This window comes from Catharus ustulatus, chromosome 5 (genome assembly GCF_009819885.2).
Source record: "Catharus ustulatus isolate bCatUst1 chromosome 5, bCatUst1.pri.v2, whole genome shotgun sequence".
Classification (NCBI taxonomy): Eukaryota; Metazoa; Chordata; class Aves; order Passeriformes; family Turdidae; genus Catharus; species Catharus ustulatus.
The window spans coordinates 18,894,678-19,972,454 of record NC_046225.1 but is presented as its reverse complement, the minus strand read 5'-3'; the positions used below and the strand labels follow the sequence as shown (position 1 = coordinate 19,972,454).

The following is a 1,077,777-nucleotide window of genomic DNA, read 5'->3' as shown; positions in this document are numbered from 1 at the left end:
CGCTTGATCAGATTGTTACAGGACTAATTCTTTAACACGGAGACTGTCCAGCTGGGAATGCGGTTGGGAATCCGTGGAGAGGGGCAGGCTGGCTGGGAGGGCACTGCTGGGCCTGCCAGCACCAGCCACAGCCCTGGGAGAGGCAGCAACAGGGCGAAGATGAAACAGCGGCGCTCCGGAGTCACATTCAGCTGCACCTCACAGCTTGGCGAGGCTTGAGGCTCCTCCCAAACTTCACATGCCACAAGAAGTCATTACAAGTAAAAATGGCTGCGAAAGAAATGTGCATCTAGTTAACAGTACCGTTATCAGTACGATTCAAAGGATTTCAGTACCCTCCTCAAGCATGGATTTACTGTGGAGGAGTGCAGAAGAAAGCTTTAAATTCTTATTTGTCACCATCCAACACGACACACAGTCCTCATAATGGACAGCCCTGCCTCACCCCTCTAGCCCCAGAGAGCTGTCCCTTGCTTTTATTGTCACCTGCACAGCCTTGAGCCTGACTTTGGCCCTGCTGTGCCCATTGCCCTCACAGCCTACCCCAAATGGGAGCCCTTAGGCTGGAGGTGAGACTGGCTTAGAAGACCCGTGCTGTACGTGCCCAGATGTGTATGGAACCAGGGCCAGTCCAACTCTCTGAGCCCTGGCTCTGTGAACTTTAATAAGCGTATTTTAGCAAGTGTCCCACTGAGCTGTGTGTCTTCTCACTTGCCATAACTAGGACAAATGCACCTCAAACAGCATCTCAAAAAGAAAAGCATCTAAACCCCCTACTACTGTAGCCAAAACACTGTTTCAGAAATCTTCCTTCCTTAGTCTGCTCTTTTCCTATTAAGTCTCTCCAATCAGACAAAACTAAAAATCCCTGTTACACAAACAGACTCTCACATGATTTTAATTCATGGAGGTAAAAATTACCCAACACAGGGATTTTTCATTGTGTCACAAGGGCTGTAGATCACTCTCAAGCTGTTTTCTTTATTAGAGTAGAAAAAGCTCCAGGACCTCATTCCCTAGTGTGACTCGTGATACCTCCAGTGTCAGCATGTCCCTGTGCTGCCTGCTTGGGTAGCAAGCGCCAGGGTACACAGCCTGTGGTCCTGCTTGATTTTGCACTTTGCCGCGTTGGTGAAAAACATCCTTTTCCGCTTCAGTTCTCCCAAAGCCTTCAGCTTTTCCTGTTGGAGAAGTAGCTTGTACATGCAGTATCTCAAGACAGTATTACATTAATTCATCATGGGTGATGAAGAACGTGCAGAGATTCTGTTGCTAGCTGGTGTTGCAGCAGGTTTCAGCCCTGGCAAACCTGCATGCAATCTGCACCATACCCACCCATTGCAGCAAGGCCAGTGCCACTCCCAGCTCCGAGCTGGCAGTCACATCTGTAAGTCCGTCATCACTTCGCTGTGGCGTGATCAGTTTGTAACAAATGAATCTGTTTTCCTTTGCCTCCGGAGACAGAGCACAGAAATAGAGGCAACTCATTAGCTCGAGATCGCTCCATCCTTGGTCACTTTTCAGATATTCTCCTCTTTGAGAAAAAGCTTTTCATTAAAGATGAATAGCGAAATTAGAGATAGTAAGTTGAGCAAGAAACCTCGGCAGCAGATAGAACTGTGGCCTGCCTGTTCTTCCTACCACTACCGGATTTTAGACAGAGCTTGCATTTTTCCCTCTGAACAAGGAAGGAAGGAGTCTGGAAATTAATTAAATGCAGTAGTCAGCTAGCCAGGCAGATACAGCCTATCTCAGAATTACTCAGGCACTTACGTCTCTTTAAATGCTAATGAAATGCCTTAGGTGTCAGGTAATGGGCACTGCAAAACTGACAGAGAATATCACCTGCGGGTGGTGAAGTACAAAAAGATATTTGTAAATGAAAAAAGTAGCCCATAAATTATGAACAGAATAAACAGGCGCAGTCAAATTATTCTTAATTAAGAAGCACTTAATGTAACATTACCTTTCTGTGTGCTAAAGCACTGAACTACAAGCTGTGCTTTTACTGCACTGCTACTTTCACTTTTGCTTTTCTTCCAAAGGTAAAGCTAGCTAGTGTAAATATTTACACTCAGCATATAGCTGGTGTTCAGCACAAAGTAACCCTCTCTCTAAAGAGGTTAATGTGAATATCATCTAGAGCATAACAGCTTATTTCCAATTCCAAGATAGCTCTGTGCCAAAAATTACAATAAATTAGATAATTTTCTATGTGTTTCTGGGAAGTAGGGACTGCAGTCAGCTTTTGACAGGGCAAGCTGTAACACGGGTCACAGTGAAGCCCAAACCACCTAAAACTGGTATCACAGAAGAACTTTTATTTTTTCTGTTTGTTTGGCGTTTTATGGTTTTGTTGTTTGTTTGTTTTGTTCCGTTTTTATTTTTCCTGTCCCTGTTTTGGAAAGATATCCAGTGCTAAATTGCATCCTCTCGCATACATCCTGTCCACCACAGTAAGTCCAGTTAGCCCAAAGACTTCTTCGCATGGAAGGAGCCATGTGGTTGGGCAGAGTGGCTGGCACAAGGTTCGGGATCCAGCCAGCTGGGCAGCTACACACACCCAATTCGCTTTGGAACAGCTTTGTCAGCCAAAAATAAACCTCACGGGCAAGTTTGCTCTTACTTGTCACCTTTTTTTCTGTCCTCTTAGAGCCCTGTACCCCCCCCCCCCCCCCCCAGCTGTGCTGACCATCCTCGCTTGTCATCAGCCCATTTTCTCACTGAGCATGTTCTCTTGTCTTACTTCTGTAGCTGTGTCCTCTCTGACAGCAGTCTGCTCCCTGTCTCGGTGATCAAGACAGCTTTTAAGCCCGTGGTTTTCATCAGATTGAAAAGTTAACAGTGTTTGTGTTCCCACTCTAGCCATTGAAGCTCTTAATGATATAAATGGATTTATTCGTCTTTTTTTATACCCTGATTTCTCTTTTACTTTAGCTAATCAAGCCTTCTTTAGTTTTTCTTTATTGATGCTTTTCTTTGTAAAGAGAAAGTAATATTTATTAATAAAACACTCCTTATTTGCAGTGTTTATAGAATCAACAGAGGAAATATATGTTATTATTGGACTCCTTTGTAGTGACTGAGCAGACACATTGGAACCTGGTCATTCCTGGTTCTAAGCTGGGAATATCCGTTTTGTTCCATCCTTCTCAGGTAAAAGAAGCATCACCTATGTAATTGCCACAACCCATGCCACAGGTTAAACATTTCTACCTTGTGAGTCTAAACCAACAGCAACAAAACCTCTTCATTCCAGGAAACACAATTACCCTTTTCAGAAGCTTAAGGTTATCTTCTTATCACATTAAACATGGCCCATTTAAGGGACAGAAATCAATCTGAAGCTTCTCAGAACGTCACAGCATGAACAGCCTCATCCCTAGCCCTGCTGTGAGGCATTAGCCTCTTTTTACAGATGGTGACCAGAGGCAATAAACATTATACATGCAAGGAATCAACTATCAAAGAATTGAAACCAGTTCTTCCAAATTCTTTCACAGCTACTAACAACTAACTACTGGATTACTCTACCCCAGGCTGACACAGCCCTTTCTGCTTCTTCAAATGGAGCAATACATGGGAAGAAAAAAGGAAGAGAAAAAAAAACAGACTTCATATTTACCATTATTGACAAAGCCAAGCAAGTTACGGGAGTAATGCCTTCAGTTATCCCTGTTCTTACCTCTTGAAGTGAGCTGCCTGCCTTAATTTCCTTTTCCGTAATGGCAAGGAATGGTTAACGCAGAAACCTGTGGCTTGGTTGTTTTAATTACAGTCCATCAGCTGTGCTGGAAGGGTTTGCTGAGTGATGTCTTTGAGCTGTGTTTGAGATCCACCATGAATACCAATTAAGTAGGGGTTTGGCAGGTAATCAGCCAAACTTTCAGAGTGATCCTTGCAGTTATTTTTATTAATTAATGCCATGGGAGAGGAGGTGCAGCTTTGCCTGTAGACTTGTGCATGATAGATTGCCTTGGTGAAGGAGGGAGTGGGCACAAGCTGCAGCATGAAGAGCCTGGCAGGTCGGGAGCAGCCTGGCACTGGGGTTTGCACAGAGGGCACAGCAATAAAGATCCCTGCTTTATTCCTACCAGCACCACTCACTCACAAAAGCACAGGCTTTTTATAGGGTCTGTTCTGCTGTTCAGCCTGGGCACTCAGCAGATGCTGTTTGGAGCTCCACCACCACATCCCCACATCATCCTTAAGTCAAAGCCCTTCAGCCAGTTCACACAACTGAGCCGGTACAAAAGTGAATACAGTCCAAACTAGTGCCATCCCACTGTACCAACAGGTCTAACTGTAACATTTACAAGTGTTTGGAAATAAACTAAGGGAGGAAAAATCTACTTATCTTTGCTGTTGTGTTGGCTTAGCTGCCCTCGATTTTATAACTGCTTAGGTAAAGCCATACGAAAACCTGTGCATATGGAGAAACCTCTCTAGGCTTTGTAACCATCTCTAGAATAGTTTGGGGCTTTTTTCCCCAGAGAAATGCAAAACAGGCATGAGAGCAGTAAGATCAGAGAACATATCCAGCAGATCTTATTTTAACTGCTGGCTATATAAAATATTGTATCAACTAATAGCTATTCCCACAGTAAATAAAATACAGATAAGCTTTACTGACAGATGAGAACAGCAGGAAAAAAAAAAAAGAAACAGCTACCAGAGAAGCTTATACTTACACACTGTAAGAATTTAAACTAAATTTGTACACACCAGTGTACTAATTGTGTGTGAATTGTTTTGCGATGATTTGTTTGTAAAAACACCAGTTCCTTGTTGACTTTGCAAGGTGGGCTGCCACATAGATCTGGGTGTCACCCAGACTATGATGACAGCCATTGACTTAAGAGTGAAACCTGCATTGTGCTGATATTTTTGATCAAAATTCTGTGCATAAATCAATATGAGCAAGAAGGACAGAAGGACCTACAGGTACACAGAAGCATCCCTCACTGTCAGAAACAGTTGTGCCCTCCCTGGGTGGATCTGGGAGCCATCAAGGCTGAGCCTTTTCCTCCTGAAATGCTACAGCATTTCTCCCCAATTGAATTTACATCTTAGAAGTGCTTGTGCTTTTTTGGTCCCAGCTGTTCCCATCGGTAGGCTGTTCTTGCCCCTGTTTGTTTTAATGGCCAGCAACCTGCATCTTATTTCCAGACTAAGTTTAGTCGCATATGGGTTTAAATAGTTCTCCCTCACTGCTGTTTGACTCCTGGGTATTTTTAGAGGGAAACCATATCCCCTGTCAACCTTCGTTTTCCTGGGCTGAACAAGCTGAGGTTGCCTTGACCTCCATTTGTAAGGAAAAATCGTGGCACCCCTGGTGATCTCAGTAGCTTGTCCTTACACCTGTTTGGATTTGTATTTTCCATGGGCATGAGACATCAAAATCATATGTAGTGTCCTAAGGACACCTTACTGATGTCATTTTCTGCCATGGATTTAGTCTTTCCACTGGAAACATCTTGATTGATGTGTCCCAGAATGACAGTTCCCTCTCCTAAGAAAATTGTAACAGTGCTCCAAAGGTACTGGAGAATTGTCCACTTGATTAATTTTTTCCTATTTTTCTCCCATTTTCAGTTTACTGATAAATTATACCAGTATGTGTGCTTTTGTTGTCTGTGCTTCTGAATTCAACTCCATTACATTGCTGTTCTTCCCGTAAAATTTTTCAGCTCTTCCTCCCTCCTGATAGGGGCTCCCAACTTTTGTCATGCACAAATGTCATTAACAAACTTGCAGTCTTTGTGCCTAGTTTATTGTGAAAACATTAGGCAGGAAAGCTTTCAAGACCTCTAAATTTTATAACGATATATTTAAACAAACTTCATTAACTACCTTTCTGCCTTGTAGTTCTTGTTGCAATCTTCCCTGCTGCAGTCTTCCTGCTCACCAGGCATAAAAATGATGGTTTTGGCAGTGTAAGGATGGAAGCAGGACATCAGATGCTGTCCTGAAGCCCAGATGAATGAAATCTGACACATTGCCTTTGTTTATTACCTCGGTGACAGGACAGCTGTGAGGTTAGTCTGACACAGGCTGCCCTTGGCAAGAGCAAGAAGCCATGCTGGGAGGAGAGCACAGAAGTGCTGCAAGCTGTCTGGAGAGATGTTCAGACCAGAGCCGCAGGAGTCAAAGGCTGCTAAGAGGTCTGAGTGGAGATGGAAACAGAGAGAACCAGTATCAAATTATATTTCACGATGTCTTAGACTCAAAACATTATTGTGCCGATGTTTGCAAGGCAACAGAAGCAGAGCACTTAGCAGTGTCATAGAGTCATAGATTAGTTTTGGTTGGAAGGGATCTTAAAAGGTCATCTAGTCCAACCCCCATGCAATAAACAGGGACAGTTTCAACTAAATCAGCTTGCTTGTTTGTTTCAAAACAGGATAGGGAACAAAAGAAAGATGGAGAAAACAGTATTTTAGAGTTTAAGGCTGTTAAAGCAAGGATAAAATACTCTCTTAGACAATTTAAGGAAAGAGGAAAAGAAAGAAAAATCTATTGTTGAAGTCACCTAACATGGATAGATCAAAACTATGGATATCTCAGTTGGTCTCTGAGCTTATTTACTATTCCCACATATGGAAAAACATACCAGCCGCTTCCTGTAGAGGTCAGGCTATATATAAACAACTGCAAGTGAAGCAGGACTCGGTGCAATTGGCTCTAGGAGCGCCTGTCCACAGCATCTGTGCAGCTGCAGGTGGGACATGGAGTCACATCAATCAATCTAGGGTTAAACAGGAGCTGACAGTACTTTGGAGGAACATGAAGTGCCTGCAACCTATTAGCTGGGCACAGGCTTGCACTTTCCCTCTCTGCATGAGAACCACCCTCCGGAGCACAGTGATAAAATCCTCTCACTCTTGAAGCTTTCATTCTAAAGAATAAAGAGTGGCAGAACAGTGACATCAATCATTTTAGGCATGGTGTACATGTTGAAATGCATGACACAGGTTGCACTGCAGTGCCTGTGCTGCAGTGTCTGTGCTGACAGAAAAATATATTTGAGACTAGTTAACAAAACAACTTGAAGGAGAAAACAGTGAAAATGAGAGGAAAAGTTCTAGCCACCACTTATTGCGTCTAAACTCACATTGTTTCTAAAAATACAAAGCAGAAAGCTGGTCAGAAATGTTGATGCCAGAAAGCTTTCAGCAAGTAAAGGGCCATGCTAGTGCCCAGTGTAAAACTCCAGAGCTCCAGGATTGAATCTGACAGCCATGTCCTAATGCCACAGTTCCACCTCAGCTTGACCAAAACTTCAAAGCCTATTAAAATCAAGTAGAAACTTTCTGTGGCTCTGGCTCCCAAGTTTAAAATTGGCACTGGACTTTGTCTTGCATTTTGCCTCTTCCCCAGCCCTGTAGCTCGATACCCCTCGTTAGCCTGCTCAGGATGGTTTCTGTCCATCTCTCTGGAGAACATTTGTCACCCAGGACTGCTCCAGCCCCTGCTTATTTTGCCGAGAAGGAATTTTGGCAGCAATTAGCTGAAGTGAGTTTCGGGACCTTCAGCCTGTTTGTTTGACCTCTGGAAGTAGGTGGCTAATTCAAGGACAATGGAAGCTGTCATGTTACCTGTTTCCAACATGAAATCAATCAGGGGAGAGCGGGAGTGAAGTCAGCCTTTCTGTTTTGATAAGAGGGTGTCCAAAGATTCCTGGAATGAGTGGAACTCCAGCAGCCACTGGGGCACAGGGCTGCCTGGCCTGCTATTTATATACCCGGGGGCAGGACTGGGGAACAAAGTGGTTCTTCTGCTCCTGTTTTATTTGCCTGAAACTGAAGGGGAAGGGCACAGCTCACAGCTTTTACCATCCAGAAGTATGCATGGCCAATTTTTTTTTTCCTTCATAGTGGAAAAAAAAGTGTTCTCAGTATAGCCTTATGCCATATATTTTATATATGTCTTTATATAATATTCTAAATAATATATATGTATCGTATATATTATCATTAGATGTCTAAATATTGTTTAAACTTTCAAAAACAGAATCTCTCTAAAGACAACCTTTAAGAAAATGAAAAATGAATGCAGTTTCCCATGTGCAGTGATGAGGTACCTGGCCTGTGCCCCAGGTGTCAGCAAACAGAAGATGGCTTCACTCAGGAAGTGGTTGCCTTAATGACAAAGAGGGACAGGAATATCAAAGTAGGACAGCTGAGAGAGACATGAGGCACACAGCAGTTCATATTTTATATGGCAAAAGTCAAAGTAATGGCATTTTGTGGAGTTTAATTCACATGCAGAACTGTGTTTGAAATTCAGTTATACACATATTTGTGCTAAGCCCCTTTGGAAGCAAATCCAAGTCATTCCAATGTTTGGAATTTTTGAAACTGGTTGGAGACATAACTTAGTCATTGCAGTGGGTTTTGCCTTTGGGGAAGGGAGCAGTAGCACTTAATTTCATTTAGAAGTGCCCTTTTCCTGTTGACAGAGATAAGCCCCAAGAGAGGCTCATCCAATTCTCCTCTGCTAAATATGACAAAAAGAGTCTTTGGGAAAAGAAGTCCGGCACAAAACCCTGGGGAGCACTAATTGCAAGCTTATTTTAAGGATCTTGCATGTTCTGAATAGTTTACAAGGCTGTTCCAGTTGCTGAGAAGTCAGAAGTCTTGGTAATAAAGGCCCTTGGGAAACTGATCCATCAGTTTTACAAGTTTACAGTGCTGCTGGAAAAGGGCCAGTGAGCTGGTCCCTGGAAATGAATGAAATATTTCTCTATTACCTCATTTAGCTTGCAACACCGTAGTAGCTGAGTAACTTGCAAGTGTTACTGCAGTCATCCTTGCAGTATCTGAATAATCCAGGGAGATGCAAGTACAAACAGTTATAAAAATATTTCCACCTCTCTTTTGCAGGCAAAGCTTCCACCACTCCTAGCTCAGCAGGGGAGAATCTCAAAAAGCTCCCTCCACAGGGCACAACCACATCCTAAGCATGGACCCTGTTCTTCCCCCAATCCCAGACTGCTCCCAGGCCTCTGCTAACAGGCCAGCAATGCTCACCTAACCTCAGTTTGTTTCTCACTAGACTAGTCAGGAGATTATGCCAATTTTCTGTGGAGACAGAGGCACATACAATAATTACCAGATTAGCCTCTATGGGCTGGTTTTCCTCATCCCACAAACGTTTGGGACTGGGACATGAATCCAACGTGTGGCAAATGACATCTGGGAGCCATAGGTGCTTATCATTAATAGCTACATGACCTATAACTTAGGCCTTTTCATAGATTATTGCCATTATGCTATTTTTAACATTAGCAGTCACTGGGTATATATCTATGTTTTCAAACAAAAGCATGGCTCCAGCCCAGGGACTCTTTGCAAAACAATTTGCTGCTCCTTCCCCCTCCACCTCCTCTTTTCCTTCCCTCTCCACCCATAAAATTACATCCAAATTCAGTTATCTCTGTTTATCTGACAGGAAGTGCCAAAGGAAAGAAATAATTGATGATAGATTTAAGAAAATAATTCATCATGTATGCAGTACATACACACCATAAAACATTTTACAATGCCATAATCCAAAATATGTGCTAGGAATAGGCTAATCAGACTGATTTTGAAATAGCTGGTTAGAAGGAAAAAATATGAGAAGGGCTGATTGCAAACAGAACAGAGCACATTTTCCATGTCTCACCAAAACCTTTGCAAAAAATTGCTTCTAACCATCTCTGTTTATGAGAGGGGAAAACAGCATGAGAAATTACTTTTTTCCTTCTTGCACAAATCAAAACTTGACTTGAGAAACAATACACCCTGTCCTGCAGCATTAACCTTACAGCCCGGGGCACTCAGCTTGAAATGCCTCACAAAGCAAACAAACCCTTCTGGAGAGAACCTCCTCCTTATCTATTGGCAGAGAAAGGAAGAGGGAAAGGATGAGTGACGGCAGAAAGATTGCATTTCATTCCAGTGACGAATTTTGACCAGCTTTTCATTCCTTTCTCTGGAGATGCAACTGCTTAAGAGGACCACAAAGACAGGGATGAGTGTACAAAGCTCCTTTTAAGCAGTAGGGAAGCTCTTTTTGGCAAACGTGTTTCCACTGTTGCTCAGTCATCAGGATCACCAGACGGAGGGCGTGGGCTGATGTTTTTTCTTTTTTTGGGTCTGTCTAGCCAGAGTTTTGTATAACCTCCTCCACCCTGTTTCACTGATCTTTCTTCAAGGATTTGCGCAGTTGATCTGGGTAGTGTTCTGTGTGACCTGCCCAGTGGTTTCCTAGGAAGTCAGGAATGCACTGATCCCTGTGTAGGTGCACAACCTGAGGCAGGTCTTTGTGTTGCCAGGAACAGCTCTCATCACAAGTGCCAGTTAGTGGGGCTGAAGCAAGGTGGGCACACCAAACTGTGACTGCCAAAACTGGGGACATCTCTAGCAGCCAGGGATTGTAGTCAATCTCCTGAGATCCTGTTAGTAAGGTCTGACTTAAGAGCAAATGTGTGGGGAAAATGGTGAGCTCAACAGCCATATGTAGTTATTTCAAGCCCTGAAATATGCAGGACTGTAAATAAACTTTTCATATGATGGAGGTAGATACAGATGTGAATGAAAACCAGGACAAAATGAAGCATGTGACCAAAAAAAAAAAGTTTCTGTCAGACTCACTCCACAGCTCTCCTGGATACAGTCTCTTTGCTAGACTGCAGAAATGAAATAGATTTTATCTCCCTAAAAAAACCCCAACAAAATAACAAGGTTGGTAAAATCATCCAAAAAAATAGGGATTTCAAAGAAATGCACATCTGTAAAAGTGTTAAGGTATGTATGGGATTATTGGAGGGCTTTTTGCAGAGTTACTCAGAGTAAATTTTGAAACAGAAAGTATTAGATGTCCCATTGGATGTGCTAATGCCAAAAATCTGTTTTCTTCTTTTTGACGATAAATAACCTTAGGGGGGTTTTCCTATCCCAGAGAGAGGGTGGAATAAATTAAGGGTGGATGTTGGCAGCCTTGCAAGACTGAAATCTTGGAGCAAACACCAGAGCAGCTGGGACAAGGCAACCTTGATGGTGCTTCTGGATGGTGTTTAGTCTTTTTACAAACAACTGAGTGATATAAGCAGAATAGGAAAGTAGTAAACAAGGCTGTGCAACACAAGTCACCTTGCTGTAGAAGAAATCAAATATAAAGGAAATTTATGAATCATTTTATATTATCACTTCTTCTTAAAAATGTGTTATATTGAACATAATCTTTAGTCCTTGAAACATTTGAAACATCAGGAATAATTTACTAGTTTATGGCCATTTGCTCTTCCCCATGTCTTTGGAAAGCATCTATTTCTCTAGCTAAGGAGAAGATACTGGATGTATCATTCTTGGCATTCAGCTTAATTCCAATGGCTACACACCTCTCTTGACCCTAGCTAAATTAAAAGAAAGAACTAGAACAAGAAGGAGGTTTAATAAAAGTAACATTGCATCAGGTGCACAAACTTCCTGGAACAGCTAAAATTTACAGACAGAGTCATGGATTTTGGCAGAGCTCTGGCATGTTTTGATGAGATCACCAAAGGTGTAAAGTGACTGCAAGACATGTATTTGATTATCTCTTAGATTTATAGAGGATTTGCTTGCTTGGAAAGAATTTTTAGAATGATTGGCATACACAATTTGTGTAAGCTAATGGTGTTGGGATTTTATATACAATTCTATTTATATACAAACCGGGGGGAGTTCTGCTCCTTGATCTAAGCTCCCACGTAGGCAGGGGGTGAAAGTCTCCATTTGCTGCCTGCACGTTCGTTTGGACAGAACTCCACAGCAAATGCCAAAAGATCCCACATCAGAAGGACAGCATTTTACTCCCACTGTCAACTGTCAGAAACCCAGTCAACAACCAGCATAGCAATAATCAAACTGCTCTACTGAGAAATGGCACAGGCCAGCGAGGAACTGAACATGATTTACTTGCAGCCTTTACGTAATGGACGTAGAAAACTTTGTGTACTCTTGTTCTAAGAATAGCTCTCCCAGTGATGAAGGGGATTTAGCGGAAGGATAGCTGTAGACCCTTGGTGCTTTAAAAAACACCTCACAGTCTCTGAGTGTCTATTTATTTGTTTGTCCTCATCTTTCACTTCCTCTCAAAGCTGTGTTTTAGCCATGTGCATGTGCATCCACAAATTCCCCGAGGCTTAGAGTGAAAACAAGGAAAGGTATTCTTTATAAGATACAAAGGGGACAGGGCAGAGTTATTCTGCTGACATTAAGTTATGAACCCTGCTCCAGAGAACAACGTTCTCTTCCCAAACTCTTGCCACCAGCCACAGAGGTGAAATAAAGCTCATCTGGTGATAAAAAGAATTGAAGAAATCCTCCCTTTTCCCATAGCTGTTTCTCAAAAATGGATCATGAGCACATTTAAATGGAGCTTACTGCTTTCCTCACTCTGCAGATGAATAAAGGCACTCCAAAAGGAACAACTCCAGAATATTTCAGCAGGAGCAGTGGAACAATAGCAAAGGGCTGAAAACAAACACTTTCCAATTTAAAAGCAGGGATTGCTTACTAGAAAAAATAAGAAAATAAAAAAGCAGGACCCTTCCATGGGGATTTTGGGCTTTTTTCTCTTTAGATGCTAAAGCAAACAGTTTCACAAGGATGGAAACAACATATGGAGGGAAAGGGAAGCAGGCTGAAGATGGGGAAGCAGAAGTTTCTTACTTGTGTGCCAGATGTGGGTGTGGAGAAGACATGGGGTTTGTAGGTGAATTTGTTGGATTCACTCCACTGTCAGTTGTTCTCCAGCTGAGGCAGCCCTGTCCTCCCTGTACATGGAGGTTCAGAACAATTTAAAGGAGAAAAATGCAGCTGAGAAAAGGCTGAGCTAATGCATCCTGTAAGTCCACAGTTTTTGTGCATCTCATGGTTTAAGACAGATATGCAAGGCTCATTGCTGTTTAGGGACTACTTAGGGAGCTGGATCAGAGGCAAAGATACAGACAAAGAATTGAAAAAATTACCAGCTCTGACAGAGGACAAAACATGAAGAGTGAAGTGTGATTTTTTTTTTTTTGCAATGCCTCCACCAGAACCCTGACCTTTTTCCTAGGTTTATTCAGTGTTTATTTGCAGTCATTTTGAGGACCAAATTGCCCACCTTCCCTCTGGCTTTGTGAGGCATGGCCAGCTCAGTAGGGTGTGTGGCTGAGAGTCACCACTTATAGCCATTCCAGCTGGGAAGGGGAAGCAGACTGTGGTTTTCTCCTTTCTTCCTCAGATCGGGAGGTATTAGAAAAAAGTCTCTCACTGTTTGGCTGGTCAGGCATTGGAATAAGCTTGCCCAGGGAGGTGGTGGAGTCACCATCCCTGGAGGTGTTTGAGAGGGATCTGGATCTGGCTGATGGTTTACTGGTTATGGAGTTACAGGGGCAGTGCTGGGTGGATGGTTGGGCTTGGTGATCTAAAGGTCTCTTCCAGCCTTGAGGATTCTATGATTTAATGAAGAACTGCTGTTTAGAAATCATTTTAGTTAGGAAGTAGCCACAGAAACTGGATGCTAACTGCAGAGCATGACACAGGATCATGTCAGCTAGTGCCTTTTTATGTGATGGTTCTTTTCCTGGTGGGGCTGACTCAAAAACTGTTTCTCAACTTAATGGTAATAGAAAGCTATTTCATAATTTCCAACTCTCTAAGCCATATTTTGCTATTTATGGCAGCATTCTCTCCCACAGATGCTGCCGTCATCTCTGCTTACAGCTAATTCCTTAAGCACCATAATTTCCTGAATAGCTTCTTCAGTTTCGTCTTTTTCTCCCCCCCAAAGGAATAATTGTATTCTTGCTGTCTAATCCAGGATCCGCACCAGTCAGCAAAGGGGACCTGGACTTGGCCATACATCTGCTTTTTAGACTCTGTTAAGAGAGTCTGCTTTAATTTCATAGATGCTGAATTATATTTTATCTTAAATATAGATCTTAGTTTTATAGCTGCTACCACTTGAGCCACGCTTCATTTATAGCGGGGGTCTGAGGTATTGCCAAAACCAGCAAGGGAGGCAGAAGGGTTTTCTTTTAGCCCAGAATGCACACTCATTTGTGAAATGTGATGTTATGGAGGTTTATGAGCCGAAATTATGGCTAGACTGTGTGGATGCCAGGATTTGCAAGTCTCTAGTGCCATTACAGCTGTCACCTGCAAGAACTGAATGGAAGATTTGGAGCATCTGTGGCAAGTTTATTTCCTAAACACAAACAGATTAAATTCCTCATTCCTAGCAGCTCCAAGAGTAGATCTCAAAAAAGAATATATAAAAATTCTAGCTACCTAAAATGTATTGGAAAAAACTCTTCTCTTTAGTATTAATGATTCACAAATATCTAGGAAAAGAGAAAAAATGTAGTCTCTGTTTTTGGAGTTTGCCTCTTTCTGTCTGCCACCTCCATCCTTGTAACTTTGGCACTGAAAATGACCAAGAAGGAAAGAAAAGGAGATAGGTACTTTTTTAAAATTTTAGACAATTATTCTATCTCCTTTTTGGTCAAAACAAGACCCTTTTATTCCCCAAGGCTTGGAAGACTCAGTAGAGGACAGTGAAGTCATAGCAGAGGCAAAAGCAGATTTTTTTTTTTTTCCCTGCTGGAGGAGTTTTAACTTCTTTGAAAGTTGTTGGAGCAGCTTTAGTCTCTTACTTTTTTTCCTGTTCTCCTTGTAATTTTTATGTTAGGGAGACTTTTTTGTTTAATTTTAAAATAATTTTTTTAGTGACTTCCCTGCCCTCTTTGGGGAATGTTTCTCTTAGACCTGGTACACTGCTGTTCTCATCTCAACAGCAGAAAACAAACTCTCTGAACAAGAAAGCGATTCCCATTTTATTTTAGGGACACTGTAGAGAGAGATTTGTGCAAAGAGGAAGAGCAAAAGCAACAGCAAAGAGAAAAAAAAACCCTCAGTAAGATCTAACTGATAACTAAAAGACAAATAAAGAAAAGTTATATTTAATTCGGTATTTTAATAATGTTTGCATTCTTCATAAAAGTGGGCTTTAAAACATAGCCTCAAAAATCAAGCCTAATCCTGACATGATTTTTACTGGACAACCTGAAGCCTTGCCTAGACTTGTCTGAGACTGGGATTTCAGAGACTCTTCCTGGCTTTCCTGTAAAAATGCATCAGGATCCTGGGAAGATAGATCCAAGCCAGTCTATCGACAGCCTTGGATGTGTTACTGCCGGGAAAGGAAACCTCACTGATGACACCTAGTGTTTTCCCGTATCCCAGGAGAGAAGGCTCCTCCGAGGGATGCCCAGGGGTCCTCTCGTTCCGCCGGCTCTGCTAATAAAAACTACTGGAGGTGCAAGACATGGTTTATTCTGATCTTCTGCAGAAGAAATGGGCTTCTGGTTGTGGGTGTATAATGATCCTAAGAACAGAAACTTCTCTTTTTACCAGTTTGAAAAAGCAGCTCTAATGAATTTAACAGTGCCACTTTTAGCAGCAGATATACAGCTGTGTTTCCTGACACAGCTATTCCTGTTTAGCACTGTACAATGGCACAGTGGGAGAAAAAATTGGTGTCAGACTTTTCGTCTGATATAAAGGACTAAACATCAATGTATGCAATATGAAGTTCAAAATCACAGCTAGGAAAAATATGGATTGGGAGCAAGTCCATCATATGGGAATCCTGCTGTTTCCTGCCAAGTGACAAGTGGAAGGTTTTCCTGGCTGTGAGGAGCATGGTGTAAAGAGTCACACATCTTTGTTTCCATTTCCCCATTTTGGGCAGGCAGAAAATCAGCGAAAGCATCTGAGAGGATCATGAAAGAATGAAAGAGTAAATGGGTTTTCCCAAATCTCTTAATCCTCAGATACCAACCCAAACAATCAGGACCAGTCACATGTATTGCAAAAGGCCAGTATCCAGACTAATTCCTGCAGAGTTACAGACAGTGGATAAAGTTTTAAAACCTTCTTATTATTTTCTTTGAGCAAAAAATTTTTAAAAACCGACATGTTTTTAAAGCATAAGAGAAGAGCACTAAACACAGACTAACTGAAAAGGGAAGAGGGCAAAATTGGATTTGCCATACTCTGTTGCACACAGAATCCTCAGACTAAAATTCAGCCTCAGTCTACAAATCCTGAAGCCAAATGGAGAAAGGTACAGAATTCACACATGGGAATGAAGATACCGAGAATAAATCAGCAGAGACACTTCTATAGAGGTACAAGGCTGGCAGAGTAATGCATTGGCACAGCCTCTATTCAGCAAATGAATCTTTGGGGCAGCATATTTCTGGGAAAGCTTTTGGTCATTCCTTTCTCACCACTCCCCTGCACCCCAAATGAAGCGATGACTGAGTATTTACAGCCTGGCTGTGTCAGAGGGTTGACAGTCCTGCTGATTTAAAGCGCAGTTCTACTAGGAAAAGAGGCTCTGTGAGTGATAACCTCATGGCTTGCTATTTATTGCATCTCACTGATTTCCAGTTCAACTGAACTGGAAAAAAGAATACAAATAACTCTGCTAAGTTGGGTTCTTTCTGGTTTATCTATCAATAGGAATTAACAACACACAAGTCAAGCTCTGTCTTTCCATAGCTGAGCAAACAAAAGTGAAAGGTTCAGCGTAGCTTTTCTACTTTTGCCACTTAAATGAAGAAATGCCTCCCTCCAGAGCTCCCTTCCCTGTAATGTACAGCTCCCCTTTGGCAGCCAGATGCCCTTAAGCCTTTCTCCTAAAAGGAGAAGCTCCAGAGTCTCCCCTCCCAGATAGCAGAGGAAGGAGAACAGGATACTATACTGCTTATTTTTTGCTTATTGTAGAGAAAAGTAAACTTGAGACATAATTTTAGTGACTATTTCCCTCTACTGTTTTTCCTTATCTCACCTCCCTGCCCAAAGCTGCCATACACTTGAAATGGCCATTGTTGTTTGACTCTAGCCCTACTTAAGGCATCATTCTACTGGCTATATATAGTGCATGGCAGCATAAACCATTAATAATTCCATCAAAGTAGGTAAAAGCAAGCCAGGAGAAAAATAAGAAAAAAGTCCAGTTTTTTGCGTATTAATCTGGTCCATGTGTTCTCCATTTTCTTTTCCATTAGGCAAATAGCCATTGAGTATTCAATGGTGTATATAAAATATTGCAAAAATTAACCAAGCGGCTCAGTTCAGCTGCTCAAATCATGCAAGGGCATCAGCATTTTAAGACTGTCTCTCAATTTGCTTTTGAGTAAACTCTGAGGGCAGCTAAGATTTCATGGATTAAGACCAGAGCTGGACACAAATGTGCCACAATTTTTTTTTAATTTAATTTTTTTCACAGAACACCTACATGCAGAAAACTGTTCTGAAGAGATTTTTCAACTTTGGGGTTTTTTTCCCATCAAAGTAGAAAGCCCTGGATTTCCTGTGGTACTCCTTCCTTCTGCTCACCCCCTTCTCTTGGCTACGCCCAGAGATCATTTTCCATCAGTTTGCTTTGTTATGCTGCAGCTTTTCAAAATGTGCTCTGTTTAGGAAAACATTGAAAAAAACAACAAAAGGAAAAATGAAAAATGGAGAACTGCCAAGCCAGAGATGCAGTTAACTGTTACCTTCAGTGAGGAAGCATAGAAAACAAGAAAGAATGCCCTTAAAGATGAAAATATTTCCTTTAGAAGTATTTCATGACAACTGGGAGACAGGCAATCCATTTAAAGCAAAGCTTTAACGTGCTTAAGGCATCTCAGCTCTGCTTTCTCACAGGAAGCTAAACTCAAACTTTGACCTCTAGTTGCTCCATCTCTCAGCTTTAGGTAATGAAGGGGATTGGGAGGAGGGGTGGGGGTCTTGGAGCAATGTTTACCAGATAAAAATGGAAAATAAAGGGGTTCTGGCAATCCCCAAGGAAGCATATATATATTTTTTTTTTTATTTTATTTTTTTTTTATGGGATTCACTTTGAAAGAGGCCAGTGCCAAACCAGCGATTTGATTTTCACTTTTCCTTGCTTGTGCTCACTTTGCGTTTCTCCTGTAGGTCAGAGCATGTGAAACTAGGAATAGAGAGACAAGCACCACTTCAAAAATGCCTGGTTTTAGAAGCCAAATTGCTCTTCAATTAGCACATAGCTCCTCTCTTAATAAACTCCCACATATCTCTGAACACAACCAATGGCGAGTTGCATTCTCTCCCACAAAAGACACTGAAAGCAATTAGTGGAAAAATTAGTAACTATTATTAATAGTTACATTTTCTGCCAAGGCTGCCAGGCCAGTGGGGCTGTAACAACCACCAGCTCACAGTAAAATGACCTACAGCAAGCTGCTCAGCCAGACAGAGCACCCAGGGAGAAATCAGTCCCTCCAACTGATTCTTCCTCATTGCATCCACCGAGCATACAGATATAAACAAGCAGCATTACAGCAGACACACCCTTAGACTGCTGCAGAGATGATGGCTGCAATCTCATTATCTGCCTCCTCAAATTCACCTGTTCTTTTGAATTCTTTTTTACAGTGTATTTGAAGGGCTTCTTGCTTGATCCATCTTATTTTGTTCACACTGAAGTATTCTATTGTTTATTTCTTTTAGGACCTTAGAGGGGAAAGAAAACATTACCAGACTTAGAGCTCTGTCTGCACGAGCCCCAGTTCATAAGGGGAAGCAAAAGCACTCAGGTGGTGCCTGATGTTAAGTTGGGACACTGCCATGGTAGCAAACCTGAGCAGAAGAGTGTCTGAAAGACTGAGAGAAACTGTGTAGTATTTTCCAAGTTAGCACTTGCTTCTACCCTACTGTGTTCCTGCTCACTGTTCTGTTCTGGGCAAATCTTCCAACTTTCAGCCACAACACTAAAATGTTCTCTCTCACTTCTTGGTCCATATGTTTCCTGCTTTAAAATGCCAACACCTCTGTCTTTGCTCACAAAGTAGTGTGTTCTACTATAGAGTAGCTTTTAGCTATACCATAGCTTTCAGTTCCATTGCGTATTCATCTTGAAAATTAAATTTTAGAAGGCAATGATCCCTGCTACTTTTCCCCGGGACCAGGCTTTGCCAGACACCTTCTCATTATGTCACTTGGATTCAATTACACTTTCCTTCGGACTAAATATTGCCACGGATACCCAATACTTTCACTCCACTACATAAAAATAGAGAGACCTTTCATCCACTTTTGGGTTTTTTTTATTTTTATTCTAGCACTGTTCATGTGTAATACAACAGAAACCTTTGCTGCCAGCACTTCTGGTTTCTCCCCAAAGTCTCAACCAATTGGTTGCATTTAGACAGCTGGAATCTAGCCCTGAGTTATTAATGTGAGGAGAAGTATTTCCATTCACCCTGGTGCCCGGGAGCAGACCTGCAATCCAAGAACACCCCTGTGGCATGTGGCACAGGACATTCCAGGAGCTGCAGGCCACAGCCTCCTTTTTAATGGGCTTCTTTCCACTCAGTGCTTTGGAGCAACAGGAGAATAAAAGGTTACATTTGTAAAAAATGTCACTGCTTCAAATTGCAGTAACATACATGGCTTTTCCCAATATGTTGCCACCAAAGGGCTTTACAGCTTGATGTGGAAAATAAGCGACCAAACTCAAGGCCTTCCCTGCCTGCCTTTGCAGACAGCCACCTGATACATAGGTGGGTGCAATTTTGGGCCGTAGCAGCATGAAAGCACCCAGGATGCGTCCAGCTACAGGAGCTGAAGTTAGTGACTGGCAGGTTTTTAGGTGCATTTTCTGTGTAAAACACTTTTCCTCAACAGGGTGGCAACAGCAGGGTGGAGGGAGTAATGAGAATGTTTGGAAGTCTGTTCAAACACAAGTCCTCCTCCCCAGTAAAGGTAAATGACCCCCTTTTACTCACCTCACAGTTTTCTGGTGGGGCTATAGCAGATGCTGTGATACCAATATAGCCATGGCAGCAGTGCCTAGCTGTAATCATTAGCCACAAAGAACAGCCTGTGGAAAAGAGAGGCTGTAAAAGAGTCCATTACTTCATGTCATGGATTCCAGGAAATCACGTTATATTTTGATTACGGATATTCAGGGCAGGAACTGCTAGTACGGCACTTGAGATAAGGAAGAGGCCAGATAGACCTAAATAGCAAAGCTTGGTATGACTTCTTATGTAATTATCAGCTCCTCATCACCATGAGGTCTGAATGTCTCAGGCAGCTAAAAATAGAGCAGCTTCCCCCTGCCCTTCCCTCCTTCCAGCCTGTGTGAGGAAAGACCTGACTCACTCACTTGTGTTTGGGAGAGCCCTCTGAGCCCCCGTGGGCTTTCCCTTCAGAGGCGATATAAGAATAATATTGATTTTCTGAGAGTATTTTTATAATAGGGTTTTTTTCCACGTAGCACACTCCCAAGATGCCGGGGCTTTCACTGCCAGTGCCAGTGTTTGATAATATTGAGATGAGACATTTCAGTTACTAAGCATAAAAGGAAACTTCCTGTAGGCTGGAATAGAAATGTGGGCAACACTTCTTCGAAATTGCTTATTTTAAAATTTATATTCTTCAGGAGAGACGGCTTGAAAACCCTGCCCTTAGCAATACAATGTTTATACTAATTTCTGGTTACTTCCATAAGGTATGCCAGATTAAGGTGTGAGGATAATATTAATTCAGTGCCTGCTATTTATTAATGATTCCTGGAGAAGGTCCCAGGCATATGTTTTGGTTACAATTACAGCTGTGCATTTGAATCTGTCATTGAAATTCACCATATTATACAGGTAGAAATATTAAGTGGCACAATTTGGACCCCAGACGGGATTCAAAATTTCAGTTGTTGCATTGCTTGGATCTAGGGGATTGTTTTGTATTTCTGATGTAATACATACAGTTGAAACCAGGTATTTCAGTGATTTTGACCCCATCCTGCATTCAGGGAGCATGAAAGTGTCTGGGTTTGGGCTGGAGAGAGGAGGAAACTGCCACAACACTGCTACTGTCTGCTCACACTTCATCCCAGCCTCTCCCTGTGTTAAATGAGGATAATTAACATTTTGTTGCCTCTCAGAAGATCTGGGAGATAGCCTGTTGATAAGTTATTCCTCACAGTACTTGCCAACTGCTTAAATACAGTCTGTAAATGTTTTGTGAATACTCTGTAGCTGTAAACACTCACATTTCTACTCCAAGTCTTTCAGACTTTTGCACAGCCTCAAAGGAATGTTGTCGTAAGAGCAGGGATACTCTGGGGTGGAAGAGGAGGCAAGGGTGCAGCCCAGGGTGTCTGGGGCAAGGGCAAATGACACAGGATGTCCTCCTGGCATGAGCAGCCAGAGCAGCTTTGCAGTTCACCCGAGGGATTCAGGAGTTTTCTTGTGTTTCTGTGCCAAGGGGAAGGAGCTCCCAGACAGTGGGACACTCACCTGTAAAAGAAGATGATGAATGGAGATGGTGCAGACTCAGGGGGGCTCCAAGGAAGTGCCCACGAAACAATGATCATCCATTCTCCCCCACCCCACAAGAATTGGAGGGCACTGAATGAAACTGCAAGCAAAGGGAAGCTCTGTTTTGTGTAAATCACAATTAAACTGCAGAGCCTGTGGGATGTTTTCATAGTTAGGCTTACGCATGAGTCCCAGGAGGGATTTCATAAATCCATGGAAGCAAAGAAGTCTGTAATATCTTATTAAATACCATTTCTGGCATAGAATCACCAGAAATTTTGGGAGAGCAGAGCAGGAAAGTATTGGTACCTTTTTTACTTGTCTTTGTGAGTACTTATTGCTGGTCATTGTTGGACACAAGATATTGATGCAACTGGACCCTTGGTCTGAGTATGTATGTTTGGTTGGTTTTTTGATTTTTTTTTTCATTTTTTTCTGTGACAAAAAATCTTGTTTCTATCTACTCAGGCTTGAAAAAAGGTCAAGACTCATGAAAATTCACTGTGGTATTCCTCTTCTTTTTACCCAATTTGATGATAATGTTAAGAGTCTGGCTTTTTTGAGTGTTTGTGAACACTCTTCCTGAGCCTTACTGTGTTCACCAGACTCCAGGCCCAGATTTTAGGAGCACAACGGAGGGGAGTTCCTTACCACCTGCCTTTTACCTTGATATCTCCATTGATTCCTAACTACAGACTGATTTTCTCCCTTTTTTAGCTTGAATTATGGAAACTGCTGATTTTTCTGTAGCCTGTGGTATAGGAGTTTTCAGTATTTTAACAGCAGTGGTGTTCCAGAAGTGCACAACAGCCTCTTCTGAAACCAAGGCGTGTGAAGAAGAGAGACTCAAACCATCATTTACAGGGTGGTTAAAACCTACCCTTACACAAGTTTGGAAACAGCACATCAGCCAAAACAGAAACATGCCGTGGGAGTTTCTCCTCTGGAAATTTTAGTTGCTAATTCTTGTTGGAGAGGAAGAGCTTCACCCAAAAGCATATGTCTTGGTGCATCAGCAGCACCAGAGTATGGCAGAACAACGCAATCATGAAGGACCATCTGCCAGGCATGCTCAGCACTGCTCAAAAGCTGCTCCAGGAAAAATCATCACATAGAGAAAATAAATCAGACCAGCACAAACCAAAGACTTTCTGAGTAAGCATCTTGTGCCAGTAGGAATGCATGCCAAGCATCCATGAGAAAAACAAAACAAAAAACCCCACCCCTATCATTCCCAAAACAGGCAAGATAGTAAAATCCTGAAAAAGCATAGAAGTCTTTTTTTTCACTTGCCCATTTCTCTTGGGCTTGCAGACCATCACGTCTGGCAGACTGAAGTCTCGGGGGACAAGGCATGTAGGAGAGAGCCCCAGGGATTTGTCAGGGAGTTCAACTTGCTGCTGGGCTCTGATGCAGCAAAATAAGGTTTTAAGCTATACTGTGATGGAAAGACAATTTGGTGCCAGGAGGAAAAGGCCACACCACCTCAATTCCAGGCCCCAGAAAAGTGTGTGTCTTTTAGGTAGCATGACAGCGAGGAGGGAGATAAAGCACAACGCAGATTCAGCCCTGCCAGACAGCTGAAGTTCAAGTTATTTCCACATTACAAAATACCTTAGGGGACATGCAATTTTTCCACTAAAGTTTACAAAAAGGATAACAGAGATTCTACTGGTCTCTTGGCAATTTTCCCCCTCAGCAAATCAGAAGCAGTTCCCTGTTCAATGGCTGTGCATTGTCAGGAAATTTACTGCATTTCTTCAGCAGGACTCCTGCTTTGTGCGCTCTCCTAACAGCCAACGTGCACTGAGACTCAAAACAATGTCAGCCTGTTTAAACCCATCAGCAAATACATAATCTCAAGACATTTTTCAATAGCAGGATTTGTTTCTGTGGGTATTTGCACTTTTAAGGAATTCATCATTATTCTACTGCAGCAATCAGTCTGAGACTGTCCTCTGATGGCTGTCACTGGCACTTCACTTGAATATCCTATTTTTCATCCCAGATAGGTAAAGAGAGTAGTCACATCCCCCTTGGTCTTTTTCTGCTGCATTTAACAAGGTGAATGAAGTTTTTTCCTGTAAGAGAAACTTTTCATACCCATTTTTTCCACACACTGGTCCCAGATGGTCACAATGACCCAAGTATGAAAAAGTTGCTGATGACTCTGGGCTCACTTCTGTTGGATTGTCCATAGATGGGGTTAGGCAAAAAGACCTAGTTGTTTTAATTGCTTGGTACAGCTTTTTTATATTTTCTATGGAGACAGAATTGGCCCTTTTGTTGCTTCTAGTGGATCAACAGTTTCCACACTAAACTGCTGTTTTCATTTGCTTTGCATTTACTGAACTCCAGCGTGTTCAGTTTCACATTTTCCACAATTGTAATCTCCTCTAGGCTGTATTTTTTTTTTTCTCCATCTCAGGAAATAGGGATCATTTGTTTCCAAGAATATGCCTGTGGAAAATTAGTTGTTAATGTTAAATACATCCATCTGTTCCTTTGAAGAGATTTGCCACCTGCTTGCAGTGGAAAGGAACCAGAAATTTGGCAGGAGAAACTCTAGAGAGACATCTTCTGCTGTCCCCATGAAAATCTACTTGCACTGAGTTCCCTATAAATGTCTGGAAAATACCAATTTCATATGACACCAACTAGCACACGTCTGGCTGTTCCAGGAGAACAGACTTGCTCCTCAGCATGGAAGGAGGGGGCTGGGACGCATCATCCCAAGGACCGTGCACCACTGATAACAGCAGCAGCCCATCTCACCTCTTACTGCCTATGTCTTTGGCTGATTTAAGGTCCTGAAGATAACAAGGGTCTTCTGAAGCATTGCTTTAAGGTGAAGAATGCACCTGACCTTTTAAATACTTATACATAACTATGAGGAAAAATGTTTCAGACTAAAAAAGTCTATATGTGGTATAACACACTAATCCCTACAGAAACTTTCTCTCAAGGGAAGTTTACCATTTACCATATTTACCATGAAATTTTGGCACCAGAATTGCTGGCACATAGTCATCTCCTCCTGCTGGCACAGGGGAGAATCAGTAACAGTGGATTTACACCTGACTGACATTTTGCAGTCAGCTTTTCATGTCATGCTACAATCTGTAGCACTAACAAGCACAGCCAGAGTGCAATGTAGGCACGCCATAAAGCAAGCAAAATACATGGACAGACATTTGAACTCTTAGTAAGCCGTAGTAACAGGTATAAAAAAGGCATTCCAGCGCCAAACTTTTCACCTAAATACTTGTCCATTCAAGGTGCAGACAGAACACTGATTATAGACGGAGGCTATGGATGAGGTGCAGAGCAAGAACTGATCATCAGCTTGTGTTGAGATGAACCAGGACATGCACCTCAGCTGCTTCCACCTTGCCAGGCTTCATCCTGTAGTCACCTGGTCCATGCACTTGCTGAACCCAAACACTGTGGGCAGTTTTGATTACTCCTATGTGAGAAAGAAGTCTGCTGTGTAATATGTACCCAAGTTTTCATCTCCCCACTAACTTGCTTTGCTTTCAAGTATTTGGGAAAGAACCAGGCAAAAAATATCAAGGATAACCTGCACAGAGAAGCAGTTAAGAGCAATTGTAATAACAACAACACAAGGGCTGGGGGGAAAGTAAGGAAATTTTAAAAGAGGATATTTACTGTGCAGTATTTTCCCATTATTGCACATCACATCACAAACCCTGACCCCCAACCTTTGCCCTCTGAGCCCTGACCTTTGACCTCTGACCCTTACCCTTTATCCCTTACCATTGCCCCCTGGCTTTTGACCCCTGGCTCTGGAGCCTGGACCCTGATCTGGTCCCTAACTACTCTGTCCTGTCAGTACCCAGACCTACTGCTGTGTCCTGTAACCTCAAACTCCTGGTATGTGACCCTCAGCCTCCAACCCCTACCTGTCACTCTGCAGCCTGTACATGTTAGCCCCACCTTTTTGGTGTGGTCTTTGTCCTCCTGTGAGGGTTCTGGTGCTGTCCTGGTGTTAGGATTGCTGCTGCTGCCATGAGGGCTGAAATGGCATCCTTAGGGGCAGTGTGACTTTCTACTGTTTTCTTTATTTTGAAGTAGAGAGAAAAAAATATGATCTGGTTTAAACACAGAAGAGCAGAGGAAACTAAGTCTCTGTGAATAAACCGGATCAAACCCAGAAAGGTTCAAAATACACTCAAAAGTGTGATTAAAACCAAGTAAGGTTAGATGTTGGTGGCAAAAGTTTCTTGTTCAGGTGTGTCTCCTGAAAGGAGGGAAATGGGTGGATGTCTGGAAACTGAGTGAGCTTTCTGGAAGAATGTGGTATTAGGTCATATTTCATACCAGCCTAAAGCTGCAAGATTCATTAAGATTCAAGTAAGTAAATTTTCTTATTTGAAAACTTTATCTAACCATTGATTTAACTATAAAAAATACCATTGTCCATGATAAATGGAAGTGCCTTACACTTGTAGTCCGGATTTTCTGTTACTTATGAAAACTGGAACACATCCTATAATTGTGTTATACAGAGTTTTACCAGAAACAATTACTCATTAACTTTCATTCAAATTTAGGGCAAAGATCAAAGTCCGCTATCAGAGTTCTAACATATTGACTTTGGCTAATTTTTTTCAGTTTTGTTCACCTGATACCTGACATCCCAGCTGAAGTCATTGTATTTCAAAAGTAGCTGCGCAACTTCAGGTTTTACCAAGCCAGTGAACTATAAATTTAGATGTTATGCACTCAAGCAGGTGAGTGCTTGCTCCTGAGCAGTCTAAATGACTTGAAAAGAAAGTACAGTAATTTCACGACTATAAGGCGCACCCTTTTGACTAAAATTTTGGTCCAAACCCGGAAGTGCGCCTTATAGTCCAGTGCGCCTTATCTGATGGACAAAGTTGCGAAATTTGCCAACTCAGAAGTGCAAGCTGTGAGCCGAGCCGCAAGGGGGGGTGGCGCCACGGGAGCACTGAGTCGCGAGGTGGGGTGGGAGTGGGCGGCTGCAGCCGGCAGGAGCCGCACAGGGAGGGAGGGAGCGGGTGGTCCCGCGCAGCCCCGAATCACGGGTGGCCCCAAACCACGGGCGGCCCCACGCCACGGCCAGCCCCGAGCCGCCCTGAGCCGTGGTGGCCCTGACCCGCCCTGAACTGCAGCAACCCCAAGGTATGAGCCATCACCATCCCGAGCCCTGCCTCGCCAGCTGGGGGCGGGCGGGAGTGCCGGGCCTGTGCATGGGAAGGGCGCTTGGGGCTGCGTTTAAAGGCTACGTCAATCTGTGAAAAATGTTTGCAAATTGAGCACCTGCCGGTAAACTCCACAATCGCAGGATTCCGTTACTAATTTGTTACTTTGTTGCACACAGCACAGATCCTCGCTGCAAAAAAAAAAAAAGTGTGCCTTATAATCCGGTGCGTCTTATATAATGTACAAAGTCGCGAAATTTGCCGACTCTCGGGGGATGCGCCTTATAATCCAGTGTGCCTTATGGTCGTAAAATTACTGTAATATATATGTATGTATTTTACTAATAACTGGATCAGAGCACAGGTTTCAAAATCTTTGATTCAATTTTTTTTCTTCCCCCTCCTGGCTCCAAAAATAATGATTAAATAGGAAAAACAAACAATGGATAAATCAGTTTAACTGCTAAGAATTTTTTATTCAATTTGAGTGAACTGATACATTCCTTTGTGAAATCTTAAGCAACATTAATTAGTACATTTTTATGTGCCATCTATTCTAACGTGGCAACAGAGAAGCTTGCAAAATTCTCCTGCATTGTGGTACTCAATGTGAGACTAATTTACTCTATTACTGATGTTTCTGCAGAAGTGTCACAGTGACTGCAGTAAGTCTATTTGGTATTTCATACAACTTCATGTTTTATCTCTCTACCGTTGTACCATTTGATATTTTAGCCTGGATCAGTTTAAATAAGCAGTAATCTTGATAGTAGCTTCCAAAGCAATGGTACTAACAGTGTAGGACACTAACAGCATAAAAATGAAACATTGTTTGCACATACCTCAAGCCTGTTAATTTTCTGAGACACGCTCACAGTACCTGCACAGTAATAGCACCAAACACATACAAGAGATTACTGGAGAGCCTTCTTGTAGGCAGAACTTCAGATACAGAGGAATCTGTTGATTATAACTTCAGGTCTTCCATTCTTCATCCTGCCTACAGCCTTCCCAGTATAAGTCTGTCATAATCTGAGTGCAAAATCTACTCCAAAACATGTTTTTATAACATGGAACACCAAATGCATTTTCTATAGTTGTTTGGAGTAACTACAATAGTAAAAGTCAGGTCTAAGGCTTGGAAGCCTTGAAAGAACACTTGCTTCCTAACATCTGGCTCAAGAAGGAAACAAATACAGCAACTGAGCATATTAAATGCAAGAAGTAAGGTCACTGACTGCACAGTTGGTGTAGAAAAAAAAATCAGAGGGCAGGTTCAGGAAAAAAAAAAAGACAAGAATCCAAAAGGGTTGGACAGTATGTTTAGACTAGGACTAAGCCTGCCCCATTTCCCATGAACATAATACATAATTAACATTTGATTACTCGTTGTGGCCAAAACTATGCAGTGGATGAAAACCTGGCACTGTGGAACTGCAAGTGAGCACGTCCCTGTCCCCAACAGTTGTCTGCTCACTGTACCAGTCCTCAAATGGAGGAATTCCCCTTGGAATTGCTGAGCTCATTGTAGATGACCTTGGCAGATTCCTGGCCCCAACAGAAACCTCGGCACTCAGTGGGCACAGGGTTTGGCACCCTGGCTGCAGGAATCACAGCGTGGTGCTGCCCCAGCTGAGCCTTGGTCCTCCAGCACCACAAACCAGGGCTACACACAGGCAGCCACAGGCATGATGGGGCTCCACTCCCCCTTTCCTCCCTGCTTTCCACAGTGAGAACTATGAGGGTCTCCAGTCAGCAGAGCACCTCAAATAATAGCAGCATTAAGAGTGTCAGCACTGCATTAGGCAGCCTGTCACAGCTGTAACCCACCAGTGACTTTTTTTTTTAATTTTTCTAAAAATTGTACAGTCTATATCAAATGCAAGCATCTCAGTCCTCTCAAGGGTCTGGCACCTTGCAGAGCCTCAGGTGTGCAAGTTTGGAGGCATTCTTCTCTCTCCTGTATTGCTCTGGGTTTTAATTTGTTCTTTAGCGATCTTCCTGTCTAGCTTGTTGCAAACAAGATTTGTGTTGCCTTTTTTTGTAACGAAAAAGGTAATTAAAAACACTTCTACATTTCCCATCTGGTTTTTGCATCAGGAAACCAGGCAAAGAGAAATTACTTCCCGAGATCAGCCAGTGAAATACACAAAACGTGGAAATTATCTCATTGGTCTCCGCACAATCTAGGATACAGCCAAGGAAATAAACTGAGACTATGAACATAAACTTTCACTCTCTAGTTAGAATGTTTGAATGCTATTAGTCTCCCTGGACCAAATATTTGCGCTATTATAGCCAGAGGAACACCTGATTTCTACTAGTATATATTGATATTATGTGAAGAACAATGTGGTACAACTTGTTCAACTTGTTGTCTATGTTTGAAAATCAGAGACTGAAAGGGAAGACGTGGAGAAATGGGAAAATGAGTAAAAAAAAAAGGAAGAGTGCAGTTAGGAATAAAATGCTAAGAGAGTCCTGTGAGCCTGAGCCATAATGTGAAGCACAGATAAAATGAGCACATTTAGTAACCATAGATAATGATGTAAGCAGATCCTGTAGCAAACACCACAGTACAGTGTGGTTCTCTTCCCAAGATAATGTTTTACCCATTCTGAAGGCCTCTGGTAAGTGACCCGTGAAAGACATCTGCTGGTTTGTTTTAGAGGAGATGAGAAGAACCTCCTCTGAACAGACAAGTGATATACAGCAGCCAAGGCTTTATTTTTGTCAATGACTTGTCAAGCCAGCTGTGACCATTCACCCTTTCAATCATAGGCTCATTAGGATACATATATATTTAATCAGGACTGTAACTCTGAAGGTACTCTGAATGCTGCTACAGTAGTGTATGTTTTAGCATATAGCACCTTACATTTTGACATTTAGGTGACCATGCTAATGGTGAGGTAAAATCCAGATTTCTACCACTAAACTTCAGAGGAGTAGAAGCTGGGAAGCAGTCACTTCCCAGTGAAAATCCACCAGTTTCTTTCTTTATGTTTAGCAAGCATCCTATTTAAAAACTAAAACACAGCAAAAACAATGCTGAGAATTATTTGATAAAACTGAAGCTGAGGTCATGTAGCCATCTGCCTTACTGCTGGGGCTGGTGGAAGTTGCAGTCTTGCAGTGCTTCCCATCCCTGTCCAGAGCAGAGCTGCCAAAACAGAAAGGCTGTTCCGTGTGCAGATAGCAGAAGCATTCAGCAGCTGACCCTGCTCTCGGTCAGTGCTTTTCCCTTCTGCTGGCACCCCCATCAGTGGCAACAAATCAGGCGTCCTCCTTGACCAATGCCACTTGATCGTGCTGCCAGATCTTCCACTGCTCATTTCCTGCAGCACAATCTGAAAGAAAGCCTGTTTCCATGCCTGAGCTGGTTTGGACAAAGATAAATCTGAAGGCTGCCTAGTGACTACCATATAAACATACAAAAAAAATCTGATGATCTAACCTACAAGGCTTCAGTTATTTGGTATAATTAAGTGGAGAAGATGCCAAGAAAATAATTGCCGGAAAGTTTTCTTTTGACAAACTTACGATAGAAATTTCTCAACAGCTTCAAGGAACTCCATGGATGAGCTAAGCCCTTCCAAGTCCAGCAGATTGCCCTTTTTGTCATGAAAGTGGAATAATTCAGTCTCTTCCAGTTCTTCCTGAAACAGATTGGTCTCTGAGGTAGGAATGATGATGATGCGAGGGACTGCATTTCTAATGACAGAATCCACAACTCCATTTGCTTGACTTCCTTGAGTTGCCATATGGGAAGTGCTCGAGTCTCCTCTGGTGACATTGCTGCTATTCAATCTGATAGGCAGAGAAGTTGCTCTCTGGGAGCTGGTAACGAGTGCTGCAGAGGAACTGGGTAGGACAGGCTGCCCAAACACCTTCTCCAAACAGCTGGAGGAAAGCGAAACCTGGAGAGGAGATATAAGATTTGGTCAGACACCATACGGCTGTGGAAAACAGTATTTGAAATATTCATTGCGACTAGTCAATATTTGAGCCACCAGGCCAATTTTCTAAATGAAAATTGAATTGAATTATTAATTTGAGGGAAAATCATTATGTGCTAACATGTACTGCTTGGAAAGCAAAATGTTAAATGGAGCAAAAGAAGATGTACTCATATATCAGCAAAGACTGAAAAGAAAAAAAAAAAAAGAAAACAAAAACTCATTCCTGTATCTGACTTATTTCATCACTAAATAATGGTACTGCTTAATTTTTAATGCATCTCAGGGTAACAGAGTACTAAATTATTGCACTTCTCTCTCTTCTCATAGAAGAGATCTCAGGTAAGACTCAAGTACACTTCATTCTTCATTTTCCTAAAGTTTTGTGAACCTTGTGACAATCTCTCTCTCCCCAAATGGCTCCTGATACATCCTCAGGGAAGTTGGTGGCCTTGTATGCACACATTGAAAAGTGCTTCCTTCAAGAAAGAAGCAATAAATGCTCACTTTTCAAACAATTTCTTATCTGCCTATTTTGAGAGAATTCTGATTTTTAACTCGGCTCTGATGGTAAGGCCTCTGTTTTTTCCATAAGTCTTGTGTACAGCATCCAAATTCAGAGTCAAGTAAGTAAGCTTTGAAAGTGTCAGTAAATATCTAAATACAGTGGCAAGGGAGGGCATCAGTGATCAGTTTTGGCTTCCTTTAAAAAATTACAATCAAGGAGATAAAATCATGTCAGATATAGAGATGAGCTAGAAGTCCCTCCTTTCTAGGGAAAAGCAACATTTAAAGTAAAGTGCAGTTTTTACTTCATTACTATGGGAATTCCTATAGTTTTGTGTCATTCTACTCCACAAGCAGGAATCATTCACGAATCCCTATTAATAATGATTTCTCCAGCTGCTCTATCTACCAAGTGGAGGGAAGCACACTGTGCTAAAAAAAAAATTGGTTTAAATCAGTGTAACAGAGAAGAAAAGTCCATTCTTCCATATCAAAGATAATAATAGAATGAAAAAATACAACTCCAAAACTACTCCTCCCTGTTTCAAGTGATGTTTTCATTGCAACAGAAGAATAGGTCTCTTTTGGATGTGGCTTGGTGGGAACAACACCCACTGACAAGTTTTTTTAATAGTTTTCACATCAGGTAATTCTCTTGAAACAAAACTCAGATGCAGAGAGGACATTTGACCACCCTCCTTTGAAATCAAGTATCCAAACCCACATTTTAATCCTTCCAGAAAAGCCTCTTCACTGCCATGTTAAATTTCCAGGCGTCAGCCTACATCAAGTTTGTTACTACCATAACTGAAGTAAGTCATGGAGCTGGATCATATCTGTGTGACAGCACAGAAAATAGTCACGTGTGTTTATGCTTTGGAATGCACCAAGCCTGGGACACTGACTGGTTTGTTCACAACTGAGAGTTTTTGGAAGTGCTCTAGTTGGAATTCAGTCAAAGACAATCCAGTAATGCTATTAAAACCTTAAAATAAACATTAAAAACTACATTGGTGCTTCTTTAGGGTTTGTTGGGGTTTTCTGGAGGTTTTTTGAGGATAAATGGGTGGTCTCACTGTGAAATATCCTAACTGAGGTTGTCAAATAAATATTCTGATAGTATGAATACTGATGCATTGCATTTAGCTGCAATGAACAAACACAGGACCTTCACAACACACGGAATCTCTGCTGAAAACAGTAAGAAAAACAAATGAGGCTTTGAACATTCAATGTAAATAAACTTCTCAGCTCAGTGAATGCTACTGAAAGTCTAAAGAGCTGTTTATCAAAGTAATTCAAGAGATGTCTTTCAAAGCCAAAGTATAGCACATGAGCCTTCTTGCAGGCTACACAGTTGCTAAATTCCAGGTACAGATATATTTATTTAATTACTGAACTGTTTATGCAGACCACCAGAGATTCACTTCCCTTCTCCTTCCTTGTGAGACTGAAAGCCAGTGATTCTCTAGAACCTGGAGACAATATCCTTTGCCATTTGCCTACAACCTTGGACACACTTGACTGCTGATAGAAAGCAGCAGAACTAAGTGGTAGATTTGAGTTTGCCTGACACCACATTCGAAGTCGCTGTTTTTCCACCAATGCTGTTCACAACAGTTACAAGACTTGGTCTTAATGATACACATGAAAGAAGACAGGACAGAGGCATGCAGGAACTGGGTCATTGGGTGGCTGGAAATTTTCAAAGTACAGTAATTTCATGACTATAAGGCGCACCCTTTTGACTAAAATTTTGATCCGAACCCGGAAGTGCGCCTTATATTCCGGAGTGCCTTATATATGGGCAAAGTTCGGAAATTTGCCAACCCGGAAGTGCGAGCTGCGAGCCGAACCGCGTGGGGCCGTGGGGCACAGCGGGGCTCAGCACGTGTCCTGGTTTGGAGGAGCGGTGTCTGCTAAGAAAGGCAGGAGCCTCTCTTTGAAATGGAGAATGTAAATCCCCTCCCTCCAAATTATTATAATTTTGAGATTAAGGGGCTCTCAGGCAAAGATATGAGAATTGGAATAACAGTTCTTTACTAGGGAAATTACAGTAGTTTCACGAATACAAGCTGCATCATTTTGACTAAAATTTTGCTCCCAAACAGGAAATGCAGCTAATACTCAGGAGCGGCTAATATGTGAATAATTTTCTGACATTTCCACCCCCAGAAGTGGAAACCGAGGTGCCGAGTCGAGCAACTTGCCAGTAAAAGCCGGCATTTCGCGATTGTTACAAATTGTTACTCTGTTGTGCTGTGGGTGGAGCTGGCTGCCTGCAGGCAGCACGGGGGCGGGGAGAGAGGAGGGAGAGCTCTCTCCTTCCCTCCTCTGCCACAGCCCGGGGGAGAGACATGGGGGCCCCGTGCTGCCTTCCCCGCGGCCTGGGGGGAAGGCGGGGGCTCCGTGCTGCCATCGCCGCGGCCCGTGTGGTAAGCAGGGGGCTCCTGCCCCCGCCCGCTGCGGCAGGAGTGGGGAAGCTCCGTCCCCACCCGCCACCGCTGCAGGAGCGGGAGGGGCTCTGTCCCTGCCTGCCACCGGGGGGCAGTGCCGGGCTGGGGTGACTGAGCCCAGTGGCAGCAGCGGCTGGCCCTGAGCGGCCCTGCCAAGCGGCAGCGCCGGGCTGGGCCACCTGGCCCTGTCGGCAGCCCCGAGTGGGCCGAGCCTGCACAGCCCGAGCCGAGCCAGTAAACCCCGCCCTGCCACGATTCTGTTACTAATTGGCAACTTTGTTGCACACGGGTCCTCGCTGTGAACGACAGAGCACCTTATACTCGGGTGCGGCTTATTTATGGACAAAGAACGAAACGTTTGCCAACACCCAGAAATGCGGCTTATACTCAGTGCGGCTTGTTTTCGTGAAATTACTGTAAGATAGAAATACAGTACTACAAAGAAACAAACCCCAAACACTGACAAAGTGTCTTGGGTTACAATACAGGATGTGATCAAAGTATCTATTCTATCACTATCTGTTGTGACCAGGTGGGGCAGTGATCCTTATCTCTGTGGGAGATAATCTGCTAATGGGCCATCCATTGAAACCAGGTGGGCCAGTGTTCTTTATCTTTGCACCCCCTCATCCTTCCTCCAGGGAGTTATCTTCTGCTAATGGCCCATTGAGTCCCACTGTGTGACTGATAGAATTACTTTATCCCATTGAGAGTTGCTCCAGCCAGGGGGGAGAGCCAAGCCTTTCTTACCAAGATAAAAACTGAAATTCTAGGACACCAAGTAGCCCTTTCTCTACTGGACACTAGAAAAAAAATGAGATTTCTCCACATCACTACTACACCTCTGGAAGGAAACTGCACCTTCTACAAGACCGCTGCTTCGACTAAACCACACCTGTTACTGCAAGAAGACTGCAGCCACCATTTAATGGGACTGCTACCAACACCCTGCCTGACAGGGTGTCAGGTTGTACTCTGACTTTGTCAGGGCTTGGAGTTTGTTTCTTTGTAGTACTGTCTTTCTATTTTAATTTCCCTAGTAAAGAACTGTTATTCCTAATTCCCATATCTTTGCCTGAGAGCCCCTTGATTTCAAAATTATAATAATTTGGAGGGAGGGGGTTTACATTCTCCATTTCAAAGAGAGGTTCCTGCCTTTCTTAGCAGACACCTGTCCTTCAAACAAAGACACAAAGTCAGAGCACAGCCTGACACCCCGTCACGGTGACACCCGTCAGTCAGGGTGTTGGTAGCAGTCCCATTAAATGGTGGCTCCTGCAGTGACAGATGTGCTTCAGTTGAAGCATTGGTCTTGTAGAAGGGTGCAGCCTCCCTCTGAAGGTCCAGCGATGATATGGAAAAAAAGTCTGGTTTTCCTCTTGCATCCAGGGAAAAGAGGGCAACTTGGTGTCCCAGAATTTCAGTTTTTATCTAGGTAAGAAAGGCTAGGCTCTTCCCCCTGGCTGGAGCAACTCTCAATGGGATAAAGTAATTTTATCAGTCAAACAGTGGGACTCAGTAGGCCATTAGCAGAAGACAACTCCTTGGAGGAAGGATGGGGGTGCAAAGATAAAAAACAATGCCCTACTGGTTTCAGTGGATGGCCCACTAGCAAAATATCTCCCACAGAGATAAGGATCACTGCCCCACCTAGTCACAAAAGATGGTGACAGAATAGATACTTTGATCACATCCTGTATTGTAACCCAAGACAGCACAGCTGGTGCGATTGTTACTAATTTGTTACTTTGTTGCATGCAGATCCTCACTGCAAAGAAAAAAAGTGCGCCTTATAGTCTGGTGCACCTTATATATGGACAAAGTTCGGAAATTTGCCGACTCCTGGAGGTGCGCCTTGTGATCCGGTGCGCCTTATAGTCGTGAAACTACTGTAGTTCCTGCTTTAAACTAGGCTGTGTCTAGGCAATTACCTTTAGATCTGGAAGTGAGCACAGGGCACAGAAGCAGATGCTATAGCTGCCCAATCTGTGCGTGTTTGTCCACATGCACTAGAAAAACCCCATGCAAAGGTGCCTCCATCAAAAAAGGAGATACTACTCAGTCCAGCCACAGACAGGGTTCTGTAAGCCACATCTGTCTTTCCCTGAAAAGGCAGCACTGGTGTGTGCCTGACACTGTGCCACCCATACAAGTACTCATTTGGAAACTGGTGTTACAATCTGGCAGAAGCTGACTCAGGGGTGACCAACTGCTGCCATCAGGGAATGGGGTGCTCCTCAACAGCAGGACACCAAACCTTAGTGGTTTGGCCAATGAGGGTGATGCATCCACAGAGGATGTGCTGAGTACTCACCGTCTCCTCTTTCAGTGAGGGAAGGGTGGCAGCTGCCAGACTCTCCCACCCTTAGGGAGAAATGAGAGTTCTTTCTTGTCTTCCCCCTCAACAAAAATAAAACATTTTAATGTGCACTGAAAACAAGGAAAAGGGTGGCTTCTATAACGTCAAATTCTGTTTGGCAGACTTGACTTTACTCTAAAAGGAGACTGCAGTAGGACACAAGGGCCATGATGGAAGGAACCACAGCTGGGGTAGATAAACAGGCAAAGAGGCAAGGAACTCATCTTCTTACATCTGATGCGATTTACTATGCCTTAATGCAGCTTCAGAGCTATAAGCAGAGCTAGCTTTCCAAAAACAGGCAAATATCAGCAAAAAAAAGTTAATTAGGCATTACTGGCACTGTCATTTGTCACACATTGAAAAAAAAAAAAAAAGAAAAGAAAAGAAATAACAGCAAGGACAAACACGATGTCAGAGTCAGTATAAATAAAGCCTATAGATGAAATAGATGGGCATAAAGGTAGAATTATCATTCCAAAGATGATATACTGCAGCAAGATTAGCACTAAAAGGGAGAATCCTCAGCTGAGACTTTTTTCCGTACCTTTTCGGCAGTGGCTGCATCACAGCTGCACGTCTTTGGGAGCGGGTCTCTCTTCTCTTGTCTCGGACTTGTGGAGAAAGAATGACTTCGGCGAGGCTTCAGTTTCTCTTGAGCTGGCTCTACAGGGTCAAGCTCTACATTGCTCCAGGTCTAATCACAAATTGATGAAGGATTTCAGACAGTTGCATCCTTTGTCAAATTCTTGTAAAATCTCAAACTCCAGCAAAACCCATGCACATTCACAGAAAACTGAAGCTGTTCTAACATAAGTCTCACACTCAAAACTCCCCTGGGGAGAGGCTTTATTTTCAGTCTTGTCACCCAGAACTATTTTGCTTGCTGACCAAAAATAGAACCATCTTGGAAATAATGAAAATTTATTTAAACTCTTTTCACCAGGACATTTTTCACCATTTTTTATCTCATTGTTTATGCTATACTTATACCTGCAGCGTATCTGAATTCTAGAGATGGGAGTTAATACAATCAATCTGTTTAATATGTCTTGTGGCATTCTGTGTGACCAGTATCTGATACAATACCATGGACATGGACAGATCCAAAACCATGTTTGCATACATCCCAGTAGAATATCCAGAAAACCAAGGGCTTCTCAATCTGCATAAGCTTGCTGATTCTACAAAGCATCATTAGTGCATGGGAGAGAGTGGGTGGGCTTTGCTCTAATTTTCTAAGAGCATGGCAGTAATGAAGCACAAATGAGACACTGCAAAAGTGCTGTTCCATTTTGAGGCCTGGGGTGAGGCTGTCTGTCATCTCTTACTTTGTGGTGACTTTTTGATTGAGTATCAATGATGAGATCATTCCGCTCTAACACCACCTTTTAGATATGAATAGACAGAGGCCAGACAGGCAGACAGGGCTCCACACAAGTGGGAAGATAGCACATAATTCCACTGCATCACCTTACTCATACATCTGTGTGTGGCCATCTATTTATTTCTCCTCACTTGTTGAATTAAACTCTTGAATGAAACGTTCCTTGACATGACTCACAAATATGTTTGTTCCCTTCACTAACATGTACATAACACACAGAGGAAAATGTTGGTGGCAACAGCTGCATCTTTTACAGTGTTCCTGGTGTCATTTCTTTTCCATCAATGTTTTATTGGAGCATTCCAAAATTTCAGTCAGTCCTGCTGTCATGCCAAAGTCATCGAGCTTAGCTTTTATTTCAGCAGCTGCTGTGTCAGCTAAAACCTCTACAGCTGCACTGAGCTGTCAGTTGCCCCAAGGACAATTGCCTTTGGCTGCATCAACTCAGCACAGCACAGTGTTGTGCTCTGCTAACAGCAGAGGTTTTAACTGAGATTTCTAAGTCAAAGATGGGCCAAAAGCTGAAGCCTCTCATCCTCATTATCCTGTCTATTGAAGCAGGACATGCACTGAAATACATGCAATAACCTGCTACCATGAACAAACCTAAACCAAGTGGTGACCAACAGTGAAGAACAGAAAGCTTTTTGGATCAGGATGATACAGCTAAAATTACTTCATTTGGCATCAAACAAAGGAGTAATGGGAGAAAATTTAGGTTTTTATACCTAAAGGTATGGCTAGGATTCATCATTTTGTGAGCTGGTGGCAGCTGTTGCTCTGGGAGGTTTCTGATGCCCAAACTGAGGGGCAGCAGCACAGGAGGGCGAGCCCCAGCCCAGACTCTGCTGTGGCTGCTGCCTCCCCCAGGAGCCACCTTCCCAGCACCTCTGCAGGCAAGGCCAGCTTCTTGTGACTGAGAGAGGCTGTGAGGAGTCTCAAGGGATTCTTTTGTTTCTATCTCACTTAGTCACCAGCCTTACTGGTGCTTGGAGTATGTTCTTAGAAACACCCCACCATGCTCTAAGGGCAGGAGTCTTTCATTCCTCATGGCTAAAGTCCAGGTAAAGAAGTCAAAAATTTCCCATCCTACAGAAAATTGACTTCTTTTAAAATAATAATACAGATTTTGGTTAAGTTATAAAACTTTGGATGGAAGATTGTTTTCTTGTCCTCCAGATCAGTGAGAAATCTAATGGAGCCAGCAGTTGATGAAACAGGGAGTATCTGATAATGGCTCTTTTTAGTTCACATTAAGGACTTAATCTGAACATCCTTAGTCCCAGCAGGCATCAGAATCACACAGCTATACTGGCCTGAACGCTTTTTCTGATCGTAAATCATCATGCATGAACTTCCAGCTTTGCAGAAATTACCTTACATGACCAAAAAAATTCAGCTACGCTCTCCTCTTTCCCTTTTCTGTTCTCTAATTTTGAATATGTATTTATAGAGCTGCTTATTTAGAGTCTGAGAAATGTTATACTCACTTTCTTTCATGGAAACAAGAAAAGACTTACAGCTTCTCCAGTAGAAACGGAGGGAACACAAGTGCTCTTGGTCCTGCCAGCAAGAGAGTGGTGGCTGCAGAGAGAGGTCCTGAGTGATGACTCATTTATGGATCCCCTCAGGAGGTCATTCTTCGAAATTCGTATCAGGAACCTCAAGCAGGGAACAGCTTTGTGGATGGTTTTTCTGAGGGAAAACGTGAGAAGAAAAAAAAAGCCAAACCTGTCACACTAAAGACATGGCTTTGAAATTTATGTGATGAAAATGCTGTCTCTTTCCATCACCTCAACACAGCTTCTGCTTTGCTCAAGGGGGTCTTAAAGATTACATATAAACAGCATGGTAGCTGATGCAAACAACTCAACAGGCTGAAAAGAAAATAACAGGTCCTTCTGGGCCTTGTGTCAAAACACACAGAGAAGAGCTGCATAGATAAGTGGTAAGAATCGAAAATGTCTTGAAGAGCACGACTGCATATGGTTTATTTAAAATGCTAACCCAGAAAATTTCAGGCTAGTTGGTACAAAGGTCTTCACTGTGCAAAGGCACAGAATGAGTGGAAACAAGGGAAGAGGAAGAGGGCCAGAAGAATCAGATGTTGTTACTTATTTGTATCACAGCAGCTACTGTAAAATCCTATTGAAAATTAACCCTGTACAAGCATAGAGGAGAGGGATGGTCTAGACCCCAAATCTGCCTGATTCATTAAATAATAATCTCAGTCATGGTTGTGTGAGTCTATTTCTCCTGATCCCAACTGCGGCCCTGCGTGGAGCAGAAGTGTCCAAGAGCCTCCCCTGGGCAATGCCAGCTGGCTTTTCTCCTTGCAGGGCAATGCTAGTCAGAACACATCACTTGGTCTAACACCTCCCCAGCACGTCCCAATCCATTATTTCAGCCTGACAGATGAAGCTAATAGGGGCAAAAAACCTAAATGAACAAGTAAAGAAGTGAGGCAGCAACGAGACATATGGCAAGGAAGTGGTGCAGGGGACCACTGATCACTGGAGGATGTCAGTATATTGACTTCACACTGAGATGGAAGTCAAGAAGATGTATATTGTAAAATCTTTTGTTTCTATAGTTACCAGGTTTGTTGAATAACCAGTGCATTTTAAATCATCATTTCTATTCTCACAGAAGATAACACGTTAAAATGTCAGAGATGTAATTCTGGCGTTATGAAATGTGGTCACTTACTTGTAATCAAAAAAAGAAACCCACCACCATCAAACCTCAACATTTGGCATCATCATTGCTCTCTGAATAGTTCTGTGTCTCTTTCCTCTGTAATTTCAAAGGCAAGTGAACAGCAGCTCTGTGTCTACTCTGGAGATGAGGGCTGAAAAAAGCTGCCTGCACTATCATTCCTGATCCTGCCAAGATGCCTGCCGGTGACCAGGCAGGGCTCACTGAGCTGCTTGGGGCAGAAGGCTCCTCACATGGTGCTTGGTGAAAAAAGATGGCTCATGTTGTGCACAAAATAAAAAGTCCTGAGGAACCGTTTACAGGGCATGAGAAAATGTCATAAATTTCCTTTCAGGCTGAAAACCTCAGTCTGGTGCTGAAAAGCAGCTGCCAGCTTTTTTCCCCAGCTACGAAGCTGAACTTCTTCCCTTGGCAAATTCAAGTTAGTGTAAAACACACCCTCTCATCTATTAAATGGGATTTGGTGCAGAGGGCTCCTAATGATGGAGATTCAGGAAATTAATGTCTGATGGGGAATTTTCAAGGAAAATATATGAACATTTCTGAATGTCTTGAGGAACCAGAATTTCTATTTTGCTAGTATTTGGGATGACTATTGAGGGGCTGGTTGGAATGAAAGTACTGGTTTTGAAGGGAGTTTTCATATTATATGTGTGAAATAAAAGGTATAAACTGTGGTATTTATTTAATGATATTTATATAATCTGAAATAAAAGAATCACCTAAAGTTTAATATTTAGTAATTGCAAGCAACTTTAAAAAAAATACTGCAACTCAAATGTATTTGTGATTATTCATTATTTATGATGTCAATGTTTTGAACCAACAGTTTTTGTGTAATCCTGCTTTGCTTGGGAGCCAGTTGGAAACATGGAGTTGCAGAATTTCCTGTATGCTATGAAAGAATGATCCCAAAACCTAAAACTTCCAAAATCTAAGGGAGTTTCTGCAATAACTCTAACACACCAATGTGTTAGTTATTGTGGAACATAGAGAAAACACACAAGTTGTTTCTTCTCCACAAAAGAGCATTTCACGAATTAAAACTTTGAGCACATTTCCTCACTTACATTCATTACTTCCTGTGAGTCCTATTAGGGAGAGGTGTTTTTCTCCTTTCTGCTGGTGGGGAATGGGTGGGCAGGGGGATGGGTAGATGAGGACGATTATAATAAACTCTCAAACCAGTTCCTAGAAGCCAAGTGCTAGCACAAAGGTCAGTGTTACATTTTCAGTTACATTCACTATAATGTACTTTTTAACTCTCTGTAAGGAGAAAAGGTAAAGAAATTGGGATGTTAAGATGCAGTGTCGGGAATTCTCTGTGCAAAAAAGCATCTCACTTTGTTAGTGGATTGAGCCTGATTTGAACACTTTTGATCCTGATTTCTGGATGCCTCTTTCTAGAAAGATTTGGAAAATAACTTAGATGAAATTTGTTTCAGTAGTTCCAATGTAAAATGATAAATTATTCCCTGCTCAAACCCTTAACCGTTTGGCCTGAACAGACTGGCCCATTTATCTGTGCTTGAATGAATTACTTTCAAGGCATAATGTGAATAATTAGATGATTTGGAAATTATCCAGAAACAATAACCTTAATACATATATTCATTATTCACTGTTTAAGCAAAATTCATCCTGCCAACATGTTTTTACCAACTGACTTATTGGTGTACTGTAAGGTTTTTTTGGTTTTGAAACTACATTCTTGATTCATCACAAGGGATCTAACATTACTTCTTTTTCTGACTGGATTGCTCCCAAGTGTATTAAATGTCTTCACAAGAAATCCACAGAAATTTCTCTTGTTGATATGTCTATAAATACAGATTAGAAAGCAGGGGGAAAAATAAAACAGATAAAACAAGATACTTATAAAGAAAATGTCTGAAAGCTTGTGGAGTCCAGTCTTTTTCTTAACAGCCTTAAGACAATGCTGATAGGAAAAAGACTGACTGAAGTAGTTCACTGTCACAGAGATGGTGTGGGTTGGAAGGGATCTTGAAGGAACCTTAAAGACCATGTAGTTTCAAGCCTGATGCCATGGGCAGGGACACCTTCCATTTGACCAGTTTTCTCAAAGCCCTATCCAACCTGGCCTTGAACATTTCCAGGGAAGCATCCACAGCTTCTCTGGGCAATCTGTTCCTTGCAAAAATAATAAACTGAACACAATAACTTTGGTTCAGAAACAAATAATGGGTCCTAAACACATCAGCCAGCCATGCAAAACTTCTCATTGAACTTCTGCAATCCATCAGAAACTAGGCATTCTCCTACTCTAAACTAAAATGCTCTGCAGACTTCAAAAAAACTCAGATGGTTTTTGGAGGATGCAAAAAGGTGTTATGATAGCAGACATTTTCAAACAAAATACAACTCCAAAATGGAGAATCAGGGATTTGACAGACGAACCCCTCAGTGGATAAGGAATTGCCTGGATGGTTGCACTCAAAGAGTTGTGGTCAATGGCTCAGTGTCCAGATGGAGCTCAGTGACAAGGGGTGACCTCAGGAGTTGGGACCAGCCCTGTTTAACATCACTGTTGGTGACATGGACAGTGGGATCGGGAGCACCCTCAGCAAGTTTGGTGATGACACCAAGCTCTGTGGTGTGGCTGCCACGCTGGAGGGGAGGGATGGCATCCACAGGGACCTGGACAGGCTGGAGAGGGGAGCCCATGGGACACTCAGGAAGTTCAACAAGGCCAAGTGCAAGGTGCTGCATGTGGGTCAGGACAATCCCAAGCACAAACACAGGCTGGGCAGAGAATGGATTGAGAGCAGCTCTGCCCAGTGGGACTTGGGGATGCTGCTGGATGAGAGGCTGGACATGACCCAGCCTACAGCCCAGAAAGTCAAATGTGTCCTGGGCTGCATCCAGAGCAGTGTGGGCAGGAGGGGAGGGAGGGGATCCTGCCCCTCTGCTCTGCTCAGGTGAGACCCCTCCTGCAGGGCTGCAGCAGCTCTGGGGTCCCAGCACAGCAAGGGCATGGGCCTGCAGCAGAAAATCCAGAGGAGGCTATGAAGATAACCAAAGGGCTGGAGCATCTCTCCTCTGCAGATAGGCTGAGGGAGTTGGGCTGTTCAGCCAGATGGCTCTGGGCAGGTCTTATAGCACATTCCAGTACCTGAAAGAGGTCCAGTACATAGGGCACATAGGGATAACACAAGGGGGAATGGCTTTAAACGGAAAGAGGGAAGGTTTAGATTGGATATTAGGAAGAAATTTACCATGATGCTGGTGAGGCACAGGAACAGGTTGGCCAGAGAAGCTGGGGATGCCCCATCCCTGGAAGTGTTCAAGGCCAGATTGGACAGGGTTTTGTACAACCTGGTCTTGGGGAAGGTGTCCCAGCCCATGGCACGGGGTCACTTCCAGCCCAAACCATTCTATGATTCTATAGAATCACAGGGTGAAACATGGGCATGTTTTGACCCAACTTCTGAGAAACCTTCACTTTTCTTACAACCACACTGTCATGCATCAGAAATCCTAAACAATGAACTCAATTTCCAGCTCCCAAATCCTAGTTGTCAGGCAATGGAATTTACTAGCTTTTCCACTTCTTGGGTGAAACAAGCCTCATACCAATGACTAACCCTGCCATCTAGTGGTATTTATACATTTATCACATTTACCACCATGGTATCCCTGTGTTTGCTCAGAACTTTTGACACAGCGTCCCTTTGTGGTAGCTACACTCTGAAAGATTTGCAAAACGTTCTATAGGTATGCTGGATAGCAGTGCTGTTACAAATACATCCCCTTTATATAATTAAGTAATTTTTGCTGACAGTGTTTCAATTTTTTTTGTGAAAAAAATGCTTCAGAAAACCAAGCCTTGAATATATGCATATATAGCTGCTTAAATTGGTAAGGATATGATTTTTTGAGCTTCACTGCTTGGGACCTTTTATCTAGAGAGTGCTCTGGGGTGGCTGTCTCTGATACAATGAAAGGTAACCCGAGCATCACCTTCTCCTCCTGTCAGTCACGGTGTTGTGCAGCTCCAGAGGGCAGAGCAGGGCTCTGAGGGAGAGGAAAGGTGAAGGGAGGGACTGTTCTCTTTTGGCACTCCCAAGGCCATATCTGGAGCTGCCATGTAGCAGCTGGGTCTGACCACCCAGAGCCCCTCATGGCCCGGTCAGCACAGGAACATGCACTGCACAGGGTGAGGCTGAAGGAACAAGTGTCATTTGTTCTGTGTAAAAGATCCATATTTGCATGTACAGTTATACATATATCTATATATTTACTGTACCTGTATCTTGGGTGAATTATTGCATATATGATGGGGTTGTAGATTGCAGAAGCTTTGGCAATAACTGCTGGCACAGATTTGGAATATGGTGTCAGGATGTTGCCTCGACTAAAACAAAGCAAAAACATTACACACAGCTATGCCATTGATTACATGGATACTACATTATTAAACATATTACTCTTTTTAATTGGTTTTGTGCTGTTATCTTTTTATAAGAAATACACCTGTAACGTCGATTCATTTAAGCGATTTCTTTGCTCAGATAAAAGGTTTGAATTTGAGAGTGAGTACTTGGTTTCATTCATTTAGAGAAGATCAAAGACATGAGCAAGTAATTTTAGGTTGACTAGGAACACAAAGAATCACCTTCCCTGTTTCTACAATAGACAAAAAAAAAAACCACCCCAAAACCAAACCCCAACCAAAAAAAACTCCATTGTGGCCATCTGGGAAAAGTGAATGGTGATAGACAAGAAAACAATCAAATAAAAAAAATCTTTCAGCAGCAGCATGTGTGCTGCACAATAATGTGTGTCAGTGACTCAGTTCCAAACACTGCAGAAGGATGAGAGGACTGGGAGTGGTTTGAAACCAATATTTCCCTTTAGACTTTAAGCTCCCAAGTCAGCCAGGTGAGACTCATGTCAGTGCAGCATAAGCACAGTTAATATCATGGTATCATAGAATGGTTTGGGTTGGAAGACACCTTTAAAAATCATCTAGCCCAACCTCTCTGCCATGGGCAAGCACAGGTTTCATTAGATGGGCTTGCTCAAAGCCCCATCCAACCTGGCCTTGAAGAGTGGATTGTGCATTGGCAAGACACCAGGTCCCTTTGGAGTGGAGAATGGGTGGAGACAGCAGTGTATGGAAGGAAGGAGGGTATTAGGAGATAAAGGTGGTACCTACGAAGAAAGCATCATGTGGGAGAGAACATCGTGTACCAAATATTAAGATTAAAAAGTCCTAATAGTTTCAAAATGCATACACAAATAATCCCTTTTCTGGCTTTCTTCACAAGGATATAGTGAAGAAGGAAATATCACCTCTGATGTAGTAATTATTTAGGACCCATTCAAAAAGGAGATTTGCCTCATGTGGATGATAGTACTAATCATATTTGCATAACCCCTGCTGCTTCCACTTACCCTGCCCAGGCTATCAAGGTGACACAAGCATATGGAGACCAGGACAAGACAAACACAATGATGACCACAAAAGCAATTTTTGCCAGCTTCCACTCATTCTTCATGGACTGAGAGAGGTAGGATTTCCGGCTGCAGGACCCCAGCTTTTGAACATCTCTGTGAGGGGGGGAAAAAATACAGAAATTTCAGCAGGACAATGAGAAAGTAGCATCTCTAATATATTCTCAGCAATATGCAAAATGAAGTAAATTTTGTATTTGACCACTCTAATTCTTCTTTTCTTCTATGATATTTAAAAACCCTAGAAGGTATTTAATGTGGTTGCAAGTGTTATGTTTGCCTCTGAGACTGAGCAAGAACCCCAGGACTACAGGACAGGACTGCTGTGTCCTTATCCCTAATGCAAGGAAGGTTTCATGTTGCAAAGATACAGAAATTGGTGTCTCTTGCCCGTCACTGTTTTTAGAGGTGGAGCAAGAAAAGCTGGATGGGAAGATCAAGTCTTATGTATTTCCTTTTCAAGGGAGGAACAGCTTGCAGAAATTCCAATTCATGCTAGAATACCCTGATAGCTTTAAGAAATCTGTCTCAAACACTTGCAAGGACATTTTTGCTTACCTGCAGATTTGTTTATTAAAGAGTATTTTGTTTATGGGAGGTACAACATGCAGTCCTAATATTTTTGTAATGAAAAATCAAATTCTCTTCACACCAAACACCCCATATTTCATTTGAAAAAGTTTTATATAGTTAGGTATTTTATATACTTTAGCATAGAAATAACAAATTTCACATATTAGTGTTGTTAAATGGAGATACATTTCAGGCTGAAGACAACAATTACCAGCCAGCAGGGCAACAAAGTCCTTGTTGGTGCACTGTAAATATAGAAAAGAATCATAGAAACATTAAATAGCCTGGGCTGGAAGGGAGTTTAAGATCATCTAGTTCCAACACCCTGCTATGACCAGGGACACCTTCAACTAGATCAGGTTCCTCAAAGCTCTATCCAGCCTGGCCTTGCAAGAGGCATAGAAAAAGATTATGTCCACTGTGCTCCACGGCTGTACAAGACACCATTATTTTAAGGACACGTTCCTTCACTTGGTATCAAGTATACATACACAAAGTTCAATAAAATCCAAGACAAAGGGCAAAAAGGAGAGTTCGGAAAGAACTTCATTTTAGGCATATATAAATGTACGTACTTTTAAAAGTGGAATTTAGCCTTATGAAGTCAAATGATTTCAACAAGTGCCTGCACACAGGAGCAGAGAAAAGCAATCAGAACTGATGACACAGTTGAGCAGCAGGAAGGACTCACAGCACCAGCTGGTGTTGGATCAGACCAAAGATAAGCCATGTACTCATTAGCAGAAAAATAACTGATAGAATGATGTTAGTTTACAGCTCTAACACCCTACTGTTTTTTCATTTCAAATATAGACCAAAAAAAATTTTGGGGAAAAATATCTGAGCAAGCATGGCCAGATATTGTGCATGTAGTTGTGATGCTTGAGGGAAGCATGATGGGTTTTGAGATGCTTGCCTTAAATAAAACTGTCATAAAATATGAGGACTGTTAAGTTTACAGAGCTGCTCAAAGGCAGATGATTCCCCCATCACTTCATGTTTTTTATTATCCCTTGGGGCTGAAAACTGCTGGAATACACAAGGACATTGTTTCTTGTAGTGCAAATCTGAAATACAAATAATTCAATCCAAGTATCTGATGTACTATTAATTGCTACAGTGGAATAAGATTAAAACCACTAGAAACTACTTCTATTCTGAAATTCATACATCCATTCCAGTTTTAAATTGGCAAAAAAATATCTGTCCTGATACAGCTGTCAATTTCAATTCAGACTAATTTTTGATTCAGATTTTTCTGCAGCTAAAGAAACTGAGAAAACAAATTTTCTATTACATGAAAAGGGACATGTACTTCTTTCAGCTAGATTGCTTACCTGCCAGTACGCCTTATGGCCAGGAACATCGATACATAGCAGTGGAATATTATTACCAGGGGGATAAAAAATACACAGCAGCATAAGATCATGGTGTAGCTTCTGTTTGCAGGGGAGTAGGTTACATAGTCCCATGTACAGGATATCATCAAGCCCTCAGGCACATAGGAACCTATAGAACACATGGAACACATTATTCACACATGCACCCAAAGTTAGCTTAAAATAACCCCTGTCCTGTATCCATGGTCTTCTAGAGCCAAACTACACATCATATATGTGGTCTGAGAAGAGAGTGCCCACCTGGAGAGCAGATCTTGCCTACAGAACTCTCAGGTACACACCTAATACTCCATCTGCAGGTTCTTCTGCTTGAATACATCCTGGGTGTAGGGGGGCAGAGTGTTTGTGCAGTGCAGTAAGTGCAAATGTGTGCTACAACCACAAACCATCAGGTGGTGGCAGGGATCCTCGTGAGGCCTGATGAGAAAACTCATGTTTTTATGCCCCAAGCAAGGCTAAAAAGAGCACACAGGGAATGCTAGGAGAGAGAGACAGAGAGCAGACAACATACTCCAGCCGAGGAGTGGAGCCACGCTCCATCCCAGTGAGTAGAGCCACACTGCAGCGATGACCTGCACGGTGCGTCTCTTGGAAGTCCACTGGATGGACTGCAGGGGCTTTGTGATCACCAGGTAGCGGTCAACAGAGATAGCCAGCAGAGTCATCATGGAGGTTATCCCAAAGAGAGCCCCGCAGAAAGCATACAAGTTACAGCCTGGAGAAGGAAATGGCAATGTCAGGGGTTTTCTTGAAAAGAGGCATGCTTTCTCTCAGAGTCCATCAAAATAAATCTCCCTTCTTTTTTCCTTGCTCAGGACTTCTCTCTCAATAGAAGAATATTCTTAGCTTCCCATTTTCATAGTCATTAAATGTTTATCAGAAAAACAAAAATATAAATAAAATACAAATATATGTATTTAAATGAGTCCTATTTCAGCACAGGCTGCAACTGGGGACCTTTTGTCAATGGAAAACTGCCTCAAAGAAAATCCAATCTAATTAAAGTTATATTTTCCTGGACTGTTGCCCAATATATTGATCTTAACATGGTGCAGCAGACGTCTGTCTGTTAATGATGGATGGGTGGTTCAAGAAACGACTTTGGTTTATGTGGCTTAAAAATGTAGAAGTGGTTTAAATTTGATGACTGAGACCAGCTGTAAAACATAGCTCCAACTCCTATATTTAATGGCAGTACTTTTTAAAAAAAACTGATCATATTTACATGAAACAGGCCTCTTAACCCCCTCTGCATTCAGGCACTGAACTACCAGATGGAAAAAGTTACACTGAATTTAATGGAGCAACTTGTCTGGAAAGATCATCCATTCTTTGAAATCTTGCATTGCTCCATGTGGTTATAGACAAGAGCCCACCAGGAATGTCAGGCTGCAAAACCACCAGATCCAACCTTAAAGCAGAATTCTAAAGTCTATACAAGTAACTTGCAACTAAGGACCAAATCCCACTCAACCCAGATCAAATGCTTCATTGTGACAGCATGATGATTTGCACTGATTTTATCTAAGGGGTGAGCAAGACTAAAATATCTTCAAACTAAGGATGAGCCCCTTCTGTGCTGCTGAACAGTGCATGGTCCCTGGGCTTGCTCCACCATTGTACAGCCACCAGTGGGTGCAAGTTTTCATCCATAATGTGATGAGAAGCACCCAAACAGCATTGAGCTTCCTGAGGTTCTTGCTGTACCCACATTTCAGCTATAGTTTCAGCATAGATCACCTTTTCTTTCCTGCAGTTAGAAAGAAAGGAGCTTTTATTTGCTGAGTCCACAAATAAATATTGTTATTTAAGTTTCTTAATTAAATATGAGATTCCTAGAAGCATGCCAATGGATATAAACATACATTTCTAAATAAAAGTAGTAACTAGCCTTCAAAATGATACAGAAAAACTATTTACAACTTACTAAAACTTTTCTTCCTATTTTCAGCCATAACACCTCCCTTACAAGCTAAAGGATAACATGACTACATGTGGATGTTGACTCCTTCCTTTCCAAAATATGAAAGCTAAATCACAGCTGTAATACAAAACATGTGACATCACGCTGACTGATGATGCCTGGGGCTGTGACTCAAGAGATTTGTGCTGCTCTATCCATGGCACAAGCCAAGGCTATTGTGGCTGAAACAGGCTGCAGGCAGCATAAAGCTGGTGAGGTGTGAATTAGTGTTGAAAAGTACCTATGTCTCCAAGTATCCATTCTCTGTGCAAGCTGTTGACAAAGCACATGGGCGCCTGAGAAGCCGACATCAGGAAGTCACTCACAGCTAAATTCATTATAAAGTAGTTTTGGGGAGTCCTCAGCTTCTTGTTGCTTAAAAACATGAGAAATACATAGTTTTAAAAAGACAAAGTGGAAAGTTAACTTTATGACTTTACTTGCTAGCACAAACAAATATTGTCCACGTTGGAATCGATAGTTACTCAGAGTGAATCAGTTGCTAATCATCAGTCAATTATTGCAGCTACAGCTGTAGTCATTTCAAAATGATTGAAAAGAGCAGGAGCCATAAAATGGATTGTTTCCTCTTCAAGCTAAGGAGAGTTTCAGCTGTCTTGATAAATATGGATTTGTTCAGAAGAGCAGCTCCCTAGGAGTGCTGTAATATTGATTGTGCCTTGCACTGCACATGAGGAAGATCTGAAGAAGTTACAATGCCAAAGGATCTGCTTCTGGGGATACTTTAAAAACTGCTGACCTGAGGTGTTGTTTTGGCACAGTTAGCCTGAAGTGGTTGACACACCACTAAATACCTTTACAAAGTGCTACAGCATGAGCAGATCACATGGAGATTTGGATAAAGTGCTTTTGCTTATATACATCTCATAAGAGACAATGAAAACTCTCAGTTGCAGGTGAACAGGTGACATTAAACACCACAACAAAGTGTGAAAGCAGAAGTCTGCAAGGAAAGCTTATCCAAGGAAAACAGCTGAGACCTTTCTGATGTGCTTTGCAATATCAATATTTGCAGCTAACGCGAACTTTTTTCCTCATATTTTATCATTTGTTGATAAAAAAAATACTGAAAAAGAAAGTGAGAAAGCCGTCTCAGAGCTGCTACAATTCTAACAATTTCTTGTATCTCATAACTGCCTGCAAAAATAGTGAGAGTGCAGAGTTCACACCTTCCCAGGTGCTAATATGCCTGTCATTTGACGCTTAAATTTGACAATTTAATGCTTTTATTACACCAGCTAACCACACACATTTCAAGACAAATACAGAACTTGCATTTTAAAATATTGTGAAGGTATCTACAGTTGCAGGGAATTAAATTTCTCTAAATCATATTAAAAGCCAGTTATTCAAAATAACTAATGTTATTTTGTGTCTCTAGCTTTGTAAGGCCCTGCTGTGTCACCAGGTGTAATGACAGCAAGTAGTGAATGAGGAGAATTTTTAAATTCAGCATCACAGTATGGGACGAGGGCAGATATTCCTTTTTTCCAAGAGATTTTTGCATACTCTAGCTGCAGTAGCTTTGGCTGTCTATTACTCTGCCAAGAGAGCACACAAACTGACAGAAATCCTATGATCTGCCTGCAGCAGGAAATACACTGGTGGCATAAGTTCATTTAATGTAGCACATTGCCCTCCTGGTTCTTTCAGGACATCTGGGCTCCTGGGAAGATTGTCAGTGTTTGCCATGTATTTCTCCAAATGCTACAGCCTAAGTGAAGAAGTCTGCAGCTGCAAGACTGTGGTTTCTATCACTAGAATTATTAAACCATTCTTTAAACTTTCAATTGGAAATTTTTTATAGAACAACGTACTATTTTCTCATTTTATTTGATTCTTTAAAACATCAGGAATTTATGCGGAGGTTGGCAGTGATGCACATGGATGTGTTTCCGTATGTGTAGGGTTGCCTTCTCCTCTCTTTCCCCTCAAATTTGTTGCCATTAGATTTAATCCAAGTGGAAAGCAATGCAGGAATCCGCCCATGGGCACAGATGAAACTCAAGGCCACTCAGACCAACCACAAAAGGAATTTTTGTACCTGTAAAATGCATAGAGGACTAGGAGGTTTCCAATGATGCCAATGGAGCCAATAATGAGCACACACGATCCTACAGCATAAAGAACATAGCCAGGGATCTCTACTTTGGTCACAGTGTGTGGCTGGGTACTCATGTTCAAACCCTGAATGGAAAACAGAGGAAAAGGAAAGCTTAGCCCATTTGGGACCCTTAGTCTCTGCCACACACCCTCAGGCTGCTGGCATTCACTTCCACAGCTCATGCAAATCAAATACACACTTCTGAGTTCTTTTCACATCCCCTGTAATCAAGTTTCCCTCAGCTAACTTTCTTAATTTTGACAGTAGACATTTATCTTATGAAAAGAGCAACAGAGAAAGCAGACTGGAAAAGACAGCTAAGGAAGTTATGATGATGATGATGTGTGAAAAAGGCAAAGAAACATGAGCATAAAACTCGCTCTGGGTAACTGCTGCACTTTGGGGTACAGAGCTGGCTGACAACACAGGTTGACAGCAAGAAATAACTTATCACAGTTTGATTTCATTTGGAGCAATGATATAAAATCCCACACTTACAAACATTAAATCTTCTGGGTCTCCCCAGGTTCACTATCCACTAACTTAGTGCTACAAAACCTGGGAATTCCCCATGCAAAGGAGAGGATATGAGAGGTATAACAGCAGCACTAACACAGCCTGTGTAAGAAAACATACATTAGTCTTGACACCTCTTTCACTGCCCTGTATCTTCAGCACATGTATAGGCTCCCTCTGTTTTTTGGTTTTTTGTTTGTTTGTTTGTTTGTTTTTTATATCAAATTCAGATTTATCATTGGTTACATTCAGCAGCAAGGCAGCCTACAGCTAATCCACTCAGCTCACATTAGCATTAGCAATGAGAAGAGTCCAAATTGCCTCGCGGAGATTCTTATTTACCAAGTCACAAGCAGCTGAGTCTCACATTCACAATCAGACCTGGAGAGCTGAATCAAAGGTGTGGCACCTTGCCACAGCTGGGCACCTGCTTCATTTCACCCCCTTTCACCACTGCACAACTCAGCCAAGTGTGGAGTGTGTGATAAGGCTGATTTTGGCTGTGAGGGAGGAGCTGGGTGACAGAAAAGGTTAATATAATAACTATGAGATGATAACCACTTGTAGTATTTAAGAAGCCATTTCTAAAATGATGAGTACACCCTTTCTTTCCCATTGCTACCCCCTAATCTCCTATACTGCTGCTTCTCTTTTCTGCCCTATATTCCTCACTCATCTGTGAAGTGTACACAGTACAGCTCCCTCTGTGTACAACATTCCTAGCTGTGGAGATTATCCCCCCCAACTCTGTGACCCTCCTGGGGTACGCCCTGGGGACACTGCATTTGGCAGTAGGGAGGGCATGGTGAAGTCCTTTGCACACCCTGAGCAAGAGAGCTCCCTGGATTGAAGTGATGCAGAAAAAAGTACAAAAGCTATGGCTTCAAAGCAGCAAAGTGCTTTCAAGCCTTCTCAGTCATCTGACAGGCTCTACCCTTGACAGGATGGCTACTGCCAATATGGCACTTCACTATACAGAGATCACATCACTGTAAAAGTAGGGAGGAATGATAAAGAGCATCTGCTGGCTCTGGATGAACCAGAGGGCCATGACTGTTATTTCCAGTGCTTAGGCAGCAATAAAAAAATGCCACCCTGTGTGGCATTTACCCTTGAGAAAGGTATGAGAAGTCATGCAAGAGCAGGCAGAGCACAGTGAAGTGGCCCAGCAAAGCAAGCAGTCATGGCTGTGTGGTGGCACCAGGCAGAGCCAGCACCGTGCACTCAGAGCAGGGCTGCCTGGGTATGCAAGTTAAGCATGGTAATCCCTCTCTTCCTCTCTCGAACCAAATAATCTTAGCAGTGCATATGCATTGAATTACAGCCCTGCCACAATTCTGGCAATGCACACCAGAGAAGCTAAACTGGGGAGAAAGGAAAAGGGTTCAATTTTTTCTTCCTTTCCATCTTATCTGTTAGGCATGCCAAGGATTTGCCTCTATCTGGAGATTTATTATATAGAGGGCTTTATACAAATGTAATACAGGGCAAGTAGTACTTGCCTGTCATATGATTTATGCTTTTCTTCAACACATGGGAATTCACTGTTGCAGAAATTCATTTGAGAAATGGACTACAAATTTCACACCCAAAGGTTCTCACCTTATCTCTCTGCTGAAGAGAAACTGACTTGGGCATTTTGGCCTCATTTACTCATTTGCGGGCGGTGAGCTGTCTCAAAAGCTGAAAAATATCTCACATGACACATTTGTAAATTCAGCTTACAGTTTGCTGGCAATACTGGATGAAATATGAACTATTGATGCTTACAGAGTGGAATCTGGATGGCAATAAATACCAGGGATTACACAGAGCCTTCAATCTCAGTGAAAAGTTAAAGTGAGGGATGTTTAGATTACACAAACTTTGGATCTTGCCTCCAGGGGAGTCCATGAAATACCACGGACACTTCTCCTGCAATGTTAATAGCAGTTAGATAACTTTCAGATCTCAATGAAAAGACAGCTACTCATTCCCTCTGCTGGTGTTACCCTGAGAGAGCAGGATGTGGCAGACATCCAAGCTGTAAGAAATGTGGCAAGCTGACAAAGACTGAAAGCCATTTATAACACTCTCATTTGAATCTGAGAAGGAAAATGTGCATATCTATGTGTGTGTATAAATGTATTTCAGCAGAAAATCTCAATTTACATAAAAATTAATTTCATTAAACTGGTGGAAAATTTCTAAATAAAACAGGCTAAACCAGTACAAGTAGCTGTAGACTAATCAAGGAGAATATATACCTCACATAATGTATTTCACCAACTTAGCATATTTTGACAACAAAAAACTTTTAAATTTAAAAATTCAAATACTCTTAAGGTTGAGAATTTAAAATCTACTCTGGTGAACAAATGCTGCTTTTCTAATGCAAACCCATCCTCCATGCAGCATAACATCCAGCCGCAGACAAGTAGCACTATCATCAGGGTTTTACAATATTCATTAAATTTAGGCTTTTTCTTTTTTCCCACAGTGTCAGCTCTGAGATTCTGGCCTTTTAGCAGTTTTAATTAACAAGCTAAATACTTGTCAATGTAAATATTTTTACAGTATAAAAGTGAGGGCTAGAAATATGAAAAAGAAATTGAAAGCTTAGTGATGAGCTTTAAGGAGAAGCAGATCTTCTCAAAAGCTGCTACTATGCCATGCATTTCCTTTTTGTACTTTTAGTTTCCAACAACTAGTAAGAATAAAATTAAATTATAGGAGAATATTCCAGGTTACTATGTTTTTAACCCAAGAATGGAAATAACTATTACAAATCTTTCCAGATAACTTGGTAAGCAGGACAGCAGGTTGCATTTGCTACAGGCACTGATGAGTCTTACTGTATTATGTCTATATTAGCCTCTCTTACCACCAAAATTATGTATCAAATGGTCAATGACAGCTGCCATGAATCAGCAAAAGGATAGTTGTGGGGAAGGTCCAGCCTTTTAGACTTAGTAAAGCACAGATTTTGTATCCATCTCATGTCACCGAGATATACTGTGCAATACTTTGACTTTATATTTCAGCCTAATTGCTTTTATTAACTGCAAACTTAGACCTCTTGAGAGTGAAACTGAAAAAACTTAAAAAAATTAAAAGACACATTGGGAGAAGTTCCCCTTCAGCTATTTCACACTGCTATGGTGACATACAGCTGACCTGGATTCAACACACCTATCTCAACTGTATTTATGGGTGCTCAGTATCATCTCAGTGTTGTAATGTAGAGTGAAAAACCTATTCTGTATAATCCTCAGTCTTGCTCCTTATCATTAAGGATGTGATTTAATACAATGATAATGAAGGAAGGCATTTTATTCAATGAATAAATTGAATATTTAATGGGTAAATTAAGTTTTCAAGTGCTTACTTGAAAGGAGTTCACCAGCCCTTTTTTCCCCCAGACTCGCTTTGCCTCTCCCCATATTTTTGTCCTGGGACAGAATCCTGAGCACTCTGCTGAAGACACATCCATTTCCTGAGTGAACATTTCAAAGGCACCATCCAGAATGACCTGATTGTTTAGGTCAAAAATCCAAATGTAAACAAGCAGCCCATGAAGATGCCAGTAATTGCACCAGGGCCAGCTTCTGGCATACTTGCCGACCCTGTGCTCACTCTGTTTGACTCCTTCTGAATTAATGCTACAATCATTTGCATTTTGACTCTATGAGCTGTTGGAGAACCTGACAACTCACATAAATTATGAAGTGGCCTTACCCTTATATATGAAGTGACTACAACATCAAAACACTGTCACCTATGTGCCTGCTTGGAGGGCTTTCCCAACAGGGTAGCTAAGAGATCTGCAGGGAAATAGAGGGTAAACAATTAACAGTTGTCTCTCAACTATCTGGCAAAGGAAGCAGGCACCAGATATAAAAATAAACTCTCTGCCATATTTCTTCCAAAATAAAGATGGAAACAGATGAGGAAGGTCATTCTAGAAAAGCTTTTGTAATTTTATTTTTAGTGATAAAATAATGGCTAAATAATTAGAGCCATAGGTTTCTGCTTTTCAGATGCTAAGATTAATAAAGAAGACAAAATTAATTAATTAATGCAGAAGAAAAAAAGAAGTTGTTAAAAAGGAGGGCAATGGCAGGTCCCCTTCAATGAGTAGGGGTAGAAAATAATGGACTGAAACGGTTGTATGATTGGAATTAGGTAGATACAAGATTGTCAAAAGCTTAATTCACCCTATGGTTTTACTCATGGGTGCAAGCTCATCCTGTGGAAATGATTTACACTGAAATGAGCTTAAGGAAGGGCTTGCTTACAAGAGGGATTAATGTGCACTAACAAGGGAATAAATTCACAACATAGCAGCCTTCCTGTATTGAACTGCTCCATGGATTCACAACATAGAAGCTTGATTTGCTGTTCAAAATCTTGTCTATACTATCACACCTAAAAATTTTAAATAAAAATACTAAACAGTGCTTAGGTATGTTAGCTGAGATGGGAGAAATCTGAGTGTGCCAGCTAGTAGATAACACTTGCCAAGGCCCTTATAATTTCACTGATAGTCCTCATAATCCAGGTAATTTCAGTATGAAGCACCATCTGGTTTGAAATTACAACAAAATTTGGGGCTTAATGAAATATCTTGTACGTAGGAGCTCTTGAAGCAGCAAACAGAAGGTTGTTGCTGTGTAGAGGCTACAGCAGAGCTGGAGATCCTCAGATATTTTACAAAAGATGATGTATTTAAAATGAAGATTTTTTGAAAAATATTGTTAATATCTCTGGGCTGTTAAAAAAGCCCCAAACAAAATCACCTTTGACAACAACTTTGCTTGTTCTGGCTGACAGTACTGTGTTCCAACACCACACAGTAAGGTCAGATTAATTTGGCCCTCAGAAAGTAACATCAAACTGTAATCACTCACATGTGAAGAAGTTGCTTTCCTTATCAGCCTCTGGGTGACAGTCCTCTTCCACACTTGTTCCAGTCAGTTCACATATCAAAGCCAGGAGCACTCAAACACACATTTACAGCACGTATTTAATCAAAATGAAAATTGGTTTGGCAAATGGACTTCACGCAGGCCATCCACAAGTGACAAAGCAGGAACTGCCTGTACACACAAGTTTAACAGCACAAGTAGCAAAGTCAGGCACCTGCCCCAGACCAGGCAAGTGTTCACCCAGACTGTTGTCATAAATTTTTGGGAAAGCCTCAAGAATTTTTTCCTACAATAAAGTATGTATCTAGTTGATTCCGTTCCAGCAATTTACTTCTGGGCTTCTGGCCAGCTGAAAAAAACCACTGGATTTCAGGACTCATTTGTATCCTTAAGATCTCATGTTTAGCACAACCTCTGCTTTGATGAGATACTTTCTTTCAGGTCCTTAATATCGGTGCTTAAATTTCTTGCAAGCAATCTAATAAAGCATGGCTGGGGATAGCAGAAAAAAACCTCAAACCCCTCCCAAAAATCTCCAAAGAGAAAACCATCAAAACCACATCAAGCTCTCATTATGAGAAAAATGTTGTGGAGGACAATAAATCAGATAGATACTTAAAGCAGACATACTCAGATTTTTACATATTCAGCCTGATGAGTCAGTATAAGCAATATATATTAATAATTTATATATTTTCTAAATTAATGCTAGTGTATTAAAATGATGCTTCCGAAAACATAGCAATCAGCAGCAAAGAATGAAACTGAAAAGAATTTAAATTTTAATATCTATCTGCTAATTACAAAGCTCTCAAAGGGCACATTTTCATCTCTCTGGAGACTGACTAAAAGAACTTTAAAGTGTAAAGCCTTTTCTGGAAAAGCACAGAGACATTGCTTTCTATGTACATGTTCAGCTACACTGCTGAAATCAGTGATAAAAGACATGTTTGTTTGTCAGACCATAAAAGAAAACAAAAAATCCAAATATCAGCCCAGCTGAGAAACAAACTTGTGTTCCAACCTGAGTACTCTCTGCATGATTTGGGCAGGAATTAGCAAACATGAGGGATTACCCAATGTTCTACAAGGTTTTCTATGGAGCGTGCTACACAGCCCAGCCTTGCTTTGTGGGGACAACCTGGCCAAAAAATAGCACTTGGTTTCCTTTCCTGAATCCATGCCACTAGAATAAAACTTTCAAGCAATGGACTTTAATTTCAGGACATGAAAATTTTAAACCAAGGTACCAAAAGCATGTTTCCTGAGAACATTTCTGTTCCAGTATTTGTGTACTTGTATAATCCAGACAGCTAACATTAACCAAGGTCTTCACAACATTCTCCTCTACAGAAATTTTATGTTCTATTTAAATATATCCAGTTCTAGTCTGAAAACTAAAAGAACCAAATTCTATCAAGTATTACAAATTTTTTTAAAAGCAACCAATTAGAAACCCACTACCAGAAGCTGCTAAATTGAGCTGGGGGCTCAGTCCATCTTTCCCCTATCATTTTGCACAGACTTGCATGCCAGTGCATACAGTTCCTTAGTGTGACCCCTGAGACACTCCCCATATTGACCCCTTGGCCATAAATGGCATCAAAATTATCTGATGCTGTGTCCAAATGCACCTCAAATCACAGCCCAAGCTATACATGCTCGGGTAGGCAGCACACTGAACAAATCTAATCAATGCTGACACTGCATCAAAATTAGCTGGACTGTCACAGTTCAGTGCATATTTCTTTGGCCATGAGGGAACAGATGACTGCTGTGCTGTTGTTGCACAGTGCAACAACAAAGCAGTAGGCAGAAATCTAGTATACATGTATTTTAAAGCCTTGGAGCATGTTACTTAAAAATGTGTGGTCAGAATGCTTAAGTCCTTCAGTATAAGAAATTTAGCAGTCATGAGGTAGAAGCTACAGCAAATATTTTTTTTAATCTTATTGTGCACCATATTTTTATGTTATATTTTTCCTTATGAGCATCCTGCTGCTAACTGGAGCTCTTTAATAATCACATAAAATTCACCTAAAAAAGAAATCTCATTGTTCTATGTTTGCCACCCAGTGGTGAGAATGTTTTGAACTCACATGGCTCTGTAACCCTTGGGGATAACTTGGACTCTTCACCTGAGCTGCTCTCTCTCCTCTGCCTCCTTTGAGCTCCTGTAGCTCATCCTGCTCTGTTTCAATCATCCCAGGCTACCAGATGATGGCTGTTCCCATTTCATCAGCCACAGATGCCTCATACCAGGATGCTCCTGCTCCAGCTTGCCTACCATGTGTCAAAAGCCATTTCACCAGCTGTCACTGCTGGCTGCTGACAAGGCAATGCCACAGCACCCATGGTCTGCTGGAACAAGCCCTCTCCCACTCCATCAGCCCCAGCAGCACAAGCCCAGCTCCCAAGTGAAGCTCACATTACTGGATTTAATAGAAGTACATGGAGAAATGTCTGCCTGTCCACAGCTGTTGGCAACACATGAAATTCTGATTTCTGCCAGTGGTTTGTGAGCTCTGCTCTGGGGTTTCAACATACACTCTAGCTTCTGAACAGCTTAATTAAAAAATAAAAATTCTTCCTTACTCTTGATAGCTGAAAGCACTTTCTTCACCAGCCACCTTTGGCCTTATGCACCTTGTCTAGATGTTAGTAGTCTTTTCATTCTGCTGTTCAGCTTCTTGAGGAGATGCATCCAACTGCTACTGGAAGTTCTGTGCATGGAAACTGCTCTGAGAAAAATGCCCTGCAGTTTAAACAGATCTCATTAAATAATGTGCTTATTTTTTAGGACTGTGGCAAAAATCCCATCAGCTGACACTGGCTTTTCAAAGGCTGATTACAAAATGAAAGTACATCCCAATAAACAGCTAAGGCAAGATGTCAATAACTTTTACTAATTCTGTATGGTGTTTCTAATGCTACTTTTTAAAATACAAACAGTTAATTTTCACCAGTGGGGTCATTTGGGTCATGCTGGATTCTCTGGTCTAGACTTCTTCTGTCACCTATGAAGAACTGTGGTGAATGACAAAGGAAATACAAATAATATTAATAGTAGAATTACTTCTTTAGGCATATTATAATGAAGCTTTTTTTACAATTTTTACTTGCTAGGTATAAAGAACTGTAGATTTCCCTCTCTACTTTTCACTATTTGTAAAAAACCCACTTTTTCTTCTGCAGGAAATATTCTTAGCTGGAGGCCTGAAACCATTTTCTTCATCAACTAGGGTAATTTCCAGATTTCAAAAAGAGATTTTGGTCATGGGTGACAGGGGTGGGGGTGGAGGGCAACCCAACTTCTCGATGCCATTTGTGTCATTCTGTCATGTACATTTGGGAACATGAAAACTGCTAAAAGTAGTCAGTTCAGAGCCCCAGCATCTCCTGTGTCTCACACCTGGCAGAGTCTGGCAACAGATGCTTTTAAGAGGAAGAACATGGGGAATAGAGCAAGTGAACACTCTCAATCTGGTAACTTCAAGCACATTTGTGATATTGGTATAAACGCTGCAGCATTCAGTTTCTGTTTAGACCAAAGAATTGTCTGATCACTCTAAGATGAGGATTGTTCCATATTTTATCTCCTTGCTTCTGTTTAGTATTCCTCTATGCATAGAAGGTGGGGTGTGCAGAAGGCAGAGCCAAACACTTCCCAGAGGTGCACAGGGAATGAACATAAAGAATGTCAAAATGTTGAAGTGAGCCCTGCTTGGAGCAGGTGGTAGGACTTGACAACCACCCTTCCAACATAAAATATTCCATAATGCCAGCAATAAAACCTCCAAAACACACAAGGGTTAAAACCATAAGAGAATGAAATATGATTTCAATTACTTTTGGACATGTATTCTGTCTCAGTAAACTGAATATCTTCCTACCTACCTTCTCTTACTTTCACAGCAAACTGGGGACATAAAGAGCCAAGTGAACCTAAATGCTGTTTTACACCCAGAGACTTTAGATACTTTCAATTGATAATCTCTGCAGAGACCATATTTCTTGCATGGGAAGGCTGCAGTTAAGTGTTCCACTTAATTCGCAACTCCTTTTCCTACTGTGGCTTTAAATCCCATATTAAAAAGAATGATTTCCAGAGGTCTTAGGCACTTCACACCTATTGATTGCACTGCTGGTGTAACACCTACTGTTTTCCTGTGGTGCTGAAAATACTCCCTGGTGTTTATCTGCACTGTTAGGTGCCTAAGCATCATGAAAATCTGCCTTTGAAGTATTTTATGAATAATTTTAGAGACTCTAACTGGACCACTGATAACATGGGACATGTTAAGTCCCAGAAATCAACTGCAGCACTGAAGACATTTCAAAGTTTGCAGCAACACTTGCAAACTAATAAAAAATTGCAATATGGCCATAATTAGAGAGGAATCACAGTAATCAAAAGACCTTTAGATTTCTAAAGCACTAAACTAACTAAATTGACACATTTGGTGGAAATAGGTGTGTACGGTAAAAGTAATGCCTGTATCTCTCAGAAAATTATCTCATGGCAGTGCTTATCCTGGGAGAAGAAACAGTATCTTACACAAAAGCAAGTGTCTTTAGTTTGAAGAAGCATCAAGAAAATGTTGACACAGCAGTGAAGGAAGCTTAATCCTTTCCCTCTCCATAGCACTCTGTAACCCCCTGAATACAGGGACAATGAAGTTATTTTCATGTAGTCCCTTGTTTTAATTCTACAGGCCACTTTTCAAGACCGTACAAAAACTAAGAAAAATTTTAGCACATCTATGTTAGGAAACATTGTCTTCCTCTCATTGTCGTGATAATCTCTAGATATGGAGTATATTTGAAGCATCTCCTACATTGTTTCTGCAACATCAGCTTGGAATCAGGATGAGCTACCAAAACACAAAATCTCAGCAAACGTAGCTCCCTTTTCTGAGTTAAGAAGAAAAGTGCCATTTACAGAAAAGAAGCTTTATATTAAAAAGCATGCAAAAACCCAGCAAAGTAATATGCACCAGAGAATCTCAAAAAACAAACAGAAGTCTAACAAAGCACTGTGTCTGCCTCAAGTCATGTCCATATTAGACTGGAGTTCATTCTGTTCACCTAACTCTGGAAAAGCATCACATTAAAGAGCATCTCTCAATAGAAAAATGGTTGAAGGAACAATTTGCTCACAACAGTGGTGGGGGTAAGAGAGATGTTTGAGTTTTCTTCAGGAGGAAAAGCCCACTGGATGCAAATAGTTACTATTTGCTGCAAAATTGCATTGAACTTCAGCAAAAGCTTATTGCTATTAGTTTTGTTACATTAACCACTGAGCTAATGACAGAGGGCAAAGCAATTTGACAGTCACTGATTCTAAATACAAAATAATTCTGTTACAGATGGGTCATTTAAGTTTGTTGAAGCATTACCCAGGACACCATCAGACTGCTACCTCCTGTGCCGTGGATGAGGAATGGTGAACATTGCAGAGCTTGCAGCCCTCCAGCATCTGAGCCACACTGCCTTCCCTCACCAGCTGCTTGAGGAGTGACTGACTGGCACTTACCTACAGCAGTGCCCCTGGAGTTCTCCAAAGAGCCAGCACTGATCCACTAAGTCTCCCTGGTGCTCCTGAAGTCACATTTGCTCTCGCTCAGCTCTGGTGCAATGGTCTCTGCAGCACCATGGAGGGAAGGACCTCTTACGGCAGAGATTGCATGGTGACAACAACACTGCCTGTTTCTAAGCCAGGCTGACCCCTTCCCTATTATAGTGAAGTCAGTTACATCATTTGACTACTTGCATGAGTTTCAGTACAGAAATGGTAGCAAAAGCTACCAGGTATATAAGAAACTATGTGTATTTTTCTTTCTCAACAAAAAGCAAGTAGTTCATTGAGCACTATATTATTGATTGCAGAAAGTTTGATGAAAGCAGTTTGTCCTTTTTTAAATTCAAACCCAAACAAATTTTCTTCTCACTTGAGATTTTTAGGTATTACTAACTTTGCAAAGCACAAAGTGAGCTCTTTCTTGTTGCTTTACTAGGTCTAGATTAGCCAGAGCTGTTTAAATGTTGCCTATTTCATCACACAGCCAGCAAGGGCTTGGTTTCACCTAGTCAGGCATTTCACTGGCAGTCATTTCACAGCTGTGCTGATGGCAGTCCAGAGTGATCAGCAATAATCAGAACAGTCCATCTCCCTATTTCTTGGGATTTCTGCTTAGGCTGTGTTTGAACTTTGCAAATGCTATCAAACAAAGCTGCTGATGTCATTCCCAGGGCTTTTCTCAGCAGGATCAGGTGGTAACTCCCAGATTAGACCTCACTGCAAAAGGCTGACCCAGGCACACCAGGTGATCCAGTTGCACAGCAGCCCCAGTCTGCATCCTTGAACCATGCCCTGCATTCTGCATGTGCCACATCACACATTCAGCTGCTAATTACCATCTCTACCAGGCATTTCTGACTGCTGACTGACTTACCACTTTCAACTCCCAGTGCCTACCAAAGCTGCATGTGAAGTCTGAACAATATCTTTTTATTTAAAACTTTCCTAGGCTGGCTGTCCTCATCACAGATTTTATAAAGAGTGTGTAGCAGCATGCAATCAATTTATGCAGGTCAGCCTGGTGCTTCCTCTCAGCTGCATTTTGAGTAGCTACCTAAATTCCCTTGCACCTATGCATATAAGATTTGCTGCTTTTCAGGACTGAGAGAGTTTGACTTGTGTTGCAGCTGCAATGTCTTGCAACTTAATGCTTCTATTAAGTTTGCGTAACTTTGAGAAACTCTTGAGTATATTGATACCAAAGGCTGAATCATCTCATTCAGTAACACTGCTTTGACATATCCTGGGGGTTTAGGAGTGTGACCAGCCTCACTTAACCACCTGCAACAATATGCAGACACACATCTCCACACTGGGTCCTGTTTGTGCACTGAATTCTGCTTCCCTATTGCATAGCCGGGACTGCTGGACTAAGCAGATCATCTTCAGCAGCCACCCTCTCTCCAGGCTGGCATCTCAGGGCATTGGAAACACAGGATATTCTAAGTGGGGGGGATAATTTGCAAACTCTGAAGGCAGCCAGACAAAGTCAACCAAATTTCAACTTTAGATCCCTTGATCAACTTACTTGGTTGCATATACACATGATTTTGCACAGCTAAATTTGTGGCAAGAGAAGGAAATACAGGATGTGAACTAGTTGAAAATTTGGTGAGTATATAATGACAGGGAACAAAATGTGGATTTCCTCAGAAACTTTAGAGAAAATTTAACAGCAAAAAGGGCCACTGAGGTAAAGATAGGATTAAAAAGACAAACTGAAAATTTAGACCTTTAGCAATGCCTGAACACAATATCGGTAAATAATTTGGATTTACGAGTGACATGCTCAAATTCTTTTTCACTTGCCACTTATTATTTGAATGGACTCAATAAAAAGCTTGCTCCAACTCTTTCTCTCACTTATTCCAGGACCTGTTGCAATGAAACAAAATCCACAATTTCCCTTCCAGGCTGGATTTTCTCCCACAGCATTCCCATAACCTTTTCTCTTTCACTCTTCAGAAGAGAAACAAATATTCTTGGTAGACTTCTTTGAATGACAGGGTTGGGCTGGCTAATAAAACTAAATCCACACAAGTTATCAAAGATTTAGCAGTAAATTTTCTGTCCTAAAGTCTGTACAAAATATTTTCATGGTATCAGGTCAGGGTATACAGAGATGGGGCTGTATGAAGACAGAGGTACACAAATACTTTATATTTAGCTTGCTGACCTCTCTCAGTCTTCTGCCTCAAATCATCATAACTAATTTTTAATGCACAAGAAAATCCTCTTTTCATTATGAATGAGTTCAAATAATCCTAGCTTAATGCATAAACTATTGACAAGCCTTTTTACAGCACTTCATTTAGGTCATTTTACATTCTATTAATCGGCTCCACAAAAAGATAACAGCTCTGAAATCTGCTTTAGGACTCCATTTATATTCCCTTTCTCATAAAAATGTTCATGCTATTATGGATCAGATCACAATAAGGGTTAATCAATCAGCTCTTGATGATGCAATAAATACTATCATAAGCAACCTCCTGCTACATCAACCCCTTGCACATCCAGTTCTCCCATCAGCCAAAAGTCCAAATCAATCCTAAAAATCTAAACAAACCAGCACAAAGAAAATAGATTTCCATCTGGGAGAGCTGGGTCAGATACACACGCACACATACACACAGAGAAAATAAATATCAAAATTCACATTAAAACAACTTCAGTGATATTTTCCTTCTAGAGGAGAAGCAATTAATTTAAATTATTCCTTAGAAAACAAAGCAGAAGAGAAATGCTCCCCTTCCTCCTCCCTGCCCAGCTCCCACTTCCTGAAGCCTTACTCCTGGCACGTACTTTTTGGGTTCAGCCGAAAGCATTTCCCTCCCCTGCGCACATCTGCTCTGTGCAGGGCTGCCGAGCTGCGACTCATCCTGAGGAGCGCTGGAAATCCCAGGCTTTAAAAAGCCGCTCGCAAGCCCCTCCTGGGCTGCCAGGCTGCCAGCTCCGGCAGCGATCGAAGCTCCGCATAGCCCCCAGCAAGCCACACGACCCGCCAGTCACCTTCACTGGCCACGCCACCGCCGCTCCAAGTGCGAAAAGATGACTTCAAACAAACAAATAAACAAACCCTATCCACACCCAAATGCCTCACAATTTAAAAATAATACATATATATATATAGAGAGAGATAACATGTATATATTTAATATGTGTGTGTATATATATATATATATATATATATATATATATATATATATATATATAAAGATATATATATAAAGCGTGGACACCCAGGGGAGCTCGTTTCCAGGGCAGCCCAGCTGGCTGTCTCTGCCCAGCCCATCCTGGAGCACCCCGAACCCCTGCAGGAGCCACCACCGGGGCTGGGCACCCTTTGAGAGTCAGTACCCGAGGCTGTGTCTGTCTGCTGCCCTGCAGCCCCGAGTGGGCAGCCTGGGATTTCACTTGCGACAACTTGTGCCCCTGGCCTCTCACGCTTATGTTGGAAGAAGCCTGGCTCTGCCTTCCCTGGAACCCCCTTTTAGGTGGCTGGAAACAGCAGCTGGGCGCCCCTCACCACCCCTCTTTCCCCAGCCTGGCTCCAGCTTTGTCTTTGCACACCCTGTGCTCCATGCCCATGAGTGCCCTTGGCCAGGTTAGGGTGGCTCTGTCCTGCTGCACAAGTGAGCAGCAGCGTGCCTAAGCCATTTTCTTGCAGGGCTGTCAAGAAACAGGGTATAAAACAGAGCCACTTCCCAGCAACTCAACCTGCAGTTACCAAAACTTTTGCAGAATATGCCTTAACATACAAGCATTTCCTATCACAAAGGGGCTTGAATAGCCAAAGAAAGTTTAGTGAGCATCAGTGAATGAGTCACAGGAATTTCCTACCTCACAGCTACTTGTTGGTGTCATTGTTGTAAAGCAGAACATTTCAGAGGCACTGGAATACGAAGGAAAGAGCAGGGATCTGACGGCAAGTATGCCCTTTGAGAGCCTCTCTCTTGCACTCTGGCCAGAAAGACATCACAAAAGTAGTTAGATTTCTATCCCTATGTAATTTTTATTTTCAAGGTATTAATATTTTCCACATACTTGGTTTCAGTGTTCCCCTTTTATAAGGTGGGAATGGAAAAGATGTGTGAGAATGAGTTTCGTCTGGAGAAGAAAAGGCTCAAAGTTGTAGAGAAAGGAGGTAGAAACTACAGTTTAAACAAAGTTCAAGGGACTTACATGCCCCCTCCATCTAGGGCATGACAGTGGTACAGCCCCTCAGGAGAATCTTAAAACTATTCCTGCCCACAGAGTAATCCTTTCAATTGATGATTTTAAAGATAGTAGAAATTGAACTACAGATACGAAACTTACAAAAATGGTGAACATATACCACACGGATAATCTGCAAATGCTAAAGAATACTGCTGAAATTCCTAGACTGGAGGCCTAGATTTCAAAACAAAGTTTACTTTGGCATTTAATAACCCAAAGTCATGATGAATATGTCAGAATATAATGAACAGTCAGCCAGAACAGAAAAAAAACCCCCAAAACAAGCAACTATTTGTTGAAAACATGATATGGTGTTACGCATTGTATTATAAAAGTCAAATTATGGTGTCATTGTCATAGATAATTTGGACACCAGTACTGTTTGTTGGTCATTACTACTTCATCCCTGGGTTTCATGGCCTTCTGAACCACCTTATTTCTATGCAATCATTTGACCTGACAGGTTCTGCTTCCATGCTCTGAAGATGCCCAGCTGCTAGCTGCTGTCTTTCAGTCAGTTGTACATTGGCATCTTGATACTTTACCTTTCAGGGCTCCACCTGTTGAGCTGATCTCTGTGATCTGCTGGCTGTAGATCTGTTTGGGAGTGAACTTCAGGTCTTTCCATTACTTTATATGCTCCAAGTTCAAATCCACCTAACAACACGTACATTAGAATATTGTTACAGTTACATTTTTTGGTTACCTTACAACTTTTTCCATAAATATAGCCTTTCAGAGAAAATCTGTACACAATATTGGAGCTGCTATATACATTAGTGATTGTTTTAGAACTTGTTGATGTATAATTTGTTGGCTAATAATGTTCCTTATCTCCAGTGTGATTTAAATTTTCTGTAAGGCAACAGAAATCACATGAGAAATTATCAGCTCTCCAACATGCACAGGAGGGTTCCTTTTTTCCCTTTCCTTACAGAAGAAAGTAAAATACTGGAAATGCTGCTCTGTCCGAAACCTGCAACCTGAAAAACTGTTCAGATATCATTTCTGAGGAACTGCTTTCTTTGTTCATGGTTCATTCCCCTGCTTTCTTTGTTCATTCCCATGTCTGAAAGCTGGAGCTGAAACTTCGCTGAGGACAAGCCACTACATACAATAACTCACATAGCTGGATCAAATTCGACCCTATCTTCTATGAGATATTCTGATTAAAGTTAAGAATTGGATGCCAAGGGAAAAGTTAAATGCCAACTAAAGCAAACTTCTTCATGTTTCAGACTTGTTTAGACTGACAGGTTCTTGACTTACAATTTAAGTTGGCTCCATGAAAGACAGTGTTTAGGTATAACTATACCTTCAGCCAGAGGATTACTGAATTCCTGTCCCACACATCTCTCCTTCCTGCTCTCACATCAAGAGTAGCTCTTCATTAGGCCTTTCTATTTCAGCTGTTTGTAATTAATCCTAGGGCGTGGGAAAATACAGTAAACCAATCAAGAAAATACAGTAAACCAATCAGTCCAAACAACCGAAGTGTTTGGACTCTGAGCTTTATGAACCGCACTTGCATGCTTAAACTCACTGTATGTTTAAATAAAATCACTGAAAATCAGTGTCAAAATTAGTCACAGAAAAAATTGCTCAAGTGACTGGAGAAAGAGGCAGGGGAAATAACTGCCAAAAAAAAGACCAGATAAAATGCCTGAGACACAGTCAAGATCCAGGCACTGAGTGGTAGCAGCTCTGTGAGCAGATTTAAAGGAACCAACCAAATATTGAACAAAATGCAGGAAAGAAGTATATGTGGTTATTTGGGTTTTTTGGAAGAAGAACAGAGTAGAAGAGTGATTTAGGATGAATAATAGCACTTTACATTTCTGTGACACCTTTCATCCCACAGGCTCCCAAAGCAGTTAGCAAATTTAACAAGTGGAAGGACATTGTCCTCCATACACTGGAATAATTTTATCTGTCACTAAAGACATCCCTACTGGAGCAAAAGCTGTATCTGTTTAACAGGTTGGATCTATTGTGACAAGCACCACATCTCAGCAGAGCCACAGGGAGAGGATAATTGTCAACAGCTGGAACTAGAGCTGAATCCTGGATTACTCAGTTGTTAGAGGTCTGCTAGTATTTCTGCAGTTACCACTGGTGATGACGACTTTATCACAGATCTTGCAGAACTGCCATGCCCAGGGCAGGCTTTCCCACGACCCAGCTCCTCTGGGCACCTGCCTCAGCATGATGTGCCTTCATATCCACAGTTCCCCTCCTTGCAACACTTGGGTGTTATATTCACCCGACAGACTGAGACCAGAGATTGACTGTAAACATCCAGGCATGAAAACAGACCCAGTGGTCAATCAAGAGACTCTGCACACTGAGAAATGTAGAATCATACAACAGTTTAGGTTTGAAGGGACCTTTAGAGGTCATTTAGTCCAACTCTTGTGCAATTAGCAGGGACATCTTCAACTAGATCAGAGCCCCTTGAATTTTTCCAGGTGATTCATCACCTCTCTGGGCAATCTATTCCAGTGCTTTACCAGCCCTCATTGCAAAATACTTCTTTCTTATAAGTAATCTAAACCAACCACTTTTTAATTTATTTAAACAGTCAACTTCGAACTAAGCCTTCACCAAGGTAATTTTTCTTTCATTGCAGCTGCATTTCTGGCAACACAGAAAGTGTCAAAGGTGTTTCACACTCAACAGACTGTTCAATATGCTGCTTCCTAAGCCACATGGTCTGACAACAGCCTGACCAGTCCCTTGGAAGTCTCTGAACATTGAGGTTAGCAAAGCAGGCTAAATTCAGTTACAGACTGCTATCTATAATGGCATAGGGAGCAGAATTGCACTGAAAAGCTCCTCCAGGCTTCAGATTCAGTGGGATAGGAGTGAATTTCACACTCCCCTTGTCTCACAGTCACAGCAGGATCTCAGTCCTCTTTCTGTCCAATAATGGCTACTGATGAGAGTTAAAAACAAGGTGTGTACAGCATGATTATTAAAAAGCTATAAACAGAACAACAAAACTGGAAGAAAGAAAATTCAATGAAAGTTAAACACATGGCCACTGAACTGGTACATTCTAGCTTTAAAAAGAAAAGAAATAACATTGAAATCCCTTTCCAGATGTACTGGACCAAAAGACTGTCAAAGTCTGATGGGTAATCCACAGTCATATGTTCATTTTGAGATGGAAGAGAGGCATGTTTGGAAATGTGTTTTGAGCTGTCGAATAACCAACAGTTAAATAAAAATTGGGGAAATAATTATATGCCAATGAGCAAAATGGATTTATTCAGCAGTCCATATTTTTTCACTGGTTTAAAAATAACCACAAGATTGATCCAGGAATTATTCTTGAGACAGTTATAAGCTGCAAACACTCAATGTCATCCCACTAAGCTTTTAACAAGTCAAAAAAGTCTCACACATTTCACATGGCAGCTGAAATATTTCAATTGCAAAGGAAAACACTGTTAACATGGGTCAGGCCAGCTGAGCATGAAACTCTCAAGGAGTTTCTTAGTCAAATGCTTCTCAGGTAGGGTTGATCATCATGGACAAGCAATAATTTTTCAAATACTAAACTTCTACAGTATAATCTAAGCTTTAGGGTATGAATGCAGTCAGTTAACATCAAGGTATGGGTTAGACTTAATCAGAGAATTAGAATGGAAATCTCTCTGTTACAGTTTTCTGGTGAGGAACAAAGAAGACCAAGCAATGCTTATCTAGGACAGATCTTATGCACAGGTCACTCACTAGCAAAAATGTAAATCTGTACAAGCTTGACTCCTTACTCTCCTCCCCGACTAGCAGAGCATATGCCAATGGCAGTGATTAATTGGGCATTTGTCTTTTCTTTCTCCTTCACCTCTGCCAAGCCTTGAGAAATTTTGCTTGCTTTCATTCCGAGAGTGAGAAGCTGAAGGCACCTGAGGTTGTTGTCCCTGAGGTGGCATGAACAGGGGATTCAGCATAATTCCCATCCCTTTCTTCAAGCCCCTTCCCTCACAGAGGCCGATATCCCTCCTATTCCCTTATTCCATGAGTTTATTACATAAATTAACAGGCCTCAGACACAATTTTTCATCCCAGGATTACCCTTACCCAGAGTCCTTCCCATGGAAAGAACAACCCAGTCAAGATCCACACCCAATCTCATTCCTCAGGTGAACACATTCATTTTCTCAGGTACAGCAAAGGACTTCTAGCCATGGCTTATAATCTTCATGGCCTTTGAAACTCCTTCCTCCCAAGGAGAGAGTCCTCAGCATGAAGCCACAGCCAAGGAATGTTATCTCTGCTGGAGACACAAAATGGCAGGGGAAGAACATTCAAATGACCTGAGGGAGGAATTCAACTTCACAATGTTCTGGGAGACACTCACCTTGGGGACAGGAATCTGGGCTCTTGGTTACCACTCCTAGCACTGCTATGTACCCTCTGGGAAGGCTGTTAGAACCAGAATGGAAATGGACCTGTCCTGGAACAGAAACCTCAGATCAACATTTTGCTACATCACCAATACTGTAAACTTACTCAAAATACAATCTTCTTTATTTTCAACACTTAGTTTAAAAACACTTTTCATGATACCAGTGTTTTCCACAGGAAAGATATTCTGATTTTACCTAACTCACAAGTTTTTTCTCTGGCCTCATTCTACCCCAGAGTTTTCTCCAGCAGCTTATGGAAAAACCCTAAAAGTCACAACTTTTGCTGTCAAAGTCACGGCAGTGACAGTCACACTGATTCTGTTGTTGTTTTGTTATCTTCTATATAGAAGTTTTCCATTTCTGGTCAAGGGTGACTTATTTCTAAAAAAAGAAACATTTTCACACTTTAAATGCTTAAAACAAAATCCTTTTGTGTAAAAAGCTAGCCTGGAGAATTTAATCCTGTTGGCTGAATGAATCAGAGTCCTATCAATGCTTAGGTAATGAGGTAAAAAAAGAACCCCAAATTTGGTATTGGCTCCCAATTTCAGACATGCTTTTTAAAAGAGACACCGAGAAAGGAAGCTCTTACAGGTCTTCAGTTGCTATATGATAAAGGATGGAAGAATACACTTGGATATAAAGGAACTCTGACCCACACGTCCTTGAAGAGCCAGAGGGACAGCTGTTACAATCCAGAAGGAATACACGTTAGTCAATAGCTGTGCTACTGCCCTGAACACTTAGCAGAAAGTGCTGTGCTCTGTTAAGTGCTGGCTCCAGGGGCTCCAGCACAGTCCCTAACACGGCTCTGATGGTCCCTGCTGACCAGGTGACAAGGGCTCTGTGTGCATGCCAGGTGATGCTCTGCCCTGTTCCAACCATGGCACTTTGCAGAGCACAGTGAGGGAAGCACGTGTGGTGTGACCTTTCTGAGCTCAGCCCTGCCTTCACCCTTTCAGTGATCAGACACCAGTTCCAGCTCTGCAGAAACCTCAGTGTGAACCGTTCCCAACCAGCCACCTCCTAAACTAGGGGAATTAAAATCCAGGTTCCACTGAAATTATGGGTATAAGATGGCAGTTTGTTTCAGAATATCTCAGGATGCAAAAACACCCCCATAAATTCTTCAGCCATTTCAGGCCAAATAATCTTATTATTTGAATTGCTCTTCAGATTACATTGCCCTAAAACACTAGCTGAACCAGAAGAAAAAATTAGACTACAAACTTGTTTAAAAATTTGGCTTGAGTCTTCACTTGAGTATCCTCAAGACTCAGTGACAAATACCAAAACAATTGTTTATTCTTACCTCAGAAAACAGAAGAAACAGTGTTCCAGTAACTGAATTAGATGCACAGTGGTACATTAAGGTGAGAAGAAACTTGAATTTTATCTCTGCTAGAAAAAGAAGCCATCACTAATACCTTCTGGATGAAAATCTGACGTGTGAATCTGAGACTGTTCTTCAAATGCAAGTGCTAAAAGTAAAGGAAAATAAACCCAAATTGTCTAATCTTTCTTTCAAATGGGATCTTCTTTGACTTTTTATCTTCAAAAATTTAAATTCTGTTCCAGAAAAAAAGAAGGAAACTATTTGGAAGGAATGCCTCAGAAGATGATTTCATACTTAGATTCACTGGATTTTTCTCCAGAAGAAAGAACAAAAAACCCCATTAGTAAAAACCCTGTTCTTTCCTTCACCAGACATTCCCTGGTCTAAAATACCTTCTGTTTCAGACTGAGATAATTTCTCGGATTTCTTGGTCTAATGCCACATGAGTTCCTGTAATCCCTCTCCCATCTGGTACAGAAGTCATCAGGATCCACTTACATTCCTCAGCAAAACAAATATTATCCAAAAAATCCAGCACTTCACTAAAATGAAACATTTAAGATAAAACCCCTTTGCCTGAGAGCAAGGCATACAAATGAGGAGATTCATGGGCACCACAAAAGAAGCTAGAGCAGGACTCAGGAGTCTGGACTTCTTCGACCACCTGGTGTCCTCCTTCCCTTTGCAGCAGGTACTCCCACAAGTAGCTTCTTTTCCACATTTCTCACAGAAACCATAACACAAATGCTCATGTTTCCTGAAAAGGAGACAAAGTTTTGCTTGGTATAGAAATCATTAACAAAGCAAGTTTTGAAATTAGTTTTTTTCCCAAACATATAGTGAATAAGGGACAGCCAGAATGTAAAAAAACTATCTGCTCTAGGCACTTTCAGGAATGGATACTTTTCCCCAGAGCTCAAAACTGCAGGGCAGAGAGTCAGAATAAGATACTAAAAACAAACAGAAAAAAAGGACACAGGAATGTGGTGACTCACATAGGACAATTTAGGGAACCATACTACTGGGAGTGCCTGCATGTGGGTGCACACATACGCACACTTTGATAAAAATTAATTTCAATTAAAAAATATTTCCTAATATAGGGAACAGTCCTCATTGCTGAAGTTAACTGTACCATTACTGATCATTTATTCTGGCAGCTGTAATTTTAAACTCTCCATCCAACTGCTCAGCTCAGGAGAATGCTGGCCTACAGAAAAAGGTATTTTTTTGTTCTTTCAGAAGCATAAAGAGGTGTGATACTGTGAAGCTAGTTTTGCTGCAGTTAAACTCATAAAATGTAGCTGCATATTAACACAAATAAACAGTATTAAATGAATTATTGAGTTTGCTTTTTCTTGTTAAGCTTTTTCCAGTAGTCCCAAGTATTCTCCCCACCTTTTTCCCAAATAAAACAAAGAATAAGAACTAATGTCAGAGCTACACTCTGGCAACAAGAGGCACATGACTTCAAGGTTTAAACACTAGCAACAACTACACTTCTATCCAAACTAATTTATAGATGAAAACAAAGGAGTAGAATAGTGAAAAACCACAAAATCCAGACAGTGAAAAAAGAAATCTGGTTAGACCATCCAGTCCATTTTGCCAGCTCCATGAGTCAGAATGGCGTGTTGCTGATCAAGGAATGACTGGAACCATTACTTTTATAACTGGAATACAAGAAGTAATCCAATTTGATTCAGAGAAATCAAAGCAGCCTGTAGCAGATTCTGTCAGGCAGAGAGCATAGGTTTGTGATCTTTCAAGTATGTTTAAAATTGCACTACTTGTCCAGCTATACCATGAAGTTCAGTGTTGCAACTCTGCCAAGAACCAGCAGCTAATACTGAGGAAACAAATGAGACACCTCATCCAGCATCACAGCCACAGCCTAGCTTTAGAAATCAAGGAGGGAAAAATTCCTGTGCTCAAATAGCAAGATTTGCCATAGTTGTTCTGCTGTTATTAAATTTAAAAATTAAATCCAAAAGTCACTTCACCCATCTCAAACTTGTAGAGCTGAATGATGGCAAATTCGGATTTGGTATAATACACAGGAGAAATACTAAGTGCTTTTCAGCAAAAGCTGTTGATACAAACACAGTTTTATTATTCTTCCTGTCAGTTTCTCTTTCAGCCTTTGGTCCTTAGTAACAAATCACTTTTCTTAAGTCATGGAACCAAATTCTACTGTTCCATTTGGATTATCTATTTGTGTTAGGACAGTGAGAGCAGAAGTTAGTTTACAACACTGATCTTCACACATGCATTAAAAAGACACCTTTATTGTATTTTCTAAGGAAAGCTATTTCTATAACCAGGATTTGGTCTTCACTTTGAGAGAATTTTCTATATCCTTCATTTGGGCCACTTTTTAAAAGTCTGCCCAACACAGAACTGTTCTCTTCGAATCACAGAATCAATTAGATTGCAAAACACCTTTGAGATTATCAAGTCCAACAAACACCATCTTGTCAATTAGATCATGGCACTAAGTGCCACATCCAATCATTCCTTAAGCACCTCCAGGGATGATGATCCCCCCGTCTCCCTGGGTAGTCCATTCCAATGTCTAATCACCCTTTCTGTTAAGAATTTATTCCTTATATCTAACCTAAACATCCCCTTGCACAGCTGAAGACTGTGTCCTCTTGTCCTGTCACTGGTTGCCTGGGAGAAGAGACCAGTTGCCACCTGGCTACATCCTCCTTTCAGGGAGCTGTAGGGAGTGATAAGGTCACCTTTGAGCGTCTTCCTCTCCAGGCTAAACACCCCCAGCTCCCTCAGCCACTCCTGATAGGACTTGTGCTCCAGACCCTTCACCGGCTTTGTTGCCCTTCCTGGGACACCCTCAGTGTCCTCCCTGAACTGAGGCACCCTGAACTGGACACAGGACTTGAGACCTCACCAGTGCTGACAGCAGGGAAGGAATCACTTCCCTGGTCCTGCTGGCCCCACAGGTTCCTGATACAGGCTGTTGGCTTTCTTGGTCACCCAGGCACACAAATCAACATCCTGAATAGGCCAAAGTCTATCCTCTGCAGTTTAGGCTGTACCTTCTCCCTTTTCTTATTTCTTTCAGCACCTCTTGCTTCAGACCTCCCTGACCCTGATTTGGTGTGATGGGAACATGGCATGATGCACAGGGCGGCACCAGGCAAAACCGTGCAGCCTCAATTTTAGCCATGCACCAACTTGTTTTTATTTCACTTAAGAGAGCTCACTGAAGGCACAGCATGTTCAATACCATTGTAGCACTTTATAAACAAAACATCAACCGAAGGATCAACTACATAAACATCTTGTTAAATTTTCTGTCACTGTTTCCTTCTGATCTTATGATAACTGCATAACTTATTGCTAATACTAATTATTAGTCTTAACAGATTTGGCACGTACAATGATTTCTACATCCACTCTCTGGCGTTACTGTTTCCCTGCTTCCTGATCACCACTGACTTTGTGGTACCTAGAGAGCCTCCTTCTTTCTCCAGAGAATTTTGTAACCTCTTATCTGATCCCACAGCTTCTCTACATCCACCTAATTGGTCACCTCCAGACAGGAAACAGAATGTTGAATGGATACCATATTCTTCTGGACATGGAAACATCTCGTCATGTAGGGAGGATGCATCTCAGGCAGAATCAAAGAGAAGTGAAGCTAAAGAAGAGGAATTAAGCAATCTCTTTCTTTGTGGTGCAACAATTACAGCCACTGATCTGGTTTAATAGTTGTCTCATTAAAAGATTTACTACAGTCAAAACTCTGAATACTTAGAACTGCTTTTTTTTTAGAAAATTTAATGATTCATAATTATTTTTGTTTAAAAGAGGTAAGTCAGCATCCTTAACAACCAGGGTGTCAGCAAATTCCTAATTTTAGTTTTACAAATGCTGTTCCAAAAATATCTTCCAAAAAACTTTTGGCTCCAAGGTATAAGAAATATGTCCAGAGACAACTTGGCCTGAGATTTAATTTAGTTTCCAAAACTATGGGTTTTTGGATGCTTATAATGAGAGATAAATGTCATGGTTGAGGTTAACTGAAGTTAAAAAAGTCTACTACACCTTCACTGGTCTGGAGAAAAGGATGTTTGGTATATTTTAGAGAGAAGTATAAAAGCAGAATTTCTGAGGGTGAGCCTGTGAGCTAGTGCATGTCCTTCACATTTTATAGACAGCAAAGTATTCCCAAAAAGAGACCAATAGATTCCATAAGTTTATGGAATCTATAAGTTTACCATGTAGATTTATTTTGTACCTTTTGCAAAATAAAAATAAGTTTGATTAAACCAAAGAAGTATCCATACATAAAATTTTAATAATAACTAAACAAAAAAAGTTTCAAATTTTAGGTATTACTACTGTAGGAAAAGTCAGACTTCTCAAAACATCCTAGCCTATATTAGCTAACAGATTTGCATGATGCTTCAAACCCTCAGAATTCTTAGTATAAAGAACAAGGAAAGCTAGTGCTGTTTGTTTGTCTAGCATGAAATGGTTTTATATTCAAAAAACTGTGTTACACTCACCTACTGCTGTGCACTCACCCATAGCTCAAAACAGGAACCCAGAGCAGCAAGACTCAGCAGAATACAATGGATCTATGATGATTTCACTGGGCTATAGAGAACTGCTGAAATTTGATAAACCTGTGAAAAGTGAAGAGAAACTGAGCTACGGAACACTGGCTTCTCCCATAGTAAAGTGTCTCCCACATTTTGATCTTAAAACAGTGCCACTATTCCAGAGGGACATTTCACAACAGAATTGACACCTTACTCACCCTATGGTCCACCCTTCAGAAGTGATACTTAGCTAGCTAACTAGCTACTTAGTCCCCCTTAGCAGAGGGGCTCCTGCAGTAGTTAACATCCCAGTGTCACTGCCACATTCTTGTTCCCCAAAATGACAAAACACCATGCAGCCTGACATCAAAATACTGCTGGTAAATCAAGGATAGGATCACTATAAGTTTAATGTACCTACACATGTATTAACATGCTAGAAATTAGTTAAATTAATTAGTTTTTGCAGCCATATTTGATTGGATGAAAACTACTTCACTCTGACTTGCCCACTTAAGAAGTCTCTCAAGCAGTATTTGAAAATATACTGACAGATTGTTCCTTTACTTAACTTGTTATTCATTTTCAGTTTTCCTATCCTGGTTAAAAATTTAAAAGATTTTATTCTGCTTCTTGTAACTAAGAACTTAACTTCTTAGTTACACCTTAGTTAGCAAAGCACTGAAAAAAAAAATACCAGTGTGATGTTGCAGAGATTTATTAATATAATTAACATTCAAAGTTTTGCTAAAATCAAGAACTCAGCAAAGGACTATATAGATCTTCAATACATCACACAGAACTAACCAAGAGCACTTTATTTTCCAGGAAAGTACAAATTTGATGGGAAATGTACTGTATTAGACCAGAGTATTTTTTAAAAATCACAACACCTATTTTATTTTAGATTGGCTTGTACAGAAATTAGTGAAATTCATTTTCTGGAGCTATCTGACATGACTTAATTTCTAGCAGTTAACAAACCAATTTTCCTCTGAGGGAATGTACTGACTCCCATTCTCATCCACATATGACATCACAAGTGTTTTTCTGTCTGAACTGATGTGTGGGAGTCACATAAAAGAATGTGATTCATTAGAAAATTATTTGGTAAGAGAAGAATAGTTATAAGATTTTTTTTTCAGAAAGAATGTTTTTTCCCTTGGCCACCCCTCCAAGGCAGTGAAAATGGGAAAATCTGAGTGAGAAGTTAAAAAGTACCCTTCAGTAATTCAAGTCATGTGTATTTTTCAAACTTTGAAGTATAAAAATACCTTGTTGACATTGAAAATACTTCTACAGTGGTAAATTCCTGTCTTTTAAGAACCTTGATCCCCAGGAAAAGGCCTTAAAACATGAGGATTTTATATCAGCAAAGCTCAGCATGCAAATATCGGACTTCCTTGTACAGGGGTAAATTCTAAATCCTGCTTAGCTCTCATAATAGTCCCCTTCAATCTGAGAAATTTCTGTAGCATGCACCAGGGGAGTGTAATTATTACTCTCCTAGAAATTCTACTATTAATGTTTTCTGCTTATACTTTAATGTAAAGAACATTTCCTTACACACGCCACTACTCAATGATACAACTGCAGTTTTCTGTTGCTGAGATTAACCTATTTGTCTACAAATCAAAGAAGTCTTTTAAAGACATTTATCAACTAATTCCTGATTGTGCAAACCTAAGTCCATGGGGAACCAGGCAAGTGCAAAATATTCCCCTGGCAGAGGTCTTGGCCTCTTAAATTCATCTTTCCCAGGCTGGTGATTGCATGGAAAGCACCATGGAGAAAACAAAACCAAGCCATGCCAGAGAGCAAAAGCAGCTGAGAATCTTGAATTTCTATGTACCTTCTGTTCACAGTAATGATTTAAATCCAAGAAATTCGTGTTCTACTGATGTCTAACATTTTTGCAAAGTACGCTCATTGGTTTAACCACAAAGGGACATTCAATTCCCCATTCCAGCTCAGTAAAAACTTCTTACGTGGTCAAAAGGTACAGAACTCATTGAACTGTTTGTGGTCCCATTTTCCTCCCCACAATATGAATCTGGCCACATCAAAACAACCACATCCGTGTTGTAGTGACAACCCTCCTAACACTGAGATGTCGCTCATATACCACTAAGTCAAACCTGTCAAACTGTTCTATAACCACTAAGCTGAGACCAAATGACTTCACCAGTGGCCCCTGGGCTCTAACAAGCTGAAAATAACATTGATCTTAATCAGATCAGACACCAGCTTCTCTCAACTCTATCTCAAAGTCTATTTGATTTCATGCTTCATTATAAAATCAATTAATTGTTTCATTGCCTAGTCATTTTATGTGTTTCTTATGGAATATATTGTGTTGATATTCAAAAGATAGCAGGCACTCAGGATATTTTGTAGTAGCTACACACAGTAAGAATGGAGAACAGTATTATTTTTAAGAGATGCAGCACATGTAAACCAATGCCATGAATGAGTTCACCAGACCATCCAAAGCAGTGTGATCGATTGTACCAGCCAGGGGGCCTTTCCTGAGTGCCTAAAAGCCCTGCTTTCACAGGGCCTTCACAACCTGTGACAAGGAGACAAGTGTCATCTACAAATCCATCCATCCTCAGCATGTGCTTTGCTAGTGCACAAGCACTTCCCAGCACAAGAACTCAGTCTCCTCAGAGCTGAAAGCAGAAGCATCACCACTGCAGTGAGGTATTCTGGAAACTGAAACTAAGCATGAAACATTAATTAGTAATTAGAAATATTAATTAATTAATTAGTACAGACATTACAACATGCTGGACATGTGGAAGAGGTAGGCTACTATGAGGCTCTTTTGTAGCTGTGCAATAATGATTTCATTTTCCTTGCAACTCGTAAATGTCAGTGGATGTTTATGGAAAATGGAATAATTTACTCAAGCATGAGTTTCCTAATGAAGCTGATTTTAAAGGAAGTTATTTATAGTTTATTCTATCAAGCTTATCACTTACATCTAGAATCAGTAAAGCACTTAGCCATGATGCATTTAAGTCCAAGATGCAGCTCCATGAATATATAATTAGAAACATTCATTTCAGACAAATGGGATTCCAACATCAGCAATGAGGGAAAGAGCTTGTTAAGATTCAACCCTACAAAACTATGACTTTCCCCCTGCAGAGAGTACTTGCTAGAGATGTGGGCTGGGAAACTGCTTTTCTGTTTTTATATTAACTTTTGTCCTGAATGCCATGGACATATTCGAAGGAATAGTTTGCCTCAGCCTTCCTGATTAAGTGCTCCTATAAAAAAGTTTTGGGTTTTTTTTTTATATTGGATTTTATTGTGTATAGCATTATCCAACATTCCTTACACTTATTCCTTGATAATCTGCCACATTCTCTTCTTCTGTGATTTACAAATATTCTTTGGAAGTGGCACAATGACCTTGCCCTACTTTTGAGGTGTCAATAATTGACAGAAGCCTGTCTTGCAGATCTTTTGAAACTGTTCTTTTTTCATATCCAAGCTGTAGAAGTTGCAGTCAGAGCTGAGCTTCACCCAGAGCACAGAATCGTGCTTTTGACTCTGATCACTCTTTCAAAGAACATTCACCAGTACTTAAAAGAGGTAGATATGGAATAGCTTGCTGCCTACAGAACGACTTTTTCCCCCTTCTAATTCAGAGTAGATTTAGGTCTCCTCTCACATTATTATTTTGTTTACTTGATATGATGGCAGTTTTAATGGTTGAATAATTTCTAAATGCACAAACTGGGCCCTGTGTATAGGGCATGTCCAACCACACTTGGACACTCACAAAGGCATCCCACTGCCTTTGCCAGGCAGGACATTTCCTGCCAGTCAATCTGATCAGCCCCACGGACCTGGCTTCAGTCTGGCAAGTACCTTCCTGCCAATCAGAGCAATGGCTGGAACTACAAGTGACTGGTTGGGTTTCAACAAACCAAGTAATATTTACCTAGAACACAAGCATTCAAGGCAGAAATGTTAGTTTCAAATCAGCTTACAGTATCTTATGGTTTAGGTGTTCCTCTGTCTTTTACACAGAAGCAGCTTAAGTCCAAGGTGTTTCACATCCTCCCTGATAAGTCTGTCTGTTGGTCAGGATCTCATTTCTCTCCATTCCTGGAAAGTGATCCTGACATAAATGCTACATTTCTTGTAGCTTCTTCACCACTGCTCTGTTCTCCAGTGCCACCACAAGCCCCCAGAAGCTGCATTTACCTGCACGGCTTACCTGAGAGAAATTGCCTTAATCCAACCTGTCAGACCACTGAAAACCCCAAGTGTACAAGATGAGGTCACGTGGAGGAAAATGTCTTGCAGCAGATATGTCCCTGGCAATGATAGGAACACACTGCAGTGCCTGAGTGCTGCCTGCCTTCGAGGGACACCAGCTCACATCCAGCCTCTATTCTGACTCTCCAAGAGGCCTGATACGTTTGGGATGTTATCTAGAGCTCTACCTACCATGTAGGAGTGGTATGTCAGTAGTGGGAGGCAGGAACAGTGCAGTAAATGCTGTGAATTGTTGGAAAACACAGACTGAAAGAACTGGTCTTATTCTGAATACCTGAGGATAGATAAGGCAATTTGGCAAGTCCTTAGTTTCTGCAAGATGAAAACTATTCTGGAATGAGGATAAGTAAACACTTGAATTCACCAAATTACTGATAATTTCAATGGAGTTAGGAGGGATTAGTTAAGTGGGGGTTTTTATTTTTTTTAAATCTAGGTGCTACTAGAAGAAATTTTTATTTAAGTGTCAATTTCAAATATTTCTCTGAGGCATAGAGGTCTATCATACCTGGATTACTTATTCAGCACTCTTTGCTCTCTTTGCTTGATCAATAAAAATAAGTTAAAATATTTCTTCTGGTAAATCTATTTACAACACCACTTTCATGAAATTTCCTCAAGCTAAATATACACAGCACTCATAAGCTGAGAATCACATTTCCTCATGTGTATCATCCATAATAATGCGAAACTTTGTTTCCAGGCTCCTGCCCTCACTATTTTGGAATCAAAGAATGATTCAGGACTCACTAAATAACTCTCCCATCCTGTGACTGGGAAGAGAGTCATCAATTTCAGACGGAGAAAAGGCCACTTTCAGGACTGTGCCCCAATAGGGAAGAGGAGAAAAAAGAAGCTATGAATCATAATGTCAGTGATTTTAACATCAATGAACTGTCTTCTCTATTAAATTTATGAAAAATTAACATCATCATTTGGCACTGCAAGGATGTAATATAAGAATAAATGGGTTTAAGTGTAACTTAATAATGAAGAGGCCGTATTGTTTCCACATTTCTGTTGTGTAGTATTCAAAAGTCTTATGTTGAGTGCTGGGAGCTCATATCAAGTATTACAGAAAAAGAGATTGTACAATACCTTCCTGGAATAAGATTGTTACTTCCAGTGAGTGTGAGTGTGCCTTCACCAGCTCCAGTCACAGTTCTGGACAACCCAGCATAGGAAAGATGTGGATTTATTCGAGTAGGACCAGCCCAAGGCCACAAAGGCATCTAAAGGACTGGAACATCTGCCACATGTGGAAAGGATGAAAGAGCTGGGACTCTTCAGCCTGGAGAAAAAACAGTGGATATACAGCAAAATTAATGAAATTCTGTCTTCTGTATTCCATCAAGGATACACCATTTAAACTGTGAAGGTAGTAAAACACAGAAACAGGTTGTGAAGCTATTAAAAATCCCGAGCTGCCCCTCATACATAGTCCTGAGCTGTCCCTGCTTAAGCAGTGGCTTGACTGGTAGATGTCAAGAGATCTCTTCCAAACTAAACTCCTCTACCACGAACACTGCTGCGTAATCTGCAGCAGCAACACTATAAAGTCATTTTATTACTGCTGTGTTCCTGCACAAGTGACATAATTTTTGGATGGTCTGTAGTTTTCATTGGACTACAAGTAACTCCAAATAGTTCCAATTGATTATCCTCTAGTTGGGGATAACATGAGAAAATAAGGTCAAAGATAGCTTCAGCAATGGAACAAACATGTCAGCTGCTTTAGTGGTCAGCTAAAGTATTTGCAACCAAAGTCATACAAAGGGCAAATCCTCTTTCCAATAACTTGCTGGGCTAAAAGAGATAATCTTTGCATTGCCTGTGATTGCTTTCCATACAGTTCTGTGCCTAGGAGTAGAAGGATCTATGTAAAATAAATCTTGAGAGAAAGTATAAACTTTGAGTATGTGTACTAAAATTTGCCACCATTATTTTACCCCCTAAGAATGAAAATAAATGCATTCCTGAGCCACTGAGTAACTAAATCAACAAATGATTTTCTGAAGGTGACAAAATTTTAGCTTGCTTTCAAACACTAACATGCACACACAGCTACTTCCAGGTAAACTCTTACTGTACTTTTACTCCAGAGCACTGTGCTGTGTCTCAAGTAGGGTCCTTGAAACCTTTTTATCAGAAGGCAACTAACCCATCTTATTGGAAAGAGAAATGTCACTTTTCAGCTTCTACTGGGGATAGAAACCTCCTCAGACAACTCAGAAAAGAGGGATCCTTACCTCACTAGCTGGATTTCATAATCTGTGGACTCTTCCCATCTCCTTTGTCATCAGAATAATGTTTGATTATGATAAGAGATCAGCAGTACAAGGTGTAGGCAGAAAACAGAGTTCCTCTTGCTTTTATAGCAATTTTCTGAAATGAATATATATCTTTAATATCAGCTACTTCCTCTACTTCAGCTAGTAACTCATCACCTTCCAAAAATTTGTAAAGTATCATATGTCAAGAACACAAAGCTACTTTCATTTCTTTAATATTGTGGTAAAAAAGGTCAGAACTCTCCAGTGATTCTGCTATTCCTTTAGAGGAAAAAACAGCAATGTATTACTGGAAGCCTGTATACAAGCAGAGTTTAAAAAGTGAAGGGACTTAACAAATTTAGCAAAATCTAAACAAAAGTAGAAATTTCAAAACAGACAATACTCAGCAGGGAATATGTTACTATGGAGGAGATGTACACAGCGTGGTGAACACATTCTGTAATGTTTTCTGTATGTATTTTGCAATGATAAAGAGAGAGTCTTCACCATTTGAGGAGACTCCAGGTTTTCACAAAAGGCACAGAAGGAAGTGCTACAGCATCCTGTCCTGTTGGGAAACACAGCAATGTGGAGAATGGGATAAGGGGGAAATGTCATCTGAAAAGAGACAGAAGTACCCAAGCCCTGGGTCTCTCTCTCAGGCAAACACCTACATCCCTGCCTGCACACAGGCCAGGGTCATCTCTCAAATGCCTCAGCTTTCACTTAGCCACAGCTGGAGACTGTGACTCCACAACTCCAGCCACCCCTTCCAGGAGGGATCTGTCTGAGCTACTGCCATTGCTGTGTGAGGGAAAGAAGCAGCCCTTGCTATGTTAAGACCAGCTGGCAGAATGAGAGGAGTGTGGAACAAGTTGGCTTGGGTAACTTCTGACAAATTCAGGAGACTACCTGGATGAGTAAAAACTCCCTGATCACTCATTCAGACAGGTCATGAGATTGGGAAAAAGGTGAGACAGCTGCCTGCCGGCAACCTGTCAGACTGACAGTGCAACATTTGGAGTTGGACCAATGCGTCTTCTTTATCTTTAGGTACAAAAACAAGGCTGATGCAAACCTACATCTGACATTCAACCCCACCCCAACAACCCAGCCAGCTCCTCCAGGCTGCTCCTCTCTTCCTGCACTCTCTGAATCAGTGGAAACAAAAGGGAACGTTGCCTGGACAAGTGAATCTTGTCATGATGATTCCCAGAAAAGCTCAACAATGGAACAGAAAACCTATGGATACTTCACTTATGGATACTTCATCTTGTCCCTCTTTCTTGTCTCAACTTAGCTCTTACCAGTTTCTCATTGCACCCCTGCAGAAGTGCAGTGATTATTTAACACATAGAGACTGGGGGAATTCTCTATTGCTCATGGGCACTCACAATTTTGATGCTTGGCATAAAATAGAATGTCAAATGATGTGCCCGCAGAAAAATATCACTAGATAGGTCACAACAGCACAACAGTTTGCAGGTAAGAAATAATCTTAGCTATAGGAACAGTAAAATAAAAAAAAAAACACCGTGGAGAAAAGGACAACTTACACAGGTACCTAAAACTCTTGGAAAAAGTAATCTTTGTTTGCTAAGAAAAACATTTACTGATGAAGATTACAAAAAGTATTTTGGATAAATGTCAAAAAACTTGTAGTCCAAGAAACTTATGTCTTCCTACAATTTTATGAGGATAGACAGAATAGTCCAAAGTAAGTATTTTACTTCAGTATCCAAAGATTTTTTTTTCCTTTCTGCATTAGACCATGACAAAAATATCAAAGCCTACAATAGTACAGAGCTTGGTCTTTTTACTCTGTGCACTTCCAATTTTTGTTTTGTTTTTCACTCTCCTAGCAAAGCACTTGCACTTAAACCCAGAAACTTTTCTGTTGAAGTGCAATTTTAAAACAACAAAAAAGTTCTATAAATTCAATGACAAAATATGTATATATCCTTTACAGTGTCACAGTCAGCATTTGCTGGATGGATGAAGTCAGTTACGTGGCAGCATCTGTCAAAAGTTGGAGTCTCTCTGCTAATTTTAACCCCTGAAAGTCTGCAGAAAAGAGCAATTTCACGATTATAAGCCGAACCTGATTATAAGCCACACTTCGGGTTCGGATCAAAATTTTAGTCAAAATGGTGCAGCTTATAATTGTGAAATTACTGGCTGTTTGAAAGTCTTAATGTCTCTCAGAGACTGTTATGCCATCTATATCTCCTGGAAAGAACATTGGAAAGAGAAGGGTGGGCAGAAATAAATGTTTTCACAGTATTATGACTGACAGAGTACCAAGAAATCCAAACCAGAAACCTCTTGGGAACAACTCACCAGACAGGAATCTTGATCATTTCAGGCTTCCCTTGATGAGGCAATATAAGTACTGATACTGTCCTTGAAAGTCCCATCTCTGGAAAGTTGGAGGCATTTCACATTACCTTCTCTCATGCTGAGAAGAAAAGAAGGCAAATTCAGGAATCCTGACAGAGGAAGCTCTGGTCTTCATATGAATTAAATCTCAAATCACTGAAATTGATGAATAATTTTGCACTGGTAGAAAACAGAAATTCAACTGGTTTTATATCAGTTCATTTTACCCTGAAGATACTTCCTCCAGCTATGACACTTGGCTCTGTGGCATCTCTGCCACTTTAGAAACTGTATAATTATGAGTAAATACCTCTGGTTGCTTGCTGCTGATGGGCACATCTTGTCTACCCAATGTATCAGGCATCATGTATCATAACATCTCCAAATATCTCCTTAAGCTAAAATGACCATGTTTCTAGAAAAGACAGTATTTTTTTCCATTTTGTCTCTACAGAAGCAATGTGAAGAGACAGTGCTCTTTTGCTCTGTTCTTTCATATTGACCAACGTGTCTGGTTATCAGAGTTGGAACATGGAGCACAGCTGCTCCTGGGAACTGGATTTTGATCCAGATAACCCTTCCAGAACATGCTGCCATGGCTATTTGAGGCTCTCTGGCACCTGAGAAAAAGGAAAATGGCAAACACCCCTCCATTCTCTGGTGCTGCAAGAGGAGAGTCAGAAGCCAAATGCAATCCCTGTTGCTCTCCCAACTGATTCTCATTCTAATTGTGCCTGGTTGTTGTTAATTTTGAATTAAAATCATAGTTTACATCTGCCTAACATCAACCAAATGCTAGCTCCCTCCCCATTCTGCTGCACTTCAAGCCACTAAACAAAAGACACTGCTCTGTTCTCTGGGCCTGCAACTATTTTAGAGAAGCCAAGACAGAGATAAAAAAATAAAATATTTATAACTATCTTTAGAAATGCCCCTAGCTCTATGCTTCTTTTCTTCCTATGGGCAAACTAGGATTGCAGCTGCCTGCCGCACACAAATACCCGGGGATTGCACCCTGAGCTTCAAGCCACTGGAAGCAAGCACCCTTAAAGACATGCCTGCAGGTCTGAACACAGCATCCTCCCAGAAAAGGATGTGAAGGAAAGCCTGAGGCCAAGGATTGCGCTGCCAGTTCAAGGGTTGCACCATGGGGCAGGCCAGCACATGTCTGCTGAAGTCCCTAAGAGCCCCAGCTAGACAGAAGTGTCACCTCATGCTGCATGTGTCTCATGCACAGCACAGTCACATCATCTGGCAACACAGGGGTGGAGCTACACTTGTCTACGAGCCTCAGAAACCACCAGAGACGTGAAAGGAGCAAAGAACACAGGAGACTAAACTGCTCTTACCTACCTACCTACTTTGCTTTTTCCACAGCCAGTATGAATTCAGACAAAGAACATCTGAGTAACTTCTGCTTAAGCACCTCAGAGTATTGCGTAATTCAGGGAGGAGAAAGAACAGCTAACAATCCAAATATGAGATTATTTTTATTTTGAGAAGCAGAACTTGCAGAGTCCTTTTCTCCATAAGCACAAAAGAACAAATAAATAATTTTCTTGCTCATAAATTCAAGGCAATTTTCTATTCTGTTAATCTTGTAATGACTTCCACACTCCAGCTTCTCCAGCTTTTGAGCTCAAATATGTGTCTGGTGCATAAAGATTTACCTCATCTTCCTCTTGTCTCTGCAATCAATTCCAAGAACTACCTCAGTCCATTGGTGTTAATTCTTCCTGAAAATTTCTCTTTTATCAAAAGAATCCAGTGTTTTGGCTAGACAAGTTTTCACGTGGTATTTTATATATTTTTTTTTTTTTTTTTTAATGTATCTTATACTTTCTCTAACCTCCTTCATGATACCAATACACTGGGGACACAGTGAGTTTCAGAGGTGGGCTGGCTGTGGAACTGGCTAAGTTCTGTCATCTGGACAAAAATACAAGCATTCCATTAGTAAATTTATGTTGGATTTACCAGTACTGGTTTCCATTGTGATTAGAGCAGTTGGTGCTGGAAAGTCACTGCTGTAACCATGAGGTAACAGCATTAAGGCTTAGGCATTCTCCCACTCACTTTGACCAGCCTCATACTTCTGGAAACAAAAAACTTTTCCTACAGTAATAATTCAGAAAAGATAAATAATAACAACAAACCAAAAAACCAACAAAACCCCCAAAGATGCTCCCCAAAAGAACTAAAAGGAAAAAAAATCACAAACAAAACCAACCCAACCAGCCAAAATCACCCAAACCCAACCAAGTTTTTTAACCACGTTCTTCTTAATTCACTTTAGTTTTCTTGAAAGCAATGGTGATATCTAATGATTCTTTTTGTGGAACCACCAAGGATGGCATTGGGTTTTTTTTTTTAAACAAGTCTCAAATTTCAAAATGTTGAGGTGAATGATTTTTCCTCCTTCATGCCTCCAAGTGCATATCTGTAAACAGGTCCTGTGCCTGCTCAGGCACAGCCACAGCTCCCTGGGGGCTTCCTAGAGGGGCCATCCAGTATTTTTACATGAGATGAAGGGGTTTCATATTCTTAGTAACACTTCCCTTTAAAAGCTTTTATTTGCTTGTTAAGTAACACATTTGTCTAATGTTATCCCTGCTGAAACTGATGTGGATGGAACCAGGCAGACAGCACATGTTACATTACATTATGAGTCTTAACATTTCACTAATTGCATTGACCTACTTCTGTGAATCACAGATTATTCTGCTCATAAAGCACATCTGATTCCCTTACGTAGCTGTTCATGCAACGTGATACAATTGCAAGGGCCCACAAGGGAGGGGAACCTCGTGATTTGTCTATCCTATGTAAGCAGACAGCATCTCCAGTATTTCCATCTTCGACCAGATGAACAAAATGAGGACAAAGCTCTCTTATCTTCTGCAAGTTGTACAGTTACTTATTTATTAACTTTTCCTTCCCTTTTAAACAGAGATATCAAAATGTTAATTGAAGTTAGAAAAGCAGCTGATCGGCTCTGACTTGGCCATGTGGTTTTTCATTTCCATGACAAATTTCTGCAGGATGTAATGGGAAACAAAGCTTCAGTACAGAGACCTCAAATGGGTGGAGGGTCAGCCATCAGCTGACTCACCAAGGACCTACATTCAGTGTCTCTGTGATGAACTGCATCTTCTGAACAGAAGAATACTCTGGATATTCATCAAGAATTTTTACTCGTCACGTATGCATGTCATTCCCTATGAGCTGAGAAGAGCTCATAGAGCTTAGCTCCACTGCTAAGGCAGAAAAGCTACTAAGATAAATGCATTTTTTAGGGTAACTGGCTTTTTAAACCTTGGCCAGTTTCTCATACATAGAAGTGCTAAGATAAAGGAAATAGTCTGCAAGATAGCTCAGGACTGAGCATTACTTGCATGAAATGCTGAGGCAAACACACTAGAAAAGGTAATTCCAAATACTCCAACTAAATGAGCCATTATGGTCCTACCCAAAATCCCAATGGCAAAACCAGCCCCTGAGATGAGAACCCACGGTTCCTTATGCCAGCTTCACTGGACTTTGGATCAGGGTATTTCACATTAAAAAAAACCCACCTGTAGCTGTGAACCTTCCTACTTATGAATAAAGCCAAGAGACCACTTCTGAACTTGAAGAACTGTGTGTAACAGACAGCTCCTTACGGCTCTCGATGTAGTTACTTGAAGATGAATCTTTCAGCTGATGCTTTTCACTGTACATACAAAAGCTCCCTGCTGCCAGGAACAGAGGGCAAAAAAGTTATCAGCTAAAATTAAAACCCCAAAATTGCAGGCTTGTCTGTAGTTGATTGCTTCTCTAAGCTGCTCTGCTTCAAAAGCAAATCTCATTATTGCTCGTGTAATGATCTCATTGATTACTAAGCATGGCCTTTTACCAGAGCTACAGTAACACTGGAAGGATATTTGAGTAAGAATGGATAATTTGTATTAAATGCATTTTTGACTCTTCTGCATATTTTAAGCAAAATATCATAAAAAATGTAATGGGATATGCACGAGCAGAGCAAGCTGCACGTGTAGAAACGTGCTTATATTGACACAGATGGTGTTTTCAAATACACTAAACTTTTCTATTTCAAATTAGAAAAAAAAGCAATACAAATATTAAGCTTTAAATATATCAACTTTTCAAACAATGCCCTGCAGCATTTCTTTGGTCAAAAGTGTTTGTAAACTTAAGCTGCAAAAGTCCAACATAGGTCTTTCTGGACGTGTACATTTCTGGCTGAATTTACTGCTTGCTAAAAGAGAAGGCAAATTGCTGAGCTCTATTACATATAAACAGAAAAGACTTTGCTTCATTTGCAAGTCTAGCATTTTGCAGGCCTAAATATCCCTCCTTAAGTGGCTTAAAAAAGCAAACAAGGCAGAGGTAGGTGAGGAAATTACTAAAGGAATGAACACGATGATTATATCTAAGTTTACAGTGAAACTTCTGACTTAAGTGGATTCATTCTGTTGAACACAAAAGTAGGTGGACTAACTGCAGGTTCCTAGTTTTGATAAGATGCCCATGTTTTGTGAAGTTCAAAAGTCAACTCACCATAAAAAATGGTTGGAATTTGCATCCCAGGAAAAAAAAGCTGCACTGTGGTCATGTGCTTACTCTCATTTCAGCTCTGGGGAGCTGGCCTCTTACTGTTCCCAAAGCAACATGGCAGGAATCGTGGCTGTTTCTCCTGGCACATACAGTAAGCAAGCTAGCTCACCTCAGAGACCTGCAACAGAATACAGGCAACTTCATGAGATGCTAGGTTTTGTTTCAAACCTTCTGCTTAAATATCAGTTCCCAGGTGCAAGGTGGAGCAGCAGCTGGGACAGAAGAGGTGGGGAAGGTCTGGCCCCAAGTCAATAGGCAGAGTGATCCCTCAACACTTAGGGGTCACAGGGCAGGAGATCTGTCTGGAGTACTGATCCCCTAATAGCCTGTGAATGCCCTAAAAGGGACATCTGCTGAAATAAATCTTGGATTTAAATTTAATCCATGTGAGTTCTTCTGCATTTAACTAGGGCTTTCAAACCATGAGGAGAGCCCTCATGCTGGCCAAGAAAGGAAATGTGTCATTGACTTAATGTGCTCACTTCCCTGTATAAAACACACAGAAAACATCCTATCACTGACTTGGTGACTTCCCACAATTGACAGTTATATGCCTGCAGAGCTGTCCATGGGGCTCAGCTGACCATGAGAAGTCTGGATGTTGCTCCATGAACAAAAGACTGCAACTTCTGCCATTAAAGTGCCCCTGCTGCCGTTCCTGAGAAAGGTGTTGGACATGAATGGATGTCTCTGCACCCAGGTATTATACATGCTTCATTTAATACATCGTGATCTTGACTGGTTTGCTCTCCCATCAATGAAGTTCCCAGAAGTTGGACAGAGGTGAAAGATGCTTTAGGCAAAGAGCCTCATGTAACAGATTGGTACACGGTCCCAGCCTGACTGCTTTATCAAGCGGTTCAGCCAATTTTTCATGCCAACATCAGCAGTTGCAGGCCAAAAGGGCAACAGAAATGGAGAGCTTAATCTATAAGAAATCATCAGCAAATGAAACCAAAGTTAGATCAGGTCAGTGCATTACTAACTTCACTATTGTGGAATTGTATGCACAAATCACTTCTCATTTTAGAAAGCAGAGGAATTTATTTGATAATTCACATGCATTGAGCCAAATTTGGCAGAAGGAAAGAATTACTTTTTCTTTAGGAGAGCCTACTTCCTGATCATGTAACGAGTTTGAGTAACATAACAGGTGCTCCTGAGTACAGCCCCTGTAAATCCCACTGTTTGCATACCCACACTCCTGCCAGACCCTAAGGTGCTCAGAGCAGCAGTGAGGGGAGGGAATAATGCCTGCCCGTGATGCATGGCCCGAGTGCAACTTCCACTTTATAGGGACTGAGTTACCCATTCAAAACAGAAAGTGAAAAATTTGGTCCCAGCACACTCCTGTCACAGATAGGAAATCTATTCTCCCTGATCTGCATTAAAAATTTCATATAGCAAAGGGAAAAAGTGAGTTTCGGTACCTTGTCAGTCATTGAAGGTATAATTGTAGCACAAAGGAGTACTTGTGTTTCATGCCAACTCAATGAATGGAACTCTTGGAGGACAGGTACAGTTTTAACTTATTAAATTGCTCATAGAGAAGAGAAAGGTTAGGTTAATACCTCAGTTGATACCTCAGTGCCTGTCTTTATTATTATTATATAGATTCAAATGGCACTTCATCATTTTTATTTACTTTGAATGCAAGCCAAGGAATTCCAGCATCCGGTATGCTCTGCCAGCCCCAAGACAGCATACTTGCTTGTTATCAGAATGATGCAGATACCGTGTGTGTGTGTGAGACGGGGGAGGAGGACAGTCATGCAGGCGGTGATGGGGAGGGAGCGGCTTGCATATTAGCAGCCCGTGCTGGAGCGGGACAGCCTTCTCGGGGTCGGCACTCGGAGGCACTGCCGCGCAGCGAGGAAAGGACCGCGGACCGCCGCGCCGGAGTGAGTTGTGTTTCGCCTTTGCTACCGCTGCAGCCGGGCTCCTCTCTTTCCCCTTGCTTCTTCTGATCCTACTCTGCCCTCCCTAGGCTAGCGCTGCGGTGGCTGTGCGGGAGGTTATAGTCTGTCCAACTGTGCTGCGTGTAGAGCAAGTCCTGAGAGCGTTGAATTTTTAGGGATTTGTTGGGTTTATTCAGCCTGACTGTCCGAGTGGTGCTACCGGCAGAGCGGAGCTCCGTGCGGTGGCAGCAAGTGTAACTCAACTATCCCACCTACGCACCTTCTTTGCTGCTTACAGACATCCTTAAACTGGGCCTGCGGCACTTAGGACATCTGTACAATCACATGCACGGCTAAAACCAGGCTTTACTCAAAACTGTGGGCTGCTTTTCCAGAGGCAAACAGGCAGATCGCTGGCCTATTGTAGATGCAATTCCATTCCTCATCAGTGCCTTGCGCAGTCAATGCTGAGCTACTTTGATAACCAGGCTATGCTCAGGGTACTTGCCAAAGAAAAGACAACCTCATCAGGAAAGAAATCGGAGTGAGGAGGTTCTGGGCATTCTGCAGGGAGTTTTCAGTAAGTGAAACCCATTTCAAACCAATATGCCATTAGATGTAAAGGCTGATTAAAATGCCTTCACTTACATAACCAAGCTAAATCTAGGCTAGTGTCAGAGAAATTAGATTAATTTTGAGCAGCATCAACCAATTTTTCTAGGTCATTTTTCTGCACTGTTCATTTTTCAAATTCCTGTGTTCTAAACCAATGGATTAACACACTCTGGTCCTAATTCCTACTGTCATTTTATTGACAAAAAACGTCCTGCATCTGCTTCCACTTACTCCTTATCAAAAGTCAAAGGTTTATTTGTTATTTGTCTTCTACTTCAAAATGATAGCCTAAATAGCCATTGAGGACTTCTTTTTCTTTTATTCTAACTGCTGTCATTCTCCTGTAAACATAATCCTCCCACACACATTTTGTTAAAAGCCCTTTCTTGTTCCCTGTTCATTTCAGACTATCCAAGCAAACAAACCGTAGCTATAAAGTATATTTCCTGGGCTTCTGTATTCTTTACAACTGTTTGTAAACACTAGTATTTTTGTACTCAAAACTTGCAACGTTTTTAAAGACAAAAAGACACGGAGGTCTTTTTAAAGTTTACTTTTGTTCATTCTTTTGTTTTCTTTAATCCAAAATAGACTCTACCTTTCCCTAAAAATGCACACATTGTGTAAATTACTCCCTGCTGCAGAGGCATAGTCACACAGTTAAATCTATTTGTATAGAAATAAGATGGAAGCTCTCCAAATTTTAAGCTGAAAGTATACACAAAGTAATTCTTAAGAGTGCACAAGCAAGCATGTTAGCCAGCACAGCACGGTCCTGTACCACTGCCCAACACTGTGCTCTGCTACTCCAAGGGTATGCTCACAACATTTTTCATTGCTGCCTGTCCCACACAACCCTCTCCTGAGCAGCTGGAAAGCAGAAGCTGTTGAAGTTGGTGCTCATTTTCAAAACAACTTTAATTGAAATTTCACCAGAAAGTAATTACAGTAATTTCACGATTACAAGCCGCACTGACTATAAGCCGCATTCTCTGGCTGTCGGCAACATTTTGTTCTTTGCCCATACACAAGCCGCACCCAATTATAAGCCGCTCTGTCGTTCGCAGCGAGGACCCGCGTGTAACTTTCACAAAGTGGCCAATTAGTAACAGAATCGTGGGAACACAGCGTTTACTGGCTTGGGGCCGTGCGGGCTCGGCTCAGCTCCCGCTCCCCCACCACGGAGCTGCCCCGGCCCGGTTTGGCTCCCCCTCCCCCGCTAGAGAGTTGCCCTGGCCCGGCTCAGCTCCCCCTCTCCAGCTGGGGAATGGACCCAGCTCGGCTCTGCTCCCCCTCTCCTGCCTCGGAGCTGCCCTGGCTCGGGGCTGCTGCGTGCTCACGTTTCTGGTTGGCAAATTTCTGAATTTTTTTTCATATATTAGCCACTCCCAAATACAAGCTGCACTTCCGGGTATGGAGCAAAACTTAAGTCAAAATGGTGCGGCTTGTAATCATGAAATTACTGTACACTGCCCAGGAGCCACTGACATGGCTGGCGTTGGGCTAGCAGGGGGCATGCCCTGCCACAGAAAGCTGTGTTTACTCACACTGCTGGAGACTTATCATAGATGCTGCAAACATCAAACAGGTGATATTTTTTTTTACCCTTTTGACAGTTAATCCAAGAAAATGCGAGAAAAAAGAAAGAGAGGGGAAATCAGCCAAATCTCACATACACATTTCAAAGTGACACCACTTTGAAGAACCTTGTCTAATCTCAAGTCAATCTGCTACAACTCCCACAAAACAAGCTACAACAGTTAACTGGGAAAAACTGAAACCTCTACTTTTGAATCTCTTTACAAGTAACTAAAAATATTGCTGGAATGACTTAGTAAAGAATAAGCATGAGGTGGAAAAAGAGAGAAAACAAGGACGTTCAGTGACACCAGATAAAGTGTACTAGGCTTTGTATTTGTGGCAGATGCAAAGAGGGAAGGCAAACAAAGTTTTAACCTGTCTCACAAGTTTAGTTTAGTTGACATGTGACAAAAAAGAATGTGTGGTGTGTAACTGTATGTCTCAGCCAAAGGACAATTTTTCGGTGCCAGGCACACAGCAATCGGGATTGTCCCAGAGCCAGACTAGCTGGGGTTTCCATGGGAAATTGGCAGCAAACTGCCTCTCAGAAAGTACTTCCTACATAAGGGTAGGAACACACTGGTTAGGGTTTTACGTACCAAGCAGTCTGTGACTCAAGTCCTGCGTGTTTCTAACTTGCTATCAAATCTGTGTGGTCCCAGGCTCCTGGTTGGGTGTTGCTCAGAGCTGTAGGTCCACTGGCACACTCAAGGAGACTGGCAATGCCTGACGAGCACTTTAGCAAGGTTCTGGGTCTCCTGAGGCTCACTCTGGCTAAGAAAATAATTTCAAAATATCCGAAATTACTTGAGATCTGTGCCCCAGCCCACTGGACTGATGCCTCCCAGGCACAGCGGTCTGTGCCAGGTACTGCAGGGCAGAGCAGGACACCAGGAATTTGTGACCAGGACACATCGTGGCTGGTACTGGAGAGCTTCACAAAGTGAATAAAAGCCTTTCCCAGTCAAACCTGTACCTGCTACAGGAATCATATACAGTGCTTAAAAGCCTGTCCAGTTCTTTCATGCCTATAATTTTGGGCCTAAGTTCTTCACAAATTATACAGTAGATTCACAATATGCAACAGGTCAAGAGCAAAATAGTTTAGACAAGCAGGGGGAAGGGTTTGGTGGTTGTACTCCCCCTTGCACATACACACACACACACACACATCCACACACATCTGGGATAGAAAAAAGGACCAATTTTCACATCCAAGGAAAGATGTTAGGTGGCCAAGACAGTTGTTATAAAAATTACAGTGCTGGACAAGCTTAAGAGGTTAGAAAATGGACACGATTCATCCTGGCAAAAGCAGCTGGCTTTGGAGAGCCAACTAAGCAATACAGAGCGGCGCTGCTCACAGCTGAGCTCTGAGCTTTGTAATGAGGTCATGCTGATTCATCCGAGAGTGCAGAGAGGGACGCAAGGCATTTTAAAGGACTGACATGGGGTTGGCAAGCAATAAAATTATTTAGGCTAATTTTCTACCACAAAATGCTTCTGGGAATTCTTAATATATCTGATGTGGAAATAAAAGACTTAAGTGTTTTTTCCTGAGAAATTATCCTAAACACTCCTGTCCCTGCGATCTCTTGCAATTTTATTTACCGGTATTTCATGGTCTTGGGTGTGCAATTTATTAATCTAAAAGAAGCTGCACTAAACTATTTCAAGTTATCTACATAAAACTGGGACCAAGTAGATGCAAACCCAAATCTTGAGAGACAGAAAATAAAGTTACCATGGATGCTCAGGCCCTAAAGGGAAGGGTGTGGCAAGCCAGGCAGACTGAGGACACGCTGATGAGGTGACTGAGCAAAGCCCTGTCCATCACCATTTCCCTGCCTCCTTAATCCTGTTGACATGTGAGAGATCCCTCATTCGCTTCAGTTCAAACAAACGGGGTGAGCTTCAGATATCTGACTTAATTATGATCAGTTTGACTGCAGTTGCCTGAGGGGCAATCACAAATTCAGCTCAGGGATACCCAGTAGGGGCTCTGACATTCTCCTTCTACAGGTCTTGACAGTGAACATCCATTCACTGCCCACTTACACTGGACTCCCACTTTTTAAAAAAATCCCCTTTCATATAGTTCTTATCTTCTTCTTCTTTCAGTGATATATTGTGGTTATTTTTCTAAAAAAAAATTAGCAAAGAAAAAGTGGGGTTTTTTTCCTGTGTTCTTCAAGGATTTTTTTGAGTTCTGATTTTCCACATCAGCAAAACAAGCCTGAAGCTTTCTCAGAGAGATAATTGCTTAAAGGTCTCCTACAGCTCCATTTTTTTTTTTTTAAGCCCACGTATTGACAGATCAGGCTTTTTTCAGACAGTAGGGTTTTACTCATCAGGTCACTTGAAATGCTTATAACCGTTAGTACTATTCATTATTCTCACAGTAATGCCTTAAAACCTCTCCTCCTTTTAGGATGCTGATTTCCCCTGTAGGTCACAAATACACAAGTAAGCAGCACACTAGGTGCATGCACATGCAAAATCCCTCTAAAAAAGATTTTAAACCTATACTATGCTCTAAGTTATCCAGGTATCTAGCCTTGAAAATCATGCTAAGAACTATTGATTATATTGGGAATTTGTTACTTCAAAACTTGACCTTACATAAAATCTCATAAACATTTACTTCAGATAGGTTGCATATTAAAGAGTAAAGGATGCACAGATTTTTTCTCTTTTCTCTCCAAGATCCAGATTGCTATCTGGCTTAGAAATATAAGAGATTAAATTCAAATATTTATTTTCTATAACTGGACCAGAGTGGGAAAAGAGACCATCAATTTACAGATAGAGAGCTTATGTCAGACTGAGAGCTGACAGGAAATAGTATTACTTAGAGTTTTAATTTTATTTTCTGTCAAAACAGACTGCTGTGGAAACCTTCCATTGGAAGGCTTGCAGTCTTCCATCAACCTGCCAATATTCCCTAATCCTTCTCCCCAAAAAGATGGGCAGAAAATTTCTTATTTTCTTTGCAAAAAAAATGAACAAAAAACCAATAAGAACTTTTTGGCAGGAAAAAAACAACAACCAAAACCCTAAGTCAGTACTATTCTTGGTTTTCAAATGTGGAAAATATCTCTTAAATCTCCAATATTTTTTCATTCAAGGTAAAACAGTTGAAGACATTCCTGCAACAACCAGTTTGATCAGTAACCAGGTGGAGAGCAGCACCACACCTACAGGCAGGGCAAGGCTGCTTCTCAGAGGGTTTCTGTCTTTTCAGCACTGGTCAAACAGGAAAATGCAAACAATTATGCCTTTTCCCAAAACCTTCTGACTGTTATGTTGGTTAAATAAAAGGAAGAAATACTGCACATGGACAAATTCTATTTTTCCTACTTTGTGCAGTTTATAAAGTTACAGCTGTGGAAGCTTTTCTTTACTTGCCATTTACAGTAACTATTTGAATCTCTCTGGTTCCTTCTTCTGAAATGTGAAAATTTAAACAAATAAAGGCAGAAAGACTCACTTGGAGAGCTAAAACATAATTTCAAAACTGAGGAGGCAGAAAGCTGCTTTGATGCTCAGCTCTCCAGTCATAGGGATGAGAAGGACAATGAGCAAAGACGGGCAAAATTAAACTTACTATTCCTGATGTTTCTCAGGTGAAACAAGGCAGACTAAGTCTCTTTCCTGGTTAAAGATTTTTCCATGAATAACACTCTCCCCAAATCTTAAGGAACAGAACAAAAAATCTGCGCCTCATACTTGGCTACGTCAGGTCACTCCTGAGATGACAGCCTAAGAAAGATTTCTCCTTTAATGAGCAAAGACTTTTCTGTGTACATACACAGACCCAGACAGTACAAGCTCTCTTTTCCTTTTCAAAATGAAGTATCCTAGCTGACATTAGTATGACTTGGCCCTATCACTGGGAGTAAGGAAGACAAGGAAGAATCTTCCGTCTGAAATCCCCGATGTTACTGTTAATGGAAAACATTCAGCTGACACTAATCTTAAGACTCCAAACTGCATATGTGGCAGAAATACATGAGTAAATATAAGAAATGGGTGAAATTACAGTACTCCATCCACCCCTGTAGGACACCCAAATCAGGTTGTTGGTTTGTATCTGCTTCAGAACTTATTTGATTTTCAGGTTAACTTTGCAAAAAAATTTCTTAAGGAAACAGCAAATGCCTTGAAAACAGCACTAGGGGGAAAAAAAACCAACAAAAACCAAAAACAACTGAAAGAAAGAAAAATGTCCACAAAACTTCTCATCTTTGGCTAGAATAGTGCTTAGAGAGGACAAAAACATCAATTCAACCGCCATAAAACAAGATTCTTCTTGGCAGAGAGATGCAGGCTTGCATGAGTGGAAGCTGATTTGTTGTTATACTTCCATTCTGTAAAATAATGAAAATTGAATATATAATCAGCTCCAGCAACTCAAGCACTCTGAACTGATATAGAAGCTTAATCTTACAATAAAATAAAGAGGTATCCATTGACTTAATCATGACTCCTGAGTCATTGTCATGTTTTGGTTGCAATTCAAGAGGGACCAATGACACCTCGCAGACAAAGACCTCCAGCTTTCCCACAGCAGCATTGTGTCAGGCATTAATTGTGGTGTTTTCCATAAGCGACTCCTAAATTAATGAAGAATCCTCATGCTGAATAAATATAAATACAGTGCAATGCATCATCTTTTCCAAGCACACAGTTCAAGTCCAAACTTTTAGAAACACCTGGATGAACCTTTCCTCAGCCCTACTGGTCTTGCTTCCTGGAGGGAGAAGCTGGACTTTTTTTACAACCTCTAACAATGATGAAACCTTCAAGCAATAAAACCCTTAATTTCTTCCAGCACAAAGTACAGTTAAAGGGGACTTTGCACCGCAAGCCCTTTGTCAGACTTTGGATGCATGTGAACACATAGCTCAACTTAGCTGGTTTTTTCCGCTCTTCACTCCCAGCCCAGGAAAAGCCTGCTCTCTCTCATCTCAAATACTAAAACAGTAATTTCCCGACCATAAGGCGCACCAGACTATAAGGCGCACACCCCTGGGAGTCGGCAAAATTCACAACTTTGTAGATCATATAAGGTGCACTGGACTATAAGGTGCACTTTTTTTTTGCAGTGAGGCTCCGCCCCCAGCTCCCCCCGCATGTTTGCTGGCCGAGGGCCCGCCTCAACCCGGCAGCCATGGGCCCCTGGGCCCGCCTGTACCCGGCTGCCGAGGCACTGCCGGCTCCCCCCACGGCTCACGGCTCACACTTCTGGGGTGGCAAATGTCGCAACTTTGTACATTATATAAGGTGCACTGGACTATAAGGTGCACTTCCAGTTTCGGGGGAAAATTTTAGTCTTATAGTCGTGAAATTACTGTCATCTTATACAGGAAAATGTAATTATATGCTGCCTTATTTTAAAAGGCTTTGTCTGAATTCACATACTGAGGATCTGCCATTGTCATGTTCCACTGCAAAGGAATCGTGGAGGGATTCTTTTTAACAGATTTCTCAGGGTAAATAAAGCACAAGCACGGTGAGTATTGTATCTCAGAACATTTTATCAATAAATAAAGCTGTGTTCCTGCCGAAGGTGGATTGAAAAAGGAAGAGAGAGGCAGGGTAGGGTGCAGGGCTGAGCAGGGGCAGAAGGAGACGAAGCTCCAGCCCTAGAACGGAGACAGCAGGCCCTGGTTATGGCACAGCATTGGTGTGCCGAGGCTCCTCTCACAGTCCATCGGGCACTGGCTAGTCAGGCAGAATTTTTCCTGGGCAGCAGGAATTTCACTGCTGCAGCTTGGTGGTGGAAGCCTTCTCTCCCCTGACGGACTGCCAGGCGAAGTCCCCCCACACCCAGAGCTGCCCGCCATTTTCTAAAGGCGTTAGAGAGCCTAACACGGCAGCGGCCTCCGCATCCCTCACGTGGGCCAGCTGCCCCCTGCACATGGCAGCATGTGTTAAAGCTCTGTGGGCATTTTCCACCCCATGTCAGAAAATGGATTTATAGCATAAAACCTGGACAACGTTGAGGCACTCTGCCAGGTGAAGGCTCCCCACATCCACAGCTTCCCACCATTTTCTGAAGGCAGTGTCCACTTAAACACCTAAAATGGCGGCAGTCTCCCTTGAGGCATTATTAAAATTCGATTGGTTCCCCACACGCTTCCTGGTTTTGGTGCCTGTGACCAGCCTGAGGAATATTTTCTTGTATTACCTTGGGGGCTGGATTTTCCAAAAGAGAGAGGAAACCCTGTTGCACTAGAGAGCCCAGCAGAGTTTTGGTGCTAAGTTTTGCTGAGGCTGAGCACACCGGACCGAACACTGGCTGGCAGAGGCTCCATGCTCTGGGAACACGCACAAAAATCAGCCTGAGCAGTGTCCAGTCTGCCAGTGCTTTTTCTCTTCTGTACTACTGCTATCTGAAACTCAGTATTTGGTTCTCAGAAAATGCTGGCTCCTTCCTGGGCTGTTTTCTAACTCTAATCTTGCTTGAAGTTTTCATTCATTGCTCAGTCCTGATTCAAGTGGAATAGAGGCATCCCAAGTTCATCAGGAAATACAGTATCTCCATAAAGCCACAAAGAGTTTTAATAATTTGAAATCTGTCATAAAATTTTTAGACACTTGTAACTCCACCATGATTTTTTGACTTATGAGTATAATGGTGGATGCCAACTTTACACATATTTGACATTCTCTCAGATTTCCTGTTTGATTTTGTCACTGAGTGGCTCCAAGTTGAATTTAATCACGAGATCCATTAATCTTCTGTTTAAAGGTATGTTAAAGCCAGTTAAGCTGGCTTTCAGAAAGTCACAGAGGAAAGCTGGAAAATCAGCTGAGCCGGTCAACAACTTTAAAGTATTAAAGCTAAATTAGTAATAAGTTTAAAGCTGTTGAGTTCATGGCTTTGAAAGCTGTATGCAATGAAACTGGGACTGAAGTGTCAGGAAAATCCACAAATGCTAGAGGTTTATGTCCAAAAAGTAGACAGAGGAGTCTTACAACTTCATTTGAATAAACAGAGAGAGTCCACTGGGACACAGGCAGGGTTTTCTCTCCCGAGGTTTTGGAGGGTGCAGTCTCCTTTTACCCTAAACTCCCAGCTGCATGTTGCCCTCTTCCTTTCCCCATCTGAGGTCCAGGGAAGGTACCGCCTTCCCGAACCGCCTATCCCATATTCCCCCTTGAACCCACCCCAAAGTTCAGAAGCTCAGGCTTGTGCAGACCCAAGCTCTGTGGGCTCTGCAACCAGCCGGCTCCCAGAGTTGGTACAGACATTAAGATCTTTCAAAGATATTAACACCCATGCCTTCCCCCATCAAACTGTTTGTGAAGACATGAGCTTTCCTCTCAGGAGAGCTGTCAGTGTAGGACAGGGCAGGTGTGCAGGACCATCCCAGCCATACATTCATCAGACCAAGAATGGGAAAAGCACTACTTACATGGCCGGTTTATTGGTAGAAGGTAAATCACCCCCTCCTGCTTTTGTAGGCACCTAGCTTTGCAAAGAACTCACCTGAACACACTTAATAGCACTAAGGAGGTGGCTAAATAGCTACAAGTCTGGGCACTGAGGTCCACCCACCACCACCACCTTTCAGTATTTTTAAGCCATGGCTAACCTAAAAATAGATAAATATTTTAAATAGTTTTCAAGATTTTCCTGCTCTCCATCTCCCCTACATCTTCATCACAAAAACCAACTCAAAGACAGCAAATAGATCTTTTTCCCCTAGAAATGACACTTTTCAATAATTCAGTAATTCTGGATGATTTAAATGGTTTTAAGTTGTTCCTCATGATCCCCTTCTTTATAAAGCACACTGGGAAAATGAGGCCAAGGAGGATAAGCTAAAAAAACCCTATCAGCTTACTTTGTACGTTTGGCAAAAAGCCATTCTGAACACAACTATTTCTTTCATTTTGAAACTTATTTGTAATTGTTTAGGAAGCATTACTCCTGACATTTCACAGTAAATATAAATAAAAAATAAAATATACAAATATTTACAAAAACATGATTACAGTAAACCTATAAGGCTTTTAAAATGTCAAGTATTTTTGGTAAACTCCTTGTGGAGTTGATTTTTAGGTTGTTTTTTTTTTGTTGTTGTTGTTCATGGATGGAAAAAAAGAAATCATAAGCTTACAAGTGCATCACCACTACAAATACTTGATTACTCCTTAGGGTGTATTCATTAAAAATTTGTTTATCTTTGCTTTAGACAACTCAAATAGTTTCTGCTACTTCCTTGACAGACCAAAATATTCCACTGTCTACGACAACAGGCAGAGAGATCAGCCAAAATTTCCAATTCTTTACATCACTACTCTGGACTGGACATATCTTTGTGTATAGAGTGCTCCCACTGTAGATTTCCCACTAAATCTTCCCACTGTAAGATTTAGGCTCTTCCAACACTCTCACCTACTGGAATGTTGAGGCCTCCCCCATCTCCAGCCCTCTCTCTATGTAGCTGTCTACTCCCTCACGACTGCACCTTAAAAATCTGCTATTCTTATGCCTTTAAACGCCTTCCAGCTGCCAGCAACTATTCGCTTGCACAGGGCTGAGTGGGCTAGAGTCAGCCAGGAAACAGGAGCCATGTGTGAGTGGTATAGCAGGTCCAGGGCACTGGGACTGCTATAGATGCTTATGGACAAAAACTCTATGGATGCTCCTAAAGTAGGGAAACCAGCAAACCAGACTGAATGAGTGGCATTTGCTTGTCTCTAAAAAACTGAAAAGTAAGACTCAAGGTCTGGGGTTTTTTCCCCCTTGGCTCCTGAATCACAGATAACACATGCTCTTTTAAAAATGCCATTCCTCGCTCTTATATGACCGCATGAATCAGAAACAGGAACAAAAGGGAAGAAAATAATGTTATGATCTCATTCTCTCTTCTTACATTAACCTTGTATGCATATAATCCAAATTCATAGTATATAATACTATATAGTTTTATCATATACACACCAGAGCGTACCAAGTAATAAATTTGAAAATGGAATAGCCAGGCTCTGCCACTTACCTAAAACATGCTTGAAAAAGCTGGGGTTGTCAAAATTTCTCTCTTTAGAGAAGGAAGTGGTTGCACCTGTACTCTGTGAGCTGCATTTATCAAGCAGCAGACAAACATGTTTTCCAGTAATTAAAATATCTAAAAAAACTGATCACATCCTGATGCAACTTATTTCACCTGGAGCCTCTCTCTTTTATACTATGCAAAGGAACACACTTCACTTAATAATTGTACTGGAGTATCCATTTGGAAGCATTTGTAGATATCTCCATTGGTAACTTTCCAGTTCTGTCCCTGCCTCTCTGCTGGGCCATAAAAAGTCTCCATTCACTAATAATGTGAATCTCCATTCACCAATAATTAACTTCTAAGCTTGCTGTGTGCTTTAGGGCAGCAGATAACTTTAACAATGAAGTAAGCAGACTGTAGTGTGCTCATTTGCTATTTTTTTTTTGTTTTTGTTTGGGTTTTCTTTTGTTCCTCTGAAGACAGATGGTAGCAAGGTAGGTGATTTGACTTTAGAGGAAGAAGTGGCAAGAGCAGTTTGCTCTTTTCAGTGTGAGTTCAGTGTTAACTTTTCCTCTTTCTGAACAAAGCTTCTCTGTCTAAAGTGAAAGCTGATCATGTATGTCCTCAAGCACGTTTTCAAGGCAAGATGACTAAACAGGGGGTTGTTCTATTGTGAGGTTATGTGGTAGCATGTACTCATTAGAAAAAGGAAAATAATTCCCTTTCTGTCCTAGTGCAGATGATCTGTGTTCGAGGCTTTCTTACAGAAACTGTGAATGTGATGCATATAAAATAAGGGTAAATGAAATGTCTACTTCAAGACAAAAATGGGAAAGAGTTTTGCTTTGGGTGAGGAGGCAGATGGCTGTTTTGCTATTCTTTCACCAGGAGATCTAAATCTCAGTTGAACTCTCTTATTAAAGTGCTATGTGTAAATGCTTACCTTTAGTTTAAAGCAACCTTATCTGTTCACCTTTCCTGTACCTTCATACAAGCAAACTCTCAGATATTTACTTCTGCTGTCTGTTATACTGGGAAACAAATAGAACCTTCCTGTAATGTTATTCCTAACTAGAACTGAAGGGAAGAAATAAATCACTTAAGAAAGAAATTTCAAGTATTCTTTTTGCTTCTGTACAAAAAACTGAAAATGCAATGATTTTCTCAAAACAACACCATAGCCTGGTTTCCATAGCAAACTTTTATTCTAAAATAATTTTGGGTGATTGCTTATACAACTTGGGTAGTAATTGATACAAGAAAATCACAAGAGTTTGGTAATTCTCATGATGTGGTCTTGGATGGAGGTCTCCATAAACAGTAGGGGCTGCACAGGGCAGGCCTGAACAAAATTGCTGCTCAAGACAACAACCTTCTGGTACAGAATATGATTTCAGATTTGCACTCCGGGAAAAAAAATTTAAAAAAACAAACAAACAAACCAACCAAAAATCACTTTATAGAAGAAATGACCTGGGTTTGGAGTCATAAGAGAAATAAATGAAAGCTGAAGGTTTCTATTATATCTGAAAAAAAAAAAATAATCAAGCCAATGTTCTAGAGACACACAAGGAGGAACTGCAGCTGTCTTTGTCCACATCCGTGTGTGCTGTGGCTGACAAATGCAGAACAAAAAGGTGTGAGCAACAGCGCTTGCAAACTGCAACGCACCAGGGTTTGGTGTAATATTTCCTCTGCATTGTACAAGCATGCCTGTCAAAACCAAGCACACGGAGGGGTTTTGTGAAAAAGGAGCTGAGTTAACCCTGTCTAAAGCAGCTCTGTCTTCCCTCCCAGCAGGGCCCAGGATGCCGCAGTACAAGCTCACCTACTTCAACCTGCGGGGACGAGCAGAGATCAGCCGCTACCTCTTTGCCTATGCAGGCAAGAAGTATGAGGACTACAGGATAGAAGCAGCAGACTGGCCCAAAATCAAGCCAAGTGAGTAGCATGGGTTCTTATAGCCAAAGCTCCACTAGAAATGCTGGCAAGAAGAAAGGCAATAGGTACCTGTATGCTTCATGAGCATAAACAAACCTAATTTCTGGCTTTAATTAAGCCCATGCAAAGTTCTAAGGTGAGACAGCCAAAATGCCACTGCTGATGCTCTCACAGGAGACCAGATCCAAACGTTCAGAGAATCTAAAATGCCTTACCTGCTGTCAGCCAGCTGAGCTTTTACTCCTTTTCAGTTCAGTACAGCTTTTGTTTACCTCAAGATAAGCAAATGAGTGCTGATCTCAGCTTCTCTGGATAACTTGATCTCGAAGACCACACCTCAGCCTTCACCCTGGGTTTAGAAAGCCAAATTAGACAAGGATTGGAAAGGACACTCCTTTGCAACCTGGAAGGTCTTCAGAGAGGAAAAGTGATGAGAAAAAGTCAGTTGATATAGCAAAGAAAAAAACCAAAAGGTTTAAAAGAGGTTCTAGAAAATAATTGTTCCTAAGAATAAACCCTACTAACCCTTCCAAAAGTACCCATCAGGCTATTCTACCCTATTCATTTCACATCTTCTAGTGCAAATAATGTCTTCTCAGCTTTTAAAGGTATTTGTTATTTCTGTTCATTAAACTAGCCTTAGTTCAAATGAAACAGATACTGAGTTTGAAGACTCAGGGTATAAAATCAGTGTCTTCATTTCATGGATTAGGCTTGTGTTTGGCTACATGGGCAATGGCTTTTCACATCCAGAATGAAGAACAATGCCTTTAGTTTGGGGGAAAGACACAATGTATTCACAAGGTGACTTCTATTAATGAAGCAATGTTTCTTGATAAGTTTTAATAAGCCCATTTAATAAGCCCAGCCAGCAAGCTACCAAATTTTTCTAAGGTGCAAATTTTGTAGGTTTGCTTTTTCCTGTTTGCAGTGACTAGAATGATAAACATTCAAACTCAGCTGTAATCCAAGTGACAATTGAAGCCTTCAGTGCTCAAGCCTAGAAAACGCTGGCAAAATCCACAGAGAGGAAGCAGTGAAACACGGGTATTTTCAGCTGGGATGACTGACTTTGGAAACCTTTTCCTTGTAAGAGCTTAAGCCAGTTGACCACATGGTGTAGCTTATTTCTCTTTCACTGCAGTTCTCAGGGAAGCAGGGTACAAACTAAAGGTGAGATTAAGAATTCAGATGACCTGAGGTAAGCTCTGCACAGGCTTTTCATACTTAATTGTACACATATTCACACTCACTTTTGTCCTGAAATAAAAGTTGAGAGTACAAGCAACATACATTTTAATGTGAAATTTTCTATACTGATTAAGACAAATTAAAAGACAAAGCATAATTAGTCAATTAAAGGGTGCAGAGGCATTCACATTCTAGGACAAGACGTTCTAACAGTAGATCTATCAAAGTAAAAAAAAAAAAAGATCTATCAAAGTTTGAATATTGTTGATGATCCCAGTGTCTGAGCAGTGCAAGAAATAATGCAAGAAAGTTCTTCCTATGCTTTTCTTCACTCACTGGGAGGTTTGTGCTCACTCCACAAACCTCCCAGTGGAGCCTTATGTGCTCAGGACTTGTTCACTACAGGGAATGTGAAGTTGCAGTGCCATTACCACAAAAACACTGGGAGCAGAGACACCCTAAAAATCCAAAGCTATGCAATTTATACTAATTTGTACAACTCTATCTGCTGCATTAACAAACACTGGAAAAGTCATTAACCTTTGGATACTTTTGTTTCTGCGCTCTGAAAAGTTTGCTGGCAGGCTCACCAGGTTAATTAGCGTTTGTCATTTCTCTGTGTAACGCCTTTCATAGCAGCCTCTATGACTAAACCCTAGATGAAATTCCACAGCAGATAAGAAGTTTAGTAAAATGTGGGAGCTGCAGCTCTAAGATTTGTGAAGTCATCTGTGCAAAATTTATGCTGGTCTAAGAGCTCTTTGAATTTCAGGCATCTGTAGACACCCAGTCAGTCAGTGGATGGGAAGGGGAAGGTATCCTGCTAATTGATCAGAAAAACTTACACCTACACAGAAATAGTTAGGAGCCTATCTGAAAGTGCTGCTACATTTTATGGCAGCAGGCTAAAACTTTGGTCTTCCAATCTCCCTGAGCCCCAGCTCTAGCACCAAAGTAATGGTGCCATCTGCCACCACTGACATGCACATTGCAGACAGCAAGTATTTAAGAGGTTTGCCAATTAAAACAAGAGTAAAGGTTTTTCGCATGCATAAAAATGTAGTGCTGCTTAAGGAAATAATCTGGGGATCACCTGATGACTACCTCCCCTTCTTTTATGAGGAATTTCTCATGGTTACACACAGTATTTCCAAACAAAACATTCTCCCACATGCAAATCATTCAGAAAAACACTGAATCAAAGGTAGAAACAAGGCATTGGAATAAACAGCCTTAACTTTTACACAAGACTAAAAGCCAGTGCCCCAATCTGCCCTAGGGCAGCTAAACCCTGACTTTGCAGGCTGTGGCTCAACACAAGAAATGGTTGTCTCCTGGAAAGGGAGTAGATTTGAACAGGCTTTGTGTGCTTTCACACTGTAAGTGTTGCGTACAGCATTTGCCCTATGGAAAACAAGCCTTGCTCTCTCTGCCATCTCCTGAGCTTTAAAAAGGTGCCTCAGCTCCCTCCACAGGGATGTGGTTTGAAGAGAAAAAAGCACCAGGTAACAAGATTCTTGCCCAAGAAGTTAAACTACAGCTGTGTTCAAAAGTAAATGTGAAATGAGGAGATCCATCCAACCCACTGCATATACAAAGGCATAGTTCACTCTGCTGAGAATTCTGCATAACTCCAATTTGAATCTGTATTCAGATCCCTTATATAAAGCATTTTTTTCTCCTCCTATTTTTCCTGAACTGGGTCTACCTTAGAAGAGAAATAAAGTAGCAGATTCCAGTCAGTCTCATCCTGGTGAAAAGCAAAGGATTGCAAATGTTTGGCAATGATAAAGGGAATTACAGCTACATTTGAAGTAATAACTGCTGTTGAAGTAATTCAATTTGGTATGCAGCATATTTTTTGGCCCTCAAAAATCAGTAAAATTGGTCTAATTAATTGAACTAATTACATAATTATATATTGAGGTGAGATTAAGAAATACCAGACTAATTGCTTTGTACATTATCATATATCATGTTTGCCTTTACCAACTTGCCTATGAAAGATCTGGAACCAGTTTTGGCTGCAGTCAGCAAATACAACGTGATATCCCTCTTTCTAAAAACTTCAAGTATGATGAAGCAAGATAAAAAAAAACAACTTAGGGAAGAGGCTTGGACAGGAGAACACTTCATGTTTCTTGAGCTAATAAGGGACAAATTGAAGAATTCAGGTTTGTCTAAGAGCACAAGGAGTCAGGTCTCTGAATGAGATCTGAGATGATGGATGGGTTTGCTTCAGAAGTTTTCTCAAAATTGAAATAAGATTTTGCAACAAATATCAAGCCAGCCGAATAATAATACCATATAAACCAGGAAATATTGACATTATTCTGAAGAAAAGACTTAGTTCTGTAAAACTGATAGGAAAACAAAAAATACGTGCATAAAGATCAATGTACAGAAAGCCCATTTAGAAAGCAGACTTGCAACTGTGGCAAGTTTAATTTTTGACCTGAACTGAAGAGTGTGGTGGGGTTTGTTGTTTGTTTTGACATTTTTCGTGTGGCTGCCACCAATAAGCTGCACTCCTAATGTAGCTTCAGGTAAATAAATAAGTCCTCCCAACTGGAAAGTCTGTCCCACTTGATTTTGTTTACATCTAATAGTGCTTTTGTTGTGCATGACAGGATGGCCTATTATAACATAAGAACTTCTGTTATATGGCTTATACACTCTGAAATTAAAATTTCTATAACTAAACATTTGGTTTTTTCCCTTCTGATCCCTTCAGATCATCTTTGGCAAATTTTCCAGTCAATGATTTTGGGCAAGGACTGCAGTTTAGAATATACACATGTCTAAAGAAGCCAGTGTATAAGTATTACCATTGTCCTTCTTTGGCACAGAATTTTAAAAATCGGACAAATATTAAGCAGCAGATTTCCCTAACAGTTCTCTATATGTAAATCAATAATTATTTTAACAAGTAAATGAACTCATTCTTTACACTTCTTTTTGAACACACTCTGGCTTGACCATGTCCCCATTTAAAGGGCAATCAGTTCAAGATCTACAGTAAGCTCTTGCAAGATCTGTACTCCTCACAAAAAACATCATTGCACTGTCATACATCATGATACAGCAGAAAATCCACTGTAATGGTGACCAAAGTTACCATCACCTTAGCTATTCGGCTGGGAGGCAGCAACAGCTTTTGGTCTGTGGCTCCTTCAAGCAATTTGAAGCAATGGCAACAGCAGACTTTATCATCACAGCAAAGAATGTACTTCTCCTGCACTGATGGCTATAAACACCCCATAAACATAGGATGTGTAGAATGGTGCTTGAAAAGTCCTTAGAAAACCTGATGGACTAATGGTCCTGAAAATACTCCCAAGTTAATAGACAAATCTTGAAAAGCACCTGACAGTTGCCCTGCTTCCTGAGTGACTTCCTGCTATGTAGCTCTACTAAAATGTGTACATATCTATATCCAGGTAAAAAGTAGGGCTTTGCAAGAACTTCCAAAGAGAATATGAGTTGTATTAGAATCGAACCTGAGCTGAGATTAAATCACAGCATCCTCCTCGTCATCGCTTCCTAGAAGCTTCAGATTCTAGGTATCTCCAGCTCTGCGCCAACCATTTCCCAAATGCCCTGCTCCTCTGACACCATCTAAAAAAATACATATTTCATATATTTCCTACTGGAAGATGCAAAGTATCTATTTGTTTCTCATTATTAAATTTACATCTAAATGGATAGGAAAAGCAGTTGTGGTCTGTTTTCAAGGCAAAGGAGAACTTCTTTTGACACAGATATTGTAGTAAGAAACAGGTCTGTGACATTTATTTGCCCCTACATTTGACTAAACCAGCTGCCTCATTATGGAGCCAATCTGAGCTTGGTTACCAAACGATTAATTATTCAGCTTGTGAAAAATAATCAAGGACTTAAATACAGGCTGCAATGCATCAGAGCCATAGACAATTACAACATGAGCAGGATGAGTCACGGGCAGGTCAGCTCGGGGAAAATGGGGGAACACGTTGGAAAGACAGAACCAAAATGAGGAGAAGAATAATGGAGCAGTTAAGATCAGTGAAAATGGCAGAAAGAGGTAAGGGGAAGAGAAATTCAAGAACTGTGTCTGCACAGGGGAGAAGAGCAGTGAGAAGAACAGCACAGTAGCAGCAGCTGACCAGCCTAGGACAAAACTGTTCTCCCCCCTGTGTTTCCCCTCCCTGTCCCTGACAGAGGAATAGTCCCACAGGAGCACCCTCCATCAGGTCATGGCCAGGAGGATGAGTGAGTGAGGAACTTGTGTTCAAAGGGAAGGCCTGAACAGCAGTGAGAGCCGACAGGCATGGCCAGATGCCAGCAGTCATCACCGCCCTTAGGGGCTTGATGGGGTGGAAATTAATTAAAGGGATCATCTTGCTTTTAACACACATGATCTCCCCTACTCAGCACCCAGCAGAGATTTGTATAAACACCACAGTTCTCATCACAAAAGCCAACCAGAATTGAAGTAGTATGAAAAGCAATTAATCCAATTCCTAAACACTGTACAGATCCTTTAGTGAGATCTTCTTAAAACGAGAAGTGAGACTGCAGGTCAGTCTGAGGACTTGTCCTCTGTCAAGGTTTTCTTCATGGGAAGTGTAGATTGTGCAGATTTCATTCCAGTATGTGACGCAAAAAGCCAATAAATAATCAACGTAATATGAAAAGCAAGAACCTGTTGATAAAAGTTCAGTTTAAAGAAGACGACGTGTTTACATATTCAGAAAGCAGGCTTTTTAAAAACCCTTTTACTCTTTCAATCTAAATTTGGAACACAAGCATTCACAGCACTTTGAACTTCAGATGAGTGGCAAAACAAGAGGGGGCTAAATGGGAAAGGTCATATTTTGTGCATGCATCAGAAATGACGCTGTTTGCATGACAACAGCAATAGATTTTTCTGCTTTTCCTTCTCGAAATGAATTTGCTCAAGTGGGAGTTGGAAACATAGTAAGACAACATTGTTTTGAAAAACATCCGTATGGATACACAAGGGTTTAAAGTGACGTAAGTAAGAAGCTGCCCACAAAACAGCGAGGGTGAGAGAAAAGCCAGCAAAGTGACACTCACATCCTTCCAGCCTGCACTGCTTTGGTTGCACCACTCAGTTGTAATTGCTTCCCAATGGATGGGGTTTCATGCCTTGCCCCCATGACCTTGATTCTACCCAAACACCTCTCTCACACAGCAGCTTTTCAGTTGCTTGTCTAAAGTAGGAGCTTGGCAGGAGCCAGCTTACCTGCTCTGCTCATCTGCAGTCACACAAACCACGCCTTTCACCAAAACTGAGAAAACTTCAGCATGTTTGGTACCATGATTATGTACATGGGACATGTGGGCATCTCCTCAAACATGTCAATGAGCTGAATTGGGTCAAAAGCACCACAGGGGGTCAAAGCAATCCACAGAAGTCCATATGCATGGGTCTAAGGGTAAGACTGCTTAAATCCATGTGCTGACGGGTTTCTGTTGTAGTTTGGAGCCCCTGAGAATATGGCCTAGGTGTGGATTCTGCAACTGGCAAAGTTTCTAGAGGCCACATGAAAGTCATTTGTCAAACCCCAACCTTACCTTCAGCAATCAAACAGTGTCCATCCAGTGTGAAGGCTCCTCATATCCTCCCTTAGGATGAGCTCCGTGACAAAAATCCATCCCCTCTTCCCCAGCTGGAGAAGGAAGACTCCAAGTTTCACAGAATATGCACTCCTCCCTGTAACAACCAAACTCAGATATTCAACAAAATCATCTGAGAAAACTGTTTGTCTAAATTACAAAAGTGAAAAGATACTTTACAGCAGGTTCCAAAAAATTTTGGTCATTAATTTTAGACAATAACATTTCAAAGGCCAATATGATTTTTTCCAGATTGAAAGCACAACTTTGCAAGCCATTAGACCTTCTCTTCAGATATGGAGGAGATGTACCATAAATATTTTCTGCTCCTTGACTAGCCTTTGTTATTTTCTTCAGTGTAAAGCAGTTCGAATATCTGCTGCACTTTCTGGTGCTCAAGAATAGCCTGCCCTGCACCCAAGAACTAAAACAGATTTTTAAAACTATCTGCACAGCATATGTGTACTTTCTTCAGACCTCTTAGAATGTGTAAGCACTAATTTATAGCTTGTTAACTCAGTAATCAACAAAATCAGTGTATAATTATATACATGCACCTTATCAGTTGGAAAAAAAAAAATCTATGTTTACATTTAATCCCAAATTCTCCCTGTTCTTGATAAGAAAATGTTAAATAGGAATTTGAATGCACAGTGAAGGAAGGAACATCTACCATTTCAGTAATGATAGCAATATATTTGCTGCCTCCTAATAAACAAACCCCAAGTCTCATTATAAATCAAAGCATGAATCATTCAGACATTACAGGATAACAAAATAAAGTCTGCTCTCATTTATTCATTTTATATTAATTTTATAATTGTATTAAGAATCATGCATTGTATGTACACAAAGCTGTCTTTATATATTTTCAATTGCAAACTCAGTTTCTCTTTCAGAAAAGAATAACCAGGTCTTCAAGAAACTAGCTTAGCACTGAGGAGGATGACCTTTGTAGATGTTACTCATGTTTTCAAGGAATTAATAGCAATTCCCTTGAATTCAGAAATAACTGGATTCCTGAGAAACACAACATGAGAGTTGACTATCCCTCTGCCAGTCAGCTTTGACACCTCAATCCATGTTCCTTAACTCTTCAGACAGATGCCTCCCTCCTTTAAGAAACCTTTGATTACAACTAAAAAACACAAACAAAAAAAAAAAAGTCTGTAATAACAAACTGGCTTTAATTTTTCTTGTAGTAACCCACAAAGTGAAACATCAGTCAAAGCTGGGATTTATAGACTTCTTCCCCTGTATGTAAACATAGGAGCAAAAATATCTGTGGGTTTCTAGATGAAGCAATCCCAGTCTCAGTTTCCCAACCTCAGCAGTGAGTGACAGTGTGTTTTGACAGCTATTGCTACAGACTGGCCTAGTCATGTTGACCCTGCCAAAACTGCATCACCCCACAGCATTCCTACTGGGGCCTCCAAACCAGGCTGCTTAACTCCTTCATGGGGGGAGCTATTACCTCTGCTCTGGCTGTACTTTGGCTGTTTCCTGTTGCCAGGCATTGTTGTACATCCCTGTGTGGTCTGGGGGCACGTGGAGCAGGCTGCAGGCTGACCACACTGGCACATCCAGCAGCCCCACCTGCTCTCATCCCCTCTACTTGAGCTGGTCTGAAAGATGTGCTTTACATAAGCAAACACTGTTACACATCTCTGCTGCTTTGGAGCAGGGCACTTTGGTGCTCAGGGCACTCTGCACCACTCACCCAGAGCACAGAACCAAGGCTGTTGCATTTTCATTGCCAGAGAGCTTTCTTGTTAAACATTCAGGGGATACAGCTTGCCACCTCTCAGTGAGTCTCAATGAAACTAAACATGGACTTGCCAGGACCTTGCTGCTCTCTAGATAATAAACATACAAAGTCTTCTGTGCAACAAGTCTATTATTGCTTCAATAACGACCAGCAGCTCCTGCTTTCTCCCTCGGGTACAGCAGCTGATGCTCATTGAACTCTCTTGCTTCTGCTATTCATCAGCATCCAAATTCATACTGCATTCCTAGTGTGCTCAACTTGGGGAAAAAAGAAAGGTATCATGAGTACTGTGTTCAGATGCAGAGGGAAAAAAAAAATAAAAGGCAAAGAGGAGTCCTGGATGTCTTGTGCAACTGCATATTCATATTGCAGATCAAGATTTAACATCTAGGACCTGGTACCTAATGTGATTTGCTAAACCACAGAGCAGTGTTCATCATTTATGAAGCTGCCTTGCTAAACAATTACAAATGCATAAGGTTTCATTATTGTCCCCTTTTCATTAAGAATTAAAAATCCTCATGGAATAGCAGTGTCATTCCAGCTGCCCTCTAAAGTTCTCCTGGGTTTGCATGCTTCCAATAGCCAACATTCTCACTTTTCCACTACCACCTTTTTACATCACAAAACAGTCTTAAAATGGATATACAGTAATTTCACGAATACAAGCCGCACCAATTTGACCAAAATTTTGGTGGAAACCCGCAAGTGCGGCCAATACTCCGGGGCGGCTAATACATTAACAAAATTCTAAAAGCTGCCAACACGGAAGTGAGAGCCCGCGGCAGCCCCAAGCCAAGCTGGAGCCCGGCTGGCCCCGGCAGAGGTGGGAAAGCCTGGCAGAGGCGGGGCCAGCAGTGCGGGGGGTGGGCGGCAGAGCCTGAGCCAGCAGGGCGGGGCAGGGGGGGTGGCAGAGCCCGGGCCAGCAGGGCGGGGGAGCCCGGGAGAACTGGGGCTAGCAGTGCAGGGGAGCATGGCAGAAGCAGGAAGGCCGGCGGGTGGGGCTGCCTGGCAGCGGGGGAAGCCCAGCAGAATCGGGGCCAGCAGCGTGGGGGAGCCCGGCGGTGCGGGGGCCTGCAGTGCCGGCCAGGGCGAGGAAGCGCGGCGGCGGTGCAGACGGGAGGGAGCGGCCGGCGAGCCTGGTGGCGGCGGCGGCAGCCCTGCCGGCGGGGCGAGCGAAAGCGGCGCTCGCGAAAGCGGCGCTCGGCGAGCGAAAGCGGCAGCGGGGCGGTGCTGACGGGAGAGGGGGGCCAGCGAGCCTGGCGGCGGCGGCAGTACCACCCGGCCAGCCCCGCCGAGCCGTGGCGCTGAGCTGGGCCACCCGGCCCCGTCGGCAACCATGAGCGGGCCGAGCCTTCCTGGCCCCGCCCCGAGCCAGTAAAGCCCGCTATGCCGCGATCCTGTTACTAATTGGCCAATTTGTGAAAGCTGCGCATGGATTCTCGCGACGAACGAAAGTGCGGCTAATATTCGGGGTGCGGCTTATCTATTGACAAAGACAGCAACATTGTCGAGGCACCGGAAGTGCGGCTTATAATCCGTGCGGCTTGTATTCGTGAAACTACTGTAAATCTTCATTATATAAAGTGCAATGCAGATGACAATTGGATATAAACCATTTAGCTATGATCAGCACTTGCAGTCCTACTTGGAAACAGGATCTTTGGGAATGCAGAGATTTACCATTCCCTCAGTGAACAGCAGCAGATTCCCACAAGCAGATTCTCACTGCCCTAAACACACTATTTTCCTTAGGTTAAGGTCCAGGGTTCCAGTTCCATCTCATATTATGCCAGCAGCTTCTCCAAAACACAGCAAAACAGCAGTCCAAGTTTCCATGTAACTATGAAATTAATAACAGAAAAATAAGATTGATTTCTTTTCTCAAACCACCTTACAGATATCTACAACACCTGCTTAGTTTGTCTTTCCCTATACTTACAGTCTGGAGGCTTCTTCACAATAACCAGTGGAATTTTTTTTAATGCAAGTCACATCAGGTGAATTTGAATATCTTTTTAGGATTTGTAGCTCAGTGTGAAAGATTTGTCTCAGTGATGATTGCCAAGTGAAATGCCTTGTCATGATGTAAGTTCTGAAGTGCAAATGCTTCTCTGAATCACTACTTCTGAATTTCAAACAACTATAAATGAAAAATATCTTGCCATCTTTGCCCAATCTCTTGCTTCATGCCCCAGCTGCATCTTGCAGTATGAAACCTTCAGTAGCATTTTACTTAACCTTGGCAGTCACTTTTATGGGGAGGAAAAAGCAGGAGAGATAAGAAAAAACTAATATTCCCCTAAAAATTTTCTCTATATAAAGAATTCTGGATGTACAGGAGAACATTTGGCCTCTACAGCACAACACCAGGAAACAGGAAATGCAATGCCTGGTTTTTGTGCCAAAGTTGCCTTCATACAGTGCAATCTGATTACATCCTTACCCTTTTTTATTTTTAGTCCATCCATTTCTCCACAGAAACACTGTGAAACTGTTAAGTGCTATAACAACGCATATCCTCTGAGTGGTAAAACGACAGCTGTCACAGATTCCCACTGTTAATGGCTATGATTTAACTTTTGTTTGTTTTTTTTTCTTTTTTGCTTTCTCCTCTAAGCTATCCCATTTGGCAAACTCCCCATTCTGGAAGTAGATGGAGTCATCATTCACCAGAGCCTGGCAATGGCAAGATACCTTGCCAGAGAAGCAGGTAATGCATCTTTGACTATTTTCTTTTTCTCTTCTTAACTTGCAGTCAGTGCTCAGGTAAAAATACATCCACAGTAAAAACAGAAACAAACAGAAACAACAGCTTGGTTAGCCTAACCACGCAGAACTCAACACCAGCATGGCAAAAATGAAACCAGTGCCTGGAGTTTGGGCTGACTTGTTCAGCCAGTACACTTTGTTCACCTGTCTCTGCATGACACAAACACACGCCTGTGATTTCCCTAAGGCTGCCACAGCAGTTCCCCCTAAAGCTCAACTTTGAGCTGCCAGGCTAACCAGAGAGATGACAAGGAAGAGGAGGTTTTGGAAGCATTAGAGATTATCACAGCAGGCAGAGAACTCTGAAGCAGATTTAGGCAACAATTCTGGGCTAGCAGAGAGATTAGAGGAGATGTTGACATCACTTGCATCTTTAAATACTTACATGCTGTGGAAGTACACAACCAGTTAGATAAAATTATATGGGACTTAGTAATGCAAGTAATCAAAGAGAGTGGCCAGGCTTTGCTTTAGGTCAACGAGCTGTCATTCAACACCATCTGCCAAATTGGTCTGGCTGAGGGCAATGTGCCCATGGGATGCTGGACATCAGCAAATTGAAGAGGAGGGCTGGGGAGCAAGTAGTATCCTACTTTTTTACACTGCCAGCAAATGGATGTAGCCTGCCTTTCAAAATATCTCCCATTTTCTAACTGAGGAAGGAAGCAGAAGTTCATAGCATTATTCTTCAAGGCACTAACACAACACATTTTCAAGTGTGTCTGCAATACTCTGTTTCTGCCCATTTCCTTCAGCTTTGATGCAATCTATTCCTTCCACCCAGGGCTCTGCCCTCCCTGGCTCCTGTTGGGAGGCTGATCTGGAGCCATGCTCCTTTTGCAGACTGAAGTTCAGACTTCTTTTGATTGACTTGCACCAGTGACAAAGGCTTGGGATCTGGAGAACACTCAGACCACGCTGTGCTCTTCTGAGAATTCATAGTGAAAACTTCCTAGTTCTGCCATTATGCCTGCATACACATCACTAATCCTTAAAAATTAAGAAATGGCATTTTTAGGTGCCCAATACCAATAACTAATAGCTGAAGGATCACAGAACTTGAGGGCCAAGAGGAGAGGCACAGCCCTCACCTTCCAAAGCACATTTGAGTAAGGGAGATGACTTGACAGAGGTAGGGCATGCAGTTCATGACCTGAACTGCACAGTGAAAGTGAAAGCATAAATACAGATCTGTGAAGTGACAGCTAGGGAGAAAAAGAATTATAGGGGGAAAAGTAGATTTGTCAACAAGACAAAGTTTGGCTGAGGTCCCTGATCACAATGAAAGATTAAAAAGCACATGGAATGTCATGAAAATGTTCTGAATGGGACTGAGTGAGCAGGATATAGGGAAAGAGAAGCAGACTTTCACAGATGCACTTTTGGAGTTGACCAAAATGGAAAGACCATGAGATGCAGAAGGACAACTGGGATGGGTAAAGATTAAAGGAAAGGAATTTGTGCTGACCCTCACTGAATGTGTGGTGGAAAGCAGAGAGGATAAAGAAACAATGAGGCTCAGGTCATGGATAGAACAACTCACTACCTTGGATGGGTGTACAAGGCCTGAAGAGGAAAATGGCAAAGGTAGATGGGATTGCACCTAGATGCAAGGAGTCAAATCCACATTGCTAACCTCAAAAAGACCTGGAGAACATGTATTTTTATGAAAATATTCAGAGTTTACCTTTGGGGTATCAAAAATTGCTGCTGATGCTGCCTCTAATGTCCCTTTATATGCTTGCTTCCCACAGGTGTGGCAGGCCAGACACCTGTGGAACAGGCTTTAGCTGATGCCATTGTGGACACCATCGATGATTTCATGACACTGTTCCCTTGGGCAGAGAAAAACCAGGACGTGAGAGTAAGCCAATCGCTAGATTAAACAAAGATAGCACGTGAGCCATGACCCTGTATCTGAGCATCTGCTCTGGAGACATGGATGGGTGTCAGCCACCTCAGCTCAGCAAAGCTGAGCAGCTGGAGCTCTGTGGATCTTCCTTGAGGCTGATCCCACCTCCTCCTTCACACCAGGTTGTTTTCAGCCTTGGTAGAAACTCCAAGGCCAACATGAGCTGCCCCTCACTAGCTCAGCTTGAACCAAGGATGTGCCTACACCAAACTGCTCTTCCAAAGGGCAAAGACAGGACACTTCCACCCCAGCCGGCTCTGTGAATTCCTTTCTTTTTGCAAGGAGCCTGTGCTCAAATCTTTCTGCCAACTGAATAAGATAAATAGCCCCATCCCATCCTTTAGCGTTTCTGCATTTTGATTTCTTCTAGGTGTTCCATAAGTATCAGTGTTCAATAACATCAGCTGCTTGTCAGTGACCAGAGCAGTGCAGGACAGCAAGCACTGCTAAGCGGGGCAGGCAGCACAGCCCTCACGGTGCTTTTCAGATGTCCCAGCCCACCTTGGTCCTCTGCAGTGCTTCTGACACCATGCTATGTTGCCATGGCTGCTTTAACACACAGTCACGGGCTTGTCCTACAGCATCTCGGGTTTCTTTTGGCATCAGGCCAGTGCCTCTCACCAGAATCCCAAAAGCAAGCACACAGATCAGTTGCTGGGGGAAGAAGGCAATGGATGAGTTCACTCCATTTTAAAAAGGCTCTGCACAGTTCTGACCCAGTCAGATAACCTGACACTTAGGGAAGTGGAGGTGTAACAGCAGCTCTCACCATAAAATGCCAGTGGAGCCACCTTCCATTTATTCAAAGGTAACATTTCACATCATTTAGGGTATTTTATTGCAGAGACCACAGAGTAAAAAATACTGCCCCAAACCCATAATAAATAAACTAACTGAAAGTCCTATGAAGAAATCTTAGAGGGGAAATCTGAAATTTGGAGGCTTAGTACTTAAGTGTGAATTACTTACATTTCTTAGTGATTTCCTGAAGTTTCCTAGTTTGGGGAGGGTAAATTGACTCATGACTTTTAATAATTTCATAAGAGCCACACTCCTGACGGTGCTGGTGTTGTCACTCCTGCGTGTGCCCCAGCTCGTACCCCAAGCACTTCTCCGAAAAAGGACCCAGATGGGGTCACCAGTGACTAATTTAAACGGGAAGAGCTGGCAGCCAACCCCGATGTGCCCATCCGCACGTATGCAGGCCAAGTTATGTGCTGGGCCAGAGATGGTTGGGAATCTCACTTTCCCACTCTCCCAGCACTGCGCTCCCGCTCTCCTCCCGGGTGCGCTGCCACCACCTTGTGGTCGAAGTGGCGTCCCACTGTCTCACCCGGCCAGAGTTAAGTCGGTCACACACACACACGCTGAAGCCAAAACACCTCCCCAGGCCTGGCCAGTGCTCACAGGAACACAAACCCCGCGAATGATGAGGGCGATGTGTTGTGCCAGCTAGCCAGTAGCAAAGAGAAATAAAAGCGAAGCAGGGGAGCAGAGCTGGAAGCTCCCTCCATGCCAGGCACAGACTCCTCCCTTCACCCCACATCCCCCAAAACACAGCTGGCACTGCAACAACTTCGCACCCACTGCTGCAGAGCTCCAGGGCTGAGGTGAGCAGGTTGTGCCGCGCCAGAAGAGAGATCCTGACTGTCTCCAGCAGCTTCACAACTTGGCTGCGCACTCCGGCGCTTGGGGAACATTGTTACCATCCTGATCACACAGTGGTTAGGGGCGCTCTTTGCAGGGTAAAACGTGGGCAGGGATCACTTACCTACAAGAAAGGAAATACTACAACCCAGGGCACAGATAGATTTCTGGACTGCAAACTCCTGGCTGATATTTGCAGTCACCTCATCCAGTTACTAAGCTCTTAACAAAGCAGAAACAGAAAATTATGTCAATTCTTTGATCATGTCTGTAGAAACATTGTTTTGATTTCAGCCTGCATTAGGCTTCTAATTTTCCTAATTCTCTTCTATTTTTTTTTTCATTAACCCCAGTTAAAGCTGTAGAAATAATTCCATACCTGTATACCAGTGCTTGTTTACCCAAGGCCAAGCATGTTCCTCCAAAATTAGGCCAAGTACAGTAACTGCACAAACTGTGCCATGTGGGTTGACCAGATGATCACAACAGTCTAAAGTCTTAATTGTTTCCATAGAGGTGAGAAGAGAAAAATAAGTTTTCCTTGACAGAGGAAACAGTTTAGCTCTTTTAAAAGCAGCCTTAAGACTTTCAGCTTTCTGGGCAACAGCTAGTGGAGAACCACCACGACAACCTCATGCCTCAGCCATTAACATACAAACACTAAGGCCTGAGCCTTTTGATCATCCTTTAAAAACATGTTTTAGCCACCCCAAATCTTATTGCTGTGGAGACAAAAAAGCAAAATAACATGAACATTAAAGCTCAAAGATAAATCAACCCCACCAAGTAAGCTCAAAACTCAAGTTGCATGTCTTACATAAGAAGGGCTGATAAGCAAAGGTAACTGACCAGCATGACTGACAACATGGAAAGACTGAGAGCAAGGGATTCTGGAAATCTGAGACTCTGCACACTGGAAAAGATGACGTTCAAAAGAGCCCCCCAAAAATTACTATGAGGCATTAGGAATGTATCTTGTAGCTGGATTCTTCCCAGATCTGTGGTCGAGTTTCTATCTTGCCATAACTGGGTGCTTATTCTGTTAGCACAGATAAAGGAGCAGCATCACCACAGACATCATCTCAGCATCAGGGAGCACTCAGGTGTTCATTAAGGAGTAATTGGCTTTAAGTCATGGCTCAGCAAGCCATGAATGCCATGTTTTGGTATCTAAACCTAATCTTTTTCACATTTCAGCTTTCTTTTAATAAATAATAAAACCTCAGAAATTCAGTTTTGCTGACTGCTGTGCATCTCTTGTGTTTTGTTCTTCCACCAGAAAAAAGCATTTGATGATATCCTCACCAACAAAGCACCTGAGCTGTTGAAAGATTTGGATACTTTCTTAGGAGATAAGAAGTGGTTGGTAGGGAATTCTGTAAGTATAATTTTTGTTTCTCCCTTTCCCATCAGGTTGCCAGAAAAATTAGTAATGGACTACTGCTGAATTTCTGGGTTTCATGTCAGTCCATGAAGCAGCTCTCCCCACACTTTGAGCCCTTTGCTCTGATCAATTACAAGTGGTAACTCAATTGCAAAGAGAGAATTGTTTTCCACAATATTAAAAAAGTGAGGCAAAGCAGGACTAGGATCTACATTTTCTAAAGCAGTTCATAAGTATGTTGACACAAAACATTTTAAATGCCTTTGCACTTGTGAACACAAATTCATGACAGAGAACCCTGTTTATCATCACTGACTTACAGCAATACAAAAAAAACCTCTATAAAAAACATAGTAGCCTTTTACCCCACGCTGTTTTCTGCAGCACAATTTCAACAGGAAAGACTAATATTGTAACCCCAAAATCAAAACTTAAAATAGATAAATTCACGTTTTTTTCGAGAATATTAGTAGTCCTGGTTTTTGAGACTACCACCTAAAATTGACTGCTTTCTGTTCCATTTCCACTAGGTAACATGGGCTGATTTCTACTGGGATGTGTGCAGTACAACACTTCTGTCCTGTAAACCTGACCTGGCAGACAAATACCCCAGGCTTTTGGCTCTCAGGGAGAGAGTGCAAGCACTTCCAGCTATTGCAGCCTGGATCCAGAAAAGGCCGAAGAGCATAATGTAGATCAGCTGCTCAGAAAAACAAATGCTTGTTTAGTTTTCAATACAACAAGCATCCTAAGTTATTAACTTCTGAATCATTTAAATTAACTTCAGTTGGCTATGCTGTATCAAATTAAAATCTACCACTTGTATCCACTTGCAAGAGACTCTAAAATACTGATTTAATAGAGTAATAAATACTGATTCACAGAAGTGTGGTTTCAATCACATTCCCCCTCTACTAACACAGTGCTTGATCAAACCAATTAACGTTTTGTGCACTCTCAAAGGGAGAAAAGGTGAATACATCTTCCCAGAGAGGTGCAATCTAAACAACATTTTGTCTATAGAAATCTTTCAATCTGGAAGAAAGCAAGTTAAATAGAGGACAAATGCATTGAACACAAAGCAGAAAAAAATATAATTACCCACCTAGTAGAATTGAAGGGTCTGAAAAAAGTGCTTGAGAAGCTTAAGGTTTATGCTGTGCCCCTGAAAAAAACAAACAAAAATCTCCAAAACAAGCCAAGAAGCACTTGCACAGCTGAGATAGTGCCCACACTAGCACCAGTTCTCCATAAACACACCAGCTGCAAAAACATTCAGCAGCTCAGTATGTGTGCCAGTAAGTAAGACACAAACCGGAAGTTGGTGGTGGCAACCAGGTTTAGAAGAAATGAAGGGTTTGCTCTTCCAGAACTGGAGAAAAGGCAGGTGGAAATCCTGGCAATGTGGACAGCCATGGATGAAAGTGGTTTACATAAACTCAAGGGGAGACAAGTGCTTGTGAGAGGTCTCCATTGTGTGGTGTAAGCAGATTAACCACAACAGACTTGGGCAACACTCCACGCTGGAAATCGCCACTGTGGGGAAAGTATTTCCCTTCACATTTACTTCCCATCCCACCTCAAGTATTATTTCATTGAATCATGAATGACACCAAACAACCCTAAGAGAGACAAGTACTCTCAGAACACAAAGAAACAACCTTTACTCATTCTCACCTTCACCTTCTTTGAAATGCCTTGTGTGCTTTGCTCCAGCTCTTCACACATTTTTCCTTCTTTTGCTCCCAAGACTCCTCTTCTTCAGCAACTGATTTCAGAGAGTGGCTTTGTGTTTTTTCCCCTTTGTACGTCTTTCCCAAACAGAAAAACAGAACCATAGAACAGTTGAAGAGACCTCTGGAGGTCAAGCCCCTGCTCACACAGGGCCACCCAGAGCCAGCTGCACAGGACTGCATCCAGTTAGTTTTTGGTTATCTCCACAGATGGTGGCCCTGCAATCTATTGAGACCCCCAGCTAAAAAGCAGAAAGTTACAAGGAAGAAAGGCAGAAACACACATGAGTTTCACAGCACCTAAAGATAGATACTGACCCCAGTATCTGGGGCAACCACAGCTCCTCCAGGACTGCATTAACTGATCCCATACACATCCAGAACACCACACAATCCATCCTGAAGGGCAGGGATCTTTCTTCAACTCACAGGTGAGAACATGCAGGTACAATGGGATGAGAGCTGGGCTAGCATCACACTCAACAGAAACACACAACCTAATTAGCTGGACATTAAAAACCTGTGGTTCTTGTGTTAATTCCCACTATTTAGTCCAGCAGAACCAGTGGAATTAAAGAAGCATAGAAAACTGATTATTTCCCCTACTCCTTCTCAAACAATACAGTACATCTTCACCTCATTTCAGTTGTGCATTTTGGAACAGAGAGCACAACCACAGAACATTTCTAGGAGAAGCCAAGCAGTTTAATCCACACTTGGAAAACAAGTTTTGGAAAAGCTTTAATTTCCTACCCACTCTGAATTTGCAGAAATCATGTACAGTTGACCAGAACACCGACAGACTTCACCAAACCAATTTTGCAGTTGTTCTTACAATCAATATCCTCACACCACTGTAATTAGAGTATAATGACATACTGGTAATTAACTATTGCTGGACAAAGCCAAGTCAGTTCAATTGGAACATTCCAGCTGGTGTGAGAGATGCCTAATTGATTTGTAACATGCACATTATCAACCCCACACCGGCCCCAAACCAGTGCAACCATGAAAACATTTTGTCAATCTATGGAATTTTATTGGAACAAGTTGATACAAAACCAGTACGGAACATCAAATGAACCAAAACCAGCAGAAACAGACTCGAGCATTGTCAAATAAGGCACATATAAAAAAATCTACACGCGGAATCCAGTGAAACAGACAGTTTATATATATATATATTTGGAGGTAGAAATAATTACAAAAATACTGACAAATCTTAAGCAGTAGCAGATTTGTTAAAACAATTACTACTTAGGTCCCCATTTTTAAAAGTTATCTGTAAAACTTTTATTCAGCATCTGAGGTTGGCACATTTGGGCCATTTATGCTTTTAAGCATCAAAAGAATGCTATTGGTGTTAAAAAATCCTCAATGCCATGAGCAATACAATAAAGAAACTACAAAAAGTTATAAACGTTCATAAAACTCCTGGTCAACAGTAATGTAAGAGTCCTTGGGGTACATCATCACCTCTCTTCCTTGAATTTCACAACATATTTACATTTTATAGACCCAACGAAGCTTTTAATAGTGTGGCTATATCTGCTGGAATGGTTCCTTCTTCTCCTGAAGAATAAAGACAAGCATTAGTACAGCTTAAAATATTTCACATAAAGATATAAAAGCCTATATCCCCAAAACACTAAAAAAAATCCTCTGCTTGTAGGACTTGGTCAGACTCAAAGGCACTTACTGTCAAATCAAAGAACCAGAAAAAATACATCTATCTAGTTTAACATAAAAAAACCCCAAATAACAAAAGGTTTGTCTGTATCAAGAACCTTCTTTTTTTCAGAGTAATGTATTGCAGCTTTAATTTACTTAAGTGGACATCATTATCTGCAAGACAATTACCTACCTGATTCTGCTGCAGTCATATCTTGTTCTAACTTCAATTTCTGTTGGCTAATTTTGAGCATGGTTTCTTCAATAGTCCCCTTACTGATGAGTTTTATGACTTGTACTTCTCTGAAAACCACAAAAAAAAAATTCATTTTTGTAGTTTGGATTAGTGCAAAAGGAAAGGATGCTATGCCTTTTGCTCAGTTGGCTGGGGTTTAAAGCAAGGATGAGGAAATGAAAGAGAGGGCAATACAAAGAGCTTCTAGATTCTTCTCTGGAACAACTCTGCTCTGAATTGCCAGAAAACACACTTTCTCCTGCACTCCCAGCCACTGCAGATGTCTGGACAGTCACGAGAATTTCCAGTAATACAAACAAGTCAAATTCCTCCTAATTCCATTTTACCATTGAATACAGTTGAAATTACACACATTGTATGGTTTCACTCTATATGATCAGGTGGCACTTAAAAGCTTACAAGTCTCCTGAAGAGAACAAACAGCTTGGCTAGACAGTCCCTAAGACCTCAGATCTATCTTGGAATAGTTCCCAGCACCAGAAATTTGAGAATTATACACAGTTTGAGAGTTACAGTAATTTCACGACCATAAGGTGCACCGGACTATAAGGTGCACCTCCAGGAGTCGGCAAATTTCGCAACTTTGTACATTATATAAGGCGCACCAGACTAAAAGGTGCACTTTTTATTTTTCAGCGAGGATCCACCCCCAGTTTCCCCCGCGCGGTTGCTGGCCGAGGCCCCGCCTCAACCCGGCAGTCATTGGCCCCCAGGCCCGCCTGTACCTGGTGGGGCCGGGCTATGCCTGCCGGCACTCGGCACCACCTCCATGGGGCCAGGGTGTGCCTGCTGGGGCACCGCGGGCCCCTGGGCCCGTCTGTACCTGGCAGCCACGGGGCCCCGGGCCCGCCTGCACCCGGCAGGCCTGGCCCCACTGCCCCACCTCCACCTGGCAGCCGCGGCCTTGCCGGCTTCCCCCGCGGCTTGTGGCTCGCACTTCCGATTTGGCAAATTTCTGAACTTTTGCCCATATATAAGGCGCACTTCCGGGTTTGGGCCAAAATTTTAGTCAAAAGGGTGCACCTTATAGTCGTGAAATTACTGTATAGTGAACTAGGAAAAGGAGGGAAGTGTAAAGAGAGGTTTGTTCTTCCAGCAACATGGACTAAGACAATTACAGCTCCTAGCTCCCACACAACCCAGAGCTGCTCCACACAAGCCTTGGCTAAAAACTTAATCATAAATACTGTCCTCTTAGCCTCCTTTGAGAGCTTGCATCCAAGAAATTACCATTAAAAAAAGTCTTACCGTGTCTGACCTACTCTGTGGCACCGGTCTTCTGCCTGCTTATCATTGTAGGGGTTGCAGTCAATGTCATGAAGGATAACAACATTGGCCGAGGTCAGATTAATGCCCAAGCCACCAGCTTTGGTGGACAGAAGGAATACAAATATACCCATATCTGTATTGAACTCATCTATCAGATGTATCCTGCAGAACACAAGACAACATGCATCAGGCCTTGGAAAACACTTCACACTGGCTCCAGAGCTGAACACAGAAGTTAGGATCATCTTTCAGAAGAGAGGACAGTGCACGGCAGCTCCAAGTTACAGATGCTATGCAGCAGGAAAATGGGTACCAACTGTCCTCTGCAGTGAGCAGAGAAACATACTGAGTGACAGATGGACAGCAAAGAGTGACAACAGGCTTAGAAAAAGATTTTTTTATGACTACAGAACACAAGAGTCAGTTGAAGGACAACAGAAGACTGAAATACATGAAAATGAATGGGGAAGCAGGGAATGAATTCCGCTTCATGACAATCTTCTATACTAACTGCATGTGCAAAGGCAGAAACAGACATCAGTAACACCACAGCAAGAATGACAGTTTTAGAAATGAAAGAAAGAGCGTCCAAAAAAAACTTCTGAAGTTCTTGAGACAAAAAACCAGCTCAAACACAAGAAAAGCATTGCAACATTTTCAGCTGCAGGGACAGACAGACTGGTTTGTCACAGAGAAACAAAGGGGTGTATCTGCCTACTGTAAAAGAGATACACTCTACTTCCAAGGAATAGCTGCAGGTGTTATGACATGCTGACACACAAATCATACACACCAGGAACTGCTGAAGACACACATTTTTTCATTTCCATGGCTAAGACTGCAACCCCACCATCTAAACCTCATCTTTTAGCCTAATCCTTATACTAAGGTGATCTGAAGTTCAACATTTGACATCTTCTATGGTCAATGTCCAGTGAGCAGAGACTTCTATACATTAGAAAACTAAGGTAAGGGTCTAAAGTCACCTCCCCCTCTCCAGCACATTCACTTTCTCTCACTTTTGGCAAGAGTGACTTACCGTTCAGAAATCTGTGTTTTTCCATCCAGCCTAATATATCTATGTTGCCAATGTTTTAGAAAAACTTCCAAGATGTCCAGCATCATAGTGAACTGGCTAAACAACACAACTCTATCACCCTGGAAAGGACAAAGAAAAGCAAAAATTTTGAAACATGTCAACTACGAAGTACAAAAATTCTTTATTGATGCAAATAGATGATTTTACTTTCACAGAAATCCTGTTTTCTGAAATAAGACTAAGTTGAAAATCATCAAGCCAGGATTGACTATCAGTGAAGATTCCATATCCAGTAGTCCTGCTGTCATTGCAGTATATTTTAATTATTTTTGTACTTAGGTGGCTCAAACAAATCACATATCAAATGCAAAAATGACAGATTATTTCATGCATAAACATCAAAATACTTTCATTCGAAATTTAAATATTTAATGTAATATAGAGAGTAACACTATTTTGTCTGAAATAGATGCACAGCACCCACCTGTGCAAACTCAGGATATTCTGAAGCATTATGGCACATGTTTATTTGCAAAATAAAACTGTTTGAATCTCGAGGCAGGACTTCAAGCAGGGACCTCTTCTTACCTTTCCACTGGCTTAATACACACATGATTATTCTAATGCATTAAGTCTTATTCAATTGCCAAGAGAAGGTCCAAGTCCATGACGTGTGAATATTACGCAAGACCCCATATATTAGTAGAGTAGTTAATTTGGGATGAATACTCTGAAACATTGAAAACTGGGAAAATTTATTTCACCTTTCTCTAAAATGATGCACATACTCAGGGCTGCACATTAAAAGTTCTAAGTATTCTTTGCAATTCTGCACATGCACTAAATTACATTGTAAAACTCCACAGCAAAGCAACTGGGTTGCATACAGAGCTGGCAGGTATTAATTTAACAAGTTATTTAGAGCTACTCTTTAGACAGGAAAAAGCTTTAGCCATCTGTAATACCTTCTCTTTAAGGTCGGAGAGAATGCGTTCCAGTGCTCTAAACTTTCCAGAATCCAGGATCTGATCCATGTCTAATGTGAAGTCATTGATGTGAGAATATTGTTTACAAAGCACATTCAGCTCAAAATCTGTCATTACTGTCATATCTTCGAAGATAAGGTCAGGGTTAGCATCACAATGTGTGGGTTCCTATTAGCGAAAATGAAGGGAAATAATGAAATACACAATCTTACCAGAGAACTAAAACCAAAGCCACCACACATTAACACCCACGATCTCTGAAAGAAAAAAGTAACACACCTAGACGTGGGGAAATGCTAGAGCATGGCTCAAGCAAACAACAAAAGATGAATTGTCAACTTCAGGTTTATAATAGGAGAGGATAATTACTTCCCAGTTTAGCCCTTGCAAGCACTCCTACTGCCAAAAACCTAAGAGGGATATGCTCAACCTTCATATCAATTACCTACTTCTTATCAAGCCCTATGACCTTTTTACACCTTTATCACACCTCTTCCCCTTAAGACACATTCCCTAAAAGGGATGTCCAATCCTTGGATAGATGGTAGAAGACATGGAAAGCTCAGCCCAAGATGTAGGGTGGGTAGAGGGATGTCATGCTTGGAAGAAAGAGGAAAGAAAAGACTCATCTGCAGAGTATGATGGTATAGGAATAAAAAGGCACAAAAATCCTTCATAAACCAATTGGTCACTTCTTGCTTCCTCCAACCTTGTCTGGCTTCACTTTAAAACAAAGCTGTAGAATATTCAAAGCCAGCTTTTTTAGAGCCCCTGCTGCACATTGAGATTTTTTTTTTTTATTTTTTAGAAATAAGCAACAATTTTCCCCAAGCTCCTCAGGCATTAACCCCAAACAAATTAAAAAAAAAAAATCCTTAACAGATCAATACTTATGCCTTCCCTGTTTTAGTTCTGTACTGCTCAGTTCTTGCTACTCAGAAAGCTACTAAACTCAAGTGCCCACCTAAGATTTTTCTCCATAAACACTCTGGCTTTAGATTTTGGGGTGGAGGGAAGAAGTGCTAAGGGGAAGCTTATGAAAAGGAAATGACTGCAAACCCATAACTGTTCACTCCATTCTAATGATACCAAAATCAGTGTTAAATACCTATAGAGTTTGGTTAGAGCACTGGATAGATGCAGAGAAATAAAAAGCAGCAAAAATGAATTAAGTTTGGCAAAGACAACAAAACAAACAAACAAGTTTGCATTAGAAATTCTGAGACATGAAGGATTGCTTCTGAATCTCTTTCCCTTACTTTAAGCATGAGAGTGGACATTGTCCTGAGCTTGTCATTCGTGTAGTACTGACGATGCAGAAGAGGGTGATTGGCCATTTTTCTAAGTTGCATCATTGCGTTTCCCATATCAGAGTTTTTCTCTGTAAACAAAGAGGGCATCTTTGTACTACAACTGAAAATAACCATCTAAACATTTTTATCTCTCAACAGAGCTTTGTTTGCAAGAATTCAGTTTGAAAATTCACCTATTACCTGAACTTCAAAAAAATTCTTAGAAAGGACATAGATGCATAGTTTATGAGCATTAAACACTTCTACAAAGCAAAGACTAGTCACAATCAACATGTGTCTCAGCATGAAAAAGGAAACAAGGCCCTTACATACCATTACTGTTAATAGTTTTCTTGAGTTTGTTTAAGAGATCCACATAGAGTTGTTCCTGTTTCTCAGACATGGCACACAGCTCAATGACATCTTTTTTGGGAGGTAGTTGTTTAAGGACCTGACAAAACAAAATGATACCTGATAAAACCTGTACCGTTGTGAACCATCAGTTAAGTCTGCACTGTCTTACACCTGTTATGATACTCTGTTCATTCTCCTCATGCCAGCTCCTTTCACTGCTTGCAACTTCACTAACTTGGGCAGCAATTCAACACAAGTCTTGAATTGGATTATACATCAATCCCCCCATCAAGTAACATAGTCTGCACACTCCAGAACTGCATGAAATAACATTATATGTAATACCTGGAATCTACTCCCCTACTAATCAGCGTTACCCCCTTCAGACCACTGAAGCAAGCACCCATTAACATTTTTTAAGATAATTAAGTAATTTTGCCTCATATTATAGTGTTGGTCTCAGATTATCAGGCTTTTTGATAATACAAACCCATAATTTTAAAGATAAAACATTACCTCATCTTTTACTCTTCTCAAGATGAATGGTTTTATTATCTGCTTGGCATGTGCAATTCTCTCCTTCTCATATATGCTTTGTTCTTCAGCACTCTTCTAAGGAAAACATTGAAAGAATTCAATTACAGTGTGAAGCTTTCAGCTGTAACACCAACACCTTACCTTTTCTAACTTGATGAAAATCCCAGTCAAAATAGACATACCTGACTCAACCATTAGTATTCCAAGATGTTCTGGTACAGGATATTTTAATTTAAAAGATTTACTCAATTGTTTAATTTTCTAGGTTTTCACAGTCATATTACCTGTTTCCTTAAGATACCAATAAAGCAGAAGTTATGTGGCACTAGCAGTCTTCTAGCAAAAAGACAAAAGTTATTTTCAAGAAGAGAATTCATAGTACTCACTGTTTTTGAAGAGAACATCCTTCGAATTTCACTTGTGCTACTGCTGAACATATGGGGCATGACAAAATTCAAGAGGGACATCAATTCCAGCAGATTATTTTGAACCGGAGTCCCTGTTAGCAGCAAGCGATTCTTGGCCTGTTTGTCCAAAGTGGAAAGAGCAATGAGAAACATTTGTCAAACAGGCTAAAAAAATATTATTGGCAAAAAAACCCCACAGCTTCAGAGAAGTGAGAAAATGACCTTGGTTTAAATAACAACTAAATTTATTATACATTTGGAACTCATGGAATAATTTCCTTGTTAAGCCAACAAAACTGCTTATAGATCTGTGGGGAACTGTACACCAGTTTGAGACAATTAAAAAAACATTCCTGGATTTATTAGGTTTCTTCTTGATTGTTCTGTTTGGGCTTTGTTTTGGTTGTTGGTAATTTTTTTTTCGGGGGGGAGTTGGGTATTTTTTAGGTGGTATTCTTTTCTTCCTCCTGATCACTGTGTTAATTGCTGCTCCCATATCAAGCTCTCTAATGTCATACAGTACTTAAGCACAAGTTTTGAACTGCAAGTACAAGTAAATTTTATTGCTTAACAATCAGTTTTTTAAAAGGCTATTGATGAAAATATGATCTTAAAAAATAAGTTGCAGTAAATGATCTTAAGTTTATTATTATTGTACAAATACTACAGTGCTAGATCATAATACTCAGAGAAAGAGTTGTACTCAAATCTTTTCCAAAACTCAATTTACTCAGGCTGCAAGCCACAAGAAAACAATATTTTCAAGCTGGCTATTCTTACACAGCCCTATCAAAGTAACTCCTTAAATACTACAAGGTTTCAGCACAAATAATCAGAATTGTACCTTTAAAATCTTTACTACTATGGGATGTAACGAGGAATTTGCTTAATACTGAAACTCAAGCAGTACCATCATTGTAATGATGGTACAGGAAATTTATCAATTTATTCCTTTGGGAGCTTAGGTCACTGAAAGAGATCAGTGTAGGATCCACGGCTTAGACCACACCAACACTTAAATCCACTTGCATACTGCAGTTTCTCTGAAGTTACGTGTATCTGAACTTTACAGTTAATACTCCATTTTCCTCCTGCTTTTAACTACAAAACAGAAAACCCAGGAGGTGTCCCCCTCTAACCCAGCAATAACTAAACCTCTTACATTAATGGTCATGAGGTGCTGGTAGCGGACAGAGCTCATGTTCTTGAGCATATGACCTTCATCAAAAATTGCATAGTTAAGCTTCAGCCTGCGGAACAGTCCTCGATCATCTGAGCTGCTGATTGCAGAGTTGTATCTGTCAGAGACAAATATCACTTGCACTTAGTCTCTCTCTGAAAATGAAAGTACTGTTACCACAATCAAATTAAGTTCTCTGATCTTGTTAAGAGTTATGGAGAAAGTACATGAGGAGCAGTAAAATTGCCTGGAAGTAACCAACCACAAGTTTATTACTGGAAAATTATTTCAGTTTACTTGATGAGCCAGTTCTCCCAGTAATACCTCCTAAAATTCTGCTGAAGTCTATTACAATGTAATATTTTCTGTAATATACATACAGACAGATACATCTAAAGCACCTACGACAGTATCTCTTACACAATCATAAAACCATAGTTAACCATTATCCAAAACACAACTCCTAAAACTGTCGGGTTTCTTGTACCACTAGAGGTCAGCAGGACCTTACTAAAGCCCTGTTTGTAGTGTTTTAACTGTACTTACGTAGTCACAATCACATTGAAATCAACGACTTTATTATGAATGTCCACCCTGAGATGTTTCCTATCTTCTTGGGATCCTAAAGAAGGACAAAACATAAAATGAGTACAATTATATACTTTTATATACATGTAACCATTAAAGACTTTGCAGAGAGATCACTCATCAATAAATCCATATACTTAACCAACTGCCTTTAAAGAACATTACCATTAGCAATTCATGTTTTCTTACACTGGCAATGCAAAGCAACTACTGGATTTATTTCTTAAGTAGATTCCTCACCATAGTAAAACAGGACGTTCAGTTCAGGACACCACAGATGAACTTCTCTTATCCAGTTATCTGTAAGACAACATTAAAACAAAACATAAGTAATTTATACTTGATTATGCCTTACTGATTCACACCTCAGCATCAAACCAAACATCTGATTTTAATGAAAACCCCTTTAAATTTTCCTGAAGGTTAAGAAACATTCTGTCTTAAAACTGGAAAACTGATATGTAAGAAACTGAACCAACCCCAACTGGGTTTTTAGTAACTCAACAAGCTTGCACTTTAAACTTCCGCAGGAACAGGTCCTGCAGGGTCTGTAACCACTGTGTGAAATAAATACATGTGTAACTTTGCAGTTTGGTTTCTTCCCTAGACAGTTAAATCCCCGGAGAGTAAATCACTTAACTGTCAGTACGTGCCTACAGAAGAATGTCACCAGGAGAGACAGTGCCTCTGGGAGCAGGCAGAGGGCTGACAGCCTGGCTGTGCAGCTCCAGGTGTGCAGCAGCACAGTGGCCACAGGCAACACTGCTGTGCCCATGGGGCAGCTGCTTTAACAGCCAACACAAGTGCTGACCCCAAACCACAGCAGAAGGGGGAGACTGCTAAATGCCACTTGGGAAGGGGCTGGACTCAGATCAGGGATGAGGAGACACCAGAAAAGTGTCAGGAAAGCTGCCAGCAGACTGCACTGCTCAGGCATTGCCAACCTGCCTCTACAATTTGGACTCTGAGAATGACTTCACAAAAGCACCTTTGCTCATATATTTATGTACACCTCAGGCTTTAAGTAATATATGCATTAATTAAGAGTTGTTTTAAAAAATGGGTTCCAGCAGAACTTGAAAGCATACTAAAAATGATGATTTCAAACTTAAGTTGAACAACTGGAAACTTTTTTGATGCATCAAGAGAAATTTTTTAAGCCCAAGTATTTTATATTAAAAGCAGCATTTACTTTCTAAATTCAACCTGTTAATTCCCCTGTCATTCAACAAATCCAAATTTAACTCCATCAAGAACCATTTTCTGCTCAACCTCATCAGCTTTGCTGACATTTCATTCCACCATACTCTTTCCAATTTTAATTGAATTCATAAAACAATCAGAACACACAAGTAAAAGACAGTGAGCCTCATCATTTTAGGATTTTCATCTGCTTTGACAGATGCCGTGCAGTAAAGAGGAAAAAAAGACAGTACATGTTTAAAATGTCATGAAACCTAACCCTAAGCACAGCCCGAAGACTAGGAAGTTCAGCCAATATTCAATAAGTAAAAAGTTTACTTTGCTACACAAGTTCAGATTGTAACAAGCAGCTTCATTTTTTTTGAGGCAGACAGATCATCTAAAAAAGTTTCATGCTAAGTCTAATTAATTCAGAACAAGCATGCCTGCAGTATGGTCTGCATTCCAATTCAAATTACTTAAGGATTTGAGTACCACCATAAGAAAACCAATTTTTCTTTCATTTAATTTTCTTTGCTTTACTGTATGTCCATGACTGGCTTGGGGTTTTTTTTCTAACAAAAATATTTTTTGAAGCTTGTAACTTACCTAATGTTGAAGCTGGCACAACTATCAAATGGGGACCTCTATTGCCCTCTTGGTAGAGATAAGCCAGAAATGCAATAGCTTGAATTGTTTTCCCTAAGCCCTAAGAGAAGATAAAACCATTTAAACAAAATTTACAATCTGTGGGACATAAAAGTGATTTGAACTCATCAGACAATTACAGTGTAGTGATGGCCCAGCAAAGATTGGAAATCTGATTAGAAAATTTAACCAATTTTACAGAAGACAATTCTTTCTTAAGTACAACCTCAGCCAAATTTCATTATCATCTCAGCTCAATATTTGAACAAAGATTCCTCTTTCCAATTCATAAAGTTTTTAAATTATTGAATGTAATTAATGAAGTTATTTTAACTCAAGTTCATCCCTCAAATAATCTTCAAAATTTTACCTTCCTAAATCAATGGTGCAGAAAAATGATTACCTGGAAACTAAATGTTTATTTCTATTTGAGTCAGTTGCAGTCAAAGGATATTCCAGTTATTTCTGAAGTGGAATTTAATATGGCAATCAGATTTAAGACAAGTCTACATTTCCACCAACACTCACTTTTCCTGTTTTCTGCATTGTGAATTTAAGAATTTAGTGTATCTACCACAAAACACACACATTCTTAATTAACGTGAAACATACAGAAGGTGAGAAACATTGCCTAAGTCATAGCAAGGCAAAGGAGTGCTTTCATTCATGGTTCATCAGAAGATGAGCAGCAGTCAGGATTAAAAACAACAGACCACAAATTCAGCAGATGCATCAGTAAGTTTCTCCTGTTGTACAACTGTACAACTCTTAGTTCAAAGTCCATGGGGAGTGTCATGACAAGAGATGGTGGAAATGCTGCTTCTGGAGAAGTAGAGAAGGTTTCTACGCACTTGTTTTTTCAAAAAAAACCTGTTTTGAAAACGACGAAGAAATGGAGAAAATAGGGGCTCAAACACTAAACGCTGGACAAGTAGAATGAATTACATTCTTGGGCAAGGAGCTGTTAAACTCAATGGTTTGAAAATAACCTGTTGTGTTAGAAACCAGTTCCATTGCATCAGAAGACACCATGTGACTTGAAATTGTCAGTGTCCATGAATCTTAGGCTACCTTTGATTTTCAAATAGAAAGGAGTTCAGCAGCTTCTAAGATCCTGGAGAACTGTTTGCAGTTCAAGATTACAGTAATTTCACGAATACAAGCCGCACTGTTTTGAACAAAATTTTGCTCCCATACTGGAAATGCGGCTAATACTCAGGAGTGGCCAATATGTGAATAATTTTCTGACATTTTCAACCCACCAAGTCAGTGCAAACTGCAAAGTCGAGCTCCTGCCAGTAAAACCCTGCATTTACACTGTTGTTACAAATTGGTTACTCTGTTGTGTGGTGGGTGGAGCTGCTCCGTGGAGGCAGCACAGGGGATGGGGAAGGCGGGGCAGCTCCCTCCTGCTGGCCCTGCAGCTCGGGGGAGGCAGGGGCTCTCTCCTGCTTGGCCCCGCGGCTCAGGGGGCTCCCGTCCCCGCGTGCCGCCACCGCAAGAGCGGGCAGGCTCCATCCCCGCCTCCCATTGCCGCCGCAGGTGCCGGCGGGCTCTGTGCCCCCCCTGCCACCACGGGGCAGTGCTGGGCCGGGGCGAGCGAGCCCAGCGGTGGCGGCGGCCGGCCCCGAGCGGGCCGAGCCTGCACAATCTGAGCCAAGTCAGTAAACCCTGCCCTGCCGCGGTTCTGTTACTATTTGGCAACTTTGTTGCACGCAGGTCCTCGCTGCGAACGACAGAGTGGCTTATACTCGGGTGCGGCTTATTTATGGACAAAGAACAAAATGTTTGCCAACACCCGGAGATGCGGCTTATACTCAGTGCGGCTTGTATTGGTGAATTTACTGTACTTATAATCTGCTTGAAGTTTTTAAGCAAGGATATAAAAAAAGTTTGGATTTTTTAAAAAGATTTTAACAAATCTTAAATAAGCAGTTTCACACTTACCATTTCATCAGCTAAGATGCCATTCAATCCATGCTTATACAGCAGTGCTAACCAGTTCAACCCAATCTTCTGATATGGCTTCAGTTTCAAACTGTTAAAAACAATCAAGCTTATTACAACCTTTTATTTGTTTCTCCATGAAATACAACTTTACACTTACAGTAATCACAGACTGGCAGGTTTAACACTGCCTATGTCTTAATGCACTCCAGACCTCTTCATGTAGTGAAAAATAAAAACTTTCTTAATCATCTACCTGTACACAAACTGAGTTGCTTATTTGCATTTTCACAGATGCAAAACGATCACAGTAACACAAGAAATACTTCTCTTCTACAATCAGTGATACACAACCAGATAAAACCAGTTACAAACCACTCATTTTTAGAATACACAATGAATGAAGTGGCATTCTGCAGCTGCACCCCTAGTTTTGCTGTTATACAATTACTGTTTATGTCAGCAGCAAAGAAAAACTCAAACCCAAACACACAACCCACAACCCACAACACACACTCAACAGCAAGTGACCCTCTTCAGCACTTTTTCCAAAGAAGAAATGCCACCAAAGACCTTCTGCTTCCTCGCAGGTTCTATTTTTATACAGCTGAGAATCATTGTGCTCTTTACTTGTAACAGCATGCAACTAGGATTCAAGTTGCTACTTTGGCCATTCCCACTACACCCATACACTTCCTAACCCTTAGGATAATGCCCACCACCATATCCATATCCATCTCCATTCCACCTAATATCCATTTGGAGATCCTTACCAATTTACCTCTCTGAAAGAAAACCTTCCCCTCAACACATCCCTGCTGCCACTCCAACTGGATAGAGCTCCAGATTACTTTGTACATCTGAACTTCCTCACCAAAGTCTTTCATCCAGCTGATAAACCTGCTCCATTTGCTCAGATTTATTCCAATGTAGAATTTTTGAAATTGAATCCTATTTGAAATCTGTCCCCCATTACAGAAGTAGGTTTGCTTGGGCCCTTATTTTAAATAAGTTGACAACTCAAGTTTCCAATTGCTTAAGTTTGGTTGTTACATTCACCAGAAACTGGAGGAAATAAAACCCTGTTATAATTTATTATACTCTTATCCTGCCCACCAGTTTTCCTGATACACTTTAAAAATCTGTTAGATTCTCTCAAGTGTTGCACATCACTATCTAGTTCACTGAGAGCTACTAAGTACCAAAAATCTGCAACTACTTTCAGAGACTACAGTTCTGAAAACCCCAGTCTTCAAGCACACCTTATTGTCCAACACCCATCTAAAATATAAAAATGAGAGATACCTGCGATTCAAAATGGAGGGTTGTTCTATGTTCCATCCACATTCTCCATCTCTAGTAATCCTGGTTACCTGTTTTGTCAGTTTATTGGAAATGTCTTCACATTTATTCATGAGTTTTAGAACCACATCCCTCTCCTTCAGCAGTATCTTGCAATTCCACACTATATCTTCTGATAAACCAGAAGTCTTCGTCATTTTTGTAAACTGAAAAATAATAATAATAATGATTAGAAAATCTATGAACACTGGTAATAGCAGCTGTAGTGAAAATCCACAGCTGCTACAGTGGATTACTGCAGGCAGTAATTCAAGTTAGGACAGAGCAACAGCAATCCCATTCTTCTCTCAAAACTTCAAATACTCCTTACTCTTGGCCCACTGCAAACAGTGTGAATCCACACTGAAGGTCATCACTACAGCTCCTCACATTGTGAAACATGAAATCTTAAGAGATCCAAATTCTCTGAACAGTTTCTAAGGTAAAATACAGGCACTTTAAATTCAAAATCCTCAACAGGAGGCAACATGGAGTGCAAAGCCACCTTTGAAGGCCAGGCTCACTAACAGAACCCAAAAGGAAGGGGAAAAAAGCACTGATTCTCATCAAGATGCCCTTTTAAACAAACCCTATTAGATACTCAAGGTATAAGATGTAAGTATAATGTAGGCATCAAGGCAAACAAATGAACCTTTCATGAAGGTCACTACATTTTGTTATGGGTCTGTCTGGGGCTCAGCATTAATTGGTTCCAGTTTTAACTCTACCACAAAGGTAGTCAAACTGGACTTGGGCATTGTGCCAGGTTTTCTGTGCTCACCAAGTACTGTCAGTACAAAGAAGCCTCACTTCCATCACTTGCTTCAAGTCCACACTAGTTATGGTGTATTTACTTCCTCTAAATTTCAGATCTTCATCACAGTATGAATATTTTACATGCCAGAGAAAAGCAGCCTGAAGTTGCATCAAAACAGGCCCTTCATGCCCATAAATTTCTCCTAAATTCCATGTAGAGCCATCTGCAGAGAGTGTAAAACCTACCACTAAATGTTTCTGCAGTATCTGGGGTCATATTTGTAATTACAGTATTTTTCCTCAAGTAGTTATGCATATTTCACTGTAAAGAACAGGCATTTTTTTGTTTATTAATGGATTTAAAGAATTGAAGAATATAAGATGTTTTGGATTCATCATTCTGGTATTAAAACAGAAATGATCACACAGATTTTTCTGAATTTGAAACTGGGGGTCTGTTAAAGTTTAGCACAAGACCTCATATGTATATATCCTCCAAGAATTCCTTCCATAAGAAAGGAGTCATATGATCCAACTCATCAATATTGCCACATTGCAGAGTGGAAGAGGAAGTTTCATTAAGGTAAAGAGTATAACCAGATGAAATTAAAATAGAATTAAAAAAACAGTTTTCATTAGAAAAATATTTTAAAAATAAATGGAGTGAGGGAATTACAGTTTGGGGGTGTGTTTTTGTTTGTGTTTTTTCCATTTTAAACAAACCCCAGAAAGTTAACCAACAATCACAGATTAGACCAGGCTAAGGTGCACATGTCAACACCTGTAAAGAAGTTTTCTAAACAGACACCTCTATTTAGAAATAAAAAAGAACACAGTTTTTAATAGGTGCCTACCAAATTTCGACATTTGTTTTGATGACTAAAGCTCTGGTTGGCGTGAATAGAAATCCTGTAATCCATAAATAAAGGTGTGGAGAATTGAGCCATCTGTTATTAACAGAAATTGTATTGTTTCATGTCAGCACATTAACATCCATGTCCAAGTCGCAACAAGAAATACTTTAGCCACTGGTTTGCATGTGAAACACAGGGTGTTACCCTGCTCAGAACACAAAGCAGATCCACAAGTGGCCTTGGCTTTCTACAGGTTCTGACACCCTCCTATGTTCAGCTTTTTTCAAACGAGGCCCAAAAATGTGAGACCATCATGCAAACTGAACCCATGAGCTTTCCCAGCACACTTGGAATTGCCACACCAGCACACTCTGCCTGGGCTTACTTTACACCAATTGCAAGATCATGAAGGGTTTCCACTTAATGCCTAAGGGTGAAAGTCAGGCTCAGCCTCCATCAACAAACTCCAGTTACACTGTAAGCAGTTTCCCATTGCTAACCTGATGCATTTGCTGCTTCCCTTCAACTGGCTTTGGTGCAAAGTGGTTCTGGAGTTTAGCTTTTGTGGTAGTTTGTATATGTGCAGCCAAACAAAACGAGATGACAAAAAATGTGGAGCTACTCTCCCTTGAGTCTGTATCTCCTAGGTCATACACTGCTGCAGGGTACAGATTATGATGGACAGGACATTCACCTCTGACAGCTCAGCTCTCCCACTCCCCTAAAAATGATGTGCTGTGTCAGCATTTCAATGCAACACTTTCCATCAGTTTAACTTGTGTGTATTCTGTAGACCACAAAATCTTTACATGCTAAATAAGACATCTTATTTTGTGATAGAGTAATACTGTGAATGACAAAAATTAGAGGATTCAGCAAGTCTCACACTGATACATGTTTTTATGGTAAAAGGAAATCCAAACAGGTAACAGTTATACACCTTAAAAATAAGAAACTGAAGAGCATTAAACCCTCACCAGTTCCTCTCCCACATTTACCAGAGGAAGTAGAAAATTGCAGAACCACCAACCCGGACCCCAAAACCTCAGCTGAGCTCCTCTGGGAGCCAGACCAGGCTCTGCTTTTGTTTCTTGGTGCACAGTGAACCCAGGGAAGTACTGCCCTTATATGACTGTGCTTACAGCCTCTCTCAGCCTCTCTGCTGAGAAATGGGGCTGAGTTTCCAACACTGGGCAATTCCACAGTTTGGAAATGAGAGCACTGTTCAAATATAATTAAGCACCAATGAGTTTTTAGAGGAGTTAGGATGGGGGAGAAGGGCAACTGGTGCCCAGAAGTGCTTCCATCAAGGAAAGAAACCATGCTGTCTGCTGGCCCACAGTCTTTGCCAGTGGAGTATCATCAGGACCTCAAAGCAAACAGGAGAGAGAGGTGAGGAGCCAACACAGGAGGCTGAGGGGAAACCTCACTGCAGCTACAACTTCCTCACAAGGGGAACCAGGAATGCTGGCACAGATCTTTTCTCTGTGGTGACCAGGGACAGGACCAAAGGGATAGGCCTGAAGCTGTGTCAAGGCAGGTTTAGGTTGGATATTAGGAAAAGGGTCTTCACCCAGAGAGTGGTTGGGCACTGGAACAGCTCCCCAGGAAAGTGGTCACAGCACCAAGCCTCACAGAGGTCTGGAATTGTTTGGACAACACTCTCAGGCATAGGTGTGACTCCAGGAGCTGTCCTTTGCCATGCCAGGAGATGGGCTTTGATACCATCTCTTCCAACTCATGATTTCTATGACTCTGTGACAACACTCCCCAGGAGAGAAGGTCTCTTAGCAGTTGTTGGTCTACTACCTCATGTCTGTCTGGAGGAGATATAGAGCATGAGGGCAGCACAGAGCAGGTCTGCACTGAGAAACATCTGAACGCTGGCCCCTTGGACAAGATCTACCTAACATGTGATATCAGACCAAGACATGGGGAGGTGAACTTTCCTCTCCACCCTGTCCTGATCCTTCGCTTCACCTTCCCCTCCACAGATGATGACACTCTTGGAGCTTGTCCCCGCCCCTCTTCATAGCCCTCGCAGCCATGTTTCTTCTAACCATCCTTCAGTTTCTCTACCACTATTCTACTCCACCTGTATTCTAATCAGTAATTCCCAGCTGTGCAGAGTGCTCCTCATTATCTCCTATTTGCCCATCACACCTCCTCTTATGTCTCAGCTCCATGCTTGAGCTTTGCAGAAGCACCTGGGCCCAGCTTTCCAAAGCCTCTGCCTCAGAAAGCAGTGTGCAATTTTTGGTTATGAATATGAAGAGCACTGAGAGATGCGCTCTCAGAAAACACATCCCAATGTCTTTTGTTACCTACTACTTTCCCTATGCACACTATTTATTCTGGACCACCAGTCCTCACACACCTTGCTCACTTCTCGAAGGAGACAGACACCTAAAGCCTCAAGGACATACCTGATGCTCTTTATGCAACCCAGTGTTTGGGAGGAGTCTCTCCCATCTGGTCATGTCCAGCACTAGACTGGATAAAACCACCCTCCTGGAAAATATACCTGATCTACAGAGTAAGCATTTCTAAATTGCCAAATGAATTAATCTTTGTGAGCAAGGACAATTTCAGCTCTCTCCATTTATTTTGAGAACCATGTCTACTCTTTTTTTTTTCTATGTGTTTTAAGCATTACTAGATTAAGTAAAACTCTTGAAATATCTACTCCAAAGAGTAAGTATTTCCAAGTGCTCTTATTAACCCTATGAGCTTATGAAATTAATTTAAATCCTCCTGGAAACAAAATAGCTTAGTGCAACTTAAAAAACCTGTCCAGAATGGAAAAAAACATTCTCATTTATGTCTTCCTGGAATAAAACATTCAATCTACAAATAAGTAGGCTTTAGGTTTAATCTCAGACTGAGTCTTAATATCTCCCTCAATTCTAATAATGAACAAGTGGTAACAACTTGTAGTACTTGACATTGTGTTTCACAAGGTACCATTATAGTAAAAAGACACTTTAAAACTAAGCCAATTTCTTTAACGCTCTAACTGAATCAGCTCTCTCCATTATTCTAACCACCCTTATTAATTAGTAGGAAAAACACTGGGATACTGAGCTACTAGATCTTTATAAACAATTAAATCCACATACAGATATAAAATATCTGCTAAAATCTGCTGCAAACCACTTCTACTCCGGGCAAGTATTCACAATACTACATAAACATGTGGCTGCTGACAGCAGCAATCTTCATGAAAGACAAATTTCAAATGCAAACAGGCCCATGCAGCTTTTTTTTTTTACTGTAAAATATTTTACACAGAGAAAAGGAGAAGAGCCCTGTAGCAAATACTTCTGCAAAGAACTAAGCTCAGACAAAATCCAACAAGTTTAGAAATAGCTGTGTGGCAGATGTTCTGTGAGAAGCCAAAGGCTTGGGGCAAAACGGATTTCTTTTGCTGCATACCAGTACCTTGTACTTTTTTCAAGTATCAATTTCTTGTCTCCCCCCTTCCCTTACAACACAACATACAAAGATCATTTTGTTTTCCTTAAAAGTGTGTTTAATATTTCTTATTGTTTTGTGGCAATATATTTCACACACTGAATAATAAAGGTTATTGTTTTACACATATTGAAGAAGTTATTGCATATATAAGTAGGGGACAGAGGGTTCACAAAGCACGCAGATTAAAAAAAAAACACAGACACCAATTGGTCTGTAAAAGGCCTGTGCACAGTTACTGCTCTAAAAACCAAAGCACTAACAGATTAAATCAAGACAATCTGCGGTAATGAACTTCAAATTTCTTACCAGGACATTGCTCTTAGCAGGTCTGAGGTCTTGCAGTTAAGTGAAACTGTATGAAATATGAAGTCTACAAACAAGCCATGGTAAAGTCTGAAAGTAACAATGAAGCGACAGTAGATAATGTACTTACCAAGAGATAGCTTTCCCTTCCGTGGTGCATTGTGGCTTAGCCTTCTGATGCTTTACCTTTCATTAATAAAAATGCTACAACTCACTCCACTAAAAATGGCTGCATTGCTTAGCTAGCAAAACCATGCTACACACTAAGCTACAGTAGAATAAAGGCACAAAAGAAGAAAAACAAAGAGAACGACCATTTCTTGCCTGAAACTGAAAATATCCATGCTGGCTTCTTCAATCGTGGAGCTACCCTGGAAGCTGCTGCTGCTACACAAGTGTCTGCAGTAAAGGTCCTGCCACATTCTTCCCTCCTGCATGGGTTTTCAGCTACAAGAGCTCAGAACAGGCTAGCAAACACCTCCTTCTCAAGTGAAAGCTCTAATTTCTCCTTCTGCAGTGAAATCAACCAACTTTCTGTGCTACAGAGTGAGTGACAGTAATGTCAGCCAATCAGCTTGAGTTTTCCAGAAAAATCACCCCTTAATTCATTCAAAATCAGGTCATATGACACTATTTGAAACGCTATTGGCTTAGGAGGAACCTAGCATTTTAGCCTAATGAGGATAAGGCCACGCATCTAAGCCTCCCTAGGCTGAAGCCACCTTGACTCTAGGCAGGCTGGGGATAGGAAAGGAAGAATGCAGACCTACCAGAGCCTCCCAGCTGTTAAAGGGCCGGAGCGCTATTATCTTCTGAGCCTTTTTCTGAGAACACTGGGGAATCAGAGTCAGTTCACTCAGGGAAGCATCCTGCAGGAAGCTGAGGATTTTTGCTTTGTAGCCATCCTCCATCACTTCGTCACCACTGCTGTAGTCCTCATCCAGGGAGCTTCCGCCATCTTCGGAAGCGGAGTCATCCTCCATGGGCTCTGTTTCTCTTTCAGCACTCCAAATGCTCCTTTTGCCCTTGTCCTTTTTCTGAAAGCCATTCTGCTCTTTTTCAGAAGCTTTCCGCTCCATCTTATCTTTACTCTCCTCACTTCGGCTCTGAGGGGAGGCTTCGGTCCAGTCAGCAACTTTCCTTTTGGGAGGAAATTCCACACCTATGCATACAACACAGAAGGCAACAAGTCAACACGTATTGGTAGGGGGCTGGTGAAAACACCAGTTGTTCTTCCAAAATAAAACCTACAGATCTGTAAAACACAAATCTAGTATTTAATACACAAGGACTCAACAGGTGTTACTAAGAGAACAGAAAAGCAAATCTGTATAAAATATGTAAATAGTTCTACCTGTGAGTATAAGATAAGCAAAGCTCATTTGTATAACGCTCAGATAGCAGCAGGTTTTAAGTATCTTAAAATAGAGATGATCAACATAAGGTAATATTTGTGAGCTGCAGAAGTTTTGAAGCAAGAGCAAAGAACTCTGATGCATCCTTAAGATGAGATACTGGTCCAACTGCACCTGACTATAGAGGTATTAATTCTGCTGACTTGAAAAAATAAGCTTTCTTTCACCAAGAAAATTATATATTTTTTTTTCATTTTAATGCACTGTAGTACAGTATTTCAGGTGGGACAATGAAAGCACGCTCTTGTTACAAAAACTCAAAGAATGAGGCATCTCCAAATAAAATAACTCAGGTGCCTTAAAATAAGACAGAAGTTATTTAACACAACACAAGCAATTAATTTTCAGGAGTGCACTGTAAGGATTTTGATTCCTTCATTGCAAGAGAGCAGTTGCAGTGCAGAAGTTTCTCTTCTTCCCAATCCCAGCTTTCTGCTGATTGAGTCCAACCCTGACATCTGCCTTCTCAGAAGCAGCAGTAAGGACACAACTTCCTGAGCACTGACAGCTCTCTCCACTTGTAAAGAATACAATTAAGAACATTACCCTATCCTAAGAACCCTTAAATAGCTGATACAGCAAAACATGTACATATCTGACAGCTGTGTAACACACTGAAATGTAATCAACTCATTAAACAGGACTTAAGTTATAACTTGCAGATTTACTTGGAATCACTGGGTTTGCTCCCTGCCATGCTTAAAGTACTGGTATTTACAGACAGGTTGCATAATTAAAGACCAGTTTCTAGTATGTTTCTCTCCTAGAATACATTTTAATAAGGACAAAATAGCAGATATCACTTGTTACCTATGCAGTTATTTGAGATTACTTGTTTAGAAACCATTAACTTACAAATAGTGCAGTTAAAAAACAAACTTTTTTTTAAACAAGCGGGAAGGGAGCAGATATCGGCTTTGACATGTACCAAAATACATTTTAAGAGATACCCATAGGCAATTACAACTTTTCATACCTATCTGTATTAGCAGGGCAAAGGTATTTACCCCTAGTTAGAGAATAAAAACAAAACACAGAAAAAATTGAGCTTCCTTCTTTTATCCTTCCTGCAATACTAACTTCAAATAAAAGTGTAAGTTTCTAGGCATGGTGCTGTCAGGACTATGATTGCTAAACATTCAAAAATATTTGCATCACAAATCTGTTTTGTCTTTGGAGAAAAAATATAAATATCTTTACCCTCCTCGTCGTCTGCAAATATTTTCAGGGCCTCCAGTGCATCATGAAACACCCAGTTATGTTCCTCAAGTACCTCTCTCAGCTCCTAGTAAAAAAGAAGACATTTCGCATTGTAGAGAGATAAGCACAAGCTAAATTTCTGTGCCTTATAACACCAAGCAAAGAAAACCCCTGTAAATCAGATGATTCAAAATAAAAGGAAATCGAAACGAGAAAACCTTTCAGTTTCTTTGTACACTCAGTTTAGGCAGAGCTGCATTCCACTTTTCAAAAGCGTAATGAACAAGCTTTGTTTCCAATAGTTTCAAGCACAGTACTGAAAGGGCTCAAGCAGTCGCTGAGGACCTTCAGGTACTTAAGTAATACAAAGTGAAAAATATACTTAGCAGTCTGGGGGAGAAGAGGAGAAGGAGAGGGAAGGATCATTTCCCCTTGCATTTTTACAGTAAGTCATCAAATTTGACTATGCTAGGTTTGTCATAGGGCCAGAAATGGAGAAACAGCAGTTCCATGTAGTCCTAACCACATCCCACAGCTCTCAGTTCAGGACAAGCTACATTTTAAAAGCCGGAATAGCAAAAGCCTTCCTACCCTGTGCTCTTTCCAGAAGTGCTGTCGGTATAAGAATTGTTTCATATGGACTAGCAACAGTTGCAGTCTTCTCAGGACCTCAAAACCTGATGTGCCATAGGGAGAAATCAGCTCACCTCCTTATCCAATCCAGGGAATGAAGCTTGCAACTTCTTCACAAGCATCTCTTGCCTCTCCCATTGTCTTTTGGGGTCCGAGTCATCCAGCTATGTTAAAAAAAGGTACCTATTAGGTTTAATATTAATTACAACTATAAAAACAGAAGAAAACCTCATCAGTATTGCTAATCTTTAAAGAGTCACTCTAAATGACAAAAGCACTTAAGACAAATTCAAGCTGAAGCCATTCCTCATACAGTCAATGATCAAAGAAAGCCCAAAACTTTCACAAACATAAAAAATGTATTTAGTCATGAAAAACTGGAACTCTTTACTTGATAAGCATACACAACGCAAAGTTATATACCAAAATATAAATAGTTTAGAACTGTCTAGCTTATTTTGCTTTAAAAATCAAAGGTTATTAGCAATCCCAGATGATATTTAAGGCAGAAGATATCAAGGTTGGTGATCAGATTCGCTTAGTAAGCATGCGGCATTTAACCCACCACAGCCTACACGTATGTCAAATGGTGTGTTTAAGATTTATGGGTAAAAAAATCCACCAATATTATGTCATAGTATCATGGAGTCACATCAAAAACTGGCAAAACTTTTCATCAACTAGCTTCACTAACAGCTACTACTTCCTGCAAAATGGAAGTTAACAAGTGCCAAAACTTCCAAGGGCCACAAGCCCTCTGCCTGTACGCACCACAAAGAACTACATTGAGTTTCTTCCTAGAGCTCTGAATGCAAAGTGGTTACAGAGCGAGTTGTCTACAGCAGAGATACCAATAGGCTGGATCAACATTTACTTTGCTGAAGGAGTACAAACCACACTACCCAGAGGCACTCAGTAACAGGACATTATTCCTTTCCTCAGTGAGTCTACAGTGTCACCAAGAGAGAGCTACAGTCCATAGAAGAGCTGCCCTCGTTTGCTCTGGTCTTAGGAACCACAAGGAAAAGCAAGACCAAGGAAAAAAACCCTGCAAGTTCTCACTATAGTTCTCTATAATGAGTTCTAAAAACCCATATTCCATGTTTGTTTTTTCCCAATCTTTCTCCCTTTAATTGTAATCAAACATGTTAATAACAGAAATCAAGCTGATGTATAATACCACATGCAGTGGAGCATTGTTTGCCAGGTTGGCTGGTTAATAATTAGCAAAAGCCTCCTTTCATAATCCAGGGGTTTGGTGAGGAGGAACAAACTCAGTTCACATCTCTCTTTCAGGAAGAAAGAACTACAAATGAGTTGTAATATTTTTCCTTTAACAGAAAACTGCTTTATTTGTTTCTGAGGAAAATATTAGTCTAAATTTCAACAGTCACCCTCCTTCATCCAACCTCCAGTGTATATGTAGAATTCCCATTCCCTACATAAGCAGCTTTCAAGGATGTCTACTGGGATGCATGGGAGATGGCCTCATGACAGCACTGCAGGACTGTACAAACCTGCCAAATACCATCCTGTGTGCACTAAGATCATGACATAGTTCCCATTAATTAGTACAAGTCAAAGCAGTCATTCCTTTGAATGTAACTACTTCATTATATTTAAAGATTTCCCTAAGTCATAGTTTCAAATATTTTAGCAACACCTATAACAAAGAATAGCAGCAGATATAGCAAAAGATGTCAACTTCATGTGCTTGATGAAACACAAGAAATGAGGAGGGCAAGTGATCCAGAGCCTGTAATTCCCCCTGAGGTTAACAAAAACTGAAGGGTACTCAGAGCCTCACACACTGCTACCTGCTATCAACTACTTCCACAAAAGCTGTGGTGATACAAATCCACAAGCACTGAAGAACAAAGCAGGTAATTCCATTCAGAATGTCAACAATAAAAAATGTACAAAAAACTCATCCAGATGGCAAGATCTGACTTGACTTAGCTTTCTAATAAAACACGCTACTGTCAACTGACCAAGTCAGGTAATTCCATTTATTTTACAAAGCACAAAGAGAAAAGCAGAGTACTTACATAATTAGCTCTTGACTTTTTTGCAACTTGCTCATTTTTGGTTTTGCAATTTGTCGGAGAATCTCTTAATTTCCTTTTACCAGAGGCAGCTTAAAAAAAATAATTGAGATGGAAAAGAAGAATTAGTTCCTTTTATTAAGTTCACCCCAAAACAGTGGGATATTTTAATTACTACAACAGTGTAATAGCTACTTGTTACCCACACAATGTTTACCAGTCTCCAGAACAGTTTCCTACTACAGACCACAGATATATCGAAACTTGAAGCAAAGCAGCTGCTTGAAGGTACATGTTTATTTACCTCTAAGTTATCTTCAGCAGTCTGGCAATTAATCAAACAATTACCTCTCATATATAACAACTGAAATAGCATTTTATTCTTCTTTTTTTATAATTGCCACATGTTATTAGGCATAAGTTGCATAAAGGTGTATCTATGTCTGGTTTTATTCAAGCTGCTATTTTTTCCAGGCTGAAGCCCGTCTGTGTGTTGGAATATGTACATCACCGCAAATCTGGAAGTGGTGATGACTGATTTCTGGCTCAGGTGCACACTGGAGCAGTTACCAAATGCTTTTCAACATTAAATCCAGACGTCTCAAAGAAAACTATGCATATTAAGTCTGTGATAACCTTATCACTTACAAATAGTCCACATGAGCCATAACTATCTTTAGGCCCTGGTGATTATCAAGAGATTATCATCTCAGCATTAAGGCTTGCCCAGCCAGGTGCACCTCCAGACTGCTGCTTTGCATGGCTCATGAAGGCGAGAACACACTACCAGTATTTCTACACACCAGCTTGGCTTGAAGCAGCAATACCAGAACAAATTATTGTGAAAATTCATAGTCCATGATCTGAAATAGTACTGAAAGTTAAATCTTCTCTGGAACAGTAAGTGCCTGCAGAGTTTTGGTGTCCGATGCTAGCATCTGTGGCCAACCTCCCCTCCCAGCCCGCCCTGGGAGTTCAGTGAATAAGTGTGCCCACACACAAAAAGCACATTTGCTTTCCAATCCAGAAGACTGCCTGGATGATCAAAACAGTTTTAACTCAGGAACATTAAGTAGCCAAATCTTTGTACAAGAAGACACTTTGTGTGGAAATACTTCCAAATAAATTTTCTACTACAGTCATTCGCTCTGACATCAGAGAAGTGGAATATGAATATTGAAAAAAAAATTAAAACATCCCAAAGAAGAGTAAAGGAATATCAACTCTTCCTTAAATTAAGGATCTAGTAAGAGAAACTAGAAAACATTAAGATTTTTTTCAAAGTCTGTGCATTAATATATATTTAAGTAAAAATATCACAGAATCATAGAATTATTTGGGTTGGAAGAGACATTAAAGATCACTTAGTTCCAAACCCCTGCTGTAGTCAGGGAACCTTCCACTAGATAATGTTGCTCAGAGCCCCATTCAACTTGGCCTTAAATACTTCCAAAGAGGGGGCGTCCACAACTTCTTGGGCAACCTGTTCCAGCATCTCCCAAGCCTCACAGTAAAGAATTACTTCCTGGTCTCTAATCTAAATCTACCCTCTCAATATGAAGCCATTTCCCCTTTTTCTGTCACTACATGCTCTTGTAAATAGTCCCTCTCCATCTTTCTTGTACTGGAAGCTACGACTGGAATAATGCCAGAATAAATACAAAAGGCACAGTTCAAAGCATCCAGAGAACGTGTCAAATGTGTCAGTGGAGGCTCTCCTTCACCATTTAGACCTTGACCTTTCTACCCAAGACCCAATTTAAACAACATTGCCAGGAAAATGCCTATTACTAGTTTAAGTCTGAGAAATGTGTGGTTGTCTTGATAACCAAACTAGGAGCTGTCAGGCTGCTGCTGGGTCAAGCACTATAAGTCATTGGAGGCCTTGTGCTATTATTTCTTAAGCTCAATTAATGTTGTGTTCAGGGTAGATAATTCTGAATGTGAACAGTGATCCTGCAAACTCACTCTGTCCTAAAAAAATATGTGGGCTGGATATAAGCAGTATTTTCCTGCTTTTAGGTCATGGGCTGAGCACTCAAAAGCCTTTGAAGGAAGCCACAGCAATTTTAGAGGCAAGTGAACTGAAACAAAGTATCTGGAAAACCATGGTCTCAGAAACCTATAAACACAGAACTATTTCAAAATCAACCTGTGGTCTTTAGAAACACACCATATTTGCAAATGACAAAAAAATCCCAACTTTCTGAAGACATCTACTTTGCAAAGTACACTTAATTTTTCCTTCCTGTGCTAAGGAAGTATAAGGTTAAAGGGATAAAGGAACTCTTACTGTTAGATAAGAATCATCCCTGGAGTGCAGGCAGGGCACACCAGGCCTTCCAGAGGAATCCTTCTTCTCCCCATAAATTTTATAACTAATGAGCAATGAGAAAAGCAGCGCCAAGTTCTCAGACTTTAGAGAAGCATCTGTAATTATTTCTCCTGTTACTTGCTGCTACCTCTAAAAAAAAAACCCCTTTTATTACTGTGACTTCCCTCATCTTGATAAAAGAACACAGTAATTTCTCACTGCTCAAAAAGCAGTGAATACCAGACAAATTTATATGAGGCTTCAGCTGAGAAGCACACCCACCACTGTGGTTTTCAAGACATACAGAAAACAACACCAGAAAGAAATCACAAGCAACAGGTATTACCAGAACTTCACGTCTCAGACACATATTTTCAATGTGTCACATTTAATCTTCATAGTTGAAAAAAATCTGCACTGTTTTTGATACAACTTTTGTTTTTTCTATACAACTATTGAATTCAAGCTATAAATACAAGATTTTTGTCATTTTGAAAGGACAGAAAATTTCAAGGATATCTTGATTACACTTTCTTCACAAAGCCGTACTCTGCAAAACTAGCATGCCTTGACCTCTCACATGTCAACATTTCACAACAATTAAAGCATATCTGAAATTGACACAGTTAAAGCAGATGTTCAGTAACGTCTCCATTTTTAAAAAATGTGTCCAAAATGGGGTGATTTATACCATCACTGTCAGACATGCTTACTCCTATCTAAATATTTTATACAACAGCTGTGATTAGTGAGAATTTTGCTGCCAAGACACCTTTCCTGTGGCTCATACTGAAAGGATGTGAAACAACATTCTTAAATCAACACAAAAATGGCCAAAAGGCAGGGCCTACATACCAGAAATCAAAGTCATTTAGCTCAAACAGTGAACTGCAACAAAGTTAAGGATATATAGTAGCTTAAATTGGATTAATATTTATCAAAACCCTTGAAAAGTAATCAGTCTTCCAGGAACAGCATCACAGTGTATTTCTCAAAACATGCCAGCCTTGTTTCCTACAGCCACTAGGCAAGAATTTCCATTTGCAGTATCTGACCATGTACGCAGTGATAAACTCAAAATGGTCTGGTTGGCTAAAAATCCCTTCCCTCAAGGGATGCTTGAATGCTTTCAAAGCTTCTTGGAAATTGATAAAAATCTTAGCACTTCTATATGAAAATACAGTAAGTACAAGAGGGGGAACTAAATAAGCAAAAAAATGTACTTTAAAAACAGGAGTAGAAAGTTCTCCCTCAAAATACACTTCCTCCTAGACATACTGCTTCAAATCCACAGGATCCTGCATGAAAAGATGCATGAACTACTTAGAACAACTAAATAATCAAGAGTGGTCATAAATAGCTTTTTCCATCATTTCCATGAAGATCTCACAGGAAAACCTTGGACAACTGAACTGTAAACAGATTGTTGATCTGCTTTCTATAATATCAGCATTCCACTCTTCCCTGACCAACTGCAATAAATCAAAAATGTAAGACAAGACTTAACCCTGGGCTTGGGCGATGGCAAAAAACAAACCCGAAACACAAGAATTATGACCCTTTTACACATCTAACACTTGTAACACACCCCACAAAATGCGTTCGGTTTTTTGTTTTGCTGTTTCTTTGTTTTGGTAACAGTATGAGACTGCATAAATTGAGGTGCAGAACAGACACCCCTAGGTTCTTGAGGGTTCATTAGCATGGTTTGGGTGATGTTTTGCTAGAGAAACAGTGGGATCTGTCTGATGTTTTAGACTAACTTCTTACTCAGAATTACATGCAAGTCTTGAAAGCAAACTGAACAAACAATATATATATATATATATATATACACCCAGTATATTTTTTCCATACTACCCAACTGCTCACCTAGAACACTTAGAATTACTTTTGCTAACCCCTTACTATTTGCCTCAAATTCTGGACAAAGAAGGAACCAGCAAGAACAGAATCACTTAAGGACCCACAAGCGAAGCAATCCTGAGCTTCACAGAACAAATTCCCCTTTCTGGTTTTATTTACAGATTTTGATCCACATCCTCTTTTCATCCTTCTCCCTGCAAAGGCTGTAAATTCAGTTTTGTGTTATTACAATAAACAAACAGTACTGTAACTTTTAGCAGAAGCTTTGCCCCTTTTTAAATACCTCCTAATTAATTTCACTGAATTAGCTACAACTTCAAAAGTTTGGGTTTTGTTTTTGTTTTGTGAAGGTTTTTTATTAAACATACCTTTGTAATTGAGCTTCAAACCAGCAGCTATTGCTTCATCCATTGTGCACGCTGATTCTATCAGCTGCAAAACAAAAAAAAGGCAACTGCTAAGTGGAGAAATTTAATCCAGTTGAACAGAGGAAGACAATGCTATATCAGCTGTGACTGAAAAATACTTTTAAAATACCCCCCAAATTCACATGCATTATAAAATCCAAGAGCAAAACCAAGAGGTATCAAATTAACTGGAGTGATCACACAAGCTGCATTTGGAAACTCGGTAAAACACATAGGAAATATTTTGAATCCATGTAGTTCATTATTGCTTTTGTCCCTATTTCACAAACATACCTACTCAGAAGCTTTTTTTCAATGACTATTCAATGTTGCTATCACATAGCAAGATAATAAAACCTCCTAATTTATTAACTCACAGTGTCTGAATACTACTGTGATGCACTGGTCCATTTCCTGCAAGTAAATGCATGAAATGTATAATGTACCTCAAGGTTTACCAATACATCCTTGCAGCCCTAGATTGTTTCTCCATCCACATGTTATCTCAACATAGATCTGCTTTACAAACTGAAAGTTGAGACTTTCAGAAGGTTTACTGGCAAGTGAGGTAACAGTAGCAAAATCAAATGGCCTAAATCTTACAAATATGAAAAAAAAAACAACAAAAAAATGAAGTTATGAGGAATCCTGACTCCCAAGTATCAATCCACATTTGGAAACAGCATCTTACATTTTGGCTATAATAGCACAATTTTCTTTCCAAGAGGTTCATGATTTTTTTCCTTAATACACTTCATCAATTGTGTCAAGTTTGTGAGGACAGCCTGCTTCAGGTTCTTCACAAAGGAACAACCAATTTGCCTGACAGTGCTCTATCTTCTTTCAAAAATGTTGCAGCTACGTAAGTGCAGAAAAAATTCTGCACAGCCTCCATTTTCTACAAAGTTCTGCTGATACAGGAGTTATCTTGCATTCTCCTGAAAACAAACACCATCAGCCTCACAGGCTGCTCAGTAGCTAAGTTACAAAACAGCAGTTAGATATATCACATAGCATTTCTAGCAAGTTATTAAGCTACAATGAACTTGTATCAGCCTTTGAATCAAATAAATTCTATCCAGCCTAAAACTGAAAAAAATACATTCTAGACATACACAAAAAAATTTAAATTACAGTGGTCAGGAGAAAAATTCAAAAATTGTTACTTGCAAAATTTTTGTTCTTCCTAAAATAAAGCTAAGCATAAAGCTCAATCCACTTGAAAACAAAACACCCAGCAAGGAGCACCAGTAAAATGTCTGTATTTCTTCAATGTAATTTCAATAACCAGGAAACCTTACAGATTAATTTAAACACATTTAGATTTATAAATAAAAGCTAGTCAAAACCTTGTTATATATTAACATTGAGAAGTAACCTTGCTAAAAATACCAGTTACTGTACTAAAGGTATTTGACCGTCATGAGCTACCATACCTCAGTAGTAAGGAGTTACCTGTAGATTTGTATCATACAGGACAATGGTCAAAAGTTCTCATGTTCACATGTCAGCAAAATCAGAATACATTACAGGAAGTTCAAACCTACCCTTTGCCTCACTGGAAGTACTAAAGTCTTTGCATGTTAAATGTCATATATGCAGCCTGCACAGTGTTTCATCTACTGGAAGATGGCAGTGATTTCACTCTGCATTTCATCAATAAGCTCATTCCAACAATGAGCTCCACAGCAGTTACCAGTAGTTATCAACTGAGACAGCCATAATTAAGCTTAAAGGTCACAACAAATAAATACTTGAAAAATTTTCCGTACATTGGAGTGCACTGTTGTTGAACTTATCTAAAGATGTTTATTTGAAGTGTGTGTCTATATATTCATTTTTACAGATATCCAAGTTCTCACATATGTAGAAATGTACTTCCCCTAAAATGTTACTTTTATCCTTTTGCTACTAACAAAACAACAATTAAGAGTTGCACTTTGCATGGCCAGGTTTGACACTGGCAGGGGCTTCACAGGTGGCTTCAGTGAGAAGCCACCAGAAGCTTCCCTCACATCCAAGAGGGCCAGTGCCAATCAGCCCCAAGACAGTCCTGCTGCCAAGGCCATCAGTGACAATAGCAGCACCAGCAGGTAAGAGTTAAGAAAGGGGGTAGGAAAATGGAGGGGAACAACAACTGCAGCAAGAGAGAAGAATTCATGAGAGCAAAACAACCCTGCAGACACCAAGGTCAGTGAAGGAGGGGTTGGAGGTGCTCCATCCACTGGAGCAGAGATTCCCCTGAGCCAGTGATGAAGCCCATGGGGAGGCAGATGTGCCCCTGCAGCCCATGGAAGTCTGAGGCGGAGCAGAGATCCACCTGCAGCCCGTGGAGAACAGCACAGCAGAGCAGGTGCGTGCCCAAAGGAGGCTGTGACCATGTGGGAAGCACCCCTGAAAGCAGGCTCCTGGTAGGACCCATGGAGAGAAGGACCCCTCTGGAGCAGGTCTGCTAGCAGGACTGGTAACCCTGTGGAAGTAATCCACAATGGAGCAGCTTGTTCCTGAAGGACTGCACACCATGGAAAGAGATCCAACTCTGGAGCAAGGGAAGGGTGTGAGGAGTCCTCCTGCTGAGGAGGGCTGATGAACTGACTGCAGTCCCCATATCCCATTCTCAGGCACCACTGGTGTGCGGCAGAGGAGGTAGAGAAAATCCCAAATAAGTTAGCCCCAAAACAAGGGAGGAGTGAGGGGAAGGTGTTTTAAGATTTGGGTTTATTTCTCATTACCCTACTCTGATCTGATTGGTAATAAATTAAATCTCTTTCACAAGTTGAGTCTGTTTTGCCCATGACAGTAACTCTGTCTCATGAGTGATCTCTCCATGTCTTCATTATGATCCATGAGTCTTTCATTCTATTCTCTTCCCTGACCAGCTGAGAAGCAAAGTGACAGAACAGCTTCAGTGGGCATCTGGCATCCAGACAGCATTAACTCACCACAAGACTGTACCCCATAATGAAGTCATAATGAAAACAGCCTATAAAATAATCATCAAAATAAATCAAAGAACTGAGCATTATTACTTTTAATAATTCTTGGTCACTTCTTTGGGGAAAATGTTCCTTCATTGTTCGCAACTTTGAGTCTCTGGTATCTTCTACATCCTCCTTCACAGCTGGCTGCTGCTCCCCACCATTTACAAGCCCCAGCTGGGGCATTTCCTCTTCAGACTGGTCATCATCTTTAGACAGTTCAGAACTACAATATAAGGGAGAAGAAAAAAAAGAATTAAAATTTATTTTTGCTTATGAATGTTTTACTCTACCAGAATATTACTGTAAACTAAACCTACCAGGATTGCATCTTCATGCATTTTGTGCATTCAGTAACACTGAATCAATTTGTAAGGAAAGGGATATTCAGGACCAAGTACAGTCTCCTCTTTGCACCAAAAAATTTCAACTTAGCAAAGGAAAGAAGAAAGGAAGAATGGACTAGGGAAATACCATGACTTACCCTCATATTGTACTACAAAAGATTATTGATAATTTAATAACAACCACCTCAATACACTTCATCATTTCAGCTACCTGAACTACATCAGACTACACTGAGTTTCTCAAACAGCCTTGCTAGTGTTTATTTGCACAACATATGAACCGATTTGGATTAGGTTCTTTGTAAGCACTTTCCAGGTGCAGTATCAACTCTGTCCTAGTTCACAGCTCACTGAGAAAGAAAATTCAAAGCTCATTGTGCAGCTTCTTAAATGTATAAATATGGGAAGAGCCTTTCCGAAAAATGATAGTGCTCTAAATTTACTGAAAGATTGGTTATTAGAGCTGATTTGCAGGAAAAGCAACCCTCTATGTATCTTTCAGGATACAGAAGACTGAACCTAAGCACAGGTTAAGTTCCCATCCTTCCTCTCCTCCTTCCTTCCATAGAAACAAGCACCTCCTTTTAGGAATGCAAATTTAATTGAGCTGCATGAAGTCTGCCTTTTCATAAGGATTTCATCATCAGAAAGGCTAGCCTGCAGCTCTCTCTACATAAATGTAGGTAAAAGACTAAAAATAAACATGGTTTTCCTCACTATAGCTTTCTTTAGCAGTTGCAGCAGGCAGATTGCAATAGAATTCTGGAAAAAAAAAATCGTTATGTGTCACTTGCATTAAAGATATACAAAGATAACTGTTCATCAAAGAATCCTTTTCTCCCTTTCTAAAAGGCACACACAGCTACCAGGACTCCCTGGTTGTGCCTCTTAAGAGTAAGGAAGTAAGAGAGAAGCCAAAATATTCTTCAGCCCACCAAGGCATTGAGTTGTAAGCCTCAAAACATGAATCCTACTACTATTTAAAAAAAAAAAATATTAAAATCTATTGGCATATTTTTGATCTTTTTGCCTTGATAATGAAGGTTTCTTTTAAAAAGTGCATGTAAAAAAGAAAATCCATCCAAAACAAAGCCGCAATTATCCTATCCTTTCCTATCAGGGAATAGCATCTAAACACTTGTCAACAGAGCCAGAGTTGTATACTTCATAAATCTTGTCCTCTGTGTATAATCACGTTCATACCAAGCACAAAGAAACATTGATTTAACTGCTAAGCAACTCTGACCCAAAAAGCCTTGGGTTAGATTCTGCTTTGTTTTCCCACAGAGTCCAGACAGTGACTTTCTGGTTCTGTACCTTGATCAGAACAAAGGAAGCTAGGATAATTCTGCAAAAAGGAAGTAAAAACTCAAAAAAAGCCACCCACAAACTCCCCACACTGGGTAACACATGCACTAAAATCCATAACGCAGACACTGAATTGACTGATTCCATGCAAAGCCTGAGCTCCTAAGCCTGGACAGATCCCAGCTAACTCCTGCACACTCTTCATTTGCTTGTTAGCTTGACCAGAACAGCCACTTGTGAGACAGCTCCATGGGCCCTGTGCACATCCATCAACACCTGAGCCAGCACACTGGGACAAAGCATCAAGCACTGAGGTGCCAGGTGGCTACACGGGAACACTGAGGAGTACAAGAGGATGTAGCCTCATGTTCATCAATCCCACTAGGAGTCACCTTGCTGTCCATCTCTCACTGCCAGCAATCACAACACAGTACAAGAATAGCAAGCAGTGCCTCTGCAAGTTGCGTCCTGTGTGGCTTATCAGCATCAGCTCCACACAGTACAAAACCACCTGAACAGCTTCCAGGTGGGATTGATCCCAGAAGCAGAGTAATTACATTAGTACAGCACTGCACACAAGTCAGTTTGATGCATGCAACCAGCTGGCCACCTCTGTCTGCTTGCACAATCTACAACTTAAATCACAGGCAGAAGCAGGAGCTCATTTGTAACTGCTAATTTTTTTTTCTCCTTTTCAAGTAGCTGCCTTAAGTTAAAACTTTGTGGGGGGAACACTCAAAAAAAAAAAAAAAAACAAACCAAAACCAAACAACACAACATCAGAACTTCAGGTAATAGTAGCAGGAAAATGCATTATTTCACTTCTGCTGTAAACCCCCAGTAACTCCATGCTCTGTGTAGGACTGAAAACCAGACAAGAGACTACACCTCTTAAAGCTGCAATTCCCACAAAAGTTTTCTGCCCATTAATTCAAACAGACTATGAAAAAAGCAGGTTAAGCCACCTTGTTTTGTTTAGTACAAGACTATCTAGAGGGCAACAATTACCACACAGACATATAACTAGCAGGGGGTTCTTTGTTCTTTAAACTGCTCCAAATGGCTGTAGATGTTATCTAGATCTTGTCTCACCTTCTCTCTTAATGCTGCCTTTTTAGCACAGACACAAGTGTGACTCCTGCACAGTGACTTCCCTCCCAGCACATACAAAAAAATAAATTTCCAAATTACTTAGGAAAGAAATAATTTTCACTATGCCTAGGAAACACATCATGCAACTCATACTTGAAAGTTTACCTCAGGACTCATACTACATACTGCAACTCTATTTGGTTCCCTGACAAATATAGTTGCATACACAAAAAAATTCAACTCCAGTGGTTTAACATCAGTAAAGCAAGTGTTTTACAGTTAAGTTTTCAAGTTGTGCTAAAGGGATTTCAGAAGAGTAAAGGCACAAATGTATAAATGAACAAACATCACACATTCCAACATCACAGAACTTCTCCCTCTGAGAAAATGTTTTAGCTGGATACTTCTTCCCTGGAAAACCAGTGAAGCTGAGTTAGGAGCAGCTGAAACCCAAAGGAGCAAACCAGAACCCAACCTAGGCTCTGATTTTCAATTCAGTGTTCCAAATTAGAACACCCATGAGGGTGCAGACACGACAGAAAGCTGGCTCAAAGCGTACATTATGGCCACCTCTCCCCTCGGAGTCCAGGTTTTCTTGGCAGCACCGACGTTTCTTGGCTCCTCATCCTCGCTGTCAGACACATCCAGGAACTGCACCCCTCGCTGGCGCTTGAAATAAGACCCTTTCCTTGTCCTCTGAGCTTCAGGAGTTTCTGGGATGGTGGAATACTCTGTGCAAGCCATTTAAATAGGAGAAAAAAGAGGAGACAATGACTTATGACTTCAAATACTTATTTGTACTTACAGCATCAGGTAGCTGCGATTTCTTTCAGAGACACAACAGCCAGTTAAACAGAACTCACATTCTAACGCACAGAAAATTCCTGGTAAGCTGCATTCCTTAAAGTGGGAACTTACCTGGCGAAGGATCTTCAGCCCTCTTACATTAAACAAGCAATTTTTATACTACAAAGTTTAAGAGAAGATGTATTTTAGGTTAATAACTACTAAAAAATAAATAAATACTTATTTTTTAGATAAATGAATAATGAGCAAAGTCCTCTGAACTACTTCCAGGCTGATTGAACACGGATAGAAACACAGGCATATTTCTCTTTTCTCTATGAACAGAGAAAAATTGATGGACAGAGCAGAGAACATGACAGCTGCAGAGAGCATTTTCTGTATGAAAGAAATCTTGTGGAAAATAAATTTAAAATAACTCACTGTGGCAGCACTGAATGAACAGGAAAAAAAATCTATCAAGCTATTTACTGACACTGGAAACTGCACAGGTTTTGAAAAGGAAAGGCACCCAATAAACCAAAAAAAAATGGTACCAAATGTTACAGAGTACACTACAGAAAAAGAAGAAAGCAACTTTAAAATTGTTAAAGGGTTGGAGGTGAATGCAATTTAGTCCCTATGAGGAAACATCAACAAGGGTTCAATGACAGTACAAAAGAGCAATCATTGAAGCCTTAAGCCTTCAGGTTGTTAAAGAAACCATCCAGGAGCCACTCTGGGAGCACCTGAGCTGGGACCACAACCTCTTTGCAGCTACAGATCCCACATGCACAGAGTCACACCAGGTTTCCTATAGCAGTCCCGGATGTCCAGATCCCCAGTACTATTTAAGCGTGGTACAATAACAAAATCACAGCTCATGCTGGTGCCTCTAACGTGCAATCCCAAACAAAAAAATCCTGAGCTTTTACACCCTCACAGTCTAAGCGCAGGAAAGTCTGGAGTCATCAGCTCCCAAGTGTCCGGTCCCCTGGGTAGGCCACGAACCTTTGTGCTTTGTGCTAAGGATTAGCAGCTCCCTGCCTCCTGCCTGGGGCTCTCCCCACTCACAGCTCAACCTGCAGCCACACCTGCACCAAAAGGATCCCTCAATGAGGTGACCTTAGCCATACAAAAGAAAAATTCAGGATAAGGGGCAGGAGAGTCAGCCACAAACTTCTGAGAAAGCTGTGTTTTAGTGATACCACTGTCACTAGAAGTCCTCATATAAAAAGATCTTAAATTCTCATAACACAATGAAAGCATCACAGGCATCGTCTCCCCTGTAATGCATCCATCCATTTTTAAAACTCATGTGCTTGTGAACCAAGCACCAGCAGTGCTGCTGACTCTACTTTGGCTGCAAGTAAAGGTAGTTTCTTCTGCCTCCATTCACTAACACAGAAACTTGCTGAGTCAAATTACTAGGCTGTAACATAACTTTGCAAAGCTTATTTGCCAGCAGACAGTAGGCACAGATGAAGCTAGAATAAATTCACCTGATAGTCAAATGCAGAAAGGAGCTACATGGTGTCTAATTTCTTCATCTGGGATAAAAGATTTGTAGCTGAGTTACCAAAATCTAAATATTTTCTATCACTTTCAAAACACAATACAGGATTATGGTAGTGACTTTTAGAAGAGGCAAAAGTCTCACTTTGCAAATGAATCTTATTTTGAAAAGCCCATACACATGCAAATTTAGGAATACCTAAAAATTATTAGTTCTGAAGCAGTAGTACACTGTTCCAAGACAAACGTCCCTGCATCCAAGACCAACATGTTGGCAGTAGAAGCTTCCTGAGCAGTACCTTCTTCTAGCTGTCCATTTTAGGAAGGAAATGTGTTGTCCTTGATGCAGTTGCTTCATCTGAAAACTGATTAAGTTTTTAGATGAATACAGGAGAGGAGCAAGAAAGACCTTTGGGAACATTATTTATGAAGTTGGACTGTTACGGCAAAGGTTATCACAATAGGATAGAAATACAAAACAAAAAAATGTGATTCAATATCAAAACAGGTCTGTAAGAAACATGAGAATTTCACATCTATACTGAATTACCAGAATGGATCAAGGCAGTTTTCATGTACCTTTGCCTTGTAGGTTAGACTAAATTCCAAGCACAATCCCCTTGCAAGCAGCGTGACATGGAAATGACAGGAACTCATGACAACTTTGCTAGGAGGCATCCTTACTGAATGTTAAAACAAAACAAGGAAATTTTACTAAAATACAATGGTCTTAATAGTAATTTTATTCTTTAGACAAGATTTATATTTAAATATAGAGTATTTACTGTTTCCTTAGTGATTTCTCATTTTATTTTAATTTTCTTTAGCAATTACTGTCCAGTCTTGATGATAGCTCCTATTCCACTGAATGGAATCCCCTACTAAGTGGGGGAAGCACAAATCACACATGGAAGGAGTCCTCATATTTAGAGCAAACTGTAACCTTGCAGAGCAATAACAGATTAAAGTTATTGTCACAAGATGCAATTGTTGGAGGCAGAATCTTCTGGCAATTCAAAAGAACTGTTAAGGAATGCCTGCAATCATAAGACTAGTATTTGAGGCCAGAAATAGGAACTCTTAAGTATCCCTACATGCACACATTAACATCAGAACCAAAACCCAACAACCAATTTTTGCTATCATAAAGAGAATACACAGCCCTGTAATTTTAAGCGCAACTTCCTACACAAATCATACACCACACTCTGACAAAGCCAGCTGCTTCTCTCCCAAGTGAGAACAAAGGTAAAACCAAAGTCAAAACTGAGGCAATATGTAAGAGGTTTACCACATTCACTAACACTGTCTAGCAAGAATTGTCAAATTGAAAGTAACTTCCACCTAGTTTTGGAAAGCAGTATCAAGCACATGCTGCTCAACTCTACCAGATAGTAAGTACTCTCTTTTTCAAAGGAAAGGTTTTTCCATTGATGAAAATAATCCTAAATGTCAGTATTATTCTAAGATGCTTCTTAGAGCAGTCCTTTAAAAATGATAATTACTTCAACACAGCCTCCCATGAACCCCGAGAAAACTTCACTAGGTATTTCAGTCATCACTTTTTTTCCAAGAAATACTCTAAGCAGAATTACACTCTATGAACTGAGACATAAGCAAAAGAGAGGAATTCCTCAGATCCTAAAGAAAATGAAAACAGAAAACAAACAAACAAAACAGTCCCAGTGCAAGTGAGCTCTGAGCATTATAATCTCAAAGTGTAGTCATTCAATATACATATTCAAACAGGACAGAGAGGATACCAACAAGATCAGCCATCAATAACAGGGTTACATATTGTAGTTTATTTTTTCCTACAACTTTTATTTCAATTCTTTTTCAAAGCTTTGTAAGCATGCATTTGGAGACCTGAATACAAGCTTCATTTTTAAATGGCTTCATTTTGAAATTCATGTTGGTAATTATTCTAATTTGTGCAGTTCTGGTACAGCTCTGTTCCATTTCTACAACTGTGTAGAATAATCTCATTATCTTAGTACACACCCAGCTATTTACATAATTAAAAACATCTACATGAAAATTAAGATGCTTCACTGTTTCCTTTATAGATTAAGAGATACAGAACTATTCTATAAATAATACTAATTTGTATAGGAAACTAGTAAGCCATTCCAGTGTACTTTTCTAACTCTTAAGAGATGTCTACCATGTACAATTTGGTAACTGGTCCCCAGAGTTGGCTCCTATCCTTCAGTAAAGGAAGTTCAGAATTATTCCCTCCAACCTGGCTGCAAAGTCACCGCAGGTCTGTGCAGTTTTGAATACAGACAAGTGTACAAAGATGACCAATTCTTGTGGCCACCACAACACAAATTGCTCATTAAAGCATAAGGGACACATGTTCAACACCAAGAAACAGGAAGCATGACCTACAGACATAAATGGGGTACAGAACAATCTACCAAACACAGATTGTTCTAGGAAAACAAAACTGAAGAAAATACCTTAAAAGATAATGGTGGTTCTTGACACAATAGACATCTGACTATGTTTTTTGAAGATGGATGACATTTAGACAATCCTTTACTGTTAGATGTACATTTCAGGGCACTTGATAAAACAGAAATCTGAAGAAATCTCTTGGAAATTATATTGAACTATTTGTGCTCCTGAAGGAAAAAGTCAGATTTTTAAATTCTTTTCAGATACACACTGTGGTTGCACAACACCAAAGGAAATACAGCAAAAACTCAAGCCACTAGCTGTTTAATAGCATTTTGTTTGTGTAAGTGAAATAAAGATCACTCTCCTCTTCTTTCCCCAGTTTCTTGTACCAGTATTTTGTTAATCACTTTGTTTGTCTTCAGAAGACATCTGAGTAATTTTTGTCCTCATATGACTGGCTGGGCATTAGGGCAAGTTATTTTCGGAGAACTTGGTGTAAAACTGCTTCCTGTACAGAACAGCTCCATAGTCAGACTTGTTAGCAGTTAGCACCAGAGAGCACACAGCACCATAAACTCATCTTTGGGCCTTCTCCATGACCATTCAGCAATAAAAACAACAACAAAAAACCTGACTGCTTTATTTGACCCAAACCAATAAAAATTCTGTCTTCTTGACACTAATTAGGAAACAAGGAGGACAGGCATCTGCTAATCAAATCCAGTCTTCTCCATTACATGTAAGTGCCTCATATCATGCAGACAAAATCTGTTTTATTTTTTGTTAGCTTCTGTAGATGTAGAAAAAAAGGTTATTAATTTTTTTAATAGGTTATATAACACTGATGTGCAAACAAGTGGGAGAAAAAAATCATGAAACCATTTGATCTTTAAAGACTCAGTGTCTGTGAAAGATGAAGCATTATATATATGCAGAGCACTACTAACTACATCTCAATTTTACATGTTAATTAGTGCCCCTGTTCTACACCAGCATCTGTGTTCATGGATGCTTCTTTCAGTTGGACACCTGCTGCAGTTTTCCCTGCTCTTGCACTCCACCCTGTTTCACTGTTAGCTAACACCATCTCCCACTAGTTTTCCTCACAAGTACTTAGCCTTGCATTACATTTCTTTTAAGCTGGTCTTCACCTTTGTTTTTATTACCTGGTATCTAAACTCATGCCTCTAAATTGGGTACTACAGCCCTTCTCCACAGTCCTAGCCCGGCAGTATTTAATTCAAGGGAAACCAGCATGGTGAAAAACAAGCACTAAAATTTGTTTGCAGATATAGTCTAGCTACATGCTTACACTGACAAAGCACACAGGCCGATTAAAGGCAGAAACATAACATTAAAAAAAAAAGCAATCTCCAAAACAATAATCCACAAAACAAGCAGCACCATCCATTACTGCACAACTACATTCGCAGCTCAAGAAGGGCCCCTGCACTCAGTAACCCCTCAACAGAGCCAGACAATGATTTACCACACACAGGAAGGGAACACCTGTTCCAAAGTGCACTTCTTCAGAGTGCCCATTTTTCCATACAAGCATTACAAAGACACAAAATCAGAATTAACTAGAATTAACAGCTGCTTGCTTCTTCTGTAAAGTTCTCCCTGTCACCAAAACATTCTTTGCAACTGAACAGGTTACTCAGTTCCAGACTGGCAACTTACATGTTTTATACATTTTATTTTCAACACACAACACTGCTTAATATTTACTAACGTAAACACAAGCACTCCAGCTGAAAACAGGCAACCTGCACTAAACCAAAATTTAGGGAAAATTTAGGAAGAATCCACCTCCTGTAATTCTGACTTGGCTATGCTTTAAAAGAGGAACTCCTCCTTGTGCATGAAAGGTTCTCTTGTTATCACATAGATAAGGTATTGTGAAAAACTGCCTTGCACCAAGAGAAAGTCACGTGCAAAAAATGGAGTTAAACAATGTCAACAGACAATGTTGTTTCTTTTCTGAACAAATGCATAGTCAAAGTCTGTCTGATCTCTCCAATAACACCTGTAACTCAACAACTATAACAGGAGTTATATGGCATGCCTGAGAAATACCAAATTATCAGCAGGAGATACTGCCTGTTCCCCAAATCACACTCCCTCAGTAACAGGAAAAACCCACTGTTGAATGGGATTACACAGCCAACAGCAATTTCAGACACCAGTATTAACCAACAAACTCAAAAAGAAACAGCACATCCCTACTGTACACACCACGACACAGTCAAGTTTTTGACATTTCTATGAAAACCCCAAGTTTCTGCCCCAAAACAGGACAAACACTACGTCAAAACCAAGCAGTCAGCTTCTCAGAATCATTACCAGGTCTCTCAGCTCATTATAAAACCAGGTCCAAGTGAAAAGAAACTGTTCTCTTTCTTTCCAAATCCATCTGAGATGCTACACAAAGCATTAGCCACGGACTCTACCCAAAAAGTTAAGTCTATGGTGTTGCATCTATCAGACAAATAAAAGTAATTTCTTCCTTGAAAAACCCTGAAATATTAGTGCAAAATAAGTATCAGTAAATAGAGTTCATAAATAGGAAAACATAACACACTTTCAACACTTAATTTGAAGCTTATTTAATCAACCGAAAAAAGTTATTTCAGAAGGTTACCAACCTGCCTGTAAATGCACAGGTTCAATTAGAGCACACACTACCAACAATGAGGATACTTTTGTGGAAATTGCTGTGAAATGTGTACACACGAAAAAATATTTTTAAAACAAGCAAAGGGGGCGAAACCCAAAAAGACAAACGCTAAAACAGAAGACAATTACTTTATTTCCATAAGTTAAGTACTCACACATCCCTTAAGCCGCATGCAAAACAACACCTGACTCACCAGTCCTGTCTGAGACGTCCGAAGCCGGAGTGTCTGGCCTGTTGCTGTCATCCGCACCTTCCTCCTCATCCCCTGCAGCGGCTCCGACCGCGGCAGCAGCGCCAGGTGCCTCCGCGCAGGCCGGGGGCTCCTGCTCTGCGCCCTTCTCCTTCCTCTCGAAGCGGAACCGGTCCAAATTGTACAGGCTCATATTCTTAACCTTTCTGTGGGAAATGCCAGGAAGGGGAGAGAGCCGACAGGGCCCGTCTAATTACAGATAAGAAAACGCAGGCGGAGGGACCGGCCGGCGCTCCCACAGAAACGCGACGCCAGGGACGCTGTCAGGCGGCTGGGAGGCTCCTGCCTGCCCACCCATCCGCCCACCCGCCCGCTCTCCCTTTCCCGCGCTCCCCCGGCCTCCCTCCGCATCTCACGTTGGGCACGGGCGGCGGGCCCCACACGCACCTGTCGCGCGGCGGGGCGGCCCCGGTGGGGCGGTGTGAGGCGGTGGCGGCCGGCAGGGCCGGGCCGGGCCGGGCCAGGCCGGGCCCCGGGCAGGAGTGCGGCCGGCGGGAGGGCGGACGCGACGAGGCCCGCTCAGCGCAGCACGACGCGCTCCCCTCAGGAGCGGGGCGCGGGGGCTGCCGGCGCGCGGCGATGACGTCACGCCGCCCTCCGCCAATCGCCTCGCCCGGCCGGAGCGCGCGGGCGCGTGCGCCTTCGCGCCTCTTTTCCTGGAGAGCGGCGGGAGGCGCTGCCCTGAGGGGCGGGAATGGCGCGAGGGTGGCAGCGCGTTCCGTGAGGGTGTGCGGGCTTTGGGCTTCACCCCGCTGCTGCCGTGAGCAGGCAGATCTGCTGCTTCCAGCTCCAGACACCGTACGAGTGACGCCTTTGATTGCAAATCGTCGCGTGTTCACACCCCGCCCTGCACTTCCAAGTTGAAAAGTTTGGGTGGAGAACCACGCGAAGAGCGTCATGGAGATCTGGAACCCTAAAATACGGGGTCATACAATCAAAGAATAGTCTGGGTTGGAAGGGTCCTTAAAGATACCTAGTTCCAATGCCCCTGCGATGAGGCCACTAGACCAAGCTGCTCAAAACCCATCCCAGCCTGGCTTTGAACACTTACAGGGATGAGGGATTCACTACTCTGGGGAATCTGCTAGTGTCTCACCACTCTCACGGTAAAGAATTTCTTCCAAATGTCTGATTTAAACCTACTCTCTCTTAATTTTGGAGCCATTCCCCCTTGCCCTGTCCACTTACATGCTCTTGTAGAAAGTCTCTCTCCATCTTTCTTGTAGGCTCCCTTCACATACTGGAAAGCCACAATTAGGTCATCCCTAAGCCTTCTCTTCCACACTGGATAATCCCAACTCTCTCAGCCTTTCCTCACAGGAGAGATGCTGCATCTCTCTGATCATCTTGGTGACCCTCCTCTGGACCTGATCCATCAGGCCCATGTCCTTCCTGTGCGGGGACCCCAGAGCTGCTGCAGCCCTGCAGGTGGGGTCTCAGAAGTGCAGGGATCCCCTCCCTCCCCTGCTGCCCATACTGCTCTGGATGCAGCCCGGGACACGATTAGTTTTCTGGGCTGTGAGTGCCCATTGCCAGCTCATGTCCAACCTCTCATCCAGCAGCATCCCCAAGTCCTGCTGGGCAGGGCTGCTCTGGATCTGTTCATTCCCAGTCTGTGTTGATTCCAGGGTTTGCCCTCATCCAGGTGCAGCATCTTGCACTTGGCCTTGTCAGACTTCATGAGATTCCCACAGACCCACTTCTCAAGCTTGTCCAGGTGCCTCTGGATGGTACCCCATCCTTCAGCTGTGGATTTAGGGCAGTTTTTGGCTTTGGTTCCTCAATGCATTTCCATCATTGTGTTCCTTTGGCAGAATAGGTGGGAAAACGCCTCAATTTGCTGTCTTGGGTCAGCACCTGCTGCCATGCTGGGTTTCAGTGGATGTGTGGTTGCAAAGCACGTGCAGCCAGGTGTGCAAAGGCACCTGAGGTTACCTGGTACTGCACAGAGAACCTTGCCAGGGCTGAAATGGTGAAGTGGCAAAGAGGTACTGAAACGACCTTTACACATCTGCCCTTTCACATACCAGCCAGCCGTGAAATAAAGTGCTTCAAGGCCTGGCAGAAATGAATAAGCATTATACTACTGGGGAGCCAGGTGCAGCAGCTAATAAAGACATTCTGGAGAGATTATGCTAGCTAACAGAAAACCAGAAAAAGAAGCCATTTACTCATCTATTTTGCCAGCTCTGTAGTTCTGGGCTCACAGAACGTTCCTTCTCCCTTAAAGTTACTTTACTTTTAAATTGCAGTAGTTAAGCACCTGAGAAGCAAAAGGATTTGGAGGAAATCAAGCTTCACTGACAACGTCTTACCTTCACATCAAATATTAATTTACAATTTAGATAATAGGTGAGTTTAAATTTGTTGGAAACTGTGTTCTACTAATCCCAAATATAAATAAGTGGCAATGTAAATGGAACAGAAGAGTGATTTCACTCCCAGAGGTGGATGCCAAGGCACAGGTGGATGTGTAGACTGGCTGGTGTCTGAACAGTGCAGTTCAGAGATCATCTGAGGTTATCCCCTGAGGTTATCTTCTGAGGGGGACTAAATTGTGCTGGAGAAGGAGTGCCTGGGCTAGACTTAATGTTGACATATAAAAAGGCAAGAGATCAAGGGCTTTCACGCAAAGAGCAGGTCAGTATGAAAATGGAAGAGAGTTTTGCCTGCCAGCACAAGCTCAGACTCCTACTGGCTTGAAATTCCACCCACTTAAAAGGCGAGTTACCCCACGAGTGGGAATAAAGAAGCTGGTAGGTACATCAGAAGTAAAGCTGGGTGTGGGTTAGAGGAGGAAAAATGTACAGTCCATGAGGACACTTTTACTTTAGCTCAGAGAATTTGGCTCCTTCTTGGGACCTGATAACCACGGCAAAGCTCATGAGCTTCTCTGCAAACATTAGTATTGCTGTTAGCACCTCCGATGTGCTTGCCTCACACTGACTTATTGCAACACACTGAGCATCTAAAGGTTAAGGACTCTGGCAAGACTTTGACCACTTTTTCCATGAGGGAAGGATGACAAACTGCATGTGATAGATGTCAAGTCACATTGTTTGACTGAATTGGAGGACACAGTCAAACAATGTTGTTAAATGTGCAGAGACAAATGGGCTGTGAGGCTGCAAAGCTGAACAAGTAATGTTTGAAAAGTTGAGAAAAGAAAGGTGAAACTGGAGAAAGTGTAAAAGGGAGCATATACTTAGGTCAGTCTGTGTTTGTGACTCTACAGGGCAGTCAGGAACATTAGTCTTGGGAAAAAAGTAATAAGGAAAAAAACATAAATTCTAGAAGATGGGAGAAAAAGCAAGTTCAAGATAAGAAAACAGTGAAAATGAAGGGGATTAAATAGAACACTCCAGAACATGCCAGGTTTTAAAAGCATTTCATTTACAGGAATTAGCATGAACCTAGAAAATGCTGCAGCAAATTACTTCAGTTTTTACAGTGCTTTGAACTTGGAAAGACTGGGTAATTGGTAGGTATTAGTATTGTTAACAAGCTATTGTGAATTCCTGGCAAGCAAGGCAGCAAAAATGTCTTTTTTGAGGTGATAATGATGCTGGTTAGACAGCTCGTGCTTACTGGAGAACTGACAGATTGCTGTCTGCTATTGTTTCGAAGGCTGATTTGTGAGGTTTTTTGGGGGGTTTTTTGTTTTGTTTTTTTTAAGAATGGCAGAAATTTGGAAAGAATCTATTTATATACAGATTTGCTTTACATGAAACATTAGAGCTGTTACATTTGACTTGTTTTTACTTAAGACACAGTTTTGTTGCTGTGCCAGTGATAGAGGAGCATACCAGATGGTATGTAGGTCTTCAGAGAACTTTATGAAGGTTTATAGATCAGTGATATATAATAATGGCCTGAACACTGAAAGAATCAAAAGAAAACAAAAAATATCAGTTTAAAATTACTCATTTTGAAATTGATGCAAATTGAATTTGCATTGTCCTAAGTAGAAGGAAATTTGGTTTTAGGAGTTTGATAACAGGAGTTAAAACCTGAGGAGATAGAGTCGCATTCTATGTTATGTTTTACAAAGTGACAATGCAATAAAGTTGTTGTTCACTGGTAAATAATGAGCCAAAATGTGTCTACAGACATTCCTGGCAAGTCCCCATTGTTTCAACTATTGTTCCTTAGATTTATGCCCTTTTCATGCCCTATCACTTCAAGCAACTTTGTATTAAGGGAAGGTCTGCGTCAGCTGCCTCCTGAGAATCCACTGAAGTTGTACTGTAGTGTAAAATCAACAGGTAAAATCAACAGGTGAAGCCTTACAGCACTTCTGTTGGGGCTTACCCCCAAATATTGTATAGGACTGGTGGAAAGTGTTTCTACTTTGTTATAAATTGTGGACAACAAGACGAGTTGTCAAATGCCAGTAGGTTTATACCAGATTCTAAATAAAAATTTAAAAAATTCTAACAAAAATTTTAAAATCTATTAAAATATTAAAACTAATTCAGCTGCTACTGAAAAAGCCACCAGAGTTGTGTGTAGCACATGATGTTGCCGTAGCAACCTCGCCATACCTAAATATATGAATAACCAGACTATTTTGTTGTGTGAGCTGCATAGGGATGGCAGAGTAACGCCTCAGGTCAGAACTGTCTCTTCTTTCTTACCCAAGGGTTTTTTTAGTGTCCATGACATAGACAGGTGGTTTTTTTCTACTCAGCAAACAATAAAAAAAAACACTCTTGGGGAAAGAATAAGAGAATAAGACTGGTTTTGTAGTATGACAGGTTTTGTATTGGTATTACTTTATATAGGTATCATTTTTTGGTGTGCATGAAGCTACTTTAAAACTGTCTGTTGTGGCTCATGTTTTCTAAGAACCATTCTACTACTCTACTACCATTCTAGAACATTTCTACTATTTTTTTTTCCTCATTTGAGGTTATTTGAGGTATTTTAGTTCCAGTACTGTTATTTCAATAACGAGCTTATGGTGTGTATATGTATATATATATATGTATATACATATATACATACATATGTATATACACACATGTATTTTTTAACTTGTTAAAATGTAAACACAGTTTATTTTTTTTCTATTTCTCTGAATTAGTTAGTTGCTCTTTTTTTGCGTTTATATATTTTTGATTAAGAAACAAGAGAGAGAAAAACTTGAGTGTAGAATTTCAGACATGGTCTTGCTAGCCATTTCATTCATTTGGGAAAATGCACTCTCAGAAATCAAGATAACCATAATGAAACGTCTGGCTAGCTCTCAAAATGGTGTGACTTGTCAGAAATCATGCATCTGTGATACTTCCATTGATACTTTTAACTTTCAGGTGACTATTACTTACAAGCATGCACTGAATTGTGAATAAATCTGCCTAAGGCCGATTTGGGACAATCATGGAGTTTTCCATTTCATTCTGCTCCCACAGCACATCACCCATGCAAAGTTCACCACAGGACTGCAGGCTATCTTTAGATCCTTTAATCCATTCATGATAGCACGTGGATCATCATCTACTGCCCAGTTTGTCATCCCTCAACACCCCTGATTTAATGGCATCCTACATATCTTGAGCACTTAGAATCTGTATTGAGTCTGGAAATTATTTTAGAAAGGAAAGCAGTAGCTGCTGTTTATTTAATACATAAGGAGTTAAAAACACTTTAAAAAACACAGCTTCATCAGAATTATTTTTGCCTGAAATGCTGAATATATGACCTTTGGAACAAAAAGAAGTGTCAGAACTGTATGAACATACATCATTGTCAAGGATTTTGGTTTGTCACCTGCACCTGAGAGCTCCCATATTGTTTGCAAATCACTGCTTTTTTGCTTCAAGGAACCATTTTGAGAGCACCATAACCTCAAAAGTGTGGGCCAAAAGGTATTTTAGTTCTCCTAAATCAATTGAAACAAATACATTTCCAATGTGTGCTTCCATACTTACTTTTGGGCTTACTTCAGGCTGCACTACTGTAACTCTTCTATATTGTTGCATTTTTGACGTTGCATAGTACAGAAAGTGACACAGTAAAAATGAACAGGAAATTCAAGTCCTTTGGCCCAGCATTCACATAACTGTCCCCATAATTCACCAAAACAGTCACGGGGCTTGCAAAAATAAATACATGGGAGAGAATGCATATTTTCACCAAACATTTTTACAGGGTTTTGTTTAGTTGTTTGGGGGGTTTTTTTATCAAATTGCATTTATAAAGCCTGACCTGGCTATTTTCCCCAGCTACTTTCGTGAGAGAGAAGGACTGAGCTGGACTTCTGAAAGAGTATCTTTCAAAACAGTATTTGGTCTTAAACAAATAAAATTTCACTAGCATGTTAGTGCATAAGCAGTAGCAGGGTTCTGTCCTCTGCTGTTCTGAATCTCAAAGGAACTATAGCAAGGCATATACAATCTTTCATTACTTACATTTAGGTGTTATTTTATACTGCTTTTAGTTTAGTTCATGCATTTAAATTATAAACCCTCACTTTACTGCAAATAGTGCTAAAAGAATCCATGCCTGCACTGGTTAAAAAAGTCATTTGATCCTAAAAATATAGGGAAAAAAAATAGACCAGTTATTTTTCTAAGAGGAAAAACTCAAATTATCCTTTGATCTGTTTTTATACTTTCTTTGGGGTCTTTTATAACCTACTATAATTTGTTACTTCAAATCTTGATGTTTAAAAGCTGGAGCAATGTTTTTTGTAAATGTACACAGAAGAAGATTAAGTACATGTACACTTCCACTCTAGGATCAGAGTTCCTTCCTTCATTTTTGTTTCTGTGATTGGAACAAGCACACTTTGTTTCATTTTATTTTGCATTCAAGGAAAATAAGCCTCATTCCTAAAAAACATATCTTGATATTAGAGAAATATTTTTAACTTCTTGTTTCCAAACATTAAAATCTCATTAAGAATCTATCTTCAGAGTTTTGGGACTTAAAAAGGTCATGCAGGTAAACTGGGATTTGTATGACATTTTTTAAGTGCTATTTAATTACAGTAATTTCACGAATACCAGCCGCAGCAATTTGACAAAAATTTTGGTGGAAACCTGGAAGTGCGGCTAATAGTCGGGGGCGGCTAATATGTGAATAATTTTCTGACATTTACAACCCCAGATGTGCCAGCCAGGGCGCCGAGCCAAGCACCTGCCAGTAAAAGCCGGCATTTCGCAATTGTTACAGTGTTACCGTGTTGCCCTGGCTCCCTGCAGGCAGCACGGGGGGCGGGGAGAGAGGCGGGAGAGCTCTCTCCTTCCCTCCTCTGCCGCAGCCCAGGGGAGAGACGGGGGGGCCCCGCGCCGCCATTGCCACGGCTCGGAGAGGAGCGGGCGGGGGCCGCGCCGCCATTGCTGCAGCCCGGGAAGGAAGGGGGGGGGGCGCGCTGCCATTGCTGCGGCCCGGGGAGGAGGGGGGGTGCTCTGCCCCCGCCCTCCGCCGCCGTGGCGGGAGCAGGGGGTGCTCCGTGCCCGGCCAGCGCCGCGGCGTGAGCGGGGCACTCTCTCCGTGCCCGGCCGGCGCTGCGACGTGAGTGGGGTGCTCTCTCCGTGCCCGGCCAGCGCCGCGGCGGGAGTGGGGCCGGGGCGAGCGAACCCAGAGGCAGCGGCCAGCCCCGAGTGGCAGCGCCGGGCTGGGCCACCTGGCCCCGTCAGCAGCCCCTAGCAGGCCGAGCCTGCACAGCCCGAGCCGAGCCAGTAAACCCCACCATGCCGCGGTTCTGTTACTATTTGGCAACTTTGTTGCACGCGGGTCCTTGCTGCGAACGACAGAGCGGCTTATATTCAGGTGCGGCTTATTTATGGACAAAGAACGAAATATTTGCCAACACCCTGAGATGCAGCTTGTATTCGTGAATTTACTGTAAACGCTGTCATATTATTATAAATTTTGCAAGAAAGAATTACTGTTACTAGGCTGCATTTAACTATTTGCACACAGTAAAAGCTTCATACATTTGGGGAAAGGACGACAATTTCCTGTTCTGTCTCTGTAGTGAGATTTTATATTTGCTCTAAACTGAAAGATAATTTTCAGGGCAGTGGCACAACCAAGCTTGAAACGCTTTAGTGAGAGAGAACTATTATGCCAATAAAATGCCAAGAAGCTGTAATCACTTAATGCACACCCACACCCTTACCCCACACACACACCTAGGGAGCAACAGCCAGCATGGATTTGTGAAAATGTGCAATGTCAAACTGATTCAGCTTGTTTTGAAGCAGAGCAGGAAGGTTCATGAATATGGAGAAAACAGCAAATGTTATCCATGTTTACTTCAGTAAGGCTTTTGGCAGTGTGTTACTATGACAGATCCATGACTTGGGTATCCTATGGCATTCCTATAAGCCATAGAAACACAATCCAGATCAAATTACAGAACTGATTAATGGCCCAATAGAAGAATTTATCATATGGGGGGATGTTCCTGTGGCTTTCGTCCAGTCCTTGTATTTACAATCCAGATCACAGGATGCAAACTGTGGTTGACACCAAACTGAGACAGGACTATAAGCATACTTGAAGTCCTGCACTGAAATTAAGATTGAAATTCAAAGTGATCTTGCAAATAAAATAAATTGTTGGAAAATAATTACATGTTACTCAACGTCAAGAATCACTGTTCCATACAGGATCAAAAAGAAAAAAAGTAAAAAGGGGCATAAATACAGATGAGGAAAAAAGTAGCCTACATAAGCATTTTTTGGAGAAGCAGAACTGGGAGTGGTAACAGATCACACCACTATGAAAAATGGAAATGTGATGTTTGGTTGTACTAAAACTTTACATCCCTAAGACTGCTGTTTTCTTTGAGCAGGACTGTTATGCCCAGTAAGGCAAGAGCATTGTGTCCAGTTTGGGACACAGTTTTGGACAACTTGTTCTATTGTGGCTGAATTGGAGATAGTTCAGAAACAACCTCTATTTATTCTCATTTATTGAGATCATGGCCTTTAAGGAAAAGTTTAATAAATGGGACGTGCTGAATATAAAGCAGAGAATACCTAGGAGAACATGTCTGCAAGTGCACATAAAAACACTGCAAGGAGGTAGACAAACATCTGTCCCCTATTTTCATGAGAAACAGAACATGCAGAGATTGCAGTAGGCTTAAGAAATTCTTTCAAACCATAGCAATAATTAAACACAGGAGTATAACATCTGGTGAGATTGTGAATTCATCATCATTAGAAACTTTCAAGAACCAGTTAGGCAAACATCTGTCAAAGCTGGTAGTTATAGCTGATCCTGCCTTCAGGCAGGGAAAGAACTTGATGATCTCCTGCTGCCTCTTCAAATTGTATTTTAAAAATTATTATTTCTATCTCTTTCTCTGTTTCCTTAGTCAGCTTCCTGATCTGTTTTCTTGCACACAGTTTTAACAAGAAAAACGTGGGACAACTCAGAAAGTCACACAGACCTCATGGAAGCTTTCCTTAGTTAATGCTTTTAATTAATTTTTTTAACATATGAGATAGAAATGTCACATGAAGTTGATTTTAACACATTACAGTTTTCTTTGGTCAATAAATACATTGTCAAATGAGAAAAACAGTGCTTGAGTCTACTTACAATATGGGTTGTAATGAGACTATCAGGGATGTAATAACCCCCTGCATTCCCAGCTCCTTCTTTTAAGGTAAGAAGTAAAGGAGAGAAAAGGCAAATGCTGAATGAAAGACTGCACCTCAAGCCATGATGAGCCAACCCACAGGGTCTAGAGAGAGGTCCTACTGCCTCTAGCTATGTGCTGCTTCTGCCCCCATGGTCTCTGTCCCTCTGTAGCACAGGGACAAAAAGCAAGACAGGCCATGGCTGCATGGACAGACTTCCCAGCCTCTGGCAGTGACTGCAGCTGTTGCTGAGCTCAGGGATCCACTGGTCTGCCAAGGGCTGAGGCTGGCAGAGGCTCTCTTATCCTTGCTGCCAACCACACTTTGTAATGAATGTCAAAAAGCAGACAGACAACCATGGCCGGCATGGAAGTGGGCAACTTTCCTTCTCCTCATGGCCTCAGAGGCAGAGAAAACAAGCTGATTTTATTCTCATTTGCTCTTCTTTAGCTCTTTCATCCTCTTTCAAAACAGTGGGACAACTTCTCTACAAGGACATGCTTCTGAAGGAATGCCACAGATGCCCTTTCTGTGCACACCAATATCATAAGGCCAGGATAAGTATCTAACCCAGGGCCACACTTCCAGTGCACTGGGCACCTTCCAGTTTTGAGGCCCCTGAAGCCAGAAGCAGGTTGCCCCAGCCATTTTGGACGTCCTGCTAATTGACTCTCTAATTTGGTCTTGCTCCTGCAGCCTGACCGTATTTCTTTTTAGGGTCCCTTGGAAATGCCCGACAGCTCTGCAGATTCAGGCCTTGGTGGCACAGCCTTCCAAATATTAACCAAAATGCAGTTTTCAACCAATGGAAATGACCCCATATAAATACCATGTTGTCCCTGGTTTGTTCCCATACAACATGTTTTCAAAAGGCCCCTTATTTCATTGTGAGAGCCAGCACAAGAGGAGCTTGGCATCACACACGATTAATCTCTTTAATTTTTCAATTTATAACTGATTGTATTTTTTTCTTTTTGAAGGGCAGGGCAAGAGGAATGGTTAATAAGGGTTTCTGAAGACTTGATTCACATTTTAATGCTTTGTTGACATTTTCAATTAGAACAGACCTTTTGGGATAAAAACAGATGTGCCTCTTAATTGGCATGGCACATTAAGCACCAATACACACAATATATATTTCCTGCATAGCATAAGCTATTTACTAAGCATCCCTTAGCCAGTACTGGGGTGCCTTATTTTCTAACTTTCTAGTATGCTGACAGCTCATTTTTCAAATAGTTGAGATTTTTGCCTCTTCTGTCTGAGCTTTACAAACAAATTATTTTAAAGTACATTGTCTCATTTAAAGGGACCAAGAATGATAAAATACATATTCTTAGGCCTCTCTCTTTTCTGGTACTATTTGGTTAAACAATCTAATTTTAGTGGAATTTTTTACCACAGCAAGGCAGCTCCATCATCTGTAATGTTCACGAGTTCAATTACTGCTCCACTGATGTCTGAAGTACCACTCTGAATAATTCTCTCACCACTTCTATCAATAGCAAAGAGTGACTTGTGTGCTAAATAATGGCCCACTACCAATTTTTATTTTGGCAGAAGTCTCATCAGGTTTGTAAGGAGGGAAATCACTAACAGCGGTGTTGCTGATTTAGGAACCAAGGCAACCTCATTCTCCTGGCCACCAGGGGGAGAAAACTGCCACCCACATTTATAAAGTGCTCAAAATCAACTTAAAGACGCAACTTTTTTTTGCATACAAGGCTTTTTAAGAGATTTAGGTCCATCATTACTGAATTATTTATTGCTGAATTATTGATGAGAAAATTATTCATTTTAAGTCTCTTTCTAAACTACTGCAACCACCATAATGTAATACAATTTTACTTAATTAACCATTGTGAAATAGTTATTATATGGACTGTGTTGTCTCCTTCTGTTAATGTTGCATGCCACCTTACTTTAAAGCTAATCCTGTTATTTCTAATAGGATTGATTGTATAGTAAGATACAACTTAGCATAAAACCAGAAAAATACTGCCCTAAGTGAAAGGAACAAATTTGTTCAAAGCAAGGTGACACGGGGTGACACATATACTCACCCCTTGGCCTAGTATGAACTCTGGATAAGAACAGAAAAGTAAAGAAAAAGAAAGATAATGGATTTAAATGTTGACTTGGTAATCAAGGAGAGTAATGTGCATTCAAATTACCTTCAGAATGTAAGGAAAGAAGTTTAGGGGGCATTGCATCTTGTTGGAACAACTAATAAAAATATATTTGAGATCAAATGGTAATGCGAGTCCTTCATGTAGTTACTTTTGTGGGTGTTGTATCTTGCCTCTCTCCTTCTGAGCAGATATTCAGCATGATTCTCTCACATACCTTCTAATATTGTTTCTTTCACACGTTTACATTCATTGTGCTGGAAAAACCCACAGAAAATAGGGTTTATATCACAAAAGCAAGTTCCAAGGAGCTATTTATAATAGTATTCGAGTTTTTAAGTGGCAGCTGACCAGATTTCAGAGTAGCTATTAATTTTTAACCACAGTTAGGACAAAAGCTCACTACAGCTTGCAGTCAGGTGCACGAACTTAGGGTCAGGACGAGTTTTTGGGTGGTGTATAGGTAGCCTTCAGCCCTAGTAACCAAAAAGGCAGAAGTGATGCATCAGCTAGTGTCCACTAGATGCCAGGCTTCCTTTGCGGAGCAGAGCGCTGGCTCTGGCTTTCCACACGCTTTATCCCAATGGCCTCCGAGATTCCCTTTCTCTCCAGCGCTGTGGGCAGAAGCTTTAATGTTTAGCACCAAATCCTGATCCCATTCAGGCTGCCTCCGGGTTTATCACTGTTATCCCTCACAAATTTTCAAGAGAAACAAAAGGCTTTCCAGAAGGACTAAAAATAGGAGTTGTCACTAAGAAGAATTGGGCATTTTCTGAGTCTCTCCTTTTTGCACAAGCAGAAAGCTCCCAGTGAAGAGAATGGGACGAATTCTGTGATTGACATACCCAATCTGCAAACAAACCCAGCTGAACAGTGGCAAGGAAGAATGCTGGCTGCCTCCTGTGCTCCTGCTGCCATCGTCAACAGGTAGGTGACCTCCAACCTCTGGCTGTCAGCAAATAGGCCGGGCAGCAGCTCAAAATATTGACTTAAAACTACATTGGGGCAATATTTGCTTTCTGATTATCTTGTTTCTGTAGTTGAGGGAGGCTTCCAGAGGGCAAGCATCCCTCTCTCTGGGGGAGAAGGGGATGGTGGGCCAGCAGCTCTCCATCAGTACCGGGGGCAGGGCACGCTCCGTCACTCATGATGGACCAGCCAGAGCAGCAGCAGGACTGCACACTCCTCCAGGAGGTCAACAGCTGTTGGCAGTGCTGCCCTCACATACTGGCACAGATTCAGGCTTTTCTGTTGGGATTTGGGTTATCTCTAAAAAAAATGGCAGGGCTATTGGAAGCTGCACTGGTTCCGGTTTCTGAAGACACCAAAGTTGTGTGGTCTCACTAAATGGAATGGTCTTAGTAAATTCTAATTCATCTTTAGAATCACAGAGTCATTTAAGTTGGAAAAGACTTCTAAGACTGTTGAGTCTGACCATTGACCCAGCACAGCCATATCCACCACTAAACCATGCCCACAGGTGCCACATCTACACAGCTTTTAAATAGCTCCAGGGATGGTGACTCCAACACTTTCTATTTTATAGGCAGCCTATTCCTATTCTTCACAGCCCTTTCTGCTAAGTTTTTTTTCCCCTAATATCCAATCTAAACCTCCCCTGGTACAACTTGAGGCCATTTCCTCTTGTCCTATTGCTTGTTATTTGGGACAAGATACCAGCCCCCACCTGGCTCCAGCCTCCTCTCAGGCAGCTTGCAGAGAGTGAGGAGGTCTCCCCTGAACCTTTTTTCCTCCAGGCTGAACACCCCCAGCTCCCTCAGCTGCCTGTCACCAGAGCTGTGCTCAGACTCTTCCCCAGCTCCATTGCTCTTCTCTGGACAGTCTCCAGAACCTCAAAGTCCTTCTTGTAGTGTGGGGCCTAGAACTGAACATAGAACTGAGGTGCAGCCTCAGCAGTGCTTAGTACAGGGGGATGATTCCTTCTCTAGTCCTGCTGACCACACAATTGCTGATATCTTAGTTCAAATCAGTGGCTGTCTGCTCTGAGTAGACACCTTAGTTTTAAAGAGTTGATAGCAGGAGAGAATACCTGATTTAGGTAAATACCTCTGGCAAGTTAGAAGCTGCATTAGTGAAATTATCTACTGTTAACTTGCAATATTAACCACTCAAAAATGACTAGCTATATTATTCACAAATCCCTTTCTTGAATTCAAAACTGGATAATGGACATGAAATCTTCCTGGAAACCATAACAGACCAATTAATTTTTCAAAATCTCTACTGGAAAATGATAATAAATGCCTAACATACTCTCTTCTCTGCAGCTAACAGAGTTTAATTAAAAACAAAAAAAACAAAGAGAAACTTTCTGACTCATTCATTAAAATCAGCTTTGGCCAATGGACTGGTTTACAAGCATTCAGTATTCAGCATGCATGTTTAATTTCTCTGCTCTCAGATTTTGTCTCTGTGGGCCCTGTGTACCTATGTGGCAGGATCTGCAGTAAGCAGCTTCTCCAGACTCTGATCAGAGACCAAGGGGGTGGGAGAAAACCACAGAGTGAAGCAGCTCTCTGCTCACCTACCAGCTCCTGCTGATAATCCTGCCCTACACTACTTGCTGGAAACAATCAGGGGAGCAGAATAGGGCGCTCTGCCACTTTGCCTGTCATCAGCTTCCCCTTTGAGATCAAGTTACATAAATGTTAATGGTCCTGCCTGTCTCATGCTCAGCACTGTCGCATCCCTAAACTCCCCAAAACTTTGGGTTTCAGTCAGAGAAATCAACATATATGGAAGGATTGCTGTGATGTTAAACTTTGTCAGCACCATGAGCTGGGGATTTATTTTAGAGCTCTTTTCCTGGCGAGCATAAAGGAAAAATGCTGAAATGGGCTGCTAGTATCACATACAGGAGAAAATGTTATTCCCTACCCACGTTAGAGGAACCAGCCATTTTACACTGGGCAGATCCTCGCAGATAGAGACATTTCTTTATTCATGTAACTCAGTGAGTGGTAAATGAGGCATGCTCACAGAAGTTATTTGGGATGGAAATGAGTCTAATTAGTCTATCCAGCTTAGGAATAGCACTGTGAAGCAAGTCTGGGGAAGTTGGGAGTCAGCAGTGGAGAAACAGTTATCTGCTTTCCACAGTTAAGCAGAATATTTATTTGAGATTTCATCTGACAGAATAAACAATAGATGAGGGGACAGTTCAAGCAGGCAAACATTTCTAAGAAACTGGTTCAAAAATATCCTCATTTTAATTGCATCGTCTGTAAGCAGCTTCCTACATATTCTTGCCTTAGTTTTCAGCTTCATGATTTGTTGTACAGTAAACAGTAAAGAGCTGCTCAGTTATTTCAGAGCTTTCTCAATGGGGCAGATGTGCTCTGAACTTAACTTGTACTAATAAAAATTGGTGTCTTTTGAGGTTAGCAAGGGCATAACAGCGATTTTAAAATAAGCTGCTAGAATATGTACATGTATTTTATGTACTGACAAATCTTTTAATCGGAGAGAATCACATCTAGTAATGAATCGCATTCTTGGAGTGAATAATTCAGCCCTTGACGCCAACCTCTGAGGGAGAATATTGTGGTCATGGTGTCTGAACAGTGTGGTAGCTATGGCTACCTATATAATTCTTAGCAATGGAAAAAAAAGTGACAATGACATTAAATTTAATCAGGTTCCCCTTTTCTGTGGTTCCCACTGGGATGAGCCACTAGTGTCTTGCCTTAAATATTCAAAGCCTTCAAAGTTTGCATGTGTTCATATACTGGGACAATATCCTGCTAATACAGAACAATAGATCTGTCATGTATTTCTCCTGTGGGTAGCCGTAAGTCTGAATTTAGTTAGTATAGGGTATTATGATTGCTGCTTCTTTAGTGATTGTCTTTACATTAGTCTTCACTTAGAAGGAAGAAGAGCAGTAATGAAATGTAGCAAAAATACAATGAACTTGGCTATTTTGGTTTGGAAATATGGAGCAAAGGACTGTGTCTTCTTAAAAAGATCCAGCTTTATTTCCAGTCACACTTCATCTGATATGAATGAGCTGGTACTACATATCACACGGCTGAATACATTTGGGAAACATGACCTAACATATATTTAGGAAAGAGAGCTTAGACTCAAGCTAGAGTGGTTAAATGAACAAATTCTTTGAATTCTCATTTGGTAAAATTCATTAATTCTTCTTGATTTTTGTTGACAAAGCTGTGAAAATGTGACTTTTATTAGTTAATATTTACTAGTGGAGGAACTTTCCTTAATCTGCAGTAAAAACCAGTAGCGAAAAGTCAAAACTGATAAAATACTTTTGAGTACTGATTTAAATCAGATATTTTAAAACACAGTCCTTTAAAACATGTGCTTTTTAAAATTTCTAATTGAGAAAGGATATTTTTTACTGTTAATTTGAAGATAAATTTTCACAGCAGGTAAATGTGCCACAGGAAAAGCTGGTGCCTTAACTGTAGGCTTAACTGCCTACAGTGAAACACATTTGACAGAAAATCTTTCTCTCAATTTATATTTTTGGAGAGTCCCTGTGATTACCAGATCTGTGATGATTTATTATTTTCTCTTACTCTTTTTTTTGTAGTTTAATGGTGCTTATCTCTGTCTAGCACAGTAAACCAAAGCCTATTCTCAATATTTTCTCAGAGAATCAGAGCCATGAATTTGAAAGCATCCCCAGTAAGGTGTGCCTTCTCTCACACACATACTCATAAAGGAATACTGGTGAGTGGACGCATTTCACAATTCCCACCTGCAAACAAAAAAAATCCCCAAAACCTTGATAAGAAGTGACTTCCACATTCTTACAAACTATATCTCTTTAAATGATTGGAATGAAAACTAAAAAACATTCTGCTCTCTTCTACAATACGGTACATCATAAAGGAAACAGGATGTCAGCCACCTTTATTTATTTTTCTAGGTTATTATAGAGTCATATAGGCTACTCATGATCTTGCTGCCTGAATACTTCTCATAATCATAATTATGATTTGTTCATGTGAAGGAGAAATAAAATAATCTCTCTTGCCCTTTCTTTGATTTGTTCAGAACAGAGCAAGCACCCAGTTTTACTTTATTTGGTTTAGGTTATTTAACATTAAAGAGTTAGATGTCTATTAAGCATGCAGAAAAGACTACATACTGTTATTTTTGCATCATAAAATCCATTCTGCATGGGGGAAAAATAATCCAGAAAGCTTGTTTGAGCCAGGGCTAACCCAGCTAAAGAATCAAGCTCCATAGTTTGATCCAGGCCATCAGTATCTTCAGCCTCAGCCCCTGAAGCTGCAGCACACCGGCTACAATCTAACAGTAGAACTGCACATTTAATTATAAAATTAGAAAAAACTGCTTCTTTTTAGGTGCAATCTGTCACTCTGGGATCACAGGAATTCTTGCCCAAACAGTAGCAAGAGCTGGACTGTCCAGGTGTCCCAGACACACTTGCTTTCTCCATTTGGAGATTTTCTCCAGGTGGGATGCAAAGACTCTGGCCCTTTGTCTAGGTCTTTACAGGCTGCTCCACTTAGCGTGAGCCTCTCACTCTGAATGCAGATTTCACACCAGTGGCTTTTTGCACGTGCACAGGCTGATGACACAGCGCGTGTGCTGCAGTTCCAGTTCTCCCCCAATTTAACACACATGTGAAGGTCGGACATCTCAGGCTCCCCATGGACATGTGCCGCACATGCTTCCATCCAGGAGATGCCACATAGAAATGGAAAACCTGCTCAAGATTTCTGGGTAGCTTCAAGGATGGAGAGATGAATAAATTCAGCTTGCATGAATTCTCTGTTCCTCTTTACTCACTATCCAGATGCTGTTGGTGATGGTTGCCCAGCCCTGTGTACAGATTTTAGGTTGAGAATCATCTACATTTTAATCCTGTGTTTGGTCCTGTTGTATGAGCACTGATTCAGACTTTGAAGTAGGTTTTAAGACATCTATAGGACTAGCAATCCAGTTTTATTTTCCTGTTTTACTTAGAGTTTTCCTTCAACCTTCCCTCACCAAAACCAACTTACCATTCTTCCTGCTGCTTCAAAAGCTTTGCTTTAAGGGCGCTATCACTGGTGTGGTAATGCCAGGAGAAAAGGCTTAGGAGAATAATCACCCCTAGCCTGCTGACACCAGAAAGTGATGTCTGGTCTAATTAAGGCCTAATGAGCTACATGTTAAGATATGAAACAATACGAAGCAAGTAATGAAAAACAAGCTTTACCCCTTGCTGTGTCAGACTTGTTAACTGTACAGTCAAGTGGAGGAGATGACACCTGCTATTGGCAAAACAACTTTTGCATCTCCACAACAGTGGCAACCAAACTTAACCTACTTAAAGGAATTCCAGATCTTTCCCTGAAGCACAGCAGATACCTGACTAGTAGGTAGCACATTAAACAGGCCAGTTAGAAAAGGGCTGAGCTAGTTCGTTTAAAATTATTATGCTCCCAAAACTGACCACAAACTTCCAACCTCTGTTCTGCACCAGGGTTTCACTGAGAGCTTGGGGGTGTAATGGGAGTCAGCTCAGTTTTCTGATCTGATTGAGACTTGGGGAAAAAAGAGTCCTTTCACATTTAATTTCAGTCCAAGCAGATATTGTGTTTTCCTTCATTTGTGTATTTTATGAACACTTGGAAATATGAACGCTTGTCACTTATCTCTAAATAAATATTTTTATTAGCATTTTTCCCTGGAATAACTGAAGGGTGGGTTAAAAGTAAGTTACTATTAACAAAACATTTCTTACCCAGCCATGTAGCAAATCTACAAACTGGGACACCTAGATGTGATAACTCCTCCTACTCTGTATGTTCTTAGACGAACCCAAATGATAAAAAGTTGTTTCCCCACAGAAACTGGAGGAACTGCTTTGGGAGCAGATATCACAGAGGTTGAGAGGAACAAGAGTCCTCCAAGGAAATCATGACAACAGGAGGGTTCATGGGCTCACCAGCAGCCAGCAAGGTATAAGCACCACCTCTCACACCACAGAGGTGCTAAAAGGAAGTAGCATAATCATGAGAATATTTCATTAGAACAACACTATTCTCTCTTGCCTGGGCAGATCATGTCACTTATGGCCAAAGCACCACTCTTACCTGCCCGATGATCACTAATTGATACCCAGTTGTTGCAAGTATACGCCTGAGTCATAAAACTTTGTCATAAAAACTTCTTTTCCCTGCAGTAATGTCTGCTGAAGATAATATGCACTGATAGGTTTAGTTGTCATTTTAAATTGAAGAATGTACCACCAAGAGCAGGCAAACAGCCAACCATGAAAAGAACAAAATTACTGTAAGAGGGAGTAGAAAAGCGAGTCATGACAAAATGTTGTGCTTGACACAGAGACAAAAAATCACATGTTGACATTTCAGTTTAAATTTTATCTGAGAATTGTACAGCAATTACTAGTAGGAAGCAAGAAAGCTACCATATTCGGTTTTTTCTAAAAATTAGTAGTGGACCAAGAGAGAAATGTCAGGAACTTTTTGTTCTTCCCCTTCCTCTTGAAAGCCAAGTTAGGATCTTAGCATTAATGCAAAAATTACCCCAGAGTGAAGCTTCCTTTGTGTATGTAGGAAAACATCCTGCATCTTCTTTCTGGTTCCACAGTTAGATCCTCCTGCCGGGCTGTACATATTTATTTCCCAAGCAAATTCAAGCTTTAAGGGATGCTTAAAGAAAACAGATGTGAAAACATTTAATCTACTTTATAAGTATGGAAAGTGGGATTAATTCTGCTATAGGATGATACATAAACTTACATTTCATGCATATTCTACTTCCTGTGATTACAAAAAATAGTGCACATAGCTCACTTATCTTCAGCTGACTCTTAAAATTGCTTCACTGATTGTTTTATGATCATACCTTTTAACTTCAAAGTCTTGAATAGGTCCAAGACTGAAATGAACGTCAGTGTTCTCACTCACACTCTAGAATGTGTGCTTGTCTGTGTAAGTATTCAGTCCCAGTGCATCAGCTTCACTCCCTGCATTTTCACGAGAGGCACAAAATGTTTTAGATAAAATACCGTAAGTACTGAAATTGGCAAATGTGAGCCCTCAAGAGGTAAAAGCAAATTAGATGTACTCACAGTGACCACTGCCAAAGGACTGGAAAAGAACTTAAAATAGTCACATCATCAGTAAAGCCATTTAAACCAGAGGGAAGACTGATCATCTCAAGATTCGGTAGAAGAGCTGTGCCACTAAATAATATTTCCAGTGGATAGTAAAAAACTTTAAGAAGAGCCTTTTGAATCAAGACAGATAACAAGAGCCAATGGATTGTAGCTGTGCTGCAGGATAAAATCATATTATGCGTAATACAGATTTCAGATTATGTGGATAATGGGCCATAGATTAACACTTTTTTGCTTCAAATGCTAGTTTCTCCAAACCTGTTGCAAAAAACTTGCACACCCATGCCCCAGCTATCTTACTGTATTTTAGATGCAAACTCTATCATGAAACTTTATCTGGGTATGATTAAAGTAGCAGTTGGCCAAAATGAAAAGCTTTTCCTTCAACTTTCTACATTCATCATAGGGAAACCACTCAACTCCCTTTCTGAGGTAACTAAGGGTACTAGTTAGATGCTAACTAAAAAAGATGCTGCTACAAAGTGAGGCTACGTGGGCTTAATGAAGGTGTGGCTTTTTATTGCTCCATTTTCTGGATCCCTGTGATAGCTCTCCAGGGGGGATCAATATAATAAAAAGGGTAAGCTGATATGGCCCTTTGGAATAACAATCTTCTTAATTGCTTTACGCATCTCTTGCACGGTCTGGCCTCAAGGGAGCACGCCCTGTTGTCAAACAGCAGGTTGTGTATCACAGGTATTAAAAGCTGGTTCCAAAGTGCACCAACTTGTGTGTGCCCAGCAGAGCCTGGCTGATCACTCATCAGCTCAGCACAGGGGTGATAAGGTTATTTATCACGCAAAAGCACAGCAAAGTTAGTTGTAGCGAATTCTAAATCATGTTCCTGCAAATCAGTATAATATATATATTACTGAGTGTCAGAACCATGTTAAGCTTGGGGCACAAGCTATATATCTATGCCAGAGGTGTCCTTCTGAGCTAACACTTCTGACCCGGTGCTAGGTGTGTCCCTATGTTTAATATCATATATCCCTTTAAAATGGGGAATAGCTCTCCTGGGGCACTGGGGTATTATTGTTGTCACAAACTGAAACATACAACGTGACGTCTGTGGACGCTCTTCTTGGGCAGGATTTGATGACAAGCAAATATTCTACACCTTTGTCATTGTGACAAAGACTCACTGTTCTTCCCATTGTGCTAAAATAAACCCGCCAAGTTGGCACACTTGGGTTTCAGATTCCAGGGGACAGTGAGTCTCACTTGGGAGAAACTGGTTTTTATTTCACAGACAGTATCAGTAGTGGAGACACATTGATTCTGTTTTGTTTTCCTGGTGTTTGTGAGCTGGCCTGCAAACTCTGCTCTTCACAAGCCAGTCATTCCAGAGCTTATGGGAGCTGCAATTTCCTCCATCTCATTAAGTACCAAAGCCCCAAGCTTACCTCTTTGATATGAGGAATTTTTAGCTATGGTGTTTGAATTAAAAGAATCTGTGAGAAATCCAGGAATACCTGAATGAGTTATGAACAGTTATCACCATCAGATTAATTAATGGTCAAAGGGGAGAGGTATTTACAATGTAGAGTATTAGAAGGGATATTACAGGCTGAGGATAATTTAATACAGTTGAAATTCTGCTTTATGCCGTTTGAACAGATGCCACAAACACGACAAATAATTTACAAAACCCATCTTGCCAAACAAACCACCACTGTCCTTCAGGAGAGTAACCACTGGCAAATTAAGACTCTCACATGTCCTTTTCCCCAGGCAGCTGGCTGCAACCAGCAACCTCCTCGACCTTGCACCATATGTGCTTTAGAGGGAAGGGAAAAAAAGTCTTTCCTTTTCATGATGAGTCCTTTAGAGAGTGAACACAGCATCTCTATTTTTTTCTTTGAGACTAAGAAAGTATTCCATGGGTGCTTCTTTCTGGCCTTGGGAAAAAGTCTACTCAGAATTGCATCTTAAGACCACCTGTTTAGCATTGTTGCCTGCGTGGATGGCAGAAAAAGCTATTCCCATTGCCCCTGAAAGACAGAAATATTTGCCCTTTCCAATGAAGTAAGAGGGCAGAACTGTGACTGAGTCATGACAGAAACCTTCCTTAATTCTTTCAGACAGACATTTTATGTCCCTGTGTGTATGTCAGTTGAATTCTGAAACATTTCTTGCAGTTTTCTTAAATTCCTTCCGCACACCATAGTTCAGTATCAAATGCTCATACACTCCTTGTTTCAAAAAATACTTTCCTTTTTCAATTCCTAATATAATTACTAGTGTAAATTTCATTGAGGAACAGGGAAATTTTTTCTTAGTGAGGATAAATAGAGAAAAATATCTTTCTAAAAAAGTTTTTAACAATCTCACCAAGGACTCATTGAAAACCATAAGGATGTTTTTTTCTTATCCTCCAATAGCTTGCTGTTTGCAAGTACATTTTATTTTTTCCCTTTATGTCACTACACATTACCAAAAATACGTGTGTTCTTTCCTATATTCCTGTGAGCTAATAAAAATTTGACCCACTAGGAATCTTTGATTTATTCCTGTATTGTTGATAGTGTGATAGAGCGGACACACATAAACAAGCAGTGTGGCATTTCTCATATTCTGCCTATCACAGCCTTTGGACTTGCAGCTTTGAGAAACAGGAGTGATGAGGAGTACAGAGAATCTCTGTCAGGCAAAATGACTAGTCCAAGGAGTTTTATTTCTTGTTAAAATGCATTGACTCTCTCCAACCCAGATTAGTGCTTTTGTACGATGACAGGGAAATTCTTCCCAGTAAATAATAAATGTTTAGTGATCCTCCCACAGAATTGACTGCTTCGGTATTCAGGTGTTTGAGCATTTTGAAACAGAATAGGAAACAAGGGGCTGAGTTTTTTCCTTAGTAAAGTTATATGTTTCAAAGGACAGCTCAGACCACCAAAAACGGTGAACACAGAGCCTGTGACTTCCCTGATGATCCTTCTGGTGGCTTCAACTTTTTTACCTCTGCAGGAGCGTCCCAAACTGTGGAGATTAATGTGAGAATTCCCGTGACCAATTTCTGTGTGTGCGCACCCAGAGGAGCCGGGGCACCTGATCCTGCCTGCGGCCAGCAGTGATGGATGGATGGATGGATGGATGGATGGATGGATGGATGGATGGATGGATGGATGGATGGATGTCCCTGTGCAGTGCTGGGTTCGAGTGCCGGGATGCCCAGCACCGACCTGCTCCGCTCCCCTCCCTGATGCCACACCGCCAGCTAACGCGGCAACACGGCGCGCCAATCCCCAAGGCTCAGCATCTGCTACTCAGGCTCATTACAATTAGTCAACTTGATGTATTGTTTACAATTTACACCAAACAAGCTTGGGGCTAATTATGACTTAGCTAGTTTGTCTCTTTGATGTCAAGGTCCTCCGCAGGAGGCCCAGCTACTGAGCAGCAGCTACGTTTAGTCTCAGACACAGGTACAGGGAATCAACACGGCCTTCTAACTCAACTGCAGCTTTGCAAATTCCTCAGGCATTAAGAATTATATTAGCGCAGCTAATAAACTTGCTGCAAATACTTAGATTTATTTCTGTGTCCTCTTAAAACACCTGCTATCCAGGAAAGCAGCAATTAAGAAAAGAAACCAAAAACCTGTGAAATTCAGCCATTCTTTAGCATGGTTCAGACACAGCAAGACTTCATCCATGCAAAATGCAATGAGAGACAAACATTCCTTTATTGCACTGGAATTGAGGATTGCTTTTCTGTTTTAAGTTGTATCATTATGAAAGCTGCAGCATAAAACACAGATGGTTTGACTCTTTCGTGTAGAATTCTGGGTTTCTCTACCATTGTGTTCTCATACTCTACCACTGTGTAGCTAAAATAAGATTGTATGGATGAAAGCTACCATTGTATTTAATGTAAAATTTCAAATTACATAAATGTATCAGTAAAGCTTTTTAGGGAGAAGCTAGATCTAGTCAGAATTGATACAGGAAGGAGGGTTTTCAACAGAACATGGTGCTCCGTCCATCAACAAGAAGAGTGAGCCACAAAAGTCCCCCTTGCCTTGGTCACATCACTGACCTTGACTCTCACCTGCTCCTTTGGCACTGTGTGTGTAACTCCTGCTAGAACCAATCACCCCATCAACGTGTCCACAGAGGCAAGAAATGTGGTTAGAAAAGTCTAGCATCAAATAGGCTTCCCTAAGAACTCCTAGGCCAAATGTGTGCGTTTTGTAGCTCAGTTGTGGACTGGTTTTTCACCCCTCAATTATTCAGCTTAGTATAGGAAAAAAGTCTCATTCTTCTTTTAACTTGGTAGCAGCCGTAAAGGAGCTGCAGCTTGGTTTTAACCAAAACTTTGATGGTGAAGTGTGGGAGGTGGAGAGACTGAATTCAGTGGAAAAAGCCTAATACCTCTCCCCAAATAGTTAAGTAAAATGTAACAATAATGACTTAGGATTTCCCAGTAAACTCTACCATGCTACACAGAGAAACCTGCAAACTGAAACACCAATATCTGAGAGAGTCCTGACCAGCTTCCTCACGAGTACAAAATACGAGCTTTCTATTGGATCCTTTTGGGGAATCACACAGGGAATCAAACTTCTCACAGGGCCCAAAGTCCTCCTGCATCCCCATGTACATATCTGAGAGGATAACTGCAATCACAGCAGTTATGTTCAATATGGAAAGAGCTGCAATGCAAAGTTTACCAGTTACAGATGGGATTTGCTGTTTCTTTTGAAGCTGAGGGACCATTGTGTGGCCGCTATGGCTGTTGTTATCTGCTGTGTTTGTGCCACTTGAAAATCTCTGACCTCTGCATTCCCTGTGTCATAAAAAGAACAAAGCAGTGAATATTGATTAATAAAAGTCTTTGACTCTACCAGCAAAGCAGTTACAAGCACTGGGAATTTGTTTGAGTTGAAGAGTATGTCCTCCAAGACTCAACACCTCTAGTTTCCACTCTTTTGACCCACCTGCTTCTCTCTCCCTCCACTAAGTGAATTTACCTGGCCAGGTGGCAACAAAATTGTATATCTGTTCCTCCTGTGCCTGAAGGATAAAGTTAAGGGAATGTTATAATGCCTTTACAACATGAAAACCAGTGGTGAATCTGAACCACCTGAGTCCTGTCTCTGCAGGACAATGATAAATGTCCGCCTGAAGTGCAAAGATCAAGTGCTGGGAGAGCAAGGTCAGATGCTTTACATGACATCTAATGTGACTGTCATTTCTCAGCCTCACTAGCCGATGGAAATGTGGCGACAGGATGAGCCAATCACTAAGGTACCATGTCTGGCATTTAAATAGAGTGCAGCAATTCCAGCAGTGCCAAATGATTAGAGATCTAATTGCCATTGTCTAACGAATTCCTCTGTGGTGTGGTGTGCATGTTCAAACAAAGCGTTAGGCTAAGTCCAGCAAGGTACTCCCAACCAAAAATGCATTTTTAAAAGATTAAATTCTGGCTTTCTACTCCTAAATAGTCTCATGAATTAATAAAAGGTTCCATACAGGCATATCTATAAATAATGGATGACCATTCTGCTGTTTTATTGGGAATTACCTTTCTATACATTCCAGCATTTGGCTCTAGGGAAATACCACTGTCTGTATTAAATGCCCCTCCAAGATCATGAGAATTATACAATTCAATTGTTTTGGTTTAAAAATCGTTATCAACTTCTTTTCTTTGAAGAGTAAGTTGCCTGATGATTGTTTCAATGTACTAGTGAGAGATACAAGATATAAACTATCTATTAAAGGAGTGGAAAATATGATATATTGGGAGACTTAAGACCTCCTGGTTTTTAAGTTAAGGTGATTTGGTTGCATCCTTGAGCACCTCTGGAGGACCAGAAATTTGGTGACAGATTGCTCTTCAGTTGATTTAACTCAGGCCATTACACCATTCTGTGGTGTCATACAACAAGAGCAACTTGGGTAAACTCATCCACAAAATCAGATGTCTCTCTGTAAAATGGGATAGCAGCTAACCAGTCACACAGTTCCCAAAGACTGTCATCACCTTTGTGTTCCTGCTGATGTCTAAATACAGAGTGAATTTTTATTTTCCAGGAAGCTATATTCTCTTTCAAAGAATTGCATCCTAAGTCAGGCAGTTCAATGCCCTGTGTGATACCAAGTAATCCCATGGGCTGCAAGCAGTGTGATTCCTGTCTGCTTGTAGAACCTAAACATTCTCACTGAGATTCAGATTTTGATACTGGTGTGTGCCATCTCCCATTATAAAAAATGCTTTTCTCTAGAATAATGATTTTTATTAGCTCCTGTTCCTGTAAACTGTAAAAATCACAGAAATAAGTAAAAGCCTTGTCAGCTGAATAGCCAATGACAAGGGGTTTTTATCTACCAGAAAAATACACCTTTTTCATAAATGGGGAGGTCTTTAAGTGCCTCTCCATGTCACTTTCTAATCTCCTCCTAAAGGTCAGATAAAAGTGAACAAGTATAGGCAGATAAAGTTGAATGTGAGGAGTGTGAGGTTTTTTGCTGATGCTGTGATTGACAGCTAAGGCCTTGCACAGTGACAGTGTCACTTGAGAGACCCTACCCTTTTTTTCCCAGGTTTTCCACAGTCTCTGGTGTCACGAGGGGACAGCCCCCTGTGGTAATGCCAGGCTCCTCACTGTCAGGGGGCTAAGACCTGGACTAATTCATTGCGGTGCAGTTTAATTAAACTGCACCGGAGTTGTTTCCCTGGTAAAATAAGTGTGGGAAGAGAATGTGTGTCAAAAGAGACATGCCTCTTACTGTGTGTGCTTTATTGTTACACCACAGCTAATATATTGTGGGAATTCCCATGGAGTCAATGATAAACTATATTATCAAGCTCCATAAAATAGGCATTCTACTAGTGAGGGTTACTGTAGCCCACAATTCCATTAATCCTCCTAATTTATTATATTATAGCTGTATGTGAGGTCTCATAAATTTATTATACCCCTTTCATCTTGATAAAAATGCTTGTTTCTCCTCTCAAATAAAAACCCTTATTATTTGTTGTGTCTGTCTCTAAAAAATAAATGCATCAGTCCCTTGCAAGAAAATATGATTATTGGCTGAGAAATGTAAACTGCACTTGACATGTCTTCTGCCATAAAATTAAAGAATTTTATTAAACCTTGCTTTCTGAGTACAAAAACCAGTATATGAAGGCCCATTGAATTTTTATTTGCTTTTGTTTTAGAGCATTGCATTCTCTTTTATATATATATATCTTTACAAGGTTTTGTAATTTAAAGCCACAGAACCTGCATCTGTCAGCTTTGCCTTTTATGAAGAAGGCAATTTTCTGAGACTCGACATTACATGTCTCTTGGAAATTCATCTGGGTGGCAAATGAAATCATTCCCTCTTTTAGGACATTTCACATGAGTAAAATATTTGTTGATAGGTTATGTTGCAGTAATTTACACTGAATCATTTGCTAGTACATGTGCTATATTGGGCAAGTATAGATGATGAAAATAACAAACTTTTCCCTACGAGCTTGTGTCCCTGAAGGGGATCAGAGTGGCCTCTGTCTTTCCCTGGGACTCAGTGGTTGGAATAGGAACCTTGCTTCAGCCACGGCATAAAGAGAAGAAGTCCTCTATCATGGGACAAAGCAGAATATGAACAGTCAGTGGAGTCTCACAATGAGCAGTACCAGGTTGGATTGGGGAGCACAGAAAAGGCTGTGCTGATTCAGTCCAAGGGCCCTCCAGGCCATGTCTCTGATAGTGGCCAGAAGCAGGTGCCTGACTGAGAAAAGGGCAAAGTAAAGGACCCTCCCAGCTACTGTCTCAGGCTGCTTTCAGCTCAGATTTCTTGAGACTGATGTGGTTTGTCTTATTTGCTAATCCACCATGGAGCTGTCTTTTAATTTTGAACTCTTCTTCATTCTCCTCTTGAACCCATGCAAACTTTTTAAGATGCACAACATCCTTTACCAAGGAGATCCATGCACCTACTTCAAGCTGGGGTGAAGAAATAATCTCCCTGCATTCATTTTTACCCTGGTCCTTCCATGATCTGAGCACCCTAGATTTTATGTTAGATGAAACAAAAAAACAGCACATCCCTGTCCATTCTCTCCACACTGCTCTTTACTTTGTTGAACTCTACTGTCCTCCCACTCCATCCCCTGTGCTGGGAGCTGAAAAGTCTAAGCCTGCTCAGTCATTCCTCATACAGAATCCACTCCTTGACCACCTACATTTTGAGAACAGGATTTCCTCAGCCTCCTGTATCTTTTTTGGATTTTACTTCCAGTTATCAAATTACAAGCTTTGTTGTGTCATGACCATCTTCTAATCCACCTCTCCTTGTAAGTCAAGCACAACAAAATCTGGAATGCTCTTAGTAGTTCTTTGCCCTGGAAACAGTACCAAAATGTGGTTCTAAATCCCAGTTCAAAAGTTTGAAGGATGAAAAAATTATGCTGGAATCCTACTGAATAGGAGACTTCCAATACATGGAATAGTCTAAATGAATGAGCCAAATGTAAATTTCCCCCAGGCCACATTACAACAAATGTTGAAACTACATCATGTGGATCTGTAAATTGTGAAAAGTTGCTAGTGCTAAAGATTCCTTTTAAACATAAACCAAAAGGCTGACGGAAATTTTTTTTAAATTTTGTGATATGGTCTTAAAAGGAGGACTGAGGGAAGGGTGAGTAGGTGAAGAAATATTCTAGGCAGAAACTCTGTTGTGAAAGAAGATTCAGTGTTATCTCAAAACCCACCTAATTTTCTCTTTCAACACAGTTTCCTGTTCCAAGCTAGATAAAGTCTATTATTTAAAAAAAAAAAAAAAAAAGGAAGCTGTTAGAAGTACTTGATTTAGTATAATTAACTACATTCAAGGAATGAACATGAAGCCAATGGTTTCTTTGGGGAACCAGGAAGAAAAAGAGTATTTTTTTCCAAACAGCATGAAAAATAACAAGTGGCAGGTATTTCCAAAGAATGCCCATGCTAAAATCCTTGGAGAATAAAATGATAGATTTAAAACTGCATTGAGAGTTTAACACCACAGGTCTGGGTAATTTATAACAACAGAAATGAGGCTAAGAGAGCAGAATCTGGTATCCATGCTGGTGCTTACCGCGCTGTGTGCAGGGGAGATGGGAGGCGGAAAAAGCGGCTGTTCCTCAAAATCGATAGGCTTTTGTCATTATGGGGGGAAAATTCTGTTCCCCTCAAGCTGTTTAGAATAGTATGATGAGAGCTGCTTTCTATATATCTTTAAGAAAGGCCTCAATGTGGAATGTGCAAATCCATGGCAGGACTCGGTCATTTCTATATCAATTTGGATGCTACAGAGCGTGTTTGGACAACACTACTAAAAGTATGAACAGTGGGACTTTCTTGGCAGTGACAGAAATAAGAATCTGCTCCGTATCATAAAATTTGCCTCTCTCCATAGCAGCCACTTAACTGCACCAGGATGCACTTGAGGACTCTTAGCTGCCTTGAAATAACGTGTTTGGTTGGGAATGAGCTCCCAACTGGTGTCACTTCCTGGCATGGCCAGACTCTTTTGTGTCTAAAAGCTTCTGATCTCATGACAGAAGAAAGAACTTTTACATATTAAACTAAGAAGATGTCAGTAGGTTTAAACTCTTGGGACACATTTCTGTCCTAGTTCTGAAACCACAGTGAGGTCCACCTTCCACAGATGCATTAGGCACCACAAGGTAGAGAAATAGTTGTGGAAACCCAAAGCAGATCATAGGCTGGCTGAGCCATGACATGTGATACCCTTTGCCTCAATTCAGCTCTGTTAGAATTTCAACAAAATTGTAAAATTGAGATCTTTAGCATAAAGCTGGTATATTGTGGGACAGTGCTTCATAGAAAAAATTCACTGTTCAAGTGGCAACACTTCACACCCTCTTCTCTTCCTTGACCCTTTCCTTTGTGTCAAGAGATGGTCTTTGTTCTTCCAATAAATACATTGCTTGTGATGATTTTATAGTGCTAAGTTGTTATCTCAGTTAAGGAAATTCTCCTCGATGTTGGGTATGATTTCTACCTGCTAGCAGACTGCTTGCCATTAAAGAAAGATGCCTGTTTTTTTAAATACACATATCCATAACCTGTTTGTAGTGACAAAAAAAAAAAAAAAAAAAAGAAACTCACTATGACCTGGCAATGTAAGACAATGTCTCATGTCTCTTGTTCTTGTTCTGAGCTGCAAAAAATGATTCTTTGACACTGCACAGTCTTCCAAAGTTATTTCTTATGCTGCATTCTTAAATTTACAGTTAGTCATATATAGCAGCCAGGTGATAAAGACAACAGAAATCTTTATACCTCTTTACAATTTATATCCTCAAACATGAGTAAATTTGTTCTATAACTGTATTAAAATGATGCATTTCATGTAGGAAATTGATTCATCAGAATTACAACGTAAGAAAAGTGTTCTTCAAAATCAGTTTAGTGCAATAACCATTAAATACAGCCATAGTTTATGACTATCACCTTAACACTCTTTTAAGCAGAAGTCATTTGCCATCCAATTGTCACTGCTTTAATGGAGAACATTTACCACCTGTGGGGTTCTTTTATTTTTTATTTTTAAGCTGCATGAAATTTAATCCTAGATTTTGACTAGACAAAATCCAGTACTTGAGACAGAAGGAATATGGTCCTGAATATGAACAATACCTTTTTTGCAAGATGCTAATAAAATTAACACTCCCAGTTATTAATGGGCATTGCCTGATTTGTGTGATTTGCATTGCTAAGTGCTTTGAGGTACCTGTGTGACCACTGCCATCACAGTATTGTGGCAGAGGAAATGGTCTTCACATAAATTGAGGCTTTGCATTTTTCTGCCTTTGTACAAGAACGTGATTCAGCAAACAGAAAACACTTGGCTGTTAAAGCCAAGCTGCCCAGGTTGGAGGAGTGTGCACTCACTGGCCTGCCTTGGCTGACAGTAACACTCCATCAGTCACAGGTACAGGAGATACGCTCAGGAAAGAGTTCAGTATGCACATAATCCACTGCAGAGATAGGAATCAGATTCAAAAAGGTATTGTGGACTGAATGCCCGTAGGTGTGAGGCGCTGAGGCAGCACATGGATGTGGGTAGGAGTATTTCTATTTTGAGATTAATGAACATGCAATGGCAGCAGGGAAAACTCTACAGGAGAGTTTTCTAGAGGTCTAATTAAGGAGTGTAATTTAGAGGGAGACTTGAACCAAGTGGAAACTGAAGCCTTGTTTTCTCAAGAAAGAGGAAAGAAAATTCAATAGGATTTACTATGCATAGCTATAAGATTACAGTGATTTTCAAATAGGTCGGAAAGAGAAGGCAAACTCCACCCACATTTTTCACCAGTGTTTAGCTCAGCTCACTGAAACTTGTACATTATTTTCTCAGAACAGATTTTATTACTACCAAAATAACTTAGGAAAATGCATTTGTCAGCGCCCCTAAATCTGTAGGCTTATAGGACCCAAGCACAAATTAAGGGGGAAAAAGATAAATAAGATGTTCATACAATTGTTCCATTTTTGTCACAGTAGGATGATTTGACATAATTGATTAAAATTGGAATTAACCCGCCATATAAGAAAATTTTACATAAATTCTAGTGGACTAGTATGAATTCATCCCCATGTGCATCCTATCTTATTGGCACACTGGGAAACTACAGCAGGTGCACCTCTTGTTCAAGAATAGAAATGCACCAACAAAATAATGAAGTTACCTCCAGTCCAGACATCAATAGGAATCTCAAGGCTCATCTCACACAGAAATGTTTGCAAGAATTAATTTGAATCAGGGCCAGAGAGCTGACACTGGAAGGCACAGTGGGAAAAATGGATGCTGACAAAGAATATTTCAGGGAAACAAGCAAGGTTCCTTGCTCTGGAATTTAAAGCTTCTGCACTGAGTCTAACTTGGCTAAACTCAGTTGTAGCATCAAGGGGTGAGAAGGGATGATGCAGGCTAATGGTAGAACTTTTATATTGCTTTCTATCTGGAGTCCAAAAATTTACTAGGGAAAAAGATCAGAGCTTTACATGACTTGGCAAGGAGATGGAAATATGGCCAGAGAGGTGTGTGGGCAGGGAAAGGGTCCAAATATGAATTACTCCAATAAAGTTAAGAAACAGTCAGTTCATTCAAGGTTCTTCCATGATGATTGGCAGCAGTCCTGGCTTTACAGCATGTGGTGAGACTTGAAATGAAATAGACTCCAATGACAGCAATTGGAAAAGGTTGTTCAATCTTAAGATGAAAATAAAGCCATTGCACCCTGTCTGGAGGAAAGTTTGAGGGTGGGGGGAGGAGGGGGGAAAGGGATGATGAAAGCTATGCAGCTGGTCAGGGTGAGGAAGAAATAAAATCACAGGACACAGTTTCTCAACCTGAGGAATTGTTTTCGCTCTGTTTCTGTAGGGACTTTGTTGGATTTTGATTTTTTTGCAGCACTGCTATAGCTTGCAAAAACTATTGTCATGGCTAATACCTAGTGATCAGGTGCCAGAGCAATCAGAGCTGCCTCTTACACTGTTTTTCCTCATTTTGCCCTTTCTTAAATACATTTTTCCAGCAGCACAGCTGTGCCCTGCAGTAGGTCCATGGAAGCTGGCTGGCAATACCTGTGTACGGGTCAGCCTCTGGCCTCACCCCACAGAAGGTGGAGCCCCTGCAGCCCCCCTCTGTCAGTGCCTGGGCACCTGTGCTCATAAAATTTCAGTGATAAGGCCATCATTAGAACATGAAAAAACCCCAAAACAGAACAACAAACCAACAGAATGGCCCAACAACAACAGTTAAAGAGAGCATATGCCAAAGGACAGTAACTCAAATATAATATATGTGTGATCTCCCTTCAGCACCTCCTGCTTTTCCCATGCTTGCCCTCAATATCCCTCCTAATAACTTTAAAAGGAGTATCTTAACACATTTGCCATTGATAACAGGCTGAGGCAAAGCAATTAAACATGACAACTGCAGGTGACAGTGCTGCCTCTTGGCATCCAGGGAAACCTTTTCCGAAGGCTTTTTAAACACCTCCCTGTGAGCCCCAGTCTGAGTGGGGGGAGGAAGGACTCACTGCTCCAGTTTCTGCTTGCCTCAGGCAGGATCCATTCCCATACTCAGTGCAAGCCCAGCCTGCTCTGCAATAACCCCAAACCCCAACACACCCAAAGCAGCCCAAGTCCCACTAGACATAAATTTTACTTTCACATCTCCAGCCTGCCGCCGGGGCTGGTAGGAGCCTTGTGTCTACACTGAGGATGTGCTTCCAGGGGGTGGTGACAGCTCTCAGAAGAAAGCAGTGACTGAAAGGGGAACATGTCAGGGGGCCCTGTCTGACATGGACCTTAGCAGCATGGGAGAGGTTGCAGGGACGGCGGAGGGAGTCAGTGCAGCCTGGCAGGGGATGGGGCAGTCAGCATTAATTCTCACCCTTAGACAGAGCCTTCTACCAGCAGCTTGAATCAAAAAGAAAAGTTTGCTTTTAAATCATAAGGAAAGTTTGCAGGGTGTTAAAAAAAATTTCTCCACCATAAATAATGCAAATTATAATAAAGTAACATTTGAAATGGACTAAGGGTAATACACAATTCTGATCGAAACAAAAACTATTTGCCTCAAACTGCTTACACACAAACCAGGATTTTTTGATACCAAATTCACCTTCTGCCTTGACTGTTTATGAGTTTTATTGATTTGTTTGAAACTCTGGCTGGCGACTGTTAAGAACTTGCAGTAAAACAATGTTGTAGAGATCAGAAACACCATGAGTGTTAAATAACTAAGAGCACCTCTTAATGTCTCAAGAGCAGTCTAAGAAATAACGTGAACATTTTCAAAGTAAAGTTCCCTATTTCTATAACAAAGAAATGCAAATGAAAGTGGGAGATTGTGGCCAGGGTATAGTTAAGAGCTGAAGCTCAGCTTTTATGCGTGGATTAACTTGTGTGATTGATCACCCAAGTCAGAGCAGTTTTGCTTCTGTTATGTGCCGGCTTCATTGCTTGCAGAATTCATGTCTGCTTAAGTGAGAAAAATGCCAGTGCACAGGTAAGAGTTTAACTAAGCCATACACACTCTGGAAAGAAAACTGGCGGTGAATGTGAAGGCAGTGGCAGCTTTCAGACAGGAGGACCTGGATTCCCAGGATTTTGCATTGCTCTGACTGATCTCACAGACAGAGCAGGCTGGGGAGCAGTGGCTACAGAGGATACACACTCCCACATTTGTCCCACAGACACCTGCTGGCTGAAGAGCAGCTAGCTTTATTAATCCAGCCTTGAACAGAGAAGTCTGAGTGCTGTTCCTTTGTCTTTTTTTTCCTGTGGGTTTTTCTTTTTTTTTTTTTAAGGGAAAATACCAATGCAGATCTAACATTTGTAAATAAAAACTATAGTAATAAAACCGTAAGTAAGGGCTGGTGGTTTTCTGTGGTTTGGCCTGAGAATAGGGGGAGTTGGAAGTTATTTGAAACAGTAATATTTTTCAGAGATGCTCTTATGAATTGGCCTCTGATGACTAGTGAAGTACACAGGACTTATTTGCCTTTAAAGAGTAGCGGTACAAATTTCAGTAAGTTTTAAGGTCAGGGCATGCTAGAAATATGGACTTGTTCTATTACAAAGTTCAGTCAGAACAAACCAATAGTTTGTCGTAGAGCAAACAACCAGTATTTTTAAACACAAACTTATGGAAAAGTAATTGTAAAACAACTTGCGTATACTTTGCTGGTATTGTGTAGACACAATCAAGTGGTGAATTCTTCATTAAGTGCAGAAAACACTCTCCATAGGGAAACACTGTTAGTGATACTGAATAAAAAACACACTACAGCATATTTCAGAGACATAATGGAAGCGTAGATTTGAGTGTGGCTCACATTGCCACATGCAGAAAGCCAGATTGAGTCCCAGGTTACCAGGCTGGTAAGATCTGAACAGGGCTAAGATAATATCGCAAGATTGCAAGGGGAAAAAGCACCTCACCTATCAGCTATCATCTTTAGACAGCATCTGGAATAAACCAAAATAGCTCTGCAAGGAGCTGCATATAAGCCTCCTCTGCCACAAAGGTGTAAACAGAGGAGAAGGGGCAGGAGAAATTGCACTACAATCTGGAAATCTGTTGGGAAGATAAGCAATTAAGGATAAGAAGCAGCTGTCAGTCACTGGCTGTGCCATCAGTTTTTTTCTGAGCACACCTTAGAGATGTATGTGTCATATGTAGCATCCCCAAGTGTTTTGCTTGGCTAGAGAGTTTCAAGCACAGAAACTCAACTACAAAAATAAAAACCATAGTCCGTCCTGAATAATAAAAAACCCCTCAATCACTCCAGAGTCACCAATTTTCCAGACAGTTTCCTATTGCAAACCAAAATGAAAGAGAATTTTGAAAAAAGTTACCAGAAAGGATTAAAGGAGTGGTAGTTCTGAGCATTTTTGCTCCATGGACACATCCTCCTTTTAGGGGAGTAAGAGAAGGGCTAACAGTGCAGGTTTTTTTGCTCTGGCAAAACCTGGTGCAGGTAACTCCATGCTGACTTCTGAATTTCTCACCATAGTGTCAGCTGGACCTCAGTAACAACAGTTTATTTTACAGGGAGACATCTGTCAGAATTAGTCTTGCAGGCACAAATTGTGGCACTCTGAAAGGTGTCCCAGGTTCTCTAGCACATAAATTGCAACTGCAGAGCAGTTATTCTTCAAAGACAAATGATTATTTAGCAATTTGTTGAAGGCAAAGAACCAGTAATTTCTTGTTTTCCTCCTAGACTACAAAATAGTACTTCAGGCAAAAAGTGTGATTTGCCATTAATTTTTAGCTCAGTCACCGTATTTGCAGTATCAAGTGAATTTGGACCCCTGTCAAAGTGCAGTATTTTCTCCTGTCTGTTTAAAGATATCAGAGAGGAAAGTGCAAAGGAGCAATGCCCCTAAGGAAGGCTAGATAAACTCTGCTCACATTGCAAAGAGCTGGAATATAACGTGGTACCAGCTCTTCCAGCCAATCTTTGTGCAAGGAAGTCAGTGTTAAGGCTTGAAATGGGAAACTGAAAGAGGTCACTCTGCTTTTATTGAGCTTCTCCTTCATGTCAAACCAGTGGGTTGTGTGTTATACTCCTCACGGGTCACTGATAGCCTATCACAAAGCCTGTCTGTTTGGATGCCATCCCCGAAACCTCACCAGCCAGCAGAGCAGAAACACTAAGGTAGAGCTGCCGTCCAAAATCCTTTCCAGCACAATAGCTGCTGCTGTCATGGCAGGACAATAAAGTGGATTTTATGCTGGTATATTTTTCTCATCGTATGCATGACAGAAAGTCTAATGGGCCTTACTGATTTCTTAGTGGCTTTTAAGGCCCTATAAAATAGCCTCCTATCAGTTTGATCTGTGTTCTCAAGATGTCTGCCTGAACATCAGAGAACTCCAGCAGAAGCTATGTTTTTATTCCCCCAACCTGCAGGGAAGAGATAAGCTAATTAGCTGAGAAATTAGAGAGGGAAACTATTAGCATCACAGAAGTGAAAACGAAAGCACTATGAGAATTTATAGATGGGGAAGACCTACCCCACCTACTGCTCTCTAAGGTCTGGAGGGGTTTTGTTAACATACCCTTTATTTTCCAGGGGAAGGCAGCTCCTGCCAACAGTCATGATAAGAAGGGACTCCTTTAATATTGGTGGAGAAACACTTTTTCCTTCAATCGTCTACTTGCAGGTGGGTCTCTGACTTTATGTAGTTTCAAAAGGAACCTAGTTCTGGAGGACAAAAAGGTTCTGCTTCAAAAATACTGATGACAGAAGCTACAGACAGATTTAAAAAATGGAAGGGAAGATGTGCCTCTTCTAACCAATACATGATGTCTGGCCAGTGAAGTCATACCCTTCTTTCTTTCTCAGCAGCCTAGGCCTGTCCTATCTCAATTCACTTGGTGTCAGCTCCTTCTGGGAGACTGGTAAATCCTCACCATTTCCCTGTATGCATTGTTATCCTTGATTCAGGACAAAGTACAAAGCTCACTAGTTTTTCTCTCTCACTCTTGGTTTTACTGGTCTGGCCAACTGTGCTGAATCCACAGAAACAGTACTTCAAGAACAAAAGACAGATGGATTGCAAAATCTTTCAGCAGCATAATTTACAAACTTCATTCATGGAAGACAAAGAGATTGAGTTCTTCTGTTTTCAGTTTTACACAGATCCAGATTCACTGTCTTGCTTCTACCCAATAACTTACTGTTGAAAAGATGTAAATAGGCAAAACAAACCATAGAATAAGTCTGCCAGATATTTCACACAAACCAATCACACATTTTACAAAATCAGCTATCAAACACTTTATGTTTAACTTGTTCCCTGAGAGTTATGGCTATCCTCAGGACGTCTCCTGGAGAAACATCCTTGGCTTTAAACACTGCAGAAATCAAGGCTGAAGGTAAGAGGAATAGAGACTGGAGCTGACCTTGTTCACCTAAAGTAATTTCTCTCAGAAGTTTTGTTCCTAGTTCTGACCACAGTTCTTTCTGACTGAGATCACCTTTCCCATCACATCTACTGATACATCTCTTTCCTGAGTTATTTTCCAGAGGGTTCCAGATCTCTAAGGGATGGAGTACTGTCAGACCTGCTCCTTCTCTACCAGCACCTCGTTGTGACTATTCCCATGTTCCCTTCTTGCTGCTGAAGCAGTTCTCTTTGGTCCTCCTTGTCTCACAGCAGATGCATTCCCATAAATAGGTAAGAACCAAACTCATTCCTTTTAGGAATTTAAGGGAACTGCACTTCTGAATGAATAATTCTTTTTTATATTTCCCCTAGATCCTTTTCTGAAAATTTCCATGCATGACAACAAAATGAATGCATCCATCAATGCTGTGTCCTTTTCCCCTCGATATTCCTTTAAATGCCTTCCCTTAGATATGCCAAGGGCCTGTTCCTGGAATTCCTCTTGCCTTCATGTGGTCCCACAAATGGAAGTGACCATCTAGGAAGAAGCACTCTCCAGAAGCCAGTTCACAGAGGGAAAGACACTGTTTTACTGCAATAGTGAATTAATCCACTGACCTACAAATGCACCCCACGTGTGCTTCAGGCAGAATGTGTGTACCAGTGCTGTCACAGTGCACAGGACTGCCCAGCTCAGAGAAGTAATTACAGGTTAATTTTGCACCTCCACGATGGGTACTCCCTATGTTACTGTATACAACAACCTCTGCAGCCTCTACCACAGCTCTCCTGCAGCCCCATGAGACAGGGCACAGACAGACACCCATGGAAAGGAAGAGATCTCTGTTTATCCAAAGTACCCAGGTCAGGAGAGATGAATATGCATCACAAGCAGCCTTTCCTAGTGCATCCAGGCCATTTTCAGGACAGAAAACACTTGTTGTAGTACCTAAACATATGTATTACAGCAGTACCTGGCTCTGTCACAGACGTCTGGGAACAACCTGACTTCTTGCACTGCCCACCCCTCTCCTATGCATTGCAGTGTAAAGACATGGGATTATGTAGCCCAATGTCCTACAATAGGCCCTTTGAAGAACATGGAAAAAAAGTAGAAGTTACTAAAACTCTCTCAATGCCCTCCTGAAAAGGAAAAGCTTTTCAGCAACTATTAAGGAAATGTTTCTTCCGTTGACTTGTACTTTCACTAAACAGATATATATTTACATAAACATTTTGTATATTTACTGTTGGCCTTGAGAGACATAATACACGTGTCACTGAGGTCAATAACATTTTAATTCTAAAGAATTTCTTTTTTCAAAGCCACCTGGGGATGCTTAAAACAGGATACGGGGCTTTTATTGCTGCCTGCCTTCACGAAGGCAGCTCTATTCTGTGCTGTACACACGATAGTTGCTATGCATACAGATAGAGCCCTAACAATGCTATTCTGACATTTAAGTATTTCACGCGCTGTGCAGGACAGCCTGTTTGTGTTTTTAAGCTTGGTTCTTGGGCCAAATGCAAAGAGGCTACTGTGTGACTCTGAGGTTATCTTCTGTACTCCCGTCTAAAAAGTTAATGCTGGGGTGTGTCAGGTATCACCTGGGGATTTAAGCAAGAGGCTTTTTGCAGTTAACCCAATCCCGTGACCTGCTCTGAATTACCTTTGATTTGAAGGCAGTTTCGTTAAGTACCCAACTGCCCCTTCCATTAATTGGAATCAAATTCTCCTGAAATGTGGGTTCACAATAATTCCTGTTTTACCTCCTTAATGGCTCCATACATACTCTGTTACACCTTAGAGCAGAGCTATTGGTGAGACACAGGTGGAGAAGGTTGTTTTGTTGTGCTCACCTTCTTGAATCTGATTTTCTTTGCTGAATGTTTGCAGAATATCAGCATTTAATTAATCTGGTAGCTGTCTAGATGGAGGTTAGTGCCTCCTTGATAATAATGCTTTCTCATCAGCAGACAATTTATTCATTACTGGTTTCTGTTTTACTAATATCATGATCACACTCATTTTTGCTTATCTTGCAGCATCTCGAAAAAGAGGGTAATAAGCATTAGCTTTGTCTCATTTCTCATCATTACCGACTGAAAAAGTGGTATGCAGTGTAAAGAGTGGTGGCACAACTGCCTTGCAGGCTAAATAAAATCTAATATATGCCCTCAGTCAAGGGCTGCAGCAGGATCTTGCATTGATGCCCTAAATAAACTTAGCAGGCAACAGAGGAGCACCACCTTAACAGCAAATTATACTAAATAGAATAATTGGTGGCTAAGTTATCAGCTGGAGTTTAGACTCCAGAAGAGAGGATCTGAGGGATTTTTCTGAAGGGATTACTGCTCCAGGAACACTGTGAGCCAGGCTCATCAGCCCACCCTGAGTCATTCCGTGCTGTCCCTGCATTGGCCCACAGAAGGCACAGGCAGCTGTGGCTGCACTGGCAGGACTCCTGCAGTGTCCTACAGCACCTGTGAGGTCAACCCTGCCACTGCAGCCAGGATCAGCTTCTCTTGCAATTCAGATGACTCCATCCCTCTGCAGCAATGCCTCCTTAGCTGCAGCCATGAGCTCTTGCACTATGCAGAGCAGGCAGCTAGAGGAAGATCTAAGAAGTCATCTTCCAGAGAAAAAGGGAGTATTTGATGCAACACCAGTGATAGACACTTTCAACAGTTTACCAAGCTATAACTGTTTCATAAATCCTTAGTTATGGCAAGAGTAAATAGCAACTGAATAAGGAATATCAACTGGAATTGTGCCTGGAAAGCTGGTATGCGTCTTGTCTCCGTGCTTCACTGTACCTGCTGGTTTTGTCAGTGCTGTAATTACACTTTCAGAGTGGCATGTATGTATGCTTGTATGTATGTATGTATATATGCTCTTCCTTGTGCAGGCTGACTTGCCCACTTAGGGAATGGTGTCTGTGATAGATATCTCATGTCTTACTTCCACAACTGGTGCAGATGGAGGCTCCACAACAGAACCCCTTATTTTGACCTAGGGGACACATGGACATGCATGTGCATGGCAATTGTTATCATTTTGCCTCTCTAATCATTACAACCAGTGCCTTTTGCTTGTGGTCCCCTAGGTTTTTAGAAGCAGGCAGATTACTGGTTATGTTTAAGATACACATTGGATACAACTTTTGGTAATTGAACAACACCTCTTGAAAATCCTGCTAGAAATTGTCCCCAGGGTGTTTCCTCTGGGACAACTAAACTCAATTTTTGTGATTTAAAGGTTCTGTCTAGTTCTTTTAAATATTCCTTTGATGTTGTAGTGTTCTGCTTGTAATAGATTGTTATTGCCCTATATTGAGTTTGCAGAGTGAAGGTAAATCTTTTGTGATGTGATTGTGCTACCCCAAACTCAATATTGTTCAGAGGTCCTTTATAACTCTCTGGTTTCACTGCAACAAGCGAGACAAATTTTCATTTTTACTCTTTTAGATTTCTATTCTCTGTTCTGAAACTCTAAGGGATAATATTTACAGGCAATGTCTAGTGCACTTTTCATGAACTGAGAACACAAATGCTGTGGTGGGACTGTGGTTATTCCCCCTTCTCAATTTGCAATATTCTTAGGGACAGAGAAGCCAAAAGAGACCCCATGTGAGTCCTGGCATCCTATAGCAGTATTCCTAATAGTGTAGAAAACAAAAAAACTTCCAGTTCTGATATTAAGCATATCATGGCAGCTCTTGCTTTACAAATACACAACATACGCATTTTCATATAATATCACCAGCCTAATTCCTTATAATGGTACTACAGGTATGGGAACCAGCTACACACCACAAAAGCCTGGGAATCAGTACCCTAATGATCAGCAATCAGTAATTAGGTAATCACCCATCAGTACCCTATGCAATATATAGCTGTGTTTTTCTATACTGTATCTATACATGCAAATTCACACACAAACACACACACAGTAGAAAATTTTCTTACTTTTACGTCTGCCCAAGTGGCTTTTATGAGAACCCTTCCTAAATGGGTGAGTCAAATTTGGCAAGCTTGATGTCAGGTCACACAATACAGGTCAGGAAGCCTTTCCTGTTTGATGCTATGGGCACAAAATATCTCTGAGAGCACAAGTCTCTGGCACAGCTCTTGAGTGCCTTCCCAGGTTGCACGCATGCAGCCAGCAAGAACAATTCTCCAGCTCCTGTCTCAGATTGCCAAGAACTGTCTGGGGCAAGTACAGTAGCCCTAGGACCACTTTTCTAGCAGTCTTTGCAACTGCATTATAGAAGGTGTGTGGACAATCCCACTTCAATGGCACTGTCCCTATGCTTGCTCTTGTTCATCACACACCTAGGGAAAGGAAGGCTCCCCTGCTGCCCAATTTCCTCACAGAGGTTTAAATAAAACCAAGCAAAATGTTGGAGGCAGATCACATTTCTTAGAGGAGGCAATCAACTTCGTATTTCCTCTCACGAATTTTCAAATATTTGGTAATGACAGTGCATGTAGGATTGAGATTTAAAATTTTGTCAGAGAATAAGTATATTTTTGCATGAGAATATTTTCATTTTGCATTCTGTCAAGTAGCCTCCTAGACAGAAAAATAAACTAAAGACAATTCTCAGCTTACAGATGGATTTATTTAAGCATCAACTGTTCCCAGACCTTTATGTTTTCCTGAATGCTTTGACTGCTTTTTAATGTTCAGGTTTAATTTAGAAAGCCACTCAGACTGCAGAGAAAGTGTTTCTTCTGAGGAAAAAAAGGAGCATTCTTTTTTTTTCTCATCATCATTGTAGTAGCAAAAAATATCTGTACTGCCTAAGGCTATTTAGAAGAGAGACGACATTTATGCTGGTTAATAAAGCAAAGAAAGAAAATAGTTTGTCACTATTGTGCAGCTCATCTTGTTTCATTTTGGTTTTTGTTTGGGGTCTCTTTTGTTGTGTGCACACATACTTCTGGAGAGGTAGGATTTCATTAGAAATGCTGAAGAAAACCAATCTTAATTAGTCTGAAACACATCAGTAAACTCAAGCTTGCTGGCTCAGAGTCATGTAGAGTGAGAGGCCGATACGCTGGGGTCAGTCATGGTGAGTTAGTGGTTTAGTAAGACTCCCATGAGTCTACCTCTCCATACTATAAGTGGTCAGCAAGACAAAATAGCCTTGATCAGCATTCAAAGTCATGCCTCTCTGGACAGGATGGTTAGCTACAGTATTCTGCCTACTAAAGTTGCAATTATTTGTGGTGCCCTTTGTATCCTGGGTCTCTTATTCTAAAATGTTTGGCTCAAACCCTTTTCCCAGGTGAGTGCACTTTGGCTTTCTCTAAGTTAAAGGTCCTTTGTGAGATGTGGCTTTGACTCAGAGAACACAATCTGAAACCGTTTTATAAAGCATTTTGGACTAAAATCCACTCCAACATTCAGGTGGACACCCCATGCAGTACAGGCAATGCTGGCTGGGCTGACAGATGTACCTGCAGTGTACCAAAGACCTTGGGGTGAATCAAACTGAATTTCATTGAGACACTGGAAACATTTAGAACTCAATAAAAAGTTGTTGGTTGTTTCTGTTGGGATTTTTTTTGGGTTTTTTTAAACACGCTGGGCTGAAAAAATGGGATTTTGGACTTGCTGGGAACACTAGTAGGAGAGTGGAGAATGACAGGTATCAGGAAATGGAGAGGCCAGTGAGCAGGGAATTTCCAGGCTGAATGCAGTGAGGATGTCTGGTTTGTCACTGTGGGCCACTGATGTTACAGAGGGGGATATTGTCCTCACTCAGACCAGTAACTTGTCCATTTCAAATACTGGGACTCTATTCCAGCAAGAACAAGGGATTTAAAAACAAAACTGTCTCGAGGATGTAGCTTTTCATTTGGTGACTTCTCTGGTCACAAAACTGAAGGTGTCTTGGAAGGGAGGGATTAAGAGAGAGAGAGATTGCTAGACATTTGGAGAAGAGGTTTGAAAGCAGAAGCTTCAAGGCCATTCTCAAAAACTCTAGGTTCTGCAATAATGTGTAGTGTGAGAAATGCCTGGTAACAAATAAAATTTTTAAAAATAATCAACCAGAGCAGCACTGCAAAGTATTGGCACCTACAGCCTAAACAGACCCAACTGAGATAAGCATACACAAAACCCCAAATGTGTCCCAATCCTATTTCCTGAACAGAAAACGACCCACTCACCAAAAAAATACAACCCCAGAACCAAAATGTCCTTTCATCCTCAAGAGCTTCTGCTTCGCCTAAGAAGGCGAAGGAAGAAAGGGCATGTTCCAGTGTCCCTGCTGACATGGCCAAAGAAACCACAGAAACAGCTCTGGAGAGACTTCAGGGGGATGCTTATTGGATTATGAGAAGCTGCAAGGAGCAGGGTAAAACTGCAAGGGGCTGTTGGAGACACCCCCAGCGCAGCCCAGGGAAGTCAGGCTCCTGGGCAGGCCAGCAGAAAAGGGGCCCCAAGTCCAGTTTTGCCTATTTTGTTGGGGTTTTTTTTACATCTGTATCTATGTGGAGATCTCTCTGGCTGATGTTTAGCTTTCTTTGTAGCGATTTTATCGCTGCTACACAACACATCCCAAGGCATTAACAAAAGAATGAAACCTTTGGGACAGCCCAGCTGATCACCAGGCTCTGATATGAAGAGGTGCCATCATCTGTCTTTTAGCTGAGAGCCTTGACTGAAAGGAAGCTGGAAATAGGAGGCGAGGAGCCAGTGCCCAGTGACATTTCAGGCACCACAGGAGGAAGATCACCTAACGCATTTTGCTTTCTTATTGTTAGCTTTGTCTGATGCGAGGTACAGGTGCTGGTAGGGGAGTTTGCCTGGGGTCACTTCACACTCCCCATTAACTCCCTCACTGCCCTGTGGGGACAGCTCTCAGACACCCCACCTACAGCACTTTGAGAAGTTACCTGGAAAACTGACAAATAATTTAAACAAAATCTTCCAGTGGTAACGCATTTGGATTGGAAAAAGCACACTGAAAAAAGGGAAATTGTACTCTCAGTCTTTCCAGAGCCTGGCTCCTTTGGGTCGCATATGTGCACTAAATTTAGAGATGTCATCTCTTAAGGAAGGTCGTTGCTTAATTTATACAAACTAGAATTTCTGAACCATGAAACGATGCTCTCTGCATTGAGTAGCAGAGAGATAAAATCAAACATCACCTTTCCCTCCTTTACATGCCCTCTCCCCCTCTTCCCCAGACTTTGCAGGATGCTTTTTCCAAAGAGTTAAACTGGGTGTTTCTCAGGGGTTTACAACAGGCGTAACTATTGCTGAAAAACAATCTGATACATTCAACTTAGTAAGGCCCTACTCTTTCCCTCTAATCTTTCAGCAGGACCCAAGGGAGGCTAAAGCTGAGATCAGCCTATTCTCCCCTCGAACTTTGATTCACTATTAAATTCCGCCTAATGACGATGACTTTGCCATCTCACGTTCATCAGCGGGCTCTGCACGGAACAATGCGGGCCCAGCAGCGTATAGAGGGACATTGTTCCTGCCTCCTGGTTGAGCAGTATCACGTGGAAATCCTCACAGAGAAGGGACATGTAAAACCAGCAAGGAGTATTACTCTCCAGGGTGTGACAGTAACTCAAGTCATACCTTGTGCATGGGCGTTTGTATTTGTGTGATCTCCTGTCGAGTTTGGAAAAACAACAGCAAAGCCTACAAAAGAATAATGTATAAGGAAATACCGGAGAACTTGGTGGAAGGTGACATGCAGTGCTGTGATGAAGGAGTCTTGTTCATGTCTGCTACACAAAAGTTCACATGCAGATTTCTATGCCGTTTTACAAAAGTGCCCCAGCCAGGAGCAGCTCTCGTTACTCCATGTAACAACTTGGTTTTCTTTCCTGTCCTGAGAGCTATCGGTTTCTGAGATTTCCCAAGCAGACACATGTGAATGTATATCTGGTGTGATGTCCACAGGGTGCTGCGTGGATTGTGCCGTGGGATGCTGTGCACACGAGGTCAGACACACAGCAGCCCTGTCCCTGGGGTTGGGGGACATACAGAAGGTCAGGAGGTGGCCAAAATGCTCTTCCCACCTGCATTATTCCACCAGCTACCAGCCCTACCTTAGGGTAATAAGCACAGCAGTTCTCAGTTATTGTCCTTTTGTTTTCTATGTTGCTGCACAAGGCAAGAAAACAACAAAAGCCTTGCATTTGCTAAACTTGCTTTCCTTTTCACACACTGTAATTCTTCCACTGCTCTGCTCCAATAAATGATATTACAAAAGCTTTGCAAACTCTCTAGGGAAAACCCCACGACTGGAAAGATGTAGTCCAGGCATGAAGAATTTTTGATGTCAGAAATGATTAGACATTAAGAATTCTGTCTTTCCATCGTTCCCTTTGGTGTCTCTTAAAACAGCCCTACAACTTTACTAATTCAATTTCATTATTTCCAATTATTTACTAAACTACTACCTTTTTTTTCTAAACTACTTAAGTTTTTTTATTCACTGACATATAGACAGCTACTCAAACTAGGCATATTTTTTAGCTCATGCCCAAATATGGTAGTTCCACTTTTACTAATCCAGCTCCTAGAGAATCCACTGAAAACAGGAGTCCTGTGCCCTTTATTCATCTTCCTGCTTTTTTGCAATAGCAAACACATTTTAACCATTCCATACAAGACAGTCAATCCAAAGGAGCAGTTCACTACCCATTGACAGCAGCGAAGCAAAGTATGAGAAGTGAAAAAAACAACCCTATGCCACATATCAAAAAGTGTTTAGAAGTTTCTCTGCAGGCACACACATCAACCTGACTCAGGAACACAACCTCTAAAGTCATGCTAGCATCAATATTGCTTAGGCTTAAAGCAATCTATTCCCTGTGCAAAACTTAATCTGATTTTTCTCATAAAGGGTACTATGAGGTTTTCACTTGAGTCACTAGAATAAACTTGTGGATATCAGATCTGGTACTTGACACAAATTTATTGAAAATTTGGTATAAAATAATTAATACCCAGAATAAATGCTCAGAAATAACTGGTGAAAGTAGAAGTTTATCCATATCACTAGTACAGCCAAGTTTGAAGCTGCCTGCTCATTTAGGAAAAGACTTAACCTAGGCTCACACAGCAGGAGGGCACTGATATTTGTGCCCATTAAAAAACAAAATACTCTTATGACATAACCCTCACGGGGGAACAGAAACTGAACTTCAGAAACTGGCAGTTTCTTATTATTGACTAAAAGGTCTTTTAGTCCTTTTTCTGATTATAGCAACAAAAGAACAAAGAAAGATCTAAGTACTGGCAAAGAATGTTTTTAACCCATGTTCCCGTCAAAAGGAAACAAATTACTCTGCCCTTATCTCTGAAAGGAGATCCAGTCCCAGAATAACTTGGCCTCATGCAAGGATGTGCCCAGTACCAAAGAGGAGAGCTTCAGAGTAAAAAAGGAAAACTTTTTGGCTTTGGATTATTTCTATTATCTGCTACATTCTTTTCCATATCAGGCACACACATTATAATTCATCGGCCTAAGTGGTCACAATTTCTTTCCCTTGTTAAGACAGTGAAAAATACGCCTCAGGTTATTTTGTGTGCACCTCTCAGCCATTTTGAAAGATAAGCCACATCCCTCCCGTGGGATTAGCACTCAGGTTTGTCCCTTGGTTTATCAACCAAACTCCCAAAGAGGCAGTGTGGGCTACAGACTGCACTGAGCTGTGCTTCACTGCACCCTGCCTGGGGAGGAAAGTGCAGAGCCTTTGGAACACCTCTGCCTCTGTGCCTGCCATTTCACTCCTCTGCGTGCTTACTCTGCCTGCTTTCCCAGCTCTTGCTTCACAAGCCTGATTTGTGCTTGCAGAGTGACTGCAGTACGCTGAGCAGCCCACAAGACCTGCAGCCTCGCCATTCACAGCAATTTAAATTGGGTACCAGGCAGCTCTGGGGAAGCTCTGCCAGCCTCTCACAGACCTGTCCTTTCTGGCAGTGTGGAGAGTTTCTTTCCCACCTTCTCTGGTATGAGCAAGTCCCACCCTCATTCCCAAAACACCCTGAGTTTAACCCCACACACTTGACTCCCAACACCTTTATAGGCAGCCTGTGATGGGTTTCACATCAAAAATTAAATTCCAGTATATCTTATATGGAGGCAGTGCCTCATCCTGACCTTCATTCAGCTCAAGCCACCTTGAGCCATGGTAACACCCCGACTTGTCATTGTGACAGGGGCAGAAACTGGCATTTCTTTACTACATACAAATATTTAGGCAAGAGCCACTTAAAATTAATAGATAAATCTTTCCTCAACTCCTGAAGCCAGCCCATGCTGTCAATTACATTCACACAATTATTCTGTAGCCAGGACAGGTAACAGACACAGGAAATCCTGTTGCTGGTCCACAGGAGCCAAAGTACATTTTAAATATAGGCCACTTTAAAAAATGATCTGTGAAAAAAGATACAACTGCTTTAATCAAAAGTATTTCCACTTTTTCTTTCTATTTTCTTTCTTTCTTTGTTGGCAGAAGTGTTTGCAATCAATAATTATTTCATAAAGCAAATGTTATTTCACATAGGAGGTACATTTCAAATCTCCAGCTAGCCTATTAATCATAAAAATCTCAAAATCCTGAACTTTGGGTCAATTGTTCACTGTGCAAGAGAAGCAAAAGGATTGCTGTAATATCATGTTTTCTTCCATCTTTCACTCATCTTTCAAAACTCGGATGTGAATGGATTTTTCCCCTCTCAATGCCTCTCCCCTTTAAATGCTTGTTGTCTCTACCACTGATCAAGTTTCTGAGAAATGACTTTATGTAAGAGATTGAGCAAGATAAAGTTGCCACATTTCGTTTTATCTTTTTGGTTGAATTATTAGGACTTAAAGTTGTGGTGACAAGACTGCTACCTTCTAATAGACCTTGTTGCCATGGGAGTGGGCTTTTTGAAAAGAACAAGACCCACGGCCACCAAGACCTTTTTTACTATTATTTCCATCCTTGGCCAATGCAGAAATCCTTAGTCACAGACAGGAAAATGTGGTGTAGTATACACAGTAACACTTGCTGACAGTGAAAAACAAAAGGAGTGGAAACTAATACTGCAGAAAGCTGAATTGCATCACAGCCTACAAGCAAAAGCATTTCTCTTCTGTAAAAGAAGTGCTTTGTACATCCAAACAATTCCCTTGCTCTGGACTGTTCAGAGATAAAAAGGAAAGAAGGCTGTCATCATACAAAGTAGGCTTTCCAGACCTGACAGGAATTTATTTTCCTCTGGTAGAAGAAAATACCATGCGGCAAAAACAGGCAAATGAGCAAAAATCATCTGCCAGTGGTCCACCAGCTCTGGTGCCTGGCCACCACCTACACCTGGAGTGGGATTAGCCACATGGAGAGGATTAACAGGGAAGGATTGCTGTTCCTATGCAGAGGGAGACCTACTTCTGCCACCTCCATACAGAGAAATGCCATCATTCAGATACAGAACAATTAAAGCCCAGCTGGTGAACTCCATCCACAATCACCCATGGGAATACGAAGATCAGGAACAGGTTGAAAAAATCTGGTGTCTTTCTATAGGCAAAGGTTTCACAGGCTTGATGTCTGCACACATTAAACCTTCAATTAAAGGGGTCTGCCAGGTGAAGCACTGACTAAAAACAGATTTTGGTGTTTTAGCTCTTTCTACATGGCTGAAAATCCTAAGGTTGTCTGTAGTTCAGCAAAGCACCCTGAAGACTGCTGGTGAGATAGTGTGGTGTCTGATAAAAACTGAACTGTTTACCTGTGTGAGAGACATTCACTATTATTTTCTATTCATAGCTATTTTTTAAAAAAACAGTTTTATCAACACTTAAGAACTCTTTTTGAGGAAAACACTAATTTATAGCTGCAGTCTAAAACAAATTAAAAAATTATCAGAAAGTTAGAAAGGGATAGTTCCATTGATCTATGTAGAAGTGATATGTAGCAAATCACCTCTGCCTCCTGTGTCTTCAAGCACGATTGTCTTGCTAGAAATTCAAGCAATTGTGGGAAATGCTACTCTCATTCTGCAGTGGATTTCCTGCATTTACTACCAAGTCCTCTGAAATCAAACTGTATGCAATGGTGTTACTACGGTTTGTAGAAGAAATTGTTTCAGAAGTTACCAAAGGGCGTAGTCCTGAAGAAGAGTTCAATTGGATGAAATTACTGCTAGTTGGTAATGTGTTATAGAACTCCAAGAGCATGAAAATCTGTAGTTAAATGAAGCTGGTCCCTTGATACATCTGTGGATCTGTACTGCTTTAGTACTCTGTCTTGAGCAGCTTTTATTTCCTATGAGTGAACAAACCACTGTGCTGACATGAGAAAATGTTTTTACTGGGAGAAGTAAGCAGCAGATGGTAGAGGTCAAGCTGGATGACTCAAGGCATCTCAGCAGCTCTGGACAATGGGCCAGAACAATTCTCCTGGAGCAGTCAGTAGATGGATATTGATGGTCCAGGTGAAGGATTCAGGGGTCTCTAGACAAGATGATTTCTTTTCCTTTCTCTCCATCTTTTCCCAGTGCTAATCTCCCCTATTCCTGCAACATCATCCTCCTAATCTCATGTACAGAACACCCATCTTCAATCAATGTCTTTTATTCAAAAAGATGCCTGTATTTTCATTTACAGCCCTCCAGAATGCTCTCTTCATTCTCAGGCTTCAGCTCATCCCCCAGCCATTTTTGCACCTCTGCCAGGTTTTCAGGAAAAGGGTTGCTAAAGGGGTTTGGGCTCAGAGCAAAATAACAGATACACTGTCAAGAAAAGCATTGGGACCAAAGAACTTTCTACTGCTGCAGCCATAGGAAAATGGATGTAGTGGCTGTTGATGTTTGGATAAAATGTGAACTACTGGTGTTGCTCTCAGATGTTATATACATGACTAATTCTTGTTATGGGTGTAAATAGATAGTTCATAATAAACAATAAACTGTCTCGGAATTCCTGTTTAATGTGTTTACATTTTGAATCTGTGCTCTCAAGGGTCTTTTCCAAACTAAATAATCCTATGATTCCTTTCTATGATTCTGTGAATACAACATTTAATCAAAGAGTGCGAACAAAAATAAGGTGAAATAGCTCTGATGGCTCTCGGGACCTATTTTCAGAGTATGTTAAATATGCAAGCACAATAAAGTCTCTGGGTAATGTTAAAGAAAAACAAATAATTAGGGCCTATGAAACATAGATAAGTCACTCAAAACACATTGAAGAAGGATACACATTTTAACTATGAAGAGACTGAATAGGAAATTGAAGACTGGATGGACTAGTAAAATATTCATTTGCTGAAGCATATCACAATTCTCTACTTATTTGTCTACTACAAAGGGAAAAAAACAATTAATTTCCTAGAATATCTATACATATAATGTTATTTCTTGTATACACATTGTTGCTCTTCCCACTATGTAATACTAGAAATACTAATATCAACAAAATGCCAGCACTTTTATTGAGAGGCACTGGGAGGTACCTCTAATCCTAAATTACATAGTCATCACTTCAATTTAATTTATGTAGGAGAAATGTCAAGTGTCCATGAGAGTGGGCCTCCTGGGAAGCATTCAGAAATGTAGATGCAAGGCCCATGCCTGTTCATATTTCAGCACATACACCCTTAGAAGCAGAGACTTGAAACTGAGTTAGGGGTGTTCTCTTGATCATCAGCTTTTCCCAGGCATGTATTTCAGAACTGGCTCCATTTTCAGTCTCAACTCACACTTAGTGTCTGTCCCCTCAGGTTCATAAGGATCTGGATTCAGGGCTCTGTACTGAACATTGTAAAGCAGACCTCTCTATAAGCACCACTGTACTAAGTCCCAGCAATGTTTCCAACTATGCTCAGGTGTCTGAATACTTACATCAGACTCTTCCTCACTCGCCCCAAGCATCTCCTGTGCAAGTAAACAGCTAAAGAGATCCAAATTTCCATCTTACCTCCTGCCTCCCCACCCCTACAAGCACGTGTTTTTACACCAACTTTCTTCTTTTCTCTGAGGGGATGGTGTACTGGGGGGAAGCACAAATAAAAAGCCATGGTCTTTAAATTTGATTTGAAGGTGGCAAGTTTTGTGGTGGTTTTGATCTCCTCCAGGCATTCCATAATCGTGGGCCAAGTTGCCTAGAGATCTTTGTCTCCCACACTTCCAAGTCTCTCTGTTGTGGCTGACAGATCCATTGTTTTGGAAGCATGTAGCTGTCATGGGAGGTCATGATCTCCCAGGCGTGAGGCAGTCCCTTGCCTACTTTGGGTTGGGCTTTGAAGATAAAAATGGTAAATTTGAACTTGGGTGTGAGTGAGTTTGATAGAAAGCCTTCCCTTGCACTCCTTCAAAGCTTGTGCCAGCAGACAGCGGGCACTGCAACAGCAAACCTCAGATTGCAGTGGTTTTTATTAAATATTATGGCTTAATAGCTGAAGCCAGCTGGGTCAGGGCCCACAGTGCCTGGGACAATGCAGGCACATAGTAAGTGGCAGTCACTTAGCCAGAGCACTTACATTTGACCTTTGTATTCCTTCCACTGCATCCCCTCGCTTGTCACCAAAAAATGTCTGCAGTGACACCAGTGTCATGCTGATGTAGTACTGTCTTATAAATTCAATCTGAGAAAGTTCCTGAAAGTGAGTCCCATATAAACACTTGAGAAACATAGATGTGAGGTTCATGCCTGCTCCTATATGATAAAATTAAAGAGAACCCACTCTAAACACGTTTATATTACACCCCTGGTGTGTATTCTGTGTCTTCCTACAGTGTGTCTATAACATGCACCATTTCAGGGTATATCACCTCCCTCTGCAGAGGGGAGATAGCGCAAATATAAATACAGGTAATATTTGCTACCACTGAGCTGACAGGCACATGCTCAGGTGATCCTGACTGAGCCCTTCCTTGTTTTCTCAGGAACCAACCCGGCCGTGTGGTGCGTGACTTCAGTTATTAGGGTTTTCTTCCTTCCTGCACTGATGCTCTGTCATCTACGGGTACCAGCAGAGTGGATTAGAGCTGCCTGTCAGCTTTCTCTGCCTGTGTGAGCTCACAGAATAGCCTGGGCTCACGGCGTGCTGGCCCTGCTCCTCTTGGCAGAGAGCTGAGCTCCGGGTTCTGGCAGCGCATCCCCCTGGCACACAACAGATGTGGGGCTGCCCTCACCCCAGTGCAGCTGGGCAGCCTAACAACAGCACTGGCCCTGTGCTTGCCCAGCTTTTCCTGTTCTTACCGTGGAAGGGGAATAAAGAATATTTGTAGGGATAAATCAGCACCTATACAAAGGACTGTATAGCAAAACCGCACCAAATAGAACAACATAAAACAAAACAAAAAAAAAAAAAACCTAAAAAACAAACAAAAAGAAAAAAACAAACAAAAAAACCAAACAAAAAACCCCCAAACAACAGAACAAAACAAACCAAATTCTACAGGGTTTAAGAAAAACATCTTTAAAAGCAACAGAGTTATATTGCTCAAAACCTGGTTAACAATGCCTGCCTCCAACATCACATGCCTGCCTGCTCTCCAGCCCACCTCAGAGGCTCAAGCTTTGGCTGAATGCTGGTCATAAGAACAGAGCTAGGACTTGGAAAAATCAAGCAAAGGGAAGCATTTGTGCTCCAGCATGCTCTAAGACACCTGAAGGAAGCTGCAAGAGAATCGCTCTGCTGACCATTGTCACACCTGAGAGCTGCTGGATCTCTGCTGTCAAAACAGACTCCCCCAGCATGTTCCCTCTTGGATTAAGGGCCAGAGCTGGACACATTAATCAACAAACACTGCCTAAAATGTAGACTACTGCTGGAAAGGCAGCCTGTTGCTGGCCTGCCAACCCAACAGGTAAATCCTGTGGTCCATGCTGAGGGCTGTGCAGGAGGCTGGCAGTCTGCTGGAATGGGACATCACTGCCCAGTACCTCAATGGGCACACAATGCACCTGTGACGGCTCTGCACCAGAGAGGGTTTGGGAATGAGCTGGTCTCTAGAACCTCTCTGTGTCCTCAAGTGTGCCCTGAACAGCAGCATATAAAGATCATATTTCCCCTCAGACAGGTTGTACTACTGCCTTATGAAGCCAGGCAAGGAGAACATGAAATTACAGTGAATAAAGGTAGTCATCTCAGAGGTCAGTTTGGGTGAATGGGGTGGAAAGGAACCTTACTGGCATTGTTTGCCCCTTGTTCACCCATGAAAAGTTTAAATTAGATAAGATTCCCACCACTACTCATTTATATGGTTTACAAAATCCAAACAGAATACCTTGTTGTTTAGAGATGGAAGAGTAGTACGTGATAGATGCTGTTGGTTAGCTCAAGGTGCTAAAGGAAGCTTTACAGAGTCAAGCAGAGTCTCCTGGGAGGTGCACTTGCTAAGAATTCCAACATGACCCCTCACTCCTAACTTGGAGGTAGGTTTTGTGTTGCTTCTCCTTCCTCAGGTGCATTACTGCAGAGAGAGAGTTGCTCTCACAAAAGCCCAGAGCAGCTTTCTGCCCTCACTGAGCAGCGTTTGCAGCGTTCTTGGGATGGGGCAGCTCCACCACCAGGAAGATTTCCATCAGGATCCCAAACTGAAGTACCCCAGCCACTACAGTGGAGCAGGTTGTTCTGGTTTGGAGGCAGACATTGTGAGTTTAGATTTTAATTTCACAGAATGCCATAACAAATATTATGGGAAGTATTAATGAAGACATGAGACTTAAAAAAACCTAAATCATTATCATTTCTTGCCAAGAGGAGGGGAATAACAGTTGTGCCCAGCTTTATTTGTATTGCTACCTATCAGGCATGAATGGTACAATTTGTCTGCTTTTTTTCTTCTTTTTCTGCTTACAGAAAAAGAAGTGCTAATGCTTGCAAGTACAGTGAGAAATAAAGAGCTGCTAGTAAAAGATTAATATCTTACAATGCTGAATTACATCCGTACAAAAATTGTCATTCCTGCTAGCAGTGTAATAATTTTTTAATTTGAACTAAATTAGATGATTTTTTTTGGTTAAAAAAATTTATTGGTACTGAGTTTAAGATTTAAAAAATTAAAATTCATCCATTATTCAAGTAATTAATTACTTTGATGAGTAATGCTGCCTGGAAGCTACCTCATTGCATTATCATTGTTTCTCTTTTATAATCATGCCTTCTCCTGCTGTTTTATGACATAAGGAAATGAGGTACCTTTGGTTAGCCCATGGTCTGGAATTTTCCAGGTATGAGAGAAGAGAAGGATTACCATCCATCATGGAAAAGACCCTTATCACTGGGGAAGAGTAGGCATATGAGTGGTTGTAGAGCATGGGTAACCGTGGTGAAGAAGCCAGGAGAAGAAACCTGATGCGTAGGAGAGGACAGCTTTTGTGAGATCCGTGTGCGAACAAAGGGATGGGGCAGCAGGGAGAGCTCTCAGCCACAGCTCCACTTGTTCCAGCAGGGCCTGGAATCTGTTGGCCTTCAGTGCCTAATTCAAGTGTTAACTAAACACTTAGGCTGTGTGTTTGAGGAAGGTATTTAGGGAGCTGCTTTGATTTTTTGTTTTGCCAGTTTGTTTGGTTTGGCCTCTTTGGGTTTATAGCACAGGCGCTACTGAAGATCACTACTGACAGGTTGCAGTGCAGAAAGAGAAAGTAAAAAATTCCTGTTTTGGAGCAGAGACTGGGGAAAGGGAGCCTTGAATACTATGGAACAAGGTAAAGTGGAAAAAATAGCTTACATTTCCACCATGACTGCAATAAAAAACTCAGTCTTTAGCTTAATGTACATTAAATGCAAAAAGAATTTTCATAGGTAAAGTCAAGAAAGAATGACTATTTGAGAATTGGGCTGAGACAAGAGGAAGTGAGCTCACCCAACGAAGTACAACGGAGAAATTCAAAAAAGAAATGAAAGGAGAAAAAAACCAGAAGAGACAAATTGGGAAACGTCTTCCAGAAGGACCAATATTCTGAACATCTGTCACTTCAGTTTTTCTCTTTTATCTATTTTCTGGGTTTTTAAATGGATTCTTTTATAGCCAAAAGGGCATTGGGAGTTATCATACCTAAAACTCAAGACAGAGAAAATGCTTTCTCCCCTTTAAATGGAGGGGAAAGTGATGCACAGGTGCAATCATTTGTTCAGGATCCCCCAAGGAAGTCACTGACAAAGTCAATTAACATCTTGCCCACTCAACCACAGTGCTCTGCAGCGAAGGCTCTTCCGTGTGATGTGGGTCAAATTCGTTGCACAAGACATGCCCACAGATAGTTTGAGTTTATTCCCCAAAAAGATGGGTAAAGCACAGATAACTTACTTTTATAAGTGTTCTAAAACATCATCCTAGCTCAGAGCTTCATCTTGCACCAGTGTTCCACCATCACATGTTACATTTATGTAGATGTATGTATCACTCCATAAAATATCCTGGTGATGCAATATGTCCATTGTTCAGCTGTCAGCAAAACCTTGACCTTTGCTCCTTCCAAAACAAACTTTCCTGTCAATCACTATCTTGTTATACATGGATATGACATTAGACCTGCAAATAACAATCTCGTTGATGGACAGCTCATCTGCCACAACTCTCTCTCTAAATTGCCCAGAGTTTAAAGCCCTGAACAGCCAGCCAACCACTTCCCTCTAACCTGGGAGCTATACTTGAAAAATACTATTAATAGCCACACAGACTCTAATTTTCCCAAAGCAAACAAGCAAGTTGGAGAGTTGTAAGCATCTGGGGCTACACCTGAAAAGTAGGGGAAACATAAAATGTGCAAGAAAGCAGCAGATTATTTGGAAGAGCTTTTCTCTCCCCTCCCTAAGGGGGTTGATATTTAAATTGGGAGATTTTCAGCACATGACTTCTAGCAGCTATCAGTTTGGAGGGGTGGGAGGGGGGAAGTGAAACAAACAGTAAAACACAGATTAAAAAATAGCTGATTTATTTCTAAACCAATTGAGTCAGTGACAAAAATCAGTATCATCTGGGAGCCGCTGCAACTCCCACCAGTTTGGTGCAGTGACTCCATAGGAGACCTCGCACTTTCTTTGTCACAAAAATGGTAGGAAGGAGCTAACACCATTGTTTCACATTGCATTTTTACCACCCAATAGCTGAGCGTGTGGTTACAGACAAACGCCTTGACTTCAGGTCACAGGGTAATTTGGGTTGAAAGAAAGAGCAAAAGGTGTCCAATCCAACCTCCGACTTAGATCAGAGCTGGCTAGGAGATCAGACCAGGTTTTTATCCAATCAGGTATTGAAAACCTACTCATTTTGGTTGAAAATTATCTCAATTACTAGAGTACTTCCGTGGAGTACGACTTCCGAACAACTCTGCCACTCCTACCTTTTATCAAAAAGCAACACCAGAAATTACTATGATAGAGAAGGGGAGAAAAAGATTCGTTCATCAGGATAAATTAGAGAGGATATGCTTGTTCAAGCCAATCATCCTAGCTTTCAAACAGAGTATATTTTGTGCCATTTTGCTCATTCTGCTACCAGAAAGGCATTGAAAAACCTTACCTGTTTCTGTCCATACCATTCATGTGCTCATTCTAACTAGAAAAGTTTTGGATAACTAGCCAGCAATCATTCAGGCTTATTAGCTTCTTTTAGAAGCTCCAGAAAAGCACAGCCTTGTAGAGGTGCAGGACGACGGGGGTCTGTGCAGCAGAACCTGTTCACTGCAGGGCTCCCCAGAACTCGCCCCCTCCTGGCTGCTCCTGCCCAGCCAAAAGATCCTGCCCTCTCCCACACACTAGACAGGCAAATGCAGCAGCAGAGAGAAGGCTATTGCTGCCATTTAGTGCAATGAAAGGGCTTTGGAGAAGAGCACTAAACATCAGAGGTGGGCAGAGCACCCTGCTGCTGGCACCTATGGGAGGTCTTCAGCACCACTCTGTTTAACTCATGTCCTGACCAGCAGGATTCCAAGGAGAAAGACACACAATGGAGGAAAAGACCCAGCGTGTCAGAAGCTGAATGATGCAGTAGCATTTATTAAAGTGCCCTATCAGACCCTCATATCAATATCATTTATGTGTGCCAAGGCCATTTAACCTCACAGCTTCCTTTGAAGCTCTGAGGATTTCCTTCAGGTGCACTGGGAATAGGAAGTGGATTATCTCCTGAGAGGCCACAGTGTAGCTTTCCCTTCTACTCTTGCATTGTCACTCTCGCACATATTCCCTTAGCTCTAACTGCAGCTCGTGCTTCAAAGCCATGGAAAGGGAAAGCTTTGGGGAGCAGAAAATGGCTCGCTGATTTGCTTTCCTTCCACTTCTGCCAGCTTTGCAGCTTTGGTTATTTCTGTGTTAATGTGACTTCTCTATGTATAGGGCAAAGACAACACTCCTCAGCTTTATATAGAAAGAATTAATGTCTCTGGGCTCTCCAAGGAATAAAGGATTTGGGTTTAGGGGAAGGCTGAAGTTAAACCATCCACCTCCCTGCACTGCAGAACTTGCTGAGTACAAGGACATCACTGCCCTTGGTCAAAATCTGGAGTACAATGACTGGGTATTCCCTCAAGTTTTGACTCAATACATACTTTGAGATGATTTTTTTGAAACTGCTAAGACACTGCATTTGGAGATAATAATTGTTAGTGTAGCTTTTGCTGTATAAAGTTGAAAAGTACTGGGTGGTCTTTCACATTACCAGACCCATTCCATTTTCTGTGCAAGGCAACAAAAACCATGTCCCATCACCTACAGCAGGAGCAGAATCATATACAGCCAGGTGGCTTGCAGGACAGGCTTTCACATACCTCCCTCAAGAGCTTAGCCACAGGGCTCCTCCAGTCACACCTCTTCCCTTTCTGCAAACCTCTTCCAAAAAAAAAAGAAGTCTCATATCTCAGACAAAATTGAATCTACATTATTCATTAGGACCACACCACAGGTCCGTATGGCTTATGGATCCTGTAATTTAGGAGAAGTAGTAAAAGTTTGAATTAATGGAAGATGAGTATTAAGAACTATACACTGCAAGGAATCCAAAGGGGGAAAAAAAAAAAAAGCCGAACCCACTGAATGTCATACCTGAAATATTAGAGTCAAAGTTGTGTTGTTTTTATGGGTGTCGCTTTCAGATTTGGGAAATTACAGGCATTGGGATAAATATTTCAGGCAGTTGATTACAATGAAAAGTAATTAACCCAGCTACAACAACAGGTGTTGTATGGGGAAATGCTGGCTTTTATCATGAAGTTGTGGGTGCATGTGCTAAATGCATTCGTCATTTTCTCCTTTCTTTTATTCAGAGAATGCCCTGGGGAAAGTACAGTAATTTCACGAATACAAGCCGCACCAATTTGACCAAAATTTTGGTGGAAACCCGGAAGTGCGGCTAATATTCCGGGGCGGCTAATCTATTAACAAAATTCTAAAAGCTGCCAACACGGAAGTGAGAGCCCGCGGCAGCCCCAAGCCAAGCTGGAGCCCGGCCGGCCCCGGCAGAGGTGGGAAAGCCTGGCAGAGGCGGGGCCAGCAGTGTCGGGGGCGGGCGGCAGAGCCTGAGCCAGCAGGGCGGGGCAGGGAGGGCGGCAGAGCCTGAGCCAGCAGGGCGGGGGAGCCCGGGAGAACTGGGGCTAGCAGTGCAGGGGAGCATGGCAGAAGCAGGAAGGCCGGCGGGTGGGGCTGCCTGGCAGCGGGGGAAGCCCAGCATAATCGGGGCCAGCAGCGTGGGGGAGCCCGGCGGTGCGGGGGCCTGCAGTGCCGGCCAGGGCGAGGAAACGCGGCGGCGGTGCAGACGGGAGGGGGCGGCCGGCGAGCGTGGTGGCGGCGGCGGCAGCCCTGCCGGCGGGGCGAGCGAAAGCGGCGCTCGCGAAAGCGCCGCCCGGCGAGCGAAAGCGCCGCCGCGAGCCGCGAACCGCGAGCCGCGAGCCGCGAACCGCGAACCGCGAACCGCGAGCCGCGAACCGCGAGCCGCGAACCGCGAGCCGCGAACCGCGAGCCGCGAAAGCGCCGCCGCGAGCCGCGAACCGCGAGCCGCGAACCGCGAACCGCGAGCCGCGAGCCGCGAACCGCGAGCCGCGAACCGCGAGCCGCGAACCGCGAGCCGCGAACCGCGAGCCGCGAAAGCGCCGCCGCGAGCCGCGAGCCGCGAGCCGCGAGCCGCGAACCGCGAACCGCGAGCCGCGAGCCGCGAGCCGCGAAAGCGCCGCCGCGAGCCGCGAACCGCGAGCCGCGAACCGCGAACCGCGAGCCGCGAACCGCGAGCCGCGAACCGCGAGCCGCGAACCGCGAGCCGCGAGCCGCGAAAGCGCCGCCGCGAGCCGCGAACCGCGAACCGCGAGCCGCGAACCGCGAGCCGCGAGCCGCGAGCCGCGAACCGCGAGCCGCGAACCGCGAGCCGCGAACCGCGAGCCGCGAAAGCGCCGCCGCGAGCCGCGAACCGCGAGCCGCGAGCCGCGAGCCGCGAACCGCGAACCGCGAACCGCGAGCCGCGAAAGCGCCGCGGGGCGGGCGCGGCGCTCGCGAGGCGCGGCGCGGGGCGAGCGAAAGCGGCAGCGGGGCGGGCGGCGAGCCCGGCGGCGGCAGCCCTGCCAGCCGGGCGAGCGAACGCGGCAGCGGGGCGGTGCTGACGGGAGAGGGGGGCCAGCGAGCCCGGCGGCGGCAGCGGCGGCAGCACCACCCGACCAGCCCCGCCGACCCGTGGCGCTGAGCTGGGCCACCCGGCCCCGTCGGCAACCATGAGCGGGCCGAGCCTGCCTGGCCCCGCCCCGAGCCAGTAAAGCCCTCTATGCCGCGATCCTGTTACTAATTGGCCAATTTGTGAAAGCTGCGCACGGATTCTCGCGACGAACGAAAGTGCGGCTAATATTCGGGGTGCGGCTTATCTATTGACAAAGACAGCAACATTGTCGAGGCACCGGGGGTGCGGCTTATAATCCGTGCGGCTTGTATTCGTGAAACTACTGTATTCTAGTGCCAGCATTTATAGGATATAATGAAAACCCATTAAATATGTATATGACTGCAAACAAGAGTGTAGAGAAAGAGTAACTTAACTATGGTTATGTAAGGTTGCCTGTTCAGCTGGCTTTGGTGGTGGTGGTACTTGTAGTAATCCCATTTGAACTCCTTCACCCTTAGCTCCTGGTTTTGAGCTGAGGGGAGAACTGTTGATTTTTGTGTCATTTCATTTTCCAATCAGCAAATGCACACCACAGGATTGAAACTTGGCTTGCTTTAACAGAAAGAGTCCAAAATATCCCTAAGTATGAACATGGCAGTCTGCAAATACAGTAATTTCACGATTACAAGCCGCACCATTTTGACTAAAATTTTGCTCCCACCCCAGAAATGCGGCTTACACTCAGGGGCGGCTAATATGTGAATAATTTTCTGACATTTCCAACCAGGGAAGTGCAAACTGAGGTGCCGAGTTGAGCATTGTTACAAATTGTTACAAATTGGTTACTCTGTTGCGCCGCAGGTGGAGCCGGGCTCCATGCCGGCAGCACAAGGAGGGGGTAGGCGGGGGATCCCTCCTTCAGGCAGCGCAGCCCGGGACAGGCGGGGAGCTCCCTCCTGCTGGCCCCGCGGCCCAGGGGGGAGGCGGGGGTCTCCGTGCTGCCATCCCCGCGGCCCAGGGGGAAGGCGGGGGGCTCCCTCCTGCTGGCCCTACGGCCCGGTGGGAGGCAGTGCCGGGCCGGGGTGACCGAGCCGAGCGGCGGCGGCGGCTGGCCCCAAGCAGCCCCGCCAAGTGGCAGCGCCGAGCTGGGCCACCCAGCCCTGTCAGCAGCCCCGAGCCCTCATGGCCTGAACCGAGTCAGCAAACCCGCCCCCGCCCCCCCGCTCCCCCCCCCCCCACCCCCGATCCCGCGATTCTGTTACTATTTGACAACTTTGTTGCATGCGGGTCCTCGCTGCGAACACAGAGCAGCTTATAATTGGGTGCGGCTTATTTATGGACAAAAAACGAAATGTTTGCCAACACCCAGAGATGCGGCTTATACTCAGTGCAGCTTGTATTCGTGAAATTACTGTAATTAGGGAAGAAATGTCAAAGCGAAAAAGCACCTGTTCAGAGAGCTAACGTAGCACACGTGTGGGTTTAAATGATGTTGCACTTGCTCATTCAGAGCCTGCTCCTGACAGCCAGGCTCAGGCACAGACTCAAGAAACTGGGAAGGGAGCATGCTGTAGGCAGTCAGAATTAAACTCAGATTTTTGACTCTCTTTTCCTGCACTCTTACATAGAAAATGCCAATGGACACATTGCAACCTTCCCCCTCACCCCCCCAAATAATGCAAAATAGATGCAGACTCTTCACTCTTCTGCTGGTCTCTGCATTTGGAAAGAGGCGAAGAAGCTGTGAGTCTGCTTTTCCTGCTTTCCTCTAATCTGATATAACCTTCCCCATGCTCTGAGAGTTGAACAGCAGATGAAATACAGGTTAAAACCAGAGCCCACAAGACAAGTGAGCTACTCTGATAGAATGGCAAGGGAAGATTTTACTGACCCAAGCTGTCTTCTCCTCCAGACAGTAAGAGCACCATCCTTCGCAGGAGATGTCTTGGGCTGCCTGGGCCTGTGCTGGGTGGAAAAGAGTCAAGAGAAGAAGTTGAGCACAGGGCATCCTCTGTGCACACCAGCTCCTCACAGCCCTTGGGGAATGGAAATCTCCCAAGTCTTATGGGGGAAACACATGCAGTCAGCACTGGTGAGCTGCAAACTCTCTGATCTCAAGCACTTTGCATTTCCTTTCCCCTTTATGGGTTATTTCTCATTTAGGACTACAGAGCAACTCAGAAGGGAAAAACATTACCATAGGCTATCATTCTCCTCACCAATGTGGAATGGATTCCCTAATGAAAAGGGCAAAGGAAATAACATTTACGATGGCCCTTGTTATTTTTCTCCAGTAGGAATAGATACAGGAGGTGTGTTTGCAAGGTGGGTTTGTTTGTCTAAAGATAAACAGAGTTGTCTCCCTTAAGCCAGCTCCAATATTTATGAGGGAAGACTTTTCAGCCCCTAAAGAGCCTTAAGAGCCCCTAAACATGCTCATAAAGTGTAATGTTCCTCCCATCTGAGGCTGCATGAGTTCAAAAGTCATCTCCCACTTGTGCAGAGATCGCCGCTGCCTCATAAACTGTGAATTTACGGGGAGCAGGTTACATCCACTGACCCCTGGAGACAAAAGCTGAACCTGACACTGATTATTTAATATCTTACTTAGACAAATGCAGCTCAGAACAAAAAAAAAAAAAAAAAAAAAAAAAAAAAATTACATAACTCTGGATATTTTTAAGTCTGGGCTTTCAGGTTTGGGTTGAACTTTAAAATTGTGGTTGTTTGGGGTTTTTTGTGGTACCTGCTGTGTTACTTCCCATGAACAAATACACATAGAAGCATCTTACTAGAGAAGGAAAAAAAAGAAAAAAAAATGGCATTTTCCTTACCACAAATGTAAGGTGGTTCAAAAAAGCTTCCAGTTACATGAAATGAGTGTAATGCTTTGACAGTACAGTTTGGCAAGTGGAAGAGAAGGAGGAGAGAGTGCGAGGCAGGTAGAAAATCTGTTTGGGGTTAAAAGACCCTTTCCTTCCAGTAGCTTTGAGTTTCCACGTTAAGCACCTATCTTAAACCTGCCACCTAAACAGCCACAAGCAGCTTGCAATCTGAGTACAAACACATTTATCTGCCAGGTAAGGCTTCTTGGGAAGCCTGTGCCTTGACATCTGAAGATTGGCTGATAATTTTAATGAGGGCTGTTATCTGGCAGGGGGTTGTTTGCCCCTGCTATTCGGTAACACCTTGTTGGTGTGTACATACACACTCGCACCATAGGTGTGTTGGAAGCACGGCTGTCTTCTGGCAGTGGGAGCCTTTCCCTTGCAGGAATATCAGCCCTGTGCTCACACTCCAGCCATGCCATCACCTCCCCCGTGTGCCTGGAACTGCCCCTGCTCCCCTTGCTCAGAGAGGCTCCCCAGGAAGCTGCTCTCCCGCCATGCAGCAAGAATCAGACTGCAGCAGGGAAGCTCTCTGTTTAACCAAACCCAAAGACTGGAAGGAAGGACAGATGCTTCCTGGTTGCCCACCATTCCCACAGGTGAAACTATTCCAGGTCAGACCAAAGAAGTTTTTACCCACATTGCTGCCAGAGGTTTCTGCACATCACCACATGAAGCTGACAGACAGAAGGTCAATATACTTGCTACTCCTCTCAAAAACACAAACAGAAAGTAAACCCAACATTAAGCAAACTAATTTCACAAAGAAAGTGGAGTATTTGCAATGACAGCCAACAGTAAAATAAATTGCATGTCTGAAACTAATGAAAACCGACCTATTTAATGTCTCTGGGGAGATTTTTCTCCTTGTGCTATAAATGAAAAAATTACAAGGATTTTACCTAGTGTCTGCTTTAGTATTATGCATCACATAATTTTGTTTTTAGACTGTAAACAATTCATCCCCTGTTAAACGTAGGCCTAACACTCACGGGCAAGGAACATGGGCAAATTCCTGACAAGTTGAGATGCCATTTCTCTCCCGGAAAATCCTGCTTTTGAAAGGCACAATGGCAACAGCTGGAGCTGAAGTAGTGGCAAATGCCTGTATGTGCCATAAATATCTTGGGCTGAACATCCCAAATTGGTCCAGACTTTAGGAATACCACATTATTTCTCTTCCTGCCTCCACCTCTCAAAAAAAACCCCAACGGCACACATGCCCCACTGTCTTATCCCAAAGAGTAGTTTTGGAGCTAAACTGGTATCTGGGAAACACTTGAGATAGTGGAAAAAACAAAACAAAAAAAAACCAAACCAAACCAAAACAAAAACAAAAAATCCCCAAAAAAACCCAAACAAACAAAAAACAAAAACAACAACAAAAGACAAAAAAAACCCCACAAAAGACCCCAAAAAACAAAAACCCCAATCCCCCCCCCAAAAAAAAACCATTGTAGGAATAAACCCCACAGGAATAAACTGCTTTGTGTACAGAGTAAAGTATAAACCACATACACTAAGGGGCCAACTGAACTGCACATTCAGTAGGTCAGTACCACAGCAGTTACCCAGAAATTGAACTAATTAACCAGTAATAGCATCTTATGCAGAAGAATTGCACTCTGTGGTTATGTAATTAAAAAAAAAAAAAACAAAAAACCTTAAGCATTTAAAAACCGTAAAATCTTAGGAAGTGTGTTTTCATCACAAGAGTAAATCTGTAACTTCTGAACTCTTTGTCTTTTCACCTTTTACATTGTTTATAAAATACTTCATCGATGGTTTGTTTTTTATACATAAGTGAGTGCAGAATGCCCTTCAGAGGGCCTCAGCTCAGCTCCCATACATGTTTGAGTTATATTGCTTCTAGATACCAACTGCTAGAAGACTGCAAAACTGCAGAGTTTGATTTTTTTTTCCCCTGAGTGTTTATAGACAGCAGTTTATGTCTAAGGAGAGCCCTTTGTGGTTGCTTTTACTAAAAACCAAATTTTTTTTAAAAAATCATATCTATTGGGATAGGTTTTACTTTTTATTATTTGAGAAAAACCCAAGACAATAAATGGACAAACAATTCTTCTATGTCACTGACTCAAACCTCACTTTAGCTAGGCAGCAGGCACAGAATTTGTGGCACAAGCTGAAAGTGCAGCCTTGGCAAAATAAAGGTTTGAGGGAATCTATCTGCAGTATTATTTACAGACAGGACAGCTGTGCTGGTGACCGAAGTAAAACACCCTGACTAAATATAATCTGAAGCCAGAGATAAGTAAGTGTTTCAAAGCTGCGTCCCTACAAGAGGCACATGTTTAGCTTTTCATGCATCACAATGGATGTCCCACATGAACTTTTTTCTTCTTCAGGTTTCCTTCAGCCCCCGACTGTCCCTGTCACCCTGTGCCAGATGGGAAGTGAGAGCTAAGCCGATCCACCTCTTTGTGGTGGAAACCCCCCGAGCTTCGGCTACAGGTTACTGAAGCCTTCATGAAAAATTCAGAGCTGGTATAACAAGCTTGCTGAAAGTAAAATGCGTGTCACATTATCCACCCTCCCTTTTTGCTAGCACTGAGCTACCACCGCTGAGAGGTAGAAAACGTGCCTGTAACAAACTTGCACAGGGATACGGATGCAAAAATAAACACTAAACTCAGTCCTCTTCCCACCTTTAATTTTAGCAGTAAAATTAATATGGTGTGAAAATTAAGGAGCAATAAAAGAACACAGAAAATTGATTTATAGACACGTATATGAGAAGTGGACACTGAAAACTGCTAAGTTGCTAAAGAGATCGGGGCGTGGAAGTATTTTGCGTCTTTCTCAGTAATTGAATCCCTGTTGTCTCGCATTAGATGTCATTTATGAGTGGTAGCATGCCACTTGATTTGTAAAACTACTTCAGAGATATATTTGGTGCCTATTAAAGGTGTTATTTGCCTTAAGAGATCAAGCAAAATGGTGAAAAGCAGAATGACCTGGTAGAAATCAGCTTTGTCATTTGGCCCAACCTTCCTCTATATGCTTTTGGTGTAGGGGTGACACACACTCCCAGCAGTTACTGAGGGTCAGTATGCAGGCTTGTCCCTGCTTTCCAACACCCAAAACCCTGGAGAAGGGCCATGGAAGCAATAAAAACACAGCACACGGCTCAGTTCATTAAGAGTGTGTGGGCTCAGGGAGGAGGGGAGCAGCCTTCCCCTTTCAGCTGACTGCCTCACGTGTCACCCCCAAGACCTTTGCTTTTTGCCTCCATACTCTGTACTTGAGGATTTACATGGAAAAGCATAAATAAGAGTGATGTGGATCAACCAGAGAGAGGCTGTGTAGGGATGTAACTAGATTTAACCAGAAAAGGAAAGTCAAAGAAGGCTTAACCCCCATGATGAACAATGCTGAAAAACTGGCAACAATGGATGAGGGGAAGGCAGAGATACTCAACAATCTTTTTTGCCTGTCTTCAATGATAACTTCTCTTCCCACACCTCTTGAGTGGATGGACAGCAGGATGGGGATGTGGGGAGCAAGGTCTCTCCCTGAGTATGTGAAGACCAGGTTCATGACCACTTAAGTAACCAGAGTGTACATACAACTGTGGGACCTGATGGGATGCATCCCAGAGAGGGATTTGGCTCATGCGTTTGCTATGCCACTCTCCTCACGATGTCTGGAAAGTTGTGACAGTCAGGGGAACTCACTGGTAACTGGGAAAAGGGAAACTTGGTACCTATCTTAAAGCAGGATAGAAAGGTAGAGACAGCCTGGGAGCTACCACCCTGTCAGCCTCAGCTCTGTGCCTGGTGATATCATGGAAGAGATCATCCTAGGAGTCTGCTGAGGCACATGGGAAACAGGGAGGTGATTTGGGACAGCACAACTTCACCAAGGGCAAGTCTTGCCTGACCAACCCTGTGGCTATGATGGAACGACTGCATCAACAGACAAGGGAAGGGATGCAGATGTCATTTATCTGGGCTTCTGTAAAGCCTTGGACAGGGCCCCCCATAACATCCTTCTATAAAGTGGATAGTGATAGGGTTAATGAGTGGATTGTTAGATGGATAAGAAATTGGTTGGACAGTTTCTTCCAGAGGGTAGTGGTCAATGGCTCAGGATCCTGATGGACATCAGGGACAAGTGGTGTCTTTTAGGGGTCCATACTGGGACCATTGCTATTTAATATCTTCATAAATTACATAGACAGAGGGATCCAGTGCTCTCTCAGCTAGCTTCCAGATGACCCCAAGCTGGGTGGTGCAGTTGCCACACCTGAAGGATAGGATGCCTTCCAGAGGGACCTGGTCTAGCTCAAAAAGTAGGTCCCTGGGAATATCATGAAGTTTGACAAGACCAAGATCAAGGTGCTGCACCTGGGTCAGGGCAACCCCAAATATCAGCACAGGCTGAGGGATGAACAGCTCAAGAGCAGCCCTGCCCAGCAGGACTTGGGGCTGCTGCTGGATGAGAGGCTGGAGGTGACCCAGCAGTGTCTGCTTGTAGCCCAGAAAGCCAAGCCCTCCTGGGAGAACAAGGTAAGTCTTCAAGGCATTTTATGGCTCCTGCTGTGACAAAACCTCACATTTGCCATCAGTACAGATGCAGAGCGGAGCCTTCTCTGTGGGATGGTGGGAGCCAGGGTACAAGGGACACTTCCACCATTCTTTCCACACTAACTCCTTCCAGAGGCTGACATAGCAGACAGGGGGGACCCAGGAAAAAGCATTTTCAGCTGCATGATGCCTGGGGGAAACAGAATTCAGAGGAAAGAGGACTGAGCACACAGCAATCACTGGATTTTGGTGACACAGGACCTGAGCATGCTGCATGCAGCACACCCCAACTTCACAGCAGGATAAGTATTGTGTCCCTTGCCCTATGCCTTTTTCTTTGGAAGCAAATGTGGGTGCCCAGCTGGGGCAGGAGCCTGAGAGCTCCCCTGCCTTCCAGGCAGGCAGCAGCACTGTCGGGCTGGACAGCCCTTGAAACTGCCTCAGCCAAGCCTGGACACCATGTGCAACACGCAGCCCTAAAAGGCACCCCGAATGTAATCTCCCTAATGGTTAAATTGTGCACTAGAAAGCAGATTCCTGGAAAGCACCTCACTTGTAGAGCATACAGGCAACAAGTGTTGCTCCATGACATTAACAGCTATTAATTTCTCCTGCAAAAACAGACCTTTGCTTTTATTAAAGAGCACTTGGATTAAGGTGTAATTGCATGCTTGCTTGGAGAGTTTAGATAAGAGGTTTTAGGCTAAGAGTAGATTGTGCAGATATAATGTAATTTCTAGTGTTTCTTGCTTTTCCAATTTATTCTTTTTGAGAAAAGCCAACATAATAATTTCTGCATGAGTACTCACTGATAGGATGCCACAAAAGACTGCTGTGTGCACAAGCTACTGACAACGTGTGAGTAGTCTCAGACACACTGGAGGGAAAACACAAGGAGTAGAAACTAATAAGACCACATCTGTCTTCCACCTCACTACTTCCTCCTTTTGCAAACTCAGACATTAAAAAGGAGAAAAGAAAAATTCTAAGCATTTTTTGTCTTAGCCTCCTCTGAGATTTGTATCATGTTTTTACTCAAATTTGAGATTAAAAAAGCCCTTCTGACTATTTTGTTATCTCTTTTCTACTGACATTTTGTAAAACTCTCTTTTGAAGTCATATCCATCAGATCCTACCCTGTCTTCAAACAATGGCACAATTACGTTAATAGAAGCGATTAATAATTCACCGGTGTTTTCTTTTATGGTATAGGAAGGCTTGCGACAGTTATGAATAACATTCAGTTTTGTTTGCTCAGGATTTTTTCCTTATTTTCCCCTATCTCTGTTATCTTACAACATAATCGTTTCCCTACCTGCCCTGGCTGCTTTTACACACCCTCATTGTTTACAAAATGAATAATTAATGGTCGATAACCTGCAGCCAAATCCCTCCCTCCCACCCTGTTTCTCCTGCTTGGTATATGCCATTTTCTAGTTTATTCCAGCAGCTTGGTTTACAGAACTTGATATCAATTACATGTTTGAAGAAGAGAAATGGGAGCAAATAAAAGTGTAACAAGGTAAAAGTTCACATTAACTTGAGCTAGATAATTTTTGTAGTATTTATTATACAGCAAAATGAAATATATCTAGACTTATTTTGTGAAGTAAATCAAAAGTCCCCAGCCCTTCTTGAGCAGAAAAAAAAAATCGCTGCAAGTGCCTTGCCCTCTTTCTGCAGCACTTCTCCCATTTTCCAGCACCAGCCTGCATCACCCCTGTCCTTCAGCACATCTTCCCAGCACCCACAAGTGCCACCTGAATTCACCAGCTCTCGTGGCTCAGTAAAACGCGCACATTGTCCTCTTATCGCTCGTGTTATCATATTTTGTCAGTCAGTGCACAGATGCCGAAACGTGCTCTTTGCCCCAGGCAGTGAGTGACAGCTCCCAAAGTCTGTGGAGCAGAGCCATCCCATGGGCACGCTCAGCCCTCCTTGCGGGGATGAGCTTCCACTTCCCTGCACAGCGACAAAAGCTGGGTCAGGGGATGCTCCATTGGACTTCCCTGGGATGGCCCTGACTTCTGAAGACTCATTTTTAATTTGATTTTCCAGCTCAGCATCTAAACTGAGACCTGACTGTCTTCTTGCTTCCATTACTTTTGCCCTGGCAGCATTTTGCTGGAGTCACATGAGGGCATCACGGTGCACGTGCTCGGTTGGCCCAGATGTGTCCCTCAACACCTGCACAAGGAAGCTGAAGCTGTCCCAATTGCAGGTGAACAATAAACTAAAATAAATAATAATAAAAAAAGAAGTGCATGCGATCCAGATGAGGTATGCCATGAAACTCAAATATTTGGCATCTGTTTTTCCTTTTCAAGCTGAAGTTGCATGCATTTCTTTTGTAACCAGGAGCATTCAGATACCTGTGCTAGCACTCAGTGCACACCAGTCTAGTTAAAACTGCTGTACAGGGCTTTTGTTACAGAGCAGTGCTGATGAGCTTCATATTTTTCCACACACAGTACCCATTCACCTGGGAGTTTATGAACCAGAAGAGAAAAACAAGTGTCATTGGCTTTGTTGGTGGGTCAAAAAGTCAAGACAACACACCTTTACAGCTCTCCCTATGATACATTTCCTGCAAACAACTACAAAGTCTGTTAAAATTGTCAGCATGCATATAATAAAAATACATCACGTACTGTCAACTTACTGACAAAAATAACATGATGATAAAATGAATTAAATGCAAAAAGGAAAGCTAAGAATTATTAAAATGCACAGAAATTGTAAATCTGGTAATTTAGAGTTTAGAGTTTTTCAAGGGAAAACCAAATTGATGGCTGCTAACAAATAAAAAAGGAAGACTCCCTTGATTCCAATTAATTTGGGGCCTGATCATCTTTAATAGCTTTAGTAGAGGGCAGAATCAGATTTCTGGACATTAGCAGCACTTCTATCAACACAATGAGCTGGTGGTAAATCCTCTGCCTTTTGAGAGAGTGAAATTAGTCAAGCTGGCTAGAAGATCATTGCTTAGAGACTTGATTTTGTTTCAGCATCCATTCACTGGAAATTCACTGGTTTCCAGCATGTCACCTCCAGATTTCTGAAATTAAATCTATTTTGCAGGATGCCTGTGCAATGAGAGAAATGAGTTTCTGACAGTAGCTGCCTGCGAAGTCCCAGGCTCTGGGCACATCATGCTGGGTCCAACCTCAAACCACTTTTTTCTCAGGCTCCCTCCAGATAGTCCAAGAACCCCAGACCATCCCTAGGGGATTTCGGGGACTTTCACTCTGCCAGGTTAATGATGGTCCTGTCATTAGTGGCATCCCCCAAAGCCATTCAAAATGGAAGGTCTGAGTCTCTGTTTCTCACAGTTGAATTCTGAAGGGCAGAAGATCTTCAAGCCTCAGAACCTTTGACAGAGAGACAACCTACCTACATCTCAAGAAATGTTACTTGAGAGGTTTTCCGCAGAACAGTTTGCAAAACACACTAGAAAGTAACACTTTTTTCCCACCAAGTTATTTAATTAGAAAATAATGAAAAGTTTACTTGTTTAAAATTAGATATTAAACAGAGGGGCCTTTGAAGAGGTTATCAGGGCAGGATGATAGAAGATAATAGAGTGGTAGTGGGACATGAACAATTAGTACTATGTTCAGGGTATCACCAGCCAAAATATCATTGCTGGTGTCTCATTAGGAGGGAATATCAACTTCTGATAATTTCTGCTTTCAGAAACCAGCATGCAGTGGTAGGATCTTCAGCTACGAGTCAGGAGATGTTGGCTGATTCCTGACAGTATCACAGAACTTGGAAAAGCAGCTCTGAATCAGATCTTCCACATCTAAAGCAGAGATGTCAATTCCAAACATAGCACAGCAGGATACTTAGGCATTCTCCATCCAAGCACATAGCAGGACTTGTAGTTTTAGGATGACAAGTGCTATGAAATATAAGCAAAGTTTAAGGCAATTTAGTGGGACTGTTGAAAGAGAAAGAGCAGGAAGTAGATAGAGAGCTTCCTGCAGTCACAGGCAACCAAAAGTGGTCAATAAAAGATGGCATAGGTATACAGCAGATGAATGAAGGGAGTCTGAACATTTCTTTATGGAAGGCATCAAGGGACACATAGAAACTTAGGATGAGATGTGAGGACATAACAAATAGTTGGAATGAGGTAACTACAAAACTGCTACATTAAATGAATGGCAGAGAAAGAAGCTCATAGAAGGATTTCAGAATAAAATGTTTCACTATTCCAGTCTAGTCCAGATGCTCAAGAAAAATGTGGAGAATCAGAAGATATGCACTGGGAGAAAAGAAAGGAGTTATGGTGTCATCATGACTATATCTTAAATCCAAGAGTAATAAATTTCTTAACTTATCAAATAATCAAAGTATTTCTGTAGGAAGATCTTACACTAAGAAAAGATATGGCTCCCTAATCTCCAATTAAATCCAAGAGCTAAACATTTATACTCTTAGCATTAAAAAACTAAATACATAGAAAACACCTTCTAAGAAACCTAATACTCTAATCCTCAAGAGAAGCTTTTATAAAAGGATGCTTAGACTCACCAATTAAATAATTTTCACTAACAAGACCAGAAACATTCAAACACATTTTGAAAAATTATATCCACTTGTGTGTTGCATGCAGGGTTTGGGGCTTTTTTTTTTCTTGTAGTCACACTATTATCAAAGTATCTGAGAAATGAAAGGAACCTATCAAGGAATTAAGTAATTTTTATCTTTCTGTGACAAAAATTATGCATGAAGGTTCAAAAGGAAATTTTTCCTGTGCGTTTTATTCCAGTCATAAAATTCACTTTATAGTGGCACTGAAATGCAACAAGACATTTATGCTGTGCTCACATGGCTTTATGCCACCTGGCCAAGACACATTGGTGAGGCAGTCGAGCACACACCCTGTCGTGCGTTCCCAGCTTTTATTGCCCACTCAGAATGCCTCGTTTTTATCATTTTGAAAGGGAACAGAACTCACTCAAAAAAAAATCCCAACCTGGATAAAATTAGAGCCAAAATGCAAAAGAATCTCAGTGCAAACCTCCCATGATGGGAAAATATTTAGCTGCTTCATTGACTCTTGCATTTCCACACTCTACTCCCTGCTACAAGCAGAACTAAACCTTTCAAACATCTCGATACCACATGAAGCTGCTCTCCAGTTATCCAATTTAAAGCCTTTTCTTAGGAACTACTTTCTGCATCTTTTCAGACTGGAAAAAAGCACACACACACACACACACACACACACACGTGCAGCTACCTGAATTTTCAAAATGGGCCCAGGAATGGGCTGGGCTCAGTACCACATGCCAGGCTCTGCATCTCCATCTGCCAAGTGAATGGGTATTCATTTGAGTGGGAGGCTTTTGAAACAGCCCTTCTGGCTGTGTAGGAGAGGGCAGACACCCACTACAAACACCACTGTTTTGGGGCCCTCTGGTAGGAGTTTCACACAGATTTGGAGTAGCAGCCCTCTCAGTGGGCAGCTCCCATGACAGAAGAAATTGCTGTGCTGGCCATTTAGCAGTTGGGTCTGCTACAAAAATGGGAATTAAATATGTTTCTAAGGGGAGGAGGTGATTTTTCCTATTTGGTTCTCTCTCTTTTTTAAAAAAATAAGACTCAAACAACAAAAATGCTCCTGAAAATAAAAATAAGTACTCTGATACTTTGGTAAGTATCTGGCAAGAGATCTATTTTGTCATGTGTTTCATGGCTTAGAAGATCAACAGGTTTTCAAAACCTAAATGGCAAAGATTAACTTTTACAAGGTTCTGTCAAAACACACCACAAGTTGGCTTTTGTGCAGTGTGAAAGAGAACCTTGAGGCACTGATCCCACTGGTTTCACCTGCTCTAAGTGCCTTGGAATATATTAATGCCTGGAGTGTTCAAATGATTACCAGACATTCAAAGCCAGGGCTTACCACCCTAATCCAAGTGATCACAGACTCCTAAATGAGACACCCATAGCCCTCCAGCTGTGTTTGTGTGAGAAGGGCTTTCCAAGCCCTGAAGATGTCCATTTGGAACCACCAAAGCTGGAATTACATAGCAAAACATCAAGCACCAACACAGAACATGCTAAGAGTGTTTTAATACTGTTTTATAACATCAGCAATGAGGGCTTTCGCTTCGTGCATGGATCCTTGTTTAAATTATATTGGATGGGCTGTTTTAGTTTGGTTTATGGGCACATCCTGTGCACTCTTGCACAGTTGAGCAATCCCATCCAATTCTAAAGGCCTATTTATGAGCATAAAGATGACTTACAGTAATAAAGAGCTACACCCTTGTCGTTCCAGCACTCACCTGCTCACTGAGGATCTTATCATAATGCAAACAATGAAAAAAAATATATTCAGATTCCGTTTTGAGCCATGCCTGAGCAAAGCAGAGAAGGATAAACAAGGATCCTCCCACAGCTTCCCATTCCTGTAGTGGTTTGAGGCAAGATAAGAAAACTCGAACTACAGTTCTTAGAAGGATGAAATGTTCTTGTTTCACTATGGATTCGAGACTCATGCTTCTGGCATTTTTTCTTTCATAGAAATGAAACACCTGCTTTCAAAAGCCATACTTCTGGGTTTTGTTTGGGGTTTTTTGCTGGGCTTTTTGTTTGTTTTTCATTGTTGTCGGTTGGGATTTTTTTCACACTACAGGTATTTCTATCATTATATCAAAACTAAACTCTTATGCAAAACAACCTAACCTTATCAGCATGCTGCTTTGGAATACAAACAGATTATAGGAATTCAGGAACTGGGTTTGTCTATTTTCACCAGTGATAAGCCTTCACGTTTCTGTCCCTCCTTTTTTCCCCCCTACAGAAGGCACACCTGGCCTGTGAAGACTTTTATTCTGTTTGCTTCTTGTCTGCCTCGGACGGAGGCCCTGCTGCAGCAGAGGGCAGATGAACAGCCTGGGTGTAGAGCCAGCTCAGAAGGAAATGGATCTTTCCCTGCCAGTCACATACTACTGGGATTCTCCCTACACAGAGGCAATTCAGGGAAAGGCTCCTGCCAGTATAAATCCAATTGGGCTGTGTAAACACAGAGAAGGACAAGAGACTGTGAGCTCCGGAGAGAAATTGCTTCCTTGTGATAAACTAAGTTAATACATAAGTTTCTAAAAGACAAAGATATCTAATGTTGAGAGCTTTAAAAAGGATCGGATTATGCAAAAATTATGGGTGATATTCAGGGAAAAAAATGCATCAGCCAAATGCATCCTTTATTTATACTGACAGGAATAAAATCCTTTTAAAGAAAGAAGGAGGAGAGCAAAGGCCTTGCCTAGAATGCCACAGCTGACCCCTGCCAGTGCAACAGGCTACACTGGCATGCCAGAGCCAGAGATGTCTGTGTCCCCAACATGTGCCACCTGCCAATGTCCCCTAACTGATGTTAGCTTCCAGCTGCTGGTTCATGTCAGACAGTTCTGGGCTTTTCACCACAAGAAAGACACTGAGGTGCTGGAGCCTCTCCAGAGAAGGGCAACAGAGCTGGGGAAGGGTCAGAGTTAAGTCGTATGAGGGAGTTGGAGGTGTTTAGCCTGGAGAAAAGGAGAGAGGGGACAGATCTTACTGCTCTCTACAGAAAGGAGGTTGCAGCAAAACTGGGGTAAGTAACATGTGATGGGGGAAATGACCTCAAGTTGCATGAGGGGAGGTTTAGGCTAGATATTAAGAAAAAAATTACAGAAAGAGTTGTGAAGTACAGACAGTGCAAGGGAAGTGGTGGAGTCACCACCCCCAGAAGTGTTAAAAAAAAATGTGGATGTAACACTTGAGAGCATGGTTTAGTGGTCAATGTGGTGGTGGTGCTGACAGCTGGACCTGGTGACCTTAGAGGTCTTTTCCAAACTTAATGATTCTGTGGTTGTATGACTTTAGGTTGATTCCTTGCACAGCTGTTGCAAGAACTACTTCTATTTCATTCTGAGCATTTAAAAAAAATATTTCTTTTTCATATTAAACCTCATAAATTGAAGTACAGACTGGAACAATATTGTCTGTTTTCACTTAAATCGTAACAAAAACCTGTACATCCCAGAAGAAACTACCACTGTGTCACCAGTGTAACAAGCCAAGCTTCTATGCTTCTTATACCACTGAAGACTTTTAGCCAAGGATGATATATTAAAAAACACACGCTGCATTTGCACTGAGGTGTTTGATGGGGGTGGTTTCATTTTGGTTGTGAGTTTTGCTTTTTTTTTTGGAAGAGTCTGTATTGGAAGGAGGGGACTACACTAAAGAGAAGGGAAGAGGGAAGTGGAGGGGGTAAAGGGGGGGAAAGCAGGGGAAAGGGGGGGAATGGAGGGGAAAAGGGGGGAAAGGGGGGAAAAGGGGGGAAAAAGAAAAAAGAGAAAAAAGAAAAAAAGAAAAAAGAAAAAAGAAAAAAGAAAAAAGAAAAAAGAAAAAAGGAAAAAAAGAAAAAAGAAAAAAAGAAAAAAGAAAAAAGAAAAAAGAAAAAAAGAAAAAAGAAAAAAGAAAAAAAAAAGAAAAAAAAAAAAGAAAAAAAGAAAAGAAAGGGAAAAGAGAAAATAATAATAATAAAAAAAATTTAAAAAGGGAAAAAAAAAAGAAAAAAATTTAAAAACCGGAAAAAAATAAAAAGAGAGAGAAAACTGACAAAAAAGAAGGAAAAGCGACCAGAAGCCCCGGAGGGTCCCTGGCAGGGCTGGGAGCCGCCCGGGAGGCCGCAGCTACCATGGACAGAGCCCGCCCGGCAATCCCGGGCAGCGATCCCGGCCCCAGGGAGCCGCCTCCGTGCGGGAATTCGGGAGCTCCAGCCGGGCCCCAGAGCCGGGAGCGGCTCGGACACGACTTTATGGCCTAGGCTGGGCTTCCCTGTGTTGATTCAGGGCATCCCTCGGAACACCTGCCTCCGAGCACCCAGCCGGGACGTTCAGTTGCAATAAAAAGTTAATAAAAGGGTTTATTGCAGGGTGCGTAAACTTAAAATTTTAAATTAATCAAGGCAGTAGCTCATAGGCAACTTCAAAGGCTATTTTTTTTTTTAACATAACAGCATCCTTCTACGTGCAACACAAAAGCTTTCTGGCAAATTACATTTTGTTTTAGACAAACTGTTCTTCTACAGAAGGGGAAATATGAACCCTGAGGGATTTTCCTTTCAGGTATACAGCACAGGAACTGCCTATTGCAAATTCTGTAGCCCATTACTCCTGAAGGATGGTTATCTATAACACCTATTTTTCCTAGAAAATGTGATGCAAAAGGGAAATCTGGATTTGGACACACAGCAGTACGTACAGAGAGAAGGATGCAACTCCATGTTAAGTGTTTGAGAGGGGTTAAATGCTTGAAGGAAGTGATGAAAAATAGAAAAAAGGTTAGAGAGCTAATAGAAAATATCCTAATTCCCCAATTTGATCTAAAAGCCTGACTTCAGTAAAAAAAGAAATTGAATTTTAAAATAAAAACTCTTTTATTCAGTTGTCATAAACCTGTGTTTAGCAAACACACTTGACACCAAGTGCATGGCTGAAGATGTTATTTCATGACACTATTTATAGTCTTCAAGGGGTAAAAAATTCTGAATGTATTTCACTGGATAATCAGATATTATCCTGTCTATTTATCTTAGGTAGAGTTTCAATAGACTTTTTAAATATTTCCTATTAATTATGTGAATTCAGTTGCTGGTGTTTAATTATAAGAATACATTGTTAATATATTAAATAAGAATTTTTGATAATGCTAGTCCCTTTCTTCAGCATAGTGTGGAGTTCATAATGCTTATAAAATGCCTGAAAATACACCTGGTTGAACATTATATTGTGGCTAAATGAGAGTTTTATAGAAACACTGAACTTTCCATGGAAAATTAAAAAGAATCTTCTAAATCAGGTGATTTTGGTGACAGTATTGAATTGATTATTGAATATCTACACTCCCGATTTTGTGATCCTCCAAGCTGTGCTCAAGGCAGAATAGAGGGCTTCAAAATAGTTGTGCTCTTTGAAAAAGCATATCCATGCTCTGGAATGTAACATATTACTCAAGGTTCACTGTTTGTTAAAGCAAAAGTATGTATGGTGGTATGGTTGTACAAAAATACATATTGGGCTGGGATGACAGATGTGTTGCTGCTTCTGGGAATAACCAGGAAACTATTCATGGTCATGGTTGCTGAAAAGCTACCTAAAGTAATGGAAAATAGGGGGTGAGGAAGGCAAATTTCAGCTTTGGCTACACCTTTTTAATATTTGCTTGTTTCCACATGCAGAAATACTTGTCCATATAAGTGCAAATTGACAGAACTCCATTGCACATGTGTTAAAATACAGGGTTTTCCAGTAAAATCCATAGCATCACAGAAGTATCCCACAAGACCTGTGTTCTCAGCTTCAAAACCCCTAAAATATTATTATGCAAGTTAGAACAGCAGTAACCAGATTTACTGTCCAGACCCTTCCCCAGCTCCATTGCCCTTCCCTGGACAGGTTCTAGCACCTCAATATCCTCCTTGTAGTGAGGGGCTCAGACTGAACACAGTACTCCAGAGCAGCCTCAGCAGTGTTGAGCACAGAGGGACGATGTGAAAACAAAGGTTTTGGGTCTGCCCACGAAATGAGCATTGGTGTCCCTGCCTGTGTGAGGGGAGCTGGAGATAGATGATTTAGGTGCCTTCCCGCCCAAACCATCCTGTGATTCCGTGGTTTGCCAGCTATTACCAGATCAGACAGGAGGAACTCCTGCACAGGAAGGCCTGTATGAATTCAAAGGGGCAGCCCCTGCAAAGCAGGTCATGACATTTGCTGTTAGCACATCTCCTCTTCATCATTTACTCCATACCCATGAAATGTGTCTAATGGCCAGCACAGGCAGATTTAAGCAATGCTCTCACATTTCTTTTGATGCCTCATCAGATTTCCTGGTCTTTCCAAAGACAAAGAGAGAAGCTGTTTCACCCAAGCAACCTGTCCAGTTCTGGGCATGTATAGCCACAAATACATACACAATATGGTAATTAACTATCTCTTTCCCAACAGGAAAACCCTAGGAATCCAACAGCAGTTCAGAGCCTTTCTTTCCAGCTGCCATCCTCACAGAATCAGCTTTCTGTTTTTCAAACCTTTTAAAAGAAAAAACTTTCAGGATATTCTGCAATGCAAAGAGGAAGCCACCAAATTGTAGAGCAGGGAAGAGAGCTAATTGAACATCTTGATAGCCAAGTAATAGGAGCATAATTGATTTAATCCAGAAATCTTTCCACAACCAGAGATGAAGCACACAAAAATTTGCTGTCAGAGGATTTTTGCAAAACATTCTGGTAAGTAATGAAACATAACAATGCAATTCAAGCCGTATTCATCATATCTTCATTACAAACACTGCAGCACTGCTAACTTCAGAAAAAATAGGAGATGTTCTTCCTCCCTGAGAGGTGACTGAGGATGGCAGGTACTGTATGTTCTACACATCAGACTGTGCTTTAAATCTCACATACCCTGGAACACTACCTCAGAGCCATGTTTCCACCCATCCCAGTGGGGCAGCTCTGGCAGGAACAAATTACACAGATTCAAACTTAATGAGGGCACAACCTCTGAATCAGGAGAATCATTTTGCTTGCAGAAGCCTGCATCCAAGCACCATGCTTCCAAAACATTGCTCAGCTTTATCCTATATTAGAAAATTTCCCCTCTCCCTCCCTCTTCACCCACTCTAGATAACAGGCTACAGCTGTTATGGCAACACAAACTGCTCTGCATCCTGCTTCCTGAGGCCTCAGGAAAAGATGACCCTATCAAAAACCATTGCGAAACTTGCCTGGAGGCGTAAGGTCAGTCCCTGGCTGAACATCCTTTGCTTTGAGCAAAGTCTTGCAACTGGAAATACTTTTGAAACGGCTGGAATAAAGTGTTTTTGTGAGAAAGTGGTGGCACACATCCTGCATCCATGTCCTACCTTTGGCCCTGGGCTCCTATTGTCCATAGCAAGCCCATTAACATTTCTGGGGCTCACATCCTTGTACGTAGACAGGAAAATTCCCCCTAGGCCAGAGGAAAAGATCAGGGACTGAGAACTATGAGTAGTCCCTATATGAGCCTTAGCCAAGCTCTCAGCTGTACCATTTCTGTAGGATAGTTGTACAGTGCCACCACAAATCGTCACAGCTTGTTGACAGTCAGCATTCTGGGAGACCTTCATGTAACACTGGCTCCAAGCTCAGCATTAGTACAGGAATGAGAAAAATAAAATAATACAATCAGTGGCTAATACAAAGCAAACACTAAAACTAGACTTTTGCCCACAGCAACTGAAATCCAAAGCAGACAAGCTGTATGGAAGTACTTAGCCCCCTTTCCATTGCTTTCCAAAATGGAGTACGGAGGAGCCCACTGCTCACTCTGGCAGGGATCCCTGCTTCCCCTGCCTCCCTGCTTTGCTCTAACCCTGTGCATAGCCCATTCCTGCTCCAGTGAAAACCAACAGCATGGCTTCTCCCGGCCTCTCCAGCCACAAAATTTTTGGCAGAAGAACTATCTTTTTCGTGTGAAAAAAAAAAAAAAACAAAACAATAAATGAATGCACCAGCCTCCTCCTTTTTTGAAGCAGACTTCAGAGAAGAGATGTTGCAGGAGACATTGCCATGCACGGCTCTTTCAGAAGCTGGGCTGGTGGATTTAAAAAACGAATAAATAAATTAAAAAGCTGATCTCCTCGCCCTGCTCCCAGGAGAAGTGGGGGCGGCCCCTGTTGGGCGGAAAGGGGGGGCGGTGTCCGCGGCTGCCGGGGGAGCGGCGGGGGGCCGGGGTGTCACTGCTGGTCGCGGATGCCGCCCCGGAGCCGGGAGCGAGCAGGAACCTTTCTGGGGCAGGATAAAAATGTTGACTGTAGATAAGCGAGGTGCAGGTGGGGACTGAGGGCACTGCGGCGGCCCCGGCCGGCCCCCAGGGTTTGCTTTTGGGCTTTATGGGAAGCAGGTGATGCCGCTCAACGGCCCCGGGCTTATTCAACCTGTGCCCTGAACCAGAGTTCAGTCAGTGCACGTCGGCGGTTCGGGCATCTCCCGTCTTGGCAGAGCCCTTGCGGGAGGAAGGGAGCAGAGAGAACAAATAAAAGCTCAGAAACTTGCAGAGTCAAACGCTTTCCCCTACCCGAGGACAGAACTCCGAGAGCTCCACCGGCTCGTGGCGGAGCGCATCCCAGATGTGCCGGGGGTGCGGGCTCGGCATCCTCCCCGGGCTCACCGGCCCCGGACGGAGCAGAGGGACGGGCCATCTCCCGGCGTGTCCCGCCCCAGCAGCGGGGCCGGGTCCCCCACGCGCGCCGGGGTCCCGCAGGCCGGGGGGTGATGTGGGGTCCGTCCCGTCCCCCCGCACCTGCCGGGCTCCACCACCCTCTGAGCCAGAGGATTTTGCAGCGCAGCGCTGCACCACAGCCCGTACGGGATGCGCTGCTCGCTCCCCATCCTGCCTCCTGCTTCTGGATAAAACTGCGTTTCTGAGCATCGGATGGGAACAAAAAAGAGCCCCAGGGCCAAAGACGTCGAAACACAAAAATATCAGTGGGTGGTTGGAGCTGAAATGATACGAGCTGACCCGGCAGGGTCGAGGGATTTGCTTGTTCCGAACAGGTATTTTAAACACCAATCTGACAAGCAGGAGAGGGGTTTACCGCGCCGGTGGGCCGGGTGTCCTGTTTCAGCGAGTCACGTACCATTAAAGAGGCACTTTTACAAGTTTGTGGCGAGGCGCTGAGGCATTTAAAGCTGCTCGCTCGGGAAGAAAACCCGCGGCGGCAGCGCTTGGGGAAAGGGTTAACCCGCTGGCCGCCCTGCCTGGGAAATGATGGTAAATTATCCGGCGCGTTCTCCCGGGGAAGAAATTAGACTTCAAAAGGGCTGGAGCCCTTCTGAATATATATCAAGCAGATGGGCTGATGCGCTGTCTCGCTGATGTGCCATTGATTAGCCGCCCCACAAAAGTGCTGCAGCCCCGCTCGCCCGCGGCGGGTGCGCGCCGCCGCCCGCCTCTCTCCGGGGCACCCCGGCGGCGGCAGCGCGCTCGGAGTTGAGCGGGGGAAAAGGGGTGGCCGCCGCGAGACACCGGGAAAGAAAGATGGGATCAGAAAGGGGAGAAGTAGGGGAAGAGGGGGAAGGAAAAATACCCAAAAAACAACAAAAACAACAATAAAAAACCGCCTCAAAAAAGGAGGAAAAGCCGGGATGGAATCCAAAAAAGAATCTCTTCGGAAACGGAGGGGATTTGCTTTCCCACCCCCAAATCTCGCCTTCCCGGCCAGCACTGCTGAGAGCCCATCCCCGCGCTGCACAAGCTCCCATCTCAAGTCCCAGATGCACTTTGTGCTGCAGCGGGAGCGATGGCCCGGCACCTCGCCACCCCGAGCAGCCTCGGTTAAACCGAGCTGGGAGCAAAAGTTGCGGGGAGCGCTAGAAGAGCGGAGCTCTTCCCGCTGCCCGACGGGGCAGAGCCGGCCGCTCCGCCGCTTCGCCCCGCGGGGAAGGGCCCGGCTGCGGCACCGGGCTGGGCACTGGGGGTGTCGCGTCCACCCCCGGAGGAGCTCAGTAAAAAGGCCTGCTGCCTCCTCCCGGGCCTAAGCAGGGAGGGAGAAAAGCACACGCCAGAAAGTCACCCATTGTAGCGTTTAAATGCTTCACCGCTCAAACCGCCTTTGACACGCCTTGGCTGGGCTCCCGAAGGCATCCCGAGCCATTCGATAGCACTTCAGAAGAGGCCTTCCTGTCTGCCCCGCTCTGGGCAGCCTGGAAGCGGCCAGCGGCGGCAGTGACAGCGCACACACCGCACATGAGCAGCGCACCCATGGCACAGGTGCAGCGCAGCGCTCCCATCCACTCCCGGGCTGCAGCACCTCTGGAAAACGTCCTTAGGGAGAGTCCGCCTGAAGTCGACATGGAGCGGCGGCAGGGCAGCATGTGGCTTTCCGAGGCCCGGCTCCAGGAGGGCAGCCGGTCGTGAGCCCCAGCCCCGGTGGACACACAGCCCCTTTCCGCGTGGCAATGACTTGGCCGGGGCGGAAAACTTGTCCCCTTGTCCCTCAGGGCGAGCCGGCAGCTCCTCGCTCCAGCCTGGCTTGCCCGCGGAGAGGAAGGGGCTGGCAGGGTCCCCATCTCACCCGCTCACAAGCCGATCCCTCGCCACTATCCCCTCACTTTCCTCTCCCGGATAGGCACATGCGACGGCGGGTGACCAGACACAAGGTCGGCTCCTGCCGCGTACTGGCATCGGTGCCCGTGGGTGGCAGTGCCAGACGTGGGGCCACGGGAGTCGGGCACACAGAGAAACACAACCCGGGAGCTCTGTCCCCTCGTGGGGACGGGGCTGTGGGGCGCAAAGCTGCCGGGGCGCTTCCCTGCGCTCCTGCACGGAGCGGGGCATTTCTGGATTTCTGCGTGTCTCCATTGGCGCGGCAGCCGCTCGGACCCCTGCGAGCGAGTGCACGTGTGTGCATGCGGCCACGCGTGTGCACGCCCGTGCGTGCCGGCCTCCGCGTGGGCTCGCCCGTCCCTCTGTGGGCGACTGCCTCTCCGCACGGTCGGAGCAGACACGCTGGGCCGCTCCTGCGTATCTTTTTCTCCTCCTTTGTCTCCCTTTCTTTGGCTTTGACTCTTTCAGGTGCCCCGGCGGTGCCCTCGCGTGCTGCTGGTTGCTGGGAGGTGGCGTGGCTGCCACTGCGCTGCTGTTGTGCAGGGGAGGGAGGGAAGGGGGCTTGAATGCTGGCTGTTGTGCTCGACTGGGGTGGGGGGCCGCCGAGGAGGAGGAGGCCCATGATGATGATGATGGAGGGGAGGGGGTGACGATGGAGCTCACCGCGGGCGCGCAGCTCCCTGGGGAGCCGCCTGAAAGGCCGCTGCGCTCACCAGCTGACAACGCGTGCTCCGCTCCAGACACGGCGCACCGCGGCCGGGAGCGAGGCCAGACCCCCCCTCCGCCCTCCAGCCCCCCTGTCCCCCCGCATTGTCCGCCCCAAAGCATTGTCCGCCCCGCTCTAATTAAGAAACACTGGCCCCATGGCCAACTCCTCTTCTAACCCCCCCCCTCCCCGCCGCCCCGTGGTCCCTGCGCTTTTCTGGTCTCCCCTCGCTGGGTTTAACCCTTTCCCCCCCCCTTCCCTTCTTCCTCCCTCCCCGAGGCCAGAGGTTGAGCAAACAGCAGTCGGAGAGCTGCAGGGCAGAGATGCACCTCGGCCGCCGTGCCTCGCCCCGCTCGGCTCCGCTGTGCCCCCCGCAATCCCCGCCGCCGGGACGGCGGGCAGAGTCCCGCACCGCAGTCCGCGGCCGCACTTCATCCCGCGACCCGGGCTCAAAAGTCAACAGAGTCGCCGTGCGCCTCGCACAAAGGCGACCCCCTCCCCAGGCCCCCCCAGCCCCCGCGGTCGTTTCGCACACTTCAGAGGACAGTCAGCGTTCAGCCAAAATTTAACGCTCGGATAGTGCGCTTCTGACTCGCCCTTTTCAAATAAAAGCTCGTTTAGGATGATAAAACCCCACGAAGCAAACGGGGCGAGACTGCTTCCAGGGGCTAGTGCGCGTCCCCGCTCTTGTTAAAAAACTTTGCGGTAGTCTATACAAAACAAACACTGTCGCAGGCTCAATAAAGCGATTTATCCATCTTCATTACTTAAAGAAATGTTGTCTCTTTGTTTGTTTGGGAGATATTAAGCATGCTTAGCTTGCAACACATAGTTGATTCCTTTGCTAGTATCTTGGATACTTGGATCTGACTTTGGAAGGTAGGAGCTAATTGCTAATAATGGAGAGAAAGGAACCAGCCAGCATAGCGGGAGTGGCCTGGCATATGGGGAATGAGCGGTCTGAAATACTCAATATTCAAGTTTCCAAAATATTAATGAGATTATAGCAACCTGCAGCTATACGTTACAGCTTGTTAACGGAGTGCGAGAGGGGGGCTGCCAAGCGGTTGTTATGCAAACTCTATAGCTGAACCTTAAAACGGGAATGCGGCTGGGTATCTCTTTCAAAGAAGAGTGTAAAAAAAAAAAAGCAAAAAAAAAGAAGAAGCCCCTCAGACGGCGAGTGCTGCGCTGCGGCTGCGAGCACCAGCCGCGCCATGCGGTGCGCTCGTCTGTCGGGGGAAGACCCGACCGAGGGAGCGGGGAGGATTTTGATGCTCTTTTCCTCCACCTCGTGTGTAGCCGCAGAGGCAGAGCCCGGGACAGCGGGGCGGAGAGAGGCTGCACGCACCCCTTCAACCCACGGCCGGCACCGCCGGGACCCCTCCGCGGGTGCTGCGCCTCAGCCACGGCGGCGGCCGCCGCTTCCCCCGCGCTGGATACATCCCTAGACTAAACCAAATAAAAAAAATAACACCCCCGAAGTTGGTGACTTTTTGCTCCGCCGCATCACTCCCGTGATGGGACCCCTCGCGTGCCCCCAAGATGCGAGACCGGCTTCCACAGCACAGAAATCAGTGCCGGTAACCAAAGCTGACCCACGCCGACAAAGCAGGCGTTTCATTGGGAAGAGAAATGACCCTCCCGATAAACTTTTCTCCCTGCGGCACCGTAGCCCGCTTCGGCAGGTACGGGCGGCGGCCGCGGGTGCTGGCGGCGGGTAGGGCAGGGCGGCAGCGCGGGGTTACCGGGGGGACAGGTGCCCTGTTTCTGCAGGGAAAGCGACACCCTCATGGGCTTCGCTCCCCCGGCAGCTCCTGGTTAACTGATCACCTCTCCGACACCCCCCTCCCACTGGCACCTGCTGAACCCAGCGGGACCCCGGCACCGACACGGCTCCGGTTTAGCCCCGGGTCCGGTGTCACGGGCAGGCTGGGCTAAGCATCAGCCAATCCCCCACTCCCGTCCGGATTTAACCCGAGCCCAGGGGCCACATCCTGATCCCCCGACTGCTCGCGTGTCCCCTAAACCTCGCCGGGTTCCCCCCCCCGCTCCCAGCCCTTTCCACTCGGCTTATACAGAGGAGGCTCCGTGGGGAGATGCGCTGGTGCCCCCAAGAAGGAGAGAAATGGGGAAGAAGGGAATGATGTGACTCGAGCGGAGGTCCGGGGACAGGCGCAACAGAGCAGCGACAAGCTCCTCAGCCTGCACTTGTTGCAATTACTCCGGTTCCGCTGGGAACCGCGGGACGCAAACGGGACACGGGGAGCAGAGCCCGCCCCGGACCACGGCCCTGGGGTGTGCCCGTCCCTCCGGAGCATCGCCCCCGGCTCTGTACCTCTCACCGCGCCGCCGAGTTTGACACCACCCCGGCGAGGGGAGAAGTTGAACCCGACCACGATTTGAGGCTGATTTTGTTTTGGTTGGTTTTTTTGGGTTTTTTTCCACGTTTATTTGATCTCAAAAAAAATTTTAAAATTAAAATACATGAGACAATGGCAGCTGGCGTTGCTAGAATCAAAATAAACGATTTTCGTCGTAGAAAAGAATTTTTGTTAAAAAAAGAGAGAAGCAGAAATAATTGCAAACACTGCATAATAAATACGTTTCCTATTACCACAAAAGGAAAATAAGACTGACATAAAAGTTTGACACGACAAAACCGTTTTCGTTTTTAAGAGAGCGTTAGGATCAAGTGGCTTAATTAAACATTGGTCTCCAATTGGCAGTTAGTAGCTTTCCTCTTGAAACTGCATCTCCAGCCGCTGATAAAGTGCTTGCGCCAAGTTTACCCCCAAAAGACGCCGACGTGGTGCTCTAAGGAAAATCCAAATTTTCTGCACTATTTACAGGTTAAGACGATGTGTTAGTGACTTTGTGTGTGTGCATGTGTGTGTTTCCACAGCAATGCGACCCACGGTAGGATCGGTGTCCTGGAAGGTGGGGGTGTCAGGGCGGGTTCACGGCCGGGTGGGGATGGATGGCGCCGGCGGCACCCCCGGTAGCGGGGCCAGGCTTTCTCCCTGCGCATCACCTGCTCGCCGACGGGGCGAGCCGGGCTCCGCGCTGCGAGGCGGCGTGTTGGCAGGAGGGAACGGCAACGACTTCTAGGCGAAAGAAACTTTCGGAGTGTAAACTAAAAACGAAAACAAACCAACCGACCCCGACAGACAGGGCGGGTACAGTCACTCGCTAACAGCCAACCCCCCCGGGCAAGCAGGGGCTGCCGGGGTGGGAGACGAGGGGGCGGAATTCAAAGCGACCGAGGGGAGCCGATGCTGTCCGTGGTGGCACCGCGTCCGGCTGCTCACCCCACGGCGGAGTCTGTGCTTCGAGGGGCGGCCTTGCCGGGGTGCCGGGGACGACGCCCCTGCCTTAGCTGGCCTCATCCGAATCGCTGTAGTGGGAGCGGGGCGAGAACTCCCCGTCGCTCCTGTGGGACCGGGGCGACGTCTTGCTGCGCTCCTGCGGCGGCTGCCCGGGCTGCGGCATGAGGAGGGCGGGGGAAGGGGCTCTCTGTCCCATTAGGGCGCCCTCCGCAAAGGAGGAGAAGTGCAGCGGGTCGAGCTGCACCGAGTAGCCCCCCGCGGCCGGCGGCGGGGGGAAGCGAGTCCTGCCGTGCCCGGGGGGCGACGCTCTGGGCGGCCCCGGCGGCGGCGCCGGCGGCCCCGGCGGAGCTCCGGCCCCGGCGGCGGCGCAGGGCGGCTCGAAGGGGGCCCCGCGGTGCTCGGCCTTGCCGGGGGCGTCGGGAGGGGCGGCGGGGCCGTGCAGCAGCTCGGCCAGGGCACTGATGTAGATCTGCGCCATCTGCAGCGTCTCGTACTTGGAGAGCTTCTTGTCGTTGTTGAAGGAGGGGATGACATTGCGCAGCTGGTCGAAGGCGTGGTTCAGCCCGTGCATCCGCCGCCGCTCCCGCGCGTTGGCCGCCAGCCGCCGCTGCTTCTGCACGCCGCTCACCTGCGCCCGCAGCCCGGGGCCGCCGCCGCCGCCCCGCGGCCGCCCGCCGCCCCGCGCCCCGCCGGGGCTGCTCCCGCCGCCCCGCGCCGCGCCGCCCTCCGCCGCCGCCGCCTCCTCGTCCTCGCCGGGCAGCAGGTAGCGCGGCGAGGAGGCGGCGGGCAGGCGGGCGGCGCAGCACACGCCGAGCCACGAGCCGGGCGCGAAGCCGCCGCAGCCGCTCTGCTCCGGGCCCGGCGGCGGATCCGGGTGTCCCGGCGGCTCCCGGGCGCGCTCGGCCCAGGGCAGGCTCATGGCTCTAGCGCCGCGCGCCCATGGGGCCGCGCGCAGCCCCCGCCTCGCGCGTGGCGCCCCGACGGCTCCGGTGTCGGCCGGGCGCGCGCCCCCCTTTAAGGAGCGGCACGCGCCGGGGTCCCCCCCGCCCCGCTCCCCCTCCCCTCCTCTCCCTCGCGCCCCACCCCTCCCGCCGCACGCCCTCCACTCGCGCCGGTCGCGTGTCGGCGCGGCCAATGGCGCGCGCGCGCGCGGGGCCGGCGCGTGCGGGGAGCCAATGGCGCGCGGGGCGCGGGGGGGGCGCGAGCCCGGGCCGGCGGCACGCGCTGCCCCGCCCCGCCCCGCCCCGGGCAGACGCGCGCCGGGCGGCCTCCCCGCGCGCGGCGGGGTGGAACGGGGTGGGGGTGCCGGGGAGCGCCCCGACGGCGCGTCCGCCCCGCACAGCGGCAGCGGCCCTGCCCGACAGGGCTGTCGGAGAGAGCCTTGCACACCGGCAGCGGCCCTGCCCGACCGGGGTGTCGGAGAGAGCCCCGCACACCGGCAGCGGCCCTGCCCGACCGGGATGTCAGACAGAGTCCCGCGCCGGGCGGCTCAGGGACAGAGGGAACCCACACCAGGTGGCACCGGGCCCTCCCGCCGCTGCATTCTCAGAGGACGCTCCGTCGCGCCCGCCTGGGGAAACATCCCTTTGGCCCGCTGGCCAAACCTCGGAGGCTTCGGTAATGCCCGCCTGGGCTCCCCACGTCTGGCGGGAGTAGCCGTCGGTCCGTCCCTCGGCCCTGCCCGAGGTGTCGGTGCGGGTGGCGGTGCAGGGAGCGCGGCGCTGCCGTGCCGAGGTTCGGCCGCGGAGCCGCCGAGAGAATGCCCTCGGTTCTAGAGCGGCAATCCCGGCGACACGCGGGAAGGCCACGCGGGACCCGGTAGGTGAGAAGCGGTGGCGTTTGCAGCCGGGACAGCACACTGCCCCCGGAGCTGCCACGTTTTCGGCAGGGTCCCGATCCCCCGCGAGCGAGTCCTTTTGTTGGGCCAACAATAGCTGGCCAAAGGTGGTGGAGAGGGAAATAACTCCGTGCACGCATCTTAACTTCCCTTCCGCGCTGCCTCCCCTCCCGCCACCGCCGCCTGCCTGGAGGGGAGAAGTGGAGGTTTGCCCGTGTGAATAGGCGTGTGGAGAACAAAGTGATGGGCACAGTATGAGGTAGATATGTTTTTTCAAAAGTGAATAACTCGCAAGCCGAGGAGGGAGTGAGGGAGCCCAGCAGCTCAAAGCCGAGCGGCAGTGACATGGAATGAGCAGGCTCACTAGTTTAGGAAGCGGGCTGGGCACACTTGGCACATGGCAGGCGCCTGGGGCCCACCTTCCACAGACAACTGGATGGTATTGAAAAAACGCGATGCTAATGGCTTGCTTTCTTTAAAAACAAACCGAGGCAAACCTCTGCTATTCTGTTTTTTCGCTGGCAAATATATTTCAAAGACGAAAGCTGCTGGATGCCCCCCAAAACAAGTTCTCAGTTTCTGACCAAAATTGTTTACTCGGTAAGAACCATGGCACGCAGCAGAAGTCAATATCTCGTTTCTATATAGCATCCGTAAAGTTGCCAGACCATCTATTTGTAACTAACAAAAACTTTTATACTCACCTATTGTCTAACCCGCCCCCCCTTCAATAACTGCTTCTATGATGAACAGGAGGAAAAGTCCTCAGCGCTGTGCTGCGTGGTGCTGTTTGCTGGCTGAATTCCCAGCCCCCCGGCTTCTCTTTCAGCCCACGAGCACCACGTGCTCCGTTCCTGGGTGCCCGTGGCACCGGTGTGCTCTGCCAGCAGCCCTGCTGTGCTCTCCTCCCCAGGGGTAAGCCTGCAAATTCTCCGTTTGGGCACTGGTGCCGTGGCTGTGAGCTGTTCCATGCAAGGATTGGGGCCAAACCTTAGAAATTAGCAGGAGCTTTGTTGAGCAGTAGCCACTGATAGCTGTTTCCCCAAGACTAGCAAGCTCTCAGCATGGGGACAGCCAGGCTGGTGCAGTGAAGTCTTAAACATCTCCCTCCAGGCCGGTGGGCTGTGTAACTTTGGGTCTCCTTGACAGCAAGCCCAATCCTCCATCCCACAAACCATCCACTGGATGAGGGAAGCAGCATCCCATTAGCCTCTCAAGTGGATGCAAGGTGACTGATGCCCCAGAAGGACCCTGGCCTCTGGCTACCCCAGGGCTGCTGTTAGGTGCTGGGGACTTCCCTTAGCTGTACCTCAGTGACTGTATGCAGCACTGGGGAGATCGGCCAGACACCTCAGCATGCTCCTGGGATGGGAAAACTTCCCAGCTGGGAAACGCTAATAATAAGCTGCTTATATTCTAAGTGCTTGTTTTGTGAGCACATGCACACTTTGAAACTGGAGGCATTTGACACTCACTCCACAGTTTGCCTTTGAAAGGACACACACAAAAAGCCATTTTCCCCACCAACACCACTGCTCAGAGGGGGAAAAATATTTCATTGAAATCCAGTGGTCTCTGTATGCCTGTATCTGCTGTGTGTGCACAGAGTCAAAGTCAAAGGCAAAGGGTGGTTTATGTCAGCACTGGGTTTAGCTCTGCTCTCCCAGAATAAGATAAATGTAAGTGATGAAGAACTCCTGGGGCTGGCTGAACTCATTTTGTATTCAACACTGCCCGGCCCTTTTCACTTTCCTTTCTCCCTCTCTTTGTATGTTCAAGCCTACTTGAGTTTCTTTTTTTCTTTTGTAGAAGTTGGTTCTTTTGAAGCGGTCCGAGGCACGCCCTGCTGCAAAGGGGACTTCACGGGAGTCGGAAACACAGGCACACCGGTCTGAAACACTTACTGTACAATAGCAGGAATGTAGGAAGCCTTGAAAATGAATCTGCTCTAAGCAAGTGTCAAAGCTTTCAGAGGAAAACAAACTGAACTTATCCCCGTATCTTTATGCATATTTCCCCCCCAGTCCTCCTTTCCTCCCTCCCCCCTCCTCCCCAGCCTGGTTAAGGGCTCAGGCAGCAACTCGGGGTCAGGAACGTACTAGTGTTACAGAAAAATGGGTTACAAAAGGGGAGACAGAAGACTTGCAAAAAGCCTCCTCTATCATTACAGCCAGAGACATTTTGAAAGCACAAAGCACGTGGGTCAGTCCTCAGTTTGTACTCAACAGTCTAATTGCTCATTCAATCCCATTTCAAGATCAGCTTCTCTGCAGGCATCACCACTGGTCAGAGTCTTTTATTCCTTCTCTTCCCTTTCCCACTTCCCCCATGTGCTCTCTCGTTTCCTCCTTTCCTTTTGAAAAGTACATGGGGGGACACACAGCCCTCTTTGTACCTCCCTTTGTACCTCGACTTTGTCTTCAGGCAGTAGATAGAGACCAAGGTGTGAGTCTTGCTCACTGAGATCAGATAATCCTTCCTGAATCTCAACTGCAACCTGGCCAGGCCTCCTGCTGGAGGAGGGAAGGGGGATTTCTGCCCTCCCATGGCTGGCCTACTCCCTGGATGGCAAACTCCATCTAGGAGCTACTACAAATACCAAAGGACGATATACAGCTGACTTATTTCAGTCTCATGGACTGAAATAAAGCATTCATACTTACATTATTCAGAGCAAGATTACTTAAAGTAGAAGAGGGTCCAGCAGCAAATGTTTCTCAGGCTCCTCCTATGACCAGTGTCATATGTTTTATTGTCAAACATGTTTTAAATACACATTAGAAGTACCTCTGGGGTAGCCAGAGGCCAGGGTCCTTCTGGGGCATCAGTCACCTTGCATCCACTTGAGAGGCTAATGGGATGCTGCTTCCCTCATCCAGGGAGGATTGGGCTTGCTGTCAAGGAGACCCAAAGTTACACAGTGATGACTGCAATGAACGCAAAAGCCCAGGTACCTGGGAAACCACATTTCTGAACCCTGCCCCTTTGTACTCAGGACCATGCTGCTGCTGAAGCAGATGTGTGCCCTCATTTCTACAGAGCAATCCTCCTGGGCAGATTGTTACACTTGGCCCATACCATTTGCTTCAGCTCTTGGAGGGTTTGTAAAACTAATTCCCACTTCTTGGTGTCATTTACCTCCGCAAATATGCTCTGGATCTAACCCTGTGGACACTTGCTGTTGTGTACAGTTCATTCTAGTACAAGTACCTCCACTGCCTCCAAGAGAAATGCAAGGCATTGGTATAACAATACTTGCCTAGCTCCTGGGGCCATTAGCAGGCATAAGGAATTCAGACTGGTGATACAGCTGGAAATCTTATCTATGCAATTTGTACCTAGAAACATTTTGCCCATATTTAAAGGGATACAGATGTTAATTTATGCTCATATTTTAAAAATAAAATGTTTCATATTCAAAGAAACAACACTTACATTTTCCTTTGCTCATTTTACTTTAAACCCTTCTGTTTTGCACTCAGCTTGGCAAAGAGGTTCCACTAAAATTGTTAAATGCCTTCAGTCCCACCAAAGTCTTGGACAGCTGAGGCACTTCTCAGCTGGGGGACACTTTGAACAACAATGTTATTCCAGGTGTAGCTCGCTCACCCTTTGCTGCAGCAATAATTCTGCAGGGGCTGTGCATGCTCACAGGCACCACCCACAGGTCCATCGTTTTAGTTACTCTTAAAATGAGCAATAAGAGAACACTAATGATCATCCTGCTTTATGAACAAGTGCTTTCTAACATGCTTCCATTAGGCTGCTAGTTGATGTGTTTTACTAGTGTAAATCACTTAGGCAACCAAATTGCCACTGTGATCAACAGTTTTACAGTATATGAGCAATACTTCATTTAGTTTAGGATCCACAGAAACAATTTATTTCCTTCAAATCACATCTGGTCAATTCCTCTTGCTCTCTAGGTCTCTTGCACAAGAGCCCAGACAGTGTAAGTACTACAGATTTGCTGGCAGTAGATTTTTAACTGATTGCCTCAGTATTCCCTTTTTCACTGTCACTTTAGCCACTGCACAAAGTACAGTTATAAAGGTTTGCTCTGGGAAAAGATTCTAGTCATAGCTTGAGGTATAAACGAAAAATTTAGCCTGCAGGCTCTCTGTGGCATAGTAGTAACATATAAGTGAATAGGAGAGACAAAAAATAACAGTTGACATGTCAATAAGAGAAAAAAAAAAATAAACATTTGAAACAGTCTGCCTTGCCTCTCAACAGCAGCATTACTTGAACAGTACCCTGGGAGCATAGGGGGCTGCTTCAATTGTACTGGGCCTTCAATCTGCTCACATCCATCACCCACAAAGCTCTTGGCAATCAGGCAGCCCGGTCCCTGAAGGAGGTTTCTTAGCTGTGGAAATGCCAGCCTGGAATCTGAACCTTACCTTTGTGGGTCTCTTGAGGAGGGAAGGTCTCTAAAATGTGAAGAGTAAATATTTACAGTCACAGAAGCCAAAACAATGTGGAGAACAGTGGTCCTTCTAAGGGGAGAAAATCAGGTGAATGGACCCAGTCTGGTGCTGATCAGCATCTCAATCCCTAAGAGCTGAGTATTTCCCCAAGAAAACCTTGCCAGCTAAGAAAAAAATACTACATTGCATTAATGGAAAATCCTCTCATTTAACCGTTGAGAGCAAAGAGCACAGGGCTTCTAGGAACAATCTATTTCCAACACAACACAGCACCAACAGAGCTTTCAGGAACTACCTCTGGGAAGGGCTGTGAAAAGAAATCTCTCTGAAGACATCTTCAGCTGGTCCACTACCTTGTAAATTAGGATGTCTTAAGAATTTCTACTTGTTAAAATAGCAGAACCATTACTTTTATTTTTTTTCCCCTCTTCATTGGGGTTAAGACAGAAAGACATACACAAAAATTAAACATTAAAGAGAATTAAGTTTTTGGGGCATCTCAAAATTCCAAGCCATGAAGAAGATTCTTTGCAGTCTATCAGACATCAGCTTCAGCAGAGCATTGCTTGCAGTGCCTGTGAGAGTGTCCTCATGGGTTTTGTTCCAAGCAGCAATGCTCAGCTGCAGTCCTGTAGCTCTTAGGAAGCGATTCTCCTGCTGCAGTAGGCTTGCAAAACCCTGACTGCAGCAAGACCTGTAGCTCTGGCACAGCTCTGACCTGCAGAGTTGATTGGTCTGGAGAGGGAAGGAGACTTGCATTTCTATTTTTCAGGCATGCAGGATGATTTGATCCCCATAAAAGTTTTAGAAATTCCCAAAGGGCAAAGCCTAGTGTTCATCTGCAGTGAGCAAGAGCTCTGTTGAGGCAGAAGGTGAAGCTAGACACAGCTGATGGCCTGCTGAGGCCAGATGCTTGACAGTTTTCATCAGGAGCCAGCAGTTTGCAGCAGCCCAGGTGTAGGGCTCTCATGTCACAGGGGAGACAGAGGAGCTCAGTGAGAACCTGAGTGGCTCAGTTTTGGAGGGAGGGATGGCAGGAGTAAGCAGCATCCCACCCTGCCTGCTTCATGAAGCAGAGACCCCCACCTCTTGCTTCAGCACAGGAGCAATTATCTGTGCTGTAGGCCTCTGTGCCTTCACACCCCAGTGAGAGTACGAGGTGACGTCCACGGGAAAGCAGCACACAAGCCAAAGCTGTTTTGCTGAACAGAACCCTGATGCCTCCACAGGTCCTGGAGTGCCGTTCCACAGCCGCCTGGGATGGACGCGGGATGGGTGTCCCAGGCTCGGGGCTGCTGCTCTGCGGGTGCTCGGTGGGCAGCCCTGGCCAGCCGGGCTGGCCGAGCCCACACCGCGGCACTGAAGGCGCCCCTAAAAGCCTGGCCCTGGTGAGACAAACGGCGGCCAGGCCACCGCCCGGTCCGCTGGGGTGGGGTGTGCGCCCCGGGGCCGCCCCGCTGCCGGCAGCAGGTTGAATATTGTAGGTGTGGGCGATTAAAGTGTCGCCGGCACAATGGCGGTCTGTGTCCCATTCGCCACGCCCGGGCTCCTCTTTGGAAAGCGCACACAAGAGGTGACAGGGCGCTGGCCCCCGCCATTATCCCGGCGGCATAGCGGCGCGGCCCGCCCCGTTTCCCGGGAAATGGCGCTCCCCGGCCGCCGCGGGACCACCGCGGCCGCGCACGGCTCCGCGCTCCCCCCTCTCCTGCCCCGGCACGGCGGCCCCGGGAGGGGGGATGGCGAGCGCCTGGTCACGGGGAGCCGCAGGGCCGCTGCCCTCGCCCCCCGGGGCACTTTTCGGGGACAAGAGCCGCCCGTCCCGTCGAGGCCCCAGCGGCCCAGAGCGCGGCCCGGCCGCCGTGAGGGAGCCGGAGGCGGTGCCGCAGCGCCACCTGCCGGGCAGGGCCGGGCAGGGCAGGGCCGGGCCCGCCGCTCCTCCAGCGCCGGCCTCTGCTCCTCTAACCAGCGACAGCAGCGCTCCCCGCCGTACTTCGCTTCCTTTCTTGTTTGTTTTTGTTTGTTTTGCTTTTGTCTTTTGGAAGTGCCCACCATTAACTCAGGAAGATGAAGTGCCTGGCAGTGGATGGAGATCTGCGCGCAAATGCACCACAGCTGCCACTTCCTCACGCGGCTTCACCCCGTGAAACAGAGATTCTAGAAATTCGTGTCTCTGCTCCGGGTAAACGTGTTTACACACTCCAGCAAATTACTGCGTGCCGTGGATAATAAACCCTCTGTAATCCCATGGCTGCAAGTTTTGGAAAAAAAAAAGCTGCTTCTATGTGTCAATACCTATGGAATAAGTGTTTAGGAATATTTATGGATATGTTTTCTCTTTTCAAACAACCCATGTAAGACACAGTAGATTTAATACATATACGGATAGACCTACATTTGTGAGACGATATAGAAAGTCTTAAAATGTGAAGACTGTAGTGATACTTATTGAAGACAATAAAGGTGTCTTTCAAAAGTCAGGTTTCTGGGTGCATCCCCTCTGCCTCTACCTTTCTTTTATCTCGATGTGTGAAAAACAAAGCTCCCTGTGTCCCATATCAGCTCTACTTTCTGTATTGTATAGATGGACTGACAGGATAATTTTTGAATCATATAAAGAAGTTTATGGAATTCGGTTTTGCTGGCAAGAAGGAGGTAAGAAAACTAGAAAACTTCATCTGCAGTCTCCTAAACCTGGGGAGACATAAAACCAATATGATTCAGAAAGGTCTGTGAAAGTTCGAGCAAGACAAACCATTGCAGTGTTGCCTGAGCACTATTTCATAAAGTAACTAGCTTTTCCTGCTACACTATATCAATTTCTTGCTGTGTTTGCTGTCCTGCTGCAGAGATCATTTCTTAAAAACGTGTCAGATAGAAGAAGTAGCAAGTAACCACATTATTACCTATGTTCACAGTATTTGCTTTCTTTCTCCCGTTCCCGGGTGTAAGCAAAATAATTAATTAGTAACAACATGGGTCAGCTGTGATTACTCTTACTGTGGCCCACAGTGAATATTCATATCCAGGGAATATTCAAAACCAAACAAGACCTCCCCACTGTGTGTGTGAAGAAGCATGTCCCTGGTCAGTGGGGGAGAAAGGGAAGCTTACCAGCGGTGGCAGGGCTATAATGCACTCACAGAGCTGCTCGCTCCTCCTTTTTTTTTTTTCCCCCCCTTGCATTTGACAGGGACACGAGCCAGACTGGCAGAGTGCAGCAAATGTAACACAGAATCCACAAAAAAAAGTGGTTTTCTTTTTTTGTTTTTGTTTTTTTTTTTTTTTTTTTTTCCTGGTCATGCTTTGTATAATATTTACCACCTTCTCACTCCCAGTAAAAATGCTTGTGTCAAGATCTTCTGGCTGCTTCCGGCTGTGCCGAGTGGGACAAGAGGGTCCCTCTGCAATCTACCGGAGTGACACATCTGAGTCTTTCTTTGAGTGGCAAGAAAAATTAGATTCATGTGGAGCATCTTCCTATGTGTGGAAAGAGGGTATGATATTTGCAGTCCAGTAGTACCAGTGTGGTGGACTGGGATACTGCACCCTGTGTATCAAAGCTGCTGCTGCAGCCCCACAGGGAGGGAAAAGTCAGGCAAAGCTCAGATGACCTATTGGGCAACCAGGGGTGAACCCTCAAATTAAGATATGCGTGTCTTGAGAGATTTTTGCTCTGAAATAAATCCTTGTTTCCTTTCTCCTCCTGTTCTCCATATCCCTCCAGGGCTCTGGTGCTGGGGTCCCAGTGAAGGCAGAGCGGGGTACACACACACAGCTGAAGCAGAGAGAGCAGTGGCTGAGAGGTGGCACTGAGCACTCACCTGGGGGACTGTAACACGAGGCACTTGTGGGGCTGTGAAAATAAACCTGCCTGCTCCACCTCGCAGAGGCTGTGCCTGGCTGGGTGCCAGGCTGCTCCATCCCTCCCCTCCCTCAGCTGGACAGGGGAGAGAAAATATAATGAAACGCTCAGGGGTTGGGATAAGGACAGGGAAAGTTACTCACCCATTACCATTGTTGGCAAAACAGACTTGTCTCAGGGGAAGATAAATATAATTTATGTCCAGTCAGATCAAAGTAGGATAATGAGAAGTAAACCCAGATCTGAAAATGTCTTCCCTCCACCCCTCCTTTATTTCTGGGCTTAACTTTGCAGCTGATTTTCTCTACCTTCCCGCCCCTCAGTAGCCCAGAGGGATCAGGAATAGGGGCTGGGGTCAGTTCATGACACATTGTCCCTGCTGCTCCTTCCTCCTCAGGGGAGAACTCCTTGCACTCTTCTCATACTCCAGTGCTACCTCCCACAAGAACTCATTAACTCCTCCTTTGTATCCCTTCCACAGTGTGCAGTCCCCCAGGAGCAGGCTGCTCCTTTGTAGGTCCCCCACAATGTCGCAAGTCCTGCTAGCAAATCTGCTCCAGCACGGGCTCCTTTCTCCTGACAGGACCTGCCAGGAGTCTGCTCCAGCATGTGCTTCTCACAGCCTCCTTTGAGCACGCACCTGCTCTGCCGTGCTGTTCTTCACGGGCTGCAGGTGGATCTCTGCTCCACCTCGGACCTCCATGGGCTGCAGGGGCACAGCTGCCTCCCCATGGGCTTCACCACTGGCTCAGGGGAATCTCTGCTCCGGTGGATGGAGCACGTCCTCCCCCTTTTTCTGCCTGACTGGGGCTCTGCAGGCTGTTTTTCTCACCCATTCTCACCCTCTCTCCCAGTGTCAGTTGCTCCTAGGCAGTAACATTTTTCCCTTATTAACTCTGTGATCCTCGAGGCGCTAACACTGTTAGTTGTCTTGTGCAGCAGCAGGTCCCTCTTGGAACTGGCTGTCATGGGGTCTCTTGGACACGGAGGAAGCTTCAGGCAGCTTCTCACAGAAGCCATCCCTGTAGCCCCCCCACTGCCAAAATCTGGCCACACAACCCCCGAACAGCTCTCATTTATTTTAATGCCACATCAGATGCTGCAGGGGACAGGAGAGCAACCTAGAGAAGCATCTGCAGATTGGTGGTAGCTTCAGGAGCTTGACGACTATCTCATGCACCCCCAAAACCTTTCATTAAATAATGGGCTTGCCTTTTAACTCTTTATTTTGATTTGGAGGGTCAGTCTTTTAATGGATTTGCAAATAACTCTGTTGTTAACTTTTTTTTTGGCACAGTGCAGCACTTCCTTATCCCATCTTGTGTTGGTGCATCATCCCCTTAGAACAAAGAGCAGGACACAAGTGTTTATTTTTTTTAAGAAAGGGAAAAATCATCATGCACTGAAAGAAATGCTGGCCTTACTAGTGGTGGCAGGAATAATTAGCTACAGAAGGACTTGAACTGTGATGTCATGGTGGAGGGGTGTCCTGTGCTTGCTGCGCTGCAGGTAGCTATCTTTCCACTGGTATGGCAGTTATTAATCCCAGAAAGATTTGTTTTCCCCTCTACAGCAGTGATTCTAAGATGCTGAATTCTTCCTTCTGCCCCAAGTTTCCTGAGTTACCCAGAGTACAGTAGTTAATGATTTGACAGTTTAGTTTTCCAACTGTGATTTTTTCCTTTTCATAAATGTTGCAGAAATAGATTCTGTAGTACACACAAAGTATTACACCACTGTGATGAATAGGACTGGGGGGCACAGATTTTGCCAGTCTTGACAGGTAATATATTTATTTTTATAACTATACCTCTTGAAAAGTATTTTCTTTCTAAATTAAGCTCTTGGTTCCTGGAATTTTGAGGCAAAATTGGTAAAATTTTTATGTTTAGGAATTTGTTAAGCTACGAATCACTTCCCCTGCTCTGACCTTCTTTTGGAGGCTTCTATTTCCGACCTCATGAATGATTCCTTGGGTGAGATATAACAAGCTGATACATGATTCACAGCTGCCCACTGCTGTTGTTGCATATGACACACAGATGAATGTGTTCATGGCCCAGTGTTTATCAAAAATTTTGTCTGTGACTCAGATTAAGGGGGAGAGACTTGGTTTTGACATTTATTTCAAAACAGCTCTGCAGAGTGAAGAGGAAACATTAATTAGTACTGAGAGAAAAATGGTTAAAGCGGGGCTGTGTTGGTGTGATGCCTTTGTTGTTTTGGAGACTATTTTTTGTATTAGCTACAGCCACGAGCATGCACAACAGAAGCTGGTTTACTTTTCATGTCATCACCTTTGAGCAAAGTTAAGAAATTAAACTTTCTGGGGGCATTAACCTCCCCTAAACTGCAATGACCCAGCAAGTGTTCACAGAAAGGATGTTCTCACCACTTCATAGCATCCTACATCAGTAGGAAAGAAGGAGAAAAAGATACTCTGAAAAATCCGATTTGTTCAGGAAACAATCCTAGCACTTTTTTTTTTTTTTTTTGGTGAAGTCAGGAGGGAGACACAGAGGACTTTGGCACTGGTTGTGCTGCAGCTGTGTCCCTCAGGGCTGCAATCATTCACTTGGTTGGCTCAGCAGAACTATTTATCTCCAGGTATTCATTGCTGGTCAATAGAAACATCTTTCTAGGTGATTCTGTGAAATCAGATAAATGTGTTTTCTTCCACTGCTCACTTTTTGTTTGCAGCTCGTATCTCAAAAAGGTCGTATAACTGCAGATACCATGCTAACAACTCATCTTTATAAACAGCTGGCTTGTATCTCAGGTGGAGCTACTGCAGCAGAAGCACTTGGCAGTCTTTAACACTATTGCTTCCCTGGAATTTGTTGTAAAGAAAGGGAAGTGTCACCTAGGGTTCACCATGATGTAGCCCATTATAGAGAGTACATCTGTCATATCTGTAAAACTACCTGGCTCTAGAGAGGTGTGTCTGTGAGTGTGACAGGGACACATTGCCTCTATTTAGGTGAATGATCCCCTGAATGCCTGCTAAGCTTAACAGAAAATTGTAACAGGTCAGGAATAATATTTGAGTAAATACACTGAATGTAAAAAGCCAGGAGACAGACTTTGGATGCTGCAAGTTAAATTGTCATGTCTGATGTTGTTGCAGCACAGTGTGCTAATGATTAGGGCATTAGTTTAAAATGTTAATGAAACTTAAAGATTGAGAAAACCATCATGAATGAAATATGACCTACCTTCTCTCACAGTAAAACATTTGTTTTAGGTAATGTATGTCCAGTGCCAGAGAAAACCTCTGTGCAAATAAAAATGACAGAAAGTGATTCTGTAAAAATAAAGGCCATGCTCCAAGAAAATTCCTGCATTATACTAAAACAGAAGGTGGGATGCAGTATTTCTAAAAGTTATGTCCCATATATGTCAGTGCTAAGGAACTCTAAACTTATTCTCCAAAATGCTGTTTGGAAGTGCTCTCTGAAATCTAAGTCTGACTTTGATAAACGTGGTAAAACATGGTGTTTTCCATAGATGCTCTTCACTGAGCTGACTCACAGCAGCCTGAGGAGCTCATCCATCTCCATGGGGTAAAACCCTTCCATAGCAGTGCACCAAATCCATGAGTACATTACCTTGCCATAGGCTGAAAATCCCACAGCACTCAGCAATTGAACAGGAGGAAACGCAAGTTTAGAAAACAATTTTATTAGACAAATTATTTAGACAAATTATACACAGAAAGCTCTGCCACTTGTAACTGAGGCCTCCAAAAAGTGTTTTGTGTATCTGTATAATAGGCAACACATCAAAATAGGCCTATTTTAAATATCGTACATGGTTAACAGGTTTTTTTAATAGCTAAAATCACTGCAACATCTTGTATGTCCCTACGTAGCTCGTTGGAAAGAAATTTTCTTTTTTTTCCTTTTTTTTCCCTTTTTTTTCTCTTTTTTTTTTTTTTTTTTTTTACTCAGAAGTGTGGATGAGTTCATGAATGTTGCAAGGGGGAAGCAAGTTGTGCATGCTTTTAGACACTTGCTACCCTGGAAACAAAATGGCCTTTTGCACGATAAGAATTTGTTCTGCCTTACACGGTAGACAATATTTGAAGATTTAGTACAAAAACAGTGACAGTACAAGATGCTCCCCCAGAACAGAATTAGCATCAAAATAGAATAGATCTGAAGAATATACCTTTTAATTTATCCTAAAGCAAATCACATAGGCTGATTCCTATTAATCTTAGCCAAAGAATGAGTTAGATTAAAATAAGTGTATGGTTGCATTAAAAAGAAAACCAAACCAAAATACTCACAGGATAAACTGCTTGCTTTCTACTTAACCGCATTTTTAGTTTAAGGATTACAAATTGAAAGCTCTTCCTACGTTTCTAACAGGTAACAGTGTTACTTGAAAAAGCTGGTGCCAAAGTGGGCACCGGTTTTGCTCTCACTGCTGTTCTTTTTCTTGCTTTATACAGTTGGCACTAATGTAAAAAATACATAGCTCCTCTAAATCTAACTTAACATAGAAAGGGTTAAACTGAGTGTCTGTCCATATTTTTTTCCCTTAGAACAAGGTGATTATAATTAAGGCCACATCTGTGTATCTTGAGGGCTTTTTATTATTATTTTTTTTCCTCCACTAACACCATTATTGTATTGATCAACTGTGCTGACTTGGAAAAGGATTTATTGACCTTTGATCTATGTTTAACTGCTCTAGAGCTATCGCCGTTTTACATGAACATGGTATACCTAAGAGAGATTCCATTTGTTTAATTAATTAAAAGGAAAATTATCAAGATTAGCCTTATAGAATGCTCAAAAGCCAATGCAAAAACCTAACCAAAGGAGTTACATCTAGGTACAAATGTTAAATTGCCCTGGATGCTCTAATAGAAAAGTATAAAATATGCTCTGTTGGCAAACGATGCAAGTCAGAATAATGTTAAAGCACCCTGTCTTTTCTAAATGAAAAGACACCCTGCACTGTACATCTCTCCTGTATACAACACATTTTTACTAAAGCTTTATTAAATGAATTGCAATAGCAACGGCTTCCATTTTATAGCTATATATACATTTATATATATATACACATACCTCTGTGTATATATGTATATATATATATGTATGAGATACTAATTTAACACAACAGAGGCTTCTGCCATATGATACAGTTTACTGTACATAAGAAAAACTTTTAACACTGTACAATCACATAAAGGTCATATGCACTGTTGCAGTGCAAAAGTAGATTTAACTGTAGTCTTTACTGGCATAGAAATGGCTTTTTGTAATCCTACAAAATTGCATTCTTATATTATGGGGCCTGAATGATCTTAGAACTTCATTTGTTTTCAATTTTTTTCTGTTTTTTCTGTCTTTTTGCCTTTTTTTTTTAAATTTTCAATTTTTTAAACTGCAGGGTTTGCCTTTGGTCCACAGTTAAAAGGACACACAGCAGTGGAGCGCTGACTGGATGCAGCAGAGTACATGAAAAATACTTCAGTTATTGCAATTATAGTAAAAAAAGGCGGTGGGGGAGGAGGAGCGAATGCCCTTCTGTAAAGTAATCGTCAGGGTTTTCCTATGCATGAATTGCTGCTCGTTTCCTATATTTAAAGTATATGAAAAGCCTGAAGTAACCAAAACCTAACATGGTGATAACCGAAGAGTAAGTGATTCAAGTAGTACAGAGAATAAGGGGAGGCAGAAGAGACCAGACTGAGAAAGCAGAGAAGAGGAGGAGGAAGAGTTGCTACTAATAATTCTGATTCTTAAATAAAATAAAGAAAAAAAGCCCAAAACAACCCCTAAACAGAAAATAACCCCCAAACAAATAAAAATAAAACAATCCCAAACCCAAACCACAACCCTCAAAACCAAAAAATGAGGAAAAGAAGAAAGGTTACATCCATGTTAGTCCCACAATATTACAGCTGCTCCTTGCAAAGGGAGTCCTAAATAAGAAACAGTGAAGAAACTTTCTCTGATGCTCAGATGGAGGTGCCTCGGTCTGGGTCACTACCGATATTCAGGCCCAGGGTAGGAGTTGGTTGGTAAGGGATGGATGACATTGTTTTGATGGGGCTTCTGAAAAAGCCCCCGTTGGGTGCCCTGTGCCTGAAAGGGCCAGTTCGGTGCTCAGGCACGCTGCCGAAGGAGAATCCCGAGGCGGCTTTAGCAGACAGCGTGCGGCTCAGAGTCTGGATCTGCTCTGGTATGAAGGTGGTTGTGGTGATGTGAGTGTTCCTGAAGTCACTGATTTGCTCCAGTGCCTGACGTGTGGGTAAAGTGTCAATGTCCAGCGGGGTCAAGTCAATCGATGAGGTGGAGAACTGTTTATGGGGACTGTCGTCGTCTGTGCAGAGGCTGTTCACGCGCCTGTGGAGGTGCTCCAGGTCGATCTCCTTGTCGTCCTGGGGAATGAGAAAAACAAGAGGCACCACTCACCATCGCCATTTGTGCTGGGCTGAAGTTTCACAGGGTGATCAGCACTGCCCAGGGAGCACAAGGTACAATTAACTAGAGCTGGCTCTTGGCTGACGTTCTGAATGTCACCAGCGAACTCCCCCACCGCCTGAAGCCAGGTGGGCAAAGCCAAACTGAGGCAGACCCTTACACCACAGCTACATTCAAACCCTGCATCCAAACAACAAAACTCAAAGCACCACCGGTAGATTTTCAGGAAAAGGCAAGCTCAGAGCTAGGTGGGTTAGACTAGCAACAGCTGAATAAAAGTAAACTGCATAATCTCAAATGCCTGGAATGATGCCAGTTCTTCAACTCCGCAATGAGAACTAAATTTGGATGTCAACATGGGAGGCTCTGAGGGATCAGGTTGCCATCTTTATCATCCTCTCAGGGTTTAAGGAAGGGCTAGAAACTTCTCAGGTTCCTTTTTGCCTTTATAATGTAAATTGTGGTATAGAAAAGCTGAACATACAGAGAAAAAAACCCAAGCACTGGTGACTCATTGACATTGCACAGAAAGGAGTACACCAGGCAATTTTAAATTACAATGCCAACAGAGGGATTAATTATCTCCTTACCTACAAAGAAGCAATTCCATCTATTCTGATGGAATTATACTTTTGTGGGTGAGAAGAGAAGGCAGCCTGATGCATTTATTATAATATATCATTGCTTCTCTTACCTCTGTCCCTTTTCCTTCTTAAATCTCTCTTCCCAGAGAACACAATTAAACAGGTTTGTTTGTTATAATTGAGAATTTAAATGCATAGAAGTTAAAAAAGAGGAGAAAGCCCTAGGTGACCCAATAAATCACCTGTGGTTTACATACATACTTCTGCTGAGCTGCAAAGCTTGATTCAAAGCAGCATTAAGTACACATGAACAGGGATATTCCCTCAGCCTAAGTAGTTCAGCTAATTCAGAACAAAAATAAATTTCAACTAACCTTAAAATTTACCTTAATCTCTGTGAAATTTACTGGCTCTTCCAGGCCACTAGAAATATCTCACACTCTAGGACCTCACAGAGGATAATTAGGCAGCCGATAGATGTGCACTGATGACTTCCAGCCTTGTTTACTGAAATTCATTGACTGGCTTGATCCAGAGCTCCCTGAATCAATGGCAAAACTCCTAGTATACCGAATGGGCTTGAGATCCCTCCTTTCTCTAGGAATGAAGTCAAGCACTCTGAAAGAGTCCACACCTAGAACAAACTGCAGGAGTTCATCTGCTTAGCAGAATGGATCACTGAACATTTGCGCTGGCAGCACGCCGAACACAGAGCCCGACTGGAAGGAGACTGAGAGGCCAGGTCCCCTCCAGAGCTGCACCCTCCGAGGGCAGGAACAGGGAGACAAACCAGGGAAAAAGGGGAAGGGAACAGGGCATCAGGGATCTCCCAGGGACTGGATGATCACTGACCACAAGGGCTTTGGTTTGAGCTCATCACGGAAAGGAAAAAATGCAGTGCTCATTTCTCGGACTTAGCTTTCTGTCTATTGTTTATTCACAGGTGGACATAGACATGGATGCACATAACAACCACACAGGTGACATCAAATCCAAACGCATTCACCAAACGCTATCTCCTAAAGAAATTTGGAGCTGCATATGGATGCAGGAAAACTGGGGCCACATCAGAAGCTAAAGAAATATACAGAGGCTCGATTAGTGTGTGCAAGTCATGACTATGTCTCTGAGGGACAGTCCTAAATATTTTCTTTTTTTTTTTTTCTGGTTTCTTTTTTGTTTGTTTGTTTGTTTTTAATTTTGAAAAAACAAACATACAAATACTTGGTAATTTAAAATGCCAGTTGGGAAAAGATTGTAATTTCATAGCTTCTGAGCCTCTAAGAGTAACTCAAAATATTCCTTTTTCTTTTACAGAGATGCATTTGGGGCTAGGGTCAGACCAGTGAAAATATATAAGCGGTGATAATCTCCCATGCTTAGCCCACAACCCAATCTCCACCCAATCGATACACCAAAATGAGACCCACTCACAGTAAGATTGTGCATATCTCCATAATATGATCTTTCCTCTTCTCTCTTGTGTGATCAGTAGTGAAATATTCAGCAGTTTTCACATTTAAATTATCATCAGGCTTCAGAGTCAACATCCCATTGAGATTACTGGGGCGGTTCATACTTCTCTCAGAGCTAGTGTTTAAGGCTGTCTGCAGACTCAGGCAGACATCAGTGAATGGGTTACTTCTGGCACGCGACCGAAATGTTATCTTCGTAACCATTAGACAATTTTTTTTCAGTATAAATGCTTGCATTCTGGAGCACAAGATGGCAGCCACCAGGAAAAAGGGTTGGCTTGCTGACCACAAACTGGCCCAATCTGACCCCCGATTCTGGACTAGTGGCCTGGAAGAGCCAATGGATTTCATGGAAGCTAAAATGAATTTTAAGAAAGTTAGTTAAGATGTATTTCTTTGCTGAATGACCCCCACATCCAGGATAATGGGGACATTCAGCACATACGTTAAACTCAGTTTTGAGCCAAGCTTTTCAATTTAATGTTGAGATGAGTGTTTAAATGCTAAGCTAATGACCATATAATAAAGATCATGGAGGCCAAATTATACCATTTGTGGAAAGTACACACATGAATTTCTCTGCATTTGAAAATTGAAGTGGAAAATTCTATACTTGTGTAAAATATCTGTGTTGGCGTTTTTTTCTTTTCCTTTGTTATTGATTTTCATGTTTTGCATCAGATAAATACAAAGTATGAAGTTCTGAAACTTTGGTTAAACAACAATCAGTAAATTTTAGGGTTTTAAAATAATTTACCAGGTGAAACTACATGGTTTCCATTCCTGAGAAACCCAATTTAAAGACTAGAGATTCCTTTTTTTTTTTCCTTTTAATAATGGTCCGGTCCAGATCTTGAACAAAAAGAAAAAAAGAAAAAAAGAAAAAAAAGGAAAAAAAGAAAAAAAAGAAAAAAAAAAGCTTGGGAATTAAAACAGGCAAGAAAAGATTAAATGTATTTTAACATCAGTGCCAATGTTGTCTAATTAGGTGGTGTAATTAATCCTGCCTGATTAGACAGCATTAGATTAGCAGGAATAAACACAATGAAGAAACTGCAGAGAAGGCAAGACCATCGCACACAAATTAACAGCAATACCCCACAAGCTACACAGGTGTGCCTAGGCTACACAGACAGAAAAGCTGCATGTGGTAGTGCTACATTAAAGCTCATAGTTAGGTTCAGCTTTGGGTGTTGCTTCCAAGGACATTTTAATAAATAATTTTGTTCCTAATTTCTTTTTAGCATTTTGTAGAGGTAAAAACTTAATTATGGCTATAAGAAATTTGGTGCAAAGTCGCACAAGGCTCAGATGGCTGGTAGAGGGACAGGTAGATTACCACAGGAAGGAAAGCATTACACATGCAGGTGTAGAAGCAAACTCATCTCAGGTGTAAAATAACATATTTCTCTGTGGCATCTGTACAAGATTTTCTGAAACAAGCCTGTACCAGAAGGTTTCAGAAATAAGTCTGGTGTGAACCTGAAAAATCTAATGTAGTTTTGCTTCCCTGGACTTCAGTTGAAATAACAAGAACTGAAGTTCGTGGAAGTCTTAAGAGCTTAATGTTTCTGAAAATGGGGATGAGCTTATTCAAGAAGCCAACAGCTGATTAAAGAGGTAAATTTTGCAAATGTATTTTAAAAGACTCAGCCACTGAGCTTAGGGGATGTATTTTTCAAGAAGAAGCCAAGACACTTAGTGAGAATTAGCTGTCACCAATGGGAACAATGAACTAAATACTGATGTATTAATAATGTACTATTCTACAAGTAACAATTGTGTTTTACTCAGAATAGTTGCATATTTATACATCATCAATATACATTTATTTTTATTCAAGCTTTTCTAGAAAGAATAGCTAGAAAGATTTTGAGGAACATCATTTACCTTAAAAAAAATCAGGAAGCTAATGAAGTATCTCTGAATTTGATTCCCCGCCCTCTCTAGTGCTATAAAGTCAAGGCAGCAATCTTTAGGGTGCATGACAATTCCCCAGGAGAAATGGAGGGTCTAATACCTCTTTTGATGGAACCCGGGAGCCTTTCCTTTTATTCCACCACGTTTCCAACATTGCAATGAAACAGGATAGGACAATCCCTGCAGCGAGGATGCAGAAAACACCTGCAAAACTTTTTATGTCCAGGGCACCTCCTTTCTGTTTGGTATCCACAGATGAGTAAAGATCACACTGACCGTTCTTCGGCCACCACTTATGCTTCAGTACGTCCATGTCACCATTCTGCTGCAGCTCCAAAATCCTTGGGGAGAAAGCACAGAGTCAGAGGTTACAGTGGGGGAGCTGCACCTGAGAGCGTGAGGGTGTGAATCTGACTGCCTCAACCTTCCCATGTGTCTTGGAAAGCCAAGCAGCAGACAAACCTGCACAGACTGGTTTAGCCAGAAAAGAAGGCTTGGGGTATGGGCTCGCCTGTCAGACTGACCATATGGATGTATCTATGTTCCACTCCAGATACAGCAAAGCACACACAAATCTCTTTTCTTCTTTTAACAGCCTCAATGAAAATGTTTTACTTCATATACTATATTTTCTCAATTGCATTTTACTAGTCTAGGTCAACTGACTTTCATAGTCCATTAGATATCTGACAATATTTTGCATCCTAATCATTGGAGAAGAGACATTTCAATTAAAAAATCAGGAGGAATATACATTTCAGATTTACCATGTTACGTACCATGTTGTGGTAAATGGATCTTTATTGGGTTACCTCCATTTGCTGCTTTGGAGAGACAGAAAAACCAACTTACTGCAGTCAGTGATGACCTAAACCAGTCTTGCTTAATGTCAGAATGCAACCTGATGATAAATGATTGCAAAGGAAGGTTCCTTGCTGTAGAATTCACTTGTCCTTGGACCTACACACCCAGCCTGTGGCCAGGTATTTACTAGGCAACTTGCAAGGACAATATGTTTAACTACACTTCCTCTAGGATGGAATGTTGGAGAATTGAGAATTTTGTTTGGAAAAATATTTTCCTATTTACTCCATTTATTTCTGAGGAGAGGTTTTTTGGTTTTTTTTTTTTTGTTTTGTTTTGTTTTTTTTTTTTTTGGTAAGTATCCAGAAATGACTAGAGTAACTTCTGGTTGCCTATGGTTATCCAAGATAAAAAATTCAATGGTTTCACCTAAAAAGAATAAAACATCAGAAAAGTTTTCATTCATATAATAAATTTGTTTTTCATTTCAGTGTTGGAAGGCAAGCAATTACTATTGCAGTCATTTTACACAGCATGCAAAAAAGTCCAAGTGCACACAAACAAGAAGAGGTCTGGGATGTTGCTACCAGAGAGACTGTAGTGCACTGCAGGAAGAAGGAAAGCTGTCCCACTGTCTCAGGGCTACCACAACAGCTCAGTGCAGTGCTCTGAATCAGCCTCCAAAGGGAGCTTGTATGCACCTGGGGGCAGCTGCTCTGTACAGAGGTGACTCAGTCTCTGATGCTGCTTCAACGGGTACTTGTGTCCACAAGGCTGCTTAATTTGCTACAGCACATCCAAATGACCACATATTTGTGCTCTAGTCTTGCCAGGAATGGGAGGCTTGACACTGCCACCAGTGGCTGAAATCCCAGCACAGGCCTGGAGGGAGCTCCCAATTCCCACCTAACAGTATGTCAGGTGGCTGGGATCATGACCTGTTCAGAGGGGAACAGCTTGTATTTTTTCTTTTTGCCCTCTGCTGTCCCAGAGGGAACAGTGCCCTAAAGGAACAGATCACAGGTTATACACGTGTCCTTAGAGATGCCAGAGTCACCTTGTTCAGGTAGCTTTGAGTTTGTAAGGAGTGGGAAAAATTCTGTGCAGTGCCTGCTGGCAGTGCATTGCTCCCACCCTGGAGAAAGGTATTCAAGGTCAGAGTCACCTGGACTACATTTTGACTTCTCCCAAACCCAGAGACAACTTAAGGAAGCCTCATCCTGAAGCTTTCTGATGAAGCAGGTACATCTCAAGGATGGGAAGATTCTCTGTTTTGTGGCAAGAGACCCAGTAGGCAGGGCTGCTGCCATTGCTGCCTGCAGCTGCCTGTTGGGAGTGTGTAGAGAAGCTGGAATTAGACCCAGTAACAGGAGGAGATGCAACTGGGATAAACTGGAAGATAAGAAATTCCAACCAGATAAGAGGAGAATCGGAGAGGTCAAACAATGGAACAGAGAATTTATGGCATCACCACCCCCTGTGAAATTCAAAGACCCATGGGAAAGAACCAGAGTAAATTGACCTGTTCTAGACAAAGGGCTGAACAGGAGACTAGGTTACTCCTCTGCGACTGCAAACAGGGTCTGTAGACTACCCTCGATTGTGGCATACAGTCCTTATGGAAAGAACTCACCATAATTTGGGTTCTCACTGCCCTGGAATCCTGTACCAGGATTTAGGCAACTATTTTGGCCCAATTATTCCATTCTGTGAGGTTAGCTGGAGCAGACAGCCAGCATAAACAGAACCCTTTTGTAGAAGTTCTTGTGGAGTAATAGCCAATTAATTTTCAATGCCTAATCCAAACATATGTGTTTTTATATTTAGGAATTACTGTACTATCTATCCAAGGCAGTAACAGAACAACATCCATGGGCTTTATTTCTTCCAGCAGAGGCTCTAATCCCTAAGCAGGGCTATTTTCTCTCTTTTATTCAGTCAGGAATAGAATGAACTATCCAAATGATTGCTCTATTCTCATTAATTAAATGATTCTTCACTTGTCAGTATAATTCCTGATTACACAAGACATCTTTTTAGCAAAAGGCATTTGCATAAAGACACTGAGCTTTGGCTTGTTCCTTAACAGAGATTTATTCCTAATTGTACCCCTGGTAATTATTGGCAATTTTCTTTATGGATGTAACATATAAGTTCAATCCTTTAAAGGAAAACAAAAAATGGAAGTAGAAATTGGAGATAGTATTGGTATCATTACGTGTGAGAGCTCAAGAAGTGGAAAACTTACAATGAAGCCTTGTAATATTGCAGCTGCCAACAGATGTTGAGGGATAAAAATATATCAAGAGAAATTATAAGAGCACTTATATCTAACTGTATTAATGGCACACAGAGAAAGAGGGAGATCCTGCTTCTGTCAGGCTTCAGAAACAGTTTGTTTCAGAATTCACCTGTTAGTGAATCAAAATTATAGTTAACATATTAAGGAGATTTAACACTTCTAGCCTGTTCCAAGTTATGAGAGTTCCTATCTTTGTAGCTCGTTTTCAGAAACGAAAATCATGCTTTTATGGAAATGCCAGGAAACACAGAGGAGAAGGGAGGCTCCTTGCAAGCAGGCACACGGGCACTGCTATCCCTGCGTGCTGCCAGGAGGTTCCCACACGATGGCACTCTTTCCATAAAAATACGTGGATTTGCCGCAGCTCCTGGTGACTTCCCCGATCGCTAATCAGATGTACCTGTTGGGTGGCAGACACTACAATCAGTTTGTTATTTGATTTTCAAATTTAATAAATGACTAAAGTAATAACGCATTAACTAAATGCTCTGAATGATAATGTTCTAATGCTATAATTCCAGCAAGCACCTCTCCTTCCTAGTCCCAGATTTTTACAACTGGGCTTTTTCCTCAATGGCCTTGGCTCTTTTGAACCTGCTTATTCGTACAAAGTAATACTGCAAGACATAAGCCAGTGGAAATTAATAAGAAGGAAGCATGAGTTCCTAATATTTTGAAACACCATAGTCTTAAAAAGCTTTCAAAAGAAGCCTATATGTTGAAATAATCCGATTTGTCCAAACAACATGACCTTTAAAACTTGCTTATGGATAGAGTGCAAGCAAAGTGTTAGAGTTACATTTTTTCAAGGCAATGACGTAAATTTATTGAGCTGCACAAAAGAAAATGTCTGTGTGCACTTTAACTGATTTGGCTCTGAATTCACAGTGCCAAGTGATGTCTCGTGGATATAAACACAGAAAACTAAGCTGTCTGTGGTTTCCAAATCTAACAGGGATGTGAACAAATCCTGATGAATCAATGGGAATAGGGCTGGATTCCACCTGGTAAGTACGTACTTTGCTGCTGGCAGTGAAATGGAATTACTCCTCCAAAATACCCACAGATAAAAACCCCCAACTTAATATGATAGCCAGGTGTCAAAAATGCTCTGAAACTGAGACCTCTGTGACAACACCTTTTTTGATCTAATTTTATTCTCAGCTATCAGTAGTGAGCACGAGATATGAGAGGCCATTTACAATGATATTGGAAATGCCAATGCATGTTCTGGGATGTCAAAGGTGACTGAATATCAGCTTCCTGCACCAGGAACATGTTGTCCAGAGGGATAACTTCCCTGTTGGCACTGATAAGGAAGAGAATGTGATGAGGTGCTTGGCTCTAGGCAGCAGATCAGACTGCTGCAGAGAGGAGATTTGCAGAGCCAATGTAATGAATGCCCACTGTTGAAAGGGGGGGAAATTGTAAATAATAAGAAAATAAAAATGCTATAGTTGTGTACCTTGGTGGGCTCTGCCTCGGGAGCCCGAGCCAAGGTCCCCACCCTTGTGCTGGCTCCCAGGGGGCTAACATGGGCTGCCTTTAGGAGCACTAGGTGCTTGCAGATGGGATCAGACCTCTGGTACCTTCTGCAGTGGCTAGCCAAAAGTCACTCCTCAGGCAAAACCTTCTCACTGGAGCTTTACTATCAAAAATCTCATGCAAAGTCTCCAGAATTTGGTTCTTCTCTTCAAACAAGATATAAAACTAAGCTGATTTGTAAGCATCCTTCAATTATCAAAGTAGACAGGTAGGGACCCACAAGGAGCATTTGTGGGTTTTTATTTAAGTGTAGCAACTGCCTAAATTTTTCCTATTCACTGCAATAGCTGGAGTGATGCCAGTTCCTGTTGCATCTCCCTGAGCAAGCTTTAGGTTTTGGCAAAGCAGGCTCCTCTCTGGGCAGCAGAGCAGCTTTCACTGGTGCCCCCTGGAAGGCTGGCTCAGGGCTGTGGTGCCACAGAGGGATGGCTGCTGCCTAGCCTGGCTTGCTTCCTCATGGGGAAGCGAAGGGAGAGGGAAATAGGAATGGAGCGAGGCAAGTAGGACACTCTTGGAATCCTTTTCATCTCCTCTCCCACCACTGGTACCTCACTGTCTCACTGGTGAGTTTTCATGTTTTGCCCTTGAGCCTGGCGGGAGACACACATTGATGCTCAAAGCCTTGACTTTGATGCCATAAATCATATTTGTAAGATTTATAGCATCATATTTCAGCCATCAAAAGGATGTGTGGGAAGGTGTAGGGCAGAAGTCATTGTCCTGATGTGAAAGAGAGGAGCACTGCCACTGCCTGCTCCTGAATGGATGGAGTGATGTTGGGAGAGTTTGCAAAATGAGCAAAGCACTTGGTAGCAGAGATCATATATGTATCTATGTATACAGATATACCAGCGCTTCCTTCGACTTCAGATCTTGATATCTGTGAGGATTTTTGGTTCTGAAGAGACTGTTTTCTGTTTTTCTGTGTGGATATTTTTTTAAAGCCAGCTTTTTAATGAGCTGCCAATCATGGGCTCCATGAGAGGAAATTTTGTGTGCCAGCCAAATGCTGCCAGATTAGACAAAAGCAGTGCTCCCTTTGCACCCATTCCCACCACTTAACCCAGCAAAAGAGTGCCCGTGGGTCCAGCTGCAAAGCCTGTTTTGTGGCAGGGACTCCAAGCAGATTGAAGCCCAGCTAACAGGAGGCCCACGAGGGCAGGCAGGTGGCCGCCTTCTGATGTGCCCTTCAGCAGTGCTTGGCACCAGGCTGCTGTCAGCAGTGCACAGAAACAAGGATAAGCATCTCGCCTTCTAGAGATGACAGAAGAAGCAATAGTAAACCAGAGCTGCTGTTCAGCATCAAGGATTTGCATATCAAACAGTATTAAAAGAGAGAAAGCAGCTGACCTTCTGTTTTGTTCAGCAACAAACCATTACCTTCTGAAGAGGTAGCACTCATCCCTTCAATCCCATAAATTACTATCACTTTGTTCAATTTAGGGAACTTCTTTTTACTTAAATCTGTTGAATTTACATGGATACTCTCTCTCAAATGAAGAAGGTTAACATTAAATGAAATGGCATCTGCAGTAAAATGAGACATTAACTCTTTATTATATGACTGGTGGAATTTCATAAGGATGGCTCTACAATAGTTTTGTTCAAGCTGAACAACTTTGCTGAGTACATACTAACAATTCAGAAACCTACATAAAGATAAAAATCAAGTTATTAAAGATCTGCTTACTTTTTATATAGAAAAATAGAAGTGAGCTTTAATGGCCTTTCACTGTGAAGAACTTTCCTGCTCAGGAGAAAGCAGCGATAAAAGTATTAGTACCTATTTATAAAACCCAAATGACAAGAGAACATCCACAGACAGTTGCATAAATATGATGAGTTCATTAAGCTCAGTGCTGTTATGGTAAACACCAAATTAATTCATTATGGCGAGTCACGGTACACCGCCAGCCTTATTAAAACAAAGAAATGTACTTTCAAGGTACATTGGGTCCTGTGAACTACCTACAATCTAGCCCTCTTTTAGAAAATTACTTGAAAAATGACAGTTACTAAGCTTTATAAAAAATTCAGTACTTCATGGCTACATGAACACCCTGGAATTAATTTTCTTCTTGCTTTCATTGCCATAAGCCAAAAGCAAGAGCAGGGACAGGTCGTGGAAACTGCAGAAGAACTGAGCAGGTTTTGATATGCTCCCCTCCACTGGGACAGCTCTGCACTCCCTGTCCTTGGTTTGCCCTGGGAAAGGTGTCTTTCCATGCTTTCAAAGTTGCCTCCAAGATCCACAGATCAGCTGTGATGCACAGGACAGCCATAGGATGGAGAGACATACTCCTTCCTAAATTTACACTTTCTCCACACTGTCCCCCACAACACTGGAGGCAGTCAGAAGTGATGTTGTGGCTTTATGAGCAGAATTTATGATTGCGTGCATACCATCCAAGGACTTGAGTTGCAGGTCCCAAGCAGTATGTAAATAAATCACAGGAGCTCCTCTCTGATCTGAAACTAACCAATAATTTCACACCAAATCAGGAAACCCCAATGTCCAATCAGCAGGAATTTCATCATTAACTTTCAGACAACAGAGCCCAACCTAGAGCACACCTGGGAGCCCCAACCTTTCTGGATAGGTTGTGACAAAAGTGGCATCTCTCTGAATCAGTACAGGATACCTTGATTAACCAAAAATTGAAAACTTGGAACGTGCCCTTTTAGCCACTGCATGCTTCTTAGATGTCTTCTCCCATAACTCTCACCTCACAATATTTCCTGCAGTGTCACTTGCCAGCTGACCCCCACTTGAGAAGCCCTGTGGTTAACAAGACATGCAAATGACTGTTCTCCTGCTTAGCAGAAGGAAAACAAATTGAAACAAACACTTTAATTTGACTTCGTTATTTCTTTTTTTTTTTTTTCCCAGACTGAGATGCAAACAGTTTTTAGGCTCAATTACTATTTCAAAGTGCATTCTCAGACTTTTTGGACACAAAGCAATAAGACAAACACCAAAACCTTGCATTAAGAAACCATTAAAATAAAATACTAAAATATTTGTCTTTTAAGGAATTCTTTTTAATTATATCATAAGGAATAGCTTTAACTTATCTGTTTAGATCCTCTGTTGATGTGCTGTGAGAAATAGAAATAAACTAGTTCACTGAACCTGACCTAGCACTGGATGAACACACAAGACTTGTTTTCAGCTAAGAGGCAAGTACATTAAAAATCAAATTATTAGCATCTTAAGAATTGTGGCAACTAGTGAACTTCAATTTTTTTATATTCTATATGATTAGGCTACCTTTGAAAGGCAAGCACTTATTCCATCTATGACAATATGGTATTTGCTTATATCAAAACTGGACTCCAAAGACCTGATGAGGCAGAATGAAAGCAAGCAGAAGAGATGAGGGAGAGCTGGAAAGGAAAAGACAGGGAGCCCACGGAGACCCAGAGCATATCTGCAGTCAGAAAGGCAACACCTTGGGTGGTCTTTGAAAATGTCAGCAGCATCCTTAAGCACACTGTGATATTTGGGTTATTGGGTGCAGGAAAAGATCTTTCATTTCAGTATAAGAACCTGGAATTGATCATGTTTGCTTGGAGTCATGCTTCGGGCAGTGCAAAGCCTCATTCTTATCCAAACTACCTGCATCTATATCTTGAGAAACAGAAGACACATCAGCTACACTAAGTCCCTTGAAGTGACAGTCCAGAACAGCTCTTTATAAAAGTAAGAGCTCTAGGTGGCCCTTGCATATTTGACATTTATCTGCTATTTACCTAAGCAAATATGACAAAAATATTTGGCTGATGATTCTGTCATGTTTTAAACTGTTCGTACAACGCTTTTTAAAAAGCCCTTTAAAAACAAAATCTTCAAAATTTCCTTTTTGATAGTATTTGAATGAATGATTTACATACCTTGACAAAATATAATAATTTGGATTTTAGAGACCCCAAATCAATAGCTTATCACAATCTCCAAGGTGAACAGAGTTGCTGATAGGATAGGAGAGGCTAGACAGATAAATACAGAGTCTGAAGATCAAATCACAGTAATACGCTTTGTGTCTGAAATCTGACATTTAAAAATACCTCAAATGCTTTTATCTTCTTGGTACTTGGTTACAGTAGTGAAAGCTTCCCAGATTCATTCCCATACATGGTTTTAAACACACTAAGGTTTGAAACCACTACTTCTGTACATGAACACTGCAATTACCAACCTTATATATTTGGGCATATACTGAGGAGACTCTCCAGGCAACCCTTTGGACAATGAAAGTAAAAATACTTAAGATTACTGTATAGAATATATTATTACTCCAAAATTTAATTCATAACTTTGCTTTGTTCTCCCAAGCAAAAGCATTTCATGGAGGAAACATTTCTAGAGATACCCTGAAATACATTCCTTCTTTAAAGCCTTTCTGAGATCATATCAATGAATACTCTTCAAATACACACAGCAGTAGAGAAGCTATCCAGGGAAGCCTAAGGAAAAGCCACAGTTCTGCCTAGAAATTATAAGAGTTCCTGCCGAATTTACCAGAGGCACTGAAGAGTGGATTGGGCTACACTTTAAAAAAATGGTATTTCTTATTCTGCACCTTGAGGTTTGAGAAATTTGACTTCTGCAGTTAAAAGTAAATGTGTATCAAACCACACTTTTGAAACAAGCTGGCCCAGGTTACAAACAGATCTGCCTGAGATGGACACCCTGGAAATATTGCTTAGGGCACCTTGGCTGGCTTGGGGCTTGCTCTGCCTACTTTCCCTTCCAACCTGCATCAGGTTAACTTCCTCAAAGACATGAGATCATTAATGTCTCTACCTCCATGAGCATTCAAATCCTTTAATATCCCCCAAAGGAGGGTTTTGACCTCTCCTAAAAGAAGATTCTGAAAGACAAAGTAGTACAACTCTGAGAGCAAGGACCTGCCAGGGTTCTGCTCAGTCTGTGCACAGCAAAAACCCATGGGCTGTGCTGCTGCTGCCTTTTGCAGCCCTGCTGCTCTTGTGGATGGGGAAATAAGGTAGGAAGTTGCTTCTCTTCACCAGACTGAGTGATTATTTCAGGAAGGCATTAGCATGCCACGCTGCCACCTCTGTGCCTGCAGGTTTTCCACCAACGTGAGAACTTCCTAGTGCTTCCCATGCTCTCCCAGGGCTACCAGCAATGTGGAGAGGTGAAAAAGCCTGGTACAAAAACCCTGCTAGCTGCTGGTGCTTAGGAAAGTTAAGAACTGATGGTTTATTGCCCACCTTCCACTGTGGTGTGTGTCCAGAGGGGAGGCAGGCTTCTTTGCATGATAGGAATCAGGCTTTAAGCAGCATGGTGTTTGCTTGAAGGATCACACTACCTGAGATTTCCATGTTATGAAGAAGTGTCTTGATAAGAACCAAGTGCCATTCAATCTGGATAACAATCTGCAGGAGGACTGAGTGTTTATTCTGTTAATAAAGGCATCTCCCTGGTAATGTTGCTGTTTTTCAGGAGCTTGGCTGTATTTTTGTCTCACAAAATTTGCCTAATCAGGTCCCCTGTTCCCCTCTGCATTTCAAGAAGCAAGGGCTGTACCTGTTCATGTGTGTAATGTTAATTTTTTTTTGTTGTTTTTTGGCTCTGGATTTTTGTACTTTGGAACAATGCAGAGCAGTCAAGACCTACCATTACTTTTGCTGCTGGAGGAAGCAGAGCAGAAAGGAACTAGCAGGAAGATCTGAAGTTTTGCATTTCACCTCATACCTTTTTCCCTGAAATAAAGGTCCATATTATTCACACATTGATTAGTGACCTGAAGGTTATATTCTATTCAGCTCAGGATAAAAGGAGAAAGAAACATAAGCTTGCATAGCAATGACAGCACACATCACTTGTATCCTAAAAGTATTCTACAGCTTGACCCACCAAATCTTCAATTACAGCAGATGCCTTGGAGCAAAAATCTTTCATAGTCAGCCAGACCAGATAATGGGCTCGCTTGCCCTCCATTATTGTACCTACAGTCACATCTTTTATGGAATTAATAATCCCACTTGCAGTTTTGCAATTTCTACCATGCGAACCTCAGAGGAAGAATTTTGGCAGCAGATAAATGAACCTTCCCTCCTTCTCCCTTTACTCCCTCTCCAGTAGACACAGCTCATGAAGCAGCTTCCCATGCAGCTTCCCACAGGGGCCACTAAGCTGGGCTTGCTCATTGTCCCATGACACCATGCCACAGCTGACTGGCATGGTTCACTGCTACTGAGAGAAGGCAATGCCAGGATTTCCTGTGTAATGTTACAAAACACATCCCATCATTTTCCTGTGCATTGTGCCAGATAAACTGTGGTCGAAAGAAATAACCCAAGAAATAAAATGCAAGACATTCCCAGGTGTTATTCTATCATTTTCCCTGTGCAGAATGCCAATGGCTTTGTAGGAAATTTAACACTTTTATAGCATAGGTCAAAACCAAGAGAGTTGGCACTGAGATTCAATTTGGATAAGCCCATGAGCCTGCTCAGTTGATCTGTGCATCTTTTCAAGATCAAGGTCATGAAATCAAATTCTACAGCTCTTTTTGGCAGCATAGAGAAGTGAGCTCCTTTTTGCAGGCAGAGGCAGACCTGAGAGCTCCTAGGCCAGGGCTTCTTTTGCTGCCGCTCTGCATGTTGGCAAATTTTGTGACAAATTCATCAAAGAGTCTCCTTAGTAAGGGGGCTCAGAAGTAGAGTAGATGCAGTCAGATGTAGGATTTGGAGGAAAAGCAAAAGAGAGGGGACATATACAAAATAAAGGTCACCCAATTTTAGAGGAAGAATCAAGAGTATCCTGACTTCTCTTGAAAAAGTTGTCAGGCAGGAGAGATGGAAGCACAAATGCCAGGGTATTTGCAACCCTAATTTCCCAACTCCAGAAAGCAAAAGTCTATTTGTGGGAGGCCAAAGGAGGATACTAACAGGCTTTCATTATTACCCAGCCATTTCACCTTTCTCTACCACTGTGCCAGACTGAAAATCAGGATTCCACTGAATGTCCCTGTCGCTGTGGGGCAAATTCACAGCTGCAGAAGATGGCACACAGTAAATCACTGTCCTCTCACTGAGAGCTGCCATAAATAATGCCACAGGAGTTCCTCCCCTGCAAACAGCAGCTGCCTGCAACTGCTGGGAGCAAAGCTGTAACGCAGCCCCCAGGTAGGGAACAGAGAGAAGGTAAACCAGAACAGTCTGGAAAATAAGATATTGGCATTTATCATCACATTAACTTGTAAGCCTCTCAAAATATTTGTCTCTTTTCTTCCACAGGAGAATTTCTATATGAAGTTGCCACAACTTTTGACAAATTTCAGGAATGTCCTATGTTAATGCTCTAGAAATATCTAGTCTTAAAAGTATTTTCATTAACAGCAAGTATTACCACTCAGCTTGTACAGAGCAGAAAGCTGAGTTGGAAGCCATGAAGCAAGAATGGAAAGATCAAACCTCTGGTAAGTGGTGAAAGCAGTGGCTGAACCCAGTTCCTGGTCTCTCTGTTCCTTTGTGCAGTTGGTATATTTGTCTGAGAAGTGTGGAGGAAAGAGAAGGCAAGGGAAAAGAGCAGTTTGGCAGCCTACATGACAGGTGGAAAAGGTTGAAGAGGTGGAAGTGTATTAGCCATGACTTCCCAAGCAAGTAGCTGGCTGACTCTATTGCTCAGTCTCTACATCACTGACAGCTTTGAAGGCTTGTGCTGCAGCACAGCCTCTCTCTTGCTGGCCACAGGCATTTCCCAAACACAGCCACAGCCTTGGGTTACAGCAAGGCCGAGCTCTGGACTGGCCTGGAGGGGAACTCCAAAGCAATGATCCCTAGGGGACTGGAAGGGACATGGTCCTCATGGCAGCTGGGCAGTACCACAGGCCCTCTCCAGCTGCCAAGGGATTAGAGCAGCGCCAGCAGCCAGGAATGTAAAGAGGTGGTGGAAGAAAGAACTGAGATCTTTCTTTACATTGCCAGCAAAACTGCAGCGTTTCCCAGCCCTTTTCAGCACCACTTGGCATCTTGAGCTCTGCACCATTCACACCTTGGATCACAGCTGTCCTTAACTGCAATTTCTCCACCCAATTTGGGTCAGACTAGCTCCAAGGGATACCTCTCTGCCTGGGAGTGCTTGACTGAAGACAGACATCAAGGGTATTATTGCACACCTCATGGACACAGCCTGCAGATGGGGCTAAATAGATAAAATCCTGAGGTAATGTCAGATTCATTCCTTTCCTGCTTGGCAAAAAAAGTAGGAGCAGGGGCTTTTTCCAGTTCTGTAAATACCTCTTTTGGATAATGTATTTGAACTCTTACAATTGGTCAAAAAAACCCAAAAACAAACAACAAAACAACAAAAAAACAAAAAAGACACTAGGAACATTCAGATATAAACATGTGGCTGTGATTGATTGTGGAGATTGTGATGGTAGAAGGAGCTTTACATGGAGATTTTTCTGTGGCTATTTAAGGCTGTGCAGATTCCAGTGAGGTTTGCTTGGTTCTTTTTTCCTTTTTTTTTTTTTTTTTTTTTTTAAAGAGCAGTTTCTAATTCTGATTGAATGATAAACTAAGAAGATTAGTGGGTTTTTTTTCCTTCCAATCTTCTCTTTTTGCTGGGGGTTTCAGATCAAACTGGATATTCTGACCAAATTTTTCAGAGAGCAATATGCACATACAGGATGTGGCAGACTGGGCTCCTATCCTTCTTGCCTGGTTCAAAGTGAGGACTGAAAGTGAGATCTCCTTTCTAACAGAGGTTATCAGGTGGAGAAGTCATGCCAGAGACAGAGATAAGAGTCTCTTGCCCCTGCAAGTAAATCTTTACTTTAGGAAGCTACTGCAGGGGGCAGGAAAATCAGATATGGGAATCTGCCGGCATTAAGAGAAGCTGTAAACCTCTGGAAAAAAATCAGATACTGAAGCTTAGGCTTCTTCTTATTTTTCCTCCTTTGAAACAGAATGTTTGTTTTCTAGTCAGCTCTTTGAAAAACTGGAATTAAATCCCCAGCACAGCATTTCTCTGTTGGAGAGGGGCACCTTCAGCTGCAGTGCTGTTGGACCAGAGCCTGCACAGGCACTCACCCTCTCTGGCAAAGGTGGGTGCAAAAAGCCAAAGCTCACCCACACTGCCTGCTCAAGAAAAGCTCTTTGTACCAGTTAAAAGGTGATGGAGGGCCAGCAGCAGCACTACCTGCTTTGCAGAAGTCAGAGCAAACCCTGTGACACTCACCTTCTCTCCATCCCCATCCCCTCAGACCAGCAGAGTGCTGCAGCAGAGACATCCCAGCCAGCCATGCTCACACTGTGGGACTGACCCCACTCCTGCTGCCCAAGCTGCCTCTAACCAGGGCCTGCGATTCTGAGTGTGTGCTTCCAATTACAGGGGAGTGGCACCTAAGAGCTGCAGAATAGGGCAGCAGAGTTTTCCCCGTTGCTGGAAACCCAAGGCAGCCACTCCTGTTACAGGGATGGGAGGCATGTTTTGTTTTATTGCCACTGCTGGCAGAGAGGGAAGCCAGGTCAGGCAGCCCAGCACAGAAAGTTTTGCAGGCAAAAAGATAACATATACTGGCTGATTTTCTTCCTATACTCGTTTTAGTTTAGGGCATTGGTTCTTTTCACATCTACAAGAGAAGTCAGGTTTTAAGTCTTGTCTTAGATAAGCTCCTTAAGACTGTGCACATATTTGCAAATTGAATTAATATTTAACATTGTAAACTTGATTTTTCCAAGCTTATTTTTAGTGCAAGCATTGACTCTAACCAGGTTTTAAGTGAAACCCTTTAGAGTTAAGAATGAAGTTCAAAATTGCTGCTTTCTTTTAAAATCTTTTTCTTAACTAAACAGAGAAGAATAAATGCCATGTGAAGACCCATGAGCTGCTGGAGGGGATTCAGTAAAAATAGAAATTCACATTTAATTTTAAAATGATTTTTAGGACACTTTTAAGATTCCTCTTTTGTAATTTTCCTTCAGAGGACACAAACCTGTTTTATATTTACCTCTGTTATCTGTCTTCCCAGTGCTGTGCAAGCTCCTGGGGCTAGGAAGAGACTTTACTGGAAAAATGGCCACATTACAGTGGCTTCTGGGATACCTAAGCTTTGTTTACCTGCTTAGATTTTTAAGGCAGGCTCTGCTTTCAAGACAGAGATTAAGGTCACACAGTTGCTTGAGGTCTGATGCCCAGAAAACACATGGAGAAAACTCCATGCTTCTTGGACACACTGATCTTTTTCATTGGCAACACTTTCACCTCTTGTAATGAAGCCTTTTCCCTAAAGTACTTGCTGAGGAAGGCCAATGAAAATTTCAGGTTTTAATTTTTTTGGCTGCTCTCTTCACTGCTTACAGTGTGCATTGCTGTGGGGTAGAACTACAGAGCATAACTCTGAGATGCTTGAAAACCAGAGAGGAAAATGAAAGATGCATTTCCTTTTCTTTAAATGTGTCCCTTTTGAAAAGCTAATCTCTAGTTTGGGGGGCTCTGACTCACAACTTTGGGTTGTGTGGTGCTGTAGAGCATCACTGTTTCCTTTCAGCCTGCAGACATGGGGATGTAATACACTCCTGTTTACCTCATAATGCCAGCTGACTTCTGCTTTGTAGATCACAAGGTTAAGTGGAGGCAAAATAGATCACACACAAAGGCAAGGAAGATTAGGAGAAAAGGGGTAATGAACTGAGGCCAAGATGAGCAATCGTACGCTAAGAAAAGAGAGGCAGAGATGGGACAGGAGTGAGATGGGAAATACCTGAGAGGAGGCAGTGCAGCCATCATGATGTGGTCAGCCTGGTGGAGATAGCAGTGGCTGAGCTAAGACAGGATGTTTAACCCAGAACAGGGAGGAAGAGGCTCTCTTAGCTGAGGGAGATGTCCCTGGGTTGGTGGGTGCACTGACATGGTGCTGTCTGAGCCAACAGCAAATCCTTCCCTAACCAGGGCACACAGCCCCATGGACATTTAGTGCCTAATTCTCTGTCAAGATTTTGACCTTCTGTGCCTTGCTAGAGCTGCTCTCCTCAACGAAAGGTTTAGTGGAGGGGATGGGGCTGGCAAGCTGATTGACCTCATTTGACTGGAGAGGGAGCAGGGGCAATATGGGTAAGTGGCTGAGAGAAGTGAATGGACTAATTTTAGTCTCTCTGCCTTTCATCACAGTAAATCCCAGATGAGGGCTTTTTTGACAGTCTGATAAAAAATCAGAGTTACCTGGTAAGTGGCACTGGAGAGACAGGTGCTCATGTGCTCTGTAGAGACACGTAAAAATGGCTCAAAACTTGCTAATCACTGGGCCTTAAAATGTAATTAGTTTAATTTAGTACTGACACATAGCATGTAGCAACAGTACATTATCTCCCAAGGTGAGAATTTCAGGCAGTGTTTTCCAAAGCAGCTAAATAACATGAGCATCTCAAGATTTTGTAAAAATACACCATAGGTTTGGGCAATTTCACCTTTCTTGACACATTTTAAGGGGCACCCAATCCACCCCTAACCGCTATGGAACAAGTGCTGCCTGTCACTGAATTCACTGAATCCCTATTTCATACATTTTTATTTTTTAGCAATATCCCAGTGGAGCAGCAGCAGGTTTGGGGATCATGAGCACCTCAAGGGGAGTGCAATTCGACCACAAGGAGCACATGTTACAACATTTCCTCACATGCAGGTGTTGTTTAAAGAGAGGTGAACGTTTCCTGCACAAGAGCTTTTTGCTCTGGTACAATTTGAGGTCTCAGCACTGAGGGCACCAGACACAGCACAGAGCCCTGTCAGAACAGAGCAGCAGGCAAATCCCATCATCTTTATGGAGCATGCAATGACACACGTGGCAGCCAAGCAGCAAAGCTATTTCCCTCCTTGTAATTACTTACAACAGCACTTCTTAACCTGCACAGCACTGCCCCTCCACGCCCCACCCCACTGAAATTCTGCCAGGTGTGAAGCCCTCACCTCAGCAGCCATCAAATATGACATGGCACAAAAAGCTCTTAACTAGGCTGCTGTGGCTTAGAGGAAGAATTTAACACACATGAAGCTTTTGATAGGCTCTGAGAGAGGTCCCTGTCTCGTGGTGCTCGTACAGCATGAGCTCCAGGACATGACTGATCCTGACAGAAAATCCAGAATGACTCCCCTGCTCCCTCCTGGTTACAAGGGGCAGATGGGAAGAGCAGCCATGTGAAGCTGTACTGACAGCATCAGATTTTCCTCCAACACACAGGACTCACTGTGCAGAGATAAAAAGTAGTGCAGCCATAGCTACCTTGTCTAGCTGGTGCCTTTATGGTTTGCATCTGATAAAACCTGGTTCAGAAAAGGTCTCCAGCACAGACACTTCGTTAAAAATGGAGTCTTTCTTATACACTAGATTATTATCTGTTCCCACTGGGCCAGGTTAAGCAAAAACACCCCTTAGCTGACTCATCTCAGCAGCCAAAAGTTGCTCAGTTTTTTCTTATTAGCAACTTCTAATAAGAAAATTTAAAAAGTTAAAAAGCCCAAAACCAGCTAGAAAAATAAGATAAAATGCATCCTTTGAAAAAAGTAATTATCTTAATTATACTGCAGCTTTGTCCTCCAAAGGGAAGGTAGTTTTTCCACAGGACAGCATTGCTGTAATGGAGGATGCACTTCAAATAGGACTATGGTTTGCACACTGCAGTGAACTTCTAACCCCTCACAACTTGTATTTACTGCATTTCAGAATTGTACTAGTGTATAAAAACCACCCCATTTTTTTCCTCCTGGAACTGCAGATCCATTTTGCCATTCTCCCCTATTATGGAACTAAACATCCCATGATATTCCACAAAATAAATCAATAGAAGTTATATTTTACCCAGTGGGTTTGTAGGGTTGTAGTTCGGTTTGTTTTTTTGGTTTTTTTCTCTCTCATTACTCTCTCCCATCCTCTATTATTCTGTCCATTTGCAAGGTAAAGCTGAATGCTGAATTTACTGTGGGTGCCTGCTCCACAAGGGACTGCTGGAAAGGAGATATTGGCAAATAACCTTTTTTTCCTGTGATGGTGCTTTTGTCTTCTTGCTTCCAGCAAAACAGGAAAAAAAAGCCCCCTTATGTAGGTAATTGCAAGGTAACCCCTTGCTGATTCTGGGTATTGCACTGCACCTTCCTGTTGGCAACCGATCAAGATGTTAATTCTGAGAAATCCCATCAGCTGAAGTCACAGAACTTAGAACAAAGCTGCTGCTTTGCATGTTCAGAAATCCATTCAGGGCATCCTAACATGCTGGGTGCTGAAGTGTCTCTGGCCAAGATCTGTAGCACATTTTGAAGATGTAGTCCTATTTTACACAGAACATTTCTTAACAGAAACAGTATTAAAAGCATTTGTCTGGTACATTTTCTTCCTGCAGTGTTGCAAATAGTCAAATTCTCTATCAGGGTTATCCTTTTAGAAGAAGAAGAACCTGTCCTTTTCAGATTTTGGATGGAACTGGCTTCTCCTGCGTGAGAGTCAAGACTTGGAGAGCACCAGATTAATTCTGAGACTTAAGGCCATCTCATAAACCTTACAGAGGAGATACAGGACAGAAGATTCATGCAAGCCTTAACCTGAAGTCTTTTCCAGATGCTCCTGACCAACAGTTGCTCTTGAAAGGTACAAGGGCAGCTCCTTTGATAAAGTCTGGAGTGCACAACCACTTTGAGGAGCCCTTGTTCACCAGGGGTGCGAAAACTTGCATTCGTGATTAGAATGAGATGTGACAGCTATGAAAATTCCTGAAGAAAACTGAAATGACTTAAAAATAGGAAGCTGCTTGAAGATCCTGAGCACTTCACAGGTTGGAAAAGCTATTCTGTTTCATCTGCCATCAGTTTAGTCTGGTAATTAGCATCACCAAAAAGCTGTCAGCCTGCAGCAGACTTCAGCTGGCCCAGAACATATTCCTACTACTTGCCTGGATGTAGATGGGACAGAAAAGAATACCAGTACTAAAGTAGAGACCCACAACTTCCCTGGGTTATCCCAGGAAGTTGAAGGACATCAGTCCTCCGTGTACCTGGGAAGTATTTCTTTATTTGCCCCAAGTGCTCCTGAAAACTGTCTATCAAAACGAAGCGAGGGCTGAAGCACGGATCCGATGTTCTGGGGCTGTGCTGGTAGGAGGATGCTGGATGGGTCATCCCAACATTGCTGCCAGAAACTATTGTCAAGAAAGAACACTGGGCTCTTGGGAACATCCTGGAGGCTTTCAGACTTGTGGAAGATGCAAGGCAGGGTCACTCAGCTCGGAAAAGCATTTCTCAACAGGAACACACGAAAGGCATGAGCATGGCACTGTCATAGGCAGAGATCACATACCAGAATCTCAGGTCACTCATCTCTGGCAGACCCTCAGAGATAACAGAAATGTGATTTCCACCTTCACACCATTTGAAGAAGTGTTGAAAAAGTGCACCTCCTGAACCCAACAAGAAAAGTAAAGCCCAAAGGCACTTTTCCAGTCAATTTTCATTAATTAGGTTTTTCTCTCAGTGGTCTACTTCAAGTTCACGAAACAACTTATGACAAAGTAATTTCCTTTTCTGTCAAGAATTCATCACCCACTATGGACCCATTATTGATATGGACAAAGCATAACAGGATTTATTTTTGATCTTAAGCACCACTTGGGAAACTAGTTGCAATTCTCTTAATTTATCTACGTAAAAAACCCTGTTAAACAACCTGTTTAACATCTGTTCAAGATTCTTTTTGATGAAAGCCATATGTAATGCAAAATAAACAGGTAATCTAAATATTCCATGCAAATATCAAGACACGCTAAATATTGTGATCCTACACCATGTAGAGTGTCAGCTGTGACAATGAAGGTAGGATTTACTTCTCATGGTCCAAATACACAAACCACCATTGATTCAAATGCTGCCAGTAGCTGATCTACTTCATGCAGAAAAATTACAGTAGTTTCACGAATACAAGCCGCACGGATTATAAGCCGCACTTCCGGTGCCTCGACAATGTTGCTGTCTTTGTCAATAGATAAGCCGCACCCCGAATATTAGCCGCACTTTCGTTCGTCGCGAGAATCCGTGCGCAGCTTTCACAAATTGGCCAATTAGTAACAGGATCGCGGCATAGCGGGCTTTACTGGCTCGGGGTGGGGCCAGGAAGTCTCGGCCCGCTCATGGTTGCCGACGGGGCCGGGTAGCCCAGCTCAGCGCCACGGCTCGGCGGGGCTGGCCGGGTGGTGCTGCCGCTGCCGCCGGGCTCGCTGGCCCCCCTCTCCCGTCAGCACCGCCCCGCTGCCGCGTTCCCTAGCCCTGCCGGTGGGCTGCCGCCGCCCGGCTCGCTGGCCGCGCCGCGTTCCCTAGCCCTGCCGGCGGGCTGCCGCCGCCCGGCTCGCTGGCCGCGCCGGGTTCCCTAGCCCTGCCGGCGGCCTGCCGCCGCCCGGCTCGCTGGCCGCGCCGCGTTCCCTAGCCCTGCCGGCGGCCTGCCGCCGCCGCCGCCCGGCTCGCTGGCCGCGCCGCGTTCCCTAGCCCTGCCGGCGGGCTGCCGCCACCCGGCTCGCCGGCCGTGCCGTACCGCGTTCCCTAGCCCTGCCGGCGGGCCAGCCACTGCCGCCGCTGGCAGGCATGCCGGCCGCGTCGCCGCTGTGTTCACGTACTCGCCCTGCCGGCGGGCCAGCCACTGCCGCCGCTGGCAGGCATACCGGCCGCCTCGCCGCTGCGTTCACGTACTCGCCCTGCTGGCGGGCCAGCCACTGCCGCCGCTGGCAGGCATACCGGCCGCCTCGCCGCTGCGTTCACGTACTCGCCCTGTCGGCGGGCCAGCCACTGCCGCCGCTGCCAGGCTCGCCGGCCGCCCCCTCCCATCTGCACCGCCGCCGCGTTTGCTCGCCCTGGCCGGCACTGCAGGCCCCCGCACCGCCGGGCTCCCCCACGCTGCTGGCCCCGATTCTGCTGGGCTTCCCCCGCTGCCAGGCAGCCCCACCCGTCGGCCTTCCTGCTTCTGCCATGCTCCCCTGCACTGCTAGCCCCAGTTCTCCCGGGCTCCCCCGCCCTGCTGGCCCGGGCTCTGCCGCCCCCCCTGCCCCGCCCTGCTGGCTCAGGCTCTGCCGCCCGCCCCCCGCACTGCTGGCCCCGCCTCTGCCAGGCTTTCCCACCTCAGCCGGGGCCGGCCGGGCTCCAGCTTGGCTTGGGGCTGCCGCGGGCTCTCACTTCCGTGTTGGCAGCTTTTAGAATTTTGTTAATGTATTAGCCGCCCCGGAATATTAGCCGCACTTCCGGGTTTCCACCAAAATTTTGGTCAAATTGGTGCGGCTTGTATTCGTGAAATTACTGTACAATCAACTGCAAGTCTAGATTTGAGCTATGCAAGCTGAACTTTTAAGAAATACTTGAAAGTTAAGTCTTGCAATGGTAAAAAAAAAAACACAACAAAACAAACCCACAAATATTCCAATTGTATTTTCAGCACCCAGCTTATAAAATTGTCCATTTCCAAGAGAGGAGTTTGGCTGAATTTTTGATAATTTTAATGCCCTTATTCATCAGGGTGGCTTGTAGAACATCACTTAAATGAGAATACTCAGACTTGCAATTCCTTTTTTAGTTCAAATAGATTTGTTCATGCAATTCCCATTTTTCTTCATGGACTTCCAGTTGTGGCTTTTTTGCAACACTTTTCTAGGGATAGCTGTAATATTTTTGAGCATTACCATGTGTAGGAAAGCTGTCGCCTTGTTAAAGATTCAGAGGTAATAACCAGCCAAAACAGATTCAATTCGTTTGCCAGGGAACAGCCACCCTCATATAGAGAGCCTGATTTGCAGCCTTGTTGAAGTGCAGACAAAATAATGCAAAGTAACAAATCGATCTTTTATTCTGTGCAGCCAGGAAAAAAAAATGTATTTCCACTACAAAAACTTAATTCCTTTCAGAGTTCCTATGTCCTCATTCAGATACAACAAGCAACCACATGGGCTACATCTACTCTCCTGTGTTGATCCATAAATACCATTATGGAAAGTGTTTCTGCAAGAAACCTTTGTCTAAGGGATACTGCAAAACCTGACACTTAATTCTAGAAATCTGTTTTCAAGCCATGGAAACTAAAAGAAGATCTGTATAAAGTTGACATAAATTACAGTAATTTCATGAGTATAAGGCGCATCGGAGTATAAGGCGCACTTCTGGGTGTTGGCAAATTTCTGAACATTGTCCATATATAAAGCGCACTGGTGTATAAGGTGCACTTTTTTTTTGCAGCGAGGATCCGCACACAACAAAGCAACCAATTAGTAACGGAATCACGCGATCGCGGGGTTTGCTGGCTTGGCTTGGGGCTGGGCAGACTCAGCTCGGGGCTGCTGTGGGCTCACACTTCCGGGTTGGCAGATTTCCGAACTTTGTCCATTATATAAGGCGCTCCGGGGTATAAGGTGCACTTCCGGGTTTGGACCAAAATTTTAGTCAAAAGGGTGCACCTTATACGTGTGAAATTACTGTACTTGCTTTCTTTCTGTTCTAGAATAACCTAAACCCACTCATTTCTCTCTCATTTTGATAAGCTGAGTAGCTTGAGCTTCTAGCATTGTCCATGATAATCATGTTTTTCAGATTCCAGGCTGCTTATGCAGCTCTGAATTTTTATGATGTATCTGTAGCAGAAATGAACTTAGTATTAACGACCAATAAAAATACCAATAGTGTTGCATACAGACACAAAAATTCCTTTTTTTCCTGCACTGTAGCAACAAACTTGTGTATTCAATTTCCATTATTTCTCCTCGGGACTCTACAAATAATTAATTTTAGGGCCTGTTTGTAATAGAAAAAGATAATTTAATTTCTAACAAAATATTTAATCTGGCCTAGAGCAAAATGCTTTGTTACAGATTTAAGCACCAAAAGACTTTTGGCTTTTAAGGTGAAATAAAAAACGGGTATGTTTAAAATTAATTTTGGATAGAAAAAAATTGTTATTCAAATTTTTATGTAAATATTTAAAATTCCTTTCTTGGCCCCGTTTCTGAGTGAAAAAGAAGTTTATATCACCATCCCAGCTTTTTTTGCCTTCTTTTCCTTCCTGAAATTATCTCAGCAATTTCTCTGAGGGCAAATTTGGGTTAAGGCAAAGTGCAAAACTGAGCCACAATGACTAAAAAAGGTCTCATTTCTTCTGTGTACTCCACTCCTCTTCAGAGTGAACCAAGCCAGGTAAGAACACAAAACATTTTGAGAATTAATCTTTGCACATGCAGTTGTCTAGATGAAGGTGGATTGTAGCAACCTGAAAGCAGGGGCCCAGTAATGCCAAAAGAAAAGGAGAGGGTCCCGGGACACTCAAGGCAAGGGGAAGTTTGGAGAAAGTTTATCAATTGTGATGCTAAGCTAGCACTGAGCTGCAGCAGCTGGCAATTAGGGAAGCAAAGAAATAGACCTGCTGAAAACGTGAGTGACACTGATTTGAAAATTTTAAAAACTCTGAACTCTGGACCCAGGGGTGTAATTTTATAGTTAATTTTCAGAGAGCTAATACACAGCAGTCAATGCTGGAATAAGCCAACACATCTCACAGAACTATTTTAGTGTCAGAACCACAGCTGTGATATACATGGTTACCATTCCGCAAAACAGCCTTAGTATTACTTTTTAAAAGGGTAATGAATGCAATAAAAGGTTCTCAGCCACTGCAAGAGCAATAACAATATTAATGTAATTTGAAAAGATGGTCAAAACTCTTTGCTAATGCTCATGAATCATCAGCTGCTTTTGCAATGTAACTGCTGTGTTTGGAAATTGCATTTCCCCACTCATTCACATTATTCTGACCATTCTTCCAGTCTGTCTGGTTTTTAAAGTAATCACATGTCCAAGAAACAGCAATCATGAACCTTGACTGTGCTTTTGTCCTGCTTTCATTACAGAGAAGGAAAATACACTTGCAGGTGCCCCCTCTGAGCAAGAAAAGCCATCCTGCCCAACAAGCAGCTCTGCAGTGTGACCATGATGTGCTGATGGAGTTGCTATCATTATACAGAGGTCCTCTGTGGGGGACAATCTTCAGTTGTGATCAGGTTTTGACAAAGACAGAGGGATGCTTGATGTGGGAAGGAAGGGTGCAAAGAGTTTCCACCATTTTATCCGTCTGAAAGTGAAGTTAAACAACAGCTGAAGTGTTTTTGGAGAAAGCCCAAAGCTGGTTTCTGACACACAGCGGGTTTCCGTACAGGCCAGGAGCAATAACCATACACAGAAATAAAACATGCAGAAGTGGAGTTGGTCCTGACCTGTGGAGTTTGCTGCAATGTCATGTGAGAAGTCATTACATTCTCCACAGGGCAATGAGACTAAAAATTAGCTTAATAGGTGAGCAAAGGCAGGGCCTAAGTGAGATTTTGTGTCCCTGCACCAAAAGCACTGAAGGAAAAAAGGAGTTAATATTTTCTTCCCAGCTGCTTCCACTTCTGCTCCTGAAATTGCATCTCATCACTAATGCAGGCTCTAAGGAGGGGACAGGCAGAGAGAAGCCAGGCAAGACAGAGGTGGCCAAGCTAACCGGGGCAGAATTTCAAGGAGTAAAATGCTGAGCATGGGACTGCAGCACTTGCAGACTGCTGAGGAGCCCTCTTCCTTTCTGTCCTTTGGGATGGAGCCCCTGGTACGACACTTCCTTCCATCCTCCTGCCAATGCCAGCTGAGTGGGCAGACTGTCTGAAATAGCACAGGAAGGGCAGCTATACTGCATGTTGGTGTTTATTAAATTATTTGCCTTGTCATATAAAATTAATTTTCTTCCCGCTCCCCACATCCTCACCTTAGATCTTCAGAGCCGACTTTTCCATGGGAGAATGGGGTGGAAGAACTATATCTGCTACAGAGGGATAAACCCTTGTAAAAGGCAACAATGAACCAAAACCTCTATTTCAAAATACCAGGTCAGCTGAAACACCAGCAAGCAAAAATAATTCTGAATAAAGTTTTAGCCACACAAAAAGGGCTGACGGGAATGGTTCAGAGTGTGAAAAATTGTGAATAATAAACAATATAAGTTCTGTTTTACTATAAAATCCCATCACATAAAAAATTTGTTCCCGTGAATCATCCTTGGTACTGGCGAGTAGACTCTGTTCAGAGCACAGTGTCTGCACTGTCCATAAATATCACCATGGCCGGTAAACTCAAGGCAATGACAAGGAGGCTGTAAAACCACTGAGGGTGCCATACACTGCAGTGGTTGTAAAAATGCCGCAAAATTGAAATTATCTTTTATTAAATCTTTTGTTTGGGAGGAGCTTTGTACTTTAACAGAGCATTTAGCACTCAGGATAGCTTTCCAAAAGCAACAGTCTCTCTGCCATTAAGCTGGATTTGGAGTCCTGTAAAGTTCTAAAATTACTTCAGCCAAGGTTTCTACAGTTCTCAGCTGTGACCAAACCTCGCTCAAATACTTGCAACTGAAACATGCAGAAGTTCAGGGGGAAAAAAGTTACTATTTTCTCCTAAAATCTCAACACACAACTGTAAAAGCTCAGTAGGGGAGTGCAAGGTCTGACATCTAAAAAGCTGCACACAAACCAATTACAACTAAACCCCATCAATTTTATTTATCTCATCAAACTAAAGGTAAGAAAGTTGTGTGGAGCCTGATGGGGTAAGTGGTGTGTTGTGGTTTAGTACCACAGAAGACAACCAGGCTGTTGTTCTTTTCCTGAAAGGGCATACATCTGGAAGCACTCTGGGGTATCCATAAAAATCAGAATGGTGGGGATTTCTGAAGAGCATCCATCTTCCAAGATAAAGGGAAAATTTGACTTTGACCTTTGACTGTTTCCTGGACTTAAGGCAAATACTAAAGGACCTTCAATGCCCTGAGCAGAGTGGTGACAGCTCATGGGAAGACACAGATATTATAAAACACAAACTGCCTTCAGTTCAGCTATCAGGACTGACAGGTTTATGACCAAAACAAAGGAGTTTTACTATTGAAAAGCCAGACATAGCATTTTCACAGACTATACAGACAGATGTTGATTATGTCAATGATATAAAAATAAATATATTGCATAAAAAATAAATTCATATTTTACAGATTTGATAGCATTTGTCAATATGTGTAATCTTAACAAAATACCATATGCTCTAGAGATTAAGTATGACTCTTGTGTAATGGCAAATGAATACTTTGGGAGTTGTTTTTGCATATTAGAGGTTTAGAAGTTGTTCCTTAGAGCATTAATATTTCCTTTGGAATAACACATTAACAGCAAATCCAGCAAAACCCTTCACACTACACTATAAAACAAATCTAAAACAAACTCTAGTCTCACCCACAGGAGGATAGGATAATCTTAGGATAATTCCACACTTCTCATTCCTATTAAAAAAGACATAAATCCAATCTTTATCATCTTTTCTATTACAAAACAGTCTCCCTCTATTAGGACATGCAGACTCTAATCAAACACAAATGCTTACTTAAACTAGTCAAGCTCTGTGTATTTTGTACTAAAGCCAGCAGAGTGTACCTAATTAACCCTTCTGCTTTTCTGGCTGCATCACTCGGATTGCTCTGAACTGAGCACTAAACCCATGACAATGAAATTTTAGTGAAGAGCTCACGAGGGAAAAATTGCACTCCATTCACCTTAGCCTTTTGTGGCATAAGCCAGTAGCATTTTTAATATGGCCTGTATTCCACCAAAATGCATCCCACAAATACTTCTGCAACAGCACTAAGGGAGAGGAGGGCAGCACTACTTCCCCCCAAACAAGATTTGCAGAATCACACTATAGGATGTAAGGGCAGTGTTTGCTCCTGCAGGCACAGTAACTGAATTTCCAGGCTATAATTGGATGATGTGGTTTGCACCATCGCCAGAACCCCTCGATGGAATTACATCTGCCTGATAAATTATATAGCTTTCAGAACTGTGTTTTACACAGGGCATGGAGCCCTGGGTCCTAATGTCTTGATGGGTATCATCTACCTTCTGCTCTGACATCCCAAGGGAGGCTTACAACAATATGAGCTGCCCTTTGCTCAGACATGAGGCAGAAAGGGAATGCCCATGGGAGAGCTCACGGAAGCCTTCTCCTTGCCAAAGGGTCTTTCCTTTCACAGTCTGACGTTCATGCTTCCTCCCTGGGCTAAGGAGAGAAACAGGAGGCAGAGGAAAAGGGATGTCTGCTGTTGTCTACAGCTCCTTTTCTTCCCACAGAAAAGCAGTACAAATCCACAAAGCATCAGCCACAGGGTTTTAATACGCTTGGTAAACTGTAAGCATGACCCTCAATAGGCTGCTGAGGCTGGGTTGTCCCAATATGTCTTTATTAAAGTATCTCAGGGTTCTTTTACACCTGAAATTTTGATGTGTTGAAACAAAGTAGGAGTTAAGCAGGATTACATTTTGGCTTCCTCTGATGCCTTTGTGCAGAAGACAGTATATACCAAGGGGGTGAATTTCAATCTGAGAATGCAGAAGGAATTGAAAAATAACTTATATATAACTGCAGTATCCTAATGGCAGCATAAACCCCTGAGAACCGATGCAAAGAAAGGGCCTGCCTTCCTCAATCTATCCCCTGACTGAAAGAGAATACACAATGAGATTGGACAGAGAATAAATGAATGAGAAAACAGTCATTTAGTATACTTATTTAATTAGTTCCTTCTGCTTCTAATGGTAATGTGTCAGAATACGAGACTGAACAGAACAAGGTGCCTATGCCATAATTAGGCCTTTTAAGGAGGGAGAGAAAGGCATCAGTCTGCACAGGTTTGTAGGGAAAGCAACTTCAGTGAGTACCCAATTTCCATAGCTGGAAACACACAACCTCTTTAATGAATGCCCCAGATTAAACATTTAGGGGTTTTGTTATAATTTTTAAATAAAACACAACTGTTACCCATGAATTGAAAAGCTGGGTTTTCTTGGTTTGAAAAACTTGTGTTTTCTTTGTATTAGTGGAGTTCCCAGACTTGGGGCTCTCTGGCCCTGAATATGTAAAAGATTACTTTAACACTGGAATTTTTTTTTTTTTTTAAACAAGAGGTGAATAAGAATGAGACAGCAAGAATGGAAGTCCCCAGAACGAAGGACTGCCCAAGCCTCTTTTCCTCCTTCCCCTCCTCCCCTTTGGAGCCCCAAATCACCACTTTGTATTTTGACTGAGTGTCCTGGAGCAGCACTCTCACTTTACTAACACCTGGCAAGCGGCCTGAGCACATGGACACACCCTGCAGTGCCACCCACCACCCTGGGATAAACCTGTGCAGAACCAGCACCTTTCAGAAATCATTCAGGCTGCCCAGGACACCACTGGGGACACAGAGAAGATCTGGCTACCAGCAGATTGTATAACAAAGGCAGGGTAGGATAAAAAGAGGGGTGGAAGATCTTGATATCTCCTTTAGATCCTCACTAAAATGCTTACATTAAAACCACCCTATTTTGTGCAAAACATAGGTGTTTTTCTTGGGCCAGAATGCATATGCATACTTACATATCCTCCTCCCTAGATGAACTGTAACCCCATTGTAACACTACTTCTGTAGCATCAAAGTCTAGAGACTCAGATTGACTTTTAAATGGATTTTTTCACCTCTTCAAAGAATCCAGCCCTAAATCTCTATCTTTGCTGAGACTTTCCCTAATGTGTCCAGGCCCCAGACAGCTTCAGTTTCCATCTGCAATATATGCTGGAGCTTGGCAGAACTCTTTCCTTTAAACTAATCAGTTTTGCTCTAACCTACACTCCTGTGAGATGCAGGACAAGCATTATCTTAAGTGCATCTCTGTTTATTTAATAACCTCATTTAGGGTACAATAAATACACACAAGCAATGGTCAGGATCATGTCTGGTAAGAAGCTGCTGTGACTGAAGTTGATAAATACCTAGCAACTGATTTTAGTTGAAAGTGGATTAAACTTCCCAAAAGGTCAGTAAAATAAGTATCTACCTGAAAATTACTCAATCACTCCAAATTGTCACACAGAATTTCTAAAATTATCTCACAGAATAAAATGAGGAATTAATGCCGGGGCACCAACAGAAATCTAAAAAGCAGCATTAAAATTATGATGATGACAACACTTTATTTTTTCCTAACTCAATGACATTAATGTTTACGTCTTTATTAATGCTAATAAACTTGTATTTCCCTGCAACACACTGATCCTTCAATCTTATTTCTCAGGTATGTAAGCACTTCATCAAATTTTTTTTTTTAACTTAGTTATGCTTGGCTTGGCATTGCCCTTTCATCTCCTGCAAGCCTAATTATGCAATTAGGAGGTTTTTTCCTTTTTTAAATTCAACTCAGCCTTGTATTTCAGCACATTATCTTTATCTGGGGAGATGACTAACAGCTCTACTTAACTTTTATGGTTAGATTTTCAAAGTCTGATGCTGCTGAGGCCATTCCTGGCAGGTGTTTGGCACCAGGCTTGCTCCTGTAGGGCAGGTACCTTTATGTAAACACAGGAGGTGTTGGATGGACACCCAGGGATCTGACTGCATGCCAAAATCAGTCTCTCTGCATGTCATGATGTTGTCCACTGTGCCGACATGGGGGTCAAGACCTAGAATTGCACTGGTGGTAGTTTTCCTTTGGGAAACCAGAGCTGAAAGGGGAGGTCAGCCCCCAGCAGGCAAGAATGCTGCTCTCCCTTTATTTTCAAGAACACCTTTGTTTTTTTCCTAAAGGAGAAAAAAATACCAGCAAAGAAGCTACTGGTGATGGGGGACTAAGCCAATGTCTCCTAAATTCCTGGGAAGGAATAATTGACTTTGGTGTGTTTTGGATCTCTCCCTCATTTTTCAGGGTTATTATTTTATCTTACCTGTACATTGCTTTATATAAGCCTTAGTGCCACTTCTGCAAATACCCTGCTACACGTGATTTTGAAAATCCAGAGTAAAGTATAATAACTTTGAAAAAGAGAGTTGATATAAAAAACAAAAGAAAAATTATTATCTGAAGTTGCGACCATTCCTTTAATCATAAATTGGAAGAGAGATTTTGCAATTTTCTAAGTGAGATTTGCTCACTGCTAAGAACAAAAAGTGAGCACAGCTAACATTACACTGGGCAGTGCACCTTGTGAACATATTTTTAAGCTTCTTACTGGGGGAAAATAGTCACATGTTTTCCCAGTCATGCTCCTTGGACAAGGAGCAGCTCTTTTCCCCTTTTAGATGGGTTTTATTTACAATGACTATTTAGTGTTGGAGGTATCAAAAGGAACAAAATAATAAATAGGTGTTTTCTTTTTTTTAAATCAGGCCCAAAGCATCAATTTAAAATTTCCGTATCACTTCAAAAACAGAATGAGTGATCATAGTGGTATTGTTTCCAGGCATTTAACTCAGTTACCAGAATAATGGGGGGTTATAAGCAGAATTTTAGTACCTCAGCATTATATTAAAATACATAACATGAAAACTTAAAAACAAAAAAAAAAGGAAAAGAAACAGTTATTATTTTTTATCAGCAGAAATAGCTGCTATCAGGGCTGGGTTCATGGAATTCAGTGCAGAGCCATGCTCTAACCTGAATCAATAAGCCCTGATAAATGACAGACTCTTTCTGGATGTGCAGCACTGATACCAAACCAGTATGGTGGGACAGGCACCCTAAAACTATCCTTTGAAAGGATTTTGGCCCATAGGTTTCACACAGTGTTGACATTTCTTCTGTTCTTCCTTCCATTTCCTGCTCTTGCTGCCTGCTAGAGCCTGGCACTGCATGTGATCTGGCTGTTCAATACACCAAAGTATGAAAAATACTTCATAATGCCTTTTCCCCACCATGGTTAGCATGCATGAAATGAATGAGGCTTCCTGCACAAGGGATAAATCTATAACTAAATGTCAAAAACTATAACTCTCTCTGAAGGTAGCTTATTAACAATTTGCTATGGTTCATTTTACAGTGACACTTCCATATTCGGGAGTGTCAGAGTACAGAGGAGCAGCCTGGGATCAATTCATTCTGACATTAAAAAAAAAGAAGATTAAAAAAAGAAAAAATAAAAAGGGAAAGGAGGGAGAACAGAACTGGTATCTAACAAAGCATCTGGACTCATTCAAAGATAAAGAAAATTCAAGATTCATTACTGAGCCCCCCAGCCCCAATTAGACAGGCTTTGTGACACAGTCAGGGTGATTATAGCTCACTGGAGGAACACACGGCAGCCCTAAAGCCACATTTGCTTAAAGAGCATGATACGGTTCTTCCTCCCAAATCATGTATTAAAGCTCTGCAGAAAAAACAGCATGAGGGAAATACACTGTATGCATATGGCAGAAAGAGCAGCACCAAAGCTATTGAAAGGAAATTAATGAGTGTAGCAAACCCAGGTTTCTGATACTATTCGTTTTTAAAACCAATACTAGAAGCAACACAAGGTTTTGCTTAAAGGTAACAGAAAAAAGCAGCTCTGGTTCTGAAGAATGAAAGAGAGCAAGAACATAGGTTTGGGGTTAACAATTAAAAAGAAAATCAGTTCTAGGGGCTGGCTAGAAAAACTGCAAGTGAAAACTTCCCCTCTGGAACAGGACATCTCTGTAACAGTGTGCTAACCTGGACACAACACCCATGAGGAAAACCCACACCCTGGAAAGGGAAATGTCTGCCCAGACTGCCTCCTCCAACACACAAACTCCATTACTGTTTGTCATCATCTTCTGGTTGGGAAATGAGGAATGGGCATTTCCCACCTTTAGAGAAGGTTTTAGACCTTTCCAGACCAGAAAAATTGCAGTGGAGCCAGGCACCGCTCAAGGGAGCCCTGCTCAGCTTGTTTGCCGCCTCTGAACTGCTGCAGAGGAAAATGGGGAAAATGAAGGGAAGTGTGAAAAGCCACAGTGTGTTCCTCCTGCTGGCTCAGAGGAACCCCTGGCAATGTGTGGCAACAAATGAGTGGTCCTGAAGGTATGTTTCTATGAATCTGCTCTCACAATAGCTGAGATGGGGCAGGTACCAAACTACCTGTGTGGTTATTGGCAAAGCAGTTAATAAAAGGGAGTAAGGCATGTTTTGGCAGCTCTGTGATATAACACTGTTCCTGCAGCATTTACCTCTTAATGATAAAAGTTTGAGGCCACTTTGTTTGCATTTCAGTTCAAACTAGTGGAGAAAGCCTGAACCAGAGATATCTGCAATATCTCTATTGCAAGAATATTGGCTTTGTTCGGTTTCAGACTTCTCCAGTTCTGGGGCAGTTTCCCCACTTACATATTCTATTCACATTGAGTTTTACATCCTAGCATGGGAAAATGATAAGAAGATTATTAAACAGCCATCTATTAATGACTTTTATTTTTCTGGGGTAATTTTTAATGCCACATCAGAAATTAAATCCATCCTCTAATGAACTAAAACCCCAGCACTCCCAGACCTGTATATCTTTTATGGAGGTTGGTCTGTAAGAGATAGTTTATGAGAAAGAAAATTACTGCTTGGCCCAGAGCTTGGACTCTTAGGTGCTACCTGCCTATAAATTTGCAGACTATCCACACGAAATAAAAACCACAGGGAGAAAAAACTGGAATGCTCTTAAAGGTTCGTAAAAACAACAGCAATTGTAGACCACCCAAGTTACCTTTATGTTCTTAGGTGGGAATACTGTTATCAGTAAAAAAGCAGAGGTATTGCTAATAAGATAATTTTCTCCTGAGAACTCCCATCCCATTGGGAGTGTCTCACCTCCATAGCTCTGGATTTGGGTGTCAGCAAGACTGGATGTGGCTTGGAAAGGAGAGATGATGGTGCAGGGCTGGGAGGAGGCCCCAAAGAAACAAATCTGAGGAGAAAGCTAACAGTCAGGGTCTCTTCTCACCTCCTTTCAAAAAACTGTAAATAAATGTAAATGCAAGGAATAGAAAGTCTGGTCATGCCATGAGAAATTACCTGCGATTTCTAAGAGGCAGTTTTTCACTCTCTCTATCAGAGAAGATGCCTCAAATGGATCACAATGGCATTACCAATGCAAGAACAGTTCAAGTGCTGCTGATTCTTCCGTCCTTATGAAAATGAGCAGAATCTGATGTTAAAGAGTCATCTGACATTGCAGAGCTACTGCTGCTGCATCCAGTACCAGTTTCCCATATGCTTTATATTATTTATTAACAGAGAGAAAAAGTTTAAATAGTTTGAATATTTTAAGCCAACAACTCTCCACCACAAACAAATACAGTGAGATCAAGTGGAAATAGTAACGACAACAACAATTAACAGAAGTTATTATTTTAAAAAGCATGCTTACATCTGTTTCTAGGTATTTTCCCAACTCCAGGGGAAACTCCCTAAGCCCTCATGGAGGATGCTGGCAGCTCTAGTGCCTGGGTACCTCGCTGCCTGGAGACTTATACCTGGACCACACTTGCAAGCTCTCTGTGTTTATTCTTGCCTGTGTAAGTGCAGTAACCTGGCTTCCCTCCTGGCACTGCGCTGTTTGCTCTGTGCTCCTGGGGGCTGCAGCTGACTGATGGGCCATCCAAGGGAATGTGAAGGGCAGTGCTGCTTAGGGATTGTTTCAAGCTCCGTGCTTTTTGCAAAACCCATCCCAAGCGCGTCTCATCAGGGCAGGGATTGTGCCCATGCTCAGATCCTGAGCCTGATGGGAATTAAGTGATTGGAGAGGGACCATTGTGACATCACTGATGGGAGTGTGAGCACTTCTAATGCCCTAATGCAGGACAAGAGGCTTCTTTAGCACTCTGCTGGTGTTAAAGAATGATTCACATCAGAAGAGTTAATTACACAAGCACATGCTTCAGGACAAAGCTGAAAAATATTAGATAAATAGTGTATTTGAAAACCCCTTCCACTCACTTTTTTTTTTAAGTGGCTGTTGTCTGTTATAGTACTTTAGTGTGTTTGTAATCACAGTTTTTGAGTAGAGACAGTCTCTAAAATGTACAGGATAACTAAAATCTATTGCACATTGATTCGATTTTACATTTAAAATATTAAAAAGACAACTCTGATGCATATAATGAAATATGTGGTCTGTTCTCTCTCCAAGAGGCAAGGCAGGAGATTTAATCCAGAAATTTCTGGATGGGAGACAGTCACATTCACAAAGGAACAAACTGAGAAATTCTTCTCCTATCACCTGACCTATAATTTTCTGCCTTTCTTCTGTTTTAGAAGAGCAGCTTTCTTTCTTGTATAGAGAAAATACCTCTTATAAAAAAAAAATTTCAATTTTAATCACATTAGCATTAATTAGCAGAAAAATTTGATATTCTAATGATGATACTAATTGCTTGCAGAGCTCTCAATACCTTCAAAGCATTGCACGAGAATGAATAGAGTAATGCATAACTGTGCATGCCTTTTATCAGCTCCAGTACTATTTGATGCTCATTAAGTATTTTCTGGAATTAAAATGCATGGCACTTCATAGCTGAAAGCCCAGTTGTTTAAAAGAATAGAAGGCACAGAAGTAGCTTTCTATGAGGCAAGAAAGTTTAATTTTCTCATCAGAGGAACAAAACATGTTTAGCTTAGCGTGTTTGCTGTTTATCTCATTATTCCAGGGAGCACTGTATATTGCAGTTGTGTGCCTGTTTTTTAGAGGGACTGTGGATAAGTACAGTTTATTAAACCCTGCTGAGGCAATCTGTTGTGTCTGTCTGTTTTAATGTTGTTATAAGTCAGTTAAGCATGTACCATACTTGTTAGCTGCATATATACTAATTTAATGTATTGATGGGCTGTCAGTACAAATACCTAATGAATATTAAAATACAAACTCAGATACAGAAATGCAAAGCAGAGCCAGCATGTGGTCAACATTTTGAGGGACAGGCAGAGAAAGGAAAAGACCAGAGTTCAGAGTAAATGACAGTAAACACTCGTGAAATGAACCTGAAAACAAATCACTAGCGGCTTCCCAGGAAAGATGGAGGAAAATAATAATTAGGGGTCTCAAAAACACGGGCTCTAAATATACACTGTGAACTTTGTCTTCTGCCAGCTGATTTCAATATAAATGAAACAAAGGGTGGTTAGCAGACCAGTATGCCAGTAAGACAAAGGGAACTAGAGAAAACAGAATAAAGACACTGTACCAGGGGAGGGAGGGGAGGGGAGAAGGAAAAATCTCCCACTGTCTCTTCGGCAATGCTAATTTTCTGTTTAACAAAGGCTCCAAAAAAGGATAGCAGTCGATACTTTGCATGCTCTGCATAATCTAGTCTTTCAGCAAAAGCGTGTACGTACAAATCTCTCCAGCTCCAAGTGAATGTGGCAGGAGTTTGCTGGGCATGTTGCTCCCTATTAGATCACATTCAGAGCTGCAGCCAGCTGCTTGTTAGAGATTCAAAGGCTTGTGCACCATTCAGACCCAGCTCAGAGGCACGCTGTCTATCCTTCACGAGGTTTGAAGTGAAGAGCAAATTACAAAGAGAAAACCCTTGGGCCAGAGGAGGAAATATCAAACCCCTTTGAGTGGGGAGGCAGCAGGGTAGAGACACGTGAGCAGCCACAGGGCTGATGAGATCAGGTGAAAACAGCCCAAGAAATGCAGGATCCATCTGGAATTGCTCAATTGCTGCTTCTTTTTCTCCCTGTCCCACCTCTCCAAAATCATAAATGTGACTCGAGGGTGAGAGGGCTCTGGCAAATCTACTGGTTGCCGAAGAGGGAAGAAGGAAAGAGCAGTTAAATAGGAGGTAACCAGGAGGGAACTCACGGTGGTTTACCACGTGGGAACACCTTGTCAGTGCAGAAAAGGTACCAAAAAGGGTCTGGTCCAAAAAACTCCCTCTGGTGGCTCTTTCACAGGTGGGAAAGCCTGCTTGGACATGCTGCTCCCATCCTGTGGGATGGTGACCCACTGCTGCCTATCCAGCAGGGACTGCAGGGATCTGCAGTGTCCCAGGAATGGACTGCAATGCAGATGCAGAGTGCAGGGACATGAAGAGGTGCTGGGAAATCTCTCTCTGAGGGTGACCAGGGAGGTGCAAAGCTGATGTGATCTCCATCTGCAGTCAACAGGGAGAGCGGTCAGTTTTGATTTAGAGGCGATTTTCTCAGTGGAAACCTTCATACAGACAAAATGGGAGGGAAATCTGCCAATTTATCTATGACAGAGCCTTCCTTGGCAGCCAAGAGCTGTGTTCGTGGATGGGGAAGAGAATAAGTCTTCATAGATCAAATGCATAAGGATATGTCAGAATTTTAAGCATTAAATAAACACTCAGTGAAATGACAGACAGCAAGCCTTTGAAATGAAAGAAAAATCAGTGAAATTGGAAAAATCTGCTAAGAATCTGAATTCCACATTAAGGACATGCTTCCCTAGTGGCATCAGTCTCTAAAAGATTTTACAATAACATTCTGGCTTAAATATAGCCTAATATGATCAAACTTCTCACCTTATGGTTTTATGGTTTGAGCTAGAAGGGTAAACACACATCTTTCTTTGACATCTCTGGGCTTCTTTGCTGCTCCTCTTTCCTGGTTCCTTTTCCAATGACTTGAAATGACTGTAAATGTGTCCCTATAATGCTATGAGGTGTGCAGTGCACTCTGCTTCCCTGATCCTTTGGGCTCTGGCTGCTTCTCCTGCAGCCTGGGAGAGGAGTTGCAGCAGTGGCCATCAGATCTGCTTGAGGAAGGCAGCTGGGGGCAGGCTGGGATAGTGAAGCAGAGGAGCAAGGACTAGTCTTAGCTTGGCAAGATGTACTTCAGCACCTCTAATTCACAGGTGAGCAATCTTGCTGGGGGAAGTGGTGGAGGCAGGAACATTCCTGAAGGTCGATGAGGAAAATGACCTGCTGGGAAACTTCAGGAAGAAATGACTCTTTGGGCCACTGGCAGACATTGGGTAGATGATGGGAAACCCAGCTATGGACATCAGATGAGGAGATAGAGCACATTTTTAATCCCAGAGGAACGACGCTTTTGTAATGGTGGAGAACAGAAGTTTGCCCTAATTTGAATCTTTCTCATTCAAACCAAAATATGTGTTGTGGAGAGCTCAATGCAAAGCCACCACCGAATTTTTAGAGAAGAAAAGCAGGATCTGGACTAGCACTAGTGCCTAGGTCCAACCAATTTGTAAGTCTGTTCTCTGAATTTCCAGGGTTTTTCTATTTGCTTTCTGCCATCAGAATAAAGCCTGGTACACAAAGGTAGATGTCAAGCAAACATTCAGTTCAGTTTAATAAGATAGAGTGTAAATAACACAGGCTCTACGTTTGACGCTCACTAAATATGACTGCATTATTCTTGTCTCTTGTGGCTTTTTTCATTGCTTCTGGCAGGAAAACACAGAATGGTAGGAAATCACTTACTCTGAGGTAAAGGCTTTGCTTCTGTAATAACTCACTAAAGGCCTAATCCTGCTGAGTTTGAAAAAACTTGGTAAATCAAAGGATGTTTAATTTAAACAAGTATTAAGGTCATGTGCAAAATGAAAAATAAGGAAAATAAAAGATAAAATAAAACACAACCCTTCCATCAAGAGGCTGAAGGCAAGACAAAGAAATAATAGTGTAACTGATGGCTTCATGCGTGAATGGCTAAGAATACCTGCTATGCCCAGAAAATAACTGAGACATCTGAAATCACCCTTTAAGCCAGAAAACAGCTCCTGCTGCTGAAAATGGACAAGTCTGTAAAGTGCTTCACTGTACAGCAGTGGTGCTGAACTGAGCCTTGCGAGACCAAGGCTGCAGCACTAATCTCCCCAAAAGCAGAGAGGGGAGGAGGAGTGCAGGCTCAGCTCCATGTGCCTGCACTTCAGGAAGGATGGAGCCTGAGCCCTCAGCAGCTCCCGTGAAGTGCAGCTAGAGGGAGATGAGGGCACCGTAGGGATGTGCTGAACCAGGCAGAATAAAGAAATAAATCCCTGCTCAGTCTTTGCTGACCTGGGGAGCATGGGGAGGTGTAAGTGTGCCCACTGGGGCAAAACCATCCCAAATTCATGCAGCAAGCCATGCTTCTATTATCCAGCCACTGGGGCAAGGAAAATGACCTTTTCCCCTTGCTCAATCATCTTAACAGCAGCCACAATAGAAAAAACACCTCGAAAGCTTGGCTTAGCTAACATATGCAAGCTCAGCTTCCCATCCGCATCACTCCTGCCTGCTGCCTGCTTCAGCCCTGCCACAGCATCACTTGTCTTGCCCTGCTTTTGCCTGGATGGCAGGTGTGAAGGTTATTGTCACACAGTCCTGCTGCTTCAGATGCAGACTGAGAGTTTTCAAAATACCTCTGTTTGCATTTCTCTAGCCTTGTGATTTCTGTGTAGTTAAAGGTCCAGAAATTAAACTGCTCTCTGGCGCTGTCTTTGGAGGAATTGAAAAAATAAAAAGGTGTTGCAATCAGATTTCACATTTGAAGATATGTAAACTTAGTCCAAATCAAGCCATCACTTGTCAAAAATTAAGAGAAGGCCATCATTAGGCCTCATTCCAGCTGGTTTGAAATTAGTAATTAACTTCTCACAGAAAACAGACATTTTGCAGGGAATCAGAGATGACATTTTTGCATGTGATATACTCTGTGAGCCAAAGGAGTCTGCATATTGACAGTAAACATTATGCCAACAAACCTCTGTAGGTTGGAAGAATCTCCTGTGCTAATTTGGGATGGTTTTCAACAGCGAGGATATTAAAGCTGAAATAAGAAAACACATTTAGACTGCAGTAAGTAGAGCATTAGCAATCTGAGGTATTCCTATTAACCACCATTAAGCAGAATCGAGAGAGGAACAAATGCAGCAGCAATCAGCTCTGCCCTGGCTCAGGAGCCTCCAGCTGGGATGAGGCAAGCAGCAAGGCAGGCAAAGCCACACCAGCCCACCACAAACCCTAGACTGGGGGGCTTCCAGGACAGGAACTTTCCAGCTCACAGGTGCTTTGCTCTTGCTGGGATTTCATGCAAAGCAGACTGAGGAGCAGTCTCAGCACCAGGCAAAGCTGGGTTTCTCTGTAACCACAATGCCCAGTTGCATTTATATGGGTTGGTTGGTTGGTTGGTTGGTTGATTGGTTAAAAAAATAAATAAAACCCCTGGAATCTAGGAACTTACAGAAAAGCCTGTCTTATCACATACCCCAAAATTCTTGTTCAGGCTAAAATCAGGAAGTTCTGTAAAATGCTGCTACTTGTTTAACTGAACACATCCCCACACATGAGTGTAAGTATTAAGAATACAGCTGACAGTCATAAATCATGGCAGCTCACTGTGCATACAGAAAGGGAAAAGAAAGCTGTCACTTTGGTGCTTGACAGCACAGTGATGAGCACCATACAAATGGATAGTACTCATCTAATATAAATTAGGTAGTTGCTGCCTAAAATACTACCATTAGGGAGTACAATGCACTGAAACTTGGGTAAACCAATAATACAGTATTTTCTGCAGCAAGAAAGACAGGAGTGCCACAGGAGACTGAAGTTTCTCTTGTTAATAGATAGATAAAGTACTTGGTTCATTCCACTTTGGAAAAAAAAACCCAAGAAAGCACAAGCACAGGGAAATTCAGAGGACAGATGAAGCACTGGGAAAGACAGAGAATATATCTGCTTTGTCAGGGAAATGAATGGCATAATCTAACAATTCCATATCCAATTCCTGCTTCTGTGTTAAGGGCAGTTTGAAGAATTTCCCCAGGCAGGGCAATATGGGAAAAAGCACACTAGAGGAATTTTCCTGGCCTCTTTCTTGCAAGGCTAAAGGCACAGCAATCTGCTAACCTGCACCCTTGCTTCATCTTGGAGGGTGTCAGATGCAGCATCTCTACGTAGCCAAGTACCAGCACAGCCTTTACTGCTCCAGCTAAGGACCAAATTGGTAACTTTAATGTTGTGAAAGAAATTTAATACAACTGGGAAAATCAATTTTATTTTGCTTTGTTCTAAACAGGGATCTACTTGCTGACATGGATCATTGAGTAAAGTAGAATGAAAAAGCACTAGGAATGACTGAGAGCTTATTTAACAGAGCAGCAGCCATACCTGTAGGACATAACACACAAAAAGACGGTGCAGAGTATGGAAGGTGCTGGATGATATTTCCTGTTCATCTCAGCATGGTTGCATAGTTCAGCTATTCTGAAATTTGTTCATGTGGATCAGGAAGACATACAGAACAGACTGCAGCAATATGCAACTGGATGAGAGAAAATTAAATTCCATACAATAGTGACACCAAACACTGTTATGCATATAGACCCCCTTGGAATGTTTTATTATAATGTCTGCTACACAAGGCTTTCAAATGTGGCCATAAGCAAAAAATAATAAGCTTCATAGCACAACTTGGCAGACAGCACAAGAAGGTCTTAGCCCAAAAAATAGTTGTTGTTTTCCTTTCTTCTCCCTGTACAGACCAAGACCTAAATTCACTTACACAATGCAAACAAATAAATATATTTTCATTAAGGATGAATTAAGCATGACAGTCTGGCCTGTCTTACAGAGAGAAAAGGAGGTTGTTCCTCATTTAGAAATATACTGCCTTCATGTGTCACAACGGCAGCTGGAACCTGAGCAACGAAACCTGGCCAGTGATTAATTGCTCCAGGTATTTAAACGAGTTCCATGGCATACAGAATAGACATCAATAAAAAGAGAGTTTGCTGTCTTAAATCTCCCTATTACCCTTCATCCAAATAGGCAATCAGAACTGGCCTAAAGTTGTTGAAGCCTGTAAAGCTGAGTTTTGTATTTCCACTGGGTCATGTGGGTAATTCAATCCTAGCAGAGCTTGCACAGGGGTGAGGGGAGGAATCTCTGAGATGTTGCTGAGACAGAATAAGAGCTCTACAGATCCCTCCTCGTGTCCAGATAGGACAGTCCTTGTTTGATCTACTTTCCCAACAGTTTTTGCAGAACCTGACATTTTTCTTCCCACAGAAAAGATGTTTGGCATGCTGGAACAGATGTATGCCAAAAGGCAAGAAATCTTGAAGGAATAGGCTACCCAGAACAAAAATTTTTTTCCAAACATCCCCTGTGCTGACCAATACAAAAGCTCTAGTTTTAATACAGCCAGAACCTGCATACTGCTAACTAAAAATGAAATTTGAGCATAGTTCTCACTAAAGAAGTGGCTGTCCAAGACAAGTATCAATTTCAGCAAGGACTTAGTTTCTTCAGTAACAAAGTGCACCAAAAAAAAAACCAAAAAAAAAGGAAAAAAAAAGAAAAAAAAAAAGAGTGTGCTGCATCCATATGTCTCTCAGGGAGCAAGTCAATGAGAACAGATATGAGAAAAGACTTGTAAAATTCTGATTTATCCCTGCCTTTTATCCAGTCTGGAAGGACACGCTTTAAAACACTGTTTCAGAAAAGGGGTAGAAATTAAATCTGATTAGCAGGACATATGGATAATTGTGAATTCTGGAAAATTCCAGTACAACTCTCCTTTTTGCAAATGTGACAGTGCATGATGTTAAATGCTTTCTGTAGCTGCTCATGCATGATTACAAAAGATTCAAATAGCAGCTTTATGAGTTTTAATGAAAGCAGAAGGTCTCCAGCCTGTGAGAGTGCTTTGTTAAGAAATTGGCAGGGATGGTACAAAAGCAGGAATTTTCTAGTAGGACTGGGTTGCTCAGTATGTGTAGCTCAGACTTTTGAAAAACAAAGCAGAAAACCTTCTTCACTTGGTGAATTTGATTCCTGGCTATTGTCTCTCAACTTTGCCAATGGCTATTATATGCAGGTATCCTTTATGTAATAGAGCCCTCTAACACATTTTATTTCCTTGGCTCCCACCAACAGTTTCTAGAAAGAATGTGCTGTTATTCACTTAAATTGGACAATTCAACAATAGTGGAGGGAATAATGGAGAGGAACCACAATCCCTCAAAGTGATAATAACCTGCAGAGATATTTCACTGCTCATTTTTTAGCCAAAACCTGACATTTCTCATTATTTCCAAGTGCAGACTACCTAATCCAGAAGTCTATCTATCACAAGTAATTCAGGTACAGAACTGACATTGCAATTATTTTTACTAGTACTAGCCAAAAAATGAACTATGTCTCAATGTGCACAGATCAAATCTTTCCTACAGATATAGCAGTATACCTGCATTGGAAACTTCCAGTTATTGGAATGAAAACACACAGCTGTCGATCCAAAGAAAGTGTTTAGGGAAGAAAATGTCCCTGTTTGACTCCATTTATTACTTTCCAATAGCCTATCCCTGTCAAATAACAACCATATTTTATGTTATTTAAGATGTAAAAATCCATCAGAAAGCACAATAAATTTATCTCTCATGCAGAAGTAACAGTAGCACTAGTGCAAAATACTTGCAATAAAATTTCAATCCACGGGAAATGCACTGGAGTTTGGCTTTTGTTGGAGACTCAAAATCATGCCTCAGGACCCAGGTGAAGAGGACTGAGACAATTTAGTTTTCATCTCACAGCTCTTATATGAAACCAGTCTCTTGGTGGCAATCAAAAATACCTCTAAGAAAAGGAGAAAAATAGACTTTTTTCAAATTTTACCAGGGCTGTTCTGCATTTTTTTTTTTTTTTACAATGAAGTGTAGTAAACCTCAGCAGCACCATAGAAAAATTCAAGATTCTTGTAATTGTTCTACTACAACAAATAATCAGAGACCAAACGTGTTATTATTATCAGTTATGTCTCTGATGAAATCTGCATTTATTATTCTCCAGGTTTGCAAAGAATAGAGACTTGCTTGGAAGAAATGCAGGCTTTAGTTTACAACAGTGGAGTTTTCTTCTGTGCCACCATTCCCTTTATGCTGAACTTGTGTGGGTGTGAGAAAAGTCAATGGAATAGAACTCTCTCAAAAGTGCCCCCTCAAAATAATCAAATGAAGTTTTTCTTTCCCTGAACTGCAGTACATTTACATCAGATCTTTCCTTCCATAAATGAACAAACTGGAATTACTACATTGCTATTTAAGTAAATGATGGGTATTTTTCTATGTAAGGTCATCTTCAATCTCAGAGAAAATTAAAGCAACAAAAAACTGTAATACCCTCATAGTTAGACCTTCTATGTTTATAATTTTTACTGAGGTTCAATTAAAATGTGTGTATCCCATTTTGAGGGCTGGTGAGCACAGTTGATGAAGAACAGCACACCATGCCAGCCAGGCATTCACTGCTTGGACCTGAGTGAGGGCAGCAAAGGCTGAGGTGTGATAGCGACCAACAGCCACCAGCACAACAGAGCTGCAAAGTGGGTAAATGCTGTGCCAGAGTGCACCAGCCACGGCATTTCTGATTCATATTCTGGCAAGTACACGTGCAATCTCATCCAACACATTCTGCACAGCTGGCCTTACCCACCTCCATGAAACCAGAATCAGTGCAGATGAGAGATACAGCAGTGAACTGGAGAACAGAGCTCTTATCTCAGGAGGTAAAAAGCCTTGCTGAGACACATGGAAAAGGAAAACTGAGAATCAAAAAGGCAGAAGCAGAGAAGAGCAATGTGAGGGAAATGCCAATATTAACAAAAGCTAACAGTTACACACTGGTTGAAGAAATCTGACTATAAAGAACATCCCTGGGAGTAATAGAGAGAAGGAAAAGCTTCCCAGCAGGAACAGCATCAGAAAAACAACAGACCTCCCAGGGGAAAACACTCAAGTGAATAAAAATCCCTCAGCCTGGTGTTGATATGGCTCTTGACGAAGTTATGAAAGGACCCATGTGGTGTGCTTGCAGATCATAGCAGGATAATGGATTCGGTGACCCAGCAGACCCCACTGATTCTTATGGTCATATAACAGCAATAAAGCAAATTGTCTGTATCTTTGTCACTTGGGCTATCTATCAGACAAATGAGGATCTTGGACTGCAGATCTGAAACATGCACCCCAGTGCAACAGCCGTAGGTTTTGGCATGCCCCACTGGTGCTCCCCAGTGCTGTGGGAGATGGACAGTTGTGGATGAAGGACACCAGACCTCTCATCTCCTTGCCCCCCTGGTCTCTGCTCTGTCCTCCTCCTGCCAGTGCCCCTTGGTGCTTCCCCTCCCTGGGCCTGCCTGGGAAACCTGGTGTGGGGCACGTGGCTTGTCCAGCTGCAAGCAAACCCCAAGCCTCACTCTGTGTACAGCCAAGATGCCAAAGGATCTGCCCAAAGACCGCATCCGACGCAATCTGGAGCAGCAAAGTAACCTCTGGAGATCCTTGTGCAGTGCACAGCTGCCTTTGGAGAGCTGCTGGCTTTTGAAAGCAGTTGACTTTCAATGGCCTAGAGTAAGTGGTCTTTCTAAATAAAAATGTCCATGTAATATTAATGAACCATAACTTTATTAATGCCAACCAAGCTTGCTTAAATATTATCATCAATGAGCATATAAATAGCTTAGTAAATGCAAATATATTTCAGACCTCCACAGGGTATATTAATAATGATAACTTCACTCTGGTGAGACCCTGAAGACTCTACTCAAAACTTAAGGTTTTCTTAGTAAAAATACATTGATCCAACAGAGATTTATTTACACCAACCTACTTTTAGTACAGAGGACTTATAACACTATTATTCTGGCTATATAATTAGTGGGTAAAACACATATACTAATGAGCTTGAAGGTAGAATTCAAATGTTTTATGGATGAATGGTTCACCCCTCCTTTCTGTAAAGATTTTACACTCTTTACTGTGCTAATTTGTGATACAGGGAAGCAATTTCTTTTCTTTCACTCATTACATGCCCACAAAGGAATAGAAGATTAACTCTCAGTTCACTAGCCCTCTAAATACTTGTAATTTCAAACTGGTCTCTAGTGCCTTTTGGTGATAATAATCCTTGATATACCATGTCAGCACAACTATGAAATTAAAGCATGTTACGGCAAAATGCCTTCCAACACTGTTAAAAGTTTTGGCCTCCCACATGGAATGAATCATTACAGTATTAAGTTCTCTTCTGGCTTCGCTGTCAAGTTCTCTGTAGCAAAAAACTGCCGAGGGTTTTATAATGGCTCCTGTCACCTTGGCCCCGATGGCCTCAGAAACACATACTGCTGACTTCAGCTACAGCTTTATCCATAATTTCATCCTAAACAACCCCGAGCTCGTAAAAGCCACAGAAGAAAAATTCCCACTTTATTATCATATTGAACATGTCATGTTCTTGAAATAAACCAGCATCATGAGACTTTAATCCTCTTTCAACTTCCCATAAACGCCATCAATCAGAAAACTGTCAGCTCAAGTGCGACAAAAAAACCTGCTTCCATCCTCCTGAGACCCTGGTGAAATGAGTATTATTAGCCCATTTTCTCCTCTAAAGGGGTCTGGTATAAAAGAGTGAATCATCAAGAAATGCAGTCTCTAGCACAAGATCAATATTGATACATCCCCTGTTGAGAGGCTTTAAAACACTACCTAACATATGGCAAAAAACCTTTGTGGCTTTCCAAAGTCTGTGGTTGAGAAAGGAGCTGGAAAAGTGGCTTTGTGACTTCAGCAGCATGTGACAGAGCCTCCTTGCTGCAAAACTGATCCATATGTGATAACCATGTTTGCAAAGTCTGTGCAGCTTTTCCCTCCCAATACAGAAGCAGACGATGCTTGTCCAGACTTTTGCCAATCATCGACCTAAAGATCCTTCTGCTCCTCTTTGTTTAAACACAGACTGACCATCAAGCAGTCCAGGATATTTAAAAACATCTCTACTTGTGTCAAGTTACTCAGCAAGATGATAAATTCATAGCATGATGTGCCAGAAACAGTTTTTCCCATTAGGAAATATCTATCTTGAAAGGGCTGCAAAACATTTTCTCCAGTTTTTGTAAGAAATTAATTTGATCCCATCCATGAAGCTATAAACTGAGCAAATTTAATACACTCTTCTTCTTTCCAGACTTGTTTTGCATGGAAGGGGAGTTTAGTCATTTTAAGAAAAGGTCCCAGGAGAACATATTTGGATTGGTACATACTGTAATACTGCTCCAAGGTCCCACTCTACTAATTTTCTCTGTTATTGTTTTACAGAAAAGGGCATTGATTGATTACTCTTATGAGCACCTGGTGTGTTTACATAATTTCCTTTATCTTGCATTTTGCCTATCAATTTATGTCTGTTTACAAGGACTTCAGCTTCCTCAGTCAATACAGACAAAATTTCCATACTTATCACACATGGATCTTCTTCAAGCTTATACAAAGAAGTTTTCAGACTAAGTTAATAAACCAACTCAACCAATCCATGTTAGAAGTGACAATAGGCAGGCCTGAAGTCCAGAAGCACTGGGATGGAAATTCCTGCCTGTGGGCACTGCCCACAGTGTAACATAGATGGCAGGAGATGTCCAGTTAGCCTCCACTTCTGCCATCTTTCTTTCCCAGAGCACCAGGGATGCTCGGGCTAAGCACGGGCTTAGGAACACAGGCTAAGGGACATTCAAAAGGTTCCCTGTTTTTCCAGACATGTTCTTGGGGTTCCTTTGCAAATTATTTCCTTGTACAAAATGGCCGAATTCCATGCAAGAGGGGCAGATGTATGTATACTACAGCAACCTGAAGAAAAACTTCATAGAGAATGACACATTCCTTTCATCAGTCATTTCAAATGTCATCATGACTATTAAAAACCAAACCAATAACATTCATCTTGGAGCTAAACTGAAAGACACACAGGATGTTAATAGAAATCAAACTCTCTACCAACTGCTGCAGCCCCCCAAATTTTGGTCCCTAAGCAGTATTAGTGACTGACATTTTATGCTTCTTTGAACTGCAACTTCTTTTGGCCATCAGCTTTCCTACGCTCCTCCAAGCGCACCAGCTGCAACCATCTGACAGTAATTGCCATGACAACTGATGCTGGTCCCAAGAGGACAAAAGACAATACCGCCAGCAAAATTCAATAAGCAACGTAATGAAGTCAAACAGATCACAGGAAGTTAGTTGTGGTTTCATGGCAGGGAGAGTGAGCAATCTGGAGCATCCCTCGAGTGTCCCAGGGCTATCCATGTCCCAGCCTGGAGTATTCTCATGTGCTGCTGAGGGTGACCTTAGTGCCCTGCATGGGAGGAAGAGATGCTGCAAAGGAGGAAATTACAAGCTTGGAGGAGGAAGGCAGCAGGGTTGTGTCAGAGAAGGGTGGTTTAAAATGAAGTGAGGAGATTTGCAGCCAGTGAGGCTGGAAAGGCCATTATAACACAGCCTGGCCTACAAAGAACGTCACACTGACGTGTGGAAAAGCCAGAGGAAAATTTTCAGAACACAAATCAGGATTAGACGCCTTCCTCCTATGCATTTTCAACTTCCTAAGTTTCCAGTTTATTTGCCTTCCCATCATCTGAAGACAAGTTCTAACAAAATTGAAAAGAAAAAAAGCACACCTGTTTTTATCTACTCAAGTTCTAATAACTAAGGAAATGCCTTAATTATAAGCGTAGGTTAACTGCATGGCATCATTATCAGGCTGATCTGGAGTTGCATGACTGAATTAACTGCATCCCTTACCTTCAGGTTTCTTTGATGTGGAACTTTAATTCAGACTTTCATCATTTTATGATGACTGATTCTGGAGTTATTATAAGCATTCTTTCTTATTTCTTCCTATCAAATAATAAGCTTTTCACTTTCAACTCTAACAAAGATTTCAGTTTCTAATGACATTCAAGTATCCAGCTGACTCCAGCTAATTTAGCTAACCACTGTGTTAGCATGGAGCAGACAGGCTAGCTCAGGAGAAGCAGTGTGCTAAGAGGAGCAGTTCTGATTGACAAGGCCTTTTTAATTTTTTCCCTATTTTGAGTCAAAAAATAACCCCTGAATATCATACAATTCCCCTCTTCAACCATAAATGACTCCATTTGGTTAAAACCAAGCCTGAAATTTGTTTGAGAAAACTCAAGTTCAGAGCAGGCAATAAACCCCCAGCTAGGAAACAATTCTCTAGGAAAACAAATGTTGCCAAGAAAGCTTTCTGCAGCCTTGCTGTCAGAGCACAGTGACTCGAGGCAAGCACCACTAACTAAGCCCAAATGGAAGTGATGCAGACTGTGAGGGAGAACAGCAAACAGAAATAAAGACCCTTTCTTCCCAGCTGCAATGTTTATATTAGTGCTGGCAGTACAGCAAGAGGCTCAGCAAGTCCAGCATCAGGCCTGCAGAGAAAAATCATGTGGTTTGTAGGCAGCACACCAGGTATTTCACCATATCCAGGAACATTAAACCATCAGTTTTACCCACAAGCATCACAAACTGAACTTTAAGACGGCGCCTCAAGATAGGAACAAACTATCTTGTTTATCCAGATCAATATATCAGTGCAGGCCTGCAGCATTTCTCCTGCTGAATAAAGATCTGGCGCTATTTACACAGAGATAACCTGCACCATTACTATTAAGATTCAGCCCTGTGATAATTCCAGCTGTGTGGGATAGGCTAGATTAGTGATCTAAGGGGATGTAACATTTAAAAATTTTAGCAAGGAGCTTATCATTGCCTAGGCAAGATGAAGCACTGGCATCTCCCCTTTTTCCTCAATTCAGAAAAAGATATTAGTGGGCATGCAAGCCTGTGGGGATGAGAAAGCTTCTCTGCGAGCAAGCAAATCTTCAGAGCTGAACCTGAAATGCAGCACTGTGGGAATCATCTTAAATTGCAATAGGCTGAAAGGCACACAGCATGGTCTGCTCCCAGTCCTGCCAGCCTGGGACAGAAGTCTCCTGGGGAGAGTCTTTCCCCAGGCTTTATTTCCAAGCAAAAAGAGGATGAGAGTTCAGTCTCATGAACAGAAACACCACTTACATCTCTGAAAAATGCGGGTAAAAAAAAGGAAATAAAAAACCCTCCCTTTTTCACAATGAGCAACAGTAGTGACCCCAAACACCAGTTTTGTTTCTGAGGAGGTTTGGAGACCACTGCCCCAGGAGGACAGGCATTTGGAGCCCTCTGGGCATCTCCTGGCCCCAGAGTGTGCCCAGTGTGACCCTGTGGGTCATTCCCCTGCCCCCACCCAGGGCTTCACCCCACAGGGTGCCCACAGCCCACGGCCCCTGTTTGGCAGGGCAAGGGACAGCAGGCTGCTCCACAGCACTGAAGCAGCCAAAAGGATCTGTGTTAGGTGAGGCAGCACTAGGAAACAGGCAGTGGTGCCAAGGCACCAGGTAATTTGGAATAAAGCTGGCAGGAGCAGGAGGAAGGGAGATGTGTTTGTGCACAGCTCTGCAGCCCTGCTGCCTCCCTTCATCTCGGCTACTGCAGCTTCCCATGAAAACAGAGAGTCTGCTTCTAAACTCAGCCCTCAAAAACACTCCAACACCAAAGGCACTCTGGATTTCTTCTATCAAAGAAGGCTTCAGAGCTAGTAAGCTGTAAACCACTGGGAAAAGTTGAGAAAATGGGAAGAAAACAGCTAACGGGAGAAGCAAGGGCTTTGCTCAGCATCCAAGTCATTTATGGGGTCAGCTTGGACTTTTGTTCACCCCCTCGAGCTGAGTGTCCTGCAGCAAGCTGGAGTGACAGACCCTTCATTTCCAAAGCCAAGCACAAGGAGAGGGAATCACTACACACTTCTCTGCTCTCTCTACCAGCCCAGCCACACACACAAATATTTCATTTTGGGGCTGAGAACAAAACATAGCCACTGCTGCCAGCACGGCTTATATACCTAGTTACATATGCAACCATGGATATATGTCTTCTTGTGTTAAACACCTGTCAGTAAATCTTTCTGAAACCTTGTATTTTCAAGAGGTCTTGCATGTTTAATCTGGTGCAAGACTGCTACTCTTAAAAAAATAAAAAAATTAGTGTTTTAGGTGTTTTTAACATGAAGAAGATCAAGAAACTTTCACTGCCTCAGGGCTTTAACCATGCTTCTTTTTCAATTGCTTTGCTTCTATGGATTTTACAGTTTCCTCCAGATTGATATAAAATGGAAGAACACAGGGGAATTTGATGCTGAGGGTGAAGCCCAATGGCTTTTTGAAAGCCCTGATTGCTGCCCAAGTGTGACTGTCAGAGCTGACAGGTTTCTGTAGCTTTGCATAGCACTTCACAGCATAAGAAAAAGAAATGAACATAAATTCCCTGTTTCATGGGGACCTTAATCTTGAGCCTTACATCAAATTATGCCAAAGGCATATTATAGGATTAAATTCTCCCATCAGCTAAACCAGTATAAATCTGGTAATTCCATGATCTGAAGATCCACTGCTAATTAACTAAATCCCCCCAAACCCAAGGAAATTAGTACAACCAAACAATATTAAAAATAAAGTATCTATTTCTCAGTTACCTCGAGGCTCACTTCTTCATGGTTTCTCTCATGTGTTGCTGTAGGAATACCCCAGACAAAGCCAAGAAAAATCAATTCTGGGCCAGGAACTTCTAATCCCTGCTCTCAAGGCTGCAAAACAGTGCTAATGACTCTGCTGCTTTTCTCTCCAAATATTACTGTAATGGAGTTTGTTTGTTCTTCTGTAATTAAAAAATAATTGAATTTTAATTAAATAAACAAACAAATCCTAACATAGCTTATCCGTCTTATCAGCTTTCTGTAGGAATGTGATGTCTTTGAGATACTGATGATCTCTTTGGTCCTGTAAAGGCATCCCACCTATGAAACTGCAGCCAATACAGTTATTTTTACTTTTAATACTTGTCACCAGCTGAAACCTTTCTGCTTTGGTGGGAGCAGCTGGAGCATGTACTTCTCGACAAAGCCAGGTAATTAGGTGGCAGCTTTTCTTCACTGCTTTGGAAATTCAGCTGCTAGGCTATTCTTTCAGCTGAAGACAAAAGCAGCAAATAGAAGGAAAAAATATATTTTTCAATTGCAGTAAGAATGAAAGGATCACAACCTTTCCAAACAAGTTTACTTCCCCTGGCTCAGCCCTTAACTGTGAGGGCTTTCAGTGAACTGGCAAAGCCAGTGCATGCTATTTAGCACATGCAAGAGGGAGATGTGCTCATGGGCCATGACAAATTATTGCCACTAGGACTTAATCAGGAATGTAAGCACATTCCAGATAGGCCAAAACCCCTTGTGTTGTTTTTCTGTGACAATAATATTTATTATTAAAATCCCTCTATTGAGGGTGATCACTAGAGGAATATGATAAAATATTTGATTGAGAGGAAGTCCAAGTATGATGCACTTTTCTGATTTACTACCAGACAGCTGAAAAGTGCCATTATCAACACCTTGCATATGAAATTGAAAGAGAAAACTTTTCCTGATTAATTCTTTTATATCGGGTAATAAATCCTGCCTTCCCATTCTCTCCTCCTTTACAAAAAAAATAAAAAAGGTTAGTCATTTAAAGCATATATTTCTGTTCATTGACTCTAATTTTATTCTGTTTTATCTATTGTTTTTCCTGAGAATTTTCAGTATTCTGGTTCTATGTAAGACTTTTCCCTTAGTCAGGAACTGCAGTCTGTAATAACAGCAGTCAAGGCAGTTCATTCTGAAAAACGCATGTCAGAAAAGGACTGCTGTGACTTTGAAATATTGAAAGTGACTGATAACATAATATGTGAAGCAGAATAAATGCATAGAAATTGAAGTTTTAGCTGAGCAGTCAAAGTATGAACAAAAAACAGTGTCAGAGCTCTGCCCTGAAAGTTTTCTGTGCAGGTAGTTACAATGGCAAATTACTAAATGCACTTTGCAAAAGTGTTTTATGAATAAAATGGCAAACACAGTTTTTCCTTGGTCATATCATCATTTCTGTCTGCTTGCACACCATGTTTAAGTGGAAAACTTGGGTCTGGAAAGGCATTTGATTTTTAGGACAGTCATCAAAGCTATGATGGCTGGGATCAGGGCTCTGCTTTGCTTTGGGCTAACCTAACACAACTGGCACTAAAGCAGAATATAAACCACGTTGTTGCACACTGTGCAAGCAAGAGTCTCCAGCATGATCCAGCTGGTTCATGTCAGCAAATGCTTCCATCTGCTTTGACCCTGCAAAGCCTCTCTGCCACCACCAAGTCTTTCCAATTTTGTGATAGCTCTTCACCAGAGCATTTTTTCCTCAAGACTACAGAGGAGTCAGAGAGCAAAGGCTTGCCTACCCCATCTTCATCTTCAAACTATTCCAAACCTCTCTATCCACTGCACTCTGACAAACTGTCTGGCTTCTCCTCCCAGTTTCCTCATTATTTCCTTGGGGAGCTACTTGCAGCAACCTACCCCATATGATTGCTCTGAGACACAGCAGAAGACTTGTCTGCATAGGTTTTTTTAAATAAATTTTTAAAATTTATAAATTTTTAGATTTCTCACGTTGCTGATCTCCTCCTGCATGGAGCTGAGCAATAAGGAAGGCTTCATCTATTCGCCCTCCAATAATCACTGAGGAGCACTCAGCTCCTCCCCATCCTCACTGCCTCTCCTGTCACTCCCTCTGTTCCTGCAACAACTCTTCTTCCTCATATCCTATTTCAGCAAGGGAAGACAACTCTGCTAGCAAACCTGCTACTACTCTTCCTTGGCTCTGCATTCTGGAGACATTCCACATACTCTTTTTCCCTTTTTCTACCCCTGAACTTGTCTAAAGTCATAACCAAGGCTGGCACTTTCTTAGCTGACTGATGATTCAAGAATGGGTGACAAAGAGGGGATTGGTGTTTCACAGCAGGGCAAATCCCTGCAGTCTGAGGTAGCCACTGCTGCAGCAGTTCTACTGGGGAACCAAAACTCTTAGCTCAGACATGGATAAATCCTTCCAGATGTAATTCCATCAAGTTCATTTCAGCTTTGAAAACAAACTTTATTTTCAGGCCTTTTATTTTTATCTGGAAAACAGGACCAGCTGAAAACAAGTTTTATGGTCCAGCTAAAGGTTAATTACTTTTTAAGGCAACAAAATGAGTTAGCAAAGATCTCGTACTCTTTGCTCTTTTGCTCCTTTTGATCATTTTGATTGAAATAGGCTGACCAGTGTTTTGAGAGCTGAGGCTAAGAGCTGGGAACCTTTGGCAGGTAGTGCTGGTGTGGGGTAGGTGGGCTAAACCCTTGCTTGTGGTTTATTATAGTTCTGTCATCAAGGCAGCTGCATGACCGGATCCTTCCTTTTTCCAGGGAAAGCTTTGCACTCGTTTTCCACCCCACTTCAAAGGCAATGCTGCTGCTCAGCTGAGCCAGAGTGAGTTGTTACACTTGTTCCTCTCAAGACTGATGCACATCTTAGAGAAGAAAGTCAGAAAGGAAAAAACCGTGCTACAGGACAGTGTGCACTGATGGTAAACCTAATCTCTGCTTCAGGAATTCATAAAAGGCAAGTTTTTGGAGGGAAGCCACTCACTGAGACTTCTTTTAGCTTTACTGTCATCAGATTTATAACCAAGCAGTTTCAAATGCTGCAGCCATGCACTTACTCACTCCATAAAACTTTAAAACACATGAACAACTCAGCTTACAATAAATGTCGCTTCCATATAGTTGGATGAGCAACACTGTTTCCACTGACTGTACTGCACACCTCGCTGGGTAATATCTGGCCATTTTACACGCCAAGTCTGAGGTGCCTAAGGCTAGAGAAGTGGATAGAAAGTAGTAAGAAATAGCAAGTAGTAAGACTTGCAAAGTGTTCTCTACTGGTAATTTAACACATCTCGATTAGACTGTTTTCTTTGGGATGGTTCATGGGTAATGATGGGGAATTAATATGCAAAAGCATACCCTTACCTGGCTTACCTTTGTGGAACTGGGCCCTTTCTGAAAGTGAGCATTGATTAGGGAAAAGAGAAAGAATGAAGTTGCCTTTTTCATGGTACCTTTTTCCCAACACACAGCAATGTTGGAAAGTTTTCCTTCACTGCAGCACTGCTTGGATGCAGAGGTTCCTTTGCAGTGAAGCAGGCAGGCAGCTCTCTGTTACTCACAGCTCTATGCTGTGTGAGAATGCAAGGTCTAATGCCTTTCCTTATGATTTTCTTTCTCATGCTTCTTCTCGGTGCTGCTACCTCATGTTTCTTTAACTTACCCAATCAATTAATGTCATGGTATATTTAAAAATCCCTAATCTGCTCACTGGCTTCATATGTTTTGACTGAGTAATTTTTCACTATGTGTATGTAATACACTCCAGTTCTGCTGCAGAATCCCTTAACCTATATCACCAGTTAATATCATGGGAGATTAAGAAGTTGCTAAAGTCTGTGTTTCTGTAGGCATCTCCATCTTTTTCAGCTCCTGTCATGAATTTACAGTGAGACCTGCAAGCACCAGGTGCAGACCACCAGGAATCAATAAAGCCATTTCTCCTGTTCTCCCAACGTGATGTGTGGGAGCCATAGGTTTTCTGCAGTCCTACAGCCAGCAGCTCCTGTGAGCAAGCGAGATGAGGATGGGTAATAAAGCCAGGAAATGCTTCTGATGACAGTGCAGGAATCTTCAGAACCTGCAGCTCTGCACGAGGCAGTTAGTGGAAGAGGATGCAGAGGGACAGTGTCAGATGATCAAGCCTTTGGGCAAAGCTATTAGCAATGTGCTCAGACAGGATTGCAGAGCTCTGTGAGCCTGGATCAGATGCTCATGGGCTTGGTAGAAAAAAGAAGAGACAACAGCAGAGGGACAAAAGACTTCTGTTAGGGCTTTCTCATGAAATAATGGATGCCATTTTTGAAAAAATCAGAATTAAGCTACATCTTTTCTTATAATCTATTTGATGTTACAGCTCTTCAGCCCGGATGCAGTGGCCAGAGTAAGGTGTGCAGGGTGTGAGCACCCTGCAGCCCCAGCAGGGCAGGCAGCTGGCTGAGCAGCACTGCCAAAGGTGAGTTTCCTGGCATGAAGGGCAACTGCAGTATGGCTTGGAGGACCTGGGTCAGCAAAAAGGAAGATATATATGTTTTGAGACCTAGGGCCTGGTGCAGTTCCCAGTTTTACCCCTTCAAGTCTCACATAGGACAGCAAAACATAGGATAGATTGGTTATTTTGGATGGTCAAGAAATATTAACTTGGGTGTATTTAGTATCCTGGTTATCAGAGAAACTACTACATGCTACTCTGAAGTTAAGGCTTTTGTTAACAATGACTATATCTGAATAAATTAAGACTGGATTGTCATGTCAGATTGCCCAGAAACCTGGAATTAATTTTGTTGGGTTTTTTTATCTCTCACTAATATAATTTCAGTTATACGAACTTGTGACATGATCTAAGAGCAGGTTCTCAAAATTAAATTCTTCTATTTAAATTCAGGAGTTTGCTTGAAGTCAAGTAATTCTTCCAATTTTCAGTTTCTTAATTTTCTGTAATTATTAGAAAAAATAGTGCTTCGGGTGGATCTAGGTAGATTTTACTGGTTTGTCCACTATATGTTTCAGAGTGTAATATATACAGCTCAGAGAAGGATTTAAATTCTTAGCAAACTACTGAGAAAAAGCAAAGTTGATCTCTTACTAAGGTATCCAGTATTCTGCACACCATCACCATATTTAATAATGAAAAATCCAATTACATCGTTATTGTTAGTACTCTGCAGGCTTAGGGTATAATCCAAAACTCTTACTTTTCCTATATCTGGTAAAAGATAAGTCAGAGAATAAGTGACACTTTCTTGAGCTTTCATTAAAAGAATATTTAAAAAAAAAATAAAATAGGAGGATCTTCTCTGAGAAAGGGGTACATAGTCCTAAGGGAAGAGAAAAAGAAATCAAGGTAGTTAGGAATAAAGTAATTTTCCTTGCACTGGAGTCTTTGGACATAAGTGACCTCCAAGACACAGAATGAAAATTTAAGGAGAGAGAATTAATGGTGAGGAGACAGGAAGAACACCTATTTATGGCTCAGGGCAGGAACTTTCTAAGACTCAGGATTTTGCTGATGAGATGCAAAAAGGACAGGAGAATATCCATACCATTTATTTAAAGCAGTGGGCTAATGATTTGCTAAGGGGCAGTCTGAAATGCCTTAGGATGACTCTCTTCTTTCCCTCCAAAGTTTTGGATATCTGAAAGCACACCACTTGCTGCTAGTGAGGTGTCTTTGGGCTTGTTATGAGGAAATCATTATAAGTGTCCATTTCTTTTCCCCCTTAGGACAAAAAATGTGATTGAATTCTCTAGCAACAGCACAAATTTGCTGTGACTTTTTGTGAATAATGTCAAATTCAGACTGGGGTTTCTGCAGAGGCTTTATGGCAGTTGTATCTTCCATACATTTTGGCCTCACATATCCCCTTCCCACAGACAACCACCAGGAATTTTGGAAGTGTTGCTGCTCCTCTTGGCACACAGATAACTTCAGGTGTCCATGAGCTTGTGCTTGGCTGGGGCAATTGTGGAAGCACAGCTGATGAACAAGAAGGAGTCCCGCACTGTGGGCTCTGAAAGCAGGCTTGCCTTTTCTTTTTCATTCTTCCTATTGCCACTGTTTCCTTTTACCTAGAGGGGCAGAACACACATGGATGCTCTTTGGAGTATGAGGGGTGCAGAACAACTATGGCTCTATTTTTCAGTGGTTTTGGGTGTTGACAGGTTCCATTTACTTAAGCGAAAAGCTGGCTGCTGGCCTCTGCTGGGCACAGAATTAGTGCTTCCTGTCCCTTTGTCTCTGGTGTGCTGTGCAGCTGGGATTGTAGTGCTGGAGAAGGGAGAGAAACAGCAGAGAAAGTGGGGACATGAGCAGGATTTCCAACCTTTGCTGTCACCCCTCCTTGACCCCCACCAAAAGCCAGCCACCAGCACAGCACCTGAGCCATTGCCGCAGCACTGCAGGAAGCAGAGACATCCTACAAAATACTCTGAAAAGCACCTGTAATTATATTTATACCTCCTAGGGGTGCAATGGAAGTTTTAAAGTTTAAAGCTGAAAAGAATTCTTAACAGGTGTCAAATTTAGTGTCACCACATAGCTGCTCATGAACCAAAAGACACATCCTTTTCAATCTCTCTTAGGAAATTTGGCGGTTCCTATTATTACAGCCCCTGTCATTACCTTGAAAGAAAAATATATAGAGAGGGAAAACTGACATGCTGCTGGTGCTCAGAAGGTTAAGTCTTAGTGGCAAAGGAAAGACAGCAATCTACCTCAGCAGATCACCTGGCTGCCTCATGTCATGGCCAGTTGTGTTTGTTAACATTTACAACATGAACAAAGTCATCAGGATGGCTACAGGTCCATCTTTCAAATATTACCCAGCTTATTTTCTGTATTATTTGTGTTACAGACACATATCTATTTCAGGATGGACCCAAAGCTTCTGTTTTCAGAGAAGGCACAGGGCTGGGCCTGCTCACAGATGCTGTGTGTGACCCCAGCTGCCTGCTTTGCCATGCCTGTGCAGCAGAAAGCCAATCTCACACTGCAGTCAGGCATTCACTGCCGTCGTGTCTTTGTTTTGGATTTTTTCACGTGTGAAAAGGAAGGGTCTCAAAGACCCTTTTTTAAAAACTGCTTCCTGTTGGTAAACTTCACCACAGTGTTACCTTGACTGCAGCTGATGCTGCATAGCTTTAGAGAGAAGTGGTGAGTGTTTACACCTCTCTGTCTCTTTTCCTGTTTCTCTGGGAATCACCTGAATGTTTGGAAAAGGTACTGAAAAGCTTTAAACGCGTGCCTGTGCTTCCTGCACAGAGAACAAAATCTCCTGTAAGCTTGCCAGACCTTTCACAGCTGCACCCTAGGGATTTAACACTGTGCAGCTTATGGCTTTATATGAAATTTCTTAAAAGGGCCTTTATTTTCACATAAATATATTTATTTTGGGAAAGATCAAGAAGTGCCAATATATTTTTAACCAGTTCCCTACTGCATTAAAAATGTGAAGTATTAATGTGAACATTTGCTAATCCTATACAATGAATCTATTCCTCTCTCTATTTAGCATGCAGACTGCAGTTGCTGAAGGTTGTTGAGCCTTTTCATTAGGAAGAAATGTAAGGATGATGTGTAAAAACCACATGGATGTGAACTTAAGGAACAGTACAAAAGGGTGTTAAGAACAAAATCTTGTAAGCTACCTTGTAAGCATGATTTCTCTTTCCTATGTTTGTTCCTATATGGTCTTTCGCTGCTTTAAACTGTAAATTTATATTTATGGACATAATTAGAAATGCTATATAATATGCTCCCATAATACAGAAATAAGAATATAAGCACAGCAGCTCACGCATTTTCAGAATATATATCTCAGGCTCTCTAAATTCTGCATGAGGGAGTGTCACACCAAGCAAATTCCAATTTCTCTGTTCAGCCATTATTCCTCCCAATGTAATGAGTTATTTTCTCACCAGTGCTAAGTTCTGCATATCCATCCAGATCCTCCCATGGCCCAATATCTGACAAATAATCCCTTTCTTCATCTACCTGAACTCTGACAACTTTAGAAGGAAATCAAAAATGAGTGCCTATGATCCCTGATTCCACCAGGGGACAATATATGACCTTGGGATTTCATTTAAGTCTCCTGATGCTATGGATTCTCTAAGCATAAAGTGGAAATAGCATTTGCTTTCCTGAGAAATGCTAATATTTAAGTATTGCTTCAAAGATCCTCAGATAAAAATGCCTATATATGTGCAAATTTTTATGCTTCCTTCTGCTTTCCTATAGCTCCAAGATATAATAATACACTGAAAAGCCAAAATTTTCTTATGAAATAAAATTGTACTTGGAAATGTCAGGCCTGCACAGCCCAGTGATCCAGTGATACTCTGCTGAAGGCAGTGCATCAGAAGAAGCTGTAACCCAGCCGCTCCACGTGCTAAATGCTGCGACCAGCAGGAAACTCTCGTACCAGAACCAGCCACAACCACTTTCTCCCTATGCCAAGAGCTATACCCAGTCCATAAACCCTGTCCCAAGCAGTCTCTGAGGGCACTTTGGATGCACCCACCTTGACTTGCAGAGGAGCAGCAGTGGTGGGCATGAAGAATGCAGGCGTGGGCTGTGCTGTGTCACTTGGCGGTTTCATTGTTTTAGTAATAAAGACACAGACTGTGAAATTCCCTAATGTCTTCCAGTTTTTGTACTCAGGCTTACATAGATAAGGCTGTGGAGAGATGACTTAACACCTTGACAAGCACCTGAGAACTCTAACAGGTGGAAAAATTTCTTTGAAAGATTACAGGAAGGAATTCTACTCCTTTGTTTTGCATAGAGACCCCGAACAGTAGAGAGCCAGAGATTTTAAGCAGAGCCAGCCTGATCACAGCTGGAATATGAGAGTATTACAGTATTTGGTAAATATTTGCCTCTTTGTAATATACAGGGCACATACATGTTTATTAAAATTAATTTTTTGTTGATCCTATGAAATATTTTTTATTATGTGGCTACTACATTAGCACAAAATTCAGCAATATCAATCCCAAAGTGGAACAGATGCAAAGAATCCAAGTCTCCTCTTTTCATGCAGAAGGTGTGAGCAGAGACTGATTGCTCTGGATCTGCACAGTATTACTTACTGGCTACTTTCTCCCCCACCGCAGTCTTTGGACAAAGGCAAAGGCAACAGCCCAAATTAAGCATATTTTGTATGTTTACCTGGCAGCCACACAACAGAAATCCCATTGCAGCAACTGTAAAATTTTGCTTCATACACATAACACAAACCAACAGAAACCAGGCTGAGAGACCAGATTCAGAATGAAAATAAAGATCAGGAGACTAGCTCATGTCTTCTCCTAAGCGTCAAACTGCAGATATTACACTTTAAATTTTCTTTTTTCTTTTTTTTTTGTACATTTGACACACATCCTAATTTGGAATCAATACAAAAGGAATGAAATACTACGAAGGCACATTACATACAATTAATTTAGTATTTCCAATCCTAATAGAAACACCATATGAGTAGCATCTCTAGAGATGTCACTTTTGTAAGCCAAGAGATTGATTAGTAGGGAGATAAACACCTATGCTTTTGGGTACTAATAGGGGTCTTTCCACAAAAACATCAAATGTTCTTATTCATCCCCTTTAGTTTTCCCATCAGTGTCAAAATTCACTTTCTTTTTCAGCTTCTGTAATAGGAAGGGTTGAGTTGTGCTGACTCTCTATAACAAATGGAGCAACTCTTTCCTCATTTTCCTGCTAATGAAGTTGAGTTTATCTCATTAATGTTTTTCAGAAGAAACAAGAACAATTCAAATAAGAGCAACACAAAGTGTTTTTAATGCAGTTTCTAGAAAAGTGAATAATTCAGTGTCTCGGAGAAAAATGAATGCGTATGCAAGCAATGAAGCGGATTGCAAATACAAGATGTTTTTCCTTTGCCCAAAATTAAATTGAAAGAAGGGTCCAGAGCTGAGAGTAACCTTCCCTCAGTACCTGCTCCTGCTACTGCAAAGGCTTACCTTTGTGAGAAGACGTCTCGGTAGGGGCTGCCGTGCTGCAGGGCGATCCCGTAGCCTCTGTCCGCGACTGTGTTGCCGACCGTGTAGAAGGAGCACTCCGCATCGTTGATGGCCACGTACTCCAGCACTGCTGCGTCCCACACAAAGGCATAGTTCCCGTGTTTCACCTGTGCCAAGCAGAGGAAAAGCTCAGGCTAGGGACTGCCAAGTCCAGAAGGAGGTCAGTGCACCTGGAAATGGGGCAGTTTTAGCTCTTTAAAGGAAGTGAGGTTTTGGTGCCCAACTGCTGCCAGCACCAAAGGTGCCCAGACACTGGTGCCGTGAGGGGCTTGGGCTGAGCACCTCGGCTGAAACTGGAGAAATGTGACCTGAAAACAACATGCCAGCAGTGACACAGTGCCATGGAAGAAATATGGATTGTCCCTTTTCAGGGAACAAAGGAAACACCGCGCTCTCTCCCCCAACACTAAGTTCCAAATGAAATCCCCCACTGTTTTTTCTGTGAGCTGTAAAAACAACCATTTGGAGGGAGGGTAGGCATTCCCATTGGGAGAAGCATGGCAAGGCAGGCATGGCTATCCAGAGGGAAGACACTGTTCAGGATGGTCCACATTTCAGTCGTGCTTCAAGTTGTCACAGACTTCACAAAGACCCATTTGTCTTATGGGCTCTGTGGGCATGATCCCACCAAGTAGATCTTTTGGGATTACTTCTCTCAGCATGAGACATTTTCACATATCTTCAAAGAGCAAGATGATGTAAGCCATTTTAACTGTTTGACTAAGATAAAGGCAACCAGATCATTACACTGAAAAAGCTTTTAAAGTAACATTTCCCCATCCATTCACATTTGAAACAAATCCAGTTTTTTAAAAAACTAAAAATATGTGATGTATACAAAATCTAGGCTTTTATTTGGGAGCAAGCCTTTAATAGCAGAAACTCAGTCTATATGAATAATATAATTTCTGCTTTCCAGACATAACATATTTTTCTGAAAAAACAGTAATCTCTAGCTGCTCTACCAGACCCAGATCTTTTGCTGGTTTTCTGTTTCTTTGGTCTCTGTGTCAGACCTGAAGAATCCCTCTGCTTTTTTCCTGCCCCTCTGCTTGGCTCCATTTAGCTTTTTCCTGTGCTGTATTAGGCAACTAAGCTGTAAAACTAGGCTGACTCCATTGACTTTGTACATCTAATGGGAATAAATACGTGACAGCTAAGTGAAAAGTAAACAAAACACAAAAAGGCCATGTGGGGCCAGGCAATCCAGAGAGAATTCAAAACCAAGTCAGCATATCAAAGTAAGCAATGTCAGTACATCATTTAGATTAGGCTTTGACAATGTAGATTATGTTTTTAAAGACTGTTTACATATAAAAGTTACTGAAGCAAGCCACACCGTCTGCTTGCTCACAAGATGTAGTGCACAGGGAACGATTGCATTTGGGACACATTCTTTTTTACTGCAGGCCTGGCAAGGGAATATTTCCTATTTCCTTCCATCTGTAGGCATGGCAGGGGGAGGATTTGTGCAGATTTTGGAGCAGAAAGGGAGCCATATTATCTGTGAACTCCACAGGACCCGCAGGATAAAGAAAATTCTTTTCAAAGTGCACACACACACACAACGCATGACTGGGCCAGTTTTAATCTTCAGGTTCTGCAAATTGTCAAGAATATTTTTTCTCTCCTCCCAGTGGAGTTTTAGGTCTGTCTAAACAGGCAGGGGATAAGGGATAGAAGTGAATTTGCAGTTAACAAACAATATAACTTGTATGCTTGTCCTATAGGTACTGCCGCTCACAGAGCTCTTCCTAGCATGGGTTGTTCTGATCTTCCTACAGGCACCACTTGAGTAAGAAATAGCATGACTGAGAAAAAAGCCCTTCCTAGGAGAATTTAACAGGATAATGACTCAGCCTGAAAAAGGATCATGATGTGCAGAGAGCAAGGGAGAGAAACAGGAGACAAAAGCAGAGGATCAGAAGTGGGCAAATGAATCCTGAAAAGGATCAGATAGACTTTCTGAACAAAAGAATTAAGGAAAAGTGGGGTTCAAAACCCAAGTAATTTTACATGTGGGACGTAACCTTTGAGGTGATGGAAAGAGCAGAGGGTTATGTTTTGACACCCGCTTTTGTCCTAACCTGCCTTTTTATCATCCTAGTGCATTGAATTCACCTAAGTGCTTGCAAGGAGACTTATTAGCTGCTCAGCTGGTCAGGAAAAATTCTCTTGATTTAGCTACCTTGCTGTAAAACAACTCACAAAGAGAATATATAAAAGTGGTAAAAGCACTTACTGTCAATAATATCTGTGATGAAGTGGTATGTGTAAGATCCTCAGAGCAGAGCTGATAATATCACAGTTCAGGTTCCCACGAAGATATTACTTTTCATAGATAAGATCACAGTGAGCCTCAGTTAAAGTGCATGGGGCACAAAAGAGATTGAAGAGCCAGAAGGGATCATTCCCATCACCTACCTTCAACACATGATTGCTGCATGCATTACAATACATCCTTTTAGCATTTTCCCCTATTCACTTACAAAACTGAGGAATTCAAAACCATGGAGCAAACCTAAGTTGTAATTTCATGCTTGCAATCCTTATTGTTACTACCTATTTTTTATACATAACTTTCTCATGTCATTCCTAGGTATTTTTGCTCTGCAGTTCTAAATTCTCACTCACACTTTGGGGCTGACACCTTTCAATTATTGATGGATCTTTATGTTATCAGCTGAGCTGGATATAGCTTTCTTTAATCTTTACTTGCAAATCTATCAGTTCAGCCCTCCCATTAGCAGTGACACTACTTTTGAACTGTCTCCAATTCTTAATTTTTATGCATGGGAGAAACACCTATTTCACTAAGAGAGAATCAGTTATCTGCCAGCTCTGGAGCTATAGGATTTCCTTTTTAGCATACTCTTCTTCTGAGAGTCTGTCTAAACTCCTTGTTCAGGGATCTTTCACACAGCTCAAGACTGACTTTAGCTTAAAGCACTAAGAATAAAATTTTTCTAGATTGCAGAGTACCTGGAACACTGCTGATATTTCACAGACTTGCACCTACACAATGGAAAGAGGACATGATGCTCTTTGTAAAAGTACAAGGGAATTTCAGAACAAACTACCAATTAAAATTTTTTATCCTTCTGTCCCTCTTACCAAGGGAAGAACATATTTTGCAGCTCTTCAGTAGTTATGCAGAAGATTTCTACTTTGGGCCTCAAAATCAACAGCAAAAATTCCAGCTCTGTGTTATGAGAAAAAAGTTAAGGAACTTATTTTCAGGCAATTATGGGAGCTAAATTAAAGCAGAATCTCCTTGGTGAAAAAAAATTAAAAAAAAGGATCCTTGCAAGACATGCTACTCACAACAACTCACTTCTTGCAGAAGAACTGAATCATTTCCTCATCATTATATTGGCCTTTCGTGTAGAGAGAACAACATTTCAGGATGGTGGCAGATCTGGATGCTGCTCACACGTGGCCATGCAGCCCTGCATCACCAGGGAGGCATTTGCAGGAGGGCAGCACATTATCACTCTGCAGTGACCCCAGCTCTCCAGTCCACCAGGGCATGGAGAACTGACACTTCACTCTCCTTCCCTGTGGCTTCCTGCCTGTCACTATGGCAGAGGCTAAAACGACTTTTGGACTATCTGATATCTATTGTCATAGGGAAAAAAAACCCCAACAACAAAACCAGGCAAAATTGAAACTGCTAATTGATCATCAGGGTACTTTGAACTCATGCACTACAATGGTCATTAAGTGAAACTGGGAGATGTGGTACCACACAGAAATGCCTGACTTGACTTCATGGTCCTGTGAGCAATTCAGAAGGAGTTACTGTAAAAAGGCTTGTTACCCAGAACAGGAGTCATCAGCACATGGATGTTAAAACTATTTCTATAGGGCTGTTATATTTCTATTTTCTATCACCGAACACTTAAAAATTTTTCTTTGCTGAAGCCCTGTCTGTAGATATTAGCTAAAATTTATCCTGGATGACTCCATCAAAAACCCATTGAGTTATAAGAGGAAAACATTTAAAGCCATTACACTATTGCATATGCACATATTTTATGCCAAGAGGGATGTGGATAGTATTTCTTGTTACAGCTAACCCACTCATGCAGAGTAAGTTGAATAATGTATTTGTGTACAACTCTGGCATTCTAAAAGCACAGTTCTAGGTCTAGCAAATGTTAAATTTCAGAAAAAATAATTGTGAGTAAACAACAACCAATTGCTGCAATTTTTCATACTTGTATTCTTGGATAATATCTTTTCTGTACTTTGAAGTCCTTTATAAAAGAAATACAAAGAATCCTCATGAAAGAAAAAAATACAGAATCGATTGCAGGTTGAAAAGAACTGGCAGTTATTTTTCTTGCAGACCTCTTCTAAATATTTCATCATACATAAAATGTGTTAACTGTTAAAAAAACCCCAGAACTCATAAGGCCAGGGAATCTTAAGTTTAAACTAATTAAAATTATGCTAATTTTCTAGAAGCAAATCTGAAAATTATTAGATAATGTTGATGAAGCCCATTTTCTGAACACTCTGTGCCTACAACCCTGAGATACAGTGGTGGTGCTTTTCCTGCTCCTTTCCCTTTTCAGTGCCAACAGCTGAACACCTTTCCCTGCCTATGAGGTTGTCAGCTGTAGTATTTGTTGTATTTTAGCCAAAAACAGAAGCAGCCTTCTCAGCAGCATAGCAGCAGCAGCTTCAGAACTGACCTAAAGCCAATCAAGACACTGATTAATTACCTGCAGCACTTTGAGGGTCCTGTTATCCAAAACAGGCCATTCCACTGCAGTGACTACACAGAGGAAAAGACACCATCCAGTGCTGCCGGCTAGACCTATGCCCGTCAGTGTGGAGGTGAGACTTTGGCATATATGAATACATAAATCAAATTTTTTATACACTCTTGCAATGTTCAGCAAGGTGTGCAGCAGCTACAGCCTGCAGAGGGTTTGCTCCTCTCTACAAAACAGCCTTGCCAAGGCTGATATTACACAAGGAATGAAGGAGAGGGGAGAAAATTGAATGAAGATTTGCAAATAGATGAGCGAGAGCTGGTATAGGTAATGTGGATATTGTACTCCAAAATGGGCAAAGGAAAAGATGAAATCTGAGGTGGAAGCCTAAATCTAGATTTTCAGATGTTGGTAAACAGTTTGATGGCATTCACAAGAGAGGGGCTTTTTTCAGCAGAAGGGAATGGAAACACTTTCCATAATCCTCTTGCAAGAGGCCAATGAAGTTGCTGTTTATCAGACTGCAGCAGAAGTCAGATCTGCCTTCAGAGAAATTCTTATTTGCTAATTTGTTTTCCTCAGGGGACCAAGGTTTCAAGTCTGGGTTTTGTTCACAAAGGGCACAAATCTAGCTGACTTCTATTTGGATCCCAGTGAAATAAGCCCTTACATTTCAGCTTGGTTGAATAGATCCCACTGATTTACAAAAGCAAATCTTTCTATACATCCAAAGTATAATTTTGGCACTTCTTGCCTCACATTCTTGCAGGACAGCACATGTGGCTGACTTGCAGAACTTAAGAGTGAAATGCAGTCATGCAGTCAGGGAGTCTGAGTCTGGCTGACAGCTCTTTGCAGTGCAAGATAGGAGCTGGGTTCCCATGGTGGTGTTAGAGCACAGAATTAAAATTCTTATATATATATATATATATATATATATATATATAGCGAGAGAGAGAGAGAGAGAGAGAGAGAGTAATTTCACGATTACAAGCCGCACTGAGTATAAGCCGCATCTCTGGGTGTTGGCAAACATTTCGTTCTTTGTCCATAAATAAGCTGCACCCAATTATAAGCCGCTCTGTCATTCGCAGGGAGGACCCGCGTGCAACAAAGTTGCCAAATAGTAACAGAATCAGCGGGATGGTGGGGGGTTTACTGGCTCAGCCCTGCTCAGGGCGGCCGCCAGGGAGCGGCCCCAGCCCTGCTCACCGCTGCCGCTGGGAGGCAGGGGAGTGGTGTGCCCGGCCGGTGCTGCCGGGAGAAGGGAGAGGGGCGTCCCTGGCCAGTGCTCCCGGGAGGAGGGAGAGGGGTGTGCCTGGCCGCTGCTGCTGGGAGGAGGGAGAGGGGCTTGCCCAGCCAGTGCCACCGCCGCGCCCCCTGGGGCCGGACAGCGTTGCCGCTGCGCCACCACTGCCCCACTGCCCGGGGCCGCTGCTGGCTCGGACTTCTGGGTTGGGAAATTTCCAAAATTTGTTCATATATTGGCCGCTCCTGAATGTAAGCCACACTTCCGGTTTGGGAGCAAAATTTTAGTCAAAATGGTGCGGCTTATAATCGTGAAATTACTAAAACTCCATTCAGTCATCAAGGCAACCAGCTACTACTATTACTACTACTACTACCACCACCTTTAATATGTAATTTTGCGGGGTCTACAGAAAGTTTTTTAAATTCAAGGGCCACTATTTGAAAAAAATGGACATGTGTTCTTTGTACTTATCCAAACAGAAAGTGAGGAATAGTTTCTAAAAGCGTGATTGAGCCCAGGAGAAAACAGCAGCAGGAAAATGAAACACCTGAAAGCTTAGGGGAAGAAAGAAGAGGTTAGAAATGCCAGCCTCACCTCCTCTTCAGTATGAAGTTTATCTTTCATTACAGTGCTGTATCAGCTTGAATAGCATGTCTATTTGTTACACTTAAAACTTACTCAGGAAAAGAATTAATTCCTCATATGCAACCTGTCATCGGTTTCTTGGGAAAAAGCCTCATGGTCACATGTTCACTTGGTCCACTGGGCAGAACTGCTAATTCATCCAGAATAAGAATTACTCAGGTATGAGAGCTCTGTAATGAGGGGGCACCACAGTGTCAGAACTTTCCCAGTGCTCAGTGCCTTCACATTTTGCCATTGTAATTAAAGGTATCTTGTAAGTTAACAAGAAAGAAAATAGCCAGAGGATCGAATCAGTGGATGCCAATTGAAGGTACATTTCTGAGGGTGGTGGGAGAAGGGACCTGCTTCTTCAGGTGCTCACAGCAAAGCACTAAAAAACCAGCAGATCATGCTGATCACTGACATGCAGCCAAACCATGGGTTTGCTACAGCAAACATTAATTTCAGATGGAAGAGAAATAGGAGAAAAAAATAAACCTCACCAAAGCAGGCCTTTGAAAGCTAAAGAAGCAATATCTTTTTTTATTATGCCAGCTTCTCACCTGTTTCTTGACAACTAAGTGCTGCAGATAGCAATGCATACTATTTTAAGAGTATCACTAGTGAAGGTCATATACAGAAATTATATGAAAGCACTTCAGAAAATTAGATCTGTGGCAACCAAATGGCAGTCTTAATAATGAGAAATTTAAACCAAATGTTGCTAAAGTGATTTCCCTCTTCTGATAAACTAATATTTTTGTGGTAATTAATTCCCAGTAAAAGAACATTTGAATGTGGAAATGTACATGGGTCAATACTCTTCATTTGGGTAAAAAAATAATTTGTGGATTAAAGTACCATGAAGGAGTTAAACAGAGGTGAATATAGAAAAGCAGCATCCCTCTTTATATTAAATCAGTCCAGTATGATGCTGCCTGAAGGATTCTTGTTCCCCTTCTTTAGAATAGAAGCCCTACTGCAATTCTTGGGCAGATTCCTTTTTCAAAGATATGCTTAGTGAATACCAACTGCTAGGAGAGCAAACTCATTAGAAGTCAAAAAACTACTCATCAAAACCATTCATCAGCTGAAAAAGAACTTTAACCACAAGAAAAATCTTTGCAAAACTACCAGTGATACTGAAAAATTCTTCAGTAAAAGCTCATTTGAAAGAATACTTTCATTTTAGAAACTCATTTTAAAGAAACTGTCTTATCTTTCAGTTTTTTATATTCCTTGTACATGAGCCCTGACCACTTTCCTAGAGGTAACAGGATTCAAGATGTCCCACTAGTCACACGAATGAATTTAACTACCTTCTTTAGAACCACTTTATTCTTCCCTTTTTGATAAGCATCTCCTGCCCGGATATGGAAAGAGCCAGCTTGGTTGAGACACAGTATCTTCAAGCTTCAATAGAAAAGCTTCACAGCCCCTCTTTTTCCCCTCTCTGAAATGACACTGCACAGCAATTTTGCATGTTTCCTCTCATTGTGCCAACCTGCAGGAAGCACAAACTGCTGGCCAAGCTTGGGCTGGACTGTGCAGGAACAGGTTTGCATCATGAAGCTCAGTGCTTCCACATCAGTTTGCTTTGCATACAGACTTTGGTTCCCTCAAAAGCCTCCTTCTCCTCTGGAAAACCTGCATGGAACTACTTCTCTTCTCTGGTGGTGAATCTTCCCCCGATTGCAGCAGATCATGTTGCCATGGAAAGAAGGAAACTGAGATTTGTTCCCATCCCTTCATGTTTCTCCCATTCAGCAACATCTGTCATCCCCTTTCTCTGAGAGCTCAATAAAGGCTGCCATAGGGTGGCTCTAAGCATTTATTTTGGAAGACAATAAGTTTAGGCTGCAGCACAGTCTGTTTCTTAATGCCACCACACCATCCCTTGTCTCTGGCTTGTCAGGTCTTTGGAGACCCCACTGCTGAATGCATTTGGATTCTTGCAAGGTATTTTGAACCCACTGGAAATGAGAACATTGCAGATTTGAGCTATGAAGGATTTCTCTTTCTTTTGCAGTTTAGGACCCATGGAAGACATTAGGAGCTGTGGCAGGGGGAAGAAGACCAGTGCAGTCACATTTTTTACTCAGTTCAGGCTGCCTTCTTTCTGTCACCATGCAGACAACTGAGGAGATGACACAACAGAACAGCTTGTGACACAAAGTCCCTGTAAGTTTTGAAACTAGCTCCTGTCTCTGTTGCTCAGCCTGCAGTCAGCCTACAAGTCCATGCCTGCAGTCACAAAACAGGAAGTCAAACCCCTCACACAAAACAGTGTAAACATCTTACTTGAGTGAATGATTTCATTAGTTGGCACCAAACTATGGGAAAAGAAATTGAAAAACACATGTAATAGCATCGTAAAATCATGAACTCGATATTTTAGCACTTCATTCAATGTGTAGCTGGTATCATCCAGCATCTGTGCAGGAATGGCTTGAAAAGGGCCACCACCTTGTTAGCAAATGTATTCTCATCAGTGTTGTCTTACTTATTTCACTGACAATCAAGTTGGACTATGTCTATGTAAAAAACTAATATCTAAACTGCTGTTGCTTGCTAGTTACATTTATATCACAACCTAACTTAAAAACAACTTCTCTTACAGGACTCCCATGAGAAGGACAGTGTGTTGGACACATATATACTAAATGCAGGGAAGAACTGCAGTTTTTCTCTGGCTTTCAAGAAATTTGGTACTGCATTGCACAGGAATAACTGAGCTGCCAGCACAGTGTCAAGGGTGGAGAATGGCCTTAATTGACTGCCAAAGCAGGAAAATAATAATTTATTTGCCCAGTTCTATATTATTGGCATGCTCCTTGTTCCTTCAGCATGGATATTTAAATGGAAAATAATGAACACAAATTTTTTTCTTCTCTTGTTAAGGGATATTAAAGGATGCTACACAGTTCTGACACACAGGTGATAAGTGCCTGACCAAATTGTCAGGAAAAGCAGCTGCATGCCTGCATCTGTACAAACAGCCTTGCAGCTGTGCAGTGCTCTGGGTGCAGATACAGCTCTATTAAAACCTCATACTGCACACATGTGGGCTCTTCTTCTGAAAATACCATCCCTTCAGCCATAAAGTAAAACACAATTCCTACAAATCAACGTCTACGTCAAGTCCAATCTAGTATCATGGTTGCTACATCGTTCATGTTAAATTTTAGGAAATACTTTAATCCAAAGGTGTATATAAGAAAGCAGAGTAAATACAATGCCAGAAGAATATATTCCCTTTATCTTATGGATGACATATCTATGAAGAGCATATTATATTGCAGTTGAAGAAGATAAAACCAAAATATTTTCTCTTGTCTCTTTTAAAATTTCTTTTGAGTTGTGTTTATCCCTTTTTGTCATATTTCAAATTATTTAGAGCTGAAAAATGCAAGTACAATGGGAATCTGAGGCACAGTACAGGCATGTAAATTTGGCAGCTAGTGAATAACTAATAGTTCAATGGGCTCACTCTGTACCTACATGGGGCACACACCAGAAATTAGGTCTAGCAATGTATGAGATGAATAAATGAGGTAAATCACAGACTGTAAAAACATGGCAACAGCCTAATAAAAAAATAAATAAATCTACCAATTGAGAATAATATGATAAAGCTGAGACCAAAACTGCAGTTAAAAAATTTACATGAGACTTGTCATGGAGTGTTAGAAATTCCTCATAGCTTAAAAATTTTATGGAGTAGTAATAACTAAAATAAACTGGAAGCTGTATAGAAGGTGTGCAATATATGTCCTGAAAGGATCCAGTACAATTTGATGAAGTATCAGTCCTAAAGTGTGCCATGTGAAACTCTATGGGGACTGAAGAAACTCCACCAGGCCTTGGACTACTATTAGAAAGAAATGCAAAACAATCCTTCTGTAAGCTTCTCTGTTGTTTGGTTGTGATTTGTCTTCCTTCAGCCAGGAATGGATCTGGATGTGATATAATGTTATGTTAAATAATTCTTGCAGACATGCGATTTGCCCTTTGCAACTCTGTTCACAAGGTTTGCAGCAGTCAAGCCAGCTTCCAGTTGGTGGATGGAAATACAAACTGAGCTGAAGTCTACACTGACTGTTTTCAGAGGATGCCAAATTTGAGCTGAAGATTTTTCATGTTGAAAAAGGGTGTGATAGAAAGACAGAGAAAACATTTGATGGAATGTTTGAGGAAGGTGGAGAAGCCAGCTGAATAGAGGCTGAAATGGGCAACTCAAGATCTCAAAAAGCAGGACACTGGTTTGGGAAGAGAGAAGTACAGCAAGGAGTGTACCAAAATCCATCAGATACAATAAATTTATGTGATCTTTAGCTACATACTGGTATTTCCACTCCACTAAACTTCATTTAAATTTTCCAAATTCACTATAGTGTCTAAAAAGGTGGGGAGACTCTCAACACCTCACGAGAGGATGTATTCAGAAACTCAAGATTGCCATTGGTATCTATCAAAAGACAAAAAAATACCCTGAGTACTTTCCACAACTGTTGTAATCCACAAACATATGCTATATGTGATTATGTTAGCCAGAATTTTGGTATGAGCTCTTTTGAATTACTTCTGGGTTTGCCTAGTTTGATTCTCTTGTGAAATCTCATATTTTTCTGCTGTCTTTGCTGTGTTCCATCTGCTGCTCACTTTGTTAGATCTGAAACGATTTAATGATCCCTCTAATCAAGAATAAGATACTGTTTGAAGAAAACCAGCTCCTTCATTTATCTTTCAGCACAGCCATAGCCTAATCAAAGATGTTCAGTTTAATAGTAGCATAATCTGAAGGATTGGAAGCACTTTGCAACCATTCATTAACAAACATTTTCCTTTTGTGAGGAAACATTCCTGCTTTTGCTGTTTATACCTGCTCAATGTGCACCTACATTGGTGTGCTGCCTCCTGACTATGCTATGTGACACACAACACAACATTTGGACTCCAAGAGATTCAGCATACAGCAACCTAAGGGTAAACACATGACTTGGGAAAAATTTTGGCACTTGAGGTCAAAATTTTGATGCTGAAGATACTGCTGTTGATAACCACCTAATATTTTTCAGGCCAAATTCTGCTTTTGAGCATGCAGTAGGTGTGGGCCTTCCTTCTATGAGGAATGAGCAGACTGGTATCCTCTCTTGCAGGAATTCTCAGTGAAAACCCATGAATGAGGTGGCAGGGTACTTGTGCCCATTGAGAGGCCCAGTGCAGCAGCTTTCTAGTGCATACCTGAATGTCACATAAAATATGACCATGCTCAGAACTCCTGCCAGGTGTGAAACAAAATGTAAAGGTTTTCAAACTTGGGTTTGTTACATTTTTCTGACCACATGCAGTTTAGAAAGCCAGGCCATGCCATTTCTCCATGCTGCAGGACACAAAGCATTGTGTTTGGTGTCTTCCAGAGGTAACAAATTCAGACCATTTTGGACCAAATTATGTTGCAGTACCTTGGATCAATCACAAGACATGTCCTGGCCACCAATATCTTATAAAACAGAGTATTAAAGAACTGCATCCAGAACTGAATGAAAGATTGAAGAGAAATTTAGAGGTTCCCTGGAAATTTGTATTAGAGAGAGTCAGGGACAAGGCTCGCAAATGGGAAGGTGCCATGTCTTAGATTTGTTTACTTACAGGGTGAGAATTCTTATTAGAAAAGTATTTGTCTTTGTTTTGACTGGGTTGGTTAATTTTCTTCATAGTAGCTCGTATGGGCTATGTTTTGGATTTGTGCTGCAAACAGTGTCAACAACACAGGGATATTGTCATTATTGCTGAACAGAGCTTGCACAGTGTCAAAGCCTTTTCTGCTGCTCCCACCACCCCACCAGCGAGGAGGCTGGGGGGGCACAGCTGACCCAAGGATATCCACACCATGGGACATTGTGCTGGCTGTGTAAAGCCAGGGGAAGAAGGAGGGAACATTCAGAGTGATGATGTTTGCCCTCCCAAGTACCTGTTACACGTGAGCCCCTCCTTCCTGGGGATGGCTGAACTCCTGCCTGCCTGTGGGAAGTGGTGAATGGATTCCATGTTTTTGCTTTGGTTGCTTTTTCTTTTTACTTATTAAACTGTCTTTATCTCAAGCCATGAGTTTTCTCACTTTTACTCTGCTGGTTCTCCCCCCCATCCTGAAATGAGGGGAAGTGACAGAGTAGGGCTGTGTAGGCTGTGTAGGGCTGCAATGCCAGCTGGGGTTAAACCATGGCTGCATTACAAGGAAATCCTGCTCTGAGGTCAGAGAGATAAAACAACACAATCTTCTACCTTTGATTGATGCTATGGCCAGAACCCTTACAGACTTTTATAATACAGCTGCTTATCTACTGGGTTTTTCATTACAGATGCATTGTGTTTTCCACCCATCTTGATACAGCCCCTGGGATTGATCTCTCTCTCTCTCTTACATTCAGTGGGGAATGGGCTCTGTTTTATTTGATTAAACAGCCCTTCTGCAAACAGCCATAAGCACCAATCAGCCCCCATGCAGCAGCAAAGCTTTAGAGCTGGGAATAGTAAACAACTCTCTCCTGCCATTGTAATTCAGGAAGGGAGTTGTGCAGCCTATCTAGAGCAGTTATTTCATGCAAAATAATAGAAGAATGATATGTGATTACAGCCTGGTTAAAATGCTTCATAAAATACTCCACATGGCTCTTTAATCCTCTCCTCCCATAGCTTGGCTCTTGAAAAGAAACTCATTTATTGCAGTCACATTTTCAAACTGGACAACTCTGCCACCTAATTCGTATGCAAAGAGACATAAACTGCTTCATGGCAATTTAACTAAAGAGAATAAGTGGTCGAAAAAACCCAATTATGACTACGTCTCAGCCTAAGGATACCTTCTGCTTATTTAACAGAAGAGGTTTAGCTTTGTTTTTGACACACTTCAGGAAAGCCCACCTGCCTACCTGGCAATAAGGACAGAAAAGCAAAGCATCCCCGAGGCCTGTGCTCACACGGTGACACCAGACCATGGTGCAGCCTGGCCGCTTGTGCAGAGGAGACTTTCTGTTAATTGTAATTATCCTTTAAAGGAATAGCCCCCTACATCCCAGCCTCAGGATGTTGTTGGCATGAGTATGGTTTAATCCCACAAAAGTTAATCATAGGTTTTGGCATGCCTCTGAGCGATTATTTTTGTATAACAACTGTCCAGTTTGACCACCTGATCTGCTTCAAACTGGTCCTCTTTCTCCTCTCTTCCTCCTTAAACATAACATAATTCTTTTTTCTCCTAACACTGTGAATAAATGAATAAGTTGAACTGATTGAAATAAATCAATAAAATGATATATTCCAACAAAATCCAGTTTTACTAGAATACTTCTCACTATATATATTGAAATGACTGTCAAAAAGCAGCCAGCAGCAAAGGTCTGCTCAGTCTCTTGTCTCCCAGATCAGACCTGTTTTCAGATTAGATATGAGAGATCTCTTTGGGTATAAAACTTCTATGTGCAATCAAATGCATACAGGTATTCAGAAGCACAGACCCAGAGTTTGTAAAACAATCACCATTTTGAGGATGCATAGGGTTCCTCTTTTGTATTTGAAAAATAACACCTTTTTGTGTTTTATTTCTCTCCATGGTACCTTAAACTCTCCTGTTTTGAGACTAGGATGACTTTAAGGGCAATCATCTGTTTTAATTATATCTTCTGATACTTAGAGGCTTGATACTTATACACATTAGAGACTAGAAAGGTTGATTTTTCCCAGGTATTCTGCAAATGCTTTTTAGCTTGCAATTTAATTTTCCTGTGTCATTCTTATTATTCCACTAGCATGTCATTGCCTACCAAAATGTTTATTATTGTATTGACTATTCATGGATGATATTGAAAAAAATTGTTGTTGGAGCAGATGCAGGCTGTCCTCATCCAGCCACTTTGCTATTCTATGACTTCCTGCTGTAAGAGTATTAGAAAGCAAAAGTTCTGAATCATTTAATGAGGAACTTCTGGGTGTCTTACAGTGGAGACTTCCTACAGATCCACTAACTGCAATTGCATTTGCTGGTCTCTGGAACAGACATTTTGTTTGTTTAGTAACAAGCTGTTGAACAGAAATTACCTAAAGCTATCAAAACTGTTTTATGAATGATTGGTTTAGCAGCTCCAAAAACATGAGACAAGATCCCTTTGCTACCTCTTATGCTACTCTCATGATTTTAGACTTGCAGCCTCACAAAATCATGCTTTAAGGCTGGAACACAGGGGATGTATGAAATGCACTCTTTCACATTATTTCTATTTATCTCTCTTTTCTGTTGCATATATCCTTTAAACAACCTGACATTCAATCCCATCCTTCGCATTTGTTAATGCATCACAAAGTATTTGGGTATTATTAAAATATGTTAATACACAAAAATGATCTCTGGAAACATTTAAGAAAGAAAGTGAATACAGCACCAAGTTCTGTGCCTGGAGCAAGAGTGTGCTCTCCTGCCTCCATCTATTGATCATGAGACAGAGTCTGCATTTCCCTCCTCTGTGAGTGATCCATCCCCAGAGCAGCCCACCACGCCAGGAGCCTGCAGCTGGGCTTCAAAGTGGCAGCCCGAGTTTGGGAATGCTTCAGCTGATAGCAAAGGAAAATTGTTGCACAGATCAACACAGAACAACATTGCAAACCCATGGAGATAACAAAGGGGATGTGTAACACTGCGGAGGGGTGGGGGGTGGGAAGAAGAAAGGAATTAGAGAGCTGGGGAAAAGCTGGAGTAGCTGTTATCCAAACAGAAGGGACAAAGGGTCAAAAAGCAGGCAAATGAAAAAGTAAGAGGGAGGAAACAAAGTGAAGTGAGAATTCAGAAGGAAAAGAACAAGCAGAGATTGCCTGAGCTGCGTAGGAGTCTGTGCAGTCCCCAGACACTCTTGGGAGGGTGGTGTTATTAATCTTCATGAACCTAGAAATGTTACAGAACCTCTGCAGGAAAAGCACTAAGTTAATGGAGATAAAATGGAGAAATAAGACCTCACAGGACCAGAATAACAGATGCCTGATAACTTATGTGTCCCCTGTAGCCAAGCAAGAGTGCTCCAAATGCCAAACTTCTCTTCTTTGTCAGGCATTTTGTAGAGTTTTTCTTTCTTAGGATAACAAGAATGCAAAATGACGTAGCAATTTTTGACAGAAACTTTCCACGGATGCTTTTAAAAAAGGGATCTGGAACTAGATTTAGGCACAAAAGAAAACATGTGGTTGTTAAACTGCACAAATTCAAATCTTTTTTGTTACCCTCCCATAGGAAAATGTCTGCAAGAAATATAAGATGCTCATCCCAAGCTTTGCTCCCCTACAGGCTGCACAGACACGACCCATGTCTGATGTGACCAGACTAGGAAAACATGCCTGGGAGTTGGTGCCTTCCATCAGGAGTCCCTCTGCTTTAATAAAAAGCAACATGCACACTACTCAGAAATCCAGAGAAGGAAATATCCCTCCACAAGCTGCTGACACAGGAGGAGGTTCACTGCACTGGGGCACCTCAGCACACCTTGCTCATCCCTCATCATACAGTTTTGGGTCATTTAAAGCTGCTGGTCATAACCTTTTTTGCCGAGGCAATGCCATAGATTGAAGAGCCTGGGAAGGTAGAATATAAAATTAGCAACAGTATTAGGGGTATATTTATGGGGTGGAAATAGTTACAAGCATTTATTATCTAGCAAAAGTTTCCTTGCATTGCTTTTTCCTTATGTGTATCCAGCATGTTTTCACTGTAAGATAACACACCAGAATCAGCATCACTCTAGCAGCAGGGCCCAAATAACAACTGAGACCTTAAAAAACTGACCCCTCAGTATCTTTCTGCATCTCCCAAACCCTTCCTGGCCCCTGCAGCAGATAAACTTTGGTTTTAATTGAGAGAGCAACAAGCAGCAGAACTTCCATTTTGCTACAAATATATCTGTGAAGACATTTCCAGTCTTGTGCTCTTTAATAAATCCCTGTGCTACTCAGGAGATGGTTTGTAACAGCACCCAGGAGAGCTGTTTCTCTTTCAGACCTCTCCCATGCTAATGCATAATAAATGCTCTCATCACCTCCTAAATAGTCACAAACCTTTTCTTTTAGAGAATATGACAACAGCATTGCTCTGTTAGATGTAAATATGCACAAAATAAGCTACTCATTTGTAGGGGTGGGTTCAGTGTCCTTTTCTGTTTATACCATCCTTTCTAACAGGTGCCTCCCTAACAGAGGGTGACCAGCTCAGAAAAATTAGGTAACAAATAATACTAGCAAAAAAAATTCCTGTGAGCATTATCCTGACATGCTCATGCTCAGATTTTGCAACCGCTGACTGAAAACACACCCTTTTTCTTAAATTTCCTGATTGTCAGTTTTCTAACTCCCTGATACCTTCCAAATTTTTTGATCCTGTAAAAATCCCAGCTTCAGGACAGAACTCAGAATTTCTACAATTAATCACCTGTCAGTGCAAATGAAAGCAGTGTTCATGCTGTTTAACTATTCAGAAATTTAAAGTCTGCCACATATAATGCTTGAGATTATGGCATTCAATTGTGATATGGCCATGGAAACAAATGGGGATAATACCCAAATTCCCAAAGTGTTCAGCATGAGAAACAGGCACCAAAAGATACAAAGTCCTCACACAGTTACTCCACAATTGTTGATTGAGGTTCACTCACCATCAGAGTGTCATGTTCCCACCTTCCCTTACTATCAGACACACCCAAACTTCTCCAGAAATAACCAAAAAACCAACGAACCAACCAACGAACCAACGAACCAACCAACCAACCAACCAACCAACCAACCAACCAACCACACCAAATAAAAAAAACCAAACTCCTATTTGATATCTCAACAGTTGGAGACTGGGGGCTATTTCACACACAATTACAGTAATTTCAAAATTATAAGCTGCACCATTTTGACCAAAATTTTGGTCCGAACCCGAAGTGCGGCTTATAATCAGGTTCGGCTTATATATGGACAAAGAACGAAAAGTTGCTGTTTTAGTTTGGAGGACAGGTGTCTGCTGAGAAAGGCAGGAACTTCTCTTTGAAATGGAGAATGTAAACCCCCTCCCTCCAAGTTATTATAATTTTGAAATCAAGGGGCTTTCAGGTAAAGATATGGGAATTAGGAATAACAGTTCTTTACTAGGGAAATTAAAATAGAAATACAGTACTACAAAGGAACAAACTCCAAACCCTGACAAAGTCAGAGTACAACCTGACACCCCGTCAGGCAGGTTGTTGGTAGCAGTCCCATTAAATGGTGGCTGCATCCTCCTGCAGTGACAGATGTGATTCAGTTGAAGCAGTGCTCCTGTAGAAGGTGCAGTTTCCTTCCGGAGGTCCAGTGGTGATGTGGAGAAATCCGCTTTTCCTCTGGAGTCCAGTGGAGAAAGGGGCTCCCTTAGTGTCCCAAAACCTCTGTTTGTATTTTGGTAAGAAATGTTGGGCTCTTCCCCCTGGCTGGAGCAACTTCCAATGGGATGAAGTAATTTTATCAGTCACACAGTGGGACTCAATGGCCATTAGCAGACAATGACTCGCTGGAGGAAGGATGGGTTGTGAAAAGATAAAGAACAATGCCCCACCTGGTTTCAATAGATGGCCCATTAGCAGAACATCTCACGTGGAGATAAGGATCACTGCCCCCACCCTCAACAGATGGTGATAGAACAGATACCTTTTATCACACTCTGTATTGTAATGTGCGGCTTATAATCGTGAAATTACTCTAACACACAAAAAGTTCTACTTTTTGCACGTGCCTCAGGATTATTTCAGACCAAATGGCTGGCAGTGCACCTTGGGCACCCTGATGGTGGCAGCTGGCCCTGCACTCCTACAGAGCTGTGCTGCTGCCATCAGGATAGGGATGTTTTGCTCATCAGTCCATCTTAATTAGTCCAGTTCTACATCCACTGAAAACCTCCACTCACAAAGGAACCAGTTTTCCTCTCTGGACTGTTTTGCCTTATAAAAAGATGACAACAGGGTTAGACATAGACTAAGGTGTGAAGTACTGAGCTTTGCATTTAGCCATCAGAATGAAGGATGGAACCCACTCCTCCATCCCATGCTTACTCCTCAAAGAGCTGTCATCTGTCCTTTCTCCAGCTGAAAAGTCTGGACTCAGCTCTCTGCAAAATGCAATTCTACAGGACTGAAGGAAAATTAGTTCCTCAGAGTATATTTTGCTGTTTCTTATTTTTATTGCCATTTCTAGTCATGGAATATGATCTTAGTTTGGTAGGTACTGTACAAAATAAGCCACCAAGAAAAATAGATTTCTGTCTTAGACACTCCTGTCCACTCCCCAGAGAAGAAAACTGCCTGTCTACAACAGCAAAGAAGGAAACTTACACACCTAAATTAGACACCTCAAGGTAGACATGATTAGGGCATATTTATAGCCATTGACAGATCAAGGTGAAGCAAGGTTCCAAGAGAGAATTGTCTTTGAAGAGAAGATGGAATATATCTGTGGGGAGAGCCCTAAATAACCAACTTTTCAGGCAAACAAGCATCTGAAAACAAGCAGAAATCTTCAAGATTAGAAAAACTGCCTCTGAGATTAATGCAATGATGTTGTTGTTAATCAATAAGAATGTTCTAAAGAAATACATAGCTGGCACCATTGAATCTGGAGAAATTGAGTAATAGCAAGGAGAAATTGCCCAATAAAATCTTATTTTTCACATATTTTTTTTTATATTGTATCAGACTGTTAAGAACTTTTACTTCCCATGCTCATCTTTTGAAGTTAGGCTATAGCTTTCCTTTGAGGATGAAGGTTGAAAGGTCAGGTACAGAGAGGCTGTTTTTTGAGAAATACTATTCATCTGATAATGCTGGTGTTCATTAATTTAATTCATTCTGGGGTACAGCAGTTCTTTGGTTTTCCCCATATCCCATCTATGCCAGTATTTAGATGATTATCATGTGTGTTCCTCTCTCCCCTCTGATTTGGCAGCTATAAAATAAACCAAAGGGAGAGAAAGAGCATAAAGAAGCAACAAAACAGAGCTGCTCAGCTGATGGGTAGCAATCATAGCCCACCAGAGACCTGGTTGTCAAGGTTTTTGTTAGTGTAATAACAAAGGGAAGCGTTAAGAAGTTTGAAGGAAAGACACAACTTGAGACAGTCTTGAGGGAAAACATACCTTACAGAAGGGTCCTTAGAGAAAGCATAAGGATATTTTGCTTGAAAAAGGAGTTGCACTGGAAGCTCACACAAATGAGAAAGCTGCAGGGAGAGTCAGAATTCACCATGAAAGGCCTTGAAAGTCAAGGCAATTTTTTTTTTCTTTTTTTTTTTTTCAACCCAGGAGCATTTTCAATGAAACTAAACGCAAAGAGAATTCTTTATAGAGGCCCCAGAAAATAACAATGGAAGCTACTAAAGTGATGGGCTGGAGGTCACATGGTAAATCATAGATATGGTATGGAAAGTAAATTGGCAAGATTTAACTGGACACACCAGCAATAGAAAGAATATTTAAGATGATGAAGTCAGCTTCTGTAGACTTTAGGTTGAGCAAAGTTAGTGGTCAGTTGTGAACAGACAGCAAAGGAAAACACACACATTTTATTTCAGATGAAAGAAACTCAGCTCAGCTCAAGAGAAGTGAAACTTCAAGTTGTTTCTGTAGAGCCAACTTGTTGGGCTTAAGGGACAGGGATAAAATATAGATAGAAAAGACTATGGTCCTGGATGTAGGATGGCCCACAAAAATTTCAGAACAGTTCTGGTCAAAAAAAACCTGAGAGATGAGAGAGAGAGAAAGCAAAGACATTCTACCTTCCTTCTGGATGGAGGGTAGAATGGCAGAGCACCACAGCAGGACAGCAGTCAGACATCTGAGGTTGTTAATGGGACTTGGGTGTGCACAGACTGACCTTTGAACAAAAGCCAGAAGTGACTTGAGTGGCATTTCAGGGAGGGAAAAAATGGTGAGGTACATTCAGTAGCATGTAAGATGAAACAGGAGAAGATGAACTCAGAAAAAACACACAGAAAACTTTGGAGACAAAGGAATACAGCAGTAGTTGGCTTGCTTAGTTGCTGAATAAACACATGTCCATGTAGATCCATTTCTTGATATGTAGGCTAATTCAAATTTTGACTTACTCATTCTTTTGAATAAAGTCAACTCTGCAGAAAATAACTTTTACAGGTGTTCTACTCTAGATAAAACCTGTGAAACTCTCTAGAAAGTCAAAGTTAGATCAGACTTTACAATATACTCAGAAGTTTTGGTGAGGGAGAGCAAGCCTTTTGTTACAGACACCCTGAATTCTGAGAAAATATGGTGGTAGGAAAAGTTTTGCATTTAATTTTTAAAGCTATGCACAGAGTCTTCATGCTCTGTTAACTGCCACAGACCAGTTATTGCACCTCCCAAACACACCAAGCTCCTGAGCTAACCCAGATAACTATTAGCCTTTTGATAATGCTTGAAAGTAACACCGCACTGTGTTTGTAGTGCTTTCTGCTCAGGATTCTAATTTTTATCACTGCTGTAAGTTTTTTAAAGACTCAGATATGGCAGTAAAGATACACAGAATTATAGGGAAATTAAAAAAAGCCAGACCATCCATGATAATACAAAGTAGGAGCAGTCAGTGCCTTTGGTACTGCAAGCAGCTGTCAGCTCCAAATCATGGACTGTGCCAGAGACAGTAATGGCAAAATAGGCAAACTGCACCTTCAGCTGTGGGACTGAACACATCAAGCTCTTAAGGGTATTTGTCAACCTTTTTTTCTCATAGAGCAGATACAGAACATCTCATCTGACCAAGAAGCCTCAGCTCCAGAGGCAGAGGGGAATCAGAGAGCTGGTGTCTGGTTTGATAATTAGCCTTCTAGCCAACATGCGCACAGGGCAGCTGATCCCCTGGTCATGAACTGAGATACACTGGAGAACTGTCCCAGCATTTCTGAACTCTCACCTTTTCTGATTCCTGCCCCTTTCTTAGCCACTGCCAAACTGCTGAATCATGGTGCACATCCAATATCTCAAAGGTCTGTCTTGGTTCTCTTTTGTTTTCTGTGTCTTTTTATTGGGCAGCTCCATGGCCAGAAATGCTCACAAGAGAGATGTGTGGACTACGATACATTAACCAGATTTTTTGTGGTGCAATCAGTGAATCTGCCACAAGAAATGCAAGTCCAATTTAAAAAATGTAAGTGTATCAGGAAAATTAATTAATTCAGGAGGGGTTTTGGCCCATCAAGTCTTCGGGATGTTGCTACTGCTGTAAACAAATTAAGCATACCCATGGCCAGTTATTAACAATTTGTCCCAGCACAGAATTGCAAATTGTTATTACTCGTTTCTTCCCCATACAAATAACCTTAGAAGAGCTTTTTTTGTGGTCTATTCATAAATATTTTTACTATTATAGTATTTTCAGGAGGGTAAAAGTGACATCCACAGTGTCCAGGGAAAAAAAAAGGGCTCGCATGCTTCCATTGGCATTGCAATTAGGATCACAAGAAAATCCAAATCTCAAGACCAAATTCCTTTTGATACTGTGAGCAAGTCGACAAGGAAGTATTATGAGCCTACAAGGAGTTTCTCTTAATGTACCATCCAGAAGCATTATTCCACCTGACAAAAATTCACAAGTTTCCTAGTAGCTAAATATTTTGCAGATAGAGTTAAATAGGCAGAAGAGGTTTCAAACGCATTCAGATTCTGCCTGGGAAAGGAATTTTCCACTCTGTACTACTGAGAAAAATGAAGAGGCTGTAGGCTATGGTGTCATGTTCAGAGGAACAAGGTGGGTAGGATAGGGCATTAGGCACTATTATACTCCAGGGAAGAAAGAGCAGACAGGGGCACAATAGAGGCGCTTCATTATATTTTAAATGGGAATAGTTCCAAGGATAGGAAAGCCTGTGGTGCTTGTAAAGGATTAAGTAGGGTAATGTGCTTTTTAAGAAGACATAAAGAGGTATGTAATGTGATATCTTTAAGCCTAAATGATTTTTCTTGGAGTCCTCAATGAATGTTTAAGCAGGCATGACTTGGGCTTCTGTAAATCCTCTCTGAATAAATAACTTCCGCAAAAATAGAGATTCCTAGGACAGAATGAGATGCATATTTCATAACCTATGCAAAAAAAGGAAAACCAATTTGAGACACATGAAACACTTAGGAATAATAAAGAAAAAGGGAAGATAAAAGTGAATATTCTCCAGAATAATCCAGGTTTATATAAAAATACAGCTACCTCTCCATCCATTTTGGTTTGACAGTGCGGGAAGACAAACAACTGAGTGCTTCCCCACCTTAAATTCAGAACTTCAACAGCTTTCTGCTGCCTTTTGAGAAAGGAAGAGACAATAAGTGGATGAAAATATCCAAAGTGCCTGTGCTTTTCAGGCTGTCTCCTGTTTGAGGTATTTAAAACTGCTCTCTCTTCAGGGTAAATCTATCCAGCTGCTCTCTAGCTGGACCTGTGGTATTTATAGCTGTTCGCTGTGGATGGAACAGGAGCACACACAGTGATATGTATGCATCTGATTTATGAGAGGAACACGACCAATAAATATCAAAACCTGAAAACTTACAATGGCATCATCTTCCCATCTTATTTCTCTTGCCTGCCCTGCCCTCCTGCCAGGAAAAGCAGGTCAAAGCAGCAGAATGCCTGATTTAAAGTGGGACTGCGCAATCACTGTCATTTGGCTGTATTGTATTTGCACTCCCACAGGTGCCACTCCCCACAAAGACACTGGTACAGCAAGCAGGCAGTCCTGCTGCGTGAGAGGGGCGAGGTGCTGAGTGAATCAGTGGTTGGCCCTCTCCTCTTCCCCCTGTTTATATATACATTAGCATTAGACTGCTACTTTCCTCACAATAAAATAGTGCCAGCTCCACTGGAGTTGTCAGAATAAAAGCAACACAAAACTAAAGAACTTTTAGGATTTCACAAAAATATTTTGGGAAGTGCCTTCTGTGAAGGCTCCTTGCAAACCTCATGAGGTGGTGCAGCACGGGGTGCTGTTAAAGATGGGAATGCCCACTGCATCCCTGCACACCTCTCTCCTGTGGTTGTCCCTCCTATCCCAATCCCTTCAGGGTCATTACTCAGCTGAGTGGGAGTCCCTTTCCCTGTACCTGTTTGGAGCATCACTGAGTCTCTGCTGTCTCGCCTGGCACTCCAGAAATATCTGCTGAGGTGATGCTCTCACAGAGCCTGGACAAACTGCTCTTCAGTCACACTTTACTGATGTATGGGGGAAACATAATGAGGCACAGAGGAAGATCTGTTGGTGTATCTTGCCCAGGGTTATAATCAGGTTAATAGCTCTGATGTGCCCAGTTAAATTCATTAAAGATCCTCAGAAGCATTATGAAGTGTATAAATAGGCCAAGGGGAATCATGAATTCTTACTGAAATGTTTTCATTTTTTGAAATGTGTTATGGAGATTATAATCTCTGATTTTTATCAGATTCCTTTTAAAATATTAGTTTTCCTTGCTTAAGATAAGCTTTTAACATCACTTTCTTCATACAGCTTTCTTCCCAAGCAGGCCAACTACAACTTCCCAAAAGCTTTGGTGAACAGCTGGCAAATAATCTTTTTCTGTGTCATTTCTTCCTGCACATTGAAGGAATTGGAAAAACTGCACCCACAGGTAGATGTGCATGTTCATTAGAATCAGACCTAAGACTTCTGATTTTTTAAAACTGGAGGGTGGCTGGCTTGCTCAACTTGACACAACTTAGTTTTTCAACATCATCATTTGCCTATTCCTGGCGAGTAAAAGCATGGGAAATTAAGAACTTGGATGTTTCTGGTTTTGTAGGTTTCAGGACAGCAACTGCCATGTGTCCAGAAATGAAAACTCAATGACTGTAATCTGGAATTACCTACCTGCAGGATAGACTGTTTGGTTGGTTTTTCAAGCTAAAAGCTGTTAGAGAGCACAGCTGTGTTTGATGTACTGTGGTTTTTGATCCTTCTGAAACTCATTTTATAACTTAGGGAGGGAAACCAGAAGGAGGGAAGGTTCTTGGCTTTGGGCTTTTTTATATATACAAAAGGCAAATCCCAGCTTTATCAGCCACTTACAAACTGAGCTAAAATATGTTCTCTCCAAAAAAGCAATTTCCTCTAGCCAATAAATCTTCAGACCTTTTTTCTTGCTCTTTCAGCTTATGACTTTATCTAAAAGGGTTTCAAAAGTGCAGTTCCCCAGGACCTCTCCTGCCTCTTCTTTTATGCTGTTTAGTCCTTCAGAGGAGAAAATATCATATTGGTTATCCACAGGTTGGATTGGGGATTTTTAAAACTCAAAATAATCTTTGTTATTTTTTAGTTCTTTTATTATCAAGAGCTCACCAGTGATTTCATCATTCTTCTTAACATACTCTTTTCTCTTGTTACTACCTAGAGTGAGAACATCAGAAATGCAAGGTTTTCCTGGCCAATGGATTTTGGTGGAGACAAAAAAGCAGAGTTCATCTGGATTTTCAGAAATCTCTAAATCGAGATTGTAACAATGTAAACATACAATTCATGGATATTTTCTGTAAGAAACTGTCACATATTGAGGTTTAAAATAAAGTCAGCAAAATATGATATGTCTTTGATTTGATTTAGAAGTCTGAATATAAAGATACAATTTATTGTACGGAAAAAGCTGGTATACAGTCACTCATTAACCTATATTGACTCTTACACTGAATCCTTTCAGTAAAAAAGGTTTCTATAAAAGCTGCAGCTGTCAGCCAGAATTTGGGAGGGAGCTATTGCATTCACAAATATGTCTACAAAGAGCTCTCAAAGTGTTTTTCCACTGCTAAACCTACTACAGTATGTGTTTGTGAGACCCTTTTTGAAATCATCCATTCCTGCCTTCCTCTCCCAAAACAAATATGACTCAGAGTTACAACAGAAAACCAGGATATTCAGTGTCAGGAGACTCCAAAAAAAAAGACAATGTCTTGTGTTCTGGGACTCTAGTGTTCCTATTCCCATTTTGCATCCTTAAAAATGCAGCCATCTCATATGAAAACACCTGTAAATACTTTTTGGAGCAGTCTAGGTACTTACATACTAAAATGCTATTCAATGCCACAGACCTGAGAAGTCCCACTCCTCCGTGCCAGTGCAATGACCTTACAGGAACTGATTCCAGGCATGATCACTGCCTGGGTGCCAACGCACCCCTGTCAGCTAGAAGCAGCAGCTGAGCAAACATGGTGCAAGGCACAGCATCGCCAGTGGGAAGCAGGGAATTGTGTCAGTACCTTCTGAATGCCTGCAGCAGACTCGAGGACGTTGTTCTCGGAGCCGTTGCTCCTGTTGATCATGCGCCACATCTGGGAGTACATGCTGTCCCTCTCGAAGGGGTTCATGCCTTTCACGCGCACATGCTCGTACACCGCCGAGTCCAGCACGGTGCCGTAGGGAATGTCCGTCTGCCGTGAGAGATCCTGCAGAGACCTTCGTTGGTGGGGAAGAGACAGACATGGGACACTTTAATGCACATTTTCAAGCAAACAAAAGGCAACACAGAGGAACATGGGTGTCATGACACTTTCTTCTGTTGTTTTTTCTTCTTTTTTTTTTTCTTAAAAGATAAAGCAAGATTGAAAATTTGTTTTTATGATTTAAGACACAAAGAGGAGTACGAAGAGAAAAGAAGGGGTGGGAAAAGTGAAAATGGGTGAAAAAAGAACAGGAGGAGTAAGAGGATGCTGGGAAATGCCAAGCTCCTTTGAGCAGGGAGTGTTGGAATGTGCAATATTCATGGATCATGGATTGTTGGGTATGCACTGATAGGGCAAACACACACCCTGCTGTGGGGAGCTGATGGCAGCACCAGAACTCATGAAATCCAGCCCAGAGCACCCGGGCTGAGCACCTCTGTGTGCTCCTGGGTTATACTGTGCAGGGCAGCTTGGTTGGGGTGTTTCTGCACCAAATTGTGCATCCATCTCAAAGGTCACATCCTGTATTATTTTCAGCAATATTACTGTTTCATGAACTGCTTTTTCATCATATTTTCATTTATCACAGTTCATGTTATTTAGTCTAATACATTTGTTCTGCTTTACGTCTTATCTAGCCTTACCCTTCTCTATAAACCAAAAGAAAATAGTTTTAGAAGTTCCCAAAGCATCCCAAATGAGGTTTGGTTAACCAAACTTGGTTTGAACTTTAAAACTGTACATTAGAACCATTTAAAGTTTCCTTACCTCTTGGTCTTTATTTTCCTTTCCTGTAGAATTGCTCTCCCGTACCTTTGATTCTTTAATGGCACTCATTAAAATTTCAAAGTAACTTCTACAATATGTCTACTGCTTATACCCCATTACAGCTTTCCCAGCACAAATTAACTGTGTATAAACTGCACAAATCTAGTGGATGACACATAAGGACAATCAAGGAGCTCAATGCTGTCTTAAAGAAAGCAATAGCAAATTCTAAAAGCTTATTGCAGACACAGAAAATGCAAACAGCAACGTAGGAAACTCATCAAATTCCAAGCTGTATTTCTAAAAAATGTAAATATGAAGACTAATGAAAATGGTCCTATGGGACAGGGGTTGGAAAAAAATGAAATTCTTAGGTGTTGTGAGGATGGCACTGAAGAAAACAGTAATAACACCTCACAGGATGTGTATGCCATGAGCAAAACAGAAAGCAGGAAAAGAAGAAATCAATAGAGATCAATGGCAAGGGTTTAGACGTTAGCTAAGCGAAAAAGAAATCCTTTAAAGTTTAGGCATATAGGCTTAGAAAAGCATTGACCAAGAGATAATTCTAGTCAGATTACATAAAGTAATTATAAGGAAGGGATAAATGTAATTGTGAGGACTAAATAACTAATGGTATTAAAAACCCTCAAATCCTCTCACTTTCTCAACAAGACTGCATTACTTTTAAATGGGGAACCTGCAAAGAATCTGTACACACATGGACTCATCAGAGGTGAGATGCTACAAGTAACATTTCCTGAAACCAGAGGACTTCTACCAGAGGACTAAGACGTGTCCTATTCTAGGAGGAAAAATATGAGATTCTGGTAGACTAAGGAATCAGGACAATAAGTACTGTGGTTAGTTTGCTACAGAATAGTAAAAAAATTATCAAGTCCAGATAAACACCTGTGAGTTCTGAAAGATTAAATACAGAATGTCTGAGCTGCAATCAAAAATGTGAAACCCTCTTACAACCAAAGTGAAAGGAAAGCAGTAAATAATTTAAAATGTTGCAGTCAGGGGAATTACAAAAACAAGCTACTTAGGTCACGTGCTTAAGTTTAATGAACATACTGAAATAAGAATTAATACAATTTTAAAAGTCAGTCCTGAAGTCTAGACATAGCCACCAGGTAGGTTTCTCCAGGGCAAGCAAGTCAATCATATGTAACACTTTGAAATTACGAAAAAACTCCTAAGAATTTTTTAAAAACCTTCCTCTCACCTAACAATATACAGAAGGTGGAAGCATGGACAATCTTCAAAGGAGGAGTTTAGAAACATTTCCGAGCAACTATGGGTAGCATTAGAAATACTCAGTCAGAGTGGATGCTCTTGAGGGATTTCAAGGGTAACAAGAACAGCTTTAGCAGAACTGAAAGGTTGAACAAGAAGAGTGTGCCCCTGTGGATGGGGATAGCAGCCATAGCTAAAGCTGAGGTGCTCAATGCCTGCATTGCCTCACTCTTCCTCACCAAGGAGTGACTAAAGGCAGGGTTCAAGAAGGCAATGAACAAGGAGCAGCAGGTGGTCAGGTAAGTCCCAACCAGAAAAGGCAGGGATGGATTGAGATCACTAGAGCCATAGAAGTCAGTGTACTGAGAAAGCTGCCCTTGCAAGGCCACCTGCTTTAATTTTTGAAAGGTGAAGGAGGATAAGGGAGATCCCTTGTGACAGGAGAAAGAAAATATCCAGACTATATAAAGAAAGTGAAAAAAGGTGATTCATGGAATTACTGCTGGTTGTCCAGCCTTATGGAGTGAGTCCTCTCAGCACGCTTTGGAGCACATGAAGGAAAAGCAGCTGACTGGCAGCACTCCACATTTACGCACCAAAAGTAAGTCATGCCTGGTTGCCTTCTACACTAAAATTACAGTAATTTCATGATTATTAGCCGCACCATTTTGACAAAAGTTTTGGTCCGTACTCGGAAGCGTGTTTTGTACTCCGGAGTGGCCAATATATGAAAGATGTTCAGAAATTTTCCAACCTGGAAGTGCGAGCCCACAGCAGCACCGAGCCAAGCCGGAGCCCGTGCGGCCCCAGTGGTGGGGCAGCGCCGCCGATCCGAGCCCATGATAGTTCTCTGTATTTTTTCGGTGTTTTCAGTCTTGTGCGGCTGCGCGGCTCCCCGCCCACCCACCTGCCCGGCCGCCCGGCTCCCCGCCCGCCTGCGCGGCTGTGTGGCTGCCCAGCTGAGTGGCTATTTAAAGGCAACGCGGATCCGTTGGAAATGCTTGTAAAATGACCACACCATTGTTCGTATCTTTTCCCGCTTGTTAATAAAACTTGCAGGGTACACTGCCGCAGCTATTGTCTGTATCTTTTTTCATTTGGAAATAATGTTCAGGGCCGGTGCCTGCCAGTAAACTCTGTGATCCCGCGATTCTGTTACTAATTGGCAACTTTGTGAAAGTTCGCTGTGAACGAAAGTGCGGCTTATAATCAGCTGCGGCTTATAATCGTGAAATTACTGTACTTCATTTGTGGACAAGACTGGAGATACTGACATAGTTTACCTTAACTTTAGCAAGGCAGCCTGCCTGCCTGCCTACCACAATATTTCTTGCATCCAAATGAGGTCTTTAGGTACAGCTGTGTGGGAAATAAGGTTTGATAAATTCCCAATTGGATTGTCATGCTCAGGGCATATCTCACTTGCAGGCTGCTAACAGGTACCCCAGAGCTCTAACCTGGGACATGTCTCTACCAATGACATGGAGGAGGTAAGCAAGCACCCTCCTGTCATGTTTGCAGATGACATGACAGGGAGGGACCAGCCCCCTCCTCAAGGACAGGCTGAAGTTCAGATGGGCCTAGAAAGGCTGGAGGAATGGGGTGTGAAAGCCACAAGGAGGACAAATATAAAGCTCTAGGGATGAATAAAACCCTGCAACAAGCAGGCTGAGCATAGCTCTGCAGAAAGGCACCCTGGTAGGCAGCAGTGGGCCTTGCTGAGAGCTTCTCCTTATTTTACCATTAGGCAAAGTGTTGTGCAAAGTGCTGACAGTCTATCTGTCAAAAGCATCACTGATGAAAGGCACCAGATAAACACAGCATACTGTGTTCATCCATTCTGTTACTGCTGCCAGTACATTCCTGTAATCAACTGGCAGCACTCAGCAGTGCAATGAGCTGTCACAAGATGCACACTGCAATGTCCTGTAATTGTTATTTGTCGTACTTTTCTAAAGTGTAAAAAAGTATTTATCCAGGCTCCATTTTCTAGTGACAACACTTAGTAAAATTGCAATCATTACTTTACAAGACTCTGTATAGCCATATAATTTCTAATACAGCAAGCAACAAAGCATTTTTAGATATATTATTGCTAAGCAGGATACAATTGACAGGTGTAGCTGCTGCCACAAATCAGTTAAAAACAGCACAAAAGAGCTCTTGTTATATCATGTGGCTATAAAAGCAACTTTGTTATTTTCAGAAGGGCAAACCAGCACATGACATGAGCCATTAGTCTCGAAGAGTGCTACAGTCAGGTATGGGAAGCAAACAGGCTGAGAAGCAAGTGTGCTACCACACACAAAAGCACCACCAGCAGGGAAATAACAAGGAGAAGAATTATGTCAATGCCTTCAGGAAGGCATGTTGGAGTTGCCACGTCTGGCATTAACTGGAGTCTGCAGTGCCTCACTGTTAGATGTGCTATCCTAAAATGCAGGATGCCTCTCAGCTGCCCTGCTTGCATCTTTTCACAGTTGCAGGTGAGGTTCCATGCAGGGAAAATGATGACAAGGGGACAAAAGCAAGACAAATCCAAGTGTAAACTCTATGGATGTGCTAAATGCTGTTGTTGGCAGTAAACCCAAAGTTCTGGTTCACCTGACCATATGCTGAGGAGCAAGAAAGAAGCTTGGGAGCCTTGGAGGTGTACATGTGTATATACTGCTGCTTAGACAAGTTGCAAATACAGCAGAGACTTGTCACACATCAGTGGCTCCCTCCCCTCACAAAAACACATAAAATGAGATCAAAATATGTGTGACCTCCTTCAGAAGCTGTTTGCTTAATAACTCACAACTCTGCAGACTATTGCTGAGACACTCAACCGGGAAGCAACAAAACAAAGTACAGTAAAACTAAGAGAAATTGCAAGCCTTGAGACAACTACTAGAATTATTAAACTACTAGAAATATTAAACCACTGAGGATCCTTTACAGAAGAAAGAACTCTTGAAACTGTTTTGCCTCCAGCCTGGTTTAGGTTACACGTTGGTTGGTGTACCTGTGTTCCTGGATTAAACAACTCATTCTCTTTTCAGACAAATGCGTTTAGTGGACACGTAAATCCTCAGCCTCACTCTGTTGCCCAGTTTCACTACACAGCTGCCACACCAGATCTCAAAATAAGGAAAAAACATTTTTCAAGCTAATTAATTCCTGCAAGGGATCCTTTGATGCCCAAATCCTGATTCCATTTCATTCCACAGTGAAATGTAATTTTTCAATAGTTCCGATATGAACTATCTGCAAAGAAAAGCACTCATTAGCATGAGTAAGCAAATGATCATTTCACATTTTAAAACTTTTTTCTCTTTGAATTTCTAGTTTTGAAGCAATAAGGTAATGAATGATAAAAATTGTTTACAATATAAAAAAAAAAGCAGATGCAGTTGTAAATTATGTTAAAAAATAAGATATCTTTAACTGAGTTTTTATACAGACTTATACAAATTCTACTTCTAGAGAAGTGACCATGCAGTCAGGTCATTCAGCTTATTTTTGTCTTTCACTCATGCAGCATTGTGGGGAAAAATAATATGTGTGGCCTTTATGATAAGTTTTTTTCCTCATTGCAATTACTGGGATAATACCAATATTATCCCAGCATCAATATTATCCTAAATTAACTAGGCTAATAGGGCTATTCTGAGGAGGAATTGAGTCATTTGAGGAAGAGTTATTAACAGATAGATGCATTTTTCAGTTTGTTGATCGTGTTTAGTATTCTACACCTAATCCAACAGCAGTTGTCAGGTCACTTTCATTTTATGGTTTAATATAAATCAGTTATTTTGCAATTTAAAAATGTATCTCTTCCTCCAGCTAGAAGAAACAACATAGTAGTATTTGGATATGTTTCTTTCTGTAGAGCATACCGTTTTCTATAAATTAAAATCCTAGACTCAGAATTGGTAACATGTCAGCCAAAAGTGTTAAAAAAGTACACAGAAAAATGTGAAAAGCAAAAAGTCAGCTTCATAAAGGAGTAACTGAATTTCTTTTTAGGTGATACAATACCACCTAGGTCAGAGTCTTGGGCACCAACACATCTTTGTAAACCTGGGTTATAGATCAATTCAGGATAGCTGTGCTAGACTTGAGTGCTGCATAGAGCTGTCTGCAAGAACTAGTTACTAAATTTTCAGCAAAAAACAACCAATGTCATGGCATACACTGAAGTCTTTATTTATGACTAATTCAGATAATGCTTTCCAGTGCTTTTGTGGGTATTTTGTTCATTTGTCTGGTTGGTTGGGTTTTCTTTTTCCTAGGACAGTGAGGATTAATTCACAAGCAGATTTAGGGTTAGGGAACATGGCACATTAAGCCAAGGGGTTTGACTCTTGTCAGGGTGAGCTGTGGTAGAAACCTGTAATATTGCTTGCAGGCTGAACCATGTTACAGGAAAGATTCATGTTCATGCATTGGGCAATATCTAATTACTGTGTTCTGGGCAACCCCCTTGCAGAAACCCTGTAGTCAATAGCACTGAGCTGTATAAAGCTTTAAGGACTTCTTAGCTTCAAGTGAATCATGGTTTAGCAAAATGTTGTAAAAAGAATGGCTAAGAAAGACCTGCTTTCCCACTATGCCTCCGTTTTTGGAGGCAGAGGACTCACCTACCAAACAAGACACACTTGTTATAAGATGGAGAACATAATGTGAACTAATTTTACAGAAGACAAAAGATGCACATTTTCCCCCACAACATGTACAGTATAAACTTTTATGCTTCCACATTTTAGAAGTGGATTAAACTTGAAACCACCTAACACCAGGTTTTCAAATGGTAAATCCTTTGACTTCTTCTCTGTACACCCCATTCCCACAACCTTTCTGCAAAATGTCTGTGCCCATGAGAAGGTGGTGACACCCTCTCTTAATCCAGAAAAACAGTGCAGTAATTTGAATTAAATCAATCTCTGCCAATTGACTCTAATTTGGTCCTAAAGGAATCATAAAGCATAATAATGTCAACACTAGGTCAGTGATGAAATTCAGAACATGAGCACCTCCTAGAAATAGCTCATGATCTCCAAATTTATTTGGCATTTACCAAGAAAAGTCTATTACTTTATGTTGCATTTGAGAAAGCAATCTAAAGATTTAAAACACATAGAAATTATGCTTTGCTGCCACAGTGTTTTGGCATTTGAAATGCTGACTCTCTTGATTTAAATGTCATCTGCAATGTGGGTCAAGTGTGAACAAAAGATGCATCCAGGAACTACTTTAGAATTTGAGTGCCTCTGCTCTTGATATTGCGTGTTGGCAGAAGGTGAAAAGCTGAGCTCCCAAAGGTATTGAGAGCAGCCACTTCTCTGGAAAAGCAGATTTAACACCCGTTCTTTTTCTTCTAGTTTCTCTAAATTAATTTGAAAACTACAAAAATTTGATTCAAATTGAACATTGAGGCAGAGAACAAATGTCATCAAGTGAAGTTATACAGCAAAGATCTACTTTGAAACTCTGTAGGGAGAGGGAAGACTTATTTCTCTACGGGCCCTCCTTAGTAGATGGACTGATAAAATTTTGCATGCTTTACTACTCAAAATATGCTCTGGATACCATGAGGCACTGACTAGGAGCAGTGGCCCAGCCTTCACACCAACTGAGCAGAGGAAACTGCAAGAGCTCTAACACAAACTAGCTTCATATCCAAACGCTGAAATGCAGTAACAACCAAATGTTTAATGGAAATGAAATGTGCTGTGGGCTGCTTGAATCCTCCTATCTTTGTAAAAGATATCGCAAGGACCATACCTACAACAACACACTGTAATATCTGATGCTAGCTGGAAATCGGAAATGAAAAACTATTAACTACTTTTTATATCTGTGAAAACCCACTGACTTCAATTTCTTTCCTTTTTTTCTGTCTTGTCTAAAGCTGACAAGCACTAGTAGCAGAATCCGGATTATTTTTTTAAATGCTTATACTCATTTTCATTCTGGTCTTGAAGGCTCCCCAAGGTACAATTTGAACTGTTAAAAAAAAAAAAAAAAAAGAAAAAGAGGAAAAAAGGAGCATCAGCTTTTTTCTTTATGGCTTATTCATGTTTTCCACTTTGCAGTAATTCAGCATGATAAACAAACATCCTCTCTCATGTGCTGGTTTAAGTTCCAATTTTGGCAGTTTTGTAAACTAAAGTTTTATACTCACACCATAGTTAGGATAACTTCATTCCCTAATGGACACTAAACACATCTAATTACTCTATTTTTGAGCTGAAAGTGCTGTTGAAAAATGTCTGTTCTTTCATTCCAGGAGCTTTCCATCTGCAGCATTTTCTACTGAATAAAACATTTTCAGTGCCTCTGCCCATAAATAATACAGCACAAAGACCAATGTAGTCCCAACTGTGTATAATAGCCTCAAAATTCCACTGAGGCTTTTCTAGTGACATCATAATAAACTGCAAGAAAAAGTTGAAGATGTATTAAATTATAGTTTGGGTATATTTTATTCTTCTTTATACATGATAAGAAAACACAGACATTTGTCACAGTAATTTGAACATTTTTCTCTACTACTTCAAAACTATAAGGGACATGATTTCAAAGCAGGATGCAGAAGCATATTTCATTCTTGTAAGGACAAAATTCACAAGTGAATATATCATTATAATTTATTTTGCATGTAAAAATTCCCATGTTGTTTCCTCAAAGTCCTTGTTCTAATTTAAATCTTCTAAAACTTAAAAAATAAATAAATCACCTTCCATCAAAATATCAAGATCAATGTTGACAAACATTGACACAGAATATAATTTTACTCCTATATAAATTTCAAAGGGATTTTAATTGAGACTACAGAGTCAAATGGTTGGGTTGTGTCAAAATAGCCTGGCAGCATTGCATCATATCAAAACTGTTATTCAGAACAGAAAAGAAAATGGTAACTTGATCTAACTGGTAATACAGCTGTATCAAGGGAGTAATTTTCTCATTTTCTCATGACTTTAGTCTGTTTTATATATCTCTGTCTTAGAGTATGGAGCCCTCTAATTGATGAAAGTTGTGAGGTTGTTACCTCAGAAAGGAAGTATAAAAACCATATAAAATTTCCAGTTTGGAAAGTAAGGACTGGTAAAACCTGGGCAATTTGGTCTATGAAACAGCAACTTCTCCCTCCACCTTCATCACCCGAGAGTCAGGACATAACCATGCACTCAGAGCTAAGTGCTGCTTCTCCTCTTGGGTCCAGCTTGGGCTTCAATTGCAAACGAAACTTGTCTGCTCTTGCAGATGTTTATCAGCCAATGTGAAAGCCTGGATTGGTTTTAGCACATAGAAAATCCTCACCTAGAGGAGAAGCACCCCAGTGCAAGCACAGCGACTGCTGGCACGCAGTGATGCTGGATCCTGACCTGTGAACTCACAGGAGGCCGAGGCTCTCCCTGCTCAGTCTGTGATAGTGGTTCACTGTTGCAAGGGGAATTTCAGAGATTTTGAAAGCAGCTGAATTAGAAGCAGGAAGACTTTAGGTGATGATACACACAAGTCAGGGACTTGAATCAACGACTGGACTGGGAAAACAGAATTTTCCCTAAGGTCAGCATTGAGCCTGACTTGAAGGTCAAGTTCTTACCTTTCTGAAAAAAGAAATACAGTGAAATGTGCCTCTCTTTTTTAAAGTCCCCGTGTGATTTTTGCAAATAAGGATATATAGGAAAGGGTAATTTTATCACTCTCACATACTTTCACAGACTTGTAGACACAAGATTAACCTGCTATGAAAAAATGGCCAGCTGTGGTTCTTGGCTAGCTAATGCTTCACTTTATTTTCTAGTCTCTGCTTTGACCCAGGAGTGAGCCTTTGAAGGTGAAGGATGTCACTGGAGCAATGGGAGCAAGGATAACTTGGCATGCAGCTTGCTGAAGGAGAGGATACTGGAGTACAAAAGGGCAGAGAGAGAGGGTAGGAGACCTAGACAGATTCCTGTGGTATGGAAAGATGATGTGCTCTTCAGAAGAAGACTGGGAGGTGTGACAGAAAGAGTTCACCATAAAAGGGACAGGAGAAGACCAGGACATTCATTTTTGGGGGGCATGAAGCAAAGGAATGAATAGATGAGAAAAAGAGAACAACATGATCTGTTTATGTAGTAAGAGAGCTCCTGGGAACAGAAGGAGCAAAGTTGACTACAAGTGAGTTTGTTACTGTTTGTTGCATCTCTGCCTTGGCAAGAACAGGTGAAGTCAGCTTTGGGGTGCCCATACATTTTTTGAAGAAGCATTGGGTTCTTCCTGACCCAAATGTCTGAACTCAAGTATTGTGGAATACATCCAAATGGAAAGCAGAGATGGAGAACACAGCAGCAATTTATGCTTTCCTATTTCAAACACTGATAATGTGTGGTCATCTCAAACTCAATGGCTTCTTTCAAAATATGTCTGTGTGCAAACATACATATGTATGTCTGCCACAGGGAAAAGCATCTGCTAGAGGCCAACAATTCCAATGCTAAAACCAGAGTGTCTCCAGGGAGACTGACAGTCCATGGTATATTGTTATATTTCTAACTTTCCAACTACTCAGGAGGATAAAAGTTTATTCCTGTTCTCACATTTAAGTAGAGCATTTATACCCCTCTACATGTATATTTATGTTCACCCTCCTTTCTCTTGAATCATTCATTATCAACTTACTGGATGGAGTTCTCAATGCGTGTGATGGTGAGGAAAGCTGCTAGGTTGGCCGTGTAGGAGGAGATGACAATCAAGGCAAAAAGCCACCAGGCTCCCATCATCAGCCGGGTTGCCAGGGTTGTGTATGGAACCTCTCCTCCTGTGGGGAAGAAGGAAAAGCAAGAGTTTTCATTTGGCAGAGGAATGCTCGTGCTTCATTCAGGATGACCAGACCCCAAGGTTAACAGTGTAAAGCAGTTCATTAAAACCTGGTGCTTCAGTGAACTGAGCAGGATTGGGAGCTCCACTTTGTATGCAACAAAAAGCACTGAAGGAAGCCCACACTGTCAGTTGTCATTCCTGTGTTTAATCTCTTTTGCTTTTGTGCATTTAATTGTCGTTCATCTGCTAGTCCTGTCCAGTAATGGAAATAGGCTTCTAGATCTCAGAACAAAAGCAGCCAAAGCAAATTCTTACAATGTTCTTTCCTTAGAGATCTTATCTAAAAACCTTAATTAAGTTTTTCTTTCATTCTGGGGAACATAAAGTAAAAAAAAAAATCCCATCACAACACAATTACTTTTCACAGTTCTGTAGGCAGGCAGATGCTCATGAGAACCATATGCATGTGTACAACTTGCTGCAAGTGATCTTGGACATGCGGGGAAAAAAAATCACATGTATTGAAGAAGAAAGCAAGCATTTTTTAAATATTCCTATAGTTGCTTTCCTTCAAAATCCAACTGCTATGTAAACAGAACAGGAGCAGCAATTAAACCTCCCAGGATGAGCTGCAAACTATTTGTGTGATTGTGTGACAAGAGCCTAGTAATGCAAACCATGAAAAGCAGCAGGTTTTATTCAAAATAGCTGCCCCAAAACACACTAGCTTGGAGTATTTGCAAGAGCTCTTTCTGTTTAAAAAATATATCAATGTCAGATTTTTAGATGATGCAAAATGTTAATTTTTTTCAAAATCCTCTTTTTGTCTGCAGTAGGTTTTGTCACTGCTACAAGTAACTAAGGGGGGATAGGTGAACACAGCAAACACCCACAGTCAACTGCTCAAGCTGTTCACCCTTTTCCTCTACACTCAGCAATTTCAGAAGCTGATATTATTTTTGAGGTAGCTTTCTCCTATGCAAAGTCTTATGGTGGTACAATGCCTGGGATTTACAAAAGCAAATTGTTATCAGTTCAATCCTCAGTAGGTCGTTTGTTTTGTACTTGTGTAAAAATGCCTTAATGTTTCCTCAGCAAGTAGATTTAAGGGAATACAGATTACAATTATTCCCATCCCAAGAACACATAATTTTCACTTATGTACAGAAACTGTATATTTAATCAGTGTTGTCTATTAAAGATTCTCTTACTGCTTTATTCAGAATTTTTCTTACCTATACAAAACATTTGGAACTCTACATTGCCATACAAATTTGAAACTTTTTTCCTGCATCAGTGATGTGGAATTGTTCCATATGTGAAATAATAATTGACTCCATTTATACTTTTGGTATATAAACACTGAAATCCTTTGCCTTTTGAGAATTCCAGAAATGACAGACAAAATCTACTCAATACACAGCTGGGAACAAGTTTTCTTTTATTTGCAAGATGCCATGTAATTGTCTGAAATAAGAATCTATTGATCACATTGGGACATATTATTTCAGTCTAAGGATTATCAAAGATGAACACTTTAACATCTTAAGATCCAGGTTTCTCTGCTGCATAAATGTTAAATTACTTTTGATAGATTATTTCTACTTTACAACAGCTTTTGCAATGTCTTTGAAATACTTACTTCAAAAATGATGTTTTTAATTAAATGAAAAGAACAATTATATTAATTTTTCAGAAAAGGCTGTTTGTCCTTTTAATTTTCAGGTACAAATCCCTGCAGATAATCTTCACACTTAATTGAAATGACTGGTGTGATTTTGGATATCCTTGCTTTTTCATTTTTCAGTTTAATGAGTAAAACTCTAGAATTCTCACATTTTTGAATTGAAATTAAATGTCAGAAGGGAGAGGACCATTGAAACTCTCACTCCTGCCTCTGGTTCAAGTGAGCACGAAAGCGAACATGAAAGCCACTGTCAATCCCTCAGCCACAGCATTCCCATCTCTCCACACAACTTCCCCATACTTCAGTAAGGTTGTCCCCACTATTCACTATTACTTTTTCCTTTTCCCTCCCATGTTAAAAATAGACTTTAAAATCTATGGATGCTGGTTAGCCCAAGCACTTTTACTTCATCTAGGTGTTTGTGAAGCCTTGCTCCTAATTCACAGTTGTTCCTCGTATACCAGCAGTCAATAAACAAAGTTTGAGGACAAATCTTGTATTGAAGTACATGTACAATAAACATATATCAAAATAATTCCTCGCTTCTCTAACAATTCTTGCACTGAGGCTTCTTAAACCATCATTTCTAAAGCAGGGCTGACACACAACTGCAAAGGTGCATGACTTTTTAAGCAGTACAGGCAGGTTACTCCACCTTTCCCAGTAAAAGAAGAAAGAAACAAAAATCAAAGGAGATCTTTTACTGCCATGGTATCATTTCTTTGGCATCTATTAGGGGACTTAATGTGACACAGTCTTGTTCCATTATACCCTTTGCTAAAACACTTCCTGCATGTGACAGTTCACCTTGTGAAACCTCTTCGTTCTCCCCAATTTTGTTTCTGGGGATAAAACTTTCTGAAGTTTTCTTTTGGTTCAAATCCACATTTTCTTAGTGCAGAAGAGTGCCAAGTCACTCAGGAGAGCGACAATCACTGCTTTTCCATTAACATTACCATGACAGAGAGTTCCAACCTAAAAGATACCATTCTCAACTTTAAATTATGTGCAGGAGGGACAGACAGGCAAACCTCCCTGGGATGAGTTTCAGGAGCCTTGACATCTTTGTTGATCGCTCCATGTCCTGGTTACAAGAGGTTACACACAGGACACAGCACAAAGCAGGAAGGAACCAAGAACATGGAACAGACCTTGGCCTGCTGTTGTCTCCTGTATCATACAGTAAAGTTTAGCAACCCCTAATGCAATGCAGACATGTTGATGGCCAGAACAAAATCTGCTCTATGACACCTCATTCCTGTGGCAAAATCCATGGGGGAGGTCAGCACACTGGTAGTGGTCACAATAAAAACACCACTGCTGGGGCATGATGAGCAGTGCTTAAAAGCACTGAGCCCCACTCATGGAAAAAATGGAAATCATAGAAGACAGCAGCCCTGGAGTGGTTTTGTCACCTTAAGAGACAGATCTCAAAGGAATACAGAGGCTATAGTATCATTTATTGGCGTCATTTATTGTGGCCTTTCCAATACACTCTCAGTAGGGTATAATGCAGCACAAAATTCTACTACCTGCATATCACCTATGTGGTGGTTACAGTTCCCAGTATAATTAATCTGACATGTGATGGGTGGTAAAACCACTTAGAAATATCTAATCTGCCTTTAAAATGTTAAGATTGCATGTGCAGGAAGGGAAAGATATTTTCTGGAGTAAACTGAACTAGAAAAATCAATCTTATTGGGAGTTTTCTGAAAAAGTTGAATTACTGTAGAAGTCACAGCGAAAGAAATTACTTTTAGTCCTCCCACTCTCATCTAATGCAGCTCTCCTTCATCAATCCTAGACCATTTTAATGCTGGCCTACTTCAGATGACAGGCTTAGGCTGCAACTTATCTTATAAATTTCTGTTTATTCCCATTTCTTTCCAAGTGCTTCTAGCTAAATAGAAGGCAGGAAAAATAATGCATTGTCTTGATAACACAAACAATATAATGCATAATTATTACAGAATTAAATATCAGGATAAAACCCAACTTAGAAGATAAAATGTGAAGCTATACAATTACCATTCACATTTTTACTTTAAAAAAATTATTTTCCCTCATTTGTATTCAGTGTAAAGGTTTCTTCACATCAAAAACCACAAGAGAGGAGTACAGGCAAGAAGGAGTAATGAAAACGCAGGACTAAGGGGCAAAATAGGGAAATTCAGGATCACAGCCTGGTAAGATCTTGGTATTTTAAAATTCTGGACTAAATTTGAAGAACTCAAAATGCATGGGCTCTTCTTACAAACATCTTGTCCTCGGGGATTTGTCAATTGTTTGCCTGAAGAAAAACTGCAGTGAGCTGAGTTTCTGTGTAAAGAGTTTTCCAGATAATTTAAGGAACCGTGTAAAAGTTGTTAATTGTGACTGTTTTGTTGAGGAACTGTAATGCTATCAAAATTAAAAGCAAGAATCTCAACTGTCCTTGGAAAAGAAAGGTGAAGAAATAATAGGGTGGGTTATCTGGGAACAGATTTTGGTTCTGCTTTTTCTTACAAAAATTCTGTCCACATTCAGTGAATTATTGGCCTTTGGTAAAAAAGCACAAAGGACTTGGGAGCTGGTTGCAATTTAGCCTTTAGCCTGTTAGAACAGTCACATCAATTATGCTGTGAAACTGCAATTTCCATAAATAAAGAAGTGCAGATGCCTGTTGCAAACAGTTTAGATCAATGCATGTCTTCTGTTTTCTTTGTGAGAGGGACATTAATAGACAGTGTGTGTAAGGGAAGTAGTTTGTATTAACAAAGAGGAAGAGGCATTTTATATTTCCAATTTTTTTTTGCCATGAGACACAAAACTTGAAGTTTGACTGAGCTCTGTGATCTTTGCAAAACTCTGCAGAGCAGAGCTCTTCAAAGGCAGAACCTTTCAGAGCATTAGCTATTGCTATTGTTCTGTTAAAAACTTTCTTGATAATATAAAATCTCTCCCACTTTCAATTGGAAATGTTCATTTCAGTATAGGATAAAAAAATATTTTACAGTCAATGAAGCCTATACCTATTTCTACCAGCTGTGAAGTAAATGCAGCTTGCAAGTTGTGAGGAAATCTCTTATCATGAATTTTTCTTCCCTTATTTTCATTTTTTTCATCTATCCTTCTCCATTCTTCCTTGGGCTTTGCATGTATTCATCCAGAACATTTAGGCTGGCATGCCTTAACCTGAGCTTGTAATATTCCATTTTGTGCTGAAGCTAACTCCCATTGACCACAGCAGGCACGATGAATTATTTTACAGGAGAATACAACTGCCTGAATTGCTAATGCCTTCCAAATAAGTTTGTAAATCAGTGGCTGAATTCCCTATCCTTGCACATATTGGCAGATTGCAGGGGTTTGGGAGTGGAGAAGGAACTGATCATGAGGCAGGGCTGGCAGCCAGATCTTACAAGGTGTGGAGAAGTCTGAAAGCCAGCTATGGTTTTTACTTGCCACACCACCTGTTCCTCCTGTGCTTCCTAGAGAGAGAGCACTGCAACTATGTATTATTACTATACTGTGAAAATACTCCAAATATATTAGAAGCTGTTCTTTGAGCACGTTGGAAGTAGTAGGATTGGAAGAGATCAATTTTTTTTAATTTACCAAGGTGATTATAAAAATTTCCAACAAATACCAAAGACAAAGTTTTCCTTTTTTTCTAAATAAAATTTTAAAAGTCATGCGTAGGTTTTTTAATCATTATATCTTTTGAAATCAAGTGTCTGTTTACATCTGTCTTTCATCTTGTAACATTCAGATATTAAGATGGAAGGAAACCTTGAATTGCAGCTTCTGTTTGGTCTTTAGGTTTACAATAATTTTTTTGTCACCTTTCTAAAACCTGCCCAGTGTTCTAAGACTCAAGTCAGCAAACATAAATCTTGGAAGTTACACAGTAAACCCTTATAAATGCTTGGGTGAAATTTGTTTAAATTCATTGATTTCAAACTGTGTTATGGTGGTAGCTACCATTTAACCTCTACTACACAGAAAGTATTCCATTTGTTTTTTTCTCAAGCACAGAAAAGAAATATTTATTGCCTTTCTGGCATAAGAATTTTGAATCGTACCACCTTCACCTAATGCACCAATATCATTAAGGTTTCTATATGTCCTAATAAAGTTTTCAGCACCCTCCTTTCCATTGTTCTCAGCTCTTCCTCACCTCTCTGTACACTTTCTCCCCATTTCATTTTTCTGTGAAGTTTGTAGCATTGCACACTTTGGTGCAATCGGTGTTCCTTGTCCTTTCAATATGTTCTGCATGTGCATTCCAGATAGTTCAGCATGGGCAGCTGGAGGCTTGAAACTCACACCACTCAGCCTGACTGCCCCTCTGACCCCTCAATTTTTCCTTTATGCATTACAGACATGCTCTACAGGAGCCAACCATCCTCCACTCCAGTGGGATTTGGTGGCCTGCAGCAGACACTCTTCCCCATCTCATTTTGTGCCCCAGTCATTAGCACACAGTCCAGAAAAAAAAAAAACAAGGTCAGTTCTTTCCAAGTTCTCAACCTCTGAAATACCTACTGCCATTTTGTCATAGTGACACCTTCTTCCCCTTTTGCCCACCTTGTCCATTTGACTTTCAGTAGATTCCAGAAACACCATGAAGATCAATTCTATATTTCTGAGTCTGACTGTTCGTGTTTATTATTCAGATTTCTCCTGCTGGTCTATAGGCAATTAAAGAATGCGTTCACTTTGTCTTTTGGTGCTCTGATTAATTTCCCCCCCCCCTTGTTAATGTCTTATTTCTGAACTAAACCATCATTTACTCTTGCCATTTGTTGTTGTTAGTGTAATGATCCCCTGACTAATCTCATTACATTTTCTCCCTGGAAGATTGTTTTCATTCAGCTGGGTGGGAAGTGCTGCCCTCATTGCACTCCCAGAAGGGAAGCGATGATGCACTAAAGAAAGTTCCCCTCATTTATTTCTCCCCTTTAGGTGACAAGGAGAAAATCTGAAACTATCATTCCTTTCCTTCAGGCTTATTTCAAATCCCTCCTAGTTATCTGAAATCTGTGAAGGAGTTTGAGAAGCTGCATCTTATACATGCTAAAGATCCTTATCAGCAGCTCTGGAAGCCAGCTAACCTTGTGGAGGCAGATTAGGCATCCCTCAACCCCCTATCAAGGAGGCCAGGCACAAGCCAGGTCTAATCTAAAAGTGAGATTACCATGCTACCTTGTCACCCTCTGTTACTGCTGGCTAGCAATCACCTCCAAGCTACATTTCACATCTTGAAAACTCCCTCTGAAAAATCCTCCATTTGCCACTGCTGTGTATCTGTTTGGATGTGCCTTTGGCACTTGACTCACATACTAAGGCTCATTGCTCAGCTCTGTTTTCTCATTAATAGAAAAAGATTATCCATGCTGAGATTTCAAATGCTGGGACTAATCAAGGACCAGTGGCAGTGCCACAAAAACCCTCATCAAGTTACAGCCCAAAGAGCCCATCTCATAAATATGGTCAGAGGGCCTTGACATATGACCTGATGGACAAACAGAAGTATCCAAAAGATTGGCAAAATGCCTGATCATGAACTGTTTTGCTTAAAATGCAGGTTCTTCAGTCATACTCCTTGAAAATATCCTCTCCAAAGCTAGAAAATCCTCTAGCATCAAGGAAAGGGTCAGGAATACCCAGTGCAAAGCATTTCAGCCTACTATAGCATTGCTCAACACTTGAATAATAACCTACTGTGTTTGTAAGTTTAAGTCTCTGCAATGTCTATTACCAAATTATTTTTCTATCAGTCTTCAAATACCAGCCTGCCTAACTTGCTGTGTCTACTGTAACAGCTTCATTCTAGTGACAGAGGGCTGATCATTTGGCCACCAGGCTCCCTTGGAAAATTCTGCCAAGATACAGCAGGAACTGTCAGATATCCCTGAGTAAAATTTTGTTTGAAAATGAATCAATTTGCAGGAGTCTGTCAGATGCACCCCTTCACTACATGCTCCCCTTTTCACCCTGGGTCTAATTTATATACAACAGTAGTTAGAGGCACTACCAAGATGAAAAATAATTTGTGACAGTAGCACTCCTAAGGGCAAACCAAGGAGGGCATCCAGAGACAACATACCTTTAGGTAAGGGGAAGTTGTAACTATAAAGGCCAGCTTTAACTCTGTCTTAACCCCCAGGTAATGATCACACTCCTTTTATACTGTTCACCAGTTGTGACTAGACAGTGCAGGATTCAGCCTCAGAATAATCTAGATAGAACTGTGCTCCACTGCTACTTTAAAAGCTGCTGCTTCTTTGAAGCTGCAAAACTTTTCCATACACAAAACTCTACTCCTCCTAAAAAAAAATCATCAGGTTTCCAGAGAAGAAAGCAAAGAATGAAAACAGAGAAAATTTGTTTTATGGGAGAAGCAATAGCAAGTCAAACTCAAAATCTAATGGACTTTCTAAAAGGCTATTTGAAACAGAAATTCAAGCCTCTATCAAAAAGAAGAGCAGTACAATGACAAACATTTTAACTTACTTTTTCTATTCAGAAATTTTTAGATAAACCTCAAATATTTAAGTATATACTGAAAGTATAAAAAGGGGTCTGATAATGACATTCCCGTAGAATAGTATCTAATGTTATAATAAAAAGTTTAAACTCTTTTCAGCTGAGCTGAGATTCCAATTTTCTGCATCACTAGCAATGATAATGTTATACAAACAGTGTTCAATCATTAAATTAATTCCCATTAAATCAATGTCCTTAAAGGCCAAACAGTCCTTTAATAATTACCTGATTAAAGTGATGTTAGCATAACATATTAGTTATATTATATTTACAATTCTCTTCACAACAATAAATCATTTCTTTCAACCCATCTTGCTGAAATGCTGGCAATAATGCAAAAGTTGGGAAAGGAAACTTGTTGTATCACCATTTAGCAAATGCTGTGGTCTAGCTTCTCCTGGTGTCTGTGATGCTTTAATTACACACATTAATCAGATTTTCATTATTATGCAATATTTACAGGATGAATCTTCAAGACCTATAGGAATCAATTCCTGGCTTTTAGGCTTAGACCCACAAGCTTAACAACTTATTTCAGATATTAACAATTTTGCACTGGTCACATTCTTTCTGGGGAATTAGCAAAGTACATTTTCAATTTAAAATCAAAGTTCACAGGAGATAAAAGGAAATGTTACAAACATTAGTGTGCACGAATACAGAGCCAATATCTTGTGCTACAGAATCAGAGAGAGAGGGGGATGAGTGGCCTTTACTGTTAGCCTTCTAAAAGTTCTGGAAAATGTATCACAAAGTATATTTTGTTTTTCTCTTCTGCTGCCATTACAAAAGAGGAGCAATGACTGCAGCTAAAATGAAAATGGAAGCATCTACTAGCATTTACTGAAGTTACTGGGAGCGTCTAGATTAATAATTACTAGTCTTATGCTACATGTCTTGATATTTGAAAGTGCACCTTTTAATATCTGTAACTCTGACCACATTGGAACTGAGGCTTACTGTCCGCCCCTCATGAAACTATTGGCCAAAATATACTGTATTAAGGTATTAATTCAACAACATAATCATAAAAAACTGTGCAATACGCCCAGCAATTTTACCAACAGCTCTTTAGAAAAGGAAAAGAAAAGAAAAGAAAAGAAAAGAAAAGAAAAGAAAAGAAAAGAAAAGAAAAGAAAAGAAAAGAAAAGAAAAGAAAAGAGAAAAGAAAAGAAATGAAAAGGAAAAAACTCAGATCAGATAATTCTTTGTTGCCACTTTCAAAACACAGGACAATAATTTTAGAGAATAGAATTATTAATACACACACACATGGAGACAAGCACAGATTAGAGCTCAATGTGCATTTTCAACAAACACAGGGAGCCTCTGGGGATGCTCTTCAGGAGCACTGTGATGTGATGTGTGCTTCTGAGATGGCACTTGATTGCATGCCTGTGTAAAGGCACTATTTGCAGCCACTGGGATGGCATCAAAGTGATGTATGCTTGCTATTATTTTAGAGGATATTGGCACTGGATTTTAACAAATAACCTTGCACACTGGCAACATTTAGATCAGATTTCAAGAGATGCTGAGACCAAATCTCTCAATTACTAATGGCTAGATTCAAAGGCTGTGAAGCCTCAAGCAATCAACCACAATTATCATCTCTGGTACATATTCATACGTGGCTAAGGAGATAATGTGTGTATTTCTGTCACATACAGTTTGTTTAGTGTGGTCTTTCCACACACTACAGACAGGGTTGTACACAGCACCTTCAGGGACAGCAGAAAACTGAGCACAATGGACTGAAAACAGACCATCTGTACATAAAATTAACGTTCAGCTAAACAATGTCATTAATGAGGTATTAAAGTGTGGCTTTAGCTAAGAGCCTGTCAGAGAAGACATTATGAATATGAGGGAGAGAGTCCCCTTTGGCTGAAACAGAGCAACTGTGAACCAAGGAAAACACAAAACAATGCAGTGTGACCATAAGGATGAAAACTTATTCCAATAATGCCCCCACATCTTTTGACAAGTAATTTTCCCCATAATCTTTTTACCTCTACATAATTCCATGACTCAAGGTTTTAGGGAGTGAAGGGAAATTAAAAAAGGATTACACACTAAAAATATGGTTTTACTTGAATTTTAAAAGGATTATGAACTTTTCTATAAATCTGTTCTTCCAAGTTTTCCAAGCATCCATCAGTACAGAGTGACCCCTGACTACTTCAGAGGCAAGTGAATCACAGACATCTCGATGCCTTAGTTTGGTTTTCATGTCACTAATTCTAGTTATCCTTTAATTTTCAGAATGCTTCTCTGCAATGAACTCCTAACCTTACAGAATTCAATCATCACCAGTGCAGGAGCTCTAATTATGTTTCTAAATAACGCTTTTTAAAATTTAGACTACAATTCTACTTCAGGTATGTCCTGCAATGTTGTTATCAAAGTGATGTCTAAAACTCAGATGACCTAATGTAGTATTATGACAGTGAACAGGGGACAGAATGAAACTCTCATCCTTTTAAATTTCATAGAGAAAAATGCTATAATGCCATTTATTGATGAAAATCACTAATATGAATGCTTATGTTTGAAAGTTGAATAACCTGGTTTTCACTGCAAACCTGCTATCACTCTGCTTAAGATCACAACTCGGGTTTTTTGGGAGTGAAAAGCGACTTCAAAGCTGACTTTACAGGATAGTGAGGATTTTCCTCTTTGGGGATATAGAAATAAAAGGAGTCATTGTAGGAATGAAGTAAATGCTTATGGCTAAAAATGTTCTATTAGCAAGTATATCTGGGCATGAACAATGAACACCCCACTCAACAGATTGATTATCACTGCTCCGTAACAGCCTGCTGCAGATGACTTCCTTTCCCTTTCATCCCTCCCTTTACACTGTCCTAGTGTGGGGGAGGACAAGGCTTCAGTCAAGACCACCTGTGTTGCTTCATCTCACTTTTGGCTGCTAGGGTGAGGTATCACATGTTTTTAACCCAGCCCCATTTCAATAACTTCAAAACCACTGAAAAGGTGAAGTTCTACTTTAAGATCTCTCCCTCTATTACTGACAGTGGAAGGATAAAAATTAAGCAGCAGGAGATTCCTACAAGAGGATGCTGCTATAATGAAGGTAATCCCCTTAATTTGCAGGGGAAGCTGACTAAATTTCAAAAAAATACAAACAAACCCTCCCAACAGCCCTCATTTTACCATATATGCTGAGACTGGTCCATCGCAACAATCAGAGAAAGGAACATGCTAGTTAAAAACATCATTTGATAGCATTTTTTGTTTCCTTTCTATATTAATTATGGCCTACTCATTTTATAAACACTTTAACATGACAAGAGGTCTGAGGAAAAAACCCTCAGCTGCCAGAGAAGGGCGACTCTCCTGCCAGCAGCTTGAAAACCTCTGCTGCTCCTGTCTTTACAGCTTTCAGGCAATTTTCCTGGCACCTTCCCACCAGTTGATGTTGGGAAGTGGATCTGCATGGGTGGATGCAGATATGGCACAGCTGTTGCAGAGGAGGGACTCCTCACAGGGCAGAAAAGCATCAGATAACTAACACGGGTTCCCTCTAAAATCCATGTTTATCTGATGCCTTGCATGTCCTCAGCTGGAAAAGGCTGATCAGTTTGCAGATGAACCTGCTGTCATCCAAGCAGAGGGGGAGTATTTTTAATAAAGCTAAAACTCATTTCTCACTTCCTCCCTACCTTAAACAGCTGAAGTTGTCAATTTAAGTGTAAACTCCTGTGCAGGAGTATCAAAGAGCAGGACAACTAGGACTTGCCTCTTCAGCTTCTAAAGATCTTTGAAGATAAAAATGGGGGTTATGTTGTCCCTCCATGCAAGAGACATGCAGCTCTTGACTAAATGGTTCTTCCTTGTTTCGCAATTAAATGCATATTATACACAGGTGAACCCTGAAAAGTCAAAATTGATTACCTAATCTAAATCTAACTTATACTTTCTTTACCCAATTACAGCCTACAGTCATTTTAGAAATTATAACAATTAAAAAACATGTTCTGAGTAAAATATTCTCCTTAGGATGTTTCTGAAACAACACAGAATTATGGACAGATGCCATGACATCCAATTCTACTTTCCTTTTGCCTCACTTGGTCTGGATCGGGGTTTACACTACAGCCAGACAGACATTGTCTTCTCACAGTCAATCAGAGCCAGTCTTAGGCAATTAAGGTAGTTTTTGGGCTTTCACACTGCCACTCATTCTGCACCTCCTCACAGAGGGTATATCAGACACAAAAATCTCTAAACAGACTGCCTCATACTCAGTGCTATTACTCAAGCAGACACTTGCAGAGAAGATGTAGAAATGCATTATTTAAGATGCCTCTGAGAACTGCCTGAATCTTAACTTCAAATTAGGGGAAAATCCAAGCATATCCCCTGATAGTTTCACACTGGTGATATCACAGTGCTGCAAACTCTACTGAACTCGACTGCTCACTCTACTGAACATTTTACTTGGAGCATGGTTGTTCCATGGAGTTACAGTTTCAAAAAGAGACAACCAAGCCTCTGAAAGGACATAAAGCTGCATCCAAGACTCACAAAAGTGTACTGCATACAGGACAACAACTCTCAGTACATGCTGTCAGTTCCAGTGACCGTTTGTGGTTTCCAAACACATTTGAGACACAGGACACAATTGCCAAAATGTACTCATTTTTGGATTCTGTCTAGAGGGCTGGCCAAACTACTGAGACATGCAAAAGGAGTTTGGGATCCATAGGGCTGCAGTCCCTACTTCAGAGAGATGAAGGGAAATATACTTACTGATACACTAGCCTAGCTTTAATTAAAATAACACGAGAATTTGGGGGGTCATACTTTAAGGTGGCCACAAATAAATCTGCTGGTGTATATAGTTTGTTTCCTGACATATTTGGTATCTGAGTTTTAATTTTCCCAGCTCAGTGCCGTGCATTTTAGTCTCAGCAAGTCTGTTCCCCTTGCTACATGAATATGTCAAGACTGGCATTAGTTTGAAGAGCAATTAAAATTGTTAATTAATGAGACTGGCATTTAAGTTTTGTCTTCTATCAGAAGATATGCAACATGTTTTTTATGAACGAAGATGAATAATATCTAAATTTTATAACTAAGGGCTGATATCTAAGATATTAAATAATGTTTCTGTGGTTTGCCAGCAGATCAGATGCAGAAACTAAATTAGGAACTAGGTCCCAGTCTTTTAAAATGGATCTTTTTTGTATTTCTTAACATAACCCCCCCTCCCAAAATAAATCAGGTTTCACCGCTAAATATCATATAACAAGATATAATTAATTTAGAACAGAATTTTTCCAGAATGGTTCCAGAGTCTTCCTCTGAATATTAAATATTTGATTGTTGTACAGTTAATTAAGGTGAAATGTCACTAAGAAAGGATGTTGCTACAGCATAATGGCTTCCTGCTGATAGGGATATGCCAAGAGTGAGATAAGTGAGATGGAGTAATTTATTAAGCAATAGCAGACTCCAGGCAGTGTATTTCAGGAGGATTGTATCACACCTTGGGTGGTAATACAAGAAGAAGACTGAGAATTCTGAGCAGCTTTAACCATCTGGGAAATATTGTAATGACTTTGAAGTGCTGTAGCTTGGAGGCTGTTTTATTGCTCCTATGAAACGTAATTTACACAAGGCAAAGAGTGAGATTTGCTCATTTGCCAGGTGTTATCAGCATAATTGGCCATTACTGACACCACTGATGACAAACCAAAACCTCCAGTAGTGACCAGCATTTTAAACAAATATAAGGGAATAAAAAAATGGCCCACCAGTGGTGCTTTAACATCAGCCATTTCATAACTTTTTTTGGTTAAGCAAGTGTATTAAGACCCCTGAAGAAAATTATATTTTTTCAGCTAATACTTCAAGTGCTCATTATCCTATGGTCAAATTCTATTTATAAAACTATAATGAATGTTTGTTTTGTTTCAATCACCAAGAACTGATTAAATCTTGAACGATTCAGCCATTTAAAAGATATTTTCCATTGTAGCAAAGAAACCCATACCCAAACAAAACAGAGCCTTGCATCTTTACCTGCATAATCTAAAATCCAGCTAGGCCAATTCAGAAATACCTTTTCTTGCAGAAAAATTCAAAGCAAAATGAGCAGAGTGTGATAAGATAAAGTCTTTTACGGTGTCTTTCATATCAGATACAAAACACTGTACTTTTCTCTAACTTCATTATTTTGTCAACATTCAGCTGAAATCTTTTATATTAAGTTAACTCATCAATGAATTCTGAAATAAAATTTGAGAGGCTGCCTTCAAAATAAAACCCCCAAAACCATTCTTCTGCAAGTCCTTGGTAAAAAATTATGTAGCATTTTATCGGTCTCAAAAACTGATCTATTGTACAAAAAGAGTTGGCAGTAACTTTAGATCTTGAACTCCTGTTCCTTAAATCACTGATTTTCCCCAGTACTGGTGAGAGCAGAGTGTTCCCTAGAGTGTTTTCTAATAAGAGCCCCTAATTGGAAGCTAATAGAAAACCTTCAGGAAATTAAACTAGGTTTTCAGCAAGTATAAAAGTTATCAGAATATTGCAGCAACTTGATTCAGTTGATCTTGATGAATAATTTAGTAAAGTTTTTAGAGCCCTCAAATTTCTTCTCTGAGAGTTCATATGGCAGGTTCCCTATACTGGCAAATTCTAATTAGGGCAAAATTTGAGGGAGTAGCAACAATGCCATGTCTCAAGAGAAGGAAAACTGTGGTTGTATAGAGTAGCACAAAAGCTGAGCAAAGACTATGTAATATACCATGATTCATGTATCACTCAGACTCTCTGAAGTAGAAAGGGACCCTGTCCAAAAAGCAGCAAAATGCAGAGCTTTAAGCCCCTTGGTTTTCTAGGATGAACAAAAGGAAAATAACAAATTCAGAAGCTGTGACACTAAATTGCAACACAACTGCAATCCTCCACAGTCTGAATCTATGACTTTGCTTCATCTTTAGATGAATAAACAACTCAGAGACAACAGGTATTGACTACTCATGCCTGAATTTTGACTTCAGAAGAGCATTTGCTTTTAATATAATCCACAACAGCCTGGCTAAGATCACCTAAAAGTCTCTGCCTCCTTAGTGGTCACAGTATATTGCAGATTCAGTGGGTATATTGAGTAGTAAGTCAAAGCATTTCAGTGAACTGCCTGCCTTTTTTTTTTCTATTTGAAGGCTTGAGTACAGAACAAAAAGCTGCCTTTGCATTTTATACACTTTAATATTAATTGAGTTATATTGCAGCTTTATCCTTATGTATCTTAAAAAAGTAATGTAAATTATTTTGGCTGATCTCAATAATGAATGAAGGTCAAATAAAAAGGGAAACTTAAAATATATCTCCATATTACCAGTCTCAAAATGGTGCCTAGAGTGGTCACTGAAATATGGAGAGAAGACATTGAAAGCCAAGTTCAAGACCTAAGTTTAAGTGACACAGTCACATTATGTTTCAGTCTACCTTTAAGGAAGCTACTAAAAAAACTTAATTTTTGTAACTGAATATGACAGTACAGTAATTTCATGACCATAAGGCGCACCGGACTATAAGGCGCACCCCCTGGGAGTCGGCAAATTTCGCAACTTTGTAGATCATATAAGGTGCACTGGACTATAGGGTGCACTTTTTTTTTTGCAGCGAGGAGTTGCGCAGCGCGGAACAAAGTAACGAATTAGTAACAGGGGCCTGCGGTCTGGGGTGGCTCAGGACTGCTGTGGCGCGGCTGCAGCTCGCGCTTCTGAGTTGGCTCGGGGTGGCCACCGGCTCCCTCCCTCCCTCCCTCCCCGCGTGGCGGCCAGGGCCACCCACCTCCCTCCCCACGCGCCTTCCCTGCCTTGCTGCCCCGCTCCTGCTGGGCTGGGGCCGCCAGCTCCCTGCACCCCCGCGCAGCTTGGCGCTCCTACGGCGCCGCCCCCGCTCGCAGCTCCCACTTCCGTGTTTGAAAATTTCGCAACTTTGTCCATCATATAAGGTGCACTGGACTATAAGACGCACTTCCGGGTTCGGGGGAAAATTTTAGTCAAAAGGGTGCGCCTATAGTCGTGAAATGACTGTAATTACAGACCTGCCTTAAAAACCATTGGATTGATCTGTGCTGACTTTTGTCTATATACAATTAAATAGTATTCTTTGGTGTTTCAAAAATTGAAAAAGGTTAAAACTTGTTAATAGCATTTGAACAAGACACCAGAGTCAAGGCTGTACAAAAATAAAAAGGGACACAGTGAACTAAAGCTACTTGCTAAAATCTGCCGAATTTTAACTATTTCAGAAGAAATGAGCTCTTTGTTTCAATCATAACTGGTTATGAGGTTCCTTAAAGAATGTCTTGTATTTTTGCAGCAGAGGGCTCTTGTGTCTTCAGAGCCATGGCAGTTCTGAAGCAGTCTGCATGATTGCAAATTTTTCCTCCGTCTAGAGGAAAGAAAGAGAAGATGATGCCACAAATCACTAGCTAGCCTCATTCAAAGAAATCCAGAACTATCAAAGCACAATCCTGGGTTCATGCTGCTTTGTTTCTGCCAGCACAGGGCATAAAAGCATCTTTGGCTCTATGTTTTGATAACAGAAATGGGTACTTTGTCATGCTTTAAATTGCTCCTGAAAGATTTCTTAAGTGAACGTGACAGTATTTGAAATGCCCCATGCTGCTACACTTAAGATTTGCCCATCAGAACTAATAGCAACAGATTTACTACTCCAAAACAAATAAAAGCTGCAGTTTTTCTGCTGAATGAAGAGCTGATGAATGAAAACAGAGCCAAAATCCCCACAATAGCCAGTTACCCTGTCAATGAAAATTATTTTCATTTGTCTGTATGCACAAGGATTAATAAACAATAACGCTTCAGTTAATACAGTTTTTGTTATATTCAAATTGAATGTGAAATACAGGCTGACATTATAAATAGATCAGCTACTCTTTTGCACTGAATTTCTGAGTTCTTCTGAGTCTTTTATGTTTATATCAGTCATGTATTTTGGTATAAATTATTTTCAATGTGTTTCATTTTTCCTTCTAGCTAATTCAGGACAGTTCTGCTTGTTGTTTGAAGGAGAAGAAAGTTGTAGATAAATGTCTATAGCTTTCCCTTCCTCAGTAGGAGCCAAGTGAATATTTTACATTATTCTGGTGAATTCTACAAAATAATTTTGAAAATCCATATGGTAGAGTTGTAAGGTCTCTCTCTCTCTCTCTCTCTCTCTCTCTGTAAATAATTCCTCCCACTTTCCCCGTTCTGTGAATTTCTTTTTCTGAAGTTGCACAACAATTTTGGTGCCCCCAGATGCTTTGTACCACTAGCAGGTTTTACTGAGTTGCACCTCATGTGCAGATCTGCTTAAATGAATTCAATTTTTTTTTCCTGTTAAATTCAGCTATTTTTGCCACCTGGTCCCCCTTCTTTACATCAACTTCTTCCTCAACATGCTGAATTCAAGGTTTCTCTCTGAGCCCTCCTTAAGCACTCATTTTCATTGTTTGGTCAAAAAATCCTTTTCTTTTTAAGCTAACTGAGCATCTCTCCAAGTGCTCCCTTGAGGGCTGCTACTCTGGACCTAGGAGTTAGGGAATTTCAGGAAACCAGGCCACATAGGCTTCCTTGGACAAACATGGGGCAAACAATTCAGATAGTAATTGTTCAGATTGAGGTGTGTGAGAGCAGTTGTGCCTCCTCTGAACCTTAGCTGGGCAGTCTCCTGGAAAGCTTTTAGGGACTCCTGTTGGGGGTACAGCAGGGATGCTCAGGCTCATAAACCTGCGTGGAACAACTCACATTCATGCAGTAAAGAAACTAATTCACAAGTTCTAACCTAACAGGAAGACAGATGTAATGAGTCTTGTTCTGTAACAGACCAACTGTTCTCTCACAGCTGGATTTGCCAAACACTTACACTGGGGATATTTTGGACAGAAGGAGAGCTTTATAAACCCACCTATATACATTCAAAAAACCTCCATAGGTCTCAGTTACTCTTAAGTCTTTGGTTTTATTTATAAAAAAACCACAAAAACCCTGAAACTATCTCTTTAGCTGACCACCACTGCTCAACAGAAATGATAATTTTAAAAGTAGTATCTCTGTGCTTATGTGTTTAAAATCACTCCTCTTGTGGAAAGTCTCAGTTTAACCTTTTCTTTTTCTTTTGCATAGTGACATTATTTTAGCTTTTTTTCCCCCCCCGCCCCAGGAGTTTTTTACTTGATTTTTGTGGATACCCTTAGCTTTTATGGATGTCACCTGATAGTTTTCAAAAAAAGAATAATGTAATGCTAAATCTCATGTTGCTGGCATTACGTAAATATGACATCTTTACCTACAGGGTTCCATCCAAATTCTGGTAAGAATACAAAGAACTTTCTGCGAGTTTGGGGCTGTAGTGGCCATGGCTCTTTGTAGAGCAGATGCTCTGTGAAATTAAAACAGGTGTACCAGCAGTGCCAGCAGTGACTGAGGAACAATTACATGGATAAGCAAGGTGGTGTTCATTCTGTTTTGTTGTTGAGTGCTATTATCTAAACCCCCTCTGCTCTTATATTAAGCTGTGCTTTCTTATTCCACTTTGCATTACAACCCCCACTTGTAGACCAGAATTCTAAGTAGTTTATACCCAGCCAAGATCTGCAGTCCCTGACGTCTTTAGGATGCATGGTTAAAGTTCTGCCAGAAGAGTTAGATTGTGAAGGACTTGGGAACATAAGCAGAATTGGAGACCAGCCTGGGCTACACCAGATGCTGGATGGGATTGAGAAAGCAATCAGGAAGGCCAGAGAAGCTTGAATCTAAACATTATATAGGAAAATTGAAATAAATCAGAAGAGGGAGGAAAGACTATCAGACACAGTAAGATCATTTATCACTGCTGACTAGTTTAAACTTAGTTCAAAATCCAAATCCCAGCATTATCTGTCTGACTGGGTAAGAACATAGCACTTGCAAATGTTGAATAATTCTCCAGCAACTGATGAGCAATACTTTTTTTTTCACTCAGAGAAAAATCACCTTTCTGTAATAATAAAACAATAAATCACAAGCTATCATGTCGTGCTCTGAAATTCTCAGGGTTCCTACAAAGGGCAGACAAATATCTAGGAAATTTTTTAGCACAAAGCTTTCCAGTGCTCCCAGTTCCTTGTGGGCTGTGGGAGGGAGGCAGGGGAGAGGAAGGTCTCTACAGCAGTGGGGAGGATATATTGGTTTTCTCTCAGAGGCAGAGCCTCCCTCTGTCTCTTACCTTGCTGTACAAAGGATCCGTAGACAAACCACATGGAGTTGTAGAGAGTTGTGGATGTCATGGATCCCATTTGAAGGCGTGGGGGGTTGAGCCAGTTCAGGAGGTACACCAGGAGCCCCACTAGGAGCACTGTGCCAGCAATGCAGGCCCACAGGGAGAGGTCAAAGGGGGCCAGGCAGGCAAACATGTCCACTGTCTTCTCTGCCTTGCGCAGCAGCACGCCCACCGAGTAGTCCATGTAGCGTGTGGTGAAGTCCACCACGTTCTCCCTGTCCGGGGTGATGGTCAGGGCAGAGATCCCAATGTCAGCTCTCTGAGGAGAGGGAGAAAAAAAATAACATGCATAAGTAGGAGCTACCAAAAAGTTCTTTGTTCCCCTGTGATTTATGGCAGCTAAGTTTTAGGAGAATCAGATGCCAAGACCAAGGTCTTCATCATCATCTAGATGAGCACAGAAAGGTGACTAAGGTTTGAGCAGGGTACATCAACCACGTGTCTTAGCTTCTGCAAGCAAAACTCACTTGGTGGACTTTGGCACATTAGCTCTCCTTGTTGTTATTTTCCTAGAAGTCAAAATACTATAAACACAGATAATACCTGGAGGAAATCTACTTTTGGTCTTTTTTGTCATTCTGGCTTACTAAAACCATTGCTGCCATTGTAGCAAAAATCAGATTTTGTGCATAGCAGATCCAATCATAAGAGATTAGTTGCCTGATAGAGCCAAATTTATAAAATATTTTCATGATTTGATGATCATGACAAAGGGCTACTACCTTAGGAGCACCTGAAATCCCATAAAACATCAATTTTATCTACAAAGTCTAAAGTGTAGAAGGGCAGATCCTGCATGCAGTTCCTTTACGATTAATTCCTCTGTATCCTCCTGACAAGCAATTCCTTCAGCAATGCCAATCTGTCCTTCGGCTAGCCTGGACTTGCTTTGTGCCATTTCCATTTTTTTTTTTTTTAAAATTTAAAGAACACATTTCACATGAAAAGAGGATAAGTAACATTTCTTGATCTAATCATTGTATTTCACAGTATGTATTAGGTCTCCAGGGACACCAAGCACAAGTATAGCAGGTGCTGCTTTACTTTTTAGAGGTACAATTAGAGCTTCACTGAAAGCAAGAAAGGTTATTTAAAGCAGACATATGAACACCATTTTAAAAAGCCCAAATACTGAGCAACAAGATTCTGAGTTCCAGATACTTTAATATGACAAAAGAGTACTTAAAATATTTAAACTTCTACTACCTTGATTTAATCCATTTTTGTTCTGCCTAAAGCAGTGTGTGATCCTTTGGAAGGGGCTGAGGAGCACACAAAAAATTGAAAGTACTGAGTCAAATTTTATTAACTCTCTTGAATTTCTTTCTTCTTGAACAAAGAAGGCAGAGATTCCTAGTTCCTTAGATATGTGATTTGAAATACTGAGTGAGCAGGTATGGTAGCTGGAACTGACTAGAAAATTTTGTAAATCAACCAAGGTCTTTTACTATGACGTGCAAAGCACTCTGCAGCCCATGGCACAAGCATACTCCTAATCACGGTGCTCTTAAGACTTCAGTTTAAATGATGTTACTTTATATTGATTGTTCACTGGCTTGAGAAAGTGGCAGAGCCTAGCTGGAAGCCTGATGATTTGGACAAAAAAAGGCTTTGAAAATATTGATTTTCTTAAAAGCTATGAATTAGGGCTTCAGCTTTAATTTGTGTGTTAAATTCTCCAGTGTCATAAGTGAAGTTGTGTTGATGAGCACAGCTGAAAGCACAGCTTCATGAATTCACTTCAGGTTCCTTCCTAACCAATTTTTGTGAGTGATGATTCAACTGCCCTTTGCCCATGGGCAGCAGCAAACTCAGTCAGTAATTAGAATTATCCATGGAAACATTCTGGTTATCTGAGGCTCCCTATCCTCTCATTACAAACCTTCTGCTCAAGGAGTGACTCAAGTGATTCACAGCACCTGCTGACAGTTAAGCCCAAGCTCCAATGAGCAAGATGCAAACCAGCCAGCATTTGAACTGTCTTCCACAATTGTGAACATAAATATGTTTTTAAAACTATTTACAAATAAAAAAGTCCAATAGTTGTCAAACAGGAAATTATGATTGCACTTAATGAATAACACAGATTTGGGGCTTTTCCCTGAAAGTATATCAAAAACCAAAATAGGAATTTAGGGGTAGAACAGGATGTGGAAAAAAAAGTCCTAGACTCAGCCTCTGCTTAAGTTAGCTGGGTTAATAACTATTGGCATATTACTAAAATTCTTCCCTACCATACTAATCATTGACTTTCCCATTCAAATCGCATTGTTGTAAGATGCTTAAAGATTCTCTACTAAAAAGCAACAGTAAAGACACTTTTACCAAATAATAGTTGACTATATGACTAATAGAATTTTTTTCTGTTTTTCTCCCCCTTTTTACAGGAAAATGCTTTTTTCCATTAAATACATTGAAGAGAATTAAAGATAAAAATGAGACACCATGGTATCTGTGGAAATACTACCTCTAATTTGCATCTCTGGGGAGCAGTCTCTCCACATTCCCCTATTATGGTTCCACTCCAGTTATCAACCAACTATGACAGTGGAACAATACTGTGCTAATGGAAATGTTGCATTTCCTTTGCTGTACTGCAGCAACAACTGCGATATAATTATGTCTTGCTACTTTATATGCTACATATATAATTAAGGCTTTGAGGTGACCTAATTGCAGCTTCCCAGTACCTGAAGGGATCCTACAAGAAAGATGGAAAGAGACTTTTTTTTACAATGGCCTGGAGTGACAGAATGGGGGGGGGGGGGGGGGGGGGGGGGGCCTATGTCTTCAAACTGAAAGGGAATTGGTTTGGATTAGATATTAGAAAGAAATTCTTTACTGTGAAGGTGGTGAGACACTGCTACAGGTTGTCCAGAGAAGCTGTGGATGCCCCATCCCTGGAAGTGTTCAAGGAAGGGCTCTGAGCAACCTGATCTAGTGAAAGATGTCCTGCCCATGGCAGTGGGGCTGGAACTATGCGATCTTTAAGCCATTCTGTGATTCTGTATGTCTTAATTTCTTGAGAGGTAATAAAGTGAAAAAAGAAAGGAGAGAGGTAGATCCTGACTTCTTAGGACTCTGGTATTTAGCTGGTTAAAAAAAAACAAACCTAAAAGGCTACAGGGAAATTTGGCAACTCATAGTCTTAACTTACTAAATTTGGATCATAAATACCAGTTTCCCAGAACACAACCTAGCTTAAGCTTCACTTGATACTTTTTTTACTGATAGTGAGAATACTTGATTACATACAGACTCTGTCATCTTGTTTCAAAATTGGAAGATGAAAAAAATTAAATGCTTGTCATTAACATGTCAGATTGGATCAGAGAAGACATCACTTTGAAGAAGTAAAGGTTCACTTAGTGCTTTTGAGATACAAAGGCAAATGCATGCAATTATGTCAATATTTAGAAATAAAGCTGCCAATCTGAATTATAAACATGTACAGCTCTCCACTCACTAAGTTTTTGCAGTGCCAAAATCAAACAACCATCATATGTCTTACATGTTTCTCATGAATGAAACTGTGACTCCTGAAACAGATTGAAGAAACAGCAGAGGGCATTATTTTGCTCTGTGTGACCTGCATAGGAATTTATAGGAATTTTAGCAGCAATTCTCCTGAGGCCATTGTAGAGCAACATAAGTAGAATGAGAAAATCCAAAAGAAATGACCAAAAGGGTCTGCTAGCACTGCTACTGGTGTCACAGAACCAGCTTATCCGCAAAGCCTAGAAATCCCTGAAATGTCCCTAAGCTACTGCTGTAGCAAGCACATCTCATACACATGAAAAGCAATCTTCCTGTGGTTCATCATCAAGAACAGGGCAAAATAAATTAATCTATTCTAAACTGGTCCTGTGAGGGCCTTAGTTTTATCCATTTTCAATGTAAATCAAGTTTCAACAAATGCTAGAAGTGATAAAACGCAGTCCCACATTACACAGTTATTAACATGGACATGCAAAAACCAATCAGAGAGACATTTTTATTCAAGCTAACACACAGAGATCCAAATAATTTTCCTTTTACTCATCTATTATATTTTCTTCTCACTTTGTCCTTCCTGAATGGTTTCTCCCTTCTTATACTATCCCTGTTAAGAAGCTGTAATTGAAAAAGAGGCTATAGTTGACTTGCAGTTTTCTCTTAGAAATGATTGAGCATGTATTTTTCCTTTTCTGATGGACCTAAGTGGAATCAGGCTGCTTTCCCTATGCTGTTTGCTTCCTCATGGCTCTTTGCTGGAAAAAAAAATCATGGCAATCAAGTTACCCTGGCAAGATGTGAATAGCAATGGCTGATGGATGTGAATATCACCAGAAAGCCCAGAGTCATGCTGGAAAGTGCTCTCCCAGAAGTGGCATTAGCCACTTCTCTTGCCTGTCACACTGGCTTATCCCTCGGGCCATCTGGATAGAAGGCAACTAAAGGAATCACTGTGAGAAAACAGAGATAATTAACAGTAAGAGAAAGATTTGTGGTAAAGCACTGCTCCCTTGAGATAGTTTTAGCCTCTTCACAGAGGGCTGCTGCTCTCTGAACTAATCCTGTTTGCAAGATGAAGCTCTACAAGATGCAGTGAGAGCCCTGGTCACTTGACAGGAGAGGGACAAGAGCACTACATGCTTCTCTCAAAGAGCATTTATTCTCTGAAGACGGCCTGGGTCGGGTGTTTAGCAAACAGAAACCTTTGTATAGCAGGGTTACATTCTGGTTATTTTGATGAGAAAAGGTGCATGGACCAAGCGTGTACCTAATATAAGTCTTGACAATCAAAGGAGGGGAAGCTTGAATCAGTTTCCAAGTTCAATTGAAGACCAATTACTATGTTCTGCTGATTCCACCTCCTATTTTAGCAGACAACAGAAGCCTAGTCTTCAAAGCTGGAGCAGAGTGAACTAGGCACAATGTCACATTTGTGAAGCCAGCTGTGGGCTCAGGGAGTGTACTTGGCACAGCTGGGCTCCTGCCCTGCCATCCAACTCCAGCAGGGCTGCTGCAAACCAGATCAGCCTGGGACTGCTCTCCCTGATACCAGGACCTGCACCAGAGACTGCTGCATGCTGAAGATGGTTAATGCAAGCAGTGAATATTGATCTTGAGCACAGAAATTATGATGTTGCTACAGTAACTGCTATTTCATATGGCACATCTTCTGGAGTGGCCAAAGACACCCTTCTCAATGAGACGATCGCTACAACTACCTGGAAGGATAGTTCCAGGGAAGGAGGTTCAGTGGGGATTGATCTCCCCAGTAACAAGAAATAGAACAAGAGGAAATGGCCTCAAGTTGTGCCAGGAGATGTTAGAAAAACTTCATTCACTGAAAAGGTGGCCAAGCATTGGAACAGGCAGCCCAGAGAAGTGGTTGAGTCAGCCTCCCTGGAGCTATTGAAAAGACAAGTAGACGTGGCACTGGGACATTGTTTAGTGATTGACTTGGCAGTGCTGGATAGCAGTTGGACTTGATGATCCTAAAGGTCTTTTCTAAGCCAAATGGTTGCATGATTCTGTGCACTCAAAAAGAGAAGGCAGCTATTTTCCATTACCCTTGAGTGAGACTTGTCTCTTGCAGAACTCATTCCTGGCTGACACACCAACAGGCAAAGAGTACTCCCACTGTTCCTGGAATTCCTCCACTTGTTGGCCAGACTAGCATGTAAAACTTGGTTGGGAAAACAAGGAAATGCTGTGTTTCAAACAGGTTAGGCCTTTAATTTAAAACTATTCTCTGCTCCTTTACTTCCCCTTATAAAATTGCCAAGAGGATGGAAATTTGAGTTCTGGGAGAAGAACTCAGTTCACAGTAAATAAAAAAGCAGCCTTTCAAGAACAGCTTGCACTTGGTAAGGGGTAGATAGGCACTGGCTGCTTGCCCAGAGGTTCTTTTGCCTTAAGAGGGACAGAGAATGGGAGAGAAGCTCACAGTGAACCTTTTCTGCTAATTAATTATATAAGGGTAAGGAAGATTAAAAATTACACTGCTGTAGTATAGGGAAAACATGGATTTTGACTTCCAAGTGCAGTTCCATTAACTCTTCACACACTGTAGATGTTCAGAAAGATTTCATATCCATACAGACTCATTTACAGCAAAATCCCAACAGGCTGGTAAATCTGCTGCACTTGAGACATGGATTTACAGATCTGGGTGGTTACCACCTTCAATGAGCTATTATTCATTTGAATCCCTGCTTGCCAAAGGAGCAAAATGGCATACATTTTTTTCCTTGGAGCCATTTGAGTTGTTATGAGTTCTGCCTTACCAATCCTCCATTGCAAATAAATAAAAAACATTCCGGGTCCACTTCCTTTCCAGACCATCCAGAATAAAGACCTGTCCAGTCTGTGCTATGCAGTGACCTGATGAGTACTGTAGAGAGTAGGGTGTAGCATAACATCAGATTTAGAGGTAGAAAGAATGGTTAAAAATAATTCAGTGGGCCATTGTGGTGTTACATCTCAAAATTAGAGGAGGGATTTTTAGTTGTCAAGGTTTAGGTGGTGATGCAAAATCTACTATTCTAGCTGTGTCCAACTTATCAATTGTGAATGCACAGCTCCATCTACCAGCTTTATAAGGACATAGGGAGGTGGCAAAGGAAGTTTATTTTTACAGCATAGGTGTATGAAAGGTGATATGAGTGCAGAATGAGTTAGCTGGGTTTTTCTATTCCAACAGACTTGCTGTTGCTCAGGAAGGCAAAATAGGTTAAACCCGTAAGTAATTTTTAACCCATGGAGAATATTATTATTATTTTTTAAAATAAATTCTCTTTTCCTTTATTGAAAGAGTTAGGTCCTGTACCTGACCATGGTGCTCCGTACTGTTATCTGTGCTAATAATTTAAACTTTACCAGCACATTTGGAAAAACACTTCTGTAGCCAATGTCTAAGTTATTTACATGAGTATCTCCTGCAGTTCTTTAAGGAAGCACAACAAATGTAGGACTCTACAGCTGTAAACTCTACCTCATATGTTAATTAAGAGCAAATAAAATACTCATATTCACAGAACAAATGAGGCACCAGGAGAATAGAGTCTACCTGTCTTTTCTCTCTCAATGGGAGAACCTCCAAACAGATAAGATGCAAGAAGTGGGGGAAAAAAAAAAAAAAAAGGAAAACATTGTATATGCATTCAGTTCAATTTATTTATGATATAATATTGGACAATTAATGTCAAATTAAGAAGACTAAATGGTTTATTAATTACAGAGTAGATAATATATTATTCTTGATTTATGCATCTACATAATGTGTTATTGTATATCAATAAAACATTTTCTGTTGATTATATACTTCATGTATTCATCACACCAAAATTTTCCTAAGTGCTGTACATTATTTATGTAATGTATCACTAATTACTGCAACACCAATTTTTCCTCTTTTGAACAGCCTCTTCAATTCATCTGTGTCAGGTCTTGCCAAACTAATTAGGTTGCTGTGCATCCCATTTTTTGACTACATTTAGATTTTACTTTGGTTGAAGAAAAGGAGATTGCCTTGCTTCTTAAACAGTTACTAACAAGTATAATTTTCACATTTTTTGGTGCTGTCCAATGTACACTATTCAAAGCTGGCAGAGTGCAATAAACAAATTGTTATCAGTTACCCATGAGAAAGGTTACTGGCTGATGCAAGCAGAACATAACGCATATTTATTAACTTTATCACACATTTATCACACAATATTACTTAGTAAGCTGTAAATGGCCTTACCTTGAACACCAGTTCTCCTATCAGGCCGTTCCATGACCCATCATCCTGAGGACTCCCATACTTGTGATCTGGTGCTACATAAATTTCATATTTAAAGCCAAGGTAAGTGGACAAGGCTTCCAACACATCTATTGAGAAGCCCTGATACTTCTTTGGTTTTCCCAGAACATTTTCAGACACCATGACAAAGGGCTCTTCCTAAAAAAAAAAAAATCAAAAGAGGAATCTGTTAATAAAGCAATTATATGCCATGTTTGGGTTCTGGGTTTTTTTTAAACTAAAGGAGGAACTATTAAAATATTATTTATACAAAACTGTCCCAAAATACATTGTTAGCAAGGCCCCTTACATTCTGCAAAATGCTATTTTGTTTTGTATTTCCTTCAACAGAGAAAATTTATTCTCTATTATGTATTTCAGCAGTCAATCTTTTACTGTAACATTTCAACTGAAATGCTTTTTAGTATTGCCTACTGACCACATTTATAGTCAGCAGGACAGGCATACATTCCATGTCTGTCCAGAAATAGGGAGGATTCTACAGCACTGCCATTTTCCACTAGCTGGGCAAACACTGCATGTAATACAGTCACTAATTCATATTGTAAGGAAAGAAAAACATGGAAAAACTGAAACATGTATTGTTCTTGTCCTTATACTGTAACCTGAATATAGGCCAGTTAAATTTAAATGGTTCTGTCCAAAGAAACTCCGTTTGATTAGTGTAGGGACAATCAATTATAGGCTTTAAGGCTGTCTATAAGAATGATTGGTGAATATTCATCTAAAAGATGACTATCATAAAGGATACAAACAGATACCAAAGGCTGATACTGAAAGCTCAGATTTCCAAATAACATGCTTTTCTTACTTTTCTGAAGACTTGTAATAGTTTTCTCTATTTTGTTATTAAATTGCCCCTGCTGTCTTATTCTTCCTGTTGCACAATTAATTTCTAGACATTCCTCTTCACTTTTTTTTCAAAAAGGAAAACAAAAAAAAACCAGGTCATATTTCTAAGGACAAAAATGTATGTTTGCCATAGATGGATTTCACTTAGGCTTGTTCTTTATTTTCTCTGAAAACACCTGTCTATGTACAGCAAAATATTACATCATCTCCAAAAACATTAGGGTGCTGTAATGCATAGTTAATTTTAAAAATGTGCTGCATATCTCATAACATAGTGCTATAATTTTGTATAAGGTTAAAAGAAACATCTATTCTGAGGTGTAAAAAAGTTAGTTCTGACTTGTCATGGCTTGGCCAGGACAAGCCCATGAAACCACTCACAATGTGTTCTGCTGTGCAAAACCAACAAGCAGGTGGGGGAAAAAAACAGGTTTTTTTTCTGTGGTGCTTGTGGCCCAAACTTTAATTGCATCAACAGTGGCATTTATTATTCTACTACTAAAATCTGAAAATTACTTTGAAGCCAGAGTATTTCTACAATTTTTTTTTTCACTTATCCTATACCTCACTAACATTTTTAACTTATTGGAATGTCCTTCTATATGAACAGATGTCACTGAATTGCAGGCAGGATGTTCTTGAAATGAGAAAGCATCATTTGTAAATGCTGAGTAAATATTCTCAAGGACAGCCACATGCTGAGGGTGCTGCCAAAGAAGAAAGAATGCAATGACTGCACTAGCAGGATGTTCTTTTCTGACTCCAGGAAATCCAGGAAAAATCTCAACCCCAAACCCAAAACAAATACAAAACAAATCAAACAACCCCACCCCTGACCACAAAAAAAAAAATAGTTAAGGGTGGACTGTCCCAATTTATTGTCCTAGTTGTCAGACAGAATTTCTTTCTTCCATATTATCCAAGATCAGTGACATTGACTAAAAATGGAGGAGAGAAAGTAAAATTAATTTTTCCAGTGCCCAGGTTCCAAGAACATTGGAGAAATTGAGACTAAGTTGATGAAAGCCTTTCTTAAATGAGAGCAAAAGCTGAATTCAGCTTTGCTGATCACCTGAATGTTAGATTCCATAAATATAGACTCAAAATTACTGGCAAGAAGTATTTCTGCAACAAATAAAAATGGTAGTTTACCAGTCTAAACACACTATGGACAGGATTCTAAAGATTTATGTGTACAAAGGATGTTTTAGAAGTTGAAAATTCTCAAATTAGAAAGGATTAATTTTAATCACTAAATTATTTAGAAAATTGTTGCTTATAAACTGATTTCCTATCCAGTTGTTAATTGTAGTGATTTAGTATGCTGTTTAAAATGCAGTTTGTCACAAGTAAGATCCTTATTAGGACTTAATAGTCCATTATAAAGCAATATAATATTGTTTGCTGTTGAGAGATTTACAAAAAAACCCAGTGTCCAGTGTCCTATATATATGTAATGAAATACAAATAGTCAAGCTTCATAAAAAGCAACTAGCATTTTTAAATTTTTGTTGAAGTCTGGAGCAGCAAACCATTTAATCACATTCCAAACAAAAGAAAACCAATCTATTGCCATGATATTTTTTGTGGAATTGTTTACATTTCTGAGAATGCATTGAAAAAGGAAAAAAATATTTGTCTTTATATTTTCCCCTCATAAATGCTGCAGGCTGAAACTACAGGCATCCTTTATTTATTTATTTATTTTGCACTGGGAGGATGCAATGGAAAGGTGCATACATCCCTACAATATGGATGTTAAAATGATTGTCTCCATCCTTGAGAAAGTTGAAGTTCCAGAAAGAAAATAATCGCAGCAAAACAACGAGGACAATGAATTCAGGAAAATCCTGATACGCTTTCTCTCCAAAGCAAGTGTTAATTCACACTATATAAAAAGGTCATTATCAGAGAATCCATAAAATTTTCAGCCTTGGAGATGCTCAAAGCTTCCGTGGATACTATTCCATCAACCTGCTCTAACATTTACCCTGGTCCACACAGCTGCAACCCAAGGGTCTCTTCAAACCTAAATTGTTCCAGAATAAGCGAAGAGATCCAAGGAAGGCCACCTCTGCTGCTTGTCCTTTTCTTTCTCTTGGAGACACTGCTCTAGGGGACTTATGAGCTCTATGGGGCAGGAGCAGACTGCACAGCTTGTAAAGCCAGGGAGGTCTGGAAAAGCAAACAAGTCACAACACTCATGCCTGAGGAGAAAAATGAAAGAAATTGAATGGTTTGCACACCCTTAACTTCTTGTTTTTGCAAGGTTGATGATCTGCCTCATTTAACCACATAGACATCCAGTATGTTTAGGGGATGATTTTTCATCCAACCTCAATGGAGATCCTTTAAGAAAGAGGCTATTTTCATTCAACATAACCTTAAACATGCCCCCTTGTCAACTGAATGCAGCACTACTAAGCCTGTGGGAAGGGCTCCTTCTCAACAGGTAAAGGTTATACTGGATGAAGCTGTGCATATTGCTTTTTACAGCTGTAGGAAGGCAAAGTCTGGCCTCAGAGGTGATTATGTCCCCCAAGCAAGAGAAACTGCAAAATGCTAGACTGGCACAGCTAGGAAGGATAAAACTGAACCCAAGATTATTGGCAACATGGCATAAAAAAAGGGAAAGCATTGGGAAGATGACATGATGACAAGTACTTTGGGGATTGTCTTGGGTTACAATACAGGATGTGATAAAAGGTATCTATTCTATCACCATCTGCTGTGACCAGGTGGGGCAGTGATCCTTATCTCCATGGGAGATATTCTGCTAATGGGCCATCCACTGAAACCAGGCGGGGCATTGTTCTTTATCTTTTCACAACCCATCCTTCCTCCAGAGAGTCATTGTCTGCTAATGGCCCATTGAGTCCCACAGTGTGACTGATAAAATTACTGCATCCCATTGGAAGTTGCTCCAGCCAGGGGGAAGAGCCCAACATTTCTTACCAAGATAAAAACAGAGGTTTTGGGACACTAGGTAGCCTTTTTTTCATCTGGACTCCAGAGGAAAACCGGATTTCTCCATATCATCACTGGACCTTCAGAGGGAAACTGCACCTTCTACAGGAGCACTACTCCAACTGAATCACATCTGGCACTGCAAGGGGACTGCAGCCACCATTTAATGGGACTGCCACCAACACCCTGCCTGACGGGGTGTCAGGTTGTACTCTGACTTTGTCAGGGTTTGGAGTTTGTTTCTTTGTAGTACTGTATTTCTATTTTAATTTCCCTAGAAAAGAACTGTTATTCCTGATTGCCATATCTTTGCCTGTGAGCGCCTTGATTTCAAAATTATAATAATTTGGAGGGAGGTGGATTACATTCTCCATTCTAAAGAGAGGCTCCTGCCTTTCTTAGCAGACACCTGTCCTCCAAACTAGGACAGGGATGTAGCTCAACAAAAAGTTTGTCTCCATTAATTTCCCTATTATCACATGCTTTAAAGAAGAAGTCATAAACTAATAGAAGTTAACAATATGCTTCATATTAAGACTGATAAAATTTAATATTCCCAGCATCCCTGGAAACTGGTGGAGATGGCATAGCATAACCTCTGGGTCTCAGCCATGTCCCCTCCTGGCTACTGCAAAAATTAACTGTGTCCTGGCCAGAACCAGGAAAATTTGCTAAATGCTTCAAGGGTCTAAGACTTAAAAGTACAAATTACAGTTCTTATTTACTGTGATGAAATTCTCAGACATACCAATAATTTGGATGAAATATCTGGTTTGAAGTAGTCTCTTTATATTTGTTACTATACTCCCTAATAAAGTTAAAAATAGGAAAAGAGAGAAAAGCTGTTGGGCACACAAGACCTTCATGCTTGAGAATAGAAGGAGAAATACTCAAACTAAATAGCAGAAAAGAACAATTAGGCTGAGTTTAACTTGGTTGTGTTAATTAATTAGACAATCAAAGAGAAACATCTGTTTGTAGCTGTGCTACAGATGTGGATGATAAAGTCAAGGAATAAATTGCAGTCTTAGAGGAGGCAGGCAGGGAGAAGAAGAGAATGACTGCTTTTCAGAAGTTCAGTCTCTGTTTGGGATGATTTTTAGCCAACAGGATAGTGACTTTAAATTCCAAGCTTTGATAGTAATCTTTTAGTTCCTCAATGAAAATTGAGTTTTAAAGAGCCCGTATTCTTGCACAGAGGCCCTCTTTTTGGATAAATTACAGAAAACTTTATTGAAAGAACAGAAAAGTTTCATTCAGATCTTAAACACAGCACTCAAATACATGAGAAGAAGAAAAAAGTTGTGTTCAGTAGGCTGTTTACAAAGAAGTAGTGGTCTTAGCTCAGCTGTTCATGACTTTACCCCTGCCCACCACCTCATTAGGAGATCACTGGGCAGTAAGACAGATTTTCTCTCCAATTAGAGGTGTGGATTCGGTGGCTTTGAGTCTTATTTCAGGATAGAAATTATATGGAGCTATGATACACCGCTCTGCTGCACTTATTTGTGAAGATCTTTTGCTTGTTCTAAATATAAAAATGCTAAAAATTGAGGATGTGCTTTACAAATGAAAAAGCAAAAGCAAAACAGAATGCTTTGGATTATTTTACTGCTCAGCTAAATCCTCTTTACCCCTTAGCATGGACAGAAACTTCCTAGCCAGGGCATTATAACAGAAAATACTGAGTAACAAAATGGTTTTGAGGTTAGAGAAACTAACCACTACTGGGATTTACAACACAAATTGGAGCTGGAGGGGTTTAGCCTGGAGAAAAGGAGGCTCAGGGGGACATAATTGCTCTCTACACAACATGAAGGGAGGTTATGGCTAGGTGGTAATTGGCCTCCTCTCCCAAGAAACAAATTGTAAGACAAGAGGAAATGGCCTCAAGTTGTGCCAGGGGTGAATTACTTTGGATATTAGGAAAAACCTCTTCAGTGACAGGGCTGTCAAGCTTTGGAGCAGGCTGCCCAGGGGAGTGATGAAGTCACCATCCCTGGAGACATTTGTAGGTGTTAGGGACACGTAGATGGCACTTTGGGACATGGTTTAGTGGTGGGCTTGGCACAGCTGGGTTAATGGTTGGACTTGATGATCTTAAAGGTCTTTTCCAATCTAAATGATTCTATGAAGAGTTTTGAAATTAGGTAATTCTATGGGTGGTTAGAATTCATAAAGCATATGAAAATGACCTCTGTGTCTACTCATCAAAATTTTCTGAACACACTGAAATATAGTACTTTCATAGCAACAATCCATTCAATAGAACTCGACATTCATTAAATTTTCCCTCTTTCTCTACTGAAAGTAGTGAGAGAAAAAGAAAGAAAAGAAGAAAAGAAAGCAAAAAATGAAGCTCAGTTGTGGCCAAGACTGTCAATCTGTGCCTGACTCTAGAAACAGTGGACAGGCACATTAAAGGACTCCCATAGCCCAGGCTGAGCCTTGGCAATCTCATGAAGTAAATATTCACTGCGACACTTTAAAAACTCCCATTCCCTGCAAATGTAAAGAAACTGCTCCCCAAACTGAAATTCACACTTATTACTAGATTTCTCAACTCCCTTCCAATGGCTGCTAGATGACCAAGCACAGCCATTATTACCAACAAGAAACACTAAGGCTGATAAACTGTAACCAAAATATTTTCGAGCACAAGATGCTATTGTCTTGTTGCTAGGCAAAATCACTTTTTCCTTGACTGAAAAAATAATTAATGCCCCCCTTTTATATGTTAGTAATTTTGCATTTCCATCCCCAAAAGATTTTGGTGAAATATGCTGCCACAAATACTTAATTTCCTCAAGTGCTTCACTGACCGCTGCTGTGGGGATTTTCTTGGCTGGGAACAGCATAGCAGCTTGTTATTTTTAATTGAACAACAATGTACATTAATTCATGTTAGAATCAATGACCAAAATTTAACTGAAACATTTCATTCTTTCATTACAGAAATTCTCCCACTATCAACAGTTATAGAATGGCTGAAAAACACAACACAGCTCCCACTCCTTAATAAAACTAAAACACAGATGAAGGATTCAAATCTACAAGATCTTGGATAACTAAAAATTGTGCCAATGGGCTGTGCAACCGTATTGGCACTGAAACTCACTATTCTCTGATCCTGTTTTTCAGCAGATTGATTAGAAAGTCAGTTGTACTAACAGAAAAGTCCCCTTTTCTAGAGTGAGAAGCTTGTTCACATCCCAAAAATGGAGTACAGTATCAAGAGGATTTTACATTTGGCCCATTCTTATCCATGTGTGTAGTCTGTCACTTTTTTTATATTTTTATTGTCATCTTCAATTAGACATGAAGTTTGTTCTTTCAGTTACAGTACTTTAAAGAGAGTTTGTCCCTCCTGAGTGAAATGGTAGTGTCTGGATTAATGATGATCTTTGGTTTAGTTCTATTTACAAGAAATGAACAAAGAATGTTAGCCCTTTTCCTAGCCCCTCTTCCTCCCATTCCTCAGCAATGGGACTAAAACTTCTTTCAAAGCAATCTGTGGCAATGGTCTATTAGGATGCTGCCAAGTTTTGTGTATTGATTTTAATTCACAATAACTTAATGCAGGTAACAGCTCTTTCTGAACCATAAGACAGGAATATGGATTGAGATTGGAATTGATTGGAGTGTTTTAGAGTATGTCTGAAGAGTACAATGGTGGCTTTAATGCAGATAGTTCAGATACCTGAATTAGCAAAAGCGTGGTGTGGGTGCATTAACCTGCTGGGAACTACACTGGACTGCTTCCAGCAGCCTTGCAAGGGCTCCTGTTCACAAGGAGCTGTGTCACACAGTTCACCTCCTTTTCTGTCTTGAATGGTATGGAAAGATAATTGCAGTCAGGGTAAGAGCCTCTTCCTGTTTCAAAGTCAGATTTCTGTGAACTGTGTGAATTGCTCTGACATGCAAATATGCCCAGAGAGCAGACTGGTAAGGGTCAGTGAGAAGATAAGAGCCAGGGAGCCCAGAGAGATAGCCCTTGACACACAGATGAGCTTAGGTGGGTCCTACCAGGCTTTGCACTGCACCTACCCTGCTGTCAAGCTGTGGCCCCAGCCAGGTCTCAAAACACTTGAATTGCTTGATATCCACCTTATCTAGTATATAGTACCTTCTACTTCAGAAAAATGGGTTGAAAATAACAATAATTGAAAAAAAATAGGTGCTCGGTTTCCCAGCAGGCTGTGAGATTAAAGCTCGTCAGATGAATGATCACAGTAGTGAATAACTGTATACTTTATGACCTGTTTTAATACAAGCTAGGTACCTCAAAGGGACATAAAACAGCTATTAAAAACGGCCTGTGCCCAGTCAGTAGCAATTTAAACTTGGCCCTTGTACAGGTGTGGTGGTTGGAAGAGGAATACAGAGACAGGTTCTGCCTCTATCAAGGAATATTTTAGTTTCTGCTTTTATAATAATGATTTTAATTGTTACAATTTTGGGTACTACTGTGGTCCAATATACTAGTACATATAAATGCATATATATATACAGTATAATAAATACCTCAACTAAAATTATTTTTCATAAAAGATTGTGGGCACTAGGGCAGAGATAGAGCTGCCTGATGGAATGAAGGGACTTTACAGAATTCCACAGCATTCAGTTATGAAAATGGGGAATGGGATCAGGACTGCATGAGAAAAATGATCATCAAAAACATTGGGAGACAGTATAAGAAGCATTATCTATGAGACTATTGCAGACTATTATAAAATATTTATTCAATATTTAACGAGGTATCCTGCACATAATCTTTCCTGAGGTTGATCTTTATTGTACAGTCATTAATTGATGCTTTTATCCCGACATTTTTAATCCTTTATCACTTCTGACTATTTGTTCCTCTGCATATGCTTAAACACTGTCTTATTTTATCTTTCTTATGCCTGTCCTTTACTCTGAAAGTTACTCCAGCTTTGGAAAGAACTTTCTTTAAAACTTTCTTTAAGCCAGTATTGGAATTCAAATCCCAAAGACAGTTTCAGCTTTTAAAACCAGGCTTTAGCTTCATATCTTACTTTTCATCTTCTCTCAGAGTGGTAAATTCAGTAGAAAAAGGGACTGAAGACGCACATCTCCTGCCAGCTCATGTCCCTAAAGACATTGTCTGCTTTCATATTTCTTTCTTTTCTAATCTGGGCAACAAATGCTCATGAATTTGATACCAACCACTGAGAATTAAACTAGTCCGCATAAGATAACATTTTCCGTGGTGCAAAGGATGTTTCTTAATTATGTTTTTCTTTCTGTGCTTATCTACCCTTTTGCCAATCCTTTCACTACATCACATCCCAGAGTGCCCACCTGCAGCCAAGGGTGACCAACCTGCAGCTCCCTGCAAGTAACCCAGGTAATAACCCTCTGTTAGATACTGTGTACAGGGATGTATGGCAAAGCATAACTCAGCATGACTTGCTGTTATCTGTCTTTCCTTTATCCTGCCTGCCTTCTCAGGACCCTCCAGATATGAAAATACATTCCTGTTTGGGAGCTGTTTTGAATTTTCATGTAGAGTCACAAATATCTTTTGCACCATTAGGATGTTATATCTTAGGCACTTTCAGGAAAGGCTTTGTACTCTGTACTAGTCAAGGTTTTAATGCTTTAAAACAGGGAAATTCAAACCTTTTTCTGTTTGGAACAATAGGGGCTGTTTAAGAAAATATGATTTTACAAATACCTGCTGCCCTATTCATTGTCAAACGTAGCAAATCTAATTCCGTTTCCAATATCTTAATATTCATATGAATGATTCAGTAATTGTCGTGGCTAATAAAATGGCACTATGAGAATATCTGCTGCATTTTAGGTCTTTTTCAATAAAACTGAACCATTGAAAAAAAGAATAAACTGAGACAGCCAAAATGGATATACAGCTAAATTTATTCTTGGGCAACTGTTCATTCAAGACACTCTGAAATTGTTTGGAATAGCTATGCTGACCTTTGATTGAGCTACATTTCAGAAATTCAGAATACATTTCAGAAATTCACCAGCAAGTGGCTTGAACTTAAGAGCAACTTGTCAAACACAAAGTTCAGACTTCAGCTTTGTGTGTGGAAGGAGTCCAAGGCAGAGACATCTGATATTTAAGATAGACAAAATAACCCTTTTCTGAAAGTGTAGAAAGTGTGGTACTAATCCAACTGAGATTAAAACATTGAATTATGTGTACACAAACATGACCATAGTTCTCAGAATAAACCTCAAAGAATATTTCTTACTGCTATTTATGCAAAGGAGAGCATTCACATTTACTGCAGAAGGACCAGGATTCTCTGCCAAGAGAAACCACATGATTTCCAGTTTGGGGCTATACTGTATTCTGCCATCCTCACAAAGAGACTTTGGTTAAGGTCTGCAGATATGTAGCTCATAATTATTAAACATACTTAGGGAAAGAAATTAGTAGAAGGATGTGGATGATGGGAATTATTCAGCATTTGCTTATTGAAAGTCTGAGGAAATATGAAGTCACAATCATTATGATTTTCAGACTCCAGAAGGTTTCATTTCATTAGTATAATGAACCCAAGTGTTACAATTTGCTATCCTCTCAAATTCCACTGCCATTTAAAAAAAAAAGTCCTTTTCAATGTGAAGGCATAACAAAATGAAATTGGAAGAGGAGGAGTGCTATCTAAAAAGGCATGAGAAATTTGAACTGTTAACGAAGCAAATTTACAAATTAATGTGAACTTCTCAACTCTCAATGAAAAAGAAACCTATTAATATTGAAAGGTATTAATAATTAATTTTAACATTTGTTTCCCTGGATCAAGATCATTCTGTTAGAAAATAGCAGAATTAATAACAATAACTGTATGATACTTTATTTTTAACAGAAATATGTTGACTTAATTCAAGAAAGGAGAGAAAGATGGAAGAGAAAATATAACAAAGATCATCACTAAAATAAATCAGTAAAATCCCTCCTGCCCTCACATCCAAGGTAAGAATCACACATTTTCATCACAGAGGGTAAATAAAAATCTCCAGTTTTGTCCTATCCAGAAGATATAAAACTAGTGAGTAGACTGAAATGCCCTGTGCTCTGTGTTGAACTTTAAACATCTGTCTTTGCTTTTAAAATTGCTGTAGAATCCTACCAGCATAGGTAATTATTTTTCTATATCTTTGCAAGTTGATAAATATTCATGCAATAATAATGTGAAAGAAGAAGCTCTCTGTCAAGGTAACAAAGATAAAGGGGATAAAGCAGGAACAGTGGGGAGAGAGGGAAGAACTACTACTAAAAACAATGCTAATATTCTAATTCAAATTTATTTTTCTAGCCAGAATCCACAGATCATTTTTGTCAACAAATAATTATACTGAACCAATTAATAGGAGCATAAGGCAAAACCAGCGTCTTCCCCCTCTCTGTTACTACTTTTTTTTTTTTTTTTATTTTTTCTGTGCATTCATTCTTCCTTGGCTGGCTTTTGCTGTTGTTTAGCTGGTTTTGGGTTCTTTTTTAGATTTGTGGGGTTTCTTTGGTTGTTGTTTGGTTTGGTTTGTTTCGTCTTGCAGACACTACCACAGGAAGTTCTCTAATGTACTAGGAGCTGGAACACAATGTTCACCCTGACAGATAAAGGTGTTAAACATCCATAAAATAACTGGAGAGGTATGAAAATGTTCTGTCTGTGGCACTGACATGCTCTGGTGATTTCACCTTCCACCCTGGACAGAGCCTCTTCCTGCATCGTGCACTGTCAGCAGTGCAAACCCTGAAAACTCCTTGTCTTGTTTATAAAACAGTGCTGGGCCCTCAGACACCGAACTCAAACACAAGTAGAGAGTAGCAAGAGGGAAATAGCTCAATCCAACCTTGACAGTTCTGCAGCCCTGGATCAACTTTGTATTTCTGCATTGGGTCCAAAGAGGGCTATATGTCTCATATTATTTTCTTTTTTTGTATTTCTTTACTTTTTTCCACGCTTAAAAACTTCTCCTTAAGCTGAGTTTATGTCAGGGAATACACTGGCCTCATAACACGAATTCCTATTCTGGTAGACATTTTCTGTTCAGCTTTAAACCAAGAATTTTTCTTACTGTAAGATGTCCACACAAGGGAGGAACCTCGTTGATGAAAAGCTAGGATAAGACAGTAGATGTTTCACCAAACTAACATTACTTGACCTAAGCTGACCTTGAGTATTTTCTGAGTGCAACAATTTGTGTTAGCTGCACTCAGTTTGCCAAGGTGATTGGAACTGAATCATTTAGAGCTTCAGCTAGGTAACTTTACCCAACAGGGCACTCGAGGGTGCCCTTTATCAGCTCACATGCTTGTGTTACCTAATTCAGAATGTGCCTGTGAAAGAAAGAGGTTCTAATGTGTTTGATTCAGTCTGAAATGTGAGGTACTGACAAATTATTTTATTTTGTGAACACTTATCCATCTTTCTGGGTTTTTTTGACCAGCTTAAATCAGACCCTCTAACACTAACTACTTTCTTGGCAAAACGGTGCACTTCATAAAAAGATGAGGCAACAGGAAGAAAAAGCATTCCTGCTAGTGCAGAAGGATGAGCTCTGCTTACCAGCACAGTCACCACGCGCAGAACCACTCCTCGCATGTTGTTCTCCAGCTTTCTATCTGTCAGTGACCCATTCAGACCAGTTACGGGATTCCAGCAGCCAAGCTAAAAGAGAAAACAAAATAAAATAATTTTCTTATTGCCTTTAAAACTTTGCTAGTCACTCCTCCTAGGTGACTTTAAATGTATGAAATAGAATACCTTCTGGAATCAATGGGATGGAAACTCAGGGAATGGCTTGTGCACAGATTCATCTTGAAATTGAAAATCAAGCAATTAAAGAATATCAGTTTTTTTATTTTAAATACCAGTGTGCAATAGATGACAGCATTCAGGATTTGGGGTTATATGCATTGCTTTAAAAGAGGTCAGAGAAGATTTCAATATTACTGAAAAACATTTAAAAAGTACTGTAGCTGTAAAAATATTTCTACCTTGCTTTCAGTAATACACTAATTGGAGAAATAATAGCTACCATTATTTTAGCACGCTCTCTGCTCCAGCCCATTCTTCTAGTGAAACTCTGAGAAAAGGAAATACACCAGCTCTAATTAAAGCTTATACTACAAATTGGTAATGAAACAGTAGTGATTTTAAGCCAGGTTAAAAATCACATTTAAAAATGATTAAGGAAAGGACCACTGGATAGGCACATAACAGTATTGAGAGAGTACTGCAATAGATAATGCAGAAGAAGTTAATCTATGCTATTCTTTACATTGTTGCTATGGTATTTCTTGAGCTTCTGTGGATGAAGCTTTTGCTCAGGAATGTCTCTAGGATTATCTGTCTTTCAATCTGGGTGTAGTAGATACTGACTTGTAATTCAACTTCTCTGAAAACATAACTTACCTGGTTTTTTGTATGATGGTAGATGCTTTTTTTGAGCACAGAGAAACAAATCGATCAATACATCAAACACATCCTTTAGCACCACACACCAAGATAACCAGTTTCATTTTGGAAATTCATCACCACACTCAGCTGGCCTGCACGATTATCAGTGTTAAATCCAAAACCCAACAGAAGGACAATGACTGACTTCAGAGGACTTTGGAGCAGAGTCTCAATTAAGGCAGGTAAACCAATTGTCCATGTGAAGTCATTACACAGCCAAAGAGACAGGCACCTGCAGCTACCAGTTCTTGCTCTGAATCACCTTCTCCATGGACTGTGAATGAAATCTTTGCAGGGATGCTCATCTTCTGACTCTTATTTAAAGGACCAAAAGGTTTCACTCCCTCTGACAAACCAAGATTAACATCAGTAGGCTATTGTTAGTTCCAGTGGCCTCTACTCTTGGAGAATTCAATACCACAATCTGAGAGAAACAAACCACAAACCATGGAAAATATCACTGTAATTTCACACAGAGTCACAGAAATGGCAGGTTGCCTCAAACCATCTGAAAGGGTTTGTAAAGAAGGGGGCTCTGCTGGCTGTACTCGAACAGGAATTTACAGAATCATTATTTTCAGTACTTCATGTGAAAAGGCTTTGAATATGTGTTTCATAGATCTTTCAAAGTGAAACAAAACAAGGAACAAACGTTAAGCAAACATATTTAACAATTTTAGAAGTGAGTTATCTGAAATATTTGTTCTCTTCATTACACCTATTAGACTAGAGCAACTGCTACAATTTAAAATTTCAATATGTTCATATCAATTATTTGAAGATGCCTCCTTAAGAAATTAATGTCTCAAATAGTAAAAATTAAAAACTTTGTTCAATGATATAGAAGTCAGATTTGTCTCAATGGTCTCACAGGTCTTTTTCAATCTAAATGATCCCATGATCCTATGTTTCTCAAAAGAAAATGGCCTTAAAACAACGTGGCCACTTCTCTCTGCTGCTTTCAGAAGTACTCACAGCTAATTCTCACCCTTCTGAAGTCAAGGTTATCCCACAGTCAGTAAATGAGTGAAGGTAATGCTGAGCCTACTTGCAATCACAGGTAATGACTGAATCAAGGATCTGCTAGATCCAGAACCCCAGATAAACTGAAAACTACAACAGGATACAAGGAGAAACAAAATCAGGAGGTGTCCTATTGATCTCTTGAAATTGCTCATCTTTCCTATGGCAGTATCTAAATAAACAAATTATCTAAAAAAACAAATTATTCCCGTTTGGTTTCCCCACTTTGTGCTCCCATCTGATCACAAACACCAGCAAGAGATCACAACAGCCCTCTCTGCTACTTCTGGTCCTGCTCAGGGTATCCAGCTGTTCTCTAGTCGTGGATGGACTCCTGACACATTCCAAGCCCTCACCACTCCCCTGGCAAAGTCCTGCAACACCTTGAGCTGGATAACCTAAGTGCTGAAGCGCATTCCCTATAACAGTACAGTGAAATGCAGCAAACGTACTTGCACTGTACTTTGTATACAGAGACAAACAACTGACATCCTATAAAGCAAAGCTTTTCATGGGCTACATTTTCTGCACAAAAAATAGTGAAACAGTACTAAGTTCACAGCAAAACTGCATTAAATTAATTCAGTGATTGTCATTCTTAGTCACACAAAGAAACTAATTAGAACTTAGATCCAATTAGCATACCCAAATGTGTTGGATGTATAATTACTGCAGAAACTCTGCTGCTTTTGCCAGAACTAAAACCCTAGGAAGTTGCTGAAGAGCCTTTTTATCTTTTTGAGGTTAAAGTCCATTTTTAATTATGTACATTAATGTTCACGTATTTATATAATTAAGCTTTTAGCCCAACCCTACCTTTTCTAGGGCAAAACCCCCACCACCAACATAACATTTCTGGAAATTCAGCATAGCACTAATTTTCCTTTAAGAAGGCACTTTTTATTTTTCAATTATTGTTCACTTAATTTTCAATTCAATTGTTCCTTTATGCAGCTCAGTCATGGTGAAGACAAATATGCAGTGTCTTGCCAATAAAGTTGAAATTGATTTTGAGTGGGAGCTGCTTACTGTTATTAGGAGAAAACAAATCAGCATTTATTGATGACAATTTGAGCTTGTCATTGCAGAAAGGAACAAATGTAACTACTGCTGAAACATCAAGACGGGGGTGGTATGAAGCTCCCTCTTCAGCTTTGTCTCCTTTAACTGCTTCTGCAAAACATTTGCTGTTTCTGCAGTTACTTCCTTTTTCTTTTGTTCTCTCTCTGATGGTTGAAATGAGAGAATAGATCAGACAATAACAGAATATCACATTAATTCTGGTGGATTTAGGCAGAGGGTGATGGGAACTCTCTTACTGAGCACAGTGCTTGTCATCTTCTACCACACAAAATTTATCATTTATAGTGCTTTGAACTTCTGTTTCAGTTTCTTTTATTTATTCTAATGACAGCTTTCACTCTTCTAGGTTTAATGTAATATGATGAAGATGGAAAAGTTGTCAGTCTTCTACTTCCTTTGATATCCAATTTGCAATCTCTTTCTGTTCATCTCACATCCCAGCTTGTTATCCTTACTATCATCAATGTCAAAATGGGCTTTGTTCTCCTGTTTTGCTGGCAAAGCCAAAAATTTACTTCCCTTCTTCATTAGAAAATTTTGACTATATGAACAATGCATTATGGAAGGCCTTTAACTTGTATATCAATATTAAAGTAGGCAAAATTCATTTCATGTGTAGTTACAATTTAATTATTTATAAGGAATTTGGAACACTAAAGTCTATAATGCCTTTATGACAGAACTTACAGCCAGTTTTCCTCCCCTACTTCCCATGCAACCAGCGAACTGCTGAATATCTGAAACCTTTCACTTATTTTTCTGGCAGAGTAAAATGCAGATTGTGTCAATTAATCAAGAAAAATACATTGGCCTCCTGGTATTGTCACATTTGAAGACCATCAGAGAAAATACAGATGAATTACTTAAGTGCTTGTCACTACATCAATGTTTAGAGTGTTCTGTTACTTCAATTAACATAGAAAATATACAGGAGCTGGTTTATCCAGTGCCACCACCTTGGAACTCAGACTGCATTGCCACAACACTATCTAGGGTCCAGAGCAGAAAACATTCTAGAGGGGGTGCAGTGGAAATTTGAGAGATAAAACTGCACTGCATCTGCAATCCAAATCTATAAGGACATCGGGAGCACTGGCTCCTCTTTCATTTATTTGTCATTTAAAGAAAAAATCAGAACAATATCTTGGTTTTTAGTAGGGACAGCCTGACAAAACAGGAAATGCCTATGACAGAGCAGCTCATAGAGAGCTGGTGAACCACAGAAATCACATCCTCCCTGCCTGAAGTACTCATGTGCACTTCAGAATCTCCTCCACAATTTTCACCAGGGTCCAACCTGCTTTAGGACCTGAATTCTTACAAGGTCTGACTTCCACAGAAGAAATGTGTGTTAGTAATCCCCTTTTCCATTCCAAAGCATACTGAATTCAGAGAAATGGATAAGACCCCATGAAGCTGTGACAAAATGACCCTCAGCTGGAAGGTTGAACTCCCAGGAGGGCCAGGAAGACTAGAAATGGGGCACACAACAAAAAATAATGAAGAAAAAGGTGGAGGTATTTTTGGTGATCTGTGGATTCAGCATTTGCAAAATTTTCTAGGACATCAGTTTAGGCAAAATTCAAGCAGGACAAGTAGAAATTGTTTTGCACAGAGTATTCCTGATGCTTCTTGTGAGCTGTTGTTTAAATGTCCAGCAGAAACTGGAAATCAGACACTAAATTCTATTGCTTAAAAACTGTCTCACAGAAGAAACACCATAAAATATATCTTCCGGTTGTCAATATGATACTGTAAATTATGTAAAATGTAGTCAGATGTTCTGTTACCTGGTTAAAGAGTCCTTTCAGTTCAGCTTTTTAGGCAGCAACCAACAGCTGATCAACCAAATCTGCAAAAATCTGGTGGCCAGGAGTTAACTGAGGGCTTTTGTACCCCTGGGCTTGATTAAAGAAGCAAGGATCAGTTTTGCTCTTCACAGCAATCTCCTAATAGAATTGGTTAGCAGGAACACTTTCTGTGTCTAACTGCTGCCTTCACCAAGGCTTAGGTAATAGCAAATAGTACGTTGTTAAAATCAATAGAAAATACTGTGCTCAACAATTGGATAATGTATAGCAGCACTTGTTTCTCTTACATTTTGTGTGGCAAAATCTATATAGTTCTGTGCATTCTGTTAATTGTTTTGTACAGTGTGTTTTATTACTTTAATTTGTCTCTGGCCTAGAAGGAATGGCCTGCCCCTAGACTTACTCTGTTATTTTCAAGTTGTTAGGAGGATGTGAATACTCAAGTTTAGTTTTATATCCAGTGCACTAAGGATTGTAATTGCAGCAGTTGAGGTGGGCTATTTGTTTTCTTAACTGATCATAGACACAAGTGTAACTGACCTCAGTAGGAATTTCTCTCCTCAAAGCCAAGGCACAAGGCAGAATAACACTGAACAGAGTTAATAAAATATTTTGCTTTGGGGACTACCCAAATTTCCTTTTCTTACTGAACTGAAATAAAGAAGCTAATGGAAAGTTACCTGCTGGTAACCTGCTGTTTATTTGCCTGCTAGCTCCTGACTCGGTGTTTTCTCAAGGACCTAGATTGCTGCCAGAAGTTATAATTGGGTATTTTAGACCACTAACAAATGTTGAATTTACAGGGGAAACAACATAGGCTTAATAGGTTCTCCCACTGCATGCTCTACTCACAAAATTGATGCTTAGTGCTTAGGCCAAGCTTCTAGAATCTAATGGTATAATTTTTCAAATGTATAGTAAATCACCATATCTCAAAGAAAACGTACCATCTCTCCAAGCTAGTGGTATCATTGTAATGATCCCTGACTTCCCCCCCCCTCTCTGCCCCCACATCTCTTTGTCTCTGGTTTACTTTCTCTATTTTTTCTTTCCCTTTCATTTGAAATTTGGTGGTCTTAATCTACAATTTTCTCCTTCTGTCATCTCTTTGGAAAATACCCTTTTTCCCTCCTTTAGTCCTTTCTTTCCTGTGAATTCAGTACTCCCAGCAGCTCCCTAACCTGTGGTTATCTTCCTCTTTCCTACATTGCAATACCTCTTGCCATCCATTTCTCTGTGTTCTTTCAGTGTACTTACTGTCCTCTCTGCTTTTCTGTCCCTTCATCTTCCTTTCATTTCCTGTAGCTTTTTCCTGTCTTATTTATTTATTTATTTATTTATTTATTTATTCCCTTGGTTGTTTTCTTTTTTTTTTGGGTTTGGGTTGTTCAAGGGACATCACTTTTCACCACATCCAGCGTTGACTCATTTTTCAAAGCACTTTGGGTCCATTCTCCTTTCTCTTTGCCCTTGGATCTCCTTTTCCCCCAAGCAGTCCTCTCAGCAAACTTCTCCTCAGCTCCTCCTTCTCCTTTTGTATTATGAGGGAGACGGGACTTAACAAAATAAATTACAGTAATTTCATGAATACAAGCTGCACCATTTTGACTAAAATTTTGCTCCCACACCAGAAATGCGGCTAATACTCAGGAGCTGCTAATATGTGAATAATTTTCTGACATTTCCAACCCCAGGAGTGCAAACCCAGGTACTGAGCCAAGCACCGGCCAGTAAAACCCGGGTTTACGCGATTGTTACACATTGGTTACTCTGTTGCGCAGCGGGTGGAGCCGGGATGCCTGCTGGCAGCGCAGGAGGGGGAGGGAGACAGGGGAGCTCCCTCCTTCCTTCCTCTCCCGCAGCTTGGGGGAGGCAGGGGCTCTGTGCTGCCATCCCTGTGGCTCAGGAGGGAGGCAGGGGGGCTCTCTCCTGCCATCCCCGCGGCTCGGGGGGAGGCGGAAGGCTTCCGTTCTCTCCTGCCGCCGCGGGAGCGGGGGGGCTCCGTCCCTGCCTCCCACCACCACCGTGGGTGCCGGCGCGCTCTGTGTCCCCCTGCCACCACGGGGCAGCGCTGGGCCGGGGTGAGCGAGCCCAGCAGCAGCAGTGGCCGGCCCCAAGCGGCCCTGCCGAGCGGCCCCACCGAGCTGGGTCACCTGGCCCCGTCAGCAGCCCCGAGTGGGTCGAGCCCTCACAGCCCAAGCCAAGCCAGTAAACCCCGCCTTGCCGTGATTCTGTTACTATTTGGCAACTTTGTTGCACGCGGGTCCTCGCTGCGAACGACAGAGCGGCTTATAATTGGGTGCGGCTTATTTATGGACAAAGAACGAAATATTTGCCAACACCCAGAGATGCGGCTTATACTCAATGCGGCTTGTATTCGTGAATTTACTGTACTGTATAGCCCTGTTTCCTTTGCTTTCATCTTTCCTGTTTTTTTTTTTTTACTCCTATCCCCTGACAACCTTACACAACTCTGAAGAAGAGAGTCAGATAAGGATAGTAATGAGTCAGATGTTGATCTCTTTTTCTCTTTTCCCATTGCCTCCATATTTCAATTAAAGTCAAACACTCAGAAAAGCCTGTTCTTTGACCCAATACAAACCTCACCCCTTTGCTAAAAAATTTCTTCATACTGCCAGAGTAAAACCCATGAATATAACTTTCATTTGACACTGGAAGCTTTCACTGATGTCGGAATTATTCCAGGGTAATTGATAATACCAAGGAAATTCAGGTTTGTGTATGGTTTAAATATAGTCACTTTGATTTTTAATTGCAAATGCTTGTCTCCCTTCTCATTAAGTATATTAAGAGTTAAAAAGGATGTCTTTTATCTAAGTCATGTAAGGTCTGGAAGAAAACCAAAAACCTTAAAATCAGGTTTTTTAGATGAACTTGGTCTGTTTTATTCACCACTGCATCTTTATGAAATCAGAAAAAAATACTCAAGGTCACTACTCCAGCTTGTATTAAATCACAATATGTACGCTTTTGATACCATCACAAAACCTTTGATCAAGCCTATTCAGTGAAAAACAATGAAAAGCACTGTTTTCCACTTGGTTGCATGAAACTCCCTCTCTACAGGTAGCAAGAAAACACACAGAGCACATTTCAGGTTCTCATCAGCTCCCAGCAGCATTCAAACACTCTTCAGCAGACTCCCAGCACTACCCTCAGCTTAGTAAGGGTTTTTTTTGAGATCTGGATTTTCAGAAGTGGTTTGTCAAACTGGAATATCAACAGAACCTGTTTGCTGTTGCAGGGATCAAGAATTCTGGAGGCAGCATTCCAGTAAGAAATCCAAATAGTAATAGTGCAAAGCAAATCCACCACTGCTTCATTTGGAGGGAAGTCGGTTTACAGAGAAGCATTCAGAATAAGCCCAGTCCAGCAAACCATGCAAGTGGATCCTTCAGAGTAGAGTAAAGTGGCCTATGGTGAATGCCCTGCTTCTGCAGCAGAGTGCTGCCAGTGCTGAGCTACTTGGGCACCTCCACACTGCAACGCAGTCAGCTCAGTGAGCGTGGATGCTTAGAAGCACCTTGGCTTTGATTTTTTCTGCAATAAAGATCTCCCCTTCCATATCATCACTGAATTAGTAGTCTGGGAGTCAGCTCTGGAAGTAAACCTACATGGAGAATTGTGTATTAGATTCATCATTCTCCAAGCTGGGAAGAAAAAGAAAGGTTCCTGGGTAGCTCCAGCCCAAGAACTGCAGTAGCAGAGCGGTAGTACAGACCTGTGCTTTCACTGAAGTAATCAGTGCTCATTTTAAAGGTAGCTAGGAAGGAATGCATGTTTAGGTATACAAGGGGCTCAGTGGGGCCCCAAAACGTCTGGACTAATTTCAGTGGCCCCTCTTTAGCTTTTTTTTTTTTTTTTAAGTGTAAGCAGAATTTTCCCACACTACTCTCACAGCAATGCATCAAGGAACTCTACATCTGGTTATCTTTTCATATGAATACAATGTTATGAAGTATACTTTTTTCAGGCAAAGCATATGGGAATCTCCATTTTTCTTTGGCAGGCTAAAGGATTTTAAAGGAAGGGATACCTCAGCACTATTTACTCAAAGGTGTATTTATTTATTTATTCAGCTACTGAATGCTCCCTGGGTAGTACTGCTGTGGTTGTTTTCCTCACACACAAAAAGCCCACTGGACTTGGGTGAAGGGTGGAGGATGTTCCTAGGATGCACTTACCATGGAAATACATGTCCTGAAAACCCTGGAAATAGAACAACCTCACTGCATATCATACTTAGCATCTTTGTCATTGCTACACAATTCTCAACTTCACCATGAAACGCCAAATTAGAAAGGGACACAGAAAAACACCTCCTTTCCTTATTGGAGGCACTGATGTACTGACATGAAAACACTTCCTCCAAATGCCAGATACAAAGTCAAGGAGAGGCAGCTGTGATAAGATTACTATTTTTATCTCAAAGACTGTGGGTCCCTGTCTCCTCAGACACATTCATGAAAAGCAAAGGAATTAGCATGTAGGTATTGCAAGAACATGCACCAGTGTTCAGCACAGACAATTTCTGTATCTTCAACCATATTTGTACCTGTCCAGAAGCTGTTCAAACTTATACAACATCAAAGTATCTTACACTTCCTGCTGCTCAGCACAGCAGTTTGCCAGCTCTTTCTTAAACGTAGTACAAAGAAAGAGCTGACAAGAACATCTTCTTTTCATACATGCAACACACCTTCCAAGCACAGTGGCTAGGAAGCAGCTGCTTACAAAGCATCAACACCAAAAAGCAAATATTAAAAAAAAAAAAAAAATAAAAAAGAGAGAAAGAAAGAAAAAAGCTGATGGACCATGAGAAATTTGCATGAAAGGGCAACTTAGCTTATTTCCATTTAAAACATGCATACGTGAAGGCACTCTGGAGAGTGCCGAAAGAATGAAGAGCTTAGGTAAAAAGTGACAAACCAAAACAAGCTTTTACTCAAATATTTTGCTTTAGATTTCTCACGACAGAGAAGCTAACATGGCAGTGCAGCAGGAGAAGCACTAGATGACAAACTGCTTTCCATTGATTCTTCAGATTCCTGGGATGCTTAAATGAGGAACACAGAAATGGAAACAGTCTTTGCTTACACATAGATCAATACACTGTTTCTAAAATTCAGGATTTATTCTTAGCGTTGGCAGAAAAAAGGAGGTCTGTTAAGCTGGATGTGTCACAGACTTACCAGCTTGATACTGGCTAGTAAATCAAAGCTGCATTTTGCTACTGCTATGTTAGAAAATATTACTCCAGTATAACCCACGCTCACAGAGTATAAGGCTACAGAGTCACCAGCTTTTAGTGCATTATGGAGCAGATGTTACACATTATTTACTGGGTCTTATATTTATGAGAGTTTGGTAGTGAAGAAAATAAGATTGTTGGGTGTTTTTTTCCATCCTTCAGCACAGAGAAGCTTTCTTTGGAATCAGAACTATTAGTAAAGACAAAAAAATTTACCACAGCAGTGACCAAGCAGAGTTAGCTATCAGTACCAGGCCCCAGCTGAGAAGAACCAGCACCTTCTTCTGAAAGCTCCCTTTTGACCAGAAAGGTCAAGAGTGAATTTGAGGAGATGGTTGTGGCCAACAACCCATATTACAAGAAGTAACTTCTTCCCACTACATTCAACTCCAATGAGAGTAAGTGTGCTCACCTAGAGTCCTAAAGATCAGCACAGGTAGCAGGAGCACTGAGCACTGGGAAATGTTTGAGTAATGCAGTCTGGCTCATACCTGGGGTCCCTCCGTCTATGGGGCCCAGATGATACTTTCTAAAATTTTGGCCTGCAGATGGTCTAGCCTTAATTGCAAAGCAAAGGCCTCTTTAGCATCAATGGACTGTTACTGAAATCATCTTTGGTCTAAAGGCCACGAACTGCTATGCTGATAACCAAATGTTATACTGATATTGGTCAAAAGCAATTCTCTAACTACTGACACTATCAACTCACCTTCAGCACAGTCAATACACTCAACTTCATTCCTTTCTATATGCCAGAGGGCATTTGCTTCATCTTTAGGTAGCAGAAAGGCTGTCCCTAAACCAGATCTGTACTCCTATGGCTTTTTGATGATGCCTTCAATGACACTTGAGAGGCATCACCACCTTACCAGCAACAAAAGTGTAATTCTGATTGCCTGGTGGCTTTTCCTGAGAGCAGTGCTGTAGAGCTACCACAGCTATATAACCTGTTTAAAATATCTGTGTTACACTTGTGCATGCTACACAACATACATGGTTGAGAACAAATTTGGAGTCCACTAGGTTTACTACTAGTCGGGTCTCCACTGAGGTGTATCTAGATCCTATCAGTGGAGCCACATGCAGGAGTGGGTATTCTGCATTAAAGAAATAGAGGCATTAATGTGATTCAATTTAATATGCTTTCATAAACATGAAATGGCAAATGATATGCTGTAGAGTTCCTGAAGACTTAAATAAAAGATCCTTGTAGAAAATAGTAAATCATTAGTTTAAAAGGTTAAATGACACATCTAATAAGCCCTGTCTAGAATAGCTGAATCACTGAAATAAATTTTTGTTACAAATGAACATCACTGTTCTAGTGACACTGGAATTTGCCAGAAAAATAAATTAGAAATATATCTTAGTAATTAAAACTACAGAAACATATGATAAATCTGTTTTGCAAAGGATGAGAATTGTATTCGCTAGAACACTATATTCCTACAATAGATTAATACACACTGCTGAAATTGGGTAAGGAAACCAAGGACTTTAAACCACTGAGAATTTTCCTTAGTTAGTTTGATATTGCAGAGATCCTTCTAAGAACATATTGGCATATATGGCAGTGATAATTTAATCAGCTAAGTAGTAATACTATGCTCATCACTACAGTCTTTCTGGGATTTAATTTTAAGGGATCATACCTATTTTAAAAATCATCTCTTCATTTGAAAAGATCTACTGCTTTTAAGAAGAAAGGTCTGTCTTAAATGTACATTAAGAAATCAGTATTTAGGCTCAAATTATCAGCCTCTTCTCATATAAGAAATTTCTTTCAAGGGTGGCTTAAAAATGTCATCTTTCCAAATGCTAGAAAGAATCCAAAACCAGAATCCTCGAGTCTTTTTCTCCACACACCTGTGTGCACGAGCGCATTATCTCCCAGTGCACACTCATAGATTTTGCCTGGGGACACTGATCATTTTTCAAGGACCAGGCCCTATGGTTAACAGCTGCTGGAGAAAGTGTAAATGCCTGCACGACTGAGAGTGCTTTCTTGAAATCTGACTCTTGATATTACTCTTGTCCAAGAGTTCAGTTCTATTATAGTTTTGATGGAGAATGTTACTGGTGTTCATAAAACTCCAAGATATTATTACTTTTCCCTTCAAAACTAACCTCCATTTATGCAATCCCAGGTAATAGGCTGTAAGTCCCCTACTTCAGGCTAGAGAGACAAAAAAACCCCAGAGCCTGTTACCTGGTGTGGCATCAATCCACTGTCTAAAGCAGAGATGAATGCCATTAGTCTGTCAGCATTTGTTCTTATTTAAATGCTTTAGCCACTTTCATTAACTGTGTTGGCATAGCTATATATTACCCATTTAACCTGCACTTCATTGCACTTCTAATATGCAATCAGGTTTTGCAAACATGAACCTGAATATAAGGCAGTCGAGAGTTGGAGTCTGGGTTGGTGTGAGCCAGAGAATTTTAGTGAAAATAAGGCTCACTATCCTATGAGAATCCAATCCTATCCCTACACTTGCAAATGCAACTATATTTCTTCTCAGAATAGATCCTGAATGTGTCTCCATTTTTAGTACAACACCTGGGATCTATGCTCAGCTCACTTTTCATTGCATTAAAACACTAATTAAAATGAGAATTTTTACTGCTATAGGAAACATAAATTGCCTCTATGCAAGATGCACCAAAACTGAGTGAATAATTCATCTATTTTTCGTATACAAATTTATTCATGGAATAATATCATGTAATAGCTCCTTTATGGAGATTACAGGCAGCTTCTCCAAAGAATTCAATAATCAGAAAGCTATGCTGGTTTGTTTGCCTGGGCACGTTGTCCTTACAGGACATCTTTTTTTCATTATTGGACTGTCTGGTTTCTGGCATGAACATCTGCATTTATCAGTTAAATCCTTATCAGGTTTACAATCTGTGAAAATACAGACCACATGCTTTCTAAGAAAGCATTAACAATAATCTAGTGCAAGCATTACACAGCACATGACAGTCTTGCTTTCAGGAGCCATCATTGTGTAGCAAATTTAAATTCCTTGAACAAGCAGAACTAAGTCCTTGCACAAACAAGCTGTTCTAAGTCCAAATCCCTGACACCCAACCTGACTGTCTTGTGCTTTTGTTATTTCAAAGTAGATTTGAAAACTCAGAATACTATAGAATACTATAGAAAATGTGCTAAACTGGAAAATATTCACTAATTTCCTTCTCCCACTGCTAGTGGGATTTATAATTATCTCATTTTGATAGCTAAGAGAATTCCCTCGATATTTCTTTCTGTTTCTTCTTATATGCTATTTCACTGTTGAAAACCAAGTATAAGTCACTCCAGCAGGTCTATCCCTAATTTAGTACTCTGGATTTTTCTATTTCAATCTCCAGAAACCTGTATTAGGCTCATATCTCTTTTGAAAACCATTATCTAATCAGCCTGGCCAATTTCTGTGCTAATAAACACTATGCTCAGAATGACTACATTGAATAGGTAACCTTGACATATATAACATGTATTGTTTTGAATTGTACAGGCTTCTGTCTCCTTGCTCATACAGAAGTGTCATGGTAGCTCTGCTGGTGTAATTCTATGAACCTGCTAGGCTTGTGAAGAGAAGTAATATCTTTTATTAGACCAAGAAATATAGTCAGGGGAGAGAACGAGCTTTGAGCTCAGAAATCTAATGAAAGTCCTCTGAGACAAAAATCTTTCTTGTTTTTCTTCCAGCTGTATTATTTGGTCTTATAAAAGATATAACCCTTTCCCTGTAGGCCTGACAGTCCTTGGTTATAACAGATTACTTAGGATGGAGATAGGTCAAAGAGGAGTTGTAGAACAACAGACCAGAAAGAAAAAAAACACAGGGAAGGTAAACCCATGGCACAGACAAATTGCAACTCTTTACATAAAACAGTCTGCCTGACAGTCCTGAGGATGGTCTCTTCAACCTCAACACCATGATAGGATTTCTCACCAAGACTGCTCTAGGCCAAAACACAGGGATCTGTTTTTTGGAGAGGGTGTACAGGGGAGCTGCTCATGGGCACACTGCCAGCTGTCTGCAGGAAGCAGGCAGGAAACTGGGAGTGGGAACCCAAGATATTCCCCTGGCTTCCCTGGAATCTGGGCAGGGGGCTCAGAAGCCTTGGCAAGGTGCCCAAAACCCCTGTGAGTTCGATCTAAGTCCCTGGGAGAAATTACCATCTTTATATGAAGAATTACAAAGTCACAAAAATAAATAGAGTATAAATTAGAGCATTAAAAGGTAGAAGAGTGAAGTTTTAAAAATTGTTTATATTACGGGTCTGAACGCAAGATGGAGGATTTGGGGCATGGTATGTCTTTCTTCTTCTTCTTGTCATACACCTTTTGGGTTAGAATGCCAATTCTGGATTGGTTTAAGGGAAAACTGGACAATGCAATGTAGGTGTCATGTATTGGAGATTCATTGTAAACAATGAATGCGTAATTTAGAGTATAAAAGACAAGTCCTGCCCTGGAGGGCAGGGAGAAAGCCTTGAACAAGTTGCAGAGTGGACCGCTATAAGCCAGAGAGAAAATTCCTTAGATAAGAAAGAATAAACAACCTTGGAAACCTGAGAAAATCACCTTCTGAGTCTTCCTTCATGTCCTGCGTGCTCTGGCTGCGAAACAAGAATTCTCAAACCACCATTAATGTGCGGTGAGGGATCTCTGACCATAAAAGAGGTCACCGCCATCCACAACTGGGTATTGCACAAGAGATGTTCTGTGCATCTAGGAGGAGTAAGGCACTGAAAGAAGGGCTCTCCATACATATCTATGGAAGGCTATGGAAAGTACAGGCTTGCTGCTCAATGGGTGGAGGAGCCAGAGACAACAGGCACAGAAACAGATGTGGAGCATGCTTTCTTTGATAATATCTTTTCTGTCAGGGTCTGTTCTCAGGCTTTCCAGCTCCTGCACCTTGGTACCAGAGTCTGGGGTAATGAAGTACTATACATGTCACAAGAACATCAATGAGGAGGTGCTTAAAAAAGCAGTCCATGGAACTGCACAGCATATAGCTGATATGGTTGAGGGAGCTACAAATCTCTGATGTTTGAAAAGTCTTAGTGGCTAGAACAGGTCAGACATCACATCCATCTTCGAAAAAGCACAAGCAAGAGGATCCAGTGAGGCAAAGAGTGGCCAGTGCAACCTCAGTTCTTTGAGGAATGATGAAGCCCTTCCCATCTGAAGCTGATGCTCTCTGGGGATCCAGGCAGGACATCCTGTCCATGTGCTGCACAGGCAGTTGGTGCCTTTGAAAGGGGAAAGCAAACTTCTACAAACAGAGTGAAGAAAAATGGTGGAAAATTCAAAGCCTCTCCTTCATCAAAGCAATTTCTATCTCGATTATCTATTATACATTTTCTTTTCTTGTAAGTCCCCTTTTATCAATTAATCCAGACTTGATTTTTATAGTAAACAACTGCTCCTGTAGTTATCTGCAAGTTTTATCAATGATGGTTGTCTCTTTTCTTGAAGATTGATACAAATATTTAAAAGGAAAACAAGCCAATTTCCTTGAATATAAATACAGAATTAGATTATGTAATACATAATCATAGCATAAATTGATGTATTCTTAGACAGACATAATAGATTGAGTTTTAATCTATCATTATTAAGGTCACCCTATCATTTGTGCTCTGAAGCATCAATTTTTTGTCTGCTAGATTTGGCAATTTGAACTATATAGGCTGAAGTTTTCCATATCAGATATCAGTTCAGAATAAAATAAACTATCATAAATAATTCAAACATATCATTTGAATTACAAAAAAAATAGTGTTTAAATAAATTGTTAATTTTCTAATTTCTGGGTCATATTCAACCTTGTAAATGTTTTTAAATCGTTTTTAAGTGGTAATACAGTAGGAAGTGTTTTAGCATAACTTTTACCAAATTCCCCTCCTACTATTTTTTAACTTGTTTCACACTTTCTAGCTGGAAAAGTTCCAGCTTTTGTCTTTGACTGGCATTTAATTGATTTTTTTTTTTTTAACTAGGGCAAAATTTTTGCAACTCTGCAAAAGAAAGACTGCAGGGAAAAAAAATTACTCTTAAAATTAAAAAAAGATCTAAAGGTGTCATGACCCACTTTAAATGCTGTTTATGACAGGAAGCTCAATTCAGCAAGGAAACAAACAAACTGTGAAAAGTTTGCATGTGGTAACTTAACCACTTCTAAAACAGGCAAACAGCTCCACTCATCATTTTTGCTTTTTGTTGCCCTACAACTCAGGTGGAAGATGACCTTGGCAGTATTTGCTTTTGACATTTTTAAAAATCTTAAAACAATTTTTAATCTGCCTTTTCTTGACAGAAGAGGACAGACATCCTAATTCACAGTTCAGCATACTAGAATTAGAGCTTTAAAATTTAGCAGGCCTTTTAGATATTGTTTTCAACTGTGCCACAAAAGGCACTTTAAAGAGAATTAGCACTAGCACTAAAAACCTGAAATTTCCTGTGGACTACATGAAGCTGTTCTTGACAGCTCCAATAATGGCTTACTACTAATCAGTCATGAAAAAAACAACTCACAACACTGTTTTATGGGTTTGATTTTTGCCGTTTCTTCTTTGATGAAACAATTCTTTGAGCGTCAGGAATGGTTGTTTGCTGTTTGTTCTTTAAAGCAAATAACTCTTTATCTATATCTCTTTTTTTTTTTTTTTTTTTTTTTTTTTAGTTGAGCACAGGGTTCTCATGTAAAATACCTAAGGTAAAATGTGTCTGAATAGGATAAAATTGCCTTTCCTGAGGTAGGCTTGGTTCAGTGACTTGTAATTTCTCAAGGCTTCAGGCAGGCTATTTTATTCTAACTCAAACTCTTCCTCTTCGAAATCAATAATGGCTACACTTCATAGTTTGAATTAGTATCTTAAACAACAACCTCTTCCTTAAATGCAGAGGAAAAAAAAGATTTAGCAAACTTTGGTGCTTTAGAAATAATATATTTTCTATTTTTTAGCTAGTACAGAAATCATATTAAGAAGGTGTTTTGCAAACATCTGTCTTGCACTCAGGTCCCAAATCAAAGACAAGGAGCTGATGAAAGTCTACTGACTTCAGGCGTCTTTGGATCAGTTCTCTGGCTTAGATGCTCAGCTGCATTTTGATTTTACACTTCTCACATTCTAAACGAATGTGGCTGAAAAATTCTCTGTAAATTAATTACCTCATGGAATGAGCTGCCCCAGTTCCTTGTTCATAGCTATTAGGTATTGACAGAATTAATAAAACACGGAATATGGCAAAACCTCAGACCTTCACTTAAGGATTTCTCTGCTTTGACTGAATGTCAGAAGCTCTTTATTGGATGCTCTGATAAGAAAACACTCTGTGGCACATCCTTGGCACAAGTATTTGCCAGAGAATTCGTGCCAAAGAGAAAAGGTGAGTTATGATGGATGACTTTAAGCCATCACCTAGCTCTGGGCTGTGCCATGAGCTTGGCAACAACATTTGCAGCCTTTCCAGCAGCCTGTGTAGGCTACAGCACTACCTGAAATCAAACAAATATCTGAAAATATTATCTTTGTAGTAATTTTTTGGTTTTAATCCATGCACCTCTTTGCCCTAGCATTCCTAGACAAAATAGATAAGAAAGACATGCTGTTAGAATTCAGAAAATAAGTTAATGGCAATGAGAGAGAATCCCATAAGAAACAACAGGATGCAGTGGGACCAAAACGGATAGGATTAGTTGGAATGGAAATGCTTTCTCCTGCATTTTTTGCGTTAACAATTCTGTAAACTCTCTAATTATTAAAGCTCAAGACCTGCAATTCTAAAATGAATAGTTTAATAAATGTCAGTCTTCTTGGATTTGCTTTTGCTCTTATGCCAAGCATAATCCATTTGGTATGGATTTGCTATCACTTCCTCTGCAACAGTGAAACAGCACAATGACAACAATACAAAACCCCAAATCCCAACAAACCCAGGAAACGACAGAAAAGGTACTGTGTGTCATAAAATAATAAAATTCATTGCAGCTGCAGAAATCAGTATGATCTGAGTTTGTCTGCAAGTGTAGGGAATTTTCAGAGAAAAAAAAAGAAAAAAATCCCCAAACCAACTCTTCTGGCTCAGTCAGGATGCACAGCATGTTAATTTGCTAGTTCTCACAGACCTCTTATAAAGCTTACTGCTGTCATTACAGTTACCTACTTCATATTTATAGATAAGGGATAAAGTTAATGCAATTTAAAATTTTTTCTTGCCTTCTTTCTATTACATGAATACTGTAAAACCTATAAGCACAAGGGAACTGGGCTCATAAAGCATAAGTTAGCAGTGGAGTTAGATTTTTCTTGTATTGAAGCTACTGTCATCTTTCTCCAAGACACAGATAAGATGAACATCAAACCTCTTCCACAGAACAGTAGATTCTGTACTTGCAATGCCCATTGTCCCAAGTGAGATACGTGGGAAGAACTTAAGGTGATGCAGAACTTCAATATCTTGCCCAAATGATCAGAATCAGATATAAGGACATATTCTTGCAAAAACTGAAAATACACAAAAAATTTCCCTAAGAAAAAACAATAAAAATCGATTAAGGTCCTGGCCAACCAGTTGTGGATCCAATTAACTCTTTGAAAATTCCACATGCTGACAAAAGTCTTCATTATCTTCTTTGATCACCACCTGCCTTTTTATGACCCATTGTAAGCCATAAAGGGTAAGTTATCATCAGCACCACATTAAAGAATCACTGTTCCCTCTCCACCTCACACTCCTACTTTTGAAACCATAGGAATATAACGAACCCCTTACCCCTTATGTATATAGTCAAAGGTAAAATGTTGACAGCTGTGATGAGAAGAACGAATTTCCCTTTATCTAAAAGTTGTGCTTTTCAAGCTATATATACCTCTAAGACTTTCTTCCTTGATGCAGTGTTCATTTAAAAACATCAATTCAGATAGACCTGGTTGATGCTGGTGAGAGCTGTAGTACAACATAGACAAAGTTTCAACAACTCTTCCATAAGAGTTCTAACCACTCCAAGTGATCTTCAAACAGAATTCAGTAGGAATACATTAGTAGTGATAAGGTTCAAAAGGAAAGGAAAATAATAGGAAAAGAATTCCTAAAAAAATTTCTTCTCTTAACGCTGTCCAACATACAAAGATCTAATTTCCCAAGATGAACTGAGTGATCGCTATAGCGTGTCACATTCCCAACTATTGCATCATCTTGGTCTGGCTTATCAAGGGATGCCACAATATGAGTGAACACTGAACTTAGTGCCTGAGTTCTCATTCTCTAAACTGGGATTCATTAGCTACCTTACCTCGTTAGGATGCTAGGAGTATAGTTTCATAAACACCGACTCACTATTTGAAAGAAATAAATTTTTACAAATAGCAAAAAGTATTTGAGACATAACTGCAAGTCCAATTTAAAAGTGGAACAGATCAGAATGTCTCTCAAGAACTCCCTTTTGGACCAAAATTTTCCACCTTTTTAGAAGTTTGTGGCATTCCAGCACTCCCTTTGCCACAAAATCTGCCCTGAGATGATTCTTACAGAGCACTCCTTTTCTCCCCATATATATTGACAAATGTAATACTGTCCTCACTACCTTCCACTAAAAACTATTGCCTGTTAACCTGGCTCAAGCAAACATTCACAAAAACGCTGTTCACATCAACTGTATACAGCACTCATGACAACATCAAACAATCTTTCTAAGGTTCTGTCTAGGGTTACAATACAGAGTGTGATAAAAGGTATCTATTCTATCACCATCTGTTGAGGGTGAGGGCAGTGATCCTTATCTCCATGGGAGATATTCTGCTAATGGCCCATTCATTGAAACCAGGCAGGGCATTGTTCTTTATCTTTTCACACCCCATCCTTCCTCCAGTGAGTCATTTTCTGCTAATGGCCCATTGAGTCCCACTGTGTGACTGATAAAATTACTGCATCCCATTGGAAGTTGCTCCAGCCAGGGGGAAGAGCCCAACATTTCTTAGCAAGATAAAAACAGAGGTTTTGGGACACTAAGGGAGTCCCTTCTCCACTGGACTCCAGAGGAAAACCGGATTTCTCCACATCACCACTGGACCTCCGGAGGGAAACTGCACCTTCTACAGGAGCACTGCTCCAACTGAATCACATCTGTCACTGCAGGAGGATGCAGCCACCATGGAATGGGACTGCCACCAACACCCTGCCTGACAGGGTGTCAGGTTGTACTCTGACTTTGTCAGGGTTTGGAGTTTGTTTCTTTGTAGTACTGTATTTCTATTTTAATTTCCCTAGTAAAGAACTGTTATTCCTAATTCCCATATCTTTGCCTGAAAGCCCCTTGATTTCAAAATTATAATAATTTGGAGGGAGGGGGTTTACATTCTCCATTTCAAAGTGAAGGAAGCTCCTGCCTTTCTTAGAAAACACCTGTCCTCCAAACTAGAAAAGGTTGTTTCCAACCTTTTGGTTCTTTAAATTACATGGTTTATTACAAGAGGCTGAGGGAAGACCTTATTACAGTCTACAGCTTCCTCACGAGGAGAAGAGGAGAGGCAGGCACTGATCTCTTCTCTTTGGTCACCAGTGACAGAACCCAAGGGAATGGACTGAAGCTGTGTCACGGGAGGTTTAGGTTGGATATCAGGAAAAGGCTTTTCACCCAGGGGTGGTTGGGCACTGGAACAGCTCCCCAGGAAAATGGTCACAGCACCAATCTGGCAGAATTCAAGAAGTGTTTGGACAATGTTCTCAGGCACAGGGATGACACTTGGGGTGGCCTGTGACAGGATGGTATCTATTACAGCTGTATTTTAAATTAAATGTCATCAATTACTCTGGAGACCATGAAAGATTCTGAAAGTTTCCAGGGCCAGGGGTAATTTTGGCAATAAGTCAAATACCTTTCTTAGCAGAATCATGATCCATCATTATATATGAAATCCTAAATAATATGCACTCTCTGAAATAATAATCCAATATGAAAATTACCATTTACATACTGAATTACCTGGGAGAATTCTATGTGATTATCAAAGATTATTAATCATATTAAGTTGATTAATTTGAATGTGAAACCAAATAAATCTGAAGAATTTTCAACAGCACTTCTATTTTAACACAGTACTATTGACTAAACTCTGTCCCCCACACCCTAAAAATAATAATATTGATGGAGAAAAAAAACCAGTTTTATGATCAATATTCATACTGAAGAAAATCATGGCTCAGCATCAAATGAGTACTTGTGCAAAAATGTTGAGACAAGATAGCAAGGAAATGTAGAACCATAGGAAGAAAACACAAGTTTAAAATGGTTGATTTTTTGTTTGTTTTGGGGTTTGTTTTTTTTTTTAATATGGACACACTAAATAATGCAAACAAGACCTCAAATGTTTTCTTGACTGCATTTTTAACAGATAACTGCTTTGTGTGCCTAGAGTCGATGGTTTTACTTCAAAGCTTGATGCAAAAGCAACTAGGCTATACTGGGTTTATTTCTCTTTGAAGCTTCTAAAAGGGGGTGGAGAAGAGTATTATTGGCATGTTTATTGAGACATTTTCTTTATTGGAGGAAATTGATATTAGCACATTTTATGTAAATTACTACCTCTGCTATTTATTAAATGGTAGCATTATTATGATTATCGATGCTGTGTTTAGATACCTAATGAGTGCTAATATTATCATCATAATGGTGACTGGGAGAAGAACTAAGGCTTTCATTTGGTGAATTAAAATACAAGAAGGAGAAACGTCTGTTCCTCAATCATTTTGAGATGTCACTGTCAATCAAGTGCTGCCTTACAGTTCATCTGCTGGAAATATTTTCCTTTCCACTCAAGCTCAGCTGCAGTTCAAATACACTATATTCAATGATGTGGATTTTTAGATTTTCCTCATTCATATTCAGGAAATATTTCATTTATAAAATTAAAATGATTAAGACTCTCTCCAGTTTCATAAGGGTTATTTAAGGATGACAGTCACTAGTGGCTTGGACTGGATTCAAATCAGTGACGTAAACACGGGACATTCTGTAATCTGTTACCATTTCCTGAGCAAAGCACAGTGATGTTTTACATGTTCACATCAAGGAAAAGCATGTAATTTGATCAAACTGCAAGTGCAAGCTTTTTGGCAGAGCCTGAGGGAAAGCAATGACAATAATAAAATGAATAGGCAGGTTGTCAAGAGAAGTGAAAGTATTTTCAACTGCAAAATTTTAAAGCAAGTCTTGCAGTGGAGCGGCTGAAAATAGTGTCTGCAACAGTGCCCATGGCTATCCTGGAGGTGAAGGATTAGTTTCTGAACTGTAGACATGTTATTATTAAATGAACTCAGATAAGAGTTAAATTCATTCATTTACTTAACTCTATTGTTGGCAGGGGAGCAAGTCCTCAGTGAGGAAAAATGGAATTGGAGCTATGACAATTTCTAGCATGAGTGTCTGACCCTAGAAGTATTTATTTTGCTTGAAAAAGTAAAGACAGTTTATATGTAAATGAGATGCAGCCTGCCAGTTCTGTATAATTTGTCAATATGGATGCTAATTTCACAAAGACTGAGCAATCTCTATTCTAGAACAATAATAATAATACTTCATCCCACCAACTCTTACTTGCAGCAGTAATTTACGTTATGGTGGTGGGACTAGAGGAACAGCTGGACACGTATCATATGATGCTTTTCTTCATATAATTTCTTTGATATGTTTCCTGATCTCTTTCAGCAAAATGAGTGATTTTAAGAGCTAAATGAAATTCTAGGACATCTAGTAAAAGCCAGCATTTCCATGGATTTTCACAGAGTAATATCTTTTGCAACTGGATATAGGTGTAGATTAAAAATACTCCTTGACAGTGAAAATCTGATATTAAAACTGCTGCTGCCTTTTCTTCTTTTCATTACAAAGGGATTTAGGCCAGGATGCAGAAAACATTATGGAGCTTAAACCTGTCACACGAAGAGTTTCTTGGGAGAATTTCCCCTCCTGGAGAGTTTGAGACATAAATCCAGATTCTCTGATTTATTCCCACTCTTGATAGCACTGGCCTCAATCTGGAGAACTGACTTTTAAGGGTTTGGAAAGAGCCTTAAAGCATCTTTAAAACTGAGAGTGCTCAATCTATTTCAAAGTGTCATAAGACCATAATGCAGGCTATAGACATATTTTTCACAAAGGACACATTTAAAGTGTTTTCTCAGACACAACACTGAATTAAATCACTTCACCTAAGAACTAGCAAGAGAATAAGGTGCAGAAAATGAATAAGAGCATAATTCATTTTCACTTCACCTTCTCCTTGAAACTTTTGAATTTATTTTGTTTTCATTTTCTGCTGACCTCATTAACACTGATTTACAGTTTTTCAGTTGACTAACAAACAGATTCATCTAGACTGTGACATAGTTGTGAGATTCTTTGACAATGTTTTCTAATACTTTTCAAATAATTTTAAATTAAGTCTTTAATAAAAACAATGTATCTTTTGTTTTATATATGCACCTAGTGATATAGGTTTAAATTACCTTGAACTGATCTTAATATAAAGCTTAGAAGCATCTGTTCCAACAATAATGTTATTCAAAACCTCTACATTTGTGGCATGAATTTTATTAGTGAATTATTTAACTTATCATAGTGTTATTTGGTTTAGCTTTGTTTATCCCAAATTCTTTTCTACCCTGCCAATATTATTTATGCAATTTTTAGGGCTATAACTCTGTTAATTTTTTATATACCTTAGTCTTGACTGTCTAAATTTCCTGCTGTCTGCTAGACAACCTCTACACCCCTGCTGAAAGCAATGGATATTATTCAAGAACATAATAAGAGGACACAGCTGGGCTTGGCTTCTAACTACCCAAATGCCATTGATGTCACTGGAATTTTAGCCTCCACTTAAAAATAAGGGAGTGTCAAAAGACTCAAGTGCTTTTCAGACTGGGATAATTAGAAATGTAACCTAGGAATCACAGCAGTAACAACATTGATCTGAACTCAAAAGTCAATTGCCATAATTAAAAGAAAGGAGTACATTAGATGGTTTTGGATGGAAAAGTGTCAACTTGTACCATACCAACAATATTAAAAACGGACAACCATTACCTCCTAGAAAAATTTTTTTTTCATATTCTTAGTGTCACTTTAGTATGTACAAGGTCATTTGCCAACACTAAGACAGGTAGAATAAACAAGCATATGCCAGCCCCATTCTGTTGCTCCAAATGTCTACAGAGGACAAGGCTGGAGCACAGGTAGATTTTTCTACTTTTTCTAATACTTCTCCCTTGCCACCAAATACTGCAGTGGTCAGTAACCACGTGGTCAGGCACAAGCTATAGAGCTGGGATGGTTTTCACTCTGACTTCATACAGCAGTTCTTATCCTGCAAAACCCAAAGACCCACATGCCACATCACAGAGCACTGCCAGAACATCACTGATGTTCAAGCCTCATCCACCAAATCTTATTTAGGAAACTCTCTTTATGCAGGATAGCAGATACCACACAAGTGATTTCAACTTCAACATATTTTAAACCACTAAACATGTTCCATTGTCCTACTATCATTTTTACTAAGCATGAATTTAAACCTGGTCTTAACTGTTTGTCTGAATCAGGTCCTCTACATGATAACTTCCAACAATTACGTACACTTGAAACTTAAATCTCCCATAAACAGCCTTCAGAAACTATAGAACACAAAACATATACTCTATTAGTTGTCTACCTCACTGACTGCTAAATCAAGCTCAGAAGTCCAAATACAGTTTTAAATAAATATTTTAAAAACCCCAAAACATCACTTCTTTTCACTGAAAAAGATGAGAGGTAAAACTCATTCCCTACACTCCAGAAATAAGTAAGTAGCACTTATTTCCTCCAGTTTGCTGCACGTCTCTCCAGTAGACTGCTTTTAAATATGCATCCATGGATTGCAGAACTTGGAATAGGGATTTATGAGCCACACTCTCTTTGACAGGGAGAACCTTAATAGCTTTTAAAAACAGACAGGAACATGGGTATCTTATGAAGGAGGATGTAGCTAGAACTTCCACAAGCCATGACTATGCAAAAACATAAGGATGTAAAACCTGCACTTTGCAGATCTTTCACTAATGCTATTTTTTTCCTTCTAAATTTGCTGTTCATTAAATGGTTTTTTTTTTTATTTCTTATAGGACTTATATAATTCTGTCTTAGCAAGCAGCACATACAAAATTTGTGGTCTTCTGTGAAATGTAGACCATGGGCACACACAACAGGTATTTTATAGTCACAATTTGCAAGCTTTCAGATCTCAGTACCATTTATTATTCCTGTTATCATCTCAGAATATTTTTAATATTTTTATGAGCCAAGGCATCTTTTTTCTTTTTTTAATCACAAGAAATAGAGCCAGAAAATATACCAAAAGCAACATTCACATTTTCCATGACAAAAGTTTCAAAGACACAGATAATGGTGCCCTTGATGTTTCCAAAACGCATGTTCCCTTGACACTAATGTTTTAGCATCAACTAACTTAGAAATAAAAATTAAAAACCCGATGCTTCTAAAAAGACTTTAAAAAAAAAATATTTGTCGGTCTAAGATAACACTTTAGAAAAATTCTTATCTTATTAAATTTCCCAGCGAATGAAAAAAATATATACCTTGCCTGCTCTGCCACATTATCAGGCAATTCAGTTATTGCATTCTCTGATATGTATAGCTCAGATGGAAGAAAAGTAAAAAATGGAAAAAATTCCTTGGTTTATATCATACATTTCACCAACATAATATTATTTGATCATCATGTAAGGAAGCGGAGCCCAAAATCATGACACAAAAAACCAAGAAAATAAATACAGATACATTTTAATTGACAGTGCTGAGGTTTATACTTCTGTTACCTTTACAGGGAAGTGACTGACATCTATGTTTGTAGATGGGTATGGAAGTGGCTAATAGAGGCTCTAGGCATTATTATTTCTATATAGGTGTCTTTTTCCCTATCCAAAAAAATAACATAAAGTCAAATACTACCCAGTTTGACTGCAGACAGTGAAATTTATTCTTTTACATATTTAATTTGACTTCTGAGAAGGGACTGAAGTAGATATCTCATATATATATATATACACATATATGTAAAAGACTCAACTTCAGCACTGCAATTTCCTTTTCTCCTTCCTCTCAAAGTTAGTTTCCTTAAATTTCTTTAGGTGTACATTTTTTCAGTTCACCCCATTGATTTATCTTTTTTCTTTAGTAAACACTGACCTTTCTACTCCCAACCTTTCTCTTGAGGCGACACAGCCCTGTCTTTGGAAAAGTAGACCTGTAATTTTATCCAGAAGCAGACAACCTGGCATTTCCCAATAAATGACCTAATCAAACAGGCTTATAACACTAAAACTGTGATGACAGGTAACTTGGTCATTAGTTTAGCTGTTTGCTTGTGTTTCCTCTGCAGGCATTTCAAATCAGCTTAAGAGGCCAGTAGCTCTCCTGATCTGAATAATGTCAGGCAGTTCTGAGCTCGTGTGTGGGATACAGGAACAAACCACAAACTGCATCAGAAAACAAGAGGGTCAGCCCTCAAATGCTACTGTCTGGAGAGAGTTAAAATTATGACTTCCAGCACTACATTTGTGTTACCATACTTTAAACAGCACTGTCCACTAACTGTGCATTACCTTGGCTTTTACTTTGTTGAGCTACTATTTGCCTGAGTTTTGCACTTGACTTGTGAACACAGATTGCTTCAGCATATGAGCAGGATTTTTTTCTCTCAAGTAAGAGTAGACAATTTTGTGAACAATATGTAGAAGAATGACCTAAACACAGCAAAGGGGTTACAGGTAGGAGTGAAAAATCTCGTCTCCAGATCTTTGCTAGAGTGGGTGCAAGCTCGTCTCGCAGTACATCTGTGCATTAGGCTCACTTGAATGAGAAGACAGCTTCTGTGTCTAACACCCCTCCTGGAATCAGTTGTCCGCAAAAAGATAAGGCAGTAATATTTGAAGAAAAAAGACTTATTTTTCCTGTTTTAGGTGGGTGGAGAGCATCAACCTCTTTTGCACAAGCTCCTAGACACCCATCAAATGATTGTAATTTCTGCAGTAGGGCCTGAGCTGGGATTTAACCATAGGCTCAAAGAAAAGCTCATTGCTGATATTCTGCCTCTAATAAAAAAATCCTATGCACAAGGAAAATGTTCAAGTGTATTTCTTGGACTCAGGCTGCCTCCTATTTAGTCAGTGTAAAAGTTTGTGAAGTCTGTAGGAGAAAATTCTCTAAGCACTGTGAAAGGATAGATCTTAAATTTATAGTACCAATAAAACTAAGACAAGTTTACACAATTGCAGTTCTGTCTCACAGTGAAGCATTTTCATCCAAAACTATTTAAGGAAAATATATAAAATTCTTCATCTACAGTCAGACAAATAAAAGTGCATTTACAGTAAACAGGCAGCATAAGATATTTAACAACACTCCAAAAAGAGGCTATAAACCCCAACACTTTTAACTTTAATGGAGACAGAAACACTGCAATTTCATGATGCGCCATAAATGCCATGCAGCATGCAGAGTTTCCTTTACCAAAAAAAAAGATGAGTCAACATCAAACACAAAATAATTCAGATCGCAGTGAAGACAGGAGAAGATATTGTAAAAGTAAAGAATCAGATATGCAGTTAGAAGAAAAAAAGAAAAGGAAATGTAGATAGTTTGATCTCAAGACAAAAGAATGAATTAGCCTGCAAAACACCAGGATGCCTTAAGACAAGGAAGAAATCACAGCAAAAGCTTTAAGAGGCAAGGAAGGCTGCTCCTCTCCACCGTGCCAGAAACTGATGGGAGCCTTCAAAAATGCTGTAGAAGAATGGGACCACCCCACTGCTTTTCAGCCCTGAATAGCTAGCAGGCAGCCTTGGCTGCAGCATTATAAAGCTTGGATTGCCACACTTCTCTGGTGCTGAGGTGTAACATCCCTCTCTTGCCAAGGAGGATCTTGCTTAATCCTACTCTAGCCAGGCACCTGGGTTTTTTCAGTTTATACTATCTGGGTTTAGATGTCAGTCCAAGACTTACGAACAGAGCTATAGTTGCACCTACTGCACTCTACACTGCTGCCAGCAATCCTTTTCTGGGGGTGGTAGCAGTGAAGTTTGCATATGGTTGAGATTAAGGGAATTTTACTAGCTAGCTGGTGCTCTCTTTCACCCTGCCTTTACTACAGCCTTGCTTTACACAAACTGGAGAAATCAGCAAAGTACAGAAATTATCTTCTGAATAATTTACTAGTAAAAAGAGTGTTGCACAGTAATTGTTCTTTTCAATCAGTTCACCGGTGATTATCAGTGTTCAGAATTAAATTCTGTTGTTATTACTGGTAGGAAAATCATTACTGACCACAAACATGGGCGCAGTAATGAGGGAAAGCAAGTAAAGATATGACCATATAGAAAGAAATTAGGCTTGTGGATCTTCAAATTTTGCAACCTATCAGATATAATTACAGAGGCACAAAGTTCTTTGAGAAAGAAAAGTGATACAGTTGATAACTATATTCCATCTTGCAGCAATGTCAGGTTTTGAAGGCTGTGGTTTAAAGCATTTGACCTCAGTCATTCAAAAGCATGTTGATAAATCCTGTAGCCAAATATTACACTCATTATTTATGTGAGTAGTTTCACTGATTTCACCTACTGGAATAGATGAAGATAAACAAATGCAGATATGTAAAAGGAATTACATTCACTTCTCATCATACTTGAGCACTTCTGATGTGGTAAATCCCAACAAAGTATTGTAATTAAGAACTAGGGGCAAACCTCCCTTCAATATCTCAAAATAATTTTATTGGAATCTTACATGAATGCACATGTCCATGCACACACACATATTTCTTTCTTAAAACACATTTGATGAACATGAGCAAGTCAAAGACCTGTGCTTACAAACAAGGCCACAGATTTCGAGTACGTGCATTTCGACTTACTCAAATTTCCACAACCAAGGTCTGATTTTTAAAGAAGTTCCATGAAGAGACAAAAGCAACTGAAATCAATGCCTCATTAGATCAGTTCTTACTGGGTAAAACAAGCCAGAGGACAAACCAGAACTTTTTGACCTGTAAAAAAACCCTGAAAAACTCTGTGTCCATGGATTTGTAGTTCTAATTTTATCTAGAATAAGCACAGAACAAGCAAGACACAGTGCAGAGGTCAAGTGAACTTGGGAATATGGTATCCACAGAGACAAATTTCTCCTACCTTTCTTCTACCCATGTCAATTAGGCGGAACTCACATCCAGGAATTAAGGAAAAGGAAGAGGCCGAGTTGTCAGTAACCAGGAGAAAAAGAAAGAGATAGAAATATTATTCCCTGCCTAAGCATTGATAGAAGTAAAGAAGAAACAACTGAAGAAGGAACTCGAAGGCCACCTCAGCTGACCAGTTTTATAAGGTAAAGGTAATTGTAGCTATTCAACTTTAAAGACAGACTTTTGGCTCCTATGAATGTATCAAATCATCATATTCCCCTGCTAAGCAAATTACAATTCACCACCATATTACACCATGATGCATTTTATTTTAAAGCTCTCTGTGACCATACTGAAGGAGTTGGATTCTGGCTGTTAAAAGTAGATACATCTACTGTAAATAGAAGTCAAGGGAGTTTGGAGCATTCTGTGCCTGAATGCACTGAGCAGGAAGAAAAAATATTCTTTAGTGTTTTTTCTACCTGTTTGTTTCCAGGGACTTTTCTCACAAACTGTCAAGTGTGTACTGGCTGTGTGCTTTTCCTCCTATGATTTAATCCTTTAGAAAATTCCCAATCAAAACTGTATTGGGCATAGTTCCTTCTTATATAGCAGGTTATTCAAATCAGATGAACTCAAATGTCTACATGAATCAGGTTTCCATATTAAAACCCTTCATTCAGTTAACAGGAACAATTACTTGATTTGTAATAGTCCCATGGCACACCACTAGCCCACAAATGTCATGTTACAATATTTAACAAAAGATATACTATTAAATAAAATATTTGTGAATAAATCAGCAGTGATTTGTCTGCATTGTCTGAGAAAGTAATTTGGCTGCTTTGATCCTTTTGATATGGGATACAGTTGTAAAATACATTTTAAATCTTCAATTATGTTGCAAGTTACAGAGTTTGTCATTGGCATTATTAAGCTGACATTCATCCTTTTTTTTTTCAAATACATCTGCCTAATAAAATTCCCTATCTTTTTTTAACTACATAGCTTTCCTACGTATTTGAGGCTTTAAAGGTACTTTAAATATTAAAAAACTTTTCATTAAAATGCAGAAACAGAGGTGGGGGAGCTACTAAAAAAGGCTTTACTTTGTCTCCTTTAGTTTTATGTGGAAATATTAATCAAAAACTTCATTAATATTGTATGAATTCAGAGCCTTCGCACAATTGGAATGCACATTACTTCCTATTTACAATATTTTTATTGTAAGGTACTCCATTTAACAAAAAAAATTAAGAATATGAAGATATTTATGCACGCATAGAAAGTAATATATTACAGAACTCATGTTCCAGGCAAACTTGTGGATTTAAAAGTGGAAAATTGAAATTCTGTAGGAATCTCAAGCAGCATTTTCAAAAATCTGCATTTGATATGACAACTCCAGCTCTATAAGTGACTGCTTATTGACTGCTCAGGATTTATGGTTAGAATTTCCTTTCTTCCTTCCAAGGGTTGGGGTAAAAAACACGTGGGTAGAAAATTCACATCCTTCAGGAAACTGGGTGAGGTTAAACAGAATTATCAGCTGTGCTGCTAAATGCATGATTGCAGGGGGAAACAACATATCTCTTCTAGAATAAAGCCACAAATAGCAGAAGGTGTCATGGCATGTAAGGGAAAATTCTTTTCTAGATAACCAATGTTAAGGGGCAAAAATGATAAGAAGAAAGAAACAGTTTCATATTAGCAGGATATTAATAATATCCTGGTATATGCACTAATCTCCTGGGTTCTGATTTTTGACATATTCATACAGTGTCAAGGAAAGCTGATGAAGAACAGAGTGGCAAAGTTTGTGTATTGTGCTAAATAATTCAATTGAGTAAACATGAAAATGGACAACAAACAATCCAGACAGACCTGTCAGTACTGAGCAACTGCAGTACAATAGCAGGTGATGTTCAATGTTGATAAATGTGAAGTAATATACACTGGAAAAAACTACTCTAACTGTAACAGTACAAAATAAGGAGGGCAGGATGGTGCCCCAGATTTTCATTAACATCAAAAGCTTAAAAGGCTTCAAAAAGCATAAAGAAGAATCCATTAATCCAGATTTGTTAAACAAAAAGGCACTATCTTATTCTAAGAAGCCTCTAAAACCTGCACTGCTGAAAGGTGTGATGGTTTATAAAGGGACTAAAACGTTTTTCTGTTCTTACTTTGGTATTCCCTATCAGTCTTTACCAAAGTATATTGGACTGGAGGAACCTCAACCCTTTCTTATACTATCTGAAATAGCTTTGTTGCTGTCAAGATCAGAGTTTTCTTATTTGTTATTAAATACTGTAATTACCTTTCTGTGATAATAATACTACATTGCAAAATATGAAAACAGTATGTGTAAATGCTCATGCTTTCCCCTCCTCCCATTAATACAACTCCATTTATTTCTCCTAAATATCGCTTCCCTTCCCATGCCTACAACTCTCGCACACCTGGACAGAAATTTCACAAATTTGAAAGGTTTCTTTTCTTTGGAAAAAATTGGTTCTACTAGATTAGTCCAGCTATGCATATAAAGAAAAAGTCAAAAAGTCAGAAATTACTTTTGGAAAAATATTACCTGGAAAAATGGCATCCTGTGGGAATAACTTCATTGAGGTCAAAATTTCACTTGTGGATTCAAACAGATAGTTAAAACTACACTAAAAGGTTTTTCAGAATCAAAGGAAAGAGAAGACTTGAGATCAGGCTTTTAACTGGAGAAAAGAGACTGCACAGCAGACAATTTCTACAAGATAAGTAGAATGCAGCAAAACTTTCATGAAGTTGCATAATTTTTTTTCCCTCAAAAGGACTTACTAATATCTTCTGGCTATGAGGTTTTGAATTGTGAGCAGCAATACAAAGATGAACAGCTAGATAAGAAACCTAGACCTAATCTGTGAGCTCCAGTCAATATTGTGACTGTACTGGGTGACCCAAATTATGCAAGGAAGCATATTAAATTTATATTCCTGGTTCACTTGTATGGTGAAGGCTTACCATTTATTGCTACGTGAATTTTATAAACAGCGTGTCTAGTTATTTGCCTCTGCTAGAAACCCACTGGAGCATTTTTATTGTATGTATTACACTCAATGAAATTAAAGGATATTCTAATACTTAAGTGTCATCCTATGGGGATACAGAGCACTTAATTGTCAGTAGTTTATTTGGTTTGGTCAATTCTCTAAATATGTAAAGTACAATGCGTGCTTAGCTCATGCTTTCTCCAGGACTTTCACTAAGAATGGAGTTTATGTAGTTTGGGTTTCACTGCACTCAGATCTTTTTCAGTTCAGAAGGAGTTAATATTTGTCTACAAGACTACACTGTAAACATGATGATAATATCTCCATCCCAGAAACCAAAAAAGAAACAAAATAGTGGTTCCTCTTGAAAAATATGAGCTGTCATGTTAGTGTGAATAAGACTAATAGGAAATTTAGAACCTAATAAAATGGTTTAGATTTATATAATTTATCTTATTTTACAAAATATAAATGAAACTTTCCTACCCAAAAGCAGCACCACACTCTATAATACTTGAATTGCATAAAATCCACTTTGTAATTTCTAGATTATACCTCTCTGTCTTCTAATGCAGCTGTCCAAGGTAGTAAATTTGCAGGCAGAAACTTTAAATTTTAGTGTAGGAATATATCCAAGTACTGTGTGTATTGAAAATTAAACTGAAAATGCCTTATAAAGAATGTTTGACTGTATAAAATGTGCAGATTTTTTTCACCTGAGATGGTTTGTGCAACCTTCAAATCAGAGGTTCCTCTAATCCATGGTATACCCAATTGCTGATGTTGGGGGCGAAGGGGCTGGGTCTCCAGAGGGGAGAAGAGAGTGAAGCACCTTAAAGTTACTCTACTGAAACTGCTCACATTGTGCAGGTACAAAATCAAAAGGAGCTTGAGGAGGACACTTTTCTGAGGAAGCAACATACCTCATGGGGAACATTCAGTGCCATGGTCCAGGTCAAGCTCCTCCCTTTACCTCGTTATGCCCATCTGTTGAGACTTAACTACTTGATAGCCCATTTCCTGCTGTCTTTGTAATTACATATCAGAGCCCCAGTGATAATGAGATACAAATTATGCATTTAAAAGCATTTCTGTGTTTAGTGACAGTCTAGCAGTCTGAGAAATGAAATTACAACGAGGAATATTAAAAGGACAGGTGCAATGTTAGGATTTAGGAAGGATGCATTACACTAAAACAGAGGCAATTTCTTTCTTCACTCAGAATAAAAATGCATAAAAGTATTTTTTTATGGTAAACAAACATCAACAGCTATAAACACTTAGGCTAAGAAATATGAAGAGATAAGATTATCTATTTTTTGTGTATGTATATATAAAATTGTTTGCAGATATCAATGAAGATATGTGCATAGCTCTGGTGAACAGAAGTTCATATTGTGAATTATGGGAAGCATGAAATCTGCACTGCCTAAGAAATTTCAAAGCTCCAAATTTTTGAATCAAAGTACAAAAAGGAAATGTCTCCTTTCCAGGCTGCTGTACTACCTGAACTTGATGCTGAGGATGTTGCTTACACCATCTGATGCCTCCTCACCTCTAATACTGCTGTGCAGCTACAGATACACTAACTACAGTAGAACTTACAATTTTTTCAGTTTTCCCTTCATGTACAGCAGTTGTCTTGACCTGTCTTTACAGCCCATGAATGCCTTAGTTGTATGGATGGCCATTACCAGTCATCCAAAGTTTTACCATATGTACAACAGAGTTAACAGGTAACAGCTAATTATCAGGCAAGATAATTTCAGGCAATCAGCTCAGTTCCTTAAAGAGAAGAAGAAAAAAGGGCAATTCCTATTGAGATGTTAAACTGCACAGAAATTGAAGCAGTAGAAGGGCAAGAATAGGATTGATTAGAAGCTATGATATTGTTCACAGATCATGCTGGGAATCTCTGGTAAGCACAATGCATCTTTAATGCAAATCAGTAATGACGGTCTGACGATGGCCCTTGAGAAAGGAAGTGCAATCAAGCTGCTGCTCCAAAAGATAGAGCCAGTCCAGCAGTGAGCTCATGGGTTCTCCCTTCACAGTGTCTACGGGAGGGAGGAATTCATCTGATAATTAGAGCAGTTCAAATGATTTTTGCTGTTAAGTAGGCTGTGAAATTCAGGAAGGTATTCTGGGTTTTGCTTTATAATGGCACAATTACTCATTGACAGAGCACAGTGGCACCATTGTGGTGATCCACTAGCAAACACCAGCCTCATGAGCCGCAGATGATGCATAATTTGTAAAGTTTCCCCCATATTGTCTTGGTACCTTCAAAAACCCACTTTCAGAGCCACGAAGTTTTGCAGTAGCAAAGAGAGAGAAGTTACAAAAGGAAGGTATTTACCTGCCATCCCCCAGTCCCAGTGTTCATCTGTAATCACGCAGGCCCTGCTCACCAAGGAACAGTAGGCGGGTAGTAATTTTTACAATGTTCACTCATTCATTTCAACATGGCATCTAGAATTATTGGAATTGTAATTGAAAGGAAAAAAGGAAGCATACTGCACCCCTAACAACCACACTTCTGTCTGAAAACAATGATTTCTCGAAGCTATTTCACTGAGATTTGAAGTCTAGGCACAGAGCTGGAGGAAGGAAGGGATGGGGAGGAGAGGAGAGGAGAGGAGAGGAGAGGAGAGGAGAGGAGAGGAGAGGAGAGGAGAGGAGAGGAGAGGAGAGGAGAGGAGAGGAGAGGAGAGGAGAGGAGAGGAGAGGAGAGGAGAGGAGAGGAGAGGAGAGGAGAGGAGAGGAGAGGAGAGGAGAGGAGAGGAGAGGAGAGGAGAGGAGAGGAGAGGAGAGGAGAGGAGAGGAGAGGAGAGGAGAGGAGAGGAGAGGAGAGGAGAGGAGAGGAGAGGAGAGGAGAGGAGAGGAGAGAGGGTTCACACCAGCCCTTGTGAGGGACACTCCTGGCCTTTAACTGACCCTGTCCTTTTGCCCCCTTGCCTGAGAAGGTGTGGGCAGGGACAGGAGTCAGGAGGAGCAGCTCTGAGACCACTTCAGACAGGTGCAGTGTGAATGGTTCAAATCCATTTGTTGAGCTCAGGCCCTCTGTATTGTGAAGAGTTGTGCAGAGTGGCACGATGCCCGAAGCAGCTGGAATGAGCTGAAAGCTTTCTAGGACAGCACTGAGCCTGCTCTCTGCACACCATGGATCTTCACTGAAGGAAATATGCAGGGAGAGAGCAAAGTTAATTATTACCTCAAGGACTAAAACTCACTCTGTGTGACCTTTGAGACTCAGGGCTGCAGTTTCCCTTTGGTTTTTCCAACATACTACACCAGCTTTCATCTGGGGAGGCATCTGAAGATGTCAGATGATAGTAAGTTAGATATTCAGTTTCACAGGAAATTGTGCTGTTACCAAAAAACCCCACATTTTCTTTAAAGCAGCTACTTTTTCCCAAATGCAAACAAAACCAGACAAAAAACACCTCAAAAAATCACAAATTAATAGATAGTGCTTAAAATTCATGGATAAATCATCCTTGGAGCTTAATTGAGAATACAGTTTTGAACATTTTGTTAAATGGAACAAATACCTGTAAAGTTGTGAAAATGTCTTAGATGTTATTACTACTGCATCTACATTTAGAGACCTGTCTTTAATTATCCATATAAATCCAAGAACTTCCATTTTCTGATATGCTTAAGACTCTTAGCTCCCAATAACTTTGGGAATTTAGATATCTAACCCCTACTAAGGAAAACCAGCTTTCTATGCTTCTGAAGTTTTCATCAAGTAGAATTTAGTTTGGAATGGTATTTCCCTCACTGAGGAACTATCATATAAATAAAATTAACATATATGTATTTATTCACGTTCCACACTTAAAATTTACTTTTTTAGTCCACCACTTTATATTATGATCTCAAATTTTAATGATTAAAATGATTAACATACCTTTTTTCTTTTTAAATTACTGATGTTTTAATTAGATAAATAGTCTACTGCTACAAAGAATGGGAACTTTGTCTATATGGGCTTTTCTATTTAGTGTCAAATCCACCAGGCTATTTCTAAACTACCCTAAAGAGCCATCCATGAAAACATGCCTAAAAGGGGTCTGACATATAGAAGGGATTTAAGCTTCTCTGAATTTTCTGCAGATAATTTAGTCTTGTTGGAATCTTAAAAAATATGAAATTAAGCATTTAAGCAAAAAGTATATGTATTAAATATAGATATATATGCATGTATTCGTGTGTGTGAAGAATTCTTCCTAGCTTACATGAAGATATAGTTAACAGTGAAAAGAATCTATACAAAGAATAACTCAAGCCAATAGAAAAATCAATCCAATATGCTACAGATAAAGCATGCAGTCTGACAAATCCACTAGTGTTTAAACATCAGGAATAGAGTTTGAATTGTGAAGATTAAGAAGAACTACATGGCTGAAAAAAAACCAAACACAAAGCAAGATTGAAGCGAGCATAATAAGTGATACCAAATCATGACCAGGCACCAGACCATGACTTAAGAGCATAAAACAGAATCGTCTCCTCCTCATAAATCTGTTGTAAGGACTCATGGTATTTCTAATTAACTGCTCCATCAAAGACTAAAACAAAAAGTAAAAGGTAAGTGACCCTCTTCTCATTTCCCATCCAAGTCACTTGGTTCATTAAACACTTACATTAGAGTGATAAAAGTCTGGTGAGTGATTCATTCATTTATCAGATGAAGAAGAAAATACAATTTGATAGCTTCCCCAAGTCTATCTATCATGTTAGGAAGGGATGAAAAGAAAAAAACTGATGACAAGAATATTAAGAGTTAAGAATGTAAGGACAAATGTGCTGGAGGTTAAGAAGAAAAGAAGAACCTAGAGGTAAAATGGCTCCCCGTGAAGCCATTAATCTCAGAAGTTGAACCACAGGCACAATTTCCTACAACTGTCTCAGCATAATGGATTCATTATTGCTATAAATACTGTTGATGGCGATGCTCTGCATTTACCGTGGGTACTTGGGAATAGAGAAGTTGGGGTGACTTTCCATTCAAAGAGGGCTCAATGATGAGGATAGGAATAAAAACAAAGAAAGGCCAATAATATGTGCTACTGTCCACAGGAAAACCATGTGTCTTTTGCAGGCCTGAAGCAAGCAATCCCTTCTAGGATCTCAGGCACCCTATGGAACAGAGATTTCCAAAAGATATATGATCTTCAGGAGGGAAAAGCTCCAGGGCTTTAGAAATAGAAGGAACTGGAGTCAGAAGTCCATCGCACCTTTGGGGAATTCAGGATATCTGAACATCCTGTATTTGAGGCCAGTCAATCTGTTCTCCCACAGAGAGCTCTGTGGTCTAGGGCTTTATAGGAAAACTGTAGGCCAGCAGCTATGTGTGCATGCATCTATATGTATCTATGTATACGCACAAATATTTTAATGAGCTTCTTTCTGAACTCAAAACTGAGCTCAGACAAAAAGTTTTCACAGGTACCGCAGCTTTTCCTAGTGCCCTGTGCTTTAAAAGAGGGGTGCAAATTAAAGGCACTCTAGCTACTTTTATAAGATATACTCATAGTTAAAAATTACAAGCAGGCACTGCATTTGGAATCCTTTCATTTGTTGAATTACAGGGACAAATCTGAGGGCAGTGGCAAAAAGCAACAAATAAATTTTTCTTTCCAATTATTTTTCTAACTTCTTAGGAAATCAGTAGGAAAAACTGGACAGTGAGCTTCTAACTATAAAGAGGAGCAGAGCTGATAGCTGTATCCAGCTTTTGCCATTTCACACTGACCATGTGAACTTGGAACACTTGGACAGCAAAAACAAAGGACACAACACAGAAAGCCAGCAAAGGAAGTAGCCATATTAATTTCCTGCCCACACTTCTCCCAAAATAGTGTTTTTCACTCTAAACTCTTCTGTTCCCACATTAATGAGATACATGAAAATGAACATCCTTACTGTTGAATCACCAGTGATAACACAAACCGAAAATGAAGAGGAAAAGATGTATTCCACATCTGTAATGATGTTATTCCACATTATTGAAGGACTTCTTCCTACCACTCACCTTGAGTTCCTGTGTGCTTGCCCCACACACGTCTCTAGTTTGCACCAGTTGTCAGTCTAAAACTCACCTCCAAGGGGTGATGCCCAGACTAGTCAAATCCCAGACACAGAGAAATGGAGACATGGAGAAATGCCAGCCAGGTTTGTACTTTTAAGCTAAAACCTGGCCTTTCTACTGATACAGAAATTGTCAGTAGAGAATTGCAGCTAGTTGTGAGCCTGTCTTCTTCAAAAATGCTGTAGGGATGGGTCGTATCCCACAAGACTGACTTGAAATAACAGCTACACAAGAAAGAAGGGAGGGAACTGTGTGGCAGCCCCGAGGCACTTCACAACAACTGTGTACCAAGATTGCTGCATCAAATACATTGCATTTTTAAAGCGTGTCATGATTCCTCTTCTTTGCTGTATTGAAAGAGATATGATTGTTTTCCCTTTCAGTAAAGACACAGGCAAAAAATTTAATAACTATGTCGCAACCTGGTTCTTGAACTATTTTTGCTTCTAATTTCCTGCCAAAGTATGTAGTCAGTTTGCAAGGTGACATTTGTAGAGGCTCCTTACAGATTGATTGGCTAAACTGCTGGGAAGCAGAGAGAATTCATATAGAGCACAACCTTTGTTTATTACAAAGTCAGACCTGCTGATGTTGCCACATGCCAGAAAAGTCCAACCATTCCCTGCATGTTTCTCAGAGAGGACCACTGATGCATGCAGATCACAAGCAGGACAGCAAACGAGAGGCTGGATGATCTGCAGAGTTCCTGAAAACCCTTCAGTGAAAACTCAGGTCATGGTGTTGCCTAGTGAGTGCTAGACAGGAAAGAAAAAAGCACTCTTTTATTGGAAAACATTCTGCATAGTAACAAAGAGCTGCTTGGAGGGGGATAGTGACTTCAGGCAGAAAACATGCAGATCCCTTCCCTTTGTGAGCATTGGGAGGCTCTCCTTCCCTACCCATCACAATTTACCTCCCTTTCAGACTTTTTCTTAAAAGCTACTGTGCTCTTGGCATAGCTCAGACTTTTAACCACTGACACATCAAATCCTCCATCCTTTCAAACTTGGGGCACTTGCCAAATTTGCATTTGATACAGAAAAAGTCATTGCTCTGTATAAAAACATCTAACATGGATTATTAATTGGTAATTCTACCAATAACAGCCATTTGTGTTTTAAGTATTTCTCAGTACAAAGAATCAGTTCTGTGCTTTGAAAACACAACAGATGCTGAACTGCTTGTGTGGCTCTGGACGTGTACCACATTTCTGTTTTCTTTCATTTCCTTGGCTTGAAGAAACACGTTGTCAAAAGACAAGACTTATTGGTTTATTTTTTCCCATTCACTCCTTTGTAAATATTGCCATAACATAGACATCCTGAAATACAAAGTGAAACATAACTCATCAAAAAGATCCCTTTGGGAGTTGCAAGTTATACATACAAAATACGTGTCATTTCTAAATTACAGTCCCTCCTGCAGTATAAACTCCCAGCCTTCCTGAACCAATAATGCTATTATTGAAGAATTTGTTTGATTACTTTGAAGTAAAACACAGGATTGACTGAAGTTTAACTACACTCCCTGATTTAACTTAATCAGATTTAATCATGGCATGAAAATCAAACCTCATGTTTTTGTGATGTGTTTTACAAAACTCTTCATAATAGCACGTGGTTAAAACATCAGACATGTTTTATGGCTCCATGTATGACTTCTCAGTTTTCCCAAATATTAGGGATCAACTCAGGGGTAACTCAGGGAGTTTGCAAATTTAGATCTTCTTTTCACTGAATTTTGGAGGAGGAAAGTTCTTACAAGCTCTTATAAGAAAGAAAACAGTGGAAATTAGCTAACAAATATCCCCAGATACCTTCTGCAGTTTGGAACTGCTTTTGAGAGCAGTACCTCCTCTCTGCATGTGTTAGGTGAAGATTACTTGTTAACACATGCTCCTGAATTATCTGACTGAAATTGAGAGTTTTTAATAAAATAGCAACTAGGTAATTATTCCAGCAAGAAATTAAAATGCCATTAGCTTTGTCACTGCTTACAAAACACAGACTTTGTTGATGTATTTTTAACAAATATTTTTAAAATATTTATATACAATTACAGAAAAGAATATGTTGTCATGATGTTTTTATAAGGCTCAATACTTAAATAAATGTTCTTAAACACATAAGAGCGCATATCATAGAACAAACAAGCTGAAATAAATAGTACAGCCATCACAACTTCATGAACAATTATTAATCCACAATATCCAACTTTCTATGATTTCCTGGCAAAAAAATACTCTCAACAAAGGAAAAATCCTTTTTGCTCTTTAGTTAAGGTTTGTGAAAAAGTGGCCAGTTTTAACTCTCACCAAGAGAGGGCAGTGACATATCTCAAAATAGTAGAAGATCCCATACAAGAGCCATATACCTTTACAGCAAGCATGATAGCAAATAATCTCTGCAGACATTTAATTTTAAATTCTGTGGAGCATTCAGCTGATGCTGTATTATTTTTAATTAACATCCTCCCACCCTTGAGTAAGTGTACTGTAGTGTTTGGAGAAAATAGAAAGAGACTGTGGATAAAACTGAGTCCTTATGAAGCAAGATTTTTTTCTTTTTCAAGCAGGTTTTTCAAAGCAGAATATTAAGAAATACCTGCCTTCTACTATGAATCACATTCATAGCAGTGTGTAAGCTTTATTTTCAGTTTTAATTAACTTCTCCAGAATGTGAGGACTTTACCTCTTATCTCTGTCCCATACCTTCTATTCTCTCAAATCCCAGAATGGCTAGTTAGAGGCTTTTTTTTGTTGTTGTTCCCAAGTCCTAAAGATCCTGTTAGGGGTAAGTAGCTGTACTGTGCTGTTCAGGATTATTGATTTATTTTTTTTAAAGGAAGTTAGTATACCCATTTTTTTGCCCTAGGTTGTCTCAAGACTCTTGGCTTGTGAAGCCTAGATTGTCCTACTCCAAACCCTGTAATTAAAATATGTCCTAAGTCTGTTATTTTTCATCTCCAAAAGACTGCAACATCTTCAAGTTCATGGCCTCTTTCACAGCTATTGCTATCCCCAAAGTCCAAAAAATAAAGCTGGCAAAAAGCCAGCACCTTTCTCTTTTTCACAGCCTTCCAATGGATAGATGTAGTCTAGAGGAAAATGTTTTGTCCTCTAAAGGAAGACTTTGGGGGTTATGTTCAATAGAATTTAAGAGACATAACACACAAAACCTGTCCAATGTGGCACACAGTTAAGTGTGATTTTCTTTGCAATTTTCAAGGCATCTTTCAAAAGGTATGGAGAAGAGAGGGGAAAAAGAGGGAGAGAAACATACACTTCTTTTTATCTATAGTCATTGGAGGTTCATAGCAGTTGGAACCCCTTTCTGAAAGTGAATTTAACTAGACTTATATGGGCTTTTTCTCAATTTCTAATGCAAATGGAATGAATAAGAAGACACAAAATAAAGTAATGATGAGGACAAACATTTCTTTAACAAGGTATCATAACATTCTCTTATTGATATTTTCTTTATTGACGTTTTAATTTCCTCTTGCAGAAATAATTTGTCTCAATATACTAGAGTGTCACAACAAACTAGAAAGCAGCTTCTAATGACTAATGGAATGACTGACAACTTAGATTTACAAACCTGTTAGAAAAGAGCTTAGAAAGAATATATAATGGGAATCAAACCAAAAAAATTGAGGAATTGATCTGTAAATAATATGGAGTATAACATTACATACCAAGCACATTAGAAAAAGGGGGATGAAGTCCACTGTCAGGAAAAGTTAATCAGAATTTCTTATTTACACTTTTTATCGTGTCTGTAATCACACCACATACATACACCCACACCCTGACACTGCTATTGTAAAAGCAGCACAAAAATATCCACCACAAAATCAGCTTGGCGTTAAATTCACTCCCCTTCAGACTGAACAGAAAGGTTTCAGTATGCAGAGATACCAAAAGCATTTGTATTCAGTGCACCAGTCCTTGTTTAAGGCAATCTGTTGGTGGCCTACAGTCACAGAGCACATAAAGATTATATTCTCATGTGGGAAGATATCCATCACTTATTGTTGGTCTTGTCATTCTTGCTTTCCTGCAGACACAGTAAGTAGCAAAGCTAAAAGCAAGCAGGGTGTCAGCTTTTCAGTAGTAAGGTAGCTAGAGCAGCTAGAGAGGACAGTAACTTTTAGATACTGTTCTGTGTACAGCAAGCCCCAAGAACAAACAGAGAAATCAATTCAACTATCCAGAATCAAGTATATCAAGAGACTCACTGATACTGGACACCAAACAAGCTGTGAATTATTCCAGTCCCTCAAATATAATTGGAAAGATAATTTGTGACCATATAGATACTGTGGAAATACAATTTACCTTAGTCTGTACTGACCAAAAGGCTGAACTTCAAAATATTTCTGCTAGCAACTGAACATGTTGGCAATCCAAGTTCTGTAGACTGAGATTTGGGTAAAATATTTCTATATATCATTACCACCATAGAAAAAATAGTTCACCTTATCTGTCCCTTGATAAAAGGGTTGTAGTTACTCTGTATTGGGATAAAGCAGTCAGTAGCTGTGCTGCTTGAATTCATAATGTCATAATTCATAATGGGTGGAGGCTTTCATGTGTATAATTTTTGAGGTTTCAATACCTTTCTGGTCCCTAGATTTATTTTCTCACCCAGAGACAGCTCCAGTAGGGTCCCTAATGTAGTTTTTACAGTAGAGGGGCATGGATTAAAATAGCTATTGTGCTGAGCTCGTTGATAATAATTTATATGGAGTTTACAAAAATACTAAAGTTTGTTCAAGATATGTTTAGCTGATAGTTTCTTTGTCCTAGTTTCAGCAGCATGTTTTGGGGACTTGTTGATAATTGCACCCAGTTTGTTAGAGAAGGAGCAGGAGATGAGCCCTTTCTTTCCTTTCCTTTCCTTTTCCTTTCCTTTCCTTTTCCTTTCCTTTCCTTTCCTTTCCTTTCCTTTCCTTTCCTTTCCTTTCCTTTCCTTTCCTTTCCTTTCCTTTCCTTTCCTTTCCTTTCCTTTCCTTTCCTTTCCTTTCCTTTCCTTTCCTTTCCTTTCCTTTCCTTTCCTTTCCTTTCCTTTCCTTTCCTTTCCTTTCCTTTCCTTTCCTTTCCTTTCCTTTCCTTTCCTTTCCTTTCCTTTCCTTTCCTTTCCTTTCCTTTCCTTTCCTTTCCTTTCCTTTCCTTTCCTTTCCTTTCCTTTCCTTTCCTTTCCTTTCCTTTCCTTTCCTTTCCTTTCCTTTCCTTTCCTTTCCTTTCCTTTCCTTTCCTTTCCTTTCCTTTCCTTTCCTTTCCTTTCCTTTCCTTTCCTTTCCTTTCCTTTCCTTTCCTTTCCTTTCCTTTCCTTTCCTTTCCTTTCCTTTCCTTTCCTTTCCTTTCCTTTCCTTTCCTTTCCTTTCCTTTCCTTTCCTTTCCTTTCCATCTGTTAAGTCATTTTTTGAGAATGTTCCGTTTCCCCGGAATGTCAAGGATACCACCTTCCTGGTATTTAATCTGGTGAGCTTCCTCTATACAGTCTGCAGCCTCTCTAGAACGAGGGCTGATGAGGGGCTGATAAGACCCCTGACCCAGGAGTAGACCCAGGCATGGAAAATCCTGAGTGGAAAATGGGAGAGAATGGGCCGGACCCTGAAAAAATGTTCAAATCCCCCAGCTGGGGAATTTTCACATGAACAAATACAAAACCCAGACGAGGTGGGGAAATACCTGGAAGAGAAGTGCCATGACGATTCCAATGAGAAAGCTCATTGCAATAAGCTGGGCTTCGGCATATACTTACCACATTAATTGCATTAATTGCATTAATTGGCCCTGTTTCAGTGAGTGGTAGGAGTGGTTTCATAATGGATTTATGCTATTTAAGTAGATCTTAATTAAAAGACTTATTTTCTCACTTTATGTTTAAGAAAAATATTTGTCTCAAGTACTATAATACACAGCTTAAAAAAACCCCTGACTAATGGGATCTTAGATCTGCACAGTCGATGGAGAAGCCACGCATTTTATCAGCAGTTAATAAATTTGGAGAGCTAAGAGTACCTGAGTTATAATTCATTTAAAACACTGACACCTTCTAGAGTCAAACTGATGCAAAACTAGCATCAGAGCTTTAAAATAAAATTTATTGTTTTCAAATGCAATCAAGTTATAATGCAAAATCAGTAAAAGTGTAGAGAAACTGAATGTTGCATTAAAATATTCATATAAAACACTTATGGTTCATTATTAAGGCACTCCATTAGAAGGCATACTTTAAATCAGATTTTTATGAGCGCCAAGTACATTATTTATTACAAAAGTGTGTTTAAAACAAACAAATAAACCCTAAAATCAAATCCAGCATTTCAGACTAAGAACTTTGTGATGAGGTTCAGAAGCAGACTGGTTGAGCACTGATCAAGAAAATATGCTAAAGCTTCTAGTTTAAATTGAAATGTTGTCAACTTAAATCTATGTATTTTTACCCCAATATATACATTTTGATATATTATGTTGCATTTTTCAGAACTAATTAATTTTTTAAAATATATATGACCTAAATTAGTCCCTTCTGCAATTTATCCCATTCTATCCTTTTCTGTTTACACAAGAAAGAGATTCTTTCCACTGCTACACTTCAGGAAGAAATGTCTGTAATATTTTTCATAGGTTTTGAGAAATTGAGAGAAGTAGTGTTGGAATAATGATGAGACTATTCTCTAACTGACATCTGCCAGAGGTGCCAGACAAACCTTTCTTAATTCCTTAAAACATGTTTGTCCCCATTTGCTTCTAGCCTAAAGCAGTCCAAAGCCTTGTTAGTGCATACAATTTCCTCAAAAACATTTTTAAAGTGGTTCTATCAAATAAAATTAATTCTGTTTATCAAAATTGAAATGTAAAGCATTTGTGCATTTTCTATTACGCCTGCTGTGCCTTTTAAAGCAGGAGTACACCATGACAAGAATATTTATTATTAAATTGTATTGTAACTTACCCTTTGATTAAGGCATTATATCATAACTTTAGAACAGGCAAAAATCTGAGCACTGTAATTTTAAGGCTGAATCATAAAAACCTTCCAACACTATGAAGGAACTATAAATATTATGAAGTCATTGAAAGCTTCACCATCCTAATTTTTATTATTTGCAAAGATCTCAAAAGGCACAAAGAGGTGTCCCTAAACAATTACATGGAGGTAACTTTTTATCTCTGGAAATCACATTTAAGATTTGTTTAATTGGAGGATATAGGAATAACCACTTTAGGGGAAAACAGATCTCAGCATTGCCATAAATGCAATATTGAGACAAAATGATATATCAGTTCTGCTCCTGAAGTTCTTTTAGCAGATAGGAAGACTTCACTGAAAACTTCTACTTTACAAATGGATTTATGCATAGTAAACTCTGCCACATTTTGAAATATATGAGCTGAGTTATGTAGTGGGAAACTACAGTACATTATAAATATGATACAGAATCCAAATTGAAGCCACAGGGACGGTTCTCTTTGTCTTCTCAAATATCACCATTTATTTCTTATTGGTCTTAAAAATACCACAATGGACAAAGATTTATTCCACTTTCAACTGTGTTTTTCTAACAACACTCAAATGCAATTTCCACTCTCTGATGTGTCTTTTCTCCTTTTTCTCTTTAACCACCATTGCACCCATGTGCATTTTCTGGTCCAGCCCAGAGATGAGACTCCCCATCGACTCAACCTGTTCCTCCTGGGCAGCACCTGCTCTCATCAGGCAACAGCTGACCCTTGACTCTTCACTAACATAACACTTTCTGACTCCTGCCTATAGATGTCTACAGCCTTCTGACAAATTTGGGAGCCTTTAGCAACTTCACGGATGTTTTCACATTTGTGCCTGCTCTAAATCTACTCCCACAGGTCTGAAGGCTGAGGCTGGTAGATATTACACATACACACTATATATATATATATATATATATATATATATATATCTACAATCATCATTTCCCAATCAGCTTATGATTTGTCTAGCTCCCCTAGATCCCAGACTCTGCTTGGGGAAGACTAAATGGATGAAATGTCTCTGTTTGGATTTCCCCTCCTTTAGTAGAAAAGCTCACTGAATATTTTATGGCCACAGAAGTAAAAGTCATTGAGCTTACCAAGGTTGCTTACCCCACTGCAGGAAAATAGTGCCTACTTCTATCAACAAATTGTCATTCAGCATCGTGCTTAATGAAATACACTTTCCACAAAACAAAACAAAGCGAAACAAAAAAACAAAAACAAAAACCCAAAAAACAAACCAGGGAAAACAAACAAAACCCCCACAAACAAAACCAACCAAAACCTCCAAAAGATCCCCCATAACCAACCACATACATACAAAGATATCTCCACCACAAAAACTGCAAAACAAGTTAAAAAAAAGACAAATGAACTTTTGTCTCTGATACACATGAATAGTCAGTGTCTAAAAGGAGACATTTTAATGTTTTCCTGCTAGTAGACTAACTTGGAACAAAGAGATTTTACTGCAAAAAATATATAGTTCTGCCTACTTCCGATTAATATGAGCATTCTTGGCCTTTCAGATGTACCACAGGGGCTCATCCAAGTTATCAGAGTCCAAGACCATACAGCCTTCTAGGAGAAGTCCTTCAAAAAACATGTGAGTTAGAAACAACTTATTGAAAGGTTGAACCAGATGATCTACAAAGTCCAGCCTGGACTGAAGTACAATTCTATGATACATTATCGTGGGATGTGGTTGGCAGAACACAGCAGGCCGTGCCCTTGTGTCAGTCTTGGCTTGCGCTTCTTGAAGAAAAAAACAATTTATCAAGTTCAAATCCTGTGAAATGGCCCGGGGACCAATAAGGCCAATGGTACTCTGGCCTTTTTCAGCAATAGTGTGGCCAGCAGGACCAGAGCAGTGATCCTCCCCTCTCTGCTCAGCACTGGTGAGGCCACCAGTGGATTCAGCTTTGGCCTCTCCCTACAAGAAAAGCATGGAGCCTGTCCAGAGAAGGGCAGCAAAGCTGGTGATGGGTCTGGAGCACAAGTGTTATGACTGAGGGAGCTGGGGGTGTTTAGCCTGGAGAAAAGGACGCTCTGGGGAGACCTCATCTCGCTCTAAACGTCCTGAAAGGAGGGTGTAGCAAGATGGAGGATTCTTCACTGAAAGGATGGTAAAGCACTGGAACAGGATGCTCAGGAGAGTGGTGGAGTCACCATTTCTGGAAGTGTTCAAAGAGCATGTATATGTGTTGCTTGGAGACAGGGATTAGTGGTGGGCTTGGCATTGGACTCAATGATCTCAAAAGTCTTTTCCAACCTCAGCAATTCTATGATTCTAAATCTGTGTAGATCTGCTTTCACACATTGTGGATTAAGATCTGGATTATAACACATAGATAGCTATCAGCCCTGCCAATGCTGTGTGCTGAGCTCCTAATTCTGTGAACTGAACCCTTTACCACCCTCAAAAGCCAAAATTTTATGACCCATTTTATACTATCATCACTTCATGCCTCCTGTGGAATTTTTGACTAGGGTACCCAAATTGCATAAAATTTGGGTGGAAATATATCACTTACTAGAGATATAATTATTATCTCCATCTTCACAAGATTAATTAGCTACAACACCCTCATTCTTTTGGTTTAATGGAGGGTTAAATACACATTACTTTTTCCTACTCCTAGAAAATATGTTTGTTCCAGTTAAAAGCATTTGCGAAATGAAGTAATTTTCATCAGATGATAGCTTTGATTGAAAACAAAGCAGCTCTAAAAAGCAAAAGACGAGCATTAAAAACTTTAATTCTGAAAAGAATCTATGATTCATTGACAGTGTCCACCTTAGAACAAGTAATTCCAAGTTGAGCTAAGTGTTTTATCCTATTAATTTCAAGGATGATGAGCCACATTCTGGAAGCATCACCCACTGAGTACTCTCATAAAGGTGAAGAGAAGTCCCTAATGGGATTTCCAAAATCACATAGAAGCATTACTGCCTGAGAGGTCAATGAAGCATTAAGTCCATTCTTAAATAATACACAGTTCCTTCTGACATTATTCAAAATGTCATTTTTGAGGCACTTCAAAGTTTCCAAGCACTTCAGATCTCTGAAGTGAGTTACAAAGCTAATTTGCTCAGCTGAAGCATTTGAGGATAAAAATTCACAACTTGCCAGCCAGTTCTGCAGATCCATGTTCACTGGTAGGCTTTCACAGCTACTCAAGCAGAAGAAAAAGCCATATAAGCGTAGTAAAGGTATTCCAAAAGTGGCCCAACCAATCGCACTGAAAACTGCAAAGAGTTTTGTCAAGATCAAGTTTGGAAAAACAAAAGTGTTCTAACCCCTTGGCCTGGTTGACCCAAGCCAACTGCGGGTGGTTCAAGAGGAATACAGAGTGAAGGAAAAATATTTAACGGATCCAAATCAAGTTTTACATGCTACATAAAACTGACCAACATGGAAATCCAAATTACTTTGCCAATATGGATATTAAAAACCCACCACCCTATTTCTACTATTAAAAATTTTCCAGGGCAAAAGAAAGAATCTCTGCTGCAAAAATGACTGAAGTTCTGTGTCATTCTTTGCTTTTATGCCCATTTTGAAGCAAAGAATAATCACACAGGAGCTTCTGTGGTTAGGCACTTACTTGGTTAGAAGCATCAACAGAAGACAGGAGCTGCTGTTCCCAAAATTTTTTAAATTATTATCAATTTTTGACTGATAATTCCCAAGTTTCTATTGTCATAACAAGATATGAAAGGAAATTAAAAACACAGTTTGAAAGTGGGAAATATTTCTCCTGTTTTTTGCTGTCAAGACAACTATATTTTCTGCAGGAGATGGGTAAAATATAACCTCTTTTCCAGATGAACAGAAATGAATAAAATGCATGAAACTATATAATTTAAAGTGCATAAAAAAGATTTGTCTCTCTCTGATGAAAGCAATCAGTCAAAATAGGCAGTTCCCAATGCACTGAAAATATTTTTCAGTACGAACATTCTTATCAGTTTTGACAGGACTGCATACTCTGAGCGAGAGAGATGAGCTCATCCCTGCCAAAGCTGTGAAGAGAAATACTACAGAGCACCAAGGTCCCAAGGGGAATTTCTGTTTGACATCTAGGTTTCCCTGCAGGGTTCCATTGCATTCTCTCCTTCCTGCATCCTGCATTTTGCCTTTCTCCCCGCACTGTTCCCAATGCAGGAGCATGCCCCTCTTCAGTGCAGAGTGCTGCAGTTATTCAGAAGCTTGAAAGAATTTTTTTTCCAAAATCATCTCTAGACATGTAAGTCACTGTTAAGGGCCATCCAGCCTGTGAGCTGGAAACTGGATAAACCTGGATCTTAATTATTTGAGCTGAATTTTCACAGAGCACTTATCCTTATTGTTCTAGACCAGGGAATCTGGACACCCATTGATATTACAGCCTAAAACAATTCCTCTTTTTACAACACACTGAACACATTGGAGCTCGGCAGGCATGGCTGATTGTTCTGCTAGGAAATAGTAGGGGGCATAACACCTCTATAGTGGACTGTGCTTGGGTGTGTGGGTATTAGTTTGGAGCTTGACTTCGAGGTCATTTTGCTCATACACTTAATCCTGGCTCTTATGGATTCCTGATGGGTGTTTTGCTCCACAGGTGAATAATTCATGTGGAATGGGTTGAGTTGTAGCAACTCCGCTCTGCATTTATCAGAAGGATGACTTGAACCTTTGTATTCGGTGTTCCTGGGGCAGCGTCCACCGAGCCACCAAATCCATCTCTGGCGTCTTTACTTTGCACTTATTACAAGCAATGAAATCCTCATCCAAAGAGCCTAGAGTCAGGGCAGACAGCTAAACAATCCAGTACCAAAAATTAGATTTCACTCCCCCCATCTGAATCAGGGAGTCCAAAAGCTGATAAATTCTCCAAATGGTACACTACTGATTACTTTGAGTCAGTCTGACTCTCTTTCTGCATCCCCAGATTTTAAAAGAAAATGTTCCATTCGAAAGCAGGAAGGATTTTTTTAAGACCTTTAATTTTTAAAATTCAAAAGTACAATTATGGATGGATACTTTAATCTCTTTTTCTGTCATACTCAAGTATGCATTTGGTTTGGCTTTTAAGCTAAGCAGAAGCATACTTCCAAGTAAAACACAGTTCTCTATTAATTCTAGTTTCATTGTGATGGAAATCGAATCCCTAACACTTTGCAGCCAAATTAAATTTCACTGAGATTTGATAAAAGATTTGCAGATTCTACCAGAAAGTAAAGAATCAGTCACTGTATCTTAATCTATTTATTGCATAGCACTAAATGAAGGGGGAAAATGCTACTCTTCAGCAGGCTTACCGGAAATTTAAGTACTGTGCTGAACTGGAACAGCATGTCTTATTTCACCAAGGTATTAAACTACCTCTTTATCTTTAGTATTAAGTAGTTTATTTCATTTCTAGAAGGGTGATTAAGTATTTAAAGTTGCTTTGCAAAGACTACCATGTCAGTACTGTGCCAGGTCCATCTTCTCCATCAATACTAGAGGCAAAGCAGTCAGACACAGCAACTTTTATTTCAACTTGTATTTTAACTCACTAGAAAATACTCCATCAATAATGTCTCTCTAAATCACAAGGGTATCTTTCAGTCACATCATAAATTGCACGTCAACCTTTAGAAACATCTGCACAGGTCACAGCTAAAAGGACCAGGTGCTGATACAAATATACTTTTAAAGTCACATTACACAGCTCTACCTTGATCATCCTCACAAAGAGAACAGGTGAACCCATCATTTACCTCAAGCAGCTTACCAAGAAGTTAACCAAGAAGGAAATACTTCACATGCTTTTGATTATTAAATGGGGTTAGTTAATAAGTGTTGGCAGAGCTCTATCACTTCTCTTTTTACCTAATGGCACAAAGGAGAATATGAGATAATGGATGCAGAAAATAAAGTTTTAACTTTATAAGAATATATATCAACTTCCTGAAGATCAAAATATATGCTTGGAGCATTGTGATGCAAGTGCAAGAAAAAAATATAGTGTATTAGAAAGAAAAGTCACTACTGTGATCAACAAGTGTTTTGAGATTAAGTGGAAATAGCAATTATTTTAATAGAATCGAAAAATGCAAAGCAGCTTTCCCATGTCTGAACAAATAGTACATCTATGGTGTGTTAACCCTTAACAGTCTGTGAAATAAAAACCTGCATGCACTGAATCTGCAGGGAAGGTCCTGCCACTTGCACTGGCAGAAGTGGAGAGGAACAAGGTATCTTCAGACAGGTCTCAATCCCTTTCACCTGAGATGCTTGGCATCACAGATCTCCCTTGGATCAAAATGGATAGCATTTCCTCCTTAAGACAGTCAAGCCAAAATTATTAGCACTGAACTCTACAATCCTGATGGACAAATGCAGATGGATCAAAGCATCCCTGGTGCCCCACCAAGGCTATCTGTCTTCCTGCATGCTCACAGCTCTATCCTTCCTCCAATGCATCTCTAAGTGTCCTGAATGCAAAGGAAACCTTGACATGGATATCTTGGTCTAGGCAGGAATTGCTGCAAGAGCCTGGTACATCATCTTGCTCCCTCACTGGGAGGAAATAACCTAAAAAATCTTCAAAAGAGAAAAGAAACATACAGGAGGTGGGTGTATGCTGATATGGGTAGGGAGCCAGAGCAGAACACACCACGATCTTCAAATGCCCACACGTGGTAAGAAAACCAGCATGGAAATAGAAAGAAAGTCCTCTAAACTTCAAAGGAGGTAGAACAGAGCCTTTGAAGGTGAGCCCATTGTGAATGACAAGGAGCACTGTAAGAAACATGAAAACCACTTTACTTCTGTGGTGCTGTTTCCTACACCACTAAGATGCAAGACAGTACCCCGAGCTATCAACTCGCTTTTGTTCATCTGTTTGTTGGATGGTTATTCACGGGAATGGTAGCTTTTATTTCAGCACTATAGATAAAAGTATTGCACTGAAATTTAAATGTCGAAGAATACATACTCAAATGTCAAATACCAACAGACAAATGCCAACAGAGAAATGTCAGAAATACACCCATGTCTCCCACTGAATATAACTACATCTGCACAAATGCAAGCCACACTATGATGTGTAAAAGTGAGAGTTTTTCTTCAGTTCCTTTGGGGTTGTAATACCACTGGTGTCAATAAAATCAGTACCTGGCAGCAATCTGAGCATATTACTCCAAGTACCCAGCTCTGGCAAGAAGTGCAGGCAAAGTGATCCATGGTCTGCAAGGTGATGGATAACATTTACAGTCATAAGGATACAAAATTGCTGTTTCAGGCAAATCCCACTCTGGGATTTGCTAACTCATCATTAAGGACAGAGCTGAACACAATGACCTTTCACGTGGATTCTCCCACTGCTTTCCAGGTATGACAGTAGCCCGTGAAAGCTGAAGGAGTGGGTGTGAAGACAGTTTTTCCCTAGATACATGGCCTAATTTGTCCAAATAAACAAACATAAACATGAATTCCTGGTGTATCCTAAACCATTTGCTTTTTTTGAATCCTGGGAATAATCACCTATGAATATAAGTGAACTTTGCAGAAGTATAAATAACTCCAGAACCCAAGCAGAACAGATTTCAAGCAGAATTTGGACTATTTAGAAACTCAAGTGTGTTTTAAAATCTTGCTTGCTTTATTAAATCAATCTTGCTTGCTTTATTTATCAATTGACTGATCCTCAGGAAAACAAAATAACAATTCTTTACACAATTCACTTGATGGGAATCTCTGATCCCAATGACTTCAATGGGCCTTTTGTAATGATTCTACCCTTCATTATCTCCTATAAAAGTACGTACTTGAAAATACGTTGATGAGGGAAGATGCATTAGCTTGGAAATTTCAGTCAGTCTGCTAATTGCAGCTGCTTCTACTAGAGTTGAGAAATAAAAACGCTTAGGTAGTTCTACAGTCAGATCACTAAATACATGAAAATTTCAAGTGCACTTTAATTAGTGTAGTTAACAAAAATATATCTGACTCCTGTAATTATTGTGATTTGCTTCCAATGCTAATAGCTCATATTCTGTAAAGTAAATCCTAATCCAAGACAGGATGTGAATTTTTTGTCAAATAGTAAAACCCCCTAAAAATTTTCTGTCTCTGAAGTGATTGTTCTAAGAAACTTACCTTGGTTTTTTCACTCTGTGACATTGACTAGAAATATCATATTAATTTAAAATTCTTGTATTTTTCAATTTATTGCAAAAATTTGAAATAATTAATTGGATTTTTTAAAAAAGAAACTTCTGAGAACAATTATCGTATACAGTATATACAGAACTTTCTTTCCTGTACACCTCTTTCTAAAGGTTTCTCTGGATTATTTAGTCTTGTATAGGACAAAAATATGAAAATTTTAATCTGTTCTGCTCTGGACCCTTTCTTCTTTTTAACCAAATGCAGTACATCACGTAACTCCATGCAGAGGCATTTACTGAATGTCTTTTTCAACAGGAAAAATTTCTTATAAGATCTATATTTAATTTTAAATGCTCATCTTGGCAAATGTAATAAAAACTCACATACTTTTAGTATCTTAATTTTGAACTTTGCTTTTCTCCTCAACAGGATTGTATGATGCTGAGTTTCACCACAGAATTATATTCTGAGCAAAACTCTATTCTCTTTGACCAACTTAAATCCTTGTCTCTCCAAAGACAGTGAACGTCTCCTTGTTCTTGAACTATCATAAGGAGTTAACAAGGAAGGTTCCAAAAGCCTGTTTGTATTACCCCACTGTTTCACACAAGTTAGGTGAGCCCACAGTCATTAATATCTGTTTTAAAATCAAACTCTACCATAGCTTAAATTAACAGTACGATTCTAAATTACACCATCAAAAATAGTTAGAATAGCCAGGAAATCTTTTTGTACTTCTATATTTCCAAGATTTTTCTGTGAGTCTACCTTTTTCTATCTTTTTGGGAATGCAAGAATACAATTTAGTGTTTCACTCAGGCATTCACCTGGACAGACAGGTCTGAAGTCAAAAAAGCTCTAGTCAAAATCAACCAAATAAATTAAATGAAGAGATACAGATTTGTCTTAGGAAGGTAGCTCTAAAGAATAAATAGTTCCTCAGTGCATAGCATGGAAAATAAATCAAAATATGTTGAAACAGACAGAGTTAAATGTAAGGAAATAAGGACTTATCCAACATTCTGGTCTCCAAAGACTCTGTGAGGTACCTCCAGACATCAGCCAGATCCAGTTCTGTCTGGTTTCTGAAGCATGTCAGGACCTCTGCTCAAGGTGCCATAACCATAGGCTGGTGTGTACATTAGGGTATTGACAAGAGATGAAACAGCACAAACAGAAAAACAATTCCAACAAATAGTGGAGGGAGAAAGTTCAGTTTTTAGACACTTTAGACAACTTATTTATCTCTTCCTTCTTTCAGAGCACTTATCTGTTGCTCCAGAAGGTATGCAGACAAATGATGCACTTCATCATATAGTGACACTGACACTTGGAACCAGTTTACATATAATAAGAAAACTCTCATTTTCTTTCAATCACTTCATGTTCCTCCTATACAAAACCCAGTATGATGTGATACACTAAATGAAGAGATCGTGGTATTTTTCTGGAAGTCTGTCTTTGAAGGAGAGTTGCTCCTGGAAGAGTCTATCTGTATTTTGCTTACCTGTGACGTGCCGTATGATTTTTGCCATACCAGATAAGCAGTTGTTCAAAGGATATTCACTGCAAATTGAGACACGTTTCCACCATTTGTTACACTGGACATAAATTTAGTTTTAGACTGGCAAAACCCGAATACCAAGAAAGAGTAATTCTGCTGGACATATCTGCCATTTCCTGTAACAATCCAAGTCCAAGCCTTTGGACTGTGTCTGGCAGCTGAATGCATAACATCAACTTATTCTGTAAAAGCTAACTCCTATTAAAACACCACGCATTTATTTAATGAAGAGGCTATATAAATTTTATCTATTCTCTTTCCATAGCTATGAATGTTAACCATCTAGCAGGCAGAGCATCCCACTTTGAACAAGTATCAGGGACCGGTCTAGGTGCTCTAACCATAATTCAGTGTAAAATTTGCTATTTTGGGCAGGGGTTGTAAGGGTTACAAAACAACTGGTCTTTTGGGACAGTCCATCAGCAGCTTAACACATTCTGCATTGCAAATGATATCCTGATCAACACAACCTGCTCCAAGACCTATTTGACATAATAAAATAGATGAATATCTCAAAGTTCAAAGCTTTTCTCCCATCTCTTACTCCTTTAATAATACAGAACACCATGTTATCTGCCATCCAATGCTTTTCTATTAACATGGAACACAAGAAAAGTTTTGAAAAAAATCAGAAAAAGCAATCTCTTGTTGAATATATGTAGCCTCACCTTGCGGATGCCTCTGCCAAGATCTTCTCCATAGTTTGTCCCCAAAATTTCAAAATGCACATTGGGATTCCCTCCATTTTCTGCAAATTCCAGTTCTCCAGTCAAGCCATTCACTCCACCCTATTGGAAAAGCAAAAAGAAAATGGACTGAAAACTTCTAAGCAGGTAATTGTACCAACCCTCTGTTTCTTAACGACCTTCATGAGCTAACTATGCAGAATACATAGATAACTACCAGAATTAGGATCATTTTCCAAAGATCATGTTTCCCTAAAAATTTTGAAGCTTAAATTATTCTGGCCTCATAATGAAGTTTTTCACAGAAGAATTAAACTCAGCAATGCTAAGCAGATGCAATACAAGCAATAGTCTTACTCTTAGCATATTTGCACTCCAATTTTTGTTCTTTGCTCCCTCAGCATATATGTATTGCTATTTAAACTCCAACAAATTTTAAAAAAACCAACAAAATTTGCAAAGAAGTTTAGTGGAAGCAAAGCTAAAGACAAATACATAAAAGAAATTGCACTAAATTTAGTTATGTTGACTGATCTTTTCCCCCTCAAATGTTTCTCCCCCATGAAAGATTTCTACATGAGGGCAGGCTGAGTTTTAGATGAAGTTAGACTTTTTTGAGCTCAATTTATGTGATTTGCACAAATGAAGAAGGGATTAATTCAAAGTCTAGCTGAATGCACTGATTTTTATTTTCCCTCCCAATTATCCTTTACAAAGAATACATGAGCAACAATGCAGTGTCACTTCAAGCTTGCTTTAACATTTTTGCTGTTGTGCTGGAAGGGGTTAAAATACTAGAGATGAAACACTAGAGTGAATAATCCCCACAAAGAATTAGAGCTGAAAGGGCTATACACACCACAACCATACACAAAATATATTCCAGAGTTAATTCAACATGACACACATTTCATCTTTGTATAAGAACTATGATGACCTGAACTATAAAATCAACAGAGCCATGTGAAATACTGATAATGAAAACCTTTACCCTTCAAAAATTTCTTCAGTTTACAGATTAAAGGAAAATTTGATGTTTAGCCCTCTCCCTCAGAAAAAAAAAAAAAAAAAAGCTAAAAAATATTTTAAGTATGTACAAAAAATTATTAAAAAAATATTAAAAATCTGCCTCTGGTGTAAAAACCCATGAAATGCATAGCTTTTCCCCAAATCATATGGCAAGAACTTTTTAGTTGTGATTGATGGTTCACTTAGAAGATTTTTTTATTTAAACTGGAAAACCTTGAAGTATAAACTACCTAGCTAAGCACATGAGCTTTGCTGAATCACAATATTAAAAGCTCTATTCTTATATCTTCAGTTTGTAAAATTCAGGAAGGAATACAAAATTTACATCTCCATTGCAGATTGCTGCGAAATAACAGAATGTTCTCCTACTTTTATAAAACATTACTGTGATTATAACAAATGAAATTGTTCATTGAGATGACACCTTTAGAATTTAATAGACGACTAGAAACTAATACTGTCAGGGAATAACACATAAGCAATTATACAATAAAATAATAATACAAATATAATAATACAACTATTTTATTATTTATTTTACAGCGAAAACCAATAAAATACTTTGTGTCTATATATATATTTAATGATTGTAAAAAATATTTTCCATAATATTTTCTTTCTATAGTATTCACTTTTTTTATTCAGTATTGAAACAAAAATAAATGTAAATAAAAAAAGAAAGCAAAAAAGTCAATAGCCTGATTAAGGGTACACCTAAACATATTTTGCAGGAAGACTCTGGCAATTGCAGACCAGACAATTTCAACAAACGTTGAGGTTAGCAAGACACTCTGATTCCTTTTTATCTTGATCACCATCCTGCAATAACCAGACCTTCATGGCTTTTAGACTGGGGTTAGCACACCTCTGGCTAGTTCAGAGTAAAGACAGAGTGAACTTGTGTTTATCCACAAAATGACTCGAACATATCCTTTGGTAAATAACCAAGTTTCACAAATATAAACCTTTCCCTCTAACTTAAGTTTGACTTCATCCTACTCATGGACCAGAAGCAGAAACCTGCTCCATATACCTTTTCTCTCATAGGTTCTTATCTGGCTTTTTGAATACCTGAGGCACAGATTCACAGAACATGAGATGGAGAAATGCCTGCAAAGTGGCACAGATCTGCAAGAATTGGAATGCCCAGCTGATTGCTCAAAGCCTTCATCTGGACACCTTACCAGATACTGAATTGGTTATATTATACTTAGTATTTCCTATATGGCTTCCTAAAACTTTCCCTGCACTGGGTATTAAACCTGGGGCTCGGAGGTAGGTAATGCCTGAGAATTAATTAAACTGTTACAGACAACCTGAGCAGCACCATGATTTCAAATGAGCCACAAGCAGGACCTGGGAAAAGGAAGGGAAAACTCTGGAACAAGAAAGGAAATATTCAATAGAAATAATTATGATGTCTTCAAACAGATGCTTTGTACAGCAGAAAATAGAAATGAAGAATATAGGATTTTCAATCTATAAAATTAAAGTTTATTTTTAAATTTATTTTCCAGACTGAGAATGGTCCCAATGCTCTAAAGAACATGAAGATAAAATGTAAATGATTTTTGAGACATGAGATGGCAATTTAAAATGTTAAAAAACTTTAAAAGTTATTTTTTATAACCTTTGTCCTTATTTGAGCAAATACGGTTAAAAAGAATTCAAAGAATCATTTGACTCCAATTACACTTGAAGTAATCCATCAATCAGTTTCTTAAGAGAACACAGGATTCTTTGGAAATATATATCCCCTTACATGCAGTACAGGTTAACAGAATCACCTAATATGTTTTAGAATTTGATCTCTATCCAGAAACTTTGTATAAATTTGTTTAACTTGATTTTTAAATGGCTGCAATTGTCAGGGCAAGATACAAACTCTAAGTCTGACAGCTTTATTTGTCTGCAATCCAGTCTTAACCACAACAGTGTTATTACTCATTTATCTATTTTGGCAATCTATTATTCTTTGAAAATTTCTCATTAAGGAATATCTTAATCAGAGTTTCCTCTCCTGGACTGGGTACATGTGAAAATAATGTAATAGGAGCTCCAATTAGAATGGCAATGCTGCCAGCTTGGGGAGGGCAGAGACAGAAAGACAAAACAGCAAAGAACCGCCCATATAATACCAACAACACTAAATTTACAGGAAATTTCTTGGAGATCTGGGTTTCTCCTCCCTGTCTGGGCCTGATGTTGTTGGACCTGCAGGCCATGCAGTCCTGCTATTGCTCTCTGCTACTCCTCATTGTCCCACACAGCCTTTTCACAAGGCTTACACAGCTCTGGCTGCTGCTTAGGGCTGATAGAGTGGAGCAGGATATCGCCTAGGAATATTTTCCAGACACTGCTCCAGCTTTTGTGAGTGGCCTTTCACAGTAGGGATCTGTCTGAAACACTTGATTTACAGCATGTGTTTTATCCCTCTGCTAGTGCACAGTGGTAGGAGATCTCAGAGGAAATGACCATCTGTGTGACAGCTACTGATGCAGTAACTTCCTGATGAGATTTTTCCAAGTGATTTCAGTGTTAATCATGATAACGGGCAAGGGCAAAAGAAATTTTTCATTCCATATAACTTAGAGAAATAATACTATTTGGGAAAAAATGAAGACATATTTGTTATCTATCTTCTCAAATTCTTCTAAGGTTCAGCTGCAACCATGCAATTTCCTGACACATATAAAAGTGAAGAGTGAAATGTCAGTTGCTAGGCCAAAAATGTTTTACTTATGATTCTGATCACTGCTCTGGGCTTTGCAGAGCTGTTATAAAGCCTGGCAATATAATTAAAGCCTACTTGAGTCCCATTTAGACTGGCAAGATAAACTGCAGTTTATATATTCTTAGGCACTACTATACTGTAAGTCCCTGAAGAAAGCGCTATTTACACAGCAGTCAGGACCTCACTTGGGATTGGCCAGCTTGCCAATCATCAGCTATAAAATGCTGTACTTGCTCTCAGCTCCTGTTCAAACTTCCTCTACTTTTTTCTTCAGGTACAAGCTGTTTTGCAATTCAGGATAAAAAAAAAGTGGCTATAGGCAGAAAAAATGCTATAAACTGCTAGTAAATACACATTTCACATTTTATTCTGGAAAAAGTCTGATCTTGAGAACATTGCTGAGTTTTCGACTAGCACAGGCAATCCAATCTACAACATGAAAAACAATTTGGCATCTTTATTGTGTGTCACCACTGAGTGTCACTGACATTTCTGAGACCAGAACTAGTTGACAATTCCACCTATAATTCACGAAATGGCAAGAGGTACAACTCATTTTCCCAAAAGGGACAGGCTCTGTGTGGCTGCCAGCACTAAAAATTTGCTGTTAGTGAGCTAAACAAATGTGACTGGGAAGAGCCCTGAGACATGGGAGAGAAGGAATGGGCAGAAACTTGATGCCATCTTGCAGAGTTGATCCTCCCTATAATCCTACTTACATTTATTCCCAGGCTACTCAGGAAGATTAATTTTTCCCAAAGTAGAATTATTTTCTAGTGATACTTATTCCTCCAACTGTGAAACAGCTTTACTGAGGAATAAACAAGTGAGCATGTGTTTAGGGATAGCTCCTATTACAAAAGTGAATTTAAACTAATTGCTGGAGCTGGCCAAATTCATTAGAAGGATTGTATTTCCTGATGAATTTAACTGTTTGTTCAGTTCCAGAAAGGGCAGAAACAGATATTAGATTTAAATAATTGTGGTGGGCTTAAAATGTTTTCTTTAGGCTTTGTCCAATCAGCTGAATTCACAAAGAAAAATCTGCTTTTGTAGCTGTTTGAAGAAATAGCGATTCATGAGTCAAATGCTCAACAGTGAAAAGTAACAAATGACAATAAGGAATGATTTAGAAAGCTTTTTTATCATTTCAAGAAATGTTGGAAACTCTAATTTCTTTTCATTGTCTACTCTGCTTTACTAGCCAATTAATTATAAAAAACCCAGTTTATTTACCACCAGGTAACAAATTTTACAATTGCTGCTGTAGGTAAAACATCAGCATCCCTTTCTCTTACCTTCTTCAGTGGGTAGCCTAATAAAGATTTCCCACCTCTTATTTCCCTCTCCAGAAATCAAACAAAGATTTACCTCTGCAGCTAAAACCACTGCAAGATGTTCCTGTTTCTGGATCTTTTCAGAAAAATTCTCAATTCTTTTTCCCTTCAAAACCATACTTGAGTATAATTTGACTCCTAGTGAAGCTACACTGAGAGGAGGGACAACTTGAGATGGGTGATGATTTCAGCTCTGCAATACAGGTCACCATGAAGGGAGAATTAAGGTTTGCAGAGGATGGAAGTTCTTTTTCCAGGAGTATTTAAGAAATCTCAGAATGCATTTTCACCCTGAATTATATCGATATCTTACTATGATATTCATTATACACCACCCCTGGAAACAGTGGTGATTTCAAAATGAAAAAGCAGAACTTTTATTTCAGACACTGTTTAAATACCATGTGGTAACTTCCTCCTGTTTTCTTTCAAAATTAAGGGAAACTCATAAATTTTTTTTGAGAAAAAAATGTATTTCAGTTTATTTTACAGGATTCTCCAGGACAATAGGAGAGAAAGGATGTTTAAAGAGTAAGGCAAGATTGGAAAGAATAATTCTCAGGAAGAGATTAAGTGGGGGCTTTTTTCCCTTCATTACTTTTAGATTTTATTGTTTTTCTGATACCTCATCAATGCCAAATTTGTAATTTCAGAAGTACCCAACTGTGATCCCAAGGTTCTTCTCCATAAATGCTTTAGTGAAAGAAAAGGGAAAGTAGGTCACAAACCAGAATTCCTATTCTTGTGCGATTACAGCTCTCAGCTGCAAACTTAGCTTTCCTCTGCCTATGGATTGAAATGCTACTGACATCCACACAGAGTAAAATTTCTGTATTTCATTTGGATTAAATTTTGACTTTCAATTTTAGCACATTACTTCTAGAAATTCATCTCTGTCAGCACAATGCAGTGTAAGGAGCATTTGGATTTTTCAATTTACACCAAAAAAGTAGTTTCTTATCAAAGCCATCTAATTGGAATAGCAGAGAAACCCAAAAGTGACAGGATGGAAGCATGGTTAGCTGCACAGATCAGGAATTTCTTTGGCATTTGATTCATTTCTTAGCAAGCTAACAACAACTCTGGAATTTCCACTTGCTTCTGCCTTCTTGAATGCTGTCATAATTCTCCTGGCCATTTAAATGGAAAAGTGTACACAGTACAGTAATTTCACAGTTATAAGTCGCACCTGATTATAAGCTGCACGTTACAACACAGAGTGTGATAAAAGGTATCTATTCTATCACCATTTGTTGAGGGTGGGGGCAGTGATCCTTATCTCCGTGGGAGATATTCTGCTAATGGGCCATCCATTGAAACCAGGCAGGGCATTGTTCTTTATCTTTTCACAACCCATCCTTCCTCCAGCCAGTCATTTTCTGCTAATGGCCCACTGAGTCCCACTGTGTGACTGAGAAAATTACTGCATCCCATTGGAAGTTGCTCCAGCCAGGGGGAAGAGCCCAACATTTCTTACCAAGATAAAAACAGAGGTTTTGGGACACTAAGGGAGCCCCTTTCTCCACTGGACTCCAGAGGAAAACCGGATTTCTCCACATCACCACTGGACCTCTGGAGGGAAACTGCACCTTGTACAGGAGCACTGCTCCAACTGAATCACATCTCTCACTGCAAGGGGACTGCAGCCACCATGGAATGGGACTGCTACCAACACCTGCCTGACAGGGTGTCAGGTTGTACTCTGACTTTGTCAGGGTTTGGAGTTTGTTTCTTTGTAGTACTGTATTTCTATTTTAATTTCCCTAGTAAAGAACTGTTATTCCTAATTCCCATATCTTTGCCTGAGAGCCCCTTGATTTCAAAATTATAATAATTTGGAGGGAGGGGGTTTACATTCTCCATTTCAAAGACAAGTTCCTGCCTTTCTCAGTAGACACCTGTCCTCCAAACTAAAACAGCAACTTTTCATTCTTTGTCCATATATAAGCCGCACCTGGTTATAAGCTGCACTTCGGGTTTGGACCAAAATTTTAGTCAAAATGGTGTGGCTTATAATAGTGAAATTACTGAATTTACAAAATCCAAGGTGAGAAGAGAACCAGCCTTGCCTGAAACATAGATAAAAATACATGGGCCTGCCAAATGTGAATATGAAATTACTCTGATAGATTAAGAGCGATACAGTTTGGAGTCTCTTAAAGACCTATCCTGCCCTTGAAATAAGAAATGTGTCCTGGATTATTCTTGCAGTCTCATGACTTCAAACTGTGAGTAAGGAAAGTGGAAACATATATCAAAGAAATCCTTGAACTACCATTTTGGAGGTATCACAGATTAACCTGGGACTGGGTAAAATATAAGCAGTGGTCAAAGGAGTCTTAAATTTTGCCTGCACCATCAAATTTTCTGGTAAAGCTAAATACCTAATGCAGAATGGAAACTTCTCAAGACAACATTAGATTTTAAATTATTTTTATGTCCTGTAGTAAAAGCCATAAATAAAACGCCATTTAATTTTTTTCTTTACCATTCTTTTTTTTTTCTTTGTTTACAATGCTAGCACTTTAAATATAGGTATACATTACCAGGAAGTGTATGCAGAAAAATGAGGAGGCAGTTTTATGAAAGACATCAATAACATAAAGAAAATGAGACAGGGAAGGGGAAACTCTCAACCTGTCCATATTGACTAAATACTGACCCAGAAAGCTGCAATATTTGTCTGTAAGTATGTGAAGGCTGAACAGGTGGTGAAGAAAGGAAATAACTAAGAGAAATTATCTTTAAAAACTGAAGAACAGAAAAAGCATCTTGGGCATGAGCATGATTAAGGTAGGAAATAAAAATCACAGGGAAGCAGCGACATTGGATAAAGCTCTATCAAGGCTGTTACTGGCACAGTTTTGCAGTGGCAGAATACAGCCTAGATAATTTAGGAGGTTCCTCACTCCCATTTCTATGATTTCACTTCATTAACATCAAAGGCAGTGCAATGGCAAATTTTGCAGAACATTACCCAAGTGTAACTCCGCAGCTTTTCCCCCTTTCTTTTACAAATAAAATTGTAATTTTTTTTTTTTTTTTTACTTCCTAACTTCAACCGTGACACATTTGACACTTTTTCTTCCTTGAACACCCAACTGGTTTGGTACTTTTGGAAAACAAACCTATTGGTTTTATTTCAATATGATTATTATAACATGAAAAAAGCCCAATCAACCAACAAACAACCCAAACCAAATGAAGAACTACTTTCATTCAAAAGCTGTGACTATATAAAAACTATACTGATAAGAGTAACATGCACCTCAGGAGGAAATACTGCCTATTGTAAGTATTTAGAAATCAAAGGTGAGGAAACACAGGGGAAAAGTACCTTCTTGATGGTTTCCAGCATTGATCGCCCTCCTTGCCAGGGTTTAGAGTTCTTCCTGATGCAGGTGAGGCTGGCCATGCTGTGCCACTTCCTGTCCTCCAGCTTCTTATGAAAGGCATTTGCCAGCAGGAGGACAGTGTCATATATATACAGGTTTGAAATCTGTAAAGACATCAAAAGGGAAGCATTAGCATTACTATTTGTAGTCTCCTGCCAGCAGACAGAATTTATCATTTGTTTTGCCTCAACCATAATCCTCTGGTAATTAAATACTTTATTTAGTATTAAGAAGAATCTGTGGGAGGCAAAATGTCACACCTTTGGGCTTTGGTAAAATCTGCAGCTGGGGGTTGTAATGCTAAAAGTGACTTGCAGCAACAAACTACACACACGAGAAATACAGGCAGCCCAATCACAGCTCTACTTGCCAGATTTACAGCTCTACTTATGACCATAAACAGACCTCCTTTTATTTTTAACCAGTAGCTTGTGAGACTCATTTTTTCAGTCACTAAATATTTGGACCATCAAATAATCTTCAAGGTTGATTTGTTCTTTTGAAAAGCAGAAGCTCTGAAAATTTAGAATAGATTTGATTGTGGTTTTTTTGTTCCTGATTTGTGCAGTCAATTTTGATTGGCATTTTCTGGCATGAAATAAGATTTAATGAAATTTTTGTCAGTGTGCAATTGCATGTTGAGTCTGCAATTTATAGTGTTTAGTGTCAGAGTGTTTGACATTGGCTGTTAATTCCTTACAGGACAAAACTCTTACAAGTGAATGTGTGTATGCTTCACTGTGAGCACAGCAGCATACAGTGTGAAGTTGTTCTAGTTTGGGATCAAAGGCAGAACAGTGGAATTCAAGAAAAGAAATCAGTTGTGCGCCACTTCCACTTAACCATATTCTAGTCCTACAAACATGCTTTTAAATGCACACAATGCAAAGTTAGATGTGAAAGATGCAATTAAATGTAAAAGAACAGAGGCTCAGAACTTATGAACACTTCTGAAACAACTAATTTACAATATAGTTCTACATCAGTCTTTTCTGTCCTCAAAAGGCAGGGACATTTAAGGTACTGACAGTATCATAAAGAGAAACCTCAGCAGTCCTGAACAGAAGTTCTCATGAAGAAAAATTTTGTTCAGAAATGAAAAGGACTTTTAGGAATAATTTTTTTAGATAAACAATTGGTCATCTGAAGTTATTGAGGGAAACACAGTATCCTCAGCTGCATGATAAAGGCTTTGTATGAGCATTCCTAGTGCCTGACAACAAATTAGCCAGTGGCAATTTGAGGCAAGGTTGCTGGGATTTTTTCTCCAGCAGTCACAGACAAGCCAAATGACATTTCCTCAGATTTGTGGAATATGTTGGCTGCTCTCTGTAAGTGTTTTCTTACAAAGATATAAGTGGTGTGCCTAAAGTTTAAAAAGAAGAAAGAAGCTTACAAAAGGAAAGTTTCGAAATTCAGTGGCCCTATTCTGCTTTTAAATATATCCAAGGACTGGGAAAGCCCTGCAGCTATTGGGAGGGGGTGTATGGCAAGGAAGCACAATAATACTTGCACATAAAGATCAGAGATACTGATTGGCAAGTTCACACATCACCCTTCTGCCCAATTGGTCCTTTCCATATGACACCTTTTTATGTTTTTATTCCCTTCATGCTGGCTTTGCTTGTGTCACCCATCAATTGCTCTGTCAGTAGCACAGATGCACAGAACCTCTGATCCTTAGTGCCCTTCTTCTTTAAATGATCCTTCACTGTGTCTTCTAAAGGAGGTGCTTTTTTATTCTTGAGCTCCTCCAGTAGCTGTGAACATTTCTATTTTGGTATTCACCCAGGAACAAAATCTACTTTCTTCAGATGCACAGTCCAGGCATCACTGTGCATGACAGGATTAAAAGCATGGATTGAGGATCTGGGCCCAGGTTAATCAAGCATTTTAAAAACAGCTAAGATTATTTGCCTGCATATTGTAAACCTACAAAGAATTCAAAAGATTTCAGCTAAAACTGTGTTTCCCCAATGAAGTCACACTAGAGGGACATTTATTGGAGCATGGAGAGAGGAATTATCACTGTGCTTTGAGGCAAGCTTTTTTTTTTTCCAAGTCTTTGCCAAAGGGGAATAAAAAAAACCCCACACTACCTCTGGAGAGCAGAGGGAATAAGGTCACTAATGAGACTAAATTGGTACATGAAGGGCTGTGGATGCCAAGTCATCATTTCCCAACAAATGACATTGCTTTCAAGGTAACTTCTGTACCTGCTACCATGGGAATAGAAGACAATTGTCACAGTTCATGAGGAAGGATGCACTCACTAATTTAAGAGTAATATAGCTGGGTCTTCATCAAGTATTAACAGGGCTCAGGAGGACAGAGTTCAGCAGTTATTAAGCATTGTTAGTCCTTCACTAATAGTTCAGCTTAACATTAACTGCAATCAATCACTGATAATGCAATGATAAAGAACCTACAATTAATTCCTGTTTCTCAAAATCACCCTTCCCTGTCACCACCAGAAATACATGCTTCGTTAATATCTGTCCTGATGAACAGAAGGGGGCTGTAATTTAAAGTCACTTTACACCTTTATTAATTTCCCACGTAAATTTACTGGGGCATTTAATGCATTGCCTGGTGTCCATTACTAATCCCTTATTTATTCTAAGTCTGTTAGGCTAAGGGCTGGACACTTGCATTACCAAGAAGGATTTAACTGCATAACCCTCTGTTAATGCAATTTAAAATTTAGATGTGATTATTTTATCCAGAGTGTGGAAGAAAGGTACTTAGCATCAGATTAAGGATGAATGAGTAATCTGGATTATCAGTGTTTATTTTATGTGCACCTATAATATTGCATGCAGTTTTTAGACAAAAGGGTTACAGTACTAAATTCTTCTGTGAATCCAGTTTTAAACTTTCTGCCTTCAAAATGATACAAATTTATAGAATATGTTTCAATTAGGCCAGTTCAAAAGACACAGTGAGACATCTTCACCAGAATATTTTTCAGTGTTTTAATAAAGATGCTGAAAAAATTAATTATTCACACAGACTTTAGGGGGAGTAATTCAGAAAAAAATAAATCAAGAAATTCACCCTTATAATTTCCAGAGAATGTTTCTGATTAGTCACACTTCCATGTCATTAAAAAAAAAAGCATTAGTAATTTCAATTTATAAACTGTTCCAACTCCCCACTGGATTAGAAACTAATTTATAATATTGTTGGGTAGAACAAAGAAGCAGCAAACAAACCCCACAGCTACTCAAAGGACTGTGCATCATATGAAGACACAGGGGAAATTGTGTCAGAGTTTTCCTTCCTTTCAGTTTATGATGTTTTCTCACTCAGCTGAAATAATGAAGTACAGCCATCTCAGGGAAAGCATGAAAAAAGCAACTCAGTTGCACAGAATAATTAAACAAGTCTGGCTTCCATCATTCCTTTGAACCAAAATACTATGAAAGCTACCAGTAGGAACATTGTAGCTCTACAAGATATAGGTAGATCACAACCTACAGGTTAAAATATAAGATCTAATCTAACAAATTAAATGGAATTTTCCAATTTGTTGAGAATAAATTTTGAATTCTATAACTTAGCTTTCCTGAATTCAGCCAACTGCTGAAGTGAAAACGAAAGTGAAGTTGAAGAGAAAGACAATTCAAAATATAAAGTATCCCATCAACACATGACTCTTGTTTTCTGCCTCGCTGTAGTCAGTAACTTTATTCATGAGAGCTGCTCTTTGCACTCTCTGGCTCCTGCTTGTAATCACACTGCTCTCAGCTTGAACACACTGTCCCTAGAGTACCAAAGCTCCTCCTAGGACCATGCTGCCATGGCAGAATGGCACAGCCTAAAGGATTTTTGCGCTTCTTAAATAGTCTGTAGATATATCCTATGCATCAATGGGCATCACACAGCCCTGCTTGCTTTGAGAACTCTAATAGTATCACTGTGCTCTCTGCTATGGCCAGTTTTTCAAGTCATCAATAATTGCTGGCTGGCTGCTTTGTGAACAAAAATTAGTGACACAAAGGCTCTTAAAATAATCTGAAATAGGAAAAGACTCTCCACACTTGTCCCTTACATATTTTCCTTTCAAACAGACACTCTTCAAAACTTCCCTCTTTTCCTCCTATTGTTTTCTCTCACTCTTCTAGAATTGTAGCTGCTTTTAGCTGCTGGGTCAGATAAGCTCCTCCCACCACTGCCAAAAATAATAATAATATGCAGCCATCTTTCTACAACTGCAGAAATGTTCACAGGAAAAAAAACCCAAACAAAAGTAAAATCAAAATATTAAGCCAATTTCACACTGCTGATTTGTCTAAGCTTTGTCATGATGAAACGTAACAAGACAGACAGAGGACTTGTTATTGGAAAAACTATGGGAAGTCAGGAGGACAGGGATACTGCTGCTGAATTCATCTGGTAGGACTCTGTTATAGTTTAATTGTAGTTTGTGATTAACAATCATGAGAATAAGGCCTCCTTGGAACTCATACATAGGTTTAGAAGTATACACCAAGGCACTTGAAAGAGATGATGTGGGTGCTCCTAGGTAGACTTTCTTATTGACAACATATTTGAGGGAGGAAATTCTTTCGGGTGAAATGACAAAAATAAAAATTTAGCAGGGTAACAAAATGACTGGAGACCAGGTGGTTTTTTTTGCATGTTTATCTCTTTTGCTGTGGAGCAGGCAAGTTGTTCTCCATCAGACACTGTCAGTAAATCCACATTGACTCCCACCCCAACTCCAGGTATTTCCTTGTCATGCCATGAGCCATTAAACCCCACGTCAGAGAGAACATGAACAATAAGTTACAGTAAGGCCCTGGGGGAAAAACTTAGAATTTATCTTAAAAAAACAGTTTCAAGGTGGGGATAGACTGGAATATGAAGTACCTCCATGCTTTGGGAGAAAGGATCCTTGGGATCACACAGTGATGAAGATATTCTGTGGTTGCCACGGAAACAGCGCTGGCTTATGTTTTGGGGAACTGGGAATGTCTGTCGAATAATTGTTAACCTTCCAATTGACCTTCTCACCAGCTCCTGCACATCCACGTCATTTATTTCCTGAAAGAGAAGGCAAGGCACAGGACATGTATGAGAGCCAAAATTCAGAAATGTGACCACCAAATTATGAACAAAAAATAAACTGAGTGGACCCAGAGGTCTCTGACTGACACACAGTTACTGTCAAACACCACTGCAGCCTCAAAACCAACTTGTACATGCTCACTGAAGTAACTGGTGGTATTAAAATACTACCCTTAACTGCAAAAGTTCAAAGTGTACTGTGCTCAAACCCCACCAAATATATGTGTTTTCATAGCTGTTTCATTTGGGGTTTTCTCTGCCTCTTCTTTTACCTCTTCTGATCTTTTATTTATTTCACAGCATCCTTGACAGATAATGTGTAAATCAGTAGGAAGCCATAGCATGATGTATTTCTGAGTGTAGCATTAGTTAGGAGCTGTGAAGGTAGAGACCCTTAAGTGTTCATTTCCTAGAAACAGTATATCAAGAATCTATAAACTTTGTGCAAATTAGCAATCATTTACCAAAAGGGCAAAGAAAATGCATAAGAGCATTCTAGGTGTAAATGTGCTTGTTTATAGCAAGACCTAATTTAAAACCAAATTTTTATTCCGTAAGGTATCTATTAAGGCTTACAGCTGAGCACTCGGCTCTACAGAAAAATACTAAAGAATAAAATAACTAAGTAAAACCACCAATATTAAACTTGAAATGTTAAGTTTAAGACAGTTCAGGGAAACCAGAAAAACAGTTTTTTACACAACATAAGTTTCTGCGTGTTGGGAACATGGTGTTTTACACTGTTGAATGATCAGTCCCTCAGGGAAGTTGAGTGAGACGAGCATGGGCTCCCAAGCAACAGCAAATGACTCCAAACTTCACATAAGAACTTGAACTTTAGTTAAACATGTTTTTTTTTCCAAGTGATTCAAATAGCTGGTAGTTTTCAAGATAATTCTGTGTCTGTATTTTCCTGCAAAATAGTAGAAAGAATCTAAAATTTGCAGAGTCTTTTAAACCATGATCTCTTTCTCATCATGATGAACTGTCTGTCCATGCTGAGCTGTGTTAATTAGAGAGGCAGATGCCTCAAACTTTCCAGATATTTAAAATTGCAGATATGCCTCCAGGAAGGGAGGTGGATCAAGAGGCTCCTATTGGCAGCCTGCATTTAATATTCCCTTGCATACAGTTACAGTTTATTGAATATTTGTGATTCTCATTTTTCAAGGGATACAGCACATCTGCATTGTTAATACCTATAATGAAATGCTATCATCTTTTTCTGCCTTAGCTTTCTGATCTATGACTATACTGAAGAATAGACTTGATCTCAAATTATGGAATCTTTCTTGGCAAGCTTTCTGAAAAAGCAGCTCTTTAAACGTTATGACAACCATCCCAGTTATTTTGCCCTTTTTTTTTTGCTGATCCAGTATAATATCCTTCCTTTATTTTCAAGGAGCTACTTTGGACATACTGGTATTTGTTTATTTTCCTTAAATTTTAAAAGAAATATATGCAAGATGTAAATTATAACTTCTAATATCGTGACTACAGTAAAAGTATTTTATTTGCCTTCAACGATTATCATAGTTTCTGAATTCATCTGTTATTAATGTTCTTTATGAAAAATAGATATTTCTTTTCAGCAAAAAGAAATAACATATAGCATCAGCTGTGTTCAGTGTAATATTGTGCATTTCTGGTCGATTAATTCTTAATGTACCACAGATAATGGCTTATTTCAGCTTAAGGTGCTGTCTTTTTATTTAGCCTGTATCATTTCACTAGCTGTGTAGTAAAAAAAAACCCCAAACCAAATATATATATATAATATATAATAATCATATAATAACAATAAATATATAATTAATATGTAATAATTAATATGTAATAATTAATATATATTATATATTATATAATATATAATGTATAATATATAATATATAATATATAATATGTAATATATAATGCTGTTTAGCAGTATATATATATATTTTATAATACTTTCAATATAATCATAAAGGAGAGCACAAAAGACTTCTTATCTTGATTTTAAATTATATACTTCCTCATAGGATTTAAGAAAGTTTGCCTAGTTTCATTACACAGCATGTCCAAACTGTAACACCAAAATTATTAGACTCACTCTAATAATGTAAAAACAGATACCTGCATGTCCACATTATATTGTCAAAGAGATTTTGACTTTCAAGTTCTCAAGCATTTATCTTTCCTGCCACAAAAGTGTATTTATGTTTTCTGTATTCAGCACTATTTGTTTCATTTTAAATACAATGCTCTCATTTTAACCTCTAGGTTACTATCTCATGTCTTTATACATCACCTGGGAAATAATAACAGAATTCAAACACCAAAGTCATTTTTGTGTGGTGGCCAAGGAGGTATATACATCTATAGATTAATGAATGCTATTATTTTAAATGCTGATTATTCCATAAATCCCGATTTTAGATTGACAACAAAGCAATGCCATGCAACCCCAAATTCAACATTAGTCATTTGTTATGTATTTCTTTGTAATTTTTTTAATACTTGGCATTGACTGAGTGACAAGCCTTTTATATAATGACTCTCCAATATCATCTCTCATTCTTGAATTTTGGATCTGACTTAAGAAAACTATATAAAGCAACTATTGTATGAGAGGAAACAATTTTCATTTGCACTTCAAAGGAGGATACAGTGCAATGATATGAGGGTGGCAGATGATCTGTTATACAAGCGTCGAATGTCAAAAAAATTAGAAAGTTGGCCAAGTTGAACTGAGTTGGCACCTGAATAATTTTAGGTTGGGTTATGTGAGGTTTTTCAGTTTTCTTTGGTTTTGTTTTTGGTGTGGCTTTTTTTTTTCTTTTTTTTTCTTTTTTTTTTTTAAAATCTTTTTTATATCAGAAATTCAATATCTAGTTCCAAGCCTTTCTTTTGCTGTCTGAACTTGGAATTAAGGGGACACTATCCTGTCACAAATGAAACAAGGATAAAATTAGATGCACATTTCATCCAAGCAGCCAAATAAATAAGAAAAAAATTAATTAAAATATTTAAATTAAGGACTGTATGGATGAAGTAGGAAACAAGAACTGAAGAGAATCATTTTGACATATAAGGCAAGAACTCCTGTGGGCATCAAGACTATGTACTGGACGTCTAACATTTGTCCCATTATTTTAAGATAAGCAGCCCAGGCAGATACTTAGTTTGCCACAATTGTACCAGCCATGAGAGTCATGGAGGGGAAGAAATAATTTGCATGCTCCTGTATTAAGCACGAGAGGCAACAATACCTTTTCTTATGGGAACACCTTAACTTTGGGCCAAGAAGATGGTTCCAGTATGTATAACATAGTGGACATGCACCATTTTCCAGAGCATGCCAGGACTTCATCAGTGAAAAATCCTGACACTCAGAGAGGAGTGTTTCTTCTGGACTGCCACTGCCCATCCAGAGCACATTTGTCCTGTGCCCTTCCTGAATTTCTCAGCACTCTCCAAAGAGAAGTTGAGGGAAAGGCATGGCTAGATGAAGCTCCAAGACAAGAAAAAGGAGATTTTGAACTGCATCATTACTTGTTCCTTTGCATCTCCCTTGGGATTTTCAGGCTTTGCAGAAAAGGATGAATCAAACCAGACAGAACGAGGAGAAATGAATTTTTAGCTTTTACAAAGAAAAAAAAATCCAAGATCTTGGAGAAAGCAGGGTTCACTCCATCTGTGTATTAGTTCTCACTAATGCCAGGAACTGGCAACCTGGTTGCCCACCTGTTCCAAAGAGGGTCATTTCATACAGACCCCCCAACCGAGTGGAAAATGTAATGGTACAAGTGAAGTTCTAATGTTATTATCAATCATTATCCATATAAAAGTATTGAATTAAGTGAGCTTCTGGAACTGAGCTGTGATTATAGATCCTGATCTAACTGCTCAAACTTGAAACATGATTATATTCTACACTTATTCACGGTGGAGTGCATTGGGCTTGAAACACGATGAATACATGGGCCAAGGACAAGTCCTCTCCTAGGAAAAATGTCTTCATCAGAAAAAATACAATCTTTGAAAACAACCTTGTAAGTCCCCAATCCTCTCTTGTGCTATGCTGGGCAAACCCCTTGGACCTTTTTCCATAAATTGGTCTTTAAAAGAGCCTGGAGTTTTGTGTCATTCTTTCATCAAGAAGGAGTTTTTCCAGACTCTGGTGCCTCTGGTAATTAGAAACCTTTTAACAACTTTTGACCTCAGTTTACTCATGCACAAATTGAACTCATTTGTTCTTATGTCAGCCTTGTTCTCTGTTTCTTGACAATGATGTATTTATTCACACCCTGTTAAGTGTTTATAAACAGAGAGCACATCCCCTTTAAGTCTTTGCTTTCATAGGCCAACTAAGCCAACCTTTCCAGTCTCTTCTTACACAAATCAGCTATGTGTGCACTCATTCCATTATAATTCTAATAGATCTGGTCTTAATTGACCACATTATCGCAGATTAAATCCAAACAATCCTTTGCAAAGCAGCATTAATATTTTAATCTCCTGTATTCCAACTCTGGGCAGTAGAAACTGTTTGGGGCTGTCCTTGAGTAAACAATAGCAATAAAGACAGCCTTGGGTATAGCAAGATAACAGTAAGATAACCCTGAATGTTTTAACAAAGGAAAATGCAAAAAACCCAAAAAAACCAAACCAAACCAAAAAAAGACATTTCTTCATTTCTTGCATTTAAAAAGAGCCAGGGAAAATGATGATACAAATGCCCCTTCTTCAGTTCCACTAAATAAAACCTAAGTCTACTATACAGTTGTGAATTAAGAGCCATGGAAGAAATACCATTTTCTATCCTGGAACTTTGAAGTTGTATTTACTATTGTGCAGAGGAAATGAAGCAAGCAAAGACAGAGGGAGAAACAGTGTCAGAAATCCATTCTCACATTTTGTTAAGGCATATTTGATCATGACTACATTAAACTCTATGACTCCTGCAAATTTTAAATAAAGAGTCGTAACATCTGCTTTAAGGCCCTGAAGAAACAGGAACATTTATTAGGAGAGCATTTCCTCAGCTGATTACACTAATCAGAAGAGATTTGCATTATTTGCTGTGGTCTAATACGATGCATTATGTTTTAGCAAATTATGAATTCTTTCATTTTATGAGAACAAAACCCCTCCTCCCACACTTTCATTATGATACACAGCCTTCAAGAAAATTTTCTCTTTTGCACAAAGAAGCAAGTAATGGGACAATAAAAATTAAGGAACTCTTTGCAGGCATTACAGCATTTAGAGTGAGCAATTAAATAGCAGATGTTACCTCACAGAGCCTAAGCAGATTTCTCATCACAAACTTGAAAGTGGTATTTGCTTCTGTATTACTATAGTCAGTAAGACGATTGTATTCCCTTGGTACAGTGTTGGAAAAGGAAAGACAATTCCAACTTATTTTGGTATCTCATGGCAAGAATTATTTGAATCAGATGCAGAATTTGCAGAATGATGCATTTTCACTGTCATCGACAATTTAAGAATTTCAAATTAGGAGGCCAGAGAAGCAGTGTTACACTTAATTCTTTCACAGTATCATTTAGCCAACATAGGCACTCAAGCACAGATGTCTGAGCTACGAGGAAAGATTCACAGAAGCAACAAAATGGGTAGAGCTCTGACATAATTTCCAAGTAATATGGAGGTACTGTGGCCACCAACAGGCAATGGATGACCACCTCAAACAGAGTGGGACATAAAGATAACTTTTATGTGTCACACAGAGAGGGGCCACAAATATCTGCATTTCCAAATCCTGCACTGCCAGATAGAGGCATTGCAATCTCATTACTGAACTGGCAAAACCTTGCAATAAGCAATTACCCAACATCAAACACTCAGGAAGCATGTAGATTTCTGCTGTAATTTGAACATAGTGACAAGGAAAAATTGGGCAAAACAGAACTCTTGCTGTAGTACTACCTACCTGCCTTATGTATTGCTAATATGATTTCTGAATCCACATAATATTGCAATTATTTGCATTTTTAAGTAAACAGAGCTAGAAAGCTACCTAAGTGGCAACATGGATTTAGGTCCAGAAGCAGATGAAGCTGAGCTAGCATTAAACATATTTTCTCTCAAGGAGAAAAGAGGAATTACTGAATGAGATGCAGACATTTTAGCGATGATGGTTTAGAGCATTTGTTGGAATGAACTTAATCACAGCTTTTGGCCTTTTCATATAGAAGAGTATCAAACTAAGATGCACATTTCTCAGTGCAGATCATTCAGCTTTTCCTGCTTCTGGGACTGCAGCCCAGAGAAAGAGTTTTGGAGCGGAAAAGGCAGCTGAGTGGTAACCACTTTGATTGCTGTGCCATTTCATCTGCTGCAATGTGCAAATAGCAATGCTTAAAAAGCAGATTTTTTTTTTTCCATGGAGACGTTAATTTCTGAATAAAATGCAAAGAGAAAGTATGGATGCTAGGAATGGATGCTCAGTCTTGTTTTGTTTTTTTGAGGGTGAAGGAGCTGAAACAGCCAAAAGCAAGCACCTTCTTTAGATCCCTTGGAAAGTATGCAACATTTGAAACAAAAAATCAATGGCAGTGTCTTAAACTTGAACAGCAAGCCAAAATCTGAGCTAAGAAACTGCTGTATGATCTACTGATTACAGAGGATGGCTTTAGATTCAGTTAATTCTTCTTGAAATACTCGGTGTTAACCCTGAAGTGAATTCTAGTCTAATCAGACATGAAAAAGAAACTATGTATGTTGTTCACATAACCACCTATAGATTAAAGCTGGGTTCTCTCCCAGCAAAGCCCCATTCAGTGCTGGAAAATACACACAGTACTGGTGAGGAGCAAGGCAGGGTCAAAACTAATGGTTATGCTGGACCTGGTTTGTTTACACAGCAATTCCAGAGACATATTTTTCTCCAAAGAAAACCGGCTAAAAATACACTAGTTTAGCACAGCCTACTAATGGAAATCTAATAATTAAGTATGAAAACAGAACTGTACAGTAAATCCAGATAGTACAACATGGAATTTACATGCAGTCTTTTATCCTGAGAATATAAGGGAGTTGCATGATTAACATGCAAGGGAATCCAGCTATTTTGGACTTAAACTATTTTTTAAAAATCTTAATGCTGTCAAACTTAAACTGCAGTGTTCAATACTTCATATACAAAACTACTTCACATATTGGCCTGTCATATTTTAGCTGACAAGCTTTCATGGGAGAACTAATTTCACAGTGTAAAAGCAGAATCTCAATTTAACTTTCTTTTTTCCCTTTATGAACATTTATATATGACCTAATACAGAAGTCTACCAAAGTGCCTCCCACAAATATCAACAGGTTTGGATATCAACTATGATGGAACATTTGGAGAATTCATAAAGGAATAGGAAATATGATATTATTATTATTATTACTACTAAAAATCATTAAAATATAAACAAAATACAAGGACTTATCTACAAAAGATTACATAATAAAAAAAGGCCTTAAAAAATTCTTTGAAAACAGTCAGCTCAACAGTGAAGTCTCGAGATATTTAGAAATAAAAGGGGTTTTTCACTTTATTTTTCATTTATTCATAGAGGGACTTCCATTATAAACAGGCAAGAAAAAACAGCAAAGGCCAAGAACCTGTCATTCTACTTTTATTAAGCAACATCTACTCCCTCAATGAGCTTGAACTTTGTCATAGCTACTGCTTCCTGTTGGCAAAGTGAGAATCAGCATGAATATTGTCAGTAAGCCTCAAAACAGGATCCATGGTTCACAACAATTTTCACTTGACAGTTACCTCATTTATAATGATCCAGTGACAGTCAAAAGCAACCAAATTAGTCTCCACGACCTGAAATAGAGAACAAACCAGCTATCAGTCAGCTTGCTTGTGAAAGCCAGAAAAAAATTCAATAGATGCTCTCTGCAAATGACAAAAACCAAAGCACATGCTCTCTAGAACTTTTGCTATTGAACTGAGGATAGAGAACCTTTAGCACCATGCTGCAGAAGCATTTGTGTTATTGTTTGACTTGTCAATTAAACTTGGAAAATGCATTTCATTGCTGGCATCACAGGAAAGAATACGTTTCAGCTGACTGAGGATAAAAATGAACACATTTTTGCCTTAGCACTGTGTGTTGAGAGGAAGCAACAGAGAGAAAGACAGAAAATGAATATCAAGTAACTTTTGTCAGATTTCTGTATTTCCTGCTTCTTTCCAGTGTATACCTACCCTGAAAGTTTCTGAATTAAAGAAAAACAAAACAAACCCCAAAAAAAAAAAAAAAAACAAAACAATAAAAAAAACATCACAAATGCTAGAGTTCATAGACGTGCAAAGAGCAGGAAGGAAAGGGTTCTCCTGAGAAAGAGGGCTGACAGAGGGATGACAAATTATGGCCTGTCTCAGGTTCCATGCACAGAAGGCCTCTCATCCTCCTCTCATACATCTTTTCCTTTCCTCTGCTGAAGATTTTTGCATGATGTGCCCTCATGCTGGACTCAACATGTGCTTCCTAACTCATCTTTCACTCAGTCCTTTGCCTCCTTCAGACCACTACACTTCTGTGGCAAGTCACTTTTGAGTCGACTTTACAGCGCAAATGGAGAGGATAAAAATACACTTGGTTCTGCTCTCATCAGGTGGGACAGAAATCACTGGCAAAAGAGAGGCTAGAATCAAACTCTGGAAAAGGCTAGACACCTTTAATTTTTTTCTACATGAAATTGAATTAGGATTAACATGTAAATAGTTTTAAACACAAATTAATTTCATTTCATTTGTACAATTACAATGCTCCTCTTGATTCACAACTCAAAACTACTGGATGCTTAAAACTGTATTGAATACCCCCCTAAAAAAACAGAAAGAAAAAAACCCAAAGGAAAACAGAAATAAATCCTAGAAATGACAGTGTTTAAATATTCAATTAGAAGCCTAGTGCTGGGCTCTTATTACTTGGACCATTGGCTTTTAATGACAACCAACAGAAACAGCATTTGCCAATGATGGTGGCAATTTATACTGTGCCATGTCCAAAGGAGAACAATTTAACTGGTCACAAATCTTAAGAGCACCAAAAAAACTCACACTGATAACCCTCATTATTTATTCAAAGGTTTTTAGAATTGGGGTCACTGCTTGTTTAGCAGAATGATAAGGCAAGATTGGAAATTCTGGTCTGGAGAGACTCAGGTGAGGGGAAAGCAAGACTGATTCCTTATTTGAAACTCTCACAGCACCAATCAGAAATGACAGGAACTGAAGGCCATAGTTGCTAACATGGTTCTGGAAAACTTCAATAGCATTAGCAGGAATCAGGGTCCTTAATTTATGTGGAGTTCAGTACTTAAAAACAAAGTGATATTTTGTGTTGCTTTGACATTTTCTTGCATTCTCCACTGTAGGTGTTCCCACAGCATGTATAAAGAATAGGATAGACAGTGAGTAGCTGTGATAGGAGGCAGCACAACAGACTGAGCCAGGATGTTTGAGCTGGAACGTGGCTGTTCTGATCAGATTGTTCACAACAAACCAGTTGGAATACAAACACACCCAGGAACCAAAAAAAGGTCAAAAGAGGACAGAGCAGCAACAAAGTTCTCAATGGAGCTTTTGCTCCTTATGTAAACTTCCAAAGCATAAAAAGTTTATCCCATTTACAACATAAGCTGTCATTTAAATTTTCCCTTGAACAGAACAAATCAAAACCTTATGAAAGCAGGAGCAATTCTGCTAGTCAATCTACATACAGTTCTGCTGAAAGCAATCCTAATTAAATACAAAAAAAGAAAAGAAAAAAAGGCAGCACAGTCAGCATGTTTTCTGATTTCTTGTCAGGTTCCTAGCAACTTTGTTCTTCCTAACTTTTGCTCTGGGATGTCCTTCTGGGAATGTCTCCCCTGCTGTAACTGCTCTGCTCAAGACGAGGTCTCATAAAGTTCCTGTGGCTCCAAGGCAATCTGCCAGTGACACCCTCGAGTCAAGTCTCCCAGTGGTGGTAGGAAAATTACAGTAACTGTGTTTCACAAAGGGCTCCTAAGCTCTTTCTCTGCTTCCAAATGGCAGTCAACCAAAAAATCAGATTTAAGGAATCCACAAAACAGAAATTCACATTTTCTGTTCACTTTTTATTAACGTGTTACAAGTGGTCTCGATAATTTCTTCAGCTGATCAGATTTTTATATAGTGTATTACCCATTTTTTGTTTCAGTTAATTTAGTTTCTTAATAAATATTTGGTTTGGAGTGCCTACTTTGCACAGATTCTCAGATTTCAATCAGAGAAAGTCCTTTCAATTGAATATGGTCCTAAGTGTCCCTGGTTTTATTATGTCAAGCTCACAAACCACTTAAGTCACTTGAAGAGGCTGATTGGACAAGTCACTCGCATTATTTTAAACAGCTCAGGGTACCTGTGAGAGATTTTTTCACAATTTGCAAATAACAATATGAAATGAACACTTTTTTAGTTACAGCTGAAACTCCTCAGCAGAAAGATCATGTTTTATCCATTAAAGTTTATGCATTCATGAATTTACTTAATACTAAGACAATTGTCAAAAAGCATATGTCAAATTGAGATGAACTTGTAGCACACTCAGAAACACTCAAACTAACATATTCTAAGTTTAGATGGGCTGCAAATAGCCCCAGATTAAAATATTCACTTCACCTTTCAGTCTAGAAGTTGCTTTTTGGCATTTTCCTTGGTCCATCTACCCAAATCTTGTTCTGGTATTGACAGATGCTTTAAAAGATGATTGATAATGCCCTGAAAAAGTTGGTAGATTTTAAAGATAGATTTACATCTGAACTGGGACTCAGCATTAGGCTGGGATTTCAAGGTCATATTTTCATCTTTTGGTCACTCAGCCTTATCTCTCACAAAAGAGTTGTTCATTTCAGCAGCATCAGAATGCTGCATCTCAGTCTCTTCCTTCTTAACATCTCCTCTGCCAGCATGGCCTTTATTCTCCATTTAATTGACCTTAAAGTTGGCAGTGCACATTCTGTGTCTGCAGGAATTGCAGGACACTATAATATTATCATCATCATTAATAACCTTCCCATATTTTCCAGTTATTGTGCTCCTTATGTTTTTCAGCATAAAAATGCACTGGCACATCCACTGTTTTACAAAAAAATAAATAAATGCAATACTATGTACACCTTCAGTTTTGATGCTTGAGGGAAAAAGTTGCTTAATCCTAAAATTTTCTTCAATTGCTAAGAGTAATTGTATGCATAAGATTACCATCAGAAGATCCCCATCAGCAGCTATTAAGCATTAGTTTACAAGTAGACTATAATAAATCAGTTTTAAAAAAGCCCTAAATTGTCTAAAGTCAGCAGTAACACAACCTAGATCCAATTACTCATCAGTACAGCAGTCATTACTTGCACACAGCAGGCCTTTACAGTCATGACACAATGTTCCAGAATGCCCTTGTCTATCTACTGCACCTGCCATTCTCTTTACTTGAAAAAGTCATTGCATTTTCACTCAGAAGGGATGACAACAAATAAGAGTGAAGTGAAAAGAAAAACAAAAAGAGCACACCTGGGTCTGCTTCAAATTGATCATAACCTGAAAAGCACAAACAGCAGAAGTATTAAAGGCAGTTGTGCAGCAGATTTCTATGCCTAATATGCTCAGAATTGTAAAAGGAGGGATTTTTTTTATCTGAGTGATGATCTTTTTCTGGTTGAAGTTCCTATCTGTATGCATATCAAGTGAGCTGGCATGAACTTGTGCTCTGTGCCAGGAAAAATGAATGTAGAGAATAATCCTTGTAAGCACATAAGGGCAGTAATAAAAGGAAATCTGAAATCTTGTGTTTTAGAAGCAATAAAGCAACTTGGGGTGTGTAGGAGGTTGGGGCTTCAAGACCTCAAGCATTTGAATACAATGCAAGTTTCAGATTCATCACTGGTTCTGCAGGCTCTGTTCCCTCCCAAAAGATAAGGGAAAAATTGGAAATTTCCATACAAGACCTAAGGCAGGCGAACCTTTTGTTTATGTAGCTCACCTCTTAAGCTAAAACTGAGAAAAACTGGAGTGTGCATTCATAATGAGGTCTAAACACCAAAATTCTACACAGATACTAAATGGAGGAAAGCTGACACTTTCCAAAACAAAGAAAACCATGTACCTATTTGACAAATTCTCATTTCACAAGTCCTCTAGGGAAAATGGTACAAGCTGTGAGTTCATAAACATACAAAGCTATAGGTCAGTGCAAAAAGCTCTCTGAAGCTGAGCAGAGCTGCTAGCTGGGAGAGCATTAGGAGAAAGTATCATATATTCTTACCCTGTTCTTACTGCTTCTTTAGGCATTCAAGCCACCTTTGGAGGTAAGACACTGGAACAGTCTTTGATCTAACCCCAGACAGCTGCTTTTGAGCTCCTAAATAAAAGTTGCTTCCTTATTTAAGTTGCTTTCTGTGATGGATGGGGCTATCAGTAGCTAAAGGAAGCAGAATTTATTAATTCTGTATTGACTGTTCTGCAGTTCAGACTGTATTTATTTACTAAAAGGGAGAACATTTGGAAGAATCCCCCCACCCAAAAAGGCATTTTGTGTTTTTTAGATGCCATTTCTCTATGCTATTGAGCACCTCCACTGTGCAGGAACATTTTTAAGCAGAACTCCAGGGTGAACTGGGGAGCCGTGCTTAAGTTTAATGCCCATAGTCACTGACCCCTTCCTGTCTCAGACAACTAAATCAGTGTCAGAGAACAAATAGAGGACAGCTTATTAACCAGCCCCTTCAGAAAACTACTTTTTCTGAATTCAGCATTTTTTAATCTATAGACTGTTGGTATTCAATTATTTATAATTCCATATCACATAATTCTCCATTACTAAGATTCAAAGCAGCAAGTTATCAGGTCAGTTCTAAAATAGACCTTATGAAATTGTGGAAAAGCTGAAAATCACTCTCTACTCGCTCAGACACAGAGAGCTCACACTTGAGTATATGAAAACATTGTCATTAGTTGCATAAATCCTGCAGCAAAGGATACAGCCTGACAAGTATGCAGTGCTATTCATGTACAGTCACAGAAATCCACAGCAGTAGATACAAAAGATCATTCTTAACATCTTTGTAACTTTAGAAATATGTTCATGTCAAACTCCAGCAGCTCTCCTAACGCCCTATTAAAATAAATCAAACTTATGCTTCATGAGAAAGGTGTTCCACTTAGTGCAACACGGATGCCATTGAACTGATGAGCACGAACATGGATGAAACAGAAACTAATTTTCTTTTTCTAAAGAATTCAACAGCACACTGAGGGAGATTTAGCAGAGAGCACAAAAACGCTGCCAAGATGACAAGTGTTGAGCAAGGACAAATCATCTGTCATTGGCAGTAACTCCAGAACTTCTGAATCTTTGGAAGAGCTTGACAATTTATCATAACTATTTCTATTGTTCACGCTCAAACCTTCAAATGGCCTAAATGCAAGACAATCTAAAGCAAGTGAAGCAGTTGTAGTGCCAACATGTAAGTTTTTTCCATGTGCAGTAGTAAGAAAGAAAGAAGGCTTTTTGACAAAAAAAACCCAAGTAATTTAATGGAAAATTACATAAAAATTATCTACATTACTTCTTTCTTATAGATATAGGCCCACAAATGTGGGCAAAAACTGCAATATACAGATCATAACCTTCACAAAGGAAATACAGGAAAACCATTCTCCTTTTTCAAAATTTAGCCCCACACATATGCATCTAGTCAGACAAGCTTGCACAAACCCAAGCAAGCATCAGTGTTGCATGCCAGAAAAGATCCTTACCGGATCAGGCCACCTTAAGCATCTCCTATTGGAAACACAGAGATCTCCCTGGCTCCTGTTTCACCTGTGCACAGCTGGGACTGGTCTGTGACAAGGCACAGACAGAGGCCATGGCTCCTTTCTCAAGATGTTGAAGGGAAGTGTCTCAAACTAGAGCTTGCCTTCCTGTTAACTTTTTGCTCCACCAGGAGCTGAGTGCTGACTGTGAATCGTTCTGCTGGACCACCACAGAGCAAACCACACTTTCCATTTGATTTTTTTTCACAAAAGCCAACACATGGCATTGCATAGCCCATAGCTCTGGGAATGACTGATATTGGAATAATTTAGAAAGTGATTTAGAAACTTTCCCAAGAGTTGAGCTGGGATGCCAACTTTCAGTTAACCTTTCCCAAACAGTGTCTGCCTATAATATGTCCAATATATGGAGCTTTGCAATCTGAACTGCATTCTGCCAACCAGAAGACTGATAAAATGCTTTCACCCAATACCTCTAGATTTGCTGTCCCTGTCTTTTCATAGACCAGCCTCTTGGAGTCACCACTGCTGTTTTACAGCTGAACATGTCTTAACCTAATTTGCTTCCCCAGGGGCATAGCAATTTGCGGATCACTAAGATATGATAAAAAACCAGGCTTCCAGTACACACATATGAGGCAGGAAGCCACTCCAATTCAACCCTGTGCCCTCCCCCTCTCTGAGAAAAGGCAAACAACCAATCAAACATAAGAAGTCAGAGGCCATTTCTTAACATGATGCTTAACTGAAGAGATGTCATTGGACTAGTGTGAGCATTCAGAGCAGTCTCCAACGGTACAGATGTCTCCCAAAGGACTGGTATGTAAAGCAAAACACTGAAGGTGAAGTCTATGAAACAGCAAAGAAAGTTAAGTTGCAAACTGAAAACCACCTTAACGGATCTGAAGTTTAGAAAGGTAAAATCGTGGAGTTGTAGGATTTAGTATCTTCTACTACTTTGAACACCACAGGACTTGCTCATGGAGATCCTCAGGTAGGTTTGTTTGTTTATTTTTTACAGTAATTTCACGATTGTAAGTCGCACCATTTTGACTAAAATTTTGGACCGAAGCCAGAAGTGTGGTTTATACTCTGGAGTGGCCAATATATGAACGATGCTCAGAAATTTACCAACCTGGAAGTGCGAGCCCGCAGTAGCCCCGAACTGAGCAAGAGCCTGCCTGGTCCCAGTGGTGCCGGGCTGCCCCCATGCCGAGCCGAGCCAGTAAACCCCGCGATCCTGTGATTCTGTTACTATTTGGCGACTTTGTGAAAGTTGCATGCGGATCCTCACTGCAAACGAAACTGCGGCTTATAATCCGATGCGGCTTATATATGGACGAAGAACGAAAAGTCGCTGACACCCGGACGTGCGGCTTACAATCAGGTGCAGCTTATAATCATGAAATTACTGTACTTTTCTTTCTTCTAGCTCCTTGCTCATCAACCACCACCATTTTATCAGGCTGCTGGCACCATTTTTTCCTATTGGTGCCACAGAAAGTTCTTTCTGTGCTTCCACACGTAGCCTTTGAGCTTCTCAGTAGGGAAATCAGTTGTTGATTTATAAATCTCATACTTATGTACCCAAAACTAAATCTCAAAAAAAATCTCTCTTCACCAAAGGCAATATTTTTGTAATCTAATTTTAATCTCTACCCATTTCTACTCTTGAGAGAGGGAAAAAACCAAATCACACTGGGCAGTACTTATTTTTGTTCTTCTGGACAATCTCCGCTTTCTGGGATTCCTTTCACTGACATTCCTTCTCAGAAAAAGCAAACAAACAAACAACAATGCCCCTCCCCCAAAAAAACCCCAGACTCTCCCCCCTCCAAAAAAAAATACCAAACAAAAAAACCCCACAAACCATTGGGTGAAACTTGACAGAGACATTCACCAAGGATTAGAAAGCAAACTTCTACAGCATTTGGGGGAGGGAGGTGGAAATTGCTTTTGAGTCTCCTCCTAAGGATGGGTGATACGGCTGACATGGTTTCATTTGCTTGCCTCATGAAAATGCATCACTTTTAAAAATAAATAGTTGAAGCACTTGATCGGTTTTCCAGTTTTTCAGATTGATTTCAAAAGATGATACTTTTAAAACTAAAAGTGTTGAGTTACTCCACTGAATAATTAGTTTTATATTGACTTGGCTTGCCATGATAACTACATCTGAAATGAGTCAAGCTTCAGGGAACACTTTTTATCTTCTGTGCTAAGATTTTAAGAGATGGAGTCTGTTAAAGTATGGAAATCAGCCCCATGCTAAAGAAAAGTAAACAGTTAAGTATTCAATAAAAGTAAATGAAGAGAGCATTAATACTTCAGTGAGTTTGACCACAGGCTTGTACTGAGAACACAAAACAAAAATACATTCTCTCTGGTAGAAATGGCTTTTTAAAAATGATTAATTTTCTTAATCATTGAGAAAAGCTAATATTATAAAAAGTGTAAATAATAATAATAATAATAATAATAATAATAATAATAATAATAATAATAATAATAATAATAATAATAATAATAATAATAATACAAATTTTATAGGCATCTAAACCCATGCATCTTTTTGAGGTCAGCCTGTAGACTGTAGGTTTAAAATAAAAATACTATAAGTAATTAATGTATCTTTCATTTTAAGGATTATTTTAGTCTTACAGTTGGTTTTCTTGCTTCTGAATTTATGCTTTGATTCATATTCCTATTATCCTTCTGAAAAGTGTTTGTAATATCCACTGTGGGAAAAAAACAAAGCAAACCCAAAACCAAAACAAACCACCACAGAATTTTTTTACAAGTTCTGAAACTGCTTGGCTTTGAATCAGACCTATAAGCACATTCTCCTACCTGCACTGCAAGACAGTTACAAAAAAGCAGAATAATGGTATTCTTAATGAACAATAATGTACATTCCACCTAGAAACTATTTATTTCAAATTTAAAAAGTGACTCCAATCATCATGGAAGTTGAGTGGTTGGCTGTACCTGCCTTTCTTTTTAAGAACTAGATTTTGTTTGTAGTGACAGTATTAAATTGATCCTCAAAGATCTCATTCTTTATCTGTTATTTTTTTTTTAAGCTTAATTCTGTTTGGAAATTGAAGCAGAAAACTGAGTATTTGGCTTGGACAGGGGCTTTGAATCAAAGTGGTTGTCATCACCTTTGAAGTGGAGGAACCAAACATAAGAAACCTGAATCTACACTACAGTATCAAAATTTCCCCATCATTATGGATCAAGAGCTGGAGTCAGAGACTTCTCCCAGCTGTAGTGTTTCTTTTAAACACTTCACCATCTCCTATATGCAGGAACTACCCTTTTCTGTGAACCCACTCTAGAATGAAGGTTGCTGACAAGTCCTCCAAAACATGGAAAATAATTGCCTTGCTGATTTTGATGCCTTTGCAATTGCCTTCTCCAAGGCCAGAATCTCGCTACAACAGTGAGAGTCAGAGATTAATAAAGCTTTGTCACAGATTTACAGTTACTCCATCTGCACATATAAATTATTTTTCTAAGCAGAATAAAAAGTTCAGTTCCTAATTTTAACCAGTTGCAGACTTTACAGGCAGCATCTGATTAATTCCAAACCTTATTAATCTGAAGAAAGTTTTCAAACTGTTAATGGGACATGAGAAGTGCAGACAAACAGTCATTAATTTGATGCTTTAACTTGTAGAGGAAAAATGGTATCTGTCATAATTTCAAGGTATGGTCCTTTGTTAGCTCCTATAAAAATACGCAAATTCATATTTACATCCTCTTTAAACATATAACCAGTGTTTCTAATTGAGAATTGTGATTAACCGAAGTTACCACTTTAGTAAGAAGTGAACAGTTAAGACTGAAGAAAAACATTTGTGGGGCACAAGATTCCTTCCCAGTGTGCATTTCTATGGTTTGTCTGCATTCAGCAAAACGAAAATTGATTAAAATAAAACTTGTAAAGAAATCATATAAAGGCTGCATTTTGAATAACCTTTCTCTTCTCATCGATACTCAATTTTTTAACTCAGTACTTCTATAGATTGTAGTACAGCTACTCTTCACAGTTTAAATTGCAAGAATATGCAATCAGGATGGAAATCACTGTCAGAAAGAGGGTGAAGAATATGAGCTTTGAGGAAGAACTTGATGTTCGGAAGTAGAGATCAGCAATAGCAGAACAGGGTGCCTGATTCAGAGAGCTATTTGGTAGTGTGAACAAATACTTTTAGACTGCTATTTCTTAAAAGCAAGCAAACAGAAAAACCAAAGACATAGCAACAGTTTTCTTAATAGTAGCCATTTTCCAAAAAAAAGTTTCCTGTCCAACCAAGGTACCAGCAATATAAATTAATAAAATACAGGTTAAACTACTCAATTTGGCCCATTCTTGTTGGTATTTTTTGATATTAAGTGTGGGTGCTATTATTTTTAAAGTTTTGAAAGAGTTTCAAGAACTATTAAACATATAGATTGAATTTATGTCTTCAAACTGAAAACACAAGACTTAGTTCACATTTTCCTCTTTTTTTCCCAAGAATATCATGTGACTATTTTAGGGCCAGACCCTCGGAATTGCTTAGCATCTGTAAATTACTGAGATTTTCCTCAAGAGGGGCTGCAGGATGCTGAGTGCCTTTGAAAAGTTGCCCATTCCATTCAGTTTTCTAAGTACAATTTGAGTGCCTTAAAAATCCAGCCCTGATTATGTTGGCAGAGCGCTGTTTATTTTATTAGCAAAACGGAAATGTGGTTTCAACTCCTTTTGAATCTGTTAGTAAACTCAAGATTTAGTCTGACTGCATATCAGGGAAAATGTTAAACTTTATACTCCACAGAACATAACAGTGCTGCTCTTTTTTTCTTCTTTGCTGTCTGCCTTAAAAGCAATTTTTGCCAAGCATCAGTCTGGCATTACTGAAACAGAAAGTATTTCATTTTCCCATCACAGGCATTATTAACAAAGGTCACCATTCAAGTGACAAAATATCGCTAAAGCCATCAGCTCTTTTTGCTCTTCAGCTCCATGGAGGTGCCTCTCCTGTCATTTCACATATCTGTAGAGAACAACAGCGGCAGAGGTTCAAGTGAGATAGCCCCCATTTCTGACTTGCACATAAACTTAGCATTCAGCTCTCCTCTTCAAGCAAACAGGCTGAAAGATTTTTTTTCTGGTAGTAGGAGTTCAAGAATCAGGAGCAGTTTAATAGAGTTCTGAGTGGCTGCAGGCTTGAAGCTCCCTGTGGAAAGCATCCTCTCAAAAACACATATACAAAGACAAAATCTGTACTAAACATATTGGAAACACTCTGGTCACCAGATTGAGAAGCCCAGTGGCCAGTTTTGCTTCTGTGCTTCTCAAGAGATGAACAAAATGGATCACTCTTACAAAAGGTCCAAAGGCATTGCAGGCTCAGAAAGTTCGCACAAAGACTCACTGAATCTTCCAGAGGGCATGGATCAAAACAGCAGCCTTTTCTCATAGTGGCTCTAAATTTTCCAAATAAAGTACCTCTAAATTTTGGGAAATTCAGCTATTGCTTCTGAAACTAGTTCAGCCAGTCAAATGCATGAACTTAGATGATATTTTAAAGATTTTGATGAGCAATGTGTGTCCTATCATCAACCATGCACACAGTTCAGATTCACCTTCTCCAAAAACTTTCTGGCAAGGTATCTGTTTGCAGACCTTCAACATGAAGGCTTCATATATGTCACTGAAGGTTATTAAAAACTAATCTTCAAGGTGAATACAAAGTACAGTAATTTCACAACTATAAGGTGCACCCTTTTGACTGCTGCTGGCGTGATTGTTACTAATTTGTTACTTTGTTGTGCGTGGATCCTCGCTGCAAAAAAGAAGTGCGCCTTATAGTCCGGTGCACCTTATATATGGACAAAGTTTGGAAATTGTCGACTCCTGGAGGTGCGCCTTGTAATCCGGTGCACCTTATAGTCATGAAATTACTGTACTTTGTATTACCACAATTCTCCAGCAGCTAATGGTTAAGCTAACAGAAATATGACAACTCAGCAGAACCTGACACAGGTTAAAATATATTCCAGGTCTATAAAGAGAGAAAATCTATATATTTTTCATCATTGTTTGATGCTGGTTTAAAAGCTGGTTCCACACAGTAATTGCATCTGGATCCAGAAAGTCCAAGCAACACCTGTCTTGTAGACACTGGAGGTGCAAGCATGCCAAAATTACAGGCTCAAGCACACCTGAAACACATCTGCAGCTGGGACATTGGATCAGCTCTAAAATGGGACAGATCCTAACAGATTGAATATTACTTGATCAGTGAAAGAATAGCACAAGAACCGAATATGTGTTGTGTTATAGAAAAGGATATAACTTTCTAGCCATCAGGTATGGTTATTCTAAACCACTTCTGGCTTGTTATCAGAAACAAAACACAGAGGAATTTCAGGAGAGGCAAATGTTGCAACCATAAACTACCAGAAAACTAGAGGCATTTAACACACACAGTATAATTTGAGCCATTCTGTACAGTTTAATAATTTATAGGGATTAAGTTGCCAAGAATTGTTTCTCAAATTTTCATTGTGGAACAGTTTGCCCATTTATTTTGGCTTTTCGAACAAAGAGGCTTAAATGAGATCCTTCCTATCATCTTTGAAAAGTAAATTGGAAAGCTTTGATGGAGAAAAGTAAAAAGACTGGAAGAATTTTAAGAGGATTTACACATTCCAGAAAAGGAAAAATAGAATGCACTTTGTTAAAAATACAATTAGTTCTGCATTTTAAGTTTGTGAAAGCAACTATAGCCTTAGCAAAATGAGCTATATTAAAAAAATAAAGACCTTTTGAAATTTTATAAAAAGAAGTATTGAACACCATTCTATTTAGGCCCGTATTGCAATTGTCTTCTTTTAATGGAAAACAAGCCAAACCCGTAATTGTAACGGCCTTGTTTTGTTTTTTTTTTTAGTTTAGATAGATAAAGAGCAGTAACTTGACTCATGGTAACAATTCCTCTAAAGTCTATGTGATTACTCAGCTGATGAAATTACTCAAGGGAGGAAAATAAATCATATGTATAAGAGATTATTGGCACAGGTACCTCAATGTAAATTATGAAAGACACATTACAGAGTGTCATAAATTTTCTAGCAACACATTCCTTTTTCCCACAGGTACTGTCAAACAGCTTTTTACCTTTAAGCACTGCATTTTTGTAGCATTCTTTCAATCATCTTTTTGACTAACCTGAACCAGAACAGTGATATATCTCTCCAATTCCAACTATTAATATTAGGGGCACATGGTCTTTGCTTTTCGACGGGGATAGAAGCAAACTGACAGAACCAATATCCAGACAATCCTTGAAGTGATACATGAGCTTTACACAAGGATGATCAACAAGGTAGGGCAGTATTTCTCCAAACTGATTGACAGGAGAAACAAGTTGGCTATAAGGCTGTATTTTCAGCTGGGAACAAGTACATCAGAAGTCCTCTGTGGGCTCCTATGTATAGAAAATGCAAAGCTTATCCAGAGAGAAGAATAAAAATAAATAAAAAGGAAGAAAGGCAAAAAGAAAAAGGGTTGTAACAATACAGGAAGGTGATTTTTTATTCTATTATGCAGCAAGTAGGAGAGATACACATCTGTCATGAAGACCCAAGTAAAATTCTGAATGTGTGAACATAATTATGGCCTATCTGAAGCCCAATTAAATCCCAGTTTACCTGAGACAGACAGGTTGGCACAGCTCCATAGAGTTGTGTCAAATGTCAGGTGACTTCCTGAGCCATTTCCAAGCCTAAGACAGGGACAGGAATGAGTAAAGCTTTTCCCACCTACCCCAGCCAGGAGCCTCACACCAGTGAGCAGGAAGGGAACCTGATTGCTGCACGGTGCTGTGCAGTTAAACACAACTGCTTCAACACTGCTAAATCCTGCACCCGACTGCATTTCTACAGCTGCTTTTAGGGCCACGCTCCCCTCCCTCTGTGCATCATCAGGATGAGGAAAAAACATTTCAGAGGCAGAGCATAAATGTACCTACAGACCCCTTGGTTGATACTTAACTGCTTTTCTTTTATTTCCTCTCCTATGTTTTTTTTAATTTTGCTGGTTGCCGGTCCCTTCCCAAGAAAAAGACTGACTGGTTGTCACAGAAAGAGTGGTTAGGGATGTTGTGATGCATTTTATCCCACTTCCTGCCACTTTGGTAGGCACTGCCATAGTATCGTATCGTTTCATGGCACTTCTTGTCATGTGCACACTAAGAATTTTGCAAAGAGGAGTCAAGTGAATTATTTTAAAAATGTGAGTAAGGTAGAAAACCCAAAGTAAAATCTCATCTGCAAGCAACCAGAAATTCAGAGAAGGGAAAGGAAGGGACTTCTATAGTTTTGTGTTAATGTTCATGAGAGATAGATTTGAATTAAAGCTCAGTGTGAGAGGCGAGTTCTAAGGAATCATGAGAAATTCATGTTCAGATCATTTTCTGCACTGTCATCCTGCAAACATGAAAAACCTTCATTACTTCAGTTTCTGATGCCTGCAACATAGGCAACACACATAGCTATCTGAAAACGAAATAAAATGAGCTTATTTTCCTCTTGTCCCACAACACACAGTTTGTGTATACATATATGCATGCACCCCAAATTTATTCCTGTTTCTTTCATCTACCATATCTTATCCTATACACTGTCAGCTTTGCCTGAGATATCAGGGATGTATCTCTGTACATGTGAAAATGTCCTCTGTGTGAGTTATAATCCAGCCCTTAAATTTGTTTCCCAAACCAGGCATTTTACAGGATCCTGCAAAAGAGAAAATTTTCTTGGTAAACATCATAGAAAATTCATTCTACTGAAGGAGATTCTAACTTTGATCCATGACTCTCTGCACACAATATTCTGTCTCCAAAATGGAAGAGATGCCATCGAAATTGCTTAATGTGTATCTATTTCACTCTCCCCTGGGCAAAAGAAGATAAAAGCAGAGCAATACCACGGTGCTGTCAAAATATGAATCTTCCTGGATGTATGTTACAATATCTAATAGATGGTGCTTTTTTTTTTTAACATTTATGGCAATAAAAGACATTTTTGTCACTATTCTTCTGCACTTGTATGATGTCTAACAATGGCATCCTGGCACATGACTGAGCAATAACTGAACCAAATGGGGTACCTTCTCTAGCAGTTATCCTCCTCTAGAAGTTATCACTGTTTTTATGATTATACTTGGACATGTTAAAGGAATTACTATAATTTTACCTTCACCTTGAGAAGAAATGCAACAAAGACTTTGGAATTAAATACACGGTACAGTATCTCCCAACTCCAAAACCAATCTTGATCTGAGAGCAGCTAAGATTAGAGGTGTCAAGACAAGAACTACTACTTTGGCTCAGTGTGAGAAGGGATACATTGAAAAGAAAGAAAAATCTCAGTGTTTCACCTAATGAAATTAAAATAAGTGTTGTCATCTTGGAATATTTCATGTTCTAAGCACAAAACCTCTTTTTGAAGGAAACAAGCTTTTCATTATGTTCCATTTGCAGTATTCCCTCAGACATACACCAAGGCTTCCCACAGCAGTGTTTCACTTGTTCAAAGGGCATTTAAAGCACAAATACTTTTGGCATCACCTAGTCGAAAAAAAAAAAAAAAGTCTCCTTTGGAGGTCTCAGCTTTGTTCAACCTGTGGATGTGTGCTGCTTGTTTTTTGGCAGTTGCATATGTATTCAGGCAGATGAAGGCACTGAAAATGCAAATCAGACCTGTAAGCTGAAGTATCAACAAGTAAAAATATTGTGAACACATTTTTAATGCTCTCCTGGTCTTAGGGAGAAGTGGAAAACACAGGAAAATGTCATCATGAATGGGTAATAGGAAGAAGATTGTATGGCACTCACTACCTTCCTTGCCAGGAGCAGGTAATATTGAAAGGGACAATTATGAAATGTGCTACAACAGTTGCATGGAAAACAGTGTCACAGGAAAATTTTAAAATAATTTTGGAGGCAGTTTTTTCCTCAATGGGTTTCTGGTCCTAGATTCAGTCCAACTCTTGTGCAGCTGAGCTGTTGGGTGCATGTGAACACTTCAGCAGCATTCAAACCTTATTAATGGTGACTGAAGACTGACTGAGGCTATTTATGTCAGAGCAAGTTTTGTTCTTAGAATGCACCTACAAAAGCACTAAATCAGATAGTAAAGTGACCAATTTGATGCACCTGTAACACATTTTTTCTTCACTTTAATCTGAAAAGCTTCCTTTATAATCTCAAGCACATTAATTATCTCTGATTTTGCCATCTCTGCTGTATAAGCATGCAGGAAACCTGAAGAAAGCCATATGAAAAAGGACAAGGAGGAAAATGACCACAGAGTCACCAAGACGGATCTGGATTAAATGGACACACTAATGAAGCCAAGAGCTGCTCTGTACAAGCACTGTTGAAATATCATTATTCAGTATCTGCAGCAAGTGCCACTAACTACAGATATGAAATAATACATCAAAAATTGACCTGCTTTTAAAATTGGGACCTATAAAATGAAGCAAAAAGGACATCTTCCTAAAGAGAAGGAAATGACAGGAAAAATCTGTGGACGTTGAATTGCAGAGCACTGAGACTCAGACAACCAAAAACTCAAGGAAGAATTTGCACATTACACCTAAACTGGCTTATTTTGCATTGTGTTTCAATCACACTAAGGGAACACAAACCTTTTAAGTCTGCACCTTCTTTTTCAAACCTCTGCCTTCTTCTTTGCTCAAATGATGATACAAATACAACAGAAGAAGGATACTTGACCACAGTAAATTTGGTCCCAAATTACATGTCTTATAAATATGATTTTACAAAGTTTTTATTTACACTTAAAAAAAAAGTACGTTGTTTCCATGACAGCACAAAAAAACCTAGTGAAAGGAGTTTATGTGCATTAGTTATGACAGAGTTTAAAACTTAGAAATGAAGGATTTGTGTTGGCTAATGAGATAATGAGGCAAATATAAACTGATTTAGCTTTTGTCCTTAAATAATTTGGAAAACTGCTCTGTAATGTTTATTTAATCATTACCATAGTACTGTGTTGTAAAATAGGTCCAATAAACTAATGTATCTGAGCTTCTGCTTTCCCAAAAAAGAGCTGTTAGCAGCCCTTTCCCAATTAATACTTACTGGTCTTTGATACCTAGCTTTTTACATGTACTGTTAAAATGAGTTAAGATTTTATTTATTTATTTAATATTTTTGAAAGTACATGCGAGAAAATACTTCACTTAAAGTATTCCCTTCTATTTGCTTCCCAAATCCTAAAGGTAGAGACAAACTTTTATGTGCAGCCTCAGGACCTCTGGGCCCTGCTTCCTTCAGTGAAAGCTGCTCTCAGCCAGCTGCTGTTGTTTGCCAGTGCTCTCACTTAATTCCCAGAATAATACAATTATTTTAGAGATTTATCAGGGCAGAAGCACAACTTACTCATGGGAATGAAGCAACAGTGTCTCTGAAATAATGCTGTAGAGATACTTAAATAGTCTTTTCCAAGTAATCTTATAAGAATTAATTTCAGTGTGAAGGCCTCTTTTCTACCCTAGCTTTGGTGACAGGGGTATTCTCCCATTCTGAGAAACACACCTTCCTGGTGTTAGTGTGTCTTTTCTTCCTAGATGAATATGAATGCAGGAGACTATGGACAGAGAGGTACAAGGAATTAATTTCTTAAAGTGTTTGTAGCTCTGTAATTAAGGCAGGTAAAGCATGTAACAAATACTGACAAAGAAAAGTGAGACTCCACTGAGCTTATTTTAAATAAATAAATTTAAAAAGCAGCCCTAGGCATACACATCCCCATGTGACCCTGTCTCGTTTTATTAGGTTTTTGCTTTTTCACAGTATATCCAGTTTCATGTAGAAGGCACCAAATTCCTGTGGCCCAATGCACTGAGACAAATGGTGGTGGTGTAACTTCACCCCTCCCCATCTTCCCATAAAAAATCATGAAAATAATGAAAACTTATTATTATATGTAAATCAGATCACCTGTAAGAGTTACAGTGAAAAAGGCAGCTTTCTCACAGTGATCCAGTTAGCCTGAAGTTAAAACCCTGATGGAATATGATATTCCCTGTGAACCATTTCTCAATGAGGGCTGACCCTGGATGTGAACTTTGAATCCAATAAGCAAACTCTCTGACTCATGGATTGTGGGAAGTCTCACATCAGAGCCCAGAGCAGCATCAAGACACCAGTTCAAATCTTAGAAAATAAATCAATAAATCATCTTCTCCTTCTGAGGATGCTAATTACTCAGAGGAGAGGTTTGGGCAGAACATGCTTTAAGACCTGATTTACTTGAAGTTATTCCATCTTTCCTGTTCAATCAGTTCCTGTGCTAAACAAAGTCCTTGGGGTGAAGTATTTACAGTTAATTATGAACTGGTATAATCTGTCTTGCTTTCAAATTAACAATTTATCATAATGACAAATTATTTGCCTTTTTTTTTCCCCCAGCATATTAGCACATCAACCACAGTGGCTAGCCTCATTTCACTCCTATTATTGAAGCAGTTTTCCCTTTTAATTTATATAAAGCATGAAATTTTACAACCAGATCTAAAACTCAGCTATGAATAATGTACTGACGAAATTTTACATTTCAAGTACAAAATGAGCACACACACAAATGTAACCAAGACTAAGCCACTGTATATAGTCCTGTTGAGGAAATCATTAAAGTTTTGCATAATGTTTTTTTTAAAATTTATTTACTTCTTGTTCAGTTACTACTTTCATACAACTCTAATGAATCCAATAAACAGACAAGCAATTTTCTTTATGATGCTTTTCAACAACTCATTCCCTTTAAAATCCATAGTGTTCATTACTCATGGAAAAAATTAAAATAATTAAAGCAAAAGTATTGGGCTACAGAGAAGTGCTTGAGATAGCCCAGCTAATTATTACTGAACATATAATTATGTTTGCTGACACAAGTACATGAATATATTTTCAGAACCTGCTCATAGAAAGTGCATACAATGGTCCTGCAAAACTATGTTTGACGAAGTGTTTCATTTTACAAACCAAAGTTTCTAGGTAATATACAGAAACCGACCTTTTCCCAGGATAAATCTTTAATCTTAATTTTATAGCTGTATGATAGGGAAGAAAACTCTTCAGCTACAGGGAGAAAACAAAGTAGTTCTTGCCCCCTCAGCTAGCCTAAACAAAATCAAATATGAAGACACAGAAAAGAGGAAATAAAAGCGACAACTGATAAGAAAGCGAGATACAAGATATCTGTGACACTGAACAACTAAAAAGGAGGAGGACCAGCTTCCATTTTTATTATGTACTCCCATGCAGTATTTGTTAATAAACAGCAATACTGTCAGGTAGTCCACAGTGACACACTTTTCTATTGATGGAGATGATTCCTAACTGCTAGATGCCTTTAATCACTGCAGTGATGCTCTCCCTCCACCTCAGAGCTGATGTTAGAAACAGGCAAGCAGGGGAAGTTCAGCAGAGGAGATGAATATAATTGTGTGGCACCTCAAAGATGCCCTTAGTACCTTCCAACCTCTGCTCTTTTCCTTAGTATTTTCTATTAGTTTCCCTTGCTGTGCTTTTCCTGAACTCCAACTCAGCATAAAATCTCATTACCAAAATGTCAAGGCAATAACGGTATCTTTATCTCTCTTCTTCGTTTTTTCCCCTCCAAAATACATACACACAGAAAATGTTATTATGGCTTTACTGTTTTAGGTAATTAATAGCTCCAGTTCAGAGTTGGAATCAATTATGTCCATAATCTGTAATGCATTCTGGAGAGCTCACAGTCCATATTAATATAAAATCTGCATTACCAGGTCTATATCAAACATAGTTGGTATTCAGTGCAGAAACACGGAAAGAATAGAATGGCTGCTACTTAAAAATCCTAAACCTTATCTAAATAATAGCAGGTACAATTCAAATGCTTAAATGTGAGTTTGTTTGCTGGATTAGACAATTATGAAAAATTATTCCTTGTGCTTTGCTTTAGACACTCAATTCCATTTTCCTCTAAACCTCTTGGGTTTTTTTGTCTCTCTGAAGAATGGACATTTCTGGTGGTCAGTGGAAGATTGTTGATCATTCCTCACACACACACACACATCCTGCTGCTAATTGACAATTCAGGAATGTGGAGGATCTCACTTGGCTCCTCTGTCACAGTAGCACCATCTGCCCATGAACTGACCCTGTTCACCTGTGAGAAAGATCCTCCTACAGTCCCTCCCCCATCCTACTTTGGTGAACAGGCACAAAAACAGATTCAGGTTTGAAATTATCACAAAAGTCTTTGTGTGCAATTTCTTAGCAATCATTCCTTGTTGTTGCAATGGATTTTTACACCATTTCCCTGCACAAGAGGTGCTTGCAGGGACTGCAGCACTCAGGAGTAAATGGAAGAGCAGACAAGCCCAGCATATACAGATTTCTCTGTACAGATCTACACCATACACAAATTCTTATCAACTTATATTGTTTCATGAATACACAGCACTATGAGAAGTAGAGTCAATCAAAAGCAGGAATCCAGCTATAGATAAGTCTGCCCACCAGGAATAAGTGAAGGTTTCTTCATATATTTCTCTATACCTCAGCTTTTAGAGCTGAAACAAGAAACAATACAACCCATTTTTGTGATCATTAGTCACAAAGGAATGAAACCTTTTTAGATACAGATTATTTTCTCCCTTTCATTTTTTCAAGTAGCGGATATGTTCTTAAATTCCCTTCAAAGCAGGTTGGCTCATTAAGTACAAGGAACTTGTTTGCTATTCTGCTTTGAAATAAACAGACACACCTTTGTTACTGAAGCATCTCTGCTGCCTGGTGAACAAAGACAAAATCCCCAAACCAGAGACACACTGTTAATGAGGAGCAGCAATTCTGTTTTTCTGGCTTGCTTTACATGTTGTAGACAAGAGGGCAAGTCTCTTCACACTTTAAAAATGACAGAATAAGCACTACATCTCAGAGTGGGGAAAAGAGCCAGAGTGCCAAATCTGTCATTCCTTAGTAAAATAAAAAACCCAACTAAGTAAATAAATTGGGATTAAGTCTGAAGAATTAAAATTTTTCTTTTAAAACAAGGTTGCCATATTGAGATTGAAGCACTGTTCTGTGCTAGACTACCTACCTGCAAGTCCTTTACCACCACCACCCCCAACTCCAAATATCAATGTCAAAAATGCTGCTCTTGAAGGTCTAGCCAGCAGCACCTTAATGCAGAAAAAGACCAAAATTCCTTGGTAATTCACCTCTCCTTTCAATCCCACGGTTTCCTTTTTCTTCACCTGCATTCCTGGTCCTCCAATGCAAAATCCCTGGTGCAAAATCCCTGGCTCTACCTCTCCGTGGGCTGTGACACTCTTGGAAATGTGGCCCTCCCTTGAGAGAGCAAGGGGAAATGAAGTGACCAAGACCTGCTGACTTGACTGCCTGCTCTCAGGACTGTTTGTATTTTCCAAGAATCAAATGTTGCATCAAATTTGTTATGCAAAATGACAGCTGGGTAGCTGAGCATCTCCTTTCTCTCTTCACTGAGTTAATGGCATCAGACACACGAGCCACTGCAGAGCACAGCCTGATTGGTGACTGATTTTGGTCTCTTGCTTTAGACATTATTTGTATTTTTAAGGCTAAAAGGCTGTCACAGTGCAGAGACTACGCCATTCTTTGCATTTTGAAAAAACCTGAAGTTAGCAGTAAATTAATTACAAGGACAGGGAGAGGATGTTCCAAACTACCCGTTGTCAAAAGCCTCCCCATAATAGTAACCTCTTCTGTTAAAAAAGACCAAACACACAAATCAACAAGAATCAAATGAACTCCACACCTGCAAGATTCATTTTAAACGCTTCTTTTAGTTTTCTGTTATGATTTAGAGATACATACACATCTCGTAGCCTTGTTCTCTCAGCTGACACATTCCTAATGAGGCTGCTGATACAATCCGTATTCAAGCTTAAGACACCAGGAAAACAAACAGTACTGCAATTGGAGATAAAAACAGTCATGCAACTTCAAGAGACCAGCAAAATTTCTGCTTCAATGTATGTTTGTGAAAATTCACCTTAATTCCCATTCTCTCCTACCCCTTTCTTAGTATGCTGTTTGAATCAAAAATGCCATCAAGAAGAAAAATTATTATTCCAAGAAACAAGGAGGAATTCTCTGTACCAACAATGATTTCTTTGACTCATTATTTAACATTTTTTTCTGAATACCCATAGACTCTGTCCAGAAGGGTGTCTAAAATCAGAGTTTAAAATAAACTATGGCAGAACTGCTGTAACACCAGTTAATGAGGTGCCTTGAAGCCTACATGTGACGAATGCCCCAACCATCTCCTGCCAGAATTTAGAGTGATTTAGAGTAATTTCCAGAACCTTCTATTATGACAAGCCATAAGCTATTAGAATTTTGAAGAAAATAATAACAAACAAAAACTTTCAAACGGTTTATTCTGTTTAATCATGTGATGCTTGTTTAAACTCTATCTTAAGGACAGGGCACTTCAGAAGCTCTGTTTCCTGGCCAATTTAAAGCAATTGTCAAAGTCCGTTCCCATATTCCCAAGAAGTTAATTTCACTAAGTCCTAGCTTTTGCAGTGCAAGCAAGCTGGGAAGAAGTTTTCTAAAACGCTTAGAAAGCTGAGTGGAAAAAACGCCAGGATTTCAGAAAGGAGACCAGTGTCAGAAGGAAAGAAGCACTTTAGCAGCACAAGTACTAGCCCCAAATGATAAGAAGAGGAAGAAAGTAATTTATAAAGCAGTATTAAGAGAATGCTAAGAAAAGTTTGGAAATGACATTAAACTTTCGTATAGGATGAGATAATTTCATGTGCACTTACACTGATAAAGTTGGTTTATGTTCAGGCATTAGTTTCTCATATTTTCTAAGATTCAAATTTGTTTCCACAGCCAAAGTCCTAAAGTGACCTAAAATTAAAGTTCCTTCCAGTTTAAGGTAAGTTGACCCAGTTCAATGTAAGGAAATAGCCAACCATGAACAAAACTGAGTTTCAGGAAAATAAAAATTAGTGCCATTATATCTCAAATTCTACTAACAATGGGTTCTATATTCTTATAAAAAACACACCAGGTATTATATCTCAGCAGAGCTCTAGGAGTTAAGCCTGTGGTATGTCTTCCTCTTTGGTTCATCAGAAACCTTTGCTTTCCAAGAGAATTATTATTTAACAGAATGAAACATTCTTCTCCAAGTGGAAAAGTACAGTAAATTCACGAATACAAGCCGCACTGACTATAAGCCGCATCTCTGGGTGTTGGCAAATATTTTGGTTTTTGTCCATAGATAAGCCGCACACGAATATAAGCCGCTTTGTCGTTCGCAGCGAGGACCCGCGTGCAATTACTAACAGAACCGCAGGAGGGCGGGGTTTACTGGCTGAGCTAAGGCTGTGCAGGCTCGGCCCGCTAGGGGCCGCTGACGGGGCCAGGTGGCCCAGCACGGTGCTGCCGCTCGGGGCCGGCCGGCGCTGCCACTGGGCTCGGTCACCCCGGGTCGGCGCTGCCCTGCGGTGGCAGGCAGGGACGGAGCTTCCCCTGCTCCTACGGCAGCGGCGGCGGGCGGGGACGGAGCTTTCCCGCGCCCGTGGCGCTGGTGGCGGGCAGGGACGGAGTTTCCCCGCTCCTGCCGGGGCGGCGGCGGGCGGGGACAAAGCACCCCGTCGGCTCCCCGAGCCGCGGCAATGGCTGCGCGGGGCTCCTGTCGGCTCCTCGAGCCGCAGCAATGGCGGCGCGGGGCTCCCGTCGGCTCCCCGAGCCGCAGCAATGGCGGCGGGCGCTTCCCCCCCCCTCCCTGGGCTGCAGCAATGGCGGCGCGGGCTTCCCCCCCCCTCCCCGGGCCGCGGTAGGGGCTGCCCGGGTCCCCCCTCTCCTCCCCGAGCTGCAGCAATGGTGGCGCCGGGCCCCCCCCCGTCTCTCCCCTGGGCTGTGGCAGAGGAGGAAAGAGAGCTCTCCCGCCTCTCTCCCCGCCCCCCGTGCTGCCTACAGGGAGCCAGGCTCCACCCGCAGTGCAACAAAGTAGCGATTTGTAACAATCGCAAAATGCCGACTTTGCAGCTGCTCGGCTCAGCACTCTGGCAGGCACTTCTGAGGTTGTATTAGCCGCTCCTGATTATTAGCCGCATTTCCGGTTTAGGAGCAAAATCTTAGTCAAATTGGTGCGGCTTGTATTCGTGAAATTACTGTACATTGTAGAACAATCATTCTGGAATAGTTTTTCTGGAACAACAGTATAGATCAAATAATCCTCATTTTTCTTTCATATAAACTACTACAATACATTGCCTTCTTACATTTTCACTCTCAACTGAGTAAAAATATGGAATATGAAAGTAAAACCAAGGAGAGTGGCATCTCACATCAATGACAGCTGGCAAAAATACAGAATGTGCCTGTCAGAAGTATTTCTTAGCTTTAACTATACTTATAGAAATAGGTAAGAAATATGAGGGGGAAAAAAGAGAAGACAAGAAAGAGTTGTAACTTCTGTAGCATTTTGACAAATCCCAGAGCATTCTTCTGTCAATGAGACACAACCTCAGAATGGTGAAAAGGGCACTTCAGGTGCTCTTGCCTTGACTTTGCTGAGCAGATGTCCAGGGAGAGACAGTGAGACGTGGGCAGCACAGGGCCTGGCGTGCTGAACAAAATATCCCAGGACAGTGTCTTAGTTCCATCAGGCTCAATGTCATCTTAGAGCTCATAGCAATCTGACTATTTAGATCTAGAGCAGATCTCCTGCTTGTGCACTTTCATATTCTTTTTCCCAAAGCCAGATCCTGAACTTTTCCAAGACCAAAAACAAACACAAACAAAAAAGCAAAAAAAAGAAAAAAAAAGAAAAAAAAGCAAAAAAGCCCAAACAAACCCCCAACACTTCAAAATAAAAAAAAAAAAAGAAAAAAAGCCCAAAACAAACAAAAAAAAAACCCGAACCAAAACAAAAAATACCCCAAATAAAAAACCAAAATTGCCAAACACTGCTCTCTTGTCCCTACTCTAATCACAATACAGAATTTACAAAGGGACAGTAAGAAATCAACCACGTATAACAAGGATGGTAGTCTGAGCATGCCGATAAAATCTAGAGTGCTCATTTCCTAAAAGTAATACTCCTTTGCAGCACTATTTAAGGGGGTGGTTACCTTTTCTAACCAAGATCTGAACGTTTTGCAGAAGCTATTTCAAATGGTTTCATGCAGCAACTCATTCTCCAGTCTTGGAACTTTTCATTACTCAAATTCCTCTGGTCAAGTATTTCAAAATGATTCACATCTACTCTCTCATGAGGTGTTATTATATATTTTAATTTCTGCTGATATTTTCATGTCAAGCATTGTCAATTTCTGGGTAATAATTTTAGTCATTGCTTAGCTTGGGCATCTCAAGTGTAATGGAGGAAGATGTATTAATTTTGGCATTTCTCTCTCAAGAACCTGACAACCAAATATTATTCAAATTATATTTAGAAACACTTGGCTTAGTAGAGAGGGAGAACAATTTCATCTGTTTGGTGAATGTGAAAAGCTGTTTGTACCACCTGAACTGCCCCTTTCTGAAATAAGGAAACCTTGTGAGAACCTGTTGACAAGTTTCTACAGTAATACAATCATTCCCAGCTTACCAACCAGTTTACTCACCAGTTTAAAAAGGCAATTAATAAACCTGACGTTCTGTCACCAGTAAAAATCCATTATGTCCAGATCTGTGCACACAATTATTTTTCCCCTTGACATGTGGAACAATTCTGCTAATAAATCTTTTTTAAATGTCTACAGAAAGGTTTAATTCAAAGAAAACTGAATGGTCAATTTTTTGAATGGTTATTTGCATCTACATTTTTCTCTTTACGTCTTAGTCCCCAAAATTATTTGAATGAAATATGGAAAAGTAAGAAGTAGTGTCAGTCTCCTCAGGGTGTCTGGTTGCTGGTTCCTTCTCCACTGCTCAACTTGCCAATAATTGAGCTTAAAGTATAAATCATACTAAAGCCATGCTGAAAACCTTTCCTGGGGCAGAATATGTTGCTTCTGTGTTTTGTGGTTTTTTTAAGATTTTTTTTTCAGGACAAATACACTGTTTTCTGTAATTGCTATATATGGCTGACTTGTATTCTTCACAGAGGAAGGCAGTTGTATGTCTGACATCCTAAATCCACCTCCTGTGTTTGTGTGAAAAAAATGGCAATGTATACATCAGTACTCCATGCAAAGCTATTGCTTCAGCTGGCAGTATATTGACATTTCAACAGTACAGATTCTATATAATGTAATCTCTTTCTTTTGAATACCTATTATAGGATGATTTATTAGGTGAAATATATCATGCACTATAGGAATGTAGGGATATTTTAAAAACGTGTATTGATAGTATCTTAGTATCTTTCAGCTTGCAAAAGTTTCTTATGTGACTATTAGCAAGGGAATTAATTTCTTGCTCTGGATTTCTGTTCTGTTTTTTTTCAAGGTACCATTAATGAAAACATTTGCATGGCATTCATTGTCAGTTTACAGGATTTGTTCAGGGTATTTATTATGCAGACAGTATCAATAATGGTAGAAATTTTGATTATACTCAGAAATAAAGTGCATAACCACTCAGGTTTTTACTTTTGCTTTTACTTTTGCTAAAAGCAGCCCACCATGAACAGCCAGATTAGACAATCCAATAATGTAGAGAATGGAAAATGGAAGACATACAGAAGAAAGAAGACATGCATAGGACTCATCCTAAAGGAACTGTTTCAGCTCAGACACCTCTGTTCCTTGAACACAGTCTGGATACAAGAAGAAAGGAGGACCTCTGCACTTCCTTCTTCTCTCCCTTTAATGTGCACAGTGGCAATAGCATGACCTTTGCTTTGATAGTATAAAAGACAGAAGGAAATTCTAATAGCTTGTCAGCAGTATTTGATATCAGTAAGAAACAAGGAATGTTTCAATTCCTAATCCGATTTATCCCCTCCCCTAAACAACACACAACAAAACTAAAAAGAGAACACTTCAAAAGTGATGATAACATACTGGGAGTGCCTTCACCTATTGTTTAGGCAAGGACAGCAGGGACTCCTCTATCCATCCCAGGCTCATGCCTGTGTCTCATCTCCAGTGTCTGAGATGTCACGACCATTCCTTGGAGCCAGCTGTGCTCACTACAATCAGATAAAAGAGAGGGGAGGCCCAGAAGTCCTCAGTCCTTTCAGCCACCTATCAGATAAAGGCACAGCAGGGCTTTCCTGGATTTCCTGGATTTTCCATTGCTGCAAATCAGCATTTTCTTAAGATGGAAACAGCATTATATAGGAAAACAGTTGAGCTGCTGGCACTGTCACTGCCAGGTACTCAGGTTTGAACTCACACATTTTCTCTAAAACACTAAACCTTTACCAAAAAGGCAGCTGTCCAAATTTTACTAACTACTGTTTCTGAGAAGACCTTTCAATTGCTTATAGGACCATGAGTCCTTTGTCCTACCTGTACAAAACCAGAAACGGGAACACAACAGAAATGACGGAACAGAGTTTAAGGACCAATTTCTCTCAATTTTCTACTTGCTCTATAGTATAGGAGCCTTGCTAATCAAGAGGAAGGGAAGAGAAAGAATTGGAGGTGACCTTTCCATGGAAATGCTGGACTTCTTTCCTCACTCTGTAGCTGCTAGAAACACATTAGAGGTTGAGCAAAACCCTTCCTTTCTGCAGCATTCCAGCCTGAATCACCAAGTAAATATTTCAAATGCTCTTTACACTTTAGAAAATCAATTTCAGACACTGGGCTAATGAGACATTCCTCTGGGAGTTTGTTAAGATGCTAGAAAAGTTCCTAAATTACAGTGTTGACTTAAACGTGTTAAAGCAGCTATTCAGTAACTTTCAAAATGATTGTACTGTCTTCTGGCAAGAAGAAACAATTACAGGTGAATTTAGACCACAAAGTTCTGTCTATGGAGTTTTAAACAGTTTTTTTCCGACTGTTCCAAATGCTGTTTAGGTATCTGAAGTGATAAAAATTACCTATCAATAAATTGTCTCATTTGAAGCACAAATCTTCAAAACTGCATGAGAAAAGGTGTCACTAAAGTTATCATGATACCAGTTATATTTCCTGTTTGTATTATTCAAACACCTGAAAGAGAAATGTAAGACAAGGACACTTTGCTGGAATGTAAAACAGGTTTGGCATTAATCTTAGTCTGGTTTCTTCTGTATGACAAAAAAATCGGTAAGTCACCTATGTCAACACAGCTTATTCAGCAGGAGAGGTAGCTGAGGGTCTTGTCTTTGATGGGTTTGGATACAGTCCAATTTGAAATGACTCAAGCAAGTGTCATTTGAGATCAATCTACCTTCCACACCTTCAATTACCCTTGAAATGCTCCTACATTTCACGACTCTTAACAGTTTTGTTATTAGGTCATCTTACTGGGCTGAACTAAGCCAAGTGGCTAAAATCCATAGCAAAAGGATGCCCTCCCAGATATTTGAATTTCAGAGAGGTGAATCTGTGGCAAGGAGTGAAGAGATTTGGCCACCTTTAGAGATCACATAATTAGAGGGCAAAGGAATTTAGATTACTGACCTCTACAACAAATGCAAGAAGTTATCAAATACCTTCAAGGGTTTTTTTTTTTTATATTTCACTATTAAAACCCTTTGTTTTCATGGTAACAGAAGCTTTCAAGTTTCTTTGGAAATGACTTTTAATTTCTGTTTTTATATAACTCTGAAAGACGGGTCTTGTAAATGGAAACATCAGCAGACCCTGAAATGCAGCAAAACTATAATGTGTCTCTAATGACTTCATCCTGGTGAAAGCAAGATATTGCCAGTCAACAGAGGGTAAAATTTAATTCTGCTATTTATGAAAAATGAATTTTAAAAATTAGTTTTTTTTCCTCAGTGACATAAAATGAAAGGGCTGAATTTTAAAGTCTGCAAATCTCATGTGGATTTCACCTCAATTCAGACATTATATTGGTGTTTGGAAATATGAGCCTTTCTGTGAAATTTCCATGAAAATCCAATTTACCTACTTAATAATTTTAAAGGCTTAAACTATAGTGCATGGTCTGTGCTCTCTGAAGCCCTGAAACTGATTTGGTGTTTTCCTAGGCTTTGTTGAATAGTTTGTGACCTTCCTCCTCTCCTCCATATGTCTAGCATGCATGTCTAACAAAGAGATGAGGACAGTAGATCATGGCTTTTAAGATGACAAAAAAATTCTCCTGGGAACAGCTTTAGAACATATTCAAAAATAATAATAAAAAAGGAAGCAAATGAGGAAATGTACATTCTCTTATAATAAATTACCTCCCAAGACTATAATCCTTTCTGTAAATATGGATGAATATGTATTGCAAAAATCAAGACTTATAAAATGTTCTACTCCTGAAAAATGCCACTGAAATTTCCATTACAAATACATCTCTTGCACCCAGAAGAAAGATATAAAATCCTGAAGGAATTGTAATCAAATTTTACCTCTCTTGAAAAATAACATTACTACTCAACAATTCATTTGATCTGATCATAACTCCAGCAACCCAAAGCCACATGCACTCTAGCAGTAATTCCAAATGCAACTTTCATTTCAGGCTTTGCATCTGCACAACATGCTATGAACAAAGGTGTGCTGTCTCCACCCACACATAGACCTGAATGAAAGTCAGGAGAAGCACTACTCCATATTAAAGTAAATCTTCCTGTCAGCAGAGATAATTAAGTGATATCCAGCATTATAACATCTGAACATGGCTTATTTCCTACCCACTCCAATTGTGGACAAAGAAAGCTTGTGTATGCCTAAAATGTATTCCATAGCAACCACTCATTGGAAATTCACCTGTTACCAACTTCCCACCCCCAAAGTCAAATCTTTCACCTGCACTACAAAAATTGGTCCATGTGTGTGAACTCACAGGTTTATGAGAATGTGAAAGTTGTAATATGTTCTCTCTAGTGAAATAACAGGACAATTTAATTTTACTTTCTCATTTCAGTCACATTCTAACTTCTTGATATTGCTGTTGTTATGGATTTATGATTTTATGCTTTCATATTATTACTGTTATTTTTGTCATTATTATTATTATAGTTATTATTATATTGTATTTATAGTCATGTTTTGGCGTCTTGAGAAGAAAATGCTTCAGAAGGATTTTTTTTTTGAACTTCATATTCCAAAAGAATCTTTCAAATGCTGGCTTTTCATTGCAGCTCATAAAAATTCAAAGGTCTCAGGAATTATCTCTTCTGATCAGGTACTTTTACCACAAAAGCTGAAGATTTTGGCTTCTTTATATACACTTAAACATGCAGGGGAACTCTCAGATATTCTGAATGAGTAATTTATAATGTAGATAGCTGAATTTGCCTATTATTATTTGAAGACCATTTTTTCCCTCTTAAATGTCTGCCAGCTCTTCTACTCTTCTTACAGTGGAAGTTTGAACATCTGTCCTTCTGACTTGAGAGTTGTCAACCCTTGGATTTCATTACTACACTACATGAATTTTCAATGGTGATTGTATCATTAATACAACATTTATGTATTATATATTTAAAGGAATTAGATACACCAAATGAAACATAAGAATATATTTAAGAAATACCTAATATGTGATATTTTATGGGCACCAGAATATTGCACCATAAAGTCAACATTTTTAGGAGTGTAGTCATAGCAATACTTAAGCACACACTTCAACACTAACCACCTGTAGGGTTTCCCAAAGTTATACATCACATAAATATCTCCTGAGGATAAAATGTGGATTAAAAATCAAAGGGAAATTTATATGTTCAACCTCCCTACGTGTCAGTGATAGATTTTCAGGAATCAATATAGATTTAATAACACTTTTAATGTTCAATATGCTTAAGAATTTAAACTGAATATTGGCATGCATCTCAAGTCATTTTGCTTTCATATTCTGAAAGTAAATGATGTGTATGAATAGCTTAATGAAGTATTTCCATTTCATAACATCAGGAGCCAATGAGGGGTATCTAAATTTAGATTCAAAGCTTAATTCCTTGTCTTGTAGACTAGCAGTTACCTCAAGGACTGATAATATTGATACTGGAAAACTCTCTGACTCAAATATATGCAGGAATACAGTCTTTTTTTTTTTTTTTTTGATTCTGAAATTAAAAGCATGACCTCTCTTGATTTTCCTATTGCCAAGTAAAAGTGTGTTGAATTAATTGTGTCTGACATTTTTTTATAAGTCTTTTCTTATAGATCTAAATATTTTCTAAACTAATTACAAATAATGTTCATAAAATCATGTGAATGAGATGTGTGACAGAGGTCTTCATAATTTCCATCTGCGAAGAACAGATTTTTCTCTTTAAGAACCCCAAACACTCACTGGTAAATTCCCAATTTCAGTGGTAATTTGATGCCTCATTCTCACAGGTTCATTAACTTTGATGTCAAATTTGACTTTAAGTCTTGATACTTTTGCTGTACAACTTGAACCAATCACAATATTTCTGACTTTCTCCCACATGACACCTCTCAGAGCAGTAGACTTGATCTCAGGGACACATTTTAGTACTTCCTTAAGTGTCATGTTTGACACTTAGCAAATTTTAATTATGTTGCAGTACAGTTAAATGAAGGGCAAAGTACAATTATTAGAATGCCAATAAACTCATTTATGAACTAGTTCTAATCTATATTAATCAAAACAGACACCATTTTACATTTGCTTACTATTTAGATTGTATATGATTGTAAGTGGTATCTAAGCATTAAAAAGAAACAAGAGATGCAGGAACTTAGTGACAAGCAACGAGCAATGTGCTTCAGCAAAAAACTGCAGGAATGTCTTTATTAAACACCACATACAGCCTAAGACCTGCCAGAGTAACACTCTCCATAAGTATTTCAAACAGATTTATGTGCAAAGCTCTCTTTGATATTATGCCAGACTCATAAAAAACAAAAAAAAACTCTGAAAAATTGAAAAGACATTTTCATTTAATTCTTCCCTGAATCTACTCTGCAGCAGCTAAAAAACAAAATTGGCAAGTCTCAGCTCCAGCCTAGAGATTATATGTGTTTAATACAAGATAATGGCCACAAATTATTGTTGCAATCATGGGGTCTTTTTTTTTTTACTGGTTCAATTAGCAAGACAAGGTAATTTGATACAATTCTGAGTTAACATGTTTGAAACAATGGGAACGTCATGTTTGCTGCTTTTAAAATGAATTTCTCATTTTCTAAGTATCTGTGTCACTTGTTCTTGCTCTCTTTCTATTCTTTTCCCTATCGCCTCTAAAATCAGTTTCCATTATGCAAGAAGAAAGCTGGTATGGCAGCAATGCAAAATACTGGATTTCTTGGTTAAAATACTAATGTTTGTGAAGTGCTTTGAAAATGTGAAACACCAATGATATAGAAAGTGATTTTACAAAAAATAATGAAATGAAAGTAAAAAATATATTTTCTTAGTGTACATCCAGTTGTTTCAAAAGAGACAGACATTGTGAAATCACTGTGTGAAATGAAAACCTTTGTCAAGCTTGTGCTTAGACCTGCAGGGGTAACAAAACCAGTTCAAGTGTCACAGGACACAAAAACCCAAACTCTCTCTCTCCAAGAGATGGCTGCAGTCTGAATAACCTCCTTAGCTTAAGGGTTCCCTGTATCAGACACTAACTGGCACAAACTAATGCCAGAAATAGCAGTCACCTCTTCAGTGTGAATGGGCATATGTTAACACAGCTTCAAGTTTGCAGCAGCAAAAGAACTGTGTCATCTCTTGTTAATGAACAGTGTGGAAGCACCTTTAGCAAAGTCAGTTCACTGCCATATCCTTGAGAGAAATATTTTTTTGGTAAAGAGACAGCCTATTTTGAAGCCACACATGCTACCTAAACTTCACAGGCTTACATTGTTCTCTCTCTTTTTTATTATGTATGGTTTGGCATCACCAATGTTTTTAATTGATATGTTAATTTCACAGTGTACTGTCCTACTTAAAAAAAGAAGCTGCTTTAACATTATCAAGACTGATATAACTTGAAAGCACTTAATTGTTACTGAAAACAAAGTCACATTCCCTGAAAATAATTCCATAATTACTGTTAAACTGTTTGGGGATTATGTGTGCATGTAAGAAAATAATTTGTTTCTGAAAATGGAAAATATTCTGCTGCACAAGTGGAAACTGCAGTGTGAGAGAAAATGGTCCTCTGCTCTGGCATGTCATGTCCACGGGTTTGTGACACTGACACCGACCTCTGATCTCACCCAGAGTGACTTTGGCATTGAGATGGTCAGTCTACTTCAGCATCTCTGACGTTTACAAGGACAATGCCTGTCACATTTTAAGTGACACTTAAGGTCCTTTATCATCTTACCAGTTCTGAATTTTTTTCCTACAGTCTTGCTATGACAGTTCTACCCTGTTCATTATATGGAAACAGCATAGCAGGTTTAATAAAGATTAAATAAATACATGTCTCAGAAGTGTTTGATTTAAAGACTGTAATTAAATGATGCCCTAGCATTCCATGCTACCAGAAACATTTGTTCTTGGTTAACCAAGGGAAAATATTTATCCATCTGTCACACAAAACAGTATTCCTGACATTCTATGAGGAACTAATTGCTATGGATAATTTGATCTTTAAAAATGAAAGATTTGTGGCTCCATCATTACCAAAACTGGAAATGTCAAATATAATTCCTCTGGGATGAAAGCGGAAAGAAATCTCAGCCTTAGAGCCAGAGAAACACTGCTGTTTCTTTAGAGGAATATACAAGTATTGAAGGACACACTCATTTTTGGAGAATGTTAAAAGGGAGAGCACAAAAGGCTAATTTCTCTTTACAGAGAATGTATTACACAGAAGGCCAACTGTGGAGGTAATGTTACACTAGATAAATCAAAATGTATGCAACTATCAACAGGAGACTAACAATACAAAAAAGCCAATGTGCTCAAACTGAAATTGGATGTTGTTACTTTTACCAATGACTTGAGAAACTCTCTACAATATCTGTAGATTTAGACTGAATATTGAACTAAGTCTTAGGGCAGAGGTGTTTTTTCCCTCCTACGCTTTTACAGTATCTAATGCTGTACTGGGCACTCAGGAGAACTAGTCTACAAACACTACATTTGAAATTCCAGAGGGAATAAAATTGACAGTCTATGCTCTTGGAAGGCAAGAAGATATGAGCAAGTCAGGTATCAGTAAAATAAGAGTCAATGAAATAAAACCTTAGAACATTACAAAACATGCAAGTTGTGGATGCAGTCAATACAACTGCACTTACTTATCCTTTCAGAGCTACTCAGCTCCTCTAGACTTTATACTTTATATTACAGAATCTGTGAATGAATTAACTCTGGGAACTGAAACCTCCTTCTTCCTTCACAACAGTAAAATAATTCCATCTACTAGGTTCATTGGAATTTCCTTGCATTTTAACTGTAATGGCATTTGTCATGTTTTATGTCACCCAATATGTTTTTTGATTACCAAGTTTATTTATAAGAGTTTCAGTAATAATTTAGTTTATGACTTTTACAACCATTTTAACAACTTGTTGTACTGATCAATTAATACTGAAGCCAAATTAAATATTATTTCATGGCTTTATGACTTCAAGAAACACACTTCATATTTCAAGTTTTAATTGGTTATATAGATGCAGTAAAAAAGGCATTTCATTTCTTGGAAGACTGTTAATGGAAAGAAACATTGTAGCTATCTTACATGAAAAGTGGGGTTAGAATCATAAAATCATATCAGTAAAGCAAACATTTCACAACTGAGCAAACAGTTGAACAAGCGAAAGAGTTGGCACAGAGGTGCTACAACATGCAAGTAGGAACACAGAGGAAGGGGGAGCTGCAGCAGGCAGGAAATTATGAGAGTGTAGGACCTCAGCACAATGCTTAACAGCATTGCACATTCCACAAGGAAGTCCTATAGGTCAAAACCCACCAGGCACATGCATAAAGATGAGAGAGATCCTGCCTTCTGAAAGTTGGTGTCTGAAGTGTAAAGACAAGACAGATCAGTTAAGTAGGTAGACAGAGTGATAGGTAGACATGTGAAAGAGGAACAAAGATGAAAGGGAATATTAGTCACCACAGTAGACAGTCATCTCAGCATAACAGCTGCCTGTACATTGTCAAGTTAATCATACGAGAGGTGACAAAGAAGTTTGGAGGAAAGGTCAGATGCAGGATAATGAATTGGTTTGGTGTGAATTAGTAATGTGTTCTTTCCACATGCAAGGGAAAATCATGGAAGAAGAGAGCTCACTCAGAAGAAAGCAGTGAAAAATAATTGATGGGCAAAGCAAACAAAAGCTGACATCTGAACACCATCTAGAATTCAAAAAAAGCAACATTCAATAATTCAGAAAAGGGTCTGGGAAAAAAGCAAAAGTTTTGTGTTCAACACCACTAAGAAGGCAGAGGGAGAGCAACAAGCTAGAAAACAGTCTTTCATCAGTATTTTGAATAGATTCAAGCTGGGTGAGTGTTGTAACCCAATACCCTAATGCTTTAGGAATGGTATGTCCCTTTAACCCTGTAACCCCTACAAGACCAATGGACTGACCCCTGCGATGGGATTGGCCTGAAGCCAAGGCTGACCCCTCCCCTTTCCTGACCCATAGAAAACCCTGAGCCCACGTGTGGCTCGCTCTCTTTATCCCCATCTCTCGCTCTGACCACATGGAAGCCTAAGAATAAAGCAGAATACCAACCCTGGGAGATAGAGCCTCTAATGTCTTACTGTTCTACATGAAACAGCATCCCAGGCCAGCTCTGCAAGGTATTTGGGGACGAGGCCTAGGGTGTTATTTCAGTTGCCGCCCGTAACGTGGTGCTTTTTAAATTAAAACCCACGTGAGAGGCTGTGACCCTTAGAAGGGTTAGGAAGCCGACGGGAAGTCAACTGCCCTGTGGGCGAAACTTGCTTTCTAGCAGGTCTAGCTTACAGGGGGGGAATCTACAACTCATCCAGCCCAGGGGTGAGCAGATTCCGGAGCAGATTACAAAGTACAGTTCTTCAGCTCCTCGGTACTTCGCACAGAGTGGTAAGTATAAATTTTCCTCCGTGGGGAGGGGGATTTTGAGGTGCTTTCTCTGTAAAATCGAGGTGCGGGGGGCTGGGCTGCACAGCGTCCTCCCTGGGGGTTTTGGAGCTGTATGCAGCCGGAGACACTGGTGGGGGTAGCAAGGCCGCCTTGAAACAGTTTCTGCCGTGTGTACAGTATCACGCCAGACAGCTGATTTCAAAGAGAGGCGCGCTTTTGCTGCAGCCTGTGATTCTCTGTGGGGGAGGTGCCAGCTTTGCCGGCAGCTAGTAACCTTCTCTACTGTGTTTTAACAGTGCTTTGTAGTGAGATATTAGAGTAAATTGCTGTGAAAAATATGGGTACACAGCAATCTACTTTGCAACAGAGCGTGGCTTCACAAATTAGAGAACTTTTAAAAATTGCAAATGTGATTATTACTAACAGAGAACTACATAGGTTTGCTAGGTGGCTGTCTGTAGAGAGATCTGATCTTAATTTGGCAGATATGAATTCGGTTTTCTTTTGGAATGAAATTGGAGATTTATTAACTTTAAAAGTCGAACATGGAGATAAAAAAGCCTTAATGTTCATCCCAATATTTTTGCAAATTAGAAAACTGTTACTCCAAACAGAAGATAACAGGCAGCCACAGCAAACTGCTTCAGAGTCAACCAGTTCTTGTATCTGTCCCTCTGCATGTGTTATTCCCTCTTCACCTAAGAAATCTGACTCCTCTGTCTCTCTAACTCAGGCTATCAGCCACGTGTCTCCTGCTGAAAGCAGACCCCAAAATGGCTCCAGCCACATGGCTCTCAACTCTTCTTCTTCCCATAATACTCCTTCTCCCTTGATAACACCCTCAGACCTCTCTCCAAACTCATCCTGGCCCCTGAGTATTCAGGGCAATTCTCACTCTATTCAGGTTTTGCCATCCCCTCCCCCAAGCTATCAGGCTAGCACAGATGGAGGTGGGGGTGGGTGTGGAAAAACTGGTTCTACAGGTTTTACACAACCTCCTTCTGAGATAAGGGCCTTGGCCTCGGCACCGCCCATCGCTCAGGACACTGTCCCGGTGGAGGCACATAATCAACAGATAACACAGCCCAGAATACAGCCCATCCCATCTGTGGCCCCTGTCAGTTATATGGGTAAGAGAAATGGCAGGAGAACGTATCAGCCACTACCATACCAAGATAAAAAGGAAATTTGTAAGATTCAAAGAGAATTTGGCAGACACAGTGAAATGTTTAAAGGATTTTTAAGAGCAACATTTAGTTCTAATGAGATGGTACCCAATGATATTAAGGATTTATTCAGATGTTTACTTTCAGCTTCTGAATTTGATTTATGGGAAAGTATTTGGAAAAGATCTTTAAGAGTGCTTTTGCAGGAACTACAACAAAGCCCAGAAAGTGCAAAAGATGAGGATGATAATGATATTACACAGGAACACCTAACAGGAGAAGGAGAGTACCAAAGCCCTGATAAACAGGCACGCTTATTAACTAAATTTGTTTTGGATAAGATCTCTCTAGCAGCAGAAAAAGCTTTCCATCAATTACCTACTACTGAAGTTACAGGTAGTTATGTTAATATTAAACAGTTTCCTTCAGAAAGTTTCTTGCAGTTTCTGGATCGCCTCCGTGCACAGGTGGAGAGACAAGTCTCGGACCCAAAGGTGCAGGCAGAGCTACTGAAGGAGATGGCTCAGAAAAACGCTAATGAATCATGTCGCAGAGTCATACTTAGTCTTCCCCTCGACCCACCACCTAGCTTAGCACAGATGATAGAAGCCTGCACCAGAAAAGCAGAACTGTTCAGTGCACCAGAGAGGAATCCAGGACCAGCACACTCACGATCTGCAGCAGCGATGACACCAGGACCAAGGAAGCAACCGGTACCACCACAGCAGCTGCAGCACATCACCTGCTTCCAGTGCAAGAAAACAGGACACTATGCAAGGGATTGCCCACACAGCCAGAAACAGAAGAAAACCAACAAACAAAAAAACTAGGTGTACAGCGCGTGCCCGCCATAAATACCATAACGCGCAAAGATATAAATACTGCGGGTTCCACACGGGAAAAAACCTCTCTCTTTAAAACTAAGGGGGAGGACGGGACAAATGGTGTGGGGATTAATGATAGCATTAATGTTAAATATTCAATTGGCAAGGGTTGGACGCCTTTTGGTCGTCTCAATCTTAAGACCACTAAAGGTGTTTGTTTTATGTCAACAGAGTGGACAACAATTACAGTGGATCTATCTAGCACTTCACTGGACCTGACGCTGTTGCATTTGGAACTGCGCTGTGAGTATTTAGTTATGGGGGACACAGCACACACACCCTTGGAGATGGAATTACTTCCATTATCCAAGAAGGAAAATGTCTCAGGTTTCGTTCTCTTAGCACGCTGCTCACAACCACCTTATTACCTGAACGAGGGGCAAATCCTCGCCCAGGCCATCCCTGTTCCAAAGGAAATCACAGCAGAAGGAAAATCACCTGAAGTCTATTGGGCAGAGGTGGTGGGTGAGGAAAAACCCTCTGTGGCATGCAATCTGACCCATGGTTCAGACCATCTCCATGTGGAGGGGGTACTGGACACAGGGGCAGATGTGACGATCATACCCGAAAGGATGTGGCCATCACAATGGGAATTGCAACCCGTGGCAGGCAAAATCCAAGGTATAGGGGGAATCAAATTGGCGAAAATATCAAAAAGCATCGTGCAAATTGAGGGGCCGGATGGAAAAATAGCTAGTGTCCGTCCGTTTGTTACAGACTATAAGTGCCCCCTGTGGGGAAGAGATACCATGTCTCAGTGGGGAATGAAAATGGTAATTCCCAAAAGTTCTCAGGATTTTTAAAGGCGGCCACTGAGGAGCGCCCTGCCCACAAATTGACATGGTTAGATGATTCTCCAATCTGGACAGCTCAGTGGTCGATGAGTAAAGAAAAACTTAAGGCGCTGGAGGAGCTTGTAGCAGAACAATTGGCAAAAGGACACATAGAAGAAACTACAAGTCCTTGGAATTCCCCGGTATTTGTAATTAAGAAACCAGGGAAGGACAAATGGAGATTGTTACATGATCTCCGGGAAATAAACAAAATTATAGCAGACATGGGATCACTTCAACCAGGGATGCCCTCTCCAACGATGCTCCCTCAAAATTGGAAATTGGCAGTTTTAGATATTAAGGACTGTTTCTTTCAAATCCCTTTACACCCAGCAGATGCTCCACGGTTTGCCTTCTCTGTTCCCACTATCAACAGAGAAGCCCCAATGAAGCGCTACCACTGGAAGGTGCTCCCTCAAGGGATGAAGTGTAGTCCTTTCATATGCCAGTGGTATGTGGCCTCATTGCTGTCTCCAGTGCGTGCTCAGAGAAAGGAAGCTATCATCCTGCATTATGTAGATGACTTGCTTGTGTGTGCCCCCGATGACTCTATACTCCAACACACGCTTGACCTAGTGGTTAAGGTTTTAACCTCTGCTGGATTTCAATTGCAGGAGGATAAAGTCCAAAGGATGCCACCTTGGAAGTACCTGGGCCTGGAAATCACTGCAAGGACCATTGTTCCTCAGAAATTGGACATTAATTGTAACCCAAAGACCTTAGCAGATCTCCATTCCTTGTGTGGGTCTTTGAATTGGGTTAGGCCCTGGCTAGGCCTCACTAATGAGGACCTAGAGCCCCTTTTCAATTTATTGAAGGGGGAGAGAGAGCTGATTTCTCCCAGGGAACTGACCCCAGAGGCAAAAGCTGCAATCGAAAAGGTACAGAAAGCTCTGGCAGAGAGGCAGGCTCATCGCTACAAGCCTGAACTGCCTTTCAAATTCATAATTCTGGGAAAACTACCACACTTACACGGTTTGATATTCCAATGGATCGAAGGGCAGAGAGATTCGCTCTTAATCATAGAGTGGGTCTTCCTCTCCCACCAAAGATCCAAAACCATCACTAAGCCACAAGAACTCATAGCTCAGCTGATTCGTAAGGCAAGGATGAGACTGTATGAGCTGGCAGGTTGTGACTTCACATGTATCCACCTTCCAGTCAAACTCTCTGAGGAGGGACGGAACTCTCCTGAGAGGCTGACAAAGGAGATGTTCGAGCACTTGCTCCAGAGCAATGCCAGTCTCCAGTTGTCTCTGGACAGCTACAGTGGACAAATATCAGTCCATGCCCCATCTCACAAGCTGTTCAATGAGGAATTCCACCTCATTCCTCGTGAGAAAAGGAGTCGGAGACCACTCAAAGCTCTCACAGTGTTCACAGACGCTTCTGGGGCTTCCCACAAGTCGGTGATGACTTGGAGAAATCCTCAGACTCAGCATTGGGAAGCTGATGTTGAGTTTGTGGAGGGTTCGCCTCAGGTAGCTGAACTGGCTGCAGTGGTAAGAGCTTTTGAGAAGTTCTCAGAGCCAATCAACTTGGTAACAGACTCAGCTTATGTAGCGGGAGTAGTGTCCAGGGCGGAGCAGGCAGTGCTCAAAGAGGTTGACAATGAGCAGCTTTTCAGGTTGCTGTCAAAACTAATCTATCTGATTTCTCATAGAGAACATCCGTTTTATGTGATGCATGTGAGGTCACACACCGATTTGCCAGGTGAGATCGCAGAAGGGAATCGTCAGGCAGACTCCCTTGCCACCCCAGCAGAACAAGCACGCCTCCCAGACATCTTCCAACAGGCAAAGCTGAGCCACCAGCAATACCATCAGAATGTGCCAGGTCTGATCCGTCAGTTCAAGCTAACACGGAGTCAGGCTCGAGCCATTGTGGCCACCTGTCCCAGCTGCCAGCTCCAGGCCATGCCATCGCTAGGTGCAGGGGTTAACCCCCGAGGCCTTGGCAGCTGTGAGGTGTGGCAGACAGACATCACACACATTCCCAGTTTTGGTCGCCTCAAATATGTTCATGTAAGCATTGACACATATTCAGGTGCAGTTTATGCCTCTGCCCATGCAGGAGAAAGAGCTGTGCATGCCAAACAACACCTAGTGCAAGCTTTTTCAGTATTGGGGATCCCTAAGGAAATCAAAACAGATAATGGCCCAGCGTATGCGTCCAAGGAGTTCCTGGAATTTGTCCAGCAGTGGGGAGTGGAACATAAGACAGGCATCCCCCACTCCCCCACAGGCCAAGCTGTGATTGAGCGTGCACATCAGACGCTCAAGCAGGTTCTGGCTAGACAGAGCAATTCAACTGTGTGGATGTCTCCACAGCAGAAGCTGTGCAAAGCCCTGTTCACTATCAATTTCTTGAACTGTTCATTTGAAAACATGAATCCTCCTGTGGTTCGTCATTTTAACAGTGGCAAACAGTTCAAGCTGTCTGAGCATCCACCAGTTTTGATTAGGGATCCAGAAACCTGGGAAACCAAAGGTCCCTATGAGCTTGTTACCTGGGGACGTGGTTATGCGTGCGTATCCACTCCCTCAGGCCCTCGGTGGATTCCCCAGAAATGGGTGAAGCCTTATGTCCCCAAACAACCAGCTCCAGCTGAAGAGGAAGAGAAGCAAGTCGCAGTTGCTTCGAAAAGAAGACGCCGCCGGAGAGGAGAAAGAACTGACACAGAAGACGACCTCCCGGCAGACTCAGAGACTTTTAACGTGTTTGTTTTCTTTTTAACAACCTAATAACCTTCTCTCTTCTTTTAAACAAAAAAAGGGTGAGATGTTGTAACCCAATACCCTAATGCTTTAGGAATGGTATGTCCCTTTAACCCTGTAACCCCTACAAGACCAATGGACTGACCCCTGCGATGGGATTGGCCTGAAGCCAAGGCTGACCGCTCCCCCTTTCCTGACCCATAGAAAACCCTGAGCCCACGTGTGGCTCGCTCTCTTTATCCCCATCTCTCGCTCTGACCACATGGAAGCCTAAGAATAAAGCAGAATACCAACCCTGGGAGATAGAGCCTCTAATGTCTTACTGTTCTACATGAAACAGCATCCCAGGCCAGCTCTGCAGGGTATTTGGAGACCAGGCCCGAGGGTGCAATTTCAGGTGAGGTTGTATTTATCAAGAGCAGATAAAGAGACTTTGCAATCGCAACACATGGTAGCTGTGCTTTTATTGAAAAGGTCTGCACTTGAAAGTTACTTCCTAAAGAGAATCAGGTATTTTGAAATGCTGGTCAGGTGTGAAGATCCTGAGAATAGGGAAAATTGAGCAATAAGGGATGGATGAGAATATAGCAGCTTGGCCAGAATAATTATACAAATAAAGGTTAAAACCCACCTAAGTTTAGGTGATTAGACATCGAACAGATGTCTGAAGGACAGGGAGCACATTTAAGTTGCATGAAAATCCAGAAAGAACAATCAGCAGTCATTAGTACAGAGCAGATTCTGAATTTATGTTCCCAAACATAATTTTCCAGACATTACAGACTTAGAGAAGACAGCAAGAAATAATTATGCCCAATTGCAAAGCACCAGCATTGCTATTGTGAGAGTCATCCATAGGATGAAAGCTTGGGTAAGAAGTCTTCAATTGATAAACTTGCCATTGCAACCTCTCAGACAAGATTTTACTGATGTTGATAAATTTTGTTGACTGGTAAAATATTAATAAGAAAAGAACTTCCTCTTCCATCCTAAATTATCCTGTAGGGAAGGGATGATGTGATTATATATTTATACCTTTGTTACCATTAATAAACAGAGAACTTCAATCCATGGGTATTACCAGTATGGCAAAACATAAGACATATCACCAATATAGAGAAATTGAAACATCTTTGTGCAGAATGTGCACAAATGTGACAGAAAAATCAAATGTTACATGTTCATCAAAAGATATAACAGCAATGGATTGTGTCAAGCAAATCCACCCTATAGCTATCATGGATAAAAGCTCCTTGAAAAAATAAACACCACTAGGAAAACCAGTTAAAAGTCATACAAAAAGAAACAGTGACGTGTTTTTGCGGGAAAAAAACCTCCACTAATTGGATAAAAGTAGAAAAATGCTGTTGATTTGCACAAATATCCTTTGGTGTGAAAAAAGTTTTTGTGTAAAACATCTCATGCTCTATTTGTCTTAAATTCATCATGTGTCTTCTGCTTCGAGTAAACTATCACCACTAAGTGCTGCATTTTCTGAAAATCTGGTATTTTTGTATATCACATAATGTTAAATCAAAATTGCAAAACCCATCAGGACAGAAAGTGAAACCCTTGAGCAAGAAGAGGTGCCAGACTAAGCAAACTGCAGAACAAGCTTAAGTCAGCATAGAAAAGGAGAAGCAGACTGCAATGGAAATAAACTATGAGTTGTGAGGAAGTTATGGGGTTCTATGTCTTGAGTTGGGAAATATGAAAACAAACATAAAATTTTAGAGGTGGGACCAAAAAAACCAAACATTTTCAAGCGACCAGAAGATAAAAGTTCCAGTTTAGTATTACTGAGGTAGGTGTGACTGCCTCAAGCAATCAAGAAATGTGCACAGAAGACAAATGTCTCATAATCTTCAAATCCTAAATTCTTTGACTTGCAGTCAGATTGACTGGATACAAAATTTTAAAATAAATAAACTTAGCAAAAGTAAAGGAAGAAGGGTATGTTAAGTCATCAAACCATTAACTCCTGGCAAGGTTAAAAACCCCCAAACTACAAATGGGACTTTGTGTGAGCACCAGATCATTATACAAATGAATCTCAGAATCTGACTCAACCACCCCATGAAAACCACGGTGTTCTCATGAAAAATGTTTTTGTCAGATACAGAGTGAGTGGGAGCTGCATGCAGATTGTCCCTCTGACAGTGTGTGATGGTCCCCACAGAGAGAGAGAGCTGCTGGCTGGGGTCCACAGGAGCACCAGCAACATGTGGAGAGAAGGCAGCAATGTGCAGGCAGGGATCTATCCAAAACATCAGGGATTCCTGCAGTAATCACTTCAGACTGAGAGGCTGCAAATGATGCCACTCTTAAGAGATGAAGACAAACAAACCACCTAGAGCTTTACAAACTCTGTAGACTAAGAGGGTAACAAAAAACTTCTTTGAAAGGAACAAGACCATAGCCATAGCACATGTATGTTCTTATTGCAATCTGATTAAGACAAGGCAAGAAGGATGAAATGATGCACCTAATTTTAAGTAAAAATTGATATGCAAGGCATCTCGAGAATCTTGCTTAATGAAACATTTGCCAGGCTAAATAGGAAAGGAATTTCATATAATATCATGGTAAAAGGAAAAACCAGTATACTACACTTAGTTTGAAAAAACAGAAAGAAAAAAAAAAGATAAATATATACAGAGGAGCAGACAAAAATATAAAATGCTTTTAAGTGGAAACTCCATGAGTTGTATTGAAGTATAAACTATATAAAGTGTTGTGAATGCAAGCAAACTGTGGAAATACATTTATTTTGAATCTTTTCATTTTATTTGATCCTCAAGAATCATTAATTTTCCTTGCTCTTTCCACTTTCTCAATTCTTTCTGCATCAGAGTAGCTCAATCAGAAAAGCAGCATTTCTCATCAAGTTATATTACTTGTAATTCCTGTGAGGGGATGCACATTTGTACCAGGCTAAAAATTGTATTTCTCACCCTACGTTGCATATTGGTATCTTTCAACTCAACAAATTTAATCCTGTCGAATTTATTTCACAATCTAAACAAAGTATTTGTCAGAACTGAAAGCAGCTTTAGTGCTTTCTCCCAGGGGAATTCTAGGTCTCTATTCCTCTTATCCCAAGTGAATGCATTATGCCCTTGAGACATAACCCTTTTCCCTATTTTTTATAGCATACATTAGAAGTATCAAAACCCTTGAGAATGTGCATTTTTTTAGCATTGTACAAACACGACAAAACATTCCTTGAGCAAACAGTAACAGTTATAGCTCAGGGAAAGTCACTGCACTGACAGACAATACGCTGTAAAGCCCCTGATTCAGCTTCTTGACATAACCAGGATAGTGAACACATATAGCAATAAGAGATTAAATTCTAATTTAAAAACAAATGAAATCACTTAACTCCATCTTTTCTCAATACTGCTTTCAGCAAATAAATACCAAGTCTGTCTCAAACCTTCATCTCCATAAGCAATGGCAAATCTAGAGAATACAGTCTGAGAATTTTTGTCTTTTCACACACCTCAGGTGTGATCAGACAGCTATGATGGGGAAGTGGCAGTACATTATGAGCTGCCTCACCCTGTTCTGCCTCCTCCCTTGTTCAGTGTGCCCTTCAGCCTGCATGAGGTAGCTTGAGGACAGCACTCAGCTCTCTGTGTCCTCCCTGAACACTGGTTTGACTCTGCCTGGATTCCCTGTTGCAAGCCTCATTAGGATCCTCAGGAATGGCAGGCTGGAAGCCACTTTCCAAACAAGATTAAAATGAAGATTGATTAAATGGACAGTGAAAAAGTACTTTCAGTTCAAACTTAGCAGCTGGCAGTATGGATAGCTAAATGCCTTCACAGCAAAGACAGAGATGCTCTCTCTGTGCTGGAAGACCCATGACCACAATCCAACAGGCTGAAATGTAAAGAGCTTGGCTTGGAAGTAAATTTGAAAGCTAGTCAGGAGAAAAGCAGAATGAAAAGAAAGGTCACATAACTCTGCAGAGGATGTAGATGTTTGAAAATCTGGTTTTATTCCAACTTGGAATGAAGTGCAAGAGCTTTGAAATTCTATGAAATATGTTTTGGAGTCCAGGCCCTCAGGTAATCTGTCTGCCTGCCTCAGAAGCACAGACCACAAGAAAATTGAAAATTTTTGATGGGAAAAAACCTCTTAGTTGGCTTCAGTCAGGATCTGATATATTAAAGTCAATGAAGTTTTACCAACACTTAAGTAATTTACAGAATGGAAACCACAGGTTTTATTCTTTAAATACTGATTCTAACAGCAGCATGAATCTGACTACTGGCCTGATTTCTGTTCTACAAACATGATTTTTGGTTTTGACATGTGTTAGATAAATATGTGTGAAATAGCATATAAATAAAACATGGGTTTATTACATAACTATTAATTTCTCCCCCTAAAATTAAGGCAAAAATGTTTTTAAAAAAATTAAAATAAAAGAGGCATAAATCAGACCCACATTTACATCACTACTGTGAGGGTGAACCAAAGAATTAACAGAGGATATGAAACAGGTATTCTGTAGACCCAACAGCCACTCTTTCCTGAGAGAGGAAAATTTCAATATAACATACATCTCCAGGAAATTAAAATGTTTTAAGGATATTGCACATGGAAAGTTTTCATTTCTCAGAGCATCTAAAAATGCCAAGCGTGTTATTTTTGCAGGTCTCTGTTTAAATTAGGGTTTATGGGAAGATACTTTCATCATTGCCTAATTGAATCTGGAGAAAACTTGAATCATCCACTTCCCTTTTTCCTTCCTCTACTTTCCCCCCAGCATAACTCACTTCTTGTTCAATACAAAAACGCTGAATAACATATGTAATAACCTATGGAAATTTTTCCACTGTAAGTTCCATTAAGAAATGTCCAGTCCCATGATGAGAATCAGTCCTTCTTGTGGCCTGTCTCCAGCCACCTGAGGACAGGTTAAAAAGAGCCTTTGCTCTTGGTGCCTTTATAACTAAATGAATGTCTTCTGCAAAGCATTCTTTAAGGCAACTTAATTTACTGAATTCCTAAAGCAGGTTGACAAAAATCTATCTTTTCATTTCATCTCCTTTGAAATTCTGTCCATCTAACTCTCAAGTAATACTGGCCCAAAAGTCAGATAAAGAACAAGAGACCAAACAAAACAGATTACTTTCATCTTTTAACATAGCAGGTCAATACTATGATCTTGCTAATATCCTTTTCCTCCTCTAGTGTTCATGTGTAGCACTATTTCTTAAATTAATTTGTGTTCACAGCATAAACTGCTCCTTGCTAAACATGACCAAGAATTTTTTTACTGTGAGGGTGGCTGAACCCTGGAATAGGTTGCCTGGAGAGTTTGTGGAATCTCCTTCTCCACAGATAGTCAGCAGCCATCTGGACACAATCCTGAATAGTGTGTCTAATGGACTCTGAGCAGGGAGGTTGGGCTAGATAACCTCTAATGGTTCCTTCCAACCTGATCCATTCTGTGATTCTTTTATTTGCTCTGAAATACAGGAGTTTCTGTAAGATAAAAATATTTATTTATCTAAAACCAAATGGTGATTCCCTTCCTCAGCAACTCACAGAATGGTTTGGGTTGGAAGGGACCTTAAAGACCATCTGGTTCCAACTCCCCTACCACTGAACCAAACTGCTCAGAGCCCCATCCAGGTTGGCTTTGAGCACTTCCAAGGACGGGGCATCCACAGCTGGACGTGGCCCATCCTGGGCTGTGAATGCACATGGCTGGGTCATTTCCAACCTCTCATCCTTCAGCACCCCCAAGACCTTCTCAGCACCACTGCCTAGACACCTGTAAGAAGACAGAAAATAAGCAAAGCCCCCAAGGAGACACAGGGCTCTTATTTAAAGAGAGGAGGCTTGCTGTGATGATACAGGAAACCAGTAGAAAACATGTTTTTGCAGACTCAAAGTGATAATTTTTACACCTATTCTCACAATCAGCAGAGGCAGCTGTTACTTTCATTTATGGATATTCTGAGATTAAACTCAGCACTACTTAATATTCCATTTGAAATAAGACCATCCAGTACAAAAAAGCCCCAAATCTCTAAAAATTAGTTATAAATAAGCTAAATAGCAGAAGTCCTAACTAAGGAAAAAATATGTGGGGAGGTGAGAAACTTATAATGTGTAAATCTAAAATTAGCTCTTGACATCAGCAGTCCCCAACTCCTGCTGAAACTCTGGAGAAGCCATAAAAACAGCTACACTTGGCTAAGTGCTTCCAAAATAGAATAAATTACCTTAAAACAGTCTTCAAAAATATTACTGCTGATTATGAAGTGTCTACAAGATTAACCTGAATCAGGTATCAATCACTGTAGCCATTATTTCTAATGGTGGACTAAACATTTTTATTAATCCGCTGTTAATCTATTTACAGATAATTATCCAATCTGGTTGAACAAATGTTAAAGGAAAGAATTTTGATACAAGGATTACACATATATGTGGCAAAAACATTACAGCCATAATAAAAGTACCACACACAAAACTGAAAAAAGGAGAAAAACATGGGAGACCTTGCTTAGTAAAATTTCACAAGAAAACTCCCAGCAAACTCTGTGAAAGGAGTGACAGTGTATAAACTTTAACCTTTACTTCAGACAAACTAATGAGAGCTTCTTCAGTGTCACAGGGAACATTATTAGAATAGAAGAAATAATGGCTGTTAGTTTTCATTTCAGTTTACCTAAATGACTAAATGAATTACATCATAATTGATTGTGAGTAAATTAATTGTGTTTTGGGGATAGAAATGTTCAACATTGAATTTTCATGGTAGCTAGGAAATCAGTCATATTTTCTGGAAGTCAGGGTAAGCTAACACACTGACTATACCTCTGTTTTCTGGTGAGAAGGAAGAAGGCAGAACAGTTCTGCCAATCAGGCAACATCACTTTGGAGAAAGAATTGGATTAGAAATAGTTTTGTCAGATCTTATTTCCACTATAAGCTAATCCTCTCTAGCTGTCATTTTATTTCAGAGACACTCATCCCATGGCAGTCAACTGCATATTAGTTTTGCAGATGTTCAGAGTGGGCTTTTTATAACACTTACAAGAATCAGCCACCTTTAGTTATGTAGAAAATGCACACTTTAATAGACTGACTGTCTCTACCAATGTGTATGTAATAGCTTTGTTGCATTAATGTGCTTGCTTGCTTGCTGTTTTTTTTTTTAATTTATTTACTCTGTTTGTCTGGTTGAAGCAATTTACTCTCCTTGGGAAAACATTTGTCTCTCAAGAGGAACACAACAGAGATGTTTATAGTGTGGCTATAAAAGCAGAGAGGAAGGATAAGCAGTAACCAAGACTATCACATCCAATTAAAATCGCTGGTATGACAACAGGAGAATATAATTAAGTATGATAGCAATTTAAGAAAGCCAAACAAAGAATAGCCAACACAAATTGAAGAAGAAAAGAATTATTACATCTTTGAAGATCATGGGAGGTCAGCCCCTCAGTTATTTGTTTTAGTCCAGAAACAGCATACCCAGCAAGACTCCAAAGAAGAGGATGTCAATTACTGAGTCTTTGAAAGCCATGAAGAGAAACAGAAAGCAATTATAGGAAAGCATAACCAAACAGTTGTTTGCACAACAGCAAATATTATGAGATTCTCATAAAGTACATACTATATCTTCTACTCAGTACTTAATCACTAAAGTTCCCCTCTTCTCTCAAATACAATGGCACTTTAACTATTACTTTCAAAACAAAATGCTGGTCAGAGTTTACATACAGTATATATAGGATTTCTTTCTTATTTGATTATGTTACAAGATAAAAAACTTTGTTGTATAACCACTCAAATTCTGATAGCATAAATATTTTTTCTGACAGCAAGACACAGATCAATTATAGTCATATTGTCCAGCACACACCTCTATAACAAATGCATGTTTTATCAACAAAATAAGTTCCTTTTTTTATGAAACAAAATAATACACTACAACTTTTGTTGTTGTCACTAGAGAGGTAGACCTGCTACATATCTCACAATTGTGCTACAGCGTGACACAGGATAGGAACCAGCACCTTGCAAACATCTGTCTGTAATACAGGCCACATCGCTAAACATAAAGAATGAAGAAAATACTGAAAAAAATCCGTGACTTTCTTGTGCTGTAAATCACACAAGTGGTCTGGTACATGTTGGCTTTGTGCATGCACTCAGTGAGTGGAGTGCCTCCTTATGCCACCAACACCACTTTGAGGGTGTAAAAGCCTAGAGAACCATGGTACAATTCACAAGGTCTATTGGTATCACCAGACTTGTAGCATCAGTCAGGCTTTTGACACTTTACACATGTGAGGCATGGTTGATTGAAAGTTAAATGTATCTGTATGCTGCTTCTCCTCAGCTGCTGTTCCCAGCAACCTTAATCTAAAAAAAAACCCAAAAAACCAAAAAAACAACCTTCACAGCCAACACAAATGTGCCAGCTGAGCTCCAGACTACTAAGTCTTACCTTTCAGTAACACAAAGGCACAGCCTCAGTTTTAGACTTAATAACAGTGCAAAGGACCCGCAGAAAGCTCCCAGCTCCTATTCTTCTAAGTGTAGACCCTCTGTGTTAGGATAGATTTCCCAAAATGTTTTTGCTTCATTTTAGATACCAAAATAAATGACTTCGGCTACAATAAGCACTGCATTCTGTCTCAAGAACCCCAAAGTTACATTGCAAAACCTCAATTTTACTGTGCCTGAAAACACACAAACAGAAAGAATTGTTTCAGATTGCAGTTTCATTAATGATGCAAATGATACAAATCCCTTTGAAGCAGACTTATTTTACCACTATTCTTTTTCATTGTTTTGTAACTAAAATGTTCTATTTTTGAACATTCACCTTATGATAAGCAAGTGCAGATAAAATCTAAGCCAACATCACTCTATTCATAGTAAAAAACCCACTCATTTTCTCATCCAGTCATTCAGCCATCAGCTGAATGGTCAATATTCAAGGATGCAAGAGCACAAAAAGGCAAAGAATTGGACTACACTGTACGCCAAGAGTTTTCTCAGATTTCACTTAAAGGTAAAATCTAAAATCCTCCAAGACCCCATTCTGCAAGTTTAAAAAAGTGAGGAAGAACACTTAAAGGATGGTTCAAGTGGTTCAACATTCTGAACATATTTTCTGAGCATTCCTTTACTAGAGATTCAGAAGATTGTATGAAATAAAAAAATCCTTTAAGTTAGTGCTTCAGTTTGCAGCTATTAATTCTGTGCTTAATTCTGTGCTGGAGAAAGAAGGAAAAAATACATTTTTCAACATTGTAATTAACATCAACAACAAATTACAGTGGAGTACACTGAATAGGATTTATTCCACTGCAAACAATGTTGTAGAGAATGGACTCAAAAAAGACAAATATGCTGTCCAGGACAGTGCAGGTCTAAAAGCTCAAACACTAAGGGGAGAAAGATGACCTCAAAGATGAGAACATTCAGCTTACTTATAATCAAAATAAAGGAGCAAACAGTCACTGACTGAAAAATCTGATTTTGGCCTCTGAAACCATCACTCCTAGATAAAATCCAATCAACATACACACTTGTGATAAAATGAAAGGAAAAGGAGATAAAAATAGCAGTAGTTTCATGTCTGCTACTGATTCTTCACTGCTGTCTAAAAGAAAACTGCCTGAACAACTCTTGCCTTTCAGACTTCAGACTTGTGTTTTCTGTAAATAGGATTATTTAAAAATTCCCAGTGATCATGAATAAACTTTCACAAGGACAATACTGAAAATCTCTGAAGCAAATTGCGCTGCATCATAAGCATCATGCATCAATAAATGTGATAAAGACTTACTCTTTTCATTACTTCATGGAAAAATACCAACCAGCTGCCACATTCAGGAGGGTACAGAAAATTGTGATGTACTTATACATGTTACAAGCATCAAGTCACTCCTCAGCCTAACTGGAAATCCAACAGGCTTCCCATGAGACCTGGGTATTTTTACAGTTCATCATTGGTTCAGTTCAATGGCCAAATTCAACTGAGCAAATCCTTGCTCATCCAATCTCCATTTTACTTTGACAAGAAGAAACTGTTTGGGTAATAGAGTTAATTTGAAATCATAAAACTCTGTGTGGGTTTTAAGTGGCAGATGAAGCATGCTTTTATCATTTCAGAAAATGTTTGTATGCACACAAAGGACTGTTACTTTAAGTTCAAATACACTGGATACAGGTATGCAGACACACACATAGCAGAAGAACAAAATTCGATGCCTGTTCCTGAACATACCTGGGACAGCAGTCTATGGTACACACACCAAGGCAATGTCAATTATGTGGACTCGATACTTGTCTGGAGTCTTCCACCTCTCCCTGCTATGTGTCTTTTCTGTCCACACCTGAACAAAAATCATTGCCATCTGCTCCCACTGGAAACATCTAAATTTTTACTGCAGGTTTCAGTGGAAGTGGCATGTGGGTGCATCAGATTCTTAACTCCTAATTTCAACTTCATTCACTTCACCTCATGTCTGTATATTGTGCTTTTGAATAAAGTCAGAATCACTTTCATTATTAATAAAAAGGAATTAAAAAGGAATAGAAAAACAAAACAGCTATTTTTTGTCCTAGTTTTCTTTAGGATACATGTAAAATAAAAAGAGCAAAGCATCACATAGTAAGATTTAAAAAAAAAAGGAAAAAATAATTTAAAAAATACTAAGCTGTCATGAACTTTGGGCACACAATGACTGAATCAACCTTTTGGAAAAGTTCAATAAATTTTCCCAATTCTCAGTAAATAAGTTTCTTAAAGAAATAAGCCTAGTTAGAGCACTATGTAGCACTTAAGTAAATCCTTGTCTTTAGATCTAAAAGATTCACAATTTGCTTCATGATCAGATCTAATGCCTGGTAAAACAATAACTATGACACAATATAAAAAACACTGCATTTTTTCAAATAAATACATTTAAAATTAACTGTTATTTTCAACAGAGACACAAAAATCAAATATAATAAAATCAGGGCATTTGCTATCAGGAATAATCTCTTTTCACAGAATAAATGTTAGTTCTCATTCTATTCACAGTAATGATGGGTAAAAGCATGTTAAAAGTTCAATTACACTGAGGCAATTTAAATTACATTTGCTCCTTAAACACTCTTTCCTTCTTTTTTTTCCCACTTGCCCACAACATTTCAAGAACTCTTCAGTACTTAATTTATAAGCTTCATTGTATTTTTACTGTATATTTTACCATTTAATTTATAAAGAGTTCTTTTATTCATGAAAGTAGCAGTGTAGCTTCTTTTCAGCCAAGGTAATCTTATTTTAGTACTGTTCCACATTAGCCTGGGATAGATAAAAGGAAATTTATTTTCAAAATCATGAGTAGTAGATTATGCTAATGTTGAAAGCTATATTTTAATTTTCTTTGAAAATGAATATATAAAAATAAAATCGAACCTATAGAAGCTATTGTAACAAAATACATATACATAGGTCAACATAAAGGACTTATTTGCTGCAACTCTCAGATTTGGCAGCATCTAGTTTTGTTGAAAACACCTTTTCAATAATTATAACCCAGTTCTGTCATGCAGATGAGTTTAACTTTTAATAGATCTTTAACAGTAAACATTTCCAATATTTACAACGTGTTCGAAGTGTGGACATGATGGGGTTCAGTGATTTCAAGTTTGTTGCAGAGTGGAACCTTTACAATAATAAATAGCAAATATTTTCATTAGTGAAACCATGCAGTGTAGACTGAGTTGAAGAGTAGTACTCTCCAACCTGGAAAGTGTCAATCCTCACTGCATGATGGCTTGAGGTTGTCAAGCCTCAAAGAGCTTAGTTTGCTTATACAAATTGCCAGTGCTCTGAAAACTCTGCTGGCACAGCTAGAAAGTGTTCTCACCTCTCTTCCTAAGAACCCCTGCCACAGAAGCAGGAGAAGGGGCCTTGCAAAGGGCAGGAAGATGCTCAGTGACATCTGCTGAGATTTCTGGGTTGGTATCCCTCCTCTGAGGGGAGGCTGGAGGCAGCAGTGTCTTCTTCAGCACCTACACCAAGGCCTTCCAGAACGTGCCTGTCAAAGCTCTAGCAAAATCCCTGGCTGATGCCAGGGCTCTTTCACACATGGATTACTGGATTTCAGTGTGTGAAGTTTTTTCTCTATAAGTAAATGAATGAATTAGCTGCATTGTCCCTCCTTTGTAGTCCTGTCATCAGCTCCTGGAGTCGCGACACAGCCGAACACATTCACATTTCTGCACTCAAGTGATAAGGTAGCTTCCTTAGCTCAACAGAAAAAAACCTGAAAGCAGAGATGCACTGATAGCATTTTGGCCCAGTCAAGAACATCTGGCTTGTGTCCTAAAATACTTCTTCCCGAAGTCTTGCTTCTCAAACTTGCTTTGTTAACCCCAGAAACTCTGTTGCCACATTATTTTCTTGGCCTGATCCTGCTCCTACCCATACTTCTCACACTTGACTTTTGAAGTCCTGGATTTTTGTTGCCATACTGAGCTGGTAAGGACATCTCTTTTAAGGACAAACTATTATTCCCTTATATGACTTTTCCTATCTGTCATATTCATCCTGAATCAGAGGAACATATACAAAAAAATCCACACCCCAAAAATATAAAGCAAAAAAGTGGCACACAGTTCACATCCATCACAGTACTATCCATCAGATAGCATAGCAAATTTTGTGCAAGACAGTCGGATATTTAATAATCACAAAAGTTTCAATGGGAATATTTTGCTTCACCTGTGAGACTTGGACAACTGTTTCAGAGTAGAGAAGAATTGCACCAGAAAAAAACAAAAACTGAATAATGTTTGCCACAAACTCATCTGTGGAGAGGTGCCAGTCTCTGCTAGCTCCCCATCTCTGCACTCCTTAGCCCCAGTGAATTTCACTCTTTCAGAAGATTTTTTTTCTTCTGTTCCTCCATTTCCAGCTCAAAGTAACAAAGGACATTTGGCAATCTGGCTGGCCCCTCCCTCTCACTTTCATTAATCCTTTAGGCAGCAAGGAGAAATGCTGCGATAATTGCTCCCAAAAAGCTTCCTGCCTTTCCATGCTGTATGGAGGGTAAATTAATACAAAGTGTTTCAAGAGAAGGTAGGCTTTTATTTCCACAGCTTGTGAAGTGTATTTACTTCTAAATCTCCATTTTATTATGTGTATAAGTACAGATCTCATCTCTGCAAGCTCTAGAAACAGAAGAGTGGAGAGAAAGAAGCACCTAATATAAAAAAGCAATACTGCTAAAAAAAAAAAAAAAAAAAATTCAAACACAGAATTTCAAAGAGTCTGAACAAAGATAAATCCTACACAAGCAAACTCCAGTTTACAGACTGCTTATTTACACAGGGCAGTGTCTGACTGTTTACCCTGGAATAGTTGTTACTTGCATAATAATCAAGACCACGCTTACTACAGCTGTTGCAGAGTGAATGCACCCTCTTCTCAGCTAAACAATGACAGGGTTCAGCCAGAACAGTCATCTAAGAAGGAACCAAGCAGCAGAGATTGTGTGAGGTCTGGGGAGAAAAGCAGACAGCTGAATCCAGAGAGGCAGTCAAAAGCTTCTACTGGGCAGGAAAAACCCAAGGACTTTTCTGCATATGAAGTTTTTTTCTTACTATCTTCATAAGGTTTACATGCTACATCCACTCGGTTACACTGAATTCTCAGCTAAACTGATCATGCACAAGGCACAGGCTTTGGAATCAGCATGACCATTAATTTTTTTAGGAATATCTTTGTCCATTGATAGTTCATAGGGCTTTATAATTTCTTTGCCCCTGTAATACAGCTGCTGGTTTGACTCAAAAGAACAGTTTTTAATATCCATTGGAAAAGCAACCCCTGCAAACTTATTGTGCAAAGACTTTTTATGTTGGAGCTCATTTGTTTAGTTCCCGTCACCAACAAAAATAAGCTATGGCAATAATCACACTCCTATTTGAGCTACTCTTCCTCTTAAGAGGCTCCTGCTGTCAGTTTACCACTCACATATGATACTCCACATAAATGCAGCTATCCTGACAAAAACCTGCAATATGGAGCAGATGTGAGCTGCTGTCTTTGAACCACTATTGCAGAAGAAGATAATGACCTTCCCTGTTAGGCTTACAGATCCCAGAAGAGGAGAAATATCAGGAGTCCCTTGTTTTTCAGGAATTTTTTGGTGTTTAGTATAGAAAATATTTTGAGGGAGGGGGATTGAAGGTATGATTTAGTTGTTTTTTACTGGTCTTTTGATTTTTGCACTCTTGAGTGGCCAGTGCCAAAGTAAGAACTCTCAAGTAAATTGTTTACTTTCTCAGCAACCCATACATGATAATTTCAAAAGATGACAATGACTTTGTTCTATGCCCAAGTGTGTAAAAATAAATGATTAAATGTATCTTTTATTTTAAAGAGTGTTTCTCTCTACGAACAATTCAGGAGTTTTATTTTGTTGAGTTGTAGTAGTTAGAGTCCCCAACATGCTTCTTTCAAGTTACAACGTGAAATAGCTCATAATGTCTCTTACCAAAAAATAAAACACTTGTGACTTGGGTATTGAAACACTACAGAACAATCTAAACATGCCCACAAATTGTTTAAATCTTATGAAGCACTATACACATTTAGATAGAGCAGCAGACCCTCATTACTCAGAATTAGCAAGCTTCAAGTGTGTAATGAGGACAGTGAAACACTCAACCAAAACAAACCAAGGGCAAACAAAATTTTGACTAATAAATCAAGAAAGCCGACTTCTAGCTAATGTTCCTAAAAGTCATTCACTTGAGACTGGATATGGAGTAGATTTTATGCAGAAGTAGGTTTTAAGCTTGAATTTCTCAAGTCCCAGGAAATAGCAAAGTATAGAAGAAAAGTAACACAAGTTTGAAAGAGATCCAAAGAGAAATTATTGAAGAAAGTTTCTTTCTATGAAACAAAACAGAGATTTTTAAGCCTTGGTTGATGATGAAGAATATACACACATGCAAATCCACATTTGAAACAGTACAGCACCATGTAAAAAGAACCATGCCACTCATTTCAAAAGACTGTGCAACTCATAGTCGAATGTTCAGGTCTTCTGCCCCAAATCCCTAAGAACCTTTTGAGAATCTGGTCCATATTGCTTGAAAACATGACTTTAGTCTATCATCTCAAATTCTTCATGCAAATCAGATCTTTCATTCCATTAACTTATTACTACTCAGTGGCACATAAGAGAACATCACCAACATCATTTTACAGAAAAAAAATAATCAATTAGGTAAACATGTTTTACCCACATATACATATCATATATATTTTTCTAAATAATAATAATAATAATAATAATAATAATAATAATAATAATAATGTATCAGTTGTAAATATTTCAGTAGTGAGGGCAACAATGGCAGTACAGTACCTTTCAAACTGAAGCCTGAGAGGTAATGCTTCTGCATATTTCCTAAATGCTTTTGCACATGCAGGATGTGGTTTTACTTGTTCTCTCTTTAAATGTACAGGCACATTTGGGAAACATCCTTGCATGCTCATCTTTGAATAGAGAATATTTAAACTTTCACTTGGGACAGGTTTTTTAAATTTTTTTTAATTTTTTTATTACCATTATGAAGTCAAATAAACTAAATCTTTTGACAGACCGCTGTGGTCTTCCTCAGCAAAACAAGAAGACAACCTCTCATTAAAATACATACCTCTGTCAGGAATGATTTGGCTGTGGAAGGGTTCATTATGAGAATGGCCCGTCTCAGGGTGTCCCGGTAGCGGTTCAGTTCTTCTATTCTCATAGTAGCAAAGAGCCCCGTGATCATTTTATTGATGTTGTTTTCTACCTTCTGTAATGCTACATCCATTCCCTGTTGAGATACTTTGTCTAAAAATTCTTGTATTCCACGGATATCTGGAAAAAACGGAAGGCAAACAAGATGTTAATTGGTAAGTGGAAAAAAAGACACAAGTAACTGTTCAAATTATCTCACAGAAACATTTTTTTCAGGTATATCCCTACAGGCTTTCCCTTAATATTCATTAGACCTCTTCCTGAGCTATATTCACTGTATTTCTTAAAGTGCTAAAGCAGGAAAAAGAATGGCCACACAACAGCTACTGTCCAAAACAACTATTAGCAAACAAGCCTACAAACAAGCCTTCCAGTAATTTTCCTAATTTGGCCACTCAACCATCACACTTCGTCCTAATCTTTCTTAAAGAATTTTCACACTAAAATCCATACAGGGCAACAAGACCATCATACACAATTCTTCCTTCAAGCAAGGGTTGTTGGAGGGCAACTCAGGATGAGAAAGGCAGGGAGCAGACTGTTTTCTTTTGTGAAACTCAAATCTGTGTTATATGAAACTCAAATCTATGTACTTCATGTATCAAAGTGAAGCTTGGTTTGTTCACTCATCAAAAAGTCTTTGCATTGTTCTAAACTTCACAACCATTTATTTCATTCAAAAACAAAACAGAAGCCAGATGTACAGTTGTTACAGTGATACTTTCTGCCCTCCTCTGATACCATTGGCTGAGTTCAGTAAATTTTCCCCAGCAAACTGCTCCCATAGAGCTTTCTGGGACTCTGAGTAAAGCCCTCTTTAAGAATGACCTAGAAAGGAAGACTTGATCAGCAAAATGCCAACTACCTGGCTTGTAGCATATTTATAGTCTACCAAACTGAAATGCCTGGGTACTCTTCACTTTGTTATGCTGCCTCTAGATGGTCCAGGCCTTTGGAAGGGCTTTTTCCAGTACTGAACTCCATGAGCATGCTTGACGTTTTCTTTCCCTTTGCTCTTGTGAATGATTTTAACTAAAACCCCAAACTTTATGCTTAAAATTTAAAATCACTCAATGATTTCACAAGTCAGGACCTTCTGGACCTGAGGAAAATCCCTTCAGCCTCCCTGAGTCCTTGCTATCTGACCTCTAGTCATACTGCAGATTCCCAATCTCTTTTCAGGAGCTAAGTCACCAGTTCCCTAACACAACTCTTCCCTCCAGCAATCACTCTGACCTGCTGTCCAGAGGACACTCAGCAGGACATCCTTCCTTCCCTACTGGCATGCAAGCCTCCCACACACCCAACTGCTCTCAGGGGAAAAGGATACAGCCCTAGAGTCAACACAACAGACATTAGCTGAAACACACATTATGGGAAAGGGAAAAGAGAAAAAGAAAGGAAATCAGCACCTTCACATAAACAGCAATTTCTGAAGAAACTTTCCTCAAAAAATAAAGGTTACTCAGGTTTAGAAGGGCATTTGTGGTTAAAATCACCAGAAAATATTCCTCCCATTGGAATACTCCATCTGGTCTCTTCTAGATGCATAGTCCTAGATCCAGTCTCTGAGGGACTACAGTTCCTTCTTTGCTTGTCTCAATCACTCATTTTCCAGGGGAATGGTCAAACCTGAAGCTACAGTCTTATTATGTGTCTGCATGAGACATCTTATAGTTGAGAAAGCTTCCAACTAGACTTTCACAACAGCTTGGCTACTCAGATCTTTCGTACTGACGTATCGACTTCCCCTGCTCTTCTTATGGGGGGGTGTCACAAACAGTAGTATTAGGGAAACAAAGTTCACTCAGCACAGGAGAAAAAAATGCTGTGCCTGCCTCACCTGCAGAGATCAACTAACTAGAGAATATTACAGAAAGCCATCCTCCTCCAGCAACAGTTTAATGAGATGCTTCAAATTATGAAGAAATAGCCATGCAATAGCATTTAATCAAACAGCACACAAGAATAATTCAACAGGGCTAGTCCTGGAAGTCTGTCACAATCAGCAAGCTGGGTCATCTGTCTAGAGCTCCAAAATACCATGAACTGGAAAGAAATGGTATTTTAGGCACTTCGGCTGTTTTAGACGTTCATCACCAAAACCTCACTCTCCAGACACTGCCAAAATATCAGCATTACTAAACACTGGTAGGATAGTTTAACCATGAATAAAATACATGCATGCCCTAAAAATAAAGTTCCATAAGAGAATCAGATACTAATTACAGCTTCTATTTAATATCTAAATCAGGAAAATTAGATTCAATCTAATCAGAGATGTTAGAAATTTTTGGCACTTTAAATACCAACAAGATTATTTGAAGTGCTACAAATACGTCTAGTTTTATGCAAATGATAAAATAACTTCTTTCTATTTTAACCCTTTCATTCTAAAGTTCCCGAGGCTCACACACTCTGAGAGTTACTCAGGATCCAGACTCATTAAGCCATATAATGGGTAAAACTGACTGGTTGAAGTCAAAATCACTGAAGTACACATGTAGATGGGATCTAAATATGTTATTTAAATATGTTATCAAAATACCAGGAAGAAAATTTACTTAAGTTATGAAAGCCTTTTTAAAGACTTAAATTCTATCTCATAAATCCATATATTTTCTGACACCAGAACAGGGTAAGCAGGAACCACTGAACAGTTTCATTGGTCCTTTTTCAAAACAAGAACATGATTTAATTTGACCTGAATTTATAAACACATTGGAGTTATTGAACTGCATAATCTGTGTTGACCCAGAAGCCAGAATGTAGGACCAAATTATTTTCTTTGCCATGAAGATCTGCATATAAACAATGAAACTATTATATTGAATCTTCATTAAATGATAGGACAAAAGAGATCCAGTATTGTTTTCTACATTTATTAGGCTACTGTGTCAACCATATTGCATCTGTGTGATATGTTATTAGGAAAACACCACAATTCTAAGAAAAATGTACCAAACCAGGATTCCTACGTCTTTTTTACTTCTATCTTTGGCATTGGTACAGCACAGAGACATGGTCAGGAAATAAACACAGACTCTTGTTATATATACCTCAGCTTACCCAGTAGCAGAGTGGAGATATTGGTGGATCTCACCTGCTGCTGTGAAACAGCAGAAAGCACATAAAAACACCCTACAATTTAAATGACATGGTACTTCCAATACTTCAGCAGTAAGTCACTAGCAATTATCATATTCAAAGTGTATGCCAAAGAACAGATGCTGCCACTGAATGGGCAGTATTATCTTTCCTGCGTGGATTGTCTGAAAGTGGCACACATCCACGCTGAACTGTGGAATCATCTTTCTAATAGACAAACTCCTTCTGCAGAGAAATCTGGCAAGCAACCTGTGGCACAGATGGCTTTGCTAAGGAGACACAAGACTGTTCATGTCTGGAACACAGGTGTTTCTTGCCCTGAATTTGCTAGCCAACCAACCTGTTGCCCAGCCAGAAGTCACATTTCTACTTTCTATTTAAATCAGATGAGTCACAGCCATTGCCTGAAATTCAGAAAAGTTTCTCCATTATCACCAGTTTTAATTATCTTCCTTAGTGATCAAAGCCAAAGTTAGCATGTAGAGACAGATCAATGCTAAAGCCAAAATTGCTACCTTCTCTCCCAGCTCAATGCCACTATAATTTAGTACTGCATTTCCTGGTGGTTTGGGGTTTTTTTTTTTTTTTGTTTTTTTTTGTTTGTTTGTTTGTTTGTTTGTTTGCTTGTTTGCTTTTTTTAGTGAAGTCATCACTTCCAGTCTACACACATGTGCAAAAGAACAGAGAACCCCTCTGTAGTCAGCAGCACCTTTAGGGTTAAACCAGGCTGGAAATTTAAAAGAAGCATTACCAAACATTCTCCTTATAACTGTCTTGGATTACAACACAGAGTGTGATAAAAGGTATCTATTCTATCACCATCTGTTGAGGGTGGGGGCAGTGATCCCTATCTCAACGGCAGATATTCTGCTAATGGGTCATCCATTGAAACCAGGCAGGGCATTGTTCTTTATCTTTTCACAACCCATCCTTCCTCCAGCGAGTCATTTTCTGCTAATGGCCCATTGAGTCCCACTGTGTGACTGATAAAATTACTGCATCCCATTGGAAGTTGCTCCAGCCAGGGGGAAGGGCCCAACATTTCTTACCAAGATAAAAACAGAGGTTTTGGGACACTAAGGGAGCCCCTTTCTCCACTGGACTCCAGAGGAAAACCAGATTTCTCCACATCACCACTGGACCTCTGGAGGGAAACTGCACCTTGTACAGGAGCACAGCTCCAACTGAATCACATCTGTCACTGCAGGAGGATGCAGCCACCACTGAATGGGACTGCTACCAACACCCTGCCTGACGGGGTGTCAGGTTGTACTCTGACTTTGTCAGGGTTTGGAGTTTGTTTCTTTGTAGTACTGTATTTCTATTTTAATTTCCCTAGTAAAGAACTGTTATTCCTAATTCCCATATCATTGCCTGAGAGCCACTTGATTTCAAAATTATAATAATTTGTAGGGAGGGGGTTTACATTCTCCATTTCAAAGAGAAGCTCCTGCCTTTCTCAGCAGACACCTGTCCTCCAAATTAGGACAATAACCAAAACCGTGCTCAGTTTAAGAGACTGAGAAGTTGGCTGGGAATTGCTAATAAAGAAAGCAAGCAAAATTTGTCAAGGCCTCTGTTGGAAATTTCCTTCCCTGGCAGACATAACCATGCCACAAGGCAGAGGTCTACAGGGAGGTCTTATGGTCTGCACTGGGGGTGCACAGCAGGTCTGACACTGGGCACACCAGGCTGGCTGCAGCCACAGCTGAGGCACACATGCAGAACATCCTGCAGAGGAGAGCCCAAGGCCCAGAGCCTCTGCAGCTCTGCAGACCTGGTGATATATTCAACTGCTCCAGCTGAATTCAGGTGACAGCTTCACCAAACTTGTCATTACTGTGACAGCTACCATAGATTCTGACCTAAGAAAGAAATTAGGAAATGAAGCATAAACTCACACACCTTCTTCTCACTTTTGATTCTGAAGAAAGCACAAGAAACAGGTATCTTAAATGCAGAGCATGCTCAGAAAAAAGCGCCTTCACAGACTACAGGTCTAAATCTTCAGCCTGGCAGGAACACTCAGACCTCACCTAACATAAACCAAAAGAAACATTTAAGAAAAGCTCAGGCACGTGGTGTGACTTGTGGGACTGCTCGAGCAGGGTCAGGAGTGGCACTTTAATGAGCTTGTGGGTCCCTTCTAGCTCACAAGATTCTATGATCCTTGCAAAAGGGTTTTTTTAAACATGGGACCAGATCTCATCTCAATTTTTTGTTCTATCTGGTCGCCTATAACTTTCCTTTGCCATCTCTTTTCTTATACAGAGGGAACAAGTGCCGCAGTCCATCTTGGACAAAACCTAGAACAAAATATGTTGGTTTTCAGGCATCTCATATGGGAATTCCAGGATGCATATGCAGTGAAGATTTCATAAGCTGAATAAAATGAACAGCAAATATTAAATAACTCATAAGCTAAGTACTTCTTCCACCCTTATTAAAAAGAAATATCTGCAAGTAGATGCAAAGTTCATAAAAAACCCTTCAGATCACACTATTATCAGGAGATGAGAAAGATGGCACTATTCACTAATGGTAATAAATTAATCCATCCACCTGTATCATTGTTCCACCTAAATTACAAGGCCCTCACTGTGCACTTTGGTTGTCTCAAGCCTGGCTTACAGTCATTAGCTCATCCTCCCTCTGATGGCATTTCAGATCTGAGAACATTCTCCTCAGAGTATCTGGCTGATAAATACCAACTGATTCAGCTGCAGTGGTAAAGGTGAATGTGCTTGTCATAAATATTCACTGGCTGATTTTCACAAAAGACCACTTTATTTGTACAGATGATGAGAAAAGCCATTGTATAACAAACAACGCTGTGCAAATTCTTAGCAAGAACAGCTTTACAAGCCTACCACAGTGATTCTTCCTTCCATGGAGCTGGCTAACATGACTACAGCTATTAACTGGAAATGCACTGTACACAAGGGAGGTGTGCAGCTTCAGCTGCACTCTGATGTGCCCCTGCTCTGTGTGAAGACTTGTGCAAAGTGTTTTTATTCCTGTGCTCACGTTGATCTCTATTAACATGGTTAGAATCCAGACTGAGGTAAACAACAGTTTAGCAGGATGATTCAGTAACAGTCCTTCGTTTTACTTTCACAGCAATGGGATTCCCTCTCATTAGTCATTTTGTATGTAATTTGTTGAATCTCCAAACTAAAATTAGTTAAAGAAAAAAAAAAAGCATCACAGCTTTTTCATACTATCATTTGGGAGCTAAGAAGAACCAGGTACCTGAGCAATTTCCGCTGGATGATCTAACTCAGAGATATAGCAGTAGCTCAAACTCATGAGAAGTACATTCAAGCTCAAATGTTTAATTACATACAAAATCTCATTTATATTTTCAGAATTTATGCAACCTAAGGGGTGGAGATATATCTTGGGAGAAACTGAAGATCTGTAAATGGTACAAATAACTGGGGTCTTTTTCCCCCATTGTTTGCAATTTTCTGAAATTTTACACATAAAAAAGAAGACAAAAATTGTTGTTCAATTTTTTAGTATCACTGAACAGAGAAAAATGGAAAAAAATACATGCTTTTTTTCTTTTTTGAAGGTATTTCCATTTCAAATTGAAATATAAGCAGGTGATTTCGATTTTTGTTGTTTGATATTAACTATTTTGCAACTAGTGAAATGTCTATGTAAACCCTACTTCAAGTGTTTGTTCAAATGTCATTTACATTAGCTACTTTTTTGTCACATTATCAGTTATTAGAAATTATCCTTTAAATAAGCAAAATCAATAGTCTTGAGCAGTAGAATCCATATTGGGGGAAAGATATCAATATTTGCAGTTTTCAAATCCTGCAACACTTCAGTTTTGAACCTTACTGAGGATTGACACAAGATGCTTCCTTTGAGTTTCTTTTTTCCTTTTTTCCTTTTTTTTTTTGACTGAAAAGAAAGAGGAAAAAAGCAAAGAATAAAAAAAGATAAATAAGAATGGAGTTAGAACTAATCCTTCAGAGTATATGCTGTTACTGTAGCTTCTCAAAAAATAGAAAGGAAGGCAGATTGTGATCAACAGTTTCACTTGTGAAGGCTGACATGGCAATATATTCTATCCATGTACTTTTGACTGTATAACCTGCTTTCTATCTCTTCATTCAATTCCCTTTTGACCACAGTTTGCATTAGAGATTTCCAAAAGACTTCTATGGGTTGTCTTTGAGTGAAAAAACCTCTTGGAAAGAAATTAATTTTCCCAGCCTAGTGCCTTCAAATAATGCCAAACTTAAAAAATTATATGTAAATCCTGTACAACAGAACTTTCTATATCTGTGTAGGTGTAAGTCTTTATTAAATAGCAACTATATAAATTTAAATGTATAAAATATATATATTATAAAAAAAATCTATATAAAAAATAAATATATATGTCTGCCTGTACAATTCACCAGCTCTCCCTGTAAGTCACTGTCACTCTCTGCTGGTTCTCATAAGGGTGAGGAACTGTGCATCCCCTTCCAGGGGATGGATAAAGAGTGACAGAGACTCTTGGCAACAAAAGAGAGTGTTGCAGTGAAAAATTTGTGAATATTTGACGGGCTGAGAAAGTTGGGGTTCAACCTGCAGAAGAGGAACCTGTGTGGAGATCTCATAACAACCTCCTAGTGCGTGAAGAGGAGCCAAAGAAGACCTCTGCCCCAGAACTATGTGATAGGAGGAGGAGTAATGAGTTCAAAAGGAAAGAGGGATGATTTGGATTAGATATTAGGAAGGAATTCTTGACTGTGATGGTGGTAAAGCACTGCCACAGGTTGCCCAGAGAAGCTGTGGATGTCCCATCCCTGGACGTGTTCCAGGTCAGGCTGGATGAGGCTCTGAGAAACGTGGTTTAGTGGAGGTGTCCCTGCCCATGGAAATGGTTCTTAAGGCCCCTTCCAAGCCAAGTCATTCCATGACTGTGTATGTGTTATAAACTTCCTTAAGACAAACTGTTCTCTGACTCCACTTCAATCTCTTCCTATGAACATTCTCAGTTGATTAAAAGTTTACAGTACAGAAACAGGAATATTTTATGAGTGAACTGGTGTTCTGAAAAACATAACCTGCAAAGTGAAGCAGATAAACTAAGATTTAGAAATACTGCTATAAATACTTTCTATCTTTCTCCTGTCTCTCTGCTTCCTCTTTTTCTTTACTGGTTAAAACTCTCAGAGACAAGTTCTCTTTTAAATTTATGATATTAATTGAAATTTACGATGTTATTATGCAAAATTCATGCTTTTTTCCCCAATGGTGATATAATTTCTTCAATTCAACAAGCAAAAGTTAAGTTTCTCAAAAGTTTCCTCATTTGATTACTGTTCATTTATTTACCTGCCAAAATATAAACTTAGAAATTTAAATTTAATACTTCTGAGAAGATAGAACAACGCCTTGAGAGTTGAAAAATACTTAGCAAACTGTGGCAGCTATCAGTACAAGCTCCAGGTATTCAAATATTCTTTAAATAAATCACTGTTCTTCTGATGCAGGCTGCATATATAAATGAAATCTTGTAGCTCCGTAAAACCTCAAAAACAACACCTCTTTTACAGAGTTTTCTCACTGCAAAAATACTGATAGAACACTTAAAGTTTTATTTTGCCCCCAGTTTACTAACACAACACAGGTCTGTCAGACGAAACTTTTGAACACTTTACAAAGCATGTCCACTTTTCCACCAGAGAAATTTTATAGAATAATTCAGAAGCTGAATCATCCTATGGTCACCCAAATTATATGCTCAGTTTGCAGTAGTAATGTCAATCAGGAAATGCAAGTTGTGACAGAAGTTCTCACCTGACACACTAAAGTTGCATAGATGAAAATTAATGCTCCTTTCTCTATCTGAATGACATAATAAATACTAATAAAAAAAAAGTTCAGTAATAAGCTTGAATTAATTATATGTTTATTGAGGCACAGTGAAGCAAATGAGTATGGGAAGTTGGCAAAGAGCCAGATGAGTAATAAACAGTTTTAAGACTGTGTGGAGACAGACTTGAGAATATTATAGTCATCAAGCAGCTGAAAACAGCCTCAGGGTAATTATAAGCATTTGCAATCGATTAAAGAGAGCATGATTCTTTTATGAGTCTTTATTAAACTTACATTAAAACTTAAAACTATTAGAAAATGTTATGGTTTCAAGCACATCTATGTCAGTGGTCATTATATTTATTTCTGGAAAATGTGTGTGCAGGAAAGTGTCCATGGGATCACTTACTCCATAAGGGTTTTAAAGGAAATACTGGGAATTTGGGGCCCATACATACAGAAGGGCATCATCTCAGAATATCACCTCTCTTAAAACACAGGAGGTAGCCTTTCTGCAAGCAGCTCAGCCTGTCAGGTTGCAGGTATAATCCCTGTTTTGCTGGGATCTTTAAAGAACAGCACTCCAATTCCACAGAATTACGCTCAATTCATTTGCAAACCACTGCCCTTCTGGGGTAGGGATGGGGATAATGCTCTTTTATCTTTATAGTTTCACAGATCTGTTTACTTAGGCTGAACTCAATAATACAGATGTCACTGCTCTCTCCTTAAGATTCCATTCTATTTTTTCTCTTTCTCTAAAATTCTCTCTCAGATTGAGCTTGAGACACCTTCTACTGACCAAGTACCTCGCACCACTGCCTTCATCCTTTCCTTGTTCAGAAATTATCTGAAACCCTTTTATATGATAAAGGAGCAAGAAGGGAGATCCATAAGGAAGTTTTTTTAAGACAGATGCCCACTAAACTCTTTCTTACTGCTAACATCCTCCATTCTGCTCCAGCCAAGCCTTGACAATTACTTCTTCAACCTCTGTTTCCTATGGTAATGCCTCCTTCAGCCTCACAGAGCAAATTCCCTTTCTAGCCCTAATGCTTGTTTTTTTTCTCTTTACAAAAGTTAAAATTAAATTATCACCTAAGGGAATGGCAAATATTCATTGCCAAATATTTGCAGTATTAGTAGGAAGGTCAAAAAACTGTAAGAAAAGATAACTTAGTTCTGGAATCAGTAAATATTGCATAGCTCTCCAGTGATGGCTCTGTATCAAAAGCATGCTGAGATGAAATACAGAAGGTTAGGGCAAAAACTGGGTAAGAGAAGTGGGGTTAAGAAATTTTTTTTCTTTTAATACAAAATTCAGAAGGATTTTTAAAATGTTACTATCATCACTATAAAAGAATTGGGATTAAGATGAAATTAATTCTCCAGAAAAAAAGTCTTATTCCCTCAGCCTTTCCAAGAGGAAAACTGCAGAATCTTTCTATCTACTTTAGCAGCAATAAAACATTAAAAATAAATATTTTCAAACAGCTAGACTTTCTGTCTTTCATCTTAGAGATGCAGAGATACCTACACTGTAAATTGCACAAAATTCACAACTATGTTCTTGCAGTGATTCACTGGTTTCTTCATAAAAAATTTACTACTACAGAAAAGTATCCACATTTTTTCCTGGAAAATACAGTAAGCTGCAAACTGCCCAAGAGTAAAACATGAATTCCAAAAGCTTGTCCCCTGTTGATACACCACACAGATAGAAACCAACAATATGCTGGGATTGCAGTTGAATCACTCTGCTTATACAGCCTGGACTCACACATTCTAGTTTCAAATGACTATTTCATTCCATAAAATGTGTCCATCTTTTTCATGTTGGTTTTTGGGGACTGGCCACTGTCAGGTGCGAGTCTGTGGACCAGGTAGGATTTGCTGTTTCAAACTGCATTTTGCTGACTCTGAACCTGAAGCCATTAAAGATTAAGAACTTGACAAACTTACTCAAAATGTTTACAGATAGCAGTGGCTCTTTTTATAAATCCAGACTTCGTAATATCCAAAGGTATAAGTTATACATTTACAGTGTCCAATCTGAAAATGCCTTCACTGAAAGGGTGATGATGGTCCTAAGGAAGAATTCATACTAGGAGAAACTTTCCAGCCTCCACATCTGCTTGTGAGAAGGAGATGCATAAACACCCTCTGCACAATGATCCTACACATTGAGCTGAGCAGTCAAGAATGAAGTGAGTAGGAGCTGATTTGGATGCTTAAATGAAGTAAATTTGGCTTCTATATACTGAGTGGATAGTAATTTTAATAGCAGTTTGAGAAAGTCATCAGTCTACTGCATAATTTTCTGTATTTCGTGCCACCTACTCTTTATCTCTGCAAGAAGACTCTCTTTAATGGCCTTTGAAGAAGTGCAGAATTCTTTTTGAATGCTTTCAATATCCATGTATTAAATTTTCTTAAATAAAATCAGATTTCATGTCCTGGACAGGCCCTAACTTGTTTTACCAGAAGGAAAAAAACACAATGACTATAAGGAGTTTGACTTGTATAGTCAGCACATGCACTGCACTGGGAGTTTGGTCTGGATCATGCTTGCAGAGTGCAAGGTTTGGGGAAAAGACAAATTGTTCTGATTTTCAAAAGTTCATCTGAATTTATACACTAAAGATACAACTGTAGTAAATGAAATACAGCAACTATCACCTAAGTCTGCTCGCTTTAAAATGCTCTTTTTTCTCACGTCCCCACTCATTAATTTCTACTGTATGTTGGCCTTACATTTGTTACTGGGGAGGCTCTACCACTTAAAAAAGACTATGGCTTTTCTAGAGTCTTTACTTAGCATTACTACGTCAACAGAAGGAAAATATGTCTTTTCACAATTACCAAGGCATCCTTTGCTTTGTCTTAAAATAGCCTACCTTCAAATTTCTTGGCAAAGAAGCATCATTTGAAAACTTAGACGTCAATTATTTCTGAAACACATTTCTACCCCACTTTTCCACCATCCAGTTGGTTGACTTCATTAAAGAATGGCCTCCTTCAAAGATTTAACATTCTTTGTCAGCAAAGAACTTTTAAGTAGACTTGAAGTTTCTAAGATTTAGATGTTAGTAAAATAGTGATAAAACAGTAAAACTGAATATATTCATCTACTTATATTCAAAACAAGAATTTGAGATTTTAAAGGAGGATAACATAAAGGAAATTATTCTCAGGCCTGCAGAAAACATTTCCATTATAAAAAATTCTCTGATAATGAAAAAGAATGTATGATAGACTGCAAGATAAAATTCAAAAGCAATTCTATTGATAGGATTTAAAAACCTTGATTTTGATAAATCAACATACAAAGGCTTGCAGCTTATATTAAAGGTGCAAGGTAACTGGTTTAGTGCAGTATGTGCTTTGGATAAGATCCCAATTTTACTATAGGAAAATCTATTTTAAATATGAAAGGCTCATTTTCTTACACAGAGTAAAACTATTACTGGAAATAACTTCAGCAATACAACAAAAGTATTTTGTTTTAAATAATTAAATTAAATTAATACACAAAATAGTTAATTGTATAGGAAAGTACTGAAATTCTGCTGGTTGCTGGAATCAATCAGTCTATTAGTGCTTTCACATTTTGTAACTTAAAAAAATATGTCAACAATGAGAAAAACCAAAAAACATGAACACCAGAATCTACATTCCCATTGTCAAATGTGATTTACTGCTATGAAGACACCACTTCATGTTACGGTACACACCTTGAGAAGGAATGATTGCTGCACATGAAAAAATACCACCAGGGAAAGAAATTACTGCTTGCACAGGTGTCAGTTTTGCAGACAGCCGTGCACAACATATCAATAATCTCTTAATATGAAATTAATTCTAATACATGTATCAAACTTCCACCTGCTTTAATGTTTAATATTAAATGTTCTATTAAAATGTCTAATATTAACTGTTGCAAGCAGTTACACTGAAGAAAGCTTTTAGCAAGAATTTTATTTTAGGTCTGTATGAGCTGAGAAAATAAAGAAGTCTCACTGCAGCAGAACCTCTCAGGCAAGCTGAGGTATGGGACTGGGATCTTCCAGAGGAATTTGCAACCACCCTTATCTGCACTGATGCTGACCAAAGGGGTGGATTATTCCTGGACCTCCACCCCTTATCTGCACGCCCAGTCTTGACCTCTTTCTAAAATAAGAACAGAAGGTAATGGCAATATTCCCTTCCTCAGGGTCTTCGGGAGCTCTTGGGCCAGTTTTCTTTTTAAAAATTCAAACTAACACTGGAATAGTTTTCTTTTGTAAAAATATTTCATTTCTAGAAACCCATCTAAGGAATGACTTTCTCAAACATCACATGGAATCATGGAATAATTAGAGTTGGATGGGATTTCAGGACATCACACTGTCCAACCTGCTGCTCCAAAGCATGGTAAATACTGAATTCTCACTTATCCACTCTGAAATCAATTAAAAAGTGATTCCAGTTCCTCTTTTCATGCCATTAATTTCTTTTTCCCCCTCTCTGTGCTAGTTCCTCTTCCATCAATAGAGATTCCAGGAAGAAAAAAAAGCGGACTGCTAACATATGAGAAATGTTTTCAGTTTATCAATAAAACAGTACGGAAAAGGGAGAAAGTTATTTGTTAATATTTATAATAATCTGACAAGATTGCTCTCTAGGGGCTACTAATCAAAAAATGTCAACATGTGTCTGTGAGAAATTGCTGTCATAAATCAAAAACTGGGTCAAAGGATTGGGAACAGGCAAAACAGAGTGTCAAACCTAAGGATTTCACCCGAAACATGGTAGCAATGAATCAGAGGGGCATTCCAGTATGAGCAAGAAGGAATGGAAAGCCAGTGAACAAAGGAAAGGATGAGAGCCCTCAGGTTATAGATGCTGATCTCAAAGTTTTGCTCTGTTTGTTATTAAAAATGGAGGCGGAAACCATCAACAAAATCAGCAACATAAAATTTTGTAAAGAAACTGTAGGAAGCAAAAGAAGAATACAGAAATTGTTTGCTGCCCTGGGGTGGTTGTTGAAATCAAGGATTTAGCTTGATACAGTCTAAAGAAACATACCTTTGCACAGTTAGCTCTACACAGAGTCACAGGTTAATTTAAAAAAAAAATAAGATTGCATTTAAGATCATTTTATACATGCACACACATGTACACACAGCCCTCACCCCAAAAATACAACCTAAAGGCCCAAGCCACACAAATGGTTAGAAGGGGGATGGACAGACTGCTCAGGATATACTAAATGCAGAATGTTGGGGGTTTTTTGCACCTTTTCCTGATGGTGATGGTGATTACTAATCAGAGTCAGATTACCAGTCTGTCTTGGTTAGTGTGGCATTACTTGTTGACTACTGAATTAAGAATGCCAGAGAGGCTGGTACAGAGACTAAATATTTGCCACAGGTCACATCTGAGGATGATGTGTCACTGAATAAGCTACTGCTCTGAAACTAATTCCTTGCAGGCAGACAGGCATCTGCGTTATGCAAGTCACACCATTATGAAGTTCTTACCCAGATATCAAGGACAAAATAATAGAGTGTCTGAACTGTATTTTTAAATTAAATAATGAAACTTGAATAATTTAAACCCCATATTTTTGAATATAATTATTCAAAGATATTAATTATAAAATTTACTTGATGCTTTTAAACTCAAAATTACATGCATAAAGATACCTCCTAAATGAAATGTTTATAGTCGTCTTCACAGGTATCTGGCAGTTAAATACACAAACTCATAATTTCTGAACAAAAATATGCTGCTGTGAGATTTTAGATTTTTTTGTTTGTTTGTTTTTTTGGGTTTTTTTTGTGTGTTCCTTATGCCATGGTTGGTGCTTTTGGGTGTTGCTTTGTTATAAAGAAGAATTCTCCTATTCATCACTTTCTATTCTTCTAATTTAAGAATTTATTATGTAGGCAGGGAACAAAAATCAATAACACCTGACCTGAATGAACCAGATATTATGCGCAGTAAATCGCTGAAGTGAGCATTTTTCTATAACTTAAAGATTTAACTTTGAACATAAGTTTTAAAATGCTCATCCAAGCCAGTCATGATTACTTATGAATATTGGATGCAACTGAAGAAAACAGGTCTGGTTGCAAAGCAATTTTTCACAGAAATAAAGATTGGGAAATCTGTTAGATAATGCATTCTACTGGAGAAATTTTTGCAGCTCTTCTGTCAGCTGTAGAAAATATCTGGACCAAAATCGGCTGATTCACCAAGCTGGATGGTGCAGTCTTGTGACACTGCCATCTGTGTCACACTTACTCTATCACACAAAAACCACCAATTCAGCACCTTTCAGGAACACTGAATGAACTCATAACAGAGGGAATGTTGTCTTGTCCAAGCCCTCCTCCTCAACTTCTTCCCTACCCAGAACTTCTTTCTACATATTTTATATTTATGACTAGCACCTCATTCTTGCCAAACCTCTGACCTACATTTACAATTGCTTCAGATTCTGGCCAGAAAGTATATGCCAACAAATAGAAGAGATTCAACACACAATAAACAAATCTACAGAATGCAGATCTTACATGCTTCATTTCAAATTGTAATTTTATGTTTCCACTGTCCAAAAAAACAAGAGAGCTTGCTAAAAACTTTTATGCTTCATAAACACGGGTAGAATAGAAAAACACATAAGTTCTTCATTTATCAGCTAATTCTAACAAAGACATTATCAAATAAACTTGTAAATGTTGATGGATTTCAGAAATACATTTCTCTGAGGTGCTGTGAAATGCTTCCAGAACCGTGAATGTTCACAAGCAAAACAAAATCTATTGGAAGACTGTAAAGCTATTATGTGACACTTTTCAACAGGATTATGGATTTGACAAAAACCACCCTGATAAATAAATACTTACCATAGTCATTATCGTAAAAAATGATGAATTTCTGCCAGGCATATTCGGTGACCACTCTGAAAATGACATCATTCAAGTAGACAGGGGGCCGCACGGAGAGCGTGTAGTCGTCGTTGCGGTTGCTCCTGGTGAGCCCGCAGCCGCTCCTCGGCGTTCCTGCCGTGGAGCGCTGGATGAAGAGGTGAGGGATGTGCATGGCATCTGCCAGAGACTGCAGGGATCCTGCTGATGTGCAGCCAATGGAGCTGACGAGGGCCAGGATGCCTTGGTTCATCAGGTCGCAGGCTGTAAGAAAACAGAGATATCGGGAGTGAGAGTGGCTCAGTGAGCGCAGTCTATTTTGCTGTTGAAACACGCTGGGAGCTGAAAGACAGCAGGTCCAATCCAGGAAAATACGGGTACAGTTTTCATATTGATTAATCCACATCTAAAATTCATCAAAATCACAAAGCTAGTCTAGTCACTTTGAGGTGTCTTGGGGTCTAAGCTGGAAGACTGGCCTGCCCACCCTATCCTGAAATGAATTTTCCCTCAGAAATGAGATCCACCACTGGAGCTTCTCAAAAACACTAAGAACTGATTTCGGCTATGGAATTAACATGACCACCCAAGGAGAAAAGCACTCTTCAAAGTCTAGCTCAGCTCCATGAATAATAGTTTCTTCGCATTATACAGGAAAAACTTGAAATAACAGCTCAGGCTGGCTGTCAGCTTTTGAAGACAACTGAATAGCATTATGTACGTTAACTTGTCCAAGGAAAAATTAAGTTTTTTCTAGGATTTAAGAGGTATATGTATATATGATATATACAGACATCACATAAACTTCTTTTTCTTTAGAAGACAAACAACATTCCTCCCCCAGCTAATCTTATAAATAGCAAAATGCTTTCAAAATTCAGTGAATAGTTTCTATACATTTATTTTCCTCACCTCCCTAAGAAAGACATAAAATGCAACACCTTAAAACTAACTAATGGTCCTAAGAGTTACAGCAGACAGCCTCAAGTCCAATGCCAATGACGTAATATTAATAAAATAGTGTTTATCATAAATAATGTTGATGCCATTAATAAATATTAAAGAAATCCGTAATCATTATGTCTGTAATTTTGAAGCTGTGAGTCAGTCAAGTGGTTATAATGTGTTTCTAACAAGCTGAAGCTTCTGAATGAAGAAATAACATGGATTTGTAGCATAATTCCTCAGAACACGCCCAAGACTAAATTTTGCAATAGTCAATTTGTCACTCACAAAGTTACACAAGCAGTTAACCTGCATTTACACATGCTATGGGATGGTGAAAACCAATATATATTTACATATGAATATCTAATACTAAACAGTACAATTATTTATTCTGCAGGACTATTCTGCACACACAACAGGTGCAGGCCAAAACAAGAAACCCACACGTGAGAATGTATTCCTCTAAAAATTATAAAAACATACTTTAGTGCCAGACCTGTTGTCTCATATCATATGGTTCTTACTCACAGTGAGTAATATTTTACTTTGCAAACACACCTATTGATCTCAATGGGAATATTTACAGAATGAGGAACATCCCTCATGGAAATTGACTTTGAAGCCAAAGGACAACACCAGAGGTCATGAGTGGAGACAACCTCTTTCTCCTAAAGCCAGAGAATTATTCTCATTAAGAGATAGAAATCTGGAACATTCATGGGTGTTTTCCCAGGGCCTACTGACGCTGCTGCTTTGTGCCTTGTGAGCCCTTCTGAATTCCTTCATGCAGATAAATTTGGGAGAGTGAGCATTCCCACAGAGCTTTCCAAGTGCTTTGGCTTAGGATGAAGTGTTCCCTCCATTACACACTCTGAACACAGCTCAGCTTCTGGATTTTAGGTTAAAGGCAATATATTTTTAAAAATTGCAAGTATCCTTCTTCAGGAAAGTATCAAATATGATTGGTAATGGACAACAAAATTTCTAAGTTTCTAACATTTGAAATATTTCAAAACAATCTTCATAGTTATTCATCTTTTATGTTGCTTGTTACAGTCCTTTATCATGACTTTCAACAAAAATAAAAGGCTTGTAAAGTTAAATTTTTAGGGAGATGCTGAATCTCTTTCTTGATATGGCTTTCCTGTATCAAGGACTGCAGTATCTAGGTTTCATACCCCAGTGAAAAAGCTACTGCTTTAGACAAAAACTATTTTTTCTTGATATATTGCTAGATATTGACAGAATTTATATAAGTAAAATTAATGTTAGATTTTGCAAAAGCCTGCTTTTAATTCAGAAAAAAATTAAGCATTTTGCCTCTGATGTCACTTGTTCAAATAAAATATGTGGTATGACCCTCCAGTCTCTGAAACCTGAATTTAAAAATATAGCCAAATCAAAATGCATTATAAAAATTGCTTGAAAATGTCTAAATCTCCAGGCACACTTTCAGACTCTGAATAACCACTCCCTCTAATGCCACGAAGTGGGAGACTTGCTTTTTGTGAAAATTGTTATTGAAACACAAAGAGGAAGAAAACAGCATGGAACATTCTGCTCCACAGGACCAAATGTTAATACTGGCAAACAAACTGAATAAAGGATTGAAATCTTCTCCCCTGACACTGCATCACACTTGTTACAATAGCCTCAGGACCAAAGTTGTCTGGGCGTCTCTTTCTTCCATGATAGGGTTATAAGAACTGTGCATGCTGGATGGGACAATGTGCACTTAATTATGTTCAAATAGACCTTACTCCTGCACACTTAGATACTAGTTAATACACACACAGCTGCTGGAGAAGGAACAATATCTCAGAGGCAGTTTTTTCTACAAAAGTAGTGTCTTGAGTTGAGAGTTCACCTCTGAGTCAGACTGACTGGATTATTCTTTGAACAGAAATATAATTTCTGCAGTACATACACATAAAAAGCAAAACCTATGCAATATGCAAATAACATTATCTATGATATTCAAATATTTTTCAGCCAAGAAGAACTTTTGTTGCCTTCAGCAGAAGAGTTCATTGGTAAAAAGCACAAGATTGAGGTCTATGTGCTTTCTTAAGGCCTCTCTCTCCCCCACCTCAGTAACAAAATTAATTTAAATCTTTTAAATTCTCTATTAAATCCTTTTCCTAGAGTTCCAAATCCTTCAACTGTATCTTATCAATGGACTAAAAGCTATAGTTGAAACATATTTGTGATCCTGGTTGTATTCCTTTCCTGAGCCTGTAATATCCAAGTTTAGTTTTGGTTTTGTTTTGCCCCATCTGTGTTAAGAAACCCACATACTCACACATACACATATATGTGTGTGTGTATGTATATATATATATATATATATATATATATACACACACACTTGAATGCTATCTTGGCATGCAAAACTCTGTTGTAATTTAATTTACTACAACCTCCTTGGTCGGTTGTATTTCCAAGCTGGTATTTAGCCTACTGCCAATATGATCAAAGAATATTAGTTTGCTATCAACTAGAGAAATAAAAATATTGCTGTATCTGTAAAGTCCTCAGTCATGCCTGTAGAAATGCCAAACTCAGATGGAGCTGTACACAGCTCCATTGCAAATGTAGCAAAGGAAGAGCAGAAGTTCAGAAATAGTGTTTCTAAAATATTGATTCATGCTATAAGCCACATTAAAACAGAAGTTGTCCAAATATTAGTTCACCCTTAAAACCACCATGTAGTAAATGTTATTAACAACTGCATCTTCACCAGTTAAAGGAATAAAACTGATCACACTATTTTAAGCATTGCATAGAGAAAATGTGAATATCAGTAAGATGACTTTAAATGCTTCACCATTATATATATACATATATAAATAGAGCATATATAGCACATGCTGGCATGCACTCAGCATTAGGTTTAACTCTCCAGCTTATCTTGGTATTTTTTCAAAATGCAAAGTTTCTGAATTTTCAATGCTGGTGGGCCAATTGCCAGTAACAAAAAAAAAGCAATCTTTTAGAATAAAATCTCTTACTAGTTTGGCAGGCATCTAAAGAAAATAAAAAACATGATTTTGTGGTCAGTAAGCTCTTTTTTTTAAATAAAGAGCACAATCAATTCAATTTGAAATAAATAATTTACATCTAGGCTATCAACTTGTACAAGCATTTCCAACAAAGGGGAATTTAAAAGGCTGTGGTAACAAATGCATCCCTAAAATGAGTTTTCTCTAAAATGGAAACAATGGTAGGTCCTTAAATAACTACTGGTTGCAGTAATTTAGAAAGAAAACAAAACGAAAAAAAAAAATCAATAAATAAGATCAAGTTAAAAACAGATGCAGGAATAAATAAGAAGCACCAAAAGAAAGGGACTACTGAGATATAACTATTGCTATGAAAGTGAAAATTTTCTTTCTTATTTCTCCCATGTCCTTCTGGTAATAAATCACAACACATCACACTCATCTAGTGTGAACTGATGAGCCAAACTGAAAATGTAGTGTAGGGTCTCTAGAGACTTGGCTAGCAGTCCAATTTTGTTCCCACTTAAATTGCTGGTTAAACAAAGTCAGACCACCTCTTAACATTATGTTTTTGAAAATGCTAAATGCTGTGCATAAATAGTGTGTAAGATCCCTTTAAACAATCAGACATGTATTCTATGGTCCTTCTCATCTTCTGTAATTTAGAAACTACCCAAATCCTTCCAGAACTGTAGCAGTGTTTGACTGAGATGATGCTGAGTGAACAAAAATTAGATCTAAATGCTGTTCCCAGAATCATGGTCCGATGGCCTGAGTTGCACTCCCCAACATCATTCCCCTGGATGTCCTCTTCAAAGCTGACATCATTTCACTCTCACTGCTCCTGGATGTTTTCCACTTATTATCCACCTGGTGTAATGCCTTCAAGCTATTTATCTGAATGTGAATCTGGGGAAGAAAATCTCTCTTGACTGATATCTCTGGTTTGGTACGGAGACTACAAACACTTTGTTACCCTGAGCATCTGCTCTATGTTTTGAAAGTGCTCCAAGGACTTTGTTCACCAGGAGGGCTCCATACATTTGGGCCAAATTTTTTTTCCATTGATTTCTCTTGAAGGTGAATACAGTCTTTCCACAGAAAAAAAATTTAAATCTTTTTACTGTCTTTTGGAGCCTGTACAATTCACCACCAGATGAATAACAGGTTCCCTGGAAGAAGACTCGGATTTATTCCCCATTCCATCCAAATGGCCAGAAACATAGAACCTGGTCAGAGGTCAGGAGAAAAAGTCTGTTCCATAAGAGTCTCAGGTTTTCTCCATACAGTAGCAATGAAGGGTTTTATGATTAAATTAATGAGTTTATGAATGCATTCCAGAAAGTCATTGTCCCTATTTGTACTAATCCACATCCAAACCAGGATACACAGTGGATTCAAGGGTCAAAATACCTGAGACCCTATAGATGCATACTAGGCAGCTTCTATGTAGCTTTGAAAATATAACCTATTATTTCTAGTTTATTTTGAGAATATGCTCTTGGCTGCTCTTCAAATCCTTTCTGAGCTTTAGGGTGCTGATGAAGACTGAGGGACCATAGCATACAAATTCTCTGTTGCAAAGTGTAAGGAATAAGGTTAAAATCTGCATTTCTTTCACTGTGATGTTCTGTTTCCTCCCAAAATGCCTTTTCTTTTTTTGTCTGTCACCTTTAAAGACTCCCCAAACCACTCATGAATACATTGCAGAAAGATAATGTATTCATGAGAAAACAGCCACAAAAAGTGACAAGAAGTTTAAACAGAAAAACTACAGGTCTTTCTGTTTGGTGTTCATAATTGCAGATGCAAGAAGTAGAATGAAATGTGATTATGAGATCCATGATCCAGTGAGATTAGCCTCAAATTTCCAATAAATCTTTTTAGTCACTTTTGGATGACAATTCTGCTCTTGCAAATTATTTTTCCTTCATAACACAATGGTTCATCCCAGACTTAGAGCTGAATTATTTCTAGAAGAGTGACAGCACATTTTTAATATATCCTGAAAACTCTTCAGAAGGAAATAAGGATAAAGTGGGGGGAAGGGGAAATTATTGGCTGGATTTTAAAGAATATTCTCCTCTGCAATGCAGATAACAGAGTCTATCCTGTTACTTTTTCAGATAAGGTTATAGAATTTCACTTCATTTGTATCTTCTCTGTAAATATTAGTAAAAATTTCCCTCCCGCCACTCCATCATACACAACTTGGACAAACGGTATTTTAAATTCACTCCTAATTAACCTTTAAGGGATTTTAGTTTGTCCTGACTGTAAAACAAACTTGTGTTTGAGCCTTAGCAGCTGTGCTTTCTAAGGCTTGGGATTTCTTTGTTTGGGAAAAATAATCCAAACTTCTGATATCTAAAAACTATTACCAGAAAGCACATTTGCACCTCTGTTGCACAAAACACCGCAACCACTTTTCAAATTTTTAGTATTGGATAGCATTTGAGAGCCTTTTCTGGGTCAGATATCTTCCTGTATACAAGCTTTGACAATTATGGTAACATTAAATCCATCACATTAAAATGCAATAATTAATCTGAGACTTGAAAAAATAAACTAAAAGTCCCACAAGTTTGGAGGGAAGCAAGATTTATGCATGAGAGGTATTTTGATGCCATGGATGGCAGGATGATGGCTTGCAGGATTCACTTAGAGGGCTTGAAAGAACCACAGCTTACAAAGAAAGAAAGAAAGAAGGCTCTGCAAGTTCTCTTTTTGGACAAGCGTCCTGACGTATTTACTTTTTCCTGCACACCGACCTGCAGTTCTTCCATTCAATTCTACAAAGAGGATGCATGTCTTGCCAGGTTAGCACATCAGGCAGAGAAACAGCAGTACAACTTCCCATATTTTTTAAATCTGGTTTCACCTGGCACTCAACAATTGCGCTCAGGCTTTGTCTTAGACAAATGATGATTCCCACTTTTTCAAGAAGCCTGAACTTTCCAAAAAACAAAATTAGAACCAGTCCCAGCATTTTAAAGAAGTTACACAGCCACAGATCTTCACCTGAAGAGAGGCTTTAGCTGCCATGTCTGTGAGGATGTAAACCTGAATATACTCCCCAAAATGCACAGGGTGTTTTCAGGGTGCCTGTGGCTGAGATGCTAAAAGAGGCTGTAGTATTGATAGATCTGGAAAAAGGAGGCTGTGCCAGGCAGAACTGTTGCAGAAAGGTTTGAAATGTGTACTAAGAGGTGAAAAGGGGCAGGGAAAGAAGGAAGTTAAAATCAATTAAGGCTAGGCAGTGACATACACTGGAGAAAAGGCTAGATACTCATCACAAAACTGACCTCTAGAGTCCTGGCATCCCAACAGGGATGTCTGTCTGCAAAGGTAATGTAGCCTTTTGGAAAATAAGAAATGCAAGGAAACCCAGGCACAGATTCCAAGAATGTCTCCAAAATATTCTCTTGTATTTGTGCTGAACTCCCACGGACTTAAGCCAAATCTCATCTACTGCCAGTATCCTTGCTCAAAGTGTTGCATGAGCATCTCCATTCTTCCATTCAGCAACATGAAAACTTCCCATTTCAAGTGCAATCATTGGTAGATTCCACTTGTTTATCTAACTTATGATGAAGGACATATTACCTCAGTATACCATGACAACCCTTCCTCCATCCCTTACTTTGTTTCTTCACCCCTGTACTGTTTCTGGATCTTTTCTTTCCTTAAACAGCACTTTTTGAGGAGTTACTAGGCAGATACCCCTTTAATATCAGGCTTGCCTGCTGCAGAGCAGACAATAGCTGCAAAGCAGCAATTATATGGAAACAAAAAGGCTGAGTCTTAAAGCAGCTTAATATAAAATTAAATATAATTTTATCAAAAGATAACATCCTGATAAAATCACAGGGATTTGCTCCAATTCTGTGTTCTGTGCAGGTCTGTGTAGAAACACTGGGGGGAAAAACATCAACAACAAAACCTGTCAAAACCTTGAGCATCAGCATTTCTAGTTTTTTTTTAACCTGCTCAAAATAAACCAGGTTCATTTTCTTGTTAAGAGGATAAAACACTGAAATCGATGATATTTGACAAAAATTACATTTTCCTTGTTCCCTATAAATCAGACTGTCTTGCACTTTTCCCTTCCATCCTTTCTGCCTTGGTTCTAACTTTCCTTTCTATCTGATTTTTCCTGCCCGGAGCATCAGAGAGCATTGGCCTCCATCCTCCCATTGCCAGTTCTCCTCTCCTTAGAATCTACTCCAGCCAGGCAAAACAACTTGTTTTTCCTCTTCATGTCACCTTGTCCATCTCTTTTTTTTAATTTTTGCCCTACCTACTTCACCCCGTTGCCTCCAATGCCCATAAACAAGATGTAGAGGTCTTGACACTGGACTGAGAATATGAAGACTCATATCCTGGGGCCGTCATTTTGTTGCATGACTAATTTGGGATTAGTAGTCTGATTTCCCTTACGCTTCGGTGATTATGATACTTTTTAAAACACTCCTGCATGATCTAAGTAAAAGAGATTACACTTGTGTTCCCCACACCCATTTTTTCAAGGTTAGAAGGCTTACTTCAGAGCATAACTCACACAGCCAGAAGTTCCTTTACATCTCCTCTCTTTTCTGAATTGTTTCATAGCCCCCCTTCTCTTGCCCAAACTATTAATATGGAGACAACAGGCTCTGCTGGAAGATACAGTGGGAAGCACAATACCACAGCCTAGTCCAGGGCAGACAAAAGAACACACAGCTGGTAGCATTAGTTTAATTGGAAGCCCCACAATGGGAAGAGCTGCCTGTGCTGCCCTGGATGAGCTTGGCATCCTTCCAAGCAAAGATATTACTGAACAACACTGTTCAAAATAAGTACATCCCCCAAACAAAAAGAAATCTGGGAACAGTAATCTGGGAGAGCTTTCTTTCCTACAGTGCAAACAGCAAATATTCAGGGAATGTTCTGCTATGGGGGCAACTAAGCAACATTTTTCATCTTTTAATGTGGCATTATAGACAGAGTATTTCCTAAGCCAAAAAAGCTACACATTTATTTCTTATAAGAAACCCCCAAACAACAGAAATAAAATGAAACAAAACCAAAAACGACCCAATTCTACCAGATGAGAAAATTAAACAACTTAGGAGCAATGAATACAAAGGTCAGACCTTGCATTTGACACAATAAAGGGAAACAGGCTCTACATCAATATAAAGAACTTTGTACGAGAGCAAGCAGAAAGCAAGGGAGGTGGTACATCAGTTGCAAAAAAAATACATGGCTGTGAAAAAACCTAGAAGTCTGTAGGAGTTCAGAACATCAGTTCCATTAGCAACTTAGCCACTCAAGAAAACCTCAGATGAGTCAAAACAACTATCACCATTATTTTTTGCTAAGTATAGACATTGTGCTTGTTTCACTGACTGACACACAGATTAACAAGCATGATAAGAATAAAAAAATCAACTACCTTCAACTTTTATTTTACTTGTAGCCTGAAAGTGCTTTTCAAAGATGCTCAGCATCTTCATCTCTATTTCACAGAATAAAAAAACCCAGATGTTCTCAAGAGGAGTTTCTTGCCCAAGGTCAAAAAGCAAAGCAAGAAAATTGTTTTCCATGCCAAGCTCAAACAAGCACAAAGGTTGAAAATAAAGTTCTTTGTTGCAGCTTTTTCTTGTTTGTTTTGTGCATTAGTGTGCCATTGAAAGTGTTTTATGTTCTAAGCCCGATGTAACAATGCTTTATGAAGACGAAAGATTTTGAAGAAAGGCATAGCAGACTACAAAACAGGATTAAGTGACAAAGACTTTCTGATCCTCAGCGACCCCAAAGCAAGACCACTGTTGATTATGAGAAAATTTTGATACACAAACATGTAGATGATGGAGAGTAAATGTGGAAAAGGAAAGCAGAGCTGTAGGTGTGATATAAACTATTGATGGATAACACAAAATGCCACCAGACATGGAGAGTGCATTATAAGCAGAAGTATTTGATAAAGGAGTAAGTGTAAGCATTTTGCAAGGAAAGTTACAGATGAGTGTCCAACAGAAGGGAAATTATAAGGTATTGAAGTAAGGGGGACAGGATGGAACTATGTATGGTAAATTCAACTCCTGGGCTCATAATCATGAGTTTTGGAAAAAAAGATATAAATACTCACATCAGAGGACTCCAGCATCTCTGCTCATATTACTTTAAAAAATTGTCCATATGGTTTCTCTCATACCTGATATGCAGTGTGATTGGGTCTAACAACAGATAAACCAAAGATTCACTAACAACTGCGCAAGACCTTGAAATCCAGAACAACACGCTGACAAAGAACTGAGGGTGCAATGCTGACATAGTGAAGAGAAGAATTCAGAAATGTTAAAACAGTGCTAGTGAAAGGCATGGGGACAGCAAAAAAGGGAACACGGGACTTTGCAAGTAACAACAATAGAGAAATATAATGAGGGATGACATCAGCTTTGAGGTAATAGAGAAGGATGTTAAATGTTACTAAGTGATGAGACAGTAAGATTTGCAGTAGGGGAGTAATAAATCCATCTGGATACCAGGGAGGAGGAGGATGCAATTTGCTGCAATGTGAGCAATGGAAGACAGCAGAAGATGCAGCAAGGAGGACAGTGACAGTGATCCTGTGCTGTATCTGCTGAAGTGCAAATAGCCAGTGCATTGACAAATGTGTCAGCTAAAAGGGCACTGGAGAAAAATCAACTTGGTGCATGTTACAGACAAAGCAGCAGCTGGGCTTGGCAGCAGCTTCAGCATGTGAAGAGAAGGAGAGAGGAGACAAAATGTGCCTAAGTCTGAGAGTCTATTTTTGCTCTCTTACTCCAGGAATAATAATGGTGCAGTGTTCCTTTAGTGCCAGTTGCAACCTTTTACTGAGATTGCTTTGACTGTAATGGCAGCAAGAGATGCCAGGAAAAGAAGGTAATGTAACTTTTCTTTTCCCTTGACTTTTTCCAATGTCACAGAAAAAGAAATTTGCATAACTCAAAAATAGAAAATATACATTTTCACCAAGGATCATTTGAGTAACACAAAACACTTAATCTTAATTGAAAGCAGCAGTTGTTCTAAACCATGCACACCATGGTAAAATAGGATTGAAAGGAAATTTAAAACCCGCCTCTGACACTGGAGAGACATGTCCAACAACAACATACCGAATGAACTATTAGAAAACAACTGACATAAATCCTTTTTGATTCCATTTGGAAACAAAGGTAATTATTTCCTTTGCCTTTAAAGCAGCATTTTAAAATTGTATCTCTCCCTGACAAACACAAAACCATGTAGAAAGTGGGAAAAAAGTGGTCTCAGCTTCCAAAGCTGGAGCAGAAGTAGTTTTGACTGGCTATGCAGCACGAGACTGCAGTTCCACGGCAGGAGCATCATGCTGAGTCTGCTCACTTGCTTTTTCCTGAAATAGAAATTACAATTTTCTTCCTAGATCTCTTAAAGTATTTTAATCTTTTATTGGATCTAAACACCAGTGCTCACTGTGTTGCTTCAGATACCACCAAGTCTATTCTTTCACTGAAGGCTTCAGTCCTGTGGTACGGCACTTCATGTATTTACAGACATGTTGTTTTTTTTTTTCTCCAGCTCTTTCATGCTGCCACAATAACTCCTCAAAACAAGAATATTGACTCCACTATAGTGAGTAGTCTTCCTTTATTTGTTTTGCATTGGTATTACCTCTCAAGTAGCTACAGAGCTGGTCTGTCACTACTGGGTATGAAAGAAAGGGGAACCAGGCTTACTGTGTTATATCAAGAACTCCTAGTTGTGGATTGCACATTGTGTCATTCCCTTTGACTTGCTTTCTCCATGCATTCAGCTTACACAGCTGGCAGGGATGCCCAGAAACTGGCAATAAACCAGAGTGCCACATAACACCTTCTGATCTGCAGTACTACAGATATCGTTTGTGGGAAAGCAGAGAGACAAACCAAAGAACTGGCATAAAAGTATTCTTTTCATTTAAGCATGTCCAATACTTTATGAAAACAAGGAAGTATGGTTATTTATATTTCACCACAAGATCTGAAGGACATAACAGACTAAGCAGCACATCTGAAGAACTGGAGTTACAAAAATTTCTTACTCTGCCTAATAAAATTCTGGTCCCTACCCAAGGAAGTGTCACTCCAAATGCCTCTTTGCTGTTTGAATCCAGTGTGTGCTACAGAAAAAACGTTGAGGTTTCCTTAGGACTGAGTAGGGCAGGTTTTCCTTAAGTCACATAAGCACTGCCAAAGATGATGTAGCAATGCCTACATGGCCTTTGTGCCATTGGCCTGGCCTGGTCAGAGCCCAGACACTGCCCACCTTTGCCACTGCCTCCATTAGTGTGTTGCAAGAGCCATTCCACAGGAAAAAATAAAGTAGGTCAGTGTTCAGAAATTTAATTACAGACGACTAGTTGTCAAGAGTAAATAATTTCAAAATTCATTTTAACACATGAGTTTGCATAATTCTAATACATTATTCCTTTGTCTCTAAGTCCATTTCTGCAGAACTTGGATAAAATAGGAGGATTAAGCTTAGCAAATAGCCCTGATCTCATTTCACCAGTTTTGAAAGGTGTGAAGTTTTCTGCCTTTTCCAAGAGTTATGTCTGATTTTCACTTATGAATTAGTGAGGAGAGAGCCAAGCACATTCTTCCATTTCTCAAGTTTTATACAGTCAATTATCTTTCTTTGTGAGCAAGGGAATTTCAGACTGTTATATACTAAGGAAATGTTAGTTAGCCTGTATTTTTCTTTCATTTTCTCTCCCCCTTGCTGCTTTTGCTAACAACTTATTTTTTAATTGCTATATAGTGAATACACTGGAGATATTTATTTATTTTTCTAGCAGTTGTATGCATGCTTTTCTTATTTGGTCTGTCAGTAGCACACAAAAAGGTATGTATACACAGAAAATATGACATGACTGGCTCCAACTTCTCGTACAGAAAAATATTCTCTGACAAGATGCATGAGCCAAATGCAAAACAAAGAGAAAAAACCACATTTTTCAACTTGAAGAACATAGTCTCTATCATTTATGAAAGTTGTCTACATTTCTAAGTCTTTAAGACATCCAACCACAGAAAAAGTCTAAGGTCAGTGCTTTGTAAAGCTTCAAGAAACCTAGGCAAATATTTAGCATTAGTGCAAGGGATGACCAAAAATCCAGTGACTTCATCCCCATAATAGAAAATTAAAGCCTTTTTTAGCCTTAAGTTGACATTTGAATTAATACAGCTTTCATTTCTTGTTATTTCATATAAAGGCAAATGAGCAATGTCAAATACTATGGAATAAGGTGATTTGCACATATATGAGGATTGTCAAAATGCCACACTTCCTAAAGTAAGCAACAAAAGGTGAGACAGAGCAGGAAGAGGAAAAAGGAAATCCTCTTATTCTCAATATCATGGTCATTTCTAGAGCCAAAACTAACCATTGTTAAAACCCAGGGATGTCAAATAAAGGATGGAAAAGAGCAAACCTTGTATCTTCATGCATCTCTTAGGTTTGCAAACACCAAAAACTAGTAAGATATTTAAAATAAGAAAATAAACCAAAAAACCCACAATTAACAAACAAAATGAAACCAAAGACACAAACTTCATCTATTTGAAAAATAAGGTCAGCCCTGGAAATGCAGTAAAAGTCCTGCTTAAAGTAATTTTCTCAAAAGCTTCTTCCAGTGAGAAACACTTTTTCCTATCGGCTCCACTTTTTCTTCTACTGTTTTTCACCAGCTGGCACTTAAAGCACCCAAGGATCTGAGGTTTTGATGGCAAACTAAAATTGTGATTTTAATTCCTTTAAATGCCTTGGGAATGCCTCTCCCAGGGTTGCTTATCCCAACTCCTTCCTGAAAGATCTAGCTTCCCAAAGAAATCCTTTTTCTTCAAAGGAGAGGGAGGTATAGAGCCTTGAACAGAACTATGTGAAGTGCTTCAGCCTCCCACCATGGGCACCCATCCTCCCAAGTGGAACAAAGTTTCAGCCACAGTTTCACCATGGAACTCATGTTTACCTCATTCTTGATGTTTCCCACAGTTATCTATATCTATATTCCCCCACACCGTGATTTGAAGTAAAGTCCTCTAGATCAGCTTCTGGGGAAGAGTCTGGCAGATAAGTTCCTTTTTATTTCTGTGTATACAAGTCTCCAAGTCTACCACCAGAAGACAAATTTGAAGATTTCCTCAGAGAAGGGCAATGCATCATAAAAAATCTTAGAGGTGGCAGGATGTTTCAGGGGGTTGCAGACCTCAAGCCATCCTCTTCTGTCAGCTGCTCTAGAGCCCAATCCAGTTGTTTGTCACAAACAACAAACAAGCATGCTTTGGCACCACAGTCAGTGCTGAGGTACAATTCCCAATCTAACACATGCCACTGCTTTGCAATAACGCACTGAGATGTTGCTGTTCCATGTTTCCATCAGCTAAAGGACAGCTCTCCTCCCACGCTAATTTTTTCTCTCTACCTGGGAGTGTAACAGAAATAGAAACTCCTCTGATTGCAGAATACATAAACTGCCCACCGCCTTGGGTTACTGTCTTTTTGCTGTTAATAGGAGCTGGCACAGCCTCATGGATTCACACTCGCATATCCTGATGCAGAGTTAGCAGCTTCCTTTCACAAAGGAAGACTATAGCACATAATGCTGTTTTGGTGGACTGATACCATTGTTTCACTTTTAATAGATACCCCTGCAAAGGGAATTGTTTCCACTCCTGTTGTTATTAAAAACAGGTTAGACCAAAAAGCACATTATATAGAATGCTGGTCACATGAAGAATGGCAAAATTAGTAGGGCAACTGTTTTAAAACACAGGCTGTGCCCACTTTCCCTCAGCTGAAGTAAAGAGGATTAGCAATTCTGAAAACCTGACTACTTCAAATGAGGGGATTTTCAAACAGCATGTCCCTATGATGTTTGGGAAGCCTGGACGAACTAGACCAGGGAAAATTTCGCATAAAGACAGACAGCATGGCCCTGAGGAAGCAGACAGCTGTGAAGGAGAAAGAAGGAATTGCTGACTGGCAAAGATCACTTTTTTTTTGACTTCGCCATTAGTAACAGAAGGCCATGTTTCCTTACACATTCATTTTAAACACTAGCCAAGGGGCACTCCAGCTTTCTGGTTGTTTTGTTGTTTTCAACATACAACTTCCAAATCCAGTTCCACTTGGTTTTCCAAGTTGGCATGACAGAAATGGGTCCCTGCGAGATATACTATAAATTATGGCAATTTCAACAAACTAAAGAATAGTTCTTATAAATTGAACTAAGCTAGCATGTATACCCATAGCTGGTTAAACTACAGGGAACAAAAATCCAACAGTCTAATGCAGGCACACTGCAGTTAGAAGCTTACTTAGCATTCCATTATTTTCTCTGTAATATAGTATTAAAAGAAGGACTCATAACCATTGTATTATTAATTTTACCAATTCTGGTCAATCAATAGATATGTCTAAGGCTTTATAACAGAATATGGAATTGAAAGTAAAGCCTTGATTACATTTTTTGGGAAGCCTCTCATTATCACTAGAGTTGTGCCAAGCAGGATGGGTAAAACCCTAAGAATAGACAGAAATTTAACTATCAGTATTTTAAAAGACTTATGGCAGGACTTCTACATAACTCTTACCAGTAGTTGTCTCTGCAAGCAAAGGTCACCAGCTTTTCATCCAGAGGGCTGCTGATACCTTCAAATTCCTGAGTTAAATTCCTTTTCCTCTATCTGGACCCATAAAAGTTTCTCTTCAGCACAGTGGCAGAGCAAATGGGTAAAGTGTTGTGTCTTTATGTGATAAGCCCTTGCAACAAAAGTAGATAGTTGATGAGGGCTTGCAGTACTGGGAAATTTTTTCCGTAATTATTAAAATAATTTTTGTGGCACTATTTACTTGGAGAGGCTTACCACTTGAAATCCCTACACGCATAATCAACACATAGAAATTAAAGCCATTGTTCAGGATATGGGGGAATTAAACCCAGTTTTCTTCTTTACCTAACAACACCACCTCATGTGACCCTGGCCCAGGGACTCTGTTACTACTCAGAGAGGATTATTCTTGGTAGGGAAGCCCCACTCTGCCCCTCTGACCACTTCACTTTGCATAGGCTGTTCAAAGATGTAATGCAACAAGGGTTGTAACCCAGTCTGCTCTTCTCCCATCAGATGCTTTGTCCTTATCATTATTAGAGCTATAAGTTGAAATCCTCTGAGGTAGAAAAGAATTTGTGCCTCCTATACCCTGTGTGCATAAATCACTCAGCTATCATGTAAAAGAAGATAATATCCTCCTTTAAAAATTCTGCCTTTTTAGACTCTCACCTTTCTTGCTGCTTCTTACAAAAACTTCAGACAAATCATTATGCTTTGGATACAGCAGATACCTCTTGTCTACTGGATTTTTTTTCTTATTTTATTCTTTTAATATCTTCTTTTCAGCAAACCATGAAGTCTAATTGCACCCAAGCATGAAGTTCCACATTATCCAGGCAGTCTTTAGTAGACTGCTGAGGAGATCTATGGAACACATAACCAGTAAGCATCTTAAAAGAAAGGAAGCACAATTGTGTCTCTCTGAAATCCATGCCCAAAACCCAAAAAGACAGAGAAACCTGTTTGAATTCAAATCTGTTCAATCCAAAATCTTCAAATCCAGCAATAAAGAGATCCCTATGGTGATACTTTACATAGATTTTTAAATACAGATGTGTATTATTTAATTTATTTTGTTTAGGGTAGGTAACAAGATAAAATCACAACAAGCACACAATATTTAAACAATATTATGCCATTTTTTAGATTGCCAGAGAGAGCACACTGATGAGGAGTTGACTAAGAGGGCTCACCTTGTGTTATACAAATTAAAATCAACCCAAACAAAACCCTCAAAATTCAACCCAAACAAGAACCTGCCAAGCAAACAGGAAATGCAATCAAGATAATAAGATGTCTTAACATAAGAAAAAAATGCAAACCAAACCCAAAATGCCACCACAACAACCAAAACAAACACCACCCACCCCGCCAACACTTCAAGGATTATATCTCAAAACACTTCAAAGACTTTCTTCCCACACCAAAAATCCTCTTACAGAAACTAGGGACACTTAATGCCACACTAATTATAACAAAAAAAACCCCAACCAACCAAAAAAAAACCCCATAACAAACAAACAAAAAAAACCCCAAAAAACCAAAAAACCCCAAAAAACCAAAAAAACAGATATACATAAAAAGCCTCATTTTAGGTAGTTACAGGAATCCACTTCCATATTTCCTCTAAACCTGCTGTGCTTTTATCCTTTGCTGAACTGAAATTTCTTGGTTTCTGCATTTTATGAGACAGACATGCTTTTAACCAGGGACCACAAATGAGCACACACAACTTTATTAAAAAGACAGTGATAACAGATATTGAACTTAGACAAGTTGCATGGGAGACAATTTACCACATCTAAATTTTTGAGATTTCAGTAATTTGTATTGCTTTGCACCTGAACAACACAATACAGCTAAAAGATTTTTCTGCCAAAAACATTAAAAACACAAGAAACCTTCAAATCTTCTCTATATTTACTGAAAGGGTTCAGGGGAAAAAGAAAAAAGCTAAAAGGATCAGTAAGTATTTATTTTTCTAGACTGAAAATGCTGCAATAATGAAAGACTGAACCAGGGTCATCCTGCAATGAGCTAGAAATAATATTCATGCACTCATGTAAGATGAGGGGAAATGAAATAAAACCCCTGAAAATATAAACAGAAAATAAAATATTTTACATCATTTCAGCATGTCAGTCTGCCAGGCAGACTGGGGCAAAACAAATCCATTGTGGGGCTGCATAAGTAGTTTTAAATAAGCTTTGCTGGAGCATCCACAATAGCTCCATTTTGCACATATTGTAAAACCAGTGCGATTTCCATTGGCAATAATTAATTTCTTCTAAGTGGATAAACTGGGGCAATTTCAAAGCTAGCATAAGCAAATGGAACTGCACCCTGCTATGGAATTGTTCAAAAAAATCCAGCATGCTTTCATTTGCCCTCTTTTTCCTTGGTACCATTTTTCCTGGGGGAAAACTGCCTCATCCAATTACACTAACTGGAAAGATAAGAGAACTAGTAAACCTACCTGATAGTTCTGTTCTGTATCAATTGGGATATACTGCTCAGTACTTTGAGGTTAAGTAAAGCACTGTGTAACATCAGGAGAATCATATTACATTGCTGGAGGTAAAACTGCTTCTAATCCTAACAGAGAGGCTTCATCACTCCTGGTTATCCCTCAGGAAGCAGGGGATAATAACATCAAGGTTGCTTCCCTCCTTACTTACTACACTCAGGCCATTTTAGGTTGCTGAGTCATCGAATAAAATCTAACCCTTCAGATCATCCTTAAAATGTCACACTTAATTAAAATTTTCTTGTCACCTTACTTCTTTGCTATCCTTCTTTCATCAAAAGCAAGCCTAGACATCGAACCTCAGAACAAGTACCTTTTTTCCCTGCTTCCAAAACAAACCCTGGCACAAGGAATATTTATGCTTCTAAGTGATTTGGACATGTCCCTAGTCTAAATGCATTTACTAAAATAACCTTTCAAAAAGAATCAGAAATCCATCTTTTAATTTTTTTTTTATGATTCTTTAAATGATTGCAAGGTACTGCCACACTGCTTCATAGCATCTCTATCAAGAACTTATAAAGGGAATGTTTGTTAAAAACACATATCTAAACAACTTCAGCAGGTTGAGAGAAACAGAGATAAAAAAGTGGAGCAGGGAAGAAAATGTTTATTTTTTTTTCCCACTCCCTTTGGCATTTGTTGAGAGGCTTTAGAGAAATCAATATTCTCAGATTTATAAGGAAAGCAAGCAGGGGCCCCCAAATTTCATGGCCTTTATAGAGGCAGAGTTCCCGTTAGCTCCACTAAGGAAATGTCAGATCATGGTGACAGCCTGCATGAGCAGCTACCCGAGAGCCATCACATTGGCTAAATAGCCCCGAATAGGGGAACTGTGCGAATCATCAGCTGGAAAGTGCTAAGAAGCTGTCAAAAAAAACAACCCCAAACCCAAAACACACACACAGGACACTGTGTTGTTTTAGCCAGGAGTGAATAGAGAAATAAGTCTTCTAGTTATAAATTATTTTTGGTACCACAGAGAAGCGACGTGCCAAGGTGAACTCTAGATAACAGCCCCCTGCAGAGCCAACAGAGGCAGTGACTGCTCTTGCTCACTCACTGGCTGTGAGGTGGCTGGCCATGATGTGCCAAATCTGACTTCAGGAGCAAAATCTTCTCTGCGGGAAACAGTGACTGATGTCTGACCATAAGCACCGTAGTAGACTTATCATAGAGAAAACAATGAGCAGAAATATCGCATCCCTTAAAAAAAAAAAAATCAGAAAGCATTGATTTTCAGCTTAAAAGAAAGAGGGGGAAATAACCAAACTGAGAACAAAATTAATGTAAATGCTTATTAGTTACAAATGCTTTATTAGATCATCTGGGCAAAGTCCACAAAATAGCAACTCCTGAGAATGGTAGTTGGCCTGAGTGCAGGCCAATCAATCCATTATAATTTCAGTGCAAGTTGCTCTACTACATCACATTTGCCAGCTTGGGGTGGGGGGGGCTGTCGGAACCAGAGATCTCTAGGACTGGGGCTTGCTGATGACTTGCAGATATCAGAGATCATGTTCACCATATGCAATGAGATTTGTCAAAATGTCCCACTTTTACAGCACGTAAGAAATGTTCCCTTCTCAGATCAAGTGATTTCCGAGGAGTAGGGGCATCTAGATTGTATATTCTCATAACATCCAGGCTATAAAAACCAAAATTTAAGAAAAATGTTGCCAAGCCAAAACATACTAACTCTCATGAAAATGCAACTCTCAAACAGCACACCGTACCCACCAAGATGTGACAAAATGTAATAGAGTCTTTCCAGAATGACAGACAAATATTTTTCTTTTCAAAAACAATTTTTGTGGTGGGGGAGGGGAGTTGAGAGGAATAGAACCAAGTAAACATATATATTATCCAAAAACTTCACAAAATCAAAGTGCAAAAGGAATCATCCCCATGTCCAGAAGAAGATGGCAGTATATCCTGCAATCATTAACAGCGAGTTTATGGCTTGCCAACTACCTGAACTTTTTCCAAATGCTTTAGCTAGCTCAAATTTGACTGCAGTCCATTTTGGCCACAAATTTAAAAATATGTCCTTCCGTTCATGTATATTGCAATCATTTTGTAAGTGCTAGAGCCAGGCATTACAATTACAACATGCATTACTCAAGCATTTATGTGCTCTATTTGGTTATTTTTATCACATTCATGCATGCAAGTGTACATCTCAAATAATTCAGACCACATCAATTCCAATTCATTTAAAGCACAGAAAACCTCTTTGTTCACTCCAGAAATTAGTACACTAAGAGATTCCTTATCCAGCAATGGGAAACATTTATTGAAATGCCTTATTTTTAAGGCAATCTGTGTTTTTTCTTCAGCTTAACTGGCAGACACAGAACCACAGAATGGGTCAGGTTGGAAGGGATCAGAGTGTGTCATCTGGTCCAAGCTCCGTGCTCAAGCATGTGTCATCCTGTGCAGAGCACATGGCACAGGATTGCATCCAGATGGTTCTTGAATACGTCCAGGGAAGGAGAATCCATAACCTCTCTGGGCAATCTGTTCCACTGCTCAGTCACTATTTACCACAGCTCAGTGAAAGTAAACATTCATGTTCATCATGTGTATTGTAACAAATCTCACTTAAACAGAATTCTGACATTTTCTACTACAAATGCTCGGCTCACCACAGATTCTTCCACACCAGCCATGAGAAATGATATTCTGTACAGTTTTTTCTTACTCATCTTCTCAGTATATATTTTCTTCAGTATTTCCTGCTGAGTATTCTTTTAAAGTTTAAGTCATCTTTTGATATAATAGACAGCCAAGTGTTTCAGTGAAAACAAAACAAAAACAAAAAACCACAAAATATTCCAGGATCAAGCCCCCAAATACTACTGGAGAAGGGAAAGAGACATTAAATAGGTGATACATCTGTCACAAACCAAGTTATCTTAGCTTGAAGGCTTGGACAGTTCATGTTAAAGACAGAGGTTGATTCAATCCATAAACAATTTTCAACAGGAAGTGTTTCTGGAAGTGAACCATCCTCTTGACACCTCAGTCTTTCCTTGTAGGAGAAATGCCCCAGGCCCCTCATCATCTTTGTTGCTCTCTGATGGACCCACTCCAGAGGTTCCACGTACCAGAGCTTACAAACACCTGTGAACCATGATCACACCTCAAACCGCCACAACTCTCTTCATCCCCATGAACTTACCCATAACCAGCTCTTCCTTTGAACAGAAAGTGCTTACCAAATAAATACAGAGCAGGCTAGAAATACAGAAAAGACTGTGAGTTGTATCCACAGTCAAGTGTCTCTCAACCTGGGGCAAAGTATGGGTGCAAAGTCCCAAATTTCCCTTCTTCTGGGTGGATATTCACAGGCTGCCTCTCTGCATAACCAGCTATTTCTCCACAGGTGTTTGATTCAGGAGAGCTGTCCAACTTTGCTGGTGTCACTTCAGTTTGATCCATGGCACATGTAGCTGTGAAAGTGGCTACAATCTGTATTTGGCTAGAGAAAGACTCGATAAACAAAAGCAGGTAGAAATTGGACAAAGCAGCTGTTTAGAGTCACATTTCTGGTTTTGGGTATGACAAATCCTGCAGCATTTCAACAATGACAAATATATTACCTAGCTGTATTATTGCATGTTGCAAAGTTTTGAAATTGTGTAACACAGTGTTATTAAGGAAATATATAAATTGCAAAGAAAAATGCAGCACTTAGAAGAAGATGAAGATCCATAGAGAAAATTTAGTTCTACTGAAGGCAATGGCTCTTTTCTTCTTTTATAAATCCTATTTGTATCAACAATCTCCCTCTTTTTTTGTTTGATTACTGTCAGACTCTATTTTAAAGTCTTACTTTAGTAGAAGGAATGTAAAAAAAATCATGGTTACTTATTCCAAAGTATATCTGAAATACCAAATTCTGTATTCTCTTCATCGGAAATTTGACTAAGCTGCCCATCAATTAGTAAGGATGAAGAGACTTTCATAAACTACCATTGCTTCTGAATCACAGTGCTAGCATTTTCCTCTTCACATGGGTGCAACAAACACAGTATACACTTGACATGTGTTATATAGAAATTTGTGATTATTGATAAAAACAATATGATACACAATAAAATACAGGATGCCAGCCTGATCAGAGCAGCCTTATGAAATGTCAAGTCAGACCTGAAAAGCCCCAGATCACAGAATCAAAAAATCAATAAGGTTGGGAAAGACTTCCAAGATCATCAAGCCCAAGCTTTGAGTGATCACCACCTTCTCAGCTAGACCATGGCACTGAGTTCTATGTCCAGCTGTTTCTTGAACACTGCCTGATGTCTTAACATAATGTAAAGCTTCAATTAAATACAGTTCTAGATCAAATTTTTTATACTGAAGATAAGTATCCCACCCTACAATGAAAAAAACCCCTATTTTTTATGTGGTATAAAGCTACGAAACATAAGAAGTTCACAGGGATGTTGGTAATCCTTCCAATACTTCTTGAAACAGTAATTCACCTATTTAATAAAATTTTCTAAAATTTTGCCATCATTTCCCATCTGTTTCTTTCCCTCCTCCTCCTTCTACTTTTTTAATTAAAGCTTCTAAGGAACACTTATTGAAAGGTCTTTTATCCTCTTATTGCTTTTTAAATTCTTTACCTCAGTTCTTTTATACTCCTCCTTAATCATGAATGCAAATAAAATTCAAAGTGTAATCAGCAGCTGCCTAAGGAGAGCACAGAGCTCTGTTGCCATGGGAACAGCCAAGTCAGTCCTTGACCAGCAGAGGAATCACACCTACCTTTCTGCCTCATTCCTTGTGCCATCCCTCACCCCTTTTGGTTTCCAGCCACACTTGCTTTCCTGGAACATGCAATATCTGACAACAAGTATTTTCCTTTGACCTAATGACAAAGGATAACCAACACAAAGTTCCTTTACATGCAAAACCAACAAGCAGCGCTGGTTTGTGCACTGGTCCCTCACACTGAGCCTTATCCTAGGGCTCATGACTCCTTTTCTACCCTGAGTTGATTTGCCAAAGTACATCATCAATTCCATCAACAGCTCCCATCACATTTTAGGTGCAGCAAGTAACTAGTGATGCTGCCAAAGTAAAAGAGCACTTGATTTTAGTCCAGTTATTAACACGAGATGAAACTAAGCTGACAATACTGCAACATTATACAGCAAATGTTTTCAGTTTGAGAGAGATGCTTCCAACTACAAGACACCTCAGCACCTAGACCTACATAATGACTATTGCTTACTAAAGAGCTCTCAGTGGTGTTTGATCTCTATAAGAAAAGTATATTTACTATTTATATGATTTTGGGGATAACTCTTTAACATCCTGCACTTCCCACTGCTCATTGCTTCGCTGAAGTTCTTGCCATAGTTTGACACTTTGTCAGTGTAAATAGCTCAACCCAGTGTTTCCAATAGAGGGATAAAAATGTCACTGCATTGTTACTGAAAATCTCCAGACAGGGCTGGTTAAGATCCACTTTAGATAAACTGCAAATATCTGTAGTGGAAGGATCCGATAATGATGGCCAGTTTTGTCTTATTTCTACATTCTTCATCACAGCTGGAGCTTTTGCCCAGCATTTGATAAATGTCTGACTCTTCTATTGTTTTTTGGCAAGCATACTGGAACTCAACAAATTGCAAATATGCTTGAGACGTCCAGCACTAATTAAACTTTTCAATAAATAAATGGGAAAACCTTTAATCTCACGAACTCAGAGAGAATCCTCAGGGGACAGCTGTTGTCCTGACTCAGGCAATTGGATATTTATGGCACACACATTTTTCAACACAGACACACTTCTATAGATATATATGTATATTCAAGAAAGCAAATGAAAACAAAATAAAAAATAGAAAAAAAATATTTTTCCTTTTGTTAACCTTTATCTAGAAATGACATTAAATGGTCAAAGTCTAAAATTTCCTCCTTACTTAAGACTTGGTTAATTGAACTTTTACCCCTTGGCACTTGTGCCAAGGCACAACGTGCCTTCATTAAATGCAATAATAAAATATCCCAATTAGCCCACAGTCACCTCCATTCACTCTCATTATGCCAAATCAGTCTCATCAGAGATGTCCCAGCTCAAGTCAGTCTGTTCTAATGAAACAAAAGTAAATCACACAGGGTGCCTCCGCATACCTTTAGGAGAAGGCAAATCTGGAATACACCATGTTCCACTGCTGAGTGAATTTCATTCTGAGACATTCCCAATTATATCCCTGAGAACAGACAGAACCACAGAGAGAACCAGCTTGCTCCTTCTTTTTAAATGGAGGTCTATTTAATTGTATACGAGTCTTTTCCTATAATATCTTTATTCCTCTTCAGTCATTTGAAAGCTGAGTACAAAAGAGAGCAAACTTCTGCAAGGAAGACAAAAAGGCAAGTCCTTGAACAGAACCACGTGCTTTTCATCACTTCTTATAATTAACTGTGTCTCATTAAGAAAGGCCCTTCTGAATAAGCAAATCTTGACACACACAAAAGTGTTTGTTAAACATTGGCTACATAAAGCCAATGAAGCATAGCATAGATCTATGTTGTCATTATCGGTTGTAATTTTTCTGGGCATTGTAAATTCAGTTTGTCTTTTGAAACCTCCACCGCAGCAACAAGGCTTCAGAAGTTTATTTGAAAGTTTATCTTATATTCTGCAAAGAAGACAACAGGGAAATTGTAACTAGACGAACCTAATCAAAGTAGGAGATAAATGAAAGATAAAAAGCTAGAAAAAGTCAATCTGTGAATAAATTGCTCTGACACCCTATTAAATGACACTTGTTTTGGCACAGTGTCTTCTTGGCTTTATGCCAGGTGCTTACTCCAAATAAAAATATCATGTATTGGTATAAGACTTTATGTAAATATGAACACTAATATAATCTAGCAGATTAAGCTAAAATTGCAATCTCTTGTGGGCAGCCATTGTCTTGATTAAGCAAGACACATAGTAATAAAAAATTAAAGAAAGTTAATTAAGGGCAATGACAGTAAAAGACAACTTGGGGGAAAAAAGGAACAAATGGGAATTGTATAGAGTGTACAACTTCATTCTTAAATTCTCTGATTATGTATGATCCTCCAAAGAAGGAAGTACAAAATATCATCAGATACAAAGTACACCTTGACTTGGTCAGGTTTCCTGTTTTCTGGTAGAGTGGTGGTGATGGGAAAAAAGGTGAAATAGGTTGAAAACACATTTAGTCTTCCAGTTTTTATTTTAAAACAGTAATGCATCAACCTCTCTATATATATATCTGTTTTGTTCAGACAGGGTGAAGCTGGAATGTCCAAACTCTATTAACATTTTCAAAAAAAACAATAAATCCACCTATCTCAGGACAACTGGTAATCACAAAATAAATGAGGTCATGCTGCCCTTCTCTTACAGCCTATGATTCTTTTATATCTAGAACATTAACCATGATAAAACATGATGTCTGTATCTACAATTATGCCAACACTGCCTCTGGAGGGCCTATGAGAGCTTTTTTTCTCTTACTATTTACCATGCTGTGTATTTATAATTCATGTCCTTTAATTACGCTAATATATTTTAACTGACGGGTGTTATTGTTGCTCTTATTTTTTTTACTCTCACTCCTGCTTACTGCATTATTTCAAACCCAAACCCAGATGCTCTTGTCTCTCTCCTAGGTATGAAATTTTAAATCAGGTTTGCTTGCAGTCAGGCCTCTGTTAGCACTGTACATTCCATGCTCTTGTGAGCAGACACCCAGAGCACACCCAGCTCTTGCCATGTCTTTTGCCATCCTGATGCTGTACACTGCCTAAAACCAGTCCTGTGGGAGCACCCTGAAGTTCCCCACATTACAAAGAAACTCATGAAAAGTACACCACACAATGCCTTCTGGAAAGCACCTGCAGCTCCATTTGCATGACAAAAGTCAGTGATTTACTCACTGTGCACAGTACCTAGAAACTAAACCCTTTGCAGCAGGTTGAATCCCGATTTCATCGGTTTGAGGAACTGACACTCTCTTGGGTTGTGTCTTGGTGTGAGAAAAGGAGGTAGAAACACCATTTTTCTTTCATTTGAAGCATTCTTTTGGTGTTCTTCCAGAAGACTAACTCACATGTCATTTAGCTACTGGATGGAGCTAAAGTTTAAAAAGTAAAGTTCCATGTGTAGAGTAATAACCCTCTTTTTATTGTCTACTTGCACCTGACAGATGTGAAAGGTGCATTGTTCCATTCCCTTCAGTATTTTCATGTGTTCTGAAAACTTAAAATAAATGTGTGGGGCTGTTTTCAGAATAAATCTGTTTTTAATTTCTACTAGGGCTATGCTATGGTACATTACTCCTAGAAATATCTCAAAACCATTTAAGGTATCTCAAAGTAAGCCACAAAAACAAAATTAATGACTTGCTTTCAGTGCATTGGGATGGCTATGAGGTGAATCAAGAAAAAAATATCCTATCCTTTTCTTTTTTAAAATTTATTTTAGGGTAACTGCACTGTGCCCTTTGAAGGTAGTTTTAGTTCAGTTAAATCTCTCAAATGTTTATTTCCATTTAGTTTTTTAGAGAATCATCTGCTTTGCCCTGTAAAATCTGAACAGAAAAAGCCTCCATCTTGCATCAGAATGTGAGGCAGGCTGTGAAGAATAAACTCTTAAAAATGAAGTCAGAAGGTAATAATTACACTTTTGCCTGAGTAAGAGATCAAGTTACCTCACTGTTGTTATACCACTTCGATTTTAACTTCTGAAACAATTTTGCTTTCCCTGACAGTACCAAAATAAGCCAGTTATTCTTTTACTCTAATAGCCTTCAATTTTTCTCTTGAAATAAAATGTCACCTTAAAAGCAAAGACTAGTTTGATGAAAAATTATTTTGTTCTATTTTTTCATTTCTAATCAAGCATGTCTCTACAATGTTAGCATGAAATTATCTTCATCCTCCAGGAGGAATCTGCATTGAATGAATTGTTTTAAAAATAATGTATCTATTGTTCTGACTGTGAAAAGGAGGATGGTACAGTACTCAATTTTGACTGCAAAAGGATAGTGCTGCAAGGTACTGCAATATTTTACTTAATAAATAATTGGGATATTGCTTCAGGCACCATAAACCTGATTGCAAGGTCAAATTGAAAAACCCCAAGCAAACAAACATGCAAACCAGAAACAAAAACTCACATTCCAAACACTCAACTTCAAATCTGCATTTGGCAACTTAACTGACTGATTCACAAAAAATTGCACCTTTCATTTCTCTTTTATGGCTGAAAGCTGCTTCAGTATCAGACATCGTTTCCCTTTTCTTCTTCCCCAGAATGAAATAGGATGAAAATATATTTCACTCTCTGTGACTAAGAGAGCTCATCATAAACACAAGCCATAACAATGTTAGAATGCCTAGTAAAGCAGTATAGGGTTTCATTGCCATTGCTGGGAGTTCAGAGCTACAATAAGCACAACCAATTGCAATGTAATTAGCCTAAGTAATTCCAGTTTAACAAGTCTAGTTCTTTTAAATTAAGATTTTTTTTTAGCCACTTTTTAAAGTCAGAGTTGGAATTATTTGATTTAAAAGAATAAGGGAACACATCAGTATCATAAGTTTTGAGCATTTAAATGGCTTTTATATACTCCACCATTATTGCCAGCATGTTTCATCCTGGGTTTTGATACTCTTAGAATTGAAAGCTCTCATCTATGTGGGGGAAGACCAAAGAAATTTATCTGTATCTAGTTTAATCTGCCTATAAAAACTGCTAGTATTTTTCCATAGTGGTTGCTTTTCTAGGTTTCTTTTTTACATGCTTAGCTGTTCTCTTCAATAACAATGTTAGTCTGTTGTTCAGGAAGCAATGCCTGAACATGAAATATCACAGATCCGATTGGTTTTAATGTAGATAAAAGTGTGGTACTGTAAAATAAAAAATAAGTTGTAGTACCTTCAATAAAATATATTTATGACTCAAAACCAATCCTTGCAGATAAAGCTTCATTAGAGCTGTACTTGCTTTAACGGGAAATTAAAGCAGTATTTAAGCAATAAAAGTTTCATTACAAGTTAAAGAAGTTAGAAAAAAAACAACCCTAATGACAAATGAAACACATCCAGCAAATACACACTGTCTTTCACCATCAGAAACGTTTTAATTTTCATTCCATTAGTAAATTTTATTTTGATTGAAAGATTTCTTGATGTATCTCCATTTCCCAAAAAGCTAAATTGCAGAATATGTAACTTCACAATCATGTTAATGGCTATTTCCATAGAAAGGGGGATTTTTTTCATCTCTCCACTTAACATGGAACCATAGAAGTTACCAGGCATATACATAAAATAAATATTATTTATAAGAAATTAAGGCACACCAAACCAATCAAAGGACATTTAAGTGAACAGACTGTCACAGTGCCAGAGTCACTAATGAAACTGCAAAGGACAGAAGTAATTCTTTCACATCATGATGCAGAAAGAAATAATTTCTGGTCCAAGGGAAAGATCTGGACCTGACCATCAGGCACTGACTTCCATAACACTTTTTGAACTGTTAGAAATAAATAGGTTTGTAGCTTTCTGTGCAATATTCCTGGATTATATATACCTGTTAGAATGCTCTGCTGAATCAGGCCCCTTCAGCACTTACAAGCACTTAGAGCACTGATCTATGAAATGAAAACAAGCATTTCAAGCTACAAAGAGCTAAATCTTGCCTGGTATATTAAGAAAATCTAAAGAAGAAAAAGCAAAAACCCCCAACCAACCCCACACAACAACAAAGATTAACCAACAAAACAAAATCCAAACCCCATAAAACCGAAAACAAGCAGTGAAAGAAAAATGAAAGGTAAGTCCTTCAAATCACTAGAAAGATGATTTTCTTCCAGTCAAAGCTGTTAACTGCTGCTGAGAGTTATGTAAATATTTATGTAAATAAGCATAATCACCATTGGGCCAGGGAGTTCATTGCTGTAAACAATGCAATGATTTAGAACCCTTCAAACAGAACACTTTACATTTCTTTTATACTGTATCTTATACGCAAATTTACCTGTGTTTTCTGTTAAAGCATAACATGATGAAGAGTCCAGCTCAGAAAAACAGCTGAATGGTTTGGGTTAGTTGTTTTGTTGGGTTTTTTCTCCATAAAGGATTGATATGTTTTTACATTTCAGTCTATTATGCCTTCAACCACTCCACAAATATTTATCCAGTGTACAAAAGCTTAATACACTGGTTTCCCTTTTATCTACAAGTCTAATGGCCTCTGAAGTTTACACGTCCAACCATTTAAGATCATTCCCCATGCTGGCTCCTTGCTCAGCTTACCAAATTGCAGCTGCCAGTGAAAACGGTCACACTGATACAAAGCACCATGGTCAGGGTTCATGAGTGACAGTTTTACCCCTCTCTTGTGACAAGTGATTATTGTGGGGGGAATGAATAAACAATAAGCTAGGTACTAGAGGTTGTATTTCCCACTTTATTACTCAGTAATTTTCAGGTTATATTTAATTAAGGCAAAAGATGTTACTTCTAACTTTAAGAAAATGATTAGGCTATAATTCTTCCCCACACCTTTAGAAACACATCCAACCTCCATGGTTTTCCTCAAATGTCTGAACTATGTACTATAAGAAAGAAGTTTGTCTTCTCAAATAACAAAAGAAGCAGCAAATTTACTTGAGAGACTTGACTGAGTCAGAAGTGTCTTACTCTTAGAGATAAGGATTTTTTGGGGTACATTTTGGCCACCCTAGATCAACATCTTACTCAAAGGAAGGACACAGCACAACACACCTTAAAGTAAAAATGGTATGCATGCTTATATTCTGTCAGAGAAAATGTAACCCTGCTTAATCCCAGTAAAACATCTGCAAGGCACTGACAGATAGTGAAGTGCTTGAGGTAAGAATGAATACCTTGGAAATTAGTGCTTGACCGCATATTTTGCAGAAGACAGCCTAAAAACAGAATCAATCTTCCCTACATGCACCATGGGGAAACCCTTTGCAAACATTGATGCTATTGTAAGTACAGTACTTAATGCTTTCCTAGTTTATGTTTGATTTACAGATAAAAATGTTCTGCAGATTTCTCCAGCTGTGCTCCCTTCACAGATTGTGAGATGCTGCAATCTGTTGGAGAGCAGCTGTTAGTTCACATGTAGTTTTATTTGCATCAATGTAAAATAGCAGCTTGCTCCATGAATAAAATATGCTTTCTCTTTGCCCCATTCTGGTGGAAAAATTTATCTATTTCATTTAGTTTTACATCAAAGAGCTTTATTTTTAAAGGAGACTATTCTATTCTAAATTAAAAGTTATTTTCAATTATGTATTTTAAGATTCTAAAACACCCATGTAGTCTTTTTGGAATGGGTAGTATCTTTTTTTGCTCTGAACAGAGAAAGCTTTGTAAGCAGATTTCAAAATATGTTCAGTCAATACTATGTTTGCAAAGCCAGCCTCCAAGCCATTCACCACCATGATCAAATGCGCAGTAGTTTTCAGAATTATATGTATAAATGTGGTGCTCCCAACAGCATATACATAATTGCATAATGCTTTGGAAATTTTCAAGCTTTCAGTGGCTAATTTTAAATTAGGGAGATATTAGTCTAGGGAGATATTAATGATGATCCCTTATCCCAGTGCCTCATGCAAATCAGCATCCAATTTCAGCTGAGATAAGGAATCCATAGGAGACCTGTGAGACAGACTCTTAAGTGATTAAATCACACTTAAATTGGATTTATGCCTATCACATTCCAGTGGGACTGACCTCCCACACTCGCTAATATCTGTTCAAAGAGAGGACCTTGTGTACAAGGCCACTGATCAATGCTGTAACTTCCCTGGATTTTCAGTCTCTCCCATCAAACTCAGTTGGAAACCAAGGTCCAGTCAGGAACCTGAAAAACACTCCAAACAACAGCTCCAAAAGGCTGTGGGCTATTTCCTGTCCTTTGTCTGAATGCTTTCAAAAAAGCTCTGTTTTGTAGAGAACATCCATCCTATTGGTGTCTTAATTTTTTTCTTCTTTCTGTGTTAGGTTTCTTTCTTAAGTCTGCCTTTTTTTGGTTTAGATTAAAAAAAAAAAATTAAATACACTACTTCATAACTCCTTCCTCAGTCAAGGAAATGTTTTTTGTAAACAACATAAAGCTTTTTTTTTTGTTCAGAGATGTTGCAGGACTTCTTTGTTGTTGTTGGTTTTGGTTTTTAACTTTTGTTTGGGGTTGCTTTTACTTCCTTTTAGTGCTTAAATGAGTTTGCTTAAATATAACTTCAGATCATGCTTCCACTCACAGCTGCTGCATGACAAGAGTAGCTGAATTCAGATCATCTGAGTTCATTAAATTTTTTAAAATTCAAGACGAATTTTTTCATGAAACAATTTTAAACGTATAGAACACTTCCTGCTTGTATAAATGGTATTTCTCAGGAGACCCTGACATTTGAGGGCAAAATTAAAACATGACCTTTACTGCATCCTCATTTACCTTTCCCCTAAATATTGCAAGATGGGCATAGGGAGGAACCATCCAGTATGTTTAATTTCAGACACAGCTCTCAAGAAATACCAGACTCCAAGGAAAAAAAATCAGTTTTTTTGAAAATATTTCAGCATACCTGCAGCCAAACACAAACATCAGCATCTTATTCTTTTCCATATGAAATAAATCACAGCTTTATCTGATTTCATCAGGCACTCTGTAATGTTTCTTTTATTTTTTAATACCTCCATGCTACCTCTCAGATTGTAATTGCTCTGCCATTCATGAGATTACATCTTTACCAGCTAAAGCCTCACCAGCCTTTACAATAGCTCCCAGATAGTTTCCACAGATACAGCGCACCAACCATTTGTCATTTTTCTGCAACAGCTGAACTTTCAGATCAATTACAAAAGGAAGCAGTGATAAAGTAAACAAGATATGTCACCAGTTTGGATTCCAGGAACTAGATTTTGCCACTCTGACAAATACCATTTCTCTTCCCCAAGGGACATAACTAGGCTATTCACAAAGCAAGACACCATCTAACCCAAAATGGGTTAAATACCTGACTCCACATAAAATAGAATAATTAAGGTTGGAAAAGACCTTTAAGATCATTAAGTCCAGCCATAAAACAAACACTGTCATCCCTGTATCTTCACATATCATATGTGTATATACAGTATATTTTTAATCATGCATCACATATCTCAGTTACATGTGGGTGTCCCTCCCTTCTCCCAAATTACAAGTGACAGGATAAGAAGAAGCCTCAAGTTGCACCAGAGGAGGTTTAGCTTTGACATTAGGAAAAATTTCTTCCCTGAGTGTGTTGTTAAGCATTGGGTCAGACTGCCCAGAGAAGTGGTTGAATCACCATTCCTGGAGGTATTTAAAAAAAAGTGTTGATGGGACACTTGGGGACACGGTTTAGAGGAGGACTTGGCAGTGTTGAGTTAACAGTAGCACTCCATGATCCCAGAGGTCTTTTCCAACCTAAACAGTTCTATGATTCCATGTACCAGAGCACACACATGGACCCTCCAAACATCCAATTCCCATTCTTATAATTCCTTCACTTGCATACAGACCATGAAACACCTATTCAGCTCTGTGGCTGGGTGCAGAACCTTCCATGTTCACTTGAGCCTCACTTGTCTCCAGATAGATTCTCAAATGGATTTTAAAGAGACATTAGCACACTACTTTGAAAAAAGACACTGGAAAGTTTGGATCTCATTATGGAATACAAATTGGAAAAGAGCATTAACTTTCTGCCCATTTCCCATTAGGTATAATGAGCAGATTTATCTTCTACTTCCATGTGCTTTTTCCCTCAAGACAGCAGGGAGTATACCAAGATAAGTATAAAAAAGCTCCATGTTTTGAACTTATTTTAATTTGTTGCCTGAAAAAGTTCCTGAAGCAGAGTGCCACTGCCTAAGGATCATTCTTTTGTTTCTTTAGACACTCCCTGAGGTGATTTAATGGACTTTTCCCTATATAACCTCCACTGAAGTACTGTGAGAAAAAGTGAATAAGAAGTTGAATAATTCTTCATCTTGTTTTCAATTAAACAGTTGTGTTTGTCTCAAGAATCCCATTCTATTTAAACTCTGTGTGCCTAATAGCTGCTGACTTCAGCCACTCTAAACTTCAGCTGACCATCTTTTTAATAGTATTATGTTTGAAAAGTAAGTAAAAAAGTCTCATATGAACCCAATTGCATACTGCCACCATGGATTTGACATCCCATTGAAGTATCTATAAAAAGGCTTTTTCCATTTAATCACAGTGAACCTTAGTCTACTAGCAAAAAGTCAGTATATTCAGCTCCCTGTCCCTACAATGATTCCCCAAAGAAATACACTCTAGCATAAACATATCAGGTGCAATGTTGAAATTGATAGAATAGCCAATTAAAACTGTTAAGTGTAGTGGGAACAAAACATTTTGGTAACCTTAGTCAAATAGTGAAGGATAGGCTTGCATTAAGGCAATTGGAAGTGGTCAATATGTCAAGTAACAGGAGGTAAAATATGAGCTCACATACTGAGTAAAAGCACTGGAAGGCAGACAGAAAAACTAATACAAGTAAGCCAAGGTTTATGTTACTCAGAATATAAAGATAAGTCAAATGTTTTTACCAAACTCTTTTCTCACTCTCACTGCTGATTCTTGCTGCCATATTTCTCTGCCTGCAGTATTCAGCCAGCATGAGCTACAGAAAGAGAGCTACAGCTCACTGAAGCAGGCTCAATGACCATAGCTCCTGTTTTCATTTTTCCAGAGTTACCCAAGTTATTTCTCATTGTTAAGGACATAGCTGCTAAAAATAACTAAAAATTACAGTAATTTCACGACTATAAGGCGCACCCTTTTGACTAAAATTTTCCCTCGAACCCGGAAGTGCGCCTTATAGTCCGGTGCGCCTTATCTGATGTACAAAGCGGCGAAATTTGCCAAACCGGAAGTGTGAGCTGAGAGCCGTGGGGGGAGCCGGAAGTGCCACTGCAGCCGGCTGGGGGCGGGCCCGGAGGCCCGCGACACTGCCCCTGCCGGGTGGAGGCGGGCCAGGGGGACCAAGGCACCGCCCCTCTCCGGTCCAGGCAGTCCTGGGGCCTCATGGCTGCCGGGTGAATGTGGGCTAGGGAGGCCGCGGCACCCGCCTTCCCGGGTCCAGGCAGTCTCGGGAGCCCATGGCTGCCAGGTGAATGTGGGCAAGGGGGGCCGCGGCACCCCCATTCCCGGGTGGAAGCAGTCCCAGGAGCCCATGGCTGCCGGGTGAATGAGGGCAAGGGGGGCCACGGCACCCGCCTTCCCGGGTCCAGGCAGTCCCGGGAGCCCATGGCTGCCAGGTGAATGTGGGCAAGGGGGGCCGCGGCACCCCCATTCCCGGGTGGAAGCAGTCCCAGGAGCCCACGGCTGCCGGGTGAATGTGGGCAAGGGGGGCCGCGGCACCCCCATTCCCGGGTGGAAGCAGTCCCAGGAGCCCACGGCTGCCGGGTGAATGTGGGCAAGGGGGGCCGCGGCACCCCCCTTCCCAGGTGGAAGTAGTCCCGGGAGCCCACGGCTGCCGGGTGAATGTGGGCAAGGGGGGCCGCGGCACCCCCATTCCCGGGTGGAAGCAATCCCGGGAGCCCACGGCTGCCGGGTGAATGTGGGCAAGGGGGGCCGCGGCACCCCCCTTCCCAGGTGGAAGTAGTCCCAGGAGCCCACGGCTGCCGGGTGAATGTGGGCAAGGGGGGCCGCGGCACCCCCATTCCCGGGTGGAAGTAGTCCCGGGAGCCCACGGCTGCCGGGTGAATGTGGGCAAGGGGGGCCGCGGCACCCCCCTTCCCAGGTGGAAGTAGTCCCGGGAGCCCACGGCTGCCGGGTGAATGTGGGCAAGGGGGGCCGCGGCACCCCCATTCCCGGGTGGAAGCAATCCCGGGAGCCCACGGCTGCCGGGTGAATGTGGGCAAGGGGGGCCGCGGCACCCCCCTTCCCAGGTGGAAGTAGTCCCGGGAGCCCACGGCTGCCGGGTGAATGTGGGCAAGGGGGGCCGCAGCACCCCCATTCCCGGGTGGAAGTAGTCCCGGGAGCCCACGGCTGCCAGATGAAGGTGGGCTAGGGGCCCCGCGGCACCCCTGCTCCTGGGTCCAGGCAGTCCTGGGGAGCCATGGCTGCCGCGTGAATGTGGGCTAGGAGGGCCACGGCAACCCCGCTCCTGGCTCCAGGCAGCCGCGGGAGCCCATGGCTGCCGGATGAAGGCAGGCTAGGGGGCTGGCAGCAGCCCCGTTCCTGGGTCCAGGCAGTCCTGGGGAGCCATGGCTGCCGCGTGAATGTGGGCTAGGAGGGCCACGGCAACCCCGCTCCTGGCTCCAGGCAGCCGCGGGAGCCCATGGCTGCCGGATGAAGGCAGGCTAGGGGGCCGGCAGCAGCCCCATTCCTGGGTCCAGGCAGTCCTGGGGAGCCATGGCTGCCGCGTGAATGTGGGCTAGGAGGGCCACGGCAACCCCGCTCCTGGCTCCAGGCAGCCGCGGGAGCCCATGGCTGCCGGATGAAGGCAGGCTAGGGGGCCGGCAGCAGCCCCGTTCCTGGGTCCAGGCAGTCCCGGGGAGCCATGGCTGCCGCGTGAATGCGGGCTAGGGGGGCCGCGGCACCCCCCTTCCCAGGTGGAAGCAGTCCCGGGGGCCCATGGCTGCCGGGTCCAGGGTGGCTCGGTGGCTCACGGCACCGCCCCTACCGGGTGGAGGCGGGCCCGGGGGCCAATGGCTGCCGGGTGGAGGCGGGGCCTCGGCCAGCAACCCCACGGGGTGAGCTGGGGGCGGGGCCTCACTGCAAAAAAAAAGTGCGCCTTATAGACCGGTGCGCCTTATCTGATCTACAAAGTTGCAAATTTTGCCGAATCCGGGGGGGTGCGCCTTATAGTCCGGTGCGCCTTATAGTTGTGAAATTACTGTAGTTTTAAAAAGCACCTTTTTATAGAAGTGGTCAGGAAACACAACATCTTCAAGAGCCAGATTAAAAGAGTTACCACACTCATTTCTACTACATTTTTCAAAGAAAATGCATTGATTTTAATTCCTGGCTCCAAATACATCATCTTTTTTGGATGTTATGAAGATTTATGAGACACAAATAACAAAATTTGAAATCAGATGGAATTCAAAGTAAAAAAGATCTTGTGGAACCATTTCCCTTCTGAACTGACTGACATGTGAGCTGAAAAGCACCAGAAAGACTCAAGAGCTTTTTGTGCCCTCTAGTTTAGATTAGACTGTTGTCACCAATTTTCAAGTAAGTTTAAATACAACCACTGATTTATCATCTGCTCTCAGTTTTTTTTCTGCTATTATTATTTAGCAACCAGTTATGCTTTGAAGTGAGCTTCTTGCTAAACAGCAATGTGGCTCCTTAAACTTTGAAAGGCAGATTTGCCCATTAAATAACATATTTCATTAAAATATATTCAAATTATCTTTAAAAATCCCCCAAAAAGAAGAAACACAAACAAAACCAAACAAACAAGCAAACAGAAAACCCCAGAACAAGCTAGACAATCTCCAACCCTCAACACCCAATCAGCCATATTCCAAGATGTTCCGAAGCAGCCCAGCCTCACCCAACCTTTACTACAGCATTGGAGTTACAGATTTTTCCCCTAACCTTGTCAGAACTTAAAATGAGCCCACCCTTGAAACCTCTGTGTCTTTTATAACTGAACAGCTTCTGTGCCACAGACATCCCATCCATCATTTTCCCCAGACCTTGTGCATGACCAAACACATGATGCACAGTTTGGAAAGGATGGCACAAAGGTAAGGCACGTACAAGGAATACACAGTACTAAAGCAAATATTTGCTGCTTTCTGCATTCAGAAATCTAAAGTTCTTTCATCTTATACACTTCACTGAAATTCAAAACCAAAAAAAGCCAGCTTGGCTTGGTAAAATATCTGGCTCTTGTGCCTGCAAGACTGGCGGTAAAGCAGCTGGTTTTGACAGAAGGAAAGAACAAGTCCTGCAGAATTACTCAACTCCTAAACCCATGTCATAGGTCCAGGTTTGCTCCAAAGCTGTCAAGGGACGTTTCCTCCTGCTGTCGCCTTTGCCATTTTTCTGCTGCAGCTAAAGTGCAGAGATCAATGTCAAAGGGAATATCTCAGCAAGCAAAGAAGAGATGATACTGGTTTCATTTCTAGTGGCAAGATTCTGCCACTGTGCATCACAAATAATTGTGTCCTTTACCGTAGAAGACCACGAGGCCATCCAAAAGCTCAGGCACAGCTTGTGGCAGCACTCTGCTTTTAAGAAAGGTCAGTGAGATATGTAATGTTGTACACACAGACAGAGAGGCTCAAAGTCCCTATTTACATTATTTCCAAGGATTTCTTCCAACCATACTGACAAATAGAGTGGTTTATTCTTGTTTCCTTTTTTTCAAATTAAAAACACTACGCAGTAATGCTGCAACGCTACACACAACACAGAGTAAAAATCTGCAAGCAGAACCTGCAAACTATCCTACAAATCCACGTTCTCTCACAAAGTTAATTTAGTAAGGTTCTCACAAATGTTCATGTTTTATAATTAAATGGAGTATAAAAATAATAATATAACCTGGCATAATCACAGTGCTAAAATAATCCTGCACCTGCACAACGAACTGCTTGGTAATCAGCCAGATGTTACATTTTATCTAAATGCCTGTACTACAACACTGGCAATATAGCCGGGTACCGCCTTACTTTTCTTTCTCCAAGAGCAAAGAAGCCCTCAGAGTCCCTTCCATGGTTGATCCCAATGGTTTCACATCAGCTTCACAGTTGTGACTGGCTCTGTAGTAAGCTGGATCTCAGCCAACCTGAAATTACGTCCCAAAAAGTGCAGTGCGCAGCAACAGGAAGGCGAGACAAGCACATGTTTTTCACCATGGAATATAAGGTTACATATGCACCACTACATTTTACAATTCATTACACCATGGATGACTTTTGCAGCTATAGCACAGCCTCCTTCCCCACAAAGGACAGAAAGACAAGCTGAAGGCCCCAGTGGGCCTTGATACTGCAATTAATTAGTTAATATGTCTGCTGCATAATTTAACTAAGTGGAGTAAGAGGTAGCCTTTGGAACTGAGTAGAATTGATGCATTTCCACTGTTAGCAGATGTGAGATGTTATTTCACATCATTCCTTAAAACACATTTTTCCCTTTTTTACCTAATACTTCCATGTCATTGAGCTTTGGTCACAATATTCATTTGAGTAAATATTACTTTTATGGTTTGTAAATGTAGGTAACAAAATCAAGCCTGAAAAAAGGTATTTATCTTCTCAAATGGTCTTTTCATTTTTCACATCCAATACAATAACATACACCCATAATTTTCTTGGAAGACATTTACCCATGACTCAGAAAGCTCCCTGTAATTGAATTATTACAGATGGTCAAAATGATGTGTTCATATCCCAATGAAACCTTCAAAATTTAAGTTATTATTTTTAGATCGTTCCAACCCTTTGGATAAGATCAATCTGAGCAACAGTTTAGTACCAATATATGCTCTCTGAGAAATAGCAGAACACCAGATTTGATGATCTAATAGGATTTTTTTCTCCAGACATTGTAAAAGTTTTGATTCAATGAGTTTTTTACCAATGTCAAGTACCTAAACTAAAGTATTATGAACTTTTGGGAAGAGTCAGTCTTAGTTAAAATCTGTATTCAAAATTATCTAAATAAGACAAACTTGCAGACTGAAGGGTCAAATCCTCATTTAGTAAAGAAAAGAGTCTCAAAATACTGTCAGACTATAAGTGTCAATTTTTCTGGTCCTCAAACTAATAGAAAAATTATGTACACTCTTAAAGTTGTATTTATGCTTGTTAACCAAAAAATGGAGCAATTTGAACCACCTGGGACATTATGTATTTTTTTTCCCAACAGTGATGTGAAGCTGCTCTTTGCCTATTGTAGACTTTAGAATATTTTTATCAAATAGACCTAATGTCTTATTTGCCCAAGGTGGGATTTCATAAGGAAGTTTTGTTTTCAGTAAGTACCTTGTGCTCCATTTCTGAAAACTCTCTGGATTTTCTGGCAGTCCTTACCGCTAGTGAAGCAATGAAAAACAGTAGTTAACTTTTACCTCTCCATCATTCAAAGAGTCTCCCACCTCTTGCTGGCACTAAAGCATGGGCTTGTTATTATCTGCGATTGCCACAGGTATTTCATTATAAAACCAGTATAAATAAAAAGCGTTATTTTCATCCTCAAACTACGATCCCGACTCTAAGAAATATTGAACATAGCAAATATTTATCAGTAAAAGCAAGCAAAACATTTCCTCTTTCCCCTCTGAGTTATTCTTATAATTACACTCAGTTTTAAAATAGCACAGCTTATAAAAGGCAAAGCACACAATTACCAATAAACAGTCTTTTTTTTACACTGTTGCGTCCTTCTGATCTTTTTCACCTCCCTATTACTGATAACAACATTAATTAATGAGCAGGGCCCCCCCCCCATCTGGTTAGAGAGCATGAGGGAATCATTGCTGTACTTACAATAATGAGAGACTGCAACAGTTCAGCAGCTGAAAGGGAGAAGTCCAGCTGCGACATTGCAGAAGCTACTTTTAAAAGCACTTTTAGAAACCAACATCAAACAACAAAAAAAAGCAAGAAAATCCCTGTTTGTGTTTCTCAGGCATTGCCATCGTTGAAATACAAACATACAATATTAATACAGCACAATTGCATGTTATGCAATCACACATTAGTTCAGTCATTTAAACATTTCAGTACTTTGGTACCTGCACTGTTGCTGCCAGCCTCCTCAGTTTCCTGACCTGAAAGAGAGGAATAGCCACAGGAGGGCCCTCCCCTGACAAAACCACTCTGCTCTTACCCAGGTTTATGTATCTGCAGATTTTAGACAGCATTCTAGAAAATATTCAGAAAATATAGAAAATGCCAAATGTCCGCAATAATCACAAAGACTACCATGTTTTTTGGTCCTCCCAACACTGTATTTTGCTCACTAAGACAGTACTTTTCTTCCTTCCAGAATACACAATGGGTTTATGGAGCCCAAATGAATTGGTCAAATCTGGTCATGGCGAGATTATTTTTCTTAAATTTATTAAAAATTCTTTTCTCATATCAGAAACAAAAATCTAAGCAGCTCTTATCTAATGTGTCTCCTGTCATTTCTCATCAAAACCAACAACTCCTTCAAAGTTATTTCATTATCCCTTTTTTTTCCCCAGAAGAATAAAGTTTTCTTCAGTAATTGCAGAAAACCTAATACATTAACACTTCCAGTCTATTTTAAAATATAATGTGTAATGAACTCCATAGGCTGCTTTTGATTACTCTAATAACAGATTATAACTATTTCTTTACTGTGTACTGCAGACTCCGAAACCAATATGGGGTTTTTTTTGTCAAATATGTAAAAGGAGATTAATTTACCCACACTCCTTTTCTCCAGGCTAAACACCCTCAAGTTCCCTCACCTGCCCCTCATAGGATTTGTGTTCCAGATCCTTTCCTAGCTCCACTGCCCTTCTCTGGACACACTCCAGCACCTCAATGTTTTTCCTGTAATGAGGGGCCCAGAACCAGACACACCACTCCAGGTGCAGGGGCATGACAATATCCTTGATCCTGCTGGCCACACTGTTATTGACACAAGCCAGGGTGCTGTGGGCGTTTCGGCCACACTGCTGGCTCATCTCAGTATATATCCATTTTTCTGGAGAGCTTATGGAAATACAGATCCCTCTCAGAATACCTCTCAGATGTCCTCTCAAGTGAAAATTTTCTAGGCATTCCTATAGTTTACTTCCCAGTTTTTAGTAGCTCAATCTATAGAAAAATTTTTGATCTGATACCTCTATCTTTGAATAGCATTGAAGAAAGTTCATCTCAAAGATTTATGGGTTTGTGTGTTGGTTTAGTTTTTTTGATTATTTGAAATTTGAGTAAATGTTTTGACCCAAAAAAATTTCTATCTCCTTATTAATACTTTTACAATACTTGAGTTATATTTGTGATGTGTCTTCCCTTAACAAAAGTCTGTGACAGCTAAACAGAGGTAGTGTCCATATATGTGCAAGAAATGTCATTCATGTCTCCTTCCTTAAAAATACTTTAAAAAATATCACCACCTGAACCATACAGAATATCCATGAGTAAATATGGCACTCGTTCTTTCCTTGTGCACGTATAGTGTAACAGACGATTCACCTGAAGGATTACGTGCTGCCTGCTCACAAAAGATGTAAGTCCCACTTAATGGAAGAACAAGTAATGGTAACACATATAGTTATCTTAAAATTTGTTATTTTGTCCTTATTGCTTAATGTTTGATTACAGGCATTGTCTAGTCAACACTTCCCAAGTTAAGATTTTTACACTTGAATTAAAAAGCATCTGCCCCATAAAAGTTAAAGACTATTCTCTTGTCCTTACTTGTTGTTTTCCTAGCTTACAGGCAATTGGAATGTTCTTACTCCATTTAAAGAAAATCAGATTAGCTTACATCACCCTAAATAATCATTATTAAAAAGCGTTGGCCATGTGGGTAGAAAGTGTTCACATGCAATCAGAACAGAGCTTCTCCATCAATGAGTGTCAGATGTTTTTTCTTTTATTTGCTTTATTTTTACTTTAAAACAAAACCCCTGTGTACAGGAGGGAAACAATCAGAAAACAAAGAACAGCAAGGCCAGACAACATTAAGGAGTACTCTCTCGAGAAGGAGGAAAATGGGTTTGTATTGCATGCAATATTAACAAGACCATTATTGCAGTACTGTCTCTCTTACACTGCCCACATTTTATACAAGACATTGATAATCTGGAAAGATTCAAAATTTAAATTGAAGAAGAACAAGAAAGAAACTTGAAAAGAAAACAAGAAGAAAACTTGGAAAGCTGTTTCCCAGTAACATAATGAGAGAAGCTCCATGCCCTAATTTACTTGAACTATTGAGAATAACAAAAATCAGAGTGTTTGCTCTCTAAACAGCCAGCAGATACAGGCAGAAAATTATTCAGTGAGGCAAGTCACAGATAAGGTGAAGCAGCATTTCTGAGTAGACACACAAAAAGGTAAAAACTTAATTCAAGCCTAACAAAGATTAACATCAAATCTAATTTTAAGTACATGCTGAGAATAATAGTTTTATAAATAATGCGATTAACATCAGTTCAAGAGAGAACTTGGACCAAGTAGTGCCATCTACTTCCTAAAGAAAAACATCTCATTATTAAATGATTGCTCTTGGCAAATCTATGACTATCTAAACAATTTTAAATATGCAGGAGTACTCTAGTAAAACACCTCTTTCCCCTGAACCACTCAATTTTTTTTTCAAACAATAAGCTCTCACATATTTCAGCAAATTAGAAGAACAAAATCAGAAACATATTCAACTTATGTACTTTTGCAGTTGTTTGGAGTTTGCTAGTGATAGGCATTAATATAACAAAGAACAAAATCTGTGACTGCTTCACCATCAAGACACACACTGAGAAAAAAAGCATCATCACTTTTTAGGAGGTCAATATTATCCATTAAGATATTTCTGTACTATCACTACGTGAAAACAACTAATCTATCTGACCTATAAATTCTTTCCATTAAGCTTTTTTTTTCTCCCTGCTCAGAGGAACAGCTTGAAAAGAGTGCTAGGGAAAACTTTTTCACTAAACTCCACAGCCAAAATAAACCTGTTTCTAAGATGTCTCTCTTCTCATTAACTCAGAGTAAACAATTAAAAAACCACCATTGAACTGGACACACAAGACACAATTTAACTGACAAGTATTCTGACTGTTCTGGAAACGATGCCCCAGAAATCAGCTCTAAAATTATTCATACCTGTGATGGATGTATCCCATTTGTCATCATCTGGACTAAAATGGCATTCCCATGTAGAGCTTTATCCCAGCCCAGGGTAGTGCCTCTCAATTCAGTCTGCCTCTGGAATCCTGATACACGAATGTAAACTTTCTGGACACATGAAAAATGGGAACGTGGAAATGACTCGATACAAAAGTCCACCAATCTGATCTTTCTCTGAGGAAGTACGGAGCGCACCAAATACATGGAGGAACAAGGTTGACACAGTCAAGCCCCAGATATTCTTTCAACTTTTCTGGGAAAAACCTCCGCAATAGAGACAAATTTTATCAGTGTGGAAAAGTAACACCTCTCAGGATCGTAACAGTTACATTGGTTCAGACCAGCAAGACCTCACAGCCCAATTCCTTCTCTGCAATTGGCCATTAGCAAGTGCTGAGGGAAGAGGAAGACAAGCAGTTATGCCACTTTGTACTGGAGGGAATGGGATTGGAGAATTCATTCTTTTATATTTATTTCAGGGGAAAAAACAAGCATCACAGAAAGGCATCAAAAAATGTAAATAGTGGGGTTTGGTAATGAGAACTCTATGGCACTCAGTGGTGCAAGTCTTGCATTACTTAAATTATTCCCACATTCACTCTTGGGTTTTGGCATGTATTTGTTGCCTGCTTGGATATCATGAACATAAGCAGAGCAGAGCTGCATCAGAATCCAACAGCATGTTAGCTGCATTAATGAAATATTAAGATTGCCTAATTATAACTCGAGGTCTTTAGCATGTTGCCTTGTCTGTTCCTCTTGCCGAGGTTGGGAGATGTCAGAATTGCAAGCACACAGTGGAAGACTCCAGCTTCTGAGTGTTCTTTATCTACAGTGCTACAACTGCTATCCTGAGTTGCACAGCCAGTACTTCCGATTAGTTAGTGTGGAAATGCACAGCTCTCAAACACAAACAAGTCAGGCATAAGCTTCATTTGTTTTTCTATTAAATTCTTCCAGCAAGCTGACATATATTTAGCAGACATATACTGCCACTTACATTTATCTTTTCAAGTGTTCTGTCCCTCTTTATGGAAATACACATTGGGTATCCTCTCATGTATTTAACAACCTTAACAAAAATGCAAGTAAGATTTCTCTTCACAGCACCATTTAAAAACAGGAATGAATTACCTACTTAAAAGTATAAGTAAAGGTATAACTATGATTTATTGTAAAAATGTGCACTTCACTACTGCTTAACAATAAATATCTAGTTGCAGACTTGCTCCCTAAATAGAGCTGCACATCAACGTCTCTCAAAACCTCACTACCTTCTCTCTCACAGGACTGTTGCAAACTTTATAGAACATTATGCTGGTATCTTAATATCTGAAGCTGTAGCACCAGAAAAGAAACAATTTTCAATCTGTTTTGGATCACAGAACTCTTTTAGTTTATAATGATGCAGCTAAGCACAATGTTTCTTTTAGTAAGAGCCTTAAAGGACTAGTAAAGAGATTCTCTCTGTATACAGTCTGAGTACGACAAAGTCTTTTGCCAGAGACCCTATTCCTTCAATCCCTTTTCTAGAACAGAGAGAAAAAGGTTACAAAGTCAGAACACAGAGGTATCAGGCTTAAGCAAACTAGCTTAGGCACCATTTCAGTCATCAAAACCTTCAGCTCAGCACAGACTATAAAGTAAGAAAAAACCCCATGTTTAACTAACCTGCAATCAGTCCTGTTGCTTTTCAAAATCCTGGAAAAGTTATATAATATCTTCCTGAAGACTGTACATCCTGAATAAATATCATAGCAACATCACACTGTTTTTTTTGGGTTTGGTTTGTCTGGTTTTTAAACAGGTCAACTATGAAATTTTTGATTCTTGTGAATGCAGTAAGTCCACTGCACACAGCAGACAATAAACTTTGACTGTGTATAAGCTGCATCATGTTTTGTACAAAATACAGTATTCTATACACAATTTCCCATTAAGAAAACTGTAAAAATTGTAGTTAAGAACTATTCAACAACAATATTTTTGTGATAACAAAGCACCTTAAGTTCCCACTAAACTCCACTTCACATGGCTTTTCCAAGTATTGTGGGAAGAAAATAATGTACAAAGCTGTTGTTGATGTGTCCAGATTCAGGAGTAATCAAGCACATGATCATGCACTTTGATGAATATGAGTGCCATCCTTTGCCTTAGGAAGTGGCTCCCACAGAGCAAGAGCAGATATAGGCAGCTTTCCATGCAGAAATTCTGTGTCAGAACAGTTTCTCCTTTCTTCTGCTTTATAAGTGGTGTGCTTGCCCTCTCTTTATTGTTGAGGCAGTAATGCTTGGGGTAATATAATTAAGGTGGGGTAAATATTTTTCTGTGAAATTTGCTAAGAAAGGAGGGTTTATTCAGTAGAGTCTAAAACTTCTATAATTTTATGGCTCTTGCTACAGCGTTTAGTTACTTTTCCCAAATGAAATGGAAGAGAACAAATGGAAGATGCCCCACAAGTTCTACAAGTATTATATATTTATGTACCTAGAGGGGAGAAGAACACTTTCTGACTCATTAGCTCTTGATGTTCATTGGAAAAAGGTCTCTCTTTATCAAGATATAAATTTAATGAATCTGCAAAGTAATATCATGTATCTTGGTATAAATTGCACCAGCATCTCAAGTACGTTTTGATATATGAGCAGATACTTTTTACTGTCTACATGGTGATGTTTTTCTGATCTAGAAATGTCATAAAAATTACATGAGGCCATAATACATGAAATTCAGACCAGATCTCAGACTCCAAGTTGTAGCTTATACTCTAAACAAGTTCCTCCCATAGCTAACATATAAAAAGTTAAAAAAAAAGAGTTAAAATGAACCCAGGAATATCTTAACGGTTTCCTTAAGCAAGACACCCTCCTATTTGGTTAAACTCTGCTTGCAAAAAGAAAATCAAAATACTTCACATGACAAGCAGTCCAGTTTGTGCTCCAATGTCATTCAGAGTCCTGCCTAATTCAGCCATAATCTGGGTATGAAAAATTTCAAAATCATGGGATAATTTATTACAGAGTTTGGAAATGCTCTCTGCAACAAAAAAAAGGCCTGGGTTTGCTTTGAGTAAATATTTTATTGGTTGATAAAAATGTTTAAAAAGTTGCAGTGAGTACCCAAACGTTGGCATGATCAGCATTAATTCTCAGTGACATCTTTGCAAGTTTTTCCCAATATACGAAAAAACTTCAAAAACTAGACAACAAACCAAACAACCAACAAATATTTGCATAATCCCATGTAGATCACCATCCACTATCATGAGGAATTTTCAATCTAACATTTACTGTGATAGACACAAGATTTGTCTGGTACACACTGATGACAACTCAGAATATTTTGGGATATACCTTAAACACTACTGTATTTACTGATTGCCTCCTTTTTTAATACTTTGAGCTTTTAAAAAACCTAAATCCATCTAAGCTAACTAATTTAGTAAATCTTAGTCACAGATAAATTATGGTTCATTTAAGTACAAATCAGATGTTTCAGTTTATGTTCATGTTAGTAAAATTCAGATAAACCACCCTATTTCTTAATATTGTAAAGGTCATAGAGCGTGTGGAAAAATAGAAATCCAGCTCTTAAAACTATCTAAGTTATAGAAAAGCAAATGGAGAAAGGGAAAGAATTCATCATCAGAAAATGCTACCAGCAGCAAAAGAAAGCACAACACATAAATATTCCCATGTAAACAACATCCTTCCCTGTAGCCAGCCTGCAGAGGATGGCAATGCCGTTCATTTTACAGTGCCCTAACACCATGTTTGAATTGTTTCTTTTCTACAGATATGGCAAACGAGTCTTAGAGACATTTATCATAGTCTGCAACAAGATCTCCTTCCCTGTTAGACATGAACTCCATTTAACGCTAAATGGGATTTGGACAAGCCTGAGATATTGGGTGAAAGAGCTGCTATTGTTGCTAGATCTAAGAAACACTCGAGAAGTTTCCCCACGACTGCACCTTTGGGAGTTGTGTTATGGCATTACTTGATAAAGTACTGACTACATGAGAAGCACAACCCTACAAGTCAAGTGTGATTTTCTGTTAAAAAAGCGTCCTTAGATTTATTGATTGATTAAACACAGAAACAAAATTTGTCTGGTTTTACTTCTCTTTCAACAGCCCCACTTTATGTAGCACAAAAAAAAAAAAAAAAAAAAGTAGAAAACCTAAAAAACTCCACTAGTTTCTTCTTTCAAGAAGAACATAAAACAATCTGCAATCATGACAGTCACCAGCATGGCAGAGACTAACTAAACTGTATAAACATGATACAAGGAAGATGGTGTCTTGAACTGAGACAACAATTATGTCAGCTTTACCTATGGAAATTATAGCATGCATAATCTAATTATTTTTATTTTTCAAAGGAATTCAAGGCACTAAAATTTATGTAATTGATTAAATTATTTTTTTAACACGTTCCTGTATTCATCTGTCTGGCATGTAACAAAGAGACATCCGTGACTTCCATTTCCATTTCAAAATTAAAATTCCTGTAGGAATGGGTTGCAGTAGTCACAGCTATTATTGCCTCTCCAGCCCTCACTGTTGAGGAGCAAAAAAGCAAAAATCTGCTCACAGGCATGGTCAGCATTATGCTCGGACATGACTTTGTGAAGCAAGCAGGCACCAGCAGTATAGAGTGAAAAAGGAGGCAATGTATATATTCAAAAGCTGTGCTATCTTTTTACTGAGACAACTGAAAGTATTTAAACAGAATATGAAATTATTCCAAATATTGTTTGGAAAATTAATACTGGCAGGAAAAAAATGTTCACATTTACTTAGCCCCATTTGCTAAATTTTTTTTCTAAACTGCAGACAGAAATGCAATTTAAAAATAAACTCTCTTTGAAATATGATTCTTGAAATGTTGAACATGACAGAGGCACATTAACCATCAGCCTCAGTAGACTAGTCTGCATTTAAAACTATTTGATTCTATTAAAAAACATATCACATTTCAGAATTTATTTAAATACATCTCCAAACTGTTTGGACAATTCAACAGATATGTGGGTGTTCTAAGTATGCCCTGAGTTAGCTACATAATTACACTTTAACTTTATTATTGCCATCAAAGGTGTAAGGAAATTTGCACCCAGATATGTTTACCACAGACTTTTCAACTGTCTAGTTATTTAAGGCTGGGATCACACACAGATCTCAGCATAACATTTTTTACAGTGAAAGATGAGAGTATTCAAAGTAATAACTGCAGATAGGATCTTGAGAACATATGCTGGGAGTAAACCAAAAGTCTAAATGTCAACAGAGCAGGATAAAACACAAAGCACTCCTTGTGCCCATCTTACAACTATGTTTTAATGTACAGGATTGACAATACTGAGTTCATCTCTCTGGTGTTTCTTTCTGGCAGAGTTGTCATCAGAATTACCCAGCAAAAGATTTGATGTCTTTTTTGGCAAAAAGATTTTTTTTTAATTTTTTTTTTATTTCTAAAGTCCCCTCTTGTTTTAGATGTCTTTTCACTGGGGATTGATTGGATTGGTAATTTAGCTATATGGAAAGCAGGAGCAAAGGGAGGGTATTTAGTAGAAGAAACAGCCAGTATTGCAGGCTTCCACTGAGTATCCTCCATGAACCCACCACCTTTTCCCCTGCTTTTTATATAGCTAAAATTTCTGTTTACACCTTCATCAGTGTAAAGTGAGGTTATTGTAACTCCTTCTACGAGGGCCTTATCTGTCATCTGCATTGCTATTCCCATTCAAATGAAATTTAATGGTGAATTTCAACAAGTCCAAATTTGAGCAGCTATCTTCGTCAATGTTCCTTTAATCCACCTGGCCATCACTTGCAAAGCCCGCTACAGATATTAATTCCTAATATCAGAAATTGCCTAATCTTGCCTGATAATGCTGCCATATTTCCATGTCCCTGGATTCCTTTACTATTTGGGTACTGCTTCCCCGGCTCCAGCCAAGTCAGCCTGTTCTAGTTTTGTCCAGCTGCTTAAACAGCCACTTGGCTCAGTGATGGCAGACAGAGAAGGTAAATGATGCCTTCTGTTTTCTTCAAACAAGCCAAGGGGAAACTGAAATCTGCACAATAGCAGTGCATGCAATTTGACTAAATCTTTCTGTCCTTAGAGTGAAAGCATTTTTACAGCCATAAGGAAAATTGTAACTCTTTGAGAAGTACTGATGACATTGGTTTTCTACATACAGAGTTCTAAAAAAATCATAGTAACAACAAGGTTCATCCACTGGAATAGGTAGCTGCCATTATTTGTTGAGTGCAATAAAGATTCTTGTGGAATTAATCTGAATTATGAATTTGTTACACTTGTTTTTCCCTTGTGTGTTTTTTCATGCAGGCAGTGTTTAGCTCATGTAGAAATGTCACAGACTGTGGCTGGAATTTCAGTGCCATTTTTAGGCAGAATTTCAGAGCATGACAAATATGTATCCTCACATCAGCTATGTGGTCTTCAGAAAAAATATTGCAATACCACACCCTCTACATATGGAGCCTGTGACTGCATTGAAGTATCATTGTAGTAACACTGTAGTAGCAGTCAAATATTCATGTTATTGGTGTCATTGCTATCTGTAGAGGAAAATTCCTTGCTTGCTGTAATCAGATTCAAGAAAATTCTTATCTGATGGGGTTTTATTTTGCTTTTAAGTAACTCCCACACAATTTGCAAGAAAGTACTAAATGAGTACCAAGAAAAAAAAAGGGGGGGGAGGGGTGGGGAAGTATGCACATTAGGCTCTGCAAAATGGAGAAATGTATTTAAAATTCTTCATTGTTAACCAGACTCTTATATGGCGCAAGGCCAAAAATAAAACAAATCAAGCTCCTTCATTTGAAATAGGGATTGGAAGCTGGAGTAGCAAACCTACCTCTTGGCAAGCATCATCTTTTAAGTGCAACCAAAATGATCTGAAGCCACGATGGAGGAAGAAATGTGGGGGGAAAAAAAGGACATGGTGCAGAGTATGAGCAGTGGGAAAATAAGGAAAAAGCATACATAAAAGTGGGGTCAAAAGAGATCTTAAGATGAATTTAGGAAAGAGCTGGGATACAGAGAAACCTACAGTCTTTAGAGACCAAGTATGTTTGTAGTACAAAACAATGAAGGAAAACATATACAGGTGGAAGAGTTGATCACATGAAACCATAGCATTGGAAAACCTAGCAGACAAACAACATCAAGGGGAACGAATCAGAAAAAGAGCTGGCATTCAGACAAGATAAAATTAAGAAAAAATAGAGGCTGTTAGGCTGAAAACAAAAGACAATGAAGCTACAAGGAAACTACAAGGAAAGGGGAAGAAGTAGCGTGGGAGAAGAGATAGTGTAGAGACAATCTAGACTTTTACATTTAAATTGGTTCAATTACTTTTGAAGGGGAAAAGCAGGGGTTTATTACTTTCAGCAAAGAGAGGAGAAGTGGAGGAGTAGCTCTTCAGAAAGGCAGCAGTTTTGAATCTGAAGAACAGAGCATTCAATATTCTAGCAACAATCAGTAAATTAATCATTTACGCTTCACACAAGAAGTAAAATCAGACAATTCTGCAAGTGAAGAATCCTACAGAACAACTGGGGAATCTAGGAATTTAATATAACCCATTCAACATCAATTCATCAGGTACAATGGCTGTTTGTTTCTGTAAAATAATGAATCAAAAGAATTATGAATTTTGGCTCAGGGACCTGAAATGCTTGATACTTGAAATTTTAATAGGTTTGAGAGAAGAAAACTCTCCAATGAATAAAAGTTGTTTTATCTTACAGGCATCTCATACACTGTTTAAATGAAATTTGAAATATATTAGCTATCAAAACCAAAACAGTTTTTAAAATGGACATATGATGAGTTTAGGGTTTAATTTTCCCACAAGAACCTCAAATACCTCACAGAAGGATTGTCTAAGATATATAATGTGTCAGTTGCTTTTGTAGCTTTGCCTAATCTATTTCTTAGCCATTAGAGGACTTTGCTCCTGAAGCACTCACTGCACCTTTACCACAATGCCATCTCTGGCTGCCAAGCATTTTTACTAGGGGTGGAAGTGGTGATGCATGCAGAATGATTATGTGGTTCAATGAGCTGTGACAAAGGTGCAATAATAACACACTCAGGGTAGAGCAGTGAATTTTAAGGCAAAGGTCAGATTTGAGGGCAGCTGAGAGCCTTATCACCGCACCAAGGAGAGCTCATGGGTGCACTGTTTGGAGGTCAGGCACAGGTGACTGGCAGTGGCCAAACTGAAGTGATGCTCATTAAATCTCACCTTTTGCTGCCAGGATGATGCACACTTTCAGGATGGTTTAGGTGGAACACTGTCTACTGCTGCTGCTGGACTCCAAAAAAAGAGATTACATCTCTTCCTGATGGGTTAAGAAAGTGGACTGCATCTGGCTGGGATAAAATTAATGTTTTTGTAGCAGCCTAAATGGTGCTCTGGATTGCTGAGCAGTGCTTTGAGACTTCCTCCTTTTTCCCACTTTGTCACCCTGGCTCCAGGCTAGAGATAGGCAAGAAATTGGGAGGGAGTTTGGCTGACAAAAATTGAACAAAGGGATGTTCCATGCTGTAGAATGTAGTCAGCAAAAAAATCTCAAGAATAGGTGGAAGAATTCCATATTTTTGCATGTATAACATTCCAAGCAACTCATTCCCAGCACCTGCTTTCTAGGAAGCGGCTGGACAACTGTCTGCAAATGTGAAGGGAATAATACATTCCTTATTTATTTTGCTTTCACACACTAAACCATTGTTTTACTTAATAAACCATCTTTGTCTCCATCCCTCCTCTTTCCATTTACTTCCTGCCCAGTGGGAGAAGGGAGCAAATAGGCAGCTGGGTGGGTCTAACCCACCCGAGGAGCAAGGGGCTATTGCTCACAATACAGTTTGAAATTGCAATCAGGAACAACTTATCCTCCCCCCAAAATCACTATGAGAAAGAGGCCAGAGCCTCTGTTACATCCAGCTGCTGCATCACAAATATTGCAACAGGTTGATAATGACAGCAGAAAAGCTCTTCCCTGTTCCAAAATTACACATCTCAAGGTGAATAATTCCACTTAGAAAAAATAACTTTCGGTCTTTATAATTATGTTTAACTTTTCTGACTGATCTGTTTGACAGATATTTGACTAGAAGAGCCAGAGGTAGAGGAATAAAACACATGATTAGAATTTTTACTGGGTTTACACAGCTCTGAAATATGATACTGTGTTGGTGCAACCTAAGGGCTCAGACTCCCTGTAATATATCTGGAATACTAATTAATACTGAAAACCCATGAAGTCAGTTTAACATTTCTCCTGGGCGGATTTCCTATGAGCTAAGGATTACTACATCATTGGTCTGATATATTTGTATTGTATTTCTTGAAAACATGGCATCGTCTCAAAAATAAATATCAGCTCGTTGAGCTTCTGTGAACCAGTTCAATTTTGCCTGCTGATATTTTCCTAAGATAGGAAGATGATGAAACACTGATTGGAACAATAGATCAATGTAGAAGATGAAGCTCGGATGAAAACAACAGTTCTCACCTCCACAGTGTCTGTGCATTGATCTTAAAATTTTAGATCTTGACTTTAAATCTGGAAAGTACTCTAATTTCTAAATACAGCTGTCAGCAGACATCTGCCTGTCTTTGTATTGAAGCCAGTGGGCGTGGGAGAGTTAATAATGAGGAAAAAAATATAAAAGGAACTGAGCTCTCCATCATGATTGAGAGTCAAATATTAATGTTTTCAACTACAGACAATCCCAACAAGCTGTATTTTTTCATCTCCAGACTTAATAAATCCTAGGTAAGAAATGAGTAAAAGGGACAAGAAAGGCCATAACCATATATGTTTGGCATCAATCTAAAGGTAAAGATGAAATATGTAAATTATGCTGCTATTTTCTCTGGATTTTTTGTCATTGTTCTTTCAGTGAATAAAACGAACAGAAGTTAGGAACTTCAAAAGAATAGATAATATCTAAAGAATGGACAAGCTGACAAAAGAGATTAGTGATGAGATGTGAAAGATCAGCTGAGCCAGATAATCCTCAACATCTGTGTAAGAAATGAAGGAGAATGTGAAGGTTGTGTACAGGATTACTTTTCCTAGCAAGAGGTGTCTTCTGAAGGACAAGAGAAAAGAAAAAGTTAACATTAAAGACAATTGCCATATAAAAGAAGTATAAAAGTTAAAAAGCAGTCACTGCTGCTTTATAAAGTGGGAACCATCAGCTGCATTAAAAGGATTTATTACATGTGAAGCAAGAGCTCTGTTCAAATATGGAAAATGCCATGAAGAAGAGGAGGATAAATGAAATGTTCATGTCAGGATATTACTAGTCTTAATTGTCCTCTCATCTCCTCCAACTGTAGCCAAGCCTTGGCTGTATTTTGTATACATTTCCTGTTTTCTTTCTTTGCACGTTTTCCTCAATATGCTCTGGTGCTGACACTGACTTCTGGAATCAACTGTGTCTAGGAGAATTTTCTCAAGATTAGTATTTTGGTTGTGTTCAGGCTTGCCCAAATATCCTCAGTGAGAACATGTACACCTTTTATTGTACAGTATAGATATGGTTCACGCTAAAAAGTCTATGGCACAGGTACCTGAGGTACAGGAAATGCAATTTCTGCTGTACAACGATGGCTACACAAAAAATGATCATCCATTTCTGCCCCACTTTCACAGAGAATGGAAGTACCAGGACTTGCCAGTTTTGCCGTAACCACTGTCAGTCTGACATGCATCATGAATTAGCTAGAGAGAGAGCCCCACAGAGTGAGGAAGACACTAGGAAATCTTGCATTCTGCACGTGCTTAGCACTTTGGCATGCATCAGTAATTTGAAGAACGTATGCAAATGATTTTGTGAATCAATTCAGCAATTACTCCTTAGAAGCCATGTGAGATTGTAACACCTTCTATACTTTACCAAGATTATTTCTTAGAGAAGTTTAGATGTGGGAGTAGGAATTCTCATCAGTCCCAATACAAACCCACAAACTGTGAGTCTATCAGCCTTGGAAGGAACACTTTCCAGCTCTTTCAATGTCTGATTACTGTTTTATGAAAGAAAATAGGAGGAAGAAAATCCAGGATTAAGAAACCCTTGTGAATCCTATTTTGTTTGCACTCCAGAAGAGTATTAAAATATTTTAAAATAAACGTCTGAAATTAATGTCTTTGATACACCTATAGCACAAGCATTAAGATAAAATACTTTGGCATCCTAAGTGCCCATTGACCATATTTTGAACCGGTACAAAGATTTACCTTAATGGATGAACAATTCTTTGCACAGAAGGATTAGAGGATAATAGAGATGATCTGCTATTTTTTTTAGGATAAAGGCTTGTGCTGTGCCACATTGTGAACTCAGACTACAATGTAGTACAAACTGCATTACTGTTTCCCTAAAGGATCTGATTTGTCTCAACAGGTTGGCAAGTGCATAAACTGCACTCAAATCCCTTCTAGTTGTGTACCCCTCTTTTTTAGGTTTCTAAAAACTAAAGATTAAACATTACCCAGTAAGACAACACCGTTTCTTGGAGGGGATATTTGTCACTGTTTGAAAATGATTTCACAGAACGAGAGAACAAAAAACGCCAGAAGTTTTCAGACAATGAGAAGCAAAGCAGATTCCTCTAGTCCAGTATACTGACCCTGGCTCACACAGGTCTGCTATATAATTGCCTACCTACAAGTTTTAATTCATAAATGAAAGACTCTGGGTATTCTACACACTAGTCACGAATCCTTTTAGAAGTAAAATAATCACAATACATAAAAAGGTCCATGAATAATAAAACTGTCTGCAAGAAAAAGAAGTTAAGTTTGACAATAACAGCTTTGCCTGAACCCCAGGGCAAATTATTTCTGTGTTTTTTTATTTCTATCCAGCTCTACTTTTTATTTAGATTGTTTTCTTCAGAGAACTAGGATATGATTTCACAAGGGTTTTTCACAATCCCCATAGATCTTCTCTGCTATTTTTCCATAAACTTTCCTTTAGAAATTATTATTAACCTTACTTTTGTATAAAATATTTTTCCTCAACAAATTCCCTCCAACCCTTACATAGTATTTTTGAGAACATGGTAAACTCCTTATCATCAAAAAACAACAAAAGTAAAATAATTAGAAATTTATTCTAGATGCTAAATTTTGAGGGGGAAATGTCATTGTATTGCACTCTTATTTTATTTGGAAGAACATAAAGATGTCAGAGAGAGAAGTGTATGTGGCAGTGTTATGGCCTGAATTCTCTCATGGTATTTCCATCAATAAAACTAAGGATGTGGGTACAGTTTTCAACCTCCTCAGCTCTTTCTGTTAATTTGTCACTCTCCAAGTTCAGGAGCTAAGAAACTCAGGTTTTCTGCTTTCTATTAATATTTGATAAAGAAAGTTAATTACAATCTGTAGAAGTAAAAAAGCTGAATGAAGCTGAGCTGAATGTAATGTAAGGACAATGAAAGATAATTATCTAATCTAAGAAAATTCAGTGGCATATTCAGCAAAAGAAGAGGTTTTATATATATATATTTGAAAGTAGACATTTGTTGGCCAAACATTAATTTCTGAAAATGCTCATCTAATGCAAATGAATTACCTATCCTATGCATTTTAAGTATTTGCAAAATACATTTACAATGAAACAAAAACACATTTGGAAGCATGCAGCAAAGCCTCATCACCCTATTTACAGCTACATAAACATATCCCAACGTAGCATCCCTATTTTTTTTTCTCCAGAAACATCTGATTTCTGCCATATCCTATACTGAGGTACCACAGATCCCACATTTTAAATCATCTTTCTAAATCTAACTTCAGCTTTTCAAACGTGTTTAGATACCCAACTCCCTTTGATTTAGTTGAAAACTAGGCAGATATGCAATAAAATGTGCTTGAGTATGAAGAAAAGATGTCATCTTCTTCTGGGAAACTTGAAAGTTTAAAATACACCTTATATAACTACAATCAAGCAAACAAATTGTTGTCACAACTATGCAGGAGGAAATTTTCAGCTGGTCAAGATACTTTCTTTACTGAATTCAGTGACTCATTCAACTGATCATCAACACCTGGGGTTAAAACATCTTGGAGACTGGTTCAGGGAAGGTTTGGATAATGAGAAAATGGCACCACATCACTACCTGTCTGTTGGAACAAGATGGTTAAAGCTGGAAGGTTTGTTAAGAAGAGAAAAAAATTATTTTTCCTCAAGCTGACCTGGAAGCTGAAGATGCTACGAATGGTCAGTGGGGGAAATTTCACATTGCTTTTGTCTCTTTTGAGAAGTAGGATCCCTCTAGAAGATAACACAATGTTATGAAAGGCCTAAAGCATATTCTTACCAGTCTAGGCCTGCTGGTGGGGGAGAGGAGAGATCAGAAATTTGGAGATTGTAAAACACAGCCTTGTGAAGGACTGTCCCTGTGCCAGGCCTTTGATGGCAGGTGGGAACGGCTCGTTTGCTTTCTGCCCCAGCTAAGATGGAATAAACTTAACAGTGGATGTGTCTGTGTTTTGCCAGAGTGGTTTGCACTTCAGCTATGGATTTTGGCTGCCTTGGTTCCTTGCAGGTATTTCTGTTCTTATGCTGCCAAAGTCTTCCCCTCTAACGTGCCTTTACATGAGATATCTTCTTTCCCTCTCTCCCCAGCCACCTTTGTGTTACACCTCCTCCCCTAAGTCCACACTAAGATGTAGAGCTCACCACACCAATTAGCAGCAATTCCCAGGCATTGTGCAGGGGTTAAGAAGCTCCCAAGGGCCATTCCCAGTGGGTGTTTTTATTCAGTGCCCTGATTTTTGGAGACAAAATAAACTCAGTGGGTTACATGATGGCCAGTCATGTCAGTCGACTCAGTGCCTAAGGACACAGTGTCAGAGTCCTTTACATCTTTATCTACATTGACACTATTTCTGCCTGCCCTGCTTCTTATTTCTCCACTTAAATCAGCTTTTGCACTGCCACATCTTTCTAACATGGGAAAGACAAAGGAAGGGGTGAAGGTCTGCTCTTGGGCTGTTGTTCTAAGACAGACAGCACAGGTAAACTGGGAAAAAAAGGGAAAGAGGAGGATTAAAAAGTACAGGAGGTGAGATGAAAAGGTCTGTCTCTTCCAGCTGAATTTGGCATGGAGATGACTAAGATTTCCTTGGAAAAGCTGCATGGCACATCAGCAAGTGCAAAGGGTTAGCTGAAGACAGCACACAGGTTTGGTCAATTGAAACGTGAAACTTGTCCCCTTTGGCTTCAGCAACACAGTCAATCTGCTGCTGTCTTCAGTGCTATTGGCTATTTTGGCTGCTCTTTGGAACCAGCCCCTCAGAAATATCAACGTCAACAAAAGTCTGAAGAATGCAGGAAGGCTCAAATGTCAGCTTCAAAAATTTTTTTTCTTTTTTCATCTTCCTTCCAGAAATGGGAACTTCTAAAGAAACCACTTTGATTAGTCTCAGAAAGAACGTGTCAACATCCCAATGATATAATGAATGGTGTATGAGAAAATCAAAATGTATGTATTGTCTTTCAGTTACATAAAAATGATGCCAGTTGAAGGGGAACATTTTAGTATATGATGAGTAGGGGAAAACCAATGTTCAAAAAGTTCCAAAATACACATTAGCACCAATTAGTCTTCTGTAATAGGATTAAAGAGCCACAGTTAAGGAGAAAATTTAAGCTTATTTCATAATGATTTATTCTTAGATGGTATTTCTCTGAAGTGCCATTTCACCATCAACCTCTCAATTATAGTCAAACCAACTCAAAGTTAGTCCAGCCAGCAGAAACTGCTAAAGCACATAAAGCAAATATGAGTTGAAAATTGCCTTTCATCATAATTGTAGATTTTCTTTTTTTATGGCTCAAAGGCATATAAATACTATTTTGATTAAGTGGAACTCACTGCAATATTTAGTCCATGGATTAAATGGCACCACTTTCTGAGATCTAAATACACCCTCAAAAGACTACTGAATCTATGTAAAATACAGTTACTTTTGGAAAAACATCATCCTTTAATAATTTACTCACTGTTTATATACTATGGGTTTTTCAGGAAAAAAAATTGCAACAAGACTGAGGTATGAAGCAGTCTCTACTTAATCTGAGCATACTCCCACAGCAATGTTGTTAGTTTTTTAAAGCAAACCTGTGAAGCCACATATTTGAAATATACCCAAGCTATATAAAACCTTCTAAAACTTTAAGAAACGAAACATCTAGAACAAAAAATCACAAGAATCAGGGGTGGGATTTTTTTCCTTTTTTGGTAAAGATTATGGGGAATAACTACCTATTTCCTCTGCTTAAGCACGTTAAAGGCACAAAAATACACCAACGGTTGAGGCAACAACATAAAAATCTTTTACGTTTGCCTGAAAAGTACTAGAGCTTGGACATGCCTTGGAAAAGTTCCTGCTTCTTGTATCCTAAGTAGCCACTGCATTGTCTGAAACAGAAACTACGATGCTTTCATGTCTGGCTATATTCCAGTTTGGGTAATTGCATTCTAGCTGCACAAATTGCATTGGCAGTTTTCATTAGGCATGGTATTGCTCTTTATTTACAGCCTTACATTGTTGCTATATGCTATTAACACAAAGTTTCAGTGCTTCAGCCAAGAAGCAGCCACATACTGCATGGAAACCCCCACATCTTCAGTTTTTTCTATTTTCTATTTCTATATTCGATTGTTTTTTTTCCTATTTATCTATTCCTCACTGTTCGCCAGAACCAGTATTCTAGATAAAATTTGGAAGCAACTATGAAATCAGCAATAAACTGCCATAAGTCTAATCTTACACACATACACCATTTTTTTGAGGTTATAACTTACCTTAGGGAGAAAAATAATGGGTTTTTTGTTGCTTTTCAGACAATTTTGCAGTAGTTACAGCTCTTTGTGTCTCTGGTTATTTTATGATTTTAATCTTTAGGCATATGATTAGCTTATGGCAAGTAGAATGAATACAGTATTCCACCAGAATTTTGTCCAAAACTGAATATTAAGAAAGTTTGGAAAAACACAAAAGAAGTTGTCCCCTCTGCACAACATACAACAACATAAGCCCAAGTCCTATTTCTGGATGCAGAACCAGAGAAAATCATCACCCGTGTTGATGGATAGGAAACAGTGGCGGTAAGGCTGTGTCTTCAGTGCAGAACCTTTCCATTTGTTTTGATAAAGGCTCTGCAGATTCATATTAATTTATATACTAACCTATACTGTATCTTTACAGTTATAATATAGTTTCTTTTGGCCATAGTTTGAAAGTGTTTATGAAACAATGATTTTCAACTTTTCACAGCTAATTAATTAGAAGAGCATGTAATTAGATATGGATTAGCATCTCCTACAATACAACTGTTGAGAATGACACTCTGAGCAGGTTTGGTTCAGAAAAATTGTCATTATGTCAGAAAATTCAGATTCTGGTACTAGAATCAAGATGGCAGTTTGAACTAAACTGTTGCAGAGAATGATTCCCTAGCTAGGTTTTTGTAGTGTTTTGGATTTGATTTTTCCCTTTTAACTGTGTAGCCTCTACAATAAAAGATGAAGCATCAAGGCATTAACCCCTTTTTGCTGCATCAGCAGCATAAATAAAAAAGATAACTTGGATTGGTGCTCAGTTGTGCATTCTTCACTGCCTTTGCTCTGCCTGAAGTAGAAGTTAGGTAATATATGGTAGGATCATCTTCATTTATCCAGAGATCTTTTTGACATTCCGTAAGTTAGACTCGTGGCTGGCATTTTTTATAACATCAGCCTTGATGAGCTAAAGACAGGAACGAATGTGTTCTCCTGTGGCTGTAGAGAGTTTCTCAGATCATCTACCACAATTCTGTCATAAATAATATCTAGAAGGGGGTTATTATCCTCTCTGATTAGATGAGTAGACTAGAAGCTAAACCCAGTTACTGATCCTAGAAAAAATATCTCATATATTAAACATGAAACCAGTAATGGATTTAAGGAAGAATGAGGGGAGAGGAGGAGAGGTGCAAAGGACAGATTATGCAGCAAAGTCAATAATCAAGGTTTTAGGTAATTAGATGGCAAAAACAACAAACCTGACGCTGAATTGACTTCTGTCAGACATTGATTTTTTTTTTCTTTTTGTCTTTTCAGATTTTTCAGATCTAACATAATGACTTAACAGCCCTTGGAAGTTGTGTTATTGACAAAAGAGCTCCATACTAACGTGGCATCAATAGCATAATTCCCACGACTGGAATTAACAGTAGGCACACAGCATGGATTCACATTGGTGAGACTGTGGCTGCTCATTGTTACATAATTGAAAACACTCCTTTTCTCTTAGTGGCATTAGAGATTACCAACACCAAAGGCATTCTCTCACACGTGTCCTTTACTAATCCGACAGTCAAGGCACACAAAGATGCTGCAGACTCTCCTAAACAATTTTTTAATATTTGCCAATAATTACTGAATGGCCATTATTATACCTAAGGATTGCAATTCACCTTTCTGAAGACACAGCAAGTATTCCTTGAGGTGGTGAACCTAGTTAAACTACTTTCTCTGACCTCATGAAGACCAGGTAAGATGCTTAAAGACCACCAGAGAGATTGGATAGTAGAGTGAAGGCTCAATCCTCTGTTGTAACACAAGATCAAAAATGACATGCACAGTCAAGACTATAAATCACTTCCATTGACACTTGAATCACTTCCATTGATAGTACGTACATATGATTAAATCCAAAGAAAAAAACAGTCAGGAAACATGCTGGCCATGGAATGCTGCTTCACAAAGAGTAGGTCAGGTAAGCATCAGAGCTGTGGTGGTATGAAAAGTAAGAAACTTGATAGCCTGAAAACCTCAATGACTTGGTTAGCAATCACTAGCAGAGCCATTTGACTTACAAATAATTTTCAGCTCCCAGTCCCAAGGAGGTTTCCTCTGGGGTTTACCTCAAAGGGGGTAATGAAAGAACACAGCTCTCCTGTTCTAAATGTTGGGAGACCCTTTAAAGGTACCCAGTGGAAGTTACAATCCTTTTAAATTAAGACCACAAGTTTTATCAGCAGAAATCTTGCATTCATAAGTAGACTTCTATTAAATAGTCAAATAGCTGTTCTTGCAGCAACAGAAACAAATTTTCTCTTCTTTTAAATCTTAAACCAAAATGTCATTAACTTATTCTACATTTAGGACCATGCTTTTCTAAGTTTTTACTGCAAAGAATGTAAAACTATCTATCTTGTACTTATACAGCGAGTAAAAGTTTCCAGAGCCTCTGCTGGACAGAGAAATGAGCATGGTGAGGTTAGCCCATTCAGAGCACTGCTGAAATCTCTGTTGTTCATAAATTCTACTTTCTTTTTTATTTTTCTTTTTTTTTTTCCTGAAAAAGCTTTTAAAGTTTTTTTTTTTTTTCAGAAAAAATGCTACGAATATAAATCATCATCTTACACAGGTGAATTCCCAAAACTGAAGTGCCTCCAGAAAGAATATGCATTTCCAACATTGCTCCAGTGGATGTCAGTGGAACCTGCAAATTGTTTTATAGCATTGAGTCTATCCATCAGCCTAACTCCCAGTTTTTCTACGAAATCCAAGCCATGGTCCTGTGAGGTTACAGAAATAACAGAGCCATTCGAGTGTTTGCAAGTGCAACTTCGATAATGGTTTATGGTAGTTGAGAACTGATCACAGTCCATTGATTCATAAAGTCAGGAATCATGGTTCTGAACAGGAAATGCTTTCCCCATAAATACACATCTTATTTTCAGGATTATGTGCAATTTTTAATTTGTAAAAAAATTAATGATGTTAACATATGGAGTGCATAAAAGATGAATTGTTATCAATAGAAAACATCTCTATATAAGTGAGATAAAGGAACAACATGACAAAAAAATTAGTATTTAGGAAATGGTTTGGAAGCAAAAGTTATAACAAAATCCCTCACTAGCAAAGAAATTTTAGTGCACTGAGAATGCAAATTAAATTTCACAATGAAAAAGTTACAATAAAAGCTTAATGTTTGTATGAAATCTTAAAGCAAATATAAAATGTTCTGAGGAGACGCCTTTGTACTCTCGGTGTTTACTTTCCATCCTTGACATAAATTAATCCATTTCACTGTAAATCTCTGAGTTTCCTCAGCTGTATAACATAGTAGGAAGTATTAAGAACTGTCTTTTCTTTCAGGACACAAAAAAGTGACCATTTTTACAAATTGGGAATAACACACTTGCATCTTTCACTACAAATCCTCTCAGTCACTTTTACGTTTTATTTCATTTAAGCCTTTAAGGCATAGCATCTGCACTGCCAGCCTACACTCAAGATTTGATGTTTGGGTTGAGCTGAAGTTAAAAAAAAAATCAAAAAGATATTGCAAATACTGAAATGTGATTAGCCAGATGCAAATTTCTCTCTTCTTCTTCCAAGTCCTGACATGATCTGACTGTCTTGAGGGCACTGCATTTGTAGAAAATGAGTATTCAACCATTTCAGTGTGCATTTTTGCCTCTTTTGGGTGCCTTTGGAAGGAATGTCCATCCCAAATCAGTAGATGTATCAATAGATAGTAGAAAATCAGAAACATTTGCTTTCTGGCTGAATACTAGCGTACTCATTATCTCATATAGCTTGCAATTAGAGCTTTCCTCATCACCACTGGCAATGGATGGAACTGGAGCACATCCATGGCTTCCTGAAGGTAACTGGCTGTCCCATGGCTTTATGGAGTATCTTTAATCTTCAGAAGACTCTATGCTTTATGAACCTTTCTTCACCAACTCTTGGAATTACTGTCTGTGAGAGGAGCACATTGAATTCAAAGGTGTGGATTCTTCACTTGCACTGAAGCTATTACTGTTTCCTGGGGTGTACTGGGGATATTGCAAGACTGTTTGAGACAACTCTCAGGTAAAAGAGCTTCAGACCTGCTTGGCCATATCTGTTGGTTACACATTTCTGTCACTGTGTCTGTCAGTGTCCTAGTAAAGGGCAGTGGCCACTTGTTGGTGTAGCAGCATCAAAGCTAAGCACTGCCCTTCAACTGACCACGAGGCATCAGGACTGGACTGCAGCTGTACATGGATCTAGGGAAGGGATGCTCTTCCTACCATTTCCTGCCAACTGAGAATAACAAACAGCACATGCTAAAGTGTTTTGCTATCCCTCTTACCCGCATTAGAATAGACATAACAGACATTATCTAGGAGACTGCCTTGACAGTGCTGCTCTCCCTAAATTCAGAGGAACAATAGAGCAAATCTCATGGCAGATAAGGGATATCTCTTCATGTAGCCAAACATCACCTCTTTGGCTTTGCAGCAGTATGAAGTGGCTCTTTCTTCTTTTTTTGAAACTACCACACCATATCTGACAGAAACTGAATTCCAATCTATCCTGGCAAGAAAACATTAATTAGAAGAATATAGAAAGAATAAATATACGTAAAACTCACAATTTGCCTCACACCTGCCACCCTCTGATAAATAATGTTTACTAACCATATTGATGCATATACATTTACTATCTGCCACCACATTAGCTGAGAAGCACAGACCAACATATGCAAGCAGCCAAACAAGCAATGACAAAGATAGACTGAAATATTTTTCAACAGAAAATAATGAGAGCACTTTATGCACTCACTATTCTACAGCTCCACTTAATTTCAAGAGTTCTATTAAGCATTGCTCTAATTGTACATCACTTACAGTTCTTGATCTGTGAAGGGGGATACCAGATATCAGGTCATTGTGCTAGTAGCCATTCATTCAATTTATATTTTCAAAATAAAAATCACACACATCTCAAAAATCTTTATGAGCACACTAAAAACTGCATCACAAAGCCATCTGTTTCAGGCCATGTAGAGCTCAGTAACAAAACAAATGTTGCATTTCATTTTCAGATCCAGGCTTATTGATTATTTTATCTCCTCTGCTGCAGAGTATGCCAGAAGGCCCTGCTCTGGAGGCAAGTTGCAATGAAAAGAGACAAGAATTTTATTAGTGCTAGAAGACACATAGCTTTGCTTTGCGAAAAATTACACAGCTCTCCAATGGAAAAAATAATACAAATGAATGAGGCCTGACAAAAAGCAGAAAAAAGCCTGCAGCTGCCATAAAATTGATAAAAGCTGAAAGGGATCACACAGATAAGCATAATAATGCCTAAGCCAATGACATTTCATTATTATCTCTTGGTAGCTGTCTAGGGGAGCAGGTGAGCCCTTGATGCATTCTCTACCACGTCAATCACTACTTTGCCAACCAAATTAGAGATGAATCACCCACAGGATCTGCAGAACAGTCTAGTGCAGCTCCTTTTGAGAGAACAGCTCCTTCTGACAAAGCAACACCTCCAGTAACATCATTACTGCCAGTTTTATTACCTGCTAACAGCAGCTAGGGAATTCATAGCCTTTACACATTTATGGTTTTTATCAGCTGGGAACAGCACAAGGTAATGTTGAATACTCTGTGAGCTGGTGCTGTTTGTGGTACTGTGATCTTCACGAAGACATGGAAGAGTCAGTCCCTCCTTTACATATTTACCCATAAAAGAAAATAATTTTTTCTGTTTTGATCTGCTCTTTTTCCACTGACAGGACTACATCTTCCACAGACATAGCTGGGTGCTGCAAATGCACTAATGACCTCTGCAACCCACTCAAGCATGCAGGCACTCCTGCTCCACTCCACAAATCACCATTTGTGAAAGGGCAAAAATCATTGTTGTCTCAGCTCGGAAAGAAAAAGTGTTTAAAAGTACAGTAATTTCACGAATACAAGCCGCACCAATTTGACCAAAATTTTGGTGGAAACCCGGAAGTGCGGCCAATATTCCGGGGCGGCTAATACATTAACAAAATTCTAAAAGCTGCCAACACGGAAGTGAGAGCCCGCGGCAGCCCCAAGCCAAGCTGGAGCCCGGCCGGCCCCGGCAGAGGTGGGAAAGCCTGGCAGAGGCCGGGCCAGCAGTGTGGGGGCGGGCGGCAGAGCCTGAGCCAGCAGGGCGGGGCAGGGGGGGCGGCAGAGCCTGAGCCAGCAGGGCGGGGGAGCCCGGGAGAACTGGGGCTAGCAGTGCAGGGGAGCATGGCAGAAGCAGGAAGGCCGGCGGGTGGGGCTGCCTGGCAGCTGGGGAAGCCCAACAGAATCGGGGCCAGCATCGTGGGGGAGCCCGGCGGTGCGGGGGCCTGCAGTGCCGGCCAGGGCGAGCAAACACGGCGGCGGTGCAGACAGGAGGGGGTGGCCGGCGAGCCCGGTGGCGGCGGTGGCAGCCCGCCGGCAGGGCTAGGGAACGCGGCGCGGCCGGCGAGCCGGGCGGCGGCAGCCCGCCGGCAGGGCTAGGGAACGCGGTGTGGCGCGGTCGGCGAGCCGGGCGGCAGCGGCAGCAGCCCGCCGGCAGGGCTAGCGAACGCGGCAGCGGGGCGGTGCTGACGGGAGAGGGGGGCCAGCGAGCCCGGCGGCGGCGGCAGCACCACCCGGCCAGCCCCGCCGAGCCGTGGCGCTGAGCTGGGCTACCCGGCCCTGTCGGCAACCATGAGCGGGCCGAGCCTTCCTGGCCCCGCCCCGAGCCAGTAAAGCCCGCTATGCCGCGATCCTGTTACTAATTGGCCAATTTGTGAAAGCTGCGCACGGATTCTCGCGACGAACGAAAGTGCGGCTAATATTCGGGGTGCGGCTTATCTATTGACAAAGACAGCAACATTGTCGAGGCACCGGAAGTGCGGCTTATAATCCGTGCGGCTTGTATTCGTGAAACTACTGTAAGTGAGTACAGGCCCTTCATAAAGACAATTTGATGCTCCATGTAAGTTGTGCAAAGGGGACAGCTCTAGGTTTAAGTAACAAACAGCTCTACAAGCCCAAATTTGTTCGTAAACTACTGTTTCAAAATGAAGCTCAGCTCCCTTCTGGACCAATTCCATCAATGTTGACTCAGAATACTGGGTCTGTTTTTCACCTACTCACTGCATAGGAAAAGTTATTTCCTTTCTTAGGAAATAATTTGTTCTTCTTTCTCAAATTCTTAGATATCTTAATAATTTAATTACTTATCTCCAATAAGAATATATTACCATCAATCCGATTTTCTCTCTCACAGGGTTTTATACACCTTGATGATAACCTCCTCATTCTAGACACCTTTAAGTTTCACAGATCAAATCTGGCTAATCTTTCATATCTTGCAGAATGAAAATTAGAGGTCTCTCTTGCAATCTAATCTCAGCAAAGTCCTTCTTGTTATAAGGTCAGTGGAAAGACACAAATTATTCCAAATGCAATTTTTCTTCAATTTTTGCCAAAATAATCTAAAATTAAGAGTAAGTAAAATCTGTCTGTTTAAGACTCTGTATCAAGACTTGTCTTATTTTTCTACTTCCATGTAATATTCAGGTCTGGATTATCTACAAGAATAGTCTTGATTTAAAATCTACCTGTCTCTTCCTTTTACTATTGCAGGGTATGTATTATTAATTTTGAGTCTCAGGTTCCTTGATGCTTAAACTTTAATGTCTCTAATGCATGAAAAATAAAATCTAATACTGCATTGTACACCAGTAAAAAGGAGTACTGGATTATTTTAATGGATTAGGGACACACTGTATTTAAGGATACAACAAAAATTTCTGAGTTGTCATCATCATCAACAAAAGCTTGGTTTTGCCAGTGGCACAATCTTTTCGTAATATCCTTCTCCAAAGTCAATTACATGGGAGGCAAACACAATCATTTTTAAAAACGAGTGATTTTGCCTAAAAACACAACCAAAATTTACTGATATTTGCCTATTAAAAGAAACAACAACTGAAACCCCACATTTTAAAGCACTTGAAATGTTCCTATTAATATAGCTTGATTTCACTGATAGCAGTCCATTTTGTATGAGATTAACAAACATGAAATTCATCTGATGTGTAACACAAATACTATATGAAATAATCCTATATTATTACACCTGGGCACTGTGGAGAAGTAAAAGAGATTTTGCACATACCAGAACAGAATAGTTAAACTGTGATAAACTTTCTACAGATTCTTTTTAATGATTTCTTAGATTCTGACAGGAGGCATTTAATTCTGTATTAAATGCTACATAACAGTTAAAATATTCGGCTGATATAGGAAGCATACTTTGACTTGTAAGTGAAATGTCTTGCCATTGATCAGCAATTATACCCTTAATGAGTTCTGACTATTGTCAAAGCTTTCTAGCTTGTCAGTGAGGAAGATGCAAGTGCCACAAGATGCAAGAATTGATCTCTACAGGAAGGTTTATGAATTTAAAAAAAACTCTCATAAAGATAGCACTAAAATCTGCCTTTAGGATCTACCACTATGCTTTATGCAGTTTCATAGAAACCTTCCAGTCTTGGTTAAGAGCGAATAATTCAGAGGAAATGCTATTCATCTCTTATAAAAATATGCGCAAACAGAGCATAGTCTTCTGAATGTATTCATTATCACAGAGAACTGCAGCAAACACAAACTCCTCAGTAATTTTAGTGGGCTCTGGATTAGATCTTATTTTAATTTCCTCTAAACGCATTTTAAGTAGGATTTTGCTTGCTTAGAAAGAAACTTCTCTATGGAGCTCATTTACAGATGACTGAGTATTTGGCACTTGGTTCATTTGGGTATCGCGTTGTTGCTCGTATCAACATGAATGGCACGACACTGTTCTTTTCCATTGTAGGACCAGGATCTAATCCTAATGAAAGGGAGTACGTAAAGGTAACAGGATATTTTAATCTCTCTAGAGAGGCTCGGGGATGAACTGGATTAGAGTGCTTCACAGAATTCCTACACCAGGCCAACGGTGCTTATCCCCAGAGAAGCTCTGTGAGCTGTTGTTACATCACTATGTTACACTAAGAGCACATTTATATTAAATAAAGATTTAGGGAACAAAGAGGAAAAAACCATAGAAACAATGAGGAGACAATTTCATTTCAGGGGTGGTGGCGTTAGAGTTCACAGATGGAAAGTTGGAGACCTGCTCATTAAGCAATATCCAGCATGGAAAAAGTATCAGGTACTCATTGATCTCTGTCTTTCTCTTTACCACAAGCATAACTGATTTTTACACAGATTATCAATATGCATGAAGTTTCTGAAAGTGGACAGAGGAATGCTAATACCGTGCTCATTTATGAATTTGGGAATGTTTTTGGGTTCCTGGTAAAACCTTTGTGCGTGCCTGCAGTATGCATAGCACAGTCCTATCCCTGAATACTCATAAAGAAGATATTTAGCATCCTTTCAGAACAGCTGCCTATCATGGCATCCTGGGAACAGCAACACACAAGTATTCACCCATAGCCACAAAGAATATCTTTAAAAAAGCTGCTTCACACATCGGTTCTGAATTACAAATCTTCAGTGAGCAAGTATTCAACAGTGAGACAATTCTCCCTGTGCTCTCCTGATAAATGCACAGAGACAGGAGTAAGGGCAGCACCAATATATATAAACAAAAGCAGTCATGATTATCCAATGCAAAGCTGCAAGTTGGTGACATATCTACTAAATAATTTGTAAGACTGTAGATTTTAGTACCTACATTGTGTTTCTTAAAAGTTCAAGAAACCTGCTTTAATTCAGCTTTTTAGTAATTTGCTTATTCTTGGTCATTCTGCTAAACATGGAATCTGTCTCTAGATTTCAGAATTACCAAGTGTTGATATTGATTTTATCTTCTTTATGAGTATGTCACAATTCATTTTGCAGCAGGATATTTTTTAATCCTTTCATCCTTAAGTTCTTGTCCCCTTACCAACAATGAATTTGGATATACATATGACAGATAATCAATACTCTACAAGCACTGGTCAATGTAAACTAAACTGCACAATGCTTCTTGAGTCACAGTTCCCCAAACCTAAAAGCACCTACAAAGAATCCAAATTCTTTATCTTACTACTTATCTACAAAGGTTGGTTCATCTGAAATTTTCTGCAGATTTGAAGAGAAACTGCACAGAGCCTTATAGTTACATAGAGCCCACTAATTGCACTCTGCTTCCAGGACGTGATTATTGAACTAAAACACAGGAGTAGAGTAGATTTTGTTAGGTTTATTTCCAAAATCACACCACTAGAGAACCGTAGGCAATATTCACTTAAATATATAACTGCAAACTATGCTTCATATTGGCATCCAGTAACAGCAATAACAAGGAAAAGCATCATTAAATGGATGTGGTTTGGTTTTCCTCAGAAGCTGGATACATTTCACAGCAAGATGGACAAGATACAGCCTGGTACAGGGCTCTGCAGCTGAGTCAGCAGCAGCCAGCAGTTCTTAAATGTACAGTTTGTCTGGAATAAGAGTTCACAGATTTTTACTAGAAAATTATGAAGTGATTCAGAACTCTCCAGGATTCAAAAGCGTGTATATACAATACATATGTCACAGGACTAAAATTGGGTAAATATACACAAGGGAACCACAGGGACAAAGCGAGAGAAGGAATGAAACCCTCTGGAGATTCTGCTCTTACTGTAATCACAAGAAACACGCGCATACAAAAAGTGGTAAAAGCAAAAGAAAACCATGAGAACCAAGCAGGCCCAGCAACTCTTAATATGTCGACATTTTAAAAAATCCAGCTTTATCGTAGAGTGTAAGGAGTGCCCTACTGGCCCTGTGCTTTTGATCAGTGAACACTTTACCCTATAAGTGACTCTGTGTGCCAATCCACCCTGTCTCCCTGACTATGCCACTAGGGAAAGATATGTAACTGATATCTACAGGCCATTCATTCCCACTTCCCCTTCCCAAGCAACTCCAATCACTTTCCCAGAAATAGGGGACAGAAAAGGCTTCCCTACCCCTTTGCCATGATGTCTGCCATGAACCTGTTGCCCACGTGTTTCTCTAATACCCCACGAAACTCCTGCTTTTGTCTCTCTGCATTCTCTGCTGTGGCAAAAAATTCCAACAGTTCAATATCACTTGTGAAGAAAAAAAGAAAAAATATCTTCTCTTCTACATTATAAATGTATTTCCTATAGCTATGGCATGTGCAGCCCTGCCCTTTATGATTTTGTTTGTCTCATTCATATCCTCAGCACTGTGTTTTCTTCTTTGAACCAAAGAACCCCAGCATTTTTACCCTCCCTTCAATAGCTTCTTTCTTATGTCAAGGAACAGTCAAGACAACTGTTCCTTGGCTCATCTAGAGCTACTCAGAGCCTTGCCACATGCTGTCTGTCTCGGTCCTAGCCCCCAAAACTGTGTCTATCAGCAAAAGAGAAAATATTATGCCCTAGAGACTTCTGCCAGAAAACAAGAATTTTTTTGCAGCACGGTATTATTTAAGAACAGAACAGCTCTGAGATATCAAATTTTCTCCTGATACTTTGGCAGATAGGATGCACAACTTCATGGAGCAAATTAGAGTAATGCTTTCTGCAGTCATGAAATGAAGCATTTAAAAGTGAAATAAGCAGAACCAGAGTTTCAAGAAATAATTTTTATGCCTGGAGTAACTCCAGATCCTCAGGAGCTCTGTGCATTTCTCATGCATTCCAAAGCAGGAAAAAAAGGTGGGTCTTAGTAATCTTGGTGAAACTGAGGACTAGAGAAAAACTTGGTGATACGCATTATTAGTGTCAGCATTGATAATTACATTCAAATATTTTCCTATTTTTGCTGTCTCTGTAGATTTCTCATTGCTACAGTAGAAGGCTCATCAGACACTGTATCTGTAGAAAACAAAGATTACAAAAGACACCTAAAGTTGATCATTGGAACAAAACAACTGGGATTCCTTTGGGAAATCTGAGCACCTGAATCTGAAATCTGAGCACTTCAAGATTAATTTAGTACTTACGGAATACAAAACAAAACTTGATCTCAGGAGACCTTTTCAAGACCTCAGCACTTCCATACAAGGTATTTAATTAGTAAGAAATAAAAAAAAATGCTAATTCTGAAGAGTTTTCAAAGCAAAGAATTATGGGAACAGATCCAAAAAATGTAATTTAGGTGCTTTCTCTGTCAAAATCAATGGACCCATGTAAATCTTTGCCTGAGTGTTACAATTTGAAAGTTTATCAAATGTATTTTATTCAAAGTGGAATTTCTGGTAGCATTTGATTGGTTCCTTACATCAATGCAAACATCGCCTGTAATCAATTTGCTGGTTTTGGAATTGAAATAAAGAAACACAAAAATAGTAATTTAGGAGAACTTAGTTTTTCAGGTTGTCAAGACAGAATAAAATTTTCCTTAATTAAATCCAATAATTAAATGATACAGTTTTAATAATAGATAATATTTCTCACCAATGTTGAAAAAAAAACACATCTTATTACAAATGTATTTCTTAGTACAGAAGTTTCTCTTACTAATGACAGCTCATAATAACATGAAAGATTTTCTTTCCCCTCCTTTTCGCCTCTCAAAAAGAATTGATATTCATTGCTCTTTCAAATTCAATAAGGTGACCTCTGAAAGCAACCACTGACATGATACAGAGGAGCTCATGCTGTTGTTTTTGTTCGAATCAATCCATCCTCCACACAGATTCTTGGGCTCTAGTGAATGAAGTGTCCACTGTCTCTCTCTTTTTTGGCCAAGTAAATTAATGGCAAACACTTTCCATAAGTAAATAAAAGAAACTCCTGAAGGTTCAGTACAAGATACTACTGCATACTTACCCTGCAAGAAAAAGTTTATTCCTTGCCAAGACTAAAATCCAAGAGTCCAGAAACAGAACAATTCTAAACTAGAGACAAAACTCCAAAATGGCAAACTTCACTAACAAATCTTCAGCTCAGGTTTTACTACTTGTGCATTTTACCAGTAATACAAATTTACTTGTTCTAAATACATGATTATTATTATTATTGCAGACTTGTATACATTCATCATGCCCATAAAGGACTACTGGGGACAGAATTTCAGAAAAATCATTCCATAGACTCCATGAGTATTTGGAAAGAGACTTAAAGGAATAGAAATAACACTATGCTAAATTCCTTCCCTTATTTAAGTAATAATTTACAGGAGCCTGACCTATTTAGTAGACTGGAATTAGACTTGAAGTGTTGGACCATCAAAAAACAGAGGGCTCATATCCAACCTTAAGACCATGAAGTTACTGTATATTTACATCAGGTTTAACAGAATCACACTGCTGTCTGTCTCCATCCTTCCCCTCGACCACTGGGCTCAGCTGGGACTCAAACTTGAATATATGCTTTATCAGGTACACATTTCAAAGAACTAATTTTCATGTTTTACATTTTTCTAGTTCAGTTTCAGGTTTAAAAATAAATAATATACCATCTTTTCACCTTGTTTTTGGGTTTTTTTCAAAATAAATTTGTTTTTTCTAGCAAAATAGGCAATAAATTAAAAGAGAAATATCAAAGGGACACTGGCCTTGATGATGTGTATTTAGGGAAGAAAAGGTTGAGAACAGCAATTGTATCACTGTGCTCTCCTTTCTTGAGTCAGCCTTTCTCACAAAATACAATTGTGTGGGGAAACACATCTCTTGCAGGGTGGGGATTTTAATGCCTTTTAGTCTGTCATAACCTGAGTGATTGATGTGCTACAGGCAGGTGAAGTTCCACCAGGAGGAAAACCCCATATTAGCTTTCATTTACCTGGCACAAGCACAACAGCAAAGGCAGAGATGTGGCCTGAACTGCATCCACCAACCTCCCAGGTACTCCTGGCTAGAGACTACCAAAATCTGTCCTTGTTCACTGCTCCTGCTCCTTTGGCAGGCTAAAAATGATCATGCAGTCCCACACAGGGTAATCATACATTCACTTAGCAGCTAGACACATTCTCCTAACGAAAAAAAAATTTTAAAATGCCCAAACAAAATCAAACTAAAACCCCCAAAAGACAAACAAAAAAACAACCCAACAAAACATCTACAGAAATCAACATCTTTATCTCAAATGTGTTCTGTCCTTCCAAATGTAAAATGAGCTATGTGTGCCCAGAACTAGTGAAATATGGAAGGACATTTTCTAAAACAAACCTGCAGAGCCTCCAATTGTAACAGTGTATTGTAAAAAGGGGGGACACCTTTCAAAAGTGATGTACCTAACGGACATGCTTCTCTTTCCTCTTGAGGACTTAAAATCTGTGATTTTGACAATTCATGATAATCAGCACATTCACCAGCTCTGGATAACCTACCTTTCAGATCTCTGCATCCAAACTGAAGCAAATCCTCAATAATTATCTCTGCAGACTAGATAGTCTAAAGTTACTTAAAATAGTAGAATAAGAGCAAATATCAGTTCTTCATATAATCTTTGATATGAAAGTTTATATCAAGGTTATATGCAAGGATATATCTGGGAATAGTAACCCAGTTGTAGCAATAGTGCAGCTTTACTCTCTTTGGTCAGCATTAAACTTGCTGCCCAAGTTTTGTCCTAGCTCTAATACAAACAAACTTAGCCAAGGGCCTATGTAAGAATATTTCATATCTGGCATCATTGCTTCATGCAGAAATTGAGATCAGATTGACATTGTCTCCTAGTAGATAGAAAGGAGGGCAGGAGGTGGAATTATAAAGAAATTAAGACATTCAGCATGGAATTGTTTCAAACAAAGCAGGAAACAGTGTCTTGCTGGAAGAAATACTTTTGTGAAACACAGATGCCATGCTGTTTACCTAATGACAAAGTAGCTGAACCAGAAAGATGGATGGATTCTCACTGGCAGTTCCTGCTGACCACATTAAGTACCATAGCTGAGAGATTTTTTAGACTTTCCTGGAATTATTTTACATAAGGATTGATTGAACTAATGTGTTTATGCAAATCTATATATATATATAATGAAAACTGGAATCAGCAAAGGAGATTTTCCTTGCACTCACTCAAACCACAACAAACATTTCTGCAATACCTAAAATACAGAAACAGTGCTTGCACAAGACTTCATGGTGGATAATAACCTTTCTGCACGGTGCCAGAACTTTTGGGTGGTTTTAGATTTCACCCTGAATAACAGAAGAGACGAACATGAGTTTCCACATTAATCAGAGTTCAATCAATTATAATACTCTGAATTAATGCCACTATATCTCTAGAAATGCTCCTCACTACCCTGCAACATGATGCAGACATGCTAATTTCATTAGTACATTCTGAGGCCTCAGTAACACATCTTGCAATGCAGTTCTCCAAATGAGCTGCTGCAAGATTTGCCTAAAATTGCCAAGAGAACAGTCAAAGGTAACTTAGCTATTATAAAGCTTAAACGGGATCAGAAGATAAGCTGGGACTTCCACACTGTTCAGGCCTTCACTCAGTCAGCAACCCCCCTCCTCCCTGCAAGCAACAAAAACCCCAGTACAGCTTAAATTGAAACAGGTTTCACTCACCATTTTGTGGATAACTCAGTGGCTAAAGAAAAATGCAGAAAATTAGCTCAAAGGAATTTGAGAGAAGAAAGAACTTGATCGCTGTCATTGTTAGACTGTCGAGACTATTGTTCTCAGAGTGCTTTAGGTTCACTCAAATCTACCTTTCTGTGTTGGTTTGTAAGTTCAAATTCATGTCTTTTATAGCTGTACTGGTCTGTGCAGCCCTTTTCAAAGCACTAGAGCTGTACAGATGAACTGCACTGATTTACATCGTTTCAGAATTCGACTCAAAAGACTTTAAGTAGCATGCTGAGATAGGATATATAACATCTATACCAGAGCATCTAGAATTTGATTGCAATATAATGAAGAGTCATTTAAGTAATTACTTTTGCATAAATTACTCTGTGCTGGTACGTTCCAATCTATAATTGCAGCCCATTACAAGCACCATGGTTACTAATCAAGGGGTGAAAGGAATTTGAGACCTGGAAAGAGCAAGAGAAATTAGGTAGAGCTAATGTATGGACAGAGTAAGGAACACATTATTCATCTTCCATCTTGACATGTAAGCATGACATCTTGACATATAAGCAGGAAGGTAAGAAAAAGGACCCAGAAATGACACACCTACCTATCTTAGCTGAGGTAACTTGCACTTCAGACCATCACAGAATATATAAACACACTGACTAGGTCAGATTGATATAATTAATTCCTTCAGCATGGTTTAAATAAAATGATAAATCAAGATGCCAACATTACCATATTCTGTAATTCCATAAAAAATCCAATATCTTCAAATGTTCCATTCATTAGTGAAAACCATGTGTTATAGATCCAGCAGCCTCACAGCCTTCCTGTGTTTTACAAAAGGAGTCTTTGGCCATAATGAAGTCCTTCTGCTGATTTCCAGTAGCAGAGGAAACCACTATACACAACTCCTAGCACATCATAAAGTAGAGCACTACTAGAGAACCTGAGGAAAAGCCCACCCATTGTCCAGATAGAATGGGAAAAGTAGCATTTGCTGACTTCTGGGGCATATTTGCAAGCTTTTTATGATCTGGTAGCATGTTTTTCAGTTAAAGCAGTTTTGACTGGTACTCAATTTTTGTTAGAAATACTTGGCACAGCTGCTGTCTTATAAAACTAAATGTCTTGTGACAGTAAACTTAGCATGATGGAAGGGGTCTGGCAGAGATGCCAAATGATCTTTGGCCCTTATATATATGTGACATTTCCAGAAAAAAGGGCTATTTATTAGATAAGCCACCAGGGAACAATCCTTCTATTGATGGCTACAGCCATGTTCTAGCAAAGATTAGCTTCTGAGAATGCCAATCACAGGTTAGGATATGTTCTGCAAAGCAAGTAGAAATACAATAATAGGAAGGAAAAACCCTTAAAGGAGAGTTATATTGAATGGTTCCTTAGCTGTCACATTCAGAACTGCCCACAGCACTTTTCCTGGTAAAGCACTGGCACTGCCCACTAAGCTCAGCTGTCCCACCCTCCATATGTAGCCATGATCACAAATAATTATTATATACTCTCAGAACACAATAAAAGCAGAGTAGAATTGGATGTAAATATAGGCAAATTAAGAACAAGGCAAGACCAATATGATACACTGACATTTTCAAAACACCACAACTCAAGATGATTTTCTTTGACAAATTCCATCTGCGGTCCTGTCTGACATAAAAGTAGGCAAAGGTACAAAGCCTGTAAGTTTGCAAACTATGAAAAATAAGGTGTGGGATAACACATCATGTTATTGATGACACCTTCAGCCATCACTAGAAAAAAATCATGACCATACATGCTGAAAACTGGGTCAGTGTCTGAACAGTTTTCCTATCATCTGGAATGAAAAGAGATGCAGAGTTTCTACATAAGGCACGGAAAGAGTAATTAGACATAATTAATGAATACAACACAGAGTGAGGAATATAGGAAAGAACAGCTTTGCTTTCCCCCTCTCCTTACAGGTTGTGTTGGTGGGCTATGTTGTCAAGCAATCTCAAGTTAAAGTTAACAAAGTCTTCTGTGTGGGAATAGATTTACAGACACATATCACGCTCAGAGCTATATAAACACATATGCCCAAAGACAAGTTAATCCCTTTAATGAATCCAGCCTGTAACAGTCTAATCATTATGAATTTTCTTTATAATAGAAGCTACATTCAGATGCTGAAACACAATGCAGTCTCGCTTGTAAAGTACTACAAACTTTATCTTTTTTGAACCTGAAATTCTGGCCTGGTTAATTTCCTCTCTATCTTCCAGGGCTCTTTGGGCCCAAATTTTAAGTCTTACTGATGTGAATTTCTGCAGCTTAATTATGCTACTAGGATTCTTTGTCCCTACTAGGCATACAGTGCACAAACCTACTGAGAAAACATCAATTCCTGGCAAGAGCTCTTGGCAAAGGAATGATCCTTCCCCCTCCGCAAAGCCATTTTGGATATTAAGACTATGCACAGAAATATAAAAATTTGTCTTGGGATGGGTAGGATTTGTTGAAGCTGCCTTTGAAGCCCGGCTGAAATGTTTGAGTCAGTTTCTGAGCTTGGACTTTTCCTTGAGATTAATAAAAGCACAGCAAAGATGCAAAGGAAACAAGAGAAAGCTACAGGAATGAAAACATATCAGAGTAATCCCTCCAAACCTCTACCCCTCTAAAACGACTCTGAACAGATGGGTAAAGGTGTATCAAGCCAAAGCCGTTACTTTAGGTGAAACCTAAATTAGGTATAGAAGCATCTGATGCTCAGTAGTACCACAGGTTGCACAAAAATCTGACTTGCAAGTCTAAACCCTGCTGGCTGATATTGGGTATGTCCAGCCTTCAGAATTTTCAGGTTAGGATTAGATTAAATATTGGATTAATCTATCCCCACTGTCATCATAACCTCTATGATTTAAAGGGATTTTCACCCAGAAGGTAAGTAATTAAATGGAGTAAATGAGATAGCAAAAAAACCAAAATTTCATCAAGTCAGCTATAGTTATCCAGCCATTATTCCATCTTGTAAAATTATCTATATATAAACACAGACTTCTGAAAATGAAGAAATTGATTAGTATGGGCAGTCATGCAACCATTGATTTGTATAGCAGAAAAGGTGAAGTTTGAGGCTTTTGGTTTTTTGTTTTGTTTTGTTTTGTTTTTTTTTGTTTTTTTTTTTTGCAAGCCTCCCAGATGCATTCATCTTTACACATATTTTTATATATAGAATTATGGGTAATTAGCTGCATCCAACTTAAAAATAACCCAATCCTAGAAATTTGGCTATTGGGCTAGTCATGATCAGTCAAAATGTCCCCTGAGATAGACACATCTCTCCCAACAGCTCTGCCTATGATGTAGAAAATTCCTGAGAAATGTAGCATTGCATGCATAGGTTGTTTCAGCTGTCATGTAGAGGAAGCTGTTAGCAGTTAAAAAGGAAAAAGAAACAAAAAACAAAAACCAAAACCAAGAATCCCAGCTTTCACTAACAGAAAAATCTTTGCTTTCATTCTTCTTCCAATAAAAACTGCAATCCAACGGTAATAATATTGGGTTTAGAAGTATCAAATTTGCTTATTTGAATAGGCATTTAAGCAGTCAAATCAGTCATGGAAACTGTTAATTCTCCTAAAGGAAGCATCAGTTTTTTGTGCTGAATTATGAGATCCTCCATGGATAAATAAATTAGACATTATGTGGACTAGATTTGCTGCAGTTACAGGAGGAGCAGTATTTCCCCTATAAATTGCTGCAGCACCATTTTCTTCACTCCCACTAGCTAAGCACTGGCTAAACAAGATGGAATACTGATATAGTACGGCTATATTGTGTTATTGAGGCATTAAAGACCTCATGTTATTACTAAGACATGAAAAGCAAGACAAAAATATTTTCAGTTGCCATTTGAATTTCAGTGGTAGAAAGAAAAAAAAAGCTGAATTTTCTCTCAAAACCAATTTCAACTTTCAGATTTTGCCACAATATATTATTGCCTATACTGCATCTATTGTTTCCAATATTCACAGTAAACCACAAATACTCTTTTTAGCCACAGATGTTAAGGGTAGCTAAGATTTCATTTTAGAAGAGCACTGAAAAGATGATAAAGTGCTTCACCTCCATCTCCTTAGAGAACAACCATGCTGCATGTCATCTTTGCTCATCTATGGTGTCAACAGATTTTAATACAATGTCCATGTTACACCTGGGACACAGCTCCAGTGGCCATGCCAAGTAAATTTCTGGGCTTTTCTAGTTTATATTACATTTTTATAGTGTATTTGTATGCTTTATTATTACCATAATAGTCTGTTCTGACCTAGAGAAGGATATAGGGACTGCCAGTGTTAGGTGAGCAGACCAGATCAGGGAGTAGTGCATTACTCACTTGAATTCAGCATGTGACTGCTTGAATAAATCACCATTTCCAGCTTATGTGACTTGCTATTTTTTCCACCTCTTATTATTAACAATTATGGGTGTTTTATTTTAAATAAATTCATAGAGTACTCAGCCATAAATTAGATTCAATGTGCTTGGTTTCTCACTAAAACAGAAATGTGAATTTCTCTCAGCAAAGAGAAAGATTCATCACCTAACTCTGAGAAGGAGAATTGAAGTTTTACTCACACACTGAGACGCACAGCCAGAACCCAGAGCTATTACATAGGTATTTTAAAATGTACCACTGCTGGAAATTGTATCATAATAAGCCAGTATAAAGCATATTCTTAGAAATATCATCCTGTGAATAACCCAATTCCTCAGGCTCTCCAGTCCCAGCTGGTGGAAGATTACCACATAGTGAAAAGGCTTGCTGGGGATTTTGTTGGGGTACTGCCAGCTGAAGTTCTGGTGCAGCAAAAGGCATTCTCTGCTGTGAGAAAATTGAGGACAAGATGCAACACCTGATGCAATCATCAGCCGCCAACCTATTTGCTTTGATTCCCTGGCAGCATGTGAAGTTTGGGCAAAGAGGAGAGTTTTACACAAAATGGAACTTCCAGTCACGGGTAAGTGATGGACTTGTCAAAAGATGAAATGCAGAGGCCAAATACTGACTTGTCTGTACAACTCCAGCTAGAAAAATGCAGAATATATAAGAATGACATGGGAGCAAGAAAGGAAAGAGAAGAAAGAGAAAATGAAGTCAAACTGTGCAAGAAAAGTAGAAAGAGGTACAAATTTCACTGCAAAGGAGATCTCTTAAACAGCTAGGACTGCAGTATGACCTGTATGTTTAAATGCTTTGGATCTAACAGGCTGGAAACTGTGACTCATGCCACTTTTCCCCCCTTGGTGCATGGAGACATGGAGCAGATGAGTGCAAATATCTGAGGGACTGGGTTTTGCACAGGAATCAACTGCTGAAGATGCAAGGAAATGGAAAGATGTGCACTTAAACAGTCACAGGAAAAGCAAATCCAATCGCAATTCAAACATCATGTGCCAGGTTTCTACATGGTTTTATTTGTCAAAATTCTAGTAATTCCATTAACCAGTCTAATCAGATTTCAAACTGGAAATATTTCCTAAAAAATATTCATGAGAATTAAGGCAAGTTCCTTATTCAAAATTTTAGGGACTTAACACCGGAGAGTCTGCATTGCAAAGACAGTAGGAAAATATTTATGATTCCATCATCGGATACAATGTTTAATGAAGTCAGTAAATGCAAAATTATTTTCTGACTTCAAAATCTGCAAGACAATTCATGCATTTATGTCAAAACCAGCCTGCTTTCAGCACTTACTAGTACAGTTTCTTTTACTGCAGTGTCAGAAACAGGCAGTTCAGACTTTTATGACCATATTTTCTAAGTCCTGTATGCTTTATGTTTGAAATTATGTCATGAACATGATTATTTAATGTGCACAATAAAGTCAAAGGGTTTAGCTGGCCATATGCTAACAACTGAACTCTACACCTTGCCTCAAACTTCACTATAGATCAGCCTGTGCATCAAACTACAAAAGCTTGGGGACATTTGGCTTTTTTCTTCCTGGTTTTATTTTTCCCATTGCATTTGTACACCACTGATTTACAAAATATAAGAAACTTTGGGGCTGAGATAATTGTTTTCTTGCAAGGTCAACACATGGAGAATACTGTTGGGCAAGGCTTGCTTTCCAGAGCAACTTTGACAATTATTTCCAGTGTGCACCTAAATTTGTGTCAATCACGGTGAGCCTTAAAGTTCATAAAAATGTAGAAAGCATTCATTGTGTAATTTTGTATTACACTATTCATTATTCACAGGCTGAAAAACCCCAAACCTGAAAAACAACCAAAGCTCTGTCCTGTAAGGATCTGCTTCCTGGTTACAATGAATGAAATGTAGCTATGAAGATGTGTGGTGTGCTATCAAATATTTATGTTGATGCTTCATGTCTCCACGCTGCTCTTAATTAATTTATCAGCACTATTCTTTAGAAATGCTGGCACGAAGCTCAAAAGCTTTGTACACCTTTTACTACTGAACATTATATTCCTAAAAGCAGTAAGAGGCAACAGTTTGATGTCTGATAAAACACACACACACTCTTACAAATTTGAAATCAAAGAATGAGCTACAGAGGCTTTGGGGGTTTTATTTGTTAAAAGCTGTGTCACAGGAGGTACTTATCAATATTTACAATTAAGTCATCAAATGAATCTGAAATATGGTTTTTTTTCCTTCAAAGTACAAATGGAACCTTATTATTTCATAAGCATACAAGGACAATCAGGAAAGATATCCAAATGTCTGGTATTTTAGATAATGCATGATATCATTCTGAAACAGCTCATTTAAATTGATATTTTTGGTACAAAATGGAATGGTCCATTCCTGACTTCAAACATATTCCAGACAAAGCTCAAGACGCGGGATAATTAGCATATAAACAGGTTGCTAGTATATTTGTCCTGTCTTCAACTACTGTTCATTAAAACCAGAATTCACATCCCCTAGTTAATGGTCCTTCAGGAATTGTTTTGTCCTTGAATTTGTCTAATGGCTTGGGCTTTCTTGTTAAATGTATATAAACTTCAAGTATCTGCATAATTTGACAAGAAAATTCACAATGTAAATATTTCTTGTGCAAAGAAGAAAGTAGGCTTTGTATGCAAAATGTACTTGTGTACACATGAAGTAAGTTCTTGGCTCTTATTCACAGCATTTTGAACATGCAACTGGGCCAAATAAGAAACTGTTGAGAAATTTTGGTTAATTTTATTCTGGAGAAAATATTACTATAAACTATTGATGCTGAATGACTAAAAGACTGTAGTTAACACCTGGATTGTCTTTTGACACAATTAATTGTGTTTTAAATGTTCTTTTCAAAACTAACACTTAGGAGAACCCTTTGTTTGACATTATGGCTAATGTATGTGAAAGAAAAATCATAATATTTATCCTACATCAAAATAAATCTTGAAGAAACATTGTATAGCAATGATAATTGACATGCTGGCGACCTGATACTTAGATGTTAGACAAAGCCAATGTCTTGTGGATTACAGCCACACTCTTCAGTGCTATGCTGTACTGAGGACAGACTTCAATATTCATCACCCCTCTTATTTGCTCAGTAGAGAGGGTATTTGAACGCTAGGTGTTCAAATGGGCTTTACAGACTGATTTCCCTTGGGTAGTCTTTTCATTGAAATTCCTATAAATTGATAAAGAATCAAGGGAATAAAAGAAGATGGGAAGAAGTAAATGTTGCAAAGCTTGCTAGTGTTTATGAACAGAATACTTTCTGAAAGCACTGAAATTCCAGGTATCAGAAGATAATTTGAATTTTAGCCCTAAATTAATTTTTATCAGATGGTGTTTTCATCTTACATTTACACAGGTGAGAAAAAGACCAATTCTTAAATTTTCAGTTTCCTTAACAGGAATAAAATGCACATTTTGGAATGAGTCTTCTGTTACAGGATATGAAAAAAATCTTTTTCTTCAGAAAGAGAAGGCAGTCCTGGCTTTCTATCGATCTCAGAGATTTGGGACAAAAGATCATCTCTTGGATGAAGTAGCGCAACAGGTTGCTTCTGGCAGTGGCTAACAGGTAATGTCTTATAACAAAGGATATAAAATCACATTGAGTTTAATCATCTACAGAGTGTTGTACTGAGAGAAGAGTTGGTTACTCCTTTTTTCTTGAACTGATTCTTGCACCAATTGGCTTATAGTCTCTAATGTGATCCGCTTTTTTCTTACTTTCAGATAAGCAACAACACAAATATCTTGGATTTGTTGGCCTAGAACCCACTTACAAGATGTATTTTTCTCTAATACAAGAACAACCCAACACAGAAACATTAAAATTACAGTCTACTAAAAAGGCAACAAACCAGTGCAGCAAATTGAACAGATAAAAAGAAGTAATACTCTTTAAGGATTTATTGGTTTTTTAGTCTGATTGGTCTTGTCATGGCTCTCATCTTCCAAGTTTTTCTTCTATTAGTGCATAATTCATAACTCACCTAGAAGAACAATTTCTCAGCATTTATAATGCTCCTAACAGGAAGGAATTCTTGTCTTTGTTGCCTAAGACTAATTTTTTGCCCTACTGAGATATTCAATCTGACTGAAGACAAAATTCTCTAAACAGTCATTGTGAGCCAACAGGAAAGAAAAAGGGGAAATTGAAGACAGGATTGAGGCCACCTCATCAATGAATTACATGTGTTTAGCTGGCAGAAGTTCAAGGTATAATAGAGACTCCTCAAATTAAATTATTAGATTTCCAACTGTTATTATTAATGTTGAAACTTCTGCAGTGACCTGTAGGCTGTTCTTATCCCTAGATTTCCAAAAAATGTATCAGATGATATTGGAGCACACTGAACAGTACAACACTGAAACTCTAACATCCTTTACCATTTAGATCTCGAAGTAAAAAACAAGAACACACAAATAAAACCTAGCAGCAACTAATCAAAAAAGCCAGGTGGCTTAGGGTTTGTAGCCTTTAAGTGACAGGATGAGGAGTGTCTATTTTAATTTAACACTGTCTTTTTGGATGGCATGAATCTCCCACTCTTCCCCTTTCTCCTTTGCCTTCCACCATCTGTTTGGGCTACCAAAATACCCAATTGGAAAATACCCAGTGTGGGAAGTGAGCTTTGATTCGAATTTAAAAAGTTCTTTACCAAGCTTCACTAATCTGAGAGAGCTAGCTCGTCTCTGTGTAATATTAGGTCCCCATTTTGCCCTGCAGCCAGAACCCAGAGTCAGATCCAGACTGATGTCAACTCACACTTCTTCTTTAGAAGACCTTTGATGAAATTCTACATGACCATGACTTCTTTGTTGGAGGTTTTCCACCCCCACCCCATCTCTTTTTAATACTACAATGAAGTTGAGAAAGGGAGTTCTACCTTAGGCTGCTAGTCTTTAATGAAAACCCTGCAAAAATAGATTTCAAAATTCTGTCAACTATAACACAAAGGTTAACAGGGTTTAATAATTTAAACCAGTCATTCACCCACATGATATTACATTTACCTTTCAAAAATCTGCACTGAGAGTCCCACATACAATGCACTGGTAGAAGTCTTTTCACTTATCAATATCTCTACTGCTTGTTCTACTTTCATGCAACCACTTCCCCAAAACTGCCCAAATTACTGAGCCATAAGTGCCTGATTTCCTAAGACAACGTCAAAAGAAGTTCTCAAAACATCAGAGCAGAATTTTGACCCAAACCATTATTAAATTTATGTCTGAGCTGGCTATTGACCATCCCTCAGGCTGGTGTAAAATCCTTTGTCTTGGACATTTAGAAATGCACATGTCTGTTTGCCCTACATGCTTAGTCATGGACTAGAAAGCCATGACCTGATGTGTTTACTGAGCAGCCAGTACTGCACGTGGCTGACCCTGAAAGCCTTACACCTGCTCAGTGCAATAACACTATTAAGCCCTTGCTAGGAAGAGCAGCTTAGTCACACCTTTTCCACACCATAGTTTCCAGCTCCTGAGATACCTCAGAGAGCAGTCAATTTAGCTACAGCAGCAAAGTACTCAACAGGTCAGAACTGAAACTCACTTGAAGGAGATCTAGTAAAGTTGCTTCAAATTTACTTCTCTAAGAGATGTAGGTGGTGTTGATTAAAAGATAAATCCTTCTCCAAATTGAAAACTCGAGAGTATCCAGCTCCCACTCTCCTCTACTGCTCAATGCAATAATGCCAGTGCCCCTTTTTGCTCAAAAAAAACCCTCCAAAATGCAGTTTTCTATATTCTGCATTAGATTTACATTTCACAGCAGTCTTGAAAGACTACCAAGTACCAAACAAGTCCAGTCTATCTACACAAGCTGTAGTTGATGTAGTAAGGACCCTCTTAAAATCAGGGTGGATCATTAAAAGTAGTCCACTTACAAATATTGAAACTCATACACAACTAATTACAGTAATTTCACGAATACAAGCCGCACCAATTTGACCAAAATTTTGGTGGAAACCCGGAAGTGCGGCTAATATTCCGGGGCGGCTAATCTATTAACAAAATTCTAAAAGCTGCCAACACGGAAGTGAGAGCCCGCGGCAGCCCCAAGCCAAGCTGGAGCCCGGCCGGCCCCGGCAGAGGTGGGAAAGCCTGGCAGAGGCGGGGCCAGCAGTGTCGGGGGCGGGCGGCAGAGCCTGAGCCAGCAGGGCGGGGGAGCCCGGGAGAACTGGGGCTAGCAGTGCAGGGGAGCATGGCAGAAGCAGGAAGGCCGGCGGGTGGGGCTGCCTGGCAGCGGGGGAAGCCCAGCATAATCGGGGCCAGCAGCGTGGGGGAGCCCGGCGGTGCGGGGGCCTGCAGTGCCGGCCAGGGCGAGGAAACGCGGCGGCGGTGCAGACGGGAGGGGGCGGCCGGCGAGCCTGGTGGCGGCGGCAGCAGCCCTGCCGGCGGGGCGAGTGAAAGCGGCCCTCGCGAAAGCGCCGCCGCGAACCGCGAGCCGCGAGCCGCGAGCCGCGAGCCGCGAGCCGCGAACCGCGAGCCGCGAACCGCGAGCCGCGAGCCGCGAGCCGCGAAAGCGCCGCCGCGAACCGCGAGCCGCGAACCGCGAGCCGCGAACCGCGAGCCGCGAAAGGGCCGCCGCGAGCCGCGAGCCGCGAACCGCGAGCCGCGAACCGCGAGCCGCGAGCCGCGAAAGCGCCGCCGCGAACCGCGAGCCGCGAACCGCGAGCCGCGAACCGCGAGCCGCGAAAGCGCCGCCGCGAACCGCGAGCCGCGAGCCGCGAGCCGCGAACCGCGAGCCGCGAACCGCTAGCCGCGAGCCGCGAGCCGCGAGCCGCGAGCCGCGAGCCGCGAACCGCGAGCCGCGAGCCGCGAACCGCGAGCCGCGAGAGCGCCGCCGCGAGCCGCGAGCCGCGAGCCGCGAAAGCGCCGCCGCGAACCGCGAACCGCGAAAGCGCCGCCGCGAGCCGCGAACCGCGAGCCGCGAAAGCGCCGCCGCGAGCCGCGAACCGCGAGCCGCGAAAGCGCCGCCGCGAACCGCGAGCCGCGAACCGCGAGCCGCGAACCGCGAGCCGCGAGCGCGCCGCCGCGAACCGCGAGCCGCGAACCGCGAGCCGCGAAAGCGCCGCCGCGAACCGCGAGCCGCGAGCCGCGAACCGCGAGCCGCGAACCGCGAAAGCGCCGCCGCGAACCGCGAGCCGCGAACCGCGAGCCGCGAAAGCGCCGCCGCGAGCCGCGAACCGCGAGCCGCGAAAGCGCCGCGGGGCGGGCGCGGCGCGGGGCGGGCGCGGCGCTCGCGAGGCGCGGCGCGGCGCGGGGCGAGCGAAAGCGGCAGCGGGGCGGACGGCGAGCCCGGCGGCGGCAGCCCTGCCAGCCGGGCGAGCGAACGCGGCAGCGGGGCGGTGCTGACGGGAGAGGGGGGCCAGCGAGCCCGGCGGCGGCGGCAGCACCACCCGGCCACCCCGCCGAGCCGTGGCGCTGAGCTGGGCCACCCGGCCCCGTCGGCAACCATGAGCGGGCCGAGCCTGCCTGGCCCCGCCCCGAGCCAGTAAAGCCCGCTATGCCGCGATCCTCTTACTAATTGGCCAATTTGTGAAAGCTGCGCACGGATTCTCGCGACGAACGAAAGTGCGGCTAATATTCGGGGTGCGGCTTATCTATTGACAAAGACAGCAACATTGTCGAGGCACCGGGGGTGCGGCTTATAATCCGTGCGGCTTGTATTCGTGAAACTACTGTATTTAAAGCTGGCAGGACTACTAAAAAAATGCAAAATTAATCACTTCCTTGTCTGTAGGACCAAGGGAAAGGGTTAGACTTTACCGAAAAGCTTTAATATTTGATTCCAGTTCAACCTAATGGTCATGAATCCACAAACATCTCAACAGGATTAAGTCCTCTGGTGAGAAAAGTTGTGCTGTCTGAAAGCAATCATGAGACAGTGCTGGGGGAACTCTGACCCATAAATTAGATGTCACTGACATTAAACAGTAGAAATCCTTCAATGTAGGAGTGTATCACTGCTGGAGCAATTACTTTTCAATGGTTTGTTGAGGATTTTTGGTTCTTTTAAATAATTTTCTAACCCAGCAGGGTCACATTAACTCTGAGTGTTGGTTCTGCTGGAGCTTGTCCAACTGTAAACTAAAATTCCCTGACCTTTGAGGCTCAGTGAAGATGTGATAACATAATCTACACTGATCACTTTTCCTAATTTAGCCTGTTTGGGGCTTTTTTCCCCCCTACATTTTCTGAAAAATGACCACAGTGTGTGTAACAGACTCTTTCAGACTCTATAAATTAACCTGGCTTGACCTCCAAAAGAGAAAAATGTTTTAAAAGGAGAAGGAGTAATTATTAAGCTTTTTGTCTATGCTACTTGTCAATTTGCATAGCATTATCTGTAATACTTTGCAAGGCTTTTTTTAGAGGTCATCTAATCTTGTTAAATGTGTCACAGGGCTACTGCTGTATCAGACTTAAATGACACATTTGCACGACACAACAAGTCCCCAGCAATGATGATAAATGTGTTTGTTTCTGGCAGTCCGACCACGCAGATGCTTATTATGTATGTATGCAGGCATTTGCATTATTTAATCAGCTTCAGAAAGGAGAAAGAGGTCTCAGGCACCCAAGATATAGCTTGCTTTTTTATGTACTTGCTGCCTGCTCATGATAGTTATAAGCAAGGATTATTTGCTAGCTGATCCAGAAAGATCATGAACTTTAGGGATCCCACGTTTAGCGTTGTTTCTGTTTGTTTACAGAGACCTAGCCATGCAGATGGATAATACCCAATAGTATCTTTACCCTGTTTAAAACACTCCAGCTGGAGCCTAAAATATAATAAGTGACATCAAATTCAGGGGAAGAAAAATGTGGATAGCTACACTCTTTGTAGCAAGAAATTTCCTCTGGCTAACAAAATACATGAAACTACTAAGTGGTCTGTGCACAACTCAGCTGCTTTGATAAAGCATGAAAAATTGAATTCACTTCCACTTTAGGAATCTGGTCCATTGGCATGCCAGGGCCACAAGGATTTGAGGGGAAAATCAGTCCTGTAAACCCATACAGGCTTAAAAAAAATGTTTCAGACCCATCTAGGATTAAACAATTAACAAGACAAAATGATTAACAAGACAAACAAAAGTATCCAACCAAACAAAAAAACCCAACCCAAAACCAAACAACAGACATTATATAGAATTTGGCAATTAAAAAGAAAATTGCTAGCAAGCACTTGTGTCTCACCATTTCATAAATATGAAAGCTAATATCAAGCAAGCTTTTTCAAGAGCAGCTTAAGTCCTTAAACTGAATCAATTAAGACACAAAATCTCAATTTAACCACTGTACTGAAGTAGTATTTCTCACTGCTAAATTCTAATTGCCTGATCATGTATTGAAGATGGTCACTTCATTTGTTCAATCATACAAAATCTGAAAAGAAATAGACATGTAGAGAATTAGGCTCAGAATTCCCATGCCATAGGCATTTTCAGGTAAATACTATCTCAAAACTTGTAACTGCTTAGAGATAACACTCAGTATTGCCAGTATCTTCTCTTTCAGCCAAAAATTATAAAATAGGCAGAAAATTGTAACAACAGCTAAAGCTAAACTGCTGAATTAATTGCCAGAAATATTATCTTAATAGCCTGTGGTTTAAATGGACTTTTCAGTTTGGAAGACAATTTCTAATTATCAATTTAATGAAAGAACATGAAGAACTAAAAAAGACAAACTTGGGTTGCAGTATCTGACTGCTGTGCTGATGAAGATTAAACGCCATTGCCCTCTGTAGAAAGATCTGGTTTTTTGTTATTATATCTATGTCTAATTTGATGTTAAGTTGTCATTTTCTTTGTGTGTGGTGGGTTGACTTGACACAGCTGCCAGCTGCCCACTCAGCCACTGTCCCACTCCCTCTCCTCAAAAAAGCAGGGCAAGAAAAACAAACACAAGCTCACAAACTGAGAAAAGGCCACAAAGATCACTTACCAATTATGATCACAACCAAACCACAAGGAACACAAAGAAAAGTAATTTAACGCATTGCCAGTTAAAATAGATTAGAATGATGAGACAAAAAAAAAAAAATCAAACAAAACAAAGCTACATCACCTTGCCCATTCTCACGCTTTTCTCTTACTCAGCTTCACTACAACATCCGCAGTTTCTCATCACAATCTCAGCTATTCCAAGCAGATCCTAGACATGCATAGGTAAACAGTGACATTGTATTTTGTAGAAAAACACTGATATATTAATGCTGCTTTATCTTCCATGATTTCCATACTCATATTAGAAGATGCCTCTAAATCACAAGCTTCAGCTTGAAGATTGACTTGGTTCCTAAGGCAGTAATCAAGTTATAAGTCTGTAGATTATTTTCAATAATTTTCCTTTCCAAATCAAGACTCTCTGTCAACTAAGAACTTAGGAAAATTTAGAGAAAAGCAAAATTAAGAACTCAGGCTTCCATTCTGCCACATTAGAAATCCTGTTAATAATAAAAGTGTACAGTGATGATAAACACTAGATACAAATATTTTCCATGGCAATATTAATTTCTTTTATAAGTAGCAAATGACTGTTAAAAGCAGCATGAATATTTATATAATTATACTTAACTGCTGCAAATCTAATCATTTCAGCAGATTTGCACATGTTTTACAGCGGATACATCTAGCTATTGATTCAAACCCATTTTTTCAATCTGCATAACAGGTTTTGAAAGAATAAAAAACACAAATAATTATTAATTTTTCTGAAACAAAATTACTTTTATTCTAACTAAGTTATCTTAGCTAATGTAGTATATTAAAAAACCAAGAATATTTACTTTTGATTCAAAAGAGAAGCTTTAGTTTCCAATAACCATTTTACAAGAATCTTGCAAATGATATGTTTTTAAAAAACAAGTTCCCAAATTGTTTCATGCAGTGTCACACACACATTGGCAGAGCTCTGGGTGAGCTGACCTGCAAAGGTTACAATGAAAGTTGATTCCCCAACTCTCTGATTATTCAAATACAATATTAATTTATGTTGCAAGCTGAGAATATTGCAGAAGAGTGTATTCTGGTTATCTTCATAAAGGTAATGTACTGTAATAAGTACAGACTAGAACCAATCACTTTTTCACTTATGCCCATGTGAGTATTTCCACTTGTACAGCATGAGGAGATGAATTTTCAAAAGAGAACTGGGAGTTACAGATCATCAACAAATTCTTCTAAATGTTCAGACATGACACTCCTCTCAGCACTTTGAAAATTGCTCACATCAAATGTTTCTACTTCTAAAATGAGAAGATAAAATCACAGTGTTTCCAATACGGCCATCAATCTTTCTCCTTTGGTTATGACTACATATGTCTAAAACTTCTTGATGCATTTTTGTGAGAAAACAAATGTTCATTGGTCTGAATATACTGCTAGAGGGAAACAGAGTACCTACCATTTTCCAAGAAAAATATTTTTATATATACAAATTATTTTATTAAAAAAATATATATCTATATATCAGTGTTGGACTCAGCATATGCATATTGTTCATATTATTGCTGTTCCCATTAAGAAATATTTTAAAATATTCAGCACTAAGTCATAAATTCCAAGCCTTCCTTGACAACCTTACAGATGGTTATTATGCTAATATTGACTCAGATTATCTCTTAACAGTGCTTTTCAATCTTGGCAATATTTTAGAAATGAGACATCGCAAGACAGAAGAAACTCTTGCTCAAGAGTCTCTATCTTTTTTTCCTCATTAAAGTTTAAAGTGGCAGAGGAACAAAATGGGCAAAGTTGCCAAAGTCTGAGCATTGTTTAAGAGAGAATAACTCCTGTTTGCTTTGAGTCAGCTTTTGTATTCCATTCCATTACAAAAATACTGGCTCATCTTCTCAGTAGAAAGGAAACAATGAAATCTTAACAATAATGATAACATAGGGATGCTAAGTACACAGGATATTTTAAAGATAAATCTCAACTAGGAAAAAAAAGTACTTATCATCCATTTAATAAAATCCTTTGTAAATAGCTATTCGAGCAAAATTAGTGGTTTTTTTTACAGTTACATTGAAGCAATCATGGAATTTTTCATGGATATGATAACAAACTGGAGTACTGGCATAGCTCCAGAAAGACTGACTGATGCAGGGTCTCCTCTCTTGCACAATGTCAGCAAATTCATTAACTCTCCAGGGAAGAAGTTCACCTCAAAGGAGAGAATGAAGGGATGGAAGTGGGAATGAGTACATATGATGGCAGAGGTATAAAATACTTTATTTGAAACATAACTATGCCTTGACAAAAGCCTTGATCCAAACAAAAAGACAAAATACTTGATCCAAAACTTTGATCACATAATAAAGATATTTTTAAAATCTGATCTGCTCAGGGGATCTGCAGGATGATTACCATTGACTTTTACATTGCACCAATTTAGGACATTGATTAAATGAGGAAATGTTCAATGTTATGTCTTGTGTATGGAAAATATAAGTCAGCCATTCAGTTAAGCTTTAACTGGGCTGAGAGCTAAAGCAGTTGGGAGCAAGACAGAACTTCGGATCCAGAGGATTTTTTTCCCCACCAAGAAGTTGGGTGAAGTGGAGAAATGTATGATGGAGATGGAAATCTAGGAGAGACAAAGCCGACTTTTTCTGGTAATGTTATAATTCTTTCACAAATTTAGTTATTCCTAAATTTCTGCTTATATGTGAACCAACCTACCTGCAGTAAATAAACTTGATAATATTTCTATAATAATTAAAAAAACCCCAAACCAACAAACCCTTAAAAGGTGAGGAAAAACCCCTAAATCTTGCTTTTATCAGATTATTACAGAACTGAGTGAGCCATGAGCAGAGTAGGGACATAGTTTATTTTTTTTTTTGATTTTGTGATTTAAAATATACAGCATCTCAATTTCAAGGTCTCCAAGGAGACAAGGAAAAAAACATGTTCCTCTTTAAATCACACTGAAAAATGTTGGAAAACATAAACTTCAAGAAAAATTTGAGGAGGTAATCTTCAGAAGATGATCTGGTAATGATTTTGACAGAGATCTCAGTTTTCTAATCTGCTACACTGGGATGACATAAGTTGAAAAATTATGTTCTTCTGTGATTTTAATAACATTGCAACTTAGTAAAGAAGCACTAGAGAAATTACAGACTCTGCTATTGATCAGCTCAGGGAAGATGCCACCAAAATGAAACAGGAAGGATTTATGCACAATTTCCAATAACTATTTGTCTGCTACAGAGTAGCTCCGTGGGATTCTACCTACACTGGCTCAGGTAGACAAAGCTACTTAATCATTCCAAAAACATAGCACAGTCCATACATAAATCCGTAAGAGGATCAAATGAGCAATAATTGAATGAAGGATCGTGTTTTTACTAGATGACTTCACAATGGCAAAACTAGGAGCTGCAAGAAAGAGGCAAGAACCCATGCATATGCTTAAATATTATAAGAATAAACCCAAACCTTACTTCAAATTGAAATTAAAGAAAAAAGTCTAATTAACTTAGCAAATAGTTGTGCTGACTCAGGCTAGCTGCGATCCTGGAGGGGAGGGAGGAAAGGCTGATGAATATTGGCAACCTCTGGGCTCATGTGTGCTTAGTGACAGGGAAAAATTGTGTTTTCAGAAGGGCACAGCCCAGGCAGGGAGAAGGGAAACTCTTAGCAAAGATGTGTGCTGAGAGTGGGATAAGTGTGACAGAAAGAATAATGGAAAAGGCTCAGACTGAACTCCACAGAGCTGGACATTGTCTCTATTTCTCTATTTTATGTATTCAGCATACATCTGTGTTTGGACTAGATGATATTAAAGGTCTTTTCCTACCTAAATGATTTTGTAATTCTATAGATAACATTCAGCATAATGTATATATATCTCACTATATGCAGTTGCCTCTGAGCATGATCTTGATGGCTTTTGGCAATTCATTTCTGAGTGCTAAGAAAAAGCCCTGATGCTGCATTCTCACATGTAACAACATTTGTTTACATGCACCATATGCATGTTCTTTCTTACTAGGCATGTAAGTCATATTACCCTAAGAGAATACACAGTTCTGTCCTCTTTTGCATATTCTGTTTCTATCTGAAGCTCAAATATGGGGGTGGGGGTAGACTGTGGTGGGGTGCAGCACAGAGGGAAATCTAGTCTCAGTTATTTCCATCACTAGAAAAAGAAAACCAGCAGCAGGATACATTGCAAAACAAGCTGTCCCTGTGAAATTTCTGCCTACTGCAGATTCAGCTGGCAGCCTAAGCTTTGAAATAAGCTTCTCAATTTCTAACATGTTTCTTTGGAAAGCTGCTGCACATCAGAATTTCCAAACCTGTGTGAGACATACAAACTGTGTTTTTTCATTTTTCATGTCAACATTATTGAATTATTCAAATCTGAAAATACACACCACAAAGATACATGTGCCTCTTGACTGTGCTGTTTAATCATTTAACAATAACATTTTATACTGGAACTTAATTATGCCACAAGTAGATGGCCACACAACTTGTCCTCTTATGTCTTAATTCCACCATCTCAGAATATTCTAAGAGCTTGACTGCCTGCATCCTCCCTGGAGACTTTTGAAGCCATCTCCCAGTGTGCTATGTCACACTAAAATAGCAAACATGGGGTAAGAAGTCCTGGTCATTCCTTAGGATTTCTCCTACCACTTATCAACAGTTTTGTGAATCATTGACCAGGAGAAAAACAGTGTCCCAGGGCTGCTTCTATCATATTCTCAAGCTTTCTGAAGTACCAGGCTCCCTTTACTATTTTACTATTTACTTTACTGGGGCTCTGGGACACTGAACATCATTCTTTTATCATAGTGTTCTTAGTAATTATCTTTCCGATAAAAATATGTATTTTATATTTAAATATGCAAAGTTGAAAGCTAGTAATGATAAATAAAAGTATCAGTGGTTTCCACTAGTTAAATTTTGTTCTGTGTCCAGATCAAATTGTATAGATGGTGGAACTTGCTATTTCCCTGAATTAATGACAGATCTCAAGGATGACCCCCAGTTCATTTTTGACTAAATGAATCTTTACTTACCTTCACATGTAAAGATAACTCTAATTCATTGAAGATGACTTCCAGTACAAAACCCCACAGATTACTGACATTAGTTTGGAAAGGGATAACATTATCACCAAGGGGAAAAGCATATTTCCACAGCATAACACATCCAAGGACCTCTAGTTTGACATTTGCTTTAGCTAAGTGCTGAGATTCAGGAGACCATGTCCTGGGAGACCTCCATGACAAAACACAGCTTTACAGGATCACACTTTGAGATTATGGTGTGTAAGAGCACCCACTGGACAAATCTCACCAAGATTTTTGTCTACGGTCTATCAGTAGCTGCCATACTAAATTTTCTACACCATATGTGCAATGTATGTTGCAGCTTGCAGAACATTTGGAAATGCTCAACATTTAGCTTGCAGCAAATGCACCTTGTCAATAATCCATGTTACTCTGAGTGGAGCATCAACAGATTAAAACATTCCCCAATTACGCCACGCAACACAATAGACTATAATAGCTGTGAAGGAGCCATTGTGTCACTATTAAGTGTTTTGTCATGGTCTGTCAGACAATACTAAGGAAAATTAAAGTCTCTAGATTGCTGCCAAGATAAAATGAAACAGCTCGTTCAAATATGTATAAAATTTCCTTGTGAAAGATGTACATGGAAAACTCCTCTATGAATCCCCCACACAGTCATGGCAGCAGGATAGACCTTTGTCACAGTGTGGCAACAAAAGATTTGGAAATTTGATACTGAATGAGGATTGAGCATTTACTGGTAGGTAGGCTTGTTGTCTTTCACTGGTTCTTTTCTTTGACTGAAATAGCAAGCTGTTTTAAATCCTCTCATGCTTGCACAAAAAAGGCACTGGTATTTATCTTGCAACACTTCAATGAAGTAACTTCCCTCTCCCCGCCCTCCAAAACCTCCTTTGAAAAGCATCCATACCCCTAAACCTCTCATGATCCTTCATTCTGAGTATAAAAGGAAACATTTCTTAATTGTACTGCATTAATTCTCAGGTCTTCCAGTAGTGAGAGGATTTCCTGTCAATTAACAAAAACCAGGCCTTCTGGAGGGACCAACAAAGCACATCTATCATAATAGGGCAAGCAGCTCTGCCAGCATCAGGTTTATAGAAAGTAGAGGTTGTACCGGTAGGTTGTTATGAGCCTTTAACTGGTCCCACAGAAGGAAGCCATTGACAGCTAAAAGATATGTCAATGCAGAGAACCCAAAGTCATTCCTGCACTGCCTGTGAATCCCTTAATACCACTTCAGTGGGGTATGACGGCAGGGAAGAATTCAGCAATAATAAAAGATTTACATCCTGGTCTTGTCTTTGCTGTTTCAGAAACAAGAAAACCCTCTATGTAAATAAGTCTTTTACATGAGAAATTTCTGAGTTAGTTCTTGGGGACCTTGTTCACACTCTTTCCCTTCCAATTTATCCCAATTTATTATATTACAGTAATTTCACGAATACAAGCCGCAGCAATTTGACAAAAATTTTGGTGGAAACTCGGAAGTGCGGCTAATAGTCGGGGGTGGCTAATATGTGAATAATTTTCTGACATTTACAACCTCAGACGTGCCAGCCAGGGCGCCGAGCCAAGCACCTGCCAGTAAAAGCCGGCATTCCGCGATTGTTACAGTGTTACTGTGTTGCCCTGGCTCCCTGCAGGCAGCACGGGGGGTGGGGGAGAGAGGCGGGAGAGCTCTCTTCTTCCCTCCTCTGCCGCGGCCCGGGGAGGACGGGGGGCGGGGCGCCGCCATTGCCGCGGCTCCGGGAGCCGACGGGAGCCCCGCGCAGCCATTGCCGCGGCTCGGGGACGGGGGGGGAAGTGTGCGCCGCCATTGCCGCGTCTCGGGGAGCCGACGGGAGCCCCGCGCAGCCATTGCTGTGGCCCGGGGAGGCGGGTGGAAGCGCGCGCCGCCATTGCCGCGTCTCGGGGAGCCGACGGGAGCCCCACGCAGCCATTGCCGCGGCTCGGGGAGGAGGCGGGATGCTTTGTCCGCACCCGCCGCCGGCACCACGGGCGCGGGAAAGCTCCGTCCCCGCCCGCCGCCGCTGCCGTAGGAGCGGGGGAAGCTCCGTCCCTGCCTGCCACCGCGGGGCAGCGCCGACCCGGGGTGACCGAGCCCAGTGGCAGCGGCGGCCAGCCCCGAGCGGCAGCACCAGGCTGGGCCACCTGGCCCCGTCAGCAGCCCCTAGCAGGCCAAGCCTGCACAGCCTTAGCTCAGCCAGTAAACCTCGCCCTCCCGCGGTTCTGTTACTAATTGCACGCGGGTCCTCGCTGCGAACGACAGAGCGGCTTATATTCGGGTGCGGCTTATCTATGGACAAAAACCGAAATATTTGCCAACACCCAGAGATGAGGCTTATACTCAGTGCGGCTTGTATTCGTGAATTTACTGTAATCTACCACATGGTTTCACATCAGAAGGCACCAATAAGACTTAAAAATCATGTAGCACTTCTAATGTAATTTTGTTTCTCCTTTAGACAGATGGTCACACATTACAGCCCACTCTGTTTAGATTAATACAAAACCTAAATAAATCTTGTGCATTGCACTCACTTTAAATAGCACCCAGTCTTAAGAGAAATTGAGCTAAGGTAAGACATCTTCAGGGTGCTGTTCTATACCAGAATCAACATGGCAGGGCATTTTACCAAGTCTGGAGCTCAATTTGGGTTAGAAGTAACATTGGGTGATTTGGTTTGGGCATCCATTACTAGAGACTTGTGTTTCCTTTCAACAAAGTTTGTGTTAAGTCTTTCCATTCAGTTTTATGCAAACCAAACACAAATATGTCACCTCATTTTAACTTGCACATTTTTGATTCATGAGAACAATGGAAACAACAAAGTCAGTTGCCAAGAGTAGTCTAACAACGTCAGACTGTCAGAAAACACATTAAATTAGAAGTCTGTATAGTTTCTGGCCTCACATAACAAAGCAGAGAACAGCTTTGGCTGCAGGGCCATTCTAATACAGAAAGATGTGTTTTAATAATGGATGCAAAGTATTTTATCAGCACAGCAAGGAGGGATGAGGGTGGGAAGATGATGAATGACTTAAAATTCTGCAGGGGGTTTCTACTGATGTAGTTGTTTAGAAAGATGCCATGCTCTGTCACACTGCTTTCTCTTTCTCCGGGCTATAATGAATTGAGTGCAGCTAGGGAATCATAACCTCATGCAAGAGCACAGCATGGTCTTATCTATCTTTAAGATCTAGTGCTTTGCTATCTCCAGTCATGTGGCATCAGCTCAGAAGATGAATTTTTTCCAAAAGAACCAAGTCAGAGTCTAGACCTTCTGCCTGCAAGAATTGCTGTTTGGATTAGCAATCAGAACATGACCTTTGCTCTGCTCTCGGAGACTATGAGGACATGCCCAATTTGCTTCAGACTTTTTACCTGCCTTGCAAAACAACAGGACTTTTTCATTAACTACCTCAAAGCTAAATATCCAAGGGGCTAATTATCTATAATTAGTGTTCAGGAATGGTATCAACTACACTAATCTTACGTGCTTTTGCTCAAAGACTTTCTTCTTTTCATAGAACACCTAAGGTGCCCTTGTCTCTTGTGTAATTTATTTCATGACAGTGTTCTACCTAGTGCCTAACCTAGACATTGACCCTTAATTTCAGCATTAAAAGCAGTTGAACTTATATATATGTGCATCTTCTCTTTAATTCGCATCACTGACAGTGATTCCAGAAATACCCATTTACATTTTCCTTTCTCTGGTACTCACCTAAAACAAACTAAAAGCCAAAATTTCAAAAATAAATTCTGACTAATTTTTAGTAAGATTCTTCCACAGGTGTTCCAAGGAAACAGCTGAAAAGATATAAGAAAATTAACTTGGGAATGTATAATCAAAGAGGCAATTTGACATACCATACATTGGAACATGTCACTATCAAATGACACACACAACATTCCTAATAAATAACAAGCTGCAAATGCTGTGGTTAAAGCATACAGGTATTAGATAAAATATTAAACCAGAGCTAAAAAAAGTGGTACTTGGTCTTTAGCATCAGCAAACCACAGGAATACCAAGTCTTGCCCACAACATGTATCAGGTGTCAGGGACTTTGGAGAGCACAGACTGAATGCAAATCCTGGTGTCATTACACAGTGTCTCATCCAGCTGCAAATTGGAGCAAAACAGCAGATCCTGAGTCACCAAACACAACCCTAGTAGCAAATTAGACAGGAAATATCCAGGAGGTCAAAATTAGAGATGACAGTTTAAGAACATCGGAGATAGGATGATGTAAAATTATGGTGGATTTTCATTGCAAGACCTGGAAATTACAGTAAAAGCTGCATTACAAACAGGTTAGAGATGGAGAGAAACTCTAACAGAGAGAGCCTGAGCTGGCCCTGCTGCTTGTGCAAATAAGTATATACTTCTCAGTCTTTCACCCCAGCAGGGAATCTGATTCCTGGCCTTCCTGAAAGCAGGAGATCCAGCCCATTATTACCTTTGTACATTTGTCTCACAGAAAGTGCATGTACAACACAATCTCTAGTAACAGGTTGTGCTTTTTAGGGTCTAAACAGCCACATAGCTGGCAATTCTCTGAATACACTGTGCTTAATGGCTTTGAATACAGCAGAGGAGGCAGCAGCATTTCATCTATTGAACTGTTAAAGGCCATTTACTACAATTTTTTGGAAAATACATGCTTATATTAGATTCCAGGGAGTAAAAGGATGTGTTGACAAAGGGCACATTTATTAGAGGAGACTTAATTGCATACTTAACCTTAGGTACACGCTGTTTTAATGGCAAATAAAAATATGCCAAGCATTTTGCATTTTTCAGAACAAGGGCCAAAGGGAACAGAAGAATCAAACTCTCAACACCGAGAAATCTTTTTTCCCCTCATTTCATCTTGACTAAAGCAACCTCTAGATGCCCCCAGATTAGAATATCTGCATAATAATAAACAAGATGTTTTACAGGAGAGAAGCTCTCTTCTCTGCAGTCCCAGTTGTCCCACCCACCCAGCTGCATATAAACTGCATTCTTATGCATCTCAATGGCAAAACAATTGTCCTTATACCTAGTGGGCAATATTTGACAAAAATGATGCTACAGTTCACCTGTTTGCACCTTTTTATCTCTATTCTGTTGCACTTCCTTTCAAACATGGCCTTTCCTACAAGTACATGGCGAAGCAGTTTGTCACACTGAGGGAAACCCACTCCAATCATTTCCTGTTAACCACTATGCTCTCAGCAACTGCTAAAATCATGGTGGCTACAGGGACCTAAATTGTCCTCCAAGGTTTCAGAGGGAGATGATGCATGATTATGTATTGAAAACCTAATTTTTTAGGGCAAAAAGAAACAAAACTAAGCAGCATCTACATTCATGCAGGAGGAGAAAATCAAATTGGGAGAAAAATCACAACATTCATCTCTCATCTGCTTGAACCTGATCACCATGACCATGTTCTAGAGAGTCAACTCCCCAAACCCAGAGTCACACTGCTAATCTTCAAAGTCTTTTATGAACTAGTTCCTAGAGAAATGAAGGGGATAAAAAACTAAGCGCACAGTCATGTCCATCACCATGAACCAACAAGGGACAAGAGTGGGTATTTAAGAGGAACTCTATCCATTATCAGGTACCAGAATTTTCCTCCCAGTGTGAGAAGGGAGGATGTGAACACCTTATTTACAGACTAGACACTGTGTTCCTTGTTCTGTGAGCAAAGATCATGTCAGTGACCAAACAAAGTGAAAACAAAAATTATGTGGGCAAGCAGTTGCCATCTAAGACAGAACAGGCAACATGTTTTCCTAGTTTGACAAAACAATTTTTTGGGGAGAAGTAACAGTTTCTTGTTACATTGGCCGACAGCTCCTGACAATCTGGGTGAAAGAAGCCTGAATGTAATTCAAAACAGACCAGTACAGAAGGTGGGGAACTGGTACACGCATATTTGGCTATTCACCCAGTACACTGCAATCATTTGAATTGTCTCTCACAGCATGCTTAAGATTTAAACCAAACCTAGGGCTTAGTCCCAGAAGATGTTTCACTTTCTGAAGAATTCAGAAAAGAATTAGAAAATCTACCAAATACAATAACAACTTTTTTATTATTATTATTTTTTTTTTCCCAGTCCCTCTGCCTTCGTTCTCTGCTTGTGCATGGGTTGTACAAGCTCTGTGTGAATGTGTGACTGCAAACCCTCCTGAGACTGGCAGCCCCAGAGCAGGTGCGTGATGTTTGTGCCTCCTCCCCTGGTAACAAAGAAAAGAAACCTCTCTGCACAGTAGTGCATTTGTCATGGTCAAACATTGCAGTGATACAATAAACAGGCATTTGAATCCTAGCAAAATAACTTGAAACCACAACTATTTATCCAAGTGAATATTAACAATGCCTCTTCCCATGACAATACAAACCTGTACTAAAAATAATGTATTCTCACCTCTTGCAATGCTGTGAGCAGATATACAGACTGAAATTCCGGTGTGTGACAGGAGTTGTATTTTTGTACTCTCATATTCTCAGAGATACCAAAGTAAGGGAAACAGTAAGAATAACAAGGTGATATAAAGTTGCAATAGTATTTGAGCCTGAAATAGGTTTTTGTACTGTGAAAATAATATATGGATTCTACTTAATTCTATAAGCATTTTGATAAGCAACCACATATTTTTCTTTACAATTTCTGATGGGAAATGGAGGAAGAGAATAATGCTTTTGAAAGACACCCAAGATCCCAGGTCACATCTTTTTACATCTCCCAGTTGGGTGTGTATTTACCAATACCACACAGTTACTCTATTGTATTTTGAGACATCACAGAGAAGGAAAGATTTGCTTGCTTTTACCAGTCAGTGTTTTTTAAAGAATTAACTGTCATTTGCATTTATTCTTGCATGTCTAATCAGCAGTGTTATTCAACTCTCCCATTCTGTCCATGTACCCTTCAAAGTTTACCATCAATGAATGAGCATACAATTTAGTTTTAAAAAAACCTAAACAATAAAAAACCCCCAAAACCAAAACAAAATAAAAAAGTAAAAAAAAAAACCAAAACCCATTGCCAAAATGGTGGGAGAGGGAAAGACTCTATTAATGATCCAGGCATTATTTTTCACTTTTATGAAACCAGTCCAAACTATACACTAAGATACAATGAAATTTTAAGGTAAAAAAAAAAGACTGTACAGAGGGAAAAATCATAATGTTTCTACTAATATGAAAGGATACACGAAGAATATAGAACAGAAAAATGGGATTAAGAAAAAGTTACTTAAGAGAAGTAAAATTTATTAGTTTACATGTGAAGGCTGAAAGTTCAGCTCATCTGAACAGTCTTAGGCTCCTGTAACTAAACAAACAGATGAACAAACAAAATCTATTACACTAAAATCCTAATCCCCTAACTCAAAAAAAATCTGTTCACATCCTGAGTTCACTTACTAGAAGACTGTGTACTTTGTAGTACTGAAGAAGAAATCTTGGATTTCTGAGAGTAACTCTGAACATGTTTGGTGGAACACAGAGTCTAATATATCTCCTTAATGGACGTTTGACTAAGTAGTTCATTTCAGGTACTTCAGGGATGGATGCTGAAATAGGAAGTTTGACATTGATTGGAATCTCCAAGCTCTCCAAAAAGATGATTTCCTCCTCAGCACCAGGAGGAAATCTTAATTTCTCTCTGCTTCATCTCCATTAAAATTTCATTCAAAACGAAGGTAAACCAACACTTCAGAGTGTTAAAAAAATGCTATGGTTTCATTGGTCAGAATGGCAGAGCTCTGTCATCCCAACCAAGCCAGCTGAGCTCATGAATTGAATCCTCTGCGGGTAACTACACAGAACCTGTAACCATGTGGAATTGAAGCCTAGTTTAATAAGCAGTGTAGTCCTCTTTCCAGGAGCCAGGCTGAACTGTGGCTCTAATGTTGAGGAATTGCAGTATTTCATAGTCAAGTGAGTGGAAGGAATATTGTGAGTGACTTAAATTCCCACTCCAGAGGAAAAAGAAAAGCCTTCACATTGACATGTTACCATTTATGATACACTTAGGTACACTCTAGCTGCACTTTTCTTTCTAGCAAAATTCAAGAACTAAAGAATAAAAGTACTGCCAATTTATCCCTCCACTAAGTGCTACTCTGCAAGTTTTTTTCTTTTCTCAATTCTTTCCTCTTGCTTAGTTCCAGATTCTGCTGCTAATAACTACATTATGTACTTTGTCACATAGGGTACAAACATCAGCACCAAAAGAAACAGGTCAACAAAACTATTCTTAAAACAAATGCTTTCCAGTAATAGGTTTTAAAACTTGTCTGTACTCTTACCAAGTTTCAAAATACGCTTTAAAGGGCATCTATTTTACTGCAGTTTTCTCCCATGAGGTATGAGCGCCTAAAATTTTTTGTTTCCATACACTAAAAAAGACCTTCCTATGCATTTTCTGTACATACAGAAAACTTTCAGATGACATCTTTTTCACAGTGACAATTACAGAAATCAATATATCACACATGATTTTTGAAGACCCAAAACAAACTAAAAATGTCATTTATTCCCCCTGTGGAATTCCCCTTTATCTAAGTCTAGCTCAGAGAATTCTAGGAGTATTTTAACTAAAGCTTACTTTGTGTTACAAGCTGTCTTTACATGTAAATTCAAGGATAACTGCTGAAAGTGGAAAAATATGCTTTAGAATATCTTTGATGCTTAAACAGCCAGCAAGGGTTAAAGCTTCTTTAAGCTATTTAATTGCAAATTGCAAAAACTTCTTAATATCACTGCTATATATAGTAAGTTGATTTATGCATAAATATGTCAAGGTCATTTGGTGCCATTAATAATATAAGAAGCCATTTCAGTATGAATGTTATTAATTGGAGGATTAATCAGTCATACAGCAATGCTTAAGCAACTTCTTCACAAACCTTGCAAATTCCAGGGTCATCTCTCCAAATATTTAAAAAGGACAATTACTTCTTTCCCCAGTTTACAAATCTTTCAAGGACACTAAGTCAGGTCCCACCTACAAACTTTGGAAGAATTTCTGCTTCCAAAGAGGAAATAGCTTCATAATTCTTAAACAACAAATAAAAATGTCTCTTACTACCACTTGTCAAACTGTTGTTACTTCCCCACTTTTCTTCTGCCGATTATTCTTGCCTGTAACAGCACAAACCTTCAAAACACAGAAAACTCACAAAGGTTGGAGCTTCCAAAATAGCCTGTTTCTGCCCCTCTCTATAGGGAATTATGGAAATCCATTATTCTTCTCTAGGTGGCTTTAAATCACCTTTCCCTTTCCTGCCAGGCAGCTGAGGGGAAGGTAAAAGGCAGGAAAGCAGAGCACAGCTCCTGCTGTCAGACACTCCTGGTGAGTCTGAGCCCCTCTGGCAATGCTCAGGCTCTGTGTAACAGGGGGCATCTGGCTAAACTTGTGCTGGGACATTTTCTGGGCAGGAAGATACAGTACACATGTGAACCCACCACTACCTCGATATGACAAGTGCTCTGAAAGATTTCTTTGGTTTTCAGACTACAAGTCTTTTCCAAAACTCACACCTGAGCTCAATGCAGCAATCCATCTGCTATTTCTGAAAGGAACTTCACCACATACAGCTTGACCTAGAAGAGAACCAATACTGCCAGGATGAGTCTGCTCTTTTTGGCCTGCTTTAATACATGACACCATGACATTAAGTGCCTTTTACCTCTGAAATAGGTTTGTTGGGGCTTTTTCCCTGCCCATTTCACAACTACCTTTTATAGTACTTGATGAATTACAGCAAGACAGACAACTTAGATAAATTGGATCATAGCCAGTAAAACCCATCTCACAGCTGCTCTCTACCTCTGCAACAGAAACATCCTTCATCATAAGATGTGTTAAAATAAGCTGTCAATAAAAATTCTCTGCATTTATCTGGGAAAGAGTTGCTGGCAGAAAAGGCCAGTAGCAATAAAATCAGAGATAGGTTCTGCAGCATCAGTCTGCATTCAGTGAGGAAAAAGACTCAAACCACTGCCTTACATTTAATTAGGATTAGGCAGAAGAAAATATGTGGCCAAATAAATATTCAGTGTAAATCCCCTGAGCTCCACTAAGCTTTACACCTACTGGCACCCATAAAAGTACGAGTGCCTTTCTCTGGAAATGAAATGTGATGTACACTGATCTGGAAGAGAGGGGAAAGTGTTTATATCCTTATTAACATCTTGTATATCCCATCCAACATTTTCCTTTCCATACAGTGCCACAGGGAAATATACTACCCTACCCTGAGCAGGCCAGCAATTTCCACACAGAGAATGCCAATCCCTGGTTTTGGATGTGGTACCTTGTTTGCAAAAAGCTGCACTGCCTGGGCTGCTCTAATGCTGGGTATTAAACAGCAAACTATTTCTCTATGCACTGCACAGGTATAGGAATAACCTTAATAGCGAGTCTTGTTCCAACAGCACTAATAAAGTCATTTTACGTGTAATGGAAATAAGGCAATGACACAGTAAGTAAATTGTCCAGCCACAGGTAGAGCCAGAAAAAGAAAAGAGTTTTCCAATTCTCGACCTGTTGCTGTCACTTCTAGACCATATTTTAATCTTCTTAATAGTCTACTATTGATCCACATACAGAGGTCGTGTCAAACTTCATATGCCTTAAGCAGAAAAGACACCACAGTTGATCTTTATTGGCATGAAGGTACTCCATTGTCTTGGAATGATCTACTAAGAACAAAACAAGGTTCAAAACAATCCAGCACAAGGCACACGCAGCTGAGGAAGAAGTGACTTATCTTCTATTCTTCCAAGGTTTAACTGTACTTCTTTTCGTTTACGGGAAAAAATTAACTTTTAGAGAATAACTAGAATTGTGTCACTACTGCTTAGCTAGAGCTAGGAAGGGGGAAAAATATTACCCTCAAAATGCCAGGTAGAAACAGAACTCTTTTCAGAACTTTGTTGGATCACGTAAGCTTCTGAGATGACAAGATCTGAGCAACTTATCCACAGCACACAAATCATGTCAAAGCAGTTCAAACTGGGTGGACAGAGGAGATCTGATTCTTCAAAAAAAGAGCTGCATCTCTCTGTGCATAAGTCTCAGTGATCTCAAAATTTAAAGAATGGTGAAGTATGAAGATCTCTTACAGGCATCCTTTCTCAAGGGATAGCACCACAGAAGATTAGTTCGATTAGTACCTAGCTTCATACCCTGGACAGAGGGGACACTGCATTAGCTAGGAGTGTCCACTCTCCCCTTTACTGAAGGCTGTGGAACTTAGTGAAAAAGTGCTTTTTGTCACTTAGGTTATTTGTTTAAAAAAAAAAAAACACTTCACTTCTCAAATCAACTGCCAATTGAAGGCATATTCACATTTTGATGTTTGAGGTTCAGTATCAATTTTGTCACAGATGAAATTGGTCAGTGCTATTTCCTACTGCCAATAGTTTGTTGGCTTGCATAGAATAAGAAAGTCAGGCTCTTCCCTTTTGATTGGATGGGGTTGAAGCTGTAGCTCCCACTGTAACCATCTGGCTATTTCACAGGTTTGGCTAAGGTACTCCTGTTTTCTCCCACTGACACTGCTCTTTAAAAACATGGGTTTGAATATTTTAAAATAAAAGGACTTCAAGTCAGCCATTCATCTTTCATTCCTTTTAAAGTAACCATGGATTTGATCTCTTCATTTGTCTTTGGGCACCTGTCCACCCAGAGATGAAACACCAAAACCCACTCCTGGTGTGAAACCTCTTCACATTCCTCTCTGAAGAACTTTCATATAACTTGTGTTTACCATTAATTCCTTTTTCTGATCACTCATCTGAGTCCTTCCCTCTATACATAATCCTTACTTGAAAAGAGAAACAGCATTTTAGTATTTTCTTATTGTGCATTGTATTCTTGCATTGTGAATCAATGTACTTTGTGTTAAGGAAATTTCTTCCACATTCTTTCAACCAGCAATGAGCTGAACATTCATCAGTAGCTGTAGGATATGGCAAAGAGAAAGAAAAACTAACTTCAGGGCTATGCATTTTTTCCTTTGAGAATGAGAGAAGATATCCAATAAAAGACATGCACAGTTTTATCTAAATATCCTGCATCACAGAGCACAAACAGCATTCGAGGTACCCTACCCTGGAAATGGGCAGATTTCATGATTGGCACTACAAGCTGAGCAAGAAATGTTCTGAAGTCTTCAAACTGATCATGTAAGTGCCAAAATACCACCAACAGAAAGACACCAAAAATAGTGTTGACCCTTGTCCCTCTGCAGCTTCCACCATGTGAGGCACTGATTTACCAAGATATGAGTATACCGATACTCAAATGTACAGACAAAAGACTCTCTAACAATTTAAAGTTAGAAAGGGTATGTTTATTCAGCACTGGGCAGCATTGTGGTGTAGCCCCCTAATACACACTGCGAAATTACAGGTGGTCACAGAGTCTATTTATTGACAAAAGGTTCAAACAAATACATATTCATAATACCAGCTCCTCCCATCCCCTGTTTCCTATGGTAATTAGCTTGAATGGCTATTAAGCATGTGTGGTTGGTTTCTTGAATTAAGTCTGGGGTCGTTTTTGTGGGGAGGGGTCTTAAAAGGAGGAAGTAAAGTGAGTCTTCCTTGTCCTGACCTTTTCTATTAATGACAATACAAATGGCTTTTGGGGCAACCCCAGTTTTGCAAAGAATGAGTTTCTGGTTGCAATTGTTTGTGTTCTTTGGACCTAAGTACTAGTTTCATCCTTTCCCAGTGCAAGCACAGTTAAGCAAACATAAATTGACAGGCAATCAATTATTTAAGTTTCAGGTAACTATCTCAAGCCCTCTTAACTAAAATCCTAATTTCTTTAAGATTAGTGTTTCAGCACTCTCAAATGACAGAGTCTACCAGGCACAGCAGCCTCCTGGAAAGGCACCCTCCCATCCCTGTCTGCCCAAGACTACATAATGTTCATTCTTATGGGTTCATAATGAAACATAAAGTCTGGGAGAGGCAGCAGTGATCCTCTCCTTACTCTTCTTGCATTAGTGATAGCCAAGTGTTGCGAAATCAGTGAGGAAAGGAAAGCTCTTGGTTCATTCTTGCTGTTTTGCTGGAAGTGAGGTTAACTGTGCACCTACCAAGGAAAAAAGTGATCCATGCAGCACACTGAATAAAGAGGTAGAAGGTGCAGCATGGTTAAAATAAATCAAGATTTACAAAGTAGAGGAAGGAATGCAATTTCATGATTGAATACTCACATGAAAGATCATCCTGATCCCTTTTCCTTGAAGTGCCCACATGCACCATCATCCAACAACTGATTACCTGGCAAGCCTAAAGCAAAGCCAGAACAGCAGTCACGACCCCCAGGCACTAAAAATCAAGCACTGGTCAGAGTGTCAGGGCTCCTTTGCCAGCAGTAACATTCCATCCCCCAGTCTTGCTAAAGTCCTCCAAGCCTCTTCTCTCCTGCTCTAAATGAGGCCAGTTCCATGCATAACTTTCCAGGATGTTCTTAATGCTGACATTACTCAATGCCCCTTTCTTTTGCCAGTAAAATTTGATGGAATTATTGAATACATTTTAGAAACAGCTTACTGGAAAATAATGTTGTCTTTGAAATCTACAGCATTTACACCAAACTCCTTTCATTATGCTTTCTACTTGTAATTAAAACAAATTTAAAATTAATCTGCTGTTTTTTATACTCAAGCCTCTAAACTATTTTCTTTCATAAGCAGTGACAGCCTTCCATTTATGTAGCATTATTATATGAGAATTTCCATGTTGAAGAAAAAGAATATTCTACAAATGCACAGGCACTTTTTGGCCATAGTACTCCTACAGAAGATCATTAAATTTTCACAATTAAATTTGGTGATACCAGAAAGGCTGGTGAGGATAGTTCTTACAATGATAACAAGAGATCAGAGAGCTTTACTTTGGACAGTAAGAATTCTTAGTAGTCTCTTGAACTCCCCAGCTTCAGAAGAGTCTTTGTCTGCTGGATGTGAATAATGTTTCCAGCATTCCATTTCCTGCACCCTTATGGTGGAATTTCACTCAAGTTATGACTACACAAATATATGCATGTCTCTGTAGTAGCAAGAATCACTTCCTGCAGCAATGGTAGAAAATATTTTTTTTCCTCAGGCATCAGTCTCTTCATAAAAACAGTATCTCTCGCTGACCATAGGCAACATACCATAAAAACAATGCATAATTGTGGGTGTCTGCCCCTATGTCCCTATGTAAGATAGAAAAAAGATTTTTTATATATATATATATATATATATATATAAATGAAAAAAAAATATTTTATATATATATGCACACACACACATCCCAAAGCAATCACTAAAACACCTAAGACTGGAGTAAACCACTTCTGGAATAAAAAAGTTGCAAGAAGCATTGTAGGAATACCGGTTTCACTCTAGCACAGGTAATCTACCACAACTTCTAACTGCAACAAGAGAAGTTATTATATTTGTCTAAGTTATTTTACACCAGAAAAGGCTCAATTTAAACCCTCCACCCCCTTCCCCATCAGGAATATATGAATTTTGTTGGACCAATTTTTACACTTTTTTTCAGGCTCAGAAGAGCACTTCCATCACACAAGAACAAGCAATGCAGTACCACTAATAGTTGAAGAGTTTACAAATTATTCTTGAATTCTTTACTATGCATAAATATATCAATAACCTAATGGACATTACAGGCTAGGTGCCCCCATGATACTCTAGTGACTTCCACCTGGCCTAGATAGCCTAAGCATCCTGCAGGGCAGGAGATTTACTGGACTAATATGACAAGGCCCTTTCTAATTTTGGAAATGAAAACACCATTACATTTTAAAAAGTTGCCAGGAGTTCAATGTAATTATTTGAAATATGGGTCTAATGTCCAACAGTACACAAGAAAGGCTGGTATTTGCTCTTTCAGAGCGACAATTTCCCAAAGCATTTAGGATTACTTTAAAGAGCTCTGAACAGAAGGAAAACTTGCAGAAACCCTGACCTCTTTAGATTTGTTTATTAGATGACATCCTAAAATTTCTAATGACTTTCAAATGGCTTCACAACACCATAATGGTAGGAAACATAAGAGAGGTAGTCAGACAGAAAAATTACCCTGTATTTCAGACAGTTATTTATTCAAAATAGTTATGGGTCCTTGAATTTTCCACCTACTATGAAATTTTTCAGTTCACAGCGCCTTATCTTCACACATTGTAACATTATGTATAAAGTAGTGAGCCAAAACACATCTGTGTTCAAGAGTATTCAATGTAAAAATACTTTTTGCTATCATTTTTCAGTATTAAGAAGAATATTTTTGATCTCCTAAAAGGAGACCACAAGTTGGCAAGAACTGGCTGGTGTACCTCAGAGACTTTTTCAACCCAAAAGCAGAGAGCAAAACATTTGAGCAGATTGAAATTTCTGAGCTGGTCTACATTTTCACAGGAAGCAACAGTAGTGTATTCCACTGCACTCTCCCCAGTGCTGAAACAGCCTTCAAAAGCAACACAAGTTTTTTTGGGCAAGAATTCTCAGGGATTACCCTTTGCCTTCTCTTTAAAATGGATGAAATACATCAATAGTTTATATCTTAACCTCTTCTAACTATCATGCAGTGTTCAACAGGGACGGAATTCTTTTCTACTTGCATGCTGCAAATATACACAGTGTGAGTATATAAATGTGAATTTTCATATATTATGCACTACCTAGTTATTGACTTTGCAAAATTAGTATACTTTCTTAAAATCTACAAAGAAATCTAGCACTCATATTGCAAGCAATAGAGCCTACTAGGAAAAAACTCCATTAAATACATTGTGCTTATGCATAACGAATTATAGTTTCAGAAACATACAATTCAAAGGGTTTCTTGCAATTATTTCACAAATAAAAAATAGTCCACTCACAAAGTGGGTAATTCTAAACTGAGAACAAGGTAGCCTAAGGATTCAAATAAATAATTCTCTCAAGAAAGATTCAGAGTCATTACTGTAATCTATTATTTGTGATTTGCAAAATGGTATTTTTTAGCAATAGATCAGTTTGTTGACCTGAAACTAAACGTTGTGCACTCCTGAAGTCAGAAGCTCAGTTTTAAATGAACTACACATTATGTATGTTTCTCAAAAAAACCTCTTTAAAAACAAAGGAGGGGAAGGGTTGACTGGATAAACGATTCCAAGAATAAACACCATACAAAGCTATTTATATTATCTTGCCTACACTCACAGTATAACATTTCCCTTCTATATAATAACATACTCTGCATTTACAGAACAGAGATATTATATGTTATGACAGAACTGTTTTATCCTGTTCAAAAAATGACATGCATCAATGGGGAAATATCAAAAGAGTAGAAGGAGAAGATTTTTTATTATTACAGACATGGTAGTCTGTTGTAAATTAGTGAGAGGCCATTATCAGCCAGAACACCAATATATGCTCCCTGACAGAAGCCCATTTCAGGAACTGGTGACATTTTGATTAATGCTATATAATAGCACTGCATTTTACATGCTATATATCTTTAGAACAGTATTGCACCTTGGACAAGATTTCATCATAATTCTTGCCACATGACATTAAGAAGCTGGGTAAATGCCTTAATTAAACATTTGATTATGACTACTAACTATTGCTCAGACTAAGACAACAAGTCTAATGACTGATTTTTGGAATAAAGGGTTTCTTGTTTTTATACCATGTAAAAAAATGCAGAAACAACATCCAGCATTCTAAAGGCATTAATAAGAGATAATATGTTTTCAAAAGTTAAAACAATCCAGTTGATTGCATTACGCATGGCTTGTGCTAGGAATTTTTCTTGGATGTTGTTTTCTGGAAACTGTTTCACAGGTGATCCATTTCTGTAATAGGTTCATTGTTTCATCATTCATAGAAAGGGAAGTCAGGTCCTCAGAAGAAAAGCTGTGTCAGAGATTTGAGATGTGACACTACTGAGTCACAAACACACCATGTGTTTTGCAATGCCAGGATTTGGGATTTGGGATTACTGTTCTGCTTTTTAAATGTGGCTGAGCTTAAGCTGCAGCGATAATCATCAAAAACAGGTACAAAAAAGACAGCTGCCATTTTTAAATAATATAGAAAGAAATGTCTAAAAAGTGGTTTCCTATTTACCTGACACTCCTCCAGGGAAGAGGTCCCTACATATTCATTCGCCTTTAGGAATATCTGACAAGGAATGAGAAACAATGTGTCCGGTGCCAGATACAAATTGTAGCTTAACAAAATGAAGCAGATGTAGAATTCCATAATTCATCTGCCTTCCACTTCCTAAACATGTCCTTGATCCTCCCTTCAGAGCAACAGCAGTGCATTAGCCTCCTCTTCACAGCTGCCCTTCCCACCTCTCCATCTGGATGCTAGAAAGGCAAGATCAGAAAAATACCAGTGCTTTCCTCATGGAATCTAAAATTCAGCTAAAATTTAGGAGACAAATCTAGTTTATTTTCAGGAAACAAGAAGGCGATATTATACGTTTTAAAATACTGCAAATTTCACATCCTTTTTTACCTCCTACATCCCTTTTAATTTAAGAAACTTCTGTGAGTTGTAGATTCTAGTGAAGCCAGTGAGAACCATCACTGTACCAGAGGTGAAACTTCAGCAGACCTGCATGGTTTTTATTTGGCTTCTTTACTTTTAAGCCAACCAGTTTCAAGAGAGAGGATGCTTTTACACAGTGTGCTTTATTTAACTGGCAGGCCCTGGCTGTGTTCGAGACACACACAGTTCAAGCTGTATCCAGAGGAGGCAAACAGGGCATATTGTGGTCCATAAACCTTGAAATTTTGAGTCAGTAAAATCTGCCTTAAAAGTGAGAAACAACATGCAATTTGCCTTTAATTCCCAATACTACAATGGAGACAGCCACAAACATCTCACATAGTACACACCCTTTCCCTTACCAAGGGCCAGAGGGAAAAAATTAATTCCAATCAGTAAGGAAAGGACTGGAAGGAAGGCTGATTTTAGAAAAATGAAGGCATGCATACTCATGGTGCTCCTTTTAACTGTGTCTTTGTTTGAAATCTGTTAATAACATCTGTTACTGATTTACAGGACTTAATACAGGCTCAAAACTTCAATTTCTTCACAGCTCTCCCTGATGATCTTGCCCTTGGGCACATACTGGTGTTCCCCTTCCTTTCAACTCATGCAGTTAGATCACATTTCTTATATTGGGTCAGCCCAAGCCTGTGTATTTTACTGTCTCTTGGGTGGATAGTGTCAGACAAGGAGAGATTAATGTATTATCACACAGCTTTTGATTTAAAATTAGCGTACCTATTGAATCTCTTTCAACTGGCCTTTTGAAAAGGATAATATATTCCAACCACTGAGCAAAGATGTCTCCTCTGGCATTGATTGAAATAAAAGAGCATTTTTGCTTGAAGAGGATTCCTTTTCTGACCCTTCTTTCACTCAAGACTTTTGCCTGGAATTTGGTAACCTGAAGCAAATCTCTAGCATATAGTCATTAACCTCATGAACCAAAGAAGAGTGAAGCTTGGCAAGAGAAATACCTATTTTACAATTTCCCTCCACCAGCATATGCCCCATTTTGTTTAATTTTCTAATCACGCTTCATTTACGCCTTACAAGCTAATCTCTCCAGTCACAAAAGAAATAATTAGAAGATTGCATTCATGTACAATTAGTGTTCAAATTGATTGTGAGTGAAAGTCAAATTTTGCTCTGACTTAATTATGTAGATGAACACTAGAAAGAGTCAGGCAGGTGAAGACCACAGGGTTTGCTACATGAGCATGTTGGCTTAACCTGGCTGAGTTTCTTTCTGCTTTGTAGACCCATACAGAGAATTAACAACTATTTTATAATAGAAAGTTCATATTAATCCCATTACAGCCCATACTGCTTGCCCGTGTAGACAAGAATACTATGTACTGGCAATGAAGGCTATACAAACAACTTGAATTACACCAAAATTAATCAGAAAGGACTGATATTTAAATTTGCATAGAATCGAATTAAACCTCTTGATATCATATTCCCACAACAACATTCATCCTTTTACAAAATAAAAGGGAAACCTGTGTGTTGGGTTCTCTACTTTTACTATACAGCCTTTGCTGATAATTTTGGAGATGAAGATTTCCAACTGGCAAGTGATTGAGAGCCAAAATTACCACTAGGTGTGATAAAGACATTTAACCAAAAGGATATGGAAAAGGCCTATTAAAAAATATAAGAATAGTAAGCAGTGGAGAACAGTGAGCTGCACCATATTTAAGATATTACTGAAACGTTCTTCAGACTCCAGTTCATGTTCAGGAGCAAGTATATTTACCACTCACTCAGTTGCCAGAATTCTTGTAGTTGTTTTCTCATTGAAGCTACACAAGTCAGAAAGTGCATTTTTAGGGGAAAGCAGCAGGAAAGCTCCTTCCCACAGTGAAACTCTTCTACTTCCTTTGATAGACTGAGATTCTGAAAAAAGAAAGCTTGCCATTGCTGACTCTTCAAATGCACAAACTCAAGTGAAGGCAGGTGTTCTGCTCAAAAAGCGATGTCCCACAACATTTTTTTTTTCAAGTACTTGAGGATGGATGGGATGCTTACACATCCAGCTGTGAAACATTCACGCTTGCTTCAGTCAAGGTGAGCTAGCAAGACTTAAAGGCCCTAAGGTCTAAAAGACTATAAAAAAATACTGGTTAGGAAAGGATTTTATTACTTGGAAAACAGAGCTCCCAGACTAACAAGTTGTCCCAAATAAGAAGGCATAGAAATCGATCTCCACAATATTTGCCACGTTTTTTGAATAGATAAAACTTTGCTTGAAGCAGGTATAGTACTAGCAAGCTTGGAGTTTGAGATGTTTTATCACAATAGTATGAAATAGGCTTTAGCATTTTTAATGGAACAGTTGATCTCAAACAGTACACAGTATTTCCTTTTCATCATAGTCTGGAAGTGATAGGAAGCTAATCTTTAGTTTTAAAACCTGTTTTACTGTGATATTTTCCAATTACTTGTTAAAATTTCCCATTTCCAGCATTTTTATAATTATGTGTTTTAAGATTAATGTGAATTACCATATGGTTTAAAATGCAGCAATTTTGCATGAGGCACACCTGGCTAAGTTAGGATAAAGGCATTTTTTTCTGTATCACATTCAGTGCTTAACTCATAATCAAAGACTAGTACAGATCACACAAATCTCTTGATGAGCTGCAAATAAGCCGCCATCAAGTCGTAACCTTAAATCAAATTGCTTCAAATTTTTTACATGTGCACTCTATGTGAGGGTGGTGGACCCTGTGAGGGCCAAGTTCTTGATGCTAAGTATGTTTGAGATTCAGCAGCTGATTTCAGGAGCCACAAACCTAATGCTTGGGTGAGTGCCTGTGATGCTGCTTTCTCAGAGTGCACCCAGTTTGTGTAAGCATAAAAACATACTATTTCCTCATAAAGAATTACTAAATATCTATGTACAGAAGATCCACTCAGATTTTAGTTGTTTTACTAAGTCTTACACCCAGGATTAGAAGAAAATTTCTGCCCAGAAGCATCTAAAAGTGCCCAGAGTCATTACCAATATCATACTGCATTACAAGATATTTTGTTACTGCACAGGACTGTAGGCACTTCTGCCTAGCACACTGGCTACCCTGAACTGGATGGTGCTGTTACTGCAAAAGGCCAGTTGGGATTCATAAATTATATGCCACTGCACTTCTCATGAGCAGCTCAGCACACACCTGACACAAGCCTCCAAAAGCTAATTATGTGCAAAGACAAGCAGTACAAACACAGTAGGACAAAAACAAGGATGCAACTTTGCAATAACAACCTATAGCAGGTAGGTAGCAGGTGAAGGACTGCAGGCTAAAACTTCTTCCCAACTGAAGTAGTTCAAACCATCTGTTGGTCAATAAAATGTCTAAACCAGTTCCACAGTGCATTTTTTCTTGACATGGAACATGTGCCTTGGAAACACTGCAAAGTCCAAGGGGACAGACAGAAGGGAAAAGGGGAACTTCACACATGAAGAAAAGGAAGAGCCCAGGGTCCATGCCATTCACCCCATCTCTGTGGATGACAAAAGCAATGAGAGAACAGCTGGCCTCTTCCTGGAGACAGGGATTTTTCTATTGGGCTACAGTCATGCACTTTCACAGCATGACTGCCCTAACTGGAAGGTATGGTGTGTTTGTGTCTCCTAAAAAAGTGAGAAAATGAAGTAAAAACACTATTGTGAAGCAAGGCTGTATAATTCCTTACGATCACAGACAAACAAGTGAAACTTGATTTCAAATTCTACATTACACTGGAATAACCCATGCATGTCCCAAGATCACTTTATAAGTGAATTTATAATCACGAATTTACTCCAAAAAATGTTATAACGTCACCTATTTCCCTCAAACTACTTCTTTAATCTGAAAGAATAAAAGACACAAGAAGCCTTAACCTGTTTGTACATCAGTTAAATGCTGTCTGCCAAATTGGTGTGCTGACCTTTGAGATACAAAATAGAAAGGGGAAAATATATGAAATATTACAGGAGGGTTCACTGCATTTATGCTGTCTCCAAGTGAAGCAGCACCTAAATTCCTAACCATATGCCAACCAACTCAAGGCAGGTAACAGCTTCACCAATATCATTCCCATGAGAAATGTTTTACAGACCTGGAAGTGCTCCAGTGCAAAGCATGAATATGAAGGATGGATAAGATCCCTGCAGGGAATGCTCCTCTTTATAGAGGAAAAAGAGAGCTAAATTTAAATGCTACTTTCATGTTTAAATTTCTGCCAAGGAAGAATACTTTGCACTTTTACAACACACTATTTATAGAAATTTCAAAACATTCTGGACATATAAATAAATTCTATTTGTTACCTCCCATGAAGTGTGAGAAGGTTATCCCCATTTTAACATTCCAAAGCTTAAAGTGTTGAGATTAAATTATTTACCACAGATTACAAAGACAGACTAAGGAGTAGAGACAAAAGTCAGAAGATTCTCAGCTCCTCTTTCCCCTGCTCTTCAACATTCAACACTGTGCTTTGCAGTGAAATATTAAAATATACCTATATTAAAAAATTAAATTAAAATTCATAGTTACTCTTAACATTGAAAGAAACAACCCTATGACAAAAAGGGAAGTGCATAAGGAGAAAAAGGGGAAGTTAGCATGTTCTCAAGGTCTTCCTTTTAGCAGTTTTTTCCCAGCTGAACAGTTCATTTATCTTTAAAATATTCTTCCAGCATAACTGACTCCAAACCATCCCATGTGATAAACAACAAACTGTTCTATTTCTTCTCAGTGGGAACACTGAAGCACAAAAGTCAAAGCTTTTACAAAAGTACCCAAGGACTCATTGTGAAACATGGAACTAGCTAGAGATGAACAAACATATTTATTTGTTTTGATGGCATAAGTGAAAAATACTTTAAACCATTTTATTTGTGTGATTCTAGACCAATCTGGAGTTCTTTTTCATCTATTGCTGTAGTGGGAAAAAAAGGCAAGAAAAGGAAAAAATAAATATTCCTTCTTGCTTGAAACTTGAAACCACATTTCAGTTACTAGAACTGCCAATAAATGTGGCTTTTTCCAACATTAAAAAATACAATTAATATCAGATTTTATTTTTTTCAATTGAAAACAGTTTTGTAAATAAACATTCTATATTAAAACGTTTCTGCCACCTTCATTCCAGTTGGCAGTCTGTCTGAACTAACCCAAAGAATGCAGCTTTCAGATCCCACTTATGCTGACCAAGGATGTAAGAGATCCACTGATTTAAGAGCTTCCTATCACAGAGCCAACCCCACCTGTGCTTACTCCACAATTCCCTTCTGAGGGCTGGCCATGGGTGCTTACCTCAAGTGACCCTGGTTTGTGCTTTGTGACCTCTTGATGTTTTCCTGTCCTGCTTTCTGCACCAGGGAACCCAGCCAGCTGAGAGAAAAGCCTGCTTACAAACATGCCTGTTGCACATGGCCAGCTGTGAAAAGAGGGGAATTGGTGACATACAGCCTGCAGCTCCAGGGTTACAGACGTTATGGTGAGGGCAGGAGCTAATCTGGAAACCATACACACACACATATACTGCTGGATACTTTCCATTTCTTCTGACAATAGCAAATACATGGTTCACCAAAAGGAACTGAAAATAAGTCAAAGAGATCACCTTTCATCACATCCATTTTCTACTGGAAGAAATTGCAAGTACAGATTTCCAAGACTGGATCAAATGAGATGTTTAAAACCAATTGTGAAATTTTAAAACACCAAAACTTTAGAGAGAATATATTTAAGAAAAGTATTTTTATACATGCAAACTAACATCACTGTTTATCATGAAATGACAATTGTGCTGGATATTTATTCAGGTCATAATGATCCCTGTTTACTCTACAAGCCTAGACAGATGAAACAATGAAAGCTGAGCTCTAGCACCAGAGCTTGTTTTCCACTCATTTGAAGCACTGCATTTTCTAATACAGGGTATTGCTCTGCATCCACCAGTATCCCTGTATCTGTTCCTGCCAGGAATAAAAAGCGGACAGCCTTAGCCTTATCCCATTCCTGCATGGGATACAGACATGATGACACAATCCTGCACTACACAAGCTCCAGGGTCCCAGTGGGATTCAGGGAGAGAGGGACGTGGCTGTTTGAGGGACACAGGTCAGCCTCCAGCCAAGACCCAGTGCTGCTGCAGGAATCCCACATTCCCCAGAGGAGCACAGCCAATCTGAGCTCTCTGCACACCAGTACAAAGGCTCTACAAACAACCCATACAAGCAAGGTGTGGGCACTACCTGAAACCCCTTATCTGGTCTGTTCTCTATTCTGAGATCTTTTCCCCTCTTCATATAGCAAACCTGTTAACCCAAAAAGAGAATCCAGGGCAAGATTTCTTAAGGAAATTCAATTGCCTATGAATTTGTCTGAAAGGTGAAGTCACAGGACCATAAACCCCAAACTGATGATCACCAACCAGCTGCTGGACACAACACTTCAAGCAATGGATGACAGTAGTTGAAATAAGAACATATGAGAACTAGATTTAGTTCTCTGAGAATCTATTTTCACAGTAGCAGATACTTTAGTTCAGGCCTTAAAGATGTTTATCTTCAAGTTAAGACAGAAAATACCAAACAATAAAGAAAATGCAACAAGTGAAAAGGAAGTAGTGTGTGTATACAAAGACCCCAGTCCCAAAGAACCCACCTGTTTCACAAGGTTTGAAGGAATTTCTTATTTTTATTGTTGCCTTAACAGGTGAATTCAGCTATGACCCATCAAACATCTCCCTCTCATTTGTCACTTGTAAATCAGACTGCTTTTTGAGATCCAACACAATTGAAAAAAACTATTTATTGACTAGCCTACAGCAGTGCTAAAGCTCTACAGTTTCACTGGGACTATACAATAATAGTGGTAACTTCCTAGGAGTTAGGAATTTGTGCTTTTCTTTAAAACTGGATTGAAAACTATGATCTCGTAAAACCTAAATTTATTTCACTCTATGCAGGAATAATTCTGGGAAGTTCTGTGGCCATTATCATATAGCATTAATGCTTAACCAATCTTTTGCCTTTTTTTATTTAATCCCTCTAGTGAAAACAAAACCCTTGCATTTAAGTGTTTCTTGGTACAGGACCTACTTTACTAATGCAAGGCAAAGCGTACCTCAGGAAAAAACAAAACAGCATTATTCAAGTCGGTCTGCACTTTTTAAAAGGCCCCTATTTCAAGATGCATAGTGCATAATACACTTCCTGTGTACTAAATTATGGTACCTGTATTTCTCAGAACACTGCAGGGATAGTTGTTTCTTGTCTGCTTAAATACATTTCAAATAATTCTAAGTATTTAGCAACAAAATATAATGGGCAAAAGCAGAAAAAGCTGTATAAATATTTCAATGGAGTACCATTTTTATTCACTTCAGTTTTACAACTGCTTTTTTTAGCAGGTGGGAGGCCTGCTAAACCTCTCATTTGCATATGAGAGTAAACCAAGGGGATATTTTGGTAGGGAAGATACTGTTCTGACAGCTAGGTGCTCCTATAAACACTTCACTTGTTTTCACTCTCATAACCTACAGCCTACAAAACAGAAATACGTGAAAAAAAATATGCCACTGCTAAAATTAGTGAGAAAGGATTTCATTCCTCGTGCATCTTGGACCTCTCCTGCAGGAGATGACATCAAGTGCCTCAGGAATCAGCAATCCTCAGCCAACTGCTGTCACGTGGATGTTGTTACCACTTACCACCATCCAGGAGGGCATCAGCACCTCCAAGGAGTGAGATCTCCATGCAAGCAGGAAGATGATTTCCTGTGCAGCACCCACTTCCCAGGGCAGTGGTAGGGGTGGAGAAGCAAAGCAACATTGTGACTGCATTCGCCCTCCTGATAGTTTATGCAAAGAGGAATGACATTTTCCTTGCAAAATATAAACAGCCAGTGAATTGCAGGAAAAGTAATTAAGCCTCATCTAGCTGCCAGCCATGTTTGTCTCTGGACAAACATTTCAAATCAGTTGTGTTTTGTAAGTGGGCAATGATAGTTTGGGGAGATTTTTTTTTTGTCATCTAAACTCCCAAAATTTCTATATGAAATGAGCTACAGAACCCTGAAACAGGCTTTCTAATGAATGCTTCCAGTACCTCAAGGGGAAAGAAAAAAACCAAACAAACAAAACAGCAAAAAAACCACAACCCAAATCTGCTACATCTCATGAATTCAGATATGAAGACTCCCTAGAAAAGGCTTTCATCTCAGATTCATGAGATGCTTTATCAAACAAAGCATGATGCCAGTTTGTAAGATGAAGCTATAGGGATGAGAAGGCTGCTGAATGGGTTAAGAGAGTAGCTAAGAACATCCTTTGCTCACCATCCTGACTTGTCATAATATGTCATTGCTTTAGGAGGAAGAAGACAAAACAAATCATGTCTGGTTGCATTGTTGATATGATTTTAACCTCAGGATAAACATCTGGACGAACTCTCAGCATTGTTATTATTTGTTGCCACTATTATCCCAGAATCCACGTTCTGGAGCAAGACCACAGCAATGCTAAACCAGTGTGTGCTGGGAAAATAAAAGTGCTCTCTCTTTCCCAAAAAACTACAGATATCCAAAATAATGACAGAAAATATAATAAAGTTCCAAAAAGTTAAAAAAAAAACATTGCAAAAATACAAATAAGGATGGTATAGCTGCTCTCTTGTATTGGTTCCTTTTAAATAATTATTTCCATCTTTTCATGCCTATTCCTAGCATACAGAAAAGCATTTCTAGTTGAGGAGGGTCTTTATAGGAAGCCTTATGAAACAGCACAGATTTTACTACAATTTCTACCACATAGAAATAGCCTGTCAATCCCACCTGTAGGGCAAAACCCCTAGAGAAATACCTGAACCCTGAAAGAATGAATGTGACTGACCAGCAAGGGAATGTACCTATTCCCTCTCCTGGGAGCTGAAACTAAGATATAAACCTAAAGCAGACACCCCAAAGCCAGAAATCTTTGTCAGCATCTCTTAGCATTCATTAAACAAACCTTGGCTAAATTCTTCAAATCAAAACTAAACAGCCCTTTTGCCATATTTCTTCTGCTGACCATAATTACTGAACACATTTGCAATGCATCTTGTGACCTTAGCACATTATGTCTGTCAGGTACAAATTTTAATTCAATGCAATAGCAAAATTTGCTATTGTATTTTATCTATGGGATGATCACCAGAACTAAAGAGAAACTCTAGCCAAAGACAATGCAACTTTTTTTTACATAATTTGAGACTGATCACTACCATAGATAAGCCCATCAGCATAACAGAAGCTCCAGCATTAGATCCAGATTAAAGAGAGAGGCAAAAAGTCTGCCAACCTCTAGATTAGCTAAATGGAAACCTCCCTAAAATCAGGGAAAATTAATTTCTCAAAAGCATCCAGGATTTTTGCAACAAGTCCTGGTTTGAAATAATTGTCCCATTAAAACAGTGGAGATGTATTTTTACAGATAAAAGGCACATTTCATGGCTCTTCCTCTTATGATTTATTTTGAGTGCTGGGGTGTGGGGGTGTATGGGTTTTTAAAAGATTTTTTGGAGGCCTTAAAAAAGATTTGTTCTTCTGCCTTTCCAAGCTAAAGGACAATGAAATCATATTTTGTGTTTTAGAAGGCTGTAAGCCTTCCTTTGGAAAACCACTAAGTTTATTCACAGCACTGAACAGTCCCAATTGACAAGTTTATAGCCAAACCCCTAATCTTCAGAGCAGGTCTAGCATAGGAATGCAGCTAACATGTAGTTGTTAAATCCAACTGGAATTCAACTGATTTACAAGGAAACTTATAAATCCAAGTACTAGTACAAATTCCCATCATTATTAGGAAATTTCTGCAACACTGACTTCCTGAAAAATTACTTCTTCCCTGTGCTTCATTTCACTTACACTCAGGACAAGTATCTTTTCTTGGGCACAACAAGGGACATGCCAAAATATATCAACTGGCTACTCAGTTCTGTCAAGTTTTCCTGTGAAAATATGGTTTATTGTCATTGGTCACAGGACCAGACACAGCCTCTGAAAGGATGATAATATTTCTTCATCAACAGACCTTAAAATGAAGTGTTCCAATGACTGTTCTGTTTAGATGGATGCATTTCTCGTGACATTTAAAATGAAGGAGGATTGATTCCGGAATTTTCATGAAATTTGCAATCGGGATATAACAAGAAGGAAGGAGAAATACTGACCTTTAGACCCAGGAGGGTCAACGCATACCAGTAAAAGACTTGAGAATCTCTGAGTTGTGGTTAGGACTTCACAGGAAGTCTGGCATCAAGCAACCTTCCCTAGTTACCTGAGAGAGAGCCTGCAGGGAAATACTGCTATTTCCTGCCTCTGTCCTGGGTAGGGATCAACTCATCCACATCACTAAATCATATATCACATTCTCATTTTAAATCACATTATTTCTCCAGTTCACAGAAAAGTCTAAAATGGAGAACAGGAGAGAATGAACTAAGTAATATTGACTGGTTCAATTTAATAAACTAAAGTTTTATGAGGATTGCAAACCAGAATCAGACTTGAAGACTTCTGACAAATATTTCAGCCCTCCAAAAAAGGACATTTGAAGAGATTAGTCAGCTGAAGCATCATTGTGAGTCCTGAATAGAAACTAGTCATTATTACAGTGACAGGGAGTGTCTTCCCATGTCTATAAACACACATTTTCACGGATATTAATGGCAAGAAGAGCAGTCTAATTAATGTTGTATATTTATCTATTTATTTTTATAGTCTGGGGATTTCTTGAATAAATTTAATTAAACTGTGCCTGTGCTTCCACACTTTGAGAGCTTGGCATGGGTGGGTTGAAATGTGCATGCATACTTGAAAGTCGGTTCCATTTGCTTAACAGTCTTGGAAGAAGAAGGGGAAAAAAGAAAGGAGAAGGAAAGCATGTCCTCTGAGTCACTTTGACCAAACCCTGCATTCCTGTTTTACTCAACATTTACATAAAATCATTAAACTCACTTGTCTGATTATAGAAGAACAGAAACTGATTTTAATTCCAATAAGCTGGTCACTCCACATTAGCACTACATATAGAGGTCATGATGGCACCATTTTTGCCTTGTCTTTTAAGTTTTGCAATGTAAAGTAGGTGGCATAGCTCTGCAGAGGTCTATAATATATCAGTACCAGTCTAGAAGTTGAAAGCATACTATGACCTTGATAACCAGGTAGGAATATACACCACAATTCTTAATTCAATGTTATCTAACTGCGTACTTTTTTTTTCTGGAACAGCCATAATTTCTCTGTTTGTCAGGTTTTTCTTCACTGTGAAATCCAAAGTGGGCAGTCTCATGACTGAAGTGCTTATTTGGGCCTAAAAAATTGAGGATAAAATCTAGGTCCTTCCTGCTATAGTTGAAGTGAGTTTTGTCACTGACTTCAAAAGTGTTATAATTTCACCTTCTGCAATTTAAATTCCTTGCCTGGTGAATCCTGTGTATGTTTTCCATGAATACCCAATTCTGTCAGCTCTGAAATACTAAACATAAGGAAATGTTGTAGGGAAAGTACAGGAGAAGAAAGGGAGCGCTTGGTTTCGACAGAAACATATCTTCGTGGAAGACGAGTGGAAGGCCAAATTTGGGGAGTAGACCAAAAAAAAAGGGAGAAAATAGAAAGGTTGTAACACCAGCACTTCACTTGACTATCAACTTCATGCATATGATGTAACTGCACCGCATATGAAGAGCTCTACTATCCCATGAGCTGGTAATTCTGCTACAGAAATCCCTAAATTTAGCACTTAGCTAAAATTCTTTTCCTCACTGAAAACCACAGAGAACATAGAAAAACAGTTTTAATTACTACCACATTTCTGATCATCTAAAATTACAGGAATAAAACAGTGTTCAGTGTTGCAATATTTTGAAATTTTACCTCACATAATATGTGAGCAAAATATTTCACTGCATTATCATTTTGTTGCAAATTTTTATCTAGAAAATGCCTCTGACAAAAAATGACTAATCAAGAAAAAGAACCATATTTTTATGCCAATAAAATACAAATACTGATTTCACCTATGTTGACCAATCTTAGAAGATGAAATTCTATATGAAAGTATCATGTATGACAGACTGAGGTGCTTCTTTCTTTCCTCCTTCCCTCAAATTCAGCTGAAATGTTATATTCACACATAACAATGGCAAGCCATTGCTGTGAGCCAGCACACATTTCTGCCCATATAGATAACTGAACACCCAGAGCACACTATAAGCAAACACAGAACGAAATTTTGCAAACAAACCACTGCATTGCATTCTCTCAGGTGTAAATTATAACCATCCCTTCTTTCACTGTGTGGCAAGGAAAAAGGGCACCCTCATGGAGCCTGCTCCTTTCCAGAAGAGCAGACAATCCTCACCTCCAGGAACAATGATCATCCAAGATCAGCTTTCTCTGGGGATGCTCTTATCAAACTCAGATGTTGCTCAGCTATCCATGTGACTTGGCCAGTATTATGCCACCAGAACTGCCTTTCCTGCAGGAAGGTGCTGCACCCAATATCCATTCATCTCTGCATTGCTATAATTAATGCTAAGCTCCAAATTGGATTAGCCATGTAAGGCAGCTCCGTAAACAAGTTAATAGGATCTCTCTGCTAACAACACTGTTACCAATATCCAATTACTGTAACCAGGTATTAATCTAATGGTGTTAATCTGTCAGATTCTAAAATTTAAAGTGCACTGCTGGAACGTTTTAATAAAATTAAAAAGTCATTTTCCCCCTTTACTAAAATATGTGTACTAACTAATATTCTATTTTGATATCATAGCAATAGCCACATAGAAAACAAACAAAAAACCCAAACCAGATCAGGACCTGTGACTTCCATTACTGCATTATTCAAACAGTGGTGCTGACAGTTTTGTTTGGTGGGGTTTTTTGCCTATTGGATAGACCAAAGCATCCAACTCACTACATTGAATAAACAGCAAGAAATTTCTATCAATTCTTCTAAATTCCTTTAAAAACAAATACCAGAAATAATGATTCCTACTAGAATTCACTGTGGAATAACAAAGAGAACATCTGTTCATTATTTAAAATTTTTCCTCCTACTTTTTTAATCAAAATGTTACATACTGTCTAGGAAAGCAGAAATGTTGAATTACTAGAGACAGAACCAACAGCAAATATAGAATAGACAACAGCTTGTATTCAGGAAAGTGATTGTTTTTGAAGTTCTGTATGAGAAAAGAACTAGCCCAATAGTTATGATTTTTATTTATTCATTCATTTTAGCATGAGCCTGCTAAGGGCTTATACCACCTTAGGTACAAGGAAGCTCTTGTACTACCTCAAGAACACAGTGAGCTGAGCACCACAGAAAAAGAAAACAAACAACAAGAAGTTTGCATCCTGGACAGCACAATTATTTCTCAAAAAAGCATTATTTTCTGAATATCCATCCCAGTAGGGATGGTCAGAACCCCCCTGCCACCCCACTGCCCTCAGAGCAATGTTGATGCTGCTGCTGCTGGCAGCTGGTGCTGAGGATGCTAGAGATTCAGACACAGAGAAACTGGTCCCAGCTGTAAGTGAGCCAGATCACAGTGCCAGGTTTACACACCATCATGTGGGTAAGGGTTTCAGCTTGCAGGGACAGTTTTTAACTAAGCACAGCATCAAAACACTGATCTTCTCAAGAGTCTGAGGAGAAATCAGCAAGGGGTAAAGCAGTGGATTCCACCTTAGCTATATTGTCATATCGTTGAGTTTTCTACTAACATCAACCATGAGAAAGAAGCAGATCAGAAACCAGAACCTACAAATACTAAAGTGTAAAATAATAGTGTGAGGCTGATGTACAAACCAGAAATCTGAGGCACAAAAGCAGATGCAAGTAGAAAGAGATATCAAGAGTAAAAAAAATCATAGTAAGTATAAGGAACTGTCATGGTTAGAATTCAACAGGTCAGGAACACTGAGTTTTATGTAGTTGTTTTGGTTCACCAATTTGAAATTTCCCAGCCAATGCACCAATTTACATCGTGGGTTTTTAGTCCAGAGCAGAGTCAAACAATTCCAATAAAAAGGAAGAAAAAAAACCAAAAACCACAGTCCAGGAAACTTCTCTGCCTCAGCTAGCCAAAAACTAAACAACTAATTAAACAACTTCCTTGGGTTGTCCTTAGTGCCAAACCAGCATAGGAACTACTGTGAGGAACATCAACCTCACATGTATAGGACTGAGAAAGAAAAGAGAATGCTAGAGGATATGTAGAAAAGTTCCAGCCCATCTGATGGAGGCAATATGAAGACAGCTTTGCTTAGCATTTAAAGAGTTGACAGAAACACTCTCATAGACAAGAGAGGAAAACAAAAAATCTTTAAAAGCCAGGGATGTACAGACCAGCAGCATTGAAGGAACACAGTTGCATGGCAAGTCTTTGAGCCCACATAGATTGAGAGGTTGCTGGGGTTCACTCTTATTGTGATGGAGTGCAACATTTCCTAGCTGCCAATTTACTCACTTAATGTGGCTTTGGTTCTTCTTGATCTGTGCTGGAGTCTTCACTTTAGCACTTATTTTTTCTTGAACAAACTTACTGACTCAGGCCTCTACTCCAGATGGAAATACAAACCTGTGCTCCGATACAGAACATCCATGTGCTATGACTCTATATATGGAAAACAACTCTACTCAGAATCTACATTATATTTCCTCTATGAAAAATAAATAATTTGATAAAGACTTCAGAATTAATAATATCGAGGTAATAAACATAGCATTCGACAGCTTAAGTTCTATTAGCCAATTGTAAGATAACATTATATGCTACTAAATGTCAGAGAAAAGTAGTCCTAGCAACCTATTTGATGGGATAAATTGGCTAAGATTAAAAAAATTGTAAATAAAACATTATCACATCATTACAAGTCTGAGGGTACAGATTATCAGTCCATCAATTTCCCCTTGTACATCACAAGCTATAAAAAAAAGCACTAGCACTTGGTAGGCCACTCTCTTCTGACATCCCACATAAAACAGTTTTACAGTAATAGGAAAAACCCTTAAGATGACAAAACTCCAGACCACTCACTGGTTCACTAATAATGCTCAAGTAAATCTTCCTGAGAGCTTCTACATGCCTTTCTTCATATGCTATAGCTCACACTGCTTGTATAATAATATCATAAAAAGTGCAGTTATATATTTTTGAAGGCCTGATAAACAAACACTTCCATCTTTTAACACATCCCAGAGGCCTTTGCTTCATTTTATACTTCCTTAGCTAACTGGTGGAAAGTGCAGCACATTTCAAAAATATAATACATAAACTTATATAAAATATAAGCACATAAATTTATGTTATGAATAATCTAATGAATTGTTAATTACATATAAATACAAGTTACTCAGGATGAAGAAAGCGCTTTTCTTGATTAGACTTTGAAAAGAAACATAACAAGCATATCACTGAAGAGGTAGCACAGGGAGATTGCCACATTTGGCCATTATGCATAGATCTGACATAGAAGAGAGAATTTATAAAATTTTGTCTCCAACACATCAGTCTTTATGAATAGCTTTTACCTTTCTATCACTCAATTATGGAAGGGCTTATATTTTCTTTCAGACCATTGCTACAATCCAGGGCCACTAAGACACCCACATTTAACAAGTTAATTCATACACATATATAAAACATTACTTCTTTTAGGATCAATAAATAAACTGTGAAGTCAGCAGAAGTTCTCCGAATTTGTGATGACTTTCTGTCTGCAGCAGAAGAGGTCAATTGTTCAGAAATCTTTTCCTAACCCTTCTGCAATCCCAAAGCACCCTACATAAGAAGACAGTGGCAATCTGCAACATGTGTCAGTTCTTGAAGGTTTCATTTTATTTTTTCTTCCTTATCTAGGATAAAATGCAAGCAATGGAAATAATGATGACTATATGCCTAATGATTCTGCAGCCTAAAAATCGAGGCTGGCAAATGTTGTGTATAGGTATCCTTTCCAAATAAATCTGTGTTATTTCCCCATTTAGAATTTAATTTTCAAAAGGTATACTGACATAGAAAGTTAAACCAATCTTGACAACCTTACTTAATCAACTTTGGCTGTATAGTGAAGGTATTATACTGACAATGGGTTAGATTGTACAGATTTTCCCAACTGGAATATCCTAGAAATATTGTGTACATCACCTATGCAAGTTTTAAATAATGAATGCTTGAAAACTGTTGGAACTTATTATCTCTAATATAGGTAAATATTAAACATGTTCACTTGCATTTTTCTTTTCTGGTAAAGAAATAGATTTGAAAAGTAGCCCATGCACGTGTGGAACACAAGACTACAAAAATATAGTGGCTTCACCAAAGGACCTTTTTGGTGTTAGATATGAAACACTAATATGGTCTGTGGACTAGGGCCATGAAGAGCACACTTCTACTCCATTTTGACCCTCAGACCCTTCCCAGCTAACAGGAGGATTCATGTACCACAGTATCAGGCAAGTTATTTACACAACATTGTGATGCCTCAGAACTTCACGTGTTCCTCACTAGACAGGCCAGGATATACAAAAAGACATGCATTTCTGCTATTGTCTGGCCTCTCCTGATGGCTGGAACAGCCAAGGAAACCTCAGCCAGCAGCCTCCGTACTGCTGGGTGCTTAAGGGGTGCATCAGCTGCTGAGAAACCCCTTCAGCCCTCGCTGGAATTGCCTGCCTGAACTATTGGAAGCCCTTCCTTCTTATACATAGCAAATATAACACATCAAGAGCACTTCCCTTCTGAGTTGCTTTTTACCCAGCCTACAAAGGGAAAGAAGCTTGCTTGTGCCCTTCCCCCTTGTATCCTTCTAAACACACAAACAAAAATGATCTCTCCTAAAAGCACAGCACACTGCAGTGCCTTGGTCCAAGTGCACTGGTGTGAGAGCACACACTCTTTTCTAACACAAGAAACTCTGCCTCTGTTGGACTTCCCAGGAGGTGCAAACACCTTCCCCAGACTTCTGCTCCTCATATAGCTAGACCAGAGGCAGGAGGAAGGTGCTGGAGGAGGAATGGGAGCTCAGGAGCACAGTTGGAGGCATGCCCAGATACTCACACACCACAGGGCTCTGTGCAGTGTTATCGCTGTGCTGCCCAAGGCAGAGATGTGCCGAATTCTGGGGGAAAACATGCAAAACACCAGCTGTTCAGCTGCTGGGCCAAAAGAACTTGGAAAGTTGGGGGTATTGAAGCTTGTGGTGTTTTGCAGCTTCTGCTTTACCAAGACAAACCCTGCTGTCAGCTCCCTAACTTCAGCTCTTTATAGCCACGACTGCCACACCAAGTTATGCTGGAAGCCCCTGCTGCTGCAAAGTCCCATTGGGAGCCACCACAGTTTCACACAGGGCAGTAAAGCCAGAAAGCATGTTATAAAACATAGAAACACTGCCTTGTCAAGGACAAAAAAAGTCTTTTCAAATGCAAGCAAGCAGCACTGGCCTTTCAAGGGCACTACTTCACCTTCAAAGGAGTTCTACAGTCAGCAGTACTTCATGGATTTAACCATCCATTGAGAGAACAAATAAAAAAATAAAAAAACAAACAAAAAGACAACATTTATAAAAAGGTTAGTCCCTTTGCAGTGACATTGGGATATTTTACTCAGAGCACTTCAAAATTATGCAAACTGAATTATTATTTTTTCTTATTGTGGCCAGTACAAATTGGTACAATTCTAAAAGAGAGGACTTTGTCACAGAAAGATATTTTTAGCCATACTTCTATACTAGAGGCTATTGCCAGGGAAGGACAGATAACTCAAAAAAGGAACATAAGTACAAACCATGTGTGTCTTGACCCTTAATGGAAGAAAAAAATAAAGCATTCCTCAGCAACACTGATAGTCTGAAAGACCATCTAATGATGCCATACAAAAATCGAATTACTCGGCTTCCCTCCTTGTCTCTTTCAGTCCTGACATCCAAATTATGAGTTGCTACACATTCTCATTCCAAAATATGAGCCAGGCACTTGGAACATGTTTGCTATCTGATTATTCATCTCTCTCAGATATGTATGGCATCACAACAAGCCATGATAACATAGTTGAACTCAGATTCAGCAATTCAGAGTGTGCAGAACAGTCTGGGGACAGTAAGTTTTGGTGGAAGAGGAATCACAGAATCTCTAGGTTGGAAGACACCTTCAAGATCATCGAGTCCAACCCACGTCCTAACACCTCAACTAAACCATGGCACCAAGTGCCACATCCAGCCTTTTTTTTTAAACACATGGTGACTCCACCACCTCCCTGGGCAGACAATTCATCTCCAGATGATGATGGTTGATCTCCCAGTCCTGACTTGTGGTATCCAGATACTCATGTATCCAGATGCTGAAAGATCTCTATCTCCAGCTACTGCTCCAGAAGGGTACGACAATCTCGTTATACCCACCTTACTGCCTCCTTTTGTACCCTAGAGAGTCTGAGAGAGTCTCTGAAGCATTTACAGCCTGGAATGTAGCTCTCCACCTCCTATTTTCAAATAAAAGTCCACTCTAAGTCACAACAGGCAAGGAGCACATAATAAGGAAACACTATTTTTTCTGCAGTCCCATCCTGCACTACAGTGAATAAAGATAACAAGGTCAGCATAAACCCTTGTTCTCAATACGCAGTTTTTTTCTTAAAGAAAAGAAGATTTTATAAGGCTGTTACTCCTTTAAGCAAGTCAACCGATATGTTTAGGTATTTTTAAATTTTTTAAACCATATGCCAGTCTGAAAGACACAATCACTAATGTGAGCTCTGAGGCAGACCTCAAGTCACTACCTCTTAACTCCATCCTGCCTCTGTCAGGATGTGTCACCTGGATTCAACCCCTCCATAACGCAAGGTGATCCAGAAATTGATTCCCTGACATGCTGCTCCTACTCCCTAAAGGAGTGGGTTCCATAACAGAGACTACTGACACAGACCTTCCCCCAACATTAAAGGTGGAAAAAAAGTTGAACCCTTGTAGTTCACCAGGAATTCCTTCCAGCTCCTTTGCACATCTCTGGAAAAGCTGCTGGATACTTTGGCAGCTGCTGGTCCATCCACAGATAGACTGAGGAACACTCTCCCAAGAAAAAGGATTTCCACCATCCACATGACTTTTCTAAGGCTGTCTAAGGACCTGGTTAAGAGAAGTTTGGAATTCTGCAGATACTCAAAGTGTTTTACCCCTCTGTTACAGTGCATATCTCCACTCCTTAAGTCTGGTGTGCTTTCTTACCTCTCTTCTACTCCCAGATATTTGCTTATTCCACATTTCAGAATGCAGTTGCTTTGTCAAAGCCCCTCTGGATATTCTTTGCAAGAGGATTACTTCCATGAACTGTTGTTATTACTTCAGAATAGACCACCTTCACCCTCCACGTGGCTTTGTGGATAGCTCTGTTAAAAACTGCTTTGCATGTGCACATTTTGTATTGAAAGGAAGGCACAGATTCCCCTGAGCTTTGAGCAGAGCACCCCTCCAAAGCAGCCCGGATGCACAGAATCACCGGGGCAGTGAGAGATGGATGATGTGGGCCATGCCATATGTCCCTTTAAAGAGATGTGTTGGCAGAACTGGGTCATTCCAAGTGTGTCCCTGGGAGGTGTGAGCCATCCAAACTGCCTGCACACACTTTGGAGGGTGGAGTTTCACTCACACATGCCAGATGGGGAACCCCGCTGACACAGGAATCAGGGAAACAGAGTCCCTAGGGAAGTCCATCAGCAAGTACAGCCATGCCCAAGGACTCCAGAAGTTATAGCAGACAAGCTTTCAGGGTTGGTGGATGGCAATGACTGAGATGACTCCATAGCTGCTGGTGTAGCATTCCATGATGCAGTAATTGCACAGCAGAAAGTCAAAGGGATTTTCCCTGGGCATTTTCCCAAGAGGGTGATTATGAGCTCTAATGTCCAATAACGACAGAGTTCATCAGCTACATATTTTTTTTTAATGGTTCCTCAGTATCCAAAGACTTAGTCAATAAATGTTGTAAGATGACAATGTAGTAAAGATAGAAAATGGGCATTTTTTCATGCTCCTGTGGGCCCCTAAAAATTTCAGTTATCCTATAGACCTTTCATAAAAAATACAGAAAACTTACAATACACTGTTCATCTACTGCTGACAAATATAAAACTCTTACTTTTTCTGTACCATAAACATTAAACTGCAAACCATTTTTCTAGTGACTACCTATTTAACACAATGAATTTGTCACTTCTGTGATAAATGATGAAGGTACTCTTTGTAACAAAATAGTTGTCTTCCTACAAAATGGTATGCAATGGGGACTACAAAAGAAACTGATTTACCCAAGCACTGCATGCATTTATTGAGACTGATTTATTTCTTTTAATTAATCGAAGTTCAAAAATAGCCTAATCTCTCAAAACATATAATAAACAACTTTTATTTGGTTTCAAAGAAAAACATTAATTCAGATCAGTTCTTCTTGAGATTTGTCAAAAGAGTTTTATGACCTCATAAAGTTTCTTAGCTTCATTCCAAATTAAAATAAATATCTGAACACAGATGTGCTGCACACGTCATTTCAAAATTCCAGGAAATTCCCATATTGGAATTTGTCAAAGACATTAAATTTAATTTACTCTTTCTTGGAAAAGCGCCACAGGGTCGTTTTTTTTTTTTAATGGTCAGCTTAGTTCTTTAGCTTGACCTTCCACCATAAACACAACAGCACAAATAGCACAGTACTTTAAAGCCTTATTACAGTATAAAAGAAATAGGAAGAGAACACCTCACATTATTTCCAGTAGTGCCTATGTCAATACCAAAAGTCACAGCTAAACCTTGTTGAGTTCATGAAATCCCATAGAGGCATTACACAGATTAGCAGCAGTAAATACAGTTATTCTGTATGCCACACTACCCAGAAGGGCTTTGATTGACTGAGATTAATTCAGGTTCGATAACATCAAAACTCCAAGTCATTTTGCCAGTGTGACATGGTTTCTAAGGTTTGAAGTAGTATTAAAGATTTAGCAAACAAGCTGCAGCTTTTTTGTTGTTTTTACTCTCCAGCACCAGCTCCTGGGTCTCTCTAGGTCACCAGCAACTCAATGTCCACATTTGTACACAGGATTTAATTAATTATTTAATTAACTGCAGACCTTTTTAACATAAGATGAAACCCCCATCATTATATTAATTGCAAACAAGAGTGAATCAATACTACTTTTTTCCCCAAGAGAGTTTTATGCTATTACTCTACTTGTCTACCACTTGAGATGGCGACTGCCCTCAGGAATTATGAGACAAAAAGGTAAATCACTTCAGTTCAATAGACAATTCATATTACATGGAACAGCAATTTGTACTTCAGTGCACATGAAATCTCTTACCTCTAGGGTTTCCCACCCCCATTTTTTCCAGTTAAACACAGGATATAGACTATTAAAAACTGTGCTTTTAGGATCAAATATTTACAATCAAAGTATTAAGTTTATAGTATGGAGGACTTCCCTGTAAGGTATGTAGTATTATTGATCACAGGCATGTCTTTAAGCAGAATTTTCTGCTTCTTCCTTTGATCTCTGCTGCAGATAGTAGCAGAAGCTAGAATTTTCACCTTTAACCCCTCTTTTCAATGCAAAAAGATCCTATCAGGTGTGTTAAGATGGTGTTTAATGTGATGTGCAGCTATCATCAGCAGTTAACTTCAAGCATAACGCAAAAAATGCATTTACTCATTCTGGTAATTCTCTCACTAAAATTAAACTGTGATAACTCCAGATATCCTGATGCCACAGGCAGGTGAAAAGGTGAAGAAAGGTGTGGAGAGGGGTAGAGAAAGGCAGAGGAGCGCAGAAGAGAAGGGAAAAGGAGTTGGGTGTCTGGCCTATAGTTATGGTTTTGTCACACAGTGGAGAGCAGGATAGAGGAGTTGAAGTAGGTGAAGAATGGCAGAAGGGCAGAAAAAGTCTGAAATTTGTGTGTGGAGATGGGCAGGCAGCAACCAAGGGGCAAAAAGGGGTGGAAAGGGGACAATGAAGGGCAGGAAAGGTCAGAGAATTTAAAAAAAAAAAAAAAAAAAAAAAAAAAAAAAAAAAAAGAGTGGACCAAGGGAGAGAGCAGCAGAGACAACAAAGGGAAAAAATGGACAAAGGTTGAAAAATAAAAGGAAGAGAAGAAAGGCAGAAAAGAAAGAAGAATTGAGATGGCAAGACTGGGCAGAAGTAAAAGAAGAGTAGAGAAAAGAACAGAAGGGTGGAGAAGGTCAGAAAAGTTAAAAAAAACTTTGAAGAAGGTCAGAGAAGGTCACTGCCAATATTGGCACTGAGATTGTACTAAGGAAATTCATCCTGTGATTGATCAGAGTTGCTTAAGGGACCCTGATCAGTGCAGTGGACCTCATAATAATAGCAATATATATGCATTTTTTTCAGTTCAAATGGGTAACGTGGGAGTTTTGCTCTCTTCTTTCCCTAGCTTGCTGCTTTTGATCTGGGAACAGAGAATTCCAATTCTACTCAGGCCTGTCACAGCAAACAATTTCCAAACCATCTGCTACCTAATAAAACAACTCATCTAGACAAACCCCAACCTGGTCAACAAATCAGATATTGTACTTGAAGTCACCACAAGTATTAACAACCTGCCATATATAAAACAAAGTATTTCACAATCAAAAGACCTGCACTGAAAGAATATTATGAATGTAATGCCATCTACTCAAATCCTAGGAAAAAATCCTGTATCCCTTTCTCTCTACAATATCAGGTTTTAATTTCATAAAGGCATTTTTTATTCCCCTCCTGTGGGATGAGTGCTTCATTCAGTGTGCAATATAGGGCCACATGACACAAGTGAATCAGGGCTGAGCAGTGAAGGTTGCTGTCCATGGCTCATTTATTCCAATGCTGCAAGGAGTTAATAAATGGAGCTGGACAAGGAAGAGAAATGAGGGTCTGAACAGCAAGACAATTAATGTTACTCTGGAGAACTAGATTCCAGCACCATCTCTGCCATCAGGCTCCACTGTGATTCTGGGCAAACATTTCACAGATGGCTACTAATTGTGTGTCTTTCTCATTTCCTGCATGCTTAGTGGGCAACACCTGAGGCCAGATTCACAGAAGTACTAAGCAGTCAAACAGTATTTGACTGAAGAGGCTTTCTAGGCTACCACAGACTTGATGCCTCTGAAAATTCAGATCATGCCTCTTCAAACAAATATTTGCTTGACAGTTTTGGCCATAATCTCCTGAAGAGTCAATTGTGTATTTGTGAAAAAGGAGATAAAGCAGCAACTTTCCTTTGGGTATGGTTATGATAAATTCATTAAAGTTTATGCAGCACTTCAAGACCATAGCCCTTTAATACAAAATTCCCACTACACCACTGATGATGATGATGCGGAGTATTTACTGAGAAGTTCCAATGAAGTACACTAAATACAACATTCAGCTATACATTGGGGAGGATTAAAAGGACAAATACATGCACTGAACAACAAACAATTTCCTCTCTCTGTAAAACCTCTGAGAAAATAACGTGACTTCACCAGAAAAACTAATTTACCATAGAACTATGTAGAAAAATGCAATGGATTACAAATAGAAGTTAATTTTAATTCTGCTATCAGCTATTTTTGTATTATTTGGGATTTTGAAGTCCTAACATTCATAGTTACTGACACAATTTGTGCTTACATGAATCCATATACATTATAGAACGATTTCTGTCAAATTCCATAAGTTGTAACAGTTGCCTTGGCAACTAAATTTAAACAGATCTGCTGGCTTCTCTCTTGACCCTTTCTTTCTGAAGCTGTTTTGAAATCTAGCTTTTCAGTACTCCTCAATAAATTTCTGCTCTAAAAATGAAAATACACCAAAGAGTGCAGCAATAGGGCTCCTATGAGATTATGGACAATTTCTGTCCATTGTTGTTCTAAACATTATAAATCAGGCTTTCTGATAGTAAAAGCCACACTGGTTTCCTGTTCTCACCTTGTCCTCTTTTAAGAATTATTTCTGAAATTAACCACAACTACAATTTAGGCTTAGGAACAAGTATGGAATTTTATTTTTTAAACTTTGTGACTGAACTCTAAGAATTTTTTTCTCTTCATAGTTTGTGTATGCCGTCTATCTACAGTAACGATCAATAAATTCAAGAAGAATGTTTCACAGCAAGGCTTATCCTTATCCTGTTGATGCACTAGTGGTTATACCTTGACCTTCCCCTTTTCCTTTCATAATCAAATCACAAATAAAAGCCACCTCAAGGCTGCTCGAAATTGTGCTCAAATGCAGAAAAGTAAACAAAGCCCTGCTGGACATGGGGATTTACTCTGGACATTTTTTTTCCCCTCTCCCTGCTCCCCAAGGTGTCATCTGACACATATTTCATATAGCAGGCTGCAAAGAGGAGTGAAATAATACAGCTCTCCTGGCATGATGCCACCAAGGGATTTTCTTCCCTTCAGCACACTACCTGGGCAGAAAGCTGTGCCAGCTGCTCTGCTGCTCCAATCTTGCAAAGAAAGGTGGAAGAAGACAGAAGATCTGGGCTGTGATAACTTTTTGAAGAAAGCACTGATTCCTATTCTGTGATTCATATTCAGGGTGTTTCAGATTAATGCTTTTTTAAAACCACAGTTCTCAGGTTGAGGAAAATAAAGAGAGTTTTGTGTTCCCTTGCCTTTACCTGTAATAGGCTAAAGTTAGGGGCTCAGAGGCCACAGGACAGTGGATAAATACCAGTGAATAACGAACACAGATTTGCACAAGCTGGTTAAGCATTTATCAATGAGCCATCAGCAGCAAGAAATACCACAAACACTTTCCTCATCTAAGGTATTTTTTGTCTGCTTCCGCAAAAACTTCCTCCAGAAAGAGAACCATGGCTATTTATAGGCTGCTTATGTTGAAATAATTACAGTAATTTCACGACTATAAGGCACACCGGATTATAAGGCACAGTTCTGGGTGTCGGCAAATTTCTGAACTTTTGCCTATATATAAGGCGCACCGGACTATAAGGTGCACTTTTCTTTAGCAGTGAGGATCCGCTACTGGCTCCCCCCACGCGGTTGCTGGCCAAGGCCCCGCCTCAACCTGGCAGCCGTGGCCCCCTGGGCTCACTTGCACCCAACAGCTGCGGTACCGTGGCCCTGCGGCCCTGCCTGCACCCACCAGCTGCGGCCCTGCTGGCTCCTCCCGCGGCTCACGGCTCACACTTCTGGGTTGGCAAATTTCCGAACTTTGTCCATATATAAGGCGCACCGGACTAAAAGGCGTACTTCTGAGTTTGGGCCAAAATTTTAGTCAAAAGGGTGCGCCTTATAGTTGTGAAATTACTGTACATTTGCAGGCTATTTTAAATAGCACCAAGAAATTCATATGAAAAACTCAACAACCTAAATTTCCACTGATAATGGTTTTCACCAAGTGACAGTTTCAGAAGATGCTCTGTGCGAAGAACTGTCAGTTTTCATTTATTTTTTACATTAGAAGGATGCATTTGGAATGATAAACTGCAAATTATAGCAAACTACAGCAAAATTTCATAAATCTTAGTTATATTAACCAAAGCATGATTCTGACATACTTAATACAAGAAAATCAATCAAACTCAGCTCCAATTAAGCTCAGCTACTAATCAAAGAGCTGCCATTGTTAGGAATAGTGATTGCTTTTGGAGTTCTGAGTAAGAAGTGAAAGGAAGTTTTGGCATATAGTATGTCGTATAGAAAAGGAAATCCTTTTGCTTGGACATACCGTGGAAGAGAAGCCCATGTGGCTAAGAAACACTGTGTAATGCTATTAAAATACAGTTTATGCACATTTAAATTTTATGCATTTCCACTTCTGTGGCTTCTATAGTCTTCTACCTTTTGAACAGGTTGTGCTCAGCTGAAGTCACATACTGAGAGGGAATATGATAGACTGCCATTCTGACCATGGAGGTCCATATTTGTCAGAGGCAATGCTGAAAAACCCTCATCAAGCAGACAGATGTATTTCCTTCTGAAGAACTTCAGTAAGAGGCAAACAATATATGCTACATGGGATTATGAGTTGGCATTTGATATCTGTCTAATTCGCTACAGAGACTAAAAGCCATGTAAATAAAAGCTATTTTAGAGCTTTTTTAAAATTAAAGGTCAAGGCCCGAGCTTTGATTCCGTTCATATCCAAAATGAGTAAGAAAATTAAAAAAAAAATAAAAATCAAGTACTGTACTGTATTATCAGTTATGATAAGACAATTATCTCTGAAGGAAAATGGAATCACAGATATACTGGCAACATGACTTGCTCAGATTTACATATTCTTACACTGAAAGTGGCAACAGATCCCTAGCTTCACAAATCCATCTGCAGCATTTCAAATTATATGTGCTCCTTAGAGACAGAGAAATAGCAGTGCTGTGCTCATCTACCAATCCTAGTGGCCTGTGCCATACATTTCCACGACACAGTGCTTGGTCTCCTTTATTTACCATAGTTTAGTACTGGAGAGGTTTTTTAAACTATAAATATATTTAGTTTTAGCTCAATGGTCCCATTTGTGACAACAGACTTTGATCCACTTCATGCATGTCTACGGGTCATCAATGAGAACAGGGCAGAACTACCTCAGTACACCCACACACATTAGCTTTGCTCTAGCAGAGTGTTGCTACAGCTGTACCTCCTGTACTCCTAGCCTGTCTTCATTTACCTAGCATTTTAAATTTGATTCCAATCCCACATTTTAAAATAAGACCCTGAACTTTACTCATAGGTATCCACACTTAGAAATGTAGTTCTGTATTACCTTTAAGTATTTCTGCCTGGCTACATGGAAGATTTATCTAAATCCCTTCTGGTCATCAAAATCTTACAGCAACAACTTCCTATGATATTTTTTTCTTTTTATGATGAGTTTCCATCCCAAATGATAAATGGAGCATACAAGAAATTGAGGCCAGACCTGCACACAATCAAATTATAATTGTCTTTGCATGTACTATAGTCCTTACTTAAGTCACAGATCTTTTCCAGATGAAACAGAAACTTTCTCAGGACATGAGTTGTTTTCTGGGGTTTCACTCCAAGTTAACAGGCTCCCACCTCTCTTGTTTTCTTGCTCCAGTCACTAGAAAAGGGAGCTTCTGGGCAAAGCAAGCCCAGACAAGCAGAGAATACAAGCATACAAGCAGAGTTTGCATCCAGCTATGTACACAGGATTCTGCAGCACTTCATGTTATTTCCCCCAAACCTGTTTGGCTTTCTGACCAGAAGATCAGGAGTCTGCAGTTCAACCTTGAAGTTTTTTGTTAAAGCAAAACAAAATCTGACACTTTAAAAAATAAAGTGACATAGAAGAACAAATTACTTTTGGTTCACAAGGATGGTGCAGTGTTGTATACTTGAAATGCACGATGATGACAAGCCAGCACGCCTTCATAGTGCTGGATGCTACTTAGACGTATTTTAATGTAACCTTTTGGATCAACTTTTGTTATGTTTATTCACCAAAACATTTCTGCAAGCCAGTGAATTTTCACTACAAAATATCACCTCCAATACACTCTTTCTACCAAATCATAAATTAAAAATTCAGCACTAATAAGTAAACCTAGAAAGAAGATAACAAAAACTCTGCTGTATGTGGAATCTTCAAGTTGCCATTTTGGAGTCCTGGCATACTTCTGAACAGCAATGTTGGTCTGCTGGAAAGAAGGAAAACTCTGCAGAGGTATCTGGACAGGCTGGATTGATAGGTCAAAACCAATCATATGAGCTTCAACAAAGCAAAATTCTGGGTCCTGCACTTGGGTCACAACAACTTCAGAAGAACCCACAGACTGGGGCAGAGTGTCTGGAAAGCAGCGCAGTGGAAAAGAACCTGGGTGTTTGACAGTGGCTGGATGTGAGCCAGCGTGGCTCACACCCAGGTGGCCAAGAAGAACAATGGAATCCTGGTCTGGATCAGGAACAGCCCAGCAGGACCTGGGCAGTGACCGGACCTCTGACCTCAGCATTGTTCAAGGCCACACCTCAAGTGCTGCAGTCCCTCATGACAAGGTGACATTGAGGGGCTGGAGCGTGTCCAAAGAAGGGCAACAGAGCTGGGGAAGAATCTTGGTGAAGCACAAGTCTGAAAAGGAGCACCTGAGGCAGCTGGAGGCGGAGAAAAGGAAGTTCAAGGCAAACCTTACCCCCTATAACTGCCTGAGAGGAGTCATAATGATGTGCCAGTCTCTTCTCCCATGTAACAAGGAGTAAGACGAGAGGAAATGGCTTCAAGTTGCCCCAGGGTGAGTTTAGATTGGATGCTAAGAAAAACTTCCTTCACCAAAAGGGTTATCAAGCATTGGAACAGGCTACCCAGGGAAGTTGTATATCCTGGAGATATTTAAAAGAGACAAACTTAGTGCTTATGGACATGGTTCAGTGCTGGAATTGGCAGTGCTGGGCTGGACTCTATGATCTTAAAGGTCTTTTCCAACCTATACGATTCTGTGACTTCAACCATAAACCTTATACTCTCCTCTCCAGGCTTCCAAGTTTGCAACACAAAAAGCACACAACACTTGACTATAAGCTCTGTTGACAACATTTCATCACGCTAGAATTAGCAGACTTTCGAAAGCAGATAAAAACAATAAAGCTTGACAACTTTTTTTATTTATTTTGAGTTTGCATCCTTAGGAAATGAAGCATAACGATATTTATGTCGATATTTCCTATTCTGTGTTCACTGAGAGTCAAGAACTCCGAGTTGCCAGTTTCCCTGGCAACCTCCATTGTTTTGCCTCCACAGGTTGCTGTAGTCTACCCTCACCTTGGCACCTGTGATACAGCACAGCCAGGATGGCTGGGACAGAGCAGAGCTCACTTGTTCTGCTGCCACAGCCCTGACCTTCAGCAGGCTGCACAGCCCTGACCTTCAGCACCAGGGCTCTGAAGCCTGCTCTTGTCTTCTTGGTGGAAGCCCAATTAATTTTCACAGATCTTTCCCACAGCTTCAGGTTGTCAAACCACACAGCACCAGCCTGGGTTAAACTGCATCCAAAGAGACAGCAGCTACAGACCAGCTCTCTGATATGGCTGGCAGTCCATTCAAATGAACCAATATTCAAGAGCTGGAGGGAGGGAACATGAGAGAGCGACAGACAGACACAGGGTGAAGTCTCTGCTTTCAGAGAAATTGCCATAATGTGTCTGAGCAGGTGACAACAATGAGAAGAAAAATGTATAAGAAGAATATGAATTTAATTTCTATCTCAAGTTGTTAATAGTAGCTGAGACACAGGCCCTTTCACAGCTGAACTGGCATTTGGATTGATCAGTATTGACAGCTTGTTTACTGGGAAGATCTTAAGGGCTAGAAGTGCTCACCAAGTAGCTTAAGCTCCTTCCTTCCCATGAAAGGAAAATACAGTGAGGGGGAGGCTAGCTCCTTACACTCTGCTGCTGCAAGAGGAAAAGAAAACCTTTCACTTTCTTGTTTTGCATTGAATTTAGAAAATTTGACTTGCTAATCTTTTATACGTTGGCATTCTTTCATCTTCTTGAGAGATAAATATTTTTAATCAGGCAATTCCCTTCAGGATAACAGTGATTCAAATTATACTGATGAATGATATCAATCAGTTATTAGGCTTGAAAAATTTGTATGTCAAACCCTAACAATGTTTATCCTAACAAAAGTGCAAAGTTTTTTTCTCCTTCTTAAAAATAACCCAAACCTCTAATAGTTTTTTTTTTCCCTACACTCAAGAGGGCTTTTTTTTTCTTCAAATGTTAGAGTAAAACCAGCAGCTAACTAGTGAGTCCTGTTTGCAGTAGAACATTATTAAACGTTCTAATTAATCAAATTAATGGAAGATAGCATGGCCGTATCCCTGCAGATATACAGAAGATATTTTCAAAGAGACTGCTTTTTAAAATGGAAAATTAACATTAAATGGCACTGCTGACTTTAAAAGCCCTAGACATAGTTGTCTTTTCTTCCTCATTATGTTGCCAGATATCTATCTTGACTCAGACAGCATCTGACTTTTCAGGATTTTAAATGATCAGAACATCAGGGCCAGTCCCAAGGGAGTTCAAGCACAGAGCTCTGCCTCTCTCTGTCCCTTGTCCTAGGAGTCAGACTGTGACCCTTGCTGCAGAGGAGGTGACTTTCCAAAACAGGACATCTATCAAAGCTGCTAATCCCCGAGCTTCTCCATGCACTAAGGGGATGCCTGGACTACACCATGAGGTTTTCACTGGCAAAGACAATGCCACACCAATGGCTGCACCAGGGCATCATAGCTATAACTTGCCTTGCTCAGAGAGACTTGTATGCAAGCAGAAGGAACAGCTGTACAACCTGAGCATATGCCTTATTTGCTTCAAACATGTTCCTGTGGAGATTCACAGGAATGGGCAACTCTCAGCACGTCAGTGGCTGCTGAGCAAACTCAGCTGATGAATTTGTAACACAGGAAGCTGTGTCTAGTCCCACCTAGTCCACATATGATCCAAGGTGGTGTCTGACACAATCTTCCAATCTTGTCTTTCCTCTAGATTAAGCAGCACATCTAGCACAACATTCCTCTATCTGACAGCAGAAAAAATGAACATTTACTTTTCAGAAATTCCAACAAAACCTCTAAAGACAACAATGCTGGTAAACCTCATAATGGATGGGATCCTGCATAGTATTACCAACTTAAGGATTCTTCTGATGGGGACACAGTCAAAGTTCCCAGGATTAGAAGGGTCTTAAACTTATTCTCACTTTTCCCCTTATGTCTCTGATATCAGAAAAGAGGTAAGATTGCTATGACCTTTTATATTTCCATTCTTTATGCAATAAACTCAGCCTCAAGTTTCATTGTCTTACTTACTGAGACCCCAAAAGAACTTGCAGACCTGCTGTGAACAAAAGAATTCGTGATGTGTATCAGGGTACCCACATGCTTCTGTGTCCTACCACACTGCCTCAAGTTAGGGGGAAATTAAAAACCTAAACCAAACAGCACAACTCTAACTGGCCAAACCATTTATTCTGAGGATAACACAAGGTCTGTAACACAGGGCTGGAAAAAATACAAACTGCAAAATCCAGTACAAGATTTATTTGTTTCACTTGCGCTCGATGTGGCCTGCTTTCCTCACTGGACCAACGTTAGGAGTCTGACCTAAGTCATCACTTGTGCTTCACCTGCTGCTCACCAAAGACTTGTCCCTCCATCACTGCAGTCACAAGTAGGAGTGAAACGCTCAACAAAACACAGTTTGGCCATTGCTATTATTTTAAGCTCCCTCTCATGAAAAAATGTTACATCTCCAGCATTCAAAGAAAGAAAGACATTTTAATTGGTGTTCACAAAAGGATCTGGATGATAATGAAAACAGTAAAAATCTACAGAAGAAACGACATTCTGAAAATAAATCAGGAAGCACATTCAATACCCAAACAATTCCCTACAGAAGGGCGACAGAGGACAAATAATGCTCATCAAGATTAAGCTACAGTCAAATTAATTCATTTTGTACACAGAAAATTCTTATCAGTAATAAGCAGTATAGACACCTAAAGCAAAAGGAGATGCAGCTGCAAATTGTGGCATCTTTGCACATCCCTTGTCATTATGGAACTAAGCATATTGTTTAGCTCCTACTTGCAGAAGTAATTTTCACAAAACAATATTTATCTTATGCATAGTACAGTATCGCATGCTGAAGACAGAAATGCAGTGTACAAAATGTACACATGAAGATGTTTTACTTAAGTGCACACAGTCAGTTGAAATATTGCACCTTCATAAAGAAATCCAGAATAGTTTCCAAGTTTGATTATCTTTTCAAGAGACGAGCATGTTAGCAGAGTTTCCTCACAATATGTGAATTAGAAGGTGCAGTTCAAAGGAATACATTTGGCACAGAGAAGAACAAAAGACAATTAACAAAAGTTCTTGCTTGGAAACATTTTCATCAAGAAGTGCAGAAATCCCAATCCTGGGCACAAAGTTCATTTCCCAGCAGCAGATAAATGCCTAATCAAAATTGATTCTGGCCAATATTTCATGCTTTAATCAACAAATATATGTTGCAAAGAGCTATCTGGGGAAATTAAAAAAAAAAAAAAGTCAAAACATAACAAAACATGGGTCCTGATCTGATGCCATGAAGGATATTCATTAATGCCGCAACAGATGGTTAATCTGCAGACTTAAAATATGTCAACTTCATTTAATTAAAAGTCAACATTATTATAACATTGCCATCGTGAAATCAGGTTCTGACGAGTGCCAAATTTTATTGTTTTACTTCTAAACAGAAACTTTTTGATGAGGAGCAACACATTTACCACTTCTGTGAACATTGATACATCTCAGTAAACACAGAGCAACTTCTCCTGTGGGCTCCCTCCTGCAGTGGCTCTGCCATGCACAGCAGGATTTCTGATCCCTCTGCTCCTACACTCAGTAACATTTCAGGCTGCAGCAGGTTCTGGAGCCAATACAGATGCAGTGCTACTGGGAAGGAAGCTAACTGGTGTTGTGTCAGATCGAATAGCTCATCCATCACCCTGTAATTTGCAGTGTAAATACACAGCAGTGAGCCTAACTCTAAGTGAGGTGTGGCTCAATGAAGGGGTATCAATAGCTGGCTTAAGTTATTCGTAAGAAACTCAACACAAAGAAGCACCTGAGGTAGTACTCATTGTTTACCATCACCTGCCACCAAAGTAAACTGGCACTGAGGCATGAGGGGTAGCTACTAGAGCTGGCTGCCAGCACAAGGCATAGCTGTCATTACAAAACACCACACCATCAAAGCTATCCTGATCCCAGATCTGTTATGTGACTGCAATTTTGCCTGAGGCTTCTCAGATATTTTGTTTGGGAACAACTCAATTAATCCCTTAATATTTCTGAACTTAAAATCCCAGATGGCAGGGACTATACCACTGAGAGACTTCATCCTGAGCTGCACTGCACTGCTATTTTGCAGGAGTTCTCTCTCAAAAACCTCTTCCCCCACCACAGAAGACTCCAGATCTTAATGGAAGAAGAGCATGAACTGCAGGGCCCAGCAGAGAGCAAGCATTTGACACCCACTGGTATCAGAGCAGAAAGGAATCAATTCTTGATGTGCAAACCCTGGTGACAGCTGGTTAGGGGCTGCAAACACGCCTATAAAAGTGCCAGGGAAAGAGACAAGCCAAGTCCTATCTGGCTATGCTCTGAGGTTTGGTGCAGACTCAGTTCTGTTAATAAGGTGAAATACCATCTTGCTGGCTTGGATTAATTTGTCTCAAGAATAAGGAAATAAACGTAATGCTTCTATCTGGAGGAAAAATAAAGCCTTTTTTCTGTCTTTAGCTAACACCCAATAGTTCTGATGTATAATGCCTCATATGTCACTGACCCACAGATATCAAATATAAGTAACAGCACCACCAGGACATACTGGCTCAGGCGCCAGGGTATGAGAGATTATTTTTATGTTGCCAGAAAACACCTATGGGCAGTGTTTTAAAACCATTACAAGAGTGTGGTCTGCAGAGAGATTGTGAAAATAAAAATGTGACTGCTGTTTTTCTGTAAGTTGCCAGACATCAAACAGCGAGATAAACTCCTGACAGTTGCATCTGCATAATGACCCAGCAGCCATCTAACCCTTCGCTAGCCCCTTTGGACAGCTGCACAGCTCTGAGCAGCAGGGTTGGACCAGGGGTCACACAGGACCACAGAGTCAATCACACAGATGCCAGGCTTGGAAACAAGCAGCCAAAGTCTGTTTTGCAGCTCCTAAGCACACCTCTTATCAGAATGCAGTGTCTGAATTCAGTAGAATTCAACAGAGCAGGCAAATGCATGGGAACAAATTCATTGCTGCTCTAGTGGGAAGGTGCACAATGACAATACAGCATTTACATGTGCCTCAAAGTATTAAGGAATTCTAAGCAGAACTTAGTGTTACCAAAGTTTGATTGATCTTAACTTCTTATTGACATTTTAATAGCTGACTTTTCCTCCAGAGTTTTGGATCTTATTCTTTGGATGCTCAGAACAGTGACAGACACACTCTCAGAAATATCAATATAAAACATGCACTGCATTCTTGAAAGCTGAAGGCAGAAATGGGTTTCAGGATTGTCTTAGCAATTTGCAGTGATCTTGTTTTAATTAGAGACTAGATCAGTCACTCCAGATGCCATTCACAAATCTGGACACCACAAGAAATATGAGTTAAATACAAAGGTATTATTTAGAAGGCAGGTGTTGTAAAATGCTGGTATTGCAAACCAAGTGGGAAGGCAGAAGCCTCATGGAGTTGATGCATTTCTGACTCCTATTTCTCATATGCAATCTTGGTTGAGTTTGCTGTTAACAACTGTAGAAAAATGGCTGTGCAGAAGCCATGCCTCTTAGCTACATCCTACTCCACCTGAAGCTGTGGCATGATGTAGAGATTTCTGCCATTATTAGTGTGCACAAAAACATCACTGGAAACCCAATGTAGGAAAAAAAAATAAAGGTCTAAACCTAACATGAATCTAACAACCCCATCCTGAGTTCCCTGAAGTCCTGTACAAGAGTAGAATTCAGTTGGATTGAACTGTGACAGAAACATACTTTCTGGTAGAAAAATATGCAGGGAATCCATAATCTACCTGTTGTAGATTGTGTGCTAATTAACACAGAATTTCAGTGAATACAAAGTCTTGCTAGGTATAGACAGGTATTCAACTTTTCCTCATCTTCAAAGTAGTAAACCTGACACGAACACTAATTGGAAGTAATACTGTTGTTTGCTCAAAGTCCTCATTTCAAAGCTGAATTTTGAAGACTCTGATTTACATCAGTGTAACAAATCATCAGCCATTTTTAATATTTGTTTTGTCAATATAATGAAAAAATAATTTTCATATAGGCAATGGATGTTTACATCAAACCCTCACTGAGATCAACCACCTTAGTAACTAAATTAGTAAATATCTGTTGGATTTACATAATGCCCTGATGCATAAACATTTGTTCAAAGCAAAGAATGAGAGTCCAAGGACACCTCAAGCAAAGACACATTTAAGATCCCCGAGCACTTCAAGAAAGAAGAATCAAATTACAGGGGAATATGAAATGCTTACATGATCCAAAGGTCAGTGGGATCAAAGGACACACTAATTGTGAGTTCAGCAAACTCTGTGACTTGACCACAGTAATTTAGAAAAGGACACCAAGAACACATTCAATGAACTAACAATAAAAATATCCTAATAGTTGAAACATTCAGTACTTCACAGCGGTAATGCACTGTCACTCTCATAGCATCTCCCATTAAAGGTAGAGCAAGTACCAAAAGCTCACAACTCTAATAAATTCCAAGTATGCTAAAAAGAGATCATATTCAAAGATAAAACATATGCTTATTACCTGGTATTTTTAGATAACACAAACTCCAGTTTCTAGTTCAAGTCACTTATTTTAATCCTAGCTAAAAATAGCGGACTTGCCAATTCCTCTGCTAGCCTGACAAGTAGTCTAGACATGGTTAGATAATAGCATTCACCTTTGACAGTCCCCCTCTGAGATATTAAATATTTTTTAATGGTTTCATAAATTCCAGTCAAATAGTGCTTTATGACAGTCATGCAGTTAATAAATTCTAAGATGTTTATAACTACAAAGACCAGCTTCGTCCTCAGACACCTGAATTAGCATAAATTACGAACATGAAGACATTACTGACATGTGGAACAGAAATATAATTGATTGAAACATACTGCAAAATTCTCTTCATGCTTCCACAAATATAGACAAGTAACAGTTAAATTTGTTATGACAGATAATATAATGAGAAAGTTATGACAGATAATATAATGAGAAAGTAAACATCAAGATAAGTTTGCCCTCCTAAAAATCTCCAGTCTTGCGAAAACATATTTGAAATTTTCCTATTATTCAGCATTCTGTAGTCCTGAAACGCAAATACCTTTGAGGAGAGGCAATTCTCCATAGCACTTTGAACCACAAGTGCACCACACATTTCCCTTCGTCTTGAACTATTTCCCAAAAGTTTCTTTTCTTCAAAATCCATACATCCTTGCTTTTCTAGAGTACTTACTTTCTCATACTACACCCAGTATCTCTGAATAGCACGCATCTTTTGGCAAAGTGAAGATACAGTACGTTTTCTTACACCAATCCATGTGCTAAAGAAATTTTTCACATTAGTGAAAAAAATTAGTGAAAAAAGTGTATGCTATTTCCAGGACATGTACTCATTTAAGCCTTGTCCTTCAGTTTTCATATATAATTTCAAGCCATCACTGACTGGCAGATGATTTAACAAGAAGGAAGGCAATAATGCCTCTATGTGACTCAGCAGCATCCTCATACAGCAATATCTAAATATGCTGACCCTAAACCTGCAAAGAGCATCTGTATTAGTTGATAAGAGATCTATACAATTGGCAGGTCACAGTTCATTCTGCCTCAATGTTTCAGTTTGTTTCAGTAAACCCTGACATCTTCAGCAATCATAAATGCTTTCCTGGTCATACAGTAAAAGGTTTAATATTGCCAAACACATTTATTCACTCCAGTCTTTTTTACTTCCCAACACAGTGCATGAAAAACAGATTTTGCAGTATGGCTAAAATCAATGAGCATATGGGCCTCCATTTAAGAAGGATAAATTAGTTCTCTGCTGATTACTTAGAGAAATATAATTGGTGTCCAGCTTCTGCTACTACTGCAGAGCATCTGGGTTTCCCCTACCTCTCTTTTTCATAGTCAAGAGAAAGATGAAAATTCCTTTCTGTTTAATGACTCTGCAGAAAGGAGAACAATGCTGCTGTTCTTGATGGGGAAGAAGCAAATCCAATTTATTGATGCTAGCCTGACAAAAGCTTTGATTAGGACTGTTCTCATCTATTTCAGAAGGGTAAGGCAGGGAAATTAATCCACTGGCAATTTTACTGAGAAAAGTGATTTCCTATACAATATGTTGTTAATTTTTGTACCTGAACACTAATCAAGAGATCTGATCATAGCACTTTCTGTTTAGAGGGTCAAGAGCAACTGAACTAATACAGCATCTGTGATAGACAGGGCTTGGTCTTCAATGTGATAGAAGTTCACTCATCTAAGACAGAGTAAAGATGTCCTACCCTTTTCAGAGAAGCTCTCTCAAAATATCTGTGAATGTTTCAGGATCCAAAATATCAACTTACCAACTGGTTTTCAATTTTAAAAAATTTCATGGTTGAAGAGATGGCTAGTCCCACAGGTGGCACATTGCCCAAACTATCACTGTATGGTTAATGATCACTCCTTTCCTTTTCCACATTTCCTTACTTCTCTGCCCAAGAGTAGCAGCATCAATCAAAGCGTCTGTGGGGTGAGCCCACCTTGCTGGAAGTCTGTAACATGGGGACTCCATATGGAGAGGGATAACGTGCATTTTCACAAAGCCTGGCACCTGCAGCCATGCTACAAACTTCAGTGGTGTCAATGCCAGGAGAAAAAGCTGGCCTGTGGTGTGATGTCAAGCTGGCCACAGCTTATAACAGCCAGGAATTGCATCCAAAACCTTTTATTGCAATTCACTGGAAACAGCCGAGAAAGGAGCTCCACAGACCTGAAATTACAGTGAGCCTATCACCCTGGGATCACTCCAAGGTGGTTCCACACACCTGAATTTTTCCAAGCAGACCATCAGACACCACACAAAGAGAATTCCTACTTTTTGGGTGCTAGCATGTAATAAAAAGGCTGAGCCTCTGGGCCATGATCACATTTGACAGATGAAGACTTAGCTGCATTGGAAAGCTGCTAGCCTGGGTTTGCATACAAAGGGGATGGCAGCAGGAATGCTGCAAGCCTGGAGATGTACACTGTCAGGGTGGAATAATTCAGGGCAATCTGCTCTGACCATAATAAGAAGAAAATGCTGAAGTGCCTCCCCTGCTGTGATCAAGCCTGCTTAGAGCCTTTTCCAGACACCAAACTAACAGAGCAGGTTTGACCTCACTGTGAAGATAATACCTGCCTCCTCCTTCCCCTAAACACTCTCTTTGTGGAAGCACAAAGACAGTTTTCCCCTTTACACAGTGTCCTGCTGCGTGGTACCCTGAGGTCAGCATGCCAGCATGCTCTGGATCTAAATGGTCTGATTTTTCTTGCCACCTCTCTCCCCGCCCCCATCACATTTCAGAAGTTTCAATATTAAAAACAACACTAAAACAGAGAGAAAAATATCTTTCAGGAGACAGCTGAAACACATTCTAAATACTTATGTCTAGGGAGGTTGAGGGGAAGCCTTAGTGCTTTCTGCAACTACCTGAACAGAGGCTGCAATGAGGTGTTCTTTCAGGTAACAATGACAGGAAGACAAGAAATGGCCTCAAGTTTCCCCAGGGGAGGTTCAGATTAGGTATTATGATAAGTTTCTTCAATTGAAAAGGTTACCAAGCATTGGAACAGGCTGCCCAGGAAAGTGGTGGGGTTACCATCACTAGAAGTGTTTAGAAGACATGCAGATGTGACACTTGGGGACACAGTTTAGGGCCTGGCCAAATTAGTATTGGGGCTCACGGATCTAAAGGGTTTTTCCAATCTAAATGATTTTAAGACTAACATCCCGAATTTAGCTCTGTGGCTTTCAGGTTCCCTACTCTCTGTCAAGGTCATCCTGTGTTTCCACAGACCACAACCTCTACTCCCTAATGAACCCTACAGTCTTCCCTTTCCATCAGGGTCCCACACTTTTGCTCCTACTTGGGCTGGATGCTCCTCCCCCCCTCAGACTTCCATATCCCTTACCCTTCATCTTCTCCACTTTCTGTCACTCTTGCTTTCCCCTTTCTCTTCTTCAGAACTGCCTCAGCACCATCCTTATCAAAGCACTTGGTAACAATTACATGGATAAAATGTATGCAAGTTAATAATATTATTAAAATCTGTGAGGTATCTAGGTTTTCAGCCTCTCTCAGGTGTTACCTGATGCCTTAACTATTCAAATCTTTTCCTTCAGCAAATCCCTCATTATAAAACACACAATTTACTTGCATGTATCTTTCTTCTTGCTTCCAAGTTAGCTACATGCAAGTATGAACTCACAGATAGCGATTCAGGTTTCTGAATTTTGAAATTTTTCTCCCTGCGACATATCTCACTAGATGAACAAAACTCTCAAGACAAACCCCTTCAAAGTATTTAGAACTGAATAAATTGTACAGTTCACTAGCAGCTACTCCCTATGGCATTTGGTTAATTATTTAAGTTAAACAGGTTTATTTGTTTTATTGTAACCCTGCCTTGCTTGCCCTTTAATGGATTTCTTTGGCATCTTTTCTTCCACCATTACTCAACTCATTAATTTTAAGACAGAAAACAAAATTGACAATCCTAAATGTCCCTGTTCCCAAATGAGATAGATACAGTCATGAATACTACTGGCTCAAAAGCACCAGGCAATATTTTGTTTTTTTTACTAGAAAATCACCTTTAAAATGTGATAAATTAATTAAAAAAAAAAAAAAAAAAAGGAAAAGATGCAAAGATGCATTTAAAAACTTCTAAGACTCTATCCTCAGGAGAACTCAATTTGGCATGTATTTGGGAACAATCATGGGAAACTTAGTCCACTTACTCCTTGCCCCAAAGCAATCACTGTTGCTCGCAAATAGGTCTGAGAATACATACAAGCACTAATGTAACCACACGGAGTTACAGATCTTATTTAGGCACTATGAGACTGATCTCAAAATCCTTGTGGAATCTTCTTCACGGGAGAAAAACTGCAAAGGGTTAGTCCCTTGTATTATCAGGTTACTCACCTTCAATATATAAGTGTACTAATCACCCATCACTTCTGAGCTGGAGATGCTGAACACTCCTGGGAGAAAAGTGAAACGAGGAAATCTCCTGTAAGCTTAGTACTGAAAGCAAATGCCTCCAAAGCCACTGGAGGAAGAGATATTTATAAATATGTATTTTTAAAATTCTGAAATATCTTTTAGTTCAATATATTACCTCTGAAGGCAGAAGTTCAGTTTTGAAGAGATGGCATCAACATACCTTATGCTTTCCCTGAATAGTTTCTCCAGAAAAAAAAACCAAACTAGTTTACCTAATTTGTTCTTCTAGCAAAGAAACAATACTCATATAGAAAATACTAAAACAGAACTGGACAATTTACTGGTAACACAAATATTGTCATGTATTACTCCTTGGGTTAAAACCACATGAATATATAATGTAGGTAATACTTTTGGGGCTTTTCCACATAGGACAACTTTGTATATAAATAGGTGCATATGAGAGGAACATTATTGTGCATCACCTTATCTCCACATAACTCCTTTTTTCTTCTAAGGATTCTTACTGGAACAGGAAAATATCTCTGCCCTGATATAAACTCAGAGTATATCTACACTGAAAAGGATAACTAGTGTCCCTAATTTGCCTGGCTGTAGTTATCCTTTTCCAGCTAGAGAGGACCGCAAAAGAAAGGACTCTAACTTGTCCAAAAGCACCACAAACCAGGAAAAGTTACCACACTTCTGTTAAAAAAAATGTGGCAGGGATGAATATATGCAAAAGAAATAGCTCTCAACAAATTCTGACGATGGAGAGTTTCAGATAAGATACTTATAAAAAAACAGATGATATTTAGCAAGAATTGAGTGGGATTTTAAAATAAACTGATTAATATTTTCATGATCAATGTCAGAATTATTTCTGTAATTAGGGTCAATATTTTCTGCTAATATGATTATCAGATGAAGATGGAGGAGAGGTTGTTGAAAACAGAACCACCTAGGCCATACTAACACACAAATACTCTTACTAAAAATGTGTTGGGTACAGCATTTTACAACTGAATTGCCTAGAGAGGAATGAAACAGCAGCTCAATCAGTTTTATTTTCTCATCCAGATTCTTACTTCACATCTGAAGTAGATCCAGTCATGTGCAAACACCAAGACAGGCACTTCACTAAATGATGCCAAGTTCCTAAAGGCACGATCTGAAAAGTGCATCACTTCGGTTAGCTTTCAAGGAAAAAAACAGTGATATTAATAGAATGCTTCTTGATTTGTACCACAGTACCCAATGCTGGCATGCTGCCCTTGCTGCCAGTGGCATGTGTGAAGTGCTTTTACTCTCTCTGGAGACCTAATGCACAGCAGGATATGGAGGTAAGGACAATACAGCAAAGACTTTCTAGCACATACACCTAGGAACTCTTGATAAAAGGCAGCTATGTTTTCTTCATTTCCTTCATTGTGCCCATACCTTTGTGAGGAGTTCCAGGCCTTTCACTTTTTTCACAGGTTCACTTTTTTTTGTCTGAGAAAAAACAACAGAAATAAGACTCCCCCTCCACAGGGTAATTTCTAGAAGTGGCTTCATTTAGTTCATTGCATTAATTGGGTGATAAATCCCAATTTTAATAAAATGCTGAGACATATTAAATCAAGAATGATTTCCTATACTAAGACTAATATTTGCATGCATCTGATTAGTGCAGATCTTTAAATTCTATGAAACAAAATGGTGGCATGTAGTTCCAGTTTTTGTTCTTAGTTTGTTCTTTGTCTGCCAGTCCACTAACAACAAAAACCAGAAACAAATCCAGACTTCTTTTTTTTTTTTTCCTCTTGCAGCATCAGACATTTCCATAATATGTATTATGAAACATAACTGGAGTCTTTACAATAACACTGAGCTGTTTTATGTTTCTAAATCAAACTAAGGAAACTCATTAGAGCTTTTCAAAGACCGTGAGAACAGTTCTTCAAAGAAGCATCACTAAATTCTAAATATACATGTGCTTACTTCAGAAGTTCTCAGTTGAACAGAAACTGGATCTTCAGAAATACTTCAGGATCTAAGCAATGTCAAGGAAAGACAAGACACAATAAAAAGCAGAGAGGAGCTTTTTCTAAGAAGTTATAGGGAGTAAGACAGCAGTGCAAAATTTTCAGAATAAGGACAAAGACCTAGGGAAAAGAGTATTGCTTTCCCAGAGGTGAGATAAAGGCTAAGATCACCTCCTGGACTCACATATCCTAGGGCCAGATGTTTGGTTTTCATTGAAATGGACTGACGTAGAAATGAGAGGCATCCTGTGATAGACTTCTGCTTTCCTATCAAGTTCAGTTGAATCTATCTGTACAGTCCTGATACGGAATTGCATGTTCACAAGCTGAAATTATTCCTAAATAGACAGTCTACAGCATTAAGGTTTGAGACATTTTTTGCTGTTGTTTTAACTTGTAGGACTTTTTTTTCTTTGCTTTTGTATACTGATTTTTCTCAATCATACTCAATATTTCAATTCCTCCTCAGCCCATTTTTATATTAAACTAATACAGCCTCAGTGACATTCCCCCTTTGCAGCAGCAGCTTGTGCACTGCAGTAGGAGCCATTCACAGCCTCTGGCTCTTTCCAGGCTTAAGTTTCCAAGCCATTACTCCTTGTAGTGTTCCTCATAAAGCAAATCCTGAAGTGAAACTGTATTTCCTAATAGATGCTTCAAGCCATGTTAGAACAACTTAATGATAGCCACCCACTTAGAAAAATAAAAATAAGAAAAAAGGCAGAAACATTTCACATCTCTTTTCATAGCTGCAGTAAAGACCCACTACATAGAATCATAGAATGGGCCAGCACACTGTCCAGCTGAATATCAAATATGTCCAGAGTTGGAGAATCTCCCACTTCTCTGGAGAGATTATTCCAATGGCTATTTGCTCTACTTGTGAAAAATTTTTCTCTTGTGCTCAATTGTAACCTCCCTAAGAGTAAACTGTATGCATTACACCTCATCTTTTCCATCTGACTCCTGGTAAGAAAGGAGTCTCCATCTCTTTAGTAGACATCCTTGAAATACTGGAACATAAGTGGTCCCCTTGCATCTCCCCTAAATCTTCTTTTCTCAAAGCCGAACTAATCAAGCTCTTTCAGTCTTTCCTCATATGGCAAGCTTCCTAGTCCTTTGATCATCTGTGTCCCTTCTCTGGACCCTCTCCAACCTGTCCAAAATTTTTTTGCATAGCAGGGACCAAAATTGAACACAGTATTTAAGGCAGGACAAGCTGAGTGGAGTGGGATAATAATGATCTCTTTATCAGCTGGTGATGTCCTTGTTGATACCACCCAGCACCCTGTCTACTCATACTGAGCTCATCATCCACCAGAACCAGCAGGTCCCTGTCCACAGAGCTGCTCCTCAGCACGACAGATTCCTGTTTTCCTGAATTATGTTTTCCCAGGTACAGGACCACATGTACTTGTCAAACTTCTTGTTAGCCCACTCTTTCAGCCTATCCAGGTTTTCCTGCAGGGTGGTTCTCCCTTCTGAAGTGTCCCCTATCAGCAAACTGCCAGGGTACACTTGATTCCATCTTACAGCTCACTTAGGAAGATCCTAAGCAGTGTGTTGGTCCCTGTGGGACCCCACCTGTGACAGGTTGCCCTTTTGAAGAGCTATTCACCACCACCCTCTGGGTGCTGCCTGTCACTCAGCTCCCCACTCACCACAGGGACGACTTGTTCAGATCCTTAACACAATGGCTTCTCCAGGACAGGACTTTGGGGAACCACATCAAAAGCCTTGGAGAAATCCAGGTAGACAATGTCCACCACTCAGCCCACATCGACCAAAAGTTACTTTGTCATAAAGGACGATTGTATCTGTCAAGCACGACTGGCCCTTGGTGAATCCATGCTGGCCCTTCCCAAGAACATGCTTCATCTGACTTGTGATGGCTCCCAATAGGATGTGTTCCATAATTTTCCCAGGGACTGAAGTAAGTCTGTCATGACAAAAAATTCCTAAATACTTCTTTAATCCCTTCTGGCAGATGGGGGTGATGTTAGCCTTCTTCCCGTCTTTTGGGATATCTCCCAGTATCCACAACCACTCAGAGATTATGGAGAGCAACCCCCCAATGCTGTCAGGGAGCTCTCTCAACACCCTCAGAGGGACAGCATGAGGGCTCACTGATCACTGGAGGCCAAGCCACTGTAACAGATCACATAGAAACTCTTCCCTCCCTTAGTGGGTCCATGTGTGCATCAGCCTGGGGTTTTGTTCCCGAGGCCTGGGGCCCAACAGTGATGGTAAAGACAGAGCTGGAGAAAGAATTGAGAACCTTTGCCTTTTCAGTCTCATTGGTGACTGACTCTCCTCTGCTATTTAACGCCAGGTCGGTATTTCCCTCCTCTTTCTGCTTGGTGTTTACATAGCCAGAGTATTGTGGTTTTTGACATCTCTGGTCAATTTCAATTTGAACAGAGCTTTTGGTTTTCTAACTGCATCTCTGCACGCCCTGGGAGTGCCCCTGTAGTTCTTAAGGGGTATTGTCTGCTTTTCCATCTCTGGTACACATTCCTTGGTTTTGAGCACACTTGGTCACAGGGAAGGCAAGGGGGTCTCTTGCTCCACCTAATTCCCTACCTTTAAAGGGGATGAAATGTTTATGTGCTTCCAGGGGAATATTACTGAAAAAAACCTCCCAGCACTCACTAGCTCCTTTATCCTCTGTGGAAGCTTCCCCTGGAATCCCTCCCAGATGAGCTTCTAAAAATCTAAAACCTTTTCCTTAGCACTAGCCCTCAGTATGCTCAGCAGGATCCCAAACTCCACAATATTGCGATCACTGCAGCCAAGGCTATCATTAACTGAGATATTACAAAGCAGTTTTTCTTGGTTTGTGAGTAACAGCTCCAGCAGTGCCTCATTTCTGGTTGGCACATCTAACATTTGTGTGAGAAAACAGTCTTCTATGCATTCCAGAAACTTGATGGATGATGTGTGAGCTGCTGCACTGTTCTTCAAAAAAATGTCTTGGTGGGTTAAGTCACCCCTAAGAACCAGGCTGTGCTGACACTAAGCTTGCCTAAGTGACCCAAATACCGCTTTGTTGATTTTATCATGTTGGTTTGGAACTCAGAGGCAGAAGCATACAGCAAGATTGGTCAAAATCCCTCTGATCTTGACCCATAGGGCTGAAATTATCATAGCTCGCTTTCATACACTCAAGATTCTCCTTTAACAAAGAGCACAAATAAACCTCCTCTTTTTCCCTGCCTGTCTGTAATACAGCTCATAGCCATCCACTGCGGTCCTCCAGCCTTATCAGTGCTTCACTTATTTCTGTGACATCCTAACTTCTGCTAAAGATCCTGTATCACACATCCACATCACAAGCACTTGTGCAAGCACAAGAGTGACCAGGCAGTTTAGCTGACTCTTCAGTGAGAGCATCAGTTTCAAGGACTTTGATCAAATCCTGATGGGAACGAAAATGCCTGCACAACAAGCTGTTCCAACCTACAAAGTAGAAGGAAAAAAAATACAAAAGTCCCAGTTGCAATGCTGCTTTTTTAACCTAGGAAACTAGAAAAATTTAATAATTTCCATGTATTCAAATCAGGAGATTACATCAAAAGCTGAGGCTGAATTTGAGCTGTCAATTAATCACCTATTATTTCATCCCATCTTTTGCAAACAGCTCAATCGATCACATTAATCTGCTGTACAAAAGACATACCTGCCATGAATTTTCACATCCAATATATTGAAAATTGAGTATTTTCTCCTACAAGAAAGAAGGTGCATGCATGAATACAGCTGCGAGTACTTAATCTCAATTAGCTTTATACAACACACAGTTTATATAATTTTCTTCCTCCCATATTCATTATCACTGATTCCTTTCCCTCCACTTTATTATGCCTGACTTTTCATCTAACACTTTTACCAGTCTCTATAGTAGGGACTATAACCTACATACATTGAAATACAGTCTGGGCTCTGCAGCACTGTATTCTGAGTCACACAGAGCCTTTGTCTTTAAAAGATCAAGGGTAAAGGAGCATATACCAGAGAACACAAAATCTTAATGATACTTAAACAAGTATAGATGGTTGGCAAAGATTTACTGATCTACTAGAAGGCACAGGTAACATAAGTGATAGCTATAGAGATGGAGGTGGTTCTCCACGTCTGGCCCAGCTGTCAAGCTCACCACACACTCACACAGGTTCTGTTCAAAAACAATTTCAGGGGCATGAGCCTAGAGGCCAAATCCATCTTGTACCTGCCTGAATAAACCTTTGCTGGTTTTGTGATCTCCAGACAACGGGATTAACCAAAAGTTTCAAAGATGGGACATTTTCCAAACCCGAAGAATATAAAAGAGGATGCTTCCAGGCCCAACATAGGTATTATCTGTGAGGCCCAGAAGCAGCAAGCATGGTGTAAATATTAACAGCACAGGCTCCAAAGTCAACATCAATTTTGATGCCCATTTCAGAGGTGCATGGTAAAATCTCATAGGTGCTATTGCAATCCAAGGAATTCAAGAAAAGTATAACCTATTCTCTTGTTACTATTAGTGTCATTAATGATTGATCACCCAAAGCACATTGCAGTGAATAGAACAATCACTTGAGCAGGTTTTCATGCATATGTATTTATGTATTTAAAATGTCTCCAGACCTACCAGTGTCAAATTATATTATGCTATACTAGAAACTCAAATAATTCAAATACTGGCATAGGCAATGCATTTAACCTTCCAGTAAATATCTTCTTGCTGATCATGTCTACAGGACTTTTTACAGAAGTGTTTTGAATCTTTTAATGTGAAACATAGGCTCAGCTCTACAGAGTAGTTAAACTTGCATTTCTGGCTCCAACTGTGTTCATGCAACTATTTTACATACATACAAAAAGCAAAGACAAATTGGTATTTTTCACTAAAGTAAGTTACTCAAGTAATTCCATTTCTTGACTATGGCCAGCTGGGAGGTGCTGAATTCAGTCCAAACTCTGCTGTTAATGATCGCTCAGAGGCCATGGTGCTTTCCATGATGCTCTCATCAATTATGTGTCTGGTCTCAAATAGCAACACATAAAAATAACAGTCTCAGGGCCTTGCCCAGATTCTGTCTGGAAACTTTTACTGTTAAAAGATTTGCCATTATTGAATGATTTGGCCAGGCAGGAAGATGATTCACTAATGCCACCCTCACCAGAGCCTAAACCAGAAAGATGACTGCATTCTAGGTGCACAAGAAAAACATGTCTGAACTCACCTGAGCTAGCAAGTTGCCAAAAAGTAAACAGCAGCACCTTTATTCAGATTTAACAGAATCAGAGGCACATGGTCCTGTAACACAGCAGAGACCAGCAAAACGAATCTTTCCTGATGGACAAGAGCTAAGCACATACTCCCCCCCAGCACCAGGAAAAAAAAAGAAGCTGCCAACAGTGGTCTTCTGCTACATCACATTAGCAGACTACTAAAAGGCCTGGCAGGTGAGCTTCACATATTAGCTCCCGCAATTAGCAGACCCAGAAACAACCTGGTGGCTCTGGACCCATGGCTAAGAAAGTACATTAAAGGACCCAAAACTGGTAGATCAGGAGGACCTTGGAAAGGACGTCTAACTCTTCTAACTCAGCTGCATGCATCTCCTTGTTCCCCCATGATGTTTCCTGCCCACATCATGCACCCACAACCCCCTGCCCCAAAGGAGTTTTTTAATATCTTCATTATCTTGGGTGGTCACTTCATATCCAGGTACTAAATGCAACCTATTCTCAAGCACAGATATGTCAATCACACTGTAAAAATAAAGCCATAGCTTTAACATATGTGTGTCTAAGCTAATCCATGGTCATTTCAATCAGGAAGTCTCTATGTTTTCCTTAAATTAGCATTGAGAATCTCAGCCTCTCGCATGCACTTAACTTTGCCTTGTAAAAACCCTTTTAGAAATGTTTGATGGAATCTCTCTTCACCTGTTTTCATACCTAAAGGAATTCTGCAGCAAGCTAATTACCTAGAGGTCCTCTGTCACTCTGCCATGTCTCTAACCAGCTCTATATACACATAGACACACCAACACACTCACACATATCAACTACTGCAAAAATCGTCTTAACCACTTCATCTTTTAAAATGAATTAATTTCTTTTGGTGAAGGAGACTGTATGAATCACTGCCCTAAGCCCATCGACAGAGTACTTAGCTGACACTTACTCAATTGAATAAAAATATAGAGACCAATACAAGCCGAAAGTAGAATAATAAAGAACATTATTGTTTCAGGTCCTTTTTTCTTAGTCCTCCTAAATCATGGCAGCACAAAGGTTTCTGTTGCTCCAATTTGTCATCAAACTATTAGAACCGAGACATTTTTAGCTGTGCATTGTTATACTTCACAGATTGAGGAAGCTGCAAACAAACAGCCACAAATCTTTATATTAAGTTATTAGAGTAATGTTATTTTAAGTTGCTTATCAGTTCTGGCATGAGGACTCAATTATCTAAGCATTTTCCTATTCCTATAGGCACACTGTACTCAAGACTCTCTTTGAAGGTTCCCAGATGTATGTTATGTGAAAGATGCAAGCAAGCAAGAAGAAAATTTATGGCCCAGAGTCTGCCCAACAACTTCTAAATGCTCATGTTCTAAAAGAAAAAAAAAAGGCAGAAAGCTTAGAGACATATATATGGCTTCTGGCAGAAGTGCTTCATTAAAAATGATCCACAAAACTGAAACAGGATCAATGATTTCTTACTGAAAAATAGGTCCTAAACATTAATTCTTCAGTCCCTTCTCTAAAAACCTTGCCTTTAAAATTTCTGCACTGCACATAGATGAAGCCTGGCTTCTGTCATAAGTGTAAGACAGGGTTACTTGACAGTCCAACATTCCAGCAGGACTTTTGGGTGAAGTTTTTTTGTCGTCTCTCCTTAGGTCTGTCACTTTGCTTCTTGACATCACTCTAAATATATGTCCTTTTCACTGGATTCCCACCATGACCACCACTTTTAAATCAATAAAAAGCCCTTCATTTTTGCATGTGGCATATTCCTCTGATTCACTGCTCTATTTTTTTATATGAATATGGAACTCCTTCAACAACCTACATTTTTAAGTCCTGAGTACAATAGATCTACGTTCAGTCACTGAGTGAATTCTGCTAACAGAAGCATAAATTCTGCTTTAAAGATGTCCTGCACATGCAATGAACACAGCACTAAACTAAAATTACACAAGTCCAAGAGGCTTTGACATAGGACTGAAAAGGAGCACCAGTGCCCTACAGCATTTATAGCATCAGTACCCTTCTCTCCATCTGCAGCTCTCGCAATCACCCACCAGCTTTACAATCATATCTATTTCAAATCTTTATTCTATGTTTTTCTTTCCTCATTTTGGTCTTTTCAATCCTCTTCTGATAAGGCTTTCATATTATTTTTTGTCAAACAGTGTTACTGTTTCACCGTGATTCAGTTTCAAAGCTGTTAGATGAATTTGAAAATATTGTTAAATCGTTTTCAAAAACAAAACAAAACACAAAACTTCTGCTCTTGCATCTTTGTGTTTTCCCTGAATGCCCAATGATATTTCCCCACTTTATTAATTCTTCTCTGCTTTTGTTTCCAGTTTGACAAAGATCATGTGTCATTAGTTTCTACCTGATTTTTCTTTCTGACCTGCACAAATAAGTGATACTTTAAAGAAAATATTGAATCAATAGACCAGACAAAGGATTTCTGTTAGCACTTTAGAAGAAGCCCAACCATCTGCTCATTTCAAGTAATATCATTCTTCACACTAATAAAATTAATTGTGTAAACTAATTTCAGTCTTTTAAAATAACAATCAGTCCCAGAGCATTCACTTTATGTTGCTCAGGGCATTTTAATACACCATGCTGTAAATAAAATATTTGTTTCCATATAAATTGATGTTGGTCTATAAATGATGTCATTATCTCCCTCTTTTGACTGGATTATTCTTTTCAATAAATTCAATTTTTTTAAATGTCATACACATTTCAGCAGTGATTTCTTGAAAAGGTTTATTACTGCATAAGGCTTAATTTCAATGAGGACATTGCACTAGAGCCAGAAAGAAAGGAGGGACTGGATGAAGAAGGACATGAAATAAAGTGTTATCCAAAAACATAGTAAGGGACATTGAACATAACAACGACTATGTAAATTTCAAAGAAAAAAAAAAGTGATTTCCAAATATATATATTTTAAAACATCTTTTTAGCTAAGGTGAATTTTCAGCAAAAAATAAACTGAAATCAAAATGCAAAGCAAAATTAAATGAGAGACAAGGGAATGAACCAAACAGAAAAACAATGTTTTGTCTGAGCATCTGCTGAAACCCTGAATTTAAGCTTTCATAATGAAGGTCAGGATAAAAAAATCAGGTTGGATTAACAGATGTTAAAACTTAAATAATTTTAAGATGAGAAATTATACAAGAAATACAATTTGAAGTAAAAAAAATGCATCTTCCAGGAACCTTACACAATGTTGAATTGTTGGGCAAATACCAAATAATTTTATCCCATCTATAACTGCTTATGAAACAGGAGCAAAAGAAATAATAGACAAAATAAAATTACTCAAGAATAACCAGTGAAAGTATGCTATGTCTTTGAAATTGTATTCTTATCATCATTTGACAAGCAGGTGAATAAAAGTGAGAATGCAACTAGATTTCAATAGTCCTGAATCACGCTTTTCCCTTTTAGGTTGTCCTACCTGTATATAACTAAGAAAGAAAAGAAAATTAAGCACATGATATGTTGTGCTGAAAAAATTGGTTTGGATTTTTGTTTTTGTTCCATTTTTGAGGGGGGTTTAATGCTATTTTTATTTGGGGTTTTTTTCTGCCTCTTTTCCCTTTGTTTTTTCCCCCCTCTCTCTAAGAGCCCTTGTTGGAATGGCTTTTTTGAGCAGGTGGGTGGATGGGTGTTGCCAACCCTCTTTACTGTCCCTTTATTTGGGCCCATGCAAAGAGACTGCACCAGCAGTGCATGCACAGCTTAAAACTATAAAGCTGCTATTGATTCATGGGAACATACACAAAACAGCAATTTTAAGACTTGCTGGGCTATTCACTACCCTGATAAGAGAATCAAAGGATTTCTGCCAGCCAGGCAGATCCAAGGGGAGATGGGTCAGTCTCTGGAGCTCCCTGGAGCAGATACCCTGTGTGACCAAGCTGCGCCCCCTCCACCACCTCTGCAGGCACCAAGGACCTGACTGGCTCACAGTCACCTCTGCTGACCTCCAACCAGCCTCTCCTGCCTCTTTAGCTTATTTTCCTAATACTTTCCCCCACATTGATTCTGCTCTTTGTTCTGTAAGGCATTTACAATCTCTCTCTACAATTCTGTCTCTGCCTGTAATTTTACCTCCTTTTCTTATTTTTCTTACAGGCTCTCTCACAGCCTTTTCTTATAACAATTTTCTCAGACATCTGACCCCAAGTTATGGAGCTGGGCTGTGTTTGAGCAAGACCTTGGATCCCTGCAAGACTCACAGCTGTATGGAGTATTTCAGAAAGAAGTTCCCGGACAGACACATGCAGAGGGGGTTACAGTGTATAGAGAAATCAATACCACAGGAGTAAAAGCGCCACTTTGGAACAAGTGTCTGTATCCAGCCCAAGCCAGAAATAAAAATATGTCAAGTATTGCATTGGAGGAAAAAAAACCCAACAAACAAACAAACAAAAAACTCCAAACAAACAAACAAACACAACAACAACAAAAGCAAATCAACCAATGCAACACACTACAAAACAAACAAAAATCCCACCCAGCAGTTAAAATATCTAGACACTGCCTAGGCTTATATGTATTGCATATCTACTTAAGCTTCAAATTTCAGCAGGTTATGAAACTTCCTTGAGAAAACAATGTGCCATAAAGGACTGATACTCTGCTCACCAGTACCTGGAAGACTTTTGCCCTTCAACGATTTCAGAACTTACAATGTTGTCACCTTACTCTGATTGCTTATCACTGAAAAAGTCATCTCAGACACATTTTCTGGTACTTATTAAACCCAGATGTTAGCATAAGAGTTAAATACAAGGATTTTAGACGAGCATTTTTTGCCCTTCCTTATGACGCCCATCCTTTGTTGAAAATTGGTTACATGTTTGGAGCATCTGTTTGGATTTCTTAGAAATCACCTTTCTCTTTTGTGATTTATTCTTTAATCTTTACCATTCCACTGCCCTTTTGCCCCATAAACCCACTTACCATTGCATATCAAAGCTCTCAAATACTGTGTGACAAATCCCAATTATTCATATGTGGACAGGATACTTTGGTTCCACTTAGACAAAGCAAGTCTAATTCTGAGCTTTAATACATCCTTCTATTTGAGGAGTTTTTGTTCAGTTGGTTAGAACAGTATTGAAAATGCCATGTTTATGGGTTTGATCCCTGTATGGGCCATTCACTTAAGAGCTGGACTCAAGGATCCTTGTGGGTCCCTTCCAACTCAGAATACCCTGTGATTTGTGAAGTATTTAATGTAATACCAGAAGAAAATAAAGGTCATTATTTTCTACAATTAAATTCTGAATGATCTGAAGACATAAATGCAGAAAAATAATCCAAAGAAAATAAATACATACCATTTGAAAAAATAAGTTACATGTTCTTGAACTAGCTTATCCTACCTCTCCATCAGCTTCTTGGAATGTTTTCAGAAAGCAGGAATAACCTTTTTCATCATTTTTCTTAACTGCGCACACAGATTCTCTGGTGCAAAGTTAAATGAGTTTACCCACTCTAAGATACACAGCTTGAGATGTGTAATTACTGCAGCAGCAGCCAATCTGAAATCCAAGTACAAACCTACTTCTGGCAGTCCTAAGAAATTACAAAGTTTAAGACATCAAGATACATTTCAGGATTCTTTCAGAATCAATAATCAGTTGAGAAAGGATGTAAATACGACATCAGAAATTTGTCTTTCCAGACAGAAATTATGTTCCTTTTTTGTCCAACTTGAAACACAGAGCTCAAAAGCAAAGAGAAATACTTTTCTTCTGTAAAACTAATTGGCCTCTGAAAAAGTTATACTGACAAAAACAATAGAAACACACTTCAGAGATTCAGAATAACAAGATAATTTTTGGAAAGCTACCCTGTCTGTGCTCTTTAATACATAACTGATGAGATTGCTGTTACGTTCAACACATGCTCATGAGTTTTCCTAAATCTCAGCAGCAATTTGTTTATTTTAGCCTCTGTCATATTACTTGTTCAATAACATGAGAGATTTCATTTTTTTATCATATTAGCAGCTCTTTCAGAAGAAACACTTTAAAAATATATGTAATTATTTCCCAAAATGCCTGTAATTTTGCTCTGATTCTCTCTGTGACCACTGCATGAGTGAATTAAAATTACATATCACAGCTCTACTTGCAAACCTACAATTAGTATTTCAATTTTTAAAATAGTCTAGAGAGGTTTTTCATAACTCATATGTATTCCCCTTGCTACAGAAGGATGGAAATGTGAAACCCTGCTGGCAATCATTTTGTAACCAAGGTCTCCAAATCACACCACTTCCAATTAATTGTGGGATCAAAGTTTTTCAGAGACTAGGGGCTATGAGGATCTTACTTCCATATGGTTTATGAAAACAAAGGAGGAAATATGGTCTCATTTTATGTTGCTCTGGAAATTTAGAAACACTGAAGTTTAAATTAATATTAGTAAGTTATCACTTAAAACCTCCCAGGTGGCAAAACCAACCAGTCAACCTCCCCTTGGTATTATCCTATTTTGGAAGGGAAAGTCAGGCTTTTCTTCTTAAATTAAGAGAGAAAATAAAGTGATTTAAAACTTGGATTATTCATTGCATTATGGTCAGCAGCACTAAAATGCTATTGACAAGCAATACTTAGCTGTTCTTTAATCAAAAAAGCTCTTTAGTAGCAAGAATTCAGTGGCTGAAAAAGATAATGATTTCTGAATTGCCAGCAGATGAAAACAACTGCAAGACAAGTCTTCACAATTATGCATTTTACAGATGCAGTGGATAACTTTCAAGTTTGAGACTTTAATACTGCACAGATGCCACACTTAATGCAACAAAGGAGCTAAAATTTCCCTAAGAAGGAAGTAAAAACTGCTAATTTTTTTTCCCCACAAACTGTTATAATTCTTAAGACAACATGTCATTAGCACATGATCCAAGTGAAAGAAAATAATTCACATATGTTATTGCAAACCCTGGTATCATTACATATTTGGCCCCTCACACTGGATTAAAACAATCAGTTCGCATATTGTACGCCATATCTTTTACAGGACCCAGGTCAATTCCCAAAGAAAATACATTCCTGTCTTTTACCCAAAACAGTAATTCACAAGCATTGGCAAAGACAGAAAAAGCTATTATTGCACAGTTTGGGGGTTGGCAGTTTTTCAAGCACAACCTTTTTGAAGTTCTATTTGGATTTTTCCTCATTAACCTCTAACTTTTCCTAAAGTCACCATTTCATATTTTGAGAAAGTAAGACAGGAAATTTTCCTGTTAACAAGCCTATCTCAACACTGATCACTCCACTTCCACAGATTCCTGAGGCTCACACAGCTGGAAACGTCAACAAACAATGAGAACACAGAGACAGAGAAATAAACAGAATTCTAATTTGTGAATGTATCCCCCATGCTCATCTCCTATCTCGTCTCTGGGGAAGACTTACAGGACTCTGAAACAGGGTCAGGTCAGCAACAGCCAATATGCAACCAGATACCTCCTATGGCAGCCCAACCTCACCACTTTACTCTCAAAGACATTTTTCTACCAAGTTTAAATTGTTGACATACTAGACTTTCACACCAATTACTAATTGGGGAGCAGGATTTTAAAGATTGCTTTTTCTATTTTCCACTGATAAAATAATAGAAAATAAAATAACTGTCCTTTTCAATTTTACAGTCAGATTGAAACAGCTTTTCCTTTGTTTCTGCAATGATGTCAACATGTTTCATTTTTACATGCTTACAATTATTTACATGACAAAGCCCTTAAAAGGGTTAATTTTCTCTCATTTTGTAAAAGTCAATTGTTCTGAAAGTGTTCCATTTATGAAATTTTTAGTACAAGCATTTTAATGACATGTTCATAATTTTATGAGTGTCACAGTTGGCAGCAAATCACACAAATGACATGGAAAACCAGGAATTCTTGTCTATTTTTCAGCTCAGTTTTAACCATCTCACTAGAAGCTCTGGGAACAGACCCAACCCTTACTTTAGCTCTTAAACCTGCATCTTGTACTTTATCTTGCCAGAACAAAATGCCAACAATTCAGGCAGAAGCTCCCAATAGTGAACACATTCCCTATTTCTACTGATTGTTTGAAAAAGAAACCAAATCAAACTACTTTAAGCATACAGTATAAATGCAGAATATCAAGATGACAAGAAGATCAGCCCCACCAATACAATCAATAGGCTTTGGAATTTAATCAATGATGTCTTCCATGAGTGGCAGAGTGAATAATTGCAGGTACCCTCCTATAGTCAAAAACATCATTTGCAGATTCATTTTAGCCTTCACTGGAATAACACAGCAAGTAAATCTCCATCGAGTCACTCAGCAATTCCTTCCATCTTCTTTTAGCCCTTGCAGCCCCAGGTGAAAGAAATAATTTAACAACAAAGCACTCCATCTGACTGGGAAATCATTGCCTCATTGATTTTTTTATCACTTCATAATATCATAGCAATATTTCTTAAAGAAAATTTACTAAGCCTTGGAATGGCAGAGTGCACTGAGCTCAGCCAGGTGTGCAATTCTATTGACATCTTGTGTGTTTGAGGTTCAGATTAGAGAGACTTATTTTTCTAAATAAGATAACCTCTCACAGAAAATAATTATGATCTCATTTTGCGAGTCTCACATCTTATGTGTGTCATTTCAGTTAGTGATCCATGTATCCTTTATACATTAAACACTGCCCAGCCCTGTTCCATTGGCAACAGGTTCTTAGGCTTTTAGCAGCTTAAACAGGTATGGAAAAAAAAAAAGTGCCAGCTTTATTTTGAAAAGTCAATCACCACACCCACTGACAGCTTTACTTTTGTCCTCTTCAGGCACTACAGCTCAGGACCCATGCAAGTAGCATTTCTCATCGTAATGCCTACCAGGTCTCCTAAAGGAAATCTTGACTTGGAAGCCACTGAGCAGAGGAAAGCTGAATAGGATCAAAATGTATCCTAATCAAGAAAGCCAAGTTCTCTTGCTCTCCAGTTATCAGGAATTAAATTACACCTTATCTCCCATTTTTGAAATCATTAGACGTCATTCAGCCACAGCTGGTTAACAGGTTACTTCCAAGCACAATGGGAACTTGTTGCTGCCCTGTACTGTCAAAGAAACTTTCAAAAGTCTGCTTTCCAAGAAGTTTGAGTGACTTGCCGTCATCTCAGCTCTTTTAACAGATTTTTTAAGAGCTCATTACTGCTATAACTTTGTTCTGGGTTGAGAGAGTCTGTGCTACTAAAACAAGTTACTGTGGAAAGTTTGGATTCATAGCTAAACTACCCCCTGCTGGAAAACATTAATTAATAAACAGTAATTAACTGCCTCCATTTCTGCTAAGAGGAATTTATTTCTCTGAGTGTAGACCTCCAATAAAGAAAATAAATCCAAAAGAAAGTAACACATGAACAAAATGTTGTGAAAACCTAGTACAGAAGGAACCAAAATTGTCCTTACTTAATTATTGAGAAACACTGATAAAAATCCACGATGAATTCCAAAATTTTTTCAAGTCACTTATAAATTTACACAAAAGTATGTGTCTGACTATCCAAAGTTATTGTATTATATTCCCCCTCTAGAACTTCCATGCTAGCTAACAAGGTTGAAGCACCTGTATACAGCTAAATTAGTTTAAAATACACAAACACATAGAATAGTTAAGATGTTCCATTGAAAAAGCAGACGGTAGTTAATTATTTATAAACAATAGAAGTTTAGTCAAAAACTTATCAATTTAAGGAATACATTCCCACAACAATGATTAATTTTCAGATTGCTCCTAGTAAGCCAAATAAATTACATTTTGGACACTTAACAGAACAGTTTCTACAAAGGATTACTGTTCCTTGAATAACTCATTCATAGTCATGATCATCCCACTAATACAAAATTGCCAGTCTCTTGACCATTCTCCTCTTAAGTCTCTAAGGTTTCCCTGAAAATTCAACATGATAATACATTTACTTGAAAAGAATTTTTCTGTTTAAGGTCTGTCCAAAAGCTTCTGCAAATAAGCTCAAAAAAATAAATGCTAAGCTCTCTAATAAAATCATAATTCCATGTTTTCTCATGACAGCCTATGGATGCATAGTATTTAAATTTAACCTACTGAGTATCCAGTAAGGTTTACCAAAGTAAACAAGCCCTATCTTGATGTGTTAATTGCGAACTGCCCCTCCTTTCTTGTAAAACTAATGTGACAGAAAGGCTCGGTGGCTCTCCTCTCTCACCTTGCCTTGATAGAAAGCAATTTTCTTCATGTTTCTGGGCCTGATAAACATCTAATAATGAAAACACTCATTTGTTCTGTGCTGTTTTTTAACAGGGAAGGATTACATACAACCACTCCAATTAGAACAAAGAGCCTGTGTTAAAATCTCAATACAATTGTGACATTAATAATAAGCACATACAACACGTAGAGTAGCAGTTCCCATGGCAACCATACATCTCACTGCACATCTAATAAAGTAGGGCCTTTCTTCACTTGAGTGCCAAAAGCACAGATAACATGCCAATCACTGGTATGGTATGGATTTATTTACACATCCTCTAGCATGTTAGTATGGAACTTGCTAACTACATTTCATGCTGTAGTTGTTCTCTCCCCCATGACCAGTGAAAAAAGCCACTACAGAGAAGTGTTTATCACATTTTGCACCATTTCTCAACTATTTTGACACGCCTGTCATGATTGTGTGACCTTCAAACCTCCAACACTCTCTAAACATCCCCTGATGGTTGTTAAAAGGGTCAGAGTCAAGATTTCAGAGTAGCTGCTATTACTGCATGCCCTGTCCCCTTTGCAAATGCAACTTCACGGTTCACTTACATAATTTTTGCTTCCAAAGACTCTCCCTGATTTCTTTTTCTCAACCTTTTTTTCCCTTTAACAACACAGTATTTCAATTAGCATTTAATCAAAAACTTAAGCCTGTCAAGTTTATTCACTCTGAGAGCCCACTCTTAGGAAAAGAACTCTTTAGTATTAACACTCTACCCTCATTTCAATGCTAAATTTTTGCTTTCTCAATAGCTGTCCCCATCCCCAATGCCCTTTCCAGTCTGCTATGTGCATGTGTCCTGTTCAGCAACACATAAAACATTTTAATGACTAGAAAACTCTTGGAACATGTGCTGAGGTCTGCAGCACCCCTACTGATCTAGACCATGCTCAGCCATACAAGGACTGGACTAGTACCTCCTGGATGACCAACAAATCCCAAGCATTGCACAACTTCAGCCTAGATGTTCACTCAAAAACCACATACTTTCATCCTGTTTATCATAAATGTTCCTTTCTACAAGCCCAAACTAGAATTTAGGAGAAAAGTACTTGAGACCTGTCAAGATCAGAAAATGTGAGATCATCAGAAAATAAACAGCTACAAAACCAGTAGAACATCTTCCTCCAGAAGTATAGAGTAAAACAAGTTGATTCCCATGGGCACAACCTCAAAACTTATTCCATCCACTGGCCTGAGAACAAACAGCACTAACATTTGAGATAACCACATGCTGTGGATCTTCACACCTCTGCACACTCATTAATGCAGTGTCAAAAAGCATTCAGATACAGAACTATGACTAACCTTCAATGGGATTAGAAGCAAGTATGTGGCCAATTTCTGACTTTTCAAACTGCTTATTGTTGAAAATAATAGCCTCAAGTCAACAGAGATGGAAGAAATCTTTCAGGCGAGACTTCTGACAATTTTATAAAAAACAGTGCAAATCATGTCTCCTAGCATCTGTGCACTTAAGAAGTTGAAAATGAAAATTTAAAAACCATGTGATATCATACAAAACTGAGCCAAACAAAAAAGAAAAGAATAAAAAGACATGGACATCATCTTCACTCAGAACATCAGGAATGAATTGTGCAAGTTTTTAACGCAAAATACACTTGATAACAAAACTGTTACTGAGTTTCTGAAAGGAAAAACAAAATTATTCCAAACAAGGAAAAATAAAGGAATTAGGAAATCAAAATTTGAGAAAAGCAAATAAATTTTTCCATTTACTATTAAAGATCTTCAGATATTGGCACACGAAAGATAACGCACATATAATGCAAAATTGCTCAAAATTTAGTGCAGTTCTAGTATAGCAGAAAATGTGCACTAGGATAAGTGCACATATGCATAGGATTAATAGATATGACCAAAATACTGCATAAAAGTAACATAAAAGAAAACTCAAATGCAGACTTCTATCCTCATTATACTTACATTTTTTAAGCCATTCTCCCAATGTGCTTTTTAAAAATTCCATTAATTACTTTCTCACCAGTCTCTAATTTTCCCCATTTTCTGACCATTTTTCCCTTTCTGTACATGTTATTTGTTTACTTTCTCCCACATTAAGCAGGTAAAAACGCTTGGAAAATAAACAGCAATATAAGATGTTCCTTTAGTGAATGTCATAGGAGGATTACAAAGCTGTTCTCTAAATTCAATTAAACTTAACGTTCCTCTGCCTGCTGCAGAAGATTACAGTAACAAGCTTAAATATGGAAAAACTGAAACCTTGACAAGAAAGAATCTGTTCATGGCTCCCAAAACAGAGAAAAGAAAACTCCACTGTTGATGTGCTGATTTGGGCTGCTGATGCATTAGACTTTGCTTTTTTTTGCCCCCCCAAATTCACTATTTCCTACACACTCTGTTGAGCACCAGAATTCTGGTGTACCAGGCACAGAGAGGGTGGCTATGAATTCTAGGCTACAAACCCAAGACCCAATACACTACCTCAACAAATTCTAGGTTAGAGGGTCCCAATCCACTAACACATTGACAACTGTGGAGGATGCACAAGATATGTTAAAAGTACAGCTCTCAAAGAAGGAGAGTTGCAAGAGGGCCTTGCAGGGGTGGGGTACAGGAGGAAGAACTCAATAAGGAAACTTCTGCTTCCTATTTTACACTTAGTCCTACCAGCATAGTCACAAGGACCACAACAGCTCAGCTGGCACATAACAGCCTAAAAAGCTGAGAACCTCCCATTACAGAAACAATTAGAAGCAAAAATAAGATGTCCAAAAGTTTCAAACATGTTTGACACAAGTATCTGATCTGGGAATTCCTCCATATTCTATTTTAGTTCATTTTCTTGAAAAAAAAAAATCCTTAAAAACTCCAGCTTCAGCAACTTCGCATGCACCTTTGGATTAACTGAGTGGCAGATTTTCAGACAGGAAAGCAAGGAGTTAATAAATCTATGCAAACTGGTGAAGAGTTAGGGAAATCATAACGAACTTTACCATGAAACTTCCAATAAAAATACATTTAATACTCAGCAATGCTCACCTCATAAATAATGTGAACTAAATGTTATTAAAAGAGATCTTTATTGTCAATCAGTATTGACAGTTGCTCAGAAGAAACTCAGAGAAATGAGAGACTTTATCCAAAGAAGGAATACAATCAGACATTTCTTCTAAAATGACAGCTGACAAAAAAAGAAAGAATCCAAATTTCCTAAAAATGGACTAAAGGGTAAAAAACCCCTAAAGCTATCTACACTCTGGCAAAAACCCCAATTATTTCCCTATTTGAATATTCTAATGTTATTCTGCAATATTAGAAATTATTTGGACTCATCCAGGAAACACAAAGAATTCATGATAGAACCATGACTGAACCCAAGAGTGATGTCAAAAAAAGGAACTTTTATGTCTTCTTTCACTGACCTTTGTGTTCTCTTGCCATGTCTCATAGCATCTTGATTAATGTCATTCATTACTGAAGGAAGGAGCCACATCTCTGAGCAAGAGTCATATCTTGTAAGGGCAGTTAGGTTTGACTTTCAAAAAAAGCAAAATGGAGCTTTGCTTTTCCTGTCTAATTAGCCCATTGATTTTCCAGGAAATACCATTCATCTCATTCCATCCTGTCCGTGTCCTCTTAGCCAGAAATGTAATTAAAAAGTCAGTTCCCTCAGGAACTGGTAAAACTAAATGAAACGTGGGATCTCACAACACAGGACATTTCCCAAAGCTAGTAGAGAGCAAAGAGATGTTAAATCTTTTTGAAGCTCTGAATATTACGGATCCAATTAATTCCTAAGGTAGCTGTGTGGAAGTCACGGTAATTTGCCCCAAGGGTAGACTTACAGAACATGTAGCACAATCATAGTGTTTATGATTTCCTGAATTGCAAACCAAAGGTTGGCATACTGCAGGTTTGCAGTCCCGAAACTTTTGAAAATGGGTATTTGTTGTTCTGGAAGAAGGAAACAGTACTTCTTACTCCAATAAAAATGTCACTGCCATGGCCTCCAACAAGACTATTTAATATATTCAACTATAAAAAAATACACAATCTGAAGTTGCTTGGTCTTTATTGTGATGTTTAAAATTCCTTGACAGAAGCAAGAATAAACAGGAGCACAGATAAAGAATTACCATTAATATAATGTTATTAAAATTATGGGAAACAGGGAAAGGAAAGAAAAGAAAAGAAGCTGTCTAAATTCACATCTGAAGTGTTCAGTTAACTTGAAAGCGAGATGGTACCTGAAGTGTGAGGTATCAAGTTAGAGTCTATGTAGCTCATATTCGCTGCCATCTGTCATCTTTGTAAGGTCCATGTTTTCTGTGAACCAGTTGGCATTTCCTTGCAAGGTTTGCTTCTGAAAAATTAGGATTTTGACGCTAAATGTTCATGCATTCAGTCTCCCAAAGTTTGCACCCAAGGGCAGAAAGCCCTGATAATATCATTTAATAAGCTATGATGTTTGCTAAGAGAAAAATAAGGGAGATTTCTACCACCTATAATCTGTGTCCCTTACAGGCCTACCCTACATGACTTAGGTTTGTATGACAGGCGACAGAAAATGTGAACATCCTGTTGCAAAATATATTGTCCCAGTAATACATGTGACAGCACTATATTATTTCCAGCATTTTTCTGTTTTCCTTTCTTAATGCTGCCTACTTTTTGAACGTTTTCTGAACACTAAGCAGATAGTTTTATGGAATTTCTGATAATGATGGAGAATGCAGGAGGCTCTTGACTAGCTACCTTTGATTATACCTTCTAAATGCTTCAGGTTTTTTACTATTATTTTTGAGCTATTCAAATTAAATCAGCAAAACAAAACAACTTTATTTTCAGATATTATTGTTCTTTCCCCAAATTTCTGCTCACTTACCACTACTCACGTAAAGGAAATATATGAAGGAAAAATACTGTTTCAAGAAATTTTTCCCAAATGGAAACTTTAAGTGGCTCTGAAAAATATGGTCATATTTATATTTTGCAGCTCTCAGAAGTTGAATAACTATGCAATCCTTGAATTATGAAGGGACAAAAACATTCCAGCTAAATATAATTCCAAAATCTTTACTTGTAGGGTCTAAGTGCAGAGTCCAGCATGTCTCACTTTGACTTCTCACTGTATTACAGCTCCCTACAGCTCATTTTTAGTGAAATTATATGTCCTGCAATTACATACCCAAGTTCACGTGTGTTTTCTGGTGCCCTGCCTTCTCTCCATTGACAAAAGCTGCTTGCTCATCTAGAGACTAGAAATATTTAATGCCACAGCCTTGCCAGTTTGCACCAAGATTTCTGAGCATATTTTTGCATTGTCATCAGAGGATATGCTACATTTGTGCCAAGCATGAACTACATGCCCATTACACAGGTAATATACTGCAGAGCAGATGTTACTGTCTGCTTCCTCATGTGTTCCAACAAAATTTCAATCAGTGTAACCAAGAGGGAGTGCACAGAATTATGGTCCTACTCAACATTCAGTCTCCTTCAGGGATCCCAAAGTGAGAATGAACATAGATTGACTAACTTATAACAATTACAGTGCATTCTGTCAAACTGGCAATGGCATTCTAAGACTAACATGGAAGTTGCACATGTGCAGTGTTACTAGAAAAGACTGATAGTATCAGTAGATAACAGACAGGCTAAGGATCCTCCCGGTAGATGCAGGACATTTGTGCAGAACCTGGAGCATTTCATTCTGTAACTTTGTATATAGGATGAAGACCAAGTTTGGTATAGAGACTTTTACAAGTCTAAGAAAATAAAACTGGTAATCCATGTGATTCTTAAAAGGAGTTGAAAGTATAGCTTTAGGTGCTACATCTGCTCTAAATTAGAAAAACAACTGAGTAACACTACAGGCACTGGCTAACAGCTTTTTTATGGTATAGAATAAATTACAGAAGCCTAAAAAATACCTGTACAGAGTCTCTCTCTCTCTCTCTATATTTACACTGGTTTTACTAAAATAAGAATTTTTCTTTAGTTGTTTAGTGTAGAAGTCCCTCTTTCAAAATAGGAGATTTTAATGCAGTACAAACTGTCTGAATAAGTGTCAGGCATCCTTGGACTGCATCCAGGGGCAGCAGGGGCATCTGGAAAAGTGGAAGTCAAAGACTATTAGTTATATCAGAGGATTTAAAAAATAAACTGACTTACAAATCCAAGTGGATTTTAATTTCAACTTACTATAAAGAAAGACAGCAAAGTCTTTCAGAACTGTGCAATTCATGTCAAATTCCATCTGCCTGAGACACATTAATTGGGTATTAGCCAATTGAAGAGCACACAGCACTTTAACCTCGTGTCAGTAATAGCCAAAGTAGGGTCCCTGTGCTTTGCCACTGAAAGTAACTGCTAAGAAACAACTGTAGAGCACACACAGAATCCATGAACATGCTGTTTTTATCTTGTGTGTTTCACATCCCTTAACGTAGCTACCAGGGGAGAGAGCAAAACCTTGGCAGGATGAAAGGGCAGAGAGGAAGGTACAGGTCCAGGAAAACAATGCACAAGGAAAATTCTGGTCCCCGTGGTGTTAATTTAATGCTTTTCTGACTCTAATAGGATCGATTTATTTCACTCTAGTAAGTTTGCAAGAATGAAAGAGCTACAAATTTCTCCTTTCCTTGCTGCTCAGTCTGTAATATACAGATGTATATTTTCATTTCAGTAGTTTTCAATTACAACACTTTTACTCTTTGTCTTCTGAAGCATTTCTCTTTCTAAAAACTGGTATATACTACATAGTTTGGAGCTAAATATTTTTCTATAACATGATTTGCTAACAGTCTTTTCAGAGCTTTTTAATTGTTGATGCTAAAATAATTTTTGCCCCAAAAATATTTTTTACAGTCTGTTGTTGGACTGACCACCATAGGAAAGAAATTTTAAAATGGAGAAACTAGAAAGCTTGCAACACAAGGAACATTAAGTGATACAGTTGAATATTTGGATATTATATGGCAAGACATCTTAATGTCAGATTTACATAATCTGTCTGAAGATAAAGGTAAGTAAAAGTCATCTTTTATCAGATCTTTTTATTGACCTTCAAGCAGCGATGTAGAAACAGTAAAAACTGCATGACACTATTAAAATGAAGGTGAGCTGAATGCATAAAACCTTGTGATAATCAGTTAATGCAAGAAACATTCAGTCTCAGACTTGCCAGTAATATTTACCTAAGCTTTTTCCCTGTGCCACTATATTAGATTGCTGCTGGCTGAATGCTCTTCTGAATAGGATCCCATATTTCTTGCTGGACCCTAAAGCTCTTTAAGAATCAAGGCAAAGAATTACTCTTGGAGAAACTCTATGAATAAGTCTGACTTGAACTATTTACAAGAGACATCAGTGAACTTGACTGCAGCCTAGGAGTGTTTTATCACTGGACATGTTTACAAAAACGCTGAACCTGAGAAAGTGAGATAACCTGATGGCAAAACCTCTCTATCAGCATTCTGCATCACACCTAAAGGTACGGGCATACATCTGTGAGCATAAATCTGATCTGTTCCAAAAGAAAAATAGATCTCCCTAACAAATTCCTCATCAAGGAAGGACTGGAGTTATGGGAAAGACAAATCTGCCTGCCAAATGGAATACGGTTTTTCTACTGCGAACTTAATTTTATTTATATGTCTATAAATCCTGTCCCACAGGGAAATCCACCCAACATTAGACTATTGCTGTCATGAAAAGTAATGTCATAAATGTACAAGAGGGTAAGAAGCATCAGCTCTGAGATGCTATCAGTACCACTCTCAGCACAAGGAATTATTTTACTATAAATAAAATACTAGGTAAAAAAATAGCAGTGGAATAATATTTTGGATGGGCAGAACTGAGGCTCAAATTAGTGAACCAAATTTTTTGTTAAATATTGCTATATATCAAATCTTTGCTCTTAAAAAGAGCAAGCCAGCAGGAGTGGCAGTCTCATCCTTCTTGGCCTTATCACACTTTTGCTAGTAAAACATCTGCTAAACTTGCAGCATAAAATACATACATTGATAACACTTTGTTGAACTCCTTAAGTTAATAAGCTTATTGTTTATAAATTGTCTAAAACAGCATGAGCCACAAACTGATAACCAGTGAGCACTCAATCTGAAAAACAACTATACCTCTTTCTTATCAGATATATTGTTGCACTGAAAATACCTGGACTAGTCAATCCTGAAAGCATGTTCTAATATTACCATTATCACCGAATTCAGAAACAACAGGAGAATGTTGTCCACTCATGATGGTGACAACATCAATGTGATCTCTGTAGTCTGTAACATTAAATACAATGATGAACTGACTTTGAATTAAACAGTGTAAACTTCCAAAAATTGAGCTGATAAACCAGACACAATGGCATTAAAGAGAGAGCTAACTAGGTCATAGCTCTAAAATAATACACAAAGAGTGAGAGTAAATTCCATTGTTTTAATGTAGGAAAAAGTTGAAAATACAAAATTGGTGCAATCAAATACGTGACATTGAGAGACCGGTTCGCTTAAAGTGAGCCACAACACAAACCTCAGATTAACCATTTTTCTGAAATTTAAGAAGCTTAGCTTTAGAAGCTGTTCTTACCCCCTTGCCTGATTTTTCCAAGTGAATTAAAACTTGAAGAGAGAAAATCATAACCATGATTGAAGAACTTGCTATTTTTCTGCTCCATTTGTGATTTTAAGGAGTTTTCGAAAACTTATTTTTCCCATGAAATTTCTGATCATTTTTTCAAGATGCAAAAGTCTCAGAAGGATAAAATTTGAGATTAAAAAAAGCCCTTTGGTATGTTATCGAGCATCAAAATCATTGTTGGCTTTGCACACATAGAATTTGCCTACTTTTTTGGAGGAGAGGGATAAAAAAAGAAGTTTAAAGCTATAGAGTCCAAAGTCAGGTAAGAATCAAACCACAGAAAAGTTGTTCATTTGTTTCCTCAAAAGGGCTGAGATGGCAGGTGCTATACAAAGTCTTTGCTCCAGCAAGCCCCTGGCATTCTGGAGAGGGGCATCCTCTCCAGGTACCCATTAAGCAGGAGGAAGAGGAATCCAATGAACATTTTGGTTAATATGTTTTAAAGAGATTTGTACAATTTAGATAGATTCCTAAGAGTCGGTTGTTTAAATCTAAGCCAGTCACACAGATGCCTTTCCTGGGTCAATGGAAGGAGAACAGAAACTGTGAAGGTCTTGAGTTCCCATTATTTAAAACAGGACTAATTACTGCTGGAATGTATCTACTTTTCCATTTATGTTTGAAGGGCTTAGACAATTGCATTGCATGCTAAATTTAACATAAAAATCTTTATTTGAATTGGTGAAGGGATATAGTCCCCTCCCAGCTGTTGTCATAATAAGACAAAGATGTTATTCTAAGGTAAAGATGAGTCTGAGCAAAGAAAGGATCAACATCTGGTTTGCAGCACACAGGCTTCAACTCTGCCAAGAAGAAAATCTCACTGAGTCACTGAAGTTCTCTTTGTATGGCTAAAGGATAGGAAACCTCTTTTACTGGCCTATTTTATGGAGAAGAATTTCACTCCACAGAAAAGAATAGTTGGGGGGGAAGAAAAATCCATCCAGAAATGCTGGAATTTGGAACCATGGATCTGCCAGCCTGTAGCAATGAACCTACAATTGTGAGTAAAAATAGAAACTGAAAGCATCCAAACTGTGTTGACACTTTTAATTTGATCTGGTGCTGAGAATAGGCTGCTTTTGAAGGGGCTATGTAATTTCCCATATAAAAGGATAGAGAATGAGAAAAATGAGAAGCGTGCAGTCCTTAATATGTTTTTACTTCCAGGGTATGAGATGTTTCAGCCCTTGTAGGCATTCAGAAATTCCCTTTTTAAAATGAAAATACTCAACAGCAGTGTTCTCTACCAACTTAGTAACACCAAGAAAGAAATGAAAAAGCAGCACAAAATGCACAGGGGACATAGGAAAATAGTCTGAAAGGGTCATTGAGAATGAGACTAGGTTATAAACTAACCTTTGAAGATTAAAATGCATTCTTTAATGCAGGCAAGTAGATCAGAATTATCTACTCTATATTTTGCTTCTTATTGAAAAGTTCCATTCCTTGCAGCATATAATTTAATCTTTTTCACCAATATCTCTTCATGCTTTCACTGTACATAATGCATGACTTCTATATGAAAACACATAACTAAAGTTCCATAGCTCCTCCTTTCATGGGATGCTGCCAACAATACACAAGTTTTGCTTGTTTGTCTTAAGTCTCAGATGAACTTGCCACATTCTGATTGAATAGCCACATGTGGTCCTCAGGCTACTGAAAATCAGATAAGAGTCCATTTATTATTGACTGTATTATAATCTCTTAAGGACATCAAAGTGCCTAAGTTCCTTAAGGTGAATTTCTGATAAAAGCTGACAGAGGTCAATTCTTTTTTATTTTGTGAAGTGATATTACTTTAGCACTGACCTTGCAAGCCCACTTTACTAACAATGTTTGCTGGGAAGGACCATATGCTTGACTAGTTTTTCTTTTTTATTTCTATCATGTGTCTCTTAAACTTCAGTAAGCCATGTGCTGTAGTATATGTTGGTTCCATTATCCCATTCTCATTCTCCTCAGTATCAGAATTTTTGCCAATACCAGCTCCTCCCTTTTCCTTCAGACTCAGAGGTGTTGTTTATTCCACAGGAAAGCAGCGAGCACAACTTCCCAGAATCTGTGTGACCAAGGTGCTGCCTGCTGTGAGATGCCAGGTAAATCACTCAGGCTCCTCCCTGCCTCACACTCTTCACACCCACACAATGCCAATAATTCTCAGTACCTGCCTCAAGTGCCACAGAGATTAAGTAGATTTATTGGGGATTGCCTTTTGGTTCCAAGGACAAAATTACTTCTGCATCTTACACTGGCATTCTGGCTGATTAGGAAGCTTGGTTGTACTGCTGTGAGCGGCTATCAAGAATATGCTCTAATACAATTCTAATGTGAAACATACCAAATTTGCTGTTATTTCATGGGTAAGAAGCATGCAAAAGCTTCATTTGCTGCCACCCCTTAGCTTCAAAGAGCCATTTGGCTGGCAGCAGTTCATGGGAAAGGAGGGACAATAATCTTGAGTGTGTATGAAACAGCTGCCTTTTCCAATGCTTCCCTGAAGGGATGGAGCACATGATTTCCTGGACATACACATGCTCCACTGATCCAACCAACAGCAGAGGTTTTTATTACTAAATTTAATTTTTGCTTTAAGTGTTATTTCTATATTTTCTATAATTACATTTTTTACAGAACTTTAATCATGTTTTACACATTTCCTGAGCATAAGACTATTTAAAAATGGCTCTGCCAAAGAATAGTGCTGACACAAAAAAAGCACAAGATCAGCAGATATTGGGGGGGAACCACAGAAGGAAAAAACACCAGATAAACAGCACCACAAAAAGTGTATCATTCATGCTTTGTTTCCTAAACATGGAGAGTCAAAGACAGGCCAAAAAGAGAAATTTTGCAAGCATCTCTTCAAAAGAAATGTATACACTTTGGATTCTCCTGATTGTGTAATTAACTTTCAGGTTGGCTCTGATGGTTTGTGATATTAACTCAGAAATTACAGGAAACAAATATCTTGTATCCAAAATCAACAAAGTGTTAGTCTTACCTCTTGGCAAAACAATCACAATGCAAGCTAAAAGAAATAATGCTGATTCATTCTCAGAATGATATGTCAGACTAAAATAGCTATTTTCTGATATTGTTCAGATGAGACAGGAATCTAATGTCTCCATCATTTCATAGAGTAGTGATAAGCTTTATTGGCAAAGCTTCTACTGTGTTTACTGTAAAATTGTCAGTTTGTTCTTTTCTGGAGATAGCAAGATTTTGTGCATGATCCAAACACAGACAACCTTTGCCCAATAATTTGTTGTATTTAGTTTGTGTGAGTTTTTCTCTAAGGAATGGAATACCTACCAAGCTTTTCTCTCACTGCTGCAAGCAAATGAAAATAGCTTTCATTGGGGGAACAAAACTGATAAAGCCAAGAAATCTCTTTAAATTGCATTATCCAATTTCAGATGCAATGCAAGGGGAGAAAGTTTTTAAATACCCCATAATTCACAATGGCATTATTCAAATTTAGATTTCTTATATTATTCAGCAGAAAGGTTTACTGGTTTATATCATGGTCCTTTAAGCCATGGGATGACTTAAAGGAAAGGCAGTTAAAAGAAAAAAAAACCTTCAAGATAAATGTTGTGTGGAGTAATTATATTATTTATAAGTTCACTTTCTTTGCACGACTGGCTCTATAAAGTTTGGCTAAAGCAGTTACAGTTGTATATCTCAAGTTAGTTTTTCATTTCCAAATACACCACCTGCCACTCTATTACTGAAATTTAGCACAGCTAATAAATAAGACTACAAATTCCTTGGAGCAGGACTTACCTTATTATTTGTATAAAACCTAAGCATAGTAATAGCACTGCAATGAGAAAACACAATTATTATCTATTCATCATGGTCTGTTCAGATGGCCAGTCAGAACTACAGTCTTGGGCAGAGTTTCATTTTCAAACCTTCAAGTGTTTCAAAAGCTAAATATGTATTAAGAAATCGAACTGTAGGTGTCTGATAATAAATGAAATGAGGTTTAGTCAAAAAAAAATGGACAGTGTACAAATTCCTGGTCAGAGAACTTTTCTGAGGCTTGGGGGTGGAACACAGCAATGATGAACAGCTGCACAGAATTGTAGCTGCAAATTTAAGTTACTTTTATTGTTTACTGACAACCAGGATCATCATTCAAATTACATAGAACCACTGAGCATTTTAAATCTAAATTCTGCTTGACATTTATTTCAATAGATCTAAAAATTGTTACGTGAATTCAGATATTTTTAATTCTAAACAGCGAGATAAGTGATATGAAAATCTTACAGCCATCTTACAGGTGGCTCTCAAGCTCTTTCCTTTCTCCATCTCAAAATGTATAAAAAGTGAAGGTAAGTTTTGAAATGTCATCATTATTGTTTTTAGTAGCTTTCAGCAGCAGGGCAACATCCTGGAAAAAATTAATTGTCTGCATTGGTTTATATAAAGACAATAGCTATATCTGGAATACAGCTGAAAATAACCCATCAGCAAGAAAAAAATCTAAGAGGGGTGCCTACACACAAAAGTAAACCATGAGCACCCAAGGAAATCCTGACATTCCTCTCTCCAGCTTTCACCAGCTTAGAGAATGCAGAGTAACATAAGGGCAGTGTAACACATCAGCAGTTCATGCAAATCACAGGAGCACGGAATCAATTAGGCTGGCAAAGGTCTCTGAGATCATCCAGCTGGATTATCAGTTACTCATTAAGTATCTGAGCAGGCAATGCATGTGGAGCCTCTCCACTACAGGAAGAAAAGCCTCCCTGCACTTGCCTCTAACTCTGCCAGACTCTGCAGAAAAGGAAAACAGTGACCACCTCATAAGTCAAGATGGGTCTCCCTGGATCTTTTCTGGATCGCTCTGGACAAAAGGTAATGGAATGAACTGGCCTCCCTTCATTGAATATGCAAAGGGAAGCTTCCTCTGTGCAGGTATTTCTGCAGTAACCTCAAGCTGTTTTAAAATTGAAACCACTAAAAAGCACTTGAAAAGGCAGACTAACAGACCTGTTTACTTCAGAGCTTCTGAAGCTGAGTGCTCTAAAACTGTGCCATAAAGCTAAGCTTACCTCACCATCATACCCTCAAGTTCTGATGTAAGTATGAGAAGGCAGTGGAGAACACCTGGCTTCTTTACAGGAGTCTTGCCAAGGTCCACCACTAGAATCTGACAGTTTTCCTCCCCAACAGAATGGTGTTAGTCTTGATGTCCCCTAGACATGTTATATTTGAGTATTATTAATGGTCACTTGGGCTATAAGTAATTTTTCTGACTATTTTTCAGTGATTAATAGTTAAAGCAATGTAAGGCACATCCACTCATATTGGCCATTAGGTCCCAAAGTTGTTGGATATGATGTTATTAAATCAAGTAATACAAATTGGGTATTTAGGTGACAATTGAGCAAACATTAGATTAACACGTGCAAGTGTTTAAAGTAACAAGACAAATAGGACACAAAAATGTTACCTTTCTTTCAAAAATAAAAACATTTAAAGGACTCACATTAGTATCTATATGTACAATTTACAAGAGTATATTATGATTTGACTGGTTTTTTAACAGAGTGAGAAGAGATGCAAATGTCAACAGGAGATGGAGATCACCTGCAAACAAGCCAAACCTTTAATTTTTAAATTACCAGCATTTTTTTCTTTTAAAAAATCATGTTTTAAAATCTAGAAATCATAAGATTTAAATTTTTAATTCCCTTTTCTAGTTCTCTTTCTTTGCTCTCATCAGTTCTTCAATTTTCTTCAATTTTCCTGCTTTTCAGAGAAGACTACTTTGAGGCCACTTAGGCACCTGGGCCATAAAGAACCTCTAAGAGCTCGTGCTATGTGGAGGTTCAAATGGAGAGTCATTTTCATCTGTGCAAGTAAAATAGGCCAGTGCTATTTCAAGTGACAAATTTAGGTCTTCATTCTGCAAAAGAATTATGCAGATGCCTAACTTGACACACGCGAATAGTCCATTTGTTTGAATGTACTGTAAGGATAAGAACAGCTTTCAATGGTTTAGAGCTTTAAATTCCATTTTCAAGTTTGTCTTGCTTATTAAAAGACTTCATGGTTTTGAACACAACTTAGGCTTGGTTGTCATTTCAGTGCTTATATTTTATGCGAACTGAAAATCTATTGTACAGTACCTTCAATTCATTTTTCATATCTACCAATGTAAAGGAATGAATTCTGCTGCAATATATAACACCAAAAATCAATGGCAGTTTTATGTTTAAAATGAGTTCTGCTTTTTTTTTGTTTTTTCATCTCTGTTCATAACTTCCAAGCTTTGGGCATTCACTTAAGAAAAAGTTGGCAGTTGTCTGACAAATAAGGCTATGTACTGAGGTTCACAATTAATAAGACAATTAAGTACACTGTACAAGTCCCAAAATGTAATATTCAAGAACTAATTGACTTATGCAGGGAAAAATAGAAACACATCTGTATATGTGTGCAGATATAAAGTTAAGCCCCTAAAAACATCACACTGGTAAAGACCTAGGATGTTTCAGGCATTTCTGGGCCCAGTGAAACAAAAAAAAGGCTTAATACTTCTGCATTTGAATGTAATCTCAGCTCTCTACATCAGTTTTAGTGTGGATTCCCTGTTTACATACTAAACACATTAAACACAAAAATTTAGAAAGACACATAAGGTTCAGTTACTCAGTGCACTGACTGTGATATGAAAAGATGTAAGATACCAGAAAACTGATAGCTCCCTTCAGTATGATCCAGTACTTTTGGAAGTCAAAGATTTAGAGGTATCAAGGGGCAAACATCATGCACAAGAAGTCTTCTGCACTTGGAGGCTTAAAAAACTTCACATGATAGACAAAGTGTCGGATTCCGCAGCATTTATGTAGGAATATTTCTTTATCTGAATAAGTTTTTTGATGCCCTCAGAAACTCTGGAAATAGAATTTCCTGAAATCAATGGCATTATATTATCCAAAAAACCTGATAAACCTCCAGAAACTTGATAAACCTGAAATACTGACTTCCAGACTGCATATGAGTTTTGTCAATCCTCATTCTAGGAAAAAATTTTAAAAAGCTTCTACCAATGAGAGATTATAGTATTTTGCTACACACAAGATGAGCAATGATAGCCCATTAAAAAAAAAAAACAAACCCCAACCTTTTTATCAAAAGCAATAATGCTCCTATAGTGAGTCAATTCACTGGAAATTCTTTTCACCTTTCGGTTGTCTTTTTGCTGAATTATGAAGGTCAAATCTTCAATGCTGCAGCAAACCATACTGCAAAAGGCTAAAATGTACCAAGCATTTGCTATGCCAACATGTCCCTAATGAAAATCCCTTCCACTTCATGAACTGGTCAAGCTGTATGCTTCATTAAATCACAGACAGCACACTCATTAAAGATCAATGGCATCTTCCAAATGCATTTTGTTTTGCTTTAGTCCTAACATATGGTCATAATAATGCATCTAACAGTAAGCCTGAGTGCTGATTTTTAATGAAAAATAATGTTCAGACCGGCCCATGTAATTTGCTTTTATGTTTCTGACCTTGTTCTGAAATGAATCCCCATCGTTCCCAAACATTCTCATTCCAGGTTCTCAGTTCTCTTGCCAAGAAAGGCAGATGCCATGTTTGTAACTTACAACACGTCTCTGTTTAAATCATCCCCCTTCATCTAACACTGGGCTGTGTTTTGCCTTCCTAGGTGCACACCAGCTCCCAGAGAGAAAAAAGAGAGATCCAAAGCAATTCCTGTCAACCAAAGCTAGTGATAGCAAGGCAGATACCCCTCACAGAGGCATGTCGTGCTTCTGTCTAGCATGAGAAATGTTGTCATTTCAGACATACTACGTCAGCCTATCTTACCATCTGTGTAGGAGCTCCATGAGCCCAGAAATTATCACAGTGAAGAGTGATCAAAGGTTTGGCAACTACACTGACATATTTCATTTTTCAGTGAGGAAAAAAAAAGACCTTCTACATTTGCTAGTAAGGCCCTGCAAAGAACAAATTCCTAAATTGGAGTTTCCCTCCAACTATTTGACCTAAAAGAAAAAAGAAAATCAATTTAGACTTGCACCTTTGTTTCCTTCACCTTTGCTAATTGTATCTAGAGGTATATAGGCAATGTCAAGCCCTGATTCAAGCTTAAGAAAACAGCAGTGAACCAACACCCATCAAAATTAACAGCTGTGTTTTTTGTAACCCCAAGACATGTTATTTCCTGATACACTTCAAAAACCTGGCAAAATCTGAGTTTTCAGTCCTCTTTTCCCAACATCTAAGCTGCCTTCTAGCTTTAACCAGTCAATACAAGTAGCAGCAGGTAGTCCTGTGGGTCTTCCTCTATTATATACTTTCCAAACCCCTCACATTAACTGAAAACTTGGAACAGAGCAATGCCTCCTGCTTAGCATAGTGAAAGTAGAAGTCAGCTCCTGTTCCTCCTCACACTAGCACTTGTTCAAAAACTGGAGCATTGGCACTGGACAAAAAGAAATGGAGTTCTTATACCCTGATTTATAGACTCTTACTCCTAACTTCAGCCCAATCCTAGTTTTCATCCTAGCTGAAGGCATATTAATTTTACAAAAGCACACACAAACTACTGTTTCATCAGTACGGTTTCACCTGGGATCAAAAATTGTTTTAGCTCTGTAAGCCTAAAGAAAGCTAATAACCAGAGGTCCTCAGCAGCAGTTCTCATATCAGTCCTAACGCTTGTTTTAATTAACACCTAATGATGCAGGCAGATAAGAGAACCAAAGCATCCTTCAGATGTTAACCACCCTAATCCTAGTAAGCTTGCAACGCTCTTCAATAGATCAGTCCAGTATCTGAATTCCCAAACTCAGCTTCTAATCCTAATTTTGAGCATAATGATCCACCAGTACAAGTGTTTAAAAAACTCAGCAGTCCTTTGCAGAAGAGCATAATCTCTTTGCTGTTGATTTTCTTAATATATCAGATAGGCACAAAGAGTAAAAAGTCAAGAAGTGACTCCGTCCTTCTCCTTTCAACAGATTTCTAGAAGTTCTTTTATAGTTTAATGTCACCAAGAAGAACATTATAAGAAATGCATAAAATGAAGATTAAACCTGCTCCAAATTTCCACAGTATTTTAATTAGCTAAACTACTTTTCTTCCTGATTTTTCTTCCTACAAGGTACATGCCTGTATTTAACTTTTTATTATATGCCATTAACATTCAAAACTGGAAATTAAGTTTCTATCAAAGTCAAATGAATTAACACTAATTCAAGGAAGAGAAATTTTCAATTAAATTTCAATACTTCATTTTTACAGTTTGATTTCAAGCTTACAGGTCTCCACAGTACAAAACAGACAGGATATATTTAATCACTTTATACTTTCATGATGAACTAATATTTAAGTAGAAAAATCCTTCAGCTGTATACTTAATTCCAAACTCAGACTGTTTGGACTGTGTGGAGTTCACATATGGGAAATGACAAAACATTTTGCTCAGCTTTCAGGTTTGCACAAAAAATTTTTTTTCTTCTACTTAATTGCATTCTAGCTGCCACTGTTCACATACAGATGTCTTTTTAGCAAAGGTATTGTTAGGTTGCAAGGAAGTTTGGATTTGCGGAGGGTTGTAAGGCACTATGCATATATATAACATTTTGTCAAGTTTATTCTTGACAAGAGCTCTTTTGTGGTTTTAGTATCTTTGTTTTTGAGTTTCCCCTAATTTGTACTTGCTTTCCTAGCCCTTCAGCTGTCTAGGGGGTTTTTTAAGTGGTTGCAGCCACTGATTATTGTGACATTCTTTTACATTTTTCACTTTGTTGCCTTATTTAAAGATTCACATTTTGTTAGCCTTATTTAGAGATGCACTTGTTTTAGACCTTAGAGTGGTCTGCCTGCTGAGTTAACAGTTATTATTACCTGTAATAGGAAAATGTATTTTGAAAGAAATGGAAAACATGGGTTAGTGGAGAAGCTTTTATATAAGCAATTAAATAATACTGAATTAAAGGGACAGATTTGCAAGTAAACCAAAATGTTTCTTAAAAATTATACTTCTGAGAGCATCAATGCAGCACAGTTACTTAACTTGATGTAAAGGAATTTTATTTCTCTAGGAATGAACAATACTGTAGCAACTCAAAGTCCACATACTTCATTATTTTAGAAGAGCTCAAAAGACATTTCCCCCTCACTCCTTCATATTAATTTAACAAAAAACATACTTTATAAATGTAAATGTGTTTCTTTTATGAACTGTTGAGTAAGATCTTATTGAAGATGGCTATGAAGCCAATTCTTCAGCTTAACAAGAAGAAACAACTGATGAAAAATCAAAGATAACTATTGCTGAAATATCCTCATTCTGAGGCAGAAGTTTGTAAGAAGAGTGTTTAACTTCAATCAATTTACAAAGAAGTACTGACAGCAGCTGGGTGTCCATGAGATGAGTGGCACACACAAGATATCCAGCACTGGCTGCACACAGCTGCTACAATACGACTAAATCCAGGGCAATCTTTCAGACATAATTACTGAAACTATTTCGGTGCTTCAAATTAAGCATGCATTTGTGACTGCTGCTGTGCCAGACTCATGAGTTGTGAACTGCCCTGTGCCCACCTGGGATTAAAGATGCACCCTAATTGCAAAATACACCTATGCTGGTGGTAAAAAGTACTTTTGCTCTACTCGCATATTGAGTAAATGGCATATGGATAATTTCCCTGCAATCAATGGAAATCACAGATTTCCATATCACATGCTAAATGCTGAGGCTGATTACCATTACATTTAATTTATAGTATTCACTGTGAGCCTAGTGGTGCTTTAACATTACATGGAGGTTTACATCAAAAGTTTTCCTTTTTTTTCTTTAGGAAAAAAAAGCGTAGATGGTATCAGAAACAGGTTTTCATATAAAATACACACCAAAAATACTTAGAAAATGACAGTATGTATTTTAAAACCATTTGAATGATGCTATTTGAAAGTATTTCAGTAGAAAGCTATGTCTTTCCTTTTGGAGATGTCTCCTGAGCAATGATAAAACACTTTAGTAACCTTCTTACCCCCATTTATTTCTAAAAGTCTCTGGAAATAGTTTCTTATCCTTCTCAGAGTTCAAAAACTAAAACAAACTTGACATACTTTTTGCACTGGAAGATATTATAGGTTCAAGTCATGTCAACACATTCTAAGTATGTATGTTATCTCAGTATAGTTTATTTTATATACTGATAGTCCTAAGGCAGCACGTGTCATATTGCACGGACAAACTGTTAATAAAAAAGAAAAAAACAGATGAATAGAAATATTTTTTTTATCATATTAGCAGAAGACTTCTGATATTTCAAGCTGAAAGGAAGAAAATCAATAGGCATGACAGAGCCAAATTCTCAAAATACAATCAAACAACTGACAACTCTCACAGAACTGAGATGACACCTGGAAGCAATTACTTCGAGTGCAGAATAATTCAACACAGACTTTTCACATTTAGTAGTCTGTTTGATCAGGGTTGGGTTTTTCTTTTGTTTGCTTGTTCATTCCTGGTGAGAAAGAAGTTGCACTGGCTGTGTAGGCAGGACAATGTAAGTATAGCATACAAGCTTCCAGGCTATCTACTGCTTCTACAGGAAAATAAAAAGAACAGATTTCCACTCCATGCTTTCTTTTAAAAATTAAGTTTTATCCACAATGCCATACTAAGCAAAAAATATCAGTATGTGTCTCTTAATACATCTAAGTTTTCTTTTTAATTGAACTGATTCCCATTTGTGGCAATAGAATTACAGCAAAGCAAAATCAGGTCTGGTTAGAATTTTTTTCTTTTTTTTTTAAACACCAGCTGAAAATCTGCTCTCATATTCAGAAAAGTTAAGTCAACTGTATTTAATCAATCCTGAGGTCATAGCAATTAAGCATTAATGCTGAAACTTCAATGGTTTAAGAAGCCAGAGGGTACGTGGGGGGGGAGGTAGAAACACCAAGGTACAAGATCAGTCACAAATAAGCTGTAAGGACGGATTTCAAGTCAAGCAAGCTTACACAGCCCATGAGATGATAAAGTCCATTTCAACAAGAAAAGCAAATCAATGGGTAAACTAGGCAGAAAGCAAACCAAAGCCATTGACACTGTGTCTGCAGTTGACAGTATAAAATGTATTTGATAAGCTTGACCACTTAACACAGAGAGGGGTAAAGGTGACAATCCTGAACGGAAGCCCGTGGAAGGGATTCAGAGGAAGAACACAATATCTTCTCACCATTACATCCTGACAACCTAATCCTGTGATCCTCAAAAATTGTACACACTCATATCTTTTTACCAAAGCCAAGATGACCAATTACTTTCTCCACACACTGACTGATAGAAAAAATGTTAGACTAAAGACATGAGATCAAGATTATCTAATTACCTCTTTGAAATTGAACTATCGTGATAATCTGAATTTATATCCAGAGCTCTGCGTATCTCTAACTTCCAATTATTACTTCTTGAAATACTCATCAAATGTAATACTAGCAATGGATGAGTGAAAAAAAAAAAAAAAAAAACCAGATTTTTAGTAGAAATACTATTCCAAGTTATGTCAGAAATTGTTTTAGGCTAGTGGAACATTTCAAGTAGCAAATTGAAAAAGCAAATGAGAATAAAAACCAGGTGGCTTTTCTTTGGGTTTTTTTTTTTTTTTGCAAAGGTGAGTATCTTTTTCCCTATAAATTGCTCCGTCTTAGAAAAATGCAGTCAGCAACAAAACACTGAGGATCCTAAAGTTAAACACTCCAGGAAAGCGATGATGAGAGTATATTTTTAATGCCTTCCCATATTTAGGTTACCTAGACTCTGAAGTGACTCTTGATGTCAGAAGGCATCTGATCTCAACATACAGTTAGAGCTGAAGGACTGGCCCATGTTAATTTCTGCTTAACATTAATAGCTCTGTGGGTGAGGAGATGTCAGGTCAGGTTTGCAGGTCTACGTGTTACGTATGTGAGAACACCTTGTTCTGAGAGATTCTAGGTAAAATCTCCATTTCTGGCTGCTTAGAAAGATATCGATTTCCTTGTGGTGCTTTGGTGTCTACTGCCACAGACTAGAACTAGGAAAGCATAAAACAGGATCAATACTTATTTTAAGTTAGGTTATTATTTAAACACTTCAAGTTTTATTCAGAAATGCATAAGCATTTCAGTCTTTTTAAGGGCACCTTACTAAAAAGGTAGTATTATCAAAACAGATTTACAATCACATGGGGTGAATAATTAGCAAGGTCAGGTTTTTGTTCAGTTCCTTTTCAATTTATCAATGTTAAAATGAATGCATAACACGCATTGCAGTTTGCAATGCCAAGCAAAAATGCAAATCAGCTCTTTCATGAGTATATCATTACATTGTATTGCCATAAAAGCTGCTGTCTTAAAATATGCCTTTGTTACTGCTAGAAGTTAAAGACAAAATTACTTTCCTGAAAGCCTTACAAGAGAATGAATTGAATTAGCACTCAGCCAGTGAAGTCTGAAACTCATGCAGAGAGAAGTTCACGTGCATTGAATACACCTGAAATCAGAATTGCCTCTTGATTTTCTGCTCCTCACTATACCCTAGATAAGACTTCAACCAAATATTTGCACATTTCTTTAAAAAGAAGAGGGAAAAATAGGGAAAAAAACAGAGTCAGTTTTGTTTGGATAGCTTAGTCTGGAGAATTCCAGACACTTCTGCTTTTAGAATGTGTCTCGTATTCATCACCTCAGAAGTTAAACATCCAATTCTTACCCACACTGGAAATGAGACAGAAAAATTGAGGATTTTGTCTCTGATTCTGTCCAGTAGAAATGATGCATATCAAGAAGAAACACAAAGCTGTCTTCCCTAGAATAGAAAAGCTCATTTTACTGCTAAAATTAACTCACCCTCAGCAGAAACCAGCATCAATACCGTTTGGTCCCATTTCTGTCTGAATGACTTGTTGAAGACAAATGTAGAAGAAAAGTAATTAAGATTGGTAACAGTGTTCTTTGTTGCTGTATCCAGGATATTTGTCTTTGATTTTACTTATTTCAATGTCTAAGATTATTAAAAAGGGCAATGACTAGTGCACAAGCAATAAAGAGCTACAAGTAAGATCTAGAAGTGTACAGACAAAACTCTATACTGAAAGTTATTATCCCAGATATGATTCTCAGAAATTAATGTCTGAAATGACTAAAGAATAAGTGAGACCAGAATTTATCCAGTTGCTTTGAAAATTAATTCACGGATATGAACTGAATTAGCAGCTCCACACAACACTCAATTTCTGTCCCTTCTGTTGATGATTTTCTTCTTAAAATTCATTTCAAAATTATATATAACCAATAGAAAATTCAGCCTGCAGTTCTGGTACTGAATACTGACATATAATTCTCAATATTACACTCACTAGCTGCTTTTGTTATCACAGCATGGTGATTTACAGTGTCCAAAAATAAAACTCAATTTTTATTTTTAAATTTCTTTTCCAAATGCCAACAAGAACGTGAACCGGAAGCAAGAAACAGCTTGGAGGAAGTAAATATAATGGTACTTAATATAAAAAAGTATGGCAGAGGTTGGACAAAACTTCTCCAGAGCTTCCCTGTGATTCCCGGATGCTGAAACTTTGACAGAAAGCAGAGATGGAGAAAGAAGAGTTATGAAGCTTCCTGATATAATCATGGAATCATGTTGCATGGGGGAAGTCAGGAGCATGACATTTGGAGAAGAAATGCTTCCTCGTGGTTATTCAGATTTGTTATTGGTGGTAACTAGGCTTGTGATCAAATGTCTTTTAAGTCCAACAGTAAAGCCACAGTCTCAGTAGCAGAGCAGGGACAGGAACATCAAGCACACCTGGTCCAGATTATCTAGGAAAAGCAAGCCAGAATTCCCAATGATTCTGGCTGTATGCATGCAACTGGAAGGCAGTAGTGACAATAGAGTAGATGCAGTCAGTTCTAAATAAATGACAAATGCAGTTTGACCAGCTGTTGCTAACATCATGATCCCTGCTCAGGAAATCTGCAGAAATTTAGCACACAATCATCAATGATAGTCTGGTTAGACATTTTCCTGTTTCCTATGGTACAGCACCACTGTAACAAACTAATAGTCCTAGGCATATTCTTACTGTTTTAAATACTACAGGCGAGGCAAAATAAAATAAAATAAAATAAAATAAAATAAAAAAGACACAACACAGTGGTTCCTGGCCAAATCCTATTACTTGGAAATGTATATTTACATGCTGAGCATGTTTTTTCTTTCTTATCTCAATTTTCTCATTTTGCAGCACTAAAAGTAGCTTCAGGGTGCTTTAATATTTAATTCCATTGAGACTCTTCAATGCTTGCATCTAGCTTTGTAAACTTAATTTTAAAAATTAAACAGAAATACTGCAAACACCAACACTAGCCCTTCAACATAAAGAAAGATCAAAAGGGAGAGCATACATGCATACATCAGCCAATACAGTTTTTCATGCTAACAGTTACCAAAAAAAAATTGTCACTCAGAGTATTTTAAATAAATTATCTTATATTAAACTTGGACACAAGAAAACATGTCTGCACAGATGAGAGTCTAGTCACACATCATAGCAGTGGGGATGCAATTTATACATTATGTCAATTTTGTTTCTGTAAGAGATTCTGGAGAACCCAAGAATATTTTTCAGTCTAGAGGAATTCCACAGAATACTTTTCCATATTTTAAATTAGTTTATTGGTGCTCTGAACAAGGTCACACCAACTAATCTTACAAATGAACACAGATTTATTAAGGTAAGGACCATTCACAGTTGAGAAAGCTGGAACTGTTTACCTGGAAAAGTTGCTGGGAATAGCTTTATTTTAGATAGTGAGTTTTATTATCTCTGTTAAGAAAAAAAATTAACTGCTTCTGTGGCTATTCCAAAATGGTGGAGCTAAAAAAAGGATTGGCTGCATTATTTTAAGGGAAAGTTGCATAAATTATATACAGCAATTATGTCAAAAGATTTAGTTGTAGGATTATTTCATTATTTTGGAAACAAATTTAGACTCAGAATTCTCTGCAACTCTAATTTATTTAACATGCATCACTTTTCTGTGTCATTACTTCAAACACAGCAATTCTGTATGGTGATCCTTTTTCAACAAGTCCTATGGGCTTGAATGCCTATCAGCCTACCATCCTCCTCTTCTTATTCATTTTGAATTCTAGACTTTGACATCCCATTCTCCCTTTTCCTTTAGGAAAGCAGGCAGAAACTTGGTAAAAATGCAAGAGAAAAATAACTACAACATATATTGTTTTGGAAGCTGTAAGTTCCAGAGGATATACCATTCATTTATTAAAACAAAACAAAAAAAAAAAGGATCATACCACAGCTCCCCCTTTCACTGTGCCAAAAAAGAGTTGTGTTTGTCATTGAACATTTAATGTTTCTGTAGTTCCTGAATACATTGACAGAACAAACTTCCCTCTAAGTCAGAGGCTGAAGCCAGAGGGCATCAGAAGCTGCACTGACTGACGTTAACAGATACCACAAACAATGCACTTGTGTCTGAAGTCAGGAGGAAGGTGGTGTTTTCCATACTGGTTTAGACTTAAAGGCAAAATATTTACAGTAATTTCACTATTATAAGCCACATCATTTTGACTAAAATTTTGCTCACACACCAGAAACGCAGCTTACACTCAGGAGCGGCCAATATGTGAAAAATTTTCTGAAATTTCCAACCCCGGAAGTGCAGCCGAGGTGCCAAGTCGAGCACCAGCCAGTAAAACCCGGGATTGCGCAATTGTTACAAATTGGTTACTCTGTTGCACGGCGGGTGGGAGGCGGGATCCCTGCTGGCAGCGGGGGGGCGGGGGGGAGAAGGCGGGGGACTTCATCCTTCAGGCAGCACAGCCCGGGGCAGAGGCGGGGGGCTCCGTGCTGCCATCCCCGCGGCCCGGGGGAGATGCGGGGGGCTCCCACCCCCACCTGCCGCCACTGCTGCAGGAGTAGACAGGCTCCGTCCCTGCCTGCCACCGTGGGAGCGGGGGGGCTGCTTCCACTTCTGCTGCCACCGCCGCGGGTGCCGTCAGGCTCCGTCCCCACCTGCCACTGCGGGGCAGCACTGGGCTGGGGCGAGCGAGCCCGGCAGCAGCAGTGGCCAGCCCTGAGCAGCCCCGCCGAGCGGCAGTGTCGAGCTGGGCCACCTGGCCCCGTCGGCAGCCCCGAGCGGGCTGAACCTGCATGGCCTGAGCCGAGCCAGTAAACCCCGCCATCCTGCGATTCTGTTACTGTTTGGCAACTCTGTTGCATGCGGGTCCTCACTGCAAATGACAGAGCAGTTTATAATCAGGTGCAGCTTATGTATGGACAAAGAACGAAATGTTGCCGACACCCGGAGACGCGCTTTATAGTCAGTGTGGCTTGTAATCGTGAAATAACTATAATCTTTTCCCTCCACAATCAAAACTAAGACAAGTAAATTGTAATAACAATCCAAGAATTAAATCAGTGACTATTTTCAATACCAGCATTAGGAAAGCTTGCTATTCAGGCCTGATTCTCAGAAGCTTTGTTACCACCAGTAAGTTTCTCTTCCTGGAGGTGGGAGTAGAAGAGTTCACTTTTTCAAACATATTCATGAAGATAGGACATTTCTGTTTAGAAAAAAAGATACTGTTTTTCAAGACTTGATTATAGTTAAAATTACCTACTGAATTTGCAGGTGTCAGTTCCCGTTTGAAGACCTCACTGGAAAAATGTTTCTGTAGCAAATAAACCTTTATTCTTCCCCTGCATTTCAAAATACTTAACTATTGGGTTGTATATTCTTAGTTTTGAGAAGATATTAGATAAATCTCCTATGATTGAAGGTGCAACCATCAGCTGATAAAACTGGTCAACAAAAACATTCAGCAGCCTGAAGGCAGAACATTTTAAATTTTAAAAAAATAAAGCTTGATAATATAAAGACTAGCACTGTACATGGTCCCCTGTGGGCCTTCTCCAGCATTTTTCAGAGAAGGGAATGGCTGAAAGAATGTTAGAAATGCTAAAGGAAAATTATGCTCAAATAATTTCACTAACTTCCAATAAATTTGAATTTATTGCAATAAACTGCTGTCTTGCAACATCATAGAATTGCATTGAGGACAATGTAATGCTCATCAGAAAAGCGTGTTCCCCTTAAATCAGAGCAAAGACATATAAAGCTCAGCAAAGTCACACATGACACAGAAAAAGCTTCTAAATTTATATACCAAGAGAGGTGCACTTAAGAAAGAACCAACAATTTAAATACTATCAATTTCATGTTTTCATCACAGACTTTAAACTTCTAATTTAGCAATAGAAAGGTTGTGTACAACATAACTGATACAAAATAACATTTGCCTTTAATGCCAAACCTTGTAAGACTTGGTAGTTTAAAATAGGGTTTGTTTTCAAATGTGAATGTCAAAGCAAAGCTGAGCAGGTTGCAAAGAATCAATTCAGTAAATGAATATAACTTAAACATTAACCTTAAGGATGGAATTTGAGCAACATTCGTCCAACCAAATACAATTTTATTAATTGTTATAATTTATGCATTTGCTCTTTTTCTCACTTCATGGCAAAGCAATGGTAAGGGTAGGAGCAGTGTGACCACACAAGTATTTGGGAGTAGAAAAAATATCTTGCAATGGAGCTGATGGAGTTCAAACTTGCTTTTTCAAGCCATAGCTGCAGTTTTTGTTATTAAGTATGACAGTACAGCAAAGCTGTGAAGATAACAAATTGTCGCAACTAGATTTGAAATGCCCACACTGCAGAAAGCTTCAGTCATGGGCAGATATTTGGGTATGGGGCTGTGAGATTGTTCTGCGTCTCTAGTAAGCTTAAGCCCACTTTAAAAACCTTACCTACATGTTACCAGGAAAACAATCAGCTTTCTTGACTCTTTTTATAGAAAAATGAAAAATAGTATCAGTGAAAAAGTGATCTGGAGTTGTTTATCCTGTACATAAGAGGTTTTTTGGGTTTTTGTTTGCTTTTGGTTTATTTTTTCACCACGAAGTGAATAACAAGGAAGGAAGGAGCAAACAAGGTAGAATTTTTTGAGACCCATGTTTGCTAAAGTATAAAAAACCACCAGCTGAGGATGCCAGTTTTCAAGAAACCTTTCACCTCACATGGTGTCACTGGGACCTCTCACGAGCACAGGCTCCAAAAGCAGGGTCTGAGCTAGCACATAAAGGTCTAGCCATGCAAGCCCCAGGAAGATGAAATCCATGGAAAACAAATGTTTCGCCCACACAGAGGATCTCCTTGGGGGCACTTAAACACTGGAAAAAAACAAAAGCAAAGCAGCATGATGCTGTTTCTGCAGCTGAGCTTTCTGCCTGTGCAGTGCCACTGTGCTAAGCTGCACTGAGCACAGGCCAAAGTGATTTAAATGCCAAACTGCTGAGCCCATTTGCAGTGCCCCAGGAAACCAGGGCTCCTAACTGAGCTCCACTGGGGGAAAATGCTCTTCCCCTAGACCTCCTGACTAATCTAACTAATAAGGAAATCTTTGAGCACACACAGAGGTGGCTGCTCCTCTGAGATCCATCTTAGCTGCATCTTGAGCAGCCCTGGCACTTCATTCTGGGATTCCTACAGCATCCCCACTGTCAGAAAACATCCTCCTCCCATAGACTGACAAGAAGAAACCAAAAGACAGACTTTAAGAAGATATTAACAAAAATTATAAAACCGTGAAATGTTTCCTCCATCCATAATTTCTCTTAGTTCTATTCTTCCTTCCTCTTAACCTCTTCCCCCTCACTTTTTCAAGACAACCTTCCCTGCATTTTCTTAGATGACATTGCAACATTTGAGGATAATTGATTGAGAGGAAATAATGAGATGAAGATCACTATTTCATCCTTCTTGGGAACCTTATATTGTCACTTCTAGCAAAAAGAAAAGATACATCCTGTAGAAGAGCTTCTAAACACATTCTTAGCTGCCAGAATAATAGGACTAACTTTCAAGTATAGTGTTGCATGTTCAACTCTCTTCAATACCAGCCTATTCACTTAAATAATTTTGGTTTTAAAATCTGTCTACATGTTTACCATAATTCCTCAAATACCCCCGGTACAAAACCCCCTACCATACTTGTTCATAGACCAAACTTCAATAAGTCCATAAGGTTCCTTATATTCCCATTCAGGCACAGAGACCACATGGAGGGAGAAGCGAAAGCTGTGACCAGGTCACACATTTCCTTTAAGGATACAGGCAGTTCAAGATGTTTGGAGTTAAATTGTATCTTGAAATGAAATAAACACATCTAAAGACCAGAAAGCCCTCTTGGGTTCAAAAATAACAGGCACAGTCAGAGAATGAAAAGATACACTTCAAAGTTAATTAAAATAATTAGTGGTACTTTGAAGACAAAAACTGTATTTAGCAAGATCTAAAAAACGATTAATGAATTGGTCAACATGCTGACTACCCAGTCAGTCAACCACTGACTTGCTTAGTGTTTGTTTATTAAACAAACTAGGATCATTTGCCATGGAAAATGAAATTTTTCAAGATAGCACCCTTTAACTGAAAATTTATTTTTCTATTTAATATCATAAATGGTATCTACTGTTCATTGCATGCTTTCAATAATAAATTCCTAATTGTAGCAAATTCAGAGTTAGATAAATTATTATAGCTTCACTGCTGAGGGTACCTGTGCTAGTATCATAAAAATTATGCATCACACTGAAGCATACACTATATTTTTTTCCTTTTTTAATAAAGTCCATGCAGAGGTAGGGGACAAAAAGATGAAATATAAAACTGCTGTTGAAAATGCTGTATTGAGTCTCTTCAGTTACTCTAAGTCTTTTGCAAATATTCTCATACAAAGAATTCAAACTGGCTGATGTAATGGATTAATTTGCTTCAGCAACTGCACAGCTCCAGACACAATCCATCTAAAACATAATTAAAATACATTTGGTAGATCTGAGGCTAAGCTTTTTGAGAACAACAGATTACATTAGAAAGATTTTAATGAGGCCAGGGCCGATTACATCCTTGTTTCCTCTTTTGGATAGGGACTGGGGAATCCTCTGAATGAGGTTAACATACCATTTACCAGCTAGAAGTATATGGTAAACAAGGAAAAAAGGGACTAAAATAATCATGGGGTCTTTTGAGTCTTTAGCAGTATAAAATGAAGGTGTTTAGCATGTATTGACTTCACCAGAGGAAAAGCAAGTAGCTGTTATGTATCACTGTCAGCAGAGTACTATTATCTATGTATTATTCTGGTATCATTTCCACAAAATACTGCTGTTTCCATATTATGTCAGGCATGTTTTAGTATGCATCATCCTCCATGATGAACTAAATGCCAAGTACTTGGTGAAATAAAAAGTGTTTGGGTAGAAATGTGCCACACTCCTGAAGTAATTTGCATGAATTAGAATTCACATTAGCAATGTTAAATACCCTCTGATACCTCTAGATGAAAAGCATTGAGTCTTCTGTGGGATGACACAATGCTTTCATAATTATTAAGATTAATTGAAGACGACAGAGGTAAGGTCTTCCTCAAAACCCACATGCTGTGGGTACAATTCCCAAGCTTGTCAAATATTTTCTATTTCATTAATTTTAGGTGAATCACAGATAATTTCTCTCACATCTTTAGTAGGTTTGGGAATGTAGTTATATTCAATATTTATCCCGTGACTGCAAACTGGAGATTTTTTTTTTTTTTAACTGCCATGTTATATAGATACATTCATTAACATTTGGGATACATCTCATGCTAGAGTGGCAGAGATCATACAGCTAATCTCAGTGTTAATGATCTAACACTTAATAAGTCCAAAACAATCATCTGGATAAGTGTCCAGATGTTCAAAAGGATTTATCACCTGTTACAAATACTTTGTCAGCCCCTCCTTTCCCCCAGTATTAGAAACCCAGACCACTGGTTTTGGCCTCTGCTATGAAATTAGTAGACCATGTGTTTTGTTGTTGGTTTTTTTTTTCCTTTAAATCCTATCCCTAAACTACCTCTTAGAAAGAAAGGGTAAAATAGATTATTTGGAATAAAAGATGCCCCTCTGTCCTCTTTTCATAAAACCCACAGGAAAAGCACAGGTAGCTTTAACAATGTCATCAGGTTTTCAGGCAGTAAGTCTTCATTGGCTCACTATAACAGTCTGATTCCCTACCAGGATAACTACATAGCAGGATGAATATTGACTATTTAAACCTCCCCACCGTCACTCTGCAGAATTCCTCAAAACCTGCAGCTCTCACAGCCTCTTCAGTGTATGATTATAGATTTTTAAGGTAATACATAATTACTACTTAACACAGTGTTGCACCTGGTTGCTATTTTATTTCAAAATTTTATTGCTGAAATACCCATTGTAGATCACTTAGGCAAATTATCTAATACTATATACAAAGATTTTAATACTGTGTTCCATCTTTAACATTTACATCATGACACAGCTGCAAATCACCACAATTATATGCTTGCTTGGCATTTGAAGACTGAAGAAATCTTTCCAACAGAAAGATGCAGATGAACATTCACACAACAGCTCCTAGGGCTGATCGAAAGATAAAATGTTTATTATGGCGGTTTTAAAAAATCATTATTAAAAAGACTATGGGGCTTATCTGCAAGCAGATCATAATCAAGGGAATGTATGGGAATGTATTTCTTAATGTTATTTTGTTAAGTGCCTGAAATTAAGCACAACAGAAGTACCAGACATACTGCAGAAGACATTAGCTTACTCACTGACCCCAGTGGGAACCAGAAAATTTTAGCAATATTTTTTCAGGCTAGACCTAAAATATCTTACAGTACTTCCGATAGTATGAAAATTTACCTTCTAGCAACACTTAAAAATATTTCTAAATATTTCTCAAGAAATAAGGTGATTACTCCAGAATACAGTTGAGTAAATTTAAAAAATCCAACAGATTACAAGATTTAGGAATTGCAAAGGTCTTCAAATACAAAGATCTGTCCCACACACACTTAATGCAAGTTGTAAATGATTCAAGAGTTCACGATGTGCAGGCAGACCCTGTGCCAGTGAACCCACAATCACACAGTATGAAATCAAAGCCAAGGGAGCAGATTCAGAGTGACACAGTCTCACAGAAGAGCAGTATTTTTCAGGAGGGCACACACTTGCCCTGTGTGCACTCCCAGCTGGTCAGGGCACTGAGAGCACGGTCAGCAGCACCTGAGCCTGAGGAAATTCCCTGCTCAAAACCAGTGATTTTCCAGCCCGGGTTAAGGGCTGTGCTCACACATCCACACAGCCCGGGGGCAGCTCAGAGCACAGGCTGGGGGAGCTGGGTCTCTCTGACACAGCTGTGCTGCCTCTGGCACAGATAAAGAGGGGTCACCACAAGAACTCAGCAAAACCAGAGGGAAACACACAGGTCAGAGCGAGAAAGCAGAAAGGTCAAAAGCAAGAGAGCAAATCACTACAACTACTCAGCAAACCATCGTGTACATCCTTCTGCCATCATCTTCCTAAATTTCTCTATGCAACAAATGGCGACCTTAAGATCGGCTTAGTTTTTAGGCATGCCAAAATATACAGAATTACCTCAACTTGAAAAAAACAGCAAGAACTAATATGGGAATTTTCTCATTAAACATTAAAGCTTTTCTTTACTATATATAATAAAATGTTGCTAATAGTTTAAGTATGAAAATTCCATCACTATGAAAACTTGTAATTATGCTGTAAATGTAGAGGATTTCTTCAATCCATGCTGCTCAGAGAAATTCTGCTTATCCTCTTTCATTTAATTGTGATTCAAATAATAAACCCATTTATTTTCCTTCTGGGGTGCAAAGGATTTCTAATGATGCAGAAGTGTATAAAAACAGTGATAACAGGAAGATTATTTTTCATTTGCGTTAGTGCATCTTTGAGCAAAGGTAAAATCTCAAATGCATATGATTTAAAGGCTTAACTTGGTACATAAAGAATAATTCTCAAAATTTTTGATTTATATTAATTCCAAGGACATATGCTCCAATTTTCACTTCACTAGGCTATTTACATTTCATAATTCCTTTCCTTTTTATATTTTAATTAACTGATATTCAAACTTGCTTGAGTCCTATTAGCTTTTATGAATGAGAAGATTCAGGCTGTGACTTATTTACTTCTTGCAAGACTGAAAGATGAAAAACTTGTCCTTTGATTCCACTGATCCAGTGTGACCTTGGGAAAACCAAATCAAGCCACACTAGGCATAATTTCAGGCTTTCACAGCAGCATGAGCATTTGATACTGAGTCACTTCAAAAATCTCCATTCTCAGTACGAGAAGAGAGTATGACCCTTTTCTGAACATTCAAGATTTTTGTCGTGGAACATAAAAATAAAATGAAGCACCATAAAGCTATTGAATTATGAAAAGTAAAATATTGGAGAAAATTTGGAGTGTATGAATATTCCAATGACATTTAAAAAGTCACACTCACTTCTTTTTCATTACCTATTTGACCCTTTGGTTTGTTTTCTCTGCAAATATATACTGAGACATACTTACTTAATTCTCTTCAGTCCCTCTAACCAGTTTTGACTTCCTACTTGTAGTTCAGTGAGCCACAGAGGAAGAAAAGAACATTTCTCATTTCAGAAATTTTCAAAGATATTTTGTTCCATATACAAAGGTAAATCACAAAACTGCCTAATGAGAGACAGGCAGCTTTCTGGCATCCCATAGAATATAAATCAGCAGTTGCCTTTTTACATTGCACCTCAGTGACACTTCCACGTGCAATTTATGCGAGGGAGAAAGTCAAGCCTACACAACAAAAAATAAATTTCAAAAGTTGCTGAGATTACTTCAATGACTGCTAAGTACTATTTCCCATATTTTTAGTAGCAGTTTGGCTCAAGGGATCTGATGCATCATTCAGGACCTCTGTCTGTGGCTACCAGTACTCACAGAGTTACTGATAATATTTAGCTAGATCCAAGTGATGGTTGTTGTCTGGGGTTTTTTAGACAGTATTATTAACCAGTGCAAGAGTGTATATGTGATCAGGGTTGAAATGGAGCACCCATCCTTGATCACATTTGATCACAAAAGCTTTCTAGCTTTATTTCAAGAAGTTGTATGTAATATTTCAAGACTATTTCCTGTAAAAGTAGAAAATTAGATTTTGCAGTTTCTACTAATAAAAGAACTAGAGAGATAAAGGAGAGCTACAAAGAGCTGTTCACATAATTAAAGATTTTTATAAATAATCCCTCACTTTGCTATGCAGCTGAATATTCTAACAAAGTCAGAAAGGAAATTATGTCCCTTCTGCTAAGCACTGTGAGAGGTTCAAGAAAGCTACCAAGAATTTTATTCCCTTATTCACTACAGAGGTATTATGAATTGTTTCTTTAGACCTTTGTTATGCAGATGTATAAAAGAATTTATATATCTATTATATAAGCTTGGAATTATTCCTTGGAATTATTTGATGAGAAAACTTTGGTCTTAATGACTAGTATTATTTGTATGGAGACACAAGCAGTTTTTCAGTGTAAATCTGCTGATGAATAAGGCCTAAAAGTTTCGGAACGACAAGAGAAGTCCCACTACTGTTCTGTGAGAATCTCCACTGCTCAGCATGAAAGGGTGTAGAGGTTCCCATGCCTGCATGAAGATTTTTTCCTGAATAAAGTGAAAAGAGAGAAGCCATACCACTACACAGAAGTGCCCATCATCCCATGCTCACTTGGGAAATCCCTAGCCAAGGTCCTGAACAGCCAATTTAGGCTGCACTCGAAGTTACATTTTCAGCAGAGGACAGTGGCCTAGGTGCTGTGTTGCTGCAGGGAGGGATTTTTTCCCTCTGCCAGGCATTATCCCAAATAATGAAACATTAAATAATGTCACTCACCTACAGCACAGGACAGCAAGCCTCAAACACCAGACCTAATGAATAGTTAATTACCAATACAACATTGCACACTCACAAACAACAGGATTTTAAAGAAGACAAATCAGGAATGTGGCATATTCAGAATGAGGGTTTGAATCAGGCATAGTGGAAATACACAGCCTGGCTTTCTGTGTCCATACTTTTGGGCCTCTACTTTTGATGCAAAAATTTTAGCACTACCAAAACTTGCAGGAACATTACTACAGAGAGCTTTGTTTTGGCAAACCTTCCTGCTCTTAGAAGCAAGATTTATTTTTCTCCCAACTAATTTCAAATGTCATCAGGAATTTGAACTGCAAGAATTAGATACTTTCTGGGCTGATTGTCTGACAAGAGATTCACATTTCAGACTGACACAAAAAATGCTCAACTCACTTAAATAACCTAAACTGAAAACTAATTGATCTCTCGGATGAATCTCTAATCTCAAATGAACACAAAGCAAGCCCACTGGACAAATCACAAAAACAATAAAGTGGGTCTAGCCTGGAGACCAGCGAAATCACATCCTCCTGGAAGATGCAAAAGGTTTGAGCAGATCCTGACCAGCCGGAGCAGCACCTTGGTCAGCAGCTGACAACAAGATCTCACTGGTATCAACAACATGAAAAGTAAAATACAAAGACAAAAGAACACATACATGGTGACAACATAAGTTGTTGTATTCAAGGTTTTGAAAACCACATCAAGTATAGTGCTAAGATAAGCAGTGGTACAGCTCTTGTGCCAATGGCATGGCATGAGACAGGTAATTTTATTTTTTACAATTTAGACATGTTTTTTCACTATATTTAATAGGTCATGGGGAAAATTGCACATTCCCATATAATGAGCTCAGTCTTGCTTATTTCCTCCCTATTTTGCAATCTATTCTTTGTTAAAATTTATACCATAAAGACTTTCAATAACTGAGAGAGAAAAGAATTCACAACTATTTCTTTTGCTGATAAATGATTATCTCATCTTAAAAAACACTTTGTCCTCCTGATACACTCTAACATTCCTGGATCTATCTTGGAATTGTACAGTGCATAGAACTGATTTCTACTCAAAGGGAAAACCACACATGTAAAGAATTCAACTGTTTTTGTAGGCAAACCTTATTTTCATTGCATAATCTCTGTGCACACATTTAAGCTCTTTATGATATGAAAGGAATATGTTCTGTCACTTTAAAAATCATTCAGTGGAAAATGGGCAATATAAAAACACGACAGGCAAGCACAGTGTGCTGTAGTGGAATAAGCAATAGCCAGACAAGGCACTATTCTGAATTTCCCAGTTCACAAGACTTATCTCCTGCTCTGCATTAATCAAGGCCTCCAACACTGACTTTACAGAGTTTACTGATAACAACAATAGTAACAAAAAAGGTCTGGTGCTCAGTCCTGTGTTTGCTGTTGTGCTTTTCTGACAGGTTTGACACTCTCTACTTCCCATGATGGTTGGGGTTAAATAGCCAACAACAGACACAACTTCCAGCGCACTGCTAGAACTGTTCAACCATTAAATACACACTGCTTAGCACGTTTTAAATAAATACTAAAGAATTAGAGACCACATGGTAGAAACATTAATCTCATAATCCTCCTAGCATGTCTGCTGTTTATATGAACACAGACAGGGGGTTCAGGCTGGGGCTCATGGCTGCCATCAGCTCCAGTCTTGAAATACACTCAGGTTCTAACTTGAAAAAGCAATGAAAAATCACATTCTTTCCTGAAGCTGTTGGATCTGGCCTGTTTTTTTTAGAATAGGCTGCAACTGATGAAGGTGAGACGTGTGTAGCACCAGCCTGGATACATAACAAATAGAAGATGCAGCTATTGTGCCCAGAGTCCCTGATAAAGAGAATAAACATCTTCTTACTTTGTGTTTGGAAAAGGTGCCAAACACACAACTGACTGCTATATCCAGATTTCAGCCTATAAAACATTCACACAGTATGACTTCATTACTAGGTACTCTTTACAACCCTCCAGTGCTTCTCTTCTACACCTCTTCCTAGAGAGCATAAGCAGCTGCTTGGTGTGATGCACCAAACCCACGTACATGTCCTTAGGATTTGACATGCAGTAGCTACAGAAAACCTTTTCCCCAAATCAAAATGTCACAAACCAAGCGTACGTATTGATCTTTACTGTGGGTATGATGTTCATGACACAACCTAATTTTATTTCATTTAAAATAATGGCAAACTATGAAAGCCAACCAGATCAGATTTATGTTGATATTTAAAAGTCTTCTGAGGTCTTCTCTGATCCATTAGCTGCTGTCTATCAAAAGAGTGGATGTGCTGTGCACAAATGCATGCAGAATGAAAAGCTGCAGTTGATTTATGTTTCTATTACTTGACACCAGTAGAGCATACCACAGATCAGTAAATGCAATCTCTAAAATGATTTAGATCTGGATGATTTTATGTCATTAACATATTATAACTACAGCTCAGAGGTGATCTTTGAACTGCAAGCATTATTTCCAATCAAATGGAAACAGACATCACTTAGTCCTGAAAATAAATTAATGAATCCCTTCCATAAGGCATCTAATTCTGCTTCTACCTGTAAACTCTATGGTATTTGGTTTCTCATATTTGCCATCATGGTTTCTACAGTAGGACTAGTATATCTTTCTCATTTTTAAAATATTTATTTAGAAAATCTCCAAATTAGATGCTAGTGCACTGCAGAAAGATTTCTATACATGTTACCTCATTTCGGTTTCTGCTAGCTACAGCAAATACTGATGGCAAGAGCCTCTCAAAAGAAGAACTAGGGTAAATATGAGCAGGACTGGTCCTCCAAGGAAATTCTTAATCAATGTAAAATCCAGGAGGAAAAAGTAAATTTGAACCTTTAGAATTCTGATTGTTATTTAAAAGGAAAACTAGGAAAACTTTTTCCTTACTCTTTCACAAATACACTTGTACTATTCTTTACCAGGGCTTCATTTAATGTATAAATTTCCAATTTCATGACTCATTTCTCTTATTCCTCTCTGCTTTGTTTTGTGTCTCTGTTTGTTTGGCTTTTAATCTAATGGCATCAGAAAAAAACAGCAATGGGGTGAAGGGAAATAAACAGAGGAGAACTTAGTTAGGGTTCTCTTTCAAACTGAGTTCTAGGTTGTGTGAGGATAAGAATGGAGCAGGGAAAGCAGTGACAGCTGGGGATGTGGTGGAAATTGAGGAGTTGTCAGTGTAATGCTTCTCTTAAGCTATGAAGTCCACAGTCTTTTCTCTACCAAAAGCAAGAACTGCTTGCTCTTGCCAGCAATACTGTTCTTTCAAATCCGCACTGTATCTCCTTCAACATGATTTTGCTCAAATATTCCACTGTCTGGAAAATTTGGGTCAAGTTTTGCATTGCATTGCAATTTTGAAAAATCATGCAGCTTTCTCCATCCCTTGCCAACTTTCCAAAAGCACAGGAAAAAGCATTACAAAATTGCATGTTATTTTGCAGAGGTAACGAGCCTTTTTTTCCAGATACAAATAAAACTAATATTAAGGTATTAGCAGCATCATTGTACGTAAGTTTTAATTTTTTTTTTCCTGATTTAGTGGTTTGATTTTGTTGGGGGTTTTTTTTGTCCTTCTTACAGCTATTTCATTCCCAAAAAGTTTTATGTGGGGAAAAATTACGATTTTGGCAATTATCTTTCCAGAGTTAACAAGGTAAAATGACTCTCATAACAGATTGCCATCACCAATCAGAAGACCAAAACACATAGCAAGTCTTAAGGACCTGGAATATCCTGTGTTAAGCATTCTTTTATTCTGATAAAACCAACTACAGCAATCTTCATCACAGGATCAAATAGTGCACGCGTTTAGCAACAGGTGAATTTGGCCACACATTGAATTGTCTAAATGCAAGAAAAAGCAGATGGCATACTCCAAAAGAATGTCTCTGTTTCCTCCTTCCTTAAGATTCAGTAAGTGACTCTAAGTTGTTTACTTTTCACAAAGCCTTCAATGGTTTACTAGGATTTACAAAAAAATACCTACACAACCTGGGAGCACAATTCCCATTGATTTTTCCAATAAACTGCTTCCAGATTTCTTGTACTCTTCCAGCCTCCCCTGCTTGATCCTCCATTCTGTTCCAGTCAAATATATAGGAAAGCTTTTATGCTATAAACACAGCACGTGGTGTCTAGGACTAACAGTGACTAAGGAGAAGGGGAAGGGTGAATTCTTCTAGAGGCACCCCCAGAACTGAGAGGCTGAGACTTGTGCCTCACAGGAGAAGCTGCTTGTGGCTGAAGCATTTAACTGCAAGGAACAACAGCACAGTTCCTGCATTTTTTATCCTAAAAAGACACTTTGTGTCAAGAGATACCCACAAAATTAATCTCAGCCTTCTCAAACATCATACACCTAAATTAAATGTGCACTGGTCTCTCCCAGTCCTCCTTGGCCAAAGTGATTCACTTCCCCAGAAACTCTTGGAATACTATTTTGACAGGCAAAAAGAGCTAAAATTTTACTGATGCAACGAATCAGTAAATACAGAAGTGCATCTTTGCTTCTAGTTCAGAACCTTTGATTCTCAGTACTGCTTTCCACCAAATCCTCATTTCTGCAATCAGAAAACATCTGGAAAACCTGGTTACTCCTTGTCTGCTATTTCTTAGATGCATCTCAAAGGACCCTAAAAGAGTCTGAACCAGAGTCTCTGCTTCAAACTTAACTCCTAAACACTGTAACATACAGAAAAGTAAATTTCAAAGAGAGTGAGTTTCATGCACATCCACTTGAGCCTTCACTAAATAATGAGCTCAGAGTAATTCAGAAATAGCAAGCCATATCCTTTGCCCTATTAAAGTTCTACTTTTAGTGCTGCAATAGCAAAATGTGAACTTAATGAAGTATTTCAGGAAGATGGGAGATAAAAAGGTGATGTGGTTCTCAAGTGAAGTCTGTTCTGCTGCTCAGCCCCAGTGTTAAGGGGAAAAAGACAAAATAGCAGGTCCCTGGAATTCCCAGGGTGAGCCAAGTTTGGCTCTAAACATACAGCAGTTCCTCACCCATACTAGCAAAAATACTACTGCAAGCACAGTAGCACAATCATTTTAATAATTTGAAGATGTCTACGTCACTGATATAGGAAATATAAAGATGAATCACTGAGATACAATACTATAATTATCTTTATGAGTAAATCAAGGTAAGATTTACTTCCTTTTCAACTAGTTTTCTGCAGGAAATCATCTATTACCAGTTTGCAATTGGCAAGGCAACATGTATTTAAAAAAACCCATTTTTTTTCCATTTAAAGCAAGAAAACTGGAGTGAAGAGGCAATGTCACACTCTCGGGTGTTAGGATTTCACCACAGAGATCACAAAGGAATTCTTCCACCAGAAATAGCTTCAGACCTTCAGCAAGACAAGTTGTATGTTTTCTTGCCCTGTTTACCTCTGACACATCAAGTATCAGCTATTGTTGCAAGCAGGAACGTGTCTTCAACTGTCCAACTGCTTTAGCAAGTCACATCTCCAGTGGAGAAGAGCAAAAGAGCATTTGAAAACAAAAGCTAAATAATCCAAACACAAACAAAACTGAAAACAAGTAAAAAAACCCAAACTCCAAAACAACCACAACTAAGAAACCAAAACCAACTCCAAAACATGAATCAGAAACCAGTTGCAGAGACCTGAAAAGTGACATTCTATTTCACAGGCTGTAAATATCACTGTAGTTCTGTTCCCAAAAAGAGAGGAAAGCAGCAGTGCTGCAGCAAATTATTGCAACTTGAAAAACTGTAAGGATAAGAAAAAATTGGCACTGCAAAAGAGAAAGACTCAGAAAGGTAAAACAGCAGTTCATAGCTGAAGCCCTCTAAGGTAGAGAACTGGATCATCATCACTGTCTGGCTCCTGAGGCTCCAGGCTGCCCAGGAGAGGTCTCACTTAGAAAGGTTGGAAAGTAAAAAGCTATAGAAGCCCCATTGGGTTGATATTTACATTTGGAAGACAAATTTAATTTGCTTGAATTATAGCCTGTTTTATGCTATTCTGAGTGGGTATTAGTACAAGTAAAGTATTTTATCAAAGTAGTCTCTGAACGGTGAGCTTTACATAAAATATTTCTTTTGTATAAACAAATGTTCAACAGATACATAGTTTTCTTAAATTACGTTTGATAGAAATCTAAGTTTGGTCCTGATTTCTGTAGTTCAATACACTTATGTGAAGATTCCTTTGCAGCAATTTCTAAGCTTTGCAATCTTTTTCCCTTCACTTTCAGAATTCACTTTCTTGGGTTCGCCTCAAATTATAAAAATGTATACAACACATTGGTTGTTTTTTTTAAATTCTTCTTTCCTTTTCTACAAAAAGGAAAATATACAGCCTGTTGCTATATATTTCAATAACATAAATAAAACACTAAGTTAGAAGATATAGATAAAATTGCAAAGCAGTGGTAGTGTGTGACAAGGGGAAAAGACCAAGAAAATTATCCCTTCCTCATAAATAACCAACTCTTCTATTGAAGTAGCCACTATATAACTACCAACTTGTAAACCAGTAATTTCAAATATACAAAATTACTGCAGTTTTAGCTTTTATTTATCCTTTTCTAGAAGTTGAGAGCCTTTCTGTAGTCCCTACCAGACTGTAAACAAGGAAGAAAAAGGACAGAGTCTGCCCTAAAGATCTTCCAGCTCAAACGCAAGGCACAAGACAAGGAGTGGCAAGAAGCCAGGTGTTCAGGATGACAGGCACACCAGGCACCTGACTGCTGTCAGGCTGCTCCTAGAGAAACAAAGTATTAAGAGTCCAATTAAAAAGAAAAAAAAAAAAAACCAAAAAAAACCACAAAGGTGGTGCATGGGTTTGTGTGTTAATGCAAGCAGTCCCCAAGTGAATACAAGGAGGTATAGAATAAAAATAGCATGCCAACACGTGAGTGACAAAATCCTTGTATCACTGCCTGTCTCAGGCAGGAAACAACATCTTTATAGCACACAAATGCATAGGCTGGGAAAGGCCTCCAGCATCCCTGACAGAAAAAAATGAGCACTCGATTCTGATGTGATAGAGAAAGAGAGGTTAGCTGAGAGCAGGCAAAATGTTCCAAGGCACAGGTTACAAAAAATATTTAGGCAGCAGATGTGAGTAAATGGAGATGAGAAAATGTGTCACCTGCCAAGAACAGAAAATAGAATATTGGGATGTGAAACGTGGTGACTTTCAGATTTGCACATGGCTAACAAGAGATGCATGTCAGAGCTCTCGTCTAAAAACAAAATCATACAAGAAGGAAGATGGTGCTGGGATATAAAAGGTAATCAAAACTGAGATGAGATCAAGGTTATAGGCCAAAAAACAGTGAAGAGAAGATAACTCCCCACAGCTACTAGGAATGCTGTAGCTGGCAGTAATGAAGAGGAGATGAAGAGCTCTGCTTTAACCCCTTTGAAATGATAACCAATGGCAGGTGAAAATTAAACCTTTCCTGCAAAATAACACCACTGTTAAAAAGGATACCAAGAAACAACCAACACTGCTATCAAGGTGTTAATTGTTTCTTACAAAAATACCTTTCAAAGAAGGAAGCTGTTATAGAGCCTACTGATACCTCAACCACAAGCTGGACTATTACTGACAAAGGAGGGCAAGCTTCCTCTTGCAATTCACTTCACAGGGACCAGCTCCTACCCACACCTACTTTAACTTAGATACACTTCCTTCATGTTTTCCAAACACCACAATATCCCCAAGCTCTTTCTGAAGCTGAAGAACACAGGGTACAGCATCCTTATCATAGTTTCATGATAAGAGACTCAACAGCACCAACTACTTCTGTGTGATATGGTGTTACTCGCAGGGATTGTTATCATTGCCTCCAAAAGCACCACCCCACTCTGATCCTCAGGAAAAGATGGAATTAATCCCATGAATCCAAGCAAACTCCAGAGGAAAGAACACCATAAATGCAATTTACCAGACAGACAGTCATAAAATAAAACCTCCTAAAATCCAGGAGACCCGAGGCAGCTAGATAACAGATTTTAGCAGCTGAATAAATTAAACAAATGGCATCCCCACAACAGTTTTTCTTACACTTTGGGCTTCATCTATACAAAACGCTAAGCAAAACAAAAAAAAATGTGAAAAAAGAAGGAGAACAGGATAGGTTTCCTGTGATGCCTTCTGGTAAAGCAAAGGTTATCTTAATCCAACTCTCCTTTTGGGAAATATGTGAAGATTACACCCTATGTAACAATGGACTGGAAAGGGAGAGGGGTAAGATAGGTGGGATTAATACATTCACAAGGGGAAGGGAGCAAGTGCCATTCTACTTTTATCCATCTACAGTTCTGACTCCAGATAATGCCTAAGACCCCTTTATGCTAGTTTAAAGAGAAACTTTTTTTCACAAGCCATATGAAATCTAATGTTCATGCAATATACACCAGAAGTGTTCCTAATGTCTAGTAAAAAAAGAGCTTGGGAATTAAGCACTAATTTTCAAACACAAAAAGAACAAATTATCATGCTTTAAAACCCACACAATTTTGTGCATCTCTAAACACACACCCACACTGTTCTGTGCATACAGTAAATTCTCATTAAATTAAATCTGAGCCCATTTTTGGAGCTTGCAATGGCACCACAAATGAAGTGAAAGGTATTTTGGAAAGTTCATAAATAGTTTAGGAACAACAGAAAAAGCGGTGCTGCCAAAGTGCAATAATGTTATTTTTGAAACTGGAAGAAATATTTAAACCAATGTGTTCTTCACTAACTGCAGTAGAAGCCACACTGTTGTCCTGAAAGCAGATTTGTAGGTGCTTCTGTCTGTACCTAAGTCCAAAAAGGTATTCTAAAGACTTCGATGTAGATATTTGTCTTACCATCAGAGGCAATTAGCCATACATTTGCTGCAACACTTCTGTTATCTTCCCACACAAAGAGAAAGGATTCTTCTTTTTTCATCATTACTGAAAGATATTTTCAAAGGTAACTTTCACAGAGAGGAACTAAAGCAGTGACTTTCACAATGTTCTCAATTCTTTGGAAGCAATTTGAAAATCACAAGTGGGTCCTGAAAAAACTTTAATAAAACATTTAACCAGAATATGAAGAAATAGGAAGAAAGGCTCTGCATTTCAAATATTCCTTACACAGAGAGAGGTTTATGGTCAACCGCAAGCAGTACATGAATCTAAACTTTTATTTCATCCATGTTTACATTTTTGCTACCAGTTACTGTTACTTCCTTTTCACTTCATGAATGGCCCAGTATTTCTCCATTTCTTATGAGAAACAGTTCTTTTCTTAACTTAACAAAAGCCTTTCATAACAAAAATAATGCAATTTCTTTGTTTATCCAGGCTAACCAATAATCTTTGTAGTTACATTTGACCATAAGACCATTCTCCACAAAACCTCCACCAACACACCTGGCTATGTACAGAAGAAGAAAATTCACATAATGTCAGGCAGAATGTATGAATATTTACCGATTTTTAAAATAATTATGCTATTAAATAGAACAATTAATTTGTTAATGCCACTGATTTCCAGTGTTAGACCAGTCACTCGTATCTTCCAAGTTTTATTTGCTCTAATGTCTGGCAGGATATTATGTTGAAAAAAGATGTTTAGGAGCCACTCAGTGAATGGCAGAGAATTCAGATGCAAAATAAACAGATAATAGGACAACTGTAATAAAATTCAATAACTTTCCTAACTGAAACTCACTTAGTCCTTTCAATTCACTTAAATAATAGAAATCACCATTAGGCCTGGCATTTAATACCTGTGAAAGAATAGACCTTACTTCAGATTGGAAAGTGTAACAAATGGATTGATTTTCTATTATGAAAAAGAAGGTAGGCACTTCTTGGTTGCAACAGAATCTTTAAGAGTCCCAAAGTAGCTGAGAGTGCAGGAGTCACTCAGGCTCCATGCCACCGAACCTTCCTGCCCCAGGATGCAGGTCCTTGGGTCTCAGCAGATGTATCTGAAAAAACTAAGCCTAAGGCACACATCTCAGTAATTCAGGAAAAGAACTGGTCAAACAGCAGGAGGCCTGAGACTAAAATCTTAAACCCAGGCTAAGAGTCAAAAAAGGGTAATTTTCATATTCCCTTGCATCCCTGAACTGAACTGTTTTTGGAACTGTCTCTTTCCAGAGCATGGGGAAGGGTTATATTGTTTGGGGTTTTTATCTATAAAATACTGCGGAAACTGTAACACTCCACCAGACAGCAACAAAACTGCTCCACAAGGATGCATAAACCAAGGCCATAATTTGCAGGACAACAAAAGCAAACTGATTTTAGGTCCGTTATTGTGTACCTAATCAGTAGTTCCAAGCAGTTTCAGACGCTTGTATTGACTGAAAATAGCAGGATTGCACAGGTGTAAGTGGAAGAAAAAATACACAATGAAAAATATCATTTAACCACAGCAACATCATCAAAGTTGCAGCATCGTCAGATTTAGAGTTCCCAGAGGTATATTTAGGGCTGATAGTTTAGGAAACACATATTGTTACCTGTCAACTGAGAATATTTTATATGAAAATCAATGAAATATGGAAATTAAACACTAAGATGTCATAGATAAAAGTCCAATGCTCAGCCTTGGACTTTCATTCTCTGAATACAGTACTGGCTGAAGGAAAGGCTTGCACACAGAGGAGAAAGAAAAGAGAACAGAAGGTTCCCAACACAGAAATGATACTTGGACTTTGACCAGATTCAAGAGGTTTAAAGCTATTGTAATGTTTCTTCCTATATGTCTTCAAAATATGTGGGAACATCAGAAATTAATGACCTCCCAGCAGCACTAGTGAACCAAGTTTGCCTTTCCCATACATCTTCAAAAACAATATAGGCTGTACTAAAACTGGTTTCTCCTGTAATAAGAACAAATCTGAGAGCAACAGCAGTGGAACATAAAACACTGTAAGATAACTAAGGGATCATCATTATAACAGTTTCTGTCATTCTTTATTATCTCTCCAAAGACTTCAGAAGAAGACAAAGCTTTCAGAAAACAATACCGAGGATAAATTAAATTTTGGATTTACTGCTAGGCATAACCATGAAGCATTAACAATGTACGAAATTGCATTTAAAGTTATGAAGAACATGACCAATCTCCAGTGTTTTTTAAAGAAATTAGGCAATAATTTTATTCTAAGTGAATGTTCCAGAGGGTAAATGACTTCTGCAGTGCAATAAACGGTACAGCAAATTGAGGAGTATATTTTAAAAGTAGGAGTAATTTTCCTTCCATAACCTTCACTTGAAAGAACATTATTGCTATTTTATTAAATAGACTAAATGAAAAATAAATTAGAAGGCATTTTATGGGGTTTAAATACACTTAATATCACAGTAAGATATGTGGATTTAAATGGCAACTTTCTAAATTATACCACACTGGAAGCATAGAATATACAGAACAATTTAAAGAAATAATGCATCCTGACAGGACAGTTACCGTTGTTACCTAGGGGACCCATTAAAGACATCAAAGATCTATTCTATCTCTGTTTATGTAACTCCAAATTCCGCTTCTTAAAAATTCAAGATTTTGGAAAGTTATTGCTCCCCTGCCAAAAAAATGTGGCAAAATCAAATACCTTCAGGACATACAGCCTGTACAATCTATGTATGGGGGGAAACAGTTAAATACATTTTGCATGGCAATCTGATGCATTTCTCAACCAGGACAAAGTACACACTACTGATATGCCATAAAGTTGCTGAGCAAGGTTGTTTTCTTATTACTAGGAGAAAGATTGAGTTTTTAAAAAATCAAAACCATTTTTGCTGTTACAAGATGTTCTACAGCACAAAAATAAGCACAAAATAATTACTGAAATAGGTCTCAAAACAGCACAAAATAACTTGTAATTTTTTTTTTTTTGCCAGGATTTAGTGGGGATATCAAAACTAAAATCTTGTTATGTTTACCAAACTTGTAGATAACTGAGTATTCATGTTTCCATTCCATTATTTTCATAATGTAGTTATTAATAATCATATTATTTTAAAAAAACCCACAAAAAATTAGTCTCTCCACTAAGCCTACCCTAAAGGGAAGTTGGTGCCATATACAGAAAGAAAAAAAACATGGTAGAGAGGCGAGGGAAGTACTGCCACTCTACAGTGTTGTTTTTCATCAGCCTGTACTGAGGCCCTGAGGACTTCCCAAGCTGCTACAAGCCTCTAAGTTGACTCTGGAACAGTTGTGGAGGTTGATGGCAAAGCAAGGAGCCCTCAGGTGAAGAACTGTGTGGACAGGCACAGTTTGCCTTTAGCATGTGTGAATATGGAGTGCAGTGTCTTGGTGTTTTACATTCTCACATAACACTCACTGCACTTCTTTACAAACCTACACTGAAATATATTCTGCTCCTTTTTTATATTCTGGCAGTTCTAGACTCCCTCTTTGCTTCTGTTTATGAATTTTCTTGGCTGAAAGTTCTCATATGATGTTTTGAGAAGTGGCATAAATGTGAATATTTATTACTTGAGCTACATACAGCAAAAAGTCATATGCAGAACCATGTTCAAAAATATTCAATGCTGATGAAAAGGCTGTAACTCTGACTACTCCTAGGATTTTTCCTTGATGGTGCTATCAGTGTTTTGCTGTCTCCTACAAGGATATTCAGCCTATTTTGGCACAATCCCAATTATGCACAAAGGAGCAGATCACCACCCTTTTATACAAACTGAAGGCTACCCTTTTTGACATACAGAATGCTTTCTCAGTATTTGACTAGCAAAGAAAAGTATTCACAGTTATAAAAACATTAAAATTAATAAATAACCCAAGAGCACAATATGTTCAGCCAAACTTTAAGGGAAAAGCATGGGTCCGCTGCTTTTTCCCCTTTCTGCTTTTCCCCATTGCTTTAAAATCACTGGCTAATGCACTCTCAAAAAAAGTGCAAGACCTGCTGGAAGGCAGAGGAGGACTAGGACAAAGAACTAACCCTGGAGTGGTTTTCGTAGCCCTTTGCCACCTGGGTGACATCACACTTTCGGCAGCATCAAAAAAGTTGTCACACACAGGCTGAGGTCTAGGACTTGAAGAGTCCTTTGCTGCAAAGTCAAATAATACCTTTGGAGAAAGGGGCAAGAGCAGAAAGTGAGAAAAAGTTATTATCAATTCTTTTAGCCTAAAACCTCTTGAGATATCATGATATTCAAGACAGGTTGACTGAATCTGACAGGAATCTTTTCACAGATCTATCCCAGGCCTTTTGAGCTAATTTGAAGCACAGATGTTTCTGAGGTACAAAACCAAGCAAAATCTGTAATAATTTTAAGATTTCTCCAGAATCCCAATTCAGAAGAGTGCATTACCTGTAAGTTTCAAAGTTCAGACTCACTCCTAAATCTGGGCTCACTGAACTGGTTTCAAATTTCAGTGGTTGAGCTTTTATATTGTATTCCTTGCAAACCCAAAATTGCTCCAGACCTTCCTGAGTTCAGACTTGATCTGTGCTTCACAAATGTATCTTAAACATAGCTTATAAACTGTCACAATACTTTCCAAGCCATGCATATTATTCACACATATGTCAGGAAGATGATGAATTATCAAGCTTACATTTGTAAAGCATAAGCATAAGACTTTTCTAAGATACATGCACTTTTTAATTGCTATTTGCTTTTTAAAATTTCAAGGGAGAAGTGTAGGTCTAAAACAGCAAGGCTTGAATATAAATAGTTCTTTGCACATGAATGCAACAAGCTGTCCCCTGTCCTGCAGAATCTCTGTGGTCTGCTGTGCCAAGGGCAGATTTCCCTATGCTGAGACAGAGTTTGCAGTGGCAGATGTCTCATCCTTTTTTTCCAAATTAATCTGGCATAGTGAGTAAAGGATGCAGTCTAAGAGGGTAAAAAAAGTAAACCAACTTTCCAAGGCAGTTTTGTTATACACAAGTTATTGTTGGCTTGTTTGGTTGGCTTGTTATTTGTGTTCCTTGCTCATCTATGCACCCTGTCTTTTTCTCCAATAAATCTCTCTTCAAGATTGAATCTTGTCTATGATTCATAACAGCTATTACTTAAGAAATTATGGCCAAACTGAGTGGCACTTGCAGAAAACTGATATAATTTATTTATTGACACCAATAAGTAATTTTTTGAAACTATCAAATCATTTTAAATGATGGTCCTATTTTGTAATGCTCAACTTGATAATTTTGCTCTTCTCCTCCTTTATAGTGCCAACTACTTCATTTTTTTCTTGAAAAGTACTTAAAAAAGGCAGATGGCCCAATCATAAGCAAAAGCAGTTGAACAGAATAGATCATGACAGCTCATTTCTGACTGGGGACCTTCGATACTATTGTGAATGCATATATTGGCTACCAATACAAAAGAAAAAAAAAAACAAAAAACAAAAAAACAAAAACAGCAATGAAAAAAGCTCCCTTTCTCCCTTTCCCCAAAATAAATAAATAAAAACCCTCCTCTACACAACCAAGCAAAAAAACACCAAAACAAAATAAATTAGCAAAAAAAAAAACCCAACATCCTAAACCTTTCCTCCTTCCAGATCAAAACGGTTACAGAAGCCCTACAACCTGTTGAAGTTATGTAAATAGTGTAAATAGCAGAGCTGGTTTATTCCTTAAAACACAGATGAACACAGGCAAAGAAAAAAACCTTTTTTTTCCACTCTTTTAGATCAGATTCTTGAAGCCAAAACCAAGCATGTATTCCCATTCAGAGTGGCAATAATTTAAAATGCCACCACACTACTTTCCCCTTTGTTCTTTGAATAGAACTAAAGAAATGCCTTCTTGATAAAAATCTTCACCTCAAATGTATATCTATGAAAATGGTAAAATTAAATATTAAAAGTTTCCCCAGAAACTGGGACATGGTCTATCAGGTATTTATCGAAATAAGTTATTTAGAGGCACAAATGCAGTCACTAATACGATTCTGTGCTACAACAGTAGCAAGTGGGCTGAGTTGCATCAGAGGGGAAAGTCTGAATTTCCCTTGGCATGGAAATTGCTAGAAATAAACAGTAACAAAGTTGCTGCATAGAAAGTCATTTGCTTTGTCATTCAATAGCTATCTATTTTGAAAACAAAACCCTATTAAAAGATCACTTATACTCCAGCTTGATTGATGATTTGTCATTTTAGCTACCCTTTTACTGAGCAGCAGACCAATAAATAAAAAGTGACTTTGAGTGACAGTAAACCCAGAATTTAAAGTAAATTAGAGGAAAATAATCTGTATAGATAAGAGTCAAAACAAACACCAAGGTTTGATTTTTCTTCTCCTCTTCTACTGCAAAATTGGGATGTAATTAAATTTTGTATTGACAGCTCTGAACTCAACCATCTGCTTTTTTTCCCCCCCTCGTTTTTCTTAAATTTCCATGCAGACTGTGATACTCGTGTTCCTAAGGAGTAGAGCAAAGATTAGATTTCCTGAGTGGTGACTCTCTCCAAAGGAACAGTGTCTGAAGATGGGGATCTACAGGTCACAGCACGTACTTAGAGGAAACTGGCCAACACTCTGCAATGGTCTAGGCTAAAAAAAGCACTTGGATAGGTGTAGAGAAGTGAGTGCTGAGTAGGCTTAGGAGGATCCAAGTGTCTTTGATCTGCCAGTGAAAGCGCCTTTGGACCAGTGGGTCCTGCCTGGCTCTTCATACTTCAGAAAAATTGGTGAAGACTGAAGAAGACTCAAAAGGCAACATTAAATGGGAGCCTAAAAAAAATCAGAAAAGCATGACATAAAAAGGAGAATCAATCTGTTTTGCTGATCTAAAGGAACATGAAGGAGTGACTTGATTACAGTCTTTAAGAAATACATGAAGCAGAAAAAATTGATAATGGAAGAATCACAAATGAATGGCCGAAATCTGAAGTAAGATTAATACAGTCTGAAAATAAGGAGGTTATTTTTAACACTGGAAGCAATGAACCACTGAAGCACCTTATCATGGGTTGACATCAGCTCTGCAGCACTAGAAACATTAACGTTCAGCTTGGTGCTTTCCAAAAAGCACAGATCTTTACTTAAGAAATAACTTCTTGAAGAAAGGTCCCTGGTTAGATGGAAACGATAACTTCTTACAAACTCCAGGACTGAATCTAGAGAAGTGGTTGGTGGGTACAGGAGTAAAAACAGTTGGAGTGAATGGGTCTTGATGACTTTACAGTCCTGCACGCTGAAACCTCAAAGCAGAACAGATGACAAGAAGGTAAGAAATTCAGTTTTCAGCAAGTAATAGAAAAAAGACTGATAGCATCCACTTCCTAATAGTCTCATTTGAATGTATTTCAAATTCCAGTGGCATCCTCTGAATGGTTTCTTTCCAAGGGAAAAAAAAAAAGAAAAAGGTGGCTTAATTAAATTCTATGAAGTCAAAAAATTGAATTGACAGAGAAGGTGAAAACCAACGTGTATTGTTGAGGCAACATGGGCCAAATATTGTCTTTGATACCTGTTAGACCTGACAGCTGATAATATAAGGCATCATTTACACAGAGTACTGATGCACCTCGCTGTAATTTTAATGTAATGAGAAGCAAAAGCAGTGCCTATAAGCAAAGATAAAATCTCATGTTTAAGAAATGAGATGTAATTTTCAGGTTTTTTTAACTTATGCCAATCAAGTAACACTCAATATAACCCCTGTTATATGTCGGTGTTGGATGCAACACAACACTGGTAAGGAAGCATTACCTCTAAGGGCCCAATTTAATTTTTAGCAGTTAGGGTTTAATAAATATTGGAAGTTAAGCAAAAATGGATTACCCTCCAGCAAACCCAGTCAGATAGTTTATTAAAGCATTAATAACTCCATCTTTGTCAAGTAATTAGAAAGTAAAATGCAGAAAAGTATTTGAAAAACATATCTTCATGAGCAACACAGCTTCTAAAAGAAAGAACTTTACACAGTACAGAAAAAGGAGGAGGGGCATTATTCTAATTTGTTCAAGCACTCTAGTAAGCCAGAAATAAATTCAAAGGCACCTAACACACAGAACTACAGACATTTAAAATGTACAGTAATTTCACGAATACAAGCCGCACTGTTTTGACCAAAATTTTGGTGAAAAACTGGAAGTGCGGCTAATACTCCGGGGTGGCTAATTTATTAACAAAAATGTGATATCTGCCCTTACCTGGTACTGTGCCGGTCCTGTCCCGAGCCAAAAATGTTTGAAATCCATGGTTTCCTGGTGTTCTGATGATGAACCAATCAGAGAACAGCTTATTGCCTGCCTGTGGATGACGGCTTTACTGAAGGGCAGGGTGTATTATCAGGGTGAGTTCCCTTGGCGAGTTGCCTCGGCAAGTTACCTCGGCAGTTTGATAAAAGTGTGTGATATTTCTCTGTACTTTTTAAAGTGTTTTCAGTCTTGTGCGGCTGCGCGGCTGGCTGGGCTCGCACGGAGCGGGGTGGGGGGTGGCGCTCGGCTCGCACGGAGAGGGGTGGGGGGGGGCGCTCACCTGCACGGATGAGCGGGGTGGCTGTGCCAGCACGGAGATGTGGCTCCGCTCGGAGCTCGGCCGCTCGCCCGTGCGGCTGAGCTGCTGTTTAAAGGCAACGCGGATCCGTTGGGAATGCTCGCAAAATGACCACGCTATTGTTCGTGTCTTTTTTGGCTTGTAAATAAAACTTGCAGGGAACGCTGCCGCAGCTATTGTCTGTGTCTTTTTTCACTTGGAAACAATGTTTCCAAGGTCGGCAGTAAGCCAGTAAGCCCCGGCGATCTGCGATTGTGTTACTAAATGACGACTTTGTGAAAGTTTGCTGCGAACTAAAGTGCAGCTAATATCTGGGTGCGGCTTTTTTATTGACAAAGACATCAACGTTGCCAACACACTGGAAACGGGGCTTATACTCTGTGCGGCTTGTATTTGTGAAATTACTGTACTTCCATAGTCTGGAAGAAAATATTTAACCTAGACCATTACAACTGGTGGTTGGGGTGAGCAGGGAAAGGATATAAAAGGACAAAATTAGTGTTTAAGGCACAATGTTTGCATCAGAATCCTGGAGCATTCACTAAGTGTTTTTTTTTGTTTTTGTGTTTTTTTTAATGTGAGACATATCAGTAGTGCTGGACAGCAAATGCTTCTATGTTTACTAATTGTTTACTGCTAGAACATCTAACTAGAATAAGCACAAACCTTCAGCTATATAGTCGTCAGAGAACTGTTTTTCCTCTCTCTCACTTTCCTCTTTACTTCAGAAGAAGAGAATGACTGGCAAAGCATCTGATATTAATCTCTCTCCAGCACTACACTGTTCCAGTTGGTTTGGAACATCACAAAAGTCTTGGAGGAATTCAAGAACAGGTGAATAGAAGAACTCCCTATATTACAAAACAGATTCATCTGTATCCAGATGCTCTTAAATTCCCCCCAACTACAGCTGTTTCTTAAGAGACTACAGATTAAAAGTAGTACCCTAGAGCTTTTCTACTGAAGTTTTTGCTACTTTATGGCTGTAATTACAGTTTTCACAGCAGATATTCAGAGAACTACTTGGAGTTTGCATACTACTTCTCTAGATAATGAAGGTTCACTGAATCCCCTTATATCACAAAGCAAATTCAGAGCCTACCACATCAAGGAAGTCTACAAGACATCTGTTCTGAGAGTTCAGTTGGAGAGGAAGAGGCATTCCTTCAGGACCACTGTGTATTTTCCCCACACCTTTTACTTCTCACTCATAAAGTAAACCTCCCAATTAGGAAAATTACTAACTTTACTATCCTGTGGTGGATTTCACTCTGGCTGGCAGTGCCCACCTAGGCACTCTCTCACACCCCCTACTCAATAGGATGGGGGAGAAAGTGTGATGGAAAAGTTTGGGGATCAAGATAGACAGGGAGGTGATTTACCAGTTCCTGTCACAGGTAGAAAAGGCATGACTTACAGAAGATTAATTTATCACTAATTAAATCTAGACCAGAATGGTGAGAGAGAAAGACAAACCAAACCTACAAGACACCTACACCCAATACACAACCTAAAGGCAAAGACCAAAGAAAAGCACAGTCTGTGCATGTCAGACAAAGCCATAGGTCTGTGATTGTTTGGATGTGATACTTGGACAAGCATCAAGTGCCCCATCTCAGCTAAATAACAAAATCCAGAAGCTATTTGCATAATCACAAATTTGGTCTTCAGTTTTTGGAAATGGTTGCATATCTCTGCATGGCATACAATAAACAATAAAATACAATTTCTTTCCTGAGCAAACTGGTGAGGAGACAAAGCCCTGGAAACAGGAGTCTCTTGAACTGGCAAAAATAGGAAACATTCCATCCTGTTGTTTGAGAATTTGGGAACTGTGGTAACCACCACTGGTGCAGTGAGTGGAAAGTTATGTCCATACAGACAAAGGCCTGAAGTCTATTTCTACCTGAAAAAGTTCCATATACAGGTTTAGGAGCAATCAAAATACATGAAATGTGGACCACAGCCTTGAATATACAGTACAGTGTGAAAAAAAATGTCTGAAAAACTAGACAGCATAACAGAACATAACCAAGATATGACCCATCAGAGGAGAAAAAACATGTGAAAGTCAACTTGAGAGACACGATTAATTTCTGTGAGGTAAACTGAACATCTAAAATTAATATATTTCTAATTAAAAGTCCAGAGGAATGAATCAATTATGTTTCTAGCCCTACCATTAGTTCTTCTCCATGCTTTTCTTATTGGATCTGATTGCCAGTGCTATCCATGTAAGGAGCTTCATTACTCTGTTGTTTTAATAAGGTGCTGTGAAGATTTACTGCCCTCCCCATGCTAGTGAATAAGATTTAAAGATCAAAATCAACCTGAAGTTAAAAGTTAAAAGTATGTAAACTTATAAAAGAGTAGCATTACGATACATGAAAAAAAATTTACATGAACTATGCTTTTTTTAAAGCCAGGCACTATACAAGCACTATATTGCACTAATTAACTGAGTACAGCTATCTGCAGTATCACCAATATTCCACTTCCACAACTGTGTTTTATGCAAAACAAAATAAGAAAAAATTAAAACAGAACCACCTATACAAGACCAAAGATCTGTTTTTTATATCCACATCTTTGGAATAACATTGGGTCTACTCAGCCCATAATTAGTACACCTCTGTGTCTGTCACTATTAACCCCAAAGTACATCCATGTGCATTTCCAAATTAATCCTTAATTTTTTTCAACTTGATGCCAACTAACAGCAGAATTTCTGATCCTTCTTCCTTTGTGTAACTTTTAAGTACATTTACACATTTTTTTCTGCACAAGACATGATAAGTAGAGAGCAGTTGCTTGTACTTCCATCTAAGAGTAAGCTTTGCTGTCTTGGAAATTCCTTGCAGAGAAAATGAGAAATTAAGTCTATACAAAAAAAATGCCTTTTTTTTTCCTTCAGATTACAAATGCAAGCAGAAGTGTAATCAAAAACAAATCATTCAATTACATGGAAGCCCACCCAGGCCTCTGGCAATAACTGTAGCAGGAAAGTGAGAGGACAAACCAAAGCACTCATCTATTCCCTTCCTAATGACTGACACTGCTCCAACTGCCAGCAAATAATCCCCTGGGACAGTCATGTTGTTGTGTTTAATAAGGTAATCAAGGTAAGCAAAACACAGCAGAAGGAAGTGAGAATACCTTTTTTTCCCCACTTTTCATCAAGAAAAGAGAGGGAAGGCATACTCTTTAAAAATAATTATTTGCTAGTCATATGTGATGAATACCTCAGCATTATACAACAAACTATTCTGCAGTTTAAGTACTATGAGCAAAGCAAATTTATCATATACCCAGCTCAAGCCTCTATTGCCTCCAGTACCATGAACTACAATTCCTGATCTTCCCCGTAAATAGAACAGAACAAGTCATATTTCATATTATTTTACAGTGTATAATATGTGCAAAGGAAAAGAAGAAAAAAATCAGTTCTCTCATTTATCCCTCAACTAAACTTTTGCTTTTGCACTTGTTTTCATAAAATCTATTTTTCTTACCTGCAGTGACCCAATCATTGCTAATGTTTTATCCTTGTTAATATAACAAGTGGCTATAAAAACAGCCATACCCATGCACAGCACCAAGCCTGACATTCAGAAGTCCATATATCATCATGGTAAATACATTTCCACTGTATTGATATTTTCTCCTTTGCATCCAGTGAGCTATCCTTTTCACTGTAATTCTGATTATTCTTTTTATTCCAGGGAGTGTTTTAAGTAAAAGCAGCTAAGTCCAAGTTCGGTTCTAATTAAATGAGGGAGAGTTTGGCCATCAACATTAATATAATCATGAAGCAGCAGTTAGTGAATAAAAGCTGTGTACCTTTTTATCCTCTGTATATTATTCAGGTTTCATAGCATGTCCAACATTTCTATATTTCTGCCTTTCTGCAAACCTGCAACGTCCTGCTGAAATGACCACCATCTGCTTTACTTTTACTTTGTCTTTTACTGTGTAATGCACATGTGTATTGTGTAAGTTATGTTGTAACAGAGCAGGTCGGTGGGGATGCATGTTAGGGGGAAATTTGTTATTGCCTCATCCTGCTTCTGCACATTGGTCATGGTGAGGCTTCCACGGAGAGCAAGGATTTCCTTGGGGTGAGATGCAAGAGTAGTGAAGAGAGGGAAGGAAGGAGGAGGACTGGGAAAGGAAGCTTACAGAAAGGATGCACAATCTGGACAGCAGAAATGCCTGAGAGAAGTGAGAGGCAGTCAGGCCTTGGAGGTGGTGGATAAAAACCTTTCTCTGGAGGGAAACATTGTTCTCCAGCCACAGAATGACTGGGGAGAAAACTAAGCTTGAAGGAAAGGCCGTGGTTGTACCAGAGAAGGAATGGAAAGACTGCAAGTGGAGAGAAGTCAAGCAGAGTAAAATTTGCAAACATTTGATATCAATTTCTGTTTACATGAGGTTTATTTCGAGAGGTTTTTCCTGCTTCAAAATATTAATTGCTGTAATTTATACTCAGAATGAGTCTGGCTTTTGGATTTGAAGCTATTTTTGTCTTTTGGGAGCATTTGCCACAGAGGAGAGTTTAGGCAAATGTACATAGAAGATAGAGATGACTCAGTCTCATCACACCTACAGAATGACAAATATTTGTAAGACTTTTCTATCACAAAATATGAACACATGAGCTTTCATCTGAAGACTGAGAAGCTTTCTTACCCACATAAGTTGCATTGCTGCTTACACCCTGTCTTCCACGGATACCAGAACTCTGCCAGGAAGCCTCCTGAAGTCACAACTCTTGCACGTAGAAATTGCAGTCATGCTTGTAAAATTTATTATGTACGCTCACTGGAGAGTTAGTTCTCTAAAAAGGGGCTTCTGTACAGTCAGTTTTAATTTCTAGGACACTTCCTCTATTCTGTTCAGTTCTAGTCTCCTTGATGACTTATTGTTATTATGTAGAACTCCCTGGATCTTTCCTGCAGGCAGTGCTTGACGTCTCTCAATTTCAGCAACAGTAGCAGTTTATTTTGCATAATTAAAAAAACATTCTAGTTTATCAAGCACTTGGAGGAAATTTGTGTTTATAGAGGGTTGTTCTCTAGAACTTTATTTGTGTTTCAAGCAATTCAGTCCGAAATACTTGGCAAATATACAAAAAATATACAAGGGTTCTTTGATAAGTACAGCTTCTTTTCCTCTGCTAAATACTGGAAGGGTTTTTCAGTAAAAGGGGAGGATATGTATTAAAAAATACAGAACTACTTCAGATGTCATCTATTTTATTATTTCTCTGAAAGATTAATTAGTACATCATTTAGATGCTGGCCACATCCATCCATCCCTTTTCCAGTCAGATCCATGGGAGTTTTTGAAGTTCTGGCCTTTTACCTCAGCCTACCTTCCAGAAGGGAAATGGAAATGATGCTGCAGAGTTCCCACCCAGATCCCCACTGCCCATCCAATCCCCTCTCTGTCAACCTGCTAAGCAGTTGAAAACACTTGCCAGAAAAGGAAAAAAAAAGGCAAGCACCAATCTGTGAAAACACTAAGTAGTAGCAACTGGTCACTGTATTGATATAATCGCAAGAGAATCTGAGGAAAACCATGACAAAGGGGAGACTGCTGAAGGCTTTAGGTTGAGATGTTGAGACAGGACTGCTCCCCTACAGTTTATGCCACCTAAATACTCCCCAACGGGTAACATCACTTGTATGCACAGCTTTTACAGAAGGAACTGATTAAACCTCTGATAATTCAAATATTAATCTAATCAAAAATTCCATTAACAAAAGATGTTGGAGTGGTGGTGTATTACAGATTAATCAGAACTCATTACAATTCTCTCCCGTGGTGCTAATGATTCATTGGTCTTTGAGTAGAAAACTTAGGGATATCTCTAGCAGCTCACAGGAGTTGTCTAAGAAAAAAAAATGTATTAGTTCTTGCTCATTCTGCAAAATCTTGGCAAAAAAGTATTCTCTCTTATAAGGGAAACACCATACTAAAAAATAAACATGTTTATAGCACCTATCAGAGTGGCCACATGCATACAGAAAAGCAGGTGTTTTAATCACTGACCTCTTTCAAAAATTAAGAACTCATTCAATATCCCCAGTAATCTCACAAAAGTCATAATCATACCAGAAATCAGCAGAAATAAGGGGGGTAGTAGATAAATAGATACATGCAAGTTCAATTTTCCCAGTGTTTAACTAAACAGTGATGCAAAGAAACAGTGAGCATATGTTTTGCATATAGGGGAAGATGTTAATTTTTTTTTTCAGAGGCAATACACATTTGATTGCAGTGGCATGCTTTTAAGAGTTGGAGGCATTTAACCTGAGTTGCAACCCACACAATTTTCTGCCATCTAATTTACAGTCCTTCAAGACACAAGTTCTTTGCACAAGAACAGGCAAGAGATGCCCTCTAGAATGCCATGATTTTGTCATTGTTTTTTACTTATCTGCTTCAGAAAGTGTCAGCTATGCAATAAAAGTAGAAATTTTGTGGCTGATTATACAGGCTGTGGTATGTATAAGTACTGCTCCAGAGTAGTGGTGACAGTGACATGAAAAAAGGTGATTTGATCTTCCCTGAAATGTGTTACAGCAAAAATAGGATGATAACATGAATCAACATTATATTCCATTCTCAACAACAAGAATATAGAAAAATGGTATTTGTTACCTTTGTTGTTTACTTATCCATCCACAAATATTTACACTTTGAAATGTTACCTTCTGGTACATGCAAAAATAGTAAATAATGTATCAGATAAGAAAATGCACATTCTGTAGGCTTTACTCAAGTGCAGTATAAAGCATAGGGAGGCACCTAAATTACTGATATACAGGGATATGGCAGGATACCTGTTTTTATCTTCCATGGACATACATCTGCCAGTGGCATGGAGCAAGATAGAAACTACAGTTTTATAGGGCATACACCACATTTAAGTCGAAGCAGTGCTGAAAATGTCACTGAAGGAAAAAAGGCCAGATTTTCTGTTCAGAGGATATGAAACACACAGCATGTCCTGTCACAGACAATTCTTATTGTGACACCAATTAACATAGATTCTGAGGAATGAGGGAATTTAGAGTCTAGCAAAGTCTAGCAGAGGAACAGACTAGGATGTTCTGCTGTACGTTTCCCAACCCTGAATTCTCCAAATTTTTGAACCATTTCACTGTACTCCAACTTTCATGTGAGTAAAAGAGAAGAAAACAACATGGGATATCCTAAGTAAACTGAGCTTAACCTTAAGCAAAGAAGCAGTTGAAAATAACCTACATCAATCTTACATTTAAGAGACAGAACCATACCCAATTAATTTTAATTAAGTTATTCCATTAGCACTGATTTCCTCTGACACTGCAGAACATGACCTCCTCTGTGCTATGGGTTAGCAGCGGGGCTGAGCTTCCATCATAACAAATACCTCACTTAAACTTCATTACTTTGGTGCACTAATGGAGTGGAAAGGATAAAGAGAGCATCTTGCACATCTTCTGCCAGTATCTCTGCCCTCAGAGAGGTTCTGCTAGTTCACAAACTCGTATGTGCACCAGAAAGGTGCTGTTGTCTGCTGCAATAATTTCTGCATAAAGTTCTATCTTCAACTTATTTATATCATAATATGGCAACAGGATAAACAAATCAGCAGATCATATTTAATCCTTGCCTTTCAGCTGCTCTATTCTAACCCACACATGGTAATCCCTATTCCCCTGCCATGCCATGTTCCTCTCCTTCCCATCCCAAATCTTTTCCCACCCTTGTCTGCATTTATTATTTTAGAACAATATGAAGACAGAATTTAAAAGAATACAAATATACTCCCCTTCTATTGTCATCATGCAACACATTCCCAGAGCAGGAGACAGTAGCCTTCAAGTTGTGCCCTTTAGGCAAATGAAATGTTTGTTTGCAAGAGAAAAAGCACATTTCTACCTCAAATTTCTGTATCAAATTTACTGAGAAGACAGCCAAGAGGCATTTACAGAGCAGACACTTCCCTCCTTTTTCTCTCAAATATATTTACCCAGAGCAGGGGTAGCTAATCTGGGCACTAAAAGGGTCCATAGATTTTAATAACATTTTGTGGATGAAGACAGCATTTCCTGCAGCCTAATAACCAATGTCACATTTTATAGCTCAATCTAAGGGTAGCTCAAGTCTATCATGAGACATTGCTTTAGACCACTCTGGACCTTCAGAGGTAATTTCATTTGATCATTAAAATACTAAGCTTTAAATAGTAATGAATGCAATTTTGAAGATACTGCATTCTTAAAAACAGTATTCAACAGGTAAATTATAGGCAGAACTTAATATTAAAGCCCTAGAGACTCTTTAAGGCCATTTCTCCTAAGAAATGAGCCAAAACCTCTTGAATTATCAGGTGTCAAATCTGCTTTCAGTAGAAACTCTCCACAGATCATTTCATTAAATCATTTGATCACTGGCTATTAAATAAAAAAGGAAATAATTTTGCAGGAGAGCAGAGAGGGAAAAATAGCTATAATTAAGCATAGCAATTTAAAGTTGCACTCTTCACACACCATTACTGTCATTAGAAACCTACTAATATGCTAGCAAAGTCACATGCCAGAACTGGTGAATAAGGAAAAGAAGATACAGAGTTTTTCTGAAGTTCAGCAAAGTTCAATTTATGCCCACAACTATCTGAATTACTTGTTTAGCTTCATATGTGTGAATACTGAAAACAAAAAATGTTTCTCTAGTTGTATCACTGACTACCTCTATTTCTCCACCACCATTTAGTCTAGGATCACTGAATAAAGTGCTAAAAGAACTTTAGGATTTTGATTCATCTTCTGTTTGGGAAAAAATGTGTTCTTCTGTTAGAGAACTTGATCTAATTTCAAATAATTCCTATTATTTGTACATATATTAAGAAATTGAAATGGAATTCAGACATTTGTAGTATGACCTTGTTTTCCATTATACAGCTCTAGGTCTCAGAGGGCAGTGGCAAAGCACCATTATGCCTCCTACATTTTCATTAATAACTCAAGAGACATGAGGGAGAAGAAAAGGAGAATTCAGCTGTGTGCAAAAAGGGAAAAGAAAGGTGACTGTCATGCAGAGAAAAGAAGATTACAAATTTGCTAAAATGAATAATTTACATTTACACAAAAATGCATTCAAATTAGGTTTTCCTTTAGCGAATCTCAAAAAACAGACAGAAACCACATTTTAAAAGTCTTAAACAAGAGTCGTTTGCCAGACTGGACAAGGTTAATGGTTCAAACCAGTAATAGAGTGACTGAGGTTTTAGGGAGCTCTACCAGGAATCATCTCCCCAGTTGTTTTGGGCAGTTGTTTTCTTCTAGTCTTTATTATGCATCCTGAAAGATAGGTTTTGTTTCTTTTTTCTTTCTTTGTGGAACTACAAGTGTTACTGAACATAAAAGGAAGTCCTTGTATTATAGGCTGGTTCTGTTTTGCCCGTGTCCATTCCTGCAAAGCACAGGAGAACAAGATTCCTCTAAATGGATTATGGCAATTTCTGTCTTCAAACCTTTAACAGATAATTGAAAAATGCACAAGGTCTGTGGCACATCCCATTGTACACCAACATACTGTAATAGAAGAAGTCTTCACACATGTTGAAGATATTAAATTTTTCAAGTCTAAAGACTGAAAGTCCAAAGCAGTTTTAGGAATCATCCGAGCTGTAGATATTCCTTATGCACGTGCTAGGAAAACCTCTTTCTATCCCAAGAAGTAGAAACCAGTCCTGACTAAACATACAATTCCCTGTGTCAGAAATATTTCACAGGACTGCAGTCACATGTAGAGGTTAGTAACTCCCAGCATAATGTGGAGATTTTCTGAAATTATTTTTTAAAGCTAAGAAAGAGCTAAAAAAAAAAAAGGCTTTTCTACAAGCTTAGACTTCCCTGCCAGTAGGAAGGTCTTTGCTGAGCACCCTAACCAGGGAGTGCTGAAGCTGTGATTCCTGAAACTGCTCTGTGCACAATTTTTCACAAGAGAGGTGACACAAGTTGCTGTTTCTGAAACCAGACTTATCAAAGCCCAGTCTCCTGGCCTCCTAGTCCCAGTTGTGTTTCCAGTGAGCAAGACACTTGCTTCTTTCTGGTTGGGTCTGTTTTCTCCTAAATAGGTGAATTCAGCTGGCTTGCCAAGCAAGTAAGTGATCAATGGAGATAATTTGGGGGAGACAAAGCAGGCCACATTAGGACAGAGGGAAGAAGGAAGCTGCAACCTTTCCTGCACATTAAACATCATTTCAGTCCCAGTACATCCACGCCTGACTGAGATAACTGAAAATCACTTCCTCAGTTAATAACCACCTCCTGAAACACACTTGAGAAATGAAGACTGCAAAACTTATTTGTCACCTGGCAGTTTCTGGATTTAGTTAGATTTGCACAAAACAACTGCCACCAAGTTTTAGGGTATTTATTGTTTCTTCACAATTTTAATGACTGTACAAGCATGTAACGCTGCTCTGTCCATTCTGGAAAATAACATTAAATACAACTTTTTAACAAATCAACTGATAGATTTTATGACAAAGCTACAAAGCTTGAATACTAGACATGTGGAACTCAAATTCTGACCTACTGACTTTGCTGATAATCAAGCTGTAATTTATTCCTTCTTAGATATTGCAAGAGGAGAAAATAACCAACAATGTATGTAAGCATTGTGCTCAGTTCAAAATAGTTTAAAATTCTTACCTACAGGTGAATAACCAATCACCATGATTAAAGAACCCACACTGAGTCCTGGCAAAACTTCTTCTGTGAGGAGTTCTCATCTGCTTAAGGTCAGTGATGCAACTTCCATCAGCAAAAGGCCTGGGAAGATTCCATTAGGGCTCCAAAGTGCAACACAGATTCAATTTCACAGCTGCTGGCCCAAGGTATAGGGCTGTAATGTTATCTTTGTAACTTTTTAACATTTTCCATGTTTCAAAGACTTCCTGGTCTGTGCCACCATCACACCTCTGCAAGATAATGCACACACCTGGACACTCCAGTGACTCACTCCCCTTAGTGTTGGCCTGCTTGACATCCATCAGAGAAAAAGAGGACATATGTGCAATGCCCTGGCCTTGTTTAGTTATTTCTCACTTTTAGTTCATAGTTTCTATTTAGCTTGTTGAGACAGACAGATGACAAGCCAAAAAGAGACATTTTAGTGCCTCTTTCCATAGCATCTAATCACAGATCTAAATAATGTTTGGGGCAGAAAAATGAAATTAAGGTTGTGATGTGAGAAGGATGAGATTGAAACTTCCTGACCTCTGATCCTTTAAGCTGAAGAGTGATGTGCTCTCTAAATTCGAGCCAAGGAACATAAAAGGAAATAATATGTCCTGCCACCTCAGTCTAATCATGCATAGTTAGGTGTTCCTAGCCATCAGCACTTTAGCATACTTGACTAGTGATGTATGAAGTAGGCCACCCCTGGAAATTGGTTTTCTTGCCCTGTGTCCAGGACCAGTGTAACCACAGGCCATAAATACTTAGACTGTTCAATATCCTCTTAGTTGTATTTTTTTAGAATGATTTATTCACGTAACCAGGTTAAAACTGCAGCAGTAATTCAGATTGGGGATTGAAAAGCTGTCTGACTTCAAGGCACTTGGGAGTTATTACCCATTTAGACTACAGGCAGAACAAGCCCTGTAGCCTGATTTGCTGACATTTGTCCAAAAAGGTTTCAGCACTGCTGTGTTAATCGACTGGCCTTGATCTGGGAAGGGGACAGAGCACAGATTTACTCCTCTATTTCACTGTAATCTCAATTCCTACTTCCATCTCCTTTTGGACCACTTCAAATCTGTCACCAGAAATAAGTATTGATATTGAAATTAAATGCTTCTGCTCATTCAGTTCCCAAAAAGTTCCAAAAATTGTGATTCACAGAAATAAACCACGAACTACAAAGTACAGCACAATAAAGTTTCTAAGAAAAAAATCCTGTTTTCAGACTGCTAGCTATTGATCACAAGTTGGTCACAAGTCAATCATAGAAAAAACAAAAGACATTGCAATAAAAAGGAGATGCTTGCTTCAAGCTTTCCTAAAGACAGCCCATCCTCATTTTCAAGCACATCACATCTAGAATGCAACTGCTCTGAAATTTTTTATAATTTTCATACTATATTCCAAAAAAGTGACTTCCCTGTCTTCCTGACAGAATCCTGCCACCACAGAGAATTTTGAAAGCATAATTACTCACAAAATTCAATATATTAGAATTCTATCTCCCCATTTCACCTATTAGACTGAGACCTCTCCATGAGGCCATCTAAAATATGTAATACTTTTGATAATATGAATAAAAATGTATCTTCTTTGGTAAAAGACAATTTTGATTTCTTATACCTGCAATATAATACTACTGGGTTGGGACAACAGTCCCAGGAATGGTATATTTAAGGGAGCTGGAACATCAAAGGATATTCAGATTTATTATCCAGCATTAGCTGCTTTCATTGCTGCTTTAAAATTGGATGAACAACAGCCCATCCCTTTTCTGCCAGTGGTAATAGCAGCAATCCAGATGTAGTCAAATTATTTTTTAAATGTGGGCCTAACAGCTCTGTCCACAGTTCTTGTTCTCCACTTTCCTAAGCAATCAGCTAATGCAAGAGTGGAAAAACTGCAAAAACAGTGAAAGAAGTTAATTTATTTATAAGTAAAAACTAACCTTTTTTATTGTACTGTTTTTTATTGTACTGTTATGTTTTCCCTATTTTTAAATATACATTTTTATGTAAGTGCACATCTCTTTTTTTCCCCTTTAAAAAAAAAAACACATAAAAGTATGCTGAGAGACCCTTTACATCCAACCTGTCTGGATGCTGGGATGGGCATCTGGACAAGCATTGTATCATTTCTCCTTGTGTCACCACTTCCATATTGTTGACAGATGCAATCAGCATTTCCCCAAAAAGCAGATAATTTTCTGACACCACAGTCCACGCACAGATTGTGAAATACTAGAAAGAATGGGGGCATAATCCACTTTATTCTGTGGAAATATTACTTCTACCTCAGTTTACTTCCCTGATACAGAGCTGGCTAACTGTAACAGAGCAGGGGAAAGATGACTCCATCAGAAAATGATTTCTGAAATATCCTGCTTAACAGACATGAGTTAGGATGTTTCTGTTCATTTCTAAATCTGTGACTGACATATCCTTCATGTTAGCATAACTTACAGAAAGGTATCTGGAAGTACTTTTTCTTCCTCCTTGTAGCTTGCTTAATTTGCTTAGCACCATATCTTGGACTATAACTGGGGGCTTATCTGCAAGTATCCTTGCACTACCCTCTGCTTGAATTGCAGGTCAGTAGGTTTTTCCAAAGGTTACATTTTTTTCTCCCTTCATTCTGAATGCATCTGATCAAAGAAGCTATTTTAAGTCTCTTTAATCAGATATTGGTCAAAGGTCTTTAATGCTGGCCTCTAGGAACTAGGAAGCTGAACCCGACATCTGCCTACAATAGAACAGTTAGCTTCAAAATAATAAAAAAATTATGGGACAGAACTCAGTGAGCAGTATTAACCAGTACCATGCAGTTCTCAGAAGCTGATCTTCATCCTCAAAATTTTCAGTACGAGTATGCTCTTTGCATAGTGAGTAATAGACTTGGTGAAAAGAAGGTGAAAAATAGAATGCAACAGCTCCTGCCACCTGAAGGATGCAAGATACGGAGGGACAGGACAATAAAACAGGAGAAAACCCTGCACTCTGGGAAGGGCATGCACAAGTGGACAAAAATGCAATCTGGGCAAAGCACTAAGAGACATCCTGAGCAGGACCAAAGCTCTTCAAGTTCTGTCCAAAAACCTGGGCAAACTTCTCAATATCTACAAATGCAAAAACTCCAGCCTGTGGTTGACTGCCTTTTCCTCACGCCAGAGGCAGCAAATACAAACATAATTTACTCATCTATTGCAAACACACAGGTATTTGTGCTAGACCTAATGGGGCTTCAACTCATGTTGTAAGTCTGTGTATGTAGAGATAAACATAATGTTAAACACTGTATTAAAACACAAACATTTCCAATTATTTAGAAAGTGTTTTCAATGAGTGGAATCTAGAAACAAGTTTAGAAAGGAAACTAAACAAAACAATACAACCACCTATCCCCTTACCAATCTCACCAACTAGAAAAGAATGCCTGAAGTGCTTTCCACACAGGTGATTGTGATTGTCAAGTTTGCTTTTGCAGGAAAATCAAAAGTACTGTAGGATCTTCAAGTGTTCAGCATGAGAATGCCTAAAGAACTCTAAACTAACATTGACTGTTTCTGTCAGCAGCCAAATTCAAAATTTCTTAGTTCCTCTCCACCTCCAAGCTGTACCTTTCGTCCTTTCCAATTATATGGATGTGCAGAGTATCCTGGATGTCAGAACCAGAATAGTCATTATACAAACAACATATGCACTCTAAACAAAAGTATTTTGCTGCATGGTGTTGGGAGGAGAAGGCAGCTAGACATTTACCTTGCAGTAGATTTATTTTACATAGAGCTGCAGGAACCAGGAGCTAAAAAAAGAAAAATTAGTATTGTCTTCTGATCTGAAAACCTAGAGCTAGGATTTCCATCCATCGTATACTTGACAGGGATATAAATGTGTTTTATTCACATATATATGTATAGGATATATATCTATTATGTGTTAAGACTAAGAAATTTTACAGAAAATAAACCCCTTGCATTTCAAGTGGTCCCCAGAGGTCAGAGGGCTTTTCAGCTCTGTAAGTCTGCTCATGTTCAACAGGAGCTTCCATGGGCACAGATTCATAAATAGGGCAGATTTTCATATCAATCATGTAAGTCTGATTGCATTCAATAAGAACTTGTGCGATCGCAGATCCACAAATAGATTAACCAGTCCAACCTTTCAGGTCCACTCATGTTTATTAAGAACCTTGAGATCACAGAGTGACTAATAGTGCAATTTATTGAAGCAAGAGTTTTGGAATTGCCATTGATAAATGCACCAGCTGTGACAGAGCTCCAACAATAACAATAATATTGTGTTAACCCAGGTAATAACAGTAATCTGTGAAGAAGCTTACAAAGAAGGCAACTCTGGGAGGAGGGAGAGAAGACTAGCTAGTCAGCTGTCTCTGAGGTCTTTTGAGTCTTTCTCCTAATGAGCTAAAATTTTTACCCTTATGTACAGCCTGATCTTATCCTTCTCTTCCTATGTAATGTACAGCAAGATCAAATCAGAGAGCTGAGTAATGAAGTCATATGGGTGGCACCAGGTACTGCATTAAGCTTATTAGCACATACAGGATGTACTACTAATAAAAATGACACTGAAGCAGGCACAAGTGAAGGCAGCCATGGCCAAAACAAGTCAAAGTTCCAATCATATGACTTCGTTCTGTTCTGCGCTGTCCACCAAAGCAAGACCATCCTATCTCCACAGGACCTCATCCTTCAGCCAATTCTTCTTTCCTTGACATCCGCTGAGCAGATCTCCATCTGCAGAGATCATGCAGAGGGTACATAGGGTACACCACAGATAGGAAGCCTTAGACCTTGCCTGTATCTTTGGTCATCATCCCACAGCTATTACAGCAGCCTTTAATTGCTTCTTACATCTTTTTAGTGGCAAACACATTCAAATAATACCCTACCACACAGGATAGATAAATAAGTCACTTTACTAATTTATTGGCTAGCAAAAGGTCTTTGTTGCTTTGCTGGTTCAGAGTAAAGTAATCTAAAGTCTATGTGCAGATTGGCAAACAGGACAGGTAATGAGAAGCTACAAGACACAGAGCAGACAAAGCCAAGAGCTTTTACCTTGCTGGCTTTCACACCAGATTGGGTTTTTTTCCTTTTAAAGAAACTGATTTTTTTTGGAGTGAGAAAGGAAGAAGCAAAATTACCATTTAACTGGATTTAATGAGCCTTTGCTTTTCCTATTCAATAATTTCCTTCACTGTGATAACTTACTTATCTGTCAGTCTATACAATATTTGTGCTGTTCTAAATGATTGTTTTAATACCATACTTTGCTTATTCTCCCAGCCTAAACAACATAGTTAATATAAACAACAACAAAAGGAATATGGACACCGCAGGAAAAAAAAAAAAGAAATTGAAAATCTCCACTTTTTAATATGGTACATAAATTACAGCTTCTTGATCTGTCAGTATATCACGTTAAAAATATTCTTTTCAATATAGATTATGTATAATTTACGCAAACCTATCGCATAAGAAGCTACGCCATTGATTTTCAAAGGCCTAACTCTCATTCCAAGTTGCTCATAGAATATTAACAGAAATTAGGAACCTAAATGATTGACTGGACTAAGAATTTATCATTAAGCTCAGGAAATATCTATTTTTTTATAGTACAACAGATCTATTCTACATTACAACAAAGGTTTCTGATGCAGGCTTTACTTTTCTTAGTGTGGCTCAATACTGTTAAGGATTTTCCTTTTGATTTTTTTTTCTTTATCATTATAATTTCTTAAAGAAAATGGGCAAATAGAAACAAATAATAATGGACTAGGAAAGATAACACAAAAATTCTTAACATTTTAAAGCATCTCCTTGAAAATTTCACTTTTTGCATTACATCCTAAAGGAGAGAGATTAGTTTTAATTGAGATTAGTATTACTGGAGTAATTCCAGGAAAAAATTACATGATCTTGGTGCAGAACTACGAGAAACTCACCGACTACTATACCCCATACAGTACAGATATACTCTGAAAACACACTTGATTTCAGGCCTGTCACATGGTACAGATGTTATGTCTACCTCTGCCAAACAGTGTTCATTCCCATTGTCATTTTTATATATCAGTTATATTTTGCTTTTTCCTAACTGCACTCGAAAATTTTATTGAATGCATTAACAAAGGTAAACTGAATTTACTGAATTATTTTGACTTAGGCTTTGAGCTCAGAGCGTTCATCCTGTCTCTCGTGTCCCATCAGCGTTCATAACAATATCATTGTTTTCCTTTTCGAAGTCACAGACACAAATGACTTCATCTAAAAATTAAATGATACTCGGTAGATATAGCAGCTATTTTCCCACTGGATGTTCTTCTCATCTTTGATATTTCCATCTTGGCTGAACAGAGGATGATTTTTCTCCCAATTATCACCTGTGTACAGTCCTTCACAAATTGTGCCAACTGGATCAAAAAATACTGTTCCTTTAATCTGGTAATTTTCTCCATTCAGCTTTTGCAAATAATTGGACTTTGAAAGGTTTCAGAGAGTCATTGATTTCTTCTTAATCTGACCTGCCCCAGCAATCTCATATAAATAATTCTTGTTTTATTATGTGGAGATACATGTGCGTAATGCAGGTCAGTTCATAATCACAGACGTACATATGGCATCTAAAAGACTTTTGGTTGGAATTCGGGTTATACAGCACAGACATACAAATCTGAATTTCCAAACTTACATACTGCTCAAATGAGCACCACCTCTTATCTTGGAGTAAGGCCATCTGCAGCTGGGACACAGACAACGCTGCTATTTATTATATACTTGGTTAGAATTCGTAAAATGAAATATTCCCACAATGGTATGAAAGGTTCGTGTGAAATTATGGTAAATTATTATTTTTAAATCCAAAAATATTTTGATAAACTGATCAAGAGGACCATGGAGCAACAGCAACTTTTTCACTGGTTTGTGGGAAGAAAACACCTAAGCCCCAACAAAGCAAACTTATACCATTCTTCTAAGAAAGGAACACTATGTAATGAGAAAACAATATTTAAAATAATAGTGAGTTTTCTCCTAAGTTTTACTTGTAGTTAGACCAGATCAAACACACGATAAGAAAAATGGTAATTTGTCGACAACCTATTGACAGATTAGCTCACTGTATGATTCAAGAGGAAAATAAGCTTCTGAGTATTAACCTCACAATATTCAGCAATTATCAACAGTTTGTAAATCCTAAGAAACTATTGCTGCTGACATTATTTTACTCTCTCTATCTCAAGGAAATTACACTTTAGTGACTAGGCCAAGGTCACAGGTGAAGGAAGTACTGGAATTCCTGTTCTGGAAGGACTTCCTTAGAAGGAAGAGAGGCAGACTACTTCCTCCCTGTTTCGCCTCCATCTGAAGTTAAACAGGCAAAGTAAAACAGGAAATAGTCCATAACAAACACTGGCTCTCTGAGTGTAATATTGGACTCACAAATCATTAAACTGAAAGAAAACACCACAACAAGAATTTTACAGCCAAATTTGGCAATGCATTGCATGCCACTCTAGTTTTCTGAATCTGAGGAAAATATGTTTCTTACTAAGGATGCTTTCATAACAGTGAGGCTGGATATGGAACATATCAAAGAAAAGAAAGCAAACACTGGTAACAACTTTTCACATAGGTCATGAAATTTTGTGCGTATCATCTATCGCTCTGGAAGAAAATAAATCAAGTAAAAAACAAAATCCCCTACACTTGCCCAAACCAAAGCACAGTTCCTTGCATCTCCGTATCGGAGCCATACAAGAAGGATTCTTTCTCTGCATGCTTCACTGGCTACTCCATGGTGTTGGAAGATTTCTAATACAGATTTGCCTCTCAGTTATTTCTGGGATACATCACTCTATTACAAATGGTGTTTCCCTAGCAAGAACCACGAAAGGTTTGGTATGAAATCAGCAACTTGCCTCTAGCTGTAGAGAGTGACAGAAAGCCAGGCTTTATACCCCTTGGGTGTGAAACTTTGCAAAGGCACTCAACTGCCAGAGTACCCATTACCCAGTGATGAAGAGAAGTTCCTTAGAAACACAGGTGCTTTTGTGCTACCCTGCTGTTGAATCTGGCACAAGCCTCAACAATATTGAAATTGCCAGTGCCAACACATACAAAAACGAAATTAAGTCTAAATCCTTGTACTAAACAGGTGTGAAGCTCTGCAAGTCCTGATACACTGGGAAAAAAACCCCTCTTTTTACCATAAAAACATGCAAGCAATAAATTGACATAAAACAATAAAAGCACCTTTTTAACCATTTTGAAATGTCATAATTTTGCTTGTATACTAGTTTGACGAGCAGAAGTTGAGGTTCTCACTATAGTCAAAGCTGCACCATTAACATAAAAATGTATGACATCTATAAAAGTTAATAGGCATAACGCTAAAAGCTGTCAAGTATAAGAGCAGAATAAAAATAAAAGCTTTTGCCTACAGAATCCCTGCAACTGTGAAATCCATATCCATCAGAGCACTCTGCTCTATATTATTTCATTCCAAATATAACACTGCTAGAATGTTATTTAGCAGTGCTGAGTGCTCATTACATTTTAGAAATACAGCCACTCTTCAATACACAAACTAACCAAAATAAAAAATCTAACCCAAAAAAACCAAAACAAACCCAATATTTAAAATAGACATTTCACAAACGGGTTTCAAGTCATACACCAGACTGGGAGTGATTAAGTCTTGCCACTCTGCTTTAAGTACTGCAATACGCTTGGTTAAATGAAGTCTGGCATCATGCATTATCTGTATTCATGCTTCCAGACTGATGACAATAGCCAATAAAGGAGAAATCCAGTAGGTCCATTAACAAAGGTTTTCTTATTACCATCCTAAATTGTGGAATGATTTATGTCTGCAGTCTCCTCCTCCAGCAAGATCTGATGCCTCAGAAGGTTTAAATTGCTCTCCAATTGACTCACTCATCTGTATGTAAACATAAATTATCTCCCTGGAATATATAGAAGATCAATAACAATAGAAATTGGATTTTATACATGTTTATCTCATTCTACAATTAAACCTCAATTGTTCTACATGCCTGTAACAGTGCTTGATGCTGTCTCTGACAAGAAATACAAAACATAAGCCTAAGCCTGTGTTTAATTAAGAAATCCCTGTAGTACAAAATGGATGGTTGCAGACTTATAAAATCATCACAAAAACTTATCAGTGCAGATGGAAAGACTCATTGTTTCCATTTATAATGACTATGAGAGAAAAGGGTGATTGTCTTAACAAAAAACCAGACAATGAGAATAAGCACATGCTGATCATCATTGACAAACAAGTCAAGGTACGATGAGTAGAATTGTGTGATCCTTCTGATAGTAAAATTTTTGTGGCATTTCCCAAAATTGTGCTAGTGGAGCAGGACATTAGAGGGTGAAACATGAAAAGGTACGGTCAGGTAAAAATGCTTTTTGATTTCACATCCCTGTTACTAACCCAGAAGTATCATTCTCCTGGAATCATTAATAAATTTGCCTTGGATTATTATATTGCAAGCAAAAAAAGGAAGAAAATGCCCACACAATCTACTTCTCTCTGAACAGCTTGTCTTATCAAATGGGAGCTCAAACACAACCTAAACCTCATATGGTAAAACAAACCAGACAACAAAAAAAACCCACCAAGTAGCCCCCTCTGAACTACTCTGGGATCGGTTTTTCTAAGTCCATATCCATCCACCCGTAGATGAAATCAAAGATAGCATTTGATAATGTACAGTGATTCTTTAGATACTTCAGGAGGCACGATTCTTATTCTATCTAATCACATATGGTGTTGGACAAGGTGATCTCAGGTTATCCCTTCAACTAAATTGGCTTTTGCTCTTCAATTCCAAAGAGAGAACAAGTAGAGTGAAATGTAGAGTGTAGAGAGTGGTCAAATAGTGTTCACTGAGTAAACAAATAAGAAAAGGCCACAGCAGGCAATAAAAACCAGAGTTTGGAGAAAAAAAACATGGAGCCATACAGCAGCTCGTGGGGACTTTACGCTGAACAACCCCTTTCTGCTCAACAACCCCAAAGAGAAGCTTGGGAAGCAAGTACAGGAAGCCGTGTGCAGAAAATACAAGTGTCTCCTGGCAATTCTCCTGTGTGCTCATCTGCTCCTGAATGTCTGCAGAGAAGAGACGTTATCTCTACAATGCTTTGGAAGGAGTTCTTGGTGTAGCAACACACTGGCTTGATGGTATAAAAAGTTTACTTCCTTCCAGTCATACCAATTTCAACAGCATGATATAAACCTATGTCAGGACACTTGACATTTATACCTCAGAGGGGTAAAGACAGACATTACTTGCGGATTTTGAAGGTGGAGTATTATTAAGACTTTCTTATGGGTTGCAATCTTATATCTCCTTTTACTTCTGTTTCTGGAATCAAGTCATTTGGATGCCAATGTGTCTTCCTCCATTCCTTCCACTTGTCCACAAAAAAAAAAAATTCATCGTAGCTCTTTTCTCCTCTTCTCTCTCCTTGCAGGGAGAATATCAAGGGCCTTTGCCATTTCCAGCAACTCTTTTGTACCTTCAGATGCTTTCCCCTATGCTGCCAGGTGTACCAAGTTGAATGTAAAGTCTTCCTACAATCAGACAGGGCAATGAATGAAGTGAAGAGCTGAAAGAAAACAGCAGTTCCTTCCATGTAGGAGTACCATGAGGCAAGAAGGTGTCATAAAATATGTCCCTCTAGTCTAAAACTGTTGGATTGGGAGAGTGAGGTAACACAAAATTTCCTGTAGTTACATTTAATGATATCCTGAATGTCAGTCACTCACAGAAAGCTGTTATACATCTCAAGCTTTGGGTTCACTTCTTCCCCAGGGCTGTGGGGTCTATATGTTATATGGATCTACAGCTCAAGCACAGCAGCACTACTCCTCAGGTTGGAAGATCTCCTCTCATACCCTACAACTCCTTATGCAAATAAACAAATTCTTCCTACTCTTTGTTGAGTTAATCCAAAATAGTTTTGCAGGTACCTGGGTGAACAACAGTACTGGACATTTTTGTAATTTTCCAGATACAAAATCACTTATGAACTGGAAGCATCAATAGGACAAAACCTACCATCATAGGAAGAAACCAGCAACTCCCTCCTCTTGGAGCCAGTCTGCTGTCATTCGCTGTCCATCAAAGCCAACAAGCTGAATGCCAGTTCCTCTCCTCACCTCAAAATTCTTATTTTGCAATTTGGTCTATTAACATAGCAAATTAAAAAGCTGGAAAAAATGGTTTAAAGCACTACTGATATACAATATATAGCTCTAGAATGTCCTTATATACATACCAAATATTGCAAGCTGTTTGCTAAGCATCCTGTTGGCTGTTATCTCACATTTTATTTATACACATCATGGAGTGTTAACACACGCTCATATATTGAAAAAAAATTAAATATGCAACAAAAAAGGCAAGAAATTATTCTGCACCAAGATTGTCTAGACAGTTTCAAATATATGGTCTCTCTAAATGCTCTAGTTTTTTTTTAATAAAACTTCTTTTTAAGGCTCTTGCTTGAGATCTTACAGCATTTACTTATAAAAATGTTTCTGAATGGTCACCTGTAAACCCATATTTTCATCTAGACAATCTATCACAGAGCTCTTTGTTTATAACTGAGCAGTGTAATCCCACAGGAAAACACCTGTATCACAGAGCAAAGAGCACTGTTAGCAGCGGCTGCCTTTGCCAAGAAAACCCCATGCAGGACTGCGCTGCTTAATTTAAACATGACCGTGACATCCACTAATGCCATTTCATAAACCAAAGCTTCAGACCTGCAGTTATTCTTTAATTATAAACACAAAAACACCTTTGCTTGAGGGTTTAACTATATCTGCATGGTATCCTTCAGGTTTCTTGTACAGTAAAATTCAAAATAAAACAAAAGGCACATTTAAAGCAGTGCTGTGCCTGTCAACCCTGGAGTAAAACTACCACAATTGTTTCTTGTGCTGATTTATCCCATGGATGCTCTTCCCAAGGCTCCCACTGATATACAGGAGCTGCTGGAGGATGTTATCACTTGTGTTTTGAAGCTACTTGGGGAAGCATCCTGCTATTCCTGCAGAATCCTGCACTGCAATTTACACAAAAGAATTAGATTGACCGCCCTTCATCTGAAAGCATTAGTTCATCACATAAAAAATTAAGTGTCAAATAATACGACAGTAATGAAAATTAATTTGCTCTCCCTTGATTTTTCTCTTCTTATATTTAAATAGGCAATTGCACTGCATAGGCTGTAATAATGCAATTTGCAGGCCTTAGTAACTTGTTGGTAGAAAAAAAACATTACAGGTGTGGTAACACCTTGCAAAGACAAATATTCTTGGAAGAAAGAAAAAAAATCACGGGGAGAAATTTTAACTGAATAGGCAATAAAAGATTAAGTAACTTTCAAAAGAGACCAGTGACTTAGGAAAACAGCCACAACTAGAGACAGTTTTTACTGGAGGTTAATATGAATGTATCTACAGTAATAATGTTAATGATTGCTAGGAAGTGGGATGACACAGCAGCCCTAATAGAATTCTCAATCAATTTTATCTCCTCCCCCTCTACCTTAATCTGGATTTTAAAAATGATGCTGAAAATCTGCATTTTATTAATAGAACGAATAATTGAAATAATTTTAAAACCTGGTAGAAAAAATTCATTGAAGTTTTCTGCTCTATAGCCAAATACTCAACTCTGCACAATAGATAGGTGAACAGGGAGGCCTCTGAGTGCTTTCTAGGCATGTTGCCATTAACTGAACAGCAGTTGATAATTAATAACCTTTATCTAAACAGTAATTCATACAGGATTGAACTGGTCACAAACACTATAGCTTGATGCTATTGAAACCATTATAATGTAGTTTTAAATTTGTGTTTTCAATGAAATCATCTCCTGGCCAATTCTACGTGTGTATTTTGGCTTGCAAGATGGAGGTAGGAGGTGCAAGGATATTTGATCTGACCAGTCACAACAAAACCACTTTTTTTGTGAGATTCTTATGCCAAGAAAATTACAGAGTTAAGGACACTGACATCTGTCTAAAAAGGAGAAGGTTAACGAACACACCGCCAAAATCCTGTACATTGTACAGAACACCTTAATCAACTCTAGATAAGTAATAATGAGTATATTCACAATTCTGATTTCCAAAAGGCATAATGTAAATCAGAAGGACAAAAATAATGAAGAACAGGTATCACTGTAGGAACAGGCAGGAGAAGAAACTTAACCCACTTCAGGTAAAAAAATCATGGTTTAGATACAGTAATTTCACGAATACAAGCCGCAGCAATTTGACAAAAATTTTGGTGGAAACCCGGAAGTGCGGCTAATAGTCGGGTGCGGCTAATATATTAATAATTTTCTGACATTTACAACCCCAGACGTGCCAGCCAGAGTGCCGAGCCAAGCACCGGCCAGTAAAAGCCGGCATTTCGCAATTGTCACAGTGTTACCGTGTTGCCCTGGCTCCCTGCAGGCAGCACGGGGGGCGGGGAGAGAGGCGGGAGAGCTCTCTTCTTTCCTCCTCTGCCGCAGCCCAGGGGAGGGGGGGGGGGGCCCCGCCATTGCCGCGGCTCGGGGGGGCCGCGCCGCCATTGCCGCGGCCCGGGGAGCCGACGGGGGGAAAGTGCCGCCATTGCCGCGGCTCAGGGAGGACGCGGGGGGGGGCGCCGCCATTGCCGCGGCTCCGGGAGCCGACGGGAGCCCTGCGCAGCCATTGCCGCGGCCCGGGGAGGGGGGGGGGAAGTGCACGCCGCCATTGCCGCGTCTCGGGGAACCGGCGGGAGCCCCACGCCGCCATTGCCGCGGCCCGGGGTGGGGCGGGAAGTGCGCGCCGCCATTGCCGCGGCTCGGGGAGGAGGCGGGGTGCTTTGTCCGCGCCCGCCGCCGGCGCCACGGGCGCGGGAAAGCTCCGTCCCCGCCCGCCGCCGCTGCCGTAGGAGCGGGGGAAGCTTCGTCCCTGCCTGCCACCGCGGGGCAGCGCCGACCCGGGGTGACCGAGCCCAGGGGCAGCGGCGGTTGGCCCCGAGCGGCAGCACCGGGCTGGGCCACCTGGCCCCGTCAGCGGCCCCTAGCGGGCCGAGCCTGCACAGCCTTAGCTCAGCCAGTAAACCCCGCCCTCCCGCGGTTCTGTTACTAATTGCACACGGGTCCTCGCTGTGAACGACAGAGCGGCTTATATTCGTGTGCGGCTTGTCTATGGACAAAAACCGAAATATTTGCCAACACCCAGAGATGCGGCTTATACTCAGTGCGGCTTGTATTCGTGAATTTACTGTACTTGGGCTATTTTCATATCTGTGCAGCTTCACACCAAGAAAACCTTGCATTTCAGGAACACTTCAAAAGAAATTTTTTTAAAGTTAGAAGCTCTAAAGAAAACAGTAAAACATGTACATTAGGTGCTAGTCAAACTACGAATTGGAATGAAGATGTAGAAATAGGTGTGGAAGGGGAAAGCATATACACTGTGTACGTGTAGTTCATACTAGGACACCAGCTCTGTCGACACACAGCTTTTTAAGAAAAGTCTTATATCTACCACTAATGTTATAAGTAGCATTAAAAAGCCAACACTCAAAAACATTGAAGCAACACTGTAAAAACAGTACCTAGCATTGGTTTTTTTAAGTGAACACTATTTTGATAATAAAGCTCAATAAAACATGAATGGTACAATTACACACTACAGATAAATAAATGTACTGGACCAACTGGAATTTGATTCAAGAGATGTTTCCTTCTGAGTTTGCACTCAGAAAATTTTGCATACTTATTAGCTGGTTGAAAATATCACCTTAGCATCTAATTTGGAGGATGCAGATCATTTTGCTTGATAGACTTGTCTCCTAAGCTGGGAATGATGTTGCAAAAGGCATACACTAGCCATCAAAAATCCTGGAGTATTCCTAGTTCATCTTTTGTGGTGTCTTTTGTAACACACAAGCCACATCTGTAAAAACTGCTGTCTTAGAAGCCCAGCTCCTGCATACAGACATTGAATTCAGACAGATAATCAACTCCAGATAAGTAATAATATAATATATTATATACTATAATAATAGTATATTGAGACTCGCCATCACAAGCTTGATACACTGCCTTTTAGTACAGGTCATTTTTTCCCTCTATTTATAATGTACACAAAGAAAATTATAACCAATGGCAGAGAAATTAAGGAAAGCATTCAGCAATGTTTAGTACACCTTGGTAGCCTCTATTTATCCCTTTACGTTTTGTTTCCCCTCCTGCAAACCTTTGAGATTAAGTGAAGAGAAAACACAGCTGTAACTCCCTGCTACTTTGTGGGTGTGTGTCAGTTCAGCATAGGTGAGCTTCTGACTGGTGCATTTGTTTAAGGCCTTGCAAGATTTCCTGATGAAGCCATTTCCGAGAATCCTATTATTACTCTACAGCCAATTAAATTACCACCTTTAGAACTGCTGAAGTTATCGTTCACCTTTGAAAACACTAAAAATGCAAATTAAATATACATTGTATTAACTGAATAAAACATGAAGCTCTCTCGCCCTCTTACAATAATGCAGAGTAAGGAGCAAAAGGTGAACCAGGCAATAAACTTGGGCTTGGCTACCCTGTATTCAGAGTTTCAGCTGGAATAAACACATCTAATTTGCTTACACAGCTATTGAAAACAACCAAAAGGTGCTGCCAGAGGAAGTGGGAAAATGCAATGAAACAGATTAATGATGGTCCGGCATGTTTAATTTTTGCTGCTTAGGTACAATCCCCTTCTAGTGACAGCAATTATCATCCTCTGAAATCTCTCCTCTATGCTATCCCTGGATACCCCAATCCTTCAAAAACATGCACTAATCCGAATGGCCCTCACAGTAGCTTCCAAAACTTGCCAGTGGCAAGTGATAGTTGCTCAGTCTGGGGAAAAGTTCTCTCTTCTACTTGGACATCTGTGTTTTGTAGCCTGGATTTTTGAGGGATCCTCACCACTGCATGGGGACAGCCATTCAGAACAGCCCCACCACTGATGCTGTGATCGGAGAAGAAAGCTGGGCTCTGGTTGGCACAAAGAGAGACAGTGGGGAAAAAAGAGCACTACCATTCCTAAAAGGATGTCTCGTCCAAATATATTTCTATCATTTTTTTGGAAACAATCTCATTCACCAAGGACAAATGCTTCCCAATTAGTAAAACTAAGAATCCTAAAAGATTTAGCCAAAGAAATAATTGCTAATATGCTGTTATTAATTTTTAAAATAAAGATTGAAATAGTGGTGATTTTTCTGTAAAACTAAAGGTGTTACTTCTGCAATACTGAAGGAGGATGACCCAATAACTACAGGACTCTCACAGCGGTTTCAACCACACAAAAAGAATAATGAAAAATTATAGACTCAGAACAGGTTATAATTGGTACCAGTGATTCAGAAAACTGTAAAAGGTTGAGCTGAGGGTACACTTTTGGGGAAAGGTATATTTTATTATATATTTTGAAAAAGTCCAAAATAAGTCATTGTATAAACTGTATAAATCTGGAGTGGCAAGACTGCATGAAATGACAGCTATTCATGGAACAGCTGCCAGGTAAACTTGCAAGAGTTTGTCTGGAATGAAATCTAAGTTACTTACCCTGCAGAAAACTAAATGCTGATCAAAACCTCACTTAGTACAGGAAGAGAACCAAAACAAAGGAAATTTCCTTGTCAAGGAGCACTATGAAATTTTCTTCTGTTTCCGCCTAACCCTCTTCTCCCATCTTCTCCAAACTACATGAGCTTACACACAGGAAAATATTAATCAAGAAGAAAATTAAGGCATCATGTCCTAAACATTCAAGGATTATTTCCTATGTTCTCCTAACATTATGGTGGAACTGCATCTCAGGTAGCCTGAAATTTCAACAGCCTAGGCTCTACCTGCTCAGAAATTTGATTCACAACAGCAATTCTTAAGATTAGATCAGACATATTTCTCTTTCAACTCATATCCTAGCTTACACAAATAAAAGGTACAGATAAAGGGTACAAAGTAACCTTCAACCCCCTTTGGCCCATTCTAAGTATCTTGTTACTAGTCCATATGCCCACAGCCTTGGAGATCTGGAATGAGGAAATCTGCCATAGGGAACCCAGTCAAGGATCACGCACTCCTAAATTTAGTGATGTCCAGAACACAGTCATCAGAAAGACAAAAACTGATTCAACTGTTTCAAGAGGAAGCCTGAAAACAGCAAAGATAAACCTCAGAAAGCAGGCCATTTAAATATTTATGTTACACATATTTCCATAGCGAGACCTGAAATACAAAATTATATTTATTAAAATTAAATTATACAAATCCGTAGATAAAGAAACAATTTCTGAAAAAAATCAGACTGTGGGGTCTACAAGAATTAACAGACAGGCTACCAGAAGCAGGTAAACATTTTAAAGTTCATTTTCATCCAAGTAGAAAATGAAACCAGAGAATCATATTTCACTTCTCCAAAAATTTGATATTTCCAAAACTGCAATCTATTCTATCCAGATATATATTCCAGCTGCCAGATGTAATGACTCTGCATGGCAGATACATCTGCCAAGTGATTTTTATGCCAGCTAAAGCTTTGGGAAACGTCTACTTCAAATGCTCAAGTTGCTGCTACAATGGTAGGTTTAACAAAAAAAATATTACAGATGTTTTTGAAGACATCATGTATACACTTGTAGCCCTGGTAAAAATGACAATTTTATCACCAGTTAATATTTTGTCTGCATCTACACATCTCTACTCACAACTATTTTTTTTTCTAACTACGGAAGACTCTTTTCCATTAATGTGTTGCTAATTATAAATATCAATAATTCATAGACAGGACTGATTTGAAGACATATCTTCAGATTCTTTGTATTAGCTGAAAAATTCAAACTTGTCCCTTTCTTTCAATATCATTGTTCAGACTTTCTGCAAAGTCCAACAGAAGTTACAGGCATGACTTTCTACTCAATTTCTATTTTGAAATTGGGACCCAGAGAATTAAGCTTAAACCTTTCATATCTCTTTCTGTGATCTATACATCAATTAAAGGAGTACAACCCAACCCCATGGGAGTTAGCTTTTCAACTCTTTAGCAGAATTTGAGAGTCCTGAATAGAAATTGAGGGAGAAGAGGGAAAAAAAAAAAAAAAAAAAAAAGATCCTGAATCAGTCAGGCACAGACAAAAAAAAATTCAATTCATGACAAACAGGTGCATTTCATGTTTCTCTAAAAGATTTTTTTTCATTTCCTTTTACAAAAGACCCAGATAAATACATTTTTAGACCTTGGGATGATATAGTTTACTCTTGCTTGATAAATATTTACAGTTAAATTAAGTGTAGTTAATTTTGCATGAGCTCTTTTGTGTGTCACAAGCAGGGCCCTCAGAGGCTGTGATCTTTTCTTCTACAGACTCCAAAAAGAAAGATTCTTGCATACAAAAAAAAAAAAAAAAAAAAACCACAACAAAAAAACCAAACAAAACAGACAAAAAAAAAGGTGCTCTGTTTCTTCCTCCAGATTTTCCATATCCTTTATAGAACACAGCTCTCTCCAGGATATAACTATTTAGAACTAAAGTCTTTTGACTTAATCAAAAAGTCTATTAACCCCTCCAGTAACCACACACAGTCACCCCAAAAACTTCTAAAGTTCTTCAAGTCTGTGAAGTCTGAACAGTAGTATGATTCTAAAGACTTACACTTATCTTTTGAAACCAAAATAGCCATCCTAATTCACCTCAAGAAACAGAGCAATTGAAAAACCTGAAGAAAGTAATAATTCCTAGATAAGAGAACTTGCATTGACTCTATAATCCTGCAGCTGAGTAACAAGCGGAGATCTCCTGAGATGCAGACATCTCACCAAAAATTGCATTAAAAGATCTTTTGCTTCAAGCTGGGATGTCCATTCCTCAAAAATGTTCAAGTCCTCTTACATAAGTAATGTGAGTCTTGCAATGAAACCTGTGTTGCTTCCCAAGTGGCTCCATATCACCAGTACCATTCAAAATCTGAGGTGGTCTTCAAGCCATTTTTACTGTGATACAGATAATAAATACTTATACTTCTGTTTACTTAGCTTCTACGTCTTCCAGAAAAAGCATTTAAAAAGTCATCATGAACTTTTTGCATTTTTCCTTTGGATAGTTTATCAAAATCTCTAGTCTTAACACCACTGCATTCTAACACACATATCAATCATGCTTGGAAAGGCATGAACAAATCTTTAAATGTGCTTCCACAGTCTTCATTTTTTACCATGCCTCACTTTTCCTGCACATCAGTGGCATGCTTTAGCTTGCCAATACATGAGAAAGAAATCTTACCAGAAAACATACAATAACAGCTTGTCTCATTTCCTACTTTTTTTCTGTTGGTTTTTGACAGACCTTTCTTATATCTTGCATATTGCAGCTACCTTTACTAATATTGCACAACCTTTTGCATTGTGAAGAATCTAAGTTTAAAATTAATTCTGCCAAGCAGTGACACCCACCAAGATTTCAGCAGCAAGAAAATTTTCCAACACATAAAATACTACAGTAACCTAGTGTTATTATTGCTATTTTGCTTCTCTCTTCAAAGCCTAGACTTTGAATAAAATCACTATAAAAGGCACACTGCTGAGTCCATGGATTTTTTGCATGTAGTATTTTCCAGCTTGCTACTGTACACAACTGATCACACTCAAGTTATGAGAAAGATTTGCTGAGATTCTTGTTTCCAAGAATTAGTAGCCATACTGATTTCCAGAGGTAATTTAGAGTGACGAGTTTTTCATATTCCTAAAGCTGGATAAAGACATGCATTTTTGTTTTCAATTCTTATATAGTCATGTCATCAAAAATGGCCATATGCAACAAGCATTTCCAGGTATAAGCAATGACCATCCAGAAATAACCAACAAGAAAAAACGAAGCAAGGGGAGAAAACTGCAAGAGGTCATCCCTTAAAGAAATGCTCAAGAAGTTCTCTAGAAGTTTCTTGTGGAGGAACATACTATAGTTCAGCAATACAAGAATTCCCATGAAGGAAAACTGCTCAAAATTCTGCTTTTTATTATCAAAGGAAATCACTCATCCACAGATACTTCTGAAATCACTTTTTTTTTCATGTTGCAAAATAAATTACTTCTCCAGTTCAGATAAAGAATCACAGAATATTCCAAGTTGGAAGGGATCCACAAGGATTATCAAGTCCAAGTCTTAATAGACAATGAGGAGGGTTCTACATGAGTTGGTCCCTGCATTAAACATTAATGGATATGAAAAATAAAACAGGACAAACTTCCAAGTCACTATTACTGCTGGTGATAGGAAAAATTGAGCCTTTCTCCTTAAATTCCCTTCCCATTAATGGAAGAGGTGAGTGCAACTTTGAGCCAAGTTTGTTCACAAGTTTTTCCTCAAGAACAGTACCAAAATATGGTCTATAAAGGCACAAAGTGCACAAGCTTAAGGCACAGAGTACACACACACAGGAAAACAGACTTCAAAACGCCAAATAATAAAAAAATTAAAAAACCCTGGAATTTAAAAACCCCTGACAGAAGATACATGGGACTAACTCTTACAAGGTGACAATTTTTAAAGTACAGTAAATTCACGAATACAAGCCGCACTGAGTATAAGCCGCATCTCTGGGTGTTGGCAAATATTTCGTTTTTTGTCCATAAATAAGTCGCACCTGAATATAAGCCGCTCTGTTGTTCGCAGCGAGGACCTGCGTGAAACAAAGTTGCCAAATAGTAACAGAACGGCGGCAGGGCAGGGTTTACTGGCTCGGCTCGGGCTGTGCAGGCTCAGCCCGTTAGTGGCTGCTGACGGGGCCAGGTAGCCCAGCTCGGCACTGCCGCTCGGCGGGGCCACTGGGGACCAGTTGCCGCTGCCACTGGGCTCGGTCACCATGGCCCGGTGCTGCCCTGTGGTGGCAGGCAGGCAGGGACGGAGCCCCCCGCCAACTCCCAGAGCCGCGGCAGGGGCGGCCCGAGTCCCCCCTCTCCTCCCCGAGCCACGGCAATGGCGGCGCGGGGTCCCCCCGTCTCTCCCTCGGGCTGTGGTACAGGAGGGAAGGAGGGAGCTCTCCCGCCTCTCTCCCCGCTCCCTGTGCTGCCTGCAGGCAGCCAGGCTCCACCCGCGGTGCAACAGAGTAGCAATTTGTAACAATCGCAAAATGCTGACTTTGCAGCAGCTTGGCTCGGCACTCTGGCTGGCACTTCTGAGGTTGTAAATGTCAGAAAATTATTCACATATTAGCCGCTCCTGATTATTAGCCGCATTTCCGGTTTAGGAGCAAAATCTTAGTCAAATTGGTGCGGCTTGTATTCATGAAATTAGTGTAATAAACAAATACTGTAAAATAACAAAAAATTATTCTTCTTATTTAGGTAGAAGCTCCAGAAAACAACTTAAAGCATAAAAACTAATACACTGAGACGTAACTAGTTTTAAGAATGTCCTCAATATTAAGAGTGCAGAAAGGACTACACCTTTCTCACCCTTTTGGAAGCTGCTGATTACAGTTGTTCATTTCCACTTGGAAAGGTTGTTTTTCAAGGTGCACTCCTCACAAACATCACAGAACATGAACTTGTGGGTAGGTTTGTTTGACTAAGGAATCTTGTCTTCCAAAGTCATCACAATTGTAGAGACATCTGGCATTGTATTACTTAAAGAAGAAAGTCCAAAACTCTTCTTTGAGGCATAGTTCATGTCAGAGCTTGAGCATCAGCAGTTGCCAAAGAAGGCTCCAGATACCATCTGTGCTCCTCCAGAGTCTGTTCTGGCTAGGAATAGAAGGTGATCCAGTATATTCGCTACCTGTACCCCCTGGAGCTTCCACAAGGAACATCTGGTCATACATAAATTTCTAACTCTCCCGTCAAGTTAGACTGCACATGAAAATAGTTGAACATAGGAAATCTTGAGATGTGATCTTCGCACGATCAAATATAGTTACTAAATACATTTTGGAGTTTTGAAACTAGTTGTGCTCAAATTCCAAGGAATCTTAGGATTACAGAACTTGCTAAAATCAATTATGTTAAAACACATTGCCTTTCTTGCTAAGTTGATTGAAACAAGGAGTAACTGAGCCAAGCCATAGCGAGCCCCACTTGTTACAACCACAAGTGCTTTTCATATGCAGAAAACAGTTCTTGAGAATTTTGATGTTTTAGAAAACATCATAACCTGTCGAATTGGTTTTTATGGAACTTCATCTGTGAAGATTCAGAGCCAAATTCAAACAAGTCTTACTGATCTAAAGGCTCAGCTGACAGAAGGTTTAAGTAGTACTTTGCATGAATTGACCACTTATTCTTCCTTCTGATAAAAAACCCAACCAATCTTCACAATAAATTTTAATAATAGAGTTTCAGACATGAGTAGCATGCAGAGAAAAAGAAACAAAATAATGTTAGATAAATTCTCCATATAGAAATATTGAAAAATAAGTATCTTATGATTAAAAAAATTGTGTGAGTGGGACTCAGAGCCACTCAGTAACTGTGCCTGGAGCTTCCCTGGATGCTGACTTTGAAATGTTAATCCTAGAAATAACAAAATTCAATGAAAATCTTCCCAACTGCAAATTTTCTAGTAACTCTCAACATAAAGCTGTCATTTGCTATTGAAAGGCACATTTTTTATGTATTAAGTAGTAGTTGTAACTAACAAAGAGTGCAACGAAAACTCTTGCTTTCTCAAATACAGGAAAATATTTCCTCTAGTTTCTTTTTCTAGATTTGTGGTTGGTTGGGGTTTTTTTTAACATAAAATGCAGAACAATACGTCATTTAATGCCATGTAAACTCAGACAGCAAAGAACAGTGCTTTTAAAACATTTTCTTAAGTTAGTGTTTTCAGAGACTTATTTCACACTCAGTTGTTTCTATTCTAAATTGAGCTCACTATGTTCTGCTAACCCAAGTGAGCTAGGTGCTGCTTACTCCTATCTTGTCTATCTCTAGACTCTCCTGCTCTCATCACCATAACCAGTTTCTACTCCATGATATGTGGAACTCAACCAGTCAAGCACACAGAAGATTTTGGCTCAGCCTTTGATCCACCAGTGACAAATGAAGAATGAAAAATACATTTAAAGGCAAACTAGTCAAATGCAGTTTTATTCCTTCATCTATACCATTTTAACCCCTTTTCCTTACTATCAAAGAATTACGATTAGCCAAGACCTCAGGAAGAAACTCGGATTTCGTGTTTTAAGTAGAACTAATGAGTCATTTAACAAAAGTCTTGACAAGTCCCTATTTTACATCATCTCACTCTTCAGATCATACCCATTAGGGAGATTAGGGAGAATGTTAACTGTTATAACACAGGCAACTTTTTTTTTTAAAAACTCCTGGTAAGTCTGAGTGGACTTCATTTTCTCAAAACATTCATCTTCTCTGTTCAGGAAACAAAGTTTACAAACCCTTTCTCATTGAAATTGCATTTTAAAAGTGCAAAAGTCTCCCTTCTTAGGGTGGCTGGTTTTTTTCACTGTATTTGACAACTAATGATCATTTATTTTCAGCTCCTGGCAACCAACATGAGAGCAAGCTGCTCCAACATCTGGCTGCACCTGGAACAGGGAGTTCACACTCCCTTCCCGTGCCCTTAGCAAGGGCTGGCTATCACAGCACTTGCCACTGAGCCACAGCTTGCTGCTAAAGACACATAATATTTCTGAAAAAGAAAGTAGCTTCTTGCTGGCTGCCTTTCCTGCACCAGGTCACAGAGGGATGGGAAGGACATAAATTGTTTACCTGTAACAGGAAACTGCAATTTCTGAGCTCTCTGGTCTCTGACAACCAAGATCTGTACATCATAACCCTCTTGCTGTGAAACACAGTGTCAGAAGACAAACCTCTGTAGGCTTTTACTTATTTAGCTGTGTTTTGTGGCCTGGTACTCTGGAAGATCCATTGTCATTTCAAACTTTTTTCCAGATGTCACAAGGCACAGCAATGACCTGCAGCCATATTTTCTGCTTTCAGGAATACCAGAGGAGCTACAGTCACCTGGCACATTTGGACAACCAGAGGTGCAGGATGTGAAAATGCTGAAAAGAGCTACAAGTTTCTGGAGAAAATAAGCCCTTAAAGTAAACAAAATAATGAATACCAGTTGCCAAAGAAAATTAAGTCACCGATTTGGGATTGCTTAAGTATATCCCTGCTCAGGAAAGCTTTTAAACAGGTGCTTAATTTCCACATCAAGTTAAGCCCCATGTGTTAATTCCTTATACCCTTACATAAAGATCCCAAGCCTAAACTCCCACTTGTGTGCCAATAGAACATGAAAGGCTCTGCAAGACTCCCATGTCTATTCCAGGCTCAGAGCAAATGCTTGTTAACTACCATCAACACTACCTGTTTCATCTGCCTCTGCAAGTGCTGCACTTAGTGGCTGCATCCTTCAGAGTGGTTTGGCTCACTTCAATATTCTTTCAGACCACATCATGAAGAATATCAAAAGATTGGATTTTAAGGAGAAAAGTAAGTTTCAGAAGAACCTGTAATCACAGGAGCTAAAGGCCCAGTGATAGTCAGAATGAATGAGCATTAAAATCCCACAGCAGGTATCCTTTCAAAAAGATAACATTAAAGGTTACGGTTTTCTGATATGATTAGTGTTTAAAAACACTAGTTTCAAAATCTGTCCTTGTAACTGCACTCTTTTGCCCATACAATTTTTCATAAATTGACATTTAGTCAAAATCACTTGGTAGTGTACAATGCAAAGGGTCTAAGTAACAGGGAACCAAGCTAAAATATAATTAATTTCCCCATCTAAGAGAATGACCTTCATAATTCACTTCAGGCTTCACCTCAGAGTTGTCATGGCTCATTTCCTCATTACCAAAATTAGATTTTAAAACACTACTGTCCTCCATAAAGTACGCTTTGTCTCTGGTAATACAGAGAGAGAGAGAGAGAGAGAGAGGAGTACATCTAAAATTATTCAAAGCACACATATACCCAGTTGCCTCAAATACAGACTGCTCTACTTACTAAGAACACAGTGACCAAAGAGCTAACAGGTTATAACAAAACCAGTTTTTCTGAGAAGAGAATAAAGAAGTGCAAGGAAGGCTCAAAGGAGATAATTAAATTAAGAAATAAACTAATTAAAATTAATTAGGTCTATTGACTTTTAGACAAGCACTGAAATAGATGCAGCAAATAAGGATCTGTAAGGACACCAACCCATGTTTGTACCCAAACTGGTCAAAAAAGGACCTGGTGACTTTGACTTTATTCATAGAATTTAGCCAGGCCAAAAAAAACCAAACAAAATGTCCAATTAACCTTATGAGAGGACTCAGGAGGACTCTGTACAGCAGAAAACAGCTGAATGCAGCAGTTCATTACTTGGTAGTAGCCACAACCTGCTGCAAGCTTGCAGTCTGTGAGACCTGTCTGGGAATATACAAGTCTGGTTGGACAGTGATGATTGACTGTTCTGGTGATTTTAGTGGACATGGCTTCACAAAAAGATGAGGAGGAAATCCAGATAGGGTGTCCATTACTTATTTAAGGAGAATACTTTAGGGAACTGATAGCTCAGGGGGCTAGTTAAATAATTGGCATCTAGGAAGATAAAGCATCTCTCATTTACTTTGTCTCTATGCTTCTGTTTGTTAAAATACCCCAAAAACCCTCCAGGCACAGTGGCTTTAAACGTTTAAACATACTACTGATATTATTTAATCACATCACAATCTGCATAGCTCTCTTAAAAGTAAACCCCAAGCAGTGTGTCAGAATACATTAACTCAGCAGACTGAAGCTCTGTGCTTAATGTATGAAAACATATATTGGGCACTTGTGAACTGCAAGTGGAAACATGTTTATTGCAAAATCAGAAATGATCCTATCTAGATTTAAAGTCTAAGTACTGCAGAATAGCAGCCCGTCTAGGTTTTCCTACAATAATGTGATAAAATTCGCTCTGCACCTCACCATTAAAAGGCATCACACTTGTCCAGCGTGCATTTATTCATTTATTTGATCCACCTTTCTAAAAGGGGTTAGAGGTTAATAGTCTCAGTCACATGCTTTTCAAGAAACAGTCTGGGAAAGAAATCCTTTCAAGCCTATTAAAATTCCTGCCTATCACTTGAAAGTGGAAGCTCTGATAAAGTCAATCTGCCATAAAAATTAAGTCAAGCCAAACTTAGGCAAACAAAAATGGCGAATGGCTTCAGTGTTAGAAAAATTGTTCCTGCTGTTTTCAAGTCATGAGAACACAGAGGCGGGGGAAGGACCCCAGAGAGGCAGCGTGGTAGGTAATGCAAACCTGAAGCACCAAAGTCCTTGGTTTGATGTGCAGCCCTACGCAAACGCCTTCAGTCCCAGCATTGCATTTGAATGCTGCAATGCAGCCAAGTGTAACAGGGGATGTTACTGGGTCTCCTGGCCACCTGAAGAACAGTGGTTTCCATAGAAACACTAGTATTCTTTCCTTAGACCACAACAAACACATGCAGCATTCATAAAGTGTACATTCAGGGGGGTTTAGGTGCTACAACAGCACCTAAAGGATGCCAGGACCTTGCCCTAGCCTGCACTGTGTAAGGCTCCTTCCTCCCCTCTTTGGTTCAGCAATTTGGAAAGCCTACTGCAGAGAAGGCCCTTCAACAATAACATCTACAGCTGAACTTCTCCCATGGTTTAAACTATCCTGAAGAAAGCCACTCTTGATAGGCTGATTTTTTTTTTTTTTACTTTTTTATTTTATGTGGATTTGGAGGAATTTTTTTCGGGAGCTGAATATAAACTATCTTAAACTTCAAGTATCTGAAAGTCTAGTGCAGTTTTATAGCTGCCAGAGTTTGCTTTCAAACTAGAAACAAAGATAATGAAAGCTGTCTTACAATCAGAGAAAACACTACTACAGAAAGAATTAGGAACTAGGAAACATTGGGGCTCAAAATCCAAAGGCTGGAGAGTGATGGAAATCTAGCAATTACTGCATCAGCTGTACCACTGAGACCTTTCTGAGAATAAATCTGACCTCCTTTTACAGCCTCCAGTATGTTGTGAGTAGATTACATCTGGGCAATGAAAGGTCACAAGAGCTTTGAAATTGTTGCTGAAAATGTGTTAAATGTGCATCCTGCTCATCCTAATCTAAGCCTCTATTAGATGTCCGTTTCCTAGTTCCATCAGTGCTCACTCCTCCCTTCTCCCTGATCTTGTCCCATGCAACCACTGCCTTCCCAGCTGTCAGGATGTTATCACCAACATAGCAAGATCTTTTTTCTTAAGCCGTCAACACTTGGACTCCCACGGCACAATTACGCAGATTGGAGATCTGACTGATTTTGTGGGGTTAGCAAGATCTAAATGAGAGCAAAACCTTTGTAAGGTAGTAGGTTCCTCAACCCAGCACCTTGAGCAAAGTGCTGCATCTGCTGGTACATTATAAGAAAGCACAGAGGACAGGTAATTCAAAAAATCTATCATATTATCTGAAGTGCTCATGATAGAAGCAATTTGCAACTGAAAACACTTCCAACAGTTCCTGATTTTACAAAGGAGTTTCATATCATTACTGAAATGCTTCTCCTCCTCTTCTTCCTCGAATTTTTATAGCTCAGATCTTACTTGATTTTTTTTCCCCTCCTCAGTATATCTTTTCACATCAAAATCCATTTTTATCAGGAAATAAAAAAAGCAAATCAGAAATGAAATGGAGGAGCATTGAAGAAGTTCAACCCTGTAAAGGTTTAATCTCAAACCGAACATGTACTGGTTAATAAACAGCACAAGGAAGCCTGAGAAATAAAGAAATAAGTGAAACAAAGTGAAAAGAAGTTTAGCAGTCCATGAAATCTGTGGATTTAAACAGATTTCTACAGTGATCAGAGAAATGGGAAAGGACAATCTTATTATACTCATCTAGTCCTAAAGGCCAAAGCAGATGTATCCATCAGGTTGTAATTTCTGACCATAAAACTTTGCTTGAATAAAATCCTGCATGTGACCTTCATACATATTGCTGCCCTACAAACCTCTGTTGCTCTACAGCTGAATCCCATTTAGTTATGGCTCACTGCCTTATTTACTTCACTGATCACAATAAGCTTTCAAAAGCCATTACGAAGGCTTGAGTTGGTGTCTGTAAGCATACTCTGGTGACTACCCTGAATGACAAAAAGGTTGGGTTAGGAAAAAAAAAGAAAAATAAGCCTCACATATGTGATTGTATTAGAAAAATGTGTCCAACCAAGTTGATTTCAAACAACATCAGCCAAATCTATTTGTCACGTGTTATAGGTAACCTATAGAAGAAAATATTGGATTACTATAGAATTATTATTTGAGATAAGTAAAATGCGATATTGTCAAAACAAGAAACAGAGTTAGGAGAACAGAGGAAAATTAAAAAAAAAAAATGCAACAAACCACCAGCACTAAATGAAAAGAAAATGTTAAAATGAAGTTAAAACATTGCCACTGGATCTCCAAGGATGACACACATCTTTGGCCAAGCTCTGACTGCTTTCCAGATGCTATGGATGCCTCAAGCACTGAAAACTCCTGCAGAGTTTGCTCCATAACTCTCAGTGTGCAAAGGGAAATGGCAGTATGAGGGCTGAGGAAACTGTGCTGCCCAAGGACGTGAATCAGCAGGAGCCCAAGTATTACCTCTGGTCCAAGCTACCAAAGCCACCCCTTCTCCTCCACCTGTCACAAAAATGCAAAGGCCATCCCACATCTTCTATCAACCATTCAGTTACTGTATGGCCATACCACTCATGATAAATTAAGAACTGGAGGAAACAGCAGGCTCTGGACCATAAAATTAAAGCTTTCATTATTAGTGTATTGAACCAAGCACCAGCATAATAAAACTAAGACAAAGATAAGAGAACAGAGTGATTTTTCTGACAAACAAGAAAGTAAGTATTAATTTTAACCAAATTTCCCAGTGAAAGAAAAAAGTTCATTGAAAAGAAAAAGAGAAGTATGCCTTTTATTAAAAAATACAAGAATTTAAGAATATGTGGAACTCAAACCTTTTTGAAGGCCTGTCCCACCCCTATTTAAATACTGCTGTAAATTTGAGTCTCACAGGAAAGGAAGTAAGGATTATACTAATATATATTATTAGTATATTATTAGCACCAGTATGGATCTGGACCATAATTCCTTGTTTCATAGTGCTAAATCGCTGCCTAGCTACCATGTAATACTGACTATCCCTACTTCTTTCAATATCAATACACAAAGAAAACTTACGTTTCTGCTTTTCCTTTGTGGTACCCGACATGGGCACACCACAAAAAGCCAATCACAATATTCTTTCTCTCTTAATCACACAAGCACACAAATATTTTGAGACACCTCACACACAGGTACTATAAATATTGTGAAGCATTTTTTATTGAAGAACGAATGAAAGAGGAAGGAACCTGCCACATTGGACATTTCCACAAGTGTCACTGTGACAAATCTCAGCAGCTGGGCTGCAGCTTTCACAAGGGCATGGGACAAGGCAGACTTGCTGTTGCCCCTCTCTGTGGCCAACAGAAGGGAAGACTGATTTAAAGTCTTTCACCTCTTGTTTCTGTGCACTAGAACATGCCTATAAATGGTCCCTGAGGGCACTTCCAGTGATATTATGGAACATGTCATTCACAGGTCTTCTAGGCTAAAACCACTCAGCTTTGCTGTAGTATCATGCCCCCAATGCTGTTCAAGAGATGCCCTAAGGTTCAAGTGCAAGACATGTAAGGGCACCTTAATAATTTATAAAAACAGATTCAGAGGGAAGAACACAATATTACAAAGTTGGAAATTCTCTCAAATTATTTATCTTTACATCTCAAAATTGTTATGAAGTGTCTGAGTATTTGTTACATTTATTAGTGAAATTGGCAAGTAACTCCTAAACAAAGTGAAGTAAATTATACAGGTTGTCCACTACCGCATCATTATGAAAAATAACTCTGTACCTCATGTCTTGTTTCATGAGGTCTTTGCTCATAACTTCTTGGTTTTTTGATATTCATAGTCCTAGGCAAATTATTTCTCCCTCTCTATTCCCTGAGAAGGGTCATTTAAAGACCAATCTAGACCAATTTTAGACCAATTTTAAGCTATTATTATGGATATAATGCTTTAAATAAGCATTTTACCAAACAATACAAGTTGGGAGTTTTAAAGGCTCTTCTTTAGTTTATATAGTAAGAAAAAAAGTCAAAACCTAAAACACTCCAGATACTGTAGCCTAAAACAAAACAGACTTCAAGTAGTTTATATAAAAATAATTATAAAAAGCAAACAGTAAATGAAATTAATAGTATATTGTTTTAACATTTAGGCTCTGCTTGCTAGGACAGGCCATGGACCTCAGACTCAGTGGTTATGATTCCAAGGAAAGGTTCATGTTTGCATGAAAAAGGCATGTTTAAGAACACTGAATATCTCACATTGAAAAATACGAGATTTATGCTTGTCCTAATATTTCTTTTACAAATAAAAGACCAGAATGGCCTGAGTGTTTAAATGAACTTTTTTTCCTGGTGTTTAGTACAGTGCATTTCTGCTAAGCATTTGTCCAAGTTATAAACTATGCCAATATGCCACTTTTGCCAATATGTGGCAAAAGTTAGCGTGGTCCCTTTCCCTGCTACTAACATTTATAAGAATTAGAATTAAGAGCAGGGGATGAGAGATATAGAGGCACAGAGAAAAGTAAACAGGCAAAAAAATAGTGCAAACTAATCAAATTATTATACTGGAGCTTCTGCCTGTGGGTAGTTAAAACAAAACACAGCTGTGGTAAAATATTTTAACAAGCAAAACATCACCAATACATACATGCAAAAGATTAAAACCTCTGTTCCTCACCTGGATTATTCCAGACAAAATACAGGGCCCTTTAAAGGCAGGGAATATGATATTTGCTCAGCATGTAGCTGTATTTGACCACGTATTTACAAGAAACAGATTTACTGGAAAACATTGAACTCATCAATATCATAACAGACATTTCACCCCCTCAACAGATGGTAATTCAATTTATGTCAGATCTGCTCCATTCACATTTCAAATGTTGACTATACTTTCAACAAAAAACCCACAACTTCTGGATAAAATAATAATTGAATATTGAAATATTTGGTCACTAACTCATTTGGAATGTTCTACTTTACTAGGCACTTCTAGTTTCTCTATGTTACAAATAAGTTATTTAAAAGATAATTTCATGAAACAGCTTGCAACTACCACCACAATGATACAGGAAATTAATTGCTAAGTTTCAGAGTTAATTAATGCTAACAACAGAGCATCAGCTAGCATTATCCATCCTGGATTTAAAAAAAAAAAAAAAGAAAAAAAAAAGCTTAAATACCAACAGTGTAGAAAACATCTTAAGAAGATTGAGCTCACTTACTCATTTTCCCCTCTGTATTCCAAAATAATCAGGTAGTTCCTGTTTCTGTGTTAGCCTTTTCATGTTGGAAATTGATTCTAATTGGAATACTTTAAAAATCATGCCTTTTTCTGCTTCAGTCATATCAAGCACAGACTCAAATGTTTCTCATTACACCGACCTAGCTACTTTAAAATTTAACAGAACAAAAAGTTACTAAATCACTAAATTCTGAAAAATTAAGAACATCTTGGTTAAAAAAAAATGAACCAAAAACCCCAACAAAATAACCATTAAACACTTTTTCACTAGCATTGCTTTTCAATAATCTCTTGAAGCCAAACCTGTGACTTCATGAATATTGGAGAAATTAATTGTATATTTCCCTTAAATTTCAAGTGGCAATACAGAGTTAGAAAACCATAAAAACTTAGTTTTGTTGTTAAGTAAAGTTTGTTAATATACTTGCAATAAATAACTTTGGCATCTTGGGCAGAAGTTACTGTTCCAGAAGAGCAAAGAAATAACAAATCCTTAGACCCCAAATTTGAATCCATATTTCAAAAGACTTCTCCCAGCTGTCTTTCCAGAGAACTGCTCAGTCACACCAGTGATTTACTAATCCAGCTCAGAGGGATTTCAAATATTATTTTCTGTTATCATCCTGCCACTACCACAGGAGCCCAAAGCAATGTCGTCATCCCTTGTCCAGTAATTGTGGAATGACACAAAGGACAGGCTGAGAACAAAATCATGTTGGGCACAGGCAACTTAGAGTCACCAGGTTCTTTCTAATCCTTTTTTTTAAATGTGTAAGTTTTCCAGGTATATGGGCTGAAAAGGTTATCCATGTAACATCCTATGTTTCCCAACAAACTGCCATTAAGCGCACAAAATTAAACTAAAAAGTATTGGGAAGTAGTCATCATTTTGACAAGGAACTTCAAAACAGCCTGGAAAAGAGGAAAGATGTAGGCAAAGTGTGTCTGACTTCTTTAGCACATTTCAACAGCCTGTACATAGAAAATGGATAAAAGCTGACTTATAGCTACAAAGTCACTAGGACCAACATAAACCAAAACAGCTAAATCCAAAATTAAATACACTATTTGATAACTCATATAAAAAGAAGTCAACAAAAATGACAAATTCCCATACAGATAGGAAACTATCGGGGTAATATTTTCAAGTAACAGCAGAAACAAGAGTAGGAAAACTCTTCAGTTGTCCTACCTTCTTGAACTGCCTGGAAAGGATTGTTGCCATCCACAAATGTCACTGAACATGTGATTTTCTCTGTTTGTAAGATTTCATCATTCTGGTTGAGATCGGCTACTGCCATTCGAAAAACTTCCTCATCTTTTTTGGCAGATTCATCAAAAATCGCCCCTATAGAGGAAAGAAAGAAAAAGAATAAAAATCACATTGTACCTTTTACCTGCTGTATCCCAAAACATTCATCATAAGCACTTAAGACACTTTTTTTCTAGAACACCATCCCTTCCTCACTCCTTAAGAGCAGTTTTTTTCTATCCAGAGACCAGAAGTTGCTTCACAATACACAGAATTTCTACATTCTGACATAAATTAAGATGTATATTGAAGGGAAGCATTGATTCCAGCTAGAAATACCAGGGAAAACTAGTTAGGTACAAAGTAAACGATCAGTATAAGAGCATGGACATGAGATGAGAATTTAGTTTTTTCCAAAAGGTGTCATTTAATATACTGAATGACTACAGTGGATTATAATCTACATTTAACATCATGTCTACTGACAACTAAAAATATGAAGTGCAAACAACTTGAGAATAAGCCTAAAAACGTGGTAGCACTGGGAAAATGAGGTAGAATTAACATCTACCATCAATGGACAGGTCAGCAGCCAATATAAATTATTTTAGGTGTAATACCTCTAAGGAATTGCAAAATAATTCCCAGCTAATCATCTGACTCTTGAAGTCAATAAGTTAAATTTAAATGGTTAATTAAAATAAGTTCTGCTTTTGTAAATCTCACAAAACGTGAATGGTCTGCCTATTTCATCAAAACTTCTAAGCAGAACATTTTAAACAGGGAACCAATAAACTCAAGGGCAGCTGGCAGAGTGAGAGTGCCCAGCTCATTTAGCCAGCTCTTAGGTGCACTGAAAAAGAAGCCCAAGACTAACCCAGAGGTTTAAAGCTTTTTTTTAAAAAAAACTGTAGCATCACTTTTAACATCACTGATTTCCTATCATTTTACACTCACTTTTTGTATGAAATATTTATCCAGAGATGGCTTCAATTAGTGTTATAGTCCTATGACAAACGCTAGATTGTTTGAAACCTTAAAATCAAGGCTATCAGATTTTCAAGCACCTTTAAAGCTTTCCCTTCCAGGCAGTAGATTAGTGACAGAAGGGTTGCTTCAAAACCCGACTTTTGAAAACTGTGTTTATTTATTCTTAAGTGTCTGCTGTCAATACAGAACTCAGCTAAGGCAATGTCAAGGCAAATGAAGACAATAGAAAATGCTGATCATTGATGACTGCAGGTAAACACCCACAATCAGTGCTAGGAAGAACTGAAAACTATTCATTTAGAAGAAATGGCTACTTTAAGATAAATAAACTTCATAAACAGTGTTTGGTGTGTTTTTCTCACTGACCTCTGACACTCATCTCCCTGCCAGCACCACTCATCTTTCGTGAGCATCATCTCTTCCTACAATCTGACCGCTTTGACTCCAGCATTTTCCCTCCTGAAGCTCCTACCATCTGGAACAGCTGTTCTTTACCTCTCCACCTCATTCACCTGTCATCTCTGTGCAAATCTCAGTTGAAAACATTCATTTTTCCCCTTGCCCCCATTCCATTTTCCCTTGCTTTATTTAGCTCCATGAAGCAAAGTTGCACATGACTGAGAACACGCTTGGTATGCAAGATATTACAAACCCTGTCTTCTCCATAAAACAGCTATTTGTTGATACATACAGCATTTAAGGGGACAAAAAAAACTGTGTCCAAGACATGTCTTAAAGCATGTTTCTATTCTCATGGAACTCAAACCAAACTCACACAGGCTTCATTGTGGGGCTCCACCTACACTGGTAATAAAGACACAGTCCTGCAAACATTTCAAGGAACGATTCTACACAGTTACCAAGTAGCAAGGGTAAAATTAAGGGGTAAAAAAAAGAACTGGAAAATAATTACAGCAATTAGTCAAATTTTATCCCTGTAGAGTAATTCTGCCACAAATGCTATACTGCAAAGTAGTGAACATACACAGTTATCATGCACACACACAGGGCAGCTGTCGACCGTGTTGCAGAACAGCATGGAAAAACAAAGATCTTCCAGCCAACACTGCGAAGTGCAGTTTCTTATTCAACAGATGGGAAATACCATCTTTAGTCTGGTTTAGTCCCCCAAATAACCCAGCTCGTTTATTAAGTAGAGGATACAGCAAAGTACCTAGGTTTCTTTTGCGTGTGTCATCATATAAACTCCCTTTAGGACCTTCACCCTTCCACTGCGCAACTGAGGCTGCTGCCAAGATAACCCTGACTGGTGAATCCATCCAAGTTCTCAACGGATTAACCTTCTTGACAGTCTTCTCTTTCATACACAGGTATTCCTAATAAACTAGGCTCTTTCTCCAGTTTCTCAGCCTGCCAAACCCTACTTCTGGCAGCACCTGACTATAAGAGACTGGGTGAGATCAAACTCCATGCTGTTTTCACAAATGCTGCTCTTTCTCACTTTTGCTCTGACCACTGCTTATGTTTTTATGGCTCTATATTTCAGAGGCAAACTTCAAAATTCTTCCTATAACCAATACTTTATCTGACATTTTAAAGAAGCTACCTCACAAAAACATCACACATGCTTTAGTGTAGGAGTATCTCCATAAGAAAACACAGATATATACATGAATCAGATAAAAAAAGTTCTAAATATAGTTTGTACAATGCTAAATGCCATAGTTCTAAACACAGTTTGTTCATAGATGATCGTAGTCTGAGCATCCAAGCAGAAATTAGATTGTTTTCCTTTAGAAATTCAGGTCTTATTAATTGGAAAATCTAACTTCCCCACACAAAAAGCCTTTAAAGATATAATAAAGATTACTCTGTTCCTTTCAGGAGATGGCAGTGCACAGCAGCACATGCATTATACTTTCAAACAGTGATAAGAAGAATTTTATTATATAATTGATTCTCACAATTTAATTTCAGTAGTTACATAAAACTGAAAACCTAAAACCAAAAGAAAGTCAAGCCACAAAATCCCTGAATTATTTTAAAATTGTTACTATTCTCATATATATATAATTTTATGTCCCTGTTTCAGCTATTTTTCATTTGTCTATACATTTCTATATTACAGATGGGGGTGGAAGAGATTATTTTTTGTTTTCTAAAAGAAAAGATGTTTTCTTAAATGAAAAGATGGAAGGGTTTGTTTGGACATTGGTAATATTGCTGGAATGTTTTCTTTTCTCTGTCATTTCAGGAATTAGCCTCCAGTTTACAGGATTGATCTTTCTCATGTGAAAGATGTATATCAAAATTGTTACCTCTAGCTCCATAAGCACCCTTTATTTTAAGGTTAACTTAAACCTTATGTTTGAGGTACATTTTCTTGCCAAGGCCTGAAGTTTTATGTGTATTTTTCAAAACACTGTCATTCAACCAAGTCAAACTACACAAATGAACAAATAAAGAGGAACAGACTTGAAAATTACTTCCCTAGTGAGACCTATATGCTCTCTCATTTCTTCATGTAGAGCTGGAAATGAAAGAACTGGGATGACCACATGGAGTACAAGTCTAGAATAAACCCTTCTGGCCATAAGAAAAGTTGTTACAGAAAGTAGTAACAGCTAAGGAAGAAAATTATTTCTGTAGATATTCCAAGGCACTCACTCTCTAGAAAAATGATGCAACAACACTCTTTACAACGGGAGAAACTCTTCAAAATTATACAAAAGTAATGCTGTTCATTTCTCTTCCAGGCCTGCTGCTCATCTCAGCTGGAAGTGGCCTGACACTAAACATGTCATTTCTAACTATGCTCAAGGAGCATCCCCACGATTGCATCAGGAGCTGACATGCTGACACAGCAACTACTCTGCACCAGTTTTCCTCCTCCTGTTTTATTAGCATGTCATTACTTCCAGCTTTATTTCAGAATCTGGATGAGGACAGCACAAATATAATTCTCTCCTGGCTTATAAAAAACCCTCAGCACATCAATAATGTCGTGTGGCTTAGCAGAGAATTCTTTGCATTTAACTATCTCATTTGCACTCACCTATGCCACCAGAAATTTGTCGTTTTAAGTTTATATAGACCAAATCAAAGAAATGCTCAATAAGTTCAGATACCAATAACATCATTAGAATGGCTTTCAAAAGATTCCTTGTCCGACTGACCCATACACACACAAAAAAAAATAGACCAAATTAGGTATTATCAGCTATTTTTTTTTTCTAGAGTGATTTGAGCAGTCTTGTGGAATCAGTCCAGACAACAAAAATGTGAGATAAACACATCATGATTGCAAGGATGAAGTGAGAAGAGATTTAAACCATTGTTCATCTTTCTATCAACTAAGAAAGGACAAAGTCTGCTGCTTGAAGTGTTCTCAAGTGCTATAATTTTATTACATATGAAAGTGTGACATTTCTGGACCTCAGTGCCCCATATTGGTCTCAGAAAATTAAGTACCTTATTTCAAAGGGCACACAGATTAAACGCCATTGTGAATTGAGGTCACAGTTCGATTTCAGCACGTGCTTGATTTTCACCTTCCAAGATTGGCCACAGCCACCTCACCAACAAAAAAGCTATATATGCTTTGCCCAGTAATGTACTAGTTTGTTCCAGAAACGTTTGGAGAAAAAAGGAAGAAAATGGCAAAGTCTACATAAAAACTTTTTGAGCGACTCTCTCATGGCTCCCAGAAGCTCCTGATTCTATGACAGTTCTTTGTGCCACTGATATTGCCAACTTTCCCCAGTGCTGGAAACCAATTCCACTGTGTTTTCTCAACTGCTGCTATTGAATTATTATTCTGAATGATGAATTTAACACTGCTGCTGGGAGAAGGATGGCCATGCTGTTAATGCTCAGAAGTGGAAGCTGAGAGTTTTGACTTTTCATGGCAGATCTCATTTGAAATGTCTTTCAGACCTATGAGCTCATTGCCACAGGTCTAGCTCCCCAATATCAAATTGGGTTAGGAAACATTAATTTCTAGAGGCCTAAAACCAGTATTTGAGATGCTCACATGCATTGTAGAGCCAAATCTCCTGTTATTTCTAGGCCATGTGAATATCTGGTTGGGATAATCTGTATCAAATCCATTCATTTTTAACTACAGTGGCAAATGCCTGGGTATATCGCATACTGTCATGTCTGATTTAATGAATATATGCATGCAGCTTCAGTAGGCCAATTATAATGGCATTATTGTCAACAACAAGAAGAACTGCAACTGCAAGAGTTTTAGAGATGGGTTGAAGTAATGTAGGAATTTAGGAAGTCACACACAGAGACCCTGCCTTGTGCATGCAGCTCCCGTTTTCATGGTATTCAGCATGCACTTGTACAACTGGACCCTAAATTTCACTGTGACACATTTAGAGCTGCTGTTAAGCTTCTCTATTGACCAATAGGCAGCTGAGTATGTGCAATCACATCTTGATTTTGTCAATAAAGGGAGAACAGCACGCTTTGCCTTTGTCTTTGAAGTTGACCAAGTTTCAGAGACAGCACAGGCAAGCTTAATTTTGTCATTGCAGCATTAAGGCAGTTGAACTCCTTCACCCCGTGCATCAGGAGGGACTCCCAGCAGATGTGCCCTGGGTCACCTCGCACGTCAGGCTGCGGATGCCAAGCACAGCTCAGGTCCCTGGGCACCATGGCTGCCTCACCCGGGGCCAGCGAGGGGTTGCAGCCCAGGGCAGAGCCAATCCTGCACATCTGGAACCGCCAGCCCCATGCGCTTGCTCCCCAGAGCCTCCCTGCCCTGCACCACAGGGATCTCAGCACCACAGTGCATCTAGGTCAAGCTGAAATTTTTGAAAACATTACTTGTTTGTTCATTTTAATTTTTCAAGGCTTTCACAGCTCCCATGATGATGTTAAAAGAGACAGCAGGGTAGGCTGAGGAGCACCTGCACCATCTCCTTCTGCAAAGAATGTAATGTCTCCATGCCCACCAAGTTGTAAAGGTAACATTTGTCTTTCTACTTTAAATATCTCTTATTTTAACAAGCACAATAAAGACATTGAGCAATACATTAGCACATACTATTTATCAGACTTATAAAAGAAAATTAAAACAATCAGCTTAAGAGAATGTGTTTGCCAACGTGAAATCTATACATATGTATGGAAGTTCTCCTTGTTACTTTTAGCAGCACAGATGAGACCAGGAAAACGTCCCTACAGTTTCTTGATTACCACTGACACAAGACTGATCAACTAAGAGAAGCATCAGGCCTACTGTAATTTTTAATTTTTGTTTAAAGGTCTGCTTCTGACAGAGAAGAGAGGATATTTTCCCAGACCATGAGCAATGTGTGTTTCCCTGAGACTGGTGGCCATACATGTATGGGCGACCATACATTACGTATACCTTCATAGAGATCGCTGCTATCTCCAGAATGCACAGAATGCATTCCTTAAATAACAACAACTGTGTCCACTTTTAATGCAAAGGGGAAAAAAGAAAAGACAGCAGCAAAATTATTAAATACAAGGTCAACACCTCATCAGAATACTTGGAGGGGAAAAAAAAAGCCATCCCAACACAAAATTCCCCACACTATATTCTAGGGAATCCACCCTCCCTCTGGATCTTTTCATCTAGTTCTGCAGTCTAGTGTATGTATACAAACTGTACATTACTAATGTTAAGAGAAACTACCCTCATAGTTGAACACAACAATTAAATCAAGGGTTAAAGAGTTGGACTGGAGAGTCAATATTTTCCCTGCTCACACCAAAGTTTAGCAAATGCTTTTTGAATGCACAAACCTAACTTTAGGTATATGAATAGTCTCTCTCAAGCTATATCAGGAAACAAGACTCTGCTGAGTTTCATACAATGCTTCCAGATTTGTGTGGCACCACTCACCAAACCAGTGCAAAAGATACCTCTGCTCCCTCTGGAAGCTGCACCATAAAAACACACAGTCTACTTCTGTCCCTTTTATAAGCACTTAACCCATGCTCAGATCATCTATATGACTGGAATATCACAGAAGTGATGAAGCAACTCCTTCCCATTACTGTTTTCATTTTCTAACTTGAAAAATTTGAAACAGTGGCAAACAAAGAATTTTGCAGGTGTCTCAATCTGGCAAATTGCTAGAGGCAAAGTCTGTTTGAAATACATAAAGTCAGAAAAGTGCAGTTGTCATCTAAATACAGAAAAGTCTCTCCATTCTTCTGCCAAAAGGTTGTTTTTTAATGTCCCAATCTCAAGTAAAACAACTGATACTGTTCTGCTTGGCTTTGAAAATTTATTTGTTTTAAATTATTTGACTTCAGGAGGGTATCCACTGTATTATACCTTTTTGTTCTCTCTGGAGTATACCAACCAAGTTTTGGAAGAATTGTAGCTTGACAGGTTGACAAATTAAATGAAGACTCCGCTTTTTAAGCATTTCTGAACAGTGAGAGAATGCTTCAGGTACTGTAGGTCACACCTATAAATTATAAGGTGATACTGAATTTCTACATAAGGTTGGATACAAGCCTAAAGGTATAGAAGCAATTGTTTTTGCACTGCCTTAATTTAATATGATTGAAGGTAGTCTGGGGTCAGTTAATCTTCAGCACACAAAAGGTGCTAGAGTTCTGTGGAGCTTAGGAAATTTTGAAAATTACTGCTCAGTTTGCAATACCAGGATGCACAATGGATATTTTTTTTCTATTCAATTCTACAACATTGTGGATACACATCCGTGTCATTGGGAGTTATGTTCACATTTGGAAAGAACAGACTAAGATCTTATCTTCCTTATTTACACTGTCTGTCAGGCACATATGCACAAGCACGAACTCCTTCCAATCACCATTGAATTATTTTGAGCTCATCCTGACATATTTCTAATTGTTCTCAAGTTCTAAACCATCATTTTACACTTATATTTAATGTAGCAAATGGTACAATTTGTCAAAATCATCTGCTGAATCCTGTTAATCTCATTTAAAAAACAGCTGTCATTTGCCAATCCCTTTTTCTGATGTGTTATTGTTGGCTACCAAGTATAAGCAAGAGGAATACAGAGGGAGAGGAAGGCAAAACATTTTGATCTTAGCAAGAAATGCACTTCATAGGATATCATGAATTAGAAGGGACCCACAAGGATCCAGTCTGGCACAGGCCAGCCCCTAAACTCACCATGAGCCATCTATTCTGATGCATTTCTTTCTATGCAACATATAATCAATGGTACCTTAGAAGGCAATTCTAGAAAATCTCCAGGTAAGTAATAAAGTCCCTTCTCAATTGCTCAACACTCTCATTAGCTTAAGGAGTCTTCAAGTCAAAAAGGAGTGTAAAAACTACTATATCAAAGAAATAATAATTGACATATACCTTGTTTTTCTTTTTAAGAGCTAACTAATTGATTGCACAAATTGCAGAGCCACTAAATTTATTCCTGTAGATTGAAAAGTGCTGCACAAGCACCTGTTGGAGCATTAGAGACAGTTAACTACTTCTGTAAATGCAGCAGGACACAATATTATCATATAAACAATACATTTTATACGCAATGTACCTTTCACAGTATAAAATTAAGATATCTTCTGTGCACTATTCCACTCTTAAACTTGATGGGGTGATTAAGTACAGTGATAATATCTTCACATTCATTATGCAATAAATGAGCTGAAAATAATGAGAAGCTTTTCATGTTTTCTATCATATCCACAACTATCAAGTTAGGGTCTAGCTGCGAAAAGCATCTGGTTTGGTAGATAGACTTGCCATATTATTAATACCCCATACAGAAAGTTAATGTGATGATCATAAATTTACTGAATAGTATGTACATTTTTGAAAATAAGAATATTAGAAAACAACCTTATAATGCATTTTCAGAGCTGGTTTAAATGCTGTTTTCAAACCAGAGCAAACACTGATTCAATACACTATTTCATCATTTTTATTAGCTCCTTCCTGTTAATGGAAGAATACCTCACAAAGCATCAACAAGGATGACTGCATCCCAAAAAAAGTCTCCTCAACAGTTCTTAAGCATTTGTCATTGCCTACTGACTTCCACTCTCACACTTGTTGCTATGCTTGTGTGTGCAAAATTACAAAGAAACTAATTACACTGCTAGGTAGAGATTAAGAGAAGACTGCTGCCAAACCATTTCTTTATGACATGAGGCAGCTGCAGCACCTCACTCCTGTAGCAGCTGAATGAGATTCCCAATATGCTGGAGATGTTGTTAAAACACTAACATATGCCTGTGTACACACACAGACATGAAAGTGCAAAGATGAGAGCATGAGGCTTTTCTGGAGGGCATTTTTCTGATTTTCACTTCCTACTTCACTTGAAAATTTCACAAGTCTTTTGTTGCATACATTTTAATCATTTCATGGATTACAGAAGCCTGGCTTAAAACACAGATACAGGTGTTGACACTAAAGATTGTCATTGGGAGGGTATTATAGGGATAAGAAAGTATTTCTTGAGTACTACACAGTGTGTAAATTTGGCTGCCTATTGCCTCTAAAAAAATAAGACAGTGAAGAGTCATCATGCTGCAGACTCACAGAATGGTTTGGGTTGGAAGGGACCTTTAAAGACCACAGACATGGGCACTTTTAATCTGATCCTGTTGTTAAAACCCCCATCCAAGCCAGCCTTGAATATTCCCAATGATGAAGCATGCCCAACTTCTTTTTGTACCACAGAGAAGAACCAACAGGTAACCTTTGAATATATGGATTTTAAAAAATCTATCTAATACAATGTGCAGTGATATGAATGCCATGGTTAAGAATTAAATAAGATGGGGAAGAAAGCAGTGATGAGAAACTGTTTTATGAATCCTACTGAATATGCAAAGGGAGATTCTGAAAATAATCCTTTACTTAAACAGCTTTTCTATTCTTGTGTAGGAGAGACATTCAGACAATTTACACACAAACATGGTATTTGAGTGGAAATGGGAGCAACCAAACAAATTAGCCCATTTTCTTGCAAGACAGGACAGGACTGTCTTGTAGAGGGCAATTTACATTCAAGCTGAAAATTAACATATGCAACTTCTTTCATTCTTATTTCACAAAGAGTAACAAGCCTGGAAGCAATCTGTTTCCAATTTCAACACAAAAAACACATCCAAAATTGCCCCAAGAAATAGCCACTTTCCAAAAAATTGTACAAATACCCTACTTCTAAAAACATGGTTCTCAGTACAGATTTTTATTTAATATATTTACTTGACATATTTACTTCTCAGCACAGATTTTGCTGAACTACTGTTACTTCCCTTAATTTTATTATATTTTATCATTTTGGCAAAAGTACAACCCATGTGGTTCTGAAATTTTCTTTGTAATTATTCAGGACTAAGGGCTCGGAGTGCCTTCATGACTGAGGATGTTGAATACTTGAATTCTTTGCCGCTTTCTATAAAAGATGGTGCCATATAATCTTGGTATTTCTTATTCAAGTTTTATAGAATATTTCCTACTTTCTTGACTCGTCATTAACATGTTGTATAAAAAATAGATTCTCAGAAAATATCTCTCCGACAAGCTGACAAAAATTATTTCAAAAATTGCACCCAATAAATTATTGTAATTCCATTTTAGAACAGGCAAAATGAGAAGTGGAGAGTAAGAAAAAGTCATCCTACATGAGACACATCAGAATATGACCAAAAAGTCCTGCTTTAAATTTTCTTAAACTCTCTGCTGCAATTTATGATCATCCTTTGTTTTAATAACCAAACAGTTCTTCAAAAATACAAGCTCTTTGAAAATTCACTCATTTGAAATGTCCAAACCCTCAGTGCAAGTCAATTAAAACCCAAATTCTGCTAGAAAGTAGTTTCCAGAGTATTAGAAATGTGTGCACATTTTTTAAAATGAAGACAGAATTTCTGATTTTAACACAAACTGTTAAAAATGAAGAACGGGTGTTTCTTCCATTGGCTTCTGTAATGTCTGCCACCAGGTCCATAGCTGGAATAAACTTTAATCTCCCCAAGATCACAAATACTTTTGAGAAACTAGCTCTGGCATTAGATTTTTTAATGAGACCTAGAACCATGTGTTTGGTTTAAGCTATCACCTGTCAAGAACAATTTATAAAAAGCCATATGCAAGTGAATAATTACTTTCCCATTTTAGAGATTAAGCAATATTAAGCAGATGTGGAGTTACTTGTTCACACACTCCATAATTAGTTGCCTGTCAAAATTAGAAAAATCTAATAAAAACCTGTATATTCAATGTACCTATCTTTATTTCTATCACTTAACACATATAATCTTGGAACACTGATATTAAAATAACAGTAAGTAAGCTATTATTATAGCTCCCTCTTTATCTGAAAATTTCATTGGAAAAGAGATTGAGTTTGCATTTTTTTGGTTGGAGAGTTTTAGGAGGAGGAGGTTATAGGTTTTGAGTTGTGTTCTTGGTTAGGATTTTTAATGTCTTTTTTAACTGGAGTGGTTCTAAACTGAAGATGACAAAAATGTGTTTAATGCCTTCAAAATCACTAACTTGAACACACTAAGTTAAGTAACTTGGGCAAAGCTTTCTTTTAAGACCTATAGTAATTTCATGACTGTAAGGCACACCGGATCATAAGGCGCACTTCCGGATGTCAGCAAATTTCCAAACTTTTTCCATATATAAGGCATACTGGATTATAAGGTGCATTTTTTTTCTTTTTGCGGCAAGGAGCCACACGCAACAAAATAACCAATAAGTAACGGAATCATGCGAGCCACGCCAAACCCCGCCGAGCCATGCAGCCCCGCCCCAGCCCTGCCGATCCACATGGGGGGCACGTGGCTCAGCTCGCACTTCTGGGTTGGCAAATTCCCGAACTTTGTCCATATATAAGGCACAGCGGATTATAAGGTGCACTTCTGGGTTTCGATCAAAATTTTAGTCCTTTAAGGTGCGCCTTATAAGCATGAAATTACTGTATTTTGAATCAGGAAAAAAATGCAAACCAGACAGTAGAAAAACAAAATAAATATTAAGTTCTACAGGTAAAAACCAACCAAACAACAAAAAACCACAACACACCACCAAACAAAACAAACCAAGAAAAAATGGTGTCATTAACCATATTCAAATTTGAACATGCAATTTAGAGTCTTAGACATGAATGAAAAAACTGATACTTGGAGATATCAAACTTGTTCTTGTTGCTGCAAGGTTTCTTCTGATTAAGTTTTTGAGGAGCTTGCTAAAGTGAGAGAGAAGCATTTTGACAGCAACCCATTGTAGGGAACAGATGATCTTGAGAACATGTCCTTATTTATTTACAAAAGTGGTAAAAAGAACAAGGAAACTTCCACTCCAATAATTAAAAAAAAAAAAGTTCTCTCTAACAAAACATTAATACAATCTGGAATAATTCCAGCTAATAACTTTCTGGGAAGCAAGATCAAAGTTTTGTTTTCCTCTAGTCAGCAGAACAGTTCCTGTAAATAATGTGCATTTTTTTTCTGTCACCATCGATAAGCACCTAAGTAATAAATAGATAGGGAAACCCAGGAAAGAAGAAGAATCTTCCTATTATTCCTGTAATCACTTTCAGTAGTAGCAATTCTCCCAGCTCACTAGCTCACAAAAAATATTTCTTATGATCTACTTCTGTAACTTTGAGAAAACAACCCCAGTAGTGATTGTTGTAAGAACATTAAAGCACATTAGGAAATTATTTTACAAATTTGAAGGACATGCTACATTGAAGCCTAGAATCTAAATTCTGCTCACCTCAGCATTTAAATACTTCAGTAGATGCATTCAGTTTAATTTTTCCAGTCACTTCTGCCTTAATCAAGTCTTTTTATGGTTTGGGGAAAGATGAAGAAACTTAGCTCACATTGATTTTGCCTACAGGTCTGTCACATGACCAGACATAAAGCTTTAAAATTTGTCTACAAGTTTTGAATCTCATTATTATCGTATCACTTAATTATCACAGGACCATTTTAATTAGTTACTACTGTGTTATTACCAATTAGTTCAGAATACTTTGAGTCTATTGCGGTACATTTTATCTGGGACAATGTGTAATTAATTTGTCAAATTACTCCTAAAGACTACACCAGAATTCTAGCTAATATAAATGTTTTTGCACTTCTAAATCCTGGTACTCAAATTCCTAACCAGAGGAAAAACCCTGTAAAATTAAACACTGATACAGGAATTCCCCAGCAGACTGTGCCAGACAACTTGTTTCTTGGAAAACTTTTTTTAAAAAATCTCTCTTGTTGGCCTCTTTCCAAGTAAGAAGAGGGTATCTAAATATTCTCTATTTAATAGTAATGGAAAAGGCATTTCTAAGAATTAGATCTCAGGTATGACTCCTAATCCTTCATTTTTAAAAGCAAGTACAGCTTTACTGAGGTCATGATTTCCCATGCTAGATCATCACTGTGCAATAATTTACACTTCATAACAAAGTGAGGCTAATACAAGAAAATTTCTGAGAGAGAAAAACTGTACTGCCCAGGATTTAAAAATTATGTACATGCTATGTAACAACAAAACATATGTACTTAACTGGCCCTTAATAAAGGGTAAAAGTAGTTGAAGAAATTCTACCAGAGCAAATATTCACATCACGATCTCCTCTTCCCTATCTTCTGTTCCAGACAAAATGCAATGCAAGTCTGTATTCAGATACGCAGCTCTAAAATCAAACTGTAGGTACCAATCCACATTCTCACGAACAAAATTCAACTCCACTTGAGGGAAAAACATTCAGACCTCAAAACCAGTCAATACGCTACCAAGAAAAAGTATTATTCATCAGCTTGACGGGGCAACCAAGAGGTATTTCCCTGATTCTGGGATCTTAGAGGATTTTCTTTCAGTATTACCCTTTCAGCCTCTAGTCAACCCAGTGAAACATCTCCTGATGGTTCCTTTTACAGACTGAAGAAGGAAAATAAGCCTTGCAAAGCATCTTACCACTCATACATAAGCATTTCCACTTTTCCACTTTTTTTTTTCACCACATACAGATAACATAATTTTCCTCTTTGGTCTTAGAAATAGAATGCTAAAAAAAGATTTCTAGAAGCATAAGGTAAAACTTACATCAGACATTACCCTACCCACATTTCTCTTCCTATCCCTCCTTCACTTTCATAAGGTTTGTATCAATAAACTTTGCAGCAGATTTATAGCACTGGTAAAGATGCTTTTACTGTCCAGCAAATAGCTCAAAGTACCGGGATGTTGCAATGGTGGCTGGGACATTTTCATGGGACATGGTTCAAACCCCAGACAAGGAATAAAACTTAGCAGATGTCTTGAGCACTCTTCACAAGTTCTTTGACAGTGTCCTAGAACACAAGAGGAAATAACAAGAGCATTCCTTATCGATTTATCATTATTCCTTATGCCATTATGGGACACATTCCACTGTGCTTCATAAATAAGGGAATTCACACCTCTACCTCCTGTAAAGGATTCAGGGCTGTGTATCCCATAGGACTTCCACACTATACTTTCCTGCTTCCCTTAACTCAGGAACGAGGCAGGTCTGAGAGCACATCTTTGTCATCAGCTATGCTTACAGAAAGCTGATATATTCAGGCTGAAGTTTCAGCTTTGTTCTGACATAAACAAAGAGGAAATAAAACACACAAGTGCAGTCACTTCTGTGTTTTGGATCTAAGCCCCAGTGGCACATACAAGTCTGGTGCCTGGGTGACCTCCCGACCTGTCTGCTACATAAAGCTACTCCACCTTATATAAAATGACTTTGGAATAATTACCTGTCCTCAGAAGATTGCAGTTTCTATTTCTGCTCCTCTCTCTCTTTCTGAATACATACAGATAATGGGAGAGATGACTGCTACTCAAGCTTGAAGATGCATGACTTACCATAGTTCACTTCTCTAGTTACTTTTAAAAAAATCCCTCAATACTATTTCACATAAGGTGAAAGGGAAGTCCCCTTTCCTAGCTATGCAGGGAATATAAATAAAAACATCACTCTAAAAGTCAGCAATAAGCCATCCTGCATTACATGAAATTCATGGAACCTTTGATTAAAAAATGAAAATTCATATAACAAGCTCACAGAAGGGGAACACTGTATAGAATTATCATCTCATGCATACACACTCTCTAAAAGAAAGTGAAGAAGTAAAAGAAAATGGTTTCCCAAAGAGAAATGGCACATCACGTATTTTAAGCCAAGGCAGAGCCTTCCAGAAGTGTAATAAAAATTGGTCAGGTAGAAGTCATTCGGGCTTTATAAGCTCTATCCTAGAACACATAAGGATGACAAGGCTAATGAAGACTAACTATTCTAATACAATTCTTCAGTGGTAGCATGTGTAGTCCATTATGTATGAATCTATGTCTCAGCTTCATTTTTCAGAGATAGTTATAGCCCCAAAGGACAGACTCAAAAGTAAAAATGCAGCAACATCTCAAAACGCCTTGTGGAGTTAGTTCTGCTTTTTAAGTAAACACTTATGTTAGTGAGTCATTATACAACCTTAAGATTGACACCTAAGTTTCCACAAATAAAATCTTCTAGCTTTCTCTTCCATATGACTGAAGAAGGATTTACCATATTACAAATATAGATTTGCATGTTACTTGCCTTTTTTTTCACATTTTCATTTTATATTAAGTTACTTTATTCTCAGAAATATGTAGAAAAGTTAGAGAGAATTCCAGAGAAATAAATCATTGAACTCACATTAGGAATTGGGGAAATTATGTACAGTAAGATCATCAAATAATGATTTAACAGCCATAAATCACTGCTTAAATGCAAAAAGAAAACTATTTTCTAATGAACTCACATCAGGAGATTTTTTTTTTCCTAAGAAAGCAGCAATAAATTGTTATCCATGCATCTTTCATCAAGAGCACCAGCATTTTGCAGTTGTGTTTCCAAAACATTTGAAAAATCAATTGCAATTTGCAACTGTACTCTAACTTAAGTAATACATAAATATTCTTATGAAGTATCTCCTTGGTTGTTTTCAAAACCTTTTCACTATCAAGTACTATGGTAAGGTTTCAGCAACCATATAGGAATCTTGGCATCAACTTCCGAATATAAAAGGCGAAAAGGACCAAATCTGAAATGCCTTGGTGTTGGCTCTACTGCAAAGCATGCAAGTACCAGATTACCTTTAGACACAGAAAAGAGTATCTGCGGGGGTTTTTTTAAAATACTATTTCAATAAAACAAGAGCCTGTAAAGCATTTTGGCTTTGTTTTTAAAGCTGCAAGCTGAAAAGCAATCATGATAATCACTGCAGAGAGGCTAACCTGCCTTTCACCTACTTACACTGTTTATGTACTGAAACAGTCTGTGCAGGGATATAATCAATTGCTTCTCTGAGAAAGTAGAACTAATTTTCAGAAAGATTATTTGTGACACATTTCCTGAGAAAACTGAAAAACTCTGTGGGTTTCAGGAAGAGCTTGACACTTGCCCCACATTCCTCAATAGATTTTCAACACATGCAGGACTGCTCAATATTTCTGCACAGTTCAAGCTCATATCTTTCAAAAAAACCACATTCAAAAACAGATGCTCACCAAGCACTGCAAACTCAGTGCTGGTAGGACATGGGAATTAAACAGACAAAGGTTTTAAACAGCCATAGTGAACCAACGCTAAGAGCAGATCTTAGTTCAGGGAGCAAAAACTCATCAGAAGACACAGACAAACTCTTCACCCCTCAGGTTTCCTCAGATGTCCTTCACAGTTCAGGTCACACTATAAATGACCAGAACATATTTTTATGCATAGATTTGCATGTACAGTGAATAGATTTTCTTGCAAATTCTACAAACCAGAAATCAATGTGCAAGGAGGAGCTCTAGAAAATGCAGGTGAGATTTTAGAAAAACAGGCGTGGATTTGCAGTGGGGTTGGAAGCATTATCCAGTCAACCTTAAGTGGCCGCAATCATTTTGCAACAGAATGCTATTATGCAAGTGAAGTGCTGAAGTACTGCAAATACAGAGTAATTGGGGGTTCATTTTTTTTTATTCAGTTTTCAAGCCATCCTTCTTGCCATATTAAAGGGCTTGGAAGATCATCAAATAGTGGCCTGAGATCATAGAGGAAAATGGGGCACAAGACTGCATGACAGCAGCAAGGTAAACATGTTCTTGAATGGCAGCTGATCACATGCCTCCTTAGGACTCAATGTACTTGAGCTAATCTGAACCAGAAAATCAGCATTGAAAGGATGCAGTGTTTTTTCTATGTATTTCAGCAGGCTTAAATACTATGCTGGGTAGCATGAGAGAAAAGCTTGCCCAGTCATCAGACAAGGATTTATATAACTGGCCTCTCTCATGCATACTATTCTTCTGCATCACAACTATTAAGTTAGCAGATTTTTAGAGCTACTCACTAATCAAAAACCCATCAAGAACCATGCATTTTCAGCTGAAGAATATAGCGACAAGTAAATTCCTGTATATATTTTGTGTGAGGAAGTGACACTTCCTGCAGCTTTGCTGCCTTTGAGAGGCTGGCACGTCAAGCACTGACAGGAGAATGAATAGAGCCAGTCATGCTAAACATGCATCCTATTGTTTTGGGCTGTGTCCGTCAGACCCACTGTCAACACATTTTCTGTTTCTCCCTCTGCCTCCCCCCCCCACCATCTTTTGTTGCTGTTGTTGGCAACTTATACTCATTCCATTTAATTCAAGAAGACTTTGCTGGGAACCATGCTGCATCTGCCAGAGCTGGTCTTTTAAAGAAATACATGCACATTTACTTAATTTTCACTTTTTTTTCCCCAAAAGGCCACTAAAATAACCCCTTGGGAAGGAGGAATAGTTTTCCCAAAGACTGGCAGCTTGACGAGGCATTTGATCCATAACTCAGCCTGAGCCAACCCTGTATGGACAGAGTTCAGGTGAATTAGAAACCCCAAAAGGGGAGACAATTTGGGACTCATATATGGGCAAATTTTGAATGCTCTGAAGATAGTTGAGGCAGTTTCTACACTACCTTATGAAATGGAAGTTTGTTTTCCCGATAAACACATCTCTAATCCAAATTATTTAGAATGAAATTAAATTTGGTAAATGCTAATGAAAACTGCTTTCTCTCTCCTTGCAAAGACATTTATAGATTATGAGGAGAAAACTATTTTAAAAAGGTGCTATCCTCTAGGAACATATTTTACCTGTAGTGCCACAAACAGAAAAATTTCCCTTAAAAAAAAACCTACTGACCAGGGCTTCACTGTGGTCTGGTACTTCTCCAGATAGGGAAAAGGTTTATCAGTAGGGGGGAAAAAAATGGTTGAAATATCCTTCAAAAAGTCACGAAGCCAAATTTAGAATCTATCTTGGAATTTAGGGAACAAGAACAGTGACTTGCAAGACCTTAAAAGCCAATGACAAGCCCTGATTTTGTTCAATTTTCAAAAGACATTAACCTGGCAACCAGCCTTGATTTTACAGAACAATAAGAAAATGTAGGCACACTGTAAAGTGGTTCCTCTCAGGTTTCCTCTTGGGGAAAGCAACACATTTGTCAGGATGGGGAATGTCATCTCTTGCCTTCCCTGTGGCCAAGAACAGAACCTGCCTGGAGAGATGTTTATACACAGGCTATGAATGAAATAAAATTGTGATAAAAAGATAAGTTGCCAGGGTTCTGGCCTACACACATTCAAAGGAAGACTGAAATACAACCTACAGGGAGAGGTTGTCAAAGCAAAGGATGGCAGAAAGGCACCCTACTAGACAAAATAGGAAAGATTGATGTCTATTTTTTTTAATCAATCACAGAAGCTGCATCACTCTTTTTAACCCTGAAGCTTCAGGAAAGAGAAGATGGGCCTCTAAAGACACCTAGGTTTCTGCAATGACAGGAAATAAAACAGGAAGTAAATGATGTTAGGAAGAATGGGATCAAAAGAAAAAAATGAGAAAAACAGAGAAACCATTTTCTAAGTTGCAAGACCTCTTAAAACTGACAGATAGAAATAGAATAAACATTGCTTCTCCAAGGAGGAGGGAAGGTGATGGTCTCAAAGTTACAGGATTTAACAAGCTATCCCTTATCAGCAGAGATATTCTGAATTAAGAGGTTTTTAAACTTTATTCCTGCTTCTCAATCTTATGCTTCTTCTGATGACACCACTGGAGTATGATAGATTTACTAGATGATTTAATCCCATTTTATTTCCAACTCCAGAAATTTATGAACAGGGGAAGAAAGAAATGGTTTGCCAAGGCTCAGCTCAAGTACCTTGAGTAGTATTAAAAGACTGGACTGATCATGGCCCAGGGAAAAATATTTCAAAACAACCAAAACAAAGCAAATAACACCCATATACACTTTTAAGCATTTATTGATCAAAAGACCCACAAATTTCTGGGTTACACCATCTGCAGAGTTACAAGACAAAAGAAAAACTTCCCCTTAGCAAGTTTTCACACCCACATGCTTCAACATGAACTTGTTAACTGGGTAAATAGAACTGATTACAAAATACCCCAATTTCTATCGTGTGGGAAATGTCTTTGAAAGAAACTTGTCATGTGACATCAGGCTACAGCATAATCAAGTGTGGATCCTTATAAGGTCTCCTTAATTTCTTCTTTCATCTTTTTTTCAGTGCTCTGTTCACTGATGCCTGGATCCTGTTTTGCATTCTCTCTTCTCCCAGCTTTCCCTTTCAGCATTAGTTCCATTTTTTTTCTCTGCTCCATTTACCACACTATCTCTTATATATTCCTAACTTAATCTGCTAAGATTTTGCATTTCCTTTCAGTCTCTCTCAAAAACATGTTTTCCAATCATACCTATAAGGCATTTTGAATTTAAATGCAATGCTTAAAACCAAAATAGAAAAAAAAGTAACAAAATAAGTCTAATCACTTCTATATGTTCTCCACTTTCCGTCCCAAAAACATTCACTCTCAGCTACAGTTTCAGATTTACAGTAATTTCATGATTATAAGCCGCACCATTTTGACGAACATTTTGGTCCGAACCCAAAGTGCGGCTTATAATCAGGTGTGGCTTATATATGGACAAAGAACGAAAAGTTGCTGGTTTAGTTTGGAGGACAGGTGTCTGCTGAGAAAGGCAGGAACTTCTCTTTGAAATGGAGAATGTAAACCCCCTCCCTCCAAATTATTATAATTTTGAAATCAAGGGGCTTTCAGGCAAAGATATGGGAATTAGGAATAACAGTTCTTTTCTAGGGAAATTAAAATAGAAATACAGTACTACAAAGAAACAAACTCCAAACCCTGACAAAGTCAGAGTACAACCTGACACCGTGTCAGGCAGGTTGTTGGTAGCAGTCCCATTAAATGGTGGCTGCATCCTCCTGCAGTGACAGATGTGATTCAGTTGAAGCAGTGCTCCTGTACAAGGTGCAGTTTCCCTCTAAAGGTCCAGTGGTGATGTGGAGAAATCCAGTTCTCCTCTGGAGCCCAGTGGAGAAAGGGGCTCCCTTAGCGTCTCAAAACCTCTGTTTTCATTTTGGTAAGAAATGTTGGGCTCTTCCCCCTGGCTGGAGCAACTTCCAATGGGATGCAGTAATTTTATCAGTCACACAGTGGGACTCAATGGCCATTAGCAGAAAATGACTCGCTGGAGGAAGGATGGGTTGTGAAAAGATAAAGAACAATGCCCCACCTGGTTTCAATGGATGGCCCATTAGCAGAATATCTGCCGTTGAGATAAGGATCACTGCCCCCACCCTCAACAGATGATGATAGAACAGATACCTTTTATCACACTCTGTTTTGTAATGTGCAGCTTATAATCAGGTGCGGCTTATGTATGGACGAAGAATGAAAAGTTGCTGGCACCCGGAAATGCGGCTTATAATCATGAAATTACTGTTCTTTAAAGCAAAGACATTTAAAAGAAATTGGGACTTCAGGTTCCCTGGTTTCCAGTTGCATAATTACCTATAGAATTGCCTATTTATTTTCCATGCCAAACCCTAATTGCTGGGCTTCTCCTACATCCATTTTCTTGCAGCCTAAGAAGGTGGAGAAGTAAATGGGTATTACAAGACAGGAGTGCAAATATTAAGAGAAAACTTTATCTTCATAAATCAACTCAATCAAAAAACCTACATCAGATTCAAATCAATGAAGTTAAATTAGGATTGGCTACTTCAAGATGGAAATAAGAACAGAATAAGTCATCATTTATATTTTGGCCTCATTTTTTTGAAAGAAAAAAAGTATTTTTTCCAAAGGCTTCTGAAAACAGTCAAGTTTTACATAAATTGCATGAAGATAGGTACATGAAGAAATGTGCAATCTTTTCATACTACAGTGGCATGGGCCATCCATCACCACTAAGGTAGAATTTGCTTTGACCTCAAACTTGTCTAACAACTCAAAGAACACCAGTAAACATGTAAATATCCATATTACATGGGAATGCAAACAAATCTACCAAAGTGTCAACATAGAGAGCCAGGGAACTTCACCTTGGATTCATTTCTGGTGCATTTGCTTACTCTTATCATTCAATACATAAAATCCGCAAAGCTTTAGCAGCATAATTATCAGTTTTCTTCTTAGAAATGCACTAGGCTAGACTTGCTCCATGTGTGAACCTCTAGTGATTGCATTCTGTATCAGGAGAAGATTCTTACCTGTAATAATGACTGTTTTGACATCCAGCAGCACTGCTAATCTGATGTTACAGGTTAGCTCAGTTATTTCAATGTTAGGTATTAGTAATTAACTTAGTTGTGAATTTTATATATAAAGACTTAGTAATGTGCAGTAGAAGTTTTTACTTATTTTAGAAAGACATAAATGTAGCATTTTGCATCATTAAACTCAGTCTGCTTTAATTTAAATTGTAGCACTGCAGCAAGACAAATCAAACAGTTCCAAGTGTAACAGCAAGAATTTCTGTCATTTCACAGATACACCATTATGTCAGAGATGTCAGTTTCCTGAGAACAATACAATATACAGTGAAAAGCATCTGGAAACTGAAAATCAACTTGTGCCTGTTTAAAGACTCCCATTAGCTTCACTGGGCATTGAATCAGGCTGTTACCGCAGATGAGTCAATGTCATTCCCCCGATGTGTCAAACATCAATGACACTAACATGACAAAGACCAGCAAACATCCGATGACAAAATTGCCCAAAGTGCTCACATGCCACTGAAGCCTACCCATCAGGCACCATTTCATAACCTTCTGAAAGGCTTTCAGACTCCAGACAACATCCTCTTGCTGCCATCAGGAACATACTCATTGACTTTCCTCAATCCATTAAAGGTTAGCACTTGCAGTTATTTCTGCCCACCAAGAGGCAGAATTCTGGCATTGCTTTACAAACATTGATTCCATATGAGATTTCTTTTCAGCCCAAGTTTATGAGGATTCATTCTCTGCTTTCTACAGAGAAAAGGATAATCTTTACCACATCCTTACTCCTCCAGCATAAAAATTGACATCTTTCGACCCTCCTGGGAGCATGCTGGTCTAATAGAATTAATGCCATCAGTTTGAACAACCTGGGTTGTGAACACTCGTTTGTGAACAAATGATTATGTTGAAAAATCCTAGATGTATCACCAAGCTTACATAAGTCAAATTGTTTTTGAAGACAAGGTTTTAGATTCCTCTGTAACTCAACAGCTGCTAGTTCTATTGAAAGCTGAGCAATATTAACCTTTGTAATCAAGATCCTAATGTGTTTTCTGATAGTGTGCTAACACAAGTGTGTTAAATAAATAGCAGGTCAGCCTATAGCCTCAGTACAGGGTACCTAGTCAGAATACACACCTTCCAAGCTAGATTAACCCAAATGAAATCAGGCATAAGGCTTGGAGCATTCAAACTATTCCATTTGATACCAAATAACCTCTGAAGCACTGCACCACAGCATCTAGAAACTTCCTGCATTTTTCCTTACAAAACACCTTCATCTGTAAATATGTTTACAGTTGTTTTCCAAAATCCCTCACACTTGATACCTGAAACTCTTCCACTTGCTCCGCCCGACATTTGACAGGTGTGAAAAGAATTTTATTTAATAGGAAAGGATAACATGTACATGGTCTTACTAAAATCAGTATTGCTCTTATTTCTCAAGTGAGGCATACATTTGTACACCAGCAGTTTTCAGAAGCCATTTGAGATGTGCTCCATTCACCTTTCCTGGGTACTCGGCACCTCTAGCCATCAGATCAATACTGCATGCTAAACAGTGCCTTTGTCAAAGGCTGCTCTGAGCTGGCACACTCAAGAGAGTTGAGATCAACATAAGTAATTCTAGTGTGAAAGATTTCTTGCAGAGTATACTTTTCAGAAACTTTGTTTTTCTACACAACTATCTTCCAGTAAGGACTGAATTACAAAACTTAATCTTTCATTTGATTTAGGCTCATTTTTCACTCTCCTCTTGGTTTGATTTACCTTATATATGTTTCCAGAAAAGGCTGAGTAGCTTCAAGAGATGTATTTCTGTTCCACAGAAGTGCAAGCTTGCTGCTGCTTTGATTCCCCTAAGCCAGGTCTTCCTAGATGGGTTCTGGGGAATACTGCCACAGTGTTAGCCTTTCAGGCTTTTGTTTCCATCCTTTTTGCATCATTGCCTGGAGTAGGTGCGGCAATATTAAGACCACCTCACACATCTCTTACTTAAAAACTTAATTAGTCACACAGAAAGAGGAAAGATGGAAGATCTGAAACAAATTGGCAGCTCTTCAGAGGGAGGACCCCAGGTTAAAAATGTCACTGAACATCAGGAGTAGAGCACAGTGGCATCTTTGGGGAACTAGTTTCTTGCCTGAGGAACAGTCTAATGACTGCATGTTCTGTTCTCTTCATCAGTACCTTGCAGAATGGTTTCAAGACCTGAGAACAAGGTTTCTCTGCTCAGAACAATGAGAGGTCAAGGATATAGGTGCAGACACCCACCAGCACCAGAAAAGGGTTCACAGATCAGAGAGATACGCTGGTGAAAGAAATTGGCCAAGAGGTCAATTTGGATATTTACAGATACACTCTGCAATCATTCAAATCAGTTGTCAAATGTACAGAACAAATATTAGCAATAAACTGGCAAGCTGCTGATGGTACCTCCTCTCAAGTGGGGGAAGGTTTCTGCTCAAACCCCTCCTGGCTTCTATGAGGTTTTAATCACCATCAGTTTCTTAAAAAAACTGAAACATCTTGCAGTTGGGCTGGATTGAGTAGAAAACATTAATTCTGATATTTTAGGGTTTTTTTCTTTACTTTGAATGAAATCCAATCCAGCGCTCTCAGTAGTTTACCAAGCCTCAAACGAATCAGATGGTGAATTGCTCTGGGTTAAAAAGATATTGCTGCTCTTGCTGTAAAACTATTTCCCTTTGTCTGGAAAAGAACAAGACTGAGAATTGAAAGGCACATTAGGGCACACAAGTACAACTTCAACTGACATGGCACACCATTGCCCATTCAGTAAATCCTAAAGATGTTTTGTGATTCAAAGACTGCAAAGTCTAAATTACTGGGCTTGCCTTCTAGCTCAAGAAATAAAGATTCATGTTTCCAGACTAAGAGCAAAACTCTTAAGGAACTCTCTTCCCACATGTCCAGTTCAAGGAACACTTTTACAGTTTGAAGGTGTTAGAATTTAGTCACAGTGACTAACTTACCAGTACACTGTGTTGAATACATTTTCTTCAGTTAAAACAGGATGATGTTCAGCACACTACATCACCTCAGTATTTTTCTCTATCATTATTTTTAGTTACAGTTATGCTTTTATACCTTCCATTCACTTTCTGAATCATACATATCCTTGTGTATCCTTATGCAGAAATTGCTACACCTCTCGAGTTAGGAAGCCAGCTTTCATTTTATTTGCTATATTACTATTTTAAAAACACAGCAAGAGATAAAACGCATGAAATTTGATTTGTAAGAACATAACAAAACTGACATGGTGACCCATAATCAGATGCAGTTTTTGAAACCACTGTGAAATTGATCTTCTTGAAAATGATAAGATTTTGTCAACATCCCTTAAAGTACTACTTTCCACCAGTACTTATAAACACCTTTAAGGGCACAAAGAAAGAATTACATATCGTAAATTAATCTCATAGTAAACTCAAAAGGCGAGTCAGGTTTAAAAGTAAAAAAAAAAACGAAAAACCCTACACATAAAAGCAACTGAGCACAAGTAATCAGTCATGTAACCTCAATAATGAAAAATGGTGAATGCTTAGATATTACTATTTTCATCAGTCCAGCAGACTGCATAATTTATGTCCAGGGCAAGATTTGCCATGTTGAAAAATGCATTTTTTTTTCACAAGCTTCAGAGAAGTTAATTTGTTCAGAATATATAATTCTCCATTCCAGTTTTAGCAGTAAAAAAACCTAAAATATAGTCAGAATTAATCTACTATGCTAAGTACCCCAGCATCGTCAACTATAACTTGTGCAATCAGCTAGAGTATATAGTTTACTTTAATCCAAACAAAAATAAAAATCCCAAATTGGTCAATTATTAAGGTGCAAAAAAATTTGTCCTTTGAATTCAGATGCTTAAACTGGGTCTGTATAATAAACTGAAAATAGTATATCATCAGATTCTGCTGTTCTTCAACCACATTAAACTTACTATGGCTATCTTTACCTACAACAAATTCAAAAATATCAAGTTGCTATCATCTACATAGAATAAATTGAGTACCTCATTTTTGATCTCTAATTGTATAGTATTTCAGCTTCCATTTGAAAGAAAATAAAAAACAACAAGAAAAAAAAAAAACCAAGAAAAACAAAAAACCAAAGCAAAACAAACACACACACAAACACCACCCAAAAACCAATAACTGCAGCCAGAAGACCTGCATTCCACATCCAGACATTGACCAAACCAAAGCATTTCAGGGCAGCTCACCCACTGAGTAAAATTTTCCTACAGATTAGAGCATGGAAAAAATCACAGTATTTCCATCTTCTCTCATAGGCTTTATTAGCAAAGATAAAAAGCCTTTATTTTGAAGATAACTGTGCTGGTGCATCATGAGTTTTCTCCATTAAAATATCATTCAGATAAGAGTAAAGCAAACTACCAAACACAAAATACCAGCCCAAATTCAGCTAATGTCCCTTTCTTCATTGCAGTATGCAGCAAACTATGAGGGGAAAACTGCAGGATTCACTGAAATAATTAGCACTTCAAAAGCATCTCTGTATCAATACAAAGAAAGTTTACAGAAAAACCTTATAGCAAAAGTTTTAGAGAATTCAGTACAAAATGTGATGTGGTTTTGTTCACCCTACAGCCCAGATGAACATGCTCATCCTCACCATAAAATATAAAAATTTATGAATGGCTATGGTGGGTTATTGAGATCTAGGTCTCCCTAGAAATACTCCTACATGTGTTTCTCTGGAAAGCCAATGGCAGGTTACTATCACATGGAAAAAGAAAAAAAAACAAAAAAACAAACAAAAAAACCCCAAACAAAAAACAAAACAGGCCCACACAGGGGTAAAAAGGTTTGGAATTAGCACATCAGACAAAATTCCACTGTGGGATAAACACAGACAGCAACAACAGGAAGATGCCAGGCCTGGTGAGACAGATTTGGATAACATCTCTGGACAGCAATTCTCACTATGGCAAACTTTGGAACTGGGAAAGGAAGGAAGTGCTTCCACACATGGTCTCATCTGCACCTTAATTGTGGTAGAGGCATCTTTTAATAATCAGACCCTAACATTATTTGGTGTCATAAGTGGGATCATAACAAATATCCTGCATGTATTTAAGGTCTATTAACTGTATTAACATAAACCAAAGAACCTTAGTTGTAAGGCTATGCATCATAAAGCAAAGAGGCCTGTATCCTATCTTAACTTCTGTGGTTTTGTAACTAGCATGTCTAACTAGTAGTTAATATTATTATAATGAATTATCATCTGCAAGGCTTGAAACTATATCTTAGTGTCATAGGCAGCAAGAAAAACAACTGTTCCCTGAAAAGTATGAAAAACTTGGTCTTGATGTCTGAACATTACCTCCTAACCAGAAATAAATGATCCAAAATGAAAAATAACATAGAACTTGGCTCTTTTTTGCATAAAAATTCTTCTATAGATCTGCATTAATTCTGCATGAATATGATTAAAATGTCACCCTGTGGCTGTTTTCTGTGAGATTGTACAAAAAAAAAAACCAAAACAGGGCAATAAAAACTGCTAGAACTCCTTGCAGTATTGGAGTGCTAAAAGACCAGAGCTGTCCATGGGGACTAGGAAGAGAGAAATGCTTTTTTCCTGCAGCTCAGAGAAGTCACGGCCCTTGTACTCGCTTCCCAATCCAAATTATGATGCTTGTCCCATCATAATTAGAACTGTAAATCTCAAAGTACATTTCCTAATTTAGCTGGCTCCTTGATGTCAATGATTTTCATGGATATAAGGAAGACCATTGTGGGGAAAAAAAATCCTGTTATATAGTGCACTGAACTGGACTGGTGAGGCAACTTGCTTATTTCTGAAGAATCATTAGCGTGGTTGAGCACCAGTGTATTACAATAACAGAGAACTTAAAAATTCACACCTTTCAAGCAGGAAAAAAGGTGCTGTTGCTGAGGGCCAAAAACCTTAAACACCAGGTAATGATGGTCCTTGTACTATCACAGAAGGAAATAAAGGTTATTACTGAGATCTATTTTCTTGGCTCCTTCAGCAAAATGTCAGCAAACTGACTCAAATGACAGTGACAGATGTTAAACCTTTCTTCAAGGAGTAGTTCAAAGACTCAGTGTGGAACAAACAAGACTCCTGTGTTTTCTACACTGATACACCTTGGTTTTCTATTGTACAGGTTTCAGATTGTTTTCTCCTCTGTATTGACTCGAGTGTTTTTGTGCAGTGGGTGTTTTTTTCTTTCCTATTCATTTTCCGTGTGGCCACACAAGCTAAATTTTAGGATGAGAAAAGCTGTGAGAATGTTCCTGATACTTTTCAAAAAATACTAACAGAGGAGATAAAGTAACATCTTCATAGAGCTGTGTCTTGAAGCTCATTTCTTTCTTATGCTAACACAGTTGGTAGATGATCTGTTATTCTCTTGTAAAAACACAAACTGAATTTTCTAGAAGACCATGATAAACATTTGAAAAAGCTAAAAAAGCCTGTAACCATTCCAGGGCTGACATGAAGTTCCTGCCACTGGCAGCATCGAGGAAACTTCCCTGTCTGACCATCCTGGACCCACTCCTGCAGTCACTCCCTCATGACCTGGGATGAGACTGAAGCCCCTTCCCAGATACACACCCCACACCCACACCAGGTTTCCTTCGTGACAAGATCCCAAGTTTCCCAGAGCACAGTCTCACAAATCCTCACCCTTAAAATAATCCAGTTATTGCACCATGACTAAACAACAAAATTTCAGTTCAGGCTGGTGCTTCTGAGGACTCAGAACAAAGGAGCCCCTGGGCTTTTACACCCTCACAGTCACAGGGCAGGAGAGTCTGCAACCATCAGTTCCTGCTGTGCCCCTGAGTGTCAGGTCCCCAGGCTGGCCCACAGGTTCCAGGGCTCTCTGTTCTGCAAAGGGCCAGCACTTCATGGCTCTTGCCTGGGGCTCAGGCTCCTGCCCCCAGAGCTGAACCTGGACTGCCTGAGCTACCTGCACAGAATGAATTCCTCAACACACACAGCGCCACAGAACAGGGACAGACAAGGACAAGGACATCTGCAGCTCCCACACCTGGGACACAAGCTTCAGTTTGTCTGGATCCAAATCTGAACAACATTAATACCTCTCCTATGAGTCCCACAGACACTGCAGAGGGGAGCCTGGCTTCTGCCAAAAGGTTTTGTGGTAGCCAGGTGCCCGCCTCAACTCCCCAGGTGCTCTTGCATGACAAGGGGCCAGCAGGGAGCTGACATAATATCCAGCATCTGAGAGCAAAGCACTCTGCTTCCCTGCAAGCCAAAATACAAGTGCTCAATGACTTTTAATGACACTGGCTGCACTTCAACCTGAAAATCCAACAAATGTTTTGAAATTGAAACCAGATTTAATCTCTCAAGAACACCTGACAGCAACAGTACCCTGGATTTCAATGTTGACGTGAGAAGCAGTGACACAAATATCATCTGTTCTCATTAGCTTGCTTGTATGGTAGCACTCTCCTGCTGCATCTCAAAGTCTTTCAAGAAACATGTTTTCCCAAACAGTGCCAGTTCTTCAGATTTAATGCCTTTGTTTGGACAACAATCAGTCAGGAAAACTTCTGAAGCCCAGGATGAAAATTCTGGTTAAGACAGAGCTAAAGATCTGATTATGGAGTCCTTCACATCTCAAGAGAACACAATATTCTCTACTGGTTACCTCCAAACGCTTTTCCCTGTCATCTACTATTTTTTTCCAATTTGGACTGACAATAAATATTAAAAGAAGAAAGACTTAACTTATAAAAACCTGATTCTTATCTACCCTATCTTTATGAACTCTGAGGGCCAAGTCTGTTTAGTGCATGTCTAACCTTGTCTAACTTGCAAACTGAAAAAAATTCCTTGGAAAAGATCTGATCACTTTTTTTTAACATGGATTTCTGTGTGATATACAGAAGTAGGAAGTAGCAAATTATTTATATCTTTCTATATTTTTAAAGCAAGTCAGTAATTAGTGTCTCTGGAAAGACACAGGCATCAAAAAACAGCTACAATATTTTTCTCCCCATTGAAAATTGAAAATTATTGGATTGAAGGCATTGAAAATCTTGCAAGAATTATGTCTTTAGAACTATGGAGTAGTAATATGTGATTTAATAAGAAAGAAAGTTACTTTTTCCAACTTTTTTTTTAAAATACTCTGTTTTGGTGAACACATTTAACTCGGACATCTGGCAGAACAGTTGGAAGGAAATCCTTGTGATTAAGGGCCAAAGGAGACATGAGCACTGGGAAGATCTCCAGCAAAAGAACTGATAAAAATAGTAAAAAAAAAATTAAAACAATTAAAAAATAATCTATACCATCTAGGCTCACAATAAGAATCATCAAAAAAATGTCATAGTAATTCTATATTCCTTTCCTTTTGTTTCAAATTATTTATACATCTTTCTATCTCACCTTCTGATTTTTTTCCCCAAGCCATTTTTATCACTGGTCTTTGGATTGAGATCAGGCTTAATGCCATCACAGGACAGTGCAGCCCTGAGGACACAGCAGTACATGGTAACACACTTTTCCTTTCCCTTTGAAAGGATGGCAGGAAACAAAACTGGCCCAGCCTTTAAGTGTTTTACTACATGCATCACTCTGGGGTTGTGTGCCTCCTAGGATGAGCTGTTAAAAGCAAGTAGTCTCTGCTCTTATGTCTGTATTCCATTAAGGCATTTAGTGCTGTCAGAAATTAAATTCAGAGTCAACAGTCAAATATAGTCTATGTAAATGTGAACCTGAACTCTTCAACCCAGCTGTTTCAGACCACAGAAAAGATACTGCAGCAACTTAGTTGAATTACACTTAGCAAGACCTCATGATTATCCCTTGTTCCATTTAATTCTTAGTTACTTCTATTAATAATACAAAAAATGAAAATAAAAACCAAATAGCTTCAAGAAAGCAGCAGGGAACTGCTTTTAACAGCTCACTCCCAGAGTTGTATTTCATCTTCCAGAGCTGTCTTTAAAAACACTTTGACAGCTCAGTTCTAGACTTGATAAGCTGCTAGGAGCTAACAGTACAACCCATCCCAAAGATTTCAAACTGCTCATTAAAACAAGATGGCTGTAGGCAACAATGAAACTAAAAGAATGTGCTACAATCTGGTTGCTTGAAGGAAACCAAGATAACTTTGAGAAACTCAAATTCCTTCAGACTTGAGAAAGAAAATAGAACAAATTATCTTCAAGAAGGACTTTCTCAAGTTTCTCTTCCTGCATCCCATGCTTTCTCAATGTATTTCATTCCATATTTTTTTCCTTCTATTTGAATCAGAGAGAAAGGTCTCAGAGCAGTAACTACTTGCAGCTAGCAGAAGCTGATCAGTCCATATTTCATAAGCAGCTTTGGAAATCTATCCTAGATGTCGTGTTGCCTATATTTATCATGTTGAAAAGTTCACATTTGACTTGCTCTGCTTTTCTGTTCTCAAAATATAATGGCACAGGGTAGAGGTAGAAAGGAATGACTTTGGTTATTTTTCTGGTTTGTTTTGTTTGAATTACTAATATTCCACATTTTATATGGCCTCTCTTCATTTTTGTTTTTCACAGACAACCTTCCCGTAAACTAATCAACATAACATATATATAAATAAATACACACACACACACATGTTGATATAATAACCAAAATCTTTATCTGAATGCAGAGACAGATGCTGGATATGTGAGAAGGAAAATAAAGAGCCAAGCTACTTATAAGTTAACTATTCCAACAGACTTTCAGCCATGGAGCAGACTTGACTGAGAGGTTTTGACCACAATGCAACAGACAGAGGATCAAAAAGACATAGCCCTTGCTCTAAGTTTTCAGGTCTTGTCCAGGATATGCTTGAAGGTCCTGAAGCATGAAAGATTTTCCCCTACAGTTAAATCAGCTCAGACATCTGTTTCAACACTCAGCCCAAAGCAGCTCTGAATTAAAATGACATTAAACCAAGAAGTTGCCAGTTAATTTGTACCACATTTGTAATGGGACAGAATTAGAAAGACTGGAGTATCTTGGTGGTCACCTTATGAAAAATTCATACACCATTGAAGGGACAGAAGCAACTCCAGAGAATGAGGCTGAAGGCAGGGAAACAAGACAATGCAAATTTTTCAAGCACTAACACATCTTTCATGCTAAAAAAGAGAACCCAACCACTCTTAATGCTGGGTCAATGAGAAGCAACAGGAGAGGATGTGAAATTTTGATAGGTAGAAAAAATTTTCTAAGGGAAGAAATGGATGTAATTGTCTGAAAATAAGAAATATCTGTGATCCAACATCTCTCTCCTTTAGAGAAGCTTTTGAACAGTTTCCTCAAATTCACACTATCTTTTATACACACTTATTTCCTTAAATGTCTACTAAAATTTTATGAACACTTTCATATGGACCTTCATACAAATTATCTGAGACGACCATAAACAAAAATCCGAATAAATTCAACACTAATAAACAGTATAGCAATAAACACTGATCATTAACTTAGCTATAATGATTTCCTTTAGATTTTAAATGGGTATGTTTTATTCCATATTTCAAAAGCAGTCTAAATCATTTACTGTGAGGTGTACCAGATATAAACTGCACAAACACCAAGTTCTGTTTTACCAAACCACACTGAAGCAAACACTACCTCCTGAGATCTAGTGTACAACTGCATGAAAGGACCTTTTTTAACTTCTTGTTTCTCTCTCAACATGCTCTTAAAAAATCCCAGATTTACTAATTTATTTCACTTTATACTTTTAATTGCAGTTTCTGCTGGTTTCTGCATTTCTGAGGAAATGAGATTATTTGGTAGCAGTTCAAACTAGTTTTCAACCTGAGTACAAAACAGTATTTTCCAGGCCTCTGGGCATTTCAGAACACCTGGAAAGCAATCAGAAACAATACCAAAAGAAAACATATATAGAAATCAGAAAAAACAAATTTATTTATGCCTATATAAAATATTAGGCATCAAAATGCCTAATATATCTTATATATTATTGCTTTAAAGAGTCTCATCCTATTTTATCATCATTACATTTGCATTCAGAGACAGCTTCTTCAGAGAACGTGCTTTTAAGAAATGCAACCCAAGGGGTACCATTGAAATACAAAATAAACTTAACTCATTTCCCTAGGGATTGAAAATAGCTCTCAAGTTTAAGCCAAGATTCTTCTCCTATAAAGCTGTATCTTAATTCTGACAGATTTCACTATTCAGTGGTTCACCTAAAAATTTTATGATGCCTATTCAAAGAAGGAGTCTGAAAAAGTCTTTGTCTCATTTCTCTACACAAGGCTCCCTTCCCTTTGTGACTGTCTGACTCCAGGGCCAGAATAGAACATACCAGAAAAAAATGAATTGAAACCTCTAAGTCTCACTTAAAACCTATGAGCTCTGCAGGCCAGCTACATCACTAGCTACTAAAATCCATCACACCAAAAATCTTATCTCAAACCCACCAATAACCAACCAGAAAACCCCAGCATTACTAAACTTGTAGGTTTATTGGCAAATATCTAGCAACCAGAAGCTTTTCATTGTTGTTTGTGAAGACAAAACACAGTACCAGCAAGCCAACCATAAATATGAGCAATAAAACCATAAAAATGAGCAATAAATACTAAATTTAAATCACCCACATGCTAAATTATCTTTGCCCTGAAAGGATGGTAGTATGTAGAAGAAAGGAAAAAACATGATGGTAAACTGTAAAGTATTTGTAGCTTATTTATAGTCTCTAGATATATATTTCATGCTGCCCTGAACTTCCAACTAAATTTAATGACTGTTCACACACCTTGAATGACTCGACTAAACCAGATTTTGGGCCAAAATTTTGACTTGCTTCCTCTTTCTAGAATGACCTACACTACAAAAAGACTATTATTCTGTGCACAATGTAATAAAGATATTTAGATCTGATTATCGTTACAGTAAAATGAAGTCTGAAAAATCCTCAAGTCTTCTAGTGCTGAAAGCCTGAAGCTGAAAAATTATGAGAGAAACACACAGCTGAGTGTATGGGTCTACTAATGATAAGATCTTATTTAGTGTTGCTAGAGTCCTCTCCACTAAACATCCTCCAGGACAGCAAATATTGGGTTAGCCATTCCTCAGAGCACACTGCACTTCTCATAAAACAGAAGCCTTGGCAATCAGATAGTTAAGTAGAATTTTATTCTCTCAAGAATTCAGCAATGCTGCATAGTGGTATTCATCATCACCAGCTTTTAACTTCCTGCAATAGAATGCTATTTGTGCTGGTCCATAGCTACATTTGTAGCTTTGGATGGTACAAAACACAGACGAACTCCACACTTGTTTTGTCACAACACTAGGAAGGTCCACAATTTAGATTTTTAATTGCATACAAATTCTAATATTTAAAGGGACAAAGTGTGAAGAGAATACCAGCTAACACAGTTGTAAAATGCACCCATCGTAAACAAGCTGAGATGGTCATAGCTGTTGCCTCTGTACAGATCTAGAAAATGTGAACATACTCTTTGTATTTTACTTTTTAGTTACGATCTTGACTATGAAGAGAAACAAACAATTAATGAACAACACACGTGTGACACTTTAGTGAGCCCTTCAGAAAGGCTTGACAGAATTTGAATTATCAGACAGTGAATATCATGGAAACAAGTAAAATTGAGAGTATCTAAACTGTGAAGATCTCATGATAACCAACAACATCTCACAATGTGTAAAGCTAAGTATTATGATGCATTTTGCAGACACTGTGGTATTAGATTGGTCAACTGTTCTTGAAGTTACAGTGATCCTTAACCTGTCACTTTGCTGTTTCTAGAAGCTTCCACAATCCCATAAATTCAACCACAGAAATTAAGTACTTGCATGATTCACAGATATTGGTCATTACTGCGATGCTGATTCACATTAAAATCAAAACCTCTTTTCCATCAGTACAGAGGAACTATAGGTCAGTTCCCTTGATTTAAAAACACAGGTGCCTTTTTTCCTCCGTTGTACTAGACAAGAACAACAAAGTTCAGGGCAATATCAGGTTAGCTCTTATGATAAAATCTCCTGCAATAATCAATTTATCTGCAGAAAAAAGCCACAAGGTGCTTAACTAGAAACCCAGTAGACATGACTGTGCTTCTACAGAAGTCACCTAGCAATATCTGAATGCATAAGGGAGCACACAAGAGTCAAGTTAACTGCATCCAACACATGGATAAATTTCACTTGCTGTCATTAGTCCTGGAGGCTGATCTGAGCATTGAATCACAATACTAAACCTAATTACAAAATACTGAACCTAATGAGCTTATTTTGTCTTGTAAAGGTCACATAAGTACTCAAAAGGGTATAAAAATTTAAAAAACTGCATTAGTGCATTTCACTTTCTCAATTTATAATCTTCATGACTGATTTAGTACTATTTAAGAGTTACAAAGACTATATTCATGAGACTGAAAATATCTATTCAGTTTGGATGACAGAATATAGATCAGCCATCATTATTTGACTTTTCCCCCTTCTTCATGTTATCTCAGATTATTTTAGTTTTATATCATGAAATTGCACTTAGCCCTAACCATAACAGCAGAGAGCTGTGCATACTGTACATGATGCATTAAAGTTACAAGTCAGTTGATTTTATGCGTATTCTATGCAGTTATGACTTAAAGAATCACCAGACAGCAAAAAGAAATAGATTAGCTGCAATATTGACTTGAGGGGGAAAAAAAAAATAATTTCAACCTCAGGATAAGGTAATATGTGTTATATTTGCCTGGACATCCCTTCACAGTCTTTATAGTCCTCCTTTGGACTCTAATAATGTAATGCTTGCTCATAGCTTAATTTTTTTTAATATTGTACTGCCCAAAACTATAAGCCCCAAAGGCAGATGGCCATAGAATCATAGAATGGTTTAGGTTGGAAGGAAGTTTTAAGATCATCTGGTTCCAGCCTCTATGTTCAATAACTGCAGGTTATGTCAATCCCTTAAAGCACTTCCATTATCTACAAACCAAATTTGCTACTCCTATCTTATTTTCTTGTGGCAATAATATCAGGATGTTGCAACCTTGACTGAGCAACTCAGAATGCAGAATTGTGCTGGCACAAAACAGCATGGAAAGGTGCCATGCAACTTTAAGCCGGAAACAACCTATTATCAAGGGAACTTAAAATGCAAAGAATATGAGCTCCCTCAAGGAAAACCAAAGTAAATTAAGTAAAGCCTGGTAGCTTGTCTCTTAGTGAAGCATGCTAAATTAATACAGTAGGAGGAGACACTTATTCCACAGAGCTAGGCAGAACTCAAACAGCATCAAGCAGCCAGCATCAGTGTCACTTCAAATTCAAGGGCCACGCTAACCAAAGGCTGAGAGGAAAGAAGGAAGGAATAGTTCAAATTCAAGCTGTCAGTTACTTCACTTCAGTGTTAATTCTTTACACATTTTATTGCTCTCAATACCTTCTTGGTCTGTCAGTTTATAAGTGTCCACCTTAAATACTTTCAGGTAACTCAGAGTCTCAGGTTTGGTACATAAATTATGCACCCCTTTAGTTCATTGCCTGTTTTCTCACCATTCTTTTTAAATTTCAAGATGATTTTTAAAAAATGCAATTAATATAATGGAAGAGCGAATCTCAAGTCTCAAAGCAGAGTTGGAAAAATTCATCTAAGTCCCTGAAAAATGCAGTATATTGTGTTACTTTATACAGTAAATGTGGGATAATTATAAAAAGATTCTTTTAGATTACCTCAGACTGGTTGAATGGGCAGTATCAGTGGCTACCCCAGATCACCATCCACAATAAAAAACATAAAACCATGTAAAAGTGTCAGTCCCAGATATCAAAGACATCCCAACCCCTCAAAAATGAGGCAGAAATTACCTGTCTATATGATTACGACCTCATTTTGAAATTGAAAGATGGATGAAGAGTCATTAATTGTGGGGTTTTCAAGGCTGAGCATACAAAATAAAAATACAGTAAGCAAAAGTTGTAACTGTGGCACTAGAAATTGAAATGCAGTTCCTGAGGAAGCAATAAGGATTCTTCAATAGTGGAATCATACAATGTTTAGGGTTATAAGACAAGCAGGAAAGAAAACAGAGGGCAAACAAAGCATTCTTGCCTGTTCCATGTTGGTAATACAAGACAAGGTCATCCAGAAGTGACTTCCCAGCCATTCAGAAGTCTGTGAAGCTTCTTTAAGTGGTAAATATACCAAGAGTATATGCAGGTTGCATATGGAAGCAACTAAAGCCTCACATGACTGCAGACCTCATGTAACAATTATGATCACAATTTTCCCTGAGCAAGAGACTTTTACATGCAAATACAGAACCAAGTGAAATCATGCATGACCTGTCAAAAAAAAAAACCAAAATTCCAAATGTTCAAACACCTAAGACTCATTCAGAGCCCAGAGATTTTATTCTGCTTTTCATTTTCCCTGATCTAGCTCACACAAAGCTATTGCTCATTGTTTCAAAGACCAGCATTACTATCTTCTGAAGGCAAGCAATGATTTTTATCTTCTCTTCAAAAATCACGCAAGACTTGCATTAATGTCAATGGAATCAGGATCTGAAATCACAGCTTCACTGTTCATACTCCAGTTTTTGGTGTTGCAGCTATGGGAGAGGAGCCATAAGACAGCTGATTTTTTCTAATTTTTTTTTTAAACATTTTGGTTGAGTTAATAGCAATAGGTGCTAAAGTAAAAATGAAAATAACTTTTCAAAACTGAACTAATCACAAGTGAAATACTGACTAGTAATCCAGATTCCCTTCTCATTTACACAACAGTTGTTCTGGGTGCTCTGCTGGCTGAAAGCAAAAGCACAGAAAGAAATTCCCTATAGCCACTTAAATTGCAAGAGCCTTTAACTTATGAAATTAACACTCCTAACCTTCAAAAATGGGCTTTCCCACAAAAGCTATCTTGAATTTTGCCTTCCGAAGGAGTAAGCCCTCACTGTCATTTGACAGCTTTAAAGGTTTATTCCTACTGGAAAATCCATTTAAACAAACATCCAGGCCGACTTTCCTTAGTGCAAAAGAAGCTTCTGAAAACTTTAAAAATAGCTATAGGGTGTTTATCCTCCTGAGGTCAGTCTTACTTGCACAGTGACTGCCAATCTCAGTACCAATTGTCTCTGGAACTGTCAAACCTGTAAGACTGCTTGAGAAATGTTCTGCCAAATGGATAATATTCCTCCTGCAACACTGATAAACATTAGCAGAAGAAAAAAAAATCATAATTAGTTAACTTTACAGCAACAATCTGAATATAAATGAATTGGCAAAGAGAGAGACATCCACAATAGGAATGATAGCCAGCACTGGTCCATGGCTACTGCAAAAGGTTACCACAGTCCTAAACACAGCTGTAATAAAACTTATTGCAAGAATTGAAGTATCCAGAATGTGAAGTAGTTAACTGCAGAACGGAATCTAAGGCCTTGAGAAAGAATAGGAGAAAAGGCCTGATTGAATGACCAAGTAGTGAAGGAAGATTGTTGTAAAACAAAGCTTTTCATGTTTCACATAACCCTTTCAGGAGCTGATTAATGGGACTGGTGCTAAACTAAAATTATTAACAAAGGATAGGTTATTTCTGTAGTGGAAATGTTATCATACTTAAACACCAACAAAAGCAACACAACCTCCTTGTTCATCATAACTTCTCCAAAAAGCCTCCCTAATAGCTTGTCTCATTTTAGAGTCACGTCCTTAAAAACCACAAAACTGGCATTTTATTTTTTTTAAATCTGCAAGGAGTTCATCTTGGATAGTCTCAGAAAATTTTTCAAAATATAATTTTATAATCTTTTGGACCATGATTCCTGTTTCGAACAAAATCACAAGGAACCATTGATTAATACCCTAAACAGAATTACCAGTAAAGTTACCAGTAAGGCAAAAGTATCATAATAATATAAAGATATAATAATTTCCCTATGTACAAGAAAGCCACATTGGTTTGACTTTTTTTCTTTGGGAACTCATATTGACTTACTATTGCTCATTAGGTTCTTAACTTGTTTGCAACTTTTCTCTACCCTCTTTTCAACTCTTGGAGTAAGGAGAGACAAACTGTACTATCAGTCCTGCTTGCTTTTCCTCTTTTGAAAGATTAATTACTATGTTTGCCCTTCTTCAGCCCTCTGGGGCCAGCCCATTCTCTATGAGCTCTCTAAGATAAACACTGCCAGTTTCTGAGCCATTAATCCAGTTAGTTCCTGAGGGATAGTAGGTAAACCTCATCAGACAAATGACTTCAATACACCAAAGATGGGGTAAATATTCTGATTCATGCCTTGCCTGTTCTGGTCTGTGTACTCATTCTACTTATGTTGGATTGTTTTAAGCAACTTTCTTTTAAAAAGGCCCAGAACAAAGAAAATAAACCTTTAGCTTAACATGAACTATTAGTTATTTTCTCTTCCTCAATAAATGATCATTTTTCTTTGTTTAGTTTTCACTCCTAATATGATGAACAGGACATTTTTATGGCCTTTTAATGCCTTTTATTCACTGGAATGTAATCCATCTTTTTAATTTTGTCTCTGTGTGTTTGTGTCACCTGTGGTTAGACAGGGAAGCTGATCGGAAGATTTCGCGATGTACAGGAAGACAGGGCCCCACCCTCTCCAATGACGTTGACCAATAGCATTGTAACCAGTGACAGTACAGCATTGACGCAAGCGCATCGCGGTTGTATAAGGAAGCGCACACAGAAAATAAACGCATTTTGCCATCCACCACATTGGTGTAGTGAGTGACTTGCCCGATCGGTCAGTACGTTCACCGATGTGTCTCTCTTGAACTGGGTCGCCCTGCCTCTGAGGCAACAGCCACCCTTTTATATATGCTATTGCCAAGACTGTGCAATTCCCACTTACAGTACAGTTCTTTTCTGATTTTAGATATCTCTGAAAAAACTACATTTTTCCTTACTGTGCTCCATACCTGTATTTTACATCAAAATAATTGTGTCATGGTTTAGAAATTGTCTCTTTCAAAAACCTTTTACAAGACCTTTATCCATTAAACAACTTCTACCAAATTATTTTATTATTTGGCAGAAACCTACTTTTCAATTCTCATTGTGTCCAATCTTCTGCCATCATTCCTTCTCTTATAGCCAGAAAAATGACAGTCACTGGACCAAGCGCTCCTTTCAAATATTCTATTTCTAAGCTGCTTTCAGAACAGTTTCATTCTAATAGTCTTCTCCTCTCAGATTGAGTTCTATTCTCACTATGTTAGAATTTGTAAAATTATTGTTCCCTTGGTTATTTCCTCCACCCTAGCAGATCCCCTTTGTTTGCTTGAAATACAGAGACAAATTTGTTTCAAGGTGTTTTAGCAGTTTTGATATTGGCTGTATACATCAGCTATTCTCCCTTGTGTAAACCCATTAGGGTAAGTTTCTGTTTGTTCTTTAAATGTCTCTTTTTAAAAAACAATTCCCTAAAAGTGTTTGATGTGAAGTCAGCTGTAGAGTTAAATCAGCTTCCACATTATTTACTATCAGACAATCTTAATTCCACAAGTGTAAGGAAATAATGAAAAAAGTTGCGTGTAAGCTGTACAAATTCTCACTATAAAATGTGGGAAACCTCCCAGCACACAAAATAGTGGAAGTTTCTACGAATACATCACCGACCAATTCTTCAGACAGAAATGTTTCAGCTAGAACTGTTTTCTACCGCTGATCTTCAATATACTGGAAAACAAAATGTTCAAAGAGGAAGGATAATTCATCATTAAAATTTCCAAAATCTCCAAAGAGGAAATAGAACTCTCCAGTTAACATACAAAAATGGTATTACTACTCTTCAGGTTTTTAATTGCTAGCTGCAAAAAATGGTTTAGGCCCCTAATTGCAAATGCACAGAAGTAACCCAACCTTGCTATACCTCCCTTCAGCAGTGTCCTACATTGAAGACCCAATAACATGAAGCACCCTTTGCAATTTAGAAAATTTTGGCAAATTTTCGAATAATTCCAAAGAGCAAACCCAAAATCTATGATAGTTGGTATTCTAGATTTAGCACTAAGTCCTCATTTGAGTAATTTTGTCATCGCTTGTAGCATATGAAAAAGGCAATTTTTCATATTTTTTCTATTAAACTGTGGACAGACTTGTCTTTCAGAATTAACCTGGGCATTAATAGCTGCAAGTAAAAGGGCATTTCAAATATATAACACTTTTTCAAATATTTCTAAGGATTGCATTTCACTGCTCAACAGTTTCAACAACCCCTTACAACTGGATAATAGTAAGCAACTTTGAGAATTATATGACTGCACTCGTGGACTGAGGCAGTAGGGAACAATATCTTCTTTCCAGTCATGACTTGAATGCTTTTTTTCCTAAACTTGCCTAGACTGTGAATAGCACAGGGCATCACACTCCCCAGCTACTTCAACCACATCTAGTGTAAGAAAAACACTGACTACATGCAGGATTTATACCATTAAATAACAACAGTAAAATACAACTTTTCAACATGAACAAGCATTAAGGCCTGAATTAAACATTGCATAAAGAAAACTGAGAAAGGTAAAATCCACCTCATGGGAAAACTTTATTAGAATTAAGTGCAAGCAGTCTAAACAGGCAGGTTTTTGGTACCCCTTACAGTAATTTCACGACTATAAGGTGCACTGGATTATAAGGCACACTTCTGGGAGTCAGCAAATTTCCAAACTTTGTCCATTTATAAGGTGCACCGGAGTATAAGGTGCACTTTTTTTGCGGCAAGAATCCACACACAACAAAGTAACGAATTAGTAATGGAATCATGCGATTGCGGGGTTTACTGGCAGGTGATCAATTTACAAACATTTTTCACAGATCAGCGTAGCTGTTAAACGCAGCCCCAGGCACCCTCCCTGTGCCGTGGACCCCCGCACTCCCGCCCAGCGCCAGCTGCCCCAGGCTGCTGGATCTCGCGGGCTCACACTTCCAGTTATTGGCAAATTTCCGAACTCTGTCCATATATAAGGCGCACCGGAGTATAAGGCACACTCCCGGGTTTGGAACAAAATTTTAGTCAAAAGGGTGCACCTTATACACATGAAATTACTGTATATTTTGCTGGATTTACATCACCAGAACTTTCATTCCAAGTACTCGAATTATAGTCCTGCTATGTGAGTGCCACAGCTCCCTAAATTAAAGAAAAGCCTACAATGGGAGTGTCATACTTCACTGAGCAAGAAACATCTCTCTGGTGCATTTTGGGTCAAGCATTATTAAAATGTTATCTATTATTTCAATTCACTGTTCCCTTTCATTGCACAAATTGCTGTTATGTTGATAAGAAAATGCATTTGAAGAAATGCAGTAGTGACCCCCAAGATGACATCTAGGAGATTTCACTCTGTCAGAGACCACTCTCAACTGACTAGACAAGAGCCTACAGTTAGACCTCTGACACAAATGAGGACTTTTTCATCTTTTTTGCCTAGAAGCAGTGCACAAAGAAATTAAAAACCTAAAAATTAATACAGGTTCAATATCTACTGCTTTCTGCACTACTCCAACAGTAGAATCTTCTGTGTGAATGAAACCTAATAATACAAATAACAGATAAGGACACTATAGACCTGCTATCTATTCCACAACATTTTTGGGGTTAAGACAGATTACAGCACATAAGAGTGGAAAAAAATTAGAAGAAATTTTATATTTCAGAAAAACATTTTGATTTTCCCAGATGAAGCTTAGCCTATGGAAGTTATTTGGTACATTAGTTGTGACACAGTGATATTTCATACTTCAAAACAACAAGAACTACAGGAGTACAAAAACCAAACCCCTCAAAAAGAGAAAACAAAACACCCCCAACAAATCCATAAGCATAATGGAAACAAAATGGCTTCCACAGTTCTCAAAAATCCCCTGAAAATTACCTTCCAGCATCATGTTTGAGAGAATAATTTTTTTTTTAATTTGTTAATATCTTATTTTTCTCACTAATCCAAGAAAATCAGAAGGTGGCTTCTAAAAACCAGACATTACTAATGACTGATGTAATTAACAGTACCAAGATGGTAATCACACAAGCCTCTGTAGTTGGATTTCACGTGCTAGAAAAGCCCTCACTGAGGCGAGAATTTCAGCTAAAAAAGACTGTTTCCTACGACTAATCTCATTAGCTTTATTGGGAATAAAAATGATGCTAAACTTTATAGATCACTGACTAATGCCAGACAACATACAGGAAATTGTTTGACCTGTTTGTATTCATAATAAAGAAACTATTTCCCCCAAGCACCTAGAATCTCTATGTAAAAATTCAGTGCTGAGGTTTTCTCATTAACGTTTGTAAAATATGTTGAGGTCTGGGATAGGAGCCACTACAGAAACAGTTTAATTTCCTATGATAAAAGAAGAGGAAAAGCACACAAGAGAGCAAGCCTCTAATCTTAAAAGCAGAAGTGCCATATGAGTTCTTAATTGTTTACCATAATTATAAACTTATGAATCCTTAAAACACTACTGTCCCATTGGTGCAGCCTATTTTCTGTAACAGAAGATGAAAAATGATAAGTTAGGTAATATTTTCTCACAGCACACAATTTACATATTATTATGGTCACAAACTCGACGTAAGTAAACACTTGTGTTTTAACAGAGAAAGATAAACATCACACTGGGATGTGCAGAGTGGTGTTTAGCCCATAAAAGACATCAGTTAATTCCTTTAATCTCTGCGATGCTCTTGAGGAAGCTGCAGGAGTGTGTTCAAAACAGGAGAAAACAAATGAGAAAAAAAATAAAAACAAACAAACCCAAACACAGGACAAATCAGTACACCAGTGAGGACAATTAGATCTAGAAAACCTGATCTGGGAGGAAAGACATTGTGGTAGTAAAATTTATGTTGGATAATTGAGAGGTATGGCTAAGATAGTATTTTACTACAATAACATTATTTAACTAAAAGCTAACAGACTGAGATGGTCTCCAACTCACTAGAGTGTTACAAGGTGTGCCACTCTGACAGCACCCACACCATCACATCATTTACTGCCTGGTTCTGACCTTGAACCATGCCAGTGAGCACACTGCTGAAGGACTTGGTTAGCTTGCACTGAAATCAGTGTTTTCCCCCCATCTTTTCCTCTTTTCTGAAAGAGTCTATAGGCTGGGTCTCTGCAACCACTTAGAGGACAAGAGAACAGGGGGGAGATGGTGTCCCACTGTTCTCTCCCCGGGACCAAAGTGAATAAAGCTTCTGTAAGACCTGCCCTAATTTGTACTTGTACTGTTACACACTTGAAGCACACAAATTCTTTAAAAAGAAGACTCATCATGGAGAAAGGAATACACCCATTTCGGGAAGGAAAACATTTCTGGTTTCCCTACTTTCTCAAGAAAACATTAAGGTGTTTTTGTTGGCTTTTAAGAACACTCAAATGGAATTCCCCTCAGTCTATCTTTATTTGTATTTACTTATTAACATCTTGCCTTATCTACCTAACACAAAAATGTTAATACATTTTGTGTTAGAATTCAGGAGGGATGAGTTCCTGACCTCCTCAGGTCCTTTCCAATCCTAATATGATTTTACAATATAAAGTCTTTTTAGGGTTCAGGATGCAGAGCGCTCCTGAAACATTCATTTGCTGGGCATGATAGAATGGCCCAGGAGCAGAAGTACGACAATAATCACATTGTACTCCAAAACCAGAGTGATTTATACCCTGCCTCCCTTACCCCAAAATCACTCCCAGGGAAGAACCATCAGAAATAAATATATTCACACAATCCAAACACTTACAGCATATTTACAAAAGCTTTAGAGAGCCCTTAAAACATCCAAGACTAACATTTTATCATTTGATCTGACAAAAGATGAAAAAGCTCCCACAAAAGTCATACAATAATGTTCTCAGTACCAAGAAGCTATTGCAAAGAAAAGAGCCAATTTAATATTCATATGACCATTCAAGGCTTCCAATTATCATATCTAAGATCTTTATTGGAAAAATCAAATACCTTCAATTAGTAATAATCCAAATGATAATTTTCTCATGTTTCTATTACAAAAATCCACAAAAATAAAAAAAAAATTTAAAAAGAAAAATTCGAAAATATTTCACACATTTTCTTTTGTTTGGGTAATGACCAAAAGGAAATCTTCAGAAAATTTTCTATTAGAGAAGGAATGTTAAGGAAAACTGCAGATGTGTGAAAAGTGGGAGTTACAAGGGAAAGTATTTTACCACAGTTGCTACTAGCAACTGATATATTGTTTCACACATTGCATAAAAATTGTTTTACCTTTAGGTATCTTTCCATGAATATTAACTTTTGTATTATACTCGTTACTATCCTTCTACCGTCAAGAGCAAAAATACTAAAGTGAAAAAACACACTGGGAGCTTATGTTGTTAATCCTCCAATTTCCTGTTCCTTCCTCAGAACAGTTCTTCCTTTTCTCCCAAATATTTTGATGAAAAGGCAGAGTTCAACACAATAATCCTTAAGACAAGTAAATGACACTTAATTCCCACCGACACCATAAACAGCCTGGACACTATCAAACTCAATTGGTCTGTTAAGGAAAACATGTTTAACTTAAGTGTTCATTAGCCTTTTGAAAAGTTACCTAAAAAATTTAGCATTCATCTAAAGACCACCATTTTGACAAGTCAAAACCAACTGTTTTATGTTAATCTTTTTTCTTTTTCCTTCAGAAAATGCAAAAAAGATTTTGTTAAATAAAATAATGGAATTTGGAAATCACATAGGTCTATGTCATAAATAAACAATATGGCAATGGAAGAAAGCATTTGGGATTAACAGTTTACTGAACTCATTACATAGGAATTTATTTCCTGCTTTGTTAAGAAACAAAAAAGGCATTTTTTGCAGCACAAATAATTTTGTAGTCACTTATTACCCAGTTCCATTAGTACACTAAGTGACTTGGCCACTGTTCAAGGAAACTACTCCTTTTTGCCTAAAATGCTGCATTTACCTTTAATATTTGCATTGCAAAAACTCTTCCCATCTTGCTTCAAGTGAAAGAACAGGAACAAGGGTTCAACACTTCTACAGGATAAGTGAAATTCATCAATCTGCTATGTTCAAGTCAAGATCCCATTAGACCTCTCATTTTGAGAGCCCTCCTTGATGGCACAGTTAACATCAATCACTAATTTCCTTTCTGGTCAGTCACCTTATGACACCACAGCCAAGGTGGAACTTCCCTAGTTATGCAGAAAAAGGCTAACTATTGCTTGCTAAGAAGCTTTTTAGTTTTTAAATACCTACTCCTTACAAATTTTTAAGTCACATTTGTCTTCTGCAGAAGCGGGAATGTGCTATCATGGGCACAGACCATAATGTGAGAGACAAACAAGATCCCACAACCAGACAATCCGAGTTGACTCCCTCCCTTGCTCTCCTTTAGTCTGGCACCTGAGCCTCACAGGCTTTGCTGCACACTCAGACACATCAGTAGCCAAAACATTTTGTGACAATCAGATAACAAGTGAAAGCACTTGTTCCCCAAGGCTAAGAGACTAAGATCTCAACAATTAAGAAGCTGAAAAATTTCTAGTTTCAGGACAACTTTTGACATTTGTTTATCTCTACTGTTATTCTCCCTGCTGTCTTCAAGGGTTCATTACCAAGTCTGTGCTCTAAGCCCTCTCACCAGAGAGCAGAGTAACATATAACATAGCAGCATATGCAACAAGATAACAAATAACATGCACCTCAAATCTCAGAGAAGTCATCTCTGAAGAACACAGTTTATTCTGAAAGAAGCTCTAAGCAGGGAAAGAACAACAGAAGAAGGAGCATAGGGTTGCTGTAAACTGAATTAAAAATAAATGACTGAATACATGGTGAAGATTTTGTTCCTCAGGGAAGGTTCAAACCACAAGACAAACAGACCAGTCCTCTTTCTGATGCCTCCAGAATCCCATGAATGTGAATATTAGCATAATGCACACAAAGTAGATACTCCTGCTGGAGCCTCATTACTACACACTCAGTTATTGGTAAAATAAAAAAACTTCTAATATCCAAGTTAAGATTTCTAAGCACTCCACTGATTTTCAAAGATTACACAATCAAAATCAGTAGAGCTTTGCCTCTGATTTCCATTAGATTAGACTGAACATTTGGAGTCTTAGCCACTAAAACCATTTTCTCTCTGAACTAACCTGTTTCTTCTGCCATCAGATTAAACTTCGATGCAGGCGTGCTCTCTGAGCAGAGCTGCATTTGGGGATGAGTCACACAGTTCTATTTCTTTAGCTTCAGTTAGCAAATCACACCAGAGTGCTAATTAGTGAGGAGATGATTTATATTGACAGGCAAATATCATTCTAATTACTAATGATGAGAAAAGAACTACAGAAAACACCCTTGTGGTTTAACTGTAACACCATCATTGATGAATAATATAAATCCTATTTAACTATATGAAAAAGTTGTGGGGAGAGTATTCTCCAGCTTCTATTTTAATCAAAAGAATTGCTACAACCTCTTTTACCAACAGACTCCTCTACAATTTCCTCTTCTGTCTTCAAAGCTACAGAAAAGCCTGGGTCACCCTGCCATCCCTTCCAGGAAATAGGTGCCTTAATCTTCCCTCTGATGTTCCACTGATACCTACACACCCCATTTTACCCACCCCACTGTGCTTTTCTTGCATGGGTCCGAGTTCTGACTGAATCCATTGTCCAGTTCCAGATTAGCTTTCCCACAAGTGAGGCTGGGTGTACCCAGGAGTGAAAAAGGAAGAGGGTTTTTTCTAAAAAAAAAATATATACAGCAACTGAAGAAATTTGTAGAGAGGAAGTACAGAGATTAACCAACTCAGGCATAAAATATTGTAGCAAGTTATAACACCATATTTTACCCCAGCCTAACTTATTCCCAGGTGATTTTGGAAAGCTGTGGCTCAACACTCTCCCATTTGGTTAGAAATTACTCAATAGGTAGATTTATAAGAATTTATCAAATGCTAAGAAAAAAAACACCGATCAAATTGGATTTTTCACATTTTGCTTTGCTTTTTTTCAAGTTAAGGATTGATGAACATAGATTCATCCATTTATCCACTAATTCTAATTTTCAGATTCTCAAACAGATGAGCACTCCTTGATCATCTGGATTTCAAACACTCCAGAGACAAATATTTTTAAAAGTTGAGCAGTAATTCCATGTAGCAGCCTGTAGCAGCAGTTGTTTGACACTTTAAGAAGTCATTATCACTTCTGGTTCAATGTCATGACATTTCTATTTTACAGACCAACATTTTAGGAAAAAACTGACCATAGGTCCATACTATAAGAAATACTAAGACATAGTTGCAGAGTTTCATTGCTTGTTCTACTGACACTTTTTATTAGCAACCTCCATTCAGAATCTTAATGCCTCTTACTACCTCTTTAAAAATGAGCAGAATGTCCATCCAAGCACTGGATGCACTACTGAACACCTAGGAGCCAATTTCATATCATGGATTTTGTTCTTCAGCGTAACAATTCTCCCCTGCTGCTATTACTAGGTTTTATGCATACTGTGAGACAGCACTTGTGCATGAATAAAAATTATCTGATTAGAACTTCTCTATCATGTCAAAGATACAGCTTCAGGGACAGTCACGGCACCAAGGTCGCTAGTTAGGAACACAAGGAGTCACAACAAGAAGGGCACAGAGTCCTCAGGGTAAGTAATTGCACTTAATGGCTACTTAGGACATTAAGGAAATTCAACCCTGTTTAAATGCAAGAGTTGGGATTAAAAAAGCTCTGTATGATTTCTGGTGTATAGTACTATCCTCAAAAGAATTTAAAAATGTGCTTTAAACACATTGATATGTGGCATTGATACAAGACAAGAATCATATTCTAAAGCTCTTCAGTACTCAGGCAATGTTCAAAATCACCTTGGCAGAAAGCAGATTGGTGCTAAAAGGATATCCAGTGTTACAACAAACTACTGCAAAGTTGCTAAAACTGTCTGGCACGTGTCTCACCTCTGACCATCTCAACATCCTTCTGCTAAGCCAAATACATGCTAAAGTCATCTTCTGGCTTCTAACTTCCTGTCTCTTCACACAACTTAATGGGGTTTAATAACTAAAATTGAAGGGGAGGTTAGGTTGGTTGCTTGGAAAATTAGGTGGAGTTACTAATATTTGACAGATTTCTTTTTAATCCTTTAGAGGGAAATATAAAATTCAATACAATTAAAGAAAATAAGCTGATGACTATCACTGTTAGTCCCTTCTTTGGAATAAAAAATTGAATCGTTTTAGAGAATTGTCCATCATTCCAGAAAAGCTGTTCTGGGAAAATTTCTTTTCAAAAATGATCTATTTCAATCTACCCTTCCAATAGAGAGTTGATCATGGATAAAATATTAACTCTCTTGCCTTCCTTTGGACAATGTCTAACCTCCAGAATTCCTATTTTTAGTCAAGCCTTTGAGAGGTTTACTTCATTTTTAGCCCTGCTGTCATATTTTTACCTATAGAGGTATCAGGCAAATATATTTCCATCTTTTGTGCTTGAATTATCTCTTGGTCTAGGGAACCCTACCTGCACTACACTTCTGCTCTCCTAAACAAAAGCAATCCATCTCCATCTCAGGCCTGTCATTCTTGGGAAAACTGCTTCCTAATCACAGTACAAAATTCAGTCTTGACCCAAAGACCTGAGTTAATTGTAACTTCTTTCAGCATCTCTTTTTAGCATGAGGCACAGCATTCTCAATCTGATTTTTAATGGGCACAGAGATTAATACTCAAATACATATTCAGATGTAGACTGGAAAGGTCTACAAGTCAGAGGACGACAACATAGGACACAGCTCTAATGAAAAAAGAACAAGACAGAAGTCAGCCTTATCAACTCTGGAAGACTATTTCTAAATTTAACTACTTTTTTGGTGTCTTTACACACAATAGAAAGTCCTAAATCTACTATTGAAACTACACAGTTTGTTTTGTGATTACATTTGCATAAAAAATTGCGAATTTGAATGAGCTTGCACTTGTTTTTTCATAGTCAGCTGAGACATCTCTTTTTCACTACCTTGTATTCTTCATAGAGATTTCACTCACTATGCAGTTCAGGTTCTATTTAACAGCCAGACTTTCACACATCCACTACCCTCTCCGAGCCCAGGAATGGAATGAGCCATTTAATTGGGCTCTGATTACTTGATTGCTTCACAGTTTACTAATGATCTGCACATTGAAAGGAAGATCCAAATATTGCAAGAGGAATAGCAATGACATTGTGTTTTATGAGACTGCTCAGAAAAGCCTCCCACGTACATATATCAAATGTGCCTAAACCTTTGATGCTAGTTATACTGCTACTTTCTGTAATATTAATGGGAAATAATGCCTTTTAACCCTCTTTGAATCAACTGAATTAGCTAATTATCTATAGGTGTATTTGAGATAGGTACTACCTGCCTCACTGTTTTTCCCTGCATTTTACAGCCTGGATGCCAGTATGCATTAAAAGAAATAAAGCACAATTTTACCTCACTTAAGTGGAAGACAAGAATCAAATCTATTATCTGATAAAGGGACCCATTATTTTCTAAACCGGTATCCCACATAGCACTTACACTTAGCACTTCTGAGCTCTTTTGAGTAGCACAAATCACCTGTTCACATTACATTTTTACCCTTAGGTAGCAGGATTTGCCTAAAGGCATATATCAAGCAATAAAAATATTTCAATTTATCTTTACATTTATCTGATTTATATAGACACATACAAAAAGGTGCACATGTTCATACATACCCATTCTCTTTCAGCCACAAAGTAGAAAATGTGCTTGGAAACCAAAACAAAAACTAAAATTAAATATGGAAACTTATTAAGTCCTCTCCTTGATTTATTCTTACTTTCCTAGGAATTAATTTTAAAAATTAAGTCACACAATTCTGTTGACAATTAACCTATTGTGCTCCTGTCACAGAATACAGAAGGTTTTTACACAGTAAAGAAAATCACTCCAAGAGCAGAATCAGCAAGTAAACCAAACGCCTTCTTCCAGAATTAGATTCAGGTAGATGTCTAGAATGAGTCCTGAGGTCACTGAAATTAAGAGTCTGCAGCATGCAAAGAACTGCACATCTACACTGTAACAAGTGCAATAAATATATTCCAGGGTATTGCTGTCCTTTTCACTGCCACCACTCTAATACAAACAGGCTGTCAAGTAAGTGTACCTATGTTGTATAGGTAATTACAGACTCAGTTACATTTGGTATGTTGACAGATCACCAGTTCTTATTCATGGAAATATTTGCACCAATTTATCATGTAACTTTTCTGCAAAATAAGGAGAAAAACTGTTCTTGGCAATGTCCTTGAACCTCACCAATGCAAACTAATGACACCTAAGCAATGTCAAACTCTTACATTTCATGTCAGGAAAAAACGTACAGAAAAATTCACAGCAATAAAAAAACAAATGAGTCTAACTGTGCAAAAGCTTTGGTGACAGTTACAAGCACTCCACCAAAATACCTACTTCAATATTTGTGAGGGTTGTTTTTCTTCCTGTTATTTTTTTTTTTTTGAGAGTTAGGTTCGCAAGTACACTAAAAGCCAGCCACTCAAGAAAAACTAGGTGTGTGCAATGAGGCAGAGCCATCTCAACATCCCCTGGGTAGAATTAATATATATTCACTTAATGTGCAGCAACTGCTTGGTCACTTCTTCCCAATTTCTATAGGCAAGAAGTACCTTCAGCTCATCTACTTTGGACTGCCTCAAACTGGTAGAACTTCCATTACTGAAAATAAACTACAAGGATGACAGGGCTGATTCGACTGTTCTCTGCCGAGATTAGGTTTTAGAGAAAATTTTGGGAGCCATTATTGTTCTGGATACCTAAACTTAACTCAATCTTTAGATTCTATGGCTGCAAAAGATTAATAAAAATATTGATCACCTAACTTTTACAGTTTTGTGAATGTAGGCTTGACAAGGCTAAATGCAACACTGAGAAAGGCTGACACTTCCCCCAATGGAAGGCTGATAAAAAGAAAATTATGTCGAGTATCTAGTAGAAAGCATTCTTCATTACCTTAGAAGATTGCTTTCACAGCTTCTGGTCTAGAAACCATTAAAACATTTGATAAGATTTAGCACATCTCCAGTATTGGTGCTTGCTCAGCTGTGGCACAAAGCTACAATTTTCTTCTTACTAAAAAGCACCTGGGCAGTCCGTCTTCAAATCATTTCACTTCCTTCTTGCCTCTTCTGGCCACTTCAACATCAGAGAGGCAACTCTGATCAAACACATCAGCTTTAAAAGACAACTATCAGAAATATTTATTTCAATTTCACCACAGAAACTTGAATAGAGAAATCGAGGCATGAGAGCCAATGGCAGCATAACTGTAGACTTAAACAATTATTTGAAATCCCACCATAACTGTAGGACTGGCCTGAGGACTGAAAGCTGAGTGGCTTTCACTCACTTTTGGTAGGTCTCACACAAAAGAGTATTTAGAGCTGGTTTAAAATCATCTTCTATGAAATGGCTTCAATAATCCAACTAAACCATACCTTTGGATACACTTACTGTAAATCTTACAATTTGGGCAAAACCAGCTTTCTCCTCCCTCCAGTTGTGAGAGAATTACTGACTCCCATATGCAAATGACACAATCAATTACCGCTAAAAAAACCTCAAAGCACTGAGTCAAGTACAATATTGATATTTAAGAACATTTAACTGTTCTTCCTACAGTAGAAGCTTTTCAACTCATGTGTCAAGTTCCCTCATTGCCAAGATGGTAAGCTGTTTTGCTGCTGTTGCTCTTCCAGATCATCCACAGAAAGACTGAGATTTAAGTTCCTTTAGGCTTAAAACACACAAATTGCTCTTTCAGCTGGCTGTCAGAACTCTCCATATTCGTAACTGTGCTGTTTTGGGCTGGGGTAGAGTTAAACTGTGCTGTTTTGGTTGGGGTTTGGTTTAGAGTTAATTTTCTCCAATCTTCCTCTCCCACATGGGCAACATGCAAAGGAAATTCCAAGCTTCCTACTTGGAATTACTATTATAAGATGCAATCATTACACTGTCAATTTTACACCAAAGATAGATCAATAGCTTTCTGAGATTTTAAATAACTCTAATATAGAGTCTATCTTTTTACTGCTTGAAAAATCCTCAGTTCTCATATGGAATGATCCATCCTAGAGTAAAAAATCAGCCCCCAAGTCCTTTCCGAACTTCTACTGCTCATTGGCCATCTCCCAAAAGCCAAACTGCTTCTAGGTTCTTCCCGACAAAGGGTTTCCATACTTCCTTTTCCTAGATCTCAGCTTTCACTGTAATACACTTCCATTAGTCCTGTCCAGCATTCACAAGTAGCTAAACATACCAATATCAATGAGTGATCCAAGAAATATCCCACCAGCACCACTTCCATCAAAAAAAAGAAAGATTACTGTAAAATGGTAAGGGTGTATCCTTTCAGTTCCTTTCCTTTTGTCTAAAGTACAAAGTCAAGCAAACAAAAACAACCTAGGCTTCTTAGCAGAACTTCCATGTTCCATTTATCCTCCATGGCTAGTATTGCTAGAGTCCAGTAACATAAAAATAAGTCTAGGAAACATGCCTGTCTGTATTATTATTAATACCAGGGGATGGGGTTCTAGCAAGCTCTTGAATCAGTTTGGGCCCTGCCTGGTGATATCAGGGACAAGTTGAGAGTCTTGCAGGAATTGCACTGGCTTGAAAATTACTTTGATGAAAGATATCCAAGAGGAGACAGTAGTTACAAAGCCACAGATTAAATAGCTACATTCAGCACTTTCACTTGGGCAATAAATGTGTCCAGATCCATCCACAGTGGGGAAAAAACTTTCAGAACAATTTAACTCCTACTGAAAGTTTATGAAATAGTAGCGCAATATCAAATGCAGGAGCAGAAAGACAGTATTGGAGTTCATCACTTTTTATATGAGCAAAGTGTTTTTAGGTGTTCTATAGTACGTACAGAGTAATTTTAAAAAATATCAGAAACCTCATGCAGCAGCATTCTAGAAATTATAGTCTGCAGGACTCAGAAATGATAGTCTATAACTTACAAAGATATAATTGAAACTAATTTAGAATAAAAAAAGGAACAAAAATACTCTCACTTATCCTTGGTTATCTTTTCTCCTAAATGCAAAATTGGATTTCTTATAATTATTTGCCATTTTTAAAACATTATTGTCATACTGCAGCACTTGAATAACACAGCATCATGTGAAGTATGTCTGGAATATTTTTTTCTTATTTTTGGGGGGATTTCCCTAGTAAAGAATTTAATGCACAAGGTCCACATCATAAAAAGGTGAACAGCAAAAAAAGGAAGAAGAATGTGAGGGGTGCAGACCCTCTCATAACAGATGGATGTGTTTTGAGGTGCTCTCCCAACAGGCTGCAACTCATTCTTATCCCATTGATTTTCTTGCATTGCCTCTTTTCCCAAAGAAATGGTTGGTAGTAGGGGGAGGGTGGAGGAATGAAAATTCTGTCTTGACATTTATTTTTCAGTGTCTTTAAGACCAAGTCAGTATCAAGGGTGAACTCTGCTAGCATAACCTGTAACGGTTCCTGCCACAGACCAGACCCACAACACAGTATAATCAAACAAGAATGTAACAGAGCTGAGAAGTTTAAAATCCCAATCCATTTCAGTCTCTTCTAGGTTCTTCTGACAAAAAATAATAAAATAATTGTTTCTGCAGCAAAACACATAGAATAGGAATAGCCAGGTGTAGAGGAAGACAAATTTTTTTCTCATGTTGCTTTTATTTATTCCTCAGAGAACACCACAGCTGCAGGGAATCCTGAGATGTTCACTGCCAAAATTAATGCTACATAAAAAGAACAAACATGAAACTCCTCATTTTCCGTTTTGCTGCCTTTTGCTAATATGAATCCTTTACACACTTCACTGCACATGCCCATCATTCTTTTAAGTACCTGACAAACCATAAGCACAATACCCTCATCCTTCACTGCAAACAGCTTCATAAAAACCGACAACAGTTGGTTTGTAAGTATAGCCATCAAATTAACAAACTGCCTTCCTTTTTTCCAGGAAATTCACCTTTTAAGGGGATGGAAGCAGACAAGCATAACTGTGCACTGCCACCCGTGTGGGACAATTACAGATTTGTGTGACTTTTTTGTCACACTCAAGGGTACATTTTAAATATGAAGCAACTTGAAAACTTGATCTTCAATTTTTGTGCATTAACATCATGCACTCTTTTCAACTAGAGCAGAAATCAAGTCAGTGCAAGAAAGGAGATACTGCTCCCTATTACTGAAACTATTTCCAATTCCTTAATTGAAGTTACAAAGTCGCACTGGTACTGTGATATAACCCAAGTAGAATACCAGGAAAGATATCCAGCACAAATAAGGACTGGAAGAGTTTGGAGAATCAAACACCTAATATTGTGTACCATAACAGAAGGGTAATTCTCACCTGACTTAAAATAGAAGTAATACCCTATTCAGGAGGAAATGCAGGACACTGTGTTGAGCTCTAACAACTACTCACACTCTAAGAAATCTAACAATTCTGCAGAGTCAGACAACTGGTACCACAAACTTAGGGTAAATGTGAAACTGCCTAGAGACTTAAAGCATGAAATTTATGTGAAAGCACTTAAGAAAGGGATCACTGAGGATAAGGAAAGGAAAATAAAATGAAGCAACAGAAAAAAAATGAGGAGATTGTAAGAGGTTTTTGGTGTATGTAAAAATAAAAGCTTCCTGGAAAGTGCTGGGTGATATTAGCAAAGAATCTGCCCTTGATTTCATTTCATAGAATCACAGAATAGTTTGGGCTGGAAGGGACCTTTAAGGCCAAGTAGTCCAATCACCCTGCAAGGAGCAGGGAAATCTTCAACTTGATCAGGATGGTCAGAGTCCTGTCCAACCTGACCTTGATTGTTTCCAGGCATGGGGCATCCATCTCCTCTCTGAGCAACCTGCTCCAGTATTTTACCACCCTCATTGCAAAACACTTTTCTTACTTCCAGCCTAAATTGACTGTTTGAAACCATGACCACTTGTTCCATCAAAAGGGTCCTGCTATAAAGTTTGTCCTCATCTTAATAGACTCCCTTCAAGTACTGGAAGACTGCTGGGAGGTCCTCCCAGAGCCTTCTCTTCTTGACTCTGAACACACTCAATTCTCTCAGCCTTTCCTCATAGCAGGATTTAATCACTGATTTCATTAATGATCAGAGGTGGCTTCACTAATGCATGGAGAAATTTGGCTTAACACATCTATAATTCTTAATTGGGATACTATCAGGTGTCTGCTTTAATCAACAATTTTTCCTCACCAAAAATATTCTCTGAGAATGTAACCAAGCTTTTTATTGTTTGGTGTTTCTTTTAAATGTACATCGAAAACAACCACACAGTGTTCCCTTGTATGGTTTCACTGATGGTGAGGTCAGTCACTCTTGCTACAGTAGTAGAAATAAATAATCTGGGAGATAGGAAAAGTCTCGTGTTCCAGAATAAAGCATTTTTAACCATACAAAAAATATTAAAAAATACTTAAAGGTATTCTTTGCAATAAAAGAGCATCATTATATTCTAAAGTCTGTTTCAGACACCCCCAGAAGTTCAGTTGCCTTCTCTCAGAACTGTAACAGAGTGAAACAGTGAAAGTATCAGTGGTACTAGGAGTAAAATCTTCCAGGTGTTTTCCAATTTCTATTCAACTATATTTCCTGTCTAGAAGAACTGAATTTCCCTTATCTACTGAAAAAGCTTATTCTTTCAGCCCAATATTGCAAAGAGTTCTGACAGATGGCATGACAATGTTGTTTAGGATTTAATGCATAATATAAAAAAATATACCAGAAACATGAAATGATTTTTTGCTGGATAGCTTTTACTCAATAAACAGCTCATTGTTACCTCAGCAAACTCAGCTGGCATAAAGCACCACATGAGCTTGTTTACTAGATTGACTTTCATAACTGCAGTCTGAGGATTTGCTGTCAATCCAACCGATGCAAACCTAAGACACAATGACCCCATATGCACGACCAGGCATCCCTTTGCACACCCTCAGCCCCATTAAAGTGGGATATAGTTTTAGTGAAAGAGCCAATGACATCATAAGCAGTGTTAGAAGCAAGATAACAGCTGACCCTAAAATGGAAAGAAGCTTTGGACAGAGATGACCAAGTAGAACTCTGGTAGTGTAGCAGCACTGCATGAATTTGAGTCTTTTTTTTGCCTATCACTTTCTGTTGTTCCATAGAGCTATAAAGTGAGATTTTACATGTGGTGTTTTTTTTACTGTGGCTTCCATATTTCAAATGAAGGTGTCAAGTCTCTCTCAGACTGAGTTAAAAAAAAACCACAAAAAAGCCAAGAAACACCTACACACACACCATCCCCATGTATTTACAATCAGTATCTCACCAGACACCACACACGCAGGTGCACGCACACTTGCATTATCCATGTGTGAATTCTTCCTAGGTGAGTTTAGGCTCTAAGTATCTTCCAGAAAAAAACAACAGGAAAATGCAAATTTGAGGGTGGGGAGAAAGTGTAAGCTGACCTCTGCATACAAGTATTATCCAGGTCTCTTACTTTCAGATCTCATAAGATTTAACCAAAATTTAAAATACCAGAAGAAAATATAATATCTACTAGTGCCCCAAAATATTTTCCTATCTCCTGGTCTCACTCTTAGATAATAATGTTGTCCTTGACTATCTCTAAAAATAGTTATCAATATCTTTGCCTTTTACATATATTTTGTCTTTTTCTCTTAAATATTTCCCATACTTATTTTTCTCTAAGTAGCCCTGGTACTATTTCCTTTAGGAAAAGGGACAGTACAATTGACCAAGACCCTGCCACTTTAAATAGTAAAAATATGTCTCCATGTACCTGCTTTTCCCTTAACACAGTAAAGTCCTGGCTTCCCCAATTGACCTCTAATCTAATACACACAGATATTTCTTTCACAAACAGCACTTGCTATCGGGTTGCATCTTTTAATTTACAAAGACAACAATGGTAATTTCTTATTCCTTAAGCATAGTAGCTCACTTTTCATCTCGCAAGGATCTTTTCCTTTGATTATATACCATCTCATCCTACTTTTTAAGTCTCTATAATCTCTGCACATCTGCAAACTATTAGCACATTTTTCAAACTTGAAGTTATGTCCAAACGCCATTAAAATTATCACCTTTTTATTTCAGATCTTGGCAGCTTATCTTTTTATGTTCTACCTGGCTCTTTATTACATTGTTCGTCTTTTCAGCAGGAAAAGATCCCTTGCCACACCACCTTCTCACAGAACCCTCTTTCCTTTTGCTGTGCAGCAGGGTTTATTCAGTCCTAATTTCACATAGATTACAGTTCATTATTTCACTGGTCACATTTATAATTTGAGATACTTTTAAAGACACTCTGCTATTTCTATATATTATTTGTTAATTTTAAAGGTTGGTATTTAAATTCCCATTTAAAACCAAAACATTGCTGCATCTTCCATTGAAGAACTGCTGTCAGTCATCACAGTTTCATTGGTATTCATTTTGGGTCATGAAAAAGGGAAGAGTTGTAAACAGGAGAAAGAGAACACAGTTTGCATGCAGAAGCAAACTCCTCTCCTGTAAGGTTAAACAAAGATAATTTTAGAAGTCATTCCAACTAATGTATTTATTCAGGTTTATTCTAACCTAAGCAAAAACTTCAAACCAAAAAACTCCCAAACCAAATAAACCCCACCATCACAAGGGTCCTGCGTTACTTTCAGCTAAAGAAAGAGGAATTCTCTGCCCACATATAAATGAAGCAGTCAACAGCTTGAAGACAGAGCTTCTTATAAAATCAGCCTTTATAAAACCACATTTTATTATGGTCCACTTATTAAAAGAGATTGTTCATAAATAACAGTTCTTTTATACATAGAGATAAAAATCAACCCAGAAAAACATGCTCTCTTCACCCACATACTTTCAGTTCTATTGAGATGTCATAAACCCCAAAAGTCTGACATATTAAATAATGTCACTGAATCTGACTCTATATATAAATATCTCCTAGAATATTTCTTCAGCACTGATAATTGTATCACTCCCAGTTACTTCAGCCCTTTTTCAAATGTAGATAATGTGCAACACTTCAACAATCTTGTACTTGTGCTGCAAGTACAAACATCATTGACACATTCACAGATGAAAGACTGCACACACAGGCCAGTATCCCTGGGTACACAGCTGGAAAAAAGCATGTACAAAACCGCTAAAATACTCTAGTAATGGGTGTACCATCACATGCATTCCTACCTATCTCAGGTACTAGGAACATAAGTGTGGAGAAGTCTCTTCTGCAGCTTCCAGTGGCTACATCAGTAGTGAAGCAGAGTAAGAAGCACCCTCCCAATGCAGGAAAATGTAGTATTGCACTTCTCCTGGCATTTTTGCCAAAATCAGCAGGCAGACCATAAGACATGCTGTCTGTTCACAACATCACCCTTATTCTGCGATGATGCAATCATCACTGTTCAAAGCAAAGACTCTAGTAGTTGAAATTCTCAGAGGCTTTCACCAGCTCCTTTCAATGTTATTTGGGGAGATTTTTAGCAATACTCTCAAAGCATTTGTACAGAAAATAGCTTGGGGAGGGTCATCAGTTTTTCTCCACATTTGTATAACATGAAGCTTCACTGACAAAAAGTAGTGATGAAGTTCGGGGGTTTTTTGGGTTTTTTTTTTTTTTTTTTGCATTTAACTATCTGGAAATCAAACCTTTTCATAAAAAATAAAATCAAGGAGTTTATTATCAAAAAGGAAGAAGCAGAGACTTCTAGACCTTTGTAGCTTCACATTCAGAACTGTATTCCAAACCCCCAATAATACTTTCTCATGCACACATAGCATTAATGTGATTTTCAAGAAAGAAAATACAAACCTATACTTACCCTTGTGAGACTGAAAAGCCCAATGGTAAAATAAGAGATCTTTCATCACGATGTTGCAAATAATCACTGCAGTGATATTCCAGTTAATTTAACTTTTTAGAATAAATTTATCATGCCATAATGCTGATGTCTCAACATAGCCAAGAATAGTGGGCAGTAAGTAACAGTCAAGTTGTTACTTTTTTTTTTAAAAAAGCAAACAAACCCTAACATCAAAACTTGAAGGCCTGGATTTTTCCTCTTTCTACAAGTACATTGACAGTAATCTTGACTGTCTTCTGGTACCCTATTCCAACCCACTGTCCACACACAACTTCAAAGCCTTGAATAAATGAATGCTAAAGCCAAGAAAAGTAATTTTCATGTTGTGTTCATCCTTTCTGAGATGTAGGAAAGACAGAGTCTTACCGTTTCCATGATATGACTCTGATTTCAATATACCTACAGGATGAAGAAGGATATAAAGCTGGTCTCTAACATGATCTAGTTAACTGAAGTGCCATAGAGACTTACATAATTTGGAAGAACTTTTGATGGTTTAATCCTCCTGTTTTAATGAAGTTTTACCCTGGAGATGTTACTTAAAATCTGATTTGGCATTGGACCAAAAAGTACTCTGTTAATGCAGAATAAGTTCCATATACTGGAGTAGGAATTTCCTTGATATGTTGACCATACATGAAATGGACATAGCTTTATAGCACTGTTGCTTTCCACAGAATGGAAATAAATGCATTTTTCATTTGGTTTTTATTTTTTAAAAGGAGTGAATCATCCCATTTTCACTGGATGCAAAGTAGGAGCAAGTAAACAGGTCATGCTATTAAAAACTCACCAAAAAGTAGCTTGAATAGCAAATAACCACACATCCTAGGCTGTTAAATAACACTATATATACAGATTTTCTAAGAGAACCAGAATTCTTGAAGAGTTGTGATAAAATATATGTGAATGAAGAGGTGTCTGCCTACTAGAAGTTGGATGCTGCTGTCATATTTTTAGTTTTTCAGTAACAGGTAATTCTACTTCTTTTTGATGGTGCTTCATTTCTTTAAGCTACAGAGCTGAGTGCTATGTGGTTTTTTTTAATATGGAGATTAATGGAAACCAAGATTTTCATTCACACATCAACTTTCATTTAAGAGAAACATGAATAGAGAGATCTGATGGGTTTTAAAAGAGCATCAAAATTAAGAAGGAGCTATTCAGACCATACATCTGGAGAGAGTGTGTGCTGGTTTCACAGTCATGTATGCATCCAGAAAAGTCAGTGTTACCATAAAAAAACTTGCAAAACTTTTCAAACTGGGGTAGGCCAATAATCAGTAACTGTCTGATTCCTCCTATTTATTATAGGATAACTCTTATTCCTAAACATCAGTGGAAAGGTTGAAGCAAGAATCCAGCAACAGTTTTGATAGATAACTGCTTTTCATAAAATATCCCAACATTTCAGTGCTTTGTTTTGATTCTCAGTAAGATATTTCCTATTAAAATCTATTTCAAAAACATTTGAGGGTTTTGTCTACTGAAATATGAATGTTATATTTCACAAAGTAAAACTGCTGTCCCTTCTGTATACTTACAATTAAATTAATTCTAAAATTTTTATTAGAAGAGTCTTATTTCATTTTAGACTGAATATTCTCCATGTACTGGCATTATAAAATGAAAGGTGTTATCACAGGAAATTATCTTTTCTTCTTATTCTCAAAATACTGCTTCAAAACTCAATTTGATTTCTTTTTTCCAACCAAAAATTGACAAAAGTAGATTCACAGTTTTATATTTGAATTATCTCTGAAAAGAAGCTAACCTGTTCAAAAGTGTTATTCAGTTCTAGGTGTCAGGTGCCTGCCATGATAATAACATGGAAATTTTCTCCTGCCATTGCCACACCCACACAGTGCCAAAGAGCAGAACAGCAACATCACCCTGTAGACTTCCAAGCATAACAAGGGCCTTCACTGGAGAGAAAAAGCAGCCTAGCAGGTGAAGAGAGCACAGGTTCAGATCAAGACTAACTGGAGGGGAAAAAAAGGCGTATAAAAAAAAGATAGTAAATACATTCCTGAAAACCCTAATTTGCCTGTATCTCAAATTCCCTTAAATTGTTTGGAAGAGATATTGAATGCTGATTCTTCTAACAGGAACAGCAGAAGTTTACTGTGTTTTTTAAAGTAAGATGCATTTAAGTTTATTAAGCATTTCAAGTACTTTAATACAAAGTACCCATCTCTAAACCCTTGTGGTTTTGACAGCGAGAAAGACTATTCTACTGGACTTGCAAGCTGTGAAAAAAGGGCATGTATTTTAGCTACGATCATAACTTTGTCTCAACAATACAATTTCTTCTTGCACTATTGGAAGAGAACATCTGACCCCATAGAGGATGTACTAATTTGTAACTCCCAACCAGAAAAAAACAAGGTGGCAGAACAGAAGCAGCAGAAAAGACAAGGAAATTGGACCACATGTTGAACACTAATCTCAGCCTATACAAAGAATACATGGAAAGAGCCCTCTATTGCTCCCTTCTGCTTCATTTCATCAGCTTCCTTTATAGGTTTGTTTCATTATTCTTCGGTTTTAAGAGTTCAAACATCCCAAGAGGAAAAGAATGTGAGAGTCCTCAGAGGTTTTCAAATGGAATTTTGGGACGAGTCATCACCAGAAATTTTCCATGTCCCACTCCAAAGGTGATCCATTAAAGCAAGAAGATGGATTAGAGCTGTTGGCTAAACAGCAGAGAAGTTTTCTGATAAATTCAAAACATTCACAAGGTCTCTAATCAATGCCATTTAGCTTGAAGGAAAGAAAAAGACATTGACTAGGATAGCTAGATATAACTGAAAAGATTTTCTTAAAGTCAGTCCATTACCAAAGGTACTCAACGTAAAAGGAAATATTAAGACTCATTCAATTGTGATTTGAAAGTCAACCCATCCTTATGAAATCATCCAGTAAAAACTCGAAATAATTTTCACTTGCTACGTTTCACCCCACTTCTTAAAGAATAATCTGAAAATTATTACAAGCTACTATTCATAGATTCATTTGACATACCAATAAAAAAGTAGTTCCATATAAACATCAGTAATACTGAGGTGTGCTCTATAAAATAACTGGTGAGTTGACAGACTTAACAGTGAACACTTGAATTTTCCACAGGCAGAACAGTGAAAGCAGTCACCAACCACAACCAAGTCACAGAACATTGTCTATTCCTGATGAGAGAGGTTTTCTTTTTAAATAAATTATATTACCAAAAAAAAGGGGAAAAAAAAACCTTGCCCCAGTCAAAAAAATCCAAATAATGAACAATGACAAATTCCCACGATGGGGTTAACAACAGCATTTCAAGCTGTTTTTAAGCTTCATGGACAGATGGTTGCAGAGACTGTAAGGACTTCAGGGTTACTCACTGCCTAAGGGATTCACTACTGTAGCAAAGAATACCTTTTAGCAAAGCATATTCATCACTGATGTTGTTGTATCAATAAAGTTTCTATTAAAAACACAGCAATGGAAAGCAGCAAGGTCACTCCTCTGAGTCACTAAACTCCAAATAATCCTGTTACTTTCATGACAGGACTACCATGATGGTTTACTTGCTAAATAGAAATATGACAAAGAGAATGCATAAATAGGAGTTTTGCTAATGACACTTGGCACCACACAACTGTTACTGCAGTCCCTTGAATGGTATTTTCTTTTAACATACACCTATGTACTGCGTGCTCTTGTGGATTTTACACAAATACCCATAAAGTCAATTCTTCAAAACAGGATCATTGTATTGATATATAAAGCAAACATGGAAAGATTTCTACATGAATAAGTAGCATTGTGTGCTTTGTTTGAAAAGTAAAGAGCTTCTAAGATATCAAAATAGTCTATAATTTTATCCTCTATGTGCAAAAAAAAGAAATTTTTCCCTGTTGGCGTTGTTTGTAGAACTTCTCTGAAATACTGACACACACAATACGTACCTAAAGCAACTCTTAGGGAAACATTGCCACAACTCAGACTTCAGACTTGTTCTTTGGCAAGATTATACTACAATGCCAACCGTGCAAACATGAACTATTATTAGTCAACTAAACTGAAATCTTAGTTGCACTGGTCTAGGAATTGCACAAAGATCCAGTGCCACATGATGTTTGGCCCTTTCTTCTGACAGGCCATCTTAAAAAGCTACAAGAATCCTCTCAGTAATTTGCCAGCTGGCTTTAAAATCCAGAGTTTTCAGGTAGTGAGAAATTAGAAGTGATTTAAGAAAAAGCTATGGAAAGTTATTGTATTCACAGGGAAAAACAGAAATTAAATGCCTACTAAATGAATATAACTAAAATATCTATGCATTTTCCAAAATTTAAGACTTTGAAAGAAAATAACGGATTGTAGACGCAAGCAATCTACAGCAATCTCTTGGTTATTCTTTCCATTACTACTAATATTACAGTACTTTATAGGAGACTTTAAACCATGTAACAGCTTCTAGTTTCTCCAAAATTTTGCTTGTTTCTGTTGGAAACTGACAAAAAAATCATAGCAAGATGATTTCAAATAAGTATTAAATTAAGGGCAAATAGGTACTGAAGACAATTTCTAAATAGTCAGTTTCACTTACGTGGATTTGTATTATATTATTTCACTCCTTTCAGGTTTTTAATTTCTTGACCATTACAAAATTGCATATACAAATGTAATTGGAATGTAATTTTTTCTGTTTTTGGAACTTGCTATTACTATACTTCACATACTTACCAGTTGCCTGTCTGTATTAATATCAGAATAAATACCTCACAGCTTCAACACGAGATGAAGCGATTAAAAACATCTCTTCATTGCTGATGCAATGCTGCATTTAGCCTTTTATAAGACTTCATTTAAGCATTTAATGAAGCCCTGTTGACTTTGGGCTATCTATATTTGTCACTGAATTCTCATGCCCTGCAAGATGTCAGAATTTCTGTGCATTGATGGTCTCAATCTTTGTTTGCCCACTTACATTCAGACTCCAGCTAAATCCAAGTTTCAAACACAATCCACAAGTTGCCCTTTCCTAATCTACATTAGGAAATCCTTCAGCATCAAATGATAACTACAAAAGGAAAAAAACCAGTATGAACTAAAGTATCTTGTTATAATCTCATTTGAAAATTACTTTTCCTCGAAGAGAAATATTTGGGATGATCACAAGATGGTCCTGTTGCCTTCAAGTGCTGCAATAGAAAAGGTACTGTGCTCCACACACACACACAGGAGGACCAGTCAGATCTCTTGTCCATCATTCTCAAACACTTTCTGTGTGCAGCACAACGCCCTCAAAAGGGCTCAGAGGGGAAAGAACCCAGTAAATTAGAGTAACAGTATGAATAACAGATCAGTCAAATATCTAAACTATAAATATGGAGTGCTCCACCCAAGATGCAGAGGCATCCCAAAGCAGAGTCCTACACAAATCCCAAGAATTCTTCTAACTGGCTGTTGTACACACTGACAGTCACTCCAGAGCAGCAAAACCTGTTCCAGAGTAGATCTGCAAGCCAGTGATCCCTTTCATGTTAAACCAGTAGCAAATTATCTTAAAAGCCTTTTGGTACTAGATACAGAGACGTTTTAATTCATAAATTAAGGTCTCAATAAAGTCCTCAGAGATTTGACTGAGCACCCTATTCCTACACACAGTCCCGTTCACTTAGTACTACACTAGGAAGCAGCGCTTCTGATTTTGCATACCACAATTTCGCTACAGGTAAAATTCCAGACTCAAACAAGAAATTGTTGGGAAATAAAAGTGCTCCAATTCCAGAAGGAATAAATGGCAAAACTTGTCTTATCTAATAAAAATATAGGGTTTTAATATACAACCCTTTTGCTTTTGCTCTAGATCTGAGAAACTTCAGTAAACCATTAGGAAAAGCTTTCCCAGTTGAAACATTAACAGCTGTACAGTGATAATAATTTTATCAAGGAAAGGATCCAATCTTATTGGATATAGCAATTAGAAAAAACCCCCACCAAACAACAATAGCCTACATCCCCAAAAAGATTCCATAAGCAAGCCTAGGAAATCAGAGAAAGGAAATAAATGTACCGCATTGCATTTTGTTGACACTGACCATCACTTTCACAGAAAAAAAACCCAAAAAACTACAAGGTTTCCAAGTGCCCCTGAGGAAACTTATTTCACAGTTACCGTAATTTGCCATCTGTAGCTTCCTTCTTTAATGAAGTCTTTAGAATAGACTTCATTGCAGATGGGCAGGAACTGTTAACTCTTCATTGTGGGGGTTTTGACAACTTGTGCAAGCTCTTTTAAATTAGAATTTTTTGCATATTAAAATGTAGGTTTATCCTTTCCCACATGAATCATTACACACTCTGTTAGCCTGTTAGTCAGCAAGAACATACCAGTAGCATTTTGAAAGCTGACTATTACTATCTAATGATACATTACAACAATCTGCTAAAACTGAATATGCAGAACTTCATATCTCCTTGTGCTATAGTAATATAGGCACGACTGATGCTTCACAGCTTTTATTGTTTACATTATTAGATGAAAAATTCAAACAACTATGGAAAAGATTATCCTAAAATTCTTACAGGTTTCTCTTTTATTTTGGCCATCAGGTTTAACATCACTTAATGATTTATTGAATTATTCAAAAAATCACACCAGCTATTGAAATAATTTAAAGACCATTTGATAATCAACATATATTACCAAAAAATTATTCACCTGCAGTCATTTTTAGGTGTTACTTTCTAAATAAACACTGCATTACCATGATGCTGAGCCAAGATCTACATTCATTGCTTTATTTTCACCTCAACATTTCGTTCTCCATCTGTCTCATTCATCACTTTCAGTCTGTTATGACCTGTACAAGTAGATCTTTGAAGTATATCCTGTAGCTAACAGAGCAAACCAAAAAGCATAATAATGTACCCAAGAAAAATATGAACAGATGATACTCAGAATGGTGTGTTGCATTACGTTTGCCATCTAACTGTCCAAGTCACAGGTCACTTCCCTTTATTTTCACAATTGTGATCATCAGCACATTTGAAACCACCTTCATTTTGTACTTGTGTCTAATTTACTTACATATCTTCTTATCCTCAGACTTTACAGTCTGTTAAATCCACTTAACAGTCTGTTAGAGCCACAAAATCATAAAATTACATGTAAGGAGAAAAACTGCTTCCTACACAAAAGCTTTGATTTACTATATTGTCACCATATCTCCAAGACATCAATTAAAGGAATAAAAGAGACAAACATCTAAAACATTGAATACCTTATTTTCAACCCATTAGTAGTTCTTTTCAGTCTCACCAATGTCCTTTTCATGCCCCTAACCCCCAAATATATATTTCAACTCTTACCTCTTCCTGCAGCTGTGACTGTGCTTTATGAAGGTTTAAACTAAAATCTGCACAGCTGTGTATATATTTATGGCTCAAGTTAAAGCTATAGACTGGCTCTTTAGGAGGAAGAGTGGTTTGTCAGACTAGCATAATGGGGGTTGACAATAGCACCATTAATGTGCAGTAAAATGGGAAATGGAAAAAATCAAGTTGTACCATGTTAGTGCACGAGATATGCAGATAGAGTCATACAACTAATAAAACTTAAATGGAAATACACAAAGAAGAGCAGGTGTTTTTGAAAAAAAAATAAAAAACTGCTCCTAGAAAGCAGTAGCCCTGTATTAAAAAAATACCCATTTTCTTCCTGTAATGAAGCTGTGGATTTATGCAAACAGACAATATCCTCCAACCACTTAATATTTACCATTACAGTAATAAAATCTAATAGGAACTCAAATATAAAACCATAAAGTAGTCAAAAAGTAAATAGTTACATGACAATTTTTAAACACTTGCATTTAATCATACTCTTCTCTTGATTTATGATCAAGATAATGTTATGTTCTTTCAGTGTTTTCTGTACTATATTAAGGGAAATGTAATTTACCAAAACACTAAATATACCACCCACAATCAGAATACAAACTCGTAAAATATCATGTCAGAAGCAATCTTTCATCTGTGCCCTTTTTTTGGCTAGAACTACTTTGAAGTTCTGGTTTTACAGTTACCTCCACAAATGAAAATACATGTAATGTATGTACACATGTAATGTAAAAAGTGAGTAAACCTGAACTTTCAGCAAGATGTCACCTTTCTGACACCATATGCCTGAATTTTAATTAATGCCATGAGAATTAGAACAGATTTGTTTTCTTCCCTCTGTCAGCTACAATGAGAGAACACTAAAGAATGGAAGGGAGCACAGCATGTGAAGCTTTATCAAAATTTCAATGTAGAATGTTTAATCTGATTGCCCAATTCCCCAAAATTTTCAACTTCAGCAGTTACAATCACTGTCACAATCACATAGGTATAAAGATGCTGTCTTAAAATGAAGGTCAGATGGCTCAACTCCATATCAAACTCTGGCTAAATGCCAAAATTGATCTCAGAAATAACACTAACCCAGTCAAAGATGAAGGAAAGCCTATAAATAAAGCATTGCAGGAAAGGAGATTCCTTGTCTTTTTTTTAAATGAACTCTGACATTGCATGTGTTATCTCTGGGATTCAAGAACTAAAATACATGCAAACTTTTAAATAAAGTACAGTTTAAAGACAGGAAGCAGTCACTTTTGAACAAACTGTGTCTTCTTTCCCTCATAGAGCCTAACACTGCCTCTGCAGGGATAAGAGCAGGAATAGCCACAGATCTTGCACAGTCACTCCCTGATACCTTGTGACATGAAGTGCTTTAGTAACCCAGAGGAAAATTCAATTAGACTTAAAAAAGAATTCACTACGATTGATTAAAAAATATTCTAACTTCACATTAAATTTGGTTAAAGTTAACTTTATTAAGATCTGCATAAATCATTTGAAATAAGAGGAAAAGTGCAGAAGAAATTGTTCAGGTTAATTACTCTTTCCAAGATGTAATCCTGAGACTAACTGCATTCTATAAAGTAGTAACTGCCCCAAACCCTTACTGATGCTTGAAAGCTTTAATATTCTACTGCACTTCCAGTAAAACGTTCAGTTTAAAGTATATATACAACCTCTTGTTAGTATGAAACTTATAGATATTTTGTGGGCAGAATAGAGAAACATATAAAGAAGTTATGTGCAGTATTGAATGAGGGCTTATGCAATAAAGTAACGTTTTTAAAATTAAGTTGGAACAGACTATAACATAGAACATCAGGCAGCAGCTGCTTTCAGCAGCCCATTGAGGCATTTTTGTTTGGTAAGCCAGACCTTTCCTAAGGACCCAATCATGCTAATTGTCAAGTACATCCTGCAGGACTGAGTGCCCCCAGTTCCTGTCTGGATCTGGGCCTCTTAACCACAGTGCTGCTCTCTGCCTGATTCACAAACACGTGGCTGTGCAAGACTGAGGTACAAGAGTGTGTGAAATGCATAACAGCTCAAGAAGAAAGACTTGGGAGTCCTGGTGGACAAGAGGATGAACACGAGAGCATTGTGCCCTTGAAGCAAAGGGCTCTAGCTTGCATTATGCACAACAGTGGCAAAAGGTCAAGGGAGTTAAGAGCCTTCCCCTCTGCTCAGAAAAGAGATCACAAGCAATGGGCATAAATTGAAATATAAAACCTCTCATTTAAACATTAGAACACACTTATTGACTGTGAGGGTGGTTGAAATCTCTGGGGACAGGTTGCTGAGAGAAGAAATGAAACATCCCTGGTGATACTCAAAACACAACAGGACATGAACCTGAGCCACCAGCTCCAGTTGGTCCTGCTCTCAGCAGAAGGTTGGACTAGGTGACCTCCAGAGGCACCTTCAAAACCCAACCATGACTCTGTGTGATATTTTGAAATAAATGAAAAAAACTTAGGGACATGAGAGGCTGTTCTTTACAGCCTTATATTTCAATACATCTGGACTAGACCTTAGAAAAGTTACTTAACAAAATCAAAGCCCACAGGAAAAATAGCCTATAAATCCTGCTTGATTTTTTTGCTTGTCAATTCTTGCATGCTCTTCATTTTCTTAGAATATGCCTTGTAAAACTCCTGTATTTCCACACATAGCAGAAGTACTAAATACCATTTAGGGTCCTGATGTTAGCAGAATTAAGATGCTACCCCTTTCTCACCTGAGTAGGGAAATATATTATGCTCATCAATCACACCTATTTCCATCTAAAGAGAAGCAGTGAGTGCTAACAGAAGACTGCATCAGCTGGTTTTACCTTTGACACAAAATAGTCCTTTCTTTGTTGGACTTTAAAAGGCAAATTTGGATTTGAGTCATTTGGCTGCTCTTGGGTTTTTTGACTCTCAACAGTGATACTGTTCAGCCATTTTGTCTCAGAAAACATCTGATTCTTCTATGAACCAGAAATTGCTTCAAAGCATAAGGTTAATTTAACACAACATGTATGCAGGGGTATATACAACAATTTAAATGTCCTATAAGAGGGATAATCCCTGAAATATAGGGGTGGGGAATCATGCAGTGTAGAAAAGAGAGTATCAAGCACCGGTATTTTTAGCTTTATCCTCCCAGAACTGAAATTCCCACCTGGTTTGGAACAGAGATACAACACTTTTCCCATTCCAAGTCCTCACATAATGAAAGTGACTGTACTTGGTTTATTGTTGTATTGCATATTGCTACATTTTTCTCTCATACAACACAAAAAAACCCCTACTTTCTTTAAAAAAAATAAAATCTGCAGAGTCAGAGGACAAAAGTGCTGAGAAATTACACACATTTTCCAATCTTTCGAAAATAGAGCTTTTAATTTTTAGATGTCAATATGTACAAAAATATCTAACTAGGAAGAGCATAAACACAAGCTTGTTATGGATAATGAACTGAAATTGCCCACTGTGTAAATAGGGAAATACTGCTGAATCAATGCAGTGTTGGGAGAGTGAGCCACACAGCCTTCCTCACTCACTCAACACTTGAAAGCTGTCAGAAAAAGACAACCCAGTAAACCAAAGTCAGTTTAGAAATATTGGCTCACACGTAGGTGATGGCAATTGTGAGATTTTTCTAAGGCTTCTAAATTAACTCCTGACCTCAAAATTGTTTCAAACCATAATCCTTTATGAATTCCTTTAAAAGCATCTCTTCCCCTCCTGATTTGGTTTAAAAACACCCTATAAAATTATAAAAACACAAATCATTTTAGATCATGCAGGACCAAATAATCAGAAATCAGGATACAGTAAGAAAATCAAGCACTACAGCCCTTACATGTAGGATTTTCTCTTTCAAAAAGAGCTGTGCTCATTTTCTGAGTGACTCTACCACCTTCAGAGAGTCCTACATGTTAGCAGTGAGCAGTTCTGCAAGTGTTGATGCCTGCAAGAAGGTATGGCCACTTATGTGGAACACTTAGACTCTGCTGTCTAAAAAACATCCACTTATTTCAGTTTTCTTCACTTACTCCTCCCTCTGGTCCTTTTGAAAGGCAACAAACACGCAGATGGTTCTTCCTTTTGAAACACCCTCCTCCTGTCCCACAGGGGAACTCTAGGCTGAACAGGTCAACCCTGGAGTTGAAGGGAGGCTAATGCTTGGATCAAGTTCTGCATGAACTGATCCATTCCTGAATGGATATTGTTATAACCTTTGCCTCTGCTAAAAAGTGACTGAACAAGACTCATTGGTCATGTTTTGCAAGATAGATCAGCAACAAAGTCTAACAATAGGACAGAATCCATCTCAAGTACCTTGTTCAATGTTTGTACTGGCTTTAACAGAGACAGAACGAAAAGAGTGGTTAAACACAGTAGCACCAAGACTTCCAAGCATGCAAGGACACCTGGTTACGTGTTTCTGTGAAAAAATCTAGCACCTCAAGAAACAGTCATCCAAATAGCTATCAAATACTACTTCTGGCAATCTTTGAAATGGAACAAAAAATTGGTTATGCTAATGGTTACTGACGTCAAGTGGAAACTTGAGTAAAACTGTAATGTGTAGAACCTGATTTAAAATGGCACGCACCATGAATGACCTAAGAGCACAAGGCTTTACAAAAAGTGAAGTTTTTATCACCAGTGACTATTACATTTTCCAAATGTTGCTTAATGGTGTCCTACAGTGCCAACCAGCAAACGAAATTGCTAATTTTTCTGTATCTCACTATAGCCTTGACTTGCACAAAGGTGTGTTCTTTCACCTCAGTCAATGCCATTTTTATTTTTTCTGTGTTACTCTATACCTCAACTTGCAAGCCAATTTAATAAACATTAAATCTGCAATCAAGGCTCTATACTCTGGTGAGTTTTAAAGCAAGAAGATGCCATAGCTCCACTATTTGTTCACTAGAGGCAGCAGGAGAAATTCCATGCCCTGACAGCTTGTTGGGAAGAAACGAAAAAAAATGAAGAATATAAGCCGAATCTTTGTTAAAGTTAGATAAAGGAGTCTCTGACAAGGCACAAGTCATTTAATTTCTAAGTGAATGACTTACCAACTAAGACATTTTCTTCTCTCCTCATACTGATAGTACTTCATACACTTAATACTGTTAAAAAACATCATACATAGCATTGTAATCCTGTCCCAAGCAGACAAAGAATTGCATAACAACTTAAGACTTCTCCTAGTCCACCTTACTATGGTGTTTTTCTGTTGTGAAAACGGATTGCAAGAAACACTGTACCACAAAGTACAAAACAATTAAACAATGCACTCTTGTAATATAGACAAATACAGCATGAAGAACCTCACAACACTCAAGGACAAATCAGGTCCTGCATTGCCTAACCCTTGTCACCAGTACCACTAGGCCTAGAGCACCTGGTTAGGAGCTCTGTAGATAAGGACAGAAGAACCCTTGTGAATGTTTGGCTAAAGATGAGCCAGCATGGGACTCTGGAATAAATTAAGGCCGATAGCCTAGTGGGCTATAACAAGGAAAACTGCAGGAAACTCAAGTGAATCCACTGGAAGGATGGTCAGGGGCTGGAGAAAACAGGATTTGTTCAGCCTTGAAGAAAAGAAGGCTCCAGGGAGAGAGAGTCCCAGAGAGGCTGTTGAGAAAACAGAGCCAGAGTGGAAGGTTGAGACACCCCCACTCTGCCATAAATAGGTGGCTGCAACTGGATTTAGAGGAGTGGGAAAGGAAGTTTTCACCATGAGGATAACAAAGCTTCAAAATCCAGAGAGGTTGTGGAATCAACACCCTCAAAGATTTTACAGCTCCAGACAGCAATGGTCTCAAAGCTGGCTTTGCTTTGACCAGGATCCCAGACTAAATTCCTCCTGAGATCTCTCCCAACCTGAGTGATTTTGCAGTTTTAAGTCATAAACCCAAAGGGAACTAGAGAAACTCTTTATATGGAACAGCAAGAAAATCCTTTCTGTGTGATTATTTATATAACCCTTGTACTGCTAACAAAGCTGTCTTTTCAAATGTCTGAACAACTGATTTGAAGACTGATGTATTTGACTATGGTATCATCAAATTATGAGAATAAAGCTGTTCATTTCTCCAGTATTATTTAGTTTGGGGAGGCAATTTCACAAAAAGCATCATTAATGTTGTATGAAGATCAGAAACATCTGAATCACCAGCAAATACAGGCAGTAGGTTAAATTACCTGCTAACTGTCACATGTTCCACAGCTTGGTCACTCTCAGGAAATAAACAGTCTAACACACCAGTACATCTCCTACTTGAAAGGCCAATAAAACAACATGTAATCTAAAGAAAAACAATTCATTTACATAGAGCTACTTCACCCCAAACTGTGTCACTTTCTTACGGGGTGCAGGAAGGATCACAGGAATGACAAGACAGGAAGTAAATTTTGAAATGTTGATTTTATCTAAAACAATGTTTCATTTGAACATTTGGCTCCAAATCTTACGGCAGTGATTCTTCTTGAGCTGCTTGCTATACTACAGAAGTCAGCGCTATATCCAAGAATTTCCCAGAGCACAAAAGTGGATATTCTGCAGGAAGATAACATAACCCTCATTAATTAGGTGCAGAAATACTAAGATTGTTCTCAAACTTCAATTATCACTGACATGAGTTATGCCTGAAATACACCAAATAATTTGACATGGGCTTTTTTCCAGTGCTTTAGGGTTAGCTATATTTGATGTAAATTAATTCCCAAAATGACAAAGATCTTCTATGCAGCCAGTAAGTTACCACCAAAACAGTATAGTTCACAGAAGCACAACTGAATGCCTTGTCTGGATGACACTGTCTTGCCTGCAGCAAAACACAGAACATACCCCACCACCAGTACACAAATACACTGGCTTACATGATTTGATATTCTGACTGACTTCAAATACACCCCTTATTCCTGCTCTTCTAGAAATCTCATTTTTCAAGGAATCATCCAAGGGATCACCACATTCCAAAGAAGGGGACAGAAAACCCCACCAAAAAACATGCAAAGCCACAACAAAGCAACCTCCAAAGAAACCTAAAACTCAAACACATCCTTTTAGACACCTGCTGAACACTATTCCCATCCAAAATCAAGAGCTGGCATTTACCTGGCATAAACCTTGCATTAAAAGGAGGCTGAAGTGCAGTAGCTAAAAGATGTCACAATAGTATTGAGTGTGCTTGGTGAAAAGGGATTAAGTAAATGTATATTAGCAATCATTCTTTCTTAAATGACTTCCATAACACATTATCACTTCTAACACCAAAAATTACTCTGGTAACTATCACTTCAAAGCAACAAATGTAATTCTTATATTCTCCCGGAATAAATAGAAATGCTCTGAATTCCTTAGAAGATAAAAATAATTCTTTTGCTGCCCCAAACACCAATGTTCCCTTCTTCAAAATAAATAAAAGGCCAAGCTCATAACCCTACAGTTTAGGGCTCCGATTAAAAATCAATTGGGCTCATGATTGTTCATCAACTTGCAATTACCTAGCTGCTTAAAAATTGCTGAATTAGATGCAAAAAGAGGTAAAAATGAGAACAAAAGTCTCACTTTCACTCTAGACAATGAGCTTAGTTATATATTAGTTAGGACCACTTATTTTCTAAGGTGGGGCTTGACTCAGTAAATTTGCCTCAAATAAAGATCTCTTGCAGTGAGAGCACACTTTTGTTTGTTTTATTTTTAAGCACAGTATTTATTTCCTCATGTTCTGCTGGCCAAGTAATGAAGCACACTGGTTTCCAGTAAGCCTTATCAAGAGGCAATCAAAAGCTCAGCATCATTACCAAAAGCAAATTATATTGATTAAACAAAACTCATTCTAATAAAAGCCTGATAGACATGTAATTGTGCATTTCTTCTGTATAGAGTAGAGGTAAAAAAAAAAAAGAAAGAAAAAAGACAAAGATATGGTAATAAAAAAATCCCAAGAGACTGAAGCAAATATAGACAAAACTACAATTTAGTTCTGAAAGTTGCATTTGATAGTTTCAGTTAGAACAGTTTTTTCTTTCTCAGAAGATGCCAGATCTTACATTCAAGGTATCATCAAGCAAAATCAACCTCACTGCATGTTAATTTTATTTAACTTTATTCTTAATCCAACTGGAGCTCTTTATTTCTTTATTTTACAAATTTCACATATAAAACTGCAGATGCAGGAAGAGTTCTGAGCAAAGAGTTTTCTGAGGATAGGTTGTAGCAAAACAGAATTGAATTTTAGATCAAAAATTCTTGCAACCAAAATGTCTCATTAAGCTGAGACATTGCTCTGACTGAACAGCTCTGGGAACATGTATTTGGTACTTGCCTTTTCAAATATCCTGTAGAAATAAAGGTAGCATTTTCATACATTATTTAAAAGTATCACCTAGTAGACTAGGTGTTCATCACCATATAATAAACGAGAAAAGTTAGATCAAAAGGACAGTGGTTTGATCTCCAAAGATTGTTCCTAGGGTTGCCCTACTTGCCTATGCAAGTTGTAAGACCAAGTCTGGATAAGACAACTAATTTGTGATCAAAAACAATACAAAACAAACTCTTTTGGGTAACTATGGTTTATATAAAGAGTAATGAAGAAATCATTCTAGTCTGAAAAAAATGCTTGGAAAAACAAAAGCGCAGTCAAAGTCTGTGGACTCAGTTTGAACGCCTAGACCTAAACAGAAGATGCCCCTTTTGAGGTCATTTATAAAAAAAAAAAGATGAAAAGCCAGACCAACACAAAGCCTTGGGTAAGAACTGAATTCAGCTGTAATCTAGGTAGTGATGTCAATTACACTGCTGAGGTAAATTACACAGTCAGAGGATGGGCACAAATGGCTAATTTGGCATCTAAACAATGTTTCTGGCACCAGCAGAGAAGGTAAGGCAAACAATAGTGGGAAAAACCAAGAAAGCTTGGCTTAAATATCACTTCAAATTGCCAAGGCAAAGTAATGTCTTTTGTAAAAGTGCCTCTATTCTCCTTAAACACCACTTGTGCCTTTTACCAAAGCGTTCAGATTCCATTGACACAACATTTTAGTAACACAGATTACAGAGCAATGGGTGGAGTTCTTTAATGGCCTTGGAATAAATCAATAGCCCCTGTCCCACTAGGACTTATTTTGCCTTCATAAATAACACTCCAGCTAGGGAAGAAACTATGTTAAATCTATCTAAGAACTAAGTTCACATCTTGCAGCAAAGAGGTCAGTAAGCTGCATATCAATAATTCATTTCAAGAAACGCTTTGGTCTCCAACCCAAATAACTCCCCTAAACACGTACAACAGTGTAAAACATCTGCTTGATATATGCTAACATAACAGCCAGCACTTTTGGTAGAGGCAGCTCCCATTTTTACTTATACATACACAATGTGGGTAGTATAAAGTCTTTCACTTGGGGAAGAAAGGGGGTTACAAACTGAACCAAGGCTTAAAAATATCTATTTTCTTTTTATCCCCAAGACTTGCCTCCATCTGCACCTTCACCAAAGAACTTGTCCCTCAGACAGCAAAATAAATAACACCTGGGAATAAAACTCACTTACCATGAATAAGTTATAACAATGCTCCTAGAGGTGAGCTGACACAGAGAAGCATCCACATTACACCCTCCTCACTTCTACAGCAGCAGAAACTATGTCTTCTCAGAGAAGCCACCACAAAAACCCCCTCAACTTGATCCCAAAGGCTCCTCCTCCTTAGTGCAAACCTGGTGAGAGCCATTAGCCCAGGTGTTTCCATCACCTCCCCTTTAGGCAGCTGTACCCATTCTGTGCACGAGCTCTTGCTGTCTGAAGAGGCTCTGAAATAAGTCAGAGCACAAAGGTATTTTCAGAGAGCCCTTTCTTCCACCTGCTGTCCCTCAGGGAAGATGAAGCTCAGCTGCTGTGGTTTTACCAGTTATGAAGAATGTCCCCATTGTTGCAAACAGTGTTCTGCTGCTCAAGGAGCAAGCAGTGCTCCTGTCTTTGATTCAAGGTGGGTAAATCCCTGCAGCAGTGGAGCAGGCAGGAACGGTGCAAGGTAATTTTACACTACGTAACATCCATCAGAAAACTGTTAACATACATGACAGTATCCAAGCCTCTTGTTAATTGCTTGACTGTAAAACTTAAAGAGCTTTAAGTTGACGAGTGTTCTCAATGGAACAGACATTAATTAATTCCCTAGGAAGGGAAAATAAACACTTTAAAAAATGCATACTTCTATGTACAATGTAAATTATGTTTTTTACATTTCTTCTTCTTCTTTCCCATCCCCTCACACACCAAAAAAACCAGCTAGGAGATTTATATCAGAACTTAACTTTCCAAGACTTAAATAACAACAAATATGATATATAAAACAACAACAATATTCAGGATTAAGAGAAATGTTATTACAGGAAAACATGTGTAACTATTGTTGAAATAGAGTATATTTCATTAAGATGAGACACTTTTCTATTATTACTAAATAGTCTTTACTAACTACTAAAAACCAGACAAAACAGAAAAGGATAGTAAAAACCCATCATTTAAGTATGCCACATATTCTCACATGGCTTTTAGCTTTAGTAAGCAAGAGGTGAGGAAAACATTCAAATGCATTATTTTCACTATTTTTAAATGTTTTTTCTCCTCAAATGTTTTTAAGCTGCAAGACCCAACAACATACTATAAAGAAGTTAATGAAATGGGATTGATTAAAGCAGCAGTATTTTTCGAGTTGCAGTGAGAAAAACACAAGGCAATGTTTCTAGTGACACTGCATTTTCTTTTACACAGTAAAAGGATATTTAAAGAGTCATACAGTGTTTTAAGTAAGCTACTAAAATCTAAGTTTCCCTTAATAGAAACTAATCTCATTGTTTGCAGTGTGTGGTTTTTTAAGGACAAATCAGGAAAAAAGGTTTGTATTTAACTTTTTACATAATAAAAGTGACAGGAAAATATTCTTCAGGCTTTATATGGGGAGAAAAATGTACTGTCTGTTTTTCTTCCTATTCCCTATTTTTTCTCCTACTCTATAATGTGCTGTATTGCAAATGGAAATAAGAAAATGTCCTATTACTTTCTCTTTTTTAACACCTTCAGAAAAGAGTCTGACTTTTTTAGATTTTTTTACACTGAGTAGAAAAGACCATCTATTGCTCTCCTACACATTTGCCCACTTAAATTTTCACGACACATTTAGCTGAGCTTGGCAATCTCATTGGGGTTTCAGTCTATTATGAAGCTCAGACTTTAAATCATGACTGAAAAGCTGAATTCTCCTGAGTCCTGGTTGCCTGATTACTCACACTCACAAACTATTTTTACAAATAAGTCAACCCCCTTGCTCTCTAGGCAGTTTTGCTCCAGACACTTATTTCCCACTTGCAGGATGAGAAAGATTCCACCTCATTTGACCCCCTCCACAGGTCTGGTGTGAAGGAAACTTTCCTGTCTGAGCATCCAGGAGCCAGTCTGGCAGCCACACTCCTGCCATCAGAGTTTAGCTGCTGGGACTGGGGCCCTTCCACAGCAGAAGACAAGTGTCACATCATGCAGTGTGAAACTCCCTGCCTCAGGGAGCTACCTGGGCATTCCCACCTGAACCTGAGGGAAGATGAAACCCACTGGGTTCTGTGTTTTCTCAGCTTCCTCCACTGGGTCCAGACTGCAATCAGCACTTGGATAAGAATGGAGCCCTCAACACTGAGAAGATCAGAAGACGACCAACAGAATCCCTTCAGGATCCACAGAGTAATGATATTTGTTCTACTTTATATCTCTGGTATTCTCTCTCTCCTCTTTTTTCCTATTTCTTTCTACCTCTCCCTCACACTGGCTGTTAAATAAAAATCCATGCTATTGACTTCAGCATATGGTCATGTTTGCCCCTTAATTTGGGCAGAGACATCTCTCTAGTATTTTTAACAACCAGAACTTAACAGCAGGTAACACCTGCCCTTGCTCTCTTGCTTCAACACCCAAAATTTTCTGGACTGCAATACAGACTTTACTTGTGCAAAACCAAACAAAAAACCCATTCAAAGATGTGTGAGAATAAACATTAAGATAAAGGGATGCAGAGTACATGAGGAAGAACTCTGCAATTTTCACTGTAGAATGGATGAGGACAAAAGCAACTCTGCATCTGGGCTGGGAGTCAGCCATAGTGTGGATTCAGTCAAAGATGAAAGTGATGGCTGAAAGTGCATTTCATTAAGAATCAAGGTAACAAATTACTGCCAGACTAGGAAATCCCTACTGCATTTCCCCGTTAGTAAACTTTAGTGTATTCAGACTTAAAGGGTCAAAAATTAAGGTTAACCCCTGTGAGCTGTTAGAAGGTAACACAAAAGGCATTTGGATCACTCAGCTGCTCCTAACAAGTAATACAATAGGTTATCTAAATCTCATAGTAATTTACAGAAGATGATCCTGGTTTTGGATGATAGCTGGCCTCACAAAAACTTCATTTCACCTTGACTCTGTTTTACCCATAATTTCCTGGCAGATAGAACAAGACAAAGATGCTGATTAATACAAAGAGCAAACAAAGAATAATCCTTCTTCCTTTGCCTTTGAATCTTCTTCCTTATGCCGTTCTTGTGACACATTGTGTGTCTTAAACATCAAAATATTTTTTAGGCCTACAATGACAATTTTGTGACAGAAAATACAAAACTAGCACAAGCAGAATGGAAGGAGTATAAGCAGAATGTAAGGAGTGTATGTCACTGCTCTTCTGCATATTTTTTCCCCAGAGCTTTCATGTATGCCAATGTTGCATGTCATGAAGTACTATACTGAATGTCACAGTGTGACAAAATTATGTAATTTCCACATTTGGAATAGTTGCTCTGTCTGCGGCATAAAGTCCTTGTTCTTTTTTTTTTTTTTTTTTTTTTTTTTTACATGAATATACATCTAATTTTGAATAAAGATGTTTATTTACACAAAATGTGGTGAGCAGCATGCATATCCTGCTGCACAGGAAATCAGTATGATGGGTGGTCTTGAGAGAGTGTAGCCAACTAATTATAGCTGGAGCATAAATTTAGGACTCCTGAGTTATCCTCCGAGCTGTGCAATTGATTATTCTATAACTGTAGTTTATGGTACTTTATAATATTACAAAGAATCCTGAGAAACAACTAATATTTACAGCATAATTTAAGACCCCAAGTAATAGGCATTTTTAGCAGTATGACAATTTAAATTTGCTAGTTTAAAAAAAAATAATTTGCAGCATAAAAAATTAATGTGTTAGTGTGAAATTACCTGGGCTTATTGTTTCTGATGGAAGTCTGGAAGTCTTCTCAACCATGCCATGTGAAGATCTGCCCTGCTTGCAAATTTTCATAAAATCATAAAATAATTTGAGTTCAAAGGGATCTCAGGAGGTCATCTGATCCAATCTCCTGCCCAAAGCAGGGTCAGTTGTTCTTTAATCCTTCCTAAGAAACCATTAATCATTCCCTCAGAGCCAAGTTATCAAAATCATCATGAATTGTTTGGTAACCTGATTACAATGATTAATTAATTAATCAAGCCTGAATTTTGCTAATCCAATTACAGTACTCTCAAAGAAGTCGAGGCGTGTTTGGATGCACAATGCAGTTACTCGTGATACGGAGCAATTCATAACATTTCGAAGATCAAGACTGTGTGGTTTATTTAGCAGTGCCTTTGCTGAGGGAGTGGAGACATAGGCATTCTCTGTTAAGGAGCCAAAGGGTTTAACACTGCCTGTTAATTGCACAGAGTGGGACAGAATGCTTACAACAGCTCCTCTATGGATGGGCAGCCAGGGCTCAGGCAGCCATCAGGAAGGGGGAATATCACTGCAGACCTAGGAGTGCAGTTCACTAGAGGCAGCTCATGATTTGCAACACTGGGACACATGGGTCACAGACAGCACAACTGGCCACAACTGCCTTTTAATGCACAGCTGGTGGACAGCAGCCTCACCTTGAAAGCATGAATCATCACCTAGTATGGCTATGAATGACAATCTCTTTTGTTTGAGCTAATGTGTAGGTTTATCCCGGGGAAGACGAACCACAACAGGAAGAAAACAGAAATTATCATCTTGTCTGACTGACCACAGAACTTGATTCACACGAACCATCTTCCTTACCTCAGCATGTTATATAGCCCATAAGATCAGTATTATTCTGGTGCTTTAAGGAGACAATAATACTAGCAGATAAAAGTTATGAAGAGACAGCTTGTGTAAAAATGTTTGCAGCTTCTTACAAATTAACATACATCTTTGCCTAGACAGATTCCTCTGACAGAACTCTCCTGGCATAAACTACAACTGCCTTATTGCTGATCCATGCACTTCAAATGATTCAGTCCACCAGAATCCAAGCCATTCTTGCACCAAGATTCTAATGTTCTGTTTACACAGAATTGCTTTTGTTCTTCAAAAAAAAACCCAAAAAGGCAACCCACATAAACTAATGGGATGATAAACAACTGCTTATTTGAAGTGGCATTTAAATTTACTCTCTAATCCTGCAACCACCGGGGAAACAAACAATTGTGACAAGATCACAAAAGGCAATCATGAATATATGGATCTCATTCTAAAGGAAATGCACCTAGGGGAAGTAGAGTAACTTACCATGCATGTTTCATAACAACTGAGTGGTTCACACAGACAGGAACTCAAACATTTGTTAAATCCTATTTACCAAAAGCATAGGTAAAAACCACACAACACTAGAACATGATATAGAGTTGCAAGGTTTGAAGAAATCTACAGTATAAAAGGGGAAAGTTTAATGCACACTAGCCAAGATACAGAGAAGGTGACAGAGAAGCAAGCTAATAATAAACCTGGTGGGTGGCAGTGTGGGCATGTGATTCCACTGGTTTAGCCTGAGAATTTTTCCCAAAGCCATACAGAAGGTCTCAAGTGCATCTAGTTAAAGCCTACTTTTAAAACTGTTAACCACTGATATATCTGAAGAGGTTTTTTGTTTGTTTTTTTTTTTTTCATTGTTACATCTGTTGACTTCTCTCTCCTTTCCTTCTGTCAGACACACTCCACCCACTACTTTAACTCATCCTCCCCTTCCAAGTCTGTGCCTGTACTGAAGGCAGCCTCTCTGGGTATCTGGACTTCAGCAACAATAGACAGATTCTGAAATATCTTTATTTAAATAATGTTTTAAATCATACTGTACTTCATAATAAAACCACAGCAACCTGCTGTTTTGCTACTGCTCCTGGGATGTTTACAATTAACCAGAGCATAATGCTATAATGTCATCTCACTCCTAAATTCAAGGCTGTGTGAAAAGAGCAGAGAGGAATGTACTCCAGTGCATGCCTTATGTGCTCCCCAGCCCCCAGATTTAAGAAGATTCATTCAAAATCCTCTGCTGTAATACAACATGATTAAATGACTGTGTTTAAAGTCTCTAAGTATATAAACTCTACTGAAATAATTTGTATAGAAATGATACCATTTCTCTTCACGAGCACAAAACCTATCACATTCTATCATGAAAAGCAGTATTTTTCATTCATTATACAATGGAAGCGATCTTCCTAATACTCTAAGCAGGTAAATGTTATATATTACATGCATGTCATACAGTTGCAGAGTGAAACTGCCTCTGTAGAATTCCACCAGGCAAATAATTAAGCAGTGCTTTGACTCACTGGGGTACTTTTACCAAAATTTGCACTTTCCATCTAATATAATTAATCGAAGTTTATTTTAGGTCATGCCCAACTCCATTAATATAAGTATACTTGCAGCTTTATACACCATTCATAAAAGATCCCCATAAAGCCAGGCACAGTGGTGATACTATGGCTCCCCTGCACAGTCATTCTGCCCTTGCAGACTGGGTCTTCTACAGGCGTAATTAAATTCAATCAGCACTAATTTATCTTGTATTTCAGCCAAAATTATTATACTTAGATAGGCTGGAAGGAGCTGTAGGGCTTTCCTTATTCAGTTATTACAGGAATTGCATCTGTTTCCAACAACTAATAAATGGGAGTCGATACAGCTACAGGACAATACAATGGCAATAATGTTAAACTATGCAGATTAAACAATTTCCAGATCCAAGTACAAAAAGCACTTAAGAGAGGTGGAAATACACATTTTCAGTCTAAATTAACACATTCAACCTTTCATTAACTAGGGCCAAACCAAAGACTTCCAAGTTGTCTTTAGTACAGAAAGAAAAAGATTTGTCAGCACAATATGTAAGAGTCACACCGTGCGAACTGGAGACATCTGAACTATAGTCTGGCAAATTCTGAAAGGGAATAAGTAAGAGAAAACAAGCTGATATCAAATGTTGAACAATTACAGTAAATTCTCGAATACAAGCCGCACGGAGTATAAGCCGCATATCCGGTGTGTTGGCAACATTGATGTCTTTGTCAATAAATAAGCCGCACCCGGAATATTAGCCGCACTTTAGTTCGCCGTGAACTTTCACAAAGTCGTCATTTAGTAACACAATTGCGGGATCACCGGGGCTTACTGGCTTACTGCCGACCTCGGAAACATTGTTTCCAAGTGAAAAAAGACACACCCTTTATTTACAAGCCGAAAAAGACAGGAACAATAGTGTGGTCATTTTGCGAGCATTCCCAATGGATCTGCGTTGCCTTTAAACAGCCGCTCAGCCGCGCGGGCAGGCAGCTGAGCTCCGAGCGGAGCCACATCTCCGTGCTGGCACAGGAGCGGCCGTTGTAGCCCTCGCAGCCCCGCGGGGCGAGCGGCCGTTGTAGCCCTCTCCCTGCGAGCCGAGTGGCCGTTCTACCCCTCTCCCTGCGGGCTGAGCGGCTCCCCCAGCCCTCTCCCTGTGAGCCGATCGCCCACTTCATCCCTCTCCCTGTGGGGAGAGAGGCTCCCCCAGCCCTCTCCCTGCGAGCCCAGCCAGCCCCGTAGCCGCACAAGACTGAAAACACTTTAAAAAGTACAGAGAAATATCACACACTTTTATCGAACTGCCGAGGTAACTCGCCGAGGTAACTCACCCCGATAACAACCCCCGCCCCTCAGTAACGCCGCCATCCACAGGCAGGCAATAAGCTGTTCTCTGATTGGTTCATCGTTGGAACAACGGGAAACCATGGATTTCAGACTGTTTCGGCTCGGGACTGGACTGGTATGATACTAGGTAAGGGCAGATATCACATTTTTGTTCATAGATTAGCCGCACCCAAATATTAGCCGCACTTCCGGGTTTCTACCAAAATTTTTGTCTAATTACTGCGGCTTGTATTCGTGAAATTACTGTACTTTGAAATTACAAATAGCCTTGACTTCAGAAGTACCTTGCCTGGTTCTTATTTTCACCCATGACAAAAGAAATTAATTAAAAGTAAAGAAAACTGCACATAAAAGTATAAAAAGGCATATTACTAAATACTTCACAATTTCATCATGTAAAAATAAATTCAGTTGTATTAAATAATGTTATATTTTGATCAGTTAATACTACTCATATTCTGCTGTATGCCCAAACTACCTTCATGAATACAGAATTATTTTTAAGCATTTATATTACTGTTCTCCATGGAGTTATAATCATTTCTATGAGGACCTAACCCTGTTTTCTTTCTTTAAACAAATTCAACATTTCACATTAAATCCATTTTGCAGAACATCTGTTTAATTTTCATTATTAATACATGATCATCACAGATCTCATTCTGTTAGTTTCTGTATAAAACTAGCATCATGCAAGAAACAGCTTATTTATAAGGATTTCAACATCTTAAGTACATTCTGTCCTTCCCAAGTCATAACACTTTTTTCTAACCAGATGATCAGCTTCCTGAATTATTTTGTAGTAATATCTGAGGCAACTTTGCCTCTGAAATTGGAGTTTAGATATAGTATAGTATGATTAATCTTACACTGCAGTGTTGTCTTGGTCCAGGCAAAAACCCCTTTCTCTAAAGCTTCAGTTTTCAGGAATTTCAGCAAATTCTTTTAGTAATTTATCCTTTAACCTTTACAAATTATTTTAATTGTTTTGAAATTTTTTCTGCTAACATATTTTTGTCTGTTAATGAAGGAAAATATTTCCAATTACAACAACCATACTTCTCCAGATATTATTCTCCCAAAAGTGTTTCCTTCACTACTAATGTTTGCAAATACAGGTAGAAATTGATGACTAAAGTGTATTTAGTGTATATATTAAGTTTAAACATGCAATGCAGAGTTCTCATCAGCATAAAGATTAATATAAAATACGTGTATAAAAGTATGTGTATAAAATTTACGTTGTTTATATTCTGTTTTACATCAATGGACTGTTATGTTATATAGGGCTATTTTCCAGAGTAATACTGATTATTTTTCTAATATCACAGTATAAAAAAATTGAGTCATTAATCTACTACACAATATCACAAACAAATTACAGTTCTTGTTTTTTGCCATCAGACACAAAATGAAAGAATCAAGAATTTCAGGATTAAAACAGAAGTCTTTTTTCTCCTGTCTAGGAGTAAACATGCTTGAGGCCTCTGATGGTGACAGGAGAGTGTTAACAACTTTGGATGCATTTTGGACTGAAAACACATTTTTGCATGTGCTTTTTCATTGTCAAAAGTATAATCTTGGTTTCTGTTACCCTTCAACCCCTCTCACCTAAGACTGGGATTTCAAGCAATATCCTGACCTGTACCTTGCTGTGCTCTACCTACAGAAACTTCTGTCCATTCTAGGTCCAACTTTACAAAGTTGGGGAGAGACTCTTGCTATCTCTCATAATAAATCCATCTTAAGGACTACCCAAAGAGAAAATAGCAGGCCATAACTCTGGGATACTAGAAATAATATTAGTTTGATAACTGCAGCTATTGAAGGTAAAATATTGAATCTTAATGTTTTTTAGTCAGCACTACCAGTGCTTTCAGTGGAAGGGAAAAGGTCAATTTCTAAAGCTAACAATTAAAAATTCACTTGCTGCTGGTTCCTTAGGAGTTAGGTTGCTTAAAGTAATAACAATTTTGTTGCATTAATAATTCTAGGTAAAGTTAGAAAAATATAAAGTTAGTTGGTTTGGTTTTTTTCCCCAGAACCAGCACAGCCTCTGGCATTTAGGAATTTCATTTCAGAATTTGTGTTCTACTGACAATATCTACCTACAGCTATTAATCTGCTGGCCATAAAAGCAGTTGTTATATTGGCCCTGTTGGGTTTTGTTATTTTAATAAATATTAACATAATATCTGACCTCAGTGTTTCCTTGGCAAAACACTGAGCACACAAGAAGGGTTGGAGGAAAACTTCACCATTTTTTTCATCACCCTAGAATAAAAGTAGAGCTTCACCAATTATCTAATTTATTGAACACAGAAATCTTAATAGTTACCTCAAACACTCATGCATGATTATCACTGCTTTGGTCAATTCACTGGTGATGCCTCCTCTGTGCTGTAGCTTCCATTATTCTGATAAGCCAGTGACACCCAAGAGACACAACTTAATTCTATTCTTTCCCTTCCAAAAACGAGGGAAGCACTTTCACTGTTGTCCAATCACACTCCAAAAGATTTTGTTTAGTTTTCCACTGTACATGAATCCTTAGAAAAAAAGGAGCATTTCACAAAGATGAAGTCCCCAAGAGAAACCTCAAAGGACAGTAAATGCCTGGCAGAAGGAGCTGTCCATGGTTCAAGCCCCAGGTGGGCTCTGTGAGGGCACGCCCAGGCTGCACACAACCACTTCTGTTGGAGTGCATAAAACAGAAGCCTCTCTGATTCCCTCAGAGAGACAAAAGAATGCAGGGATTGAATTAAAACCTTTAGAGAAATTAAAATATATTAAGCCACACAGACATGACGGAGAAGTGTATGTTTTAGTTTTAAGTAGGTAGGAATATACTTTTAGTTCCTTAAGAGAGTAAAAAGCCCTAAAGCCTAGTTTAAAGTTCAGTAACTTAGCCCCAGACATAAGGAAAACATAGTAGAACATTGCTTGAATTTCCAGATAAAATAGAGAGAACCATTAGTGTGAAAAGATAGAACTATATGCGTAAATTATGTGTAAGAACTGACACTAGATTTGTACTTTAGAATTCAGTTCTGATAGGTGTAGAAAATGTTTTAGAATCGTGTTTTTAGCTCATTGGGTGATTTATGAATAAAATATCCTGCACTGGGGTGAAAGAGAAAAGAAGAAATTGAAGAAGAAATGGAAGAAGAAGAGGAGGAAGAAAGAAAAAGAAGAGGAGGAAGAGGAGGAAGAGGAGGAAGAGGAGGAGAAGGAGAAGGAGAAGGAGAAGGAGAAGGAGAAGGAGAAGAGAAGGAGAAGGAGAAGGAGAAGGAGAAGGAGAAGGAGAAGGAGAAGGAGAAGGAGAAGAACAAGAGGAAGAAGAACAAGAGGAAGAAGAACAAGAGGAAGAAGAACAAGAACAAGAGGAAGAGGAAGAGGAGGAGGAAGAAAGAGGAAGAAATACAAAAATACTAAGGAGCTACTGTTGGCAATTGCTGCTCAGGACTCTACACCAGAAAGCTTTAACATGAACTTTTTTACTCTGAACTCTTTGCCTTCAAGATTGATGTATTTCCGCAATAAACAACTTTACAGCAACCAACAACTGCTCTTGTCTCTTTGAAGACCCAGACCCACAAAAAGCTCGATAACCAGCTGACACCAACCAACCCCCCCAGGCACAGCTAGGCCCCTCGGCAAAGGTAGTGGTACCTCGGGGAAAGCACATTTAATAAAGATTTTTAAAAAAACTGTGAAGTTGTTGCTAGAGACTAGTTAAAAATGAAATGTGTGAGAAGCAGCCCTGTGAACACCAGGGTCAGAAGGAGGAGAGGGAAGAAGTGCTCCAGGCACCTGGCAGATACCCATGCTGAGGCAGGTTTATCCTAAAGGACTGCAGCCCACTGAGAGCCTGTAGTGGAGCAGGGAAAAAGTGGGAGGGGGAAGGAGCAGAGGAGTGGAGCTGTTTTGCAATGACTGCAACTCCCACTCCCCATTCCCTGACCCCACCTGAAAGAGCTGATAAGAGAAGTTGGGGATGAAGGAGTAAAAGTTGAGCCACGGAAAAAGCAGAGGGAGGCAGGGGAAAGGAGAAGGTGGGTTGGATTTTGCTTTTTGTCATTCTACTCTGTTTTTAATTGGCAGAACATGACAATAATTTTTCTCCAGATCATGTCTGTTCTGCTCATAACACAATAGGTAAGCAATCTCCCTTTTTCTTGACCCAGGAGCTTTCTCTTCTTGTTCTCTTCCTGTACTTTGGTGAGCAAAGGGAGTGAGGCACTGCCTGGGTGGGCATCTGGCAGCATCCAATCCATCCCAGAGAGAACAGGGGCATGGGCGCTGTGTGCTGCAGGTACAGAAAGGCAAATTCTCATTGACTGCAATACTCCAGTCAGGAGAACTTCTGATACCTTTTTCTCCTCATGTGATGCCCTGTGTGATGACTGTACACACACAAAATTAATGTCAGAAGACAGGTTTCCTATGTAAATTTGGAAATGTTACCTACCCCACATCTGCAGCTGTGGTAAATTTTGCTCCGATTATGTAACAGGCACACATGATGATGTGAACTTTGGCTTTAAAAAGTCAGAAGACTTCAGTCTTCTTGCAAATGAAGATCATTTTGTTACAACATACGTAAATGCATGGCTGATTTTAAACACATGATCCCACTTACTTCAAAAGAACAGATTCAAGTTAGATACTCAGAACTTAAAGTTAGATGACTACAATTTGATTCTTCATTTTTTAGAGGTAGCAGGGGAATGTTTGGGCAATAGAAGTAAGAAGTAAAAAGAATATGCAGAAATTAACAATTTTAAACCAGATATTTAAAAGTACTCATTTAATTCCAGTTTTATGACTATTTTCTTTGTTGACTGTGCAAAATAAATTTCTTGCACAACCACAGAATGATTCTATATGTCTTAGCAATTGTCACTGGGTTTTGGTTTTCCTATAGGCTCTACCAACATTCCTAGTAGGTAAAAAACACTGTACAAAAGTAAGTGCTAAATTTGACTTGAAACTGAGTATCAAGTTTCAAAACTCTCTGATAGTGTACTGCAAAATATAAATTCCCATCTGAGAGAGAATTCATTTGTCCCTATTCCAGGAAATGCAGTTTGGCCATAATTTTTATTCCCTCAGAAATATGTAATTTACATCCTTTCCGTTTAAAAAGGACATCATAAAAGGTGTCACCTTTATAAAGGCTGTTTCAATAATACTTGAATTCCACACCATACTTTAAAATTATTTTGACCTTGAATTCTAAATTTCAGAAAGGTGAGTTTACTGCGCTTCCTACATGACTATTTAAAAAAAAAAAAATTGACAGCATATCCACTGCCTTTGAGACCACAAATTAGGACACTTGTAAACAAATATTTGATGCACTCTAGCTTTTAGGAAAGTATATGTTATATACTACCCCAGTTCCCTTAAAACATCTAGATTTTTCTAACACATAATCAAAAAGTTTAGTAGACTTGCATTCTGCCTTCCCAAGATGGCAGAAGACAAATTATTCCATATAATTATGCCAGTAAGGGCATGAAGGGATCTGAGTCCCTTCAAGAGGAGTAATTTAACCCTGATCTTGCAAGGAAAAGTATAAGGTATTCATCAACATAAAGTATCAAAGCTAAGACCACCAAATACTAGCTGAATTGCCACCAAAAAAAAACCCAAACAAACAAAAAAAGCAAAACAAAACAAAACAACAACAACAAAATATCAACCAACCACACAACAAAAACAAAAGTACAACAACAAAGAAAAAAAAATTCAATAAAATCAATTTTTCTATTTCTTGTAGACAGACATCTCTTGAGACAGAGTTCAACTGGCAACTCCAAGAGGACATCCTCAAAATATCACATTTTTTATTACCCCATAACCTCCACTATAGGTGCAGTGAAACAATACCTCTTGCCAAGGTGTAAGTCTCCACAAGACAATTTGTTTCTAGGCACAGGCTGCCTCCTGCAGTTGTGTAATTTTGTGCATTTCATAATGGTACTTGCATTATGGGCCAACATTTTTTCTTCAAGGATTACCGGAATTGCACTCTGAAATATTTTTCTCTACTCAGACATTTAGCCTTGCCTATGGTATTTCAGCTAGCAGCTATCAGCTGCATTCACATAACTTCTTTTTGGACATTTCAGTGTGAAAATTATATATAATGGACTGCAAGTCCTCATATGCCCTGTTCTCCTTGATACAGTCTTACAAATCACTGAGACATTCTTCATAGTTAATCAGTTATCTCCCTACCTACTAAATGTGACACTTTATACCCTCAGTTTAGTAATAGCTCTCATGGCTTTTGTCCTCAGCCAAAAGACATCTTAGTAAGTTTTTCACATTTCAGTTCTCTCCACCTCTTGGTAGCATGTGACATTATTTGTGAGGCAGAGGGCTTGCAAAATGACTGAAGTAGTTTTAGACTGAAATTTCTAAGGCTCACTTCTATATATCTGACAAAAGATCTCTCTCAGGGAGAAGAAGGGAAGCGCTCTCCTTATGACTTAGGATTTTTCTCTGCTTTCTCACATAGAGACTGTCAAAGCCACTGCATTTTGTCCTGTGGTCACAAGGAAAGCACTAATTGGAAAAACATTCAAGAGCAACAGATGACTGGGGGAAAATACCAGTCAGTTTAACTCCTATTAAGCTGGTTTTAATTCCTATCAGGAAGAGCAGGGCATCTGTGAAGACGGGAAGATTTGCTGGTTGAGTACAATGCCTGTTTGCAAATATACTGCCCTTATTAGCAGCCGTGTCTGCAGTTTGAGTGTATGCTCTATTAGATGTTTTCATAAATTATTTATCTAAATGGTGCATGTAAAAAGCGTGGGAAGATATTCCTGAGGCTTACAAAAGCATATAAATAAATATTCTATAATATGCATGGTTTTTCCTTAAGTATTTTCCACACAGCACTATCAGGGCTATCTATTTGCACGTTACAAACAGAAATACTTTAGTCCACTATAAACATGTACAATAAATACTGTATGAGAATACTTTCAAATGTAGGGCAAACTCTAAAATGCACAAAGAGCTGTGCATTGGTAGTATCAATTCAGGAAATACTCGATGGAATATTTTATTCCTACATTCTTCCTCAATATAATCATGCATTTACTATATCTGTTTTAAAGTCTGTTCAAATGTGAGGAAGGACACCTGGGAAAGTACTAATACTTTCTCAAATCTACAAAAAGAAGTGAAAAGTTGAGTTCAGCACACAAACACCATCCAAAACATCTTTGTCCTAATTTCTCACTCTGTAAAGTTTTATGTATGAGCATTATTTTCTACATATGTACAGATGTCTCTGTATATACCTGAGCTTCTTACATATTTCAACATGAGCATAGCATGGGAGTCTTTGCAGGACTGGGATCTTTTCCAGCTCATGCTGACTTCAATGGGAATCAGTTTATCTCTCCTTCAGTCTAACAAAAAGCATGTTAACATAATTAGACTAAGACAAGAATAGATGGGTTTGAAGTACCAACAATAATTGTGCGTGTTTCAAATGCCATAGCACCTAAATTTATCTACAAGTCATTAAACTGAGAATTCCCTCATTTCCCTGAGTTTTGTGTTTGCAAATGCAGGAAGATGTAAATCCTCAATTTCCAAGCAGTTTGCACATCAATGCAAACACAACATCAATATGGTAAAATAATAAACATGACCACTTATAAAAAAGGACATGCCAGCAGTCCATTTTTCTCTACTCTTTCAGTTACTTAGGACATTACAAAAATATTTGTTTCTTCCCTTACTGAAAGGGAAGATTATGGGAGAAATTTGGACTGTGAAGACAGTCTCCAAACTGAGAGACAATAATCTTTTAGACTGTTTCTAATTCATAAAAAGAGGGGTTTTGAGGGTATGATTTGATTTTTTGTTTGGTTTTTTTTGGGGGGGGTGTTTTTTTAAGAGCAAGAGAAAAGGATCAATACTGTTTTTATGCTAGAATCAAGACATCTTTATTAATAGGCTAAAACAAAATATACTTCTTAAATATGATGCTTAGAGGCAGTGGGCTGAGACCACCAGATATTTCTTCATATCTGCAAAGAAACCCACTGTCATCATTAAGGCCATGCAGAAACAAAGCAGTCCAGTCTGGACCAGGGATGATATTATTTCTTGCTTAATAGGCAAAGCTCTGAACAGCAATGGTGCTTAGATTTATCATCTGGGTTTCTAGAAAAACTGAGGAGGAAATTGAGCTTAGGAGATTAAATGTGTCCAAAAATGTCTTCTCTAAAATGATGGGATAATCCTAATGTTTATACAATAATCTTCAATTATTCCTAAACAAAGATTTATTGAGTGGGGTCATAATGCAAGTTTGATTTTATTATATTACTATAAGCTACTCATGATCCAGTCCTGGCTGAGAAGTTTAAAATAAGATCAATTGCAAGGTGATATTCAAAGCATTTGAGACAAGAACTTTCCTGCAAACAGCAGTCATCCCTACACTCTCCTCTATAGTAACCCATAGGCTTGCCCTTTGGTGAGATCCTGTCTGCTCAACATAGACCAACAGTCCAAAATTCCTGAACCACGTTGTTTCACTGCTGCAGTCCTTGAAGCATAGCCAGAGTGTGATCCAGTGGTCTTCGGAGCAGACAGGCAGGCCTCCATGGCAATACACATCTGTGACCATCAAACTGTCCCTCCCTGTTACTCTCATTTGGTTTCTGAATGAAAACATCCAACTGTCCCATTAGATCTTTGATTTCAAGCCAGGGCTTTGCCCATAGTGCCAAATGTCACCCCTTTCCCACAGATTTCTTTTGCATGCATGCATGTATGCACACACAATTTAAAATACTCTATTCACAGATGTGAGAAGAGGCAATTGGCTCTCCGACAAGGTTAATAGAAGCCAGATAGTTAAGTATATCTGAAAAGCAAGAAGAGTAGTTCTGCTGCTACAGTACAGGGATTTTTCTGAAAGGGACATATTCTTAAAAGCTTTGCTGATTTTAGAACTATTAGTTTCCTTTCAGTCAGTAAGTTAGAGCCTAAAAAATGTTGATTTATTCAGAAATGTTCATATAAGATTTTTGGTTCACTACACTCAGCCTTTGCTCTGAAACAAAATGAATATTAACAACTTCTAAACAAAAATCACATTTTGGTCTGCATATTTTCTGTCTTACTTGCAAGAAAAAAACATGAAAAACACAGTCATTTTGCCAACTGATGTTAATTTTTTTTCTTTATCCTCCAAGGAGTATATTTTCTTCGTGTATAGTTACTAAATTTTCTTTTTAGAGCTGAAAAAAGTTGAACATTCCAGAACTCAGATATTGTGCTATTCTCTTTCAATTGGATTGCACAATATTGTATGGAATCCACAAGCATATTACATTTATAATTTCAAAACAGCTTCTTCATACTGATTGTCCTAGTGATCAAAAGACATAAATTACTTGGAAGAAAACAGAAAAACGGAGTGATAAGTTTTGCTGCAATCAGTGTCTCTAATATGTATGAGAATGGGACATCATTTCACCAAAACAATCCATCTGTGAAGTATGAGAAGGGATGACTGCGTTGGGATACAGCAATTAATCACCATATTATTTATAGCACTTCAGAAGCAGCTTACAGTACATTAATCAGGGATAACTTCTGCTTAATTAACAGAGCTGCCAAAAACATCAAACAAGACCATAAAAAATGGAATTGAGAAAGAAAGCAATAACAAGGGACTGGTAATGATGAAATACTCAAAGTTCCTCTTCAGCAAAGATCTTCTCCCAGTGTCTTGTTCCACATCACCAGTAAGCAAAAAACTCCATCAACAAACAACAGTGCTAGGGGACCATACTGGTAACATTAGACACTCATGAGCAAAAAGAAAACAAAGCAACAAGAAGCTGACTGCATCAATTTTACTGCCCTGCCATGCACACAGCCACGTGGCCTTGGAAGACACTGAAAGTAAAGAAGTAACTTATTTATTTGACAGATCTTCCTTTGTGCAATTTGAAGGGCCACTAGAGTGAAAAGATGCGTGGACTACAACATGGACTCCAGTAGAAGTAAAGAAGAGGAGTAGTCTGGCATTTGCTATTTAATCTGCTTTTCAAATCATGGCTCAATGGGAGTCTCTTTCTCATGCAGAGGCTCATAAAATAAAATCATGTTTTCCAGAAGTGTGAAAGGCAGTGCAACTCTCCTATTCAAAGTACATGAAAAGAAGTTCAGCAATTAAAACTAGGTAAAACATTAGTAAGATATAGAGAACACAAGTAATTTGCATGTTAGGCACATGCAAATTGAAAAATAAGATCTGGTTTAAAGGAATAAAGAACTTCATAAAATTACATGGCTATTAAAAGTAGCTTATATGCTAAGAAGTATTCCAATTTACATAAGCAAATTTATTTCAATTACTACATGCAAATGGTAATTATATCAAATAAAAACAAATTTTTATTGAAACCACATCTCATTATAGAATACATCAATGAATTTTTCGGTTTTGGGTCTTCCTTAAGAAGGGGTGATGAATAAAATGCAGTAAAAATGCTTTTATTATTCAACGCACAGCTGAAAGTTTAACTATGAAGAAAGTGCAATTAGGTTTTATAAGTCTTTTTTTAGCCTGGTGTCTATTGATCTCCAAATAATTTGAGATATCCACTGGAAGTAAGAGTGAAGTACTTCTTGTTACTTGTCATCCTTTAATATTCTCATTTTAAAATATCATTTTTTCACTGTTGAAACGCTGCCTGTCCTTTTGTAAATAAGGATACCTAAATCTATTATTAGTCTAACATTTGACATGTATAAAAGGCAGGTACATTTAGGAACTTATATTTAGTCTAAGAGTATTTTCAAAGAAGTTTTCATGAAGCTGTCACTTGACACCAGAACGTGCATGCACAAACCCCACTTTAATGTGTATGTTTGTATGCATATTTGTGTTTATGGAAGGGAAAAGAAATCAAATGGACTGAAATGAAAGTGGAACCTTCTACATATCAGATGTACTTGAAGAAAGATCTATCAATTGATGCAGAATAAACTATTTCTGTGTCACAGCTGAAAGAAAAAGAATCATAGGACCTGAAGAGAAGGAAAAGACCCACCAACAAATTCCTTTGTAAAATACAGATGTACATAAATGTCACTCCAGGCTCTCATCATGTCCCTCCTGGTTAAAAGTTCCTTATCCAATAGTAGAATTTGGGACACTATAAAAGAATGCTTCCAGTGCTTTTGTTATTTCATACAGTACCATTTATATGGTTATCACTTGTCTTAACGGGTCTTGAAGGGCATTTTTCTAGTTGCACCAGTAACAAAGACTGTCCCTCAAAGAGGTCCCTCAACAAACACCTAAAGGGCTCAAATTAAATATTCATCTAACCTGGTAACAGTAAGATCTGTTCAACAGTATCATCACTTCAAACTATTCTGTGAAATAATATTGCCCTTCCAGAACTTGTGCTTTGTTGAGCTCATTGAGCTTTCTCCTGACAAACCAAATGCATTTCAGATCAGTGGGGCCTGGGCTGTGGGGAAGGAAGCCTGTATAGTTAGCTATAGAAGACATGAAGAAATATAGTTAACTCTATTTTTTTCTCATTACTCCTTAAGTGAAACTATTACTTCAGAGGCCTATAAATTACTCCATTTTCCTGTATCAGCACTTTTCAATATTTTGTTAGTATTCATGTAATGAAGATGGCAGTCTGTGAGCACGTCTGGTAGAATTTTCTCTCAATGATTCAGAGCAATATAACACTGGATTAGTCAATTCTCAGCAATCCTGGGCAGATGGTGTTCATTCTTCAAACAGGTGTGGGGATGTAAAACGTGCCTCTACCTTTACCCACTGACAGCTCGCTACAACAAATTGCTTAAAATAAAAGAGACACAGTCTATCTTGGACGAAGCTACCAGTTTATTCTTCATGCATCCAAGACTCAGAGTGATTTAAATGGCATTTCAGCACGTACTAGAAATGGCAGATCAGTCTCTGAGAAATCTTACAATTCCAACTAAAACTCAGTTTGCTATTTCCTGACAAATCCTTTATGACTGAAATCAACTACTATCCATCTGAAGTCACTGTTTCAATAAAGATTGCATCAGAGCACGGAATCACAAATACAAACATACTCCTGAATATCTCTACAGTGTATTGTAAAATATACTTTTCCTTTCTTTTCTGCAAAAGTCCCATTATCACTGATAACTGCTCTCAGACAGGCAATGTTCTTTCACCACTGATAAGTCTCCTAGACAGACAGACTATGCCAGACAGATAAAACTCATGCAGATAAATACTTTGAGCATTGCATAGAACTATAAATAAAAAGGTTTCTAGAAATGAATGATAACAAAAGTAACATTGCAAGCCTGGTGAAAAACCTCTGAATACAATGAGAGGTAGAGTTACACAGAAAATGGGAAAACTACAAATAAACATGACAGACAGAAAAGGCTCCATCTGTAGAGAAACAGCATTCTGCTTTGAATCAGAATGCATTTAAAAATGTAATGTAAGAACACCCAGTCAGGCAAGACATAAGCTCTCTGCAAGCGCACCCAAGTCAAACCAAATAACTCACCCTGTCTGGCCACAAAACCAGACCTAAAATCTGGGACTATTAGGAAGGTCTATCTGAGGAAGTAAGAGTCCCCCAATGATCTTGTGAAATATTCTGTATGACACAGAAATTACCCACCTGCAAGCCAAGTGACACAGTACCAGCTTTCATTGACAACTTCTAAAACACCTAATAGGAATATTCTCCTGATCTTATTCCTAAAAAAGGAGCAAATTACCTCCTTATCACATGCCAGCTGTGAAACAAGGAACAGACAACCAGTGAAAAAAGAAGAGAGATGGTTTTGCGTGTCTCAAAGCAAATTCTGAGTTTTCACTTGTCCTGGAAAAGCTGCAGGCACTTACATAGGCACAACTACCAACCACTAGGCAACATTGTCAACTTGACCTGAAGTCACTATCACAGTCCGTTTGAATGACAGCTAAGACCTAAGCTCTGACAGAACTTCCTTTAGTGTGAAAAACTATTGCAAAATGGTTATTCCTTATTCAAACCTTGAGACCCCAGGGTGACTTGCCTTTTCACACGTAATCCAATTAGTAAAACTGAGACTTAGCGAATTACATTAGGGAAAGAAAAGCACCAATCAACATGCAAGCCTTGTGGCTTCGTGGTTTCACACTTTCTTTGTCTTTAATACCTGTCCAACAGATAATACAGGATTTTCATTCTGAACCAGCTCCCACTGCAGCGGGATAAATAAATAACAAAACTACTCAGGAGTAATATGCAATGCATTCTGCATAGGGTATTAGCTTGGAAATGAAACGATGCATACTAGTAATCAAAGGAATCAGCTTTGAAAGGGAAGGTAATTCTCTTTTAAATCTAAAAGTGACAAATAAATCTAGAAAAACTACCCCACAAGATCTTTGTCTTTCACAAGCATATGTTGGAAAGCAATCAACGTGAATTAGCAGCATTCATGGGACTGATATTTTACTGGATAATTGCTGATTACTATGCAGTACATAATTGTGAAGTATTTTGCATGTGTGAATTGACTAAACATTGGAAATAACTCTATTAAGGATTAACCAGTGATTTGGGTGAAAAGTTATTTAGTAAGCAAAATGTTCTTTTCCCTGTTTCTTTTATTAGTCATGTCTTTGAGCTTAATGCTAGCATTCCTTTGAAAGCACTGTGTTTATTTGCCCTAATTTTACATCTCACCCTACTGTAAAACATAGTAACTTACCTCGGTGGCCCTTCCTGAGCATCTCTGTAAGGAACTCTTTGGAAAGATTAAAATATCATTTCATCCACTGAGGACTTTTTTTTTTTTTTTACAGAGCATGCAGCAGCAAAGAATATAGACATACATTACTATTTCCTTTTGATTGGATACCTGGAATATTTTGATGTTTCAGTTGACCCTCACTATGCTAACAAGCTGAACCGTCTGTGGTCTGACAACAGAAAGAAGTAATGTATAAGAGAACAAAACAACATAAAAACAAAATAATATATACACTGCTGACTTTAGAGGTGTCTGTGACAAGGCCAGGAATGAACTTTTAGTATGGGCTCTGCAAATCTCCTATCCTAAATGATAACTCCTATTTTATTATCATACCTGTGAGAAAACATTTATGGACTAAAGAGACTTTCATTTTACTTGAATTTACATCTCAACACAGCTCTGATTCACAAACATGTATCAATTTCTATGAGCACAATAGCATACAAACAAATGGCAAATATAATTCCTGTACTCAAAAAATATTCAATCTAACATTTCCAATCAATAGGCTAACACTCAATCCAAAAAATAAATACAGCTATGCACACAAAATATCTCAACTTTCAGCTGTCTTCCTTTGTCATTCTCTTGTGGGTTTTTTGTTACCCCTATCCTAAATTACATGAGTGCTATTCAGCATTCATGTCAAATTCCCCTTTTTGATCTTTCAGCCACCTGCAGTTTTTACCAGCTCTGCTCATTCCTCTTCCTCTCTGGCTTCACCCTTTTCCTCATATTCTGTGTTCACACTTTCCTGTTCTTCAACACCTGAAGCTACGCTTTGTCTCTCCTTTTCCATATTTCGCCATCATTCTAAAGCTCCTTACATCCACGGATTTGCTGCTCGGGAGCCTTCTCAATCAGTGGTAATATATTTATGTTTAACAGCCTTCTGAAGTCTCTTTTTCTGCTTTTGTGCACTTGTTTTTTTAGATCCAGAAAAAACCACTCAGCATTCCTAATACCCAATGGCAGTTTTGCTTATTTTAACTGTGTCTTCTGAGGAACATCTTCTGTTGCTCATTTTGAGACTGCTTTCTGCTAACTTCCCCTGATGTGCCATTGTTCTTGTAGAGAAAGAAACTATAAATAATAATTCTTTGTTCCTCCTCCCTCAACCTAACAATGATTTCTCAATTCTGTCACATACCCTTTAGTCGTATCTTCTTTTTCTATTTTGAAGAGTCCTTGATTATTCAACTGCTACTTAGGAAAAGTAATTTTCTAATAAACTTTATCATTCTTCTTTTTCTTAACTTTGCAAATATTAGTATGTACATCCAAGACAGACTTCAATACATGGACGTATTGCAAATGCATATAAAGTCATAAAAAATGTTTCTCGGGTTTTTCCATTCTTCTCCCAATAATTTCTAATGGCCTACAAATATCCATTGCAGCCCTTGCATCTCATTCTTAAAATGTAGTAATTGTTTCGCCATCACTGTATGATTGCAGTTGGCATTTTCTTTCTACCTCCATTTGTACTTCTTCACATTTACTTAGGCTGAATTTCATAATCACATTTTTTTGTTGCAATTAGAAGTTGTTTCTTCTTTATCTTGCCTATCTTGGCAATCTCAAGAATTTCATTATTAGCCACTCTGAATCCCATCTTCCAGAATATTCAGACCCCAGTGCAAAATCCCATGACTCAACCCTGACCCTATTGTTTGTGTTTTGCTTGTGTGGATTTTTTAAAATTTTATTTTACAGATACTTCTCCACATTGAGTACCTTTCAAAATCTCATAGCTAGATAGTTTTTCTTATAGTTTTTTGGTGAGAATTCTTTTCAAATATTTGCTGGAAACAGACTCTATTGACAGGACTACTCCACCTACCCAAATGAATTCTAACTGTGAGGAACAGCTGAATAAGCCATGTTGAGTCTTACCCAAGATATCAGATGTATTTATCTATCCATTAACTATTCCTTGTCACAGTTTTTATCAATTTGGTGAATGCAGGCTCAGTGGTTAGTAGTTTCCTGTACACTCTCAAGAAGTCATTCTCTAGCTTGGAATTACATTAATCTTTCTCCAACTCTTCAACGAAGTGTGAAGAAACACAGTAAACACAAATCAGTTTAACTAGTTCATCCTTTATGGTCCTCTAGGCCTCTTGAGCAAATGCCATTGGGTTCAGATATTTTTAACCAATATTTACTGTTTATTTTGTCTGTTTTCTCTGCTTTCCCTTCTACTGAATTACATTCCCTAATTAACTTCTGGGAAAAAAATCACCATGTGGGAGTCTTCCCAGTTTATTTCGCATTTTCATTGTTACTGCAACAAATCTTATTTGTACATGAATGCTCTGCTTCATCTTCTTATACTGTCATCTTCCACAGGCCTTCTGGACTACCTGGCAGATACCCCACACTTCAGGAGTCTGAGAAAAGTCTTTAGAAGTTCTTCCTCTATTGTGTTTGCTCTGCCTTACAGTTTTTTACATTTAACCTAGCAGATTCCACATTATTTTTTTATTTTTGAGATTTGAATAGAGATTAAATTTTGTGAAGAGCATTTGCATATCTGATAATTTCCCTAACCTCAATATTTAATAATGATGGTTTTCAAACTTGATCTTCCCACAGTGTTTTAATGCAGTATTATTTTTTGACTTCCAATACAGTGGCTTGAAACAATATCCATGTCATCTGTGAAGATGACTTCTTAGCTGCCTCTATCAGTTTCTTTTTAACAAGTGTCCTTTTTTTTTCTAAAACTCCCCATTTGTGGAATTAAGTATTTCTGTAGTGATTCTTCTGACTTCTGTTGTTCCTGACAGAATGCTGAATTTAAGCATGTGGTAACAGAATGTACTTTGGTAATAACACTGTGTCGATAAACTGCCCCTCCATTGATTCTTCAATTAGCTTCCTCACTGGAAAGTCATTTATGGTGTCTAAAAGTTTAGTTTGACTTGACAGCTACTATCCAATTGACATGGGAGGTGCAATCATGGTGAGCTGAAATAACAAATTTCTCTTGTGTATCTTGACAAGTGTCTCTGACCTATCGTGGTATGCCACATTTATTGATCAAGCACTTACAGTCTTATTACTTATACTAAATTTAGGCCTAGAAATTCAATAGGGATTCTTAGTTACTGCCTGACATAGTTAATTTGTTTATCTGCTATAGACATGCATTTCATTTATTACAGAGCACTATTTCTCCAAATGCATGACATTTCATTATTACCTTGTTATTATCCCAGTACTTCTTTTCTTTACAAAAATTTTGGAGTACGCTTTTTATAGCAATAGACTAAATTAAAGCCAGGCTTTCTGTAAAATCCAGGTATCATGAAATTTACAGTCACCCCCCTAAAACTCTTAGAGAATACAGTATTTGCAAATTCAATAACTCATATGTTAGAAGATTCCAGAAATAAGCTTGTCTAAACAAACTCTCACTGACATCCTTGTATGCATATGGCATAGTCTCTATTTACATTCAAATTCTGTATTTCTACAGGACAACTCTTCTGTTCAAAGCAGGGCATGGAGAGTACTCAATTGATCATTATTCCTCTCGTTTCCACATTCACCACCCAGACTGTAATCCCACAGTGTATTTACTGGACACGATCCAAACTGTGTGCTGAATACAGAATTATCACTTTCCTCACGGGTCTTCAATAGTTCTCTTATTCTATTATCTTACTGAACTCCTCTTTTAAACAAACGTAATTAATCTAGCTTCATAACTGTCCTGTAAAACAAGGTGGTTCCATATTATACACAACGAAGAGAGGGGAAGCAATTAAAGGTAAAACTGTCTAGGAGTCAATTAATTTACCTGGCTAATATGAAAACAGTATCTTAGAACCCACTCCACATGTCTGTGAAATTTCCAGTGATATGATTAATGCTACAACCACTCCTCAAGTAAGATACCATGTATATCAAGTGGGGATGCCAGAAAAGAACAAGCAGAAAAGATTAAATTTCTATGACCCTGTTCATATTCAGTAAATATTGGTTCTCTACAGAGAACTTTTCTAGTCTACTTCAATTTCTATTCATTTTTTTCCATGTGCTTTACATCAAAAAAAAGAACAATCTGTGCAAAAACGCTTTGTTACCATAGCACAGGTGGTCATATATACAGTCTCAAAACAAAACAAAAAAACCAAACCAAAAACCCAAAACTTCAACAAAAGAACAAATCAAAAGACACCTGATCATATAACCAGATTAATGCAATAAGCTCATGGAATAAATGTTGACAAGCACACAGTGAATCCTCAGTGTGGACGCTCCAGAGGAGCATGAGATGTCTACACACATGATATGTTTCCACACAGTGGAAAGTCTACTAGGGACAAGTTGGGTGTGAAAATAATTCACAGGGATCTCAAAGAAATATATTAAAGAAATCTTCTTCCAGGTAAACAAGGAGGAGGAGTTTGTTCACCCTTTAAATCTACCCATCTGTCTGCCTGGAGAGTATGTGCCTTTTCAGAATTTTGGATACACCCCAACAAAGACTACTTAAAAATAAAATTCTCTCATTTGAAATCTCAGCTATTTGCAAAATAAAGTGTAGCTGCATTAAAGACAGGCTAAGATAAGCTAGAGGAGATGCAGGATGGTAATCCACAGGTACATAAAAGGCTGCTAACAAAGAAGATGGGAATAGTCTGTTTTCTGTGTTCATTAATGGGTTCCACTCACAGCAAGAACAATGCATATTAAACATAATGGAAACTTTCAAACAGGGAAAAGAGTAACAGACTGTGACAAATTGCCTGGCGAGGATGTGGAAAGCCTGTAATTAGAACAGGCAAGACAGATATCTACTTGGAATGATACACATAAAATTACTTGGGGCAAGAATATTTCCTCTTGAGGCCTATTCCAGTCCTAGTTTTCCACTTTTCTTTATACTCTCTAACATCATTAAAAAATTAAAACTATTTCCCTAAAATTCTCTCAGTATGGAATGTATATTTAAAAGAATTCTGCCTCTCCCAGTAGCTAGTATAAAATTGCTGTGACTATTCAACAGAAAAGGAATAAAGAACTTTTCATGTTTCTTTATACTAGTTTAGATCAACTGAAATACTGAGAACCCACTTTTATGGGTAAGCACAAATGCAAAACTCCCTGTGCACACAGAAGCTGGGTGTCTGCCTATATACAAAACAATGACATGCCAACATGAAATGCAGTGACACGAGCACTCATGTAAAAGTTGATTACCTGCTTCAAATATGTCTCATTTGCCTTTAGCTGTTGGAAAAAAAAAAAAAAAAAAGGGAGGGTGCAGAGGGGAATCTGTAGGTAATAGCATCAATTTTTCACTCATACAAAGGTATCCCAGTATGACAATAATAAATTATTATCACTGTTATAACCACCTGAACACTTTTTTTTTTCCCTGTAGTATCTGCCTAGGTCTAATTTGTCTTTTTTAAGCAAAGGCAATTAAACTAGTGTTGAAGAAGAGACAGTGTTTCTCGCATTGCCATTCCAGTACCCCAGTCCCCTCAGGGTTCATTTCAGTGATGTGCCACAGATCTCTGACACAAGAAGGTTCTAATGTACCCTCACCTCAGATTCTCAACGTCTCTTCTGATCTGAATTCACTATCTAGACTGCATTGTTGAGCTCAAGCCTAAAACTGACCAGGACTATTCCAGAAGATGCAGCCCTAGTCGGCTTCAGGCAGATCAGCCCAGGAACTGGAGCAGAGGCAGACAGCTTGTTTCTCCAGTATCTTTCCCAGATTTTTTAGATGAGGACAAGAGGACAAGCAAAGGACCCTTCACAACAAGACAAAAGGGAGGAAACAAAAACATCTCAGGAGGGGTATGAGAGAATAAGGGAAAACGGGAAGGGGCAAAATGAGAGGCATTCATAGGTGGGTAAAAGGGACTAAAGAAAGAAACTGGCAGCAAGAAGTTGAAGGGAAATGGTAAAGATACTTGGGAAAGGCATCCAGAATGGCTCTGCAAGGAAACTTGGCCTTCAATAGAAGCAGAGTTAGCAGGAATGATATAACAATTTATATGAGGGCTGGGACAAACAGGAATATGAATGTTAGGATATAAAAACAATGTAGAAAATCTGGACAGCAGAAATCTGTATTTGCCTTGCATGAAATCTGAGAAGGGAGAGCTATGAGGAAGAAATAAAATTTATATCAAGGAAAGCAATGAAGTTCTGAGCTAAACCTAGGACTGTTGAGAAGCTGGGGTGGTGGTGGTGCAATGGGGCAGAGGAATAGGAGGGCGACAATGTCTAGATTTGGACACAGAGAACAGCAAGAAGGGAACAAGAAAAGGAGGGGGTAAAAAGAAGAAAAAGATTGAGTCATACGGTGGCAGGAGGGAGGGAAAAGCTTGCTGGCAAGGAGCTCAAGAAGTAAAAACAAAGTTTTAGTAAGTAAAGAGAAAGAGCCTGGAACAAGGAACAGAAAGCAATGGAATCAAACATGGGATAATTTGGAGTAAATGAAGTATATTCTACAGCAGACCTGGAATGCAACCAAAAAATCCCCAGTCTTGCCAACACTCTGCTGTCAACAATCACCTATGAATCCCATCTGAGAAAAAAACACAGTGAGCTTTCACACACAGTCAACAATTGCATGCTCTCATTTTCTGGTCGCCTGCCTGGAGACCCTGGGGTCTGACTTGCAGAAGTGCTAAACATTTGCAGCAGTGAGAAAAGGCAACAGAAGTCACTGTTGTGTAAATAAATTCATTACTGTTTGGGATGTGCTGAGATACTATGGCAGTGAGTGCCATGGTGAAGCTCGTAACTATGACTTCAAAAGGTTTTAAATGGAGTGCAGTAAATAAGATGTAGAGACACTCATGCAACATCAAGGTAAAAGCAAAGTATCAAAGCTGCTCACAGAGGGAATCCATCTGGTCTATCTAATGCACTGTGAGGTAGAAGATGTATAAAGCAAAAGAATAAAAATAATACAGACTATTAACATAGGTACACTAGGAGAAAAGTTGTTGAGCACAATGAATGCCTGGCTTCTGAAGCTGTATTACATGGTTGGTGTCGTGCATGTGGTGTTATCTAAATATTCCACTCAAACTGATGAATAAGTGCTATGACCTCTACATACATCCTACACCTAAGGGGCAGTTCCTGTCTTGCAGACTTACTAGTGTGGGTCATACACATTTAAAGTCCATAGGAGGTTTGGAGATGACTTCCACCAACATGGCCTTATTACACTACTAGTTCTACTTAAAGTAGCAATACAAAATGCTTCCCTCAGATTTGCAAATATCCTGAAAAACATTAGCATTCATTGGCCCATTACAGCCTAATACACATTTAAAGGAATGAAGTAAACAAAGATTATGGCTCTGTAAAACAATAAAGTGATAGTTTTAACAGTGTTAGAGGGGATTTATTCTGCTTACTACTATCTGATTCCTCTTTGCTCTTTTCACTGTTTTCAGTTTGGCTAACTGTCAAGGCCAGCATCATATCCACTCTTCCTGAGGTTACTCAGTAAAGTTTCTGGAGTTAGGACAGAAAAATTTTGACTTTCTTCAGTACTAAATTTATTTTCTTTTTGTATTACAGTCATTTCACCACATTAGTTCTCAAATATTGGTACAATTACTATTTCATGACAGTTTGGCAGTAAATAAAAACTTACCTGGCTTAAGAACTAAGTCAAATATTAAAATCAGCTTAAAGCCAGATGGAAGGAACTAATTCTGCCTAAATCAAGAAGGCAGAGGTTTAGTGTTCCCAAAAAGCAGAATGTCCTGAGTTGAGAAACCCAAGCATGCATCAGCTTAGGAGAAATCTTCATCTGACTGCTCAAACACAAAGTTAGAATGTAAGTCAGATGTAAATCCAGTTCCCTCACTTTCAAAAATTCAGCCCTTTGATTTGGCATGGAGACAAAGATGCACAAAATCATTCACTGCTGATTCAACTGAATCATGAACGATTTAGATCCTTATCAGGATCAGCATTTTTTCAAGTTACAGTCAAGGCCTATTAGTTTTTCACATTATTGGATAATTTTTTATCTGTTTGACAGGACTGCTTACATCAAATATTCTTGTAAAAGCAGCAAGTCATGTGCTGTTTGTAAAGCACTGGAATTTTTACTTACACACTGAAGTCACCTTAGAAACAATTTGAGCTCCTGTGTCTGAATAAATGCAATTTATCTGAATAAATGCAATTTTCCTTAAGGCTTATGCAGCATCTGCTTAGGTGCAAAACCAGACCTACAAGTGTATTCCTGTTTCTTCTTAGAAACAAAATTTCTTTCTATTGGATAAAAGGTTTTAACACTTTAAAGTGCGTTATTCCCTAACAAAGTAGTCATTACATCCACACTTAATGATTTGGGGTTTTTTCCCCAATGTACAACAAAGCTGAAGTCTCTCACAGAAATGTTCTATGCAGCAATTTTCACTCTGGATGTGTGAGAAAGTTCAAATAACATATGAAAGAAACTCCAGCTGAAAGCTTTCTAAAACTCCATTTTTCAGTACTTCCCGGTTCTCCCCAGCAACATTCCTACTTGCATTGCAGCAGTGTCCAGTGTCTCCTGATCAGGACCAGGACCCAAATTAACATCAGTATTACTTAAGAACTTTCAAATTTAATTTAATAAAATATACACTAATCTTGGTGTGTATCACAGGCATCATCTAGCAATGTATGTCTTAAATGTGCACACAGGAAAGCTGGAAGCTGTGAGCGATACCCGCGCACACCAGCTCCCTGTCAGCTCTGACACATATACACCATGAATGTTCTCATTTTTGAGACTTAAGTCCCATTCTCTATGTTTGAGATTTTCTACTCGTTTGGAATTAGTGATAAGAATGGAGAGCAGTGGGGAAAAGGAGCACTGTTTTAAAGATATTTACTAGATTCAAACATCAGTATCAAGTTATCTGCATCTGACCTGCAGCTTTAACTCATGTGTTGAGAGTTGGAAAGCAACACAAAACACATTCTCTTATGCTATGGTTAGCCTTGTCCCCAAAGACTTTCTTAACTCACCACAAGAAATTCAGAGTTCAAGCAAGCAACGAAGGAATGCTTGAAAAGTTCTAATGTCATCCCTCAAATCATATAAGGAACATGACTGAACAGGCTAAATAAATGAATTAATATTTTTTCACTCCTGGCTGAGGAAGGAGGCCCTGATGGAAAAGCAAGATGAAACAGAATTTCAAAAACAAGATTTACCACAATGTGTTTGCTTTCCATTTTAATCTGCTGCATTAAAAGGGATCAGGATTTGGAATTTCACACTTATTTATCACCTGGTTAAACAACATTCAGTAACAGAGCACCAGGGAACTGCTGTGCCACTGAGCAGAACACAGACTAATTCCACCCTGATCAAGCAGCAGTCACTGCATCTCTGTATCATTAGGTTGCCCTTAGAGAGAGATCCCACTACTGTGGCTATTCTAATTAAGAGTGTCATCAGTGGGTGAACTGTGGTGCACAGTAATTCAAACATTCCTACAGCAGAGCTATAGAGCATTTCAACAGGTATGCAAAAAACCAATTTTTTCAACATGAAAGCTTACTACAGCTCGGGTGTACAGCTGTTGAAGAAGAAACATTCCAGATTTGCATCTTCAAATCTGCCTTCAGAAAGCCAGGACTGAAGTCAGCTGACAGACCTTAAGGCTTAATTGAAAAGAAAGCCTGTCAGTAGCTTTCAGTCTCATTTTGCTTCTGGGTAACAGACTCAGTTTTAATTTGTTGTGCAAGATGAGCATGAAAAGGTAAGACTCGGTCACCTAGTGAGTCACCACACAAAATAAATGACTAATGGGCCTATCTGCATTTGACAGATTGAGGTTCAAATCTTGCTGCTCCTTCAGGAAAGGCAGATCTACTGCTTGGAGGAACAGAGGTTCATGGTTATGCAGGCAGGGTTTAGAAGAAATTTTAAAAGCCAGCCGCTTCCTAGATGATGCCTTTAGAAAGTTCCTGTTAACTTAGTTCATCAAGAAGAAAACACAACTACTTTGTGTGCAATCATTTGCCTCCACACAAACTCTTGCACTGATAGATACCACCTCCTTCATTCTGATGATGTGGCTCTTATCTGACCCCTCCATTGTACAGCAGAGACTAAATTTATTCATTATGCTTCTCTGCTTGCCTACACTATTCTCCTGTTTGCTTTCCCCCCCACACTAAAACAGTCTATTCAGTCTCTATGCCCTATTTTCATGTTTGCATTTCTCTCAAATTTTAACTTAATCAAAATACAGAGGTTTATCACACTTCTTTAAATGCCTTCTGAGGAAATTTGGCTACCATATACATAGACAGCTCTTTGCTAAAATCAAAGTAGTTTCCTGAGGTTGTCTACTTAATCTCCTTGCAGCTTCTTTCTAGTACTGAAACATTATGAAGTACATGCAAAAGAGAAAAAAGAAAAAAAACAAAACAAAACAAACAAACAAAAACAAACACCAAAAAAACCCCAAACAAAACAAGACAAACAAACAAAAAAAACCAAACACCAAAAAACCCCAAACAAAACAAGACAATATAAAAGCAATATACACACAAAAAATCAACCCAAAACTCAACACCTCTCAAAACCTGCCAGACTAAATTTGAAAAATTTAGAAATTTTAGAAAGTTTAGAAAGCCTGTAGCAGTCCAGAGAAAGACAATCTCACCAGTTTCCAGCCCTGGTGTTCAGACTGTTCTCTATCTTCTGTGGAATGGAAATATTTTGTATGCATATGCATCAGTCAGTCATAGAATATCCCACAGTTATCAGTTGTTTTCCACTGATGTACAAAAAATAAAATCCTTAGTTATGTTTTTAAAAAGTTGCTCATTTTTAACAGAAGTAGCTTGAATACACAGGCTAGTTCATGTCATGGAGTTTTGAGGTTGGGAGACAACCCTCTGCTTGAGCAGGACCACTTAGAACTGGCTGCTCAGGCCCATGGCCCTAAATTATGTCCCCCTTAGCAGGCAGGCCATCTCTCCTAGCAGAGCTGCTTTTTAAGGCAGATCCTGTCTCTTCCAAGTATCCCACAGAATGTCTCACGGGCATAGACCCCAAAAACTAACCTTTAGTATTTTCCTTTAGAGTCATTGGGAGGACAAAAGCAAGAAAACAACCCAAGCACAGGTCTAGCCATCCTGTTCAGACATCCAGTTTTCTCAGGTATCTACCAGAAAGTTTTAGTTGGATAAAATAAATCAGCAAGAAGGTTAAAGAACCTTCTCTCTTCCTCATACAGTTCTTTCAATTAGGTAATTCTTGTTCCTTCAGTGTTCAAGCCAGAAACCTCTGGTGTCAGAGTCTACCTCTTATATCAGCCCTGACTGAAAGTACTTTGGTATAGATTGCTTTGAAGTTGGTAATATTTTCTTTTAGATGTCAAACTCACTGTGGCAGTTGAGGACACTGCTATGATAGGATCACAGAGTTAAACATTTGAAACCAAGCAGAGCCTTTTGTTTTCTCTGAAAAGAAGCAGAGCAGTGCTAAATAGCATTTCCAACAGAAATCATCCCCTAACTGCACCTGCAGCAGCAGCTTGTGGGGAGGAAGACAACCAGAAGGTAAAGAAGAAAATTATAGCTAATAGCTAAGAGGAAGAAACAGATTGATGACTTACATTTTTGTTTCACTGCCCACAAAGGCAGCCTGAGACACTAATTTATTCTAAAACAGAAAGTGTTTTTGCTTAATTAGATACCTAGATTTAGATACTGATTACACAAATCTTTATGATTTGATTTTATTTAATTTGCTGGATATTTCAGAGATGTAACCAAAGTGCTTCTTTATTCCTCCAAGTGGAGACAAAGCAGTGAATTCATAACAGAGATAGCTTCTTCATTGTTTGTTTTTTTAATCCTAGTGCTTTAATTAAATAATATCAAAAATTTCAAAAGACTGAAATTTTATTCTTTTCATAGTTATTCAAGTGTTACTTGAATAACAGCTTTATGCCAATGCTTTGTAAGCCAATTGTACTACTTTCAGTGCAAATATGCAACAATGACCTTTACTCCAAAAGGTTTATGAAGGATAAAGCTATAGCTAACACCTGGATGAAGCTAAAGTACAAAAACAAAACTGCTGTTTCAAAGTTACTCAGTCAATCAGTTCCACAGTACATCAAGTCTCAATTTGTAATTTAAAAAAAAAAAAATAAATAAAGGAAATAAAATATTAGACAGGAATTCAGACCTTTATTGCAGATCACAAGTCCAAACAGTGCAGAAATTTATTAATGGCAACGAACATTTCATTCTACAGCACCAGAACATGCATTATATAGATCAGCAGGAGTATGCCTATACTGACATGAATTCCCACCTGAGAAATCCACTGAACTGATTAGGCACCACAGTCCAGACCTTTAAGATAGGTATGAGCACAGCTTTGCTCATCTTTAAACTTCTGAACTCTTTCAAAGCCAGTAACATTTTCATCCTGCCTTGTAGATTGTGCTAGCTGATAACAAAGAGAAGTCAATATGGTACCCAATGCCACTGGGAAGGAGAAATCAGTTTGAGGAGTCAGCTTTGCAGACTCCAGGGTCTCCATGTGACATGGTCAGAAAGGCTCATCAGCCTCCGGGAACTGTCGAAGACCAGGGAGATTTGGCCTTGACAAATACCAGAAATTCTGGCACTGCAGAGAACCAGGTAATGTCACTGGCATTAAATCAAAAAAAGGTGTTTCAGCTTGCTGGACAGAAGCAATTGTGCTCCAAGACCCTACTGTACTGGCTTTTTGATTTGCTTGGACTTGCTGTCAAATTTGGTCAAGTAGGACAAAATATCCAAATGAATGCTTCAGCACCACTTATTGACAGACTCTGCAGGGACTGTCAAACCAAAAAGCATGAAAAAAATATGCTACTCCACTATCTGTAGTTCCCATGCTTGTCCCTTCAATCTTTCTACACAAAGTCATCATGAATGGCAGGTTAATTTTGCCCTCCATTCGCCTTGCTGGTGTTTCATTTGAACTCAAGTAGCATTACTGAAAGGAAGGTTATTGATACAGACTGCAGTATTAGCAGCCTTTTTTTTTTTTTTTGTCAGAGAGATGCATTAAGCAGACTCATCAAAGCTTAAAGAATTACTTAAAATCAGATATTCCATCCAACACAGGTTTACCAAACTGCAATTAAAAAAACTCAACACTCTCAACAGTATTTACTTCCTAGATTTTTACTGGCAAACGGTTTAGAAACTAAAATAGTAAAATCAGATTTTAAAAAATCACATCTGGATAGTCACACAACCTCTATTTCCTAAATTCCTTCTTCTCCACTATTTTATTAATTTGTCACACTGGCTTGTAAAGCGCTGCACTCTTGTTGACCTGCCTGCAGGAGAACATCAGTTTGAAGGTACAGTTTCCATGACTTGACTGTGAAGGACATGCCCCTTCCAGTCACAGCCTCCCCAAGCTTCTGTCAAAATAATCTTTCTTCATTATTTGATGCTGACATTCAGGAAAACTTAACTTGAGAAAAAAAAGCAAACACACATACATTTGTACACATGCTTAGGAGATGGATTTGGGAGGGTGGGCCCATCTGAGGAAATCCAAAGAACTCAATAACTTTCCATAGCAATTAAGTCAGGGGCACAGCACCACCATAAAACTTCTCCAGTTTCATTCAGAAGCAGCATTAAAGTAAGGTTTAAAATTACTTCTGAGAGTTTTAATGGATAACTTGTTGGAAAAACAATGTCTTTCAAAGTGCAAGCATCCAGTCCTCCATGTGCAAACAGCTCTGTTCAGACCAGTGGCTGTTCAGAGCACACTGCAGCACTGCCTTCCTTTGACAATCCAGACAACAGAGGGAAGAACAATGCCTACATCAGTGGTGCTTAATTGATATCTACAACCACTGATTATTAAGGGTCACAAGGTGTTTTGCAGGGAAACACATAGTCCCATTTTCTCTGTAAGATTAGAAGACAGTGTTTTTATATCATCTTTCCTACTTATTCATTCTTTGTTGCCAATAATTCAGGTGACTGAATTACTGCAACTAATCTTAGTTTGGGTTTTGGATTTTTTTGTGCAGAGAGAAGCCTCTTCTCTCCCTTGTTAGAGTAATGTTTCTTTTGACTGCCTACAAAGCTGACAAATCCAGTCCCACAGTCCAGATCCAAGTGCCTACATCCAGCTGTTGTCTTGTCCTGCACTCAGACTGTAGGGGATTTAGAATTTCAAGTTCTCTTTCTTCTTTATCAGTTTAGTAGCAACAATGTGTCCCAAGTCTGTCCCAAGTGACATCAGAGGTGTCCAAGTGCTACAGGATTGCTAATTCCACATTGCTAATGCCTACAACTTTGTGCTGGTTTAATAGCGTTCTGTAGACTTAGTCCAGATTTGTAGTACTACGAGAGTAAATGATCAGATATATTCTATATAAAAAAATACCTAAAACCTGTTGTCTGAGTTACTCTCAATGTGCTGTAAAATAGCTTTGTGATTCAGAAAAACATTTCACTCATAGATTAACTTCCAGATAGATTCACCTCAAACAAGGAAGTAGAAATTAACTTTTCAAAAAGAGTTGCAAAAATTCTTCTATTTCCACTAAGCAATATAAGCAACTCATAGAGACTTCAACAAAGACAACTGGTGGCTAGAAAGAAACATGTATTTCTGAGTTCTATTTTATAGAATATGTTATTCTTATTTGCAAAGCACAACTCAGAATGGTAAAGCGACTGGTAACAGAAATACCTAAACAGAATTTAGAATCAAATATGAAATGTACATAATCCAGCTCTTCTCCCATTCTACATTATATTCAATGACTAATTTCAGTCAGAGCCAAATGAAACCTTTGAAACATCCTGACAACACATGAGGAGAATTGATCTGTCTGGGTTACAAACCAGAATAAACCCAACTTCATATCTGACAGCACCACAAACACTACTGTAAATCCACTGCTTACACAAAATCCAGGACAAGGGTGAGCCCTCTCAATTCCTAGAGTACTTCCTTATGACCTCTCCTGTGAAGACAGGCTGAGAAAGCTGGAGCTGTTGAGCCTGGAGAAAGAGGCCTTGTAACATACCCCCACGTATCATGATTTCTGCTCAGGCTGAGTTGTGCATGCCGGTCTCTGAAGTTATGCAAACAGCCAGGGAAACCCTCCCTGACAGCTGCTGATGGCGTGAGGTGACAGATTTAGTGCTAGCATGTGTGCCATTCAGAGTTTAAAAAGAAGGGAAATAAGGCTCAGAAAAATTATAAAGGTTATAAAGCTTTGGAGGCATTAAACAATGCAGTCCTGAAGGTAGCAGCTTCTCTGGTTTCAGTTCAGACCAATAAACTCAACTAGGTCTCCTTCTTTAAGCACATGAAAGAGTGTTTAGATTGCATCCTATGCCCAGGTTCCTGCCCACAATCACTATACTTTGAATCAATATGTTTTGAATACATTCTTCCATGGGGTTGGGAAAATTTCTTCCCTCATGAGATTATCTATTAAACTGATTTTAGTGGTTTAGCAGCAAATACTTACTCTATTTATGCAATAAACTGCAAACTCCTCAGGAGGATGACTATGAATTACCCAGTCCCTGATCTCATTAAGAAATTACTCTGTAAAAGTGTTAATGAAAAAAAAGACACACCAGTTCTCTGATATGTGTTATTACAAAAGCCAAGCAGGCAGAGTTTGTCTAGAGAGGGTCAAATCCAAACAGGACAAACTGATTCCATCCTTGCAGTGTTCACTTAACTCAGTGATTGTAGAAGTAGAAAGAAGGTTGTTTTCATTACAGAAAATCAAGCAAGAATCATCAAGCAAGAAACAAGTTGGGGTTTCTGTTAACTTGTGCATCTTTTAAACTCAAACATAAAGGTCAAAGGTGCAGCATTCAAAAGGAGGGAATTTTGCCATACAGATGACAGCCAAATAAACAAATTAGATGGAATATAACAAAACTGTGCACCTATAAGGTTTATAAGAGAAATTTATTGTTAAGGTGAGCTAGAAACTATGCCCAGTTCTAAAAAACACTTTTACTAAAGACTTTATTCATTTTATTGTTCACTGACATGCAAGTCACTTCTAATTAAATCAAAATTTAGAGCTCTAAAATAATGCTAGATGATATGTTTTTAAGCAGATGCTACAGGAGTACTCACTAGGAAGCATAAGATTCTGACTCTCATAATGTGTAACTGATATAATTTCTGCACAAGCTCATATGGCTCCCAATTCTGAAGTTCAAATATACTGGTACTAATACTAGAAATATCTGCAGCTGTGTGCTTGTCCCAAGAGTCCCTCACCAACTCAGAGGACAAAACATGACCCAGTAAAACATCATTACCTTGTGTTTTGCAAACTGCCCTATAGCGAAGTCCTGGGGCACTGCTGCTAGGCTTTGGAGACCAGCTAAAGTGGATTTATTGTGAACCATTTATTATTACAAGAAAATACTACCAAACCAGGAGATGCTAGTGAAAGGACTGTCACACACTGACAGAGCTGACTATATGAATCAATATCCATTAGTCTGGTTTGATATAAATCAATATGTCATGCAGGAAAGTTATATGCGTTATACTTCCTAATGTATAGAAAGCCTTGTTTTAAGCAGCATCAAATAAATTTTATAATAGTGCTTGATTTCCTTAGCTATCAAGTGATTACCTGTAATTAGCCCTCCACCAGCTCTTTGTTAACACAGAGAATTCTAAGTAGCAGTTTACTATCATGTTCCAGAGGGAACAAAAAAGTGCTCTATAAAGAGAAAGGATGCTCAGCAAAATATTTAAGCTTTAATCACACTTGTTTCCAGTTGTCACACAGAGAAATATAGGCAACACAATGAAAAACAATGCAAAATTGTACAAGCGCAACACTGCATTCATCCCTGGTTTTGAATCCTGTGAAAGCTTGGGCATGCACCTCTGGCCTTGAATGCTGCCCAAACTCAGCAACCCTGAAAGATCCTCTCCTTGACAGGACAAGCTGAAACACAGAATCCTGTAAGAAACTGCCACTCATGAGACAAAGAACACCAGCTCATGGTACGACCTGCACTGCCTGCTGAGAATCCAGCTATAAATACGAGCTTGTTTGCCAGCCCTTCAGGCTGGGAAGAGGTTGCCAGTGGCTGTGCCAGAGGGGCTCCCATTACCCAAACAGGCAGAGTCACCTCCTGTAGCTGGGAACTCCTGCTTCTTTCTGCAGCTTTGAAAGGGCAGCGATCAAGACCACATTGTCAACTATTTGTTACTCCTCAGTATTTACACAGTTCCTCCTTGCTGATTACAGGTTGTTGTTAATCCCGAGTGTGTGTGGAAGATGTGGTCCTTTCACTGAAGAACTCAGGAACCCAAGTCACAAATCCTTAAAAATTATATCACAGCACTGGGAGCCTTGTCCTTCTTACACTAAGCAGCACTGGTGAGGTCCAGCATGCTTTTTAAGTGGCAGGGTACGGCTCAGGCACTTTCAAGGCTCTGAGAGATAGTTTCACCCACAGTGCAGGAGCACAGCTTGGGAAGTGGTCATGTTTGTGGGCTAAGCAACCACTGTGACAATAGCAAATGTGACCACTGGAGCTTCATTTACACTTACTGAAATTCACAGACTGCGGTTTATCACTTCAGACATGCAAGAAGTTCTTACACAAACCTTGACCAGCCAAATTCTCAAAAAGCAATTTCAAGTTGTCTGTCTTGTTCCATACCATTTCCCCACACCTAACGCTTTCCTTTGCCAAGAATTTTAGCTTGCTGGGATTATTTAGTTTTCACTTTACATCAGCAAACGTGGCACAAAATGATAAACAGCTGCATTCTGCTTTTCCTCCTTTCAGATGGGGTGTATTTCCCACCAGGAAACAAACAGCACTGTACAGAAACAAAGCAAATCACAGCCTTGCTGACTGAAAAAAATCAATGGCCTTCATACACTCTATGCTTTTTATACATAGTAAATTTAATTTCCTGTTTAATTCAGCAGAATCTGTTTGCTTTCTTCTCAACCAGTTCATCAATCCATGACATTTGCAATGCACCTCAAACTAGAGTCTGCAGTTTAAAGACAAATGTAACATGATGCATACAAAGCACTTCTAAAAATCTAAACTTATACATAATTATAGAAAAGGTACTTAATTTGGTTTTGTGTTTAAATTTGTAATCACATTAAATTCAATTTGCATGTCAGCAAATTGAAAATCTTTGAAGTTCTCTGAGAAGTGTTCTGCATAGGTATGCATGCCCCAGTCTCCCCCAAAATCAATACAGCTGAACATTAAGTTGAGAGACAAGAGAGATCATATTTCTTAAACTGATAAAAACTACACAGAAAGGGACTGTTAAGAAGGGACAATCCACAGCCTTTCTGAGACCCTCTGATAACACTTAGTGTCTAAAAACAAATGCAGAATACAGAATGATCTGTATGCTTCCTATGCTGTAGTGACTTTTGTTCGAGAACATCAGAAATTATGCAAAGATACTGTTATGAGAGGCTTCCCCAGAATGGAGGTGTATTACTTTTTACTCAAATACTGATATATGTAATATATATATTTGCAGTTAAAATTTCAGCTCAACAGAAACAAAAACCCTGAAACTTTTGGTAACTGAAAATACACATTCATTCTCTTTCAATTATTTTTACATGAATAATGAAAGAATTTTTTTTCTTTTAGCACAAAGAATCAGCCCCAACCTTCTCACTTAGTTACTAGACCATTACATCAACACCAGCTCAATCAAAAAGACATCAGCAGGTAAGGACTAACCTAACCAAGAATGTTCATCACCACCAAGCAAATTCAGCTAAGACCTTTCCTGCGTGGTTCCCCCTAAATTTCTTGTGTTAGAAGAGAGATTTCTTAAGTAACTGGGGGTTTTTTAACAAGAAAGTTGAACTATTGTGTATATTTCAACTGACTTCTTGTCACTTGAATTCACCAGAGCTGTCTTTAATTCTGTCTCTGCTAGACTGAGGGACTCATGCAAGTTGAATGAAAACATATTCCTTCCCTACCTGCCAGTGGTACCACAGCTTCTGGCATAAAGGTCAGTAGTTAAGAGTTTCAACTGAAAATGAGATGATAGGGAACAATTGGAGGCTAATGGGACAGTGAGCTCTGATGAACAGCCAAGACAGGTGTCTTCATCTTAAAGCACTGTAACCATTTGGTGACTAATCTGGTAATGACTCACTGCGTTTGTACGTGTGCATAGAAAGAGAGTTTGTAATTTGGCACCTGCTGTGTACACTGAAGCCATTTCTTTCCAGAAGCATTGATGAAATATGCATGAGGAGTTTAACTTGATTTTCAAAAAGTTCAAATTTCAGTGATTTTCTAGCAAGTTACCTCAAAGCTGTTGTCCTCAAAGGAACTAACTGAGCCAAGAAATGATTCTGAAGAAACCACAGACTTTCTTTAGCTTAAGAACACATTGAGATAGCTTGCTCCTTCTGTCTGTAGCTACAATTTACTGCAACAGCAAGAATTCTCCTTGGAAAACATCACAAGAGAGTGAAAAGGCAGCAGTACCCTGGCACCTGTGATTAAAAAGAATGTGGTGTTTTGCAGAGGGCTGTACATGGGAGGGAGAGAGTAACCAGACTCCTTATGGCTTTTCTTTGTTTCTGCTTCAGAAAAATCTTCTGAAGGCCATCATTTGCCAGACAGTAAAAAAAGTTTTCCTGATAGAAAACAAAAAGGCACAAATTACTTAGGGCACAAGCTTTTCAAACCAGCAGTTGGAAGTCAAGGGATCATGGAGTCTGAATTAGATGCTGTGAAAGCCTATTTTGCTCACATTTGACTGCAAGCAGACCAGGAACTATCAAAGTAGCAAACACTGCTGCAGATAAGTACTAGAATGCAATTATATTCATCTTTTGACAATACACAATGAATAAATGTGTTACTTGTAATCATCATTCATTTCCCACACCAATCTCATGTATGCTAAAATGCACAAATCAAGAAAACAATTCTGCAAATTGAATTTCTCTTTTCTGTTTTTCATATCCTTAAATTCTTTTGCCTTTCACAGACATCAGATAGCTTCACAGTGGTGTGGGGGATTAGGAAAACTGCAGAGTGGCTCTCTGCAGCATTTTAAGAGATGCTTCAGAGCACAACAGCTAGCACAAAAACAAATGTCCTACTGAAGACAAGTGTCTGCATCATAATCTGAAGTCTCTAACTCCTTAAGTGTTTTTCAATTGCTACAGATGTACACGTTGATGGAAATACAGCACCTAATGAGTTTCCAGCTACTTTGACTGGCCCATCAGCCCTGTTAATAGAATTGTGTTTCTTTCTCCTTTTCACATTGCTAATGTGATAATGGCTAAAATTTATCTTCCTCCAGCACAACTCTGACCAGCTAACCTAACAATTCACAATGTTACACCAGAGTGGCTTGAAATGCTAAAATATATAGGCTAGGACAACTCCTTTGCTTTCTCTTCATAATTCAGGGAATGTACTTTTACACTGCAAAACCCACACCTTTTCCCCATTTAGAGCAAGGTCAATGGGCAAAGCTGACACAGTGGCTTGTGGGAAGTTTTGAGAACTTCTGTGGTTCAGAAACCAAATTACTTGCTCCCTACAGATATTGCTTAGGTGTAGTTCCAGAATATCAGCAAACCATTCTGAAGACAGTAGGGTACACAAAAGCAATAATACTGACATACAGAAGGGCAAATTACCTACTGACATTACCACCTACCTGCTAATACCACATATGTGTACCCACACACCTCTTCTAAAAATAAAGTCTGTTTAACTGATAAACAGAGCTAATAGCTGAATGTCCCTTTTAATAGGCAGTTATGGATTTAAAGAACAATCAATGCACTGTACTTCTTCCCTCTTGTCTCAATTACTGTTCTGCATAGTTACAAATGATGAATAAGGAAGAGGAAAATTAGAAGGCAAATTAATTCCTTAATCTATTCAGAAAACACTGTAGGATTATACAAACATACACAGAATTACTCATAGAAGAGCTATGTATACATACTAGAACAGAAGGAAAAATAACTGGTATGCAGGAAAAATAAATGTTAGTAACCAAAAGGAATAGCTTATCTTCTACAATAACAGCAGCCTCAACATTTCCACTTTAGATAGCAGATATCCATATAATCAATGTACTCAACTGTTGGGCTGATTTGAGGCATCCTTAGTAAACACCACAGCATAAAAGGAAATTTTAAAAAATCTTAGAAAGAAGTTTTTATTAAGCTATAAAAACAATCAATGTCCACCAATGTAATTTCTTTGTCTTGGAGTAAAAGGAAATATTAAGTTTTAGAATTTGGGGTTTTTTATACTTACCTTCTCTAATTTTTTATATTATCCTGCTGATCAGTCATGGCTCTATAACCATGAAATTCTTAAAATAATTATTTTCGATCATTTTTTTAAATAGAAGCCGTAGTCCATTTTCAGTAATGGTGGAAGTAACTTGTCTCTCTGAATATTGTTGGGGGAACAAAATAGTAGAAGTATGTAGTTGCATGTGGCTGTGTAAGTAAATATGTGGATGAACAGTCTAGGAAGAATTCCCACTGCCATACTAAAACATTTTATATATATGCTGTCATCGCCTTGTCAAGATCTGGCAATACCACCTTAGTTATATATTACAGATCTTATCATTCCAAGGGAACAGAACATTCTGAGTGTGCCTCAGAATGACATGGAAAAGCTCAAGGCATGAGCTTTTGTTTGTTTGTTTTGAAGCTCCAGATTCTGCTTATCTGCTCAGGATGCCCCAGCTTTTCAATGTTCCCTTATAAATCCCAATAACTGCAAAATAATATTCTGAAGATAGTGACAGAGCCAGAAATACTCACTGTTGTTCACACAATGAAACAAGATGAATGACTTGTCATGCCAGAATTAGTGGAAATGGCAAAAAACACTGGAGTCCCCAAGTGCAAGTGATTTAACCACAGCATTATTCTTACATCTAAAGTGCACAACTAATCTGACCTTGCTTGCTCAGATAATATTCCTAAAGCTAAAGTTGTACTGTGAGTGAACATTTCTTCCTATTAATATTTTAAATAGGATTTGACTAATCCATCCAGCATAATAAACAATACAAATTTTCCTAAAATGTGAATTCATAACACTTTAGACAATTGCTGGATAACTCTAAAAAAATCCTGCTTTTACTCAGCTTAGCCTGAAATGAAATGCCATAAAAATATTCATTATTTTAAAAAGCCTTGCAGATGAAGACTCTTGAATGACTTTAAAATAAGCTGTGAAATGCATTAACTTTTCAGAGCTTATTCAAACTTAATCCCTTTAAATATTTGAAGTATACAACGTTGCAAACCTGCCGACTTCAGTGTAAAAATAAAGGAGTGTGTATATGATATTCTTTATACTTCATCCACCTGCAAAAGACAAATACAGATCCAATAGGAAAAGAAAGTTCAGGGGAGGTTGCTGCCCTTGAGAGACACAAATGGAAATACTGGCACATGCACAACAAGACAGCCAGACGAGGAGGATGAACCCCAAATTATAGGTACTTCACACCAAAAATCAGGGCGGTAGAACATCCTTCAGAACAAAGCAGTGGATGTTTTCTGAATCCCAGAAAAGGTGAATCTGACCAAGAGGTGGTACACAAGTAAGGACATGCAGAGAAAACACTCATCTTGGATGCAGACTGCTCAGGGAACAATGCATAATATTTTCATCTCTGCACAGGAAACACAGCTCACCTCTTTTTTTGATACCTATGTCCACTTCGAGCAGTGGGTGAGAAAACCAACTAACTGGTCACTAGGACTGTTTCATCTGCTGTACACATTCTGCAGGCTGCACATCAATTTAGCACCTTTCAAAAGGTTCTAAATTTGAAAGTACCCCTTTCAAAAATCCACAATCCGAGCAAGCTGTTCTGTTAACTACTGCAGCATGTTTGATTAATATTTCCAATGGGAAAGTTGTTCTCAAAAATACTTATGTGCTTCAAAACCTTGGTAAGAAGAAAAAAAGGTGTGAAATTAAAGAAGCTTTTAAAGCCCAGCTGAAGAATAGCCATTAGTTCAAAAACACATGTGTGCTTCTCTGCCCTAACACTTGGTTTGCCTTGTAGAATAAATGACGCTGTTTTAGCTGGCCTGCCCTTTGGTGGATTTACAATGTTGCAGTATTGTATGTCAGAGGAAAAACAAACAAACACACAATCCTCTGGTAATTCAGGAAATAATCTACAATTCTCAGGTTTAGGGTTTCAAGCTGGATATTTCAGATTCTAATTGAAAGTAGTGCAGCAAATGCAAAATAGAGCAATTCCTCCAGATAACATGTTTACCAGCATCAGCAGATAAGAATATGTGAAAAAAAAGAAGCCATTTGTTTCCTATTCATGGGGAGATGAATTTACAGTGCCATTTGAAACACTGTCATAAGTACCTTTACATAAGCTAGAGCTTGACTGCTTTCATAAAGGCACATATATATTTTCAACTTACACCCAAAGCCCCAATTTCTGCCCATAACAGTAGCAATCCACATCAGCACTTTCCACCCTCCAGTAAAACTGAGCGAACACTCCAGCTCCATCACTCACAATCATCTTGGAAGCATATCACAGAATAAGCTCATTGCTTGCATCCAAATTTTGCCTTCCTAAAATAGAATAGCTTGTTCTAGTCATTGATGCAAAAAATATGCTTTTACAACCAACAGTTGTACAGGAAACTTCAAAGCTCTCAGCTGAAATGGTATCACTGTCATTGGCCATGCAGATACAACACAGCACAGGGCAGAGCTCTCCTGAAGAGTGCAAACACAGCAGACAAGGCAAAAGGTGTTCAGTAAGGGGATGTCATTGTTCCCGTGGAAAAGAGAGGTTCAACAAGTCAAGGCAGTAACTGCACAGAGTGCAACACTAGCTGATAAGGAGCCCTGATGATCCCAGTTTGATAATCCATATGTGTCAATCACTGTGTGAGTTCCTCCAGATCAGGAAAGAGTCCAAAACTGAATCCAACTTTCAACAATTCTAATCTTGTTCCTTAAGTATAAAACTACTTTTTGTCTCCTTTCTTGTTAGCTAAAGTAAGAATAAAGCATGAAGGATATACAAGGGTTGCCCTGAACAGACATCAGCGTAGTTCATCTTATTCTGTCTTTAGTAGCTGACAGCAATCGATGTTTCAGAAACACTGAAAATTAACTTGCTTCTAAATAAGGTTTTGCCTCTTCAGACAAAAACACTTAAAGCAATACAAAAGACTCTAAGAGTAATAGGAATAATGTGTCAGTGGGATTCCCACCTATGTTTAAATCTGAATGTGAAGATTTCCCTAGTCAGCCTCCCTCAATTCACACATGCACGAACACTCCACACACATTACTGAAAGGCTGCTTATGAGTACTGGCAGACACTAATGCCTTTGCATAAAAAAAGGCAAGGAAATAGTTGATGGGAGAGAGAAGGAAAGGATAAAAGGACAAGAAGGAATTGCATAAATATAGAATATGTGATCCAAAGTCCAATAAAGTCAATGGAATGATTCGTACTGATTTCAGAAGTCATGAGAGACAGAGTCTGAAAAGGCAGAAAACATTTCAGCCCCAATGGTGGACATGTTTTTCCTCCAAAAGTTCCACAACAGAGGGCACGATGTTTCTATCTAAAAGAATCATCCATAACAAGGTAGTTATAGCCCATTTTGTTTCCTTTTAAATTGCTCTAGCAGCTTTTCCTAACATGTGATATGGGAAATATTTTCTTTTATTTCCTCCATCTTATCTCCTAAAAAAAGTTTCTCTCCGCACACACTCAGGTCTCTCAGACTGCGTTAGTTTCAGCCCTTGGGGATGTGAATTATATGCCTTGCTTGGAAAAAGGGGCATAAGTGACTAGTTTGAAAATCCACTTAGCCCTTCACCACATTCCAGTTAGAGATGAGAAAAGGAATGCAGCCAGCAGTTTTTATCCTGATGACTGTTCCAGTAGGAGTTATTACCAAGAAAATAATTAATACAGGATTAAAGCTCCATTTTAACTCAGCAACATGTTCAAATGCACACAGTGTTCAGATGGTGAGGTGGGACAATGACACTTTTTTTCAGATTTTTACAGAATAGGAAAAATCTAAAGTCTGAGAATATTTCAAGGCTGTAGTCAGTCAGCAGCACCAGCAGTCTGCAAAAAATATCACTTTGCATGACATAAAAACAAATGCATCAAAAAAACTTTGTTGTGTCACTGCAGAAGCTTCTTGGCTGCACAATTTATCATTAACAGTTAGGAAAAAGCCCTGAGCTCCTCTACCTGCTCTTTGCTTTTCATTGCATATAAATGCAGCTCAATACAACTACACAATGAACATGACCAAGTATAAGTAAGTTAGGTACTGTGTCCAGCCAAGCTAGCTCTAGGACCACCAAACCAGTGCCATTTATATCAAGTAACCAGCAAGAACCTAGAAATCCTGTTTTATGAGGAGCAGACTGACAAATAAGCAATTTAACTAGAATTTTAGTACGTACTTTGGCTCTAAATATTGTGTTGTGCTAATAAATATAATCTGTCAGCACAGATGGGAAAAAAAAGAAGTAACAGAAGCAGAAATATTTCCCAAATAGTTTCAGGCTAAAACTATTATTGAAGCTTTCCTTTGCCTTTCTGGTAACATAGATACAAGAGCATTGTCCTTGGGCATGAGACCAAGTAAATTAAGCTGATGGGAAACAAGACAGCAAGATTACAAAAACTTCACCATGAACTGCTTTTTACTATGCACTTTTTACAGACAGCACAATAAACTAGTCCATTATCTCAGGTACTCTCACCACAACACGGGTACTTAGCTATGCTATAGGATGAACAGAACCAGGGAACACAATTTTCCATTTAGCTACAAATTTCAGAGACAATTCTTGCCTTAAAGCTGCTGCCTCAGGAACTCCTCCAGCTCCTCCCTACCACTATGCTAGATCTCAATATAAACATGCCTGCATGCCAGTACATAAACACATAGTAATTTCATCTCAAGGGTACAGATCTCCATAAATACAGGTTTTTGCAACATAGGTACTATGAAGATAAATGTCATTGCTGGTGTCAAATTCAGTCTGGAGGGAATGGCCCAAGACATGGTGAAGAGAGAACAACTGCTTGACAGAAGTACCTGCCAAGTGGAACTTGGAGAGCTTTCCTTTCGTGGCTTCAACCCTTGGCATTTCACAAGCACAAGAAACTGCTGACATGCAGGTAAATCCTTAACTATCCTCTGGAAATGGTTTCTGTGGCAGCAAAGTAAGTGGAAGGATGGGATGGGATGGGATGGGATGGGATGGGATGGGATGGGATGGGATGGGATGGGATGGGATGGGATGGGATGGGATGGGATGGGATGGGATGGGATGGGATGGGATGGGATGGGATGGGATGGGATGGGATGGGATGGGATGGGATGGGATGGGATGGGATGGGATGGGATGGGATGGGATAATCTGGTTGGGAATAAAAGAGGCAGGCAGCTGCATACACAAAACAGGATAATCAGGGCTGACCAGGAGCACATCCAAGCTGTTTGGGTGAGAAGGTAAGGAAAGGAGGAGAACCTTACACCTGCCCAGCTATGAGCTGGTTTAGCTGTCATGAGTGACTTCCCAGCAAACTGTATCAGAATATTCCTGAGTGAACTCACTGTCAGTTTTGTGCCATTTAGACCCACAACACTTTTAGCCAGGCTATTCTCCCTTTTGCCAACCACACTTTTAAAAGACACTTGTTTATTTATAAATAGAGGTAGATTACTGAGAAGGATTTGCAGTAAAGACTATGTTTCTGAGCACTTCTAATTTTTTATTTTACATCTCACAAAACACCTCTCTGCATAGTTTTAAGAAAATTTCAATGATTTTAAAAGAAGACGCAGACAACAAACATGTGCCTTGCACAGCACTCTACAATTTTTATGCTCAATCATGGAGGCAAGAATTCATGAAGACCTGCAACAAATCACCAACCACCTCCTACCTTGCCCCTTTCTGTTTGGTGCTAGAACAGGTGCTTCCTTCCCTCACTCCTGGTGAAATCAATCTCATTCTTTGTCAAGATACTGGGAATGAGAGGGATCAGTAAAAAGATACTGCTAGAAATTGCTTTGAGTCCTTTCAAAAATAATGGATTTATGAGGTAGAGATTGGCCTCCTTAGCCCTATCATGAGTTGCTTCTTAATAAAGTTCAGTTCCTGCTCATATGTGCTTTGAATCTGTCAGTATTGAAACAGTTACAAGAGGCAAGATAAACATTTACATACAAGGAGACAAGCAGTGGAAATGATGTGGGAATGCATCTGGCTTCACTCTTGTGCAGGTCACAATGTGACAGACCCGGCAGAGATTACTCAGCACCCAGCCACAAAAACCAGAGATCCCTTCAAGGGACAGCTTTATCGACTGGCAACTGTGGGCTGGCCAATTCTATTTCATCAGCCCATTATTCACTGTAAATGTGTGGAAAATCCATCTGGTTTTATTTCTCTGTATGCACGAGATATGAAAGGAAACAAAAAGCTGCCTAAGCAAAAAGCAAGAGCATGACAAGAATACTGTTATGGTCAGACCTCATTCTCACAGTTCAAACAGTCTCTGTTCCCTCTGCCTCACACAGATGTTTGCCAACACAATAGAAGGTGCCTCTGTACTCCCTCTCACATCAGATAAACCACAATACTGCTCAGTGATAGTACAAGACAACATAGTTGCTTGAATTGAGTAACAGACAGCCAAGAAATCTTTCCTTCATCCTGGATTTACAGTTACTTGTCTCAAACAGACTTTATGGGTAATCTGTCTACATGAAAAACAAGGAAAGCAGTGTGGGTTTCTGAGGGGCATTCTGGAAGAGGTAAAGATCTTTACACCCAAAATAACAAGTGAAAGACTTGACTCCTCCAACACAAAATCAGTATCAGCTGTACTTCTAGCGTGGGGAAAAAAATAATACAAAACAATAATGCAGGGTAGAACTGGTTTATAAGTGAGGAGAATTTGACTTAGCCTGTCTTAGCCAAATGGACCACATGGCCATTGTACCAGCTGTGGATACACACACAGTACCCGTACCTCAGCAATAAATGCTGATGAAGATTATTTCTGCTAAAAGCATAGGAGAGATGACCAATTGATGTGCAGAGCAAACTAAGAATATTAGTAATAGTCCACACAAGATTCTGCATAAACAAAACTCAGTGAATCCTTTTTGGGAGGGGGAAGAGAAAGACACAAAAAAAACTTCTACTTGGCGACATTTTCCCTTTTTTTCTCAAGTGTTTATAAAATGCATCTTTTAATATGGATCTCCAAAATCCTTCCTGAATGAGACAATCCAACAGCTATATGTAGTCTGTCAGTACTAGATTCCTCCTTGTACTCTCTTCTTTAAATATTGTGCAAGATTTGGCTGTTTGATAACACGAGTAAAGTAGCTTTATCAGACACAAAAAAGCTTTTCCTAACAGATACCACCAGTAAGTTACACTGGCTTTTGGAATAGGTTTAAAACTGGTCAGACCCTCTTCTTACTGCAAGCTGAATTACTTCTGCATATTCAGCTGAAGAAGTCCAGGGATGGAGATGTTCTGGTACCGAGAACATTTCCAGCCACACTCACACTCTGCAGTGCAGACCAGCTTTCACATTGGAGAACAGGCTAGTGTTTAGGTGGTGTTCACAACTCCATAGGAACACTGAACAAAGAACTGCCTCCCAGTCCACAAAAGTTACATTATAAGGAATCAAGCTTTTTACATATCCATGGGAAGCACACTCCCTTGTTATTTTGCCATGCAAACAGTATTTGTTGTTACCACTGAATTTTTGCTGTGAATGAGATGTTGTAAATAAAAAGCATTCTGCTTCAAAACTGGGGACCAAGCTCAAAACAGTCAGAAACAGGCACCATTCTAGTTCATACACCACAAATATTTACTCCCTTATGTGAGCTGGGAGTAAGAAACAAAATCTCTAGTAGTTAGTGGTCCCCACAAAGAGTTTGCAACTTCCTGAACTAAAACACTAATTTAGAGTTAGACTTGTCTTCACACCATGACTCCTCTGCTCTTTCTGGCAATTATAGATATTTTAAAATATTACTAATTCTCACTAGCAGATGGTAGTAGCACTTTGTCAGAGCATTATTACATATAAGTTAACATTTTGGAATTTTAATGCAATGGCTCCAAGACTTACTTCTCAAATCCTTCCATAAAAGGGCCATTTCAAAGCTTATATCTACGACTGCTGCCATCCACTGGTTTCCATCCATTTTAAGAAGTGGCCTTTGAAATAGCGGTATTAAAAAATGACAAAGTACTTTCAAATCCAAAATGGTCAGGCGGAATTTGTGAAATGAACCACAAGAAGAAACCTCTGGTGTAATACTAAAGCTACGCCAACAACAAAATACGTCTCCATGGCCCCTACTCCTGAACCTCTTTAAAAAAACCCCAATGCTGGTTATTTCTGAGGAGCAGACATTTGTTTACTCATTGCAGATGCCTGGAGGTGAGAGCAAAAGAAGTCAGCACATGCTTGTTCTGAAGGGAGGATTAGTCAGAATGAAGGGATGAGGGCACCAGGGATGTTTCCAACAGCTTCCAAAGCTCCAACACCATTAATTTCAATATTCCATTTTTTACTCCAAGTTAATGGCACAAAATGATGCAAGGACCTTGCTTACAGAAAGTTAGGTCCCCTCTCCCTTTCATGTTCTCTATGGAAGTCTGTAAACCTAGTATTTTCTGAAAACACTCATACCCCTTACTTGACATAACACAAAGAGCCAATTAATTCTAGCCTCAGGGACATTTGGCAGTCTTACAAAAAATGGGGGGAAAAACGCATCCCTTTAAAAAAAAAAAAAAAGCTACAAAAATCCAACCCCTCAGTACTTTATTGAAAGGATTTTTTTTTTAATATGACTAAATCCTGAGAAAATTATTTTCAGCAATAGCAGTTTCCAAATGCCATCATTATCTGCTCTCCCCAGAGGAAGTATTTACTTCATCTTTCCATACATCATTCCCTGTTATTAGAGATCATTGGTCTCAAACAGAAAAATACTCTAAAAAGCTATTATCCCAATTCTCAGTGTGTCTTTTTGGTAGGAAACATAAGCCACTGGTTGTGCCTTTGCTGCCTTAAATGGAGGTTGGACAAGGTTAATATTGACAGAAAACCAAACCAAATGAGGACATATGCCACGAGATAAGTGTGAAAGGAGATCCACTCACCACTCTGGAGCTTCACTGAAGAAAGGTGTAACTTTTATAGCAAGCTAGGCAGCTATTTGAGATGAGGAGAAAGCTAGCACTCGCCCACTCATTCCATGAAAGTCACGGCAGGCTTTGCATCCAGAAGCAGGCTGTTATTTACCCTTTCCTTCCTTCCTAAATTAGGTCAAAAGTCAATGGAGCAGAAGCTGTGCTGTGTGCATCCCTTCCTCCTACTCAGCAGCCACAGAAGCCGAGTTTAAAAGGAGGCATGGTACAGACCAGTCCAGGAAATAAAATGCTAAGATAGTGCCAAGGCACAGGAAGGTAGAATACACTCAGAGTTACCCTGGGAGGAGAGGAGGGGAAGATGACACTTCAGTGCTCATTGTTTGCATCTGTGTACAACAGTATTAAACAATACAAAGGTAAAATGGATCTCACTTTTCTGCCAAGTAACCAGGAACAATTATTGGCTGAAAGAAAACCACAAAAAGCTAAGATCTACCACAGAAATCAAATGCTTTATAGTAAACTGTAGAGGCTAAATAGGGAGAAACAATTCCATTTTCTAATCTGTAATTTAGTTTCTTTAAAACTTAATATTATCTTCAAGCTATGTTGTACTCAAAGCACTATTTGCATTATATTAGTGAGCTTTTCAGTAATACTTGTGCCATTCCAGTCCCTTGCTCCTCTGGAATTCCTAACTTTTCTCATATGCTTAGACATATACCTCCCCTACGAGGCCTGTCCCAAATATAAAGCCCAGTCTCCAAACTACATTAACATTTCCTGCTGTTCCCTGAAGTAACTTGCACTGCCCATCATTCATGCTAAACCCTCCAAATGTGTCCTGCACCCCTCCACCACCCAGCCACTGCTAAGCACAACCCTCCAATCCCTTTCCAAAGCTCCCACACAGAAGGCATCTCCAGAGCATTCCCCACAGTGGTTCTGCTCCCAGAGCAGCTCTGTGGAAGAGAACATGGGTATTTTTCCTGCCCACTGCCTTCAGCCATTTTATTTAACATACACCCTGTATTCTTTGCCACACTGTCCAAAATGGGAGAATTTTTTCAAGTAAATGAGCATTTCTCATGTATCTCCAGGATGTAATCCAACTCCAGAACAGGAAAGCAACTTCAAGGAGTTGGAAAATAATTTCTCTGGATTGTTTCAATAATATTTCCACAGCAATACAGAAACTTCACGAGACTACCAAAGGAAGCTGCAGGTACTTTCAGAATCACTGACTACATTTAAATATCTCTTCTAAACAAAGCAGGGAATTTTGCAACATATATTGTTCCATTTTCCAAAAGAAGGTTGTTACCTTCCTATCTAGTCTTCCAAAACTGTACTATGAAATATTTGCCTAAGTGAGACAGAGAGTGGGTATGTGCATAACTGTGCATTAATTCCTGTACTAGGTAAACCCAGAGAGCAACATGGTAGCAGCTGATGAAGTAAGGATTGCTTTTATTTGGCCAGTTCAATCAATGTTGCTGGCAGTAAATACCGTAGGTAATAATTGTAAACACATTGCTGCCTTCATTTCTTGTCAGTTCTTTCAGCTCACAGCCCTAGATCAGGAACTTTTGATTTCAGCCACACAGCATCTGCCCTGACAGGACATCCCTGCAGACATTTCCACCTGCCTTCAGCCCTTTGCACCCAAAGTGATCATTCACAGACATCAATGAGGGAATCTGCCTCTCAAAAGATACACAAGTCTCCCCAGGTGTACAAACTGAGTTGCAGAGAGATCCAAGCCCTCTCCTGCACTTTCAGCTTCAAATCTCCTGACAGCCAACTTTTTGTTTCATATTTGTACAGCTTCCAGCACAGTGGGGTGCCATTTCACAACTTGTATTCACGTTATGGCTTCCTGCCTGCAAGCAAAAAGCCTCCCAAATCTTCATGCTATCATTTAGGGTGGAAACGAATGTCATCCTGAATTTAAAAAAAAAATCAGTTAAATGCTTTCAATAAGAATAGCCCTTCTGCTTACTGAAAAAAAAGTGTGCATATATATATATATATGTGTGTGTGTGTGTGTGTGTGTGTATATAGTATATGCATACATTAATACATACCCCAGTGCTTGCTATCAACCTGTTGCACGGAGCTGGAATAGCTCCAGGATAGTAAATTGTGAAAATATTTATAGCAAATACATCAGTGGATATACCTCAATAAGCTTCAGTCTATTTTTTCACAAAGAAGAGACCTGAAGGGAGATTACCCTTAAGAATTATAACAAACTTTTCGAAGTGTATTTGTCTCAAAAGAGGTCAAATAAGTGGAATTCCAGAGAAATTTCCCGAGAAAAAAACAGTTTTATCCATATAACAGATATTTGTGTTATGGTGTGTTTAACTTTTTACTTCTGGATATTAAAAGCAGATATTTAAGTGCACAGAATACAGTGTCCATCACAGCTTCTTGCCATAAGCCTGGACTATGAGAGAGAAAGAAGGTAATAGAAACAGTGAAAGGGAGAAATTAATGTATTTCAATATGACCTAAAATAGCTATCACTTTCACTTGCATTTAGCACACAGTCCACACTGTACACTGGCCACACACTGCCACTACTCTACAGTGGTTTCACTGAGCAAGAACTGTCTTTTCTACTGTCTCCTTCCCTGCAACAACCTTCTAGCACATGAAATCATTTTAAAATGTTTCTCAAATGTTTAAGTTGAACACTATAAAGATTGTAAGAAGGCAAAGGATAAACAAAAATAAACATCTCTGCTTAATAATATTTGGTCTGGAGATACCCCCACTGTGTGCTTTCAGCCCAGCCAGATAAGTTTAATAGTGACTGTAATAAGTGGGATAACTCTGCAGTAGTGTCTTGGCACCTGAGAAATAAAACTGGCATCTTCAAAACATCCCCAAGGCCCAGGAGCCTCATGGTAGAGATGAGTTCCTGCATGCTTTAAAATCACAGCAAGCCTGTCATCAGGTTTGAGTCCCAAACACAGGTCTGGAGTTGGCATCCCAAGGCAGGGGAGCCTGCCCGGTGCAAAGTTTAATTTCTCTATTTAAAAATGGGTTTAAAAAATTGATGTATCTGTGTACTTTAAAATTAGGCACAGCAAATCCAGGCCTGGCATTCAGCTCTGCTGTTCTGCCATCCTCTGCTCTCTCCAGAGCTCTCATCCGGAGCTTCTTTCCTCAGCACTGGAGTGGTGCTATTTGATTTTGATTTATCACAAGTGAATTATTATAATGAAATCACCAACTCGATTTAGGCCTCTGAGAAAGATATGGTTGGACTAACAAAAAAATTATTCTGCAAAACAAGCAATTATTGTTAGGTTCACTGGATATTGGCCTTAGCAAACCAACTGATTACAGAAAGTTAATGTTTTAAAAAGCAATGAAAAAATAAGGTATTAAATCCCTTAAATCTGCATGAAAGGCTCCAAGAGGAGTTTTACAGTTATTTTCACTGCATATTTTATTAGATATGTGATATTTTATTCACGGGTAAAGCAAATATAACAATTAGGAATAATTAGCATTTCAGCACAAAGTGTTATCTAATACATTAAAATACACATATAATTCCTCATTTAAATTCTGTATCCTCACATTTTTCCCCTTTCTGGTTCAGGACTTTTCCACTGAGCATAGCATTTAGAGGACAATTATATAGCTCCCAAAGAAATAGAAACAGACAGAACTAGGGGCTTCTGTCTTTGATATCTTATTTTCTCCCCTCCTTGCATTTTTACTCATTTTCTTTTTCAATTTCCTCTTGAGTATAGAGCTTGTCAGATAAAGCAGGCACAACTTCCAAGAAACTTTTTCCCTTTCATCTTTTCTGTTCTACCCCAACCCCAACCCCCCATCGTCCACAACTAATGTTGGAATAATGGAAATCTACTTTAAGTCTAACCCTGCTCTTACAAATACATCAGTTTACAGTTGACTAAAGCTAGAGTAATTGTCTCTGTACCACCTCTTCCACCATAACTTTAATGCTACACAGAAATGCTGTAGTTACTGTATTATCCTTTCTTGTTAAGTGTTTTTTTATGAGAGCTTTTCTTTTTTCTTTCCTTTTTTTATTTAATGCAGCACTTAAAGCTCTCAGAATACCCCTTCCTCGAGCTTTTGTGGTGAGATCCAGACCAAAGCAAGAAGTCTCTCCAGCTGAAGTGCACTCTGCAGTACAATACAGAACACAAAGTACCTCCTTTTCTGAATTAAGTGTATTTTCACTGAAACTAGGACATAAATTCTGAATCTTACAAAATTACAGCAGTGCACAACATCAAATGTGCTCCCTTGCCAGGTTTCAGAGCTGTCATCCAAACACCAGCACATTTCATTTACTAACCTTCAATTTCAGCCTGTCCTCCCTGTTAGAGAGATCACTTACGACTCTCCAAGTCACACAAGCCTTTTTTAATTATAGTGGTTGCAGACACAGGAGAATCTTTCCCTTACTCCATCAGCTCTCACAACTGCTTGGCCAACAATAACCAGAAACCAAAGCCTGACACTTGTATAGAAAAATAGCAGAGGAAGCTGCCTAAATGGTGCTCCTGGGAAATTCAGAAAGATACAGCAAGAAAGACAACTTTTCCTCACTCACTCCTCCTCTAAATGCTTCCATCTTGGTCTAGATGTTTAAATTACTATGACAAGAATACACAATTATAATCTGCCTCTGTAGTGGGTGACAACAGCACTTCCTCTTCTGCAGGTGCTGCTTCAAATGCACAAGCCAGCTAAAAGCTGTGCCCAGAAGGCTTTGCCCAGGCCTTCCTTACCTGGTGTGGAGAATGGATTAACTAGCACTCCACCAAACTTATCCACCACACATTTAGCACACATTCCACGCCACCTATCACACTGCACCCCCTCAGCATTGCACCTTTTCCAATACACTCTGCTAGCCTAGATGAGCGAGGAAGGATCAACACTACTCTGACAAAGGCCAACATAGCTCATTTTGGTAACTACTGCAAGTGACAGGACAGCAACTACTTCCTCATGGACATAATACAGGGTGCAGGAAGATAAAATAACACGACAGAAGGAGAAGAAGTGCATCTGTGTGCAGGAAGCCTTGTAGGAAGCCAGCACAAGCCTGGGGTCCAAAACACCTCAAAGAAACGTGAGCTGTCGTGAGTAGCTCCCAGCCACTGTCAGGGTGTCAGCAACCTGCCCATTGTGCTTATTCTTGGGCTGTGACAGTCACACGTGTCTCTTGGCACCTCTAGGTAGCACAGGCTGTATCTGGGGCTCTCATGATGAGTGTGAGCATGAGCAGAGCGATGAACTGGACTGTAAGGTCTATAGGATGCACAGGTGTGGAGTTGTCCAAGTTTTGACACACAAGCCTGAATCTAAAATCAAGGTTTTCTTCAAAATTTCACCAGCTTAGATAATAACTGACTTTTTCTGTAATTCAAACCCAACTGAAAAAAAGGAAAAAACACGACAATTGAATTTGCAGATGCAGAAAGATATCTGAATTTTCCTTATTTCTAATGTATCAAAATCCATCTTTAACACGTACCATCATATAATATATGTGCAAAACATTTTTTCAAAGTTTGGTAATTTTCTTATAATTGCTAAAATATTAGAATACTATTTCCTTTTCTTGTTGATCACTTGTATGTTGAAACGTCAATGGTAATTATCTGTGCTTAGCAAATTTTTAAATACTGAAGATATAAACAAAAAAATGTTTGGAGAGTGTATAGATGGAAAGAGTGTTACCATGTTCTCCTATACAACCCAGGTAATTAAGAAAAATTATTAGAAACTGATAGCCAGATAGAACTACTCTTTCACATAAACTGTTTTTAAAACCATCTTTTACTGTGCTGAAAAAAAAAATCAAGCAATGGAGTAGCAGTAACAAAGAGTGAAAATACAAACGTCAACTCAAAAGCCTCCAATAAATTTCAGCTAAAACCAGGCTGTCATGGCAGATTATAGATAGCTATATATCAAATGGAAGAAAATGATGTAAGTTCAAGTCTATATCTAGGGAGTAACCTAATGGCTTACAGAAGTCATCTCTTGCCAATACCACTTGCTTTACAGGGCCAGGGAGTGGAAGAGAACCATACTTAATGCCTTTGTTCATTAAGTTAAATGAACCTTAGTGGGTAGGTTTATGTAGTCACAGTCTTGAAAGATTTTTCTCCAGTGTGTTTTTCAAAGATGGCATTGTGAGAATAAAGGCTCAGTGCATCCATAAGTAGTCATGTGAAAGCACAGAGCAGCAGCAGTGATTGCCATGTCAGACATTTGTTAGGGCACCACTTGCAAACGGATGGTTGGTTTTTTTTTTTTACTCTGCCTTTATCAAGGACAAAGAACCTGGCATAACACTAAGAGTTATTTAAGAACATGAAAAGGAGCTGCAGTCAGCAATCCACAGGCTAAGTTTAAAATCTTCTGAAGTCAACTAAGCAACTCACCTGGATTATGGCAGACTCTGGATCAGGCCCTGATAATGGCTAAGAAACCCTCCAGAAAGCAGTGACACCTAATGGCAAACATGCCTTTGGATGATGGCAAGCCCTGATCTAAGGCATGCAAAGTTTCCCCTCTTTAGCTACACATCCCAGGGACTGAAGCATTGCCACACACCTAAGCACCTGGGAAAGTGTTTCAGAAATGACACACAAGCAGAGAGTTTGTGACGCAGGCCAAGCATTTAAGTAGAACATAGTCACTAACAGAGCCTCCTGGCTGCTCGCCCCAGCACATTGGGCTCCAGGACCTCACTCACAGATGTGTTTAAAATAAGCAAGTAACCTACTCACATCCCAGAGCAGGGACAACAGGGACCCAAGTGCTGCCCTGTGGACACTACAGGAACACAGATTTATTTGTTTTCAACAAATCTGTTTTGCTTGCTTGTCCTGTGCTTTACAAATGTATGTGAGAGTACTGTAATGAACAGTTAGTGGCATACACTACATACCTCCTAATGAGGCTTCACCACTAGCACAGCAAATTAAATTCCTATTACCCATTCACAACACAACCCAAGCTGCACTGTAGCACGTCAACTTACAAGAAGAAATGTGGATAGGCATACCACCAAGCAACAAGAATCCCTCTCCTTTACAGAAAAAAAGTTGTATTTTAGTCACCACCAATATCAAGAGAAGAAACAAGCAATAGATCCCATGTTGGAATTGCCTTGGTATTATTAACCATGGTACAGAAGATCTTAAAGGTGTGAGCCAAAACTCAGGACCCAGCAATCCTGGGAACTTGTCCAACACAAGGAATGCAGCAGTCCTGGCCTACAAAGTCTAAAAGCTGAGGTAAGGGCAGAACTGATTTTCTCACTCAGGAAGAAAAAATAGTTTCTCTAAATATAAATATATTAAAAACAGATATATAATTATATGTAGAAGCATATATAATACATAACTATATCTCATCTATATTTATGAAATTTCCATTAAAAATAAAAAAGCCAAGGGCACTACATAGCTGACTGTGTATGACTGAAGTTACTGATAAACATAAAAATCAACTTGAGGTAATCAGGGAGGCTGAACTAGATTACTTAGCCTTCAAAAATACTGTAGACTTTTTTTTTCAGCAAAACTTTTGTACCTCACTCTGTGCCTGCTGCCCTGGGTAATTTTGCAGTATCTAATATGCATATATCTACCTATATGTTTCTATAGGTACAACAGGAAACCCATAAGCATGTAGAGATGTATTACTGTGTACGTATCAGGGGAAAATAACGAGCACAAAGTACAAAATATAAAAGCATGAGGCTATCAGCAGTAGAAGATACAAAGCATACACAAATTGTGTGGCTGACAAGGAATGCCATCTAATCCTTACTTAATTAAAACACAGTTCTAAACTCCTGTTTAGGGAGTGAGGAGTGTGGGACGACTGATGTATGAAGGAAATATCAGGCAGCGTGGCTAATCTCAAAGACTTGGGAGCTTTCAAGCTACATAAATCAGAGCGACTTTTTGAATAGCCTCATAAAACACAGAATCATTACCATTCCACTCATGACTTTCAGATTCTTCCTACAGCATACAGATCATTAGGAAACTTCTAAGCAATCAAGTAATGTGGGACTGATGAAATTACTCAATCAATGCATGGGCTGAGAGCAGCAGCATAATACCGGATTGCACAGTTTTGACATGGTAACCCTGCCCCTTTCTTTTTTGTATAAGGGTAAGGAAAATTATAGTGGAGTCGATTCATTTCACCATTTTCACAAGAGTGCTTAATGTAGTCTTTCTGAACTGCCAGTTCCTATTTATAATAGCAGGGCAGAAGAAACATAGAGACTATAAGCAGCTCTACCAATGTTTAAAATATGATACAGGAAAACCTTCCTTTTTAAATGTGCACATTTACATATACACAGACCTTCTCTAGAGATCAAAAGCAGAATCTGTACACGGAAGACAGGAATATGAAAAGGCATTATCATAGACAGATACCAGTCACTGTATCCCTCCCACTGACATCACCAAGTCGTTAATGTCTACCCACTAAATTGTAACATTTTTTTGGCATTGTCTAAGAGATGACTGATAAAATACTTTTGAGACAGAAAGCATCCTTTTACAGGAAACACATGAACTAAAATGTAGGCAAGCAAGAGAGTTTGTGCCTTATATTGAAAAAAGTACCAACTATTAGGAAAAGAGTATGCACAGGTAACGTGTTATTTCTTATGACCATCTGCCCCTCTCAAACATGGGAAAATATTTTCCTCCTGAGTATCTTAGCATTGCAGAATGAAAAAAAGGTAATGCATTTATTCTGTCTGTCGCCTAAGGCATCAGTAGTACCTCTGGTAGTATTTCTTTTCCCCTGAACTGAGCATTTTGTTTTTTTCTTTGGCTTTGTAGTTCTTGAGTAGTTAATTTGGCTTTTTGGCTTTGGCTTTTGGCTTCTTCTGTTGTTAATTTCTTCATAGAGTACCCTGCTACTGCTTTGCTCATTCATTTAAATAAATACAGTTTATTACCTATGTCTAAATACTTGATACATAAATTTATTTAATACAAGTGGAGGAAAGCAAAGGCGGAGGTCAGAATATGAGGTCACAAAATACAGTGGTTTTACTTGGGGCCAAATAGTCACCTGTCAACTGTACAACTTGTAATATTTAGCTGTGTACTCATTTACTGTTAAAACAGTTGAAATTTCAGATAATTTATTGTCAGAGTATTCATTTTAGTAGATTTAAGGCTCTATGTAGCAGTTATATAGTTTGCCATTTTCATGGCAGCATAAACCAGTCTATAAAAAGAGCTAATCCCCTTGTCAACTGTACTAATTGTCTCTCAAGACAAATTGTGAGAGTATTAAAAAAAAAAAAAAAGTTAAAATGTGTTGCATTTATCATATAAAACAAGTAAACCAAACAAATTTTCATTAACACGAGGGGAGAAAAGCTATAGTCTCCCCTGATGGCAGTGCAAAGGCACACAGCTTGCCCACAGCGCTGCTTTAGCCAGGAGGATGGGCGACAGTGGATTGCAAAGAAACTCCTCATATGCTACACAGTCAAAATTTCCCCCCAAATCCTAGGCTGTGATGGTTTGTTACAAGCTCTTAAGAAAGAATCCCTAAGACGTAACTGTCTCCTAGTGTCGCTTTAACAGTCTGCAACTGGATAGAATTTTAAAAGTCCTTCTCCCTTTAAAAGGAGGGCATAGAGCGCTACCTCCCCTGTGCGATATCTGCTGCTCCAGACGCACACAGCCGAAAGGACTGACCCCTATAAAGTTGCGGTACCGAAGGGGAGCGGTGGTTTCAGGGCACGGCTAAACGAAGGGCCGGCGCACCGCTGCCCCAATGTCGGTCCCGCAGGAAAGCTCCTGACGGCCGCGCTTTCCAAACGCTCTCCCCGCTTCTCCTTTCACAGAAACCGCTACGGATCCCCACGACAAGCACCGGCAGACATATTTATAAAGCCAACCCCGGGGAGAGCGGCAGCTGCCCCACAGCCGGGGCCGGCACCGCCCCAGGAACCTCCCCAAATCCCCGGCGGGACCCTGGCCCGAAATGCCCCTTCCCCGGGGCAGCGCGGCGCCGGCCGCCCGCCCCCGCTCCGCCTGCGTGCGGTGCCTGCAGATGGGCGAGCGGCCGCGGGGGAAGCGCCCTCCTCTCCCCATCTCCCATCTCCGCTCCGCTCCCCTCCCTCCCTCCCCGCGCAGCCCCGGCCGGCGCAGGGGGGCCGCCCGCTCCCGCCAGCCGCGGAACCCGGCTCGGCAGCGCGGCTCGGCGCTTCCCAGGGTGCGCCGCCGAGAGGGAGGGCTGCCGTGCCGAGACGGCTCGGGATAACGGGGAGCCAGGGGGCACGGGCGGGGAGCGCCGTGCACCGGCGTCACCCGAGCTGCCCCCTGCCCCCGGGGCGGAGGGGAGGCCGCTGCCCTTCCGGGGAGCTGCGGCTCCGGGAGGCGCGCACGGGGTGCCGGCCGGGATGGGAATGCCGGCAGGGATGGGAATGCCGGCCGGGACGGGGGTGCCCGACGGCCCGGCCGGAGCCCCCCGCCCCCGCGGCTGGGGAAGCGCTCACGTTGCCAAACCACCTGTTCCGCCGCGGGAGAGGAAGGAGGGGTGGGGGTGTGAAGGGAGGAAAAGTGGGGGCTCGGCGTGGCTGTCGCCGTGGGATGAGGAACGCGGGGAGCCGTGGGGTGTCCCCCGGCCGAGGGCGAGCCGGGCAGGCGGAAGGCAGGCTGGAGCTGAGGGGCGGCGGGGAGGAAGCGGGGAAGTGCCCGAGCCCTGGGGCCCCCCCATCACCAGCCTCATCAAAATCTCAAGGTCTAAAGCACGCACATACCCCGCCAGGAAACCTTTACACAGCGCGGTAGGGGAAAAAGGGGACGCCTGAGGTCCTGGTGGAAAGCAATTACAAGAGCGGACTAAACAACAGAAAAAAGCAAGCGAGCAAGCGATAAAAGAGAGTGGGGGCTGCGGGGGGAGGGGGGAAGCCTTCCAAGAGAGGGAAGGTTGCAAAGGAGAGCTGGAAAAGTGTCCAGCAGCACCAGCAGGCGCAGCACCCCCTTACCGATATGAATGATTGAATCTGCAATCGCCGCTTTCCAGGTTCGAGTCCAACAGACGGACACGACCAGGATGAGGGAGAAAACTTCCATCTCCTCCGGAGGTCCAAGCTTTGTAACACCAGATCTCTTCTCGGAACGGTGCTGCCGCGGAGGGCAGCGCAGCGCAGGAAGCCCAAGAGTTTGAGGCGCAGCCGGAGGAGCGTGCAAATCCCGATGGCTGGCGCAGAGCCGCGGCTGGGCAGGGAGCGAGCCCGGGGCTCCGAGCGCTTCTCTCCTCGGCGAAACCCCGTGTCACTTCGCGGGGCTCCTGGGCAGCACCACAATTGCTGGGAGCGCCGGCAGCAAATCCATCCAGCCCGGGCGCCGCCGCGGGCAGCAGACGCCTCTGCTGGTCAGACAGTCCCCATCCTTCCGCCGGGTCCAGGGATCCGCTCGGTCCCGCTGCTGCACGGCAACTTCCAACCCGCACCACGCTCGCACACAGACACGCACACACACACACAGACACGCACACACGAGCAGACACGCACAAACCCTCTTGGCCAGAGAAGCCCCAGGAGCCCGCAGCAAATAGCTCGCCTTCAGCGAGGTGGGAGGAGCGGGCGACCGAGGGAGCAGGCGATCCCGCTCCCAGCAGCCAGATTCCTGCAGGAAAAGCCCCCCCGGAGGCCAAAAAACAAAGTGAACTTCAAGGTAATGCAGATAGTAATGCAGAGATTTCCCCCCACCCTTCGCTTAGAAAAATCGCTTCCCACAACTGGAGGAAAAAAAAAATAAATCTGCCAATGGAGCCCAGCGTGCTGTCTCTGTCGCGCAAGGTGGTGGTTGGACAGGGCAGAAGCGAGAGGAGGAGTACCCGGAGCGAGGCAGAGGAAAGCAGATGATGATGGTCTGCAGGTTGCTTTTGGAGCTTGCTTTGCTGGTGGGATGCGGAGAGAGCTGGCAGCTCCAGCACCAGCCAGCACGTTGCCTAGAAATGGATCACCTAGGAGAAGGAGAGAGAGCGAGAGATAAGTGCTATCAGCCAGAGAGGGAGAAACAGAGAGAGCGAGCGAGCGAGAGCGCTTCTCTCTAATAACCACCTCCTCCCCCTATCTGCAATACAAGGAGAAACAATATAGAGCCCTCGTCTCCCTTGAAATCTTCAACTGGGACTAAGGAACAGACATAGACAAGAGTGCATACAGCCTAAAAATACATTGGGGGAGGGGGGAGAGAAAATCTTTTTGAAGTGTTATGCTCAGTTTAAACTAAAAAGAACCCAACCCACCCCATTTATTTAACCTTGTAGCTCCACTGTGGGCATCAAGTTCAAAGCTAGACGGGCACTTCTGCTTCTCAGTCTTTGACAACTGAGTCAGGGACGTTACTCGAAGTGGAAAAAGAAAAAAAAAATCAGGGACACCTGGCCTCTAGGGGAAAATGAAGACCTAAAAATCTATTAATATTACTTTAATTATCTATGTTCTTGATGGAATTTGCACAGCTCTTTAAAGCAATGAATTAGCTTTTTTCTTCCTCTCTTTAGGTAATGGAGAAATTTCTATGGGAAACATTTAGAGCACACTTTTCATGCTCAGGGTTCTATGAATTCATTAACCGATTAATCCTCAGACTTCTCCTGCTGTAGTTAAATACATTATCCCCATTACACAGACAGAGAATTGTACAGAGAGGTTAAGTATGTTCCTATAAAATAGTCTAAATCCCCACTTTATGTCTTAATACACTTTCTTCTGACTTTGATTTTTCTAGTCCCACTAGAGACAGGAAGCAGAAATCAAAGAATTGGTCAAAGCGTAGAAGTTATATCCTAAATTCACATGAGCCATTGATAAGTCCTGGTAGTCAACAAATGAGAGGTTGATCAACCCATTTTCTTCAGAAGAAACCTCTTTTGAAGGCATCTTGTTAGTTATAACATTTCTAAATTCATCATACCCAAATTGTACATTTCTCCTCTTTCTCCTGACTTGCATATGACTTATTTCAGCTGTGGGACTGGTTGGCAAAAATAGCTGTGTGCCTATAAAATTTAAGGATTTAGTTCAAGAGGGAGAAATAAAGCTTTTGAAGAAAATCTAAACTAAGCCAGTGGCAAGATAATTGACTCTACTGAAAAAAAAACCTAATCAAACCAAACAACAATAACCAACACCACCAAGAAAAAGCACCAGCAGCAATTTCAACTTTGCTTGGGTCCACCTTGGCAGGTGAGAACTTCTCTACAACTAGGAGCACTCAAAATGCTTCAAGCCCAATCCAAAGCACAAGTCAGGGCTCACCTTTTCGCGGGCTAGAGTAGACTGTCTTTCTTCTAAGAGCTGAAACGAATCACAACTAGAATTGCTTTAGAGACAAAAGAAAAGGTATGTGAAGACACCAATAGATGAGCAGTGTGAAGCTAAACTCTCACAAATTATGTCACTGATGTGCTGCATTTGTCCCTTTCCTCTGTACAAGTCACAGATCTGTTATCAATAAGGGCAAATAGTAAAAAAGTGTTTTTTTTCTACAAATGACAATTTATGCACAATATCAGTGGATGTAATGGGCATTAATTTTACAAGTAATAAATTCTGATTCATCATTCTGATTCATCTGAGGAACTTTTGGAGCTGCTTGAGTCATTATTCTTCACAAAAGAACAGAGTTCACAAGAAATGTTAATTCACTTCTTTGGGGGGCATGTCAGAGCAGTACTCTTCAATAATGTACAGTGCACAGTAGGCAGAATAGGAAATGTAATGGAACCCTTTGGAAAATCATAACTTTTTAATTCTCAGTTTAGATATTACTAAGAATTTAGAGGCCTTGTCTGGGAACCAGATATCCTTAATGACTCTTTAAAGCATCTAGTGCCCTGAACTGGGCACACATAAGAGAATTTTTTTGCAAAAGTCTGTAGACACATACAACAGAATGCAAGAGTTTGTAGCTCAAAAATACCTTCTTACAAATAAAAAAAGAATTTTGAGTGGAGTTTGGAATAATAATTCCAGTGGTAAAGAACTCCACATGACAATTTGAAAGAGACTGAAGTAATTTTAAAAAATAAATTCGAATAAAATTAATTTAAATAATGAACACATTGTTGACTTGATATAAATCCATCACAGAGATAAAGTAATTTTCAATTTCATTCTCTTTAATACTCATTAAAAACAAAAACTGATGTCACCCCATTTCAACAGAGTGAAAAAAATCTTACACTGTGTGGTTAGTTCAAGGTATCATAAAAATATTGAAAAAGAATAGTTGTCTTTTCTATTCAAATACAAAGCATTTGCCAAAAGTTAAAGCTAGGGGAAAGAAAGAATTTCAGAACTGAGGAGTTACCAGTACTATGAAAATACCCTAAAAATAATGGGCACATCCAGGCCCCTAAAAAGCCATAATCACCATTCTCAGCACTGTGGAAGCTGAAGTTCCACAGGTTTCAGCCATGCCACTCTTCCTTCACTACACTTCCCTCCCAAACACCCTCAGTTCCATCAGCATCACTCCAGCCCCACCACTGACCTCCGTGGGAGAAGAGCCAGCAGCCAGCCGTGGTTTCTAACCACAGGGAGTGGTTGTCTTCTTTCCAGGAGCCTGACTCCAGTGTGGGAAATGGTTGATGTACCTTGTTTCCACTGATCAGCTACTACAGTGCTGCACGTTAATGCAGCCCCTGGAGGAGCAGCAAAGAGAGGATGTTCTTGTAAAACAGAGGCAGTGGAGAGAAAATGTGTCTATCTAAAGTTTATTGCCTCTCACCCACATATAAAACACTGCTACCTCAACCAAGTCAGTCTGGGACCTCAGCTGCTGTCTACAGAGGAGAGAGAGCTAAAACCAAAAGTTTCACCTGCTTTTCAGTCACCTAAAGCCTTAATTTTGATAATATAATGCCCCTTTCCCATCTCTTTGGCCATACAATCAGCTCTGACCATGCAGAGATCAACTTTTCATTTGTTTAGTTCTAAGTGCAGGAGATCCTTCAGGTACTTGAAGAAATTCAGATAGTGATAAGACAGGCACACTTAAAACCTTCAGTTTTGGGAGATAAACAGAACAACTAAGCCTTACAGTTACAGTCCTAAATTCCACAGGAAATATTACTTTTCTCACACACGAATATCGAGCGCAACTTTTGCACATTAAAATTTGATATTTTCCATTCAAGTGTATTGCCTAAACTTTAAAAAATGTTTAATGAAATGAAATCAAGTTACACCATGGTTAGGTCCACCAGCCTATTTGCTCCAACACCTTTTTCCATGAAGGCCCATAGGTTATTAATTCAGAGAAGATAACCAAACCAACCAGTATGCACCCATCTGACTGTTCTGCACTGTTCAGAATGGGAAAGGGAAGAGGAGAAATACCTTCCTGACCCTACTAAGCCATCACCCCCTGTCAGTTAACATTTCCACCTTAGATTGCATAGTATGAGTATCAACAGGCACAGAGTTAACCTAAAAATGAAATAAATAAACCAAGAAAAAAACCAACCCAGAAGCATTAAATTTGGTGACCTTCTGTGAATTCCAGCAGTGTCAACTGGCCATGAGAAGTAACATCTCTTTTGCTTACTTCTTATTGATTCCACTGTCTTTCATAAAATAGCCCAGTATTATTGCAATAAGAGATGGGATTTAAAAGAACAGGATCATCTGTGGCAGGAGACAATCATTAATCACAAATACACAACAGCCACATCCAAACTGTTATTGATGCCATCTAAGCATGGGAGAAAGGCCTGAAAAAGGCCCACCTATATTGCTAAGATTGGTTTCTGTTTGTGGAATTTTAATATAATTTGTTGTTATTTTCACTGTATTTGCTGCTTCTTCTTTGAAGTCTTTGTGGGTCATTTTTTAAATGAATACTCCTGATAAGAAAATTAAGAGTAATTCTGTCAATCTCCATATTTCTTTGCTGGCTTTTTATTTCTCTTCAGATTATATTGGAGATTGAAATTTTTCACCAAATAGTAACATTACAGATGACATGCAGAACCCTGTAAAATCTTGAGTGCTACAACTCTAGAAAGATAACAAGCAGACTCAGCAACCAGATCAGCAGGAGCAGCTCCCTGTAGCAGCCTCTCATTTCAGTGAGTACAGGATCTCCCCATAAGGACACCATTCCCAGATCATATGCAAATTTCCATCAGGCAAAAATAAGTTATTAATATTAATTATCTCTTTATAGTTATTATTATGTAGGCTCTGAGAAGGTCTGCCTAAATTTAAAACTTGGTATACTCAAAGCTGGACAGATAAATAGTTCATGACTGTAAAACAACCAACCACGGGCCTCCAACCCCTAATTTATGTAGAGCAACATATTTCATTTGACAGTGGTATTTCAACCTAAATAATGCAGTTTTTCCCCATTTTTAAAATGCAAACTGGCCAATATCCCTCACCTTGCAGTACTGTATTTTTGTAAAATACTTGCATTCCAAAAGTGCTGGTATAAAGCAGCTGACTGACAGACCTACCAAGAGACCATGTGCCACAAGCAAATGTTCCTGTGCCACTGAGCTGGTGCCCAGACTGTCGGGGAGCGCTGCTCACTCCAAGAGGTTACTTGAGCTGACACATCCACTCAGTCTTTGCTTTACCTGGCATTGCTTCAAACAAGAAGTCATCTGGGAGGGCTTTAGTTAAGTGGACATCTGTCCATTAGGAAATAGACTTGCTTCAGTGACCGCCAAATAACCTTTAAATTAAAGCTTTTGCCTACTGCCAACTTTTAGGTTGTTCTCTGTATTATGAGAGAGGTCCAGGTTAATAGGACCATTCCAATTCTAAGTAGTGGCCCAGACATTGACTCCATCTGTCCTGTCACACTTGGAGTGAAGCATATACTCTTGGGCCTCTGTCATCTCTCCTGAATAAAAGGGATAGTCTTGCCCTTTACTTAATGCAATAGTTTGAGGACTAAATACATTCATTTTTAAAAATGCAAAATATTATGGCCTTTTTCCAATTTCCTTCTCTCAGTTTCTGCATAGTTTAAGTATGTGAATGTGTGTATATCTGCAAGAGGGTGTATGTGCATGTCCACATGCAGATAGGTAAATAGATAGAAAGTAATTTCATTTGGCCATTATAGAAATAAACAGAACATTAAATATTTACTGCATTTCAATAGACAGTGCATGATGTGGCCTTGAATATCTTATCACAAAGAAATGCATCACAAAACTGGAATCAAGAGCTATTCTGATGGGCTGGGGAGTTGAGGGGGAAAAAAAACCTATCAATGCAATATATAGCAAGGATTTCAAAGTTTTCTGCTTTTTCAAAAACTACAATGTGATTTAGTTGAGAGCTTTTGTTTTATATTTAGCCTCACTACATAAAACTCATAAAGTGGTTATGAAGTAAAGTCAACCCTTAGAGCAACCAGTGTTATCAAATAATTTAGCAAGGACTGCTGCTGAGGTAGATTTATTTTGTCTCCATTTAAATTCAGGTTATGGATATCCTGAGCCATCCTGTGATGTACCTTGCTTAAAAGCTATTGGGCTGCTGGAGAGAGGAGGGGACAGGGCCTATGAACCATAAGGCTTATTGGGCATGGTCTGAACAGAAAAAAACCCCAAACTTGAGAAAATTAAACAGAAGTGGTGTCAAGTTATTAATTTCATTAATACCAGAACAAATATGATGCTCTCAGACACATGGATATGTAACATCTTTTCAATCTTATCTGTTAAAACCAGAGAATACGAGAATACAGTAATTTCACAATTATGAGCTGCACCTGATTATAAGCCGCACGTCGGGGTTTCAGCAACTGTCTTGTGTTACAGTACAGAGTGTGATAAAAGGTATCTATTCTATCACCATCTGTTGAGGATGGGGGCAGTGATCCTTATCTCAACGGAAGATGTTCTGCTAATGGGCCATCCATTGAAACCAGGCAGGCCATTGTTCTTTATCTTTTCACAACCCATCCTTCCTCCAGCCAGTCATTTTCTGCTAATGGCCCATTGAGTCCTACTGTGTGACTGATAAAATTACTTCATCCCATTGGAAGTTGCTCCACCCAGGGGGAAGAGCCCAACATTTCTTACCAAGATAAAAACAGAGGTTTTGGGACACTAAGGGAGCCCCTTTCTCCACTGGACTCCAGAGGAAAACTGGATTTCTCCACATCACCACTGGACCTCCAGAGGGAAACTGCACCTTCTACAGGAGCACTGCTCCAACTGAACCACATCTGTCACTGCAGGAGGACTGCAACCACCTTTTAATCAAACTGCTACCAACACTCTGCCTGATGGGGTGTCAGGTTGTACTCTGACTTTGTCAGGGCTTGGAGTTTGTTTCTTTGTAGTACTGTATTTCTATTTTAATTTCCCTAGAAAAGAACTGTTATTCCTAATTTCCATATCTTTGCCTGAAAGCCCCTTGATTTCAAAACTATAATAATTTGGAGGGAAGGGGTTTACATTCTCCATTTCAAAGAGAAGCTCCTGCCTTTCTCAGCAGACACCTATCCTCCAAACTAAAACAGCAACTTTTCGTTCTTTGTCCATATATAAGCTGCACTTCCTTCTCTTGCTGCTCCTGCCCAGTAAGTGTTAAACCAAATTCTTCTAATGTAAAATCCTTCCTGTCTGTGTAATTGCCCAGCTAGCTGTCCTCTTCAGTCTCTCACTCAAACTACCTGTTATTCAGCACTTGGCACAGTTGTCCTCCATGTCTTTTCTCCCAAAGATGCTTTACTGTACCTCTATATGGTAAACATACAGTTTCCCTTTTCTTTGTTGGTGGCATTCTGGTCCTTCTAATATGCCTCCTCCTATTATTCCCTACAGACATGGCCTTTGTTGCTATCATCCCTTTGACCCTTCTTTTTTTTTCCCTTCAAGAGCTGTAGAAGGGTGAAATACATGCAAGGCATTCTCTGCCAAAGCCATCTCACATTCATGCAGGGTGAAAAGCAAGTCAGAAATGGAGGAGGAAGCCTTAGGGAAAGCAAGAGAAGCAGGGAATATGCTGACAGCTGCAGACACAGGGGCAGTTTTTGCCTGTAGATTCTCTATTGGCAGCAGGAGTGGAGTGACTTTCAGCAAGTGCTTGGACATGTCTGAGAACCTGGGTAGGGTGTGCCCAGCAATGAGAGTGCAGAGACAGCACTCCCAGCAATTGGCCAAGGATGTGGGTGAGTTTTCCGTTCCATATCTGTACATCTTACTCCTCGCTCCTCTCCCAACAGCCACTGATGACTTTAGGCTTATTCTAGGCACAGGCTAGAAGCCACCATGGTGGAGAAGCCAAATACACCAGTCCCTGCAGAAGGTGAGGACAAAGGAAAAGTCAGGAAGGTTGGGACACTGTCTTTGAGAACACAACACTGCAGAGAGAAACCTGTAGAGGAAAGCTCTGATGACAGCAGAGTGGTGGCAGAGCACAGTGAAGTCACAGTTCAGATCCAAGCAGCTCTTCATTTAGCCTTTTAGTGTCACACGGCTGGAGGACTCAGACTATTCTGGGTACTACGTGGAGTGAAAGAGCCAACCAAGAGCGAACCATTTTAACCGGTCTCTTTCCACGCCTTCACTGCTGCTGAGAAGAGAGGAGGCAGTTTCAACTGTGACAGTAAAAGAAAGGCCAGTTGGAAGTCATCACTGAACCAGAAATGCCACATGCTGTTTGCTTTGTATAATGCAAGGCCAGAATCAGCTCAGTCTTCCCTACTGCAAGTGGTGGAAGAGATAATCAGAAAAGCATAGTATTGGAAAATAGAATTACTGTTGCTCTGGGAGCCCTTGCATGCAGCAGGGGAAAACCTGGCACACTAGATTTTTTTACCTGTTTGGAAAAGGTAGCAGGAAGCCTGTCAAAACCAGTGGTTTAACAAGAATAGGACTCATTTATTTGTGAAAGAGAAATAGTGCAGGCATTGCTGGTTATTTAAGACTGTAGTTAGGCTGACAGTTTCAAAGCTCTACATATTTCTCGATTGCATCTTTTTTTAGTAATAATCGTTAGTGTTGTTACTGTTACATTGCGACTAAGACTAAGATTTCATTGTGGCAGATAGAGCAGAAAAAGCATAGCAAAATAGTCCTCACCACAATACAGTACATTCTGATTACACGAGAAAAACTAGAGCTGGGAAGAGAAACAAAAAAGGCAAACATACTCCCAAGATGTAATAAAATCTGAAGCAGAGTTTGAATTTCCCAAGTTGCAGTACAGGAAAGTCCTCACCAAAAGTATCCACTCTCTCCTGGTGCACTGGAACATCCTCTGGTCTCTTTCAAGAAGCAGCAGCAATACAATCAAAAATTAGTTTTACCTGTAAACTCAAACATGTTTTTAGTACCAGGATCCCAGAAACATTTGGTAAATTCTTGTAACACAAGATCTGAACTACAGTGTGCAGTCCTTCCTGTCTGCTGACTTTTAAACAAAGAAAATTCTCAGTACAAAATAAATCTCATGTCTTGCCAAAGATTTACTCTCCAGTACAATTATTGGTGCTGGGTTATTCCAAAAACAAAGCATTAACTGAACCAAATGAAGACCCAGGTAGAAAAAGATGAGTGATAAATTTTTAAAGCTGTATAAGTCACTACTGTTTATGGGAAGAGCCAAAATATTCTCCAGGCCAAAAGACACCAATTGGTCTTCACGTATTAGATATTATGTCGATTAGTCTCTGAAAGAATTCTCCCTTCATAGATGAGAGAAATATGTTTCCATATATGAGTCTCTAACCATTCTTTATGATGCATGTTTTCACACTGTTACTTTTGGTACTAATTCCTCACCTTTCCTTCTTTCCCTTCTCCCCAAAAGACATATTAAATCAAGGTAACTGAAATAACCTATTTGAAATTTCTTTCTTTGATGCATTAAACATAATTTCCTTCTCTCTGTGTTTTCATCATAACAAACAGCATCATTATAGTTGACATTTACCTTATTCCACAGAATTTCTGTCATAAATTAAGAAAGAACCATTAGATCTGGTGACATGGCAAGGGAAAAAGTACCTAAATAACATGATGAATTATTTGTGGTGATTTTTAAGATAATTCAACTTTGTCTGTACAGTACCTAAAATTAAAATAAACAACCTATTTTTCTCAGTTGGACTGGCTTCTGCAAGTACTTTTCACATAATATTTACCCTGTTTAACCATCCCAACAGGACTGGAAAGACTGTAGAGCTCTGAAGTGCTACTATTTCAATGAAAGCCAGTCAGAAAGACTTAATTTCAAAGAGGCTTTTGAAAACATACAATTCTAATAAAACCGTACAATATATGAAAAAAAAAGGGAACATAAAGTAAAATTACCTTCCTGTTATGACCTACTTTTCATTGATGCCTACTTCATTTGCTTAGAATTACTAACAAGTGAATTTTGAAAAGCAAAAACTGCGTATTCTATTTTGACTAGGTTAAACATTTTGTTCACATTAGTGAAGTCACGCTGATAAATTGAAACAATTCCTATTAGCATGACTGCAAAATGTGTTTTGGATGATTCTAGAGAGTGAATGTTCATGCATCATCCCCATTGCACAGACAAATTTCTACAACATCTATTTATATTACAAGCTTGCCAACTATTACTGTTCTCCATGTTCTCTAATGTCTTTTCTCTTTTCCTCTTTAATGTTTACTCTTCTGCCTCTTTTTCATCAGCAAAATTAAAAAAAAAAAAAGTAGATGACCAATATTCATTTAGGTGACTAGTGAAGTGCAGGATGTTTCTGAGCACCTACCAGCTTGGTGAAACACTGGGAACAAATCCATCACTGGGGATGATAACAAAGTGCTCCATTCCACTGTCCTTTACCTTTGTTTGTGGTCTATTTTGAAGTGTTAACCAGTAGCAATAACTCAGGTCTTTTAAGAGTTGTTTGTAATTAATACTTTCTTCCTTCCAGGAATTAAGAGTATAACCACACTTCTGCCCCAGAAGTTCCTCATTTTATTCTTCAGAAAATAAGAGATTGCCAGTAGTGAATGGCCCTGTAACATTCAGTACTTCCATTTGCCATTTGGCTATGGAAAAATGGAGGTGTTCAATAAACAGAATGCTTGCCTATGTTACACTGTAACATAAAAAATTAAACATTAAAAATAATTCCAATGCCAAGCACGGTCTGAAAGAAAAAGCTGAGCACTTTACGCACCTTATAAAAACCACCCGCCTTTCTAACTACCTTGTTAGACAATACTCCAAATAACTGTGCGTAACTCCAAGTCACTTGAGTAACTGTGCAAATGCATATAAATTGTTCTTGTAGATAAGCAACTGCATGTTTTATGACCCTCCTTACATGCACAAGACTGAATGGACTTCTACTGACACGTGAGCTACTTACTTGGAAAGCTGCAAACCATTTAGCCTGAATATCTGGCCTGATTGCATATTTCTCTTGGGTATCAAAAAGTTATTCAGGTTCAGAAAGCTCCACTTCACTAAAGATCTGCTGAAAATTCTGTGCTTTTCCCCACTTTTATTCTCTTTCACATATATGTATGGACTTGGTGAGACATTTATGCAAATCCATGGAGTTCTGGCCCTTTAATATAAATTTCTCCTCAAGTATTGCAGGGAAGTGGAGTGGGATTGTATAAGGAGTGAAGGATGGGTGACAGTGACACACAAAAGAGATGGTGGCCCTTGATCTGTCCAAGTTAATTGATGAGCTGCAGTCCCAGACTCTAAACTGTCACTCTTGCAAAGCAAATTCCACACTGGGAGAGGAAGAACCCAGTGAGGGGGAAACAATAATTGCATTAAATCTCATTTAAAACATTTTTGACAGGTGAATCCTGGCGCAAAGCAGAAAGCAGTAAATCACTTTAGGGGTTTAAAACTCTGGGTGTATCCAGAAACTTGTGTTAGCATCACGACTTGGTTACCCAACTCCCTTTCAAATCAGTTAAAGTCTCAACTAAATTGAGGCTAAACACATCTGCTCAACTCTCTGCTTCAGAGAGTTTCAATCAAATCAGAGATTTTTCCCCTATACAGAAAGCTGAACACACAAATACAAGTTTAAAGGACTGGAATTTAAGGGAATGTGATTTGTCTATCAGTTCCCCATGGCATTTTTTTACCTCTGTTCCTAAAAAAATGAAGCAGAAAAATCAATAATCCATAGGAACTGCCATGTGTCCTTTTTGAATGTCCAAGTTAAGAGGAAAAAAAACTACTTAACTAGAGACAGAGGATAAGGAACTTTAATAAACACCTTGTCAGAGAGATTCTTTCCCCCCTCAACTTTGGTTGAAACTACCAGGCAAAATATGAAGCAGAAGGAGTCTCATTACAAGGAGAAATCAAGCAGTTCCTCCTTTGTAAATGAAAATAATTTTGCAAGAATATATCAAGTTTGGACTTGAGCTTAAATATAGTCATTAAATGTGTTACCAGTGTCACAAAAGGTGAACTTTGACAGGCTAAACTGAGTTAAAACAAACCAAGTAATGAATTAAGCACTTCAGACTAATTAGCTCTGTCTTCTATCAAGCTAGGTATAAAATGAGAATTATTTCTATATAAAAAGATCAGACTTCCAGTAGAAGGAAGTAAGAACTGAATATCTTAGTCTACTCAGGGGAGCAAAAATAAGGGAATGATCTATCCTATTTGTTGGAAAGTCACCTTTAAAGAAAGAAAGAAAGAAAGAAAAAGAAGTCTTTAAGGACAAAAGCATATAGAGAAAGCAAAACCAGTTTCCTATGCAGTAATATCATAACATTCTAACATTTTTTATTAAGGGGGATGTGGGGGACAGATCATAACATGTCATTCCTCTGGATGACTTTTGTTATCCAAACCCATTTCTAAAACAACACAAGGCCATGGATAAGGACCAAAGTAGGAGAGAACTTCCATAAATCCTATGGGGAGTAGCACTAATCTAACGGATGGGTGGGAATTTTGAATCCCATGTTGGTTTTCTGTGGTGCACAAAGAAATATAAAGGAGCTCATCCAAAACTGGTGCATATTTGAATAGCTGGTTGGAGGGTTGTCATCAATTTAGTTTCTCTTGAAAGAAAAGAGCAAACAAAAGTAAAACCTGAAGTTAAAACAGAAACTTTCTATGATATACTGCTGTTATCATCACATATAAGCTGTAAGGCAGAACAGTGGCTGGAACCTGAATCTCTGTACACCAGATGAGCCCCTGAATTATTATGCCATAAATAAGGTCTGGCTGAATACTCCTGAGAGCTCTCAGGCCATGGTTCTCTGTGTGAGGACCTGGCCAGAACAGAAACATTTGCCTTCCCCAGATAACCCAATCACTGGCAGGACAGAGGCTCTCACACACTCAGGACTAGAGCCCTACACAGCAAGGGTGAAAATGCAGCACTAGGAGCTCAGTACTCCTTGGTGCAGCAATTTAAACAATGCACCTGAGCTTCTCCTGACAGAGCTGTCCCACTTTCTATAAATAATGCTCTAGCTGAGGGAGACAGACTGTGCTTAGGCCATTCTCACATATGATTTAATTTGAATTTTCTACTTTTATTGTGAATGGTCCTGTCCACAAAAGTACCAGCTATAGTAAGATTTTTTTTTGCTCTTTTTTTTTTTTTTTTTTTTTTTTAAGTTGAGAATACACTTGATAAGATTTAACATTAATTACAGGAAGGGAAAATATAAAAACATATAAAACGTCTGTGAAATACATTGCTTGTATTACATACTAGATCCATGTATATTATAAACAGCCCGATGGGTTTTTTTACCATGTTAGGCTGAAGTTGCCACAGCAGAGTACACCAGTGGCACTGAAACTATTCAGTGTTTTCAACTTCAGTTTTAAAAGTGCTGACAGACATAAGGCAAAAGACAAAGATGTGCACCATTCTTTGTTTAAAAAAACCCAAACAAAACAAGACATTAAAAAAGTAAAAATGAAAGAGCATGGATGAAAGCATCAAAGGTATTTTCAGTTGGTCTTTATAAGTTTGCAGTAAAAGTCAGTACAGGGAGAAGAGCCTATCCCCAACTTGACGCATTCCCAGCAGGTTGTAACCACTAAAAGGAAAGCCAGTCTATAACACAGAGACTTCTTCCTGAACTCCAACCTAATATCAAAGTGACTAACCTTTGTTTCAGCTCCTTTTAGTACATCTAGAGGAGGGACAAGAACACTTTATGTGTGGGAAATTGCCAGGGAGACGGAGAAACAGGGTCAGTATTTAGCAACAAGTAACACTCCCCACTGCTCTTGGCTGTTTGTACAATTTCCACTTCTTGGTAGAAATCAGTCTGAAAAATCTTTAGAGAGAAAAACCTGTAAATGGTGCCATTGGCAGAGTTAATAATGTGCTATTAAATTAAAAAAAATAAAAGTTGAAAACTATTAATAAAAACTAAGTGTTAATGATGCATAACGACTCTCGAGAAATTTTTGGATGCTTGATTTTTAACCAAAATAATATTCTGCATAAGCACTCTCATGCAACTGAACCTCCACACACATTTCCAAAATATGCAACTTGGCCTCAAATAAAGAAGAAAGCATGCTTCCAAAACATCTCATCTGGATAGCAACATTTTTGATACCAAACAATCAGACAGGAGACCTCCAACTCTCCAGTTTTCTGGTAAACACACTGCTTAAGGATTTCTAATGGACATCTCTAGTCCACCCTGTCTCAGTTTTACATACTACATGTGAAAACCGACTGCAAAATAAGTTTCCCTGCAATTTATAACAGTGCCATCTTTTATCACAACAGTGAGTACAGAGGTGTAAAAGGCAATTAGAAAACTTCAAATATATTCACATATGTACAGATTATTTCCTTCCAAGTATGTCATGTTTCATAGTTTGATTGTGGTGCAGAGTTAAAAAGGAGGGAAGAAAGTGCCTACAGTTGATAAGCAGATATCTACGTATATTTACCTCAAAGTCATTATTTATACGGACTTTGTGTTTAAATTTATATGTACACTGAAACTGCATATTTCAGAGTGGATTTGAGGTTACCCTAAAGAGAAAATCTATTCCCAAAGGACAAAACTATTTCAGTTTAGAGCACTAGCATGAACCTTACAACACTTCTGACATTAAGATAACTTTACCTGCATTGCTTTCATATACAGTATACAATATAAACATAACTTGCTGCTGATTTTGAATTTACTGGGTCAGTTCTGTGTACACTGATGTAGCTTTCAGTTTTTTCTTAAAATTGTATTAATTCTTTCTTTCTATGTTTGGTGCCTTTAATATTCATATGACGAAACGTTGGACCGACTAGGAAGTCAAGCAAAGCCCGTTTCCTTTATAGGGGAAAACCAGCAAGTCCCTCAAAAGATGCAATAATTTTGAGACTCCATCAGGACTTCTCAAACAAAGATGCTAAAATTCAAATATGTGCTCATATCAGCTTGCCCTAAAGAAGTTACCAAAAAGACAGGAGGGCAAAGCTACAGCCTGTTAGAGCAACAGTGAAGTCCTTCCTCTCAACATTTAATAACTTCTCTTTACTTTCAATAAGACATATAAATATTAGTTTTATTTCGTCTTACATATCCCCCAAAATAAAAAGTCAAGGAAAATGAAGACAAAGTATAGAAAAATCTCAGATAGAGTGGGAGCTTTAATTTTTTGTGAGTCAATAAGCAAATTTTAACTTTTAAACACTTTAAACTTCAACACTTCTTAAAGTAACATTTTGAAAATTTCAACACAAAGATACACATAACGCATCTCTCTATATAAATATATATGTACACCCATAGTTCAGCAATCACGTTTGCTTTGTTTTTGCTTATGAAACATATTAATGTGGTCTGCCATGCGCATACAAAAAAAGACTAAAAATTTTACTTTAAACTTTCATTAATTCCTAGAAATTCTTAGACTTAAATTATTCCTTAGAACGCATATTAACTATTTTCACTTACCAAAAATAGAAAGATAGTAGTTAAAAAAGAGAACTTGATTTCCCTGTCCTCAAAAAGAGCATTGTCTGTACTGGAAGGTGATGGGATACCCCTTGAAGTATTTAATTTCTCTGAAAGAAATGTCTTCTCTCGGCTGCTTTTTCATATCATGGAAGTTAGTGATCATGATGAAATAAATGTATAATATCAATCAAACAACATTTAGTACGACTTCTGCTCCTAGGGTCTCTCAGCCCAGAAATATTCCTAAAAGTTTTTCCTCTCATTAAAATAAACTTGCTGAATTAATTTTATACTTACCTCAGTGCTTACAATTTTGGCTAAAACACAAATATACTCTGGTCAACAGCAAATTAGTATCAAGAGCATGAATGAATAATAGGTCTGCAAATCTTTGAAATAATTTTAAAGAGACGGCTGGGAAAAAGAACAAACTATTTGATGAAAACAATCAAAGGATAATTATGTATCAATCTATTATTTCCTTACAAATTTAATGATGATAGGTATGCATTGATTATCCGTTACCAAAATTTAGATCTGCTCAATAAGGTCTAATAGATTAATTTTTAGATATCATTTAGGTTAATCCTTTAGACTAGCAATGCTACTTTGATTACCAAGAATACTGATAAGTAGGTTTGGAACCCTGACAATTATAAGGATTCATATTCTGCTAATGTAATACTCTGCTGATATTTTAACAACTCATCTAGATACATCAGACTGTTTCCACATCATTTGTTCTCTTTCAGACATCTGAATTTCTTTCAGCTGATGTATTCATCTCACTCAAAGCTGTCAATTTGTGATGTTCCTTGAGTGCATAAAATTTCTTTAGTAATTGAGTCATGTGGTTTTGCCTTCCATTTTCTAATACATATATAGCTTGAAAGCTTACTCCTCCTCCTCTGGCATTCACTTAGTCTCAGAAACGTGTATGTCTAAACTTTCTGCTCTTTCCAAATATTATTTCCATGCCTTATTAATGCATCTCAAGTTGCCACAGTCAGTCAACATTATTTAAAACAGATTCACCAGCAAAGGAATTGCTTCTTTAATTGCCCCTACACAGTTTAGAAAATACCTGATTTTTTGACAGAGATGAATAACCAAAAGTGTTAACATAGAGTAATTTATTGTAGGTTTATTATGTCCTCTCGGTTGTGGATCTCTTGCTAGGGAAGTAGAGCAGACTTTTGCTTTTATAAGGCAGCTTAGCCTGACCAAGCAGTTTTCCTTCCTGTGCATAGGGCCCAAGCTCATGTTAGGCTTTTGTCTGAAATGTTTCTTTGTAGTCTCTCCCAAATGCCCCACAGATGGTTCGGAAAGCTAAGCAGCTTTCACAAGAGCTCAGGTAGCTTCACCAACTTAGTACCTCGTCATTCCTCTCAGTTAAAGTTCCTTTTTTCTAATCCTCAGATGTTCCGTATTAGTTCTTCTTCTGTGTAGCTATGTTAATTTTTAAATTGTCCCCCAGTATTCTTCAAGATAAAAAAAAGATGCTTCTTTTCTTTTTTGAGAATTGCAGGACAATGCTAGCTTTGGCATATTTGAAGATTACCAAGGCTAAAGTACTCATGGACTAAATGTACAAAATTGAATTTCAACATCCAAATTCTTATGTTACATCAAAGGCTTTAAAAAGCCTATTTGAAGATGCATTACAAAAATATATTTTGTCTTGGTCATTCTAAAATTCACTGGAGATTTCTGGGAAAGATCTGTTATACCTACTGATTCTGAACTCAGTTAACATAAGCTGGACTCAATGAAGACAAATGTATATAACATGGTACTATTATTGCAGCAGTGAGCTCACATCACATTTCACTTGCACTGATCATGCAGTCATGGAACCATAGAATGATTTGGGTTGGAAGGGATCTTAAAGACACCTAGTTTCAACCACCTGCCATGGGCAGGGACACTTTCACTAGACCAAGCTGCTCAAAACCCTTCCAACCTGAACACTTTCAGGGATTAAGCATCTACAACTGCTCTGGGCAACCTGTGTCAGTGCCTCACCACCATCACTGTAAATAATTTTTTTCTATTATCCATTCTAAAACTACTCTCATTCAATTTGAAGTCACTCTCCCTTGCCCTGGCATTACATGGTCTTGTAAAATGTCTCTCTCCATATTTCTTGTAGTCTCCCTTCAGGTACTGGAGGGCCACAAAGAGATTATCCTCAAGCCTTTTCTTCTCCAGTCTAAACAACCTGAATTCTCCCAGCCCTTCCTCAAATAAGAGGTGCTGCATCCCTCTGATCATCTTGCTGACTCCTCTGGACTCACTCTATCAGGTCCATGTCCTCCCTGTGCTGGGACCTCAGAGCTGCTGCAGCCCTGCATGTTGGGTCTCACCTGGGCAGAGCAGAATCCCCTCCCTCCCCTGCTGGGTCACATCCAGCCTCTTATCTATCAGTATCCCCAAATTATTTTTCTCTGAAATATGAACAGTTTTTCTCCTTCCTCACACTATGTATGTGTATATAATATTGAACTTTCAGTGTGGACAGTGACCATTACAAACAGTTCAAGGTATATCACTTTTTAAGGGATGATCACCCATGCTTTATGGTTTTGGAAATAACACAACATTCACCCCGTAGTACATATTCAAACTAAGTTAGATTATGACCAAATATTTTCAAGGTGTCTTCAGCACTCTGCATTTATTTCACATCAGAAACCACAACGACAAATCCCCAAGCAAAACCACTATTTCTATGGAACAATAAAACTTTCAAAGGAAAAGTAAAGAAACTGGCACATAAACTATCCTGACGAGATTCATAAAAATGCTCCAAAAATTTGGAGTGCTCCAAAAATTTGCTGCAATTTTTCCAGTTAAGAACAGGGTATACAGGAAGAGTCCATTGAAAGACAGCCCTTGGCACATGGATTAACTGCACGACAACTGCTTTAGGCAGTACAGACACAATCAGTTCTGCAACTCACATTAAAGGGCTAAGGTTTGCATTTGTAAACAGATGGATCTCAGTACCTTGAATCTCAGATTTCTGGTGTATTTACTTTGCGTTACAAAGTAGTATTTCAGCCTACTACTTAACTCTGTCCAAACAGAGGGCAGTAAGATAGCTGCTCCTGTGAGGCATAAACACTTAGGTCTGCTGATGCTGAGTTAAACTGTTTAGTTAATGCTTCAATCAACAGACTAGCTAGTAAGGCTTTGCTGTAAATGCTAGGACACAAAAGGTGTAGAAAAGAATGTCTTTAATTATTCTTGGTTTCACTTCCTCTGGCAGTGAAATTTCAATTTATGGAAAATTTCTGTTTACGTGGAAATTAGAAAATTCCAGATCTTGCCAATCTGTTTGTCACAGATCTTCCAGGAACAGCAAAAGAGTCTGATCTTATGTGTGGTTCTTGTGAAAACAGCTTGGTGGAAACAACACTGGGAATTCCATGAGTAGGGTTTTTCCATTGACTGCTGTATAAAATATTAATTCTCTATAAAAATGTTGGCACTGTGAACTTCCTGTGATCAGATGCTCCTTTTTATCAGCTTCTCCTATGAAACATACTACCAGCTCAAAGAGGAACTGCAGACCCACAGGTACACCTCCAAAACCCTTTCTGGCTTCAGGTCATTGACTCAGTTACGCATGTACACACCTATTAGTCTAAAATGGCTTTGGATCTGCAGCTCAGGGGAATTATCCAAAAAGATTTGAGTTGCTCAGGAAAAGTTGGGGGAAGCGACAGGCCTGCAGGCTTTCTCTGACTACAGACAATACATGAAAAGGAAAGAAGTCAGTCTGACTGTTAAATCTTAGATCTGCTTGCAGGGCTGCAAGACAGATTTTATGTTACAAACAAGTATACATTAAACAGGGAGAATAAAAACAAAACAAAACAAAACAAGTGGAATATAATGAACACAGAATCCTACAAAAGAAGTCTACGAATAGCCCATATTTCCTGGAGTGACAATTTAAAAAGATAGACTTCTGATATCTTTCCCATCTCCTGAGAAGACCTCACTGTATAAATTTAACATTTAAATGCCTGTAGGATTTTATTTGCAGTTTTCAGAAGATGACACAAGTTCATCCAGCAGTTATATCTTTCAACAGCGAAATGATAGGTCACCAGGTTCAAAGGCTTTTATTTATTTTCATAAAGAGATATTTGAAGAAATGCTCCATGCATTTCACTGTCTAATACCAATGTAGTGGGAAACTATGAGGAAAAAGTCTGGGTTCTACTGTTTATGCAAGCTATTGGTATTTCATATATGTCATTTTGCATTAGTAACACAGATAAGGATTTCCACTGGATTTGTGTTCCTATATCACTGGACCATTAAAAAAACCCTCCTGTAAACTACCTTTCATTCTTGCAGGTAGGTTCCATGCTTCAAAGTGTGGTCTAGCAACAGACTGTGAATCCAGTGCTTTACTCCAAAGCTGGAGGAGCCTCTTACCACAAGGTATGCACCATTCATCAACACTGAATTCTAAAACCTCAGGAAAGCACATGACTTCAATTTCTTGGTGGGTTTCATGATTCATTTTATGTCAGTCTTACAAGATCTGCTACTAATCCTAAACAGCAAATCCCTTCTTGACATTATTCTATTTTTCTTTAAAAAAGCTGTTACCAAAAAATCCCATGGACTGAGCTGCATCAAGAGGGAGATTGTCTGACACTTGGGGTAGACCTTGCTAAAAGGACTCCTCAGTGTTCTCAAAACAAGACCTTTTGTTTTCTTGTGCATGAATCTCAGAAAAAAACATTGTGACCCTGAAATTTTTTAAGCAGATACAGGTTTCAGTATTATTACTTATTATTTGCATTTGATGCATTCAATGGACATGTCAAGGCCAGAGACCAAAACCCCTGCCTTGATAAATGTATTAGTGTTTATATAAAACAGGATCCCTGCAATTAGAGCAATGGCATTTGTCCTGAAGCTGAAAAGCACATCTCTGAGTTGGTTTAACTTTTATAGAGTTGTAAAATCCAAAGAAGGGATCTGTCAGGGAATTCTAGTCATTTTCATAGTAACATTTGATAGCACCATGCAAAAAGCACCCATTAAATTCAAAAGCTGTTTCACCTAATGAATAACTGCATAGCCATCCAAGGAGTAGGATCCTACTTGATATTCATCACCTTGTAATTCATGAAACATTTTAATATTTTACTTTTCAGCCACATATATAAACCATTGAATGGAGGGGGTTGAATATCACCTTTCTTCCTCTCCTCTGGAGAGAAAGGAATGTACATGTTCAGCTTGAGGAACATGAAAAGTATATGGACATGCAAGTAGAGACCAGTGTAGTATCCTGAATGAAATCCATGCAGCAGTGAGTTTTCATCTTTCTACTGCTGTCTTTGTCAAAGGGTGTGCACTGGCTTATCACTGTCCACCAAAAAAGAACTGGGGGAATGACCTTTGTAGCCCACAATTCCCAAAGCACAAGGGAGGATGCATAGTTGCTCAGGTGAATTTTTGAGGAGTCTGTGAAACGTGCTCAGTTTGGCTACTTCTGTGAGCAGGAATTTGGCAAGCTGTGTGATTGTCTGCACACCAAAATTTTCCTTTGGAAGCTGATTAACAACAAAGTATGGGGGCTCTGAACAGCCTGATAAAGTTGATGTTCCAGCTCATTACAGCTGGCTCAGACGCATGGGCTTGGAATGTCCCTTCCAGCCCAAAGTGTTCTATGGCTCTATGAAAGCAGTCATTATTTGCAGAAAAGTCTAACCCCAAAGTTTTGTGATTATAAACAACTGAATAAAGTTTACAACACCTGTTGTGTCCCTTTTGAACCCCCATTCTCGTCCAGTTTTCCCTCCTGTCTCTTGTCCATCCTAAGGAGCATCCAGCAGTAACTCAATGACAAAAATGTAGTCTAGGATATGCATCCTGGTCTCCTTCCCACAGATTGCATGACAGATACTATAGTCCCACCCTTGTGAGCTTTAGGCTACAGGTCTGGGGTTGGGGTAGTTACAGTTGTGTTCCTGGCACAACTGCACTTCCAGTTTCTGGACACCATTAGACAACCACAAGCAACCAATTTCTTTTTTAACAGATAGGTCTTGTGTCTCTATAAGAAGTCTCCAGACCTGCCCAGCAGTTTTCAGCTGGGGCACTGTGTCTCCAGAATCACTGAACAGACATGAGAAAAGCAGAGCTGGCAAACACCTTCCTGACATCCTTAACACCATAATAATGTTAATCAGGTAATAGCAGTAAACAATTTTTCAAATATTCCAGATTGTTATTAGATTTAAAAATCTTCCAACCCTTTTCTCCTTCAAATGTAAAGATGTAGCAGATCTTCATACAAAGGAATGTCACTCAGCATGACATTCCTATGCACACAGCAAACCTGTTTCTCACACAGCTCTTCTGCACTGCATGTAGAGCTCCCTCCACACTGCAAACGCTGTGAGACTCCAGCAAGACAGATTCTCACTGTTATTTTGATCAATTTCATCTGTAATTTTGACTGCAGCATTCTGCATACCCTGCCTTCAACAGCTTTTGATAGCCAGAAGAAAGTTCAGTCAAAACACAGCTCTCTCATAATTTGCTGGAAAGTACTGATCCTGTCTAAAGCTTTCACCATGAACACTAGATCTAAATTCATAGAAGAATACAGTCACACAAGCTGAATTTCCAACCTGAAGCTCAAACAGGTGGTGTAAGTTATCAAAACTTTGCTCTATACCCCGAACAAAAGTTTCATAAACTTCCAATAGCAATAATCAAATTCAATTAACACATCTCTGTTCTGGTAGCCCCAAAACACTGGATCAGCCATTCCTACTGCTGAACATGCTTAACCTAAATCCTGTTGTTGTGGGTGAGCTGTTGATAAATTGGTTGTTGTTTGTGTATGTTTACTCAGTTAAATGTCATTGTTGTTAATATTTACCATATGCTGCTAATGTTTTGGTCCCCAGTTGTCTCACCCATATGCCCTTTCCCTTCTGGGTAATGCCTCTGCTGCTCCCCTGAAATGGTGCCTGTGAGGAGGGTGATGTTATCGAGCCGTACGCCAATTAAAGGAGTGCAAAGGACACTGGGACACTACTTGGCGCTAAAAACCCCTTAAAACAACGAGCCTAAAATAGCATCTGGAACCTAAAATAGTGTTCCCAGGTTGAGGAAACAGCACAGAACATGAATTTCGAGTTGCTTTGTTCTGTCACTATGACCTGAAGAGCACCCTACCAACTTGACCTCCCCCTTGACTACAAGCCAGAAAAGTCTTCCTACAGACCCTGTGAGGACGGAAGGCCCAGCTCTGCCTTAGGACAAAGCTGCACTCCTCCTGCTCCACATCATCCAAAGGGAACAGCAGTGGCGTGCTCAGCCCTTTGGGTTCCCCACCCAAAGCTGACCTCTAATAACGGCCTTACAAAGGAGCAGGGCTCCTGGCCCGTTTGTAACACTGTGTAGGATGGTCTGAACTGCAGCTTGTGTATTACCCAGCTCAGCTAACAACACTTGTCATAAAAAGCCCAAATGAAGTACTCAGAAATCTGAAATTTTGACTAAAGTGGAGAGAAAGGATAAGACAATGACTTCCAACAGAAGAACCAAAAAAGCAACTCATATTCCCATCCAACAACCAAAAGAGAGGAAGGGTTTCTGTCCTCAGATACAACATCCAGACTTGTGAAACTACAAATATTGCAGGGAAATTCTTTATGCTTCTGGAACAGGTAATTTTCAGCTACTCTGTAGAAACAATTTATGAAGAGTCTGGTTATTTGTGAGATCTAGAAGCCTAAAAGGTCTAAACCTGTGAACTTTTAGATGACAATCCAATAAAGATTTATTAGAGTTCAACTTAGAATAGATAGGGAAAAAAGCCAAAAAAGGGGGTTTCTGATAATACAATGCTGGGCTTCAGTATGAAGACTGTCCTTACACTGTTGCTTGCTTTGTCTGTCTGGTGACCAATCAGGATAGTTTAGGTTGGAAAGGACCTCTGGAGGTCGTTTTCCCCAGTCTGACTCTTGAAACTAGGCTAATGGCTTACTGTTTCTCTAGATTTTAAGTGTTACTTAGGCTTTAGATGAGCGAACAGGAGAAGGTAGTCTCAAAACTGTCTTTTCTGAAGAAACACATCCCTCATTTTATCAGTATTAATAGATTAAATGTTCTACTGAGCTGGAACAACAGACCATAGAGATGTAGCATTTCTATTTCAGAAATATATATTTCTCTTTACTCACATTGAAGTTGAAAGCAATTCTTATGCTCTGCTTTACATATGAGAACAGATACAGGTCAATGTGAATGTAAGGTGATCTCTAAACATAAGAAGTGTGGTTTCTACTTGTAACCATCCCCATGTGGAACAGGGGTTCCATTTTTAGTTTGCAGCCCATTAATAAAAAGAAGAAACCAATATCTGATGTGTTTCTTGAAACAGTGGAATGTCTGGATTTTTCTTCACTGTGTAGGAAAATGGGGTATTATGTCTGACATACAACACTGTCTTAAAACAGCTCTATTCAAGTTCCACCACTGTGATGATGGCCTAGTTCATTAAAGGTTTCGGCTTCAGCTGATAGGGCTGAACAATCCAGAACTTAAAGGGGAGAATAAAGAAAAGGTAGGCATTTCTCTGCAGTTTGAGAAATTTCCTTAGCAAGTCTCCATGTGGTTCATTCTTTTTTAAGTGATGGAAAGAAACTTATTAGTATTTTTAGTGGAGATAATTTGAATACTTTCAGCTATAAGAGATTTTTCTGTCATTTTTCTAGAAAACAATGTTTACAAACAACTACTTTCCTGTTTTCTGCCCTGTTAATTGGACTAATGACACTGTTGGTTCCGGCAGATAGAATACTGCATATCCTTGGGAAAATCTGAGCCCTCTGACTTTCACAAGCGAGGACATGAGTATCTTCCTTTTAACTACATGTCCTAGTTTTCATAGAATGACTTGGGTTGAAAGGGACCTTAAAGACCACTTTTTTACAAACACACCCCTGCACCCCTCCCAGGCAGTTTTGACTGCCTTAATTGATAATTATTCTTTATATAAATTATTTTTTATAATTAATAATTTTCTTCCTAGGTTTCTCATACAGCACTGGGTTTGGGATTTAGCATGAAAATAATAATTGATAACACAGTGATGTTTTAGTCATTGTTCAGTACTGTTTACCCTAAAATAAGGATTTTTTTAGTTTCCCATGCTCTGGCAGTGAGCAGGTACACAAAGAAGCTGTGAGGGAGCATGCCAGGACGGCTGATCCAAACTGGCCAAAGGGATATTCCATATCATACAGCACCATACTGAGTGTATAAACCAGAGTGAGTTGGCTCGAACTGTTGGACTAGGTATGGGTGAGCAGGGAGCAAAAATTGGATTGGGCATTGCTTGTTTATCTTGGGTTTTATTACTCTCTCTTCACTAAAATTATCATTAGTATTATTAGCATATTTTATTTTTTTTCCATTAATTAACTGTTCTTATCTCAACCCCCGAGTTTTACTGGTTTTTTTTCTTTTTGCCTCCTTATTTTCCTCCCCACCAGGAGGGTGGGAGTGAGTGAACAGTTGCCCACTGACTTGGTTGCCAGCTGGGGCTAAACCACAACCTTACAGAAAGCTTCTGTTCAAGCACCTTTTTTGAAAAGCATTTTAGACACAAAACTGACATAATTTAAGAGAGATTAGTAGCTACCCACTCAATGATACACCATGTTACATGCTGCCTTTCACTCTTTTAAAAACAAAACCAAAATACTCAAGAAATAAACACCACGCACACAAACATCCACACAGAAAGGAGAAATTAGGCCAAAACACACCACACAAATTTGTTCTTGCACTGGTGACTCCAGTATTCTACTTAGATAGTGAGAAAAGCTCTCTGCAGGACTTCTGTTGAGGGAATTTTCTCATAAGGGAATTAAACAAAATGAAGTCACAATGCCACAGGGTTTTGCTGGTCATAATGGAGCAAAGATTACTTCACAGACTTACATAATAGAATAAATAGTCTTTTGAGAAAAAGACTGTCTGCTGACATAAAAGACTGACTGACATAATTGCATAATTAAGATTCCACTGGAATGAGGGGAAAATACACATCAGAATCTACTACCAACTAGAGATTTCTTTTTTTCCCTGTGTATAGTAAAATAATTACATAAGTGAAGTTCTTGCCTTAAGGATGATTCTGAGGTGCTTTTCAAATGAGCTTGCAAATGAGTAATGGCCAAAGCAAAATGACTTCAAAAGGTCAAGAATCACCCTGTCTCCCATCAATGTAAATGCTTAAAAGCTTAAACTGAAGAAAGCCCAAGCTAACATTGTGTCTTCATAATATTCCTCTCTACACAAAGAAAATGGAGTTAGTGCAAAGTGGGGAGTGCTTCCACCCTCATGTCACACAGGGAAATTTGTTAATGTTGAATTGTGTGGCCTGGCTGTTGTCGGATGTTATCAATTTAAGTGCTTCACAAACAAAACCATTCCAAATTATTTTTCACTGAGCATTTTTTTTAGAAACAATATTAAGAAATGGAGGTAGTTTGTTGTTGAGTATACTGGTCTATTATCTGAATAAACAATAGCTCTGTGTTTATTTCTATATGTCACAGAGCAACTAGAAAGACATTACAAAGCTCTGGACATCAAACTGAAAGATTATTCACATTTGCAAGAAAATTCTGTATATGAAAGCCCTGCATTGTTACTGAAGTTGCAGCCTTGCTTAGGAAATAGTTCTACCCACCAAATCAGAATCTGCTTTTCCATCTATACCCCTTTCAAATTACTGAGTACCTGCCTGTCAGAAAAAGTGCACTAAATTTTCCTTCTACAGGATTTGCTTCCCTTGGAGGACTTTTTCCAGATCACCTTACATAGAATTGGAATTGCATCAGATACACTCAAATCACTGCTTTTTAAGACTACAAGGTATTCAGTTCAGTGAGATTTGTGGTTTCTAGATTTTCTCATCTGTTTCTAGAATCAGGTCCTTAAACACAAGGGTCAAGTCTACTCATGCAGTAATATTTTAATTCTATTATTAATATTATTATTTCATGCAAAACACTAGTAAATTAGTTTTGTGCAGGTTATAGACATTAAATTATATTCCATATTGAGTTACTTCATTTACTGTATTTTTCAATTCTTCCTTTCTGGAGAAAATATTTTATTCTGTACACTTGCAAGTGGAGGAATCTTATTTTTACTTTTCTTCTCAGTCAGTAACAGTACAACTTAAGGTACATGGTTAAGCTGCTTCCTCTATTATATTTCAGCCTTTATTTTGATTCTTTTCTGCTTCATGTAAATCCTTATGGACAGCAAAATATGGTAAGCAAACTACTGGCTAGAATATATATTCCAATTTAGTCAATAATCATTAATATAACTGTTCTCTTCAGCTCTTGAAACACATGTATTCCCAAATGCCTTTCAAATTGCAAAGCCAGCTCAGCTGCAGATTCAGGTATCATGTGTCAGAAGTTTCTCCGTCTTATTTTACATTGTTGTAATTAACCTTCAGCTTGTTGAATAGAAATGCCTCACTGAGCTTTTATAGCACAAACAATATGCAGATCCTCTATTGCCACATTTGAAGATGGGTGTCTGTATCACAAATTGCTCTGTTGTTCTATAGATTTGAGAAAATGTTTGCATCCTGACATACATGTGCAAGAGGCAAAGTTAACATGATGTATGGAATGTTAACATGATGTATGGAATGTTAACCTGATCATTTCCTGCCAGCTAGATACTTTCCCTAACCATAAATTTTTTAGCTCAAGACAACAGCATCAGATTAGCATGATTTTCTTCTGGAAACAAGATTTTTGGCACATTCCAATTAAATGTATGATCGCTGAAGCATTCACTTGACAGATTATAAAACACTGCTCATTAAAACTTACATTGTTTCACAGATATAACTGCTGGAAAAGTTTAAAATACTTGCTTTTGTTTAGAAATAGGGAAGCAATACTTCATTATTTTCTTTATATCCTGGAATGACTTCTCTCAAAAGAGATGATAGAAAGTTAACTACCCTAAGTGAAACTATTAAAAAACTTCAGTTCTGATTCGAGGGACATAAAACAAAACCTCAGTTATACCCTTTGCACAACTCTCATCATCTCAGTAAAGACAGCTAGAAGCTTTTGAGCTTCTATGTGAGCTTTTAATTGCTCCCATACCTTCTATATTCTTTAGAATATGGGCACAACTGAGCTACTGTGCACAATCCTGTGCAGAACTTAAACTGATGCATTTTTCAAAGGTAGAAATGTTTAGTTTTACATGTATATGCCTATTACTTTAATGGTTTGTCAGGTAACTAAAAAAGGGAAAAAAAAGAAAAGAGGGAAAACATTTCAAAATTATTGGCAAGGATCAGCCCTCTCAGAAGAAATGTGGTCATCTAGGATTTTTTGAAGGGTGATGACCTAGGGCTGCCATTAGGAATCTTGTTCAGCTTCCAGTCAGAAAGAGCCAGATTGTTATTTCTCCAGCTAAATGCATCATGATAACTCTGCAAGTTACAGTCTGCAACTTTGAAATGGAAATGAAACTTTGAAATGTGTTTCTAAGACAAAGGCTGCAATGAATTATCCCTTTTTAACTTGACTAATTAGCTCCACTTCCCCTGAGACCCTCGTTAGTAGCTTCTTTTAACTTCAATGTCACCCTTTCATGGTGACACCACCGATCCACATACAAGCCCATTATCACAAGTAGGCTCTTGTTTCAATGATTAGTACAAAGAAACAGAGGGAATAAACAAGAAACAGGAGTATTAGCTTGACAGGTATAATAAAGGGAGAAGAGTCTCAAAAAATAAAAATTACATGTGTCAGGAGAGATGACTCCTAAAACTTTTTAACACTGGGACTTGGCATATAAATATCTTCTCTTTTACTTTCTGATACATGAGAACAACATGCATTTATTATACACTGCACCAAAAGCCACAAAAAATATTCTTTTGCACCTTGGCTAGAACAGTACCACATACTATTCTTATCTAGCAACACCTTTTTTTCTGTTATTGTTTCCAAATTGTCGATGTTTTTTTTTCCATATACATCCATTGCGTTCACTCATCTCCACAGATCTTTTTCTACAAAGCTTATTTCTAATTTTTTTTATGTATTTGGATGAGAACAAGTGTCTAAAAGTTTCAGAAACTAACATATGCTTTTGCAAGCACTGGAGCTAATTGTTGCTTTGATTTTTTTTCTTCGGTTTGAGGAAATTAATATATATTATGCATCTAAATGGGCTATAAAAAGGCCATAATATACAGTCATTTGTTATTTTGAAATGCACAAACAAAATAATTCTGCAAAAATTCTATCCAGTTAATCAGCAAGAACTGGTAATTTGTTCACTTGTTCCTTGCTCTCCAACAATATTCCCTAACCTATTAGACATGTCACTTCAATCACACACTAGTTCTGTATTGTGAGAAGATTACCCATCTCCTCATAAGAGCCTGGGAATATTGCTTTATTGCCAACTGTCCCATGAACAGAGAAAAATTAGAACTCCTCAGCTTCTCTAACTCCATGTGTGCCCAAGAGGGACAGAACTGAAATAATTTCTTCTCATCCGTGGAAAGACCTGCCTATCTCCTGCTGTGAGCAGGGACTGCAGTGAGATTTTCCTCTGCTTTCCATTCCCTCTTCATCCTATTTACTCTCAGTCAGGAAGCTGGAAAATTAGAAGAGGTTTTCTACAATTTGACTGGAGTCACAGAGGTGTCTAGAATAAGCTAAGTGCCTACTCCTTACACTTCTTTACCTCTGCACAGGAGCAGAGATAGTTTGTCCTTAACTATTGGTGGTATTCTACCCACAGATGCAATTTTCACCTTTTAGAAGCAGTCTCACGGGCAAAACATTATCCTCACTAAAATTAGTGAAGAGCAAGGGGCCATAATGCATGGACAGGAAGCAAAATATTTGGAAGTGATTCAAGCATACAAAAATATTTTTTCTACCTTTGCCATTTCTCACATTCTAGCTAAAAATTTAGTCCAGTGCTGCTCATAACTCAATACCTGTTCCAAATTTAAAATCAGAGAGATTGACTATTTCAGCTGTACTACAGCTTGAATTGGAGCCTAGTAAGATAATGTGCTGAGCCAGAATTACTGTGCCTGGTGGTTTTCAGACTCGAGCAGGGTGAAGCTGTGAATCAGATACAGGGGGTTTTAGTTTGAATTCACAACTTCTGTGCAGTGCCAAGGAAAAGCAGAGTGTTTGAGTTTTCAGAAAAACTGAGATGCCTTTCTGTAAGTTGGCATGTTTCAAATTAAACATAAATAAATAAATAAATGAGTGTTAAGAAATTTCAAGAGGGCAAAATGAGCAAGGGGCTTGCAATGTAAGAACTAAAGCCTGATTTCACCTTGTGACTCAAAATGCACTTCATTGCTATTGTGTTGTCAGTGTCTTCAGCTCATTTTTCCCACCCTGTTCAGGCTTCCAGTGAGTCTGTTGCACTTTTCACCTCTGAGCACTGCCTCCTTGTAGAATCCCAGAGGACAATGGGCTAGTGAGCATGTCTCAAACCCGATAGCCAGATGGTTGTGCAGCCAACCAAGGGCTGTTGGCAATAAACAGACAAGAATTGCTGGTAGGAACATGCCACAGGAAAGAACAAGGTGTGGCTGGAGGAGGGAACCACGTGGGAGCAGGGCACCACTTTTCCAGGCCAAGCATCCCTGTTCTCATTCCTGGGGGATAAGCACAATACAGTACAACACAAGAGCAGGAACAAGGCTTACAAGAAGGCGTTGAGTGTAGGGGAAGATCAAGACCACCCAAGATCCCCAAAGCCCTCTGACCCACTTCCAGAAAGGCCTGAAGGAACATTCTGCACAGAACTAATTCACATAAGAAATGAGAAACTTGTCTGTAAAAAGGTACCCCCAACCAAGGCTGGATGTGTGCTCAGGAACTCTGGACAACCCATTGGCTGAACAATCACTGGAAGCAGGACTGGTGACCTTTCTTTCTTTCTTTCTCTTTCTTTCTTTCTTTCTTTCTTTCTTTCTTTCTTTCTTTCTTTCTTTCTTTCTTTCTTTCTTTCTTTCTTTCTTTCTTTCTTTCTTTCTTTCTTTTTATTTCTTTCTTTCATTCTTTTTCTTTCTTTCTTCTTTCTTTCTCCTTCCTTCCTTCCTTCCTTCCTTCCTTCCTTCCTTCCTTCCTTCCTTCCTTCCTTCCTTCCTTCCTTCCTTCCTTCCTTCCTTCTCTCATTTCATCTTATCCCTTTATCCAACGCCCACTGCAGTGTGCTCATTTAGTAGCTTAGGGACCAACATACCAATCTGCCAGTCAGCTGTGTAATTTACTGAAAAAACTTCGTGATTTTATGCAGACCCTCTGAATTTTGCCATTCCTTTGAACCATATGCATCTACAAATCTTAGGTGCTCCCTTCCCCTTAAGGGTTGGACATCACATTCCTGGGCTCTGTGCTGATTCAGGAGTCTGTAACAGCTCAAGTCTGAGAGATGAGCTCTTCTCTTCAGGTGGGAGCCTGTTGCTACTCCTTAAACAAGTAACCTGGAGAGGTCACACTGGCATAAAAGTGTTCTTCAGGAAATCAGGAAAGAGGAGGAATAATGGAGGACTGGCAAAAGGAAGATGAGCTAATTGGAACATGCAAGCAGGACATGTGATTATGTTCTAGCAAGAGTAACAAACATAGAGTGAAGAAAGCAGCAAGTGAACATGTGGGAGTAAATATGCTAAAAGCAATAAACAGTGTGGGTTTGTTGAAAACGTGGTAGGTCATGTCAAGAGAATCTAATAGCTGGCTTGTGCATGTTTGTGTCTGATTTTACATTAAAATAGAAGCCATAGGTTGTGGAAACTGAGTTGGATTTGGGTTGGACAAGTATAACACAGCATAACATTCTCTAACCATTGTGTATCACTGCATGCGTTTCAGTGAGAAAAACACCCCTAAAAACACAGAAAAATAGAAACCAAATAAAAGTAATATTTTAGCAAAGAATAAAAGTACCCTAACAAAAAATATACTCCATCTTTTACCTTCTCTTATCTGCACAATGAACTAATTACTGAATGTAAAACACAGAGGTTCATTTAGCATGGCTCAGTAGAAATGTCAGAAACTCATGCTGTTTACCATTTAGACGATTTTTCATTCTGAATTTTTACATGCTGCCAGGTACAGAAATGGCTTTTGTCACCAGGAAGGTATAATTGCACACAGCTCATTTACATTGAGATGCAGTGATAGGGAGTAACAAATCCAACTACAACTGAAAAAATAAGTTATAAGCAATTAGACTCCAAAGGTGGCTCTGAAAATCTCCCATGACTAGAGAATTCAAATGAAAAGTGCTTATTTCCTTCGATTTTTAGAAGTGGTGAATACTTCAAGAATGCCTTTCAGTAGACAGTCACTCACAGTAAGTTGCAGTTTATTTATTTTTTATCCCCCATCACAAGCACCTCTTTAGCAGCAGATTTGTCTTAGTGATTTTTACTTTTTCTATACAAGCATTTAAAAGAATTTCTCCGCTTTACTTAGTTTTGTCAAAGTATAGGAGCTTAGATTTATACAAGAGTGCAGTCTCTTACCTTCTAAAACTACTGTAATGATTCACTGATCTATACCCAACTAGACTGAAACAAGAAATACACTTAAGTACCACTGGAATAAAGGAATAAAGTAAGTACCACTGGAACACCACTGTAGTGAAGTGTTAGTGTAGCACTACAGGAACAAAAACAACTATCTGGGGAATTATAAAGAAATCCTGTATCCAAAGAAACTATTGTAGCTGTCACTTCAAATACTTACATTGTACTTCATGGTCTCCTATATCTCTTCTACATGATCACCAACAATACATTGGGTATTGTTTGTGCTTTATGAAGAAGGATGAAAAGCACAGAAAATCTTTTCCAAGATTGCCACCAAGTAGAGTTTAACAATGTACACTCTATAGCTAAAAATGTAAATTTTAAGGCAAAAATGTTGATCCAAGAGTAATAAAGCCTGAGAATTCTATTTACCTTAGAAATCTAGTCTAAATTCATGAGAAAAAAAAGGAATATGTGAACCACACTAGTGGGATGAAAATCCAGGAGAGTAACCCTGAAATATGTAAGGGTTTTCCCCCCACATTCAAAGTCATGCTGTATACAGTATATTTATGAACATATAGGAATCCCTCTCATCTCATCTATTTTAAAAGGAGCCCTCTGAGTAACATAGATGGAGGAACCTAAATGAGAAGTACCAACCCCATTAAAATGCACACTAATGATTTATTAATTAACATGTACTTTAACCTTCAAGAACAGGGCCCCAGCACTGGTGAATTTTATAGGCACTATAGAGTTCTGCACCAATTTATTTTCAGAAATAGGTGCTTGTCCATGTCAGAGAAAGCATATACTGTAATAATAGATATACTGTGATTCAGCTAGAACTTTCCTTCCTTCCTTCTATGACAACCAGCCATCAGTTCTTGATTTAATTCCGAGTTGGTAGTTGCATCTAACTAAACAGATAACACCCATTTGTTATGCCCAAAAAACAGATTTGACAAAGATTAAATATCAAAGCTGATAGAGCAAACTGAATCTCCAAGAATATGGGACAGAATAGTGGAATAAACCATCACCTTTACCAGATTATTTCAATTTAATTGCCTATTTTAAAAATACAGATGGTAAAACTGCTAGAAGTACTCAAAATAAAAGTAAATAACTATACTTCTTACTTAATGCTAACATAATACATGAAAAGGTGTGGAGCTAAGCTCTCAGTGTTTTTGTTGTACTTGCTATATAATAAGACTAGTGAAGAATAAAAGGCAATTGGACACTCTCTACCTAAAATATGACAAAATGACCCCTCAAAATTTAGATGCTTGTGAGACACAAGCTTTACACTGTGGAAAAATATTTTATATCTGTCTGTTTCGAATAGTTCTTAAAATCACAGAAAAGATGATTTTCCTTGCATCCTACAGGTTAATTTCTTGAACCAAGGAGAGAACTGTGAGATCTCCACCAGAGAGCACATGGTCAGGCTCCCTGCTCTTCAAACTGAGGGGGCAGCAGTCTCAGTTCCTTATTAACTCTGCTATTGATCCAACGGCTTTGCAATAAAAGCAGCCTCTGAAAGAGGGAAATTCAATACCTTTTAAGGGTCTGTAAATTCCAAAATAATTTTGCTTGTAGAATAATGCCTTCTCAGTGCAGTTTCAGGATTACCAGTGTGATCCACACATGTTCTGAAACAGAACTCTCCAGGTGGAAGCTAGATGAATAACAGTGTCAATATTCTTGTATGAAACACAGTTCCTCTGGACACAAAGCATCACCAGCAACTGAAGACACTCCTTAATGGTAACTAAGTGATCACTGAGATAGAGCATGTGGCTATCCTACTGTGACCTGCAATTCCCCATGAACACTTCCAGTCATTCTACAGAAACATTTAAGAAAAATGGGGGAAACAGAAAATTGCTTTTAAAAAACCCAGCAACTTTCACAAAGTTTTTTTCCCAATTTTACCAGATTCTGAGACACAAACACCTTTGATGCCTTTGTTATCTCCTCTTCCTTCCTTTAACTCTCTATCAACATATCTAAGATTGCATCTACATATGTATTCCCATAAATATCTATTTTCATTGCATGCAGAATACCTGCAATAATAGTTTTTGAAGCAACCTCAAAGTTGTAAAACCAATCGGTATTATATCTAAAACTGAGTTGCTGTGAACACAAAGCATTGAACCTTTCACTCAAAAGAGAAAAGATGGACTTAAAACAGATAATTTGCTGCAGGCACACAGGGCAGCTCTTTGACAACATGACCTTCCTAAAGCATTCACTGACATACACTACAAATGACAGCGTTACGTTACTTTTCTCAAAGGAGAATCTGAAAAAAAATTTGCAGCAGTTAATAAAAACACATTATCAGTTGCCAATGTGCAGCACGTAATACAGTATTCAATCTGTCAACACTCAGAGGCATCACACAAAATTCAAGGGCAGATGCACCAAAGTCTGAGACAGTTCTTAAAGTTCCTTCCCTCTTTGTCCCTTTATAATTCTATCTTGAAGGTGTTTGCTTTATGAGACGTGAGAGCTGAAAAAAATGCTTCATGATGATTGCACGAGGATATTCACCTTCTAAGGGGGATAGGTATCTTTGAAGGACACTTTACAGAAGACACATCAATCTTCATCAATTTTTTGCTTCAGAAACTGTTTCTACAAACACAACTCCTTCACCTCTGTGCTTTCATCAACTTTCATAAAACTAAGCAGCTGGGGGGTAAATTACCCCACAGTGTGTCTTATTTAATCTGACCTTTTAGATGGTTGAGCCTTTTCTAACTGCATTTGGTAATTTGGTGTCTTTATTTGAGTGACCTTTCTTTTTTTCTGAAACAACTTTCCTAGCAACTGCTAAACATTTTATGAAACTACATAAAATAGTGTAGGAGGAAGAAGGCAGGTGACAGAAATTCAAATCAACAGCACAAATTTAACCCTTGGCATTTGACTTAAGATTCTGCTACCTGTACTAGGTAACTGTAACTGTATCTAGACAAGGTTTGTAACCCTGAACTGAAATGTAACGGGCAATCATAGATTCATGTAATTGTGGATTTAGAATATGCCAGAAAAAGATGGGAGCAAAAGGTAACACATGGAATAATATGAAATAGTATTCCTTTTAAAAAAATATGAGAAACAGAATGGAACCCTAAAATGAAGAGAACTTATTTCCATTAAGTATTGGAAATTGGAAGAGATTTGTTTTCATCCCTGTACTTGCTATGCTCAGAACATAGATATTATGTCTAAATGTTAGTGAACTTTTTACTAAGTAGGACTTAAGAAAAAATACCAAGTGTACTACACCAGCAGCATTTCACATTTAAAAATAGTTTTTACCTATACACCTAAAGAGAAAGGTCACATAAAATTAATAAAACCTGTAAATGAACGAGAAAGCAATCCTGCAGATCATTTCAGCGTCCTACAATCCTTCAAGTGTCTCTCATCCCAACATGCTATTTGTCCATGTTGCACAAGGGAACAAAAGCAGCTATCCCCTGGTAAACCCTTTCACAAACAGGGAAGAGTATATTTAATTAAAATTCTATGGAAAAGGAAGAGACAAGCTTTTTATCAGATTTTGCAAGAAAAACCAACTTGTCTGTACATTCCTTAAGGATAGAACAAGCAGATAAAATCTGTCACCTGGTACATACAGATAAGTTAGAGCATTTCACTTGGCGGGAAAATAATATTTGGTTAGATATATAAAAGGTTTGCTTTTAGCTCTCGAGAAACAATATATAATGGGCCTTCATTACAGTCCTTACAAACACATTTAAGAGCTTTTCTTGTGGATCTCCAGCGAGCACTGCTTCTCCCTGGCATTCTTATATTGGTGGTGTTTTCTTTGTAGAACTCCATCTTGCAAGTCACACACAGGGCAGATGTCAAGCCTGTACTGCTAAAATACCAATTTAAACAGAGAAGTGGGATAGGACAAGAGGATGTGATAGGTCAACAGGAAATGGTTTAAAGTTGCACCAGATAAAATCTATATTGAGTATCAGGAAAACATTCCTCACCAAGAGGTTGGTTAGGCATTGGAACAGGCTGCCCAGAGCAGTGGCTGAGTCACCATTCCTGGAGGAATTTAAAAGAAGTGTAGATGTGGCTTAGTGGTGGGCTTGGCAGTGCTGGGTTGATGGTTGGACCTGATGATCTTAAAGGTGTTTTCCAGCCTAAACAATTTTGTGATTCTATGATACTGTTGTCCAAAGGAAATGTTCTAAAAGAAACCATTCACAAATTTTAAGTCTCTGTGAGAGCGTTTCTTATTACTGCTTGCAGAACTGAAGCTTGGGGTCTCTACCAGCTTCCTGAACATGCATCCTTTGGGGATGTCTCAACATACATGGAAACCAAGTGGGACAAATTAAAGAACAGGAGGAATACCTTCTCTCCTCCTTCACTGACAAACAGAGCTGGTTCTCCTCTCCAAATAAATGAGTCAAGTAAAAGCACCAGTATCATTGGAAAGGCACACATGCATCCCCAACATGTTATGCCATGGATAAGAAATCAAGGATTACACTCTCCAACTAAATATCCACAGGCACATAGGTGTGAGGGAGAGATTTGTGACTACATTATTCACCAAAAAAAAGTAGCTTGCTAAAACTTATCTGTGAGTCATAGAATAGCATTTCTGCAGGAATGCAGTTACAGAAACAGAAAAACCAAAAAGCATTACGTTATATCTACACATATTACTTAAGTTCTATCTAGACATGACATTTTTTCCCCTGCCCTCCATTATGGTTTCTTCCTCATAAGTTCTTCTGCATAAATACTCTGTTCAAAGAAATCCCTTCAGATAACAGATACTTATTCTACAGGTACATTTATTCCAAGGCAGAAAACTCCATTTAAACTTTCTCAGAAAACACATGAGAACTCAAGATGAATAAGAAACACCTATTTAAAAAGTCATTAAAAGTGAGGAAGCACTAACAGATCTATTTGTTTTGCTGGCTAGATGGATACAAACAACATCTAGAGGAATTAAGAATCCCATAAAAAAAAGACTTAAAACCTGAAGGAAAACAATTACCTGCATTAGAGTAATTGGTAATTTTGTCAGTTAGTGGCTTGCATTTGGTGGATACAATAAGTGGCAATTTTGGTAACCTGCAATCCATTACCATAAGCACGCAGGAGGAAAACTCAATTCCCAGTCTGGTATAATAGAAATTAGAGCAAAGATTTATAACAATCCCAGATTTATAACATCCCCAGATTGCTAGCCAAGGTCTGAGACAGAGAATAGCCTAAGCATTGCCTAATCTATCTTTGAGATAGATGTGGGCCCACTCCAGCATAATGAATCCAAACATACAGTAGTTGACGCAATGCCTGAGCACTTCAGAGTAGATGGGTGTTAGCAAGAAGTGCTGATTAACTCATCCTCTACATTATTTTAGTTCCTGAGTACAGCCTCCAATTTAGTTACCATCCATGCCCCAAAATTCAGAAGCTAATTGGCTCAATATTGTGGTCTTTGTGTTATGCAGCAGCGAGAGCAAGCAAAGACAAAGATTTATTTAAGATAAAACAATTGGCTCACACGGAGGTGGAAGGAGAAGCAATGGTTATGCTCACACTTAGACCATCAGATCAAAAGTGTGCAAGCATCTCTTGAACTATTAGATGGTTGCACAACTACATAAATCTGTGATTTCTGCCAGGTTTTGGGGGGACAACCAAACACACTTTTTGTTTTGAAACGTTGCTGAAGGTTTCTGACATGGTTTTTGGAACTCACCTTCTTCCTCTGAAATTTTCTCATAAAGGACAGAGAAGCACAAATCTGTGAAACAGATTTCTCTGGCACATTTCCCTTTCCTCCTTCCCCACACACCATTCCATAATAAAGAGCTTTTACTTAAGCTTGCATCATTTCTTAGTGATGGCATCCCATTTTTAAACTCCATAATTTTCCAAAATAGATGTCCTGCTCCCTCAGACTTCTATTCTGCACCAAGGTGCAAGCTACCTCTACTTAGGTACCAAGTCTGAAATGATGAGGTGGGAAAGACAGAAATCAGGTGTTGCATCCCTATGATCATGTAACCCCACACCAGGAGATGGAAGCACGTGGAGTTCAGCTTAGTCAGCCTGTCTTCCCTGCAACTCTCCTTATCCCTGGCCCTCATTTCATATGATATATAGGGAGTAGAATACTTCAAATGCTTGTCTGAAAGAGCCAGAAAGGAACAGGCTGCCCAGGGGAATAGTACAGTCATCATCCCTGGAGGTATTTAAAAGACATGTGGATGTGACACTTAGGGACATGGTTTAGTGGTGGGCTTGACAGTGCTGGGTTAAGTGTCGGACTTAAATGCCTTTTCCAACTTTAATGACTCCATGACTTTATAGAAGGAAGATGAGACAGGTAAAGCAAAAAGTGGACAGCTGTAGAAATCAATGCAAGGAAAGGATGTGAGCTCTAATAATCATAGCAAGAGTCAAAGAGCCTGGAAGTTCACTGCCAAGTCAAGCTCCTGACTGCTCAAAGTACAGTACATTATATATACAAGGGAAGTGTCTGCCTGGGCCAGACAGCTGAATCAATATTAAAAGGGATCAAGGAGGAAATGTTTAACTGCACTTTGAATAGCTAATTTAAGGGAGATGAATCTTATCCTTAGGGCCACATTTTGCATCCTTTCTTCCTTCTGAGTAGTACATTGCTTTATTCAAAATGACTATTTGCAAAGTATATATCTTTACAAAATGAGCAAGGGTATTACAAGCTGACACTTAAACTATATAACTACAGGGCCAGGGAGCAGTTTTTAGTGTATGCAGAACAAGCTTTGGTTGTGCTGTTAGACACTACTGAATATACAAATATTAAGTAGGGAGTAAATAAGCAGTCTAAGTAAGTAAAGAATATTATGCTAATTATTTGTTGCTGAGTTCCCCTAATAACAAAATGTCAAGTAAGGAAAGATAGATTTTTTTTCTCCCCCTAATGTTTTTGGTTTCCTTCTTCTGTTAAACTTTTATACTTGGAAAACACTGTTATATTGTTATGCATGCAAAAGGACATGGGACAACTGAAAAAAGACCTTTGTTATTTGACTACAGACTTAATGACAGTCAAATGGTTTACAGGAGCCTAGTAATGTGATTGTATGATCCCATTAGGCTGATTGCAGTGCTCTGTATGCTACAGTTGGGGTTAGAATTTTATGTTGCACAATGTTGGATTTAATAGTGAACAGTGATAAAATTTATAGTGCAATTTACAGGTGGATTTTAAATACAAAAATCAAAATATCCTAAAAGAATAAAAAGACACATTTCATTACTTATATGTTATTTAAGAAATTGGTTAATAATAGCATCAAGTCAAGCAAGGCACAAATTCCTAAAGAGAATATGCCCACCATTACCATCTGCTTGTAGTAGTTGCATATGAATTAATATATCCATAGTCTTTAAGGCCACATCTAATTCAATTTCCAGTGTTTCACCAATAAAATTTTTGCCCGTTTTCCTGTAGCATACAAATAATCAAGATTTTACTGTAGTGAACAGAATAACAAAGAATTTATGATCTTGTTTTGAGCCTCCCACATCCAAACTCTGAACCACTGCTTTCTATGACGCATTGGTTACGCTGTCTATTTAAAACATGATGATTGGAATCCAAAAGGAAGTTCAGCATGTGATACACTGGTTATAACAAGTTGGAAGAAGTAAAACTTGACTATGTTGAAAATAAATCAAAACAAATCAACACTCCAAACAAAAAAACTTTATCAATTCCAAAAAAAAAATAGATTAGGCTATTTGTGGACTGTTACTAAGCCTAACTGGAGACTGTCAGAAAGAACATTTGGTATTAATTTCAAATCTTCAGGAAATACACAATTCACAGTTCCCCTTGGCAGTTTTTTTTCCAAAGGTTAATCACTCTCAGCATAAAAATCTGTGTCTTATTTTTAATTTGAGTTTATGCATCTTCTGCTTCCAGTCATTAGTTCTTGCTATGATGCTTCTGTTAGATTAAAGTTGCCCATTAGTACATTTTCTCAAGACTGTCAATCTTCTTTTATAGCTCATTTTCACATTATCTTCAGGTTGTTTTTCCATTAAATACCAACATCAGCTTGTGCAGTGCAGCAGACTGAGTCTCATCACGACTGAAACAAGGCAGCAGCAGCTATACTGTCTCTGCAATACTTCTATACTGTTCCTGCAATCTCTTTCTAAAACCTCTAGTGATATAGATTCCTCAAGCCTTCCTCCCAGCTGCTTCAAGACTTCTCTCAGCATATGACAGCCCATCTTTGTTATATGCCAATCAGCTTGATGCATAGGAGAATATGGAAAATACTTAATTCATTCTGTCACTGCAGCTAATTCAAATCTGCCTGAAAATTATCAAATCACCTCCTCTGCTTTCTTTGCATCCTAGAATCCATTGTCTTCAAGAATTCTCCAAACCTTATAACGTCCTAAGCTTCCTAACATTTTGTCAGTGAAATTTTCTATTCTTCATTCCCTTGGCCAAAAATTCCATGAAGTACAATGGAAAGTTAGAAACAATAATTAAGCTGAGATTTCACCACTGCTGCTGAAGCAGTAGGCAGGTTTCCTTTCCTTATTTTGCTGGTGATCCGCACCTGAGCAGTCATATTTAAGCACTGCCACCAATGATACCACGATAGTATTCAGAGGGATACATGTATGATATTAAAGATAAGCCCAAATGTGGTGCACAAAGCTAGACAGCATTCAGCAATACCCAGAAATGACCAACATGAACACTATTCAGAACAGCTCTACAGACTGAAAAGGTATTTTTTTGCTTTTGGAAGAAGTGGTGTGAAAGGATGAATGTGTAATGGGCTTTATGCTCTCTGTTGTCACAGCTCACCTGACATGAAAGCTTTGCTTGCCCATAGCAAGGGAAATGTTTAGTCTGATATGATAGTCTGTGTGATGTACTGCCTCAGCTCTACTCATTCTTTGATGAAGAATGTGTCTTTGTTTAGTTTATTCCCTTTGATAAAATTAAGATTTGGGTCCTTCTCAGTTCCTGGGCCATCTTTATACCACTACTTTAATCAAAAGTGTCATACCTGTGAAAGCTTATGAAGTGCATCATCAGATGCACAAATGAAATGCAGGGTTACCAATATAACACCATAACAAGTCTGCATTAGAGAGGGACATCACAGCTTCCTAGGATACAACTTCAGATTTTATAAACTCTGGTTCACAATACATACAAGAAGAATCTTGGGTGAGAAATGAATTCCACAGTTCAGACAGATGCTGTGCTGTTCATTGCAAAATGCTGCAGTTTTACCCTTTCTCCCAGTTTTAAAAGTAATCGAGAGTTTTTCTGTGATATGTTTCCTCCATCAACTTCTGTCTTTAATATCATGTTAAGAATAAGGTCTTGTCTCTTAATCTTATGTCATTATTATGACTATTAATAATGGAAAGACAGAGCTTTTCTTATGAAACTCCTTTTATATAATGAACTCTCAACTGAAATTTATCATATTTTCCACATTCAGATTTTCAACAAGTAGCAGTACTTTAACTGAAAAAAGTTTACATACATTCATCTTTTCACAAACCAAATTTTATCATATATAAAAGTATCTTCTTACATGTCCTGCAATTTAAAGAAGTTAATTTTTTTTAAAAATACAGAGATACACGTGTCTAGGGAAAAAAACCCAAAAAACATAGAAGTTTCATTATAATATGCTATAAATTCATAGCAAATTTGCATCTCAAGGACTGGGCAGTATAATCCTTTGTCTACACAGGCCCTGGCAAAACTGGATGTATTCTATACAAAGGAGTGGCATTAGACTTGAAGGCTTCCTGAAATTCTTCCAACCTGAATTCTATGAATAAATAGGTACAGATTTATTAGTCTGGATAAAGAGAAGGATGTGCAGCAACCAACTACTAAAACATGAAAGGCATGGAGGGAAAAGGTCTACAGTGATCACCACCTCTTCTAGTACAAGAGTTAAATTGTTCCAAACTAAAATTACTATGTGAAAAATTCTGAAAAAACCTGAAAGTAGTTGGTTCATCTCAAGGCTTGTAACAAAGCTGTAGAATTCCTGGCCACATGATGCTGCAATTTAGTATAAGTTCAAGAATAGGCTGGGTACCTTCACGAAAGAAATACATTGAGGGTTAAAAAAACTACACAGAAAGCTCTTCTAGCCCAGTAACTTTCCAAATTATAAATGGTTTGAGGCTGAGAAAGTAATGAAGTATTACTATGCGTTTGCCTCAACAGCCTTATACTCTCTCTCAAGTATTTGCATTTTCCCCCCAGACACTATCAGAGATGAGACAGGAGAGATAAATGTCCTCCCTGTCCCAGTGCAACCTTTTCATTATGTTACCTTCCATTGTCCTTAAGCTAAACCATTGACTTCCAATCTTTTAACCTGAATTTTGCTCAAAAGTCTTTTGGCCTACCTTTTCATTTGCCCTCTTTGACTTAAAACAACTCCACACTAAATCTTGTCTCAATTTTGATCCACAAATGAAACATACTTTCTTGAACCAAGTTTTACAAATGCTTAGTAAATTTTAATTACATTCCTGAAATTTCTTAGAAGCCACTTATCTGGGAATATGATGGTCTGACAGGTTTTCACAGTATGCTACTAAAAGAGTACGTCTATCCAACTCCCACAGTTGTCAAGGAGCACCACTCTGGCACAGCTCACTCCTGTTCTCAGTGGAGTTCATGTCAATGTGACTGCAACTATGACAAAAGATAGGTGGGATTTGGAGGAGGAACTGTCTGGATGCTCACATAATTAATGCACTCCAGAGATGGAGAGCTGGGGGGATTTCAATTTACTTTGGCACACTTCAGCCTGCCAAATGGTGTAAAATGCTGCTGCACATTGGACCAGTGGGACAGACTCTTCTCCAGAGGCTGCAGGCGGCTTCCCTGTGGATCCCTCCCTCTGTAGAGCTGCCTTCAGGCTAGGACCACCCTGAAGACAGGGAACACTCCCCTTTGGATAAGTGAGGAAAGGCACGAAGAATTGGTCACATGCAGAACTAAGATCCTAACGTGGCTCCATAGGTGGTTAATTGCTTTGCAATTACAGTAATTTCACGAATACAAGCTGCACCATTTTGACCAAAATTTTGATGGAAACCCGGAAGTGCAGCTAGTACTCCGTGGCGGCTAATTTATTAACAAAAATGTGATATCTGACCTTACCTGGTACCGTGCCGGTCCTGTCCCAAGCAAAAATGGTTTGAAATCCATAGTTCCCGTTGTTCCGACAATGAACCAATCAGAGAACAGCTTATTGCCTGCCTGTGGATGACGGCTTTACTGAGGGGCGGGGGGTGTTATCGGGGTGAGTTCCCTCGGCGCGTTCTCTCGGCAGTTTGATAAAAGTGTGTGATATTTCTCTGTACTTTTCAAAGTGTTTTCAGTCTTGTGCGGCTGCGCGGCTGGCTGGGCTCACGCAGAGCGTGGTGGAGGGGGCACTGAGCTCATGCGGAGAGCGGGGGGGGGCCTATGGGCTTGTGTGGATGAGTGGGGTGGCTGTGCTGGCACGGAGATGCGGCTCCGCTCGGAGCTCAGCTGCCTGCCCGCGCGGCTGAGCGGCTGTTTGAAGGCAACGCGGATCCGTTGAGAATGCTCGCAAAATGACCACACTATTGTTCGTGTCTTTTTCGGTTTGTAAATTAAACTTGCAGGGAACGCTGCCGCAGCTATTGTCTGTGGTTTTTTTCAGTTGGAAATAATGTTTCCAAGGTCGGCAGTAAGCCAGTAAGCCCTGGCGATCCGCAATTGTGTTACTAAATGACGACTTTGTGAAAGTTCACCGCAAACGAAAGTACGGCTAATATCTGGGTGTGGCTTTTTTATTGACAAAGACATCAACATTGCCGACACACCAGAAGTGCGGCTTATACTCCGTGCGGCTTGTATTCATGAAATTACTGTAATTGTGCATTCTGCCAGGCCAGAGGCTGTAAACCTGCATATTCCAGCCAGACCTGCCTTATATTAGAGCCCTTTAGGCCTGATAATGTTATGTACCGCACTGGCAATGTTTAGGCACTGTATTAGCAATAAATCTAATCATAATCATCTACATAATCAGTGTCATGCTTCTTGTGCCTGACCAAGAGTCTTCACTCTGCTACAATCAGTCGATTACCGAAGCTGGATCAGGTCCTCAAAGTGAAATGCCACTTACATAAACGCCAAAAAAAAAAAAATGCAAGTTTCACCTTCTGTTCTGCCCAGGAGCTAAAGAATACTGTTGCATGGTACCAGAATATAGTTTTGCTTTGCCTTCAGTATTGGCGCACACAGCAAGTTTCACCTTCTAGGAATATCTAGTTATACAAATCAAGCACCTAATAATTGGCCTTGACATGAATCCATTAGTCCTGTCTTTATGTGATTAAAATTGAGAGTAAAAGTGTGCAAACAGTTACTAAGATACTATTCAAATCAAAGTCTGAGATGTCCTTAGGTTTGATCTCTCCTTTAAATTTAATCGACACATCTGAGCAGTGAAAAATGTTTTATTTAGTTTGCATTAACTAAAATGTCACATTCTATACCATATCAGGCACTTTATGTTTTGCTTTTAAGGTTTTAAGTCTGCTTGAGTTCTGGGCTTGTTTCCTAGGAAATGAAGGGGGAAAAAATGAAGCAACAAATAAAAAAAATCTGCATATACAAAAAACCACCCCCACCAAACAGGAAAAGACACAGCCCTGTATTAATGGTTCCAAACTCCAATTAAGACTTGTTTTCTCTTTGAATCCATTCAAAGTGCAGATAGCCCATTTTTTCTTGCTTACAGACCCATGCCTTTTAAATACCTTTGAAGGAAGATTAATAAAAACACACTTTGTAAACTGAAAGTGAAGAAAAAAGTGATTTTTCTTTACTCTGCACCATAAATTACAGTTATTTTCTGTAGAAAGGTCTAATTGCCTTCTTGGGTCACCTAACTTCGCCACTTTTCAGATATCTCTTGTTGATAAGCCTAAGAAGCCCCTGTAACTATCTACAATTCCCATGATACTAAACACAGAAAACTAAATAAAACTGAAGCACTGTAAAGTGCTGCAAGAAAAGAGACAATATCATCCACTTAGAAATACCATATACTCCATTGTGGAAAGGTCACATTATATGCTCAGATCACGACTGTGCAGTAAAGACCTCACATACGACTGCTGTTGGTCAGTGGTTATTGTGGGGTTCATTCTTTCAGCAAATTCTAAGGTGCAGAAATCCAAATATTTAAAAACAAGCTCTTCTTCTGAACACTTTACCACTTCAAGTAAAACAATCTTTCTGGAAATCTATCTTCTTGACTAGCACACCCTGGACATTTTAACAGACAGGAAACAAAGGTTTAACACTGAACAACTAAAATCTCCAAATTTCAACTGTCTAATTATGAACCAATAATTTCCTTTGAAACTATGAACATAGATAGCATCTTATCCTGGGAGAAATGCATTTATACTACTGGCATATTTGATTTCAGCTCAGAGAAATATGCTCAGATGTTGTCATCTCTCTAATGAATACTATGTCTTTATTAGTCTCTGTTTATTGACTCACATTCCTTCTATCATGAAGGAAAGGTACAACAAAGGCACTTCAAATAGAATTAAATATCTGTTATGAGGAAAAAAGTGAATAACCAGATAGAAAAAGTATGTGAACTGACATATTTATATTCTATTTTCTACCTCAGAATGCAAAAGTAGTCCCATTTTCCTCCTCCTTTTCCATGAAGATGCTTTATAATCAAGTTTGTACAGAATAAATACTTTTCCATTCAGACAAATGCCTCTTATAAAACAAAAGAAATTGCCTCTGATTTGGGGGCAGAGCATTAGAAAAAAGAATTCCTACTTGCAGCTGCAGCTGTCTCTCAATGTCACATTGCAGCAAACCCAAGTAAAATCAGCAATGACCAGTTTTTCTGTAGCCCTTTGCATGGTAGTCAAGTGGTCTGTGAAAATCATAAACTAATTCTAAAGGAAAAATTCAGTTCCATTTTTATGTAACCATAGGTGCTAGACAGACATAATTTGCTTTCCTTATTTGCAACAATAGGAAGGCAGTCAAACCTTCTATGTGAGGAATTGGTGCTTCAAATGTAAGAATTTTTTTTAATCATACCCTTCTCATATTTTGGAGTCTGGTAGAAGTAACATTTTAATATTGCATATTACCAAAAATCACATTTGGCAGAGAGAGCAAGTTCCAAGTGAACACTGCAGAAAAACTAGAAAAGTTTTTTGAATCTAATATTTTCTGGTTTGAAATTATTTTTCCCATCGCAGTCATTGGACTACTTTTGCAATATTACATTAATAAAATGAAATTGTTTGCAGGTTCTTGGCAGTTCTTCTGTATCATGGGGCTTTAACAACACACATGGATTCAATTTAGACTAGATTACTAATGCAGTCATTTGGAAGCCCATGGTTTTGAGATTTGAACAAAAGTACATATTGTGAAGGTGGCTCATGATAGATGTAAAGATTAGATTTTAAAAGGACAAAACTCATTTATGTAAGGGATGGAAAAACTTTTTTGTTTTAACAGCTTTATCAATGAGGCAAATTAGCTGTAATACAACTCTTACATAGCCATTAAGAAAGAAAAACACAGAAGGTAAAAAGAAGAGAAGCAGATGAGGCCTTAGGATATCATGAATAAAGTGTATGTTCCAGGCAATTTATATATTATTTAATTTAGGAGATAGAAGAAAAACCTGAGTTTCACCAACTGAGCAGTGAAGATACAATGGCATTCCAGCTAATCCTTAAACTATCACATTCTGTCTGTTGCCTGAAGATAAAGAAGCAGACCATTGAAAATCCCATTTACCTTTACAGCATTATTAAATGCTTCAGAGCAGTCAGGTGGAGAAGATCAGTTTTAGGATCCCAGGGCATGCCTCTAAAGTCAAAAATTAACTAGCTAGACTAACACTTAGTTTCATTCCTATTTTGAATTACATTGGCCAGACTGTACACCTTCCCTGAACTTACTGGTGTGGCTCCAGCTGCTGGGAAGGACACTGGTGTGGCTGCCTCCACCCAAAGTGTTCAAGCTGCAGCTTTGTCTAAGAGCACCTTAATAACTGACAGCAGTCTGAGGACAGGCAGGACAATGCTGCTTCCTCTTCCACCATTGTGGACTGTATAAATTATCATCCTAGAGGGGCAGTCTGAAGCTCATCAATGAGATAATAATATTTGGGTGTTTTCCTGCAAGACATGGCTCACTGCTCAGTACTGAAAGCCAAAAGGAGTGTTCTTATAACCCATGCTGCCTGAAGTTACAATGACTTGAAATTCTCTTGCATTCAGTAGTTGGAGATTATATTGATAAAAAAATGAACACGTGCAAAGAACAATAACCTGTCAGTTCAAAAATCAAGTTACAGTAATTTCACGAATACAAGCTGCATCGTTTTGACCAAAATTTTGGTGGAAACCTGGAAGTGCGGCTAACACTCCGGGGCGGCTAATTTATTAACAAAAATGTGATATCTGCCCTTACCTGGTACCGTGCTGGTCCTGTCCCGAGCAAAATGGTTTGAAATCCATGGTTTCCCGGTGTTCCAACGATGAACCAATCAGAGAACAGCTTATTGTCTGCCTGTGGAAGATGGCTTAACTGAGGAGCGGGGGGTATTTTATCAGGGTGAGTTCCCTCAGTGCGTTCTCTTCTCAGCACGTTCTCCTCTCGGCACGTTCTTCTCTCGGCGCGTTCTTCTCTTGGCGTGTTCTTCTCTCGGCGCGTTCTCCCCTCAGCGAGTTCTTCCCTCAGCATGGCTGCAGAGAAGAGACTAGCGTACGACGCTGAGTTTAAATTGAAAGCAATTGACTATGCAAAAGAACATGGGAATAGACATGCAGCTAGAGAATTCAGCATTAATGAATGCATGGTATGCACATGGAGACAGCAGGAGGATGAACTTTGTCTTACAAGAAAGACAAAGAAAAGTTTCCATGGCCGTAAAGCTAGATGGCCAGAGCTGGAAGACAGACTTTACCACTGGATTTCTGAGCGAAGGGCAGCTGGCCGAAGCTTATCAACTGTCGTCATTCGGATACAAGCCAAAGCAATTGCAAATCAATTGCATATAGAAGAATTTAAAGCAGGAGCGTCTTGGTGCTTCTGTTTCATGAAGCAACGGCAGCTCTCCATTCATACAAGGACCACAGTGTGTCAGCAGTTGCCGGCAGACTACAAGGAAAAGTTAGCCACCCTCCGGAGTTACTGCAAAAGCAAGATCTCTGAAAAAAATATACAGCCACATTGTATAATCAACATGGACGAAGTCCCCCTCACATTCGATATGCCATTGACGAGGACCGTGGAGCACACTGGAACACCGACGGTACCAATAAGAACCACAGGGAACAAAAAGACGTCATTTACAGTCGTCCTCGGCGTTTCGTCAGATGGGCAGAAATTACGCCCCATGGTCATTTTTAGAAGAAAAACCCTCCCTAAAGACAAATTTCCAAATGGAATAAAGGTTGCCGTTAATCTAAAAGGCTGGATGGATGAAGAGGTAATGCGGACTTGGCTAACGGAAGTTTATGGTGGCACACGGGATAGGTTCTTTAGTCAGTTGCTGGGACTGCTAATTTTTGATTCCATGCGTGCCCATAAAACCGAAAGGGTGAAAGACATCACGAAAAAGATGAAGTCGGAGCTTGCTGTAACACCGGGTGGTTTGACCAAAGAACTGCAGCCTCTGGACATAGGTATTATTCGTTCCTTCAAGGCTAAAGTGCGACTTCTGTGGGAAAAGTGGATGGTGGAAGGTGAGCATTCCTACACCAACACCAGGAGGCTGTGCAGAGCAAGTTACGCTACAGTCTGCCAGTGGATATTGGATGCCTGGAGTGAAGTAACTGCCACAACTATCATCCGAGGTTTCGCCAAAGCTGACATCATTCCTGGACTGACCAGCAATGCCATTGAGAGTACCGAAAATGATAACTCTGACTGTGAAGATACAGGCAATACTGGTTCGAGTTTGCTAGATCCCACCAACTGCTGATTTCCGATACGGAGGACGAAGAGTTCAAAGGTTTCATGGAAGATGAAGTCGCTGATGAAGTGCCTGATGAATGAAAAATGAAGCTGTTTAAATGTTTAATAAAAGTGTGTGATATTTCTCTGTATTTTTTAAGTGTTTTCAGTCTTGTGCAGCTGCGCGGCTGGCCGTCCTTGTGCGGTTGCGTGGCTGGCTGGGCTCACGTGGGGTGGCGGGGGCGCTGAGCTCACACGGGGGGCGCTGAGCTCACACAGGGGGCAGTGAGGCGCTGGGCTCACATGGGGGGTGGGGCGCTGGGCTCGCGCAGATGAGCAGGGGGAGATGCGGCTCCACTCAGAGCTCGGCTGCCCGCCCGTGTGGCTCAGCGGTTGTTTAAAGGCAACGCGGATCCGTTGGGAATGCTCGCAAAATGACCACACTATTGTTTGTGTCTTTTTTGGCTTGTAAATTAAACTTGCAGGGAACGTTGCCGCAGCTATTGTCTATGTCTTTTTTCACTTGAAAATAATGTTTCCAAGGTTGGCAGTAAGCCAGTAAGCCCTGGCGATCCACAATTGTGTTACTAAATGACGACTTTGTGAAAGTTCGCCGCAAACTAAAGTGCGGCTAATATCTGGGTGTGGTTTTTTTATTGACAAAGACATCAACGTTGTCGATGCATCAGAAGTGCGGTTTATACTCCGTGCAGCTTGTATTCATGAAATTACTGTACTTAAATTAGTACAGCAATTTCACGATTACAAGCTGTACCTGATTATAAGCCGCACGTCCGGGTGTCGGCAACATTTAGGTCTTTGTCTATGTATAAGCTGCACCGGAATATAAGCCGCACTTTTGTTCACAAGGAGGACCCATGTACAACCAAGTAATGAATTAGTAATGGAATCGCTGGATCACGCTCCCTGGCCCGGCACTGCCCCGCAGTGCCAGCGGGAGGGAGGCACAGAGCCCACCCTCACCTGTGACGGCAGCAGGAGGGAGGCACGGAGCCCCTGCTTCTCCCCCATGGGGCCGGCAGCATGGAGCCCCCCCCACCTCCCCCCACCGCTTCTGGCACAGAGCCCGGGGCCCGCCTCCACCCGCCGCACAGCAGAGTAACCAATTTGTAACAATCGCGCATTACTGGCAAGTGCTCAGCTCGGCATCCTGGCTCGCACTTCCGAGTTGAGAAATTTCCGAACTTTTTTCATTTATCGGCCGCTCTTGAGTGTGAGTCGCATTTCTGGGTTGGGAGCAAAATTTTAGTCAAAATGGTGCGGCTTATAATTGTGAAATTACTGTAATTAAAATAACAGATATTTTTGATGGTGGGTACCCTGACATACTCATAAATAATTGCCTGCTTCATTGGAAAGACCCTCCTATTTCTGTTACAGTAGATAGTGACCAGGTTGCCATAGACCTCAGCCTTAGTTTCACAACACTTGCATGAGCTTAATCATCTTGTAATTTGTCTAGGTTGCAAGGTTCCAGTTGCACAAGAATCACTAGAATAAAACCTCTATTAGATCGATCAGCAGAGTGTATTTCTTCCAATGATTTAATTATTTGAACAGCCATTGACACATACATTTTTCTATAGTGTCTAATTGTTTTCTATTCTGTAATGTTTACAAATGTCCTTTGTGAACAGGGTGAAGGGGGAAGAGAGGACTCAATTTACTGAAGAAAGATCACTACAAAGTGGTGTAGCAAGTCCCAGTTAGTGAAGGCTTCATTTAGTAATTTTCTATAGTATAGCATGGAACGTTGTATACTATCATAACAAGTTGTGATTAAGGTTGCTCAAGGAGAAGGATGATGTGTCTGCAAGGACAGCTAAGGAACATTTATAGCTCAGGATTCAAGCTCATTTTCAGAGATGGGTAAAATCCTGCCAAAGCATTTGCACATCAAGCTTTCAAAAGATTGTGCAGTTCTTCTGAAAAAATAAATAACTAATCTGTTCAAGCTATTATATTTGTAGCCTTGATAATTATCTCTTTTGCTCAGTTATAAAAAAAAACACATGGCATAAGTAATTTATAATTTTTTATTTAGTCATCAGACTGACATAAGTTGGTTTCTTGTACTTAGAACACCAAATTAAGATATTTTGAATTTATTAATTGGTACATCTTAAATTGCAAATATTTTTGAAGGTAATGCATAGAACAACACTTTGTTATTTTGAATGTGTCTTGTTAAAGGACCAAGGTCTTGCCTATTTCTCGTGAGGAAATTGTCATTTCATATTGTGCACTTTAATTTATAGAAGCAGTAACTCAAGTGAGCCAATGTTTCAATTACAAGGCTTCATATGAGTATCAAAGTACTTTTTCTCTTCTCACAGTTATCGAGGTTTCAGTCTCAATGGATCTGTGACTTGCTCTATATTGCACTTCCTCTTCTCATATTATAAGTTCTATTCTTCAAAGTCAAAGTTCCTTGTGAGCAAAGTATTTCTAGGTCACAGAAAAAACTGGGATGAAACACACGTGGTATAACACAGTTTTACTTGACATAATCGGTCCAAGTCAAGCAAGTCAACAGTATCTGTTTAAAAAGAAATCTTTTCACTTGTGTTCCCAGAACTGATAAAACTGGCTCGGACTTTAATCAATCTTTATAATGGTTCCTTTACATCACAGCAAAGAAACAGTATAATAACTTACTAGCAGACAGTGTATCTGACACTGAACCTTTGCATTCTGCTCCGGGATCTTAACTCTAATTGTAATCATTATCCTCCTTCTTATCCTTAAGGCTCCCTGCATTGAAGAACTCACCTAAGCACTTGTCTCCATTAGTTTTCTAACAGTGGAGATCTGAGGGGAATTTCCCCTTCCTTTTGGTTGGTGTCATGTTTTTGTGTGCCCAGGAAAGGACAATGGAGCTGGTGAAGGGGCTGAGCACATTGTATCAGGAGTGGCTGAGGCAACTGGGCTTCATTAGTCTGGAGAAGATTCACAGGGGTGACCTTATCCCTCTACATCTGCCTGTAAGGAGGCTGCAGCCAGGTGGGGTCACTTGGGTTGGTCACTTCTCCAAAGTATCAGGGGATACTTGGAAGGAAATGGCCTCAAGTTATGCCAGATGAGGTTTAGATAAGGTATTAGAAAGAATCATTTTACCAAAGGGGTTGCAAGTGTTGCAACAGGCTGCCCAAGGAAATGGTGGAGTCGCCATCCCTGGAAGTATTCATAAGATGTGTAGATGTAGCATGTACTCACATGACTTTGTGGTGGACTTGGCAGTGCTGGGTTAATGGTTGGACTCTTTGATCTTAGAAGGCTTTTCCTTTGTGATTCCATTTTCTCCCTTTTTTTTTTCCCCTATCTGTTCTCATGGGGATAAAAAAATATTTTCCATTAATCTCTTGAGATTCAGAGCCTTTCCTCTCCTGAAGTTCAGTCTGCATCTTCTATTTTGGAAGAGTAAAAAAAGATTTCTCCATATGCTGGTAATGTCCAGCCCTCAATAATAAAATAGCTTCTTGGAAAACATTTTCAAACCTACTGTTGGATAAAAACAATTATACACACATGAAAAGAAAATCAATTTTTTGACCTGAACATGAAAGGGTTTGCCATTTTGAAGAAATAGCCACAAAGCTTTTTATCAGTGTGAGTGTGTCCAGAAAAATAGCACAATAGGATAGAATAGAAAAATAAGTACAGATGACACAAATAGTTGCAGATCAAGTGCTACATACCTAATATTCTTTAATTTTCATCTCATTTTACTCTGATCTAACTTTATAATTTCTTTAAATAAGATGTGAATAATTCTTACTTTAAGATTTACTACCATGTATCTAGGTTAAGTATAAATGAATGAGTTTCTTTAAAAGCTATGGACAAAAATTTTGATTCAAAAATTCAGGGGTGAAGAAAAGATTAAAAATCACTGTTGTGGCTTGAAACAAAGTTCAATAACCCTCAATTAGTAAAACTAATCAAGATCCAAAAATCCCCACCAATATAATTCCCCCTCCAAAAACCTGTGTACTGTTTATGTGCTGTATTTTAATGCCAACTGATAAAGAAGTCACCCTAATATCCTCTGTAGATTACAGTAAATTCACGAATACAAGCCGCACTGAGTATAAGCCGCATCTCCGGGTGTTGGCAAATATTTCGGTTTTTGTCCATAGATAAGCCGCACACGAATATAAGCCGCTCTGTCGTTCGCAGCGAGGACCCGCGTGCAATTAGTAACAGAACCGCGGGAGGGCGGGGTTTACTGGCTGAGCTAAGGCTGTGCAGGCTCGGCCCGCTAGGGGCCGCTGACGGGGCCAGGTGGCCCAGCCCGGTGCTGCCGCTCGGGGCCGGTCGCTGCTGCCCCTGGGCTCGGTCACCCCGGGTCGGCGCTGCCCTGCGGTGGCAGGCAGGGACGGAGCTTCCCCCGCTCCTACGGCAGCGGCGGCGGGCGGGGACGGAGCTTTCCCGCACCCGTGGCACCGGCAGCGGGCGCGGACAAAGCACCCCGCCTCCTCCCCGAACTGCGGCAATGGCGGCGCGCACTTCCCCCCCCCCTCCCCGGGCCATGGCAATGGCTGCGCAGGGCTCCCGTCGGCTCCCGGAGCCGCGGCAATGGCGGCGCGCCCCCCCCAGCTGCGGTAATGGCGGCGCCCCCCCCCGTCGGCTCCCCGGGCCGCGGCAATGGCGGCGCGGCCCCCCCGCGTCCTCCCCGAGCCGCGGCAATGGCGGCGCTTCCCCCCCGTCGGCTCCCCGGGCCGCGGCAATGGCGGCGCAGCCCCCCCGCGTCCTCCCCGAGCCGCGGCAATGGCGGCGCCCCCCCCCCGTCGGCTCCCCGGGCCGCGGCAATGGCGGCGCCCCCCGCCACCCCCCCCCCCCCAACCTCTCCTCCTCGGGCCGCGGCAATGGCGGCGCCCCCCCCCCCTCCTCCCCTGGGCTGCAGCAGAGGAGGAAAGAGCTCTCTCGCCTCTCTCCCCGCCCCCCGTGCTGCCTGCAGGGAGCCAGGGCAACACGGTAACACTGTAACAATTGCGAAATGCCGGCTTTTACTGGCCGGTGCTTGGCTCGGCACTCTGGCTGGCACGTCTGGGGTTGTAAATGTCAGAAAATTATTAATATATTAGCCGCACCTGACTATTAGCCGCACTTCCGGGTTTCCACCAAAATTTTTGTCAAATTGCTGCGGCTTGTATTCGTGAAATTACTGTATATAAATTTGTAATGGACTATATAAATAATGAATTAAAATGATGACAAAGAGTAACTATGTATTGTGGTTGCTTTCATTCATCTGAACACTACTTTAAACCAACTGTTTCAGATCAAAGCATTATGCTCATTCTTTCCATTTTCATTCATGCATTAGGGACAATAGGATATAATTAGAGAGCTGTGACCATTTTTAAACCTTACAATTCTAAGCTACAATTTCATAACAAAATAGATTTATTTTCTTTAGCAATCCTATCTTTTGCTGCACTGTTAAGCACTTTTCATGCTCAATTTCCATTTTGTTCCCTTAATTTGAGTGTCAGGATGCCTTTATTCATCTTCTACCACACCATATGAGCTGAAATGGATTTTCTGTAAACAACTGTGTGTCCTATAGGTGTGTGTGCAGCTCAGTTTCCGTGACACTTATGAAGTAAATTGACTCAGATACTGTAAAATCACTCAAAAGACCAACCATAAAACCCCAATTTTGTCTGAGATTTTTTCATACAAGTGTGCTGAACAAAAGCCATTGCTTTTAGATACCAACACTCAGTACATGCATAAGAGCAAAAAGAATGTTCTTGGTCAGCCAGCCATTTGACCTTTGCCAGATAGACTGGACAGGCTCAGTTGCCTCATCCTTCAGAGCATGACCTTCTATGGATTGCCATTCTCCTTTAGAGTTTTGCCTCCTTAATCTTTTGTTCAGAACATATTTGCAAGTTTTAAGATTATAATCTTTTTTTTCCCAGTGTTTTCCTTAGCTCCAACACGTCACTGCCTCCAGTTGAATATAAACACGGTACACAGAATGAGACATAAGATATTATTATCATTATTATTATCATTAGACATTCTATTAGTGTAGGGTTGCAATGCTGTGCCTAATATTAGCTACAGTCACAACATCCTTTTCACATTGCAGTAGTTACAGATTGTTTATGTGACATAAGGGATGGCCCTGCTCCGCAATCACAACGAACATTCAATGGCTTAATGAATGTGCCAGAGAGTAAAAGTCCATTTAGTATCAGGCAACTTTTCCTGAGTAAACAGGCATTTCAGGGAAGCGAACAACTCCACATTTTCTCAGAAGTGCCTTTGTTTCTGAAGAAGGCAACTTTATGAGCTGCTGTATTAGCGGTGGTGAAAGCAGCACACTGCTCTGCACAGTTAAACCATCTCCATATATATTTGCCTAACCTGTGGGACAAAACCAAATATTTTCCCTCAAGATATTTTTCCTCATAGTCTGAACAGACTGTCTGAAACTGTCTGTGGTTCACTGTTCCACCCACAATTTCTTTCTTTTTTTTCTTTCCCTTGAGCTTAAAGGAGGAGAGGTATAAGAGCTGCCTTTTAAGTTCAGCAGCAAATCCCTTCTCTTTCTTCTCCCACCTAGGTCCTGACATGGTTGATTCTATGGCATTGTAGGGTTTTTGTCTAGTTTGATGCTGTTATGCCCAGAAACCCATTGTTGTGACTAATAGCAGGTAATCACCTTCTCCACCAAATCACTGACATCTAGAGGCACCCAGGGCAGAAATTGCTGTCAGCCCGTATTTTGCATACAGATACAACCCCTCATTTCTACTCAACCTAAATATAAATGTGAATTCAATTAAGCACAGCCTGAACTATAAAGGATTGGGGGTGGAGGGGGTGGACCCCAAACCGTCATTGCCATTGTGGATGTTCCAGCAAAGCATCCCAATAAGGACTAGACAAAAACATATTCTACTTGACAATTCAACCATAAAGTCATGGAGCTATGGTGTTATTGCAAACATTTCAGTGCAGTAACTCAGGGAAAAAAGCTACGCCTTGATTGCTATATGTGAACACTTTAAATCACAGAAGTGTAAGTTTGAACTAATTTAAATCCCTTGCACATCTATTAGACTACTGAATTTCTGTTGAAATATAGACGCCTTATAATTTGTACCAAAAAATTGCTTTGGAAGTGGTTCAGTGCATAAATCTCAATTTGTTAATACTATATTTCTCACTCAATTTAAAAGATCAATCTCCCCCTTTTCCAGAAAACAAGAACTTCAAATACAATAGTATTTGTGCAAGATTAACAATTTAGGGTAATTCCAATATCCTTAATCATGTTGAACAACACTTTGCTTTGCTAGTAGCCTGAGTTGATATTTGCTGAGAAAATTGCTACCCAACAGCAGAAAGAACATCAGAATATGATTTTCTATAAATTCTAAATTAAAAAAAAATAAAAGAGAGATGAATGTTATATAGTGTAACTATTATTAGGAATGTTAATATAATAAAATGGTAGTAGTGTTCCTTATAGGTCTATTAGATAGATAGCAGCAATTCAACATGCACAAGATTGTTGCATTTTCACAGAGCTGTAAAAACATATTTTCAACCTTTATTGTTGAGCAATTACAGCTATTTGTTTCCTAAAAGAAGACTGAGTCCTTAAAAAGCAAAGAAAAATTGTGTCCTGTAAGCCTGGATGTAAAGCTACTACCAGAGGCAAAACAGGAATAAGGACTGCAGTGTAGGAGGCTGAATGAAGTTTAAACTACTCTTTACTTTTCAAGCTCTATTAGAAGTGTTTATAAAAGCTTGAACTGTCAAACAAGCTTGGTCTCCTTCCTCAGTTCTTTGCTTTTATTACTTGGAGAAGAACTAAGTGATAGCTCTCAATTGATACTTGCATAACATACTTTAATGAGACTGAAGAAATATTATTAGCTAGGAAGAAGGTTATAACTGGAAACTGGTACACTCTAATTGAAAAAAAAAATCACTCACAATCACATTACATGGCACACTCTTTGATAAGGGCATAATGAAATATCCCATCATTGCCTGATTGCCTTGCAGTGATCCATAGACCCTGTTGAACAGTATGGACAATTTTCATAGGAAGTGAGATTTGTGAACATAAATGTGACATTTTCATCAAAAACACTCTATCAAAAAAAAAAAAAAAAAAAAAAAAAAAAAAAAATGGTAGTTAGCTAGGCCAAAACAGAAAGTAATCAAGGCTTAATAATTATTTAGGAAATTATATGTTTCTGCAGACTACTGTTTTCAAAACAGGATAGCCATATGTCAAGTTCTTTATACTTGAAACTATCAGCAAGCCTAAGATTATAATTATGGTGGAAAAATTTTAAATCCTCTAGTTTTATGCAGGTAACTAAACAATAAGCAAAAAAACTTTTACAAAACAGGTGTCCCTTGCCTCTCTGAAGAAACAGAGCTAAAAAAAGCGTGTTTTTCTTTTACCAATGAATATTATAATGTTTATAAATCTAGGAAAGCTGCATTTCTCAAACTTATTTAAAAAGGTAAAAAGAAAAACATTAAATAATTCTTTCACATTGCATATTCTCACTGCATTCAGAATATGAAGGCAAAGGGAAAAACTGAAAATGCCACCATGCAAAATATATACATTTCTATTTTAGGAATTGAAGAAAGTGATAATCTTTACTATCATCTTCCAAAAGAAATTGAAGCCATGGCAGTTGTAACACAAGTACATTAAATTATAAAATTGAGCAGTACAATAAGTTCCATCTTAATGCTGCCCCCTTTAAGTTGTATTATGATCCAGACAGTCATTACTCAAGCATGTCCTATTTTTCTCTTTCTTGCAAAAGCTGTCCTACCTTTGAGATGCACACAGGAACGTGGAGATATAGTTAACACATAGAATTAGTATTCTTGCATCTTGATATGTTCAAATACTTGACTTTTGATACATTTTTTGAAGATGACACAGGACAATAAGCTTTTTAATCAGGAAATCCATCAAGGACTTCCTTTAAGAGCTTAGAATTAATTGCATCAGCTTTAAAGAATCACCTTCCCTCCAGAAATCCTGTAGCTAGCAATTCAAAGAAATATCCCTGATATGAGGGCCTTTCTCAGAGAAGACTTTACCGGATAATCTTGGGCATGTCAAAACTAAACTAGGTCTTCATGGGTGTTCTTCTCACTATGCAGTTGTAACTAAGTCCTCCAAACGCGAGTACCATGCCAGATACTACATGCACAGTCACAAAAAGTTGAGGTACTGTGACTAGCACCTTACTCTGTGCATGTTCTGGGGTACACAGCTAAAGAAAAACATGTATTCCTGCTTGCAATATCTCTTTGCAGGCCTTGACAGACCAGTCATGCCTCTGGAGTAACGCCTTCAGGGCTTAACAAATTTCATGGAATCATTTAGGTTGGAAAAGACCTTTAGGATGAAGCCCAGCCATTAACCCAGCACTGCCAAGTTCATCACTAATCCATGTCTCTACAATCCATATCTATGTATATTTAGAACACTTCCAGGGATAGTGATTCCACCCCTTTCTTGGGAAGCCTGTTCCAGCGTTTGATGTTTAATTTTGTAAAGAAATTTTTATTAAATATCCAGTCTAAACCTCCTCTGGTGCAACTTGAGTCACCCTCCTCCCTGTTCCATCACTTGTTACCTGGGAGAAAAGACTGACCCCCACCTGTCCACAGCCTGCCTGCTCCTACTTTCTGTGGCTAAAGCAAGTAGCAGAGAACCACAGGATAGAAGCAGCAAACTGAAGCTGTGCTGTTCTACCAGGCTGCTTTGGAATTCTGTAGAGCCCTAATTAATGGATCCAGCAACTCCAGCACCAGCTTGCTGGTGCCACACAGTTGCAGTGGTATTCCACAAACTCTTTTCCCATTAATTGCCGGTAGGGAGAGCAAGCTGCGGTGGAGGGTGGTCTCAAACTCTGCATGCAAAGGGTAAAGAAGGAGCGGTTGTGCTGTACTGAACCCATCAGTATAACTCAAAAATGTTACTTCTTAATTCTGCAAGCATTATTTGGCTGTTTCCACCCTTTAGCAGTGCTGCACTGGCAAGGCCAGGATCCTGCAGAGCTCTGATATGCTCAAGGTTGCTCCAGCTTGTATTCTTCAGCGATGGCAATTGTAATACATTACTAAGTTAATTGATGCACTGTCAGGGAGATTCATTTGCCTATCATTCTTTCAAGGATCCCACTTATTTGCTGCTGCTGCAGATGATGAAGCTGCACTTGCACCACAGTCAGGCCGAGTACAAAATACAGCTATATGCTAAGCAGTCAGATGAGGGTGATTGAATGAGCACTTGAGAGGCTGAAGGCAAGATGGCACTAGCTCCCAGTTTGGAGGTAGAGGCTGAAAACATTATTTATAGGTCTCACTGGCTACCTATTGTCAGCGTAGCCAAAAGGGAATCTTCTCTTAAAACACGTACCCTGCAAACTGATTTTCTTTACTGATGTGTCCAACTGGAAACCAATGCAGCCAGCAATTTCAGCCCAGCTGCAAGAGAGGTAGTCAGTGCTGGACACCACATGTGCACATATCCAATAACAGGATTTAGATGTTGTGGATGCATCCTGTCTTGTGTTTTGCTGTGGAATATAGTATTACTGCTTGATACAGGGGGATAAGTCCATACGTATTTTAAATTTCTGGGTTGCTGTGAAGTGTAGTAATTGCAAAGCATGTACCTGTAAAGTTTAATAGGTTTCAGGCAAGAATAGATGTGCTGTTTAGCAAGTATTTCATCAGAATTCTCAAAAAGTCAATTTCTACAGGTAATTTAATATTACCCCAAAACTTTACTAAAAGCTTTTGCTTCAACCACATCTTGTGAATTTCCTCATACATATGCTAAAGACAGCCAGTTAATAAAACCAAAACTAAGCACTTAATATATTAAAGCCCCATGGAAAAGGAAGTCCAGACAGACTGGATGATCACTAGGAGTAAAAATACAGCCTTGTGGTAATCATCATTTAAGATGAACACTTGAACGAAATTTCACACCCTAAGAGCAGCTACAAGCAAAGATGTCTCTGCAGTTCAACTGTGTTTTGCTGGGATCAAGACAGAATCATACATACCAAATTCTTCTTGAAATAAACCAAACATTTTCTTTATAATTATAATCACAATACAAATGAGGGAAATGAACACAAATACATAGCTAATTTGGCATTGCACTTATACAATGGACCAACAGCAGAGAGAACATTTGTCAGAATGAAGTTTCACATTTCATTTCTTTAAAAAAAAAATGTTGTAAGATAGAAATGTAACACTATTCTTAAATTTTCTTATTGGGGCAAACCAAAAATTTTGATAAATTTGTCTGCTATGGAGAAAAACATACCTGTAGGGTCATTTGCAATATTTTTTAATGATACACAGACACAGAACTACTGAAATGCAAAAGACAGTGGGGAGTTGGAAGAGTACTGAAGTTAGCACCTCAGAAAGATAAAGAACAAGTGACAAAAAGACCAGATATGACATTTTTCTTGCTATGTTCAATTATAGGTGACCACTAGAGAGTGTCCAGAACTGCAGAATTATTTGACACAAACTACTGGTTTACAAAGTGACCTTTAAGAAATTTTGATTTTTTTCTTCCCCTAAAGGCAATGCCCGAAAAAGTTACTTACCTAGCCACAACATATACTTTCTGACAGCAATGTACCTACAGAAGTCTGTCTTCATTATGGCAGGAAAAAATGCAACCACCCCTCAAAAATACACTTACGTCTGAAGAACACAACCCGCAGTTAATCTGTGGATCTTTTTTAATGCATCAGAACCAAGTGTGAGTTGACAAGGAAAATGGCTTCTGTTAACATGCTTCTTCTACATACAATGAAAGGGGTTCGTTTTTATTCTAAATAATATCATATATAAAGAATTCATACAAACAATTCAGATGTGTCATTTTGCAATACACCAAAATGAATGATAGGGTCTACCTCATGCACTGGTACACAGCAGTCTGACATGAATAAGTTGGGGATTATGCTAGAAATCCACATTTACCTGCAGGCTCCACTGAAAACAAACAAAAAAACCCATAGATTGTTTGTTTGTTTAAGGGAATTATGGAGAGCACTATCCTACACAAAGTTCCTTGCCTTGCATTCCCAAGACTCCTGTATACGGTGAAGGCAATGCTAGCATTGCCCTACAAGTGTCTCCAAAAATTCTAGCCAAAAGAAGGACTGTGAGACCTGACTTGAAGCAGTTATTTTTTCTCCATGGACATCCCTGACTTCCTGAAGATCTTGGGGAAGTAGCTGTGCAGCATTATAGCTTTGCTACTGAAGAGGAAAAAATCCCCCTTTAATCACCTCATGTGATGACAAAGTAGAGTATGATTTGCATGGAGGAATCATTCTGTTTAAACATTCTGAATTTTATAACAGGAGGAGTCGATCAAAACAAAAGCCTTGTGTAGAATAGGCATGTATTAGACACCACACTTCAGATTTAGCACTTATAGTTTTAACAGCACACCAAGATAAAAATAAGGATATCTGCACTTTGTAATACTACATTCTTCCCACACAAACAACACTAATTAGTGCTCTGATAAATGTCACACCCATCTCATTGGGACTCCAGATTCACCCCAGTGTATTGGTGTGGCTCTAAACAATAGATAACCTGCCTGCAGAAGACCTTCATTACAGTTCTGCACTAGGGACAGCACTAAATTATCATTATTTACCCACAAGGGAGGAAAAGCCAGGTGATATGATCTGATAGATCAGAACATGGTTTGATGCAACAGATCTGGCTTTAATTCTCCTGACACAGTGTTGAGGGTTGCTAGCTGATTTACAAAATGAATAGCACCTGCGGAGTAGCTGCTCTGGTTTATTTAGACTGTCACGTAAAGAGCCTTGCATTAGGACAGATTAGATACAGAATGTCTGAGCTTTTAGCGGTTTGACCTCTCAAGAGGAAATCAAACCCCAACATTTTCCACACTATGTATGTGGAACATTAAAAGTCTCTACAGAACGGGGCAAGGACTTCAAACCAGTCCATGTAAAATGCCGTGCTAACAGTATCTGTGGACTGCTTCCCTTCCTCCTGGCCACCAAATCCTAAATTGGTCTAACACTGTGCCAGCCCCAAATCCTCCCAGGAGCCAAGGTGCACAGCTGCTCACAGGGACCTGGTTCTACTAATGCTAAGAGTGGTTTCCTTATGTTAAAGGTGAGTTTCTAGTACCCTCAATTCAGGAAATTGGAGAGTGAGCTCAGTTTCTCTTCCAGAGCCAGAAAGAGCAGGATGCTGTTACATATTTCTTAATAAAACTGTTAAGGCATTATTTCCAAATCTGTGATTTGTCTCTCCCTCAGTATCTTTTCTGACTGCCAAGAAAGGGCTCTAAACCAACAATTTGCCCATAGGTTTTTGTTTCAATACACGCCCCTGCCTTTCTGCATACCAAATATCTACAAGTAGAGTATAGTAAAGACATGGATAATAAAGACAAACTAGAAAACAAACAGCTTTGGCAGCAAGTAGCAACATAAGTAAATATAGAAAAGGACAGCAAGCTCCCAGAATAGCTGTCAAATTATAAAAGCAAGTAACTGATTCTATCAACTGCAGCTTCCCTTATCCTGAATAAGCATATGAGCCTCTAACAGTGTCTAGGGACTCAGGGCATGCAAGCACCCTACAGTTGCAAGTCAGAATAAAAATGAAACTAAAACAAAGAAAACAGCCTTCAAAGGTTGTGAGCAATTTCTGGACGGATCCCTGCCCTAGCAAGGAGCCTGCAGGGTATACCTGGCTGAAAGTGGGGGAAACACTCACTTGTGGAAGGGCAAGTAAAATCACTCAGGCCCTATGAAATAAGGAGAGAAAACCCTAAAGCAGCTACTTAGGTGCTGTGTTGCTTTGTAATTGTGTATTCTGCAAGGTCAAAGAATCAATTTGCACATTTCTAGCCAAGCTTTCTTACATTTGACTCTTTAGACATGGAGTGTTGATCAAATCTGAGACTAAGTGATCCTCATCGCACCTAGACTTCGCCGAGAAATTTAGACAGCAAGGAGGTCTCACTAAAGCACGTGCTTCAACAGAAAGCACCTCCTCAACAGGAGGCACCACAACCTAATTATACCACAATCAATTGAAAGAAATGACAGTGTTGTTATTTAGATACTGTATTGCAGTATTTAAATACTGAATTAGCAATAAACCTAATCATAATCACCCATGTCATCATTATGTCCTACTTCTCATGCCTGGCTGCCAACCTTCTTCTCTTGATAGCTCTGTTACAGATATCAGAACTGGAAGATACGTTAATTCTCACTGAAGAGCATGTACTTAGTCCAAAACCAAACTAATAGTTCAAATTTGATTAAGAATACAGCTTTATAAACTCGACAGCAATCTACTAGGAAAAGAATTCTCCTTTGAGCTGTTAATTTGCAGTCCTCTTCAGAAAAATGACAATGTGAAAATGATAACTTTTTACTCTCTTCACAAGCAGACAGTCTCACATGATCTGACTTCAGGTCAAATAAAAGATGATATATTTTACTCTTCCTTGTCCTACAGGATTGGGATAGATTGAATCATCTGCATGCTATTTCTATACCTGCCTGACAGAACTGTCACCAAGTACTAATCAATTACACCTTGCAAATGTGTTATGAAGAAGGTTTAAATTAGCTCTACTTCCAGTGATCAAATGAACACTAGAAAGATGTAATCATAATTGTACCCATAGCTGTTTACAGAGATGGCAGTTTGTTTGCAAGATGAATAACTCCTAAATTAACTGTGCTCATTTAATAAATAACTATCAACTGTCTACTTCTAAGTCAGTTTATAGCTAATTAACTCAGTCAATAGACAGATATATCTGGGCTATCTTTTTTATCAAAGAAGCCGATGGCAATCACCAAGTCTGCTTGCAGAATAAAATTCCACCCTTACTACCATTGTAAATATCTAATTGCCAAATGAAACAACAGCCTTAAAATGAAGCTCTGTATTAATTGATCCTGAAAGGTACTTCTAAGTCCAAACTCCAGGAATTAAAGGTGTCAAACAAAGGAGCAGCCAGTAACATATAGGCAGTCACAGCTCATGGTTTGGGGTTCATTCTGCAATCATAATTTTCTGAAAAAATTGTGCATCAGACGAGTACAAGAGACAAGGAGTAGCCAAAATTAAATTTGGTAAAATCCCATGCACCATGTACCATCCTCCAAAGGGCTTTTCTTTCAAGAAAGAGCAACAGTTGATTTATCTGATTATACAACATACTGGAACTGATTGAAAGGTGTTTTCAACACACATAGTAAGGCTTTTTCACTCCTAGGATAGGTCAACCGAACATTATTTTAAAAGTGCGTTCTTAGGGTTTACCTTCCTTTACCAGGTCATCTTTTATAACTAGTGATAACTGGAATTTTGCAAGTGCTCCATCTATGGAAGCATTCAAAACTGTACAGGTTTTAATGTTGGCACAGCTCTTGCTATCAAGTTTCTTGCTAAAGAAAAAGACAGACTTTCATATGCTGCCTTCCTCCAAGCTACATTTAACTGTGATCACTGACCTGATTTAAGGATGCAGAGGCTAGACAACCATTTCACACAGAACTACGCCTTCAGCCAGCAAACTGAGCATACTGGACACTGCAGGTGTGAGAAGCAAAGTACCTGCATTACCCATCCATGTCCTGACCCTCAGGTGCATTCACACTGTGCAGGCACACAGCCTTCCAAAGCCTTTCTCAGATGCACAGGCATCTGAAATCAGCAGATCAGGGGCACATGCTTCCTTGCAGCAGGTCCCACGTGTTCGTGTTAGAGTGCCAAGAGTACTTCAAATCTACAGAAGAGGAAGACACAGGATTCAGAGGCAGCTCTGGCTGCCAACAGGACAGGTTGCACTGCAGCAGCATCCAAGAAATCCTGAAGACCACTTGTGATGCTGAACATGAAAGAGGAAACTGCGGCCTGGAAGAACTCTGAATGAAAGCACAATCACAAATTCCAATAGTTTGAAGGAAATACTTACTTACAAAACTGAGACTCCACCTCACATTTTGCTTTCTTCATGGTATATTAGCATATCTAACACACCCTCAAGGTCTTCAGACCTGACTATGCCCATGCATTATTTATCTATGTAGTTTCACATGAGCTACCCTAAGCCTACAAAGTAACACTGAGCCACATTGCACAGAGCCCAGGAAGAGATAAAAGACTTGTCTGGGAAGTGTCTTGCTCTTTTTAATCTCGCTCTAGGACCTGATCTAACCAAGTGGTATTTACTGAAATACATCCACTGACCCAGAGTAATTACTTGCCCTGTAATAGTAGCCTAGCCTTGAAGTTTATGTTTAGAAAATGTAAAAAGTGTCTGATGCTTGACCACATCAATACCTGCACGTAAGATCCAAAGAAATTGCTTCAGAGAAACTAATACAGGAAACTAGTACATAGACATTTCCAGTTTAAGTCAGAGCATCAAGACCTACAGAAGCTGAGGGAGAGTATTGGAATACTGAAACACAGAGATGTTACGGAAGTTGAAAGGTAAATATACTAGAATAACGTAGCAAAGGTTATAATCAATTCTTAGAAATACTATATAGGGACATAATTCTTATAATACTCAAAATTACTCTATTTTCTTGCTCTGATTTGTAGTACTTGAAATAGTCCCAACCTTCTGCTTCACTAGCACTAGTCCTAACCTGGTACTAGATCCAGTCTACAAAGAGTTACAGGGAAATGATTTAACCTTTGTACGGGTAATTCAAGGTTCCCAAGTAATCCAGAGTGCAGTAAGCAAGCTGGAGCTGTGTTCCCCTCACACTGTGTCTAAGCCTGTTTAATGATAACATTGACCATAAAGGAAAGCTGCATCCTCTTTATTCTAAGGTAGACTGTTTTGGCCTCAAAACCATCAGGGTTTAAGAGAATATTTGAAGATGCTGTAATACTAAGTCCCTAATTTGCCCTCTAAAGTCTTTTCATGCTCTTCTGGGAAAGATAGGGCCAAATCTTTCCTCTCTGTATTATTATTTCTTCATTTGCTCTTCATTTGTTTTGGGGGTTTTGTTTTTGTTTTCATCTTTTCCTCAATAACTGGGATAAAACTGACACTGTGCAACACAAAATAGTCCAGAGCAGGGTTGCATCCCACTCTAGGAGCCCAAAATTCACACAGTTTCAAGCAATGGAGGGGCAAGGACAGCACACTGAAATTAAGTAGCCTGTGTAACCTGGCAGTCAAAATGGACTTGAAAAAGCTTTTCACATCTGCCAATATATCATGGCTCATTGCAGGTGAACATAACAAAAAGCTTTTAGACATTATAGCAGCACCTTCAGCAAAATATTTTCCTCCAAGCATGACTCACTCACACTTCCATTCACATTGTGGCTCACACCTACTGCTCGGTGCAGGGCTCTGAGCAAAGCTCACAGCGACACATGGCTGAGCTGAGCCACATCCCTGCACTGCCTGCAGTCAGCAGAGGGCAGTGGAAATTATTTTCTTCTCCGAAACTTCGTGTAATGCTTCTATGATACTCTATTTTAAACTTCCCTGATACTGATCTCCCACGGTGTTATAATGAACTGAGTAGAAAAGCTCTTTTTTTTAAATTATTTTTTTAATTTTTAATTTTGTCTTATGCCTTCAGGCTTCTGGAAGGTATTGGTGCCTCACACCATCTTGATTTAAAATTTCATTTCATAATAGTAGATAGTCTGGCAAATAGACCCACTCAAGTATTTCTTTCACCACATACTAAACAATCTGATTTTAGAAGATACAGAGCTCTATACAGATATAAAACAATTCATGGCTCCTCAGCAATCCATTGCATGCAATTCTCTCAATTTGATATTGTCACAGTATGTCTACATGCAGCAGCAGAGAGAGAAGTAGTTTAGACAGGCCAGGGGCCATCATCATCACAGGCACTGCTTGATTTAGATTTGCTTGAGCTAAAGTCTCATCCCAGCTGGATCAGCAACTGCTAATTAAAATAGATCAGTTCATCATACCAGGAAATACCAAGAGAGCATTTTTTCATGTTATTAGTTATATGCACTTAATAACTTAAATTAAAAAAAAAAGGAGGACAAATTTAAAAAATGGAGTGTTTGTCTTGCTAATCCACAGCACCTATCTCTACTGCATGACAGGACAAAACAACCTGGAAGCCATTATCCTTTGAGCTTCCTCATCATTCTCTATATTGATAAATTAATAAATAAAAGTTACCAGCTTTTTAAAATTGCTTTTTTTAAAATGGAAAAATGGTCAAAGTGTGAGAAAACAACTCATTCTGCAGCATCCAAATACCACATTTAACCCCATTGCTAATAATTATGCTTCTCTTGCTGAAATGCTGTTTGAAAATTCTGAGAACAGGATATTGCTACAGCCAAAGCAAATTATAACACATTTTCAGCTAATTCATTCTCTCTGAAGTAAAAGCATGCAGAACCAGAATGGTCAGAGCCACCACAAACAAATCTGCACCTCTGGAAAAAGCTGCAACAGCTAAAGGTTTCTTAGTTACTGTACAGTAAGGAGACTATCTTAAATGCATGCAGCTACTTCTGATAAGCCTTTAGCTTATTTTATCAGAGGACCATTAGCCTTCATTTTATTCATAAGATGTAGAGAGGCCAAGTTGGGGTAGAAAGATACAGAAGGAAGACAGATGTACCTTATCGGGAAATAAAGCTACTGCCAGCAGCTTCTTGTGCTACTATTGGATCCTCAGTTTCTTTGCAAACCTATATCCTGTCTCTAGCTCCCAAATGACTGCAGATTTACTGAAAAGTGTCTGAGCAGATATTTGGTACCAAATTCTTGTGTTGGGACCAGCATACTAACGTTTTTGGGCAAACTTCTCTTAAATCAAATGAACGAAACTAAGAAAGTGACATTGTGCCTGAAAGCAGATAGCATGTCCTGTTAAAGGGTATTTTATACTGTTTACTAATAAAACAGCCATAAATAAAACAGAAAATCTATACTAATAATTCCTGAGGACAGAGATGTGTCCAGTAGGTTTCAGCCAGGACCATATGCTACTAGTTATTTCATAATCCATACTGTTGCCCTTAAATTTTTATATTGTCACCTGCTTGCTATAAATCCTAAATGCAACTGCAAGTTCTACAATATTTTCTCTTTAGTCCAGCTTTTTTCCTGATTTTGAGATAGAAAATTACATTGTCTAACACTTTGTCTCATTCTCTAAACTTCATGTGTTACTGATAGTACATGGAGATAATTCAATGTAAGTTAACTCAGTACAGAGAAGCCATCAAAAACAAACAAAGTTTGTTCTCTAACTATTATACACTCCTGATAGCCTAATTTATCTCAGAGTTATAAAGGAATGTCAAAAGCTTTCCTCCTACTTTCCTGAGGTTTTGTGGGTTGTTGATGCATTGTAAAAAATATATAAATATCTATATAAAATTGACATTATGTCAAAACAACACAAGCAGCATCTTCCAAAGAAATTCTTTAAAGGTATCAGTTGCTGACAAGTACAGACAGACTATGAAGTCTAATCTTTACAGCAGTATAATACCTCAGTGGGGACCACAGTTGTATCCTTAGCAGCACTGCAAAAAGCCAAAATTAACTCAGCCTAACCTTTTGAAGTTAAGCAGGTAGAGACAAACAGCTCAAAACTACCCCAATCCTGCCAAATATCAACGTTTCCAGTAGTCACCTCAACATCATGATTTGTTTTCTAGGCATACATACAAATGCCTATGACCTGATTATTCAGCATCTAGTTACGAGATCCTTGAAAGGCTTTTCATCAGGAACAGAAAAGAAGTTTTGACCTCCTAAGAAGAGAGTTAAAATTAATGAAATTTATCCAATAATGTGAAGGCTGCTTACAGTCAAAAGGCACAGAAAATAAAGGTGAAAGGAGGCCAGATATTCCCTCTCATTCTCCATCCCCTTCCCACTACTGCTTATGCTCCCTTTGAGCAGTTATCAGCAGTCTGATCAGCATTCAGTTTAATTCTACCCAACTCTGACCTTGATTATTTTATAGCAAGGCTCTATGAAAGTCCTGCAGTTTCTGGAGCAGCTCCCACCACATAACAAGCTGAGGGCTTTAAAGACATGTTACACATCACCTGAGTTTGCCTCATTCTGAAACGGGGTGCACAGTAGATTCAAATTTACAACTCTAGAGTTTACCTCACAACCTTAGAAAGGTGTCCAGTCAATGCTTATTTGACTTGCTATTTTCCCTGCCTAGAAATGATAGAGATTTTTCCTTAGCAATGTTTTGCACCTTATCTTCAATACCAGAGCTTCTGCAGCCAGAGAGCAAATATTTTAAATTTAAGGGGAGGGGTGGGTGGAGTTGTGGTGTGTTGATCCCAAAATCAAGTGAATTCCAGCTGCTGGCAAGGCTACTTAGAGCCACCTTTTGCAACAGTTCATGATTTCTCTGAAACTTAAAGACTAGAAATTATAATTTATATAGGTTGCTCAGGCTGTTTAAAACTGAACGTTTTTCACTGTATTGAACAAACCTGTGCCCAAAATAGTTACTGATAATTAAATGCTTTCCAAAATTGTGGGGTTTTCAAAACTACACCTAATGTTTCTCATGTTGAAAAAAAGGTACTTTTTCATATAACTGTTGTTCAATGCCTTGAAATTTAGAAGTTTCATGTACTAGGTGTCATCTCACATTGCAGGTATCAGATTTTCTCAGTTTCCAAACATTTGCAGGGTCTTCACATCTCTGTATAAGGAAGAGTCACTTAACAGGTCTTCTTCATACTTCAGGCAAGGCTGAGAGGAAAAAAGCCCTGCAAGTTTGCCCCTCCCAAATGGTGTGTCCTTCATTTTCATGCCAGCAGCATTTGTCATTGCCTTTCTTGGGGCATTCTTTGGGGACTGTGTTGTAATAGAAATCTAGCTTGCTTTCCCTTCAAGTGAAGGATAATCTCCTAATGCACAGTCTCCAAAACCATTCTGTTTATCCCGGGAACAGTAGCAAAATATGAGAGTTTAAATGTGGCAACACGCAAGTGCATCTCTATAAACTCTAGAGAGTTTCACTGCACAGCTACACAGCTCTCACTGGGAATATTTTTGCCTTTCAGCTATGAACTTCCTGCTGTGGCCAAGATGTACAAATCTGAAAGGCTTTGTATCACAGATTATGACAACCCCAGGATATGACCCATAGACAGAAATATGAGAATTGACTAGGGCTCAAGTTTAGATGTTTGGGGGTTTTTTGTACTCCTCAAGTCTCCTTACTTCAACAGGGAGAAAACAGTGTATAAACCAAATCTGACCCAATCCTTTACCATCTACTGGAAAGTGCCTTTAAAGGAATATATTATCAAATATAATTAATCAGAATAGCTCTCATACCCTTGCCATAAAAATGCTAAAATATTGAGACTGTTGTAAAGCAAATTATTTTGTGATAACTGTTTGGCACTGACACTTTCCTTTGCTCTTGACCTGTCATATCTTTAGACATACAGCTGTAGCTGTATCTTTGGCAGTAAACACAACCTGGATTTAGATGCCAAGCATAGGAATACTTTGCATTTTGCTCCATCTCTCTACCACCTTCAGGAACAGACTCGGGGTTCAAACGTGATCTTTTCTGATCAGTCATTTGGCAAGGTCTTTGAGAAAAACTGATCATTGATGGCACTGACAGTAAAAAGAGCTACAAAAAGACACAGAAAATTTACAGTAAATTCACGAATACAAGCCGCACTGAGTATAAGCCGCATCTCTGGGTGTTGGCAAATATTTCGTTTTTTGTCCATAAATAAGCCGCACCTGAATATAAGCTGCTCTGTCGTTCGCAGCGAGGACCCGCGTGCAACAAAGTTGCCAAATAGTAACAGAACGGCGGCAGGGCGGGGTTTACTGGCTCAGCTAAGGCTGTGCAGGCCCAGCCCGCTAGGGGCTGCTGACGGGGCCAGGTAGCCCAGCCCGGCACTGCCACTGGGCTCTGTCACCATGGCCCGGCGCTGCCCTGTGGTGGCAGGCAGGGACGGAGCCCCCCGCTGCCTCCCCGAGCCGCAGCAGGGGCGGCCCGGGTCCCCCGCCGCCTCCCTGGGCTGCGGCAGGGGCGGCCCAGGTCCCCCCCGTCTCTTCCCCGGGCTGTGGTAGAGGAGGGAAGGAGGGAGCTCTCCCGCCTCTCTCCCCGCCCCCCGTGCTGCCTGCAGGCAGCCAGGCTCCACCCGCGGTGCAACAAAGTAGCGATTTGTAACAATCGCAAAATGCCAACTTTGCAGCAGCTCGGCTCGGCACTCTGGCTGGCACTTCTGAGGTTGTAAATGTCAGAAAATTATTCACATATTAGCCGCTCCTGACTATTGGCCGCATTTCCGGTTTAGGAGCAAAATCTTAGTCAAATTGGTGCGGCTTGTATTCGTGAAATTACTGTAATTAGGTTTGATACCAGTTGCTCAGACTGCCCAACAGATGATGTCCTACCACATAGCAAAGTTTAACAGTGTCCTCAAGATTTTATTACCAAATGAAATTAGTTTAATGGTAAATCTCTTTTAGATCCTATGTCTGCTTTCAACACAGAAGTTTCTCTTCAATAGAATCAGTTGGTAAGGGTCATCTCTTACCAAGAGTAATTCTCCAGCCACAATGATGTCCTTTATCCAGTGGTAGCTGATTTCCTTTTTAGAATATATCCCTATCAGCAATACTCAGACCTAATGCTGTATGCAGTAGAATCCACTTAATCTTGTTTGTTTCCATCCCAGAAGCCTATGAGAAAGTCTGAATTGAAAATGTGAAAGAAAAGAGTAACCAGAATTGCCTTTTCACTCTCATTTTTTGAACTAGCCTGCCTGCCTGGGTCCGTGCACTGTAGAGGAACGTGCAGACTGGGAGAGAAGCAGTCTTTGTATGTGGAAAGAAAGGGTTTGGTAGTAGCTGAAGTAACTGCTATTTTTTTACAGTGACAGACAAGCAATTTGGTGGGAGGCATTTTAAACAGCAGGCATTTTAAAGTAGTCAGTATCATTTAAGAACTCATTCAGTTGTTAGAAGTAGCAAATGTGCAGCAGAAATGGGATCTGTGCACGTTGTCATGGGAGAGGGATGATGCATTCATAAACCCACAGGGACTGTCTGGCTGCATTGCAGCCACAGTCACTCTACTACAGCCATGGAGAGCCAGAGGTGCTTTGCAGCCCCAAATAATATTTCATATGCATACTGCAATGAAGAAGACAGAATTCCTCTTGTTCTAAAAACTTATGTGATCCATGCCTGCTTAAGGAGTCCATGCATACACACAGTCCTTTAAACCGGAGATTTGCATCAGCACTGACACAAGTTCTTATTGCACACAGCAGTATCAAGGCAGTTTCAAATGGAGGAATGTAAAGGCTCTGAAGAAATGGATTTGTACTGAAGTATCTTAATCAGAACCTTTCGAGGGGAGGTTATAAATAAAGCTGGTATTTCATTTCAGCAAGCAATCCATCATCCCTATCATCCCATTGAGTTATAACAGCATGGAGTGAGTTGCTATTTACGCACAAACACTTCGTGCTGAAGCACCTCAGTAACAAAGGAAGAGACAGAGCCACAAGCAGCCTCTAATAAAGTAGCAAGTGCTAAGTAAGAAGAGGTAAGTAAAGCAGTCTACCATGACATTAAGTTTGTAATATTGCGTGATGTCCTGCTGAGTAGAAAAAACATTCTGAATGACACAAACTGCCACATAAAAGAAAGGTAGAATTTTTTTTTTTTTTTAAATCCTATTCATTTTTATGAACTATATCAAAATAATTTTCAGGATAAATACTGTCATTACAGTATCCCTAGAGGACAGAAACATCCTAACTGTTCCTAAGCAAATGATAAAAGTTAAAGAATTTTACATCCCGCAAGTCATTTGGTACTTGATACAAGAACTGTTTTATCTTAAGCACCCCAAATACAACACTTCCTAATAAAATACAGGTTAACACTCTGCTAATAACCACCCAAAAGCAATTTAACTGTGAAAACCATAGATCTACACATCAACAAGATGAAGCCTGACATAGTTATTTGCAACTCGATATAAGTCATTACAAGACAAAGGGTCAATTTTAGTCTTTGCTTGGGTAAAGTTCTCATTAGTCTCTAAAAGGGCTCCACCTTCTCACAAAAGATCAAGCACTTACACAAGGGGTACTTAGGGAGGGGCTGAGAGGATACCATAGAAAGCCTAAGATATATTCAAGCACCTACATGGCCATTTCTACAGTAATAATATAAAATGTATAGACAAGGTTTATACTATAAGAAGGAGGCAAACATATCAACAGGAGTACTTGAAGAGTACTTCATTGGAGAATGAAGTTTAGTCTCTCACAGATAAAAAGGCACTCCCAAACTCACACTATTGACTAGAAGATTATCTTGGAAAACAGTTACTTGACCTCTTTCTTGTCATTAGCCTTTCCTGACATCCACAAAGCAAGCTGCAGCTCAGTGAAAAAGATGCAGAATTAAATGATACCAAGAAATAAGTGCAAAATGCAAGAAAACCCAAATAGATCAAATCGCTGTGATCAAAACAGAATCTATAAAGCAAGAGACAAACTACAATAATAAATCATCTATCACAGACTAGTGAAGTATGCATATTTATAGGAGGGAAATAAACTTTGTTACAAAGGACAAAGAATCTGTGATGTCTTACATAAGCCTGAAGATGAACTTTACCTGAAGGGTTTCCCAGAAGACCTGTGTGGAGCACCTTGGGAAAATGCTGACTGTGAGAGCTTTAGAGAAATCAAGAGAGAATTGCATGCAAGACTAAACCAACACATGGCAGACATCAGCAAAAGCCCAGCCAGCTCCCAGCTAGGAAAACATGCCTTATCCACAGGTTATAGAATAAACACAGATGCAGCAAAATGAGTCACCAGAGGAAAACAAAAATTTAAATTGGAGGCAAATTAAGCTTTTTGCACATGCATGACAAGAAATCCATTGAGCAAAACTAATTTTATGTCTGCACTGGAGTAGCTGTCTTGCATGTCAAAAAAACAAGATGACAATGCTAAGAGGGGAAAGGTAAGGAAAAGGGAATGGGCAGGGGAAAGGGAAAAGGAAGGGTTCACATCCTAATGATTTTATCTTCCTTATAATGAATACCAGAACTGATCATCAAATCAGACCCTTAATTCCTGTTGGTTCTCTGCAAACTCTGAGGGAAAAGCCAGGTTCACTTCCAGTGAGTGTAGTTCAAACATTAATCAGATATTATGAAATGTGTGTTAAAGATAAACATTTTCATAAAGACACAAGTATGAGGGTTTTTCCAGAAGATTGCAGAATATAAGGTGGGTGCTTCATGCACAGCATATCCTAATCCTGTACTCTATCAAGGCAAGTGAAAAATGCTTCCAATAATCTGTGAACATTTCCACTATATAGGAAACAGGATTTATAAACTCTTTGAAAATGTAGAAAATAACCAGCAGCTTCTAGAATTTTTTAATACTATAATGATTTTATACCAATTTATCTCCCCATAATAGCTTTCCTAGCAAAAAAAAAGCCCTATTCACAGTATAAGAGCCAACTGATTCCTACAAGCCAGCTGTGCAAAATAACTGTTGTCAAGGGGCAAAAGACCTGTATCAAACTCAGGAGTCATAAAGAAGGTTTTCCTCTACTACTATATACAGTAATTTCATGGTTACAAGCCGCACTGATTATAAGCCGCACTTCCAGGGTGTTGGCAACATTTCGTTTTTCCTCCATAAATAAGCCGCACCGGATTGTAAGGCACACTTTCATTCGCAGCAAGGATCCGCGTGCAACTTTCACAAAGTTGCCATTTAGTAACAGAATCGCGGGATCGTGAGGTTTACTGGCTCGGATCGGGGCCGTGCAGGCTTGGATCGGCCCCGCTTTTCCCCTGCAGGGGCTATGCGAGCTCAGATTGGTCCCGCCTCCCCTCTCTGCCGGGGCCGGGCGAGCTTGGATCGGCCCCGCTTTTCCCCTGCAGGGGCCATGCAGACTCGGATTGGACCCGCTTTTCCCCTGCAGGGGCCATGCAGACTCGGATGGGCCCCGCTTTTCCCCTGCAGGGGCCAGGCCAGCTCGGATCAGCCCCGCCTCCCCTCTCTGCCGGGGCCGGACGAGCTCGGATCAGCCCTGCTTTTCCCCTGCAGGGGCCGTGAGGGCTCAGATTGGCTCGGGGCAGTGCGGGCTCGCACTTCCAGGTTAGTAAATTTAGCCGCACCTGATTATAAGCCGCTCTTCGGATTCGGACCAAAATTTTAGTCAAAATGGTGCGGCTTGTAATCGTGAAATTACTGTAGTTTTAGGAAGTTGTTGAATCTTCACCTCACCAGCTACCTATTCTGGTTCTTGATCAGCCAACAAGAGAAGGAGGTGAATAAATATTTTCCAAGTGATATGCTGTTCTCACATAAATGAGGACACAAACAGCTTTGCAGAAATATACATGGATATTTATTATATGTTTGTTTATATTTGTATACATTCATCCTTTATGCTTCCTAAATGCAAATACTGTAGATATTAGAAATCCAAATAGAAGAAAAATACTTACTTTATATAGGAAGCAAAGGAAGAGCTTAACTCAAATGCATCACTTATTTTTGGAGATGTAAAATCACATCCAGTGAACAAGAACTAGTATTCAGATATACATGGGTAGCAGGACCTTACAGAAAAGTCTCTCATTATATGGTAGCACATGAGGATAATGCAAGATTGTAATCTGGATTTTGGGCATCGGCCCATAGGAATTAAAATGCATTCTGTTACAAGGCATTTCCAAGTTTTGGAGGGTTTCTCATTTGTTTGTTTGCATTTTAAATGGGCTTAAAAAATCCAGACAGATTTGTCTGGAGATATACTTGCAACAGAAAGAAATAATTGAGAAGAACAGTAAGTGCTAGTTGCTAAGCAATCCACTTTTCCTGGTCCAGATGGAGTGTCAGTCTTCATGGGATTCTTACTCTTTCCCTTTAAATACTGTACAATGGCATCATTTGGAAACACACTCTCCAAAGGGCATCCTGAGCCTGCAGGGTGGAGTGCTTGGTTCAGCCTGGCTGCAGCCATGAGTGCTGCCTGAGGAAAGCCTGGTTGGCAGGCACTTCCCATGCCTCTGCACTCAGCAGCTGGCCTGTTAGGAGCTCCTTGCATTTATGGGGACAGGCAACTGCATCTGTAACTGCTCTGGGGGTTTTGTCTCTTTGGCAGGTGTGGAGAGGGGAAAAAAATAAAAAAAGGAAACTCTACTGCCTATGCACTGCCAGCTGGAATAGGCTTTCTTGCCACTTTATGTCCACTCAGGATGAAACTATTAAAAAAAAAAAAAAAAACCAACAAACAAACCACAAAACAAAACCCTAAACACACACATGCACTTGTCCCAGAGCAGATTGCACAAAGAGGGAAAAAAAAAAAAAAAAAAAAAAAGAGAGAAAATCAGGAGTGGCAAAGCAAGGATTCATCACAGTTCAGCCTTACTCAGCTCAGGGAAGGCCATAGGGGATTGTATCACACCAGGGTTAGGCAGCTCCCTCAGCTTGTTCCCAAGCTGGGGCTGCCTCCCAGTTTCCTATTCCAGCTCAACCAGAATAGATCATACATGGTTACTTACACAAACATATAGGAAATTCTTTTCCAATCACTTTTGCTAGCTTAATTTTCTGAAATATTGATCACTATTACCAAGTTCCCCATAAGATGTACCAATAAACAAGTTAAGCCAAACACTCAAATATTTATTTACTGACAACTTTATATTGAATATCACTTATACAAAAATAACTGCAAGAATTAACAATCACAGTGTGCTATTGCTGTGCAACAATGTGTAACAGCTGGGAATCTGCATTTTCTGGGTATTAAATATTACTGAAAAATGTTAAAGAACAAACATATTGTTCTCATAGGGCCTGATTCGTGACGATAAGAACCTCTGAGTCCCACTTCCTTTGCTGGGAGCCATGAGAATTCATCTCAGGAGAAAACTTGGGAAGGGTGAACTTCAAATTAGATTTTTTTTTTACTATTATTATTATTAAATTCTGGGTCTTATAATAAGCACAGCTGTTTACTTATGTACTAACTATATTTAAATAGACATTAGAGATTTAAAATTTGATTTTCTAATTTCAATAGTATGTGCAAATGGTCTTGCTGCTGCCAAAATATCATAGTGTGCTATAAAAATCCATAACTATCTTCATCTCTGTTTTCCTACTTCACATATATGCTAGAATGGATAAACATGCTGACATTCAGAAGCAGCAGTGGGTTTTTTGGAACATCTGCTCAAAAATGGATATTATAGAACTAGGTGCATATCACAGCCAACGAAACACATTTGAAAGGATTGTGTGTTATTTTGCTTTCTTTTGTGTTTATCAGATATTTTGCCAGGTTAGACTAAGTTATTCCAAGACCAACCCAGGAGGGGTTTCACCTTCCTTCCATTTTCCTTCCATTGCTCTGCTCATCTAGAAAATGAATTGTCACCATTTGTAGTCCCTGCAGTGGGATGGAGAGCAGTACTTTACTGTATTACAGTAAAGGTAACCGAATAAAGCTCTTTTTCAGAAAGGAGGGTATGCTGCATCACAAACCAAAAATAAAAATTATTTTAAAAAATATTTCTTAACTTCCCTTTAGCTTTATTGCACTTTCCTAGTTCTGCATGTTGTGCCTGAATGTGTAAAACTCTTCTCCTTAAATAAGGTGTTTCTGTGAATGTGCATTGTTTGCCTTTTTATTATTAGAAGCAATTCAAGCAATTGGAGGAATAAGAATTTATTCTGTGTTTTCTGTTGCAATTACTAGTCTACATCAAGTTATTGATTAAAAAAGATGTTCCTTCGTTTATAATTCTATTACACTCTAAAAAGCCTGTAAAGAGAGTTGGAATATGAGCTCCTCTTCTTGTGAGCTGCAAGCATATCTTGGTTGGGTTTTCAGCATTTGATAGCTACATGAGTTTTTAAAATATCACAATATGTGCTTACATTATTATGCATGGTGTGTGCATTTATGTGTAGATATACAGTAGGTAAAAGTTTCTGTCATAAAAGGGTAAAAAAGAACAAACATAAATGGCATTATGCAGCACTGATATGGACATCCTTTGAACATTCATTGTTTAACCACACAAATAAGACTTTTGAAAGGATTCATTATGTTATCTTAGCTTCCTTTGTGTTGTAATATTTCTGCTCTTTCACAACTTACAAAAGCTTCATTTTAGTCACAAGCAACATCACAAAAAAAGTAAAGAAATGTGGAAGCAGAGTAAGAGCAATCCAATGTTGACACATCATGATGAGAAAAGGGAGATAAAGCAACCCTTCTTCCATGTGTGTGAGCACACCTAAACTATGCCAATGTGCTCACACCTGTGCTCTGCAGGGACAGGGATGGCTTCCCAGTGGGGCTCTGCAATGCCAGAAAACAGCAGCCATGTGCAGCTGATAGGGAAGCAGCACATGGGGAAATGACAAAGGGAAGGGCTATAAGGCAAGAAGTAGAAGGAGAGGAGGCTGAAAAGGGTCTTAAGTGAGGACATGGTTTCAGAGAATATAAATAGTCATTAATGCTATCAGAGTCCTGGTGAAATTGAAGTACATAACTGCTTTATAGCCATGGGGATGAGAGGCTGAGCTCAGCCAGTTCTTGGAACACCCTGCATGGCAATCTGCAGGATCCTTAGTGACCTCATTGGGGGTGTTTGGGGCTAATAATGCTTCTCTGTATGATCCCACGTCCATACTCAGAGAAAGAGGCTCAAAAATAGCCAAGTCAAGTGGAAAGATGCAAAGGAAACAGAAAAGGGGGAAGAGACCAGCAGTAAGATGGTCTTTGAGAACATTAGTATTGAGTTTCACAGCTTAAAAACTTACAGAATGCAGAACTCTGAAGTAAAATAGAGCACTAACACATGGCAGTCTGAAAAATTTAAACATGGGTATTGGAATTGAGAGATGAGAATTAATTCCCTTGTTGCTGAAAGCTGAGTGCCATTCCAAAGTGGCAGAAAAGGAGGCACTGCAAATGCAACATCAAACATTTTTTAAAACTGATATCATACCATACGCCTACTCCAAAACATGGTGAATGTCTTAGTGTGACATCAAAGGAAAAAAAAAGGAGGGTAATGTTATTATAAAGGTTGGTTTGAGGCTATCTTATATTAAAAGTCCTGCACTGTAACTGAACATAGTAAAATCCTGGGCAGCAGAAATTATTTCCCAATAACTTCCATTTGTCTGTGGAAATCACTGAGAGAAGGCCAAATGAAAATATTTTCATCTCAGTTCTTTGAAGTGGACATCTACTAGGTGGAAAACAGACGCAGACAGAATGGATTCCCTAACAGATAAAACACACAGTGTATGAAACATATACAGTAAGCAATGAAGTCTAACTTTTAGTGCCCTTCCATGTAGAGACAAACACACTCAGGTGCAAAGTCCTCATAGTTTCAGACTGACAAATTGGTAAAGTGTATCTTTGTGTTTACATGAACATTTTTATATGTCTGAAAGTTTCAGTCACTACCTTATCCTACTGGAGGAAAAAGAGAATGAGACTAAACCACAGATCCTTTTAAAAAACTTTTTCAACTTTTTCACCCTCTTATACTCCTTCAGAAAACACTTTAAGGCTGCTTTTATAAACTTTAAGATTCCTAAAGGGTTGAAGCTCTGTAAGCTTCATTGTACTTCCAAACCAGTCAATATTGTCTTTGTTTGCCTGACTGTGCAGATATTTCTTTGCTGCCCTCTGCTTAATTTTAGATCAGGAGCTATTCAGGCAAGAAATCCTTGTTTTGTAAATACTTTTAGAAACCTAGTACAATTTAGCCCAGAATAAAGATTTCTGATGTGGCAGTAATTAATAATAAGAATGAGAGTGGCAGTTGAGAATGAGAAGCAGTTCTCCAATAATGCCATAGCCCTCGGAGAAGACATTACCAAAGCAGTAATTGGGTTTTCTGAATAACTTTGACTGCATCAGTAGAAAGAATACAGAACCAGGCAGTACTCCACATAATAGAGAGAAAGCCATAAAAGAGATGAAGCATCTCATTGCTGGAAAGTAGCTATAATTTAAGACTTACTTATGCCAGATAGAAATATGAACACTCATTTCCCTGCAAATACAAGAAGATACTAATGATTTAGAGATTTTACTTGCAGTTGTTTTTACAAATTTCCAGTGTCTGGGGAGGAGTGGGTGAGAAAGTAATTGCAAGTGTACTTTGTCTAAAAAGAGTAAACTGATATTTTTTCCCCTGATTTATAACTAATCAGATGTTGGACATTAACACAAGATTTTTAAAAGTTCTGAAAATTGGCAGAGCTTAAAGGAAAATTAGTGCCAATTCATGTTAATTTCCAGGAAAAAGAAGTATTACAGCTGTAAGATTGGGAAAGATACGGTGAAAAGAGGTGACTAGCAGAGGAAAAAATGTCTATTTGCTAGAGTTTTATACCATTCTGTCCTCAGACTTTAAAGAAAAAAAAACGGGAAAAAAATCCCCAAACTCACTAAAGCTTAAAGTAGCAATAGCTTTCCAAGGGTTTAAACTGTTTGAAAAGCTGTCTGTGGTGAACACTGTTAGAAGGTACAAGGTGCACCAGAGGGGTTTGCAGGAAAGCCAAAACCAAAGTACTTTTCATGATCAATCAGAAACTGCTGTTTCAGGAACTGTGCTAGTTAATGCCAAACAAAATGCATGATACTCCACAGAGATTTTAATGAACCTGCTTGGAGGCAACAGAATGAAGGTGCCATTGGCAGGGAGCAACATTTCAAAATAACCTGGAGCAAGTTACTTAAAGTCCAAACATTTATAACAAAACCGAACAAAACACAAGCAGAAATAGGGAGGAGGTTAATGAAGTCCTGTAAGCAGCATCAATCACTTCCCAAAACACACAGAGAAAACAAACTGTGTTCAAAGGTGGCTTTTTAAGCACTGTGTGAGATACATTAAAATTCTTTGAAAAGGAGGGAAGTTCCTTTGAACAACTTTAGGCATTTACATTCAGTAAACAAGACAGCCAGAAAAAGATTCTAGTCAAGCCCTCCTGTCCCTCCAAGCGAAATTCTTTGGTATTTGTCTCTCCTTTTCTTCTCCATCCACCTCACACTCCTTTTCATCTGTGTTTCACTTTCAACACACCACTTGGGATCAGCAACAGCTCTGGCGCTCCTGCGTAGCTGTGTTGTGCCAGAGGTAGCTGTGAGTTTATTCACCCATCTGCCTAAGCAGCAATTCCAGGCCATTCCTCATTTCTTTTTTTTTTTTTTTTTCCCTGTGTTAGGAGATTTTCTCTCTACTACTGGAATCTGAAACGTTTCAGTCAGCTATGTGGTAATTAGAAATTACGCTCTAATAATCACTGCATTTTTCAAGCATCTCAGTGTTTGCAAAGGAGTTATTTTTATAGCCATTACTCAAACAAAAGGGGTGCTTCTGTTATCACCTCTAACATTTTGCTCTTTTATCCCCCCCCAGGTCTTGTATGCAGCCTGGCCCTAGGAAGAAGTGGCCACCACCACCGGATACAGAGCTGCCCTGCTGTTCCCCTGCTGCTTGTTTGACCTGTGAAGATTGGACCAGGTTATTGTTCTAGTAGTATTAATTAATAGTGATTAGTTCCAGTTGTACCAGGCATAATGAATGCTGGACCCTGGCACAGTCCTCACACCTTTGTAATAGTTTTCCCAATGGTATGAGACAGCAGCTGAATTAGTGAATGCATGAAAAAAATTCTTAAGGCTAAGAAGGAAAGCCAGACCATAAGCCCTAACTTGTTAAGCTGCTGTAAACTTTCTGGTAAAAACTAAGTTTCTCCAAAGGAGACATTTTAGAAACTGATTTTTACTTTGACAGGAGTTTTTTCTTTTGTATTTTTTTTGTGGGCATCTTGAGTGGATGATTAATACATAAGGTGAGGTACTTCAACAAGTATGTCACTGTGATGGAAAAATTTGCCATAAATGAGACTGGTAGTTAGATTTTTTTTTTATCCATTGGTAAATATGATGATGACATCAGTTTCAGATGCCAAAACAACTTGAAACATTTTATTGTTTAGTACACACATTAGTAGCAACACTATTGATGCCCATTATGGATGTCCCTTGTTGCCAGCTCTTATTGCACTCCTGTATCTGAACCTGGGCTAGCTGGAGTTAACACTCTTCCTGAACAGTAAGAAATTACAATAACTGATCAGTGCAGCTATTCAAGCCTGGTTGAACATAATAGGGATGAGTGCAGTTGTAGCAGGTGCTGAGCAGCTCACACAAAACTTTTTTGTGCAGAAAAAGGGAACCTGTTTTTTTTTAGCTATATGCATTAGGAGCCCCTAACTAACAACAAGGAAATGTTCCTAATAGTATATCTCTATGGTCTTGTGTATACCTGGCAGATCCCACAGGTGGTGCTGTGTCTGGGGGGGGGAACTTTCTCCTACTTTTTCAAGCTTTTAGAAGTGTTTCAATAAATTATGGTTTGAAAAGTTTCTGGGGCCCCCAGCAAAGAGGTGGGAAACAGCTATTTCTGGAAAGCAGATAAAGGTACCAAAGCTATGAGTATCCACAGTGGCTGTTTTGCAAGCTCTACAAACAAGTATTAATCACAGCTGAAAATCATCATCTTTCTGCTTGGTTTTGTTATCAAGAAATGTCTTTTTTTGTAGGCAAGACAAGGAGGAACAAAAATCAGCGTAACTCAGGAATGTGATGTGTGCAATGAAAGGACAGGTGAGTGCCAGCAGAGCACTGTTTCCATTTCCCTCTGGCTTTGTTTTACAGGGTATATGCAAACATGAGTCCTGTGGCCCATTGAGAGGCACAGACAGTGATGCTGAAGGTGCTGATGGTATAAATAAAATCTTTCAACAGAAACAGTAGGCTGGGTGGTATCAGGTTTAGGATCTCAGTTCAGCACAGACCTCAGGGATTTCAGGACTAGGCTGCAAAGGCCTACTGAGAGAAGATTTCATTATTTATAACCTTGGATGAGGAGAAATGTAAACAAAACACTGACAAACAACTCAGCAGAAATTATACCATGTGGCTTTAATATCTTAGGAACTTTGATTAATAAAGGGTAGGGGGAGGTTTAGCAACAGTGTACCAATTTAAAATAATAAAACCTAATGAAAAATTAACAATAACATGAAATGTTTCAGTAATGTTCCCTGTAATGGCTGTTGACATGGGAAATAAATCATCAAAAGGATTTCTGAAGAACAAATTTAGCAAAGAAATATGTAATAAGAGTGGCTTAGATAGCCATACTCAGTACATAGATTTAAAATGTAATTCTACATTCTCACACATTAAATATTTAAATTCTCATAAGGAACAAAGAGTGTTGTAGACTCTCTTTTTCTTCAGGCATATTACATTTCAAAGCAAGGATGTCCTTAGTATCCAGCTAGAGCCTGGATCTGAGGCTGCATTCTATTGTTTGGCCTCAAACTAATTGTAGCAGAAAATTAATTATGTCCAACATTTCAAACTTAAGTTTTCTAAAAGCAGCTTGATCCTGAAGGGCAGGAGTTGCTCAGCATGTTACATATAGAGCACTAAGTGGCCTGATTTTTCAGAACTGCTTGACTTGTCTAACACATTAGTTTTTGATAGAACCAGATGGTGTTTTGGTCTCAGTGTTTCAAGGCACCTTGACACAGATCCTTAGATGCATTTCTGTGTAACTCAAACTATTTTTAACAACTTCTGAAGGTCTTGCCCCTGTGTAAGAAATGGTACCATTTAGAAACTGCAGTCTAAGCATTAAACCTGTTTGCATATCTGTGTCATTTAAGGATTAGAGAAAATGGAAGAAGTGGGGGTTTTTTTTGTATCAATTTAAACCAGCAAAAGATAATAAAAAATTCTGGCCTTGTTTTTTTTTTTTTTTTGCCTTTTTAGAGTCTGTGACTTATAAAAGAATTCCGAGGTTAAAAATCTGCTCAGGTGCTCTAGCTGAAGATTTCAAAATTTTTTTTCAGGGCTATCAGGTTGTGTATCACAAATCACTTTTCTAACAACTAACTGGACTGGTGAGGGAAAAATTAAGAGCGAAATCCCATTACATAGTACCTTACATTATGGGTTTCATTACCCCTACTACACCAACCCTCTGCATCTGAATTATTAAAAGCAAAACAGCTTGAAATTAGAACTTGTTAGCCAGGGAACAATGCAAGTCTTCTGGAAAAATTTGCTTCCAAAAGGTGGGCAAATGCCATTTGGGAAAGCCTCAATTCTCTCATCACTGCAAGGTGGTTGTGCTGGGTATTCTATAGAAGTGTAAAAGAAATGTCCTGACCTTGACTTGTATTGAAACTCTGACACTTTCTGCATTTATCACAAACTTAAATGGTGTTTCTGCCTTTTGGAAACTTTGAGGAGTTTATGAAGATATTTATAAACTATAAAATAAAAAAAAAATGTCAGCTACAGCACCAACTCTGTAATTGAACCCCATTATCTTTTACATAACCAACACGAATATCATATTCTGGACCTCTTTGGTTAAATATTTCCTTATAGCTTGGCCTGCTGTTGTCTAAATTTAGCTGAAGCTTTCAGCAAAGCAACACTACAGTATTACCAGAGTAATTTTTGACATCCACTACCCACCACAAATGCCCTATTCATCTCCATTTCCTTTTGTGTGCTATGCTAGTCCAAATGCCTTCAACATAATGACTCCCCTTCCTTCACCCTGCTGTGAAATGAGCTGTATGACCTTTACAAACCTACTGGAGACAGCCTGTAGAGGAGAAAAAGGTAACTAGAAATTAAAAGTTTTCCTGCATTTTAATTCTTGTATTGGTCTCTTAAATACTCCATCTTCAAAAAAAGAGCACTATTTAAGTGTTGAGGATTGTAATATCCCCAGACTGGCTGTAGTATTCACAGCATTTCAGATTGTGTGAGAGACTCCTTTGATTTTGATAAAAAAACATATTATTAAGTTTTATTTAGTGGTTTTGTTGTCGACATTAAAAAGCAAGCAGGAAATGGGGGGTTGCAGCAGACTGAAGAAATAACACACACAATCAATGAACTGTAACCAATCAAACTTCCAGGGGCATGTCCCATGGCAAGACTTGGTGTGCAAAAACTTCTCACAGGTATGCTTGTTGTCAGTAAGATCCTGGAGTGGCCCTGAGTGGCCAAAGCAAGGAGAGCTCCCTGCCTTGTTGGCTGCCATGCTAAATCAAATCTAAATGCAGAAAGGCTGCTTGAGTCTCTCAAACCGTCTCAAGATTATTTCAAGACTGACAGACTGTCAGTATTCAATTTTTTCCCCCTCTTAGTCTTGCTGGACCCTTTTGGCTCTCTGAGCATCTAATTTTTCCTAAGAGCTCTGCTAGAATAATTTCATTTCACCTCATGTTTAAGTCTCATATTAGTCAGAAAATACATTTACATTTAAAACAAACCCACCTCTTCAACTTGTTATCTACTCAATATCAAAGAAGGAGAGAATCCATTACTTTGCTCTCATGAAACAAATTTCTCTAACCACCTGTGTATTCATGTGGGTCATCTCCTACCAGATCTGACTTTTTATTGCAGATATAGGCAATGCAAAAGCATTTTACAATGTTTATTTATTTAAACTTACTGTAAAAGCATCAAAACATAAATAGCATTCTCTGAAACAAAGATTGATGTTTATACAGAATGATCTGCAGAGCATGGAGGTTTCAAACTAACACCCACTTTGTTTTGAAGGAAAATTATGGAAGCACTTGGAGCATAACTGTAGAGGAAATGAAGTAGTTGACCTTTTATTATGCTATTCAATGTGATCTTTACTGTGAAATAATAATGATAATGATGGCAACAATGGCAATGCTTGCTGACTTTGGCTACTCAGAATAATGAGGAAAAATGTGTCCTGAAACCTGACTAAAAAGCAAAAATGAGCTGATCTCACAGGATCCCTCTAGTATATAATCAGTAAAGTTGTAACTTATTTTTTTCTTTAAATCCATCATCCTAAAAAAAAAAATCCTCACCAAACAAGAGATAAGAAGTAAAGAGAAGGGCTAAGCATACTATGAAGTACTTGCCTACTTATGCCACATTCAAAACAACTTTTGGAAGGAAGAAATATAGCAACATGATTGAGTTATATACAGTTCGATCTTATTTTTTAAAGTGATACATTTGCATTGATCTGGCTCTCCATGCATGAAGATTGATTTAAAAAAAACCACCTCAAAGAGGAGGTTCATTGTTAAACTAGAGACAGGTCAGAATCAAGCCCCTGACACTATGCACCACAGCCACACAACTGATTATGTCTTAGATTCCACAATATTTTTTCAGCAGAGCTCAGTGAGACAGCGAATCCTGGCCTTTGCAAAGTGCTACAAATGCAGACAGAAAGGGGAGCATTGAATGTGCAGAGAGATGAACAATATGAGCTGGCAGGTCTTTTCAGCTTTACCTTGTTATCTTATGGGTTTATCAATAGGCAATGGAGAGAAATCCAATGACTTTCCCAGCCTGAAGATGTAGTTGAATAACAGACTTCTTTAAAAAGTTACAAGTCTCTAAGGTATTGCAAGCTAGGATTTCACTGTTGCTATCCATTGAGCTAATTAATATACCAGTTTCCAGTTCTTAATTTGCTCTTTTCTGACTAAAGTACCTCCTCTCCTTCTTTTTGCCCAGGAAAGAAAAGGTGTGAGGTAAAATTCTGTTTGCTGAAGTCCAGTGAGAAATTGCTCTCCTCCCACAGAATTAGTTCACAGCAATGATGTCAAAAGGAAGTTTTGTGTTCCTTTTCAAAAATCTTAAGGGTTTTGGAACTTTTTGTACTGTATATTTTTACAAGTGAGGTGTATGCCCTCAATACAGCAGTGGTACTGAACCACTTTGTACACACTAACATCAGTTAGATTATACCTAAGATGGAAAGGTATTTTTCATCTTAAAAAAAAAAAAACAAACAAAAAACAAAAAACCCGCAAAAAAACCAACCAAAAAAACCCCCAAAACCAAGAAACAATACACATTAAGGGTTTCCTTGACATGCTGCATAGTACTGGTTATATTGAGAAGTGAAACTGGGAAGTCAAATGAAGAAAGGTCATGCAGGGAATGAGATCTTCTCAGTGTAGTCTTCCGGTGCCAATGCATTGTCTGCTCCCAGAGACTGTCCATAAGTATTTTGAGGAAAGAGTGTCTTGACTATAACCCAGCCCATTCAAAAACTTTACCAATGAATCAAATTAAACTATTTTAAAACAGGAAAGAAAGGACACAAGATAAATATGATCAAAACAGTCAAGATTAAGGGAGACCACAATCCTTGGAGACATCTGAAAGACATGTGGATGTGGCACTTCAGGACATGGTTTAGTGGTGGACTTAGCAGAGCTGTGTTAATGGTTGGACTCCACAATCTGAAAGAGTTCTTTTCCAACCTAAATGATTCTGTGGTTCCATATTCAGGAAGATTTACAACCTGTCAAGGAAATGAATGTCATTTCTATATCACTAAAAAGCCACATAGGTAATATTTGGCATACCAAACATGGGAGGTTATCTACCAACAGGGGCAAGCTTACCTCAATATTTGTATATTCTTAATTTTTTGTTTGTTCACCCTTTGAAAGGCAGAACATCCTATCACTTGCAATACTCATTAATTACCTATTTCCCCAATAACCACTAGCATTTTGTTTTTCTTTGCTGATGGATTCATATGTAGTCATATTTATTTTTGTGCTTTATTATCTTGCCTGGGACACTAACAGAGTAGCATTAGTTACAGAAATAACACTGTGATTTAATGTATAAAAACAGATGGTTATTTAAAATTACTTAGTTCTGATGTTTAATATTAAGTAACATGCTTAATAAACACAAATTTGATGTTAATTAGGCATAATTTATTCATGTATCCCTCTGAAACACTGATGACAATTTATTTGACAAAACTAAGCTCATCTGCCTGTTAGCTTACTTACATGCTATAAAACCAAAAAGACTTTTAAACTGTATCTATTAGTATAGATCTAATTTTAGATCTATTTTCTTCTTATTCAGAAGAAAAGGATGACATTTCTGTGTTAGCTTGAATTTATTTTTTTCTGCTAGCAAATGAATTTCATACGCTGACAAAAGACTTGCTAACTTAAAAAAAACCAAAAAACAAAAATAAAAACCACAAAAAAAACCCCTTCTGCCAAACCAAATAGTTCTACCCAAACCTTGCTTTTACTATGAGGCAATCAAGGGCAAAACCAATTCCTTTGAGGAGAAAAGGCTGCTGCCATTTCCAGGCCAGCAATGCTCTCTGTTGCTGAAGCTGTGCTACTTGTGGAACAAAGTCTTGACTGTGTGACTCTAACAGAGCCCCAGAGAGCACAGAGAAGTCAGGGATTCCACCTATTACTCAGGCTTAAAGTGTCAGCAGAGCCTCACAGAGATATAAACTGACAAGAGACACAGAGTATAAAAGCAAAGGATGAAATCCTTACTGGGTCACAAAGTGCATATGAGCCAAAAAGCAGTAGGATTCTGGCCATTTTGCCTCAAAGTTTTCAAGCTGGTGACTTGTTTATGGCAAATCTAAAGCATAAGAAAAACAGTTTAAAAAGAAGCTCAAACCAAACTAAACCAGTTCAAACTTTCTAAAAAACTACAATTGACAAGTCTAAGAATATGTAAAACGGACATGGAGAGGGAAGAAAGCTTTTGATGTTTCAGTCTGTCATTAGAAAGGAGGTATAGTGTGAGGATATCATCTGCCTCAGACAAAGCATTGACAAGCCATCAACACCTGAAAAGAGAAAGCATTATCATAATTGCTCTAGTAGCCTTTGGGTACAAACATTACATGAAATATATATCTGGAAAGAAAAGGTGTAACAAGGCCCTCCAAAATTCACAGTTTTCATGGCAACAATCAAGCTAGGAAAAAAACCTCTTTCCAAGGGCACCCACCATGCCAAGGCAGAGACAAACCCACAAGCATGACCAGGAGAAGGCACCTGCAGTGACAGTGTGCACAGGCTGTCCTGTGTGTCCTGACATCCTCAGGACTCTGGGGTGCCTGCCCTCCCACTAATTACAGCTCCCAGTGAACCACACACGATGCCTGCTCAATCCTGGCAGTTGCATCCCCTGACATGTTAATGAAGACAGGAGTTCAATCTTTAAATGCTTCTCAGAGGCAGAATAGCAAGTGAGAGGGGGAAAATTAAACAACTGCAAGCAGATGGTGAGATGCATAAGGAGAAACCAATATGCAGATTATATTTAACCTCTCACCTCAGTAATACCAGTTTAAATCTTGAATATTCTGGAGTAGCACCATATTTCAGAAAATAAAAATAAATACAGGCCTGAGCCTTTGGCTTTATTATCTCTTGTCACAGATCTGACAAAATTATGCCTTTGGGAGTCTCAGCTCAGTGATAAAACTATTTCTTAAGAATTTAATAATTACAAAAATCAGGGGAAATAATGGAATATCACTATTCAAATCATAATTCCAAGAGAAAAATAATTGTTTCAGTCATAGACAAGATAACACAACATGGAAGGTTTTAGTTTGAGAATAGAATGATGTGATCTACCAGGACATGCCTTGCCTTTACAGAGCACATGGAAATGGAACCTACTTTTTTCTCTTTGCTGGCATGGATTTTAACTATTAATCTAACTATCTCTGCAGCAAGAGACTGTTCTCTTATGCTTCTTTCTTTGTTTCCAAAGGACTGGCCACAAAGGATGCTGAAAACAGCAAGCATGAAGCAGATAAAGAAATTCAGGTTTCATTGCTAAGCTTGACCATTTATATGTTTTGAGAAATCCAGGTACCACAACTTATTTTCATCACCTCACATGAACTCTTCCATTGCTGACTGTACCATTCTTTATACAGCCTTAATTTCCTCTCTGTAAACATCAATAACCTGGCTAAGAAGACTAACAAAGATTACACCTGAATATTCTAATTACAGTGGCCTTTGCATCCTCTCTTACATTATCATTCCTCTCTCACACTGATGCAAGAGAGCTGGGAGAGTTTAATCCCTGTTTACTGAAATCATTCCTTACAGGCAGCTTACAAAAGGCCTGAAATGTACAAAAGATACAGGTGGCTTAAATAATATTTAACTTCAACCCTGTTTTTCTTTAGAGCAGAACCTGGACAGAGGTGAAATCTCCTGGGACATTTTTTTTGTATTAGGGTACATCAGCTGTTCCAATTAGAAATGTACCAATACTTTTCAAGACCAATTGATGTGTAATGGGCCTAGCATCCACCAATCTCCACCAGGAATGGAAAGTAATTAAAACAGACAAAAAAAACAAAACAAAAAACAAACCAAACAACTCCCCCCACAAAAAAAAACCAAAACAAAAAAAACCCAAAAAAACCCCACCAAAACAAAAACAAAAAAACCCCACCAAAACAAATAATCAAACGAAAAAAAAATCCAAGAAGACAAAAAGGAGGTTTGGGTGAAGATCTCAGTTCCTCAATACAGTAATTAAAAGAAAATCCATTATCCTCCCAAAATCTGTATGGTTCACCCCAAATGAGCCAACTCAAACTCAAGGATGATAGAAGGCCTGGAAATTTCCCAGCACAGTTGTCTACTTTTCTGAAAGAAAGGCTGAAGCTAACTATCTGATAATACTGACTTCATTAGGTTATAATGGAATAAAGACCAGAAATCCTATCTTTAATCAAACCTGTGGAGTTACTGAAAAGATAATAAAATGATGACTAAAATAAAACATAATTTAAAAATGGTATTTTCCTAGAGATTCATAAACTAGAGACTTCTTCTCATCCTTGCCTTAAAAAAAATGGTATCAGATTCATAACTATGTTCTGTTTCAAACTTCTATGAGTACATCACAGACCTACAACATGAGGGACAAGAAAACTCTGAGTTAGAGCTCCATTCATTTCAGAAGATTGAAAGCAAACCAAAAAAAGTTCCCTGCACTATTGAAATCAATTCCCAACTTGCTTTTATAAAAATACAGCTTTCCTAAACAAAACAGAATACTTGTATATCAAAGAAGACTGTCACTGATTTTCAGAAGATAATTTTTATGACTGTCCCAAAAGACATTGTCACCCAATACCTATGAAGAAACAGACTGTTCTTTTGATGTAGCGACCACTCAAATGACTGAGATTGCAACTGGATTTCTGTTCACACGGCTCTCAGGAAAAAGTAACATTAAAAACAACTTGTCCAAATTAGCAGAGCAGTACTGTGATGGGCACAAGAAGTGGAGACCTTCCAAAAATCTTTTCCAGCGAGGCAGTCTATCCTTCAAATATATCTATGATTTAGGAGGTAACACCTTCCTTTGTGTTTTATTAAGCTATTCTTTCAAACAGAAACTGTTTCCTGGGAAGTACCTATCGATGTGAAAATCAAAGATGTGCTGAGTTCAAAGGCATCCAATGGGATTACCCAGTTCATCTTCTTTCTTTGAGGCAAGATGAAGTGCATACCGAGGACACTCCAAGCAGATGTTTGCGTGACCTGTTCTTAAAAACTCCTGCTTACCTCCTTACATAAATCCTCTGTCTACAGATTATGTCTTATCCCATGTGCAGAAATGACACAAATTCCTGATAAAAAATGCTAGAACATTTTCTGTTTCCCTAAGAACGCCTCCTTGCATTAATAAAGCAAACCCAGCACTTTCAACTTTCTAAATCGAAGTTAATTGCTATTATTTGAAACTTGTTACTCTCTTCTAAACACCACTTCCTTTTTAAAAGGGGGTGTGGGGGACAGGTCCTGATACTTCCAAGCACAACATATCTGCTATTATGTCCCATGCAAAAGGGAACAGAAGCAGTGCCAGCATCAGCAGAGACAGAATCTGTTTGCCTCCCTCCTTCGGGAGCAATCCAACATGTGGAAACATGAGGATTCTGTCATTTGCAGAAAGCGAGGCCATTTAAATAAGACAGGATCCATCTGCTTCAAGATGAGCAGAAGATTGTTTGCATGATAATAACCTCTTTGGATGTTGCAGAAGATCTCTGCCATGCTAGCAAATGGAGAAGACGCACAATACTACACTTACTTATTCAGCTCTAAGTCATAGTTGTCAATATTATAGAAGATTTTACACACAGTTGACTTTCACTTAAAGAAAGCTTACAAATATAGTTCCTTGAGGAGATTTGGGAATGAAAACAGATGAATGGAGCTTTTTCTGTTGAAATCTCTGCCTGACGGTGGCAAGTCACATAAAATGTTCTATCCACTTTTCACAAAAATCAAACTTTTAAAAAATCTCAACCGATGCAATTAGCATAGAATGAATTTCAGGTATGATGTGGAGGATCTTAGCGAAAGGAAGCTGGATCAACTGTGAGTGCAGAAGACACTTTTTATTTATAACATAGAAATAAGAGAATACCTATTCTCCAGGCTTATCTAGCATACTGCCAACTTTGCTCTGTTACAATAATCCCCTCTCTTTATTAATTTATGCCCACAATCACCTTGTGCCTAGTAAGTATATGAAATGGTATGGAACACTCCTAATTAAAACTAATCTTGGTGTTTAACCTGTATTATCAGGTAAAACCTAGAAAAACAACTAAATGAGCCATTGAAGACTCAAACATGACACCATGAAACAAGTCACAGTCACCAAATCTGTAGCTAATTTATCTGAAAGTCCTGAGTTGTTTCTCATGAGTAACGTTATTTAAAATAATTAGTATATGCAAAGGATGCATTGTAAGTATTTTCTGAAGTATTAATGCAAATGCAGTAATTAGCAATTACTGATTTTGTCCTTTAAATTATGTAACTTTAAGGCTATGTTCTCGTCTTTCCTCTTCTCAGAAGTATTTTGCATAGTGGTGCAGATTGCTTCTAAACTGCAGATTTATGATGTAATTGTGAAGCAATATGCTATGACGTAGTAAATATTAAGTTGCATTTCTGCTGGTTGGGTTTCTCCTTTTTTTCCCCCATTTTCAGCAACTGTACAGCCTGTTTTAGCTACTGAAGCATGGTTCATAGAGTGTAAATTATGTTCCTTAACACAGTTTGCATTATTCCTCTGCTGGAATATGGATGAAGAGCACATATCCCCCACTAGGTTACCTGGCGATGTAAATCTAGTATCTAACAGTGTACATTTAAAATACCTTTGATATAACACACTATGCTGCACTGGGGAGAGGCAGAGTAGCAAAAGCTCAGTATGTGTAATACTAAGCCACAGCCTCCCTGTTCTCTCCTTTTGTTCCACCAGTGGTCTGCCTAGATCACAGTAGCTCTCACATTACATCACTGGGGACCAGCTCTGTAGTTTTCTGTGGTTTCCTTTGTCCTAGGAGAAGACACAATTTTTTTTTTTTTAACTTAGAAGACTGGAGAATAGAATCAAAGTCATAGGATCATCAAGGCTGGAAGAGCAGTACAAGACTACCAGTTCAACCATCGACCCAGCATTACCACTGCAACCCCTAAACCACTAAATCTTCACCCAGTGCCAGATCCAGACACCTCTCAAACATCTCCAGGGATGGTGACTCCACCACCTCCCTGGGCAACATATTCCAATACCTGACTACTCTTAACAATGAAAATGTTTTATAATATCTAATCTGAATCTTCCCTGTCTCAGCCTAAAGAGAATTCCTCTACTCCTGTCAGTGCAGGCCCAGCAAAGACCAATCCCCACAACACTACAGCCTCCCTTCAAGGGGGAGTTGTAGGGAATGATGAAATCCCCCCTGAGCCTCCTCAAGACTAAATAAACTCAGCTCCCTCAGCCACACCACCTAAGTAATGTTTTTTAGAATCTTCACAAGCCATAGATACTTTCAAGACTTCTTTCCAGCATCTGTTTGTAATTCAGTTCATTTTCCATTACTAACCTATGGATGAGAATTTCTTTTCATAGAGAGTAACAGTGGAAGCTTCACTGCCTGTGGATACCTGAGCAAATACACTTGGAATATTAAACACCTGCTAATTGGAGGCAGATTTCCAAAATCAACATGTGTGCCTACTTATGTGGGCAAATTACAAATTCCTCTCCAGCTGGACAAGAGAACTGGTTCAAGGATTTTGTTTGCAGCAGAGAGATCAGAGTCATATCCGTTTGGAATTCCTTTGTATACAAGGATGCTTCTGGACAGCCAAAGTGGCCCATGTACATGATTTAGACCAGTTATTTTCTAATAGCTCTGCCATTAGACTAGCCAAGAATATGACAGGTTTTCTTCATAGCTTTGTGAGATATCTTTATATAACCATTAATTTTCACTGTCAGACTACATTTCTTGCATCTTAGTATTCTTCCCAGAAGGAGACATAACACGTAGCATCAAAATGTCAGCCTGCACTGAGGTATCAAAGGCACCACTCAGTGTGTGGAGATTTTGAGAAATACCAATAGCAATGTTGCCTTTTAATAAACTGTAAGTACCAATGGTTTAACATCATGCCTTTAAATTACTTACTCTTGTCCACTAAATGTGTAAAAAATTTAAAAAGTGATATCCGAAAAAGGAGTAACTTTAAAATAAATTTCTAGGAGTAATATTGTTACAGAGTGTGTCTTAAGAAAAAGAATTTGCCATGATTCAAAAAACAGAATGCTTTTAAATTATAAAATATCAAAAAATTGTTCTGCATTAAAACTACAATAATATAGCACATCCTTATCTTGTGTTTCTCTCTCAGTTCCTGGTCATAAATTCCTATATGCTAATGCTAAACTTAGAAAAAACATGTATTTTTTTCCTTTGCAAATGCATTCCAGGAGTATAATTTTCTTATAAGTGGTCTTGTTATGAATGCTCTTACTATGCCTTTTTTTTCCCCAAAGATAGAAATATACCCAAAGGAATACTGGTCTTTGCTAAAAGTGTTTTGCAGCTTTTTTATAACATTAACAAACTTTCTGTGTATCGTAATAAAAAAAGAGGATTTTACAGAGAAAAAAAAAATACCCCAAAAAACAAAACTGCCAAACAACACACTTTGAGTATGCTCATGAGAATATACCTGATTTTAAAAAAATAATAATTTTTAAGATTTTAATATCAGCACCAAGAATGTCCAGGAGCAAACATTTCCCATCTCTAAAAAGAAATGACAGCGGTCATTTCAACAGTCCTATTGCCTGCAATTCCATCATCAGATCCTAAGCAATGGTCTTCAGAAACCTTGAAATTTCTGGTCTTATTCATGTGTCTCTCAATACATCTTACTGCCTATTCATTGGTAACTGAGCAAGGATAGTCAAAAAGCCAAACAAAACAAACAAACAAAAATACCAACCCCAACCAAGAACATGAACAACAGAAAAACAAACACAGGGAAATAAACAATAGAACAAAACAACAAAACAAAACCCCACAATCTAAACATCACATTTACTCAAGAAGATCAAGAAAATTTGAGATGATGCCTTAATGGTTGGGAACAAAGAATAAATGACATAGATGAATGTGCAAGGATATAAATCCTAGGTGTATATAAATTGATGGATGAATTACAATGTTAAAATTAGAAAAGAGGGAAGAAAGATGGATAATCTGTCCTTTTCATAATACATCAACATTTGCTCATGCTCAGAGATCTTTTAAAATCCCTTTTTATCACAAATTTCAGACTTCAGTTTGACTTAGTAACAAAGCATCTGAATAGGGGGAATAGAGCAAATTTAGGCTCAACAGCCTTAAACAGAGCATTGCAATTGGATGTTACTATAATAAAACTGCAACACTGCTCTGAAGAGGAAACAGAAGCTCATGGCTGTTACTCAGTAATTTTCTAAAAGATAGGTTCAATAAAAATATATCCAGTTTCTGCACTACTAAATCTCACAAGGCCACAAAAGCTTTATATATTTTATTGAATTATGCCTGAAGCATAGATTTGTAAATGAGAAATTATCTGTTCCTGAAACCTAGCAAGAATATACCATTTTATTCTCCAAAATTGGTTGTATCCCTCCATCTACTCCCCCCATCCCCTGCCCCCTTCCCCCCCCCCCCCCCACCGTTTTTTTCCTGGACTATAAAGTGCAAGCTAAAATAGCAGAATACGTTGAAGACTTGTTTGACTGTTTAAAATACTTATCTGCATACCACAAAAATGCAGGTGATTTTTTTAAAAGTGAGCAGTGCAATGAAATATCGTTGCACCATGATAGAACAATCATTTTTATGCTCTCATTATGATTTTAAGTAGGTAAGTTTATTGCATACAGCACTTACTCTCTTAGTGAAGCATGAACACAAAGACTGTTACTGAGATACAACTAAATTTTTTAAAACCAACTAGGAAATTCTTTTTGCTTATTTTTTTTCCAACTCTAATATATCTTTTTGGTATATCGACAGGTTTTATCTGTGCAAGTTGGCATACATGCACAATAGAAAGTACTCAAGGTTCCTCTCCATTTTGAATAAAAATATTCAAATTATTTGTTTAGTTTTTAGTAACTCATTGGCTGGAAGTCAGTGGATAACATTCACTTGGAACAGGTATTGGCAAGAAATATTTGTCTCAAGTACCTACATTTTAGCTGCTAACATAGTAAGACTTCAACATTCAAGAATATCAGAGGAGGAAGAAAAAAAATCACTTATAAAATTTTCATGTCTCTTTCCACCAAGTCCAGAGCTTCTAAAATGTGGGCTCTGTTTTTTCACAAGCCCAGAAACCAGTGCTGCAGCCAGAGATCGCTGCAGGTCCTCTGTAACATTGCCCAGCAGAGAGGCCATATAATTTAGAAAACCAAACCAGAAGACTGGTGCCTCCCTGTGGAAAAATTACTGTATTTTCACAAATGTCAGACTGATCCAGCCATCAAAGGCAATGCTGCTGACTGATGTCTGAGTCAGAGACAAACAAACAAATCTAAAGATAACTTTAATGGAGCAAATATGAAAGGATCAAAGAGGAAAAGTAGGTGCATGCAACAGTAGTACATATTCAGAGAGTTAGCTAGAAAACAAGGAAATTCAAAGGAAGGAAGGAAGGGAGGGAGGGAGGGAGGAAGGGAGGGAGGGAGGGAGGGAACATGATTCCTACTTCTAATATTCAGACAAGCATGGCGCCTAAAAAAAGACATTGAGACATGAATCTGGTTCACCTCTCCATCATCACAGTAAAACCAGCAACAGCCTACTGCACACACTGTCAGGGTACAGTCTGGCTACAGGACAAATATTCTGATCCTAAATGCCAACAAATCTCAGCTGCTAACAAGTAAATGTTCCACCAGGCAGTCCCACTGAGGAGCCACTCTCTCCAGTTTTCCACAGCCACATCCCACTATCATAGAGTTACAAAGTCACTCCACACTTTCCAAGCCAAGAGGCAGAGAGTGTGCATGGACTGATGTTGAATTATAAAGATGAACAGCTGGTGACCAGGTAGGTTTGAAATGTTTGTGGACAGGGACAGAAAAGGACATGAACAGAATCAAAGCACCATTTAGGTGTTACCAAAGCACAAGTTCTTTAAGGACTCAATTCCTCTCCTGATTTAGGAGATTCACAACAGCAGTGAACCGACTCCTGATTTATTTCTTTCCTGCACAGCCCCTGCTGATGAGGGCTCAGCATTTGCTCTAGTTAATGTCATCTGAATAATAATCTTTCAAGGCCCAAAGCCAGATACTGTAAGAATATACTAATTCCCTTATCTTTATCTATCTTCAGACTAATAGCAATAGAGAACAAAACTTAATTCGTTGTATTAACTCTGTTATTTATAACACAAGCCCTTAATCTCTTAACCTCATGCCAATTGCATTTTGCTTAGCTCTGCACCTTAGATTTTCCTTACCTTACCAGTAGCTATTTACCTCTTTAAATAACACACAGTTACATTACAATAAAACCAATTTTCAAGTATTGTTATTGCAGTAGGCAATGGGAAATTGCTTCTTAGAGATTTAGTGCAGTTTGTGCAGTAAGAACAGTTTTTAACATATCCTAGGACAATATCAGTTTGTCATAATCAGTAAATTGCATCCCTGTCACTGAATTTACATAATGACTTCAGCAGAGGTAACTACAACTATTAACTTTAGTAACTCTTCCACAGTTTAATGAACAGGAAACATCTCGTGCTATCTCTAAAAATAAGCTGTTAAAGTTAGCAGCTTTCCAAAGCAATCTACATTGCAATAACTGCAGCCTGCCTTATTGTGAAGATCAGATAAAGGTCCTGCTGCCTCAGATGTACCAACAAGAAACCCACCTGCCCAAAGATTTTCCTGTTGCTTTGACAACAAACAGGAAAAAAATGGTTCAAATAGCTTTTTGCACCCTGAATTTGTTCCTGCTCCTTTTTAATTAGAAAGAGCATTTCAGCAGGGCAGCTTATCCCTCTGTGATCTCAGGGATAATAATAAACTACAAGTCATATGTTGAGTATTGGTCAACTCTCTAGTACTCATATCCCATCAACTGGACACTTGAAAATTCAGAGAATTACTGTAAAATGAACTTTTTAAGAGGATGAGATCTTGTGAACTACTTTCCTCTGATTCCTAAAAAAGCACCATAAGTAATGCCTACGAAGAATGCTACATATTGCAGTGAAGCCCAGCTCCCATAAAACTAGTCAAGAATTGGCATGTTTTCAATACCTGTCCTTCTATGTCTTTTAAAATTAAACTTTAAAAGATACAATTATTAAGAAGGGCCAGTAGTAAGGTTTATGGAAAGCTACAAAAGACCAAGTGGAAAAGGCAGTCAGAGCCTTGCATACTGAAGATTACTTGTCTTTTAAGATGTTTTCAGAAACTCGGTGCACGGAATTCTATTTAAGAGAGTCTTTCAAAGAGCATTGATTAAATCAAATTAAGCAATTCAGGTATTAGGAAGTAAATTATGAGCAAGCCAGTGAAAACAGAATTGCCTATTGCCAGAGAAGTAGGACACAGAGAATATTAGTCCCCATTTCAACTTTTCTTTTTTCACACCTGCTACATACTATGCAAAATCCAGTGGTTGTTAGTTGCTGTAAGGTAACAAACATTCAAATATTATGAGATATATTTACACACCATTTTCATTACATATTTTAATATATTTCTATATCAACATACAGGTACAACTGTATCCATGTAGCTATGCTTTAAAGAGTTTTCAAGGTTCAAGACTCTAATCTTTCTTTAGAACACTGAAGTCTGGAAACTTATTTAATGAGCTTCTTTACTTTTAACTAGGTACAAGTTGAAATTGTCAAGAAACAAGAAAAATCAAAGTGTCTTTTATGAAACCAGAAACAGCCCTGGGGAAAACAAGCACATTAGGATAAGGATTATAACTACTTTTTGCTTAATGTTTTCTTGAGATAATTTTAGTCAATATTTCCATAGATCCCAAATAATTCTAAAAACTCTCTAGTTCATACTATACAATACTTTGATTAAATCTAATACCATGTATAGTAATTTCATGACTATAAGGCGCACCCTTTTGACTAAAATTTTGATCGAAACCAGCCAGGGGCAGGCAGGAGTGCTGGGGCCCGCGGCACGGGGAGAACGCCTGGGGCTGCATTTAAAGTCTACGCCGATCCGTGAAAAATGTTTGCAAATTGAGCACCTGCCAGTAAACCCCACAATTCCGCGATTCCGTTACTAATTCATTACTTTGTTGCACGTGGACCCTCGCTGCAATAAAAAAAGTGTGCCTTATAGTCCAGTGTGCCTTATATATGGACAAAGTTCGGAAATTTGCCGACACCCGGAAGTGCGCTTTGTAATCCGGTGCGCCTTATAGTTGTGAAATTACTGTAAATAGAAGTAATGGGAGGGGAAAAGTGAGATTATCACTGGTTCATGTGACTTCAGGAGCTACCAGAGTTGGTTGACAACCAGCTGAACTTGAGCTGCCAGTGTGTCTAGGTAGCCAAGAGGGCCAGTGGCACCCTGGCTCATATCAGAATAAGCATGGCCAGCAGAACTAGGAAGTGATTATCCCTCTGCCACTGGTGAAGCTGCACCTTGAGTCCTGTGTTCAGTTTTGGGCCCCTCATGACAAAACAGACATTCAGGTACTGGAGCAAAGGCCAGACAAAGGAAAAGAAGTTGGTGAAAGATCTGGAGCATGAGTCTTAGGAGGAGCAGCTGAGGGAACTTGAGTTATTTAGCTGGAGAAAAGGAGGCTCAGGGGAAGACCTCATCACTCTTCACAACTGTCTGAAAAGAGGCTGCAGCAAGATGGGGGACAGCTGCTTTTCCCAGGCAAATATTGACAGAACAAGAGGAAATGGCCTCAAGCTGCATCAGAGGAGATTCAGGTTGGACAAAAGGAAGAATTTCATTTCAGCAAAGGAGTGGGCTGCCTAGGGAAGTGAGGGAGTTACCATCCCCGGGAGTATTCAAGAAACAACTGAACAGAGCAACTGGGGCTACAGCTACTTGAAAGTGCTATGGTTTAGTTAACATCTTGATGGTCAGTCAAAGATTGGACTTGATAATCCTGGAGGTCTTTTGCAACCTTACTGATTTTATGAATCTATATGGTGGTAATTGCATAGACAACATTAGTTCTGCTCCCTCAGTTCAGTCTTCCATCTCACGTCCATCATCAGTAATCTTCAATATTGCCTTGCTTGATTATATGAAGACACAACAATGACTAGTACACTAGTTCAGAAATGTTACCTGTATATGACAAAAAGTTAATTAAAATTGCTGTGGGAACTATAGGCTTGTTGAAATAAGTACAGTATGATAATGTTAACTACTCCCTTTAGGTGTCTGATGAAGAATACTTAACAGTAAATCTCCTTCTGCTACTTTGGCTAAAGCATTTACATGGTTCTTTTTCAATTAGATTTTATAAATTTTGTGGTATAAAGAAACTGGCTGAAGTTTTGATAATAGTTTTGCACTTTCTAGTATACTGTAAGAAATTAATATATCTTTCTAACTGCATATAATTCAGCTGTTGTTGTGAATGCTGTACCATTGCTAGTGAATAAAACCTTTTCATACCTAAAAAAAAATTTAGAAAATTATGCCCTTACATAAGCAGATGCAATCATAAAAAAATGAAAGTCTGAAATTATATTCAAATGTGAACTGGGATTACACTTCATCTGATCAGTATCAGATGCACCTAGAACAACAATAGCGCTAAGTAATATTGCTGGAAACTTCCTACAGTAAGAACTGCATTTCAGTACACTAAATTCATTACATGTAAGAACATAGAGAGTTTATAAGAAGTCTGTGTTTCCCCTTAAATTATTTTTTTGCAAACAGATTGCATCCTTTGTGGCCTAAATTAGCCTAGAAACAACAGCAGACAAATTTAAGCTGCTCAGACTGCAATTTTCTATGTTACATGTCTACCTCAGGCTGATTTATTTTTCTTTAAGTTTCATTTAAAATAGTTCAGCCTACTTTTAGGGGACAAAAATACAGTGCTTTACACTATGCTGGAAAGCTTCTGTGCTTTGAAGTGCAGGCTTGAAATCAGGATGTGAAATGTCTGGGTGTCAAGAATATGTCTTTTACAATCCCTATGAAAAATCCAAGGGGAAAAAAATATTTTAAAAAAGGTGTCAGTTCAATAATACCCTTCCATTCTTCCGCTCAGCTGATTGAGCTGCTTAATGTGGAAGTCAGGGCAGAATGACACACGCATGTGGGAGTCAAAAAATATCCCACTTCTGATCTCTACATGGCACAAATATGAGCATGGGAAGGGGGAGAATTGGTTTTCACTCAAGTGCTTTGTCTAAGAGTTTCAGTCTTGTTCAGCTGTACCAAAATCAGCAACAAGAAATTTGAATTGATTTGCAACAGTTCAAGTAAAATTCCCACAGTTCCCTGAGACATGTTGGCCATGAAAATGCTTCCTAAGAGGCAGCCCTGCTCTGCCTCTGAACATTAATACTGCCATTAATACTGCTGTGCCTACCCAATGAAACTGGTCAGGAAATTATCTGTACACAAAGCTAAACCAGCCAGATTTATTTATTTATTTATTTATTTATTTATTTATTATTTATGCAGACCTAACCTCCAAAGAAGGACTCCTTCTTCTAGGCAGACAGGCATTCCATGTCAATTTAAGTGTAGATAGAATTATGGGACTAGAACTGACTTCTAAAGAAACAAAAAATCATATTTTAAATGGTGTTTAACCAAGCATTAATTAGGTGTGAAACTCTGAGCTAGTCTATTAATAATGAAGTTGCCAACTAAAAAGTTAAAGAAGCAAAGATCAAATAAAGATAAAAAAGACTAAATCTAACTTTTATTCTGCATCATTATATAGTGGGGTATTTTATATAATTTAGCTTTTCCATACTTAGAAGAAAAACTACCTCCTACCATTTTGGGAAAGCTGCTGAACTGACCAAAACTGCCCACTGAGATACTGACAATTAAGGATATATTACAGAATTGCACCTGCATGTCAGATTAACATTTAAAACTCTTATGAGTGTAAATGATTTTTCAAGATGAAGGCCCAGTTTTTCATAACTTACAAGAAATGTATTCATTAATACATGCGCAAGAAGTATTTCTGTATAAATCAAGATTCTTCATAGGGTTGCAGTCCCATTGGAAAGGCAGAAGTCAATCCAGATGAAAACATTATCATTCAAGCTACAAGTGCACTTTCCATTTTAGCTTTCTATTTTTCATATTAGGGAAAGGAATATTGACATTTTAATAACAAAATATTTAATAGCGATGCTTTTGCATAAGAGCGTGGTTTATGGGTTGCTTTGTAAGAGCATGAGCTAGCCAGAATTATGTATATAACTCCCTCCTACCTTTCTTCTTACAGTGAAGACTGTAAGTGATATTTTGCTTTGTGATTCACTTTCCTCTCCAGGCAATAATTCCCTTGCATCCTTATTTTCCCTTTCCAGACACTTTTATAAACAAAGAAGGGAAATGCAAAGCCAAAAGAATGATAAACATAATGCATTATGGTTTATATTCAAATGTATTATGTTTTATATTAAAATGCATTCCATTAAAATTATATTCAAAGTAAGAAATTTCTAAGTGAAAAGTTTTTGTAACTATTTCAGAAACTGCTAATAATTTTCTGGTCATTTTTAAATTGACTACACATGTTTCACATTAGTCATTTATTGTTTGCATTTGCTTTGCAAATATGCTGTCAGTGTAGGTGAATGTCTTGGTTTAATCTATTTTGTAACAATACAGTTGGTTCTAATAAATATTTTTAAAACATGTAGTAGGAGACATAACAATTCTGTATTTTCCTAAATTCTTGTTTAGGAAATCCTCCTTCCTTAAAAATCTTACCATAGTGACAGTAACCAATCCCCATGTAACTGTTTTAGTAAGTGATGAAATGTCCTGAAGCGGCCTCAATGTAACAGAGAATAAGGCACATTTGATTTCATAGATATGCTTTACATTTCTACTACCAAAAACAAGACTAAACTCAAGTGCTGGCTCTTGTCAAATCTGACTGCCATTTACACTAAAGCCTCTTCACAGAACTGCTGCTTCCTGAATTAGCATTAGTGCAAAAGCAAATTAGATCCCTTAAGTCAATGACCCCGTAGCTGATGGAGTTAAACCTGGGGAGTGGAGGGAGGTGGGGTAGGTGGGTGTATAATTGGCTCCTTGGAACTTTTCTATGGTTATTCCTTTAGATGTGTGAATAGCTATTGATTACAAGAAATAAAACTTGTTATACAGTCCTTACAGGGCTATTTTTGTAGTTTCTTTGTGTTGTGAAGAAAATTGAAAATGGAAGTTTAAAGCAGCCTCTCCCTTTTAAGACACTGAGATTATCTAAACTGTATAGTACAAGTTGAATTGCTTAATATGGCTTTTAAAATTATCCAGTTGTCTAAAATACAATTACATGCTTGGGTATGTTTTTCAAAGTCAGTGTTTGATTCAAGATCATTATGACCACATGGAATGGCAATCACAAGTTTTAGCACCAGTAAAAACACTGACTTGCACTCTGGATGATGACACTCCATGAACAGTGCTCAAATTCTTGAAGAAGAGCTGCTGGCACAGAGAAGTCCCAAGTGATTATGAATTGTCCTTTCAGAGAGTTTTGTGGTGATGAATTAGAAGCTTGTTTTTCATGTGTTGTGACCAAGAGCTCAAGAAAAACAAGAGCAGGCTGATGGGAAAATATTGCCAACCAAAGAGTCTGTATCCAGGTTGTTTGTCTGCAGCTCTCAAAATATCACTAAAGAAGGGAAGTGTTGCTGTCCACATCTTCCAGATAAGAAAACTGGAGAGTTTTGCCACAGAATGGTAAGAAAGCAAGGCAAGAGTTGTATTTCCTTCACTTTTCTATATGAGAGAGTCCTTGCACTCCTTTAAGCTATGTGCCATATTCCCTCTTTACAGCAGTAAACCATGGCTCCCATTATAATTTTCTTTTTCTGCACAGAAATTGTCTCATTGGAAAACTGCATAGTAATACTTCAAGAAGAATAAAACCTCTTACCTCTTCCAGTGTCCTTGGCATACATCAGAGCCTCAGCAGCCTGTCAGGTGTATATGCTCACAGGAGTAATTATGGTACTGTTAAATGGAATTCTAAAGAGAGTTCATCAAGGGTGTTTAGAAATTAACTAATCCATAAGATTGGCTTGTGAATCTGTTTACCATCCAAACATGAATAAAAACATTAAACAGATACAGCAACTGTTAAATACTATTGTAAACACAGAAAGAATCAAGCAATGACATGAACAGGCTTCAGTATTCATAGGGAAAAAGATCTTGTATTTACACCCTTTCTGGTGAAAGGTGATGCCTAAAAGTTACTGGACTAAGATGTCATCTTTCCTGCCCCACATCCTCAGACCATTAAAATAAATCAGATTCTGCTTTCCCTGAGTAAAGTAAAGCAAAGAGCAAGGACTAAAGAAACACCTGATACTGCTCTCTGAAAGATGCATCCCTCATTTCAGCTTTGCCAGGCTCAACTTCTGTTGTTAATTTTCCTTCTAGTACTTTAACTCATCTCTGTATAGATGTGCAGAGAGATGACAAAAATATTTGAATATGTTTTCTCTCCAGTTCATCACTGGATTAGCTCTTCTTTTTAGGAGAATGACAATTGCTGCTGTAGGAACATCAGTATTACTGCTATTCAAAACAGATTTCTCCAAAATGTAAATGTTTAAATATTAGCACATTGTTATATGTAAAATGGATCATGCCTGTGTGTGCATCATCCTACCACTACCCTGAAGCTTTCCCCAAGACTCCTGAATTTCCAGCAGTATCTGCCAGTTAAGCACGGCCTCTGATCTGCCCTTCTCCTTCACACCGTTGGTGATGGTTACTGCAAGAAAAGGTCATTATCAAGTAATCAAGCACCAAGAAAAACCAAAAATCACTGAATTGTCTGTATGTGGCAATATTGTTTTTTGGGATGGGGAGCATGGGCTGAAGGGGCAGCCTTTGTGAGAAGAGGATCATGGGCTGAAATGGAAGCAGCTCTCCTGCCTAGTGATAGCCTTTAAAAGATGTGTAGAATCAAATTTGATGTGTTAGGGACAGCTAAGAAGAAAAGAAGCTTAGTTACAACCAATTGCACAGATTTCCAAATTTCCACAGACACTACTCAAACTGCACAAGCTGTAGAACAGCACATCTCACTATCAAAATGCCTCAGCTCAGATCTTCCATTAAACCTGAATCACTTAGCTTTAAAATCCTGTTGCTCTCTTACACTTCCTGTCAGATGGACCACTTTTCCTTTTTTAAAAAAAAAATTCAATAGCAAATTACTTCTCACAGCCTACAGTTGTATTGCTGACCCTTCCCAAGCAAGTCTCTCTGGGTTGGTTCTCACTATTAGCAGAACGTGGAACAGGCAACATTCCTGTGTTTGGAGAAATGCTGCTGCTCACACAGAACGTGCAAGCTGCCCTTTTCCCTCAGACATAAAGTAAGAGTTTAAAGGGTTTCCTTTCCCAGTAGGCATAGCCTGGGGAGGCATGACTCACTCTTACTTCAGGTTGGGGATGGCTTTTGATGCGCAGCAGAGTTGCCACTCAGCCCCAGCTTCACCTGCTGCCAGACCCACCGTGTTCCCTAATCTCGTGGGCTTTGCTATTGATCCTCACTCAGCTAGGGCTTCTTTTTGGGAGATGTAGGACTGAAAAAGTCACTAGAACAGCCATCCAAGTCCTGCTGATGGCCTTATAAAATCAACCAACAAGCCTACCAAATAAAAAATCCAAACCCTAAACCCTATTGTCCTACACACACTGCTCTGGTGGTCATACTATTTGGTGCTTGCAAAGAAATGAAAGAACTACCCTTTACTTGAGTAAGTGTAGTGTTCCTCTTCAGACAAAGAAAAGAGCTCTGCTTGCTCAGAGGATTGCTTCCTGAGATTGGTAGGCTGCTTCAGCACAAAGGAAATGGATTTTTTTTCTCTGGAACTATTCATTAATCTCAAGCTGGACTAAAAGATGCAAGTTAGAAATCTGCCAGCAACACTGATAAAAGCATCAAGAGAAAATCCATAAGTCATAATTATAAAACAGATCAAGACCGTAAGTTTCACAGTGGGTCTAAAAGGTTCATTAAGTAGTGTGGGGTTGGGGGGCAGAAAAAGGTGGAAGTTGTGATGATAATGAACCTTTTTTTCATCTTGGCTGTGTGAAAGAAGAGCTCACATAAATATGTTTTGTGATTAAGAGCTTTATTACTAGAGAAAAATAGAAAAACTAACTCAAGAGAAGTTTAAAGTTAAGTGACATTTTGAGTAAAATTTCTGAATTAACTTAGGAGTAGTAAATGAAAAATAGGATTCTCCTGCCCAGTGATGTGCAGAATATTCTGGTATCTTAATCTCCCTCATAGCTACTCATAGTTTTCACCTTTTCTCTTAATATTATAGAAATTATGGAAAATGTCTTAGATAAAAATCAGTACAATCAACCCAACAGGGGCACGAGAATGACCTCAGGTAGAGAATAAAGAAATTGAATAGCTTGTAGTCATATACAAAGACATTAGGCATGGCAACTGCGTGAGCAGAGAAAGCAGATATCCCTATTTCCCTCTTAAATGGTCTGTATCCTCTAGCAATGACTACTGTGTCAAGATCCATGAGGCAGAAAGTGGCAAGGGGAGAAAATAACCTTTTTCTGGATAGCAACTCTTTTTAAGCATCAACTAGACTACCCAATCCTATCAAAGCTCTTTTAGGCATGAAGAGAAGCAGTCTTCCATGTGCTTGTGGAAAATTGAGATTTAAAAAAGTATGACAGCATTAAAAGAGTCAGGCTGAAGCCATTTGAAAATATTTAGGGCTGAAATTTGGGACTAATGTTTTTATCTCAAGTTTTCAAGGGCTTGAAATACAAGATATGTTTTTAAATGTACTGACTCTTGCTTCCAAGTGTTGATAGAGAAGTCATCCAAACATTTAGAGATCAGTGTTTCTATCAAGCTTCTTTGATTCTAAAGTTTGTTACTTCAGCCCTTGATAATATTCTCATAAAGCAACTATAAAAGTAAGAAGCTGAATCCTGTTTTCCAAACAGCATATAGCTTAATTCTACTGATAAATGCATGCTTAGTCAATGGGAGAGACAAGCATTTTAGTTACTGTACTTCTGCTTTCAAAATAGGCCCTACACCACCATATCTACTGCAAAAGGGACTAATTTTCAAATTCCACTTATTCAGCTATAATGTCCACATCATATTCTGGATCTATTTCCATCATATGCATCTAGAGAAAACTCATAACCTGGAATCACTCCCCCTTGCATCCACACTAATTCTCAGACCTAGAAGCAGCAGTTGGTGCTAAACAACCTCCAAGCAGAATAGATATGTCTGATAAAATTTTTAAGATCAGTTTAATTATGGCATATCAGATTAAGAAAAATAATTTAATTATTGGGTAAAAATACATTCCTCTCAAAATCAGGAGAAAGAAAGAAGGGTGGGAATAAATAAGGTCATGTTTCTGCAGTTATACTCAGTGATGCCACAAAGTCATTTTCTCTGACTCCTCTGAGGATTTTTCTCACCCTTATCTACATAGTGGTTCCTGGTTCTGCATGGGGAAGGACACCGGAGGAAATTCAAATTGCCCACATAAGTAAAAAACTTAATTCCTCTTATGTAAGTGTGAGGATGTTGGAAGTGGGAAAGGCAATTTTAGGCAATTTATTCTTTTGCAAGGTAAATTTTGGAAGGTTGAGACTTGCCCTCCAACTTCTTTAGGATAGTAGAGGGGCTTTGAGCCAATGAACAACAAAAAACCTTCCCTTAACAAAATTAAAACACAAACCCAAGACCACACACACAAAGAAATATTACATTGCTTTTAGCTATACCATAAGACTACAATAACCTTTAAAATATTGACATTCAATACCAACTAGACACACCAAACAAATCAAACTAGCTTGGCTTTCCCAGAAGAAAGACTCATTGCAGAGGCACCAGAACTTTAACATCAGTTGAGATAATGAAGTAAGTCATTAACATTTTGTATGTAAAAAATTAAAACAAACTTTTCAAACTAACATTCTATTTTCTTAGTAATGCTCTTCAACAGAAATCACTATTCCTGCTGTCCCCGTCAAGTACAGTCAATCTCTTCACTTTACAGTTTATTAATAATCTCCAAGTTTCTGCCAAGATAAGTAAACTTCTCTTGCATTTTAGGTTTAAATTTGTTTGGTTTTTTTATCTCAAGGGTTCTTTCATAGGCAAGATTTGGAAAGAAAGCAGCTGTCAGTTATGTTTTAGAATATGGTTTTGGCAGGGGACGTGTATTTTCTGAGCATTGAAGTCAAATCTGTCTAAGAACTGATAGGGCAAGGTCAAACCACAGTAAACTTTGGAAAGTAAATAATGAATCTTTTCACAGGATTTTGTCAAGAATCAAACTTTTTCAGCTGAAAGGCTGTGGAGATACAGTACACAGAGAGGTGTGCATAGAGATAAATATTTATATACACAAGTACCCAAATGTGCATGTATATATAATGCCTTAAGAACTGGGGGAAAATGTGGCTTTTGATTCTAACATCATGGTCTGAGGCAACCTTGATGAAAAACAGGTTTTAATCTATTATATCCTCATTTCTATAGGAAGTAGGGTAAATGTGTTTGGGGTGCAGCTTTCAGGAAAGCACTTATTTTTTAAAAACCTGAGGCAACAGTGCATTTCCTTCTAGAAAGAGAATTGTTAGAAATTTTAGAATAAATAGATCAGAAGATCCACAGCTTAAAGTAATTTATGAAGAAATTGATGAATATAAAGGATTATGGTTTAAATGCAGGCAGGAATTAAATCTTGAAAATTTACAGATCCTAAATATCTGCAATCCAGTTGAACACAAGGCATAGTGAAAAATGAATGAATGAGCAGTTGTGTCCCTCCAGTCCCTGATTCCTTGGAGAATTACATTAAAGTATTATTGATAATTCTGTGCTCTTCCCAGAAGAGTCATGGAAAACAAAGCTGCTTGCTAACAAGAGAAGCAAAGGGAAAGGCATGGCAGATGAGCTCCTACCCATCCATTCCTGCCTGGGGCTGCACTTCCATGCAATTTATTAGTCTCCTTGCAAACTGTCATGTTGGACTGCTCTCTTCCTCAGGACAAATATGATGAAAAGGATCCCAGACTTCTGTTACCAGATGTAAAGTTGGAATTTCATTTCTTCCTGACCCTCAAAAGCAAAAGTATCATTTTTCCCAACACAGGTTGATTAATTTAAATATCCAGATGGAGAAAATACTAACAACTTTTCTGATTTCCCTTATAACCAACATATAACAGATCCCAGCTGGGGGAATGGAGAAAAACAGGAAAATATTCTGGCAGTTTGTCAAGTCTAGAAAGTGATAGAACAGCATTGAAGCAACTTTAGATGAACGATCACTATTTTCAAGGCACAAGGATATCTTTATTGCAAGAAATATGCATTTACAATGGTAAAACGCAAATAAAGTAACAAAGATGTTTTCACATGAGGAGTGAGCGCATTGTTTCTCTTTTCACCATGCCTGTATGTAAACATGAACCAATTTTCACCTTTAAGGTTTACTCCTGAGAACTTGTGGAAAATAGGCCTTCTACAATTCTCAATGTACATTTTAAAACATAATCTGAGGTAAGTCAATAAAGATATTGAAATCAATAATCTGATTTTGAGGATACTTGAGAACTTTGGGTGCTGAAATGTTCTGCAATGCTTTCATCTATCATCACTGTCTGAAGATAGTTACAGTCAAGGACGACACATCTGCATTTATCCTTTTATTGTCCCTGTGGTTCTCAAATGAGCCAACCCTAGAAACAGTGGTCTTTAATGAGCACTACACACAAAATGCAGGTCAAGATGAAAAACCAGAAATTTGTGTCTGCAGGTTATTTTAAATCCACTTAACACTGATGACAAATGCAGCAACAGCACATGAAGAATATTTTGTACAAACCACACACATTTTGAGATCCATGTTAAAATATCATCTTAGAAGAAAAAAAAGGAGTTAGATACTATTTCAGAAAAAAAACTAAAATGTAAAAGGACTACCCTAATTGTTGTGATTAAAAAATTATGTGGTTCTTGATGGTACTGAATATTGCAAAAGAACATTTGAGAGTATTGGCACTCATGAAAACAAGACAGGGATATTATTTCAAGGTTATTTACATTACAAAATAGAGCAGCACTTTGCTTCCACTGAAGAGGGAAATAGAGAGCCTTAATGTTCTGCTGCTAGTATACGGAAGTGTACTCCACTTACCCATGCACCAGCAACTCAGTTCTGTGTTTGAGCCATGAAGAGTAAGCACCTGCTACATTTCTCAGCCTAAAAGCTACCCTAATAATCCAAATTAGCTCAAGTCATGTGTGCATTTCTCTCTAGATTCACACATGCAAACCAGGATTACTTCTAGATATCACACTGCAAATAACTCTCATGAATTATAGAAAGATGCTGTAATAAGCATTTTAATAACAGAAACAATTACTTTTCTGCTTAGAATTTATTACATCCATCCATCTTTCTAATGATTGTTCAAACCTCCAAATTCTACAGTTTTTGCTTTTCTTATTCAGGCAACCATTTTTCCTCAGCTATTTTGGGCTGTAGAATCAAACACATTCCTATTGCATTACTTCCTAGGAAGTACATAATTTGTCCTCCATTTTCAGTTTTTATGCATATTTGGAGACAGATGCAAAGATGCAGGGACAAAGAAATTTAAATTGTCCTTTTCCCTCCTTTTCTTTTCCATTGAGGCCTAAGCTAGCACATTTCACTAACTGGGAGCCTGGGAGAATAAAAAAAAAAAGCCATGCAACACAATAGAAATAGCAGGAAAGAGAATAACACACAACTTTTTAAGAATTTGATTCCCTCCACAATCTAGTGAAAAAAATAGTCCTGCTTCCAAGCTCCCTGGCTCTACTCTAATTCAAACTTGTATTCTTCTGGTATTAATAATTCATTTATTATCTGACTTAAAACACTAGAACTAACCAGTAGAGAACTCCCATGAAAAAAAGCAAGATTTTTAAGAAAAGCCTAACAGAGAACAAGTTCAGCACAGGCAAAAAAAAAAAAAGAGAGGAATAACTGAGGGTTTTTCAGATAGTGTAGCATCAAATATTGGATGCAACAAGAAATAGTATGCAATAAAAATTGATCATAGAATTATCAATAGTGCAGCTGTATTGCAATTCTCTGTATGCAATTCCTTTTAGGGCTTTTTAGCAATGTCAAAGGGAACACGCTACCTTTTGTCTCCTCTTGACTTTTTCCCCCACTGAGGAGTGATATCAACAGTAAAAATGCTGATTTTGGCACAAATAACATCACACTTCTGGATTCTTCCCTCAGCCTGACCCCCACCACAGTGCTGCACACTGTTCCAACAGTTTTTCCACCTCCTGTGGGGCATGAACTGTTGCAGGGTGTCCCCAAATTAGGGCAAGGTTTGTTCCTA

General features: G+C 39.6%; 5 protein-coding genes across 11 annotated transcripts; 1 reads left to right on the top strand and 4 right to left on the bottom strand.

Annotated features, from left to right (window-relative positions):
* Positions 1-27,017: 27,017 nt before the first annotated feature.
* Positions 27,018-65,378, bottom strand: LOC116997143 (melanopsin-like). Of its 2 annotated transcripts, XM_033061420.1 has the most exons (11): positions 65,297-65,359; positions 53,606-53,686; positions 51,428-51,570; positions 49,604-49,737; positions 47,911-48,114; positions 47,337-47,508; positions 45,367-45,522; positions 44,216-44,323; positions 38,751-38,925; positions 36,391-36,540; positions 27,018-30,482 (listed from the first exon to the last, which is right to left on the bottom strand). In XM_033061420.1, exons 2-11 carry the CDS (start codon positions 53,639-53,641, stop codon positions 30,102-30,104), a joined length of 1,659 nt encoding a protein of 552 aa, XP_032917311.1. In that variant the 5' UTR covers positions 53,642-53,686; positions 65,297-65,359; the 3' UTR covers positions 27,018-30,101. The 2 variants fall into 2 exon arrangements, with proteins under 2 accessions (XP_032917311.1, XP_032917312.1); XM_033061421.1 differs by lacking the exon at positions 53,606-53,686 and having other exon boundaries at positions 65,297-65,378.
* A 26,976-nt stretch (positions 65,379-92,354) lies between these two features.
* Positions 92,355-122,833, top strand: HPGDS (hematopoietic prostaglandin D synthase). Of its 3 annotated transcripts, none has more exons than XM_033060468.2 (6): positions 92,355-92,503; positions 105,511-105,651; positions 116,853-116,945; positions 118,759-118,868; positions 121,843-121,941; positions 122,478-122,833. In XM_033060468.2, the coding sequence occupies exons 2-6, from the start codon at positions 105,519-105,521 to the stop codon at positions 122,640-122,642; spliced, it is 600 nt and encodes a 199-aa protein (XP_032916359.1). In that variant the 5' UTR covers positions 92,355-92,503; positions 105,511-105,518; the 3' UTR covers positions 122,643-122,833. The 3 variants fall into 3 exon arrangements, with proteins under 3 accessions (XP_032916359.1, XP_032916358.1, XP_032916361.1); XM_033060467.2 differs by having other exon boundaries at positions 92,356-92,503; positions 105,508-105,651; XM_033060470.2 differs by lacking the exon at positions 92,355-92,503 and adding an exon at positions 93,003-93,080 and having other exon boundaries at positions 105,508-105,651.
* Positions 122,834-124,697: 1,864 nt separating this feature from the next.
* SMARCAD1 (SWI/SNF-related, matrix-associated actin-dependent regulator of chromatin, subfamily a, containing DEAD/H box 1) lies at positions 124,698-167,434 on the bottom strand. The gene is made up of 24 exons (XM_033060747.1): positions 167,394-167,434; positions 166,950-167,152; positions 159,932-160,103; positions 156,677-156,851; positions 153,609-153,672; positions 149,064-149,152; positions 147,090-147,179; positions 146,383-146,467; positions 144,538-144,929; positions 138,342-138,544; positions 137,037-137,127; positions 135,051-135,150; positions 133,500-133,559; positions 133,218-133,293; positions 132,654-132,789; positions 131,471-131,608; positions 131,064-131,159; positions 130,527-130,644; positions 130,161-130,282; positions 128,881-129,069; positions 127,916-128,034; positions 126,856-127,038; positions 125,545-125,654; positions 124,698-125,252 (listed from the first exon to the last, which is right to left on the bottom strand). The coding sequence occupies exons 2-24, from the start codon at positions 167,137-167,139 to the stop codon at positions 125,191-125,193; spliced, it is 3,060 nt and encodes a 1,019-aa protein (XP_032916638.1). The 5' UTR covers positions 167,140-167,152; positions 167,394-167,434; the 3' UTR covers positions 124,698-125,190.
* An 86,110-nt stretch (positions 167,435-253,544) lies between these two features.
* On the bottom strand, positions 253,545-254,417 carry ATOH1 (atonal bHLH transcription factor 1). The gene has a single exon (XM_033059999.1). The coding sequence runs from the start codon at positions 254,415-254,417 to the stop codon at positions 253,545-253,547; it is 873 nt and encodes a 290-aa protein (XP_032915890.1).
* Positions 254,418-267,288: 12,871 nt separating this feature from the next.
* GRID2 (glutamate ionotropic receptor delta type subunit 2) lies at positions 267,289-965,354 on the bottom strand. 4 transcript variants are annotated; one of them, XR_004417944.2, is made up of 17 exons: positions 965,073-965,249; positions 825,779-825,934; positions 561,222-561,506; positions 545,306-545,511; positions 487,814-487,867; positions 479,842-480,015; positions 474,909-475,070; positions 466,454-466,573; positions 410,568-410,669; positions 398,119-398,316; positions 390,330-390,642; positions 370,712-370,850; positions 359,861-360,056; positions 333,915-334,081; positions 274,150-274,390; positions 272,089-272,485; positions 269,941-270,027 (listed from the first exon to the last, which is right to left on the bottom strand). XR_004417944.2 is itself a non-coding variant. In XM_033060210.1 (16 exons), the coding sequence occupies exons 1-16, from the start codon at positions 965,158-965,160 to the stop codon at positions 269,605-269,607; spliced, it is 3,024 nt and encodes a 1,007-aa protein (XP_032916101.1). In that variant the 5' UTR covers positions 965,161-965,354; the 3' UTR covers positions 267,289-269,604. The 4 variants fall into 4 exon arrangements, 2 of the variants coding, with proteins under 2 accessions (XP_032916101.1, XP_032916102.1); XM_033060210.1 differs by lacking the exon at positions 272,089-272,485 and having other exon boundaries at positions 267,289-270,027; positions 965,073-965,354; XR_004417943.2 differs by lacking the exon at positions 272,089-272,485 and having other exon boundaries at positions 269,951-270,027; positions 272,887-274,390.
* Positions 965,355-1,077,777: the final 112,423 nt, after the last annotated feature.

Coding starts and splice junctions, on each gene's coding strand:
- LOC116997143 (XM_033061420.1), bottom strand. CDS start 53,641: ATGCCCAAGTCAGTTTCTCTTCAGCAGAGAGATAAG. Junction 44,324..45,366: donor ACCTTGATAGCCTGGGCAGG/GTAAGTGGAAGC, acceptor GCTTTGTTTTAG/TCGAGGCAACATCCTGACAC. Junction 36,541..38,750: donor CCGTTTCTACTGGAGAAGCT/GTAAGTCTTTTC, acceptor ATTTGTGATTAG/ACCTGGAGCAATGTAGAGCT.
- HPGDS (XM_033060468.2), top strand. CDS start 105,519: ATGCCGCAGTACAAGCTCACCTACTTCAACCTGCGGGGACGAGCAGAG. Junction 116,946..118,758: donor ATACCTTGCCAGAGAAGCAG/GTAATGCATCTT, acceptor TGCTTCCCACAG/GTGTGGCAGGCCAGACACCT. Junction 118,869..121,842: donor AGAAAAACCAGGACGTGAGA/GTAAGCCAATCG, acceptor TTCTTCCACCAG/AAAAAAGCATTTGATGATAT.
- SMARCAD1 (XM_033060747.1), bottom strand. CDS start 167,139: ATGAGCCTGTACAATTTGGACCGGTTCCGCTTCGAGAGGAAGGAGAAG. Junction 147,180..149,063: donor AAAAGTCAAGAGCTAATTAT/GTAAGTACTCTG, acceptor TTTTTAACATAG/CTGGATGACTCGGACCCCAA. Junction 131,609..132,653: donor AGCACCTCATGACCATTAAT/GTAAGAGGTTTA, acceptor TTGGACAAACAG/GCCAAGAATCGCTTGCTGCT.
- ATOH1 (XM_033059999.1), bottom strand. CDS start 254,417: ATGAGCCTGCCCTGGGCCGAGCGCGCCCGGGAGCCGCCGGGACACCCG.
- GRID2 (XM_033060210.1), bottom strand. CDS start 965,160: ATGGAAGTTTTCTCCCTCATCCTGGTCGTGTCCGTCTGTTGGACTCGA. Junction 825,935..965,072: donor AGATTCAATCATTCATATCG/GTAAGGGGGTGC, acceptor TTTCCTCTATAG/GGGCGATTTTTGATGAATCT. Junction 561,507..825,778: donor TTTCCAGGCAGTTCAAGAAG/GTAGGACAACTG, acceptor GTTTTCTTACAG/CCTGCGACCTGATGAACCAA.